Source organism: Lissotriton vulgaris, chromosome 10, assembly GCF_964263255.1.
Source record: "Lissotriton vulgaris chromosome 10, aLisVul1.2, whole genome shotgun sequence".
Taxonomy (NCBI): Eukaryota; Metazoa; Chordata; class Amphibia; order Caudata; family Salamandridae; genus Lissotriton; species Lissotriton vulgaris.
The window spans coordinates 364,756,735-365,882,077 of NC_141698.1; the positions used below are offsets into that span (position 1 = coordinate 364,756,735).

General features: G+C 45.5%; 4 protein-coding genes across 13 annotated transcripts; 1 reads left to right on the forward strand and 3 right to left on the reverse strand.

The window, feature by feature from the left end:
- Window positions 1–192,656: 192,656 nt before the first annotated feature.
- Window positions 192,657–323,951, reverse strand: LOC147685265 (UBA-like domain-containing protein 1). The gene is made up of 3 exons (XM_086941157.1): window positions 323,646–323,951; window positions 257,152–257,208; window positions 192,657–193,962 (listed from the first exon to the last, which is right to left on the reverse strand). Exons 1-3 carry the CDS (start codon window positions 323,853–323,855, stop codon window positions 193,660–193,662), a joined length of 570 nt encoding a protein of 189 aa, XP_086797283.1. The 5' UTR covers window positions 323,856–323,951; the 3' UTR covers window positions 192,657–193,659.
- Window positions 323,952–378,165: 54,214 nt separating this feature from the next.
- PIGQ (phosphatidylinositol glycan anchor biosynthesis class Q) lies at window positions 378,166–601,912 on the reverse strand. 4 transcript variants are annotated; one of them, XM_086941158.1, is made up of 12 exons: window positions 601,817–601,896; window positions 532,801–532,912; window positions 485,795–486,505; window positions 444,971–445,102; window positions 441,373–441,493; window positions 436,250–436,376; window positions 425,855–426,008; window positions 415,189–415,300; window positions 414,310–414,390; window positions 409,060–409,174; window positions 399,167–399,228; window positions 378,166–379,733 (listed from the first exon to the last, which is right to left on the reverse strand). In XM_086941158.1, exons 2-12 carry the CDS (start codon window positions 532,878–532,880, stop codon window positions 379,581–379,583), a joined length of 1,848 nt encoding a protein of 615 aa, XP_086797284.1. In that variant the 5' UTR covers window positions 532,881–532,912; window positions 601,817–601,896; the 3' UTR covers window positions 378,166–379,580. The 4 variants fall into 4 exon arrangements, with proteins under 4 accessions (XP_086797284.1, XP_086797287.1, XP_086797285.1 ...); XM_086941161.1 differs by lacking the exon at window positions 532,801–532,912 and having other exon boundaries at window positions 601,817–601,912; XM_086941159.1 differs by lacking the exons at window positions 532,801–532,912; window positions 601,817–601,896 and adding an exon at window positions 503,644–503,763.
- Window positions 503,722–968,342, forward strand: ASB8 (ankyrin repeat and SOCS box containing 8). Of its 6 annotated transcripts, none has more exons than XM_086941164.1 (8): window positions 503,722–503,838; window positions 505,536–505,724; window positions 506,205–506,459; window positions 536,125–536,193; window positions 899,196–899,248; window positions 957,706–957,865; window positions 960,155–960,259; window positions 963,211–968,342. In XM_086941164.1, exons 6-8 carry the CDS (start codon window positions 957,740–957,742, stop codon window positions 963,841–963,843), a joined length of 864 nt encoding a protein of 287 aa, XP_086797290.1. In that variant the 5' UTR covers window positions 503,722–503,838; window positions 505,536–505,724; window positions 506,205–506,459; window positions 536,125–536,193; window positions 899,196–899,248; window positions 957,706–957,739; the 3' UTR covers window positions 963,844–968,342. The 6 variants fall into 6 exon arrangements, with proteins under 6 accessions (XP_086797290.1, XP_086797291.1, XP_086797295.1 ...); XM_086941165.1 differs by having other exon boundaries at window positions 505,539–505,724; XM_086941169.1 differs by lacking the exons at window positions 503,722–503,838; window positions 505,536–505,724; window positions 506,205–506,459; window positions 536,125–536,193 and adding an exon at window positions 823,331–823,530.
- On the reverse strand, window positions 602,124–822,719 carry NHLRC4 (NHL repeat containing 4). 2 transcript variants are annotated; one of them, XM_086941163.1, is made up of 2 exons: window positions 822,670–822,719; window positions 602,124–604,045 (listed from the first exon to the last, which is right to left on the reverse strand). In XM_086941163.1, exon 2 carries the CDS (start codon window positions 604,031–604,033, stop codon window positions 602,930–602,932), a length of 1,104 nt encoding a protein of 367 aa, XP_086797289.1. In that variant the 5' UTR covers window positions 604,034–604,045; window positions 822,670–822,719; the 3' UTR covers window positions 602,124–602,929. The 2 variants fall into 2 exon arrangements, with proteins under 2 accessions (XP_086797289.1, XP_086797288.1); XM_086941162.1 differs by lacking the exon at window positions 822,670–822,719 and adding an exon at window positions 674,124–674,251.
- Window positions 968,343–1,125,343: the final 157,001 nt, after the last annotated feature.

The window sequence follows — 1,125,343 nt, forward strand, 5'->3', positions numbered from 1 at the left end:
GGCTTTGCCTGTTCTTATTAATTAGGGAATCATAGCTTGCAAGGGCAGTTCCCACTGGATATAGTAACCTAGAAATGGCGGGCTTTTGGTGACAAGAATTTTTTCCCCCTTTGTGGTATGAGAAATGCACATTTTGCATACATTTTGCACTGAAATACCAAATTAAGTTAGAGGGGTGACCTAACCGTACGTCAAAGAAAAGCAAATATGTGGCATGTAATGTGATCGAAGGCAACCACTGATGGGCACTCTGTGAGATTGTTTTCCAGCTATTTCTTAGGTTTAAATCTGTTTGTTTATACGAGAAAGTCAAACCAGACAAGAACATTGGTTTTGTCATGGTTCGAGTCCACAATATTTCAGTGCTCACCTAAAATACAACTCGATTCTATCCAGAAAGACAGAAGAAATGAAGAAATGGCCAAATGAAATATTGGAACTGTGCCTTCCCACAGGGTGTATCCACAGGGTTGTCTTAACAGTTCCTGATGGGACCGAGAACGAAGCGAAAACATCAGTGAAACAACAGGAAAATGCAAATGTTACTGCAGTTCAATTATAACGCCACATCAACCTACAAAAATCACCCCAGCACCCCGGAAAGCCTCCAGGAAGCAAATGGACGCCCATTTTAGGGGCCTCATTTATGAAAGCCTTGCGCCACTGGTGCGTCACTTTTTCCCATGTTAAAAGTGAGGCACCGGTGGCGCAAGGCTTTCATAAATGAGGCCCTAGGAGTACACAAGGCAACCCTGGCATACCAACACACTAGAGTGAGACTGTACTGGGATCCAAGTTTTCAAGGAGAGCCTTGTATTGTTACCTGGTGCAAGCATACCATCCATGTTTCACATTGTGCTCCACTTGAAGATACACAGGAAAGCCCACAGATGCCACCTCACACTTTGCCTCTAGTGCTGACTTGCTGCCCACATGGTTCCCTAACCTTGCCAAGGTGTTCAAATTTAGGTAAGGAGAAAACACCAAAAGCATCTCTCCTAACATCTCCTTTTTCTTCAGTACTGTGTGGTACTCAAATTTCACTCCCTCCAGTCTGATGCGCAAACCACACCATCACCATGCCTCTCTGCCTAGCTTCAGGAATACTCTAAAAGCCTTCAGAATAAGGTAATTCTAAGCATCCCACTACGGCCCAAGCCTGTCTGCCAACATCTTTCCAACTTCTCCAAAAGAGCATGAGGAAAATCTCAGCCAGGGTAACCAGTGCCCTAAGATGATACCCATCTGCATGTTATCCAATGCCTCAATTTGCTCTTAAGGTCGCGCACCGCAATCGAGTGGAAGGACTTCAGCTCTTTCAAGTTAGCCTCCACTTACACCGCTTGCCCTTCCAGTACCGACATTTTATTTTCAGTCCCCTTCAATTTATGCTCAACAACTAAAACCCGACAGGCCTTCCAGGTTCTCCTCTATGCTCCTCACTGCAGACTCTATCAGTTGAGAGTGCAGGTCATTGTTTACACCAGTATTGCCAGCTATAGATTTCCAGCAGGCTAAACAAATTAAGTCCTTCAATGTGTTTTTCTACATTGCCTGTTTGATGCAAAGAAATCCTACTGCTGCTCTTTTTCTTAGCCTTAGTGGGTTAATCCTTTATAGGCAACTCACAGAAAATGGCTCCTGCGCACTGAAGATAAGGAAGGGACTACTGGAAGAGCCACACGCAGCACTCTCCAGACATGTATAGAGAACTGAGTCAAGTCACCAGATGAGATGAAACTGTGTCCTCAGTAGCCGAGAGGACATGGTCCACCATCTACCTGGCAGCATATCTATGGCACGTCCACCGCTCATATGCCCCTACCTTGGGCACCTTCCATTTCATCTGCGGGTCTGTACACTGCAACGACACAGGCAGAGCTGCCAGCTCGTATTGTATCCCAACTCTTGCTTGCGGATACGTCAGGGTGCCGTCTTTGAATACATTAGATTTACATGGAGCACAGCGCAGCATGTAGCCCGGAAAGGTTGAGGGGGTTGCAGAGACCTTTATTGTCACTGTTGAGTTGAAGTCTACCATTCAGAGGATCACACCATATTTTTTATCCCTGCTATTTTCCTACCAAGGTGGTATCAAGTCACCTGGAGAAGAGAAAGCAAATGAGTGAACAGGATCTCAATTAAAAGTACCCTCGAAACACTGCCATATCGTGACCCAGTCTTCCCACACCTTTTCTAGAGATTTTGATCTTGTACCATCAAGTATTGATACAAATTAGACCTCATTGTTTTTTGAAACTATGGAAAGATGTATGAAATCAAAAGAGTGATTTGCAAAGTGGGCATATTTTTCAATCATAAATCCATATGTACAAAGGTACGCTGTAAAATATTTGAGAGTCACAGAAAATTGCATCACAAAAATAGCAATTGGTTGCGATTATTGAAGAGCAATTCACACTTTACAAATGGCAAATAATTACATTTGTGGAGAGGCAGACATTGATAAATCCATACCCATACTAATGTCCATGCCCAATTGCTGCAGCTGAGCAGCAGTGCAGTGATCCACCAATCAAAGAGACCAGTCTTGTCTAACACGTCCTGCCAGGACAGAGTATCTTCACAGGGTAGACATGTACTGACATGAAGCTGGACTGGTAGATGAAGTTGAGTAAAATCAGCAGAACTCTGGATAAACACAAAAGTGCCAGAGTTCACCAAGAAAACACCCGTCTTCGAACCCAGGCATGTGTTAACACTGTAGGAAAGCCCCATCATAGCACAGAAGTCCTTTTCAAAATGTGGTTTTCTATCAAATTCTCACTCAAGGAACACATACTGATCATCCAAGTAAGGCTTCTGTAACTGTGGGAGGACCCAGTCATAAGAAATAACCCCCCCCCATCAATGACATAGATGTGGACAAAATCAGTGTTTGGAGTAACTGAAGGTCAGCTCAGCAGATGGAGCAAGCAAGAGTCTCTCAACGGGATGTGAGCTTAAAGATTGTTAGCTGCCCTGGTTATTTTTCCCTTAACAATCAGAGTAGTGTAGCCAGCCTGGGGTTCCATAGAGCTGGGAAACCCAACCCTATGTGTATGGAGACTGCCTCACAACTGCCAGGAACGCTGCTAAGTAAATTTAGATTGTAGGATCTTCCACTTTGTTCTGAGAGTCAAAGACATCCGAAATCATATATATTTTAAAACTTTATTTGACAATTATCTGTACCATAAAAGATGCAAGTCTATTACAGTACAAATATGTAAAATGTTAGCCCAGGCGACTATTAGAAATGTTAACACTTAGTACACATCTGACATCTTATTAAGGACTAACAAGAGCCTGCATTTGAATTTCTGTCACTCTCCTAGAAAAGAAAACCATCAAAATCGCCTGATATATTTTCTTAGGGCCGATGTGATGAGTGCACTCTTTGTGAAATAAGTGTTTGGAGTTCAAAGGCAGGTCAATCAGCAGACCAGCATGGAGTCTGCTGGAAACAAAAACATCCTGCCGAGCAACTGAATCCCGGGGTTTTATACACTGTTTCCCTCTATAATTGTGAAAACTGCCCTTGTCTCCTCCCCTACTGAGGAAAAGGGAAACAAGCATTTGCATTGCAATCGGTCTCGCCTTTGGGACCATATAAGTATTTGGCGATGCACCACATTATTGCACATTACTGCCACAAGGCTGGATTTGTTCGTGCTTGCCAGCTGCTAATAAGGACTATTAATGACGGCCTTTCCAGCCATGACAATGCTACCTGCAGGGGCGGCCTTAGGCATGTGCAAGCTGTGCACCTGCACAGGGCCACCAAACCCCAGGGGCCACCACGCCAGACCTGAGGCACTTATAAATGGTGCGTGGGCCCCGGCTGGGGCCTATGAGGCTCTTAAGAAATGGTGCAGGGCCCCGGCCGGGACCCCTGAGGCTCTTAAGAAATGGTGCGGGCCCCGGCTGGGGCCCCTGAGGCTCTTATGAAATGGTGCGGGCTCCGGCCGGGGCCTCTACCTACGCTCCCTGCCCAGGGCCACCATGAGCCTAGAGCCGCCCCTGCTACCTGATAGCCTGGTAATGACATAATAATAAACTATAAAGTCAGGTCTGTTCATGGGATATCAATTTCGGGGATGTCATAATTAATTTGCAAGCCTGCATAAACATTGCAACTATGCGTAATTGAGCAACAAACCATTAGAAGGACTGCCATTGTAATAGAAATTGCATTTTAACCCTATTGGTTGTTTTCACTTCCGGAGTAATTATTTTTGCTGCATGGTTGAGAAGACACCACGTGTCCAGGTTCCTATTACTCTTTGTAACCTATGTAAATAGTATTGCTGTTAACCAAGCAAACCACTAACATTCAGGTTACCTAGCCAAGTCTCATGGGATTCCAGCAGTATGCTGGAATCATAAGTGTCTGGGCCTCAAGCGTCCATTTTTATATCTGTAGATGACAACGTATATCAAAAGAGGCCAACCCTCACAAAAAACACACACTTAAAGTAGGGTGAACAAACAATCCAACCAACATATACAAACTCTAAGCAAAATACCCAGCTCTACACACACATACATGCAAACAATTTCAGCAAAGCAGACACACACTGGCAGACAAATAGACACACACAGCAAAAAATAGGGAGGAAAACAAACACAATCCGAAAATTGGTGAAACGCAAACAACAAATGTAGAAACATCAACAAACGGAAGAACACATACACACAACAGTTTCTCATTCTCTCTCACTTAAGCACACCCAGATACACAGGCTAGCACACATAAGTAGACCCACGGCAACTTTGTGTTTCTCACACACATACACATGGACAGATGGCCACAAACAGGAAGAAATACAAACAGTTACAAAAGAACAGACCAGTACAGACCAGCATAGAAAATGATTCAAACACTGCCACATGTAGATGCGTAGTAACAAACAAGGATATGCGCATACACTAACTGAAACACACTAACACATCAAACATGCAATACGCACACTGACAAAAACCAACAAATAGACAGCAGAACATACACACCAACGCTATAGGCAGCGAATAAAAGCTGACAAATGCAGTTACTGCCACAACCAACAACAAACACACATACCAAGAGAAACATGGACACCACCATACATCCAGGAAAATGAAAATCTGTGTAAACAAATTAGAAACACCCAAACTCACACACCATCGTGCAAGCATGCTTCACACAGACAGCCACATACACATCAACACAATATACGTAAACTTAGACAATTCTGCAGCCAGAAACGCAAAAACCTGTAAGTACAAACATTTACTGAGAGCCACACGGAGGGAAACAAAAACAACTCCGGCCCTCCCTTCCATGTAAACACAAACACCAACACATACAATATCCAAAATGCAACGGAGGAACTTTACAAAATGAGAGCTAGAATAGGACAAAGAGAAAGGGAGAGCCAGATAAACATGGGCTAGACTGGAGAAAGGGAGAGGGAGAGAAAGGACGACCAACAGAGTAAAACATGGTCCATGAAGAGGGCGAAGAAAAGGGGGAAACTGTGCAGTGAGAGCAAAATGAGAGAGCAACAGAATAAAGAGGGGACTGAGGAGAGGACGAGTGAAAATAGGGCAACTAAGATGGCATGGGTAGGGGTGATGAGAGAGATGAAAGGAAAGAATGTTAGTAAAAGGGATGCAGGAGTCAAAATAGATTAAAGGGAGAGAAGATGTGTAATAGCCAAGAAGAAAAAGAAGGCGAGAAAAAAAGATGAAGAGCGATTGAAGAGAGGTTGAGAAAAGGAACAAGAGGAAGGTGGAGACGGGGAGAAATAAATAAGGAGCAAGAGCGGAGAAAATACAGGCTAAGGGGAAAGATAGGGTTGTGGGGTTGGTGTTGCTGGTTGTTCACTGTCGAAGTGCTCCTCCCCCACCACGTGAGACGAGACGCGAGAGCGAGTGAGAGCAAGTAGCGGAGCTGCGGAAGTGCTGGGTGCCGCGTGCCGCCAGCCGTCAGCCTTAGCGGTAGTGGCAGCGGAGATTGTACGGGCACCACACTGCCGCGAGAGACGCAAGACGTTGGTGGCCGAGAGCTGGTGCGAGCGGGAGCAGGAGGCAGAAAGGCTACGGCTACAGGTGAGCACAGGCAGCAGCAGCAGGCTGTACCCAATTCTTGCCCCTTTCTCAGGCAGATTGATGTGACAATCGACAAAGAATTTCTGTCCTCTTCCAGCTGGTACGAGAGGATTTGGCTGGATAAGGGTAATCAGATGTTGTATTGGTGACATATATATTTGAGGCTTTGAGAGTTCTCCCATTATATGGTTTTTAATTATGGCTTGTTTTCAACTCAACAGTTTCCACTATGAGAGTGTCCAATATTGGTGCAACGACCAAGTGGTGAGCCCTGATGAATCTGCCAATAAGTGTGTAGGGCAGTGAAACATGTTGGCGGTGGGTATTGGTATGCAAGGTTAAGCTACCAACCTTTTTAAATTCACCTGCACACACCATAACTAATAATAAAATTGTAACTTTGGTGTGTCGGTTGATTTTAGACACTTTTTTTGTTTTAATACCAAGGAGTGAATCCTTGGATGTTGTTTGTCTTGCACCTGTTTATATGCACATGACACGTATGGTTTTGCGTTGGGACACATTTACTTTGAGGAGGTACGGCAACCGATGATGAGAAAGGGGCAAGAAATGGGTACTTCCCTGCCTAAAGGCCCCGAGGGTGTTCTCCCGTGAGGTGCCTTCCTCCTCATCACACATTTTTTCTATGTTTATTTCACTAGAAGTGTGGATGGTGCACTGTTTCAGTTGAACAGTCGCTGGTGGTTTTTGTTGAGTTGAAAAACACGTCTGGACGATCTCCCTTAGTTTTCACGTTCAAATAAACAATGATTTGTTTTTGGACAGACTGGCATGTTTGAGGTCACACACCTAGACTGACGTTTTCAGAGGGCGGATGCTTAGGAATTAAAGTACATAAATTCCAGCATAATGGCATGCCTGATTAGATGAACACTAATCCCAGTCCAGGGTACAGGGATTTTTAGGTCTCGCGACCTATCGATGTGCGCAAGCGCATCGAGCGGAGCGAGAATTCAAGTGGCGAAAACATCGTCAAACCAAAGGGCTTTCAGCCCCGCGGTTTTCATGCAGTTCACGTGAACCACGTGATTAAACATGCACGCGCATTCAGGGCCAGCCCAGCACATCAAAGGGCTTCTCCTCCCCTAATTATTCATGGCCGGCCGCAGGCCGGCCTTACTTTCAGTTTCCCGAAACAGCTTCTCCTCACCTAATTAGGGGAGGAGAAGCCCTTTGATGTGCTTCACACCAATGCGCCTCACAGTCATTCCTACGTCAGTACTCTGCCTCTGCCCAAGACCTGCCTTCTAACACTTTGAGCCTCGCAGGCAGGCCGTGGCCAATTGCTGCTTGTTTGTATTTGCTTCGGCTGCCATTCTTTATCTTCTTGGCTTAGCGCGGTGTCCACGTCCCTGTGTCTGCTTCATGGTGTATGCGTTTTATTTATTTATTTCATTTGTTGCCACAACTCTTAGCGGGATGGCATAAGTCCTCAGACTCCACGATCTGCTCATGTGACATGGTTGCTCCACAAGACGCTTTACACATTACACTCATCTGCCTGAAGTGGGAGAGCATATGTCATAAGTACATATGTCCTCTTCTTTTGCCTCTGAGTTTTAAACAAGCAAAGCTGGTCCTTCTGTACTTGCAGTTTCACTTCTAATGTGTGTTGTTATTTATCGTGATTTTTAGCTGAGGTGTATCACGCTCGTTCATGAGTTTGATCTTTTCATACTGTGAAATGTTTTCTAAGTTGTTTTTGATTGTCTTACCGCTGGAGGTCTCCCTGTGCTACATTTAGCCTCTGACACATGCAACGCCACTCAACCACGCAACGCCACTCAACCACGCAACGCCACTCAACCACGCAACGCCACGCAACAACGCAATGCCACTCACACATGCAATGCCACTCACACATGCAACGCCACTCACACATGCAACGCCACTCACACATGCAACGCCACTCACACATGCAACGCCACTCAACCACGCAACGCCACTCAACCACGCCACTCACACATGCAACGCCACTCACACATGCAACGCCACTCACACATGCAACGCCACTCAACTACGCAACGCGACTCACACATGCAATGCCACTCACACATGCAACGCCACTCACACATGCAACGCCACTCAACCATGCAACGCCACTCAACCATGCAACGCCACTCAACCATGCAACACCACTCAACAACCCAACGCCACTCAACAACCCAACACCACTCAACCACGCAACGCCACTCAACCACGCAACGCCACTCAACCATGCAACTCCACTCAACCACGCAACGCCACTCAACCACGCAACGCCACTCACACATGCAACGCCACTCACACATGCATCGCAAATCACACACGCAATGCCACTCACACACACAACGCCACTCACACACGCAACGCCACTCACACACGCAACGCCACTCACACACGCAATGCCACTCACACACGCAACGCCACTCAACAACGCAACGCCACTCAACCACGCAACCCCACTCACACATGCAACCCCACTCACACATGCAACGCCACTCACACATGCAACGCCACTCAACCACGCAACGCCACTCACACATGCAACGCCACTCACACATGCAACGCCACTCACACATGCAACGCCACTCACACATGCAACGCCACTCACACATGCAACGCCACTCAACTACGCAACGCCACTCAACTACACAACGCCACTCACACATGCAACGCCACTCAACCATGCAACGCCACTCAACCATGCAACGCCACTCAACCATGCAACGCCACTCAACCATGCAACGCCACTCAACAATGCAACGCCACTCAACCACGCAACGCAACTCACACATGCAACTCCACTCAACCACGCAACTCCACTCACACATGCAACGCCACTCACACATGCAACGCCACTCACACACGCAACGCAAATCACACATGCAACTCCACTCAACCACGCAACTCCACTCACACATGCAACGCCACTCACACATGCAACGCCACTCACACATGCAACGCAAATCACACACGCAATGCCACTCTAACACGCAACGCCACTCTAACACGCTGTTATGGCAGAGTTTTTGGCTCTATTTAGCAGTGATATAGATCTTAGTCTTGCTCACATCTAGGATAGGTATTCTTAGCTTGTGTTGGCCCTTTTAAGCCCTTTCTTCCAGACCTAGAAGAGGATAGCTGCTTAATATGATGATAGATCCCTTATTCTTGACTCTAACCTGTCTATTGCCTATTGGCTTTGACATACTAGACACATTGGTATGGTTTATGTAGGTATTCTGACAGAGCTAAGGGGTATTTCATTCCTTTCAGGCCTACAGGCCTAGAACTAGAGGGACTCCATCTTGATAGAGCTGAGAGGCTTTTCAGGGTAAAGGTAAAGTTTATAGTTAAAGCTGTTTTTCACTTGGAGAGAACCGGTCTGGGCCAGCCCTTATCGGTAGGCTGTATTATTCTCTGTGTGGAAGACACAACAAAAGGCCGGCCGGCTGGGTGTGTGTCCTTGATGCGAGGTGATGCAGAGATCTGGTGGGCGGCAGGCTGATGGCTGGAACTTTCCATGAGGAAACAGCGTTCTATATCAGTGAAGTGCAGAGGCGGAGTCAGTCAGTCGTGTTGAGGTGGAGGAGTGGTAAGCAGTCGAGTGGAGTTGGCAGAGAGAGAGGGTTCAAGCTGGAGAGAGCTGAGTTGAATAGTGAGCTGAAACTGAAGGTAGCAGTCAGAAGCAGTTACTTATCAGGAGGAGGTGTGAATAGCTGGAGTCTGAAGTAATGCCTTTTAGAAGAGACGGAGGAGAGATCGTGGACTAATCTGTGGGAGCAGCTGGAGTTATTTGGACATTGGCGCAGAGACAGAGTGAACAAGCTAGTGGAATGAAAAGCATTAGAGCGGCAGGAACCATTAGATTGAAGCTGGAAGGTGGAGACAGTTCGTGGGGGAGAGGAGTCCAGTGCAAAGTGATCAGCGCAGAGGTGTATCCTAGGGTGCAGGAGAGAGAGAGAGTCTGAGATGAGCCAAGGCACAGACGACAGAGGAACCCAGATGACAGCTAGAACAAGACTTCACACTAATCAGGTGATATTGTTTTCATCACATTAGTTTACTTTACACTTGCATCTTAATCTTGTCCTTATTCCCTAGGCTATTGTATGTCTAATCTTTTCTCTTTCAGCGGTGTGTTCTATCTATAGTCTTTGTCAGTTACAGATCTGTGTAGGTGTTTATATTGTTCTAATAAAACCCCCAGTTTGTAGTAAACTGAAATGCGCCTTGTATTCTTGTTCAATCCAGGTAAATGTATCTCCTAGGTGTTTAGTATTTACGTGAATGGATGAGTAACCCCAATCAGGTAAGTGGTGATCACATAAATAGGGAGCGAGTGGACCTATGATGCCAAGAATAAGAGGTACATTATATTAATTGGCTAACTCCTAATATTGTAGTAGCAAGCCCTTAGTGAATAGGGAGAGAGACTTCCCAACATATAACTGAAGGTGTTCATAGGAATGTGGTCGTCGTTGATATGCGGCGTTAGTGAGAACGTTGGGTTGGATCACCAGCGTGTATACCCACAGGATTGTGGCTTGCGTAAGTGAGAGCGTCAGGGGGGGATACTGGCGTGGAGATCTGCCGGATTGTAGATCATTTGGAAAAGAGAGCATTGGGTTCTGCAGGCCCATGTGTAGACGCACCGGATTGTGTGTCATGTCTGCCCTGAGGTAGATCAGTCTGGGTCTGAGTGGCCGCGAGACTAACTGTTGTATGAGTGTGGTGTAGGGTATGGATATCCTTAGTAATCAGTGAGTATTCTTAGTATCCCTATAGATTTAGTGGTGTTTCTAATAATATGAGCTTGTATATTGCGAGTTCCCCATCCTCAGGTAGGTACCCAGGTGCCTGGATAGATGGTCCTGAGGAGGGATGTGATTACGTTCTGGCTGGGTTGGAGGGGCCCCTAGGGGCTGATCCCATCTAATCAGAAAATCCAGCCATGACACACGCAACGCCACTCTAACATGCAACGCCACTCTAACACGCAACGCCACTCTAACACGCAACGCCAGTCACACATGCAACGCCAGTCACACATGCAACGCCAGTCACACATGCAACGCCAGTCACACACGCAACGCCACTCACCCACGCAATGCCACTCACACATGCAATGCCACTCACACATGCAACACCACTCACACATTCAACGCCACTCACACATGCAACGCCACTCACACATGCAACGCCACTCACACATGCAACGCCACTCACACATGCAACGCCACTCACACATGCAACGCCACTCACACATGCAACGCCACTCACGCACGCAACGCCACTCACGCACGCAACACCACTCACGCACGCAACACCACTCACACACGCAACGCCACTCACACCCACACAGTGCCACTTTTACCCACACAGCACCACTTTCAGACACACAACGCCACTCACACCCACGCAAGCCCACTCTCACACACGCAACACCACACTCACCCATGCAATGCCAATCACACACGCAACGCAAATCACACACGCAACGCCACTCACACACGCAACGCCACTCACCCATGCAACAACACTCACACATGCAACGCCACTCACCCACGCAACGACACTCACTCAAAGCCACTCACACCCACGCAGTGCCACTTTCACACACACTGTGCAGTGCACAATAAGTCTCGCAGTAGGAAAGTTGGAGATATTGGTTTTGTAAATGAAAAAGCCCTTTATGTTTTTAACATGCAAAATAAAAATAAAAGGCATCGTTATTTGCAATTGTAATAGCTCCAACCTTCCTACTGCGAGACCTATTGGCAACGCCAGTGCTTGTTTGGTATTGATACAGAGTAGTGCACGCCAAGAAATCCGCGAGCGCGACTGCCGTTAGCGGTAGCCGCGAAGTAGGAGCCGGGGGTGGTTTGCAGAGGCAACCCGTCTAGGACAGGTGCAGCCTGCGCCCCCCCCCCCGTGAGCTCCGCTCGCGAGGGAGAGCAAAAACAACACTAGCAATCACCCAGTGCAGGGAAATTACCGGACCTAAAGGTAAAAGCGTCATTTTCTGTCCTGGACACTCCCCGATTGATTTTACCTTTTCTCCTTGACTTTTTACTTGTCTTTGGTGTCATACACTTCTGTAAACTGTACCCTGCCCCCGCCCGAAATTCATCCAGAATTACGAGTCAAAGGGGCGGCGCACAGGGGGAATAGTATACATCGCGCCATTGGGTTTCCAACCCTATTGCTTGACATTCAAAAAATCGGGGGTACTAGCCAGGGGTGCTTTTATCAAAGATAATAAAGTAAATACCCATAAAAAACTATGAGATCAGGTAAAGTGCGACAGGAGGTAATCGAAGAAATTAAAAATGTTAAAATTGAAGATCAAGGGCCAGCTAAGAATACAAAAAAAAGGCCACACGACGAAGAGAGAGGCTGGTCTCAGCTCCTGAAAGTTCTACCAGCAGCCCAATGAAAAACATCGGGATACAAAAAATGTTCTTTTTAAAGGACCCAATTGCTGCCATCTACGCACCAACCCAGGAACAAGCCCATCTTCCAAGTCCAATTGCACCTGCGTCAAGGGTTAATAACAGCCAATATCCATCGGAATGGAGAGAGAAGGAGGAGAAGGCCACACAAATAATTACTGAGACAAGCTAGGAAGAAGGGCCAAAACCAACAGAAAATTCTCAAAATCCCCAAACTACTGCAGAGACAAATAGCAAAACCCTGTGTTGTAAACCGGTTTTGGCAATAGCCCAGATACACCAATACAATCCTTCAAAACTCGAAAATACTATAAAAACAAATAAAAGGGATGAAGAGAAGGAAAAAATCTGCCCAAGCGAGAAAAATAAAACTGGGGTCGGGCATATCACCATACAAGACGACGCTTTGTCAACCTCCTTCTCCCTATCCAATGAGGTAAGGTTGGTTCAAATATTGGAACTCAACACACAAATCAAGCACAAAGTCAATCCGGAACACAAGAAGATCCTAGCTAAAAACAAGATCCACCAGGCGGATGCAGAGTATCAGTAGATCCTGAAAAAGGACGAATACGGGGTGGATAAGAAAGGTTGGAATCTACACCACTATGCCCAGATAATAAACCTGACAAATCAGAAAGCATGTATGAAGAAGACAGATGTTGGCCAAAAAAGTTAAATCTGTTATCTCCAATAACAATGTCATCCGTGAGCAGGCTCGAACAAGGGTCAGAGGACCTAGAAACATCGTCTGGAGAGTTGCATAAGGCTCCTTGGAGTAAAACATTGTTAAACACATTGGATCAGGCAATAAGGGCCCTGGACTTCCAATCGGACAAAATGGAGGGACAGAGAGATCTCATAAACCTCATCGCCGGACACATTTCAGGTATAAACACCAAGCTGGACCACATTGTGTCCCTTATACCCGGGAGGGCAGACAGGGTGCAACAAATAGATACCCCCCAAACCCAGCCAAGTTGTGTATGTGGCAAACTAGTGGACAAACTGGCAAATCTGCCCGACATATTTAAAGATATCTTAGGGGCAGTAGAATCATCGATAAGGTACAACTAAAACGTGAGTCCCAACGGGGTCAAGGAGGCTAATGAGGAAAATAGGCGATTTAACGAAATTAAAGATCCAAGTGTAAATGATGACCAGGAACAAAAGGCAAATGAGACATGTTTAGATCATTGAGTCCACCAAATTGATGCCACACAAAGTACGAGCGATACTTTAAAGAATGTTAAGCTTAGAAAAAGACAAAGAACACGGGCCAGAAAGGGTAGGGTGCAGCGTAATGATAAACCACCTGTAAATGAACATATTTATCCTATTTTCATTAATCAAACAATGACAAAGAAAGAGAATTACTCGTGGGATAAAAACCCATCGAATTTCTCATTTATGGTTATAGAGCAACCAAATCAATCAGGAGTAGATAACGAATGTAATTCGCAGCACGAATCCTTGAACTCTTCAATCTTTACAAAGCAAGAGAGCAAACAAGAGAGAAAGAGCCAAGACTTACAAGAAAATAAAACTGAACAGCAACCATGTAAAGAACCAACCCTTGTAAAAGGGGATTCAAAGCAACCACGCCAAACATAAATTGAAGAATGGGTAGGAACGAGACAGTGGGTGCACGAAAACCCAACACCTAAGGATAGAGGAGCGAAGAGAGACAATAAGGCCCAAACCTCTCCCAGGTATGAGGAAAGACATACCATTGAAAGTTATGAAGGAGGTAAAACCGCCTCACATCAAAAAGTAAAAGAAAAAACACACAACGTAGAGCTAAGCGCAAGGATCCCAATAAATATAAGGATAAATGAAAAAGGGAGAACATGTAAGTTGCCACAAAAAGAACATCACTCCGAGCCTATACAATTATCAAAGCATACATAGAGTGACAAACTTGAAGAATTCAAAATAGAATGGAACTATTTGGACACAGTAAGGAGCAATTTCTCCCTTGAACAACGGAACAGAGCGATTGATGCGAATGGAGGAATAGTACAAAATAATCGAGGGCAAAGAGGAAAAGAAGACAATCTAGTTACTCCAATACAAGGAGAAACCCCCGAAAAACTGACATTTGTACCAGAATATCGTACAAATGGCGGATAAGATATCTTGAACCGAGGGAATTTGATGCGGCTCTTTAAAGAAATTCCAGAATTAGAAGGAATATCATCACAAGACCTTCTATCCATAGAGTTTAAAACCAATGTAAACTCCCCCGATGTCGAGGAGTCTCTGACCACCTGGTCCTCAAAAGCCTTAGTAGATAGGATATATGCCATGAGCCTAACCTTCGACGCATGGGGCATTGTGCTGAGGCGCCACAAACTATTTAACAACAAGGGGTGGTGATGGACAGAGTTTCTGAATTAAGCAGAATACTCTCACCCAGTCAAGAGATCAGGGCTAGATCCAACACTGTTCTTTAGCTCACTGCACCATCCCAGCTCAGAACCTGGCTATATGCAAATTAGTCTGTTCCTGTCCCAGTGCATGATGGGAACAGGGCAAACCAAACTACCAAGCCAATTCTTATACTGGGAAGGAAACAAGATTCCGGGAACCGGTTTCTGGCATTTCAGCCATCGTCGGCCCGGCTTGCTTGAATCCTGATGGTGTAATGAGCAAGGGACTCACATCTGAGTATACCCTTCCACGCTTAGGGTGGACAAAATATTTAACAACAAGGGGTGGTGATGGACCGCGTTTCTGAATTAAGCAGAATACTCTCACCCAGTCAAGAGATCAGGGCTAGATCCAACACCATTTTTTAGCTCACTGCACCATCCCAGCTCAGAACCTGGCTATATGTAAATTAGTCTGTTCCTGTCCCAGTGCATGATGGGAACAGGGCAAACCAAACTACCAAGCCAATTCTTACACTGGGAAGGAAACAAGCTTCCGGGGACCGGTTTCTGGCATTTCAGCCGTCGTCGGCCCGGCTTGCTTGAATCCTGATGGTGCAATGAGCAAGGGACTCACATCTGAGTATACCCTTCCACGCTTAGGGTGGACAAAATATTTAACAACAAGGGGTGGTGATGGACAGAGTTTCTGAATTAAGCAGAATACTCTCACCCAGTCAAGAGATCAGGGCTAGATCCAACACCGTTTTTTAGCTCACTGCACCATCCCAGCTCAGAACCTGGCTATATGCAAATTAGTCTGTTCTTGTCCCAGTGCATGTTGGGAACAGGGCAAACCAAACTACCAAGCCAATTCTTACACTGGAAAGGAAACAAGCTTCGGGGGGCCGGTTTCTGGTATTTCAGCCGTCGTCGGCCCGGCTTGCTTGAATCCTGATGGTGCAATGAGCAAGGGACTCACATCTGAGTATACCCTTCCACGCTTAGGGTGGACAAAATATTTAACAACAAGGGGTGGTGATGGACAGAGTTTCTGAATTAAGCAGAATACTCTCACCCAGTCAAGAGATCAGGGCTAGATCCAACACCGTTTTTTAGCTCACTGCACCATCCCAGCTCAGAACCTGGCTATATGCAAATTAGTCTGTTCCTGTCCCAGTGCATGATGGGAACAGGGCAAACCAAACTACCAAGCCAATTCTTACACTGGGAAGGAAACAAGCTTCCGGGGACCGGTTTCTGGCATTTCAGCCGTCGTCGGCCCGGCTTGCTTGAATCCTGATGGTGCACGTCTACGTTCACCCGGATAAAAACTGAAGAAGGAAAAAATCATAACACTAATGACCCTGATTCAGGCGCTACAAAAATCACACAAACTCTACTGCTTGATCATCTCCGGTGATTTTAATAGTAATTTAGTAAAGGATAATCAAATAATCCAAGAACTGGGAAGTCTGGGCCTGACAATTTTGAATGGGAACGCAAACGGGGATAGACCTGCGGCTGTAACATTTTCAAGTGGCAAAAGGCAATCGACAATAGAGTTTATGATAATTAGCAGCAATCTGGTTCCAAAAGTAGTTGCATTTGAGGTCGATCAACGCATAGAAAGTGACCATTTTCCATTAATCACAAAAATCAACATTTGCGTTGATAAAACCCCAAAAATTAACACCTTGATTCGACATACCGAAAAGTTTAACTTACGGAAATTTAAATGGGTTGGAAAGGATATAAAACCAATATTGGATACATTTAAAGAACACTTGCTCTGAATAAAAACCCAATACAAAGAAGATCTCATAAAGACTTGGGAACATCTATGCCATGTTTTAACCCGCAATTTTCCTGTCACTAACTCTAGAAAAGGAAGAATAGATACTGGGAAGAAGCCATGGTTTAATCTTAGGCTATGAGAGATAAAAAGAAAGATCTTACGTGAAGTCCGAAGGCAAGCCATGGCGGCGAAAATGATGCTGGGAAACGCGAAAAAACTATACCAAGAAGGTATTTGGTCAAAACTATTATTGCCCAGCAAAAACCCAAATGGTCGGACATTTGGGGCATTATTAATAACTTGACAAAGGGCAACCAACTAAGACAAGAGGCAGGAATTGGAGAAGACGACTGGATTCAGCATGTGCAAAATATATTTATTTGCAAGGAGCATGACCAAAAAAGACACATCAAAAAAGAGTGCGAAATATGCGCCAAGAGCATGGAGTTTGCAAAAACATTACAAAAAAAAGAAGAAAACCTGCATGAAGATATTAGTATGCCATTGTAGGGTAAAGAGATCTTGTCCGAAGGGGACACTTGTAACGATCCAGTTACCTTGACAGAACCTAATTATTCGAAAGAAATAACAAAACATACAGTACCAGTTTCAGACATCCTGATAAACATTAAACAGCTGAAGGGAATAATAAAATGCCTAAAAACAGAGGGTGCGGCAGGCCCAAACGGGCTTCCTAATGCTCTTTTCAAACATTCACCTGATTTTTGGGCAGAGTACCTAACACCACTTGTTAATCAGATTTACAGCCAAAATAAAATGCCCAAGTCCTGGAAAGGGAATATCATCCATCCCATTTTCAAGCAGGGTGACCATAATAAGCCGGGAAACTACAGGCTGATATCGCTGATCGACGTAGAGGCGAAATTATATGGATCATGCTTACTTATGCACCTTCAAGATTGGATGGACGAAACAAACATAATTCCCATGTTCCAAACGAGTTTCAGGCCAGGGACAGGAACATTAACAAATCTGACAACTTTGGCACTTCTAATGGAAAAAGCAGAAAAAAAGAAGACCAGACTGTTTGCATGCTTTATAGATCTGAAAGCAGCTTTCGACAGGGTGAATCGAAACCAACTATGGGAAAAATTAAGATTATGGGGGCTGCCGAGGAAACTACTAAAGGCAATAATAGGCCTTTACAGTGAAACCTGGGCGAGAGTAAGACTGGGTGACGCAACAGAGCTTAAAACAAGGCTGCGTCCGGCCCCTAGTTTGTTTAACCTATATATGGCAGATATCGTTAAACATATGCATGTAGGGGAAGGTCATCCACCGAACCTGGCAAATAATCCAATTCCTTTTTTACAAAAAGCCGATGATAGTGTGGTGCTGAGCCAAACACCCATAGGTCTTCAAAGAATGATCAATAACCTTGTTACTTATCTAGAGCATGAAAGCTTGGAACTGAACAAGGAGAAGACTAAGGTGGTACATTTAGTAGACCCCAAAAAATCCAATTTTAAATGGTATGCAAAAGGATCACCAATAAAAGAGGAAGCATCCTATAAATATTTAGGTCTAAAGTTGGGGCGAGGACCGACCCACAAAGAACATAAATTGGACCTAAAGGCGAAAACACATTCCTTGATCTATGCATACAGGTTACTATATAAAAAATTAGATTGCCCAAATTATATGCATCTTCTAAAGGTGATGGCATCGCAAACTCTACCCACTCTGTCATACGCTCTGGTTACCTGGTGTGGCAGGTAGGCCGGGTTGTTAAACAATCTCCAAACAAAGGTGTACAAAGCGGTTTTTAACCTCCCAAAATCAGCCTCGCCGGCACAGGTTCGAAAGGAATTTGTGTTGAGGATCCAGAAGTTTCGGGGGATGAGTGGCTTTGTGAAACTGTGCCATAAAATACGACTGTCAGCACAAGGTTCACTAGATAGCCTGTGTTGGAAAGAAATTGAAAATCAGTTGAATCAAACCACTATAAGTGGTTGGGGAGCTTATTTGATTAAATCTTTGAGGGAGTTAGAAATCCAATCGACATGGGACAACATGCTAGATAGAGCCGGCTTTGATAAAATAACAAATAATGCTGCCAAATGGAAGTGTTTTTTGGAAGACAAATCAGCAATCTCCAAACGCCGACATGGGTGAACAGGTGAACAGATTCACCTCACTAACTGATTTGAACCAGAACGACTGACAATCAGTTCCTTTGCAGACACAAGTAGGCACCAACCTAGGGGTAGAGGGTAGCCCATTATGCAGGTTTATGAGTTGGAATGTGGCTGGTAACAAGGGTAAAAGGGATGACCCAGTCTGGGTCAAATTTATCAGAACTAATGACGTAATAGGCTTACAAGAAACGTGGGATACATCCCAAGGGTACTGGCTGGATGGCTACGTGAGCTTTGTAACCCCCGCTGTTCCAAGCAGGGCAGGGAGGGCGAAAGGGGGCCTACTGCTGTTATTCTCCCTAGAACTAACAGGGTCATTTAAACAACTGGAGTCCGGCTCACCAAACATTTTAATTGTCGAATGGGTTTTGTCTCCAAAGTGCACCCTTCTTGTAATTCATTTCTATAATTCTTGGGAGAGGGTCACTGACACAGACCACATAGTATTCTTGGAGAATTTCCTAGATAACTACAGTCAAACTACGCATAACTTCGTTGATTTATTTTTAATGGGCGATTTTAACATCCACAAGTGTAATTTACCGTGTCTCACAGATGCGTGCGAGGGTGCAGGTGTTGTGGATATCCCGCACTTCGAACACTCCAATTCAGGAGAGGCATTGGAGGCAATGCTGGCCAGTACAAATTTGTATGAGCCTGCTTACACAGGAGAAGGTGATAGGGTGCCCACCTACAAGGGTACAGCTCAGGGGTCCATCATCGACTACATTTTTACCTCGGCGTCTATCATCCAAAAGGTGTTGGGGTATGAGGCGATCATTTCAACTCATAGCGACCATAATCCCTTACTATTAAGGGGTTCACTGGAGTGACTTAAGGCGTAACTTTGTTGGACAAACCAAGGCATGCGCCACTGCGGTGCCCAGTGACCAGGATAGAAGACTCAAGTGGGGTAGAATAGTGGAGGAGGACTTTATGACTGCCATCCTGCCTAAATAGAGGATTCTATTGAAGCCTGTTTGGACCAGGAGTCCTCAAATGCAGAAATTATACAGGCTTTTGAGTCTATCTGTGCTCAAGTAACCAGGGACTTAACAGTTACCAAACCACGCCTCCCCTCAAGACCATATAAATGGTTTGACTCCAACTGTTCACGGATTCACAGATTACTCATAAAAACATTAAAGGGCTTCCCGAGAGATAAGGCCCTTATTACAAGCCTGAGGCGGGAATACAAACCAACCCTCAGGAAAAGGAGAAACGACATAAAGAATGAGGCCTGGAACAAACTCCTCTCTATAGATGTCCTCCGTGACAGTAAAAAGTTCTGGAAGACCATAAACAACCCGTTTTTCTCTGGCTCGGAAAATAATGTCCTTGACTGTGTCATCCCAGATGAGAAATGGATTGAACATTTCAAAAATGTGTATGGTGATAATTGTAGCACCTCTGAGGGCGGTTAAGCTACAGAACAGGAACCCTATGAAATAGAGTTTGAAGCAGAGGAGATACTTAAGGCTATTATGGATTCCTCCAAAGATAAGTCACCAGGGCCGGATGGAATCCCAGTAGACTTTTTTAGATATTCCCCAGAACTGTGGGCACAAGTCTTAACCAGAGTATTTAGGGCTGCAAAAAACAACACTTTCCCGAACACCTGGGCGACAGCAATTATAGTCCCTATCTTTAAGAAGGGCAACCGGGAGGATCCAGGGTGTTACCGACCCATCTCCCTACTGGACTCTACCATTAAAATCTTGGGTAGAGTCCTACTTGACAAATTAAGGGCAAACCTGGAGGTGGGTGGGGGTTTAGCAAACATCCAGTATGGGTTCCGAGAGAAGCGAGGGACATTGGACCAATGTTCAAACATGCATCTCCTCGTCTCTAAATACACGGTGGTCGGGGAGGGGTCAATTTATTTGGCCTTCATGGACCTCTCCTCTGCCTTCGACCTGGTTACCAGGTTTAAATTGTGGTCCCTGCTAGAAGAAATTGGGATAGAGGCACCTTTGGTAGGTTTTATGTCCAGCTTACACCAGAACCTAAACACTAAAGTAAGGGTGTCCAATGAGGGGAGGTGCACCGACAGCTTTAGGTCCGAGAAAGGGGTGCGCCAGGGGTGTATCCTGGCCCCCCTACTCTTTACCATCTATATTAATGGCCTAGGGAAGTATCTTGAGCTCGGGCAGCTGACGTACCGCGTGTAGGAGGAGCCCAGGTACCGGCCCTCCTATACGCGGACGACGCAGTTCTAATCGCAAGAACTGGTAACAGTTTACAGGTCCTTTTGGACCGCTTTGGTTCCTTCATGGGGAGTTTAGATCTGAAAGTAAACGCCACAAAATCTCACACCATGATCGTGGGACCCCAGAGAAACAAGACCCGCCAACCAACCTTTACCTGTGGGGGAGACGTGGTCTCAAGGGTCCCTGTTTTCCCTTATCTGGGGGTCCTGTTTGATGAGAGAGTTTCATGGGTACCCCAGATTAAAGCAAAGAGGGCTTCCCTGGTGCGATCAACAGCCGCCCTAATGAGTTTCTCAAAGAGGTTGGGAGCCAAACCAATGGAGGCCTTGGTAAAAGTCTATGATAGCAAGTGCATCTCCATTGCCACGTACGGGTCTGCCTTGTGGGGGTACGCAAACCAGGACTCAATTCAGAGGGTCGAAAATGGGCTCATTCGTAAACTCCTATCTGTCCCAAGTTCCACCCCCACATTCTCCATCCATGAAGAACTTGGTCTACCTTACATTACAGACAGATTGAAGTTGGCACCCCTACTGTTCTGGATTAAAACATGACTAAACTAAGAGCTGACGCTGAACCATGGCATTCTATTAGATGTGGTTGCAAGGGAACGCTCTCTAAGAATACCGTGGCTGAGCTATCTTAAAACCTCTTTTACTGCATTGGGGAGACCAGAGCTCTATTCTGCACCATCATCCATTGGCAAAAAAGACGTGGGGTGGATCAAGCACCATTTTCTTGAAAGGGCACGGTTGGACAGGGAGCAGAGAGAAATAATGAAACCTTCAGTAAGATCATATTTGGTGTTAAGAACAACTGTCTCTCTGGAACCCTATCTAAAAATTGTCACTAACCCCCTCCACAGGGTTCTGCTCACAAAGTTTAGGTTGAATTTGATCCATTACACACTAGGCCATTTTATTACATGGTCTAAACCTGAGGATGCACCACCCTGCCATTGCGATAACTTCTCCACGCAAGATACTTTACATTTTATGTTCTTCTGTGGGCTTTTTACAGCAGCAAGGGAGAAGTACCTAATACCTATCCTGAAGGAAGCAGGTTTTCTTCAGGTCAAGCCAGCGTTAGTTTTTCTTCAAATGTTGAGCAACACTCATATTACTTTCCGCGTTGCATCATACCTAACAGCTGCATTTAGAATAAGGGAAAAACAAGCCCCAGGGAACTTTCTATTTTAAAACTTTGTTGTGTATCTTAACTGATTTTATATTTTTACATTAAATGGTTTTAATTGTACTGATTTTTAAGATGACAATGAACTGATCTTTGTATTCAATTGCAATTGCATTTTACATCTGTGTTTTATGTATTGCCTTTTATGATTTTCCTGAAAATCAAATAAAGCGTATTTTGACTGACTACTGACTGGGTGGAAAGTGATTAATTCATACTCCTTGACAAAACCCCAGGCATACTTAGAAAGTCACTTTAGCATGATGCTAAAGAAGGATGAATGACACTACAACGCATACTATTACAACGCATGCTTTTACAACACATTTTTTACAACGCATGTCTTTACAACGCATACCATTACAACGCAAAATAATAATAGTAATGAAAAAGTACCATTACAACGAAAACAAATATAACGCATACCATTACAACGCATATACAATAAATTTCCAAATTATTTTTTTGGGGTTAAATAAGTCCTGGCATCGGGATGCAGGGAAAATAGGGGTTTTGATGGGGAAGTGTATTAAAATGTAGTAAATGACTTAACGTAAATTTAAAAAAATAACAGGGTATTTTAATAAATTAACCCCTTCGCTGCGCGGGTTAATCTCCCGCTGTGCTGGGGGGGAGGGGGCGCGCACAGCGCCCCCATGCTCATGACGAGCTGAGCTCATCATGAGCTACGGCGCTCCTGTGCTCATGACGAGCTCAGCTTGTCACAGGTGTATTGGCTCCCGTGGAACGCTCAGCACAGCGGGGGAATTCTCCCGCACCTGAGCGTTCCACGGGCCATGACGAGCTGAGCTCGTCATGAGCACCGGAGCGCCGTGGCTCATGGCAAGCTCAGCTCGTCATGAGCATCCAAGAGGTTAATACTCGAGTATTAAAAGTAATACTCGCGTATTTAAAAAATACTCGGTATTTACAAATGTTAATTATCTCACAAACAAATAACAAAAAATAATTTTTAAAAATTAATATTAATCGAAGTAAAAAAACATAAGTTTGAATAATATAAACAAAACAACAAACACATACCCGCCATTTTAGATAGAAAGGCACTCTGTGAGATTGTTTTCCAGCTATTTCTTAGGTTTAAATCTGTTTGTTTATACGAGAAAGTCAAACCAGACAAGAACATTGGTTTTGTCATGGTTCGAGTCCACAATATTTCAGTGCTCACCTAAAATACAACTCGATTCTATCCAGAAAGACAGAAGAAATGGCCAAATGAAATATTGGAACTGTGCCTTCCCACAGGGTGTATCCACAGGGTTGTCTTAACAGTTCCTGATGGGACCGAGAACGAAGCGAAAACATCAGTGAAACAACAGGAAAATGCAAATGTTACTGCAGTTCAATTATAACGCCACATCAACCTACAAAAATCACCCCAGCACCCCGGAAAGCCTCCAGGAAGCAAATGGACGCCCATTTTAGGGGCCTCATTTATGAAAGCCTTGCGCCACTGGTGCGTCACTTTTTCCCATGTTAAAAGTGAGGCACCGGTGGCGCAAGGCTTTCATAAATGAGGCCCTAGGAGTACACAAGGCAACCCTGGCATACCAACACACTAGAGTGAGACTGTACTGGGATCCAAGTTTTCAAGGAGAGCCTTGTATTGTTACCTGGTGCAAGCATACCATCCATGTTTCACATTGTGCTCCACTTGAAGATACACAGGAAAGCCCACAGATGCCACCTCACACTTTGCCTCTAGTGCTGACTTGCTGCCCACATGGTTCCCTAACCTTGCCAAGGTGTTCAAATTTAGGTCAGGAGAAAACACCAAAAGCATCTCTCCTAACATCTCCTTTTTCTTCAGTACTGTGTGGTACTCAAATTTCACTCCCTCCAGTCTGATGCGCAAACCACACCATCACCATGCCTCTCTGCCTAGCTTCAGGAATACTCTAAAAGCCTTCAGAATAAGGTAATTCTAAGCATCCCACTACGGCCCAAGCCTGTCTGCCAACATCTTTCCAACTTCTCCAAAAGAGCATGAGGAAAATCTCAGCCAGGGTAACCAGTGCCCTAAGATGATACCCATCTGCATGTTATCCAATGCCTCAATTTGCTCTTAAGGTCGCGCACCGCAATCGAGTGGAAGGACTTCAGCTCTTTCAAGTTAGCCTCCACTTACACCGCTTGCCCTTCCAGTACCGACATTTTATTTTCAGTCCCCTTCAATTTATGCTCAACAACTAAAACCCGACAGGCCTTCCAGGTTCTCCTCTATGCTCCTCACTGCAGACTCTATCAGTTGAGAGTGCAGGTCATTGTTTACACCAGTATTGCCAGCTATAGATTTCCAGCAGGCTAAACAAATTAAGTCCTTCAATGTGTTTTTCTACATTGCCTGTTTGATGCAAAGAAATCCTACTGCTGCTCTTTTTCTTAGCCTTAGTGGGTTAATCCTTTATAGGCAACTCACAGAAAATGGCTCCTGCGCACTGAAGATAAGGAAGGGACTACTGGAAGAGCCACACGCAGCACTCTCCAGACATGTATAGAGAACTGAGTCAAGTCACCAGATGAGATGAAACTGTGTCCTCAGTAGCCGAGAGGACATGGTCCACCATCTACCTGGCAGCATATCTATGGCACGTCCACCGCTCATATGCCCCTACCTTGGGCACCTTCCATTTCATCTGCGGGTCTGTACACTGCAACGACACAGGCAGAGCTGCCAGCTCGTATTGTATCCCAACTCTTGCTTGCGGATACGTCAGGGTGCCGTCTTTGAATACATTAGATTTACATGGAGCACAGCGCAGCATGTAGCCCGGAAAGGTTGAGGGGGTTGCAGAGACCTTTATTGTCACTGTTGAGTTGAAGTCTACCATTCAGAGGATCACACCATATTTTTTATCCCTGCTATTTTCCTACCAAGGTGGTATCAAGTCACCTGGAGAAGAGAAAGCAAATGAGTGAACAGGATCTCAATTAAAAGTACCCTCGAAACACTGCCATATCGTGACCCAGTCTTCCCACACCTTTTCTAGAGATTTTGATCTTGTACCATCAAGTATTGATACAAATTAGACCTCATTGTTTTTTGAAACTATGGAAAGATGTATGAAATCAAAAGAGTGATTTGCAAAGTGGGCATATTTTTCAATCATAAATCCATATGTACAAAGGTACGCTGTAAAATATTTGAGAGTCACAGAAAATTGCATCACAAAAATAGCAATTGGTTGCGATTATTGAAGAGCAATTCACACTTTACAAATGGCAAATAATTACATTTGTGGAGAGGCAGACATTGATAAATCCATACCCATACTAATGTCCATGCCCAATTGCTGCAGCTGAGCAGCAGTGCAGTGATCCACCAATCAAAGAGACCAGTCCTGTCTAACACGTCCTGCCAGGACAGAGTATCTTCACAGGGTAGACATGTACTGACATGAAGCTGGACTGGTAGATGAAGTTGAGTAAAATCAGCAGAACTCTGGATAAACACAAAAGTGCCAGAGTTCACCAAGAAAACACCCGTCTTCGAACCCAGGCATGTGTTAACACTGTAGGAAAGCCCCATCATAGCACAGAAGTTCTTTTCAAAATGTGGTTTTCTATCAAATTCTCACTCAAGGAACACATACTGATCATCCAAGTAAGGCTTCTGTAACTGTGGGAGGACCCAGTCATAAGAAATAACCCCCCCCCATCAATGACATAGATGTGGACAAAATCAGTGTTTGGAGTAACTGAAGGTCAGCTCAGCAGATGGAGCAAGCAAGAGTCTCTCAACGGGATGTGAGCTTAAAGATTGTTAGCTGCCCTGGTTATTTTTCCCTTAACAATCAGAGTAGTGTAGCCAGCCTGGGGTTCCATAGAGCTGGGAAACCCAACCCTATGTGTATGGAGACTGCCTCACAACTGCCAGGAACGCTGCTAGGTAAATTTAGATTGTAGGATCTTCCACTTTGTTCTGAGAGTCAAAGACATCCGAAATCATATATATTTTAAAACTTTATTTGACAATTATCTGTACCATAAAAGATGCAAGTCTATTACAGTACAAATATGTAAAATGTTAGCCCAGGCGACTATTAGAAATGTTAACACTTAGTACACATCTGACATCTTATTAAGGACTAACAAGAGCCTGCATTTGAATTTCTGTCACTCTCCTAGAAAAGAAAACCATCAAAATCGCCTGATATATTTTCTTAGGGCCGATGTGATGAGTGCACTCTTTGTGAAATAAGTGTTTGGAGTTCAAAGGCAGGTCAATCAGCAGACCAGCATGGAGTCTGCTGGAAACAAAAACATCCTGCCGAGCAACTGAATCCCGGGGTTTTATACACTGTTTCCCTCTATAATTGTGAAAACTGCCCTTGTCTCCTCCCCTACTGAGGAAAAGGGAAACAAGCATTTGCATTGCAATCGGTCTCGCCTTTGGGACCATATAAGTATTTGGCGATGCACCACATTATTGCACATTACTGCCACAAGGCTGGATTTGTTCGTGCTTGCCAGCTGCTAATAAGGACTATTAATGACGGCCTTTCCAGCCATGACAATGCTACCTGCAGGGGCGGCCTTAGGCATGTGCAAGCTGTGCACCTGCACAGGGCCACCAAACCCCAGGGGCCACCACGCCAGACCTGAGGCACTTATAAATGGTGCGTGGGCCCCGGCTGGGGCCTATGAGGCTCTTAAGAAATGGTGCGGGGCCCCGGCCGGGACCCCTGAGGCTCTTAAGAAATGGTGCGGGCCCCGGCTGGGGCCCCTGAGGCTCTTATGAAATGGTGCGGGCTCCGGCCGGGGCCTCTACCTACGCTCCCTGCCCAGGGCCACCATGAGCCTAGAGCCGCCCCTGCTACCTGATAGCCTGGTAATGACATAATAATAAACTATAAAGTCAGGTCTGTTCATGGGATATCAATTTCGGGGATGTCATAATTAATTTGCAAGCCTGCATAAACATTGCAACTATGCGTAATTGAGCAACAAACCATTAGAAGGACTGCCATTGTAATAGAAATTGCATTTTAACCCTATTGGTTGTTTTCACTTCCGGAGTAATTATTTTTGCTGCATGGTTGAGAAGACACCACGTGTCCAGGTTCCTATTACTCTTTGTAACCTATGTAAATAGTATTGCTGTTAACCAAGCAAACCACTAACATTCAGGTTACCTAGCCAAGTCTCATGGGATTCCAGCAGTATGCTGGAATCATAAGTGTCTGGGCCTCAAGCGTCCATTTTTATATCTGTAGATGACAACGTATATCAAAAGAGGCCAACCCTCACAAAAAACACACACTTAAAGTAGGGTGAACAAACAATCCAACCAACATATACAAACTCTAAGCAAAATACCCAGCTCTACACACACATGCATGCAAACAATTTCAGCAAAGCAGACACACACTGGCAGACAAATAGACACACACAGCAAAAAATAGGGAGGAAAACAAACACAATCCGAAAATTGGTGAAACGCAAACAACAAATGTAGAAATATCAACAAACTGAAGAACACATACACACAACAGTTTCTCATTCTCTCTCACTTAAGCACACCCAGATACACAGGCTAGCACACATAAGTAGACCCACGGCAACTTTGTGTTTCTCACACACATACACATGGACAGATGGCCACAAACAGGAAGAAATACAAACAGTTACAAAAGAACAGACCAGTACAGACCAGCATAGAAAATGATTCAAACACTGCCACATGTAGATGCGTAGTAACAAACAAGGATATGCGCATACACTAACTGAAACACACTAACACATCAAACATGCAATACGCACACTGACAAAAACCAACAAATAGACAGCAGAACATACACACCAACGCTATAGGCAGCGAATAAAAGCTGACAAATGCAGTTACTGCCACAACCAACAACAAACACACATACCAAGAGAAACATGGACACCACCATACATCCAGGAAAATGAAAATCTGTGTAAACAAATTAGAAACACCCAAACTCACACACCATCGTGCAAGCATGCTTCACACAGACAGCCACATACACATCAACACAATATACGTAAACTTAGACAATTCTGCAGCCAGAAACGCAAAAACCTGTAAGTACAAACATTTACTGAGAGCCACACGGAGGGAAACAAAAACAACTCCGGCCCTCCCTTCCATGTAAACACAAACACCAACACATACAATATCCAAAATGCAACGGAGGAACCTTACAAAATGAGAGCTAGAATAGGACAAAGAGAAAGGGAGAGCCAGATAAACATGGGCTAGACTGGAGAAAGGGAGAGGGAGAGAAAGGACGACCAACAGAGTAAAACATGGTCCATGAAGAGGGCGAAGAAAAGGGGGAAACTGTACAGTGAGAGCAAAATGAGAGAGCAACAGAATAAAGAGGGGACTGAGGAGAGGACGAGTGAAAATAGGGCAACTAAGATGGCATGGGTAGGGGTGATGAGAGAGATGAAAGGAAAGAATGTTAGTAAAAGGGATGCAGGAGTCAAAATAGATTAAAGGGAGAGAAGATGTGTAATAGCCAAGAAGAAAAAGAAGGCGAGAAAAAAAGATGAAGAGCGATTGAAGAGAGGTTGAGAAAAGGAACAAGAGGAAGGTGGAGACGGGGAGAAATAAATAAGGAGCAAGAGCGGAGAAAATACAGGCTAAGGGGAAAGATAGGGTTGTGGGGTTGGTGTTGCTGGTTGTTCACTGTCGAAGTGCTCCTCCCCCACCACGTGAGACGAGACGCGAGAGCGAGTGAGAGCAAGTAGCGGAGCTGCGGAAGTGCTGGGTGCCGCGTGCCGCCAGCCGTCAGCCTTAGCGGTAGTGGCAGCGGAGATTGTACGGGCACCACACTGCCGCGAGAGACGCAAGACGTTGGTGGCCGAGAGCTGGTGCGAGCGGGAGCAGGAGGCAGAAAGGCTACGGCTACAGGTGAGCACAGGCAGCAGCAGCAGGCTGTACCCAATTCTTGCCCCTTTCTCAGGCAGATTGATGTGACAATCGACAAAGAATTTCTGTCCTCTTCCAGCTGGTACGAGAGGATTTGGCTGGATAAGGGTAATCAGATGTTGTATTGGTGACATATATATTTGAGGCTTTGAGAGTTCTCCCATTATATGGTTTTTAATTATGGCTTGTTTTCAACTCAACAGTTTCCACTATGAGAGTGTCCAATATTGGTGCAACGACCAAGTGGTGAGCCCTGATGAATCTGCCAATAAGTGTGTAGGGCAGTGAAACATGTTGGCGGTGGGTATTGGTATGCAAGGTTAAGCTACCAACCTTTTTAAATTCACCTGCACACACCATAACTAATAATAAAATTGTAACTTTGGTGTGTCGGTTGATTTTAGACACTTTTTTTGTTTTAATACCAAGGAGTGAATCCTTGGATGTTGTTTGTCTTGCACCTGTTTATATGCACATGACACGTATGGTTTTGCGTTGGGACACATTTACTTTGAGGAGGTACGGCAACCGATGATGAGAAAGGGGCAAGAAATGGGTACTTCCCTGCCTAAAGGCCCCGAGGGTGTTCTCCCGTGAGGTGCCTTCCTCCTCATCACACATTTTTTCTATGTTTATTTCACTAGAAGTGTGGATGGTGCACTGTTTCAGTTGAACAGTCGCTGGTGGTTTTTGTTGAGTTGAAAAACACGTCTGGACGATCTCCCTTAGTTTTCACGTTCAAATAAACAATGATTTGTTTTTGGACAGACTGGCATGTTTGAGGTCACACACCTAGACTGACGTTTTCAGAGGGCGGATGCTGAGGAATTAAAGTACATAAATTCCAGCATAATGGCATGCCTGATTAGATGAACACTAATCCCAGTCCAGGGTACAGGGATTTTTAGGTCTCGCGACCTATCGATGTGCGCAAGCGCATCGAGCGGAGCGAGAATTCAAGTGGCGAAAACATCGTCAAACCAAAGGGCTTTCAGCCCCGCGGTTTTCATGCAGTTCACGTGAACCACGTGATTAAACATGCACGCGCATTCAGGGCCAGCCCAGCACATCAAAGGGCTTCTCCTCCCCTAATTATTCATGGCCGGCCGCAGGCCGGCCTTACTTTCAGTTTCCCGAAACGGCTTCTCCTCACCTAATTAGGGGAGGAGAAGCCCTTTGATGTGCTTCACACCAATGCGCCTCACAGTCATTCCTACGTCAGTACTCTGCCTCTGCCCAAGACCTGCCTTCTAACACTTTGAGCCTCGCAGGCAGGCCGTGGCCAATTGCTGCTTGTTTGTATTTGCTTCGGCTGCCATTCTTTATCTTCTTGGCTTAGCGCGGTGTCCACGTCCCTGTGTCTGCTTCATGGTGTATGCGTTTTATTTATTTATTTCATTTGTTGCCACAACTCTTAGCGGGATGGCATAAGTCCTCAGACTCCACGATCTGCTCATGTGACATGGTTGCTCCACAAGACGCTTTACACATTACACTCATCTGCCTGAAGTGGGAGAGCATATGTCATAAGTACATATGTCCTCTTCTTTTGCCTCTGAGTTTTAAACAAGCAAAGCTGGTCCTTCTGTACTTGCAGTTTCACTTCTAATGTGTGTTGTTATTTATCGTGATTTTTAGCTGAGGTGTATCACGCTCGTTCATGAGTTTGATCTTTTCATACTGTGAAATGTTTTCTAAGTTGTTTTTGATTGTCTTACCGCTGGAGGTCTCCCTGTGCTACATTTAGCCTCTGACACATGCAACGCCACTCAACCACGCAACGCCACTCAACCACGCAACGCCACTCAACCACGCAACGCCACGCAACAACGCAATGCCACTCACACATGCAATGCCACTCACACATGCAACGCCACTCACACATGCAACGCCACTCACACATGCAACGCCACTCACACATGCAACGCCACTCAACCACGCAACGCCACTCAACCACGCCACTCACACATGCAACGCCACTCACACATGCAACGCCACTCACACATGCAACGCCACTCACACATGCAACGCCACTCAACTACGCAACGCGACTCACACATGCAATGCCACTCACACATGCAACGCCACTCACACATGCAACGCCACTCAACCATGCAACGCCACTCAACCATGCAACGCCACTCAACCATGCAACACCACTCAACAACCCAACGCCACTCAACAACCCAACACCACTCAACCACGCAACGCCACTCAACCACGCAACGCCACTCAACCATGCAACTCCACTCAACCACGCAACGCCACTCAACCACGCAACGCCACTCACACATGCAACGCCACTCACACATGCATCGCAAATCACACACGCAACGCCACTCACACACGCAACGCCACTCACACACGCAACGCCACTCACACACGCAACGCCACTCACACACGCAATGCCACTCACACACGCAACGCCACTCAACAACGCAACGCCACTCAACCACGCAACCCCACTCACACATGCAACCCCACTCACACATGCAACACCACTCACACATGCAACGCCACTCAACCACGCAACGCCACTCACACATGCAACGCCACTCACACATGCAACGCCACTCACACATGCAACGCCACTCACACATGCAACGCCACTCACACATGCAACGCCACTCAACTACGCAACACCACTCAACTACACAACGCCACTCACACATGCAACGCCACTCAACCATGCAACGCCACTCAACCATGCAACGCCACTCAACCATGCAACGCCACTCAACCATGCAACGCCACTCAACAATGCAACGCCACTCAACCACGCAACGCAACTCACACATGCAACTCCACTCAACCACGCAACTCCACTCACACATGCAACGCCACTCACACATGCAACGCCACTCACACACGCAACGCAAATCACACATGCAACTCCACTCAACCACGCAACTCCACTCACACATGCAACGCCACTCACACATGCAACGCAAATCACACACGCAATGCCACTCTAACACGCAACGCCACTCTAACATGCTGTTATGGCAGAGTTTTTGGCTCTATTTAGCAGTGATATAGATCTTAGTCTTGCTCACATCTAGGATAGGTATTCTTAGCTTGTGTTGGCCCTTTTAAGCCCTTTCTTCCAGACCTAGAAGAGGATAGCTGCTTAATATGATGATAGATCCCTTATTCTTGACTCTAACCTGTCTATTGCCTATTGGCTTTGACATACTAGACATATTGGTATGGTTTATGTAGGTATTCTGACAGAGCTAAGGGGTATTTCATTCCTTTCAGGCCTACAGGCCTAGAACTAGAGGGACTCCATCTTGATGGAGCTGAGAGGCTTTTCAGGGTAAAGGTAAAGTTTATAGTTAAAGCTGTTTTTCACTTGGAGAGAACCGGTCTGGGCCAGCCCTTATCGGTAGGCTGTATTATTCTCTGTGTGGAAGACACAACAAAAGGCCGGCCGGCTGGGTGTGTGTCCTTGATGCGAGGTGATGCAGAGATCTGGTGGGCGGCAGGCTGATGGCTGGAACTTTCCATGAGGAAACAGCATTCTATATCAGTGAAGTGCAGAGGCGGAGTCAGTCAGTCGTGTTGAGGTGGAGGAGTGGTAAGCAGTCGAGTGGAGTTGGCAGAGAGAGAGGGTTCAAGCTGGAGAGAGCTGAGTTGAATAGTGAGCTGGAACTGAAGGAAGCAGTCAGAAGCAGTTACTTATCAGGAGGAGGTGTGAATAGCTGGAGTCTGAAGTAATGCCTTTTAGAAGAGACGGAGGAGAGATCGTGGACTAATCTGTGGGAGCAGCTGGAGTTATTTGGACATTGGCGCAGAGACAGAGTGAACAAGCTAGTGGAATGAAAAGCATTAGAGCGGCAGGAACCATTAGATTGAAGCTGGAAGGTGGAGACAGTTCGTGGGGGAGAGGAGTCCAGTGCAAAGTGATCAGCGCAGAGGTGTATCCAAGGGTGCAGGAGAGAGAGAGAGTCTGAGATGAGCCAAGGCACAGACGACAGAGGAACCCAGATGACAGCTAGAACAAGACTTCACACTAATCAGGTGATATTGTTTTCATCACATTAGTTTACTTTACACTTGCATCTTAATCTTGTCCTTATTCCCTAGGCTATTGTATGTCTAATCTTTTCTCTTTCAGCGGTGTGTTCTATCTATAGTCTTTGTCAGTTACAGATCTGTGTAGGTGTTTATATTGTTCTAATAAAACCCCCAGTTTGTAGTAAACTGAAATGCGCCTTGTATTCTTGTTCAATCCAGGTAAATGTATCTCCTAGGTGTTTAGTATTTACGTGAATGGATGAGTAACCCCAATCAGGTAAGTGGTGATCACATAAATAGGGAGCGAGTGGACCTATGATGCCAAGAATAAGAGGTACATTATATTAATTGGCTAACTCCTAATATTGTAGTAGCAAGCCCTTAGTGAATAGGGAGAGAGACTTCCCAACATATAACTGAAGGTGTTCATAGGAATGTGGTCGTCGTTGATATGCGGCGTTAGTGAGAACGTTGGGTTGGATCACCAGCGTGTATACCCACAGGATTGTGGCTTGCGTAAGTGAGAGCGTCAGGGGGGATACTGGCGTGGAGATCTGCCGGATTGTAGATCATTTGGAAAAGAGAGCATTGGGTTCTGCAGGCCCATGTGTAGACGCACCGGATTGTGTGTCATGTCTGCCCTGAGGTAGATCAGTCTGGGTCTGAGTGGCCGCGAGACTAACTGATGTATGAGTGTGGTGTAGGGTATGGATATCCTTAGTAATCAGTGAGTATTCTTAGTATCCCTATAGATTTAGTGGTGTTTCTAATAATATGAGCTTGTATATTGCGAGTTCCCCATCCTCAGGTAGGTACCCAGGTGCCTGGATAGATGGTCCTGAGGAGGGATGTGATTACGTTCTGGCTGGGTTGGAGGGGCCCCTAGGGGCTGATCCCATCTAATCAGAAAATCCAGCCATGACACACGCAACGCCACTCTAACACGCAACGCCACTCTAACACGCAACGCCACTCTAACACGCAACGCCAGTCACACATGCAACGCCAGTCACACATGCAACGCCAGTCACACATGCAACGCCAGTCACACACGCAACGCCACTCACCCACGCAATGCCACTCACACATGCAATGCCACTCACACATGCAACACCACTCACACATTCAACGCCACTCACACATACAACGCCACTCACACATGCAACGCCACTCACACATGCAACGCCACTCACACATGCAACGCCACTCACACATGCAACGCCACTCACACATGCAACGCCACTCACGCACGCAACGCCACTCACGCACGCAACACCACTCACGCACGCAACACCACTCACACACGCAACGCCACTCACACCCACACAGTGCCACTTTTACCCACACAGCACCACTTTCAGACACACAACGCCACTCACACCCACGCAAGCCCACTCTCACACACGCAACACCACACTCACCCATGCAATGCCAATCACACACGCAACGCAAATCACACACGCAACGCCACTCACACACGCAACGCCACTCACCCATGCAACAACACTCACACATGCAACGCCACTCACCCACGCAACGACACTCACTCAAAGCCACTCACACCCACGCAGTGCCACTTTCACACACACTGTGCAGTGCACAATAAGTCTCGCAGTAGGAAAGTTGGAGATATTGGTTTTGTAAATGAAAAAGCCCTTTATGTTTTTAACATGCAAAATAAAAATAAAAGGCATCGTTATTTGCAATTGTAATAGCTCCAACCTTCCTACTGCGAGACCTATTGGCAACGCCAGTGCTTGTTTGGTATTGATACAGAGTAGTGCACGCCAAGAAATCCGCGAGCGCGACTGCCGTTAGCGGTAGCCGCGAAGTAGGAGCCGGGGGTGGTTTGCAGAGGCAACCCGTCTAGGACAGGTGCAGCCTGCGCCCCCCCCCCGTGAGCTCCGCTCGCGAGGGAGAGCAAAAACAACACTAGCAATCACCCAGTGCAGGGAAATTACCGGACCTAAAGGTAAAAGCGTCATTTTCTGTCCTGGACACTCCCCGATTGATTTTACCTTTTCTCCTTGACTTTTTACTTGTCTTTGGTGTCATACACTTCTGTAAACTGTACCCTGCCCCCGCCCGAAATTCATCCAGAATTACGAGTCAAAGGGGCGGCGCACAGGGGGAATAGTATACATCGCGCCATTGGGTTTCCAACCCTATTGCTTGACATTCAAAAAATCGGGGGTACTAGCCAGGGGTGCTTTTATCAAAGATAATAAAGTAAATACCCATAAAAAACTATGAGATCAGGTAAAATGCGACAGGAGGTAATCGAAGAAATTAAAAATGTTAAAATTGAAGATCAAGGGCCAGCTAAGAATACAAAAAAAAGGCCACACGACGAAGAGAGAGGCTGGTCTCAGCTCCTGAAAGTTCTACCAGCAGCCCAATGAAAAACATCGGGATACAAAAAATGTTCTTTTTAAAGGACCCAATTGCTGCCATCTACGCACCAACCCAGGAACAAGCCCATCTTCCAAGTCCAATTGCACCTGCGTCAAGGGTTAATAACAGCCAATATCCATCGGAATGGAGAGAGAAGGAGGAGAAGGCCACACAAATAATTACTGAGACAAGCTAGGAAGAAGGGCCAAAACCAACAGAAAATTCTCAAAATCCCCAAACTACTGCAGAGACAAATAGCAAAACCCTGTGTTGTAAACCGGTTTTGGCAATAGCCCAGATACACCAATACAATCCTTCAAAACTCGAAAATACTATAAAAACAAATAAAAGGGATGAAGAGAAGGAAAAAATCTGCCCAAGCGAGAAAAATAAAACTGGGGTCGGGCATATCACCATACAAGACGACGCTTTGTCAACCTCCTTCTCCCTATCCAATGAGGTAAGGTTGGTTCAAATATTGGAACCCAACACACAAATCAAGCACAAAGCCAATCCGGAACACAAGAAGATCCTAGCTAAAAACAAGATCCACCAGGCGGATGCAGAGTATCAGTAGATCCTGAAAAAGGACGAATACAGGGTGGATAAGAAAGGTTGGAATCTACACCACTATGCCCAGATAATAAACCTGACAAATCAGAAAGCATGTATGAAGAAGACAGATGTTGGCCAAAAAAGTTAAATCTGTTATCTCCAATAACAATGTCATCCGTGAGCAGGCTCGAACAAGGGTCAGAGGACCTAGAAACATCGTCTGGAGAGTTGCATAAGGCTCCTTGGAGTAAAACATTGTTAAACACATTGGATCAGGCAATAAGGGCCCTGGACTTCCAATCGGACAAAATGGAGGGACAGAGAGATCTCATAAACCTCATCGCCGGACACATTTCAGGTATAAACACCAAGCTGGACCACATTGTGTCCCTTATACCCGGGAGGGCAGACAGGGTGCAACAAATAGATACCCCCCAAACCCAGCCAAGTTGTGTATGTGGCAAACTAGTGGACAAACTGGCAAATCTGCCCGACATATTTAAAGATATCTTAGGGGCAGTAGAATCATCGATAAGGTACAACTAAAACGTGAGTCCCAACGGGGTCAAGGAGGCTAATGAGGAAAATAGGCGATTTAACGAAATTAAAGATCCAAGTGTAAATGATGACCAGGAACAAAAGGCAAATGAGAAATGTTTAGATCATTGAGTCCACCAAATTGGTGCCACACAAAGTACGAGCGATACTTTAAAGAATGTTAAGCTTAGAAAAAGACAAAGAACACGGGCCAGAAAGGGTAGGGTGCAGCGTAATGATAAACCACCTGTAAATGAACATATTTATCCTATTTTCATTAATCAAACAATGACAAAGAAAGAGAATTACTCGTTGGATAAAAACCCATCGAATTTCTCATTTATGGTTATAGAGCAACCAAATCAATCAGGAGTAGATAACGAATGTAATTCGCAGCACGAATCCTTGAACTCTTCAATCTTTACAAAGCAAGAGAGCAAACAAGAGAGAAAGAGCCAAGACTTACAAGAAAATAAAACTGAACAGCAACCATGTAAAGAACCAACCCTTGTAAAAGGGGATTCAAAGCAACCACGCCAAACATAAATTGAAGAATGGGTAGGAACGAGACAGTGGGTGCACGAAAACCCAACACCTAAGGATAGAGGAGCGAAGAGAGACAATAAGGCCCAAACCTCTCCCAGGTATGAGGAAAGACATACCATTGAAAGTTATGAAGGAGGTAAAACCGCCTCACATCAAAAAGTAAAAGAAAAAACACACAACGTAGAGCTAAGCGCAAGGATCCCAATAAATATAAGGATAAATGAAAAAGGGAGAACATGTAAGTTGCCACAAAAAGAACATCACTCCGAGCCTATACAATTATCAAAGCATACATAGAGTGACAAACTTGAAGAATTCAAAATAGAATGGAACTATTTGGACACAGTAAGGAGCAATTTCTCCCTTGAACAACGGAACAGAGCGATTGATGCGAATGGAGGAATAGTACAAAATAATCGAGGGCAAAGAGGAAAAGAAGACAATCTAGTTACTCCAATACAAGGAGAAACCCCCGAAAAACTGACATTTGTACCAGAATATCGTACAAATGGCGGATAAGATATCTTGAACCGACGGAATTTGATGCGGCTCTTTAAAGAAATTCCAGAATTAGAAGGAATATCATCACAAGACCTTGTATCCATAGAGTTTAAAACCAATGTAAACTCCCCCGATGTCGAGGAGTCTCTGACCACCTGGTCCTCAAAAGCCTTAGTAGATAGGATATATGCCATGAGCCTAACCTTCGACGCATGGGGCATTGTGCTGAGGCGCCACAAACTATTTAACAACAAGGGGTGGTGATGGACAGAGTTTCTGAATTAAGCAGAATACTCTCACCCAGTCAAGAGATCAGGGCTAGATCCAACACTGTTCTTTAGCTCACTGCACCATCCCAGCTCAGAACCTGGCTATATGCAAATTAGTCTGTTCCTGTCCCAGTGCATGATGGGAACAGGGCAAACCAAACTACCAAGCCAATTCTTATACTGGGAAGGAAACAAGATTCCGGGGACCGGTTTCTGGCATTTCAGCCATCGTCGGCCCGGCTTGCTTGAATCCTGATGGTGCAATGAGCAAGGGACTCACATCTGAGTATACCCTTCCACGCTTAGGGTGGACAAAATATTTAACAACAAGGGGTGGTGATGGACCGAGTTTCTGAATTAAGCAGAATACTCTCACCCAGTCAAGAGATCAGGGCTAGATCCAACACCATTTTTTAGCTCACTGCACCATCCCAGCTCAGAACCTGGCTATATGTAAATTAGTCTGTTCCTGTCCCAGTGCATGATGGGAACAGGGCAAACCAAACTACCAAGCCAATTCTTACACTGGGAAGGAAACAAGCTTCCGGGGACCGGTTTCTGGCATTTCAGCCGTCGTCGGCCCGGCTTGCTTGAATCCTGATGGTGCAATGAGCAAGGGACTCACATCTGAGTATACCCTTCCACGCTTAGGGTGGACAAAATATTTAACAAGGGGTGGTGATGGACAGAGTTTCTGAATTAAGCAGAATACTCTCACCCAGTCAAGAGATCAGGGCTAGATCCAACACCGTTTTTTAGCTCACTGCACCATCCCAGCTCAGAACCTGGCTATATGCAAATTAGTCTGTTCTTGTCCCAGTGCATGATGGGAACAGGGCAAACCAAACTACCAAGCCAATTCTTACACTGGAAAGGAAACAAGCTTCGGGGGGCCGGTTTCTGGTATTTCAGCCGTCGTCGGCCCGGCTTGCTTGAATCCTGATGGTGCAATGAGCAAGGGACTCACATCTGAGTATACCCTTCCACGCTTAGGGTGGACAAAATATTTAACAACAAGGGGTGGTGATGGACAGAGTTTCTGAATTAAGCAGAATACTCTCACCCAGTCAAGAGATCAGGGCTAGATCCAACACCGTTTTTTAGCTCACTGCACCATCCCAGCTCAGAACCTGGCTATATGCAAATTAGTCTGTTCCTGTCCCAGTGCATGATGGGAACAGGGCAAACCAAACTACCAAGCCAATTCTTACACTGGGAAGGAAACAAGCTTCCGGGGACCGGTTTCTGGCATTTCAGCCGTCGTCGGCCCGGCTTGCTTGAATCCTGATGGTGCAATGAGCAAGGGACTCACATCTGAGTATACCCTTCCACGCTTAGGGTGGACAAAATATTTAACAACAAGGGGTGGTGATGGACAGAGTTTCTGAATTAAGCAGAATACTCTCACCCAGTCAAGAGATCAGGGCTAGATCCAACACCGTTTTTTAGCTCACTGCACCATCCCAGCTCAGAACCTGGCTATATGCAAATTAGTCTGTTCCTGTCCCAGTGCATGATGGGAACAGGGCAAACCAAACTACCAAGCCAATTCTTACACTGGGAAGGAAACAAGCTTCCGGGGACCGGTTTCTGGCATTTCAGCCGTCGTCGGCCCGGCTTGCTTGAATCCTGATGGTGCACGTCTACGTTCACCCGGATAAAAACTGAAGAAGGAAAAAATCATAACACTAATGACCCTGATTCAGGCGCTACAAAAATCACACAAACTCTACTGCTTGATCATCTCCGGTGATTTTAATAGTAATTTAGTAAAGGATAATCAAATAATCCAAGAACTGGGAAGTCTGGGCCTGACAATTTTGAATGGGAACGCAAACGGGGATAGACCTGCGGCTGTAACATTTTCAAGTGGCAAAAGGCAATCGACAATAGAGTTTATGATAATTAGCAGCAATCTGGTTCCAAAAGTAGTTGCATTTGAGGTCGATCAACGCATAGAAAGTGACCATTTTCCATTAATCACAAAAATCAACATTTGCGTTGATAAAACCCCAAAAATTAACACCTTGATTCGACATACCGAAAAGTTTAACTTACGGAAATTTAAATGGGTTGGAAAGGATATAAAACCAATATTGGATACATTTAAAGAACACTTGCTCTGAATAAAAACCCAATACAAAGAAGATCTCATAAAGACTTGGGAACATCTATGCCATGTTTTAACCCGCAATTTTCCTGTCACTAACTCTAGAAAAGGAAGAATAGATACTGGGAAGAAGCCATGGTTTAATCTTAGGCTATGAGAGATAAAAAGAAAGATCTTACGTGAAGTCCGAAGGCAAGCCATGGCGGCGAAAATGATGCTGGGAAACGCGAAAAAACTATACCAAGAAGGTATTTGGTCAAAACTATTATTGCCCAGCAAAAACCCAAATGGTCGGACATTTGGGGCATTATTAATAACTTGACAAAGGGCAACCAACTAAGACAAGAGGCAGGAATTGGAGAAGACGACTGGATTCAGCATGTGCAAAATATATTTATTTGCAAGGAGCATGACCAAAAAAGACACATCAAAAAAGAGTGCGAAATATGCGCCAAGAGCATGGAGTTTGCAAAAACATTACAAAAAAAAGAAGAAAACCTGCATGAAGATATTAGTATGCCATTGTAGGGTAAAGAGATCTTGTCCGAAGGGGACACTTGTAACGATCCAGTTACCTTGACAGAACCTAATTATTCGAAAGAAATAACAAAACATACAGTACCAGTTTCAGACATCCTGATAAACATTAAACAGCTGAAGGGAATAATAAAATGCCTAAAAACAGAGGGTGCGGCAGGCCCAAACGGGCTTCCTAATGCTCTTTTCAAACATTCACCTGATTTTTGGGCAGAGTACCTAACACCACTTGTTAATCAGATTTACAGCCAAAATAAAATGCCCAAGTCCTGGAAAGGGAATATCATCCATCCCATTTTCAAGCAGGGTGACCATAATAAGCCGGGAAACTACAGGCTGATATCGCTGATCGACGTAGAGGCGAAATTATATGGATCATGCTTACTTATGCACCTTCAAGATTGGATGGACGAAACAAACATAATTCCCATGTTCCAAACGAGTTTCAGGCCAGGGACAGGAACATTAACAAATCTGACAACTTTGGCACTTCTAATGGAAAAAGCAGAAAAAAAGAAGACCAGACTGTTTGCATGCTTTATAGATCTGAAAGCAGCTTTCGACAGGGTGAATCGAAACCAACTATGGGAAAAATTAAGATTATGGGGGCTGCCGAGGAAACTACTAAAGGCAATAATAGGCCTTTACAGTGAAACCTGGGCGAGAGTAAGACTGGGTGACGCAACAGAGCTTAAAACAAGGCTGCGTCCGGCCCCTAGTTTGTTTAACCTATATATGGCAGATATCGTTAAACATATGCATGTAGGGGAAGGTCATCCACCGAACCTGGCAAATAATCCAATTCCTTTTTTACAAAAAGCCGATGATAGTGTGGTGCTGAGCCAAACACCCATAGGTCTTCAAAGAATGATCAATAACCTTGTTACTTATCTAGAGCATGAAAGCTTGGAACTGAACAAGGAGAAGACTAAGGTGGTACATTTAGTAGACCCCAAAAAATCCAATTTTAAATGGTATGCAAAAGGATCACCAATAAAAGAGGAAGCATCCTATAAATATTTAGGTCTAAAGTTGGGGCGAGGACCGACCCACAAAGAACATAAATTGGACCTAAAGGCGAAAACACATTCCTTGATCTATGCATACAGGTTACTATATAAAAAATTAGATTGCCCAAATTATATGCATCTTCTAAAGGTGATGGCATCGCAAACTCTACCCACTCTGTCATACGCTCTGGTTACCTGGTGTGGCAGGTAGGCCGGGTTGTTAAACAATCTCCAAACAAAGGTGTACAAAGCGGTTTTTAACCTCCCAAAATCAGCCTCGCCGGCACAGGTTCGAAAGGAATTTGTGTTGAGGATCCAGAAGTTTCGGGGGATGAGTGGCTTTGTGAAACTGTGCCATAAAATACGACTGTCAGCACAAGGTTCACTAGATAGCCTGTGTTGGAAAGAAATTGAAAATCAGTTGAATCAAACCACTATAAGTGGTTGGGGAGCTTATTTGATTAAATCTTTGAGGGAGTTAGAAATCCAATCGACATGGGACAACATGCTAGATAGAGCCGGCTTTGATAAAATAACAAATAATGCTGCCAAATGGAAGTGTTTTTTGGAAGACAAATCAGCAATCTCCAAACGCCGACATGGGTGAACAGGTGAACAGATTCACCTCACTAACTGATTTGAACCAGAACGACTGACAATCAGTTCCTTTGCAGACACAAGTAGGCACCAACCTAGGGGTAGAGGGTAGCCCATTATGCAGGTTTATGAGTTGGAATGTGGCTGGTAACAAGGGTAAAAGGGATGACCCAGTCTGGGTCAAATTTATCAGAACTAACGACGTAATAGGCTTACAAGAAACGTGGGATACATCCCAAGGGTACTGGCTGGATGGCTACATGAGCTTTGTAACCCCCGCTGTTCCAAGCAGGGCAGGGAGGGCGAAAGGGGGCCTACTGCTGTTATTCTCCCTAGAACTAACAGGGTCATTTAAACAACTGGAGTCCGGCTCACCAAACATTTTAATTGTCGAATGGGTTTTGTCTCCAAGGTGCACCCTTCTTGTAATTCATTTCTATAATTCTTGGGAGAGGGTCACTGACACAGACCACATAGTATTCTTGGAGAATTTCCTAGATAACTACAGTCAAACTACGCATAACTTCGTTGATTTATTTTTAATGGGCGATTTTAACATCCACAAGTGTAATTTACCGTGTCTCACAGATGCGTGAGAGGGTGCAGGTGTTGTGGATATCCCGCACTTCGAACACTCCAATTCAGGAGAGGCATTGGAGGCAATGCTGGCCAGTACAAATTTGTATGAGCCTGCTTACACAGGAGAAGGTGATAGGGTGCCCACCTACAAGGGTACAGCTCAGGGGTCCATCATCGACTACATTTTTACCTCGGCGTCTATCATCCAAAAGGTGTTGGGGTATGAGGCGATCATTTCAACTCATAGCGACCATAATCCCTTACTATTAAGGGGTTCACTGGAGTGACTTAAGGCGTAACTTTGTTGGACAAACCAAGGCATGCGCCACTGCGGTGCCCAGTGACCAGGATAGAAGACTCAAGTGGGGTAGAATAGTGGAGGAGGACTTTATGACTGCCATCCTGCCTAAATAGAGGATTCTATTGAAGCCTGTTTGGACCAGGAGTCCTCAAATGCAGAAATTATACAGGCTTTTGAGTCTATCTGTGCTCAAGTAACCAGGGACTTAACAGTTACCAAACCACGCCTCCCATCAAGACCATATAAATGGTTTGACTCCAACTGTTCACGGATTCACAGATTACTCATAAAAACATTAAAGGGCTTCCCGAGAGATAAGGCCCTTATTACAAGCCTGAGGCGGGAATACAAACCAACCCTCAGGAAAAGGAGAAACGACATAAAGAATGAGGCCTGGAACAAACTCCTCTCTATAGATGTCCTCCGTGACAGTAAAAAGTTCTGGAAGACCATAAACAACCCGTTTTTCTCTGGCTCGGAAAATAATGTCCTTGACTGTGTCATCCCAGATGAGAAATGGATTGAACATTTCAAAAATGTGTATGGTGATAATTGTAGCACCTCTGAGGGCGGTTAAGCTACAGAACAGGAACCCTATGAAATAGAGTTTGAAGCAGAGGAGATACTTAAGGCTATTATGGATTCCTCCAAAGATAAGTCACCAGGGCCGGATGGAATCCCAGTAGACTTTTTTAGATATTCCCCAGAACTGTGGGCACAAGTCTTAACCAGAGTATTTAGGGCTGCAAAAAACAACACTTTCCCGAACACCTGGGCGACAGCAATTATAGTCCCTATCTTTAAGAAGGGCAACCGGGAGGATCCAGGGTGTTACCGACCCATCTCCCTACTGGACTCTACCATTAAAATCTTGGGTAGAGTCCTACTTGACAAATTAAGGGCAAACCTGGAGGTGGGTGGGGGTTTAGCAAACATCCAGTATGGGTTCCGAGAGAAGCGAGGGACATTGGACCAATGTTCAAACATGCATCTCCTCGTCTCTAAATACACGGTGGTCGGGGAGGGGTCAATTTATTTGGCCTTCATGGACCTCTCCTCTGCCTTCGACCTGGTTACCAGGTTTAAATTGTGGTCCCTGCTAGAAGAAATTGGGATAGAGGCACCTTTGGTAGGTTTTATGTCCAGCTTACACCAGAACCTAAACACTAAAGTAAGGGTGTCCAATGAGGGGAGGTGCACCGACAGCTTTAGGTCCGAGAAAGGGGTGCGCCAGGGGTGTATCCTGGCCCCCCTACTCTTTACCATCTATATTAATGGCCTAGGGAAGTATCTTGAGCTCGGGCAGCTGACGTACCGCGTGTAGGAGGAGCCCAGGTACCGGCCCTCCTATACGCTGACGACGCAGTTCTAATCGCAAGAACTGGTAACAGTTTACAGGTCCTTTTGGACCGCTTTGGTTCCTTCATGGGGAGTTTAGATCTGAAAGTAAACGCCACAAAATCTCACACCATGATCGTGGGACCCCAGAGAAACAAGACCCGCCAACCAACCTTTACCTGTGGGGGAGACGTGGTCTCAAGGGTCCCTGTTTTCCCTTATCTGGGGGTCCTGTTTGATGAGAGAGTTTCATGGGTACCCCAGATTAAAGCAAAGAGGGCTTCCCTGGTGCGATCAACAGCCGCCCTAATGAGTTTCTCAAAGAGGTTGGGAGCCAAACCAATGGAGGCCTTGGTAAAAGTCTATGATAGCAAGTGCATCTCCATTGCCACGTACGGGTCTGCCTTGTGGGGGTACGCAAACCAGGACTCAATTCAGAGGGTCGAAAATGGGCTCATTCGTAAACTCCTATCTGTCCCAAGTTCCACCCCCACATTCTCCATCCATGAAGAACTTGGTCTACCTTACATTACAGACAGATTGAAGTTGGCACCCCTACTGTTCTGGATTAAAACATGGCTAAACTAAGAGCTGACGCTGAACCATGGCATTCTATTAGATGTGGTTGCAAGGGAACGCTCTCTAAGAATACCGTGGCTGAGCTATCTTAAAACCTCTTTTACTGCATTGGGGAGACCAGAGCTCTATTCTGCACCATCATCCATTGGCAAAAAAGACGTGGGGTGGATCAAGCACCATTTTCTTGAAAGGGCACGGTTGGACAGGGAGCAGAGAGAAATAATGAAACCTTCAGTAAGATCATATTTGGTGTTAAGAACAACTGTCTCTCTGGAACCCTATCTAAAAATTGTCACTAACCCCCTCCACAGGGTTCTGCTCACAAAGTTTAGGTTGAATTTGATCCATTACACACTAGGCCATTTTATTACATGGTCTAAACCTGAGGATGCACCACCCTGCCATTGCGATAACTTCTCCACGCAAGATACTTTACATTTTATGTTCTTCTGTGGGCTTTTTACAGCAGCAAGGGAGAAGTACCTAATACCTATCCTGAAGGAAGCAGGTTTTCTTCAGGTCAAGCCAGCGTTAGTTTTTCTTCAAATGTTGAGCAACACTCATATTACTTTCCGCGTTGCATCATACCTAACAGCTGCATTTAGAATAAGGGAAAAACAAGCCCCAGGGAACTTTCTATTTTAAAACTTTGTTGTGTATCTTAACTGATTTTATATTTTTACATTAAATGGTTTTAATTGTACTGATTTTTAAGATGACAATGAACTGATCTTTGTATTCAATTGCAATTGCATTTTACATCTGTGTTTTATGTATTGCCTTTTATGATTTTCCTGAAAATCAAATAAAGCGTATTTTGACTGACTACTGACTGGGTGGAAAGTGATTAATTCATACTCCTTGACAAAACCCCAGGCATACTTAGAAAGTCACTTTAGCATGATGCTAAAGAAGGATGAATGACACTACAACGCATACTATTACAACGCATGCTTTTACAACACATTTTTTACAACGCATGTCTTTACAACGCATACCATTACAACGCAAAATAATAATAGTAATGAAAAAGTACCATTACAACGAAAACAAATATAACGCATACCATTACAACGCATATACAATAAATTTCCAAATTATTTTTTTGGGGTTAAATAAGTCCTGGCACGGGATGCAGGGAAAATAGGGGTTTTGATGGGGAAGTGTATTAAAATGTAGTAAATGACTTAACGTAAATTAAAAAAAATAACAGGGTATTTTAATAAATTAACCCCTTCGCTGCGCGGGTTAATCTCCCGCTGTGCTGGGGGGGAGGGGGCGCGCACAGCGCCCCCATGCTCATGACGAGCTGAGCTCATCATGAGCTACGGCGCTCCTGTGCTCATGACGAGCTCAGCTTGTCACAGGTGTATTGGCTCCCGTGGAACGCTCAGCACAGCGGGGGAATTCTCCCGCACCTGAGCGTTCCACGGGCCATGACGAGCTGAGCTCGTCATGAGCACCGGAGCGCCGTGGCTCATGGCAAGCTCAGCTCGTCATGAGCATCCAAGAGGTTAATACTCGAGTATTAAAATTAATACTCGCGTATTTAAAAAATACTCGGTATTTACAAATGTTAATTATCTCACAAACAAATAACAAAAAATAATTTTTAAAAATTAATATTAATCGAAGTAAAAAAACATAAGTTTGAATAATATAAACAAAACAACAAACACATACCCGCCATTTTAGATAGAAAGCCCAAAAAAGAGTCCTACAACTCTTTTCATGAAATCAACACCAAGAGACTGAAAACAAAATGGAGGACAAAATGCTATGTCAAACACAAAACACGCACTTTTAAAGAGATAAATTAAATTACATGTTTTCACAGCAATTGAATTTAATAAAAAAACAGATTTAAACGATGTTTTTCTTAAAAATTAAGAAGTCACTCACAAAAACCTATAAATACGAGGAAAACACCATTTTGAAATCAGTTGTTATTCAACTCCCAGAGAGAGCAGTCACTACTAACTGACCCTCTGACCTCTTGCCACAGAGACGACCTCGAGCCAAACAAAGACAAATCCTTTCATACATACAAGTTTCTATTAAAACAAAACTAAACATAGCATTTTTTTAGAATAACGTAGTATTAATAATAAAGGTAAAACATTATTATATTTCAGATTTCTGAAAACTTTCACATCAACAATTTAAATCTTTTCAACATTGAAAATAATTGCTCACAGATGTAAGTCCATTTATAATTTATAAATGACTTTCCATTATATCGGGTTGTTTCCTTAAAACAAGTTTTTGAAATGTCGTGATATGGATATTAAATCTCAAATGCAACAGTGTTTTATAAAGCAATATTTTAATACAATTTTAAAAAAGTTCTCACATCACGTCACAGATATATATATTTTTTTTAATTGTAAATGAAATATGTCTCTTTCCATCAAAATCGTATTATGACTTTATCAGTTTTACATATTTAAAAAAGTAAACATTTTTAATTTTGAATTTTTTTCAGCAAAATCATTAAATGTGAAGCAACAAAAAAACACATCTATAGAGTGTTTTCGAATAAGGAGCAAAAGTCCATAAATCTAATTAAAATAAGGTCATTTTTTTAATTATTTGAAATAAACATTTTTTTTTACAGGGATGCAGTTAGTTATCTGCAAAAAATGTAAAGCCATTTTTAAATATAAAAGTACTTTCTTTGAATGGTTTAACATATTTTAAGGCACTATTTTGAAATGTGTCAAAATGTTTCAAATAAAAATGAATTTTTTCCCCTAAAAAAAAGGTTAAAAAAATTTAAAAATAACATGTAATTATTTTTTAAACCATTTACAGATGAAACGACATTGAAAATCTTGAAAACGTCATCCAACATAGAAACCAAGGAAGAAATTAAAGGTAAATAATACTATTAATGTCCATTTAAACACCAATTACATGTTTTCTGTTCACCTCTTATTTCAGCACAACAAGCAACCGTCCCATGATTAAACAATCTATACTAAATAATCGTTCTTCTGTATCTTTCTACCAGATTAAAACCAAACTACTCTACAATTTAAACCAGAAATTCCAAAGGTAAAATACGTTTAAAAAAAAACATTTTCAACATTAAACATCTCCATGAAAGTGAATTTAAAATGCAAGCAATTCAAAAATGTTTTTAAACTGATAACTGTTTTCAAACTTTTTAAAAATCACCTGCATATTTTCTTTTTTTTATATATATTTTTATTGAAATTTTGTGAACACAATATACATATAAATACAAACACTTATAGCATGTCTTGCGCACAGAACCCCGCGAAAGTACATTGCGTAGCGTAGTTAGGTGAGTGTCCTATACGCCGTTCTCCTTCAATGGGCGGATTTAACAAGTCCTCCTTTGTTGATCCTACTTGTATACATGTCGGTAGACTGACTTTGTTGGCTCAACGCTTGTTATACATATATGACATGAAATATGTAACATATAGGTTTGGCTGGTGGTTGCAGATCGGCTTACCACATCCTGGTTCTTTTTCACCGTTTATGCCGCCTATGGTGGTTTGAATGGGTCTAGCGCTTTGTCTAGTGATGCCAACATCTGTCTGGTTGGTCTCTTCCATGGTGTGTTTCTTAGTGCTGTGTTGTCAGCCCCTCTCAGGAATGTCACCCAGTTTAACCATCCCTTAAATGTGGCCTTGGCTGTGTTCTTCCAGTTAGATAGTATGATCTTTGTGGCACTAGTTAAGAGAAAGTCGAGAAGGTACTTGTCTTGTTGTGTGTCGATTTCGGTGTTAAGGAGTGCTGTTTCTAGCGTGAGGAACTCTCTCTTAAGGTTGCAGCCTAGTGTTTGGTTGGTGAAATCGAACACTTTGTCCCAGAATTTCTTGACCTTTCTGCATTGGTAGATTAGATGGGCCAGGTCCCCTGTTTCCTTATTGCAGTTCCAGCACTGGTTGTTTTCTATCAGGCCAAGTTTCACCAGTTTTGTTGGGGTCCAGTGTGCTCGGTGCAATAACCAAAATTTGGTCTGTGCGAGTACTAGTGAAATTATATTTAGTGTGGGGGAGCTCCACATGGTTATTTGTTCCTGTTCTGTGAGGGTTCTACCTATCTGGGTTTCCCAGTACTTTTTATTCTTGTCATTAAGTTTTGATGACAATGGGCGGAGGAGTTTATATATATGTGAAATGTGGTGCCCTGTTTTGTTTAGGTTCTCTATGACATTGAACATTGATGGGGTGTGGCTGCTTAGGTTTGCTTTTGTGATTGCTGTTTTGATTCTCAGGAATTTGTATAATTCCACTTCTGGGAGGTCAAACATCCCTTTTAAGTTACTGAAGGTGAGAGGATTGCCGTCCTTTTCTAGGTGTGCTGGGAGTGAGATGCCCAGAGCCCTCCACGTGCTTATTTCTATGGTTTTCCCTCTATATCCTATTTTCGGGTTGTTCCATAGTGCCATCCACTTCAAGGTTTTTATGCTTGTTTCTAGTTTCTGATCTAGCTTAGGGAGGGCATATCTAGTTGTTTTGAATATCGGGTTACTTTTTAGTGTCTGCTTGTTGGTAGTTAGGAGGGTTAACGGGTCTGAATTGAGTAGGAAAGCTTTTTCCAGGGCTAGCCAAGTTGGTGTATATTTCTGGTTTAGGGTAACCCAGTGTAACCCTTGCCTGGCTATGCAAGCTGCCTGAAATGTTCTTAGGTCTGCTAAGTTGAGCCCCCTAGCCCTTTCCTTAGTCTGAGTTTGTTGAGTGCTATTCTGGGTTTTTTATCCCTCCAGATGAATTTGTTTATAGCCTGGTCTATCCTCTTGTGGAAGTCATCAGTCAATACTAGGGGGAGCATACTGGCCAGATAGTTAGCAATAGGTGTAGCCATCATTTTTACTGTTTCTATTCTTCCCCGCCAGGTGATACATTTGGATGACCAGTTTTCCAGCAGGTCTCTTATCTTGGTCAGTGTCTTCTTTTCGTTTAGGTCCAGGGTGGTCTTTAGGTCTCTACCGAACTCGATTCCCACGTATTTGATCGATTGTGTTTGCCACATTAGTCCTGAGTTCCCTAATACTCCTCTGGTCGTGTATATGTTCATGGGCATGCATTCTGGCTTGTCTCTGTTTAGTTTGTATCCGGAGTGGGCGGTGTAGGTGTTGGCGGTGTAGGTGTCAATAATGCACATGAGAGCGGGTATGGATACTGTTGGGTCTTCTGTTATTATCAGTAAGTCATCTGCGTAGGCCGCCAGTTTAGCCATAGTTTTGTAAATGGATATGCCTGCTATCTTCTCCTTGGTCAGGATATCTTTGATTAGGGGTTCTAGTACCAGTAAGAACAACAGTGGGGATAGGGGGCAACCTTGTCTGGTCCCTCTTTGGAGGTCAAAAGGGGCTGAGGTCGTGCAGTTCATGGCAATCTGCGCCTTCGGGCTTTTATATATGGCCATTACTCTTCTGGCAAACATCTCTCCAAGGTTGTATGTTTGCAGGCATTCTTTTAAGAAGTGCCACAACACTCTGTTGAAGGCTTTTTCCGCGTCAAGCGCAATTGTGACTGCAGGATTTTGTGTGTGTGAGCAGTGTTCTATGACCTGGCAGAGGAGTCTGGTATTGTTGCTGGACATCCGCCCTTTCATGTATCTTACTTGTGTGTTGCCTATCAGCCTTGGTAGGAAGGTGCTGAGCCTTGTCGCTAGTATTTTGGCGTACAACTTGCAGTCTAGGTTGATGAATGATATTGGGCGGTAGTTCTTTGGCCATTGTGGGTCTTTACCCTCTTTTGGAATGACTATAATGTTCGCTTGTGCCATAGTGGCGGTCACTTCCCCTGTACTTCCACAAAAGTTGAAGGCTTTTGGTAGAGTAGGTGTTAGTTGTTCTTGGAATAATTTATAGAATGGTGCTGTGTAGCCGTCGGGTCCTGGGGCCTTGTTATCTTGGAGTGACTTGATGGCTGTCCTGATCTCTAGCGGCTTAAAATCTTGACCTAGCGCCTTAGCTTCTTCTTCTGTGATTTTTGGTAGTTTTAGGTTATCTAGGTAGGCTTTAGTACCCTCTGTGTCTAGACCGTCATCTCTTTTGTAAAGCTCCACATAGAATTCTCTGAAGGTGCTTACAATGTCTTCGTGACGGGTGTGTGTTTTACTTGTGGTGTCGGTGATTGTTGTGATGTTGTGTTGTCTTTGTTTGCACTTGAGGTATAGAGCAAGGGATTTACCTGCTCTGTTTGCTTCGCAGAGGTTGATCTCTTTGTATTTTTTTATCCAGAGGCCTGCACGTTCGGTGAGAATTCTATTGAATTCGTATTTCTTTTTTGTGAGTTCTGTTTGATATCTGCTTCTAGCTGGGCAAGCTGCGCTTTTGACTCTTTGAATCTTCTCGCCTTTATTTCTATTAGTACCCCTCTGATAGTAGCTTTGAGAGCTTCCCACAGCACTCCAGGGTCTGTCTGTGGTGTATCATTTTCTGCGATGTATTCTGTGATGGCTACCTGAATCCTGGCTTTGTCTTCCTGCTTAGCTAGGGTTGTGGGGTTGAGTCGCCATCTACGCGTTAGATGTTCATTATGTCTACCTGCTAAGTGTAGGCTAATGCAGGTGTGGTCTGATATTGTTCTGGTGGCGATGTTTGTGTGTTCTGTTAGGTGAGTGTGGGATGCGGAGATGAGGATATAGTCAATTCTGCTGTAGGAGTTGTGTGGGTGCGAGTAGAAGGTGCAGTCTCTTGTGTCGGGGTGTTGCAGGCGCCGTTGGTCTGCCAGGTCAAGTTTATTACACAGGTTTATTAGTGTCTTGTGCGAGGTCTTTTTTTTGGTTTGCCTGTCTAGTATTTGGTCTATTGCCATGTTGAATTCACCCGCTACAACCATCATGTTGTGTGCTGCGCTGGTTTCAAGGTCTTTGGTTACCCTTTCCCGGAATGGAGTGTCGTCTGTGTTGGGAGCATAGATGTTAGCTACTAGTATTGTCTCTTCTCCCCTTTTCATCTGTGTGATCAGTAGTCTGCCCTCCTCATCATGCTGTACAGTCTCTATGGTTATCTTGGATCTGCTGCTAGTCAGGGTGATTACTCCCCTTTTTTTTCCCAATTGCTGGTGAGCAGACCACTTGGCCTATCCACCTGGCCTTAAGTTTGTTCGCTTCTTCTGTGGATAGTTTTGTCTCTTGCAATAGTATAATGTCTCCCTTTGTTTTGGCTAGGTAGTCTAATATCTTTTTCCTCTTGACTGGGTGGTTGAGACCCTTAACATTAAGTGAGATGACCCTGAGGTCTGTCTGCGGTAATTTGCTACCCGGCTGTGTCATTGTGCGGAAAGCGCTGGTATGTGTGTGTTCTGGCCCTGGGTGCTTGGTGTGTGGCTGTGCATTGCTGCTCGCACCCTCTGTGGTTAAGGATTGATTGTGCTGATGCTGCCGTCGATCTGTTTAGGATGAAGGCTATACTGCTGACAAAGACATGGACAAGACGAACGCAACAGACATGACAAACGTGACTTACATGACTTACTAGACGCACTGTTCTACTCCCTGCTCCTCTCCCCTCTCCCTCCCCTCCTCCTGCTCTTTGCCCATTGTTCTCTCGTGCTGTGGGCGTACGACAGCAAGACCCTCCCACTCCCACTCCCTCCCCCGGAAATAGAGCTATGTATCACCCTCTAGTTTCTAACTGATACTATATCTTGTAAAGGATATTGGATTGAAACATATGTGACTTGAGGTAGAAAATCGCTGTTATAAAGTTCCTGTCTCGCTTCCGACAGTCTTTTTCCAAGTTAGTATAGCTTCATCTTTTCTTTTCATAGTGAGGTAGAGTCGTTGTGGTGGTATAGAGTTCTGGTCTTGCTTCCGATTGTCTTTCTTTGAGTTGTCTTAGCTTCTTCTTTTCTTTCCATAGTGAGGTAGAGTCGTTATGGTAGCATGGCTTCTTTCCTTATTCACGTTTCTTTGTATATTTGTTGTGATAGCTTGTTGGTTTTTCGAAATTGACTTGTGATTAGCCACTGTCGGTAGCGGGGCTGGGTGATGCGCTTCTTTTTCCCGTCGGTGCATAGCCCTCCATCTCTTCGGTTGGTGGTCCTTGTAGGTAGCGTGACAGTTCAGCTGGGTCTTCGAAGGTCATAGCGATGCCTTTGTTATATATCCTGAACCTCGCTGGTCCCGTGAATGAGAAGGTGATGTTTTCTTTCCTTAGCCTGTCTCTTTGGGCTAGGAACCTCTTCCTTATGTCCACCGTTGGCTTAGAAAAGTCTTGTGTGAGACCTGCATATTTTCAATCGATAATAGTATATGAATCGCTAAGCAGAACAATAAAGTTAAAAAAACTTGTTTTCAAACAAAGTCATGACATGAATTAAAAAAAATAGAAACACGCTATTAAATAGTCTTTCTTTTCATTCTAAACAGACAAACATCTTAATAACAAAGCATAACAAAGAAGAGCAAAGGAAAACACATGTTCTACAAAGACTCTCTAACTACAAACTAAAAAGGTAAAACTCACAAAAGTGCAGCAGTAGGGAAATTAATGGATGTTGTAAAAGTGTCAGGTTCGTATCGCGCCTCACTGCAGATACGGGCTACGGAAGGAGATGAAACTACGTTTCCCAGAATGCCAAGCTTCACAGGAGGCGGGGTATATAAGGAAGACACTTCCTCCACCTGGTGTCGGATATTTTGGATCTTGACCGCCAATGCTGGTTGACGTCTCTACGTTCTGTGCTGATGAAGCGGTGGGTGAAGTACTTCTGTGTTGGTTGAATAACGACTTCACTACTAAGCTTCACGGAACTTATCAGTAGTTTCGGATTTGTTTCTCTCACGGCTGTGAAGAGAGACGGAGAGTTTGCAGTATCGTTGTGTTCTTGGGTCCTCCGTTGGCGAGCCTTTTTCCGGCTATTGCGGAGGACACATATATCGTTGGCTTTGTTCACATTTTGCTTTTGCTGTGTTTCTCCGTTGGCGAGCCTTCTTGCATCGGCTCTTGCGGAGGACACGACTCATGGACCTTTGATCATTGTTTTTGCTGCTTCCTTTTCCTCCGTTGGCGAGCCTTTTTTCTTCGGCTATTGCGGAGAAAATATCTTTGTTTGTCGTGATAAATCACTCCTGCGATCCTCCGTTGGCGAGCCTTTTTGCATCGGCTATTGCGGAGGATTATTGGTATTGGTCCCAGGCTTGGGACGAAGAAGCCCGACTCCATCAGTTTACTTTGCAACTATACAGGTATCTCCTTTCATTCTTTACTTTTGGGTGACGTAACCCTCACGTTTTGTTCAGGGAGATATTGTGTCCCTTCATCTTCAGATTGCATAGACTCCTCATCTTCACAACCTAAGAGAAGGGAGAATAGGGTATGTGTTTCATTTCTTTCCAGTAATAGCGTTGATAGAAACAAGATACCTTGGGTTGTTACAAGAGTGATTCTTTGTGTGTTACAGGGGAAGTCATATGCATACCGAAAGTATATGTTCTCAGTAGAAGAGAAGTATCTTCTGAGTTACAGCAAGCCACTTTCGAGTCACAGGTAGAGAGCTATTTGTGTGCAGTCATCGTTTAATGGTATGGTGTGATTACATTAGAACCTGTACCAATCATTGTGTTATCTGTCTTCACAGCTCTCCCTCCCCGCAGTCACCTTCCTTCCCTTCCCGTTTTGCCCTCATCTGATCCTTCCTTAGCCCACGGCTATAACAGCAATCGGGGATTGGATAGATCTGGAGATGGCCTATTAAACAACACGCTGATCCTGAGGACGGAGAGGACAACAAAAAGTATCATTTACTATTCTAACTCCAAGAAGATGCAGCAGTAGGGAAAGTGATGGATAGTGTAGGAGTATCATTTACTATTCTAACTCCAGGAAGGTGTACCAGTAGGGAAAGTGATGGATAGTGTAGGGATATCATTTACTATTCTAACTCCAGGAAGGTGTAGCAGTATGGAAAGTGATGGATAGTGTAGATGTATCATTTACTATTCTAACTCCAGGAAGGTTTAGCAGTAGGGAAAGTGATGGATAGTGTAGGGGTATCAATTACTATTCTAACTCCAGGAAGGTTTAACAGTAGGGAAAGTGATGGATAGTGTAGGGGTATCATTTTCTATTCTAACTCCAGGAAGTTGTAGCAGTAGGGAAAGTGATGGATAGTGTAGGGGTATAAATTACTATTTTAACTCCAGGAAGGTGTAGCAGTAGGGAAAGTGATGGATAGTGTACGGGTATCATTTACTATTCTAACTCCATGAAGGTGTGACAGTAGGGAAAGTGATGGATAGTGTAGGGGTATCAATTACTATTCTAACTCCAAGAAGGTGCAACAGTAGGGAAAGTGATGGATAGTGTAGAGGTATCATTTACTATTCTAACTCCAAGAAGGTGCAACAGTAGGGAAATGGAAATGGAAATGGAATGAATCTTATAATGCGCTAGTAAGCCCAAGGGCATCAAGGCGCCTAACAAAAAGAAATCAAAATAACCATATAACCAGCACTACGGATATGCCATTGAGAATAGCCATGTTTTCAAGGCTTTCCGGAAATTAAGGACCGACGATTGAGATTTAATTTCTATAGGGAGGCTGTTCCACTGCTTGGGGGCTACTGTTGAAAAAGCCCTCCCGCTCCATTTACTTCTTCGGACACGGGGCACCACCAACAAGTTCTTTGTGGAAGAGCGAAGGGCTCTATCCGGGACGTAGGGGCATAGCAATTTCCTCACACCATCAGCCCCTTTGCCAGTAAGCGCACCATAGGTCAGACAGAGAGTCTTAAAAACAATCCTAGACTCAATAGGAAGCCAATGGAGGCTTTTCCTGGCGGCCGTAGTGGAGGAGAGTCTGGGGGCATCCAGTACAAATTTGGCCGCCGCATTCTGAACAGACTGGAGACGCTGCACCAGACCTTTGTTAGCACCGGCATATAAGGCATTACAGTAATCAAGTCGCGAAGCAACAAGTGCAACAACGACCTGCTTACGAGCCTGAGGGGACAGAAAATACTTAAATTTCCTCAGAATTTTTATGATGCCCCAGCAGGTAGCAATTGTTCTGTTTACCTGCTGTACCATAGAGAGGGCCAGATCTATCATCACTCCCAGATTTCTCGCAGAGTCAGAGGGTGTAGAGCACATTCCCAACGAGGGGCGCCACCATTCTGCCGTCCAGATGTTAACGTTTCCGCCGAAAACCAAAACCTCTGTCTTCTCCCCATTCAGTTTAAGTGAATTGTAGATCATCCACTTCGACACCGCATCCATACAGTTTCTAAAATTCTGAATGAGATTATTCACCGAACGGGAGAGGGACACCAGAATCTGGGTGTCATCGGCATAGGAAACTACCTCCATCCCAAACGATCTTACCAGCCTGGCAAGTGGGACCACATAGATGTTAAACAGGGTCGGACTTAGTGCCGACCCTTGTGGAACCCCACATTGCACAGGAGTGGGAGGAGATAGAAATTCACCCAACTTAACCCTCTGCTCCCTCTGATCCAGGAAAGACGCCAATAAGCTCAGGGCTGCACCCTCTACCCCTATCTCCCTCAGCCGAGATGTAAGAACCGAGGGAGACAGGGTATCGAAGGCAGCTGTCAGATCTAAAAGGATTAGCAGGGAGGTATGACCCAGATCGACCTGAGTGCGGATGTTATCAAGCACTATCGTGAAGGCCGACTCCGTGCTATGTCCTCTCCTGAAACCATGTTGTGAGTAGGGAAAGTGATATTTAGTGTAAGGGTATCAATTACTATTCTAACTCCAGGGAGGTGCAACTGTAAAGAAAGTGATGGATAGTGTAGGTGTATTAATAACTATTCTAACTCCAGGAAGCTTTAGCAGTAGGGAAAGTAATGGATAGTGTAGAGCATAGCTTTCCAAACTTTTCATGTGAGTGACACACCTTTTAGACAATCTTGATTGTGTGACACGCTAACGCGTGCGCAGCGGGCAAGCCCATACCACCTTAAGAAGGTTTGGGGGGGGGGGGGTTCTCCCCCTGAGAAAAGTTTGAAAAAATAGTGGGCAAATGGTGCATTTTCAAGCACATTTGAGAAAGCAGGATGGCTAATAAAGCAATTGTGAATCTCTTTAACAAAGACAGTGACTCGCAAAACTGGGTGTAAGCAAGGTTAAGTTTGTGCCTGAAACAAGATTATAATCATGCACACATTGACACATGCCCACAACCATTGTTCATGCATAATAACGTCCGTGCTGCTGATCTATTGCGGAACTGATGGCAGATTGCCACCTGCGCCCTTAGTATCGCTATAATAAAATAAACATTAAAGATGAAAAAGTCAATCTTAGAAAACATGTTTCACCTGTAGCGCATACGAATTATTTTAATGCACACGTACCACAGAAGCGGTTATCTGGGTTATGTAAACGTGTCTCTCATACCTCCCCCTCATACTCTGCTTATAGTGCTGGAGTATGTAAATGTCTCCCATACCTCCCCCTCATACTCTGCCACAAACATGCATAAATAAACAAAGGATGACCACCATGTTCAAAAACAATCACATGCATAGAAATATGTGACATTTCCAGACTCGAGCACACGCTCTCCCACACATATACACACACTCACACAAACAGAGAGGACTCAAAGAAGCGCCAGCATGATGAACGCAAATTCTCAGACACTCGCATACACAAAAGCTTGCACTCTCCTAGATACAAAGGGCAATTGACTAACAAACACACAATGCTGAAACTAGACAAACTCTCCGGGAGCACCCCAAAACAAAAACGGAAGCCCCTGCACTTTTGACAGTACACCCTCAAGTAACTGAAACCATATCTGCCCTGCTAGATGTTTCAAATACAACTGGCTTTAAACTTGCACACAGCTGTGAAAAAAATACGCAAAGCAAATGCAGAAACCATCGCAGGCAGACAAACACACTCAACAACTCCTACACAAAGAAAAAGGTTCAGAACCAAAAAAACAGGAAGGCAAATAAATGCAGGCTGGAAAGACTAAACATGAATGTAAACAGACATGGACCCAGGAGCACACAGTACAAACCGGTGCACACACATGCAGACAAACTCCTATAAGATAAGAAACAAGAATACAAAAAGAAACACAACCAAATACCCCTACACAGAACAGAGGTACACGCACAGAGAGAGTAAAAATACACAAATCAGTGCACGCACATGGGCAGATGCGCATACAAAAAACACACAATCACAGACACACATACAGAAGCCAATGCATCCGGGCAAGTGCAAGAAATATAGTACCTGACATAAAAATTATAGTCACAAACATGCTCAAAAACAGTCAAAGAAATGCCTGGATCAAACAAATATGAATGAGCAAAAACGAAAAAGTGTGCCGCCTTGCTAACACAAACACACGACATGGTAACAACACAACATACTAACACAAAAAAACAGGTAGCGTAGGGACGTGCATGTTAAATACTACCACACCATGCCAAGAGGCAATTGGAAGCAATTCCGAAGGTACCAACTCATTGACTCACACACAACAGTATGAAAGCACATATAGGGAAAGACACAGGGATGCGCGCGCAGCCATTCATCCCGACCCCACCATCTGTGCGTGCAGCATGTGCCGGTAGACTGCAGGCAGGGTGGGGCTCCCAGAAGCCTGTCCTTGCGGTATCCTGCCACAAGGTAAGTAAATCCCCTGATAGCAGTGTCACTTAAATTTTGTAACTACGCCTCCTTCCTTTCTCTTTCCTCCCTCCCTTCGTTCCACCTTTCCTTCCTTTCTGTTTCCTCCCATTCCTTCCACCTTTCGTTGCTGGTTTCCTCACTTCCTTCCACCTTTCCTTCCTTTCTGTTTCCTCCCTCCCTTCCTTCCACATTTTGTTACTTCTATTTCTTCTCCTCCTTCCATCTTTCGTTCATTCCTTCCTTCCACCGCTCCTTCCAATATCCATTCCTTGACCCACATCCCTATATGTTACATCATGTATGAGCAGCTATCAGAAAACCTGGTGATGGAAACTGCCCATAAACAACTCAGTGACATTTAAGTGGCACATGGGCAATCCTTGTCTGTGGCTGATAAAGATAATAGGGGGGAGGGGGAGGGCGGGCTCATGACGCCACTGGCTGAGCAGAAGGTGCTTTATCTGCATATCGATTTAAAATGTCAGGTCTGACTCACAGAGCCAAATGGCTGGCATTTGTAATTTCAATTTTCACTTGCAAATGGCTCAATTTATGATGGCAAACTCACTTTTGGGTTTCACAAGCGGCGAATTTGCATGCACGGATTCACTTATTCGGGCAAAATATTGCCCCTATTTGCTGTACCAGTGCGCATGAGTAAATCCTCTCCGGGGCAGGGCGTGGGAGTTCCAGGGTGGACATGCCCATGAAAATGTAGAAAATATAGAGTAATCACGAAATCAGAGATTTATTTCTGGCAGGAGTTAACCAATTTAGGTGTGACAATGAGAGGAAAAATATTTTCCCAAAGGAGGAACAAAAATAATAAAATGCACTTGTGCTCACGCAAAGGCATTTTTGCTGCACAATTGAATAATGTGTACCATTACTCATGCAGCTCCCACTCCCCCCTAACCTCCCCCTCCCCCCGTCGTATGTGGCAGCCCGGGGCCGCTCCCGAGCACTTCACACGTCTTTAAAGACCTTGCGCATGTTAATAGGGCTTTGTTGTTTTTCACCACTTCTAAGAGCCCCTGCAGCTCGACTCTGCCGATTCCCGGCAGAAGTCATCTCATCGCGAGACACACCTACGGCTGGGGCGCGACACAGTAATGTGTCGTGCCACACAGTTTGGAAAGCTGTGGTGTAGGGGTATAAATTACTATTCTAACTCCAGGAAGGTGTAGCAGTAGAGAAAGTGATGGATAGTGTACGGGTATCTTTTACTATTCTAACTCCATGAAGGTGTAACAGTAGGGAAAGTGACATATATTGTAGGTGTATCAATAACTATTCAAACTCCAGGAAGCTTTAGAAGTAGAGAAAGTGATGGATAGTGTAGGGATATCATTTACTATGCTAACTCCAGGAAGGTGCAACAGTAGGGAAAGTGATGGATAGTGTAGGGGTATAAATTACTATCCTAACTCCAGGAAGGTTTAGCAGTAGGGAAAGTGATGGATAGTGTAGTTTTATCAATTACTATTCTAACTCCAGGAAGGTGTAGCAGTAGGGAAAGTGATGGATAGTGTAGGGGTATCAATTACTATTGTAACTCCAGGAAGGTTTAGAAGTAGGGAAAGTGATGGATAGTGTAGGGATATCAAATACTATTCTAACTCCAGGAAGGTTTAGTAGTAGGGAAAGTGATGGATAGTGTAGGGGTATCAATTACTATTCTAACTCCAGGAAGGTTTAGCAGTAGGGAAAGTGATGGATAGTGTAGTTGTATCAATTACTATTGTAACTCTAGGAAGGTGCAACAGTTAGGGAAAGTAATGGATAGTGTAGATGTATCATTTACTATTCTAACTCCAGGAAGGTGTAGCAGTAGGGAAAGTGATGGGTAGTGTAGGGGTATGATTTACTATTCTGACTCCAGAAAGGTGCACCAGTAGGAAAAGTGATGGATAGTGTAGGGGTATCACTTACTATTCTAAGTCCTGGAAGATGCAGCAGTAGTGAAAGTTATGGATAGTGTACACTAGAAACACACCACTTCAAAATGGTGGAGGTGTTTTCACACTGTATGTCCTTTTTTGATTTCATCACAGGAAGTATTTAAACCTTCCTTGAAGGTGGCGCCGACCTCTAATTGACAAAGGCGGTTGCCGAAACGCGTCTTGAGAGAGTTTGAATAAAAATATTTGAATTGTCCCCCGTGAGTGCTGAGTGCTTTGTGCACAGGAGCTGAGTAGTGTACAAATATTAAATGATGTCTTGAAGTTATAAAGTTTTAAACAAATATAATTAATTGCAATTTATTTTCTTTTTCTTAACAGATAATGTCTTCTGTCTCATACATCAAATTCAAGAAAGGGAACCGCTTACTGAAACATGCAGGATATATATATTGTAAAGAGAGGATTTATTTATTTATTTATTTAATGCCATTTATAGAGCGCGTACAATTACCCTTAGGCGTCTCGGCGCTGAAATTGCATTGAAGTCTCACCCTAGACAAAAAGAGCGGAGAAGTGGGTTACTGATTGAAAAGCCATGTCTTCAGTTTTTTTCTGAACTGAAGAAGAGTGGGACTGGTTCTTATGTGGATGGGTAGGGTGTTCCATAGTCTAGGGGCCGCGATTGAGAAGCGGCGATCACCCCAGGAAACTGTTCGACTGCGTTGAACCACTAGTTGGTTAAAAGATGTGGATCTGAGCATTCTCGGGGGGTTGTAAGGAATCAGTTGTTTTTTAAGGAATCGGGGTCCTAAATCCTGAAGTGATTTAAAAACAGTGCACAGAGATTTAAATTTGACCCTGTTGTGAATGGACAGCCAGTGGTATTTTTTAAGCGTGTCCGAGATGGGTGCAAATCTGGGTTTTTTTGAAAGTACGCGGGCAGCGGCATTTTGCACGGTCTGTAATTTTTTGATGACTCTGTTCTGGGCATTAAGCAACAGACCGTTGCAGTAGTCTAATGAAGACAGCACTAGCGAGGAGACTAGTGTTTTTGCTGCTGATTCAGGAAGGTAAGGTATGATTTTCCTTACAATTCGTAACTTAAAATGAGCATTGGCAGCCACTTTATTCGCATGGGCCATGAAGTTCAGCTGGTTGTCAAAGGTGACACCTAAGTTTCTAACTTTGACCGTGGGGCAGGGAGGTGTACCCATGGCCGCTGACCACCAGGTTGCCGACCAGGCTGGGGAGAGATTACCGAAGATAACCACCTCCGTTTTATCGGAGTTGAGCTTCAGGCAATTTCTTGCCATCCACTCACTAATAGCAGTCATCCCGTCTTGGAATCTCTCTGCCATCTTCTGTCCATCATCCTTTATGGCCAGAACCAACTGGGTGTCGTCGGCGTATGAGGTCAGGCCCATTCCGTAGGCTTTGATGACACTAGCGAGGTCCGACACGTATATATTAAATAGTGTCGGACTCAGGGATGAGCCTTGTGGGACCCCACACGGTAACGACAGGTCGGCCGATTGGAAGGGGCCCAGGGTAACCGCCTGGGTTCTATTGGCCAGGAAGGAGGCCAGAAGATCTCTAGCAGTGAGCTGAATGCCCATCCTCTCGACACGGTCGACCAAGATCTTGTGGTCGACCGTGTCGAAAGCAGCAGACAAGTCAAGGAGGACTAATACGGCAGTACCTCCTTGGTCACGGATGTCTCTTATGTCGTCGGCTGCTTTAATGAGAGCGGTTTCCGTGCCATGATGTTTGCGGAAGCCGAACTGTGTATCATCCAGCAAATGATTGTTCTCTATATAAGCTGACAACTGCTGGTTCATGGCCTTTTCTATGACCTTCGCTAGAAAAGGGAGACTTGCAATGGGACGGTAATTTTTTAGTTCGCTTTTATCTAACCCCGGTTTTTTAAGCAGAGGTTTGATCAGTTTATTTTTCAGCGAATCGGGGTAGGATCCGGATGCCAGAATAGTGTTACATAGGGTGGTTATGATGGGGATGACTATGTCTGGTACTGTGGCAAGTACAGAGGTAGGGCAGGGATCCAAAGCTGATCCAGCTTTAATGGTGTTGAAAATGCTCTTAACTTGATCAGTGGTGAGGGCATTGAAAGAGGTCATAGTGGTGCTAGCCGGAATCAGAGGAGTGATCGAAGGAGTAGTAACACTACTGTGGACCTGGTCAAGATTGAAAGCTTGATAAATGTCGTTGACTTTAGTAAAGAAGAAGTCTGACAAGGCATCGCATAAGGTTTGTGATGGGGGTGGGTTAAGATCCGGAGCATTACCCGCGAGGGTTTTAGCAACGTGATAGAGCTCTTTGCTAGAATTTTTAGCAGATTCTATATGGCGAGTGTAATAATCTTTTTTTGCTGTTATTATCATTGATTTATACATAGCCAGGGCCATAGGATAAGTGAACCACGAAGACATTGGAGGTGTGTGCAATATTACTCAAGCCATTGCAGTGGCAGAACGGTTACTCTTGGAGAGACCATCATTAAAACAACTGAACAACTGAACATAACCATCTGCCTCTGCAATGGAGATTGAGGTTTGTGAAACAATCAATGAAATGAAGGAAATTGCATGCACCTCCAATGACACTTCAGGTTCTATTTTAAGAGAGGTTGCACAGCATGTCCCAGTCATATAGCTAGCAGTATGCCTTTTATTCCCAATTTGCAAAGGAATATATAAAGACAAAAGCAGGCAAGTAAGACACATACTACAACTCCTCATACCTTTTCCGACATTCACATTCCTCCTGAACTCACTGTATCTTTTTCTAATGAACCTTTCCTCCTGCATGACAACCAAAACCCTCTAAAACGTATTCTTATCTTTAGTACACCCCGCAACCTTGTTAAATTAGAGAATAGTGAAATTTGGATGATGGATGGGACGTTTAAAAGTACACCCCATGCTTTCACTCAAATTTACACTATTCGGGCAAAGATTAATCACAATGTTATTCCCTTAGTATATAGTTTGCTACCTGATAAACAATCTGCAACATACACTGAACTTTTATCAGTGATTAAAAGCAAAACATCAAACAAAAGTCCTAGGAAAATAATTGTTGATTTTGAATTTGCAATGATTAATGTGATCACCAAAACGTACACGGATACCCAAATTCAGGGATGTTTTTTTCATTTTTCCCAGACAGTTTGGCGTAAACTTCAAAAAACATCCCTGGTAGCAGATTATTCATCAGATAGCAAATTACAATTCGAACTTAAAAAACTAACAGCTCTTTGGTTTGTTCCTCCTGAAAGTGTAGACGAGTACTACACTGCAATTACAGAATCAGATTTTTTTCATGAAAACGAAGATAAATTGGCACCCTTATTAAATTATTTTGAGGACACATGGATTGGACATCTAAGCAGGTCGGGTCGCAGGAGGAAACCACGTTTCCAATGTGGAGTGGTGGAACTGCTACACGAGCTGCTTAGTGGAAGAAGCAAAGACAAACAATGCCATAGAGGGATGGCATAACTCCTTCAACCATACAATTGGAAAACCTCACCACAACTTTTATCATTTTTTGGAAACTTTGAAGAAGGAGCAAAGTTTCCAAAAAATGAGAACCTCTCAAACATTAACAGATAGTCTAAGCCCACGAATCTCCCAAAAATCTAAACAAATGTCCGAGAGACTATTGGCTATTTTACAACAGTTTTCGTTGTGTGTGGCTTTAGACTACCTTGATAATGTTGCTAACATACTACATTTTTAATTTTAATTTACACATTACTTTCCTGCTTTGCCCTAAATTAAAATTACATTTCAATTCAATTGGCATTTTAATTTTACTAAATTATTTTTTTAAATTAACGTCGGGTCACCTTAACTTTAGTTGTCTTCTTTCTTTTTCTTCATCTTTAATCCCAAAATAAATCCATTTGAAAGTTAAATCCAACATCAAATCCAATCCAAGGATTGAAAAATAGCTTTGCAATCTTCTTTTTTTTTTAAAATGTTCACCAATAAAAAAAAACTTTTTTTAAAAGTCCATTCTGGATAATTTAAAAATACAGTCCATTGGTGCAAAAAACAGTTATCCACGATCGAATACCATTTTTCCATAAAAAAGTCTTCATCCATTTTTTTTTTAAATCTTCTTTATCCAAAAACGAAATCCAAAGCCATAAGAAAAAACATCTCCAATAATTTGAAATAGAAATCCTGGATCCTTCTTCTTTTTCCAAAAATCGATTCCAATGTAACAAAAACAACAATCCCAAAAACCTTATTTAAAAATCAGTTCTTTAAAAACCAAATTCAATATGTCCATGTTCTTTGAATGATAAACTCCATAAAAATCCAAACTCCACGTATTCGATCTTCTACTTGACTTTTTTTGTACAGTGCATTTTTAATTAAAACATTGTATATACTTTAATTAACTTTACAATGAGCTTATTTATCACTATTACTTTATTAATACACCTTTAATACTCTATACAGGCGACCCGACAAAGGCTTACTCTAGTTACATGATCGGCGACATGCTGAAATTACAACAAAAACATTAAAAGTAACATATGCAACCTCTCCTTATTCTCTCTTTAGAATATATATACTCCTAAACTTTCAAATGTTTATAAATAAAGTTTAAAGTGTTTCCTACCTGAGCATGTTAGGAATCGAGCTAGTCCTATCTTTGTGACCATGCCTTACCATCACATGACCATGGATAGGTAGATAAAAACCAGTCCTACCTTTGGCTCATTGCTCGATATTGCCAGTGTGTGGATTCCCTTCCTGGTTGTTGGTTGCTGAAGTTTGCAGAGCTGAGCCTCCTCATCTGCTGCCTTATCCCTTGTTGCTGCCCTGTCCCCTCTCACGGGCTCGTGAGGAGGGTTTGTGTTCCTTCCAGCTTCATTTTTGTCCCTTCCCCGTTTTACTATTCCTTTTGTAGTTCAGTTAGCAGTATCCTGGTATCCCTTCCCTTTTTCCCACTTTCCTTTTCATGCCCCGGTGATTTTGAGTATTTGCTTTTGGGTGATTCGGGGGCTCCCGTTCACTCCAGCGTGTGTGTTTAGTGAACGCTGAGTTACTGAGGCTTGCCGCTAGCTCCAGCGCGTCTCTGCTGGGGTACGCTCCGCCTCGTTGTGTGCGGAAGTGACGTTTTGGGTCACTCCGCGGCGGCTTCGTTTCCATTTGCGCTGTTTGTATAGCGCAACGGAGGGTTTCCCTGCCCCTTGTCCCTTCGAGTTCATTTATTTTTTTGATAACGGGGTTTTTTGGTATTGGCTGCAAGCCACACCCGACCTTTTTCCCCGCATACTATAATTTTGGTACGAGGACATTTCGCTAATAGCTCCTTCCTCGAATCTGCTAAAGTCAGTAGCGCAGATACAGGAGTACATCGTTTTTGCTGTTGCAGTACTCCACATCTTTACGAGGCAGAGCCTGCATGTGCCACAGGTGAGAAGGGTTGTATGTTTGATAAGGCATGGTCATTGGGGGTTGGTTACATTAGTGTCCAGTGCATATGAAAGGTGTTGTTTTTCCCCATTGTGCTGCAGGTGCAGAAGCGTAAAGACAGAGGGAGCTGTGTCCTGTTACCTACAAGGGTGGAAGACTTGTAGGTAACTTGTGTCTCCTCAACATTACCACCCTCTTTTCTGGTCCATAGGTGCACCCACAGTGTTTATCCTGTGGGTGTCCAGTGGGCAGGGGAAGGGGACTGGTGCATGCTACGTTCCTGCAGTGCTTGGGCCGGTTGGAATCTAACAGAGCACAGATACTCTTCCTGCTGCTTTCTCCATTGACGCTCTTCAAAATGGCCGTGACCTTGCACGTTTACGTCATCTGGAGCAACAAAGAGTAAAAAAGGACAATTTATTAATAATATGTTCAATTATATGTTCTAAAACATTTTTTAATATATGAAATATGCATATATATATATATTTTAAATATGAGAAAATTAATAGAAATATTCTTTATCCAAATATATTTTTTTCAAATAAATATATCTAATTACAATTTTGTAGTCTGTGTTGTATTTTATTAATTTAAATTTAATCAACTACTTTAATGAATGTTATTCAATCGATATTACTTATAAATTGTACTTACCTCTAATCTTGTGCCACTTCCTTCTGATCTATCCTGCTTCTTGCTTTAAATGAACTTCTAAATCTGTTCCGCGGCATTCATACCAGCAGCTATGGAAATAAATGAAGGACATTACTATCCATTGATATCAATGCAAAAGCATGGGAAAACATCTTTTCAATACTTTTTAACATTACTTATATATTTGTAATAATGTCATTATATTTTTTCATTTAAAATATAATTTTTTTACAACATATATATATTTTAAACTTTTTAAAAATGACTATATATGTTTTTTTAAATTAATTTCTACCTTTAACATTTTTAAGATACCTTATTAAATAATACCTATTTTGTAATATTAATGAATTTCTTTTTACTAATAACTACAACATTTTTTTTTTTTTGATAATCAAGTTTTATTAAAGTTTTGAACACAAAGAAATTCATTCGCAACAAGTCACATATTCCCTTAGAACACCCCTTATTGCCCCCCATGACATCCCAAAGCAGAATAACATGGACAGAATGAGTCCTCGGTTTCCATCAAGCACAACGTAATAGCAGAGTCATCACGGCGGTAATACACCAAACCATTTGCCCCATATCTAATTAAAAAGTTCCGGGCAGCCCCGTGCCTCAAAAACGGATTCCTCTTGAGTCCCACACCAATCCACCCCTCTCCTCCATTTTGACAAGGTTGGTGCCTCCCTCTGAGACCATTTGGCTGCAATGTCTCGTTTCGCCACCGCCAGCGCCGTTCCCAAGAGGTGCTTATCGGCCCGGAGCCGTCCAGCCCATCAAACACTCCAAGAAGCAAATGTCTCGGGTCATGCGGGACCATCCAACCCAGCACGCCCGTCAGCTCCCCCTCCACCCCCCTCCAGAATGACTCCAGGTAAGGGCAGAGCCACACCATATGGAAGAAGTCAGCCGGAGTACCAGCGCATCGGGCACAGGCAGGGGAGGGCCGTGCACCCGCATGAAAGAGATGGACCGGCGTCAAGTAGGCCATGTGGAGGAAGTGCAGCTGGACTAGGCGTAGATTTGAGGATGTGGTCAGGGTTCTGGGCGCCATAAGGGCGTTACGCAAGTAAACCTCGTCCAAGGGGCCCACCCATGCCTCCCATCTCTTTCTAAGGTGATCCAAGGATGCAGGGGAATTATTAATTAGGGCACGGTAAATCCGGAAAAGCCCCCCCTTTCCCAGATCCCCCATCCTGACCTGGGCCTCCAGGGCACTAAACTCTGGGAGGGAAGCAGGCGTGGGGAGGTGAATGTGGAGGGCGTGGCGGAGTTGTAGGTATTTGCAGAATTGGGAGTGTAGGAGTGAATATCGCTGCTGCAGGTCAATGAAGGAGCGTATGTGGTCTCCCACCCACACGTCTCCAAGTAGGGATATCCCCACCAGATCCAATCGACGGAACCCCTCCAAGGCTGCGACCTCACCCAACCAGGTGCCGCACCAAAGGGGCATCTGCCTAGTCAGTGTCCGGTCCCAGCGCACCAGGCGAAGTGCGGCAACTACAAAATTTTTATTAACTAAAAATACTTTCTTAAATGTAATATTTAAATTCTTGGTACATATTTTTACATTTGTAATACATTTTTTATAATATTTAACTATTAACTTGTTCCATTTAAAATTATTGTTTGTTTATTATATATATATTTTGTAAATACTAGAGTATTAATTAAGTATTAATCCATTGATGACTATTAATTTATAAATATAAAACTATTTTTTTATATTTTTTAAATACTTGAATATTAATTGAGTATTAATCCTCTAACATATTAAACTATTAACTTGTTACATTTACAATTATTTTTAGTTTAATATATTTTTTTAAATATTTTTACATACTTGAGTATTAATTAAGTATTAATCCTTTTATTACTTAAAATTTTTAAAACAAACTTTTTTTAAACACATGAGTATTTTTTAAATTAATTTTATTTATATGTAATTTTATTAAATTAATTAAATAATTTAAATCCTTGAGTATTTTTTTTTTGTGTGTCCTCATATTCGCCCTTGGTGACCATATAGTAACGAACAATTAGAGGAGATGACAGGGACACTGACCCAGATTTACTGGGGGGATTTTAATGATTCCTACCGGAGTATCCCGCAGTGCAAAGCATCTGCTACTTAATCATCATCACATGGTACCAACAGGGCTAGCATACTGCTGTATACAACCCATTTCGAAACCTAAGTCGCCCATGTAGGGTGTGTATAGCAAAAGGGAATCAAATAACACGACCCTTCCAAGCAGCAAAATCATAGGACATGGGGGAAAAAAAAACAACAAAAAAAACCCCATGATGTTCTGATCCATGATTACCAGTTCAAAAGTAGCCAAAATCTTCTCTTATGTTGGTTACCAGCTCTAACCATGTCCAATTTAGACATCTGTAACATAGATGCACGCCAATCGGTAAAGAGAGGAGGTGCCTTATCTTTCCAAGGTCTACATATTTCTCTTCTAGCCAACAAGCAGCCATAGAAAACCAGTTTTTTACTTATGCCATCAAGCTCTGGTAGGATACCAAAAAGGACTAACATAGGGCAAGGGCTGACTTGCGAACCTGTCGCTAGCGAGAGGGAAGCGCAGATTTCATTCCAATATAGTGTTAAGAATGAACACTCAAAAAACATATGAACATCTGATGCGGCTACCAGACCGCATCTAGGGCAGGCCACCAGAGCATTATTGGGGAACTTTGATAAACGTAGTGGAGAATAGTACACCCTGTGCAATGTGAACAAGTGGTTACGACAAAGCCAGGAACGTTTCACCGTCTCCCCAAGAATCTTAAATGATTTTAACCACAAACTCTCCACATTAGTGTTGGTGATATATGTTTCCCAGAGCGAGTGGGGGAGCATGAATTCGCCATAAGTCTTGTCTAACATGAGGTTATACCAATATGTAATCTCTTTTTTGAAAGGTGGTTTGTCAATCAGATGGGTTACTAGATTACTCTCAGCGCCTATTTTAAACCTACCCCTGCCTTGACTATAAGCCTGAGCCCAACTCTGGATTTGAAGGTATTTAAATAGTGAAAAACGAATTCCTATTATTGAACTCAGGGTCTCCCATGAAAGTAGAACTCCTTCAACAAACAAGTCCCCCCATGATGTAAGTCCGGCCTCTCTGACTGAAAGAGCTAGACTATCCAAAAGCCAAGACGGCGCGCCCGGAGAGTCCCACAATGGGGCCCTACTATGATAGTAGTCCAGTTTGAGTGAACGTCTAAAATTACCCCATGTTCTAGCTAGATCCCTCAAAACTTTTAGCTTAACCTTCTTAAAGTACTTAGGGTCACCAAACTTTAACAAAAAGTTTGTCGGCCTGATTTTTTCCCCCTTGAGAAGTGCTGAAAATAGTTTCCCACACCGGCGTTATTAGAGGTCTTTAAAAGCATCCTGATGTGAGAAAGTTGAAAGGCCCATCTATAATACTGCAAATCTGGTGCTGCAAGGCCCCCTTTTTCTCGGCGACGTCTTATCTTCTTCCAAGATAATCTGGGCGTATGACTATTCCATATAAATCTATTTATTTCGGTTTGAAGTTTGGCAGTCAAAGATGGATCAAAAAAGAGAGGGATAGTATTAAACAAAAATATAATCTTAGGTAGAATAGTCATTTTAACCAGATTAGACCTGCCTATCAGGGAAATAGGAAGAACAGACCATGTTCTCATCAATCTGCGAGCCTCCTTAGCCACAAGAGCAAAATTTAAAGGGATAATCTTATTAATATCCGTATAGATATTTAAACCGAGATACCTGAGAGTAGAACTAGGCTGTACCCCTACGACCGGTGTAGGATGATTCCAGACCATAATATCGGTCTTAGATGCATTAACTTCGTAACCGGATATTGCACCAAACTCTTCTGTAATGGATATTACAGTAGGAAACGCCGAGCTCAACTCGGATGAAAAGATAAGAACGTCATCCGCATATAGTGCGACTTTCCGCTCCCATCCTTCAAAAATAAAAGGTTTTATATTAATGTTGTCACGGATTAATTGGGCAAAAGGTTCTATATATAAATCAAACAAAAGTGGGGAGAGGGGACACCCTTGACGGGTTCCTCGCGTAATGCTAAATGGCTCAGTGAGTTCCCCGTTGACCAATAATGAAGCAGAAGGATTTTTGTATCATAGTTTTACAGCTCGCCTAAAATTATCACCTAGATTAATCTTTTTCAACACTTTCGCTAAATACATCCAATTTACCCTATCAAAAGCCTTTGTAGCATCAAGAGTGAAAACTGCTAAGGGAAGCGATGCTAATGTGGCCATATCTATTGCGCCAATGAGGTCGTAAGTCAGTTCATAAAGTTGCCTTTCCTTTACGAATCCCTTCTGGTCCAAATGCAGGATGTTGTTTGCTACCCCTCCCAATCTATTTGCAAGCACCGATGCAAAGATTTTATAGTCTGTGCCAAGAATTGAAATTGGCCTATATGACCCACAGTTAGTTGCTGGTTTGCCCGGTTTTAAAATCAAAGTTATAGAGGCCCTGTCCTAAGAATCGGGAGGTAAGACACCATCCAGTAGGATACTATTAAACAAGTCTGTCAAGTGAGGAAGAGTTGTTGGACAAATTACTTTATATATTTCGGAGGGTAACCCATCGGGTCCTGCAGCCTTGCCCTTTTTGCTTTTAAAGATAGCAGAACGTACTTCCTCCAGAGTAATAGGGCCGTCCAGGGCATTCCTTTGTTCTAAATTTAAGGCAGGAAGGGAAATCCCAGATAACCAGTCCCTTGCTTGGTTGGGTTGTATATTCTTGTCCTCGTGATATATTTCGCTGAAGAAGCTTCTGAAAGCTCCACTAATTCCCTCATCTGTAGAGTGTATTACTCCATCCTTGTTAATAGAACTAATATTGTTTCGGACCATATCTGTCTTCGACTTCCAGGCCAGGAGCTTGCCGGCACCTTCCCCATATTCAAAATGGGCCAGTTTACTAGCCTCCCATCTCTCTAGAACCCGTGCGCTCAAAACTCAAATCCTTGAGTATTCATTGATAATTAATTCATAAATACATTTTTCAAAATAAACAACTTTTTAAAAATAATATATAAATAAACAATTATTACTTCAATTTAAACTACCAGAAATAGAAAGAAAAATAATTATACTTACGTTGTAAAGACATGCGTTGTAATGACATCTGCGTTGTAATAGCATGCGTTGTAAAAACATGCGTTGTAAAAGCACTTGCATTGTAAAAGTTTTATTGTAATGGTAGTGCGTTGTAAAAATTGCATTGTAAAGGATGTTCCCCGCTAAAATAGAGATATATAGAATATCGTCTGGGCCTACACCTTTCAAAAGACTTACAACCATCTTGGAAAGGCGTTTATACAGATCTTCATTGTCGCCTATGCGGTTACCATAAAGAATCACTAACCCACCTGTTATGCGTGTGCACGGCACTTATGGATTTAAGGAGACAGCTTTTAAATGACATTTTTAATAAATATAAAATTCGTACATGCAGGCAAGTCGTAATTCAATGGCTGGAGGGATCATCACCCACGCTGGCTTGTAGGGGGGTCAAACATATGAGAAAAGTACAATCTCTCCTACGACAAGTGGAACTTGGGGAAAGAAGTAAAGTCGGAAACGGTAACCTCAATGCTTGACAGATTACTTTAACCAGGCTGGAAAACATGTTAATAACGGGCTAAAATGAAAGACTTAATTGAGATGGCCAGCTTAAAAGTTTTTAAGGACCATTCCGCTCATTTACTTAATGTATAAAACAAACCCCCCCAATGAATTCCATGATTAAAAGCACACGGTAATGGACAAGGCAACTAGATGATAATTTTATGTAATGTGTATTATAAATTGTTTTGAATTTTTAAAAGGATAATTTTTCTTTTGTGAATTATAATGATTTTAAATAATCAAAAACAATAAATTTTTTGACTTGACTTGGGTTGTGGGGTGAAAGTGACAAGAGATAAAGACAACCTGAGACATGTGAGGAAGGGGATACACGGGGTAAGAGAAAGAGAGAGGGAGCAAAGATGAAGAAAATGAGCGAAACACTGAAGCAGAGAGAGAAAGGACAAAGGACGAGAAAGAAGGACCGTGACTGCGATGGGAGGCAGGACAAACCATGTTTATGTGTCAGGGATGTAGAAAGTTGAAGAAACTGGCTAAAAAGATCAGGCATGTTAGGAGAGATGAAAAAGCATGCGAGTAGAAAGAGGGTGAAACGTGGAGGGAGAATTGAAATGCTGTGAAGCAATAGTGAGAAAAACAAGTTTGACAACAGATAAGATACATTCTAATATTAAACTGATAAAGAAAAATGGATAACATTTCAAACGTTGGCTTTCAGTTTTTATCATGAACTGTAAATACTGGTGAAGAGTTGGCAGATAGTGGCAAAATTTCCCGTAGTGAAGTAACTGTGTCAGAAATGCAGCCTCCAGAACAAGGAACGTGATGAGACGGATGAGCACCTCCTCAGTTGTTGAGTTGTAAGGCCAGCAAAAACAAACCCATCCTGAATCATTTATAGATACAAGAAAGAGAATACGTGAGAAAACAATGCAAGGTATTGAGAGATGAAATAGGGAAGAAGCCTGTGGATGGTTATCAAACTAGAGGTGCAAAAACTGGAAAGTGTTCATATTACAGTCTGATTGTGCCGAATACGTGATTTAGCCATCAACCTGTCAACCCAAATATAAGATTAAACTTAAGAGTAATTTGAAACCCTTATTTGCTATCTTCAAGAAACTGTAAAGACGCCCTAGCAGTTCAAACATTTTCATTCAACTAAAGGTGCACAAATAAATACTAAAGTATGCACATATACGTACATTTTCACCACGAACTGAAAATGCAAATTTCGTCCCAAAAGGTATGATTAGCACCAGCCTTTGGGGACTTACCGCTCTTGCCGCTTGCCCTGCTGTTTGTGGGTATCTTGGCCACCGCCCATTGTTGCACACCTCTGGAGGGGTACGCTGTACTTTCTCGGCAGCTGAAAGCCGCCATTGCCACCATCCATAACGCCGCACCAGGGGGGACTACAAGACCCAGAAGCCCCGGCGGCGCGACGCACCACGGACCTGCGCCAGGAGGCGCATAAATACCAGCAAGCATTTACGCAGCGCGGGACGCGCAACAGGCAGGCCCGTCCGCGCCCATCGAAGCCAGGAGGAGACGGGGCAAGGCCAGTCCCCTTTCATCAGACTATTGATCATTACGCTGGACTTGGTTAGTGACTTTGAATTCATTAGCTACTGATCGTATTACATTTGCTCATTTCCCCCTTATAGCTTGTGACTATTGGTTACTGTGAAGATGAGTGTGAGAAAGGCAAATCGTAAGGGGGTGGGGGGTCAAGGGGTTGTGGGAACCCTCGACGCTTTCCTCATTAGGGCCGAGTTGGTTTTAATTCACGAGATAGAATTGACCGAAAGAAGACTTTCCTTGGACACACACCGAGCTTTTATAGAAGTCCCTTTTGGTGGGCCCCTTCTTAATTCAGTTGATCAGGCTGAATCTGATCTGGATAGTATGCCAGAATTAATCCCTGAGCCTTTGCCAGCAATCCCGGAAGACCAACCCATTACAGATATGGATACACTTGTTACTCCCTCGTCTTTACCCCCATCCCCTATTGAAACCTTGGGTGCAACCCGTCTAACACGACAGTCACAGGCAAGAGCCAGGGGGGCACAGCCCCAGTCGCTGCTAGGAAAAGAAAGGCGGGGGTCAACCTCTAACCTCATAACAACCCAGAAAAGCGGCCAAAACAAAAGGTTCTGCCCGTGGCAAAAAAGGCCCCCCGGAGGAGATAGTTGCTACTAGTTTAATCAGCTCAAGTGTTCATGGACCCTCATGTCTATGTAAGCAGGCTCCTGCAGATTCAGAAGATCGCATGTTGGCCAAATTAGAGGGGAAGTTAAAACCCCTATTAAACAAACTCATAGATATTGACTCTAGATTGAGTAGCATCGAACAAAAACTTACTGTCTCAACCATTCTACTGACAAATAGAGGTACAACAGCTAAGGGGGGGCAGGGCACATGTTTGGCTCCTGATTCAAACTGTCCACTAATGGGGGCTGATGGTGACACCGCTAAATCAGGTATGCAGGACCCGCATCTAATGCCAGCTCAGTGCAAATTAATCATGCCCCTGGGGATGTAATCCCCAGGGAAACTGATAAGGGTCCGAACAGGGAAGGTCCAGCTAGTGCTTATGGTAAAGGATATCTCAATTTACCCCCCGAGTCTACGCCCTACACTGTCGTGCTCTCTAATGTTCCACCTATAGCACCTAACTCTGAGGAACATTGGACTACATTAAGAAATAAGGCACTTAATTTATTGGACACTAAAACAGGGCTGGGCAGACAATTGTTTCAGGAGTTCAAGATGATTCGAAGGGTACCTTGGGTAGGGAAATCAAATAAAACCAGCAGGGGCGACTGTATAGTCCTGAATTTTGGGTCCCCTGAGTTAGTAAAAACGATTCTAGAAAGGGCAGGCACAAGGCAATCGGGCAGGGAAGGGATTTCTATTTTATCTCTGGGTTTCTTCTACTACAACCCACAGAAACTATCTGTAAATAGACGCTATTACCCGGTTATTGTCCATACCCAGGGGATGTATGAGTACAATGTGCCGACTCATAATCGATTTGATCAGGCTTTTTCAAACCTAGATGCACAAGACTGACAATTTTATATGATGGCGAACACTAATGGAAGCGAGGGAAACACACCAAAGAATACTTTAGTTTCTAGAGTATTAACTTTAAAAAAGAAACCAGACATCCAGGATTTAGGGATCATGTAGTTAGGTGTATTAGACGATCACCAGCTACAGGTAGAGGGTGACATGGGATCTATACCTACCCCCTGTATAGATATATGTACCGATGCATGTAAAACTGCTCTTAATCCCAAGAGAAGTAAAAATAATTCTGATCGTAATGTCCTGAAATAAAAAATGTTGCAGGTCTTGAACCAAGGTTAGCTGATACGGACTGGTTGCATCTAATATCCGATCAGGATGTTATAATGTTGCAGGAAACATTGGCTACACATGACCTGTACATAGAAGGGTTCCATTGTTTTTTTTTGTTTACATTTATTTTATTGGTTTCAGTAGAAATCACAGGCATTACAATGCAATATGAAAACCCCCAGAGGGAAGAAAGTGCGATCCGGGCAATCGTGTCCATCCGGTTAGCAATATAACTTTCGGAGTGTATGAACCCCTGTATGTCATTGAGGAATGAAAAGCCCTCATATAGCCTGTTGAACAAAAACAGCCATAAAAAGAAGAACCAAACTAAACGCCCCCAACCTCCCCCCTCCCCCCTCCCCAACCAGTGTGCTGGACTCTCGGAGTAGAGATCTTGGCATACGCAGCGCTCTCAGCGTGTTCCTTCTGCAGACCCAGGTGGATCAGTCTTGACCTCTGTCAAGCGTAGCAAGCGGAGATATCTAGGGCATGTGATTGCGTTGAATTCTTTAGAGAGAAGGGTAGGCAGTGGTAGCCAGACTTTGTGGAATAATGCTGTTGATTGTGTGAGTGTGGCTTGGATACGGTCCATTCCCAGTGAGAACCATATCTTGTGCAGCCACCCCATGTGGGTAGGTCTAGTGTTCATCCCCCATATTGATAAGATGTGTTGGGATGCAGCCTGCATGGTTGATTTCAAGGGGAAGGTGATCGTATTTGGAAGACCAAGAAGGGTGTAAGCTGGAAATCTTGGGATCTCTGTGTCAAATGCGCTGTCCATGTCATTGAGTATTGTCGTCCAATATTCCCTAACTTCCCTGCAATCCCAGAGTAAGTGAGTCAGTGGATGTAGCGTGGCCTGTGGGTGCGGCGGAGGAACAGTATCTTCCATAGTGACGTCTGGGCCATGGCCCTATCTTGGAAGAGGGAAAACAAAAAAGGCTTGGGTCCTACCACTGACCGGCCTGGACCGCTACTATTGGGTAAACAAAAACAAGTGGCCGAGCAGGTTGAATTTACAGATAATGCATGTTTTTTTGATGACATAAGGAAAATATTTTTTCAAAAAAATTGCTTTATAAAACATGAATCAATTCAACGTAATGGTTGTCCAACCTAGTAATTTATTTGACTAGGCGATGCATTATTTGTAAATTCAACCTGCTCGGCCACTTGTTTTTGTTTACCCTATCTTGGAAGAGCCACCTCTTCTCTGATTCCGGTCTGTACCATTCAACTAAGTAGCTCAGTTGTGCTGCTTGAAAATATTGTTGGAGATTGGGGATCCCCAGGCCTCCCTCAGCCATCCCTCGATACGCTAGTTGCTTATGTAGGCACTGTCTTTTTACCCCCATATAAACAGCTGGAGGGCGGTCTGTAGGCAGGGGCGTAACAAACGCCCCCGTAGCCCCCGCAGTGCGGGGGGCCCCACTCTCTACAGATAATTAAGGGGGCCCTGGGCCCCCCTCAGCTCTTCAGTGAGAGAGGCTTGCGCTGAAGCAAGCCTCTCTCCCTCCAAAGCAGGTGCAGGCTGTCTGCAGCCCGCTCTGAACTCTGAGCTCTCGCCCCCTCCCTCTGACTGAAGAGAAACAATGTATCAAGTTAAATTGTTTCACTTCAGTCAGAGCGCTCGAGGCCGGAAAGAGGATGGGTTGGGGGCCCCGGAGAGCAGGAAGCACTGGGAATGAGGGCTTCCAGAGACCAACAGCAATGTTTCCATGAGGTGATCCTGCCCCCACCAGAGACCATGAAGTGCTATTAAGCACCAATACATGTAAATATGCAGCTTTTACCATGATGAAATATATATGTGTTGTGTGTCTTGTCTATAGTCACATTAAGTCCTGTGTTGTTTCTATGTGTGAATTCACAAAACCACAAGTCTCACACCACTTTATTTATGAATGCACTGGACTGGAAAAGCCTGCACGCACCAATAAGGTGCAAAAGGGACACCATTACCCTAGGAAAAGGCGTGAATTATATGTGTGGCACCCTTCTTCTTAAGGAGGTGACTCTTGCCACTAATCATGTGTCATTCTTTCTTCACAGAAACAACGAGAAAGTACAATCGTATGTATAACACGCATGTTTAAAAATTAACAGTGTTAGAAGTAGTATGGTAATTGTATTCATCCTATTCATTTGAATATAGGAGTGGTATATACAGGGCTGGTCCCTGTATGGTCCTGAGGAAAAGCCTGGGGAGCTTGAAACATGTTGACCAGAAACACTGATTTAGCCCTATTTAAGGTTAAATAGCAGTGTCACCCCCATTTTAATATACCAAACTAGGAGCGAAATAAATTTGTTGAGGCCCACTAGCACGGTATTATTAATTCACTTACACCCACTCCACCACTTCATCACTTTACACCACACATAGTCTATTCACAATAAAAGTGCTCCTTCGTAGTTCGCTAGTCGCAGCACGCCCCTTTTCGTAGAGAACTGGGATGGCCCCAATGATGAAGCATGTCACCGTGGGGAAACCCCGGTGAGTGAGGGGACTCTAGAAAGGAATTTTTCCTTCTTCTTCTGGTATGTACTGACATAATTTGTGCAGTGACCATAACATACAAACTAGGTCTCTGAATCCAGTACTTTGGGTTCCTGATTTTTTGCTACGTTTACTTGGAGGCCGACCTAGTTTTGTTTATCCTCCTTCTCCCTCTGTTCTTTTACTTTTATATTCAGCAGCTACAGAGCTGCGGGAGATTTGATAATATCTAAAGAGGTCACCGGATCGGCTGATCCCAGATGACCAAGTGACTGCAGAAAGCAACACACATAGCAGACATAAAGTAATCATGGCGGAAACCACAGGTCTATCCTTTTCAGAGGAAGAAGTAGATAGAGTAATTGCCTCAATGCTACCACATGCAGGGGCACCCAACAGAGAAAACAGCGATGCAAGTCAATGTTGGGATGAACTGACGGAGCTTAAAAGGACACAGATTAAGACATTGATATATGGAGTCATGATGGCAGAGTACTTGCAAGCGAGTACAGCACCCAGGGGTTTGATAGTCAGAAATTAACCTTTTATTTTCCAACATGACAAACAATTTAAGAAGGATTGGTCACTAATCTCGTGGCATTGTACCCGAGATTGGTTAGTTCTGATAATTAAGACAGCGTCACGACTAGTGGATTCCTTAAAAGATGAGATTCACTCTATGGAGGTACGTCTAAAATCCTTCCAAAACCCTGATGACCTTAAAAAAAGATTGGAAGAGCTAAATAAAAGTATGACTGATTTTGAGATAAGTCTGAAAGATTCAAAATATATCAAACTTTCAAAAGACAAGAAATCATTTTCTCATGAAAAGGTGTATCCGTACATCAAGGACGACTACAAATCCAGAGGCAGAATTGCAGCGTCTGCCATTTAACATCAGTGACGAAATCGGTCATTTTCAACAACAATACCAAATGGGAACTAAGAAGTTTTTCAACATTGCAATACCTGCGGGGTGGTCTATTTAATCACATGCACCTGCAATTTACACTATGTAGGTATGACCACCAGGAAGGTCAGCACCCGCATAGTGGAACACAGGAGTAACATCCGCTGCAAACGAGCAACAACCAGGATGACAAGCCATTTCATTGAGCACAACCACACACCCAATGATTTAACGTGGGTGGTGCTGGAGAATGTAAAAAACAAAGAAAACCAAGAGAAGATTCTACACGAGTGTGAACAAAGATGGGTTTTCAAATTGCACACAGACACCCATGGGTTAAACGATGACATTACCTGGGGTGCATTTAGAGACTAACTATGACCTTGAACTGAAAATCAAAGTAAAATTGCCCCCTCATATACCTACCATCAAAGTACCATCATGGACCTGTCAGTCACAGGAGGCAATTATTTATTATTATATTATTATTTTATTTAAAGATTTGTAAAGCGCCTGGTGACCCGGAGGCATCCCCGCGCTGTGAGACCTAGAAAATGGCTAAGAGGGGAGAAAAAACTTATTTAGGGAAAAGCAGAGTTTTGAGCTGCTTGCGAAAACGCAAGTAGGAGGGTTCCAACCGCACACTGCGGGGAAGCGAGTTCCAGCGTGTGGCTGCCTTTACGGAGAAACGACGACCTCCAGTACGTACCCTCCTAAACTTGGGGACATTTGCCAGTCGCTCATTGTCCGAGCGCAGAGATCTCAAGGCTTTGTACGGGGTAACCATATCTCCTAGGATCGAAGGGCCTTGTCCATTGAGGAGCTTGTGAGCGATGCACATTGCCTTAAACTCGATCCTCTCTCGCACTGGCAACCAGTGGAGAGCCTTAAGCGCTGGTCTGGCAGAGGTTCTGGAGGGAAGACCCATCAGCATCCGGGCAGCCGCATTTTGGGTTCGTTGTAGCTTGCCCAGAGTAGCTTCAGGGGCTCCTAAATAGACAGCATTGCTGTAGTCCAATCGTGCAAGAACCAGTCCTTGAACCAGGAGTTTCCTAGATTGAAGGGGAAGCAGAGGAAGGATCTTGCAGACTGACCGCATAAGTCCAAAGCAGGTTCCAGTTGTTTTAGTTGCCTGGGTTTTCATTGATAAGTCCGGTTCAAGCCAGACTCCCAGACTCCTAATTTCTTTCTTGGGGGCGGGCACCTCACCCATAGTATCGGGCCAAACAGATGATGGAATTGCTGACCACTTCTTGCCCATCAGCATAACTTCTGTTTTGGGCCCGTTGAGTTTAAGTGAGGACTCGCACATCCAGAGATGGATTTTCTGGAGGCAGTGCAAGAGATTATCTGGGCATTGATCAAGGTGTGAGAGAGAGACGACCAGTTGCGTGTCGTCCGCATAACTCACAATCTTGATGCCGAAGGGGGCAACTACATCCTCCAGAGGGGCCATATAGGCGTTAAAAAGGGTGGAACTAAGTGAGGAACCCTGGGGAACTCCACTTGTCAGAGGAAGAGGGTCAGAACGGGAGTTGCCATCCCTGACCTGAAACGAGCGGCCCGACAGGAATGACTCTATCCAGGCCAACGCAGTGCCCCCGAGTCCTGCCCTGGCCAGCCGATGGAGCAGGACACGGTGATTCACCGTGTCAAAGGCTGCACTAAGGTCCAGGAGGATCACTGCCACTGACCCCCCCGAATCCAAAATGCACCTTGCCTCCTCGATGACGGTAAGGAGGGCAGTGTCCGTATCTTGGCCAGGGCGAAACCCCGTTTGAGAACGTCGCAGCAGATTGTTGGATTCCAGAAACTGGGACAACTGGACGTTGACCAGTTTTTCAGCAATTTTGCTGATGCCCGGGAGAAGCGAGATCGGCCTGTAGTTGGCCAGATCAGCAGGGTCCAATTGGGGTTTTTTAAGAAGGGCTTTAACTACCGCCCCCTTCCAACTAGGAGGGGCGGTGCCTTGGGACAGTGAGGCATTGATCAACTCCAGAACTGGAGGAAAAATCGCAGAGGCGACTGCTTTCAAAAACCTCATGGGAGCAGGGTCACGGGGAGAGCCACTTTTCATCTTGGCCAGAGTCTTTTCAACTTCGTCCGATGAGACCGCCCTAAAAGCATTAAGCTGCGGGCGAGGGACGCCTACTGGGCAAGTGTCAGGCGTCACATTGTCCCAGCAAGGTAGCTGACTAGGCTGCGGAAGTGAAGCTAAGATGTGGGAGATTTTAGAGTCAAAGTATTTTGCTAGTTCATTACTCCTGTCCGGTAGGGCCCTGGTCAGTGGAGGGGGTTGTGGTACCTTTAGGAGTTCTTTGACGATGAGATAGGATTCTCTCGCGGAGTTTGTGGCATTTTTTATCCTATCATCATAGTAAGAGGCTTTAGAAATTTTCAAAGCAGATTTATATGCTCTCACAGTCCTCCGGTAGGAATCTTTACTAGAGTGGAGCCAGTCCTTACTCCACAGTCGCTCCGCTTTTTTACATTCCTTGCGGAGGGCTCTGAGTTCCAGGCTAAACCAGGGGGCTGAGCCTGTCTTTCCGCTCTTGTCTTCGCTGGTTTTTATAGGTATAATAGAGTCGAGTGAGTCGGAAATCCACTTCTTGAAGTTGCTATCAGCTACGACAAGGTCCCCGGAGGGGGCGGGGGTCGTCAATTCCAGAGCTCTGGCCCAGTCCTTGGTTGAGAGTCTGGACCATGCCCTGTCCTAGGTGTACGCGACGGGCTTGTGGGGCTTCCTAAATTCTCCTGGCCAAAAAAGGGGAACCAAAAAATGGTCTGTCCAGGGGAGGGGGCAAGAAGGTCTAGCCTGGAGGGTACGGACATTTGTAAAAACTGGGTCTAGCAAGTGGCCCTTGATATGGGTGGCTCAGGTATTGGCCAGTTGGAGGCCATAAGCAGCCAAGTCTAGTATCAAGTCAGCAGCCCCTGTGTCTAGGGGATCATCAAAGTGGATATTGAGGTCCCCTAGCACAGTAAAGTTAGGTGTAGAGTGGGCAAGTGCTGAAATAGAGTCTAGTAGGGCGCTAGCAAAGGGGCCAAAATGGCCGGGGGGGCGATACACCAGAAGACCTGCCAGAGAGGTTGTCGGGGCCAGATGGATGGTAAAATGGCAGCTCTCTGAGTCCCTTGATGTGAGCATCGCTAATTCTGCAAGAGAAATGATCTCTGTGCAAAATGGCCAGTCCGCCCCCTCTACCAGCGGGACGTACTTGGGACTGGATAAGGAAACCCGGGGCCAGAGCCAAGACCACATCAGAGTCCGAGTGTGTTGTGAGCCAAGTTTCCGTAAGAAACAGGATGTCTATCTCATGGTCCACGAGCAGATGGTTAATAAGCAGGGCGTGCATGGGGAGCGACCTACAGTTCAATTCTGCTAATATCAGGCCAGAGTGTGAAATTGGTGCCTGAGTCAGTTGTAAATTGACCGGGTGGCAGAGTACGCAATTTGTGAAATGTCCATCTGATTCGTGTACATAATTACATTGTGTGTTCTTTGTAGGTCTAACACTTAATAAGGCACTACGCGAATAACTCACCCTATCAGTGTTCCCGCCCGTCATGGGTTCTGGCCCTGAGCCCGTTCGTGCGCGGACGGGCTCAGACGGGCTTGCCTTAGGCGCTCCCGCTGCGCTTCCTGGGAATGCACATATTTGTAGAAGAAAGAGGGCGTGGCCTCCAGCAGTGGGCGTGGCCAGGGGGTTTGCCGCGCGAAAGGCAGCACTGTTTCTTTCAACCCGTCAGCGCTAAAATCCGCTGTACGGTGTTGTCTCCTGCGGCGTGTAACAAGGGGAAGTGCTCAGGGGTAAGTAACAGTGGTTAAAAGCAAATGCTAAACAATTTTAGAAACAAGTTAAAAATGCGAGCAAAATGCACCCAGCTTCTGCCTCAGGCGCTTAGGTCTCTTATGGCGCGACTAGCAATCAGGGCGCTTTAAGTAGCCTGTGTTGTGGTGGGCGTGGCCTCCAGCAGTGGGCTTGGCCAGGGGGTTTGGCGCGCGAAAGGCAGCACTGTTTCTTTCAACCCGTCAGCGTTCAAATCCGTTGTACGGTGTTGTCTCCTGCGGCGTGTAACAAGGGGAAGTGCTCAGGGGTAAGTAACAGTGGTTAAAAGCAAATGCTAAACAATTTTAGAAACAAGTTAAAAATGCGAGCAAAATGCACCCGGCTTCCGCCTCAGGCGCTTAGGTCTCTTATGGCGCGACTAGCAATCAGGGCGCTTTAAGTAGCCTGTGTTGTGGTGGGCGTGGCCTCCAGCAGTGGGCGTGGCCAGGGGGGTTGGCGCGCGAAAGGCAGCACTGTTTCTTTCAACCCGTCAGCGCTAAAATCCGCTGTACGGTGTTGTCTCCTGCGGCGTGTAACAAAGGGAAGTGCTCAGGGGTAAATAACAGTGGTTAAAAGCAAGTGCTAAACAATTTTAGAAACAAGTTAAAAATGCGAGCAAAATGCACCCGGCTTCCGCCTCAGGCGCTTAGGTCTCTAATCTCTTAAATCCCAATACAAACACAGTCTGTACTGTCAAACACATTTACTTCTGCCTAACACAAGATAGGAAGCACATTCTGACTATTGAAAATTGGTGTTCACAGAAGTATAAATAAAGTTGAGTAAAAACATCCTCACAACAAAGGAAGATGCACTTGCTTTCCCCATACTAACCACTAACAGGAGTATAAATAAAGTTGAGTGATAACATCACAATCCTTTCACCAGAGGAAGAAGCCCGTTTTTTCTAACCCAACAACAGGCGGAATACCGCCCTAAAAATAAGCTGTTTTCATTGTTTAAAAAGGTACCAAGTGCTCGTACCTTCACTGGTGTACAGGACTTACGATAATAGAACACCCAACAAAAAACGAACAATATGTTTGCTTTTGCTGCGTGAATTTGAAATCAGTAAATAATAAGAGTAAAATATCAAGAAGCCGTTCTGAATTGATTTTATCAACAAACCAACTCAGGAGAAACTACACGAACTATGGTTCATAACCGTTTACATTAAGTAATGTTTTCAATGTCTTTATTGTTCATGCCAGTAACGTCCTTCCAAGATGGCCGCTACACATCGAGCGGTCTAGCTTTACAATACCAAACCCTGGAAACGCAGCAACCTTAAATATACCGTTCACCGTACCGTCGTCAATATGCGGTCCGGAGGGGAACGAGTAGGTAACACGGTGCGGTTTCGCCGATAAGGAAGTAAGTACTTTTGCGCAAATAGAAAGGTGGGAAGATCGCGTTTCTGTTGAAACGATGGTCCCACACTCACCCAATGCATGTGAATTTTTCGCGCCACGTTATTTCTAATAACTTCCATTGAAACCAACAGCAATGTTTCCATGAGGTGATCCTGCCCCCACCAGAGACCATGAAGTGCTATTAAACACCAATACATGTAAATATGCTGCTTTTACCATGATGAAATATATATGTGTTGTGTGTCTTGTCTATAGTCACATTAAGTCCTGTGTTGTTTCTATGTGTGAATTCACAAAACCACAAGTCTCACACCACTTTATTTATGAATGCACTGGACTGGAAAGCCTGCACGCACCAATAAGGTGCAAAAGGGACACCATTACCCTAGGAAAAGGCGTGAATTATATGTGTGACACCCTTCCTCTTAAGGAGGGGACTCTTGCCACTAATCATGTGTCATTCTTTCTTCACAGAAACAACGAGAAAGTACAATCGTATGTATAACACGCATGTTTAAAAATTAACAGCGTTAGAAGTAGTATGGTAATTTTATTCATCCTATTCATTTGAATATAGGAGTGGTATATACAGGGCTGGTCCCTGTATGGGTCTGACAAAAAGCCTGGGGAGCTTGAAACATGTTGACCAGAAACACTGATTTAGCCCTATTTAAGGTTAAATAGCAGTGTGACCCCCATTTTAATATACCAAACTAGGAGCGAAATAAATTTGTTGAGGCCCACTAGCATGGTATTTTTAATTCACTTACACTCACTCCACCAATTCATCACTTTACACCACACATAGTCTATTCACAATAAAAGTGCTCCTGCGTAGTTCGCTAGTCGCAGCACGCCCCTTTTCGTAGAGAACTGGGATGGCCCCAATGATGAAGCATCTCACCGTGGGGAAACCCCGGTGAGTGAGGGGACTCTAGAAAGAAATCTTTCTTTCTTCTTCTGGTATGTACTGACATAATTTGTGCAGTGACCATAACATACAAACTAGGTCTCTGAATCCAGTACTTTGGGTTCCTGATTTTTTGCTACGTTTACTTGGAGGCCGACCTAGTTTTGTTTATCCTCCTTCTCCCTCTGTTCTTCTGGCTTCCAGAGACTTGCATGTATCTTCCCATAACCAGTTTGTGGTTAAACGGTAGCTGCGGTTAAATGCTAGTTGTGTGGCTAATTAAGGGTGCGCACCTTTTATTCTTCCAAACAAACCAGTAGTATAGTATTTGAAAAACATGGGATAGTAAGACGCCAAGCTCTGATTGGTCCTCGTGAAATGACAAAGCACACACAGGAAACGGACAAGAGCACTCCCTCTCCCAGATCTATTATGAATCAGTATTCAGTATAGCGGCTAGGAGATTAAAGAAAGATAGCTCAGCTGCTAAAGTGCCTGCTGTAGAGTTCCATGCCTAACCCTTGTAAGTGACAGTTTCGAGTGAAGTAGGTAAAACGAGCACCACTGACTTGCAGAATCATCAGTGAGGCACCCACAGATAATTCAATATGCGCTCTATTTGGTATGTAGATAGTAGTTGTACCCGTCCAGGAGAGGAGGACTTTCTTCTCTAGCCCTCTGCAAGGCAGAGAGGAGAAGGGTGCAAGGCAGAGGAGAGAAGGGTGCAAGGCAGAGAGGAGAAGAGTGCAAGGCAGAGGGGAGAAGGGTGCAAGGCAGAGGGTAGAAGGGTGCAAGGTAGAGGGGAGAATGGTGCAAGGCAGAGGGGAGAAGGGTGCAAGGCAGAGGGGAGAAGGGTGCAAGGCAGAGGGGAGAAGGGTGCAAGGTAGAGGGGAGAATGGTGCAAGGCAGAGGAGAGAATGGTGCAAGGTAGAAAAGGGTGCAAGGCGGAGGGGGAGAAGGGTGCAAGGGGGAGGGGAGAAGGGTGCAAGGGGGAGGGCGAGAAGGGTGCAAGGCAGAGAGAAGAAGGGTGCAAGGGGGATGGTGATGAAGTTAAAAATGCGACGCCGCTGGAAACATTTATGCGGACTCCCATGGCAACGTACACTACTTTGTGAGAGAGAGTGGGAGAGAGTGGACAGAGAGTGGAGTGAGAGAGAGAATAGAGAGAGAGAGAGTGGAGAGACCCAGTGGAGAGAGAGAGAGTAGAGAGAGAGAGAGTAGATAGAGAGGGTGGAGAGAGTGGAGACAGAGACAGTGGAGAGAGAGTGGAGAGAGAGAGTGGAGGGAGACAGTGGAGAGACAGTGGAGAGAGAGTGGAGAGAGAGTGGAGAGAGAGTGGAGAGAGAGAGTAGAGAGAGAGTGGAGAGAAAGTGGAAGGAGAGAGTGGAGAGAGAAAGTGGAGAGAGAGTGAAGAGGGACAGCGGAGAGAGTGGAGAGAGTTTAGAGAGAGTGGAGAGAGAGTAGAGAGAGTGGAGAAACAGTGGAGAGAGACAGTGGAGAGAAACAGTGGAGAGAGAGTGGAGAGAGAGAGAGACAAGGAGAGAGAGTAGAGAGAGAGAGTAGAGAGAGAGAGTGGAGAGAGAGTGGAGATAGACAGTGGAGAGAGAGAGAGTGGAGAGAGCGTGGAGGGACAGTGGAGAGAGTGAGCGAGAGAGAGTGGAGAGAGGAGTGAGAGAGTGGAGTGAGAGAGTGGAGAGAGAGAATGGAGAGAGTGGAGAGAGACAGTGGAGAGAGAGAGAGTGGAGAGAGAGAGGTGAGAGTGGAGAGATTGGAGAGAAAGGGAGTGGAGAGAGAGTAGAGAGAGAGAGAGAGAGAACAAAGAGAGTGGAGAGAGAGTGGAGAGAGTGAGGAGAGAGAGTGGAGAGAGAGAGAGAGTAGAGAGAGTGGAGAGAGAGAGAGTGGAGAGAGAGAGAGTGGAGAGAGAGAGTGGAGAGAGAGTGGAGAGAGAGTGGAGTGAGGAGAGAGAGTGGAGAGAGAGAGAGGAGAGAGAGTGGAGAGAGAGAGAGAAGAGGGAGTGGAGAGAGAGAGAGAGTGGAGAGAGAGAGTGGAGAGAGAGTTGAGAGAGTGAGGAGAGAGAGTGGAGAGAGAGAGAGAAGAGGGAGTGGAGAGAGAGTGGAGAGAGAGAGTGGAGAGAGCAAGAGAGAGGAGAGAGAGTAAAGAGAGAAGGGAGAAAGGCAGAATAGAGAGAGTGGAGGGAGACAGTGGATGGAGACAGTGGACAGAGAGTGGAGAGAGAGAGAGAGAGAGAGGAAGGAGAGAGAGTAGAGAGAGAGAAAAAGGAGAGAGAGACAGTAGAGAGATAGATAGAGTGGGCAGAGTTGAGAGAGAGAATGGAGAGAGGGAGATAAGAGTGGAGAGAGAGTAGAGACTGACTGACTCAGAGACTGAATACTGACTGACCGAGAGACTGACTGGCTGAGAAACTGACTGAGAGATAGAGAGACTGACAGAGAGAGAGAGAGACTGACAGACTGACTGACTGAGAGAGACTAAATGACAGTGACAGAGAGAGAGACTGACTCACTGAGAGAGAGAGAGAGAGAGAGAGAGAGAGAGAGAGAGAGAGAGAGAGAATGTGATGGAATTGGGGTCACAGTGTGTATGAAGCTATGCAATTCCTCTTAAGATTGCTATTGTCTACTAGCAAAAATGTATTATCAAAATGTGCTCTTTGTAGTTACATCTGCTTTTGAAATACTGCATTGTCGCATTGTCTAATGTTTTAAAACGGAAACAAGAAGGAGCAGTGGATGCACTTTTGTCAAAACTGAACGGTGAGTGGGCCCGATGTTGTATATCATGACAGGAGTCTGCATAAGGAAACCCACCTAAAATTGGGCAAACTTCCCCAATGTACTGATGGCAGGGACCCTGTAATGAATGGACCGCCACCTATGATATCCTGCTGGCAGACTAAGCTCAACCTTTAACTCCACCATCCCGTGTCACTTACAACGGCTGGATTGGTGACAGTGGCGTAACAATAGCCCCGCATCCCCTGCAGTATGGCAGGTCGCTGGCCTGAGAGCTCTAGACTGACACGGAGAATGGGAGGGGGGCCCCTTCCATGTAGTTTGCAGGGGGGCCCCCTCAAGTTTGGTTACGCCACTGTCTGTAGGTTCGGGATAGTCCCGGCCGGCGGGATCACTGGGATGGTTTGTAAAATGTATAAAATCTTGGGAAGGGCCGACATTTTTACCGCTGCGATCCACCCTAACAAGGTGAGTGGTTGTTTGGACCAGCGCGCTAAATCCTTACGGATCTGGGACGTGAGGTTGATGTAATTGAGGGCAACTGTTTTCTCTGTGGACGAGGTGAGGGTGATACCCAGGTACGGGAGCTGTGGTTGTGTCAGTAATCCCCTGCCATACGCGGGTGTGCCAGAAGTTAAGCGAACGTTTTTGCCCAGCGGTAGAATCAATGATTTCCCCTTGTTCATCCGGAAGCCGGACACCTCTCCAAATGATTCCACTTCTGCCAGAAACACGGGTACTGAGCTCTCCGGTCGATCGAGAGCAGCTAGGATGTCATCGGCATATAAACCTATAGCATGTGATTCCCCACCGAACGTAATGCCTTGTATGTTCGGGTTGTCACGTACCTTTTACGCCAGCGGTTCGACATATAACGCGAACAGGAGAGGCGAGAGGGGGCACCCCTGCCTTGTACCTCGCAAGATCTCAAAGGGACCAGAATGCAGGCCACCCAGGCGAACCCGCGCCTGGGGGCGGTGATAGCAACTCGCAATCCATGCCTGAAAGCGCTCACCCACTCTTAAATGCGCGAGGACTTTCTGCAGGAAACTCCAATCGACACAGTCAAACGCTTTTTCAGTGTCGATCGCTAGTAAGACCGAATTCGACTGCTGGAAGTGGGCCTTGTCAACTAGGTGGAGAATTCGTTTAGTATTGTTGCTGCACTGCCGGCCAGGGATAAAGCCCGATTGGTCTGGCTCAATAATCCCGGGTAAGCACGACCCAAGTCGCGCAGCTAATACGCCAGTGAACAGCTTCAAATCCAAGTTAAGCAAGGAAATGGGCCGAAACGCCGAGCATTGTGTAGCTTCCTTGCCCGGTTTGGGCAATACCACAATCTCTGCTTCCAGCATGTCCGATGGGATGGACCCCGGGCCTTGGAAAGAATTAAAAAGCCTAGTGAGGACAGAGGCGAGCAGCGGGCACAAGGTCTCATAAAAACCGGCGGAGTAGCCGTCTGGACCCGGTGATTTTAGAGGTCGGAGTCGGGATATGGCTGTTACCACTTCATCAAGGCGGATGGGGGCGTCAAGGGAGTCCGTGTTTGCTGAGGATAGCGCTGTGGTGGCGGCGCCTTCCAAATAGGCGTCGGTGTCTGCTCCCGGGACAGTTTTGGCGTGGTATAATGAAGCGTAATAATCGCGGAATGCCTCTGCGATCTGCGCCTCCTCCCTGATTTCGTCACCGTTCCCATCACGCAAGGTCTGAATTTTCGAGCGTTGGACCTTCTCTCTCAGTGCACTGGCCAGGAGGCGACCGGTCTTGTTCCCCCCTACGTAATAAGTATGGCGGAGGAGAAGGGCGGCATACTCGGCTCCATCTGTATCTAGTCCTGCCAACTGAGCCCTGGCCAGTTTTAGTTGCTTCCAGACCCTGGGAGCCCTAGTACGACTATGAAACCTCTCCTGCTCTATGACCTGGGCAGTTATGGCCTCGCACTTTACTTTATGATCCTTGGACTCCGCTGCCGCTATCGCAATGAGTTTCCAGCGCACCACCGATTTCAGGGCCCCCATAATACTGACACTGGCGTCTCGGGATTGTCGTTGAGAGTTAAATAGTCGGTGATACACTTGCGGAGCTGCTGGGCTACATCTGCGCGTTGCAGGAGGGGTTCTCTTAGTATCCACCCGTCCGGGGGTCTTCTAACCTTGGGGACTGCGTCATGATCTGAAATAGCTGCCGGAGTGATGCATACGTCTACCACTTGGGCCTCTAGTTCCGCAGACCCGATAAAGTGATCTAGTCGAGCATAGGTGTGATGTACATGTGAGTAGAAAATATATATTGTGATGTTCCCTGGTGTTTAGCCCTCCATAAGTGTACTAGCCCTCTTTGCTGTAGCCAGTCCTTGCTTGCCCCGGAGATGGCGCCAGCGCCACCGTATCTGTGCCCAGACCTGTCTTTGTTAGTGTCCATCACTAAATTAAGGTCCTCCCAGAAGCAGAAGAGGATTTGAAGAGCGCAGCGCCTCTGAAAGTGCGTTCCGTAGAAATGGCTCTTGTCCTTTGTTTGGTGCATATAGAGACCCCACCGTCATCTGTTGGCCCCCTATCAGTATGCTATAAGCTAACAATCTGCCCCTGATCTCTCCCACCTTGTCTTTGATCTGCCCTCGGAAGTGTTTAGACACTAAAATCACAACCCCTGCTTTTTTATCCGGTGTGGAGGAGAATAATTGGTGTGGGAATGTGCAGGACCTCATCCTATGCCAATCTTTCGTGAGTAGGTGAGTTTCTTGAAGCATACAAAGCTCAGCCCCTGAATTTTCCAAGTAAGAAAGCACCGCCCTCCGCTTAATGGGGTTGTTCAGGCCTTTCACATTTAGTGTCAAAATCTTTAAGGTAGCGTCGGTCATCCCGGAATCAATGGGCAAAAAGTGCTAAGTGAGGCTGGTGACAGTCCATCTCGTTGCGTGTGTGAGCACTGACCTTCCCGACACACTGGTTCCCCCCGGCACACTGGTTCCCACCCCCGTCCCAAACTCCCATGCCAACACCCCTCCCCTCCTGCCCCAACTCCCATCGCCTCCCAACCCCAACTGCCCACCACCCTGCCCAACCGCCCCCCCTGAACTTCCTCCCTCTCACCCCCTCCCCCTCCCTCCCATCCCAAATAAAAAATTCCCAATTGTTCGTCATAGTCCCAGGCCAGATACCCCAACAGTCAGGCCCGTGGTGGAAGTGTGTGAGGGAACGTGTGACAATGGCGACCTTTCCAGCCCCCCGCCCATCCCCTCCCCCAACTTGCATTACCGTGGTGCAATGTATACCCCTTATTCCGCTAGCTCACTCCACTGAGTCTGTGTCCTTGGACACCTCTTGGATCGCCAGAGCCTGCTCCCGGGCCATTGTGGCAGGATCCGGTTTTATGACCACCTTAGGCGAACGTTTGCGGGTAACCCTTTGCCATACACTTTGCGATAGTCGTTGGTGCTGCGTTGGGGATGGGTGTTGTGAAGCGTCCAGGGAGGCAGTCTCTTCGTCAAGCTCGATACCCAGCAAGGAACAGGTTTCTTGTAGCGACCACATCTGATGCAAGCCCCCATTCCATTTAAAGATCAGCCTAAAGGGGTGACCCCACAAATAAGGAACCTCCTTGTCTCTCAGGAATGTGGTAACCACCTTAAAGGATTTCTGTTTGTGTAGCGTAATGGCTGACAAGTCCTGAGAGAACGCCACCGGTCACACTTGATAAGTTAGAGGTTGCTTTTTGCAAGCTTCTCGCAAGATTCTCTCTTTCAACGGGTAATCCGGAAGGAAAGCCAAGATGTCCAGAGGAGGAGCGGGCGCTCGACGTGCCAGGCCCACTCTATGTGCCCTGTCTATGCGAATGTCAAAGTCCTGGGCCTCTCCCAAAATGTCTCGAAACATGCCTTGCAGGAAACCCATGACGCTCTCCCCTTCTGCTTTAGGTGGCACACCCCGGACCCTGATGTTGTTTCTTCTGGACCTATTTTCCAGGTCCTCCGCATGGGCCTGTAGGTCTACCTGCTGGTCCCAAAGACGAATTAGTTCTTGCTGCAGCTGTTCCACTTCTTCGCCCCTGGCTTGCTCAGTCTCTTCGATTGCCACCACTCTTTCACCCAAACTATCCACATCTTGGCGGAGTTCCCGGTGTTCTCCAGCCATATCTTGTTTCAACGCCTGGAAGTCTTCTCGCAGGGAATTAAATAGTGTCTCAAGAAAGGATTTGGGGATTGGGACCTCCCGGTCTTCTTGGTCCGCAGATGGCTTGGCCTGGGGGGAAGGTGGGTTCTTGTCGTCTTTGGGGGGGGCCTTAACAAGCATATCCGTGATTGTCCTCCGACCTTTTCTCCCGGCGTTAGCCATGCTATGAGATGCCCCTGCCGATCCTCCCTGTGCAAAGTTGAGGGTATCTTCTGCACGCTTGTCGCGCGTATCTGGCGATGAGTCAGGCCGATGATCTATCACCAACCCTCCGTCAGTGGCGGTGGAAATGTGAAACGACTCCAACTGCTAACTTGCCCCACCGGTCAGCTCTAGGCGGCGCCGCCTCTCCTCAGTTAGGGGGTGCACCACCAGCTCCACACTAGGACCGTGCGCACTCAGTCCCCTTCATCTTGCCTCCGCTTGACTCAGTTGTGCCCCCCCTTGCGCCGGGCCTTCACCAGATGCCAGACGGTCAAGAGTCTGGTTAGCCCCGATTTTGCCAGGCCCCGGGGGGTACCGCTCACCGCTTTGTACTCGTGGTCGGCGCTCTCCGCCTCACCTCCCCACCGGCGCGCTGCTCTTGACCAATGGAGTCCACCTAGGCCGCACTGGGGCTCAACATGCAGGCCCAGGATCCTCGGCCCGGATTTGCACCGCAGCCACCCCTCCTTCAGCCTACTGCGTGTTATGAGCCTCCACGCCCCACTGTGCTGCAACCAGTGTACTCTGAAGGGGGGTCATAAGGCGTGTGTTAGCCTGATCAAGGCCTCCGATCCCCTGGCCCTGAGCTGCAGCCCCCGAAGCGCTGAGGGCGACGTCACTCTGCCCCTGCCGCCCACGGCCCTCTCCACTCTTGTTGCAAGACTGCTCTTCTCATGCTGCGGGTGCCTGATATCGCGCGCCCTCCCTCTCTCTTCGCTCTTGAGTCCCGCACAGTGTATAGGGAAGGGGCCATAGCCAATCCAAGCCGCAGCATCTGTCTCAAGGCCTGAAGCTGCGCTGTCTCCGGCGTCCCCCGCCGCTGGCAGCCCCCACCGTCTCTGTCACCGGGGACGCCTCTCGCTTGCCGCTACCAGGGGGCGCACAGCTACAGAGGCCCCCGATGTCCTGCGCCTGCAAGTGTCTTGCGGCCTACCTCCACTCTGTGCCCCGGGAGCAATCGCAGTCACCACCGGATGCCACCAGGGTCCCCGTCGTCCTCCGATTGGGCTGCGTGTAGGAGTCTTCCTCGCCCCCTGGATGGGGTCAGCAGCTTCGTCCACGCGCCACTCGGCTTGGGCGCGTCCCCGCTTCTGGCTATCCTTCTGTCTGAACTCCACTCACTCGGCTGCCATTTCGCGCCTTCCGACCGAGGGGGACTATCACTGCTGTTCAGCACCTCACCAGGCTGAGAGCAGATCGTCGGACGAGCACTCCTTCTCCGGTGTTGTTCCGGCCCTGATTCGCCTCCATTCGGGGTAAGAAGCTTATTTTAAAGTTGGAAAAGGGGATCTGGAGCGGGGAGCCTAGGAAGTCTGCTGTCGATCAGGTCGCCATCTTGGCCACGCCCCGGGTTCCATTGTTTTAACCTAATAGCATTGAAGCCCGACTTTGGTCGCGCATCTGGGGGTTTATTCATAGGGATTAGCATAGCATCTGGAGGCAGTATTAAGGATATACCCACTAATAGCTTTAACATCCAAATATTAGAATACAAAAGACGGATTCCTTTTTTTTAAATTAATTTTTATAACAATGATTTTTATTCTGTTCCGAATAGGAACTTTATTGAGCTCTTTAGAAATATTTCTAATTTAGATGGACAGCAAGGTTCAGATGGATGTACCGGGATCCTTTTAGGGGGAGATTTTAATGCCAAAATCGTAACTGAACCACGGGGCACGGATACCCCACACGCAGACCCAGCTGTACGAAGGGGCTTTGAACTAGATGCTTATCTGAGCGAGTATATTCTCACAAATGTAATGGACTCGATTGGCACTGAGTCTACTCAATTACTCACAAATCAGCGGGCACCAACATTTAGAGGAAAGAAATGTTTATCAATTATAGATTTTATTTTTGTTGCTCCCTGTCGCGCAGATTGTTTAATGGCTGCTGTGGTTCATGCAACAGATTTTGGAGACCACAACCCCATTAAAGTGACTCCAAGACTTGCACCCCGCCCTGTATATACCATCCTTCATGGGGCCAGAGATGTCACTCTCTCAACAGGCACATTAAGATTAAAATGGAGGGGGGTTGATAGTGGCCAAATACTGCAGACTCTCTCAGAGTAGCATATGCACGTAATTACCTCTTGCCTATCAACCAAAGGTTCTCATGTAAGTGTAATTGAAGATTTCACCAAACTTTGTTCTATGATAAGATCCCTTCTGTCAGTGCCACTTTGTCAGGGTGAAAAAGAGCCAAGGTGGTTTGACCATGACTGTTCAGAGACCAATAGGAATTTACGCAAGGCTTTAACCTCTAAACCAAGGTGCAATGTAGATGTACGGGTAGCTAGGAAGAGATACAAAACGGTGATAAGTAAGCGGAAGGGCGTTCTCCTTGGCGAACGCTGGGAAGCACTATCAGAATCTGCTGGCAGTAAGAGGGGTAATATATTTTGGGCCGCAGTCAAGGAATTACGCAATATGGGTCAACAATTAACACCGTCCAGCTGTACTATCACCAGTAAGTCATGGGAGAACCATTTCTCTAAAATCTATGCTACCCCGCTACATGCCTCAGATCACTATGTGCAGGGCCAATTATGCTGCCTACAGATCTCATTGTTAGAGGTAGAAGAGGCAATTGCACAGAGCCTCGGTAAAATGGCCCCGGGCCCTGATGGGTTTCCCATCGACCTAATAAAATGGAAACCAGAGTTTTGAGCCCCACTTCTTTTGAATGTTTTTAACAACTTACCCCAGGCCCCCCGTGCCTAGTACCTGAGCGACGAGCATCATTGTCCCAATTTACAAAAAGGGGGACAGATCAGACCCTATTAACTATAGGCCAATTTCTTTGCTCGATAATACATTAAAGATTTTGGGGCGAGTAATATACAACAGGGTTCTAAAATGGACAAGGAAAGGAGCATATTAGACCCATGCCAATTTGGCTTTCGAAGTAAGATCGGAACAACTGAACAGTGCCTAAATCTCAACTTGGTTATCAGTAAATACAATATTGCCCGATCCTCCCTTGTTTATTTGGCTTTTATGGATCTATTATCCGCTGCTGATTTAGTTAACAGGTCCAAACTCTGGTACATTTTGTTGGATTACGGATTGGACGAATCGTTGGTTCATTTTTCGGCATTTTTACATATAGATCTCAAGGCAAGAGTCAGGATTAGCAAGGGTGGGGAGGTCTCGGGGGTCATTAGCCGGGAGTAGCAAGGAAAACTGACCATAACCTGAAACACTCCTGAGGCGGAAGCCGGGAGCACGCTGAAAAACTTGATTTTAAAAACAATCACCTTTGTATTTTCTGTGTCACGTTAAAATTGTACCTTTTAAAAAGCGCACTCACCCGGCAAACAGGCTTAGCGGGCTAGAGACACGCTGAAACAGCGACTCCTTCGCTGCAACGAGCAAACCCCTGACAAACAATTTCCCGCCGCCATTTACGGCGAGGAAGCAAGGCCACGCCCACCTGAGGCCACGCCCACCCCCCTCCTTAACCCTTTAAAACAATGTGCAATCACCGGACGCGCAGCGGACGGGCGCAGCGGGCGCGCCGTCAGCGCGCCGAAGGCGCGCCAAAGGCAAGCCCGTCTGGGCCCGTCCGGACCCGGACGGCCCTTGGCCCCGTTACTCTGCCAGGCATCCTTCAGGAGCGAGTGGTGTATACAGCTGACACATTACGAGCCCTGCGTCCTAAAACCACCCTGCCCTGCCACCACACGGTTACAGAAGGTAAAATCTTTCTGACCTGTCCATACTGCAATCCGGTCCCTCCCCCCAAAAGCATTACACCGGCCCTGAAAGCCGGGCTCCTCAACTGCCGTTCCCTCCCGAAACACGCCACCGAAATAAACCTCCTAATCCAGGACCACGACTACGACCTAATGTTCCTCACAGAGACATGGCTCTCGGATTGCACTGATCCGGATGTTGTCGCAGCTCTCCCCACAGGCTATCTCTGCCAAACGTTAAATAGACCTAAAGGGAGGGGAGGCGGGATAGCCATAATCCACAGACAACGATACGTTTGCAGGATGACGAACGCTGACATTGAAGATTGTGAGTGCGGCCAGTTTTCCATTCAAATCACTCCAGCCCTCACTGTAGCGGGACTTTTGACCTATCGCCCCCCGGGGGCCCCAGGCAATTTCCCCAACTCCTTAGTTGAAGCCATCTCTCAACTAGCCTCCTCCACTTCCAACTTCCTGTTATTAGGTGATCTCAATTTCCACTTCCTTGACCCAACGGATCGTGTGGCCGCGGACATTAGACATGACCTCACAGCCTTAGAGGTAGGTCTGATGAACAACGAGCCCACCCACGAGAAGGGCCATTTATTGGATCCTATCTTCTCCAATATTCCAACGATGACCACCGAGCCTCCGGTGACCCTTCCATGGACTGACCATTTCCTCGTCCCCTTTTTCTGGGAAACCCCCAGGTCTAATTACTCTATGCCTAAAACCCAGGTTACTGATCGCCAATGGCATAAATTGCCACTGGATATTTGGGCCCGTTCTCTGACCGAGTCCACTCCTAAGCTTTCCTCGGACCCAAATTTGGCAGATAAACAATTCAGTGACTGGATTACGTCGTCTCTGGACACTCTGCTTCCAAAAATCACCACTTTCAAGCAACCAAAAAAGATATCCCCTGCTCCGTGGTACACTCCGGAACTTAAAATCTTACGGCAAGAATGTAAAAAGACCGAACGTTCATGGAGACGTGAGAAAACAGGAGCGAATAAAAAAATCTACTCCATTTCTCTTCTCAATTATAAAACCGCTATCCGGATTACCAAAAGCGTGTTCTTCCAGGAGAGAATAGAGAGAGCAGGTGGCTCCGGGAAGGAATCATTCGCTATCCTGAAAGAACTTTCAAAACCACCAGTACAAGATCATGGACCCCCCTCTGACCCTATAGCCGATCAAGAGAGATGCCAACAACTGGCTAACTTTTTTCAGGACAAAATACAATTAATCCTGGATTCAATTCCCCCCTTGCACCCGAGGGAAGAAACCGTTTCTCCTCATTCGACTTCTCTCACCGGCCTATCCACATGGGGCCAGGTCACCTCAGATGAAGTGCAAACAACGCTTAACTCTATGAAAAGTGGCTCCCCTAGAGACCCTGCTCCTCTTCGGATGCTTAAAGAGGTAGCCCCTTCCATCATCCCCGCCCTCACCCAGTTGATTAATACGTCACTTCAACAGGGAGTTGTGCCCCAGAGTTGGAAGAAGGCAGTGGTAAAGGCCTTATTAAAGAAACCCACTCTGGACCCTGATAACCTGGCAAATTATCGGCCCATTTCCTTACTCCCAGGAGTAAGCAAAATTGCGGAAAAACTCATCAATAAGAAACTCTCAGAGTATTTAGAAGCCAACAACAAGCTAAAAAACTCCCAGACGGGCTTTCGACCAGGACAGGGCACGGACATCGCCCTCCTGGCGGCGGTAGAGGAAGCCAGAACGCTGCTAGATGGTGGAGGATCAGTGGCAGTGATCCTCCTCGACCTTAGTGCAGCGTTCGACACCGTGGACCACCAGCTCCTCATCGAAAGGCTGGCAAAAGTTGGTCTAGAAGGCACAGCCATATCCTGGCTCTCATCCTTCTTGACACAACGATCCTATCAGATCTGGGAGAAAGACGCCCGCTCCTCCGAAATGCCCCTCCAATGTGGTGTGCCTCAGGGCTCCTCCCTGAGCCCTACATTATTTAACATATATATGTCCACATTGGAGGAAGTCATTACCCCTTTCGGAGTGAGTGTCATCAACTACGCTGATGACACCCAATTAGTGGTGTCGTTGTCCCACCCTCAACAACAGAAAGCCGATCTCCTTAACTGCCTCACGCAGGTCCATCACTGGATGAATACATCAGCGCTAAAATTAAACGGGGCAAAAACCGAGGTCCTTGTACTCGGCCCAAAAGGAACCTCATTTCCGTTGGACATGTGGCCAACATGTCTAGGTCCCCCCCCAGACCCAAAGACAGAGGTAAAAAGCTTGGGTGTCTGGATCGACTCGGAGCTCTCTTTCGCCCCACAAGCAAAAAAGGTCGTAGGGACCTGTTTCGGTCTGCTTAAATCCTTGAGGAAAGTCCTGCCCCTTCTTCCTCCGAAATCGCAAAAACTTTTAGTCCAGGGTCTTATTATATCTAGACTGGACTATAGTAATGCGATCTATTTGGGTGCACCGGAAGCAACATTGACTAAATTGCAGAGGATCCAGAACACCGCTGCTCGGATCATTACCAACACCCCGGCCAGATCTTCGGCCAAGCCTGCCCTCAAACTCCTGCATTGGCTCCCCATAAGGGAGAGAATTAAATTTAAAGCCCTGTGTTTGGTGCACAAAACCCTGAATAACCAAGGCCCTCCAATTCTCCGAAACTTCATTACCCCTTACATAGCCACAAGAACCCTTCGCTCTAATGCAGAAAACCTTATCAATGCCCCAAGGTTTAGGAAAGCACGATCAGGAGGAAGACGGTTCGCGGTTCATGCGGCCCGTCTTTGGAACTCCCTCCCACGAGATCTTCGTCTGGAACCCCACTACCTCCGTTTCAGGAAACGATTAAAAACACATCTTTTCCCCTAGCCCTTATGCTCCTCCCGTTAACTCAGTCCTCAGTCATGTCTCTTAGGTTCCTCAGCGCTGGGATACTTCCGGGTGACTATGCGCTTTATAAAAATAAATAATAATAATAATAATAATAATAATAATTAGGATAGGAAGAGGAGTTAGACAGGGGTGCGTTTTAGCACCCCTGCTTTTTATTATTTACATTAACGGGCTGAGCAATTCCCTGAAACAAACCACTACCGGTACTTCTATACGCAGACTATGCGGTCCTTATAGGCCGCTCGGCAAATGCTTTGCGTGCTCTGGTCAAAACTTTTGTTGAGTACATGGACAGCCTGGATCTACGCGTGAATTTAAAAAAATCTTTTGTTATGTCATGCGGACCGGGGAAACGTCAGCTTAATTCTATCCTGGTAGGGAACAATAGACTAATCTCCACTGCTACTTTTCCTTACCTAGGGATGGTCTTTGCTGCGAACGGCTCGTGGACTGGGCATTTGGCCCACTCCACGAGCAAGTTCTCAAAGGCCACCAATTCGATTTTAAGTCTCCCCCGCCCACAGAAAACAGGTGCTATCCCAGCCATTTAAAAAAAATTTAAATTGCAATGTGTCCCTGTTGCTACATATGGGGCAGAGATATGGGGTTTGACAAATACAAAGTGCATCCAGCAAGAAGAAAATCGTTTCTGTAGAAAGCTACTGGTTGCTCCAATCTCTACCCTCCAATATATCTGCCATAGGGAACTTAACTTAAATTTTATCTGTGATTTTATTAGCGCTTGACCTGCTCTGTCCTGGCTGTCGGTGTGGAGGAATAAATCGGCATCATTAACGCAAGAAATTATAAATGATTGCCTTAAGTGCGAGAGAGGAATGGACATTCCTTGGCTCTCGGGGGTCTATAAAAGTTCATGTAGCATTGACAAAGGCAATCTTTTTTTAGATGCAAGTAAAGCCGATTCATTCCATAAGAATGATTTGAAAAAAGCACTTTATGCACTTTATAATTCAGAGAGGACCGGCAAGGAATCCAAGAAGGTCTCAGTCTCCAGCTACATGGGCAAGGAACTGTATAGACACCCGCTACCAATCTACATTACCTTGCCAATGATTAGCTGGGAAAGAAGTCTCTTGTTCCGATTGAGAGCGGGAAGTGTTAGATTTTTGTTATGTTTCCCCTTAGGCTATCACGTAAATTTGGCAAATATACCATGCCCCTGTGATGGAGTGAGCGCACAAACTGATTTACACTTTCTCTTTTTTTGTATATTGTGAACAGAATACGGTCCCTACCTCGCGTACCCCGACGCTTCCCTCGAAGTCCCGGAACTCGCAGTCTGATCCAACAGCGTCCCTAGCAACCCGGACTCCATTTCTATCTCCCTCATTACAGGACCCAATCAGGAAGAACGGAAACCCGGAAGGACTTCCGTGTAACCCCGGAAGTCCCTCGCCCTACACAGAGACGGAAGACGGAAAAGCCGGAAAAGAAGACGGCGGGGTGTGCAGAGAGTTCGACTCGTGGCAGGAGAAGGCTTGCGGTGACCCAGTGAAGCAGAACGGCAAAGACGGAGAAGACGAGGAAGTCTGGACGGAGGACTGGTGGAGTCCAGTGGAGAACGCTGGAGAGCGGCCGCAACTCGTGGGAAGAGTTGCTGCGGGGGCATGTGAGTAACGAACCCCATGTAGATAGCATGTAAATAGCCCTAGTGTAATCAGACACCACCTCCCTTATTCTCACAGAACACTGTAGAAATTGTACAGTAACTTCTCTCAGTCACCGGCACTAGTGTGAAACTCCCCACACTGACACAGTACTTCTTCACCCTTCTCTCTTCCTAATCTTCTTCGTACCCGTCCCCATACCTCCCTCACGGTCTGTTTCCCTTTCGCACTCCTGGTGACGGTATTAGCTGCCAACGCAGTCAAGAGCGGTCGGACTAACGACCCCTTTTGTTTTCTTTCTCTCCTTACCCCACCTCCGAGGAACCACCACCCCGGTGAAGGACCAACTCGACCTGGTGGACGACACCCCAACCGACGTCCGGCCAAGATACATCCCTCCTCGAGGAACCATCGTGGTGGCCTCCAGCCCAGCACCTTCCCTGTCGGAGTTAACCCCCCGTCTTTGTTTACTTCTCAATAACTCTGTACCCGGATAATTAAAGAGACATAGCCCACTATAAACGGCCTCCACGCCTGTTATTCCGGCACGCACACACCCCACGACCACATATATATTATCTAAAATATGTAAAATGGTTTTTAACTCTGTTTTTTAAAAAACACAGACCTCTTTCTCTGAGTCAATCCTATCAGATGTTGAATTCCCTGGATAATGAAGAAATGGTTTTTCGCACCGGCACTTTTTTGAGAATCGCCACCCGAGCACGTAAAATGATGGATAACCCTTGACTTTATTTAGAATAGATATCTTGCTCATTTGTATCATGTCTATTATGATTAAACTAAGTCTGTATTTTATATAGGTTTTTTAGAATATTATTATAAATTTGTTGAATGTGCTTTTATGAATTCTTGCAATTCGAATAAAGATTTTTGAATTGAATTGAAGCACCAGCCTTTGGTTTAATTAACTGCACTTTGTATGCACTAACTATGGCCAATTGAAAGCTTGCAAAGTAATTAAGAGATAACTCATTTTACTTTTCTATGGTGCATATGCCAGAAGCGTGCACTGGAACGCACTGCATATATGTGGAGAGATCAACATGCCCCCAAAGATGCATATATTCACACTTCAAAGTGAAAAAACACAACCTTTCAGTTAATGAAAGATATGGAAACACCTGTTATCGGTCGACTAGGTTCTATTAAACAGTGCCGAAATAGAAAGCTTCTGGCTGCATTTTAGCTGAGCACACCTGTTTGTCACCCCTTTTTGCAGTTTAAATAACAGAAAAGAGTGAGGAGTGGCGATGGTGGGAACTCAACACAGGATGACGACTCAGAAGGGACTCCTGTGATCTAGGCCGATGTTTGTTGATCAGACATGCAGTGTGGAAGTAAAAATAAAATAACACAATTTGGCAATTAGCAGATGGCCAGCTAAGGGGCTGATGGCAGCTAAAGGCTGTCTGCGCCCCCATCCTCCAACATCAGCCTTAGCTCCCCAAGGGGTGCCCTTCGTCTCCGCAATAAAAACAAGCATTACGCGGCACCCCACTATCCTAATGCGGCCCCCAGGGGAAGTGAGGTCGACAGACCAGTCTTCCCCTGGGGAATTTGCGCGATGCCAGGGCAGGTATGTCGGGATAGGCTGGGGGGTGGGCTTAGGGGTGGGGATCTAGGGAGGGCACTTAAGGGGACAGGGGAGGAAGTCCTTCCTCTTCCTGTCCCCGGTGCCGTAGGGAGCAGCTAGTTTGTGGTCAGTGTTCGTGTTTTCTTAGTCAGGGCCTTGTGTCAGGGTAGCTGTAGGGCTGTAGGGTCTGGGTTAGGAAAACGCTGGTGCCCCAGTGTGGCCTTTGGGAGGAGTGCTAGCGTTGAGAGACCGAGCAGGGGGTTTTAAACTTTTGCCGAAGGGCACGCTCTCCCCTGGGGCTCTGCATATGCTTTACGCGTGAGGCTGCCGGTTCCCACGCATCTCGCGGGCGGGCCCTGGGTGCTAAGTCTCACGCATCGCGCGGAGTGCCAAACCTCACGCATCTCGCGGGCGTGCGCGGGGTGCCGTTTTACACGCATTTTGCGGGCACAGCAAGTGTAGGGGTAGCCCAGTGTGGTAGATCTTGGGGTCAGGAAGGAAATGGCAACACCGGATTCTGAGGCAGTGAGGGAGTCCCTTCGGGTGTTGGGGAGGGCTGGTAAGGTGGACCTCTTGCAGCCAGGAGTGTTGGAGCAGGCGTGGGTCGGTATGAACCAGATGCCGAGGCCTGCGTCAGCGGGCGTGGCGGCGGTGGTGGTGGCTTGCATGGACGAGCTGACACCGCCAAAATCAGGCACGGGAGGGAAGGGTAAGGGCAAGAAGCATTCTGAGGCGCCTATGCGCGGAGGACGGCGTAAGAGCCTCCCTGCGCGGTTGGTGGATGTGTCGGTGGGGTCTGGGGGAGAGTTGGAGTTGTCGGCAGGGAGTGGCGCCACGGATTTAAGCCACGCGCCGCCGGTTATGCATGTTGGCAGCCCAGCCCCCTCGGATTCGGATGGGGAGGTGCTGGACTTGGAGGAGGCAGATGGGGCCATGAGGGAGGACAGTGAGGCCAGCGGCCGGGAGGGCGATGTTGGTTCCGAAGTGTTCGCAGGTGAGGAGTTCACGCTTGCGCTGTCGGAGGGGGAGTCTGAACCAGAGGCAGGGGGTGGTCCATCAGGGGAACAGCCGGAGGATTTGTCCTGCGGCAGGAAAGGGGTAGTGTGGGCGACCGTCCACAAGGGGAAGGGCCCGGCCAAGGCATTGTACCAGCAGGCAGGGGGGGCTCACCCGAAAGGGGGGTGCCCGGCCCTGCAGCGGGAGGCGGATGTGTGTAAGGAACCCTCCGGGCAGGACGCGTGGTATGCCAGGTGGGTGCACATGACCGAGGAAGAAAGGATTCGCGACCAGCGTCGCATAATCGAGGAATCTGAGCAGGCATGGCAGCGTTTGTGCGCGGCCAGGGAGGCGCGGGCGGGTGGGGTGCATGGGGTGAAGGGGCCCCGGCACCTGCGCGCGGGGCGGGTCCAGGCAGAGGCCGTGGCGAGGCGACCTCCGGGTCTGGGTAGAGGGGTCAGGGACTGCTTTGGCGGCACAGAGACCTGGCGGCACTGGGGCCTCCCCGAGCGCAGACGGCTCGGGGGGCGGGAACAAGCCAGCAGTGAGTGCTGGCAGAGGCAAGGGTGGGCCGGCGGGGCGCAAAACGGCCTCCAAACGCCGGGACGAAGCAGCAGGGGGGTTCGCGGCGGCTTGCCCTCCAACGAGGGATCGCGCCACTGCAATGCTGGAGTGCGAGTTTATACCTGGAGTGCCAGGGAAGGGTGCGAAACGAGTGGTGAGTGAGGTGCGGAGAGTGGCAGCGGTTGAAGCGGATGAGGAGCGGTTGGACTAAGAGGACGAGGATGAGGAGTTGGAGGATGGTGAAGTGCGTGACGATGAGTGTTGGGTCAGAGGGGGAGCGTCAACAAGCAGGATTGGGGTCTTACAGGCGGCACCGGACAGAGCTGGCTCGGCGGCCAGAAGAAGTCAGAAGCCGGCGGAGGCCAGGAGGACGGAGCGTGGTGCTCCAGCGACTTTGGCAGGTGAGGGCGCATGGTGGGATGCTTGGGACGAAGGTCCTAGGGGGGGCGTAAGAAGGCCTGCCGGTCGGTGGGAGTGGGGGATGGCTCTGTGCGGGAGGTGGGGGCCTTCGGGGACACAGGTCCTTTCCAAAGGATGGTAAGAAGCAGGTTGTGGCGGCCAGCGCACAGACAGACGCTGCGGATGATCTGGGGGGGAAGGAGGATGGAGTGGACAAGCTGAGGAAGAAGTTGCCTTACATGGGTTTGGCGGTGCCACTCGGGTCATATTTGTCGGAAAAGACAAAGGCCAGGATTTGGAAACATGAGTATGTGGATGTTTTCAAACTTTTGCATAGAGAAATTCAGGTGAAAGAGGGGTCTAAGGAGGAGGAGTGGGAGTTGACGAGGCGACCGATGGTGTCAGTGACAATGGAGTACTGGACGTCTGCGTTCTTGATATACGCGAGTATCTATTGCGAGAAGCATGCGGACAGGGAGACAGCACTGTTTAAGTATATGGATGTGATACGGAAGGCCCAATTGTATTTTGGGGGCTTTGCCTGGCTGAGTTATGATGAGGAGTTTAGGGCCAGGATTAGTGTGAACCCGGACAAGCCATGGGGGGACATCTTTGGGTGCAGTGGATGTCCTCTACTCAGGCGGCAGCATCTACTCATACGGCGAGTGGTCTCCCTATTGCGTATCGGCCTTTTCAGCCTCATCCCGCCCAGTCTGGGGCAGGGGGTCAGGGAGTGTCCGGAGGGGCTGGAAGTCAAGGAACGTGGACCGTAGCTGCTGGACAGCAGTATAAACCTGGAACCACTGGGGCCTGCTGGAACTTCAATAAAGGTTTCTGCACACGGCACCCATGTAAGTTTAAGCACGAGTGCTCCAAGTGTGGGGGGTGTCACCCGGTCACACAGTGCCTTACTCTTGCCACACCTTCGGAACAGTGGAAGATTACCAAGGGTACCCTGATAGAGAGGTGGCATTGAAGCTTCATTGGGGGTTTGTGGAAGGATTTCAGATTGGCTATCAGGGGGTCCCAGGGAGAGGCGTTGGGCAGAGAACCTGCGTTCGAGAAGGAATTGCCTGAGGTGGTGGCGAGCAAGTTGCAGAAGGAGGTTTTGGAGGGTAGGATTGCTGGCCCGTTTGACACGTGGCCTATGTCAGACCTTATCATTTCTCCCCTGGGTGTGGTTCCCAAAAAGGAGCAAAGAGAGTTCAGACTGATTCACCATCTGTCGTGGCCTGAAGGGAGTTCGGTGAATGACTTCATGGCGGAGGAGGATTCCAGGGTGTTGTATGCGTCGGTGGATGATGCTGTGGCTTTGGTGAGGGCTTGCGGGAAGGGGGCAGAGTTGGCCAAATGCGATATCAAGTCGGCCTTTCGCCTCCTCCCAATTCACCCGGTGGATTTTTCTTTGCTGGGCATGCATTTCTAGGGGGCCATCTTCGTGGATATGGTGCTGCCGATGGGCTGTGCGATCTCTTGTGCACTTTTTGAAACCTTCAGTTCCTTTTTGCAGTGGGCATTTGTGGAGAGGAGCGGGCACTGGCTGGTGTCGCACTACTTGGATCATTTCTTGTTCGTCGGGAAAGGGCTGACGGGAGAGTGCGGTGAGGCTCTGGGGCAGTTCCAGTTGTTGGCGCAGGAGTTTGGGGTGCCGTTGGCACCAGAGAAGGCGGCGGGGCCTAGCTGTTGCTTGACCTTCCTGGGTATTGAGTTGGATTCGGTGGCATGGCAGGCGCGGCTGCCGGTGCAGAAGGTGGCGGAGATGCAGGAGGTTTTGACACAAGTGATCGGTGTTCGCAAGATTGACTTGAGGTCGGTGCAGCGCTTGCTCGGTTTGCTGACCTTTGCGTGCCGGGTGGTGAGGGCCGGGAACATTCTGTAGGCGTCTCAGCATGGCCATGTCGGGGGCGGTGCTCCCTCACCACAGGGTCAGGGTCACGATGGGAGTCCGGGCGGACTTGCGTGTCTGGTTGGTTTTCCTGGAAGAATTCAATGGTGTGTCCCTGGATTTTGCACGTGACAAGATGGTTTGGCAGGTGCAGCTCTACTCGGATGCGGCCGGTTTCGGAGTTTTCTGGGACGGGCGTTGGTGTGCAGAGCAGTGGCCGTTTCATTGGCTGCGTCAGGGTAGGAGCATTGCTTTCCTTGAATTATTTCCCCTGCTGGTGGCGTTGGTGGTGTGGGGGCCGGAGTTCCGGAACCGGTCGGTTTTGTTTCATGTAGACAATATGATGGTGGTGGACCTGGAGAACAATCAGAAGGCAAAGGATTTGCGAGTGCTGCACCTGCTGCTAAGTTTCATGCTGCTCTGCTTGCGTTTTAATGTGCTTTTTTGCGCGCAACATGTGCCTGGGGCGAGTAATGAAATTGCGGATGCGTTATCTCGTTCGCAGTGGCAGCGCTTCAGGAGGCTGGCGCTGGGAGCAGAGGCTTGCAAGACCAAGGTGCCAGAGCGTATCTGGGCCTCGGGGGAGTAAGAGGGGTGGGTTTGGTGGAGAAATCTATAGCCGAATCCATGAGGCGTTGTTGGACAGGCCTCGTGGAAGGCCCGCTCCCTCCCCGCATGATAGGGCCCGGACACCGGCTCTCCCTGTATCCCCAGAAAGAACCATCCCGGCAACCCACTGAGGCAACCCGCAACCCGTCCCCAACGGGACGCCTGCTCCCGAACACCCCGGTATCGGCTGGCCCGGGCCTCCATCAGCAGCATTGCCCTGGCCCAGCCGCCATCTTGGACACTGCATCACGAGGCCGCGTGGCCTCGGCTCGACCCCAACCCTGGGCCTGGCCAGGCCCCGACATCGAGGCACCACCATCCACCCAGGAGGTGAAGAAACCACTTGGCAGGTCAATGGGAGAAAGGAGGGTCGATGGCTCTCCCCCGCCAGGTGCCGATCGCCCCCGGCCTCCCCGGGCGCTGGCTCCACCCCCCTGCTGGGTGTCTGGACTCCCTCATCCCGGACCTCCTGGCCTCCAAGCGCGAGGGTCCGGACATCAAAGGAGACCAGACCTATAACTGGGGCTGCTCCAGAGCAGGAAGGCAGTTGTATCCTGGAGTCGAGAGACACCTTGAAGAACTCATCCCTGACGGACTGCTGGTGCTGCCGCAGCCCTGCCTTGTGAACCCATCTCTGAAGCCTGCTGGCGCTGCCGCGGCCCTCTACATCGTGAACCCTCATCCAAGCCTGCTGGCGCTGCCGCGGCCCTCCTTCGAGAACTATCATCCAAGCCTGCTGGCGCTGCCGCGGCCCTCCTTTGAGAATCATCATCCAAGCCTGCTGGCGCTGCCGCGGCCCTCCTTCGAGAACCATCATCCAAGCCTGCCGGCGCTGCCGCGGCCCTCCTTCGAGAACCATCATCCAAGCCTGCCAGCGCTGCCGCGGCCCTCCTTCGAGAACTATCATCCAAGCCTGCTGGCGCTGCCGCGGCCCGACCTTGCAGACCCCTAAGCTCGAGGATTGTGAGCTTCCATCTTGTCACACCTGTACCGGACCGGTACCAAGACTGTTCCGCTACCCCTTTCCCTACAGAGACTAGAATTGAGAGGACCCTCGTGTCCAGACCTCACTGTATCGCTGATAACCTTGCTTCAAGAACCATATATAAAGTGTGTTGACCTCATCCTTGTGTGGTGTCCATCTGTGGGGGGGAAGTTACTCGTCTGTACGATCGCTGGAGACGGCCCTCACCGGAGGCCTCTCCCCCTGTCCTCGGCCGACCCTCCGGGTCCCCGTCTAACAGGCGTGCGTACAGGTTGGCATGGTCTGAGTTTGGGACCTTTCTGGATTGGAACAGGGCTGCGTGGGGGTTGCCACAGAGTGACTGTGAATGGGGAGCTGTGCGTTTTGTTTTGGAGTGCATGGATAAGGGGTTGTCACGGACAACGATAGCTGGCAAACTGGCTGGTATCTCCTTTTACTGGTTTACTTGGGGTTTGATCCGGCTAGGGAGGATTTGCTGAGTCGAATGTTGAAAGGTTGGGGTTGCATGAGGTTAGAAGGGGGAGGGGGGAGTTGCCGCGTGAGGCGATTACTTTTCAGCTGTTGTCGAGAGTGTTGGGGGAATTGCCCCACTGCTGTTATGACGAGGGGGAGGTGGCGTTGTTCAGATTGTGCATGGTGTGGATGTTTTACGGGGCATTTCGGGTGTCGGTGTTTGTTGGGATAGCGTGGTGCACTGGGGCATGTGTTCGGGGACGTGAGGTTGGACGGGGCCCGGCTGGGTATATGGTTGGGTCGTTCAAAGACGGACCAGGCGGGTCGAGGCAAATGGGTGTGGCTGAAGGAGAGCGGGTGTGCGCGTGTGTGCCCGGTGCGTGAGTGGACGGCCTTTTTGGGACGAGTGCAGAGGTCGGGTGGAGAGATTTTTGTGAATGCGTCTTTGAAGTGAGTGACGTCCTTTCAGTTGTTGGCATTGCGGAGGATTGGCAAGGACCCAGCGCGTTTTGGCACTCATTCGTTTCGGATTGGTGCAGCCACGGCGGCGGCCGGGTTGGGTTAGTCCTGGGAGGAGATTCGGAGAATTGAGCGCTGGAGGTCCCGCTGCTGCGAGCGCTATGTACGTAAATGAAGGAGGTCGATGGCTGGGTAACAAGGAGGGGGCTGCTGCGGTGGTGTTACAGTTTTGTTTTGCTGTGGTGTTAATCTCTTTCTCTTCGTAGGTTGCGTTCGGGGGCCAGGGGCCAAGACGGTTACCTGGATTGTTGGACACTCATTTGTACATTGGGCATCGAAATATGCGGACAGGCAGGTGTACGGTCGTAGCCTGGGCCTGCGGAGCAGTCATCACGAAGTCCATTGGTGGGGTAAGAGCGGGATGCGTTGGGGCGACTTGTTGCCCTGGCTAACGAAGAAGGTGTCGCAATTGAGTTGCCCGGACATGCTGATAATACACCTGGGAGAAAATGACTTAGTAAAACTGTCAGGAGTGTCCTTATTACATCTGATGCAGAGGGATCTGGAAACAATGAGGAGCAATCTGGCTGGCGCCTGTATTGTTTGAACAGAGTTTGTGCCACGAAGGATTTGGAGGGGGGCACTTAAGCTGGCTGCCATTGAAAGGGCAAGGAGGAAATTGAATAGGGCGATGAGACTCTTTTGTGATGCTCATGGAATAAAAGTTCTGGCACATGTTGGGCTTCGGCTAGAGGAGCCCCTTCTTGTCCGCAACGACGGTGTGTACCTTTCGCACATAGAAAACACTATCTAATGGAGATGCGGGATACCATCAGCTTGTTGTGGAATGAGTCTACCTGGTGTAGGAGAGATTGAGTGCGAAAGGTGCACGTGTGGTGGGGCAGGTAACCGCCCTCCGGGGGTTCCCTGGGTGGCAGAACTTGGGAGGGGTGGGGAGTCCATGACGGGCAGAATCACCCTTCCGGGGAGGGGGTTACAGGTGCAGGATGGGGGTGTAGTAGATGGAGGTGAGATGACAGGTGATGCTGGAGGAAGATGAAGGTGAAAGGGGAAAGTGAATGGTATGCGTGAAGAGGTTGTGGTGTGAATTGGAGTGAGTAGTGGAGTATACGAATGGATGATGTTTGGAGGTCAAGATGTTGGGGGGATTGTTAACTGTTGTTGATGTTATATTGAAATTTGGTTGTCATACCTGTCCTAATAAATGGCCTTTTACGCTAAGACATGCGTGGAGTGGTTATTTGCGCGATGCTGATGGCAGCACGCGACTTTAGCTTTAAGCATCTGAAGCTAAAGCGCAAGTGCCCGGATTGCCTCAAAAGTAAGGAAAAAGGAGGAGGCGTGGCTAGCGGCCGAGCATGGCGGCAGCGTGAAGTGGGAGCTCCTCACGGCATAACGGCCTTTTGTAAAATCCGATAACTTAATCCGTCACAACGCCTGCCCGAAGTGGCGGTACCTGCTCAGGAACCGAATCTGCACCTCCTGATCCAACTCCGGTGAAAATCGGATATCAAGAACTGCACTTCTCAACTCGTGTGCGACCTTCCTGGGCTGAACTCAGTGGCGACGGCTGGCCCCCCGTGGAACGGACCGTAGTGAACAACTGCTGGTGAAAGACTTTGGGGGGGCCGTCAAGGCCTGTGGATGAGAGCGACTGCTCGGGCCGCGAACACCCGCAGAGAAACCACGGCGGTGGCTGGACTGTGAAAGTTTCCACAAGGAGGGCGGCCCCTCGAGACCCTGTCGGGCGCCATTTTAGAGTCGAAGCCTGCTCGGCTCGAGCGCCCTGGGACAGGAGTGAGCGCACCGGGGGAGCAGACGCCTACTGGATGTGGGGCTGCAGAGCTGGACCTTAGTCGAGGCTGCCTTTGATACGGTCGAAGGCTTAAAGAACCCTCGCAACGGAGGCTGCATTGCTGCGGCGACAGTGTGCGAAAGAGATTTGTAACGGACGTGGCTGCCGCCTAGTTGACGCCTGGGCTCCCGGGACAGCGGCGACTCGAGACTGCACTGCCTCGTATCATGGCGGGCAAAGGGACCAGAAGCTCATCGACGCAGGCGAAATTGGACAAGTTTGCTTATAGCCAGCAAGGCCACTCGCAAGTTGGTGGCCGACACTCCTCGGGTGCTGCACCGGACGTGGAAGGCACCAAAAAAGTGACGCTGGAGGATATTATGAGGACCCTCTCAGAGGTGCAAACAACAGTGGGCTCCATTTCCTCTGAGGTTACTCTGCTGCGGGCGGACTTTCAGAAGATGACCGAGAGAGTATCCCAAGTTGAAGTGGTTACCAAATCACTTATTCAAGACACTTCTGAACTACAAGTTGCGATGGAACGCATGGAAAAAGTCACCAAGATGCTACGGGAAAAGCTGGACGACCAGGAAGGGCGTTCCCGCAGGAACAACGTACGCATTCTTGGCCTACCGGAAACAGAAGGAAAGGGAGCCATGGACCTCTATGTCGAGGACCTCATCAAAAATAAACTGCAGCCTAAAGGTCTGTCCCATTTTTTCTCCGTTGAGAGAGCACACCGGGTCCCGGGTGGGACGCCCAAGCCGGGTGCGACGCCAAGACCTGTACTGGCTAGATTGTTTAATTTCAGAGACAGGGACGCCATCTTGCAGGCGGCGAGAGTTTCTCCACCAGTCAAGATCCAAAACTCTACTCTGGCCTTCTTTCCAGATTATACGGCGGAGGTTGCCAGGCGCCAGAAGTCATTCACGGAGGTAAAGAAAGCACTACGAGACAAGGGCCTGCAATATTCAATGTTGTTTCCCACCAAATTGCGAATTGTGGCCGATGGAAAGGCGTGGTTCTTTGATACACCAGAAGTTGTGCGCGACTGGCTTGATGGATGGAGACAGGCGGGGCAGCAACAGCGTCCGCACAGAGACCGGCCAAATCATCGCAACAATAGGCAGGCGGACGACCAGAACACTCGTCCTTCACAGCACGCTGAGGCTGAAGGACTAGAATCTGACTTGGAGCGGGACCCTCTTGACTCTGGACAGCCGGCTTCGATCTAGAGGTGAACTTTACAGGTGACACTTCATGCGAACTACAGGGACCTGGAGTTGGTTAAGCTGAGTAGGGTGGGCATTAGCCGGTGCCTGTAGGGGACTCACCAACCCCACGAGCAAGTAAGATAGTAGGGAATGGGGAAAAGCACTCTGCCAAGTTGGGGATGCGGGCGGGGAACGGTCCGTGGAGCAGGGGAGCAGGGAGGGGGGTTGGAGGGGGAGTTCGAATGTTAATGTTATCGTTTTTTGTCATCACTTCTACTCTATGGTACACTACACTGCCACAAGCCACACAATTATGGTACACTGTCACATGGTGCCGCATCTGGGTTGATGTCGGCTACCGATCACCTGCTACAATGATTATGCGACCCGATGGCCCACCAGTTAAACGCAGCGTCCGTTGAGGGCGCGCCTGCGACGGCTGATGTGCCTCCCCTACGTATGTTGACCTGGAATGTTCGGGGCCTGGGGGATAAAATTAAAAGAGGTCTAGTCTTGCAAGCGATTAAACGTCAGGGACCTGACCTAGTGCTGCTCCAAGAAACACACCTTGCAGGGTCCACATGTAAAGCACTCAACAGACGTGGGTATGTTATGGCGGTACATTCAGAATTCACAACGGGATCCAGGGGCACTGGAATACTCATGAAAAAATCGTCACCCTTTCTTGTAGAGTGCCACAAAATAGACGACCAAGGTCGCTTCGCGGCACTGCATGGACAGTGGGAAGGACGACCTTTAAATGTGGTCTCCGTGTATATCTCCCCAGCACTTCATTCAGCAGCACTGCCAGCTCTTGGTAAATTTCTCCTAGACCTCCCGGAGGGGGACACAATACTTGGGGGAGACTTTAACGCCATAATAGACCCTGCACTGGACACCTTACCTGTGAGAAATCGCCCAAGTGGTTCTACCGCGCTTCCTGGCTTTATAGAGGCGATGGGCCTTACAGATATGTGGCGACAATTGAACCCAGCGACCACCCACTACACATATTATTCTGCTGTTCATAATAGCCTTTCACGAATAGACTATTTTTTATTCTTGGGGGTGGGTTTAGGGTCGATAGATAAAATGGATATCCTGCCAAGGGGTATATCTGACCACTCTTCGATATCGCTATCACTTACCACCAAAGAAAAGAAGTGTGCGAGAACATACCCAATATATCCCAATTATTTGAAAATCCCCAAGATAAAGAAAAAACTTAAACGGGCGACCGTACAATACTTCACTGAAAATGAAGGGACCGTTTCGTCGCCCTCTGTCCTTTGGGAGGCTTATAAAACAGTCCTCAGGGGGGAGGCGATAGCAGCGATAACGGGTCACAAACGGGATTCTAGACGAGAACTCACGGAACTGGAACTCACACTTCACAACACGAATGTTGCTCACATGTCGAATCCCACACCAGAAACAACACACTTATTACAGCTCCGCCAACAGCAATACCGAGATCATCTCAAAACAACCGTCCAAAGTCATCAGGCAAACACGTTACATAGAGTATATGATATAGGAGACAAGGCCGGGAAAATGCTGGCGTGGCTGGACAAGAGAGGGGGTAGTAACAGAGGCATACAGAGACTTTACACGCACGATGGTCAACTACAGACGCACCCTGAACAAATAGTACACACTCTGGCAAGTCACTTCCGGGACATATACACCCCAGACCGTGACGTCACTGCACAGACGGCGATGATTTCCCTAGAGAATATGGTCATCCCTGCACTCGCACAAGAGGCACAGCAAGAATTAGATACTGAAATACAATTGGCGATCCAAAATTTGCAGTCTGGTAAGGCGTTAGGCCCCAATGGCCTGCCTGTGGAATGGTATAAAGCAGTGGCCCCTATGCTCAGTAAACCATTGCTGAATATGTACACTGACAGCCTTGATAGGGCGACACTACCGCTTGACCAGCGTACTGCCACCATAGTGGCTATACCTAAACCGGGTAAGCCACCGACTGCATGCACCTCCTACCACCCCATTTCATTGCTTAATGTGGAGGCTAAAATCCTAGCTAAGATCCTGGCCAGCCGTCTGACACAACATCTTCACACAGTAATACACCCTGACCAATCGGGCTTCATGCCCCACAGGAGCACGGCTATGAATCTAAGGAGGGTCCATGGGGTGATGGCGCGTGCGCACCTTCTTACTGAGCACGCGGTGATCCTTTCCCTCGATGCCACAATGGCTTTCGACCTAGTGGAATGGGAATACCTATTCGCAGTGCTTACTCGTATGGGCTTTGGACCTAAATTTAGAGCATGGGTACGCCTGCTGTACACGTTACCGGTGGCGCAGGTGGTAGCAAATGGACATATTTCAGCGTCGTTCCCACTGAGGCGGGGGACTAGACAGGGATGCCCGTTGTCCCCTTTGCTCTTCGCCCTGGTGCTTGAACCATTGGCAATCCTGATTAGCACGACGCCGCTGTTTCGAGGTATCAAGTGGGAGGAGGGGTGGGAAGATAAGATTTCCCTGTATGCAGACGATATGCTCATCTACATGGTTGACCCCGACAGCGGAATCCCTGCCCTACTGCACCTCTGTAACACACACGGGGAGTCATCGGGTTATACCTTGAACTGGTCGAAATCTGTGGTGTATGTGCTCAAGGGCCCGGAGCCATTGTTACGGGAGGACTGCCCCTTGGCCTTAACGACAACCTCCTTTAAATATTTGGGTATTTTCATTACGGAAAGCGCTGCTGACTTCTTTGATGCAAATTTAAAACCACCTCTAGAACGTCTGCATGCTGACGTTAAACACTGGGCGACTTTGCCCCTGACCCTGCTGGGAAGGGCGGCTTTATACAAAATGATGGCTCTCCCCAGGTTTTTATATGTCTTGGAAAATACCCCTCATTTGGTTGCACCGCGCTATTTCAAGCAGATTGCGGCGCTGGTCTCCAGCTTACTCTGGAATAATGGCCCGGCACAATCGCCCATGATAAACTGGTGAAGAGTTGGTACGAGGGAGGGATTGCACTACCCAATGTACAACTATATTACTGGGCGGCCCAACTTAAGATACTTAATCAATGGGTCCATACCCCACGTGAAGACCCGGCGTATAAAGCGGACTGGTCTCAACTTGGAACAGACGGCATGCTATCAGTCTTATACAACAAATCCCAGGTTAGAAAACTGATTGGCCCGACGCAACACACAGCTGCATTATGGCACAAAGCACAAGCACGATTGGGCTGGGCAGGAAAACTTACCAGACTGACACCACTGTGGGATACAAAATCATTGGGAAACCTTAGATCATGTAAAGGTTTTGCACAGTGGGACCGCATAGGAATCTCCACGGTAGGGGACCTGAGGGAGAAAAGCACAGTGATTGCATTACCACAACTTCAACAGCAGTATGGTTTAGGCCCCAACGAGATGTTTAGATGCGTACAGATACGCCACGCACTGCTCCAGGCAATTCCAACAGGCACTGATCTACCAGAGTCGTCGCCACTGGAAGACCGACTACTGACGGATTATATGCCTCAGAGTGCTACTTCTCTTACATATAAAAAGTTAGTCAATAATCTGGGGGACCCCACATTACACCTTCAGGAGAAATGGGTAAGGGACATAGGGGAGGTTGATGAAACAGAATGGAATGAGGCACTTGCCTCACCGAGGGAAGTGGGCATATCGGCGAAATTCAGATTAGTACAACTCAAAATTCTGCACCGAGTCTACTACACGAGAACGTTACTGCACAGGATACAACGAACACCACATCCATTTTGCCTCAGGGGGTGCGGGGAGGAAGGGAACCTGTACCACACCCTGTGGGAATGCCCGATGATACAAGAGTACTGGAAACAAATTATGCGTACTGTCTCTCAAGCAGTTAAGGTGTCTGTCCTGCCTGAACCTCGAAAGTGTTTGTTGAACATTTGGGACCCCAATGATTTGGACAGGTATAGACTGTTGTGGGTCACGCTAGCCATTACAGTAGCCAAGAGAGACATAGCACAAAAATGGGGTGTTCCAGAACTACCTACAGCAACTCGGTGGGCCAAGAATATGGACTTGTTGATGGTGACGGAAAGGGCGGTGTATGTGCTCAGGGCATGCCCCCGGAAATGGAACAAGATCTGGGCTCCCTGGAACATTTACAGAGGAGAAATTTGTGAACCTTTGCCAGAGGACGAGGATTTGGATTCTGAGGAGGAGGATGATTAGGAGGGTGGGTGTTTAGTTCATCATGCACCTGGCTGTCACACGATTATGCTTGTTCAGGTACCGAATTGTGAATAACCTAAATGGCTGCTGAATGTGGGGGTGTACAGGAGACACACGTTACACGATGACAAATATGTTGATTTTCTTTACCTTTTCTTTTTTTCTTGTTCATACCTTTAAAAAGACTTACACACATGGCTGACCATGAAGTTAAGTATAGAAGGGGATATCTTAGTTAGAACTGAGACGGAATAGTATCGTTCCAAATACTGTACTGAGACCAATTGCTGCTATGACTCTATGTATCTGTTGGAACTATATTCACTACATGTTCGAACACGCATCACCATATTGTAATACCAATCTACTGTGAAGTAGGAACAATTTGCATCATTCTGCGATATTGTATATGTCAATGATATCTTCATGTTAATAAAGATTTTCAAAAAAAAAAGTAAGGAAAAAGAAACTGTGCATTGTTTTTCTATTTCTTTACTTTTGAAGTAATCCCGGCACTCGCGCTTTAACTTAAAACATCTGAATCTAAAGCGCAAGTGCCGGGATTGCTTCAAAAGTAAGGAAAAAGAAACTGTGCATTTTTTTCTATTTCTTTACTTTTGAATTAATCCCGGCACTCGCGCTTTAACTTAAAACATCTGAATCTAAAGCGTGAGTGCCGGGATTGCTTCAAAAGTAAGGAAAAAGAAAATGGGCATTTTTTCTATTTCTTTACTTTTGAAGTAATCCCGGTACTCGCGCTTTAACTTAAAACATATGAAGCTAAAACGCGAGTGCTGGGATTGCTTCAAAAGTAAGGAAAAAGAAAATGGGCATTTTTTCTATTTCTTTACTTTTCCCGGCACTAGCGCTTTAGCTTCCGATATTTCAAGCTAAAGCGCGGGTACAGCAATTGAAACAAAAGTAAACAAATAGGGGAAAAATGGCGGGCAGACATTTTTTTCCTTTCTTTATTTACATTTGGTGTAATGGCAGCACACACGCGGGTGCCCTATTGTAACAAAAGTAAGTAAACAGGGAAGTAAAAAAAGCATGTCATTACTTGTCCCATTTCTAATTTGCTATTCTCAGGTGGAGAGGCTGTGGTTTAGCGGTTAGAGCCACCCATTTACGAGCTGGAGGACCAGTGTTCGATCCTCGGCATGGGCTCAACATTTATTAGTTTTATGCAAATAATGATCTTGCAATAATAAATAAAAACACAGGGATCTCGGGAGAAAAAAAGACTAAACAAGCATCACACACCTACCAACAATGTCCGATAAAAATTAACATGCGCCTCCTAAACATAAAGTCATAACAAAACATTGCTTGGTTTATTAGTGCAATAACAAAAAGACATATGTACTTTGAAACACACACCAGCGCAAATGTTTCAAGTCTGTCAATATAATATGCTTCGAAGCTCGAAAAAATATTACGTGCCTGGAAACACAGAAACTGAAACGTTTCAAGTGTGACAACAAGCCGTGAAGTAAAAAAAAAAAGCAAGGCACATTAAAAAAAAGAGATCCCAGAAAAACAACAGACCCAAAACAAATGGACTAACAAAAGTAAAGGGGCCAATAGCCATAGGCGTACCCAACAGCGAAAAAGGAGGGACTTGGAACACGATTAGCCAATAGCAAGTAGTACATTTTGAAAGACACACTCAATACCAAATAGAACAAGCATTTGCAATGCAATAGGTCTCGCTTTTGTGAGAGTTAGAGCTATTGGTGTTGTAAATGAAAATGTATTTTACCCATGTGCTTTTGCTTGGAATGTTGTTGAAGTATGTGGTGTGGAGTGGAATTATTTGGGTTGGATTGACATGGTTAGTTGTGGAATTGTGTGGGGTGGTTTTGTGTGGTGCGTAGTGTATTTGTGTAGTGGAATTATGTGGCAGGATGAATAGTTAGGGGTGAGAGCTGCAGAGAATTTATAGACAGGAAGACAGAAAGATAGGTAATTTGTACACAGAGTGGTGAATGAACTCCAGATAAAGGAGCGGAAAGAATGTGGGTGAAAGAGAGGAAGAGGAGGGAGTGGCTATATATGTAGACAACATCGTAAGAAGATGAGGAGAGCGTGGGATCGAGGACAAAAACACTGAAAAGGGATAGGGAAGATATTGTACTTGAAGACCTTAAGTGAACCATATGAAGAGTGTGTGAGAGTGTGTGAGAGAGTGAGAGAGAGTGGTGAGAGATAGCATGAAAGAGAGCGAGAGATAGACTATTGGGAGGGGAACCCTAGGGGTGGGGGCGAAAGGTGGACTAGTGCACAGCCTGAGGAGGTACAGGAAGTCCGCATGTGTGAACAGGCAGTATGAGAAGGAGATAAGGAGTAAGGGAGGGACGAGAGGGGGAAGTGGGATTGCTGGATGAGAAGGGGTAGAGGCATTGTGAGGGAGTGATGAGAAGGGCAGTGGGTGTGTTGCAGAGCGATGATAGGGTTGGTGGAAGTGCAAGGGAGAGATGGGTTGTATTGGAATTATTTGTAGTGGAATTGTGTATTATGGAATTGAGTCATGTGGAGTTCTGTAGTGGAAATATATTGCATGGTGTGCTGTAGAATTGGGTGGATAGTAATTAAATAGTATTAAGTGTAACTGAATGATGTATTGTTAGATCGCGAGTTATAGAGTTAATTATATAGGATTTATTGTTTGTTGTGTTTTTCAAATAAGAATGCCAGCATCTCACTACTAATGAGCTAGCATTAAAACTCCTTAAACATATGAGCACGCTAAAGAGATATTTACCAGAACAATGAAGGCAGTGAAATGCGAAGTGTCTGAAGAGACACTGAGAAAAAAAACCAATGTGCGGACACCCCTCTTTCTGAGCTAAACCTTGGCCTAACGGTTGGGGTAAATTAGGTGGAGAGCCAGAAATAGGTTGAATAAGTTGAATAAGTGCAGCACATGCTGTGGGTGCTGTCCCATGAGGGCCACCAGTGACACACAGCCACATATAATACTGCACACATGTGGAGGGATAGAAGCGGAAACCGCAGAAAAACACTTTCTAGTGAACCCAAATATGTCACATTGCCAATTAGAAAAATTATGAAACGCAAAAATAAAATTAGGTTCCTGTCTTTTTTTTGTAGGCAGTTAGTCAACGGTTAAACAGTCCAGTAGGTGACAAGAAAATATATAGCCCGATAGCTTTTTTTCCATCTGAGTTTTATATAGAGCAAACTAGACCCAAAGGTATCAGTGCACTTTCCACGAGCACCAATTGCGTTACAGAACGACACATTCACTTTTGCTAGACTTTGGGAGATTAAATGATTTGCCCAGAATTACAGGATGTTGAGCATCATTGCCGAGACTCAAACCTGGTTCCCCATCTTTCAGGTCAACCGTTCTAGCCATTAGGCCACATGCTCTCCCTTCTCTTGAGAGCACCAGGGTAATCTCAATAATCAACTATAAACTGTCAAACTTGACAAACAACTATGTTCAGGTGTAGCGAACAACCAACTGTAAAACACTTCAACGTCTCGTAAGTAGTAAGCGCTATAGAAATGCAATAATGATACACATCTTGATTACATAAACAAAAGGAATCCTACTCACAGTGAAAAGGGAAAGTGTCTACCACAGGTGTGGGGACACTCAGTGTTTTGTAAGATACCCCTCACACACGACCAGGCCCCTTGGTGTCATGCTTCATCATAAGGGTCTTCGCACCCCTCTAACGGGATGCGGCGTGCTGCGACCTACGACTACGCGGGAGCACTGGAAGTATGGACTATGTGTGGTGTATGTGGTGGAAGTGGTTGGGGTATTTAAATGTGAGTGGTGGGATATAGTGAAGGTTTAAAAAGTACCTGGCTCCTGGGTGTATAGGAAAAAACTTTATTCACAACCCCGGGCTGGTACTGTTAAAAGAAGTGCAGTGCGAGGGAATTATCTGTCGTGACTACGGACCTGAGGTACTGACCATAGTCACAACAGATAATTACCTCGCACTGCCCTTCTTTTAACAGTACCAGCCCGGGGTTGTGAATAAAGTATTTTCCTATACACCCACGAGCCAGGTACTTTTTAAACCTTCACTATACCCCAACACGCAGCACGCCGCATCCCGTTAGAGGGGTGCGAAGACCCCTATGATGAAGCATGACACCAAGGGGCCTGTTGGTGTGTGAGGGGTATCTTACAAAACACTGAGTGTCCCCACACCTGTGGTAGACACTTTCACTTTTCACTGTGAGTAGGATTCCTTTTGTTTATGTAACAGTGCCCGTGGAGTAAGAATCCTACTTCTGTACTCTACCTCCCTCCTGATGTTTTTTTGTACACATCTTGATTATACACGGGAAGCACTTAGTTAACTAAAATAGGCAGGGTCAGCTCTTCTCGAAATTGTAATTGGCTTTGACGGCCAGATGCACAATGCTGCAGCCTATTTTAATACTATAGCATGTGCTTAGATTTGAGTGGCAGGACACATAGCACTACTGAGAAGTAGAGCAGGGAACTTAACGCAATGAAACGACATGAATTATGCGATGTGGACATTTTGCTACGGAACAGACTTTGAAATCGTGTATAAACTCATAAACTAAAAGAAGCATATGTAGTCGGGCTTGGCAGGCGAATTGCATCTAGAGCACGTGGGGGGCAGCCACAAGGAAACTTGGTCCGGAAACTTGCACGAACGTCAGGCTATAAGGATGGGTGGTGGATGATTTAGATCAAAGAGTATTTTGGATGCGAAACGCCAGGGACAGAAGATTAAGATGAAAGGATGCTCTTCGGATCAGTAACAGAACTTAAAACCCCATTCCTGATGGGTAAAAAAGACCTGCAAACCTAGAAAATGAAAGCTTGGAATTGTTGGGTAACGTGCTACAATACAACCTATGCTAAAAATGCAATTGGTCATACCACTGCACCGAATTCTAAAGGCGCATGCACCGATACGTAGAGTACGAGAAACAACAAAACACCTCCCGGACCTGCCACGATAAAAAAAACTGCGGTAACGCGCTGCATAATGCCAGACTGTACCTAATAGCAGGCACGATAAGACCCACTGGAAGACAGCGGTGGTCTGGAGACTGCACAATCACCAATTAAAACAACACGAAACAGCAAAAACCTCTTTAGACTTAACATCTTAAAAAAATACAATTAAAAAAAAACTGTAGAAGTAAATGATGATCAGGTCCACCTAGGTTCTTGTAATAATAATTCTTCATTGAGTAAGATGGTACTAGGTGGTAATTCATAAATATTAAGATAATATGAATAAGATAAAACCCCACCAGGAGCTGTCACCTTTCAGCTCAGTCCCAAGCTCCCAACTGACGAGCGAAGAACGCAACATTCTAATATGTCATCATGAATAATTACATTCCAAATGATGACAGCAGTGGATAAGCTGGAAAGCCAACACTACAAAGAATGATCATTTGACTCAGACTAAAGGTGATATATGTGACACTCAAAGGCGACTTGGCTGGCCCATAAAGGATTACAGAACAGTTTTACACAGGACATTGCAAGTGTCTTGAATAGAGGACACGACCATGTAATGAGGCTGTTTATCTTTACTGCTCTATGGAACGCACACAGAAATCAAAAACTGCTTGACAACGTGAACACACTTACCACAGTTAAAAACGGAATACAACCCTCTTAAGACTGTATTCTACGTTGATAAGCAGAGCCAGCTACCAAGTAACCAACTAGCGTGCGCCTTACATTGAGATGTACGTCCTTCCTGGTCTACTTCCTACAGATGCGGAAGAAACTATTAGCTTGAGGCTTCAAGCGAAATCACGTGCTTTGACATTAGTCTAGCAACAAAGGTAAGACCGCTCTAACAAGCGAGGACCAAAGGATCGCGCAAAAAGGCGGCCATCTTATAATGGTCTGAATCCTTATTAAAATGTTACAAGAAGTTACAATAAATTAAAAATGATTTGCACCTATTTTTGCAATCCAGAATAAAAGCAAGGGCTTCACTTCTACTTTGAAGCGGACGCCCATAACACGACGGAATAATTATTCTGATTTCCTATTTTTATCTGTTCGATAGTGCATTTTATTTATAGATATGCACGCGGGTGCATGCTAGAGTCCATGTACGAATCACTGTATTCACTGAGGGATATGATCGGTGTTATTAAACAAGCCGTGAGCGTGCACTCTCCCGAACTTCCGGTCTCGGGATGTGCACGCTCACGGCAGTCGTGGGGCGGGACTTCCGTCTTTTGGAGAAGCCCGCGCCCACTCTCACAAAGTGGATGGCAGCAGAAGTCAGGAGAGGCGGCTGAGGCGGTAAGTGGAGCTTGGGGGGCTAGGCACCTGTGTGTCAGCGTGTGTGTATGCTGTGTGTGTGTGTGTGCGCGTGCGTGTATGCAGTGTGTGTGCGCGTGTGACTGGAGAGGCATGGCTGACCCTGGCAATCGGCTTCTGGAGATGTGCACGGCTCCGGGGGGCGGGGCATGCGCGTCCACGCTGTGAAATCGCCGCGCGTGCCCCTGTCTACGTCCCTTGAGAGCCGACTTAATCACAATAGGTCTCGAGCGAGACCTAAAAAAGGAGGCGGGGACTCCCCCACTAAAGCATATACTGCATGTCTCAACAAGAAAGCGCATGTGCTGCCTAGGGGAGACCTACAAAATGCATGGAATGTACACGTGTCACAGCGCAGTTGCATGCGTTCACATAATATTGCTTAAAATGAGCATAAGGTTAACTTCAATTCATATGGTATGTATGCGAACAAGTCAAAATCATCTTTTACAATATGAATTAATTAGTATATAATCATTTCATGTTTCCTCCTACCTAAGAGCAAATATCAAAGGTCACATTTATTACATGGTGATAAGGCACAACAAACATGTAAATTCAGGCCCCTTGAAACCAACATTCACACTTGTGCAGTCTAAGTAGGGGAAACAGACATTACAACGCGGTTGTTTCCAAGTATGCCATCACAACGCAAGTGTTACAACGCATGCCTCATTACAGCGCATAGACCTTACTACGCATTTTTTTACTACGCATATGCTTTTACCACGCATGCCTTTACAACAAATTTCATTGTAAAAGTATGTATGGTAAAAGCATATGTGTAGTAAAAAAAAATATAAAGGACAGTTTGCAATTAGGTGCGTGGAAACAGCCATTTTGGTAGGTGATCCACATCGTTAGAGGAAACGTAGAGACTCTTCTGCTTCCTCAGAACAACGTGCACTGCCCCTTAGACAAGCAGCCTGCACGAACCACGAGGAGAGAGGTAAGGGAGATTAGGCCTGGGGCGAGGAGCTGCTATTTTAGGGCCTGTGAGCCGGGAGTTGTGCAGAGGTAGTGTTTTAGTGTGGGGAAAGGGTGGGGTGGCGCAGCGGCAGTGTTTTAGGGTAGAGCAAGGGTTGGAGGCTAGAGGGAGTGCACAGGGTAGGGGTTTAGGGAAGGAAAAGGGGTTGGGGCCAGGGGCGGGTTGCGCAGGGGTAGTGGTTTAGGGCAGAGAAAGACTGGGGACTAGAGGGAGTTGTGTTGGGGTAGAGGTTTAGGGAAGGGAAAGGCTTATTTTTTTTTTAGAAGTGTTGGGGGCCGGGGATGGGGTGCGCCTGGGAACAATAGGATTAGGGTTTAAGGAGGGGTCTGCAAAACCTTTATCAAGCATATGCTTTTATCGTACATGCTTTTACTATGATTACCGTTGTAAAGGCAGGCGTGGTAAAGGCATAGTATTTGAAAAAAATATGCGTGGTAAAGGTTTGCGTAGCAATGGCATTCGCACTGTAAATCATGCGCGGTAACGGCATGCATTACAATGGAATTGGATGTAACGTCATACAATCATAAGTAGTGCCAGTGTCAACGACTACCTAAGATATTTTCAATATAACACAATGGGGCTTGCCATCTTGCTGCAAAGGGCTTCTTGGCTGCAAAGCAAGATTTTGCCAGATATTGGATCTCGTCTGATCCCCCTGAACTGGATGAATAAATGCAAGGGATGGATATTCATGCCATTGCCTAACAAACAGTATACAAGGTTGTGGCTACCCACAGAAATTTCACAAGATATGGACTAGATGGATGAATCACCCGAGATGACAACAGCTGGGATCTCAGCAGTTATATTGATTTCAGGGTGAATATAGAGTTTATGCTTCCTACCATGCTTTGTTGTGATCTAATAGTGCAGTGGTGTATCTGTTCTGCTCCTCTCAAAAAAAAAAAAAGATGTTATCAAAAAAATATAACAGAATGTGAAGAAATGTAAAAATGTTAGTCGTAGCTCTTACAATGATAGATACCGGGTATCTAAATGCAATTGTATCCGGTATCCTACTTGACCTTATACGGCATGGGGATATTGTACTCATACATATAGTGTTTTGCCTTAATATTGAGCACTAAAAATGGCACTAATGGAGTTATACATCAAAATAGCATTGCATGTGGGGACATGTAGTTCAAATGAAGCACAACTACAGCGGTATGTGCTGAATACGCCCAATCTATTAAGCTGAATATAACAGAACTCTCAAATTAACCAGGCCTCAGCGAGAGGAGCTCCTCAACGTTTTTTTATTCGCATTGTGGTATAAGTAGTCCTGTGTTTACCAATATTAGACCAAACATTGTACATCACTGCACATGTCTGATTATTATTATTGACTTTTAATTATACTCCCCATTATTGAGGGCTGCAGGCAAAGGAGGGAGAAGAGGGTGATTAAAAGGAGGGGAAGGTAACTATGTGTCATTATTTCCCTGTGGGTAAGGGCAGGGTTCTCCAAAGTCAGTCCTGGGGGTCCGGATCCATGCCAGATTTTTTAGATGACTACATTTAGCTAATTTGGGATATGCAAAAAGACTGGCATGGATCCGGCCCTCCAGGACTGACTTTGGAGAATCCTGGGTAAGGGCAATAAGGCTGTTAATACCACCTAAAGAAAATAAAGAAAGCTGAGGGAGGAAGAGCTATCTCTTACCTTATGGAAACAAGCATTGCCAAAGCAATAGGTCTCGCCTATGGGAGAGCTATTGGCTTTGGCAATGTGTTTTAGCCATTATGTGCACCAGTGTGGCTGCTGTTTAGCACGGCTAAAATGTAGTGGCCTGGAGTGGGGCGTGGCCTGAGCGGCAATGGAGAAGGACGCATAGTCCTTGAGCTCAGTGTTCCCGGGGCCCACCACTTAGCTTCCAGCCGCCGCGGACAATCTTTGCCCACCCTCGTATGCCCCCGGGGACCACCTGCGACCTTGTGGCTGAACAGGGACCCTGCTGAAGACCGGAACACAGCGCACAGAGCGGCTGGAGCCCAAGAAGCTGGAACGGCGAGCGATGGCAGCCATCTTGCTGCGAGGAGCTGCTGGGTTCCAGCGCTTATGGAGCCTGCGGTGGTGGGGGGACCTGTGCTGCGGTCCGCTGCTCCCACGCTGATGGTGCAGGGGCTCTATTAGGGCGGCGGTGGTGTTCTCTGCGTCGAGCACCGCACCGAGACATTCGGCCAGCTAAGTGCCGCAGTGCCCGCCATTTTGATCACTGAAGATTGCTCTCCTACCGCAGCCTGTGATTGCACGGGAGGGCCTGCGAGACCCCGCCAGACACCAAGGGGTGGCAATCGGGGCCTCCTCAGCGCTGTAGTGGTGTGGGAAATTGCACCCAGAGGTCTCGAGGCTGCTGATGCTGCCTGGAAGAGAGGAGACCGCCATTTTCCGGAAGAAGTCTGTTGTGCTTCGGTGGTCATGCACCCGGGGGGCCTCGCAGCAGGATGCTGTACACACCGCTCCTTCGGGCCCCTGCACTGCGTAGTCAGAGGGGAGACCCCTGCAGCTGGGACTTCCTGGGGATCGCCCACCATCAGTGAACCGGTGAGTGTGTGGCGCTGCGGGGTGCCTCGTGGGGGCGGCCACTCTGCAGTGGAGGGCCAACATGCACAGCCCGGATATCCCACGGCCCCTGCATGTATAGGCAGCAGTGTCCTGCGCCGGGAGGATCCTGGCGGTTATGGACTTTGTATGTCACCGATGAGCAACAGGCACTAGAGCCTGCTTGGAGCCAGGTGGAGGCGACTCAGATGAGTGGCCCGGGACTTTGAGTGGGGAGATTGGGAGCCGCCACGGATATTGGCTAGAGTGAGGTAGACGCATCCCCTGCACCAGGCCCTAAAAAGAAGGACAACCGGCAGCACTCCCTGGGCCTCTTGCGTCTGTCTTAAATCAGGGAGCAGCTAGAAAGGGGAGTTACAGGACACCAACACGCAGAAAGAGCATGCAGGAGTGAAACGGACTGCCAGGGAGCAGCGGGACGGCGGGACACAGGACACCTGGGGCAAGAGGCGCCAGGCCCTGATTTGGAGGATGACTGTGGGCCTACACCCTCATAGACTGGGCAAAAGGATAGGATCATCCAGACACCCCCCTCCGCCCACAATGCTGCTGCCCTAGCTACTAGCACAGTAATGATACCCCGCGTGGAACCCAATATCTCAGAGCATCTGGTCCCTTGCTATGCCCCACTCTACGGCTACTAAAGACAATCCAGTGACATCCTTGTGGAACAAGGCCCTGCAGCCAGAGGAGATAATGCAGTCCTCAGCTTCAACCCAGCACCAACAGGTGGGTAACCCTCAGTGCCAATCACACAGGGAAGATGACTTGGATCGGTTCCTGCAGGAGATACGATCAGATACCTCCTCCCTCAAAGAGGAGTTTAAGTCACGCCTTCGTGAAATCCGGAAAGAGGTGACTGAGATTGGGGACAGAGTAGATAACCTGTTGCAGACAGTCGAAAGCAGATCAGAAGACCATGAGATGCTGCTGAGGCGCATTGCCACTCTGGAGGACCAGCACATTAAGCTCCAAACCAATCAGGAAGACCTAGAAAACAGGAGCTGCCGCAACAATATTCGTATACGGGGGTCACGGCAGGCACCGAAGGCACAGACATTGTGGCATTCACGGCAGAGGTCTTAAAGGCGGTATGAGGCAACGATGATGCATCCCAACCCGCCCTCGATCACAGAGTCTCCGTGGGAACGGCTCGAAAGGGAAGCGGGTCAGACATTCTAACCAGGAAGCTGGTTAGAACTTCTTCACTGGAAAAGAATAGATCATGCAGGCGTCCCACAACAAGGTGGAGATCAAGTTTCGGGGACACATGATTCAGCTCTACCAAGAACTCTCCACAATCACCCTCTGCAGGCATTGAGACTTCAACCCTATTACCGACAAGCTGCGCACGCAGGGTAGCCGATACCAATTGTGCCATCTCTTTGCGCTCCTGTTTCAGTGGGAGGGCAGGCACCGCTCTCTACACTCGCGGGCAGAGGCCAAAACGCTGTTGGGCCTAGCGGATGATCCAACGACTGAAGAAGGCTCTTCCTCCAAGGGCGCCTTAGGACGTGATCTTAAGCTCAACTGGGCTACGGTCCCCCAGGCCCGCTCCAACAAGTAGCGTGCAGAACTATCATCCCAAGCGGCAAAAAAAGACATTATTGATATCCTGCGCACGCTTAGCAGGGACCCCTCCCCTGCCCACTCGACGGCTGAATCTATCTGAAGGTGGCACACCTCAATGGGGGCCGTGCTCGGAACACACAAATCTGGTCTCAACAGGACAAGGGTCCTAAATCAACACAGATGGTGGCTTGGTACCTTCTCCAAGGAGCTATAGAGGTAACCAGTGGGCCCTGGGAGGAAATGGGGCCTGCCTTGTCGGTGCTCAGATATTCCAGTTGTATCCCCGATGGCTCACCTCCCCGGACCTTCTCTCATAGAGGGTGACTCCTCCAGCGGGATCAGAGCACCTCAGTGCCAATCTCCGTGGTCCGAGAAGTCCTTGTTGGACCCAGTTGGCCCTCTGTTGATTTTATGTTACTTTGGTTGTGTCCGCAGTTCACTCAAGACATTGCTCATACAAATGATGGTGGGGTAGTTGTGGCTGGGGGCGGGAAAGGGAGGACTCAAATAGGCTGGTGCTCACTAATCTATGGGTTGAAACTCCTCATAGATGGCGGCCTGGATGACTGGGGGCCACTAGGTCTGTCCGAGGCGGGAAGGCAAACACAGGACCCAGGGAAAGCAACTCTGGCTTGAAACACAAAATAGTTTAGCTTCTAGAAGCCAGACCCTACCCAAAGGTCGGGATGCCCCCTTCACCACTCAACTCCCATGGGGACACTAAACTACTCTCATTAAATGTTTGTGGTCTAAACAAAAGAAAACAAATATGGGACTACATCCTACACCACGACCCTGAGGTCGTAATGCTACAGGAGACCCACATGATGAAGGCAGATTTGCACCGCATGACACACCCGAAGTACCCTCACCGCTACTGGATATATGCCACCTCTAAAACCCTGGGGGTAGGAAAGCTGTGTAAGGCCAACTATTATACCTCCGTTACTCGGGTGACACGGGATGGGGAAGGTCGATACTTGATACTGCAACTACTACGGGGGAAGCGGCAGTTGACACTACTCAATGTTTATGTCTCAAACACTTCTCAGGATGCATACATCAGGCACATGGTATGCTGCGAACAGCTTAAGGGGGTGGACAGGGAGATAGTGGTATGCAGAGACTTCAACTTAGTTTGGGACCCTTCTCTAGATAGAAACACTACAACTTTTCAAAACACTGGAGCAATGTTGGCACACCTTAAGAAGGACATTGATTGTTGAAGTAAATATTCAAGGATTGACTCCTGACAAACATGGCTTCCATGTCCATGCTTTTGGCGATAACAGAAATGGCTGCATGAGTGCAGGGTCGCACTTCAACCCAGAAAACAGAACTCAATGTGCAGTGGGGGATTCAGTCAGGCATGTTGGAGAACTCGGTAATGTCGAGGCGAATGGAGATGGTGTAGCAGCTTTCAAATTTGAGGACCGTTTTATCTCTTTAAATTAGCCCTTTAGCATTGCTGGGCAATGGTGGTTCATGAGAAAGAAGATGACTTGGGCAAAGGAGAAAATTATGAAAGCATGGTTACTAGAAATGCTGGTGGTCGTTTGGCTTATGGTGTAATTGGGATAGGTCAATGCTAAATCCATTGCTTTCTGCATCATACAGTACTTGTTACAGCACATAAATGATGGTAGCTCCAGCCAATAAACTACAGTTCAAAACTGAAAAGAAAAAAAAGTTTAGTGACCTGGAGTGGGGTGGGGTAGATTGGAGTGGGGTAGATTGGCACAGCGTGGAGTGGGATGGTATGGCGTAGACTGGAGTGGGGTAGTTGAGGTAGATTGAAGTGGTGGATTTGGGTAGATTAACAGGGTAGATTGGAGTGGAGTAGATTTAATTGAGGTAGAGTAGATTGGGGTGTGGTGGGGTAGATTGGAATGTGGGGGAAGATTGGGATGGGGTGTAGATTGGAGTGGGGTAGAGCGGGGTGGAGCAGGGTAAAACGGGGCAGACTGGAGTGGTGTGGTATAGATTAGATTGTAGTGGAGTAGATTGGGGTAGACTGAAGTTGAGTAGGGTAGACTGGGTTAGAGTGGGGTAGAGTGAAGTGGGGTAGATTGGAGAGGAGTTGGGCAGACTGGGTGAAGTTGGTCAGTTGGAGTGGAGTAGATTGGGGAAGATTGTAGCGGAGTGGGGTGGGGTAGATTTTGGTGCATTGGAGTGGAGTGGGATAGATTGGATTGGAGTGGAGTGGAGTGGCGTGGATTGGCGTGGAGTGGAGGGGCGTGGAGTGGAGGGGTGTAGAGTGGAGTGGCATGTTGTGTTGTGGAGTGAGTGGTGTAAATTGGGGTGGCATGGAGTCAAGTGGCATGTCTTAGAGTGTCCTAGAGTGGGGGGGTATAGAGTGGAGTAGCATGTTGTTGAGTGGAGTGTTGTAGAATAGAGTGGCGTAGTGTTACAGCGTGGAACAGTTTAGAGTGGAGTGCAGATTGTGGAATATGCATGGTGTTGTAGTGCACTGCTGTTACAGACAGAATTACAATGACCATTACATTTGCACTGAAATACGGTTTTACTGCACACAAACCAAAATGTGTGCAAATGTCATCACCTAGTGAATTGATGAGTTTTGATAGTATACAAATATTTGTTTCTACCACACTTTAGAATTACAAAAGAAAAACTGCTTCATTTGTACTAATTCTGTCATATTCTGAAACAACAGCACTGTTTATTTTTTGGGGGTTTGTGCTAGAAACTAAAGCACACCCTCTACTCTTACATGGATACCCAGCAGGATTTTCACATACATTCTTTTATAAAGAAAAAAAGAAATGTAAACACCAAGCTCCCAGATCACATGACATTTGACCCCTCTCTTTGAATGCACAGCAAATGTGACAAGATAAGAGCAACTTTTAAAGGCCTGTTTACAGAAATCAAGTTCGTGGAAGAATACAGTAAAACAAAAATTGGGCAATGGAGGGACAAAGTATAGCTGGACATTATAAAGCAAACAAAGTCAGCAAATAGAAAGTCAGCAAATGAGAATTACAAATCACAAAGGCAATGGTAAGAAACAGGCGGAATGCATTACTAGGTCAGCTTTCTGAATGTCCCCAAGATGTCTTTAGCAAAGAAGGCTGCGTCCTAAAAATGGCTCCATTCTCTCATGACACACCTTCAGTCTCTTCCGAAGCAGCCCCTAGTTCTCATATGGTTGTTCACACTCCACCCTTTGGTTTTACTAAGACAGAAGCCCAAAAAGCCAAAAAACAGAAGAACTTTTGTTTTTGACTATTTGGGTAAAAGTAATGAATGGTGCCCAGACAGCTGAGCTGCAGACCCCGTAGCTACATGAAAAGTGGCTGAGGGAGGCAGGAGAACGGAGCGGTTTTAGGTCTCACTGAGCCAGCGCATGCGCTGCTCTGCAAGACATTTAGTAAGTGGGTTTTCAAAGTGCTACCCACAAGCTTTTGCTGGCCTCACGCACGCAGCCGCCATCTGCCTTTCTTACCTCTTCCTCCGCATCGCTCCCCATTACTTTAACTTATGCAGCCACGCAGCCGTGTCACTTTCACAGCCGCGCGGCCAATGCTTCTTTTTTTTTTGTAATCAGAATTACAGGATGTTGAATCTACGTCAGAATTAGAACGGGTTCCCCCAAGTACAAAAGGCAGCTCTGGCCATTACGTCTCTTTTTGTCCCTAGCACTTACCTCCATACCGTGGCAGACAAACACTCCAGCACTGGGTGCGTAATATGTTTACTGAGCTGGTGTGTGTCACCGCTAGTGCTGTGTCTCAACCAGTTCCTGCGTTTCTGTCACAGAAGAGTCTGTCCCCCTGCACTGACCCCCCCCGCCGCTACCACCACTCCACTTCCCCCTCGTTACGTTACTTCTCATTCCACTGTGTTCTCACCTCCTCCACTTTCAGCTCGCGCCACTGGCTTTGACAAAGCTTTGAGCAAACTATGACATCAAATGTTCCCCATTAGAAAGGACTTTATCCATCAGCACCGTTAGACTATCAGGACAGCTGCTGACAGGCCAAGCACTCAATGCGTGCAAGGCAGCAGTGTTTGAAACCGACCTAATTACTGTGCATTGAGCTGGGTGAGGGATGAGAGCGCGCGACGGATGAGAGCGCGCCCATGCACAATTGATATATCATCCAAGGGATTCTGCCGATGGCCATTTAAGAGCGCGTCTGATCTCTCGTTTCCACTGTCTCTCATAGCCTCTCTTTTTTCTACCTCTAACTTGCTAGCTTGTCATATGGCGTTGTTGCCGTAATCTCTTTATATCATTCTTTAACTAAAACTGGTCATCTTTTTATCGCCGTCAGAATGATGAAAGGGAGAGTCGTTTTCCTGGCCTTGAACATGTGACTCGCGGCGTGGGGATATTCTACAGCTGTGGCTTATGTCAATTCTTTTCTTCTGTATCTTGCAATGTTGTGGTGTCCGTTTATCACTTCCTTAGCTCCTCTACTCTCTCTTTGTCGTCTTCGCGCTCTTCTCTTGCTCTCCTTACCTAGTTTCTCCATTCCCTCTACTTTTTCTGGTGAAGAGTAGCACGCTCGCACTCATGCACGCACACATGCCACCGGCTATTGCACAACGGCAAATAAAAAGATATTTCTCGTCCACAAGTTCAACTCCTGAATCCGTGCAGTCATCCTTAGATTTTCTCATGTCTATACTTGTACTGGATTCCCTAAATGTCTGGAACCGCGTCCGTACCTGAAACAGAGCACAGCCTGCCTGGACCTCACAGCTGGTGACGAGGTGAGCGCGCACAGGCAATATCCCAGTTGGCTCTTTCACACTTTTTGCCACAAACTTCGGATGGAAATTCTGGGTCATACTTCAGGCCATACTGTTGGCTGCCACAAAAATACTGATAACACAGGCAAGAGACGGGCAGGGCCTGACAACACACCTCATGCTTCTCAGAACACGTCTCATAAGTGACATGTATGCTCACTTTGCCCTCTCCAGTCAGTCCTGAATAGAAACTAATTGTATGCCCATGGCTTGCCAAGAAGTCGGTGTGTCCTTATACCTTTACACAATGGCTACATGAGCTGAGGAGGACTTGCTCAAATTCTGTTACTGAAAAGGAGTTAAGAGCACCCACAGTTTAACAAAGTCACTTCAATCTCATTTCTGGTAGACAGACTTAGACAGAGCTTAATTTGTAAAAGAATGAGTGCTGGTGCCCAATGCTTTCCTTGAATGCAAGTGAGCCTAATCTATACTCTCCATACACACCTTGGTGGATATTCTTAAGGAAGTGGCGGAGAGAGGCGTTAGCCTTCTTGACTTAACCCCTCTCTCCGCCACTTCGCAAAAGCAAGGCTGTCCATATTCACAAGGACATGGTGCAGCCATGCTTTTCCCCCTGCGATGGCCGCATGCACCCATGCACCAGTGTGCAAGGGTGTCTGCAAGCAGGGAGGTTTATTTATTTACAGAAAGGTGTCCCTTCCTGCACATAAACCTAAAATGCCAGTTTGTAACTTACATGTGTGCTGCTTCATTAAGCACACATGAAAGTTATAAAACCGCATTTTTAAACAAGCATTGGCATAGCCAATATGTCTCGCCTTTGGGACCTTAGAAGTGTTTAGCCATGCAAAAGTTGATGTTATTGCAACAATGATATTGTGCTGCATAACTAAATACTTATAAGGTCCCAGAAGCGAGACCTATTAGCTATGCCAATGCTTGTTTTTTTACCTTCAGCTCTCCTAAAGTCCACAGCACGATGGAGGGATGTAGAGATCAGACAGCACAGAAAGCTCCCTTTGAAGGTTTGCAACAATATCTATAGCGAACAAAGGGAGCATTCTGTGTGGCTGGCCAGCTCCCAGTATTTCATCCAAGGCCCTAATACAAGTAAGAGAGAGCAATAAAAGAACTGGATGAACTACTTATGGAAAGACTTAGGAACATTGATGAATCTCATCTAACTTTGTCATCTCACACTGCAAATGATTTACAACCCTCCTAGCAAGACAGACATTTGCTATGGGTTTGCGTCAGCCCTAACACAATGCAAAGGGAGGTAAAACAGGCCATGCTATTTCCTAACCAAAGGAAAAGGTGTCTTGTTCAGGAAAGGTAACCTTTTCACAGCATAAAAAACACTTTGTGTTGCTTTGTGTCAAAGGTGTTTTACTGGGGCAGATCAACACAAACACCCAAAGGTTTCAACTTGAAGCCCAATCTAGTAAAATAGATATCCCGGGCTTTGTAGCAAAATCTAACACCTACTTGCAGCAGGCTCTTTGCATGTGTGCTGCAGTGTCCAGCACACATTCAACGTGTGGGATTCTTCTGCCTTTGTCTACGTATGAGAATGTTTACAAGAAGGGTATACCTCAAGCACAACCCCTACCCTAGACTATGCACACTCACCTCTCCACCATGGTGCGAGGCTGTGCGTTGGTCAAGGTAGCCAGCCTTCTTTGAGCAACAGCACAGGCTATGACACTTCTAGTAGGCCAATTTTTGTAGATATGGGACTGCGCTGTGTTTTCCCCCCTCACGCAAGGCAGTGCAGAAAATGTCGATGCTCCAGTGAGTTGCGGAATAATAAGTGCATTCGGGCCTTAAATGGGTTAAAAAAAAAAGGGGGGGATTTATAGAGTGTTGGTCAACAGAATATGATGGTGCCCATATCATTTTAACTCATTGCTATGTACGATACTGTAAATGCATCGTTTTACAAAGAGATACTGAGGAGAGAAGTATGCACCACCTGCCAGATTAATATGCATGGGTGATGAAGACACTGTGTGCCTCATGCCGCAAAGTTGCAACTTCTGGTAAGGCGACATGTGTGGGGCAGCAGTCCTCTGCCTCCCCCTTAAAATTTGCAATAGGCATGTAGGAGATCCAGCTCATAATGCCACAAAAAGAGGGAATTCATCTATATTGAGATGCACTCAGAAACTCCATACATCAAAAGAAACGTGTTTATTAAAAAAATACAAATGTCCATACATTGTCCAATGAAGAACACATCTGTAGTCTCAAAGTCGTGTTTCCTGTACAATTTTATCAGACAAGTTGAAAGAACATTACTCCAGCCAACAAGTTTAGCTCCTCAACAAAAGGGACCTTTTTTCAGGGCAACTACATCCGTGCAACTCTTATTCTGGTAAACATTGGTCCCAAATTCACAAGTTCCATTGAAAATGTTGTGTCCCCAAACTCAGATGTTTGGAAAATGGAACTATTAGAATAGCTAGAACTCTTGTTGTGATATGCTAGTCCAGTAGCCTTTGTTGTCATCTTACATGGTCTGTCATGCTAGTTAAGCTCACTGTACCAGCCTGTGGGCTATATTGTGAGTCTTGGCTATTGGAAAATATCCATAATAATTGGTACATTATGATTAAAACATTGAGGAGAACATGCAGTTTTCAGTGGAACTTTTGTCTACTACTCACTATATCTGCTGCCTCCCATGCAAAGTGTAAAAAGTCAGGAATTTGCATCTTGCACTTTGCTTCCTAAATTTTGTTCATGGTTAGAGTTTGTGTTATTTTTTTCAGCCAAGAGTCATTTCTTGCAACTTTCCACAATTTAAAAATGGGTTGTACATGGCTTTTCACATTCACTATATGTACTTCCTTGATTGTACAGAGAGAATCCTTTGCTTTTTGTGGTGCTATGTAAACGTTACAACTCTTTCCTAGGCATTTTGTAAATCAAAATATGGATTTTTTGTATTATAAAGTCCTCGGTTCCTCAAGAAAGAAAACTCTGTACACGGTCAGCTGACACTATTCAAATTACTGTTCACCAACAATTAATAATTAATACTTTTGAGTTGCATGAAAACATCATTTAAAAAAAAAATTAATAATACCTTTATTGAAGTAAAACACAAAATACAAAGAAGAATCGATCCAACAGTTTATGGTCCTACAGCTTGTGAACATTATGTTAAACAATCAGGAGTTATGCTTACTGCACATGATGTGACTTAAAAATGATTTTAAAAGGAAGCAGGAATGCCACTGTTTTGATCTGCGTTTCATCCTCTATTGAAATTTTCTGTAATTCTACACAATTTGCTCCATTCATTTATATTACAATTTAATTTGGGTCTGTCCAGGCAGCTGTCAGAAGTACCTCCTCCACGACTGAAAGAGCACATATTTTGATAAAATGGAAGTAGAAACTCAGATTTCCCTGGGTGTAGGTCATTTGTAGGGGTGCATTATAATCAGGAGTAGTTTGCACCCACATATACTCCTTTATTGTGCTAATATTGGGCAATTAGTATGGGTGGGTGAAGAATTCAGCTCTGCCGGCGGATTTAGAAGAGCTTTGTCAACTCCGCTCTCTGTGCAGAGTTCCGAAAAACTCTGAAGTGTAGCCGAGCAGAGTTTGTCTCTCGAGCGGCTTGCCAACAGTAAGTTGGTGAGCTCTTGCGAGAAAAAAGAACGAGCTAGACCTCCTCCTGGTGAGATTTCTCACTGCGGACAATGGTGGCAGATCACAACCACTTGCGTTGAGCAGTCTGTCACTTGCATTGAGGAATCTGCTGCTCTAGTAGAATGTCTACTCACGCAGTAGAAAACAGCAGCGCTCTCTGGCGCGACGCGTAGTGCCATTCACGCTGATTTTAAAGCACAGGACAAACTCCTGGCACTAAAAATTAGTGCGAGCAAAGCAACTTAATAGACTCCACAACTGTCAGAACCCCGCGGAACGCAGAGGAGTTTTTCTGCCACTTTGTGGAGTTCCGCAGAGTGAAAGTCTGCGAACTTCGCCCAGGCTTAGTAATTAGATTGTGTAATGTAATAATGTGAAAAATTAAATGCTAGATATATTTCAGTGAAAACTCGAAAAAGACCAAGAGAAATTTCATCTGATTAGACGGAAACATTAACATGTAGGGCTCACATATATGGTTCACAATTAATGTGCTCATGTGATGCGAAAGTTGTACATGATTAGGATTAATGCTAATTTATACTTGTGCTTTACGAATACGTATAATTTCTTATGGTGGCCGAATTCTGTAGGCCTAAAGTGTATTTCTCCCTGAGACTCTCACGTAGAGATTTGCTAGTAAAATTCATGTGTATGCAAAATTTGTCTTTCTCATATTATTGTTGTAGTGTGAATAAACTCTGCTTTGTTAGTTAGAATAATGTCTTTATTTTAGGAGACAGATTTTGGGAGGAGAAGATACATGGAACGGCGATGCTGATAATGTGGAATGGTGTTCTTTCTCCCCGGAGAGAGCCTAGAAATCAAGGTCATCAAGCAAGGCCTGGGAGCATTGTTTTTGCGTGGAAAGTTACCTACGAGGAAGTGGATCTTTTGGATGGTGTGATGTTGCAGGGCATCATAGGATGGTTCTGTACCAGTTCATCTACTGGAACTAGAGACAGAGTCTGGGACTTCTGCCTTGGCACGAGAAAGAGAGAATCTTAGAACTAGCTCTGTAGCTTTATGCTACTTGATCCATTCAAAGTTAATGGACCTCTTAGGAAGGCTTCACTTGCTGACACCTGTTTGCCTGGGGAATGCCAAGTAGGAATGTCACGTTAGTGGTAGTACAGGGACAGACTAATGCTTTTTACTTACGAACCTCCAAGGAAGGGGACTCTAGACATTGGAGCAGTCATTTTCTGCGTCCTGATTCTGGAATTGGTTATCCTGTGCATGCTGCACCATCTTAATTTCACCCATAGGATTGGCTTTGTATTATTTCCTATGTATTTCGACACCCTTGCCTTGAGGTGTATATATGTCAAACTGGTCTTGGCTTTGTAATAAATTAACAAAACCTTAGATGGGAGTCTGTGATTCTTCAGTCATGATTCGTTGGAACTGTGATGTGAAATTGGCTAATGATTTTTCCTCCCCTCTTCACTTTCAAGCTGACAAAAAGACATCGGCCAGGGGGTTCCAGAGTAAATCTAGAACAAGGAACCTGGCTCCTTCATGACCAATGATTCACGAATACCTTTACACCATGATTCATACACTAATCCGGAGGCAAGGTGGCATCTGGTGAGTTCACTATCCCCTTAGACTCTCTTGCGCCCGTCCTGCAGATGTTTGGTTGATAGTATGCGGCGTGAAGATTGTCCTGGCGTTAGGACACTGGCAGCTGAGTGTCGTGGTCATATCCGCAGGAGGAAGGTCAGAGCTGGTTGTGGGCAGGATATGGGGGTTCACAACTCCTAACTGTTAATCTATTTTCCCCTTCTGGGGCCCTGCGAACTGATAATGATAAAATGGAAGTAGAAACTCAGATTTCCCTGGGTGTAGGCCACATTGATTAGGGCCAAAACAACTCACCATCTACCACTCCCTTGAGTGAAAGTAGAGACTTAGGAAAGTCTCAAGAAGCTGATGCTGGTCCCTGGCAGCTACATAATGAGGTGACAGTTTTGGAAGCACTTCCAACAGTGGTTTTGTCAGACAATGCTATAGAGATGGCATCCGGGGTAGTCTCCCTATCTAAGGCTGCAGAGATGGGCAAGACAATCGGAGAAGGAGGAGATTTAATATCTAATGATCTCAGTGCCTTGAAAGAAAAACACCAAGGTCCAGGAGGGAAATAGCCCTGAGAGATTGTGTTTGAACCCGGATAAGATAGAATTTTTTTTTTCCTTACAGATGAGTTGGATGTCTCAGACGCAAACAATTAGGTGACAAGCGGGGAGGGAGCCTCGCAGCTAAGTAGCTGTAGTGGCCACAAAGATGCAACTTGCTTGACTCAACGCGAAGATCTTTCACTAAAAGGGGGAAAAGAAGAGAATGGAAAAAACCTCTTCAGAAGCACTTGACAAAGTCAACCTGGGGGAACTAAGATGGGACTACTCCCCTATACATTTAATACTTCCGGAGGAGAAAAGAGTGGAGAAAGAGACAGATGGCCCTGGTCGAATGGCTGATCAGGGTTTACCGTTTGCTGGGAAACCTGGGGAAACCTCAATGGCAATGATTTTGTAATCCTTAAAACACTATCAGGAGGATGCGAAGAGTGATAATCGCCGAGCACGTCTTTCCACCAAAAAACTACAAGGTACTCTTAGGAAATTTGGTAAAACTTGCAATGACATCACAGAAGCCCTTAAAACCGAAGTAGTTGCATTGAAGACTCAGGGCTCTTCGCAGGTTGGGGTCATGACTGATGTTATGCGGAAGTTGGAAGAGTATGAAAATAGACAACGTCGTAATAACTTAAGATTTCTGGGGTACCCGGAGGGGTAGAGGAAAATTATACTAGGAAATATGTAGTATCACTACCGAAAGGTGCCCTTCCTGACTTGCCTTCATGCAACTGGGATAAGGAAGTCTAGTGCTCCCATTGATTCCCAATGATGTTTACAAAGAAACCCGCCAGTGAGTCTGTTCAACCACGTGCAATGTTGGTGTACTTTGGAAATGTTCTATTACGGCAATCTGTTTATGACTTGGCATGTCCAAATGCTAAAAAAGGCTTTGAAGGAGTATCTTTTTTCTCTAAGCCAGACTTTGCTCATGCCATAGTGGGAAGAAGATGGAAACTAAGTGATGGAATAGCATCAGATGCCCTCACTCAGACTCCGGCTGGGGCCTGAATGCCTTTGTTTTGGCGGGGGTGTGGGAGGCATGTGAGGGGAGTGTGGAAGGGGGGATGCTGGTGGGGTAAGAAAAGGGCCAAAGTATTTATTAATTAGGATTTACAGGATGTGTTTGTGGCAATATAATTTGTTTATAGGGCTAGTTGTATAAGTGCTTGGTCATTTTTGCAGATTTGGTATGGGGAAATTGCGTATCGCAACTATCAATGTTTGTGGGCTTAACGACTCTAAGAAAAGAAAAAAGTAGCAGTTGGTGTGCAAATGCTTGCAGCAGGTATTATTTGTATCCAAGAGACCCATATTGAAGGATCACAATGTGTTAAAATCTCTAGATTTTAGGCTGATTGAGGGGACAACAAAAAGTGTGCGGATGCACGGAGTGGCTATTTTAACTCGTGGGGGTGGTCTGCAGTTCAGCCGGACATGGGTGGACAAGTTTGGTCGCTGGGTCATTACTGAATTTCAAACAGATTCCAGGGGAACATTTTCTATATTCTCAATGTATGGAAGCAATGTGGATGATCTGGGAGTAATCAAATGGGTTACTAAGGAATTAGCGCTGTGGTCTTTTCCTATTATTTTACGTGGGGAATTTAACATTAATGTGATGAGTAGTCGGTCTTAGGAAGAGGACTGGTTTTACTCTGGGAGTAAACCAAAAGTATTTCAGGCATTGAGGGGCTTGTATGATATCAAAAGGAGGAGTAAAGGGCTATTACTACTTGGGATGAAGTAGAAGGTCCAGCTACAGCGTGCCCTTTAAGGATACGTATATGCAAAGATTGCCGTGCTGTTCCTGATGGGAAGGGGGAGGAGTTGATACAGTCAGTGATGCGGATGAAAATGGTCGGGTAACAAGTGGTTAACCCTGGGGATCCATTTTGTTGGATTTAATGCCCTCACACACCCTTTCAGGTGTCATGCTTCATCATTTGGGCCTGCTCCTCGTTGGGTCGGCGGTGCAATACCCAACGGGCAACACCTCATAGAGGGGCTCTTTGGCGGAGATCTTTTTCCAACTGCCGTATGGATGAAGTGCGAAATGGAATGGAATAGTAGACGTAGTGGAGTGAAAAAAGTGAATTAAAATAAAGATAGGAGTACCAGGAATGATTTATTCAGATGGTCCGCTGCTTAGTTAAAAACAGTGTTCTAGAGGAGAGTTCTGGAGTATTATGCTACCAGAGATCCTCCAGAAATTATTATTGTATTGCACCGCCGACCCCTTCCCATCATTGAGGGGCTTGTGTCAAGATCATGGCTTGGTAGACATATGGAATATTTGAAGGCCTTTAGATCCAGGGTTTACCTTTTTCCACTCCTCATTTATCACATGCCTGATTGGATTGTGTGTTTTTTTTCTAGCCCCCTAACGCATGAGTGTATTACAAAAAAACTACCACGTATTCTTCCAGATCATAATCTGTTAGTGGTAGAAATAAAGGGAATCGACCTTAAATCAAAGGAGAGGTCTTGGACTTTTAAACATGCCGTTTTGCTAAATGTAGTATGGTAATCATATGATAAACTTGATCCCTATGTTCTTGGGGAATAATCTGGGGAGCACGTCAATAGAGATGGTCTAGGATGTCATGAAGGCAGGAATCCGAGGGGAAACACTGAATTTTTTCTTGAAACATAATAAGCAATGTAGACAAATACTACAGGATTTACAGGCCGTTTTAGCCTCTGCAGAAGAGGGTTTGGTCACTGCCACATGACACGGGGGTGATTTGGGTGAGGGTCACTTAGGGTTGGCTGTTGCCAAATCTGCCCTTACAGAAATTCTGGCAAAAAACGCTGTGGGTAAACTGGTGGTTTGGAAGGAGAGATCTTATGAATATAGCAAGCAAATAGGTCACCATCTAGCTATTCGAACATGACAACAGATTATGATAGATATAGTCCGGAAGATTAATGATTCAATGTTAGGACGAGTAACCAATCCAGTTAAAATAAGGGAAGCATTTATACAGAATTACCAATCCCTGTACTCAGATAACAGGGGGGAATCTAACCAGTTTACGGAATATTTAGATCTAATCACAAATGAGAAATTCTCCATGGAGGATCAGGAACAGCTAGAAGGTCCCCACAGTGGGCAGAGATCTTGCTTGTGTTGAACAGCCTTGCAGGTGGTAAAGCTAAGGGCACTGATTGTATCCCAATGGAATTTCTTTGTGTATTTGCACACCAGCTTAAGAGCTGTTTGACCAAGCTATTCGATAATATTTTTATGGGGGAACAGGCCTCCAAGCACCTGGTCTTCAGAAGAAGTGGTATTTTTTCCCCTAAAAAAAACAAACAAATCTATATTAGAATTGGGGTCTTACCGTCCAATAACCCTGATCAATGGCGATTCCAAAATCTATTCCATGGCTCTGGCTTCTTGGTTAGCACCAATTATTTACAAGATTATCTTGGTTCGCCAGCACGGGTTTACCCTGGAAGATCCGCAATCAATCACGTCTGAAGAGTTATATCGCTGGTAGATGCTAGGTGAACCTCTAGCTTTAATTCTGCATGTGGCAGAAAAAGCCTCTGACAGGGTCTCCTGGTAGTTTCTCTGGGTGGCCCTGGCAAGAGTCGGTGTCGCCCAGGGTTTTAATCAAGCGGTCAAAATGTTATATTTTGACTGGTGGGCAGGGTAGTTGTGAATGGGGTTATGGCCAGCCATTTTTGATTTCGTGGGGGACCAGGCAAGGTTGCACATGTTCCCCGCTGCTGTTCGCTATATACATAGATATGAAGGCTGGAAGGCAATGTTGCAATTTTATTGATTAAGGCACAAGGGTGGGATACACAAATCCTGGCTTATGCAGATGACATTGCCCTCATGATCACCAACTCTTCAACAGCACTTAAGGCAGTGGAAGACAAGGCTGGACAATTTGCGAGACTCTCTGGCTAATAAGACCCAGCTAGTTATTAATGAAAAAATTAAAATGATTGATAATCAGGTTGTTAAGAAAGCAGTGCACCTGGGTATCAGTATTACGGCTAAAATGGATAACCAATTAGAATGCAAAACAGATGTTATTGGTTAGTTGCGTGACTTTTAACCAATTAGAATGCATGATGATGGAAAACAGACTTTATATGATATCAGTCACATCAAAATACCGCATGAAGTTCGTGTACAGTATTACCTCATATTCTGATCCAATTGTGCCAGAAATATCCCCTACATAATTACAGTAATTGTCAAGTAAAATTTCACATGATGATTTTAATTGAGGATTTCACAAACTTCCACACCCATAATGCTGATAGTCAATTCAGTTGTTTACTATTTTTTAAAGAGAGTCTCCACGTTTCCATAAAGAAAATCATATAGCTCAAAAGCCAGCCTCATAGTAATCAATTTCACATTGTGCTGAAAACGTTCTGTTTGGTATGAATATTGCAATTCTACCTTCCCCGAATTGGATCAGAATATGAGGTAATACCGTACACGAACTTCATGCAGTATTTTGATGTGACTGATAAAATCTAAAGTATGTTTTCCATCCTCATGCATTCTAATTGGTTAAAAGGCACGCGACCAACCAGTAACATCTGTTTTTGCATATAATTAAGACAGCTAAATCGGTCAAAACGCGTCATGCTGAGCTCCTCTTTGCAACAATAAACTGATTTTCTGATACCTGGTTTGGTGCGGCTCGTATTCACGCCGCAGAATCAGCGAGTGTGTTTCTCATGTTTAATATTTTCATGGTCGACGCCCGCGCACGAGCCCCAACCCGAGAGGCTGTGGCACCCCTGTTAGCGTCAAACTGCATTTGGAGTATATGTATATGTATATATATATATAATATATATTACCTACTGGCGATAGCCAGTAGGTATATATAGTTAGGATTGGCTACCATAGGAAAATCCCAACATTCTATTGGGAATAACTTTGGCGCCAATTGGGGGATCTGCCTGTAATTTTCCTTTAAATGGTCTCCCTGCGCTCCGCTCCTTCCCTGAAAGTTTCGGGGGGATTCGTGAAGTGGGGGCTGAGAAAAAAGGGGGGTCCCAAAACGTGTTTTCCCCCATGTAAATTTCCATAGGACGGTCTGACAAGTCTACAGCTCGAACCGCTGTACGGAATTACGCCAAACTTGGCAAAATTGTAGGGACTGGTACGCAGATGTGCCTTTGCTATGTTTGGTGAAAATTGCTCCAGTGGTTTTTATGAAACTTTGGTTCAAAAACACATATATATCTATATGAGCTTACGGGTCCGCGTACCGTAAGCGTACGTGCGCGTACCCTTACGTGAGCGAGCGCGATCCTGATTGGCTGGCAGTTGACTGTCAACATTTCAAACTGTCCAAACCAGGAAGAGTTGGCCACCATTTTGTTTCTCAGGAGAACTGAGGCACAAGAGAGCCCAATACAAGAGTGAAAAACACGAAAAGGGGGCAGGGTAGAGACCCCCCAACCCTCTAGCCCTTCTCAGGGCGTCCCAGAAGGACCCCCAAGGGCAAAAAAACCCCCAAAAAAATCACGGGGTGCGCGCATGGTGCACGTACAGGTCCGCGTACGTACGCCTACCGTGCGCGCACCCCGCGATTCATTTTTTTTTGCCCTGAGAAGGGCTAGGGGGTCAGGGGGTCTCTACCCTGCCCCCTTTTTGCGTTTTCCACTCTTGTTTTGTGCTCTCTTGTGCCTCACTTCTCCTGAGAAACAAGATGGCTGCTCAGGTGGTCCTAGAAGGATAATAACATATATAAACGTTATCCGCTAATAGAATTAGGATTTACAAAACCTTTGAAAAAAAATATAGGTTTCACGCCTGATATAGTTAGGAATTAGCATTTAAAAAACCTTGCAAATTCACTGAAAACACCATAGGTTTCAGGCCTTATATAGTTAGGAATTAGCATTTAAAAAACCTTGCAAATTCACTTGAAAAACCATAGGTTTCAGGCCTTATATAGTTAGGAATTAGCCTTTAAAAAACCTTGCAAATTCACTTAAAAAACCATAGATTTCAGGCCTTATATAGATAGGAATTAGCATTTAAAAAACCTTGCAAATTCCCTTAAAAAACCATAGGTTTCAGGCCTTATATAGTTAGGAATTAGCCTTTAAAAAACCTTGCAAATTCACTTAAAAAACCATAGGTTTCAGGCCTTATATAGTTCGGAATTAGCATTTAAAAAACCTTGCAAATTCACTTGAAAAACCATAGGTTTCAGGCCTTATATAGTTAGGAATTAGCATTTAAAAAACCTTTGAAATTCACTGAAAAAAACATAGGTTTCAGGCCTTATATAGTTAGGAATTAGCTTTAAAAAAACCTTTGAAATTCACTCAAAACATTTTTTAGGGGTGTTATAGTTTGCTGGACATTTCACTCATACAAAACCATTGAAATTGCTCCTATATAGTAAGTTGGACTAACTATATTTCGCGCACCCACAATGCACTGCTGATGATGTCACATATTAGATCATTCATGACATGGTCAGTGACATCACTTTGCAAATTAATTTTTGTTTCAATTATTTTTCAGTATAACCGATTTATATTATAGACGAGCAAGATGGATTTCTATCAGATTGAGTTCACAGTGAAAGCAGCCTTGTATCTATTATTTGGTCAGGAGATTTTAATATCGATAGATGTCACCTTAGTGAAAATCTTATTTGTGGGATGACGCATGGGCAAGGTGATAACATCAATCACTTTTAACCCACAGCACATGGGGAAGCCTTTAACCAGATAGTCTTGACACATAATTTACACTTTTCACTAGACATGCAAGGTCTGGGCTTCATTAATCCATCTACAATTGTTGCATGGGGCAGAGGTAGCAAAAGAGATGTTATCTTATTCTCAGATGAATTGGTCCCTAAACTAGTCATTTATAAAACTTGTGCCTCCATATTTAACAATCATAATCCTATTATTGTTAGTTTTTCTCTTTACAAACAAGCCCTAAGCCCAGTAACAAGCCCTCATTACAATATTCCTTAAATAAGGGTGTCCATATGAAGGGAGATAGCAGAGAGCCGAATGGTTTCTTCAAAGACCTGATAACTGATTCATATGAGAACATAATGTGCTGCCTGTCTGTGGAAGCTGATCCTGTTTTGTAGTAGTTTGTAGCACAGTCGCACGTATGTTGACCAGAGAAAAAAACACTCAAGAAACCTCCAGCTCATACATGGTTTAAACTTGATTGTACTGCTGCCCTTAAAATCCTTAAAAGGTTCACTAGCACGATTCCCCCAACATAATTGCAACTAGGAATGCTAGAAACAAATATAATAGTGTCCTAGAAAAAATAAAGAAAGAAATCAGAATCAAAGCTTGGGAAGATCTAGAAGCAGCTGCACATTTTAGAGATAGCAAAGCATTTTGCGAAATCAAAAAAAAAAAAAAAAAAAAAAAAAAAAAAAAATCGCCCCATTTTTCCAGAATGTCCAAATACGGGCACAGAATTTTGAATTCCGGCTTATGACTGGGTCCTCAATTTTTCACAAATCTTTGACACAGATAATTTAGTGATAGAACAGCCTCCAATTCTAGATCGCTTGTTTTCCCCCTCATCTACCAAGTCCCAGTTTGGCAGTACCATTCAGCTGGCAGATGTCACCATGGCTATTCTGAAATGCCTGCCCGGTAAGGCGCCAGGCCCTGACGGTGTACTTATGGATTTGTTTACGCATAATCCCACCTTCTGGGCACTTTTATTAGAAAATGTACTGTGAGCCGGCATAAGGGGTGGGCCAATTGAAATTTGGAGGAAGTCAATAATTGTGGAATTTTTTTAAAAGGACTGCTACCGTCTTATCTCATTACTGGATTCATCTGTTAAAATATTACAGCGGTTAGTTTTGGGCAAGCTGGAAAACTGGGTGGGCGCCAATTCCTTTTTTTTCAGAGGTCTAATATATATTCCGGCTATGGCTAGACACAGTTGAAGAAGCTCTCAATTTATCTAAAATGAGAGGGAAATATGTCAAAAGCCAGGAGGGTGCCTTGCATATGACCTTTATGGACCCTCTCCTGTGCTTTTAAATTCGTGGACACGGCAACTTTGGGAGTTGATGGATCTGGCAGGTTTTGAGTTCCCCCAACTATACCTCCTAAAGCATCTACGCTGGGATACAACTATGAAAGTATGTTCGACTCAAAAAGGAAAATGTACCCAATCAATATGGCTACAAGAGGTGTGAGGGTGGATTGTATCCTATCACAAATCTTATTTTTATTTCACATCAATGCCCTTGATTCGTATTAGCATTAAGGTTGTTCCTAAAATTGGGCTTTGACAGGTTTCCATCCTTTTAAAACACACATAACGCAGTTCTTATCGCTCGTACAGCCAACGGTTTAAAGGCATTGCTAGATTTATTTAAAGATTTTATGAGAAATGTAAACCTGAAAGTCAATCAGCAGACATCGTTTATTTTGACATGTGGTCCAAAATACACCGAATCAAGAAATTATTCAGATATTTTGTTTGATGCCAACCTGAACCGGGACAGGCTAATTACTCAGAGAGAGACCCCAGAAGTTTGTGGCGGGATGCAAAGCGATCTTTGGCTTTGCAAAAAGCTTGGCCATAAGCCAATTAAAGAAATGATCTTGCTAAAGAAGAGCAAATGCCTTTCAGTGGGAACTTATGGTGGGGGAGTTTAGGGTTACGTCGGTGTGGGTCATTTGCAGTCTCTTGAAAATAAATTCTTATGTAGGCTATTGGCCATCCCTAAAACAACGCAAAGCTTAATTTCACATCTAGAGCTGGGTCTGTGTTATCTGGAGGAGCAAGTGAGAATGTTTGTTCTGTTTGCTTTTGTGGCTGAAACTGTGGGCCACACCGGAGACTTGCTTTTTTGCTCAGTATTAGAGGACTGCTGTAGCTTAAATAATATGGCTTCTATCCCTTGACTTGCTTATGTTAAACACACCTTCCAAGACCCTGGTATCAGCACTCTTTTTAACTCACCAGGCAGTATAGACACTTATTCTAAGAAGCACAAGTTTTCCATTTCAAGAAAAAATGTCAGACTAAAAAGATCTCTAGAGAAGGTTTTGGTCCTTCGCTATGTGCCATTTTTGACGTAAGAAGGGATAGAACTGTATTTATTGTGAGTGGTTAACTCTGAGCATAGATTCTACCTCACATGTTTGAGATTAAGTACAGTCCATTTTTTTGTAGCCCTCCCATTAGCAGGTTCTTGGGTCGCCTCACTCCCTTGTTGCCCCTGCGATTCGGTTTCTTCCCAATCTACGGCACACCTTATACTCTTTTGAACATTGTATCACATCCACAAGATCTTGTTTTTCATGTCTATTATTATGCCTCATGAATTCTAGTGCATATAAGGATGCTTTACATAATAGCGCTTAGACTCCCAATTGTTTTTTCAATTATCAGTTATATTTGGTATGCGCTGAAGATGAGAAGGAAGCAGATCTCCAAAGCATTTTAAGTTGCATCAAGACTGTATTGTATAGTAGTTAATTCACTACGCTGTGTGTCTCCCATACCTCTTCCCATGTCTTGTCTTTATATGTCCACAATGTTTATTCACAGGTACACTGAGTCCTTGAAGAAGAAACGGGTTGAAAATCTCCCTTTTTCTATCACTCGTTTGCTACAGTATAGTAAACTTGCGTCACTTTCACTTGCCACGATTGGTCCTGAAGAAAGCCCTTAAGTCTGAATCCCGGCAGATAGGGCTGAAACATGTCGGCCATTTTTACTTCACAGAAATGCTAGTGCGTCCTGAAATCCTAATTTTTTCAACAGAACGCACTTTTCTGAACATTCCCTTACGGGAGTTACCCGAACCCAGACCCAATAAAGTTCATTATCTGGCTATACGGGTATTTTTAACTGAACACTGTCCACATCACTGGGTCACTACTGTTTTTAACCATGGGTGAGATCCTCCTGGTGGAAGCTGCATACCGGAACTAACCCTATGATTATGCACACACGTGTATGAAGAGCAGAGAACCAAGATATACCGCTACCCACACTTTCCAACACGTGCATGAGGTTTTTTTTACTGGAGACACTTTTGCTTTATCTCCTGCATACCCTGGTTCATGCAGGACAAGTGATCCTTCCCCACTTGATTATTTGGATCTCCAAAGTAAGTCACATTTATGGCTTCTTCCTGACCAGCTGTGTAGCATTATTTATAGCATATGAACTGTTTTTTTAATTAAATAAGATATAGTTCAATACGTTTGTTAGTTTCAAATACTTTGTCTGAATGATTGGGATTTAATATTCTTTTATGCTTTACCGAATTTTCATTGTTTAAATATTAAACTTTTTCAGATTGTTCATCAGAGAGGAAGTGCCCTTACAGTTGTTCGATTAACATGGTTGGCCGTTACAATGCATCCAGAATCCTTTATTAAAAAGTGTTTTTAGATCTTGTTTTTTATGGTATATCATATTATGACAGTTTAGTTTTATAATCATGGTTTTATCAGAGTGTTAATATGAGTTCTTTTTTGTGTGCTTTTATGGTCTTGTACTGACCGAATAAAGATTTGACTGACAAAAAAAGAAAAGATATGACTGACTGACACCACAAGCGAGGGTATCAAGTGACCTCAGTGGACTATCTCCAGGATACTATCTTCAAGCAGACAACCTTGTCACAGGATGCACTTCAGATTCAATGTCTTCTTTCCTGACTTCTTGTCTCAGTACTAGTCTTGTTATACCTTCATTTACATTGAAGCTTCTACCACCTTTCGATCCAATCACATGCTATCTTGCATGAAGGAAAAAAAAAATATTTTGGTCTTTGACAATTCTCAATTTTTCTGGCAAAAAGAATACAATAAAGGTCAGCTTCCTAGACATTGTCCTACACCACCTAAAAAGAATGTCTTTGGTGTTGTACATATCCTGTCTGTAGTCCAGGAAAATTCAAATTTTGAGGCCATTGTATTTGGTTCCGCTGTTCCACCGGCGCTATGTAGAGCGATGTCCTTGGTGTGGAAGTTAAGAAATCTAACGATCACTGCTCTAAGCTCTGTGCCAGTCTTGGGTGGAGGTATCAGAGCTCAATGTATATGTTTGATGGAAAAGAGTTTTTGACAAACCTTTAGGGTGAATAATTCTAAGGAACAGACTCCCAACCTTCCAGGAAGACAAAAAAGAGAAATTCGTTGCCATGTGGGCTCCCCTCCAAATCTTCAACCCTGGTCTCCATCACTGTCGTTGCTTCTTGAAACTTGATATTTGTGACATGCATGTGGATCATACCTGTACGTAGGGTTGAAACTGCTCCCTCGGTGGCCTTAATTCTTTAATTCTATCTGCAACCTTCAGGCAATAAACTCTAATCAAGCCCATTTCTACTAGGACAGTAAATGTTATGTTTCAGTGCACATCTAGGAGTATTCAATGGCTGCCATAAGATCGGAGGAAGTGGGCTCCAATGCGACCACCATTATCTCACCAGGTGTCTCCACTGTAGAGCCTGTAAATGTTGTGTACTAACAGGTATGCATCAGATATGACAGTGCAGTCGAAATTGTTTTCTCGGAGAGATCCCATAATGTCAGCAACGTTAAGCATGTTATAATAACTCTATTTGTATAGCGCATTATTGCCCTGAGGATCTGAGCGCTGTTATGTTTCAGCTGCGAGTGTCAACCAGGGCTGTTGAGAGAGTTACCAGGATTTGAATATGTCACTTGGCTATGGAAGCCAACGGCAGACCAGGCTCAGTCCAGTGACTCTCTCTACAGGGAGCACCATCAACATGATTAGGTTCTCCTCCGCAGTACGGTGTCCTGTGCCACTGTGGCGCCCAATTCCAGGCCGAAGGTCACAGTTAGAACTTGTAAGACTTTCAAGAGGGAGCACATTTTACCGTGTACACACAGACATCTTCTCTCAAATATATCTGAAGCATAATTGAGCAACTCTCAAAAGACATCATTGTCAGGTCAGGTTGATTACTTTCTCACCTGAGATGTGCTCCCTTGGATTTCCTTTCAGAGCAGAACAGAGAGTGGACCACCGCCTGCCCGGGCGCAGCAGGTGACCAGGGGGCCAAGCAAGTAAGAATCCTTCTACACTCAGGTGTGTCGCAGGCCATGAGAGTTGTGATTTTCAGAAACGGATGATTACTGGGGAATGAACAACAAAAAGAGAGCGATGCTGGGCCAGAAAGGGGTTGTAAATGTAAAATCTGGACACTAATTCTAATCTAATAAACTGAAATATTTTGACTATTTCTGGCGTTAAGAAATGGACTTTGGCACAGAAATAGGAAACCAGAAAATTAATTATTCAAAGATAAATAAAACATAGTTTTGGTGCAAAATAACACATTTTATACTGTCAAATAGGTATAAATCTGCGTATAAATTTTAAACTCCATCACTTAAATATTTTGTCTTGTTGTGGCTGTGAGAAGTGTATGTTCCGTGTGGAATCACTGGGATGTAAAATAAACAACTGTAAAGAAATAATAGCATATAACACCAAAATATACATAGAAACTGTAGGCTAAAAAATAGAAACTCTTTGCCTATCCGCATTCTAAGAGGAGAGCAGCAGAAAGCTCTCCCAGTGTTTCTTACAAATTAATCAGTCCTGAAGTGAGATGCCCCGCTTTCTCTGGAATTGGCCGAATCCTTAAGAAAATTAGACTTTTCAGAAGTTGAAATTAGTACCATTTCTACACTTAGTCCACCCATTCAAATAATAGACTAATGTAATCTATTTACCAGCAGTTCCTTTGACAGATTTTAAGATATTTTCCCTTTAGGAGGCTGATGACTTGATTGACTGAAGCAAACCCATGTAATCTCCCTTAGATGCTCGCCTTGGTATTAAACAAAAGTAAGCCCAGCTATTAACTCTCTCATTTAAAATACTTCAAATTCTTATCCTTGTCTCACTTCTAGAATTGTTCCCTTGGAGTTCAAAACCGTGAATGTAAAACCGCAGCTGACGAAATTACATTGGTTCTACTTAACCCTGTTAGTTTTAAGGCTACTTTCTTGTGTCAAGTCAATTATTGACCAGTCAGACCAGGTTTCAACATTGAACTAGTGGTGGGATTGGTAACAAATAAACTGAAGTTTATCATACCTGTCAGCAGTGTGAAGACCCTGATTTAATTAAATCTGCCAGTGGCCTTCAAAATAACTGACCAACACCTGTTTCGTGAGTGAAACTGTCAGTCTGTGCTCTCATTTTTCTTCAAGATCAAATTGAAATGTGAAATTGAAACGTTTTATGGATTCCAGGAACTGGCGGATATTCAAAGTCACATCAGAAGTCGCAACCAGACGTCGTGGTCCCATCGTACTTGCCTGGTGACTCCCAACGGGGCTTGTCTGCTCGTCCCATTTAGGGAAGCCAGATCATTTGTCCATGGTGAGTTCCTTTATGCAGGTTCTAGTCTTGTGCATCCTTCAGGGTTGTGCAGATACGCTACTTCCATGAAACAGCTGGGGTTGGCACCTTGGACAGGAGGTGAGCCTGTATCTCAGTTAGTGTGCAACCTTCCTGTGATCAAGGGTGTAGAGCTGTACAGGAGAGTCAGGAGCATGTCCGCTTTGGGTTGTCTCAGTTTGCTAGCCACTGTTCACAGGCAATTGTAGAGTCTGAGCATTGTTCATTGTTGGAAGTTTTCAGGTTCGCCTTCGCTTTATCCGTTGCTGTTCTGGATGTCCTGGCACAAAGAATGCAAATGTTGGCTACCTGGGAGTTCTGTGTGTTCTCTATGCCAGTAGGTGAATGGGGGACAATGAAAGAAGAGCTGTGACCTTAGTAAGCAGGTGTGGTATCAACACATTTGTGTTGTGGACTTGGACCAATGTAAATGAGGTAGGTGGTTCCCTTGGCATTTTTAGGGTACTATGATATCATTTTCATCTTGTGTTTGGTGTAGCATCTAAGGTTGCTACTGAGGATGACTGGGGAAAATGAGAAGGCTGTGATGCGAGATAATTCCCATTTAAGGTCAAACATAGTGACAGCTTTAGCTGCCTCCTTGCTAGCCTCATGTTTTTCCACAAAACATTCATAATAAAAATACATACATATTCACAAGGCTTTCAGTCAGCCCCTTTCATCCATTATTCAGGTCATGTGCCAATCACATTTGGCTTTTGACCACCACAGGATGCAACATGCTACAATGGGTCAGCACCCTTCATACATTGGCTGTCTTGAAATGCAAGTGCTGGAATTTTGCTTGATCATGTCCCAGCCACCAGAAATAGGAGTGCACTTCAGTGACATGGCTTGGCTTGTATGTTTAAGTTGGCAGCCCACTCCTTTATTTTTTATATTTATGTGTACATTGCATATGTTTTCACACAAAAACCGAGATGGATTGAACTCAAATTTGTGACTGGGAGTGAAGGTTTGATTAATTCAGCATTCTGTTCATCATCTGTTCTTTTTGCACTTGTCCCCCTAAGTGGAAAGGGTATGCCCAAACGTGGGTCCCGTACGCCACCAGATTTAAGCTAGCCTGGCTGATGAGTGTTACCCCAAAACCAGCCCCAGTATGCTAGTTTTTGGTGCAGGGAGGACCTGGCATGGCAGTTTGGGCTGGAATGTTCTCAGGCGGGGGGGGGGGGGGGGGAGGGGGAGGGGGGGGGGGGGGAGAGGGGGGCGAGTCAAGACTGATTTGTATATGGCTGGGTGCAAACTGGACTAATGTGGCATGCAAAAAAACGAAGGATTTAACTCAGATCTGTGACTGGGGGTGAATGTTTGATTAATTCAGCATTCTGCCCATCATCTGCTCATTTTGCATTTGTTGCCCAAAGTGGGAAGGGTAGGCCCAGACGTGGGTCCCGTGCTCGCTACATCACCAGATTCAAGGTAGCCTGACTGAAGGGGGTGATGCCCCGGAACCGGTCCGAGGATTGCTTGTTTCAGGTCCAGAGAGGACCTGGCTTGGCAGTTCGGGCTGATGTCAAGACTAATGTGCATATGGCTGGATCTAAACTGGGGTAGCTTGGTGAGCAAAAGAATAATGGATTTAACTCAGATATTTTGCCTGTGGGTGAATGTTTGATTTGCTTTGCATTCAGTCAATCATATGTGTGTCTTGCTCTGTCATTGTTCCCCAATACATTCAAATTCCCCCCAGTCTGGCTCACAAACGTATCCCTGTCAAGGCCTGACCTCTCCCAACTTTTTCCTCTGGGTCTCCTAAATATGTTGGTACTAGACGTGTATAGGTTTTATATTGGTCAAGCATGCCCACAGCCAATTAACCGGGTGCAGTGCATTTGGGAAACCTGGAAATCAACTGAAAGTGATATTTCGGTTTAGGGTACCTGTGTTTGGTCACAGGGATAACCCTTGGGATGAATGAAAACATACCACAACCATATATTTTTAACATCAACACGTCATAAGGATTATGTTGCTGCATGCCAGACTGCTCTTGACATGATTGCCTGGCTGGAACAAAGTACCGAACAAGAAGTTAGTGAGTTTTTCAATATTTTTCCTCAAAACATGGTTGTTTCCTTTAGTCTTCCTCATATAGAACACATTCCTCAGACAAAATTTTATATATAAATAAATGAATAAATAAAGGCTCGACTCAATAAAGGATTTTCCTAGGTCTTCTAGGTGTAGAGTTATCAGATGCATGGATTCTCCACAAGTTTGAGCCAAGACCCACACACAACATACCGCAGAATATTTGAGAATATGGCCGAAGGGCTAGAGTGGTCAACCTTGATGATGGGCAACCGGGTTAGAGTCTTGGCAGGGACGCTCAACATCCTGTGATTCTGGGCAAATCACTATCTCCCCGTGAATAACAAAATGAATGTGTTCGTCTTTAACACAACTGGTGTTCATGTAAAGTTTTCTAATACCTTCGGGTCGAGTTCACAATATATATAAAACAAAACAAAACAAAAAAAAAGATTTTCATGAAGGATATTCCATAGGACATGGCTCCGGTTCTGGGCCTGAGGTAGGCTGCCAACCAAGGGAACCTACCAACCTCAGATATTTCTGAAACCTACAGATACAGGGTATCCACAGTGATGTAGCTTGCATGAATTCCAACAAGTTTTACTATCACACTTCCCCTGCAAAAGGCAAAGTATGGTGGAAAACAAATTACATTTCCTTCCCTTTTTTGTAAAAGAAAACTCCATAAGTTCAAGCAAACGGCAAAGTCCTACAATCCAATGTTCCACACACCTCCAGATATAAACCGTACCCCACGTGTGTGAAAGGGACACTTGCACTGGTCAGGACTAGGCCAACATTGTGAAGGACTTCACACAGTCACATATTTGGCCTATTCCTGCGAGTTATGATAGGCTCACCTACACAGGATTTTTTTGGGTACAAGTATGGGACAACTTGCTGGAGGGAGTTTTGGTGTTCTAGACACAGCCTGGAATTTACGATCTCGTGACAGTGTGCGCGTTCTTTTTTTACCCAAAATTTGATCTGCGTAGGGTAGTCTGGATAAGTAACATTGGTGGTATTCTTGCAAACCCCATAACCCAAGAATAGTCCAGGTGGCTGGTGTTGAGGAACGTCTGGGATTGATAGGCTTGCCCTGGACTAACAGAGCCCCAGTTTGAGACATGTGTTCCCATTCCACAGGAAGGAGCAAAACACAGTTAGGATTCTTTCTTAAGCAAAGACAAAATCCAAACAGTGTCCAGCATTCCTCACTGGGGTGCAGATATGTGTGTCCGTGTCCCAACAAATAGCTGGATTCTGTTTGAATTCTGAGGCAAAGAAAAAGATTCAAACAGTGTCCAGCTCCTCACTGGGATGCAGGCGAGTGTTTCTCTGCCCCTGCAAGGAGCAGGACACTGTTTGCATTCAAACAACATTCAGACTCCTTTGCCTGGGGACACAGCTGTGTGTGTCTGTTCACCCTAAGGAACCCAGACAATGTCCACTTTTTTCTTCAGGTAGGGACATTTCTAAATAGAGTTTGGCTCCTTGCTGGGTCACAGAGCACTGTATCTGGCCCCAAAAAGGAGTTTGCTCTGCCTGGATTTTTTTGTAGACTAAGAACTAAAAAATTAAATAGTGCCAGGCTTGTAGCTAGGGTACAGACATATAGCTTTTTCAAATGCCAATACTTGCCAGTGACATAAAGGTTATTCGGAGAGGAATAAGATGTGTGAAACCAAATTAGGATGGGAGTATTGGAATGTGGGAGTAGACTAAGAAAACCCTAGACCCTTTCTAAACACCACCTTCTGGTTTGTTTCTTCTGGTCGTGGGGTGGTAGGAGTGAGGGTGGGAAGAACTAGGCTGCTCCTCCACCTCTTTCCCTCCCACCAACATATAAAAGCAGCAGGAGCTAATAGGCATGGGTAGGGAGCAGTCAGGGGCAGTAAGAGCTAGCCTTAGGCCCTCCCATAGCCCTGCACATCAGCTCAATCTTTAGGTAGACTTGTTAGGGGATAGGAAAGCTCTCCCATGTCCACTCAGTATGTGTGTGATGTCACTAGAGCTCTCCCATGTCCACCCAGTATGTGTCTGATGTCACTGGTGACATCTTACACAAGGGATTGCTGTGTCCAGAAAGGATCAGACACAAGCACATTTCTCCACCCCACTTCTAGGCACAGAAGAAGCATGCCCCCCCCCCCCATTAAGGAGGCAGAAACATGTTGACCATTTATGGCAGGTCGAATTATACCCCATTTTGTAACCTCTAACCACTGGACAAAGAAATGCATCAGAATAGGTCCACCAAGAGGTAGTTTTATCCTTCTGCTGCCATTACATTATTTAAACATCAATATCTACAACTACGAAGGACCTCACTTAACTGACACCTCAAGAACTCCCCTCTGCCGAAAGTGGCAGCCAACACCACCATCTCTCTGGATCCGTGATGTTGGTGTAAGGAGGGGACCAATAATGAAGCAGGCCGCCTTAAGATGGGTGAGTGCTTTCATTCTTTAAAGGAATTGTGGGTTTATGATATGCACACAAGTCAGTAGGCCAGTAAAAGGCTCAATAGACTGCCTGCATTTCATAGAATGTGCACTGTAATTTTGTTTTTACCTACCTTAGGTATATTTCTTGATGTGCAGCCCCAAATTTCCTACCACATGAGGGACCCTTTTGCCAACTCTCCAGCCTCCCCCTGCTCCACCTGCGAATGTTCAGACACAGATAGAGGCCAGTAAAGCAGTGACATGAATACCCCCTCATCGGTACTTTGCCAACCTGTTAGGGTTCAGTTAGGGCACCCAGATCAAGGGCTTAGGATAAGGCTGACTTCTTTGATTTGGGCTCTTAGGGCCTGGAAAGGGCCAGTAATGCTGTTCAGGTGGCACCAGTAAAAAAAGCAAGTCAAATTACCCATAAAATAAGTATCAGCCCACTGTCTAGGGGAATCACCCATACCTCTAGATAGGTTCCGTTGCTAGGCCTCATCGACCTATTTCAATATCCTGGGTGCTAACACTCCAGTACTGGGTAAGCCTAACTAATACTATATTGTCCTAGAGTCCAGGTCCCCACCGGGACAGTCCAATTATCCCTGGACTGGATAAGTCACCCTAATACAGAAGTGTCTTGGTCATCTCCTGAGCCGCCCCTATTCTTGATCTGGGTAAGAATTCCTACTTTTTGAAGTACCTGTCTCAATTTGCCCACTCCAAATGAGGGTGGATCACAGAAACGTAATGCAATAATGTGGGGTAAATTTACAGATCTAAAGATTGCTTCCATGCCAGGTTATCCTAACTGCTGGTGCTTTCTGCAAGCAGGTTTACCTTGCAGATACACTTCTGTCCATAGAGTCTAGTTAACTGAGGAATGGCTACCATGAACACATTCCTTATACCTTATTTTTCAACGCACCTGACAATACCACCTATTATTCAAGATTTTCTATAAAACCTAAATCCCATCATTCATTCCAGACCAAAAGCCTAATCCCTACATATAAAGCATAAATGGGCTGACTCTATTCCACCTGAGTAAGATGTTCAAACATCCATATTGTGAGTGGATGTCTAGCTCATAAGATCTAACCACCAAGCACACATCCCTGATGTGTTTCTACTGCACAATTTTCAACATTGGGGACAACACACAAAAACACGACACAAGTGGACCATAACCCTAACTATTACCTGCGACAAATACCGAAAAATGCAAGCTGTCGTCAGTGTTACAATCAGGGGAGCCAACTTTAAACTTGATACCCTCAAGAAAAATCAAGCCCTTCCTTCCATCTGAAGACATATGGCCTGCAGTACGATCCCTGGTTCTCTCGCGACTGGAATATAGTTTGGTGACCCTTGCTGTACTCCCTAAAGCAAGCTTGGCCCCACTCGGATCCACCCTCAATGCATCAGCTAGGCTCATCACAGGCTCCAAAAAACACGATCATATTACACCTGACCGTATACAACTTAATTGGTCGTTTATTAGAGCTAGGATACGTTTTAAGATAGCTTGCATAAAGCATAAAGCCTTACATTACAACACTCAAGCTTATTTGGCAAACAAGCTTGTACTTTCGGGCTCTTTTTGGAACTCAAGAAGTACGTCCACCCTACTTTTGAAACCTCCCAAATTCGAAAAGAAAAGTACTTACAATCGTTCCTTCTCTGGTCTTGCTCCTAGAATTTGGAACACTCTTCCTATTGAGATCAGAGCCAATCCTTCCACAGCTTCTTTCAAGAAACATGCCAAATGGCTATTTCTGAGTGAACATTACTTGCATCAACCTGTACTCCTTCTCAAGGCCCCCTGTCCACAGATTTGACACTTATTTTACATGTTATTTCGATTTATTTTATGCTAGTCTGTTAAATTGTTATGTTACTCTAGGCCAGTATGAAACTGGACTCTGAAACTGTACTAGCTAGGCCAACTACAGATTTTACACTTATTTTACTATGTTGTTTCGATTTATTTTATGATGGTCTGTTAAATTGCTATTTCACTCTAGAGCCCATCTGAAACTAGACTAGCTGGGCTGATTACCCGAACTCTGACCTTTATTGTTTACCCCCTTTTGTTTGACAGTTGACTTATTTACTTAATTTGTTCCATTGTACTGAGTTTATTCGTCCTTCTGCCACTTTGTACAGCTTTCTGATACCCGCAAAGGTCATGTTTGCGCTTTATAAAACTTTTCAAATAAAATAAATATCAAAGTTCTGAAAAGTTCACAATTAATCAAGGACTATCGTCTCAAACAGAATTTGGATCTTCAAACCAAGCAGCCTACTCCTGTTTGACAACAGAGACCACTTGATGGATAATATAAAGTGGCAAAATTTCACCCTAAGAAAAGAAGCACGATAAAGACAGAAAACAGAAATGCTCCCAGTTGCACTACTGCATCCTAGAAAGGAATACCACCACCTCAGTGACCCTCACTGCGTTTCCCTCTTGCAATTTACTTAAACTCAAAATCAACCTCACTCGCACACTCATGACCCTCCTATACCAGTTTGTTTTATTCCATCTAGTAGGGCTACAGGCAATCCACTGACACCACTCCTTCTCCCAAGCCACCCACTACCAGGATCCAGGTTCTCTGCTTGCCTAAACATCACTTGCTGGATCTGGTCCTTAATACAGGGATATCCCCAAACTTTTGGCCTTCCTCTGCCTGTTTTTCAGACCTTCTTTTTGTTGATGTAAGGACTCTGGCCACTTTACTGCTAACCAGTGCTAAAGTGCATGTGTTCTCCCCCTAAACATGGTATGATTATTTAACACCTGTTTGGCGTATTTTATTACATGTAAGTCCCTTATAAAGTGGTATACCATATAACCAGGGCCAGCAAATTAAGTGCTACTAGTGGGCCTGCAGCCCTGCTTGTACCACTCACAGAAGTAGCCTTTCAAACCGGTCACCGGCCAGCCACTGCAGGGCCTGTGTGCACAGTTTACTGCCACTTCAACTTGGCATTTAAAACCACTTGCCAAACCTTAAACGCCCCGTTTATTACACATAGTTCTCCCCCAAGGTAGGCCCTATGTAGTACTATGGGCAGTGTGATGTGTAAGTAGAAGGTAGGACATGCGCCTTTATGTGTGCTAGTCCGTGCAGTGACAAACAGCCTATTTCACTTTTCACGGCTGTGAAGCCTACTCCTCTCATAGGCTAGCATTGGGATTTCCCTTATATGCTTTAAAGTAGTAATTCCTGATCAGAAAGTAGTGTCGTTGCCATGTTTGGTATGTTTAGAATAGTAGTGATAAATACGACTTAATGGTGTAGGTGGATTTTACATAACTATTTTAGAAATGCCACTTTTAGAAAGTTATTCAGAAAAGGGGGTGGTGATGAACAGAGTGTCTGAATTAAGCAGACCACTCTTACCCAGTCCAAAGATCAGGGCTTGATCCATCACCGTTATTTATCTCACTGCACCATCCCAGCTCAGAACCTGGCTATATGCAAATCAGTCTGTCCCTGGCCCAGTGCATCATGGGAACAGGGCAGACTAAACTACCAAGCCAATTCTTCACCAGAAAGGAGACAAGCTACCGGGGACCGGTTTTTGGCATTTCAGCCGTCTTCGGCCCGGCTTGCTTGAATCCCGATGGTGCAGTGAGAAAGGGACTCATGTCTGAATATACCCTGCCACACCTATAGTGGCCAAAAACGATTCAGAAAAGGGGGTGGTGATGAACGGTGATGGATCAAGCCCTGATCTTTGGACTGGGTAAGAGTGGTCTGCTTAATTCAGACACTCTGTTCATCACCACCCCCTTTTCTGAATCACTTTTAGAAAGTTGGCATTTCTCTGTGCTTATGACTCTTCGTGCTTTGGAGCCTGACTCCAATACACGTTTGGGTCTCAGCTGCACCTTGTGCATGTTTTCTAAATGGCTACAACACAGGATGGGCTGGGTGTGGCAGGGGATACAGCAGCATTTATCTGCATACCAATAGTGTTTCTGGGCTGGGAAAGGTGGTGCACACAACTTTGATTAGGTTGTGTCCTGACCTCACACAAAGGGTTGATGTACCCCCTATTGATAGTCTGGAGCCAAGGCTGGGGTGTAAAGGCATTGTTGTGCACTTCTGAGGGTTCCTTTGAAGTCACCCCTTTATCAAAGACATTTTTGACTATAAGTGCTGCGGTTCTGACCCCATGTGTTTAGACTCTGCGTGGGACTTGTAAACAGACGCTGCTGGCTCTACAATCTGCACATTGCCAAGAGGACTGCTTTGCTGCCAGGAGGAACCACCACTTGGACTAACTGCTTTAGTGTGCTGGCCTGCTTTTTATTGATTGCTGGTCTGCAGGAGGGAATGCCACTTTGCATACCTGACTTTATGTGCTGGACTGCCTGCTGCTCCCGTTTTGTCCACAACTGGTCTCCAAGGGCTTGTTAGCTTGTCCTCTGTTTCTGCAATCTCAGTGCCATAAAAGAGTGTATTCCATTGTGAGTCGAGCAACAGCAGGGTAATCAAGGAAGCCGGACAACACAGGCCTCGAAAAATCTACTTGCCCACTCGCAATTGCTAGTAAAATATTATCATGTCACGATATTTTTAGTACCTACTAAGAGTAAACTTAGGCTGAAAAGGAACAGGTGCTCTGTCCTTTGAGAAAGTAAACGAATAAAGATGCCATTAAATCTTGTCTTTATCCTGACACATGTGCTGTCTGTTCAAGGAAAGAGGTCAAATGTCTGTTTGTCTTTTAACTAGTTGCTGCTTGGAAAATTAGGTTTATTTTTTCACTCTTACTAGAGTTAAGAGGTTTTTGTCAAGTGAGCTGTCTCAAGAGGGCAGTTTATTTTCTCTACCAGATAGCATTTAAATAAATAGCCTGTAAATTAATATATAAAATATTTCAAAATATATCCAGAATTACGAAAGCACTTTTTTGTAATTTAGGAGCGTGAAACAAACCGTTAAATAGGAGCAAAATAAACCACTGCACTTTTCTTGGTGATGTGCCAATGACAAATATTTGCAGAAACTCGAAAATTATTGTTTGCACACTATATAGTTTTATCGGTAAAGCTGTATGTCAGTGAGAAAGTCTGTGGCCATTTCAGTGTAAAATCTGCTGATTACAAATGACAATGTGCAACCACTGCATGCTTTAGTTATGTATCTATTAAATGTGATAGTTTTTAAACATGATTTGAGAAACATCCCTGCCCCCGCCCTGATGAAAATGCTGTTAATGAACTAAGAGGCAAGTCAGGGGTCATGTGCATCCTATATGTGGCTAGATTTGTATTCTATATATGAAAAAAAGTTTTGTCTATTACATCGAACAAGTTTTTTTGTACAGCAGACATGCTGAACTCGCACATTTGATGGTGCTCTTACATGTGATAATGAAGAACATGGCGGCTCAATTAATTAAATTATTTGCCCTCAATCGCATCATTGGAAACCAGCTTATGGGTCAAGGGCATTACAAATAGGTCGAGTAGATTATTTAAGTCACTAGACCTGCATGTCTTGTAACATTTGTATGACTTTTTGAGGGCTGCTACAGTTCCTTGTTCTGCATGTTTTCCAGTCCGAGCGTGGCAAGCCCTTCATTTCCATACAGCATTGTGGAGCTGTTAGTTTTGGGGCAATATGAAGTGTGGGCAATTAGCCAAGTGTTGCTAACAAGCACTTATTGGATACTCCATAAGGAACCGGAGCCTCTAACCCTATGAGGAGGCAGCGTGGCGTGAGGCTGTCCTGAGAGGCCTCCCTGCTGCCAGTGCCGTGACAAAAGGCTTTTTGTGCGAGAAAAGCACCACTTTCATGGCGACACCTTGCTCGGGGAAACTGGCCTGTCCCTCGTGTCAGCGAACTAATAACGTACACCTAATTCTGACAGAGAAGTACCCGGTCAGAAGGCCACGAGAAGGCACCTTTCTAGGCCGACAGCGATGCCCAGGTCAGAAAAGACCTCAGAGGGTCTTGGGCTGAAAGAGGTTGTGTTTTGGCAGCTGCACCGTGCGCAACTGCGTTGGTATTTTGAATGTGAGGGGCTGAATGAGGTCTCTCTGCGTAGTCCTAAAGTTTGTGTCTCCCCCTTCTCCTTTTGGGAAAGGACCGTGGGGGCACTGGTTCTACTCCAGTAGTGGGAGAAACTTCTGGAGAGGACCAGAGAACAGGGCAGGGCCGTATAAAGAGGCAGAAGGGGATTCTAGCAGATTACCATATCACGTGCAGGCGGCACCCTGTGCCCTAAATTTTGTTCATGAATGCACCAGTTTTAGCGAAGCTCACAAAATTTATTGTAACCAGTCTAATAGGAGGGCAGGTGCACTGTGCCCTATTTTTTTTTTGGAGGGGGTGGTGTTTATGTCGTGATTCAAGTGTTAGTGCCTAAACAAGTCTACATTACCTGCAAAGTATTTATGATCTATGTTGTTTTAGTCTTGTAGAGATCAATGTAACAAGTTCAATTTAAATATTTGAAATATTTATGATTCATGTCGTTTTTGGTCTTGGATGTATAATATATACATCTATTTTTACATAATCCTGCGGGGAGTCTTTTGTGCCGTATTCATGGAATTACTCCGCGAGTGTGTTACACAAAAGCTTTACACATTGCCTCTGATAAGCCTGCCTGCTATGAGGCAAGCTACCAAGAGGTGAGGAATATTATCTTTGGTGTGCAACTGACTTTTCCTGACTAGAGTGGTGGGTTCCACCTGGCTTAGGTGCATACCCTAGCCAACCAGAACACCGAATTTTTTAACATCGCTCTACTGCTTAATCATCACACTTTCACCCTCAATTATGAAGAACTTTTGTTTTACATTGTATCTCAGAAGCACACAGAGAATTATTGCCCATCTCGACTAGCTCACACCGCTAATGCACAAGGTACTACTTGTGTAATGATATATCTGTAAGAGACATTAGTTAGTGATCAATCCCTTACCTTAGAATATCTCCAGGCGTCAGACTGGATCCGGAAAGTTTTTTGTCAGCAGTACCCCTGCGCATTGGTACGTGGCGTTGTGCGGCTCTGCGTCCGTCGCTAGGCTCGTAAGCGCCGAGATGACGTCACAGAGACTACTTAGGCGCCACCCATACGAGCTGCTGCCAGTTCTGTACACAACATTTCAGCGTCAGGAACGCAGAGCCATGCAAGAAACTGACCACTGGTGCCTTGAAACTAGGGCCCTGAAAGGGATGCCCTTACCCCTAGAAATCAGGTCGCAGAACGGGGAGGATGGGTGGGGTGGGAAGGAATCTATCACTAAGTAATGTCTCTTAGAGATATATTGTTACACAAGTAGTAACTTGTGCATCCGAAAGAGACAAGTTAGTGATAAATTCCTTACCTTAGAATAGATACCCCAGCAATACCAACCCCAGTGGAGGGTCTGCGAACAAGTTATTGCCTTGACTGGACTGTCAAGGCAATAATGCTTGGTAAACGAATGCAGCTAGGCCCACGTAGCTGCCTGACAAATGTCCTGCAAGGGAACGCCGCATCCCAAGGCAGTAGTGGCTGCCGTTGCCCTGGTAGAAAGGGGAAGCAGCCCCAAAGGAGGCTCCTTCTTGACGAGTAACATGCTTTGATGCACAGAACAACCCACCGAGAGATAGTTCGTTTGTGCACGGCCCAACTTTTTTTGGCGTCCACGTAGCCAACAAACAGCTGGTCATCCACCCGGAACTGTTGTGTGTGCTTCAGCTAGAACGAGAGCGCATGTTTTGGGTCCAGACAGTGGAGCCTCTCTTCCTCTTTTGAACGATGCAGAGGTGGAAAAAGGTGGGCAAAGTGATGGTCTGCCCGATGTGGAAGGGCGTGACAACCTTTGGCAAGAAAGGAGGACGGGTCCTTAAAACCACCTTGTCGGGATGAACAGAAAGGAATGGAGGTTTTGAAGAAAGAGCCTGGAGCTCGCTCACTCTTCTGGCAGAGGTGAAAGCTACCAGGAAAGCCGTCTTTAGAGTGAGATGACCAGGAAAGCCGTCTTTAGAGTGAGAATACGTAAAAGACAGTTATGAAGGGGCTCAAAGGGAGCGCACATCAGATACGTCAAGACAAGGTTTAAGTCCCATTGAGGCATTATGAAAGGCACAGGAGAAACGTGTGTGTAATACCTATGAGAAAACGGTTAACAACCCGGGACTTAAAAAACAGAAGGCTGATCTGGAAGCCGTAGAAAGGCGGAGATGGCTGAAAGATAACCTTTGATAGTGCCCAGAGCAGAGCCCTGCTGGGTCAAGGATAGAACGAACGGAAGTACCTCAGAAAGAGGGGCAGAAAGGGGATCCACAGCCTTCGCTGTGCACCATGCCACAAATTTGTTCAACCTGCAGGCGTATACCGTCTTAGTGGAGGGACGCCTGGCTGCCAGAATGCCATCACAGGTTTTAGGAGGAAGATCAAAAGCTGTCAACTGTTGCCGCTTAATCTCCATGCATGGCGGTGGAGGCTAGGCAGGTTCGGGTGGAGGACCGTCCCTTGCTGCTGCGACAGAAGATTCTCCTGAAAAGGCAGTCGGAACGGGGGATTGATAACCATTCTGAGTAGCTCGGTATACCAATATCTTAGTGCCCAATCCGGAGCCACAAGGATGATGGCTTGGGCCCAGTTGCGCCGAATCTTCTTCAGTACTCTGAACAGAAGTGGTATAGGCGGAAAGGCGTACAACAGACCGCAACTTCACTCGCGACGAAAAGCGTCTCTGAGCGAGGGCCGCCTTGAAAATTCCAATGCGCAGAACTGATGACATTGTGTGTTCTCTTCGGTGGCGAATAGATCTAACCAAGGCTCTCCCCACTGCAGAAAGAGACCTTGCGCCACATCCGAGTTCAGACAACACGAGTGATCCATCAAGCACTGGCGGCTGAGTTTGTCTGCCCTGGCGTTCAGAGAACCTGCCAGGTGTTGAACCACCAAGGTAATGCCTTGATGTTCCAGTCATGTCCAAAGGCGCAGAGCCTCCTGACATATGGTCCATGACCACAGCCCGCCCTGTTTGTTGCAATACCACATGGCAGTGGTGTTGTCCGTGAACACCTGCACTGCACTTCCCTGGACAGAGGGAAGGAATGCCATCAGTGCAAGACTGAACTCCCTAAGCTCCAAAAGGTTGATATGGAGCGTTGGACTCCGCCAGAGAATATCCCGCATTTGCTGCTTGGGGGGATAAACACGAAACCGCGTCAAATCCAGAACTGCTCCGATGAAAGGGAGCTTCTGAGAGGGACTCAGGTGCGACTTCGCCACGTTGATGGAGAACCCTAGCAAATGCAGGTCGGCTGTAATCTGAAGGTGGGTGACGACTGTCTGGGGCGAGCCTGCCTTCAACAACCAGTCGTCGAGGTAGGGGAAAACTTGCACCCCTGACCTGCGCAGATGAGCTGCGACCGCCGCCGTCACTTATGTAAACACCCAAGGGGCACTGGTAAGGGCGAAGGGGAGCACGGCAAACTGAAAATGCCTCTGGTCTACCATCAACCGCAGGTAACGCCGGTGGGCCGGCAGGACAGGGATGTGAAAATATGCGTCCTGCAAGTCCAACGCTACCATCCAGTCTCCAGGGTCGAGGGCAGCCAAGACCTGAGCCAGAGTCAACATCTTTAACTTCTCCTTCCGGATGAAGCAATTGACAATCTGGTCCAGGAACGTGCTTGATGGCCCCCTTGGCCAGGAGGGCCGTGACTGCCTGTTGGAGAAGCGCAAAGTGATCCCCGACATGCGGTGGAACTGAGGTGACATGGCTGGGGGGGCAGACTCGAAGGGGAGGGAGTAACCGTTTTGGACGATTTGCAGCACCCACCTCTCTGAAGTGACAGAACGCCAATGGAGGAGGCGATGTTGAATACTTAAAGACTTTGAGGCGGACGCTGCTGGAGTGGAGGTGGACTGACCCGCACTCTGGGCCCCTGCGCCGCCATGGCGGCCTCCACTCCCACTCGGAGGTTGGTTCTGCGCAGGCTTCTAGCAGAACAAAAGTGCAGGGGAGCCCCTTCTGTGACCTGGAAAGGAACGAAAGGTAGACAAGGCCGGGTGTGTGGTGGAGAGACCCAAGGACTTGGCTGTAACCCGAGAGTCCTTGAAACGCTCCAGCACACTGTCTGCCTTATCGCGAAACAAGCGAGTACCATCAAAAGGCATGTCCATGAGGGAATTCTGGACATCCCCTGAAATCCCTGTGGACCGCAGCCAGGCATGGCTACGCATGGCCACCGTCATGGAGATCGCGCTCCCCAAAGAATCTACGGTGTCCAGCCCACACCGAATGGCAAACTTTGCGGCATCCTTCCCCTCCGCAACAGCTTGTGAAAGTACAGCCCGAACCTCTTCCGGGCATTTGGGCAGTGTCTGTGCCACCATGTCCCACACAGCGCGAGAGTAGCGGCCAAAGAAGCATGCGGTGTTGACTGACCGCAACCCCAAGCTGGCAGAGGACAATAACTTTTTGGCAAACTGCTCCTTTTTCTTCGATTCCTTATCCGGTGGGGCGGTAGGGAATGCACTTTAGGAAGTGGCTGTCCGGATTCGGATGATTTGTTAAAAAGGCAGGGTCACCCGGTGCCGGGCGATAATGCCTGGCCACGTTCTTATCCACAGGAACCCCTGTAGCTGGTCTAGACCAGGTGCTCATCAAAACATCTGTCAAGGCCTCATTGCAGAGGTTCCAAAGAACTTGCCGCCGGCTGAAGCACTTCTGTAAGGAGGTTCGTCTTGAGAGTGACAGTAGGCAGATCAAGGTCAAGGGCCTCAGCTGCTCTACGGAGCACCACAGTATATGTGGGGCCCTCCTCCATGACAGCAGGAGGAGACATAGATCCAGGCTCAGAGGAGATGTCAAGGCTACCGGCATCCTCTGATTCCTTCGCCACTCATGTTCAGACTCGCACTGCAGTGCAAGAGGGTGCTCAGACGGTGGAGCAAGCGGCAAGCAAGGGCCCTAAAATGGTACCGCGGGGCCCGAAGGCACGCCGGCGGCAGCCCTAGGCCTGAAAAGGCGGTCCATGGCGGCTAGAAACTCTTGCACCTGGGCCACAGTCGCCGACTGACCCATATAAGGTGGGTAGGCCGCTGAATGGCGCCTAAGTAGTTGTGTCTTCATCTCGGCGCTTACGATGCCAGCGACTGACGAGGCGCAGCACGACTCCACCTACCGACATGCACACGTATTGCTGATGAAAAACTTTCCGGATCCAGTCTGACGCCTGGGGATATTCTAAGGTAAGGAATCGATGACTAACGTGTCTATTTCAGATAATAGCGTTTGTCACATGAAACTTATAACTGGAACTATAACAGACAAAACTAACTCCCAACTACGCCAGACACTTAATTTAAACCCAGCATCATTTCTTCCTTTACCTTTCTTACAGCCCAAACACCTTGTTACCTACTTTGGATCCCTTCCTTATTTTCTAATCTCCTCACTAACCAATCCTCTAAGAATGCTCACGGTAAACATATATCTGCCTCCCTTTCAAGCACTTTAAAATGTCCCCTTGGCATCCTACAGCAGCATGATATGTTTAACACTGGACCATGTCAAATACTTCACCTGTCACACTAGTCTGAGGTGCAAATTGAGCAATCCCTGGACCAAACTACAGAGCTATGGACCTGGACCACTTCACGACCTGTGAAGGAAAAGGCAAAGCAACAGCTACTCTACAGGCCCAAAATGTTTTCTAACACCCCAACAGCAACATTGACCAGAGTAATGTTAAAAACAGAAAAAAACCTTTGCTGCTGCTACAACTACATTTCACACAACATTCCAATCATGCACCACCAATAGCTTTCCATTAAAAGCCAGAGCTGAAATATTTACCTGATGATCCTGGCAAAATTATAACTCTATATCTTCCAGGCCTCTAAAATGTGGCAGCTACCAAGAACATCAAGAAAATTAATAAAAAACATATATAATCATGAATGTGAAACTTTCACATAAATTCCAAAACAACAAATTTACTAAAGACCCTCTCTACATGATGATAATACTTAAACAAATCTTCTTAGACTTAGGTCCCTCACATATGTTGCAGGCCTCTTTAGACCTAGTTATATCTCACAGACTACGCAAATGGGCTCTACATTGGAATCCTTAGAAAACTAGTCGGCAAACTACAATATATTAAAATGCAGCAGCCAGTAAATCTATCAGTTAAGAATAGAATACATTTCCCCAGCTCTCAAAGCGCTTGACTGGTTACCAATTGCTAGATAAATATCTTTCATCCATCAAATGGATGGGGCCCTTTCTTACGATCCAAACTCTGGTAACACAACCAAAGGATAAACATTAGATTAAGCTTGGCTCCTATTCTGACAATACGCATTTACCAAAAAACCTAGCTTGGTGAAAGCTCCTTCTCAGTACAGGCGTACAAACTGAATAATACATCCCGAAGGAGGAAAAGGGTAATCAATAAGCGAAATAAAGATTAGGTGCATCCCATGTACTATACTCAAATAAATCCTACCCTCAAATTTTTGACAGTTTGCACATGCTGCCTATAGGACCCATCATTAAACTCCTTTGCATCAGTGAGGAAAACATGCTACTGCACAAAGTCTCAAACATACAAAAGAAAATGGGAGGAATGCTTACAAAACATCTAGCCACTCACTGGCAATCGCTTGGGGTAGCATTCCGTTCAGGGGTAGCTAGGTTCAAGTGGCCTGATGAGCACAGTACTTCCGTTTGGACATACCCTTGGAGACTAAGGGCATTACATCAAACACACAAAAGGTGATAGCTGCAATACTTTTAACCACTAGCAATCACTAGCAGTAGCATTCCAGCCTATTATCTTTTTGTCCACCATGCCACCTCCATTTGGATTCAGGCATATGCAAATCAGTCACAGCCCTGCACCAATAGGGACAGTCCAGCCTGAACTGCCAGACAAGGTCCTCCATGAACTGGAACACAAGCACCCCAAGACTGGTTTCACCCCGACTAGGGCCATTAAGTGTGGTGTATCTTGGTTCCATTGGTAAAGTTGTTGTGTTCTTATCTAGGACCCTAATTCGATATTCCCGATTTATGCCCTTGTGAGGTTATAATCAATAATGTCCTGACAACGGCATAAGAATCAGATTCATATTCAGTAATAGCCCATGCAATCCAAAGCACAGCACGGCTACTCCCATAAACTCCTAGAAAGCACAACGCGTTCTTTAAACAAACCAAGCCTTGAGCAGCCCGGGAAACCCCCCCCCCCTGCTTTTGTTTTGATTTGAACAAGAACTCCTGAAGTCCTGCAAGAACTGTTAGTTCTTGGTGACGTCTTATGTCCAACCTTACGTCAAACCCGGCACCTTTCAGGTATAAAATACCAACGGTAGCCTTAAGCAAGCACACAGTGGTTTGGAGCAGAGCGGCCATCTACTTGCCCGAGAGCCCAGCTGATGCGAGTGCCCGCGGAAGCCGCCCCTCCTGTTTGACGCACTGAGAGAGACGCTGTCTTTTTCTCCAGCCGAGAAAATCCAGCTCCGGTGTTTCCAGCCTACCCTTGAGGGTTGCTGGGATATCGAGTCCTGAGGAAAGAGATACCAGACCTCCCACATTCTAATACCAAGGTAGGGAGTTGACTAAACCCTTAGGAGAATTCTTGATGCAGATTCTTGGCAAAACTACCTTAACCAACTTAACATCGCTACTTAATTGTCCCTTCCAGAGTATTAGGCTTAGGTCAGGTACACCGGAGTAGGCTTAGTTAGAAGCACCAGTTGAGTATTTTAGTCAATATATTTGTGTATGTATATATTTTATCCATTTTAAAGTATCATATGGCTAAGAAACAGTATCAATGCTTTTACAGTATTATTTCATAATACTACTTTTACTGTACGCACTTTACTTTACTCTAAGTATTGCAATTGTGGCAATTCACTTCTCTTGTATGAGAAAGAAGACTGCTCAATAAATAACACCTTTTTAATGAAAACGCCCGTCTCTCTATTTCTCTGCACTCTGGTGAAACTTAGTATGCACTGATGACTGAGTGAAATATCTGTCTATTGTTTTCACACGACTCTAGAGATATACTCTTATTCTGAGGGAGCAAAGTTGTCATGTTTATGCGGTTGTCGGAAACTGAATCCCTTCTTGTCTGAGCCAGGGAAGGTTATCCATCCCTCTTCATTCAAGAAAGTTTCCAGTGACCTCTGAGCTAGCTGGCGCAAACCTAAATTAAGTTTAACATAGTCAGTAGAGACCTTGATGACCTCAGTCCTACGTCTACACTGCTATTTATGTTATTCCAAAGCGCAGAGCTATTGGGAAAATAGGAACTACACTACATGGCGCCCAACGTTTGGTAAGGCGATAATCTAACACAAGACAATAAAGTAGCTCAGTCGTGCTTTTTCACACAGAACCCTTTCCCCATGTATTAGTTTCTGGGTTTGATCAACGTTGAAGGATACAGTGTTCCAAATTATTGTGCACCTAATCTTGGTTTCCTTGAAACTCGATCTGCAACAGAAAACTTTCAGTCAGTAAAATGACAGAAAGTGACGAAGAAAGGGAGCGAGTAAGATTAGCAGCTCGGCTCTTAGAGGAAGACACAAGTCTCCATGAAACCGACCCGGATGCAATACTCATTCCGGTCAATCTAAGAAGAACTATAACTCTAAAACTTATAGAAAAAGGCCTGACACCGCGAGGTGGTACAGTCATATTCGTGATAGAGGCACACGAATATCGGCAGACAGAGGTATTCTATTCATGGATACACTTTCCAGCAGCACCCAATATGACAAAAGACTTCCACTATTACAAAATAGAGGAACCTCCTGATAAATACGCTCCTTTCGAGGAGATTGAAATCCCACTAAAATACCAAGAGCACCTGCTCTGGTTTAAAGGCGCCCTAAAACATAATGATCACATCACCAGGCTCGGTCCACTAGCTAGACCAGGAGCAACGTGGCCGGTTCTAGCCAGCTACACACCACATCCAGACATTGATAAAATGTCAGTTCCTGTACTTTTAGCTCAGCTAAAACTCTTAATTAAAATACATAGACAATTAGTCCAATATGTCATGCGGACCTCAATAGACCAACCGACATTTAACATTCCACAGCAGACCCCTCACCAGGGGACCATAAACAAAATCACACCACAGAACATACAATCATGTCTTGGTAAAGTACCCATAAAACGGGGACAAATTCCATTTTGGCTAGCACAGAAAACGACTCAAATAGAGGCAGTATTTCCTGATACTGCGCCTAATGATAAACACAGAATTCTGACTATCTGTCTCCCATTGGGGATCGCACCACATGTGGAGGACTGTGACACTTGGGGCACAGTCTTTGCTTCCATCTACACAAAAACACACAGTGTCCCGTCTATGGCGGTCATACCAGATGTATTAAGACAAATTCAAAACGAATACAGTCCAGAACCAGCTTTAACTCTGGGTATGAAATTACTAAAAGACTTCAAGCTCTATATTTGCTATATTACTAGCCAACATAAAAAGTGAAGCAGCATCTGTGGCGATCCGCCAGAAACTGAAGGAAACAGATATAGCAGCCCAACCACTGGAACTTGCCAGAATCATAGAAAAATCCTATGAAGAGCTAAGAAGAGATAGTTTGGGTGGGAAACCGATAAAACCCCAACTAACTGAAAAGCCTGAAAAATCATTTATTAAAAATAATGTAAAGACTCCAAAAAAGAGCTGGGATGGTAATAAACAATCCAATCCCAGGGAAAAACGTTTCCAGTCCAGAGGAAGGTCTCCTCAGCGTAGAGAGAGATCTCCAGGCCGAGAAGACAAGTCTCCCCAAAGGGAACCCTCTTAAAAAAGTTACAACCTTAGCGATAGGGATAAAATAAGAAAACCAGACAGATATCAAGATGTTGATACACGTCCCTCTAGATCATTCTCACTGAATCCTTCTCGATCTTCCTCACAGAAATCGGAAAGAAGAGGACGATCAGAACACAGAGAAGAGCACGCCAAGTCCAAAGACAAGGAACCTGCTCATCAAAGTAAAAAAATACATTTTCCCAGAAAGAAGGTAGCAAGTATTAAGATTAAACATGCCGAGAATTCTGAGGACACAGCTGAAAAACGGAGAGTGAGCACTGACAATGCTAGACAGCGGAGCAGAAGTGACCATAGCTCACAAGACCCTGATGAATCTTCTGGAGACAGTGGACACGAATGAATACATTCAAGTGGAAACTGCAGACACACAAGTTAGTGTGCCCCATAAGCTATATGAAATAACATTACGTATAAAGGGAGATAAAACCAGGAAAATAAAAAGTCTCTTTTGGGAAAAACTTTCAAAAGGCTATGACATTCTGTTAGCTGAGAAAGACTGGCCACCAGAGTTTGTCAGGGAGTGCCCTCATGGCGAACAAATGATTATGCCTGCCTTCTCGAATCACATCCCGATTCATAAAAAATGTACTTATGCAAGAAAATGGGCAGTAGCCCAAGCTCCTGCTTTATACAAAAATCATGTAGTATGGGATGAGGACTCACCTCACCACAAGATCCAGTTAAAAAAATCAGCCCACTACACAAAGGTAGTACCCAGTTAAACAAGAAGCTAAAAAACAAGTCGGGGAGATCTTAGATCAACTTGAATACCAAGGGGTGATCGAAACATGCACCTCTCAAATGAACAATCATTTGTTTCCTGTCTCCAAGCCAGACGATTCATATCGTCTAGTTTTGGACTACAGACACCTAAACTCTTGTTGTAAAACATCTGCCTTGTTAGAGGTAGTCTGGGACGCATTTAAGTGCGGGGTCCTAGGAGAAACTTTGAGCTACTCAATAAAAAAACAGAGGGTGATTCGAAATTACAAGGAACGCAAGATGAATAATTTGAGACTATTAGAGATTCGTCTAATGCAGGCTTGTAATAAGGGCTCAGCTACAGACAATATTATTAAGGAGCTATTGGCTCATAAGATCAAGATTCATCAGGGATTCGCTTCAAAGTTTGCTCAGCAACTTGCAGCTTTTCGAATAGAGGCTTACGAGGTGGGAGAAAACTCAAGAAAACATCTGGCTAAGAGGGCAAGGCAGAAAGCTGTTTTTGCTAGTATTGATAAAAATTAACGACACTGCAGGTACGACTGTTAATAATCCTGCAGATATACTCAAAGTGTTTTGTGATTTTTATTTAAAACTTTATACTGACGATACGGCAGGAGACTGCATAGACCGAATAACTCATTTTACTGATCAGGCCTTGAATGGCATTTTATCTATGCAGGAGAGGGAGAAGTTGGATTTGCTCATTACTTGGGAAGAGATTGAGCTGTCGTTACGGTCATTGGCCTCTGGAAAAGCTGCGGGTCCCGATTTCATTCCCCTGGAGTTCTTTAAACATTTTCGAAATATACTAAGAGCAGAACTGGTGGATTTATTTCAAAGAGCCCAACAAGGTCTTGCCCCTCAATCTTGGCACAATTCTATTATAACTGTGTTCCTTAAAAAGGGTAAACCTCCCCTGCTACCGTCATCCTTTCGCCAAGATTCTTGCCTCACGTTTATCCAACATCATATCTCCATTAGTTTCTAAATGCCAACATGATTTTATGCCTTCCCGAGACACAGCGGATCATATCCGACGGGTGATCACGTTTTTGGATTGGTCCCAGGCAACCCGGTCCAGTGTTGGACTCATATTTTTAGATGCTGTAAAAGCTTTTGACCGGGTTGCTTGGAACTATCTATGGGATGTGTTAGCTAAGAAGGGACTGGGTCCAGGGTTTCTAACTGCCCTAAAAACTATGTACATCGCTCCAAAAGCGTGTATTCGAATCAATGGCCAACTCTCTCCTTTTTTTTATCACTAGGGGCACCCGTCAAGGATGCCCCTGCTCACCTTTACTTTTCGCGCTTTACATTGACCCCCTAATTAACCGTTTTATTACGGAACAAAGGATCAGCCCTATCTGTTTAGCTAATATTAACTATCGTGCATTGGCTTACGCTGATGATATTGTTATAACAACTACCGAAGTGCAGACTGCTCTTCCTGCAATTAACAAACTTGCTAAACAATTTGGGGCATTTTCTGGGTATAAACTCAACATGGAGAAGACGCAGATTTTATGCTCAGGAGATAATCCACCTTTAAACATCCCTATTATTTCAGAGGTTATATACTTAGGAATTAGAATAGCCTTCCCCATAGAGAAAATACCCGAACTTAATATAAATCCAATGATATCTCAAATGAATAGTTTGTTACAACGTTTAGACCATTTACACTTATCACTGCATGGTAGACTCATCATCTTAAAAATGTTGATTTTACCAAAGTGTTATATATGTATCGCACTATACCGTTGGAATTTCCTCCCTCTTGTTTTAAAAGTTTAGAAAGGACCACTTCTAGGTTTTTATGGGGCTATAAACACCATCGGAAAGCTTTAAAAAAGATAATACTGAGCAAGGAGTTTTGGGGGATGGATTGTTCCTTATTTTTTCTTTTATTATTTAGCAGCAACGCTTCAATTTATCAGACCTCTTATAATTGGTGACAGAGCAGATATTCCTGCTTGTCAAACTCCATCTATCTTTGAATTGATCATGGGTGAAAAAGTGAAAGGTAGCTTTCTTAAGATTGTCGAGCCGAGCTACCACAAAAAGACAAAGTATAAGACGTTGAAGTCAGCCTTTGGAGCTTGCCAAAAAGTACGGAAGCATCTGTCCATATCTAAACTAAATGCTTATACCCCTTTAGCGTCGCCTGGGCTTTTGCCAAATATTTTTTGTGATTTGACGGTCTACAGGTGGGAGCTGAAAGGATTATTATATTTGGGTGACTTATTCAGCAATGGTCTAATTGTATCTTTTTAAGAATTAGAGAATACATTTTTGTTGGCAAGAAACAATTTTTTTAAATTCCTTCAGATCCGCAGTTTTCTACAGAGTCATACATTTATTACTTCAGCAAGAATGACAAAAATTTCTTTATTGGAACTTCTTCAGAATAAAAACCCTATAGGTTCTCTCTATTTAAGCTTGATTCAAGAATGTGGGGATGATATGGAACAATGCCAGCTGAAATGGGTTAGTAAATTAGGTCTCCCTGGTATAGATGTCTTGTCTTCAGTTAAATGTGCTTCAGAATGTTTAATTACAGGGATGATGAAATCTCAGCATTTTATGTGCATACATGATCTCTATTATACTCCTAGCAAGGTTAAGTGGAGCACCACTACTGGAACGAGCTGTAGCCGCTGCGGGTTGTATGCAGCTAACGACTTGCATATGTTTTTCCAATGTCCTAAACTTAGGAGTTTTTTTCAACAAATTGAAAGTTTTCTTGCAGCCGTTCTTAATTGTGATATCACAGTAAACATCGAGATGGTGCTACTAGGAATGGACTTTTCTATCTCTAGATCAAAATTAGTAACTTATTTTTTGTTTATTTGTATGGCAGTGGGTAGAGCTTGTATTACTAGAGAGTGGATCAATCCAGGTCCTCCTTGCTTTTTTACTTGGCGTGAAAAATTATTGTTTATGTATAATATTGAGTCTGCCATTTATAAGCTAAAAGGCATCAAAAGAAGAATTTTGGGGGAGAAAATCAGGGCTCCAATCGCTGATTGGATTTAATTAATTTGTGGGACTCTATAAGTTTTCTTATGCTTTGTATGCATCCAAGATCAATTTTTTGTTTGTTTATTTGTATTGCTGTATTTCCCTGTAATGAAACAAAATTAATTTTTAAAAAATGGACAGATTCGCACAACACTACGATGTAGAAAATAAATCCTATGATGCAGCGTGCGCGATTGTTAAAGGTCGCTGGCGCTCTGGTAAATTCAAACCAATGATTACCAAAACAGAATCACTCAGGAAATGTTCAGCTCAGCGAGCTGAAATAAGAACGTTAAAGATGGCGCTCGAAAATGCGGATTGTGAATTCCCCACACTAATAGTGTGTGTTTCGTATTCCTACGTCAAATCCTATAACAGTGACATGCAGACATGGATCAAAAATGGTTACAAAGATGACACCGGTGCCACAATAAAGCATAAAAAGCTTTGGGAACAGGTAGTTCTTTTACAGAAAGAACTACGAAAGACTCACGTGATACAGGCATTGAGTCATCACCGTGATGGCGTTCACGTTGCAGGGAATTCATTGGCTAACAGCCACAGCAGAAGCGGTTCACCCGGCTTCCGTAGCCACTAAAAAGCGTTCAGAAAAACAGATGGGGAAACCATGCTATCGGTGAAAGCCTCATTAAAAGGCGATTATTCAGCACTACCTCTCAACTATCCTCTCAGTAATACATATATAATTGATGCAAACTCCGTTCCGTTTGCGGGAATCCCTGGAGTGGGGGATAGGGTAATTTCAAACACGAACCGGAGAATCTTCTTACTACAAGAAGCACATATGGGGTTGGGTCTGAGGCACCAAGAGATCCTGAAATCTCTGATGGAACTACAATCTGAGTACTGGTGGCCGGGAATGACCGTAGATATCTACTATTTTGCAAAGAGTTGCAAGGACTGCAACAGAGATCGCAGTTTTGAACCGGTCCAGCTTGTAGCCCAGATACCACTATTAGAGAGCATTAGGCTCTCTATATCGCAGAAATCCAGTCAGAGAAATGCGTCCCCATAATAATGAAGCCTGAACTTACTTAAAATGTAGGCCCCCAGCGCTCGGCTAACGCCAGAACTGTTATAAAAGATTTGCGAGTCTTTATCGGCACATATGCAATTGGCATGCTACATTCTGATCAGGGTCTTGCGTTTAGCTCTCGAGCTTACAAAGAGGACATGAACAGTATGGGCATCGCATTGCGGTATTCTTCTCCCTTCCATCCTGAGGGAAATGCGGTTGTGGAAAGAAAAAACCGGGACATAAAGCAATCTATAACGGCGAGGGTATTAGGTTCGGGTGATGGGTGGGTCAAACATTTAACAAGTGTCCAACGTAGTCTTAATAATCTGCCAAGAAACTCCCTAAAAGGTCTCACTTCATACGAACTATTGTTCGGAACTAGAATGCTTATTCAGGACTTAGATAGTCATACTTCAGTGGTAGAAGAAAAAAGCTTTGATATCAAAGATAGTTTGGCTGTTTTACAGGATTTAAATGAAACAAGAAAAAACCTGGAGTAACAAAGTTGAAACAACAGTCGAAATCCACTGAAAAAAAACCACCTGTCCCAGCAAGACCTGTCTGGATTCCAAAGATTGGGGATCTGGTGAGAGAAAAGATCGCGGTAAAGAAGGAATTTGGGCCTTCATACAGAAAAGCAGTAGCTGTCTTAGCTATCAACGGAGCAAGATCAGTAGTACTACTGCCCCTTGCTGGTAAAAAGGAGAACCAAGTTGTATCCATCGACCTGGTAAAACCACAATCATGTGGCCAATAATTAGTAGTAGGCCAAGTGGACTCCCAAGAAATAGCAGAATACCAAAGTTTGCTACAATCCAAGAGGCTCATGCTGAGAGACTAATCAAAATTGAAAAATCTGCAATGAATAAAAAAAGGACTATGCAATAATACCATGGAACTTCTGCCTCTTGAAACCCAAATAATAACAGTTCATCAAGAAACACCAATCTACAATGATGTAGCTTCAGACTATTCTAATAAAACAACGAAAAATTCAAAAGCAAATGAAAATCCGGAAGCAATTCCAACAATTGACAGAACTGCATCAGGCTACTTCATCAACTTCGACAATTTCCTTGAAGACCCAAACGAACATGAAGAAACGCCTCCAACACAAAGTTTTAAAAACAAAGTAATTGAACTTTTTCACCAACTGAAAGAGACATATCTAATTTCACCATGGATTGAATTTTGGATTGTGTTAGGTGTACTTTTTTTCCTGCTTTGGCTCATCATGGTTATATGTTTGGGAAGATTCATTGAAGGAAAATATAGTACAATGGACACAGCAAGTCAGAACATCAACTTGGTCCTAAAGCAACACACATCCTCTCACATTGAGAAAAGAGAACTGTCATCAGTGAACATAACAGCCATTCCTATACCCGGTGGGGTAGCTTGGGACAGAACTGATTATGACATTTTGGGCCCGGTCGAGCTTTTAAAGTATCTCCACCAGCTCAAGATTTCATTAGGTGACTTTGTAACACCTAGTACCTTCTATGATGACTGGGACTTCGAAAACATTAATAATATAATGTCAGATTTAGTAATGTCAGCAAAATTTACAGAACAAGATTACTTGCAGGGTTCGTCCAATTATGAGGAGCTTTACTGCTACAACCATTATGGTGATCACTATTTGCATAAAAGTGCTCAACCTAGAAATGTTTTTTCTTTTAACCAGTGGGAACACTGTCCAACACCACCAAAAGGCAGTTCTAAAAAGTTTTCTGATAAATTCCAATACTTCTCAGGACTTAATAACAGTGACCCAAGAAAGTTTTATTTTAAAATGTCAAATAAAACAGGAATGAAAACAATGTTGACAAATACTAAATTGATATATTCAGAAAAATTTTATGACAAAATGTCTCTACATTAGGTTTCGAAATTTGGTAAAATACCATTGAAACAAAAACAATCTGGGGTTCCAAAGATTGGCAAGTACAAGGCCTAGAAGCACTGTTTAGGGCCTCCATGATCCCAGAACAAATTATTTTCTTGAATGACACAGTTCAACAAACTACTTGTCTTGGCCTTGCTAAGATAAAAGACATGAACACACCGTCTATTCCGAAACCCATGCCTGATGGTGAAAGCACTACTGATGTGGAGATAGACGTTTCTAATATTTTATACCAAAACAGAACACATACTTATTGGAAAAAGTGGTTGATCTGGCCAACAGACACAAATAACTGTCAAGATAGATTCCTGAACAAAACACAGGGGTTCAAAATGACCAGACCAGACCCTAGATATTCCCAGAGACAACATCCAGGGATAGTTACAACATACAGTGTAGGGAAACTATGCCTTGAGTGGCTACAGAAATCCACACTGGCTGAAATTAAGCAACACTTGACTTTACTTAAAGATGGTGCTGACTTGCGTGATTTCATAATGGGACCACGCAAACAGCGTCAAAAACGTTTCATAGCGGCCGGTATATACGCTGCATACACCGAAGCATGGAAAGTAATGCAAATTGAAACTGCTAAAAAAATACGAGAAATTGATCGTATTAATTTGGAAAAATCACTTTCTGTTGTGGACAATGGGTTAACGACTGTCTTCCAGAATATATTCACTGGACAGTATTGTATCATCTGCCTTTGATATAATAGAGCAGGACTTACTAATGCTACAACATGGGCAGTCTCAATTACGTTCTATTGTACAGCTTGGATGGACGTTGCAAAATCTGCGTTCAGGCTACGTACCATGGCGTCTAATCAACACAAAGTCTTTATTCGGTCTCTTTAACCTTACCGATAAACAAATCAGTTTGGCACAAAAAGGAGCAGATTATACAATCCTGAGTATTGAAAAACTCGAGAGATTACCATTGACAATGTCAGAAAGACCTGTCATTGAATGGATAATACATGGAACAATTACAATTCCGATAACAACTTTCCAGTTTAATTACTGTCAAGAGTATATACCAGCAGGCCAGTATGAAAGGTTGGGTAAAGAATACATCAAATCAACCTGGGATTTACCTTATACACACAGATGTTACAGTGAAGGAAACAGAGCGGTATTTCTTAGTGGTAAAAATTGTAAAAAAAAAATCACTAAGCGGTACACTTCTGAGTCAGGGAATTAATTTGCATGGAGCCTGCGAAGGGTCTTCAAATAACCTTTCATGTCACCTGCATGGCACGCCTGCAAAACAGATAGAGCCATTCTTTAGACCAGTTTCAAACAGTAGTTACATTTTAATAAGTGACCACAGCTGTTGTGGCATGCTGCCAGGAAAAGCCTATCTGACAACTGTAACTTCCAGGGCCATTTGCTGTATGCAAGTATTGTATCCACACAGCAATCCAGATATGGGGGCTGCGTTATGGCCTCGTTTGAATATCTCTTCTATTCGAATTGATGCTTTAAGCAGAATGAAGTCTATTCTTTTACAAACAACTGTGCCTCTAACGTCATCAAAAGAAACATATGATCTGCAAGTTGCAAGGACAGCAGCAGAGATACATACCCTTTTATCAACAAATTGCCCCGTACATTTCTAGAAGTGTTGAGCCAAATCTTAAACATGTCTGATACCAGTGGCATGGCACATGTATTTAAGACAATTTTTTCGGGACTGTTAGCACCCTTTGAAACAGTTCTGGGCATCTTCCCGAATTTTGTCCACTCTGTCTTTGGCGGCCTACCCTTAATCTTGGGGCTCGTAGCAGGAATTTTATTTTTGCTTCTTCTGCACCGATATGGCAAGCCAATCCACAGGCAAGACTCTAGCAACGATGCAAGAAACGATCCTAGCAATACGATACCGAGACCGTATCACTAAGGTCCTCGGATTGGCCCGGCTAAGAGATCTAAGTACAACTTGGTTTCTTTCATTCAGACCGATCTGGAAAGATTGCATCATACCTGTGCTTCGATGTCTGCTATGCGGAGAAGAATGCGTGTTGGACATCTGTCTTACACTACAATCAGCAGTACCAATGGATATCGATACCTTGCTAGGTCCGGTAACGACTCCTGCATCGTGTTGTCCCCAGCGGCTACCGATTTTGATGACGGCATTCCTTGAGACTTCACCACTACGAGTATGTGGCGGTGAGGTAAGAGAGGAAAGCAGCACCGAACAGGTACAGACTTCTGTGAGCATTGCTGATCCCAACATCGATGATCGCACTCACGCAGAAAACTGCACAGTTGCAGCATTTTCTACTTGGTCGAACTTTCACCTGATGTGGTAGACCTATTCTTTGCGAACATGTCTGAAAGAATGTTGTCTCCATCCAACGAGAATAACTCAAGAAAAACAATGAGCACACAGCGTTCCCTGAACTCTGAATTCGGCCTTCAGTTTTTGATAAACAAAGCTACAGAAAATATTTGGAACTTTTCCCCTGAAAGCGAAATCATTTTTGCCCATATTTTTCAAAATATTTACTTTTTTTTGGCACATGGTACTCTGCTTAAAGTAGAACTATTCTTAGAGAACAGAGCTTCTATTTTAGGATACTAGAGACAATATTTTACCTCAGCCTCCAGCACATATAACAAAAATTTGTATAAATATGTGATGAAATGGTCTCGACCTTCTTTTCTGTATTTAGAGCCATTTCATGTGTAATTTTGCAATTCATTCATCTGATATATATATGCATTTCTCTGAATGATAACACTGCTTGAAAAGCATACAGTACAAATAATAATTTTCCGTGTATTTACCGTATACCATTTCAAATGAGAAATATGTATTTTGGGGTGGGTCGGAAAAAAACACAGGCACCTTTGAATGTTTAATATTGCTTAGTTTTAGTAATGATGGACATCAATTCGTGGAGTGGGTGTTGTGTTCTTATCTAGGACCCTAATTCGAAATTCCCGATTTATGCCCTTGTGAGGTTATAATCAATAATGTTCTGACAACGGCATAAGAATCAGATTCTTATTCAGTAATAGCCCATGCAATCCAAAGCACAGCACGGCTACTCCCATCGACTCCTATAAAACACAACGCGTTCTTTAAACAAACCAAGCCTTCAGCAGCCCGGGAAACCCCCCCTGCTTTTGTTTTGATTTGAACAAGAACTCCTGAAGTCCTGCAAGAACTGTTAGTTCTTGGTGACGTCTTATGTCCAACCTTACGTCAAACCCGGCACCTTTCAGGTATAAAATAGCAACAGTTGCCTTAAGCAGGCACACAGTGGTTTGGAGCAGAGCGGCCATTTACTTGCTCGAGAGCCCAGCTGATGCGAGTGCCCACGGAAGCCGCCCCTCCTGTTTGACGCACTGAGAGAGACGCTGTCTTTTTCTCCAGCCGAGAAAATCCAGCTCCGGTGTTTCCAGCCTACCCTTGCGGGTTGCTGGGATATCAAGTCCTGAGGAAAGAGATACCAGACCTCCCACATTCTAATACCTAGGTACGGAGTTGACTAAACCCTTAGGAGAATTCTTGATGCAGATTCTTGGCAAAACTATCTTAACCAACTTAACTTAACATCGCTACTTAATTGTCCCTTCCAGAGTATTAGGCTTAGGTCAGGTACACCTGGGTAGGCTTAGTTAGAAGCACCAGTTGGGTATTTTATTCAATATATTTGTGTATGTATATATTTTATCCATTTTAAAGTATCATATGGCTAAGAAACCGTATCAATGCTTTTACAGTATTATTTCATAATACTACATTTACTGTACGCACTTTACTTTACTCTAAGTATTGCTGTGGCAATTCACTTCTCTTGTATGAGAAAGAAGACTGCTCAATAAATAACACCTTTTTATTGAAAACGCCCGTCTCTTTATTTCTCTGCACTCTGGTGAAACTAAGTATGCACTGATGACTGAGTGAAATATCGGTCTATTGTTTTCACACGACTCTAGAGATATACTCTTATTCTGAGGGAGCAAAGTTGTCATGTTTATGCGGTTGTCAGAAACTGAATCCCTTCTTGTCTGAGCCAGGGAAGGTTATCCATCCCTCTTCATTCAAGAAAGTTTCCAGTGACCTCTGAGCTAGCTGGCGCAAACCTAAATTAAGTTTAACATAGTCAGTAGAGACCTAGATGACCTCAGTCCTACGTCTACACTGCTGTTTATGTTATTCCAATGCGCAGAGCCTATTGGGAAAATAGGAACTACACTACAAATTGAGCATGGAACTTAAGTCTGGGCATACCGTTCCCACTGAGTGCATTACATCAAATACAAAATGTGATGGGAGGAATGCTTGCAATAAGTGGAACCACTGGCAATCAAGATCGCATTCTTTTGTTCACCATGCTAGCTTACCTATCCTTGAGCACATCCTTCAGGCCTCAATACGTTACCAAAAGTTAGCACCAACAGATGTCACTGCTACCCACACCAGTCTTCCATTCAAGTACTCTACATATTGTGGCTTTTCCCAAATACCAGACACAGCTGAACCCATGTCACAATTCTTGACCGGTTTGTATGTGCTGCCTGCTTGGATTCCATGGCAGGACCGGAGGCTCGGATTATGCTTTTCTTTCTCCGCCATTTATTAACAATACAAAATCACAGCAGCCCAAGAAAAGCTCTTATAGGAACAAAATTATCTTTTTCCAAGAAAACTTGAGAAAAAACACCAAGTATCATAAATTTAGCACAAACGTCTCTGAAACAAACTACAAGTCCCAGTAATCCAACTTGTAAGGACCCGAGGATAGTCCCTTCACAGTGTCCATTATCCCTAGATAGGAAGTCCCCTCTCTCTGTCCTTCCTCTTTCTTCGCTGCTCACGCAGCCAGTTAAGTGTTTATCTTTTACTCCTGGGGTGAAGTAGTGTTTCTGCCTCAGGTTGGGGGTTTACTGTGTGTATTTTGGGGTCTGTTGGTGCGCTGTTACAGCTTTTGCCTTTCAGAGCCCCGAGTGCGTTGCGGGAGCGGTTTTCCGCTTCTTTCGTGACTTTTATTCCCATTTCGCTGCGCGGCGTGTATTGGCCGCTAGAGGGCACTGCGGCGTCTCATTGGTCTTCAGCGCGGTTTCTCCTCAGAGGAGCAGCGCTGAGGAGACCAACGAACGCGGAGCCTTGCCCTCGTGTCCCCTCACATACGCCCGGTGCTGTCTGGGTCTGTAGCCCTCACTTTGGTGATCTTTTGTCACATTTGAACGCCCTACAAAGGGTCTGTATTGCGGTTCTACCGCATTTATTCCGGTTTTGCCGGTTTCAGCACTCCATAGCTCCTGGTGTGGTAGCGCGCTGTGGGGGGGCCAGACCTGGTCCCTTGTGGTGGGTCGGCGCGCTGTGTGGGGTCTGGGTGCACCCTAATTGCTGTCAGTCCCTGATGCCCAAAATCTGTGCAGTCCTTTGGTCTGTCTAAAATCCTGTTGACCTCCACTCTGTTGGGGCAGTGTTTGTAAACTCATTGGGTGTCTCTAGTTAGCGATAACTGTGGTGTTGACTTCCAGGGTGGCTTTAGTCATGGAGGATGAATATTATGAGGAGTCACATTCATACCTTAATGATGATGAGTTCTATCAAGCAGTTGATAGCTCCATTTACCGGTGTGTGACTGAGGTGGTTGGCCCTATAGAGGACCGCCTTTCAGCGCGCATTGTGGAGGAGTGCGCCAAGTTAGCTCGCGCTGACCTCCCAGACCCTTCAGTGGAGGGCCCCCCAGCCCCGAAGAAACCTTGCAGGGAATGGTCTTCGGAGGGTGTCCAAGGGGTGGATAAGGGCGCCTTTGAGCGTCTTCGTGACGCTTTCTTGGCTAAGGCGACCGCGCCCCCCGTGGAGCAGCCCTCTGCCCCTGACCCGGTGGCGCCTTCTGAGGTTGCCCCTTCCTCTCCTGACAGGGATTCCCCGGATTCGGACGAGGATGGCGAGTCTGAGCGTTCCTGGCGACCTTCGAGCTCGGTTGCCGAGTTGCCTTGGGATAGCTCGGGCATGCTGGACCCGGATGAGATAATTCATCCGCGGTCAGCTGCGTGGGCCCCGGGCAACAAGGTGGCCAAGTTTGTTGCGAGCCGGCTGCGCAAGCCACTGGAAAAGGAGGCCAGGGGATGTTTACGGGGGGAATGCCCTAGACCGTCTTTAGAAGGCAAAGTAGCCATGACACCAGACCTTGATGCCAAGATGGCGACTTTTTTGGCAAAGTTCATGAAGGACCCGCGCAAGGGCATAAACCGTTCTTGGCGGTCTTGTCAAGATAAGTTGCTGGACACAGTTGGTCCGATCACCAAAATCCTGGATATGGCGGAGGAGGCCAAGGTCACGGGTGCAACTATTTCCCCGGAGGTGCTGTCGAATTGGGCGCAGAGGGTGATTATTTTCTTGGGTAACGCCAACTGCGCCCTATCGACGGAACGCCGAAGGTCCTTTTTAATTAAGCTTTACCCGAAGCTGGGGGATTTGGCCTCTTCGGAGGCAGGTGCTGTTGCCCAAAGGGGTCTCTTTGAGGAGCCCTTTATTAAGGAGTTGGGCAAGTTTGTCTCAACCTTTACCTCGCTGGATAAGGCACAATCCAGCATTAAGCGCGTTTTCCAGCAGCGTTTTTCCTCCGGGGCTGGTCGCAGCAGGGGCCGTGCGACCGGCCGTGGCGGGTAGAATGCCGGCAACAGAGGGCAAGGCTCCGGACGAGGGCAGTATAATACATCTGCCAACTATACAAACTTCTATACCACAAGAGGACAGCACTTTGGAGGTCGAGGCTACAGAAAAAATGCTGGAAACAACCCCACTACCGGCGAGTGTGCTTCCTGCGGAACAGGTTCGCATTGGCAGCCGTTTAGCGGCCTTCTGGGGGGCGTGGGCACATCTTACTGCGGACGCGTGGGTGTTACAAACCGTCCGCAGGTTCCATATCGAAGTCTACGATCAGCTTTTTCAGGTGAGTGCCCCACCTCCGATGGTGTTCTCAGAGTCCGATGCGTTGTTGATAGACGAAGAGGTCGCGGAACTGCTTCGCAAAGGGGCCATTCGTCGTTCAACACGTCATCCCTCGGGGTTCATCAGCAACCTATTTCTTGTGGAGGCCGAGGTCCAGTTATCAATCTCAGGGAGTTCAACGGGTGGCTGGTGTATCGCCACTTCAAGATGGAAGGGATCCATCTTTTGCGCGATATCCTTCTTTCAAGGGATTGGTTAGTGCTGTTGGATTTAAAGGACGCTTATCTGATAGTCCCCATTCATCCCCGCACCGCCGTTTCCTGCAGTTTGTCTGGAAAGGACAGGTGTTCGAGTTTGTGGCCCTTCCTTTCGGACTGTCTTCCGCTCCCTGGTGCTTCACGAAAGTGTTGCATCCGGTGGTGGAGTTTTTGCGCGGCCAAGGCATTCGACTCATCGTCTACTTGGACGACATTTTGCTTTTGGATCAATGCCCTCAGAGGTTGCGGGTACAGTTGCAACTGGCAATGTCACTTCTGCAGAGGCTGGGGTTCATTATCAACGAGGCCAAGTTCCCTCTCAACAGATAGAGTTCTTAGGTTTCATCATAGATTCTGTCGAAGCCAACCTCAGTCTGCCGGCTCGGAAGTTGTCCAAGATCCGGCATGTGTTGCGACCGACGGTGGGGAGGTCCCACACGTCCTTGAGGCAGATCGCCAGAGTGGTTGGCCTTCTGTCGTCGTCCATTCAGGCTATTTTTCCAGGGCCCCTTCATTACAGGGCCATCCAGCGCCTCAAAGCCTTTCACTTGCGCAGGGGTTTGTCCTACGATCAAGTGGTTCCTCTCGGAAGAGGTGAAGGAGGAGATGACATGGTGGCTTTCACACATGGAGGCCTGGAATGGTCGGGCGATTTTTGGTTCAGTCCCAGATCTGGTTATCGAATCCGATGCCAGCAGGGCCGGTTGGGGCGCACGCTGCGGAGATTTTTCCACAGGCGGCGCCTGGTCTCCGGAGGAGCAGAAGTTGCACATCAACTGTCTGGAACTTTTGGTGGGGTCCTTTGCCGTCCGTTGCTGGACCAAGGATTTAGTGCAGTCGTGCGTCCTGCTGAAGATAGACAATGTCTCAGCCGTGCGTTATGTCAATTATCTGGGAGGTCCTCGGTCTCGTGCGCTAGCAAACCTAGCGAAGGAGTTTTGGACCTATTGCCTGGACAATCATGTGTCAGTGCAAGCGGAGTACTTGCCGGGCCAGTCCAACCAGGTAGCGGACTGGCACTCCAGATATCTTTGGGACTTCAGTCAGTGGAAGCTGGATGTTCAAGTTTTTCAATGGCTGAACGGCCTTTGGGGTCCTTTTTCGATAGACCTCTTTGCGTTTCGGTTGGACCATCAACTTCCGAGATTCTTCAGTTGGAGACCGGATCCGGCGGCGGAAGCCATGGACGCATTTCTTCAGGACTGGAGCCGGGAGTCTCCTTATGCGTTTCCTCCCTTCTCCATGGTGACACGGGCGGCGGCACAGCTTCGCCGCCAAGGGGGAGAGCTGGTCCTAGTGACACCGCTCTGGAGGTCTCAAGTGTGGTTTGGAACTTTCTTGGGATTCTCCTATCATACTCCCCCCAGTTTCCTCATCTGCTTCTCAGCCCGGATCAGGAGCCTCATCACCTCCTCGTGCAGGGTTCTTTCCATCTCATGGTATAGAGGCTTTCAGGGGACGCTGGTTGCGCCCAGGGCTTTCGCGACCGGCTGAAGGACTTTTGTCAAAGGCCTGGGCTCCCAGTACGTCGAAGCGCTACAAATCCGCTTGGACTAAGTGGGTACGTTGGTGTCTTCGACGAGGCCTGGATCCCTTGGTCGCAGGAGTGGTTCCCATCCTAAATTTTCTAGCTGAATTGGCTACAGCGGGTTTGGCATATCGCACGATTAATGCCATGCGTTCAGCGATTTCTGCTGCGCATCTGCCGGTGGACGGTTCTCCTGTGGGTGAACATCCTTTTGTATGCAGGCTTTTACGGGGTATCCGGTTGTCCTTACCGCCGGAGCCTCGTTACTCCGTCCTCTGGGACGTGAATGTAGTGTTGAACCTGTTTCTGTCCTGGCAGTCTAATACATACTTGTCTTTAAAGGAACTGTCGGCCAAATTGGCCATGCTTTTATGTTTGGTGTCCTGCCACAGAGTGTCAGATGTACGGGCGCTGGATGTGTCCGCACGGGTGTTTTCGCCTGATGGCGTCACCTTTACGATTGGCCGTCGCACGAAATCTGGCTCCAGGACGATTACGTATCCTGCTTTTGTGGATGTCCCGAAATTATGTGTAGTGCATTTCTTGAAAGCGTATGAGGACATCACTTGGGATCTCCGCCCTCCGGGCGAGCGTCAGTTTTTGATTGCCTTGCGAAAACCACACCATGCAGTCTCTTCCCCCACCATAGCCAGGTGGGTGCGCTGGATAATGCAGGAAGCAGGCATAGATACTAAACGTTTCGGAGCTCATTCTGCCAGAGGGGCTATGGCCTCTAAGGCTTTTGCAGTAGGTGCACGGTTGCAAGATTTGATGCGGGCGGCGGATTGGTCCTCAGAGTCCACTTTCAAGAAGTTTTACTTCAAACCAGTGGTGGATGTTGCCCGTTTGGTGGTGAGTAAGCTTTAAACTAGCATAATCCGAGCCTCCGGTCCTGCCATAGAATCAAAATTTGCCTAGCTAGTTAACGGTAAGTTTCAATTCTACTAAGGACATGGAGGTGAGGATTATCCCACCCAGATCGTCCACATGTGACGTCCCACCCGTATTTCAGTAAGCACGAAGGTTTTCCAGTTTTCTGTACTGTTGGATTCATGTCTGAGGTTGCCTCTGCTTCTGTTTGCTGACATGCATCTTGTTGTACAACGCTGACGTGGTTGTGTTTTTCCACTAGGAAATGACGGTGCCAAGCAGGACCAGTGAAGATGAAGCGTAATTCGCGAAGAAAGAGGAAGGACAGAGAAAGGGGACTTACTATCTAGGGATAATGGACACTGTAAAGGGACTATCCTCGGGTCCTTACAAGTTGGATTACTGGGACTTGTAGTTTGTTTCAGAGATGTTTGTGCTAAATTTATGATACTTGGTGTTTTTTCTCAAGTTTTCTTGGAAAAAGATAATTTTGTTCCTATAAGAGCTTTTCTTGGGCTGCTGTGATTTTTTATTGTTAATAAATGGCGGAGAAAGAAAAGCATAATCCTCGCCTCCGTGTCCTTAATAGAATTGAAACTTACCGTTACACTAGCTAGGCAAATTTCGATTCTATCTGTGTACTTCCTTCCTTACGGCCACAAATGTAAGCTGTAGATTCATGCCGGGACACAAAGTCTGGAGTACGCACACTCCGCCTCAGACAAGACACCAAAACAATAATATATCTATTACAAACACTCTTTTACCATTCGTGCACTACTGGTGTGGTAGTCACTTAGTTAACATTCAAGAGAGCATCTGGGGCTTACCAAGATATAGGAAAGTGCTATAGGAATTCTACAATACACTGGAGAAGATATACGAACTGGCCCAGCCAAAACTTATTTCTGATAATCTTGATTAGACCTAGCGAGTAGTATTCACTGTCTTAATCCTACACTACTCTCATGCATTATCTGGTGGGCTGCACCACTACTGTTTGGTGTTGCACAAGAGAGCTGTGGAAGGAGGAGCAAACATATTTCCTATCCTGGGGGGATATAAAAAAGTTATACTATAAAAATGTACTTTAGATAACATGTTGCCTAACTCTCAGGGTGGGTCACCGTTACCTTTTCAAAAGGAGAACTCAGTTTAATGAGCATCACCAGTAAATAATTAAGCCATTCATTCAGGAAAAGTGGCATTCTCATTAAGGAAGGTTAACATATGAAAAACACTGTCAAAAACAACACTATTTCTTCTCAAGCAACTCAGCACTTTTGGTAAAGAAAGAACAGGTCTTAGGAGAAGAACTGTGAAGTTAATGTTGCTTCAAATATCGGGATAAATAACACTACAAACATTAAATGGTGAATCAAAACACTTTAAACCAAAGAAGGAAGTGTAGAGGAAGCGATAGAATCACCCTCCTGGTAGATTCATATAAACAAAGAGATTCTATCAAAAAAAGTGCAAGTGTTATTTTTAAGGATTTTATTATATATATTGAAAGGGAGGTTGGCTCTTCATCGGACCAGTGGGATGAAGGCACTATGTGCTTTTAAAATACCCCTCACACACTAAGAATCCCTTAGTGTCATGCTTCATCATGGGGGTCTTCCCGTCCCTCTACGGGGCGGGGCGTGCTACGACCTACGAGCTACGCGGGAGCACTTTAATTTTGTGGTGAAAGACTATGTGTTACTGCAGTGACAGTGGAGGTAGTGAGGTGTAGGGACCTAGTAATGTGAATAAAAAAGGGTTTAAAAATTCCCTGGCTAGTGGAAAAAATAATTTTATTCGCTTCCCTGGCTGGGAATGTTAAAAAGGGGTTGTGAGGTAGGGCTGTTAGCAACTACCGGGTCGACATGTTTCACAGACAGTCCCCTACTGTCTGATCATCAGGACCATTGGTGGTCCCTACTGGGAGGTACTCAGTTCTAAGTAGATTAGCCTAGAGTCCTACAAACTGATAGCAAAAATCGGCTGCCAGTTTGTGCTTCAGAGCATGAGTTGGCCCGTTGTGAAGCTTAAAAAAGAGAATGAAAAAAGACGCACTGGTCTCTGCAAGAGAAAGGAAAAATAACAGAATGAAATAATACATTCATAGCACATGGTTAGACTAGACCTTGTCATTGAATTCTTAAACGTATGCATATCTTGGCAACAATTAGGAAGATAGCTATTACCAAATATACTCCTAAATAGGGAGCTTTGTTTTCGGTAGAACAAACATACATATAGTCTCAACACACATATAACAGTGACTCACAGAGAAGGACTGACACCCATTGCTACCAATGTCTCGGTTTTTTTGTTGACAAAAAAGTTTTGCTATCGGTTTACTCGTTTTCCGAGTTGCGATTGCAAGTGATAGGGAAGGAGCAGAGATATATATAGAGAATATACATACTTTCCCGGTTCTGAAAGCGTGCCTCATGAGCCGGCAGATACAAGGGTTTTTCGATGCCGTCAACTAAAAGGGATAGATAGAGCCGCATACTCTCGTTAGACGGCATTGTTCACGGGAGCATATTTTACCTTGTTGTTTCTGAAGATCTGTCGCACTCGGCTGTTAGTTCACAGTCGATTTTACTTACGTAACCGCTGATCGACAGTGCCTTATTCCTACCCCCGTGCCGCTCCGAGGAGAACATCAGCTTCACCTCGCCTTCGTCTATTTATACATATACCGGTTTTGCATTGTCATCGGCATTGTATTATTTTCAACTACTAGTCTGCTAACCCAAGATGGCCGCTTGTTTTTGGAACACTTCCTGGTTGGAGTGGAAGTAGTGTTTTTTCTTTGTCGGTCAGTTGGTAAAATATGCTCCCGTGAACAATGCCGTCTAACCAGAGTATGCGGCTCTATCTATCCCTTTTAGTTGACCGCATCGAAAAACCCTCGTATCTGCCGGCTCATGAGGCACGCTTTCAGAACCGGGAAAGTATGTATATTCTCTCTATATATCTCTGCTCCTTCCCTATCACTTGCAATCACAACTCGGAAAACGAGTAAACCGATCGCAAAACTTTTTTGTCAACAAAAAAACCGAGACATTGGTAGCAATGGGTGTCAGTCCTTCTCTGTGAGTCACTGTTATATGTGTGTTGAGACTATATGTATGTTTGTTCTACCGAAAACAAAGCTCCCTATTTAGGAGTATATTTGGTAATAGCTATCTTCCTAATTGTTGCCAAGATATGCATACGTTTAAGAATTCAATGACAAGGTCTAGTCTAACCATGTGCTATGAATGTATTATTTCATTCTGTTATTTTTCTTTTCTCTTGCAGAGACCAGTGCGTCTTTTTTCATTCTCTTTTTTAAGCTTCACAACGGGCCAACTCATGCTCTGAAGCACAAACTGGCAGCCGATTTTTGCTATCAGTTTGTAGGACTCTAGGCTAATCTACTTAGAACTGAGTACCTCCCAGTAGGGCAGCCATGTAGAAGATATAGATTTGTACAGCCTGTGCCACAGTGACCAAGTGCGTCATCATTTGTGGCAGCCCTTGTAACGACCTAGGAACGTTACCACAGCCTCTGTCTGAAGGACAACAATCTCCAAGGTCTGTTCAGTTATGGGCCTATTATGAACGGTGATTTTACACATGTAAATTAACTCCTGAACCTAGGCATGGATCTACACTTATGTGCTATCCACCATTTCAGGGTGTAGATTTACACTGAAATGTCTTTACTACCTCATTTCCGGAGATGGCTGTGGTGATCTCCTTATAGGAAACTATAGGGAAAAATGAATAACATATACATTTCAAATAAATATAAATAAATATATATATATATATATATATATATATATATATATATATATATATATATATATATATATATATATATATATATACACACACACACACACTTTCTTGTAAATGATACTTAAAGTTTTACTCTACAACTGATATAATTAAGTGTTACAGCACAGTAACTCTTCAAAGTAAATGCTGATTAAATAATTTACATTAGTATATTCTATATTAATTTCTAAACAAAATATAAAAACACCCTCATTAGCGTTTCTATTTTTAGTCCTTATAATTAAGCAATGCATTCCTAAAATGTCTTTTTTTATTTTTAATATAAGTTTGCAAATGTTTAATTTTTAAAATAAGTTAACCGTTACATTTTAAAATAAAATTCTTTGATTATTAATGTGCATAATTTGTTATACTAACATGCGCACACACATATAAACACATATATTTAATTTCAAAGTCTAAATAATTTGATCATTTTAAACATTATTTCCTACGGGTGTTGTTTTAATTCATTGCCTCCATTATTCTCTATGGTAGTAAGTGTTTAGGTAACTGAGTGGCAATGTGTGCTGTTAGATTTACTCCAATACTGGGATGGAGGAAATGTACAATTCTGTTGCGACCTTTAAGCTTGTAATATTTTCAGTGTAGTTTGTGAATATCAATGGTATTTGTAGTCGCATGCCCCACCGTAAACCCCTCCATTTTAAGAGAAGATATTACCCACTTTCGTACCACTTCCAATGATCTCTCCCACATTTACAGCTCAATCATATACTAACATGTGCAGATATATCCCTCCACATAGAAAAGATAGGGATAGCTAAGGTGGAGGACTCCGCCAGTAGGTTCGTGAATATCCCTTTGTAGTACATCAATACTACTTCATGTGCTACAAAATGGAGTTTGGGAATAGGCTCCTTAGTCTTTGTCAGAAAGTCTACCTTGTCCAAGTTATTAGTCTTCACAGCCTCCATCCCGTCGGATGGACAACCCTTTTCAAATTCAGGAAATGCACAGACACAATTCAGGACAGCAAAACTATGCTCAATTTTACACAGCCGCACTTGAATCATAGTGCCGCGTACATGAAAATAGCATCAGGAGATCAATTAATCAAATCAATTGGTAATCAATCAAGAAACAGCAGGCTTTTCATGCACGTTAGTATTGGTTTTAATTTACTTCAGAAGGTGTCATCATGCGAACGGCACAAGATTTTGTCCACTCCATTATTTCACTCTCTCTAAACAAAGAAACAAACAAAAACAGGTTAAACATGATGCTCCTGTTCACTGTGATGTAGCGAGGGACTGAGGTACTTTGCCGAGGCAGAAATTACACCATACTGTATACCTGATGATTAAATTGTACTTGATTTCGATGGGGGTGTTTTGGGGTTACGTTCAAATCTGCAGTCTTAACCCCCCAATAACAATTCTCCCTGTTTTCAACGTTAAAATAGCAAATCAGTTAAAAGATAAAAATCCAATATCATATCACAGTTTATTTTCTTGAACTTGATTTATCACTCTCCATCCCGCCTGCAACATTCTAGGGCCTGATTGGTTGAGTCTGGTGCTGTTGGCACTTCCTAAGCATTGCAATAGCTCATAATAGTTGAGAGAGCAAAACAAACACCCAGACTCAATGTCCATATTCCTAGGTTGCAGTGCTGTCTTCACCATGAAGTTGAGGTTGCAGGAAGTGAAAAGCGTGCTCATCTGCAAATTACAAAAACGTAGTTACCATTTCTAATCACAGAGCTGAAGAGCCAGCACAGGCGGTCAGCTTGAGCACAGGCACCTTCTGGGGAGATCTGTCAGACCTGTTTTTACTTTCCTTTTTTAAAGGCTTGTTTTGTGTTTCGGAAACTGCTAAATGCGTACATCACACAACGGCACGCACTGTAGTCCAGATGCGGCTCCACACGTCACATCGGATGGTCTGCTCTCAGGGTAATTCCATTTTTCGCTCCTGGTAGGGGAAGGGGTGATAAGGACACCAACACAAAGCTAACATCTTCGGCATGTGCCTCATCTTTCAGCCTCCATGGCAGCCTTTGGCTCACTATCGCCATTAGCAGCATGGCCTGTGGGAGCTGGCGGAGGCGGGTTGGGAGTCCACATGCTTTGTTGATGGTGTTGGCTGGAAGGTGTGATCATAGGCCAAGCAGCACTGAAGCTTCCATGGTGGTGAGGAGGAAGTGGTGGTGACGTAGCCATGGATCCAATTGGGCTGTTGCCACTCAGGCTCTCGGAAGCCTTCAACCTAGAAAACATGGCTAGGGCATCTGGAAAATTGGGTGGAGTGGCGGGAGTGTTGGCTGGTGTGCACATCTACAGAAAGAGCAGAAGAAAACAATTAGGAAGATTGAGGAGAACCCCACCATGACATCAACATGTATGTTTTAGGTGTTACTAAAAGCAGTTCATGTTGTTTATGTTCATCAAATTATGTTCTCTTCTTTCTATTATTCTGAGCTACTTATGTCGTGCTCCACTGTTCAACTTGACTCTACACCAAACTCTGTGCCCGTAGGGTGGCTTATCATGAGGGGAAAAAGAGGTTGTTTTATTGCAAGACATCTCACATTTGTTGCCCTACAGCACAGACATACACTTCTAACACCAAGACCAACCTGCTCGTTACAATAAAACCAAGCACTGGTAAAACTATTATGTCTGGTTCGCACTCTGAGTTTTCAGCCAGACCCATTGGCTTTGTCAATGCTTGTTAGTCATGGCTCTGCAGTCCAATAAATAGAAGTCAGGCATACTGAAAAGCAGCAGCATGCTGTTGGCACGATAAATAATGCAAATGCTACTTACCAGAATGCATCTGTTCTTGGCATGTATGGCTACTGACATTCATATCTGTGCATAGATCGCCGCCTAGTGTTGGGTCCGGATGATTGCACATTGTTGTCCTGGAAGAGTCTTCGAAGTATCACGAGATAGGTGGCTCCTCCCCTGGACTACAGTGCGCATGGGCATCGACTCCATCTCCAGATTGTTTTTAGCCATTGTGGCCGAGATGGAGTGAAACTCAGTGAATGATGACCATGCCATGAAATGATATGTGAACACTGCAGCTGCTACAGGCGCCGGGGAGGAGGGCGGGCGATATGAATGTCAGCAGCCCTACATGCCAAGAACAGATGCATACTGGTAAGTAGCATTTGCAGTTCGAGGCATGTGGGCTGCTGAATTCATATCTGTGCATAGAATACATAGCAGTCCCTCCATTAGCGGCGGCCGCCCGTGCCAGCTGCAGCAGTTTGGAAAAGTGTCTTGAGAACAGCCTGCCCTACAGCTGCTTGCTGTTTGGAGTGCACGTCTACACAGTAATGCTTAGTAAATGTGTGTGTGGTAGACCATGTGGCTGCTCTACATATGTCCTCTAAGGGAATGTTTCCAAGGAAAGCCATAGAGGCCCCCAACTTTCTGGTGGAGTGGGCTCTTGGTGGAATGGTAAGAGTGCGTTTTGCCTTTGCATAGCAGATTTGAATACATTTTACAATCCACCTAGCAATACCAGCCTTGGAAATAGGGTTACCTTTGTGATGTGGCGCAAAGGCAACAAAAAGCTGCTTAGTCTTTCTAAAATCCTTGGTCCTATCAATGTAATACATTAGGGCCAGTTTAACGTCAAGGGTATGGAGCATCCGCTCTGCCAGTGACTCTGGATTTTTAAAGAACACCGGCAACTCAATGGTTTGGTTGATGTGGAACTGAGACACAACCTTGGGTAGAAATTTAGGGTTAGTGCGGAGCACCACCCTGTTTGAATGAACTTGGAAGAAAGGCTCTTGGATCGTGAGGGCTTGCAGTTCACTAACCCTCCGTAGCGATGTAATTGTTACAAGGAAAGCCACTTTCCATGTCAAAAACTGAATCTCGCAGGAATGTAGTGGCTCAAAGGGAGGACCCATCAGTCTTGTAAGAACCACATTGAGGTTCCATTCAGGAGCTGGTGGAGTCCGTGGCGGAATGACTCTTTTGAGGCCTTCCAGAAATGCTTTGATGGCAGGCACTTTGAAAAGTGAAAGGTGCTGTCTATTTTGGAGGTATGCGGCCATCGCAGACAGGTGAATGCGAATGGAAGTATATGCCAGATTACACTTGTATAGATGGAACAGGTAACAGATGATGTTCTGAATAGAAGCATCTAGTGGATCAATGTTGTGGTTTGCGCAATAGATGACAAACCGTTTCCATTTTGCCGCATAACATGCTCTAGTAGTGGGCTTCCTAGCCTCCCGAATGATGTCCAGGCAGTTGGGAGGAAGGTTGAGGTAGCCAAACTCTAGGACTTCAGGAGCCAGATCGCCAGGTTGAGCTGTTGCGGATCTGGGTGCTGAATGTCGCCATGGCTCTGCGTCAGAAGGCTGGGTGTGAGATGAAGCCTTTGATGCGGTACCACGGAAAGTTCCAGAAACGTGGTGTACCATGGTTGGCGAGCCCACGTTGGAGCAACTAGGATGAGAGTCATCGAGTGCTGCCCGAGCTTGCGCGCCACCAGCGGTATCAGAGGTGCTGGGGGAAAAGCGTACGCAAATCTGCCTGACCAGTTCATCCACATCGCATTGCCCTGCGATTGCGGGTGTGGGAACCTGGCGGCGAAGCTTTGGCATTTTGCGTTCTCCCTTGTGGCGAACAGGTCGATCTCTGGATGACCCCACCTTTGGAAGTACGGTTGGAGTACTGATGAATGTATCTCCCACTCGTGCATTTGGTGGCTGTGCCTGCTGAGCAGGTCCGCCATTTGATTGTCTTTGCCTGGGAGATGCTCTGCCATGAGGAAAATGTTCCTCTGAATGGCCCACTTCCTCATGCTCTGAGCCAGATGAGACAGCTGCGGAGAGTGTGTGCCCCCCCCGTTTCTGAATGTAGTACATGGCTGTCATGTTGTCCGTCCGGATCAACACGACCTTGTTGCACAGATGTACTTTGAATGCCTTCAAGGCCATGAAGATCGCCATCAGTTCCAGTACATTGATGTGCATCTTCCTTTGCTGTAGTGTCCATAGTCCCTGCACCGTGTATTGGAGTACATGCGCTCCCCAACCCTGGAGAGAAGCGTCCGTTGTCAGGATGATCTGCGGCATAGGCTCCTGAAACGGTCGGCCCTTGCAAAGGTTTCGTGGATTCCACCAATGCAGAGAGTTGTATGCCCGACCGCTCACCAACACTAGGTCCTTTAACTGCCCGTGAGCCTGAGTCCACTGACGTGCTAGGCACCCCTGAAGCGGACGCATATGTAGTCTCGCGTGTGGGACTATGGAGATGCAGGAGGCCATCATGCCTATCAACTGCATAAACACTCTCGCTGGAAGCGAGTGCTGAGGTCTGAATCTTTGGATCAGCGACTGAATGCTGTTGACTCTCACTGAATTCGGCTGCGCAGTGGCCGCCAGAGTGTTTATGGTCGCACCCAGATACTGCCGTATGTGGGCGGGCTGGAGATGTGATTTTGGATAATTCAGTGAGAATCCCAGATCGTGCAGAAGGTGAATGGTGTGGGACACGTGGTTGGCGCACTGCTGGGCCGACTTCGCCTGAATGAGCCAGTCGTCTAGATAGGGGTAGACGTGGATGTTTTGACGTCTCAGATGCACCGCCATCGTCGCTAGGCACTTTGTGAAGACCCGTGGCACTGTAGTGACCCCAAAAGGCAAAACCTTGAACTGGTAGTGCTGGTTTTGAATGGTGAACCTGAGGTACTTTCTGTGTGAAGGATGCAGTGGAATGTGAAAGTACGCATCCTTGAGTTCCAGAGTTGCCAGGAAGTCCCCTTGCCGAAGCAGTGGGAGAACCTGCTGCAGCGTGAGCATATGGAAATGTTCTGACAGAATGTAAAAGTTGAGAGGTCTGAGGTCTAGGATGGGCCTGAGGGATCCGTCCTTTTTTGGAATCAGAAAGTACAGGGAGTAAACTCCTGTACCTCTTTCCTGCGAGGGCACGAGCTCTATTGCTCCTTTTTGCAGCATGACGTTGACTTCCTGCTGCAACAAGTGCAAGTGCTCGCCGGACATAGGACGGCTCTTTGGGGGTATGTTGGGTGGAGTGGACGTGAGCTCCAGACAATAACCATATTGGATAAGAGATCTGACCCACCTGTCCGTGGTGATGGACTTCCACACGGGCAGGAACTGCTGGAGTCTCCCCCCGACCGGTGTTGCGTGGTCAGGGGGCAGTGACAAGGCGTCACTGTTTGTTGGCGGTGGAGGACCTGGAGCTGTTATTACCACGTCCTCTGCCTTTGACGTTGTTGCCACGGTATCCACCCCGACCTTTGTTGGTATAGGACGGTTGGGTGTTACTCTTATAGAATTGCGTCGACTGTGACAGTTGACCCCTTGAGGTGCCCCTATTATTGGAGCGACAAAAGGAACCACCCCGAAACTGCTGGGACTGCAAGGCACCCATAGACTTTGCAGTGTCAGTGTCCTTCTTCATTTTCTCGAGGGTGGTATCAACTTCTGGGCCAAACAGGTGGTCTGGGTTGACAGTTTGGTTCAAGATGGTAGTTTGAATGTCTGGTTTGAAACCGGATATTCTGAGCCATGCATGTCTACGAAGTAGAACGCTAGTGTTTATTGCTCTTGAGGCGGTGTCAGCCACATCCAGAGCGCACTTAATTGAAGCATTGGTGATAAGCTTCCCCTCCTGTATCAACATCTCTGCTGCTTCCTTATATTGATCTGGTAAGTGCTGTAGAAGGGTCTCTAGAGTGTCGTAGTGTGCCCTGTCGTAACGCGCAAGTAGCGCCTGTGTGTTGGATATGCGCCATATGTTGGCTGCCTGCGCAGCAACACGTTTCCCCGAAGCCTCAAATACTTTTGATTCCTTGTCTGGGGGAGGAGCGTCACCCGTAGTTTGTGAGTTGGCTCTCTTGCGTGCATTGGAGACAACCAGGGAATCCAGAGGCAACTGTCCTTTGATGTACGTTGGATCAGTGGGCGCTGCCTTGTACTTCTTGTCAATACGTGGGTTGATGACTCTTGCTCGGGTGGGCTCAATGAAGAATTCTGGTGCATGTTTTAACACCCCTTTTAGCATTGGCAAAGTCTTTACAGTTTTTTCAGCGACTGAAAAGGTGTCAAAAAGAAAATCGATGTCTACTGGGTCAGCATGGAGATCGACGTCATGATTGGCTGCCGCCCTTTCAATTAGAGCATTGAAAGCTGCAGAGTCTTCTGTTGGGGAAGTTTTTGCCGAAAAAAGCTGAGGCTCCTGCCCCGAATGAGTGTCCCCAGGCTCGCCACCAGCAGACCAAGGCTCAGTCACATCTTCTGGGTCTGAGTAGATTGGATAGGAATACTCATCCTCGTCGTTCCCATCACCCTCCTCTACATAAGAATGAGTGGGTGAAACTTCATGGCCTTGTGGTGACACAGGCTCCATAGGGGCAGAGGCACCAGCAGAGTCCATCTTTTTCTTAAGTGGAATCTGGAAATGCTCCAAAGCTGGTTCAGGGGTGATCTTCCTTTTAAGGAGAGAGAGCTTGCCTGTGTTGGCGTCGATGATTACTTCTCGACGCTCCTCCTCTGCCAGTGGTTGGTGGCGCGGGCTCGGAACCACCAACGATGCCTTCGGCGTCGAAGATAACTTCAAGGGCACTCCGGCCCCAGGTTTCGCTGTGAAAGCCTTCGGCGCCGTCTTTGGCGGCAACGTGAACAGAATCGGCGTTGGCGTCTTCGCCGGTTTTTGGAGAGGCTTGGGCGGCACAGTGTCCTTCGGCTCGACTGCTGCGGTCCCCTCCCTAATACGCTGAAGGGACTCCGTGACCTTTTTAGTGAGCGAGGCGGAGGGACGCACCGGCTCGAGAGAGTCTTCTGAAGCAGGATTTGGGCCGGCGACCAATGACGTAGTCTTCGGAGCCGACGCAGCTGCCCCCTTGGCCTTGTCGAGTGGAAGCGGGGCAGTGAGAGACCTGGGTTCGTCCTGCCGCTTTTTCGTGGCCTTCTTATGGTCGTCGACCTTCTTGGTATCGATGCGACTCTTAAGTGCGTCGACCAACTTCGGCGCCGATGCAGCCGCGTCGGCCGTTTTTACCTTCGGCTTCGACACCGTAGTCTTCGGCTCGGCCATTTTGGCGTGGCCCTTGAGCTCGACGGCCATCTTGGATTTCTTCGGCGCCGAGGCCTCCGCAGTCTTCGACCCGACCAGTGCGACTTGCGCTTTCGGTTTCGATACGTCTGGCGTCGAGACCGATGGTTTCACTTTCGGTTTCTGTACCGTGAGTGGTGCCGTATCAATGTCCGTGGCCGGGCCGGGAGGCGGAGCCGTGTGACGGGAATCAAGGCTTTGGGTAAGGCCCGAAGGCGATCCCTCGGCCTGGGCCTTAGAATGGTGGCTGGCCCCGGAGTCAGTGTGAGGAAGCTCCTCTTCCGAGCTATCCTCTACGGTGGCAATGGCCCCGTCGTCGTCCCCTACCTCCTCGACGACTTCCTCGAAATCCTCATCTTCCGCGTCGTAGTCTTCCTCGACCTCCGACGCCGGGTTAGATTCTGAGATATCCTGGATAGTGTCGTCGCCGACATCCTCCGTGTCGAAGATGTCCGTCGGAGGGGGTGCCGAACGCTGGGCCTGCAGTCTCGCAGCTCGCCGGAACTTGAGTGTCTTTTTCGACCGGAACTTGGAGCAGGCCATACACTTGGCCTCGTCGTGGTCCGGCGACAAGCACTTATTGCACACCGGGTGCACGTCGATATGTGGGTACTTCGAGGCACACACTGGGCACCTCTTAAATGGACTTCGTTCCATGATGAAAGTAAGTTGGAGCGTCGTGTAGGCCCGTCCACGCCGAAGCACGCGGAGGGGCAGAGATGGTTCGGAGTCGATGAAACAAACGAACCCGAACGATAGACAATACCGACGCGAGTCCTAAAGACCTTTTGGTCTCAAGCAAAGTAAGTTAAACAACTATCGATTCCGACAGAGGGAACCGAAACACATCCGAACCCAATGGCGGAAAAAAACAATCTGGAGATGGAGTCGATGCCCATGCGCACTGTAGTTCAGGGGAGGAGCCACCTATCTCGTGATACTTCGAAGACTCTTCCAGGACAACAATGTGCAATCATCCGGACCCAACATTAGGCGGCGATCTATGCACAGATATGAATTCAGCAGCCCACATGCCTCGAACTTGTTGAACCTGCTACTGCAGGATGTCACAATCACAGAATTGGTGGAGATCGGATGACAAGACCCCAAGAAGTGCATCTCAGACTGATCATTTGTTGCCGATTTCACAAGACTTCGGGATAGCATGCCTAAGGTCAGGCTATCCGCATCTGTTATGGAACATATCAGTATGGAAGCCATTGTAAGGTCAGGCTCAACTTTTGATCACTATTAAAGAATGAATACAGATTTCACGAGTCCTCTGTCACTTCTGTTGAAATCACCGATACCATGAGGATCATCCATCTGACCCTTAACCCCACCGCACCTTCACTAAAGGACTCCTACTGATCAAAGAAGCACCAATACCCACCCTCAATGCCTCCACTGAGCCCGCCACATTCCTGCACACCTGCAAATATGCTACCACCATGCCCCTGCTCAAGACCCATCTACTGACCCAGCCACACTTTCTAACTACAGACAAATTTCTCTCCTACCATACTCAGCAAAGGTATTACAGAAAGTATTTAACCAAAGCCTCACCAACCACCAGCTCCTCAACATGATGCAGTCAGGACTCATGCCCAAATAGTGTACAGAAACAGCACACATCACTGCCACAGATAACATCTGAATTCTCCTTGACAGAGGAGACATGGCACCTCTTATTCTCCTGGAGCTCTCTGCAGTATTAGGCAAAGGCAGGGTCTCACATCCCATCGTCATCAGGCACCTACACAAGATTGGTATTCAAGGACCCGCTCTTTGCTGATCTGCTCCTTCTTAACAAATAGAACACAAGCAGTCAGCCGGGCACCTTACTCCTCGGAAGCTAGCAAACTTATCTGTGGAGTGCCTCAAGGTTCACTGCTCAGCCCCACCCTCTTCAACGCATACATAATCCCTCTGGCCAATGTCATCCGCTCAAACATCAACTTTCGCTCCTCCCCCAACGACATGCAACTCATACTCTTCCTCTCGGACAAGCCCCTAACATAAGAAACAAGTTCACTGCCTGTATGACCCAAGTCGCTAACTAATTGAAAGTCACCTGTCTTAAGCTCACCACCGACAAGACAGAAGTAGTGATCTTCGGCAAGAATACCTCATCATGGGACAAGTAGCAGGCTGAACTCAGACCTACACCCAGCACCCAAGCCAGGAACCTCAGAATATCAATTGTCATCAAACTGCAAATGAGTGCACAAATCAAGGTTGTCACTACACCCTGCTTCCACACACTGAAGGCGCTAAGGGAGATTTTCAAATGGCTACCAAGCAACAATAGAAAAACTGCCACTTAGGCCTAGTCACCAGCAAGCTGGACTACAGGAACGCCCTCTACGCCGGGATCACCAAACAACTCACTAGAAGACTACAAACCATCCAGAACTCGACAGCCACACCCATCCTCAACCTCCCACTCAGAACCCAAATCACAACACACCTCCTGAATCTCCATTGGATCCTGATACACAAACCCTGCTCATAATAAACTTCTTACACACATTTTCAAGGCACTAATCAACTGAGGTCTCGCACACCTGAACTGTCGCATCCCCTTCCACCAACCACCCAGACACCACCTCTCTGCAGACTCCTACACATGCCATGCATGGACACAAACGGATCAGGACGGGTGTTCTTAAATCACTCCTAAAACGTGTTACAGCCTCCCATTCCACATCAGAGCCTCCTCCTCTCCTTGAATTTCGCAAAAAGCTGAAAACTTGGCTTTTCAATTAACCAATCGACCATAGGCATAGGCATAGGCATAGTAGACATACACCCATGCTCAGAACAAGAATAACCTCGCGGGTGGGAGTGTGCTTTACAGATACACATACCATCTTAAGAGTGCTGAAAAAAGCATGAAAAAATGGCTGCAACAGCGAAAACAATATTGACAAAGCCAACAGGCCTTGCCTTTAATATGCAAAGCTATTCGTTTTTCCAATGCTTATTAGCGCTGCCAAGCAAACTAATGCCTTAAAATGCATGTGCACACATGGCAGGTATTGTTGGAATGGATGTTCAAGTAAAAGAATCCCTTTCCAATATGGCTGCTGATGCTACCGCACAGTGTGACCTGCAAAAGTGCATGATTCCAGACATGGTGGCCAATTTACTGTTCTAACATGGCATATAGACATACTAGGACAGTAACCTAAATTAGAAAAAAGACACAAACATTTCACAAATTCAAAAAAGGCAGAGAGAAACCTGGTAGCACTTTGCAGCTGGCTGACCTTTATTCAAATTAAATAAAAACATTTTTAAAACAGCAAGCAGAATGGTGAAGGAGGGAGCCAACAGAGAGCCTGTTTAGAAGAAAAGAGAGCAAACTTAAAAAGCAAACACAGGGAGTGAGAAAGATAGGGGCAGGAGAATTGGGGTGGAGAAGTAAAAAAAACAGCATTCTTGGGGTTGGAGGTTGGTATTGGGTAAGAAGTAAAGGAAATTCATGATCTCCCACGGAGTGCAGACAGAAAAGAAAAAAGGTGTTTCCTTTAGGATTCTGTGGAATGCTACAACCCTTCCAACCAGAATAATGTGGGGCCAGAAAGCTTATTGGTGGGCCAAACACAAGAATACTAGGGAAAGCCATTGGATCAAGAATAGGAAAGTGAGGTATATTGCAAAGACATCCTTTGTATGAGCAAAGGGCTGACCAAAATCCCTCTCTATGTATATGTAATGTATTGGAAGCAGGAGGTCTGGACAAAGCACAGCTACAGTCTATAGCTGTGTCCTAATAAATAAATAAAAATATTTTTTAAAGCTGCTTTACCATTAAAAGACATCTATAAGATACAGAACTCAGTAGCGCTGTGTACGATACAGAGCTCAGTAGGACTAAGTGGAAGACTGAGTGTACTTATGAAATGAAAAAGTCTCTCATACATTCATGCAAGCGATCCAAGAGATGCGGAATGAAACTCAAACAGCCCGTAGGTAGAATGATGCTTGGGTGTAAGTATGTGGCATTAATAAATAGCGAACAAATCTGAAAAGCAGAGCAGTAAGAAATACTTCTCTGGGCGGAGCCAAAGCCCAGAGTCATGTGCATTTTAAACAAAGAGAGCCATAAATCTAGCAGCCAGTTGACCTGAAAATCAAACCTAAAAACAGTAATAGCTACAACTGTTTGGCAATCTAGAAAATGACAGTAGTAACTGGTTGCAAAAAAGTTGCTGTGAGGGCACAGATTCTTTCAAGCTAGTACTAAATGAGGTAATGAAGTTTGCTAAAGGGGCTGCAGAGAATCTTAGTGTGGTATGTTGTCGACACTAAGAAAACTTAGAACATGGGTCGGTTTCTGGCATTACAACTAGGCATGGGCGAGACCTTGAGCATTCTTACCGACCATAGAAACACACGGCAATGGATTCAGGCTGTTCTTGGGGTCCACAGAGATGAACAGCATAATACCCGATAATTATATATTCTAACCTCTTTTAGAGAGTTCGAAAATAAGCCTCTCCTCTAAATACAGAACGCATATGGAATTTTGTTTGCAATTCATCTACACAAAAATGCAAGTTCGATTCCAAGACCCATGTTACACATTTCCTGAACTGCAGAGCATGTGACCTGCTCGTGCTGCACAAAGAGCTGAAAACAGCTTCAGTCGCAAGTGGCTTGCAGCTCGAAGGGACAACTTCCTTGTTTTTCTCTCAGCACAGCTCGCCGTAAAACCAACAGCTTTCGGTCAATGATTAATCAACCTGCTTCTCTTTAGATCACCTCATGGCTGCGAACAAGAAAACTCTTATGGGCACTTATGTGTATGGGACGGGCACCCCTACTATGCTGTCCCTGCTGTTGCATCACGAGCTAGGGTGACCACCTGGTAAGAAGCCAAATTCTGGAGTGACTAAAAATTCAGCACAAAGGTTCAAAATTCAGGACAAAAGGTACATTTTACGGACACATCTGAGGACGTCGCATGACTGATTACAAAATAGACAGCTGCCAGAAGTATAAGCTAAAATAGGTATATGTTAAGTTTGCATTATACATTGGAGTATTGAGCAAACATTTACACATAGCTAGACTTATTTAAAGATGAAAAAACTAGCAAAGCCATACACTCCAAGCACAATTTGACAGGTACATGCGGGACAGTTTTCACAATTCTACTCCAGTACTATGAATGATTGTGCCAAAAGCAATGTTGTATTGCTGAACGTAGACTTTGGGTTCACAGGCAGTAGCGCCGTGAAATAGAGAACAAAATCATGGTAGGGAAGGAGGAGAGAGGGATATATATACAGAGAGGGAGTGACAGAAGGTTGGAACAATGAGAGTGAATAGTGATAGAAGAGGAAAGAGGAAAGCAAGGATCTGCCAGCGGAAGGAAAAAAAAAAAGAGGATGACAGAATGATGGAGTAGAGAAAAGAGTAACAAGCAGATACAGAAAAATGCAAAGGGTAACAGAGAGAAGGTTAAAAAGTGGAGAAGAAAAGGTAGAGGGGGCATATAAAAGGCAAGGTAGAGGGAACTGAGAGAAAGCATGTGGAAGTAGAGGCGGAGATGAATGGCAAGGTAGGAGAGAGGAGGGAACAGATGAAGAAAACGGACCTGAGAGGAAGAGGTTGAATAGAGAGATGACGTAAGGGTTCTCTTTGTAACTAGTACTAGTATGTCAGAGCTTCCACTCCTAATTCCAATGCGCCACATCTTTGAAAATATGGTACTGTTCTGCTCATTTCCGTTCATGCAAAGCAATGCAGCGCAGCATCTTGGCTTACTTTGCTGTGTTGGGTGAAATGTTAGTAAGTATACCCCTCAATGATTTAGCACAGGTGTCGAGATATATATTTTGTTTTGGACTTTGTACAGGGCTCTTCTGCCTTTTGGCTAAGGTCGCTCTACTGAAATAAAGTATGCATCCAAATAGAATATTAACGTTTGTTTGAAATAAAAAACAAGCATTTGCAATGCAATATGTCTAAAATATATGCGACGGTTTAGGCTATTGACATTGTAAATGCCAATGCCTTTTATTTATGTTTTAAAAACCAACACGTAAATAAAAGACATTGTCGTTTACAATGCCAACAGCTCAAACTCTCGCAAATACGAGACCTATTGCATTGCAAATGCTCGTTTATTCTGGAGCCACCAAGAGAGAACATCACCTCCAAGGTATTCAATGTTCTTTAAAGCATAATGTTCACTATGAATGCAGCGTTGTTTTGGAATATCCTTGGTTACAAACTGTGTATTAAAGCGCCCTGAGGAGGTTAAAAGGCAGCATGTAACCACTAAATAAAACACTGAAACAAACACGTGTGCTCACAATTTCTTGTTAAATTTTTCCTTGGCTCCAATGGAGCAAACTGAATAATATTAGCACCTTGAGGCAGTAAAGCTCAACTCTCCACACAAGTCTGTATTTAACAGCGACCAAAAAGTTTAGCTGTCATCAAGGATGAATCATGTGCTGTCAGGAAGCGAGTTGGTTCGTCCTTCTGCTTTGCAAAGGAACAGAAAAATAAACAGCTAAGAGTAAATTAGAGTCAACACGACTGACAGGTCTCACATCCCTCCACCTCCCGTCAAAAAAAGAAACAAGACCACTTACAGGAAGGCGGTGGAGAGGTGGCAGGTGACTAATCGGAAGGTATATGCTTAGGACAGCAGGTTTTTCTCAAAACTGAGACCATCTCTGGTCTACCGAGACACGCTCCACCTTCTTCCCAAAAAATAACCCTAAAGGGAGGACAGAATCTACAGAGCGGTTGACTCACTCACTGCTCACAACAAAACCAAACAGGGAAAAAAAAACACTAGCTTGTCCATGACCTGGGGGGGAACTAATGTGCAGGGACACCACAGAGGGGTGTGTGTGGGTGTAAACGAGAGAGAGAAGGGAGATGAGGGGAGATATGTGGCATGTAGGAGTTTCAAACTAACATCGGAATGGAATGTCTCAAAAGTGACCTTTGATGTAACTACTTATATTTTGCTAAACTTCCATAAACATGTCAAGCAAAGCAAACTAATTAAAAAACGAAGATGAAAGCAGCTGTCTGTGGGGGGTTTAGCGGCTCTTGGGAAAAACAGCTCTGGAAATAGAGTATGTAAGAAACAAATACTCGTGCAGGCTCCTCTTCCAGCGGAGGGTGGGAAGTGAGAGCATTAGACAATAATAATCACTTCCCAGCTGATAACGAGCAGCACTTCCAATTACAATAATCTGCAAAGGAGCCGGCTCTTAAACCTTCAACCGACACCGACTGTACGCGCAAAGGTTCAATTCTAGGAGACGGTTGCTTAAAAAATAGTGAGTGAACCGGCTCATGTCGAGGGTCACACAGGTCGCCGTCTCTGACTGAGGAATTAATTTCTCCTGATTCGCCCTGGGAACACAAAATAAGGCGCCTTTCGACTGGCACCCACTACAGAAAAAACACGCGCTCTGACTTGTGTTCAATCTTGTTTTTATAAAGCGACGCATTAATGTTTCTTCCTGATACGACGTTTCCAATAACAACCGTGCATAACTGCTCCCAATTAGCCCTGAAATGTCATCTGGATTGCTCCAACAGGCGCTCTTTTACCAACCAAGTTGTCTTGAAGACAGTACCCAGAAAAACAAGCGGAATGGACGGGGTGAGTACACGGCTGCAAAGTAGCGCAACAGCTCTGCTGCGGCAAAGGGCGACACATCGGAGCCAGACGCACACGTTCGCATGAAATTCGTAAAAGTGAATGGGATCGCGATTTAAGGGTGCCGGCGAATGATGCGCTTAATGAGGAAGAGATAGGAAAGCCAGATGGCAGCTGTGCGCGTAACCGCACGGGTCACCACAAGCTTTAGGCCACAAGCAAAATCTGTGGTCGGCTTTTTAAAGCCCACTCACTAAATGTCTCGCCAGACCAGCGCATGCGCTGGCTCAGACGAGACCTAAAAAGGCTTCTTTTCAAAGAATGAGGAAGAAATCCATCCAAGGTTCCAGCCCGGAGCATTTGTTTGTCAGGTCACAGTGTGGCACTAGAATATTTTGAGATTAGTTCAAACATGAAGTTAGAGCAGGCTTATCCAATAAGTATCTCACAAGCTACTAAAAGCTCCTCAGCTACCTGCAAGTAGCTCTCCTGTAAGCACTAAATTAAAGTTTTTTGCTTGGTTGAATTAATATATGGTGGAATTTCCTAATATATTTAAATCATTTGAGTAATTAATCTTGTGGCATTGTGAGGCGTATTACTAAAAATATTACACTGGTGCCCGCCAGGAATGTAGAGGCTATGGCGGTTAAGTATTATTCAGATAGAGGCATTACAAATTAATAAAGAGTTTTTGACATTGCAATTGGCAACCCTGCCTGACGCACTGAGGTGATCACTACTAGTAATGTTGCACGGGATGGCTACTGATGTAATCTTGACTGGTGTAGTCACTATTACAACACTATTAGTAGCTCAGAATGATTTTGATTTAGCATAAGTAACTAATCCCAAAACCATTCCTGCCCCGCCTCGCCCTGGCAACAATGCCATTCGTGAACCGAAACGCAAGACAGTTGTTATGTGAACCCTGTATGTGGCCCAGATTGTTATAGAAAGAGCAATATTATAGTCTATTAAACGAAAAACAATCGTTCAGCTGATATTCTCAACTCCCGGATTTGAAGGTGCCTTCATATGCGAAAATGAAGAAAAGGAGGACAAGTACGATAAAATATTTGCCTAAGATCACACAATTTGGCTATGGGGCAAACCATGATTAATCGAAGTATTGCTGCTTCACGTTGCAAATCAGCCAAATGATGGGTATCCTTTTGTCTCGCCTTTTTACCTCAGATGTTAATGCTTTGTTTTTACTACTTTGTGCATAAATTTAAAACAAGGGTGACAGGCAGAAGCCATATGAAAGTTCGGCACAGTATGGGCTTGAGGTTCCAATGGAGCCTCAAGTTGAGCCAGAGCCAAGCTTCAGGATCTAGCTACTACCCTGACCAGGCCAGCTTTTGTGCTGATGGAAGTCTGCGTGACAGTGTTTGTTGGCGCGCGCCAAAAGACCAGCTTCTCCACGGATTCCATACTACCACCCTCCAATGGGGCCCCTCATCTTTACATAGACCCTCTTCTAATGTGTATTCAATTTCTTTTATATTGCTACTCACACCAAGTATGCAGGGTGCCAGAGTGCGTTATAACACACACATTATACAGAGACAATAACTCATATAAATGTGTAAGTCAATGTATAGGAAATGTTACTTAAGACCATGACAGCGACAAGGCATAGCATTCAGATGTCATCCATACTGGAAGGTATTATATTTTAAGAGCTTCTGGCCTGGAGAAATATAGAAACTCAGGATTTAAAACATAACATGGTGGTTTGGGTTGTTTTTACTAATAAGTATTAATACCCAAAAGAACCCTATTTAACAACTATAGAATAACTCAAGCTTGTTGGAAAACAATGGCAGGTAACAAAAGGAGCTTTGTGACAACAGCAGTAACCCACTTAGCTATTGACATAAAAAACAATTATTTGATCTGCGTGTTACACCTTGTGCTTTGAAAGAGGCACGTTATACCTCTGTGCTACTTTGAGTCAATTCTTGGATTAGGCAAAACTCAGATCTCTCTAACAGATATATTAATCACCACAGTTAAACTGATATTTTTATTAGGGCCTAAAAAATGCTGGCAAACAAAAGAACTCTCAAGTCTATATAAGCTATTTCAAAATGCAACCAGCCTCCTCACCCCCAGAGCTTGCCCCCTGGTATGGTGGAACAAGCCCCTGGACAAAAGTAGAAAGCCCTGCCCTAGACCGAGGCATGCGGAGGCCCCCCTCATGCTGTAACAGCCCAGACTGGAGCAAGGTCGTTCTGTATGTGACAATCAGCCGGAATACAGAATGATAATGGGTCCATTGCATTCTTGCCAGGCCCAGGTAAGGCTGCTCTTGAGCACAGAGGAGGAGTGCAAGGAAGCCCCAACACGGAGTTCTGCAGAACTCTGAGGCTTCTCACAGGTGAGCAGTTCAGCTCAATACAACCCCCAAAGGGAGTCTGTAAAATGGATCATCATTGACAACGGACATGAGATCCAAATAATGGACGGTCCATGAAATTTATGGATGGTTGGTCATCCAATCATGAATGGGCTTTCTCTAGTGCCACTATGGATCAGACTCACACGGTTCTTATCATTCCTACTGTTCAAGGGGGTACTGCATGTGAATAGGGCAGTCCTTCTCCACATTCTGTGCTCCTATAGCATAGAGGAGACTGGGAACACCCAGCACTTCCCTAAACTCAGCCTTAAATCCTCGGTTTAGGACATATATTCCACAATACTCTCCAGTCAGTACTCTCATGTCACATACAATCAGATCCAGGTGCCTCGGTCCTTTCCCCTACTCCCCTTCAACTCGATCACAACACTTGACAATGTCAAACAACCTTTGCTATTCACACCGCTCGATGCACTTGCATCACCTCTTTGACCAATCATTCTCTGTAGGCCCCTCACCCCCCATAAACTCCGCCAACTGTTGCTCCTTTTTAAACAGTTTTATTCAGTGCACTTAAACAAGTCATCAAAAATGCTTTTAACCAACTAAATTAGCATAATAAAAACAATCATAATAGTTTAAAACACAAATAATTCAAAATGTTAAATATAGGTACACATCATAAAATCCGAGAGGACAACACAGTACTTTTGGTAGTGGGGTCACCACCCAATCATAGTTTCAACAGCTCGTAATGTCTTGCTCGGTTAGGGATCTTCCAAAGACATTAACACATCCCCACTCCCATCCTAAGGAACATCCCCAACAAATGTTTGGGTCTGACGTTAATCAAAACCTTTTGATTTTACTAAAATGTTATGTATATACATGGGAGCTTATCTCCAATTTATTTTTAATCGGGACTTGTGACACACCCATTTGCAGGTTATACAGAAATAACACCAGAACTCAACGGTAATGGCATACTACAGGGGAACTCTGATGTCACATGCTGCCAGAGCCAGGCAGGTCAGGTCAGGTCTAAAAGCTTCTTTTCCTGCTGTTTTTATAGCTCTACAATGACAAGCAGAAAGGAGACAACATGCTTATTTTTTGCACTCCTTAGTCAATTATAGAAGTTTGAGTGCTTCATATACATTTTTGCAACATCTAACAATTCGCTTTTTTGATGTGTTTAATTTTGAACCAGAGATTCTATTTTATTCTTATGTTTGCACACATATACTCTCTTTTATATGAAAGAGATAAGAACCAAGTATTTAAGTGGTTGGAGGGGAAGATGATAGTGTGACCAGGTATTTTAAGGAATAAAGTATCCCCCGCTGTACGTGATAAGGCTACTTACATCAAGTCATCGCAGACTTCCATTACTTTTTATAGGAACTTGGTATTTGCCTTTGTTAGAAATGGGGGTCTCTAGTAGCTGGCAGAGGTAGGTACCTTTGTCCAACTAGAGACCCTTGCTTTTAGTCAGGGTAAGGGGGATACACACTTTAGATAACCCCTGCTCACCCCCTTGGTAGCTTGGCACGAGCAGACCGGCTTATCCCAAAGGCAACGTGTAAAGTATTTGTACCAACACTCACAGTAACACAGTGAAAACACCACAAATGGACACCACACCAGTTTAGAAAAATAAAATATCTTTATCTAAACTATACAAGACCAACACAACAAAAATACAACATAAAAAAGAAAAAAGTAGAATGTCTTTAGAAAGGTCGTTGCAAAAATAAACTTGTAGATGATGAAATGCTACCCTTTACTCACAAAGCAAAGTACCTGGGATGCGTAACGCAAAAAATGCGTAGATTCTTCCAGCACTCCGGTTGCGATGCGACAAGATGGCGCCTCGATGCTTTGCGATGATCCGGTGCAAAAAAATGGCATCTTGACTGCGATGCGACAACTTCGAGGCGATGCATGCACGCCCGATGGCCGTGCGGCGAACTCTGTGGTTTTCTGAGCCACAACAGGCCCTGCGATGCGCTTCTCCGGTAATGCGACGACACCCTCAGTGACGGCGACATGCTTCTCCAGTGTTGGGGCGACAATCAGCAGCAGCGCGCTTCCTCAGCGGTGCAACGTCCCTGCGACAGGCTTTTTCGGTGATGCAACGGCACCCTCTGTGCGGCGACACGCTTCTCCGGTGATGCGACAGCAAACGGCGACAGTGGCGACACGCTTCCTTGATGATGCAACAGCGGCTGCTGCGGCGGCGCCACGCTTCTCTCGTTGCAATGGGTTTCCAGCTCCCTTCAGCAAAACGACCTCACACACAGTTACATGCCCTCCTGGCAGACTAGAACTCCCAGCAAGGAAGTTCAATCGAAGCTGGGGGTGAAGTTCTTTTGTGCCTGAGACTTCAGAAACAGGTCAGCTCTTCTCAGGCCCTTGAAGACTTTTCTTCAGAGTGGCACAGCTCACAGCAAAGTCCTTCTTCAAGCGGGGACACCGTTAAGTCCTTTGGTTCTCTCCTTAGTAGAAACCGCAAACTGCAGGTAAACCCCAGACACACAGCAAGGGCAGTACTTCTCCTCAGTCTCTTCAGCTGATCTTCTTTGGAAGGGATTCCCCTTGATCACGAAGAAGTCTTGGAAACTTTTATATCTTTGTGTTTCCGCAACAGGCGACCAACTCTTCTCAAGCCCTTGTAGACTTTCTTTTCAGAACACAGCATACTGCACAGTCCTTTCTTCAAGCAGGGGACACAGTACACAGCAAAGTCCTTCTCCTTCCTTTGGCAGAAATAGCCACTGCAGGCCAACCCCAGACACACAGCAAGGGCAGTACTTCTCCTTCAGCTTTTCTCCTCAGCAAAGGTTCCTCCTGGATTCCAAAAGTAGTCTACCTTTCAGGGGTTTCAGCCCTCATATTTATACTTCAAAAGTATTTGTTCTCAATGTGTGTGGGGTCCTGGACCCAGTCCAAACCAGTTCTGGTTGCACTCTGCAAGTGCACAACTTTTTCCTTTGTCAGTGAGGGCCAGGGTCATCAGACACACCACAAGAGGTGGAGGCAGCATTGTGGAAGGCAGGTACAGCCCTATTCAGGCCCAGATGCTACTCCTCCCACTACTCCAAATGCAGATAGGTCTATTTAGCCTAGTGATTACTCACCCATACTCCTAGACCCACCCCAGCCCGTCACTCTCAAACCAGTCAATCCACAAACAGGCAGAGGCACACAGAAACGTTGAACAATAAAATAGCCACTTTCTAAAAGTGCTATTTTCAAACACAGAATAAAAAAAAAAAAATCCTTCCTAAAAGATGTGGTATTAAATTCTGAGTTCAGGATACCAGATTCCAAATGTTGATCGTGCTCCTATGGGAAGATATGCAGGTAAACATGTTATACAGCATTCCCCATTCTGGCCTATGGGCTAGATAGCATTTCAATAGTTAAAAACGAAATTGGCAGTATTTCACTATCAGGACAGGTTACCCACATTAGTAAGTGTCCTACCTTTTACATACACTGCACCCTGCCCAGCCGGGGTACCTTGGGCCTACCATAGGGGTGTCCTAGGTGTAAGAAAAGGGAAGGGTAAGGCCTAGCAAGTGGGTACACTGGCCAGGTAAACAGGGCAGTTAACAATCTGCGCACAGGCACTGCGGTGGCAGTTTACAAATGAGCCCTAAAGAAGTCCTTAAATAGGACAAAACGCTTTGGCTACCTGGAAGAAAAAATAATAAAATTCAAAGAATAAAGAAATGTGTGAACAATTTCACTTGGTGGAACGGATTCTTTGCTATTAATGTGTGCGGATCAAATCATTGCTGTAAACTTCTGATGTGGAAAGTTTTTTCACACACTAGGAAACTATGGGGTCTTGTTTTCTTTGATCATTGGACCATATGCTAACAATTTCCCAAGACACAAATAAGTGCGGTATTAAATCCTAGACCTTTTTTGTAAATCGCACTGCGGTGGCAGGCCTGAGGCCTCTTTTCAGCGCTACTCATGTGGATGGCACAATTAGTGCTGCAAGCCCACTAGCAGCATTTGAATTACCATCCCTGGCACACACTGTGCACTTTACTAGGGAGCTACTGATAAAACAAAATAAGCCAATCATGGATAACCTATCACAATAACAATTTACACAGAGAGCATATGCACTTTAGATCTGATCAGCAGTGATAAAGTGCCCAGGGTCCTGTAGCAAACAACCACATGTCAGGAAAAACAAAGGAGGAAGAAGCAAACATTTTGGAGATAACCCTTCAAAAGGGCCATTTCCAACAGCCTTGTTCCTCTATGTGGGCATGGAACTCCTCAGTGACCTGCAATATCCTTATAATCTACGGAAGAGGGTATTTTATCCCATAAAGCTATTTGCAACAAGTATCTAACAGCTTTTTTGATGTGCTTTATTTTGCACAAGAGATTCTATTTGTATTCTTCATGTTTGCAAACATGCTCTCTTCCTCATGAAAGAGCTACGCACTAAGAATATAGGTAGTTTGTGGGAATGGTGATGGTTTGACCATGCATTACAAAGTACAATACATGATAAGGATATTGCAAGTCACCTGGGAACATGACTGTTCGCACTAAGCAAGACTCCTCAACTGCGAAGTGATCACAAACTACTTTTATGGCCACAAGCCAGAATCTGTATTATAGATATGTTTATCTGTCAAACAAATAAAATGACAGCAACTGACCAGGGCCATAAAAGTTGCTGCTCTAGCTCTACTGATGTTTCATCCAAAATCACTAGGTGGCACTAAACATAATAATGATATTTCAAAATGACCCAATGGCATGGCCCGAGCGATAACGTTGCTATACAGGATAATGGGTCACTGTTGTTCTGCATGATCTAGTCATCATCTATCTTCTGTTTTATATTATTACTAGCTTACCCGTCGCGCGTTGCTGCGATCTCAGAAGTAAGGAAATTTAAGGAAACTTGTTATGATAACATTCAATTTACATTGTGTCATTTTTATTGAAACGTATTCATTTTAATATGGAAAACATTTTAAAGTGTTGTTTTAATTCTGTTTATTTATTCAAGTGCTTGTGGATACACAGTATTTTTTGTTCTTCCGTCTGGTGCGTACACAAATAAATCAGAAGGTTTTCTGACGTGTGAGCTGGCCACATACAGTTGTCCATGTGAGAAGCACGGATTCTCCAAATCTAGTCCACACACTTGCAGCGATTGTCCTTGTGCTTTGTTGATGGTCATTGCAAAAGCGAGTCGCACCGGAAACTGTAAACGTTCAGTATTGGAAAGATTATGAGGGCCCTGGGGGGCCGATATTTAACAAATTTCTTTTTTTTGCCAGAAACCTTCGCGGGAGTATACTCAACAACTTCCCAAAGTTTCATGCCGATCGGATGAATGGTGTAGTAATGATGAAGGAAAAACAGACAGACATACATTCGTTTTTATATATATAGATATTATATAGGCTACCAAAACACAAACACATGTTTATTGCCCATGCATATTTCCAACCAAATGCTATGACTTGCATCTCACTAGAATTAATAAAACGTTTATTAGCGTAGCAATAAGGTTTAAACACTTAACTACCTCTAGATCACAACAGGGGCCCTACCCTACACCACTAAATCATTTGCATAAAGAAAAAAATTAATTTGGGTGCTGGCAATCTAAGGGGAAAAGCATTAACTTCAGATAGCACGTTTTTCAGCTCCCTCAAGTAGACACAGAACAGGAAGTGTTATAAAGTACACCTTAGTTAAATCCATTAAAGGCAGGAATTCCATTAATGTACAAATAAGTGTTCTTAAGCCTCATTCTAGCCCATGTCGATGCATGAAAACATTTTAAAGACAAAGCAAACCAGAAGAGATCCCTAAGAAATCAATCAAGCTTCAATCACAGCATTGCCTATCCACCATGTCCAGTGCTGATCTGACACCAATGAAGTAGGAATGAAAAACTCATCTCCTCTATTAACTGTTGCACAACCTATCTCATTGAAAAGATCTGATGGAGCGTACCAAGACCAGGGTGGAAGGCCACTTGTCCACACCTGATGAGCTTAATGTACTTTACCCACTCCGACAAGCAAAAGAAGCTATTCTAAACAATTTAGACGCAACAAGAAAAAAGCCCTCATGAGGCAGGCTGATCTTACTCCACCATTCTTGTAAATTGGCTTACTATTCGAGGGGGCCCAAGAAAGTGGCTTGCTATCAGAGCAGTTAATAAGGCAACAATAGCTGCTTATAAGGGCTGCATGAAGTTTTTTAGTCCCAAACAACAGCTTCTGCACAATACATCAAATATCCTTGTAATACCTGTCCACTGTATATGGTTCTCATTTCCTTAGCTACCTGTAACTTTTAATTCTCATACAATGGAAATCCTCAGCTAGAGCTACGCACTGAGACTGGATTGTAGTGCAGATGATATTGGAAGGTCATGAGAGATTGGAATTTGGTCTTGGAATCTGTATACCAACCTTTGATAAAATAAGGGGTCCCTCGCCTGGCCTCTACCATTACATAGTTATTCTATTCTAACCTTAATGTATTTGGGTTTGTACGTTCTTATGTTTATTTTAGTGAACTATCCCTGAACCAGGTTCATTACACATTCTTTGGAGTCCAGCTGTACTGTTTACCGCCCATCCCATTTAACTTTACGACACCCCTGGTCCCATGTATCACCACTTATCGGATTTGCCGGTCATGTCCCAATTACTTTGTTGCTATATTTTAGATGTTATCACTATGACTCATGTTGTTAGGGGGTGTTATTACACCATGACTGCTTAGGTAACTTTGCCCTATGTCAGGCATCCAGTTACTGGTTGTCTTCTTCACCTTAGATTGTCACCTAGCCCCCTTCCTCCAAGCAGTTATTTGAATACATCACTGATATTTCTTTCTTCCCTTCCCATCACACCACACCACACCCTCCTCCCATTCAGCTCTCAAGTGTGCCTCATTTGCAACCCTAGCACCATCTGTCTCTTCTTGGCGGATATCATGCCTTAATTCCTCCCTCTGATGAGCCATTCCTAATATCATCAGGATTTTTGTGTGTTTCTCCAAACATTAGATTGGGTACTGACTTTATAGTTCTATATATGAAATGCTCAATAAAGAAAACTGTTTTTTAAAAAAAGGTAACAATATATATGTATGCACACAAAAAAGGGATGTTTTAATGACCTAATTCAGGTGGTCCTTGGCCCCGGTACCTCTACGAGACTTCAATTATCTGCATGAAACGGCCTACCACAGCAGAAAAAAATGGTTACATCAAGTAAGTTCAGTGATGAAAAGATCACGATCTGCTTGAATTTCTCCTGAACTTGTTACAACCAACCCCTCAAAATTATTAACCTTTTTCCTCAAAAGACTTTTTCCATTAGTTACCACACTCCTGTTATCCTCAGGTTTTTTCCGGACGAAGCATACATTTATGACATTGGTTCTAGATTTGTTTCCAAATCACTTCATCCACATAGACACCAAATATATTTCTCAGTTTATTTTGAATCTAAAGCATTCTTTATCATATGACTGATTTTCCACAATCAACATACTGTCTGCTTGTATGGCTGAATCCAATGCTACTCTCCTCAATAAAACGGTTGACCTTAAGTACATTTTGTTAGATGAAATTTGCCCACAGCTATCTCAAGGTTTAAACTTGCACCATCTAAATACATAGTTCCCTCACCAATGATCTTTACTATCTCATGCAAGGATAGAGAATCTTCTACATATAGTAAACGCAGACGGAGGCACTTGAGAGTTACTCAGGGACGTATCAAAAGTCTTCAGAGAGTGCAAAACTCTGCGGCATGCCTTCTGAATTTGCTGAAGCGTGCATCTATTGGCTGCACTCAGGAAATTAAATTAGTTGCCAGTTAAGCAGAGATCATCGTTTAAAGCATTGTGCTACTGTCACCAAGCTTTTTTTAAAGGGCCAGGATACCTTCACACGCTGGTAAAACTGTATAATCCCTCAAAAAATCTAAGATCTGCAGGGGAGTTGCTAACAGTAGTTCTAAAAGTAAAGAAAGTGTGCTTGGGCGAGAGCTCTTTCTGCTACCGGACGCCAAAGTTGTGGAACAACTTGCCCTTATCTGTTCATCAGGTGCAATTGGAAGATCTTTTTAGGAAACAACTTAAAACTTGGATTTTTAGATCAGGATGCTTGAGAATTCGAAAGCAATAGGCAGAGTGCGGAGAGCTGCTTCCAGCACTGGGACAACTCACTTTAAGGTAGCCATGCATTTTATAAAGCCATATTATTATTAATATTTATAACTATGTAATCAATAGGGCCCCTTCAAGTAAGTTCACCTTGCCGGTCCATCACCACAATGTGGCCATTTTAACTACAAAGTTTCAGTTCATACAGAAACCCCGTAAGAAATGTCCAAGCTACTTTTGTAGGCCATGCAAAAAAATCCAATTAAGAAGTGGGGTTCTCCCTCTACCTGAATTCGGTGTTCTCTTTACAGCTCAATCAAGATTTCCTCACAAGACTACTTCTGTCATCTGTAGACAGGCACAAACAAATCTTTCTTTGTTTTTTATCCTCTTTTCCTTCCGTTTGCTTCAAGTCTTGATTCTTATTTCAATAACCAATTTCAATCTGATACTGAGCTCCTTCTAAACAGACAATCGTCTACATTGCACAAACAGCACCACACACCATCCCGGATCAACTCTGTTCCACATGTTTTCAGACAGTTCACTTTTTCTATAAACTTCAGTGATCTAGCATGTCTCTGGCACCTACATCTCCACAATAGCAAGATACCAGGTGAAGAACATAAGAAAGATCCAATCTATCCGCTCTTCTAAGTGGTCTAAGGCTTGGTCAAAGCCTTAGTTATGAGCACAGTTATTGCAGCAGCCTCCTTGTTGGCCTACTCCCCCCCTCCAATGTGCATTCACAGCCCGAACAAGGTTATTGATTTTGCAGCATGACTTTTTTCAACCTCCAAAAATACTGTGACCAGGTTGGATAGACATCTTTCAAAAATAGCAAACATTACGTGAACAGCTAAGCATTGTGTTCAAGGCTATCCAGGGAGTTTATCCTACAAACCCCACCAAATGCTCTCCTGCAGAAAGAAACGTGTGCTCTTGCCAATGGTAACCTACTTTTCACCTGGATACGGATAACACCCATATTCTGGAACACCAGTCTCTTAAATGTGCATGACTGCAGTTCACTACCTAATAATCTGTGGCTAATCCCCTTTGTTCTAAAGATGAAGATTACTCTATAGCATATATATCCTACAACTGACGATTTACAGTTGAAAATTACCACCCCCGGCTCTACCTGCTCTCTACTCTGTACCTCAATCCAATCTTACCATTTTTTTTTATTGATATTTGAGTTGCAAGTTTATACAGATTATAACATAATTCCCTCTTGAAAAGATATTAAAATGCATGTTATACAGCATATACGAAAGAAAATAAAGCAAAACAATACAGAATACAAAAAAAATAGAAGATACATGAATAACCGATATGCAAAGTTCATTATATCATTACTTCATCAGTCCATTTCTGAATTGGTGACCAAATTTTTAACCCAAGTTGTTTCCTTTTTTTCCCCTTGGTAGCATATATTGCTGATTCAAGTTTATATCTAGCTAAGAGACGTCCCCTCCATGTGGAGAAAGATGGTGATTCTGGACTAATCCAATCCTGAGATATGCATGCACGAAGTTCAGCCATCATGATAAATAATAAGTTGGTTTGTTCAATGTCTTTTGAATCTTTGGAGACACCAAATAATATAAGTTCAGGTGACATAGCAATATTTTTACAAAGAATGTATTCAATAAATTTCTGAATATCACAAATTAATCCATCAAGTTTTACACACGAGTGAAACATATGTAGTTTATCGGCCCCTCTTAAATTACACCGATTGCATTTGATTCCAGTAATACACCCCCATTTCAGAACTTTTGCCGGTGTGTAATATAGGTCACACAAAATCATGTAATCATGATTGTTGGGTGCGATTACGCCCAGAAAATAGAATAGAGGTGGCCATTTTGATTGATTCTTCCAAAAATACATCCTTTGTACCTAATTTCTCTTCCCATTTATCCCTCAGATTGTTAAAGTCATCCACAAGATAAGTCATTAAAGTGTTATAGTAAAACCCAATTCTTCTTTTATTATTTAGACTATCTATAAGTAAAATTGGGATTAAATCCTGTCTTTCTATGTTGGAGGGTGAATGTAGAAAGCTATGAATCTGTAAGAATTTGAAGTAATCATGAGAAGGAATTTTAAAGTTACTTTGTAGTTCACCAAAAGAAAGTAATGTTTCAGAATTATTTATATACAAATCAGAGAGAAAGGTAATCCCCTTATCGTTCAATTTTTTCATCACCTGGTCTCTAAATATAGTGGGAAAACATTGACTTGAGTTTAGTGGCGTATATCTAGTGATTTTTCTAATTCCAACCACTTTTTTAATAATTCGCCAAACTTTATATGCTGCAGCCAATATCTTAAATTTTGTTTTTTTATAATAGCTTGGCTCTATGAATTTTAACAGATGATAATTCGCATCGGTACCTAATACAATTTCATAGATATTTGGATATTGTGCCCAAGTAATGGGGATTTTATTACCTACAATTAAGGGAAACATATATTGAAGTGCGGCTGCTAAGTAATAAAATAAAAAGTGTGGTGCGGCCCACCCCCCCCTATCTTTCGGTATAATCAACTTCTTATATGCTCTTCTAATACCTTTATAGCCCCATAAGAATCTTATTGCGCTTCTTTTAATTTCTTGAAAAAAACTTAAAGGAAATTCCAAAGAAATTGTTCTAAATAAGTAAAGAAATTTCGGCAATATAAGCATCTTTAAAACATTGTTTCTACCATGAAGAGATAAATGTAAATGGTTTATTCTTTCCAAAGTTGAGTTAACCTTTTTAAGGATCGGGATGTAATTAATACTAGGTATCTTTGAAGTAGGTGTAGTTAATCTGATACCTAGGTAAACTGCTTCAGTAACTATATTTGTAATAGGAGGTGGGTTTAATCCTATAAACAAAATTTGCGTTTTAGACAAATTTAGTTTATACCCAGAAAAGGATCCGAATATGCCCGCTAGTTCTTCAATCCTCAAAAACGTTCTTTCAATGTCTTTAGTGACCACTACCAGATCATCAGCGTAAGCAAGGGCTCTGTATGTCGTACCTCCTAACTGTAATGGAACTATGCTTTCATCCCTATTTAGCTGATTAAGAAAAATATCTATATATATAGCAAAAAGAAGAGGAGAAGATGGGCATCCTTGGTGTGTTCCTCTTTGGATAGGAAATAATGCAGATTTATTAGGGCCTATTTTTATTGCTGAGACTGGGTTTTTATATAGTGCCTTAAATGCATTTATTGTTCCTGAACCGAAGCCTTTCATAGATAACACGTCCCAAAGATAGGGCCACGCTACTCTATCAAATGCTTTTTCAGCATCTAGCAGAGTGATTCCTATTGGTATATTAGAGGCTTCTGACCAATCCATCATTGCTATAATTCTGCGTATATGGTCCGCCGTATCTCTATTGGGAATGAAACCATGTTGCCAACGAGAAACAATTGTTGGTATAATTCTTGATAGTCTTGTGGCAAGTATTTTTGAATAAACTTTACTGTTGGTATTAATCAAAGATATTGGCCTGTAGGAGGCTGGGTTAAGTGGATCTTTAACTTTTTTTTAAAAACGTCATAATTATTGATTCAGCCTAAGATTCTGGAGGTAAACCTTTCTGTGCCTCTAAGAATACAGCCAGCATATCATTTTTTATATGTTTTCTAAAGGACCTATAAAACTCTAACGGAATAAGATCAGGACCGGTTGCTTTGCCCATTGTTAGTGAGTTTAAGGCGTTTTCAATTTCTTCCCATGTGATAACGGCATCTAACACTGATTTTTGGTCATGAGAGAGGGATGGCAGAAGATTTCCCATGGCAAAATTCAAGCATATATCAGATGAGTAATTATCGTCCTCTTGTGTATATAGTTTAAGATAAAACTCTCGAAAAACTTCCAGAATTTCCTCTTGTTTGTTATACACTTGCCCTGTTTCATCCTGAATTGTATTGATGGTATTATATACTTCTTTTTGTCTGATTCTTTTTGCCAAGATTTTCCCTGTATTTTCCCCTATCTCATATATCTGGGTTCTATAACTTGCCATCAGTTTTGCTGATTTTTCTGCAAAGAATTCATAACAGATAGATTTACTAATTGCCAGCCTTGATTCTATATCCAAGACTGGTCGTTGATGTATTATTGCTGTAATTGATTCCTTCTCCCAAAATAATATTTTCTGAAATACCTTCTCATTCTTTTCACGCATAATTTTCTGTTTTTTAATTGTATATGAAAGAGTCTCTCCCCTTATCCCTGATTTGAACGTATCCCAGACAATCTGAATTGACGCGGTACCTCTATTAATATCAAAAAATTCTTTCATCCACAAAGCCAATGTATTTATATAGTCAGGATCAAGTAATAATTTGCGATCAAAAGTCCAGGACCTCGGTTGAATAATTGTTTCATCAGTTTTAATTTCAATCAATATTGGATTATGGTCAGATATTATGCGCGGAAATAACTCAAAGTTTGTATAGTAAATAAATGATTTTTGAAGAAAAAAGTAATCCAAGCGTACAAATTTTTTATGGGGGTGGGAGAAGAATGTAAACATGGGAAGTAAAGATTTTTTTTCATAAGCTACATCAACTAAACCATGATCTAACACCATTACCAAAAATAGCAAACATTACGTGAACAGCTAAGCATTGTGTTCAAGGCTATCCATGGAGTTTCTCCTACAAACCCCACCAAATGCTCTCCTGCAGAAAGAAACGTGTGCTCTTGCCAATGGTAACCTACTTTTCACCTGGATACGGATAACACCCATATTCTGGAACACCAGTCTCTTAAATGTGCATGACTGCAGTTCACTACCTAATAATCTGTGGCTAATCCCCTTTGTTCTAAAGATGAAGATTACTCTATAGCATATATATCCTACAACTGACGATTTACAGTTGAAAATTACCACCCCGGCTCTACCTGCTCTCTACTCTGTACCTCAATCCAATCTTACCATTTGTTGGCTTCATTGTCAGTCTCATTTCTTTTCTTCTGATTGGTAAGTGCGTCCTGGCTTCCCTGTCTTTTGTGAATTTGTCTCTTTGTTGGATCATGGACCAACTACTGATTAATGTTTGTATTGGTGTCCTTCTGCTGCTCGTGCTTTTTAAAAAACAATTATTTCTTCCCTTGTCGGGTGTGAGAAGTTGGCCTGGTATATGATGTCCACTATTCTAGTGGTCACCTTGCACCAGTCCAAACGACCCTTATTGATGGTATGTTGTAAAGTCAACCTTATAGAAAGCTAGCCTAGTGGTAGCTGTTGAGAGCAGCCTTCAGGCTAAGACTTAGAGGCGAGTTAAGCTAGTTGTTTTACCAATTATAATCTCTTGAATGATCAAATGAAAGCACACCACACAAGGTAGATCTCAAATATATATGCATGTATTCTAAACTCAAGCCCTCTGGACTCTTTATGAGGTCAGAGGTAAAAATACAATACAAGGAACTTAATTAGCAGAAGATAAGTTGCACAGTATACGTTATGCCCTAGGGGCCTCACAAACCATATACTAAAATAGTGGTATAAGAACCACGTGAGAGTTAGAAAGCAGGCCTAAGGCCTGTAGAACCGCTAGGGCTACCGATAATCACCTACGGTTGGAATGCAGGAGGCCCACGGGGGACATGTTCAGTGTCTAAATACAGCCACGGATCACCATTGACTGTCTATGGAGAACAATTTACAATTTTAAAGATTAAGGGCACTTCTAGGTGAACTACGATGGAACCCTTTTAGACTGGGACACTTCAAGCGTCAAGACCCACGGGAGCACCGGAGTACTCATGTTACCTAACCCAGGGAAGCCAGGTGCATAGGTGTCTTTTGGTGTCGGGTTTCGTCGTCGATTCCAATGGAGAGCTGCGAAGAAATGCTGCAGGCGACCAGAGGAAAAGTGACCGGGTGGATCCAAGGGTGGATCGGAGATGTGGAGAACCTGAAAGCAGAGGAGACAGAGTCTGGGTCACTAGCTAGTGACCAGGATGGCGAGGAGAAGATGCCAGCTGATGTCGGGTGATTTTAGGTGAAAGAGGTGAAGCTTAACTCTTCAGCCACGAGGACCAGGAGGCGTCGACGATGACCAGGAGCTGGATTTGAGCTGTCCCACGAAGGATCTGGTTGACTGCGGTGTCGGAATACAGATTGGACCCAACAAGCCTTGGCAACAGCAACCCACGCAAGATGACAAGATTGGCTTAGGTGCAGACCAGCAAGGTCTGAGGGACTCCTCCTTTCGAGAGGAGTGGGAGCACGTCTGAAGCAACCAGGAAAGCTCACTAAATCAAAGATGGCCCTTTGTGGGGGCTCGCTAGCCAACGGACTAGGAACCGCGAAGGGGCCTCGAGTGGAAATGCACAAAGCGGGCCCACGGGGTACTCGTGGAGTGTAGGCCTCTGAGCTTCGGTGAAAAAGGTGCTCGGGGCAGGGGCTTCAAATTCCCCAATGCACAACTTCAGGATACCTCAGGAAGTAGGTGCAGTTGCAAAGATGCAGGATGTCCAGGAGTTGCGGTCCCACGTCTCGTGTCCGCTACAGGTCTCAGCTTTGCTGGGAGCGCAGGTCAGCTTCAGAGATGTCAAGAAGTCCATGTCCTGTGTCGCAGATTCTTCGGGATCGAAAATGTAGACTGGCAAAGATGCAGTTGGTGCCCGTTTGAACAGGGTGGTCACTCCTTGACCACTAGGGAGATTTTTTACGTCTTCCAGTCGAAAAGGAATGTTGAAGGTCCAAGATACATGTTGCAGAGTTTCATCCAGGTAATCTAAAGTCCTAAGGGATTGGGGTTCTTTACTTATAGTAAGTTTAGGGGTTGGACTAACTCTAAAGTCCCTCCTATGGGTGGACCTGGGGAGGGGGTGGTTACACCCCTTCCCCTTTGTCCAGTTCTGTGCCAGAGCTGGGGCTGAGCACCCCAGCAACCGGTTTGAACTGGGAAATGTATGGAGCACCTTGTGTGCCCCAGGGAGTGTCTGAAAAGAATTCACTGAATGCAAACCACCCTGCCACAATATACTAGGGCCTGTCCAGCACCTGCCTGGACAGTAAACCTATTGTCCAGGCCTTCCCTGCCAGAGTTTTGTCAAGCAGCAGGAGGGCAGACTCGTGTCTGTGGCAGCAGCATCGATTTTGTGATGCTGGTGCTCTGTTTAACTTTAACCAGGTTTACCAGTAACTACATGTCTTCTCCCTCTAGAAGGTGGAATGCTACATCCGCTGCCAGAACTGGCGGGGGGTAGTATTCCAAAGTGTTTGACACCTTACACGACATGTTTTGATAAAGCCAACCCAAAGTTAGCATTAACCGCGAGGATTATAATGCACTTAAGAGTATATGGTATGGCTATATCATAGAACCGCTATAAGGAGATGGTTCCGAAAGCTGCAGAGGGGCTCAGCTCATGCTAGTGCGCCCTTTCACACAAAACCAACCACTCTGCCTCCAGGATTGTCAAGGCCTGCCATAGGAGTGACTTCTAGGTTACTATGTGTCTATATATAAGGTAGAAATAGGTATACTATATCTAAGTAAGTGGTGATTACACCACCTTACCCAGGCTGTAAGTACAAATCTGTGGTGTCAGTTTGGAAGTTTTACCAGGGGTGTCACAATACGTGCTGCAGCCCCTGGTAGGCCTCTGGGGCCCCTATGCCCTGGGTACCTAAGATACCATATACAGGGGCTCACAAGGGTGCCTCAGTAACCAATCTGGTATGTACCTAAAGTACATGGTATCAATTTAGAGAGAGAACAGCTAGGTTGTGGGCCTGATTAGCAGGGCCACAGCCATAGTAAAGTCGAAAAACCAGTGAAGCACAGCAAAAAGTGGGGGTAGCCATAGGAAGCAGACCCTACTCTCCTACACAACCCCCCCCACAAACACAGGGAACACCCCCCCCCACAAACGCAGAGACATTAGACTAACCATGACCAGTTTAGTCTTCATGTCCTACATGGAAATATCTGGAGAGTCCAACTGCATTGGTATGATTACTCCCAGGTCTATGTTGCACTGTATAGTCCATCCCCTGTAGGGAAATGGACTACCTGAGTACTTTGGGATTTTCACCCTTCATCTGTTTTAGCCATAAGAGGCGCGTATGGTCTGTCTGAACTGTGAAGTGAGTACCAAAGAAGTATGGCCTCAGCTTCTTCAGAGCCCAAACCACAGCAAAGGCCTCCCTCTCAATAGCTGACCGAAGTTTCTCTCTAGGGATCAGCCTTCTGCTAATAAAAGCTACTGGCTGGTCCGGACCTTCTTTATTCAATTGTGATAGCACAGCCCCTACCCAAACTCAGAAGCATCCGTTTGAACAATTAATTCTTTGGAGTAGTTAGGACTCTGCAGAATTGGTGCAGTGCACGTGGCCTGCTTCAGGTCATCAAATGTCTTTTGACAGCTGACTGTCCACTGAACTTTCTTAGGCATTCTTTTAGAAGGTAAGTCATTCAGGGGTGTCACAATGGAACCATACCCCTTGACAAATCTCCTATAATACCCAGTCAGGCCCACGAAAGCTCTGACCTGAGTCTGGGTGGTTGGAGCAACCCAGTCCATTATGGTCTGGATTTTGCTCTGCAATGGTTGAACCTGGCCTCCACCTACAAGGTGGCCCAGGTACACAACCGGACTCTGCCCTGGCACTTAGTACCCTTGATACTTAGGCCTGCCTTCTGCAGGGCCTCCAAAACATTATTCAGGAGGATCAGGTGATCTTCCCAGGTGGAGCTAAAGACAGCAATATCATCAAGATAAACTGCACAGTAGTCATCCAGGCCTGTGAGGACTTTATTCACCAACCTTTGAAATGTGGCAGGTGCATTTTTCAGATCAAAGGGCATCACCACAAACTGATAATGCCCACTAGAGGTTGAAAATGTGGTATTTGGTTTTGCATCATCAGCTAGTCTGATCTGCCAGTAGCTAGCTGTTAGATCAAAACGTGCTCAGATATTTGGCAGATGCCAACTTATCTATGAGCTCGTCTGCTCTGGGTATTGGATGGGCATCTGTCTTAGTGACAGCACTGAGACCTCTGTAGTCTATACAAAACCTAATCTCTCTTACCACCCTGGGTGTGAGGTTTTGGCACTAGGACTACTGGACTAGCCCAAGGGCAATCTGAAGGTTCAATTACTCCCAATTCCAACATTTTCTGGACTTCAGTCCTGATACAGTCCCTGACATGATCAGGTTGCCTGTAAATCTTATTTTTAACAGGCAGACTGTCCCCAGTGTCCACTTCATGAGTGCACAGGTAGTCTGACTTGGAGTCAGTGAAAACATATGTCTGTATTGTTGCAGAACTTGTCTGCAGTCACTTTGCGGCTGGTCAGTGAGGCTGCCTGCCAAGGGTACAGCATCAACTGATGCAACATCAGGGTTCTGAGAGAGCAGGTCTGGGAGAGGGTCACTCTCTTCCTCCTGTCCTTCATCAGTAGCCATGAGCAAGCCCATGTCTGCCCTGTCAACATATGGTTGCAGTCTGTTGACATGAAGCACCCTATGGGGGCTCCTCGGAGTTCGAAGATCTACCAAATAGGTAAACTCTCCCTTCTGTTCAACAATAGTGTGGGGTCCACTCCACTTGTCTTGGAGAGATTCTGGGGCAACAGGCTCCAACACATGCACTTTCTGTCCTGGCTAGTAAACAGTCAGCACAACCTTTTGGTCATGCCAGGCCTTCGGTAATTCCTGGCTAGCCTTAAGGTTTTTGGTTGCCTTTTTCATGTACTCTGCAATCCTGGAGCAGAGACCAAGTACATAGTCCACAAAGTCATGTTTAGGGGGTTTTAGAGGTAACTCCCAATCCCTCCTTCACTAGACAAAGTGTTGCCAACCCCCTTCTGAGGGGCCTCACTGTATGCAAACAAAAGGCAGGGTAGCAGGATATCCCATCTCCGCCTGAGTTTTTCTGGGAGACCCTTAATCATACCCTTTAAGGGCTTGTTAAATCTTTCAACTAGACCATTGCACTGTGGATGATAGGGTGTGGTGAACTTTTATTTCACTCCACACTCCTTCCGCATTGCAGTTAAGTAACTAGACAAAGTTTGCACCTCTGTCTGATACAACCTCCTTGGGGAAACCCACCATTGAGAAAACACCCAAGAGGGCTCTTGCCACAACAGGCGCTGTAGTGGCCCTAAGGGGTATAGCTTCTGGGTACCTGGTGGCATGATCCACTACCACCGGGGATAAACATATGCCCAGAGGCTGTCTGAGGATCCATTGGTCCAACAATATTAATCTCCACTCTTTCTAAGGGAACCCACACCACAGGCAGTGGTATAAGAGGGGCCTTTGTAGTACCACCTGCTTTGCCACTGGCTTGGAAGGTTACACAGGAGTGACACAACTCCTTTGTGTCTTCTGACATGTGGGGCCAGTGAAAGTGAGGGACACGCCTGTCCCAAGTCTTGTTCTGGCCAAGATGTCCTGCAAGAGTAATATCAAGGGCTAGTGTCAAAAGGAAGCCCCTGAATGCCAAAGGTAAGACCAACCTCCTAGAAGCACCAGGCTTGGGGACTATACTCTCTGAATACAGGAGCCCTTCATCCCAATAAACAGCCACTAGCATTCCCTTCAGCCTCAGCAGCAGCTTGCTGTCTGAGGGGTTCAAGAGAAGGGCAGTCCAACTGTGCCTGCCTCAGATCTGCCCTGGAAGGGCACCCTGTCCTAAGAAACTCAACCTAATCAGGTTCAAGTTCTTCTAGGACAGTTCCTTCTTCAGGCTCACAATCAGCTTCCTCAGAAGGCTGATCCTCACTCTGAGGCAGGGGGAAGACACTGCCTTAACCCTACTGCTCCTTTTCCTGGGAGACAACTGGTCCATTATTCCAGAATCCGGTGCCTGTTCAGTGTTATTTGACCTGTGACCTAGTCACTGCCAGGACATGTGCTGAGATTCCTAACATTTCTGCACGGGTCCTAAACTCCACTTCAGACCAGGCTGAAGTCTCTAGGTCATTGCCAAGCAAACATTCTACAGGGAGGTCTGAACTAACAACAACCTTCTTAAGGCCAGTTACCCCTCCCCAGGAGAAATTAACAACTGCCATGCTATGTGTGGTAGTAAAATTGCTAGCATTGGTCACTTGGTAGGTTTCACCAAGTATGTACTGTCCAGGGTCCACAAAGTCAGGTATCACCATTGTGACACTGGCACCTGTGTCCCTATAGGCCTTTTTCTCATTGACTAAAGGAGTTTGTCTGTACTTGCCCAGGTTACCGGGACTCACAGAGGAGGACATACCATGCCTCCATCACAGATCAAAACAGCTTGAGTTGGTATTCTGGCTAGGCCAGAATCCATCTCAGTTCCCAGGGTTAACCCTACTACACCCTTCTGTTGAGAACCACCACTTGGAGCTTGACTAGGGGGAACAGTTGCCTTAGGGGCAATGGTGGCTGGGGTGGTCTCTTTTTTGGTGAACCCACTGGTCCAGTGAGTATTATTTTTACAAACTTTGCACCATGGTTTTCTAGGACCTTCCTTCTTTTAGGATTGGGAACCCCCACCATTAGAAGCTTTTTGGGGACCTTGTGAAGACTTCTGGTCTTTAACTTTCTCCCCACCCTTTTGGCCTTGCTTCTTTTGGTCACCACCTTGGTTCTGTACCTTCTGCTTCACCCTGGTTCTAACCCATTTGTCTACCTTCTTTCCCAATTCTTGTGGAGAGGTCAGATCAGAGTCAACCAAGTGCTGATGCAACAACTGGTTCTGACAATTATTAAGAATTTGTTCTCTCATGATTAGATTATACAATCCTGTATAGTCACACACTTTACTGCCCAGTAACCAGCCCTCCAGAGCCTTAGTAGCACAATCTACAAAGTCAGTCCAGTCCGGAGTCTGTGTCTTCTGGGTATCTCTGAACTGCAACCTATACTATTCAGTGGTTAGGCCAAACCCATCTATTGGAACACTCTTCAGCATTTTGTAATCATCAGCATCCTCTTCTCTAACAGTGAGGAGCTTATCTCTACCTTTGTCTGCAAAGGAGAGCCACAAGATTGCTGCCCACTGCTCCTGGGGTATCTTCTGTACTTTGCAGGCCCTTTCCAGTGCAGTGATCCATTTGTGGATATCATCCCCAGTCTGATAGGGAGGGACAATCTTGTTTAGGTTTCTATGGTCATAAGACCTATCCCAACCACTAGGGATTTTGCTGTCACCAGGGGATTCTATCCCCATCTTCTTTTTCACTCTTTCAAGAGCTAGGGTCTCTTTCTCCCTGGCAATCTCTTGCCTCTTGATCCTGAGCTTGACTTCTCTCATTCTAGCTTCATGTTCCGTCTTCTCAGGAGAAGTTCTTATCCTATGAGATGAGGCAGAGGACCCCATTGATGACCCAGAATGGTTAGATTCCACTGAAGGTGATCTTGCCCTTCTAGGTACACCATTAGGCCTACATGGGGGGATGGAGGGAGGCCCAATTCGGCCCACCCCATCTCCAGGTAGTCCTGTTTCTCCCAGGTTGGGTCCATTGACCACACCCTGGTCTGCATCTTCCTCATCATCATCAGAGGTCTGGTGAGGCACCCCACCATTGTACTCTTCTGCTGATGGATGCACCCCACTCCCATTACCTAGTCTATCTGGATCTAATGCTTTGTCTAAGTCATCTGCCACTAAGATATCTATCAGGTGTTGGGTGGTGGGACTTTGTCCTTGCTTTAATTTTCTTATGGCACACAAACCCCTTAACTCCTGGAAGGAGAATGTGTCATTTAGATGTCTGAACTTGGCTGACATCTGACAGAGATGCAGTAGCTCCTGCCCTTACATCCATGACTAGTGAGGTGTGGTGTGTGCACCTACCTACACTACTTGGTTTCCTACTAGAACCTCTCTAGGAGTTGAAGTCAGGGTTTGCGAAGCCCTTAACACCTACAACTTCTAAGTTCAGTAGAATTTATGTATTAGAAGCTTGATTTAGATGTACCTACTGGTACCTTATTGTGATTTTTCAAATGATATTCAAGATTATTTGGTAAAACAATGCAAGCTCTAATCCTACCGCTGCCACCAATGTGAGAGGTTGGCCTGGTATATGATGTCCACTATTCTAGTGGGCACCTTGCACTAGTCCAAATGACCCTTATTAATGGTAGGTTGTAAAGTCAACCTTATAGAAAGCTATCCTAGAGGTGGCTGTGGAGAGCAGCCTTCAGGCTAAGAATTAGAGGCGAGTTAAGCTAGTTGTTTTACCAATTATAATCTCTTGAATGATCAAATTAAAGCACACCACGCAAGGTATATATCAAATATAGATGTATTTATTCTAAACAACCCTACTCTGGACTCTTTATGTGGTCAGAGGTAAAATTACAATACAAGGAACATAATTAGCATACGATAAGTTGCACAGTATAATTTATGCCCTAGGGGCCTCACAAACCATATACTAAAATAGTGGTACAAGAACCACGTGAGAATTAGAAAGCAGGCCTAGGGCCTGTAGAACCGCTGGGGCTACCTATAACCACGTAAGGTTAGAATGCAGGAGGCCCACGGGGGACGTGTTCAGTGTCTAAACAAAGCCGTGGATCACCATTGACTTTCTATGGAGAACGAACAAGTTACAATTTTAACGATTAAGGGCACTTCTAGGTGAACTACGATGGAACCCTTTTAGACTAGGACACTTCGGGAGTCAAGAACAACGGGAGCACCGGAGTAGTCGTGTTACCTCACCCAGGGAAGCCAGCGGCATTGGTGTCTTTTGGTGTCGGGTTTCGTCGTCTATTCCAATGGAGAGCTGCAAAGAAATGCTGCAGGCGACCAGAGGAAAAGTGTCCGGGTGGATCCAAGGGTGGATCGGAGATGTGAAGAACCTGAAAGCAGAGGAGACAGAGTCTGGGTTACTAGCCAGTGACCAGGATGGCGAGGAGAAGATGCCAGTCGATGTCGGGTGATTTCAGGTGAAAGAGGTGAAGCTTGACTCTTCAGCCATGAGGACCAGGAGGCAACGACGACGACCAGGAGCTGGATTCGAGCAGTCCCAAGAAGGATCTAGTTGACTGCCGTGTCGGAATCCGGATTGGACCCAACAAGCCTTGGCAACAGCAACCCACACAAGATGACAAGATTGGCTTTGGTGCAAACCAGTAAGGTCTGAGGGACTCCTCCTTTGGAGAGGAGTGGGAGCACGTCTGGAGCAACCAGGAAAGCTCACTAAATCAAAGATGGCCTTCGTGGGGGCTCGCTAGCCAATGGACTAGGAACTGCAAAGGGGCCTCGAGCGGTTGCAAAGATGCAGGATGTCCAGGAGTTCCGGTCCCATCTCTCTCGTGTCCGCTACAGGTCTCAGCTTTGCTGGGAGCGCAGGTCATCATTAGAGATGTCTGGAAGTCCGTGTCCTGTGTCACAGACCCTTCGGGATCCAGCGGGAGCCTCGAAAATGCTCTACGGCAAAGATGCAGTTGGTGCCTGTTTGAACAGGGTGGTTACTCCTTGACCACAAGGGAGATTTCTTCCATCTTCCAGTCGAAATGGAATGTCGAAGGTCCAAGATATATGTTGCAGAGTTTCGTCCAGGGTAATCTAAAGTCCTAGGGACTGGGGTTCTATACTTATAGTAAGTTTAGGATTTGGACTAACTCTAAGGTCGCTACTATGGGTGGACTTGGGTAGGGGATGGTTACACCCCTTCCCCTTTGTCCAGTTTCACGCCAGAGCTGGGGCTGAGCGCCCCAGCAACCGGTTTGAACTGGGAAATGCATGGAGCACCTTGTGTGCCCCAGGCAGTGTCTGAAAAGCATTCACTGAATGCAACCCACCCTGCCCCAATACACTAGGGCCTGTCTGTGAGGTGCCAGCCCCTCCCTGGACAGGAAACCTATTGTTCAGGCCTCCCCTGCCAGAATTTCATCAATCAGCAGGAGGGCAGACTCGTGTCTGTGGCAGAGCATCCCATTTGTGATGCTGGGGCCCTGTTTATCTTTAACCGGGTTTACCAGTAACTACACGTCTTCTCCCTCTAGAAGGGTGGAATGCTACCCCCGCCGCCAGAACTGGCGGGGTGTAGTATTCCAAAGTGTTTGACACCTTACACAACATGTTTTGATAAAGCCAAACCAAAGTTAGCATCAACCGCGAGGATTATAATGCACTTAAGAGTATATGGTATGGCTATATCATAGAACAGCTATAAGGAGATGGTTCCGAAAGCTGCAGAGGGGCTCAGCTCATGCTAGGGCACCCTCTCACACAAAACCAACCACTCTGCCTCCAGGATTGTCAAGGCCTGCCATAGGAGTGACTTCTATGTTACTATGTGTCTATATATAAGGTAGAAATAGGTATACTGTATCTAAGTAAGGGGTGATTACACCACCTTACCCAGGCTGTAAGTACAGACCTGTAGTGTCAGTTTGGAAGGCTAACCAGGGGTGGCACAATACGTGCTGCAGCCCCTGGTAGGCCTCTGGAGTCCCTATGCCCTGGGTACCTAAGGTATCATATATAGGGGTTCACAAGGGTGCCTCAGTAACCAATCTGGGATGTACATAAAGTACATGGTATCAATTTAGAGAGAGAACAGCTAGGCTGTGGGCCTGATTAGCAGGGCCACAGCCATACTAAAGTCGAAACAAGCATTGGAAATGCAATAGGTCTCGCACAATTAGAGTTAGTGCTTTTAGAATTGTTTATGGGTTTTTTTTGTAAATGTTTAGCATTTTTGTTTCCTGTAGCCAATGCTAACGAATTACAAATAAAAAAAGCCATAAACATTCCTAAAAGCTCTAACTGAAATGGTCTGAGACCTATTGCACTGTGTGAGGGTGAGGGGTTGAGGGTGAGTGAGGGTGAGGGGTTGAGGGTGGGTGACGGTGAGGGGTTGAGGGTGGGTGAGGGTGAGGGGTTGAGAGTGTGAGTGAGTGTGAGTGAGTGTGAGTGAGTGTGAGTGAGTGTGAGTGAGTGTGAGTGAGTGTGAGTGAGTGTGAGTGAGTGTGAGTGAGTGTGAGTGAGTGTGAGTGAGTGAGTGTGAGTGAGTGTGAGTGAGGGTGAGTGAGGGTGAGTGAGGGTGAGTGAGGGTGAGTGAGGGTGAGTGAGGGTGAGTGAGGGTGAGTGAGGGTGAGTGAGGGTGAGTGAGGGTGAGTGAGGGTGAGTGAGGGTGAGTGAGGGTGAGTGAGGGTGGGTGAGGGTGAGGGGTTGAGGGTGAGGGGTTGAGGGTGAGGGGTTGAGGGTGAGGGGTTGAGGGTGAGGGGTTGAGGGTGAGGGGTTGAGGGTGAGGGGTTGAGGGTGAGGGGTTGAGGGTGAGGGGTTGAGGGTGAGGGGTTGAGGGTGAGTGAGGGTGAGGGCGAGTGAGGTGTTGAGGGTGAGTGAGGGTGAGGGTGAGTTAGGGTGAGGGTGAGTTAGGGTGAGGGTGAGTTAGGGTGAGGGTGAGTTAGGGTGAGGGGTTGAGGGTGGGTGAGGGGGAGTAGTTGAGGCTGAGTGAGGGTGAGTGAGGGTGAGGGTGAGTGAGGGGTTGAGGGTGAAGGTTTGAGGGTGAGGGGTTGAGGGTGAGGGGTTGAGGGTGAGGGGTTGAGGGTGAGTGAGGGTGGGTGAGGGTGAGTGAGGGTGAGTGAGGGTGAGTGAGGGTGAGTGAGGGTGAGGGTGAGTGAGGGTGAGGCTGAGGTGTTGAGGGTGAGTGAGAGGTTGAGGGTGAAGGGTTGAGGGTGAGGGGTTGAGGGTGAGTGAGGGTGGAGGGTGAGGGAGTGAGGGTGGGGGGTGAGAGTGAGGGGGTGAGGGTTAGGGGGTGATTGTTAGGGGGTGTGAGCGTTAGGGGGTGTGAGTGTTAGGCGGTGTGCTGGTTAGGGGGTGTGAGGGTGAGTGTGAGTGAGGGGGTGTGAGGCTTCGGGTGTGTGACGTTGCGTGAGTGTGAGTGTGTGTGTGAGGGTGAGTGAGGGTGTGAGAGGTGTTGTTACGCAGAGGGTGTGTGACAGTGTGTGAGGGTGAGGGTGTGTGAGGGTGAGTGTGAGTCATTGTGAGGTGTTGAGGGTGAGTGAGGGGTTGAGGGTGAGTGAGGGTGAGGGTGAGTGAGGGTGATTTAGGGTGAGGCGTTGAGGGTGAGTGAGGGTGTGGTGTTGAGGGTGAGTGAGGATGAGTGAGAGTGAGGGTGAGTGAGGGGTTGAGGGTGAGTGAGGGGTTGAGGGTGAGTGAGGGTGAGGGTGAGTGAGGGGTTGAGGTTGAGTGAGGGTGAGGGTGAGTGAGGGTTGAGGGTGAGGGGTTGAGGGTGAGTGAGGGTGAGTGAGGTGTTGAGGTTGAGTGAGGGTGAGGGTGAGTTAGGGTGAGGGGTTGAGGGTGAGTGAGGGTGAGGGGTTGAGGGTGAGTGAGGATGAGTGAGAGTGAGGGTGAGTGAGGGGTTGAAGGTGAGGGGTTGAGGGTGAGTGAGGGTGAGGGGTTGAGGGTGGGTGAGGGTGATCATGACGTGGCACAATCCGCTTTCGTAGAACAGAGGCTTGGCTTGGCTTGGCTGTTTCCAGGCCTCGGGCGAGACATTACAAAGACACAGGTGCAATAGGGTGCGCACTTGGCAAAGGTGAGTGCGTTCCTTGGACACCACGAACTGTGAACACACAAGAAAGGCAGCAGTGTGACGGAAGACTGTTGCGCAGAGAGGGCCAGGAGCGGGCCAAGACAAAAAAATTACTAAAATAGCAGGAATGTTCAACGAGAACATTTAGAGCTGAATGCAATAATTGCAGGGGCAATGAGTAACAACTGCACGAGTGGGAAACAGTCTATAAGGGAAAGAATGAGCCGTATGGAAGTATTAGGAACTGTAGAGAAAGTCATGAACTGCAGAAAGGGTGGAGCTTACAAACTACAGGGGAAGTAGAGCGCAGTAACAGGGTACATACCAGGTGTCCCCGCAGGCGGAATCCAACAGAACTAGAAATAAATGAAACATGAACTGCCAATGAAAATAGTAGGATGAGATGACCCGGAAGATCAACGAAACGGAGCACAGGTAAGGCTTAGAGATAGGGGTACAGCTGTATAGTGCTGAGAGGGGTGAGCATGAATGGCTGAGGCAAACAAGAGCAGCTCATTCCTCGTTGTGTGTAGACCTCCTAGGAGTTACTCGAGACATTGCAGACGAAAGGGCCCCAGCAAAGTCTGAATGGCTCAGAAGTCTGGACCCATGCTCCAGCACAGCATACACATGTGTAGCTTATCAGGGGGCGCCGCGAGGAGCAGTGCCCAGTATCGTTCAGAACAGTGAAGTCCAGGGCGTGCTGCAGTATGACAGGTACGCGGGGTCACTCATGCCACGGAGTGCTGGGAGGCTGCGGGATACCAGTGGTGCTGCACGGTGGGAGATAACGATTACGTGCTGCACGGCAGGAGATGCAGCGAGGCAGTGTTCAGAAGTCATTTGGAGTTATTGAGGAGGCTGGTTGTTTGGTATGGGTTGTCTCGCGGCAGTGCCACGGACACGCAGAGAGAGCTCCCTCGGTACTTACATGCTAACAGCCCAGGAAGGCAGCGGGGCAGGCAGCTCGGTAACACCCAGGCGGCTGCAGTCCAGCAGGTCCCCCGGAGCAATGATGAAACCGAAAGTAATAGGTTTTAGAAGCTGAGACAGCCGCCAATGCTGAAAGCACAGCAACGATTTTGTTAAAAGGCCAGCAGCTAGCACATAAATCTGTAGACGCGTCACCGATATGTCAGCTAATTGAGTCTGCTCGACACTTCTTAACAAGCCTCCCATCGAGTGTAAAGCCTTTATGTAAACCAAACCCACACACAGCAGTGGGGGCGTAAAGAAGCTGGTTTAGTGCGTTCTCTCTTAGCTCCAAGCCTTTCACCGTAACACGGCGGGCAGGGGAGGGGGCGGAGAGGTGCGACACGGCAGGCAGGCAGGGGAGGAGAGTAGGAGGAGGAGGGGGGAGGAGAGTAGGGGAGGCACGGCCTAGCGGCCGTGCAATCAAGAAGTGAGGGGGCGGAGCTGGGGGAGAGAGAGTAGGCAAGGCAGGTGGCTGGGGGCATGTGCACGCGCATTTAAGCTCAATGCGCATGCGCATTGAGCTTAAATTTCTCGTGCACTGCAAGGAATCGCCACGATTCCTTGCAAGTTGGATAAAGAGTGGATAAGCCACCATAGACTCGCAAGCTCGATGCGCATGCGCATCGACAGGCGAGACCTAAAGCCAGTGAAGCACAGCAAACAGTGGGGGTAACCATAGGAAGCAGACCCTACTCTCCTACATCGGGCACTTACACCGACTGAGGTATCTACAAAGTATGCTTAATTTTCCAAAACTGCATTATTACAAAATTGCATTTCTACACTGCAAATTGAAAGGCAAAAAAAAGTTCATGTTTGCTCGCTCGTTGTTAAACACGACCTATCTTTTCACTAATGTTAAATGTTATACAGCAAACTGAATCAGCGCCGTTCAAGATGTCCTCACAATTACTTGAATAACTAAGAAAAAGAAGAAAAAAACCTGCAGGCATAAGTTCACCATTGAAGTCTCGACCTGAGAGAGCAATTTTAGAGTGGTGATTGTTGTACTTGCCTATTGGCGTGTTAGAGAGCTATTAATAAATATCCTTAGAACCTACCTTCCAGTCTCCGGATATTCTTACAACAGTGATGTTCTTATTTAAGTAACGGTATGCATACTCACAAACTTTCGAAGTCAAACCTTTTTCTATGTATTTTGAAATGTTGTATCTCTCCATAGCAGCAATTAACATTGCACACTTCCAAGATGACTGAATTGCTATCTTGTCTGGGCCACATCGCACACAAAGCCTACCTCTGGAACCTCTACTGAAAAAGTGAGGTTTTAGTTACTAATTTCCGGTGCTCTGTAAAAACTCGAAAAGATGAAAGTCGATGGTATTTGTGAGCTGGCATTCGGTTCTGTCAGGAGTGGTGAGTGTTATTGGTGTGCACCTACTTAGACACAGGCACTCTGATTTTAAATTTGGAACACAGTCTTACTATTGCCAAGTTTCTACGTCAGTACTCACAAGTTGTTTTTATTTCAGGCGTGAATAATCTATCATTCATTGTGTCCTGGTACCTCAACAATTTTAAATCGGACTACAAATCCCAGAATGTGAAGAATAAACCAGTCTAAACAAGAGTCTCGCATAGGACAACTTTATGGCTGTCTCCAAAGGAACCTGTTGACTTTAAGGCAGAAAAATAAGGGTGTCTGTTAAGTAAGCATTGTTATTTGGTGCGGTCTACTTGGATTTCGACCCAAAAGAAACAAAGGGGGGTTCAGTATAATCTTGCACTTGAAATGGGTGTGGACCTTGCAAATAGGTGCTAGGAACATTAGTGGAAATGAAACAAACATTTGCAAAGCCAAAAGGACGCGCCTGCCATGCAGCATGGTTGAAAATGAACAAACAAAACGCTAAAACACGGCCACAGTTGATCACTTCATATTTCTTTCTTTAATACTTTCAGCCATGCATAGCCAACAGATATCACACTGCAGAGACCTAGAGGCTTTGCCAATGTTTTTTTATCATCAGACTTTGTTCCACAGAAAAAAAATACAAAAGGTAGAAAAGGAAGAAAGGAGGAGAAAGATATGAAAACAGTAGAAAGCTGTAATGAAAAAGAACCTTCAGGAGTGAGATAACGAGACAGGAACTGCCACTCCGAAACTGGGGAAAGCAGCAGTAAGCTTCCAGCAAACCTTTGAGCCCCTGTAATTTTTTGGGTGGGTGGGTGGGGTTAATTTGGAAGAATTCCGACAAAGCTTTGACATTTCAGAGAAAGCGATGGGAGCACAATCTCACCCCGCTACTGTAACAGATGTGAAAAGCAGAAAGATGCCCTGTCACCTCCAGGTCACAGGGCACTATGTACACAAGAGAAGTGGTCAGCTGCTCGGTCGAATTAGACCCGGGGCAATTTTTATTACACAGATTCGCGTAATTTCAGCAATCTTGTACATTTATTACGGAAAATTATGACATATTGCACTGTTTCGCCAATCAGGCAGCAAAATTATAGTGCAGGAGCAACACGAATGGCCAACTTGCAAGTGTTTGTCGTTCACGCTATTTGCGTTTCTGGCACACATTTATTTTAACCGAAAAACTAGTCCTCGCAATTGCAGGACATTTTCGTAAAATTCGACAATTTCACACACCCCTACTTCTAATTCTTATGCACGGTGAATCTAGCATGGTTTGCCTCGCGCCTCCCAATTGCCCCCGTACCACCACTCGCTCTTCTTCCCTATTAATCATTACATTTGCTGCACCGCTGCAGAAACCATGGGAGCCTTTCAAACGACAGAAATAACCTCGCGCTGAAAAGCTCTCAGCATCGGGAAGGAAGGGACCCGTGAGCCATCCCCCCATTTCTAATCTTCTGCCAGGCCCTGAGCACATCACACTAAACCAGCTATTTCCGTACCGAGGGGGGATTTATTCCATAGAAGGACAAACTCCAGCGTTAATCTAAGCAGTGCTCGTGCTGGAGAGCAGCCAGCAGACAAACATGGGATTCCCACTACAAAAAGGCTCTAAACAGAAACCTTGCAAAGCAAATACACGTGCTGCTGCTCCAGTGCGTAATGCAGCCGCCTCCGAGGCAATGAGCGACTGAAAAAATAGGTCAGCATGTTAATGTCCGAGAGACAGAACTCCATCCCAGATTCACCCAGGGGAACATGATCAGTCACTTGTGGGCTGTCAGCGAGGACAAGGGGCCCATTGCACCCTCCCTACACCACCACCACCATTTGCTGTGGGGGCAAAGGGCTATCAGATAACTAACATCAGTTGGCCAGGATAGATTTAGGTTGCATTAATTCTTAGTCCCACAGTGTAGAATTTGTGCATTTACAGATAACGGATTGCAGCACTCACAGATCCACTGACAGACAGAAAACGGCATTTTGGCCCTTTAAGAGCAAGCACTAAAGCAGGAAACTACCAATATTGCTATTGACAGGCATCACCAGTGCAAATCCAAGCATGTATCTCCATATTTAAGAAAGAACTGTTTAGACGTCGGTGTGTCGTTCGGCCTGTCTTAAGAATACTGCAGAGCCCGTTTACCCTTCAAAGTAAGGTGGAGCTTAGTTTCAAAAGAGAGTCTGCAATGAAATGGCTGGGTTAATATGAAAATTGCAAACACATTTGAGGAGAAAATGCAGGAGAGTCCTTAGGAAACATCTGTCATGGTGAAAACAGTGAAATACAATTTGTTGCATACAGTTTGAAGCTCAAACTCCTGTTTTAAGTGATAGCTATTAAAAAGGCGACCTTGCAAGACAAGTGGTGGCGATATGCGTTTTGCACAGAGTCAAACAGCAGTCGCGTTCCACCTAAACATCAATATACAACGTTTAAAAATGTTTTTGCCACATGCACAGTATACAAAGATGTCTAAGGAGGGCATTTGCAATATGCAGTTCTGGAAGTCAAATTTACCTTTAAAGAATGTATCTGGGGGCCAGATGTAGCCAAATATATAAAATAATAATATATCTTATCACCAGGTTCTTAGGTCACCACCGCCTGTGACACCTGATGCAGCATCTCTTCCAATTTAAGGCAAAAGAGCAGCTTGTGGAAGATATTTTCCAGTAATCTGGAAAGCTGAAGTGGTCAGTTATCAGAGCAACACAAGGCTATGGTGAAAGATCTTACATCCTGAAGAGAGGGTCAAACGGACCTGAAAACTTGATTTTTGGTTAGATGGAAAGGTCAATGTCTGATCAGCACAACTCATGAGAATAGTATGGGGCAGTGATATGCATCAATGTGGTGATCATCTTCAGAAGAAGTGGGAAATGAGCAAAAATAGATACCACCGTCGTCAACCATTTATGAAAATCGCAACCCCCCCTGGAAATAGGCTTTAGGAACCGGAGTGCAACGTCCTGACATTCACATTTCCATCTACATTGATTATGTTTATACCCAGTGTTCCCTAAATAGAAGAAATGTGTGAAAGCACTCTGACATTTAACACACATTCATTTGGTAAATTTCTGATTACATTATTCGCCTTCGAATTCTGTAGTCCTGGCAGATGCAGCCCTTTAAAGAGGATGTGCCCCAACATCAGCCCAATCTAAGCTGTTTGTGCTTCTCCTGTGAGAACTATGGGTGTTCTATCCCCTGCTTAGTGGGATATCACACTATGAGGTCAGAAGGGATGCATCGAGTTCTTGTATACTGCTGGGATATGTTTGTACTCTGGCAGGCCAATCCTACCATGTGTGCATGTTGTCCATGAGGCCTCCCAATTCTGCTGCCTTACACTATCAATGGACAGATTAAAAAGTAGATTTACTCAATGAAACAATGTCGTCCCTCCCTCTTGTCCGGTGGCACCACTGGTCCTCTTGGCATTCTCTTAGATGAATTGTGTTTCGTGGCACGCACAACCAAGCGTTCGACACAATGCAACCACTGAAATGATTTCCCCTCTCCTCTATGACCTGAGGAAGTGTAGTAAAATGAGAGAGTTTGGCTGCCTTTAAATGCCGTTTGAAGATTCAAGGATTGGAAAGCTAAGCACTGCGAGTAGGCGCAAGCAGTTGGTTCCATAATAAGAGTAACGCACAAGAAAATTGTAGAATTCAAAGTCAGCCTTCATCCCGGAGGTCTAACAGCAGCAGACGTGGGCCTAAGGTAAGACAGGGAAACAGAGGGCAGGATAGCCATGGAACAGAAGGGCAAGGAAGGCATTACAAGTCATGGATAGGGCCAAATGACATATAAAGGAGGACACTGCAGTACCAAGATCAGTTCTGATGACCTAAGCCTTCTGCTCACACGCATCCTTCAGGGACTTTGGCAGTGATTAAATTGACATAACAGCACTTGCTCATCTATCACTGCTGCCTCTACATCTCTGCTCCTCCTCGCAGATACCATCTGCATAGGGACCTGCAGACCAATGCCGTTGCATCTGGCCACAGACCAGGAATAAGAAGCGAGTGGCAAAAGGCACTTGATGTTGGGCCTCCTCCCATGAGAAGATAGCAACATCACCAAGCCTTTGTTGCCACTTAGCGTTCCCACTCAGAGGGGACCTGGCACAGGGGCGTAACACAGGCCCCCGCTGCCCCCGCATTGCGGGGGGGCCTCCCTGGCTCCAGGGGCCCCGCCCCCCATCTCAGCTGATCCAGCAAGTCTAAATGATGCTCACACCTCATTAATTAAATAGTGCGCAGGGCACGCCACAGCATCTTCTTCATTAATGAAGGAGCGTACGCCTGGGCCCCGGTCTCCTAATTAATCATCATTGGTATCTTGCGCAGGCCCCTGGCCCGGGCCCCGCCGCTCGCCCGGCAGGGCCTCTGGGCTCAAGTTTTGTGTGCAGTTGTCTCCGCGTCTGCAGCTGCGTGCGCAGTCTTCAGCAGGCAATAGAGGGTGGGGGCGGGGCTGCTGGCCATTGTCCTGCGCATTGGAATTAAAAGTGCGCCAGACCAGTGAGGTGAGAGGCATCCCAGGAGGACCCAGCCACGCCAGAGACTGTTGAGAAGGATCGTCATTCACTGTGGGGCCGCCGGGCATATTTGAAGTATTACTAGCCCCGGGGCCCCCTGCCTAGCTTGGCTATTATATTAAATTTTGGTACACGAAAAAAGTTCATCGAGGTGAGAAAAAGTTTAGATAAAGTTAGGAAAATGTGAATCTGATTGTTTTTCGAGGAAGTCTGCCGGACAAAAATTATTCCATGGTTATGAAAGTTGTTTAGGATGCCATTGCCAGATAACTCTGCTACAGTTAAGCAAGTTTATCACGCACACTGTCGCCCCCTCCAGTCTCACACTCACACCCCCTCACACTGACACTTCACCTACTAAGTATAGTAGTGAGGATACTTTTTCAAATGCCCTGAATTACTTCCACACAAGGCACGACGCACCCTCCTTATGGTTATGCACGCTGTAAATCTCTTTTCTGCCACGAGGCTGTCCCTCCCTCCAAATGCCCCCCCCCCCCTCGCCTAAACAAACACTCAACTCCAACAGGTTTATTTATTTCACCAGCGCTCTGCCAAACTTTGTTTAATAATGCAAGTAATGTATTGCATATCGTTATCTTCCGGTGTCTTCTACAACGTGCTGGTGGAGGCTGGCTGCCTCGCCTTTGGGTTTTCATTTCAAGGCGGCCTTGCACAGACTGGAGTAGATGGAAGCGCGCTTAAGGTTGTGAAACCCAAATCCTGCAGCCGTGCGGCGCGCACAGCTGTACATTTAGAGGCAGATTTACAAGCCCCTTGCGCCACTTTTGCGTCACTTTTCCTATGTTAAAAGTGATGCAAAAGTGGCGCAAGGGGCTTGTAAATCTGCCCCTTAAACTTTTATGTCTACTGAGTATGGGTTTGAGTTTGAACGTCGAGTGATTTGCCCTGCAGCTATCTGAAGCAAATCAAAGCTTAGAGATCACCTATACCAAAATGATAACCTTTGCGTTCAGTTATCCCTACAGCCTACGCCTTTATTACATTTATTAGAGCCCACTCTTTGCAGGTTTGTACAAATACAAAGGTTTGTCTGTGTTTTTATTGCTCACTCGTGGAATATGCCTGCAGCCTAGGATTGTTTCCATACTGGTTAATTTCTTGTAATAAACACAGGGTGAGATTTGAAGTTACAGGGAATGTTGTTCTTTAAACCCTCAATCTCAGGTGTCATATTACGTTTTTGTCAAGATTAAGGTCCTTGGACGAATATTGTGTGTTGATTTAAAGTTAAAAGTATATTAGCCGCACTTTTGATATTAGTAAGCATTGTCAGCTATATTTGCATCTTTTTCAACTTTTTGTAGTGATGAACTGCTTTTACATTGATTTAATATTTTATTAATTTTATAGCTTGGATTGAGTGTTGCAAAGGTTTTTACTAACTGCAAAATAAAATAAATGTGAACATTACGTCTTGACGCAGTGAACAAAAGCACCACGGGGCAGAACACATTGGAGTTTATCTGGGTCCATTTCTTCGATGAATGGAACCCTCTGCAGGAAGTAGCTGGTTCATTGCAGACGAAATGCATTAGGTTGGGCCACACATCCTTTCCCTGCGAATTGTGAAAGAACTACTTCTGTTGCAATACAGGAATGGTGATTATTCGATCCAGCACATATCAGCAGTAGTGCTGCAAGCCTGCCGCTAGTGTTAATGCAGGCAAGTAATTGAGCTCAGCAATCTCTACCTCAGTAGCAAGAGACAGACATAACCAGGGTGCAATGGGCTGCTTACAGCCATGCCCCCCAGAGCTACTGCACCTACCACATTGAGGATAGCTACCCTCTGCCTGTTAGAGGAAATGCGGGTCTTGCCCCAGCTGCCGCAGATCCTGTGAGTGCCACTGCCCCACAAGCAGACACCGGTCCAGAGTACAGGCTGGACCTTTCGAGTGCTCTATTCTCTTTCCCCACCCCTTTGCCCATATCCATTTTGCCACCTGTGTTGCAGGCAGCCCCCTCACCTTCTCCGGTGTGGTCAGTCCATCAGCTGCAAGTGAAGTGAGTGCACATAGCCATGGTGTCGGAGACTTTCCTCTCAAACCCAGCTCACAGTGAATGGCTGGCATCAACAGACTTCTCCTGATTTTCAATAATGATTCCAATATATTTCCTTCCAACAAACGTGTACCAACAGTCAAACTCTACTTCCCACACAAGACCAACACAACAATGGAATCTTATCATTCTATAGTCTTATGGTATGTCACACAGTGCCGTTCCCCTGTAATTTTACTGTTCCTGCTGAGGGAAAGGGGCCTTTCCCCTATAATCACTCGATAGGAGGTCTAGGATTCAGATTTTGTGATGCAATAACTTCCAGATATTCATAATTAGGGACTATATCCAGATTGATTTCAACTACATTTCTTTTTCTTCGGGTGGACGCAAAAAATCAATACATTTTATAGAAAAAACACAAGACTGAGAGTCTGAAGTATAATACATGTTTGATGTACAAATATAACCAACAGCAAAAATAGCATTAGTGTGAATTTGTAAACTCAAGTGACCAGCACTTTGCCGTCTGAGCCATTGAAGTGTTAGCATCCAAAGCTGCAAACAGTGGGTAGAACATGTGATGCACTGTGCCCAGGGCGTAACTCAGGCCCCTCTCTCTCAGCGAGCCAGCCGGGCCTCTGATTGAGGCTCTTCATTTATTAAATGTTGGGTGCGCGGCGAGCAGTTGTCTCCTCATCTGCATAGTCTTCAGGATGGGGCTGGTGACCAATGCCATTGTCATGCGCACTGCACAGCGCAATTAAAAGTGCACGTGACTTGTGAGCTGATTGTATACCTGTATAATCAATCATGTATTGTGCTTTGGATTTCTATATCCAACTGTGTTTGAACTAAAGTAGTCTCCAACTGAACCTCTTATAAGGTCTACCTCACTGATGCATAGAGAAGGCACAGCCCATTCATCTTCCTTCCATTAGCTCTGGAATATGTTTTCAAAGACTGCTCCTCTCTTGATGTGCTGTACTACAAAGGCAGCCTCCTCGTTGTCATGAGGCACAAGGCACCATATTTATTCCTCATTCCTTAATCTGCCCCCCCATTCCCCTTCACCATACACTTGTTACTGCTTGCCTTTCAACACCGATGGACTGCATCCTTAGACTGCCTTATCCCTCCTCCAAACTCACTGCCGCAGCACCCATCTTAAAAAGTAAGAGATGGCCACTTGACTGCACACAAGCTACATCCATGTTTTTGTTTTACTTGCCACCTCACACCAAAAGTCAGATAACATGGTGGAAGAATATAGTATTGAAGCACATGCACTGTTTGTCTTTGTCTGTTCACTTGATGTACAAAGGGCATGCCTTGTAGCTTTGCCTTTGTCTTTATATGTTCGCATGATTTATACAAGATACTTATTGTGGCATTGCAGACCAATAGACAGCTAATGAAACACTGGTGAGAAATGTATGCCAACTATCGTCTCCCTTTGAGTAAACTTTGAGACTTTGCAACTGCCAGATCTTGGATTTTAGCTATTGACAACACATTGATTGAGTAAGAAGGGAGAATTTGAAGCATGGTTCCAGGAATTAAAGATTTTTTGACTACTCCCATTCTCCAGAGAGGTGAAATGAGAACCATCTTTGTTGAGAAAGACCTGGTGGCCATCTTACTTGAGAAGGGAAAGGCTGTGCCTGTGGCCACCAGAGGGGAGCAACTGTTAGACCCAATCAGAGCTGGGACTGTATTGGAATGTGAAGGTTCTCAGTGTTGCAGTGAAAATGAGGTCCCAATATATTCCCAGTATTCTGACTGAGGGGCCTGCAAAAAATAACATTGCTCCTGTCACTGCCTCCTGGCAAAGAAAATTCAGTTTCACATTTCGATTAAGTCCATAAAGTTTTTATTGGAAAAATGAATTATCTGTGTATGTCCTAGAGATTACTGGCAGGGGCATCCAACATACAGCAACAACAGTCCAATCTGAAACCTTGGCAGCTATGCCCCCAGCAGTCCTCGTTTTCCAGCCTCCAGGGGCCCCATCAGCGCTGTAGCGCACACAGGCAGCACCACACTCTTCTCGCTGGGGCCGGTTGCACCAGTGACTTGCCTCATAACAGTCCTACCTCATAAATTAAATGGTGGGTGCAGGTCACAGTGACCTGAGCTTCCAGGCCCAGAAGCAAGGGGGTTGAAGGCAACTGCCTCGAGGCTAGAGACCATTTGCAAATTTACATACCTTTGTAAACTGGTAACAGAGGCTTAGTTTTTTTCTGGTCCAGTACCCCCTGGGCCCCCACTCTGCCTATTCCTTACATTTGAAATTTACATTTAGTGCTGTAGTGTGAGAATGCATTTAATGAAAAGGAATATGAAGTAGGGTTGCCAAAAGAAAAATGCCAGCCATGTGTTGTATTTATTTGTAATGTGATTTTTCTGTCTTTGTTCCCTTTAATTATCAGTCATGAATCCTTCAGGCAGCCCTAGAACACAATTAAAAGTGTTTGCTATTTATATTTGCTGTTCGAAGTATGCACAGATAAGTGCTGAAAATACGGCTTTAGGTGATGCTTATTTTTGTACTGTAGGGGCAAATACTAGATTTCTGGGTGGTAGGGCAAAGTGGTAGGTGGTGGGCCGAGCCGCCGGGGGGGGCCCCCTCCATGTGCTTGGCAGGGGGGCCCCCGCAAGTTTCGTTACGCCACTGACCTGGCAGTTCAGTCGAAACTCGCTTGTATCAGAGCAGCATCAAGGCTGATTTGAATACGGTTGGTTCCTGTCTGAGGTGGCATGGAGTAAAAAAAAAATTATGCTGGATTGTGGCCCATAATAATTACCAGTTGCTGAGATTAATTCAAGTAATCACGTCAACACGTTTTTGTTTTACTCAGTGTAATGAGTATGCACAGAAGTGGGTTCCATGATCACGGTCAGACATAAACTGCACCTTACTGACAAGATGTGTGTAGACAGAAACTGATCTGGGGTTGCCTGTGTTTTCACCTGGCCTGGCAGTTCGGACTGGACTGTTCCTACTGGAACTTGACCTAGTCGGATTTGCATGTGGCTAGTTCCTGTCCGAGGTCACATATTGGACAAAAAAACAGTGGACTGGATTTTAGCTCAGTGTAATTACTGAGACGAATTTAAGGAATTTACCCATCAAATTTGTGTTTTCCTCATAGTGAGGCTATGGCACTTAAAATCAGCTGTTTCCTTATCAGAATTGATTAAGTGATCAGAGGTGAATTCTTATTTCAGGATTTCCATGGAGTCCTCTCTCTTTGAAAAAACGGCCACACAGAATCCCACAGTGCACAGTCACTGCATCACAAGAGAGTGGAAGAGTTGGTAGCATACAAAGTAAAAGCAGATTATTTACACACTTTTTCGCCATTAAAGTACATCAGTGTCTCCTTTGTTTCTTGAAGTGCAGCTGATGAATGGCCCAATGAACTTCTTTGAACTTCTTAATGGAGGAGATCACAGCAGAATTCGGAAGACTGGGTCTTAAAAATAAAAATTCGGCATTTGGGTCTAGGCTCTTATATTTGTTGTGTTGCTTGTTGACCTAGGACTGCCATTTTGTGTGAAGAAACTCAAAGATGGCCAGTATTTGGTTTAAGGAATCAGAATATTCGCTTTATTAAGCTGCCATATTTGTGATATTAAGCAACGCAATGATATAATTAACTGATTAAATCTAAAATTGGTGAACTATGGAGTTTGAGCAGCTTTAGAAACCTAGTCTGACATATATTGTGTACAGTTGTGTGTGCTTTCATGTAGAAGTGGCAGAATAGTATTGCTCCTTGGGTTTTTGTGGGAATCAAGTCATTTTTCAGATTGCCCTTCAGGGTGTTCTTCTCTAGGGCTCTTGTGTGGGACCTTTTTTATTCGATCACTGATCAACAGGGTCTTCTTATTTAGCACACTCTTTTAGGGACGTCTTATCTTGGCCATTCTTTTTCGTGGTGATCTCTCCTAGTGAGTTTATTTTTAGAATATTCTTCAGCAGCCGAGCCTTTTGTGCCGCTGCCTATATGATTAAGGGTCTAGAGGAGGAGCTTCTGTTAGTATGGTAAGGAGGGAATCAAACATTGTGAAGATTCCTGAAATAGAGCTAGAGCCTATGATGTACTCGAAGATGAGAGATTCAACTTCAACCACATTGATTGGAAGCAGCAGTGATTTCGAGGCTTGTTAGATATAGCATGTAGTGGTCAGACAGGTCCTCTCATCCTCCTCCAAATGATGACAGGGAGGAATCTAACAAAGCCCCCTGCTCTTCGAGTGGACGGTGGACCAAGAGGGATAGTTTTTCGGTACTTGTCAGTCTGGCCCAGAGGCATGCCCTTCCATGACTTCCATTGTCTTGAACGGCAGTAGCTGCCAGACTGTTCATTTCTCTGTAAGAGTTCGAGTTTAGAAGGCAGATTACAAAAAAACAGTAGTACCCTTATCCCTGCTGGATTTCTTTTCATTGCAAAATGGGCATCAGTCAAAACAGAAAAAAGGAGTTTTTACTCTGAAAAAAACAGAGCTGTGGAAAGGATCCCCAGGAAAATAAATCTTAATGCAGCAGTTTCGGTTTTCTGTCATGTAAAAGCCTATAGATAGGCCACTGTATCATGCCTTCCTTTCACTATTAAAACGCCTATCCGAGGAAGTGCTTCCAGTGAAATATACGTCATTATTACAGATATTGGTTTATTTTGCATAAATAAAAATGAAGAAAATTACCTGACAACATGTTTTCTTTGTTAATTATTGTGAAAAGGTTTACATATATAAAAATGTGCTCGGGGGTCTTAACAATGCATGAATATATTCTATTAGAGTTTAATCACACACTGTGTAATATAAATGAGCTTGGAATAATTGAAAGTAGGACAAATTAAGTGAGTCTATTTGTGTCAGTCTAAACAAATTATTCCAACGGAAATGTTCTCCTAAACTTCAACAACAAGACCTTCAATAACCTAATTATTTCCTCTCCAATGGTTTTTAAGGCCCCTTAGTTACCTTCAGATTAACACCCAAAGATCACACAGTTTGGAAAAAAGGCTCAATATGCATGAACCAAAGTTAAACAAAGGGGAATTATTTTTCTTTTTTTTAAATTTACAGACCTAATAAAAGTGCTCATGGTACAATAAAATAAACAAAAGCTTTTATAGGCAGGAAATAAAGTATGTATCACACTGTAGAGGCCAGATTACAAACACAGTGCGCTTATCCTTCCTGGATTTCTTTTCACTGCAAAATGGGCGTCTGTCAAACAATAAAAAAAACTTTCTGCAAAAAAAAAAAAAATAGAGACATGGAAAGGATCCATAGGAAAAGAAATCTTAACATAGCAGTATCAGTTTTTGTGTCATGTAACCCGTATACAAAGACCACTATATTATGCCTTCCTTTTAGTACTAAAATACCTTTGTGTAAAAGTGTTTTCAGCGATATGTACTTCATTATTACAGATTTTGGTGTAATGTGCTTAAAGTAAAATAAAGACAATATTACAGCCTGAAGACGTTTTCTTTGTTAATTCAGGTGGAAAAATGTATAATTATAAAAAAATGCACTCAGGAGTCCTATACATGTATGAAGATATTCTACCAAACAAACAAATGTGCAAGGCTATTAGCAAAAACAACAGTCCCGTGCTCTCCATGCCACTGGAATCAAGTTACCCTGGCTGATGAGGGCTGAAAACCCGAAACCGGTCCTAGGATGCTTGTTTCCAGTCCAGGGAGGACCTGGCTTGGCAGTTCGGGCTGGACTGTTCCTATGGGGTACAGGGTCAAGACTGATTTCTGGGTTCAAACAGGAATGTCACGGTGAGCAAAAAAACGATGGATTTTGGCCCACTGTTGTTTTTGCCTAGGGCTATTATCAAAGCACTGTTGGCTCACAACTGAAAACTAGATATTAAAATAGTAAATCTATTAACGTTAATAGCTTTTTGAGGCGATTTTTGGTTTTATGTTTAATTAACATTGGTAGTGAAATATTTATGAATGAGGTTTGTGAGGCAATGCACACTAACGTTAATGCTAATTATAGTTTCATTACACTGTTTAATATAAATGAGCTTAAAATAATTGAAAGTAGGAAAAATGAAGTGAGTGTGTCAGTACAAACAAATTATTCCAGCAGAAATGTTCTACATTTCAATCACTAGACCTCCAATAACTTACATGGTGAGTGTGCACAAATCCTGATCTCTTTCAGAAAGTATTTTGCTCCCAGAAAATACTTTCAATTTTTTTTTTTACTTAACACAGAGTTCATGCCCCCATTCCCCTAGTATTTGGCTATAAATGTCTGGTTTTGTGGTATACACCACTCAATCTTTACCTGATGTAATTTCTAACACACTAAATATATCTACCACTACACATTTGTTGAAAAATATATTCGGACTCCAAGTAAAAACAAACAAACGGTGGGCAAGGCTTGGACACAGTGTGGAATGGTAGACAGGAGCTGAAGCTCAGGAGCGGCGCAGCTATTTATCAATGTGTCTCCACTCTAAACAAAGATTTACTACGTTCATCTTCAAATTCAGGCTTGCGAACGACCAAGGCAAAACATGGCCAAGAAATTGTGACTATTTTGGTTAATTTAAATGTATTTGTCTATTCTAGTCCAGGTCGGCCTTTTCATGACATTGGGAGCATTCTATTCTCCATAAAGAGATTTCTTTTGTTAAATATTGGAGATTCACAGGCACTCAGTAAGTGTATTTGCTGCACCTTATTAGCTTTCCCAGATACACAGATTCCCTAATGTGGAGCAAGGGATCCGCATTGCAGAATATGTCCTCAAGAAAGTCACTAAATTTCAAAGAGAAATAAGGGACCTTAAAAGTCATAAAGAGGACTTAGAAAATAGAAACCACAAAAATAATTTGAGAATACATGGTGCTTTTTTTTTTTTAGATAATTAGGGACCAACATAATCAAATTTCTTAATTCTTTCCTCCCCAGGCTTTTGAAGGCCTCTTAGTTACCTGGCATTAACACCCAAAGTGCACACATATTGGGCTAAAGGCTCAATATGCACGAGCCAATGCTAGACCGCGGGGAATTATTATTCTATTTGGAATTTGCAAACCTAATGAAAGTGCTCAAGGTAGCCAAAAAAAAAAAAGCTTTCATGAGCTGGAAATCAAATATTTATTTCTCAAGATGTTGCAAAAGCTACAGCAACAAGAAGGAAATCATTTTTGGATGTGAGACCTGCAGAGAACTTAATGCACATTATGGATTTTCCCAGTTTAAAGTCACACATAAGGATACAAAGATTCCATAAAAAAATATATTAAATGAATGAGTTGAGTGGCATAGAGTGGAGTAGTGCAGAGCAGAGTGGCGGAGAGTTCAGTGGAGAAGAGTTCAGTGTTGCAGAGTGGAGTGCAGAGTGCAGAGTGCAGTGGTGTATAGTAGAGTGGCAAAGAGCAGTGGCATAGAGTACAGAGATGCAGAGTGGAGTGCGGTGGAATAGACTGCAGTAAGAGTGCAGTTGTGTAGAGTGCATTGGCGTAGAGTAGAGTGGCGTAGAATGCACTGACATAGAATGGAAAGGCACAGAGTAGAGTGCAGTGGCCTAGTGTAGATTGTTTCATAGTAGAGTGAAGTGGCATAGAATTGAGTGGTGCAGGATAGAGTGCAGTTGCACAGAGTGGCATAGAGTAATGGTGTGTAGGAACATGGTGTACAGTACAGTGGTGCAGAGTAGATGAGAATGCCATACAGTGGATTTGTGTAGAGCTGAGTGTAACAGAGTAAAGTCCATTGCGTAGAGTGTATTGGCAAAGAGTGCAGTGCGAATTGTCCAGTATTGCAGTGGCAAGGGGTACAGTGGGGTGCAGTGTAGATTGGTGTGACCTAGACAGGAGTGGTGAAGAGTGCAGTTTCCTACCGGCAGTATCTAGCAAGATTGTCACATAAATCCTCTCACTTTGAAATCAGAGAAAGAAAAGTAAGCAAGTGCCCTCAGAAGACAGCACCTAACATTTGACTTTGGTGTTTGAACGCACAGCAAACGTGATGAGAAAAGAACAGGATTTACAGGCCTGTTTAGAGAAAGGGAGCACTTAAAAGGATACTGAAAATAAAGTTTGGGGAAGGTATGAACCCACGTTGGACAGCCTGGAGAGCAAGAAAACATGATTTACAAACCACAAAGCTAATGGCAAGCAACAGGCAAAACACATTCCTAGGTCAACTTTCTGAACGTCCCGAAGATGTCCCCGGTGACCTAAAAAAAGCATTGGATGATACACAGAGGCTTTCTAATTTGGATACAAGGTTTCTTTTTTCCTCTCTAACTCACTTGTCCTATTCTAGGATAAAGTTTTCTCCGGCTAAACTTATAAATGGTCTCCTAGGGGCTGATTAGGAAGGCACTCTATCAGAAAACGGGTCCGCCCAACAGGTTGTCGTTGGTCTGACAGAAGCATTATGGCTGGCTGCAGCACCCGCTGCAATGCAAAAAGGTGACTCCGGACATATCCCTGCACTACTTGGCAGGCACAACGCAGTGCCTGCCACATGGTGCAGGGATATGTAAGGGGGCACTATAGGTGTCTCCAAGAGTTGTTTAAACATTTTCTACAGAACATCATTTCACAATAATTGGTACATCTTCAAGGTATTATCTGAAAATTCTAATATTAGATACACTTCAAAGAAAAAAAATCTCTGAAATTAGATCAAAGTTAATTTTTGCCAATATTAAATTGGAACATAAATACTATATTTCAAATACTAGCATGTCCTGGAAACACGATAAAAAGCAAAATTAGATTTTAATAGGAATACTGACATTAAAGATGCTAAATGGTATATATATTTTAAAGCATTCAACTCAATTTTCTTTATTATATGATATATTTATATTAGTGTAAGTTGTGCTGGGTACTTTTTCAGAAGCAATAAATTGTCTTATTCGGAAACCTGATCATGATGTATCTCAATGCTTGAGGCCTATTTCTCTAGCGCACACGAATTGTAAAATATATGGCTAACTTTTTCCTGTGAGATTAGAAAATGTTTTTCCATAATAATTAAGAATTAGCAATCTGATTTCATCAAGGGAAGACGAGCTTCTGACAATGTGTTCACTCTCCTACACATTATACCAAAAGAATTTACATACAAATCATAAGTTGTGGTTCTCAGTTTAGATGCAGGGAAAGCTTTCAACAGGGTGGGTCGGAAACATATGTGTAAACATTATCTTGGCGTGGATTAGGTAACATTTTAAAACATGATATTGCTTTTGTATACTAACCCAAATAGTAAATGCTGGTTGTTCCTATCTAGATTTGAAGAGAGGCACTAGGCAAGGATGTACCCTTTCCCCTTACTTTTTTCCTGTTGCTTAAACCTTTTTTTTTAAGATTGTAATAAGCATAATCAATGAATCAAAGATTTTTCATTTCACAAACAAAAGAAAATATTTTTCTGTGGACATTGTCCTATTTTATGTTGATTTCAGACATCTTTGTCACACTTTTCTAGAAAGATGGATTTTTAAAAATGTTTCTAACTGCAAGTTAAATTTGAACAAATCTGGAATTACTCCATTAAATAAATGTTGCACTTGTTACAGGTGTAAAGAGTCCTATATAGTTCGAATGGATAAAAAAATCGATTATCGAGGAGTTTTGTTATAAATTGCGTTACAGGCACAATTAAAATAAATTTAGAATATACCAAAGGAAAGAGGTCTAATTAACTGAGAAGTGGTCTGTTTTGTTTATCCTGGTAAGGAACATTGGACTCAATTGAAATGGTGGTAGTACCCATCATTTTATCTACTCTCTCCATCTCTTTTACTGAAGGTTCTATGGAACTCTAAAGAAACAGAATTCCTCTATATATTGTGAAATTACCTAGAGAGAATTGAAGTTAGATTTTCAAATATATCGTACTTTTCTCCCTAAACGTCTTATTTGTTAACATATATGGATAAAGAGGATTGTACTTTGTGGGTTCAAGTGGAGGAAGCATGTATCCTAAACATAAGCAATGGGACCCCCTCAAATATATAAATTAAGGCCCAGGAACCGAGGGGAACAAGAATACACAAAGCAAAAGGGTTGTTCCTACAGTGGCCGTATCATTCAATAATGTGTGTACATCTCTAAGTACTCAAAAGGCAGTGACAGAAGGAGATAAAGTGCAAACAAAGTTCATTCAAAAAATATTTATTTGTTCTTTTTTTTATGTATATAAATTCATATAAATACTATTATTCATCAAAAAATCTTATTTTTAAATAATGGGTAATACATATATTAATTGAAAAAGTTCATAAAGAGCAAAAAACAGTCATAAAAACAGCAGCAAATTAGCAGGTCCCCTGAGAAACAATCATACACAGCAGCTCGCTCACGTGCTAACAGTCATTCTACATTCACACCACATACAAAGATGGAGAAGGAACTGGATTCCAAATAGCAAGATGACTACGCTAGTGTGATCCAAGGGCACCAAGGTGTAATTGTTGGCCCTTGTAGCTGGTCTACGCGCGTTTCGGTGGATCAAGCCACCTTCATCAGGACCTTGTTCATCAAATTGTGCAGATATCAGGGGATCAGACAAAAGGAAAAATGGCAATGTGATAGGTCAGCTATCACTAAAACGGATTTTATTTCAACATAGGGAGGTAAAGTAACATCAAGTGCGCCGCATCCATAATGTCACGTCAGGTGTAGTAGGTGACCCTCAGAGCTTCATCTTAGTATCGTGGATACCAAGTTCTGTGTAGAAGGCGAGCCGAGCGAGTTGTTTCCGTCTCGATGAAAATTCTAGAGCATTGCTTTTATTCCATAAAATCAGGAGGAAGGTCTCAGGGTATAGCAGTCTACATAGCGGGTTAACTCCTGTAACGTTTCAGTCTATTTACCAATCGTGATGGTATATAAAATGAGTAGATATCCTTTAGAAAAATTGACTCTGTTCAGCCACCGCGACCCTTCGTATCCGGTGTGAAACGACCAAATCCCTCCGCGTTCCTGAGACGCATGTATCCTCCCTTACTCTTTTACAGAAATGTTATCTACGAGGCAAAAACCTACCCTACTCTTAAAATGCTTGCAGATTGCCTTACCCTATCTTGACCAATAAATTACCAGACAAAGAAAAAATCTTTGCTACAACGGGTTGGCATTGTAAAAATATTCAGATCAATAACAGTTATATTTTTGAAATCTTTGAGAACTTTATGTAGAGTTAAGTATTGCAGGCATATTGGACAAGCCGGGTTCCAGTGTCTTTTACAAGCAAACTGAGCGGTTCAACACAAAGGTCAAACAGAACCAGAGAAAGACTGAAGCCTTGTGGGGCTCTACAGGAAACCAGTTCTGCTCTGGATGTAGGGCTCTCTAATCTGATTAATTGCATATGGTCTTTGAGGAAGAACCTAAACCAGCGTAGTAATTTATCCTTGAAGCCCAATTTGACTTCTAATGACTGCATCAGTATGTTGTGGCCTACTGTGTCAAAGGCTGCTGACAGGTCTAAGAGGACGAATAGACCAGCTTCTCCCTTGTTCAGTATATAATGAATGTTATCAATTGACTTTAAGGTAGCAGTTTCAGAACTCTGAAATAATTGCATCCCTCCTACTTTGGGTTAATAATGTTACTGAATACAACACATGTGAAGTGATTAATACAGTCATAGAAACCACAACCAGACAAATTAAAGGCAGGTCATACCTTGGATAGCCAGGATTCTATGTTCATGCCCAGCTACCACCTAATCTAGACAATGCAAATGACTACTCAAGAGAAGAGTGCTTTTCTAGTTTTTAGATCAATATGCACTAAATACTGGATTTAGAGAAAGTATGACCGTTGACATGAAGAGAAGAGTAACTGAATAGACAGACATTAAAGTGGTGGATGGAGAGATTCTATATTTTAAATAAGGAAACAGAACATGAATAAAGAAAGAGTGGAAGAAGTCAACTATGCAAAACAGGATAGAGGAGGGCGTTCCCCCATTTGGTGTGAAACTAGGTAAAAAGATAATTGTGTTTACACAGAGTCACCCAAAATAAATGAAGCAACACTGCGAAAGGAAAGATATTGCCAAAAAGATAATCTTCTGTATTTGATATGTAGGACAACAATGCTTCCAAAGCAATGAAACAGAACTTCAGGTTGTTTTAGAAGTGGGGTGGAGAGATTACGATTCCAAAATACAGTGGCACAAGCAAAATATCCAGATATGTTCAAGAAAACCTGCTGAGTCACTTTTCAATCACACTAGCCAGTGTTGAGTATTTTCGGGAAACTGAGGTCAGTGAAACTCTGAAGATACCTTCCAATATTGACAAAGAAATTGTGGAGAGTCGAGTATGGTCTTCTGTCAACTAAAACTTTTTAAAACCACACTGCTTGCAGTACTACTTGTGTAATAAGTGAAATGTATCTAAAAAAGGCAGGAAATCCAGAAATATACAAAGTTTACTCTGGGAGCTGTTATCCTGACCAGTAGTGATACTTTCAAAGTATCAACAAGGATTGGATCCACTTTAGAATGACAACCTGATTCCCCAACTGGTAATGCTGCTTTTAAAGAATCCGTTCCTGGTAATAACTGGAGAAGCTACGTTTTTTACAGTGCCTGCCACCAACCAAGACAGAGAGTGAATTGTATATCATGGCAGATCAGTGAAATGTTTTGATAATCAAAATGGCAAGGTCATTTATACAATATTGCTTTTGTGTTGAGGATCCTGCCATGACAAGGCAGTAACTTACCATGTGGTGATGAGCATAGGGTACGTTTGCTTCTTGGAAGAAAGTACTAAGCGCCGTCTGCAAAAGAAAACATCAACAATTCAGGAAAATAATTACAATTTAGAATAATGAATAAACAACGCACATTGATTGGAAGGTACAGTGTGCTCACAGTGTTCTGCAGCACCCTTTAGGTGTAATGTAACCATATTTGTTCATAAATACAATTCAGAATAAAGATTTTGGTAATAGTGGTTAATTAGGACAACATTAACTTGTGATCTTAAATACTGTAATTTTCTTCGATTTCCATTTATCATCTCATTCTTTCATACAGTTTTAATTCCCAACACAAATTGCCTCTTGTAACAAGCATTAGAAATGCAATAGGTCTCGCAGCATTAGAGTTAGTGCTTTTAGAATTGTTTATGGGTTTTTTTGTAAATCTTTAGCATGAGGTTGAGGGTGAGTGAGGGTGAGTGAGGGTGAGGCTGAGGGGTTGAGGGTGAGTGAGGGTGAGTGAGGGTGAGTGAGGGTGAGTGAGGGGTTGAGGGTGAGGGGTTGAGGGTGAGGGGTTGAGGGTGAGGGGTTGAGGGTGAGGGGTTGAGGGTGAGGGGTTGAGGGTGAGGGGTTGAGGGTGAGTGAGGGTGAGGGGTTGAGGGTGAGTGAGGGTGAGGGGTTGAGGGTGGGTGAGGGGTTGAGGGTGGGTGAGGGGTTGAGGGTGGGTGAGGGTGAGGGGTTGAGGGTGAGTGAGGGTGAGGGTGGGTGAGGGTGAGTGAGGGTGAGGGTGGGTGAGGGTGGGTGAGGGTGAGGGGTTGAGGGTGAGTGAGGGTGAGGGTGGGTGAGGGTGAGTGAGGGTGAGGGTGAGTGAGGGTGGGTGAGTGAGGGTGGGTGAGTGTGAGTGTGAGTGAGGGTGAGTGGGGGTGAATGTGGGTGAGTGTGGGTGAGTGTGGGTGAGTGTGGGTGAGTGTGGGTGAGTGTGGGTGAGTGTGGGTGAGTGAGGGTGAGTGTGGGTGAGTGAGGGTGAGTGAGGGTGAGGGGTTGAGGGTGAGTGAGGGTGAGGGATTGAGGGTGAGGGGTTGAGGGTGAGTGAGGGTGAGGGGTTGAGGGTGAGTGAGGGTGAGGGGTTGAGGGTGAGTGAGGGTGAGGGGTTGAGGGTGAGGGGTTGGGGGTGAGTGAGGGTGAGGGGTTGAGGGTGAGTGAGGGTGAAGGTGAGTGAGGGTGAGTGAGTGTGGGTGAGTGTGGGTGAGTGAGGGTGAGTGAGGGTGAGTGAGGGTGAGTGAGGGTGAGTGAGGGTGAGGGATTGAGGGTGAGGGGTTGAGGGTGGGTGAGGGGTTGAGGGTGAGTGAGGGGTTGAGGGTGAGTGAGGGTGAGGGGTTGAGGGTGTGGGGTTGAGGGTGAGGGGTTGAGGGTGAGTGGGGGTGAGGGTGAGGGGTTGAGGGTGAGTGGGGGTGAGGGTGAGGGGTTGAGGGTGAGTGAGGGTGAGGGGTTGAGGGTGAGTGAGGATGAGGGGTTGAGGGTGGGTGAGGGTGAGTGAGGGTGAGGGTGAGGGTGAGTGAGGGTGAGTGAGGGTGAGTGAGGGTGAGTGAGGGTGAGTGAGGGTGAGTGAAGGTGGGTGAGGGGTTGAGGGTGATTGAGGGTGAGGCGTTGAGGGTGAGTGAGGGTGAGGGTTGAGGGTGAGTGAAGGTGAGGGTGAGTGAGGGTGAGGGGTTGAGGGTGGGTGAGGGTGAGTGAGGGTGAGTGAGGGTGAGGGGTTGAGGGTGAGTGAGGATGAGTGAGAGTGAGGGTGAGTGAGGGGTTGAGGGTGAGGGGTTGAGGGTGAGTGAGGGTGAGGGGTTGAGGGTGAGTGAGGGTGAGGTGTTGAGGGTGAGTGAGGGTGAGGGGTTGAGGGTGAGTGAGGGTGAGGGTAGGTGAGGGGTTGAGGGTGAGTGAGGGTGAGGGTGAGGGTGAGTGAGGGTGAGGGTGAGTGAGGGTGAGTGAGGGTGAGGGGTTGAGGGTGGGTGAGGGTGAGGGTGAGTGAGGGTGAGGGTGAGTGAGGGTGAGTGAGGGTGAGGGTGAGGGGTTGAGTGTGGGTGAGGGTGAGTGAGGGTGAGGGTGAGTGAGCTACATGTAATGACTTCAGAGGACTGCTTATAGACTGTTTAAATTACAACCACTGTCAATAGTAAGTACTATTGACCCTGATAACACCCTAATATATGTCCAAAGTCACAGTTTGGTAGGACTGGGCCAGACCAATGTATATGTTTCTATAAGTGTAGTCAGGACCATACAAGGGTTAGTTGAATAGCCTTGGCGGAAAACCCTGCTTCATTGTCTGGGAAGATTTTATTTAAATAGCCCGTTCCACATTTAGCTGTAACAACTTAGGAGAGAGCCTTCCCCACCCACATCAAGGAAGATAAAACCTGTAAACGGTGCTACCTGATGGTAGAGCCCCTTTGCAAAACAGACATCAGGCAAAGAGTTATGCTGTTACTCTTAAATAGAGTGTTATGAAAAGGAGTCCGAATTAAATGTTCATCCTAAGCATTGAATTTAAAAAGCATGTACAGGAAAATATTGCATAATCCAATATTGTCCTTGCACCTTTGAGGCTTCCTAAACAAAAATGTTATAAATCTGCAATTAAAATGTCATAACTTCAGCAAAGTAAGTACATCAAAATACACAAGCTGTCTGATAATTACAACCTACATACCACGTCGAATGCACAGTGTAACAGAATGACTGCTTGATCCCTCATCACAAAACCCAATTGAAACACAAATTGGAACAATGTAGCCATCCACGAAATGCCTTAGCCCAAATACGAGGGGAAGGTAACTCGATGGACAGGGAGGTCCGTGTAAGTACAGGTTCGGCTGACCTGGTGGGGAACATCAATTAAACCGGGTCGTCCTCGGTATGGTAAACTCCAGGCACACTCTCGCGAACCGAGAGCAAAACATTGTGCGCGGTGAGTCCGGTAAAAGTGAAGCGACCTATGATAGGGTTACAGCGCATGTAAGCAGTCATGATTGGCTAGAGCGCTGGCCAATGGGGATGAAGGATGAGTCTCATCCTCCAATGGAAACCCAGTTGCGCCGGCAAAGTCACGTTTTTTTATCGTGGTGTGTTTCTTGTTTAGTTTATGTGGTACCGAAGTCGGAATTACGAACAGAGTTGTAATCAAAACTGAGTGTAAAGAAAATTATTATTATATATACTCAATGGTCCACGGAGGCGCTGCGCAATGTTGATTGAGGCCATGGGGGACCAAATGGGAGAGAGCGATGATTAATTTATGCGATGTTCGCAAAAAGTCTGTCAGTTGTGAAACGACTCGTGATTGGTCTACAGTGTGTGTAAACCCGCGCTATTGGTTAAGGCGTGGCAAATAAGAATGAAATGTTAGCCTCGTCGTACAATAGGAACGCCAAACCAGGAATACGTGCAAAGTCACATCCGAGTCTGAGGTCGTGGTTTATGATAACGAGTTAAACAAGAAGGAGGGAAGAGAGGGGAGGGGGGAGGAGAAATGCGACACGGCGGGAAGGGGAGGGGGCGGAGCGGGTAAAATAAACAAGACGGAGGGCGCGGGTAAAATAAACAAGACGGAGGGAAGAGAGGGGAGGGGGGAGGAGAAAAGCGACACGGCGGGAAGGGGAGGGGGCGGAGCGGGTAAACAAAGACGGACGTGCACGCGCTTTTAAGCTCAATGCGCATGCGCATTGAGCTTAAAAGTCACGGGCACTGCAAGGAATCGCCACGATTCCTTGCAGTGTGGATAAAGAGTGGATAAGTCCCAATACTCTCGCCTTGCTCGATGCGCATGCGCATCGACAGGCGAGACCTAAAAACCATGATTTCAAGCAGACTCATTTGACTTTCATCTGGACTTAGTACAAATCTTCTTTAATCTACATCACAAGTGTCTGAAAGTGAAACAAAATAACGTATATAACCATGTCAAAAATGTGTAGTATAGCAAGATCGGAATATTTCAGCACTAAAATCACAAATGCACTGGAGCAATCAAAAACACTTTTTAATTGGGTAAAGGAGTTGGCTGGTTCAAATACATCACAATCCCCACCAGACCTTAACAAAACACAATGTGATCTTTTGGCCGACTATTTCATTAACAAAGTTGACTTAATTCACTCAGATATAAATCAAGATCTCACCAAAACTCCCCCAGTAACACCGGCTACATTCAGTGGGATACCCCCTATTCCCATTGGGGATACCAAAACTTTAGAGGGTCTCACCTCAGTGGAGATGGCGGCTGTTACACTGGAAGAATGGCCCTTGTTAAACCCTGACACGGTACAGAGTCTGCTCAAAACTATTAAATGAGGCTCACCGAAAGATCCTCTGCCATGCACAATTCTAAAGTTACTCAGTAGCAATGTTTTTTCAATAATTACAGATCTTTTGAATTCATCGCTACTGGAGGCAACCGTACCTAGTGAATGGAAACATGCCATGATCCATCCACTCCTGAAGAAAGCTGGAGCTGACCCCAATTTGCCATCTAATTTTCGTCCCATCTCCTTGTTGCCCACCTTTGCTAAAATACTGGAAAAGCATGTGCATCGATGCCTTACTGACTTTATTTCTACTCATGACCTACTCCCCTCTCATCAATCTGGTTTCCGTTCAGGATTCTCCACTGAGACCACCCTGCTGGGCGTCACTGAAAACATTCGCCGCATGGTGGACCAGGGTGAAACGGTAGCACTTGTGCTGATCGACCTCAGTGCGGCATTTGATACCGTTTCACACGCTATCCGTGCCCAGACACTCCATTCTATAGGCATTCGAGGCAGGGCTCTCGATTGGATTAAATCACTACTAAAAGATCGAACAGTTCAAATCTTTTCACAAACCGCCAGTTCAGACATCAAGTCATTCAAACATGGAGTACCTCAGGGCTCAATTCTGAGCCCGTTACTCTTTAATATTTACATGAGCCCCTTTGCTAAATTAGTGGAGGAAACAGGACTTTTGATGTTCTCATACGCTGATGATTCTCAGCTGCTCTTTTCTATCTCATCAGCGGATGTAAGCACTCCCTCCGCTCTGCAACTTGGACTCAGAAACATCTCGAATTGGATGAATAAAAGTTTTTTAAAATTAAACGGCGGAAAAACTGAGTTAATCCTGTTGGGAAAAAACAAAGAGTTATGGGGCCCCCAGCACTGGCCTTCTGAAATAGGTACTCCCCCCATACCGGTCACAAATGCCCGCAATCTGGGAGTCATTATTGATGACTCGCTCAACCTTCACCAACAAGCGATAAAAACCGCTGCCACTTGTTTTGCCATCTTAAAGTGGCTAAAAAAAATATATGCTGGATGCTTCCGGAAAATTCGAAAAAAACCGTAGTCAATGCTTTAGTGACATCAAGGCTCGACTACGGTAATGTCTTGTACCTGGGGGCAAATAAGGCCACTGTCCGCAGACTACAGACTGTACAGAATGCAGCAGCACGACTGTTATGTAAAATTCCATTCTCTACACCTACCACCAAATATATCAGGAAACTTCATTGGTTAAAGGTTGAGAACAGAGTCAAATTCAAAGCGTTATGTTTTATGCATAGAATTTCCACTAACACTGCCCCTAAATACCTGCAGAACCTGGTGCGCCCCTATCGCCCCACCAGGACTCTGCGGTCCTCCACGGCCAATCATTTTGTAATTCCAAAATTCAAACTGGCACGCATGGGTGGCAAGTCCTTCTCAGTTCTTGGACCATCTCTCTGGAACTCAATGCCACCGACATTGAGAACAGAGCTGAACTACGTAAAATTCAGGAAAGCCATAAAAACCTGGCTATTTAATATCAAGCATGCCATAGCGTATCATTTCGGGATCTGTTGCGCCGGGAAACACTTTGTTGGTTAGCTGTGCGCCCTATAAATGAAATAAATAAATAAAATAAATAAATGTCATACCAAATGTATTTAGCAGGAGGCTATATGTGTCACAAGAATCTGGGACCACATATTCCAATAATAATACCTCCCAAAATCTTGTCCTATCATGTGCAAGCAGTGCTTTTAAAAGTACAAGAATGAAAACAGAACAAGAAAAGCAATTTTACTACTCGCCGCGTGTTGTATATCAGAGGTAAACATCCAGTATTTGGTCACATGACCGTCTCAAAAAGAATATAAATTCTTATAGGCTACTAATGCCAAGGACAAGTGGAACATTCTCATGTGTGAACTGCAGTGTCTGTAATTCAACAATAAAAGGTAGCCAGGTGTTATTCAATAATTAAAGACAACCAACTGGTAAAACATTCAAATTAGATCACTCAGCAACAACACAAACTGTACATACAGCTTGAGCAGCCCATGTCGCAAACTTTACAAACGGAAAAATGAACGGAAAATGAAGAAGTCTTGCTGAGCATATTTCCAGTATCAGGAACAAAGACATCACAACCAAATTTTAAAGCAGATAGAAGAAAAACATTTGGATTCATTAGTAGTTGGATAGCCCGCAGCCCTGACTGAAGCTTAATGGACAGTTTGAAATGAGTTGCTTTCTCTAATTGTGTAGTTAGGTACTATACAGGACAGCAAAGGAACACTTCCATCAGGATGTTATATCTCAAAATCATCGCATTATGAAATTGAGAAGCTGGAAGTTAGGGCATTTAGCACCAACTTCAACACCAACCATAAAACTGCTGCTGATGCAAAGACTTGCATACAAGGTGGTACATGAATGTGAACAGTTATTAGAACGGTTTGAAATTCTCTGGGACGGGAAACAGCCTTTACAACGAAGGCTGAACAACAAGATACTTTTACAACGAAGGCATTACAACGACTTTACAAAGAACGTAAAATAATATGGTAAAGTATTACATGTAAGTATTAAGTGATATGTGAGTGTATATATAGGGTGGCAAGGGTATCTTTTAGGGCGCGTATGGGTTTTTGGGTTGAAAGGGACTTTTTAAGTGGGTATGGGCTTTTGGGTGACAAGGGAAACGTTAGGATTTTGGGTGGATATGGGTTTTTGGGTGACCAGGGTAATTGTAGGGCCTAGGGTAGGTATGGGTTTTTAGGGTGGCAAAAAGATGTTTAGGGTGGCAAGGAATTTCTTAAAGTTCAGGGGTTGTGGGTTGATATATATATATATTCACTGAAAAATCTATAGGTTTCAGCCACGTTATAGTTAGGAATTCCTTACCTGCATTTCCACAAATTCGGACATCGGACCGAATGCTTCGTCCTACAACAGCAATTCAACCAGTGATAGGAATATACAATTCGAATTTTGGGCGCCCCCAGAAGCAGGACTCAACTGAAAGTACGAATAACAGACTACAAATAAAGCCTTGAAGAAGTCTCGTGGAGACTAAACGCGCCGCGTCGGCTATGATTATGTATCATGTTTTTAACAATTGAATGAAAATATCATCTATCAAAATAAAGGAAGAAGAAAGTTTTTTCATAAACAGAAGACTCCAGCAAATTGATTTCTCTTTGGGAGTTTATTCGCTGTGATTGTGATTGATACTGCTTTCCATTTGAAAATTACTGATTGTACTATATCATTCTTGATATTCTACATATATGGGTATGTGCTGAGCTTTCTTGAATCTATAATTAGGAATTAGCATTTAAAAAACCTTAGAAATTCACTGAAAAAACCATAGGCTTCACACGTTATAGTTAGCTGGACATTTCACTCATACAAAACCATTGAAATTCCCCAGTTATAGTTAGTTCAGCTAACTATAACTCACGTGCCCGCAATGCACTGCTGACGACGTCACATATTACATCACTCATGACATGGTCAGTGACATCACTCATGACATCTCAAATGGCATCACTGATGACATCATCCAGTGAATGCGTGTCTTTCTGAAAAATAAATATTTTTTATATATGTATATCTAAAGGTCGATGGAGGAATAAATGGGTAAATAGGTGTCTAAATGGAGGTTTTTTTGTAAAATTGATTGTATAACTGACTTAAGTGTATCTTTGTGAATACATGTATTAGCGAGTAATGTTTAAATATGTAAATATCTGTATCAGTGTCTCACTTTGTGTATAAGTGGCTGCATGGGTTGGTGAGTAGCTACATGAGTGTCTACATGGGTTATTAGTTGGGTTTTTTGAGTATCAGTGTCTGTATGGTTTGGTGGGGGATATTACTTAGTGCACAGATGCATGATTGACTGACTCACTGTTTGTATGTGTTTTGAAGACAGCATGTGTGCAGGACTGTATGGGTGGATGAGTGTGTGTGTGTATGGGTGTGTTAGCGAGTGAATGACTGTCTTAATAGTATCTTTATGAGTAAATACATATGTTTTAAACTAGTATATGTGAGTATTGATCTATATAAGTGAGTATATGTGAGAGTGGGAGATTGGAAGAGTTCCTGTATAAATAAGTTTGTGTTTCTAGAAGTGATTGTTTAAGAGAGTAAGTATGTGTGTGTTTCTGTAGAAGTGTAATGGTGTGTGTATAGCTGTATATGCAAGTAAATGGATGTTTGATAGTTTATTTGCATGTGTGAGTAGGTGTGTGATTAACTCTATGGATGAGTATCGGTGTATAACAGGATGTATAGGTGTATGAGTACATATGATGAGTGAGTACATGTATGAGTGACTATAGAACTGTTGGTGAATGAGTGGATGTGTATAGGTTGTTGTAACTGGTATTGGTATCCATTTTTTGAAAAATGTTTCTATTTTTGTATGTGTGTATCAAAGGTTATATTAGGGTGAGAGGAGGTCTGCCACTCTTTCACAAGGATGATGTTATCAGTTATGTCATCAGTGATGTCATGATTGATGTCACTGACCATGTCATGAGTGATGTAATATGTGACGTCATCAGCAGTGCATTGCGGGCGCGTGAGTTATAGTTAGCTGAACTAACTATAAGGGAGAATTGCAATGGTTTTGTATGAGTGAAATGTTCAGCTAACTACAACGTGTGAAACCTATGGTTTTTTCAGTGAATTTCTAAGGTTTTTTAAATGATCATTTTTAAATGTATTCATTGTTATATTTTTTTATACTGATTTACTACATTGTTTTAAACTATTTATTTTTAGATATTTTATTTGTTAAATTACATTACATATTTTTAATATAAATTGATTAAAAAAAATTAATATTTAAATTGTAATTTACTTTTTTTATTTTATATATATTTTATATAGCAGGCAATAATATCCTATGGAAGGAAATTCAAGTTACTGGTAAGAACGGTTAAAATTACTTTTCAGGATCAGTACTGGGCTGAAAGATGCAGCACTGAGGTGTCTCCTGATAACAGGTGAGTAAATCGGAATTCGTAGTTCGGCTGATTTTAGAGGAATATTTTAAAGTTCCAAAACTCCACACTTAAAATAATTTCAAAGGGAAACCAGCCAATGTTAGCCTATGGAAGGAAATTCAAGTTACTGTAAGTATGGTTAGAATTACTTTTCAGGATCAGTAGTGGGCTGAAAGGTGCAGCACTGAGGTCTCTCCTGATAACAGGTGAGTAAATCGGAATTCGTATTTCGGGTGATTTTAGAGGAATATTTGTACGTTTCAAAAATAGACACTTGAAAACTTTTCTGGTGAAAACCATACAATAGATTCCTATGGAAGGAAATACAAGTTACTGGTAAGTACGCGTAGATTTACTTTTCAGGGTCCGTACTGGGCTCAAAGATGCAGCACTGAGGTCCCTCATGATAAAAGGTGAGTAAATCGGAATTCGTAGTTCGGCTGATTTTAGAGGAATATTTTGCTCAATAGTGAAGGAAGGGGGCGGGGCCTGAGGTAACATGTGTGCAAACACGCCCTGTGGCGCGTTTTAAATTGGGGAATTAATTCCTCTTCAATCCTGGAGGTCCCCTGTGTTCAAACTAGCCCGCCAGGTACCTCCAGTATGCGCCAGGGAGCTGCGTTGCAGAGAGGTGTTCAGAGGCCACGCCCCCTTTTTACAACACTCTACAACACAGCTCCGTGGCGCTTACTGGAGGTACCTGTCGGGCTAGTTGGCCCCTAGGGGACCTCTGGACTGAAGAGGAATTAATTCCTCAACTTAACACGCCACAGGGCATGTTTGCACACATCACCTCAAGCCCCGCACCCTACCTTCACCACTGTGCAAACGCGCCCCGTAGCGCATTCTACGCTCGGGGATTAAGTCCCCTTGCATACTGGGGGTCCCTGGGGGCCAACTAGCCCACCAGGAACCTCCAGTATACGCATAGGGGCTGCGTTGCAGAGAGCTGTAAAAAGGGGCGTGGCCTCATTACACCTCTCTGCAACACAGCCCCTTGGGGCGTTTCCAGAGGGGGAACTAAATCCCCTTTAATACTGGGTGTCCCTGGGCACCAACTAGCCCACCAGGAACCTCGAGTATGCGCCAGGGGACTGGGTTGCAGAGAGATGTAAAAGGGGCGTGGCCTCATTACACCTCTCTGCAACGCAGCCCCCTGGCGCGTTTCCAGAGGGGAAACTAAATCCCCTTGAATACTGTGGGTCCCTGGGCGCTAAAAAGCCCACCAGGAACCTTCAGTATGCGCCAGGGGGCTGTGTTGCAGAGAGGTGTAAAAAGGGGCGAGGCCTCATTATAACTCTCTGCAACGCAGCCCCCCGGTGCGTTTCCAGAGGGGGAACTAAATCCCCTTAAATACGGGGGTTCCCTGGGCGACAACTAGCCCACCAGGAACCTCCAGTATGCACCAGGGGGCTGCGTTGCAGAGAGGTGTAATAAGGGGCGTGGCCTCATTACACCTCTCTGGAACGCAGCCCCCTGGCGCATACTGGAGTTTCCTGGTGGGCTAGTTTGCCCCCAGGGACCCCCAGTATTCAAGGGGAATTACTTCCCCCTCTGCAAACACACCAGGGGCGCGTTTGCAGAGTGGTGCAGGGAGGGGGCGTGGCCTCCTCCCCGATCCCGGCTTTTAATTAAAAAAAAAAAATAATTAGGAAGGGGGCCCCCCCTTTTTCTTGGGCCCTGGGGACACTATCCCCCAGGGCCTGACCCCTAAATGTTTTTTTTTTTTAATGGGAAGCGGGCCGCGTGGCCCCCCTCCCGTGGCTAATTCCAGGCCCTGGGGCATGGCCAAATTTTTTAAATATTTTTAAAGGGGCTGCATAGCCCCCCTCCTCAGGCCACTCAAGGCCCTGGGGACCCTATCCCACGGGGCCGGCCTGCCTCCTTATTTAAAAAAAAATGTTTTAAATTATTTGGGGAGGGGGGCCGCGTGGCGCCCCTCCCGGGCCACTTCTGGTCCCGGGGACCTCATCCCCGGGGGCCTGACCCTCTCCGTTAGGGACCGTGGGGGGGTACCCCAAGCCCCACACGGTCCCTGCCAGCACCTCGTCTCCTGCGGGAGCCGGCATTGCTTTTCTACATGGGGAGCAGCTAACATACTGATCCCCATGTAGAAAAGCAATCTGCTTTGGTTTTTGGAAGAGAGAAAGCAGTTGCGATGGTAGGGCGGGAGCCGCGAAGCTCCCGCCCTACCATAGCAAACTACAGTGTCCCTGGGGTAGGCACCCCTGGACACTGCAGGACCGGCCCTGGGGGGTGGCGGTCCCTAGGGCTCCAGGAGGGGGGCCCCCCTCCAAACAGTTAAAAGCCTTAGGTGGTGGGCCCCGGGGCTGGGGGGTCCGTCCAATTTAAAAATGTAGTGCCTCTAAGGGGTGGCTGTCTCACACAGGTTTTTTTTTTTTTTTAAATGGGGATGGCGCTCCCCGGGGCTGCGGTGAGCCCCCCGCATACGTAATGTTTAAGCCCCGGGGGTGGCGGTCCCTGGGGCCCCTCTGGGCCCCCTATTATTATAGAAGAAAAAAAGCCCCGGGGTGGAGGTCCCCGGGGCTGCGGGGGGGGGCGTGAGCCCCCCTGCATAGATAACATTAGAGCCCCGGGAGGAGGCGGTCCCCGGGGCCCCAGATGAGCCCCCCATAATAGTAAACAACATTGCCCCCGGGATTTGGCCCCCCCCCTCCCCGGGGCTAATTACAAATGAAGCAGGCGTCTTTTTTTTCCTCGGGATACGCATATCTTACGCGTATACCGCGATTTTTTAAAAGAAAAAATTTGTTTGGGGTGGGGGGGCCGTGAAGGTCCTTGTGGGACCCCTGAGCAGGCCTAGGGGGTCAGGGTGGTTCTACCCTGCCCCCTTTTCTTGTTTTTCGTGTTTCTTTTTCTGTTTTCTTGTGCCTCGGTTCTACCGAGGAACAAGATGGCTGCCAACATTTCCTAGTTTGGAGTGTTGATAGCAAATTAGCATAAAGCTCGTGCTCGGGAGGATACGCGTACCGTAGGCGTACCGTACTTCGTCCATAGATATATCTATGATTTTACTTTTGATTTTCTCAGAAACTACTGAACGGATTTACACCATTAAAAATGAAGCGTAATCTGCGAACCAAACACCTTTTTGCCAAATTTGGTGTAATTCCTTTCAGCAGTTCGGGCTGTAGCCGTGTCTGAAGGTCCCTATGGAAATGTGCATGGGGAAAACACGTTTTGGGACCCCCCTTTTTTCTCAGCCCCCACTTGACGAATCACCCGAAACTTTAAGGATAGGAACGGAGCGGAGCGCCCCATCATCTTGGAGAATTTCGCGAAGATTTGTCGCCCGGCGCGAAAGTTACTCAAATTGAATGTTGCGGATTTCCTATGGAAACTAGGTCCTAACTAGAACTACCTACTGGCGACCGCCAGCAGGTAATATTAATCCATACTAATATAATAAAGAGAGAGCCCAAAACCTTTGAGACGGGTAATCTCAGGAACCACAGCACCAATCACAACACCTAATCCAGCTTAGGAAAGGGCAGTTGCAGCAGAAGGACATAGGCTATGCAGACGCCCACCATATACATTTAAAAGGTAAAAGAACTGTGCCAGCAAAGTAGTCCCTTGTGGGCGTGTCTGCGTTGTGCTGTGGTCGTGTGCTGGGGGCGTGACAAACGCTGGGGGCGTGCGGTACGTTCCTCCCTTCATGCCATGTCTCATATTGTGTGCTAATCCCACCCTGCTCCCTTTAAATACCCCTGCACCCCGTAATCATAACCCACCCTTACTCCTTAAAATACCCCAACACCCTTAAACACTAACCCATCTTAACCCTATAAATATACCCTGTACCCCAAAACCCAAACCTATCCCTACACTCTAAAAATACCCCTGTACCCCAAAACCCAAACATAGCCCTGAACCCTAAAAATACCCCTGTGCCCCAAAACCCAAACCTAGCCCTGAACCCTAAAAATACCCCTGTACCCCAAAACCCAAACCTAGCCCTGAACCCTAAAAATACCCCTGTACCCCAAAACCCAAACCTACCCCCTGAACCCTTAAAATACCCCTGTACCCCAAAACCCAAACCTAGCCCTGAACCCTAAAAATACCCCTGAACCCCAAAACCCATACCTAGCCCTAAACCTACCCCTGTACCCCATAACCCAAAACTATATCTGAACCCTTAAAATACCCAAACACCCCAAAACATATACCTCAGTACCCCAAAACATATACCCCTATACCCATATTTACCGTATCCAAACATTTTTAAAAAACGTGCTTTTACCATTCATGCATTTACAACAAATTTTGTTGTAAATGTATGCGTGGTAAAAGCATATAAAATGTAATGCCATGCGTTATAATGGCATTGTGGAGTCATGGTACTTTCGTAATGAAAGTATGCGGAGTGATGGTATGCAGAAAGAAAGTTGTGGAATATTGGGTGTTTACCCTCCCCCAGTAAGTACATTGGTGGCACGGTGGCCCAAATCTCCAGCAACATACTTCTATTTTTTCACCACCCATTTGAAAAATGCACAGGTCTATCTCATTGATGACCAGCACCGACATACACTTTTAGACACACCTCCCGCCACAAGTTCTAAAATTGCGAACTTTAGAGCTGAGGAGCTACGTTCAAATCTCGGCATCAGCTCAACATCCTGTGATTCCAGGCAAATCGCTTTGTCTCCGTGTGCCTACCACAAATGAATGTGTTCTTCTGTAATGTAAATTGTGCTCATGCCATGTTGTCGAGTTCGCGCTATATAATACTGCAAGAAAAAATAAAGTAGGGAAACTCTAGTTCACACACTACTGAACGCCCACTCTTAAGTGCATCAGCAGTGCACTGTGAATCAGAGAGTTTCACAGGCCTGTGACAGATAAGAAATGCTATCAAAACGAAATCCTACAAAACAATATACTACTGGCCGGCAGCAAAATATATATATATCTATATCTATATATATGTGTTATTGTAACAAGCTTTATTTCGATATAGTTGATATCTTAAAAAGCAATACAGATACATAAAAAAACTTTAAAAAGGTCAGTGCATGGATAATAAGCATACGATTCATAGTACAAGTGGCATGGGTATTATGCCTAAAAACAGTCTAAAATGGATATTAAACAATGTACAAAAACCTGCTTGATCTAATACGCCATGCCCATCCCAGAAACTTTGCCAAGCCACATATATATATATATATTTTAGAGGCATCAGAAACCAAAAGTGGTGGAGTAACTTCCTTCAACCCCCTCTACATTTGGCCTCGTGTACATGTGTGTGTGTGTATATATATATATATATATTCACTGAAAAAACCATAGGTTATAGTCGATATATAGTTAGGAATTTGCATTTACAAAACCTTGAAAATTCAATGAAAAAACCATTGGTTTTAGGCCATATATAGTTAGGGATTTGCATTTACAAAACCTTATTTTACTCGCATAAAACCATTGAAATTCCATATATAGTTAGATGCGCTAACTATATATCGCGCACCCGCAATCCACTGCTGATGATGTCACATATTACATCATTCATGACCTGGTCAGTGACATCACTGATGACATCACTGATGACAACTCAAATGACATCACTGATGACAACATCCAGTGACTGTATGTTTCTGTAAAGTTAAAATATGTCTTACATATTGAAGAATGAGTGGATGTATAAATGTCTGGATGAAGGATTTAGTAGGTGCATGACTGATTGTATGAGGGAGTGATTAAATGTGTCTCACTGAGTGCATGGGTTAGTGATTAAACTGTCTTAATTTGTGCATCTTTATATCTGTTGTTCTATAAACTGCTGCATGTGTTGATCAGTAGCTATATGAATAACTATATGGGTTATTGATTGGTTGCTCAAGTATTTGTATGGGAGACTGAGTATGTGTGTGGGTGGCTGGGAGGTGTGTGACTCTGTGCATAGATGTGTAAGCAGTTGATTCACTAGATGTATGGTTTCAAAAGTGCTACGTGTCAAAGTAAGTACATATGTAAAACACAGTACATGTGAGAGTTAACATATATAAATAACTGTGCATAAGAGCCAGTGAATGTGTGAGTGGCTGTATGGATCATTGTGAACATGTATCAAGGATTGTATAAGAGAGTAAATATGTGTTAGAATATGTTTCAATAAGTAAGGTGTGTATAACTGTATAGTTGAGGAATTGGAGGTGTGTTTGATTCTTTGCATGACTGTCTAGGTGTATGAGTAACTCCATGGATGAGTGACAATCTGTGAGTGTCTGTTTTCACTGAGTGTATCTAAGGATATATCAGAGTCTGTAGAGGTTCATCATATTAACACATGAATGATGTCATCTGTGATGTTGTCAGTGATGTCATTTGAGTTGTCATCAGTGATATCAGTGATGTCATTTGAGATGTCATCAGTGATGTCATTTGAGTTGTCATCAGTGATGTCATCAGTGATGTCATTTGAGATGTCATCAGTGATGTCATTTGAGTTGTCATCAGTGATGTCACTGACCATGTCATGAATGATGTAATATGTGACATCATCAGCAGTGGATTGCGGGTGCGCGATATATAGTTAGCGCATCTAACTATATATGGAATTTCAATGGTTTTATGCGAGTAAAATAAGGTTTTGTAAATGCAAATCCCTAACTATATATGGCCTAAAACCAATGGTTTTTTCATTGAATTTTCAAGGTTTTGTAAATGCAAATTCCTAACTATATATCGACTATAACCTATGGTTTTTTCAGTGAATTTTAATGGTTTTTTAATAGCAAATATGAAAAGCTTTAAAATGTCAAGTACGTGATAGATAAAAACATTTTCGTATTTATGCACGCTGATGTGCTTTGAACGCTGCACCCCCCTTCCCCTCTCTTTTCTCTTAGGAGTACTCTCTCTTTGTAGATAGTGAAGGGTAGTTAACGCAGGCCTTTGCCCCGTTGTAATCCGTCGTGCCTGCTTCTCTCTCCATTTGATTGTTATCCAAGCATTTACTGTTTTAGAATTGGTTCTCTTTGGTTCATTCTCTATTTACAAACAAGCACAGAGTCGCAATACTCTGTTTAGTCTTTGCAGATAGTGAAAAATCGTTTAAAAAAACAAATGGAATCGAGCAAAATCAGTAGGCCACTAATGGGATCTCTTTTTGACCTCGCTAAAATAGAAACATTAACCACAACCCCTCATGAGAAATACGAAACTAGTGAGATGAACTGAGCTCCACACCATGAGGGCTGCAAGACAGCTCGGCTCCGTCACCCATCCCGCCCAAAATAACGACAAACCCTATGCAAATATTAAAAATATAGACAACACACCAGCAAAGAAACAGGGTAAAACATTTTATTAAATAACTATTTACATAACGTTGGTTTATAAGATGATGTCAGTAGTGGACCGATGTGTGAATAGGTCGGAAGTAGCACAAGGCGCCAAGATCCGGATGGAAAGTCCTGGATGTTGGGTGCCATAGTTCAGAGTTCTGAGTTTGAGCCTTTTTCAATGCCTGTGCTTTGTTGTTTCCCCTCCATCAAAAACAAAAAAAATATAAAACTGTGCAAAAATACAAAAAAAAAAAATCAAAAAATGTTTACAAAAGCAGTGCTTGTAAGACTGTCTGAAGCTTATTTCCACCTACTGCAGCTTCACTATTCTCAAAGTAAGTGAGGGTCGTTTGTGGACCTGACTGCATTTGAAAACAATGTTATATGGTACCTCCCTAAACCGCTTGACGGAGGCCACCGAGGGGCGGTGTGATGGCACGGACTCTGAGAAGACGCTTGGCTCCGACCCCCTCCCCAAGTCTTATAGCACTGGTGTAGCCTGAGATCGCCCCCGACATAGGCGGCCGGCTCCCGGGGTCCGGCGGAACTTTTTGCCTTTTGATGACTCTTCTATTCTGGACTTTGTCCCACAATCCGTTTGACCTGAAGACACGCTGTAGTGGGGCGCCCCTTTACCGTTTTAGTTGCCATTCCGCCCGCTTTTGCTACACTGTGCCTCTTCCGCCATTCAGCTGTTTACCGCCCGCTCTTGCGACTACAGCGTCTCGCTCACCATGTAGTTGAGTTGATCCCGCTCTTGCGATGCAACGATAGGCGGCTGCCACAGGACTCTCAAAATGGCGGCCGGCTCTTCGGTTTTAGGCCTGGTCCACTAAAATGGCCCTGGGACACCTTGGAACTCTGACGCTTCCCTGATAGGGCTTGGGTCCCATTCTCGAAAGCGTCCCCTCAGCCTTGAAGATTCTACAAAAGTCTTGGGGGCCCCGGACTCCCGCATGCTTCTGGTGGGGAGCGGCTGCCATGTCTGCTCGTGGAATGGCCACGACGGAGCTACGAGATGGTAGTGCTCTCATGCTGACGCCAGCTTTAGTCTGAAACATCCAGAAACACTGTAGACTACCAATTCGATCAGTTCCGGTAGCGCCCCAACATGACCCGGAAGAGAAGAACTTGCCCTCCCCTCTTTGACTGATGGTTCTTGTTGCCTGTCCCCTCTGTTGTCATTTAACAGAACTTTTTGGACTGCTGAAAGGGGTTGTGTTCCGAACGCTGGTTGGTGGAGACATTTTGACTATATTCTTGACCTACGTTGTCACGTAATGCGTTATATGACACGCCGCGTTAGCGCACCCGGAAGTGATCCGGGGCGCGGCGCGCAGCGCGTAACGTAAGCATAACAGGTCATGTGACTTGTTAATAAAACTTTTCATTGGTTCATTTTACTTTTGTTATTTTAATGATGAAAAGCTTGGTCATATGACCTAAAAATTACGCTTTTTATTGTTTTCGAACATTATTTTTTTTTAAACATATATGTTATAATATTCCAGGCTAATGTACTTTCCCGGAAAATTTACAACTGTCCTGCAAGTAAAATATATTCCTTTTTCGAGAAAAAGGGCGTTTCTTCGTTCCATGACGGAGCCGTTGAGTAAAAGAGACTCGTCCTGCTGTCTTAGTCGCCGATACGCCTGATTATCAGATTCTTATCGATCACTTTATGTTGCAGGAGTGGAAAACACAACTGCCCTTGACCATTTATCTTTACTGCGTTCCTACATATTATACCTTTTATCCGTCATGTAATTAGACTGCTTTATTTCACTTGCCTTTTACTGATTCGAAAACAGTGACTAAAATTAAAAACTTTACCAATGTAAATACTACTACCATGTTTTGTTTTAATAACCTTTATTGTGAAAATGTCAGTATACAAATACGGGCCTATAACCACGTGGGCCGGCCACGGAGCAAACTGAAATCGTATATGATGAGGAGACATTTACACTGTAGAGGAACTTACAATAAAATTTTCTAGATATACATTTGCGGGCAAGGAGTTACGAGTCCCATTTATACCGGCGCCATTTTGGGCGAGGCCGGGCAGGTCCAAGATATAGTCAAAATGTCTCCACCAACAATCGGCCAGACCAGAACCCCTTTCGGCCCTTTATGCTACAAGATGGTGTCTTCCATTCAGAAAATATTGTTGGCAGCATTTTGAAAGGAAAGTTAAACAGCCGTTCTCCTAGTGAGTCTCACATTGTTACATTTAGGAAGAATGTTGAAGAGTAATATGTGGAAAATCTGAAGCCATTTTTCTACAAACTCTCAATCAGCCTTGGATGGAAAAAAAAATCCTGAAGAATGTACAAACTGAAAACCAATTTTTGTCTGTATAGCATCAACAGCAACGCTTGAGTCAGCTTTGTGTCAAGCCGCCATTTTCATTCAATCAATAGCGTCCCCCTGCACACATTCAGGAACCTGGTCGTGTCTTCAGGTGAAACGGATTGTGGGACAAGCAGAAAGGAAAAGGAAAAAAGTTCCGCCGGACCTCGGGAGCCGGCCGCCTATGTCATGGGCGATCTTTGGCCACACCAGGGCAATAGTGAAGCTGCAGCAGGTGCAAAAGAGCTTCAGACAGTCTTACAAGCACTGCTTTTCTAAACATTTTTTTGTATTTTTGCACAGTTTTATATATTTTTTTTGTTTTTGATGGAGGGGAAACAACAAAAAACAGGCATTGAAAAAAGCTCAACAGTGCAGGGCGCCTTGTGCTGGTTCCGACCTATTCACACATCGGTCCACTACTGACATCACCTCATAAGCCAACGGGGCACCCCACATTGACTTTCGGCGCAGCATTGTAGGATGGCCATACCAGTGCAGCAACTTGCTGGACACCACCTCGGTGCCATCCGGATCTCGGCGTGTTCGAGTCACTGTACCGCAAGAGTGACCGGAACTCAGCTGAACACGCCGTCTTTCGGCGCAGCATTGTAGGAAGGCCATACCAGTGCAGCAACTTGCTGGACACCACCTCGGTGCCATCCGGATCTCGGCGTGTTCGAGTCACTGTACCGCAAGAGTGACCGGAACTCAGCTGAACACGCCGTCTTTCGGCGCAGCATTGTAGGATGGCCACACCAGTGCAGCAATTTGCTGGACACCACCTTGGGCAATAGTGAAGCTGCAAAAGGTGCAAATAAGCTTCAGACAGTCTTCAACTTAGTCTGATTCTTATAATAAGCTTCAGATAGTCTTACAAGCACTGCTCAGAACTCTCAACTATGGCACTCAACATCCAGGACTTGCCATTCGGATCTTGGCGCCTTGTGCTGGTTCCGACCTATTCACACATCGGTCCACTACTGACATCACCTCATAAGCCAACGGGGCCCCCCACGCCGACTTTCGGCACAGCATTGTAGGATGGCCACACCAGTGCGGCAACTTGCTGGACACAACCTCGGTGCTATCCGGATCTGGGCGCGTTCGAGTCACTGTACCGCAAGAGTGACCGGAACTCAGCAAGGGGTGGTGAGGGACAGAGTCTCTGAATTAAGCAGAAAGCTCTCACCCAGTCAAGAGATCAGGGCTAGATCCAACACCGTTTTTTAGCTCACTGCACCATCCCAGTTTCAGAACCTGGCTGTATGCAAATTAGTCTGTTCCTGTCCCAGTGCATGATGGGAACAGGGCAAACCAAACTACAAAAGCCAATTCTTACACTGGGAGTTTTTGGCCACTATAGGTGTGGCAGGGTATACTCAGACATGAGTCCCTTTCTCACTGCTCCATCAGGATTCAAGCAAGCCGGGCCGAAGAAGGCTGAAATGCCAGAAACCGGTCCCCGGTAGCTTGTCTCCTTTCTGGTGAAGAATTGGCTTGGTAGTTTAGTCTGCCCTGTTCCCATGATGCACTGGGCCAGGGACAGACTGATTTGCATATAGCCAGGTTCTGAGCTGGGATGGGGCAGTGAGATAAATAACGGTGATGGATCAAGCCCTGATCTTTGGACTGGGTAAGAGTGGTCTGTTTAACTCAGACACTCTGTTCATCACCACCCCCTTTTCTAAATCGGAACTCAGCTGGACACGCCGTCTTTCGGCGCAGCATTGTAGGATGGCCACACCAGTGCGGCAATTTACTGGACACCACCTCGGTGCCATCCGGATCTCGGCGCGTTGTGCTGCCTTCGGCCTATTCGCACATCGGTCCGCTACTGACGCCGCCTCACGTGCCAACGGATTTTCTACGCTTTTTGTAGCCCTATGCCGCATAACAGGTCATGTGACTTGTTTATAAAACTTTTCATTGGTTCATTTTACTTTTGGTTTCCTAAAGATGGAAGGCTTGGTCATGTGACCTAAAAATAACACTTTTCATTGGTTTAGAACATTTTTTTTTCCCAAACGATGAAAGCCCCACCTTGTTTCTGGATGTTTCAGACTGAAGCTGGCGTCAGCATGAGAGCACCACCATCTCGTGGCTCCGTCGTGGTCATTCCGCGAGCAATCATGGCAGCCGCTCCCCACCGGAAGCCTGCGGGAGTCGAGGGCCCCCAAGACTTTTGTAGAATCTTCACGGCTGAGGGGACGCTTTTCGAGAATGGAGCCCAAGCCCTAGCAGGCAAGCGTCCGAGTTTCAAGGTGTCCCAGGGCCATTTTAGTGGACCAGGCCCAAAACCGAAGAGCCGTCCGCCATTTTAAGAGTCACGTGGCAGCCGCCTATCGCTGCACTGCAAGAGTGGGAGCAACTCAACAACATGGTGAGCGAGACGCTGTAGCCGCAAGAGCGGGCGCAACTCAGCTGGATGGCCGCCACCTGGGGAGGCCCGTTCACGCCGCCTCCCCCACGCCCCCCCCCACGCCAATTTTCGGAGCAGCATTGTAGGATACCAAAACCAGTGCGGCAGTTTACTGGACATCACCTGGGTGCCATCAACATCTCAGCGCGTTCTGCTGCCTTGGGACTATTCGCACAACAGACCGCTACTGACGAGGCCTCCCCCCGCACCACCCGGGACGCCCCACGCCAATTTTCGGAGCAGCATTGTAGGATACCAAAACCAGTGCGGCACCCAGGCGACATCACCTGGGTGCCGTCCAGAACTCAGCACGTTGTGCTGCCTTGGGACTATTCGCACAAAAGACAGCTTCTGACAATTGTTGCTTTTTTTGGTGAAAAATGTTTAAATGTTTTTACAGTTTTTGTTCCGTTCATTATATTTAAAAGTTAATAAAGTTTTATAATGTTACTTTGTTGGAGTGTTATATATTTTTTTTAAAACGGGTGAATGGGGCCTTGAATCGGGTTATTGTCATGTGTGGGCTTTGCAAGTTACTGCTACAGGATCGGACATTTCAAACTCAAATGCACGTTCTTTTTCTTACCTTTCCGAAGCATGGAGCGCAATAGCAGGCAGAGAAAGGGTGATGCAAGTGTTGAACACTGCCTAGCCTGGAAGTTGCTGGCATTCTCCCCCCCCCCTCCCCCGCCCGCTCCTGAAAGAGGACACACACACACCGCCGCCCCGAGTACTTCACAGATCTTTAAAAGACCATGCGCTTGTTTATGAGGCTTAAATGGTTTATCACCCCTTCTAGAACCCCTGCATCGACCCTCTGACGTTTCCTGGAAGAATTACCACGTAACACAATACCAAGCCCTGTCAGCTGAAACCCCCGAGTAATCATGGGGCATATTATCAAGGGGGTTTATCTCCGCTTTTTTGGCTTTAAAAGCCAAGAAAGCGGAGATAAAATTATCTCCCTATTACCAAGCTGTCGCTAACACCAGTTAATGACAGCTAAAAGGAGATAGCGACCATCGTGGGCCCCGCTTTGCATGTCAGTGATAGTGCCCTGAGCAGTTCTTAGCCATGTTATCCAATGGGAGGTGGATAACATGGCTAAGAGCATTTGCTCGATAATACATGAATATCGCTGACTTTTCAGCGATATTCATGCATTGCGGCCGTTTTTTATCGCATTTGCGATAAACCTTGCTAATAGCAAGGTTTATCTGCGATAAAAATCGCCGATGTGCGGCGATAATTTTTGTCTCTAAACAAGTTAGAGACAAAAATTATCGCTAGTTGTTGGTAATATGCCCCCGGGTTTTTGCTTGCAGAAATCGGGAGGCGGTAGACTAGCACTGAAATCAGTAGTCTCACGCCTGAATCGGGAGGGTTGGCATGTCTGGATTCTCTACAGCTGGGGCCATAAACTACATCCGCAGGGGTAGGTGATGGCCTGGGACCAGCCTGGCATCTAAAACGGCTGCCGTGCACGACAAAATTGTGGCATTGGAAAAAAGGCAAGATGGCGCAGACAATGTTTATCAATAAGGATTCATTTATAACAAAATATTTTATTGCAGTGACAAATTGGCGGTCAACACTTCCTGATTTCCATCGAATCGAACGTTAACAGACGTCACGCAGCAAAAAAAATAAAAAGCTCACGCACAGCCGCTGGAAGAGATGTATCAACATATATGAGCCTCCTCAGCCACCCTCATGAAACATAGGGGATTAGGATACGTCTCCCGCACCCCCTTATACCTAGTAATTTAATTAAAACGAAGCACAAAATGGCGAATTCCCGTTTCGCTACCAGTTTGCGGCCCAGTTCGCGGCCCGTGAAGCGCTTCTACCGTGAAAAATCATTTTTTTTTTTATTTTCCTCACGGGACCCTTTAATAACCCCAACAACATTCCTAGGGGGTCAAGAGGGGTATACCTTGCCCCCTTTCATTAAATTCCCCCTTCGTTTTTCACCTCTTCTTCTCTCTCGATCCTACCGAGAGATAAGATGGCGGCCGCTCCGGACTGTTTAGAATGTTGACAGACACCGGGGAGCCACAAAATTGTGGCATTAGAAAAAAGGCAAGATGGCGCAGACAATGTTTATCAATAAGGATTCATTTATAACAAAATATTTTATCGCAGTGACAAATTGGCGGTCAACACTTCCTGATTTCCATCGAATCGAACGTTAACAGACGTCACGCAGCAAAAAAAAATAAAAAGCTCACGCACAGCCGCTGGAAGAGATGTATCAACATATATGAGCCTCCTCAGCCACCCTCATGAAACATAGGGGATTAGGATACGTCTCCTGCACCCCCTTATACCTAGTAATTTAATTAAAACGAAGCACAAAATGGCGAATTCCCGTTTTGCTACCAGTTTGCGGCCCAGTTCGCGGCCCGTGAAGCGCTTCTACCGTGAAAAATCATTTTTTTTTTATTTTCCTCACAGGACCCTTTAATAACCCCAACAACATTCCTAGGGGGTCAAGAGGGGTATACCTTGCCCCCTTTCATTAAATTCCCCCTTCGTTTTTCACCTCTTCTTCTCTCTCGATCCTACCGAGAAATAAGATGGCGGCCGCTCCGGACTGTTTAGAATGTTGACAGACACCGGGGAGCCAATCAGCTTTCTGCGCGCAAAGTTCCGTTTCGCGAAAAGTAAGCGAACCGGAGCGCAGCCCGGAGCGCTGTTACAGATATATATCTTGTTTTGAACGTTAATTTCTCAAAAACTACTGGAGCACATATATTGAGACCTAGCAAAGGCACATCGGGCTAACAGTCCCTACAATTTTGCCAAGTTTCGTGCAAATCCATTCAGCCGTTCGAGCTAAAAGTGAGTCCAACCGCCCTATGGAAATGAACATGGGAAAAACGCGTTTTGGGACCCCCCTTTTTTCTCGGCCCCCCCTTGAGGAAACCCCCCCAAATTTTCAAGGGCTGCTCAGAAACAAAATGTGCCATTTTCCTGAAAATTTCAGCCGATTCCGTCCACAAACGCCAAAGTTATTAGACATAGAATTTTCAAAAGTCCCATAGACAAATAATCCTAACTATATATACCTACTGGCGATAGCCAGTAGGTTATATTATATATATATATATATATATATATATATATATATACACACACACACACACACACACACACACACAAAGCCAAATGTAGAGGGGGTTGAAGGAAGTTACTCCACCACTTTTGGTTTCTGATGCCTCTAATCTACTTACATTACATTTTTTTTTAAACCGTTTTTATTGCAGAACCAAGATATATAGCTTGCTTTTATAATGATCTTGCACTGCCAACGCTAGTGCATATTTCTTATTCAAGTAATCTTCGTACACAGCCTGTAAGCCCACAACCCGGAGGTCGGGCGGAGTCAAGCGATGTACCTCCTTTCTCAACAACCTTTAAAAATTATCAGTCTTCATGCAAGGATTTCTTCAGTCCGCTTCCCCCCCCCCCCAACCCCATCTCTCCCCCAACTTCTTAACTCCCTAACTCCCTCCCCCTCCCACCCACAAGTGCTTCCAGCTACGCCTGAGCTCGCTGTTAGTGTACGTGTATGAGTACTATTAGGAGTAACTGATGAACTATTGAGAAAGTGCACCTGGTGTGTGTATTCGAGATTCAGCTCCTAAGTCGGAAAGTCCCTCCTCCTCCTCCTCCTCCTCCAACGTGCTGTCTCGCAAGGCCTGCACTAACGTCTCCCACGCCGCTGCCGCCTCCAGTGCCTTGTCGTCGGACTTGCGGCGAGCCAGCTGGTACCTGAGTGCACCTTCACTCGCTGCCAATTTGAGAAACTCATTTGCCCACCGCCTGTGCGTGGGACTCCACTTCGATTTCCAATTTCTTGTTATTTCCCTTTTGGCCAGGATCAAACCCTTATCTATAAATTTACTCGTAATCCTATTCTTGGGTGTGTGCGGAAACCAGTGCAGCACGCCACTAGCCTTGGTATATTGTAAAGCCCTGTCCGTTACTTCGTTTAATGTCTCACCAATTTCCCGCCAATAGTCCCGTAGGTGTGAGCAGTCCCATAGCCTATGGCCCAGGTCCGCCCCTGCCGTATTACATCTGGGGCATGCCGCGTTCTCCACTCCAAAATACTTCCCGATTTTCCCTGGTGTGAGGTAGGCTCTATGAAGGACTTAAAATGTATCAGTTGGAAACATGCGTTCCTCGTGCTCTTCCTCGTTCACCTCACTATTTGCGCCCAAGTGGTGTCAGGGATCTCTATCTGGAGATCTAATTCCCATTTAGCTTTCAGTGCTGTTAAAGGTTGCAAAGTTTCGCGCAGCATTCTAGAATAAAGGCACGTTACCGCTTTATAAGTACCAGCTGCCATCATAGTATATTGGCAAGCCATGGACGTAGCGGGCTCCAGGAGCCCTTCCCCCCCAGTGCGCTTGCATAGCTCTGGTCACAGCAGCGTGTCTCAGGAAGTCCCTTCTCGGGAGGTCAAAGCGATCTTGCAAGGTTTGGTATGGGATTAACGCCCCATCTTCGTATAGGTCCCCTAGCATTTGCAGCCCTGCGTCCTCCCATCCCTGTAATCGCGACCAATCACCACCATGGGGGGAGCGCCGCCACCATACCCAGCGGTATCTCAGGTGCGTACATGCGCCGCACCCCCGCTCGTCGTCGTGATAGATTCCAGCAGAGCCTAAACATCTGCTCCTCCAGAGACAGATCCCTGAGGGCAAGCCTCTGCTGCAAGATGATGTACGCCAGAACATGACGGGGGTGCCCTCGTCTCTCTCGTGCTCCGGTCCTCTCCGGTCCTAAATACACCCTCGCCACCTCCTGCGTGAAAATCTGCAACTGAACTGCCAGATAATATAGCTCAAAATCTGGGACCGCCAGGCCTCCCTCATCCTTCGGTCGGAGCAGCGCAGCTAAAGCTATTCTACGCCTGCCCGTGCCCCAAAGAAACGATATCAGTATCTATTTCAGCTGTTAAAAGACAGACCTGGGAATCCACACAGGCAGTGTGCGAAAAAAGTAAAGGCGGCGTGGCAAGGCTATCATTTTCACTAGTGAAATGCATCCAGTTACCGAAAGGGGGAGGGTGGTCCAAAAGGACATGCTACCCTTCAATGCCCGGGTACAGCGGCCCACATTGCCCTCCAGCAGATCCGCAGCCTTGTGGTACACATGTACTCCCAAATATTTCAGGCAATTAGGCTCCCAATTGAGCAGTGGGGGGTGGTAGGTCGCATCTCCCCTTGTCGCAGTGGAAAGAAGCAGGATTCAGACCAGTTGACTTTTAGATCAGACAGCCTACCAAAGAGTGCAAGAAGTCTCTCTGCGCCCTCCAGCGCATCGCTTGCATCCTCTAGAAATAACAGGAGGTCATCCGCGTACAGCGAAATAACCTGTGGGTTTCCCCTGTAGACTAGGCCCTTATAATAATGTCCCGTCCTGGCCTCCACCGCAAAGGGCTCTATCGCCAATGCAAACAGCATGGGGGAGAGTGAGCACCCCTGCCTAGTGCCACGGCACACCGGATACTGGTGCGATATGAGGGAGCCCACCCGCACTCGTGCCATTGCTGATGCATACAACAATCTCGTGTAGCCTATGTAACCGTCTCCCAGGCCAAAGCGCTTCATGACCCTGGACAGATATTCCCACTCTAAGCTATCAAATGCCTTCTCAATATCGATTGATAGTACTAAAGGCGCTCGTGCACTTGGCATTGGGTCTCCCAGCAAACGTATCAGTCGACGTATATTGATAGTAGTGTTTCGCGTGGGAATAAATCCGGATTGAGCACTATGGATCAGCTCCGACATGTGGTGTAACAGTCTGGTCGCCAATAAGGTACTCAGGATTTTGTAGTCCGTTGTTAGCATGGACAACGGCCTATAGGATGCTGGCCTGCTGCTCTCCCTCCCTGGCTTCAGCAACGGGATCATCAGAGCTTCACACATGGATTGGGGTAATCTGCCTCTACCCTTAGCTTCATTATATACAGTTTAGAGCCGCGGAGCGAGTTGCCCCAGGTATTTCCTGTAAAATTCTATGGGCAATCCATTCAAGCCTGGGGTTTTATTACGAGCCATCCGCTTCACAGCACTCCCGATCTCCCCTAGTTCGATATCCCTGCCCAGGGTTTCTGCCTGCTCTTGATCTAACTGCGGTAATTCCAGCCCCTCCAGGAAGGTGTAAATCTCACATTCCTGTCCTTCCAACGCACTCTCATAGAGCGTTCCATAGTACAATTGGAAGCTGTTCAATATTCCCATTTGGGTGTTGTGTATACGGCCTCCTTCCCCCTCTATGGCTAAGATCGGGTGGCTACGTCTAGTGGGGTTAGCCAACCAAGCGAGCAACGTCCCCACCTTGTCCCCTTCAGCGTGTGCTCTCGTCAAATAGGTCTTATGGTCGAAGCTGCGAAGCCGTTCCATTTCGACCGCCACTGCTTCCTTGGCCTTACACGATTCAGAAAAGGGGGTGGTGATGAACAGAGTGTCTGAATTAAGCAGACCACTCTTACCCAGTCCAAAGATCAGGGCTTGATCCATCACCGTTATTTATCTCACTGCACCATCCCAGCTCCGAACCTGGCTATATGCAAATCAGTCTGTCCCTAGCCCAGGGCATCATGGGAACAGGGCAGACTAAACTACCAAGCCAATTCTTCACCAGAAAGGAGACAAGCTACGGGGACCGGTTTCTGGCATTTCAGCCGTCTTTACGCCCGGCTTGCTTGAATCCTGATGGTGCAGTGAGAAAGGGACTCATGTCTGAGTATACCCTGCCACACCTATAGTGGCCAAAAACGATTCAGAAAAGGGGGTGGTGATGAACAGAGTGTCTGAATTAAGCAGACCACTCTTACCCAGTCCAAAGATCAGGGCTTGATCCATCACCGTTATTTATCTCACTGCACCATCCCAGCTCAGAACCTGGCTATATGCAAATCAGTCTGTCCCTGGCCCAGTGCATCATGGGAACAGGGCAGACTAAACTACCAAGCCAATTCTTCACCAGAAAGGAGACAAGCTACCGGGGACCGGTTTCTGCCATTTCAGCCGTCTTCAGCCCGGCTTGCTTGAATCCTGATGGTGCAGTGAGAAAGGGACTGATGTCTGAGTATACCCTGCCTGTTAGACCTGTCTGGCTTTTTGACGTAGTCCCTCCTTTTTATTATTTATTTTGTCCCCTTTTTGCCCCGCATACCCTTGATAATTTTTGTCCACTGACTTTTTCTAGGTGTTGGCCCAGGGGATAGGTGTTCTTTTCCCCCCTCATAATTTTTCACCTCAGGCCCAGAGGCCTGTTCTGACAGGAAAAGTTGGAACCACACAAAATGGTGGCTACCAACTGCCCTAACTGTCACACTCAGAACTTGGCCATAGCCTAGCATAGGGCGTTCTAGAACCTTCTGGTCCATTCTGGACCGCTGAGGGTCAGCCTATATAAGGCGGAATGCGGGACAGCCATTTTGTCTACCTGAGGGAGTCAGCTGGAGGACAGGCTGTAGCTAAGGGTGGGAAGAGGCTAGACATAGGGTTGACCTCCTGGATAGGGAAGCTGCCTTACTGAACCACCTCACTATCCCCTTTTGGGTTACTTGTCCTGACCCCGCTGTTAAGGGTTACGGGAGACCCTGGGCGCCTGGCTTGCCCTTTGTCCAAATCATACAGGGGAAGTCTTGAGGAGAAGGAGACTGCAGCGCTGCGAAGCGCAGTCCTCTGCCCAGTGAAAGGAATTCTGGTGGGTTTCCCTCTAGCAGAGGAGGGTTAAGTCTTGTGGCCCTCACCCTTTTATTTAGCCTTCTACACCATACTGCTCTGGTTCCAGAGACTGTCCCCTAGTCAATCACCCCACAGAGTCATCACTCACCGGCTGTGGAGTGAAGTCGGCGCCTGGTGAGCTGTCCTAGCTCAGTGGTTGAGCGCTATCTGAGAGGGGCAGTAGGCGCTAAAGGAGCAGGGGCCAGGAGAGATCGGCGCCGGATTGTGTCTGAGGAGGCGCTTTGGAAGTGAAGGGTGCCGGTTTTATTAAAACGGCGCTGTTCTGCCGTCTGCAGGACCCCGGGGGCACCGGCCGCGTCATCGTGCTTAAACCAAAGGTTGGAAGTCAACAAGCGCTACCGCGCATGCCCCAGGCGTTCACACTCCCTTGGTGCAGGAGGGGCCTAGGATCGAGCAGGCCCGGAAGAAGCAGCGTCTCGCCCGCGGAGCCAGCGCAGGGAGAGGCGGGAGCAGAGGCGGAGTGAGAGGCAGTGCATCCAGTGTGCCTCGCGCATGCCCGGTCGCGCCGCTTCTCGACAGGAAGGCGCCGGGAGCAGAGCAGAGGCTTAGGCGTGTGGAATCGTCTTCCCCCTCACGAAGGAGCTGGCGCGAGCGGGAGGGAGTACAGAGGAGCCCGGCAGCCTGCAGTCATCAGAGATCTCTTTTCCCTGCTTGAGCACTACCAGAGGAGCCGGCGCGAGCGGGAGAGAGGAGAAAGGTGCACCGGGAGGCTGGTGAGCTTTGTCAGCGCTGAGCCCCCCCCCCCTGTTCCCTGTTAAGCGGATTCCCTCACTCACTGACACCTCAAGAACCTGTCTACAAGTAAGGAGCGTTACACGAGGGGAGGGGAGCAAGACTACACGAGTAAGGGAATAAAGAGTCCCTTCCAGAGGGTGGAGCTACCTCGGTTAGTTCCTGAGAGGTTTATATGACACGTGGCTCTGCTGGGAATAGCACCTTTACAATTGACAGCAGTGAGGAGGAAGGGAAAGGAGTCCCCTTTGCTGGAAGAGTATAGACTCTTCTATAAGAAAACTATTGCTCCTTGTTGAAAGTGTTGCTCAAACCTGTAGGGGATTAACCCAGTGTAGTCATTGCTGGTTCCTCCCACAGTGTCATGTGATGAGGGGAGTAGCTTGTGGGAGACAAGTTTAGTACACTGTATTGTGACAATAGTTAATCAAATTCTTGAGTTTGAGGGGATGCACTGTTGATATTGATTATTGATTTAAGTAAGCCAATCTGAAAGTGTTGTCACTGATTTCATGACTAAAGTAAGGTACTGTTGAACCTAGATGATTAATTGCTCAGTAGTTTAAAAATATTCTTGCCAGATCCCAAACTAATTGAAATGTAATTACTTGTGAACTCTGAAAGTAAAAGTGCGAAGATATATTTTTATAAAGCAGTACTTATTTTTCCACATTTTGGTGTAGCGTTATTTTTGTGTGTTATTGCGTGGTTTTACTGTTGGGTGGTTTGCAACCTTCACACTGTGCCTCTGAAATGTATGTCTTGCCCTAGGCCAGGCTACCCCAGGTTCTAACACTGCCACACCTATAGTGGCCAAAAACGATTCAGAAAAGCCAGGCCGAAGACGGCTGAAATGCCAGAAACCGGTCCCCGGTAGCTTGTTTCCTTCCCAGTATAAGAATTGGCTTGGTAGTTTGGTCTGACCTGTTCCCATGATGCACTGGGCCAGGGTCAGACTAATTTGCATATAGCCAAGTTCTGAGCTGGGATGGTGCAGTGAGCTAAAAAACGGTGATGGATCAAGCCCTGATCTTTGGACTGGGTAAGAGTGGTCTGCTTAATTCAGACACTCTGTTCATCACCACCCCCTTCTCTCAATCATTTTTGTCCACCATAAGCGTGGAAGGGTATACTCAGATGTGAGTCCCTTGCTCAGTGCACCATCAGGATTCAAGCAAGCCGGGCCGAAGCCGGCTGAAATGCCAGAAACCGGTCCCCGGTAGCTTGTTTCCTTCCCAGTATAAGAATTGGCTTGGTAGTTTGGTCTGCCCTGTTCCCATGATGCACTGGGCCAGGGTCAGACTAATTTGCATATAGCCAAGTTCTGAGCTGGGATGGTGCAGTGAGCAAAAAAAAACGGTGATGGATCAAGCCCTGATCTTTGGACTGGGTAAGAGTGGTCTGCTTAATTCAGACACTCTGTTCATCACCACCCCCTTTTCTCAATCATCCTTGGCCTTACAGACAGCATCCTGCAACTCAGGATGATTAGGTCGTGCCATCTCGGCCTCCCGCAGTGTCCGCTCTGCCTTGTCCAAGTCATTCAGTAAAGCCTTGCACACTCTCCCCCAACGCCTCCCGAAACAGTGGGCCGTCCAGTGTGTCAGGTCGTAGCTGCCACGTCGAAACCTGCGTGGTCTCAGTCATCCAATTTAGCGTTAGCAGCAAGGGGTTATGATCGGACAGTGTGTGGGTTAAGTACTCAGTGCTTGCCACAGCAGAGATCACAAGTGGAGAGCACAAAAAAGCGGCAAGGCGGACATGAAGGTCATGCAGGCTAGAATAATACGAGTAGTCCCTTACAGTTGGGTGTTGCGCTCGCCAAGCGTCCTCCAACTCCCATCTCTCTTGCCACTCAAATCTACCCTTCGCCAGTCGGTGCACCGGAGATGTTCCTAGAGGTGGATGGGACCTATCCAATGTAGTGTCTGCTACTGAATTAAAATCTCCACACACGACGACAGGGCCCGCTAAGTAGCTCGCTAGCACGCCAGAGAGCCTCGTTAAGAAAGACGATTGGTCGACATTGGGTGCATACACACTACAAAGCACTACATCCCTGCCCTTAAGTTTCCCCTCTACGGCCACAAACCTACACACTGGGTCTATTGTATGCCTAACCACTTGAAAAGGAGTCCCCGCCTGTATCCAGATCAGCCCGCCTCTTGCAAATGCAGAGTATGTGGTATTGAACAATTGCCCGCTCCACCTTCGCTGCATTGCAACAGCCTCTTGCTTAGTCAGATGTGTTTCCTGCAATAGCGCAATCTGGACCCCTCTACGAACTAAATAAGCGTGAACCTTATGCCTCCTTGCCATAGTGTGCAGTCCCCTCACGTTCCAGGTCACATATTTCACAGTTCCAGTATTAGCCATAGTCCCATATTAACCGACATTAGGTAGCATAAGCCCGCATCCAGGCGCAAATGGTGGCACTCTCCCACCCCAACCCCCAAACAACAGCCCTCCCCTCACAAAGTCCCCCGCCTCGAGCCCCCTCAACTAATCTTGGCTCCCTCCCCCCCAGAACAGGACCTAACTTCGCAAAGGCAGCTCCCATCCATACTTAGTAAGGGGCAAGATAACCCCCCTCAACTACCCAGCTATTCCGCAGTCTACACTACGGTGGCCTTAGGGGCCAATTGGGCTTAACTCGGCTCCGAAGGTGGTTACCACAGTCCCATCCCCCCGTCCCGCAATCCCCCTATAAACACTCACGAACATCCAATCTGCTTTGTCGTATGCTTCAACATCGGTTGGCACAGGCCCCCCACCCCCCAGGCATCATATACAGTTAGCACTGTCCGTCTCCCTCTTCAAGCTTCAATAATTTCCTCCGATGTCTACGGCGTTACCACTGGGCCCTTGGCTTCGTTAAGTTCCGATAGGTCCGTTTCCGAGCACCTTCCCTGGCCCACTGAGTCTGAGCCCCTGCGTGAACGGGTTCTCACAGTCCCCGATAAATCCACCACTGCTTGCAGCGCTGCTCTCTCTTCTTCCGTTTGAGACTCGGTGGGTTTTCTAGATCTCTGCCGATGCCTCCGGAGCCTCTGAGATTTTCGCACCGGTTGTTGCCGTTGCTCTTCTTCGGCTCTGAACTTTGCCCCGTCCGTCCCGGCCTTGTAAGTGTCCCACCACGCCCAGGTGTCCGCTGACGTAGGAAAGAAGAGCGTCTTGCTATCCACCACTACTCTGAGCTTGGCTGGGAATAGGAGTGAGTATTTTATGCCCTCTGCTCGCAGTTCTCGCTTGATTGATAACAAGCATTTACAATGCAATGGTTTCGCCTTTGGAAAAGTTAGAGTTATTGGCATTGCTCATGACATTTCTTTTTTTTTATACTTATAAATAAATGGCATTGTTATTTACATTGCCAACAGCTCACACAGCTCTCACAGCCCACACAGCTCACGCCGCACACAGCCGCACACAGCCGCACACAGCCCACACAGCCCACACAGCCCACACAGCCCACACAGCTCACACAGCTCACACAGCTCACACAGCTCACACAGCCCACAGGCCACACAGCCCACAGGCCACACAGGCCACTGCATCCGATACCTATAGAAAAGCGGATTCTGCTTCTACGCCCTGTTATGTGTGCAGATTTAGCAGGATCTCATCTGTAGAGATGTCTGATGAGTCTATGCACTTAGGAAGGGCTCGGAGTGATGTGAGGCTTCCTCATAGATTCTCGCAGCAAATAGGAAGCCCTGCACGATCTCAAGTGTTCTTCATGCACCCGCTGTTGGCCTGGATACCAGGTGCTTAGAAAGCAGAGCATAGACAAAGCCCCCACATGTGGAAGTGAAGCCGAGAAACCAAGGACTGGGCTATCTAGCAAGTGCAACACGTTTATAATCACAGACAGGACGGATGAATGTTGAGTCTGAGATAACCAGTCCGTGGAAGGATATATCTCTTACCCATAAACAAAATTGAGTACAACAAAGCAACTGATCTTTAGCTATAACAACCTGTGTGGCTCTCTTGTTTTTGACTCCATCTAACCTGTAAAAAGTTAAGAATTTGGATTCTGAACTTATAATATTTTTATAAATGTATTTTTTTTTGTAATTCTTATTACGTCTTTGTCTTCTCTTCTATCCGCCTCAATCCTTCTTTAGTTCAAAACGCTTTAGAAATTGATATAAATAACCTCTTGTGAGTCGTGACTCCAGACAGACGTCTTTGTCTTCTCTTCTATCCGCCTCAATCCTTCTTTAGTTCAAAACGCTTTAGAAATTGATATAAATAACCTCTTGTGAGTCGTGACTCCAGACAGGCATGGTAAAGCTGAAGAGCTCCTGTCGTCGTGAATAACGGAGGCAGTGCTATGCTTGGCGCTCGACACTGCCCACGGTGATAATTGTGTGGGCGGGCCGTCAGCCCTTCGCCGGCATGACTGTATCCACCAAAATAGTATTTACAAGCAACGCGACCAAATATTTAAAGTAAAACTATAAATATACCAGGCAAGCTTAGGGTGGGGAAGGGTGCGACAATAGGCGATAACAAAAAAAGCAAAAAAAAGCCAAACAAACACAGCACTGGAAAGGCAGCGCAGGACACATGGCATGGAATAAATCAAACGACCACCCAGCGGCGCAATTCTTCTCAAGGAGAGGTTAGCTAAGGCCGTCCATATATTAAACTTTAGCAGTGATCACATGCGAACGCTATAATCAGAAAATGCGACATTACAAATGGAAATGTAATAACAGAAACAGCACTCACAAGATGTACATTTACAGCTTAATTTCAAAGTTTACGAGGAGAAGCTACACGCCAATCACAAAAAATAACATTTGTAGAATCGGCCTGAAATGCGACGAATAAAGATCACAAAAAAGGAATACAACGGGGAATGACATTTTTAAAAGGATTGGGTCGGTCCTTACCTGCACCAATCATGCCAATCAGAAGTGCAAAAGTCAGCCAAAGAGCCATTATATTCCTCACTTATGGAGCTGCTCAACCACAACAAGCAGAAACAGATTTTCAAACAATCTGCCTGTGATATTAATTCCTTCACAGACAGGCGACAGCCTATCCTGGAGAGTAGTGCAGGCGGTGGATCCAAACAAGGTCCCGGTGTTGGCAGCACGGTGGTCAGCCTCGCCGAGGGATGGAGCGGGGATATGCGGGTACTAGTCCGGCTGTATATGAATTCACCGGTCCAAAGCAGGCCACCGTATATCCAAGCTGCCGCCTCTAGACCCACCCTGAGACCCGACTTATGGCTGCAACAACAATGGAGCAAACTTTGCCAGCCCAGGCAAAGAGGAGCCCGCACTCGCGGAGGAACAAACGTGGCGCTGCGACTACTACTCAAAAAAGAGTTCCAGCTCAGCGACTTGGGTCCCAGATGAGAGCGGCGGGGATCGGCCCATCGAGTGTCCGTGAGTCTCCCCTCCGGAGTTACAGTGAACCCCAAAAAAAAAAAGAAGAAACTCAACCGAGTCCAAAATGGCTTCCAAGGGGAGTCTCGTCGAGTGGAGCCAGCTAGGAAACCCGGATGTTGGATACAAAGAGAGGAGGTCTGGGAGGGGGCGTGCGAGGATGTGTGGGTGGGAGGGAAGGGGAAGCCTGAGCGGGGATTGGTGGGTGGGGCTGTTAGTCAGCGCTCCTGGAGGGGCTGGGCTTTTAGGAGGGAGCGAAAAATGAAAAGTAGGGACGTAGAGAGAAATATTGTAGCCGCGCATCTTACTGGACGTCTCGCCAGAGCAACAAAACCTCGCAGGGGGCATTGACCACATGCATCAATTAATAACGCGAATATGAAGCACGCGTTTTTGTCCAAACCTTGCTGCGTAATAAGTTCTTTTTTTCTTACAGTAACCTGAATGGCCCGCTTTGGAATATTTGTGGGAGGGGGGGGGGCGGGAACGGCACACGGACAGCAGGAGGGGGGGCAGGAACGGGCACTCACCTGGACTTCTGGAATGAAGAAAAGAAACATTAAAAAAAAAAAAAAAACAACACGCCCACCGCCGAGATGACGAGCACAGAGGGGCGGAGAGGGAAAAAATCTCAGGAACGCCCACGAATCTGGTCCAGCCATGACGGACAGATCTCTGTTCCAATGGCTAGCCTCCATTTATGGAGCTAGCCAATGGAACAGAGGGCGGGACTAAGCCACACACTGTAGGACATAAGATTTCTCCGGGGCGGAGCTAGGAGCCCCGGCCCCAGGCGAAACCTAAAAAGGAGGCACGCAGTTTCTGAGTTTCAAACGTGTAGTCAGGGAACAGTGTTACTTTGCTGTTGTCCACTTGGAATGGGCCCACGTCTCTGGCCCTTTGCAACAGCCAGTCTCTGTCTTTATAGCGCAACAGTTTTATCACCACTGGGCGGGGCGGCTGGCCCGGTCTAGGAGGCCTAGCTGGGACCCGGTGCGCTCGTTCTAACGTGAAGAAAGTTGAAAGGCCCTCCGGCGCCACTTCTGATCTTAACCAGTTGTCAAGGTATCCCACCATGTCATCGCCTTCCTTTTTCTCCGGCAGACCCACCAAACGTACGTTGTTGCACCGGCTTCGGTTTTCAGCGTCTTCCGCCAGCCTTTCCAGTGCCTGTATACGATCAAGCGCATCCACCAACCGCCCCTCCATGGATTTGTGCTCTGGTACTATCTCTTGCAGGGTGTCTTCCGTGCTTTTGACCCGGTCTTTCAGTTTGTCGTGATCCGCTCGCAGAAGCCCTAACCCTGTAGCCACTTGAGCTATATCCTGCTGCAGAGCGTCTTTCGTGGCCGTAATGGCTTTCAGGATACGATCTTGTAGCTGCTGTAGATCCGCAGGGCTCTGTACCATGCCATCCGGCGCCTCAGAGCTGGCAGCCCCCTCCACTCTCCCCTTGGGTTTCCCCATCTTGTCTTTTTCACCAGCCGTCAGCACCCTCTCCGCAAATCCAGAGGGGGGTTCTCTCCGCTCCCCTCCAGGCAGTGAAATCTCAGCAGGTGCACTCTCCGGGCCTATGGATTTGCTAGTCCGGGAACACGAGCCATATCTGACACTTCGGACGCTGGTTCGTAGGTGCCGGTCAGTGCTAATATCCCAGCAACTGCTCAACGCCTTGTCGTATCAGGCGCCAGCTCTGAGGGGACGCTCCCATGTCAGGCACACCCAGCTTTCCACTTCTGGGTCCGGCCAACCCTGGTGCAACGATCAGCTCTCCAAACTTTATTCCGGCAGTCACTCCAACAGGGCCCGGAGGATCCCCCAATAGCGCGTGCTCTCCATTCCGCTCACTTCATATGTGGCCTCAGGCTATCACAGTGCTCTATCTCTCGCTGCTATTCTGCTCTTAGAGCCCGTTGCCTCCTGGGCACTCAAGCTCTATCTCAGAATGGGTCTAAATGGCAATCAGCTTTAGGCCACCCTGTTGCTATCCAAGGGTTCCCTAGTAAGCAATGCAGCCTTCGGCTTCACTTGCCCAAGGTGTGTCGTCGCCGGGAGTGTTCTGCCATCTAACCTCACCTCAGGCAGCACGGATGCAGTCAGCGTTGCTGGCGGCAAGGCCCCAAATCGGTCTTGCCTCAGGCCCATTTGCAGGATTCTCCACGCCTCCAGCTCAGTCAGCGCACTCAGCTTCAATGCCCTCGAAAGCGAAGGCAGCCTCAGCGCGGCCCGGATCTTGTGCCCTCTCAGTCCTGGTGCACCAGCGGGGTTTGCCTCTCACTCTACTATTACCGGCAGCTTCCCATCCGCTCGTAGCCTTGTCAGGCACGTCTAGTTCCGACCTTCGGTCGTCGGAGAGTTCTCCCCCTGTTGGGCGGGTGTGCCGTCTTTCCCGCAGTTCGGCCCAGGGTAGGGTTTCCGAGGTCCGCTGCACTCACAGCTCTTCTGCTCCGCCGCTACTCACGGTGGTTCGCTCAGCTGCCGATTCCTGGGGCGGCTGCCATCTTACCATCCTTCTTTATGGTCTGCCAGCAGCCAAGTCCGCCTTCACCCGCAGGGCCCGAGGTCACAGGCCTCCGTCGCTGACAGTGCTCGGGTGAACCTGAGTGGTGCCGCTTCCCTTTCCAATTCGTCCGAGGGGGCCGCGGTGCTCCTTCGGTTCACAGCTGTGCCGGCTCAGAGTTCCATCCGCCATTTTGGGAAAAGCACTCGATGTTCCTTTGTCCTTCCTAACGGGCCGTTTTATCACCGGAGTAGCGTTGTGTTCAGTTCCTGGGGCTCCGCTGTTGTTCCGATGTCCTGCGCTGCCAGGATAACTCTGTGCACGCCAGATTTCGTGCCCTTTTCATGATATTATCGGGCGCGGAGCTCCGGGCTCACGCTGCCAGTCCCCTCGGCATCCAAGCCACGCCCCCCTCTACTTACCCTACATGAGTTCAACAATGCAGGTGGGGAGCAAACAGAAAATGATTGTATTAATTTGTCTACACAAAATAGGCTGCGCAGAATTGATTGTGTACAGAAAGGGGCTGGGCTCAGCCCCATTAAATCCAAATCATGTTTTGTACCCCTTATGCCCAAAGATGCAGTGGACACGTATCATGACATGATTATTACAGATCTAAAAAGATTAAATCAGTGTCAAGAAAAATAAGCAACAGCGCGGTACTTTCTTTAGAAACCTGGCATACAATAATCTGGTAAAGAAATTGGGAGAGAACTGCGAAGTTGTGGTGAAAAAAAAAATCAGATAAAGGGGGCAATCTGGTGCTGTGGCCAAAGAAGGATTATATTGCTGAGGCAAATAGGCAGTTAAATGACACGGCATGTTATAAAAAATCTACTCTAAAAGAGTACGATAAAGCGAAAGAAACGATACAAAAGGTTACTGTCTCAATGGAAAAGAGAAGGTCTGATTTCAAATGAGGAATACAAATATCTATATAATGAGTTCCCTAAGTTACCCATATTATATCTCATTCCTAAAATACACAAAGGTAGGATGCCTATTACAGGGAGACCTATTATTTCTGCTATTGACAGTGTTGGAGAGAACATAGGTCAATATGTGGATTATTTTTTACAAGATCTAGTTCAAATCACTCTCTAGTTTCATTAAAGATACAGGCAACTTCCTTAGTAAAATGAATGAGGTAGTTTGGGCAGAGGACCTACTTCTAATAACGCTTGCTATAGAATCCTTATATACAAGTATAGATCACTCACAGGGACTCGAGGCCATCAAGCACTACTTGTCTAATAGACCAATAGAATACTATGGGCATAGTAAAGTCATCGTTGAGTTAATAAAATGGTGTCTGCATAACAACTTTTTTTTCTTTAACAATGTACTGTACAAACAACTGAGAGGAGTAGCCCTGGGGGCCTGTTTCTCCCCCAGCTATGCATGCTTGCATGTTGGCTGGTGGGAGGAACAGGTCCTCAGGAGCACGCATAAGGCTTCTTTTGATACACATGTTGCTACATACTTCTGGTATATTGATGATGTGTTTCTATTGTGGCGAGGGACACAATTGGAAGCAGAAATTTTTATATCAGAGATCAACAACAATTCTCCGAATTTGAATTTCACTTCAAACATTGATAAAACACAGATCGATTTCCTTGACGTGAGGCTTCAGGTCAAGGATGGTAAATTGGGCACCATGCTCTTTAGGAAGCCGACGGCTGGGAACATTACGCTACATGCTAATAGTTCCCATCCTAAACATCTTATAGCCAGTATACCTTACAGTGAAGTCCTTAGACTGAAACGTATCTGTAGCAACAATGAAGATTTTATAGGATGCCAAGAGGAAATGCGCACACGCTTAAGGGAGAGAGGCTATAGTGACAAAATCATAAATGAGGCTATCAGAAAAGCAAATGACTGACCTAGAGAGACTGTTTCAGAAGGCAAATATGAGGAAGATTACTGAGAAGAACACACAAGATAGCCCCAGATTTTTCACCACCTTCTCCAAGCAAGAGAGAAAAATTAGATCCGTAGTATCAAAACATTGGCTTATTGTGCTTACAGACAGTACTTTGCAAGTACAATTGCCCATATTACCTTCTATAACTTTTAGAAAAGGTAAATCCATGGGAACAGCATTAGACAAAAACTCTCCTGAAACCAGAAAAACAACTACATGGCTAAAACCCATTAATGGTTTCAGAAGATGTACATCATGTCGTGCATGCAAATTTGGCTGCAACAAAACCTCTTACTGTAACCCTTTCGAAACATCTCCTGTCCCAATTAGGGGAAATTACAACTGTAGAACAGAATATGCGGTTTATGTTCGGACGTGCACCTGTGGTCTTAAATACATTGGTAGTACCAAGCTGCAGGTGCACGTCAGAATATTACAGCATATTATGGCAATTTTGTATAATGATCCAGCGTACCCTGTGGCTCGCCACTTTTCCATTTGCCATAATAAAGATATTAACTGTCTCACATATTATGTAATTAGTGCTATACCCAAGTCCAAAACAGGTGGAAATAGTGAACGACAGCTAAGGCAACTGGAAACGAAATGTATTTTAAACTGTGATAGCAAATGGCCACATGGGCTGAACAACACTGAGGATATGCATACCTTTTTATAGTTGTGAGGATATATATTGCTGCTTTATGGTGTTTTTCATGAAATGTAAATAATGTCTTTTTCCATCATCCCCATAATCATGCTCTACTTTGAATCTTTCTATGACCAATTGTTAATATTTTTTAATGTTTTTAGCAAACTCTTTTTACCAATTTTATCATCTTTTTAATGATTGTAATCCGCCAGTTTGGAGAATTTTATTATTATTAAGTTGGAATGTATGTTTGCTATGAGATATAATTATATTAACTATGGTCTTAATGTATTTATTACTTCACTTTATAGTTCCTCTTTTTAGAAAGGGGTTAGGTTTGTTATTTGCACAATTTACTATGCACTTTATTTCAGTATTTGCACTTTAAAGACAGGGAGCACTTAGGCACTTTATTGGTATTTAGCATTCTGGATTTATCCATTTAACTATATTGTACTACTTATTGTACGCGTCATGTAAATATATTATCAACAGGCACAATTCATAAGACAACAAGTTTACTTATGGATTTATCCATTGAATCGGTAATATTTGGAAATATCTATGTATTTGTTAGATTTATTTGTATTTATACAGTGAATTTTTGTGTTTTGCTTTTATGTTGAAAATGCACTGATACTTTAACATATAATCAGCAAACATGCATTTTGTAGGGCGAATTATCTTAGCACTACAAACTACGATTATAATCTGTTTTCAGTGCCCATGATCATGTGACTACAACGAATTCCAAAAGGGGAGTGCACATTTATAGCATGTATAAAAGAAAAAATGGCGCAGTTAAACGCTGAATGTGATCAAGGGCTTGACAGCCCGAAACGCGTCGTCGCAGGTTGTGATCAATAAAGGAATTCTCGCCTGAAAAAACACTGCAGAGGTCTGAGTCCTTCTTCGCCAGCTGTTAGTGGAGGTGGTCGGAGTTTTTCTTTGGAATATATATATATATATATATATATATATATATATATATATATATATATATACACACACATATATATACGAGGTGGTGGCGGTCAAAGCGGTAGCGCATCAATCCTATAATCAATATGATATAAGTTGACAATATAGGATCCACAGTCAAGGTGCCCCTCAAAGTAACAAATAAAACACTCCACTACTCAGGATGTCACCTAATGGAAGTTCAGTCGAACTCCCATATTAAACTGATTAATAGAAAAGATTGTGCCTTGGCACGCTCCAAATTCAAATTTCTATTTGTTTATGGCTGTAAGCCTAAAAGATACATAGAAAACTAAAAGCGACAACTCACAGGAGACACTAGTCCGGAAGCATGAATTAAACAGAAACCAGGTTTAATATAAAGTATTCTTAGATAAGCTGTGTTCCACTAGACCTCTAGTCATGATGAGCAGACTGTAAAATTTTCGGCGAGAAAATCAGGAGACCGTATAATAAAATGATACCGAAATCCAAACAACTCCTTATTTGCCGTAACCATCTGTCAGTAAGGATCCTTGATAAGGTAAGTCCAACCTACAATCTCTAGTCAAGTGAAGAGGTTTGTTTAACGGAGCTAGTAGTTATGCTCCACTGTTTGAAAAGGGTATTTGGTAAGCAACCTTGTCAATGATAATGGGCAATAAATGCCGTTAATATTAAGTCAGAAGTTCATTTTAGAGAGAGAAGTAGGTCTCTGTATCGTTGCAGAAGCAGTCACGATCTGGAATCTTGATAAATCAAGCATGGGTCTGATTTACAGTCCGCTCATCGTGGGTGGATTTTCTTAACTTGGAGTATTGCTCTCTTAGCTTATTTTAGATATTGGTGTCCTACCCACTCACCCTCAGTCACGGGCTGATAGCTGTGTCTGAACTTGGGTGGCGAAGTGAGCTAAAGAACGATGATGGATTCAACCCAGATCTGTGACTGGGGGTAAGTGTCTGAAAAGTTTCAGCGCTCCGTCCATCATCTCCTTGGGTTTGCTTTGTTTGCCCCAAGTTGTCACAGTATGCCCAGACGTGGGTCCCATGCTCACTTTGCCAATGGATTCAAGCTAGTCTGGATGAAGAGGGGTGTTACCCTGAAACCGGTCCCAGGATGCTCGTTTGCGGTCCAGGGAACACATGGCTTGGCAGTTCGGGCTGGACTGTTCCTATGAGGCACAAGGGTCAAGACTGATTTGCATATAGATGTGTCTGAACTGGGGTGGCAAAGTGAGCTAAAGAACGTTGATAGATTCAATCCAGATCTATGACTGGGGGCGAGTGACTGAAAAGTTTTAGCGCTCCGCCCATCTTCTCCTTGTGTTTGCTATATTCGTTGTAAATAACATTGTTGGAAATACTTTAATTGTAATGGCATTTTCGTTGTAAAAATTGCATTGTTAAGTCATTCATTGTAATGGCATTCGTAATTCCATCATGCATCCTTTTAAGACTTCACTAGAGACAATCTTTGTTGGGATTAACAATATATAAAGTACACAAAAGGGCATAGTTTGAGAGGATATAATTAAAATAAATGCTCAACAGAAAATGTTCTTACAATCAACAGAATCATCAAAAGAATCTTTTTTAATTGTAGTTACATAGAGGTAAGCCACTGCATTGCCACCAGTGCGCCGAGTAATGCTAGGCAGGGGCAGCTCTTCTGCTAAGGCTGAGGAGCGTTGTCCTACTGCCTTTCAAGACAGCAAAAACTGAAAAATAAAATCTGAATAACACAATGTTATTATCCTTTTATTTTTCTGTGCAGAGGCAGTTTTGCTGGGTGGGGCTGGGCAGCTGGGTGGGGCTGGGCAGCAGGGTGGGGGGTTGGGGCAGTGGTGGCATCCTCCTAAGTGCACAAGAATGTTTGGCAGGCCCGCTGGGGCCGGCCAAACATTTACGCACAACTTGCATGCTCTCCACCGAGGGTGCATTACAGCATGGGTGGAGAACATGCCCAGGTTTCCATTCCCAATCTGAGCACCGTACCACGGTGCTCAGACCAAACAAAGCACTACATTGCAGCGTTGTGAGTAGCCATGGGGAGCCTGGGTGCTTCCTGTTCTAACAGAAGCCAGGAAGAGGACGGAAGAGAGGTGGCCGGTAAGTGATCTTTTTTATTTATTTTGTTAAACAACCCTTGCCCCCCCAACTACAGGTTTGTGGGATCAGCCGTGACTAATGCTAGGTATGCTTCACACAATGCTCCCAATCAATACTTCAAGAAACGTCCAACAGCTTTGACTCTAGGGCGCACCAGAAAAAAATGTTTAACAGAAATATGTTAATTAAATGAAGAGTGTCCTGTATTTAGTGAATTGTTTTCATTAAATTGTAGCCATGATTTGGGACACCTTCCATTTAAATACCCTAAAACTAATATTACTTCACAAATAAAAATAAAAGCATTGTAAAATTCACACAAGCATCCTCCTGTGCTGTGGCATTTCAAAGGTCACTCCCCCTACCAATTGCAAAACCAGGAACCTCTAGTGTTCCACTCAACAAAGAACGCAGTGGGGAAAATCACCAACAAAGTAATTACGCAAGCCATACCGATCATGTTAGGCACTTAAGAGGCAGGACTAAGGGTGTTCAGCCTTGCAGAAGATCCAGCCTATTGTCACTTTTATCTACTACGGGAACCTAGCCTTGTCCGAGTCTGTGGATGATGCATCCAGGCAAACTTTAAAATAGGGCGATTCTGGTACCCCACATAAAAGCCTCCCCCAGAAGAACTTAGACTAAACAGAGAACAAGCATTTACAATGTAATGGCCTCGGCATCATTAAAGGTAGAGCTTTTGGCACTGCTCATGACATTTCTTTTTTTTTTTTTAAATCAATAAATGGCATTTGCATTTACATTGCCAATAGCTTAATCGTTAAATAAATGGCATTGTAATTTACAATGCCAATAGCTACACCCTACACAGAGCCACCCTCACACAGACTGAGCCACCCACACATAGAGCCACCTACAAAACAAATAAATGGCATTGTCATTTACATTGCCAATAGCATAATCAGGGTGGCAGAGGCAAGAAAAACGGCACAAACAGGGTGGCAGAGGCAAGAAAAACGGCACAAACAGGATGGCAGAGGCAAGAAGAGCGGCACAAACAGGGGGGCAGAGGCAAGAAAACCGGCACAAACAGGGGAGCAGAGGCAAGAAAGATGGCACAGGGGAGCAGAGGCAAGAAAAACGAGTGCAATCAGGGGGCAGAAGGCAAGGGTTCAAAGTCTCACTAACTGGGTGTGCAGGGGAGTGTTTACTTAATCACTGCCGGTTACAATGCAACGGTCTCAGCATTATTAAAGGTAGAGCTATTGGCATTGCTCATGACTTTTTTTTTTAAATCATAAATAAATGGCATTGTCATTTACATTGCCAATAGCTGAATCGTTAATTAAATGGCATGGTCATTTACAATGCCAATAGCTTAATAGCTTGCAAACGCATGACCTATTGCATTTACACACACACACAAAGCCACACACGCACATACAGAGCCACCCACACAGAGCCACAGACACACACACAGAGCCACAGACAGAGCCACACACACAGCCCCACAGCCCCACACACACACACACACACACACACACACAGAGCCCTCCACACATAGCGCTAAACACCGAGTGTTGCCTTTTTACAGTGCTTTATAAAATGAGTTTTAGCCACACTCCAGCGCATCTGCGCTGTTGTACAACATGGCTGCAAAACACTGCCAGAGCCAATAGCTCTCAATGGCAAGAGCCTTTGGCTTTGCCAATGCTTGTTAAAATCTGGGGTGGGCTGCAAATCTTGACTTCCAACCTTGGACGGCCAACTCATGTTGTATCACCCCTGAGGTCCATAGACTGACTTATTAAATTCAGTAACAGAAGCACCTGCTATTCACAGCTCGTAGAAATATCAAACCGCGCTACATCAAAGAGACATGCAATGCTATTGAAATGAAGCCCGCTAGGGCGAGGAAGGAGATGCCAAGGATCAGTGCTTTAAAGAGGTCCCATTCGAGTGCACAGCGAGTGGAATCAGTAGAGTAATACCCACTAGATGTTTGTCCCAGTTTTCTTTTCGGGTCTGGAAAATACACGTTGTGTATCGCCCTTGTGTAAAGAAAAAAAAATTAAAACAAGAACTTTGGACTTCAAATACAGAAATTCCCAGCCGTAGCTTTTAGTGTTTAAAGGGACAGGTGCCACTTTATCGGAAACACGGCGCACGAGACCCGCTGAACTCCATCTCTGGAACATGCGAGAATGTGTGGAATTAGACTGACTGTCGAGACGGCAGGGGTGTTCAAGCTCACACTGCTTTACACTTGTCTTCTTTCCAATCTGTCGGTGTTTAGGACCTTTCTGTATCGCTTGGTGTCTCTCCAGTCCTGTGCCTACTACTTCCCTTAGATCTACTGCGCCTAGAAACAAGTTAGTTTGCGCTGTAGGTTAGACGCTATCAAACCAAGTCAAACCTGGAGCCGCTCCCAGGGCTGAATGAGAGCAGGGATCTGCTGCCAGACAATACCAGGAGCATCGGCAAGATAGATTATGGAACACAGGAAAGGTTAACTAAATACGACAGATCACCAACAGCTGAGGGAGGTACATCTTGAAAGGGTGATTTAAAAAACAAAAACGAAAAAAAACACGCGCTGTATTAATTCTACCAAAAAGAGGAGGCAAGCGCAAGAACACGTCGGATATACCTTTGTTAGTAAGACAGCTCAGTGGACTCCTGCATCCACTGAAGCGATCTCGAATAGTCCGCTCTGCTTTGCGTATTGCCAATCACGCTCTCCATTATTTAGGGCACACAGGTTTATGCACAATCATTCCGCCTTCAGCTGGCAACCCGTTCTGTTACAGGCAGTCAGAGCAGCGACATCTGCTTGGCACAGTTCAAAAGAATAAATGCCCACTTTTTTGTGTTTGCAAATGGCATCGCAAAACGTTCCTACCTTGACCAAGAACGCTTCGGTGCAAAGCACAACAATTGTGCTGCAGGCTGCTAACAGCTGTGTGGCCACTAGGAAGGCCTTGTTTTTTGTGAATATGTTCTTGTTTTCCTAAAATCGCCTTTTCTTAATCGTGCCCCCCCCCCTACCCCCCACTCTGCCAAACTTGGAAGCACGAGGCGCGCGGCCGTCCTTTCAAATAATGAGGGATAATTAGGCCTGGCAGCTTTTATCTCCTTCTCCCGCTGAATTAGATTTCACAATAATAACAATGAGTACTCAGGAAAAAAATCCGGTTTGTGTGCCAAGCGCCTTTCACATCAGTCTGGGACCGCAAATGCTGTTCAAGGGCAGAAGCGTGGAGGGAGGAGGCAGGCGGTAGGTGTGTGTGTGTGTTAACGAGTTTGCCGTGCAGTTTATGACTGCCTGTGAGCACACAAGCCGTTCGCTTGCTGGTAATCTGCTGGGGTTAGGACAGACGGACAGCCCGGAGGCTCGGCTCTCAGGGGAAGGCAGTCAGCCTGGTAATCAGCACTCCTGGTGTCGATGGCAGCATAGGAGATGAGGCCGAGGGGAGGGGCGAAGTCTGGGTTAAACGGGCGCACTGCCAGGACTCCATTGCAACTCTGGGACCCGGCGAGCAAGAAAAAAATTTAAAAAACGTACCCGCAGTAAGTTGTGTACTTGACCCCCTCCCCCTCCTCCTCCACCCCTCGGTGCTCAGTGTTTACGTCTGGTAAACGGCTGGTAAACGGCAACAAGCACGAACGACCACGTCGGAACCACGCTCTGAAAGGAGAACTGTAAACCGAGACTCTCTGCAAATGCGCAGCCACGAACTGGTGCCCTATTTATTGGCTGGTGACCATTGCGATCCCTGCCCATGCAATAGCTCACCACGAATCCAATCTGGATGATCCGGGATTGCTTTCTACAGCTAAACGTGTCATCTGTGCCGATGTAGTCCAAGAATATTCAAGGGGGGCGGGGGGCCGGCAATTGTTACCTCGGTCCAGAGCGCTTTCATAATAACCGGTTGCGCTACATAAAGACTCGGGGATCTGTGCGTTGCATAAACGGACAATGTTTCTAATGTAACAGTTGTACACTCACACAAGGATGCGCATACACGGAAAGATGTGGCAGTGAGGCTGTTCCCAGAAACAATGGCGGCCGCAAGCTTCCGTAAAATTTCCGATTCGGGGGCGTGTATTTGTTGTTTTGAGTGACGGATGACGTCACTGGCGAAAGAACAGCAAAATGTGCGCCCCCGAATCCGAAAGAGACGGGGCTAAATTGGAGTGATGGTCCTCTCCTCCAATGGCTGGCCTCCGTTTAGGAAGCCAGCCAATGGAGGAGAGACAGGGCAGGGAGGCGGGTTCCAAAGCGCTACTAAGGGACATTAATTCTCCAACCCCAGACTGCGCAAGCGCAGCCTTTAGGTCCTCGACCTAAAAACAAAAAGGAAACTCAACACCAACAAAACAGTAACACTAGATTGAAAGGGAGCCCCCACAAAAACATGACATAACATAACATGTACCCATCAAAATATATGTATTTTTTTATACACAAATATTCTCTAGTGTAAGGGATATTATGCTTAAATCAATCAATCGGTAGATTTGCAGGGCCCTTCTTGTTACCTGCGTACTTATCTAGGCGCTGGCAGTGTTGGTTAGCCAAATAACCAGGTCTTCAGGGACTTTTGGAACTCTGAAATAAATGGGAAGGTCCGTAGATGAGAGAGTAGCTCATTCCATGTCTTTGCTGCTAGGTAGAAGGAACGACCTCCGCATCTGCTATGTCAGAATCGGGTTTGAGGATTAGAGAAAGGGACGCAGAGTGGAGGTGTCTGGTGGGCTGATGGAAGATCTGGCGGAGGTTCACATAGGTGGGTCCACAGTTATGTAGGGCTTGTATGCATGAGTCATGAGACTGAACTGGCATCTTTTCAGTCCAGCCAATAGAGTTCCCTGAAGTTGGGGTTATGTGGGTTTATCTAGTGGGATCCAGGATGAGTTTGGTTGCTGCGTTCAGTATGGTATGTAGGAGGAGGAGGAGTGCTGCGATCCCTACGTAGAGAGCATTGAAGTAGTCCACTCGACTAGAGGAGGGCCAGAGTGATGGTGCATCTTGAGTTTTGGGCTATCCATTTGAATATCTTACGAAGCATACAGAGGATGAAGAAGCGGGAGGAGGAGACCGAGTTGACCCGAGTCATCATGGTTATCTTGTCCAGAATTATGCCTAGGTTCCTAATGTGGTCAATAGGGGTAGGATTAGGTCCAAGTTCTGAGGACCACCAGGAATTGTTTGCGAAAACAGCACCTCTGTTTTGTCCGAGTTGGGCTTCAGGCAGCTGACCTTCATCCAGTTGGTGACGTCTGTCATGCAGTTGTGGAAGCTGGTCTTGGTGGTGTCTTCCAAGAGGGAGAGGATGAGTTGTGGGTCGTCGGCGTAGGATATGATGTTGAGTCCATGGGTTTTGGAGATGCTGGCCAGAGGTTCAGGAGTGTTGAAGATGGTGGGGCTGAACGAGGATCCTTGGGGTTCTCCACAGATGATTTTCTTGGGTTGGGTTCGGAGGTGATGGGGTGGGAGGCCTTTTTGTGTTTTCCATATGAGGAGAGAGGCGATCCATTAAAGAGGAGTGTGTGGTGGGAGATTGTATCGAAGGCTATAGAGAGGTCTAGGAGGAGAGAGTCACAGTCTCTCCTCAATCGAGTTGGGCTTTAATGTCGTTGGTAGCCGCAATGAGGGCTGTCTCATTGCTGTGGTTGCAGCAGAATCCAGATTGGGAGGAGTCAAGTAGAAAGTTGTTGGTCGGTGGCCTTTTCTAACACTTTGGCCGTGAACGGGAGCTGGGAGTTTGGTTGATTGGTCGGTAGTTGTTGATTTCGCTGGGATCTGCCAATGGTTTCTTTAGTAGGGTGTTGACTTCATTGCGTTTCCTGTCCTCGGGAAAGGTGGCCATGGTGATCGAGGTGTTGAACAAGGTGGTGAGTACATGGCTGATTCTGGCTTTGCCTAGGGTGAAGAGTTGGTGAGGGCATGGGTCGGTTGTGGCTATGTAGTTCATGATGGAGGCGGTGTCTTTGGAGTGGGTTGACTCCCTATGGTTAGTCGGAGGTCTGTGGTGGTAGTTGGATCATTGTGTTGCTTGAAGAAGTAGGTGGTCTTGGGCTAGGGTTTGAAGTTCCTGTAGATGTTGCCGATCTTGTTGTGGAAAAAGTTTGCAAGGTTGTCGCAGATTTCCTGTGAAACAGTAATGTTGTTTGTTGCAGCTGAGGTGTTGGAGTATTCTTTTACAATGCTGAAGAGTTATTTGCTGCTATTGGAGCTTGATTCGATGTGTGAGGCCAAAGCCTTTTTCCTTGAATCTCTGAATTGTATTTGGTAGAGGTTGTCTAATTTCCTTGCTGGTGCGACATCTCCTATCCAGTTATTTACAGTGTCGTTTAGCCGTTCTGAGGTCTTCAGTGACTCAGATAGCCCGCTTGGTGGATCTTATGTGGATGTTGTTGCCGATGGGAGTGACACTGATGCACTGTGATGATCCAATTGTTTAAGTTTCTGACGTTACAGTCTAGGTTTTTGGAGGAGATGGGGTGAGGTGGGTGGTGTTGATCCATGTGTTCTTTGACACTTTGCTCCAGTTGCGGTGGATGGTGTTGGCAAGACTGGGGGCAGAGGTCCGTGAGCTGGTGATACTGAATTGGAAAATTGAGTGGTCTGTCCAGGTGGGTTATGTGGTGTGGGTATACCTAATGCAGTCACTGAAGATGGGATCTTGTGTGTGGCCAGTGGTGCGGGTGGGGTCATGGCCGAGTTTGGTGAGTCCCATGTTGTTCATGGCATCGAGGAGGTTGGTAGTATTGATGTCTGTGGTGAGATGAAAGTTGACATCAAAGAGGAAAATGTAATTGTTATAATCTATGGCGAGGGGCGATGAAGTAGCAGAAGGCTGGATGTGGTCCTGGATGACGGTAGGCGAGGTTGCCTCTGATGGCGGTGTTGCTCTCTGTTTAGAGTTGGAAGTTGAGGTGTTCCATGGTTGGGGTGATGTCATTTGAGGTGGTGCATTGAATAGGTACTTTGTGTGTGATGGCTATCTCTCTGCTGGGCTCGTTGATGCGGTTACAGTGGGTCATCTTGTATTCTTCAGGTATTGCGGTGGTGAGATCATGCACAGAAGTGGGGTTGAGCCGGGTCTCAGTGAGAAAGAGGATATTGGGTGTGAGGGTGGAGCGGAGATCCCTAATCTCTGTGGAGCAGTTGCATAGTGAGCGTGTGTTGGGAAGGGCACATGCAAGGGTGTTTTTGTTCAGGGGGTGTGTTCTGGATAGGGCTGGTTTGTGGGCTGATGTGTGCGCTCCAACATGTGAAGTTGCAGTGGGTGCATGTGAAAGGTCCTACCGTGGAGGGTGGGTCAGCGGGGTGGCAGTGTTTGTTGTGGCCTTGCCGGTATAGATCTCGGCGATGGTGTATCGGCGAGGTTGAGATCTAGGGATTGTGTCTCTGGGCACTGTCTGGAAACAGACAGGCTTGCCTTTGGAATGCTAGCGGTGCAGTTGCGCTGTGGCCTGCAAAAAGTAGGTCCTGGGATGGGTGGGGCTTCTGTTGGTGGGAAGAACAGTGAGAGGAGAAAACCAGGGCAGCTGCAGTGTCACTGGATCAGGCTGGAACAAGCACAAACTGGAAGCTACAGGAAAGTGGCAGGCTTGGTGCCCAGGTTACATTTCAAACCCTGACAACCACGTAGGTATGTATGTATGTATCCGGTATTTGTAAAGCGCAAACTAATCACCCCTAGGGGTCTCAAGGTGTTGCGAGCTATAGCCCAGGGTGCTGTGCTGAGCTGCCGCCGGCGATCAAACCGTGAGGCCGTGCTCCAGAGTCAGCCACTCTGGCCGCTGCACCACACCTCTCCTCACTGATGTTCACAGTTTATGGTGAGCAATTCTTCCAAATCTTCCTTAAATTAATTGCTTATGATGAAACACACGTCACAGATAATGCACATATTACATCATCAATGTAATTTCCTAGAACACCAGGCTCGTGGATCAGTGACAGGCATTAGAGAAGTGTAAAAGAACAATTGCTGAACTAGTAATCCCTTTGGCCCTGCCCACTATGTTTTGAGTGTAAGGCACAGTCTTCAGACATTGGCCTGCATTTTCGTCTTGCACTTACCACCCTTCATTCAAATATCACACGGTATGCATCCAGTGGTCCCAGGGCAGCACCCGGCCCATGTCCAGTTCTTGCAATCACCCTTGCACTGTTCATGACCTAATTTACATCACTGATTCAATCGCTATGAAAGTTGGCAGATCCACAGCCACCATCAGCAGTGTCCTGGGTACTCTGGCAATTTACTCTGAAAAGACCAGACCATGCGGTCAGCAACCTTACTTTTAGAGATAACTAGGTGCAAATGCCAGTTTCACTAGGTCTGTGAACTCCAGTGCAACTACAAAATTTTTCCTGGAAGCACAAAACTACTGTACCTTTGACAGTTGATTGTGGGGCAGAGCATAAATTTCAAATATCATGTGTAGCTCTCATGATAAATGAATGACCAGCCAGTGTGTTTTTTTAAACAATAAAGCAAAGACTGTATTTCTTCTAATATATCTGCTTTGTGACATAGGTTAAAAACCAAGAAATCTTCAGGTTTTGAATAAGATATACTTTATTTTCTGAGCTAATGGATCACGTTTTCTCAATTTGTCCCATAATAAGTAAAACAGCATAGTAAGTGCATTTAAGTATCAGTATTTTCAAAGTCCTAGATGTTGGTATGCACACACTGAGCATGGCAGGATTATTCAGGATTGGAGCACCAAGGTGCACTAGCATAGTCCTCTGCGGTGCAAATTCAAAGTCCAGTTGTTTGCAGAGGTCACATCTATGGACAAATGCAAGGAGTCAATTCACTGTCATGGTTCAATCTATTCCGCTCGGGGAGAGTCAGATGACCACAGCTTTGAGGGTTATCAAGTTTCGACCAGAAAGACTTGTGGGTCTTGTGACATGAGCATTTTTAATCAGTCCTTACGCAGGGAAGTGTTCAGGGGTCAGTGGTCTAAGATAGACCTGAAGCCCCTGTATTTTTTCAGGACGCGGCAGTAGTGCCAATAACAAAATCTGCCTTTTCCCAAGTCTTTTATACTTTATATGTCACCCCTTGAGAGCAGCAGGAGTACATTCTGTAGCAGGATGGGCACATGATCTTCTGAAATTCGTTCTGGTATGGGAGGGATATTGGGTAGGGGGAGAGAAAATGTAGGGCAAAGTCTTTTTCATTAGTTTGCAAACTTAACTGTCAGGTGTAAAGAACCGTAAACTTGGTAAAACGTACTAAATCCTGCTTTCCACCGTTTGGGCATGCACTGCTGAGAGTAAACTAAAGAGGTGTGTTGGCCGGTGTAGCAGGGGAGGAGGCGGTAAAGGACTGAAGTCCCTACTGCGCTGCATGCCATCTGCCGGTTCCTCGTCCCCGAACGGAGCAGACTGTCCTCGGCATCACAGGCCAGGAAAGCTGTCTCTGCCTATAGGCCAGTCTCTGGGAATACCCTATATTTTTCCAGAACTAATGTGGAAATTGTTTTGCAGGAGTCAATAGCCCAAGGAATGCACTACAGTTCCACTGTCTTTAAATTGTTCCAAAGCGAAGTCTGACTGTTTTCTAAAGAGGTGAGCGCCATCAAAGATCATATCCATTGATGATGCCTGTACATAGCCAGAGAACATGAGACATTTTAGAGGCATCTCTATAGAGGACAACACTAGTATCCACCATTCTGCCAATACAGTCTGTATAATCTAAGCTTGCAGGGTGACGTATTTGGCCACGTGATGCCAGTCATGATCGTCTGAGTTAGAGAGCCCCTCGGGAACTCCTGGACTGGTGGCAAGATCCTGCTGACAATCTCCCAAAGGGAATGTGTATTCAGCCCAATAGACAGACTGATTTATGTTTTCTAGTGCCAGGTTAGCAGAAGAAAACATACGTTTGCAAACGGCATCAATCCATTTGGATTGGTGGGAAATGCACTTGCGTTTACCGTACTAGAGTAGGCTTGTACAATGAGTCTCAATGGAGTAGAGTGGAGCTCCGTGTGAAAATTCGGATCACTTGATGTTAGCCATTATGTCATGGAATTCTGCCAGCTAACAGATGGGCAAGTACATGGTTCCGACCAGGTTGGTCCTCAAAGTATCAGTGAAGAGGTCATTAAATGAAAGCAAACGCTCAGATGTTGCCTTCCTAGGCCTCAAATTATCTGTCAAATATTAGTTTTATAATCAGTGGAGGACAGCTGTAATTCTAGTACTTTAGTTGCCCAACTTACTACCGCTGCAAGTGAGGCACTTTCTTTTACTAGTGACTCATGCTGGGCATCAAGTTCTGTCTCTGGGGAGGTATCCAGCCCACTGAACAAGCTATTCACCATCCATCAGTATCATGATGTGCACCCTGCTACTACAGAGGATCACAATTAGACCCCCCCAAAAAATGAAGCCTCTATTAATAGTTGTGACACAGTAGAGACAGTTTTGTAATTTCCTAACATGACACCGGTGAAGCTTGAGCAATTGTCAGTTTAGGATCCAACATGGGTGTCTGCCCTGGATCATCCGCTGGCACTGAGGCGGCAAGAACAAGAGGGGATCCCGGGGTAGAAGTGGAAGACTGTTTTGGATTTGGTTAAGGGTCTGGTGATGGGGCTCAAGAAGACAGATGATGCTGTTGAGTGATGCACTGATGGTAACCCAACTGGAAGTCCCTACACTTCTATACAGCCTTAAGGTGTGGCAGAGGGAGCCAGAAGTGCACTGAAAAATTACAGTATGGACTTCTTAAAGGCTTCGTTCTGCTCCAGGATTGACACCAGCCCGGAGATACTTGGGTTATATAGGGACCAACTGAAGAATCAGTTCTGTAACAACTGGCCTCGAGGGAATATGATTTGCATCTTGACACCCAAGCACCTTCTGTTTGAAGTTAGAGTGGCGAGATGTAGTGGAGTCCCTCTTCACTTTCATAGGCTTACGCTTAGACTTGAACTTCGACTTGCCCAAAGATTTTGAGCAGGAAGAGGTGCGGTCGTGGTAGCCGCCATATGACCAGCAGGAGCTATATCTATGTGAAGATTGTGACTGCTTCCTGTGCTCATGATAACTTTCATTCTAGTCCTTGAAATGCCTTTATTACATGATTTAACAGAGGTGCCTGGAGTCCAGGCACTAAAGACACTCTTTGTACGGGTCTGTGGCCAATATTTGTGAAGTGTTACTACAGCTTGATACCAGTTGTTTTTGGTGGGGACTTCACTCCCTAGCACATTGAGGAAATGTTTTGGAGTCGTCATTAGACCCACAAAGTAGGGAAAGGAGCTCTGCTTCTTCATCGGAAGGAGTGGAAAGAAAGTAATTGACATCAGCGTGCAGGGGTGGCGCTTATGTGTGGCTCTCCTATGGGACTTCCAGGACGGCATGGAATCAGCAAAGCCGAGAAGCACCACCGGTCAGCATGCAGGAGCACTGCTTTAAAATTCCCCGTATCAAGTCTGGTGTTTGAGGGTTACTCTAAGGTGAGGAATTAGAAGGTAGAAGTATAAATCAGAACCACAGATCTTTCATTTTCATCTTTTCAGAAAATGTTTTTCACAACCCAGCGAAGCAGAAGCCTGCTACAGCATCAGAGTCCAGTGAATCAGCTTTAACCACAAAACACACCCATTTTCATGTGTTCTTTCCACTTTTGATTTTTATATATAATAAAGGCTTTTGTAAGGTTTGAGAACCGTCTTGGTTCTTTTACCTGCCCAGCTTATTTTCATTGTTTCGCAAATAAACAGCTTCTTAAACCCTTCATGTATGTCGCCTGACTTACGAGGGATTGCCCTTACATGGACCATCAGGGTTTTATTTAACCCCTTCCCTGCTGGCCCGTTTCCGCCCCTGTGCGGTAAACAAAAGAACAGGGGCGGGCCATGACGAACCCCAGCCGTCATCAGCACACGAGCACCGTAGTGCATGACGGCTGGGGTTCGTCATCAGCATGGAAGGGGTTAATGAGGTTGGACAGCTCTACTTTAACCTCTCACATCTTGTTATGGGGGCTAGAGCAAACTCTTGAATCAGTGACAGCCAATCAGAGACAGTTCAGTTCTCAAATTGTTTCAGAATTACATGAACAGCACACCCGGATGAGTTTTTATTTGAATTCTAAATCAGGGTTTGTATCAGCAGTTCTGAAATCTAAGAGTCCAATATTTAAAAGATTAACTTCTCCAAAACATGATTATGTAATGCAAATTTCTTCAAAACACTCGAACGAAAACAAAAGTATTGACAAAGATAAATGATTTGCTTTTTGTTAAAGGAGGTGTTTGGTAATAGTTGGGCAACTGTATGCGTTGCCCCAGCTGTCTTAGAAAGAAATTCAAGTAAATAAGGTATGACTTTGGCAACCACCATTGGAGGCAAGGCTCCCATTTCCTGAACAAACTGCATCAGCAGAGTTAAACAACTGAACCCTGAAAGAACAGTGTAGTGAAAAGGAGTCACAGCATGCAGTTTGCATTATAATATTATAGTGGTGAACTAAAAAGGCAAACAGCAAAATATTGCATAGTAGATAATTTTGACAAAGGGGCAGTATTTACCTTAAATATTTAAAAAGTGTATGTGATTGCAAGTCTACTTTGTGATAAAAAAACACACAAGCTGTACATCCAACCATGCGTTATCATGGCAGTAAAGTAATATAAATCAACACGGAAGAGCAATGAATCAATAGCATACTTTTTTTTTTAATTAGTGCAAGGCACCCACACAACATGTAATTCCTAAACAAAAAGCCACTAACAATTAAAATAGTGCAGCAAAGTAAACATACCAAAAGACCACACATTAGCAATAGTCTAACAAAAAAATGACTTTATCCCCATAACATTAACCTAGTGAGAGCATAAATGGGACAATGTAACCATCCACAAAAAGCCATGATTTTGATGAACAGAACATACAAGTAATAGTAAACCATGAACAAGCATTTGCAATGCAATAGGTCTTGTATTTAAAAGAGTTTGAGCATTTGGCATTGTAAATGACAGTGTTTTATTTATGTGTTGTTTTTAAAACAGATAAATAAAAAGTATTGTCATTTACAATGCCAATAGCTTAAACTCTTGCAAATGCGACACCTATGGCATTACAAATGCATTCGGCATCCGTGCTATAAAAACTTTTTTTAAGCGTTAGGAGAGAGCGTTTCCCACCTGCAACAGCTGGCAGGACAAAGTTATTTGAGAAAATAGTGCTCGGAGTCTGTAATTAAAGCCTACCAAGTAACAATACACGTAACGGGGGGTCGCCATGGGGGTTACATAATGAGACATGGGGGTACTAAGGAGGGACTACTAAGCCTATTGACCAATGAACAGTAACAGTTTACAGTAGACAATGACAGAAGCCAATGAAAAATATTAGCAGAGGGGGGTGGAGCTTCAAGGCCCTACCTGAATACAGCATGCCTCGCATAGCAGCGCATGCGCTGCCCAGGCTTCACCTAAAAACACATGAAAACCAATGTCTAGAGGCGGCTGACACAAAGTCTACTCTCTATTGTACTTATTTTTCAAGAACTCATGACATTAGGTATTTCAAAGCAAAAGGGTCTAAGTAAAGTTCTACCTAAATGACAGGTGTGTTGTAAAATTATCTTCAGTAGTATTTGCACTCGAGGAGATTAAATCTTCCACTGGGACCTAAAATGTGAACTCTACTTTTAAATCAAGTAAAACAACGTTGTTCCCCTTGACAAGCTCCATAGAAATAATGTAAGGAAAGAATACAGAGTGCATCAAGTGACACGCATTTCATGGAGATTCATCAAATGGCATGTAGGTTCTTTTTTGTGAGAGTTTAAATCATCCTAAATCATTTAAAACAGTACAGCTATAACAGAATCTCAGTACAGTGCAATCTTGCAGAATGACAATACAATGTAGTCTCACAGCAGTTTCCACGTATAGCAAATAATCGCACTTGAAAAATAATTGTGAAAGAAACGATTAAGAGTAGATTAACAGCGGATATCCGCACTAATACTCGTTGCAGTGCTTTTGGTTTGGATAGAAGATTCTCAATACGCAAACCATAACAATAAAACTCTAAAAACTAACCCTTCCTCCCCCCTCCCTGGTAACATACGTGTACATTTTCTGTCTCTGACATGTACCACTTCATCGGTCTACCTCTAACATCAGGTTTGTTACCCTGTTCTCAATTTGAGAGTGTCTTATTGCTGCACCTCTACTCCAGAGCCAACTTGGTCAGCTTGTGTTCCTCACCATGGGGACCTCCGAAATCAAGGATGGCATGCAGGTTCTTTGCAAATTAACAGAACCATTTCCTGTAGATAGTCCAACCCAAATATGGAGAAGCCCTGGAGTATATGTGCATTAAAACATCTGTAGTTTTCCTTTTGTGGAGATTGCTACTACTGTCTTTTGAATTCTGCATGAGTTACGCAAATCAGGTGATATTTAAGAGTTATTCAGCGAGTCTCACATTTCAATACTGGTAAAATACCGCAGGTGCTTAATATCTGATATAGTGCACGGCCTGCAAAATAGCAGTTGACGGGTCTGAACCATTAAAGACTTCCGAGCAGATCAGGAATGTGGTCTTAGTGGCATGCTATTTAGTCTCAGTCTGTAAGTCACAGGTTCTATTACAGATGAAAAACGTCAGCAGAGTATGCACCTATTCCATACACACTTTAATTCTTCTGAGGGCAATAAAAGTAGCACCCTACAGTAAGGTAGCAACAACCATCATACTCAGTAAAAACGTTGAAGTTGTTGTGTATGATAATCATGATCATTATTCGTACAAGTTTTAATACTACACATAGATGTTATGCAGTCTTAAGTCATCATATCCTGCAGATAGAATAAATCAGGTTGTCTGAAATTTCTGCTCTCTTGTTATATACACATTTAGTAGTCTTTTTAGTGGAAACCAGAACGAAGAGATCATGGAATCATATTCATATTTGTGTTTTTCTTGTTTGGCTCCTGGCTGATGTGAAATGAAGCACCAATAACTGAACGAGAGATACCATCCAGCTGTGCCTTTTCGCATATTTATCCACCAATTAAAGAAATCAGTCCAAAAAGAAAAATGATAGAGCGTGCTGAATATCATCAGATAAGCGATTACAGAGAGGGGACTGCCATTGCCTTTCCAAGTGCCATTTACTTCAATGTAAAATTGCAGGCAGGTCAACCTTACATGGTCAACCTAACTCCATGAACTATCTTGCTAGAAAGAGGGGCCTTGCTTCAGCCACCTACTGAACGCTTTGTGCTACATGGAATTTTAAGAACACTGTATTTCACTATCGAGATATCAGCACACAATTCAAGTCAGAATAGAGATGCTCTGTAGATGCACCAGGACGGATATACACTAGTGCATACAATTACAAAGAGGAGTGTTGTAAGAGCATTGCAAATGTCCCAGACATGCAATTCCTATGCATACTGCAAATCAGTGTAAAGAAGAGGGAGAGCATTCCAAGAACCTCTCAATGCTATTGTACAACTGCATACTGCAGGTTAGCTTGAGGTTACTTTGTAAGATATCTGGATGTTTTGTCACTTGTATACCCATACATAAGAGAAATAGGAATGGCCATTTTTGGGATCCCTGTAGCTGTCTCTGGGAGTACTGGGGAAGGAAGGGCTGGAGTACCTCGTCCAGTCCAAGATTATGTTTTTGTAGTTTAAATTATTTTGAACAATCTAAGGTCCAAATCAATCAATCAGTTCGTACGTGTAGAACTCTGCTTGTCACCCCGGAGGTTTTCCAGGCACTTCTGGTCTCAGATGAACAGCAGGTCTTGAGTCCCCTCCTGAACTTGGACAGCGATGTTGAAGGTCGGAGGAGGAGGGGTAGGGTGTTCCATGTTTTGGCAAAGGTGCGAGAAGAAGTGTCCACCAGTGCAGCTGCGACAAATGCGCAGAATCTCTGCGAGGGAGAGTAAGCTGAGCATATGTATTGGCATTTATATAGCGCACTACTTACCCGTAGGGTCCCAAGGCGCATCGACCGCTGCGAAACCCTTCCTGGCTTCCCTGAGAGATGGTCCCTTAATGGGTATCTCCAGGGTGAGACCAGGCATCCCCGGCAGTCTGGTGGGGCCGTTAGTGAAGATGAGGCAAGCTAATGCCCAGAGTTGCCGAGTGTGATCGCTGATCAGAGTGGGCACCGAGGCGAGAGAATTATCGAGTCCGCTGACCCTGGTCCAGAAACCTGCCGCGCCGGGAATCGAACCCTGGTCCCGGGCCGTCCTCTGCTCTCGGGTCTGCTGCCTAGGTTCCTCTGTGGCTGATGGAAGGGTAGGTGGTGGCTTAAGTAAGCAGGTCCTTGTACGCATGGGTCAGGAGCTTGCAAAGGCATCTCTTCTGAACATGGGGCCAGTGGAGGTCCTTCAGGTGTTGGGTAATGTGGGTTCTTTTGGGTAGGCCGAGGGTCAGTCTGGCCACTGCGCTCTGAATCAACTGTAGTCTTTGCCTGAGTTCAGTGGTGGTTCAAGCATAGAGTATGTTACCGTAGGCTGGTGACGAGGGCCTGGGTTACTGTTTTCCTGGTGTTGATGGAGAGCCATTGAAGATCTTGTGGAGCATGCGTAGTGAATGAAAGCCGGCTGAGGAGATGACACTAACTTGACACTTCATAGATCATTCAATGTCAATGATGATTGTAAAGTTGCATGCATCGTTCCGAGTTCAGATGGCCACCAGGAGTCGTTCCATAGGAGATGTGCTTGATGGAGATGAGGACTTCGGTCTTGTCTGTGTTGAGTTTGAGGCAGTTGTCCTTCCTCCAAGCTGAAAGTTCTTCATACAGTAGTGGAAGTTGGTTTTTGACGAGGCAGTGTCGGCTGAGAGGGATAGGACGAGCTGGGTGTCTTCGGCAAAATCAACAGAAAATTCAATACTGGGGTGAAAGGTAAAGTACCAACATGCAATGAAGGATGAGGTCTGGATAAGTTACTAATGCCTGGTATGTCACAATTAAGAATGGCAGGAGAAATTTTGCATTGGGAACCAGTGCCAAGCAGAGAGACATGGAATGTTGTCGGGACCCTATGCTGTGATGGGTGGGGCATCAAGGAAAGCTAAGGGATGCGGGGCATTACATTTTGCAAAGAGGGGAAATCCGAAGCAAACATTAATTCAATTGTTTTTCCAGATGAAAAATACAACTTCACTTGCACTCATATGAAATTTTTAAGTTCCATTAAGGACCCCTCCCTTCCCATCTTCCAACACATTGCTTGGTTGAGGGTGTCCCTGGATTTCTTTCTGTTATCCCATTTTAAGCAGTGCTTAATACACACTTATGGAGTTTAGTAAAAGTTTTATAACTACTAACTAGCCAAATCGGCAGCACAGACTGGCCTCAATGCAACAAGATTTTTTGATTGACTGCGAAATTTGTAATTCTTAAGTATTTCCCTGAGCGTTACCATTTTAGGTCAAAAGTTAACCAAGACCCTTTGATATGTTATGTTATACGATTTGTAAAGTGCATGGCTGCCGCAGCGACGGGGCGTCCCAATGCTAATTTCATCAAAAAGTCACAACTGTGAAAGAGAGATCCGGAGAAAATGGAGGAGGTAGCAGAAAATGTAGCTGTAAACCAGGTCTTCAGCAATTTCCTAAAAAGACAAGTGGTTCTGCATACGCCTTAAAGGAAAAGGGAGAGCAAACCAGAGAGCATGGGTTTTCATGCACATGAACCGACCTCCCGCCCTTGCTCTTAATATGTGGCGCACAGGCTAAATTATGATTAGCAGAGTGCAAGGAGTATGGAGGGAGGTTTGGAATTAGCAAATTGAATAAGATGGGTGTGAGAAGTTATCCTGGCATATGATGTCCACTAGTTCTAGTGGGCACCTTGCGCCAGTCTAATCGACCCTTATTGATGGTATTTGTAAAGTCAACCTTATAGAAAGCTATCCTAGTGGAAGCATGGACCAGCAGTCATCAGGCTAAGACTTCAGAGAGTGTATTAAGCAAGTTGTTTTACTAATTATAATCCCTTGAGTACCAAATGAAAGGACACCACACAAGGTGTATATCAAATATATATGTATTTATTCTAAACACAACCCCTCTGCGCTCTTTATGAGGTCAGAGGTAAAAGTACATTACAAGTTACTCAATTAGCATACGATAAGTTGCACAGTATACGTTATGCCCAAGGGGCCTCACAAACCATAAACTAAAATAGTGGTATAAGAACCAGGTGAGAATTAGAAAGCAAGCCTGGGGCCTGTGGAATTGCTGGGGCTACTCTAAACAACCAAAAGTTAGGAAGTAGGGGGCCCACGGGAGACGCGTGCAGTGTCTCAACACAGCCGCGGGTTACCATTGGCTTTCTATAGGAAACCAACAAGTTACAAATTTACAATATAAGGACACTTCCGGATGGACTACGATGGAACCCTTTTAAACTAGGACACTTCGAGAGTCAAGACCCACGGGAGCACTGGAGTACTTGTGTTACCTCACCCAGGGAAGCCGGGTGCATAGGTGTCTTTTCATTTCAGGTTTCGTCGTCGTTTTCAATGGAGAGCTGCAAAGAAGTGCTGCAGGCGACCAGAGAAAAAGTGTCCGGGTGGATCAAAGATCCTTAGAACCTGAAAGCTGAAGGGTCAGAGTCTGGGTCACTTGCCAGGGACCAGGATGGCGATGGAAAGTTGCCAGCCAATGTCGGGTGATTTCAGGAGAAAAGGTGAAGCTTGTCTCTTCAGCCACGAGGACCAGGATGCGTCGACCAGGAGCTGGATTCGAGCTCCCCCACGAAGGATCTAGTTGACTGCGGTGTCGGTATTCGGACTAGACCCAACAAGCCTTGGTAAACGCAACCCACGCAGGAAGTCGAGATTGGCTTCGGTGCAGACCAGCAAGGTCTGAGGAACTTCTCCTTTGTAGGGTCTCAGCTTTGCTGTGAGCTAAGGTCCGGGTCAGAGATGTCTGGAAGTCCATGTCCAGTCTAGCAGATTCTTCGGGTTCCGGCGGGAGCCTCGAAAATGCAGACCGGCAAAGTTGCTGTTGGTGCCTGTTTGAACAGGGTGGTCACTCCTTGACCACAAGGGAAATATCTTCCGTCTTATAGTCGAAATGGAATGTCGAAGGTGCAGGATATATGTTTCAAAGTTTCGTCCAGGGTAATCTGATCTCCTAGGGTCTGGGTTCCTATACTTATACTAAGTTTAGGGGCTGGACTACCCTGAAGGTCCCTCCAATGGGTGGACCTGGGAGCGGGTGGTTACACCCCTTTCCCTTTGTCCAGTTTCGCACCAGAGCTGGGGCAGAGTGCCCCAGCAACCGGTTTGAACTGGGAAATGCATGGAGCACCCTGTGTGCCCCAGGCAGTGTCTGGAAAGAATTCACTGAATGCAGCCCTCCCTGCCCCAATACACAAAAGCCTGTCTGGGGAGGTGCCAGCACCTCCTTGGGCAGGAAACCTATTGTCCAGGCCTCCCCTGCCGGAGTTTCGTCCAGCAACAGGGGGCCAGACTCGTGTCTGTGGCGGCAGCAGCATCATTTTGTGATGCTGAGGCTCTGTTTAACTTTAACCGGGTAAACCAGTAACTACATGTCTTCTCCCTCTAGAAGGGTGGAATGCTACCCCCGCCGCCAGGACTGGCAAGCGGGGTAGTATTCCAAAGTGTTTGACACCTTACACGACATGTTTTGATAAAGCCAAACAAAAGTTAGCATTAACCACGAGGATTATAATGCACTTAAGAGTAAATGGTATGCCTATATCATAGAACAGCTATAAGGAGATGGTTCCGAAAGTTGCAGAGGGGCTCAGCTCATGCTAGGGCACCCTCTCATGTAAAACCATGCACTCTGCCTCCAGGAATGTCAAGGCCTGCCATAGGAGTGACTTAGAGGTGTATATGTGTCTATATGTATATATAGATATAGGTATACTATATCTACGTAAGGGGTGATTACACCACCTTACCCAGGCTGTGTGAACAGACCTGTGGTGTCAGTTTGAAAGGCAAACCAGGGGTGTCACAATACATGCTGCAGCCCCTGGTAGGCCTAGGGTGCACCTATGCCCTGGGTACCTATGGTACACTATATAGGGGCTCACAAGGGTGACCCAGTAACCAATCTGGTATGTACCTAAAGTACATGGTATCAATTTAGAGTGAGCACAGCTGGACTGTGGGCCTGATTAGCAGGTTCACAGCCACACTAAAGTCGAAAAACCAGAGAATCACAGCAAAAAGTGGGGGTAACCATAGGAAGCAGACCCAACTCTCCTACAATGGGGGCCTCCTGAGAAAAGAAAATCTTATGGGTCATGAACAGACCCTTCAACTGCATACACGTATCCACCTGGATGCAGTGTAATTTGTGGATGGCATCTGCAGTTAAACAGTGTTTAGGAAGGGAAAACACCAACTGTGCAGCTGCATTAGGAGCCAGCAGTAGCCTCCTACTCACAGGTTTGTTTACTCCCAAAAAAAGAATGTTACAATAGTCCAGCCAGGAAAAGATAGCAGCCTGGATGATGACTTGATGAATATGGGGATCAAAGAAACACAGAATGGGTTTGAGCCCAACATAGCAGCCCAAAAAAGGTGCCTGCCGCCGCTTTCGCCTGTGCTTTAAAGGTTAGATCATTATCTACCCAAACACCTTCATTCTTAACCACAGACTTTGACCAGGGAGTAGTCCCAAGGGGAGAGGGCCACCAGTGGTCTTCCCCGGCATGGACATCCTTGCCTACAAGAATTTCCGACTTCCTAGTATTCAACTGCAAGCAAATGGATACCATCCATTCTGCAACAGCCATCATATCTTTCTGGCAGTTGACCAGATCTGATGAAGGAGTGCCGGAAAAACAGTACACAAGCTGGGTGTCGTCAGCATAAGACACCAATGCGAAACCCAGAGCTTTCACAACCTGAGCCAATCGCTGAATGTAGATGTTAAACAGCGTGGAACTCAGGGAGGATATTGCTAAAATTAAATATATAATTTACTTTAAGTGGGCTTTCAGCAAGCCCTCTTCATCCATTATGCAATGGGTTTGCACATCAAATTTCAGCCACTGACTAACTTTACTGTGAGTGGCAGCATTCTGCTCTTTCACAAGAGCACATACTCACACAAGGTAATTCCATACAGGGACTACTACAGTAATGTGTGTGTTATTTGAACCCAAAAAACACATTTTACTTTTAGCCCATGATATCTTTTTTTAGATTTATACTGGTGGGGGTCTAGCTGCACCCCAACAATAATGTTTTAAGAAAAATATGAAAACACAGGTATTGATCAAACCCAAAGACTGGAAGTTAATGCCAGATCTATTGGCTTGGCAATTGTGTGTTTGCATTTGACACACAGTTCTCTGCATTTCCAGGCTGAGACGCTGTCAAAAGCTTTAGCAAAGAAGGCCAAATATCTGGAAACATCACTCCGGCTATCAACATAGGCTATGAACACTGCAGGCACTTGATTATGTGTACATTTAAAGTAATACCAGGGGTGAACAGCAGGCTTTACTGAATAGAGGTACCTGCATGGTAAATCTATGCTAGGAAGCCACCCAACCCACGTTCTCCTTATATCCAGTAAGGCTTAAGGTTTAAAGCACCTGTGTGCTTATGAGCACAAGTACGCACAAAAGTTGCATGAGACAAGGAATAGGAGGGTTCCAAAAGTCAAAAGCTCCAGCTTTACACCAGAAAGAGGGAGACAAACGGGTGTGCCAGGGACAGATCTATAAATTACAGACCATGAGGTTGAAGCTAGGAAATGTATGTTATAGGGCAGAAACACCTACATATTTCAAACTGCTTGCTTTCTAGTTGTACAGGAACGTTAAAAAATGTCAACAGTGAGTGTTGTAGTTCAGTTACATTTGCCGAAAAATGCAACAGTTGTTTTAACAGCCTTTTAGACTATCTCCAAAGATTTTATTTTTAGTCGCTTCAAAGGGATAATTTCCCCGGAGTCTCACTTGTTTTGACTGGGGTAGGGCATCATGTCTTTATTGCACACTACGGGCAGCAATATCAACATAACAAACAATTATGTAATACATGATGCACAATAATGTATGTGCAGGGACAGTATATCAAGCACTGCGTGTGCAGCAGAATGAGTACAACCATGGCCACTGGGATTGTGCAGAGCTTTTTTTGCATAATGATGGATTTGCTGCACTTGCCACATAGCTATCATATGCTGCATACCAATTTTAACAAAAAAAAAAGTATTGGGCAAGCAGATCACAATGTACTAATAATGCAAGCAACATGTGCTGCTGCGCAGTGGAAGACCCTTCAAAAAGGTGACTGGTCAATTTCCAGTACTTTAATGCTGTATTTAATTGTTAAAGAGTTACTAATGGGGTGAAACCTTTGCTATGACAGTGTTGATATAGATTAAAATGACAAAATAATGTAGTAATACGCCCACAAAATATCCCACAATTTGCCTTTTCTTGCTGTATAATTGTGTCAACTCTGCCACATAACTTAAGACTTTCCTGTGAGATCATTGTGGATTGATTAACCACACTTGCTACATTTCACCTGCTTTATCAATTGTAGTACTCAGCAAAGCAGATGTAATTTCGAATAACCGAAAGGGAACAAAAGTAACTGCAAAAAAAAGTGGGACAGACGTATGTCAAGCTTTTGTAGGTGCTTAGCAAAAAAACACTGCCACCCCATTGCTCTACTCAGGCGTTCAGTGCTACCGATGAAGCGAAATGTTTGACCAGACAGCATTAATGTGGGCTAAAACTAGAAAATAGTACTACATCACGCACCATATTTTAGGTGTTCTGGCCATACAGTTTGTCAAAGCTGCCATATAATTTGGTCCTCAGAGTCCAGTGCCACACAGTTACAGTGGAACTGGCAAAGGGGGGTGTTGTGGCAAGAAGCGATCAATAGGCGTGTAAAGCCCATGTCGAACTGTAAGACAGGGTGCAGTCGTGGACTTAATGCACGATGCAGACTCACTCTACATGTATACAATAACAGACGTTTCAGCAACAACGTTCTGCAATTAGAGCACCGACTAGCGATATGAGCATAGAACGCACCTCAAACTCCCAGTGTGCCCCCCTCAGGAGCTGCTCCGCCTGGTCAGCGGCGCACCCGGCAGTGAGAACGAACTGATTGATCATCAGCTGCTGCTTGAGCGCCTCCAGGTCCATGGCTGCTGCAGGTGAGCGGACCCCCTCAGAGCTCACACCCCAGACAGTTGCACCTCCAGCTCTGCAGACAGCAACACAGAACCCTTCGCTTCCCATCACACAGCACCGCGCATGCGCGACGGCGCTGCATCACTTGGCACGCACGCACTCAATAGGCTGCCAGCCGGTGCGTGATCGTCACGTGACTCGCGAGCTAGCCGTTGATTTGCTCTGGCTTATAGTACATAAACACTCGCTCACGTTTTTACACCCCCCGCCCCCGGCAAAATAATTAAATAACTATACGTAGTGGTGGCCTGTGACAGACCGATTACTTTTAGGACCGTTTCTTTAATAATGAGCGTATTTTTTTCTCGAAAAGGGCCTAGAAATTGCTGCGAAGACTGCTTGCCATGGATTCCGATTGGTTTACGGTCAACGAGCACAAACGTGAAGTGACCCGAATAGCCTGACATTAAGTCACATTATAGGTTCATTGGCAGGTAATGAAGACCAATCATTGAAAAGCCAATAGGTCTCGCCTATGTGAGAGCTATTGGCTTTGCCAACGTCTTCTAGCCATGTTGTACAGTTCAGAATGGCTAAAAGTTAGTAATGTACAGTGGCATAGGGGAGTGGCATACAGTTGAGTGGCATGGAGGAGAGCGATGTAGAGTTGTGTCGGAAGTAGAGCAGCATGGAATTTAGTGTAGTGCCATAGAGTGGAATGTAGTGGCGTAGATAGGAGTTGCATAGTGTCGTGTCAAGTCAATAAACTTTATTCGGATATTACATTATCCATAAAAGTACACACATAATTACACACATGGTCAAGATAAAAAAAACATATATATCTCAATGAGGACTATCTAGGTTAAGGGAAGTAGGAGACTCAGAGCAGTACGTCAAATAAGGAGAAACGTTGTTTTCCTTATAAAGCCCTCACCCACCGACCTAGTCGGTGGCATGCTTCATCATCGGGCCCACCACAGTGGCACCGAATGTGCCCCGGGTGTGCTTCAACCCCAGGTGACTGCGGAGCTGGTATGTTGCTGAGTGTGCAGTGAGTAGGGTGAGAAAGGTGAAGTTTAAAAGCTATACAGTAGGTCCCAGTACCCGAGGGTAAAATATTTTAATGAACTGGGCCTCTGTTAGCAGATAAAAGGCAGGTAGAGATTGATTGGAGTGCTAGTTATGACCTCCAGCGTCTAGTGTGGTCTACATGTTTCAGCCAGTGCCTTGTAGATTTTAAGCTGGCTTTCCTCAGGACCGTTATAATATGTGAAAAACGTGCAGATTAAATAATAAAATTAAATTTAAGTGGTTGTGTTGTCTTTTGGCTAAGTGAAGCGCACACTAAGGCGCTATAACTGTTAGAGGGGGATTCCCTCAAGCTTGACTACAGATAACACATAGGACAAAGACAAGACGTACATGGTAGAGTCATGTTAGATTGGTATTTGATATACCACAACATATGCCGGCTTATAAGGTGGTGTGCGACCTATAATCGGCTATTGTGGGTTCATGCCATGGACACGAAGCTGGTAAGGGTTTTTAATGAAACCGTTAGTGGTGGTGGTGGGCTAGAGAGCGTATTTACATGGTGAGGTACAGGTAAGTATAGTACTAAGTCCTCACTCTGTTTTGTCTTGTAAAAAGCTTCACGGGTCGCCTGGGAGAGAAAGAGACCCTGTTGGGATAATAACTTGGTCACAATATGTCCAGCCTGTAGGGAGAAAAAGTAGTGGCTTACCCTTTTTGTAGCTGTAGCGGTTCTATTGTACTCACGAGTATTGCAGTCTAGTTCCTCCTTGGACCTATTCGTCCTTCCGTGGCGCCCGTTGTGAGAGAGGAGGGCCGCTCGGTCTCTATTTGTAGTTTTTAGTTAATTGGTTTCACCTGCAACCAACTCACAACAACAATTCACGAACTGCAACTCTGCTAACTTGGTGTACCTAATAACCTGCCGATGTGGTCTAAGATACATTGGTATGACCACCCGGAAAGTCCAGACAAGAATGACAGAGCACATGAGTACCATAAGGTGTGGTAAAACATTAGTAAACTTACAGACCACTTCCTAACCCATAACCACACCCCTGACTTCTCCTGGACTGTCATAGAACAATTTGACACCACTGTCAATGAAAAACTCCTCCTACAGAAGGAAGAGCGCTGGATATATCGCTTATCCACACATACCCAAGGCCTTAACGATGCCATACCATGGAACTCTTTAACTGTGTAATCTCTCTGATGTAGAAGAACACCCACACACCGCTGCGATATCTGTGCCAGAGCATCACTGCCTGAGCGCCCCCATCCCTCCTCTCCCCCCCTCCCTAGTGTACCCCTTACGGGTGCCCTAAATTGCATGTCCCCCTGGCACTCAGTGCATTCATGAACAGCCATCACTCACCCCCGTGGTTGGCTATGCTCATGCTGGGACCATCACCCATTATGGTAATACCCACTCCTGTCTCAGTCATACAATACTATGACTCGAAGCCATAAATCTGACCTACCTTGAATGTGGCATACTATATGGCCATACTCAATATTAAGCACAACGTGAGCCGATAACCCAATCCGCCCATACTTTACCAACGGTGTACTTCACTTTGCGCAATACGCATGCGCAAGACAGCCGCGTATGCGCAGAACCCACGCTAGTCTACGGCGCATGCGCTGAAGCCCAATCATGACAATGCGAACAGCGCGCACGTACCCCTCCCTCTCTTTCCACCAAATGCAGGTGAAACCAATTAACTAAAAACTAAAAACTACAAATAGAGACCGGGCGGCCCTCCTCTCTCACAACGGGCACCACGGAAGGACGAATAGGTCCAAGGAGGAACTAGACTGCAATACTCGTGAGTACAATAGAACCGCTACAGCTACAAAAAGGGTAAGCCACTACTTTTTCTCCCTACAGGCTGGACATATTGTGACCAAGTTATTATCCCAACAGGGTCTCTTTCTCTGCCAGGCGACCCATGAAGCTTTTTACAAGACAAAACAGAGTGAGGACTTAGTACTATACTTACCTGTACCTCACCTTGTAAATACACTCTCTAGCCCACCACCACCACTAACGGTTTCATTAAAAACCCTCACCAGCTTCGTGCCCATGGCCTGAACCCACAATAGCCGAATATAGGTCGCACACCACCTCGTAAGCCGGCATATGTTGTGGTATATCAAATACCAATCTAATATGACTCTACCATGTATGTCTTGTCTTTGTCCTATGTGATATCTGTAGTCAAGCTTGAGGGAATCCCCCTCTAACAGTTATAGCGCCTTAGTGTGCGCTTCACTTAGCCAAAAGACAACACAACCACTTAAATTTAATTTCATTATTTAATCTGCACGTTTTTCACATATTATAACGGTCCTGAGGAAAGCCAGCTTGAAATCTACAAGGCACTGGCTGAAACATGTAGACCACACTAGACGCTGGAGATCATAACTAGCACTCCAATCAACGTCTACCTGCCTTTTATCTGCTAACAGAGGCCCAGTTCATTAAAATATTTTACCCTCGGGTACTGGGACCTACTGTATAGCTTTTAAACTTCACCTTTCTCACCCTACTCACTGCACACTCAGCAACATACCAGCTCCACAGTCACCTGGCGTTGAAGCACACCCGGGGCACATTCGGTGCTACTGTGGTGGGCCCGATGATGAAGCATGCCACCGACTAGGTCGGTGGGTGAGGGCTTTATAAGGAAAACAACGTTTCTCCTTATTTGACGTACTGCTCTGAGTCTCCTACTTCCCTTAACCTAGCTAGTCCTCATTGAGATATATATATATATATATATATATATATATATATATATATATATATATATATATATATATATATATATATATATATATATATATAACCCAGGGGATATGGTCTAGCTTATCTAGTCCTCTCTCTCTCGTTGATTAAAGCAAGATAAAAAAAATCACATTAAAATGGGGTAGCATTGCTGAATATTTCCTTATTAAAAACAGTAACCGCAAAAAGTGCAAGGTGTCATTATTATCCGGATCCTCCAATTCATGTCTTATTCTTTGGCATTATCAAAAAATAAAGTGCATATGCAAGAATTGCCCTTAAAAATAACACAATATATACACAGAACACATGTTTCGTGCATCATTTAGAGCGAGAGCTTGCAAGGTCATTTAGCAGCATTATTTAAGGTGCAGGTTTTATAAAGTGCATAGAGCATAAATCCTGGTTAGTAGACCATCTTGATAAAGTGCAAAGTACAATGTCAACCGATGATCATTAAAAGTAGAGAGAATTCTACAACTCAGTATATGCAAGTAGAAAATAAATAACATCTTTGGATACCAATAAAACATTTTGGCCAGATAGGCATTAGTTCTCAAATTATTTTGATTCATATATTTACAAATAGCAGCGTAAATTAAAATGTGGATGTGCAAAGTGCAAACAGGCCTCTACCAAGTGCATATTAATCTCGTTGGTCTAGTTGAATGAATATTAATTCATAGACGAACGGGATCGGGTAGCCATTTTTTAAAAAGTGCACACACGGTATATTAATTCATCATCTCTAAGGTGAAGCACAGTCTTATATGCCACTTTAAAATCCTTTATGCCTCTAGCTCTAAAAAACAGTATCAGGAGGAACTTACAATATCTTTGCACAGTATAAAGGAGAGGAGTACAGTGGCGTAGAGTGCACAGAGTAGAGTGGCGTACAATAGAGTGGAGTGGCAGAGTAGAGTGCGTGGAGTACAGTTGTTCTGCATAGAGTAGAATGGTCACGGCCTCACTGTGAACGCAAATCAGCCCTGGTAATTAAGTTGGACTGGCTCTAGGAGGGGGGGAGCTTGCTGGTGGGAAACACTGCTGCTGCTTTTATTTTGCTACAGGGGCAGGTATTGCAGCACTGCTGCAGAACTGGCCCCCAGTAACAAAAAAAATTCCCCCATTCTTCCGGCCCACCGGGAAAACGCCTGGTGCCCGCTACAGCCAGTCCGGCGCTGAGAGTGGCATAGAGTAGAAGTGGTGGCTCAGTAGAGTGGCGTAGAGTAGTACAGTAACTAAAGCGTTAATATGGGCGGCAGATAGGGTGCAAAGCAACATTAATAAGAAGCCATAGGTTTGGGATAAAAGTAGGGAAGCACATTGCATGTCCAGGAATAATACTGAAAGGCTTATAAAATTAAAACAATAGTGTGTTGCAGAAAGACGAGAAAGAACACGTAAGTGTCTCATGGCTGACATCCTGAAACAACTCTACAGTTGACACTGCAGAGGATAGCATCAAATACCTCCTGACCCCTACATGGGTTGAGAAGTTTGTGCTGTAGCAACTTGATTTCTCCAGCATGAACTACTGGTAGCAAGAGTTCATGTCTAAATTTGAGAACCATTTTGGCCATCGCTGAATGGATGAGGAACTGCCGACTGAAGTTGAACTCGGACAAGACTGAGATCCTCATCCTCGGATCCACCTCTTCGGCCTGGGACGACTCCTGGTGGCCTACCGCAATGGGAGCCGCCCCAACACCCACCGACCAGGCACGCAACCTATGGGTCATCCTCAACTCCACCCTCTCCATGACTAAACAGGTCAACGCCGTCTCCTCCTCATGCTTCAACACCCTCCGCATGCTCTGCAGGATCTACAAGTGGATCCCCACTGAAACAAGAAGAACGGTCACCCTGGCCCTCGTCAGCAGCAGGTTGGACTACGGAATCGCCCTCTACGCAGGAGCCTCGGCCAAACTCCTGAGAAGGCTCCAACGCATCCAGAGCGCCTATGCACGCCTGATCCTCGACATCCCTCGCCGTAGCCACATCACACCCCACCTGAGAGACCTGCACTGGCTCCCGGTCAACAAGAGAATAACCTTCAAGCTCCTCACCCACGCACACAAGGCACTCCACAACACCGGGCCAACGTACCTCAACAGACTCAGCTCCTAAACACCCACCCACCAGCTCCGCTCGCTCCACCGACCTCGCCACAGTCCCCCGCTTCCGAAGAGCGACCTTCGCCGGCATATCGTTCTCCCACCTCGCCACCAAGACCTGGAACATCCTCCCCATCCACCTATGGCAGACCCAAGATGTGCCGACCTTCAGAAAACTCCTCAAGACCTGGCTTTTCGAGCAGTAGCAGCATTACCCACCCCAGAGCCTTGAGACCCTCACAGGTGAGTAGTGCGCTTTACAAATGATATGATTCATTGATTTTGCACCTAACAAGATGGTATTAACCATGGGCCTAATGTATTGTTCCCGCTTAACGGCATTATTCAGCAGTCTCATATCGTTTATATATGAACAGTGTATGGCGACTTTGGCTTTGTTGCTACAGCCCCGGGCATGGGTCCAGTACTTTCCCTATGATGCCAGAGTCTCTTTTTCCACTGTTGTCCAGCTGGTGGGCTGTTCTTCATCTGCATCCGACTGCTACTGGCCATGCAGCATTATAGATATGTAGTTTGGTGGGCTCTTACCTAAGACACCCTACGCCAGAGAAGAGCATATGATATTTGTTAATCATCTTGCTAACATCCCATGTGTTTATGCTAAGGGCAAAAAAAGATGAGGCCAACTCCTCTTTTGTTCCCCAACACAGCAGAGTGCCTATGCCATTCTCTGTAGCAAATATTTTAGCTTTGACAGAAGTTTCTCTCATGATGTAGGTTTGCTTCAAAGGTTCCTGCTAGTGGCAGACCTCTATAAGTGTAAATACATGTCTTCAGCTGAGTTAACCTCAGCCTCTGCTTTATCTGAAGGAATTGTTTATCCATGACGTGTCCCTGAGTCTATCAACGCCTTGATGGTCATGGCTTGAATTTTTATTCACACCTGGGCTGTGGTCACCTCTCTGAGGAAAATGTGTTCATAAAAGAAATAAACATTTTTTCTTCATCACATTTGTCATATTGGGACAGAGAGAATTGAGCTTGCCCTAGGGCTGTGACCATTTTGTTATTTCTTGATTAACTGCCTCAGTTGCTCCAACAGATGTAGTGGCCATACTGTGTTGATTTAAAGCGGGCCCTTCATCCACCTCGGCACATCCTCGCAAAGTGGTTTGGTCACCCGCACAAGGAGCACGTTTTGCCTTGTGCTGGATATGCTTCCGCTTCACACAATGATTTTTGCTTGTGTTCCCATACCTTTATCTGACATTATCCCTGGCATACTGGCGGCTTCTTAGGGAGTCAATTATTTCTGTTTTGATGGATCTGGAATCATCATTTTCAGTTTTTACTATCATGTAGGCCAGAGCAGATTCCATTGTCGCTGTTCTGAAATCAGACAGTTCTTGGGATTGGCATGATATAGTTTTGTCATTCAGTGCCATTTGTGACTTTCGGAGGGTGAGGGCCTTAGGACTGACAAGTGAAATCCTGGGATTAGTTCTTTCACCCTAGCATAAAGGCATTCTGTGGATTCTGTTGTTCTGTTTTGCTTTTTGAAGGACAAGCCTCCCCAAGTCAGGTTTTAGTGTTTTGGTTGAAGTGCGCTTGTAGCACAACAGCCACTGATGCATCATAGTTGGTCTCATCTTCAGTCCTGGAGGGGTTTGAAACAATTTAAATATTTCTTGGCCTGCAAGGTTTAGGATTATGAAACTCTTGACTCCTGATTCAGTTTCCATAGATGCTATGAAATAGTTATGATGACCCATTCACATGGCCCAGCAAGGCGTTACTGTCTGTGCTACAGATAAGTTCACAAAATAGACCTGTGTGCTTCATAAAATCATGAATTTCTTCCAACGTGAGCTAGGAAATTGAATTCTATGTCAGAACCGGAGGCGAGGATTATGCTGTAACTTCCTTTATTCCTACAGCAAGCAGTGTTCAACTCAAACAGATAACAAAAAACTAGCACTCCCAAGGTGCTCTGGGCAATCCATAATGTTCACCAATCAGCATGCCCCGTCATCCCCGAAGGCTTGTGCTTCCTGGATCACCTCCTCTTTCTTTCCTGCTGCCACGCAGTTAAGTCTTTTTTCTTGTTTCTTCCTCATACCTTATGTGTTAGAGCTTTGATATGTGCTTTTTTTATTTTTATTTTTTTTTATTGTTTTTATTATTGTAACATACATCATACATTGGCCATCATGGCCACATAATAGCGTTGCAAAGGCGTACAGTGGGTCACACAAGGAACACCAAATTACATTGAAATCATAGTAGTGGGATTCCAGTACATCAGGGCATTTAAACATCTACCTCAAGTGTCGATCTTCGAGGCTGGGTGAGTTCACATAGAAGGCCCCTGTATTTGTTCCAGTGGTTCCATATCTTCCCCCCATTTCTCGGGGCATCCACGTGCAACATACACAGTTCGTTCCTGTAACATACACCAGTCCATGTAACGTTTCCAGTCCGCGAGTCTTGGTTGCGTGACCGCCCCCCAGAGTCTTGCTATGTTGCGCTTAGCCACCATCTGGCCGAGTGTCACCCAGAGCCTGCCTCTGGCTGATAGGTCCGTCGGCTCCCATATGTTCAAGATACATCTTTTTGCCTCAGGGCGTAACTCAACTCCCCAAATGTCCTGCATACAACATGTCACTTTCACCCAATAGGTCTGCAATAGCGGGCATTCTCACAACATGTGACAGAATGAGCCAACCATTTTGAATCCCCTTCTGCAACTGTCATCTTCGCTCCTGCCCATCCCTTTCAATCTAGTGATGGAAATGTAAACTCTGTGCAGGATTTTTAGTTGTACCAGCCACAGCTTAGATGAAATAGCTATCTCCTTAGGGGAGGCCAGCAAGCTCCTCCATTCCTCCTCATCCATTACTGAACCATCAGCCTCCCACCGTTCTTTGAGCCCTAGGAGCAGGTCAGGGAGGTTATTTATCAACTTCTTGTATAGGAGTGAGATTGCATGTTCCTGTATGGGGCCGTCCAAAATCCTATCTTCCTGAGGGGGCAGCGTACCCTGAGAGATGTTCTTCTGCAGTGATTGGCGGACCTGGAGGTATCTGAAGTATTCGGTGTCTGCGAGCTCATAAGAGGTTTGTAGGGATTGAAAGGACTTGACCCCGCCGGAGTCCCAGAGATCCCCGACCCGGGAAATGCCAATGAGGTCCCAGTTACGGAACCCCTTTGTACGACCCAGAAGGCCAAGTCGTTCTGACACCCAAAGCGGGGTGGCCAAGGTGAGCACTTTGTGCCAGCCCATCTTCCGCCGGACTATGTGCCATATCTGCACAGAGTGGAGGGTCGGCCCTGTGAGCGCGAACCTGGCAGGCCGAGAGTAAAGTGCTGGTCCATAGTTTCCTCCCGGTAGGAGCCACCTATCCATGCCATACCCTGGGTCATTGCCGTCACAATAAGTACCTTGATTGATAGCGGAAAGGTGCGCCGCCCAATATGATATGTGCTTTTTAATGCTCTATTTATAATCGTGTTGTTGTATATTGTTGGCATTTGGCTTATTTCGGTGCCAGTACTGCTGTTTTGGAGGCTGTGTGTCAGGCTGTTGCAGGTTCTCACACGGGTGTGTGTTTGTCTACTTGCGTCGCCTAGTCTCTAATCAGTGGACGCAGTAGGGGGGGAATCCAGCCGCAGTACCGTCTACCGGCCCGTGGCGGCTTCCCTCTTACTCCGGTGAGAGCATTTCTGTTGGGCAGCGCGATTCTGTTTGATCCCGCCACGGTACTGTCGGCCGGCCCGTGGCGGCTTCCCTCTTGCTCCGGTGAGAGTGTTTATGTTGGGCAGAGCGATTTTGTTTGATTTTGAGGCTTTGAGGGGCCCCGTGAGCGCTTGCGGTAAGCTCCACTCGCAGCCCCTGTCTCCGCCGCATAGTGCGTCTCATCGCTGGGGGGCACGTGTGTCATCTCGCTGGTCCGTGCCGCTTCCTGTGGCGGGGACCAGCGAGTTCGAGCGCGCCCGCGATTCAGAGAGGACGCAGTGCATAAAGCGGAGAGTCGGGAACCTTGACACCTGTGTTCAGCTTGATTAATTGACAATACATCCACAGCGGGACACCCCTTGGGGTCAGACCTTTGTCGTGAGACAATTTGCAAGCTGAATATATTCCTGACACTCGCTTGCTGTGGTTAGGGGCAGACCCAGACTTTGGACTCCCGGTGAAGGCAAGGTGAGTCGCCCCTTCTTCTGACCAGCCGCCGGGCGGCCCAAAATTAGCGCTTTGCGCCTTTAAAACCTGCCTTTCCGGCCTGTGTAGGGAAATTGTGCTATTTCTTTGAGCAGGAAATACCTACCAAGCAATGGAGGCTGAGTACTCGGAAGAAGAAACCCTCCAAGTCATTCCTTTGGATGACGAGTTTTGTGATGCGGTTGATACATCTATTCATAGGCCTGTAGAGGCGGCAATGGGGCCCTTTGCGTGCCGCATCATGAAATATGCTTATGCTATCCAAGTCGAGCAGCCCCAGCATGCTGAGAAGCGGCTGCTTGCCAAGGCACCCGAACAAGGGGAGTTTAAGCGTCGGAAGATAGCGTTTCTGGCAAAAACTCAGCGTTTGGAGCAGGATTTAACCCCGGAAATCCCAGAGGAGCCGCAATTCGCTGGTGACGGTGATGAAGATTCGGAAGGGTACTCCCTGGACGTAGGAGGCCCGTCTACCTCATGGTATCCCAGCGTTCCAACATCAGACCAACATCAGACCCACGGACATGTTGTCTCTGAGGATCTGGTGCATCCCCGTTCTTCTGCATGGCTTCCCTCTCCTAGGGTGATGGCGTTTGTGCTGAGTTGGCTTCGCAAGCCTCTTGAGAAGGAGGTTAGGGCCTGCCTTAGGGCTGAGTGCCCCGGCCATCCTTGCCAGGCAAGGTGGCCACTACACCAGAGGTCGACCAGAAGATGGCGAGTTTTCTTCAGAAATACATTAGGGATCCCAAAAAGGATATCAACAGGTCCTGGAAAAACTGACAGGACAAGCTCCTGGACTTGACTGGCCCCCTTACGAAGATTCTGGAATGGGCCGGGGTCTGCCTTGCCTCCTGAACGCATATCTAATTGGGCTCAAAGGGCAATCGTTTTCTTAGGAAACGCCAACTGCGCCCTCTCTACTTAAGGCGCTGTTCCTTGTTGCTCAAAGTGGATCCCAAGCTTGGAGACCTGGCCTCTTCGGAGGCGGGCACATTTGCAGATGGACATTGATGGACAAGGCGGAAAGTTCAACAAAGATGGTGTTCCGCCGGCGTTTTTTTGTCAGTGCCGGCCGTGGCAGGGGCCACTCGGCCGGCAAGTTTTACACGCAAGGCCCGCAGAGGGGCGGAAAGAAAGCCACTGATCCCGGACGGCAATAGTTCTTCCAGTCCCGCATGGGCTCCAGAGGCAGAGTTGGCAGAGGTCGAGGCCAACAAATGGCCGGTTCAGGTGAGTGCCTTTCCTCTGTCACACTTCGGGTGGGGTGGCAGGTTGGCTCTTTTCAAGAGCAACTGGAAATCGATTACCTCGGACACCTGGGTGTTGCAGACCGTAAGGGGCTTTCAGGTAGAGTTTTACGGGACTGCTATGCAGGATGTTCGACCCGACTGCTGTTTTTCACACGAGACAAGGCCGCTCTCGTAGACAAGGAGGTGGCAGATCTCTTGCGGAAAGGAGCGATAGTCCCTGCTCCCTTGCATCTGCTGGGTTTTCTGAGCAACATCTTCGTGGTGGACAAGACCGATGGTGGTCAACGCCCCGTCGAACAAGTTACTTACCTTCGGTAACGATATATCTGTAAGAAACAGTAGTTAGTATTAGATTCCTTACCTTAGAATATCCCCAGGTGTCAGACTGGATCCGGAAATTTTTGCGTAGCAGTACCCTTGCACGTCGGTAGGCGTCGTCTGCGGCTCCATGTCCGCCGTGGGCACCGTGATGACGTAGTCGGAGTACTTAGACGCCGCCTCCGCGTGCTGACGTCAGTTCTTAGACACAGCTTTTCCGTGCCAAAAACGCAGAGCCATGTCAAAAACCAACACTGGTGCCATTGAAACTAGGGCCCTGAAAGGGGATGACTTTAACCCTAGATATCGGTTTGCAGAAAGGGGAGGATGGGTGGGGGGGTAAGGAATCTAATACTAACTACTGTTTCTTACAGATATATCGTTACCGAAGGTAAGTAACTTGTTCATCTGAAAGAAACAGGTTAGTATTAGATTCCTTACCTTAGAATAGGTACCCCAGCAATACCATCCCCGGTGGTGGGTCTGCGAACCAATAATCACACCAGAAAGTCCTGGAGGACGGAACGGACAAAGAAGCCATCCCTCCGGACTTGGCTGTCCAGGCAGTAGTGTCTTGCAAACATGTGCAACGATGCCCACATAGCTGCCTGACAGATGTCCTGCAAGGGGACACCCCGGCCCAGGGCAGTGGTAGCTGCCGTGGTCCGAGTGGAATGGGCCCGCAGCCCAACAGGAGGCTCCTTCTTAGCCAAGAAGTAACAAGCCTTGATACACAAGACGACCCACTGAGAGATGGTCCGCTTGTGTGCCGCCCGTCCCTTCTTAGCGCCCACGTAACCACCAAAGAGTTGGTCATCCACCCGGAACTGGTGTGTGCGATCTAAATAGAATGAGAGCGCACGTTTTGGGTCCAGGCGGTGGAGCCGCTCTTCCTCCTTTGAGGAATGCAGAGGCGGAAGGAAGGTGGGGCAGGGTGATAGACTGCCCGATGTGGAAGGCCGTGACAACCTTGGGCAGGAAAGAGGGCCTAGTCCACAACACAACCTTGTCCGGATGGACGGAAAGGAGGTTTAGAGGAAAGAGCCTGGAGCTCACTCACTCTCCTGGCAGAGGTGATGGCAACCAGGAAAGCAGTCTTCAGAGTAAGAAGGCGCATAGGACAGTTGTGAAGTGGCTCAAACGGAGCGCACATCAGATAAGTAAGAACCAGGTTCAAGTCCCACTGAGGCATCAGGAAGGGAACAGGTGGAAACGTTTGAGTGATGCCTTTCAGAAAACGAGTTACAATAGGGGACTTGAACAAAGATGGTTGATCAGGCAGCCTCAGAAAGGCCGAAAGGGCAGAAAGGTAGCCCTTGATAGTGCCCAGAGCAGAGCCCTGCTGGGCAAGAGAAAGAAGGAAGAGAAGAACCTCAGAAAGAGGAGCAGAGAGAGGATCCACAGCCTTTGCTGTGCACCATGCCACAAATCTGTTCCACCTGCAGGCGTATACCGACTTAGTGGAGGGACGCCTGGCTGCCAGAATGATATTACAGACTTCAGGAGACATGTCAAATGGCCTCAACTGTTGTCGCTCAATCTCCAAGCATGGAGGTGGAGACTGGACAGGTTCGGGTGGAGAACCGTCCCCTGTTGCTGCAACAGAAGGTCCTCCTGAAGAGTCAGACGAACCGAGGGATCGACTGACATACTGAGTAGCTCGGGATACCAGTACTTTCGTGCCCAGTCCAGAGACACAAGGATGACTTGGGCCCGGTCGCGTTTGATCTTCTTCAGCACTCTGGGCAGAAGTGGTATAGGCGGAAAAGCGTACAACAGACCGCAACTCCACTTGGAGACGAAAAGCGTCTCCGAGCGAGTGCCGCCTTGGAAATTCCAACATGCAGAACTGATGACATTGCGCGTTCTCTTCGGTGGCGAATAGATCTAACCAAGGCTCTCCCCACAGCAGAAAGAGACCTTGCGGCACGTCCGAGTTCAGATGCCATTCGTGATCCATCATGCACCGGCGGCTGAGTTCGTCCGCCCTGGCGTTCAAAGAACCTGCCAGGTGTTGAACCCCCAGGGTCATGGCCTGATGTTCCAGCCACTGCCAGAGGCGCAGAGCCCCCTGGTAGAGGGTCCAAGACCCCTCCCTGCCCTGTTTGTTGCAGTACCACATGGCGGTGGTGTTGTCCGTGAACACCTGCACTACACTCCCCCGGACAGAGGGGAGGAATGCCTTCAGTGCTAGACGAATCGCCCGCAGCTCCAAAAGGTTGATATGGAGCCGGGACTCCGCCGGAGACCAGAGGCCTCTGATCTCCGCCTCTCCCTTGTGGCCTCCCCAGCCCTGGAGGGACGCGTCCGTCACAACTACGTGCTCCGGTTGGGGAAGGGAGAGGGATCTGCCGCTGACCCAGTCGCGGTCCGTGAGCCACCACTGCAGCTGTCTCGCAGTGCCCTCCGAGATCAGGACATGGTCAGACAGGTTGCCCTGATGCTGGGCCCACTGAAACTTCAGGTCCCACTGCAGAGCCCGCATCCGCCAACGGGCGTGATGCACCAGAAGGATGCAGGAGGCCATCAGCCCCAGAAGCCACAGCGTCAACCTGACCGAGACTCTGGATAAAGGCTGAAAGATCGGAATCAGAGCCTGTATATCCCGAACCCGCTGCTGGTGAAGGAGGTCTGCCGTCGTCTGGAGGTGGCTGACGACTGTCTGGGGCGAGCCCGCCTTCAACAACCAGTTGTCGAGGTAGGGGAAGACTGAAACCCCTAACCTGCGCAGATGAGCGGCGACCACCGCCATCACTTTCGTGAACACCCTTGGGACGCTGGTAAGGCCGAAGGGGAGCACGGTAAACTGAAAGTGCTCGTGGCATACCGTGAGCCGCAGGTAGTGGCGGTGGGCCGGCAGGACGGGGATGTGGAAATAAGTGTCCTGCAAGTCCAACACTACCATCCAGTCTGAGCCAGAGTCAGCATTTTGAACTTCTCCTTCCGGAGGAAGCCGTTGACGTTCCGTAGGTCCAAGATAGGGCGTAGGCCCCCTTTGCCCTTCTTGGGCACCAGAAAGTAGTGGGAGTAGCAACCACACCCTACTTCTGGCCCAGGAACGTGCTCGATGGCCCCCTTGGCCAAGAGGGCCGTAACTTCTTCCTGCAGAAGCCGCATATGATCCCCCGAAACGCGGTGGTATTGCGGTGGCATGGCTTGAGGGGTCGTCTCGAAGGGGAAGGGAGTAGCCCCTTCGGACGATTTGCAGCACCCACCTGTCCGATGTGACAGTGCGCCTGAAAACACGGACTAGGAGGGTTTTGATGCGGATGCTCCAGGGGAAGGTGTGGACTGGCCTCGCCGTTGTCCCCGACCGCCACCACTGCAATTTCAACGGCTGCCAATGCATTGGATGTTAGTCTGCGGTGCGTGGCTGGCAGCACGTGTGGGGGCGCCCCTTCCTTGGCCGCGAAAGGCACCCGTTTGCTAGCGCAGGGCCGAGAGGCCTAAGGACTTGGCCGTAGCCCTGGAGTCCTTAAAGCGCACAAGCGCATGGTCTGCCTTGTCGCCAAAGAGGCGACGGCCATCAAACGGCATGTCCATGAGGGTATTCTGGACATCCGTTGAAAAGTTGGCAGACCTCAACCAGGCGTGGCGACGAATCGCCACCGTCGTTGCCATCGCTCTGTCCAGTGAGTCGGTGGTATCCAGCCCACACCTGATAGAGAAACGTGCCGCATCTCGACCCACCGCAAGGGCTTGGGCGAGTTTAGCCTTAACCTCCGCCGGGTATTGTGGCAGCATGTCCGCGACCGTGTCCCACAGGGAGTGGGTGTAACGGCCCAAGAGGCATGCTGTGTTGGAAGACCGCAGTCCCAAACTAAGGGAGGAGAATATTTTCTTTCCATAACTCTCATACCTCTTGGATTCCCGATCAGGCAGAGCCGACGGGAATGCGGTCTGGGAATTAGAGGCCTGGATGACCAGGCTCTCGGGGGTGGGGTGGGTGTACAGGAAACAAGGGTCCCCCTGGGCCGGGCGATGGCGTCTGACCATGTTCCTATCTACAGGCTGGCCTGTAGCGGGCCTGGACCAAGTGCCCAAAAGAACGTCAATCAAGGCCTCATTAAACGGCAGCAGAGGCTCAGTTGAGCTTGACTGCTGTTTAAGGAACTCAGTGAGAAGGTTAGTCCTCACGGCCACGACGGGGAGCTCAAGGCCCAAGGCCTTGGCTACCCGCGTCAACACCACACTGAATGTTGCCCCCTCCTCCGAAGCCACGGTAGGAGGTGAGACAAAACCAGTGTCTGGCGAAGTGTCCAGACCACTGGCATCCCCAAGTCCACCTGTCCAGTCCTCCTTGGACTGAAACTCACGTGTCAGAGGGTCCTCAGACCCCTCCCAATACTCATCACCCCTCTCCTGATAATCAGGGTTGTCAAAGGACGGGGCCGGTTCATTGAAGTAGAACTCCCCAAGCGGCGTCGAGAGCGGCGCCCAGCGCCGCCGTTCCGACGCCGGAACCGGGTCGAGGGAGGCATTGGGGACGGCGCCGCCCGAGGACAGCGCCGGAGGTGACACCTGTGGAACCGGCGCCGGTGAGGTCGTCAGGTCGACCTGCGACGATCCGGATCCAGAAGTGGATCCAGTGGGGCCCTGCGGCGCCGGGCCTGAAGGCGCCGGCTGTGGCGGAGCCGAAGCACATGCCGGCGTCGGGGCCGAAGCACCCGACCCGCTAGGGCCCCCAGACGGGTCCGCGGAACCCGCCAGAGGAGTGAGGGACCTCATGGCCATGAGGAAGCGCTCGATCTCCTCCGGCGTCGCTTGCTGCCCAGGGACCAGAGGGTATGGGGCAGGTCGCGACGCCCGCAACTCCGACAGAGCCACATGGGCTGTGTCACCCGAACCCCCGGCTGCATCGCGCGAGCATCGGGGGGAGTCGGAAGAACGATGACGTCTCGTCGACTGCTTGTGCTTACCTGACGGCTTCGATCCTGAGGAGTGATGTCGACTCCCGGAGCTATGATGGCTTCGCCCCCGCGACCGGTCCCTCGATCTCCGTCTGGACCGGGACCTCTCACTGCGCGGGGCCGACTGCCGGAGCTCGAACCGCTTGCGGGACCGCTTCCGCCTAACTTTCGAGGTTAAGGCCCTACAGTCGGAGCAGGTCTTGTCGTCATGATCTACGCCGAGACAGTGGAGGCACCGTCGGTGAGGCTCGGTGACCAACATCAGTCGGTCGCAGTCCCCACAAGGCTTAAAACCTGGCATCCCTATTGGCACCGATCTTAGTCGAAGACTCGAAGAATGATCAAAAAGATCTCAAAAAAGTTTAGTCAAAAAGTGACTAAGGTGCCACTTTTTCCGGATCTGCGCTGCTAGCGCAGAAAAAAGAAGAACTGACGTCAGCACGCGGAGGCGGCGTCTAAGTACTCCGACGACATCATCACGGCGCCCACGACGCAGACGACGGACGCAGAGCCGCAGACTACGCCTACCGACGCGCAAGGGTACTTCTACGCAAAAATTTCCTGATCCAGTTTGACGCCTGGGGATATTCTAAGGTAAGGAATCTAATACTAACCTGTTTCTTTCAGATATAAACCTCAAGGAATTCATCCAGTGGTTGGTTTACCGCCACTTCAAGATGGAGGGGATCCATCTGCTGCGTGAACTGTTGCAACTTGGAGATTGGATGGTCCGCTTGGACCTGAAGGACACGTACCTAATGGTGCCTGTGTTTCCCCCCCACGGCGTTTCCTTCAGTTTTGTGGAGAGATCAGGTCCATGAGTTTGCGACCCTGCCCCTCGGCCTTTCATCGGCACTGTGGTGCTTCACAAAGGCTCTCAAGCCGATAGTGGAACCGCTACGGGGGGAGGTCTGCGTCTCATCGTCTACTTGGACGTTATTCTGCTGTTGGAGCAGTGCCCAGAGCGGTTGGCCGATCGTCTCATAGAGACTGCGGAGTTGTTGCAGCATCTGGGGTTTGTCATCAACGTAAATCCCTTCTGGTTCCTTCAAGGCACGTGATCTTCCTAGGGTTTACCATCGATTCGGTGGCTCGGACCCTAAGCTTTCCTCACAGGAAGATCGCCAAGATCTGCAGGGAGCTACGGCGGACTCTGGCCCGCCCCACCACTTTGCTTTGGCAGATAGCGAGAGTGGTGGGCCTCCTGTCCTCGTCCATTCAGGTGATTTTTCCCGGTCCGCTCCATTACAGAGCTCTTCAGCGCCTCAAGGCATCGAATCTCCGCAGAGGGCTCCAGTACTTGGACCAAGTTCCTCTCACGGATGAGGTGCGCAGGGAAATGAGGTGGTGTCTCGACCATATGGAAGCCTGGAATGGCAGGGCCATTTTTGGTTGCGATCCGGATTTGGTCGTAGAGTCCAACCCCAGCAACCTGAATTGGGGGGCTCGCTGCAGGGACTCCTCTACAGGAGGAAAGTGGTCCGCAGAAGGCCAGTTGCACATCAATTGCCGGGAATTGATGGCAGAATCTTTTGCCATTCACTGTTGGACCAAAGACAAGGTCTCGTGCAATGTCCTGTTAAAATGGGCAATGTCTCGGTGGTGCGTAACGTAAACCACCTGGGGGGGACAAAGTCCAAGGCATTAGCAGATCTGGCCAAGGATCTGTGGATGTTTTGCCTGTCCTACAATATTTCTGTATCGGCGGAGTATCTTCCGGGAGCCGCCAATGTAGTGGCAGACCGGTGCTCCAGGAGTTGGACGGATATGAGCCTGTTGCAGCTTCGTCCAGAGGTCTTTCAGCGCCTCTACGAGACGTGGGGTCAATTTTCAGTTGATCTGTTTGCGTCCAGGTTGGACCACCAGCTGCCGAGGTTTTACAGTTGGAAGCCAGACCCTCTAGCAGTGGCCACGGACGCCTTTCTACAGGATTGGTCTGCGGAAGCGGGCTATACCGGAATTTCAGGCATCGCTGGAGTCTCGGCGGATTATCGCAGGATGCTCAGAAGCTGTTTGGGGCAGCATAGGCAGACAGCATCAACAAGCGATATAAATCGGCCTGGGCTCGATGGGTCGGTTGGTGTGTTCGGAACAACCAAGATCCCATGGGGTGCGATGTGGGAGCCATTCTCAATTTCTTGGCATCTCAAGGCCTAGCCTACAGAACAATTAATTCTTATTGATCAGCGATTTCTGCGGGTCATGTGCCAGTTCAGGGCCATCCCGTGGGAGAGCATCCGATGGTTTGCAAATTATTGAGGGGCATTCGCTTGACGCTCCCCCCGGACCCCAGGTACTGTTCTTTGTGAGACGTTAACAAGGTCCTTCGTGGAGGAGGAGCTACGCGGGCATCCAAGATGGTCGCGTGAGCAGAGAGCTCCCGAGACCCGCGCCGCCCTTCTTGATCTATCCTTCTGATATCCTGGGTACTTCGATGGGCTTTTGAAGTACTACTCGTCCTGGTGCTGCTACACTTTTCCGGGCCGAGATCGGACTTCGGGAACCCATTTTACGCCGTCCTAAGTTTTCAGGCCTAGCCCCAGACGGGACCGGTGACTCTGCTGCTTAGAATGGCCGAGCAGTAATTCAACAACAACGGTCGCCTGGCATTTGCTCTACCGGTGGTGTCGCCACTTTCACTTTCGGTTTCTGTTTCCCTGTCGAACTGATTGCCGAGGATCTACATTGCATTCCTGACTCCGGTGGTCTGACCAGCTATACGTCTGACCAAGTCTTGGGCCGGCGATCTGTGAATTTTCCACAAAAGTGTGGCTTTGGAGTCCAGAGGGTCGCTGCCATCTTATCGCGACCAGGAAGACCCAACGAGGTGCCGATTCCAACATGGCGATGATGCCAGAGCTGGAGAAGCGCAGGAAAGTCACCAACCGTGGGGGATATGTCCAGACTAACGTGATAGACCGTTATACTCAGCCAAGAGGCTCCCCCAGCGCTGCTGGCCGCGGTACTGAGGACATGAGGACGGACCCGGTGGCTGCATCAGAGGTGTCCCTTCAAGATCTAATGGCCGCCATTTCAGGACTCAAGGCGGATATAGGCCAACAATATGAGGCCATCGTGTCCAAGATAGACACGGTGGGGGTCGATGTCACTCTCATTCGAGCCGACCTGGCTAAAACTAATGAGAGGGTCAAGGAATTGGACCTTAAGGCTACCAGTCTGGTTACCGATATGGCGGAAGCACAATCGGAGATCGGGAATCTCCGGTCATCGCATGATCTCTTGACCAGACGTATGGAGGAGTACGATAACCGGGCCCGACGGAACAACATTCGCCTGGTCGGGGTGCCGGAGGACAGCGGTGCTGCCTCGATCGATTTACTGGTCGAGGAGTTGATTGTTGGCAAACTTTCTCCCGCAGGCCTCAGTAAATTCTTTGCGGTGGAGCGTGCGTACCGCTTCCCAGGTGGACAGGTCAAACCGGGGGCCCCCCGAGGCCTATTATTGCTAGGCTATTTCACTTTCGGGACAGGGACGCCATTCTCCAGGCCTCTAGTAGACACGGCCCGCTGAAATTTGAGAACAGCTCCATTTCCATCTACCCTGATTTTACCCCTCAGGTGCAGCGGCAACGATCTGGATTCCTGGGAGTGAAACGCCGCCTGAGAGACATGGGACTCAAATATGCGATGTTGTTCCCCGCTCGTCTACGTATTGAGTACAGAGAACGTGCTTTCTTTTTTGATCAACCGGACAGTGTTAGTGACTGGCTGGATTCATTGCCGAAGGACGACGCCGAGAGCAGAGGCCCCGGAGGCGCGGACGGAGGTGCATCGGCGCAAGAATGACTTTGGGTCCTGAGGTCCGATTCTGGGTCGTAATTATCTGCAGAGTATTTTTATATGCTTTCACTTTTAGGCCCAAGGGTGGGGCGGGTTGGGATAGTCTCTCCCTTCCTCCTCAGGGGTTCTTTGTGTAGATTTTTGGAAGGGGCGACAGGCACACTGCAGTTTGGGGTGGCTTATGAGTCAGCAGGGGTGCAGGGTGGGGGGTGTTGTAACGGGTTTTTGGTTGGGAGGTGGGGGGAGGGGTTTTGGTTGTTTTTGTGTTCTATGTTCTTTCTCACATGGTACTTTATCGCTTACACGTATCCTTGCTCTGAGGTTTTGGGTGGTGGTAGTATGGGAGTCACACTGGAATGGGGGGGGGGGGGGGGGGGTGACATGAAAGTGCTATCTTGGAAAGTTAATGGTTTGGGAGACAGGATTAAACGTGGTATTGTGCTTCAATTCATTAGACGCCATTCCCCAGATGTTGTTTTCCTCCAAGAGACCCACTTGATAGGGAATGCTTGCAAAGCTCTTGACCGCCGAGGTTACCGACTTGTGGCTAACGCTGGCTTTACATCCGGTTCCCGGGGGGTTGGCATAATGGTGAAATCCTCTTTGGCCCTTGCAATTGATGATGTGACCCTCGACGATCGGGGCCGATATGCTGCTGTTTCCGGGAGATGGGAGGGGAGGTTGGTTATACTTGTTGCTGTTTATATTCCCCCGGGACTGCAGGCCACCACTTATGCTGACCTTGGTAGGACTGTTCTAGGGCTTCCAGATGGTCTCCTGATTATGGGTGGGGATTTTAATTCTGTAGTATCTGGCGAGTGTGACCGGCTGCCCCCCAGGGTTCTCCCATTGTCCCAGATGTGGCTGACTGACTTGCTTGAGACCTTTGGGCTGGTGGATGTTTGGCGGATGTTGCACCCCTCACAAACTCAGTACACTTTTCACTCCGGTGCTCATGGTAGCCTCTCGAGAATTGATTACTTTTTGGTGTTAACTGCCAATTCCTCCTTGGTTAGTGGGATCCGACATCTCCCTAGGGGTATTTCTGACCATTCCCCTCTGTTACTTGAGGTCTCGGTGGGCGGATTTTCTGGCTGTAGGGTCCCTCCTATTCCTCCCTGGCATTTTAGGACTCCTCAGCTTCGTTCGAACTTGGTTAAGGCGATCGATTGTTATTTTGATGAAAATGTGGGATCGGTCGCTTCCCCTACGATTCTATGGGAGGCCTTCAAAACTGTCATACGGGGCTCCGCGCTGTCCCTTATTGCTGCCGATAGGAAGGCGAGGAGGGAAGCTGTGTCAGCTCTTGAGGCCGAAATAACAGAACTCGAAACTGAGTTGGGTAGAGATGATACACCTGCGCTCTTACATTCCCTGGAGCTGAAACAGGCAGATTATAGAGCCCTGGTCACTGACGCTGCTAAGGTGATGCGTATGAATCAGTTGGGTTGTTTATATTATGTGGGTGATAAGGCTAGTAAGCTCCTAGCGTGGTTGGACAAAGCTGATAGACTGAATCGTGTGGTGCCAGAAATAATCCGTGAAACGGGTGAAAGTGTGACTGACCCGGGCGAGATTGTTGAATGTTTTGTGGACCATTTCCGAACAGTATACAGATCTGTGAGTGATCGTGATGAGGCTGATTCCTGTTTGCTTTTGCACGACATCGCACTGCCTTGTGTGTCGGAGGAGGATAGATTGGCCCTAGAGGCGCCGTTCACTGTGGATGAGATTGCCATCGCCATTAGGTCCTTGCGATCGGGCAAAGCAATGGGGCCCAACGGTCTGCCTATCGAACTTTGCAAACTGCGACCGGACAAAATGGCCGCCCATTTGCGTACTATGTTTCTTGATGCGTTCGAAGAGGGCCTCCTTCCCCCCGAACAGCGCCTGGCTACCATAGTGGTCATTCACAAGGACGGCAAACCTCGTGACCGCTGTGCCTCGTATCGCCCCATTTCATTGCTTAACGCTGAGCCTAAGAACCTGGCCAAAGTTCTGGCTAATCGTTTATTATCAGTGATTTTTGACTTCTTCCATCCGGATCAGTCTGGTTTTATCCCCACAGGAATATGGCTCTCAATCTCCGCAGGCTCCACAGTGTCCTCGCGAGAGCTGAGACTCTCTCTGAACCCGAAGTGGTGGCGTCCTTGGACGCCACAATGGCTTTTGACACCATTGAGTGGGTGTACTTATGGGCTGCCCTTTCTAAGTTTGGTTTTGGTCCTGGTTTCATTGCATGGGTGCGGCTCCTGTATGAGCAGCCATTAGCCCAGGTTGTAGTGAACGGCAGAGCTTCTGCATCGTTTCCGTTGGGACGTGGCACCCGTCAGGGGTGTCCACTCTCTCCACTTCTTTTCGCATTGGCGTTGGAACCCCTCGCAGCGTGGCTCCGTTGAGAGCCCTCGATAAAAGGGATCCAGTGGACACCGGATCTTGAGGATCGTGTCTCGCTATACGCAGACGACATTCTTCTTTATTTCACTTCACCTCAGAAGTCTCTCAACGTGCTCTTCGATGTTCTCACCTCCTTTGGGAAGAACTCCGGGCTTGTTATTAACTGGACCAAATCATGTGTCTATGTTATAGCGGGGGTACTGCCTCCGCTGCCCCGTAGATTCCCGATTCAAGTGGCTGCGGATGGCTTTAAATATTTGGGGATTTTTATTTCTATGGACTCCTCCGTTCGCTATGACCGTAATCTCTATGCTCCTCTTCGTCGCCTCAAGCAGGATGTACGAAGGTGGCGTGATTTGCCTTTATCCCCGCTGGGTCGAGCGGCACTTTTTAAAATGATGTCCCTCCCCAGGTTTTTATATGCCTTACAGAATTTTTTCGATCCTGTTCCTTCCCGCTATTTCCGTGAGGTGGAAGGCCTTCAGAGGCAGTTAATTTGGGACAGACGGGCCCGTATCTCCCTATCAAAACTCACGCTTCCATGGTATGATGGCGGTATAGCTTTGCCTGATATCAGGCGTTATTATTGGGCCTCGCAATTGAGTGCGATCAACCATGTGACGTATTCTCCAGGGCCCACTCCCGCTTTCGCCATGGATAAATTCCTGCTGCCTGGCGGCAACTTTAACAGGGCCTTATATTCGAAGCCACCATTCCGGCTTCTGACTGGCCTGATGAGGTGTGCCGTGCGTGCCTGGAAAAACGCGACTGTGGCTACGGGTTGGAGTGATAGATTGACGCGCATGACCCCGCTGTATGATTCTGAACGGCTGGGTAACCTGTGGCGTACAAAAGGGTTTGATAGATGGGATATGATTGGTATTAGCAAGGTGGAGGATCTTTGGGCCAAAGGCACAGTCAAGTCCTTTGAGGCCCTGAAGTTAGAATATCAACTGGACGACAAGGAATATTTTCGCTACCTCCAGGTACGACACGCCCTGCTTTCAACCTTCCCCCCGGGGACGGACATTCCCCTGTCGTCCCCGCTGGAAGACCGCATTCTGGATGGCCATGTCCCGGAAAGTACGATTTCTTTAATCTACAAAAAGCTCATTAACACCAGGGCGGACCTTCTAGTGAAACTTCGGGCCTCCTGGGTGGCGGATGGCCTCGAATTAGACGATGAAGACTGGCAAATGGCGATTTCCTCTCCCAAGGAGGTCGCCATTCCAGCTCGGCTGCGATTTGTACAGCTGAAGATCCTCCACCGAGTGTATGTGACTGGTGTGCGTCTGGTACGGATGGGGCTCGCAACTGATGGACTGTGTAGGCGTGGTTGTGGAATAAATGGCACCTTTCTTCATATTTTGTGGGAATGTCCGGTTATTTCCGCCTTTTGGTCTAGGGTGCATGATGTGATGGGGCGAGTTACTGGGGTCCCCCTCCTTCCTGAGGCGAGACGCTGCCTGCTTATTGAGTGGGAACCCACGGATTGTACGACCGCCCAGACCTTCTGGGTCACCCTAGGCAACATGATTGCTAAAAGAGACATTGCGCAACTTTGGGGCTCCCATAGACCACCGGGAGTAAGTGCCTGGAAAGATAACATGGACTGGTGCATGTTTCGGGAAAAGACAGTCTATGAGGCTCGAGATCGTCCTAAGAAATGGGGTAGGATCTGGGCACAGTGGAATGAATACCGGGGAGACATTTGTACCCCACCACTTGATTATACTGAGACTATTCCCTCATCCCCGTAATTAATGTTCCCTTTGATTAGCATCCATTTCTTTAACATTCCTTTCATTGTCTCCCTGCCCCCTGCAGAACTGGTTCCATTCTCATATATTGATTTCCCCCGTCTCTACCCCCCCATGAACTAGATATTGTTGCCACCATGTAAGTGTCTTTGTTGTTTGTTTGAATTTCAACAAAATTACAAAATTGAACCTTCCTTATCCTTTATATGATGTCTATACCGTTGCATCGTATTGCATCGACTTTTGACTTTTCCGCAATGTATTGTGGTTCATGATTCACTTTGATGTCATAGCGGCCGGCCCGCTCGGGTTGTAGGCAGACGCTGTGTACTGTGCATTTGTTTAATAAAGGTTTAAAAAAAAAACCAAAAAAACAAGGTCCTTCGTCTGTTCAAGTCTTGGCAAGCCAATAGAAACATGTCCAGGAAAGAGTTGTCGGCAAAACTAGCAATGCTTTTATGCCTGGTCTCATGTCGTAGGGTCTCAGATGTTAGAGCCTAGACATTTCAGGTAGAGTGTATACTTTGCAGGGAGTTACCTTCCATATGGTTAGGAGGACGAAATCGGATTCTAGGATCATTTCTTATCCATCTTTCTATCATTCCCACAAGCTCTGTGTGGTCAGATGTCTCAAGGAGTATAAGAATATCACTGAGGAGACTCGCCCGCCAGGCGAACGTCAGCTTCTGATCTCACTGCGTAAGCTCTTCAATGTGGTTTCACCACCAACTATAGCTCGTTGGGTCAGATGGGTGATGCAGGAAGCGGGCATAAATGTCTCCCTGTTTGGCGCCCATTCTGTGCGAGGAGCCATGGCGTTGAAGGCCTTCTCCCTGGGTGTCTGGTTGGAGGATATCCTGAACGCGGCAGACTGGTCATCGGACTCGATGTTTAAGAGATTCTATTTTAAGCCAGTCATGGATATGGCCTCGCTGGTGGTGAATAAGCTTTGAACGAGCATAATCCTCGCCTCCAGTCCTGACATAGTGATCCAGCGCTCCTACCAAAATTCAGCATAAATAATGTCACCATCTACCACCATACTTACCATTCAATACCAGGCCCATTAAGATAACAGAGCAGCTGAATCATGAGGTGAATGAATTTAATATGTTGTTTTAACTATCTACAATAAACAAGACCAGCTTGTCATTTAGTAAGTTTATTCAATCATATTCATGGAAACTTAGGCTTTGGAACTTTATCAAACAAGTATTCAAAACTGTCAATAAAGAAAGATTTATTCAGCATTTATAAAGAGAGCTTGTTTCAAGAAATATTAATCATTAACAGAAATAAGTGAGAAAGAGCATTTCCAAACCCGAACTAATTCCCTGTCTCTACCTCATCGCCTGAAAACAAAGTCTTTCAAAAGTCTCCTTTCCTTACGTGCGTTCGTCGATCAGCAGAACATGACCCTCTGGAATCAAGAAGCGTAGGCAAAAGTCTGCTCCTTGAGCCAATTCTTATACCCTAAAACTAAGGCTAAACTAACTATTTTCACATTCCAACAGCTGAATTCTGGCTCCCCATTGGCTGAACCACCTCATGCCACAGTAAATTGTGACATCTTCCACCTCAGGTCCGGGCTTTTTTCACTAACCCATTGTACATGCACAGAGTCCTGGCGGCACTTCCTTAGGCTGCTACATTTTGTATCAAAGATGTTCATGTAGTGGACAAAAATGCCACGACTCACATCCTGGCCTTGAGCCCGTCCGTTCTGAGCTTCCCGTGGCACAAAAGCAAACCTCTCCACAGAGTCGCCTTTTGCAGTTCTTTTCATTAACTTTTCACAATAAAGTTTATAGGCTTCTCATCTTTTTCAAAATAAGTTTTTCTCTTGTGACTTTACATCAGCAGGCCTCTTTTGAGAAAGCGTCAATTTTCTGCACCACTTTTTCTTGCGTCACTTTTTTAAAAATGCATTATTTTTCTTCAACCAACTCTATGCTTCTTTTGTAAAACTATTATTTAAACAAACATAAAACATCAATTAATTAAAGAATTGACATTTGTTCTGTTACCCACCCCTTTGCTAAATGTTAACCCATTAATTATGTTACCTAGCAAAAGCACATTTAAGCAGCATATATTACCTTTGATGTACCAATCCGATCTGGAACTGCATTTGTCACAGAAAAGACAAGACAGAAGCACATTTAAAAGCACATGCTATTATTTTTTTTAACAACAGCAGTTAGTATATGACAAAGACAATAGACAATAATTATTGTATTATTTCTTTTGCATTTTGCACAAATAAGCATAATGTTAGTCCCATGTGTTGATGTTGCACAGTTTATTCTAGGTTGATTTAATAACATGCAGCAAAACATATTAGTTTTATTAAATATTATGGAAGTCTGACTTCACAAGCCTGAACAAAATATTGTTCATTAACCCGCTCTATCAATAGAATAAAAATGTTCCCAGTAACCATGACGGAAAGTTCCAATTCTATTTAGGACGCGGAGGCGAGGATTATTCCCACCCAGGGCTCTTGCGAACTCTTGTTTCTGACCTGGATTGAGTTTTTTTACTAGACTTACCTTTCTTTTGAGTGAGCGAGGCCTCGTATGGTATAAGTATTTTTTCTTATATTGACTATTTCAGATGCATGCCTTGTGTCATCCTGCTTCTGCTCTCTGTTGGCTTATTGATTATTCTTGGCTGGAGAACAGTCATTGGCCTCTGGTTCTTTCTTTCAGAATCCGATGGAACCAAACGAGTGACGTGTTGGAAATTGATTCTGGCAGCTGTCTCGAAAAAGGAGGTGATACCGGAAGCACACGCCTTTGGGAATGACGGGGCATGCTGATTGGTGGAAATTATGGACTGCCCAGAGCACCTTGGGAGAGCTAGTTTTTTGTTATCTGTTTGAGTTGAACACTGCCGGCTGTAGGAATAAACAAAGTTACAGCATAATCCTTGCCTCCGCGTCCTTAATAGAATTGAAACTTTCCGTCATGGTTACTAGGAAATTTTCATTTCATATCATGATAGAACGGCAAAATAATGTACATGTTTAAAGCACATCAATAACTGACTGCCTTGAGCATGTTTTCTTTCAGCTGATTGTGTTGGGACAAAAACAAGCACTGGCGTTGCCAATAATTTTCGCATTAGGAAAGTTGGAGCTATTGGTTTTGTAAATTACATTTTATATTTATATATCGTTATTGGCATTGTCAATAACAATATATAAATATAAAATGTCATTTACAAAACCAATAGCTCCAACTTTCCAAATGCGAAACCTATTGGCAACGCCAGTGCTTGTTTTAAATTACCAGGTTAAAATCTAAAGCGCGAGTGCCACAATGGTCTCGCATTTGCGAGAGTTAGAGGTATTGGCATTGTAAATGAGAATGCCTTTTGTTTGTTTTTGCAAAACATGCAAGGTGTGTTTACATTGCGCTTGCAGGTTATGTTAACATATAAATTAAAGACATTATCATTTACTATGGCAATAGCTCCAACTTACGCAAATGCGCGACCTATTGCATTGCAAACCACATGCAGTGAGTTGTTACAGCTACTTTTCGCACCGGGAAATGTCTTTCTTATCAATCTCACCATCTATTTAACACTCACTTAACTAAGCAGTTTCAAACGGAACTCACTGAAGCATGCCCTCTAACGATTCTTTTGGCCACTCCTACAGATCCTTTCATCCTCGCAAAAAAAAGTTTGCACCTACTTCGCAGACAACCAAACCTCAGCATACCATCTCTTGCTCACCTTTGTTTTTTACAAACACCATGTGCTATACTTGTATTATTTGAATTAGAGTCCCCTTTTTTATTACCCTATTGTCTACTTAAATGGAACCAAACAAGGTTTGGCAGACATTTGCTGAGCCATTGCCATACCTATACCTCGCCAAAGTTGAAACCGCTGCTACTTCTGTTGCTAACAAATACGGAAAGTTTTATATACTGCAAAGCCACATTTTGTATATGGGATTCCAAGAGGGCAGAAAGCATTTACAGACGGATAGTTGGTTAAAATCTCCTGACTAAAACACCATGTTCAGATGTTACTCCTTTTTCCTCGTCTGTTTATATCACTTTTAAGCAGCCACATTTCGCCTCGTGTTTATTCACCCACTTATTTTAAGGGCACCAGACGGCACCAGTGCAAAGCTGCCTTATGTCCATGTTTTTTATGCAATTAAGCCCAAGTTAGACAAACGGAGGTTCTGAAATACACGCACATACAACTCGTGGAACAAGAAAAAGACAGTGGAGCTATCTAGAATAAGGAATCCATGGCACAGACTGCTCGGGGCTGAACCATGCTTACAAGATAAGACAGGCCTCTGCCTTTCTTTGGTCCGTTACAGATGAGTCCTAATGACAGTTTCTGCCCCCTGCTAGGAAACACAGGAATCCCCTATGTTGCATTATGCAGAACATCATTACTGACAAAGTACAAACTGGAAGCGCGCCGTTTGCATAGCCTGCAAGCACACTCCAACCCGATGGGAGATATGCGCGTGCACCGCCCTTGCCAATGTTTACATATTGTGGCATTGATGGCGCTGATGTCTGCTCTCTTCAAATAAAACACAGATCTCACGCCCTTTTACCCGAATGCACCGCAGGTCGAAGGAGACGGCTGGGCCCTGTGGAAAACTCCCTTGCAAGCTATGCATTCAGCGATAAGGTCTCTTATCAGCAGGGGGCCTAGCCCCCTCCTCGAACTGTGGCGAGAGCTGCCGGGTCATACACATGCGAGATAGGAGGACAATTACAGCTCACGACCTCTGATACAGAGTCTGTGCTCTTGTGTTGGGAGACAGGGCCTGCTCTCGATAACCCATCGAGATAAGCGAGCCACCTCACCTGGTAGGGGTTCCCGCCATAAATCGCCGTCCCATCTGGGCATGCCAAGCCGACTGCAGGCCCGTTTAAAAATAGCCCAGGACAGTGCAGATAAAAAACAGAACGGGGTATTTTGAGAGATGTGGAAAGAAAACGATCTGCTCCGGCGAATTGTTTCAGACATCGTGTTCCAGCCCTGCGTCCTTATCTGCTCTGCCAGCAACGTATCTAATAACCAAGTCTGGTTTTTTAAACCAGCAACATGAGGAGAGGGCACTGCATGGAGTGCAGCGAGTAACTGCATTTCTGTTGAGAAAAGCATGTAAAAAATACGATATGACGTAAGGGTGACGAACAGCACGGAGTGCTGTGAATGGCGGCGCGTCCCAAAAAATGCTTTTCACAACATACATGCAGCTACGCGCTGCACTTTGTGCTGTGCTACCGCACAAAGTGCAGCGCGTAGCTGAATGTATGTCGAGAAAAGCATTTTTTTTTTTAAACGCAACATGAGGTAATGCCTGGGAGAGGGACCCGCATAGAGTAGGCCACCGCACGGAGTGCAGCGTGTAGCTGCATCTATGTCGATAGAAACATTTAAAAACAAGCAGTGACGGGGGAAGGTGGCGGTCGGACATCACATCATAGGGAGAGAAGAGCACAGGACGGAGTAGAGCACAGGACGGAGTAGGGCACAGCACGAAGTGCAGCGCGTAGCTGCATGTATGTCGAGAAAAGCATTTTTTTTTTTAAACGCAACATGAGGTAATGCCTGGGAGAGGGCCCCGCATAGAGTAGGCCACCGCACGGAGTGCAGCGTGTAGCTGCATCTATGTCGATAGAAACATTTAAAAACAAGCAGTGACGGGGGAAGGTGGCGGTCGGACATCACATCATAGGGAGAGAAGAGCACAGGACGGAGTAGAGCACAGGACGGAGTAGGGCACAGCACGAAGTGTAGATGCATGTATATCGAGAAAAGCATTTTTTTTTTAAACAGAAACATGAGGTACTGCCTGGGGGAGGGCCCCGTACAGAGTGCAGCTGTAGCTGCATCTAAGTTGATAGCATTTAAAAACAAAAACAGCATTTTTGGGTTTAGAATAACGTATTTATGCAAGCCTAAATAAGACAAAATAGCGTTTTCGGAAATCACAGCAGGAAGTGATGCTCCGATGCGAGGCACAGCAAATGGTGGTGTGTGACATGGCTGGTAAGAGGGCTGGAGATGAATGCGGGGGCAGGGAATACAAATGAAGATAAATTGGAGAAACTCTGCTGCTTCACCCAGGTCACTTACGCAGGCAAATACACCAATGAGGCAAAGTAAGCACGGAGGAGCTGGGGTATAAGTGAATCAAAGCCAGCCGGGGGGACGGAGTGTCAAATAGAGAGTAGATGGAGTGCTGGGGGGAAGTGGAAAAAAAAAAGGGTAAAAAAACTGGCAGCGCGGCCAAGAAAGTAATTGCGGGCTGTAAGGGTGCCAGCGAGTGATGCGCCCAATGCTGGCAAATGGCCGGAGGGAAGCCGGATGGGGGCGGGAGAGCCTGGTGGGGGGGCGGGAATACGTGCGAGGGGAGGAGAAGTGTGGCAGGCAAATGCATGGAGGGAAGCCGGATGGGGGCGGGAGAGCCTGGTGGGGGGCGGGAATGCGTGCGAGGGGAGAAGTGTGATAGGCAGATGCGCGGAGGGAAGCCGGATGGGGGCGGGAGAGCCTGGTGGGGGCAGGCGGATTAGGGAGATGCTCGTGTGTGTGTGGTCACGTGACCCGCTTTTGTGGTCACGTGACCTCACATGCACTGTAAAGAAACCGCAGTGGAAACCGCAGTGGTTTGACTATTCGATCGAGCCCATGAATTTTCGCCATTCCATTCGCAAGCGAATGGTAATAGGCGAAACCTAAAAATGGAGGCTACAGCTCCCCTAGAAGGATAAGCTCAAAGAACGAAAGGTCAGTATCTGCTAAATTCATAATCCATATTACACATATGCTCATGGTAAGACTGGAAATAGGAAGGTGAAGTTTCTTCCTTGAAATTAGGAGTTGAGCTGGCCTTCGCCTTCTAAAATAGACTGTTTTCACGTTCTAGACTTTTGAACATTTCACAACAATAGGAAACTGTGCATGGTTCATAGTCTTGGAAGTACATCTGATACTACGTCTTGTAGAATAAACATACACTGTTAGGAGTAAATCAACTATTGACATCCAAAGCTTTTACTTCCAAACCTTTTTCGAAAAACATACAGCTTGGTTAATTTTGTGGACATTTTCTTAAAAAATAAACAGATTGCTGAGAAGAGTTAGAAAAATCCAAGGACTTTTTCAGTTACCCCTTTGGACAGTAGTTCTTAAGCCATCCTGGTGAACCAGAATTGCAAGCAGAGGAGCAAAAAAAATGGAGAAGGAGGAACATTCTAAACTGGATCACTGAACAATTTAATGAGAAACCCCTAAACAATCGGTGACACCCAAGGACCGCGAGTTATTGTTAGCCAAAAAGGTTCAAATAATAAAGTGGGTCTGCCACTTATGTTTCCTGCGGAAATAACCCAGAAGGTATAGGGCAGAGATACCCAATCTCTTCATTCGTAAGAGCTACATATTTACATCCGGCAAAATTGCATTATTGGCCACCTGTGCATTTGCAGAACTCCGCTGTTAAAGCAATGGAGGAGAAAAAAAACGCTGGATTTAAAAACTCATGGCTTTTTAGAGGTTGAGAAAGGAGCTATCGCCAAGGTTTCGTGGGCTGAATGGCTATGTCTGCCTTTTCCAGCCTGGTGAAAAACTGTAGTGCCAAACACCCTAGGTGCTGATGTCTATGCCTTATTCAGAAAAGTGTAGATATTTTGAAATGGGTTTGACATAGGAGTCACCAACAACCATGTACCTAACATCGCTTACAAGGTCTTTCAAAGCCACGTCTGCCAATTTGGGATCCAGACACACAAAAACTAAGTTTCTACATTCTGCAATAAAAGCCGAATTGATGTTTCCCAAAATACTCATTGCTTTCTGCCCATTAACGTAAGGTGAAAGGGTCTATTTGTTCTCCAGCTGCCACTGCTTTCTCCGATAATTCAAGGTTACGAAAGGTTCTATTAGATCTAGTATTTTATGCAGACTTACATGTATGGTTTAAGCTAAAACGCGTTTTAAACTGGTGCCCGATTTGCTACCAAGGTAAAAATGTGTGGATCGAGTGTAGAAGTCACAGTTGTCTCACAAAAATTATTGCGTTGAAGACATTCAGCCCTCAATTTATATTTTAATTCCTTTCACTGGGATTTCCTTGACCTAGCCTCTAGTATTTAACTACTTGAGGATAGCATCCTCTCCCCCCCAACCCCCACTCTGGGGTGCTACGTGAGGTCAGAGAAAAGAGATAAACAAATCAATACCATCCTGCTGTCCTAGCCAAAGCAATGTAAGTAGGGTAAGTCTCCTTTCACCACATTGTATCTTTTTTACACTGAAATGTTGTTTCCAACTAATAATGTAACTGGAAGTTGTCTGGGAGGAAATTCTAGAAGGGCAAGAGAGATCCTCAGTGAAGAGGTTTAGACGAGAACCCTCACTCAACCTAGGGTGACATGCTTCATCATAGGGTTACCTCTCCACACTGGGGCCACAAGGTACCCCGTGTAGCTACAACATTCCTGTAGGAGAGAAGCAGTTTTTTTGTCACCCACACTACGAGTTTCCTGTATCATGTAGGGAAGAGAGGGGCAGAGTGCAAAACAAAGATTAATGTGTGAGTTTAAAACTCTATCTTGGTGGGTGTGGACAACTGTTATTCTGGTACCCCCAATGGATACTTAAAAAAAGCTCAGTGAGACAGGGATATGGACATTACCCTATTTTATATTCTGATCAACATGTTTCTGCCTACATAAACCAAGAGGTTCATGGCATTCCTCAGGACCAAAAATATAAGTCACTGCTGAAAATAAAAAAGAGAAAAGTGAAAACCATAATTTCACTGGTATGGACCACTCTCGTGGTACCAACATCTAGTAAGGTCCACAAGATGCTGTAAAATACAAAAACAAATTAAGACACAGTATACAATAACAATCCTTCATATTTCACCACACCAGTGGCCATCACCAACACTGCAAAGCAAATGTGACACAGTTGTTTGTCAATAACCAACTCCATCAATCCTCACCATTTGTAACCTATAAAATAAGCACCACCTTAATCAATCCCTTCGAGGCAGGTATACAAAGGTGGTAACAAAGGTCATATAGGTACAACTACAAAGTTCCTTACCTTCGTCTAACACACCCAATATTGGTCAACTCACTAACAGTTACTCTGGTAATAGAAGAACGGGGGCCATGTCCTAATGAAACACTTATGTGTATGTATCAGATATATATATGTGTATGTGTCAACCTCCCAAGACAACTATCACAAGAGACCTGAAACCAATAGTCTCTATGCCTTATTAAGTTAGGCAGAAAACAAACCTCCAATGGTCACTTATTCTTCTCTGCCTCTAACTCATGTATGGTTAGCTAGCAATGTGTTCAAAGGGTAAAGAAAATATATAATAATGGCGAAAAGTAAAGGAGAAAAATAAAATCAATAGGTAGTTGCTCTCTCTAACCATACATATGGAAGGTGTTTGGATCGGACCGTAGATTGTAAAGCAAAAATGTGTTTATGAGGACTGAAACTGCCTGATACGGCAAAGATGCACATACGGCAATTTATTTAGAAAAGAGGTATATGTTCTTTCTACCCATCCATAAGTGGGTGGTCGAATCTACGGGGTCACAAATAGAGAGAGAGAATGCGTCTCCTGGAGCTACAAAAACGTTATACGGTATTGATACCCATACTAATGCTAATGTCCCTCATACATCAGCACAACTCAAATGGACTAAAAGCTCTGCGGGGAGCGTTAAACCTCTATCGCCTCGACTGCCGCATCTGGGAAGGGCCAGCAGGGAAGAGACTTCAGAAGTTTGGCGGAAGTGACCTACGCGTCACATTTTAAACCTGAAAGCAATGTTACAGGGATTGTGGGAGCTGTAGTTCTGACACTATGGAGATGATCTTAATCATAAAACAACTTTAAAGAAAACAATTGATCATGAAAACAATATTATTTAAAGTATGTTGAGACTGAAAAAAGTAAACATGTATTTTTATTTACTTAACGGATTACTCAATAGTCCGTTTTTATCTAAAACAGTGATCCTTGTTATTATAAACTATAAATATCTTATATGTGTAGCATGTTATGGAAGTGTATCTATCATCTCTAGTAATAAGGACCTAGTATGACAAACATGTGTCCTTCATGTAACCTCCTTACTTCATAATATGATTGCGTGAGCTGCTCTTCAATAAGGATTTATTCTATAGATTGTATGAAAAAATGTGTCTATATGAACTGTTCTCCTACAGCCACAATGCAACTGGGAGTTTCATGCATGTAATATGGGAATGCCTGATAATCAAATGTACTGCATGAGTGTTCAGCAGAGCCTGACATCAGTGGTGGGAAGGGTGATCAACTTTGACCCTTGTTGGAAAACGTGGCAGTATCTGTGAGGCCTGCACAAATAATATGACTACATTTGTCCTTCACTGGGAACCAAACACCCAATTGTAGCGCCTCACTCTCAGAGGGTAGCTTTGTAGAGCAGTCTGAGGCTTACTCAAGGGAGGACTTGTGGGCTAGTAATCGCCATTGCAAGTGCGCAGAAATAACACTCAATAATTGATTGTCCAGTCTGTACTTTGCTTTATAAAAGTAAGAGTACATTTATTAAGCACACACACTACTCAATACTATGCACCAATTTACAAATATACATAAGCTGTTGGAATAACTTTGTGACATTGCATAACATCTCTACCCCTCCCGCAGGGGGGTGGGGTCTAGTACTAACACTCCCATGTGTGCACATCATCTTGCTCCCAATGCAATTAGTTGAACATAACCTGGAGCGAGGGCCCTGCACACTGGCACCATCCCAGTGGCCTCGCCCCCCCCCCCATTACCTCAACAAGTACACCTGCCTTGGTGACACATGACCCTGACTGAGCATCTCCAACTGACCATAAAGTATGCACCTCTACATCTTAAGGCCTAACAGTCCCGGTTCTTCACCTAAGGAACAAGTTACTTACCTTTGTTAACAATATATCTATAAGAAACAGTAGTTAGTATTAGATTCCTTACCTTAGAATACCCCCAGGCGTCAGACTGGATCCGGAAATTTTTGCGTACCAGTACCCTTGAGCGTCGGTAGGCGTCGTCTGCGGCTCCGCGTCCGTCGTCGTGGGCGCCGTGATGACGTCGTCAGAGTACTTAGACGCTGCCTCCGCGTGCTGACGTCAGTTCTTAGACACAGCTTTTCCGCGCCAAAAACGCAGAGCCATGTCAAAAACCAACACTGGTGCCATTGAAACTAGGGCCCTGAAAGGGGATGACCTTAACCCAAGATATCGCTTCGCAGGAGGAGGAAAGGTGGGGCGGTAAGGAATATAATACTAACTACTGTTTCTTACAGATATATCGTTACCGAAGGTAAGTAACTTGTTCATCTGAAAGAAACAGGTTAGTATTAGATTCCTTACCTTAGAATAGATACCCCAGCAATACCAACCCCGTGGTGGGTCTGCGAACCAATAATCACACCAGAAAATCCTGGAGGACGGAACGGCCAATGAAGCCATCCCTCCGGACTTGGCTGTCCAAGCAGTAGTGTCTTGCGAACGTGTACAGCGAGGCCTACGTAGCTGCCTGACAAATGTCCTGTAAGGGGACTCCCCGACCCAGGGCAGTGGTAGCCGCCGTGGCCCGAGTGGAATGGGCCCTCAGCCCAACAGGAGGCTCCTTCATTGCCAAGGAGTAACAAGCCTTGATACACAAGACGACCCACCGAGAGATGGTCCGCTTGTGTACCGCCCGTCCCTTCTTAGCGCCCACGTAACCAACAAAGAGTTAGTCATCCACCCAGAACTGGCGTTTGCGATCTAAATAGAATGAGAGCGCACGTTTTAGGTCCAGACAGTGGAGCCGCTCTTCCTCCTTTGAGGGATGCGGAGGCGGTAAGAAGGTGGGCAAGGTGATAGACTGCCCGATGTGGAAGGCCGTGACAACCTTGGGCTGGAAAGAGGGTCTTGTCCGCAACACAACCTTGTCCGGATGGACAGACAGGAAAGGAGGTTTAGAGGAAAGAGCATGGAGCTCACTCACTCTCCTGGTAGAGGTGATGGCAACCAGGAAAGCAGTCTTCAAAGTAAGAAGGCGGAGGGGACAGTTGTGAAGTGGCTCAAAGGGAGCGCACATCAGATAAGTAAGAACCAAGTTCAAGTCCCACTGAGGCATCACGAAGGGAACAGGTCGAAACATGTGGGTGATGCCTTTCAGAAAGCGATTTACAATAGGGGACTTGAACAAAGATGGTTGATCAGGCAGCCTCAGAAAGGCCGAAAGGGCAGAAAGGTAGCCATTGATAGTGCCCAGAGCAGAGCCCTGCCAGGCAAGAGAAAGAAGGAAGAGAAGAACCTCAGAAAGAGGGGCAGAGAGAGGATCCGCAGCCTTTGCTGTGCACCATGCCACAAATCTGTTCCACCTGCAGGCGTATACCGACTTAGTGGAGGGCCCCCTGGCCGCCAGAATGATATCACAAACTTCAGGAGGCAAGTCAAATGGCCTCAACTGTCGCCACTCAATCTCCAAGCATGGAGGTGGAGACTGGACAGGTTCCGGTGGAGGACCGTCCCCTGCTGCTGCGACAGAAGATCCTCCTGAAGAGGCAGACGTACCAGGGGATCGACTGACAAACTGAGTAGCTCGGGATACCAGTACCTTCGTGCCCAGTCCGGAGCCACAAGTATGACTTGGGCCCGGTCCCGGTCCCGTTTGATCTTCTTCAGCACTCTGGGCAGAAGTGGTATAGGCGGAAAGACCTACAACAGATCGTAACTCCACTCGCGACGAAAAGGGTCTCCGAGCTAGTGCCGCCTTGGAAATTCCAACGCGCAGAACTGATGACATTGCGCGTTCTCTTCGGTGGCGAATAGATCTAACCAAGGCTCTCCCCACTGCTGAAAGAGGCCTTGCACCACGTCCGATTTCAGACGCCATTCGTGATCCATCATGCACCGGCAGCTGAGTTCGTCAGCCCTGGCGTTCAGAGAACCTGCCAGGTGTTGAACCACCAGGGTCACACCCTGATGTTCCAGCCACTGCCAGAGGCGCAGAGCCTCCTGGCAGAGGGTCCACAACCCCATCCCGCCCTGTTTGTTGCAGTACCACATGGTGGTGGTGTTGTCCGTGAACACTTGCACTACACTCCCTCGGACAGAGGGGAGGAATTCCTTCAGTGCTAGACAAATCGCCCGCAGCTCCAAAAGGTTGATATGGAGCCGGGACTCCGCCGGAGATCAGAAGCCTCTGATCTCCGCCTCTCCCATGTTGTCTTCCCAGCCCTGGAGGGACGCGTCCGTCATAACTACGTGCTCCGGTTGGGGAAGGGAGAGGGATCTGCCGCTGACCCAATCGCGGTCCGTGAGCCACCACTGCAGCTATCTCGCAGTGCCCTCCGAGATCAGGACATGGTCGGACAGGTTGCCCTGTTGCTGGGCCCACTGAAACTTCAGGTCCCACTGCAGAGCCTGCATCCGCCAACGGGCGTGATGCACCAGAAGGATGCAGGAAACCATCAGCCCCAGAAGCCGCAGCGTCAACCTGACTGAGACTCAGGATAAAGGCTGAAAGATCGGAATCAGAGCCTGTATATCCCGAACCCGCTGTTCGGGGGTAAACCCGAAACTGCGCCGAGTCGAGAACCGCTCCGATGAAAAAGAGCTTATGAGAGGGGCACAGGTGTGACTTCGGCACATTGATGGAGAACCCCAGCTGTTGCAGGAGGTTTGTCGTCGTCTGGAGGTGGCTGACGAATGTCTGGGGCGAGCCCACCTTCAACAACCAGTCGTCGAGGTAGGGGAAGACTGAAACCCCTAACCTGCGCAGATGAGCTGCGACCACCGCCATCACTTTCGGGAACACCCGTGGGGCGCTGGTAAGGCCGAAGGGGAGCACAGTAAACTGAAAGTGCTCATGGCCTACCGTGAACCGCAGGTAGTGCCGGTGGGCCGGCAGGACGGGGATGTGGAAATAAGCGTCCTGCAAGTCCAACGCTACCATCCAGTCTCCTGGGTCCAGGGCAACTAAGACCTGAGCCAGTGTCAGCATTTTGAACTTCTCCTTCCGGAGGAAGCCGTTGACATTCTGTAGGTCCAAGATAGGGCGTAGGCCCCCTTTGCCCTTCTTGGGTACCAGAAAGTAGTGGGAGTAACAACCACACCCTACTCCTGGCCCAGGAACGCGCTCGATGGCCCCATTGGCCAAGAGGGCCGTAACTTCCTCCTGCAGAAGCCGCATATGATCCCCTGATACGCGGTGGTATTGTTTGGCATGGCTTGAGGTTTCGTATCGAAGGGGAGGGAGTAGCCCCTTCGGACGATTTGCAGCAACCACCTGTCCGATGTCACAGTGCCCCAGTGGGAGTGGTGATGGCGAACCCTGCCCCCCACTGGCGTCAAATGGCCCTGAAAGCACGGACTAGGAGGGTTTTGAGGCGGATGCTGCAGGGGAAGGTGTGGACTGGCCTCGCCGTTGTCCCCGACCGCCTCCACGGCGATTTCCACGGCCGCCACTGTGTTGGATGTTAGTCTGCGGTGCGTGGCTGGCAGCACATGTGGGGGGAGCCCCTTCCTTGGCCACGAAAGGAGCGAAAGGCACCCGTTTGCTGGCGCGGGGCCGAGAGGCACAAGGACTTGGTCGTAGCCCTGGAGTCCTTAAAGCGCATGGTTTGCCTTGTCGCCAAAGAGGCGACGGCATGTCCATGAGAGTATTCTGGACATCCGTTGAAAAGTTGGCGGACCTCAACCAGGCGTGGCGACGAATCGCCACCTCCGTTGCCATCGCTCTGCCCAGTGAGTCGGTGGTATCCAGCTCACACCGGATGGAGAAACGTGCCGCATCTCGACCCTCCGCAAGGGCTTGGGCGAGTTTAGCCTTGACCTCCGCCGGGCATTGTGGCAGCACGTCCGCAACCGTGTCCCACAGGGAGTGGGTGTAACGGCCCAAGAGGCATGCAGTGTTGGAAGACCGCAGTCCCAAACTAAGGGAGGAGAATATTTTCTTTCCATAATTCTCATACCTCTTGGATTCCGATCAGGCGGAGCAGACGGGAATGCGGTCTGGGAATTAGAGGCCTGGATGACCAGGCTCTCGGGGGTGGGGTGGGTGGACAGGAAACCAGGGTCGCCCGGGGCCGGGCTGTGGCGTCTGGTCACGTTCCTATCTACAGGCTGGCCTGTAGCGGGCCTGGACCAAGTGCCCAAAAGAACGTCAGTCAAGGCCTCATTAAACGGCAGCAGAGGCTCTGTTGAGCTTGACTTCGGTTTAAGGACCTCAGTGAGGAGGTTAGTCCTCATGGCCGCGACGGGGAGCTCAAGGCCCAAGGCCTTGGCTGCCTGCGTCAACACCACAGTGAAGGTTGCCCCCTCCTCCGAAGCCGCGGTAGGAGGTGAGATAAAACCAGTGTCTGGCAAAGTGTCCAGACCACTGGCATCCCCAAGTCCACCTGTCCAGTCCTCCTGGGACGGACACTCACGTGCCAGAGGGTCCTCAGACCCCTCCCAATACTCCTCATCACCCATATCCTGATAATCAGGGTTGTCAAAGGACGGGGCCGGTTCATTGAAGTAGAACTCGCCAAGCGGCGTCGAGAGCGACGCCCAGCGGCGCCGCTCCGACTCCGGAACCGGGTCGAGGGAGGTAATGGGGACGGCGCCAGAGGTGACACCTGTGGAATCGGCGCCGGTGATGTCGTCAGGTCGACCGGCGACGATCCGGATCCAGAAGCGGATCCAGTGGGGCCCTGCGGCACCGGGCCCAAAGGCGCCGGCGGCATCGGGCCGAAGCACCCAGCGGCGTCGGTGTGAGAAGTTGGCCCGATATATGATGCTCACTAGTTCTAGTGATCACCTTGTATGAGTCCAACAACCCTTATGACGATTGGTTGTAAGTCAACCTTATAGACCAGCTATCCTAATGGTAGCATGGACAAAGCAGTCTTTAGGCTAAACTCTTTTGGCATGTGAAGCCAGCTGTTTTACCACATATAACCCCTTGAATACCAAGTGAAAGGACACCACACAGGTTGGTATGAAAATAAACAAGTATTTATTAACTAACATACACCTCTGAACTCTTTATGAGGTCAGAGGGCTAAGCACATGACAAACTCTTAGGAAAAATACGTTTAAGTTGCACGATTTACAAGGGTGCCCTAGGGGCACGACAAACCATATACTAAGTAAGTGGAATGTGAAAGTCAATCAAAGGAATGGAGCTGTCCAGAGGTTGTAAGATCGCTGGGACCATGCTATACTAACTTGAGGTAGGTAATAGGAGGCCCCCGGAGCGCGTGTGCAGAGTGTGAACTCACACGCGAGATGCGTACAAACGTCTATGGACCGTACAGTTTAAAGAAAAGGTGAGTATGGACGTCCCTGACTAGATAGGACTAAAACGACTGTGGAACTGGACACTAGGAGAGTCAAGCTACCCTTGGGCACCGAAATGCTCGTGTTACCTCACCCACAGGCTGCAGGTGCATAGGTGCCAAGTCGTGTCGGGTTCCGGTGTTGAAGTCTATGGAGCCTGGAGGAAAAGATGCTGCAGGCGGTCAGGAGGAAGATGTCCGGTGTGATCCAAGGGTGGATCAGTGAAGAGTAGAACCTGAAAGCAGAGGGGACAATGTTCAAAGTCACTAGCCAGTGACTGGAGTGGAACCAGGAGTGGAACCAGATGTCGTTGTCGCGATCAGGTGAAGGTGGACGCTTGTCTCTGCAGCCACGTGGACCAGGTGGTGTCTTCGACGACCAGGATGGAGGCACGAGCTTTCCCACGCAGGCTCTCGCTGTCGGCGGGGTCGTCTCCGGATTCGGGTTCAACAGGCCTTGGCAAAGGCAACCCACGCGGTGAGTGGAAACGGCATCTGGAGTGGACCAGGAGGATCCGGGGTGCTCCTCTTTTGGAAGGGAGCAATGGCCAGTCTGGAGCAACCAGACCAGCTGTGAAGTTGTCGAAGTTCGTCGTCTAGGAGGTCACCAGCCAGCCAGCAAGTGACCAGACAACGCGTCGAGCAGCAAACAGGCAGAAGGGCCCCACGCAGATCTCGTGGATGCTGGAGGGCTGATCTTCGATGCAGGAGCTGCTCGGGGTCGGGGCTTCTCAGTCCCCAAAGCACTTGGACGAGGATGTCTCGAAAGTCGTGCTGGAGCAAAGTGCTGCTTCTTTCAAGATGGCCTGTCCCACGTGTCTCGTCACACCCACGGATCTCAGCTGTGCTGCAGATGTAGGTAGAGGTCGGAGAGGTCTGGGAATCCGGGTCTCGTCGGGCTCTGAAGTCTGGATCCTTGCAGGAAGACGACAAAGGGAAGCCACTGTACGCTGATGGTGCCTGCTTGTGCAGGGTGGACACTCCTTGCCCACAAGGGAGATTTCTTCACTCTTCTGTGGAGCAGAACATCGAAGTCAAGAGTTTCTTCTTGTAAAGTTGATCAGGATAATCTAATTTTGAATGGGACCAGCTCCTACCTTTATCCGGCTAAAGGGGGCTGTACTACGACTAGGTCCCTCCTCTGGGTGGAACCAGGAAGGGGGGTGGTTACACCCCCTATCCTTTGTCCGGTCTTGCGCCAGCACTGGGGCTGGAGTGCCCCAGGAACTGGTTCAGACCGGTGTATGCACAGGGACACCTTTTGTGCCCCAAGCATGTCTCATTCCTTTCAGCCCTGTCCTACCTAATACACAAAATCCTGTCTGGGGTGGTGCTAGCACCTCCCAAGGTAGGAAACCCTTTGTCCAAGCCTCCGCTGCTGGAAGGACTCCCAGCAGCAGGAGGTCAGACTTGTGTCTGTGGTGGCAGCATCCATTTTGTGATGCTGAGGCTCGAGTTAACTTTAACCGGGGTTCACAGTTACATACATGTCGTGTCCCTCTAGAAGGGTGGAATGCTACCCCCGTCGCCAGAATTGGCGAGGGGGTAGTATTCCAATTTGTATGAGACCTTACTCGACATGTTTTTATAATGTTATACCAGAGTTAGCATTTAACCGCGAGGATTATAATGCACTTAAGAGTATATGGTATAGCGTTATCATGGAACAGCTATTAGGACTTGGTTCCGCAAGTTGCAAACGGGCTCAGCTCATGCCAGAGCACCATCTCACATAATTCCAAGCACTCTGCCTTCAGGATTGATAAGGCCTGCCATAGGAGTGACTGATAGGAAGATATGTGTCCATTTTAGGGTTAGATATAGGGATACTATATCTAAAGCAAAGGGTGATTACACCACCTTGCCCCAGCTGTTTGATCAGCCAGTTGTGTCAGATTTGGATGGCCAGCCAGGGGTGGCATAATACATGCTGCAGCCCCTGGTAGGCCCTGAGTGCACATATGCCCTGGGTACCTAAGGTACACTGTACAGGGGCTGATGAGGTGACTCAGTATCCAATTAGATATGTACCTAGAGTACATGGAATCCATTTTACAGAGAGAGCAGTGGGCCTGGGGTCCTGAATAGCAGGGCCCCAGGTCAACTAAGTCAAAAAACCAGCAAAACACCAGGCAAAAAGTTGGGGGCAACCATAGTCAGATATCCACCTTCCTACAGTCGGGGGCCATAGGACCCGACCCGCTAGGTCCCCCAGACGGGTCCGCTGGGCCCGAAGGCACCGCGGAGCCCGTCGGAGGAGAGAGGGACCTCATGGCCATGAGGAAGCGCTCTATCTCCCCCGGCGTCGCTTGCTGCCCAGGGACCGGAGGGTATGGGGCAAGTTGTGATGCCCGTGACTCCGACGGAGCCGTGTGGGCGGTGTCACCCGAACCCCCGGCCGCGTCGGGGGGAGTCGGAAGAGCGATGACGTCTCTTCGACTTCTTGTGCTTACCCGACGACGACTTCGACCCAGAGGAGTGATGTCGACTCCCGGAGCTATGATGGCTCCGCCCCCGCGACCGGTCCCTCGACCTCCGTCCGGACCGGGACCTCTCACGCACGGGGCCGACTGCCGGAGCTCGAGGCGCTTGCGGGACCGCTCCCGCCTAGCTTTCGAGGTTAAGGCCCGACAGTCGGAGCAGGTCTTGTCGTCATGATCGACGCCGAGACAATGGAGGCATCGACGGTGAGGGTCGGTGACCGACATCAGTCGGTCGCAGTCCCCACAAGGCATAAAACCTGGCATCCCTAACGGCAGCGATCGGAGTCGAAGACTCGAAGAAACGATCAAAAAAATCTCAAAAAAGTTAGTCAAAAAGTGACTAAGGTACCACTTTTTCAGGATCTGCGCTGCTGGCGTGGAAAAAAGAAGAACTGACGTCAGCACACGGAGGCGGCGTCTAAGTACTCCGACGGCGTCATCACGGCACCCACAATGCCGATGACGGACGCAGAGCCGCAGACGACGCCTACCGAGGCGCAAGGGTACTGTAACGCAAAAAATGACGGATCCAGTCTGACGCCTGGGGATATTCTAAGGTAAGGAATCTAATACTAACCGGCTTCTTTCAGATCACAGCAGCAAGAATACATGTTTACGCACACTTGAGAATGATAGTACTCAGCACATTTGGGTATCATTAGAATGCTTTGCAAATACAGCACCTAAAGGCATCACAGATGAAATCACCAGATTAGGATTATGCATATACAGCAAGACACCCTAGCTGGAGTGTCTGACAACATAACCGCTCTCTACTTATGACATCACCATTACCATGTACTTCACACTAAAAACATGAACTTTAGACCCCATAAAAGAAATAACCATTAGTAAACGCAGTTATGATGCACTTACAACTCTTCATCTTCAGGGGATGCCCTTTTCCAGATATCCCCTACTCAGCCCTTCACTCCATGAAGCACTTTTCAATTCGCCCTCAGCTGAAGAACAAAAGTTCCAGCCTCAAAGGTGTTAAATGTAGGGTGAGCCCTTGAGGGGTTCTTCTTTCCAATCCGCAAGACACTTAGGGTGGAACTTTTCTCTTCGTGCAAGGGGAGACTGCGCTTCTCCAGCAGCTCCCCCGGCACTTGCACATTCATGTGGTGGTGACCCCGTCCTCCTGGGGCTACCACAAGCAAAACACAGTTTTGACCCTGCAGGCCAGGCCTGGCCTGCAAGGCATTATAGGTAGGCCCGCATATGGAAGCAGCGGCTCTCCCGCTGTGCTGGGGAGAGCCGCGATCATCTTTCTGGTGCTCCGCGCCGCCTCCTGGGCCTCGGTGGGGGGCCCGGTCCCACCCGAACCCCCAGGATGCGGCCTGGGTAGCCCACCCCTGGCCGCTCTGCCAGTTGTTGGGGGGCCCAGTCCCACCCCGGCCATCGACGCCGACTCCTTTGTTCCACTTGCCTCCATGTTGGAGGACAGCCTGGGGATCCCACCCCTGGCTGCCCCTGCCGGCTCCCCTCATGTGCTGCCGCGGGAGCTGGCTGTGCACTTCTGGTCTGCCCGCTCCGGCGGGCAGACCAGAAGTGCACTCCCCCAGCCTTCTCCTCGTCGTCACCTTCAGAGGAGGCCAGGGTGGGCTCCTGGCCCCCGGTTGGGCATTTCCGCAGGGAGCGCGATGGCGCTCCCCGGCTTGACTTCGGGTCTCGGGGGTGGGGTCCTGGGCCCCCTCCAGTCTTCTTCGCGGTGGGGCGCGACTGCGCCTCCCGCCCCCCCCTCCTCACACGGGGCCCGGAGATGGGGCTCCAGCCCCTCCTCCCACATCTCTTCATGGGGTGCACGATGGCACATCCCAGCTTTACTTCTTTGGGGGCAGCCCCCAGGGGCCCATTACAGACCGGCGGTGGAGATCACGCACTTCGTTGCTGGTCTCATGAAAGGTCAAAGGTTGCCTACACTCCAGGGGCCATATCTCAGCCCCTGGGGGTCCGATCTTCCTCATTATCGGTTCTTCTTGATCCTGGTGGCACCCCCCAGCCACTGGGAGCACTCTCCTTCGCCCTTGGGGTCTCCAAAAGGGTCCCATTCTGCAGGGAGCGATCTTCACTGGCTCCCTGCGCCACTCTTCTCCCTGCGCAGAGGCACCTGCTTCTGCGCACCGGTCCTGGGCTCTTCTTCTGGCGCTGTTTGGGGCCTGGGGAGCAGTCAGGGGGGTCCTCCTTCCAACTGCCGATTGCCAGGTTCCTGCACCTTCCGCCTAAGCAGACTACACCCCAGAGAGAGCTTCTCTTCCTGTGCAAGTACTTTTTAAAAGTTGAGTAGGGGGCTGGCAGGAAGTCTCTGTGTGTCCTATCAAACAGCGACACATCACTTTCCTGCCCCTGCTCCCTCCTTGTCCTGCCTCTGGGTTGTTCAACATGGAGTCGTCCAGTGTCTCTGGCCACATGGCCTCTGAAACAGAACTCCTTCCCCCCTTACTGCCTACCCTCCTTGGTGCAGCCTGGTACCCAGTGATAGCTGCTAATGGATGAGCCTGTAGCCGCACCCATCTTCTTCTTTGAGAGGAGGCCTTAGCTTGTGGAAGAAAGGTTATCAATCCATCCAGCTGAGGTCAACCCTCAGCCTGGGTCTGGTCACGGCTGGCTCAGAGAAATATGACAGTTCTGTATGACCCAAAACAGTACTAATAGGATAGAATACTTCTTTTCACATCCGCTATACTGGACCTTAGCGCATGTCTGGAATCTGTAGGCCTTGTGGAAGTTACTCTAGCCATTGGTTCCACCTCCCCATAAGGGAATAATGAAGTGGAAAACACAGTAAAACACACTGACTTTCCCTGACATGTTTCCTTCCAGTGTATAAAGCCTATTCCATGTCACCAGCCAATTCTGCATAAGCCCTGCCACACCATTCACTCTGTAGCTGCTCCTGGACTGCGCACGGTAGGAATCTCCCCTGTGCAGCCCCTACACGTGTGCACACGCATGTACACGTGTCTGCATGTAACCAGCGAGGTGCGCCATACTCCAGCTGCTGAGCAGCGGCCTAGTCAAGCCAGGGGGACACCAGTAAAATCTCCATGCAGTCTCCTTCATTATGGGTTCCCTGTGGGAGAGTCCCAGATTATGAGGCTCCCCCACAGTAAAAGCTCAACAATTAGGTGCTCAAAAAGAAAAAAATCCGGAAGGCCCCTAGTGTCAGAACCACCTTCTAACAACGCTAAATTGTGAAATGATGAGAATTATACAGGATAGGGTTTGGAGAGGCTACCGTATAATGGTGGAGCTGGGTTTTCTCCTACCCTAACAAGATAGTGCTCGCTATTGGAGGTCTTACAAGGTACCACAAATGTGTGAATGGTTGTAAGTTCCATTCATAATGCTAGGATCTGAAGTATCCTAAACATGCAATTCATCACAATACAGAGAATGGGCAACTTTAGGTCCTACAGAGCGGCACAATCTCTGTTCCACTGGGGATTCCTAGATTTATAAACTTTATGGGATTCAGGGAAATTTTTCATTCTTTTAAGTACTAATCAGTCAAAAGACTGCGAAATTCTAATTTACATAGAACAAACATTACTCATATTCTAGATCAAGAAGCAAAGGGTTCTAATGCCAAAGCCCACTTCCATCAATCTATTGAACCCTCTGCTCTGCTAAAGGAAAATGCTACTTCCCAGTATGCATCTGTTCTTGGCATGTAGAGCTGCAGATTCATACACTATGCATTATATCGCCACCTGGTGTTGGGCTCGGATGATTGCAGGTTGTTGTCTTCTTGGAGAAGTCTTTGTAGTCACGATATAGGTGACTCCTCCCTTGGACAATACTGCGCATGGGCATCGGCTCCATCCTTAGATTGTTTTTTGCTATGATGGGAAATGAAGGAGTTAGTATAAGTGAGGAGAAAAAAAGGGATGTCCATGCGTGTGTATCTAAGTAAGATGAGAACTGGAATGGATACAAGTCCGGGGAGGCGGGAGGGCGTGTACGAATCTGCAGCTCTACATGCCAAGAACAGATGCATACTGGTAAGTAGCATTTTCCATTCGAGGCATATGAGCTGCAGATCGTACACTATGCATCGATTGTGCAGCAGTGTCTCCCCTAGAGGTGGGCGCTTGTATCCATTGCAGTAGTCTGAAATAGTGTTCTAAGGACAGCCTGGCCTACTGCAGCTTGCTGCTTGGCTTGCACATCAACACAATAGTGTTTAGTGAAGGTGTGTGGTGTAGACCATGTTGCTGCCTTGCATATGTCCTCTAATGTTATATTTCCTAAGAAAGCCATAGAGGCTCCTAGCTTGCGAGTGGAGTGTGCTCTAGGAGGAACTGTTAGTGTGCGTTTAGCTTTTTGGTAGCATATCTGTATACACTTAACAATCCATCTGGCAATCCCACCTTTAGAGATAGGGTTGCCTTTGTGTGGAGGAGAGAAAGATACAAACAATTGTTTTGTCTTTCTAAAGGATTTAGTTCCATCTATGTAGTATAGCAGAGTTAACATCTAACGTGTGTAAGGCCCTTTCTGCTACAGAGTCTGGGTTTTGGAAAAACACAGGTAACCTTTGGAAGAAATTTTGGATTACACCTGAGAACTACTTTATTAGTATGTATTTGAAAGAATGGTTCTTGTATAGTGAACAATTGTAATTCACTTACTCTTCTGAGAGAGGTGATGGCAACAAAGAAAGCAGTTTTCCATGTCAGAAATTGAAGTTCACATTTATGTAGAGGCTCAAAAGGGGGTCCCATGAGTCTCATAAGGACAAGATTTAGGTTCCATACTGGAGAAGGTGGCAGCCTGGGAGGGATTATTCTTTTTAATCCTTCCATAAATGCTTTGATTGCAGGTACCCTAAAAAGAGAAAGTGTTGCCTGTTTTGTAAATAGGCTACAATTGCTGCAACATGTAGGCGTATGGAAGAGTATACCAAATTAGACCTTTATAGGTGTAAAAGGTAACAAATGATATTTTGGATGGAAGCATCCAGTGGATCAATGTGATTATGTTTGCAATATATTGCAAATCTTTTCCATTTGGCGGCATAACACGCTCTAGTAGTGGGGTTCCTAGCCTCTTTAATGATATTCATGCAGTCTGGTGGTAGGTTAAGATTACCAAACTCTAAGACTTCAGGAGCCAGATCGCCAAATTCAGTTGGTTTGGGCCTGGGTGTAGGATTTCTCCATGGTTCTGTGTTAACAGCGAGGGTGTGAGCTGTAACTTTTAATGTGGCACCAGAGAGAGATCTATTTATTTATTTATTTATTTACTGACATTTATAGAGCGCGAACAATTACCCGTGGGCGTCTCGGCGCTAGACTGCAATAATGTCTCTCCCTAAGCAGAAGAGGAAGTGGACTCGAGAGCTGTATTTACTGGTTAAATAGCCACGTCTTCAGTTTTGTCCGGAACTGAAGGAGTGAGGGGCTTGTTTTTATATGGTGTGGCAGAGTATTCCAGATTTTAGGGGCCGCAACTAGGAAGCGGCGATCGCCCCAGGAGACTGTTCTGTTCTAGGAACCACGGTTGGCGTGCCCATGTGGGAGCTACTAGTATGAGCTTCAGAGACTGTTTGAGCTTGCGCACCACTAGTGGAATGAGGGGGAGAGGCAGAAAAGCGTACGCAAATCTGCCTGACCAGTTCATCCATATTGCATTGCCCTCGGACCGTGGGTGTGGGAACCTGGCGGCGAAGGTTGGGCATTATGCATTTCCGTGGGTGGCAAACAGGTCTATGTGTGGGTGCCCCCACTGTTGGAAGAATTGCTGCAGAACTTGTGGATGTAGTTCCCATTCGTGAATCTGTTGTGACTGCCGACTTAACAGATCCGCTATCTGATTGTGAACCCCTGGAAGGTGTTCTGCTAACCGATATATGTTTTGAGGAAGGCCCATCTCCAAATGTTCTGTGCGAGGTGGGACATTTGCAGAGAGTGTGCCCCCCCCCCCCCTGTTTTTGTATGTAGTACATTGCTGGCATATTGTCCGTCCGGATTAAGACAGCTTTGTTCTGTACCTGAAGTTGAAATGTTTTGAGTGCTAAGAATATCTCTAGCAGCTCTAGATGGTTGATATGGAGTGGTGTGGCTCACTGGTTAGAGGCGGCTGACCCGTAAGCAGAGAACGGCCCGGGACCAGGGTTAAAACGGACTCGATAATTCTCGCCTCGGTGCCTACTCTAACCAGGGAACACACTCTGCAACTCTGGGCATTAAGCTTGCCTCATCTCTACAATGGCCCCCCACAGACGCCGGGGATGCCTGGTTTCACCTTGGAGATACCCAGAAAGGGACCATCTCACAGGGATAGCCAGGAAGGGTTCCCCAGCAGTCTTCAGCGCCAGGATACACCATGGGAGTCGCAGTGCGCTTTACAAGTACACCCACATTTACATTTACATATGGAACAGCTTTTGTTGGTTGTTCCATCAACCTTGAGTAGTTTGGTGTAAGAGATGGGCTCCCCATCCTGTGAGGGATGAGTCTGTTGTGAGCACTATTTGTGGAACAGGCTCGAGGAACGGCCGTCCTCTTGTCAAGTTTTTGGTGTTCCAGCATTGCAGAGACCGATGCGTACGGCTGTCTACCAACACCAGGTCTGTGAGCTGACCTTGAGCCTGATTCCACTGTTGTGCCAGACATTCTTGCAATGGACGCATTTGCAGTCTTGCATGTGAAACTATGAAGATGCAAGATGCCATCATGCCTAATAATCTCATGAACACTCTTGCTTGGAGAGACTGTTGGTGTTGAAAAGTGGAGACTAAGGCTTAAATGCTCTGTATCCTGGCTGGACTGGGATACGCTAGAGCTGTAGATGTGTTTATGGTAGCTCCTAGATACTGATGCACGTGCGAAGGCTCTAGGTGCGACTTGTGCAACAGTTGAATTGTTTGCTGAGTGTGTTGTACACATTGGTGGAATGATTTAGCTGTTATGAGCCAATCGTCCAGGTAAGGGAAGACATGTATCTGTTGTCTTCTGAGATGTGCTGCTACTACTGATAAGCACTTTGTGAACACCTGTGGAGCTGTTGTGACACCAAACGGAAGGACTTTGAACTGATAGTGCTGTCCTTGTATTACAAACCGTAGGTACTTCCTGTGAGCAGGATGAATTGGGATGTGAAAATAGGCGTCCTTCAGGTCAAGCTTTGAAAGGAAATCACCTTGTTGCAATAGTGGGAGCACTTGTTGCAGAGTAATCATATGAAAATGATCTGATTGTATGTAATGGTTGAGGGGCCTGAGGTCGAGAATTGGTCTCAGTGTCCCGTCCTTTTTGGGAATTAGAAAATACAGCGAGTAAACCCCTGTCCCTTGTTCTTCTAATGGGACTAGTTGAATAGCATCTTTTTGTAGAAGTGCTAGAACTTCTTGTTGAAGCAGAGTCAGGTGATCTGTAGACATAGGACGCTGCCTGGGTGGTATGTTTGGGGGGGTTGCTGTAAGTTCTAGGCAGTAGCCATGTTGGATAATCTGTCTCACCCACCTGTCTGTTGTGATGGAGTTCCAGACAGGCAGGAACTGTGTTAATCTGCCCCCCCCCCACAGGAGTGGAATGCTGTTGGGGGAGCAGAGGGAAGTCACTGTTTAGTTGTGGAGGAGGAGTGATTGCGGTTGTTACCGCGACCTCTTCCCTTATTATTGCCTCTGTATCCTCCTCTAAAATACCCTTTGTTAGAGGATGTTTCTGTTTGCGTTTTGAAAGATGTTGTTGAATCTTCTCCAGTCTATTTGGAGCCTCCTCTATAAAAGGAGCGACAAACAGAACCTCTAGTCTGTGTGGACTGTAGAGATCCCATTGACTTTGCAGTGTCTGTGTCTTTTTTCATTTTCTCCAGTGTAGTGTCTACTTCTGGGCCAAATAATTGGTTTTGGTTAAAAGGCTGGTTCAAAATTGTGGTTTGCACTTCTTGTTTGAACCCTGAAATGCGCAACCACGCAGGTCTTCTGAGTATGACACTAGTATTTACAGCTCTAGCTGCTATGTCTGCGACATCTAGTGCACATTTTATCGAGGCATTTGAAATTAATTTGCCTCCTTGTATGAGCTCTGTTGCCTGATCTTTGTATTGATCTGGAAGGTGCTGTAGTAGTGTCTCTAATTGGTCGTAATGAGCCCTGTCATAACGTGAGAAAAGGGCTTGTGTATTCGCAATGCGCCATATATTTGTAGCTTGCGCAGCTATTCTTTTACCTGACGCATCAATAACTTTGGATTCCTTGTCAGGTGGGGGCTTTTCACTAGAAGTCTGTGAATATGCTCTTTTTCTTGCATTGGAAATCACTAAAGAGTCTAGTGGAGGATGTCCTTTAATATAGGTCGGATCAAAGGGTGCAGGCCTATATTTCTTTTCTATTCTTGGATTCAGTACCCTAGTGCGTACAGGATCTTTGAATATTTCTGGAGCATGCTTAATAACTCCTTCGATCATGGGAAGAATTTGAGTAGATCTGTGTGATGGCTCAAATGTATCCAACAGAAAATCCTCCTCAATGTCATCGGAATACATTGTAACATTGTGGTAGAGAGCAGCTCTGTGTAAGAGGTGATTAAAATCAATGCTGTCTTCTGGAGGAGAAGGCTTTGATGGGTATAACTGTGGATCAGGGACATCAGGCACATAATGTGGTGGAAAAGTATAGATATCCTCATCTAAAGGATGTTTTTGGGTCTGCATGTGGATCCTCTCCACCAACTAAGTCATATTCCTCATCAGTTTGTGGTGAATGTGATGATGCAAGAGAGGGGACAGGAGAGATTCGAGGTGATATGTAAGGAGGGACAGGAGAGGAAGGAGATACAGGAGAGGGAGGGTGCATAGGCGAATTTGCACAGTCCTTCTTTTTGGCAGGAACCACAGGTGCAGGTGGTGTTTCTGCTGGTCTCTTTTAATGAGGTATAGCACCTACATGTCCAGTTTTTGAGTTTATGAAGATCCTCTTTTGTTTAGGATCTGGTCTGAACAGTTCTTCTTCCTCTACAACCTTCTTCGGCGTCGATTTTTTCGGTTCCGACAGAGGATGTTTTTGGCGTTTTGCCTTTGGAGGTGTTACAGCGTCTTGTGGCAAAGTTCTCGATGCCGAAGGTGTTGTTTTCGGCTTGACAGGCGTCTCCGAGGGCTTAGGAACCTCGGAATCAGGCTTTGCGGGTGATGGCACCTAAGCGGGAGTCTTCGGAGTGGAAGGAGGTCTCATCGGCTTTGTGGCGTCAGACGCCGGCTTTTCCGCTCTAGTTTTGGGAGTCGACGGCTTCGGAGCTTCTTCGGTGCCTGTGCCTCTTTAGTCTTCGGTGCCAAAGGATCTTTCGCTGCCGAAGGATCTTTTGCTTTCGGTGCCGAAGGATCTTTTGCTTACGGTGCCAAAGAGTCTTTTGGCTTTGGTGCCGAAGGATCTTTTGGCTTTGGTGCCGAAGGGTCTTTTGGCTTCGGTGCGGATGGAGGTGGTGGAATCGGCACGTGTGGTTTGCTCGGTGCCGAAGCACCTGAAGGCGTAGATATTTTCCTTAGAGCCGAGCTCGAAGGCTGGGCTTTAGGAGGAAGTTCTTGGTCTCGACTGGGCCCCTTGGGCGGAGTGCTGGCCATCGCCTTTGGCTTGGGCAGTGTATGTGGTGCAGGGGCATAGGTACTCACGGGTTGACGTGATGGAATAGAGTCATCCGAGTCCTCTGCCTCCGATATGATCTGGAGATCAGGTGAATCCTCTTCCGGAACGAGCGGAACCTAGTCATCGAAGATATTCTCCGGTGCTGGGGCTGATCTCCTCATCTCGCGTCGACGGGCCCTCCGATCCCCGATGGTCTTTTTCGATCGGAAGGATGCACAAGCTGTGCAGGTCGACTCGTCGTGTTTCGGCGATAGACTGAGGTTGCAGACCTCATGATGATCGCTATGCGGAAATCTTGCTCGGCATACCGGCAACTTTTGAATGGAGTTCTTTCCATGTGGTGTAGGCCACACGGCGTAGATAGGCCCAGCGGCCCGCGTCGATGAACCGAAATCATGTTGATGGCGTCGAAAGTTGTTTCGAAGTTGCTAAAAAAGTTTTTCTAGCCGGAGCGGAGAAACTTTAATCCGAACCCAGTGGTGGAAAAAAACAATCTAAGGATGGAGCCGATGCCCATGCGCAGTATTGTCCAAGGGAGGAGCCACCTATATCGGGACTACAAAGACTTCTCCAAGAAGACAACAATCTGCAATCATCCGAGCCCAACACCAGGTGGCGATCTAATGCATAGTGTACGATCTGCAGCTCGTATGCCTCAAACACAGTGTTTCCTTAGTATCATACCCACACAAAAGGGGAAAAATGCACAAACTTGCTGCATTAGGTTTATTATTAGGAAAGTGACGAATTGCCACATATTGGCTCGCTCCCAGGCCCTCGCTGGCACCCACAACAGGATCTGATCACATAGGCCTGGGCCGAGAAACGGCATATGAAGGTGAGAACTGACGAGAAAGCAACGCAACAAAAGCTTGAAATCTGGGTGGAAATGATGAACAAACTTACCCATACTGTACTAGAGGTTGAAAAATAGTACACAAACCCAAACTGGTCATGCAGATTGTGTATAGTGCATGAAAGTTTATTGATGGATATGACCAATATACCTAGAAATAATGTGTAGATGTGACTGCACTGCTGATATAACTGTCTTGTGGTTTATTGAAGGGTTTAGAAGCTCTAGATTGACTGTACTGATCTGAAGAAAGGGAAAGAGCATGTGGCCTTTAATGGAGAAAACAAATTGCGATGTAATTTATCTTATGGAATGCTATGTTGTTGGGGTGGGTACTTTTTTGCAATTTCCTATTGGTTTAAGACAGTTCCTCAAGATTTCACAAAATATAAAAACTGTATTCCTAGTGATTAATAGTTTGATATAAACTCAATAAAAATAAATGTTAAAACGTGCTATAGCAGGTGAGTGATACTTCTTTCAGTCAGTTTGTTCACGTGAAAGAGACCATCTGTGTTGACAAAGACTTACGGTTAAAAAAAAGTTAGTCTTATTAAAATATCAACTTCTTGTTTTATTAGGAAAATACATAACAATAATTTCTGTACTTTGTGCTCAGCATAGCTACTCCAGTTCTGCTTTATCCAATATACACAAAGTTTGCTCTGAACATCTTCGTACCTACAACGATCAATTTAGGTGGAGATAGACATGCCCTGTTTGGTACAGGACCTTTCCCAGATTGCTCCATCTGAGGGATGTGGTATGTATGCCCTCTGATTTCAAAGAACAGCATAGATTTTTCATCAAAACAAATCTACCCAGGACCACAATATTAATGTAGGGATGACCCACAGCAGTGCTGAGAAACTAGATCTGTAGAGAGAGCAAGCTTCACTGGAAAAGACCTGAACCCAGATCACTCATATGACTTTATAGTTCATTACAACTGAGACGGTTTAGCACAACCATTAAGTCTTGGCTAATAGCCCCATTTGCTACAATTGACCCATGGGATCAGCCTCACAGGGCACGATCACAGCGCTGTGTGTTTAGTAATGCTGAGTTATGACCTAAAAACCAGAGGGCTAGTAGCTTTGATCACTCCTGCCAATTTAACGGGCCAATAGATGAGAGCACAAATCTTGCACAATGGTGCCAACATCACATGCCACTATCACTATGCCCTTTTTGAAAAGTAACAAAGATTGAAATATTTTTTCCCAAAGATGTGTTTTTACCAGCCAAGTAGAGTAGCTAATGTTACATAAATATTTTATAAATACGTATAGTATAGTCATTATATGGAGAGAAGTACTTTCAGGTCAGGAAATCATAAAGTGCTTTTAGCTAAAAGCATAGCACCAAAAATCTCATTTCTAAAATTTGTTTAAATAATAAAATTAATTTTAAAACAATAATTTAAAAAGTCTGACAGGTTAAAAATGGGGCTAAACAGTGGTTGGGATTAGTGTCACAAAAATTATATAGCGAGAGAGAGTTTGTGTTATTTAATAAAAAATAGAACTGCACTGGGAAAACATTTGATGAGGCGGCTTTTCTACGCTACAGGCAACGCTTGCTCCTGGAATGTATTTGATGCAGCTTCCTTCCTAGTCTGCCTGATACACTGCTCCAGGGAAGATAAAGCGCACTTTCAGCATCAACAGATTGTGACAGACTGATGCTACATGACATTGCTTCTGAAGGTACTGCTTATAACTTAGGGTAACATTCCAGGGTGCACCCTATTACCTCAGTGAGCTGTCAAAGTAGCAGTTCCAACTATATTCTGTTTGTGGGTGTTAGAAGAATAATTCATACTTTTTTTCAAGGAGGGAGACCGCGTCAAACATCACAATCAGTAAGTTAGTCTTGGCATTTCAGTGTGGTGTTTGATTGGTTGTCAGTGCCCTACAGGTTGAGGGTTAATCCTGGTCTGGGAAGAACATTTTCAGTCTCATTCTTCTAGTCTTGCTTCTCGTTCTTCTGCTTCCACGGGTAGATCAGCTCTCCAACAAACAGCTTCCTGCATAGGGAGCCCCATGAGTCCTTGGGGTAGCAACAGTAGGTTGGCAGCCTGTATGTATGCACCACATGGCCATATGACAAAGGGTTGAACTGAAAAGGAAGTTAGGACAGACAGTTAAAATCAGCTCAGAAGATCTGATGCGCCTATCACATGCGACCACGTACACTTTAGGGTTAATATTCTTAGTCGTGTTGCCTGCACTCTACATCCTAGTTACTCTAGAATGATAAGAGGAGGCCTCTATATAAAAAGTAACAGTAGTTTTTTTTCCTGCTTTTGTCTACATTGTACGTATAATTAGAAATATTCCCAATCAGCACCAATAACTTCTTGCATTTTTTTCTCCTAATGGATCATCCTCAAGCAAACAAAAAATAAATAAAAAGAGGGCAATGACTGGAAGAGTATGGAGGTGCAAAGTACACACAGCAGTCAGATACTTATAATCCAAAATGAGCACAACATAAGTTGAAACAAAAGATTAAGGAGAGCCAGCAAAAAGGTGGTTATTGAGGGACCGCCAGAAAGCAGAAAATTAAGACATAGTCCCTAAACAAAAAGAAGAGGAAAAGAATCTCAAAAGACCAGAGTACAAACTAGCATTGAACACAAAAGCAAAACGGATTGAATCTAGGGATATTTAGTTAAGCATCGAATTCCGATTTGAGACTAACCTGTGAACAGTAAAGAATAAGGCGCTTTCTAATAAAAGCAATGGTGGGGTCATGAAGAAATCAAATGGACTACGCACATTCCATTATAGATAATATGGTCTTTGATAGAATGCCAGTAAAAGGTTGTCAATGGTTTAGGATGACTAAAATAAAAGTTGGTTATCATGACTGCCGAGGCCCTTATTCATACAAGGATTGGCAAAGTCAATGGGTCTCGCCTTTTTGACCCACTGACTTTGCCAATGCCTTTTGCCGATGCTGCACAGCATTGCGAAAAAAGAAAAGGCATGATGATGCAAATGCAAATATGAGCCTATACTCGTCATGACTGGCAACTATGTCATTTTGTTTGTGCTTGCATGCATATGTACGCACGCATGCACATGCAGAAGGAATGACACGGGCGGCATTTTATTTTTATTTATTGTTCCGAGGTGTTGAGTACCATTTGGGGAGATACATTTAAAAAAAATGTTTTAAGTATGTGAAAGATCTTTTCTAAACATGAAGTGGCCAGGAAGCAAATGGCAGCGGCTAGGCCTTCAAAAAAACAAGTAATACTATATTTTGTTTTCCAGGGCCACAAGGGGTGGGGGATGCAACAAAGGAAGCTGAGAGGGGTTGAGAGCAACCAGGTGTGGGTGGGGATGCAACAGACTAGCATGATCTCGATTGAGGTGGGGGAGGAGGAAGGAGCAACACAAAGCACACATTTTATGGAACACACGAAGCAGCAAGGGGTATAGGAAGTGGTGGGAAGAGGGAAGGAGTAGTTTCAGTCCTGTAACTCCAGTTCTGTAGTAGGGGTATCTCTGTTATAGTCATAATCTAGTGAATAGTCCCGCCCATGTGCGTGGACCCCGGAGCAATCAAAAATAATCTCTTAAGGTATCGAAAAATGCAGAACTGCACAGACACTTAAGAGAGAATTAAAGACAGATAATGCAGCCTATATAACCAGGCTACACTGTCCAGTACTTCAACTAGAAATTCCACCAAAAATCCACAAACAGCCAAGTCTGTACAGATTTCCCTTGCTTCAGCAGCAAAAACCCTCTCGAATGATAGAGAGGAAGACCTGGACAGACAAGCCCCATAGGCTGCCATTATGTGGCTCAAAACAGGTTACTGTGCCTTTAAGAGAACTTTCCAGAACTTCACAGTATCCCAGAATGCACTGCTGGTCCCTTTTACTTTCAGTTCTTTTTGAAGGAGTAACACGCCAGACCTGTAGCATTCCTTACATGAATATCTCTCTCCACCGGGGAGGAGGGCGGGCGCTTACGACTATAAGAGAGATACCCCTACTACAGAACTGGAGTTACAGGACAGAAACTACTCCTTCTGTAGTAGGGTATCTCGGTGTATAGTCATAATCTAGTGAATAGAATGGCAAGCCCATCCCCACACCAAAGCGGCGGTGGAGAAACGAGAAATAACACCACTATTGTGCGAACAGATTTCGCAGCGAAGCCTGCCCAACCTGAGCGTCTGCCCAGGCATCAGTGTCCAGGCAGTAATGCTTAGAAAAGGTATGGACCGACTTCCAAGTGGCCGCCCTGTAGATTTCTGCACTTGGAACTTTACGGAGCAAAGCCGTCGTGGCAGCTTTGCCCCTGGTTGAATGAGCCTTAGGTTTACCCCCTAAGGTCTTATTAGCCTTTTGGTAACACAGTTGTATGCAGGACACAATCCAACTAGAGATGGACTGTTTAGAGGTAGCAAGACCCGTCCTGACTGATCCATAATTGATAAACAATTGGTCTGACCTACGAATATCCTTGGTCTTATCCAGATAAAATTTCAACACCCTCCTAACATCCAGGGAATGCAGTGACCTTTCCACTGGAGGAGAAGAAGGATTCTGAAAAAAGTAGGCAAAGTTATGGTCTGGTTGACATGAAAATCAGAAATAACCTTGGGAAGAAATTTATGGTGAGTACGCATAACAACCGTAGCAGCATGAAATGCAGTATAAGGTTCTTGGCAACACAGCGCCTAAATTTCACTCACCCTGTGGGCCGATTTGATGGTCACGAGGAACGCCGCCTTCCAGGATTGGTGCTGCAACGAAGCCTTATGAATAGTTTCAAAAGTCTCCTTCTTCAATCTGGACAGCACCACATTTAATTCCCATGAAGGCGAAGGAAGCCGGACAGGAGGGAATACTTTCTTCAAGCCTTCCAAAAAAATCTTTGATCACAGGGATCTGGAAGAAGGAAGTCTGTGAAGGGCATTTCCTGTAGGCAGTCAATGAAGCGAGATGGACCTTAATGGAATGGAAATTAAGGCCAGTCTGCGCCAAATGCAGAAGATAAGGAAGGATGACATCCTCCTTACACGTCGTAGGGTCATAGTTCTTGGACTTGCAGCAGATGCAGAATCTCTTCCACTTGTAAGCATAGGAAGTCCTAGTGGAAGGTCGCTTAGCCTCCTGCAGTATGTTCATACAATCTTCTGGTAGATTCAAATGGCCATATTGCACTATCTCACGAGTCATGCCGCCAAACTCAAAGACGAGAGGTTGGGGTGCAACATCTGCCCCCCGAACTTCGTGAGAAGGTCCGGCCTGCACGGCAGCCGTATGTGAGGAAGGAGAGATCGGTGAAGCAGGTCCGTGAACCACCACTGCCTGGGCCATTCCGGGGCAATCAGGATCATTCGCGCCCTGGACTGGGACAGCTTGATGAGCACCGCTGGAATCAGGGGAATGGATGGAAAAGCGTACAGAAAGCTGTTCGACCAGTTGATCCATAGCGCATTCCCCAGCGTCCCCTGCTGGTAGTACCTGGAGGCGAAGTCTCGGCATTTGCTGTTTTCGGCGGTGGCGAACAGAATTATGTCTGGAGTCCCCCACCTTGTGAAGACTTCTCCTAGTACTTCGTCGTTTATAACCCATTCGTGGTTTTCCTGAATCAGTCTGCTCAGTGTGTCCGCCTGAACATTATGTACACCTGGTAGATGGGTTGCCGTTATCGTCAGTCCTCTGGCCAGAAGCCATCGCCAGATCGCCTGCGCCTCCTGCGACAGAGTGCGTGATCTCGAGCCCCCCTGCTTGTTGAGGTAATACATCGTGGTCGTATTGTCCATCTGTACAAGCAGAGAGTTGGTCTGGAAGGACGGATGAAAGGCCTTCAGTGCCAAGTGAACAGCTCTGAGTTCCAGGAAATTGATGTGATACGTGGACTCCGTCGGGGACCACGTTCCTTGAATCTTTAAGTCTCCGGAATGTGCCCCCAGCCGTGGAGAGAAGCATCCGTCACGATAGTCTGAGTGGGAATGTCCTTGTGGAAGGGAACCCCTCTGAGGAGATTCTCCGCTGAACACCACCACTTCAGAGACTGAAGAGAAATCAGAGACAGTCGTATCTTGTCGTCCCAAGACCCTTTCCTCTGATCCCACTGAACCTCCAAGCACTCCTGCAACGGTCTCATGTGCAGTCGTGCGTGTGGCATTAGGAAGATGCAAGAGGCCATCAATCCCAGTAGAGAAGACACTGTCCTCACTGTTGTAGATGGGAGTGGTCATAAGAGCCTGAGCCTTCCGAAGGAGTGATAATCGACGCTCCTCCGAAGGCGACCCGCTTGCTGACAGCGTATTGATGGTGGCTCCCAAGTACTGAATGCACTGGACCGGAGTCGGGACAGACTTGGACATTTTGATGTGCAACCGCAGCTTGTTCAAGAGAACGCACGTCTTCTGGAAGTGTGCTTGAGCTTCCGAGAAGGAGGAGGCCTTGATCAACCAATCGTCCAGGTACGGGTAGACAAACACCTTGTTCTTCCTTAGGTGTACTGCTACCACTGCCATGCACTTCGAGAATGTTCTGGGAGCAGACTTCAGTCCGAATGGCAGTACTGTGTACTGATAATGATTGGCGCCGACTTGGAATCGGAGGAACTTCCTGTGTTTGTGTGCAATGGGCACATGGAAGCACGCATCTTGTAGGTCTATAGCACATAGCCAGTCTCCCTGTTGCAACTGAGGATAAATCTGATGCAACGACAGCATGCGAAACTTCTCTATGCGAATCAACTGGTTTGCCTGTCGCAAATCCAGAATGGGCCTGAACTCGTTCTTGTCCTTCTTGCGAACCAGGAGGAACCGGGAGTACAGACATCTTCCTTTTTGAGACAGAGGCACGTCTTCTATCGCCCTTTTCCTTAACAGGATATTGGCCTCCGCCTGGAGCTCGCGCAGCTGAAACTGCGAGCTTGCCGGAGGAATTGATGGAGGCGGGCTGGTGAACCGAAGACTGTATCCATTGCAAACAATATTCAGCACCCACTTGTCCTGAGTAATTTTTCTCCACTCTGCCAGAAAAAATTGAACGCTTCCCCCCACCGGAGCGGGTAACGGATGTGGGGGAAGTAACCGCTCAGGGTCGAGACCCAGCCGGGCCCTTGTTTGCTGTAGAGGACTGCTGGCCCCCTCTACCCTACTGGCGCTTCTGGAAGGGTCTCCGGAACTGCTGCTGTTGTTGCTGCTGCTATCCCGAAGTCTGTCCTCGCCCACTGCCCTGTGCACCGAACCGTCTCTGGAACGGGCGGTAGGCCTTCTTTTCTTTGGGCTTCTCCAAGCCCACAGCGGTCAGGGTCTCTGCCTCTGCCTTTATGCGGGCCATCTCATCGTCGGCATGCTTGCCGAACAGGGTTTCCCCCGAGAAGGGCAGATTGGCCACCCGCTGCTGGGCCGCCGGCTTAAGTGATGTGAGCCGGAGCCAAGCATGGCGCCGCTAGTTGATCCCATGACAGAACCCATGGGCAGCCAAAAGAGAGACATCCGCAGCCGCGCTGATGACCTGGTGCGAAACCAGCATCCCCTCCTTGGGGATCTCCTGGAGTCCTCCCTCTTATCTCATGGCAGGAGTTCCGTGAACTGTTGAAGAGATTCCCACAGGGCACGGTCATACCGCCCTAGCAAAGCCGCATCGCTGGACGCCTTCATGGCCGTGGATGCCTTCCCACAAGCCTTCCTGCCAGCTGAGTCGATTCATCGGCTCTCCTCATCAGGCGGTACGGTTGAAGACGGGGAGGTAGAATGAAGCTTCCTGGCCGCCGTCACTATAACAGAGTCCGGAACCGGGTCTATCCGTAGAAAAGCCGGGTCCGAATCCAGGGCCCTGTACTTCTTCAGAAGTTGGGAGGGAGCGGCCTTCGCCACTGCTGGCGTGAGGAACAGCTCCTGCACGGGCTCTACCAACCCAGGTACTAGCGGTAGCAAAGGGCGAGACAAATGCTTCTTGTGAAGCGTCTCAAATATCACGGACGTCGTGGGTGTTGGAGCCGTCACCGTGATTCCCAATTTCGCTGCCCCCCTCAGGAGAACATCTTGGAACGTGCTGATGTCGTCCACCGGAGACACCCTTGTCCCCGGGGATTTCGACAAGGTCGGTGAATAGGTCCAGGTCGAGTCCGTGAGGGACCGCGATCCGCGCCTCCTATGGCGCCGTTTTGACCTGGTGGAGGATCTACGCCGACTCCTCGATCTCCCCCTCCGTCCGGAGCGTGATCCTGACCTCCTTGGCTTTGGTCGATCCGCCGGTTCCACAGGGGCAGGCGACTTTGGTTTGGCCGGGGCCCTCGGCTGAGGGGTCCCTTTGAGAGGAGTCGGATATCGGGGCAGTGAGACCGACCTCGGAGGGATCAGAGGCGGCTTGTCTGCTGGCAGCTGAGGTTGAGGTAGAGATTGAGGACGCGGTGGAAGTGGTGGTAGCGGAGGAGGAGTAGGGGCCTGCGGAGGGAGCCCCCTCGGTAATGGAGGCGGGGGCGTAACCGGCCTCTGCGGCGGGGTATACACCATGGAGTACACTGAACCCTGTGATCCGCCTTCCTTTCCAGCCTGGGACGTTGGCGAACTTCCCATAGGTATCTGGCCCCTGCTAGAGTGACTCCTGGCGCCAGACATCCTTCAACTTCTCTTCGGCGTCGAAGAACGGTGACCGGATGGCGAGCGTCTTCTCCTCGACGTCGACCGTCTCTCCCTCGACGGCGAATGCCTTCGCCTCGATGGCGACCTCCTTCGCGTCGACGGCGATCTTCACCTCGACGTAGAGGATCCCCTTGACGACGACCTTCTCCTTTTCGTCGACGCCGAGCGCCGACGCCGAGCCTCTCGACGTCCATCACTCGACGTCGACTCCGACAACGAAATCGTCACAGGAGACCTCGACGGTGGTCTGTTCAGTTCCCTCGACGTAGAGCGTAGACGTCGCTTTGACCCAGAGCCCTGGGGAGACGGGGAACAGACTGCAGTCCTCCCTCTCGATGCCGTAGTCGGTGCAATGGACCCAGACGGAGAATGGGGACGCTTGCTGGTCTTCCTGCCCCTGGGGAGCCCCCCAGAGGCCTCAGCACGGGCAGAGGAAGCCCCTCCAGACCCACCTTGCGCCTTCAGCCTTCTTTCCTCAAGGCCCTGAAGCCTGATCTTTCTATCCTTCAGGATCCTGCCAGAGAAGCCTTGACAAATGACACACTACTCTGGGACATGGGAAGAGGAAAGGCAGAGGATACACACCTCATGAGGATCCGATTTGGCCTTCTTCCTGGAGCACTCTGGACATTTGTCAAATAATGCAGGCATATTGACAATCAAAGAGTGCACCAAAGGATTAACAAGAAGAAGAGCTCCAAAGTACTTTAGAAAAGCACTCAAAGACTTGAACAAAAGTGTAAAATCACCAATAAACCCTTAAAAAGGGAGAGCTCAATGCTCCAGGGTCCTGCTGGCAGGAGCCAGAAAAAGGAACTGAAAGTAAAAGGGACCTGCAGTGCATTCTGGGATACTGTGAAGTTCTGGAAAGTTCTCTTAAAGGCACAGTATCATGTTTTGAGCCACATAATGGCAGCTTATGGGGCTTGTCTGTCCAGGTCTTCCTCTCTATCATTCCAGAGGGTTTTTGCTGCTGAAGCAAGGGAAATCTGGACAGACTTTGCTGTTTGTGGCAAGGTCCGCCCAGCACATGTGACTCTGGACAATAGCTCACTTAATCTTCCCGAGGGCCCCCAGAGCCGGGACACCACTTTGGAGGTAGCTGTGCGCTTTACAAATACTGGTATTTCATTTAATTTAATTTCATTATCAAGTCTTAGTTTAAGCCAGTTAGAATGCTTGTTTTTCACTGTGAAATGAGTCCATTGTCATTACCTGGAGGAAGGCGAGGGAATGATCCCATGGCCTTGAAAGACTGGACACCCATTGGCAGCTGAAGAAGGCAGTAGGTCTCTGTAGTTTAGCTTGGATGGCACTTGTGATTTGGTGACTGTCTTTGAATGCTGAAGGACTCCATCATTGAAGGGAGTGAACAATTTCTTTGCATCGAACAGAAGGCTGATGAGCTTCTATTGGGCCTCTAGTTTAACACCTTCGCTGCGGGGGTTATTCCCCCGCTGTGCTGGGTGGGCGCGCACAGCGCCCGCATGCTCATGTCGAGCTGAACTCGTCATGAGCTACAGTGCTCCTGTGCTCATGACGAGCTCAGCTCGTCACAGGTGAATTGGCTCCGTGGAACGTTCAGCACAGCGGGGGTATTATCCCCGCGTGTGAGCGTTCCACGGGCCATGACGAGCTGAGCTCGTCACGAGAGCACCAGAGCACTGTGGCTCATGATGAGCTCAGCTCGTCATGAGCATGGAAGAGGTTAATGACTGAGGACTTAGCCACATGGGCTGGTGCACGGTCAGAGAAGAGTTTATGTTCCAGGTGGTACTGCAGATGTACAGAGCCATCAAAAGAATGACAAGCGCAGACAACTGGGCATAACTAGATAACCTTGCCAGCAAAGCAGAGGAGGCATCCAGTAGAAGAGAACAGGGGAAGGTCTTCAGGATTATGAAGATAGTCTGTGGTAAATCCTGTGCAACATACACCCTCCCTATCATAGACAAGCAATGCAGACTACTCACAACAGAGAAAGATTAGGAAGGAAGCTGGGCCGAGCACTTCAAAGAAGTCTTGGACAGACCAGTACCAACAAGTGTGGCAGAAATCCAAGAAGCAGAGACAGACTTGGATGTGAACACCCCAACACATCCGATTTCTGAAGAATGGAAAAGCTCCTGGCCAAGATAACCTGAAGGCAGACTGTGATCTCGGTCCCCAAGATCGCCATATCCGAGACGGTATATCCCCTCCGTTACCCCCTCGCACCATATCCCGATCAGGCAGACACGTAGACTCCCCAACAACAGCGTCCCTGACGACAGGCGTCCCGCCCCTCTCTCCCTTGCAGGAACCAATCAGACGCTCGGCCGGACCGGAAGGAATACCCCGAGAACCCGGAAGTCCCACCTCTCCTCAGACGGACGGATATAGAAAAGCCGGAAAGGAATACACGAGGGTTGTCGAAGGATTGTGGCAGGAGACTTCGGCTGGACCGGTGACGGACGGAGAAGACGGGATCGGAGAACGCGAGGAGTGGTCCGAAGAGTGGTGGAGTCCCACGGAGGAGGCTGGAGAGCGGCCGTAACTCGGACGAGAGTTACGGCGGAGCGCGTGAGTACCAGTTGCTCCCTTGTGCCTGTGTATATAGTTAGAAACCCCTCCCAGTGTAAATTGTTCCCGCTATCCTAGGCACGTCACCAGTAAGCACTAGTTAGGTTGTAAATACGCACTGTCCACTGTATAATAGAGCACCCCTCTCCCCCACCTCCCGGAGCACTTCTGTTTCTTCCCTTCCCTTAAGCCCTTCCCCACCTATACCGCCATCACTACCCCCTTCCTTTCCACGCACTCCCGGGTTAACGGTGAAGGAACCGGAACAAGAGTCCAAGCACAGCTAACGGCTCCCTCTTTTTCTCTTGTTTGCCCTCCGAGGTGTTCTCCGACCACTGCAAAGCTGCTACACCAAAGAACGAGGACGATCCTTGGACCCCATCCCGCCAGGACCATAGAGAAAAAGACGCATCCACCCTACGGGTTGTTGATCCGGACCCTCATACCGACCCCGAATTACCTTGTACAAAAACCCTCAATAAAGCACTATCGCCCACTATATCCGGCCTCCGCGCCTGCTTTACCAGTCCGCCGACCGCCCACGATCACACAGACATGTTCAAGCCAGACACTGAAACACCAACCAAGATCCTCCCACTACAGTTTACACCGATTTCTGAGGGGGCGGGGAAAGTACCAGATGACTGGAAGCAAGGCATCATTGTCAAGATTCCAAAGAAGGGAGCACTAACAAGCTCCAACAACTGGCACAGAATCACCAGTCTGTCAATCCAGAGTAAAATCCTAGCAAAAATCATTATACAGCACATATCTTATGCAGTGGACACAAGCAGCTAAAAAAAAGAATAGGCTGTGTTCCGCAAGGGCAGAGTGTGTGCTGATAGATCCTTACTCTACGCAACATCATAGAACAGTGCCTAGAGTGGTAGAGACATACCATACATCAAATTATTTTATTTTTAGAAAGCCTTTGACAGTATTCACTGTGACAGCTTCTGGCGTATACTGAGAATACTGCATACCGCAGCAGGTAGTTCTCCACAACAAGAGCATCTATTATAATTTTACCTGCAAGGTGGGAGCTAGTCAGTATAGCTTCGAAGTCAAGACTGGTATGAGACAGGAATGTGTTAGGTCAGCCTTGCTCTTCAACCTCACAAATGAAGACCAAGCAGAACCACCAGATGAACCTTAGTCTCTACAATGAAGGACCTGGACTATGCAGATGACCTAGCCTTACTCTCTTAGACACACCAGCATAGCCAGAAAAAGGTGTCTTGCCTCAACATCTATGCACAGCAAGTGGGCCTAAAGATCACCACAAAGAAATACAAAGCCATGCCATGCCAACATCCCAAACCTTCACCATCACGGCTGATTCAAGCCAACAAAGAGTGTATGGTGTCCTGGTGTGGATAACCTTGGTACCTAGTATCTGATCATCAAAGCCCACTTAGGGAAATAATCCTAGTCACTTGAATCGAACTACCAGTTTAGGCCCCAACGGGTTTCCTGGTTTTGATTAGCCCAGATGGATTAGTGAATTAGTACTCACTAGGTTGGTATAATAGTGCTTTTTCCACTAGAAGTTGATATCCAGATATCAGTCTGCCACAATTACTTTTTTTAAAGTCCATTGATTAAAGCCCAGACATTGTGGTGCTAAGTACCAACCATAAATTCAAGAAACAATATCTCTGGACCGGCAAAGGCTAGAAAGAGTATTTCAATTTACCAGAGTCTAAGAACCTCCTCCAGCCGTTGGGCATTGATACGACACCGGGGGCAAGAAGACTGATTGCATCCTGGATCCTCTAGAGCTGTGGAAGGGGAGATACAGCCACAAGATGGATTGTGGACGATGCAGGGTCACCTTTCTTTTTGTTTGAAGGTGATCGACACAGAGAATACTCTTAGTACTTCTTCCTCTTTTGTAGCTGAGGTGTGGAAAATGTTATGAGTCCAGGGCATATATAAAACAACAATTCCCAACAGGTATCAATTTAAGGCAGTTAAATGATGTATGCAGTCAGCATTACATAAAAAAGAAACAAGGAGGCTCATATGGTTTAAGAGCTTGTTATTCACCAATTCATAGGAGGGTGTTTCACATGGGAATACAGTTAGGCAGCACTGTACAGAGGAACGAATATGCTACTTACCAGTATGCATCTGTTTTTGGCATGTAGGGCTGCTGACATTCATATCTGTGCATAGATCGCCGCCTAGTGTTGGGTCCGGATGATTGCACATTGTTGTCCTGGAAGAGTCTTCGAAGTATCACGAGATAGGTGGCTCCTCCCCTGGACTACAGTGTGCATGGGCATCCTCTCCATCCTCAGATTGTTTTTCGCCATTGTGGCAGAGATGGAGTGCAATACAGTGAGCGATGTCCATGCTAGATAGTAATTCTGAATGCTACAGCTGCTACAAGCGCCGGGGAGGAGAGTGGGCGATATGAATGTCAGCAGCCCTACATGCCAAGAACAGATGCATACTGGTAAGTAGCATATTCGGTTCGAGGTATGTTGGCTGCTGAATTCATATCTGTGCATAGATTGCATAGCAGTCCCCCCTGTTAGCGGCGACGGCCCGTGCCAGCTGCAGCAGTCTGAAAAAGAGTTTTGAGAACAGCCTGTCCTACAGCTGCCTGCTGTTTAGAATGCACATCTACGCAGTAGTGTTTCGTAAATGTATGTGTGGTGGACCAAGTGGCTGCCTTACATATCTCTTCTAAAGGAATATTCCCCAGGAAAGCCATGGACGCTCCTAACTTACGTGTGGAGTGTGCTCGTGGTGGAATGGTTAGTGTGCGTTTAGCCTTAGCATAGCAAATCTGTATACATTTAACGATCCATCTGGCTATCCCTGCTTTGGAAATAGGGTTGCCTTTGTGTTGTGGAGAAAAGGCAACGAAAAGCTGTTTTGTTTTTCTGAAATCCTTCGTTCTGTCTATATAGTACATTAGAGCCCTTTTGACATCCAACGTGTGTAGGGATCTCTCTGCGACATTTTCCGGATTGGGAAAGAAAACTGGCAGTTCTATGGTCTGGTTCATGTGAAACTGCGAAATCACTTTAGGCATAAATGTAGGATTGGTGCGTAATACCACCCTATTTGCGTGGACCTTGATGAATGGCTCTTGGATGGTGAGTGCCTGGCGTTCACTAACTCTCCTCAGTGAGGTAATGGCCACTAGGAAAGCAACTTTCCAAGTCAGAAATTGAAGCTCACAAGAGTGTAGAGGTTCAAAAGGTGGTCCCATTAGCCTGGTGAGGACTACATTCAGGTTCCAGACTGGTGACGGTGGGTGTCTGGGAGGGATCACTCTTTTAAGTCCCTCCAGAAAAGCTTTAATGGCAGGCACTCTGAATAAGGAGAGGTGCTGCATGTTGTGAAGATAGGCTGCTTTGGAGGATAAATGTATGCGAATGGAACTGTACGCTAGATTACATCTGTATAAATGCAACAAATAACAGATGATGTTTTGAATAGATGCATCCAGTGGGTTAATGTCATTGTTGATACAATATATGACAAACCTTTTCCATTTAGCCGCATAGCATGCTCTGGTTGTGGGCCGTCTTGCCTCCTTGATGATATTCATACATTCCGGCGGCAAGTTGAGGTAGCCAAATTCTAGGACTTCAGGAGCCAGATCGCCAGGTTGAGCTGTTGCGGATCTGGATGCTGAATGTCTCCATGGCTCTGCGTCAAAAGCCTGGGTGTGAGGCGCAGCCGTTGATGCGGTACCACGGATAGTTCCAGAAACGTGGTGTACCATGGTTGGTGTGCCCACATTGGAGCAACCAGGATGAGGGTCATAGAGTGTTGCCGTAGTTTGCATGCCACCAGCGGTATCAAAGGTGCTGGGGGAAAAGCGTACGCAAATTTGCCTGACCAGTTCATCCATATCGCATTGCCTTGCGACTGTGGGTGTGGGAACCTGCTTGCGAAGTTTTGGCATTTTGCGTTTTCCCTTGTGGCGAACAGGTCTATCTGTGGATGACCCCATTGCTGGAAGTACGGCTGGAGTACTGATGGATGTAACTCCCACTCCTGCATCTGGTGGCTGTGCCTGCTGAGCAGGTCCGCCATCTGGTTGTCCTTGCCCGGGATGTGTTCCGCCATGAGGAACATGTTCCTCTGAATGGCCCACTTCCAAATGCTCTGAGCCAGGTGAGACAACTGTGGAGAGTGTGTTCCTCCCTGCTTCTGTATGTAGTACATGGCAGTCATGTTGTCCGTCCGGATCAACACAACTTTGTTGCACAGATGTACCTTGAAAGCTTTCATCGCCATGAAGATTGCCATCAGCTCTAGAAGGTTGATGTGCATCTTCTTCTGCTGTGTCGTCCATAGTCCCTGCACTGTGTAATGGAGTACATGAGCTCCGCATCCCTGGAGAGACGCGTCCGTTGTCAGTATTATCTGTGGTACAGGCTCTTGGAACGGTCGGCCCTTGCAAAGGTTTTGTGGATTCCACCAATGCAGAGAGTTGTATGCCCGACCGCTCACCAACACTAGGTCTTTCAACTGCCCTTGAGCCTGGTTCCACTGACATGCCAAGCACTCCTGAAGCGGGCGCATATGTAGTCTCACGTACGGGACTATGAAGATGCAGGAGGCCATCATGCCTATCAACTGCATGAACACTCGCGCCTGAAGGGAGCGTTGAGGTCTGAATTTTTGTATCAGCAATTGCATGCTGTTTATCCTCACTGAATTTGGCTGAGCTGTGGCTGCCAGAGTGTCTATTGTCGCACCCAGGTACTGCCGTACGTGGGCGGGTTGAATATGTGACTTTGGGTAATTCAGTGAGAATCCCAGATCGTGAAGGAGGTGAATGGTGTGGGACATGTGGCTGGCACACAGCTGGGCTGACTTTGCTTGAATAAGTCCAGATAAGGGTAGACTTGTATGTGCTGTCTCCTGAGGTGTGCCGCCACTGTCGCCAGACACTTGGTGAATACTCTGGGCGCCGTCGTCACTCCGAAGGGGAGGACTTTGAACTGGTAGTGTTGATCCTGAATGGTGAACCTGAGATACTTTCTGTGTGAAGGGTGTATGGGTATGTGGAAGTACGCATCTTTGAGATCCAGTGTTGCGAGGAAATCTCCCTGACTTAAAAGCGGTAGGACTTGCTGTAAGGTGAGCATGTGAAAATGCTCCGACAGAATGTATTGGTTCTGAGGTCTTAGGTCGAGTATGGGCCTGAGAGACCCGCCCTTTTTGGAATTAAGAAGTACAGAGAGTACACCCCGACCCTTGTTCCGCTAGATGAATTGCCAATGAATGAATTATTTATAGAATATATTGTGAGAATGTATCGAGGCGTTAGATTTACCTTAAAAAGCACAAGTAAAAAGTTAATTGGAAAATCTAAACGCGACACCCGTCCCCGTTTTTTCCCTCAGTAATTGTTCCTTTAATGTTTCTACTGCCTTTTAAATAATTTTTAAACGTACACTACATCACTGAACCATGTTGTTGAAATATGAATGAATTGATACCCCCAATGTTATATTTCTGTACATGTTTTATATACCCTATATGCATTTATATGTGTCTATGTAGTATACTTTTATGATTTTAACTAATCGAATAAAGTATTTTTGACTCTGACTCTGACTCTTGTTCCGCTAGAGGCACGAGCTCTATGGCTCCTTTTTGCAGCATACTGACGACCTCTTGCTGCAATAAGTGGAAGTGCTCTGCGGACATAGGACGGTGTCTTGGCGGTATGTTGGGCGGAGTGGCTGTAAGCTCTAGACAATACCCGTACTGTACAATATCTCTTACCCACCTGTCTGTGGTGATGGATTTCCATACAGACAGGAACTGTTGTAGTCTCCCCCCGACAGGTGTTAGATGGTCGGGGGGCAGTGACAAGGCGTCACTGTTTGGTATTGGCAGAGGATCTGGAGTTGTTGTTTCCTCTTCCTCTGCCCTTGATGTTATTTCCTCTATATCCACCTCTGGGATTTTTATTGTAGGTGGATTGTGTACCTCCCTTATTATACTGCGTTTGTTAGGTGTTTTGGCCCCTTGACGGTCCTCGGTTATTGGAGTGACGAAAGGAACCACCCCGAAACTGCTGCGACTGCAGAACCCCCATGGATTTTGCAGTTTCCGTGTCCTTTTTTATCTTTTCTAGGGTGGCATCAACTTCTGGGCCAAACAAGAAGTCAGTGTTAACTGGCTGATTAAGAATGGTGGTCTGCATTTCTGGTTTGAAACCAGATATTCTCAACCAAGCATGTCGCCTTAGCATGACGCTAGTGTTTATAGCCCTAGCTGCAGTGTCAGCTGTGTCTAGTGCACACTTGATGGAAGCGTTGGAGATCAGCTTCCCTTCCTGAACCAACAGCTCTGCTCCTTCCTTGAATTGTTCTGGGAGGTGCTGCAATAATGTCTCTAGAGTATCGTAGTGGGCCCTATCATATCTGACCAGAAGCGCCTGAGTATTAGCAATACGCCAGATGTTTGCAGCCTGTGCTGCCACTCTTTTGCCAGATGTTTCCAGTATCTTTGATTCCTTATCAGGCGGAGGCGCATCTCCTGTTTGCGAGTTTGCCCTCTTTCTTGCATTGGCAACTACCATAGAGTCTAAAGGCAATTGTCCTTTAATATAGGCAGGATCCACGGGTGCCGGCCTATACTTCTTTTCTATCCTTGGGTTAACTACCCTTGCTCTAGTATTTTCTTTGAAAATGTCCTTGGCGTGTTTAAGAACACCCATGAGCATTGGTAGTGTCTTTACACTTTTTTGGGAAGTTGAGAATGTGTCCACAAGGAAGTCCACTTCCACAGTATCACTATGAAGTTCAACGTCATGATTTAACACAGCTCTTTCAATCAGAGCGTTGAAAGCTGTAGTGTCTTCAGTCGGAGATGTTTCGACATTGTAGACCGTAGTATCAGGGTCATGTTGCGGGTCTCCTGGGTCAGCAGGGTCTGCCCATGTCTGGTTCATATCATCACGATCAGTGTCCATCACATCGCCATCACCTGGAGTATCATCGTCACCTGCCCCTGCATCTGAGTATGTAGGGGAAAAGAATTAAGGCTCCTGCTCATATGTCTGCAAGTGTTCGACCATCACTGGTGACTCAGGTGATCCCCTCTTTTTCTTTAGAGGAATCCTGAAAGACTCCATGGGCTTTTCAGGGACTATTTTCCTTTTGTAGATAGACAGTCTCCCCGTTTCCGAGTCTATGAACTGTCTTGGTTCCCGTTCCTCGGTCTCATTTGTAGGCCTTTGGGTCAATGCAGGTCTTTTTATGATGCCGATGCACTGTTTCTGCTCTAACATCTTCGGCCGCACTGCCAATGGTAAACCGTATTTTATTGGCGCCGACGTTGCTAGCACGGTGACCAACTTGGTAGTTGTGGCTTTCTTCGGTCCAGCCGTCGAAGCCTTGCCTTTGATTCTGTGAATCGACTCCGCGACGTGTAGGGCCATGACTTGGGCCTTACGCGCCACATGCGCCGGCATCTGACGAGGAACCGACGTTCGTCTCCGGTCCCGTCATCGATGGAGGATTGATGCCCCGTCTCGATTCGAGCTGCCTAGCGGCTCCCTTCGGTGCCGACGTCTTCGACTCGACGACCTTCACCTTGGCCTTCGGCGCACCGCTACTCGAGTCGAGGGCCTTCTGGCAGCTCCCCGCATCAAAGTCCCTCATCTGTTTCATCGGCCCGAGGGCTTCGAGGCCTTGGCGCCGACTAGAGCCAGTTGCACTTTCGGTTTTGATTTAGACTGTGCTGGCTTCGGTTTCGTTTTGCTGAGATCAACCAAAGTTGGTTTCGAAACCAATGGCTCAATTAAAATGTTCGAAGCCGGGCCTTTTTGCGGGGCTGTTGAACTTGAAGGTAGATATTGGGTAAGGCCTCGTGGCGATCCCTCGACCTGAGCCGTATTGATATTATGTCCATCGGCCCCCGTATCGATGGTTGGGCCTAGCTCCTCTGAGCTATCTTCCTCGGCCCCAAGTGCCTGAACGTCGTCTCCTACCTAGTCGACGACTTCATAATTCTCCTCTTCTTCCAGATATTCCTCCTCATCGGCCTCATAGTCGGATCCATGCGCGGATCCCTGCTCCGATGGTTCATCTTGGTCCGGGATCTCGACGACTTCTTCGTCTTCGGTCCCGAAGATATTATCTGGTTCCGGCGCTGGCCTCTTCGATTCCAATCGAGCCGCGCGTCGGGTCCGAAGAGTTTTCTTTGATCTAAACCGGGCACAGGCCATACATTGGTCTTCATTGTGGTCCGGTGACAAGCATTTGTTGCACACAGGGTTGACCTCGTTGTGTGCATATTTGGCGTTACAAAGCGGACACCTTTTGAAAAAGCCTCGACTCTCCATCGTCGATGAACTCGATGCGAGAGGTGAAGGAAGCCGTCCGATAGTCGATGCCCTGTAGATAACATGTTATCGATACCGATCGAAACGATACCGACGCTCGCGAAAGCCTTTTGGCTTTGAGAAAAAGTTTCCTAACTTGAGCTAAGATTTGAACATCCGAACCCAATGGCGAAAAAAAAACAATCTGAGGATGGAGAGGATGCCCATGCGCACTGTAGTCCAGGGGAGGAGCCACCTATCTCGTGATACTTCAAAGACTCTTCCAGGACAACAATGTGCAATCATCCGGACCCAACACTAGGAGGCGATCTATGCACAGATATGAATTCAGCAACCCACATGCCTCGACGGATCTGCTCCTTCCCTCAGCGAGCCTCCCGAGCGTTCAGAGCCTTCGTTGCCCCCGGCCGTCTTGATTCATTCAGGCGCTGCCCTTCCTAACCTGCCCTCGGCTGCACCAAACCAGTTGCAGACTGTTCATCCGCTGCCTCCGCCCAGGGACCCAGGAACCACGCGATTAGCAGTGTGTGCACAACCCTGCCTGAACCAGACAACCCTGTCCTGAAGATGATCCCGACTCACGGGGATCGAAACGCCGTCGACATCACAGCGCAACTTTATGGCACATTTAACGTTTTTGGCTCTTGTAAAATTGTTTGATACCATGATTTAAGTGACTAAAACTTAATCCTGCGGAGCCATCACTGTATATTTTCTTTGTCACCTTGCGCCGTTCACGCTGTTCACGTTCAGCACTTGCATCATCACCTTTCACCACTTGTATATATCACCACTCACCAAGTGCCTTCGGGTTGTCACATGATTTCCTCTGTACAGTGCTGCCTAACTGTATTCCCATGTGAAACACCCTCCTATGAATTGGTGAATAACAAGCTCTTAAACCATATGAGCCTCCTTGTTTCTTTTTTATGTAATGCTGACTGCATTAATCATTTAACTGCCTTAAATTGATACCTGTTGGGAATTATTGTTTTATATATACTCTACACCCATCCCGACGTGGTTTATGGGTTTTACTCCTGTTGTTCTTGCACATAAGTCCAGAGCAGGCTCAGTCCATCAAACTGTTTTCGAGCAGGTCTTCCAGTAAGCAGGACCATATGCAGGTTTTCCTGGGTTTCAGGCCACTCCTGTTTAGAGGCGCAATCCATCACTTTAGTAGGATGATATGACCTTCTTTTATCCCTGAAGTCACAGCAGCAAGACAACTCTGCACGTTTCCCTGACTTATGCCCACCTTGGTGTGAAAATGGTAGCCACCCAAAGGTTCCACCCCATTCCAGTGTCTAATGTGTTTCTGAACTAGTGCACTGTCTTCCCAGTTTACAGAATGATGAAGAAACAAAAACAAGTACTGGTAAAGGGGTCTAGTAGTTATACCCCTCTGGTAGTAAAAGCAGGCTATCACAGTCAACCAAACGGTCAGCAACATTAAAACGTATGTAAGATTCTCCAATCCTGTACAAATAGTCAATCCTGTTGTTGACCAGATATCCAGGCTTCCGAGCATGGCCTCAGAGTGAGGCATGCAGCTGCTCCCTTTACAAAGGAAGATGAGCACAACTCTGGCAAGACCCACCCACCAGGTAGATAGGTTTGGGGAAGAAAAAAAAAAGTGGCCTTTTTTATTGCAGATTTGTTGGGCCTGCCTATACATACCTTCTAGTGGTCCCCGAGTCCACATGACTTCAACACGGCCTGCTGTCTGACACCTTTGACTCAACATAACTTTCCCTCTCAGGGCACATCCTGCCCATGTGTCGAATTGACAGTGAAGGATGGAATGCTAAGGCTGTCTTCCTTTGTTGGGCGTGCACTGGCCACATGTCCCACTCTTGATCGTTAGTGAACTCAATATAACACTCCCTTTGGTGGTTTCACTCTGCCTCCTATGGGTCGGCTCTCATACCCCATTTTTCTGGGTATACCTTGATCAGAACAATGGCTGATAGGATCTCAGATTGGATCACAAAGCTGCAGCCTCACCCAAATCATCATTTACCTGCATCAGTAGTCGGAGGGGTTTCCCGGCCTGCTGCTCCAGAACATGGAACTTCACACCAGCTGTAAACATAACAAAAATACACAAGATCATAATGCATTTCAATCCAGTCCATTTACAGTTCCCCTCTAAATAGCACTTTCTTGTACATTAGAGCTGGTGGAATGTTCTTAAACTGAGCATTTCCTAGCCTCCCCATGAACTCTGGATTAGATGTTTGATTATAAGTGGATTCCTGTGTACCGGAGCTGGGTAAAGAGGAAGTGATCCGTTTGTCTTTTATGACGATTTTTGAACTTATACCAAATTGTCAAGGTCTTGATCCAAGTAGATCAGGAATATTTACCCTCAACAATCACTCACAATGTCTCAGGATTTCAAATAGGCCCTTCCATCAGGCCGCTATCCCATAGCACGCCTACTTATAACCCTTGAAGCAGAGGCCACAGCAAAGCCCAGCAGCATGTACTCAACATCTCTTCCAATATTTCAGCCAGTGCAACTGGAAGATTCTTTTCACTACTGAACCATGGCTGCTCCTCTCAATAGAAGCTGTCAAGGCTGATGAAAGAGAATTCCTAATAGTTCTTGTATACAATGGAACCATGCCAAGATTCCATAATAAACCTTCCAGGCCCTTTCCGTCTTGCGGCTTCAAGTACCTATCTCTGGACGTTGGAGATGAAGAGGGCACCAGATGTCAAAGGAAGGTGTTGTAACCTAGATATACTTTACCCTTAACCTGCTCCCTGTTTTTCCCCCCCTCCTTATTGCTCCATGTTGGTACATTCCCTCTGTCAGCCGGGCGCTCACTGTGGAATGTTGACACAGTGACCCAGGCTTCGAGGTTGGCAAGTTGACGGCAGTCTGATGTGATTTACCTTACAATAAACTAACCCTTGTACAAGAACATAGCGTCACTCCTCTCTACATTTCCTGGCGACGAGGAGGAGGAAACTGGGCCAGGGACAGTGACTGCCGTTTCCCTGGTAATTATTTAATGCTTGCCAACGAGGAAAATATACACGGAGCCTGAGAGGAAGTTCAAACAGGAGCGTGTTAACAAATCTGCCGACATGAAAGCAAAGAAGGCAAACAAGTAAGGTGACACGGCGACGTCATTACTAACTTAAAAACATATAGAAACTCTGTGGTTTACGTCCTGCTCGGGTGCCTGGTCGGGCATCGCATCATTTGCATTGTCTGTGTCTTAAGGCAGGAACTTAGTGAAGCTGCAGGGGTTAGAGGGCCAATTATCACACTCGGGTGCCGGGTCGGGCATCGTGCTTTCTGTTTTGACTGGGGAATTCAACTTTAAGCGGAGGAAAGGAGCGTAGCTGCCAGGTCGAGCATCAAACGATCCCTGGGAGGAATTGTGCAGTGATCTAATCAGGGCGTTCAGGGCGGCTTATTCAATATAATTTGGTTAAAGATTTCAGGGCAGCCGGCGCATTCAATTGCTCCGCGTCCAACTTAAAGACGCTCTCAGCTAATCTTCACGCTCTTTTCTTACACAAAGCCCCGGCGCGCTCTGTCACCAGCGCTCTCATCTATGTCGAGGCTGTACTGACCCCAAGCTTCCTGCGCGCTCTACAGACGGCGCTCTGACTGAAGTACCAAGGATTGCAGCTCTCACCGTCTGTCACCCTGAAAGGATTTTGATGACTCCGTGTTTAGGGTCTGTTTATTGCTCCGGCGGGAGCACCCAATGAGCATTGCAGAAGCGTTTAATTCATCGAGGTGAACGTTAGGAAGGCATTAGCTCAGCCTGCAGTCGATGCTGATCTGACAGGAACTGCTCTGAGGGGAAGCTTCACCACAGGAAGTTCCCGCCAGTCAGTGTAAAGTAGCAGCTCCATTGGACCCAGTAAATACAACCAGTAGAAGCAGAAAGGGGACTGCGAGAACACTGGGTGAATGTGATTCTCCTGCATTTTCATGATTTATGTGATACAACAAGAAAAGTGAATTTTTTTTTTACTGCATAAATGCGTAATCACTCAGCTTAGTCCCACGACAGCTAGGGGCAGAAAGTTGTATTGCTTCTGGTGACATTTTGGAGTTCCAATAGTTATTGATACACCTAAAGGATTTACGAAGTTTTATGGCAATGGCAGGTGCAGGAATGAGCCAACCTCCACCTTTCCTCAATGAGTTAGGGGAACCAGTTATTCCCTGGAGAAGGTGGGAAGGAATTTTCAAATCTTACCTAATAGCCATTGGGGGTAGTAACTACACAAACATACGCAAACAACATATATTGCTACACAATTTAGGCACACATGGGAGGAAAATATATGAAGATATTACAGGGAGATTAATTGAGGATGAAGAGGAGGTGGTTGAGGAAGGTGTCAATGTTTATGAAAGCACGCTGAGGGAGTTGGCGGCTCATTTTAAGGAGAAAATAAACGTGGTGATGGAAAGGCATAAGTTCTTCAAGAGAGTGCAGAAGAGGGAGGAGAAAGTGAGCAATTATATAGCAGTGTTAAGAGGGTTGTCAGCCACATGCGAGTTTGGTCAACTCACAGACTCGTTAATAAGAGACCAACTAGTGAGATGCACCAATGACACAAAGATACAAGAGGAATTACTGACCAAGAACCCAAATCTGGAGGAGGCAGTAAACATTGCTAAGGGACTAGAACACACGGCACGTTGCATGAGGGAAATGAAAGCAGTAGAGGGGACAAACAGAGAGAGAGCTGAAGGTAAATCTAGTACAGAGGGTGAAACAGTTTGTAAAGTAGGTGACAAGAGTAAAGAGGTCAATCGCAGCAAGCCTAGTTCTTCTGTGTGTTATAAATGTGGTAGTCCCAATCACTTGGCAAATAATTGGAAATGTCCGGCAAGGAATGTACAGTGCAGGAAGTGCAACAGGTGGGGGCATTACTCAAAGGTGTGTAAGGCCCCGGGAAAAGCAGTACATGTTATTGAGGAGACACACCAGGATGAGGAAAGGGAAAAGTCTTATGTTTTTCAAGTGGGGGATGAAGAAGATAACAGTGATGATGTTTACCCTAAATGTGATGTATTACTAGATGGGGTCAAGTTTAGTATGTACGCAGATTCATGCTCCCCATATACTTTAGTAGATAAGAAAATGTTTGATGACAAATTTGCCAACCACCCTGTTAAATTGTTACCGCCAGATATCAGTCCCAAGGGTTACAATGAAGGGAAAATTCCCCTTGAGGGCATGGTGACGATGAGAATCTCATTTAAGGATAGACACACAGTAGGAAAGGTGTATGTGTCCACGAGAGGATCTACTCTATTGAGCTGGAAACATCAGAAGCAGTTGGGGATCACCCTAGATCCAAACAATAGAGAGCAGGTGTTGTTGATTGAACCTGAGGGAATATCAGAGGATCTCACCAAAGAGTTCAGAGAAGTGTTCAGTGATAGATTGGGCGTTTTTAAGAACTATATGCACAAGATAGTGTTAAAGGAGGGAGCTGTACCAGTAGTGCACAAGACTAGGTCCATACCATTGCTCATGAGGGAGCCCCTCCAGAAGGAACTTCAGAGACTAGTCAATGAGGGGGTCATTACAGAAATTGAGAGTTCAGCATGGCTAGCCCCGATTGTCATCATGGCCAAAGATAAAGGGAACAGCATAAGACTCTGTGTGGACCTGAGAGACCTGAATGCTAATATCCTTGTAGACAGGTTTCCTCTTCCCAGAATAGGGGAGATGCTAAGCACCATAAGGGGGGCCAAGTATTTCAGCGTGCTGGACCTATCGTCGGCCTACTATCAAATCAAACTTCATCCGGATTCCCAACTACTGACAGCGTTCACGACCCCATTTGGAAATTTCAAGTTTCAAAGAATGCCATTTGGTTTGCCATCAGCCGCTGCGGCTTTCCAAAGAGTCATGCAACATGTTTTAAAAGACTGTAGGAACACCATCTGTTTCCAAGACGATATACTTATCTTTGGAGATTGTGAAGAAGAACACAATGAAATGGCTAGAAGGGTCTTGGAAAAGTTGAAAGAGGTAGGCTTCACCACGAAACCCTCCAAATGTAAACTAGGAGTAAGTTCGGTGGACTATTTGGGACACACCCTATCTGAAGACGGAATCAAGCCAAAACATGACCTAGTGAAGGCAGTGGAGAATGCTCCTGCCCCCAAGAGTAAAGAGGACATATTGTCTTTCCTGGGCCTGGCAGAGTACATGGCCAAATTTATCAAGGATTTTGCGATGGTGTCGCAGCCGCTAAGAGATTTGATAAAGAAGGACAGTGTTTTCGATTGGGGAAAGGAACAAGAAACATCCATGAAGCGCATAAAGAAGGCAATCATTGAGGCTCCATTCATAGGGAAGTTTGATCCTAACGGGGCAACTATCATCTCCACGGATACAAGCAACAGAGGCATCGGGGCGACTCTGGCACAGAGAGAAGGCAGCAAGATAAACGTGATAGCCTTCGCATCTAGAACACTCACGCTGTCTGAAAAAAATTACTCGACCATAGAGAAGGAGGCCCTAGCTGTGTATTGGGCCATTTGCCACTACAAATTCTTCATTTGGGGAATTCCGTTTGAGGTACAGACTGACCACAAACCCTTGGTTTCCCTGTTCACAAAGAAGGACATGGAAAGCATGACGCCAAGAATAGCGAAATGGGCAGTGGGTCTACAAGCCTACAACTTCAGAGTATCCTACATACCTGGGCAACAAAACAGAGTTGCAGACTTCTTATCGAGAGCGCCTGCAGAAGGAGAAGAGGAAGAAGAGGCGAAGGGTAGCTCAATCCTGGAGGTGCGTTTAGCAGCAGTGGAAAAGGTGTCATGGGAAACACAGATGGAACTAGACGAAGTATTGAAGAAGGTGAGAAGATATATACTATCCGGATGGCCCAAGAAATGCAAGGACATGGAGTCAGAGATCCAGCCGTATTGGAATGTGAGAGAAGAGCTATCGGTAGAAGGGGTTTTCATACTGAAGGCAGGGAAATTAGTCCCTCCAGAAACCTTGAGAAACAAAGTAGTGGAACTGGCCCACGAAGGACATCTCGGAAGAAGCTTGTGCAAAGCCAGACTTCGGGCAGACTACTGGTTTCCTACAATGGACAGAGAAATGGAGGACAAAGTACGGGATTGTTACGCGTGCGCTCTGAGTGATAAAACCAAGATCACGAGAAGAGCACCGCTGTCACCAGTTGAAGTACCAGAAGTGCCGTGGAGCAAGTTAGGATTTGATATAGCAGGTCCCATCCATGGCAAAGGACCCCAAGACTGGTACTTATTGGTCCTAGTAGACTACTTCTCAAGCTGGGTAACCTGCAAGACTGTCCACAGCGTTAGCACCAAGGTGATAGTAGATTTCCTGAAAGAGGTGTTCACAATAGAAGGTATACCCGCAACACTGGTGACCGACAATGGCGTGCAACTGGTCTCGGAAGAGATGAAGGAGTTCCTTAAAGACTGTTCAGTGACCCACATTCGCACACCACTGTATTGTCCCAAAGCAAACGGAAAGGTGGAGAGAGTCAACCGAATGCTGAAGGAGTGCATACAGTTGGCCAACCGGGCAGGGGAGAACATGGAGGAAGCCATAAGGGACATGTTGTGGGCATACCACACCACGCCTAAGTCCACCACTGGATGCACGCCCTTTGAGTTACTGAGGGGAAGAAAAGCGGGCACCAAACTCACACCAGGTTGGATGGGGAGAAAACAAACAACGGAGATTGAACACAAAGAGGTCAAGAGGAGGATTGAAGACAGTCAACAGAAATACAAGGAATGGTATGACAAGAAGTGGGGAGTGAAGGAAAGAGTATTTCAGGAAGGACAAGGAGTTTATGTAAAGAAACCCGAGAGACTGTGGAGAGGTGGCAACAAGTTCTATGCCTCCAAGACCATCCGGCGGCCAAATAGAAACTCTGTGGTCGTGGAAGATGGGAGACTATGGAGCCATGATCGCGTGGTTCCAGCCGAAGGGAGAGAAAATAGGACAGTAGAGAGAAGAGCAGGAGGTAATGATGTCAGAGGAACCATCAGACAAGACAGAAGGAGTGACAGATTCAGAACCTCTCCTCAGTGGCACAAACAGTACATAATGAGATAGTCACATACTTTACAGTCATAGCATCCCGTTCACCTTAGGACATACATCTAGATTCTCCCTGGTTCTTTTCCGTGAGGGGGATGATGTGTTGTAACCTAGATATACTTTACCCTTAACCTGCTCCCTGTTTTTCCCCCCCTCCTTATTGCTCCATGTTGGTACATTCCCTCTGTCAGCCGGGCGCTCACTGTGGAATGTTGACACAGTGACCCAGGCTTCGAGGTTGGCAAGTTGACGGCAGTCTGATGTGATTTACCTTACAATAAACTAACCCTTGTACAAGAACATAGCGTCACTCCTCTCTACAGAAGGCAGCATTCCTTCCCCAACAGATGTATGGTCCAATAAGAGTAGTAGAGCCCTGCACTCTCAAAGATAAGTCAGTCTGACTTCTTGAAAAGAGTTTGTTAAGACAGTAAAAGCAGTGTTTGAAGTTTGGCTTGAAGCCTATACTATTCGCTGGAAGACTGCAAATTCCCCTTTGTTAGTTGTATAGCTTTGAAGATCTGGGAAGGCTCTTAAGAGTGTCCTGTCTTGCAGCAGCTGAAATTATTGCAATTAATTAGCTGTTGCAGTGTCTGTTTTGCAGTTCTCTAGCCTGCAACCAGTTTGTGGAGAATATAGTACATTACCATCAAGCAGCAAATCAATGACCTTGTTATAAATAGCTGAATGTAGGGAGGGTGTGCACATGCAGGCATGTCCCAGACATTAATAGCCTCCAGAGATTTATTTTCCAATTGATAACCTTAATGGGGAGTTTGAATTTAACTGTAATTGTACAGAAATCCCATGGAATGTTGCTTCATTGAAACAATCTAAAAACAGAACTTATGAGGATTACTCCTTTCATGACTTTTAGCCATTTTAAATATTTGGGTGTTATACTCAACACTAACCACAAATGGCTCCCCCTGTTGATTAACGTTCTGTCTTTTGAAGTAAAGTTGGTTGAAACCAACTGCAGCGAAGAAGAAAATCTATAGAGCAAAGTGAATTCCAGTTGCACAATATGATGCTGGAATACAGGGATAGGTCAATCCAGCCACCATACAATCTGAAAAAGACAGGTTTCCCGGAAGACTTCTGGATCTCTTAATATCCATCTGCACATATTCTCCCTAATGATAAGCAGCTCTGAGCTATCTGGAAGACATGATAATGCTATTACTGTAATAGTCAGCATGCCATAACCCAGAAACTGCCATGACAAGAATGTTTCTGAAGGATGTTATCCAACTGGACTATGCTCTCAAATTCCCCTAGTAAAGTATTCTGGGGACACATGTATTATGTTAGGCCATCAATTTCTGTTAACAATTCCATAACGTCTGATGGGAGAGGAGACAAAATGGGTAAGCCATGTTTCATGGCTTAAAATGAGACCAAGTTTACACGGTTAGCAAATAATCTCTCCGTTACATCACTTGTTTTTTAAAATTTACTTTGGGTAAGGACATGACAATATAAAAATGAGAACATAATGAAGTATTTCGTATTGCTGGAATTGCTAAGTATATTCACAGCTTTCTCAGAATCAGTGCATCATTTCTGTCCATACCAAGACTACTCTGTAGTCATAGGCTACATGTGGCATTGTTATGTCCTACATCTTGATTGGAAACATTTCCTCATACTTCAAGAACATTTATTTTTAACAGGATCTGAAGGTAAAAAAAGAAGACTAACAGTTGCAGGTTAAAGTTGCACAGTTTAGCTTTAAATTCACTCATCCCATGTTGAGCTTCCTGAGGACAACTTCTCAAATCTTAGCACGGTGATCAAGTGATACAGTGTCCCAAACTTGTATGCACTTTATGATTGTTTGCACCTTCGATAATGTCTCCAGATTGGAATTAACAAGACCATTCATTTGAGCTGTGGGCATACAGTCGACCAGGCCATTCTGTATATGCCTTCAGGAGTTGTTCGCCAGTACTGGGCAATACTGTGGGCACATTTCTAAGCAGTAAATTTAAAGATTAGATTGGTTGGTCTCCAAAGGATTCAAATGTTATGCAATATGTGCAGCATGATGAATTGTGTTTTTATAGTTCTGCATTGGAAGATTTTACATATTTATTTATAATATATCTTTAAGCCATGGTTGTGAAAATAAATATGTCTTCATATCACATTATTTAGAGCAACTGTACGAATAAACACACATTCACATATTTATTACTACAGTGCAAAGATCAGATTCAAGTTTACTACCATATTACAGCAAAACAGACGAGAAACACACATTTTATTGCCTGACATATTTCATGTAATAATTATTTTGCAGAGGAAAACAACTCTCCGGATAGTCACAAGGTTTCTTCAATGTGGTTTGTCGTACTGCACAACTTTAACCACTTATATCCTGGTTTCAGTTAAATAACTTTTGCTTAAACACGTACACATGAAAAGACAGCTAGACATAAATTATATAATGTAGAAGCACAGAGTATAATATTCCATTTATTTCCATTGTTGAAGGTGGGGAGTGACATTGTGACTCACTTGAGGCTTGGCCTCATGAGTCATGGCCCACCAGACACTCAAAAATCGTAATAAATAGCATGCTACATGCTGCACATCTGTACATACGAGTCTGTGTGTACGTGTTAAATTTACAGTTATTATTTGCTTTGCTTATAAGAACTTAAAGTATGTTTGAAGAAACCTCTGTAATTCATTGAAAACAATACACTGTTTAATTATAGTTAAGGAAAAAGCAAAAATAAAAAAATACTCAAATTCATGAGTTATGGTTTGGTAAAGTAGCCATGAGTCACGCCCCAGTAATGTACTGCTTATACTACACATAGGACATCATACATGACCTCGTAAATGACATCACTGGTGACATCTTAAATGACAACATTGATGTCGTAAGCACATGTGCCCAACCCTTCGAGGGCAGCCAATTCCTACTGTGTATGGCCTTTAGCTCGGAGCATCAGATGTTGCCTGCACGGTCTAGACTATGGCATTGCATTTGATGCACAAGTTATCATTTGCAAGTCTTATGTGATTTATGGATTGCAGTTCATCCACTTTAAAGCTTAGAGCACAATTCTTAAAACAACAGCTATCCGAGGTGAGCAGATTTAGAGTGCACTATATAAAGGAGCAGCTCTCCAGCTAAACATGGAAACTACCCAGAGTTCCTTGCTTCTTTTTTGCAATGTATTGCACAGACGTTTCAGGAGCAAATCTTCCGGACCACTTAAGCTATCTTTGAAGGACTGACATCTTTATACAGTTACAGTTTAGGATGCCGCTGTAATTCACGATTCAGTTTTATCTCACATATCAAGCCATGCAAGGTAATCTTTTATTCTTGCCCATGATCATTTTCATTTACAACCTAAACTGTTCCAGTTTTTATTCACCAATTCACACCCTTCAGGTTTGTCTACTGCTCCAGCCTATTACTGCTCATGTACTATTGCAATACACTTATTTTATTTGATATTCTGATCCACTACAGCTTTCACTATCATTGTAGTTCCCTAAAATGATCCACTGGCCCATCAACTTCAGCTTTATTTACAGATTTAGACAACTAGATTTATTTACCTGCTGTTCTGTTTACATTTCCTAGCACTGATATTTTCTCCAGTAACCGTAATTCAAAGTCCAGACAATGCTGCTTCTGAATCCGGTTAGTCTTGCCACAAGACATACCACTGATCTGAAACAGTACACTTGGCCCTGGACTACATGCTTGAGAGCATTTTCTTATACTTTAGCTTAGGGCTAAATAGAGGAAGATAAGACACTGCAACAAATCATTCATCCAGCGAGGTGCAGTACTCACCTGCCAGTCTGTAGGAGCGGCAGAGACGGAGGCCTACAGAATACAGCGGCAGACAAAGAATCAGGTCCACCAGGAGATGGATGAGACCTTGCACCAGAACCACAAGCAGGCGTAGCTAGCAGGAAGAAAAAACAAAAGAAAAAAACCCGAACTGGTTAAACTGTGTTGAGGGAGATAAAGGAAGTCATTATAAATGGATATTAAATATCTATACATCCACTGAACACATTTTTCATTCTAAATGGTCATTTAGTGACTTTGATCAAATATATTACAAAGCCACTCTTTCCTACTGGCTTATGGCAGTCAATCTCTAACAAAAGATAAAATAGAACCCTTAACAATTTAGAAACAACAAAGCTGATTTTTTGATTGTACTCTCTTCAACGTACTGCTAGCATCACATCGACCGAAAGCATGGGGGGAAATGCTAAGAGTGCTCATTACCTGGGCATCATGCACACTGCAGAGACGTCAACACATGTCTGTGCCATTCCTGTTCCTTTGCCTCCAACGGATGTCATTTGCTGTCCACTTTAGAAGGACAGGCCTCTTCTATCAATTTTGAAGTGAACACATACTCCACTGTCTCAAGGAAAAGTGTGCAGGATGGTCTCATGACATGTTATGGGGGCTGAAGATTATCACTATGGTACTGAGTCAAGGCAGACACACCTAGACACCGATGTCAAGGGATTTGCATGTGTGATTTCTCCGAGGGGATGATTTTATTACTCTTTGCTTGTTTTATGAAGTTGACGAGAGCCAAGAACTGTAATTAAAATTTAACTTTGATGTAATGGTGATAGGATGAGAGACAGGTCAACAGAAGGACCAAGAGAGAAAGAAAGAAAGAATAAGAGAGAAACATCAGGACAAAGAATGGAAGAAGGAAAGAGTGTGAGAAAAAGTGACATAAAAAAGTGAAAGAAAGATGACAGAACGATAGAGACAGATAAGAAAGATAGCCGATTATTTAGCTTTTGACTGACACAAACAACATTTTCTTTAATCACAAAAGGAATAGGTTACTTACCCTGTAAGCATCTGTTCGTTGCATGTAGTTCTGTAGATTCACATTCATTGTATACTCATGCCATTTAGTGTTGGGCTCTGATGTTGCAAGTTATTTTTTCTTCAAAGAAGTCTTTCGAGTCCAAAAGTTAAACCAGCTTTGGCGAAGCCAATAGGTCTCACCTATGCAAGAGCTATTGGCTTCGCCAATATGTTTGAGCAATGTTGTACATCAGACTGGCTGCTGTTCTGCATGGCTAAAAGTAGTAAGAGTTAAGGAGAGTGGATTTGAGTGGAGTGTTGTAAAGTGAAGTAGGGAGGAGTGTTATGGACATGGAGTAGCATAAAGTGTTGTGGAGGGAGTATAGTGTTGTAGAGTGGAAAAGCGTAGAGTAGTGTCGAGTGGAGCACAGTGTCAGAGTTGAGTAGAGTGTTGTGGAGCGGTGTAGAGAACAGTGTAGTGGTGTTTCATGGAGGGGAGTAGAGTGGAGTACAGCATAGTAGATGGGCATAGAGTAGAGTAGTGCGTCATAGAATAGAGTGGAGTAAAGTGGCATAGAGGAAGTTGGGTAGAGCGTCGTTGAGTGAAGCAGTGTCGCAGAATGGCACAAAGTGGACTAGAGTGCTGTGGAGTGGCATACAATAGAGTAGGGTGTCAATGGAGCAGAGTTTAATGGAGTACAGCATTATAAAATGGGGTATTGTGGCGTGTCAGAGTGGAGTGGAGTAGAGTGGCCTAGAGTGAAGTGGCATAATATACAGTGGTGCAGAGTAAATTTACAGAGTGCAGTGGTCTAGAGTGCATAGGTTTTGACTAAAGTGATGTAGAGTGAAGTGCACAGTAGATTGTAGTGGCATAGAGTGCAATGGCGTACAGTGGAGTGGTGTGGAGTAGAGTGGAGTAGAGGGGCGCAGGGTGGATTAGAGGGATGCGCACAGTGGAGTAGAGCGGCGCGCACAGTGGAGTAGAGCCGCGCGCACGGTAGAACGGTGCGCAGGGTGGAGTAGAGCGGCGCGCAGGGTGGAGTAGAGCGGCGCGCAGGGTGGAGTAGAGCTGCCAAGGGTGGAGTAGATTCAGAAAAGGGGGTGGTGATGGACAGAGTATCTGAATTAAACAGACCACTCTTACCCAGTCCAAAGATCAGGGCTTGATCCATCACCGTTTTTAGCTCACTGCACCATCCCAGCTCAGAACCTGGCTACATGCAAATTAGTCTGTCCCTGGCCCAGTGCATCATGGGAACAGGGCAGACCAAACTACCAAGCCAATTCTTATACTGGGAAGGAAACAAGCTTCCGGGGACCGGTTTCTGGCATTACAGCCGTCTTCGGCCCGGCTTGCTTGAATCCTGATGGTGCGATGAGCAAGGGACTCACATCTGAGTATACCCTTCCACGCTTATGGTGGACAAAACGATTCAGAAAAGGGGGTGGTGATGGACAGAGTATCTGAATTAAACAGAACAATCATACCCAGTCAACAGATCAGGACTTGATCCATCACCGTTTTTTATCTCACTGCACCAGGGTGGAGTAGAGCGGCGCGCAGGGTGGTGTAGTGTGGCCAAGGGTGGAGTAGAGAGGCGCAGGGTGGAGTAGAGGGGTGCAGGGTGGAGTAGAGGGGTGCAGGGTGGAGCAGAGGGGTGCAGGGTGGAGTAGAGTGGCCAAAGGTGGAGTAGAGCGACCAAGGGTGGAGTAGAGCGGCCAAGGGTGGAGTAGAGCGGCCAAGGGTGGAGTAGAGCGGCCAAGGGTGGAGTAGAGCGGCCAAGGGTGGAGTAGGGTGGAGTAGAGGGGCGATGGGTGAAGTAGAAGGACGCAGGGTGGAGTAGGGTGGCGCAGGGTGGAGCAGAGTGGAGGAGAGCCATGACTTCCTCGCAGAGAAGCGATCGTCGGTCAGCCGGTAGATATGATGGAGACATGGTGGGAGGGGTAGTATCGAAGGGGAGGGAGTAGTCCCGTAGGACAATCTGTAGAACCCACCTGTCCAATGTTATGACCTGCCAATGGTGGACTTGATGGTGGATCCTGCAACTAACGGGACTCCCATAATTTAAAGGGCAAAATTAGGAAGGTTTGGATGCTGCAGCTAGGGGGGGAGGGAGGGTTGACTGGACCAGACCGCAGGCTACCCGACCCAAGAGGCCAGTATACCCGCCCAATCATCCACTCAGACTGGTAAGCTTGCTCGGTGGCGTGGTTGAAAGCCCCTTATGTGTCCCCGAAAGGAGCGAAATACAGACTGGGGATGTAGGGAAGCCGAGAGGTACAAGGACTTGGCCATAGCCCGCGAGTTCTTAAAGCACTCCAGCGCTTAGTCGGTCTTGTCTCAGAAGAAATGGGTGCCATCAAAGGGAATTTCATGAGGCAAGCCTGGACATCCCCCAGAAAGGCAGATGTTCTCAGTCAGGCGTGGCGATAGAGGGGCACCATTAACAAAACAGCTCAGCCCAGGGAGTTGGTGGTGTCCAGGCCACAGCGTATAGTGAATTTCGCCATGACTCTCTAGTCTAACTGCTTGGGAGAGAATAGTCCGGGTCTACTCCGGGACCTGTGGCAGGACTTGCGCAACCATTTATCACAGCCTGTGGGAATAGCGGCCTAATAAGCATGCAGTGGTCACTGACCGTAATACAAAGTTGGTGGAAGAGAACATTTTCTGTCCCAAGCTATCCAGCCTTTTGGATTTCCTGTTCAGGGAAGCGTCAGAGAACGCGCCATGGGAAGAGGAGGCTTGGACCACCAAGCTTTCCGGGTTAGGGTGAGAAAATTTGGGCCCCCTGGAGTAGGGCGGGGTCATCTGGCAAACGTCCTTTTCACAGGAGCACATGTGCTGGGTTTGGATCAGGTCCCCATAAAGACGTAGGTGAGGGCATCTTTGAACAAAGTAGGGGATAAGAGGAGGAGAGTTCTGGTTGCAGTACCTCCGTCAAGATTGTCTTGACTGCCAACAAGTACAATTGAAGGTAGAGGACCTCAGCCACCCTCTGCATCACCATTGTGTATGTAGCTCCCACCTTCGTGGCCATGGTAGGGGGGAAAAGCATGACTGTATTGGGAGATATATCCAGTCCACTGGCATCACCCACTTCCTCATATCAGTCCATATCCTGATCATACGGACAATATGTCTTCAGCAAACCAGACAGCTCCACTGTCTGGTAGGATGCGACAAAAATAAAAAGAAAGCCCAGAAGAAACCACGGGTGAGTACTACAAATACTAAATAAAACACTGAACACACGTTCCCACTCTCTTTAATTTATGCATTAAATATCTGCAAGGTGCATGCTTATTCATTTTTTCATACGACTCTTAAAATTACTTAGTAGTGGTTAGTTGTCGACTAAGATAGTGGTAGCATGACAAACTGTATCCTAATGTGATTTTGCTACTTAGTTACAATGATTCATTTACCCACTCATCATGTCCTCTAAAATGGAACATGGGGGAATGGTTGCATTCTAAACCAGTAAATGTTTTTCAATTCTTTCCTGACCAGTCTTAGATTTCCCATTTTTGGATCACCTAAGACAAGTCATGCAGTAGATATGAGGCAGTGGTGAGGACTGCGGTGGGGTCCTGCAGAACAGTGCATCTGAATAACTAGAGAAGTTGAGAAATAGAGAGCTCCCATACTTTTCAGTCTTCTTCCCTCATACAAGAGTGGTCTCCATCAGCCATCGCAAAACATAGAACCACACTGTTATGCTTCTGGACGCAGACTTGACTTTAGTTCAAGGCTAAAGCAACATTCAGACTTGACATCAGAGACACCCATCCTGCATCTGGTCCGTCTTGCTAAGTCTTGTTTAATTAATGTACCTACCATGTTCGTTCTCCCTCAACATGCTAACATTGAAATCAAAATGGATTTTCAACATTTCTGGCCCAGCATTGACATCTCAGTGTTTTCAGACTTGAATGTCTAGAGTACTAGCTCAATGGACCAACTGATTATGCACTCGTTTTACAGTGCAAGCTAGTTCTCACCCAGGATCTCATGGTTTCTCAAGCTAAACATACACACAACCTTACAGAGTATGCAGTGCAAGTGCCACAGTTTACCCACCGTAAACCACTTTCCAGATTCTTGTCTATTCATGAAGACCTGCATACACACTGTGGACTGTAACACTCAAGAATTCAGTGCCCCATGAGTTTGGCCCAAATGTATTTACTTGGCATGCGTTTTTATGCTCCCTTTATCACAGCCAATGGACTTGCTGCCATACTCACCATAGTAAACACTAGGTAGTACAGTGCAGTTGTAGGCAGAAGGAACAACAGGATTGTGAAGAGAAGAGTCCCAATGAACAACTGCAATAAACAATAGTGTCTGGTTACATAGAGCTGGACAACAATGCAGATATAGTGTAGTTAAAAAAGAGGGAAATCCAGTATCGGTGTTGGCCCAGTTAAACCCTGAGCCCAAAATACATGAACAAGAAGCAAATGGTCTCTGAGGGAGCATACTGAGATCGTGCAGACTCTATTGTTCTATCCGTGGGTAGAGTGTTTACCAGAATAGAGATGAGATTAGACTATATGGTAAGTCTGGTCATTATAATCAGATTAAATGTTCCTCATCTTTAAATGAAACCAGTCAAGCAAAATGTGGTGTTTCCCCTCTACCACATATACGATGTGTGTAACCAGCAGTAACGAGAAGTATGGTATTCATGACCTTTTGCCAGAATACTATTCAAAACATATTTACTGAGTATGGTACAAAAATCCACCACTTTTCCAGGTTTCAGAGGCCCGAACCTAATTGTATGTTCAATGACAGACAAATGACAGTCAGGGCACAACTCAAAACCTATCCATGATGTAGAACTCACACTTGAGTTTCTACCGATGAATGTTGAAGAGGTAAAGATAGGGGTGTGAAAAAAACAGAAGTGGTAGTATAAAGGATGATTCAACCTCCAAGTGGGTTACTCAGCCTTCTGCCCAAAAATGTGTCCTGGCAATCACCCAGTCTCTCTATACGAGCTTACGATCACCTTAAGTTGGCATATTAGTAAACCATTAGAAATTATTAGCAGGCAGTAGGAGTGCGGGGCTTTACAGACCCTACTTCCTAGAGCTTAAAAGGAGTTGCAAATGTTGTACCTGATCCAAGTCATAAGAGCAGGAGTCCACTCTCTGCCGCAGAACATTCCATTTCTTGCCTCGGAAGAGCCGCCAGAGAGACGACAGTCCATAGATCTTCAAGCAGTAGAGCCTGAAGGGAATGCCCAACAGAAAAGAATCAGTATATGGTCAAGAGGAGAATACACCAGGAAGTGCTGTACAGTTTACACAAAACAGGATGAACAAAAGTCAGTGTGAAAGAATAAAGTTCCTGAGAAGATAAATAAAATGAAAGGAATCAACACAGTCTACATGACGGAAACATCACAAACTGGAAAAAGCCAGTGGCACTAGATAAGAGGAACCAATACAAGAAGATCAAAAAGTACAACTCTGACATGAAGACAAAAGAACACATCCAAGTGCAGTAGAACATGTAGGAAAAACAGAAATTGAGCATATAGCACAGAGAGGAAAAATAAATTACTTACCTTTAACAATGACATCCATCAATAGTATATTCCATAAACTCACATGCTAAAAACTGTTCCCTTTGGCTTCAGTGGTGAATCCGGGAGATTTAAAAAACAATTAAAATGCTATCCAAGTAAGTTATCACTATTAATTTCCCAAGCAAACAAGGTATCTATCATTACCATAAAGGCAGGGCTCAATATGAATCCATGAAAAACAGCAGTACTGGAAGAAAAAATATGTTTTTGTCACGGTCTCCAGATCTTTAATAAATTCATATGCTGTGAACGAAGTCTAAGAGCGAAGATAAACAGGAAGAGAATAAAATGTAAGACCTCGCACCTGAATGGGTTTCTATTTCCGCTTTGTCTGGCTGGAAATCGGTTCTAGTATCGGACTTCATACAATAATGCTTGCAGACAATATGAACAGACGTCCAGATAGATGCTCTGCAAATTTCAACACATAAAGCTGTGAGACGGACGGAGTGTCGATCCAGAACGACGACCGGAAGTGGGGTATGCAGAGGAGTGACACCGGCGCCAACCAGGAAGCGGTTGACGGTCTAGTTGCTGTTCGTGCCGGGCGGTCCCGGACAGAGAGGTGGGACAATAAAAGCCTTCCCAATTGGAGGACGGGCGGCTTATGCAGGAAGTGGTATCCTGGAGCCCGGAGGAAGACGGAGAAACCGAAGGAGCAGAGCCAGCAGTCTCGGCGGTGGAGAGGAGCCCAGCTGTACCATCGGCGGAGAGGAGCCCAGCAGTTCGGGAGGAGGAGCGAAGAGAGGAGAGAGCAGGTTCGGCGGAGACCAGTACCCAGGCGAGAACCCGTCTAACTACAAGGAGTATACACTCGGTGGCCCAAGGAAGGGAACAACCGCCCCGGGTCCGGACGCCACGGCCCTGTGGACGGGCCGTGGCCCGAGGCAAGTACCGCTAAGAGGTGCTTTCTGGTGGGGGTGGTGAGGTGGCAAGGGGTAGTTTAAACAAAGGCACGTCGGCCCTTTCCTTCACAAACCCTTCCCCCCCTTTCCTTCACTACGCAAGGTGGTGGTTGCACCAGTGTTATTGATGAGAAACGGATGTGACTAATCCCGGCCCTATCCTTTTCTTTCTGCCCTTCTGAAGAGTCCCGAGGAGCCACAACCGGAGAAAACCAAACCAAGGGCGACGCCGAAAACTGTCTGGGGAACATCCGCTTCTACATGTTGTGTTTTGTCCTTTCATTTGGTTTTTTTCACTATTAACCCTGACCCACGACTAAACAGTCTACTTAAACCTTTAAGACTGAGAATAAAGATACTTGAAACCAAAATAACCCCAGACATCCCTTGCCTCATTGTCAATCACCCGGACCAACCTTACAAAAAAATTTCCCAAGATTGCGCAATGAAAGTATATGCTGCAGTGGAATGGGTCATAACCCAACCAAGAAGTGAACAATTAGCCTTCGAGAAAAATAACCTGATGTTGGGTAAAAATACTTGGTAAAGTTGGCTAGTATGCCCAGAGAGTTTTCTTATGTTAATGTACTATCTCAGAGCTCCACTGGTATGGAGAAATTGAGTTCTGAACAAAATATAAAATTAAAACACGGTGTCCGAGCATTCATCAAACTACGCTCAGAGAAGATATATACTGTTTTCGTAGTTGTTTGAAGGTAGCCAAGGTAGAAATTCTGGTACTGGATCCTGAGAAACAGATGATTGCTGTGCAATTAGAAACAAATTTGGAACTCGCTCCAGGACAGATATGTTGCTTTTTGCCTTTTTCTACTTCTTTTTGCTTTATGTGATCAGAAGAATCAACCCCAAAAGCACTGCTGGGCCCAGAGGTAGAACTGGTATGACTCTTAAAACTTTGCTGTCTACCTTTTGAAATTTAATTTCATCACCAAAGCAGTGGTGGTGGGTATCCCCGTACAAATGTAGTGTGTGTAAATTGATCAAAGGGCCAATTGCCTTCTTTAAACTCTCTAAGCCAGCTCCCCTCAATCATCCCCAGGATGCTTCAGGCCTCTTCAGTATAGTTCTATGGCAGGAACTTTCCCTGTAGCACCATTTGTCTGGGTCAGTTGTGAATAGGGAATTTATTAACCCTTTCGCTGCGGCCGCGATTTTACCGCTGTGCGGTAAACAAAAGAACAGGGCGGGGCCGTGACGAACCCCAGCCGTCATCAGCACACGCCCACCGCGGGGCGTGACGGCTGGGGTTCGTCACCAGCATGGGAGGGGTTAAAGCAGGACCTAAACTCCCTAAGCCAGCTCCCCTCAATCATCCCCAGGATGCTTCAGGCCTCTTCAGTAGAGTTCTATGGCAGGCACTTCCACTGTAGCACCATTTGTCTGGGTCAGTTGTGAATAGGGCATTTATTAAAGCAGGACCACCAACCCTTGAGGCTTGGTAATTAGCCGCGCAGGAGTAATTTTCAGTGCATATACTTTTAGGATCTCTCTCCTAAATGAGTAATAAATAACCAGAAAATGGGGGTGGCACCAGCAAGAGCTACCTGTTTGGGGCCTGCACATGATACAAAATCCCTGTAATCTAAGTGCAACAGTCCTGTTACAAAATTCAGGGTCTTGTTCAGTATGGCCTCTTCCTGGACATTGACATAAAACCGTTTCTGATCTTCGATTAATTCTAGGGAACAAAGCACAAGAACTCCCCAGATGGCAGTTCCAGAGACATGAGATCCAGGCAATGTGAGGGCGAGTCACAGAGACCTGTACGCTACATGCAAGGTATAATGCAAATCCTGCTGTAAACATTCAGAGCCAATGTAGGCAGGTTATTCAATATAGAATGGAATCCAAAATCTCAATGAAAAAAAAAATAATGCTCTTTTCAGAGAACCTTTTTTAGTCCTCGCTACCAGTGCTAACAAATATCAAGCAGGAAAGCAGAAGCAGCAGAACTTCACAAAATGTATGATACAGAAGTAAAATTATGGTGTGTGAATTTCACCATACTTCCAAACAGATGCTACCACTACAAAAACCTATGCTTAAGGAAGGAACGCAGAATTGCACATCATCATATGCTCAAAAGGTGGCATGGACAACCTGCATAGCACCACAATAGCCTCCCATAATAGGACAGCAAGTTCTTTACTGGTTCAGCTAGACACCTGAATCTAGGTTTCTTGTGCAGCCAGGTGGAATCAACTCAAAAGAATAGAGCCACACTAGTATTTGGACCTCAGGCAAAGGCCTCCAGCAACACTACATAAGATTTATTCTCCAAAGTCACCAAACTGGATCATAACATGTTACATTTAAAAAGCCCCAGCATAGCAATGCTTAGACGTGGAAGAAAGCTTTACCAAAGAACTTTAGTAGTGGATTCCACTTTTGCTTTTAGATCACCTAGAGAGTGGATTTCACTTTGGTTCCCCACATAAGCATAGGAAGTTACATGCTACTCAGATATTCTAGATAACTAGTGAATATTTGAAAATCAATTAATCAAAAAAACAAGTTTCTACTCATTCCACCTACAAATCTTCAAACCCAATGGACTGCTCGTTCTTGGATCTAGTAAATCACACAGTCTGTTTCATACTAGCTATCGATGCCAAGGCTTGCGGCTTCCTCATGGATTCACGTCTGCCCAAACGTATGTAAAAGCAGTGGCTAAGTCTGCATTATTCAAACCACACCAGAAAAGCAAACAGATTTTTCCTAGTCAGAGACTTCTAAACAGTGGACCAGTCTCTTGGTCCATCAAGATTGGTATATTTGAAAGTATAGCAATTCAAAACAGGCTTGTTTCCAAATGCAACCCAATCCTTGTGACTTATCACAAAGGATATTAATAGATTAGACCCCTTAAAATTGCTACACCCGTTATATCTAAAAGCCCAGCTAACACTTAAGGTAGCACGCCTCATCCAATCCACAAACCTCCATGCCAGATATAACCAGCGCGGGAAACGTCGTTTACGACGCAACTTTTAGCACGCAGTGCTATTACAACGCAGATTTTAAAACGCATTCCAATACAATGAATTACACTGGGGGGCGCTCTAGGATAGGGAATTGTTTTAATTTACTATCCAACACCTTCCCTAGTGTCCACGGGGACTGGTGTTGGAATAGTAAATTTAAATATTCACTATCCAACGCCCCTTAGTGTAATGCGTTGTCATGGGATGCGTTTTAAAACTTGCGTTGTTACAGCATGCGTGCTAAAAGCATGCGTTGTAACAACGTACATCCAACCAGCGCTGATAAAGGACAGAAAAAGAGCATATGATTTCCATTTAAATTCATATAAATGTAACTCTTGCTGACAGCTGAAAAACCGGCATGTGTCTGATTCACCCGGACTAATATCGTGTCTACTAAAACCAACCAATTGGCTGGCTGAAAGATGGGTGCTCTCTGTTGGCACTCAATAAACAAGAATTAGGGAAGACGTCTGACTCCTAATCTCACAGTGAAAGAAACAAGCAACTCCGCTTTTGTTGCTTACTTGCTCGCACAGGCAATTCACTACTAAGACAGAACTGTGCATTTTTTTATCCACATTAAATAACTGTTTGGTTACTGCTATTTTTCCTGCTTAGTCGGCACAGCGACTGAGTGAGTGAGAATATTTGCATGGTGCTCCGCACCAAAAAGTCTCTCTAATCGCAGTACAACTAACTGTCCAAAAAGGTAGGTTTTCAGCATACTATGATTTTAAAACGAGATAAGAATTGAAAGAGTAACAGAGTTTAGCACCTAAACAGTGGCAAATGCTCAGACTCAGAAGCCTATGGAGATCTTGAATGAGCTGAGACTTGTTAAAGCAAGACCAACTTTGCCTCCTGAACGTAACGGGGTGTACACAGTGTGTCATGTGTTCAAATGTTAGAAGTCATTGAAATCCATCGGGCCTTCACTAGTGCCTTGTAGCGATTGGCGTAGGAGGCCTACAGTGGACCCTTTAATGTAGGTCAGCCTTTAAACAGACACTTCCATTTTGATGACATGTTTCATTCCCATCCGTAGAGATTAGCTGTCCGCATAATGGAATTGATTCTTTTGTTGAGGGTCCCAGTGTTCGGCCCTAGTTTTTTAAGTTGAGCCTGGGCAGCGCATGCGCTGCTCTGTAAGGCATGCTGTATTCAGGTATGGACTTGAAGTTCTGCCCACTCTCCGCCAATATTTTTCATTGGCTTGTGTCATTGACCTTTGGAAACTAGCTTTTTATTTGTCAATAGGTTTGGTAGTCCCTCCTTAGTACCGCCTTGTCTCATTTTGTAACCTCCCCAAGGCGACACCCCATGCTACATGTGTTGTTACTTGGTAGGCTTTAATCACAGCCTAAGAGCGCTATTTCATTAAATCGCAGGACACGCTCTCCCACAACACATAATTTTTTTCCCCATAGCACGTGGTACCGCGCCTTTGGTTTATTTGCTGCACCGAACGCGGCCGCATGCTATTTTTTTTTTTTTTTAACTGCCTCATACAGCACTCTCTCTTTAATGGCGGCCTCGCCCCTTTCCTTATACGAGCCGCGTCAACTTGACAAACAAATGCTTTTTTTGTAAAAGCGCTCTATGCCACACTTTCACTTTAATGGCGGCCATGCCCCTTTCCATAGAAGCGCGTCATCTAGGGAATGTCCGCCATGAAAGTAAAAGCGCGGCATGGAGCTCTTTTACAAAAAAAAACATTTGTCTATCAACTTGACAAAGAAATGTTTTTTTTTTTTGTAAAAGCGCCCCCATACCGCGCTTTCACTTTAATGGTGGCTTTCCTTAGATGCGGCTTGTCTAAGGAAAGCGGCGCAGGCGACATTACAGTGAGAGTACGATATGGGGCGCTTTTACAAACAAGCATTTGCAATGCAATAGGTACGAGAGCTTCATACGAGAGAACTATTGCATTGCAAATGCTTGTTTTAGTCTGATTTTACAATCCTGTTTTATTATTTCTCACGTTTATGCAGAAATGTATGATTAAATGCATTTAAAGAATGTAAAAGTCATACGGCAAGATTTGTAAAAAATAACACAGGTTTGGGGTTTTCTTGTCCTAATGGGCACCTTGTTACCTGTCCCCCTTTCCTTCACATTCTGCGTATTTGGGTCCTTCATTTTTAGGTCCATTACTAAGGGGTCATGCTATTTATCCTAATGTCTCCTTGTCTACTAAGTTCCGCTAAGTTTAATCTGTTGCTTGCCCTTGGTCGGCTCCATGTTGGACATTTTCTAAAAATGTTTTCGTAGACCCTTTTCTATGCAGATTTTTTAGGCAGAAGCACAATGCCTTTAACCTACCATCTTCTATTTGGGAGCTATTGCAATGAACAATGTTTTTTCTATTTCCCTAATCTCTATAATGGATGTAGGATATTGCACTTGGTAGCACTCATTCAGCGTTCCTAATGGAGTATCCTTGTGTTCCTGGATCTTGTGTTTCTACATCTGCCTGCAATCCCCTACCCTGTGGTATAATGGAGCCATGTAAATCTTACATTTACAAGGAAGGAAGGGAAGTCTTGAGGAATAACCCACAGCCAACAGTCAACTGGTTAAGTTGGTGGTGGTGGTTCGGCTAGCATAAGCACATCTGCTGAAGTAGGTTTACCAGTTAAGCATCATAATTCATTCCTGTTCTCAACATCATTCTCTGAGGTTCTGGAAGGAGACAAGCCCTCAAGACTCGTGCTTGTCTTCCACATAACCCAGAACATCCATCTGAGGGGTCAGGTATGGCAAATGTATAATGCACCTAGGTCCTGCTGTAGTTCAGATGTGGTTTTCCTAATGAACGTTGTAAACATAGATGTCATGATGGCACTGGAGACAATGGGTTTATTCACTGCAATTTCACGGTCCAGTGTATTGCAAAGGCGAGCTTTACTGATGAGGCCATAGGTGCATTCATAGCTCCTTTGGTAAAGCACTACAACAGTGTCTTGGTTCATCTACACTCAATCAATGGGAAGTGCAGGTAAAAGGATTAAATCTATCACTATAAGCGATCAAAGCACAACTATTGATTTGGTTCAGGGGGTTCATTACAACAGCCTTGGTGGTGGCTCATACCATGTTGATCCCTTTCACCTTTTTATCCTTTTGTGATGGGTACTTTTTCCACTTAAAGGAGGGGGAAGCACCCTATAAGAATCATTGTCATTCTTCTTCAGCCAGAGGTGGGGTACTTTCACCCTAATACGTACTTGGCACAAGTCATATGCTGCAAAGGCTTGTAAACAGCAGTTCACCCATCTGGAGCTTGTCTGTCTTTGGAAGACTTGGGGAGCATTAAAGCAGTGTGGGGCTCAAAGCCTGCTTGTAATTGGAACCTTCAGGCGAAAGGTTGCATATGTTCTGGTCTTATAACCAACTATCATTACTTTACCAAATTGTATTTAACCCCTTTGCCACGGGGCTAATTCTCCCGCGGCGCTGGGGTAGGGGGGGCGCCCGCAGCACCACAGTGTTTGTGACGAGCTCAGCTCGTCACGCTGCACGGTGGCGCTATGCTCATGACGAGCTGAGCTCGTCATGACCACGCCCGTTTTTCAGAAAGTTCAGCAGAGCAGGGGAATTAGCTCCGCGTGTGAACGCAAGCGTGTCATAACGAACTGAGCTCGTCATCAGCACAGCGCAACCGTGCCTCATGACGAGCTGAGCTAGTCATCAGCACGGGAGGGGTTAATTTTCTTTACAAATTGTCTAATCACCCATTGTCGTTGGGGGCTAAATGCACACTATATTAATATTGTTAGGAAAGAATTAATAAGCAACATCGCTGGAGGTGAAAAAGTCTACCAAGGTTGAGCAGGTATGTCATTTCTGTAGTTAGTGACACTCGGAGTATTGCTTCTTATAACTTTATTGCATATTTCAACAGTCTTGAATTGCCTAATTTAATGTTTCATAATCTTGATTTCTGCAATCAATCCTAGACGATTATCCACAGCATTGCCATGTCCATTTCTTTGAGAATTATGCCCTGCATCCCCACCAGTTGTTTTTTTCAGTAAATGGTAATGGGACACCCCACTGGATCAGGTCTTCGCAGTTTTCTGGGGTTAGGCTTGTAGTATCATGCTTCTTGTTCGCTTAAATATTGCAGTGTCAAACATCTTTGTGTAAGTCATCCTACTTTATAATGGCTTCTTTTGTACAACACCCCTCCCACTACCATGAACATTGCACATCCAGATAAAAAGCAGGACAACAGAAGTGGCTGAGGGCATTCTTTTATCATTCCAAAGCATGTTCTGTACATTCAGCCTTTTGCTGTTAAGTGGTAAAGCTGTAGATATATTATGCAGATGTGCACATGTAACCATTTTTTCCAAATCATTCACCCTCTCCTCTTACATAGAGGGAGGGAAGAGAGTAGGTAAGAATTAGAGGTCATATGTGTTTTGGCTTTACCAATCAGGGATTCTGACTTCCTTCCCTGCTCAGGAAGCAGAACATATGGGGACAAGATAACACGAGAATGGGCAGTGTAACTTGGGGCGCAGGAAATTAAGAGATAAATGAATCACAGAGCAAACAGAGGACATTAGACAACAACATGACCAGGAGAGACTGCCATAAAAAACAATAGGTAATATTATGGAGTTAACCTGGGTAAGAACAGAGACGTCTGGAAATAAGCAAAGAGTGGGAAATCAATATAGAATCCGTTTTTCTCCTTACAAACAGTGTTTGTAAGGAGAAAGGCAAGCATTAAGAGCTGTGGCTCCAATGGTGGCAATAAGTGAAAACACTTATTTGTCTCAAATACTGTGCCACCTTGTTATACACCGGAAGAGGTAGGCTATTATGACTGCCTATGCAAAATAATATTAGTGCCAACTCAGGTTTGCGATTTGGTGATTTGTATCACAGATCTCATCTTTGATTTTCCTACTTTATAACATATGGAAGAGGTGGGGAGACTGCCACACTAGCTCTTGAGATCGGCTATCACAGCACACAGATAGACCCCTTACACCATTCAACTTGGCCATCATAGCTTGTGAAGCGAGTCCCCCACTAATAGTACCGATCTCTGCTTTCCAAGTATGCTCTGCTCCCCACATAATGTTGTGTAGTTGCTATAAAACCTATACAGAATCTGCGAGTTCAGACAGCATACACAGTAGGATTGGTGTTAGACTGATTCTGAACACCCCCACCGTGTAGGTTGGCCTTTCTGTATCAGCTAGCTCACAGTGCCACTAGAATCTCCTCTTACCAAGGAGAGAATAGTTAGTGGCAACCATTGAACATGACAATCCTGATCCCTCAGGACCGTGGAAACAATGTACTACTTTTCGCTCAGTCACTTGTGCTTTCTTGGTCTGTCTTAGAGAGATACACAGAATAAACCGGCTGGGTGTTTCAATAAGCATTTATTGAACAGTTGTTATTCTGGTGTAAAATAGATGAGCTGCAACAACCATTAGACAGTAGCAGATATATAGGATTAGAAGCACTATGAAAGTAAACAGATGGTAAAACTCTACCATCTTGCAGTAATCATTAATACATACAAGTATATAGAATACATGATAATAAAAAGATGCGTACTCCTACGATGCCTCCCTAACTAGATGTACCAAATTGTACCTAGCATGTGTGTAGGTGTTAAGCCAAGAATCCCTCTAGGATAAAGTAAACTCCATTACCTGAACTGAGAGAATGTGGGACCCCGTCCTGGTCTCAAGTTGCACACCCCACGAGGGATGTGTTTTAGACCACTGCGAGCTGGAGTGTCTGCATGCAGGAACCTCAGCGTCTCTGGTCAGTGTGTTGGCCAGGGGTCCTACCTCGCTGTATTACTGTGTAGGACTTAGGATGACGTCGGGCATGAACTTTATACATAGATATTATACAGGAGATATTAGTCCTGCTGTGCTTCCAAGAATCCTCATGTGTAATGTATGAGATTTTGAACTAGGGAAAACCCACATTCTCAATACAGTGTTGTATCTAGCTAAAAGGTCAGTCCCTGTAAACACTAAGAAGTGTAATGTAGGGAAGAATATAGGTGAAGGGTTACAATGTTACCTGGGCCTATATCAGGGTATCTATATGGAATATAACAATAACAGAGACCTGCTAGCTGCTACTGCAGCTCAAGCAGAGATTGACTGACGCATGTCATTTGGACATGCTACTTCTAAAGAAAAGAGACCCTGCCTCACAGATCTGTACCATATAACCTCCTTTCCTTGTGTCATTGAGCTCTGCCATTTACTAAGATACAAAAAAACTGCTTACCCACCTGGCACCGTAGACATAGAAGCAGTAAATGTGGAAGGTAAGAAGAGCGATGATATCCGAGAGGATGGAGAGTGCCACAGTCAAGCCAAGGCAGGCAGAGAGTCCAACATACCACAGGATCATCTCGATGAAGGGGGACATAAGGTGAATGTAACCTAATGAGAAGGAGAGAAGAAGGAATACCGGATGGGCACCTAATTAGGTACGATGTTTTTGTTTAGTTTGGCACTCTGCTCCCAATTGTGCTTCCAATGCCCGGGCCATCTTTTCATTAGTGTAAGGAAAAGAGTCCTCAAAGAGTCGAAATATGTGCTTCTGCTGTTGCGAACTATATACCGTTGGTAAGATACAGAAGGGAGGTTTCGTAAAAAATATAAATGTGGGTCTTTAATGCAGAGAAGATTTACCTTTTGATGCAATTACGAACAGATGAGTAAGACATGAATGTATGCTTCCTCCCCAAAACTTCATCAGCTTTGCATGGTTCAAGTAATAAAGACCCATTATGCAAGAATGACACAACTTCCTTATCTCTATCATTAGCTCTCCTAAATGACCTCTCCTTTGGGGTCATATGCCTTTCTGCCCAAGACCGTAGACAAAAGAACAATTGAATTGCCCCTTGGGTTCTTTACCAAGAATCCAAGATGAATGCTAAAGCCAGCATCTCATGTCTATGCTTTCACAGATCAATTTGAAAAAAAAAGGACCAGTACTCCTGTGACCTCTTTCTATGATGAGAATATGGATCTCGGACAGTGGCAGTCAAAGTGACTGCTTTGCTGTTTCACTTTAGATTCCTCAAAAAACTTCAAATGCTTCAATGGAGAAGTGAGCAGCGCCTGAAGAAACTAGGCAGTTGCCCAAATGAAGAGGTTCACAGAGATTGCCGTCTTAAAGCAGCCAATATTAATGAGGCTCTACTACAGTAACCTTACCAATTGCAAGGCTTGTTGCTAAAAAGAGTGTTTACAAAACTGAAATTTAACTCACAAACTTAGCAAGTCGAAGAGCAACTGCATGTTCAGCCATGTAATTTCTTAAGGATTTCACATAATGTAATGTATAAACAGTGGACTCCTTTAACTTGTCAAACACAAAACTAAGATGCATACTGAAACACAAAAACAAACTGAGGAAAATTGTGAAATATATAGTAAAGGGGCAATTGAAGCCCGAACTATTATCTTTTTTTTTTTACCTTTGTTTAAATTCAGGGGGTGATGAAAAAATAATTTCAAGTTCCTTCCATTTAGCAAATTTTTGGACGTTTCAAACTTCTTTTTTTAACTATTATAAAACAGTGTGCATCGTTCAGCACAAGACAAAATGGAGACTATAGTTAGCAGTTTAAAATATTTAGTAGAATCTGTGCCACCCGACTAGTATTTTCGAAAACTGACACATTTTGCTTTTTTATTTTTTGTTACCAGTGAACACAAGCTGAGTCATCCAGCATGGTCTCGCGTTTATCAAAAGCAATCAGACATTCGCTATTTTTTGTACTTTATTAAAATTAATACATCTAATTCCTCACAATAACTCACCAGTCTTCTTGCATCTGAGCTGGTCTTCTGTGGTCTTTTAGCACTAACACACTTACTATGATCTATTCAATAAGAGGACGTGTCAGTAGTAGTCTTGAAGGGGTGTAGAATGCAAGATTACCATTTTCCTTTACTGTACGTTTCAGTAAAGTGAGTCAAAATAGAATTAGTCCCATTTGTTAATGGGGAACTGTGGCTCAGAGATTTCAGCCCATTATAAAATGTAGTCGTTCTGTATAGCTGCATCAAAATCAAGATGTTTTTTGATATATAGTGAAGTGCCAACCATTGACAAAAAGCCAATGCTCACTTGGTATATATCCCCTACAATCAAACAGACCTGACTAAGATATACTCGCTGTCATCGCTGTTACTTAATATGCAAAATTAATTTCGTAACAAATTTCCTTGACTATTTGCATTGCCTACATTCCATCAACTGACTGGTGCAAAAATTAAGTCTTTGAGGTATAGTTCAATATGGAAAAGTGGGAAGATAATTACTGTTTGGAGTTTTTTCCTAGCCCAAGGTTTTATGTTTTTTATGTGAGCAGATTAGCCCAGTAAGGATTATGTTATTTACCCTGTAGGCATCTGTTTGTGGCATGTAGTGCTGTAGATTCACATGCTCTGCATACGCCTGACATCTAGTGTTGGGTTCGGAGTTGTGCAACTTGTTTTGCTTCAATAAAGTATTTCGAGTCGGTAGAGTGACTCCTCCATTCGGCGATACTGCGCATGGGCATTGACTCCTTTGTTAGATTGTTTTCCTGCAGGCGGAAGAGAAAGGAGTGTAAGTGAAGTGTCAGTATAAAGATGTCCATGATAAGAGAATTGTGTAAATTAACTGCAACAGCCACAAGCGTCCGGGTAGGGCACATGTGAATCTACAGCACAACCTGCCACGAACAGATGCTTACAGGGTAAGTAACATAATCCATTTGATGGCATGTGTGGCTGTAGATACATATGCTCTGCATAGACTGTTATGCAGCCCCTCCTAAGAAGCAGTGGCTAGCGTGTGGGAGTTGCAGTGGTTTGAAAAAGTGTACGTAGCACTGCCGGACATACATTAGGTTGTTGGGCGTCCTAATCTGTCAACACAGTAGTATTTAGTAAATGCATGTTGTGTAGCCCATGTAGCTGCTTTACAAATTTCAGCTGTGGGGATATTTCCTAAAAAAGCCATTGTTGCTCCCTTCTTACGAGTAGTGTGTGCACTGGGAGTTACCGGTAAAGGTCTTTTGGCTTCAATGTAGCAAGTTTGAATGCATTTTACTATCCATCTGGCTTTTGCCAGATTTTGATATAGTGTTACCCTTATGAGGTAGCGAAAAAGCTACAAACCGTTGTTTTGTTTTCCTGTAGAACAGGAGTGCTCTTTTTACATCTAAGGTGTGAAGAGCTCTTTCTGCTACAGAATCTGGGTTAGGGAAAGACACAGGTATGTCAATGAAGTAATTGAGATGAAATTGAGAAGCTACCTTTGGATTAGTCCTAAGTACCAATGTTTCTTGATGTATTTGAAAGAATGCTTCATCTAAGGTTAATGCCTAGAGCTCGCTAACACGCCTGAGTAAGGTAATGGCAACTAAAAATGCCACTTTCTATGATAGAAATTGAAGCGGGCGTGTAAAGGCTCAAAAGGAGGACCCATGAGCCTAGTAAGCACAATGTTTAGGTTCCAGGAGGGTGCTGGAGACACACATGTGGAATGACTCATTTAAGTCATTCCATAAATGCTTTAATAAGAGGAATTCTGAAGAGGGCTAAGCGCTGTCCATTATGGAGTTGGGCAGCCATTGCAGCAAGATGTAATCGAATCAAAGTGTATGCCAAATTGTACTTTGCAAATGAAGTAAATAGCAAATATTGTCCTGCACAGTTCTTGGATAGGATTAATGTGTTTAGGGGGCCAATAGCAATCAAAACGCTTCCATTTTGCAGCATAACAGGCTCTAGTTGTGGGTCTGCAAGCCTCTTTGAGAATATCCATGCATTCTAATAGAAGTTTAAATAACTAAACTCTAAGACCTCAGGAGCCAAATCGCTATATTGAGCATCTTGGGGTCAGGGTGCCCGATTTGTCCTTGATCCCGAGTGAGAAGGTCCGGCCTATTGGGGAGCTTCTGGTGTGGGACTACTGAGAAATCCAGGAGTGTTGTGAACCAGGGCGGACGTGCCCAAGTGGGAGCTACTAGGATCATGGTGGGAGAGGTTTGCCTGAGTTTCCGAACCACAAATAGAATGAGAGGGAGGGGTTGAAAAGTGTAAACAAATATCAATGACGAACACATCCACAGTGCGTTGCCCTTGGATAGTGGGTGTGGGAACCTGGATGTGAAGTGTGGGCATTTTGCTTTTTCTTTTGTGGTGAACAGGTCTATGTGAGGAGCCCCCACTTTTGAAAGTAGGGCCGGAAGACTTGTGGGTTGAGTTTCCATTCGTAGCTTGTTGGTGTGTCCTGAGCAGGTCCGCAAGATGTTTGTCCATCCCCGACAGATATTGTGTTAACAAATAAATGTGATGGTGAAGAGCCCAGTTCCATATGGTCATGGATGTGTGACAACTGGGGAGGCCGTGTCCCCCCCGTTTTTAGGTCTCGTGGCGTTAACCGCGCGAAGCGCGGTCTCGCCAGAGACCTATTGGTAGCGACTCTGCTTTCCAGGAGACAAGACTGGCCACGCGCATGTGAAAGAGTCGGAATTGAGCGGGCCACGCGAACGTGCGTTCCATTGAGCAGCTTATGGTTTCCTTCCAATGCGTGCTTAGAGAGACAGTGCTTTCACTTTGTTTAAGTTTTGTTTTTACTGCTGTCCAGAGGGCTCTGGGAGTGCGCGGTTAGAGCGACAGTGTTGCCAGCTTTCATTTTCTTTGCACACACGCAGACATACACATACGCACACACAGTAGCGCACATACACGCACGCAAACACACGAGCGCACAGAGAATCCCCCGCCGCCACCCCCCCCGCCGCACACACACGCACACACACACACCAGCGCACAGAGAAACCCCCCCCTCCCCCGCCGCCACCCCCCACTTCAACTAAGCCCCACTCACCTCACTCCGGACTTCAGCCGCCACCGTGGGGCTCTCCCTCGGGCATGGGAGCCCCGCGTCACCACTGATCCTCTGGCCGGGCACTCCGTGGGCGCGGGCTTCCAGCAAAAATGGAAGTCCCGCCCCACGGCAGGTTATGGCAGTGCACGCGCACGTCTATTCCTGCTTCCGCTCATTCCGCTCTCTCGCCCTGGGGTCGCATATCTGGTATGGGTTTTACCTTTTTTTTACAATAGCGATCGTTTTTTTATTGTTATTGTTATTTATGTAATGCGAATTTGTATAGCGCGAACTTTACCCGAAGGTGTTGCTCGTTATTACTGGTTTGGCCCCAGAACAGCCTGATAGGGGGACATCTTTTTCCGACTGCTGAACACTTTGTACGTTGTGGGCTGAACTCTCCTCACGACCCGTGTGATGCTTCCCGAGGGCTCCTGCTGCGGGGCAACAGGTGGAAGAGAGCCCGTGAGAGTGAAGCGGGGTCCGGCCTGTACTGCATGGATCCTCTCCCGAGCTTAGTCCCGAGCTTAGACTCAAACATGCAGCTGAGGCAGCAAAGTCTTTACATTGAGAAACTTCACTGCATTTATCCAGCCAGGTTGTCCCCAGTAAAAAGAAGGAAGCACCGTAACAGCTGTGAGCCCGTGCCTAAGGTGCATCATCAGAGCTGTGTGAAAAATAACAGCTATGAGCCCGTGCCTAAGGTGCATCAGAGCTGTGTAAATAATAACTGTGTCAGCCCCGTGCGTGAGGTGCATCATCAGAGCTGTGTGAATAATAACAGCTGTGGGCCGTGCCGAAGGTGCATCAGAGCTGTGTAAATAATAACTGCGTCAGCCCCGTGCGTGAGGTGCATCATCAGAGCTGTGTGAATAACAGCTGTGAGCCCGTGCCTAAGGTGCATCATCAGAGCTGTGTGAATGATAACTGCGTCAGCCCCGTGCGTGAGGTGCATCATCAGAGCTGTGTGAATAATAACAGCTGTGAGCCCGTGCCTAAGGTGCATCATAGCTGTGTAAATAATAACTGCATCAGCCTCGTGCGTGAGGTGCATCATCAGAGCTGTGTGAATAATAACAGCTGTAAGCCCGTGCCTAAGGTGCATCATCAGAGCTGTGTGAATAATAACTGCGTCAGCTCCCTGCGTGAGGTGCATCATCAGAGCTGTGTGAATATTAGCTGGGAGCCCGTGCCGGAGGTGCATCATCAGAGCTGTGTGAATAATAACAGCTGTGAGCCCGTGCCTAAGGTGCATCAGAACTGTGTGATAACTGCGTCAGCCCCGTGCGTGAGGTGCATCATCAGAGCTGTGTGAATAATAACAGCTGTGAGCACGTGCCTAAGGTGCATCATCAGAGCTGTGTGAATAATAACAGCTGTGAGCCCGTGCGTGAAGTGCACCATCAGAGCTGTGTGAATAATAACTGCGGCAGCTCCGTGCGTGAGGTGCATCATCCACATTGCTCAGGTCACCCAAATTCCTGCACTCTCTACCACACTGCTTTCAAAAACAGCATACTCTTGCACACACTAACACTGCTCACCAATTCAAAGTTTGCTAAAAATGTTATGCACTGCATTGTCATACACAATGCCAATAACTCAAACTTTAATGCTGCGAGACCTATTGCATTGTAAATGCTTGTTGTAGATAGTATATGGCTGTCATATGATCTGTCCGGACAACCGTGTGAGATAGATGAAGTAGAAACGCTTTCAGTGCAAGGAATACTGCCTGAAGCTCCAAGTAGTTGAATATCCACCACTGAAATTACTTTCATATTTCACCATATTAATTCACCACTAATCCTTTATGGGCTTCCTGAATAGCATGTTTCAACACCCCATCAGGGGTAACAAGCGCTATATAAATACAAACCTTTTTTTCCTCCTCTATCCTTCTGCTATCATTCCAAATCCAAATAACTGATTAACCTATCCACCACTTAAAATGTACTTGCATGTTTCACTATACTAATTCCACACTAATCCTCTATGGATCCCGGAGTAGCGTGCTACCCGCCGAAAAAGCGATTCGACGCCTCTCGTCAGGGGTAGTAAGCGCTATATAAATGCAATTACAATACAATACAATCTGCAATTAGCAATCCCAGAGACCTTGCAATGTATGGTTTTTGAGATGTGCACCCGACCCCTCTCTGAAACATCTGTAGTTAGAATGATTTGAGGAATAGGGTCCAGAAAAGGCTGCCCTTTCAGTAAATTGTTGGGGTTCCACCATTGCAGAGAATGGTAAGTTTGGCGGTCTATCAACACAGGATCATGGAGGTGACTCTCTGACTGAGACCACAGATGAGAAAGAGATTGCTGTAGTTGGTGCATGTTTAGTCTTGCGTTGGAAACTATGACAAACTATGGCAATGCAAGATACATCATACCTAGTAAACTGTAAGCGAACCGTTTGCCTGAAATTAAGGTAGAAGTGTCTGAAAGTTTTGTATGCTGGCGAGATTGGGGTAGGCTAATCCTAATTGTGTGTTGAGGACAGCTCCTAAATATTGATGAATTTGAAGAGGTTGAAGGTGAGACTTGGGGACATTGATGGCGAACCCCAAATTGTGTAGCAGGTCTATTGTTATTTGTATGTGTTGCTGACACTGCAGACGGGTGTTGGCTTAGATTAGCCAATCGTCCAAGTAAGGGACTACATTAACTTTTTGTCGATGTAGGTGCGTTGCTACTACTTCCAGACACTTTGTAAAAACCCTTGGTGTGGTAGCGACATCAAAAGGGAGAACCTTGAATTGGTAGTGTGTTCCTGCTATGACAAACCTGCGGTATTTGCGATGAGCAGGATGAATGGGTATATGGAAGTAAGCGTCCTTTTAGTCCAAAGTAGCCATAAAGTCGCCCATTTGTAGAAGTGGAATGACATCTCGTTGAGGGACCGTTAGAAAGTGTTTGGATAGGATGTAGTAGTCGAGAGGTCCATGGTCTAGGATTGATCTCAGTGTCCCTTCCTTCTTTGGTATGAGAAAGTACAGAGAATACACCCCTGTCTCTTATTGATGAAGGGGAACTGGTTTTAGAGATGCCTTGAGAAGAAGGGCTTGTACCTCTTGAAGAGTTAAATGATTTTGTGATAGTTTGTGATTGTGAGGTGGAATGTTGGGTGGTGTGGTAATGAGCCCCAGAATGTAACCATGTTGGTTAATGGTTAGTACCCATTGGTCTGTTGTGATGGTATTCCCAGACCGGGTAAAAGGACTATAGACTTCCCCCGACAGGTATTAGGTGATCGGGGGAAGGATAGGGCAGTCACTGTTTGGGGCGGAGGCTGCACCACATGTTGAAGTACATCTACCTCTTACTTTTTTTGTTCCCTCTACAGGCGCCTCTGTAAAATCCTTTAGTGTAAGTGGATTGCCCCTGCTTTTGCTGGGAAGTGGAGGCATCTGTGGCAAAGGATTTATATCTACCCTTGTAGCCTTAGCGTCGAAAGGAGCCGCGAAGTGTGGGAGTTTGAAGTGCTCCCATTGCTTTTGTGGCGTCAGGGTCTTATTTCAATTTGTCTAAAGTGGAGTCCACTTGAGGGCCAAATAAATGCTCCTTATTAAAAGGCATATCCAAAACTGCCTGTTGAACCTCTAGTTTAAAACCGAAGCCAGGCATGTCTTCTGAGAAAAATACTGGTGTTGATGCCCAAGGCAGGTGTGTCTGCTGCATCTAAGGCACATCTGATTGAATTATTGGGGATGGCCTGACCTTCACCATTTGTTGACCCCTTTTTTGTGTTCTTCTGGAAGATACTGTAGCCGTTCTTCCATTTCATCCCAGTGGGTCCTATAGTAAAGTGCAAGCAAGGCTTGGGAATTAGCAATACGCCAATGATTGGATGCTTGAGCTGCAATCCATTTCCCAGCATCATCAATGCGTTAGCTCTCTTTCTCAGGAGGTGGGGTATCTCCACGTGCCTGACTATTTGCCCGTTTCTATCTTCTGGTGGGAAGGGCGAGCTGGGAAAAGATCTGGGTCATCGGGATTATGGGATCTGTATCATAAATATCCCAAAGATCTGGTTCCCGTAATGGTTCTCCTAAGCGTCCTGTTGGTGAACCTGCAGGTGTACGGTCTAGAGGGTCCTGATGTGGAGAAAGAGGAGATGGTGGGGGTGCTTAATGTGGAGGAGGCAGTTGTGGTGGAGGATGAGGTGCAGGGCTTGTAGTTTTGGCTTCTTTTTGGCCTCAAATGTTAGCTGCCTTTTAGGAGGAGGTGAGGCTATGATTCGCCCTGGAGCTTCTCGAATGTGGATCTTCCTTTGTTTAATTTCCCTCTTTTCAAGAATTGGCTCGACCGAAGACAAAGAAACGGAAGAATGCTTTAGATGATTTATTTTCCGGCAACGAAGGAGATGGAGTCCGTTGATGTGTCGGTTCCGAAGGCTTAGCGGGGAGCAAAGAATGAGCTCGATCTGACAAGGTCGGTGCCGAAGCAGAATGCTTATGTTTAATGGCAGCTTTCGGAGACGGGCTCGAAGGTGGGGCATCTGAAGTCTCTTTTCGGATCTGACCATGGCCCAAAGGCAGCGGCGGTCCGGCAATGTCTAGAAGGGGTAGATATTTGGAACTCTTTTTCGGTGAAACAGGGTTGGGGGCAGCAGTACTCACGCGCTACCTGAGAGGCAGGGCATACTCAAGCTCTTCCTCCACATCAGAGCAGGAGATCTCCTCGACAGAGAACTCTGCGACCTCCTCTTCACTTTCCAGCTCCTCCTGGGCATGCTCCTAAACAAAGATATTTGGAGTATCATCCTAACTGCATCAAGGCATTTTCAGTCGATGTGCCCTTCGATCATGGAGTGTCTTTTAGGATCGGAAAGATTTGCAGGCGTCTTAGTCAGCTTCACGGTGGTCTGGTGACTGGTAGAGGTTACACACCTGATGTAGGTCAGTGTGTGGATATTTAGCATGACACTGGGGGCAGAATCAAAAAGGTGTTCATCCCATTAAGAACACACCTTCCATATCGACAGTGTATGCGGGCATGTAAGCCCAAGATGGGACACCACGCAAAGTGCGATAGATAGGTGTCTGACCCTTGAAGGTTCTCGAGCGGAAACGGTTTAGATAAGTGCGATCGTAATTCAATATACCATTGAAGACAGGATAGGACCCAAGACTCGTACTAAATGGAGTTCAACACGAATGAGAGGTACACACGTCCGAACCTGAAAGCAGAGAGGAAACAATCCAACAAAGGAGTTGATGTCCATGCGCAGTATACAGAGAGGAGGAGTCACTCTACCTTGTGGCTCAAAAGACTTCTTTGAAGAAAAACAAGCTGCACAACTCGGAACCCAACACTAGATGGTAGGAGTATGCTGAGCATGTGTATCTGCAGCCACACAAGCCATCGAACATTTATTTCCAAGATGTCTGCTCTTTGTGAAAAACAAATGGTCTAACAGCTGTGAAAATTATGCAAACTGAGATGTACCAGGCACAAATGTCAATCCAAATGAAACCTTGTTAAGAGCTATCAGAGTTATAAAGATTTGAGTAGTATACAGACAGCACCTGTGGAGGACCGGAATGTGGATGGGTGGAGATGGCTAAACACAAAACACTTAGGCAAATATGGCAGAACACAACAGACCTTTGTTGAGTTGGTAAACAGGTCCATCTAGCAACCAATATTAAGCTTTACAAAAAGCTATAAAATTAAAATGAGGTAGCACAAACAATCTTACCCACTCCCACTAGACAAAAACAATTTATAATCCTGTAATAAAGCAAACAGAGGTAAATTACACTGAATCACTCACTGATCCAGAGGTGGATGTGATACAGAAAGAAGCGGCCCAAAACCTGGTCCAAGGCTCGGTTCATTTTGAGACCAGCTGGCACACCCATCAGCCACTGCAACAGGTCCTGAAGCTCACGGGCCACGTGCTAGAGTCATAGAGGCACAAAAAGAAAAAACACGACAAAGAAATTAGAGATTAAGTAGCATTCTTGCCTGCAATTTCGGTGCATCTGGGTGCTCTGTAATTCTGGTAAGCAATACCCCGCCATTCTCAAGAGGACCAGCTAAAAATGTGGCTACAGCTAAGGAGAGAGGTCTTTTACACAGCAGTAGATTGGACTGCGAGTTATGACGACCTTTCTTTAGCGTTACTCATGCCCAAGTGCATGCATGTGCCCGAGGGAAGGGGGGGTACTACCTGACAAGAGTCGGGAGCAGGCCAAAGCAAGCATCTAATTGGACTGTTGAAACTTTGTTTTACTAACAGTAGCAGTGGAGGTTTAATCAGAGGTGAGTAAATTACTTTAAAAGAAATGGGAGGTGATGCTTTACACATGGCTATTTTAATAAGGTGGATGAGACGTTTGGAAGGTCACTGCACGCCTGCAGTTTTGAAGAGAAATAATGTCACACCAGAAGATGTTCTTGCCTGTAGGGAAGCTCAGGTAATTTTTTTGATAATGTCATTAGAGATACCCTGGCATCAACGTGGTACATTTGTCACTCAGATGTATCAGCCCACTCTCCCACCTAGTTCTATACCACTTGCAGTATCTACATTTCTCTGGGATCCATTGATTCAGAGAAATACTCATCAGAGCCCTAATGGATCATTTGGTACCTGGGTACACAGACTTTGAAGAGCCTATGTGTGTCAACTGTGGTTAGTGTTTTTGCCACTATATGCTTTGCGCGGTCCAGAAAGGTCACAACTTCCGTGCACAGCAGAGGGACCGAGAGGAATTATAACTAATAACTTAAAAGTGGCACACAATGTGAAAAGGAGTGGAGAAATCTCGATGAAGTGAGAATAAGGAGGGGAGATCAGGCTAGAAGAAAATTAGGCAGCATGTCATCACTTGTACGTGGGGCTCTAGATGAAATTCTGAAGCAAGATTATTAGTTTGCTCCCCGTTTTAGTAGCTGGCAGTAAACAGAATATTTAGGGAGTAATGTATGTAATCCTATTCCAGATAGGAGTATTTTTAGGCAAACTAAAATACATTATAAACCCAGTAGTTTGCATTAATCCATATAGTATTTGTAGCGTGTAATTCACATAAATGCAAAGCTATTTTTTCTTCGACTTAAAGCTTGTCTTCATATCAGACTGCAGCAAATGTATAGAGCCTTCGTGTTGCAGGTCTCTGCTGATTCCACTAATCGAGAACCATCAGTGGGGGAGTGCCATTGGATGCTTGAGATACTGTTCTGCTGGGTGCATGGAACTCAGAATAAGAAATAAAACAGTGAAAGGACAGAAGCGTTGCCACTTTTAGAAGCTACATTTCTAGAATAAAACAAGCATTGGAAATGCAATAGGTCTCGCAGCATTAGAGTTAGTGCTTTTAGAATTGTTTATGGGTTTTTTGTTGTAAATCTTTTGCATGTTTATTTTTTGTAGTCAATGCTAAAGAATTACAAATCAAAAAAGCCATAAACAATTGTAAAAGCTTTAACTAAAAATCCTCTGAGACCTATTGCACTGTGTGAGGGTGAGGTGTTGAGGGTGAGTGAGGGTGAGGGTGAGTGAGGAGTTGAGGGTGAGTGAGGTGTTGAGGGTGAGTGAGGGGTTGAGGGTGAGTGAGAGTGAGAGTGAGTGAGGGTGAGTGAGGGTGATTGTGAGTTAGGGTGAGGGGTTGAGGGTGGGTGAGGGTGAGGGGTTGAGGGTGAGTGAGGATGAGTGAGGGTGAGTGAGGGGTTGAGGGTGAGTGAGGGTGAGTGAGGGTGAGTGAGGGTGACTGACTGTGAGTGAGTGTGAGTGAGGGTGAGTGAGGGTGAGTGAGGGTGAGTGAGAGTGAGTGAGGGTGAGGTGTTGAGGGTGAGGGGTTGAGGGTGAGGTGTTGAGCGTGAGGTGTTGAGCGTGAGGTGTTGAGGGTGAGGTGTTGAGGGTGAGTTGTTGAGGGTGAGGGGTTGAGGGTGATTGAGTGTGAGTGAGTGAGGGTGAGGTGTTGAGGGTGAGTGAGTGAGGGTGAGGTGTTGAGAGTGAGTGAGGGTGAGGTGTTGAGGGTGAGGAGTTGAGGGTGAGGGGGTGAGGTGTTGAGGGTGAGGGGTTGAGGGTGAGGGCGAGTGAGGGTGAGGGGGTGAGGGGTTGAGGGGGTGAGGGTGAGGTGTTGAGGGTGAGTGAGTGAGGGTGAGGCTGAGGTGTAGAGTGTGAGTGAGAGTAAGAGTGAGGGTGATTGAGGGTTTCAGTGTTAGTGAGGGTGAGGTATTGAGGGTGAGTGAGGGGAAGGGTGATTGAGGGATTGAGAGTTAGTGAGGATGAGGTGTTGAGTGTTAGTGATGGTGAGGTGTTGAGGGTGAGTGAGGGTGAGGGTGAGTGAGGGGGAGGGGGAGGCGTTGAGGATGAGTGAGGTGTTTAGGGTGAAGTGTTGAGGGTGTGGGTGAGGAATTGAGGGTGAGGGAGTTTTTGCTTTATTGAAATGTAAAAACCACGTTAATATTATCTGCCTGCACGCCTCGCATCCATCTCAGAAGGATGGATGAAAGGCGGAGCAGGCCCTACTGATGGTACGTACACATGTGTGACCAGCAAGTTTAACGCGAGCCTTTATAAATTCTACTAAAAGGAAATGCAGAGATACATTTACTTATTTCATTTAAAATGTTTATTGCAAGCATGTGGCTGGCATGATTAAGGGGTGACATGTGTCTTCCTTCTTGTGTGTCATATGCTTGAAATATAAACAATCTAACTATTGCACCACCTTACCAGGCCTATTGGCTTTGTCAACCCCTTGTTCTGTGGTACTTTTGTGAAGAAACTGAGTAGCAAAGAGGAGAAGCAATTGGACAGCAAACAGGGGAGAAAGGTGGAGAGTCCAGACAGAAAAGAGGAAGTGACAGGGGAGAAAGATGAAATGTGGCGAGCCGTGAAGAAAACTAGAGGGTGGTGTGGGGGAGAGCAGAAAGGAGAAAGAAGAGTGGCAAGGAACAGAACGTATATATAAAATAAAAATAAGATTGAGATAAATCTATGGAAGCAAAGGCGAGAGACAGGCTGGGTGAGGAAAGAGGGTGGAGAGATGCAAGAGGAGAGAGGGCGAGAGTACAGAGAGAGGAGGAGGGGAAGTGACATGCCCAGCGCTTCCTGGGGGAGGGCCCGTGCTGTACACAGCGAAGCTCACAAGTTTCAGCCCGACTTCATTTTAACTCGGTTCCAAGACCAGGGGGCGGGAAAAGAAAGCACTGCATGAAAAACAGTCACTGCAGGAGAGAGACACCCGGCGCTGCCTAAGAGTGATTCTATCATGATTAAGGGGTGACATGTGTCTTCCTTCTTGTGTGTCATATGCTTGAAATATAAACAATCTAACTATTGCACCACCTTACCAGGCCTATTGGCTTTGTCAACCCCTTGTTCTGTGGTACTTTTGTGAAGAAACTGAGTAGCAAAGAGGAGAAGCAATTGGACAGCAAACAGGGGAGAAAGGTGGAGAGTCCAGACAGAAAAGAGGAAGTGACAGGGGAGAAAGATGAAATGTGGCGAGCCGTGAAGAAAACTAGAGGGTGGTGTGGGGGAGAGCAGAAAGGAGAAAGAAGAGTGGCAAGGAACAGAACGTATATATAAAATAAAAATAAGATTGAGATAAATCTATGGAAGCAAAGGCGAGAGACAGGCTGGGTGAGGAAAGAGGGTGGAGAGATGCAAGAGGAGAGAGGGCGAGAGTACAGAGAGAGGAGGAGGGGAAGTGACATGCCCAGCGCTTCCTGGGGGAGGGCCCGTGCTGTACACAGCGAAGCTCACAAGTTTCAGCCCGACTTCATTTTAACTCGGTTCCAAGACCAGGGGGCGGGAAAAGAAAGCACTGCATGAAAAACAGTCACTGCAGGAGAGAGACACCCGGCGCTGCCTAAGAGTGATTCTATTACTGCATGAGCGAGTGAGAGCTAAGCATCAACAAAAGAGATGACGGCGCAGGAGAGTGGCAGCACTGCACGAGAGAGACATCTAGGCTGCGCGCGAGCAGCTGCCAGCGCTGCATGAGACACCTTGCACTGCTTGGGAGTGTTTCTCCACACTGCAGGAGAGACACTGCAGTACAGGCGAGAGACCACGCTTAAGCAAGAAGACAGATTGCGCCTCGGCGGAGAGACTGCAGCACTGCAGGAGAGACATGCTACACTGCAGTAGAAAGGGGGCTGACCTCCGAATTTCACGAGAGACCCCAACACTACTTGAGAGAGATTCACAGCACTGAAGGAAACAGCCCTGTATCGGAGACAGCACCAGATTTTAAGAGACCCCAGGGCTGCTTGGGGAACAAGCCTTTCACCGTAACACGGCGGGCAGGGGAGGGGGCGGAGAGGGGAGAGGTTCCACACGGCAGGCAGGCAGGGGAGGAGAGTAGGAGGAGGAGGGGGGAGGAGAGTAGGGGAGGCACGGCCTAGCGGCAGGCAGGCAGGGGAGGAGAGGAGGAGGGGGGAGGAGAGTAGGGGAGGCACGGCCTAGCGGCCGTGCAATCAAGTAGTGAGGGGGCGGAGCTGGGGGAGGCTGTGAGAGAGAGTAGGCAAGGCAGGCGGCTGGGGGCATGTGCACGCGCATTTAAGCTCAATGCGCATGCGCATTGAGCTTAAATTTCTCGTGCACTGCAAGGAATCGCCACGATTCCTTGCAGTGTGGATAAAGAGCGGATAAGTGCCAATACTCTCGCCTTGCTCGATGCGCATGCGCATCGACAGGCGAGACCTAAAAAGACAGATTTTAAACAGTTCACTAGGTCCATAATTTAAATATGCATCCCCTAAAGGAAAGGGCTGGGACGCAGCAGGGAGTGGTGTGCTTTAGTAATCATAAAATATGGGAATACTGAAATCAATTATTTAAGGGGAATATGTTGCAAATAAACAGCTGAGAGCACAAAGAGAAAATGGGCTGAACCATTTCACAAGCAGGTCAGGAACTTTGTCAAAAGGACTTACATCTGCCACTGGGATGAGCGTGTCTGCCAACTGACCAATCCGGTTCTTCTGGTATAGCCAGGACATCAACAAGAGGCCCAGAGCCACGTCCAATAACAGAGAGACCAGGATGTTGGCCTTCCTAAATATGCAGATAACTGTGTTGTTAACATGTTTGTCAATAAGTCAGCATATAAAGAAATTAAGAACGAGAGAGAATCTTAACCCCTTGGATGCTGCCGCGATTCTGCGCCTGTGCGGCACATTTTGATCGCGAGTGCAGTCATGACGGCCGGGAACCGTCATCAGCACACGAGCACTGTGTGCCATGACGGCTCCCGGCCGTCATCAGCATGCAAGGGGTTAATAGTGTTTTGACAGGTTTAAATTGGAGTGTATGAAGCTTATAAAGAATGAATCTTGCTACATGGATGGCCCCAGTACAGTGAAACTCTCAAAGAAACAATAACACACTGTTAAATTTGGGGGTCTCTAGTTGGCATAGATAGGTACCTGTGACAAATAGGGACCCTTGCGTCTAATCAGGGTAAGGGGGTACACTCCTAAAATAACCCCTGCTCACCCCCTTGGTAGCTTGGCACAATCAGGCAGGCTTATCTCAGAGGCAGTGTGTAAAGCATTTGTGAACACATACCGTAATACAGTGACAACACTACAGATGGACACAGTTGTATTATAAAAAACACAAGACCAAACGACAAAAATCCACAATAATGTACTCAAAAATAGACTTTAAAATGTTATAAAATAGATCAGTTCTCTCAAGTTGTAAATGCAACACTTTACTCTCAATGTACCTTGAATGCATAACGCAAAGAAAACAAAAGGGTCGCAAGGAAGTTGATGCGTCGGTTCCTTACAGCTGCGCAGGGGAGTTGATGCTCGCTTCCTTACTGTGTGGGGAGGTGGTGCGTCGGTTTCTTACTGCTCTCCGGTGCGATGCGACAATGTCGGTGCAATGCGTGCATGCCCGACGGCGAATCTATGATCTTTGGAGCTGCGACAAGCCTTGCGACGCGCTTCTCTGGTGATGCGACGATGACCTCTGCGACAGCATCCCGCTTCTCCGGTGATGCGATGATGACAGCGGCGGCTCGCTTCCTCGGCGATGCGAAGACAGCGGCGGCGACACGCTTCTTGTTGTTGCGTCGCGCTTCCAGCTCCCAGCGACACGCAGTCTCTCAGAAGGCTCAGCACAACAGCAGGCACTTCAATTCCCAGCAAGGGAACTCAGGTGGGAGCTGGTTGGTGAAGTCTTGTATGCGTGAGACTTCAGGCAGGAGGCAAGCTCTAGTTCAAGCCCTTGGAGATTCTTCTTCAAGTTGATAGAAAGCACACTCAGTCCGTTTCTCCTTTCTTTGGAAAATGAAGCAACCACTGCAGGCCAACCCCCAAACACACAGCACAGGGGTAGTCTCCTCCTTCAGCTTCCTGGTTCTTCTCCTCAGCAAAGGTTCGTCTTGAGTCCCAGAAGTGATCTAAAGTTCTGGGGTCTGGGTCTCCTCTTTTATACACAAAAATCCTTTGTTTCTGAAGGCTGAGAGTGTCTGTACCTAACTCAAACCAGTTCTGGTCAGTCCTGGAGCATTTTCTCTACATGACTCCTTTGCTTCCTTTGACAGTGTAGGCCAGGGACATCAGACACACCACAGGGGGCGGAGACAGCATTGTGGAGGGAAGGCACAGCCCTATTCAGGTCCCAGGTGCAACTCCTCCCTCCCATCTGCATGCAGATCTCTCTATTCAGCACTGTGCTGACTCACCCTGTCTCCTGGAATCCCCCAGCACCTGTCACTCAAACTCCAGACAGGGAATACACAACCTAGCAGAGGCAGGCTTGGATAGTTAGCCAAGAAAATACCTACTTTCTAAAAGTGGTATTTTTAAACACAGAACGTTAAAACCAACTTCACTAAAAGATGTATTTTATCATTCTGAGTTCCGACATACTAAACTCGAATTTCTACCTAGCTCCCTGAGTCAGTTAGGATTATAAAATGTAATAATCGAACTGCCCATTCTGGCCTATGGGGGACAGTTAGCCATGCAATTGTGAAAAACGAAAATGGCTGTAAAACACTATTAGGACATGCCACACACATCAAGGCATGTCCTACATTTTACCTACAATGGACCCTGCCCGTGGGCCCTCCATAGGGGTGACTAATATATATAAAAGGGAAGGTTTAGGGACTGGCAAGTGTGCGCACTTGCCCAGTCAACATGGCAGTACCAGACTGCACACAGGCTCTGCAATGGCAGACCTGAGACACACTTTACAAGCTGCTCCGGTGGGTGGCATAATCAGTGCTGCAGGCCCACCAGCAGCATTGGATTTACAAGCCCTGGGCACACGCAGTGCACTGTACTAGGGTCTGACAAGTAAACCAATCAAGCCAATCATGGAGTCACTAATCCATACATCAATTTACCATAGGGAGTACTTGCACTGTGACACTGAACAGCAGTGGCAGTGCCCAAAAGCATCTAAAACCAGCAAAATCAGGAGAGGCAACAGCAAAAAATGGAAGGGAGACCCACGCCAATGGTGCCAGGTCTAACACACACCATACCAATACGGGGCTAGATGTAAGTGTCCTGGTTGTCTTAAAACATTTCTTGACCTTACACTTCTTGAAAATGGAGTGGAAGGATGCCTGTCAGATGTTTGCTAAGCAAAGCGAAGGAAACAGTGTGAATCTTTAAGAGAGGAAGACTAACAGCTGCTTGTTTTCTGTTGATCTGTGGGATTGCTAAGGCATCAAGTGATAGTTTGAGCTACACAGAAAGCCTTGAAGGGACTCTGAATAGTAGACGGGTAAAACATAGCACAAACCTAGGCATGCAATATTGCAGGAAGCACTGTGCTTTGTTCACTGTCATGAGAAGATTTTTTACATATCAGGGCATCGCTAGCTGCCATCTTTGCAGACAATTCAATATTTCAAAATGTTAATTGAACAAGACACGCAAGCACACACGCATACCACATTTTCGTTTCAAATAGGAGTAAGAGCAGATCCGTGGTGGAAACTGTAACAATGTATGTCTTTCTTGGGAGTAAGATTGACTTAACTTCAGGGGAGGGGTTTTATGTCTCACCAATAAAATAGTCACAATAAAGTTTCCTAAATTATCTTTTAACTATTACTATTATTAGTTTTTACAGCCATCAGTCTTATTTATTTGAAAGCGGTCAAATCTCTTGGTTGTATATTACATGAATGTTCAAATGTTACTGCACTACGGATCTGCAGATCACACTGTAGCAATTTAATATTGTAAATTAAAAGCATTAAAAGGAAACTAATTTTATCAGGTCAGTGAACTTTTCATGTTTGTCAGGACACCCATCTCTGAAGTAGTCACCTGCAGAGCTACCAGCATTAAAAAGGGATATGTATCCTAGAAACGAAGTCATTCATTAGACGCTGGAGCCCTTTCAAAAAAAGCAAATACCAGCAGTAACCAACTGTGGAGGCTATCTGATCAAAAAGGATTTTGTTAAGTGCGTCTGGCTTAGAAAGGTTGGCATTCCATTTCAAACGCAAGCCTATTTGTACTGCAGAAGGGTTCTATGCAGGCAACTTCGTCATACCTCATGAATTCGATGTTGCCTTGGGCTCTTGTATTGCTGCAGAGGAGCTTGAGTTGGTCCAGGCGATGGCCAAGCTGCTGGCAAGTTGACAGCTTCCCCCATAGGAAGGGCAGCGGCCAGACATGCAGAAATCTGCAGGAAAGAAAAAAATGCTCAATTATACTGGAGCCTGAAAATGCACAACAGTTTTACACCAGATTAGCCACTTCTTGGTCATCTTCTGCATCTGCATAACCCCATTGTTTTTCTCTTGCCTGCAGCCCTCCCCGGTTACCTGTATTGCACCAGTAACGCTTATGAGGCTTTGGAAATGCCCTCAGAGCTGTAAAGTGAACAAACTAGACACACTAACATTACTGCAAAGATCACCACGTATGTAGTACATTTCTCATGCCAGGTACACACCAAAACATCATTGCTGTAACATGCAAAGCAGTGTATGATGTGCTAGTGTTTATGCACTACAGGCTTTAAAGATAGGATGGTGGATGAAGTGTGGCAGAGAAAGGTGGCACTACATAGAGGATGGAAGTGAGGCAAAAGAAAATGGCATGATAAGCAGGCATGATAAGAAACAGAATCCTCTACACAGAACATCTTTGCCACGGTCTGCACCTTTGAAGTCAGCTGATGTTATGAGTCTGGGAAAAGAAAACGGATTTCAGGGCTCCAGTGAGAATAAAGGAGTGCACTCTAGATAGCCAAGGACTGAAGGAAGGATCAATATCTCCACAGGGAAAATGCCTACACAAGCATTGGCAATGCCAATCGGCCTGGCTTTGATGGAATGGTGTATGGTAATGTGAAGCACTACAAGTAAATAGAATGGTAATGGATATTTTTTTGTGTGGAAGCAAAGAACTGTAGAATAATATTAGTGTTGGTTTTAAAGTCACATGACCTAAAAATCCATGTAAATTAATGACAGTCCTCCTACTATCTGTGCCTGCTGCCAGAGAAAAAAAAATTACATTTGGCTTGAGAACCCCATAATGCAACATCCAAAAACTGTCATCACTGGCCTAGTCATAATGAACCTACATCAGATTGTACACCAATCCACACACAACGCTGGACACATCCTTGATGTAAATCTGCAAATCCAGAACTAGTTACATTTCAAATAATTGCTCCAGTCACATGGTTAGACCACCATTTGGTTGCTTACCAACATATAACATCACAAATCAACACACCCAAGACCACCTTACATGCATACATCGATCGACTGTGGAAAAAACTCAATTTTGAATACTTAGAAACACAACTAACATACAACACAGATCTAGACACAAATTCAGTTCCAAAACTTTGAGTGGCTACAGTAAGTTTTTGATATCCTAATACCACTAAGAACAACAAAACAGGACAAAATAAAACAATAAAAAGATCGAAGAACAAAGTAGAAAGCTGCAATGCACCTGGCTCAAAACAAACAGCAATCAAGACAAACTTCATCTTTGTAAACTTAACAGAATATACAAGTCAACAATTAAAAAAGCTAAAAAAAAAAAAAGGTACTATTCATACAGATTTCAAAAATGTTAAATTAGCAAATAAAGAATTTTATCAAATTCTTGCCTAATTTTGCAAACCTAAATGCACAGAAGGAACTCATCCCACTACTCAAGAATACACAAACTGGCAAATCATTACACAACCAAAGCAGGCACCTTGTACGTCTTTAAAACAAAGGAAACCCACCAGCACCAACCCATTTCCCAAAATCCCCTACACGAGTATGCTAACCCAGCCTCTGCATTCCTTCAAACAAATATCATGTAGTGAATTTATGGTTCTGGTCAAAGTGAGCAAGCCAACCAACTGCCCTTCTAATCCTTGCCCACCACAAATCTTAAATAACATCCTTTTAACTACATCTGCTGCCACACCAGTAAGAAGAATCATCAATAATTCTTTAACTACAGGAATCTTTCCTGAAGACTTAAAAACGGCAAAGATACCCACATGACCACAACAACTAGGAACCAATTACAAAAGGACCTTTCCTGGGCAAACTGAAAGAAAGAGCAGCATTCGGCCAGATGTCACAATTTATTGAAGATAAGGCCACACTTTCAGCCTACCGAACAGAATTCCGCCCAGGAAGAGGCGCAGAATTTGTCCTCATTGCAATCTGGGATGGCCAAAAAAAAAGAGGGTTGTTGCACTACTTGCTTTCGGCACAGTTGATCATGAAATTCTAATACAAAGACTCTATGAAGTTGGTATAGAGGGGAAGGCTCTAAACTGAATCACATCCAACCTTCAAAGCAGAACAAATGTCATCAATTCTCCCACTTTCTCAGTTCGTACTTCACAAAAGCAGGGATCCCTCAAGGCGCTCATCTCACTCATGCTTTTCAACATCTACATGAAGTAAATACAGGCAATGATCAATACATTTCAGCTCACATGCTATAACTTCGCAGATGACACACAAATACTCCTTAAAGTGGAAAGCCCCTTAAACCCTGGAAACTCACAATCTTCAGTTGCCTAAGAGCCATTGATCAGTTGATGACATGGAGCCATCTCAAATTGAATGCATCCAAAACTGAAATACTCACATGTGGCACGTGGAAAATTATGACCCACTCAGAGCCTGGCCTGATGATCTGGGCCCACCTCTTAAAGTATCCATAGAAGTAAGAAACCTTAGAATCACCTTGGACTGCAAGCTTTCAATGAATGCATAAGGGATCAAATTAGCAAGATCAAGCTTCATTACCATGAAACTCTGCGACACATCTTCCCCCACCTGGGATTCCCACTCAAGGTCCAGGCTCTTCCTCCTGGACTGTCTAAACCAGATTATGCCAAAGGCCTCTACCACGGTTCATCGTTTTCAACTATGAAAAAATTACAACGGATTAAGAACTCTGCTGCCAGACTACTCCAACATGTAAAGCCACAAGTCCACATCTCATCTGCCTTGAGGGCCCTACATTGGTTACCGGTTGCCAGACGATCCACACTCAAGCTACTTTGTATCACCCACAAAGCAGTACATGGACAGGACCGTTTTTCATCAGGAATAAAGCCACCAAATACACTCAACATAGAAACTTCCACTCAAGATTGCCACCTCGCCTCAAAACCCCACTATACAAGACAAGCATTTACAATGCAATAGGTCTTGCAGTTACGAGAGTTTGAGCTATTGGCATTGTAAATAGCAATGCCTCTTATTTATGTTTTGGTTTTTAACACATAAAAAAGGCATTGTCATTTACAATGCCAACAGCTTAAACTCGTGTAAATGTGAGACCTATTGCACTGCAAATTCTTGTTTTAAGGAGGCAAAAAAAAAAAAAAAAAAAAACGAGCACTGTGGTGTTTCTAAAGTGGACACTGCGCTCAGCATACAATTTAGAACGCTTAGTGCTGTATAAGAAAACTCGGCCGCCATTGTCCCCATCACTTTCAATAAACAAAATAGTGCTCACCCCCTTACAATGCAGACCATGTAACAAGTCAAGTAAAAGGTCCAATCCTTATGGGCGGTAACAATTGGAGACAAGGCAGGACTGACAAGCCTATTTTCGAATTAGAAGCCAGCATTTAGGAAGGACTTTAACACAAGCCAATGACCAATATGGGCGGAGAGTGGACGGGACTTCCACTGCATACCCTAATACAGCATGCCTCGCAGAGCGAGCAGTGCATGTGCACTGCCGCTAGGCTCGACCTAAAAAAAAACAAAAAAAAAAAACATAGGGGGTACAACTTTCACGGTTCAAACAGCCAAACTATGGATTTCGTTAACCCCAATCATAAGATCCAGGGATAACTATCTTACCTTCAGAAGACTACTCAAGAGTTGGCTCTTTCCTACATAACCATCATACTCAAACTTGATGTACAGCATATCTTTGGGTTTGTAAACATTTATAATTTGATTGTATGTATCTAGATAGGTGTAATTCTATGTACAAACATGTATAATAACTATGGTTTTTAAATATAGATATTCTTTAGGTCTGCCTAAAAAACGTATATATTATTTATAGTTAAATATATATATTCTTTTATGCTTAATATCTTATAGGTCACTGTATAATTTTCATAGAAGTTATTTGATGTTTATGGGTCCATGTTTAATTTATCCCAATATGTAAATATTATAACTTTTTGATCTACAAAGTACTTCACTACTGAAATATTGCGGAAAAGATGAATTTTTTTAGCGTATTAAAAAAATTAGCTTACTACTGCAACACATGAAAATCTGAGTTTGTACTACACAAATCTCAATATATTATCTTCCTTATGCACGTATATCCTTCCTACGTACTTATGTATCGATATATGTATTACTTCACTCCTACTGTAGAAGAAAAAGAAGAAAAAAAGACATACACCTTTTTTATGTAGTTATGTATCTATATATGTATATGTATTACTCCTACTGTAAGAAAAACAAAACACTGTTGACTCTCTGCAGTGCACTACTATACCCCTCTCAATAGATCCTTTACTTCCACTCTCTAACAAATACCAAACCTCATACTACCACTATGATCTCCATAATGTTACTCTTCCCCCAAATCTCTCCTTGATTCACCTGAAACCTCATTGTACTACTATGATCTCCCAAGCAACCCTTTCTAAATTCTTCCCTCGTGTGTCCCTCCTTTGACTCATCCGAAACCTAATTTTACTACCATGATTTCCACAATCCCTTTCCAGAGACTCTTCCCTCCTCCAATTTCTCCTTTTACTCATCCCAAGCCTCACCTTACTACTATGATCTACCAAATAACTTCCAGAATAATTTCTAGACTCTTCCCTATTCAATCCCTCCATTATCCTATTCAAACCTACTAACAGATTTGCATGTCCACTGTTCAAGTAAAGACATATTTCCAGAATGGCTAAGCTCTCGCTAATGAATGGAAATGAATAGAGATTTGAGGCACCTTGCAGAATCAAATCCTTCTTTTGGACGATCAAGGACAGCATGTCTTCATTCAACCCACAGTGACATCCCCCATCAGGTCCACATTTATCTGGTATCAACATGTCTGTGGCAACTCACTTTGGATATCAGTACCTCTGCAAGTAGGTATTCATGGTGGTTAACAGTGCCTGGCATAAAACAGATCCTTATGGGATGGAACAGAATATTACGGCCCAGGTGGGGGCAAGGCAGAAAAGCTTCCCAATGTAACTTGAATGGAGTGTTAGGAAGGTGAAGTTCAGGCCAACATATTGAGAAACCAAAGGTACCTGCAACAGTGTGTACAGTTTAAAGAGGATCTGTGGATTCAAGGTTTTGGACGGTGCAAACAAGTCAGGAAGGACAGTCAGGGTCCATCCTTTATAGTCTTTGGGCGGTGTTACTGCTAACAACTGCAAGCATAGATCTTTTGTTCTATGGAAGAGGCCAGACTGAAAGAGTTCTAATATTGGATTTGTTGCGAAGGCAGACTGACGTACTGGTATATCAATGCACAACAATACAGTTGCTAGCGAGAGGAGTGTTACAGCTGAGTAAATATTTTAGGCAATAGGATAGAAAGTGGGTTTTTCATTCTTGTCAAATCCATGCCTGCATGAGTGAGTTAGGTGTCAGGTCGTGTACAATGCTCTTTCACAGAGTGAAGGGATGATTTTACTTAGGATTTTGCTGCAAATTCCCAGATTGCGTTCAGCAGGCTGTAGCCAAGGTGGGAGCCTACGGTTTGGGTCTTTATTATTTTGACAACAGAGGAGGAGATCTGGTTGAAGAATGGTGCTGGAAGAGTAGGTAAGATTACTGAATGGGGGAATAGGCAGTGGGAAAAGATTTTGGCTTTTTCTAAATACAAGCATGTGGCTTTCCCTGGAAGCAAAGATATGGAGGTAGCAAAGCAGGAATTATTCATTTTAACACTTCACATAGATGATATGAGGCTGTATCAATTATACTGATAACAAGCATTTACAATGCAATAGGTCTCGCAGCATTAAAGTTTGAGTTATTGGCATTGTGTATGACAATGCGTTGCATACATTTTTTTGCAAACTTTGAATTGGTGAGCAGTGAGAGTGTGTTGTGCAAGAGTATGCTGTTGCTCACAGCTGTTATTATTCACACAGCTCTGAAGATGCACCTCACGCACTGGGCTGACGCAGTTATTATTCACACAGCTCCGATGATGCACCTCAGGCACGGGCTCACAGCTGTTATTATTCACACAGCTCTGATGATGCACCTTAGGCACGGGCTCACAGCTGTTATACATTTGCTTTTGTAATTTGCACACTTGTAATTTTCTCCTCATGTATCTTTACTGTTCCTATTGTGATCAGTTTGAACCACAAACATTTTTTCTCCTAACATCAGCAAAGTATGTAGCAGATGATGAATTATGTGAAAAATATGGCAAATCTCTAATTATGCGGAAGATTCTGTACCCTCAGAATCACATATTTCCAGTGGCCCTGCTTACCGCAGTATATTAAGCAATAACATTCTGACAATGGCAAGGTTTTTACTCTTAAGTGAAGTTTCACTAATACAACACAAAATACAGAATGGGAAGGAGCAGTGAAAGTGCCTATAGTCTAAAGAAAAGCACGGGAAATATGTGCTGCCACTGTTCTGCCTACTCTCATTCTCCCCAAGTACTCGCAGAAGGCGGAACTCTGACATAAATAGAAGGAACTTAAAGAACATACTCCACGTTGGGTTACTAGTGACTGCATTTATTCTCTACCAACAAATTCTCTCATTTTGTCATATGAATAGACATAAATTGATTACAACCAGGGCCACTGGACTTATGTGATTGTGCAGCCGCATTTTCCAGATATTTATGGATTTGATACATTAGCTACATAATCCATCATCTACAGCATCATTTGAAATTTTTAATTAAAAAAACTCATAAAAGGATCAAATGTTACTAAAAATGTGGTGATGTGTTGCACAGTGGAAGGCTCTTCACATAGGTTTACTTGTCACTACTGGGGAGAAACATTTATACACAGAGGGATAACGTGCAAAAAATGACACAATAGTGAAGTAATACTACCCTGCATTACACAGTACAACTTGGTCAACCCCTCTGCATAATTTAGTCCTCCCCTGTTGCATAATTCCAGAAGCCCTGATTATTGTACTTGTCCTATTTATGTCCTAAACTGATAACAGAGAGAAGGGTGAGGTGGGGAGACGTGATGGCGGAGCAGAGAGATGAGAGGGTAATTGGGTTAATAAGGAGGAGGCAAGACGGAGGGTAGTGAGAACAAAAGGATAACTGTGATGGGGAGAGAGGAGGGCAAATTGGAGAGAGAAGAGTGAGAGGAGGGCGATGAACAGAGAAAAGGTTAGGAAGAGAGAGATGGGTTAAGTGGAGAGAGAAGGGTGAGGTGGAGAGAGAAGAGTGAGGTGGGAATAGAAGTGTAAATTCTAGTCAGAGTAACTTGAGCCACAGCGAGAAGATCCAGAGGTTAGGAGAGCGAAAAAGTATGAAAAGGTGGAAAGAGGAGGGTGAGGTGAGAGGTAAATTAAAGGGAAGTGGAGAAAGTGAAGGGACGTACGGAAACAGGTGGCTAAGATGGAGAGAGAGTTGTAAGGAGAAAAGAGAGTGGGGTGGGGTGAAGTAGAGGGTGGAGTTAGCAGGACAGCAAAGTGAAATGGAGAGAAGAAGGGTGAAATCGGAAGAGAGGGAGTGACACGGACAGAAAGGAATGCAAGGTGGAGACAGCATAAGAGATCAAACCTGTAGGTTTAAACTTCTAGAAATGCTCAGTCAAAACTAGTGATTCAGAAAAGGGGGTGGTGATGAACAGAGTGTCTGAATTAAGCAGACCACTCTTACCCAGTCCAAAGATCAGGGCTTGATCCATCACCGTTTTTTAGCTCACTGCACCATCCCAGCTCAGAACCTGGCTACATGCAAATTAGTCTGTTCCTGTCCCAGTGCATGATGGGAACAGGGCAAACCAAACTACCAAGCCAATTCTTATACTGGGAAGGAAACAAGCTTCCGGGGACCGGTTTCTGGCATTTCAGCCGTTGTCGGCCGGGCTTGCTTGAATCCTGATGGTGCAATGAGCAAGGGACTCACATCTGAGTATACCCTTCCACGCTTATGGTGGATTAAATGATTCAGAAAAGGGGGTGGTGATGAACAGAGTGTCTGAATTAAGCAGACCACTCTTACCCAGTCCAAAGATCAGGGCTTGATCCATCACCGTTTTTTAGCTCACTGCACCATCCCAGCTCAGAACCTGGCTACATGCAAATTAGTCTGTTCCTGTCCCAGTGCATGATGGGAACAGGGCAAACCAAACTACCAAGCCAATTCTTATACTGGGAAGGAAACGAGCTTCCGGGGACCGGTTTCTGGCATTTCAGCCGTCGTCGGCCCGGCTTGCTTGAATCCTGATGGTGCAATGAGCAAGGGACTCGCATCTGAGTATACCCTTCCACGCTTATGGTGGACAAAATGATTCAGAAAAGGGGGTGGTGATGAACAGAGTGTCTGAATTAAGCAGACCACTCTTACCCAGTCCAAAGATCAGGGCTTGATCCATCACCGTTTTTTAGCTCACTGCACCATCCCAGCTCAGAACCTGGCTACATGCAAATTAGTCTGTGCCTGTCCCAGTGCATGATGGGAACAGGGCAAACCAAACTACCAAGCCAATTCTTATACTGGGAAGGAAACAAGCTTCCGGGGACCGGTTTCTGGCATTTCAGCCGTCGTCGGCCCGGCTTGCTTGAATCCTGCTGGTGCAATGAGCAAGGGACTCACATCTGAGTATACCCTTCCACGCTTATGGTGGACAAACGGATTCAGAAAAGGGAGTGGTGATGAACAGAGTGTCTGAATTAAGCAGACCACTCTTACCCAGTCCAAAGATCAGGGCTTGATCCATCACCGTTTTTTGGCTCACTGCACCATCCCAGCTCAGAACCTGGCTACATGCAAATTAGTCTGTTTCTGTCCCAGTGCATGATGGGAACAGGGCAAACCAAACTACCAAGCCAATTCTTATACTGGGAAGGAAACAAGCTTCCGGGGACCGGTTTCTGGCATTTCTTGGTAGTTTGGTCTGCCCTGTTCCCATGATGCACTGGGCCAGGGACAGACTAATTTGCATATAGCCAGGTTCTGAGCTGGGATGGGGCAGTGAGCTAAATAACGGTGATGGATCAAGCCCTGATCTTTGGACTGGGTAAGAGTGGTCTGCTTAATTCAGACACTCTGTTCATCACCACCCCCTTTTCTGAATCGTTTTTGGCCACTATAGGTGTGGCAGGGTATACTCAGACATGAGTCCCTTGCTCACTGCTCCATCAGGATTCAAGCAAGCCGGGCCGACGACGGCTGAAGTGCCAGAAACCGGTCCCCGGAAGCTTGTCTCCTTTCTGGTGAAGAATTGGCATGGTAGTTTGGTCTGCCCTGTTCCCATGATGCACTGGGCCAGGGACAGACTAATTTGCATATAGCCAGGTTCTGAGCTGGGATGGGGCAGTGAGCTAAATAACGGTGATGGACCAAGCCCTGATCTTTGGACTGGGTAAGAGTGGTCTGCTTAATTCAGACACTCTGTTCATCACCACCCCCTTTTCTGAATCGTTTTTGGCCACTATAGGTGTGGCAGGGTATACTCAGACATGAGTCCCTTGCTCACTGCTCCATCAGGATTCAAGCAAGCCGGGCCGACGACGGCTGAAATGCCAGAAACCGGTCCCCGGAAGCTTGTCTCCTTTCTGGTGAAGAATTGGCTTGGTAGTTTGGTCTGCCCTGTTCCCATGATGCACTGGGCCAGGGACAGACTAATTTGCATATAGCCAGGTTCTGAGCTGGGATGGGGCAGTGAGCTAAATAACGGTGATGGATCAAGCCCTGATCTTTGGACTGGGCAAGAGTGGTCTGCTTAATTCAGACACTCTGTTCATCACCACCCCCTTTTCTGAATCGTTTTTGGCCACTATATGTGTGGCAGAGTATACTCAGACATGAGTCCCTTGCTCACTGCTCCATCAGGATTCAAGCAAGCCGGGCCGACGACGGCTGAAATGCCAGAAACCGGTCCCCGGAAGCTTGTCTCCTTTCTGGTGAAGAATTGGCTTGGTAGTTTGGTCTGCCCTGTTCCCATGATGCACTGGGCCAGGGCCAGACTAATTTGCATATAGCCAAGTTCTGAGCTGGGATGGGGCAGTTAGCTAAATAACGGTGATGGATCAAGCCCTGATCTTTGGACTGGGTAAGAGTGGTCTGCTTAATTCAGACACTCTGTTCATCACCACCCCCTTTTCTGAATCGTTTTTGGCCACTATAGGTGTGGCAGGGTATACTCAGACACGAGTCCCTTGCTCACTGCTCCATCAGGATTCAAGCAAGCCGGGCCGACGACGGCTGAAATGCCAGAAACCGGTCCCCGGAAGCTTGTCTCCTTTCTGGTGAAGAATTGGCTTGGTAGTTTGGTCTGCCCTGTTCCCATGATCACTGGGCCAGGGACAGACTAATTTGCATATAGCCAGGTTCTGAGCTGGGATGGGGCAGTGAGCTAAATAACGGTGATGGATCAAGCCCTGATCTTTGGACTGGGTAAGAGTGGTCTGCTTAATTCAGACACTCTGTTCATCACCACCCACTTTTCTGAATCGTTTTTGGCCACTATAGGTGTGGCAGGGTATACTCAGACACGAGTCCCTTACTCACTGCTCCATCAGGATTCAAGCAAGCCGGGCCGACGACGGCTGAAATGCCAGAAACCGGTCCCCGGAAGCTTGTCTCCTTTCTGGTGAAGAATTGGCTTGGTAGTTTGGTCTGCCCTGTTCCCATGATGCACTGGGCCAGGGACAGACTAATTTGCATATAGCCAGGTTCTGAGCTGGGATGGGGCAGTGAGCTAAATAACGGTGATGGACCAAGCCCTGATCTTTGGACTGGGTAAGAGAGGTCTGCTTAATTCAGACACTCTGTTCATCACCACCCCCTTTTCTGAATCGTTTTTGGCCACTATAGGTGTGGCAGGGTATACTCAGACATGAGTCCCTTGCTCACTGCTCCATCAGGATTCAAGCAAGCCGGGCCGACGACGGCAGAAATGACAGAAACCGGTCCCCGGAAGCTTGTCTCCTTTCTGGTGAAGAATTGGCTTGGTAGTTTGGTCTGCCCTGTTCCCATGATGCACTGGGCTAGGGACAGACTAATTTGCATATAGCCAGGTTCTGAGCTGGGATGGGGCAGTGAGCTAAATAACGGTGATGGATCAAGCCCTGATCTTTGGACTGGGTAAGAGTGGTCTGCTTAATTCAGACACTCTGTTCATCACCACCCCCTTTTCTGAATCGTTTTTGGCCACTATAGGTGTGGCAGGGTATACTCAGACATGAGTCCCTTGCTCACTGCTCCATCAGTATTCAAGCAAGCCGGGCCGACGACGGCTGAAGTGCCAGAAACCGGTCCCCGGAAGCTTGTCTCCTTTCTGGTGAAGAATTGGCATGGTAGTTTGGTCTGCCCTGTTCCCATGATGCACTGGGCCAGGGACAGACTAATTTGCATAAAGCCAGGTTCTGAGCTGGGATGGGGCAGTGAGCTAAATAACGGTGATGGATCAAGCCCTGATCTTTGGACTGGGTAAGAGTGGTCTGCTTAATTCAGACACTCTGTTCATCACCACCCCCTTTTCTGAATCGTTTTTGGCCACTATAGGTGTGGCAGGGTATACTCAGACATGAGTCCCTTGCTCACTGCTCCATCAGGATTCAAGCAAGCCGGGCCGACGACGGCTGAAATGCCAGAAACCGGTCCCCGGAAGCTTGTCTCCTTTCTGGTGAAGAATTGGCTTGGTAGTTTGGTCTGCCCTGTTCCCATGATGCACTGGGCCAGGGACAGACTAATTTGCATATAGCCAGGTTCTGAGCTGGGATGGGGCAGTGAGCTAAATAACGGTGATGGATCAAGCCCTGATCTTTGGACTGGGTAAGAGTGGTCTGCTTAATTCTGACACTCTGTTCATCACCACCCCCTTTTCTGAATCGTTTTTGGCCACTATAGGTGTGGCAGGGTATACTCAGACATGAGTCCTTTGCTCACTGCTCCATCAGGATTCAAGCAAGCCGGGCCGACGACGGCTGAAATGCCAGAAACCGGTCCCCGGAAGCTTGTCTCCTTTCTGGTGAAGAATTGGCTTGGTAGTTTGGTCTGCCCTGTTCCCATGATGCACTGGGCCAGGGACAGACTAATTTGCATATAGCCAGGTTCTGAGCTGGGATGGGGCAGTGAGCTAAATAACGGTGATGGATCAAGCCCTGATCTTTGGACTGGGTAAGAGTGGTCTGCTTAATTCTGACACTCTGTTCATCACCACCCCCTTTTCTGAATCGTTTTTGGCCACTATAGGTGTGGCAGGGTATACTCAGACATGAGTCCTTTGCTCACTGCTCCATCAGGATTCAAGCAAGCCGGGCCGACGACGGCTGAAATGCCAGAAACCGCTCCCCGGAAGCTTGTCTCCTTTCTGGTGAAGAATTGGCTTGGTAGTTTGGTCTGCCCTGTTCCCATGATGCACTGGGCCAGGGACAGACTAATTTGCATATAGCCAGGTTCTGAGCTGGGATGGGGCAGTGAGCTAACTAACGGTGATGGATCAAGCCCTTATCTTTGGACTGGGTAAGAGTGGTCTGCTTAATTCAGACACTCTGTTCATCACCACCCCCTTTTCTGAATCGTTTTTGGCCACTATAGGTGTGGCAGGGTATACTCAGACATGAGTCCCTTGCTCACTGCTCCATCAGGATTCAAGCAAGCCGGGCCGACGACGGCTGAAATGCCAGAAACCGGTCCCCGGAAGCTTGTCTCCTTTCTGGTGAAGAATTGGCTCGGTACTTTGGTCTGCCCTGTTCCCATGATGCACTGGGCCAGGGACAGACTAATTTGCATATAGCCAGGCTCTGAGCTGGGATGGGGCAGTGAGCTAAATAACGGTGATGGATCAAGCCCTGATCTTTGGACTGGGTAAGAGTGGTCTGCTTAATTCAGACACTCTGTTCATCACCACCCCCTTTTCTGAATCGTTTTTGGCCACTATAGGTGTGGCAGGGTATACTCAGACATGAGTCCCTTGCTCACTGCTCCATCAGGATTCAAGCAAGCAGGGCCGACGACGGCTGAAATGCCAGAAACCGCTCCCCGGAAGCTTGTCTCCTTTCTGGTGAAGAATTGGCTTGGTAGTTTGGTCTGCCCTGTTCCCATGATGCACTGGGCCAGGGACAGACTAATTTGCATATAGCCAGGTTCTGAGCTGGGATGGGGCAGTGAGCTAAATAACGGTGATGGATCAAGCCCTGATCTTTGGACTGGGTAAGAGTGGTCTGCTCAATTCAGACACTCTGTTCATCACCACCCCCTTTTCTGAATCGTTTTTGGCCACTATAGGTGTGGCAGGGTCTACTCAGACATGAGTCCCTTGCTCACTGCTCCATCAGGATTCAAGCAAGCCGGGCCGACGACGGCTGAAATGCCAGAAACCGGTCCCCGGAAGCTTGTCTCCTTTCTGGTGAAGAATTGGCTTGGTAGTTTGGTCTGCCCTGTTCCCATGATGCACTGGGCTAGGGACTGACTAATTTGCATATAGCCAGGTTCTGAGCTGGGATGGGGCAGTGAGCTAAATAACGGTGATGGATCAAGCCCTGATCTTTGGACTGGGTAAGAGTGGTCTGCTTAATTCAGACACTCTGTTCATCACCACCCCCTTTTCTGAATCGTTTTTGGCCACTATAGGTGTGGCAGGGTATACTCAGACATGAGTCCCTTGCTCACTGCTCCATCAGGATTCAAGCAAGCCGGGCCGACGACGGCTGAAATGCCAGAAACCGGTCCCCGGAAGCTTGTCTCCTTTCTGGTGAAGAATTGGCTTGGTAGTTTGGTCTGCCCTGTTCCCATGATGCACTGGGCCAGGGACAGACTAATTTGCATATAGCCAGGTTCTGAGCTGGGATGGGGCAGTGAGCTAAATAACGGTGATGGATCAAGCCCTGATCTTTGGACTGGGTAAGAGTGGTCTGCTTAATTCTGACACTCTGTTCATCACCACCCCCTTTTCTGAATCGTTTTTGGCCACTATAGGTGTGGCAGGGTATACTCAGACATGAGTCCCTTGCTCACTGCTCCATCAGGATTCAAGCAAGCCGGGCCGACGACGGCTGAAATGCCAGAAACCGGTCCCCGGAAGCTTGTCTCCTTTCTGGTGAAGAATTGGCTTGGTAGTTTGGTCTGCCCTGTTCCCATGATGCACTGGGCCAGGGACAGACTAATTTGCATATAGCCAGGTTCTGAGCTGGGATGGGGCAGTGAGCTAAATAACGGTGATGGATCAAGCCCTGATCTTTGGACTGGGTAAGAGTGGTCTGCTTAATTCTGACACTCAGTTCATCACCACCCCCTTTTCTGAATCGTTTTTGGCCACTATAGGTGTGGCAGGGTATACTCAGACATGAGTCCTTTGCTCACTGCTCCATAAGGATTCAAGCAAGCCGGGCCGACGACGGCTGAAATGCCAGAAACCGCTCCCCGGAAGCTTGTCTCCTTTCTGGTGAAGAATTGGCTTGGTAGTTTGGTCTGCCCTGTTCCCATGATGCACTGGGCCAGGGACAGACTAATTTGCATATAGCCAGGTTCTGAGCTGGGATGGGGCAGTGAGCTAACTAACGGTGATGGATCAAGCCCTTATCTTTGGACTGGGTAAGAGTGGTCTGCTTAATTCAGACACTCTGTTCATCACCACCCCCTTTTCTGAATCGTTTTTGGCCACTATAGGTGTGGCAGGGTATACTCAGACATGAGTCCTTTGCTCACTGCTCCATCAGGATTCAAGCAAGCCGGGCCGACGACGGCTGAAATGCCAGAAACCGGTCCCCGGAAGCTTGTCTCCTTTCTGGTGAAGAATTGGCTTGGTAGTTTGGTCTGCCCTGTTCCCATGATGCACTGGGCCAGGGACAGACTAATTTGCATATAGCCAGGTTCTGAGCTGGGATGGGGCAGTGAGCTAAATAACGGTGATGGATCAAGCCCTGATCTTTGGACTGGGTAAGAGTGGTCTGCTTAATTCAGACACTCTGTTCATCACCACCCCCTTTTCTGAATCGTTTTTGGCCACTATAGGTGTGGCAGGGTATACTCAGACATGAGTCCCTTGCTCACTGCTCCATCAGGATTCAAGCAAGCCGGGCCGACGACGGCTGAAATGCCAGAAACCGGTCCCCGGAAGCTTGTCTCCTTTCTGGTGAAGAATTGGCTTGGTAGTTTGGTCTGCCCTGTTCCCATGATGCACTGGGCCAGGGACAGACTAATTTGCATATAGCCAGGTTCTAAGCTGGGATGGGGCAGTGAGCTAAATAACGGTGATGGATCAAGCCCTGATCTTTGGACTGGGTAAGAGTGGTCTGCTTAATTCAGACACTCTGTTCATCACCACCCCCTTTTCTGAATCGTTTTTGGCCACTATAGGTGTGGCAGGGTATACTCAGACATGAGTCCCTTGCTCACTGCTCCATCAGGATTCAAGCAAGCCGGGCCGACGACGGCTGAAATGCCAGAAACCGGTCCCCGGAAGCTTGTCTCCTTTCTGGTGAAGAATTGGCTCGGTACTTTGGTCTGCCCTGTTCCCATGATGCACTGGGCCAGGGACAGACTAATTTGCATATAGCCAGGCTCTGAGCTGGGATGGGGCAGTGAGCTAAATAACGGTGATGGATCAAGCCCTGATCTTTGGACTGGGTTAGAGTGGTCTGCTTAATTCAGACACTCTGTTCATCACCACCCCCTTTTCTGAATCGTTTTTGGCCACTATAGGTGTGGCAGGGTATACTCAGACATGAGTCCCTTGCTCACTGCTCCATCAGGATTCAAGCAAGCCGGGCCGACGACGGCTGAAATGCCAGAAACCGGTCCCCGGAAGCTTGTCTCCTTTCTGGTGAAGAATTGGCTCGGTAGTTTGGTCTGCCCTGTTCCCATGATGCACTGGGCCAGGGACAGACTAATTTGCATATAGCCAGGTTCTGAGCTGGGATGGGGCAGTGAGCTAAATAACGGTGATGGATCAAGCCCTGATCTTTGGACTGGGTAAGAGTGGTCTGCTTAATTCAGACACTCTGTTCATCACCACCCCCTTTTCTGAATCGTTTTTGGCCACTATAGGTGTGGCAGGGTATACTCAGACATGAGTCCCTTGCTCACTGCTCCATCAGGGTTCAAGCAAGCCGGGCCGACGACGGCTGAAATGCCAGAAACCGGTCCCCGGAAGCTTGTCTCCTTTCTGGTGAAGAATTGGCTCGGTACTTTGGTCTGCCCTGTTCCCATGATGCACTGGGCCAGGGACAGACTAATTTGCATATAGCCAGGCTCTGAGCTGGGATGGGGCAGTGAGCTAAATAACGGTGATGGATCAAGCCCTGATCTTTGGACTGGGTAAGAGTGGTCTGCTTAATTCAGACACTCTGTTCATCACCACCCCCTTTTCTGAATCGTTTTTGGCCACTATAGGTGTGGCAGGGTATACTCAGACATGAGTCCCTTGCTCACTGCTCCATCAGGATTCAAGCAAGCAGGGCCGACGACGGCTGAAATGCCAGAAACCGCTCCCCGGAAGCTTGTCTCCTTTCTGGTGAAGAATTGGCTTGGTAGTTTGGTCTGCCCTGTTCCCATGATGCACTGGGCCAGGGACAGACTAATTTGCATATAGCCAGGTTCTGAGCTGGGATGGGGCAGTGAGCTAAATAACGGTGATGGATCAAGCCCTGATCTTTGGACTGGGTAAGAGTGGTCTGCTCAATTCAGACACTCTGTTCATCACCACCCCCTTTTCTGAATCGTTTTTGGCCACTATAGGTGTGGCAGGGTCTACTCAGACATGAGTCCCTTGCTCACTGCTCCATCAGGATTCAAGCAAGCCGGGCCGACGACGGCTGAAATGCCAGAAACCGGTCCCCGGAAGCTTGTCTCCTTTCTGGTGAAGAATTGGCTTGGTAGTTTGGTCTGCCCTGTTCCCATGATGCACTGGGCTAGGGACTGACTAATTTGCATATAGCCAGGTTCTGAGCTGGGATGGGGCAGTGAGCTAAATAACGGTGATGGATCAAGCCCTGATCTTTGGACTGGGTAAGAGTGGTCTGCTTAATTCAGACACTCTGTTCATCACCACCCCCTTTTCTGAATCGTTTTTGGCCACTATAGGTGTGGCAGGGTATACTCAGACATGAGTCCCTTGCTCACTGCTCCATCAGGATTCAAGCAAGCCGGGCCGACGACGGCTGAAATGCCAGAAACCGGTCCCCGGAAGCTTGTCTCCTTTCTGGTGAAGAATTGGCTTGGTAGTTTGGTCTGCCCTGTTCCCATGATGCACTGGGCCAGGGACAGACTAATTTGCATATAGCCAGGTTCTGAGCTGGGATGGGGCAGTGAGCTAAATAACGGTGATGGATCAAGCCCTGATCTTTGGACTGGGTAAGAGTGGTCTGCTTAATTCTGACACTCTGTTCATCACCACCCCCTTTTCTGAATCGTTTTTGGCCACTATAGGTGTGGCAGGGTATACTCAGACATGAGTCCCTTGCTCACTGCTCCATCAGGATTCAAGCAAGCCGGGCCGACGACGGCTGAAATGCCAGAAACCGGTCCCCGGAAGCTTGTCTCCTTTCTGGTGAAGAATTGGCTTGGTAGTTTGGTCTGCCCTGTTCCCATGATGCACTGGGCCAGGGACAGACTAATTTGCATATAGCCAGGTTCTGAGCTGGGATGGGGCAGTGAGCTAAATAACGGTGATGGATCAAGCCCTGATCTTTGGACTGGGTAAGAGTGGTCTGCTTAATTCTGACACTCAGTTCATCACCACCCCCTTTTCTGAATCGTTTTTGGCCACTATAGGTGTGGCAGGGTATACTCAGACATGAGTCCTTTGCTCACTGCTCCATCAGGATTCAAGCAAGCCGGGCCGACGACGGCTGAAATGCCAGAAACCGCTCCCCGGAAGCTTGTCTCCTTTCTGGTGAAGAATTGGCTTGGTAGTTTGGTCTGCCCTGTTCCCATGATGCACTGGGCCAGGGACAGACTAATTTGCATATAGCCAGGTTCTGAGCTGGGATGGGGCAGTGAGCTAACTAACGGTGATGGATCAAGCCCTTATCTTTGGACTGGGTAAGAGTGGTCTGCTTAATTCAGACACTCTGTTCATCACCACCCCCTTTTCTGAATCGTTTTTGGCCACTATAGGTGTGGCAGGGTATACTCAGACATGAGTCCTTTGCTCACTGCTCCATCAGGATTCAAGCAAGCCGGGCCGACGACGGCTGAAATGCCAGAAACCGGTCCCCGGAAGCTTGTCTCCTTTCTGGTGAAGAATTGGCTTGGTAGTTTGGTCTGCCCTGTTCCCATGATGCACTGGGCCAGGGACAGACTAATTTGCATATAGCCAGGTTCTGAGCTGGGATGGGGCAGTGAGCTAAATAACGGTGATGGATCAAGCCCTGATCTTTGGACTGGGTAAGAGTGGTCTGCTTAATTCAGACACTCTGTTCATCACCACCCCCTTTTCTGAATCGTTTTTGGCCACTATAGGTGTGGCAGGGTATACTCAGACATGAGTCCCTTGCTCACTGCTCCATCAGGATTCAAGCAAGCCGGGCCGACGACGGCTGAAATGCCAGAAACCGGTCCCCGGAAGCTTGTCTCCTTTCTGGTGAAGAATTGGCTTGGTAGTTTGGTCTGCCCTGTTCCCATGATGCACTGGGCCAGGGACAGACTAATTTGCATATAGCCAGGTTCTAAGCTGGGATGGGGCAGTGAGCTAAATAACGGTGATGGATCAAGCCCTGATCTTTGGACTGGGTAAGAGTGGTCTGCTTAATTCAGACACTCTGTTCATCACCACCCCCTTTTCTGAATCGTTTTTGGCCACTATAGGTGTGGCAGGGTATACTCAGACATGAGTCCCTTGCTCACTGCTCCATCAGGATTCAAGCAAGCCAGGCCGACGACGGCTGAAATGCCAGAAACCGGTCCCCGGAAGCTTGTCTCCTTTCTGGTGAAGAATTGGCTCGGTACTTTGGTCTGCCCTGTTCCCATGATGCACTGGGCCAGGGACAGACTAATTTGCATATAGCCAGGCTCTGAGCTGGGATGGGGCAGTGAGCTAAATAACGGTGATGGATCAAGCCCTGATCTTTGGACTGGGTTAGAGTGGTCTGCTTAATTCAGACACTCTGTTCATCACCACCCCCTTTTCTGAATCGTTTTTGGCCACTATAGGTGTGGCAGGGTATACTCAGACATGAGTCCCTTGCTCACTGCTCCATCAGGATTCAAGCAAGCCGGGCCGACGACGGCTGAAATGCCAGAAACCGGTCCCCGGAAGCTTGTCTCCTTTCTGGTGAAGAATTGGCTTGGTAGTTTGGTCTGCCCTGTTCCCATGATGCACTGGGCCAGGGACAGACTAATTTGCATATAGCCAGGTTCTGAGCTGGGATGGGGCAGTGAGCTAAATAACGGTGATGGATCAAGCCCTGATCTTTGGACTGGGTAAGAGTGGTCTGCTTAATTCAGACACTCTGTTCATCACCACCCCCTTTTCTGAATCGTTTTTGGCCACTATAGGTGTGGCAGGGTATACTCAGACATGAGTCCCTTGCTCACTGCTCCATCAGGGTTCAAGCAAGCCGGGCCGACGACGGCTGAAATGCCAGAAACCGCTCCCCGGAAGCTTGTCTCCTTTCTGGTGAAGAATTGGCTTGGTAGTTTGGTCTGCCCTGTTCCCATGATGCACTGGGCCAGGGACAGACTAATTTGCATATAGCCAGGTTCTGAGCTGGGATGGGGCAGTGAGCTAAATAACGGTGATGGATCAAGCCCTGATCTTTGGACTGGGTAAGAGTGGTCTGCTTAATTCTGACACTCTGTTCATCACCACCCCCTTTTCTGAATCGTTTTTGGCCACTATAGGTGTGGCAGGGTATACTCAGACATGAGTCCCTTGCTCACTGCTCCATCAGGATTCAAGCAAGCCGGGCCGACGACGGCTGAAATGCCAGAAACCGGTCCCCGGAAGCTTGTCTCCTTTCTGGTGAAGAATTGGCTTGGTAGTTTGGTCTGCCCTGTTCCCATGATGCACTGGGCCAGGGACAGACTAATTTGCATATAGCCAGGTTCTGAGCTGGGATGGGGCAGTGAGCTAAATAACGGTGATGGATCAAGCCCTGATCTTTGGACTGGGTAAGAGTGGTCTGCTTAATTCTGACACTCAGTTCATCACCACCCCCTTTTCTGAATCGTTTTTGGCCACTATAGGTGTGGCAGGGTATACTCAGACATGAGTCCTTTGCTCACTGCTCCATCAGGATTCAAGCAAGCCGGGCCGACGACGGCTGAAATGCCAGAAACCGCTCCCCGGAAGCTTGTCTCCTTTCTGGTGAAGAATTGGCTTGGTAGTTTGGTCTGCCCTGTTCCCATGATGCACTGGGCCAGGGACAGACTAATTTGCATATAGCCAGGTTCTGAGCTGGGATGGGGCAGTGAGCTAACTAACGGTGATGGATCAAGCCCTTATCTTTGGACTGGGTAAGAGTGGTCTGCTTAATTCAGACACTCTGTTCATCACCACCCCCTTTTCTGAATCGTTTTTGGCCACTATAGGTGTGGCAGGGTATACTCAGACATGAGTCCTTTGCTCACTGCTCCATCAGGATTCAAGCAAGCCGGGCCGACGACGGCTGAAATGCCAGAAACCGGTCCCCGGAAGCTTGTCTCCTTTCTGGTGAAGAATTGGCTTGGTAGTTTGGTCTGCCCTGTTCCCATGATGCACTGGGCCAGGGACAGACTAATTTGCATATAGCCAGGTTCTGAGCTGGGATGGGGCAGTGAGCTAAATAACGGTGATGGATCAAGCCCTGATCTTTGGACTGGGTAAGAGTGGTCTGCTTAATTCAGACACTCTGTTCATCACCACCCCCTTTTCTGAATCGTTTTTGGCCACTATAGGTGTGGCAGGGTATACTCAGACATGAGTCCCTTGCTCACTGCTCCATCAGGATTCAAGCAAGCCGGGCCGACGACGGCTGAAATGCCAGAAACCGGTCCCCGGAAGCTTGTCTCCTTTCTGGTGAAGAATTGGCTTGGTAGTTTGGTCTGCCCTGTTCCCATGATGCACTGGGCCAGGGACAGACTAATTTGCATATAGCCAGGTTCTAAGCTGGGATGGGGCAGTGAGCTAAATAACGGTGATGGATCAAGCCCTGATCTTTGGACTGGGTAAGAGTGGTCTGCTTAATTCAGACACTCTGTTCATCACCACCCCCTTTTCTGAATCGTTTTTGGCCACTATAGGTGTGGCAGGGTATACTCAGACATGAGTCCCTTGCTCACTGCTCCATCAGGATTCAAGCAAGCCGGGCCGACGACGGCTGAAATGCCAGAAACCGGTCCCCGGAAGCTTGTCTCCTTTCTGGTGAAGAATTGGCTCGGTACTTTGGTCTGCCCTGTTCCCATGATGCACTGGGCCAGGGACAGACTAATTTGCATATAGCCAGGCTCTGAGCTGGGATGGGGCAGTGAGCTAAATAACGGTGATGGATCAAGCCCTGATCTTTGGACTGGGTTAGAGTGGTCTGCTTAATTCAGACACTCTGTTCATCACCACCCCCTTTTCTGAATCGTTTTTGGCCACTATAGGTGTGGCAGGGTATACTCAGACATGAGTCCCTTGCTCACTGCTCCATCAGGATTCAAGCAAGCCGGGCCGACGACGGCTGAAATGCCAGAAACCGGTCCCCGGAAGCTTGTCTCCTTTCTGGTGAAGAATTGGCTCGGTAGTTTGGTCTGCCCTGTTCCCATGATGCACTGGGCCAGGGACAGACTAATTTGCATATAGCCAGGTTCTGAGCTGGGATGGGGCAGTGAGCTAAATAACGGTGATGGATCAAGCCCTGATCTTTGGACTGGGTAAGAGTGGTCTGCTTAATTCAGACACTCTGTTCATCACCACCCCCTTTTCTGAATCGTTTTTGGCCACTATAGGTGTGGCAGGGTATACTCAGACATGAGTCCCTTGCTCACTGCTCCATCAGGGTTCAAGCAAGCCGGGCCGACGACGGCTGAAATGCCAGAAACCGGTCCCCGGAAGCTTGTCTCCTTTCTGGTGAAGAATTGGCTCGGTACTTTGGTCTTCCCTGTTCCCATGATGCACTGGGCCAGGGACAGACTAATTTGCATATAGCCAGGCTCTGAGCTGGGATGGGGCAGTGAGCTAAATAACGGTGATGGATCAAGCCCTGATCTTTGGACTGGGTAAGAGTGGTCTGCTTAATTCTGACACTCAGTTCATCACCACCCCCTTTTCTGAATCGTTTTTGGCCACTATAGGTGTGGCAGGGTATACTCAGACATGAGTCCTTTGCTCACTGCTCCATCAGGATTCAAGCAAGCCGGGCCGACGACGGCTGAAATGCCAGAAACCGCTCCCCGGAAGCTTGTCTCCTTTCTGGTGAAGAATTGGCTTGGTAGTTTGGTCTGCCCTGTTCCCATGATGCACTGGGCCAGGGACAGACTAATTTGCATATAGCCAGGTTCTGAGCTGGGATGGGGCAGTGAGCTAACTAACGGTGATGGATCAAGCCCTTATCTTTGGACTGGGTAAGAGTGGTCTGCTTAATTCAGACACTCTGTTCATCACCACCCCCTTTTCTGAATCGTTTTTGGCCACTATAGGTGTGGCAGGGTATACTCAGACATGAGTCCTTTGCTCACTGCTCCATCAGGATTCAAGCAAGCCGGGCCGACGACGGCTGAAATGCCAGAAACCGGTCCCCGGAAGCTTGTCTCCTTTCTGGTGAAGAATTGGCTTGGTAGTTTGGTCTGCCCTGTTCCCATGATGCACTGGGCCAGGGACAGACTAATTTGCATATAGCCAGGTTCTGAGCTGGGATGGGGCAGTGAGCTAAATAACGGTGATGGATCAAGCCCTGATCTTTGGACTGGGTAAGAGTGGTCTGCTTAATTCAGACACTCTGTTCATCACCACCCCCTTTTCTGAATCGTTTTTGGCCACTATAGGTGTGGCAGGGTATACTCAGACATGAGTCCCTTGCTCACTGCTCCATCAGGATTCAAGCAAGCCGGGCCGACGACGGCTGAAATGCCAGAAACCGGTCCCCGGAAGCTTGTCTCCTTTCTGGTGAAGAATTGGCTTGGTAGTTTGGTCTGCCCTGTTCCCATGATGCACTGGGCCAGGGACAGACTAATTTGCATATAGCCAGGTTCTAAGCTGGGATGGGGCAGTGAGCTAAATAACGGTGATGGATCAAGCCCTGATCTTTGGACTGGGTAAGAGTGGTCTGCTTAATTCAGACACTCTGTTCATCACCACCCCCTTTTCTGAATCGTTTTTGGCCACTATAGGTGTGGCAGGGTATACTCAGACATGAGTCCCTTGCTCACTGCTCCATCAGGATTCAAGCAAGCCGGGCCGACGACGGCTGAAATGCCAGAAACCGGTCCCCGGAAGCTTGTCTCCTTTCTGGTGAAGAATTGGCTCGGTACTTTGGTCTGCCCTGTTCCCATGATGCACTGGGCCAGGGACAGACTAATTTGCATATAGCCAGGCTCTGAGCTGGGATGGGGCAGTGAGCTAAATAACGGTGATGGATCAAGCCCTGATCTTTGGACTGGGTTAGAGTGGTCTGCTTAATTCAGACACTCTGTTCATCACCACCCCCTTTTCTGAATCGTTTTTGGCCACTATAGGTGTGGCAGGGTATACTCAGACATGAGTCCCTTGCTCACTGCTCCATCAGGATTCAAGCAAGCCGGGCCGACGACGGCTGAAATGCCAGAAACCGGTCCCCGGAAGCTTGTCTCCTTTCTGGTGAAGAATTGGCTTGGTAGTTTGGTCTGCCCTGTTCCCATGATGCACTGGGCCAGGGACAGACTAATTTGCATATAGCCAGGTTCTGAGCTGGGATGGGGCAGTGAGCTAAATAACGGTGATGGATCAAGCCCTGATCTTTGGACTGGGTAAGAGTGGTCTGCTCAATTCAGACACTCTGTTCATCACCACCCCCTTTTCTGAATCGTTTTTGGCCACTATAGGTGTGGCAGGGTATACTCAGACATGAGTCCCTTGCTCACTGCTCCATCAGGATTCAAGCAAGCCGGGCCGACGACGGCTGAAATGCCAGAAACCGGTCCCCGGAAGCTTGTCTCCTTTCTGGTGAAGAATTGGCTTGGTAGTTTGGTCTGCCCTGTTCCCATGATGCACTGGGCCAGGGACAGACTAATTTGCATATAGCCAGGTTCTGAGCTGGGATGGGGCAGTGAGCTAAATAACGGTGATGGATCAAGCCCTGATCTTTGGACTGGGTAAGAGTGGTCTGCTTAATTCAGACACTCTGTTCATCACCACCCCCTTTTCTGAATCAGTCAAAACTAGTAGTCAGAACCCGGTAATAGGTATTGTATGCTGCTCACAACCGCACAAGACCACCCAACATGCACAGACCAGGTGACAATAATGTATAAAAGTAAAGTACAGTAGAATAAAATACAAGCTGAGGTGGTGGTGCTGCACTGGTGCTCTAGCGGTGCGGAGTTGGTGCTATTCTGGTATGATACTGTGCTGATGCGGCAGTAGTGCCGATGCTGAAGTGGTGCTGCATTGGTGCTGAATTGATGCGGAGGTGGGGCTGTGCTGATGTTGAGGTGCTGCTGCGCTGATGCTGAGGTGGTGGGCTAATGCTGAGGTGGAGCTGCGCTGATGCAGAGTCTGTGGTGGGCTGGTGGTGGTGCACTGATGAAGTGGTGCTGAGACTGTACTGTGCAGATGCTGAGGTGGTGTTCAGGTGACGCTGAGTGACCCTGAGGTTGTGCTGAGTTATGCTTTGGTGGTGGTGCTAAGCTGGCGCTCAGGTGGTGCCGAGTGATGCTGATTTGGTGTTGTGCTGATGGAGCGCTGTTGTTGAGGATGTGCTGCAGTGATGCTGAAGTTGTGCTGCGTTGTTGCTGAATTGGCACTAGCAAAAAACTGACAGCAAAAGCTGATGCAAAGTAGAAAAATATTGCACCATAGTGGTTTAATTTTCCTCATATGGAAATGGATAATGGCACTACATATTGCGGGGAGAGACTCTACGAAAATGTAAAATCATTTCAGGTTGTGCTTCAACAATATGCACATACCTACTTCAGCAGCCACACAGGAACATTACCAATGCAGCTCTTCAGGGGATCAGACACGAAGTGGAAGTCCAGTCTTTGTGTTGCCTTAGAATTCTAGGCATAGTGGTCCTAGTTTTATCCTGGGTTAGGGTTAAATAAGACTACACTTTTGCTATGAAATGTGTTATTTGTACTGTCTTTCGTACTACAAAGTAAGCAGAACCCTCCTAAATGCAAGTAACCAGATAGCGCAATGGTTTTGGCCTTTCTTTTACACAGCATTCTATTGAAGTACTATTTCAGACTAAATGAATCTGAACTACACTACCCAGAATGCATTAGGTTGTGAACATCTGGGACCGAATGCCCGTAAACATTATCCTACTAATCTTGATATAGGGCATGTGCAGGTGTGATATACGTGCTGCCGTTCTCACTGAACTCCCCCCTCGGGCAATATTCGGTGTGCTGTAGCTTTGCTCATCAAGGACACCAGACCGCAGCATATACAGAACTGCATATTGTGCAAACAGAAGATTGCGGTTTTTCTGACACGCACAAACGGGCCTGAAGATGAGTGTCCAGCCTGTGATGGAAAAAAACCAATCCTCGTACCACACCTGTGGTACACCTTTAACAATACTTGGAAGTTCATAAGTAAACCTATGCTACCATCTACGCCGGGGAGCCACAGATTCTTTTCTTTGCAATGTAACACTTGTAGCCATGATCACAACAGAACTGAGAGTACCTGAATGTAAAGCAAAAACACAGAGCTGGTAACTTTTTCCATTGGGTAAATGGTCTTAGGTACGACTATTTAAAATATAACAGGGCTTGCTGACTCACGTTTTTGATAACGCAGCTCTGTCTACAGGAAGGAATCTAGCTTCAAACTGCAGTTAACTTTCAATGCCTACGTGCTTTGCGAAACCACGTACTTGACTTCACATTCAAGGCCTCAATAAAAGTAATGCTTTAAAACACAGCTCGGTTTCTCCATTGAGGCCCCTTCTCTCTGCTTAAACCTCAAGTCGGCTGTGGAGTCCCTAACTTTAAGAAATACTGGTGCTTCATTTATGCAGGAACTTGCAGGTGGTGGAACCGGCACTCGATTTTGGGTCCAACTGCCATGAGCTTCTTTTTCATCCTAATTTGGCCACAAGCAAAAAAGAAAAGGGAGACAAAAGGGGACTCAAAAAAGATATGAGCACAGTGACCAACTTTGAAAGCAGAAACCGAGAGAAACATGCAAAAGTGAGATAAATAGAGGAGACTTAGGGAAGTGGAAGAAAATACACAGTTAACGTGTTATCTAACCATTCGACAGCACCAACTTGGCACTCCTACGAAACCTGCCATTGTGATTTTTTTCTTCAAAGTAAGCACTGAGACTAAATCTTAAGAGTCGCTCACCTTGTCCTAGCAGGACAGTCAGCAGCACGGCCAGCAGACCGGTCCTCCGGAGGCGCGGGGAATCCATCACTTTACAGACAGGCATGACTCGAAGGGGCTTTAAGAAGAAGAAGCAGCACGCGCACCCGCAGCTGAATGAACGCAGCCCTGCCTCGTGAGCCTGCTGCTGGAGAGCGGGGCCTTCCGGGCACGCAATGCAGCAGAGGGTTCCTGTGCTGCGAGACTGTCTTCCCTTGCGGAGTCAGACCCTTTCACAGCACTCCTCGGGGGATGGCAGAGGGGGAGGTGTGCGGTGCGGCAGAGGCGAGCAGAAAAGTGTTTTTTTTTTTAGAATTTGTGCAAACATTAAAACTATATTTGCACTTTACTTTATTTGCTTAGTGTTGTTTTAGATAATTTTTTTGTTTATGCTGTGTCTGCCTACCGGCAATCTAAAACCCACGGACGGGAAAGTGAAAGCGCTCAGGCTGGGTAAACACAAAACTTGTAACGTGATCCTGGAATGCAAGTGGCGCCCCTGCTCAATCCGCTCGCTCCCGACACATATAGGCTAGGGCCCGGGGAGTAAACATTTAAAGAACAAGTCACGTTTAAAGTACTCGCACGGGTGTCTCGGTACGTGACGCGGGCTGCGCATAACCAAAAGCTGCCTACGGAAATAATAAGCAAAGCAAAAACAAAGGTGATTGGCCCATGCTGCCTTTTCCGCTGGGGTGCACTGCGCACCATGTAGTTAAAATGATAGCGAACCAGATGCATTTGCTGGGATTCAGTAAATAGTAGTAATATAGGCAAAATCGGTAATAAGTCACGTTTAAAGTACTCGTACGGGTGTCTCTGTACTCACACGGGTGTCTCCGTAAACAGCGCATAACTTAAAGCTGTTTACGGTAATAATTAGTAAAGCAACAAACAATGGTGATTGGCCCATGCTGCCGTTTTTGCTGGGGTGCACCACGTGCCGTGCAGTTAAAATGATAGCTGACCAGAGAGGGAGCATGTCTTAAAGGAGTTCTGCCTCCTGATTGGCTGTTTAAATAAACACGGAATAGAAACCTGTGGTGCGCGCGCACCACAGAGAAGCCGACGCATGAATCGAAACCAGTGGTGCGCGCGCACTAGAGGAGCGGGGGCAAGGGAGCGCGAAGACGCCGAGACGAGGTAGGGGATGTGTGTGTAAGCGCCAGGGGGTTCTCTGTGTATGTGTGTGCGTGCGTGTGTGTATGCTCGGGGGGGTTCTGTATGTGTGAGTGTGTGTATGCGCGGCGGGGGCTGTATGTGTGTTGTGAAGAGCCTGCTGGAATCGGAGCGCGTGTTGACGCGCGCGACCTGATCCGATTCCGGCAGGCTGCTGCGTGCGCCAGTCTCTTGTCTTCTCCTATTTAGTCCTTGAAAGCCAGTTTGATTACAATAGTCTCGCTTTGCGACAGCAGGCCTTTGGCCTGCAATCGCAGGCGCGAGACCTAATAAAGGAGGGTTTCGCGAAGTTAATGCTATTAGAGCAGAGCTTTAGAAACTTTGGACTTCCTCAGTTTTTGCACTTCTCTGGTTTCTTTAGAACAGGTGGTCAACTACACCCAAAGCTTTAGGTAGCACTGAATGGAGGATCGAGAGTAATAATAAAAGCTGGGGTTGTTGAAGAAAGATGGGAGAGCAATGACAGGACAGCTTTAGATCTGGAGTGAAGAAAGATCAAGGGTTTGCTTTTGGCATTGTAAATCTGCATTGAGATGGGGATAGTTTGAGGTGTTGGGATAAGCTAAACCTTTATCGAATAGTCATTATACAGTATATATCTTATACATACATATATATTATACAGTATATATCTAGGTGTACAGAAGGGAAACTTTGTGGTTTGGGAAGAGATCAAAGATGTGCCTGGCTCATTTGGAGGAAATTCTACCTCAAAACAAAAAGCAGCCGCTTGAAGGGCTTGGCAAGATAGGGGTTTATATTTGCCTTCGCCTAAGGTGAAGAATAAGCCTAGACAGGTGAAGAGAATCACACTACCATAGAAGTGGAGGCTAACCTTCAGCAGGTGCTGCTGGGCTCTTGAGCGGTCTCTAGCAGTTCTACTGTTAGCATATGGTTTTCTTTCCCAGTGGAGCACTGTTGCCACCTCTGGGCAGCTTAAGAGACTTATGTGCAAGATTGGAAACACTCAACAGTATAGGGAATCATTATAGCAAGCACTTTCTTGGGGAAATATTCATTTTCCTATTTTAAAACAAATTACACATAGGTTTCCTTGTGCCACAACATGTTTTTGTGTGTAACACTAGTGAGCTGTATTTGAATTAGGGCATCATTTAGGGTTTAGTGGAGATGCAGAATAGCAGGAAACCTGCCCTTCTCCCACTATATCAAACAAAACGTTCCCTACCCCTACTTAAAGCTGGGGGAACATCTAGGTTTCCAACGGTAGTGCCTGAGATGGCTTTGCTGTTAAAAACATTTACCCGCCAGCCCATCTGCCACCGGACTGCTGGGGTCACAGCATTGGAAGTCCTGCTCTAACTTCTAACGCTGATTTTTGCTGCCCTGGCCCGCCATGCACTGGGTTGTGGAACTACGCAGGAAAAGAAGCAAACGTTCCCTTTTTTCATTGGGAGAATACTCTCTATTTCTCAGGAACATTTCTTTTTCGTTCTGCAAAAACAAATTAATCGTCCTTTTATTTTTTTTTTATTCTTCCCTGTGCTGATTGATTCCCTTGGAATAGGTGTGTACTGCTGACTCCTCGGTTGCCCTGTACGCTTGTTTATTACAGCTTTGGCTACAACTTGATTGCGGCTTTAACAGATTTATCTGGAATACACATTTATTTTCACACATAACAGTCCGGACCAGAAGTATAATGTGTTCGCCCAAGATCCTTCAATTGGTTACAAAAGGTAATTTGACCTCTCTTCCTAGACAAATTGTGTAAACCTGGGTGTATTACTTTATACTCATGTTCTTAGGTCTCGCCTGCGACAGCACATGCACTGTCATTTGCACGAGAGCCTTGAAGCCCGCACATTGCTTAACATTTGTTGGCTTTATTGTCACTCCTATTTACTGCCTTCTAATTGCCTAGAGAATACTGGCATCACTTCCTGTTCTTTCGGTTGGAGCATGGACCAAGTACTGATTGCTTCAGCTTGTTTGCGGTCCTTCCGCTGATCGTGCTGTGATTGAGGTACAACTTTTATTTTTTCTTCTTTCCCGTTACCCTTGTTGAACCCTCTTGCAATTTGTAGCAATGTGTTACTGTGCCACACAGATTTAAAATAACCCTTTTCTCCTTTGAAGAGAATGTTTATTGTGATTCTATAATCTACTTCTAAATGTATTTTCACAAAGACATGGACAGAATTTCTTTATCTGATAGAAGTTTTTGTCAAATGTCTTATTAACGGATATGTTCAGAATCACAGTTGTGTCGTGTTCTAACAAGAATTGACAAAGCCAATAGTCCTCGCATTTGAGACTATTGCTTTGGTATTGCCTTTTGTTCATGCTGTTCAGCATGAGTATTTCAGACTTTGGCAATGGTTTGTAGCTATGATGTATAGTAACGTCAACGCTATGCAGCATAGCTAAAAATAATAATAAAAAAAGACTATGATGAATCCAGCTCTGATTTGCATATGGCTGGGTCTAAACTGGGGTGGCATGGTGAGCAAAAGAACAATGGATTTAACCCAGATCTCTTGACTGGGGTGAAGGTTTGATTTGCTCTGCATTTCGTCCATCACCTGTGTGCCTTTTGCAGCCCCTCCCCCATTCCCGCGGGTATGCCCCAACATGGGTCCCGGGCTCACTGGATTCAAGCTAGCCTGGCTGATGAGGAGGTGATGCCCCAAAACCGGTCCCAGGATGCTTGTTTCCGGTCCAGGGAGGACCTGGCTTGGCAGTTCGGGTTTGATTGTTCCCATGAGGCACAGGGTCAAGGCTGATTTGCATATTTACTAACTTTATTGCACAGACACTGAATAAAATTGAACTCAAACTCAATTGTCTGGCCACAGAACTAACCCCTCTTAGAAGGGATCTCTCTAACCTTAACTCCTGGGCACCCCCCTGCATCTCTGATACTTCTCCCACATGTTCTCCCAACTTCTCTCAACGCGTCGGGTGGCCAACCATCCCCCTTTGCAGACGGGCTCACAGGCATTACCGTGCGGTTTGCACTTTCTCTACTGCTGACCTTAACTCCCTTAGCAAATCCTATCTCCCTAAGACCCAGGCAACCGATCATCTCCCTTACTCCAACATACCAGTCATAGTGGGCGTTAACCGAATGCCTTCAACTCTCAACTCGCCTAGACCTTTGGCGCAACTCGCATCCATCCACACACACAAACCACCTCAGAATAACCCTAATCCTCTTTCTTGCATGCTTGTTAACTGCAGATCTGCAGCACTTCATGCAATTGGGATTTCTGAAACCATCCTCAGCGAGGCAATTGACATTGCTCTCATTGAAATAGGGCTCAATGACCACTCGATGGCCATCCTTGACCTACTCACTCCTCCTGGCTACTCCATCATTAGACAGGACAGACCTGACAGAACAGGTGGTGGCCTAGCCATAATCCACAAAACTGAGTTACAACTCTCCCGCCTGAAGAAAACTGAATGCTTGACCTTTGAATACCTTGGCGTTGAACTCATTATCAATGGTTCTCCTCCCCTCAGACTGCATAATATCTACCATCTTCCGGGTGAGCTACCTCCCTTTATCCAACCTTCTTACTCATTTCTCCATTTCTGCCTCGAAGAACCTGTTTTTAGGAGATTTCAACATCCACCGGAATAATGCAGATGATCCCACTGTAAGGCGCCTCGTTAACCTTCTTGAGATGAATGACCTAAAACAACTCTGCAACAAACCTACCCATATCAAAGGGGCCACCCTTGACGCAATCATCACTTGCTCGGATCTGGTCTCCCTTACAGACATCGTCCCCATTGACTGGTCAGACCACCATTTCATTGTGTTCAACATTTTAACCAGCGTCTTTTATCCCGCTGCAGTAAATAACAAACACATGACGTTGACCAGAAATCTCAAACAAGTCTCCCCTATTGAACTCAAGTCCAAAATTCAAGCTCAACTGCAACTTCTCCCACACTCCCAAAACGCTAATGAGCTTACTGAACATTTCAAGAAGGCCATTTCTGATGTCCTTGACCAAGTCGCACCACTTAAACTAAAACCACAAAGAGCAATCCAATCTAAAGCTTGGTTCAATCCTGAACTCAATAATGAAAGAAGACAACTTAGACTAGCAGAAAGAACATGGAGACAACACCCCATGCCTTCTCATTTAGCCCTCCTCAGATCCACTGGATCAACATACAAGAAAAACATTTTCATGGAAAAAGCATACTTCTTTCGTTCCCAATTGGAACGAGCTAAAAATAGGTCCAGAGAACTCTTTAACATTGTCAAAAAACAAACTTCATCTGCCCCTCCTGAACTTACGGTCTCTAATAAAAGATGTGAGGAAATTGCCAACTTCTTCACTGAAAAAATTGCTAAAATTGACCAATACTTTGTGCAAATATTGGCCTTGCCCAGCCTCCAAATTTCTCTTGACATCCCCCCTTTCTCCACATCTTCTAATCTTCCTAATCCTTTCCTTCAACAATCTACCCCTACCGGTTCTGGAGATATCCTTTCCAACACACAATTGAAAAATAACGCCACCTGGACTAATTTCAAACTCATGACTGAGCTCGAAGTCTTTAATATCATTGCAAAATTAAAGCCGACCTCGCACACCAAATACCCACTCCCGACCAAGCTAGGACATAACCATAACCATATCATTGCCCCATGTTGGACAAAAATTATTAATACCTCATTTACTTCCGGGTGCGTCCCTGACTCCCTTCAACTTGGGCAAATCACTCCCATTCTTAAAAACCTAAAGGCAGACCCTAATGATTTTAATAACCTCTGTCCCATCTCTAACCTCCCACTTCTAGCCAAAACCATGGAGGAATGTGTCTTACTTCAACGCGACAGCCATATAAACAAATACAACTTACTTGACTCATAGCAATCTGGTTTCAGGGAAGGCTGTAGTACTGAAACCGCTATGTTGAACATTGCAGACGACATTCATTGTTCTCTAGACAATGGAGAGGTGTGCCTTCTTATCCTTCTTGACCTGTTATCTTTGGATCTCCTGTTTTGGTCTTTTTTCTGTTAACCTGTGGACCTTTCGTTTGCCCTGTGTTCTCGCTACTGTTTACTCCTGCCCTTGCCCTCCTTGGTCGCTCATGCAGTACGTCAGCTCTCATTATATTGCTGTAAATTTCTTTTGCCATTCTCCCACTTTCCTTGTTAACTGGTCTTGACCATTCCTCACTTCCCCCTTTCCTCTTATCACTACAAATGTTTCCTTGTTATATTTTATTATGTGCTCCAAGGTTATACCTCCTGTATTATATTTAACTGTATATAACCTTCGAATCCTAGGATTTTTGCTGTTCTCCTAATTCAATGGTACGATTCAATGTTCTTGTTTTTCATTTTGCATGTAACTATTGTTTTTATTGATATTTGCCTTACTCCTGCTCCTGTAAAGTGCTCTGATACCTCTGGGTCTAGCCAGCGCTATATACAACCTTAAATAAATAAATAAATATGGCTGGGTCTAAACTGGGGGGGGGGGGGCACAGTGAGCAAAAGAACAATATATTTAATCCAGATCCCTTGACTGGGGGTGAAGGTTTAATTTGCTCTGTGTTCCACCCATCATATGTGAGTCTTTTGCTTTCTCGCCCTAAGTGCGCCGGGTATGCCCATACGTGGGTCCCGGGCTCACTGTGACACTGGATTCAAGCTAGACTGGCTGATGAGGGGTGCTGCCCTGAAACTGGTCCCAGGATGCTTGTTTCCGGTCAAGAGAGGACCTGGCTTGGCAGTTCGGGCTGGACTGCTCCCATGAGGAACAGGGTCAAGACTGATTTGCTTATGGCTGGGTCTAAACTGGGGTGGCATGGTGAGCAAAAGAACAATGGATTTAACCCAGATCTCTTGATTGGGGATGAATGTCTGATTTGCTCTGCATTCTGTCCATCTGTGTGTCTTTTGAATCCAGCTCTAAAACACTTAAAACAAAGCACATTAGCCATAGCTGCATCATAGTGCTTTATTAAATGAGTTTTAGCCACACTATAAAAGCATTTGTGCTGGTTTACAGTATGCCTTCAAAACACTTTCAAATAGAACAGCTCTCATAGGTGAATGCTTGATTGCCATTGCCACTAGAACAGTGTAGTGCCAGGATATTTGGATCTTCTTACCCTCATTTGAGTTATTATGATCTTGGATGATAAGCAATGTTTCTTTTGATCTTTTTATTTGTGAGGGTCTACATGGTACACAACAAAATAATGCATTTTTTTCCATGCAGGGAGAAGACTATTTTCCAAGGACATTCTTTTTTTTTAAACCATTCAGCCTTTTGTTTAATGAAACTCTGTATTCTCCTATTTGACTTTTTTTGTAGGGTGCAGTTACCAAAGCTGTTTTCCTGGACTTGCCTTTTACTTATTTTTTGCCATTGCCATTGGAACAGTATACTCTCAGGATTGTAGAATATTCTTACCCTCCGTAGCGTTACTATGATCATGGGTTTTAAGCAACTTTTTTACCTTTTTATTTGTGAGGGGCTACATTGCACTGCCTTACTTGTGTGTGAAGCTTCAAACTGTTTTCATTCATCAACAAACTTACCTCAATCTACTCTAGGTATCAATTTTTGACCAATTTTTTTTATATACGCTTACATCAGTATACCGACTGGTTGCAGATTCATAGTTCTTTAGTAGGAGTCAGAAATAATGTAGATTTAAAGGTTTCTGTACTTTGTATGTGTGTGTGAGTGCCTGTCTGAGTTTATGTCTATGTGTGGGAATGATAAGGAGGTTTTTGTACTCACTGCCCCTACCCATGAAATGCTGGACCTGGTACTATGGTGGCAATTCCTGTTAAAAGGAAAGCACTGACAGTGGTGGCAATCCCTAGCCACATGTTGGTCCCTGCAAATAGATTTATATCCCAGGCAACAGGATGGCTCTGGCAAAAGTGTGGTAGTAGCTTGCACCATGCAGGTCCTGGCACAATGGTGGTAATACCAGGCAAATTGCTGGCTTTGGTCCAATTTCTAAAAACATGAAAGCACTGGCACAATGGTGGTAATCATGGAAAACATGCTCAATGTGGCACAATGGTGGTAATTCTTGTCCAAAGGCTAAACCTGGCAGGTGGTAGTAACCCTGCCAACAGAGTGGTCTTGGAATAATAGTGGTAATTCATGGTATGATGCTAGACCTGGCACAATGGGGATCATCTCCCATCAACATGCTGGCTTTGACACAAAGGTGGTCATTATTGGTAAAAGGCTGGCCATTGCACAATGGTGTTAATTCCAGGCAACTGCAGGTGCTTGTGTAATTGTAATTGTATGTATGTATGCATGTATGTATTTATTTGGTATTTATTAAGCACGTATATCACCCGTAGGTCTCATAGCGCTGACAAATACTCAGAATGAAAGGCCAACAAGACAACAAAACTGGAGGGACTGTATTAGAATAGCCACATTTTGAGGGATCTGCGGAATTTCTTGTGGTCAGTTTCAAGGCGGCGGGGTAGAGGCAGTTTGTTCCAGGTTTCGGTCGCTATCCTGGAAAAGGATCTGCCACCATTTCTGATAGTGGGGACCTTGGGCACTGTTAGGAGATGTTTGCTAGTGGACCTAAGGGTTCTTACCGGTAGGTGTATTGTTAGTCTTTTGGCTAGGTATTGTGGTCCTTTGTTATTGAGAGTCTTATGTACCAGGCAGCAGAGTTTGAAATGTATCCTTTTCTTGACTGGGAGCCAGTGTAGGGTCCTTAGACTGGGCGCTGAGGGTGATCGCGGGGGCAGGTTTAAGACCAGTCTGGCCGCCGTGTTCTGCATGACCTGGAGTTTGGTCAGAAGCTCTACATTGGTGGAGGCAAGAAGTTAGTTTCCATAGTACAGGCGACTAATAATCAGTCCCTGTAATAGGGGCATGCGGGAGGAGAGTGCGCATGATACCGTAGCTGGTACGGACCAGGTTGTTGATGTGGTCTGACATGGATAGTTTAGAATCTAAAATTACACAAGATTGCGCACAGCTGTCTTAGGTGGAGGGCAGGGTCCCAGGGAGGAGGGCCACCAGTCGTTGGTCCATAGTTTAGATGCGTCACCAAAGACCAAAATATCTGTTTTGCTGGAATTGAGAAGCAGATGGTTCTTAGTCATCCAGTCGTTTATGGCGGTCATGCAGTGTTTGAACCATTTTCTTGTCTCGGGACATGTGTTCCCAAGGTGATTAATAGCTGCGTGTCATCAGCGTAAGACACTGTTTGGAAACCAAAAGCTTCGATAAGTTTGGCTAGTGGTGACACATACAAGTTAAAAATCGTTGGGCTCTCTCCCGGTTGGACTATGTCTTCGTGCCTTGTGGATTCCTGGATAGAGTGCGGGAGGCTACTATCCTGCTTAGGGACTGTCTGACCACTCCCCTGTGGCCGTAGTGGTTGACCTGCATAAGGCGAGGCAACCATTCCGGTGGAGGATGTCCTCCTGGCACCTAGAGCAAGCTGAGTACGTGCAACACATGCGTGGTGCGATTGTTAACTACTGGCGTAAAAATCTGGTGGAAGGCACGGACCCCGTGGTCGTCTGGGAAGCCATGAAGCCTACCCTGAGGGGAATTGACATTGCGTGGTGTGCGGCGGCCCATCGCAAGCGTCGAGAAGCTATAGTGGAGGCGGCGGCCCGGGTGGAGATGCTGGAGCAACGCTGTTGCGGGAAGGGGGATGCAGTGGCGGTGCAGCGGCTTCTGCAGGCGCAGCAGTCCTATGCATCGGTGTTACTGGACGAGGCTCGGCAGGCGTGGTTAGCAACGCGGAGTAGGGTATACCAGTGGGGTGACAAGTCTTGTACCATGCTTCACAGACTGTGCCAACGTACTCTGCAGCCGCTCGCCCTACCTGGGATTACAGATGGAGACGGTGTCACCATTACGGACCCGGCGGCGCTGGCGGCTGGCTTTGCCAGCTATTACGCGGAGCAATATGCGCCACAAGATTGCCTTTCGGCTGAGGCGATTGATAAATTTATCGCTGACCTGCCCCCGATGGCGGTCTCTGCTGAGACCCGAAAAGCATTAGACCTTCCCCTCACGGCAGAGGAACTGGGGGATGCCCTGGGACAGCTCAACACAGGGAAGGCGCCCGGACCGAGCGGTTTCCCGTGTGAATTTTATAAAAAGTTCCATCTTCAATTGGGGTCCCATTATAGGATCGCGCTGGAGGCAGCGCAGGAAGTGGGTCGACTGCCAGCTGACTGGCGCCATGCCATGGTGGTGGTGTTTCAGAAACCTGGTAGGCCCCCTGATCGTCATGACTCGTACCGCCCTATTTCGTTACTTAACATTGAGGCTAAATTGTTGGCTAAGGCATTGGCGAACCGTCTCCTCCCATATGTAGCCGATCTGGTCCACCCGGATCAGGCGGGCTTTATGCCACGTAGAGCGACGCGACACAATATTCGCAGGGCACAGAATGCCGTCGACGCGATCAGAGCCACGGGAGAGAGGGCGGCCCTGCTCCTGGCGGATATAGATAGGGCCTTTGACTCGGTAAGTTGGACCTATTTATTCGCGCTTGTTCCTCACCTTGATCTGGGCCCGGTGTTTATATCATATATCAGACTTCTCTATACTGATATCACGGCGTCCGTGCGGGTTTCTGGAGCGATCTCGGCGAGGTTTGCCATCGGATGGGGTACCCGACAGGGTTGCCCGCTGTCCCCATATTTGTTTGCGTTAATCATGGAGCCTCTCGCCTCCTGGGTGCGCATTGATGCGCAGCTGCAGGGCTTTGTCTGGGGAGGGGGCCTTACCGATCGTATCGCCCTCTATGCGGACGATGTCCTCTTCTTCCTCACAGACCTAAATAGGTCTGGGCCCGAGTGCTGGAGATAATGCGCATCTTTGGTGAGGTATCGGGCCTTTACCTTAAACCGAGTAAATCCACCCTATGGGTGCTGGGTGATGGGGCAGACACCAGTTCATGGGCGTAAGCCTTGCGAACTGCGGCCGGGGGCATGTTGTATCTTGGAGTATTCTTGTCCGAGTCCGCGACGGTCTCATGGGAGCGCAACGTGTTGCCGGTCTGGGAGAGGGTCCAAACGGACATCAAGACTTGGTCTCGAATGCCCCTTACCATCTATGGCAGATCGGCGATTTTTAAAATGGTTGCCCTCCCGCGCCTCCTCTATCAGTTGCAGAATCATCCATACCCAATCGCCCCACGATGGTTCCGGCAGGTCAATTCCGCCCTGGGTCATTTTCTGTGGGCAGGGGGTGCCGCTAGAGTGACGCTGCGCACGTGCTTTCTATCCACGTATTGTGGCGGCCTGGCCACGTCGGACGTCCTCTCGTATTACCAAGCCTCGCATCTGCTGGTCTTAAATGATTGGTGGTATGGGGACAGTGGGGACCCGGCATATGCGCTGGAGCGCTCACTGATGGGGAATAATTCATTGCATACCATCCTATATTCGGCTGGGCTTAGGAGGCGGCTGCCGTCAGCCACGCAAGTGGTATTTGCAGTTTGGAGACAGGCTCTCCGTCGGATGGGATGGTGGGGAAAGTTGACGGCAGAGACCCCATTGTGACAGAATGGACGACTTCCTGCGTTGGCCTCCCTTGCGGGGTTTGGCGGATGGGACTCTATAGGAATTTCCACGCTTGGTGACGTCATGTCCAGTGTGACTCTTAAGTCCTTTCAGGACCTACGGGACGAGTTTCACATGCCTAACACTCAGTTTTTCAGATACTTGCAATTTCGTCACGCATTGGCGCCTAGTCTGGTTGGGTTGGAGTCGCTGCCGGAGTTCAGCCCCGTGGAGGCAAAGGTCTTCATGGGCGATCTTGGGGACAAAAAAGTATCCCGCATATATCAGACGCTGGTCACCCACTGCTCCTCCTCCCTGCTTCCACTGAAAGATGCTTGGGAAAAAGACGTAGGGCCCCTAGATGAAGACGACTGGAGGGAGGCGCTGGAGTCCCCACGTGGGACGGCTATTGCAGTGCGGCTCCGGCTAATCCAATTCAAATACCTGCACAGGGCCTACTATACACGAGAGCGACTGTGGAAGGCGGGCCTGATCGGGTCCCCGGAGGGCCTGCGCTGTGGAGCTGACACGGGTACCCTACTCCATACTGTGTGGTCGTGTTCTGGCTTGACTGGGTTCTGGAATGGTGTGTGGAGTTGTCTGTCGGAAGTGTTGGGTTAGGAGCCCCCCCGCACCCATCGTCTGGGTCTCCTCCACGTGTTGGAGGGGGTTGGTGGAAATCTTTACAAACGCCACCTCTTGCTGTTGGGCCTGGTGGTGGCCAAGCGGGACTTGGCCCGAACGTGGAAGCATGAGCGAGCCCCTCCCCTGAGTGCGTGGAAAGCTGGATTGGACTTCTTCATGGGGTTGGAGCGCCCAGTGTTCGAGGCCAGAGGTTGTCCCAGGAAGCATTATAAAATTTGGAAGCAGTGGGCAGACTACTGGGTCTGTCTCTTGATCCACCAGCAGAGCCTGACGATGATTTAGATTTGAGTGCTGGACGCCAGGCCTAGAGTGCGCATGACACTGGACTTCCAGATAGTACATACGGAGGGCTTGATATGATCGCGTGTACAGGGTTAGGGAGGGATAAGGGGTGGGTAGTGGGGTTCTTGGGTGGCGGTGGGAGTTGGGGGGGGATTGGGTAGAAACGTTCCTTTTTTTCTTGATTGGGATACAACGATATGTATGTGTTGATGATTTTACAGTACCCTCCTGTCTGTGGAGTGCTGTATACCTGTTTTTACCTGATCAACTAATAAAATGTGTTGTGAGAAAAAAAAATCGTTGGGCTCAAGATGGAACCTTTGTGGGACACCTTTGTCGATTGGCTGGCTTTTCGAGAAAAATCTCCAATTTGGACCTTGGAAAAGTGGTCCGTCAGATAGCTCTTGAACCAGTTCAGTGCTGTGCCCTGGACACCAGATACGCATAGGCAGTCCAAGAGGATGCCATGCGAGATGGTGTCGATGGTGGTAATGCCTGATAAAAATGGAAGCCCAAGACCAATGTTGGTAGTTCCTGGCATCTTGCTGGTGCTGGTACCATGGTGGTAATTTCTGGTGAAATGCTGGCCTGGCACAATATTAGCAATCAATGGCCACATGCTGGCTCTGAGACAATGAAGTAATCATTGACAAAATGCTCACTGTGACACAAGGGTGGTAATTCATTGGAAAATGCTGGTCCTTGCATGTGGTGGTAATGCTGCAAGCATGCAGCCCCTGACACAATGGTAGTAATTCCTTGGAGCATGTTAGCCCTGGCACAATGGTGGTAATTTCTTAAAACATGCTGGTCATCTCTGTCAACATGCTGGCCCTGAGCAATGCTGGTAATCCCTGGCAACATGCTTGCCCTGGGTCAATGGTAGTATTCCTCGAAAAAAGCTGGACTAGCACAATGGTGATAATCCATACGAACATGCTGACAATGGCACAATGGTGGTAGTCCTGCCAACATGATGGCCGTGGCACAATGGTGGTAATTCTCAACATATTGTGAGCAGCCATGGTATGATGGTGTCAATACATAAATATAAATCATTTTTAAAACATAACATTTCAGATGGGGTCAGACAGGAACCAGTGCAAGTGAACATATGTAACAGGTAGTAGATTAGTGTAACTGCTTGGCTAACATCTCTAAAGGTCTACTGGCCCAGTGTAAAAGGGGGGTGGGGGGTCCAAGCTAAACATGTAGTATTTGTAAATGTGTGTTCAAATTATGCATTTTTTATTAACCGTTTGTTTTTCTAACTATTGCTTTTTCGAACTTCTGTTTTCAAAAAGTTTTTTTTCTTACTTTTGATATAGAAATTAGACTCAATAGTAAATAAGAGACTGAGGCTGTGAAATGGAGGGAGTGAAGAAGATCTAAGAAAGCTGAGAAAGGGGGAGAGCTATGCAATGATAAAACTTTCTGGTGTTTCGGTTACTCAACTATGTATTGCCAGTAAAGGAATGTAGGATAGGGGTATAACATGAACAGCAACATAACAGGACTTTAACAGGTGAATGCGAAGTAATACAGCACAGCGAATAGAAGTAGCTGTATCCTTGAAAGACCTGCACCTTGGAACATTTGGCAACCTTCACCTACCTGCTTTCACAAATGCCTGCCACAAGAGACAGCAGCACAGACAGAAACATGCACACAGGAACAGCAGCCCGCTTTGACAGCTCCACAATGATGCTGCCCTCCCGGCCCTCGGCCTGCCAGTGTGTTAGCTTTATTGGTCCCTCATCATACTTGTCCCTCATGAAGAGCACTTCACTCTTGGCCACTGTGTCGAAGACCGCTCGCAGCTCAGAGCTGGAGGACGACATGGAAGACCAAGGCGGGTGGTCCCCAGCAGCTAGCTGCTTTTCGGCAGGGTGGAAAAGTGACAGCATGGCCTTGCGCTGATCATAGTAAATGAGGATGGCGGAGTCTCCCTCAACATCATTGCCCTTCAGTATGTGGCAACTCAAGAACTTAGAGTCCTTTTCCCTTTGGAGTTGCACCCACAAATCGTGGGAGAAGATGGTGCTGAGATCGCCCAAAAACTGCTGTAACTCTTCTTCTTTTTCCTCTTTGCTGTTGCTCCATGTCCCCAGCACACACAAGTCCACCTGGCTCACTTTCTGGAGGTCTGCAAGATACCTCTTTACATGGCCAGGAATGAAGGGGAAGTGCAGGACAGCCAGTACCACGGCAGAGTTCTGTTCTGGGATCCATCGGCCAATCAGAAGACCACTGTCGGCTGAAGAGCAGCATGAGGGGAAAAAGAGCTTCACTGCCATACCTGGAATCCTGAGGCAGCGCTCCAACCTGTGGAAAAATTGAAGACAATTTACAATACAACACTGCAATGAATAAAACATTTCCACACAATGTTGATCTCCCTCAGGTCAGGAACAGCAAAGATCAGTGTTGGTTTTGTGCTTTTGCCACATCCCCCGAGAACCTCAACCTGTTGAGAAATACACCTGCTACAGGATTATTGGCAGTTGAAGCAATGGCGCGGGCACCACAATGGCTGAGCTAAGGGTTAAGGAGCCCACTCTAATCTAGGTAGGAAATGATCCATATTCAACAATATTCAATATTACTCATAAATGTAAACAAATTGAGCAATGGTACCCGTCTCATACCAGACCCCAGGAGACCGAAGTGCTTCACACCAATACATTATTTAATAGGCTGCTTTGCTGGCAGCGGTATATACCTGCAAAGAGGCTAATGGTAGGGCAGAGGACTGGTATAGCTCTTATAGTTAGATATAACATACAACTTGAATCCAATTTCCACAAATATCCATCCCAAAATTATAAAATGTCCATACTCTCCCTATACACAACCCATCCCTAAAACCCCTTACTGCTTCTATACATTACCAATCCCTGAACCCTAAAAACCTTACTACCCCAATACATTGTACATCCATGAACACTAAAACCCCTTCTACCATCCCTGAATCAAACCCCTTACTGCCCCTATACTCACCCCATACCTGAATCCTAATAACACATTACTATCCTTAAAAAATGAATCCCTTAATACATTAACAACAAAATAGGTGTATGGAGGGTCAAGGGGATATTTAATGACCTGTCTGCTCGTACCCCTTAATGCAACATGTAACCAAACAAGAAGAGCAGACCAGGTCTGGAGAAAAGTGTGTCGCTGTACTAGCCATCATGTGTCTTTGCACGCTTTCTTTTATTGTACCCTGGCTAGTACAGCGACACACTTTTCTCCAGACCTGGTCTGCTCTTCTTGTTTGGTTACATGTTGCATTAAGGGGTACGAGCAGACAGGTCATTAAATATCCCCTTGACCCTCCATACACCTATTTTGTTGTTAGTATTATGAGCAACTGTTGAGTTGCGGGTCATTTTTTGTCAATGGATGCAACGCACCTTTGGTTGCATCCTTCTAGGCTCACCTAACATAAGTGTGAATATAACCCCTTTTTCTGAGAAACCCTATTTTTTGGTACCTACAATCTATGGGCCATCCTTTGCTTTACTCAACTGTGACCCTGTTTAACTTTATTACGAGTCAGCACTTGGAGATTCAGTACTCCATAGGATAAGCGGTCTGTTGTGTATGATTCACTCACAGTGACTCCTCAGAGATTACAAAAAAATTTTTTTCTCTCTGACTGCACTTCGGGGTTCAAGCCCTTCCACCACTTTAAGATTCCATTCGAGAGACCGCATCCTACTTTAACACACATTGGGCATAGGACACTTACATATGGTCCTATTCGGACATCAATTAATGAATACTTAGGGTGCCTTTACGACCCTAGTGACTTTTCACTTTGAGCTCTCCGAGTGTGAAAAGTCTCAATGTTGAGCTCGGTAATCAGTTTATCGACCTGCACCCTTGGGACCATCTTCCTCATTAATTGTCACTCTGTGTTTTTTCTATCATTACAAAGGATCTCTCGTTACTGTCTGTGAGCTCCATGTCACGGCGCGTGTGCGCAAGAGCAGTGCCTCTCTACACGCGCTGACGCTTTGTATCTGTAATGCGCTAATGCGCATGCGCGTGTGAATGGTGTCTCGCCGTTCACGCTACAGTCTGCCGGTATGCAATGGCGATTATGACTACTTCTCCAAATGAATGGCAACTATATAAACGAGGCAAGTGGCCTCCCCTACACCTCCTTTTCCGCTCGGGTCACTATCCGAGTCACCGACGGACAGGTTAGTCCCCTGCTTGTCCCGCTGAAGTTAACTTATATGTGTGAGAGTAGGAATGGATATCTCGTTGTGTGGAGTCTTGTAGCTAGGTCAAGGAACCTTTGCGCTGTCTAGCTTTGACGGCCCGCTAAGCCTATGAATCTTTAGGTTATTACTATTGGCTTGATGTTTAACATCACTGGGTACATGCTTTATCCAGGATTTTGGTAATTTGGAATTACTAGTGCTAGGTCACATATGAACTTTTACCGCGTCTGATAGGTATATATGCCCTATAACCTATTGGCAACACCTACTTGATTGGATTTCAGTATATCTTGGTATCTTGGTGTCTGATGAATTATATTAGCTGGGTCCAGCACGTGTGCCATGCACATTTAAGCAAGGTTCGTGAGGGTTTAGCAATGGGGGGTCTCTCACACTTATGTTGGGTTTCTGTGTAGAGCAATTGGCTGGGAAGCTATAGGGTTGGCACTCATTGTTTCCTTTTATCTACACTATAGAGCGGGGTCTCACACTCCCGAGCGGTTGCCGGGTGAGGTGAGGTCTTCACCCACACAAGGCTGGGTGAGTAGCATCATGCGGAAATGCCTCATGTTGTTTGAGCTATTAAGCTTTTTTTCTAAAAATGCAGAATGTAAATTATTCATGCAAATGTGTTTTGGCTGTTCGGCCTGTGTGTTTATATTTGAATGTGTGCTTGACATATGGTGTTGTTGTAAATCAAACTCTATCTTTCTAGGAAGAAGATGATCTCCTTTCCTTCCAGTGGACACTCAACTGTGATGGTTCCTGGTAGATATGTACCCACTTTTTAGTACATAATTAGGTTTTGATTTAACATCTTATTTTTGGGTTGTAGTAGCCTTCTTTGTCATGGTCCTGAAGAAAGCTGGGGGTAAGCCCCTAGAGCTGAAACATGTTGACCGTTCTTCACAGCGCCTTTGGGTAAACACTTAACCCGGCGTGTTTTTAACCTCGACACATCGAGTTCGATTCGAATACTTTACAACGCCGATGTAGTTGATTTTATCTCACTATTTTCCTCTAGGCACTGCACTTTAGTCAAATATCACTTGATGATGATTATCACGACTATCTTTCTGACATCCATCTCCGCATCGACACTACATAGGTCGGTTGCGTTTTGGAATGATCAACAAATATCCCACATGACGCAAAACTCCACCACAAAGGTGGTCTGATGGGATTCATATAGTCAGTGAGCTTCACCATCATGTGTCTCCCTTAATACATTTACATTATATTAAGTTATTCTTTACGTATTACTTACAATTATTTAAATGTACTCAATGCTCATTCACTTTCAATTGTATTACTTATTGATAAATTGTTTTAAATCACAATTCAGGTATTAAGTTAACCAGGCCACAAGTTTCCAGTTCTAGGTTTTAAATTGCCATGCCGGTACATAATGTGAATTGTAGTTATTGTGTAGTTCTCTTGAATACATCTCATTGTCTCACCTGAAACAATGATTTACATATGGAAAGTCCATTGATACCGAAATGATAAAAATCCAATAAGAGGAACCGTAGATATGAATTTTTAGATTTTTAAGTAGGATTAGCAGAAAAAAAGCACAAGGGTCCAATGACAGTCAATGGTCCCAGTAGACAGACTTGAGAGCAATTTGAGGCTGACCACAAAGGAGCTTTGGTCGGATATACCGATCTGGTTCAACATGGGCAAACATTTTATCCCTTAATCAGGATTTATAAAGTGCTACAAATCACCTGTCAGGGTTTCAAGGCACTGGAGGTGCTAGCTGCTTTGTGGTGATCCGTGCATTTGAAATGCAAGGTCTTGAGTCCTTTCCTGAATTCTCAGAGCCATGGGATGCAGGGGAAGATCATTCCAAGATTTGGCTGCCAGGTGTGAGTAGCAGCATCCTCTGCTGTTGCCTCTGCAGATTGGGGGGGGGTTGTAGTCTGCGAGGAAGAGGGAGGCGGATCATAGGTGTCTGGTCGGTGTGTGGAAGGTCATGAGTTTGTTGATGTATGCTGGTCCTTCGTTGTGATGGGCTTTGTATGAATGGGTCAACATCTTGAACTGACATCTCTTCTGGATAGTGACCAGTGTAGCTTCTTTATGTGCTGTGTAATGGGGTCAGTCTAGGGAGGTTGATGTTGAGTCTTGCCGCAGAGTTTTGTATTGTCTGTACTCTCTTCAGGAGGCGGACGGCGGGTCATACATAGAGTGTGTTTCCGTAATCGTGCCTGCTGGTGATGAGGGCCTGAATGGTAGTGCTTTTGGTCTTGACTGGGAGCCACCTGAAGATCTGGCATTGCATGCATAGGATGGTGGAAACAGGTGGATTAGACTGTGTTTACCTATTTCTTCATAGATAGCTTGCAGTCTAAGATGATGTCGAGGTTGCGGGTGCAGGCTGTTGCGGCAGGGGATGGGCAGAGTTCAGCAGGCCACAATGTGTTGTTTCATGTCGAGGTTTTTTTCCCCAAAGAGGAGGACTTTCTTGCGAACCTTCGCAGGAAAGGGGTGCAGGCAGATGGGCCGATAGTTCTTCGGTTCTGCCAGGTCAGAGGATGGTTTCTTCAGGAGGGGCCTCAATTCAGTGCATGTCCAGTCCTCAGGGAAAAAGGCCGAGGTGATGGAGGTGTTCAGGACTTTCTTGAGCTTGTCGCCAATCGCCTTGCTCCCGATGTTGAAGATGTTGTGGGGACAGGGGTCTGTGGGTGCTCCGGAGTGCACAGAGTTCATGATAGAGATTGTGGCTTGAGTTGGGACAGGGTCCCAATGGGTGAGCAGGTATTCAGGATTTGTGTTCATGGGTGTGGGCAGGCCGATGTGGTCGGCGCAGGGCGTTGGGGTTTGAAGGTTCCGTAGATGACTACGGTCCTGTAGTGGGCGAAGTCCACCAGGGTGTTGCATAGTTATTGGGAAGGGGTGAGGTCGTTCTTGGCAGCTGCGGGGTTGGAGAACTCCTTTCCGCCGGTGAAGAGCTCCTTGCTGCAGTTGGTGCCAGCTTCCATGCAGTCTGATGGGGTGTTCTTCTTTGTTTCTCTCAGGAGGCGGTGGTACTAGTGGACTACTGTCTTGAAAGTGGAATGTTCTTCTGTCTCTTTGCTAGTGTGCTTCCTTTCTAGTTGTCAGCACTTGCACTTGGGGTATTTCAGCTCCACAGTAAACCAGCTGGCGCTTCTGGCGGGTCCTTGGGGTTTAACCGAATTGGTGGGGGGCGACTGTGTCGGCGTATTCCGTGATCCACTGGGAGAAGTTCTTCCCAACCTGTTCTTGATTGGATGTTGCGTCTGAGAGGTGGGAGTGCAGAGCGTTGTTCCACTGGTCTTCTGAAATCCTTTTCCATCTTCTGTACAATGAGCTGAGGGCCATGGTGCCAGTGTTGGTATGTCCTGTGATGGTGAAGTGGACGCTGTAGTGGTCGGTCCAGGTGAGCTGTGAGACGTGGTTGTACTTGACTCTGTCGCTGGACGTAAAAATGGGGAGGAGCGTGTGTCCTGCGATGTGGGTAAGGTCGATGACAAGTTTCTGGAGGCCGATGTTGCTCATGTTTTCCAGGAGGTCGGACGTAAAGCGGACAGTGTCCTTGTAGATGATAGAAATTCCACCTCCGTGTTTGTTGGTTCGGTCCCGGTGTGTCATCTTTTAGCCTTTGGGGGTGGTGATGGCAATGTCCCAGCCAGGTCTCTGTGATGAAGAGGACGTCCCAGATCTCGGTGGCGTGTTTGCCGAGCTATCGTGCATTGAGTAGAATGCACTGGAGTTGTGCCGGGGTGGTCTTGGTCGGTGTGGTGGATGCAGTTATGTTTGCTGTGCATCAGGTGTTGTTGGTTGCATCAGTGTTGCCGGTGAAGCTGTAGAGCTAGCAAGAGAACGGTCCTCTGTTGGTAGGAGGAGATGTGTGGCAGCAGTTGTCGATGTGCCCGGAAATCCAGCGCTCGGTGGCAGTGCAGCTCCAGGTGGCGGGCGATCCAGGGTTCCTGGCGCTGGGTGCGGTCTGGGCGTGGATGAGCACAAACTGGCTTGCCTTTGGCACGCCAGCAGCACAGCCGGACTGTGGCCTTCATTAAATAGGTCCTGGGAGGGGTGCTGGGTGGCAGGAAGTGGATGTGAACAGGGGGTGACAAAAAACTGCAGCAAAATCAGGCAGAGACGGGGAAATATCGGCAGTGAATTACAACAGTGTGAAAAGAAAAATCAGTACAAAGATACAAAAAAATAAAGTTGGGAAGTATACAATACAGTGAAACAAAAAGGCAGAGGATTACAATGGAGTTGTAAAAAGAAAAGCAGTAAAAAGATACAGAGAGAATGGGCGGATACCGTGTAACGACAGTGCTAAGTGGGGAATGAAAAACAATGCAAATGACAGTTTGCTAAAGCAAAGTTTAACCAACGGCTGGGAGCGGGAGAGCGCAGCAGCAAGGGGGGGCTGGCACTTGGACCTACTTTCTGACTTAGTCTTTTATGTTCCAACCAACCACAGGAGTTTCCCTATTTGTGGGCCCCCAGGACCTCAGAGGGGGTACATAGGACTCACGGGGTGTCAGACAGAGGACAACAACAGGATCCAGTCCAGGTTCATTTGCCACAGGTCAGTTCGGTACTTCCATGAAAAGGCCTCGTACAACATGTTGTATCCCTGTAACATGAGGTGAGAGTTCCCAGGCCCTGACCTACCTACTTTTGCAGTAGTTCCTATTTGCGTTATTGCAAACCAGCCCAAAATGCAATGTGTCAAGGCAAATCCAAGATGGTGAATGTCTTTGGCCACACTAAACTTGGGTGCTGTCAACCGGGGGGGGGGGGGGGGGGGGGGGGGGGGGGGGGGGAGTACTGTCGTAATACTAGAGTCCTCAAATATTGAACACTAAGTTGCAGTTTGTAGTAGGCACCCACAACAAACAAAGAGACAGACATCTGGTAGGAGAAAAGCAGGGTCCTTCAGCAACCAGACTGAAGATGCACAAGAATTTGTCTTGGCATCCTGTTCTCTCCCTTTCACAGTTGCCTCAAGTTGTTACTTTTGCCATAACAGACTTGGCAAGCAGGATTTGACAATGAAGTGTCAAAAGGGATGCCCATAGCCCCCAACCGGCATATTCTGTGTAGTTCAGAGAAGTCATCTCTGCTCATTCAAGTCAGCCTATTGTTTGCACTGCTCCTTGGGAGGCAATCACCCCTATTCAAGGCTGAGCTCAGGCGAAGAGCTGGCAGAGGCTTATGCTAATTAGCCTTCTGACAGTTCAGCCAGGTAAAGGCTACGTTTCTAAAAGTTGTGTTTCCTTAATATTTATTAAAAATCGGACTTCACCATTGAATTGGAGTTTTAATAACTAACGTAAATAGAGTTTTCTTTTTCCTGCTGTTTCCACTCCTGAGATACAATTTTAGTATTTAATATTGCTTCCTACTGTTTCTCGACAGAACACCCAGCCTTCTTACAGTGAATATAGCTTTTAGGCACTAGTCACTGTAAGGACATATTAACATAAAATGTTTACATGTCCCACTTTTAAATTCAGTGCGCCACCACTAGTGACTTGTTCATATTTATAAGGAAGATTTGTACCCGTCAACATAGATTTTTATGACAGTTTGCAGTGCAGGTTTTGCATGGTTACAGTCAGGCTGCAATGGTAGGCCTGAAGCAATGTTTGCACTATTACTATAATGGATGGCAAGACAGGGATGGTAGTCTACTAACAACATTTAACTACCAGGCCCTCTGTACATTTTGTACCATACACTAGTGATATGCAGGCAAGTTAACTATATCAATAGAAGTATGCCAATATGACCATGTTTAAAGGGGGAGCATAGGAATTTTACTACTGGTTAGCAGTGGTAAAGTGCACAAAGTTCTAAAGCCAGCAAACATACAGGGTCCAGCAAAAGGTATAAAATGCAGGGCGACCACGCAGAAAAGGTGGATTTTCTACACATATAAAATGTAACGCTTGTTGATAAAATGAATTCTAAAGCAAGTAAAACAGATAGAGAAAAAAATATTGCCGGGCATGGGACAGGACGTAAAAGATAGTAATTTCCTATAGCAGTGTATAGGGGAATTAAGGAATTTTAAAACGAATTAATAAAATTAGTTTGGGATCAATTTTAAGTATATGTTTTTATACATTACTTATCAATTTACCTGCGCAGCAAAGTACTCCTTATGTGAAGCGCTGCAATGTAATTACTCCAGATGCAATCGCTGGAAATTGAACAACTGGCATTCGTAAAATCCTTTTGTATATCTGGCCCAAAGTGTCTTCTTGGTAGGAGGCCCATTAGGCCTCACATAGTCATAGTGGACTTCATTATTCAGAGTGCTCACTGATTAACTTTTAACAAGCCTCAACATGTACTGTACAAACAATGCTCTTACCGCCTTCCTAAGAGAGGAATTTTTCTGGTACCAAATTCTGCCACAAGGGCACTCACAACCTAGTTACAAGTGGTTTTCTTAGCTCTTTGCTCGAGGGTTCGGAGGAACTGAAAGTAAAGGCTTTTGGACACCAAAAGTAATAACTCCAGTGATCCATTTGAGAAGCAGCAGAATCAGATGCGATAATGTGGGACTAAAAGCTGCTGCTTTCCTTCACTGCCACTATGTGCCTGGGGCAAGATACAAAAGCACCACAGGCTGAATGAAGCAGTTAATGGGATCAGCACACACTATACACAGCGAACTCTGGGGAAAAACAGTTCAGTTTTAGGACATTAGATAATTGAGCATTACGTGAAGCATTGTGTTTGGAACTTTTGCAGCTTAATGGGCGCTTCCCCTTACAATCCTAACGCTTTTAACAGCTCCAATTTTACTTTCCCTCTCTGTTACTAAAGACAAACATGTCTTTGGAGAAACAAAATACTCTACGTGTACACTAATAGAGGTATCTGCTTGTCTACTACCAACAAAGAAGAGGAAAGTATTGGCAGATAAGGCACATGAACTCAGCCCATTTGCTAGGAATCCATAATTATTATTTGACTGGGGTTATGCATAAAGCATGAATCTAGCCTAGAGGGTAGCAGAACAATGCAGATATTAGCAGCATACGTAGGCAATATGAGGCTGCAGAGACGCAAGTACACTCAGAACTCGCAATAATGTACTTGAACTTACTTGTTCTAACTAACATTGCACCTCTAGGTCCCAATCTCTTTAAAAAACATGTACAGGTTTTGTCCCCGTCACTTAAGCTAGCTGCTTGTTCCAGGCACTCATTGTAGTTTTTGTGAATTGTCCCTTGTTTAATCTTTGCACAGCAGCATGGTGGAATAAAGCACCATTGAGAGACGTCCAGCAGAAACATTAAATATCTATTGCTCCTACCCACCTCATCCTCCATCAACAGTCCTTCCTCGCCCACTACCCCTCTTTCCTTCACCCAAACTCTGATCCAAACATTGCACTGCTCATTTGTCCGAGGCTACTGAGTCTTTAGCCTCATCTCATTACTCTCCCTTCAGGCCTTCCCTTTCTACTGTCCATCTCCGTCAACAAGCCCTTCCTCTCTCGTAGCCTTCTTTCCTTCACCCCCCAACTTGGCCCCAAACATTGCATTATTCCTTTGTTGGAGCCTACTGAACCTTCAGTCTCCACCTCATCCTTCTCACTCAAGCCTTCCGTCTCGTCCATCAAACAAGTCTCATCTCTTTCGGGCCCTTGTACTACCCAGCTTTCTCCCTTAGGCTCCTCCGTACATAAAAGGGGTGCAAAATAATGCTTTTAAGTCTTACCTGTTTAATAATAATCAAATGATCACAACAATGAATTGTATGCATTTCTTACTTCATGTAATCCTCCTCTTTCCAAGAGTTTTGTCTAATTTATTCACTACGTTCCTTCCTCAGCTACATCCTGTCTGTTTTTCTAGATGCCCTATCTTTTGACTGTTTGGTTTTCGAGTCGCTGTTTTCCTTCATTCAGTAGCTCTAGTGTTGTTACATCTTTATTAGGCCATGGACTCTACATCAGACAATTTCCACATCTAAATGACAAGCTACAACAAACCCAGAATGGCCACAGCGACAAAAAGTCCTGAACCTCAGCTTATAGTACTATGTTACTTTTGCCCACAAAGCTCTGCTATTGTTACCAGTAAGAAAGAATCTCCATCAACGACTCCGCACTATTCACTGAGGGATCCATTGGTCTATGCAAGTCAATGTAAACTCATGATTTACAGTCACATGAGAAACTTCAGATCCATATTGGCTCCTCTCTTGGTCATTCCCAATCCTACCATGGTGGAAACTGCTATTCTATACTGACATGCAAGCTCTGGAACACAATCTCAAAGAGAATAAGGATCATCAAAACTTAACTAGCACTCAGAAAAGAAATAAAGCCCTAGATATTCCCAAATAAGGACTTCTTTCATTTTCACAGTACAAATCATACGTGTTTATATATGCAGCATCTAAAGCTATCCCTCACACACCCCTTGCATACCATTCCGTAGGCAAGGGGCTGCACAATTTAATGCAGGCATGCCTGGACAACATTTTTGGGTTCATGACAACATCAAAACATGGCTCCTTGGTGATACGTCACCAACACTCTTCTCCAACCATGAACAATAAACAGATTGGATGTTCTCCGGACCAACTAGAAACCATTTTGTTAATTGGTAGGAGATTGCTACAGATATGCTACTACACAATATACTACAACCATTTGATTCTACATCCACAATAGTCCTTTTTAGGTATCTGCTCTAAACAGCACACATGCTCTGTCTCGAACAGAGACATGCTGTCATCTCTACTTTGAGGACTTAAATCCCTACCATAGGCTTCCCATTTCATGGCACCATCGTCGCTCCATTTTTTGTTCTCCCAATTTGTTAAGGGCATACATCATGCCTCTTACGGTGTTTAGCCTGCACCAAGAGCACCGGCCAACTACTGTTAAAACATACACAGCAGCCATTTTCATCCATTGATCCGAGATTACTTTTTTATTTTTGGATATGGGTGAACAGTTAATTCACATGTTAGGAGCGCTGGTCTTTTAGTTAATGACTAACCATTTTTATTTTTTAAAACCTGTGACGCTGCCTGGTTCAACTAGTAGCAGTTGCACATGAAAATGGCAAGTAGGCAGCAGTGTTTCCATTCCATTGAATTAAACCTTCTGAAGACTCGCTGTAGGTATCTAACCTTTTTCCTTAACTAAAAGTGAGGGCAAAATTAAGTTGCACCTACTAAATAAGGATCATTTAACAGTTAAAATGTCTTCAAAAGAATGCTTTTGATTGTTTGGCATGCGAGAACACAGAAGTGTTAAACGTGGAGAACACTTTCTCGTTGAGTGAAGATCGGTTGAGTAGCTTGCCCTATATCGACTTCTAGTGGCCAAATGGAGGCACGTAGAGCTTTTCCGTGTTTGTTTTAAAAACTATATCACAACTGATCCCTATTTTGCAGTCAAAAGCGACACCTCTGCATACAACTGCATTGTAAATGTCTTTTTTTAACTTGCAATAAAAGCTCAATGTAATACGCAAATGCATGCAATTGTGAGGGTTTTTTATATGCTAAAAGAATGGCGAATACATTCTCAGAGTGAGAAAAAATATATTTTAACACCTTGGCTGCTAAGGCAATTTTTCTCCTGTGCTGATCCTTCAAAATTCCCATTGTTCATGACGAGCTGGGCTCGTCATCAGCACACGACCACTGTGCACCATGACGAGCCCAGCTCGTCATCAGCAGCGAAAGGGTTAAGGATACATGTGCATAGAAACCAACCTTTCAGACACTGTCATCTGTACCTCTTGATGGTGTTGCGGTGGCTGTTTTACCCACTGAAAAGTTAATTTACTTTAAAGTTAACTTGCATACGTCTTAAAACATAAACTAGGAATATAAAAATGTAATACTGTGCATTCATTCTATCATAATTTCCAGATGATGCACACACTCTCTTTAAACTACTGTTATATGCATATCCAGCTTGCCTAGAAGCACTATATGTTAAACATAGATTTTGAGTTCTCCTCCTGGCTATGCACTTGATACAATAAAAGCTGTGCTGATCTCAGAGTCAAATAATCCTATGGTTGAAAATAATCCCATCTTTTCCTTCTACCTTCCTTCTATTCATATGAGAGAGAGAGATGGCTTTGCTCTGAACTACCCATGTGATTATTAACTTTGTAAATCAAACGCCCTTCCTTTTGTGCAATATGTTGGTAAAAATTGAGGGGTGCGTTATCATATAAATTGCCTTGGGCTTCTTCCCCTCACCCCTCCAATGCAGAATTATGTGCAGCTGAGCCCAAGGACGGGTTTTGCCACTTTTGTATTTCACTGGCTTATGTAAACTACCTGCTGAATTCGTATATTTCAATGAATTTTCTGACACATTTTAGAAGTTTTTTTTTAATCCTTAAAATTCCCTTTTAAGGGTTTCCGTAATAGTCGTTTTTATTTTGTATTTTTGCTTCCACTTCCTGATATTTGTGGATTTTATGAATTGACTAATTTGAGATGTAAATATAATGATCCACATTAAAATACCACTCTAATCTTGAGCCTCTTATCTGTAACAGAATTTAGTTTCTTAACAGCTGAAAGTCTTTCGGGAGCGAAGTACATGTATCTGTGTTGCTAAGGAGGTGGGGGCATTAACTAACACAGTACATCCACGTTACTATTCGATATTTGGAAAGGGATGCTATAAATACAGACCACAGATCCATGATTTACAAAAACAAGTATAACATACGCTATACATAAGTTACATCTTCGCACAAGTATAGGCATTAGTCATACAACCTTTCTATTGAAACGGTTATAAGTTATGCCTCCAAAAGAAGTAGGTGTGAGTATATAGAACATGTGTATATGTTATACAAAGAGTAACATCCCATACATTTCTCTTAGTTTACACGCTTATATCTACATCTCTCTAAATCATATCTGTCTTCCACATGCGTATATCAAACCTTTTTTTAGGGATAAGGCTGACTTCCTTTTGGAATATTCTTTGTAAATTGTGTCTAAAATCTTTTTTAGTTTCTCACTTCACACTCTCGACAATTATGTTGCTAAGTATTGTATTGTATTGTATTGTGTGTCCAGAGTGGAGAATCAAATGTACTCTTTTTCTTCAAGTTCTGCAGGACAACATCAACATCTAGTACAGGTGAATATCTGAAAGTAATTCACATTGATGAGGCGAAAAGCTTGGGCTTTGCCGAGACCTTTTGGCTTTGCCAATGCTTGTTTTGGAGAGGATGTGGTCTTGAGCAAGAAGAAGCACATGAGAATATTAAACTCACATGGATGAGATACAAGAATGGGACAGTGAGCACCACTGCATTAGAAAGCCCCCGACGCTGGTGTTGTAAACCAGAGTTCGAGCCTCAAGGTTGCGTCCACATCCTGTGATTCTGGGCAAATCACGTAATCTCCCCGTGCCTGAATGTGTAATGAAAATACGGTGCTCATGTAAAGCGCTGCTCATGTAAAGCGCTCCAATACCTTCGGGTCGAGTTTGCGCTATATAAAATATGCAACAACAAAAAAACATTTAAGAAAGCGCCTGGAAGAGAGTAAAGACTATGATGGACCACATCCAGAGAATAGACAGTAGACCAAGGGTCTTCAAAATGGGGATGGGCCCCCCTAGGGGGGCCTAGGGTGACCCTGAGGAAAGGGTAGAGGGGGACGCCAGGCTCTGACCAAAAGAAGAATTATCCTGAAAGCGGTGCTTTGTTTTAAGCAGGGAATAAATGAGTGGCAGTAATCGCTCTGTAATGGGCCACCACTAACATCTTTTGTCATTGATATCCTAGCTGGAAGTATGTGTCAACAAGCATTTGCAATGCAATAGGTCTTGCCTTTTACGAGAGTTTGAGATATTGGCATTATAAATGACAATGCCTTTTATTTGTTTTTTTTTCTAAACAGACGAACAAAAGGCATTGTCATTTACAATGCCAATAGCTTTAACTCTCATAAATGCGAAACCTATTGCATTGCAAATTCGTAAGGACACAGTGTGTCCTGCCATTTACTGCCGGCAAGAGCAGGCAGGACAAAGCTCTTTGAGAAAATAGTGCTCAGAGGCTGTAATTAAAGCCTACCGAGCAACAACAACACGTAACTGGGGGTGTTCTCATGGGAGGTTCCAAAATGGGAACAGGTGGTACTAAGGAGGGACTACTAAGCCTATTGACTACTGAAAAGCCACAGTTTAGAATGACACAAGCCAATGAAAAAAACTCAGCAGAGTGGGCGGAGCTTCACATCCATACCTTAATACAGCATACCTTGCAGAGCAGCACATGCGCTGCCCAGGCTCGACCTATAAAGGAAAGGGCTCTAAATATTCTTCAAAACCCCACCCCTATTTCTAATAGTCACCCCATGTTTTATAGTCACACTGTGGATACTTTTACATGTTAGTATGGCCTGCGTGACCAGACATATTTAAACACTGTCAACTTAATAGAATAATTTTGAAGGGGGGGCCATGAATTTGATTTTTTCACTGGGGAAGTGCGGCATTAAAAAGATTGAAGACCACTGCAGTAGACTGATCCTATGCTCAACGCAGCCTAAAGGCTAATGGCGACCTCGATGTTTGGCACGCTTCATGGCGCTTTACTGGGTCATCAAAGTTCTTCAAGAACAGTCACAGAAAAGAGGGACAACCACAGAACTGTCAATTCGTGCGAGTGAGTGATCAGCCGTTGAGAACCCTTTCAGTCAGGCAAAGACAGGTTCCAGACACCAATCCACCCACCTAGCAGATCACAGAAATTAGACCGCGTCCATACCCAGGTCAAACAGGATTACTTTAGAAGCCATCCCAGAGTCATTGGATGATCATCAAACTACCTTAGAAGTCATTTACACGTCATCAGACATCATCAAGCTCTTGAAGTCATCAGCGAGCTGCAGAAGCTCAGCCTGATGATTTGAGGATGACTTGAAAATAAGTATCTGATGACTTTAGTAAGTGTCATTATTCGTTATGATTTAAGGATGACTTGAAAATTAGTATATGCTGACTTCAGAAGGTGTCATTATTCCTGATGATCTGAGGATGACTTGTAAATGACTCTCCGATAACTTTACAAGATGACATTGTTCCTGATGACTTTGGGGTGATTTGAAAATAAGCATCTGAATACTTCAAAGGTACTGTTGTGTTTTCAATAAGATGTTTTTGCGTCTGGTGATTTTAACAGGAATTGCTTGTCTATTTAAAGAGCACGTCCACCACTTTGGTTTCAGTTTTCCAGAAAAATGCAAACTGTTGGATAATTGCACAATGAATTGCAGATAAACGTCTGACCTCCTGCAGCTGGGAGCCCCAAAACCCAAACACACCCTGAACCCCCAAATTAACCCTTGCACCCCAAAACCCAAACACACCCTGAACCACAATATTAACCCTTGCACCCCAAAACCCAAACACACCCTAAACCCTAAAATTAACCCTGGCACCCCAAAACCCAAACACACCCTGAAGCCCCAAATTAACCCTTGCACCCCAAAAGCCAAACACACCCTGAACCCCAATATTAACCCTTGCACCCCAAAACCCAAACTCACCCTAAACCCCAAAATTAACCCTGGCACCCCAAAACCCAAACACACCCTGAACCCCCAAATTAACCCTTGCACCCCAAAACCCAAACTCACCCTAAACCCCAAAATTAACCCTTGCACCCCAAAACCCAAAAACACCCTGAACCCCAAAATTAACCCTTGCACCCCAAAACCCAAACACACCCTAAACCCTAAAATTAACCCTGGCACCCCAAAACCCAAACACACCCTGAACCCCCAAATTGACCCTTACACCACAAAACCCAAACACACCCTGAACCCCAACATTAACCCTTGCACCCCAAAACCCAAACTCGCCCTAAACCCTAAAATTAACTCTGGCACCCCAAAACCCAAACACACCCTGAACCCCCAAATTAACCCTTGCATGCCAAAACCCAAACACACCCTAAAACCTAAAATTAACCCTGGCACCCCAAAACCCAAACACACCCTAAACCCTAAAATTAACCCTGGCACCCCAAAACCCAAACACAATCTGAACCCCCAAATTAACCCTTGCACCCCAAACACACCCTAAACCCTAAAATTAACCATGGCACCCCAAAACCCAAACACACCCTGAACCCCCAAATTAACCCTTGCACCCCAAAACCCAAACACACCCTGAACCCCCAAATTAACCCTTGCACCCAAAACCGAAACACACCCTAAAATTAACCCTGGCACCCCAAAACCCAGACACACCCTGAACCCCCAAATTAACCCTTGCACCCCAAAACCCAAACACACCCTAAGCCCTAAAATTAACCCTGGCACCCCAAAACCCAAACACACCCTGATCCCCAATATAAAATTAACCCTGGCACCCCATAACCCAAACACACCCTGAACCCCCAAATTAACCCTTGCACCCCAAACCCACCCTAAACCCTAAAATTAACCCTGGCACCCCAAAATCCAAACACACCCTGAACCCCCAAACCCTAAAATTAACCCTGGCACCCCAAAACCCAAACACACCCTGAACCCCCAAATTAACCCTTACACACCAAACACAAACACACCCTAATATTAACCCTTGTACCCTAAAACCCAAACACACCCTAAAATTAACCCTCGCACCCCAAACCCAAACATGCTCTAAACTCTTAAATTACACCTGGCCCCCCAAAACACAAACCCACCCTAAACCCTAAAATGACCATGTACGCCCTAAAATCCAAAAGCCCTACAAACCCCCAAACTGTTTATGAATGCGGAAAGCCGGGAGGCGCTGCTGTGATTGCAAATGATACTTTCTGTACCCCCAGGCTGCACTTCCTTCATAGAGTATTTCCATAAACACATAGGGGCAGATTTACAAGCCCCTTGCGCCACTTTTGCGTCACTTTTAACATGGGAAAAGTGACGCAAAAGTGGCGCAAGGTTCTTGTAAATCTGCCTCATAGTTTAGTGGAATCCAATTGTTAGACTCATTAAACAACTGCGGACAGACCTTCTCATGGCCCGAGGAATAGGTCTTGCAAAGGAAAACAAGCTTTGTCGTCATTGTGACTGCCGAATTCACTCCATCACAATACTACAATACATTTTTAAAAAGCACAGCTGCCTCGAACACAATACCAAAATCACCTACTGTAAACCATCAGTCTGCCTGCCGGCTGGCAGGGACTCGAACCGCAGGTCCTCAATGGAGAGCAGCTCTCTCACCTTTGCATATATCTGAAGCCGGAGGATTCCTCTTGCAAAAGCTTACGCACATCCGGGAGCGCCGGAAGTGACTTCATTGTTCTGCGGCAAGATCGAAGACCGTCGTGAGTGCAATGGAAAAGGGACCGATGGATTGGCATCGGTCTCTTTATTTTCCCAACTCCACTTCTTTAATCGATTCCAGCGTATACTCAGGTAAGTGCTGCAGTCCATCGGGGCAAGCACCACGCTATATCTGCACGCGCCCATCCTGGGTCAGAGCCCCCATGCATAGCGCTGCCTTTCTTAAAAAAGAGCAGCATCGATCCTCCGCTCTCGGTCCCAGCTGCTCAATTTCCGTCCCAGACCAGCTTCCTCATTTTTCGGAAAGCACGAGTTTTCATTAAGGGGCCAAATTCAGACGCAGCTCCCTGCATGTGTGTGCTTCGTACGTGTTATAATGAATGCCTGTGCTGCAATGTGTGTGCATTATGTGTGTTTGATGTTTGTCTGTATCAGCCTGCCTGCTTGTTTAATATTCACCTTTTGTGTTTGAGCATGTGTATTTTTGTGTGACGTAGTGCGTGCCCGTGTAAGTTGTGGAAAATTGCAAAAAGCCTAAACAATGTGTTTTACAGCAAGTTCTTCGCCGTAAGGAAAAATAAATCACTACCCGTGTATTGTAGGTCCCATGTTGGTTCCAAGTGCACCTGCGTGTATTCTAGATTCTCGATTCTCGACCAAATGGAACAGTTTTCGATCTACTGAAAAGTTGTCACTCGCTAAACGCATTTATTTATGTGAATACTGTATATTGTTGAGCATTACTTGTGTCCTTTCAACTTGTAGTGAGCTTTCATTACTAAATGAATGTGTGCTCTATTGTTGAATCCTGGTCACGTTCCCCAAGTTGTGTAGTGTGCAGAGCAGCACATCTTCTAAAACACTGGCAGTTTTCATGGATGCGTTTCAAAGCATAAGGATAAATGCTTCAAATAACTTAGCCGTTGTAATGCTGGTTCCTTATTTTGTTTGCTATTTGTGTAATTGAAAGGGCTGGTTGACTGTGGCGATTGAAGTTTACCCCCTATTTAGGAAACTTAGTCAGACGCATTCCAACATCTTGCAATATCTACTTTCGCAAAACTGGTTTCGTTCCATGTGCATGCAATGTTTTTAACTCGTTTGTATATATTATTGAGACCGGGCCAATTACGTATTCCCTGTTTGCGCTAATTTACCTTGACCGCTAAGATCTCTGTATAAATGAAGCCGGTCTTGTTACATCTGCCACTCTGGCAAAACACTTATAAGGTCCCAGAGGGGAGACCTATTGGCTATGCCAATGCTTTTGCTTTATGTATTTGTCATTGTAATGTCTTTTTGTTTCATTTATAAAGCCGTTACATATTGCACAATTAACGTACTACTAGCAAAGCTAATACCTTTAGCTTAATAAAAGGTGAAACCTATTGCATTTTTAACGCTTGTCCTTTCGTGTTGGGGTGCCGGTGGGCAGAGGGTAGCAGGCATCTGACTCCCTATGCATCTGTGGGGATAGGTAACTTTCCCGTCACAAACCCCGTGTGAAAGTTCACTTATTGATAGTTCTTCTATTTCTCTCACAATGCCTCTACTTTGCTATTACTATATGCCCTGAGCAGCAAGACCTAAGCATACACTCTGGCTCTCCAAAAATAAAGTTGATTATTAGGTAATTTCCTCAATGGCCTTCAGTGCATGCCCAAACACTTCTTTGTAGTCCAACATCTAGGCATATTAGATAGAAATTGCACCAGGTCAGTGTACTTTTTGGGGTACTTTTCTCCAATTAAATCTGTTAATCAGTTTGATATGCTTTGTATTTTACCTCTGAAACCACATACAAACTAATTCCTGATTTTTATATCTAGCAGGACATAATCATGGTTTCATTCAACGTCCTGTTTTTCACTTGCGATCATTCTGTGTGTGTTCGAAAAGATGGTGACTTCCTGCTTTTGAAGTTCTTTGTAAATGGCTGGTCGAAAATCTAGATGAAGCTGGTCGGCCAATCACCGAAGAGAGAGATTTTAAAGCTATGATTCTGTTCCAATCATCTGGTAAGCACAATAAGTAAACCTTTATAATAAGTTTGCAACTGCAGGATAACGGTACAAATTACCAACCTGTTTCAGTAAAAACCTACATTTGTGATTAATTAATCCAATAATGGACAGTAAAAATGAACATGCATGTCCCCACATATGCCTTGGATTGCTCTCCAGAGACAAATGTAACACTTATGAAAAGGACTGAAACGTTTAGCTTGTGGCACTATAAGGCAGCCATTTTTGGATAAACTATTTTATTTAGGCAACTTTTTTCAGGAGGTTCAAGTTCAGGCTTACAGTGTGTACTGTCTATTAAGGAAAACTTACTTACTTGGTTATGGATAGATTGTACATTTGTCCTTTATTATCAATACCTCTTTATTTAAATATTATGGCTAGAGCGTGAATATATATTGCAAGTGGTCAATGTGTTTTTATCTGTTTTGAAGTTTATATGTAAATATTTTTTTTCTCTTGCTTTTTTTTTAGTGAAGAAACCGTGTCTAATGATTCAGGATATTTTTCAAGAGCTAACTGCAAGCTATTCTGCCACAACAGAGGGTCTAAAACAGGTGTTACTTCAAAGGGCACTGGAGGAAAAGCAGATGTTAATGGAGTGTGGCAATCGGGGAAGCGCTGGTAGACTTAAGAGGGGGTGACGCGAACTACAAGAGGAAGAAATTGCAGAGAAAAGATGCAAGGACAAAAAAGCCAAGCAGAGTGGACTAGATTATATAAGAGTTGGTAAGAAAGCTCATGCTGAAAGCATAACTTCTCAGCCTGGTGATGCAAGTTCGCGGATGAGTTTGCAGAAACTTGAAAACCTGGCTCTTTTAGCAGGGATGGCTAGTGTCCTTCATCAAAAATCCACAACTAAAAATGACGCATCAGAACGTGAAAATGAACTTGTTTGGTGTCCCCGCTTAAATCCAAATATCAAGGACAAAAACACGCCTCCCTTTCACCACGTCATCCTAGAGCATGGGTACTCATAGTACAGCCCGCGGGCCAGGGGCGGCCCGGCAAGCCTTCCCTGGCGGCCCACGGACCTTGCAGACATCCTACCAATGTATTTTTTTTTCTTTTAAAGATTGTCTGCTGCAGCGCGACTCTGAGAGTCTCTGCTGCTCTGTGGGGGCCAGGGTCGGGCGATTCTCACTTAGCCAGAGTGGAGCTGCAGGGGCCTAAGATGAGGTGGAATACAACAAAGCCTCATTAGCATTCAAATGGCCTTTAACGACCTGTGAAGTGCTTGGGGGCGGCTGTGTGTGTCAGGAAGCTGTCTCACCCGGGGCTGACACACAGGCAGGGTGAGGTGACAGAGGGAGGTCGAGGGACATAGACAGAGGGAGGGACACAGAGAAAGGGAGACAGAGGGGAGAGGGAGAGGGACACAGAGAAAGGGAGACAGAGGGAGTGCGGCGACAGAGGGTGACGGAGGGAGTGAGGGTGACGGAGGGAGGGAGTGTGGGCGAGGGAGTGTGGGCGGGGGAGTGTGGGCGGGGAGGGAGACAGAAGGAGGGAGTGAGAGAGATGGAGAGCGGCAGCGAGAGGGAGGGAGAGAGGGATGGAGGGAGAGAGCGAGGGATGGAGAGAGGGAGAGAGTGAGGTAGCGAGGGATGGAGAGAGCGAGGTAGCGAGGGATGGAGAGAGCGAGGTACCGAGGGATGGAGAGAAAGAGGGAGCGAGGGAGAGAGAGAGGGAGATAGATGTGTGTATGCCGGGTGTGGTGGTGCAGTCGAAGAAGGCATCCGCTGCAGGGACCTGTGATCAACCTCATGGTCATAGGTTTTTTTGTTGATCTAGCCCCGCCCCCTCCCCCACTGACCCCACCCCCACCGGTGCGGCCCTCGGAAACAAACCACACTGTAAATTTGGCCCCAGAGAGAAAGTTTGTGAGTACCCATGTCCTAGAGTAATCAACACTCTTTCTGAAAATATAATGGGGCCATTCTGATGTAATCAATAGCCATCCTGAAGCTGTCATAGGATCATCCAGGAATGATCCACACTCATCCAGAAATTGTCATGGGATCATTCCAGAGTAATCCACTTTCATCCTGAAGCGGTTATAGGATCATCCTGGAATAATTGAGTCATCCTTTAATTAGCTAGAACCCATCCTTGAGTAATTCTCACTCATCCTGAAGTTGTCAATTAGTATTTGTGGAGTTGTAAAAGGTAATCACTCCCTGCCAGTAGAAGTCATCAGAACACCATCCTACTGTAGTTTTTGTGATGAGTCTAGGTTCGTCATCACATTTACATTTTTCGTCCTACAGGCATACTTCAGGATGGCTTGGGATGACTTCCCCAGATAATTGCAGGAATAGCCTGACTGTAATCATCAGATGAATCCAGAATGACTCCAGGATGATCTTCCTTTTTGACATGGGTAAAGACTATTATACTAAAACACCACTTCCAAAGGGATTTGTCAGTTATCTCATCGAAACAAAGCCGTTCATTCTACAATAAATACATGCACTAATGAAAGACTGGCTGCATTTAAAACCACTCTCTAAATTTGTAGCGAAGGCACTCTACATAGAAAACTCAGGTCGCCATTTTTTTTTTGCAGGTTTTTATAATACGAACTCGACCCGAAGGTATCAGAGCGTTTTCGGTTGCATTACAGACGGACACATCCATTTCAGGCACAGGGATATATTAAGTGATTGCCAAGAACCACAAGATGTTTGAGCCTCCCGCCAGACTCAATCAATCAATCAATCAGTGACACTTGTAGAGCGCGCTACATACCCGTAGGGTCTCAAGGCGCTGGGGGAGGGGGGGTGCTGTTACTGCTCGAACAGCCAGGTCTTCAGCTTCTTCCTGAAGGAGAGGTGGTCTTGGGTCAGGCGCAGGTCGGCCGGGAGGGAGTTCCAGGTCTTGGCGGCCAGGTAGGAGAAGGACCTTCCTCCTGTAGTCGCTCTTCGGACGCGGGGGACGGCGGCGAGGGCGTGGTTGGCTGATCGGAGGTGGCGTTTGGGAGCGTAGAAGTTGATCCGGCTGTTGAGGTAGCTCGGGCCTTGGTCGTGTAGGGCTTTGTGTGCGTGGGTGAGGAGGCGGAAGGTGATTCTTTTGTTGACGGGGAGCCAGTGAAGGTCTCTCAGATGTCCGGAGATGTGGCTGGTTCGTGGGATGTCGAGGATGAGTCTGGCTGAGGCGTTCTGGATCCGCTGGAGTCTCTTCTGGAGCTTGGCGGTGGTACCGGCGTAGAGGGCGTTGCCGTAGTCCAGTCGGCTGGTGACGAGGGCCTGGGTGACGGTCTTCCTGGTCTCGGTGGGGATCCACCAGAAGATCTTCCGTAGCATGCGTAGGATGTTGAAGCACGCCGAGGAGACGTTGTTGACTTGCCTGGTCATGGAGAGGGAGGAGTCCAGGATGAAGCCCAGGTTGCGTGCATGGTCTGTCGGTTTGGGTGCGGTGCCCAGGGCGGGAGGCCACCAGGAGTCGTCCCAGGCGGAGGGTGAAGAGCCCAGGATGAGGACCTCCGTCTTGTCAGAGTTCAGTTTCAGGCGGCTGGTCGTCATCCACTCGGCTACCTCTTTCATCCCTTCGTGTAGGTTGGCTCTGGCGGTGGCGGGGTCGTTGGTCAGGGAGAGGATCAGCTGGGTGTCGTCGGCGTAGGAGATTATGCTGAGGTTGTGTTGGCGTGCGATGGCCGCGAGGGGGCTCATGTAGACGTTGAAGAGGGTGGGGCTCAGAGAGGATCCTTGAGGGACGCCGCAGATGACTTCGGAGGCCTCTGACTTGTACGGTGGTAGGCGGACTCTCTGAGTTCTTCCGTCGAGGAAGGAGATGATCCATTCCAGCGCCTTGTCCTGGATTCCGGCGTTGCTGAGGCGCTGTACTAGGGTGCGGTGGCAGACAGTGTCGAATTCCGCGGAGAGGTCTAGGAGGATAAGGGCCGCTGTTTCTCCGTTGTCCATCAGGGCTCGGATGTCATCGGTGGCGGCGATGAGGGCGGTCTCGGTGCTGTGATTGGCTCGGAAGCCGGACTGTGAGGGGTCGAGGGATCCATTCGTCTCGAGGAAGGCGGCCATCTGCTTGTTGACGGTCTTCTCGATGACTTTGGCTGGAAACGGGAGGAGCGAGATGGGGCGGTAGTTCTTGAGTTCGGTGGGGTCCGCTGTTGGTTTTTTGAGAAGAGCGCTGAGTTCGGCGTGCTTCCAGCTCTCAGGGAAGGTGGCGGTGTCGAAGGATGTGTTGATGATGTCTCGCAGGTGGGGTGCGATGACAGCGTCGGCCTTGTTGAAGACGTGGTGAGGGCAGGGGTCGGTTGGTGATCCGGAGTGGATGGAGTTCATCGTGCGGATGGTGTCTTCGGTGCTGATCGGGGTCCAGGCGTGGAGGGTGGTGGTGGGGGGTGGTTGTTCGGTCATGGTGTGCGTTGGTTGGTTGTTGAAGCTGTTGTGTATGTCCGCGATCTTGTTGTGGAAGTATGAAGCGAGGGAGTTGCAGAGGTCTTGCGATGGGGTGATGTCGTTGTTTCCTGCGCTGGGGTTGGATAGCTCTTTCACGATGTTGAAGAGTTCCTTGCTGTTGTGTGCGTTGTTGTCCAGCCGGTCCTTGAATGCAGTTTTCTTGGCGGCGCGGATCAGCTGGTGGTGCTTCCGAGTGGCCCGCTTGAGGGTGGTCCTGTTGTCCGGTGTAGGTTCCCCTCTTCAGACTTTCTCGAGGGCTCGGCAGTTCTTCTTGGAGCTCTTGAGTTCGTCGGTGAACCACGGGGCTTTCTTGCTGCCGGGTCTGCTGGGCGGGGTCCTCAGCGGGGCGAGCTCGTCCGCGCAGTTGCTGATCCACTTCGTGAGGTTGTCGGCGGCCTGGCTGGGGTTCGCTGAGCTGGCAGGAGGGTGCTGGCTCAGGGAGGTGGCGAGCTGGTCTGCTGTGATCTTGTTCCAGCTTCTGCGGGCGGCCTGTTGCTGGTGGTGGTGGGTCGTCGTTCTCTTGAAGGTGAAGTGGACGCAGCTGTGGTCCGTCCATTGAAGCTCTGTGGCGTGGCTGAAGTTGATGTCTGTGCTGGAGGAGAAGACTGCGTCGAGTGTGTGTCCGGCGAGACTCAAACATTTGTGCGGGCATTTTTCAAATTCTCCTGTCTCCCATTTTGTATTTAATACTTGGGGTTTAACAAATTCCCTAATTTTAAGCACTTCGGGGAACGTGTTCAGTCTACTACTTACAAAGCAGTGTTCTAGCTACCCTTAACCCTGGCAGAAATGGCTACTTTACCAAGTTAACAACCTTATTAAATGCAATCTGATTCAGTTGACCGCCTGTTCACTACTTACACGGTTTTCCCCCCCGAGTCAACCTAATGTCCGTGTCCCATTGTGGCTCTCGATACGGATGTCATCTTTGGCAAGGAATCTTCCGGATCGCATAACACAACAATTCCATGACTGAACATACTCTGTGAGCGTCTATGACTGAGTAGGAGGTACTGTTAATGTGTAAGGTGACCTAGTACTGGAGCTTGGGGGACATTAAGCCAATCATAGTGCGCTACACGAAATTCGGGAGTGCGGATTGGCTGTGGAGTCTGCACGTGTTTAGTACAACCCCGCCTCTTTTCGGTCGATGGTTGCCGCCCCCTTTGGCGCGGGTTTGGCTGTCTGGAGGTCAGTCTGAGGTGAGTTAGTCACAGAGCAATCAGAGTAGTAGTAGTTCGTAGTTGCAGCTTTCTGTTATGAGAGGGGGATGGGAAAGTAGGCGGCCGCGCGGACAAGGTCCCCAGAATGTGAGATTGAGCGACGATTGACCTTGTTTTGGCATCGGTGGTGTAATTGGGAAGCATTTACTCCGGGAACCCAGAAATTGGGGAGACTGTAGTTATGGCAGAGGAATAGGGGTGGAGTCAGGAGGGTTGTAACTTGAAAAGCAGATTCGGACTGTCAACTTTTACAGTTATGTTAAAAAAGATCTGCTCAAATAAATGGCAACAAGGACGTGCTAGATTATATGAATGTCACAAAGAGGCTACATTTTAATTTTAAAATATATTGCGGAGAAAAAAAACCTGCTGCACAGATCGTTGTATGCAGGGCCGGTGCTAGGCATGGACAGAGTGAGCAGCAGCCTGTAATGTTTATGTTATCAATAATATGCAGGCTGCTGGTTGAGGGTTCAATAAGGATTTATTTATCAATTTAAGACAATACTGAGGAGCGCCGGCCAACGCTGCCGATAGATGCCTTCCTCGGCGCGCAATCTCGATGCGCGCGCAGCGCGCCAACATGGCCGCCGCACGTCACGTCTACGTGACGTGCATAAACTAGAATGCACACACTACATATCTCCCCTTTTTACAAAGCTTTGCTGAGTCACTTACAGTTCAGTGTCAAATTCGAAATCTCGATATCTGGAGGGCCTTACCACCTGCCTTCCACTCCTTGTAACCCTGACAGGGTTCTCCATAGTCTCTTGGCTCTGCATCTCCTGGCCTTCTGCTCCTTCACTCACAGCTCCATCTTCATTCATGCTTCTCTCCAACCTGTCCATTTCTGTTCCTTGACTTCCGTTCTCTTCTTCCTCTTCACTCTCCGTCCAGGCTCTTACTCCGCTTTGCTGCTCACTAGCATCTTGTCTCCTCTCCACGTTCGAACCTTCTGTGTCTTCCCATTCAGTTCCGTGTTGCTCCCAGCCCAAAACCTTGTTGCACCTGGCCATGCGGTCCTGGGACCACACGTTCCCATCACTCAGCAGGGCCGCTCGATCATACATTTCCACGACTTGCATCGGCTTGCTATATTTGCTGTCTCCTTTCCTTTGTAGAGTGGCCAACTTTACTCTCACCCACTCTCCTTTCTCCAGGCCTGTGCCTTTAACATTCCTTCGTTTGTTGTAGTGATTGCTGTAAATTGTCTGTGCTCTTTCCAGGTTGGCCCGCACCACCGCAGGGGACCATTCGCTGGTGACGACCTTCTCCTTCCAAATCCTGTTGTCATGCGTGAATGGTTCACGTCCCCTCAATATTTGGAATGGGCTGTACCCCGTGCCAGTGGGGGTTATTCTGTAGGCCCACACCATGTTCTCTAGCGCCTTCTCCCAGTTCTGTTCACTTGATATGGCGGCTTGTATGGCTCCCATCACCACCCTGTTAAATCTCTCCACTAAGCCGTTACCGGCCGGATGGTAGATTGCCGTGTGTTTGACAGTGATGCCATTTCTTTGCATGAACTTGTTCCACCTTTCCGACGTGAACTGGGGCCCATTGTCACTCAAGACCGATTTGGGTATTCCTTCCCTAGTGAAGGTCTCCGACAGAAACTTTATGATGTTCTCTGTGTCCATAGACTCGTCTACTCTCAACTCCGGCCACTTAGAATATCGATCCATGAGTACACACACATATTTCTGCGTGCCTTGGTCATCTAGGACAGGTCCCAAAATGTCTACAGATAGTTCTTCCCACGGATTTGAAGGAAGGTCAAACTTCCCTATCGCTGGCCTCAAAGGTTTTAAGGTCTTGTCTGCCCGTTGACAATGTGGACATTCCCTGACATGCCTTTCAGCCCTTATGTCCATGCCTGGCCACCAGTAGTTTTGTTTTGCTCTTGCCTTGAGTTTCCCAATGCCCAGGTGTCCCTCATGTAGTAAGTCCAACAGTTTTGAGGTGAGGTTCCTTGGGGGGATCACCTTATCTCCTCTGTATATGAATACCCCCATGTCTCCTACCGACAGTTCTTCCCGCACTTCAAAGTACGGCCTGAGGCTCGCCCTCACGTTTCTTTTATCTGGCCATCCTTGTACGACGTGCTCCTTTACTTCCTTCATGTCGGTGTCCTCCTCGTATGCCTCTGTCCATTCTTGTTGGCTAATTAATTTCTCCTGGTCTTCTATGAGAGCTACCAACTCCCCACTACCTGCAGGGTCTTCCTCTCCAGGCTCCATGGCGGCTGCCCTACTCAGGTAATCCGCTACTCGGTTCCGGTTCCCAGGAATGTACTCCACGTCATACCTGAACTTGAGTAACTTTAGGGACATTTTGGATATTCTGGGAGTGGCACTGGCGTGCCCGCTTGATGTTAGCACCTTCACCAATGGCTTGTGATCTGTTTTGAGTAGAAAACGTGTCCCCCACAGAAATTGCCGGAATCTCGCCATGGCCCATACGACTGCCAGCATCTCCTTCTCAATCACGCTGTATTTGCTCTCTGTATCCGTCAATGCTCTGGATGCAAAACTGATTGTCTCCATTTCCCCTCTTCCTCTGTCTTGCATGAGTACAGCGCCCAGGCCCTTGTCACTAGCATCAGTCGTCAGTACGGTGGTGCCTTGTGGATCGTAACCCTTGAGAGGAACAGCTCCTGTGACGTCCTTCTTGATGGTTTCGAACTCTGCTTGGGATTCCGGTGTCCACTGGAACACAGTGCTTTCCCTGGTCAGCAGCCTCATGTTGTGAGTCTTTGAGGCGAAGTGCACCACAAACTTGCTATAGTATTCCGCCATCCCCAAGAACGACCTGACCTCTTCTTTGTTCCTGGGCGGCGGTGCTTCAGCGATGGCTCTTACGTTTTCTGACTTGGGTGTGACACCCTGTTGTCCGATCTCGTGTCCTAGGTACGTTACCGATTGTAGGCCCAACCGGCACTTCGTCCACTCCGCTGTCAGACCTTTGTTTTCTAGCGTTTGTAACACGTTTTCCAGCTTCTGATCGTGATCCTGCCTGTCTCGCCCCATCACCAGGATGTCGTCCTGGAAATACTGGACGTCCTTGCAGTCTCTGAATAGTTGGTGCACCATTTTCTGGAAAACTGCAGCCGCCGAGGCCAGCCCAAACGGCATGCGACAGAACTGGTAACAACCAAACGGAGTGATGAAGGATGTAAGACTTTTGCTGTCCGGGTGAAGTGCTATTTGGTGATAGGCCGATGTCAAGTCGATAGTGGAGTACCACCTCACTCCTCTGGTCTTGGCCGACATTTCTTCAATTCTGGGGAGGGGAAATTTCTCCACCACGATATTTTTATTCAGTTCTCTCAGGTCCCGCAGAGCCGGACCTTCCCATTGGGCTTCATCACGACCACTAAGGGCGCCAACCATTCTGCACAGGTTATCGGTTCTATGATTCCCTTCTTTTCCAACTCCTGGAGTTCTTTCTGGACTGCCTCTCTTACCGCAATCGGTACGTTCCTCACTTTGTGAGCCACCGGGATGGCCCCTTCCTTGAGCACGATCTTGTGTTGGAATTTTTCCATTCGTCCCACCGTGCCTCCGAACACCTTTGGGTAGTTTTCCTTCCATTTGTTCAGGTCCGGCCATTCCTCTTGCTCTGTGAGTAATATTTGCTCCTTTCCTCCTGGATCCAGCTTTGTTCCTAGGTCGCCCTGGTCTAGCCATCCTAGGACGGAGGATCCTTTCTCTGCAATGTACAGCTTGCACCATGCTGATCGGCCCCTAAATTCGAACAACAGGCGTCGGAACCCCACCATTGGAATGCGGTCGCCATTGTAGGTGACCGGCCGAATGTCTAGTTTCTCCAGCTCCGGGCCCAACTTGGGTCTGAACATTTCTTCCCACACCGCCCGTTGGACGATGGTAAATGGGGATCCGGTGTCTGCCACCACAGTGATGGTGATTCCACCCATAGACATGTCCAGGACTGGTTTAGTGGATTTCTTCCCTTCTACGCTCAGTACCTGGTCGTATATGCATAAGACGGTGACCACCTCTTCCTCTGCGACCTCCTCCTGATCTTCTTCGCCCTGATCGATGCATTTCACCATTTCCTTGGGATGTTTCTTCCTGCACACCTTCTCATAGTGGCCTAAGATGCCACAGTGTAGGCACTTGGCTCGGAACGCGGGACATCTTCCATCGCGTGCGTCGTGGGACCAACTGCCGCATCTGTAGCATGATTTCTTGCCATCATTGCCTGTTTGCTTTCCTTGCCATCTGTTGGTTCCTTTGGCCGCTGGGTCTTTGCCTCTCTGGTCTCTGCGGTGGTCTCCCTCTTGTATCCTGTTCACCATCATTGGGGGGGGCTACGTCTTTCTTGGTCGCATCAGCGCACCTCCTTGCGAGTTCCGCCCTTTTTACGATGACCATTACATCTTTGAGTGTGGTGTCGCCGCTTGCCCATAACTTGTCTTGGACGTTTGTGCTCGTAGTATGCATGACGATCTGGTCCTTTATGAATTCGTCTTCCCACAGTGCGTATTTACATGGAGCAGCTAGCTTCCTCAAGGCCGCTACATATTCTTCTATGGTTTCTCCAGCCCGTTGTCTTCTCTGCTGGAAATTAAACCTGTCCACTGATACGCAGATAGTGGGGCGATAACGTTCGTCCAAGTCTTCCAATGCATGGGCATATACATCCTTATCTGTGTCTTCCCTCTTTTTGGGCACCAGACTCTTGTAAATCCTGAGACCCTCTGGACCCAGGTTCAGTAACAGGATCCGTTTCTTTCTTTGGGGGGTGAATGCCTCTTCATTTTCGTCCTCCAGGACCCCTATGAAATTGTCAATATATTCTTTCCAATCCTCCCACTTCATCAGGGGGTCCCCAGGTTTCGGCATAAATTGCACTGGTGCAATCACATAGCCTGCTGGCGTGCTCATTCTCACCTCCCTGATCGCTGTCGCTTTGACGTCCTTGCTGGTGGGGCTCCCTGGGGTGCTGTCCTTCGCTTCTGTATTGGTGTCCTCCTGGGGACTCTTCGTGCTGGTCCCCGCCTCCTTCTCTTTGGTAGCCAGCGCTGTTCCTTCCTTCCGCGGTGTTGTGGGAAGGTCTGCGCGGTAGGCTTATCTTCTGCGGGGCGTTGTGCCGCCTATCCGGCCCCTTCGCCGCCCCTCAGGTGGTTGTGGCACTGCCACGCTCCTCTGCTGTCGTGCCTTGGTAGGCTCAGTCGTGCCCCCTTATGCCCTCTGCAATCTGGCCGTGCAGGGCAGCTCTGCGCTATGTTCAGGTGGTCTGAGGGTCACCTACCCTGCTGCTGCCCACGTGGGGGGAGGTTTCGATTTTTTTTTGTTTTTTTTTTTTTTTAATTTTTTTTTCTTTCCTTTCCTGCTGAATTGGCCAGCTGGAGCCTCCCGACCTCGTCGCCACTGTAATGTTTATGTTATCAATAATATGCAGGCTGCTGGTTGAGGGTTCAATAAGGATTTATTTATCAATTTAAGACAATACTGAGGAGCGCCGGCCAACGCTGCCGATAGATGCCTTCCGCAGCGCGCAATCTCGATGCGCGCGCAGCGCGCCAACATGGCCGCCGCACGTCACGTCTACGTGACGTGCATAAACTAGAATGCACACACTACACAGCCCAGGGCCTCGCACTCAGCCCACCAGCATGGGCCCCCACCAGTTAAACACACCACAGGTCCTCTTGTACCCATGTCGATCCAACTGAAAGAAAGACGTCTCCTTGCAATTGGACCCATTGGAGGGGGCCCCCTCTCTGGGCCTCTTAGGGATGTGAGGGGAGGCCTAGGGGAGGGAGACATTTCCTCTTGTCCTATTGCAAGGAGATACATTTTGCAGGTTTGTCCTGCAATTAGGCTCCTGCCCGGCCGCCCATTCAGAGAGACTGCGTGAGGCCCTTTGTCCAGTATTTTAGTACCCCCCCCTCCCCCCCCCCCCCCACAGTTTTAACTTTCAGTCCACAAACAATTCTCACACCCTCTGCCCAATAAGCTGTAAAAGAGGTGCTTGTAAGTGACTGAGAGGAGGAGCTGCTGGCCAGGAGGAGTCTGCACAAAGCAGCTTTCAGAGCCCTAAATGTGTCACTTATGTATGTAAATTGGAGGGGCCTCGCACATTTCCCTGCACCCCAGGCCCCAAAAATCCTAGAACCGGCCCTGATTGTATGCCAAGTCCAACCACTTTTGAGAAGTACATAATAGCGGTAACCTAAATCTAGGTTAGCAGAGTTCTGGGAGAGTTCTGTTTTTTGTCCAATAACAGTTTTGGGTCATAAAGTAGCCCCTGTCAGCTGCCATTATCAGAACATCTAGAATAGATACCAATGCAGTCTTTATCCAGGCATGGGCCGAAATCCGACTGAGCTGGATCCAGTAGCTCATTGCTCTCAAGACGGCTTACTAGAATGGAGTTTACACATATTTCTAGTATTTTCGCTGAAAATGGGAGGAGTGAGATAGGTTGATAGTTGCTAAGAATATTCAAGTCTGCTGTCTGTTTTTTCAGAAGGGAGTCTCAATCATGTTTTTTTCTAGTCACAGAGATCTACTCTCTGGGATAAAGATGCATTACATGTAGGACATAGGCATTTTGATAGAATGTCTGCTAAAGAGACCCATACTTAAGACAGCATAAATGTATTAGGTGAGCCCGATTTTAATAGAAAGCCCTCTCTAACCGTTAAAAAAATCTTCTTCATAATATGTACTCGACTCACACAGTGCATCTTTTATAGCAATCTCTACATGTTGCAGGTCTTATCCTCAAAATGTGCAATTAACTTCGTGTAGAATGAACTGTGTTTCTCTCTATTACTTGCACTGGAGATGTCCTTATGACCTTGACCAAACTTAACATCCTCACTGTCAGTGTAATGAACTAAGTCATCAACCACTACCTTCTATGTATACCCTGTAATTGTGAGATAATTTGTTTTCAAAATGTGTAGAACCTCATTTAATCCCCCAGTCATGTTTATTCCGGGCTTTCCCCTACATTAGAAAATCATTGTGGAAGCAGGTGACCTGTTTGACCTTTCCCAATAGTCAGTGCATAGCCCTATAAAATACTGCTAACACCAGTTAGAAAGCAAAAGACAAACAATGGCTGGGTCCAAACTGGAATGGCATGGTGAGCAAAAAAACGATGAGCTGAAAGCCCAAAACCGGTCCTAGGATGCTTGATTCCAGTCCAGGGAGGACCTGGCCTGGCAGTCTGGGCTGGACTGTTCCCATTGGGCACAGTGTCAAGACTGATTTGCTGATTGGCTGGGTCCAAACTGGAATGGCATGGTGAGCAAAAAAACAATGGCTTTAGGCCCAGATCTCTGTACTTGGGTGAATGTATGGCATTGTTCTGCATTCTGTCCATCAATTGTTCTTTTTGCATTTGTAACACCAATTAGAAAAGCATACAGCAAAACCAATATGCCCCTTCAGAAGTAATGGCATGTCACACATTGTTATGTCAAAGGCTAAGAACTCTCCTCAAGCATGATCTGGTAGTAAGCAGATGAGCGAATGTGTGCTGAACACTGTTCCTCCTACACAGTTTCCTCATTTCTTTTGATGAGGTTTTGTGATCTATCCAGATGTTTTGATTGAGGTACCTAATGTAAATACACATCCTAATCCCGCCCCCAACTCTCCGTACTATGACAATCAGGCTGAAGTATAGTCATTGCTTTAAAGGGGGAAAAATAAGTGGAGGTACTCAATAAAATGGAGGTGTGGCAAGTGTGCGGGCTAAGGGCAAGATATTATCATACATAATGACTTTTGTACTAATTGCAGCACATATTAAAGTACACAAGAAATGTGTTTATTTCACTAAAACAGATTAACTCATTACACATAATGAAAGCCATGATGGCACTTTCACCGGCATGTCGCTGCACACCTGATTGACAATGCAGGGTCTTTCTAGAGATCCTGTCCTGTTAATCACAGCGTGACACAAAGCCCTTTCAAACTCCTGCAGTTTGGGGACATTCAAATGGGCGCTGCAACTCTGCAAAAGGCAACTTCACGGCTGGTTTCATTACAAGCTTCATCGGAAGGAGAGCAGCATCTGCCCTGCACTGGTCGAGAAACCTAACCTGCGCTTGCCGTGGATCATGGTACTGGTACACTCCCTGGCTACAGAGAAGTGGCGGGACTGACGGCAAAAAAAAAAACGTAAGTGCCGGTATTCAGTACCAGTGAGCACTGGCCCATTTAAAGCACTGAGTATAGTGTGGAATGCTTGAATTAATCTCAGCAACTGATAATTACTTGGGGCCGCATCCTAGTACAGTGTTATTTTGCACACTATGCCACCTGAGTTATGACCTAGCCATATGCAAATCAGTCTTGACTCTGCTCCAATAGAAACAGTCCAACCCGAACTGCCAGGCCAGGTCTTCTCTGAACCGGAACAATAGCAACCCACAACCTTTTCTTCCCCAATAGGGGCTCCTCAGTCAGGTGCAAATTTGGTTCCTGTGGCGCGGTAAGCACGGGACACACGTATGGGCATACCCGTTGCACTTAGGGCATCACAAAGATGTATACAGAATAGTGATGGATGGAATGCTTGAATTAATATCCGCCACTAGTAATTACTTGGACCGCATCCCAGTCCGTCTTTATCTTGCATACCATGACCCCTCAGTTTAGACCTAGCCATGTGCAAATCAGTCTTGACACTGCTCCAGTAGTAATAGTCCAGCCCCAACTGCCAGGCCAGGCCCTCCCTGAACTGGAACACAAGCAACGCAAGATCAGTTTCACCCTGATCGGGGCTCATCAGTTTGGTGCAGTTTGGGCACAGTGAGCATGGGAAACAATTCTGGGCATACCTGTTGAACAGAAGTATACAAAAAAGTGATTGAAAGAATGCTTGAATTGAGAATATGGGCAAACCACTGCACCTCTTTTTGTTCAATAGTCCATTCTTTGCACACTCTAGCTAATTTCTATTTTTGCTTTGCTCCTAGAGCCAATGGTACCAGGATGACTTTAGGAATCATTGGGACAGAAACCTCCATGAAGTATAATCTAGTGCTTGAACACCTTTAATAACCATATTTCACAATTGAACACTTCAGGATACCTTTTCTTTCACATCCTAAGTAGCTCCATCTTCTAATCTAAGTACCTGATGAGGATGATTCACGTCCACGTTTGTGCCTATTTGTTGCTGTTTTGGCCATCCTAGCAAACATTCACCATCCTTCTCCCCATATACCATGGAATAAATTCGAATCCCCTTGGATTCAGTTCCTGCTTGACAGCAGCCAATCACTTCTATTCGCTTCTTCTCATATCCTTCAACCTGATGTTGGAATTTTTCAACTTCTCTTCTTGATAAACATGTACCATATTCACACTTCTGAATTCGTCATAGCCCTCACTGAATTCTGATTTGCCAAAGTTTTTTTAAAAAGGGATATCTTGGTATTCTCCAATTTCACAAATCTGCATAATAAATTCTTCTTCCTTGACATCTTACCTTTTCAGCTTTCCCTTCCCTTCCCTCATGGTAGCCTTATATTCGTCTTCTTCTTCCTCTGCATACCTAGGCATAGTGTCCCATCTACCAGCACTTCCTACACATTTGGTTTAGATCTTTCCAGCGCCATGTGGCCATTAAACCCACACCTAAAGAACATACTATCCTTCATAATTGTCATGAGCCCCAAATTGTATCGCTTCTTTGGACTAACTTCTTGAACATTACACTGATCCCTATCCCTCATATCAAGTTGCTTTATGTTATCAGGCATGTTCTAGATATTTTGCTATTTACTGTCTACTCCAACGTTGAATCTTATTCTAATAAGAGTTTCTTTAAAAAAAAAATCATTTTCATCACAGTTGTTTGCACAATGTAGTCATGCAGCATCTTATTGACATGTTTTATTAATTTTTTTTTTGTTGAGCTTTGTGCTGTTAGTGTTATACCCTATCTCTGTTGATGTCAGTATAATTTTTTAATTGTATGTCCCCCCTGTGCCGCTCAATCGGCAGAACAAGACATAGAGAGCAATTGTGAAGCTGCCATGTGAAGTGAGAAGCAGCAAGCAGGAAAACTGGGATCAAGCAAGAACACAAATGTACTCGCAGGGAGTGCTAAAAGTAAAAGAAACCAGCATCGGCATAGCCAATAGGTTTAACCTTTCAAAGACATTAGCTGGCCTTTTGGCTTTATAAATACTTTTTGCCCATGCATCAGCGCAATAAAAAAGGATGGTGGCAATGCATCAGCAAAAGAAAAAGGACACCACTTGCCGCAGCGCTGTGTCACCATAAATCTTAACGCACTGAAGTCATTTCTAATATTTTAAATGTATTGTTCCAGTATGGCAGAAGCCCATCATGGAGAATAGAGCTAATAAACAGGAGAACATCTGCACAAAGACACGTAATAAAGGAGTGCCTCAATAGCAAATTAAAGTTATCAGGCATCCCAAAAAGTAAAAATATATAAATACATTATTAAAAGGGGGCGGTGCAAGAGTGCCACAGTCAGTGGTCGAAGTGGGGGAAAAAAAGTAGGGGAACTGTGGGTGGAGAATCAGGGGGCGGGAATAACCAAAGATTGGATCAGTGGGTGGAGTCAGGGGTGTGGCTAGAAATAGCAAAACATAAAATGTTTTGTACGTTTAGCATTTCACTGACTAGTTACAGCTTATAACGTTATTTAATTCAAACAATGGATAAATATGTTTATTTGAGGTTTAATTCAGAAAAAAGCAATCACTCATAGGGAATACAGGTTTATGTAAAGCGTGTGAAATATAAGCAGGAACAACATGTTACCTTAATGCTTTTACTCTCATTGTTCAGAAATCCATGAGTATTTTTTTGTCTCAAACATTGAGGACATGAATACAGGGCTCTACCTGTACACATGTGTTAAGCAGGGCTCAGAAGAGAAAGGGACTCTTCTGGAGAATCTAGACTCACGGAAACCCACAAAGGCTCCTTCATATTCATGTCAGCCAGCTAGCTGCTCAATCATAATATAGCAAAAAGAACAACTGGTGGACAGAATGCAGAACAATGTCATGCATTCACCCCAGTACAGAGATCTGGGCCTAAATCCATAGTTGTTTAGCTCACCATGCCATTCCAGTTTGGACCCAGCCATATGCAAATCAGTCTTGATCCTGCGCCAAATGGGAACAGTCCAGCCCGAACTGCCAGGCCATATGTATTCAAGCGTCCTTTCATTCGGGAAGTGAACACAAAGCAGTACCCACTGAACTATGCACGTAAAATATTGCTCTTTGATATGCATGGTACTCGTTCTTTCCTGCAGGCATACTAACCCTCTGCGCTACTTAGGTGAGTAAAACAGCCACTAGACAACATGCACCCATCTCTCTCCAGCAGGTACATTGATCACCAAAGTTATATTGGCACTTGTATTGTTGACCAAAACCTGCTGAATATATAAAGAACTTTGCAGTGTTTTTAAAACTCCTGCACTTGTACAAAACCAGCCCCCCAAACTAAACTGGCCCCCTACCCTTCCAGTCGCTCTGGGAAACGTCTGATGCCTGGAACGGCCAGTCCGGCATAGTTACCTTTTTCAATGCAATACTGCAGATATGTTTGCTTATTAGATATAAACATCATGGATCACTGTGCTTCCAGTTTAGGGTGCACAGGTACCCCGTTCAGTGTAGTCAGTTTATTAAAATAAACTAGTTTGTGAGCCCTGCACCACAGCATCCTCTACACAGAGGATTTTACACTCCTTGTTCTGGAATCCACTGCTAATCAAGGGCCGATATTGCATTGTCAACAATCTGCTCTGCTCTGTTGTGTCACCAGTTAATTCACAGTTGTCTGATGGCCCTTTCAGTGTTGCTTTGCAGGCCCCCAGATAGAAGGGAAGGGGGAGGAGGTCGTGGGCGCTGCAGAGAAGGGTGGCCAACTGGCATGGGCGCAACTTCATGATGGTGAGTGTAAAAGTTTAGGACAAGGGGTCAAACTTCACAACAAAAATTCAGGACAGGAGGTCAAAATTCAGGACAAAAATTAAGGGCAACAGGTATGCTTTGCAGACACATCAGTGGATGTCATGCAATAGTATAAATAAATAGGCAAGCAACATAAGTACAATTCACTTCTTCTGCCCTGTCACTTTCTCCTGCCCGGCCACTTCTCCTACCCCATCACTGCTCCTTCCCTGTCATTTCACCTGCCCCGTCACTGCTCCTTCCCGTTCACTGCTCCTGCCCGTCACTGCTCCTGCCCGTCACTGCTCCTGCCCGTTCACTACTCCTACCTGTTCACTACTCCTGCCCGTTATCTGCTCCTGCCTGTTATCTGCTCCTGCCTGTTATCTGCTCCTACCCATTCACCGCTCCTGCTCATGCCTAATCACTTCTCCTACCCCGTCACTTCTCCTGCCCCATCACTTTTCCTGCCCCGTCACTTTTCCTGCCCTGTCACTGCTCCTGCCCTTTTACTACTTCTGCCCTTTCACTGCTCCTGTCCAGTCAGTACTCCTGCTCATGCACGATCAACGCTCCTGCCTCGTCAATTCCCCTGCCCCCTCCCTTCTCCTGTCCCGTCACTTCTCCTGGCCTGTCACTTCTCCTGCCCCATTCACTGCTTCTGTCTGTTCACCTCTCCTGCCCAGTTACCACTCCTGCTCATGCCTAATCAGCGCTCCTGCCCCATCACTTCTCCTGCTTAGTCACTTCTCCTGCCCCGTCACCTCTCCTGCCCCGTCACCTCTCCTGCCCGTCCCGTCACCTGTCCATCACGTCACCTGCCCGTCACTTCTCCTCCCCTGTTGCTTTTCCTGCCCTGTTGCTTTTCCTGCCCTGTCTCCTCTCCTGCCCTGTCGCCTCTCCTGCCCTGTCGCTGCTCCGGCCCCATCACCGCTCCTGCCCCGTTCACCGCTCCTGCCCCGTTCACCACTCCTGCCCCGTTCACTGCTCCTGTCCTTTCACTGCTCCTGCCCGATTACCACTCCTGCCTAATCACCTCTCCTGCCCGTAACCTCTCCGGCCCCGTAACCTCTCTGGCCCAGTCACCTATCCTGCCCGTCACTTCTCCTGCCCCGTCACTTCTCCTAAGCTGTCACTTCTCCTGTGCTGTCACTTCTCCTGTGCTGTCACTTCTCCTGTGCTGTCACTTCTCCTTCGCTGTCACTTCTCCTTCGCTGTCACTTCTCCTTCGCTGTCACTTCTCCTTCGCTGTCACTTCTCCTTCGCTGTCACTTCTCCTACGCTGTCACTTCTCCTACCCTGTCACTTCTCCTGCCCTGTCACTTCTCCTGCCCTGACACTTCTCCTGCCTGTTACTTCTTCTGCCCGGTTCCCTCTCCGGCCCCATTACCTCTCCTTTCCCGTCGCCTCTTCTGTCCCGTCACTGCTCCTGCCTTGTTCACTCTGTGTACAACATTGACACATTACACAGGGGGCAAGCTCCCCACAGAACTCTGTTTGGGGAAAGCTCCTCTGTAATCACTAACTCTGATCTCACTGGCACCATATGCTAAAGGCAGAGAGGGCGGGCGCATTGTCATTCGAAAGGGGGTAATCGGCCTCAATCGGAATGACAATGGGTGTGCCCACAGTCTGTGAGAAAGAAGTAGGGGAACGGGCTGAAGTAATTTTTAAAAGTAGGGGCACGCCGTGCCCTTGCGATCCCACCCACTTCTACCACTGGCCACAGTGCCGAACGCGGAGGAGCTGGGGAGCAACAGAGGAGCCTGGCAGTGCAGAGGATAGGATTGGCGGGAGATGTTGAAAATTTGTTCAAAAAATAATCAAAAGCAAGAGGAATGAGAAGGGGTGGGCTGGGGAAGCATGGTACGATCTGGGATGTGGTAACCCAGCATACAGAGAGCATGGGGGATGCAAGGGGGAGCATCTCACTGGAGAGAACAAGAAACACATTCACTGCCATGAAGTGAGTAAAGAAAAAAGTTGTTCTCTAAACGCAAGTTGTGGATGGATACAAGTCATCCAATCAACAGGATGTTAAAAAAACCTATGGCCCAGGGGACTCACAGAAACAAAAAAGAGGAAGGAAAGCCATTGAACAAGAAGCAAGTAAATGGTAGACAAGAAAGCTATCCAATCATGAGCAGTGGACTGATGCAAATCCCACTCTATTGGTCTTGCCTTTCAACAACAAGCAGTAAAAGCTGTAGGAGAGACCTACAGGTAGTCTCAGTGCCCACCACCTTAAAATAAATGCAACAAATGAGCACTCTTCAACTCTTTGGTAGTGGAAGTCTGTTTAATACAACAAAATGTTGTTTGATTGCTTTTTTTGTAACATAGTTGGAGTACACACTTTGAAAGGGGATTTTAAAGGTAACTTTCCCCATTGAAGACTATTGCGAAAACCCCCAATTTAAACGTGAAGGCTGTTTTGATTGACTTTGTCTGAGTAGTTGCCTTTCCCTTCATTATGTGGCTCGACAGGCAGGATGAGTATTGGAGAATAAAAGAGGCCAACCTTCTTGATGAAAAATGTAAAAAAAAAAATGGAGGTACACGAATTTGAGGGGGGAACGTTCTCTTAAGTTTGAAAAAGTTAAGTTATAAAAAGAAAACACACAAGTGCAATTATTTAATCCAGTGGGGGCCCTGGAGATAAGAAAATTGATATTTTAGGCGTTGGTAGCGAGAAGAACAATGGGTATAAAATGAAAAAGAAGTAACTGATAGGAACGTACTGTGGGTCTGGCATTGGTGTTTGAAGCTTGGAAATGAAGGGACGATGGTGACAGACTTCCATCAATTAAAACATGATCACAATTTCTCAGGTGGGACATCTCACACACTCACTATCCAGCTATACGCAGGAGTGCCAAGCCTCTTTAAGTGCTAGCTCTCCAGAAAGTGCTGAGAAGAAAGTGACATTTTAAGACTGGTTATGTCCAAGGTCCGATAAACGCCACTAAAATTGCCTCATAGATCTTTAGGTTGTTGATTTTTTTCACCAATCAGAGTTCCTTAACTAGAACAAACAGATGAGATGCACCCTCACGGGAATTATGGCAACATCATCCACACCCGCTATAGTGGGTGATTAGCTCAAATGTAGCACTTGACTCCGCTGTCCAAAGTGACACTCCAGTAGGTTGAAAGTCTTTTCGGGCGGGTTTGTGGTTAGGGAGGTTCTCTTTTCTTTTTGAATCCATGATCTGTCTTCTGATTTTTTGAAAACTCTATCCCACGTCTCTGCTCTGTTTAAGTGTTCTAGTGTGAGTACTTTATCCTGAATCTCTACAATGGACACATCAATACTGACAGACTGAAAATATCGCTTGCCCGTTTTTCTTGGAAAATGTGTTGTATTCATTTTCTTTGACAAATAAATAAAAATGTAAAAAATGTCATGTATTTAATTTCCCATGCCCCCTTCCGTGGTCAGCCCAATCGCACATTGTTTCACTTGCATCAGGGTCCTGCAGCTCGTGTGCATGAGTCAGTAGATCAGGAATCTGGGAAGCCTGTCACTTGTTGGAACGGATCATTGCAGAGACAGAAGTGTTGAGGAGAAATGATTTGTCTGTGTAAGGAGACACTTGGGGCCTAAAGTTACTGAAGAGGAATGGTCTGTAATATTTGCTTGTGTAGGGGCCTTGTGGTCTTTTCAAAGCTGAGTTTCATTGACTCACGGTTCTGGTTCTATTTTCTCGATTACCAACATGTCTCCAAAGAAGCAACCAATCAGTCAACATACTGCCATGTTTCACCTCTCTGCAGGCTATCCAGCAAGGATCTATGACAGAATATCGACTACAAAAATATCGACCTACAAGAATATCGAGTCAACAATATCGAGGGCAAAAATATCGACATCCTATCTACAACATGGTAAGTACAAAAATATCGAAAAAATAATATCGTTGTAAAAAATATCGATGTTAAAAATATCGATTTTTTTTTTTAATATATATAAATGTAAAAGTAAGTATATAACACTAATAAATAAAATAAACATATTTAAAAGTATCTAATAATGTTTAAAATTAATAAATAAAAATATATACAGTAAAGATATAATATATATGTACTAAACAATTAGTATTAATAATTAATTTACTAAAAATACCCCTTTACCCAAAAACTGAAAACTGACCCAGAACCCTAAAAATACCCCTTTACCCAAGAACTGAAAACTGACCCTGAACCCTAAAAATACCCCTTTACCCAAGAACTGAAAACTGACCCTGAACCCTAAAAATACCCCTTTACCCAAAAACTGAAAACTGACCCTGAACCCTAAAAATACCCCTTACCCATGAACTGAAAACTGACCCTGAACCCTAAAAATACCCCTTTCCCCATGAACTGAAAACTGACCCTGAACCCTAAAAATACCCCTTTACCCATGAACTGAAAACTGACCCTGAACCCTAAAAATACCCCTTTACCCATGAACTGAAAACTGACCCTGAACCCTAAAAATACCCCTTTACCCAAAAACTGAAAACTGACCCTGAACCCTAAAAATACCCCTTTACCCATGAACTGAAAACTGACCCTGAACCCTAAAAATACCCCTTTACCCAAAAACTGAAAACTGACCCTGAACCCTAAAAATACCCCTTTACCCATGAACTGAAAACTGACCCTGAACCCTAAAAATACCCCTTTACCCATGAACTGAAAACTGACCCTGAACACAAAAAATACCCATTTACCCATGAACTGAAAACTGACCCTGAACCCTAAAAATACCCCTTTACCCAAAAACAGAAAACTGACCCTGAACCCTAAAAATACCCCTTTACCCATGAACTGAAAACTGACCCTGAACACTAAAAATACCCCTTTACCCATGAACTGAAAACTGACCCTGAACCCTAAAAATACCCCTTTACCCAAAAACTGAAAACTGACCCTGAACCCTAAAAATACCCCTTTACCCATGAACTGAAAACTGACCCTGAACACTAAAAATACCCCTTTACCCATGAACTGAAAACTGACCCTGAACCCTAAAAATACCCCTTTACCCAAAAACTGAAAACTGACCCTGAACCCTAAAAACACCCCTTTACCCAAAAACTGAAAACTGACCCTAAACACTCAAAATACCCCTTTACCCAAAAACCCCAAAATGACCCTGAACCCTAAAAATACTCCTTAACCCAAAGTTAAATAATATTATTTAATTAGCAATTAATAATTAATTAACAATAACAATAAAGTAAATATATTAGCACATAAGCTGTAATTAATATAATTTAATAATTATCATTTTTCCCCAATTAATTAATTAACAGTAACTAAAAATTATATATAAATAAATTACTCTAATAATGTAATTAACTAACTAATATTATTTAATTACCAATTAATTACTAATTTAAAATATGTACCAAATTATATTCATTAATTAACTAATTAATATTAATTATTTGCCAATTAATTAGTTATAAATATTTAAAAGCATATATTAATTAATTAATTATTATTAAATTACTCCCCACCCTATTCCCCTATAAACCCACATCCCGCTACAGAAAATATATATCAATTAATCAATTAATTATTTCCCAATTAATCAATATTAATTAGCAAATAATTATAATTAATTAATTAATCCTACTAATTATTAATCAACTTACCATAATTAAATTACTTCCCACCCTATTCCCCTATAAACCCACAACCCGCTCCGGTACTAAAACATCAAATTTACTTATAAATTTCTATATTATTATAGAAAATGTATACACATATAATAGTAATTATTTTAAATACTTAAATTAAACATATAACACATACATAATAAAAAACTATAAAATAATACAAATATCGATATTAGTGTCATCGAAATTATTAACATCGATATATATGCTATCGATATTACTAACTTCGATATTACTTACATCGATATTAAGTATTCGATATTACTTACCTTGGGTCGATATTCTGTCCTACGATATTCTTGCCTTCGATATTATGCTCCTTCGATATTACAGACTCAATATTATGGTAAGTCGATATTTACAACTCGATATTTTGACTGTCTACCATCCAGCAATATGGGGATCAACCACTTACATCCTCTTTGCAAATCACATTCAGGAGCCGAAGGTCAAAAACGGTAGGTATTTTGGAGGGCAGTTGAAGCCTAGCTCAAGCTACACCAGCTTTCCTCAAAAAGTTGTACTCTTATCCACGTGGTGGTGTTAGAATCTGATTCCACTTAGTTTGCCTTGAAGCACCAATGTAAGTAAAATAAAATAAAATAAAATAGGAGATCTTCACAATAGTTTGACCATTATTCCAAGTTTGTCTGAATCCATGTGTTTTTTATTGTACCAGATAAATAAAGATACACTGGGGTAAATTTTTTATCTGGGCAATAAATAGCACCTACTTTGAATGTCTGCGGAACACAAAATGAATCTAGAAATTGGATGTTATAATAATTATCTAGATGCGAATTTTCCAATTTGCCAATGCCTTGCAGGCGAACACCGGCAAGGAAAGAGCTGAAATCTTGCAAGCTGTGTCACCTTTTCTTATTTCATGAAGTGAGATACTCTGAAGTGGTGCCTGGATGATGCTGGACTTGGCCGCCCTTTCTCCTGTAAAGACATGGCAGACATGCTTAACCACTCGGGGTTGGGTGGGGGAGGAGGATTGGCACTCCTCTCCTCTGCTAATTCCATCAGAGAGGCCGGTATAGCTCAAAGCACATAAACTGCAAATTCTGTGCTTCCTATTTGAAGTTGGCCCTCGTCTGTTGCCTGAGTATGTACTCTAAGTCCCTGCACTCTCAGTTCTTCGAGAATACAATACACAAAAGGGAGTTGGAAGTAGGATGCGGGGAACAACAGGCGAATCCCCTGGACACTGTATGCCACTCTTGGGAAGGGGAATTACAGGGAGAGGAGTTGGGCACAAGGGGACTCTTAAAGGAGATACGAAGGGGGGCGATGGCAGCAGGCCAGCTCCTCGAGGTGGATACGAAGGAGTTCCAGATAGGGCTCAGTTAAAAGAGCAGCCTGACTTACCAAGCTGGTGGCAGTCCTTCGTCTGAAACATGCTGAGGTCCAGAGTGCGGCAACAAGGAGAGGTAACCCATGCAAGCAGCGAGTGACTTTGGCCAGCATTTTTCACAGCATCTGAGTGCAAGTGACCCATAACGGGTAGCGGTGCCCTGCTAGGTCTCATACACATAGTGCTTATATACAATTAGAAAACAAAGAATGGGGGTGCGAGTGGCAAACGCCCTTTGTGCGTATCCAAGAGACTGACCCGCCTGAGCAGCCATTAGAGTAGCTGATGTGATGTAGCAGGAGCAACTTTCAAAGAAGAAGGATAATTTCCTTGAAGGGTCTGGGCAAAAAAAGATGAAACTCGTATGTTTTTCACCTTATAAAATCTAGCAGACAGGGGCATATCGAAAATCCTCAAATAACTACCTACAGCAAAGGAATTCTCATACAACAGTGTATTAAACTTCATGTATCAGACCAAGCGAACTGTAGACTGCGAGAGATATAGCTTAAACGTTGCCTCCCTAAAGAGATGGCGGGCAGAGGGTGAATATTGTGAATTTAAGTACTCTTGGATGATGACTTGGCTAATGCATCATAGAGCAATGCCAATCCTAACCACAATGATGCTAGCTGCTAAGCGAGAGCTACACGCTCTGGGAGATCCAGAAAAGGACTCATGTGGACAGCCAGACAGAGAGGCAAACAAAAGAGAAGCTGGCAAATCAGAGAAGAGGGAACAAGAATTGGGAAAGGCACACAGAGATTGAAGAAGGAAATAAAGATCTTGAGAATGACTGGGCAAGCAAGAGAGAAAGCCAATACACTGAACAGAGAGAATCAGAGACCACCAAAAGGAAACATGGAATTCTCTCAGCCTAAACCTCAGCACAGAAATCGCAGTCAATGGCAGCCCTGTCAGCGCTGAACGACCATGGTGCAACAATACTGTGCCAACAATATTGTCAAGTCCTAAATATGAGGGGGAATGGAATATGTAAGTTAAGAATATCGTTTTATCCATATATTATAATAAAAAATCACTGGATATAATATTGTTTACTTCAATAGAGTTGTATTAAATGTTGTGATTTAACTACTTTAATGTATATTAGTTATAATATGTCAAGTATTAGTACTATTATAAAATATATATATATATTATTTTTTTTAGTATACTTTTGTTTGATTTAATGTGCGGTGCACAGCCGTTTTGAAGTGTGGAACTCAACCATTCAAGTTTCTCATCCTGTGCTCTGTGTTACAAACTTTATTTGTGTAATAAAATTTGCTCACCAATACAGACATCTTGCTGTCAAAATGCACACATCTCCTGTATAATATTAATGATCAAAGTTTCTTAAATGAGAGGTTGCATTTTTTGTTTCACCAGGTTTACCCTCGCAGGCTAGTTCAACTCTGAGCGTCAAGACATTGGGGCGAAATAGCCAGTTTTTCTTGCCCCCCTTTGTTTGGAGTCTTTCAGTGGCATCTTGCCAAGAAATAAAAATGCTCAGTACTGCAGAAGGTTAGTATGCGTATGTGCTAGCAGTTAGTGCTGCGTCACCACCTGCCATACATACTAGGGACACACACCGCCATATCCGAGTTAGCGCTACCTTTTTTTCCCAAATCGAAACCACTCCCATATCCAGTGCCTGGAAGATACTTTTGTAGTCCAGCTCCATCATGAGAGTCTTCACCCACCACATCCTACATACTAGGGAAGCACACCGCCATATCCGAGTTAGCGCTACCTTTCTCCAAATCGAAACCACTCCCATATCCAGTGCCTGGAAGATACTTTTGGAGTCCAGCTCCATCATGAGAGTCTTCACCCACCACATCCTACATACTAGGGAAGCACACCGCCATATCAGAGTTAGCGCTACCTTTCTCCAAATCGAAACCACTCCCATATCCAGTGCCTGGAAGATACTTTTGGAGTCCAGCTCCATCATGAGAGTCTTCACCCACCACATCCTACATACTAGGGAAGCACACCGCCATATCAGAGTTTGCGCTACCTTTCTCCAAATCGAAACCACTCCCATATCCAGTGCCTGGAAGATACTTTTGGAGTCCAGCTCCATCATGAGAGTCTTCACCCACCACATCCTACATACTAGGGAAGCACACCGCCATATCAGAGTTAGCGCTACCTTTCTCCAAATCGAAACCACTCCCATATCCAGTGCGTGGAAGATACTTTTGGAGTCCAGCTCCATCATGAGTCTTCACCCACCACATCCTACATACTAGGGAAGCACACCGCCTTATCAGAGTTAGCACTGCTGCTCTCCAAATCGAAGCCATTCACTTCACACCATTGTCAACTCACTTTAAGAGACTCTTCACTGGTGGACCCTGGTATATTGTGCCCCAGAGGGGGTGTGAGCCGAGGTCATGGTGCAGGATGCTGGGGAGGGTCTGTGGGCTGCCTCTTAAGCTGTTCCTTACCTGCAACAGGGCGACTGCCTCTTGTTCCCAGCACATGGGTCTATGGTCAGAGAGCTGCAAAGCCAAGGAAAAGCAGCCATCTTGGATGATGAAGAGGGAATAGAAGTAAGTGCTGTAACGAGACAAAACACTGCATCCTCAACTTTGTGCTCTCCTGCAAAAGAGAGTTACAATCTTTCCAGTGTTGCACATCTGTTCTTACTGCACCACCCACACACCCTGGTTAGTATTGGGTGACAGCTCATAAACAGACCAGTCCCTCACCAAATAACGCCCTTGGAAAACCTAGCAGGCTATACCCCCTTGCAGCACCGTAGACTTTGTCAGTATTATTGGTAGACCTTAATCGACCTCCCAATCATTCCACCATACTGAAAGGTGTCTTGGCAGATAGATTTCTTAGGGAAAGAGTCAAATTAAGACTCCAGTCTAAACTTTGGACCTTGACAAAATACTTTGACAACTGTCAGGAACTGAACAAGATTTTCAGTCATTGCTAGTGGCCTCTATTTTGCCACTGTAGTTCTGGTTCTTAGCCAGTTTACACAAATATTCCCTGGTTGCTACCTGGTATTGACATAGAAATGTAACAGACTTTCCCATGGGATACTTTGTTTTCAATTCTAAGTTTTCATTTAATCAATCAGTACACTCTGGGATTTGTAGTATTAGTTTAATAGAATTTACCTAATTGGACAAAGACAGCAGATTACAACGTTAAAGGAAAAACTAGTGTTGTAAATTTTGGGAGTAAATGAGTCCACTTACAAAAAGTGGAAGTCAGAAGTTAGACCACAGTCTTTATCTGAGCTGTGACTGTTCTCCCACAAGGCCAAAACAATCTGATAAACAAGGTAAACTAGTTTCTTTGATTAATCTTTGGCTCACCTTTAGTAGTATGGCACAGGTAGCAATGTCACCTTGAGAGAAAATGCTTGTGGTGTATGTACAGCAACCAGCAAAACATCAATGCAGTTAAGAAATTAATGATGTACAAGGCCTAAAGCAATTTAACTAAATATGTGATCGATAATAAACTCTCAGTCCACACATCTCATTTAGAGACACTAATCTCTACTTTCCATTGGCAGAGCCCTTACTGGCTCAGTGGGCAGAACGCATATGCGAACAGAGTAGGAGCCATCGCAGTAAAACCATCCAATGGCCTGCTCTGTTTATAGCAGGCTGTCTGATGAGTTTTGTTTTTTTCTGTCTGTCACCGCCAGGGAAAGCATGACATTGAGGGACTAAAAAAACAATAATGGCCCCATAACCCGTCAGAATTTTTTTTTTTTTAAAGATTTGTGAGGGGCCGTCAAAACTGTTGGCAAAAACCTGTTGCACACTAAATTAAGAAAGTACAGAAAATAGATGTCTCAATGGACATTTAAAAGTTCAAGTTTCCATCGTTGAAGAAAAGGGGACCACCAGTATTTCGACTCCTCTTTTATTGCTTATGAATAGCCAGCCGACACGTGTTTTGTCGCAAAGAAAATACAATACTTCCGCGACTCCTCAGGGCTGGGGAGGATACAAAATAAAAGATGGAGTGCATGGTAACATTACGATGAATACTACGGTTTCTTTAGTGACTGCATTTAGTGCAAGTGCAGGGTGTAAGTGAATTCTGTGACAATGAGAAGCAAAATTGTAGTGGATGCACACAACACCGTCCCCTCATTCCAGTGTGGATGTAGAAGGTGTAGACGCAGGCAGGGTAGTGGTTCGGCAGTGGGTACGTTTGTGACATGGTATATTGTTGTATCTACATAATTAAAACATCCTATCGAAGTGACGCAAAAAAGGGGGGGGGAGGAAGAAAGTGAAGGTATAGGGTGCGGACGTGTAAGGTTGAAAAGTCCCTGTTCTGATGAAGCGTAAATGTCAAGGTTTCATGACATGTGAAGGGAAATTTGTGCGGATGACAAGTATTTGTACAGAACAGTTCCTTCGGTGTGACAAGAAGTATGCATCCTACCTGTAGTTGAAACATCTATTTTCTGTACTTTCTTAATTTAGTGTGCAACAGGTTTTTGTCTACTTTGTACATTGTGTGTCTTACCACACACTCTTGGAGGGGTTATAGGGATTTTTTCCCTCACCTGCATGCACCTACCGCCAAACACAACAACCCCTACACCTCCTGCGCATCATCCGTGAGCAGTGCGCCCAGCATTTCCCTCACTCTAAAAAACCCTGTTCTCAATTGGTTTAAAACTGTTGGCAGCCACCTATCAAACATTTTGCCTCTTGAAGGTAACTGCTGTGACATTGGTTCATTTTGAAGGTACAGCAGTCACTGATGGGCCGGCATTCATCTCTTAAATTATTGACACAGTCACACTTATTGTCCTCTGCCATTCAGAATGATGCTACTCCAACCTTTGAACGCTAAATCAAGCCCTAAATCAGGTATGCACATACCGTTGGTGGGATTGAACGTTAAAAAGAAAAGAACAGCCTTTGAAGAGCATTGGGAAAAAACAGCCAGTGTTCATGTGTAGGGAATGCAAATTAAAAAACTGCAGTGGGTTCTTTCCAGTTGGTTAAGACCAAAACGTCCTCTGTAGCTGACCTGCTACCAAATCAGTCAATTGAAGTTTGTTTTTGGTACTGATGAAAATTATTATTTATGAATTTATGCTTCCGCAGGCTCAGAAGATAACAGATGAAATTTGTCAGAGCAGTTAAGTCTCCACTTGAGATTTCATTTTCGGAATTTCCAGCTTCAAACTAAAATCTGTGGATAAAACTACAATTTAGAAATTGCAATTGGCTTATAAGGAAACAAGAAAAGAACCTCTAAAATGAGGACTAAAGACTTAGGAATTACTTATCTTGGACGTGACACAGGAACAGTTATAGGAGAATCACTAACTTTGGAACTTTGTTACAATTTCTGTTTCTAGACTATTAATGTAACACATGGCACTATGATTTAACAATGGAAATCACTTCATGTTTTTTCATTTTCTGATCTGTGTATTGAAACAATAGATATGCTACCAATATAAATATAACATTTATATTCATATTATTTTGTTTGCCCGAACACTGAATATGTATCATGCATGTTGTATAGTCAAAATAAATGTCTGGCATTCTGGGGTACTGTCAGTGGCGTGTGCACTAAGCAGAGCCACTTAGGTGTTTCTCTTCAGTTATACTCTTTCATCCTTACTTGTTTGGATCATAAGGTTGTGCTGGTCTTACAAGATTGTTTTTTTTGTACATTTTATAAACATGGTATAGTAGCACTGCTGCCTTTAAGAAAAGTACTTGTATTTCCAGGATTGGTTCCAGATCTCTTTTACTCTGTTTTAGAACCGTTCTTAGAGCACTGCTTGCCGGTCTAAATGAAATTCTCAAACTGGTTCAATCGGATTCTTTGAGGTAGGTCACACTTTTTTCCTGTCTAAGCACCTTTACCACCATCTTGTATTTCTACATCATAAATAATCCAAAGCTCTTGCATTTGTAAATGTCTGCTGTTTTGAAGATTTTAAGTTGGTGCTTATAACAGTGCATGTACGGGCCTGGGTGTTTGCAACTGGAGTGCCAGATTTAGCACGGTCAGCCAGTTTTCAATGTGCCTTGTAAGCGTTAGACGTAGCTGCATAGTGCTTAAACTTTAAGGCTTGATTTGAGTATTTGATTACATTTTGAAAGGCGTAGCACGCACTAGGTGTTGATTTACAAGAGAAGATGCCACTTTAAAATGCACAGTTTTAAAAACCTGCGTATAATTTTAGTTTTGAAAATTATATGTAAGTAGTTTTCATAACATAACAGAGGAAATAAAACTCATTACTCAACATGGATTTTTTAATTCAAATGTCGCAAAGTTTATCTTTATACATTTGTCCTGTTCCTGCGTTTACGATATCCAGTTTGGCCTTAATCTCCTTCCACTGACTAACCACCCCCAAAGTACACCAGTAATTCGTTTTTTATACCCCCTTTCCTGAAAGAAGTGAATACTCCACCCATATAAAGCTTTCCCAGAACAAAATCCACAATGCCAGTCACTGCCTTTTTTGTTTGAAACTATGCGTCAATGAAAGTTTGGCCTGATCCAATTCTGCTTAGATAAATGTCTTTGGCCTGGTAATTGGCAAAGGAATCTTGACACTGATCAAAGAAAAAGTGGAATATCAACAAAAATGATCTCTCTTGACTTGGCCTGTTCTCTTGAGAGCCATTGGTTCAATGGAAGTCACAAAACTAGATTTCCATAAAGGGCAGGGCATCTCAAATTCAGAAGGAAGTTTCTCTTAATGAGGCACAAGGCAAACATATACCAATTAGAAGTGTGTTTTGCTCTGATACTCAATGGGCTGGGGATGGGGGGTTCGTAATAGATATTAGAGAGAGAAGCTTAGACAATGCTCCCTTCAGCCAGTTTGCAAAACTGTGGAACTAAGCATTTCAGGATTACTTGTACAGTAAGTTAGCTGTGACAACTAGGAACTGCATCATGGGGCTGAAAAATAACAGATGGAAATGTGTGGGACTTTCTCTTGGGCGATGTGCTGATCACTACAGGGATAAACACATATACACTGTTAATAACACTCTCAAGTCAGAGAACTGCTGAGAGAAAGAGAAGAAAGAAAACTTTTTTCAGTTGAAACATTCCTGACTTCTAAGGGAAGAAATGGAAAGACTCAGTGAAAACGCTTTTTCATTTTTTTGACCCAAAAGACTAAGAGAGACCTGCTGTATCCAGAAGGAGACTGACTGCTGCAGTGCCTCTCCCCGAGTAGTTGAAGGAATTATGGAAAGTCCAAGAAACAGAGGGAGCTGTATCTGCCCAAAGGAAACCAACCAAATCCTTGTTGACAGTATAATTGGCTAGTAAACCTAAAGGATATCGGGGCACCTCATATAACCGATCCTTCATGCACCTTAGTGCAGCAGAATAAGCAGACCCAAGCCCCATGTGTGCATCATTTGATCCTATTGTGAGTAAATATGAAGGTGGGTGGGAGCAGAAAAGGAGGTTAATGGCTCAGCAAGCAAGGGCTCAGAAGAGGCACCATATGTACAAGTCTCCGTCTTCGCCACATGCTGTAGTGCAGATTTCTGTGTAAATAAGTTTAGGATTAAATTGTCATCTCATTCTTGCACCTTTTCACCTGAATTCTGCAGCATGATTTGCCACAGAAGACTTTGTGTATGCCTCATTAAAGTCACTAGAGGGCTGGGTGAAAGGGAATAAGATGACAACCTATAGTGAATGGTTCAATGTTATAATGAAAAAGCACATTTACCATAAATACTTGCAAGAGTCGCACCAGTATCTAGTGGACTCTAAGCTAGCTGACTTTAGAAAACCTTGAGGACGGCTAAAACACTGTTCTTAGAGTAGAAGTGTAATGAAAGTCTTAATGGGGATATAACTCGAAGGGCATAACTAGAGGATCACAGACAAGGGAATTAACCATTGTAATGAATAGTGTGAGCCAAACTTGAGGATGAACATGAGAAGACATTCTCTCTTGCATTTGTACAATCTCCTTTTCATTGTGTATATTGTTTTCCCAGGAATTTTATCATGTTGTATGATATTAAGATTACTGCTTCCTTTGAGCACATCAACATGTTTGATATCGCCCTCTACATGTGTCTAGCCGTTACATTTCACTTCCCAACCCATGAGCTGATCAAATGACCTTGATGAAGCGGTGTTCTAGAATGGCTGCAGAAAGGCAGTTTGCCTGATTCTAGAGCCTAATATCTAACATTGCATTATCTTGACATACAAATAATGTTTATTACTACAGTCTCATCCTCATATTGAATGCCACCTTCAAAAAATATTCTCAATATCCTGACAATCTGTCATGAATATCTGACCTCTGATTTTAAACTTCTGATTGTTGCCTCCTCTTTTTTTTCAAATGGCCCTATTCTTCTTTCCATCCTCCGTAGGCTTCTTTTCTATGAGCACAACCTACTCTGCAACATGCATGTTTGCCTTAATCACTATTTTTATTTTTCTGCGAAATTCCACAACTCATTTACAAGATCCCAAACTCTCCTCCTTCCTCTGAAAGTCAGACTCTTGCAACCTAACAATACCTAATCTACTCTAGTTTATTAATCCCACCAATCATGTGCGGGAGATCACATACCCCACCTTGCCTCCCCCCTGATGGTTACTCCTAACTCCTATTAGTTTAATCCACCACAAAGAAACTGGAGGCAATGCTCAGAACAGTTTGCTTGGCACACAAGACGAATTCCAATAACCAACAGTAAACAATAATAATGGGCTAACCACTAACCATGGGTTCCAGAGCAGTGTGCTGCCTGGCAAAACACCCTTGCCAGTTGTAGTAAGTGCTATATCAATTTCAATTATTGTAATTTCGGGGAAGAAGGGTGGATACAAATGGGGAGGGATCCTTTTGTTCATTCATTGGATTACAGGCTGGTGCTTTGATTTAATTGCAGCCAGAACACTGGACAGGGGCTCTTTCTGCATCAAAAAATCCTCACCGGTGGTCAGGCCCCGTATATTATTTGTGAGGATTAAGAAGTAGAATTGTTCACAGAGGGTATGTTCTGGTACCCATTGTGTAGAAAGTGGACCGTAAAGATAAACCCAAGTTTTCTAAAATGTACTTTTAGGAGGCCTCAGTGAAAGAGATCCATGTGACTGCACTATTCAATGGCAGTGCCAGATGGACACTCATTTCCAGTGATTGATTTCCCCAGAGTGTACTTGCAGGGCAGATCGGCAGGGTCAGTAATGTCTGCCACATGCCATTGGCCACTCTGGACTTAGATGGTTGCCTAGGGAAGGATAGCTGTATCCCCAGGGATGTGATGCTGATGGGGATCAGGACACAAATACCCTACAGACTGTAGTTTAGCACACAGTGTGCCACCATTAATTGTCTAGACAGGGCACCAATCCATGAAGTCCTATACTCCTGCTTCAAGACACAGACCTTAAGTGAAGTATTATTCATTGGGTACAACCCTTAGGATGGCGGAATTCAGGCCTGAAGAAAGGAGCCTAAAGGAGTGTGGCCGATGGGTTTTATAAGTGCTATTAAGGGACTGCAGAACACCTTGATGGATGACAACAGGTTTATTTTACTTCACACAAAAAGGTATGGGATGTTTTTACTTCAATAAAGTATTCCAACAAAAAGCATAAATGTAGGAGTTGGCTTCTCTCCCAATCAAGTCCTTGTCCTGATGCTTCTTCTCAGGGCTCTTCTGCTCCTCTCTTTTACTTGTGGTGAGTGGGTGGCGGGTAAGGAAAAGGAAAAGAAAAAAAGGGATGGGGAGAGAGAGGACAGGTCGGTGAATAAACACTCTTGATTTTGTTCAATTTAGTCTTGTGCTACCGTCACCCCTATATGTCAGACAAGGGCTTCTGTGTGGGATGAGGGTTTTTAATAGATTCTACCGAGTGCTCTATTTCCCAGTACCCTCCCACCACCCCCACCAGAACGAACCCCTGAGGGGTACTCGCCTTTCGCCACGGCCTCTTCCCAGGGCCGTGTCATTGGGATCCGGGGAGTCTTCTCCTTCTCCTAGCCCACCGGGTGTGTTGGCAGTGTACAATATACGCTGCTGGTTCCGTGTTCTCAGCTCTCCCGCGTCTTCGTTATCCTCCGCCACTCCACTTCTACCATCTCCCGTTGCTCCGCTTCCGCTGTCCTCCGTCGCTTCTTTTCCGCTGTCCTCAGTCTCTTTGCTCCCACCGTCTCCCGCCTCTCCTTCTTCGCCGGCGTTCTTCTTTTCCCCGACTTCTGTGTCTTTTCTTTCCGCTTCGGTCATTGGCTCCTCCAACCTCACCAACACTAGACCCTGCCTGCTTCCGACGTACAAGCATGTGGGCCATTCATTACCCACTTCCGGCTGTTCACCGCTCCGTCTTCCTCACATATCTCCCCCCTTAGGAATGGACGGTGGGGCCATTCAATGGAGGGGTATCTGGACAGTTAGTACGTACAGATTTGACGGGACCCAGGACATGCACCGTCTGGAAAGAAAAGGGTTGTAATGTTAAGAACTATCTCAGGATACGTTGATTGGAGTCCTTATGTTTTACAAGCCAGGTGAGAGGCGCATGGTCAGTGAGTATGGTGAATGAACGTCCCAACAGATAATATTGAAGAGCCTCGACTGCCCATGTAATGGCTAGACATTCCCTTTCTATGTAGAGAAGTGCATCTCCCTGGGAAACAAATTTCGACTGATGTAGAGAACAAGTTTCATATCACCTTGGCCGTCAGGCTGATATAGCACAGCCCCTGACCTACACCAGAAGCATCAGTTTGTAGGATAATCGTTTTTGGAAATCGGGACAGTGTAAAACGGGTGCCACGCAAATGGCTTTCTTGAGGGATTGGAAACTATTTTTGTGAGCTGCACTCCAGTTTGTTATTCAAACTGAATGAGTCTTGGTCAGGAGATCCATCAGGGGACTGGCTATGGATGAAAAATTCGGGATAAACCTTCTGTAGTAGCCAATAAACCCGAGAAAAGAGCGTATGTCACGTTTTGTTTTGGGAGTGGGGAGTGCTTTTATGGCTTCAAGTTTATTCATTTGGGGTTTAATGAGCCCTCTTTGTATCGTGTACCCGAGATACTGGATGGAATCTGTACCCAATAAGGATTTTTTATTTATTTATCCTGAGGCCTGCATCTTGAATGGCTGAAAATACAGCAGCCAAATGTCTCAAATGTCCGTCCCAGGTTGGGCTACAGGCGACTCAGTTATCTAAATAGGCGGCAGCATACACTGCATGAGGTCGCAGCAACCGGTCCATTAATCCCTGAAACGTTGCTGGTGCCCCATGGAGGCCGAAAGGGAGTACCCTGAACTGATAAAGGCATGAGGGGGTTGCAAAGGCTGTTTTTTCTTTGGCTTGGGGAGTTAGGGGTATCTGCCAATACCTTTTAGTAAGGTCAAGGGTAGATATGTATTTAGCGTTTCCTATTTGCTCGAGTAGCTCATCTATCCTTGGCATTGGGTAGGAATCGAACTTGGTAATACTGTTCACCTGGCGGAAATCGATACAGAAACGTAGACTTCCGTCGGGTTTTGGCACAATCACTACTGGAGAACACCAATTACTTGTGGAGGGTTCTATGATGTTGGCCTGTAGCATGGCTATTAACTCTTTCTCTATGGCCTCCCTTCTTGCTGCCGGGATACGGTATGGCTTTTGTTTTACAATAGTCAAGTTGAGGGATATGATGTCTTGCTGAATCATAGATGTCAATCCGGGTGTAGATGAAAACAGTCCAGGGAAGAATTTCAACATGGCATGTAACTGAGACTGTTGTTTCGGATCCAACATGTCTCCGGTTGGGGCTTTTTCGTTTAGACTTTTGTGGGTATCCAGTGTGGAGATTTCGAAAGGTTTTTCAGTACTGACAAAAAACGCCGGTTCCCTTACTCCAGGGGAGGTTAAGGCTGGTTCTTCCCATTTCTTCAGGAGATTTACATGATAAATCTGTTTGCCCCCAGTCAGTTGAGGTTGTAGAACACTATAAGTGACAGGCCTGATCTTTTTTTCTATAATAAAGGGATCTTGCCATTTCATCAATAGCTTATTGTCTGAAGAGGGGAGTAAGAGAAGTACCTTTTCCCCTGGAGGGAATTCTCTTAATTGACTGTTTCGGTCGTAATTGCGTTTTTGGGAAGACTGAGCTTTTTCCATATTCTTGTGTACTGATCCCCATATCTCATTGATTATCGACTTCAAATCGGCTACATATTTAGTTAAGGGCTGTCCCTCTTCATCTTCCCCCTCCCACTGTTCTGCTGCCATATCTAGCAGTGTTTTTGGTTTTCTCCCAAATAACAGCTCAACCGGGGAATAGCCAGTCGATCTTTGCTCATGTGTTCTTATTGCAAAATGGACTAGTGGTAGTTTTTGATCCCAGTCCCTCCCTGTGTCTGAGATGATCTTGCGTAACATGTTTTATTATAGCGTTCCACAAGGTCATCTGTTTGAGGATGATAGACTGATGTACGCAGTTGGGGAATACCTAATATCTCACACATTTGGGCCATTACTTGGGACATGAAAGGGGTTCCTTGGTCTGTCAATATTTCTTTTGGAAACCCTACCCTGGAGAACAAGGTTACCATGGCCCTAGCTATGGCAGGGGTAGTCATTGTGGACAGGGGAAAAGCCTCAGGATACCTACTTGCGTAGTCTACAATGACCAAAATATATTTATGGCCTCTGGCTGAGGGTGGTAGTGGACCCACTAGATCCATGCCAACCCGTTTGAACGGGACATCAATAATCGGTAAGGGACATAAGGGGGCCTTCTTTATCCCTTCTGAGTTTGTGTACTGACATCTCATACAAGACGCACAGTATCTTGCTACATCCCTATACACTCCTGGCCAGTAGAATTTATTCAGAAGATATAGTAGTGTGTTCTCTTTCCCGTAGTGCCCACCCCCCCATTTGATTGTGTGCTAGGTGTAATACGTGTTCCCGGAAAGGAAGGGGTACCAGCAGTTGGGCATTAGAGTGTTTTCCCCCTTTCACAGACCTATACAATAAACCCCTTTTTACAAAGAAATATGGTCCTACCTGGTCTGGTTCTGAATCTTGTACTCGTTCCCAGGCATGGATTAGAGTCTTGATTTCCCTCTGGGCTGAACGGAAGCTAACCAGGGTTGTTTCGATTGGATCTGTGATGGAGAGAGGAAAAGCGTGAAGGGAGGTTTGTAGGTATCGTTTTTTTTCTCTGCGTCTCTCGCTTCTGCTCTTCCTGTTCTTTCCTACCATGCCCTCTATGTTACTGTTATGGCAAGGGGCCTCATGTAACCAGGACATATCTGCTCTCTTAGTCTCCTCCAGATAGTGGTTAAACCTGGGGTGATCGGTGCCTATGATGACTGCCTCAGGTAGTGTAGGTATGACCCCCACCTTCCTTATCTGTGGGTCGTTGGAGATATCCAGTAGAACCTCTGTGACAGGGTAGGTCTTAGTGTCTCCATGTACACAGGTGGCATGTACTTGTTCGTTTTCTTTTATCTGTGATTGGAGTATCAGGGATTTATCTACTACCGTAACATGACACCCCGTATCAAGGAGAGCCTGTTGTTTCTTCCCATTTAGTAGAATATTCTTCTTGTATTGTTGTGGGCCTTTTCCAGTTACAAAAACGTTTCCCTTTGTATATCCTACCTCAATGGGTTCTGCTGGGGGTAGACAGTGAGGACATTGTCGAGCTATATACCCCCACTCACTACAGTGATAACACTGGGGTCCTGGTCCACCTGGGCCGGGGTTGGGATATAAAGGCCTGGGGAATATACGAGGTGCTGTCTGGGCCTTAATCTCAGGTTTGGGTGGATTTCTTGGGGTCATCACGGGGGTTTGTACTACACCAGCCTTGAACTCTGGCGATTGATGAAAAGCACATGCCAAATCCACAGCGGCTGCAGAGGTTAGGTGGGGATGCTGTTTAACCCATGAGCGGTTAGTCGCTGGTAAGGCATCCAAAAGCTGCTCCAGAATTACTTTTTCTGTCACGTCCTCCACACTGGACACTTGGGGAGTCAGCCATCTATGTCCTAAATCCTTAAGTCTGTAATACAGGGCACACGGGTTGTCCCCGGAGACCCATCTTTCCTTTCTGAATTTGGTTCGATAATATTCTTGATCGCACCTTAAACGTACTAATATGGCCTTTTTGACTTCCTCATATTCGGTTGTGCCAGAAGGATTGGCAGCCTGATAGGCCGCTTGTAGGTCGCCCGACCTACAAGCGGCCACCTTTCTCTGGGCCATGCAGCAGTGGTTGCAACCCTTTCGAAATTAATAAAAAAATAATCAGGGTCGTCCCCCTCCTGAAATTTTTGCAAAACAGATCCAGGGACGTTAGGGTGTACTTTGGAGCTTACAATAGCATCAGTAAGTCTGAGTATAGAGGTATCCTGGACCTGTTGGTTGGAGGCTATCAAGGCGGCTTGGTCCCTTAGGGCTTCCTGTAGTGCTTCTCTATCCTTTTGGGCGGCTTGAACCTGTTGTTCAAACACCAATTGCAGGTGTCGTTGTCCCTCCGCCAATTGGTTCACAATGTTCTCCATGGGCATAGGCACGGGTTGTGTCTTGAGTCAACACACTGGGGAATTATATCCCACTTCTGACCACACTCTGTGGCCGATGGGGTTTTATAAGTGCTATTAAGGGTCCACATAACACCTTGAAGGATGACAAGGGGTTTATTTTGGTGAACAGACAAAATATCGACTCCAAAATATCGACTGGACATAATATCGAGTTTTAAATATAGACTGGACAAAATATCGACTGGACATAATATCGACTACAAAAATATCGTTTTTCAGGTAAGTGAAGTAATATCGACTGTATAAAATATAGATAGCAAAAATATCGAATTTTTAATAATATATAATATTTTATAGTGTATTTTTATGTAATAATGTGTGTGAAAAGTGTGTATTAATGTTATAAAATATTTTATTAAATGGATTTTGTTTTTTTAATAATTGCGTTATGTAATTCTGTAGCGGGTTGTGGGTTTATAGGGGAATAGGGTGGGAAGTAATTTAATAATAATTAATTAATTAATATATGTTTGTAAATATTTATAATTAATAATTAATTGATAATAATTAGTTAATTAATTAATATAATTTTGTACATATTTTGAATTAGTAATTAATTGGTAATTGATTAATTGTAATTAGTTAATTAGATTAATTAGAGTACATTTAAATATATATAATTTTGTGTTATTGTTAAGTAATTAATTGGGAAAAAATAATATTAATTATTAAAATAATTACAGCTAATGTGCTAATATATTTACTTTATTGTTATTGTTAATTAATAATTATTTGGAAATTAAATAATATTGATACATTTTGGGTAAAGGAGTATTTTTAGGGTTCAGGGTCAGTTTTCAGTTTTTGGGTAAAGGGGCATTTTTAGGGTTCAGGGTCAGTTTTCAGTTTTTGGGTAAAGGGGCATTTTTAGGGTTCAGGGTCAGTTTTCAGTTTTTGGGTAAAGGGGCATTTTTAGGGTTCAGGGTCAGTTTTCAGTTTTTGGGTAAAGGGGCATTTTTAGGGTTCAGGGTCAGTTTTCAGTTTTTGGGTAAAGGGGCATTTTTAGGGTTCAGGGTCAGTTTTCAGTTTTTTGGGTAAAGGGGCATTTTTAGGGTTCAAGGTCAGTTTTCAGTTTTTGGGTAAAGGGGCATTTTTAGGGTTCAGGGTCAGTTTTCAGTTTTTGGGTAAAGGGGCATTTTTAGGGTTCAGGGTCAGTTTTTAGTTTTTGGGTAAAGGGGTATTTTTAGGGTTCAGGGTCAGTTTTGGGTTTTTGGGTAAAGGGGTATATTTTAGGGTTCAGGGTCAACAAATAAGATTGTAAAAAATTATTTTTATTATTTTCATTTATTATTTAATTATTATAAATTAATTTAAGTATTTTTAAGTATATTTTAGTAATTAAAATTTAATATTAATTTAATTTAACACTGTTTTTAATAAAGTCGATATTTTTTACATCTATATTATTGTTAACGATATTTTGTACTCGATATTTTTGTACTTACCTGTTTGTAGATAGAAAGTCGATATTTTGTCTGTCGATATTTTGGCAACGATATTTTTGCAGGTCGATATTTTGGCAGTCTATATTATTTCAGTGATCCGTTTATTTTACTTCACACAAAAAGGTATGGGATGTTTTTACTTCAATAGAGTATTCCAACAAAAAGCATAAATGTAGGAGTTGGCTTCTCTCCCAATCAAGTCCTGGTCCTGATGCTTCTTCTCAGGGCTCTTCTGCTCCTCTCCTTTACTTGTGGTGAGTGGGTGGGGGGTAAGGAAAAGGAAAAGAAAAAAAGGGGGGGGGAGAGAGGACAGGTCGGTAAATAAACACTCTTGATTTTGTTCAATTTAGTCTTGTGCTACAGTCACCACTATATGTGAGACAGGGACTTCTGTGTGGGATGAGGGTTTTTAATAGATTCCACCCGAGTGCTCTATTTCCCAGTACCCTCCCACCACCCCCACCAGAACGAACCCCTGAGGGGTACTCGCCTTTCGCCACGGCCTCTTCCCAGGGCCGTGACGTGGGACCCGGGCGTCTTCTTCTTCTCCTAGCCCACCGGGTGTGTTGGCAGTGTACACTATACGTAGCTGGTTCCGTGTTCTCAGCTCTCCCGCGTCTTCGTTATCCTTCGCCACTCCACTTCTACCATCTCCCATTGCTCCGCTTCCGCTGTCCTCCGTCGCTTCTTTTCCGCTGTCCTCAGTCTCTTCGCTTCCACCGTCTCCCGCCTCTCCATCTTCACTGGCGTTCTTCTTTTCCCCTGGCTTCTGAGTCTTTTCTTTCCGCTTCGGTCATTGGCTCCTCACCAACACTAGACCGCTGCCCGCTTCCGACGTACACGCATGTGGGCCATTCATTACCCACTTCTGGCTGTTCATCGCTCCGTCTTCCTCACAAGGAGTCTCCAGTTTAAGATTGTATTCTACCACCCTAAGAGGACTAGTGAGTTGAGAAGCCTTAGGAATGTAACTAAGCTATTAGTTTAGCAAAGAGACGTTTTCTTAGATTCGGTTGGTGTCACTAATTTCTTGCATGGCCTTCTTGGAAGACCGTTGGGCTAACTTGCTCTGGGTGGGTGCAAAAACCCTGACTTTTCAGAGGAAAGACAGAACTGTGTGCAAGAGTTGTCCGCTTCCTGTCACAACAGCTTTAGTCTGCTGTTAGGTATGGTGTGTCCATGACTGAGATGGATTGGGATGCCCGCCCATTACCTTAGAATGACACCACTATCAGTGTCTCTTTCCCACAGAATCTTTGTGTGAGCCCAATACTGATAGGAAGGAGACTTGGGCAGGTGTCTCCTTCTGATGTTGAGAGCCTACCACTGAGATTTGTAGTTCCCTCAGTCCTGAGTGAACCAAAATTACACAGACTCTGCCAGAATAGAGGCCAGAAACAACATGTAACTCTTTAACAATCCATAGGTTGGAAATTATATGGAATGGATTTATATATTTACCAGTGAGTCAATTGACACTGGCTGGGAGCAGTAAGTTGACAGATGGCAATTTTGAAAGCCTAAATTAAATTAGAAGGTGCCTTAGCTTTTTGGTCACCTGTTGTCAGAACTTGTGGTTGAGGTTAGAGTTACCTTGGCGGGCATTCTCAGGCCAGGATCAGGGTCCTCAGTCTGTAGGATTAATGTTGGTAGGGGAGACTCTCCGAGGAGTATTAGGGTGGCGAGAGAAGAGCAAAACAGACAAGTACCCACGTTTAATTTGATGGATTATCTATGCTCTGATGTCTTATTGATGAAATCTACTAGAGAGACGGTTAGCGTGCATATGCTTTTCTCAGAGAGGGGTGTGCATAAGAAATCCATTTTACAGTTTTGGAAGATGGCAGCAGCTTAAGACGGCCGATTTGCAACTCCCCGCAGTTGCAAATACCTGTGTCATGAACAAGAATGAGATCAGCAAGAAGGAAATTGGCTGGAGCTTACCTTGGTTAGAGATCATATTGCGGCAAGCAGAGCTTGTGCTTGCCTCCCGCAGGCTGCTGGAAGCGGTAGCTCGATTGGACCAGTGACGCCAGCGGCCGACCCGGGACACATCGCTCGTTATGGGGCCTAAATCAGCTTTGGCAAGGGAAAGGGGCTGCTCCCACACAGTCCGGAGTGCACGCATTTGCCACGAGTACGGATATTTATTTATTTATATGTTTATATAGCGCTTGAATTGACTCCTGAAGGAGTATCTCTGCGCTTAAGCGGGCTCTGAGGAGGGTTGAGGACGTGTGAAACAAAAAAGTCTTTAGCAATTTCCTAAATTTTGTGTGTTCTGGACAAAGTCTAAGAGAGTCAGGGAGTTCATTCCAGAGGCGTGGGCCGAGGTAAGAGAGGGCCTTCCCTCCCAATCTTGCCCTCTTAATGATTGGTATTTCGAGAAGGTTTTTACTGCTGGAAAGCAGAGCACATGAAGGAGTGTATGGTACAAATTTGTCTGCCAAGTAGGAGGGGCCCATATTTTGGAGTGCTTTGTGAATAGTGCAACAAGTTTTAAACTTGATCCGTTGGCGGATGGGCAGCCAATGGAGCTTCACCAACAAAGGGCGCGATGGCGACCTAGGTGGCGCGTTCTGGACCAGTCCTCCTGACCATAACTCCTGCTGCGGCTCCGCAACCCGGGCACCGGCAACAAAAAATAACCTGGATGGAAAACGCTGAGGGGAAGGGGAGGAGCGGGATTTCACCTCCCCAGCAACACCTGAAAGGCACCACGGTATTAGAGATGCATCACGGTTCCTCATCCTCTAAAGCAGCATCTGGAAATATAGACTAACCCCCTATCTGCTACCAACTCAGGAAGGACGTCAGAATGGTGCACAGGTGAGTACATTCAACAGGAGGAGGGAATTCCCTTGACTGGTGTTGCCACAGTTTCCAGGAATACAGCGTTGGTGGTTTGGGCATTAGTAGAGGAGGGTGAGGGAGATGTAACCAAAGGGGTTGTGGCGGAGGAAGGTGAGGGGAACACCGCTAATGATACAACAAGGGACATAGCAAGTGATACAGCAATGGAAGTCGCAGGAGGATATACCCAGCCACATGAAACTCCTCAGGGGGGTATTTCAGAAAAAAATATAGAAAACAATATCGAACTGGTCAAAAGTAAAGAAGGGAGCAAAGCCCTCAATAAAAATCAGGATGGCCTAGTGGAAGCAGCTGAGATGAATCTCGTACAAACAAAACAGAAAAAGAAGCAAAGTTGCAGCTCGCTCACCATCTCAAAAGAGCGGTAGTGGGTATTAATTGGGACCACGAGTGAGAGGCGAATGGCTTCTTTTTTTCCTTGTTGGATGGTACCTGGTCGGCGGATGGTTCAGAGTCAAACATGGATTCCAGTGAGACTGAGAGATTGCCAGGTACTAGCGGAGTAGATTCAGAAGCCATTACGCGAAAAGTGCTAAGAAAACCTGGTGGATGTGATGAGAAGGGAGATAAAGAGCTTAAATGGAACTATTCCCCGGGTGATCAGCTGGTTGGAAATTATGCAACCAGGCTTCAAGATGCTCACCAAGCAGCTCCCCCTACTCTGGATACTATTCTACAGTGTATCATATCACATCGCGAAGAGGCCCGGCAGGAACGCCGTCACTCACAGGTGGCAGCGCATAAGCTGCAGGGGTCTGTCAGCAAGGTAGCCAAGACATGTAATGTCATCATTGAGCAGCTGACGGACTTGGAGCTGAGAGCAGCTGCCCTTGAGACAGACATTGCTGGTGCTTGGGGACAAACGTAAGCTCATGAATCTCAACTCATCCACAACCTGTGGAAGCAGTAAGACCAAGAGAACCACTAATGACGGAATAACCTTCGGTTCTTAAGGACCCCTGAAGGAAGTGAAGGGTCTGATGTGCGGTTGTATATGATAAAACTGCTGCGTTAGGCCTTCCCAGAATTAGAAGGATGGGATTGGCTGTATGAGATGCAAAGAGTGCACCGGGTCCACTTCTCCCTTTGACAGCCAGTAAGACCTGATGCAATACCCCGTGCAGTGCTGGTGTATTTTGGAAAGTTTTTGCTGCAACAGAATATCTTTGAGAAAGCTAGTCCAGAAACTCGAAGATCTGCTGAGGACTTTTCATTCTTCACCAAGCCAGATTTTTGTCACATAACTTTTGAACAGCACTGGCATTTACGCTAAATGATTAACCCATTTCAGGATAAGGGTGCACAGGCCTACTTAATGAACCCGGCTCGCCTGAAAGTGATCTGGGGGGATCGTACCAGATTCTTTACCTCTGAAATTAAAGCCAATGACTTTCTTGCGGAGGGTGGGGTATAACTGCAGGTTGTATAGTTGTGCAATCCGTTCTGTCTATGGGCCCTCACGGGTAACTTATATGGCACGCTTAGCCTACTAGCTCGACTAGATAGTTACAGGGGTGTGGGTTAATAGAGTATGATTGATAAGAAACCACAGCCACCGGTTGGAGGGGAGCTGCTCCCCATCCACCACAGACCGATGCCAAGGAAGGTCTGTATTTCCTCAGCATAGGGGTGTTCAAGGGTAGGTGGGATAGGGTGGGGTTGAAGGGTTGGCAGCGGATGTTGGGATGGGGATATAAGGGGCGATGGTGGTGGGGGGGTTGGTGTAGCAGTGGGAAAAAAACAGAGACAGAGGGGTTGTTATGATTTTTGTGTAGTTATTTTCAGATTGTGGATCAGTTTGTTTATGTATTACAAATATGGGTAGGATGTCTGTTCAATAAACATTGGTGGTCTTAATGACAAGGTTAAACGCGGTAGGGTTAGCAAGGTATTAAGATCCTTGGGGGTATACATAATATGTCAACAAGAAACCCACATCCCGTGGGATAGGAGAGGGTCTATGCTAATTCCAGGATATACACTGATGGCCTGCTCTACCCAGACCACCACGATTAGAGGGGTCACAATTGATGTAACAAATTATTTGGCTGCAGCCAGACCAGTCCTGGAAAATAAATGGGGGCGATGGGCAATTGTTAAAATATGTATAGAGTTAATTATTTGTACAATCTTTTCCCCTAATCAAGATGATCCTAGGGTATTAGAAGAATCTGAGATGGAATTAGCCTCTTGGTCGGATCCCCTTATTGTATGTGAGGACTTTAACATTTATTTGGCTGTTAGTGGAGTTACTATCAATAAGTACTAGGGGAGAAAGCCACACGTGTATAAGGCACTTGCTTCTTTAATAACTAGTTATGGGATAACTGATGCTTGGGCCATGAGGAACCTTAGGAATCCTGGCTACACATACTTCTCTTTTCCCCACAAGAAGTACGTGAGGTGTGACTACTTTTTTGTGTCCACTACTCTGTTGGATGACGGAAATATCAGGAAGTTACCCAAAATACTTGCGGACCATAACCCCTTGGTGATTGATATTATGGTACAAGGGCACTTGAGACACCAATCCAAATTGACTTTTAACTGTGAACTTCTGGATAATGACCATTTATAGAGTATATCAGGTGATGGACTCAACTGTTTTTTTTTATACAATCAGATACAGTGCCTCTAGGGAAGTAGTCTGGGATGCATTTAAGGTAGGATTAAGGGGTGAGGTTGGAAGTTTTGTCAGATTTCATAGAAAAAGGCAGCAAGATGAAATGCATCTGTTGACCGAACAGCTAACCTCATTTGAGGAGAGACATACCACTGCAGTTGCCAGCAGACAGGAGAAGATACAAGCCCAGCTACAGATGGAAGTTTATACCGATTAAAGCTGAGATCAATAATTTTTAGAACAAAAAAGTGGCCCAAGCCTACAACAGGGATAATTATGAGTGTGGAGAGACTACTGGTAGATATTTATAATTGCATAGGAGACATAAGTCGACTAGAAATAACATCGCTAAGATTAGAAGGGAAGATGGGACATATGCAACAGACTCTAAGGAGGTTCTCAGTGTGTTTACAGGGTTTTACGGGGAACTCTACCAGGTAGAAACACAGGATATTGCCTCAGAGCTAGGCGGCTGAGTACTGATGGGGGAGGATAGGGACCGCTCCCACGGTATTTCAAGAACTGGAGGCCGGTATTATACTTGGGGAAGTTATAGAGAGAATTCATATGATGGCCTTAGGGAAAACTGCTGGCCCGTACAGAATTCCCATGGAAATTTATAAGGTGCTTCTGGCAGAGCTTGCCCCCTTATTATTAGATCTATTTTGGGCTGTCCAGTATTGGGGGCAGTCCCCGCAGTCCTGGTTATGCACCAATATAGTTTGTTTTTTTAAAGGAAGGGACCCAGTTCATATCGTCCCATCTCACTGATCAATTCTGACGCAAAAGTGTACTAAAAACTCATTGCGTTCGATTAGGTAAGAACATTTCCAGACTGGTAAGTTAATGGCAACATGGCTTTATACCAGGGAGAGGGACTACAGATCATATCTGGCGAGTCATCACTTTATTTGACATAGCTGATACCTCAGGAGAACAGATGGCCCTGATTCTCCTTGATGCCCAAAATCCCTTTGATCGAGTTGTTTGGGATTACCTTTGGGACATTCTAAGATGTAATGCTTTGGACCACAAATTATTACTGCCATCAGAGCTATGAACTCGCACCCTTTTACGTCAGAATACAAACGATGGGCAGGGAATCCGAAAGGATTAAAGTAGCTACAGGGACAAGGCAGGGGTGTCCTTGCTCGCCAATTCTCTTTGCCCTATATATTGACGCATTTAAGAGAACGATTTTGTCAGACCAGAAGACTAAGCCAGTATCAGTCAGGGGGTATGCCATTAAAGTATTGGCTTATGCTTATTACATAGCTATTGTATCCCCTGACCCACAGAGTGCAATTGCACAGGTAGAAATCTTGTCCAAGGAATTTGGCAGACATGCCGGCTATCTCTTAAACACTGAGAAGACCAAGATTGTTTGCACTAAGAATATCACGCTTCAGGATCCACGTAGAACTGAAGTGGCCCCATATCTCGGTATTGATGTAACGGCTAATATGGAATTAATTTGGGTAATGAACATGGTCCCTTTGATAGCTAAAATCAATAGGGATTTAAGAAGAATTGATAAGCTGCACTTCTCAATAAATGGTAGGTGTAACGCCCTTAAAATGACAATGTTTCCAAAGGTACTCTACCTATTTCGCTGTATCCCTCTCGAGCCTGAACCTGTTTTTATCAAAAAACTAGATACACTATTTTCAATTTTTATATGGCACTTTCTGAAAATTAGACAGTCACTCAAATTTCAATCCCTCCCCCCGGAAACAAGGTGGTGGGGCGGTTCCAAACTTACTTTATTACTATTGGGCCACAATGCTACAGCAGATGGGTATCCTGTTAAAGCCAGACAAAGGGGATACGGGTCACATGGCAATACAGGAAGCCGAAGCCCCACCATCTGTATATGAATTGACTATTGCAAGACAGCACGGAGTGTTGGTACGACAGCTGGAGGCTAGCTACTATAAGAATTCATGATTCAAGTCCCTCAGAGCAGCCTGGAAAGTATGACATAACACTGGTAGATAGACGAAGATACCAAGGCTATACAACAATAAAAGAGAGGTTACATGTGTCTCGTAAGCCACAGGGAAGGAGCCATGTAAAGGAAATATTAGCCAGCCCTATTTGGGAGGATAGGAAAGCCCTCACACACCGACCTGGTCAGTGTCATGCTTCATCATACGGCCCCACCTTGGAGGCCGAACGCCTCCTCGGTGTGCTTCGACGCCAGGAGACTGCGGAGCAGGTTGTGTGATAAGGCGTGCAGTGAAAAAGATAAAGTAAAAGTGTCTAAAGGGTATCTCAAAAATATTTTATTGGTTGATCCCTGTAACACAGTTAAAATTGGTCTTATGTGTCTGAATTTACAGCCAAAGGTAATGAATTGGTTAATTCAGAATAGTTTAGTCAGTCAACATGTTTCAGCCTGTTAAGTGGTTTTAATTTACCTAGGCATTCATCAGGACTAGTGTAACCCCGGCGGTATGGACTCTCTAATCATCCACCCAAACCAGAGGACGTGAAAGTGAAAAACAAAAAATAGGTGAAAAAAGTGCAAAGAAAGGGGGGAGGATAAATGTCCTGACCCCAAAATCCTGATTTAGGATGTATCTGCACCTATAGGAAGGAAAAAACACAGACAGACACAAACAGACATACAAGATAGACACAGTATCAATAATGAGTATGAGTTTTAATGGTCTGTCCAAAGTGCTCCAAACAGTGGCATGCTAGTGTCTGTTGTTAAACACTAACATTATCACCATCCATATAACCCTGAAGAGGATTATATCATTAACACTGGGAAGTGGAGTGCAAAACAGTTCTACAAATATGTATAAAATGCACCAACAGGGGATGGGGGGGGGGGTTTAAAATATCAATGTGATAGTTCTCAATATGAGAGATCAATGGACCAAGGGTCAGTGACCTACTCATGTACAACTTGATCTTAAAACAACATCTCACTTTAAAATGTGGCGCTAAATGCACCATGGGTCTCGGGAGGGGGGTAGGAGCGTCCCTGGCACATCCTGTAAGGAAAAAGAAGCAGGAGTTGGGAGCGGTCGGTTTCATTTTTACTTAGCTCAGAAGGTTGCAGTAGCGTGACCCTGGAGTAGGAGAGATGAACTCACGCCCTCAGCGCTCGCCACCCGTAATAGCACCTAGCATTGCCTCGTAACTGGACCCCGAAGATACACAACCGAAACGATCGGTGTCTTTTAAACAGAGTCCGCGCTGATCAGCGCGCTTACAGGTGGGCGTGGACTGGTTCCAAAAGGAGGCTTAGAACGCATGTATCACGCCAGTGGGAGGCGTTGATCATGATGGAAGAGAGGCTTGAATTCACGAGCCAATCCGGTTTTGGCAATCGGACGTTGCTATGGTGACCGGTTTCAGGGGCTTGAATTCAGAAGCCAATCCGATGTTAGCAATCGGATGTTGCTCGGGCGACCGGCTTCGGAAGCTGGATAGAAACAGAGCTCGAACACAGACGAGTAGTCTGGATTCACTGAAGTGAAGACGCCATAAGTTGAGTGCAAATCGTCTACCTATCATTGTGTAGATGTTGAGTGGCAAATCGTCTACCTATCATTGTGTAGATGTTGAGTGGCACAATGCAGTCAATAGACCCAGTTATTTGAATTGGGCTCCTAAGGTATTAGGCGCCATAAGTGAGGGTACAGGTGACTAAGGATCAAAGCAGGTAGTTCTGTTTGGTAACGTAAGAGTCATCTACACTAGATTAATTGAGACATGGCACAGTTTGACTGTAAATAAACAAAGTGAATCCAACAGGGAAAGGGGAAAAAAAGTGATCAATCAATGTTGAAGCACTCAGTGTTGTGTAAAATACCCCTCACACACCAAAAGGCCCCTTGGTGTCATGCTTCATCATCGGGGTCTTCGCACCCCTCTATCGGGATGCGGCGTGCTGCGACCTACGGCTACGCGGGAGCACTTATGGTGTTGACTATGTGTGGTGTCCAGTGTGTGGGGTATATTTAGAGTGAGTGGGGGGTGTGTAGTGAAAAAATTAAAAAGTACCTGGCACTAGAGTATAAAAGAAAAAAACTTTTTATTCTGAACTCTGGCTGGTACTGTTAAAAGAAGTGCAGGACGAGGTCTAAGTTGTGTAATGAACTTGACCTCTGGTGTGCGTTGTTGTCGACATGTTTCGGAGACAAGCTCCTTCCTCAGGACGGGGGCACAACCTCCCCTCCCTACTCACGTCTTTATTACTAAAAATTGTGTATTTACAGAAAAGTGAAATTGAAATTATAGGCTAAGTGTGCCTACAGCGGTCTGCTACAAGCACAATGACCTGTAGAAAGACAAAAATAACAACTAATGGTTACCCATGTAGCGGGTAGTTCAAACAGGTGCAGTCACCAGGAACCTTACCATTTGCTTACATTATAAGCCTGTTAAAAGGGACTCACAACACATATTTAATTTAATTTAAAGGAGTTTGTAGAGCGCCTGGTGACGCCTCCCGGCGTGTCCCCGCGCTGTGGAGAGAGTAGCCCATGTGGCGTTAGTTTATAATCTGTTGGTTTATATAAAGCCTAGAGTCTTTGATTTGGAAGCTCAGCACTGTTCTGAGTGTTTCTCTTAGAAGGTGACAGTGCTCGGAAGGATTGTCTCAAACTTCATTTCTCTTGCCTTGTAATTGTATATATTTAGCGCTTCTTACTACCCAATGAGGCGTTAATTTGCTTTTTACGTCTGGCAGCACAGACCTCTGAAACCAAGGTTAATGGTTAATCCAGTGGTTCTTTTTTATTGTTGGATAGTGTAAACAAATTATAACCATACACTCGCCAAAGTTTTGCTGCAGTTATATCTGAAAATAAGTCAGCTGTAACCCAAAGAATAATATGCTAGTTAAGACGGTTTCATTGTATGGTGATGTTGCTTTGCTCGGTGCTTGCAAAAGGCACACAATTGATGGGCAGAATGCAGAACAAATCAAAACATTCACCCATACAACATAAAACACATAAAGTACTAGGGTGTTCTGTAAGATGTATTCCTACTTGTGAAGCTTCTTTGAAGGCTTCATGAGCAAAATCGGGACGTCGGGGTGTTGCTTCAGTGGCTATCTGTGGTAGAGAATGATGCAGCTTTAATCATCCATTCTATCGCACTTACTTTTGTAGAGGATTACAGCTGGTCATGTGTACTTAGTTGTTCAGTATCATACTCACAAGAACAGGACTCTCTGATCACCGTCTTACCCCGCACGCTGCTCCGCTGATGTGGAGTAAGGATGTGGTCAAGGATACTTATACCCTTTCATCCTCATTGGCGGAGGTGGGGGTGTATGCTAATTAGGGGTGTTTCCCGCCACTGATTGTATGTCCTTGTACGGCGCATCCGCTTTCTGACCATACAGGGCTTTCGTATGTGATGGAACGGGCGCCAACCTGGGATTAGTGTCTGCATCATAGATCAAGTGTGTACAGCGCATGTGCACTATTGTTCCGGCATCTTCCATTCACGCGTGATGGTAGTCAGTGTTTGTCCCACACGCATGCGCGATGAACATACGTGTGTATCGCTGCTTACCTACAGAGCGCGTGTGTTAATGCTACTTCTGACATGTTGAACAGATTGTAGATGAGAACTGTTGGCGGTCCTTTCTTATAATGATAGTTGACTCCAGGGTACATCATCATTAAGCCCGTTTAGATGGGTCCCCAGTCTGAACACCCAACGTTGTTCCTTCTGGAAAAGGCCAGCCTCTGAGGGTAATTGTTCTGTGACCGTCCATTTCAAATCATTGACGCAGTGTTGTTGGGTCAAAAAGTGCGTTGCCATTTTAGTTGTGCTTTTTTTACACCGCACGTTGCTTTTATGTTCATTCATCCGTGTTTTTATGGCTCTCGTGGTCATCCCCACATACTGAAGGTTACACGGGCATTTGATCATGTAGATTACGTTTTTTGAATTACAGTTTGAGAATTTCCTTTGTTCCCATGTGGTGCCATTGCGAAAAATGAGTCTCGTACTTTTTTCTGTCAAATGGCAGCTACTGCAATTTCCGCAAGGGAAATGGCCCTGGACGCCAATAGATGGTTGAGGGGTTATTGATGGCCTCGGTCTTGTGTGTACCAATATGTCTCTCAGGTTTCGCCCCCTGCGGTGTGCAAACATAGGTTTCTCAAAGTCCAGTTTGCCACATGTCAATATTCTCCAATGTTTATTTACAATTCTGAACACATCATTTGACATGGTGTTGAATGTTGTCACACAGATTGGTCGCTTGTTCTCTGTGGGTTCCTTGGTTCTCTCCTCAAGTAATGCCTCTCTGTTGTTATTCTTTGCCCTCTTCATAGCTTTGTTGATGATTTTATCGGGGTATTCTCGTTGTCTGAGCTTCTCTTTGAGGTCGTTCGCTTGTTGTTTAAATTCAGACACCTCTGTGCAGTTGCGCCTAAGGCGTAAGAACTGTCCATATGGTAAATTTTCCCGTAGATGTCTCGGGTGGAAGCTGTCATATCTCAACAAGCAATTCCTGGAGGTAGGTTTAAAGTGAGTAGTGGTTTTCAGCAGTCCTGCTTCTGCATAAATGTTCAGATCCAGTAAGACCAATGTTTTGTTTGAAATGGTGCTTGTGAATTTCAAAAAATTGTTTTGTTTATTTAACCATTCCAGAAAGCTCTCCGCCGACTGTAGATCACCTTCCCAGATGACCAGGATGTCATCTATGTACCTCCTCCAGCACTTTATATTAGCCCTGTATGGATTTTGGTCATGGAGGATTTTGTTGGTTTCAAGATGGTGTACATAGAGACCGGCTAGGCTCGGGGCGAAGGTGCTTCCCATGCTAGTCCCATGGCATTGTTGGTAAAGCGTGGTTTTATACTGGAAAAAGTTTTTTTGTAAGGCCAGAGAAATGCATTCCAGAACCAAACCTCGTGGTGTCTGGTATTTCCAGGGTGTAGAAAAAAGAACCTCCTCGATGATAACCAATGTTTCGTCATGAGGGAGGCTGGTATAGAGGCTTTCCACGTCTAGGGACATCAGAAGTTGGGTTTGTGGGTCAAATGTTGTCTCTTGCAGTAGTTGTAAAACTGCCTTAGTGTCCTTTAGGTAGGTGTTTGTGGCTTGCACTAAAGGTCGCAGGAAAGCATCCGCGAATTTTGATAGTGGTTCTAGTATTGAGCCAATGCCCAATACTATCGGACTGCCTGGGGGTTTGGTTAAGTTCTTATGTATTTTTGGAATACAATAAAAGTATGGAATGCGTGGTTTTTTCTGCTCCAGGAATTCTCCTTCCTTCTTACTTAACCAATCGTGTGTTAGGCCTTCTTCTATCATACCTCCGATTCGTGTCCTGAGGTTTTCTGTTGGGTCCTCTTGTAGGACCATATAGTTGCGTCTGTCTGATAGGAGTCTTATGCATTCATTGTCATAGTCCTCGGTTGATTGTAGCACTATAGCTCCCCCCTTGTCTGCCGGTTTTATGACCAGGCTTTTGTCTTCGGACAGGGTTTTTAAGGCAATTTGTTCCTCCTTGGTTGTGTTGTGAAACGTCCTTGTGGTGGACGTATCCAATTTGTTGACCTCTGTCATTATAGCTTTCTCAAAAGCTAGTAACTCAAGAGGAAGTGCTGAGTCCGGAGGTGTAAAGGTAGATTTTGGTTTCAGGCCGGTGTCTGTTATTGGTGCTTCTGGTGGTTTGTCTAGGAAGAAAGCCTGTAATTTTAATTTCCGTACAAACTCCTGTATCTCCACGTTTATCTTGAAGATGTCTGGTCTCTGTGTTGGTACAAAACCTAAACCTTTATTTAATACCTGTCGTTGTATTCTTGTCAGTGGTTTTGAAGTTAGATTGACCACTAGGTCCCTCTCTGGTTGCTGGTTGAGGCTTGGTTGGGTAGGGAGCCCGTCATACTCCTGGTCTGCCGTGGATTCTCTTGGCCTTTCTCCTCCCAAGTTACATTGTTGCCTTTCCGGTTCTTTCCCCGGTTCCCTGGGCGGGACCCTAAAAAAGGTTGTGGACCAAAAAAGCCTCCATTGAAGTCTGGATTCCATTGTGGATAGCCCTGAGCATTAGTAGGGTGGTTGAACTGAAAAGGCTGGAAAGGCGCCTGTCCCATGAATTGCGGATATTGGGGTGGGTATCCTCTCCACCCTCGTTGTCTCGGGAACTGTTGCCTTCTTTGTCTCCAACCACCTCTATTCTGGCGATTTCCTCTACCACCGCTGGAATTTGAGTTGTTTGAGCTAGTGTCTGACCCATCACTGTCGGTATCGTTATTTCTGTTCATGGATACATAATCAGCCCTAGTGTATGGGTACGCTCCTTCTGGTGTGAATTTGTCTTTATCTTTACTCAGTTTGTTGAGTTTGCTTTGCTTCAAGGTGAATTCAAATTCCGTCATTTGTTGATTAAGCTCGTCTAATCTGGCTTTTAAATCTTCGGTTGATATATATGTCTTTAGTTTTACTTCAATCTTTTCAATTTCAATCTTGAGTTCTTGGGTGATTCTGGTTGCCGTTTTTTTAATTAGGACCAACCAGTCCCTGGTACAATGCCATGAGATCAATGACCACTCCTTTTTGAATTGCATGTCTGTCTGGAAGATGAAGGGTTCGTTTTTTACGATCAGACCGGGGGGGGCCCATTTTGTTCCTCAGATACCCCGTCAGACCATGTAGAGCTGCCTTGATTTGATTGCGTCTTAGTTTTACCAATTCATTCCAGTCGTTTATACTCGGCCCGGTTTCAGGGTTGCTGAGTCCCTCAAAAGGGTTTGGTCCAGCTAGGATTCTGTCGATTTCTTCCTCTCCAAAGGTTAGGCCATGTTCGTCCTCCATATTTTGTGACCGCTGTGGTCTACAGTATACCTAGTGTATGTGATTATGTGTTGTGAAGAGAGTAAGGGGTTGTACTCCCGCAGCTGCCCGCTGCCTAGACCTTATCACAAACACTTGAGGGAGGTAGAGCAAATCGTTGGATTCGTGCTCCACGAGGATAATTAAATAAACAAAGTGAATCCAACAGGGAAAGGGGAAAAAAAGTGATCAATCAATGTTGAAGCACTCAGTGTTGTGTAAAATACCCCTCACACACCAAAAGGCCCCTTGGCGTCATGCTTCATCATCGGGGTCTTCGCACCCCTCTATCGGGATGCGGCGTGCTGCGACCTACGGCTACGCGGGAGCACTTATGGTGTTGACTATGTGTGGTGTCCAGTGTGTGGGGTATATTTAGAGTGAGTGGGGGTGTGTAGTGAAAAAATTAAAAAGTACCTGGCACTAGAGTATAAAAGAAAAAAACTTTTTATTCTGAACTCTGGCTGGTACTGTTAAAAGAAGTGCAGGACGAGGTCTAAGTTGTGTAATGAACTTGACCTCTGGTGTGCGTTGTTGTCGACATGTTTCGGAGACAAGCTCCTTCCTCAGGACGGGGGCACACTTAGCCTATAATTTCAATTTCACTTTTCTGTAAATACACAATTTTTAGTAATAAAGAGGTGAGTAGGGAGGGGAGGTTGTGCCCCCGTCCAGAGTTCAGAATAAAAAGTTTTTTTCTTTTATACTCTAGTGCCAGGTACTTTTTAATTTTTTCACTACACACCCCCCACTCACTCTAAATATACCCCACACACTGGACACCACACATAGTCAACACCATAAGTGCTCCCGCGTAGCCGTAGGTCGCAGCACGCCGCATCCCGATAGAGGGGTGCGAAGACCCCGATGATGAAGCATGACACCAAGGGGCCTTTTGGTGTGTGAGGGGTATTTTACACAACACTGAGTGCTTCAACATTGATTGATCACTTTTTTTCCCCTTTCCCTGTTGGATTCACTTTGTTTATTTAATTATCCTCGTGGAGCACGAATCCAACGATTTGCTCTACCTCCCTCAAGTGTTTGTGATAAGGTCTAGGCAGCGGGCAGCTGCGGGAGTACAACCCCTTACTCTCTTCACAACACATAATCACATACACTAGGTATACTGTAGACCACAGCGGTCACAAAATATGGAGGACGAACATGGCCTAACCTTTGGAGAGGAAGAAATCGACAGAATCCTAGCTGGACCAAACCCTTTTGAGGGACTCAGCAACCCTGAAACCGGGCCGAGTATAAACGACTGGAATGAATTGGTAAAACTAAGACGCAATCAAATCAAGGCAGCTCTACATGGTCTGTTAATGACGGGGTATCTGAGGAACAAAATGGGCCCCCCCGGTCTGATCATAAAAAACGAACCCTTCATCTTCCAGACAGACATGCAATTCAAAAAGGAGTGGTCATTGATCTCATGGCATTGTACCAGGGACTGGTTGGTCCTAATTATAAAAACGGCAACCAGAATCACCCAAGAACTCAAGATCGAAATTGAAAAGATTGAAGTAAAACTAAAGACATATATATCAACCGAAGATTTAAAAGCCAGATTAGACGAGCTTAATCAACAAATGACGGAATTTGAATTCACCTTGAAGCAAAGCAAACTCAACAAACTGAGTAAAGATAAAGACAAATTCACACCAGAAGGAGCGTACCCATACACTAGGGCTGATTATGTATCCATGAACAGAAATAACGATACCGACAGTGATGGGTCAGACACTAGCTCAAACAGCTCAAATTCCAGCGGTGGTAGAGGAAATCGCCAGAATAGAGGTGGTTGGAGACAAAGAAGGCAACAGTTCCCGAGACAACGAGGGTGGAGAGGATACCCACCCCAATATCCGCAATTCATGGGACAGGCGCCTTTCCAGCCATTTCAGTTCAACCACCCTACTAATGCTCAGGGCTATCCACAATGGAATCCAGACTTCAATGGAGGCTTTTTTGGTCCACAACCTTTTTTAGGGTCCCGCCCAGGGAACCGGGGAAAGAACTGGAAAGGCAACAATGTAACTTGGGAGGAGAAAGGCCAAGAGAATCCACGGCAGACCAGGAGTATGACGGGCTCCCTACCCAACCAAGCCTCAACCAGCAACCAGAGAGGGACCTAGTGGTCAATCTAACTTCAAAACCACTGACAAGAATACAACGACAGGTATTAAATAAAGGTTTAGGTTTCGTACCAACACAGAGACCAGACATCTTCAAGATAAACGTGGAGATACAGGAGTTTGTACGGAAATTAAAATTACAGGCTTTCTTCCTAGACAAACCAACACAAGCACCAATTACAGACACCGGCCTGAAACCAAAATCTACCTTTACACCTCCGGACTCAGCACTTCCTCTTGAGTTACTAGCTTTTGAGAAAGCTATAATGACAGAGGTCAACAAATTGGATACGTCCACCACACGGACGTTTCACAACACAACCAAGGAGGAACAAATTGCCTTAAAAACCCTGTCCGAAGACAAAAGCCTGGTCATAAAACCGGCAGACAAGGGGGGAGCTATAGTGCTACAATCAACCGAGGACTATGACAATGAATGCATAAGACTCCTATCAGACCGACGCAACTATATGGTCCTACAAGAGGACCCAACAGAAAACCTCAGGACACGAATCGGAGGTATGATAGAAGAAGGCCTAACACACGATTGGTTAAGTAAGAAGGAAGAAGAATTCCTGGAGCAGAAAAACCACGCATTCCATACTTTTATTGTATTCCAAAAATACATAAGAACTTAACCAAACCCCCAGGCAGACCGATAGTATCGGGCATTGGCTCAATACTAGAACCACTATCAAAATTCGCGGATGCTTTCCTGTGACCTTTAGTGCAAGCCACAAACACCTACCTAAAGGACACTAAGGCAGTCTTACAACTACTGCAAGAGACAACATTTGACCCACAAACCCAACTTCTGATGTCCCTAGACGTGGAAAGCCTCTATACCAGCCTCCCTCATGACGAAACATTGGTTATCATCGAGGAGGTTCTTTTTTCTACACCCTGGAAATACCAGACACCACGAGGTTTGGTTCTGGAATGCATTTCTCTGGCCTTACAAAAAAACTTTTTCCAGTATAAAACCACGCTTTACCAACAATGCCATGGGACTAGCATGGGAAGCACCTTCGCCCCGAGCCTAGCCGGTCTCTATGTACACCATCTTGAAACCAACAAAATCCTCCATGACCAAAATCCATACAGGGCTAATATAAAGTGCTGGAGGAGGTACATAGATGACATCCTGGTCATCTGGGAAGGTGATCTACGGTCGGCGGAGAGCTTTCTGGAATGGTTAAATAAACAAAATAATTTTTTGAAATTCACAAGCACCATTTCAAACAAAACATTGGTCTTTCTGGATCTGAACATTTATGCAGAAGCAGGACTGCTGAAAACCACTACTCACTTTAAACCTACCTCCAGGAATTGCTTGTTGAGATATGACAGCTTCCACCCGAGACATCTACGGGAAAATTTACCATATGGACAGTTCTTACGCCTTAGGCGCAACTGCACAGAGGTGTCTGAATTTAAACAACAAGCGAACGACCTCAAAGAGAAGCTCAGACAACGAGAATACCCCGATAAAATCATCAACAAAGCTATGAAGAGGGCAAAGAATAACAACAGAGAGGCATTACTTGAGGAGAGAACCAAGGAACCCACAGAGAACAAGCGACCAATCTGTGTGACAACATTCAACACCATGTCAAATGATGTGTCCAGAATTGTAAATAAACATTGGAGAATATTGACATGTGGCAAACTGGACTTTGAGAAACCTATGTTTGCACACCGCAGGGGGCGAAACCTGAGAGACATATTGGTACACACAAGACCGAGGCCATCAATAACCCCTCAACCATCTATTGGCGTCCAGGGCCATTTCCCTTGCGGAAATTGCAGTAGCTGCCATTTGACAGAAAAAAGTACGAGACTCATTTTTCGCAATGGCACCACATGAGAACAAAGGAAATTCTCAAACTGTAATTCAAAAAACGTAATCTACATGATCAAATGTCCGTGTAACCATGAGTATGTGGGGATGACCACGAGAGCCATAAAACACGGATGAATGAACATAAAAGCAACGTGAGGTGTAAAAAAAGCACAACTAAAATGGCAACGCACTTTTTGACCCAACAACACTGCGTCAATGATTTGAAATGGACGGTCATAGAACAATTACCCTCAGAGGCTGGCCTTTTCCAGAAGGAACAACGTTGGGTGTTCAGACTGGGGACCCATCTAAACGGGCTTAATGATGATGTACCCTGGAGTCAACTATCATTATAAGAAAGGACCGCCAACAGTTCTCATCTACAATCTGTTCAACATGTCAGAAGTAGCATTAACACACGCGCTCTGTAGGTAAGCAGCGATACACACGTATGTTCATCGCGCATGCGTGTGGGACAAACACTGACTACCATCACGCGTGAATGGAAGGATGCCGGAACAATAGTGCACATGCGCTGTACACACTTGATCTATGATGCAGACACTAATCCCAGGTCGGCGCCCGTTCCATCACATACGAAAGCCCTGTATGGTCAGAAAGCGGATGCGCCGTACAAGGACATACAATCAGTGGCGGGAAACACCCCTAATTAGCATACACCCCCACCTCCGCCAATGAGGTTGAAAGGGTATAAGTATCCTTGACCACATCCTTACTCCATATCAGCGGAGCAGCGTGCGGGGTAAGACGGTGATCAGAGAGTCCTGTTCTTGTGAGTATGATACTGAACAACTAAGTACACACGACCAGCTGTAATCCTCTACAAAAGTAAGTGCGATAGAATGGATAATTAAAGCTGCATCATTCTCTACCACAGATAGCCACTGAAGCAACACCCCGACGTCCCGATTTGGCTCATGAAGCCTTCAAAGAAGCTTCACAAGTAGGAATACATCTTACAGAACACCCTAGTACTTTATGTGTTTTATGTTGTATGTGTTGTGAGTCCCTTTTAACAGGCTTATAATATAAGCAAATGGTAAGGTTCCTGGTGACTGCACCTGTTTGAACTACCCGCTACATGGGTAACCATTAGTTGTTATTTTTGTCTTTCTACAGGTCATTGTGCTTGTAGCAGACCGCTGTAGGCACACTTCGCCTATAATTTCAATTTCACTTTTCAGTAAATACACAATTTTTAGTAATAAAGACGTGAGTAGGGAGGGGAGGTTGTGCCCCCGTCCTGAGGAAGGAGCTTGTCTCCGAAACATGTCGACAACAACGCACACCAGAGGTCAAGTTCATTACACAACTTAGACCTCGTCCTGCACTTCTTTTAACAGTACCAGCCAGAGTTCAGAATAAAAAGTTTTTTTCTTTTATACTCTAGTGCCAGGTACTTTTTAATTTTTTCACTACACATCCCCCACTCACTCTAAATATACCCCACACACTGGACACCACACATAGTCAACACCATAAGTGCTCCCGCGTAGCCGTAGGTCGCAGCACGCCGCATCCCGATAGAGGGGTGCGAAGACCCCGATGATGAAGCATGACACCAAGGGGCCTTTTGGTGTGTGAGGGGTATTTTACACAACACTGAGTGCTTCAACATTGATTGATCACTTTTTCCCCTTTCCCTGTTGGATTCACTTTGTTTATTTAATTATCCTCGTGGAGCACGAATCCAACGATTTGCTCTACCTCCCTCAAGTGTTTGTGATAACAGTTTGACTGTATTCAGAGTGCTTAGTGTGCCAATGATGCAATAAATATGTTCGTGTAGATACATTAGACGTTTAGATAAAAAAGACAGTAGCTTGGCATGCTTGCAGAGGAGGTGAACCAGTAGTGTATATTCACCCCTTCTGTTCAAAGAATAATAAAGGATAGAGTTCTATTGGAGGATTCACTTGGTTATCGTCTTAGTACTGTATTCCAAGGGATATCATCGTTCAATCCCACCACATTAGTGCCCAGACGGTAAATCCACTGCTGTTCCTTTTCAAACAGCCTGTTTGTAATGTTGTTTGTGCCAGTGACTGTTTCTATGACTGTCCATATCATATCGTTAGTCGTATGATTGTTGGATAGAAAGTGTCTGCTTAGCTTGGTGGTTGTTTTTTTACACTTGATATTACTCCGGTGCTCACAGATACGCTGTTTGATTTTGCGAGTGGTTATACCTACATACCGGAGGGCACAGGGGCAAGTAATTAAGTACCCAACATTAGTTGAGTTGCAGTTCGTGTGTGAAACCTGCGTCCATATCTTCCCCTGTTCCAGATTGAGAGTTTTCGATGTCTCCGTCAGATGGCATACACTACAATCTGTGCAGGGGTAGTGTCCTGTGACCTGAGGTAAGCCCCCCACCTCTGTGATTGAAGGGGTTCTAGGGGGGAATCTTTCTTTCGGACGGGTATGAACCAAAGAGTCCTTGATGCTGCGACCTTTTTTGAAGGAAAATAAGGGTTTTTCCCAGTCTTTTTTGGCAGATTTTATGATCTTCCAATGTTTATTATTTGTATTATTTGTCTTTTTCATGATGTTCGACAGGCTATTGAAGGTGGTCACACATGTGAGAGGAATTTCATCCTGGGTATCTGGTTTGTCCTCCAGTAGTGCACTTCTGGGTTGATTTTGTGCTCTCTTGAATCCTTTATTGAGAATCGAGGTAGGATACCCTCTGTCTTTTAATTTGGCCGTAAGTTCAGAGGCTTGCTCCTTGAAGTTATCAAGGGTACTGCAATTCCGTCTCAGTCTGAGGTATTGCCCGTATGGGAGATTTTCCTTCAACAGGCGGGGGTGGAAGCTGGTGAACTCCAGTAAATAGTTTTTTGCAGTTGGTTTGCAGTGAGTTCTAGTAATGAGGCTTGTACCAGAGACAGAGATCACAACATCCAGGAAAACAATTTTGTTTTTACTGGAGGAATGAGTGAATTTGAGGTTGTGATCAAGGGTGTTGATCCAGACTAAGAATAATTGGAGGTCTCTATCGCTGCCTATTGACAATAACAAAATATCATCAATATAGCGCTTCCATAACAATATGGAAGCTGCAAAATTAGTGGCGGTAGGTAGGATGTGTTTGGATTCAAAATCTGCCACATAGAGTCCGGCCACACTAGGGGCAAATGTACTGCCCATTGAAGTCCCGGAGCATTGGAGGAACAGTTGGTCCTTGAAGGAAAAATAGTTTTCCTTCAACGCTATACTTGAGCACTGGATGATAAACTCCTTCGGAGTTTGGTAGTTCCAATCAATGGAGTCGAGTGATGCCTCCAGGACCCTGATGGTGTTGTCCTGGGGGATGCTCGTATACAGACTCTCAACATCCAATGTTACCAGTGTGATAGAGTTTTCTGCAAAGGTGACGTCAGTTAGAAGTTGTAGCAGGCTTTTAGTGTCTTTTAGATAGGTAGGTGTGGATTGCACAATCGGTTTAAGAAAGTGGTCACAAATTTTTGAAAGTGGTTCAAGCAATGAACCTATCCCTGATACTATGGGACGACCAGGAGGTGGAAGTTTGTTTTTATGCATCTTTGGCAGTGTGTAAAAATAGGGAATTACATCACTGCTACTATCCAAAAAGTCTGCCTCATTCTTAGAGATATGACCATTTTCTTCTGCCTGTCTTACTAGAGTGGTAATCTTCTTAGTGAGATTGGTGGTCGGGTCTATGGTTAGAGGGGTGTAATTCCTGCTGTCTCGTAGTAGGTCTTCGCAAACCTTTTCATGGTCTGCGGTATTCTGTAACACTATGCCACCACCCTTATCAGCCGATTTTATGGTGATGGATGTGTCATTCTGTAATTGTTGTAAAGCTTGGTATTCTGCCTTGGTGAAGTTGCAAAAAGTTTTCGGATTCTGGCAAGATTCTAGATCTTTAAATACAGCTTCTTCAAAGGCGACAATTGCCGCTGGCACTGTGTGTGAGGGGGGCATAAAGGTTGAGTTCACTCTAAGACCAGTGTCACCCTTTCGGGCTGACTCATTCGGATCTATTTTACCCTCAAAGAAGGCCTTGAGCTTCAATTTGCGAAAAAAAACTGACAGTTCACTGTGCAGTTTAAATTTATCCGGTCTGGCTGTCGGGACAAATCCTAGGCCTTTTTCCAGGACCTGTGTCTCAACGGGTGTCAATATTCTGTCAGACAGGTTGGTCACTAGACTCACATCCGGCTCGTTCCTGGTTGAGGGTTGTTGCTGCGTGTACGATTCGCTACAGGATCTTCCTCTTCTCAGGAGACCTGGTTGTTGCCTCGCCTTCTCCCTCTCCCCCTCCGGCCGCTCTCTAAAAAACGCGGTCGGTATTGGTTTTGGAAGTTCATTGGGGCATAAAGCCAGGGTTCCAACCCATAAAGGGATATAGTGGTTGTTGGAACGGGTAGGAGTGGGGATTCATTCCCATTTGGGGTGGTGCCTGCCACTGTTGATGTTGTGTGTGGTAGCCTGATCTCCCTCTGTTGGTTCTGTGGCCACGGTTACCTCTCTTCTTCCTCGAGTTGGAGGAATCGGTGCTTGATCCACTACTGTTGGAAGAATCTTCATCCGAGTAGTCAGTTTTACTGGTATTTTTGGTAGGGGCAGTGTAGGATGCTGCAGAGTACGGGTAAACTTTCTTTTTTTGAAACCTTTATTGTGCAGATTTAGCAAACAATTACGGGCCCACAACCACCTGGCCGGCCGCGAAACATTTAATGCACAGTAGCAAACTATACGATAACCTAGTAGCACGGCAATACAAATAAGCAATCGATCAGAGATACACTGGTCCCACTCGTACTACCAGGAGACAGGAGGAATGAAGGTTAATTTTTAAAGTTTTGTTGAGACTTTTATACTAAAGAAACAGAAACAAGAAGAGTCACAGTCCAGTCAATCCCGCTACAACACGAGTATGCAACGTTCAGTAGGGGAGTCCCAAGAGGCAAAGGAAAAGTTATAAGCAATGCAACGGCATGACGAAATACACATCAGGATAATTGAACACACAGTATGTCTTATGCCGATCAGAGCCCACCTCACAGCGAACCAAACTACAACCCAAAGACAGAAATAGGACAAGAAAAGAAGTCGGAAGAAGAAAAAATAGGGCCCATAGAAACAAAATCGGACAAAAGGAAATCCCCCCCCCCCCTACCCCCCACACTACACGCATGCAGAGGCTACGGCCTACCCCCCCCCCCCCCCCACCCCACCCCCAGGCAGTGTGCCTGTCGCCCAAAAAGGAACACCCGAAATATAGAAACAGAGAAAAGTAAGAAAGGAAGAAAAGGAAAGTCATATATAAAGAAAGGTGGAGGAGGAGCCCGCTACCAGTCCCTCGGCGCCATCTTTCCACAGGTCAAGCTATTACATAGTAACCCAGGATATATTGTTCGATAAAAGGATCGCGATACAAGCATACAGTGTAAAAAAGGCGCAAAGTCAGCACACCGGATAACCCAAAGTACCAACATGGTCCATATCCAATTCGGTCTGCAACCGGGAAACCTTCAGGCAACAACAAAGAACGTTCATCCCTGTCCCGTCTTCACTCTCCCCTCCCTGCCAACAAAGGTAACCCAGAAAGGTGCGAGTAGGAATCTAAAGGGGGCACATCGATTCCCGCACACTGCCGGAGCAAGGACACTGAGGGCCAACGGTCCAGTCAAGGAGTGCATAACCCCCCTAGGAGACTCCAAGGTTGCGCGGATGGGGAGAGTTTCGATGTCCTGTTCCTGTTGAAGCGAGCTCTGGGTGCCAAGGGGCGAGGCACGGGGAAAAGACTCATGTCTGAAACGCAAGCCAAGGGTCAGGCACCGGTCCAGGCTGGTGTCGCTAATTCCAGAGGCAGCCCCGGATACTGGAGTCTCAAGGCAATCACTATGATGTGGGGCCGCCATCTTGTGGTAGTCGGGCCCGGGGGGAAGCGCAGCACTGTGGTCCGGCAAGTCCGCCATGTTTGAGCCCTCCGGTGTAAACAGTATACTGTCAACCTTGCCAATCAGGGTGAGCACGGAGAAAGTCATTTCCTGACGGAAGGAGACGATGGCCGCCAGTAGAGCACCGTAGCCTTGGGTACATCCACGCTCACATCCACTCGCATCCCCCAGCTCACCACAAACGTAGCCGCTCGACGGCTCCGACTCCCCAAGAATATGCGCCATTGCTCACTGCACATGGGAGCCCTGCAAACCAGGGGCTGGCGCCTCACAGTACACAATAAGGCTATGCTGAGATACAGTGGCAAGCAGACTCCAGGAAGCAGCAGTTGACAATATCTCACAAGCCAGCCGTTCCGCTTGAAGTCGGTGGGGCATGTAGATGGGAGACCACTCGCTGGCAGCAGGGCAGCAGTAGGGCAAACAATCGGCCACAAACAATAAAGATTCCCGCAAGTAGAAAAGCACTCCAGACCCAGGCGCCGGGTATAATCAATCCTTTACCTGCCGTCCGATGAAGCGGGAGGGCCGGAGCCGGCCGCGATTTCCCCAATTGGACCGGCCGGCGAGGCACAGCTGCCGACGCCCGATGTTTTTCATTCCACAGCCGGCGCCATAATCTACTCGAGGCCCCGGTCTGAGGGCCGCCGTGGGTCTCGATCTTCAATCGAGTATTTCTCCCGGTTGCAGGGGAGCGCGGTCTTCAGGATTTCCCCACAAGCCGGCGGGGCATTACGGCTACCGCATCGTGCCGACTGAGCGCAGGATCGGGGACAGGATAGGCGCGATAAAAGAGTTGGTCGGCGGAGCCGAGGGATTACACGTCCGACCCGGTCGCCATCTTGGCTCCTCCGGGTAAACTTTCTTAAAATCAAATTTCTTTTGATCTTTCTGCAGTTTGGTGGCTTTCGACTGCATTAGGTTGTCTTTGTACTCATTGAGTTCTTTGTTTAACTCATCCAACCTCTTTTTATATCCTGTTATTGTGGCTTTAAAATGTGATTCTGTTTCCCTGATTTCAATCATTAGAGCTTCAGACAGTCTGAGCGCTGTTTTTATAATAAGGACAAGCCAATCACGCGTGCAATGCCACGCGATCATGGCCCAATCCTTTCTGAATGTGGCATCATTAAAAAAAATCCGAGGGGCGTTAGTGACAAGCAAGCCCTTTGGTGCTGTATTAGAAATCAGGTACTGTTTAAGAATAGTGCCATGTAGAATGGTGCGTATATGTTCACGTTTTTTCTCTGAAAGGGTTTCCCATTCAGTGGTATTTGCTATGGCCTGGGATATATGTGGATCTGCAAAAAGCGAAGAGTCAGACATAAGTGCTTCTATTTCTGATTCAGAGTATGTCAGGCCCAAGTTCGCCATGGTGATGGCCAAAGTGTGAGATGGGTGTACTTTTAATAAAACAAGAGATGGTGATGGGAGGATTCACCACATCAAGAGGTTAAGAGCAAACTCTCACAGCTTTGCGCTGCTGGATAAGGAGAAACAATGGGAGAGACAGGGAAAGCGAGAAACACTCTCTTAGTCCCCAGTTAAGGATATACAACAATAAAAGAGAGGTTACATGTTTCTCATAAGCCACAGGGACGGAGCCATGTAAAGAAAATATTAGCCAGCCCTATTTGGGAGGATAGGAAAGCCCTCACACACCGACCTGGTCAGTGTCATGCTTCATCATAGGGCCCCACCTCGGAGGCCGAATGCCTCCTCGGTGTGCTTCGATGCCAGGAGACTGCGGAGCAGGTTGTGTGATAAGGCGTGTAGTGAAAAAGATAAAGTAAAAGTGTCTAAAGGGTATCTAAAAAAATATTTCATTGGTAGATCCCTGTAACACAGTTAAAATTGGTCTTATGTGTCTGAATTTACAGCCAAAGGTAATGAATTGGTTAATTCAGATTAGTTTAGTCAGTCAACATGTTTCAGCCTGTTAAGTGGTTTTAATTTACCTAGGCATTCATCAGGACTAGTGTAACCCCGGCGGTATGGACTCTCCAATCATCCACCCTAACCAGAGGACGTGAAAGTGAAAAACAAAAAATAGGTGAAAAAAGTGCAAAGAAAGGGGGGAGGATAAATGTCCTGACCCCAAAATCCTGATTTAGGATGTATCTGCACCTATAGGAAGGAAAAAACACAGACAGACACAAACAGACATACAAGATAGACACAGTATCAATAATGAGTATGAGTTTGATGGTCTGTCCAAAGTGCTCCAAACTGTGGCATGCCAGTGTCTGTTGTTAAACACTAACATTATCACCATCCATATAACCCTGAAGAGGATTATATCATTAACACTGGGAAGTGGAGTGCAAAAAAGTGCTACAAATGTGTATAAAATGCACCAACAGGGGATGGGGGGGGGTTTAAAATATCAATGTGATAGTTCTCAATATGAGAGATCAATGGACCAAGGGTCAGTGACCTACTCATGTACAACTTGATCTTAAAACAACATCTCACTTTAAAATGTGGCGCTAAATGCACCATGGGTCTCGGGAGGGGGGTAGGAGCATCCCTGGCATATCCTGTAAGGAAAAAGAAGCAGGAGTTGGGAGCGATCGGTTTAATTTTTACTTAGCTCAGAAGGTTGCAGTAGCGTGACCCTGGAGTAGGAGAGATGAACTCACGCCCTCAGCGCTCGCCACCCGTAATAGCACCTAGCATTGCCTCGTAACCGGACCCCGAAGATACACAACCGAAACGATCGGTGTCTTTTAAACAGAGTCCGCGCTGATCAGCGCGCTTACAGGTGGGCGTGGACTGGTTCCAAAAGGAGGCTTAGAACGCATGTATCACGCCAGTGGGGGGCGTTGATCATGATGGAAGAGAGGCTTGAATTCACGAGCCAATCCGGTGTTGGCAATTGGACGTTGCTATGGTGACCGGTTTCAGGGGCTTGAATTCAGAAGCCAATCCGATGTTAGCAATCGGATGTTGCTCGGGCGACCGGCTTCGGAAGCTGGATAGAAACAGAGCTCGAACACAGACGAGTAGTCTGGATTCACTGAAGTGAAGACGCCATAAGTTGAGTGCAAATCGTCTACCTATCATTGTGTAGATGTTGAGTGGCAAATCGTCTACCTATCATTGTGTAGATGTTGAGTGGCACAATGCAGTCAATAGACCCAGTTATTTGAATTGGGCTCTTAAGGTATTAGGCGCCATAAGTGAGGGTACAGGTGACTAAGGATCAAAGCAGGTAGTTTTGTTTGGTAACGTAAGAGTCATCTACACTAGATTAATTGAGACATGGCACAGTTTGACTGTATTCAGAGTGCTTAGTGTGCCAATGATGCAATAAATATGTTTGTGTAGATACATTAGACGTTTAGATAAAAAAGACAGTAGCTTGGTATGCTTGCATAGGAGGTGAACCAGTAGTGTATATTCACCCCTTCAGTTCAAAGAATAATAAAGGACAGAGTTCTATTGGAGGATTCACTTGGTTATCGTCTTAGTACTGTATTCCAAGGGATATCATCGTTCAATCCCACCACATTAGTGCCCAGACGGTAAATCCACCGCTGTTCCTTTTCAAACAGCCTGTTTGTAATGTTGTTTGTGCCAGTGACTGTTTCTATGACTGTCCATATCATATCGTTAGTCGTATGATTGTTGGATAGAAAGTGTCTGCTTAGCTTGGTGGTTGTTTTTTTACACCTGATATTACTCCGGTGTTCACAGATACGCTGTTTGATTTTGCGAGTGGTCATACCTACATACCGGAGGGCACAGGGGCAAATAATTAAGTACACAACATTAGTTGAGTTGCAGTTCGTGTGTGAAACTTGCGTCCATATCTTCCCCTGTTCCAGATTGAGAGTTTTCGATGTCTCCGTCAGATGGCATACACTACAATCTGTGCAGGGGTAGTGTCCTGTGACCTGAGGTAAGCCCAACGCCTCTGTGATTGAAAGGGTTCTAGGGGGGGAATCTTTCTTTCGAACGGTATGAACGAAAGAGTCCTTGATGCTGCGACCTTTTTTGAAGGAAAATAAGGGTTTTCCCAGTCTTTTTTGGCAGATTTTATGATCTTCCAATGTTTATTAATTGTCTTTTTCATGATGTTCGACAGGCTATTGAAGGTGGTCACACATGTGAGAGGAATTTCATCCTGGGTATCTGGTTTGTCCTCCAATAGTGCACTTCTGGGTTGATTTCGTGCTCTCTTGAATCCTTTATTGAGAATCGGGGTAGGATACCCTCTGTCTTTTAATTTGGCCGTAAGTTCAGAGGCTTGCTCCTTGAAGTTATCAAGGGTACTGCAATTCCGTCTCAGTCTGAGGTATTGCCCGTATGGGAGATTCTCCTTCAACGGGCGGGGGTGGAAGCTGGTGAACTCCAGTAAATTGTTTTTTGCAGTTGGTTTGCAGTGAGTTCTAGTAATGAGGCTTGTACCAGAGACAGAGATCACAACATCCAGGAAAACAATTTTGTTTTTACTGGAGGAATGAGTGAATTTGAGGTTGTGATCAAGGGTGTTGATCCAGAATAAGAATAATTGGAGGTCTCTATCGCTGCCTATCGACAATAACAAAATATCATCAATATAGCGCTTCCATAACAATATGGAAGCTGCAAAATTAGTGGCGGTAGGTAAGATGTGTTTGGATTCAAAATCTGCCACATAGAGTCCGGCCACACTAGGGGCAAATGTACTGCCCATTGAAGTCCCTGAGCATTGGAGGAACAGTTGGTCCTTGAAGGAAAAATAGTTTTCCTTCAGCGCTATACTTGCGCACTGGATGATAAACTCCTTTGGAGTTTGGTAGTTCCAATCAATGGAGTCGAGTGATGCCTCCAGGACCCTGATGGTGTCGTCCTGGGGGATGCTCGAATACAGACTCTCAACATCCAATGTTACCAGTGTGATAGAGTTTTCTGCAAAGGTGACGTCAGTTAGAAGTTGTAACAGGCTTTTAGTGTCTTTTAGATAGGTAGGTGTGGATTGCACAATCGGTTTAAGAAAGTGATCACAAAATTTTGAAACTGGTTCAAGCAATGAACCTATCCCTGATACTATGGGACGACCAGGAGGTGGAAGTTTGTTTTTATGCATCTTTGGCAGTGTGTAAAAATAGGAAATTACATCACTGCTACTATCCAAAAAGTCTGCCTCATTCTTAGAGATATGACCATTTTCTTCTGCCTGTCTTACTAGAGTGGTAATCTTCTTAGTGAGATTGGTGGTCGGGTCTATGGTTAGAGGGGTGTAATTCCTGCTGTCTCGTAGTAGGTCCTCACAAACCTTTTCATAGTCTGCGGTATTCTGTAACACTATGCCACCACCCTTATCAGCCGATTTTATGGTGATGGATGTGTCATTCTGTAATTGTTGTAAAGCTTGGTATTCTGCCTTGGTGAAGTTGCAAAATGTTTTCGTATTCTGGCAAGATTCTACATCTTTAAATACAGCTTCTTCAAAGGCGACAATTGCCGCTGGCACTGTGTGTGAGGGGGGCATAAAGGTTGAGTTCACTCTAAGACCAGTGTCACCTTTTCGGGCTGACTCATTCGGATCTATTTTACCCTCAAAGAAGGCCTTGAGCTTCAATTTGCGAAAAAAAACTGACAGTTCACTGTGCAGTTTAAATTTATCCGGTCTGGCTGTCGGGACAAATCCTAGGCCTTTTTCCAGGACCTGTGTCTCAACGGGTGTCAATATTCTTTCAGACAGGTTGGTCACTAGACTCACATCCCGCTCGTTCCTGGTTGAGGGTTGTTGCTGCGTGTATGATTCACTACAGGATCTTCCTCTTCCCAGGAGACCTGGTTGTTGCCTCGCCTTCTCCCTCTCCCCCTCCGGCCGCTCTCTAAAAAACGCGGTCGGTATCGGTTTTGGAAGTTCATTGGGGGCATAAAGCCAGGGTTCCAACCCATGAAGGGATATAGTGGTTGTTGGAATGGGTAGGAGTGGGGATTCATTCCCATTTGGGGTGGTGCCTGCCACTGTTGATGTTGTGTGTGGTAGCCTGATCTCCCTCTGTTGGTTCTGTTGCCACGGTTACCTCTCTTCTTCCTCGAGTTGGAGGAATCAGTGCTTGATCCACTACTGTTGGAAGAATCTTCATCCGAGTAGTCAGTTTTACTGGTATTTTTGGTAGGGGCAGTGTAGGATGCTGCAGAGTACGGGTAAACTTTCTCAAAATAAAATTTATTTTGATCTTTCTGCAGTTTGGTGGCTTTCGACTGCATTAGGTTGTCTTTGTACTCATTGAGTTCTTTGTTTAACTCATCCAACCTCTTTTTATATCCTGTTATTGTGGCTTTAAATTGTGATTCTGTTTCCCTGATTTCAATCATTAGAGCTTCAGACAGTCTGAGTGCTGTTTTTATAATAAGGACAAGCCAATCATGCGTGCAATGCCACGCGATCATGGCCCAATCCTTTCTGAATGTGGCATCATTCAAAAAAATCAGAGGGGCGTTAGTGACAAGCAAGCCCTTTGGTGCTGTATTAGAAATCAGGTACTGTTTAAGAATAGTGCCATGTAGAACGGTGCGTATATGTTCACGTGTTTTCTCTGAAAGGGTTTCCCATTCAGTGGTATTTGATATGGCCTGGGATATATGTGGATCTGCAAAAAGCGAAGAGTCATACATAAGTGCTTCTATTTCTGATTCAGAGTATGTCAGGCCCAAGTTCGCCAAGGCTCCATAAATATACACCCAGTTGGCGGTCACCAGCTTTTTCGGTCCCTCTTTATGATGGGATGGGAAAACAATGGGAGCAAGCCGGTATAAATAAAATAGGGAATATTTTTTGTACGGATGGCTTGGGCCCTTTTGTTGAGCTACAGGAGCTCTATGGTATCGATGCTTGATCCTATTTTAAGTATATTCAAATTAAAGAAATTATTAGTCAGTTTAAGCCAAACATAATGTCTATAGATAAGAATCCTCTTTTAGAAGCTATTCTTTATAAAGAGTCCCGGATAAAGCATATATATAACATCTTTATAGAAGCTACTCCAGATGACCTAGTAAAAACTGAATCTAACTGGGCCAGGAAGATAGGTGATAACGATACGGATCTATGTATGTCAATCGATCCCTCCAACAAGATCCTTCTTTCAGCTAACCTGAAGCCTCAACAGTATAAAACAATTTTAAATTTGTATTTCACCCTTGCCAAGCTATTCGGGTGGGGTAAAATGGAAAATGATCAGTGCCCAGGGTGTGGACAAGGCCCTGCAGATCCAGTCCATATGTTCTATGAGTTTGGGAAATTGGAATCTCTAAAAAGGGGGATTGAAATGTTCCTTCAAAAAGCATTAGGACAAGGAGTGAGCATCTCTCCAACTATGGTGCTGTTAGGCTACAATGCGATTCAGCAAAGGGGGGTGGTGATGAACAGAGTTTCTGAATTAGGCAGAATACTCTTACCCAGTCAAGAGATCAGGGCTTGATCCATCACCGTTTTTTAGCTCACTGTACCAACCCAGCTCAGAACCTGGCCACATGCAAATTAGTCCGTCCCTGGCCCAGTGCATCATGGGAACAGGGCAGACCAAACTACCAGCCAATTCTTTAACTGGAAAGGAAACAAGCTTCCGGGGACCGGTTTCTGGCATTAGAGCCGTCATCGGCCCGGCTTGCTTGAATCCTGATGGTACAGTGAGCAAGGGACTCATGTCTGAGTATACCCTTCCACGCTTATGGTGGACAAAACGATTCAGCAAAGGGGAGTGGTGATGAACAGAGTTTCTGAATTAAGCAGAATACTCTTACCCAGTCAAGAGATCAGGGCTTGATCCATCACCGTTTTTTAGCTCACTGTACCAACCCAGCTCAGAACCTGGCCACATGAAATTATTCCGTCCCTGGCCCAGTGCATCATGGGAACAGGGCAGACCAAACTACCAAGCCAATTCTTTAACTGGAAAGGAAACAAGCTTCCGGGGACCGGTTTCTGGCATTACAGCCGTCATCGGCCCGGCTTGCTTGAATCCTGATGGTACAGTGAGCAAGGGACTCATGTCTGAGTATACCCTTCCACGCTTATGGTGGACAAAACGGTTCAGCAAAGGGGGGTGGTGATGAACAGAGTTTCTGAATTAAGCAGAATACTCTTACCCAGTCAAGAGATCAGGGCTTGATCCATCACCGTTTTTTAGCTCACTGTACCAACCCAGCTCAGAACCTGGCCACATGCAAATTAGTCCGTCCCTGGCCCAGTGCATCATGGGAACAAGGCAGACCAAACTACCAAGCCAATTCTTTAACTGGAAAGGAAACAAGCTTCCGGGGACCGGTTTCTGGCATTACAGCCGTCATCGGCCCGGCTTGCTTGAATCCTGATGGTACAGTGAGCAAGGGACTCATGTCTGAGTATACCCTTCCACGCTTATGGTGGACAAAACGATTCAGCAAAGGGGGGTGGTGATGAACAGAGTTTCTGAATTAAGCAGAATACTCTTACCCAGCCAAGAGATCAGGGCTTGATCCATCACCGTTTTTTAGCTCACTGTACCAACCCAGCTCAGAACCTGGCCACATGCAAATTAGTCCGTCCCTGGCCCAGGGCATCATGGGAACAGGGCAGACCAAACTACCAAGCCAATTCTTTAACTGGAAAGGAAACAAGCTTCCGGGGACCGGTTTCTGGCATTACAGCCGTCATCGGCCCGGCTTGCTTGAATCCTGATGGTACAGTGAGCAAGGGACTCATGTCTGAGTATACCCTTCCACGCTTATGGTGGACAAAACGATTCAGCAAATGGGGGTGGTGATGAACAGAGTTTCTAAATTAAACAGAATACTCTTACCCAGTCAAGAGATCAGGGCTTGATTCATCACCGTTTTTTAGCTCACAGTACCAACCCAGCTCAGAACCTGGCCACATGCAAATTATTCCGTCCCTGGCCCAGTGCATCATGGGAACAGGGCAGACCAAACTACCAAGCCAATTCTTTAACTGGAAAGGAAACAAGCTTCCGGGGACCCGTTTCTGGCATTACAGCCGTCATCGGCCCGGCTTGCTTGAATCCTGATGGTACAGTGAGCAAGGGACTCATGTCTGAGTATACCCTTCCACGCTTATGGTGGACAAAACGATTCAGCAAAGGGGGGTGGTGATGAACAGAGTTTCTGAATTAAGCAGAATACTCTTACCCAGTCAAGAAATCAGGGCTTGATCCATCACCGTGTTTTAGCTCACTGTACCAACCCAGCTCAGAACCTGGCCACATGCAAATTAGTCCGTCCCTGGCCCAGTGCATCATGGGAACAGGGCAGACCAAACTACCAAGCCAATTCTTTAACTGGAAAGGAAACAAGCTTCCGGGGACCGGTTTCTGGCATTACAGCCATCATCGGCCCGGCTTGCTTGAATCCTGATGGTACAGCGAGCAAGGGACTCATGTCTGAGTATACCCTTCCACGCTTATGGTGGACAAAACGATTCAGCAAAGGGGAGTGGTGATGAACAGAGTTTCTGAATTAAGCAGAATACTCTTACCCTGTCAAGAGATCAGGGCTTTATCCATCACCGTTTTTTAGCTCACTGTACCAACCCAGCTCAGAACCTGGCCACATGCAAATTAGTCCGTCCCTGGCCCAGTGCATCATGGGAACAGGGCAGACCAAACTACCAAGCCAATTCTTTAACTGGAAAGGAAACAAGCTTCCGGGGACCGGTTTCTGGCATTTCAGCCGTCATCCGCCCGGCTTGCTTGAATCCTGATGGTACAGTGAGCAAGGGACTCATGTCTGAGTATACCCTTCCACGCTTATGGTGGACAAAACGATTCAGCAAAGGGGGGTGGTGATGAACAGAGTTTTTGAATTAAGCAGAATACTCTTACCCAGTCAAAAGATCAGGGCTTGATCCATCACAGTTTTTTAGCTCACTGTACCAACCCAGCTCAGAACCTGGCCACATGCAAATTAGTCCGTCCCTGGCCCAGTGCATCATGGGAACAGGGCAGACCAAACTACCAAGCCAATTCTTTAACTGGAAAGGAAACAAGCTTCCGGGGACCGGTTTCTGGCATTACAGCCGTCATCGGCCCGGCTTGCTTGAATCCTGATGGTACAGTGAGCAAGGGACTCATGTCTGAGTATACCCTTCCACGCTTATGGTGGACAAAACGATTCAGCAAAGGGGGGTGGTGATGAACAGAGTTTCTGAATTAAGCAGAATACTCTTAACCAGTCAAGAGATCAGGGCTTGATCCATCACCGTTTTTTAGCTCACTGTACCAACCCAGCTCAGAACCTGGCCACATGCAAATTAGTCCGTCCCTGGCCCAGTGCATCATGGGTACAGGGTAGACCAAACTACCAAGCCAATTCTTTAACTGGAAAGGAAACAAGCTTCCGGGGACCGGTTTCTGGCATTACAGCCGTCATCGGCCCGGCTTGCTTGAATCCTGATGGTACAGTGAGCAAGGGACTCATGTCTGAGTATACCCTTCCACGCTTATGGTGGACAAAACGATTCAGCAAAGGGGGGTGGTGATGAACAGAGTTTCTGAATTAAGCAGAATACTCTTACCCAGTCAAGAGATCAGGGCTTGATCCATCACCGTTTTTTAGTTCACTTTACCAACCCAGCTCAGGACCTGGCCACATGCAAATTAGTCCGTCCCTGGCCCAGTGCATCATGGGAACAGGGCAGACCAAACTACCAAGCCAATTCTTTAACTGGAAAGGAAACAAGCTCCCGGGGACTGGTTTCTATCATTACAGCCGTCATCGGCCCGGCTTGCTTGAATCCTGATGGTACAGTGAGCAAGGGACTCATGTCTGAGTATACCCTTCCACGCTTATGGTGGACAAAACGATTCAGCAAAGAGGAGTGGTGATGAACAGAGTTTCTGAATTAAGCAGAATACTCTTACCCTGTCAAGAGATCAGGGCTTGATCCATCACCGTTTTTTAGCTCACTGTACCAACCCAGCTCAGAACCTGGCCACATGCAAATTAGTTCGTCCCTGGCCCAGTGCATCATGGGAACAGGGCAGACCAAACTACCAAGCCAATTCTTTAACTGGAAAGGAAACAAGCTTCCGGGGACCGGTTTCTGGCATTTCAGCCGTCATCGGCCCGGCTTGCTTGAATCCTGATGGTACAGTGAGCAAGGGACTCATGTCTGAGTATACCCTTCCACGCTTATGGTGGACAAAACGATTCAGCAAATGGGGGTGGTGATGAACAGAGTTTCTAAATTAAACAGAATACTCTTACCCAGTCAAGAGATCAGGGCTTGATTCATCACCGTTTTTTAGCTCACAGTACCAACCCAGCTCAGAACCTGGCCACATGCAAATTATTCCGTCCCTGGCCCAGTGCATCATGGGAACAGGGCAGACCAAACTACCAAGCCAATTCTTTAACTGGAAAGGAAACAAGCTTCCGGGGACCCGTTTCTGGCATTACAGCCGTCATCGGCCCGGCTTGCTTGAATCCTGATGGTACAGTGAGCAAGGGACTCATGTCTGAATATACCCTTCCACGCTTATGGTGGACAAAACGATTCAGCAAAGGGGGGTGGTGATGAACAGAGTTTCTGAATTAAGCAGAATACTCTTACCCAGTCAAGAAATCAGGGCTTGATCCATCACCGTGTTTTAGCTCACTGTACCAACCCAGCTCAGAACCTGGCCACATGCAAATTAGTCCGTCCCTGGCCCAGTGCATCATGGGAACAGGGCAGACCAAACTACCAAGCCAATTCTTTAACTGGAAAGGAAACAAGCTTCCGGGGACCGGTTTCTGGCATTACAGCCATCATCGGCCCGGCTTGCTTGAATCCTGATGGTACAGCGAGCAAGGGACTCATGTCTGAGTATACCCTTCCACGCTTATGGTGGACAAAACGATTCAGCAAAGGGGAGTGGTGATGAACAGAGTTTCTGAATTAAGCAGAATACTCTTACCCTGTCAAGAGATCAGGGCTTTATCCATCACCGTTTTTTAGCTCACTGTACCAACCCAGCTCAGAACCTGGCCACATGCAAATTAGTCCGTCCCTGGCCCAGTGCATCATGGGAACAGGGCAGACCAAACTACCAAGCCAATTCTTTAACTGGAAAGGAAACAAGCTTCCGGGGACCGGTTTCTGGCATTTCAGCCGTCATCCGCCCGGCTTGCTTGAATCCTGATGGTACAGTGAGCAAGGGACTCATGTCTGAGTATACCCTTCCACGCTTATGGTGGACAAAACGATTCAGCAAAGGGGGGTGGTGATGAACAGAGTTTTTGAATTAAGCAGAATACTCTTACCCAGTCAAAAGATCAGGGCTTGATCCATCACAGTTTTTTAGCTCACTGTACCAACCCAGCTCAGAACCTGGCCACATGCAAATTAGTCCGTCCCTGGCCCAGTGCATCATGGGAACAGGGCAGACCAAACTACCAAGCCAATTCTTTAACTGGAAAGGAAACAAGCTTCCGGGGACCGGTTTCTGGCATTACAGCCGTCATCGGCCCGGCTTGCTTGAATCCTGATGGTACAGTGAGCAAGGGACTCATGTCTGAGTATACCCTTCCACGCTTATGGTGGACAAAACGATTCAGCAAAGGGGGGTGGTGATGAACAGAGTTTCTGAATTAAGCAGAATACTCTTAACCAGTCAAGAGATCAGGGCTTGATCCATCACCGTTTTTTAGCTCACTGTACCAACCCAGCTCAGAACCTGGCCACATGCAAATTAGTCCGTCCCTGGCCCAGTGCATCATGGGTACAGGGTAGACCAAACTACCAAGCCAATTCTTTAACTGGAAAGGAAACAAGCTTCCGGGGACCGGTTTCTGGCATTACAGCCGTCATCGGCCCGGCTTGCTTGAATCCTGATGGTACAGTGAGCAAGGGACTCATGTCTGAGTATACCCTTCCACGCTTATGGTGGACAAAACGATTCAGCAAAGGGGGGTGGTGATGAACAGAGTTTCTGAATTAAGCAGAATACTCTTACCCAGTCAAGAGATCAGGGCTTGATCCATCACCGTTTTTTAGTTCACTTTACCAACCCAGCTCAGGACCTGGCCACATGCAAATTAGTCCGTCCCTGGCCCAGTGCATCATGGGAACAGGGCAGACCAAACTACCAAGCCAATTCTTTAACTGGAAAGGAAACAAGCTCCCGGGGACTGGTTTCTATCATTACAGCCGTCATCGGCCCGGCTTGCTTGAATCCTGATGGTACAGTGAGCAAGGGACTCATGTCTGAGTATACCCTTCCACGCTTATGGTGGACAAAACGATTCAGCAAAGAGGAGTGGTGATGAACAGAGTTTCTGAATTAAGCAGAATACTCTTACCCTGTCAAGAGATCAGGGCTTGATCCATCACCGTTTTTTAGCTCACTGTACCAACCCAGCTCAGAACCTGGCCACATGCAAATTAGTTCGTCCCTGGCCCAGTGCATCATGGGAACAGGGCAGACCAAACTACCAAGCCAATTCTTTAACTGGAAAGGAAACAAGCTTCCGGGGACCGGTTTCTGGCATTTCAGCCGTCATCGGCCCGGCTTGCTTGAATCCTGATGGTACAGTGAGCAAGGGACTCATGTCTGAGTATACCCTTCCACGCTTATGGTAGACAAAACGATTCAGCAAAGGGGGGTGGTGATGAACAGAGTTTTTGAATTAAGCAGAATACTCTTAACCAGTCAAAAGATCAGGGCTTGATCCATCACAGTTTTTTAGCTCACTGTACCAACCCAGCTCAGAACCTGGCCACATGCAAATTAGTCCGTCCCTGGCCCAGTGCATCATGGGAACAGGGCAGACCAAACTACCAAGCCAATTCTTTAACTGGAAAGGAAACAAGCTTCCGGGGAGTGGTTTCTGGCATTACAGCCATCATCGGCCCGGCTTGCTTGAATCCTGATGGTACAGTGAGCAAGGGACTCATGTCTGAGTATACCCTTCCACGCTTATGGTGGACAAAACGATTCAGCAAAGGGGGGTGGTGATGAACAGAGTTTCTGAATTAAGCAGAATACTCTTACCCAGTCAAGAGATCAGGGCTTGATCCATCACCATTTTTTAGCTCACTGTACCAACCCAGCTCAGAACCTGGCCACATGCAAATTATTCCGTCCCTGGCCCAGTGCATCATGGGAACAGGGCAGACCAAACTACCAAGCCAATTCTTTAACTGGAAAGGAAACAAGCTTCCGGGGACCGGTTTCTGGCATTACAGCCGTCATCGGCCCGGTTAGCTTGAATCCTGATGGTACAGTGAGCAAGGGACTCATGTCTGAGTATACCCTTCCACGCTTATGGTGGAGAAAACGATTCAGCAAAGGGGGATGGTGATGAACAGAGTTTCTGAATTAAGCAGAATACTCTTACCCAGTCAAAAGATCAGGGCTTGATCCATCACCGTTTTTTAGCTCACTGTACCAACCCAGCTCAGAACCTGGCCACATGCAAATTAGTCCGTCCCTGGCCCAGTGCATCATGGGAACAGGGCAGACCAAACTACCAAGCCAATTCTTTAACTGGAAAGGAAACAAGCTTCCGGGGACCGGTTTCTGGCATTACAGCCGTCATCGGCCCGGTTTGCTTGAATCCTGATGGTACAGTGAGCAAGGGACTCATGTCTGAGTATACCCTTCCACGCTTATGGTGGACAAAACGATTCAGCAAAGGGGGGTGGTGATGAACAGAGTTTCTGAATTAAGCAGAATACTCTTACCCAGTCAAAAGATCAGGGCTTGATCCATCACCGTTTTTTAGCTCACTGTACCAACCCAGCTCAGAACCTGGCCACATGCAAATTAGTCCGTCCCTGGCCCAGTGCATCATGGGAACAGGGCAGACCAAACTATCAAGCCAATTCTTTAACTGGAGAGGAAACAAGCTTTCGGGGACCGGTTTCTGGCATTACAGCCGTCATCGGCCCGGCTTGCTTGAATCCTGATGGTACAGTGAGCAAGGGACTCATGTCTGAGAATACCCTTCCACGCCTATGGTGGACAAAACGATTCAGCAAAGGGGGGTGGTGATGAACAGAGTTTCTAAATTAAGCAGAATACTCTTACCCAGTCAAGAGATCAGGGCTTGATCCATCACCGTTTTTTAGCTCACTGTACCAACCCAGCTCAGAAACTGACCACATGCAAATTAGTCCGTCCCTGGCCCAGTGCATCATGGGAACAGGGCAGACCAAACTACCAAGCCAATTCTGTAACTGGAAAGGAAACAAGCTTTCGGGGACCGGTTTCTGGCATTACAGCCGTCATCGGCCCGGCTTGCTTGAATCCTGATGGTACAGTGAGCAAGGGACTCATGTCTGAGTATACCCTTCCACGCTTATGGTGGACAAAACCATTCAGCAAAGGGGGGTGGTGATGAACAGAGTTTCTGAATTAAGCAGAATACTCTTACCCAGTCAAGAGATCAGGGCTTGATCCATCACCGTTTTTTAGCTCACTGTACCAACCCAGCTCAGAACCTGGCCACATGCAAATTAGTCCGTCCCTGGCCCAGTGCATCATGGGAACAGGGCAGACCAAACTACCAAGCCAATTCTTTAACTGGAAAGGAAACAAGCTTCCGGGGACCGGTTTCTGGCATTACAGCCGTCATCGGCCCGGCTTGCTTCAATCCTGATGGTACAGTGAGCAATGGACTCATGTCTGAGTATACCCTTCCACGCTTATGGTGGACAAAACGATTCAGGAAAGGGGGGTGGTGATGAACAGAGTTTCTGAATTAAGCAGAATACTCTTACCCAGTCAAGAGATCAGGGCTTGATCCATCACCGTTTTTTAGCTCACTGTACCAACCCAGCTCAAAACCTGGCCACATGCAAATTAGTCCGTCCCTGGCCCAGTGCATCATGGGAACAGGGCAGACCAAACTACCAAGCCAATTCTTTAACTGGAAAGGAAACAAGCTTCTGGGGACCGGTTTCTGGCATTACAGCCGTCATCGGCCCGGCTTGCTTGAATCCTGATGGTACAGTGAGCAAGGGACTCATGTCTGAGTATACCCTTCCACGCTTATGGTGGACAAAACGATTCAGCAAAGGGGGGTGGTGATGAACAGAGTTTCTGAATTAAGCAGAATACTCTTACCCAGTCAAGAGATCAGGGCTTGATCCATCACCGTTTTTTAGCTCACTGTACCAACCCAGCTCAGAACCTGGCCACATGCAAATTAGTCCGTCCCTGGCCCAGTGCATCATGAGAACAGGGCAGACCAAACTACCAAGCCAATTCTTTAACTGGAAAGGAAACAAGCTTCGGGGGACCGGTTTCTGGCATTACAGCCGTCATCGGCCCGGCTTGCTTGAATCCTGATGGTACAGTGAGCAAGGAACTCATGTCTGACTCATGTCTGAGTATACCCTTCCAAGCTTATGGTGGAATCATTTTTGTCCACCATAAGCGTGGAAGGGTATACTCAGATGTGAGTCCCTTGCTCATTGCACCATCCCCGGCAGCTTGTTTCCTTCCCAGTATAAGAATTAGCTTGGTAGTTTGGTTTGCCCTGTTCCCATGATGCACTGGGACAGGGACAGACTAATTTGCAGTTAGCCAGGTTCTGAGCTGGGATGGTGCAGTGAGCTAAAAAACGGTGATGGATCAAGCCCTAATCTGTTGACTGGGTAGGAGTATTCTGCTTAATTCAGAAACTCTGTCCATCACCACCCCCTTTTCTGAATCATTTTTGTCCACCATAAGCGTGGAAGGGTATACTCAGATGTGAGTCCCTTGCTCATTGCACCATCAGGATTCACGCAAGCCAGGCCGAAGACGGCTGTAATGCCAGAAACCGGTCCCCGGAAGCTTGTTTCCTTCCCAGTATAAGAATTGGCTTGGTAGTTTGGTTTGCCCTGTTCCCATGATGCACTGGGACAGGGACAGACTAATTTGCATGTAGCCAGGTTCTGAGCTGGGATGGTGCAGTGAGCTAAAAAACGGTGATGGATCAAGCCCTGATCTGTTGACTGGGTAGGAGTATTCTGCTTAATTCAGAAACCCTGTCCATCACCACCCCCTTTTCTGAATCGTTAGGCTACGATGGGCAAGCCCAGTTAAAACAGCCGCATACATACTTTAACTTCATTTCGGTGGCAGTAGCTTGATTGTTGATCGATATAAAGTGGAAAGATCCGGACCCTCCTTCATATGCTGCTTAGTTTGCCCGGATGCTACATATTTGTAATCAGAAAAAGGCTTTATACAACTGTAAGGGTGGCGGTCCAAGAAACGAGGTAAAAAGATCTGGGGCCCTATGATTAAATTGGCTCTCTAATGAGTAGGTGGTATCAGCTTGGTCTGGCTTTTTTCTGCTCTAGCCAGTGGCTTAAAAGTATATAAGGCGTATAACAAGTAGCAAAATCTGTATATATGTTAGCAACTTTTGGACCACTGGAGAATTGCTACTGTGGCCTTGCTATAACCTATATGCCTGATGCTTCTTTTATAGGTTAGGCATACATAGGGACTCAATTATTGGGATTCTTATTAGCCTGATCCGGTGTATCGAACTATGAAATCGACTTATAAATACTTTTTTACCCCTTTGAGCATATTTTATGGTATTATGTGCTGGAACCACCATGTTTATATACCACTTTGTATACTGCTATTTATACCTTTTTACTGCTTTTTTAGCATTTTATGATCTTAGCTACACTGTGTTTTCTGAAGTGGATTATGGACTGGTGAATTATCTGGTATAAATAATAAAAAAAAAATTTTTTTTATTGGAAATCCATTTTACCACGTTTCCCCAGATTTTCCAATGCTGTTATTTGGAATCTAAATAGTTGGTGTTTTGTACCTCTGGGTAATATGGGCTTACCAACCATGCCCAAACGGTGTGACTTTCCTCAAAACATGGTAGCCCTTTTTGCTCCTTAACTGTTATTTTTTTTATATTTTTATAGGTTTGCTAAAGGAACTGCATAAATGTCAAATGCCACATTGAGCCCGCAACAAACCTTTCACCAATCATGTTTGGAGCAAAATCTATCAGATGAGCTAAGAAGCAGCTGTTAACAGTGCAGTGAAGGCCTTGGTGTTGAAATGCAAGCTCAACCTGTTTTTGCAGTTGGAATGCCAAATTTAATACTATGCCCTCATTACAATTTTCAGAATTACACCCAGATTGATAACTCCAGGTGAAACTCTGCCATGTGCAATTCTGAATGTCTCTGGACCCAGAACCTTCAGGTTTGCAAACTCCAGACCCAATAATTCCAGTCCCGGGGTAACCGGATGGCTTTCATACTGCTGAGGCATGAACTGTGAGCAGCAGTACTGCCCTCCCCTGAAGCAGCACAGGGGAGCAGGAAGAGATCACCACCCCTCCAGCTAGACTGATGCCTAGACTGATTCCCCTACCCACTCTGGCTATTCCATCTTATTATTTCCCATTCCTCGGAGAAAAATGATAATCAACGGAATTTGGTACAAGGATAGATGCCGGAATCAGAGATTCCGGTCCTTGGTATTCCTGCTCAAAATTACAGCACATTTGTAGTGATGGCTCATGTAAGCCAGCTGTCATTCGGTCTTGCAATGGTTAGGTGCTGATGCCTAGTGTTTATGTCGGTAATTTAAGCATTCAACTATATTTGAAAAGGAATAACATTATTGCTATAAGTGAAACAAAATGCGTTCATCGGGCATAGTTTCAGAAGCCTATTTATTTCTAACTTGGTTTGAAAAAGTAGTCATTTTGCGACAATAGCTGAATAACAAAAATAAAAATAATTTATCAACATTCATTTTTAACTTTATATGTTGCAAGGGTAACATTTATAATGTCATATTTGTGCGTTGCATGCATCAGTTTAGCCTGGTGGCCTTACTCTCCTTCCTGTTGGTTTACCCCCTGCTGTTTACCAGTAATGTGTTTCTGTCATACCTCTTTCTTTCTCAAGGTAGGTGCTTCCCCCTACCTTTCCCAGAACAAAATGCATCCGGCCTCTTACTGACTTCTTTCTTAGACGCTAAATACAAAAGGCACGTTTGCTCAAAACTCTACTGAGAATTACCTTCTGGCTTAACACTGTCTTCAATCAAACAATCCCTTGTCAAAGAGGGTTTGACACAAATCAAAGAAAAACATCAACCAAGAGCATTCACTGACACTGCTGGTTTGTTTTAAGGCCTTATTTTTTAATTACAATGCAGCAGGTTCCACTATGCAAGTACCAAATTCACTCGAATGCCACATGATATACATACTTTGAGAATACTTTGTGAGTTCCCTTCAAATCTTTGATGTTTAAATGATTTAGGCCCTGATCCGAAGGAAGGTGCAATTTATTGCACCTGTTAAAATCCTACTCTCTGAGGTTTGGAATTTATGAGGTGCCATAAATTTCACCTTGTGAGACATTCTGGGGAATAACGTGCAGATTAGTGTTTACTACACCAGTATCCGTATGCCACTGTAAATAGCATAGTCTTTCCCTATTTTGTATTCCAGCAGGTTTGACCTGCTGAAATGTAACTATGGGTGTGGACTTTATTGCACCCGGTCATCACTGAGTGCAGTAAATTCTGCACAATTCAGAATACCGGCCCCTTTGCAAACAGATTTGCACAGGGGGTTGAAAAACTATGAATTACTTGGCCTTAATGTTGGAAATGTCTAAACTCCAAGGGCTGAGAGGAGGTGTTTGCTGACCTGTTTCACCAAGTTGATCAGATCTAGTGTGCTCTCTGATGTCTCCTGTTGTTATAGGTGTCTTTCTACATGTCAGTTTGGGGAGAGTAAGTAGCATCCTGTACAGTTTCAGAGAACAAAACATCCCAAAAGGAATCCAAGCGTTTCTATTTTGAGTGGTGTCCAATAGAGTATTTCATAGACTGCCTGTAGATTAGCACTTATTACAGAAATATGTTGTAAGTATCTGAACCAGTCATTTCTGGTAAGGACACTCGTAAGTGGAATTTTCCATTCATTTTTGTCCTTTAAGAATAGAGGCACAATATACATAAAATTTAAAGCTGTATATTTATTTCAAATGTTTTTCTGGTTCAGCTGCACTGGCTTGACCTGTAATTTTAGGACTCATTTTCTCAGCTGCCCAGCCTTTTGAGACAATGTGTTAGATAAGGATAGTTCCAAATGTTCTTACAGGGAAGGATGTATCTGGTTCTTCAACAAATACTGGCTTAACATGAAGTTGCAAGACTGTTACATTAAAGCATTTGGCTATGTGAATTCTAACATCAACAATTAAGGTTACTTTATTGCAGCTATTTCTTTTCAGGGTCGCACCATACTGGGAAAATTATACGTTGCATGTCCTTGGGTGGAGACACCAAAGAAATTTGGGCCTAATTTTGAATCCATCAGCATAGTTACCAGTTTACTGTATGGCAGTTCATCAAGGTGTAGAAGGAATTATCTATGTGTTCCAAGATTGTTCCTCAAAGATTTGGGGAAGGTTTTGGGTTTCTCTCATAGAATTGTTCTCAAGCCGATTTGATTTCAGTTCGTCACAAACTTAGGGATGTTCCATTAAGTGCCAGGGAAGAGCTTTCTTCTTTACTAAAACAATTACTTGTTGAAGGTGTGACTAAAGAGGTTGATGCTTCTGAGTGGGTGTCTCCCATTATTAAAAAATTCAGGCTAGTTGAGGATATGTGTGGATTTGAGATCCTTCATCAAGCAGATCATTGAGGGCTGTCACCCCCTTCCCAAGATTCAGGGTTTCCTTGCCCAGATTAGTGGAGCCAAGTTTTTCACTTCATTAGATCTGAAGTCTGACTATTATCAGATAGAATTGGAAAAGGATTGCACACATATGACCACGTTTATCATCCGGATGGGGCCTTTAGATACATTTGTATGTCTTTTGACCTTGCATTTCCAGGCTCTGTCTTTCAGAAGCTTATGTTTTCTCTTTTTGGTGAAATGGAAGGGTAGTCGCATTTCAAGAAGACAACTTGATTTTCGCTGAAAACATGGAGACACACAATACCAGGTTATCCAAGGTTTTGCAAGTGTTATATGACAAAGGGATGACTCTGCAATTGGAGAAGTGCAAATTTCTCGCACAGGAGGTAGAGTACTTGGGTCATTCCATTTCTGGTAAAGGTATTTGTCCCAAACGCAGATTACTTGATGCCATTGAGTCTATGCCTGCTCCCAAGGACAAAGAACAGCTAAGGTCCTTTTTTGGTCTGTGTGAATTTAATTCTAGATTTGTTAGCAAGTTTTCTCAGATTGCTGCACCTCTCAGGATGCTACTCAAAAAGGTGAACAATTTGTATGAGCAAGTGATCAATAGATCTCCTTTGAGAAGATCAAGTCGTCCATTAACAATGCAGCTCCCTTAGCTCGGTTTAATTATAAAGAGCAGTGTATTTTAAATGTGGATGCCAGTTTGGATGGGTTGGGTGCCATGCTGAGCCAGAAATCCAAGAATGTGGTCAGGACTGTTTGCTTTGCTTCTAAACCTCTTTCTGTGGCACATAATAAATACTATTCCATTGAGTGTGAAGCCTTAGCTTGTGCCTGGGGTATTGAACACTTTAAGACATATCTGTGGGGGAAAAGTTTTATTGTAAACACTGATCACAACCCCCTTCTGTCATTGTTGAATGGCAATGGTACTCGCAGAGCCTTAGCTCGCTTAGTGAGGATTTTATCCAAAATGTATGAATACAACTTCACGGCCAATTATATTCCGGGTCCGTTTAATGTTGTTTCCGATTGTTTATCCTGGCTGCCGGCGCCGTATCTCATTAATAAGCCTGACTTGGTTGAGGAGTGTGTAGTTGCCACTGTGGAAGATGTTTTGAGTGAATGGTTTGGGAAATTGTCCAAGGTCTGTTGGTTGGAGGCAACCCAACAAGACAAATAATTGTTACAAGTTGTGAGGTTTATCAATGAAGGTTGGCCTAGGGAGAAACTGCTATCGTCAGAGATGCAAGTGTATTGAAACGTTAAGGATGCCATTGCTGTTGTAGAAGGTGTTGTCACCAAGGATTATTGTGTTATGCCCCCACAAAACCATCCGAAATTTCATTTTAGAACATTGTCATGAGGAGCATTTAGAAGAAACGTGCACCAAAAGGAGAGTTAGAGAGTTTTTTTGGGTGGCCCTACATGGATTGTCAGACTTCTTCATTTGTCAAACAATGTTCTTTGTGTGCCAATTCTGACAAATCTTTGGTTACCCTCAAGGTTAATTTCAAGGTTTCTAAATTTCCTGACAAGGCATGGCAGAAGTTAGCGGTGAACCTGCTTGGTCCATATGATAACATTTCTTCAGGCAAGTTGTATCTTATTGTACTCATTGATTATTTATCTAAATGTGTAGGCTGCATTTGGATTTCTCAGCCCAGCAGTAAGATGGTTACATACTTCTTTAGAGATTGTTTTGACAAGGAAGGGTTACCTGACTGCTTTGTTTCTGACAATGGTGTGCAGTTGACCTCGCACTAGTTTGAACGTTTTTTGCGTGCCAGAGGCATTAAACACATTAAAACTGCATTATACTCACCACACATGAATGGTCAAGTCGAAAGATTTAATAGAGTCATTGTTGAATCTTTTCAGGCTGCGCGGGCCAATTGTGTAGATATTAAAAAAAAATGCTGAGAAAGTCTGGGCTTACCATACATCTCTTCATTCTGCCACAGGTTTTCCTCCTTTACTTTTGTCAAAGGGTAGGTTTCCACAGTTGAGTTTTACACCCTTGTGGATAAAGGAGAGAATTCCGGTGGTCGTTCTCGGGGATATATATGTTAAAGCTTGCAACAATGTTCTCAAACATCAAGTTAAAAAAAATGTGTTAAATCTTTTATTAAGCGTGATTCTGTTTCCAATATTAGATTTCCTGTGTCTGATATCCTTTCTGATAGCAAAGGTGGTAATTTGTCTGTAGGTGATTATGTCAAAATCAAGTTACCATTTCATGTCAAGAAAGGGCTTTCCAAGTTTTCTGGTAAAAATGTATACAATTGTGGTAAAGGGAAAAATATCTGCTTAACTTAACAATAATTCTAGGTGAAGTCTTAATAGACTTGCTAAGATTCACAAAAATGTTTTGGACAAAAGGTATGCTCAGGGTTCTCATCCTGGTCGTTGCTCACAGTTTTCTTCTTTTGCAGATGATTTGGCGAATTCTCACTCATCATCACTCATCACTCAAGGGGGACCTTTCTAAACAAGATATTGTCTCTAGAAACCAAGTAATCTCTGAGACTGAACTGAGCCTGATCTAAGTCGAAACGCGTAATGCCTGCCTGCCTTTTTTGCCTCAAATAAAGAAATTACTGAGCACGTTTGGAGTTACCTGATTCACGCTGCAAGTCATGAGTGATGTCACTGACCATGTCATGAGTGATGTAATATGTGAAGTCATCAGCAGTGCATTGCGGGCGCGCGAGTTATAGTTAGCTGAAGTAACTAACGGGGGAATTTCATTGGTTTTAAATGAGTAAAATATCCAGCTAACTATAACATGTGTCAAACCTATGGTTTTTTCAGTGAATTTCATAGGTTTTGTAAATGCTACTTCCTAACTATAACGTGTGTAAAACCTATGGTTTTTTAGCAGCCCGGAAATCAGAGCTAATACAACATGGCTTGATAGCAGTAGGGGTTTTCTGAAATGCTTTACTTGTAAAGCCTGCAAGAATGGCATGAGTAAGAAAGAATACACTACCCCATTTAGCTCTGACCCTATACAGATTCGACACAAACTCAATTGCAGAACCGAATACGCTGTATATATTCTGGAATGTCCCTGTGGCCTCAGGTACGTGGGAAGCACCAGGCCACAGGTGCATAAACGAATTCTGCAACACCTTAGAGCCATCGTAAATGCCGACGCAGCGTACCCCGTTGCGCGGCATTTCGAGGAGTGTCATGGAAGGAATACTAGTGGGCTTAAGTACTATGTAATAGACACAGTGCCACCTCAAAGAAGGGGTGGAGACCGAGAAGCCCAACTTCGTAAGCTAGAGACAAGATACATTATCCAGCTAGATACCAAAATACCCAATGGCCTTAATGCGAGTGAGGATTGCTATACCTATCTTTGATTTGACTGTGGTAACTGAATATGACTAATTTTGTATGAAATAGTGTAAATTATCAACTAAACTATTTATCTATGCCTATTTATTATGAAAAGATGCCGTCCATATTAGATTTTAGCACACTATTTAATTTTGTTTAATTCACTGGTAGCACTTTTATTTCACTTACAAAAATGTATTTCACATTACTTTATTTATATGCCATTGCCATAAGACATATTCATGTATTTAATATGACTTGCGTTATTTTGCACACAATTTCGAGTTTGCCCACTTGGGCTTAATCTGACCTTCTGGTCACATTTGAAGTAGTGACGGAATTGGTTTTAGCCTCCCTGTAAATATGCGTTTTTTTATAACTAGTTGGACACGTTGATATTATGCAATGACCGACCGCAGGTTATAGACACCTTTTTCCATGAATGCAGGGAAGCTTAAGTTTTTGCATTTGCAATGATAGTGAATATTTTTTTTTTTTTTTAATTTTTTGAAAACCTTTATTGTGCACAAAAACAGAACAAATACGGGCCCACAACCATCCGGCCGGCCACAAACTCTCATGTAGCACTAGTGCCTGCAATACGGCGACAAAGTAATACAGCATAACAGCAGTTACTGTGCAGAAAGCAAACTGGAAAGCGCCGCAATACCATGACACAGGAGCAATGCAGGTTAATTTTACATTTTTGTGCGACTATTAGGGTCAGGTCGTGTTGTTCCGTACTCATAAAAATAATAAAAGAAAGAACAAGGTCCATGTAGGTGGGACATGACAGAAGCTACAATTTCCGACCAATTCAAATCTCCACAAGCAAGTCCCGACCAGGCAGGATGGCCACAAGATATCCATACCACAAGGAAGCAGTCTCAACAACCCATTCGCGTCGTCGCCGCCACCCATCCCCCAGTATGCCTATACACGGGCCAAAAGAAGGAGAAAAATTATAAAAAAAGCAAAAATAGGCACCATAGAAAATAACAAGAACTAAAATATAACCCCCCACCCTACACACATGCAGAGGCTATGGCCTACCCCCCCCCCCCTAGCAGAGTGTCTGTCGCCCCATAAACCCGAAATACAGCAAGAGAAGAGAAGAAGGAAGGAGAAAGGAAAGAGAAAGTAAAAGGAATATAAACCAGTGATATAGGGAGTAAGAAAAGAATCCTATCCTTGAACTCCCACAAGAGAAAGGCCGGGAGGAGGGCCAGTTACACATATACGTGGACACCGCCGGCCCAATAAACATTCTCCACCCCAACATCAGCATCGAGTAAAATCAGCAGAAGTCTATCAATTAGAGAGAGTCAATTCACAATCCGTAATGAAACAGGCCAAATTCGAGTCCCACACAGTCTCCACCCACCCGCCCGGCAGTTAAACAAAAGGGGATCTCCTAGCCCTGGCCCGATCTGGGGCTCGTCCTCTCACCCACTCTCCGTGATAGTCCAGTGCAGTCCAAGGGGACGAGAGAAAATGGCCGCCCAGAGGAGGGGGGAGGTGCATAAACACAGAAAGAGCGGCGTCTGGCCCCAAAAAATGAACCTCCCTCGGTCGCAGGCTTCTCCGGTGTATCCAGATCACAAAAGTCACAGAGCAGGGAGATCAAAGTCCGTGATAAGTGAGCAGATGAAGAAGCATGAGGGCAGACAGCTGATACCCAAAGCTGTGAAGCCATGGAACGATGCATACAGTCAGGCATGAAACAAGGGGGAGACAGTGTATCAACGACAGACCTGGTGGTTGGCAACAAATCGCTACAAGCCGCAGCAATGGCTACTTTAACCTCCACTGTAGCACTCCGAGGCGACGGTGTGGTGATAGACTGTAGCAGTTCCAAGTCGAGATTCTGTCGGGGATGAATCCCCTGCTCCTGACATAGAGCGTGGGCACATGCATCAAGTTTAACCCCCAGTACACTGTAGTTGTGTAGCATCGCCGATCGCAGCTCACCCAAGGTCGCCAACACGTCTTTATAGGTCCAGTCAGGCTGTAGTTCCCATAGTTCTGCACGTCCGGGGGAAGAATGTGCTCCGGCCCCCTGCACGCAAGCGAGCCCGCTGTTCCGTGGAGAGGGTGCGTAGTCGTCCTCACAGTGGCGAATAACAGGCATCGCCATCTTGCCCTCAATCCACCGAAGTACTGGGGGGGGGAAGGGGGGTCGCAGGACGCGACCGGGCAGCAGCTGTCGTTCCCCGGGCAAACAATATTCCTCCCGGTCTGCAGCGTAGTCTGGAAGTCGGCAGCAGTGTGGTGTGTCAGGCAGAACCGAGTGGGGCTCGCCGATGCCGGCCAGAGGGACAATGAAAGATGAGCGGAAACATGGCGGCCAAGGACAAAGGACTCGTAAACAAGGCACTTCTCCCCTCTACCTCCGTGCAAACCCAGCGCACACACGGTAATTCTTGGCGGCAGGCGGTGATCGGTCCGTGCGCGAATGAAGGTGACTCCGTGCTGTCGCACCACCTCCGCAGCGGATCGGCTGAGTCGAAGCACGCAAGGTCCGCAGTGCGCTGCGGAGCAGACAGGGTCCCGGGCCAGGGCGAGTCGCTCAATAACTTCTGTCTCCGGGCGGGCGGAGAGGCCGGAGGAACACCATTAGTACCAGCTCCGCTTCCCACACATTTCAGTTCGAAAAAACACCAAGAAGACAAACAGGATTGCGGTGCGGGATTCCGGGGCCGGCGGTGCCAAAAGGCTGCACGTCCACTCAGGTCGCCATCTTGGCTCCTCCTCAATGATGATAGTGAATATTTATACTTTAAAACATTTTAGAACAATATTTATTATGTTTTATCATTATTCTTAATTGCAAATGCTATTCAATCGATTGTATTTTACATTGTGTAAATAATGTGCAAAAGCTGCTAATTGTGATAATAAAGATTGCTACGCACTTTATTTTGTGTTAAGACACTAAGTCATGAAGTATTTTCTTTATGTCCATGACTTTCAATGGCACAGTGCACTTTAAATTTGCTATTCCGCCTCCTTGACACTGTCATGTGATCAAGGCCTCTCCAGGCCGAAACGCGTCATGGCAGAATGGTGAAGGGTTTGAAATAAATCTTCACGCACAAGAAATTGGGTTTGCCTCGTCTTTTCCGTACTATTGGATGATGGGACGACAACATACCGAATATATATATATATATATATATATATATATATATATATATATATATATATATATATATATATATTCACTCCACTTTTGCCGGTAGAGAGGTATCGCGCTGTCGAGGGCGGTCCGAGTTCAAATACTGGCACTTTTGTAAATTCTTTCAAGAAGTTCCCTCCGCTTCCAGGAACCACTCGGACACTCCAATTGCTGCAATAACTTATTTTGCAAGTGAAAAACGACGCGTTTCGGTTGTTACACCTTGATCACGCCTGTAAATTCATATAAACGCCATGTTTAAATACACTTCAAAAAACAATGTGATTAAACAACGGACTTACCACCCATGTGATTAGTGAGCAACTGTCGCGGCCATTTTTGAATGTACAATATATCACAGTAGGATCGATATAAGTCCCAAAACATATATGTACATATAATATGATTCACAGTTCATATTTAAATTAACTGTATACTCCAGTCAGATATATAGTTAACACTGCATAAATGCCACATATATTGCTGTGTTTTAGCACCTTATAACTAACGCGGATATATCACTGCATTTGGAACCATATGCAATGCTATGTTTTCAGTGCATTGCATATACCACAAAATACGCATTGCACTAATTACATGCAAATCGGTATGGCACTTAGTCATCACTACTCCCATCACCCTGGCGCATGCTAATTCGCATGCATGCATGTAATTAGTGCAATGCGTATTTCGTCACTGGGGCAATGGTACACGCAACAAGAACATTTATAGGGAACCATGGTGACTGGTGCTTTGGTACATGCATGCAAGGATACAGACAGGGAGACATCGTCACTGGGGCAATGGTACACACAACAAGGACATGAATGGGAAAACATGGATACTGGGTCTTTGGTACATGCATGCAATAATACAGACAGGGAAACATGGTTACTGGAGCAATGGTACACGCAACAAGAACATGTATAGTGAAACATGGTTACTGGGGCTTTGGTACATGCATGCAAGGATACAGACAGGGAGACATCGTCACTGGGGCAATGGTACACGCAACAAGGATGCAGATAGGAAAACAAGGTTACTGATGCTTTGGTACATGTGTGTAAGATACAGACAAGAAAACATGGTCACTGGGGCAATGGTACACACAACTAGGACGCGGATAGGAAAACATGGTTATTGCAGCTTTGGTACATGTATGCAAGGATACAGACAGGAAAACATGCTCACTGGGGCAATGGTACAGGCAACAAGGACGCCGATAGGAAAACATGGTAATTGCAGCTTTGGTACATGTATGCAAGGATAGAGACAGGAAAACATGCTCACTGGGGCAATGGTACACGCAACAAGGACGCCGATAGGAAAACATGGAAATTGCAGCTTTGGCACATGTATGCAAGGATAGAGACAGGAAAACACGGTCCCTGGGGCTATGGTACAGACAACAAGGAAAGAGAGACCACATGCCGAGGCAGAGAGACTCAGACTGATATCATGGAGAAACAGTCATGAACACTAGAACAGGCATACAGGCAGACATGAACATTGTGAGAGGAGGATACGGAAGCTTGGACAGGAGGTGCAGCCATCAGTACTGGGACAGGGAGACACAGTGATAATGAAGACACCGATACCTGCCAGTAAGACACTATTGAAAAGGAAGGCACAGTCGCGAGAGCACCACACACAGACTTGGACACTGAGACAGGGGCAGGGAGGCTTGGACACTGAGACAGGGGCAGGGAGGCTTGAACACTGAGAAAGGGGCAGGGAGGCATGGACACTGAGACAGGGGAAGGGAGGCATGGACACTGAGACAGGGGCAGGGAGGCATGGACACTGAGACAGGGGCAGGGAGGCATGGATAATGAGACAGGGGCAGGGAGGCATGGACACTGAGGCAGGGGCAGGGAGGCATGAACACAGACGGGGGTAGGGAGGCATGGACACTGAGACGGGCAGGGAGGCATGGACACTGAAACAGGGGCAGGGAGGCTTGAACACAGACAGGGGTAGGGAGGCATGGACACTGAGACAGGGGCAGGGAGGCATGGACACTGAGACAGGGGAAGGGAGGCATGGACAATGAGACTGGGGCAGGGAGGCATGGACACTGAGACAGGGGCAGGGAGGCTTGAACACAGACAGGGGTAGGGAGGCTTGGACACTGAGACGGGCAGGGAGGCATGGACACTGAGACAGGGGCAGGGAGGCATGAACACAGACGGGGGTAGGGAGGCTTGGACACTGAGACGGGCAGGGAGGCATGGACACAGACGGGGGTAGGGAGGCATGGACACTGAGACAGGGGCAGGGAGGCTTGGACACTGAGACAGGGGCAGGGAGGCATGGACACTGAGACAGGGGCTGGGAGGCATGAACACAGACGGGGGTAGGGAGGCATGGACACTGAGACAGTGGCAGGGAGGCTTGGACACTGAGACAGGGGCAGGGAGGCATGGACACTGAGACAGGGGCTGGGAGGCATGGACACTGAGACAGGGGAAGGGAGGCATGGACACTGAGACAGGGGAAGGGAGGCATGGACACTGAGACAGGGGCTGGGAGGCATGGACACTGAGACAGGGGAAGGGAGGCATGGACACTGAGACAGGGGCAGGGAGGCTTGGACACTGAGACAGGGGCAGGGAGGCATGGACACTGAGACAGGGGCTGGGAGGCATGGACACTGAGACAGGGGAAGGGATGCATGGACAATGAGACAGGGGCAGGGAGGCATGAACACAGACGGGGGTAGGGAGGCTTGGACACTGAGACGGGCAGGGAGGCATGGACACTGAGACAGGGGCAGGGAGGCATGAACACAGACGGGGGTAGGGAGGCATGGACACTGAGACAGGGGCAGGGAGGCTTGGACGCTGAGACTGGGGCAGGGAGGCATGGACACTGAGACAGGGGCTGGGAGGCATGGACACTGAGACAGGGGCTGGGAGGCATGGACACTGAGACAGGGGCAGGGAGGCTTGGACGCTGAGACAGGGGCTGGGAGGCATGGACACTGAGACAGGGGCAGGGAGGCATGGACACTGAGACAGGGGAAGGGAGGCATGGACACTGAGACAGGGGCAGGGAGGCATGAACACAGACGGGGGTAGGGAGGCATGGACACTGAGACAGGGGAAGGGAGGCATGGACACTGAGACAGGGGCAGGGAGGCTTGGACACTGAGACAGGGGCAGAGAGGCTTGGACACTGAGACAGGGGCAGAGAGGCCTGGACACTGAGACAGGGGCAGGGAGGCATGGACACTGAGACAGGGAAAGGGAGGCATGGACACTGAGACAGGGGCAGGGAGGCATGAACACAGACGGGGGTAGGGAGGCATGGACACTGAGACGGGCAGGGAGGCTTGGACACTGAAACAGGGGCAGGGAGGCTTGAGCACAGATAGGGGTACGGAGGCATGGACACTGAGACAGGGGAAGGGAGGCTTGGACACTGAGACCGGGGCAGGGAGGCATGGACACTGAGACAGGGGCTGGGAGGCATGGACACTGAGACAGGGGCAGGGAGGCATCGACACTGAGACAGGGGCAGGGAGGCATGAACACAGACAGGGGCAGGGAGGCATGGGCACTGAGACAGGGGCAGGGAGGCATGGACACTGAGACCGGGGCAGGGAGGCATGGACACTGAGACAGGGGCAGGGAGGCATGGACACTGAGACAGAGGAAGGGAGGCATGGACACTGAGACAGGGGCAGAGAGGCCTGGACACAGAAACAGGGGAAGGGAGGCATGGACAGGGAGACATTGACTCTAGGAAACATCAGACCTTGAAGAGGGAACCAGGGATGCAGACACTGGGGAAGAGGCACACTGACCCTGCAAGAGGAAGACACATACACCGGTACTGAGACACAGCATGACCTGGAGGACAGATACTGTGAGGGGACAGTCACTTGGAAAGGGATTCAATGGACCAGCGAGCCACGGATGGATACAGTGTCTAGACATAACAAACTAGCGTCAATCAGTAAGCCCTCAGCACGGAGGAGTTGTATGCAGCAGCAGGTTAAACTATGTGCCCTGCTCTGTGGGTACAACTACTTACAGGGTGGTAATTTCTTCCGTATTCGTTGTATTATCAGGTAACAGAGGCCCCCCTGCCGCTTGTCGTCTGACCCCTCGTGCGCTGCTGTTCCTGCTGTGCGCACCCAAGCAGACTGAGCCCCCTGACAAGGACACGCCGGCGCCTCCCCAGATTAACCCTTTCGATGCTGCAACTGAGGTCACCCATTCGCCCCAGTGCAAAGATGGTTGAGTTTGCAATAAAAACGAACACTTATGTTAAAAGAACATTTGCCAAATGCCCCCCCCCCCCCCCTTGGAGTACTGATTAATAATCTGATGCACGTTCATGGAATTAAGTGCGTTTATAATACTATATAAATTCAACAACGTGACCTCGTACAATCATCAGGCATTGGCAGCGTCCAGTCTGCCCGCCAAAGCGCTTCAGCATCTTGCCAGGAGCATGAAACACTGTCCAAATGCAATTACAATACAATACAGCACTCAATAAAACAAAAAATACATCACAATATTCTCATTCTCTAGCTACTTTCTGCCCCATAAATCTTGAGCGTTGCTGCATAACACAAAGCCCTATGCAACAGAACTAATTCCAGGTGTGCTACCTTAAACTCAGAGCTTTGCCTTAAGAATGTCACACACACAGCAAAGCAAAAACATCCTCAAGTCAATTCCTGCTTTTTAGGTCTGGCTTGGCGGCGCAGCTCTGTACTCCAGCACAGAGTATACATAGCATAGACTTAAGCTCCACCCTGCAGATTACTACTCTTTTACCTCGTGCTAGTGGCTGTTTTGTGTGTTATCTCACCTTGCAGGAAGCGCTTCCATTTCAATGATTGAAGGACTATTTTACATTTGAAAAGTACGCTCAATCACCAGTTGTTTGTCACGTTAAAAACTTTATCTCTTATATAAATTCTGTAGCAAAGTAATCAATTTTCTTACTGTATAACGCCGCATTGGCAGAGTCAATAAGGCTGGCTTTAATGTTATAAGCAGCATTTCTGAATGCCTGTGTTTATGTGTGTTGAAAGCTAGACCTACTGGCTTTGCCAATGCTTTTTTTAAATAGCCACACTGCAAAGATCACTAATACCCAACTAATCCCATCTTCCTGTGCTCCAGTTACTGCTTATGAAGGCTTTCCCCTTGGTGTCAGAGTTGGATTCTCGCTGCCCATCCTGGGGCTCTCTGGGATGGAGCTAGGCTTCACTCTGTATCTAAAGACCTTAATACAGTTTTCCCCAGTGTCTGCTACTAGTAGCTGGCCAAAGACAGAGCAGGCCACCCCGGTGGGTCTCTTTAAACCTTCAGACACCAGGCAAACTGGAGAACCACTCGGTGGGAAGAGAAAAACTTTCCTCTGCTGTTCGTCTGCCACGATGAGATTCCCTTCAATGTCGGCACACACTCCAGCAGGATTGCCAAACTGATGCCCATGTTTATTGCTTATGGAGGAAACTAGTTTATGATTAGCACTGAAAAGCTTCACATCCCTGCATTCTTCACTAACGGCAAACCCCCCTTCTGGCACCTGCGTGATGTAACGTGGTCCTTGGAGTCCAGAGATGGTGTGTGTACTCGCTACCTTGAAGGCATGGTCAATGGCAAAGAGGTGGACCTTTCCTTGGGCATAATCTGCCACAAGGATTCTTCCCTGTGAGTCTACGCCAATTCCACTAGGAGAATCGAATGTACCAATCTTCATCCACTTTCCTTTGGAAAATTTTGAATTGGGATTGAAGATGCAGACAGCCCCATTGACCATGTCAGTCACAGCAACTAACCCAGATCGGGTCACGGTAACATCTTCGGGTAGGAAATACTCCTTCCCTCTATTCCACTCAACACACTGCAGGGACTGGAAGCTTTGACCGGCCCGGTTCAGAAGGTGAACCCGGGGTCCATTCTCACTGATCACGTAGACAATGCCATCCAGCGAGCAGTGAATGCCATTTACCCCTCCATAAAGTTTGCCGTCCGGGTTGGGGATTCGCTGCACCAACTCATTTTGTCTGAAGCAAAGGAGGTTTTTGATATCCTCTAGGTCATGGCAGATGGTTTTGGTCTTCTCGGTCAGCTGATGGATATGACATTCCTTCACCATGCCCAGTCCTTGGTGGTAGCTCAGAAGTGGGCTGGCCTTTTGGAGGGTGTTTTCAGATTTCACCTGCAGACTGCGGACTGCTCTCAAGAGATCCTCTTTCTTTCGGGTAGTCTCTAGCGTGTAGTCCATTCCTGCCCTTGTCTGTCAAATAAAAGTGAATATCAGCGTTAGTGCAAGTTGGGTAATGCTAGCAAAGCACAGTGCAGCTTAATGCTTTACCTTCTGGAAACACATATCACATATCATTTGGGAACTAGCAAAGAGCGGTTCTGTTATTGTAAAAAGTGAATGTCTGTGGCTGAGAGTCTACCTGACTGACACGATGATGTGAGTTCTTTCAACTCTGTTTTTGGATAGATCACAGGACTGCTGTAGTGCTGCAGAGCTGTTTTCATGTTCAACAGGTCTTAGACTGGCACTACGATACACAGCCTCCAAAATTGTTAGATGGATAAATAAGGAGATTGGGTGATGGAATGCAAATTTTTCAAGTCGCTAATGCTGCTGGGGTTTAGGTAACTAGCACATTGGTGCAGGGTTGTTACTGTCTGTGACTAGATGTTTTGGAGAATGTGCTCAAGAATATATAGGGCCTAATTCCGATGTCAGTGGGACTGACATTGCCCCTGTGGTCTGTCCGCTGCATTACGATGCGGCAGGGCATCGGGTGGAGGGATAGTCCGCTGCTGCTCCAACGGGCTTCTTGAGCCCGTCGGAGAATTGGAAATGCTCACAATCCCATAATGGCGGTGGAGCCAGCCTCGGCTCCGCGGTTGGGATTATGACGTCATTTTCTAACAGCCTTTCCATGTTGTCCTTTCTGACATGGATAGGCTGTTGGAAAATGACTTTGGGGGTCCCCTTCTTTCCTGGCCCTTCGCTATGGGGCTTGAGGGGCGGTGCCTGTCACACGGTGCTGGCCTGTGTCCATACATCAATTTTGCTGTGGCAGCTAGTGCTGCAGGCCTTTTACCGACCGCCACACAAGCTGCCATAGCAAAATGGATGTTTCCGACTGCACTGTGGGCGGTCGCATCCAAATTGGGAGACCACTAGGGTGTCATCCGCCGACATCGTAATGAGCCCCTATGTTTGTATTCGGCATAGCCAGTGTTGTAGCTTGAGTCCTGTATGCCCTAAGGAAAGACTGGAAAAAGCCCCCATATACCCTCTTTTGGCAGTAATAGATAGACCTAATTGGGATTCCTTGAATACCTCACATTCCTAGGCTCTAGAGCCAAAGTACCTGCTGCCGTAGTGCTAACTATACCTCTGTGCAGGACTCTGCAGATTAACCTTAATTGAGGGCTGTGTGGCGTACAGCATAGAAATGGAAATTATCCCCCACAGGGTGTAATAGCTCACAAATGGAGCCTTGGGTCTTGGAAGACTTGTCAGGGTGGCAACTATGCTTAGTTGATTCAGGGGACTGGCAGATTGATGCCAATGCTTATACTTGTATATTAATTGAAAATTTACTTTTAAGAAGACAATGAGTATCTGCTAAGATCAATAACTTGACAATAGGCGGACACAGGATCGGACTGAGACAAAAAATAGGCCCGGGCACCAAAATAAAAACGGCCCCAATTAGCACATCAGACAGCTAAAAAGTGGCCCATGTTTGCAAGTCGGCTCAATTTGCAACTGGGAAAAACAGCCTATATAAGTGTTTTGCAAGGAATGGCAGGCAGCATGCATTTGTGCTTGCTATAGGCAATGTTTGGGGTAATATCAGGTAAATCAACAGTAAAACCTGGCCCACCAGGACATAAAACCGGGCCACAAGCAGCCAAAAAACAGCCCACACACTGACCTGCCAGAATAGCTCTTTCGGGCACTGCTTAGTTGCCCTATACATGTCAGGTTCTAGGACATCGAAGCGCCTACCTAGAACTACAATCCCCATGAACATCGGGGAAAGAACTACAGATCCCATGATCCTTTGCGACGCAAGGATAAGTTGGGGCAGGGCCAGGAAACAGTGCTCGTGATTTTGTTTGGAGGTCCAAGGAGCTTCCAGTAGGTAACGCTTCTCCATGTACTAAGTTCGTGCTGTGTTCCTGACACGCCGGCCCTGGTATCCTGAGGAAAGGATTTCCTGCCGGTAACGAGTGTAGTGTTGCTGCCAGTGGGGTGTACCACTGCAGCACACGCCCCCTCCCACTGTCCATTACGTATGTTGCCCCTCAGGCGTAAGGGGAGTTTGGTATAGCCCTTACGTGAGCGTAACGTGAGTTTGCTAATAAAAGCCAGGCAAGCCTGGGCGTGGGCGGTCTAGCTACTAACCACCAAAGTAGCTCGTGTGTCCGACTGATTGTTATTTCTAGGCCCCAGGCCATCATCAGTGCAGGACACCACATTGGCGACGAGCGGTGGTCTCATTGGCCCCACCGCGTGCTCATCACCAGCGCGCCGCTTCCTCGGCGCCCCTGCTGCCCCCGCAGCCCGACCCCGAGCAGCCCCGCTCGCTTCACCCTGCCGGACTCACCCGGTCCGCTCTGCTGCAGTGGCGGCCCCGCCCGCGTGCCTACGGCGGCCCGCGCTACCTTCCAGCAGTCCTGCCCGGCCCCCGCCTGTCTCCGGGGCCGTCCATCTGCCTCCACCGTCGGCGTGACTGGAATCGCCTCAGGTACGAGCAGCAGCGTGCTCCGTGGGCCCCTGCAGCCCCAGCGCCACGGCCTTCGCGCCCTCCAGAGACGCCAGTCCAGCGCGACACCCTCGGTGCTCCCGCGCATGCGCTGTATGCGCCACCGACGCTACCCTCACGCATCTGGCGTGTCATCGGCCCCGCAGACCCTGCTCTACATCACGCTTCCGGTGGACCAGCACCTGCGTGCGCCTTCAGAGTGCCAGCTCCCTCTGCTCAATACTGTGGCCACCACGCAGCGCCCCCTGCCTGCCAGTGTGCACAATCATCCTGCTGCATTCTGTTCCACTCTCCTGGGCCTCGCCGCAGCAGCACAGCCTCCTTCCCTGCATACTAGGAGCGCACAGACGCCCCACAGCGCCCTGCTTCCGCTACCATGGCCAATGTGCCTCCTCTCGAGCCCTTCTCCGTCACAGGGACTCCTCCCTCACAGGCCACGCGATGGCGCAAGTGGGTTGAGCGCCTGGAGAATTACTTCATCGCAGCTGATATTGCTGTAGCGCGACGGCGCGCCATGCTGCTACACCTGGGAGGGGAGGCGATTCACGACATTTCCAAGGACATTACTGAAGGAGACCCGCCACACACCTACGCCACCCTGCGAGACGCCATCACGAGGTACTTCGAGCCCTTCACTAGCGCGGACTATGAACGATTCCTACTCCGTCAAGCTCGCCAACTCCCTGAAGAGTCAGTTGATGTATTCTACGCGCGTTTGAAGAAGCTAGCCAGCACGTGCAGACTCCCGGACGCGGATGACGAAATTCGCGCTCAATTCATACAGGGGTGTTCATCGTTGAAGCTGAGAGAGAGAGTGCTGGAAACAGACGCCATGCCCATGCGCGACATCCTCGCGTTAGGTCGCTCGAAAGAGCTCTCCAAGGCTCGAGCAGCCCACATGGAGCCAGGCCCAGCAGTCAAGGTCAAGACCGAACCGGTGTGCGCAGTCAAGTCACAACGTCCGGACAACCGGACAAGGCCTCAGAAAAAGGACCACCCTCACCAACCTTCCCGCGACCGATCTTGCATTTGGTGCGGAGGTGCCACCCCACACAAAGGCGCCTGCCCAGCCCAAGGAAAAATCTGCAGTGCATGTGGGAAGGCCAACCACTTTGCAAGTGTCTGTTTGTCATCGCAGCGAAAGAAGCAAAGCGGCCCGCCCAGGAAGGCGCGACAGGTAGCGCCACTACCGAATACCTCCAACAGCAGCGACATGGACGACGACGAGGAAGACGCAGCGTCGGTCCACGTGGTACGCATGCTCAACACCCTGGCAGCCACATCCTCAAACGAACCCATGTGCACCGTCCATGTCCACAGTCAAGCAGTTCGAGCCCTCATCGACACCGGCGCAACGATAAACCTAATGGCCGCCAGCGTGTACCAGTGCCTGGAAGATGCCCCCATGCTTCACCCCACCAGAGTGCAAGTATTCGCCTACGGGACCCGACGCCCTTTGCGCCTCTGCGGTGTGTTCCGGACGACCGTGTCTCACAACTCCACGCAGCTGCAGACAAAAATCTATGTATCCCAAGAAGGGTCAGGGTTCCTCCTAGGCTGCAAGACGGCACGTGAACTGGGGCTCATCCACTTCGCCCTAACAGTACAAGCACAAGGCCTAGATCACCTGGTCGCAGACCACTCCTCGCTGTTCGAAGGCATTGGGTGCCTACGTGGTCCTCCCGTCCAACTCCACATCGACCAATCGGTAGCCCCTGTGGCCCTCCGGCACAGGCGGATTGCATTCCACCTCCGACCCAAGGTGGAAGCTGAACTTAAGATTCTAGAGCAAGCCGGAATCATCGAGAGGGTGACTGGACCCACCCCGTGGGTATCCCCTATTGTCGTAGCCAAGAAACCAAAGCAACCTGACGCAGTGAGGATATGCGTGGATATGCGCCTCCCCAACCTGGCCATCAAAAGAGAGCGTCATCTAACTCCAACCATCGATGACATCATCGGGGAACTCGCAGGATCCAAATGGTTCTCCAAGATGGATCTGCGGTCGGGGTACCATCAGATCCCGCTGCACCCGGACTCGCGCCCAATCACGACTTTTTCCACACACGCTGGCCTGTGGAGGTACACGAGGCTCAACTTCGGCATCTCCAGCGCGGCCGAGGTGTTTCAGAACATCATCCACACCGTCCTCCAAGGCCTCGATGGTGTCCTAAATGTGAGCGACGACATCCTGGTGCATGCCCCGACCCTGGAGGAACATCTCAGACGGCTCCAAGCCGTGTTCAACCGTCTACAAGAGAGAGGTCTGACGCTCCACAAGGCCAAATGCGAATTCCTGCGCAAGGACATAAGCTTTTTCGGATACAAGTTCTCCGACCAGGGAGTGGGGCCTGACCCAGAAAAGGTGCGAGACATCCACAACGCGCCAGCGCCCACCTCCGTAACAGCAGTCCGCAGCTTCCTGGGCATGGTAACATACTGCAGCCGTTTCATAAAGGACTTGTCCGACCTGACAGGACCACTCCGCGACCTCACTAAGTCGACCGCCACCTGGAAATGGGGTCCAGAGCAACAAGAATCCCTCAACAACATGAAAGCAGCCCTGTCAGCCGACACGACATTGGCGTACTTCAACCCACAGAACGAGTCGCAACTGCTTGTGGATGCCAGCCCCACCGGCCTGGGCGCCGTCCTGTCACAACGGCAGTCCTGTGGAGAATGGGCCCCCGTGGCATACGCTAGCCGTACCCTCACACCTACGGAGCAGCGCTATTCGCAAATCGAGCGGGAGGCCATTGCCATCCTGTGGGGGTGCCGCCACTTCCACATCTATCTCTATGGCCACCCGTTTGCAGTCATTACCGACCACAAACCCCTCATACCGCTCTTCCAAGGATCTTCCTCCCGCCCACCTCCGAGGATAGAAAAATGGGTGTTGCAGCTGCAAGAATTCCAGTTCTCTGTGGAGTACCGGCCCGGCACACGCAACCCTGCTGATTACCTGTCGAGACACGCCCGCCCCGTCACTGACGCGGAGGCCGCCGAGGCAGCTGCCACTGAGGAATACGTTCGGCTGGTCATCGAGAGGTCGAAACCACGCCCCATGTCCCTGGAGGAAGTTTCCAGAGCCACCAAGGATGACGACTGCCTCCAGATTGCGATCCAGGCCGTCGGGAGCGGCGACTGGAAGGCGCTCCAGAGCCCTGCATCCTTCCGCACCCCTGATGCCCAAGCCATCCTGAAGGCCCTGTACCTGATTCGACATGAGCTGTCAGTCTCCACCGAAGGATGCCTCACGAGAGGCCCCCGCTTGGTACTGCCCAGCAGCCTGACCCATCAAGCCGCCTTACTAGCACACGGATCGCACCAAGGAATCGTCAAATCCAAGAGTAGACTCCGGAGCAAAGTATGGTTCCCCGGGCTGGACAGAGCAGTCGAAGAGGTGGTCCATCGATGTCCCGTGTGTCTGGCGACAAGCCTTCCTAACCCTCCAGCGCCCGTGGCAACCGAAGAAGGCCCGACGTCCCCGTGGGTACGGGTGAGCGCAGACTTCGGCAGCCTCCCCGGAGGCAAGTACATGCTGGTTGTGGTGGACGACTTCTCCCGCTACCCAGAAGTGGAAATCGTATCGTCAACAGCAGCCTCAGAAGTCATACCAAAATTTGAGAAGATAATTGCCACCCATGGGCTCATGAAAGAAGTCCGCACAGACAACGGCCCGCCATTCAATGGCAGTGAGCTCACAGACTATCTCCAGAGCCAGAACGTAAAGCACAGACGGATCACGCCAAGATGGCCTCAAGCCAATGGAGAGGTCGAGAGACTGATGAGGACACTGAATAAAACAATACAGATTGCCATTGCTGACGGCCAGTGCCTGGAGTTGGCCATCTACCAATTTCTCCGGGAGTACCGCCTGACACCACACTGCACCACCGGAGTCTCCCCGAGCCGACTCTCGTTTAACCGAGTCATGGCGGACACCATCCCGCATCACCCGGCCTGGGAGCTCGCCCCCAACCCAAAGAACAGGTCCATGGAGCAACGCACCAAAACCAACCAAGAAGCGTCCAGGCGGAGACGAGCATCAGACAGCCCGATACAAGTAGGGGACAAGGTTCTAGTGAAAGACCGCCACCCCGGAGGAAAGTTCCGCCTGCCATTCGAGTTACACCCGTGGACTGTAACTGAGATCAAAGGAACCATGATCACTGCTGTCAGGGGTGGAGAGACTGTCACCAGGAACATTTCGTTTTTCAAGCTAGTACCAGACTCAGACTCTGATCAAGACGAGTGGCAGCCAACATCCCAGGTGCTACCATCAGGACCGGAGGAATCTAGCGCTGCGACGGCTCGAGCCGAAGACGCCCTCCCGACCATTCAAGCCACCGAGAGTCCAGAGGAAGAGTCCAACGTCAACAACAGCGGGAGCACAGACGAGCCACCTCCAGCTACAGGGGAATGCCGGAGCCAAACAAGATACAGCCTGCGTCCCTGTCCAAAGCCCTCTCAGAGGTATCGTGACTTTGTGGCACAGTGTTGGCGTTGAGCAGACCGAGATGGCAGACCCGCTGAGACAAAAGTAAGACTGTTCTTTTATTTGTTTTTGAAATGTTATGCTTGCCGCCTGTTGAGCAGAGACTGACCCAGAGACTTTGAGTGGACTTTGTTTGCGCCCCGCAACCAACCCTCACAGCATGGTTTGCTGACCTGAAAGACTATTGAACTGTTTGAAAGTTATTCTTCCTATTCTGTTCTTTTCATCCCTAGGTAAAGGAGGAATGTAGTGTTGCTGCCAGTGGGGTGTACCACTGCAGCACACGCCCCCTCCCACTGTCCATTACGTATGTTGCCCCTCAGGCGTAAGGGGAGTTTGGTATAGCCCTTACGTGAGCGTAACGTGAGTTTGCTAATAAAAGCCAGGCAAGCCTGGGCGTGGGCGGTCTAGCTACTAACCACCAAAGTAGCTCGTGTGTCCGACTGATTGTTATTTCTAGGCCCCAGGCCATCATCAGTGCAGGACACCACAACGAGTTCGCGCTATAGCGCTTTGTGTATACTTGCTCTGTCTGCCGTCTTGATTTGCAGGCTGTTTCAGATCCGGAAACCCTCGCGGCTGCAAGGGGTGTCTGCTGTGAGTTGTATGTAGCTTTGACGTACTGTGGTCATTTCGCCTCCGGAGGGGGGTCCTAGCTTTCACGTCTAGTGACGGATTGCAGGGGGGTTGGCCTCCGCAATACCGGCACGAATAACATTATTAATGTTTTGCACTGTATTGGATTACAAATGCCTAAGCGGATGTTGGTAGTGTCCTTAACTACAACATACCGTGTTAGGTCTAAAGTGGTGGAATATAATCTAAAGGATTACAAATGCCTAAGCGGATGTTGGTAGTGTCTTTAACTACAACATACCGTGTTAGGTCTATCTCTGATGACTAGAGATTCAGGAACTGGGTTGCTTACTTCGAGCAGCAGTGACTTTACCAGTTGGATGTGGATTACTGTGTTTATAACATTACTATAACAAACTCAACTGGGAACTGCCTATTGAGGTTTCAGCTTCCGAAAAAGGGTTTCATTTTCTTTAAGCATTACTTATTGATGTGTGGGTAGGTATCTAGAGGAGTGCCTTTCATTTAGGATGGTCAGGGTGCTATTACCTTATGTTGATAGGCTTGCTTATTGTGTTATGCAGGGAAAGGAGGAACTTATGAAGACAGCTGTGTGAAGGGGCTGAAAGGAGTTTATCACAGGTGAATCCAGGATTTATTTGTTTTAGCGAGAATTGAATGAGAGTAGCATTTAAGAATATATTAATCTTGTGTGTTTTTCTTTACAGCTTCTTTTCCCCTGCTGACCCTTCCCTTCTATCTTTTCTATTGGGTTTTTTCCCCTTTTGGGGTATTTCCCTCACCGTATCACCTGAACACCCTGTGATATTCCATTCAGGGTGTTTGGGGGTCCGGAGGTGGAGCATTTCTTCGACATACGGATCCTGCGGAGTGTGATCTTGACAATACAGTAGTACGACTTTGGGCTGCAAAAGCAGAAATCTCCCATTTGAAGTGATGTTAAGGTTACAATCTGAAACCTTAAAACAACTCAAATTGGCCCTGGGATCAGCACCACTACCGCAACTATATAAACTGCTCATCGCCCCATAACACATGATGTCACAGATGACATTGCTAATTACATAGTTCATGACTTTACCAGTGGCATAAGGTATGACAGCACTATTGCCCTCATTTAGTATATCACCAAAGCTGTATACCATTGCTATTTTCCACATTGTTTTACTGCAGCCCTGCTACTGTGCGTATGTTTTCACATAAGTATTTTGGAATCTGCTGTAGTCCAATATGTATGAGAATATGTTTTACACTAAGTATAATTTCATCACTGTAGACGTTCTATATACACAGGTAATATATAAACAGGGCCACTGGAAATATGTGGCAGGAAAGCACCAAATTATGCGACAAGGTGGACAAAATTATACAGCAAGATAAGGCAAATGATGCTGCATAATGCGGCACATTTTTTGATAGCATCAATACTTTATTTTCTCATTCTTACACATTGCTCTACTGTCTGGGCAACGATTTTGCCTCATTAGTATCAGTTTAACACTTAAATCTAGAAATAAGCAAATGAAAGATGAATAGTTAACCGTTGTGAAGGGCCTTCTACTGCGCACAAACACGTATAGCCACATTTTTAGAAACTTTTGATCCGTTTGAGCTAGAAAGAGTTTTTTTTGTTAAAATCTGCAGATTATGCAGCCGGTGATGGATATTGTGGCAAATGCGACAAATCCATTCTTATGTGAACAAAGCTGTGGCTGCAGAATTGCATACTTTCAGTGGTTCTGCATATAAAACAAGACAACATCACCAATTGTGGTATGACACAACATGTCACCATTGACATCATCAATGATATTAATAAAACTGCAACTAACAACTGTTTCTATATGTTTGCTGACACTGAAAATACATCCTTGATTCTGTATCAATCACTCAATCAAGATTTGTTGAAAGTGGCTAATCACCCATAAAAATATCCAGGTGCTGGGTTCTTGCTGGGATCAGTCAAAAAGCCACGTATTGAGTCCCTTTCTGAATTCCAGGAGAGAGGTTGATATTCAGAGCTGGGGGGGAAAGTCTTTCCAGACCATGGCAACAAGATAGGAGATGGAGCGTCCCCCACTGTAGCTTCGGCGGATGCAGGGAGTGTGTGTGAGGGTGCTGGAGGCGAAGTGCAGGTGTCTGGAGGGTTGGTGGACGTTCAGTCGGGGGTTGATGTATGCTGGTCCTTGGTCGTGGAGAGCCTTGTAGGCGTGTATCTGCGTCTTGAATTGGCATCTTTTTTGGATGGCAAGCCAGTGGAGGTTCCTGAGGCGGGGAGGATGTGTGTTCATTTGGTTAGGTCAAGGATGAGTCTGACAGCTGAGTTCTGTATCGTCTGGAGTCGCTTCAGGAGTTAGGTTGTGAATCCTGCGTAGAGCACATTGGTGTAATCCAGCCGGCTGGTGACTAGGGCTTGAGTGACGGTTTTCCTTGTGTTGACAGGGAGTCACCTTAAGATCTTTCAGAGCATGCAGAGTGTGTGGGAGCAGGCGGAGGAGCCTGCGTTGATCAGGCATTTCATGGTGAGTTTGCTGTCCAGGATGATGCCAGGTTGCAGGTGTGGTCCGAGTTCGGAGAGCCACCATGCATCGTTTCATAGGTAGCTGTTCCCAAAAATCAGCACTTCAGTCTTGTCCGTGTTGATTTTCAGGCAGTTGCTCTTCATCAAGTTGGCGGCTCTCATCATGCAGTTGTGGAAGTTTGTCTTAGTGGTGCAAGGGTCTTCTGAGAGCGAGAAGATAAGCTGGGTGTTGTCTAATTATGATATGATGTTGAGGCCATGGGTTCTGAAGATGTTGGCAAGAGGTGCCATGTTGAACAGGGTGGGGCTGAGGGATGAACCTTGAGGGACACTGCAGATGTTCTTAGGTTCCGAGGTGAAGGGTGGTAGGTAAATTCTCTGGGCTCATTCTGTGAAGAAGGATGCGGTCTGAGGGTATCTCCCTGGAACTCGATGTAGTGGAGTCTCTTAATGAGGGTGTGGAGGGATGTGGTATTGAACGCTGCTGAGAGGTCGAGGAGGATCATGGCTTCTGTTTCTCTCTGGTGGAGGAGGGTTATGATGACATTGGTGGCACCAATCAGGGTAGCTTCAGTGCTGTGGTTGCAGTGGAAACTGGATTGGGAAGTGTCCAACAGGTTGTTTCTTTCCCGGTGTTCGGTGAGTTGGCGGTTGATGTCCTTCTCGACGACTTTGGCAGGGAAGAGGACCAGAAAGATGGTGCAATAGTCCTTGAGTTCGCTGGGGTCAGCTGAGGGTTTCTTGAGGAGGGATATGACGCAGCATGTTTCCACCCTTCGGGGACGGAGGCTGTGCTAATGGACGTGCTGAGAAGGGAGGTGCATTTGCAGCTGCTTTCCTTGCTCCCAAGGCTGAGGAAGTGGGGGGGCAGGGGTCCGTGGGTGCTCCAAAGTGGATGGAGTTCATGATGGCTATGCTGCTCTGTGGGGTGAGCTATTCCCATGCGGTGAGCCGGTGGTTGTCGGCAGCGCCCGTTGGTGTGAGGAGTTTGTAGAGGTGGGTGGGTTGGGGTTCAAGGTTTCTGTAGATGGTGGATATTTTGTTGTGGAGTAGTCTGCCCTGGTGACGCAGAGTATCTGGGAATGGGAGATCTTGTTTGCAGTGGCTTATGGGCAGGAGAACTCTCTGATGATGCTGAAGAGTTGCTTGCTGTGGTTGGAGCTTGCTTTATTGCGGCCTGCCAGGGCATCTCTTTTCATGTCCTTTAAGTGTTGGAGGTATTTGTTGAGGGCTGACTTAAAGGAGGGTAGTTCTGTGGGATCTTTGCTGATGCGCTGTCTTCTTTCTAGCCATTTGCAATTCAATGTCTGAGTTCTGGTGTATACCAACTGGCCTGTTTGAGGGATTTGCTGGTCTTGGGGGCTTGACAGGGGTAAATTCTTGTTGGCCTGTTCAAGGTGGTTGCGGAGTTGAGATGGGTGGTATTGAGGGAGTCCATCCATTGCGTCTCTGTCACTTTGTTCTAGCTGCGATGGGAGGAGCTGGGAAGTTTGGTGGTGGTGCATGGGAATCCTGCGATGTTGGATGTATGGATCTTTGACAGGGCAATCTGTACATTGAAAGTGGTACTGCAAACTTATAACAACAACTAATTTGTAGGACAACATGTATTGCTATTGCGCTTCAGCCATCATTCTCTAAATATTGACTTTGCAGTGATGATTCAGTCTTGCCAGTGATGCAATTATTGGGAATTGTGATGTCACCGGTGACATTGTGGGGCCTATTCACAAACGCATACGTAAAGTGGTACTCCTGTAGTACTCCTAACTCTCACATGCCTGTGTGAATTGGCTCCAAAATATCAGAAATGGGAATAAATTAGGACTATTCAAAGAATATTCATATAAATTAGTAAATGTAGAGAGGACTTTGCCCTACTTGCACTTTTACTAATTCTGAGTTGAATGTGTCCATATTGATTCACAAAAGTCTGTAAGAGTACATAAAATAGTATTCCTGTAGTGCTACTGTACAGACTCATAAATGCTTTTGTCAATCAGTCCCTATGTATGTGACCGCAAGTACTGCATTGGTGTGGTTGGTTTTGGTTGAGTAGCTTATGCAAACTAGGCAATTTCAGTGGTCTTTAGGTTTTGAGACCTAACCATTATGTCTGCTCCATTGATTCCTTTTCTATTTTTAAGTCATTATCCATAGAATATATAGCCATAATATTTTTTCCTAACTTTCTTGTGAAATGTAACAATACTTCTATCATCAAATGTTCTCTCAGTAAACCGTTGGTAAGTAGGAGAAGGTGGTCTAATATTATAGAACTACTGTCAATTGGCTGTGTAATAAGCTTTCCCCGCCCAAGTATAGACATAGTGTTATTGGCCAGGTGGTGGCGGGTAACACTCCTAGAAAAAAATATTATGTGTGTTACTTTTGAGTAAGATAGGAAATATAACATTGAGAATAAAAAGCCTTTTTGTGTTAGACGGTATGGATGGAAATCTGCCTTTATTCCACCACAGACAATACATTCTGTAGTATTTCATTGTGGGTTCAAATGGAAATTCTCTACACAGAGGACAGTATCAGGGAAAACTAGTAGATGTAAATGTAGTTTATCAATGTTGTATGGCACTCAGGCTAACCAGAATACATATGATAATTATCTGCTAGTTCTATATGGATCTGAGACGCTCATATCTTCGGCCTCTGGTTCTTAAAATCACATTTAGCTGCATGTTAGAAAGTGGTAAAGGGGCAGTGTCAGTAGACAAAAAACCTTTGTAAAAAATATATATATAAATGTTAAATTAATGTTTATGTGGAATTAATTGTTTCTTTGGAGATGAGAAATTATTTTAAAATGGTAAATTATATTAAAATGTCTTTGGGAAATTATAATCTGTTTATGGCGTTTATATGTCTGATTTAGCCTTTATAAACATGTTATTATTAAAAAAACCACTATGGGTCCAATATACAAAAACACCTTCTCCAACCAGGATGTACAATTTGCATACTGAATGGTTTGCAAATAGGTATGCAATTTTCCATGCAACAAATGTACTGATAAACCACATCACCAATTGTGTACTCACAGGGGGTCACAAAATAACCTGTCTACTGAATATTAATTAGTCAGGTTCCAATTAACAACCCTCTGTGAATGGCTATGACTGCAATAATGGTGATCTGCATGGGACAGCAGACCACCATCCTTACATTTGTTTTTCCAAATGGGAAATATTTTTAAAAGAGAATAAACAGCCCATGCCCGTTAAAGGGACAGATGCTTCTTTTATCTAGTTTTGCAGACTATTACCTGCTACTGTGAAATCTCTGTAATGTCATGTATATTTGCACCCTGTGATTATTGTGATGTAAGATGCACAACTTGTGATACTACTCAAAACCGTAATAATGTGCATGATGAGAATTGTGCAACACTGGGACGGTGCAGGGTGTAAGACAAAGTTGGGGAGTCGTGAGGGCTTACCGGCTATCTCAGTAGTGAAAGAGTACTTTATTGTACAGGTCAGTAGAGTCTGTGAGAGATCTTTGAATGTCTCAGTACTGGGATATAGTGTGGTTTAGTGTCAGAGGTACATGGCGAGAGCCTCGTACTTCCAGCGGTGCACAGTGTAACAGATAGGTGCCACTCTCGCTAACACATGTATTTGCCAGCTGTATGCCTGTTTCTTTTATTTTTATTATTGGACGCTAGACTTTTTCATAGGCTCATGAATGATTCGCTTGTATTTAGAAATAGTGATCCAGGATGTAGTGACCTTCTAGTCACTGTTCTAGTGTTTCTATGTACCAGCCACTCCCATAGGGTTGGCTTACACCCCACCCCACACCCATCCAACACAGACGTCACAGGACATGTGACCATGAGAATAAAAGGGGCCGGGTGCACATGCCCTGTACCTGTTCTACCAACCAACTACCTGTGTCTGTGTGCCACTTATTTTTGCACGGGGCCTAGGGACCTGCACCATTACATTGGCGACGAGCGGGCTGGACCCGCATGTGCAGCCGCCTAGTTGTTGGTGTTTGAAGGGGAGAAAGCATTGCCTGTGTTTTGGGCACCCCTGGCTAACACCGATGCAGACAGTGCCAGAGTTGGCGCACCAAGAGTACCCCTAGAAACAGAGAAGGGCTAGCTGGCCATGAGTGCTGGCTGTCACGACTCCGTCGCCAAACAGGCAAAGTGCCAGCTGACCCGCAGAGTGTGTGGTGAGCCCGCGGGGTAACAGAGTTACTGCGGTGCTGTGGCGGGCCCCTGTCTAAAGAAAAAAGAAAAGTGATCCCTGAGCAGAGGAGGTGATCAGAAGCCTGCTCCGCACCTGAAGTGACCGCAAGAGATTGGAGCGCATGAGGAAGCTTCCAACAACGGAGAGACCTGTCGCATGCTTGGAAGACACGGAGGCCCCCCGTAGGTAGCTCCAGCCTCCCCCCCCCCCCGCAAAGCCCGTGAGGTAAGAGAGACTGCTGTGGAGGAGGGGGAGCATTTAAAGACATGCTGGCCGCCGCACAGAAGAGTTAAGAGAAGGCCAGCAGACCCTTAAGGTATGTAAAGGAGTGCCGATGCACCGAGGCCTTACCGAGTGGCAAGAGGAGGTGGCATCGGTCGCCAACTGAGGCCGCCTGCGGTGCTAAGGCAAAGCACAGGAGATTCTAGTCGGCCGTAACTGCCCCCGCACTGCCCGTGAGGGGAGTGGCTTCCACAGAGGATCGGTAGATATGTCAGAGATGGCAAGCGGCCGCACAGAGTGAGGCATGTAAGAAGCAGAGAAATGGGCTGGAGCCGCAGCGGAAAATGAGCGTGCTTCCCGCTGCCATCACTGACTGCTTCATGTTTATTTATTTGTTTGATTAATTAAAATCTTACAAAACGGATAAAAAATGTTTATACAATACTTAAATATTGATGCATTGCTTATATTCAAATACTTCTCATAAAACAATAAAAAATACTCTGACCCATTAAAATAATTACACTAATCATCGTGAGAGTATTTACACAAAATTCAAACACAAGCGTCCAACTTTTTCTTGGCCAATATAAGAAATTTCACAAATGCTGAATTAATTGCTAGGTCTTCAGGATCTAAGCTTGCCATAAGAGCCTGTCTACAGGTCCTTATACCACGTATATTAAATAGTTTCTTAAGAACAGCTTTTCTTTCGACTTCCAGGTTCGGGCAAAGGCACATTAGTATGATGTTTTCTTGACCAGATTTACAAAGCGTACATGCCCCGAATTCCTCAGGTCTTTTCCATGGTGCCAAATGACATGAGCCTGGAAAGATACCAAACCTAGCATTCATAAAGATTTGTTTATTTTTTTTGGTCCATGATGTTTCCAAATAGGTTTGGATCTTCTTTTTCTTAAAACCATTTACTATTGGCCACGCATTGTGTCTTTTGTTGAAATTATCTTTGTCCTTTATCAAAGAAAGATAGTCCGTGATTTTGTTTACTGTCTTTTTGAAGCTCTCCTGTTTGACCGTGTTGTTCCAAATAGAAGCTAAACCATAGTCCTTGATTGCAGATTTTAAATAGGCGAAAATAGTTAGGGAACGGTTGGTGCTTACTTCTTGCCAAAGAAGGCGGGACATTTAGTTGTCATAATCATTTTTTATTCTGTTCCACACCTTCATTATGTTTCCTTTTCTTGCACAAGATTCGTCGTTCAGACCAAATTCCAACCTTGCTTGTGATTGGGAGGCATTCTTAGGGAGTGAAAATAAATGACAATAGGTTTTTGCTACCGAAGTATTTATAATCTCTGCATCGCTCCCATTGAGCACCTCACTCCCATATGTTAGGGAAGGCAATAGTTTAGCTGATATGGATTTTAATAGAGGGCGATAAGACAAATCTCCAATGGATTTCTGGATAGATCTAAATGCGGCGGAAATGGAATTTGCTTTCTTGGTAATATCACTTTTCTGATGAACGAATTTTCCATTATCACAGTAAGTTACTCCCAAGTATTTGTAATCATTTACTTGTTCCAGTTTTTTACCTTCCAAAAACCAGGTATGCGCATGCTTTAATCGAACATTTTTGGTGACTACCATCATTTTAGTCTTTGCGTTATTAATGTGCACACCATTTTCCTTGGAGTATTTAGATATGCAGTCGATCAGTCGTTGCTTCCCCACCTTTGTATAGCTCATTAGAACAACATCATCCGCATATAGCAGGTTTGATATCGGAGTTTGAGCCAGCCTTGGTAGGTGGGCGTTGATATCATTAAGGTCAGAAGTGAGATTGGATAAAAATAAGTTAAAAAGTAGGGGAGCTAACACACAACCCTATTTAAGCCCATTCGATGTTGGAATAATTTTAGTTACCGTTGAGCCATTACCCATCCTCACTCTAACCCAGGTATCAGAATGCAAAAGTTTAATCATTTTTAAAAGCTTGACTGGAATTCGTCGTTTTGCAAGCTTGGTCCAAAGCAGCTCGCGATCAACACAGTCGAAGGCAGATTTAAAATCTACAAAACACAAATATAAAGGAAGATTTGCAATTATTGCCTTTTCAATTAATATTGCTAAGATTAAAAGATTTGTTGTTGTACCAAGGCCTTTGACAAAGCCTGTTTGGTTTGGGGGTATTACCTGCACTTCTTTTGCCCACTCAGTTAAGTTCATTAAAAGGATATTGGCAAACAACTTTGCATCTGAATCCTGTAGGGTAATTAGACAGTAATTTTCTGGCTGTTGCCAGTTGCCTTTTTTCACGGACTGGTCAAGGCCGCTGGACTGACCCCGACTCCAACATCGGGGTGTCCTGGTGAGTGAGGCGCCAGCAGCAGCTGTGAGGAGGCTGCAGTAGAGTGGAACCAGCACGCAGCCAGTGAAGAAGGAGCTTGGCGGACTAGGAGCCCGTGTGAGGATATGCCCCGGGATGAGAAACACAACAGAGAAGTGCTATGGGTGCAGCCATACCTGGTGGCCTTCGCGGCTGAGGTCAGCGGGAGGGCCGCGGTAGAGCACGATTCAGCCTGAGGGCCCGCTCACAATGGAGAGAAAAAAAAAAGAAAGTACATACTTACCAGGCAAGAGGGAGCCCTGCTGGCAGCATGAGAAGGATATGCTGTTGATGACCGAACACTTCCTACTGTGCCAGCGTAGGGAGAGGATCACACGCTGCCTGTGAGGATGTACAGAGTGCTGTGAGTCGATGAAAGTACGCTGGTGGCAGCCCAGCCAAGTGGAGGCTGTGGCCTGGAGGCGAGAGAGATCAGAAATGTTAGCACGGCCACCTACAGGTCGCGAGAGGCACCACGCCTAAAAAAAAAAATGCTATTAAAATTTAAGAGTGACTGGGCAAGGCGCATGCACAGCAGCTTAGGTACAGCTCCTGTGGTTTAAAGCTGATGGGGGAAGAAGGACAATAAACCCAAACTGAAGTGGAAGACCTCCTTAGACTCTGTTTTGCTGTGGGTAAAGAAAGGACTACAGCCTCAGTCAGCAAGTGAGCACTGAAAGAACCCTAAGCGAAAAGGCTGCCAGGGCCTGTGAAGGAGAGTGCAGTGATGCCTCGTGGCCACAGGGGGTCACTGCAGCAGCAAGGACACCAGGAGAGAAAATGTAGTACAGGACAACAGCCCTAGGCAGCAAGCCCTAAGGACTGGAGACAATGTGCAGCACGCACGTCCAGTGGTGAAAGGATGCCACCGTCAGTGAAAGAAGTGGGTGCGAAAGCCACCAAAAGCTGGAGTACCATCAGGAGAAAGATGGAGAGCGCAAGGCGAGAAGTTGCGCTGAAGATCGTACCCTAGACCCTAATGGTATGGGCTGGAGCCCTAGAGCGAGAAGAGGACCGGCAAGAGGTTAGCGAAGAGGACCTGCAAGAGGTCGGTGAAGATGACCTGAAAGAGAGACAGGATGATTAGTGGCAAGGCTTATCATGCTCAAAAAGTTTTCAAATATTCCCCTCAGTCAGGTACAAACTATATATATATTGTGTGCTCCAAGGACGGGAACAGCCACTAATATCCCCAGATTTGGACTAGTAAACCAGTCCAGTAGCAAAATAGATTGTCCTGAGCACAATGTGTATCAAAAAAAGTCCAATCAATCTTCTTTATCCACGATAATTTTATTCTTGATGTTTGATAAAATCTTCTCCAAATCACATATAACCTTCTCCAGATCACATATAGCCAACACGTGTTTCGTCAGTTCTGATGCCTCTGCATCTCTGACTTCATCAGGGCTAATAGAAAGTCCATCCAAGCCCTAATCATAAAATCCACCGTAGTTCAAACGTCAAGGCTTGTATTAGACAAAAGTATTACGTGTCAGTTTCGTGAAGTCCTTATCCAGGACAATATGAATAATCACACTAGGTTATCTGAAACCCGAGCAACGGAGAGTACTCCCCACCCGATCCTATTGACGTTGTGGTACCTGCAAGAGGTCAGCGAAGATGACCTACAAGAGCTTGACTGACTGACTGAAGTGCTTATAAAGCGCACTTATGCCGAGGCGTCTTGGCGCTGGGTAAATATGATGTAGACAACAGCAGATCTTATGACCTTGTGAAGAACCAGGTCTTTAACATTTTCCTAAAAACTGACCTGTTGGATTCTAACCTGATTGTCACAGGGAGGGAGTTCCATAAGGTGGATGCTTGGTAAGAAAATCCTGTTCCACCCCATCTAACTCTTTTTGTTCTAAGGACACAAACCAATCCTGTATTGGCAGACCTGAGAGAGCATTGGGGCTGGTATTCGGTAAACAAGGTTTGAATGTCCGCAGCCCCATATATAGCTTTGTGCAATAGGCATAGGGCTTTAAAATTAACTCTCTGACGGACTGGGAGCCAATGTAGTTAGTTTACCACCGCTGACGTCGGGTGATACTTGGGTAAGCCAAGTAGAACCCGAGACGCTGCATTTTGAAGCGATTGAAGTTTTTTGATCTGTCCCTTGCCAGCTTCTAGGTATAGGGCATTACAATAATCGATTCTGGATAGAACCAGAGCTCCGACCACTGTTTTTCGAAGTGACAGAGGAATGAAGGGCAGAATTTTCAGCAGGATTGTTAATATGAAAAAACATGAAGAGGAAACTTGATTTATTTGTGAGGCAAGTTTGAGGTCCTTGTCAAGCACAAATCCCAGGTTCCTGGCCTTGGGCACAGGGACTGGACAAATGCCTGCCTCCGGAGGCCACCAGGCGTCTCTCCATACAGAAGGCAGTTGCCCAAACTCTAGGACCTCATTTTTTTCTGTATTTATCTTTAAAAAGTTCGAATTCATCCACGCCATTACATCTGTGAGGCAATTACGGAACCTCTCGGCTGTTAACCCCACACTTTGTGTCACAGAGACCACTAGTTGGGTGTCGTCAGCATACAACACCAACATTATGCCATGCTCTTTGATTACCCGAGCCAGGGGGCTGACATATAGATTAAATAATGTCGGCGACAAGGCTGAACCCTGTGGGACTCCACATGGGAGATGGAAAATTCCCGACTGCAGGCCATTCCAGTGGATCAGTTGTTCTTGTGATGTTAAAAATGATGTAAGTAGAGTCAGAGCCACATCTTCAATACCCACATCCCTCAATCGACGCTGCAATACTGCATGATTTACAGTATCAAAGGCTGCAGTCAGATCTAACAGGATGAGAGCAGCTCTGCCTCCCCTGTCCATCACTTTACGGATCTCTTCTGTGGCCATGATTAGAGCTGACTCAGTGGAATGCCGAGAGCGGAAGCGATGTTGTGTGGAGTCAAGAATGTTACTGCTATCCAGATATTCTGTCAGTTCTAAATTCATGGCTTTCTCCAAGATTTTTTATGGTAGTGGGAGGCAGGAGATTGGCCGATAATGTTTTGTAATCCAAAAAATTCCCTGTACCCAGGACTCAAGTTAGCAATTATCTAACGGGCATGAGAACATTCTCCACTAGAATTTTCTATAGTAAATGGGCTCTAATAAAATTTTATTTTCTTTTTCAACACTTGATTCACAAATTCTGGAAAAAGGAATGGCCACCTATGATGAGAAAAGGGCAAAACATTTGGTAAATATCTGACCAAATTGCCCCGAGGGTGTTCGCCCGTGAGGTGCCTTTCTCTCCGCCACACATTTTTTCTGTGCTAACTGTGTATGTGTGGATGTGTGTATGGTCCTACTTAGGGCTGATATGATAGGCCCCGCCGAGTTGAATATATAGTGAAACCCCCCTTTTCTTATTAGTATTCACAAACTAAATGTTTAGGACAGTGGGGCATTAGAGACAGTAAATACCTAAATACAGAATTACGAAGAGGTATATCCAGAATTTTACTATAGAAAATTCTAGTGGAGAATGTTCTCATGCCCGTTAGATAATTGCTAACTTGAGTCCTGGGTACAGGGAATTTTTTGGACTGCATTTCATTGAGTGGAGGGCTTTTCCCTAACAGTACCCATGTTTTCCCTCTAAGCTCCTCTTGTTATTATACGATAATGTTTTGTCTCTGAGGGGTCTAAGGAGGCCTTTTTTATAATGGGCCTAATGCATGCCTTTTTCCACAAGGAGGGAAATTCCCCAGAAATGATGATCGCATTTAATAACGGGGTCAAGGTAGAACTTACTTCTTCCGATACCAGGTGTAATATGTGAGTGGGCCAAGGTTCCAGAAGGTGAGCCCGATTTAGTTTGTAGCAACAGGTTGGCAACTTTATCCTCCTCCAGCGTGGAAAACCGTGACAACCTTTGCGGAGATGTCCGGTGATCCCAAGAATCTGCACTGTTTATTTTTAGGACACATGCAGCAGTGGCTATCCCATCGTATACCATTTGAACTTTATTCCGAAAGAACGCGGCCATTTGTTCCACAAAAGTTTGCTCCTGCAGCAATACTCTGTCACCCGGACATTTTGATAGCGCCGTCACTGTTTTAAACAGCTCCTTGGAGAAATTTTCCCTCCAGAATTTTTGCAGTAAAATAGACAGCTTTGGCAAGTTTAATGGCTGCCTAATAGTCTTCTAAGGCGCAGTTATAGTCTTTTTTTATGATTTGCACTATAATCTGATCTCCAGATGCGCTCCCTGCGTCTACAGGTTATTTTAATTTGCCGGAGCTCAGTCGTATACCAAGGTGAGCTAACACGTTTATTATGGAGTTGTTTAGTGGTTTCTGGGGCTAACATGTTTACTGCTGAACTAAGGACAGTGTGAGCCTTACAGGAGGTAAGGACGAATCCTAGGCACTCTGATAGGCACTTTTGTGCGTGAATATGTTCAATAAAGTTTTGAAATCAAGGTTGAGCGCAATTTAAGATTGGTTTATTTCAACAATCCATAATCATAATAGTCTTCAGTTGATCACAATTAAGTATTTCATCAGTCATATTCCAGTCATATGATCCATAAATTTAAATTTTTTATATTTCTTATGAAGTTATACATTCAAGGTGGTCCCCGATGCATTTCGTGCTGAGAAGCACTTCTTCAGGGGGAATCTAAAAGGTAAAAGGAAACCATATGTAGGGCGCTGATACAGGAGTCCCAAAGACACAGTGTAAATAACTAAGCTAAACAATGGTGAATGGTAAACGGTACCAAGCTTTAGCTGTGCAAGAAGATGAAAAACCAGTGTGGGTTCATCTTAGGTTAGTGTAAAGGGACGTGAGTAATAGGACGATATAAACGTGAAGATAGCATGCCAACATATTGAGTAAAAAGATAGTAGTCCAAGGTAACAGGTCGGGGAGGAATGAAGGAAAACAACGGTGTTCGAAAATAGACAAAGTGATTGGTAGAAACGTGAAAGAGCGCTGTGAGAAAGTAAAGTATCCCAAACAAATTTTTTTTACCCGAGTTGTAAACATGTGGGGTTGAAAAAGCGGCGGTGCAATGAATATAAGAGTTAGCTTAAACCGATCCGAGAACGTGAAAGAGAAGGCAAAGCTCTTACCGAGTATGTAAAAGGTTAGACTCATTCCGCAAGGTAATCCGAGTAAACTCCGGGCTCAAATTCGAGAAACCGGAAGACGCCACGCATGCGCGTTAGAAGGGGTTAAGAGCGCATGGGGTCGGGAGAGAGAAGACAGACTCGGTTAGAGTGATACTGAGAAACGCGAGTGAAAAAGAGAGTGCACAAATATGGTCACAAATAAACATAGGAATAAATGGTAAATATAAGCAGGGAATTATGCAAGTATATGAATTAATAATCAGAAATGACAATCACCGTGAAGCGCAGGCTGGAAACATGTATAGTAGGGAGGGAAATAATAGCGAGGCAGAAAAATAGTGTAGGTTAGAAAGGTGGCATGTGTGAAAAACAAAACTCACAATAAACATAATGTAAGAGGTTAAAAAATGGAAGAATGCAAAGGACAGAGGAAAAGGTCACAGATGGGAATAGAGTAAGGCAAATATACACAAAGAGCAAATGTACACAAAGGGTATCAATCAAATTAGCATAACATTTTGCAGATAGAATCAATAAGATACCAGAACAGTTTTTTAAAGGTAACAGCTGTATTCTAATCTGTCATTAAGTCCTTTTGGATGCATCGCTAGAAGACGGTGTATCCAATATAATTCACGGCGTAGCAAGTTTTTATTATTGTCTATGTGAGGATATTTGTCCACCACTTCTAAAATAAGGAAGCGAATTTGGCTGGGATTGTGTCCATGTTGCACAAAATGAGCTGCTACACAAGATTTAAGGTTTTTGGTGCGTATGTTGCTACGGTGCTCCGTCAATCTTATTTTGATTTTCCTTTCAGTTTTACCTACATATGGTAGGCCACACGGGCATTTCAGCATATATATGACGTTAGTTGAGTCACAGGTGGCATTTACTTTGAGACGGATGGGCGTCCCTTGAGTAGGGTGTGATAGACAATTTCCCGAAATGATACTGCTGCAATGGCCACAGTTGTGGCATGGTATAGTGCCTTTGTAGGTAATTTGTTTTTGGGTTGAAGATTGCTTTAGTATGGACGCAATATTTTTAGAGCGTTGGTGTGCAAAAATTGGCGGGTGGTCGAATATTTTATTGAAGTCCGTTTCAAGTTGTAGCATTTGCCAGTGCCTGCGAATAGATTGTTTGATTTTTAAGGATTGTGTAGAATATTTCGAGACAAATACAGTGCGGGTGTCTGATTCTGAGGGTTGTTCTCTGGGTTTTAATAGGTCCTGTCTGGATTTATTCAAGACTCTGATTTTGGCTGTTTCTGTGATTTCCTCTGGGTAACCCCGTTGTCTGAATTTTGTGATAATGGTAGAACTGTTATAGTCAAAATTTTCAGGGGTAGATGCAATTCTTTTAGCCCGCAAGAGTTGCGAGTATGGCAGGTGTCGTTTCAAGCTAGGTTGGTGAAAACTCTTATAATGCAAGTAGTTGTTTCGGTCAGTGGCTTTTGTGTAGATTGAAGTGACAAATTGGTTGTTGGTTAATGTGATTTGTACATCCAGGAAAGCTATGGATTTAGAATCAAAACTGTAAGTAAATTGAATGCGGTCATCTACATGGTTGAGATAGTTGATGGCTTGATGGAGTTGGATCTCATTGCCTGTCCACACTAGGAAAATGTCATCAATGTATCGGTAATAGGCGTGTGTGTGTGGTTGCCACAATTGGTGATTCAATACATGTTTGGTCTCGAATGAGTACATGAACAGATTTGCATATGCAGGAGCCGCACAGTTGCCCATGGCGACTCCTGATAACTGTTGGTAGAAGTTGCCGGTCGGTGTTTTGAAGTGCACCGCCTGCCACAATGTTGGAAATGCAGGATGCGCCCGCCACTGTGGTGTGCACATCCTAATGGTATGTACGAGACCGCCGCACCCTTAGCGGGCGGTCCCATTTCCCACAGGTATGGCGGGCGGACTTTGTCCTCCCGCCATACTAATGATGCCCTAAGTATCTTAAGATGTTCGTTGTGGTAAAAATACCATCCAACGTATGGCCTGCTATGTGTATTGGCGCTGCTACAAGTTGCCTCAAACCAAAGCTTGCAAGATTATCCAACAAATAAGACGTATCAGGGTTATTATTAGTCTCCAAATGGAAATTAAAACCCCCCAAAACAGTAAATGTTGGGGTGTCCAAACAAGACTCCAGAAACGTCTGGAGCAAACTGGAGAAAGGCGGTCTCGCCCCAGGTGGCCGATAGATTAGTAGCCCCTGAAAAAATTCCAAACTATTACTTCTAATGCTAAAAGACAGGCAAGGTTGGCAAAGATGACCTACAAGAGGTCGGTGAAGACGACCTGCAAGAGGTCGGAGAAGACGACCTGCCTGAATGTCAGAGAGGACAACCTACCTGAGGTCAGAGAAGCGGTGACCAGAGAAAGGTCCAAGAAGATGACAGAGGAGCGGTCTGACAAGATGATGAGGAGAGGTCCGTGAAGTGGACCAAAGAGAGGTCAGGGAAGAAAGACCTGATATCGAAGAATGAAGACCAAGGACGAGGCGAGGAAGGAAGAAGGTCACAATGACAGGTCTGGTCACTGAACGAAGAGAATGCATTATCCTAGGGGTAGGACAGGGCTAGGGAGACCTGTGTGTAGTGCACTTCACATGTAGAGGCCTGGTCAGAGAAGAAGTGCAGGACCTGATGGGACTAGACCGTGTGAAAGAACCAGAAAGAGGAAATCGTGTGGCATGACAACACCGTAGAAGAAATTTCAAAAAGAAGAGAAAAGAAGAGAATTATGTTATGAGCCAACACACACACCAGAAGGTAAAGAAGATGACCGAATGCAAGAACATCTGGAATGGAGCACAGTACCTTGGAAACCTTGGTGGCACTTTGCGACGCTAGCTTTCCAGGAGTCTTTGTAACACCAAGCAAACCTGGTGACGGCAGAGGTGAGAAAGCGGTACCATTGGTGACATCCATCTTTGGGATCGCACGGGAAACTGGACGGTGAGACTGCTCGAATGCGCTGAAGTAGAGGACCGACCACTGCACACCAGATATATGGCGACCCAGGGGCAGAGGCCTCAGGGACGCAAGTGAGAACGGGTTCCTCCACGAGAGAAGAGTCTACAACCGCTCCTCCGCAGGTCCCAGGAAGACGAAAATCTTGTGCTAAGTCGCAGGAGTAATCCTATCAAGAAACAACCACCCCCAGTTGGAGTCAAGGATTGAGGTGAGACTTGTAGCACTTACTCCACGTACCTAGAGAGTGGTGTTGGAGTGACACGGCGAAGAACACGCAGTCCAGTGGAAGCCTGGTGAAGAGGGTCTCTGGGACATTCCGTGAGAGGGAAACACCCATGAGAGAGGCATCCTGGTGAGAGAGCGATGTTTGTAACTACTCCCAGATCGCTGGCTTACACCCCATCCCACACCCATACCCATCCAACACAGGCGTCACAGGACATGTGACCCTGAGGGTAAACAGACAAAATATCGAGTTTAAATGATCGCTACCAGAAGATCGATGTTGCAATATCAGCATGCCAGAATATCGACAGTTAGAATATAGTCGACAAGAATATCGAGTTGAGGGTAAGTAATATCGTTTTTTAAAATATCGATGTTAAAAATATATCGTTTTTTTTTAGATAGTGTTATGTATGTTAGTATTTAATTTAAATGTATATGTTCTATATTTTTGTGTAAGTATTGCTTTTGTGTTTTAATATATGTTACATTTTTATAAGTTATAAAAAAAAAATGTAACAACATTTTGCTTTTTAGTTCTGTAGCGGGTTGTGGGTTTATAGGGGAATAGGGTGGGAAGTAATTTAATTATAATAAATGTATTAATAGTTTTAATGTTATTAATTATTTTTAATAAAATTTTGCGTTTTAGTTCTGTACCGGGTTGTGAGTTTATAGGGGAATAGGGTGGGAAGTAATTTAATTATAATACATTTATTAATCATTTTTAGAAGTTATTAATTATTTTTTCATTACATTTTGCGTTTTATTTCCGTAGCACGTTGTGGGTTTATAGGGGAATAGGGTGGATAGTAATTTAAATATTACTTAATTATTAATTGCATTAATTAATATTTATGTGTTTATTAATGTATATTGTTACTTGAATTAATTTAATATTAATTATTTATTAATTGGTTATTAATAATTATTCATTAATTGTTACTTGTCTAATTTTTTAGGAGTGGGTTGTGGGTTTATAGTGGAGTGGGGTGGGAAGTAATTTAATTATAATGAATTAATGTTTGTTTTTTATTATTAATATTTACGTTTTTAATATTTTATATTGTTAAATGTGAGTATTAATGTATTAGGAATTATTTAATATTTGGATATTAATAATTATTACATCATTAATAATTATGTTAATTGTGTCTTTTTTTAAGAGTTTGTTGTGCATTGATAGGGAAGTAGGGTGGGAAGTAATTTAATTTTAATGACGTTTTTATTATTTTTTCTATCATATTAATTTAAAGTTATTTTATAGTGTTACTTGTGTGAACAAATGTATTAGTAACTCTTTTTAATTTGCTTGTTAATTGTTATTAATTAATTAATTGTCAATTAATTATGTTAATTTTGTCATGTTTTACAATATTGATGGTGTCGTTTATAGGGGAATATGGTGGGAGGTAAATAATTTTTGCATAATTAATTATTTGTTAATTAATATTAATTATTTTGCTGAAGTTGGAATACTAAAGTATTCCCCTCTGCTATCCAACACTTTCCCTACGGTTGCATTTGCTGGAGTGGGAATAGTAAATTATTCCCCTCCGCTATCCAACACTTTCCCTATTGTTGCACTCGCTGGAGTGGGAATAGTAATTTTATCTCCTCAGCTGTTTAACACTTTCCTTACTGTTTCACTTGGTGGGGTGGGAATAGTAAATTATTTCCCTCCGCTACCCAACACTTTCTCTACTCTTGCCCTCGCAGGAGTGGGAATAGTAATTTTTACCCACCCGCTATCATCACTTTCCCTACTGTTGCACTCACTAGAGTGGGAAAGGTAATTTTTACTCCCCCCCGCTATCCATAACTTTCCCTACTGTTGCACTCGCTGGAGTGGGAATAGTAATTTTTACCTACCCGCTATCCAACACTTTCCCTACTGTTACACTTCCTGGAGTGGGAATAGTCATTTTAACCCCTCCGCTATCCTACACTTTCCCTACTGTTACACTCATTGGAGTGGGAATAGTAAATTATTCCCCTCCGCTATCCAACACTTTCCCTATTGTTGCACTCGCTGGAGTGGGAATAGTAATTTTATCCCCTCAGCTGTTTAACACTTTCCTTACTGGCTCACTTGGTGGAGTGGGTATAGTAAATTATTCCCTTCCGCTGTCCAACATTTTCCCTACTGTTGCACTTGCTGGAGTGGGAATAGAATAGTAAATTATTTCCCTCCGCTATCCAACACTTTCCCTACTTTTGCCATTGCAGGAGTGGGAATAGTAATTGTTACCCACCCGCTATCCATCACTTTCCCTACCGTTGCACTGGAGTGGGAATAGTAATTTTTACTCCCCCCCCCTGTCATGGTCGGAACTCCGACCGCTGAGCCTCACGTTCCCCCCACCTACTGGAAAAGGGCTGCTGTCCTTTTCTGCGAGATGCGGTAGGGATGGTAGGGAGAGGCGGCCTTACAGAAACTACCGCTCCCAGCTGCCTTTGCAGAATGTCGCATGCGCACAGGAAGTGACGCTGCGAGAAGGTTCCGGTCGGCTATGAAAGCCTACACCGGAGACAAAACATCGCTGATTATTCTGAGTGCAAAGGTGCACGCGTCCAGAGGCAACAACGTTTGCAGAACTGAAGAATCTTCCTGCTCGGTGGGGTAAGGGTGTCGGTGACACCGCCAAGAGTCCATTTGCCAATCTTAAAGTGCTCGCTCCTCAGCTGCAATTACTGGTGTCGGTGACACCGTCAAGAGTCATTTGCATATCCAGAGAGCTAGCTCCTCAGCGACAGCTACTCTACACGAGGGCATAGCATGTCCTTCAGACTATAGCTTGTTCCCAAAGCTGATAACATTGTGTACCCTTCTACTGCGATTCACTCGCACTTGGGGGTGAACGCTAATACCAGGTGGTATATAGTTTTAGTACTCAAAAGAAAGACCTTCACAGGAAGTCAACCTGCATATTTACAGGCATTGTTTGATTTACAAAACTCTTTATTGAATCCAAGATATATATATTTGAATTTGATGTGTGTGTATGTTTGTCTCATCTTTAGCAGGAGGTCATAGAGTGGTAGCTGGAATAACCTATCCTGCTTCGCTTGTGAAGCCCACATACACACCCATACGTGTGGGTACCAGACATCATTATCTTTCCCATGTAAAATGCATAACTGAGGAGTTAATCATGGTGAAGTGATGTTTATATGTTGTTCATTTATCCACAGTACCCAATATTGAGTGTTATACAAAGGTCTGCTACTACGTAGAAAACTAGGTAGCCTAGAGGAGGCTCAGATGACTACCCAATCGTCCTTCTTTACCAGGCTATCCATCACGGATTCTTTTCTTTACAGGTAGACAGGGGCTGCTATGTGGAAATAAGCAGGTTCTGTTATACTTGTTTATGTTGAACTTAATTCTTACAGAAACTTTTCCTTCTTTACAGGTCTCCCTCCCCGCTGTTCCCATCTTTTCCTTCCCCCGATTGACCCTCTTCATCTTCCATGCCATTATGGCAGTTCGGAATTGAGGTTGTCAATAGGTGGACCCATTTGAGCAACGAGCCGATCCTGAGAGGCCTTCGAGGGACCGCGACACCCCCGCTATCCAACACTTTCCCTACTGTTGCACTCGCTGGAGTGGGAATAGCAATTTTTACCTACCCGCTATCCAACACTTTCCCTACTGTTGCACTTCCTGGAGTGGGAATAGTAATTTTAACCCCTGCGCTATCCAACACTTTCCCTACTCTTACTGTCGCAGGAGTGGGAATAGTAATTTTTACCCATCCGCTATCCATCACTTTCCCTACCGTTGCACTCACTGGAGTGGGAATGGCAATTTTTACTCCCCCCGCAATCTAACACTTTCCCTACTGTTGCACTCGCTGGAGTGGGAATAGTAATTTTTACCTCCCCGCTATCTAACACTTTCCCTACTGTTGCACTCACTGGAGTTGGTATAGTAATTTTTACCCCTCCGCTATCCAACACTTTCCCTACTTTTGCACTGAATCATTATTTAAAATGTAATTAATATTTTATATATTAAAATTCTAATATAATTTTTTTATTTATAATATGTATGTTACAGGTGTTTGTGTATATATATTTAATTGTATTTTTTGATTTATTTTTAATATGTTATAATTAAATAAAATATTATTTATTAATTATTTTAAAGTAAATCTATACTACTATAATAAAGGAAGAATTTTCAGCCTTTGAGGCGGGTAAACTCGGAAACCACAGCACCAATCCACACACCCGATACACCGTTGTAATCGTCAGGGTGTGTAGATGGTTATAGGCTATATAAATAAAAAAACGTTATTTAAAAAATGTACAGTAAAAAAAAAGTAGTCCCTCCGAAGTAGCGCCGGCCGGGACGTGCGTGCTCACGTCAGGAGCGCGGGGAGGAGCGGTGTCCAGGAGCCCGGTGAGGAGCGGTGACGTGAGGAGAAGCAGACAGCCCAGCGGCGGTGCGAGCAGCGGACAGGCTGGAGTAGCGGCGGCTGAGGTCAGGGAGCGGCGGACATGGTGCGGGGGAGGAGCGGTGACGTGAGGAGCAGCGGACAGGCCAGCGGTGGTGCGAGCAGCGGACAGGCGGGAGGAGCGGCGGCTGAGGTAAGGTGACCCATGTCGGGGCAAGCGGGGGTCGGGGCAGGCGGGGGTCGGGGCAGGCGGGGGTTGGGCCGGGCAGGGGCCCGGGCTGCTGGACAATGTCCGAGCGGGGGTCGGGAAGCCTGTTGCTCCCGGATAAGGTTGGGACAGGCTGCTAGTATATATATAAAATTATGAAACTGTATGTTTAAATGTAATATTTATAAATGTTTACATATACAAATACATTAAAATAATTTATTTTTAAGTTAATAGTATTTTTGGCCTTATTTTACAAATTTTTTTAACATTAAAAAAACCTTATATATTTATTTTCGATATTTTAAACAACAATTATTTCTCTCAATATTTTTGTACTTACCATGTTGTAGATAGGATGTCGATATTCTGGACATCGATATTCTTGACACAATATTCTGGTAGGTCGATATTGTTGTCGTCTATATTATGTCAGTGATCCGTTATTTATGCATGGGGGCCTAGGGCCCCGCACCATTACACAGGATACTGCGGTAGACTCTGAAGTATTAGAGTATTTCTTTAGTTTCCTTTTAAAGCTAGCTTGTATTCTGCTGTACATCTCTTCTTCCTAACCTCGTCCTACACAGACTCTGTCACTGAAGTCTGTCACAAGTAGAAACGCCACATCCTCTCAGCCACTCAGAGGCCATTGCAAAGAGCAGATCCCTCGACAATGCAACTTTACCTTCACCCCGAGGCAGGGGCAGGGTCGGATTGGGATTACAATTCGGCCCGGGCACTGACGAAAAAAGTGGCCCACATTCAAGAGGCGTGGCCCATATTTAAGGGGCGTGGCCCACATTCAAGTGGTGTGCCCTTTCATGAAACACCATTTGCACAGACAAGGAATGAAAGTGGGAGGATACTGTTCTTGCACATGACACAGGGCCAAGGTGACAATGGCCTACATGCTGAGCAACTAAAAAAAATAGCAAGGCCCCTTTTTGTCACAAAATTATTCCAGCCCTCCAGCACAGGAGCACCTGAAAAGCAGCAAAGCCCCTGCTATTACTAACCTACTCAGCCCTCCCCAGACCTTCAGCTCAGGAGCACATGAACAGAGGTAAGGCCCCTGCAATTAGTAAATTAATCAACCCTCCAGGCCTTGGGAAAATGCCCTGGCAGGGGAGCACAAAACACAGATTTCTGGTTCATCCAAGGTAGCCAGGTAGCCAGGGGGAAGGCTGAGGTGAAGCTGGTGCATGGGAAGTGCCTTCCCTGTGTGTTCTGGCAGTTTGAGTGTTTACCATTTACTGTAGTATTACCCTTGTATCTGTGTATGGTACCCTTTTGTAACTTGCACATGTCACTTTTCTCTGGTATCACACTGTATGCTACCTCTCACTTTTGTTTGCTTTAGAAACTTGCACAAGTGCCACCATTGCCTACGTAACGTTTGTTCTTGTGCTGGAGTGTCTGCCATTAATTGCAGTATTATACCTCTACTTGTACTTTGTACGCTTTTGTAACCTGCACACATATCACTTTTTCCTCCTGTAATGTATTGTTTGCTCCTCTTGTATTTTGGTTGCTCACTATTGTCACTTTTGATTCATGTAACTTAACGTTTGCTTTTGTAATTTGTCCACTTATAATTTTCTCCTCATGTATTATTGCTGTTCCTAGTGTGAAGCGCTCTGACACCTTCGGTAAAGTCCGCGCTATATTAAATCGCATAAATAAATAAATAAAACAAAAAAAAATCCAAACATCACCAGGCCCCGACAGCAAGACCCATTCTTCTTCGCCCACTGTGCCCTGAATGTGAAGGGCTGTGGGTGAGGTGTTAAGACTAACACCGTTTCTGCAGTAAGGGTTGGAGCCCAAGTCTGGCATGTGACACGTGTCACTCTGTCATGTGGCATATGCCACATCTGATGTGACATATGCCATAGATTTTCTACTTGGTCTTTCATTATTATCAGTTGAGCATTTCCAAAGGACTATGTTTCTCTCTGCTAAAATAAATAAATTGTTTAAAAAATAAAAATAATATTAAAAAATAATTTCCCGAGGTGGGGTTTGAACCCTGGTCAAAACTCACGCATAGCCCCTGTTCATTAACAGTGAGACATCTATTCTGCTGAAAGTTCCCTGGCCAAAACTATATATGTCATAGAATAATGATGTCGGTCCTTCCTCTATTTCTATTGTCTTTGGACTTTAGATACCAGAAATCTTCTCTCGATTTACATTCTTTAAATACAAATAGCCCTTCATTTCATACAGTCTGCCACTATCCCCATGCATTTCCAATTCTTACACAATCATCCCCAAATTCTCATTCCACTAAATAAGTGATTTCTTTCATAGCAAACCTGTCCCCCCTATCCACATGCCACACAGCATGCCATTATCAATGCCTGACATGCACTATGACTAAGGAGGCCATAGTTCTCCCAGATACTGCTAGGGGGTGATTTACAAAGGCACAGCTTTCATTTGTGGAATTTTGAAATAAAATGAACGATTTTCCCCAGCTGGGGTTTGAACCCTGGTCAAAACTCACTCAAAGCCCCTGTGCATTAACAGTGAGCCACCTACTCTGCTGAAAGTTTCTCAGCCAAAGGCATCTATGTCACAGAATAAGGATGTCGGTCCTTCCTCTATTTCTATTGTGTTTGGACTTTAGATACCAGAAATCTTCTCTCGATTTACATTCTTTAAATACAAATAGCCCTTCCTTTCATACAGTCTGCCACTAGCCCCATGCATTTCCAATTCTTACACAATCATCCCCAAATTCTCATTCCACTAAATAAGTGATTTCTTTCATAGCAAACCTGTCCCCCCTATCCACATGCCACACAGCATGCCATTATCAATGCCTGACATGCACTATGACTAAGGAGGCCATAGTTCTCCCAGATACTGCTAGGGGGTGATTTACAAAGGCACAGCTTTCATTTGTGGAATTTAGAAATCAAATGAAAAAAAAATGATTTTCCCCAGCTGGGGTTTGAACCCTGCTCAAAACTCACTCAAAGCCCCTGTACATTAACAGTGAGCCACCTACTCTGCTGAAAGTTCCTCAGCTAAAGGCATCTATGTCATAAAATAAGGATGCCGGTCCTTCCTCTATTTCTATTGTCTTTGGACTTTAGATACCTGTAATGGCAGGGTTTTTGGCTCTATTTAGCAGTGATATAGACTTTAATCTTGCTCACATCTAGGATAGGTATTCTTAGCTTGTGTTGGCCCTTTTAAACCCTTTCTTCCAGACCTAGAGGAGGCCATCTATTGCCTATTGGCTTTGGCATGTCAATATTTCTTATAGTAGAGGTTGGATCCTGTGGTCCTGACTTTATATTACACATTGGTATGGTTTATGTAGGTATTCTGACAGAGCTAGGGGGTATTTCATCCTTTTCAGGCCTAAAACTAGACGGACTCCATCTTGATGGAGCTGAGAGGCTTGCAGAGTAAAGGTAAAGTTTATAGTTAAAGCTGTTGTTCGCCCTAAGCGAACCGGAGAGAACCGGCCAGAGCTGAATCTAATCAGGAAGTGTTCCTGGGCTCAGGTCTCTAGACGAAACAAGCAGCTGGTCACTGTGGGAGCGTCTAGCGCAAGGAGCCTGGTGCATGGGATTGGTGGGAGGAAGCTGCTGGCTGGAACTTTCCATGAGGAAACAGCATTCTATATCAGTGAAGTGCAGAGGCGGAGTCAGTGAGTCGAGTTGAGTTGGAGGAGCGGTGAGGAGTCAAGCTGGAGTGGTAGAAGAGTGAGGAGCTGTTGGAGTAGGAGAGAGAGAGGGTTCAAGCTAGAGAGAGAGCTGAGATGAATTTGGAGGAGCAGAGAGTGTTGGTAGAGTTGGAGGAGTGGAATTGCAAGAGGAGAAGAGACAGAAAATGCTTGGAACAGAGAGAAGACAAACAGACAGTCAGTGAGCTGGAACTGAAGGAAGCAGTCAGAAGCAGTTACTTATCAGGAGGAGGTGTGAATAGCTGGAGTCTGAAGTAATGCCTTTTAGAAGAGATTAAAGTTATCGTGAATTAACCTGTGGGAGCAGCTGGAGTTAATTGGACATTGGCACAGAGATCGTATCCAGAAGGAACAAGCTAGTGGAATGAACGAGTATCAGAGCAGCAGAAACCATTAGACTGAAGCTGGAAGGTGGAGAGAGAGTCCGTGGGGGAGAGAAATCCAGTGCAAAGTGATCAGCGCAGAGGTGTATCCAAGAGTGCAGGAGAGAGAGAGAGTCTGAGATGAGCCAAGGCACAGACGAGAGAGGAACCCAGATGACAGCTAGAACAAGACTTCACACTAATCAGGTGATATCGGTCCTGTCATATTAGTTTACTTTACACTTACATCTTAATCTTGTCTTTATCCCCTAGGCTATTGTATTGCTAATCCTTTTCTTTGCAGCGGTGTGTTCTATCTATAGTCTTTGTCAGTTACATGTGGATGTGTCCATTATAATACAGATCTGTGTATGTGTTTATATTGTTAAAATAAAGCAGCCCTAGTTCTTAGTGAACTGACATGTGCCTTGTATTCTTGTTCAATCACGGTAAATAATGTTCCTAGTTGAGAGTTGTTTGCATGAACGGATGTGAAATCCCGATCAGGTAAGTAGTGATCAAACAAATAGGGAGCGAGTGGACCTTTGATGCCAGGAGCAGAAGGCACATATTATTAATTGGCTAACTCCTAATATTATTGTAGTAGCAAATCCTTAGTGAATAGAGAGAGAGACTTCCCAACATATAACCGAAGGTATTCATAGGAAAGTGGTCGTCATTGGTAAGTGGCGTTAATGAGAACACCAGGGAGGATACTGGTGTGTAATGAGAGCGCTGGGGAGGATACCAGCGTGGAGGTCTGCCGGATTGTAGACCGTGTGTAAGTGAGAGCGCTGGGGGGGATACCAGTGTGGAGGTCTGCCAGATTGTAGACCGTTTGGAAAATGAGAGCACTGGGGCTGCAGACCCACGTGTGTAGACACGCCGGATTGTGTGTCATATCTGCCCCAGGGTAGATTAGTCTGGGTCTGAGTGGCCGCGAGACTATAAGGTATGAGTGTGGTGTAGGGCATAGATATCCTTAGTAATCAGTGAGTATTCTTAGTATCCCTATAGATTTAGTGGTGTTTCTGATAATATGAGCTTGTATATTGCGAGTTCCCCATCCTCAGGTAGGTACCCAGGTGCCTGGATAGATGGTCCTGAGGAGGGATGTGGTTACGTTCTGGCTGGGTTAGAGGGGCCCCTAGGGGCTGATCCCATCTAAGCAGAAAATCCGGCCATTACATCACCAGAAATCTTCTCTCGATTTATATTCTTTAAATACAAATAGCCCTTCCTTTCATACAGTCTGCCACTAGCCCCATGCATTTCCAATTCTTACACAATCATCCCCAAATTCTCATTCCACTAAATAAGTGATTTCTTTCATAGCAAACCTGTCCCCCCTATCCACATGCCACACAGCATGCCATTATCAATGCCTGACATGCACTATGACTAAGGAGGCCATAGTTCTCCCAGATACTGCTAGGGGGTGATTTACAAAGGCACAGCTTTCATTTGTGGAATTTAGAAATAAAATGAAAAAAAAAATCGATTTTCCCCAGCTGGGGTTTGAACCCTGGTCAAAACTCACTCAAAGCCCCTGTACATTAACAGTAGGCCACCTACTCTGCTGAAAGTTCCCCAGCTAAAGGCATCTATGTCATAAAATAAGGATGTCGGTCCTTCCTCTATTTCTATTGTCTTTGGACTTTAGATACCAGAAATCTTCTCTCGATTTACATTCTTTAAATACAAATAGCCCTTCCTTTCATACAGTCTGCCACTAGCCCCATGCATTTCCAATTCTTACACAATCATCCCCAAATTCTCATTCCACTAAATAAGTGATTTCTTTCATAGCAAACCTGTCCCCCCTATCCACATGCCACACAGCATGCCATTATCAATGCCTGACATGCACTATGACTAAGGAGGCCATAGTTCTCCCAGATACTGCTAGGGGGTGGTTTACAAAGGCACAGCTTTCATTTGTGGAATTTAGAAATAAAATTTAAAAAAAAATGATTGTCTCCAGCTGGGGTTTGATCCCTGGTCAAAACTCACTCAAAGCCCCTGTGCATTAACAGTGATCCACCTACTCTGCTGAAAGTTCTCCAGCCAAAGGCATGTATGTCATAGAATAATGTTGTCGGTCCTTCCTCTATTTCTATTGTCTTTGCACTTTAGATACCAGAAATCTTCTCTCGATTTACATTCTTTAAATACAAATAGCCCTTCCTTTCATACAGTCTGCCACTAGCCCCATGCATTTATTATTGTTACACAATCATCCCCAAATTCTCATTCCACTAAATAAGTGATTTCTTTCATAGCAAACCTGCCCCCCCTATCCACATGCCACACAGCATGCCATTATCAATGCCTGACATGCACTATGACTAAGGAGGCCATAGTTCTCCCAGATACTGCTAGGGGTGGTTTACAAAGGCACAGCTTTCATTTGTGGAATTTAGAAATAAAATGGAAAACAAAAACGATTTTCCCCAGCTGGGGTTTGAACCCTGGTCAAAACTCACTCAAAGCCCCTGTACATTAACAGTGAGCCACCTACTCTGCTGAAAGTTCCCCAGCTAAAGGCATCTATGTCATAAAATAAGGATGTCGGTCCTTCCTCTATTTCTATTGTCTTTGGACTTTAGATACCAGAAATCTTCTCTCGATTTACATTCTTTAAATACAAATAGCCCTTCCTTTCATACAGTCTTCCACTAGCCCCATGCATTTCCAATTCTTACACAATCATCCCCAAATTCTCATTCCACTAGATAAGTGATTTCTTTCATAGCAAACCTGTCCCCCCTATCCACATGCCACACAGCATGCCATTATCAATGCCTGACATGCACTATGACTAAGGAGGCCATAGCTCTCCCAGATACTGCTAGGGCGTGGTTTACAAAGGCACAGCTTTTATTTGTGGAATTTAGAAATAAAATTTAAAAAAAAAAAAAAAAAAACGATTTTCCCCAGCTGGGGTTTGAACCCTGGTCAAAACTCACTCAAAGCCCCTGTGCATTAATAGTGAGCCACCTACTCTGCTGAAAGTTCCCCAGCCAAAGGCATGTATGTCATAGAATAATGTTGTCGGTCCTTCCTCTATTTCTATTGTCTTTGGACTTTAGATACCAGAAATCTTCTCTCGATTTACATTCTTTAAATACAAATAGCCCTTCCTTTCATACAGTCTGCCACTAGCCCCATGCATTTCCAATTCTTACACAATCATCCCCAAATTCTCATTCCACTAGATAAGTGATTTCTTTCATAGCAAACCTGTCCCCCCTATCCACATGCCACACAGCATGCCATTATCAATGCCTGACATGCACTATGACTAAGGAGGCCATAGCTCTCCCAGATACTGCTAGGGCGTGGTTTACAAAGGCACAGCTTTCATTTGTGGAATTTAGAAATAAAATAAAAAAAAAAAAAAACGATTTTCCCCAGCTGGGGTTTGAACCCTGGTCTAAACTCACTCAAAGCCCCTGTGCATTAATAGTGAGCCACCTACTCTGCTGAAAGTTCCCCAGCCAAAGGCATGTATGTCATAGAATAATGTTGTCGGTCCTTCCTCTATTTCTATTGTCTTTGGACTTTAGATACCAGAAATCTTCTCTCGATTTACATTCTTTAAATACAAATAGCCCTTCCTTTCATACAGTCTGCCACTAGCCCCATGCATTTATTATTGTTACACAATCATCCCCAAATTCTCATTCCACTAAATAAGTGATTTCTTTCATAGCAAACCTGACCCCCCTATCCACATGCCACACAGCATGCCATTATCAATGCCTGACATGCACTATGACTAAGGAGGCCATAGTTCTCCCAGATACTGCTAGGGGGTGATTTACAAAGGCACAGCTTTCATTTGTGGAATTTAGAAATAAAATAAAAAATTTAAAAAAAACGATTTTCCCCAGCTGGAGTTTGAACCCTGGTCGAAACTCACTCAAAGCCCCTGTGAATTAACAGTGAGCCACCTACTCTGGTGAAAGTTCCCCAGCCAAAGGCATATATGTCATAAAATAATGATGTCGGTCCTTCTGCTATTTCTATTGTCTTTGGACTTTAGATACCAGAAATCTTCTCTTGATTTACATTCTTTAAATACAAATAGCCCTTCCTTTCATACAGTCTGCCACTAGCCCCATGCATTTATTATTGTTACACAATCACGGCACAGGGAACCCCAGGTGCCACCCAGATTAGGACCCCCCTGGCATAGGTAGAATAGGAGGAATGAAACATCTGGCCCCGCCATTTTTAGGACAGCTTCTGGGCACCCTCTTCATTCAAGTGGGTCTCCTGGAGGCACGCAGTGGAGACGCCATGGCGTCGGAGGAATGAAAGGACCCTGTATCTTTTAGTGCAAGTGCCCAATCCATGCACGTTTCAAGTTAAGAATTTAAACCCCATGACAGGAGATCACGCCCAACCTGGCCATATATTACAAACAGCGTGTTCCGCCACCCACGGGCCCAACCAGCATCCAGGCCGGGGGACCTAGCCCATCTGATCAGCCATTCAAAAACCAGAAATACAGTACTCTCGATGCCAGCAACAACTTCCCCTCCCAACCCCACCAACCCCCCCAAACACCCCCAACCCCACAACCCCCCATAACATCTACCCCCACCCCCACCCACAAGCAAGATGACAGCAACAACAAAACATGCTATCCTGCCCTCCCCCTGCTGGTGCCAGGACGTACACAGCCACCCTATTCGTCCCATCCAACACACACACACACACACACACACCCAACCAAACACCACCCACCCCGCCTTCTAGCTCCCCATGGGACCCAGACGTACAGGAATGAACCTGGGCTTGGCCGCCGGCATCAGTCCTGAAGCAGGGCCCTCCCCAGCCAAAATAAAGACAGACACCGCCACATAAGGTCGTTCCAACGGGATACAGGTCCTACGCTCCACTCCGTCATTTAAGCTCGAACAGCACGGCTCCCAGGTACCTCATACAAACTCAAGACCCAGCACTAAAGCCCCCAAAGCAGAGCACAACACTCTTCACTCCAACAGTACCTTATGACAGATTCGTCCCCGGCAGCAGTTCAGACATTCCAGTCTCTGGGATCACCGGAGCCGTAGAGTCTTTACCTGGCACAATGTCCTGCAGGGTATCTGGAACCAACACGTCCCCAGGGGCGGATGCGCCCGAGGACTCTGGACCATCTCTCGCCAAGGAAGGTCCCAACATCTCTGCCTTCCGCATCGTCGTCTCTGGGGATGGTTCCCCCATGTCTCATGGGGCCCCCCTCGCTCTCCCGGGGCATGTCGTCACCCCTGTATCTCCTGCCACTCCCACACCTCAGCGAGCTATTCGAAGAAATGCGCCTGGCCCTGAGATATCACCTTGACCTTGGCCGGATATAACAGCATATATTGTAGCTTCATCTCCCGGAGCTTCTGCTTGACTCCCAGGTAGGACTTCCGCTGCTCTTGCACCTGTTGGGTGTAATCAGGATAGATGCATATGCGGCTGTTCTCAATGGTGAGAGACTCCGTCTCCCTCGCCGCCTTCAGAATGCAATCCCGGACTTTATAGTTCAGGATCTTCGCAATCAATGCCCTCGGGGGCTCCCCTGGGCGCGGGGGGGACCATGGCCCTATGCGCCCGTTCGATGACAAATACATTTGATAGCCCATGCGGGCACAGTTGAGTCCGAATCCAGTCCTCCGGGAAGCCCTCGGCATTCCCCGCCTCCAATCGCTCCGGCACACCCAGGACACTAATGTTGCTGCGGCGCGCCCTACCCTCCGCGTCCTCAGCTCTTCGTTCCAATGCGTGCATCGCAAATGTGAGTTGCGTGACTGTCTTCTGGAGGGAAGCCACCTGCCCTTGTAACTGGGTAATGTTACCCTCCGCATCCGATACCTTATCCGCCACTTTGCGAAGATCCGTTCGCAGGAGGTTGACATCAAGCGATACAGTCTCTATCTGCCGCTCCAGCACAGAATGGGAGCCCTGTATGGCCTTCAGCAACTCCGCCCGGGAAGGCTCCGCCGGCACATCCGCGCACTCCTCTTGACCTGTCTGCCGCGTAATCCGTTGCGACGGCAGACGCTGGGTTGTATACTGTGTGATATTATTAGGCTGAGTGGATTTCGACATCCTGTCCTTACGCAGAGCCAGCAGACCAGGCACTCAGCGACATCCGCAGGGGAGCACCAAGGATCGTATACGGGTACCTCCGCTCAGTAGCGCCTCCTGGTCGCTCTTCATGTCACTGCCATTCCGCTCCCGATCTCCCATCCAGCAGGACCAGGCTGTAGCAATGGGGTGGCGCATACAAGGATCAAGCACTACCTCAGTGCGTCCCCAGTGAAATTCAAGATTAACAATACTATGTCCACACCAGTTCCTGTAACACTTGGTGTCCCTCAAGGATCCTCCCTCTCCCCTACTCTGTTCAATCTACTCATGGAACCACTTACCACACTACTTCAAGCATCTAATGTTCAATTTCACATGTACGCAGACAATACCCAGCTCTACCTTAAAATACACACCCTTGATGACATCAAAATACTCAACACAACGCTTAGGGACATACAGACTTGGCTGGCAGAGAATCACCTCAAACTTAATGCTCAAAAAACGGAATTCCTCCTAATAGCGCCTCCCACCAAAGTCCCCCTCACTCAGTCCTGGCTTAACCATCTCATTGCACTCAACGTTCAACCTACTATTGTGGACTCAGCTAAATCTTTAGTCATAACCCTTGACTGCAATTTCAATATGCATCATCACATCAGCAATGCAACGAAGGGAGCTAATTTCCAAAACAACACATTGCGGAAATTGAAAACTTTCCTTCCTCCCAATGACTTCAGAACTGCAGTCCAAGCCCTAGTCATCCCTCGAGTGGATTATGGAAGTGTTGCCCTCTGTGGTCTCCCCATATCGACAACCGCACCATTAAAAGCCTCTATTAATGCTGCAGCCAGACTAATCACGGGCTCAAAAAAACTTTCACACATTTCTCCTGATCTGAAAGCTTTGAACTGGCTGCCTTACGAAGCTAGAATACATCTGAAAATCGCCTGCATGACCCACAAGGCTATACACCACAACTCCCCCAGCTACCTCGCTCAGAAACTGACAATCTCGGGTGGCTCAAGAGTGGCAAGAAGTGCAGACAATCTTCTTTTGAAACCTCAGAGATTTCACAAGAAAAAAACCTATAAACGCTCCTTCTCAGGGATGGCGCCCAGGATCTGGAATGCCCTCCCTCCAGAAATCAGACTTATCTCATCCTCTGCATCCTTCAAAAAAGAAGTAAAATCTCTCCTATTAGCTAAATTTACCTGAACTTTGACTAATGTAATCTCGTAACTCAGTACTCTTCCTCCTATGACTATGTATATTGACCACCTATGCACCGTTGCTACCTTACCTTGTTTCTTTTTTTGTAACCATTTGCTCATCTTTGCACAAAATGTTTTGTTTAATTATTACTCCTTGCCTTTTCATCCCATTCTGTATGTAAAGAGCTCTGATATCCGTAAGGATCTTGTTCGCGCTCTATAAAACTTTTAAAATAAATATAAATAAATTAAATTCACTATCAGGACATGCCACACACACCAGCGCATATCCTACCTTTCACATACAGTGCACCCTGCCCATGGGGGTACATTGGACCTACCTCAGGGGCGACTTACATGTAGAAAAGGGAAGGTTTAGGGACTTGCAAGTGTGTGCACTTGCCAATTTGACATGGCAGCCCTAGGCTGTGGACAGGCTACGCAATGGCAGCTCAGAGTTACACTTTACAGGCTGTTTTTGCGTGGGTGGCATAATCCAGTGCTGCAGCCCACCAACAGCATTTGATTTATATGCCCTGGCATTCGCAGTGCACTTTACTAGGGACTGACACATGAATCTAATAGCCAATCATGAAAAAAACAATCCATAACACAGTTTACACAGTGAGCATATGCACTTTAGCACTGATTTGGAGTGGTTAAGTGCCCATAGTCCTATAACCAATGCACACAGGTCAGGAAATAATAGGAGGAAAAATCAAAATATTTGGGGATATCCCTGCAAAAAGGGTCATTTCCAACAAACAGGCACACACATGCAAGCACAAACTCCACTCAATAGCAGTCACACACATGCATACTCGACTCACGAGCAGTTGCACACACTCCACTCTCAAGCAGTTACACAAATTCAAGCGCAAAGTCCACTAACGAGCAGTCGCACACATGCACACTCCACTCACGAGCAGTCACACTTATGCATGTGCACACTCTACTCACAAGCAGTCGCACATAGGAGCACTCGAGCTCTTCCACTAATGTTATGTGAATGTGATGGCATGCAAACAGCTCCTTCATTCTGCAGGCAAAATGCGTGGTGAGCACAGTGCGGGGAAGACACTCAGAGTGTGAAACTCTCTGATGGATCCTGTCTGGATTGATACTGAAGGGCTCAGGAAACAGAGGAAAACTATGAAACAAAGAAAACAGCAGTGTGGGGATGCCATTTTTTATTCCATATATAAACACAAGCCTGCAAAGTTTCAAATGAGCCTGGATAGCTCAGTTGGTAGAGAATCAGCCTTTTAATTTGAGGGTCCAGAGTTCAAGTCCCTGTTCAGGCGATTCGTTTATTTTACTTTTTTTTAAATCTATGATTTCTATTTTTGTTCTTAAAGGCCAACGCTCCTAGTATAAATAATCTTTGCAAGCTCTTTAAGGTTGGAATTCGCTAATTGCTCTCCTTTTCGATATTCAATGTTGTCTCCGTAGCCCCACCTCCTGTCTGTCTGTCACGGTGCACCGGTTTCAACGAGTGATAATCGGAAGTGCAGTCTGTGTGCAGCCGGATCCCACTCGGGCTTCCGCTCGTTGACATCTCTGCTCATTATCAGATACTTCTGTTTTGCATCTTATAAATGTAACAAACTTACTATATTCTATTCACAAATTTGAAACAACCTCGTGCAAGGGAAATGAGTGTAATCCATTTTTTTAAAAAATTAATGTCTTCTTGTTGTAAATCGTTTGAAATAAAAGGACGTGAACATTTTCTAAAAGAAGTCACTGTGTGTGCCTTAAACCATCTTCCCTCAACAAGGTCTAATTTTTGCCACTTCCAGTGCAATGTGCAGAACTGGTGCGAAAATATAGAGCACGAGCTCTACGTGTACCGACATGTAAACCCTTTTGGTAAATGAACTTCTCAGTGGCATGTTGGTCTAGGGGTATGATTCTTGCTTTGGGTGCGAGAGATCCCGGACGAGTCATCTTTTGATTTTAATATTTTTGGTTTAAAATAGGGCCACTGAAAAACACATCAGAAAGATAAAAAAAACCTTTTTCCTTATTTAAAACGCATTAAATAAAAATTAAAAAATTTGAATATGAGAAAAATAAGAAAGAAAATGGGGCTCGTCGGGGCTTTGAAACCAAGACCTCTCGCACCCTAAGCAAGAATCATACCCCTAGACCAACGAGCCACGTTGAATGTTATTGCATCTTTCTCATATTCCAATTCTTAAAGCTCAGAGCTGCCACCAGAGCAGCATAGGGCTTTCAAGTAGACTTTTAAAGGGACCGCTCCATTAAAACCCACTCACTGAACAGCAGAGAAGGAATTAACAGCAGAACCAGAAGGACCCATAAGAACACTTCTTACCTCTCACGTCTGTGAGACTCACCGGCAATAGAGCAGGGGCCCCACATGCACAGAGAGCGCTATATCAGGACGTGCGTTATTTATACTTTGATAAACCTATTTTGTGCATTCATTTTAAGGGCCATTTTCATCTCTCAGTAATTCTGACCAATATACTCGAATATGCTTCTACGCCAGTGCATTAAATGGAACTATAGAAGTGAAGGTGCTCGCTATTTACAGTATCTGTTATTCTGCTTGCTCCTGAGAAGTGCACTGGCAGCACTGCGGAGAAGTGCACCTACTCACCCTTTCAAATGGAAGAAGTGCAGGTACTCAGTACCGGACAGAGTACTTGCCCATTTAAAGCAATGCCCAATGCTATAAATAGCAAATAAAACCATATATATGATGAAATTAGTGGACACACGTACAAGCTCCGTCATCAGATTTTCTCCACACCCCTACTCATCACTCCCACGTTCACCAGTAACTAGACATAAAAGAATGAGTGAGTGAAAGTGTGTAAGGGTGTATTCTAGGTTGCACTCCCCCATCCCATGAACATAGAGTGGGATTATGCACCCACTACTTCTTTCTCCTGAGTACAAGAAGAGCAGTCCAGTCCTTCATGGCTCCTCTCAGGTCAAAGACAGCACGTCCAGTCCTCTTCAGTTCGTCCTCAGGTCCAGAAAGTGTTCTGAAGTTGCTGCCTGGAGATCAGGGCATAGCTTCAGGGGGGTTGTTTGGGGGTGTGACACCCTACCAAATTAATGCATTAATTACTTGGCATTTGGGCTCAGGTCCCTGTGTCGGGTCTGCTATCTATGTGTTTTTCTGGTTTTGACCCAAGAATAAAAGACAAAAGATTAACCTTTTATGTGAATTGGCGCCAGAGATATGCAACTGGAGACTGAATTTCAAAATGTGAAACCAGATAAACTTAAATCAATACCTGCTTCCCTGCTTCTTCAAATTGTGTGATCGTAAACAAATCTTTTATTTTGGAGCCTCCTTTTTCTTTATTATCCTACATAGGCACAATTCTAACTACTTCAAGTTGTGCGCTGTAAAACCACCTCTTATGCTTGATTTATTAATCTATAATGTTGTGCCTTCTATAATAAGAATCTAGGACACGTTTAGCATTTAAATGACTACTTTAACAATTGCGATACAAAAGGGGATGATGGACGGAGCGTGTGAGCGAATCAAACACTCACCCCCAGTCAACTGATCTGGGTTTAATTCATCACCATTCTTTAGCCCACTCTCCCACCCCAGTTCAGACATGGCTATATGCAAATCAGTCTGACCCTGTGCCTCATGGGAACAGTCCAGCCCGAACTGCCAAGCCAATGCCTTCCCTGGACCGGAAACAAGCTACCGAGGACCGGTTTCTGGCAATTTCAGCCTTCATCAGCCCGGCTTGCTTGAATCCAGTGGCAAAGGGAGCAAGGGACTCACGTCTGAGCATACCCTGCCACACTTGGGGCGAACAAAGCGATACAAAAGGGGATGATGGACGGAGCGTTGAGCGAATCAAACACTCACCCCCAGTCAACTGATCTGGGTTTAATCCATCACCATTCTTTAGCCCACTCTGCCACCCCAGTTCAGACATGGCCATATGCAAATCAGTCTGACCCTGTGCCTCATGGGAATAGTCCAGCCCGAACTGCCAAGCCAATGCCTTCCCTGGACCGGAAACAAGCTACCGAGGACCGGTTTCTGGCAATTTCAGCCTTCATCAGCCCGGCTTGCTTGAATCCAGTGGCAAAGTGAGCAAGGGACTCACGTCTGAGCATACCCTGCCACACTTGGGGTGAACAAAGCGATACAAAAGGGGATGATGGACGGAGCGTTTGAGCGAATCAAACACTCACCCCCAGTCAGCTGATCTGGGTTTAATCCATCTGTAACGCCCTGAACGTCTCAGGATCGTTTAACAGACACGATAATGAGGACGCAACCACTTGTGAAGGGTTAGTTATTTTAATGAAGGCAAAAATAATACAAAGAGTAAACAAAAGTTATAGTCACTGGAATCCTCCAGGCTAAGTACGTTACCAGCCCACAGCACGGATGGTCCTAACCGTCCTCTGCATATACGCCGATCCCGGCGTATGCCAACAGAGGGCAGAAATGAAATGGCCGACAATGCCAATCGGTAGGCTGTGAGGGGCACGAAGAGTGTTGGGGAGAATTGAGGAGTCCGGGAAACACCCAGCCGGGGTCTCTACCTGAAGGGAGCAGCCGCTCAACCTCTTCCTCAGACTGCACCGGGACGCGGAGTCACCTCCTAGTGATGCGTCACCGATACCCCAATCAAAAGCAAGAAGACTGAACCGAGAGCAGCCGCTCGATCGATCCTGTGGACTTCCGAGTCTGTAACGCGGCAAACACCTCCTGGTGTGCGTTACAGCTGGCAGTCCCTGTATCTCTGGTCGGGCTGGGAGTTACGACTCCAACCAGCAAAAGCGCCACTGCGCTTTGACTCAGCCGAGTCAAAAAGCGAAGCTCAATGGTTGACCGGTAGAGCTTCCGGGTCCTTCACAGGTGACGATGGGGCAAGAACTTGGTGTTTGATCCATGCTATAAAATCAGTGCAAAAGGTGCACGCACAGCGCAAGAGGGTGCAGCTTCTTTCTGCTGCTCGAGTTGATGTTTTACTAGAGCAGCAGCTTCCTCAGCGCGAATGGAAGGTTTCTCAACGCAAGCGGTAGCGACCATCCACACTGCCGGCATTGAAAGATATCGCCGGGAGGTGGTCTGGGGTAAAATTCTCCCCGCTTGCAAACTTAATGTTGGTGAGCGCAAGTAAGTAAAAACTCTGCTCTGCGGAGTTTTTCAGAAATCCGTGTGCTACGCGGAGCGTGGAGTGGGAAAAACTCAGGAAATCAATGAGCGAAGTGGAATTTCATGCTCAGGCCTACAAAAGAGCTCCACACTATCAGGGTCACTGCATATTCAATTTTTTACATTTTGCTGTTGAAAACCATTATATCAAATGTGAAGTGACTGCCATCTTCTACTTCATAACTTGCAATGCATGAAATAATGGTATTGTTACCTTAGGTATCACAGGCAAACCACTTGTGTTGGCTTTGTCAAATGCTTCTTTCTGTTCTTATCTTTGTGTGTTGCCCATCACGCCAACACTCCGTGAAAAAGCATTGGCATAGCCAATATGTGGTGCCTTTGGGACCTTATAATTATTTGGCCATGCAGCACATTAAACAGGAGTTACCTAGTCCAATTAATTGCCTACGTGTTGTGTTGCGCCAAAGACACGGAGTTCCAAACATTCCAAAACTTCTCTAAGTCAGAAAGACAGGCTCTCACCAGTCTTACGAAAGATCCGACCATTATAGTAAAACCGGCGGATAAAGGGGGAGCGACGGTAGTTTTAGATATGGCCCAATACCGAAAAGAATGAATGACTGAGACAACTGGACAACCAGCTATTCTACCGTCGTCTATCCGAAGACCCTACTCCCCGTCTACTGTCAGTGATCAAGAATCTGGTGGATGAGGGACTTAATGAAGGGTGGATCACATCTCAGGAAGCAAGATTTTTGGTAACGGAGAACCCTGTCACTCCCGGTTACTACTGTTTACCAAAGATCCACAAGGCCACCAGACCACCTCCTGGGCGTCCAATCATTTCTGGGATTGGCTCCCTTTTGGATCCTCTTTCTACATTCGTGGATGTCTTTCTTAGACCCCTCGTAAAGAAAATGCCAACGTACTTGGAGGACACAGCTGACGTTCTCCGACTATTACCCGGTGTAGAGTACAATGTAGAGACCGACCTATTAGTCAGCTTTGATGTCGAGTCCCTCTACACCTGCATACCCCAACAAGACACCCTGGACACTATCAGACACCTTCTATCGTTGGAGGAGTTGGATAGTATCACTCCTGTGAACTTCATTTTAGCATGTCCTGAAATAGCAATGAAAGAGATTTTTTCAAATTCGAGGAACAATTCTTCCTTCAGATCTCCGGGACATCGATGGGGAGTGTTTTCGCCCCTAGAATCGCCAACCTCTATGTCCATCAATTCGAACAAGATCTCATTCTCAACCATAGTAACCCATTCTTCCATCAAGTGGTACTATGGAAGAGATATATAGATGACATTCTGATGGTTTGGCGAGGCTCTGAGAGAGAGATCGAGTCCTTTCACCAATGGCTGAATGAACGCAACCAGCATCTCAACTTTACGCTGGAGTACAGTCGTGTCAGACTTTCCTTTTTAGACCTGTCCATTTTTCCAGAAGCAGGTGGTCTGCAGAGTGAATTATTCACCAAGCCTATGGCGAGAAATTCCCTGCTGCTTTTTAACAGCCACCACCCGCGCTCCTTAAAGGAGAACCTTCCTGTGGGGCAATTCCTCAGAGTAAGGAGGAATTGTTCATCTCAGACGCTATTCAATAAACATGCGACCACCCTCTCCAACCAATTGCAGGAACGCGAGTATCCTGCACACCTTGTGAAAAGAGCGTGGAAACGGGCCTCGAACAACAATCGTGAGGCTCTGCTGGATAGACGCCCACCGAAACCACCTCTTGAGAGACTAACATTTGTCAGCACCTTCAATGCACAATCTAACAGACTTCAAAAAACGGTGCGTAAACACTGGGGTATTCTTAACACCACGGATGCCAATATCCCTTTACCCCTCTTTTCATTTAAAAGAGCACCCAGTTTACGTGACACATTGGTGACACATTGGTCCACACGAGACCCAGGATACAGAATACTGAGAGATCAACGACTCTATGGGACCTACCCCCGGTCACTGGCCATCATCCATGCGGATCATGTAGTGTTTGCCCCCAGACCAGTAAAACCAACTCGATTGATCTGGGTACAGGGAGGACTTGGGTCCTCAAAAAACACACAAACTGCAATACAGAAAATGTTATTCACATGATCACTTGCCCGTGTTCCCTCAGATACATTGGATACACGACTCGCAAGATTAAATTAAGAATTGGGGAACATAAGAGCACCATCAGGTGTCACAAACAGGCAACAAAACTCACGAGTCACTTTTTAACTTGCAAACACACAGCAGATGAAATGAGATGGGTTGTTCTAGAACATCCCTATATTCCCTCTCATATTAGTGATGTGTCGAAATTCCTTTTCAAAAAAGAACAGAAGTGGGTTTTTCAACTACAAAGTGATTCTAAGGGGCTCAATGACGATATACCGTGGGCATCCTTATAGCTACCACACATTGGGATACTATACACCCTTACCTGAACACTAGGTGGTCTCCCCTTATGTGCACTAAACGACTAATTTGAATTTTTATCACTAAGTGTCTCAACATTCTCAATCTTATCCTATATAGTTATCAAAAGACACAGTCGTATTAGTGTAAAGTAGGACCACCGTCTACCCTACTTACGAGCTCTAACTTCTGCATTCTATTAGAGTGAAGTCTATGCCTACATGTATCATGTTAAACACAAGATCGTTTTTCAAATTTCATATTCATAGACTTGATTTGCCCATCTTTTCTAATTAACCGGATCCGGTCTACCTCTGACCTCCATTACACCTATCTGAGGGTCACTATACAATTTAGTAATGTGCTTTACCACATAAACATTAGCACTGCTAGAATAGCGAGCAAGCATAGGCGAGCGGCGTCTCTGCCTCGCGCATGCGCACCGCGATCTACTATTGTGCTCTCGCGCATGCGCGATTCCATTAACACTTCCTCCCAGCTTTGTACACAACGCGCTAGAAAACGAACGCAGGCGCATCGCAAGTGTTACTGACACATGCGCGTTAGAAGCCATGTATGCAAGAGTCTGTCGGCGCATGCCCGCTAATCATCCCATATCCTTCAATAGAGCGCCGCATTCTCGCTTAACGGCCAGCTGACATTAATCATCCAATCAGAGCCGGTATATAATGAGCAGGGAGGCACAGCTCAAACTACCTCCACTCCCGCTCGGACGCTGGCCTCAGAGGTACCGACGGACAGGTATGGCTCCCTGGACATTTTAGATTTAACAATGAGGGATATATGCTTAGAGCTCTTTTTCTCTCCATTTTTGTGTAGACTGGATATTTGGTTTGTCTCTATGAACTAGCCTATTCCACTGGTTATACCATCACTATGACCTTTATAAACACACTGTTTCAGCTAGGTATAGGAAATGCCTTTCCTGGCTACCTTTCTAGAATTGAACTTCCTCAGTCACATGTCAACCATTGCCATCTCCAAGCTTGGTCATTACCATGTGTTCGTTAAGGGTTGAGTCTCCCCTTTTTAACTGGTATTTGTTAGTACATATATATGGATCAGTTGAGTATGTTTACTCTGTACCTCAATATAGTTTTCTGAGGTCTTCTGACACTTTTCCATTTCTAACAGAGCGGGGCCTCCTTCTTCCCGAGTGGGTGCCGGGTGAGGTGAGGTGTTCTCCCACAGAATGCTGGGTGAGTGATAACTGATAAATTAATGTTTCTATAATCCTGATAATCAACAGGACTCAAATCAGGAGAACTATATAGCTTCTGATTGGTGTAGAACAGTTCTCTGACGCCTTGTCTATTTTTGTTGTGTTGTGTTTTAATCACCAATATATCACATGCGTCTTTTACACTCTGTTGTTTTTCTTCCTTAGGAGAATCACGATTAGTTGGATAAACACCAGAGAACATTTGGGCTCAAAGTTCTGGTAGGATTAATCCAAAATGTTAATATACTTCATTTTCACATAATGCAGATGCGTAACATCAATTGGTCCTGAAGAAAGCTTGGACGACCTGTCCACACAAGCTGAAACATGTCGACCTCCATGCACTACGCCATGATATAGTCATTCTTTAAGGCTATTTGGCGCTGCTTTTACTTTTGACCCTGAGACAATACTCAATAAACATATTTTTTGTCACAGGAGCCAATTTTATTCACACTTTATTTTCTTTTCACGAGCACTGCACTCCTTCAGTCCTACCTTTGAAATACTGTGGTTTGGAATAGTACTCTTCAAAACCTATCTCCGCATCATTACTAGGTGCGTTGGGAGAGATTTGGGTTTATGATTTACATCCCACATGACGATACTCCGCCAACAATGGTGGGCTGATGGGAATTTTTCCAACCCAGCATTATCATTGTGATGACATGTTGGTCTAGCGGTCTTTTGGCGCAACGCAACACGTAGGCAATTAATTGGACTAGGTAACTCCTGTTTGTTTTTCAATTTGGTATAGGGGTTTGAGTTACTGTGGTCGTTAAAAATCCCCCTCTGACCCTCCCACTTGCTTTTCTCAGCATGCAGCACATTATCCTGGGTGCTACAGCATCTACTGTTACTTCACGGAATGGGAGGAATGGCACCCTCACAGCTGCCCCATCCCATAAAGGACAGTGCCATCACAGCCACTGTTAGAGCACAGTGCTGCTACAGCTGCTCCAAGCAGAAAACACACAGCACTCCTGTAGCTGCTGTGAGACGTTGGCCTGGCATATGCTGTCCACTATTCTAGTAGGCACCTAGCACCAGTCCAAATGACCCTTATTGATGGTAGAATGTGTGTGCCCATACACACACGCACACACACACATACACACACACTCACACACACCCTCCACCCCCACCCACCCCCCCTCTCCCTCACCAACAAACATTGCGTGCTTTTTCTTTCCCTCCCTCCTCCTTCTCTATGGCTGGTCTTCTTCCGTCCCTGCAGCGCTGTTACTGGTAGAATGATGCGTGTGCTGTGGCTCCTCTGGGTCTTCGGCTGGGCCAGCATGTACTCACAAAAAGACCCACTGGTCATCTTGGACAGCGACAACCGATCTCTCCTTCTTCACCAAGTTCTACGCCTCGCCACTGGGCACGAGTTGCAGGCCATGCCGATGTGCACGGTCACGGCTTGCCTCCAGCGTGCGCTGCTCTTTCACTTTCCCTTAGTTTTGAGTCGTGGAGCTCAACACTGAGACTACAGTGCGGAGTCCTTTCCGGAACCAGGGAAAGTACACGTAGTAGAAGAGGGTACGTGGCATAGCCCTTGATGAGCAGCTGAGGAAGAAGCCTACCAAGCCGATACCCGATTATGAGTTACAGCTCGACGTCCGGCCCTGAAGACGAGCTATGCAATAGAGACCTACGACAAGCCAAGGAAAAGCATAGCGGCGAGACACTGGGTCCAAGTGCTGCATTAATTAGGTGAGAGCTGCGGGTTTGACGAGGCAGCTTGGAGAGGACGGCGTTGGAGACTGGCCCTTACTAGTTGTCTACAGGATCATTGGGCAGATGCAATTGCATTTTCGTTGCAGAGCGGAAAATCCCCCTGCTCTTTCTAGCAGTTGCTCCTAAGCGATTCCTGCACGCACCAAGTTCATTAATGACTCCTGTCAGGCCGCCTCCAAAATAAAAACGCATTTTCAGAGCTGCCTTTGTTTCAAAATCACTCTTTTGTTGACTTATCAGCTTTTTTGCCTCAGAGCGTCCAGCTGTGTTGAGCTGACACCTTGAGCCGACACACGTACACGCAGGCGGCCTTCATCAGTGAGGTCAGCGCCCCCTCGGGTGTCCCGTGGACCGCTCTCCTCCAGTCTAAATAGCCTCATTTCTCACGACAAGGCCCAGTTCTCTTCCAGAGTCAGCCAGTCCAGCACTTACAGTATTCACATAAATTTATACAAAGTATGCTTGGCACACAGCGGGGAACCGCGGGAGCCATACCAGTCAAAGCATTTGCAATGCAATAGGTCTCACATTTACACAAGTTTAAGCTAGTGGCATTGTAAATGACAATGCATTTTATTTATGTTTTAAAAAAGAAAACATAAATAAAAGCCAGTTATTTGCAATGTCAATTGCTTAAACTTGCGTAAATGCCAGACCTATTGAATTGCAAATGCTTGTTTAAAATGCCATTATACTCCAAAGTACGGGGCAATCCTGTCATGTGTACGTATACTTCTGGTGCCTCAAAGAATAGCATACGGGATTGGTACACCACCCTCAGCTTGGCTAGATACAGCAATGCATAGGGAAGTTTCTGCTCACCTAGTTGGGCCTTGTCTGCCATAAATTACTGTTGCTTCTGCTGGACTAGTCTTGTGTACTCATGACATTTGAGGATGCAAGTGTTTTTGAACATCAGGTGTTCTTTGTCTGGATTGCTTTCAAATCATGTCTCTGTTGTGCTTATTCAAAATCTTTGCAATGAAAGGACTTGGTCTGGCTTCCCGGGGCGACTTCTGCATCATGGCCCTGTGTGCCCTTTCTACAACAAAATAATAGGACACCAACTATGGAAGTAGCCAGCCGGTGAGCCATTTAGTCAGGAACTCTTCCATGCTCCCCATTCATTTTAAATAAGCTTTATTCGATAGCAATTATCATGAAAGCATTTCACAGTCACATAAAAGTATATAAAATTAATATTTCATATAGTAAAAACAAGTTTTAAAAACCTGGCTATACCGTCCACTCTAAATTTACGCTTAATATCTTAATTGGCATTTGCTCATTAGGTTTAAAATTACAGATTAGCTAAAACACATGTCCCATACAAAACAGTTAATCTTCAGTACTTTGCAAGTAATTCCTATGTGTAAATTATCTCTCAGATCCACAGATTAGATGGTATTTATTTGCACATTACTCCTTAATTGTGCCCTTATACGGATAATCCACGCACACCCCAGGTACTTTGTAACACCACATACTAGCGAGGACCTACTTGAGTCACTTCTCATGATTCGTAGAGCATCAAGGAGGTTTCTAGTGCCCAAATATAATACATATAGGCTTGATCCATTTGGCCCTTGCTTGCTTGTAGGCTGGGCAAGCAAAGACTACATGGTCTACAGTTTCTTATTTGTGCATCACAGCAGGGGCAGTTATATAGGTTGGAGGTTGTTGGGTCCCATTTTGCCAGTTTGGTATTTAGCCTTACTGACCCTAATGTAAACTGCATATATAGTGCCCTGTCTCTGTGTTTCCTGATAAAACCTAGATAAGGTTCCAGGGATCAAACTGATTTATGCTGGATGAACTCTTCAAATAGTCAGACAAGCATTGGTTTATGTAAGACCTGGTGATTTACCCAGTTCCAGTAATTCTTTTTTAACTCTCTCTTAGTCGGAGTGACCTGCTTGGCCCAAGCTTTGGCTAAGCCCAGCTTGGTCAGTAATTCCTTTAGATCTTTAAGCCACTTAACACCTTTGTTGTTATCAAGGGTAATTAGCTCCGAAAGGACCGTCGCATAGCTATGGAGTTCTGGGGTGCGTCTTAGTCTTATCCATTATAGAATAGGGCAAAGTATATCCACCTCGCTAAAAGTGTGTCTGCCCATGTCAGAGAGTATGGGCTTGAGTGGTGTATTGGTAGGGACGGATACCAGATCTCTAAAGAATTTACTCTTGATCGTCCAATCTCATTAGTTTTTTCGAAGCCCCAAAGTTCAGTGCCATAAATTCTTGACCTCACAGCTTTACCTTTATAGACTACTAGTGAAGGAGCTACCAGTCTATTTGACGTTAACCTTTGGTCCCTACCAATGGCATCCACCACCCGTTTATGGTTCAGTAACATTTTGTTCATGTGAGTCCCCCATTGCATTTTATGCGATAACCTAATACCCAGATAATCAAAGGAATGGACTCTCTCTGTTAGTGAGAGTGTTATTAAAATGTTTGACAAGATTGAAAGCTATAAACTTAGTCTTTGTGATGTTTATCATTAGGCTCCTTTGTGTACAGAAAAAATTGAAAGCGGGTGAGGAGTTCCCGGAGGCCCATTGGGGTTTTCGATATTAAAATAGTGTCGTCGGCCAACAGTAGGGTATGGTTTTTTTCCCCTTCAAAAATTGGAGCAATTTATTTTTGAAATTGGCTCAAAAAACAAACCACTCCATTTACATAAAGTGAAAAGAGGGTAGGAGCCATCACACAGCCCTGGCAAACCCCCTGTTGAACTGTATCTTGCCTTTACTTTGCCCATGAGCCCCCATCTAACTCGGGCATAGGTTTCATCATGGAGGCGTATTAAAATATTTAAAAGGTATGAGGGTAAGCCCCTTTTCCTGGAGCACTGACCATAGCTTCTCTCGCGGCACTAAATCATAATTGGTTTTAAGCTCAATGAACGCAAGTAAAGACTTCCCATGACAATTATGACAACTTTCCAATATAAAATAAGTAATGTAAACATTCCTGTACTGGTACCTTTACTAAAACCTGTTTGATAGGTGGAAAGATCATCTTCCTCCTCCATCCAATTTTGAATCCTATTTACAAGGGCTCTGCCAACCACTTTCTGCCTGGTATCTATTAGGGTGATAGCCCTGTATTTGTTAATGTCCTGGCCGTCTCCCTTTTTATATATAGTTATGACCTCTGCTCCTTTCCTAGATATAGCGACTTCTGCTCCTTTCATTATATTGTTGATTAAAAGCAGGATATATTGGGCCCACTTCTGTAGTTCTAATTAGAGCAAGTCACCCAGTATACCATCTGGGGCTGCCGCCTTTGCAGGAATAGTACAGTTAATTGCATTCTCAATCTCTTTCATTTGGAAGAGATTGGTATCTTCAATTGTAAGTGGAACCTGAATTCTCTTCAACTGAGAGGTAGGTAGGGCCTCTAGTTCATCCGTGTGCAGTTGGGAAAAGTCATCCCACCAGGCCTCATCACCAATATGGTTCGTGATTGGGATGTTGTCCCTCCTATTTCTCATCTTGATTAGAGCCCAAAAGGAGGCGTAATCCCTCTTGGGACAGTAAACTTTCATGTCCTCCTAATGTACCTCTTCCCAATCACGTTTTGCTTGCTTTAGTGATATGTTGTACTCCATCCTCGCTATTTTTACTATTGTGTGTTTTTTCACCTTTTCCGCAGACATTAGTACTTGCGCCTTTTCTCCCTGCAAGACTCAGTGTACCATGAATTGGAGCTTTTTGTTCGGCTCCTAGTGGGGCCACTGCGTCGTCTTTCAAGGAAGTGTGCACCAATCTGAGCAATTGTCTTGTGGCGTATTATGTGGATCTTCACCCCCCCCCCCCCCCCCCCCCCCCGCCGGACATTATCTCAAGCTGCCTTGAGTTCGGCTGTTTTTGACACTAATATTGAGGAGATGTTCTTTTGTTTTTGGTCCTCTCGTGCGAGCTTGGGCCATCTTAGACGCCTACCACAATTATATAGAATTAACTACTTTTTTTTATACGAGGTAATTACCAATGGTATTAGAATTTTTGTTGGGAGGGGCCCATTGATTTTTTCATTTTAATATTAGATGGTTGTGGTTACTGTCAATAGTTAGGCCCACTTCCATGTTCATGACATCGGGCCAGAGGCGTAAGTCGACCAAGATATAATCAATGCTGGAAGGGCAAGCAAGTTTATTGTAAGTATTTTTCCCCCTGATGTTGGATAGGGTTCTGCCATTGGTGTCTCTTATGCCATATTCTAGTATTATAGTATTAACTTGTATTACAATCTCAGACCATCTTTTAACCGGTGGTAAGACTAGGGGGGGGGGCACTGACCATTTGCTATCCTCTTCAATTATCCCTAGGAGATCTTCACTGCTTAGTGGCTCGAATGTGCAGTTAAAGTCACCGGCCGCAATGATTTTATCAAACGAGGGGCACTTGTTTATTTGATTTTCTAGCTGTCTTTCGATGGTCGAGTAATTGCCATTTGCTTTCCCTCTTATATAGACTTTAAAGAGCTACAATACATCACCACCCTTCGGACCTTTTATTTTAAGCCACATAATGTCGGGACTTCTGGTCTCATGTAGGAGGGATGAGCAGCCCAGATCTAATCTGATCCAAGCTGTTATTCCTCTAGAAGGCCTGCACTTTCCCGTAGACACTGCCGGGATATGCAAAGTACTTTAGACAGATTTTTACAGTGCAGTTACACTCCAACCTCTTCTCGTCTTGTCTTCTTGGCTTCATGGAACAGAAGCACACAGGCTCACACACTCCCCTAAGCCAATTACAACTCTGCTGTCACCAGCAATACAGCAGTTTCGAGATTAGTCTGAGCGCCCTGTTTGGCTGCTCAGGCAGTGCATGGAAGCCTAGGACAGTTCTTCACCTGGCTGGCAGGCTAAACTGACATGTGCAGTAATGTTATACAGATTTTCTCCTCCCACTGGCTCATATAGCCCAGCCCCGCACCACCCTAACCTGGCTCTGAGTTCACACTGAAAAATATCTGATAATAACATTGAGTTTTTACTTATTTATTTTTTGCGCTGCTCAAACAGCAGTGTGGTCACTCTGTTTCAATCTGCTGGAGGAGCCGCTGCAGTCTCGACCTGCAAGTGACCTATTGTCACTAGTGGATTTTGCAATTGACTTTAATGCGATTTTGCCAATTTCTTTTTCAGCACTGATTTTTTATTCCTTTAAAAATCTATAACTCTTATTCTAAATATGCTATTCTGTTATTTTTGGTCGCTACATTAAGATAACATTAACCTTACTGTATATAGATTGATGCTGGATTTCTTGGAAATTGTGTTAATTACATGTTCCTCTAGTTAAGCCTTATTTCTTCTAGCCACTCACTTCATAGGACCAAGAAAAATAAGTATTACTGTGAATTCAAGGACCATCTTAGGGATATAAATATATAACATGATTTGATAAGACTCCCCAGCCATAATATTTTCTAATGCACTTTTCTACAGGTAGTCACACATTTTCTTTTTTAAACCATAAGGTTAGTGGATGGGACACACGGTGCTGCAGTCCAACAGTGACATTTAACTTGAAGGCCTTGTGTACAATTTGTGCACAACACTAGGGGCTTAGAAGTAAGGTTAAATATGCCAAAATAAAATCAATCAATTTCATCATATTGAAAATAGGAGCACAGGCTCATCTTAACTGTGAGGCATGTTTCCAGCTTTCCTGGAAGGTAGCGGTGTTGAGGGAGCAGTTGTTGATATCCCTGAGATGGGGTGCTATGATGGAGTCAGCCTTGTTGAAGATGTGGTGGGGGCATGGGTCGGTTGGTGATCCGGAGTGTATGGAGTTCATCAAGCGGATGGTGTCTTCGGGCTTCAGTTCGGTTGTAAGGGGGATGGACTAGTCGCCGAAGATGTTATGTATGTCAGCGATTTTGCTGTGGAAGAATGATGCTTGTGAGTCGCAGAGGTCTTGAGAGGGAGTGATGTCGTTGGAGACGGCGCTGGGATTGGTAAACTCTTTGACGATGCTGAAGAGTTCCTTGCTGTTGTGGGCGTTGTTGTCGATTCGAACCTTGAATGCTGATTTCTTGGAGGATCGGATCAGCTGGTGGTCTTTGCGGGTGGCGTCCTTGAGGGCGGTCATGTTGTCTGTGGTTGGGTTTTTTCGCCACGTTTTCTCGAGGGTGCTGCAGTTCTTTTTGGAGTTCTTGAGGTCGTCATTGAACCAGGAGGCTTTTTTGCTACCTTTGTTGTTGTGATGGTTTTTCAGGGGTGCTAATTCGTCAGCGCAGTGGGTGATCCATTGTGCGAGATTGACGGCTGCTTGATTTGGGTCCGATGATTTGGCGGGAGGGTTTTGGTTTAGCGATGTGGTGAGTTGGTCGGTGGTAATTATGTTCCAGTTTCTGCGGGGGACTTGTTGTGGGTGGTGGTGGGTCGTGGTCTTTCTAAAGTTGAAGTGGACGCAGCTGTGGTCTCTCCAGTGGAGTCCTGTGGCGTGGTTGAAGGAAACGTGCTTGCTGGAGGAGACGATTGGGTCCAGCGTGTGTCCGGCGTGGTGGGTGGGGGTGTTTACCAATTGTTTGAGTCCGAGATTAGCGAGGTTGTCCAGAAGGGTGGTGGTGTTGCTGTCGTTGTTTTTCTACAGGTGGAAGTTGAGGTCCCCTAGGAGAATGTAGTCCTCGGAGGTGAGGGCGTGTGGGCTGATAGTCAGTGATGTCTTCGCTGAATTGTGTGCGGGGTCCTGGTGGTCTGTAGATGAGGGTGCCTCTAAGTGTGGTCTTGGGGTCGGTGTGTATCTGGAAGTGAAGGTGTTCGGCAGCTGTGAGGGTGTCGTCGGAGCTGGTCGTGATGCGGATGGTGTTCCTGTGGACGATGGCGATGCCTCCTCCTGTTTGGTTGATGCGGTCCTTTCGGATGATCTTGTATCCGTCCGGGATGGCTACGGCGATGTCGGGCGCTGATGAGGCGTTCATCCAGGTTTCTGTAAGAAAGGCGACGTCCGGTGATGTGGTGTTGAGTAGGTTCCATAGTTCAATGGCGTGTTTGGGGACGAGCGCGTGTTGAGCAGGATCCACTTTAGGTGGTTGTTGTTTGGGCTATGTTTGGCGGTAGTGGTTGCAGTGTGGGTCCTGATGCAGCAGAACTTGCAGGATTGGCAGGCGAAGGGTCCATCGGTGCGTCCTGGGGCGGCTTGGTGGCAGTCGGGGAGTCGGCCGGTGTTAAGTGCAGAGAGGGTTGCGACATCGTACGTTAGGCGGGTGGAGTGGTTTTTGCGGGGGCCAGGGGGTCTTGCGCTAGGCGCGGTCAAGGCGCGGATGGACGTAGACGGGCTTACCTTTGGCGCGCTTAGGGCGCACCCGCTGCGTGTGAATGCTGCGCGTAAATGCATCTGTCATAAGTAGATAGTGGCGGGGGGCGGAGCGAGGGAGGAGCAGCTGGGAGGCGGGAGCGGGGTGGCGAGTGGGGAGGGGATCGTACGGCGATGCTGTATATAATAAGACAGGTGCTAATTTCGAGCTACATGCAATGGCAGCGGGGCCAGAGCCTTCAACGACTCCAGGATACTGACACAGTCTAAAGAGATATTTTTTGTTCACAAACCCAGGTCTTCCTCCAGGCGGATAGCAGCAGTCTCGGACCCGCTTCATTACACCACTACCCCATGCCAGCCATGAAGCTGTGGGGGACCAGCCGACCTCCACCTCATCATAATTGATTGCTTAGTCAGGAGTAGAGGCAAGTCTATAAAGCGAAGTTGTTCTTTCTGCGCCTTATGGAGCCGCATCAATCCCAAAAGGAATACTGCATGAGTACGCGGAATGGGGACACCAACCGTAGCTGATATCAGTGATAACAATTCTAACCAGTAAGACATAATCACGGTGCATTGACATAACATACATAGCAGGTTAGCATCTTATATTTTACATCTAGGACAGCAGTGCTGTGTGGCTGGGAAGATACGCTGCAGTCGGTGCAGGGTGAGATATGCCCTCTGCAAAAACATGTATTGAATGAAGTTGAATTTGGCATTCCGTGGGATTCTCAAAGGGTATGCCAAGGACCTGCTCCAGTCCCCATACATCATGTCTGTACCCAAGTCTTCGGTGCATTTGTTGCTTAAAACATTCTGTGAAATTCTAGTTTGGTTAGTAATGCCTCTGTAAAGCCTTTTGGTGAGGTGTCGGCCATTCACTATCATGTAGGTTATGAAGACCATTTCATGGTGGGGAGGTTTCTCCCTGTGGGGGGACCAATGTTTCTTTACATATTGCAGAAGTGTGGCATGTAGTAAATCTAATGCATCCGTGACTCCTTTGCTCCAGACAAAATTGTCGTGTTCCATAAATGTGCTATTGTGAAATAGGTCTCCCACTCTAGCTAAACCGCCTTCCGCCCAGGGGAGCAGTCTCAGTTTAGTGAGGAGGCCATTTGGGGTCAGGATCCCAAGTAGTGGTATGGTGTCAGAGTAAGGGAGGCAGCCACGTGTGTAGTGTGTAGATCATTTCTAATAAATGAGAGCTGTGCATAAAAGCAGCGAGCATCGGTCGGAATCTTAAGCCTCTGGTAGGATCAGAGTATGAACCCGTTCGCGATCCACATCGGCAGGTGAATAATTTAATTTAATGTAAGTTACGCCCTGACAGCCAATCTGAGAGCCACTGTAACCTAGTCCCCTTTATCAGTGTCCAGTTGCAGCTTACTCAGTCCTACTCTGCGGTGGCCACTTCCCCAAATCAAAACGGAAAGAGTAATGTTCATAGTTAAGCAGCAGGGTCGGGATCACAACCGGCAAATTGGTTAAGAAATACAGTAGCAAGGGGAGGGCTACCATTTTCGAAATTGCCACTCGGCCTATCTATGATAGCAGTAGGGAGGACCAGAAGGTTACATGTGAGTGTAGCGAGCGCATAGCCTTACCTAGGTTAACGTCAATGAGGTTTGGTGTTGAGTGATAAATCTGTATACCCAGATATTTTAAAGTATGTGCTGCGACTTTTAAAGAATGAGGGCCAAACTGAACCGTCTCTGGGCAATCCCCTTGCCGGGAAAAAGGCATAATACATACTGACATTAATTCTGATGCCCGAAAGCAACGCAAAAGCATAAAAAATGCCTGTGGCCAGTGATAGAGAGGTGAGGTCTTAAGCATACAGAATGATGTCATCCGTGTATGCGGAGATAATGTGTGTTGTTTGGCCGATACGTATGGCCAGTTGTACAGCCGATAACCGTACCCTAAGGGCTAAGGCTCCAGGGCCAGCACAAACAACAGAGGAGACAGTGGGCAACCCTGCCGTGTGCCTTTTCAAACCGGGTACTCCTCCGAGATATGTCGCCATGTACGGGCCCTTGCCGTGGGGTCCTTGTACAGGAGCCTGACCCACATTAAATAACACGGCGGGATGCCAAATAGTTCAAGTGCTGGGAATATGTAGTCCTGTATGAGCATATCGAATGCCTGTCTCAGATCCAAGGTAATACAACCTGCGTGGGCTCTCTCCTTGGGGGTTGCAGTCATAACATGGTAAAACCTGCTGATGTTAAGTGAAGTGCACTGCACTGGTACAAACCCACATTGATCTGGTTGGATTAGGTTGTGTAAATATGGAAGTAGGCAGCCAGCCAGTACTTTACTGAATAGATTGTAGTCTGTAGTGATTAGAGATAGTTGGGGGGAACTCTGAAAGATACATTGCCTGGCGTGCTGGTTTGGAGAGAGACATTAAGAGTGCCTGTCTCATGGTGGGTGGTAATGACCCCGAGAACAGCGCAGCATTACACAGTTTCTCTAGTTGTGGCACCAGAGTATCCGCAAACGTGGCATTGAATTCGGACGGGAGGCCGTCCAGACCTGGGTCCTTGTTTTGAGGGAGGCTCCTGATGGCTGCCTTGATTTCGGACCTTGTGATAGTGCCAGATAGAGCATCCTGCGCTGTTTTTTCAAATTGTGGGAACTGTGCACCTGTTCAAAATGGCATCAAGGGGTCTTCCACCAATGGGGGGGGGGGGACCTGGTACAAGTCTTGGCAATATTCACAAAATGCTGCATTTATATCCCATTGTGTATTCACGGTATCCCCAGCGCTAGTGGTTATCTCATGGATCGGGGGATGTGGGGGGTAATCTCTGAGAATACGTGCTAATAGTGGGCCAGCCTTATCAGCATCAGGCGGAGGACTGGCTGGAAACCTTCACCAATGTGGGGCCTCGGGACATGGCCACAACAACAAGGCTACCGAAACTGAAAGGCCCTTTTCGCAACTGGCGGAGAGAGCAACGGTATACGAGAATAAGGACACCGTCTTTGCCACTTGTGGGTCCACGCTCGGAGCTGATCCCGAGCGGACAGCAAGACACCATGCAGGCAGTTGCAGAGATTAGGGGTTCCCCGATGAAGAGAATGCATCTAAATCCAGCCAATGAGACATGTCGAGTGATGACGAACAGATATATGGCCTACAGAATTCGCAGGATTCAGTAGGAAAAGTGGATGTCAACCAGCAGACGGCGTACTTGATTGCATAAACGCTGCAAGCTCCTATATTTGTATGGACTATGAATTGAGGTATTGGGGTGTATGTGTGGGGGAATGCTGTTGCTAGGCGCGTAGACACCTGGGATGCACGCTGTTACTAATCCACAGTATTTGCTCAATACTGTGTTGAACACTGAAATACATAAGGGAACCGGTACGACTGAAACTTATATTTTATTGCTGATTTGTGAAATATTCCTGAGTTAACATATGAAGTTTGCCCCAACTATATTGTATGTTGCCTGCGCATGGGGAGCCCCTGAGACGCTAGAAACGAGGATTGTACTCTAAAGTATAGCAGTTTACAGCGCACCACCCAGGATTGTTTTGACTGTTATCTCAGATTGGGAGTTTGGAGGATTGCTGGTTACATTATCGGATTTTTGGAATTATTAAAGCATATATCTTTTTGTGAGACGTCAACTGTTAAGAGTAGATTCATACAGTGTACCATGCTGCGAGTCAGCGAGCAAAGACGGGTATGTAATGATGAGCTGTGTTTAATTAACACAGCTGTTGGGCTGCCACGTACACAATTTCACCTGATACGTTGGAGGATTAATGTCTTCAGTTAAGATTGGAACATGGGGAAAAGCTTCGCAAGCATCCGAGATGGCCGCGTGAGCTAAGAGCTCCCGAGACCCTCGCTGCCTCCTACATATATAATGAAACGAATCCGGATTATTCGGATGGAATATTGAAGTGCAGACCCGGCAGAGGCACTAGCTGCTTTCCAAAATCGATATGGACATTGGGAACCTGAATTACACCGATCGCAACTTTCTGGCCCACAGGGGTGGAAGGGCATGGAGCTCAAGTGGCACCAATACCCAGGCAGTAGTTGAACAACAACGGCTAGCTGCAGTGGGATCGATGCCCCTGGTCAACTTTCGGTTTCGTTTTTGAGACCTCACTGGTGAGCGAGGGTGTTATCGACAGATTGATCATCGGCCTCCGCCGGGCGCTTCACTCTGCAGTGTATCTACCGCAAGTACTTGGTGCGGACCGGGAGAAACCCTTTCTCAAACTGAACATTTGAATTCTAGTGGGCTACGAAGTGCGGATATTGACACCAGGTCGCACAGGGTCCTCCGGGGCACAGAACCCAATATGGCGGGCAAGCAAGATGGTGACCGGCGGAAGACCAAGATCACCGGCAGGGGCAGTCTGACGCAGGTGGATAGTATCGAACGATTCACCCAGCCGAGGGGATCACCCGGTACCATCCCTAAAACTACCGGAGGGGCGAATGTGACTTTTGAAGACCCAGAGGAATTGACCCTCCAAGTCGTCATGGGCGCCATTGCTGGCATGAAAACTCCAATCGGACAACAATACGAGGCTCTGGCTTTAAAATTGGATACCGTGGCTGTGGATGTCACCTTAATCAGGGCAGACCTCTACAAAATGAACGAGAAGGTCAAATCCCTAGATTTGAAGACAGCCAGTCTCACTACCGACGTTTCTGACTTGAAAAAAGGAGGTCCGTAATTTGCAAACTGCCAACGAACAGTTCGCCCGCCGATTGGAGGATTCCGAAAGTCGTGCAAGGCGGAATAACATACGCATTATTGGTATTCCTGAAAAATCGGAAGAAACCGCAACGGATCTTTTTGTGGAAGATCTGGTCCTCAATCATCTCGCCCCCAAAGGCTTGAGTAAATTCTTCATGGTGGAACGGGCGCACAGAGTGCCGGGCGGGAGGCCGAAGCCGGGTGCCCCACCAAGTCCTATTATCGCTAGGATTTTCAACTTCCGCGATAGAGACGCTATTTTGCAGGCCTCGAGAGTGGGTGGACCCGTCAAGTTTGAGAATACTACAGTGAGCTTCTACCCGGACGTCACTCGATCTGTCCAAAAACAACGATTGGGCTTTCAAGGAGTAAAATGGCGGATGCGAGACATGGATTTGAAGTACGCTATGCTCTTCCCTGCACGGTTGCGGGTCGAATATGAGGCCAAGGCATTTTTCTTTGACCGCCTAGATGTGGTTAGTGACTGGCTTGACACTGCCCGTGAGAAGATGTCCGGCAGACCGCTCTGGGGGTACGGAAGACGGCGGATCGGCGCAAGAATAAGGAATATTGACTAGGTTCCCTGAACTATTGCATAGTGTACTGCTGGGGGTCGCATATCATATGTATAAATGTGTTTTGCTGCTACTACGAGGTGGCGGGAGGGACAGGGACTCGTCCTCCTCTGGGGTTTATTTTTGTAGACTAGTTAGTGAATGGGGCGACAGGCACACTGCAAGTTGGGGTGGCTGATGGGTCAGACGCAGGGGTTCAGGGAGGGGGGTAGATGCTTGGTTTTCTGGTTGGGGGGCGGGGTTGGGTGTTGGGGTTTGATTTGGTTTTACACAAGGTGCCGTATCGTTTGCTTATTGTCCGCTGGTGATGCGTCTTTCTCTGGGATGGGGTGGTGGTCACTATTGGGATGGGGGATAGGGGGTTGAGACTAATGTCATGGAACGTCAATGGTCTCGGGGACAGAATTAAAAGAGGGGTGGTTCTCCAACTACTCAAGAGAATGTCACCAGATGTGGTCCTGCTACAAGAGACACACCTTATAGAAAATTCCTGCTCAGCCATGAACAGACAAGGTTATCGTCTTGTCGCTCATTCGGCCTTCACCTCCGGGTCTCGGGGGTGGGGGTAATGATCAGAGCCTCCCTCCCCTTGGAAATTGACGAGGTGATTTATGATGATAGGGGACGTTATGCAGTAATAGTGGGCAGATGGGAGGGCAAGACCATACTTCTAATGTCTGTTAATTTCCCACCTGGTCTGCAATCGTCCACATTTGAAGATATCAGTAAAGTAATTCTGAATCTCCCGGAAGGATTCCTGATAGTGGGTGGTGACTTTAATTCGGTTGTTTGTGGGAGGGAAGATCGTTATCCACCTAGGGACCTGCCGGGATCAAAGGCTTGGCTGAGTAGGCTTATGGACACTTTGGGATTAGTAGATTGTTGGCGCTTGCTACACCCTGGGCAGACACAATACACCTTCCACTCCGGGGCACATGGCAGCCTCTCTAGGCTTGATTATGTACTGATGCCAGCGGCGCAGGCCATGATGGTTAAGGAGGTTAGACATCTGCCTCCTGGCATTTCAGATCACTACCCGCTACTCATGGTGTAGGATACTGGTGTTGGAGCAGAAGGGAGGTTAGCTCCCATAAACCCATGGTACCTCCGCAACCCTAGGACCCGTGCAGCATTGGTTAAGTCTATAGAGCACTATTTACTTGAAAAATTGGGGTCAGTGTCTTCTGCTGTTTCACTTTGGGAGGCTTTCAAAACAGTTATCCGTGGGCAGGCTTTGTCGTTGATTTCCTGTGCCAAGAGGAGTAAACATGAAGAAGTAATCCGACTTGAATCCGAAATAGACGAGTTGGAAGAAGATTTGGAACATGATGTTACTCAGGAGAAATTTCATGCTCTTAGTCTCAAACAGAGTGATTATAAAGCACTGGTCACTGACGCTGCCAGATCCATGAGTAGAGAGCAGCAGGGGCGTTTGTATGATGTTGGGGATAAGGCAGGTAAATTGATTGCATGACTGGACAAGAAGGAGCGAGCGAGTCGGGTGGTTCCGGTGATTGAAAGTCAGAGTGGTATGAGAGTTACTGACCCAGTGGAAATAGTGGAACGCTTCGCAGAATATTATCAGTGGGTTTATTCTCCCGTATCGGACAGACCCGAAGAAGACTTGCACTTGTTGTTGCGAGACATAGCTTTACCCCGCCTAGCTGACGAAGACAGGGAATTGATGGATGCTGTACTGACTGCTGATGAGATTGCGCTGGCGATCCGTTCAGTGCGTTCAGTCAAAGCGATGGGACCAAACGGCCTCCCCATTGAACTTTACAAACTAAGATCCCGACAAGATAGCGCCATATCGCCGGGCTATGTTTCTTGAATCGCGTGATGCGGGCCTCCTCCCCCGTGATCAAAGGCTCGCAACCATTGTAGTTATCCACAAGGAGGGAAAGCCGCGAGAACATTGTACATCCTATAGGCCCATTTCACTTTTGAACGCCGAGCCTAAGATTCTGGCTAAGGTTCTGGCGAATCGCCTGATAACAGTCATTGGTGATTTAGTCCATCCTGATGAGTCCGGCTTTATTCCACATCGCAATGCCACACTCAACCTGCGGCGTCTCCATGGAGTCCTCGCGAGAGTGGCGTCCATACGTGAGCCGGCTATCTTGGCATCCCTGGATGCAACGATGGCCTTCGATACGGTGGAGTGGCCATACCTTTGGGCCGCGCTCGCAAAGTTTAGTTTCGGCCCGGGATTTATCAGATGGGTAAAACTGTTATACGAGGAGCCGCTGGCCCAGGTAGTGGTGAATGGCAAAGTCTCTGGCCCCTTTGTACTGGGGAGAGGCACGCAACAGGGATGCCCGTTGTCCCCTCTCCTCTTTGCCTCTGGCCTTGGAACCGCTCGCTGCCTGGCTGCGTTGGCAACCCTCGATGAGGGGTATCAGCTGGACCCCGGAGTTGGAGGATCGCATTTCGCTCTAAGCTGACGACATCCTTTCATATCTTTGTAAATCACCCCCTAGCAGTGTCTGGGAGAACTATGGCCTCCTTAGTCATAGTGCATGTCAGGCATTGATGGCATGCTGTGTGGCATGTGTAAGAGGGGGACAGGTTTGCTATGAAGTAAATGACTTATTTAGTGGAATTTGTGGATGATTGTGTAAGAATTGGAAATGCATGGGGCTAGTGGCAGACTGTAAAATAGGAAGGTATATTTGAATTTAAAGCATATAAGATAGAACAAGTGTTTGTACCAGCAGTAGTCGGAAAACACAATGGAAATAGAGGAGGGACCACCATCATTTTTCCATGTCTAATACTCCTTTGGCTGGGGAAACTTTCAGCAGAGTAGGTGGCTCACTGTTAATGTACAGGGGCTTTGAGTGAGTTTTGACCAGGGTTCCAGCCCCAGCTGGGGAAAATCTTTTTTTTTTTTTTCATTTTATTTCTAAATTCCACAAATGAAAGCTGTGCCTTTGTATATCACCCCCTAGCAGTATCTGGGAGAACTATGGCCTCCTTAGTCATAGTGCATGTCAGGCATTGATAATGGCATGCTGTGTGGCATGTGGATAGGGGGGACAGGTTTGCTATGAAAGAAATCACTTATTTAGTGGAATGAGAATTTGGGGATGATTGTGTAAGAATTGGAAATGCATGGGGCTAGTGGCAGACTGTATGAAAGGAAGGGCTATTTGTATTTAAAGAATGTAAATCGAGAGAAGATTTCTGGTATCTAAAGTCCAAAGACAATAGAAATAGAGAAAGGACCGACATCATTATTCTATGACATAGATGCCTTTGGCTGGGGAACTTTCAGCAGAGTAGGTGGCTCGCTGTTAATGTACAGGGGCATTGAGTGAGTTTTGACCAGGATTCAAACCCCAGCTGGGGAAAATCGTTTTTTTTTTTTTATTATATTTCTAAATTCCACAAATGAAAGCTGTATCTGGGAGAACTATGGCCTCCTTAGTCATAGTGCATGTCAGGCATTGATAATGGCATGCTGTGTGGCATGTGGATAGGGGGGACAGGTTTGCTATGAAAGAAATCACTTATTTAGTGGAATGAGAATTTGGGGATGATTGTGTAAGAATTGGAAATGCATGGGGCTAGTGGCAGACTGTATGAAAGGAAGGGCTATTTGTATTTAAAGAATGTAAATCGAGAGAAGATTTCTGGTATCTAAAGTCCAAAGACAATAGAAATAGAGGAAGGACCGACATCCTTATTCTATGACATATATCCCTTTGGCTGGGGAACTTTCAGCAGAGTAGGTGGCTCACTATTAATGCACAGGGGCTTTGAGTGAGTTTTGACCAGGGATCAAACCCCAGCTGGGGAAAATCGTTTTTTTTTTTATTTTATTTCTAAATTCCACAAATGAAAGCTCTGCCTTTGTATATCACCCCCTAGCAGTATCTGGGACAACTATGGCCTCCTTAGTCATAGTGCATGTCAGGCATTGATAATGGCATGCTGTGTGGCATGTGGATAGGGGGGACAGGTTTGCTATGAAAGAAATCACTTATTTAGTGGTATGAGAATTTGGGGATGATTGTGTAACAATAATAAATGCATGGGGCTAGTGGCAGACTGTATGAAAGGAAGGGCTATTTGTATTTAAAGAATGTAAATCGAGAGAAGATTTCTGGTATCTAAAGTCCAAAGACAATAGAAATAGAGGAAGGACCGACATCATTATTCTATGACATACATACTTTTGGCTGAACTTTCAGTAGAGTAGATGGCTCACTGTTAATGAACAGGGGCTATGAGTGGGTTTTGACCAGGGTTCAAACCCCACCTCGGGAAATTATTTTTTAATATTATTTTTATTTTTTTAAACAATTTATTTATTTTAGCAGAGTGAAACATAGTCCTTTGGAAATGCTCAACTGATAATAATGAAAGACCAAGTAGAAAATCTATGGCATATGTCACATCAGATGTGGCATATGCCACATGACAGAGTGACATGTGTCACATGCCAGACTTAGGCTCCAACCCCTTCTCCGTTTCTTGGCTGCATGGGCGCCAGGGGGCCGAGGTGCAAATGGCTCAAAGGCCTGAGAAACACCTGGCCCCCAGGGAGGCCAATTATTGCAAACAATCACCCCTCCCCAGCCCAGCCTCAGCTTGATTGTTAGGCAGGGTAGGGGTGAAGGAGAGGCCACAGCTGACAATCGCTGTCGGCCGCACAGCGAGGCTGCTTTCATTTTCTGTGTCTGTCTACGTGCACTCTGTGGGCCGGTTTTTTTTCTCCCCTTTCCTAGTCCACTCTCTGTGGACTGGGACAGGGGAGAAAAAAACGGCCCACAGAGGGCATTGGGGCACCGGCCCTTCGGCCCATTTCCGAATGCCCGCCTTGCCAATCTGCCCCTGGGCAGGGGAGTAACTACCAGTGGTGAACAGGTGCAGTAGCACCATGGCGCAGGGCCAAGGGCCCATTAACTCCTGGTCAGAGCTGTATTTTAGTACTTGGCCAACAGTTAGAGGCCAATTTTCATTGCTTGCGCTGGGGCCTCTGGCGCCCAGGTACCTCACAGGCTCTGTTCTCTCTTAAAGCGGTATCTGCCTCACAAAGAGTAAACATGGAAAGGATTGGTTTAGAGAAATACATTATATATGTCAACTCTGGTCTCAGAAGAGCTAAGATCCCACAGTGAAGACAGCCATTCCTGCAGGCTGCCGGACAGCACATGTGCACATTGGAAAGACACTGCTCAGGGCAGTTGCACTCTCAGACCTTAAGTTCAGCCACTCTGAGACAGTATGTGCACCAGGACACCTGTACATCTTGACTTTTGACGGCCAGCAGGAAGAGAGTTTACTTCCTACCTGAAAATACTTACAATATAACGCTCTGTTTATTGGCAGTCTGAAACCTGCTCTGTGTTGCCATTTTTGCAAACTCACAGTTACTCAAACGGATAAAAGAGTGGCATGCTATCATTAAACGACCAAGCAACAACAAATACAGACAAGCAGGCCTCCCTTACTTTCAAAGAAAGCCTGTCGGAATATGAGTTAGGCCAGCCTGCCTCAGTAAGAATTGTGCAAAATAAATACAAATGCACCATGCAACAATGGCACAGACACGTAGATGGGTGGGTGGGGATCTGTAATGCAGCAGGGCTCTTCTGAGCTCGTTTGCCTTTCAAGGCGCTTGAAAATTAGCTCCAGAGCTGCATTTACTATATACAACCTGAGTATTTGCACATTTGCTAGGATAAAATCACATCCACTTACCCTTTCTCCAAAGTTGAAAATGAGCTGCACTGGTAAGAGTTTGAGGGCAGGTAAGCTGGTCTCCGTGCGCACTGTGCCTGGCACCAGAGTCTGTCCCCTCTCATTTACGCTCTGCCACAGGTTTCTTGGCAGCTCTTTGTTGTTAGTGACCGAGTCCAGGAGTAGATGGGCAGGTCTGTAGTACAAGTCGTTATCTATAAACAAGTGAATGAATAAGCTAGTGTTTGTCCACTTCAGGGGCGTGACTGAAGGGAAAGCCAATGTGAGAAGCTGGGGTGGCAGTCAGAGGCCAGTGTGAATACAGCAGATAATTTCGCCGCCCTTGACTTTCTGATTGTGGTGAGGTTAGTTCACCAGTGTAGCTAATCAGCCTAAGCTGATTTCCCTTTAGTAACAATCGGTATTGTGCCTGTACTTCTCAGAAACAGAACTCCATGGAGGAGAAGAACTATTGATTGTGGAATCAACTTCATCAGTACTGTGCATTTGATGGTTTCAATTTCAATCTGAGGTTCTTAACTTTCTTAGGGGTAGTTTTAGAGTTTGGTGACAGGGTACTATATTGCAAACGAAACATAATACCTGTCTTCCAGTTTTTAGGTCTGCACACCTCATCAACAGATCCCCCATTGGTCTCAGTGGCGTAACGAAACATGAGGGGGCCCCCCTGCAAACTACATGGAGGGGGCCCCCCCTCCCATCCTCCGTGCCAGTCTAGAGCTCTGAGGCTAGCGACCCGCCATACTGCAGCGGAAGCGGGGCGATTGTTACGCCACTGTCACCAATACAGCCGTTATAAGTAACTCTGGATGGTGGAGTTAAAGGTTGGGCTTAGTCTGCCCGCAGGCTATCATAGGTGGTGGTCCATTCATTACAGGGTCCCTGCCATCAGTTGGCCGGGGAAGTTTGCCCAATTTTAGGTGGGTTTCCTGATGCAGACTCCTGTCATGATATACAACACCGGGCCCACTTATCGTTCAGTTTTGACAAAAGTGCATCCACTGCTCCTTCTCGTTTCCGTTTAAAAACATTAGACAATGCTTCAATGCAGTATTTCAAAAGCAGATGTAACTACAAAGAGCACATTTTGATAATACATTTTTATTTTTATTAGACAATAGCAATCTTGAGAGGCATTGCATAGGTTCATACACACTTTGACCCCAATTCCATCACAGTCTCTCTCTCTCTCTGTCAGTCAGTATCTCTCTTTCAGTCAGTCAGTCTATCTCTCTGTCATTCAGTCTCTCTTAGTCAGTCACTCTCAGTCAGTCAGTCTCTCTCTCTCTCTCTGTCTCTCTCTGTCAGTCAGTCCCTCTCTGTCAGTCAGTCTCTCTGTGTCAGTCAGTCTATTACTCTCTGTCATTCAGTCTCTCTCAGTCAGTCTCTCTCAGTCAGTCAGTCAGTCTCTCGCTCTCTCTCTGTCTGTCAGTCAGTCTCTCTCTGTCAGTCTCTCTCAGTCAGTCTCTCTCAGTCAGTCTCTCTCAGTCAGTCTCTCTTAGTCAGTCTCTCTCTCTGTCAGTCTTAGTCTCTCTCTCTGTCAGTCAGTCTCTCTCTCAGTCAGTCTCTCTCAATCAGTCTCTCTCAGTCTGTCAGTTTTTCTCTTAGTCAGTCTCTCTGTCAGTCAGTCTCTGTCAGTCAGTCAGTCTCTCTCTGTGAGTCTCTCTCTCAGTCAGTCTCTGTCAGTCAGTCTCTCTCTCTCTGTTAGCCAGTCTCTCTTTCTCTGTCAGTCTCTCAGTCTCTTTCTCTCTCTGTCAGTCTTTGTCAGTCAGTCTATCTCTCTCAGTCAGTCAATCTCTCTCTGTCAGCCAGTCTCTCTCTCCCAGTCAGCCTCTCTCTCTCCCAGTCAGTCAGTCATTCTCTCTCAGTCAGTCATTCTCTCTTTACCCCAGTCATTCAGTCAGTCTCTCTCTCTCTCTCTCTCTCTCTCAGTCAGTCTCTCTCTCAGTCAGTCTCTCTCCAAGTCAGTCTCTCTCCAAGTCAGTATCTCTCTGTCAGTCTCTCTCCAAGCCAGTCTCTCTCTGTCAGTCTCTCTGTCAGTCTCTCTCAGCCAGTCTCTCTCAGTCAGTCAGTCTCTCTCACAGTCAATCAGTCTATATCTCTGTCAGTCAGTCTCTGCCTCTCTCTCTCAGTCTCTCTTTCTCAGTCAGTTTCTCTCTACCATAGTCAGTCTCTGTCAGTCAGTCAGTCTCACTCTCAACCAGTCTCTCTCTCTCTCTGTCAGTCAGTCACTCTCTCTCTCAGTCAGTTTCTCAGTCAGTCAGTCTCTCGGTCAGTCAGTATTCAGTCTGAGTCAGTCAGTCTCTACTCTCTCTCCATTCTCTCTCTCAACTCTGTCCTCTCTATCTCTGCTGTCTCTCTCTCCACTTTCTCTCTCCACTGTCTCCCTCCACTGTCTCCTTCCACTGTCTCCCTCCACTCTCTCTCTCCACCCTCTCCCCCTTCTCTCTCTACTTTCTCTCCACTCTCTCTCTCCACTCTCTCTCCACTCTCTCTCCACTCTCTCTCCACTCTCTCTCTCTCCACTCTCTCTCTCTCCACTCTCTCTCTCTCCACTCTCTATCTCTCCACTCACTCTCTCTCCACTCACTCTCTCTCCACTCACTCTCTCTCCACTCACTCTCTCTCTGCTGTCTCCCTCCACTGTCTCTCTCTCCACTGTCTCTCTCTCCACTGTCTCTCTCTCCACTGTCTCTCTACTCTCCACTCTCTCTCCACTCTCTCTCCACTCTCCACTCTCTCTCCACTCTCTCTCTCTCTCCACTCTCTCTCTCTCTCCACTCTCTCTCTCTCCACTCTCTCTCTCTCCACTCTCTCTCTCTCTCTCCACACTCTCTCTCTCTCCACACTCTCTCTCTCTCCACACTCTCTCTCTCTCCACACTCTCTCTCTCTCCACACTCTCTCTCTCTCCACACTCTCTCTCTCTCCACTCTCTCTCTCTCTCCACTCTCTCTCTCTCTCCACTCTCTCTCTCTCTCTCTCTCTCGACTCTCTCTCTCTCCACCCACTCTCTTTCTCTCCACTCTCTCTCTCTCCACTCTCTCTCTCTCTCTCTCTCTCTCCACACTCTCTCTCTCTCCACACTCTCTCTCTCTCCACACTCTCTCTCTCTCCATACTCTCTATCTCTCCACACTCTCTCTCCACTCTCTCTCTCTCTCCACTCTCTCTCTCTCTCCACTCTCTCTCTCTCTCCACTCTCCACTCTATCTCTCTCCACTCGGTCTCTCCCCTCTCTCTCTCCACTCTCTCTCTCCACTCGCTCTCTCCACTCGCTCTCTCCACTCGCTCTCTCCACTCACTCTCTCCACTCGCTCTCTCCACTCGCTCTCTCCACTGTCTCTCTCTTCACTATCTCTCTCTTCACTGTCTCTCTCTCTCTCTCCACTCTCTCTCTCCACTCTCTCCAGTGTCTCTCCATGCTCTCTCCACTCTCTCTCCACTCTCTTTCTCTCCACTGTCTATCTCCACTCTCTCTCCACTGTCTACTCTCTCTCCACTGTCTCTCTCCACCCTCTCTCTCTCTAGCTACTCTCTCTCTCCACTGTTTCTCTCCACTGTTTCTCTCCACTCTCTCTCTCTCTCCACTCTCTCCCACTCTCCCTTACAAAGTAGTGTGCGTTCCATGGTTGTCTGCAGAAATGTTTCCAGGGGGGGGGCACATTTTTAACTTCATCACCATCCCCCTTGCACCCTTCTCTCCTCTGCCTTGCACCCTTCTCCCCTCTGCCTTGCACCCTTCTCCCCTCTACCTTGCACCCTTCTCCCCCTCCACCTTGCACCCTTCTCCCCCTCCGCCTTTCACCCTTCTCTACCTTGCATCCTTTTCCTCTCTGCCTTGCACCCTTCTCCCCCTCTGCCTTGCACCCTTCTCCCCTCTGCCTTGCACCCTTCTCCCCTTTGCCTTGCACCCTTCTCCCCTTTGCCTTGCACCCTTCTCCCCTTTGCCTTTCACCCTTCTCCCCTTTGCCTTTCACCTTTCTCCTCTCTGCCTTGCACCCTTCTCCTCTCTGTCTTGCACCCTTCTCCCCTCTGCCTTGCACCCTTCTTCCCCTCCGCCTTGCACCCTTCTCTACCTTGCACCCTTCTCCTTTCTTCCTTGCACCCTTCTCCCCTCTGCCTTGCACCCTTCTCCCCTCTGCCTTGCACCCTTCTCCCCTCTGCCTTGCACCCTTCTCCCCCTCCACCTTGCACCCTTCTCCCCCTCTGCCTTGCACCCTTCTCTACCTTGCACCCTTATCCTCCCTTCCTTGCACCCTTATCCCCTCTGCCTTGCACCCTTCTCCCCTCCGCCTTGCACCCTTCTCCCCTCCGCCTTGCACCCTTCTCCCCTCTGTCTTGCACCCTTCTCCTCTCTGCCTTGCACCCTTCTCCCCTCTACCCTGCACCCTTCTCCCCCTCCGCCTTGCACCCTTCTCTACCTTGCACCCTTCTCCTCTCTTCCTTGCACCCTTCTCCTCTTTGCCTTGCACCCTTCTCTTCTCTGCCTTGCACCCTTCTCCCCTCCACCTTGCACCCTTCTCCCCTCTGCCTTGCACCCTTCTCCCCTCTGCCTTGCACCCTTCTCCCCTCTGCCTTACACCCTTCTCCCCTCCGCCTTGCACCCTTCTCTACCTTGCATCCTTCTCCCCCTCTGCCTTGCACCCTTTTCCCCTCTGCCTTACACCCTTCTCCCCTCCGCCTTGAACCCTTCTCTACCTTGCATCCTTCTCCCCCTCTGCCTTGCACCCTTCTCCCCTCTGCCTTGCACCCTTCTCCCCTCTGCCTTACACCCTTCTCCCCTCCGCCTTGCACCCTTCTCTACCTTGCATTGTGGTTCTGAAAATTCCGGACCCTGCCATAATGGTGTACCAAGGCCTAAACACTCGTGCAGAAAATATCATCATACCACGACGAATTTGGTATCAATAGACCGGTAATGATCAGGACATTATGCCTGTGTATTTTCATCACGATACAATGATGCATGCAGGAGTTATTGGCAAATTCATTCTGAGCCCACAGGCTCTAGGTTGTGAACAAGCGTCCATTTTAGTTGTTGCCCTTTACATAGGCATATACATGAGCCAATGATTCTTAAAGGACACGTATTCCTTAGCTTGAGTTCTTCCTGACTCCCATTTGACCTGAACAGGCTGAATCTGCCTACGTGATGTTGGCCTCACCAAACCAGTCCATGCCCTCTAGTCAATCTATATTAAAGATCTGAGCAACTTGTTGTGTACATTGGCCTGAGCAAGATTAGAAGGCCGAATACAGTAGCCATGCCTGTTTATGACCCACAAGCATCCCTTATCCTACATTTCTATCTTCCACACCTGGCTCTGTTTCTCTGCTTCTGGGCTTTTACAATGGGGAGGTGACTGTTTATATGATGGGGAGGAAACCAGTTCTATGGTGAGCTTCTCCGGCCTGCACAGGAAAATATGTGAAGTTTGACATATGTTCATGATGGAAGATGGGTTGGTCAGTTTGGGCAAGTAGAATGGAATTCATAATTATAGCCTGCTTTGTTATGGTACCATGGGAGCGACCTACAATGATGTGTTCGTCAGCAAGAATGTGAGCCTAGGGCCAAACTTTTTGTATAAAAGGCCTGCCTGAGAAAGCTCAGGCAGGCTCCCTCTTTCAATTGTAAAACTACGGTTGGACGACGAAGCCTCATAATAATAATAATAAAGATGTCTTTTGATTTTACAGATTGGCTGTCAATTCCTTACCTGCTTTATTATGCAAATTACTGGATAGATCCCTGGTGGGGAGAGTGAGTCATTTTTCCACTTTTCTTCAGTTGGCTGCCCAACTCGGGGCCTTATCATGGAGTGGTTATCTGCAGGAGTGTTTTGTCAGAGGATGGAAAAACTACTGGAGGCAGGACAGAATTCTACCAAAAAGAGGTACTCTGGGCACAGGGTTTTCTGGGGGATTATCTGTCTCTGTGGCACAGTACGTTTTTTTGATTTTTCTGACTTAAAACTCTCCTAAAGATGTCACTCCTGACTAAGGAACCCATTCTTTTTTTGCTGTCAGTATTTTTTAACAGACTGTTAGTGCAGTGGGGAATTGACAGTTATAATCTGGACAAATATATGTGTATATGCAAATTGCAATTTGTATAGGCAGTTGAAGAGATATTTTCTCCATCTGTTTTAGTTGAAGAATAAAAATGGGTCGCTCCCAGTCCTTGGTTATTTATTGGTCGCAGAAATGTGACGCAGTCCTTGGTTATTTATTGGTCGCAGAAATGTGACGTTTTGGTTTGGGTACCGGTACATTTGGTTCAGTTGGTAGGCCTTTTGGTTGCTGTGGTTCAGATTATCGTTGGATAATCTTCCTCAGTATTGGTTCCTTGGTTTTATTTGAACACTGCAGTATTCAAAAACCGTGGGTCACGTACATTTGCGTGTATATCGTTGGAGATAGCCCCATGAAGTTTGAAACCCGACTAGTGAGCGCAGATGCCTGGTCGCGGTATTTTGTTTTGTATTAGTATTGACTAGGTTGCAACAAAGGATTCCCAGTTGGAGGATTCGCGTCTGATACCTCCGGTTGGAACTCCAATTTATGAGCTCTCTCTAAAAGGTCTGTGAGGCTGTCCCTTTTGCAGCCTTCTGGAAATCTGTTGAAGAATTTAAGAAAAACAAAAAAAATAGGAACTAAAACGTTTTTGTTGTAAATATGGTTTACAACTAGTATTGGCAGGTTATTTTTGAAGACAGTCTGTAGGCTGTTCCTTGTCCCTGTCCTAAGTGTTGACCTATGGGTTAAAATGTGTGTTTAAATATCTATGTTGTTTGTGGGTTTTGTTGTACATTGCGACGGCGCTATGAACAAGAACGGCGCTATGTACAAGAAATGGTTAGAGCGCGCTGTTTTGTGTGTCCTGAGTGTTTGACCCCCCTTCTGTTTTGTGTCTGGAATGAGCTCAATGTATGTATGTGTATGGGTCACGTTCAATAGATGTAAATAAGGCTCCAAAGAAAAAAAAAATGAAAAAACGAAATTGCCTGTTCTTTAGACGCACAGTGTTAGAGGTTCACAGCCAAGTCTTTTCAGCTGTAGTATATCTAATAAGAATGTTCTTTCAGCCAGCACCTCTCTAGTTAAACACGGGTGGTGGAATTTTGCAAACAGTCCTTTTTAAATAAATGTGGCGCAATCATCTCACGCATTCCCAGTTAGGCAGCTGCGCCTAGGCTTGTGTGTTAATATGTATCTAAATAATAGGCAAGGGATGTAGTGAGCATTTTATATGTAGAACAGTCACAAATAGCAATAATTAGGCTTCATGAGAATTTTTTTTTATTAATTATGAAAAATAATTATTAAAAACAAGTGCTACAAAAATCGTTTTTTAATATTTGTGAAGCTTAACACTCATACTATGACCCCCTAGCATTAAAATATTTGATTTAAGTTACGTTGTACCACGAAAATGACAAAACACTTCTGTGCGCAATTTCCCTTACCCTAGGCGCAAACAAGCTCATTTCTATAAGGTATAAATAATTATTTTCAAATGTATGACTCCTAAATTTGGTATTAGACATTCTAGTAGTACCCATTATGAAAAAAATTGTAAGATATTTATTTCTTAGTATCCAGAATGCAAAAGTCGATTTTCAGATAAATAGACTGTTTTAAATGGTTTCAGGGCCCTTTTTAAAGTGTCTCTTTAGTAAATACATACATTTAGATCTTAAAATATACATGTTTGCAGGTTGTGCCTTCTTATGATTCAGCGAGTCAATGTGTCATAGAAATTGTTTTAAATATAGTGAAATATTGCAGGTTATGTGGAAATGGTTAAACCTACTGGCCTTGTCAGCTTCAGTTACCAGGAGCAGGGGACTGGCAGAACCTGTATAAAGTGTTTCCAGCAGTAGCGGCTGAGATGTTATCTTGTAAGGCTGTCTTGTTGACATTTGTGACCTTTTAATTAGGCCTCGCCTGTGGAATGCAGCATGACATGGTTAAGCATGCATCAGCTGCCTCTTCGTATTTAAATCCCTGCCCATGCCACGGTCCTGACCTGAGGTCACTTGAATAGCCTGACTTGTTTAAAAGTGTCTTCTTAAAGTGTTACAAATTTGACATTAGCTGGGATGGGGTTTTTGTTTTTTTGAACTAAAATGAGCAGAGGATGCAGGGCCATGTACAGCAATGATGATTGCATTTTAGCCAAAGAATAAATAATAGCTCCAGCATGTTCCCACAAAACGCTTGTTGTTCTGTAAATTATGTCATCAGCACATTTATCTCAAATTAGAAATACGGCAGGGTTGACACAGCATTGCATCCCACTAATAATAATAAAAGGAACACCACACGTGGTTTGCATAGCTCCCAGTTGCTTTCAAAATGCTGCACACAAGCGCTTTATATGAGATGTAGTTGATTGTATATGATTTAAATCTGTAACCTTCATTCATTGCAGGCTGGCTTGTTCTCATTTGCCGCATTCACATTACATCTGCGTTAAAAGCGCACATCTGAGATAATAAACAAATAGGAAAGGTATTCCTCATGCAAAATTGTAGCACCTGCACTTCATGTCTTACAAATTAAGCACTGTGTAAAATGAAGGAACATGATTTAAAAAGGGCAAATGCAAAAGTGATTTCTTTGAGAAAACAAATATCAAACATTCTGCTACATGATCTGTAGAACTGGTATATGTGTGTCTCCATGCTAGGAACTCATTTTTTTTAGTTAAGTTTATTTGACAAAAAGAAAAACGAAGTGTTACATTGAGTTTTAGATAGGCAATAAGTAGAAGCCCTTCCCCAAAATTCTGCAACTTAAAGGCCTTAGGCCTGAGTGAGAATGCGCGTTTTTGCAAGGTACATGGAAAATAGGTTACAGGTAAGTAATGAAAAGTTTTTGTATGTCACGTTGTGCCATGTTTTGTAGTCTGATAAAAAGGGTTAAAATTTATGTTGTATTATGAGAAATGTGTGTGTTGTGTATCTTTTCTGCTTCTTCCTACAGATAATTCATGGATTAATTCACAAGACACGTGAGTTGGCTGGTTGAAGAGAAATGTTTTTTTTGCGTAATTTCTTTAAGAAAAAATGTGTGTGTTTATGTTTCATTTGTACATTTGGTCCATTGAAACGCGTTATTTGATACAGCAACATTATAGTTGACTGCAGAGTATCAATTACCTGATGCCCTGCTGTCAAAAGAAGGGCATGTGCCATGGTATTATGCATGACCGTTTATTCATATATGCTGTTTGTTTGTCTGGGCTGTTTTTCCTTGTGCTTGATATACAGCAGGTATATCTTATGGCTTGAGATGGCTTGATATGTGTATTTATTTTTTTAATGTTTTTTGTGTATGTTCTGTTCTATGGTGCTACTTTGAATTACAAGTTCCCGTTTTTGTTGTGAAAGAACACATATGACGATATGCATTGTTTCACAATAATTTGGATGAATTTGTATTAAGATAAATTTTCACAGATATGGATCTCATACTGTGAGCAGTAAGGCAGCAGTTTTTCCAGTGCACGCCTAAATTTGGCTGTAATAATTTTTTTAAGAAAACTAAAATGATATACTGGATCATAGATTGCCATCCGTTGTTAGTCACTTAACTGCCTTTTTCCTTAAGGACAGGCAGCTCTGCATTTATGTATCCTTGATTGGGCCTAAGGATGGAATTATAGATCCGTGACTAAAGGTGGCCTAATTTTGATATCGCATTTTTTTTGATCGCATTTTTTGATTCCTGAATAAGCCTATGGATTCATTTTTTTCGCTGAAGAGACAACTGAACATTAGTTAGAATTATCGTGTAGGGTATAGATTGTCAGCGGTAGAGTTAGAATTCTGTAACATTGGTCTTTCCATGTATCCCCGTGCTCTTGGTGCTGTGTCACATGCCTTAGGCCACCCAAGCAAACTCTTGTCCTTCCTATAGATTTTTCTTTTTGCTTTTTCCCTGACCAATGTTGCATCATGTTGAGTTATTGAAGATTTTAGTTGTGTCCTACTTCCATTTTTCCCTTCTCCATCTTCCTGTCACCAGTCAGCCCATTTATTATTATGGGTGTATTGTTCATGTTCCACATACATTCCCTTTTGATTGATGAGACTAATTTTCAAGAATTTACTTTAGGCCCACTTCAAATGTCTTTTTCAGACTGACTGTCAGGATAGTGATAGCCTGGTTAAATGACCCAATACAAGTTTTCCATCTCAATAGGAGATTTTCCATCTCAATAGGAGATATCTCAAGTTTACATTCTTTTTTAGTACGACATATTTTTAATGTCTATTTTTTAATTTTTCAGTTCCCTTCTGTTTCTGCTGTTTCAATTTTTTAATAAGATGTGTTCTAATCATGCAGATACCAGGACTCTCTAGTTCTTGTCCTTTTGTCTGCACAGTTGATCATTAGCCTTTGTATTACATAGCGCATTTGATGCACATTGTTTAAAGAAGGGACTTCTTCATGTCCTTGATAATGTGTATTATGTCATTGCTCTATTTGAGATGCTCTAGATAAGGAGTTTAGGAATACCTAGGCTTCATCATTAAGGAGAATATGTGTTTACCCCATTAAATAATGTACCCCATTAGACAATGCCACTGTGTGAGGGCATCCATTTTGGTTCCCATGGTGTATTGCCACTCCTTTGCAGTATTCAGGCCACTTGCTTAACTGTTTTTATATCTGACTTGAAGGAAACTAACAATTGTGTTACACTTGCCACATCACTAGGGTCCTGCTGGATTTTCCAGAGTCAAAGGAAGAGTGATTCCCTGCAGACCTGTGATCAACACTAAACCCACTCCCCATCAGTAAACATGGCAGACGACTACAGACTTCTTGGCCCTGCAATTCCTGAACAGCAATCAGCAGCGTGAACAGCAATCAGCAGCGTGGGCAGCGGTCATCAGCTGGACAGCGATCATCAGCGTGCCTCCAGTGGTACCTCCTAAGCAAGCCATTTGTTTCATCAGAAGGCGTTGTGAAAAGAAAAGAAAAAAGGAGCTGATTTTCTGTTTTGCCTCAGAAGTTCAGTGCAAAGATGCGAAGGATCCCTGCTTTTGATGGCAGGACTGCCATCCACTTTGTGCAATTTGTTCAAACTGTCATGTGCTTGAACCTCTGACAGCGCGCGGTCCCCTGACCCCTTGGCCCGAGTTTTGGCCTCACCCACACCTCTTTTGCTTTGCACCAGCGGAACGGCGGTGCACCCAAGCATCCACGTTTGGAAAACGGCACTACATTCTGGTGCCCATAAGAGAGCAGCTTGAGCGTCCTCTGACACTAAATGATGAGTGTTGGAGTCTGAAAGGAGCTACTGATCTTGAGAGGTTGATTCTCAGTGGTGCTTGTTTCTGCACAAGATGTTTTGTGCCCTTGATCAATGAAGAGCACATTTCCTGAGGTGTCACAAAGAAGAGACACTGGTGCATTGTTTTAAGACATTGAGACTTTCGAGTGAGCTGTGAGTGTTTTGCCCGGAGGGCACTCCTACTAAACAGTATTGTCTTCTCATGAAAAAGCCTGAATTGAAGAGGCCCAACGCGAAGAAGACACTGGAAGCGGATTTGATGGACAATAGAAGCCTGCAAGGAGAGGCTTTGACGGACTCTGGGTATTTTCTGTGAGCTTGCATAGAATTGGAGTTTGGAAACTAATTTTTGCTGCTTTGCTGGCATTTGTTTTAAAGTACTATTCTGTGTAGTAAAAGCAGAATGAAGTCTCTCTGTGGAAGTGTATCCCTTTTTCATCTGAGAGCATTGATCAGGAATGCCACTGTTTCACTTGAACATATAATAGATTACTGAAATGCACAGGAAGCTATATAAAATGTTATTAAATTCTAGGATTTGCTTTTTGTTTAGGATTGTGCAAGTATTTTGCATTTGACTTTTGTTTTTCTTTTTCTCTTGCTTTTTCTGAAATTGTATTATGTTTTTTTTTTGTTAAATTTTTGATTGGTTACCATTTGCCAGTTGCAGGGTCACGTAGGAGTACCAACGGTTCAGTTTGTGACCTGAGTAGTGGCAGTAGGCCTGCAGGACTTGCAGTGTCCCTATGACCTGCTAATAATCACAGCTGAAGTACTCTATCAAGATCGCGTGAGCGACATTAGAAAATGGAGATTGTATTGAGGTATGACGATAAAAAAAGCAAGAGATGAAAAACCGAAATTATAGAATGTTGTTCTCTAAGGGTGGTATAACTTTCTCTATTTTAATACTTTTATGTATTCTATTAGTTATTATATTACGTCTGCACCAACTTCTCAACCTACTCTTTCTTTACTGTTTCTTCACATGACTTTCATATTTTACCTGAACATACATTGGTTAGGCCAGAGTTTACTGATAGACCCTTCTGTACAGCTTCTACATCAACACTAGAACATCAATAATTGTTGGGTGGGTGATCTTATACCACGTACTACAGATAGAGGTGTTCACTATTTGGTCCTGCCATATATGGCCTTTGTACCACTACGTGTGTAAGAAGACTTGTCCCGAGAGAGTTGCTAAGTAGTAAGATAATACTACAGCAACCCCTTTGATGATCTGATAAGTATAGACCTAGATTCAGCCATACATGGGTTTAGGTTATTGCCTATATAAGGGCAAAAGGGGCGTCTGTGGTTCTGAAAATTCCGGACCCTGCCATAATGGTGTACCAAGGCCTAAACACTCGTGCAGAAAATATCATCATACCACGACGAATTTGGTATCAATAGACCGGTAATGATCAGGACATTATGCCTGTGTATTTTCATCACGATACAATGATGCATGCAGGAGTTATTGGCAAATTCATTCTGAGCCCACAGGCTCTAGGTTGTGAACAAGCGTCCATTTTAGTTGTTGCCCTTTACATAGGCATATACATGAGCCAATGATTCTTAAAGGACACGTATTCCTTAGCTTGAGTTCTTCCTGACTCCCATTTGACCTGAACAGGCTGAATCTGCCTACGTGATGTTGGCCTCACCAAACCAGTCCATGCCCTCTAGTCAATCTATATTAAAGATCTGAGCAACTTGTTGTGTACATTGGCCTGAGCAAGATTAGAAGGCCGAATACAGTAGCCATGCCTGTTTATGACCCACAAGCATCCCTTATCCTACATTTCTATCTTCCACACCTGGCTCTGTTTCTCTGCTTCTGGGCTTTTACAATGGGGAGGTGACTGTTTATATGATGGGGAGGAAACCAGTTCTATGGTGAGCTTCTCCGGCCTGCACAGGAAAATATGTGAAGTTTGACATATGTTCATGATGGAAGATGGGTTGGTCAGTTTGGGCAAGTAGAATGGAATTCATAATTATAGCCTGCTTTGTTATGGTACCATGGGAGCGACCTACAATGATGTGTTCGTCAGCAAGAATGTGAGCCTAGGGCCAAACTTTTTGTATAAAAGGCCTGCCTGAGAAAGCTCAGGCAGGCTCCCTCTTTCAATTGTAAAACTACGGTTGGACGACGAAGCCTCATAATAATAATAATAAAGATGTCTTTTGATTTTACAGATTGGCTGTCAATTCCTTACCTGCTTTATTATGCAAATTACTGGATAGATCCCTGGTGGGGAGAGTGAGTCATTTTTCCACTTTTCTTCAGCATCCTTCTCCCCCTCTGCCTTGCACCCTTTTCCCCTCTGCCTTGCACCCTTCTCGGCCCCCCTCCTTCCCTCCTGCGGATGCCCATGGTGTGTTCTAACAAGAGGGCTTACCTGAGGGCACCATTTTGCTGCCTCATCCCTTCTCATGTGAGCTTTGCCCTGGAGAATGCTCTCTCTAGGGGCCCCCACTCCCACCCTTGTCAGGGTCCAGAGCACTGCTCTGTGCTGTCTCCTGCTCTTGCTCTCTGAGGCCCCCACCCCATCCTTGTCCCTGTCTCTTCTCTTCTCTTGTGGGGTGGGGCCCCCAGCCCATCCTTGTCCCTGTCTCTTCTCGGGTGGGGGCCTGTCCCTGTCTCTTCTCTTGTGGGATGGGGTCCCCACCCCATCCTTGTCCCTGTCTCTTCTCTTCTCTTGTGGGATGGGGCCCCCACCCAATCCTTGTCCCTGTCTCTTCTCGGGTGGGGGCCTGTCCCTGTCTCTTCTCTTGTGGGATGGGGCCCCCACCCCATCCTTGTCCCTGTCTCTTCTCTTCTCTTGTCCTTGTCCCTGTCTCTTCTCTTCTCTTGCGGGGTGGGGCCCCCATCCCATCCTTGTCCCTGTCTCTTCTCTTCTCTTGTGGGGTGGGGCCCCCACCCAATCCTTGTCCATGTCTCTTCTCTTCTCTTGTGGGGTGGGGCCTCCACCCCATCCTTGTCCCTGTCTCTTCTCGGGTAGGGGCCTGTCACTGTCTCTTCTCTTGTGGGTTGGGGCCCCCACCCAATCCTTGTCCCTGTCTCTTCTCTTCTCTTGTGGGGTGGGGCCCCCACCCCATCCTTGTCCCTGTCTCTTCTCGGGTGGGGGCCTGTCACTGTCTCTTCTCTTGTGGGATGGGGCACCCACCCCATCCTTGTCCCTGTCTCTTCTCGGGTGGGGGCCTGTCACTGTCTCTTCTCTTGTGGGATGGGGCACCCACCCCATCCTTGTCCCTGTCTCTTCTCGGGTGATGGCCTGTCACTGTCTCTTCTCTTGTGGGATGGGGCACCCACCCCATCCTTGTCCCTATCTCTTCTCTTCTCTTGTGGGGTGGGGCCCCCACCCCATCCTTGTCCCTGTCTCTTCTCGGGTGGGGGCCTGTCACTCTCTCTTCTCTTGTGGGATGGGGCACCCACCCCATCCTTGTCCCTATCTCTTCTCTTCTCTTGTGGGGTGGGGCCCCCACCCCACCCCATCCTTGTCCCTGTCTCTTCTCTGGTGGGGGCCAGTCACTGTCTCTTCTCTTGTGGGATGGGGCACCCACCCCATCCTTGTCCCTGTCTCTTCTCTTCTCTTGTGGGATGGGGCACCCACCCCATCTTGTCCCTGTCTCTTCTCTTGTGGGGTGGGCCGGGCCCCCACCCAATCCTTGTCCTTGTCTCTTCTCTTGTGGGGTGGGGGCCACCCCCCCCTGTGTCCCTGTCTCTTCTCTTGTGGGGTGGGCTTTGCTTATCGAGAGGAGAGAGTGGGGGCCGGGCTCTGTGCTGCCTCAGAGGAGCAGTGGAGACTGCTGTCTCTGGGGCCCCAGTCCTCTTTCCGGGACTGCCTCTGGCTCTGACTGAAGTGAAACAATGTATATTGATACTTTGTTTCTCTTCAGTCAGAGGGAGGGGGCGAGGGCTCCGAGCAGGCTGCACCTGCTTCAGAGGCTGCACCTGCTTCAGATGCAGAGGGAGAGAGGCTTGCTTCAGCGCAGGCCTCTCTCACAGCCCTCCGAAGAGCTGAGGGGGCCGGGGTCCCCTGGGGGCCCCCTTCATTAACTGTAGAGAGTGAGGCCCCCCCCCCACTGCGGGGGCTGCAGGGGCGTTTGTTACGCCCCTGATTGGTCTCATCAACACAAACTTTCCTCTGAAGGATTAGGGTCCGTCAGAGAAAGGGCAGTACACAACCCCTCTATTTAGAGTGGACATTCCTTTTTTCTCTGCCCATCCCCGCCACGAGAAACCTGGTGGTGAAGAACAGAAACAAAGGTAAATACCCAACAAACTCGGGGAGAAATCTCCCAGGATGTGGGGGTCATTAGTTTCTCGTTTTTCGGAAACAAACTCCAATATTGGGAGTTGGATTTTTAATAACAAAAAATGTTCAAACTTTTGTAAATGACCATCAAAACTAACAGCTGATGTTTATCAAACTTTTTGCACCTTGAAGAGAACCACCGTGACACCAGTCCTTTCAAGGTACAGAGATGACCAAATGGCCAGCAGTCATTCAAAATTTGGCAAATGGCCATCAGTCTGGGTGGTAGAGGTGCTTCCCTGACAAACTGTATTCTGTCTGCCTAAGTCTAAATCAACCTCTTAGCTTGCAGTGACAGGACCAAGTGGCCAAGGAGCTGATTTCAGAAGCTACAAAGAAAGGGAGGGAATGACAAGCAGGGAAATCATTCACAAATTCCAGTATGCCAAAAAAAGCTGTATAGTTCCCGCAATACCACGAGGGAGTAGACCCTGCGCTCCATCTAACTTACAGATTTAGTCGGCTGCACCGAGCTCACCCATTTGCCTCGCTACCTACAGAAACACCCACAGAAGGATTAGGGAATTGAGAAAGTAGAACATTGAGTGTCCTCCAGAACCAGTGAGATCCACCAATCCAGCTCTAGCATAGGTCACTCCTCCTGTACAGCTGCGTTCAGGCAGGAGGCCATGGCATAATGTTTGTCGCTGTGTCTATTCAGCCACCTTGATGGCTCCAGAGAGAGCTCCACACAAGCCTCAGATACCCCAGTGGGCTCTTCTACACCCCCCTTCACCAGACAGCAGGAAGTGTCATGTCTATCCAGCTGTAGGACATTCATAGGGGAATGGAGTCCTGCACACTCAGAATGTCTGCTACTAGTGAGGGGCATGGTACAGGAGAACTTTACCCTCCAAGTGCTTGCCACAGACCCCCACTGAGCTGGCTGGGACCATCTTCCAGCGATGTCCACCATATAACAGAGGTTTCGGGCAGCACCACTTTTGGTCTGATACAGACTGTAATTCAGGATGCAACGTCCCCCCCTCAGGGGCGGCATACCCAGGATTCAGAATCCAGCAGTAGAATTCCATCATAATGTTTCCTTTGGCGACACCTGGCTCGCTCCTTCAGTATGACCACCCTCTTCCATGAGAACAGAGCCAAGGATCCTGGACTATTCTCCACCATCCACTTCATTCCCTGCCTGCTTCACTGGTCTGCAGAAACACTTGGCCATTGGTCAATCTGCACAGAACTCACTGCCAACTTTTGACACTGCACTTATGTAGTAAGTATGGCAAAGGAGTATTCTTGGAAATATAGTTGGTTTCAAGGAGCACTCATTGTGATGTTTGTGAAATCCAGGGAAGTAAGAAATCTACTGCAAATATAAGTGGAAACTTCCAGGAGCAGATTGAAAACATTTCCCCTTAAGTCTATGTGAATAAACCTGCTGTGCCACAAACTAAATATATAGTGTAATATAATAGTGTAAGCAAAAACTATGTGAAATCCCACAACTAGACAGGTTCTTTAATCAACTTTCAACCCCCCACAGAAGAAGGCATTCCATTGCGCCACAGGTAGGTCCATAACATAGACCTGTATTTATGTATTTATGTTCCTACATTTTTCTGTAAGATAAAGCACTAATTTGTGCCCAGTGAGTGCTATCTGGGCGGGTACCTGTGTCAGTTAAGCAAATCCCAGAATACTGAAACACTACCGTATGCCCAGAGCGGAGAGTAACCCCAGTAACCCACTGCAGCTTGCCAGGTAGACCACTTGCTGACACAGCAAAATGCCAGGTAGACCACTTGCTTCCATGGCAGCATGCCAGGTAGACCACTTGCTGCCATGGCAGCATGCCAGGTAGACCACTTTCCCCTTAAGTCTATGTGAATAAACCTGCTGTGCCACAAACTAAATATATAGTGTAATATAATAGTGTAAGCAAAAACTATGTGAAATCCCACAACTAGATAGGTTCTTTAATCAACTTTCAACCCCCCACAGAAGAAGGCATTCCATTGCGCCACAGGTAGGTCCATAACATAGACCTGTATTTATGTATTTATGTTCCTACATTTTTCTGTAAGATAAAGCACTAATTTGTGCCCAGTGAGTGCTATCTGGGCGGGTACCTGTGTCAGTTAAGCAAATCCCAGAATACTGAAACACTACCGTATGCCCAGAGTGGAGAGTAACCCCAGTAACCCACTGCAGCTTGCCAGGTAGACCACTTGCTGACACAGCAAAATGCCAGGTAGACCACTTGCTTCCATGGCAGCATGCCAGGTAGACCACTTGCTGCCATGGCAGCATGCCAGGTAGACCACTTGCTGCCTTGGCAGCATGCCAGGTAGACCACTTGCTGCCACAGCAGAATGCCAGGTAGTACACTTGCTGCCACAGCAGCATGCCAGGTAGACCACTTGCTGCCTTGGCAGCATGCCAGGTAGACCACTTGCTGCCACAGTAGAATGCCAGGTAGTCCACTTGCTGCCACAGCAGAATGCCAGGTAGTCCACTTGCTGCCACAGCAGCATGCGAGGTAGGCCACTTGCTGCCACAGTAGAATGCCAGGTAGTCCACTTGCTGCCACAGTAGAATGCCAGGTAGTCCACTTCCTGCCACAGCAGCATGCGCAGTAGGCCACTTGCTGCCACAGCAGCATGCGAGGTAGGCCACTTGCTGCCAAAGCAGCTTGCCAGGTAGACCACTTGCTTCCATGGCAGCATGCCAGGTAGAACACTTGTTGCCACAGCAGCATGCGAGGTAGACCACTTGCTGCCAAAGCAGCTTGCCAGGTAGAGCACTTGCTGCCATGGCAGCATGCCAGGTAGACCACTTGCTGCCATGGCAGCATGCCAGGCAGACCACTTGCTGCCACAGCAGCATGCCAGGCAGACCACTTGCTGCCACAGCAGAATGCCAGGTAGTACACTTGCTGCCACAGCAGCATGCCAGGTAGACCACTTGCTGCCATGGCAGCATGCCAGGTAGACCACTTGCTGCCACAGCAGCATGCCAGGCAGACCACTTGCTGCCACAGCAGAATGCCAGGTAGTACACTTGCTGCCACAGCAGCATGCCAGGTAGACCACTTGCTGCCACAGCAGCATGCCAGGTAGACCACTTGCTGCCACAGTAGAATGCCAGGTAGAGCACTTGCTGCCATGGCAGCATGCCAGGTAGACCACTTGCTGCCATGGCAGCATGCCAGGTAGACCACTTGCTGCCTTGACAGCATGCCAGGTAGACCACTTGCTGCCACAGCCGAATGCCAGGTAGTACACTTGCTGCCACAGCAGCATGCCAGGTAGACCACTTGCTGCCACAGCAGCATGCCAGGTAGACCACTTGCTGCCACAGTAGAATGCCAGGTAGAGCACTTGCTTCCATGGCAGCATGCCAGGTAGACCACTTGCTGCCATGGCAGCATGCCAGGTAGACCACTTGCTGCCTTGACAGCATGCCAGGTAGACCACTTGCTGCCATGGCAGCATGCCAGGTAGACCACTTGCTGCCTTGACAGCATGCCAGGTAGACCACTTGCTGCCATGGCAGCATGCCAGGTAGACCACTTGCTGCCATGGCAGCATGCCAGGTAGACCACTTGCTGCCTTGACAGCATGCCAGGTAGACCACTTGCTGCCACAGCAGAATGCCAGGTAGTACACTTGCTGCCACAGCAGCATGCCAGGAAGACCACTTGCTGCCTTGGCAGCATGCCAGGTAGACCACTTGCTGCCACAGCAGCATGCCAGGTAGACCACTTGCTGCCTTGGCAGCATGCCAGGTAGACCACTTGCTGCCACAGTAGAATGCCAGGTAGTCCACTTGCTGCCACAGCAGCATGCGAGGTAGTACACTTGCTGCCACAGCAGCATGCCAGGTAGACCACTTGCTGCCACAGCAGAATGCCAGGTAGTCCACTTGCTGCCACAGCAGCATGCCAGGTAGACCACTTGCTGCCACAGTAGAATGCCAGGTAGTACACTTGCTGCCACAGCAGCATGCCAGGTAGACCACTTGCTGCCTTGGCAGCATGCCAGGTAGACCACTTGCTGCCACAGTAGAATGCCAGGTAGTCCACTTGCTGCCACAGCAGCATGCCAGGTAGACCACTTGCTGCCACAGCAGAATGCCAGGTAGTCCACTTGCTGCCACAGCAGCATGCCAGGTAGACCACTTGCTGCCACAGTAGAATGCCAGGTAGTCCACTTGCTGCCACAGCAGCATGCGAGGTAGGCCACTTGCTACCAAAGCAGCATGCCAGGTAGACCACTTGCTTCTACAATGGCAGTTGGGAGCCCTCCAGAAGGCGATCCTTGCCATTTCATTACTACAAAAAAATGAATTAGTGGAAAAACTAAATTTCAGTACAAGTGATACTAACTAATTAAATTACCTGAACTCACCATCTACCCGTATAGCTATTGAATGAAATAAATACATAACCTCTTATCTGATTCCAAAGACATGGATGAATGCAAGACTATTTGAGTGTCCACCTAGGAGCTACTATGCATACTAGCCTTCAACATGATGAACAGCTCTCACTTCATTCAAGACATTGCCAGTGGTCCCTCTTGGCTGGCTCAAGCTCCCTCCAGCATTGAGATTCAAGGAGTTCAACCACAGGGATCAATGTTGGATCTTATTGTATTGTCTAAAGGATATCATTTCTGTTATAACTTTGTAATGAGCTTATTTGGCATTGTATCTGATATAATACTCTGTAGTTAAGGGTTTCGACAATGTGTGTACTAAGGGACAACAGGAGGAATGGAGGCAAGGGTGTGACGTAACAGCCAGGGCTGCCAACTTTGAAACCGGGGAACCAGGTTCGGATCTCGGCTTCGGCTCAACATCCTGTGATTCTGGGCAAATCACTTAATTTATCTTTGCATACCAAAAATAAATCTGTCCTTGTGTAATGTAACTGGTGCTCATGTAAAGTGCTCCAATACCTTAGGGTCGAGTTTGCGCTATGTAAAACTGCAACAAAAAACAAACTTTCATAAAAATAAATAAATAAAATCATGCTACGATTCATCATAAGGTTACATCTAAACTGGTTTTCATCCCCATCCTTGCCAATAATAGCAACTAATAGCACTAGATTATCTAGCAGTTCTTATTCACCCTGTGTGTCATTGTCTTGTTTGACAGTGTACACATTTCACTCTTTAGTAGCCTTGCATAACCTTAAAAATTTCCATTCTTGATGCACCCTGGGCACAGGGCACAACTTCCTTGATGCTAAGTGTTAATCCTCTTCTGTAATATGTCGACTGATTCATTCCTGCTCCTTAACACTTTTGCTAATAAACATTTTACTGTACTCTTCTTCCTTGTGCACCATGATTTCCTTGGGATGCTGCATGTCTGATTTGCCCAATAGTTTATGACTTTTGGGTGATCTTTCTATTCTCCTAATGGTAGAAACAACTTTTTCCAAGCTTGGGTTTTTGTGGCAAAGAAGGGTTGCTTGAGCTTTAGCACAAGTAGTACGCATGACGAGTTGATGATAAATCATTTCAATCATATCTTTGAGTGAACATGTGCTAGCGAGCATTCTCTGGTTCTCCATCTACACCAGAATGGATTCACTTAGTGTTTGGTAACAGTAATACAAGTTGTACCTCTCCGTGATGACGCTGGTGGTAGTGTCAAAGTGTTGCTGCATCCTTTGTTTGTTTCAATAAGAGCTTCCCATTCAATGTAATTTTCTTTTTCAATGGCAGCAATATGGTCAAATAATCTCCTTCCATCCATACTTAAGACAATTGCAAGGTAAAGCTTGTTTCAGAGCGGAGACTGATGCATTTTATCCATTGCGACCAATTTTCCTTTGGCACTTCTTGCACAAGGTGCTTGGCCCGGCAACTGCATTCATAGTACCTTTCATAGTAACTTAGAATGGGCTTCTAAAATAGTTTGACAGTAAATTCAGAAAGAGACTAGTAAAAATGTACAATGAACTGATGAAAAGAATCACCAAAGTATTACAGGCCATTTCTCCTCTCAGATGTATCTCTTGAGTAAAAGATGCAGCAAAGAAAAATATTCTGTAAATTCCAAGAAAAACAGCCTGGAGAGCATAAAGGATGTAGTAGTTCCTGTTACACTTTAATGAATAGAGAGGTTGAAATGAATCTCTGATAGACAAAGACAGGCGCTACATTTTGGTACGTGGCCATCTAGACGGGCGGCACATGGTAGTTGGGGGGATATACGCCCCTAACTCTAAACAAGCTTCATACTGGCAGTTCCTCTCAGTATCCCCTAGTGCACTGGAGTTCCTTATCTTGGCTTATAGGTGGGGCCTTTATTTTTTTGATAAACAACGTTATTAGGCATTTAAAACAACAAAGGAAATGTATTGGTTGCAGCTCATTCAAAACATACAGTAGTTTACAACCATCCAGTCTTATGGGTCAGGTCATCCTTCTCCAGTCGGTATATAAATCTTGCCGCACTAGATATGAAGGCAGGATTCGCACAGTACATCCCCATTCACGGTGGAAGTAGATTGAACCATTTCCCCCAAATCCTATGGAACAGTCCCGTTGCCCCCCTAGCTTCAAAGAGGGCCTCCTCCTGGGTCCCGCACCAATCAACCCCCCTCCTCCATCCCCCCACGGTAGGCGGCGCGGCTCGGGACCAGTACCTAGCTATGTCCCTTTTGGCCACCGCTATTGCCGTCCACAGCAGGCGTTTGTCCGACCTGGAACCATTCAGACCGTCAAAGACCCCCAGCAGCACCCGCAATCGTTCGTGGGGGACCTCCCAGCCCAGGGCCCGCATGAGCTCATGCTCCACTCCCCTCCAGAACCCTGCCAACCCTGGGCAGAGTCACACCATGTGATAGAAGTCCGCAGGTGCCAAGCCGCACCTTCAGCAATCTGGGGAGGGTCGCAGGCGGGCGCGGAAGAGGCGCTCAGGGGAGAGGTAGGCCGCATGCCGGTAGTAAATTTGGACCAGGCGTAATTTGGCAGATGTGGTTAGGGTTCTAGGTGCCATAAGGGCATCTCTCCAGTCCGCCTTCTCCAGAGGACCCACCCATCCCTCCCAGTGAGCGCGCAGCGTGTCCAGGGACACAGGGCCATTATTAACTAGGGAGCGATATATGCAGGACACCCCTCCTCTCCCCAAGTTCCTCATCATCACCTGAGCCTCCAGCGGACTGAATTCCGGGAGGGGGACTGGCAGTGGGAGGTGTGTTTGGAGCGCATGGCGCAGCTGCAGGTACCGAAAGTGCTGGGTGTGGGAAAGGGCATGGTTCCGCTGTAGGTCTGCAAAAGCCCGGATGTGGTCCCCGACCCAAACCTACCCCCAGAACCGAGACGCCAACCAGATCCCAACGACGGAATCCATCCAAGACCGCCAACTCCAAGAGCCAGGTGCAGTGCCACAGTGGCGTTTGTCTGTGACTTTGCGGTTCCAGCCCGTGTAGCGCAGAGCTGCCCGCCAAGCCATGAAGATCGTTCTAGTAATGGGTGCCATAGATTGGGGCACAGGGCTGCCATATAAGAGGGCTTGGATTCGGGGAAAGTCCGTCTCTTCGAGTTCCACCCGGTATGCTGGGTCGGACCAGCCGCCCGCATACCAGTCATGGACAACAAGGAGCTTGGAGGCAAGGTAGTAAAGGAAGAGGTGAGTCACCCCCAGGCCCCCATCGTAAGGGGGAGTTCGGGTGTGTGCCAAGGATAGACGCGAGTGACCATTCCCCCATAGAAAGTGGGTCAGAAGTCCGTCTAGCTCACGGAACCAAGCGCGGGGAAGGGGAGGGAAGTGTTCTGCAGGATGTAGAGAAAGCGCGGAAGGACCATCATTTTAAAGAGTGCGCTTCTCCCTAAGGGGTTGAGGGGGAGTGACTGCCACTTTTTAAGATCAGTTTTCATTCGGGCAACCAAGGGGGCAATATTCAGTGCCCATTCAAGCTCCGGCAGGAGGGTTATCCATATCCCTAGATATTTGACTGAATGGCGCCGTAAGGGGATGTCCGACTGCCAGTCGTAACAGTCCCTCGAGAGGTGTAGTGGAACCAACATGGATTTAGCCGCGTTGAGCCGGAGTCCGGAGACTTTTCCAAAGGCCGCGATGGGTAGCAAGCTCTTGGGGCCTGAGGTCGCTGGGTCTGCTAGATACAAGACCACATCGTCGGCGTAGAGGGCTATTTTATCTATGTGGCTCTCGTTCCAGGTCCAGCCTTGGACAAGGGGGTCTTGGTGAATGATAGCTGCCAGGGGCTCCATCGCCAGTGCAAATAGAAGAGGTGAAAGGGGACACCCCTGGCGCGTGCCTCTACGGATTGGAAAGGCCTCAGAGAGCACTCCATTGACTAACACCCGGGCCCGGGGTTGGCATAGAGGACCCCGATAAGACGGTGGAAAACAGGACCGAATCCCATCGTCTTCAGCACATCCTGTAGGTAGTCCCAGTTCACTGTGTCAAAAGCCTTTTCAAAGTCGAGGAAAAGGAGGACCAGATAGGGGGAGAGTCGAGCACGGTGGGCCAAGGCCAAATGGAGGTGCCGGATGCAATGGCGGGTGCCCCTAGCAGGCATGAATCCGCACTGGTCTGGGTGGACCAGGTCTGGCAAGAGAGGCTTGAGCCTCTGGGCTAGTATGGTGGCGTAGAGCTTGATCTCTGCATTGATGAGCGAGATTGGGCGATATTCCACGCAGCTCAAGGAGGGTGGGTGGGTCTTGGGGATGACCACTATTGTGGCCAGATCGGATTCAGAGGGGAAGGAGCCGATGTCCGCAACATGGTGAAAAAGGGTCAGTAACGGAGGGGCAAGAGTGGCCCAAAAGGCGGCATAGTATTCCTGCGGGAACCCATCAGGTCCAGGCGTCTTGCCGCGACGTAGGAGGGGGATAGCCTCAAGCACCTCCTCCAAGGTGAAGGGGCGATCTAAGGCCTCCCTGGAGTCTCACGGCAGAGAGGGAAGCAGAGCACCCGTCTCCCCCAGCAGGGCGGCCAGGGAATCCCCAGCAGGTCGCGCCGCGTAGAGGATCGTGTAGAAGCGCGCAAAGAAGCCTGCTATTGCCTCCGAGGTCATCTGTAGGGTGCCGTCCTGCGCCCGGATCTCCGGAATGATACGTTGGGCTTTGGGGTATGTCACTAGATTATGGAGGAGCTTGCCATTTTTGTTGCCCCACCCATATACCTGCGCCACTGAAGAGCGCCAGAGCATCTGGCCCGAGTTCAAGGAAATCTGCCGTATGTCTTCTCGAATCAGTGCTAGTTGCCGGGTAGGATCCGCGCGCTCGGTGAGTGATTGTTCCGCCTCCATCCGCGCCGCCCGGGACTCCAACTCTACGAGTCGGGCCAGCTGGTTCGCTCGTTTGGCATGCACAAACCCTCGTGCCACCCCTCGAATCACAGCCTTACCAGCCTCCCAAAGGATACCGCGCGACGGGACCGACCCCTCGTTGGACGAGAAGTAGTGGGCTAGCTCCTGTTTGAGCGAGTCCACCAGCTCGGGGTCCTGGAGGAACCAGGCGTTAAGACGCCACACCGCTCTCGGACCTGCCAAGGGCGAACCGAGTCGGAGGGAGACAGGGGAGTGGTCTGAGAGCCCTCGGGGTAGAATGGCCACCCCGGAGACCGAGTGACAATCATTGGCTGGGAGGAGGAGAAGGTCAATGCGGGACTGGGTATGGTGGGAGGCCGATGTGTGGGTGAATTGCGCCTTGCGAGGGTTCCAGACCCACCACACGTCGCAGAGCCCCAGGGCGGAGGCCCATCCCGACAGGGCCGAGGCGATCCGATTCCCTAACGGAGTCCAGGTCATATCGCGCTGGGGCTGCATGACGGCATTAAAGTCGCCTCCCACCACTGTCATGCCCCGTGGGAGGGTCGAGAGGATCCCCGTGAGGCTGCGGAGCGTCGTAGGTGGGGACTTTAACGTGGTGGTACTTGACACATCTTTAGACAGATTCCCCCCATTTTCTCGCACAACCGCGGTGGCAAACGCACAATCGATGTGTGACTGGCTCTCTCACTGGCAGCTGATGGAACTCTGGCGGGCCTAACACCAATCGACTAAACTCAACTATTTCTTCTCCGACTCCTACAACCTACACGTCCGCATTGATCGCTTTGTAGGGGCAGCAGCACTCCTCCCCGGTTGTCATCATGCGGACTACCTGAAACGTACACATTCAGACCACAATCCCCATCTCATTCAGCTTAGATGGCTGGTCCTGATCAAATCACACACCTATGGCGCCTTCAACCGACAGACCTGGACGACCCAGCCTACCGGGAGTCCTTAGGGGATGCACATACTTTGACATTAATTTGCTCATGGGCACATGGGAAGCGCACAAGACAGTGATCGGGGGTCACTGCCTGGGCCTGACGTGGGGCTTCCGCAAACAGTTAGACAAGGAGGTATTATAAACAGAGCGCTCGGTCCTCCAGCTAGAAACCGCGGCGGCATCCGACCCCACGGGAACGCACCCTTTGGCTGAGGCAAAACATAAGCACGCAGAACTATTGGAGAGACTGCAATGCCCAAATTACGCTGCCCATTTCCACTCCTCCTAATTAGGCATCAACAGATACGACAAACAGTACTCACGCTATGCTCAATTACAGGGACCACTCTCTATACCCAATCGGACATCCACCCTGAGTTCATAGCACACTATAAAATACTTTATAGTTTGTGCACACTGCTAGATTTGCACAACTTGGAGGAGTTTCTTGCTCCTCTCCCCTTGACTGTCATCACGCCGCTACAGTGGGAGGAACTGGATGAACCAATCACTCTCCCCAAAATACAAGCCGCGTTTAAATCATTAGCCACCTGGAAAGTGCCTGGTCCTGATGGCCTGCCGGCCGAATAATATACCATAGATCTAGCCCCCCATCTTCTGGCTCTTTATGAGACCTCACAATAGCAAGCCAAACTACTGGGATCATTACGAGAATCCCTTCTGGTCTCCTTAGTAAAACCGGACCGTGAACCGGAGCAACTGGACTTTTACCACCCCCTCGCACTCTTTAACACTGATTAGAAATAGGCTATCCTGTTTTAGGATCTAATCCTATAATACCTGATAAAACCCCACTTAGAGGGAAATAGCCCTCACCAGTGTAAACATATAAACACTGAAAAAACACCTGCACAACCACAAACTAAATGCCATTCAAAGAAAGGAAAAAGAGAGTGAAGGAGTCATTTTTATTTCTTCCTGAAGCGGCCAATACAATGTAACTTGTCATACAAGGTAGCAGCAAGAAAGACTGGGCTAACAATATTCTGCTTGAGTTTTGTTGTTTAGGGATGTCACTAATATATTGCTTCTTTTTCCTTTTGCTTTTTCAGTTTTGTGATTTTTGGTCTATAGATGCAGGGTTTAGAAGCATGTTTTATGTCTTGTTTAATTATTTTATAAACTGTAGAGAAACAGGGAATATCACAATCATATTTTATATTTTGGCTACGTTTGATTTTTCACCAATAGGTAAAATGGCTGTTTTCATAAAACTCTTTCAAAAAGTTCTTCTAAAGTTCAACTAAGATTGGAGTGATAGTGTTTGTATTTGTAGAGATCCAGCTACGTATATGAAAATGTTGTGTAATGATCTGTCGGAAGCGATACCTGAGCTGAAGGCCTTCCCTGTAAGAAATCCTTGCCACTTGCTAGTTGGTATGCTGAAAACATTGTTAGTTAATGAAGAATGGTATTGACCTTTTAGCCATTCTGGTGTACTGTGTTGGTATGCGCGGGAACCAAAACGCAAATATTTATCATTTTGTACTTTGTGTAGCATCAAAGAAAGAGTCATCCCAACTGTGTCATTTAGCTGTTGGTTCTCAGTCCTAGAGGCAGTGAATGATATATTATCAACGTGGCAACCGTTTGCAGAATGTCTGCTGAGTGATGATGCCAAAGGCAAGAAATGTGAGGATATTCAGTCTCATATTGATAGTGTTGTGAAAAAAGGTACACTCTACTGCATTCTCAGATTTTTACAGGAAAACGTGACTGCTGTAATGGACATTAAAAAAAACTAGAGTCTGAAAACACCCTTGGCTACCAAGTGTTCAGCATAATTGTTGTATGTGTGAAACATCTCCTTGAGAGTAGGCTGGGCGACACATTTAGTGACTTAGGCACTGGAACATTTTCCCTGTTAGAGTGCTTGCCACTTGGTAAGCAAAGAAATGTTGAGGAGCAATTCAGGAAATGTTATTTTACAGTTTATAAGAAATAGCCTGCAATGATGCATAGAAATGTCCCTTCACCAACCATTGTAAGTTGAGTTTGTGAGGAGCACTCCTTGATAAACTTTGTTTGTATTGTAATCAACTGGTGCCGCGATTATTTAGGATAGTCACTCCTAGTCGATAATGTATGGTTATGATGGGTTGTGATACCCACCTAATCGTGCACTGTTCACTTGGTGCTCCGCACCTTGTACTCTTAAGTTTTTTGTATATACACTGTAAACCAACTCTTTTTCAAGTATTCTCAATTTAACATTTTAATCATGTTTTTCTTTTTCAACATTTCATATAGTTATTCATTGTATTCATAACGACATGCATTTGAACTCTATATTTAGTCCATATCACATTAGTTTCAATTCATTTCAGCATTGTTCAAAAATCATATAGACAATTTTCGTGGTTGAGCCCAATGCATTTCGGCACCATTTTGGCGCCTTCATCAGGGGAAGTTCTGAAAAAGTAAAAATACATGGTGTGTGTGTTTAGTCTTACATTTTGATTGGGGGTTCACTTAAGTTTTTGATGTGTAGGTCTGCATACCTGAGTGTACCTGTTGTATGACGTATATGTACGAGGATCCGCCTCTAACGAAACAAATCTGTCAAAATGAAATACAAACTCTGCTTTAGCTCGCTTGAACATTAGTAACTGAAACCTAAATGACCTCTCATTGGTTGACAACATACCTCGTAATCTTTGCTGTTGTATTCTGAAACAACAAATGTAAACAACCTTAAAACCTGCTATAATCTCCAATGGTCACTGAGTAAATCAAACAAATCACCACTCCATACCTTATCTTCTCTTTAACTGGCGTCTAAAAAACCAAAATAGAAATGATAATAGTAAGTTGCCATTGAGCTACCGAATTGTGTAGCTATATCCGCTGTGGCTCACCGTTATACCCATGTTGCTCGTACCTGTATATCCTACGTACTCTCCTTGATTAAACACCGTCGCCCTGCGTAAAGTTTCTTGACAACTCCGCTCCAGATTCCTTAGTTATATTAACTCCGCGAACTCCGTAGGAGTTGCGTAGTTGAAAGATAAAGATAAAAAACGGACCATACACGTTGCTCGTTATCAACTGCGGTTCCAACTTTACGCCATCTTCAAATGGTACAAGTTACTAACTAATAAATATCACCATTAACGTAACTCGCTTAATATCCCGGAGAGTGTAAACCAAATCTTCAAACTACCTCTCAATCTTATTCTTCGTGTGTGTTTGTTTAACTTTACTAGTGTGCTGATGCCTGCCTATTTTACAACGACTCTTGTGATGTTTAACAAATATGTTCGGCCATGTTGGAATGTCTTAAGTGCAAGCAGCAGTATTGTCTCTGTAAAGTGTTGTGTTGTTTGATGATTTCATACTACATTTATCATATCTCAATCAGAATAGTAAACATACAAACTAACATTAATCTGTACATTCTTACAAATGATTTTAACATTGTCATTTAGCGATACTATCCAAATATTTATATACGTTTGTATCCATTCTGTGCTTGTCTTTTCGTCTAGTATGCTTGTACTAAATTAGACTTGTTCTGTGCTAACTAAAGGAAACAAGCTAGATCATATTTATCATTGAGACCTGTGGGTACCATGGTATTAAGATATTTGATCCAAAACAACTCCCGCTGTAACAGTTTCTGATGGATGTTGATCCCTGGCTTTGTGTATACTTGTTCTAGGACTAAAAATCTGAGCTGGGAGATACTATGTTTCTCTTGTCTCCAATGTTGTACTAATGGCGAAGTTAGATTTTCATTGCGAATCCGACTTTTATGTTCTGTGATTCTAACTTTTATTTTTCTCTCCGTTTTGCCAATGTACATTTTGCCACACGGGCATTTGATGCCGTACACAACGTTCTGTGCATTACAGTCACTGGTGTGTTTTAATTGTATCTGTTTTCCTGAAGTTGGGTGCATGCAAAAATTGCCTGTTATCACATTGTTGCAATTTATACAGTTGAGACAGCGAATTGTTCCTTTGTATGTTGCTGTTGACGGTGGTTGCTGTTTATGTTTTAATCTCTCTCTCAAGTTCAATCCTCTGGTGTATGCGTGTAGTGGAGGTTCTTTGAATAATCCATTAAAATCTCGCTCCAAAGACAATAGTTCCCATCTTTTGTTGATGATATTTTTGATCTTTTGTGATTGGGTTGTGTATTTGGTTACAAATACCATTCTGTTTTGTTGAGTTCTTGTTTGAGGTTTCAATAGTTCTGCTCTGTTCATTAGTGCAACCTTCTGTACTTGTTCCTGTAATGTCACTGGTGGATATCCTCTATCCTTATATTTTTGCACTTGTTTTGTCAAGGTGTTTTCACATATCCGTGTGTCTGAACAAATGCGTTTAATCCGGATGAACTGTGATAATGGAAGATTTCTGATTAAACTTTTGGGGTGAAAGCTTGTATAGCTGAGTGAATTGTTCCGATCTGTAGGTTTGGTGTACAATTCAGTTTCAAATCCACTATCTGTTTTAGTGACCCTTACATCCAAAAAATCAATGACATCCTTGTTTATCTTGTGTGTAAATTGAATCCTTGCATCAACTTGATTGATACTCCTGATCACCTGCTCCAATAATTGCTGAGTATCATCCCAAATTAAAAAAATATCGTCAATAAATCGGCAATATAATTTCACATGTGGCCATTCGTCCAAACTCATTAAGTTCTGTGCCTCAAATTGGGCCATAAATGTGTTCGCGTAGGCTGGGGCCCCTGCAAAGCCCATGGAAGTTCCGTTAAGTTGTGCGTGGTAATTATTTTTCCATGTAAAGTAGCTATTGTGAAGGCAAAACTTCAGCAGCTGTAACACAAAGATCTTTTTGTCAATAGGTACATCTTCCAGTTTGAGCAGTGCCCATTCTGCGGATTCCAGTCCTGCGGCATGTGGTATAGAGGTGTAAAGTGCCACCACATCTATGGTGCACATAATCCAGTGATTTTGGAAACCTTCTTGTATCCATGTAAGCTTGTTTAAGAAATCCGTTGTCTTTTATATAAGATCCCCACTGTTGTACAAACCATGGCATTTGAAGTCAACAAAGGCTTACTGTGGTACTCTGCACAAGTTCTAGATGCATTCCGGAAAGGAGGATTTTCTCCGCACTTTTAAAAGTGTTGCTTCATTTTTGACCACTTCAATAACTCTAAGGGCATATGTGCCCAATTCAATGCATTTGCTGCAGAACCTGTCCCAGAGAATCCCAAACTTAATGTGCATCAGTAGTGGCATGGAAAACTATCAGTGGCCAGAGTTAGCAAATTGTGTAGTGACTGTTTTGTTGTTGCCTGTCTCAAGTTTTAATGTTGAGAGGGCCTTTTCACAGATAAAAGTTTACATGGGAAGGAAAGAGCGAGCGAGCATGACCAAAGACTCACTGAAGAAGTATTGTATGGTGTACTACAATAAGTTAGATTTCTAAAATGTATTTGGACCTCATATACACTGTACGTATGTAGCGTTCTAATCTAGGACCCTGATCGATACTGTGACCTTATGCCCCTATTCGGCTATAAATCCATTTATTCCCTATATTGGCATAACCGTTCAAGTGCAATATTCAGGAACTCGAACAGAGCCACATTTCAGAATCGCTTTCTCTGCCACTTCCTTTGCAACCAATTAGTACAATGACATAGCAGAAGTTACTATCTAAGATTCCTAGATTAACACTCTGAGTTCTTCAACAAGATAAAAACTCAGCAACCTGGAAATCCCCGTTTGCTATGTTTTGATTAGTAATAGAACTCTAATGAGCACTGATAGACGATCACTTCCTAGTGACATCTTTATTGACGTCTTATGTCCAAAAATGTACGTCAAACAAGGCACCTTTCAGGTATAAATATTACCAACGTTGCCTTAAGCAAACGCTGATGTTGCTGTTTCACTGAAGCTAATGCTGATGTTGCTGTTTCGCTGAAGCTAATGCTGATGTTGCTGTCTCGCTGCTGCTGAAGTTGCTGTTATGCTGATGATACCATAGCTGCAATTGCTACTGCTATCGCTGCTAACTAGCGAACGATGGTGTGGTGAACTCGGGAGCTGAACAGCCGTCCCCTGCAAGAGCCCAGCAGATGCAAGCTGCCCGCGGACGCTGCCCCTCCTCTTCCTCGACGCGCTGAGAGAGACGCTGTCTTTTCTCCTGCAGAGAAATCCATCTCCGGCGTTTCCAAGCCACTCTTGCGAGTGACTGGGATATCGACCCTCTGAAGGAGATAACAGACCTCCATCATTCTATTCCAGAGGTATGGTGTTGACTAAACCCTTAGAGAGAATTCTTGAAGCAAACCTTGGCAAAACCAACTTAACTTAAAGCTACTTACTTACTCCCCTCCCAAGTATTAGGCTTAGGTCAGGTACACTGGGGTAGGCGTAGTTAGAAGCTCCAGTTGAGTATTTTAGCCTACTGTATATATGAATGTATATATGTTTTATTCATTTTAAACCATTGTATGGCTAAGAAACCATATCAATGCTTTTACAGTATTATTTCGCAATACTTATCTTACTGTACGTACTTTTTATAATAACAAGTCTTGCAATTGTGGCAATTCATTTCTCTTCTACGAGAAGAAAGACTGTTCAATAAATGTTACCCTTTATTGACAACGCCCGTCTCTCTATTCTCTACATATTGTGAAAGTAAACTGCACAACCACTGACTGAGTAAAATAACTGTCTATTGTTCACACGACTCTAGAGATTGACTCTTGATCTGAGGAGCAAAGTTGTCATGTTGCACGGTTGTTGGAAAACTGAATCCCTTCTTGTCTGTACCAGGGAAGCTGATCACTTCCTATTCAGTCAAGAAAGTTTCCAGTGACCTCTGAGCTAGTTGGTAACAAACCCAATTAAGTTTAGCATAGTCAGTGGAGGCCTGGAAGATCCGCACGTCTAAGTCGATACTACTGTTTATGTTATTCCAATGCGCAAGGCCTATTGGGAAAATAGGAACTACACTACACGTACACTGTCTCTACACCATGCATTATCAGTGCGGAAAGCAAGAAATAATAAAAGAAAAACATTCCATAAACACCAGAATAACACTGTTTCTGTTGTTTTTAATGGCGCAAAAATGTGTAACCACTGATAAACACTGTTTTTTAAAAGTATTGAAATCACTTGAAAACACTGAAAAAACACCAGAATTTAACAAACATAGAAACTGAAAACAGGAAAGCCTAATCATAAAATGTTGGTGAAAAAATATGGTGGAACGCCTGGCCCCTCTGGCCCTGCATTGGTACACACTGACCTGAACGTATTCATCCCATCTCGTAACGCTTCACTAAAATGTTATGAGTGCAGATCTCCTCACATGGGAAGCAGCGGTCTACAAACACTGGGTGACCTGTACAGAGATGGACAGCTGACTCAGTTTCCGGCACTAGCATCAGAGGAAGGACTCCCTCAAGGGCAGTCCCTGCTTCACGCCTCCCTAGTGGCAGAACGGAGGGAATGTTGGGGCGAAGTCACAGGAGCCGACAGTGCACCACACTTTGCAAAATATCCACATCATGGGCACAGGGAGGCGGCTAATTAAATGGTTCGCTGATTCACTGCGTATGCGCATGGCGGATCGACTACCCTCACTCAGAAACCACTGGGATGCCGCCTTACAAACCCCCAGTACTGACAAAACCTGGGGAGCTATATTGCAGGGACCAATTTGTATACCTAGAAATGCACGGTTCCATCTCATTCAACTTTACATAGTCCACAGAGCGGCCCTCACACCGGAGAACATCAATAGATATTTTCAGTGCACAGATGCTCAGAGCCCCTTTGCCACTTGGTGAATGCAAACCTTATACATATGCTTTGAGGCTGCCCTGCCCTAGACACTTATTGAAGCACCGTCACTACCCAACTTGCAGACTGCACTGAGTGCACAGTGATAAACACATGGGAGACCAGTATCTTGGGCCTGTACCATAGATCCAAACAGAACAAAGCGTTGTCAGGCTTCATTGACCTAGGCAGATTTCTGCCAAATGCCTGATCACCAGGCACTGGAAGGAAGCACACAGATCCTTACTCCCCCCCCCCGGGAAGCATGGCACCTCTCTTTCTCAATTGGGCACAGGCAGAAAGTGTGGCACTATGCCGGGAGGATGCACTGGGTCTCCGCCAGATCCCGCTAGCAACAGCTTGGGATGCCCTGCTCAGGGACTTATAAAAACCCCACCAGACGCCACGCTCGCCTACATCAGACAAGCGATCTGATACTAGAAACCACTAATGCACCTATCGGGAAGGCCAACCATTAAACCTATACACGCATTACCCAGCAGTGCGCGCGCTCCTTGACTGGGTAGAGGGCTAGCAATTAGAGCTCTGGCAGCAGACACATCGGCGCAGTGAACGGACTGCGCACATAACTCGGGGGCATATTACCAAGACTGCCACTAAAACGGCGATAATGGCTTGATAATATGCTCTGCGGAAATCCAATTGAAGCCCATGTTAAATATGAAGGACATCTAACATGGGCTTCAATTGGAATTTCAAACAGCATATTATCAAGCCCATTATCGCTGTTTTAGCGGTAGTTTTCTGCCACCAAAACGTAGATAATTTTATCACCTGTCTTGATAATATGCCCCTCGGTACTCTTGGAGATTTTACACCCCCAATCAATTCCCCCAATCCCCCTCCTCATGCAGATCTGAGCCAATCTGCAATCCTTAAAATAGACGACTCTGTCCCATCATTGCACACAGGGCTTCCTTCTGCCCTAAAGGCCATTCTAGGGCCGCGGCCTCACTACACTGTAAACGGGTAGAAACATGATTGCACTCATGACAGGTTGCTGCCTCGACCCAATGGTTTATAATCCAAATTTGGCTCATGACTGCATGTGTTCTCCTGTGTGTAACCCTTTAAAACAATGTGAATAAAGAAATTTAAACTAAAATGAATGGAGAGGTTGAACTCAGCGAAGTGAAAAACATGGTTTCTGTCTCCCTCCAACTTCATAACTGTCAGTTCCACACAAGTTCGTCAAGGAACAGCTCTGCCTTGAGAAGTTGGAGGGGCAGGGAATCCAGGAGTGGGCAGAACAGACCCACGTTGTGCAGAGTAGAGTCAGGAGAGCAGTGACCGGCCACCCGCTTTGTTGAAAGGAGGCAGAACACGCTGACAGGAACTCAGCATGTGTGCTCTAGAGTGATCGCGAGATTAAAGCACCTTCATATGGCACTATGACAATAGGAGCAGTAGAAACTGCCCTGGTTACTTACTGGTGATCTTCATTATCCTTAGTCTGTTAGGTCCTAATCAAAGTCATTATCCCGACGTCCCACGTCCTCATCCCAGTCATTACTTGTGAGGTATACCAAAGCCTGTTACTAGCCTTCTGATGAATAAAAACAAGAATAAATTCAAGATTACTCTGGTTTACTGCCAAAAACCCCAAAATATTTATCATAAATTAATTCCTCCACTGCGGTCAACAATTTGTGCCTAAATTAATTTTCTACAAAACTCACATGCTCAATACTAAAATGCTTACCATATGTATTATTAGGAGACCAAGTTGCTGCTCCACACATTTTGCTCAAAGCAAATCCATGAGTTTCCACTCAGGATGCAGAAACACCCCTAGTGGATATTCCCTGAACGCTTCAGAAGAAGGTAAATTAGCTAGAGAATAGACCATCAAAATTGTGTGCCATATCCATCTGCTAATAGTCAAGTTAGATGTTTTGTGACCTTGACCATTTGTACCAATTGTTACAAATAAAAACACAGTTCCCTAAAATCTTTAGTCTTGGCCAGATATGCCAACATTTTATTTTCAATATCCAGAAGGTGTCAAAGTTGTCCTCCTTGTGTACTGGTTTAGGGGAAAAAAGCTGGGAAAAAGATCTAATTGTCATGAAATACGGAAGCAACGTTAGTGTGAAAATCAAGATTAGATGTCTGATTTTTTTTTTTAAAGGGGGGGGTGGGATTTACAGAATAATGCATCAGGCTCCCAATTCTTTGTGCCCAAGTAAATGCTGCCAAAAACATCACCTTCATCGTTAAGTAGTCAGTCAGTCAAATACACTTTATTCGATTTTTGTTAAAATCATAAAAGGCAAAACATACATATATTTAAAAAAGATATTTTAAAAATACCCACAGTTCATTTTGTTTTTACATAGTGTCCAAAAAAGAATCACTTAATTAGTCACCATAATACATGCAATAAAGTAACAGTTAATATATCGATTTTCAGTTTTTAAACAGTACAGTTCTAGGAGTCCTTTTGTTTCTACCTCTGTATGCGGCTGTTAAAAAACTCGCAACACAAAAAGTGACATGTGCATCCGGCAATCTTTGGAGGTAAAACAAGGCAGGTCTCACTTGTAAGAAGCCCAGTGTTTTCAGGAGGGGAATTAGATATTTTCTCCTCTCAGTATTGTAAAGTGCACAGAAAAACAGGAAATGGAGAGTGTCCTGATCAGAGAATTGGTCACACTCACAGGGTGGTGTATGTTCCGGTTTACCCCACACAGGAAAGATGCCTAGTGAATAGTGGATTAAATTCATTCTGAATCTGGTTAACAAAAATCTATGCAAGGGTTTGGAGACGTATTGCAGGTAAGGTTCCATCGAGGGGGAAGAGGACAAAACCAGGTGTGCTCTTACTAGCGGTTTATTAACTTCAGACTCCTCTCTCTCTAAGCGTGTCCTCCCCTGGAATTCCTTCTTAATCCATACAACGTCCGCTTTCCTGATTTTTGACGGAGTTGTATATAGATCAGGTCTCCCGAGGGCAGTGAATGATGATTTTATATATCTAAGCCAAGCTATTTTCATTGCCCCCTCCCTTGCAGTCACGTCTTTAAGAATTGTGTGGTTTAAAGACAGCTCAGTATTTATCCAGATATTGGCCCAAAAAAGTAAAGGTGCCATTTTCAATCCATCTATAATATAGGGTAGGCCAACTTCCTCATGTATGGAGTAGGTAGGTGTGGAGTTTGGGACCGACAAAATTCGTCTGATAAGTTTATTCTCTACTGTCTGCATACTATCCAGATTAGTATAACCCCACAGTGCTGCACCGTATGAGGCTATCGAGATGCATTTACTTTTGTAAACTTTTAACACAGCATCCATTGGTTTAGCCCCTAGTCTTTTAGTAAAATCCAACAGAGCTGCTGTGGACCGGGCTAAAGCAATACGTTTGGCCTTAATTTGCGGGACCCAGGAGCCCTTCTCATCAAACAGGACCCCTAAGTAAGGAAAAACCGGGACCCTGGAGAGAACCTCGCCATTGCAAAAAAAGGTTTTTGTATGAGATTTATTTTTTTGTGGACCCACAATCATTGTGTGCGATTTAGTCACATTGATTTTTAGATCCAGTTTGGCCATAAAAGAGCCAAAAAGTTCCAAAAGGGTCTGTAGCCCAATGCCCGTGCGGGCGATGAGAACAGCATCGTCCGCATATAAAAGGGCCGGAATCTGCTTCCCACCTACCCGCGGGACATCGGCGTTACCTGCTAACAGGGACTTCCCTAGATCGTTAATGTAAATGGTGAATAAAAGTGGGGCTAGTATACAGCCTTGACGGACACCCTTATTTGACCTAAAGCTGTCAGAGCATCGCCCTTCCCTGGTTACCCGGACCTTCGCAGTAAGGCCTTGGTGCAGGCTTGCTATGAGGGCCACCAAGGGGTCCTCAATACCAAGCTCGCGCAGTATAGCCCAAAGCTTGGCCCTGTTAACCAAGTCGAAGGCCGAGGAAAGGTCCATAAAGGCTAAATATAATGAACCCTCCCCGGCCACCGTATACTTCGATATTAGGAGGTGTAAATTTGAGCATTGCTCTAAGGTTCCCCGTTTTTCCCTAAAGCCATATTGAATCTCTGCGAGATCCCCACAGATCTCCAGGTTTGTTCTCAACTTCGTCAGTAGTACTCTGCCCAGGATCTTAAAGGCAGAGTCTATCAAAGAGATTGGGCGGTAACATCCCGGGTTCTCCCTGTCTCCTTTTTTAAAAATTGGTACTATGACAGATGTGTTCCAGGTTTCTGGAAAACATCCATCATTTGTTGCCCTGAAGACGTTTGTAAGGACTTTAGACCAGGTGGTTGGGGCGTATATGAAGAAGTCTACCGGGACTCCATCCGGGCCCGGAGCCTTATTTTTCGTGGAGTCCATTATAGCTTTATATACCTCCTCCTCGTTAAATTCTACTGCCACTAAGCCCCTGGTCAGTCCTGTCTCACTTCCATTCACAGGGTCATTACCGCCATATATATTTTTAAAGTGATCAACCCATTTCTCGTCACTGATAATACAGTCGGAGATTGTGTTGGTCTCCCCAGAGAAGAATTGGTTGTTTATGATGTCCCAGAATCTTTTACTATTCCGTAGTATATCTACGTCAAGCAAATCACTCCAGGCATTCTTTTTAATTGTATTTTTCCTATTTTTAACAGCCAGTTTATACTCTCGCCTTAATTTAGAGATTAAAGTTTTATCCCTCGGCTTTGTTTTAAGAGCATTTTTCAGTTCTTTATGGGCTTTAGAGCAGTTTCTATCAAACCATTTAAATGGATTGGGTGGCAGATTGGAATTGGGAACTGTTAGTTCTTCAGCCGTTTGTGAGCAGATTAAATTAAAAGCTGAGACAATCTCTTCATTGGAGGCATTTTGGTCTAAACAGATACGCATGGGTTCCTCTATCTTTGGGCACAGGGAAGCCATAAAGGTTTCCTGAACCACCTTACCCCACTTGAGCCGTCTGCCCTGGTCACTGGGCACCGTCGATGTGCAAGCCCTGGGAAGACCCAGGTGTTTGCTCCATAAGTCACTCCAATGAACCTGTACAGAGACTGGGTTGTGATCACTATGTGGGGAGGCAGTTACCTCGTAAATCCCCATCTTAGAGGTTAAGCCCTGAGAAACAAAAATAAAATCTATCACAGACCCACTTTCAGACCCTTTGTAAGTGGGAGGCGATTCGCCACTACCAGTGCTAAGGGGTTCAGACATATTAAGGCTAGCAAGGAGAAATTCCAGCGCCTCCCCCGCTTTGGTGTGAACAAAGTGCAAATTGCCATTTTCTGTTTGACCACCTGAGTTGCCTAAGTTGCATTTTAAAACACATTTTTGGATGTTAAAATCACCTAAGATTAAAAAATCGAAATTAGTGCAAGATTTGTGACTATAATCAATAAGAACAGTTTCCAAATGATCCACATGGGCTGTATCTGTTTGTCTAGCCCAGGAATTATAAAAATTTGAAACCACTAGGACCCGCCCTGGTGAAATAGTCCATTCTACCATTAAGATATTTGGGGACCCAGACTCTAATTGTTTAAACGTCCCTGTCAGTTTAAGCGAGAAGAGGAGCACTAGTCCACCCTTGGCTCTTCCTGCGCTGCTTGGAGTTGCTGGAATAGTAAAGCTTGTGAACCCATCCAGCCAAAAGGTTGGTGCGGTGTCCCATGTTTCTTGTAGGGCGATTACGTGGTTACTGGCTATGAAGTCTATCCATGTGGGATCTAGTCTTTTGGCTCTAGTCCCTGCCACGTTCCAGCTAAGAAACCGACATGGAGTCTGTTCCACCTCCCCTAATGGAGCTACAGGTGGTGTCTGAGTATGTATTAGTTGTTCATTAATTACAGACATAGAGTCCTCCGCCCTACCTGGTTGGGTTTGCAGGGCCAAGTGTCTTTGCACCACTGATGTTTCTGCTTGGGCACCCTTTTCTACGGTCTCCTTAGGGGCCTTGTCTATTTGTCAATCCACCCCCTCTAGATCATTTAGACAATTAAACCGGTTGTAAGTTGGGAGGAATGGTGCCGTTCTACCCAAAAGTGGCCAGGGATGAGAAGCCTGATGGCGCCCTCTTCTTCCCACTCTCTCCCATCCATCATGTCGTTAGGGTGGATGTTGTAGGCCTGGGGCGCTTGGGAAGAAGAAAGACACACGGAGGGTATGGATGGTAGATTCCCTTGATATGTTTTCCCCTTGACAAATGTACGACACCGTGCCCTTATCCCTAAAGCTTACCAAAATACAGTCCCCCGTGATAGATTTCTGCCCTCTCCCCACCCATGGGACCCTTCTTACCATTATAATCTCATTGTTAAGATGTCTTGGGAGAGGTCTATTTCTGTTTAGCCACTTAATGACCCTAGTTTTTAGAGTACAAAAATCCTCTGTTTCCCCTTCATCAAGTTGAGGGACCCCTGCCATAACTACTGTAAAGTCGTTAGTCTCAGGTGGTAGGTTAGGACGACGGGGTCTTGCCGGGGGCATTTTTTGATTGTCCGGGATGTTGTTTTCTGTCGTGTGTGCCTGAGGTACTAATACAGGGGGAGGGTTAGGTGTGTTGGCATGGGGTGCAATGGTGGTTACAGGGTTTGGGTTTGGTGGTTTTTGGGGGACTACCCCGTTTGCAACCTGAGGTGGGATTGGCGTTGGGTTAACCCCCCTATCTTTTAACCCTAGCGAGGCCACGGGGCTAGTGATAGCTGTTAAATCACTTTCCTGTCGACCACTGCGGTTTTTCAGACTTCCCAATGTGGCCTCCAGTATGGTTAATCTAATCTCGATCTTTTTTACGCTTTCGCTGATCGGGAGTAACAGAGACCTTAGGAGAAATTCCAAGTTTCCCAGTGGCACAACAGAGAGGGGGACTTTATCACTACTAGCTCCTACATCTATACTCAAGGCGGGAGCTATAACTTCCTGCGCGTTGGGTTTAGAATGTGACTCTACCAGTGGTTTTACTGTGGGTACCTGATGTTTTAAAGATTTCCCGAAATCTAGGTGTAGAGTCTTGGGTTTGCTGCCACCCTGTGCTCCCTTAGCCTTTCTCCTACGTTTTTTGGGGGGGGGTCCTGGGATTGCTTTTGTGGTGACTACTTTCAATTTTGAATGTCTGTCGTTACGGGTTGTGGGCGGTTGTGGCATTAAAGCTGTAGCCCCCCTAGCGGGACTAATACTAATAGGTGGAGCAGTGCTAGTGATTTCAATTGGGGAGGTGTTCATCCCTTCCCTTAACAAGAGTGGAACATCCTCAATGCGGGTTGACTCCTCCCTTAGAGTGATAGATAGATCTCCCATGGGGGTATTTTTCAGGTTGTCCACTGATCGTCTCCGTTCCGCCCTTAGCCTTGACAAGTTTCCCTCTTTATCCACCTCCCCCACAGCCCGGGCAAAGTAATTTTCAAGAGTCCCATTTTTCACTCCACCCGGCTTCTGAGGGGTACTCTCCTTTGTTGGTGAAGGCATGGTTAAACTCCAGGAGGGTCAGTCAGTAATGCCACCAAAAACGGGTGCAACAAAATTATGTAACCTGTAAGTACCTGTACAATATGGAAAACCAAGAGGGTAGGCCCAGCCCGGCCTGCTCCGGCCTGTGACGGCCTTGGACGGTCCCGCCCTTGTCCCGGGCTTCTCCCGGTCGCTCCCGCGCGCTCCCGCGCAGCGGGAGAGCCAGGTGCCTTAAATGGAGATCAGCTACGTAGGTCAGGTGGTGGGAGGGGTCGGGGAGAGCGGCCCAGGTGTGGCGAGTCAGGCAGGCGGGTGCTCCTGGGATATGCAGTCCCAGTGGAGCACACACGCACGCTCGCAGCCCCGAGGGTTCAGCCTCCCACGTAGATTCCGCTGGTTCAGACTGCAGGCGGCACTCCTGGCGCAGCGGGACCCGCGGAGCGGGTTCCGCAAGAAGTTGATACAAGGAAGGAACTCCCGGTGGGTCCAAAACAGGCGGTTCAGCAGAGCGTCCCGCTCGCCTGTACTGCGAGCTCTGTAGTTAAGGGCTCGGTCAGGTGGTGGGAGGGGTCGGGGAGAGCGGCCCAGGTGTGGCGAGTCAGGCAGGCGGGTGCTCCTGGGATATGCAGTCCCAGTGGAGCACACACGCACGCTCGCAGCCCCGAGGGTTCAGCCTCCCACGTAGATTCCGCTGGTTCAGACTGCAGGCGGCACTCCTGGCGCAGCGGGACCCGCGGAGCGGGTTCCGCAAGAAGTTGATACAAGGAAGGAACTCCCGGTGGGTCCAAAACAGGCGGTTCAGCATAGTTAAGTATTTAAGGTCAGCAGAGCTCAGGTATTCAACAGGGAACACCTTGGAGCATCCTTAGCACCAAATAAAGATCCCAGGTAAGCCATAAAGATGTCTCCATTGGCCTATAAATAGCAAAACTTTTTAGGATTCTCACAATCAGATCCTCATTCAGAAAAAAGGTAACTCCGAAACTCTAAAGGCTCAATAGAGTGTCCGATTCTTTTCAAAACCATCTAGAAGATATTGTAAAATAGCCGTGATCCCACATTCCAAAGATGATATAGAATTTAAAGAATACAAGTGCTCATAGTTTTTCCAGTGTTTAGAATATGACTTCAGTGTAGAAGGTTGATGAAATCTCTGAATCATTACAGCCAGATAGGGAGGAATCCCTCTTCTCAGAAATTCCTACCTTTTCCATTTCCATACCGATAGGTTTAGGCTAGAAAGAGGAAGACAACCCAGTGCTCTGAGAGGACAGGTGTCAATGGAATTTTCCAGCAAGGTTCCTGTGCCATCGTTTTCACCCAAGGAAACCAAGACATGCATGGCCAAAACCGTACCACCACTATTACTTCTGCTTTTCTTTTTCTTATTTTTTCCCCAGAAATAATCGTGGTGTTAGAGGAACTGGAGGAAAAGCAAAGAGAAGATGTTGAGACCATGGAATAGATATGGAAGGATTTGTGCACGTTTGTTTTTCTAGAGATCCAAACAAGCCCATGTCTGAATTTCTGAACTTCAGATACATCAGGGAAAAAGTTCTTAGAGGATGAGAGATTTCTTGAGAAGACAGAAACACCATGCTTAGGTGATCTGCCACTACATTGCTCTTTCACTTTATAGGAACAGCCTTTAGAGACTGAAGATGATTCTCTTTACAAAGACCAATCTTCATTGCTTGCAAGTTCAGGGCCACAGATTTTGTTCCGCCTTGTCTGTTGACACATGAAGATGGCCACCATGTTGTCTGTGCTTATTATTGCATTTTGTTTTTAAAATTTGTCCTGGAGCCTATGAAGAGCATGATAGATTGTCATCATATCTCTCCAATTCAAAGATTTGTTTCCAGACATGAACACCTATTCATGGTCAATAGATGGGCACATGTCGCTCGCTTCCCTGACTGGCATCCATTCAGATTGTCATCACTGGGTCGGTTGTAATGGGAATTTCTTTTCCAGAGGACCAGGATCAACCTGAGGTAATAGAAATTTTCAGGTAGCTAATGTGTCCCCAACTCCTACCCTATCCATGCACCCATGTTCCATGTATGTCGTGTAACTTCAGTTCTGTACATGCTAGAAAGACGCATATACATTTGCGTCGATCCTTAACATGTTAGCTATCCAACCATACCAAGAAATCCCGTTAATTATGTTTCTAGGCATACGGTGCCAACGTCTTTACATGGTGCACTTCTGAAATTCGTACACGTTTTTTCCATGTTTCCTGGCCCAGTCGAGCTAGGCCCCTGAAAGAGGCTCTCTGCCTCATCTCTCCTGTCTCCGAAAGCTGCACGCATCCCTGACCCCTGCCTTACTTCCTGCCAGCGCAGCGGTGCCCGGCTCGGCCTGGCCTGCCTGCCAAATTCATGTTTTGCCTACCGTTATCTGCTCAGCCTCCTCGAAAACACATTCTAGTCTAGTGACATAGGTAAACATATTCCCGGCTGCAGAGTAAAGGGTCCTGCCTTCCTGTCTCCATGCAAGTATTTTACTGCTCCTGTTACCATGGTAGGCCCATGGCCCCCGCACTCTACATGAAGATCCCTTTGCACGCACTCGCGTTCAGTGTTGAACGGCCCTTGCCCGAGAGACCTTTAACTTCAGACACTACATCATCCAAACATAAGATACTAGATATGCTATAGGTACAGGTCGTTCTGACACCACAGACATTAGTCTCCTCTACTAGTGCTAAAGTCAAAGCCCCCAGTTTCACGTCACACGTGCATAGGTATTATTTATTTACCACAAAATTGGCGCCCGAACAGGGACCTCCCCTTCCCCACCCGCCGGTGAAGTCACGCGGCCTTTGACCCCTCTTACAGCCCCGACGTAAACCGTGCACTTTTGCGGGTTTTCCTGCTATCTTCCCTCGGGCCCACGGAGGAGACGGAGACTGCGGTCCGGCGTCCAGACGAGGCGGTGAGGAATGCGGAGGATCCCGACCAGAGCCCTAGTCGAGAGAGCAAGGTCCGAGGTGTCCGGAGGCCCACCTGTTCCGAAGCGCATGCGTGGTAGCGTGATGCGTACCAGTCAGATGTCGTAGCAGTCCAGTCCAGTCCAGTCCAGTCCAGTTTCCGAGGCCTTCAGTTTTTCTGTTTCCCGGTGAGTACCGTCACGGGGGGAGCATCTAGACGGGTTCATTAATTTGTTCCCGGTCAAGACAGGTCTGGGTACACAGTCCTGGTCCGACGTGTTCACTTAGGTGGATACGGTCCGACGTGTCTCTTTATGGGACCGGTCTGTACTGTTTAGCAGTACATCTAGTCATTCAGTAAGTCAGTGATTCAGTATTCTAGTATTGCAACTCGAGATTTCAGTATTATATGTGTTTTCTGTGTTCCAGGTAATTTCAGTCCGACATGTTTTAATGTGTTTAATGTTGTGGGGTGAATGATTGTTTACTGTTTTATACTGTGTTTATTGTGTTCACGCCCGAATCATTCTAGTCATGCCGCTGTTTTCAAAATTACGTCAGATAGGTACCAGGAAAGGGATACTTGAGGAAGCAGTTCCTGTCCCGCCTAGGGACACTCCAGGATATTTTATGTATAATAAACATGGCTTAGATGCCATACTGTACCTAGATTTATGGGCAGATTACACCAAGGGTCTGGAAGAGAAGTTTAGATGGCCTGTCTCAGGAACATGGGATGCCGAATGCATCATGAGAGTAGAAGAAGCGTTATGGAAAAACAAAGCCAGACAATCACAGAAAGATGCCATAGAATTATGGCGTAAAGAATCGCATAGGAGAACAGAAAAAGAAATCAGAAAAGCCGAAAGAAGTAGAGAAGAATCCGAAAAAGCCAGAGAAAAAGAGTTACTAGAAGAAGGAGAACAGGTCAGAATAGAACAATTAGATCGCCAACGAAATGCACTTATCACAGGACTGTATCCAGTTCTAACCGAGGCCATGCCCAAAGCAACATCGGAAATACTCTGTAACTTGCCACCACCATTGGTTCCGACTAAAGTCCGTCACAAAAAGACCGCAGCAGATATTTTCCTTTCTTCCTATTTAGATGATGTAGCTCCAGCATATACTAATACACACGCCAATAATGTACAGCAGCCTGTTCCTGCTGTTCAAGCCACGACCCCTCCCCGCCAAGACTCGCTTCCTGCGCCGGCTACTGGTCCTCCTATTATTGGTCCTCACAATCCTTTTATGACAGATACAACCCAGAGTCAGTCCCCGTTACATGTATCTCTCCTACCCGCCATGACGTCAGGTCATGCCCAAGTTTCTGCCTCAGGAGGTGCCGTAGGAGGTCACCCTCATACCCTGCCACAGTTACAACGAGTAACAATGCGAGAATTAGCCACACAGCGTACTCCGAAAGCAATGCCATATGAGAAGCTTAAACAGTATCTTACGGATTGTATATATGATTCAGTACCTGGTAAGACAGGAGTTATGATGTTAGCCTCGTTACGTTTACGACATGTTACAGATTATTTGTTGACATTACCAGAAATGCCTGACCATCTAGACAAAATCTATCATTTTGTTAGAACGGGGGAAGGACCAGAATGTATTCGTGAAGCCATGGCATATCAGAAAGCCGAGACACAAGGTTTAATATTACGATTTTTGATTAATTGTTTAATAAGAGAACAAGACCAGCCAGGTGTTGTTCAAGAAGAGATGGATGTCCTGACAAGATGGGGTCAAAATATTGCAGATTGTAAACATGATAAACAAACATGCATAGATGCCATGTCCAGAAAGATTCGTAAAGAAATAATAGCTATACACACCAGACAGAAAGCTGAAAAGAAAGCCGAGTCAGACAAGAATGACTCCTCCTCAGAGGAGGAAGAAATAGAGACTCTAGACAATAAAGACAGAATAGCGTACGTAGGTAGAGTGAAACTCCCTAAACAGTATTCTTCGAATAGATCTTTTGATAAACCCATTCATCTAGAAAACAAGAAACGTTTCCTTTCCCCGATATCAGAGCAATGTTCTCTTGAACACATATTCCAAGTTACTGACAAAATACTGAAAGAAAGAATAGGTTATCATGAACTCAATACTTTACGTGATCAGGAACTAGCCCGGTCCGCAGTCCAGTGGGCCGGGGATGACAGTATATATGAAGATGATTCAGTAGCGCAAACGTTTTTGAGCCTTACTCCAGAAGAACAGCGACTAGCTGGTATATATATGATCCAACATCTCATTACATTATATGAGAATCAACAATCTGATCCAGGTCCATTGTATAATTTATTGCAAGACTTACTCCTTAGAAGATGGAGAGGCCTAGGTACCGATTTAAATGATATTATTCTAGAACAATGTCACAAACACCGAACATTTTTAACTTCACATTTTGTTTCCGTTCCACCCCCAGTAAGACAGCCATATCATCTAGATAGACAGAATCCCTTACGAGAAGTACATCCAATCTGGAAGCCAGATAATACTCTTGAACGCGTATTCGTATACACTCCTTTGACTAAAATGGAATTATTGGAAATGAAGAAAATTGTACCTTGTCACGATAAAGATCCTGCAGGTTTCCACCGTGAATTAAAAGACATGTTACTTATGGGAGATTACACGTATTCCGACATTCTGAAAATGTTAAAAGTATTGTTGCCAGCAGGGATTTACGAAAAACTGAAGGAAAAGGAATGGGAGGTGGGAGATAAAAAGATTAATTGGACTGAATTAGAAGACGAGGAAAAGACACGTACCCCAGGTGTAGGTCTTGGGGAGAAAACTAAAGCACTACCAGGATTATTAGTACAGGTTTTGCCTAGATTTTTGACAGTTAAAAAGGAAGACTGGGATGCAATCTCAGCCTGCAAACAGAAACAAGACGAAGACACTAGTGATTTTTATTCCAGATTCGAGAAATGTTTTATTATAAATAGTGGTTTGAAAACAAGTAGCGAGTCATTCCCACATCTTTTTGTGACCAAGTTAGTAGAGAATTCCTTATCACAAGTTAAGAATAGAGTATTGAAAGTCGAGAGTACATGGCAAGCTAATACGCCTTCCCAAATGTTACAAATGTTACAGTACCATCAGAACAGAATTAGAGAGGAACACGATCATGAACAGAGACGTATGAAAGATACGAAAATGAAAGTACTAGTTGCCCAGTCTGTTCCAGCAGATGGTCAGAAGAGGGGTAACACACAGAACTCACAGACTAGTCATTCTGCAGCTCCTATTAAAGGGAATTGCAATTATTGTAAACAGCCAGGTCACTTCATAAATGAATGTGCCGTTCTTAGACACAATATTGCTACAGGCAAAACGAAAGAAAGACCACGTCCGCCTAGACCAGAACATGTTCAACAGAATATTCCACAGAACCCGCAACCTCCACAGAATGCACAGCAACAGACAGTAGCTGTACCCCAACCCCAACCTATTGCTGCAACACAACACGTCACACAGCAAATGTATCAATATGCACAATCCGACTACCCAGATTATCAGCAGTACACATGAAACAGCCTAGAGAGGGAGGTTGGCTTGCCTCTTATTGAGGTTCCCGTAGATCAAGATGGTCCCTATGTACATAGTCAAGTATTAGGGAAAGACAGAAAATTTTTGATTGACACAGGGGCAAGTAGAACGACCATTAGTCATGACGAGGTTCCAGGGGCACCCCTCTCAGGCTGACAGAATGTTTCCCTTGGATTTTCAGGAAAGCCTATTGTTAACGAAGTATCACAACCAGTTCCCCTTGCAGTTGGTCCATTGTCCCGTACTACAGATTTATTACTTACGAAATCATGTCCTGAAAACCTGCTTGGTATTAAAACACTGAAAGCTCTAGGAGCTGTTATATGTTGTTCCCCGGAAGGAGTGAGATTATTCCTTCGTGATTTTAAAGGACATTATGTGTTAAGAGATTTTGATGCCAGATTGAGAAATGTACCAGCAGATTTATGGGCGCAAGGTCCAACTGATGTAGGATGTATGCACATTACTCCTTATCGTGTCACACTCAAGCAAGGTGTTGTACTACCCCGAATCCGACAATACAAATTGCCCCCCGAGGCTGTAGCAGCCTTACTACAAATTATTGATGAACTCATTACCCAAAGAGTAGTTGTAGAAACTGACTCCAATGTATGTAACTCTCCAATCATTCCGATTCTTAAACGAACTGACCCAAATGCACCTCCAGTCTATCGGCTGGTGATCGATCTTCGAGAACTCAATAAATGTATTGTTCCACAGTATCCAGTAGTCCCAGATATTTCATCATTATTGACGGCCATTGATTCCGAAGCAGCGTTCTTTACTGTAATTGATCTGAAGAACGCCTTCTTTAGTGTCCCCATTCATCCTGATAGCCAATACCTTTTCGGATTCTGTTTAAATGGCCGAAGTTTTAAATTTGCACGTGCACCTCAAGGGTTCACGGAAAGTCCCAGTATTTACAGTCAAGCATTGAAACGACAACTAGACAGTATCCACATGCCTACTGACACTGCTCTGCTCCAATACATTGACGACCTGTTGATAACTGCACAGACCGAACGTGACTGCGAGCACGCGTCACTGACAGTCTTGTATTTTCTGGCCGAAAAGGGGCACAAAGTATCCCCTTCGAAACTACAATTCTGTGTCCAGCAAGTGGTATACCTTGGGCACTTGCTGTCCAAATGGGGGAGACAGCTAACACCAGATCGTATTCAGTTAATTGCACATCTGCCACAACCCAAGACTCAAAAGGAGGTACGGGCCTTCATTGGCCTTACCTCGTACTGCAGACAATGGATCCCTCAGTATGCATTTCTAGCTAAACCACTCATACAGTTGACAACACAGGAGGCAGCGACTTCGACTGTCCTCCCTTGGACTCAGGAACATACACAAGCTTTTGACGAGTTAAAGAAAGCCTTATGTCAAGCACCTGTTTTAGCGACACCATGTTACAGCAAACCTTTTACACTTTTCGTCACAGAACGTGATGGCACAGCGTTATCCGTTCTCACACAAGATCAAGCAGGACACCATAAGCCTTGTGCTTATTTTTCAAGTACATTAGATCCAGTTGCCCAGGCTCTGCCTGCTTGTCTCAAATCAGTTGCAGCAACAGCTCTAGCTATCAGACAAAGCGATTCAATAGTATTAGGACATCCCTTGACAGTACAGGTTCCACACTCCGTGGAAGTTCTTCTGAACCGAACTCAGACTCAGCACTTGACCATAGCACGACTGACAGGTTATGAATTGACACTGTTCCAGCCACACATAGAAATCAGACGCTGCAACATACTTAATCCTGCCACATTGTTACCCTCGAATACAACAGATCCAGCACCACATGACTGTGTAGAAGTCATCAATACAGTAACAAAGCCCCGACAAGACTTGACAGACATTGCATTGACCGATCCAGACCTGACACTTTACGTGGATGGTTCATGTATGAGAACAAGTACAGGAGAATTAGTGGCCGCATATGCAGTGACCACTGAAACTGAAGTCATAGAAACACATCGTATTAATACCCTATCAGCTCAAGCTGCAGAGCTCATCGCTCTGACTCAAGCCTGTATACTAGCCAAGGACAAGAAAGTAAATATATACACAGATTCACAGTATGCATTCGGAGTCGTTCACGACTTCGGAGTTCTTTGGGAAGAGAGAGGTTTTTTAACTTCTCACGGTACCAAGATTCAACATGGTCCCCCTATTCAGGCCCTGTTAAAAGCAATACACTTGCCGACAGCCATAGCAGTTATGAAATGCAAAGCACATACAAAAGTCACTGATACTATTTCCCAGGGTAACGACCTAGCAGACCGTACAGCCAAACTCACAGCTCAGACAGACATTCCGACTGACATGACAAAAACTGATCCGACTATACTGACACATTGCCTGACAGTTAAGGATCCCACTCTAGACGTACTCGACATACAGACACATGCTACTCCTGATGAAATTAAGAAATGGACTGAACAAGGAGGGATCCAGACAGATCAGGGATGGATGACGAAGGGTAGGGCCACATGGTTCCTCCCCGACTCTATGGTTCAAGTTATAATTAACACAGCACATAGTCCAGCACACTTAGGAGAAAAAGCCATGTTAGACAGCATTCAAAACCTCTGGTTTAATAAACATTTACAAGCAGCCGCAAAACAGAAAGTGCGTACTTGCATGATCTGTTGTCAGTTCAATCCAGGCAAAGGTGTTCCCGTGGAGCAAGGTGGATTCCACCCTCCCGATCATCCGTTTGAAGTCCTCCAGATGGATTATATCCAGATGGACCGATGTCGAGGTTTTAAGTACGTCCTCGTAGTAGTATGCGCTCTTTCCCGATGGACAGAAGCATATCCAGTCCCAGATTACACTGCCGCAACCACTGCCAGGCAGTTGGTTCGTGAATTCTTCCCGCGATACGGCCTGCCCCGTGTCGTATATTCAGATAATGGACAGCCATTCTCGTCCGAACTCATGAAGCAAGTTTCACTCCTGTTAGGTTACCAATGGAAGTTCCATTGCGTACGACATCCTGAAGCCGCAGGTCTCGTAGAGAGACATAATCAGACCCTGAAAACACGTCTAGCTAAGATTTGTGCCGAGAAAGGTGTAGATTGGATAGTTGCCTTGCCAGTTGCACTCTTTTATATGCAAATGGTAGCTCATTCTAGGACAGGGCTATCCCCGTATGAGGTGGTCTTCGGTAGGCCTCCGAATATGTGGGGGTCGCCTATGCCCCGTAAAATAACAGATGTTGACAGTACTATGCTGACAGATTACCTTGCCTCCTTGATGTCTGCACTACAATCTTGTCGTTCACAGGTCGCGGCTGCCTTCCCAGACAACACCGAGGTGAAACCGCATGAACTTGTTCCCGGTGACGTCGTCGTGGTTCGCAACTTTGACAGATCAAGCCCTCTGGAGCCCCGCTGGAAGGAGCCTAAAATCGTTCTGATGACCACGAGGACCGCGGTGAAAATAGAAGGACGCAAGGGATGGCTGCACTCAAGCCATGTGAAAAGATTTTATGGACTTCCGCCAAAAACTGATTCTCAGGACTGCCACATTCCGGACACTGATACTAAACTCCCCCTGTTAGAGAATACTCCGCAACAGGAGTATCGCTTAAAGTTGAGGTCTAGCAAGTCAGACAGTTTAATTGTTTAAGTCCCCCCCTGGGTGAAGCGGTTAGACAGGTTCCTGACATGTGTAAGTTAGACCCCAATAGTGAGAGAGATAGACAGGAGATCAAGAAACGAAAATATTGTACAAATCTCCGAAGTCATTGCATTATTACGCTACTTTTTATGTTATTTCTGAGTCTTACGATAATTTGCATAAGTTTCATGTTACATGTCTTTTTCCCTCTTGATTCTCATATGCATACTTTTTCTAATGACACTTTGGAGCACACTTTTAGTGACCTGCCCCCACACGAGTTGTCCTATCGTCTAGCTATGCGCAACAATACATTCATTTGTATGTTACATCATTCACACCAGACCAGCAATGCCACTAATTGCTGGGTATGTGGCCGACTCCCTCCCTATCAGAAGTACAAGGGAGTTCTGCCTCTCTTTCCTTATCCGTTCACACATAATGGTTCGTGTGGTGCATGGTTTACTTTAATGTCCTCCCTAGATAGTAAGTCCAAGGTTTCCCAAGGCAATTGGATATGGGGGAACCTGAATACAGTCATGAATAAAATATGTTTCCCAGACCAAGAAGGTCTTCCTCAAAGGACAGGTACGGATCTAGAAAACGAAGTGTATGGATTAGGTAATTTTACACTTAACCTCATGATTCTGAATGTGCAGTCTGAGACTAATTCGGACTTGCCGTCTATTACCGTTTTACCAGTGAAAGGTGAATTATGCGTCAGAAAGAATGGTTCAGTACATCTAGGACACAGTGATTGTAATACTGTTGTCGAATTCAGTGATCAAGGAAAGTCTACTTTCAGAGCTTCTCGCCATTCTTATTTCATATGTGGTCAGACAGCCTATGTACGTCTGCCATTGGATTGGGATGGGACGTGCTATATTGCGTTTCTCCTGCCACCTGTTTTTCTAGCCCCGCCCGATTATCACAGAAATCCACATCTTGTGCATGTACGACATAGAAGGGAGATCAAGATCCCGATTGTCGATCAGACTGAAACTACATTAGAACAATATACAGATTTCAATAAAGGATTCTTTTTCTTTTTAGGTCCCATTAGTAATAGTAAATTAATACGCAAGTTAACTAGAACCCTGGAAGCAGTAGTGAACGAGACTACATCTGCTTTAGGTAACCTGACCGAAGAACAGTCTGCTATGAGACTCGTAGTTCTTCAAAATCGCCTTGTCCTTGACGTCATCCTGGCAGATAGGGGCGGGGCTTGTAGAGTCATCGGATCCAGTTGTTGTGTTTTCATTCCAAATAACACGCCATCCGTGTATAAGGCCATAACACTGCTTCATGAAATAGCTCACCTGATTCACCAGAATCCAGGCTCCTGGACTTGGTCCGGTTGGCTCTGGGGTATGATATCAGCCTGGGGATGGAAGTTGTTGTCATTCCTAGGAATAATATTGGTCATAGTTTTCAGTTGTTGTTTATGTCTGCAATGTGGGCCAGCGATTTGCGGCTTGTGCGCCACAGCTTGTATTTCCCGTCCAAGTACACGTTCCCGTTCCCGAACAAAGAAAGATGAACAAATGATGCTATATGAACAGATAGATGGTCTCATGAATATAGATATATCCTAAAGGGTGTAGTAGGGGCCAAGGAGGGAATGAGGTAATAGAAATTTTCAGGTAGCTAATGTGTCCCCAACTCCTACCCTATCCATGCACCCATGTTCCATGTATGTCGTGTAACTTCAGTTCTGTACATGCTAGAAAGACGCATATACATTTGCGTCGATCCTTAACATGTTAGCTATCCAACCATACCAAGAAATCCCGTTAATTATGTTTCTAGGCATACGGTGCCAACGTCTTTACATGGTGCACTTCTGAAATTCGTACACGTTTTCTCCATGTTTCCTGGCCCAGTCGAGCTAGGCCCCTGAAAGAGGCTCTCTGCCTCATCTCTCCTGTCTCTGAAAGCTGCACGCATCCCTGACCCCTGCCTTACTTCCTGCCAGCGCAGCGGTGCCTGGCTCGGCCTGGCCTGCCTGCCAAATTCATGTTTTGCCTACCGTTATCTGCTCAGCCTCCTCGAAAACACATTCTAGTCTAGTGACATAGGTAAACATATTCCCGGCTGCAGAGTAAAGGGTCCTGCCTTCCTGTCTCCATGCAAGTATTTTACTGCTCCTGTTACCATGGTAGGCCCATGGCCCCCGCACTCTACATGAAGATCCCTTTGCACGCACTCGGGTTCAGTGTTGAACGGCCCTTGCCCGAGAGACCTTTAACTTCAGACACTACATCATCCAAACATAAGATACTAGATATGCTATAGGTACAGGTCGTTCTGACACCACAGACATTAGTCTCCTCTACTAGTGCTAAAGTCAAAGCCCCCAGTTTCACGTCATACTAGTTGCGCACGCATATAGGTAAAGGGTTTCTGCTGATTCTGCAACTTTTCTCTATGCATCCACCCACATGTGACGATTCTTGTGACGTTTCTCTGACATGTACCGTACACGCCCATGTGTACGCCTTTTCCACGCCTCCTATTACGCACACATGTTCTTATCCCTCCCTTTTCACCTGTTACGCCTACTGTATTCATCGCCACTATACTGTTTTCCTATATATACTGTTTGATGTTAATAAAGTGCGCGCGTCCCTTTGAGTCTATCCCTTCCTGAACCTTCGTGGTGATGGAACATGATACTCGAGAATGATCATGATCATCAATATCCATTAAAGCCCGTATGACTCAGATACCACGGACTCTGCCTCTCCTTAAATGAGCTGTCTTGTAATGATAATTATACGGAAAAATGCATAGGTATTATTTATTTACCACAAACCACCACAGTAGGTATGTACTCAATTGGGAAGTCAAGCAGTCTCTCTTTGACATGAAAGGAATTGTGTTTTGGAGAGTCTTCATCTTCAATTGAATTTTTCTGAAACATTTGTTGACCTACCTGAGACTGGTGATCAAGCTGATCTTTACTGAGGGTTCTGGAACTAGAAATACAATGGAGTAACACCCCATCCACAACTCCTCATTTGAAAAAGGAGATTTTCCTCTCTTTAGTACTAAGGTCTCTACTGCAGTCAGAATGGCTTCTTTCTTGTTAGATTTGATAGACATGGAGTAGTTATGGTCCCAGTCTCTGGGAGATGAGTCAGGAAATCGATATGATAACCATATTTGATTAATACCAACACTCATATGTCGGAAGTAGACTCTGCCCATGCCACCCTGAACAGTTTTAACCGGCCCCAGTGGACAGAGATACCTTCCTGGCATAGACTGGAGCACTGATGTTTATTTAGTGATGCAGGTTTGGACTTCCGGTCAGAAAGGTTCTTGAAGCTTTTATTCTTCTGTCTTCTAGAGAACCCATATAATTGTTGTTGAAATTTCCTGGAGGCTTGCTAAAAAGAGGATTTCCATGATGCCTGTGAAGAAGATGAAGGAAAAGTTGAAGATTGCTTGAAGGATGAAGAATGCTTCTTTTTCTTAAACAGCTGATGCAGCATATCTTCAAGTTCTACTCCCAAGAGAGGTAACCACATCAGAGACAATGTCAGAAAGGAATTCTGCTTGTTTCTGTACAGCTTCCAGTAAAGTAGAACATTCAGTCTCCTCCTGGACTGCCTTGGACAATCCCTCGCTGCCTGGAATGAGGAACTGACTTGTATAAATAAGCCCTATGGATTCCTGCTCTCATGACTTGGCGAGGACCGGCATAACTCTTTTTGTGGGCTGAGTTAATCCTCTTTTCAAGCTGATCTTTAAGGATACTTTCGCCATTGTTGGATGTTTGCCCCACGAGAGTGGCTGCCACTGAATCCATCATAACCATCTCAGGAATCTTTTTCTCCATATCTTCAAGCAATATAATTTAGGGTATAGAGTGAAATATCGAGTTTTTATTATCGACTAGACATAATATCGAGTAAAAAATATAGAATAGGCATAATATCGACTAGACATAATATAGACTACCAAAATATCAACTAGAAAATTATAATATCGAATAGAATGGATATAATATCGAATCAAAAATATAGAATTGACATAATATCGACTAGACAGAATATAGACAACAAAAATATCGAATTTAAGGTAAGTTAATATTCATTTTAAATTTTTGTGTAATATAATTCTGTAGCGGGTTGTGGGTTTATAGGGGAATAGGGTGGGAAGTAATTTAATTGTAATTAATTAAATATGTTATTTTATTTATTGGTATTTATTTAGAATTAATTGTTAATTAATTATTAATTGGCAATTAATTAAAATATAATTGGTAATTAATTTTAATTGATAAATATGTTAATTTTAGTAATTTCTTTTCTGTAGCGGGTTGTGGGTTTATAGGGGAATAGGGTGGGAAGTAATTTAATTATAATTAATTAAATATGTTATTTTATTTATTGGTATTTATTTAAAATGAATTGTTAATTAATTATTAATTGGTAATTAATTAAAATAAAATTGGTAATTAATTTTAATTGATTAATTGATAAATATGTTAATTTTGGTAATTTATTTTCTGTATCGGGTTGTGGGTTTATAGGGGAATGGGGGGGAAGTAATTTAAATATAATTAATTAAATATATTATTTTATTTATTGGTATGTATTTAAAATGAATTGTCAATTAATTATTACTTTGTAAATAATTAAAATATAATTGGTAATTAATTTTAATTGATTAATTGATAAATATGTTAATTTTAGTAATTAATTTTCTGTAGCGGGTTGTGGGTTTATAGGGGAATAGGGTGGGAAGTAATTTAATTATAATTAATTAAATATGTTATTTTATTTATTGTTATTTATTTATAATTAATTGTTAATTAATTATTAATTGGTAATTATTTAAAATATAATTTGTAATTTATTGTAATTGATTAACTGATAAATATGTTACTTTTATTATATTATTTTCTGTAGTGGGTTGTGTGTTTATAGGGGAATAGCTTGGGAAGTAATTTAATTGTAAGTAATTACATTGTTTAAATATTTTATTTGTGTCTAATTTTTATTTATTTTTATATTGTAAATTAATGTATTGGTAATTGGTAAATAATTAGTATTAGTAGGTCATTTTTATTATTAGTTAATTTGTATTTGTAATTTTAATTGATTAATTAATATATTTTATAAAATTGTAAAATATTTTAATTATTTTGTAATTGGTATTAATATTTATGTTATATATATTTATATATGAAGTATTTACTTTCCCTACTATTGCACTCACTGGAGTGGGAATAGTAATTTTTACCCCTACGCCAGTGGTTCCTAAACTTTTTTGACCCGTGGCTCCCTTGACCTAATTGGCAGTTGGCCGCGGCTCCCCACCATTTTTTTACCGGCGCTCCGGGGTGCCGTGGCGCACACTTTGGGAACCACCGCAGTAGACCTTTGTACTCTCTACCATTCCTATGTGACTCTTAGAGTTTATCCATTTGTATCTCTTCCTTTAGTGACTTTACAACCTGTACATTTGCAAATTTTTCTATTTGTCTCTTCCCTGTGTGACTTTACTACTTGTACATTTGCAATTTATTTCTGTTTATATCTCTTCCCTGTGTGACTTTATAACTTGTACATTTGAAAATATTTTCTGCTTGTATCTTTTATGTAATGCATGTAATAAGTATCGCAACTGGTTCTTATGTAAAAGAAAGCGCTCTGACACCTTCGGGTAAACCTACAAAACTACAATTGATCCTAAGGTGTTTCAGAATGTGGAAAAAGCTCGTAAGCAAAACTATATGGCACAAAAATCACAAACTGTCACTTCATTAAACATGAAAACGCCAACCAACGAGAGACTCTCCACAATACAATAGCAAGAATATATCATCAAAGGATGGCTCAGATTCTGAGCTGTAATGGGAACTAGAGGCAGGGTGCAGGCTCCTGCAGCCCCTGTGTTGCAAGCCCCGCTCCCACCCACACACCACCACTTTTCTGGGTGCTTCCATTCAGGCCAAGGCCTATAAACATGAGTAAGCCAGTAGAATGTCAGGGTCTCTTCTGCAGTGGGGGCATCAATTTGAATTATGCCACTGATGGGAGCCCTCTGCCTCCTGAGATGAGACACGTCATGACAGCCATGAGTGCTAGGAGGTCATACTAACTCAGCCTGGGCACTATACAAATACAACAATATAACATGGATCAGAAGATTGAATGCAGTTACATAACAACGATAAGTCAACGGAATAATCAAACATAAATGATGAGGTTATGAATTAAGATTCATGATCAGTCATGACTGACCGCATATTTTTTAAGCACTGCAAACTGGGCTTTCTGAAGAGAGTACAAGCCGCACTCCTACCACCGCTGACGTTGAGTGTCAGTAGAGCGTACCTTAATGTATTTGTCCTTCGAGCCATACGCAGGTACTAGGAAGGCAAATAGCACTGACACTCATAGCCGACATTCTCTCGGATGCCCACTTTCAGTGTATGCCCTTTTATGTCCTCGGTGCGGCCCTCGTCGACGTTGTACGTAGTGTCTGTGTTCAGCCGTCGCCTCGTGCCTGGCTGGAGTCTCGAGTCTCGTGCCTGGAGTTTCTTGCCCCGCGCGCTCATTCTTGAAGGCAGCTCTGTGCTTCCACCAAAGTCGGATGCGAGAGGAAACTTAATGTTGTCGAAATGCAGTGATGGATTATTTGTTCCACTTTTTTTAGTAGTGCAAAATGAAGCAGTCTTGTAGCTTGGTTAGCACTTTTGCATTCCTCACGAGTACCCATTACTTTTGTCAGAAACCTCACTGAGCTCTTAATTGAGCCATTTAAATGCAGAGGGCGAGGGCAGGGATCACGCTCAGCACAAAGGAGGGGGAGGACTTGCGGCTGCAATTTCAATGAATCACATCCTTGGTGGCGACGCGGCGCCCCAGGCTTCTTATCACGGCGCACCGGGGCGCCGCGGCGCACACTTTGGGAACCACCGCCCTAAGCTATCCAAAGCTTTCCCTACTGTTGCACTCACTGGAGTGGGAATAGTAATTTTTACCCCTACGCTATCCAACGCTTTCCCTACTGTTGCACTCTCTGGAGTTGGAATAGTAATTTTTACCCCTACGCTATCCAACGCTTTCCCTACTGTTGCACTCTCTGGAGTTGGAATAGTAATGTTTACCCCTACGCTATCCAACGCTTTCCCTACTGTTGCACTCACTGGAGTGGGAATAGTAATTTTTATCTCTACGCTATCCAACGCTTTCCCTACTGTTGCACTCTCTGGAGTAGGAATAGTAATTTTTATCCCTACGCTTTCCCTACTGTTGCACTCACTGGAGTGGTAATAGTAATTTTTACTCCTACGCTATCAAACGCTTTCCCTACTGTTGCACTCACTGGAGTTGGAATAGTAATTTTTACCCCTACGCTATCCAACGCTTTCCCTACTGATGCACTCTCTGGAGTTGGAATAGTAATTTTTACCCCTACGCTATCCAACACTTTCCCTACTGTTGCACTCACTGGAGTGGGAATTTAGGGTCAGATGTATCAAGATTCCGTTTTGCAAATCCTAAATAGCGATTTTTTGCGAATCGCTATTTAGAATTCGGAAAACGGAATGTATGTACAAAATCGCTATTTTTTAGTGATTCCTTATTATTCTTTGTTTGCGAATTCGCATTTTGCGAATTTGCAAATAAAGAATAATTTCCAATGCATTCTTATGGGCCAGGAGGCCCATAGGAATGATAGTGCAATTATTCGCAAATTGCAAATTTGCAATTTTCTAATCGCAATTTGAGAATTATTTCAAGGGTGCAGGGGTGTCTCAAAGACACCCTGCTGCACCCCTGAAATTTACATGTGTGTCACATGCCACCCTCACAAATGCCAAATAGGGCATTTTTAAAAGAAATCGCAAATTACCACCAAGTTCAAGTTGGTGGTAATTTGCGATTTCTTAACACAAAATCGCAATTTCAAATGTGTCATACATATCATTTAAGGAATCGCAAAATTTGCGATTCCTTAAATGCTATGGCAAAATAAGGAATCGCAAATAATTGTGATTCCTTAAATTGCGATTTTTTCATACATATGAAAAAATGCAAATAGGCCGTTTGCGAGTCGCAAAAGCCTTGATACATCTGGTCCAGTATTTTTTATCCCTACGCTATCCAACGCTTTCCCTACTGTTGCACTGTCTGGAGTAGGAATTGTAATTTTTATCCCTACGCTATCCAACGCTTTCCCTACTGTTGCACTCACTGGAGTGGGAATAGTAATTTTTATCCCTACGCTATCCAACACTTTCCCTACTGTTGCACTCACTGGAGTGGGAATAGTAATTTTTATCCCTACGCTATCCAATGCTTTCCCTACTGTTGCACTCTCTGGAGTAGGAATAGTAATTTTTATCCCTACGCTATCCAACGCTTTCCCTACTGTTGCACTCACTGGAGTGGGAATAGTAATTTTTACTCCTACGCTATCCAACACTTTCCCTACTGTTGCGCTCTCTGGATTGGGAATTGTAATTTTTACCCCTACGCTCTCCAACGCTTTCCCTACTGTTGCTCTCTCTGGAGTGGTAATAATAATGTTTACCCTCTCACTATCAAACGCTTGCCCTACTGTTGCACTCTTTGGAGTTGGAATAGTAATTTTTACCCCTACGCTATCCAACGCTTTCCCTACTGTTGCACTCACTGGAGTGGGAACAGTAATTTTTATCCCTATGCTATCCAACACTTTCCCTACTGTTGCGCTCACTGGAGTGGCAATAGTAATTTTTAACCTTACGCTATCCAACGCTTTCCCTACTGTTGCACTCTATGGAGTGTGAATAGTAAATTTAACCCTCTCGCTATCCTACGGAAAGAATATTGTATATGTTTTGTTAATAATATGTATGTATATATATATATATATATATATATATATATATATATATATATATATATATGTTTTACAATTAATTTTTTTTTTTAAGTTACATTAATTATTTATTAATTTTAAGTTTATTTAAGTATTTTAAGTATGTTTAAATTAATTATATTTATTAATATATTCGTTTTAAATCACTTTTAAGATATTTTAAAAATTCGATATTTTGACTGTCTATATTTTTTCCTATCGATATTTTGGAGCCGAGATTTTTGTACTTACCTGTTTGTAGATAGGAAGTCGATATTCTGGCATTCTATATTTTTACCTCGATATTTTGGCAAGTCGATATTTTGACTGTTGATATTCTGTCAGTGATGCATAATTTAGACATGAATCTCAGGACAGATACCTTGTCTGGATCTTTCCACTCCCTTGCAGATAACAAAAACGTAGGGTGCCAGTCGGAACAGAGAAGGTATAGAAACCATAGTTAGAATCAATCAACTCCTACTGTGTACAGTGTGGGACTGTTTAAAACAGGGAGGACGTCCTTAATGGAAGAGGATGCCTCACACACATCATAGTGTCATGCTTCCTCATCTGCACTCCTAATGGCGGTGCCACTTGATGCTACTTAATATTTCCCTAGAGTCCGCGGTAGTGGGCTCTACTGGCCATTAAAGGCCTGCTTTAGCTCAGCTCAGACCTTTAGCAAGGGAGTTGGCCTTTAATGGCTGGTAGCGCTTGCTACGGAGGGTCCTAAGGCTATTAGAACATTCTGCCCCTAGAGGGCAGAATGATCTAATTTATAACAAGCATTGGAAATGCAATAGGTCTCGCATTAGAAAAGTAGGAGCTATTGGTCTTGTAAATGATTTTTTTTGTGTTGATTTTTGAAATAGCTAAATTGATAGCTTTGTCATTCACAACGCCAATAGTTTTAACTTTTGTGAATGTGACACCTATAGCATTTGGAATGCAACATGTTTTGTATTTACGTGACTTTGATGGCAGCTCTTGTTGTTATGCCACATCTCTAGAGAGCAGGGAGTGCAGCAGGGGAGAGAAGCACAGCCCTGCAAGCTGAGCGTCCTCCCATCGCACACCCATCTGTGGCTTGAGTGGTGTGAGTGTGAGGGTGAGGGGTGTGAGGGTGAGGGGTGTGAGCGTGAGGGGTGTGAGGGTGAGGGGGTGTGAGGGTGAGGGGGTGTGAGTGTGTGTGATGGTGAGGGTGAGTGAGGGGGTGTGAGGCTGAGTGTGTGTGATGGTGTGTGAGGGTGAGGGTGTGTGAGGATGAGTGAGGGTGTTTGATGGTGAGTGAGGGAGTGTGAGTGTGTGGGTGTGTGACGGTGTGAGGGTGAGGGTGTGTGAGGGTGAGTTAGGGAGTGTGAGGGTGTGTGAGTGGGTGAGTCTGAGAGTTAGGGGGTGTGAGGGTGAATGAGGGTGAGGGGATGAGGGTAAGGGTGTGTGAGGGTGAGGGGTGTTGATGGTGAGAGGTTGCGAGGCTGAGGGTGGGTGAGTGTGTGTGAGGGTGTGTAAGGGTGAGGGTGTGAGGTGTAGTGAGGGTGAGAGTGTTGTGAGGGTGTGAGGGGAGCTAGGGTGTGTGAGGGTGAGGGTGTGTGAGGGTGAGGGGGTGTGAGTGTGTGTGAGGGTGAGGGTGTGTGAGGGGGTGTGAGGCTGAGAGTGTGTGAGGTGTAGTGAGGGTGAGAGTGTTGTGAGGGGTGTGATGGGAGCGAGGGTGTGTGAGGGTGAGGGGGTGTGAGGGTGAGGGTGTGTGTGTGTGAGGGTGAGTGAGGGGGTGTGAGGCTTAGGGTGTGTGACGGTGTGTGAGGGTGAGGGTGTGTGAGGGTGAGTGAGTGTGAGTGTGAGTGAGGGTGAGTGAGGCTGAGTGAGGGGGTGTGAGGGTTTGGGTGTGTGACGGTGTGTGAGGGTGAGGTTGTGTGAGGGTGAGTGAGGTAGTGTGAGGTTGTGTAAGTGGGAAAGGGTGAGAGTTAGGGTGTGTGAGGGTGAAGGTGTGAGGGTGACTGAGGGTGTGTGAGGGTGAGGGGATGAGGGTAAGGGTGTGTGAGGCTGAGGGGTGTTGATGGTGAGAGGGTGCGAGGGTGAGGGGGTGAGTGTGTGAAGGTGATGGTATGCAGTGTAGTGAGTGTGAGAGTGTTGTGAGGGGTGTGAGGGGAGCGAGGGTGTGTGAGGGGGTGTGAGGGTGAGGGGGTGTGAGTGTGTGTGAGGGTGAGGGTGAGTGAGGGGGTGTGAGGCTGAGGGTGTGTGACGGTGTGTGAGGGTGAGGGTGTGTGAGGGTGAGTGAGGGTGAATGAGGGTGTGTTAAGCTGAGGGTGTGTGATGGTGTGTGAGGGTGAGGGTGTGTGAGGGTGAGTGTGAGTGAGGGTGAGTGAGGGGGTGTGAGGGTGTGGGTGTGTGACGGTGTGTGAGAGTGAGGGTGTGTGAGGGTGAGTGAGGGAGTCTGAGGGTGTGTGAGTGGGTGAGGGTGAGAGTAAGGGTGTGTGAGGGTGAGGGTGTGAGGGTGACTGAGGGTGTGTGAGGGTGAGGGGATGAGGGTAAGGGTGTGTGAGGGTGAAGGGTGTTGATGGTGAGGGGGTGCGAGGGTGAGGGGGGTGAGTGTGTGTGAGGGTGTGTGAGGATGAGGGTGTGAGGTGTAGTGAGCGTGAGATTGTTGTGAGGGGGGCGAGGGTGTGTGAGGGGGTGTGAGGGTGAGGGGGTGTGAGTGTGTGTGAGGGTGAGGGTGAGTGAGGGGGTGTGAGGCTGAGGGTGTGTGACGGTGAGTGAGGGTGAGGGTGTGTGAGGGTGAGTGAGGGTGAATGAGGGTGTGTTAAGCTGAGGGTGTGTGACGGTGTGTGAGGGTGAGGGTGTGTGAGGGTGAGTGTGAGTGAGGGTGAGTGAGGGGGTGTGAGGGTGTGGGTGTGTGACGGTGTGTGAGAGTGAGGGTGTGTGAGGGTGAGTGAGGGAGTCTGAGGGTGTGTGAGTGGGTGAGGGTGAGAGTAAGGGTGTGTGAGGGTGACAGTGTGAGGGTGACTGAGGGTGTGTGAGGGTGAGGGGATGAGGGTAAGGGTGTGTGAGGGTGAGGGGTGTTGATGGTGAGAGAGGGTGAGGGGGATGAGGTGTAGTGAGCGTGAGATTGTTGTGAGGGGTGTGAGGGTGTGAGGGGAGCTAGGGTGTGTGAGGCTGAGGGGGTGTGAGGGTGAGGGGGTGTGAGTGTGTGTGAGGGTGAGGGTGTGTGACGGTGTGTGAGGGTGAGTGAGGTTGAGTGAGGGCTTGTTAGGGTGAGGGTGTGTGACGGTGTGTGAGGGTGAGGGTGTATCAGGGTGAGTGAGGGGGTGTGAGGGTGTGGGTGTGAAGGTGTGTGAGGGTGAGGGTGTGTGAGTGTGATGAGGGAGTCTGAGGGTGAGTGAGGGGGTGTGAGGGTGTGGGTGTGAAGGTGTGTGAGGGTGAGGGTGTGTGAGTGTGATGAGGGAGTCTGAGGGTGTGTGAGTGGGTGAGGGTGAGAGTTAGGGTGTGTGAGGGTGAGGGTGTGAGGGTGACTGAGGGTGTGTGAGGGTGAGGGTATGAGGATAAGGGTGTGTGAGGGTGAGGGGTGTTGATGGTGAGAGGGTGCGAGGGTGAGGGGGGTGAGTGTGTGTGAGGGTGTGTGAGGGTGAGGGTGTGAGGTGTAGTGAGTGTGAGAGGGTTGTGAGGGGTGTGAGGGTGTGAGGGGAGCGAGGGTGTGTGAGGGTGAGGGGGTGTGAGGGTGAGGGGGTGTGAGGGTGTGTGAGGGTGAGTGAGGGGGTGTGAGGTTGTGGGTGTGTGACGGTGTGTGAGGGTGATGTTGTGTGAGGGTGATTGTGGGTGTGTGAAGGTGTGTGAGAGTTAGGGGGTGTGAGAGTGAGGGTATGAGGGTGTGTATGTTTATAAGTAATTTAAATGTGTGTGTTTTTTTTATATGTGTTGTATTAAATAAAATGTGATATAGCTTCCCTTTTGAATTGTCCTGCCTTATGTGTATGTTTTTATGTAATTAAATGTGTGTGTGTTTTTTAATATGTGTAGTGTTATGTGTGTGTTTTGTGTCTGTGGACTCCCGTATTAAATGTATTCATTTTAAAATGGCCGACGCAATGCGTCACCTTGACGCTACCTACGTCAGCGTTCTAGTTTTTTTTTGTGTTGTCACTGTTTACTTTTGATTGACGTTTATTTGTAGCCAATCGGAGCGCTATGTTTTTGACGTAGCCTTCCGATTTGCTTACGTCGACGGTGGAATTCCCCAGAAGATCAAGAATCGCGGTGCGCGGAAGGCGTGTGCTTGTTCGTGTGCTGTTGCTGCGTCGTTTGACAGGTAAGATTTAATTTCTAAGTTATTTTTTATCTAATTTAATGTAGTATCTATAGTATGTATAAATTAATTAATGTTTATGAGTGTATTTATATAAATAGTGAAATTTTTTGTTAGCGATTGTACTATTTGTTACTTTTTTATTTAAAGAAAATGTAAATCATTTTTTAACGTTGATATGCAATGTATATGTTAGCGACAACTCTAATTTCATGTTTTTTTAGCTGTTGTTTGTTATTTGACGTACATGAACTTTTTTTGAACTTCTAAGGGCTATTTCGTTTCGAGTATATTTATGTATGCGGTTTATTTTCTTTATTTTTTTGAATACTTAAATGCATTGTTTAGATTTCTTTTGTTACTTTGAGTGGAATACTTTGTTGTAGTTTTGGAAGAATTGCAATTAGGCTGTTAAGTCTCGTGCTTTTGTGATTACGCACTTTGTTTGTGTTTTTGATTTTGTCTGGCATTGTTTAATGGTTTATTTTCCCTTACTTTAGTAAGTGCTTTATGTTGTGAATTTGTTTCCTTTAGCTCGCTTTGTCCACTTTCAAATTGTTGTATTATTTGCTGTGTATTCAGATGTTTGCCTATTTTGTGTGCATTTATGATCTTTGTGAAAGAAATGTTTTATTTTACAATCCCTTTCTTTATTTTTGTGTATTAATTGCTGCACTGTCCTTGCGTTGCATTAAGTTTTAATTTTTGACTAGCTACAAGTGTGTAATCCGATTTTTACGTATTAAAATAAATGTTGCCTAACGCTATTTATGTGTGGAGTTGGAGGGTGGAGTTGTAGTTGGAGGGTAGAGTTGTAGGGTGGTATTGTAGTTATAGGGTGTAGTTGGAGGGTGGACTTGGATGGTGTGAGTGTGAGGGTGAGTGGATGTGAGGGTTTGGGGGTTTGAGGGTGTGTGATGGTGTGTGAGAGTGATTGAGGGTGACTGTTTTAGTATGAGTGAGGGTGTGAGTGTTGTGAGTGTGTGTGTGAGGATGAGGGGGTGAGGGTAAATGTTGCCTAACGCTATTTATGTGTGGAGTTGGAGGGTGGAGTTGTAGTTGGAGGGTCGAGTTGTAGTGTGGTATTGTAGTTGTAGGGTGTAGTTGGAGGGTGGACTTGTACGGTGTGAGTGTGAGGGTGAGTGGATGTGAGTGTCTGGGGGTTTGAGGGTGTGTGATGGTGTGTGAGAGTGATTGAGGGTGACTGTTTTAGTATGAGTGAGGGTGTGAGTGTTGTGAGTGTGTGTGAGGATGAGGGGGTGAGGGTAAGGGGGTGTGAGAGTGTGTGATGATAGGTGTTGGTGAGTGAGGCTGAGAGTTTGAGGGTGAGTGTTGTGAGGGTGTGAAGGTGAGTGAGTGTGTGCGAGTTTGAAGGTTGAGTGTGTGACTGTGGGTGAGGGTGGGTGAGGGTGTGTGAGGGGGTGTGAGGGTGAGGGGGTGAGGTGGTGATGAGTGATGGTGTGTGAGGGTGTGAGGGTGAGTGAGGGTGTGTGAGGGTGAGGGGGTTGAGGTTGTGAGTGAGGCTGAGCGTGTGTTGGTGAGTGATGGTGTGTGGGGGTATGAGTGTGATTGAGGGTGTGAGGGTGTGTGAGGTTGTGAGAGTGTGAGGGTATGATGTAGGGTGAGGGTGTGTGAGGGTGTGAGTGGTTGTGATGATGCCTATAAGTGATAATTTTTTCTCTGTGAATATTGTACACTTCAAATGTATTAATGTTGTGAAGCGTTGTTTCAGAAGCTAATCAAGACCTATGTAATGTTGATTGATGCTGTTGTTAACGCTGAATCCAAAAACAAACACATCAGTAACTTTTTTTATATTATGCATGTAAAAAGTTATCATTTTTTTGTAAGGTACACATCAATTCGCACTGCAAAAGCTTGGCTTGCATTAACATAGATGCGCAGTCATTTTGTCTGTGTTTGCTCATTAGAGACAATGTTTACCTCCTTTTAAATGTTCGACTACAGATGCGTATTAATTGTGGCAAAGTGTAAGTATGAAGCCACCTTTAAAAATGTTATTGTTTTTGTTGTGTAGTTTGAGTGGAATACTTTATTGTATTTCTGGAAGAATTGCAATTAGGATGTGAGGTCTCGTGCTCTTGTGATTACGCACTTTCTTTGTTTTGTGGATTCTTCCCGCCATTGTTTAATGGTTTATTTATTTTCCCTTACTTTAGTAACTGCTTTATGTTGTGAATTTGTGTCCTTTAGATGTCTTTGTCCCCTTTTTAATTGGTCTGTTACTCGCTGTGTATTCAGATGTTTCCCTATTTTGTTTGCATTTATTGTTTTTCTTAAAAAATGTTATATTTTACAATCCTTTTCTGCATTTTCATGTATTAATTGGTGCACTGTCCTCGCGATGCATTACGTTTTCATTTTTGAATACCTACAAGTGTGTAATCCGATGTTTAGTTATTGAATTAAATGTTGCCTGATGCTATTTACGTTTGGAGTTGGAGGGTGGATTAGTAGTTGGAGGGTGGATTAGTAGTTGGAGGGTGGAGTAGTAGTTGGAGGGTGGAGTTGTAGGGTGGTGTTGTAGGGTGGAGTTGGAGGGTGGACTTGGACGGTGTGAGTGTGAGGGTGAGTGGATGTGAGGGTCAGGGGGTGTGAGGGTGTGTGATGGTGTGTAAGGGTGAGTGAGGGTGACTGTGTGAGTATGAGTGAGGGTGTGAGGGTTGTGAGGGTGAGGGGGTGAGGGTGTCTGAAGATGAGGGGGTAAGGGTAATGGGGTGTGAGTGTGTGTGATGATAGGTGTGGGTGAGTGAGGGTGAGAGTTTGAGGGTGAGTGAGGGTGAGTGTTGTGAGGGTGTGAGTGTGTGAAGGTGAGTGAGGGTGTGCGAGTTTGAAGGTTGAGTGTGTGACTGTGGGTGAGGGTGTGTGAGGGGGTGTGAGGGTGAGGGGGTGATGTTGAGTGATGGTGTGTGAGGGTGAGTGGGTGAGGGTGAGTGAGGGAAGGTGAGGGTGTTGAGGGTGAGGGTGTGTTGGTGAGTGATGGTGTGTGGGGGTGTGAGGGAGGGTGAGGATGAGTGAGGGTGTGTGAGGCTGTGGGTGAGGGTGTGAGTGGTTGTGATGATGCCTATAAGTGATCATTTTTTCTCCGTGAATATTGTGCACTTTAAATGTATTAATGTAGTGAAGCGTTGTTTCAGAAGCTAATCAAGACCTATGTAATGTTGATTGATGCTGTTGTTAACGCTGAATCCAAAAACAAACACATCAGTAACTTTTTTTATATTATGCATGTAAAAAGTTATCATTTTTTTGTAAGGTACACATCAATTCGCACTGCAAAAGCTTGGCTTGCATTAACATAGATGCGCAATCATTTTGTCTGTGTTTGCTCATTAGAGACAATGTTTACCTCCTTTTAAATTTTCGACTACAGATGCGTATTAATTGTGGCAAAGTATAAGTATGAAGCCACCTTTAAAATTGTATTGTTGTTGTTGTGTAGTTTGAGTGGAATACTTTATTGTATTTCTGGAAGAATTGCAATTAGGATGTGAGGTCTCGTGCTCTTGTGATTACGCACTTTCTTTGTTTTGTGGATTCTTCCCGCCATTGTTTAATGGTTTATTTATTTTCCCTTACTTTAGTAACTGCTTTATGTTGTGAATTTGTGTCCTTTAGATGTCTTTGTCCCCTTTTAAATTGGTCTATTACTCGCTGTGTATTCAGATGTTTCCCTAGAATGTCTGACTAAATATCGAAATCAAAAATATCGACATACAAAAATATCGGGACAAAAATATCGAAGTCAAAAATATCGGAATCCTATCCCTAACAAGGTAAGTACAAAAATATCGAAAAAATAATATCGTAGTACAAAAATATCGGAATTAAAAATATCGTTTTTTTAAATGTATTAATAATAATGTTAAAATAATTATAAAATACATATAATGTTACAAATATTAAATAAAAATATTAAAACATAATAAAAAAAATTAAAACTAATACATATACATTTAAAATAAATTAAAAACGTAATAATGTAATGTAATTGTATATTTTATAATTTCATTTAATTGATTTAATTTAAATTTATTTAATTTTTACCCTGTACGACTGTACCCCAAAAACCCAAAACTGACCCAGAACCCTAAAAATACCCCTTAACCCAAATACTGAAAACTGACACTGAACCCTAAAAATACCCGTTTACCCATGAACTGAAAACTGACCCAGAACCCTAAAAATACCCCTTTACCCATGAACTGAAAACTGACCCTGAACCCTAAAAATACCCCTTTACCCACAAACTGAAAACTGACCCTGAACCCTAAAAATACCCCTTTACCCACAAACTGAAAACTGACCCTGAACTCTAAAAATACCCCTTTACCCATGAACTGAAAACTGACCCAGAACCCTAAAAATACCCCTTTACCCAAAAACTGAAAACTGACCCTGAACCCTAAAAATACCCCTTTACCCATGAACTGAAAACTGACCCTGAACCCTAAAAATAACCCTTTACCCAAAAACTGAAAACTGACCCTGAACCCTAAAAATACCCCTTTACCCATGAACTGAAAACTGACCCTGAACCCTAAAAATACCCCTGTACCCATGAACTGAAAACTGACCCTGAACCCTAAAAATACCCCTTTACCCATGAACTGAAAACTGACCCTGAACCCTAAAAATACCCCTGTACCCATGAACTGAAAACTGACCCTGAACCCTAAAAATACCCCTGTACCCACAATTAATTATTATTATTTAATTACCAATTAATTATTAATTAACAATAACAATAAAATAAATATATTAGCACATTTGCTGTAATTAATTTAATTTAATAATTAATATTATTTTGCACAATTAATTAATTAATAACAATAAATAATATATATAAAATTACTTTAATTAATTTAATAAAATAATTAATAATAATTAATTACCAACTAATTAATAATTATAAATATGATAAAAAATCATAATAATTAATTAACTAATTAATAGAAATTAATTACCAATTAATTATTTAAAATATGTACAAACATATATCAATTAATTAATTATTATTAAATTACTTCCCACCCTATTCCCCTATAAACCCATAACCCGCTACAGAACATATTTATCAATTAATAAATTAATTAAAAATAATTTAAAATTAATTCTCAATTAATTAATTAATAATTCCTAATAATTAATAATTAATTTAACATAATGAAATTACTTCCCACCCTATTCCCCTATAAACCCACAACCCGCTACAGTAGTAAAACACAATATTTAATAAAATAACATTAAAAAAAATTATAAAACATAATTAATACAATATAATATACACTAAATTTATTTAAAAATAGATATTAGTAACATCAAAGTTATTAATTTCGATATTATTAACATCGATATTTACAACTTCGATATTACTGATATCATACCAATATCGATATTTAGACTGTCGATATTACTTACCTTCGATATTTTTGTATATCGATATTTAAACTTCGATATTTTTGCTTGTCGATATTAAAAAATCGATATTTTGTCTGTGTACCGTTTCCCTATTTTGTTTGGATTTATTGTTTTTCTTAAAAAAAATTATATTTTACAATCCTTTTCTGCATTTTTATGTATTAATTGGTGCACTGTCCTCGCGATGCATTAAGTTTTCATTTTTGAATACCTACAAGTGTGTAATCCGATGTTTAGTTATTGAATTAAATGTTGCCTAATGCTATTTACGTTTGGAGTTGGAGGGTGGATTAGTAGTTGGAGGGTGGATTAGTAGTTGGAGGGTGGAGTTGTAGGGTGGTGTTGTAGGGTGGAGTTGGAGGGTGGACTTGGAGGGTGTGAGTGTGAGGGTGAGTAGATGTGAGGGTCAGGGGTGTGAGGGGGTGTGATGGTGTGTAAGGGTGAGTGAGGGTGACTGTGTGAGTATGAGTGAGGGTGTGAGGGTTGTGAGGGTGAGGGGGTGAGGGTGTCTGAAGATGAGGGGGTGAGGGTAATGGGGTGTGAGTGTGTGTGATGATAGGTGTGGGTGAGTGAGGGTGAGAGTTTGAGTGTGAGTGAGGGTGAGTGTAGTGAGGGTGTGAGTGTGTGAAGGTGAGTGAGGGTGTGCGAGTTTGAAGGTTGAGTGTGTGACTGTGGGTGAGGGTGTGTGAGGGTGAGGGTTGTGAGGGGGTGTGAGGGTGAGGGGGTGATGTTGAGTGATGGTGTGTGAGGGTGAGTGGGTGAGGGGGTGAGGGTGAGTGGGTGAGTGAGAGGGTGAGGGTGTTGAGGGTGAGGGTGTGTTGGTGAGTGATGGTGTGTGAGAGTGTGAGGGAGGTTGAGGATGAGTGAGGGTGTGTGAGGCTGAGGGTGAGGGTGGGTGAGGGTGTGAGTGGTTGTGAGTGAGAGTTGTTGTGATGATGCCTATAAGTGTTCATTTTTTCTCCGTGAATATTGTACACTTCAAATGTATTAATGTTGTGAAGCGTTGTTTCAGAAGCTAAGAGACCTATGTAATGTTGATTGATGCTGTTGTTAGCGCTGAATCAAAAAACAAACACATCAGTAACTTTTTTTATATTATCCATGTAAAAAGTTTTCATTTTTTTTTGTAAGGTACACATCAATCCGCACTGCAAAAGCTTTGCTTGCATTAACATAGATGCGCAGTCATTTTGGAGGGTGGAGTTGTAGGGTGGTGTTGTAGGGTGGATTTGGAGGGTGGACTTGGACGGTGTGAGTGTGAGGGTGAGTGGATGTGAGGGTCAGGGGGTGTGAGGGTGTGTGATGGTGTGTGAGGGTGAGTGAGGGTGACGGTGTGAGTATGAGTGAGGGTGTGAGGGTTGTGAGGGTGGACTTGGACGGTGTGAGGGTGAGTGGATGTGAGGTTCAGGGTGTGTGAGGGTGTGTGATGGTGTGTGAGGGTGAGTGAGGGTGATGGTGTGAGTATGAGTGTGGGTGTGAGGGTGAGGGGGTGAGGGTGTGTGAAGATGAGGGGGTGAGGGTAATGGGATGTGAGAGTGTGTGATGATAGGTGTGGGTGAGTGAAGGTGAGAGTTTGAGGGTGAGTGAGGGTGAGTGTTGTGAGGGTGTGAAGGTGAGTGAGGGTGTGCGAGTTTGAAGGTTGAGTGTGTGACTGTGGGTGAGGGTGAGGGTGTGTGAGAGTGAGGGGGTGTGAGGGGGTGATGTTGAGTGATGGTGTGTGATGGTGAGTGGGTGAGGGTGATTGAGGGTGTGTGAGGGTGAGGGTGTTGAGGTTGTGGGTGAGGGTGTGTTGGTGAGTGATGGTGTGTGAGGGAGGGTGAGGATGAGCGAGGGTGTGTGAGGCTGAGGGTGTGAGTGGGTGTGAGTGTGAGTTGTTGTGATGATGCCTATAAGTGTTCATTTTTTCTCTGTGAATATTGTACACTTCAAATGTATTAATGTTGTGAAGCGTTGTTTGAGAAGCTAATCGAGACCTATGTAATGTTGATTGATGCTGTTGTTAGCGCTGAATCCAAAAACAAACACATCAGTAACTTTTTTTATATTATCCATGTAAAAAGTTTTCTTTTTTTTGTAAGGTACACATCAATTCGCACTACAACAGCTTCGCTTGCATTAACATAGATGCGCAGTCATATTGGAGGGTGGAGTTGTAGGGTGGAGTTGGAGGGTGGAGTTGGACGGTGTGAGTGTGAGTGGATGTGAGGGTCAGGGTGTGTGATGGTGTGTGAGGGTGAGTGAGGGTGACAGTGTGAGTATGAGTGAGGGTGTGAGCGTTGTGAGGGTGGAGTTGGACGGTGTGAGTGTGAGGATGAGTGGATGTGAGGGTCAGGGGGTGTGAGGGTGTGTGATGGTGTGTGAGGGTGAGTGAGGGTTACGGTGTGAGTATGAGTGAGGGTGTGAGGGTTGTGAGGGTGAAGGGGTGAGGGTGTGTGAGGGTGAAGGGGTGAGGGTGTGTGAACATGAGGGGGTGAGGCTAATGGGGGGGTGGACTTGGACGGTGTAAGTGTGAGTGGATGTGAGGGTCATGGGGTGTGTGATGGTGTGTGAGGGTGAGTGAGGGTGACGGAGTGAGTATGAGTGAGGGTGTGAGGGTTGTGAGGGTGAAGGGGTGAGGGTGTGTGAGGGTGAAGGGGTGAGGGTGTGTGAACATGAGGGGGTGAGGCTAATGGGGTGTGAGAGTGTATGACAGGTGTGGGTGAGTGAGAGTGAGAGTTTGAGGGTGAGTGAGGGTATGAGGGTGTGAAGGTGAGTGAGGGTGTGCGAGTCTGAAGGTTGAGTGTGTGACTGTGGGTGAGGGTGAGGGTGGGTGAGGGTGTGTGAGGGGGTGTGAGGGTGAGGGGGTGATGTTGAGTGATGGTGTGAGGGTGATTGAGGGTGTGTGAGGGTGTTGAGGTTGTGGGTGAGGGTGTGTTTGTGAGTGATGGTGTGAGTGTGATTGAGTGTGTGAGGGTGTGTGAGGTTGTGAGAGTGTGTGAAGGCGTCTGGGGAGGGGGAGGAGAAATGCGAGCCTGGCTGTGTGCGTGGAGAGAGAGGGGAGGTGCTTGCGGCTGGGGGCTGGGGAACAGATGGCGAAGGCTGGCGAATTGAGTTGTGCATGCTCGCTTGGAGTCGTGGAGTTTTGCAAGTTGCAGCCCGTTCCTTTCAGCTGCTACTCCGTTTGTATCGAGTGCCGAGGCTGCATAGTTAAGACCAGGGCTTCAAACTGAGCCTGCAAAGGGAAGCCGCATTGAAAGCCCCCTCAGCCCCCCACCCCATCAAGGCACACGAAACAGATAGAGGGCTGCCATTTTATTTTGATTTTGTTGTGCTCACAGTGCCGAGGCTGCATAGTTTAGACCAGGGCTTCAAACTGAGCCTGCAAAGGGAAGCCGCATTGAAAGCCCCCTCAGCCCCCCACCCCATCAAGGCACACAAAACAGATAGAGGGCTTCCATTTTATTTTGATTTTGTTGTGCTCACCAGCATTGGAACGCTGCCGTTCACTACCACACATCTAGGGTAGTGTATTTTCTGTTTTCGGTACAAGGCTAATTAATGTGTGTTAGTTAATACAAATTCTTTTAAGAACATGATGCTTCCAACATCTTTTAGTATTCAATGCGAAGATGTCAAATGCGGGTTTAAGACGAGACACGGCCGTGAAACTGCAGGGAGAGAGAGGGGAGGTGCTGGCGGCTGGGGAGGGGGAGGAGAAATGTGAGCCTGGCTGTGTGCAGGGAGAGAGAGGGGAGGTGCTGGAGAGGGGAGGTGCTGGCGTCTGGGGAGGGGGAGGAGAATTGCGAGCCTGGCTGTGTCCGGGGAGAGAGAGGGGAGGTGCTGGCGGCTGGGGGCTGGGGAACAGATGGCGAAGGCTGGCGACTTTTGTTTAAAAAATAGTCTGTTTCAGTGTGCAAAAATGAGTTGTGCATGTTTAAGGCTTTAAGACGAGACACAGCCGTGAAACTGCAGGGAGAGAGAGGGGAGGAGCTGGTGGCTGGGGAGGGGGAGGAGAAATGCCAGCCTGGCTGTGGAGAAATGCCAGCCTGGCTGTGTGCTGGGAGAGAGAGGGGAGGTGCTGGCGGCTGGGGAGGGGGAGGAGAAATGCGAGCCTGGCTGTGTGCAGGGAGAGAGAGGGGAGGTGCTGGAGAGGGGAGGTGCTGGCGTCTGGGGAGGGGGAGGAGAATTGCGAGCCTGGCTGTGTCCGGGGAGAGAGAGGGGAGGTGCTGGCGGCTGGGGGACAGATGGCGAAGGCTGGCGAATTTTGTTTAAAAAATAGTCTGTTTCAGTGTACAAAAAATGAGTTGTGCAGGTTTAAGGGTTTAAGACGAGACACGTCCGTGAAACTGCAGGGAGAGAGAGGGGAGGAGCTGGTGGCTGGGGAGGGGGAGGAGAAATGCCAGCCTGGCTGTGGAGAAATGCAAGCCTGGCTGTGTGCTGGGAGAGAGAGGGGAGGTGCTGGCGGCTGGGGAGGGGGAGGAGAAATGCGAGCCTGGCTGTGTGCGGGGAGAGAGAGGGGAGGTGCTGGCGGCTGGGGGTGGGGATAGCCGTGGGAGGGAGCCTTGTCGCTTTCATGTGCACGCGCTTTTAATGTCAATGCGCTTGCGCATTGAGCTTCAATTTGACGGGCACTGCAAGGAGTCGCCATGGAATCGCAAGTTGGTTAAAGTCTGTTTAAGCCCCCATAGTCTCGCAAGCTCAATGCGCATGCGCATTGACAGGCGAGACCTAAAAACAAAGGGCTCATGGAGCCGGACGTTGAAATCCCCTCGTGCTCCGTGAGGCCTTTGCTCACAGCTGTTGCTGTGAACAAACAATGGAATGTTGATACTCCGGGCTTCTACCAGCCATTGGAAGCTCAGAGCCCTCCATTGTCTTCAATGGAGAGCTTAACATTCTGATGTTCTAATAAACCTTAAACCTGTACTTCGTCGTGCAGGAAGCCCTAGACTCGATATAGAAAGATTACCTGATCATAGGCAAACCGTCCTTAACCTGTAGAAGGAGGGACTCGTAACAGACAGCCAAACTTCACCAACAGGGGCCGACAGGATCTGAAAAATCAGGAACTTCCCTCCCCAATATCTTCAACTGTGCCTTACGTTTGGGTTAGAGCCTTTAAATCCTATGGCTGGCACAGAAAATCTTGCCACTGTGTTCAGATTCTTAAACTTTGGGGACTCAGGCCTGGTAAGAATCCCATACTTTCTATACTAAACAGGAAGTGCCCTTAGTGTGTTAATAATTATATACTTATGAGGTAAGCGGGCTGTTTTTAGCTTACTTTTTGTTTTTTCTCATGTCGGAGATGAGATCAATTCAAAACCATGTTACAACATGGCTGCCAAACTAAGTGAATGAGAGCTTTCTCTAGTGGCCCCACTCTAAGATGGCCGCCAAGCAAGTAGCTATAAGTAGGTCCAAAACCATGTTACAACATGGCTGCCAAACTAAGTGAATGAGAGCTAGATGCCGAGTCACAGCTTGTTCAAGTAAGTCTAGAGCTAACATGGGTTTGATTTGCCACCAATATTGCAGTAGCCCCAGAAACCTAATAAAACGCTGTTATTTCCTCTAGGGAAAGCGAGCGCAACTAATAAGGACTGAGGAAAGCGGTGCCTACATGGTTAGAAAGCGTTTACAGCTGCAACCGATTAGAACACGAACAGCCCAAGCGAGGAATCCCTCAGAGCAGGTATGCCGAGTAGAGCAACGAGTGCCATACTCTCTCCGTCTGTGCATAAAAAGCGCATAAAACGTTATTCTCATTATTTTCAGGCTGTAATACAAGACTGAAAATTAACTCCCATTTGGTGGAAACGTAGGATCACGAGCATGATCCAGTAAGGTATGTTGATAACATATGTGCCCCATTCTGGTCTTAGAAAGTGATCAAGAACAGGTCATGATACCTGCGTTTGTTTTTAGATCCCGAAAAGAAAAGAAACTCAGTCAGAACTAATACCCTACCCTTGACCGGCGGCTGCTGGTTCAACAGGTAATATGAGGAATCCGAGTTAAATGTAGTTGGAAGCTAAACAACTGTCAGAAATGTAGCTAAAACAAGTTTTATTTTATACACTTGCAGATATCCCGTATTAAGACAGAGCCCTGATGAGAATCCGTAGAGTTGACATACCGGATTCGAAACGCGCTGGCGTAAAAAGATTAGCCATTTATTGGTTGAATGGACTGAATGAATTAATTTGAAGTCTATTTTTCCTTTTTTGAACTGCCTACATTCAACTGTAGTTCATTGATTTACGATTGTCATCAAGTTTATACTTTTGACTCTGGTCTTTATGGAATTACGGATGATTTTTTCTTCGTAGTATGAATATTTGAGTGTATATATATCAGAGCAATTCACTTTGTATAATACAACTAGTTATGTGTATGTGTTTGTGTTGTAAATAATCGCGAATTGTAAATAATTGTATATAAGGTGTACAAAACGATAAGGTGTCCCTTTCATACATCAATACTTAAAAAAAGACAAAAAACAAATACATAATAAAAGGGTTTGAGTGATATACCCGTACGAACCAGGAAGTCTCTTATGGTTTGTTTCCTCAAAAATAGAGGATTTAAGTAAGTGTGTGGCTGGCAATCTGTGTACTTGGAGATGAGATCACATCACAAATAAAGACGGGGATGAAGACATGAGATAACTGTCAGCACTCAATTGGCAGATGCAGATGTCTGCGGCTAAATCAAGCTTCAGATCCCGTCTGGTCTCATAACAATAATAGAGCGTGTGGGGGCATGCACACACAACATGAAGCAGGGCAAGGAAAAGGAAGGGAAAAACAACAAGAGCATGACCCACGCTACAGCAGATTGTGAAGTAAATATTATGGCTGGGTAAAATATATGGATATCTGATACTACACTTGCAACAAATAACTTTCCATAAAAAAACATGTGGAGCCATTTTTTGTTGTTGTCTGATATCTAAACAAGCATTTGCAATGTAATAGGTCCTGCATTTGGGAGAGTTTAAGCTATTGGCATTATAAATGATAATGCCTTTTATTTATCTGTTTTGATAATTAACACATAAATAAAAGGCATTGCCATTTACAATGCCAATAGCTCAAACTCTTATAAATGCTAGACCTTGATGCCATTGTCCCGGGCTGCTTAGAAAGTGAAAGCGAGCATGGAGTGCTGAAAGTTGCAGGAAAGTATGTCATGCCTACTGTAGGAGAAAAACATAAATAAAATAGTGCTTACAGACTAAATAAGACATACCGTATAACAACTGAAGTAAAGGGTCCAGTCCTCATGGGAGGTTGCAAATGAAGACAAGGCGGTACAAAGGATTGACTAACAAGCCTATTAACGAATCAGAGGCCAGCATTTACAAAGGACAATGACACAAACAAATGAAAAATTTGAGCAGAGAGTGGGCGGAGTTTCAAGTTCATACACGAATACAGCATGCCTTGCGCAGGCTTGACCTAAAAACGGGGTCCGGCACTGTTGCTGAGATGCTTGCAGGGCTACTGGCAGCAGTGTTACAATGAGTCAGAAACAGGCCCCACCCAGCGTCCCTTGGAGTGTTGACAGATTGTGCACTTTACGAGTTTACACAGAAGTCGATGTGTGTGGCATCTGTGGGGCACGCAGTGCCCATAGATTAGTAAATTACCAAAAACAGTTTCCCTATATTTTACTAAAAGACAATCATCCCTAACGGTTCATTCAGACAGTTGAGATACCTCAACTGAAATGGAAGGGAGGGACAGACAGATAAACAAAAAACAAACTTTCTTGCTGGGGTCTGCTGCCTGAAAGACATGTTAATGTGTACAAATTGGTTAATCTGAGAATGTAGAGGCTGCTTGGAAACTTGTATTGGCTTCATGAGGAGTTATTCTTTTTGATGGTTATTGTAAGTTTAAATTAATGACCTATAATTCAGAGGTCTTCAAACTATGGGGTGGGCCCCCCTGGGGGTTCATGGCTGCATTCCGAGAGTGGGAGCAAATGGGTTCAAATACTTGTAAATGAAGATGGCCTGAAAGTGAGTCTTTGTTTATTTGCGCATTACCAGGCAGTCTTGATTTACATAGAGCAGTTAAACTGCTTTAAAACAGAACAGGAACTGTAATCCTGGATGCCATGTAGTCAGGGTCAGTGAGTAAGTTGGCTGGTCAAAGAGGTGGCCAAAAAGAACAATATATTTCTGTTAGAGTTTCGTTGTTTTTGTAACCTTCAGGTAAGTGCATCTAAAGTAATGCGCACATGTTAGTGGAAAATAAATGCAATTTAAACTAATCCATTTTACTACGACAGCTCAGTTGGCTAACGAGATCAATTCAGATGTGTGTGACTAGAAAGCCGGGCCTCTAGAATAATGCAGCAGGGGGGCCAAATTATACAGCATCTTAGATTAAATTACGCTGCAAGTAAAGACAAATTATGCACCTTAATGCAGCACATTTTATGATAGAATTTCCTTATTTTGCCTTTTTCGATCATGTGAATACTGTTTGGGCACCGATTAAATGGCAAAAGTGGGAAATCCATAATTATACGGCAAACGCCACATAATTGCATAATTTCTGTGGTCCTGCTAGAAAATCGCAACACTGAATCCTAGTTGGCACAGTGGGGAATAATGGCATGTGTATTTATAGTGCTATGAGATCCGAGCCTATGACTCATATTACATCCCAAGAAGAGAAACCCTTTGCCACCATGGAGCTCTGAGTGACTCCATCAGTTAAAGCCTATACTGGCTCCCAAGCAGCCTTTAAATTTGATGATTACCCAATTGCACACATTTACAGATCTTTCAGGTGGCAGGCACCCTTGTAAGAAGGCGTGTTTCTTTTTTTTCAGTTTTCTATCCCTCCACCATCGGCTTCACTTCAGTGGAGTTCCCAGCACTTTCACGCAGAGGCATCTCGGGGTCAGACTTAACCTTTAAGATATGGTTGTTTTTGTAAAAGGGAAGTCCAGTTGGTTGCATTTAGATGCACAGCCTGGTCCTCTAGATTCCTTGGGCCTCAGAGATGTGGGGACTTATTTTTTTTTTTTTAACAAACGGCCGGGGACAGCATTTCCTGTCAGATACCATTGGGGTCTCTTTTTTATTTTTCAGGGCCATCACTAATATTAGTGCCACAGATGCTGGGGTGCTGGGGCCTGGGGCATGAGTGGCCATTGCACCCCAATTATGGTTGCATTACTGTGGAATGTGGGAGTGGAGGCCTATTTGCTGTTATTACAGATAAGGTCACTCTTGCTGTGCAAGAAACAGGGCCCAATCAACATGGGGTGTGAGATATGTTTTTTCCAACTTTTCTTTTTTACACAAAAGAGCAGAATGCCTGCCTTGTGCCTCAGGCCTAGGAGTGATGCCACAGTGGAGTGGGTTGGGCAAACAGCCTGCTTCACAAAGCTGTAGGTATCATTGATGCTGCATGTGCAGTAGCACCAGGGGGCAGCAGTATGAGGGAGCCAACTAAACCCCATTTATGGCTATTTTACTATTCTTCCTTGCTTGCATTAGAGCCCAGTGCACACTTGCTGTGCCATTATTACTCTGGGCCTTGGAGCCAAGAGAGGAATCTAGGGAGAGGAGACACCTTAGTTTGGACAGCACAGAGATAGCAGGAGGAGGATAGGGCAAGGTGGTAGCCCAGGCTTTTTTTTTAAAGATGGAGGAGACAGCCCACTTTGCAAGGCAGTAAGTATCAAAGATGAAGCAGGTGGATCAGCATGGGGGCCAGAGGTCTGAGGGGTCCACTTTATCTCAATTATGACTGTCTTTAAATAAAAGGGTATTAACGCTCATTCTTCTTGCTAGCATTAGGACCAACAGCATCTTTGTAGCAAAAACGTTGGAAACACGTCGGAGCTCATTATTTTCTAAAATAGAGCAGATGTGGCCTATCTGTGAAAGCTGCCTACTTTGGAATCGGGGAACCAGGCTCAATTCCCAGCTTTGACTGAACATCCTGTGATTCTGGGCAAATCGCTTAATTTACCCATGCCTAAAAAAAAAAATCTGACCATGTGTAATCTAACTTGTACTCATATGAAGCGCTCTAATGCCTTTGGGTAGTGTTTGTGCTGTATAGAACTCCCCCTCAACAAAAGGACAGAACATGTTTTAAGATTTGAGGGATCTTCAAGTATTGGTGGTGTTAGACCTGGCCTCTTTTGGAGTGATTTCCCCTGCCTTTTTGATTTCTGACCTCCTGTTTTTTTACTTTGTTTTTGCTGGCTTTAGGACTCTGAGCACTTTATCATTGGTGACCAGTGCTAAAGTTCATGTGCTCTTATAAATAATGTGATGACAATTGGTATATCCATGATTGGTATATGTGGTTCACTTATACGTCCCTAGTATAGTGGTATACCATATACCCAGTGCCAGGTAAGCCAAATGCTACCAGGGGGCCTGCAGCAATGATTGTGCCATTCACAGAAGCAGCCTTTCAAACATGACTCAGGCCTATCACTGCAGGCCTGTGGGTGCAATATACTGCAACCTCAACTTGGCATTCCCAAGTACATGTCAAACCTTGATACCCCCTTTTATTACTTATCAGTCACCTCCAAGGAAGGCTCTATGTACCCCTAAGGGCAGGGTGCTGTGTTTGTAAACGGTAGGAGATGTACCTTTTTGTTTTACATGTCCTGGTAGTGACACCCACCCACGTTCATTTTCACTACTGTGAGGCCTGCTCCTCTCATAGGTTAACATTGGGAATTCCTTATATACCGTTTTTAAGTGTTATTCCCGATTGCAGATGAGTAGCTGCTTTATGTTTTATATAATTGGATTGGTAATGACAAATCCTCTTTAGTGGTAAAGTTGGACTAGATATTACTAATCTAGAAATGCCACTGGGGTGACATGTGGAGGAAAAGAACGGTGGATTTAACCCAGATCTCTTGACTGGGAGTGACTGTTTGATTTGCTCTGCATTCCGTCCATCAGCTGTATGACTTTTGCTTTCTCCCCTAAGTGTGCTGGGTATGCCCAGATGTGGGTCCCAGGCTCACTGTGCCACTGGATTCAAGCTAGCCTGGCTGATGAGGAGTGATGGCCATTTAAACTGGTCCCTGGGGGGGGCGTGGCCAAGATGGCGAGGTGAGAGGACGCACTCTCTGCGAGCTCCTCCGACCACGGAGCCCTAGACCGTAAGAAATTGCCGATCTCCCCCCGATCGGCACCGGAGCAGAGGCGGAAACTGTGTGAAAGGCGGGCACCCCTACATTAGCCCTCTAATCAGCACAAGAATCGACTTTTGGGGTCTTTCGGAGCGACGGAGGCGGGGGTTGGCCATCTTTGCGGCCTTGCCTGGAAGCCGGCTGGAGCACTAACCTCGGGCGGGGTAGCAAAGAGGACCCTGTGCTGCCCAACAGCAAGAGGCGGGCACCGGTGGAGCCCCGAGCTGGATCAGAGCGCTGGTCAACACCCGGAGAGGTACGGAGTGTGGTGGCGGAGAAGGAGTGAGTCGGAGCTCTGGCGCCCGGCTCTGACTACGCGAGGCCGAGGACGCGGCCTACTGCGGAGACCTTCCTGCCTGCGACTGAGGACCGGATTACCAGGCGGCGGCTGGTGCTGTTGTGAGATGGGCGCAGGTGAGTTTTGGAGCCCGGGCCTGAAACCGAAGGCCGACACGAAGGAGTCTGTCGGTGGTGCCGACGCACGGGTGGCCGGAAGCCGCCACGCAAGCCCGGGGTCGTGGCCTGTGGGTCGGGCGTGCATATCCCCTGCCACAGACAGACAGCCGAGGAACACAGGCACCCAAGAGGCCCAGACAAACGCCTGGTGCACCAGCAGCCGAGGGTGGCCGCAGAGGGATTTCTGGCACCAAAGAGGCCCGGACACAGCAGGGGGCTCAGGTGGTCGCATCTGATCGCAGAGGAGGACCAGCAGCGCTTTGGCCACGGCCAGTGGCTCGTGGCGCGACCCGGACAGTAGTAGTGTGGCCACCGGCGAGGCGAGGCCACAGGTGCGGGGTAGTGAAGGGGCGCCCCCCTTTTCCCAGTGCCGACCCCGGTGCCGGGGAGTGTGGAGCAGATACTCGGTGACCAGGGGAGGGGGCCCGAACGCAATGCCAGCACGGGCCTGTCCCCGCGCCTTCCCGAGATCAGGCGCCCGCCCCGGACGGGGACTTGAGATCGGCGATAGCGGAGCCTCAGGAGAGCAACGAGGCACAGGGGCGTCCCACTGGAGGAGCTAAGCCCTGGACCGGACCTTCGGCTGCGGGTGGGGCCCAGTGGAAGAGCGGGACATTGCCGCACAGATAGGAGACGCTTGTCGGTGTGAGATTGGCCGCGGCCTCAGCGCGGATCACAGCACAGACGGGCCCTAGGAGGCAGGGTCCCGAGCAGCTCCGTCCGCAGGCCTGGACTAACCCCGGAAAGAATACATGACGCCCTGTCTGCCCCGGAGGCCGTCCCGGCGGGCCGTTGACACACTTTGCCAGGTACGAATGATCTGCACAGGACAGAACCCCCTGCCCAGACCCGACATCCTCGTTCCAGACCGCTGGACGACTGCATAGGAGGAGACGGAGATCCGAATTGGGGTGAGCAAATCACTAAGACTAACGAGAGGTTTGCTGCAACGCGGAGTGCCTTGCGTGGCTGGGGTGGGGTCGGCCCGGAGTAGTTGTGTACCTCAACAACGCACTACTCAGTGTGCTGCCCCGTTGGCGATATGGCTGGCAACAGAGGGAACAAGAAAGGGGACCGTACTTTGCAGGATATGCTTGCTAGAGGCCCGGCGTGGCAAGATAGGGGACAGCACTCATCGAGCCCTGCGAGCAGTTCCCAGGGGGCCGCAGGAGGGGAGCTCCCGGTGACCAGATCCTTCCTGGAAACCCTCTTCCGCTCGCTCTGGGAAGATTTCCATGCACTGAAACAGGAGGTGGCAGGAGAGGTACGGGAAGTGCGCAGAGAGGTTGATGGCTTGGGCGAGAGGGTGACTACGGTGGAGGAAGCGGGTCATACCCGAGACAAGGAGATTACGCAGTTGCAACAGGAGGTGCTGTGCTTGAGGGAGCAACACCTTGACCTCCAGGCGCACAATGAAGATCTTGAAAACAGATCCCGCCGCAACAATATCAGGGTCCGGGGCGTTCCATCCGGAGAAGAGGGTGAGGACTCGGCTGGGTACTTGCAGGACCTTTTCCGAGAGATTCTGGGGGAGCCGGCTGATTTCTCTATTAGGATAGACAGAGCACACAGGGTGGGCCCATCGCGTTGAGCCTCGGCACCTCCCCCAGATATCCTGGCCTTCCTGCCGGACTACCCCTTGAAGGAGCGGATACTCCGTGAAGCTCGACGGCAGCAGTCCCTGAGATTCCGAGGGCATCAGGTGGCCCTCTTTCAAGACCTATCGGTGATCACGCTTCAAAAGCGCAAGACTTTCAAAATTGCAACGGATTTCTTGAGGGACCACAACACGCAATACTCCTGGGGCCACCCTTTCCGCCTCATCTTTAGGTGGAATGGAACTCTGCACCAACTGCGCTCTCTTCAGGATACCTGTACCGTGCTTGGGATCACTGCAACTGATGAGGCTGAGCCCACCCCTCGCCGACGCCGCCTTACCCGGGACGGTTGGCAAACGGTGCCGACGAGGCGATCCTCTGTGTCCTTGGCACGACCGGACTCGCCCACCATCAGAGCGGACATGGCTGATGCTGTTCAGGAGGTGGACAGGTCCACTGCGGCTGGTGATGTAGCTTTGACAGCTTGAATGGCCTCCAGGGGGAGATCCACACAGCTTTACTGAAGAAGCAGGTTTGGGGGTCTGGGGTAGGGGGGAGGGGGGCGGCAGGAGGGTGGGTAGTGGCTGGACGTCCACTTGAGTAACTCTCCACAGACTTGTCCGTTGAGGACCGGACTGGGACAATGGGACCCTGGGTCCAACTGGGGGGGGGGGGGGGGGGGGGGAGGAAGTCGGGAGTTATCAGGGTCAGTTGGGTTGTGGTTTGAGGGTGTGGGGAGGGTGGGAGGACTTTGGGGAGTTTCTGGCGGAGGTTTGGGTGTTGGTGGGGGAGGGAGAGGGGACTGTTTTGGGGGTGTTCGTGGGGACTTGCAGGGGCGGGGGGAGGGACTGTACAGTACTTTTGAAGCACTCGTTTTGCCCACACACCACTCCTACACACTGATGACACCGAGGCCGCCCCCCTTGGGGCAGGACCCACCAACAGAGCTAACCCTCTACCCACACCGATGACAGCCCTTACGGTTGTAACACTTAATGTGAAAGGGCTGAATAACCCGGTGAAAAGGAGGGCCGTGCTGTCCTTACTTGAAAACACACATGCAGATATTTGCCTTTTGCAGGAGACCCACCTCCTGGCTCGAGATTGTCATAGAATGCGATCCCGTAAGTTCCCGACGCAGCTCTTCTCATCCAACACCACCAAAACGGCAGGAGTTGCCATCCTAGTGGCCAGGACATTTAAAGGGGAGGTCTTACACAAGCTGGCAGAACAGAAAGGGAGACTCCTAGAATATAGAGTAAAGGTGGGAGGACAGGTCTTTACTATCGGTTCGATATACAGCCCCAACGAACATCAAGACAGATTCTTACGATCGGCCCTGACGGACATTACGGCCACCACGGACAGGCACATAATCATAGGAGGGGACCTGAATATGGTTTTCGACTCATCCATGGACAGGTCGGCACAGAGACACCCACAAGCGGGGGAGATCTCGCAAATAGGCAAGAACCAAATGGAAGACCTAGATCTTCAGGATCTCTGGCGCTGCCTTAATCCTACCACACGCGCTTACTCCTATTACTCACACGGCATAAAACCTATGCGAGGCTGGACCACCCTCTGGTCACGGGCCCGGTCCGGGATCTGGCCGTAGCCTCAGAGATAGGTGTCCTCTCGTTATCGGACCACGCTCCCGTCATGGGCACGTTCCGTCTTCCACCGGTGTCCCCCTCGCGAGGGGTGTGGCGCCTTAGGGATACCCTGCTACATAGGAAAATGGTAGTACAGCATATACAGACCTGGATTCGAGAATATCAGACTCACAATGACAATGCCGATACCACCCAGGCGACACAGTGGGCGGCGCTGAAAGCCATGCTTCGAGGAGAATTCATTGCAATCTCTTCGGCGGAGAATAAGGAGCGTCAGCGGAAACGGGCCGAACTCACCAGTAAAGTGCGTGAGCTCGAGCTGGTACATCAGAGGACGGGAGCCCCCAGGGTGTGGAAGCAGCTGAAAGCTGCAATGAAACTCCTGGCAGCGTTAGACATGGACAGGGCGGAATACGCTGCGTTACGCTTGAAGCATGCTTATTACACGGGCGGCGATAAATGCGGCCGGCTCCTTGCCTACAAACTCAGTGTAGCACACCAACGACACCTAGTGAAAGAACTAACGATCTCCGCTGGGGTGACTGCCACGGAGGATGACCAGATTGCGGAGGGTTTCCGACGGTTCTATGCCGACCTCTATACGGGGGAGCCCCCATCGGGGCAAGCGGAGGCAGACTATTTCGACTCGGTTGACCTTCCCTCCCTTACCACAGCACAAGCGGAACATCTGGAAAGGGATATTCGTGTTGAGGAGGTTATCTCGGCCATCTCCAAGCTTAAGCACGGGAAGGCCCCTGGCCCGGACGGTTACTCCCCCTTTTTTACAAAACGTTTTGTACCAAGCTAGCGCCTATCCTTACACGCCTTTACAATTCCTTTTCAGCTCCTGGGGATATCCCTCCGGAGTTACTCCAAGCAACGGTTTCGGTCATCCCTAAGCCGGGGAAGGACCGGGCACAATGCAGCTCATACAGGCCGATTTCCCTTTTGAACACCGACCTCAATCTGTATACAGGGATTCTGGCTGCACCTCTGGCATCTCATCTGCCGGGGTTGGTGGACCCGGATCAGGCGGGGTTCGTCCCAGGACAGCAAACGGTGGACAACACCAAGAGAGTGGTTCAAATATTGGAGAAGGCCTCCCGGATCCCCGGGGAGAGAATGCTGCTGGCGGTCGATGCAGAGAAGGCCTTTGACCGGGTACACTGGCCATATCTGGAATTTTTTTTATCAAAGGTAGGCATAGGTGAGAAATTACGCACCCTAGTATTCAACTGCTATTGATTTCCATCTGCAGTGGTACGGGTGAATGGCTGTAACTCTCAGAGCTTTGCGATAGAGCGGGGCACCAGACAAGGGTGCCCACTGTCCCCGCTGCTCTTCGCCCTTTATATGGAGCCCTTTGCCCAAAGGATACGCCAAAACCCGAATGTGACCGGCATACGGATGGGAGGTTACACGCATAACGTCAGCCTTTATGCAGATGATATTATTCTAATACTGTCTGACCCAAGGAGGGCACTCCCGGCATGTATTAATGAGATAGAGGACTTCGCTGCCGTCGCAGGCTTCAAAATGAATTTAGGAAAATCGGCAGCTCTTGATGTTTCACTGACTACGGCCACAAGAACCGAGCTGCAAGGCCTCTTCCCTATGCACTGGTCTACGGACTTGGTGCCATATCTGGGCATCCTACTGGCGCCCACCCTTCCCGCTATGGTGACCGCCAATTACGCAGTTCTGGGTACGGCAGCATTGCTGCGGTGAAAATGACTCTCCTGCCGCAGGTGCTTTACCTGTTCCGGGCTTTGCCGCTTCAGCCCCCAAAGGGATGGATCCAGCAAACTCAGGCGGACCTCGCCCGCTTCGTTTGGCAGGGCCGCAGACCTAGACTCAAGAGAGCCTTATCCACACTGGCCCCGGAAGCCGGGGGCTTGGGAATACCGGATTTACGCAAGTACTTCCAGGTGGCACAATTGCGGTACTTAGTGGAATAGAGTAGGTGGGAGTCAGACAAACACTGGCTCTTTCAGGACCAGGCGGTGGCTGGCCGGACCCTGCAGGAGTTACCCTTCCTACGTAGGGCTCACCGCCCCCCAACCTGTATGCATCTTTTGTCACACGAGTCCCGATGAGAGTTTGGGACGCCACCAACCCGGCATGTGTTCTTACTACTTTCCCTTCGCCGTTTACGCCGTTGGTCGGGAACCCAGATTTTCAGCCTGGGATGGAACCTGGGGCATATGCGCGCTGGCGAACCGCAGGATGCAGAGCGCTGTTCCATATGTATGACCCGGACGGTGTCATCCCGTTCCTAGACTTCAAGCGAGAATACCACATGCCGGAGACGGAAAGGATGCGGTATATGCAGGTGCGTCACTGGGCACTCCAGCCACAAGTGCGCGAACTAGCGGACAGAAAGCTTCGACCTTACGAGAGGTGGCTTGTGACGCGCACTTCAGACACGAAACTTATCTCAGATTTATATAAATTTTTGCAGACGACCTCCTCTCATATTTATAATCCGGGGAGGGAACGTTGGGAGAGGGAGTTGGGGAGGACCCTGAGTCATACAGAGTGGGACCACATTTCTTACCGAGCACGACACTCCGCGTACCACACGGGACTCGCAGAGACGTTCACTAAAATATCCACGTATTGGTATTATACGCCGGAGAGGCTGCACGAAATGAACCATAACATCGACGATACCTGTTGGCGAGCTTGTGGGCAGAAAGGCACACTTACACATGTCTTATGGGACTGCCCCCCACTGGGCTCCTATTGGAAGGAGGTCTTGGATGAGGTTGACCGCTGCTTCGACATTGAGCTGCCCCGTTTCCCCGCGTATGTCCTTTTAGGCTTGCCCAACGGGTTGATGTACCCTTTCAAATCTCGTAGGGGTAGACAGATAGTGATAGCCTTGGGTTCAGCTGTTCAGAACATACTCATCTATTGACGTACCACCACACTACCCTCCATTACGGGTTGGTTGCATAGACTGTGGCATGTCCTGGGGATGGAAAAACTGTCGCTCACGGTGTCGGGTGATGTGGAGCAATTCTGTGAACTGTGGCAGCCTTTCCACTCGCTACTCGTGACGGAATTCAGAGAACTCACATGCCCCAGATACCTTCGATTACTGAGATTAACACCACCAATAGCCCAGACTACCTGATGAGCTTGGAGTTGCAGTGGGCGGGGGGGAGGGTGGCCCAAGGGAGATGGTATAGGAGATCGAATTTAGTACTGTACAGAGGGGATGTGGACAGGGGGTTGAGGGGGAAGGGGGGGAGTTTGGGAAGGGGTTGTTTGTTCTTGACGTTGTCGCTGCTGCATGTGCGCCGAGCACAAAGCCCGGATGGACATTATGATTGCAGAACTTTTACAAGACAAAGGCACACCCGTATGGTCATGATTATTTTTTTTTTTGCACTACCTCTTGGCGACAGCTGTCTTTGTTTTCTTTTATAAGTGTAACAATAAAATGCTTTAAACCTAAACTGGTCCCTGGATGCTTGTTTCTGGTCCAAGGAGGACCTGTCTTGGAAGTTCGGGCTGGACTGTTCCCATGAGGAACGGGGTCAAGACTGATTTGTATGTGGCTGGATCTAAACTGGGATGGCATGGTGAGCAAAAAAAGGATGGATTTAACCCAGATCTCTTGACTGTGGGTGGGAGCCCTGTCACAAACAACTTACCGTAAAGCCTGGGGAAACTCTGTTTGCCGCTACAGTGGGTCGGAGCCTTCCGTAACCCTCGTCACCATCTTCAGCGCCAGGACCACAGCCCCCAGCAGCACAGGCGGCGCACACGCCGCCACCGCGTTTCGCAAGCACCAGGAGGCATTTTTAAGGAGAACAGGGCTCCAGTGAAGGGGGAGCCCTGCGACAAACAACTTACCGTAAAGCCTGGGGAAACTTTGTTTGACGCTACAGTCGGTCGAAGCCTTCCGTAACCCTCGTCACCATCTTCAGCACCAGGACCACAGCCCCCAGCAGCACACGCGGCACGCACGCCGCACCGCATTTCCCAAGTGCCAGGAGGCGTTCTTAAGGAGAACAGGGCTCCGGTGGAGCGGGAGCCCTGTCACAAACAACTTACCGTAAAGCCTGGGGAAACTCTGTTTGCCGCTACAGTGGGTCGGAGCCTTCCATAACCCTCGTCACCATCTTCAGCGCCAGTACCTCAGCCCCCAGCAGCACACGCGGCGCACACACCACCACCGCGTTTCCCAAGCGCCAGGAGGCGTTCTTAAGGAGAACAGGGCTCCCGCGTCGTGTCCTAGCCCGTCAGCGCCCGGAGGAGGCTGGGCTGGGCCACCCCTCTAACTCTCATGAATAGAAGTTTGTTACTCATATGTAAAATCGTTAATTACAAACTTGGGTAGCCTGTTATTTATGCCCCTTTTTGGTGCTCCGTAAGGGCTAATCACCTATCTTCTATTTGTACAGTGTTATTTATTTGTAATACCATGGCGAGGAAGAAGATTGCTAAGCCGTTCACTGATAAATCTTGTATCACGATTGAGTCATAATTGGTTAAAGCGGTTAATGTTCTCTCAGAAGAAATAGATCGTACTGAGAGGCGACTGTCTATGGGCTCCAGTTTTATGGGTGAAGAACAGGGGTATGAGGTAAGGGCTCCTACTAGTCCTTCCAGCGAGACTAGATTTGATAAATCGATCGATCACCCATTGCTAGTTGAGGAGACAGGCACTGACGCCAATAATGCTGGAGTTATTAATGGGGACTGTACTCGAATATCTTTGACTCCTACTTTGACTATCCCTTAAAGCCCCCCGCCTTTGAAAAAGACTAGGGGATGTAGAAAGAAAGTCTTAGAACAGGGGAATTCTAATCCTAATTCTAAGCCACAAAAAGATCAAAAGAATAGTCATATTGGGAAACTAGGTTCATTGTTGACAACCTGATTAGACCAGACCCTCTACAGCATGGTCTAACATTAGCGGCCATTTCCGATAAAGTCATAGAGCTTTTAAGGTGTTTCGCTAGCTAAAGTCAACGGAAAACTCCAAAATGAGTCTATTAGGATTCAACAGAAAGATGCTAATTCAGGCCCCATTACCTTGATCACTGTCCCGGATAGAGAACCTAGCAACAACTTTAAGGAAGGGCACCCAATCATAAAGGTGGTAAATGGGGAAAAAGCCCCAAATATATTAACAGGAAAGTCAACTAATAATTATAGACCTGCCCCATCTCAGAAGAAAAGAGAAGAGACTAAGGGCCCTATTATGATGGCGGACGGACTTGCGTCCGTCCGCCACCCCTGAGTAAGAGGGACCGTCCGCATGGGCAGTGGCAGTCCCTCCATGGCAATTAGGATTTGACCACCCCCCTTCACCCAGGGGTCCGCAACGGGCCCCCGAAGTGAATGTCCGTATGCTTTTCCACGGCGGAAAAGCCGCCGCGGAAAAGCATGTGATTCCCTCCATCCTAATATGGCTGGCGGTGTCTGATAGACGCCGCCAGCCATGTTAGTGCTTTTCCTCCGCGGTCAGAAGGCGACCACGGCGGAAAAGCTGCGGACGGATTTCAAGACCCACCAGCCATCCTAATTTGGCGGTGGGTCTTTGGAGGCTCCGCAGCGGTTTTCCCGCATCCTCCGGGCCGGCGATGTCTTCCGCCGGCCCGGAGGATGCGGGAAAACCACGATCATAATCGGCCCCTAAGTCAGGCAAATTTACTATACTTGACCCCCTAAAGCCAGATGGTCTAAGAACACTGGCACTTGGGGATAGAACATCAGCTATGCCTGTAAACTTGCCACCTGAATGTAGTGCGTATGTTGCCTTTTTGGCTAATGTACATAAACTTCAACTCGGACAGGTAGAAGACCATGGTTAACTTATGAATAAAGTAGTGTTTTGGCTGACCAATATTTGTGGTTACCCAATGGAAGGGGTAAGTCAGATTTTGACAACACTTAGGATGGGTTGGATTGGCCCTCTTAAAAAATGCTTTGACGGTGATTGCATCATTATTAATTTTCGGTCCCCTAGGTGGGCAAACAATACTCTTAATAACGCACCACCACCTTCCCCCCGGGAATTTAATACTACTCTTCTCCCTCTAGGGTATTTTTATAGACATTTAATGGTGATGCAGGAAAATGGTAGTCGGCTTAGAAACGGACCCCTCTTAGCCCCCTCAGTTTACTACTTTATCTCATTCTGCTATCCCATTAGTCAATAGATTCCAGGCCCTGAGTAATCTTGATACTAATGATGGACATGAGGGACCTATACAGTCTATTCAGGCAGAATGGGTAAGATACGAACTTAAATGCTCTATAACGGGAATCAAGAACAATGCTGATTTATTAAGTAAGGCTGAACCATGTGTGCTAGAGCAGGGTGGAATGTTAGCTTCTAATGTAACTTCGATACCAACCACCCCTAGTGATTCCGAATGCATTTTATCAGATTTGATTTCTACAAGTGAAGTGGTGGGTTACGAAGTACCCCTTCGGGAAGCTTATGAGGTTAATACTGGTAATGGGTACCTAGTTACCACTTGGAACATCTCTGGTTTTAGGGGCAAAATAGGCACACCTCATGGTCTGAATTTATTTTGGCCCAACAAGACATCATGGGGCCGATGCAGATTCGGTAAAATCCCGAACAAATAGCCGTATGGAGCATTTTTTCCGCACGAATCGTATCCTCGAACGTCCCCGTACGTATGATGCAGTACGATGAGTACCCAAAGCAGTTTTCCATCCGAATCGTACCACAGCCTGTACGACTCAATAATCCATACGAATCTCATTCGGAACGCGCAGTACGCGATGTCCGTACGGATCGAAGCATCATTTTAGACCCCGCAAGTATGATTCGTCCAGTCAACACTCCGTACGAGTCTTTTTTTACGAGAGCTTAAAACGTCCGGAAAAGCAGAATTCTACTCAAAATGCGTGCAAAACAGACCACCGGTATGGTTCGTACACCCCATGATCTTAGGGGTACAGTTCGTACACCTACGATCATGGGGTACGGTTTGTACACCCCATGATCTTAGGGGTACGGTTCGTACACCTACGATCATGGGGTACGGTTCGTACACCCCATGATCGTAGGTGTATGAACCGTACCCCTATGATCATGGGCTGTACGAACCGTACCCCTACGATCTTGGGGTGTACAAACCGTACCCCATGATCGTAGGTGTACGAACCGTACCCCTATGATCATGGGGTGTACGAACCGTACCCTATGTGATTGTGTGGCTCATACGCGACGTTTACCGTAAGAACCGGATACTCATTCCCCGGTCCGGATCATACTTGTCGGGTCGTATGGCATGTTTACGATTCATACGGTTCACTTTCAGGGTCCGTATCGTATGGATTTTACCTTGCTTTTCGTACGGTTCGCAACGATTCGGACATATATTTTTTACTACGGATCGTACTACGCGATTCGGACGGATTTGTACCATTCATAAGGAAACGGCTACGAATTCGAATCGTCGCACAGATTTGTTTCTCGAATCGGAATCAACCCCCATATGTCTACAGGAGACGTGGCGCATTGAACGAAACTATGTAGAGGGTTTCACCACATACTGGCTCCCAGCTCTGGCTTCATCCTCACGTAGAGCAAAGGGTGGTCTTTTGATCTTGATCTCCACCAATTTGAACAGATGTAAGATTAAATGTTGTACTACTGTTGGTACCCATTCCCGGATTATGTGGTTGGTATCCCCCGTGGGCAAAGATGTTATTGTGATTAACTTTTATAATAATGTTTTCAACTCTACCCGCGGGTCAGTTGTCTATGCCCTGGAAAGGGAACTTGATGTGCTGATTAGTACCATTAGAAAACCGATCATCATTCTTTGGGTTGGTGATTTTAATGTTCAAGTGTGTCCACTATCCCTAACCAAAGTTTGTGGGCACAGGAGGGGTGAAACCGACGAGGATTATTATAGGCACTACCCCCATTGTGAATACGGAACAGCATTAAATAGTGTTATAGCTAAGTTGGATTTAGAATTATTGCACTGTGCCACTGATAAGTATAATGAAAAACGTCCTACATTTACAGGTAGAAATGCAATGTCCAATATTGATCATATTATCATTTCGTGTAATAGTGTATATTTGTCCAATTTCCTTATTGGATTCTTCTATAAAGATTATGAGTAGGGTCATGCTCTCAAGATTAGAAGCTTGGGTCATAGAAATGTTGATCATCACACAGGTGCAATACGGGTTTAGAAAAGGAGTTGGTACACTAGAACAGTGTGTCAACTTGGATATTATGATCGGCAAGTATACCCTAGCAAAGGAGGGCAATTTATATTTATGCTTTGCTGATCTCAGCAGTGCATTTGATTTGGTAGACCATTCTATTTTATGGCCCTTATTGTTAGAAATGGGTGCTCCCAAAGAGATAGTTTATTTTCTAGCAAGATTATATAGGGTGCTGTCAAGTAAAGTGTGTTATGGTTTTTCAGGTGAATATATCCCCCGTTTAAAGTTAAAAGAGGCATCCGCCAGGGCTGCGTGCTGGCACCACTACTTTTTTCATGTTTATCAATGATGTAGATGTAGCCCTGAAATTGTCTGAGTCGGATGCACCGAGGGTGGATGGGAATTCTGTTCCAATTCTCCTGTACGCTGATGACGCAGTTTTACTTTCTCATACCCCTATTGGGTTACAGCGTCTCATTGATAATTTTACTGTTTTTATTGCTAAAAGAAAGCTTTTAATTAACAAAACTAAAACTGTTGTCATGGCTTGCGGCAAGAACCCAATAACATCTAGATTCTTTTATATAGAAGGTTCTAAGGTTCAGAGAGTTAAAACATTTTGTTATTTGGGTATTACATTTGCGGGGAACAGGTCAAGGGCACAGGAACAGGAAAATGGTTGTTCCAAGTTGATGAGAAATATTAATGGTGTTTTTAGATTCGCCGCTAAACTGGGCAACCGCCATATCAAAGATATGATGACAATCTATGAGGCAAGATGTGTTTCTGCTGCTCTTTACGGCACAGGTGTTTAGGGACACTGTCAAGGTAATTTATTACTACAAACTGAAAATCTCTTTATAAAACGTTTGTTGTGTGCCCCACCATCGGCCTCCACGGAACTTATTCATCGTGAAGTGGGCATCAAATATATCTCAGACTTGGTTTCATTACGCCCTCTTCTATTGTGGAAATCTATATGGGCGAAGGAGAAGACAAGGTTCACCCAAACAATAATACGGGATTGCCTTAAAATGGAGAACTGTTTAAGAATACCTTGGCTTAATTACATTTTTTACTGGTTTAAATCCTTATTTAATTGTGATATTCGGCTGGATCCTGGGTGTGTAGTCTTTGTTGCCAGAACGGAGATAAAATCAGTTCTACTAGCCCATAAAACAGAGGTTCCCTCCTGCGTAATTAAGAACCATTCAACTTTTATATTTTATCTGCAAATGGAACTTAAACAGGGTTTCCAAACTTATTTGTCATTTGTGACAAGAGCGTCACACCGATTTGTGGTGACATGTCTAAGATTGGGCACCGTACATCATCTTGTTAATTTCCCAGTTATGAAACAGTGTGCTGCTCAACCATGTCCATGTGATGAAACCTCCCGACAAAGCTGCTGCAACTTGTTATTATTTTGTAAATTTTGTTCGCATTTTAGAAAATGTAATCTAAAACCGTTCTTTTTATATTATAATATAAGATATACTAAAGATGCCATGAATTTGCTTATTAGATTAGAGGACCCAGGATTGTGTTTTTATTTAGCTATATTTCTTTTGAAATCTATTAGTGTTAGGAAATCTATGATCATTGATACTTGACTGTAAGATTTTTAGGGCCTTACATGTAACTAATTGCACCTGCACCTTTTGTATTAGGATCTATATAGGCCTATGTAGATTGCTAGGGTCTATACATGAACTATTGTACTTGTACTTTCTGTACTAGGATTGCTATATGTTTATGAATTTTTATGTATACATACTTCAATAGTCCTGTAGTTTTATATTCTATAATTATTATTGTAGATTGATTTTGTGATTGTATTGCTTATATGGTTGATTTATTTAACCGAATAAAAGCTTTCAAACTGAAACTGACTGTGGGTGAAGGTTTGATGTGCTCTGCATTCCGCACATCATCTGTGTGTCTTTTGCTTCCTCACCCTAGATGCGCCTTGGATGCCCAGATGTGGGTCTTGGGCTCACTGTGCCACTGGATTCAAACTAGCTTGGCTGATATGGGGTGATGCCCCGAAACCAGCCCTAGGATGCTTGGTTCCGGACCAGGGAGGACCTGGCTTAGCAGTTTGGGCTGGACTGTTCCCATGAGGAACGGGGTCAAGACTGCTTTGCATATGGCTGGGTCTAAACTGGGGTGGCATGGTGAGCAAAAGAAGGATAGATTTAACCAAGGTCTCTTAACTGGAAGTGAATGTTTGATTTGCTCTGCATTGCGTCCATCATCTGTGTGTCTTTTACTTGTAGAACGTGGACATTTCTCTGCTCTTAGCTCTCTTGTGTGCCTTACAGCCTGTCTCCAATACACGTCTGGAGTGGGGTTACAGCTACACTTTGTGCATTCACTTTAGACAGCCACAAGTATGGGACACACAGCTGCATCTGCATACTGATGGGTCTTCCTGAGTAAGAGGGAGGGGAGGAGCTGACATTTATTTCTGAATATGTAGTAGCCTGGCCTCATGCAGAACACGATTTACCCCCCACAGATAGGCTAACAGACAGAGCTGATCTGAAAGGAGACTTGTGCACCACAAAGACTTTGCTTTATAGTCACCTCCATTCAAGGGCATATTTGAGTATAATATTGGGTCTATGACACCATCTCACTACTTCGCTTTGGGGTCCTAAGGGGACACTGCCAAGAAGGGGAGCTGTGCTACAGGAGGGACTGCCACTATGCTAACTGCTTTGCTGTGTTGGCCTTCTGCCTGCTGGGCTACAGGAAGGACTGCCACTTTGCAACCTGCTCTTCTGTGTTGGCCTCCTGCCTCTGACCTGGGTGGTGAGAAGGACTGGACCTGTTCCTTACATTTTTCAACCTAGGTAACTCCAAGGGCTTGTTGGCTTGCCCCCTGTTCAGGAAATCTCAGGGCCATCAAAGATTTCATTCACAAAAATGACCGCTGCTATGCTCTGCTAACCTGGAGTCTGCCTCTGCTTGACTTGCCCTCAAACAGTCCTGGGCCTTTGCTGAGTGTCAGCAGTTGCTTTTGGCCATCCACATGCATCAGTGCAGTGCACCAATCAAGAACTGCTGTGTCTGCCTGCTCGAGCGCAGACCATCGTGTTTGTCGACTTCACTGCAGCGCCCAAAGGCAGTCTACCATGACCTGGCACACTCTGCACAGGTCTGCCCTCCGTGACTCCATAACTGCATCGTATTTGGCAAGGGGAGACTCCAACAATGCAGAGCCCAATCCCAAAGCCAACACCACTGCTGTAATCCCCTGAGAGAGGTACTGTGTACTCTGGGACTTATGAGGTCCCTGACGCCCACCAGCTCTCTCACAGGCAGCCCCGAACGGAGCGTGGGGATCGGTCTCCCGCAAACTTGGCATTGCATTTTAACTGTAATAACTTAGAAGTATTGCTTCACGCTGACCCAGGGAGAAAGTCTGTTCCCATCATTTCCCCAGTGTAACCGCAAAGAACCTACGGAAAGCATAGGGGCTCTTTCAGCATTGTACCTTCTTGAAGTATTCGTAACTTGAGATGCTTTAATTGGATTCTAATTGTTTTTATCTTGTTTTGAAGAGGAAATGAGATACTATTTTCATACCTCATTGTGGAGTCTTTTTGGGGGGTTTTCACTGTATCCACAACTGCTTTAAACATTGCCTCTTCTGTTATGCCTGAATGCTCGTAACTTGAGATGCTTTAATTGGATTCTAATTGTTTTTATCTTGTTTTGAAGAGGAAATTAGATACTATTTTCATACCTCATTGTGGAGTCTTTTTGGGGGGTTTTCACTGTATCCACAACTGCTTTTAACATTGCCTCTTCTGTTATGCCTGAATGCTCTGTGCCAAGCTACCAGAGGGTTAGCATTGACCTATTTTAAGTATGTGACTGACTTGCCCTGACTAGAATTGTGGTTCTTACTTGAACAGGGTGTATACCTCTGCCAACTAGAGACCTGATATCTATCAGGTGGTCAAGGGGGTAACAAAGCAGAGGTGATATCCTTCTATTCAGGGCAGCTGCGATCACTAGTGCAGCATGTGTAGTTGCACTGATGACAGCAGTGCATGGAGATCATAACATACCAATTATGGGGAGTGTATCAAACTCTTGTGCTGCCCTGTTGTCTTCTGTCGGTGGCTCTGCGCTGCTTCCATCATTCCTTGTGCCTCACCAATACCTTGATACTGTACGACCCCCTGCTTCCACTACTCCGAACTACTAGGTTCCATACCTCATGTGGCCAGCTGTTACCCTGTGGCATGACGCAGATATTCACACTCTGAACAACATTTTTTCTGACACTACACTTGTTCCGTTTGCAGACCTGTGTGACCACACAGGCCTCCCCTCTGGACAATTCCTCATCTATAATTAGATCATTGACACCACACTTACATGCTGGGGACAACTGCAACCTAAACTGAAGACCTATCAGGTAATCCAGAACTTACATCTCCTTAGCACGGGACGTCACCTAGTAACATGGCTTACCAGCAGGGCTCGAGTCGGGGTACCACGCGAATGGACGGCGTCCCCCCACTTATTTTACTGAGTTTTTACCGGGTGGACGCCGTCCCCCCTGCCCAAAAGCTGAACTTTTTTAAATTCCCAAGTGCTAATGCTGCCAGGCGACAGTAACAATTCCAGGGGGGCCGGGCTGGGGCACAGGTAGGAAACTGAAGAGGGGACATGCGCTGCCGTAGACTCGGACAACTTCGCAGGGCGACTGGCAGAAAACCAATTAGTCCTGCCAGCTTCCCGTTGTGACGTCACTTCCAGTGACATATCCTAACTTGGAGCGTCCCCCCACTTATTTTTTTAGGACTTGTGCCCTGCTTACCAGGGTGCTACGCAACGACACTTGCTCATCCTTCCCAGTGCTGTGGTATCAGTGGGGGGATGACCTGGGCATGGTATGCAGTGATGTGGGAATGGGCTGCGACCCTGGCCTACCTCGCCACTGTCTCCCGAAATGCATGATTCAAGCTCATACTATTTTACATTCTGAACAGAGCCTATCCCACCCATGCAAGGATTACCTGGATCTTTATTCAGACGGATGCTGCCTGACCCCGTTTCCTCTGCAAAAACTCAGACGTTATGCACATTTTAGTCTTGTCCCATGCTCACAGATTACTGGTGTACTGTTGCGGTCCATTTCTCCCGCATCAACTGGAGTCCCATCCTTAGCCTCTTGGGGCACATGTGCTCTCAGCCTGTTACTGCATCCAAAGAAAAACAAGGTGACTGCAAGATTCCTTGATCTGCTACTCCTCTTGGCTAAGAGCAAAATTGCCTGTGCTTGGAAGTTGAAGACCCCACCTCATCCCCTTTCCTGGCCCACTCAGTAGGGGTGTGGGTGACAGAAGAGGCATGGCATTGCACTCAGAGGAACTGCGAGGTCTCCAGAAATACCCAATCTCTCACCAGTGGGATGCCCTGCTCGAGGCTTTCCAGACTAGGACAGACACCTCCCTCATGAGGGCCAGCTCTCCCATTACACTGCCCACTATAGATGTCCTGCCTGCTGTGTCCCTGTAAAGTACTCTCACGACTTTTTCAGCAAGATGAGTCTTTATTAGTAATAGCAACTCCACACCTTACTTCACATCTTACTTATCTTCATTACTGCTTCAACTGAACTCCCCAGAACTTCCCTACCTTACACATTCTATATTCCACCCAGTGATGTTGATACACTCCAACATGGAATGCATCAACACCACACATCTTCCCCCTATACAAATAATATATATAAAAAAACAAAACTATATACAGCCAAATAATATACTTATGACAACAAGTAATCTTTGAATTTATAAGGAGTTTGAATGACTCTTCCAAATCTTCCCAATCTTCTAGAATGCACTCCTGTACATTCCTGCACTACAGAATTACCCTCAACATCTTCATGTTCTTCTAATGTTTCTTCACTCTCTTCTGTTTCCTCATTAACTTCAATTTCATCCTCCCACAACCAATCATCAAACATGGTAGTATTTCATCAACATCCTCCTCCTGTGTTTTATCAACATTTTTACACTTAGCTATATGACTCATATGCCATACACGACCATCACTCAATCGTGCCGAATTTTTAAAGCATTCAACCACTCTTAATGGTTTCGAAAGTACACTCTCTCCCTTTGTTACCTTGCCCCATTTCTTAGTTTTAACCAAATCATCCACCTTAAGTTCTTCCATCCTAGTCACATTCCTTTTACCAAAATTCTTTTTGTATACCATCTGTGCCTTGGTGTTTTCCTTCACTTTCTCAGGTGACCACTCAACATGCCTTGTACTATCCATTCATCCTATGTCATCCTTCGTGAAAGGTTCCCTTCCTCTCATTAACACAAAGGGACTCTGACCAGTGAGAGATGGTGTCAAACGATAACCCCACAACATCTTCTTTATCTCCACTTCCCAATTCTTTCTGTTCTGACTTGCAATTTGAATAGTTCCCTTTATGACGCGATTAAATCGCTCAACTGCACCATTCCCTGATGGATGATATACTGATGTTCTAGCATGCATAATACCATTCCTCTTCAAAAATTCCTCTACTCTCACTGCTGTAAAATGTGTACCATTATCACTTATGATTCTTTTTGGTAAACCTTCCTTCAAAAATACATCACTTAAAAATGTTATCACAGTATCTGCATCAGCCCTTTCAACAATCTCCAACTCCACCCATTTACTGAAATAATCAATCAAAACAATGATAAACTTGTTTTCTCCATATTTTGTTTGTACAGGACCTACAAAATCCATTGCAATTAAATCCCAAACCATATCAGGACATTTAATAGGTGACAATTGTGGCCTCATTGTTTTCAAACTTGTATCTGAATCTGCACACTCTCTGCACTCTCTCACAATTCTTTCCACTTCAATATCTACTCCTGGCCACCAATAAGAAGCCTGAACTCTCCTCTTGGTTCTCACAATACCAAAATGTCCCTCATGACACAAATCAATCACTCTTTTCGTTAACCCCTTCGGTGGTATAACTTTTCCACCTCTACTCACAAATCCTGACTCTACACTTACTTCACTCCTTACTTCCCAATACCTTCTTTCTTCTGCAACTTCAGGTTTCCTTTCCCCCATCCTTCCAAAACTTTACATTTAATCATCTTCATGAACTCATCCTTGCTGTATTCCAAAATCCATTCATCCTGATTTATAGATTCTAAACATTCATCCTCAACCACAGCAATTTGATAGTCATACCAGCTACTCTTGGGCACCTCTTTTATAGCTAAAGGAATTCTACTCAGACAATCTGCAATCCTATTCTGCACACCTGGTACATACTTTATTCTATAATTCTAATCCTGTAATCTCATTGAAAACCTTGCAATTTGTGCTGATGCTTTCACCATTCCACCTGTTGTCAACAAATTCACCAAAGGCTTATGATCCATCCTGACATCAAATTCACTTTCCCACATAAATACTCTAAAATGTTCCATTCCCCAAACACATCCAAGAGTCTCCCTTTGGATTACCGAATATAACTCTTCAGTAGGTGTCAAACTTCTTGAAGCAAAACCAATCACAACTTACTTGTTTCCTTCTTCACTCTGTGTTAAAACTGCACCCAATCCTCTTCCACTCGCATCAACAGTCAAAGTGCTTCTTAAATCTGGATCAAACCCATTAATAGGTGTAGCATTGCAAATATCTTTTTCAAAATCTCAAAACTCTCTTTACACTTACAATTGCAATCAAACTTGCTTTTTTGTTTTAGTAATTGTCTTAAATCATACGATTTTCCAGCAAAATTACGTACAAATTTTGAATAGTACTCAGTGAGTCCTAAAAATGAACGCAATTCCTCCTTGTTCTTTGGTTCTGGAGTATCTCTAACCGCTTCAACCAATTCTTTTTTTGGCACGATACCATCCACCCCAATGTTGTGTCCTAAATACGCCACCTTCCTTTTCGCAAATTTACATTTTGCATATTCAGCTATTAAACCTTTTTCTTTAAGAACATTGAACACTTCTTCCAATCTTTTATCATGAACTTCCCTGTTCTCTCCCATTATTAAAATGTCATCTTGGAAGTACATAACACCCTGAACTTCTTTTAAGATCTCGCTCATCAGTCTCTGAAACACTGCCGCCGCTGAGGCCAGTCCGAACGGCATCCTGATATACTGGAAACATCCAAAGGGAGTAATAAATGATGTTATCTTCCTGCTCTCTTTGTGCAATTGTACTTGATGATACGCAGATCCACAGTAGAGAACCATTTCATCTCCTTTGTCCTGGCCAACAGTTCATTTATCCTTGGTAAGGGATACTTATCTACCTGAATCTCTTTGTTCACACCTCTCAAGTCCACACATAACCTGATCTTACCATTCGACTTTCGTGCTACCACAATCAGAGACATCCATTCAGACGATTCAATTTGTTCAATCACTCCTGCTGTTTCCAACCTTAACAATTCTTTCTCCAACTCACCCCTTACTGCAAAAGGAACATTCCTTACTTTAAAATTTACTGGAACAGCATTCTCCTTAAGCTTAATCCTATGCTTGAATCATTTTAACATGCCAATTCCTCCTGAAAAAACATCCTTGAAATCTTCTCTTATTTTCCTACCTACCTCATCATCACCATCATGCAATACCAAAACTTGTTCCTTTCCATTGGGATTTAAAATTATATCAAATTTTCCTTGATCTCTCCAACCCAAAAAACTAGGTCCATACTCAGCCACATACATTTTGCCATCCGCTCTCCTCCCTTTAAAGTCAAATGTTACATCTCTGCATCCTACCATGGGAATACTCTCACATGTGAAACTCTTCGGATTAATAGCACTCTTCTTAAGTTCTCCCCCCAATCTCATCTACAAATTTTTCTTTCCACATGTCCAAATTCACGATAGTGTAAGGTGACCCTGAATCAGCTATCAACATCACTTCCACACCAGCAACAACAATCTCACATTTTGGCTTGCTCCTTCCTTCACTCTTTATATCTAAAACAACATCCTGAACAATAAAAATGTCGTCATCATCAGAACGTTCTTCTTCATTCTTTTCTTCTTCATCTTTACTGATCACAAATGTTATTCTCGTTGTTTTGTCCTTGTCCCTCCTGTAACAAACTCTTGGATAATGTCCAATTAATCCACAAACAGTGCATTTTTGATCTCTTGCTCTACAACTTTTACTGTTTGCCAGATGAGTATAGCTTCCACACCTGTAACAAGCTAGATTTACTTGACCTTCTCTCCTATATTCTGTTCTAATCGGAAAATTGATCTTTCTATCTCCTTTCCATTCTTTCATTTTATCCTTATCAGAATTTTTATTATATGTCTTCGTCACTCTCTTTACGACACAAATATCCTCCTTCTCTTTCTCTTTCTCCTTGTTATCATCAAGGGCTGCCTTAGCACATCTTACCGAAACATCTGCCTTCATCACCACTGCAAGTACTTTATTTAATGTGCCATCACCCATAGTCCAAAACCTTTCTTGTACTCTTTTATTGTTCGTCAACATAATGATCTGGTCTCTTATTAATTCTTCTTCTATTTGACCAAATCTGCATTTCTATGCCATCTTCCTTAAAATACTTAAATAATCATCTATCTTCTCATTTTGATCTTGCTTCCTCCTGAAGAATTTGAATCTGTCAATAGCTACACAAACTGTAGGTGCATGATCATTTTCTAAATCCTCCAAAACGTTTGCATATACATCCACTTCATCGTCGTTCCTTTCCTTCTTTTGCATACAATGATATTGTCTAGTACCCTCCGGTCCTAAGGAGTGTAACAAAATACCCTTCTTTATTTCTGTTGTCATACTTTCATAGTTTATAGTAACAATGTAATTCAAAAAGTAAACTTTCCATTCCTGCCAGTTGATCTTTGGTTCACCAGGTTCAGGTAAAAATGGTATAGGAGGTGTTAAAGCGAATGTTTGTGCTGCACACTTCTTCATACTTTTTTTTTAAACTCCTCTTACTTGCATTACAAAATTCCTTAAAAATTGCTTTAATGTATATCTCCACTTGTCAGTAAAAGTCTTGTCTCTCAGCTTATAGACAATTGTTCATAGTCACAATGTAAAAAAAAAAAACTGCAAACGTTTAAACTATAAACACCTAGAAATTCTTCCCCAAACAAAATGCTTTAAATTCTTCAAAACGCTTAATAATGTTCAAAAGACTCTATTTCACTATACCTTTAAAGAACGCTATTGCCCAGTGCTTCTTTGCGCGATAATTTCCATCTTCGCTCTTTGTTATTCAAGAACGACGAATTTCCTCTGTTTGTGCTCGTGAAAATTCCTCCCAAATCAAATGTGTCCGCTAACGTTCTACGTCTCTACGTCAGACGTCACGTTACAATTGGTGAATCTCAGCCTCCTTCAACGATACGTCACAACGCATACACATGCGCTGATTCCCTGTGCATACGTCACTACAGCTCACGCTTCCACTCGCGCTTCAGACTTCTCGAGCAACAATAAGGATGAGGCTTCTCGCGCTTCCACTCGCGCTATAGACTGCTCGAGTCACGGTAAGGTTTCAAATGAATTATTTAAGAAAATCCTCCTCAAATCAGATTGGTCCCTTGTCGCTGCGCACTTGGGCTTACCTTCCGTTCTTTTGGTGAAATTAAATTCTTTACGATGCACAAATCGCGTTTCAACTTGTTATGAAAATCAAAGTTCTTCCACATGTGGGTCCCGTAGAGTTGCTTTTCTTTTCCTCATCCTCGTGGCCAACTTTGTAAAGTATTCTCACGACTTCTTCAGCAAGATGAGTCTTTATTAGTAATAGCAACTCCACATCTTACTTCACATCTTACTTATCTTCATTACTGCTTCAACTGAACTCCCCAGAACTTCCCTACCTTACACATTCTATATTTCACCCAGTGATGTGGATACACTCCAACATGGAATGCATCAACACCACAGTCACCCACCCAGTCACTATCGTAGCCGAGTACCCTTTTTTTCATTTTTCTCATAATTATTCTTCTTCCCCTCCCTCCTCCACCATTGTTTATTACTATATCCCACATCCTGGTCCCCCTGGCTCTGACACTTATTCACAACCATGGTGATCCACAAGCACTTCTTGTTTATTTTTCAACATCCCCTTTAACATTGATGGGTCTTTCCCCTCGCACAGAATGCAGTACCTGACACCCTGTGCGATGGCTGCACTTATATTGTTCCCCCTTTGCATCACTTTCCTCCTCTTATCAATGTTTGTATGCACACACAACAATAGGTGTTCCTGTCCTTCAACCTAATTATGTACTGTATGCTACTTATGCCTAATAATTACCATGCGAACTTGTAACTAGACACTGTTTTGTATCGTTGAGATGTTCACGTTTTGCAAATCTATATCTATATCTATTTCTATACTAATATAATAAAGAGAGAGCCCAAACCTTTGAGGCGGGTAATCTCAGGAACCACAGCACCAATCACAACACCCAATACAGCGTTGGAAAGGGCAGTTGCAGCAGAAGGACATAGGCTATGCAGACGCCCACCATATACATTTAAAAGATAAAAGAACTGTGCCAGCAAAGTAGTCCCTTGTGTGCGAGTCTGCGTTGTGCTGTGGGCATGTGCTGGGGGCGTGACAAACGCTGGGGGCGTGTGGTACATTCCGCTCTTCATGCTGTGTCTCATATTGTGTGCTGTGGGGGAAACATCCTTTACAATGCCACTTTTACCTCGCAGTGCCTTTACATCGCAACTTTTACAACGCAAACCATTACAACGCATTGCGCTGGGGGGTGCTCTAGGATAGGGAATAGATTTAATTTACTATCCAACACCTTCCCTACTATCCACGGGGACTGGAGTTGGAATAGTAAATTAAACTATTCACTATCCAGCACCCCTTAACACTATGCGTTGTAAAGGCATGCGTTGTAAAACTTGCGATGTAAAAGCATGCGATGTAAAAGCATGCGTTGTGATGTCATACATCCGTGCTTTGGGCGTGTGCTGGGTGCGTGGGCATGTGCAGGGCGCGGGATTACGGGAAAAAAAAGCGAGCATTGTGCCCAATATTTCATCGTTTTTTCTTTCCAGGTTCTGTACATTCCAGCTCTGGGTGTGCTTGCCCCGCGCTCCCAGTGACGTGCACCTGCTTTACTGTATGGAGGTCAGGCATGGCGCTATTCTCAAGGGCCGGAAGGAGCGCAAACAGGGTTCATTGTGCCGGAAATGTAATCTCGCCTTAACTTCCGGTGACGCCTGAAGCGCACACTGGAGATTTTCCACTTCTGTTGCACACAGGCCTCGCACCACGCACATCCGGACACAAGGACTGCCTCCACGGAAATAGCAAGAAAGGGACTATCCCTCCCCCGGGAATATGTGATGATATTCCGCAAACCAACATCACGCATACCATCACTCCGCAATTTTATAACGGGGGACTATTACTCCGCAAAGACATAATTTCTAACATTTTTACAATGCATATGACTTTATCACGCATGCCATTATAACGCAAATGCATGTGTGGTAAAGTCATATAGATTGTAAAAGTACATTATTAAAACATCAAATATATGTTTGTATATATGTGTATTTATATATATCGAAGTACAATTCCTGACCGCCAATGCCACGGCGGAACCAAGCAGGTGCAGACCTCTTCCCCCAAAAAAAGATTCACGTACAATGACGGGCCACCAACACACAGGATTGTGTGAGCAGTATTTCAATGTATTTGCATTTTCTCGGACGATTGTCCTCCATGACGCGTTTCGCTCCGTGAACAGAGCTTGATCACATGACGCGCCCCAGCAAGCAGTGCAAATTTAAAGCGAACGTAAAAGCCCAAACAACCCTCAAAAATAGGCTCAAGGGCAGGAATGTGCAAAAAATAAGGCATAACAACAGATAACGGCAAAGAGAGGTTATACAATAACAGGAAATACGCAAGCTGGAATGAAAAATTAATGTGCAATTGATAAACACAGTAATTCCTCAGTGATCATAATTATGGCGAGTGCCACTAAAATCACAACAATCATTTATATAAGAAATAACCATTCGGAATATCTGGAAAGGAACAGCATAAAGTCTTTCAAGGAATAAAGTGCAAGTGCAGAAAATTCCATGGTATCATAATTAAAATGCTATTGAATGACAGCTGCCTAATGGAATAAAGTTCAAATTTCACAGTATTAAAGTGCTTAATCTCTTGACCTGAACCTCTTAAGAAAAAGCAAGAAATATCAAAATGAAAATACAATACAATGCCAACTCAGGCAAAGTCGAGCCGCTTATGTCGTTAGATGTGCTAAAAGGTACACAGTCAAAATATCGAGTTGGAAATATCGAACTACCATAATATTGAGTCTGAAATATCGAAGGAGCATAATATCGAAGTCAAGAATATGGTAGGACAGAATATCGACCCTAAGGGAAGTAATATCGAAATTCTTAATATCGATGTAAGTAATATCGAAGTTAGTAATATCGATAGCATATATATCGATGTTACTAATTTCGATGACACTAATATCGATATTTGTATTATTTTATAGTTTTTTATTATGTATGTGTTATATGTTTAACTTAAGTATTTAAAATAATTACTATTATATATGTATTAATTTAATATAAGAATAAAATAATTTATAAGAAAATTGTATGTTTTAGTACCGGAGCGGGTTGTGGGTTTATAGGGGAATAGGGTGGGAAGTAATTTAATTATGGTAAGTTGATTAATAATTAGTAGGATTTATTAATTAATTATAATTAATTGCTAATTATTATTAATTAAATGGGAAAAAAAATTAATTGATTAATTGATATATATGTTCTGTAGCGGGATGTGGGTTTATAGGGGAATATGGTGGGAAGTAATTTAATTACCGTTAATTATTTAATAATTAGTAGGAATTATAACATAAATTTAATTAATTGGTAATTAATTTTAATTATTAGTTAATTAATTTTACTTATTTGCTAATTATTTTTCAATAATTCATAAATGGATAAATGTGTTATGTTGTGGGTAGTTGTTTTATAGGGAAATATGGTGGGATTTAATGTAAATTTAATTAATTAATAATGTATTAAAACTAATTGTATAGTTAATAATATAATTGTTAATTAATTACTAATTGGTAATTAAATATTATTAAATCTTATTAATTTAAATTTATTTTAGGTTAAATATATTTTGCTAAGCATGTATTTTATAATTATGTATAGGTATTGTATATGGTTTATATTTATTTAATAGTTTATTTTTTTATAATTACAAAAATCGTTTATTTATAAGTATGTTATTTTAACCCTTATACTATCCAACACTTTCCCTACTGTTGCACTCTCTGGAGTTGGAATAGTATTTTTTACCCCTACGCTATCCAACGCTTTCCCTACTGTTGCACTCTCTGGAGTGGGAATAGTAATTTTTACCCCTACGCTATCCAATGCTTTCTCTACTGTTGCAGTCTCTGGAGTGGGAATAGTAATTTTTACCCCTACGCTATCCAACGCCTTCCCTACTGTTGCACTCTCTGGAGTGGGAATAGTAATTTTTACCCCTACGCTATCCAACGCTTTCCCTACTGTTGCACTCTCTGGAGTGGGAATAGTAATTTTTACCCCTACGCTATCCAATGCTTTCCCTACTGTTGCACTCTCTGGAGTGGGAATAGTAATTTTTACCCCTACGCTATCCAACGCTTTCCCTACTGTTGCACTCTCTGGAGTGGGAATAGTAATTTTTACCCCTACACTATCCAATGCTTTCTCTACTGTTGCACTCTCTGGAGTGGGAATAGTAATTTTTACCCATACGCTATCCAACGCTTTCCCTACTGTTGCACTCTCTGGAGTGGGAATAGTAATTTTTACCCCTACGCTATCCAATGCTTTCCCTACTGTTGCACTCTCTGGAGTGGGAATAGTAATTTTTACCCCTACGCTATCCAACGTTTTCCCTACTGTTGCACTCTCTGGAGTGGGAATAGTAATTTTTACCCCTACGCTATCCAATGCTTTCCCTACTGTTGCACTATCTGGAGTGGGAATAGTAATTTTTACTCCTACGCTATCCAACGCTTTCCCTACTGTTGCACTCTCTGGAGTGGGAATAGTAATTTTTACCCCTACGCTATCAAACACTTTCCCTACTGTTGCACTCTCTGGAGTGGGAATAGTATTTATTTCTCTTACGCTATCCAACGTTTTATATAATTAATTGTAAAAAAATTAAATGTTTATTTTATTTTTTATATTAGTTACATTTTATTTATGCTATTGTTTTATGTTTGTAAATGTATTAGTAATTTAGAATATATTTTATTAATTTATAAATTAGTAAAATAATTATTAATACTTATTGTTCAGTACATATATATTATATATTTACTGTATATATTTAATTAATGTATTATTAATATATATGTATTATTTATTAATTTTAAACATTATTAGATACTTTTAAATATGTAGATTTTATTTATTAGTGTTATATACTTAATTTTACATTAATATATTAAAAGAAAAAAAATCGATATTTTTAACATCGATATTTTTTACATCTATATTATTTTTTCGATATTTTTGTACTTACCATGTTGTAGATAGGATGTCGATATTCTTGCCCTCGATATTGTTGACTCGATATTCCTGTAGGTCGATATTTATGAGGTCGAAATTCTGTCAGTGATCCGTGCAAAAAGTGTGATGTGCAAATAGAGCATGAAAACATTAAAACATACTATCAGCAGAACAGAGGCTCAATGTGAGAAACCTACAATGACATATAGAAAAATCAGTTTCATCTACAGCGATGTTTATAGAGATACTCAATTAAACTATTCATATGAAAAAGAACTAACACCATGAAAATACAACCTGACCAATATTGCCTCTATACCAATAAATTGCGGGACCATAAATTTATAAAAAATGGTGTAAATCCTCATTGATGTTTAACCCGTTATATATATATATACATATACTAGCAGCCCGTCCCGACGTTGTCCGGGTATGAATTGCTGCCGGCCAGTAGTATATTGTTTTGTTCCTAGTAGAGGCCTTAGAGCCTGTTTCTTGAAGGATTGACTGCAGGCTTAGCCCTGCTGCTATGCTCGGAGGGGCAAGCGGTAGTGGTGGAGCTAAGGGATTGAACAGAACCAGTGAAGACACAGAAGGCACTGAAGGCATAGCCTGCTCCAAATTAGTAGGGATCTGACAATCGACTAGCCCCACTTGACTAACCTCTCCTAATGTAGGGGAGAGAAGTTGATCGTCGTTGGTTTCCATGCCCTTATCAGTGTTATTATGGATAACCATATTGCTGTTTGTAAGGGTGTTTGTACTCGCTGCACCCTCCAAATCCTCCATATCCGCAATAGGGGAACCTAACACCAATTTAGCAGCTCTCCGAGTTTCAAGAGCAGTATCACCTTCGTTTCCTAACCGCAGTACTTGGGGAACCACTTTAAAGTAGGAACGCAGTGAGGGGGTTATTTTGGAGGTAGAGACCAAGGTCTTTGATTTAGTTTTGGCTGTTGTGGCTGTTTTAGGGGTAAATGAACGCTTTGCCTTAACCTGACCTGTTAAGTAGGTTGATAGTTTTTTATTCTCAATTCCAGCTGTATTCGTGACAGTAACAGTGTCAGCGTCAGCGTCAATATCAGCATCAAGTCCCTTTAACCCTGGACCCCTCACACCATCAATTGTGCAATCCAGATCCTCAACATCAATAATAGCGGTGGCTGTAATAACTTCAGAGGCGGGGGGAGTGTCTTTTGGTTCCAAGGTTTGGGGAATAGGTGATTTACATACTTCTTTAGAAATAATGGAGGCACATTTCTTCCTTAAAGCTGCTTTCACCTTTCCTTTCCCCCTCCCTTTGCCCCCTCTGCCCCCTCTGCTCCCCCTGGTGGTTTCCTTCGTGTTAGCTGTTACCCCTTCAGAAGACAAGGTAGCTGGATTACACCCACTGGCCCCTTCCCCACCGTTACCACCGATACCTCTGACACCTTTTTTGCAGCGCCGGCTGTATTGCATGTGCTGTGGATTCTGCTTTACTTGTTGAAAATCCTCGTCCAGATTCTCCCCTTCGCGTTGGTCAGCCTGCTCCAAAAACGCTACCATGGAAGCATGTCGCCTCGGCAGAGTGTCGCGTACTCGACGACCTCTCCTGAGCTCCAGGGCGGCTCTGAACCAAATCAATCCCCCCGCCAGCAAATGCGGGGGTCCCTGCACCGGCTGCCCAGAGTCGCCTGCCGGGATCGAAGATGCTGCTACCGCTACAGCGGAACGTCTTACACCGGTCCGCTCCGCGCCCGCTGCTAGGGGAGCTGCTGCACTAGTCTCCTCCCCCAGGCACATAGGCTGTAGAGGAATGGCGGAGAGACACCTCCGCTGTTGGAAACTTGCAGAACCTGAAAAACCTGCAAAACGAACGGCCACCTCGAGAGAAGAAAAAAAAAAGAAGCAGAGAACACCAGCTGATCCAGACCGTGTTGTCGGCAGTTCGGCTTCAGCGGTAAGGTCTAACCCTCGGAATCATTGCTTACGACGGGAGTCCAAAAGCAGAGAGCTGCCGCGGCTCAACCTGCCGCCGCCATGTTTCCCCGCACCCCAGTCAATGGTGGGCTCTAAGGCCTCTACTAGGAACAAGGAAGATCCTAGCTCTCTCCAGGACACCACCCAGGCCTTGAATAGTGATCTCGTGTCCACACTGCAGGCCTCTTTCCAGACAATGTTTACATCTCTGGCGGCAGATATTAAAAAGGGGTTTGAGACTTCCGCATCCAATCAAGCCGATATCCGATGTTACTGTCAATCACTGGACAGTAAGCTAGGGGATCTTACCACTAGAACGGAAACACTTGAAGATTCTGCCACGGAAGTAAATATTAACCTGAACGCCACAAAAACTGAACTAACAAACCTCAGACAGGAAAACCAGAGTTTGTCCGATAGGATGGAGACTTTGGAAAATCACGCTCGGAGGAACAATCTACGAATTCTGAATATTCCCGAGGAGAAAGAGGGCTCTGACATCAAACAATTCGTGGTTTCCCTGTTAAAAGAAGCGTTAAGACTGGACTTCTCTGAGCAAGAAATAGCTCTGGATATCCAGCGCATTCATAGAGAGCCTTTTCAAAAGAATCCTCAGAGAACCAAACCCAGAAAAGTTTTGGTCAACTTTCTTACCTACTCTCTTAAAGAAACCATTCTGAATACAGCATTGAAACAGAAGGTGGTTAATGCTAAGGGGTTCAACTTTCAGATCAGATCAGACCTGTCTAGGATAACGCTGGATAGGCAGTGGGAGCTGGGTAAGAGGTTGGAAGCGTTCAGGAGTCAGGGGGCCGTAGCCCAGCTGGTCTTCCCTGCGGCACTAAGAGTAATGTATAAAAACACAATGCACAATATAAGATCAGTGCAGGCCGCAGCTGAATTCCTCTTAAGTATGGGTAGAAGGTCGGAGTCTCCTAAGTAGTTTCGGTCTACTTTCCTATACTATCTGCTTCTCTGTATATACTAGTTACTTTTCTATTTCCCTTGTCTGATCTCAGTCGAGTCTTTGAGGCTTGCTTAGATTATCTTGTAAAGGGTTTAAGTTTCTATTCCTTGTATTGAGATAAGGAGACTAAACACTCTAAATACAAAAATAATATACAATAATATAATACTATGGGAGGTATATAGTACACAGTGAAAAGCATACGTGTAAAAAGAAGAAAAAAAAAAAAAGAGGAGGAAAAAAAAAGGAGAAAAAAAAAAGATAAAGAGAAAATAAAAAAAATGGGGGTAAGAAGAAAGGAAAGGAGGAAAAAAAAAAAAAAAACTTCTATCTCCTGTCAAAAGGTTCTTCTCAAACTGGGAAATAATATTATATTTATTCATGATTCTCTTTCCCACCTTTTGATTCTCTTTAGGTCTTCCCTCCAAATTTTGGTACTTTTTCGATGGTGGCGGGGGTTCATAGCAGGGTGCTATCTCTCTGGTTATCCAGATAGATAGAGTAGGGGTTTCCCACGGGTGGGGGGTCTGGGGGGGGAGGGGTGGTAGGGGGCGGGGAAAAAGCAAAAATTGTCCTCTTAAATGTCCTTTAAAACAGTTCTTGGAGGGGAAAGTTATGAATATGTATAATTCAGTATTCATAGATTGGCAGTATTGGCCCTTGGTTCTGGTAACTCAGTTTCAGTATAATGCATAATATACGCATTTTATCCTGGAACACTAATGGTCTCCGCACTACCCCAAGAAGGAACATTATCATGCAATATTTACGAGATTCGGTTGCACAAGTATTAGTGCTCCAGGAGACACACTTGGCAGAGATTGAAATGCAAAATCTGCTCTGTAAGAACAAATGGATAGACTTTGGGGTCATTACTTCACAAACTTCACACATTAGGGGGGTGGCCATTCTTTTTAAAAAATCTATCAAGGCAAGGCTAATTTCTAAACAGGTAGATCCTTATGGTAGATGGGCAATAGCCTCTGTTATTGCTTTGGGCTCAGCATTCACGATAGTAGGGTATTATGGCCCTAACCAGGACGATCCATCTGTTCTAACCACACTTTTTTCTCACTTGTACCTATTCCCAGAACCTGTTATTTTGGCTGGCGATTATAACATAGTATTGGACCCAGTATTGGACAAGTCACCCTCTAATAGGGCTAAATCCCTATCCAAAACTAGGATGTATTTATTAAATAACATGAAAGCATTGAATTACATTGATATTTGGAGGAAACTCCATGGGTCTCAAAGGGGGGTGACAGTTAAGAATTTTAAATTTCACCACCAGTCTCGGATAGATTTTATATTGATTAGCCATATTTTAGTTAAACAGGTAAAATCAATCTCTCATTTACCTTTTCATCTTTCTGACCATACTGCCATCCTTCTGGAGCTTGACGCTGCTTCTAGGCCCTCTTTAAGAAACTGGTCTTTTGATAGATCAATTCTAGCCTCATCCAATATGGTAGAAGCATTAATACAGGAATCTAAGTCCTTTTGGGTGATTAATCAGGGGACTGCCTCACCCGGGATCACCTGGGATGCCTTTAAAGCCACACTAAGGGGTTATTTAACCAACTTATCCTCATATAAAAATAAGACCTACAGGGATGCAGTAGCCTCGCTTGAACTAGGGATTGCAGGCCTTCAAGAAGAGATCGATCTAAATCTAGGGTCCCCACTAGTGGAGCTGCAAGATAAATTAAAGGTCTTGAAAGGAGATCTCTCCTCAGTTCTAAATGCTCGGGTCTTAGAGAGATGGGAGGCTAGTAAGTTGGCCCACTTTGAATATGGGGAAGGTGCCGGGAAGCTCCTGGCATGGAAGGCTAAGACAGATAGGGTCCGAAATAATGTTAGTTCCATTTGTAAGGATGGAGTTCTATTCTCTACAGATGAGGAAATCAGTGGAGCTTTTAAAAGTTTCTTTACGGATATATATCAAGAGGATAAGAGGGTACAACCTAGTCAAGCAAGGGACTGGCTAACTGGTATATCTCTACCATCCTTAAATTTAGAACAAAGGGTTTTCTTAAACCGCCCTTTTACACAGGAGGAAGTAAACCTTGCCATCTCTAAAAGTAAAAAAAATAAAGCTGCAGGTCCCGATGGGCTACCTTCTGAAATATATAAATTTTTGTGCCATATAATTCTTGCCCATCTAACAGACCTCTTTAACAGTATCTTAGTCGATGGTGCCTTACCTCCTGCATCCTGGGATAGGGCCTCTATAACCTTGATTTTAAAACCCGGTAAACCCACAACTAGCTGTGGGTCATACAGGCCGATCTCAATTCTTTGTACAGATTATAAACTCTTTACATCGGTCCTCGAAAACAGATTGGGCGAAGTTGCAAACAACATCTTACATGTCAATCAGAAGGGATTTGTAAAAGGAAGGCAACTCTATGAATTGACCTACGAACTTATTGGAGCAATAGACATGGCCACATCAGCATCTTTACCTTTAGCAGTCTTTACCCTTGATGCAACAAAAGCTTTTGATAGGGTAAACTGGGTTTATCTAGAGGAAGTGTTGAGTAAATTTAACTTAGGTGATAACTTTAGGCGAGCTATTAAGTTACTATATAAAAGCCCTTCTGCCTCACTACTTGTTAACGGTGAACTTACTGAGCCATTTAACATCTCGCGTGGAACTCGTCAGGGGTGTCCTCTCTCACCACTTTTGTTTGACTTATATATTGAACCTTTTGCTCAGTTAATTCGGGATAACCTTAATATAAAACCTTTTATTTTTGAAGGATGGGAGAAGAAAGTAGCATTGTATGCGGATGATGTTCTTATTTTTTCATCCGAGCTGAACTCGTCCTTTCCTACCGTTATATCTATAGCGGAAGAATTCGGGGCTATATCCGGATACGAAGTAAATGCATCCAAAACTGATATCATGGTTTGGAATCATCCTGTACCGACTGTAGGAGTACAGCCCAGCTCTACCCTCAGATATCTTGGGTTAAACATCTACACTGACATCAATAAGATTGTCCCCTTAAACTTTGCTGAAGTAGCTAAGGCGGCTCGAAGATCGATGAGATTATGGTCTGCTCTCCCTATTTCTCTAATAGGCAGGTCTAACCTCGTCAAAATGACCATTTTGCCCAAGATCACATACCTATTCAATACAATCCCTCTTTTTTTTGATTCATCCTTGATTGCCAAACTTCAAACTGAAATAAATAGATTTATATGGAACAGTCATACGCCTAGACTATCTTGGAAGAAGATTAGACGTCGTCGAGAGAAAGGAGGTCTTGCAGCACCAGACTTGCAACTCTATGGCTGGGCCTTCCAACTCTCACATACCAGGATGCTCTTAAAGACCCCTAATAATGCTGGATGTGGGAAGCTATTTTCAGCACTTCTAAGGGGGGAAAAAATTGGGCTGACGAATTTTCTATTAAAATTTGGCGACCCTAAATATTTCAAGAAGGTCAAACTAAAGGTTTTAAGGGACCTGGCTAGAACATGGGCTAGTCTAAGACGAACACTCAAATTGGATTACTATTCTAGTAGGGCCCCCCTTTGGGATTCCCCAGGTACACCGTCTTGGCTCTTAGATAGATTAGCTCTCCCAATTAGGGCAGCCGGACTTTCATCATGGGGGGATCTATTTGTTGAAGGAACTTTACTCACATGGGAGACGTTGAGCCTAACTATAGGAACTCGTTTTTCATGATTTACATATCTCCAAATGCAGAGTTGGTCACAGGCCTATAGCCAAGGAAGGGGTAGGTTTAAAATAGGTATCGAGAGTAATTTACTAACCCACCTGATGGATAAACCACCCTTTAAAAAAGAAATTACATTTTGGTACAATCTTATTCTGGACGAGACTGATGGCGAGTTTCGGAAGTAGCGATATGGCCACAAGTAGTGTTGTTGCGTTTAGAAAACGTAGTCGGGTAAAACCTTGGAAGGTTCATGGGAAAGCATCCCCGGGAGGACCGCTTTCGGACAACGGCACCGGGACCTACAGGAGGGAGATTGAATATTTTCAGGTGCACCCGCCTAAATACCGGATTCTAGCGCAACAGCTTTAATCTTTTCTCCTCCCGGGGATGCTTTCCCATGAACCTTCCAAGGTTTTACCCGACTACGTTTTCTAAACGCAACAACACTACTTGTGGCCATATCGCTACTTCCGGCTTTCTTTCCTAAAGGCCCTGAAGATTCGCAGTCTGTTTCCCTGCGATGAAACACGTGTTGGCCAGAACAAGAGGAACAATAAATCTGTTCTCTACAACAAGGATTCCATCTCATTGAACTTTCTTTCTGTTGATTCTGAAAATATTATTGATGTTGATAACTCACTACTAAACCACAACCAGGACTCACCTGAGCATTGTGATATTTTCCTAGAGCAGGGGCATTTGTTGTTTTTGTACAAATTAGTGTGGATTTGTGATCCACCATTGAGCGGTTACGAGGGATTACCGCCCGCCCTTTTGCCTGGAGTCTGACAATCAGTGACACGATACCGTGCGGCCACTAGGGAGTGCGCCTGTCTTAGTCTGGAATAGCTCAAACCCTCCCAGTGTATCATTAAGATGGGTTAGTGTTTAAGGGTGTTTTGGGCACTCTCTTCATTATATTAGTATACTAATATAATAAAGAGAGAGCCTAAAACCTTTGAGGCGGGTAGTAATTTCAGGAACCATAGCGCCAATCACAACACCCAATACAGTGTTGGAAAGGGCAGTTGCAGCAGAAGGACATAGGCTATGCAGACGCTCACCATATACATTTAAAAGGTAAAAGAACTGTGCCAGCAAAGTAGTCCCTTGTGTGCGTGTCTGTGTTGTGCTGTGGGCGTGTGCTGGGAGGCGTGACAAACGCTGGGGGCATGTGGTACGTTCCGCCCTTCATGCCATGTCTCATATTGTGTGCTAATTCCACCCTGCTCCCTTTAAATACCCCTGCACCCCATAATCATAACCCACCCATACTCCTTGAAATACCCCAAACCTAGCCCTGAACCCTTAAAAATACCCCTGTACCCCAAAACCCAAACATAGCCCTGAACCCTAAAAATAACCCTGTACCCCAAAACCCAAACCTACCCCTGAACCCTAAAATACCCCTGTACCCCAAAACCCAAAACTAGCCCTGAACCCTAAAAATACCCCTGTACCCCAAAACCCAAACCTAGCCCTGAACCCTTAAAATACCCCTGTACTCCAAAACCCAAACCTACCCCAGAACCCTAAAAATACCCCTATACCCCAAAACCCAAACCTATCTCAGAACCCCAAAACATATACCCCTATACCTATACTTACCTTATCCAAACATTTAAAAAAACATACTTTTATCATTCATGCATTTACAACCATTCGATCAATCAATCAACAATTTGTAAAGCGCGCTACTCACCCAGTAGGGTCTCAAGGCGCTGGGGGAGGGGATCGTTACTGCTCGAAAAGCCAGGTCTTGAGTTGTTTCCTGAAGGAGAGGTGGTCCTGGGTCAGTCGTAGGTGGATGGGGAGGGAGTTCCGTGTCTTGGCCGCCAGGTAGGAGAAGGATCTTCCTCCAGTGGTGGCTCTGTGAATGCGTGGTACGGCGGCGAGGGCGAGGCTAGCCGATCGAAGCTGGTGGGTGGGTGTGTAGAAGGTGAGGCGGCTGTTGAGGTACTTCGGGCCCATGTCGTGGAGAGCCTTGTGTGCGTGGGTGAGGAGTCTGAACGTGATCCTCTTGTTGACAGGGAGCCAGTGCAGGTCTCTCAGGTGGGTAGAGTTGTGACTGCGGCGAGGGACGTCCAGGTTGAGTCGTGCGGAGGTGTTCTGTATGGGCTGGAGTCTTTTCTGTAGTTTGGCAGTGGTTCCCGCGTAGATGGCGTTCCCGTAGTCCATTCGGCTGGTGACGAGTGCCTGGGTGACTGTCTTCCTGGTTTCGGTGGGGATCCATCGGAAGATCTTACGGAGCATGCGCAGGGTGTTGAAGCACGATGACGATACGGCGTTGACTTGTCTGGTTATCGAGAGGGAGGAGTCCAGGATGAAGCCCAGGTTACGTGCGTGGTCCGTTGGCTTGGGGGTGGTGCCCAGGGCAGGGGGCCATCAGGAGTCGTCCCAGGCGGAGGGCAATGATCCTAGGATGAGGACTTCCCTCTTGTCTGAGTTCAGTTTCAGGCGTCTGTTCTTCATCCACTTGGCGACGTCTTTCACCCCTGTATGTGGGCTGGCTCTGGCGGTGGCGGGGTCGTTGGTGAGGAAGAGGATCAGCTGGGTGTCGTCGGCGTAGGAGATGATGTTAAGGTTGTGTTGGCGTGCGATGGCTGCGAGGGAGCTCATGTAGACGTTGAGGGTGGGGCTGAGTGAGGATCCTTGTGGTACGCCGCAGATGACTTCGGTGGCCTCGGATCTGAATGGGGGAGGCGGACTCTCTGGGTTCTTCCGGCGAGGAACGAGATGGTCCACTCCAGTGCCTTCCCTTGGATTCCGATGTTGCTGAGGCGCTGTATTAGGGTGCGGTGGCAGACGGTGTCGAATGCTGCAGAGAGGTCCAGGAGGATGAGGGCCGCTGTTTCCCCATTGTCGAGCAGGGATCTGATGTCGTCGGTGGCTGCGATGAGGGCGGTCTCGGTGCTGTGGTTGGCTCGGAAGCCGGACTGCGAAGGGTCGAGGGATCCGTTTATCTCGAGGAAGGTGGCGAGCTGTTTGTTGACGATCTTCTCGATGACTTTGGCAGGAAAAGGGAGGAGCAAAATGGGGCAGAAGTTCTTGAGGTTGGTGGGGTCCGCTGTCGGTTTCTTCAGGAGGGCGCTGAGCTCGGCGTGCTTCCAGCTCTCCGGGAAGGTGGCGGTGCTGAAGGAGATGTTGATGATGTCCCGGAGTAAGGGTGCGATGATGGAGTCGGCCTTGTTGAAGACGTGGTAGGGGCAGGGGTCGGTTGGTAATCCAGAGTGGATGGTGTTCATCGTGGGGTGGTGTCTTTGGTGCTGACCGGGGTCCACTTGCAGAGGGTGGAGGTGGGGTGCGTTGGTTCGGTGGTTGAGCGCGTGGTCTGTGCGCCGAAGCTGTTGTGTATGTCGGCGATCTTGCGGTGGAAGAAGGTGGCGAGTGAGTCGCAGAGGTCTTGCGAGGGTGTGATGTCGTTGCTTCCGGTGTTGGGGTTGGAGAACTCTTTGATGATGCTGAAAAGTTCCTTGCTGTTGTGGGTGTTGTTGTCCAGTCGTTCTTTGATTGTTGTCCTTTTGGTGGTGCGGATCAGCTGGTGGTGTTTGCGGGTGGCGTTTTTGAGGGCAGTCATGTTTTCTGTGATCCGGTCGTGGCGCCAGGCTTTTTCAAGGGTGCAGCAGTTTTTCTTGGATGTTTTGAGTTTGTCGGTGAACCAGGAGGCTTTCTTGATGCCGGGTCTGCTGGGAGGGTTCTTCAGTGGTGCGAGGTCGTTGGCCCAGTTGGTGAGTGACTGTGTGAAGGTGCGGGCTGCTTTGTTGGGGTCCGTTGCGTTGGCGGGGGCATTCTGGCTAAGGGAGGTGATGAGCTGGTCGGCGGTGGTCTTGCTCCAGCTCCTGCGAGGAACCTGTTGGTGGTGGTGGTGGGTCGTGGTTCTTCTGAAGCTGAAGGGGATGCAGCTGTGATCCGTCCAATGGAGTCCGGTGGGGTGGCTGAAGGAGATGTGCTTGCTGGAGGAGAAGACTGGGTCGAGCGTGTGGCCGGCGTAGTGGGTGGGGGTGTTCACCAGTTGCTTGAGCCCGAGGTTGGCAAAGTTGTCCAGCAGGGTGGTGGTGTTAGTGTCATTGTTTTTCTCCAGGTGGAAGTTGAGGTCCCCTAGGAGGGTGTAGTCAGCAGAGGGGAGGGCGTGCGGGCTGATGAAGTCTGCGATGTCTTCGCTGAATTGTGTGCGTGGTCCCGGGGGTCTGTAGATAAGAGTTCCTCTGAGGGTGGCCTTGGGGTCGGTGTGTATCTGGAAGTGGAGGTGCTCGGCGGCGGTGAAGGTGTCGACGGAGTTGGTCGTGATGCGGATAGTGTTCCTGTGGACGATGGCGATGCCTCCTCTGGTCTGGTTGACGCGGTCCCTCCGGGTGATCTTGTATCCGTCCGGGATGGCTATGGCGATGTCGGGCGCTGAGGAGGCGTTCATCCAGGTTTCCGTTAGGAAGGCGACGTCTGGTGATGTTGTGTCGAGCAGGTTCCAGAGTTCGATGGTGTGTCTGTGGACGGAGCGGGTGTTGAGCAGGATGCACTTGAGGTGGTTGTTTCTGGTGCCTGGCCTTTCGGGTGCGGCGCAGGTCCGGAGGCAGGTGAACTTGCAGGTTTGGCAGCTGAAGGGTCTGTGGGTGTGTTTCGGGTGGCTCGGTGGCAGGCGGGATTCCGGTCGGGTTTGAGTGCGTTGAGGGTGGCGGCGTCGTACGTCCGTCATGTGGGCTGGCGTCCTCGGGGCCAGGGGTCCTGGCGCTGGGCGCGGGCCAGGCGCGGACAGATTTACACGGATTACAACGAATTTTGTTGTAAATGTATGCGTGGTAAAATGTAATGCCATGCGTTATAATGGCATTGCTGAGTCATGGTACTTTCGTAATGAAAGTATGCGGAGTGATGGTATGCGGAAAGAAAGTTGCGGAATATTGGGTGTTTACCCTCCCCCGGTAAGTACATTGGTGGCACGACGGCCCACATCTCCAGCAACATACTTATATTTTTTCACCACCCATTTGAAAAATGCACAGGTCTATGTCATTGATGACCAGCACCGACATACACTTTTAGACACACCTCCCGCCACAAGTTCTAGAATTGTGAACTTTAGAGCTGAGGAGCTACGTTCGAATCTCGGCATCAGCTCAACATCCTGTGATTCCAGGCAATCGCTTTGTCTCCCCGTGCCTACCACAAATGAATGTGTTCTTCTGTAATGTAAATTGTGCTCATGCCATGTTGTCGAGTTCGCGCTATATAATATTGCAAGGAAAAATAAAGTAGGGAAACTTGAGTTCACACACTACTGAACACGCACTCTTAAGTGCATCAGCAGTGCACTGTGAATCAGAGCGTTTCACAGGCCCAAAACCCAAACCTACCCCTGAACCCTAAAAATACCCCTGTACCCCAAAACCCAAACATAGCCCTGAACCCTAAAAATAACCCTGTACCCCAAAACCCAAACCTACCCCTGAACCCTAAAATACCCCTGTACCCCAAAACCCAAACTTAGCCCTGAACCCTAAAAATACCCCTGTACCCCAAAACCCAAACCTAGCCCTGAACCCTTAAAATACCTCTGTACCCCAAAACCCAAACCTACCCCTGAACCCTAAAATAGCCCTATACCCCAAAACCCAAACCTAGCCATGAACCCTAAAAATACCCCTGTACCCTAAGGCCCATACCTAGCCCTAAACCCTAAAACTACCCCTGTACCCCATAATCCAAAACTATATCTGAACCCTTAAAATACCCAAACACCCCAAAACATATACCTCAGTACCCCAAAACATATATGTTATGTTATGTTAGTATGAATTTGTAGAGCGCACGTTCACCCCAGTGTTTCTGCGCGCTGTGTGCCGCTGGGGAACCCGTCCTGGCTTTCCCTGTGAGATGGTCCCTGTTGGGCATCCCCAAGGTGAAGCCAGGCATCCCCAGCAGCGAGGGGGCTGTAGTGGAGATTAAGCAAGCTATTGCCCAGAGTTGCAGCGTGGGACCCATGGTTAGAGAGGCACCGAGGCGAGATTTATCGAGCTCGCTGACATTGGTTCTGTACCCTGCCGCGTCGGGAATTGAACCCTGGTCCCGGGCCGACCTCTGCTTCTCGGTCTGCCGCCTCTAACCGGTGAGCCACACTTCTACCCTATACCCATACTTACCTCATCCAAAAAGTAAAAAAAAAAACATTCCTTTACCATTCATGCATTTACAACTAATTTTGTTGTAAATGTATGCGTGGTAAAAGCATATAAAATGTAATGCCATGCGTTATAATGGCATTGCGGAGTCATGGTACTTTCGTAATGAAAGTATGCCGAGTGATGGTATGCGGAAAGAAAGTTGCGGAATATTGGGTGTTTACCCTCCCCGGTAAGTACATTGGTGGCACGGCGGTCCACATCTCCAGCAACATACTTATATTTTTTCACCACCCATTTGAAAAAAGCGCTGGTCTATCTCATTGATGACCAGCACCGACATACACTTTTAGACACACCTCCCGCCTAGAATTGCAACTTTAGAGCTGGGGAGCTACGTTTGAATCTTGGCATCAGCTCAACATCCTGTGATTACAGGCAAATCGCTTTGTCTCCCTGTGCCTACCACAAATGAATTTTGTTCTTCTGTAATGTAAATTGTGCTCATGCCATGTTGTCGAATCCCGTTATATTATTGATCTAGGGACCAAAATACCAAATGGGTTGAATGGTGGGGAGGAATTGGCTGTCCATTTGAACAAATGAGGAATTGTGATTAATGAAAATGATCTTTTGAACGAATGTCTGTAATATTTTAAACATGTCACTTGGGCCGATACACGGCATAATCACTATTGGTAATCAGGACAGGCAGCCTTTTTAGACATAAGGCTGCATTGCCGATCCACGGCTATATTGTAATTATATGAATTGTATCATATGAAATCATTGTTTTTTAATTGTTGAAAACAAGTTAAATATGCGTTTACATCTCGGTATTTAAAACCGATTTTGTAACAAAAGTAATGAAATGACATTCAGTATTTACTGTTTTAAGATGGCGCCCGTGTAACTTGAGGGCGCGACTAGTCCATTTTCTACCAATTTCTTCACGTGACATGTGGTTTTTATAAAAAAATGGCCGCCAGTGTTTTGTTTAGAAATTACGACACTGACGAAGGATGTAAATCCGAAACGCGTTTGTCCTGAATAAACTGCTGTTGAACCATAGAATCCTCGAGAGTGCTATTCTGTTCCTGATTTTAAGAGAAAGGGAAGTTACTGAGCCGGATATATATATATATATATATATATATATATATATATATATATATTACCTACTGGCGGTCGCCAGTAGGTATATATAGTTAGGATTTTTTTCCTATGGGATTTCTGAAAATTCTATGTCGAATAACTTTGGCGTTTGTGGACGGAATTGGCTGAAATTTCCAGGTAAATGGCACATTTTGTTTCTGAGCAGCCCCTGCAAATTTGGGGGGGGTTCGTCAAGGGGGGGGCCGAGAAAAAAGGGGGGTCCCAAAACGCGTTTTTCTCATTCATTTTTCCATAGGGCGGTTGGAATCACTTTTAGCTCGAACGGCTGAATGGATTTATACGAAACTTGGCAAAATTGTAGATATGGTTTGCCCGACGTGCCTTTGCTATGTCTCAATTAAGCATGGGCGGAAAATCCGTTACGCTCGCGGATTTACAGTAAATTCGCAATCCGCGAGATCCGCGAATTTCCTGCAAAATCCGCAAATTCGCACGCAGCGGACTTTTTGCTGCGTGCGGTGTAAGTTCGCAATTGCGAACTGGTACAAAACCCTCGCGAACTGGCAGAAATCCTTGCGAACTGGCAGAAATCCTTGCGAACACAAAAAAAGCATTCAGCAGGTTCAAAAGTTCAAACTCATCATTAGTAACCATTCCCTGTAGTGCTTCCTGAAAATGGCCCCTTCAGAGTTCAGTTGCTAGTTGCAACAATTATATGACCCTGCTCTGACCCTCACAGCAGGCTCATAGAATAGCTACAAGTAGGCCACAAAGGTCCTGGGAAAAAAAATTGCACTGCAACAGAAAGCAAATTACAGATAAGGAAGCAGGTGCCAGACTGGAATTTTAAAACAGTGACACATTAATAAATCAACCCCAATTGCGAACTGGTACAAAACCCTCACGAACTGGCAGAAATCCTTGCGAACTGGCAGAAATCCTTGCAAACACAAAAAAAAAAAATCTGCAAATTCGCGAGAATTCGCGGATTTTGCGGATTGCGAGTTCGCAAATTCGCAAAATTCGCGAACGCCAGATTCGCAAAATTCGCCCATGCTTAGTCTCAATATATGTGCTCCAGTGAATTTTGAGAAATTAACGTTTTAAAAAACAGATATATCTGTGACAGCGCTCCGGTTAGCGCCCCGGTTAGCGTACCTGACGCGTAACGGAACTTCGCGAAGTGAAGCTGATTGGCTCTCCGGTGTCTGTCAACATTCTAAACAGTCCGGAGCGGCCGCCATCTTGTCTCTCGTTAGGATCGAGAGACAAGAGGTGGTGAAAAACGAAGGGGGAAATGAGCATAAGGGGCAGAGTACATCCTCCCAGACCCCCTAGGTTTGATGAGGGGGCTTTAAAAGGGCCCCGCGGGGCAAAAAAAAAAAAATGTTATTATCGTTTTTTTGCGGGGGGAGCGCTCGGTACGCGCACCGGGAAGCGGTCCGGGGAGCGTAATATAGGGAAAATAGAATGAAAGAATGTTCAAATAATGTATGTATATTGATTGTTCTTTTTGTTGTATTTTTTTTTTTTATTTAAGTACCAACATGTAGGTACCAATGCAGAGTCTAAAAATAAAAATACACTGTTTCCTTTGTAGATATCTTGCATGTTGTTTCAGAAGTTATTGTGGTATATGGAATTCATAGCATAGTATGTGAGGAAAGCAGAAAGAATATGGAGGCAGGAGATGAAAAAGAGATGTTAAATACACATTGGAGATAAAATAGTGGGAGAAAGGAAGTAGCTATGAGCAAACTTACTATGTTACACAAAAAAGTTGCACAGTATATTTAAAGTCTGATTTTACATTATAATCAATTTGGTACTAGTTTAAAAAATACTTATAACAAGCATTTAAAATGCAATGGTTTTGCCTTTGTTAAAGTTAGAGCTTTTGGCATTGCTCTTGACATTATTTTTATTTATGGTTTTTTTTTAAACATAAATAAATGGCATTGTCATTTACAATAGCAGGGCAGGGCACAGGGAAGGGAGGGCGAGGAGAGACGAAGGAGAGCTGCGGGCTCAGGGAAGGGGGGCGAGGAGAGACGAAGGAGAGCTGCGGGCTCTTGTTGTAATGCTTGCATGGATGAGTTGGTGGATGCATGGATGGGTGCATGCATGGAGCCAATCCCTCAACAATTTATGCAATCCACCAACCCATCCAACCACCAACCCATCCAACCAACAACCCATCCATGCATCCACCCATACATCCATGCATCATGCATACATCTAACCATCATGCATCCATCCACCCACTGCGTCCCACTCCGACCCTTTTAAATATAACTCATTTTTTTGTATATAGAGATGACTGTATTCACTAGTATATGCAGTAGACCTTTCTACTCTAACATTCCTATGTGACTCTTGCAGTACATCTATTCATATCCCTTCCATATGTATATAGAAATATAACGAGAATCAACAGTCTCTTCTTTGAGGGTAGGGAGCAGAGTCAGAGTACTTCACTGAGGTGGGGGCAGTTTTTTATGGTTCAGGGCAGGGGGCTGCGGTACTTTTTGGAGCTTGGCCTTATTTTAAAGGGCTCAGTTCAGGTGGAGGAACGGCACAAAACACCAGGCAGACAGAGGGCAGAAGGACACAAAAACATGGGGAAACAATGGGATGGTGAGCATGGGGGGTGGGAGCTAGGCAAAGCGGTGTGGGTGGAGGGAAGGGGAACAGCTGTACAACACAACTTGCCCCTCTTATCCCCTGCTACTTATCCACAAACAGCAACCCGCAAACCGTCTACCCCCGTAGCCCCCCAGCTATCTTACACCACCTGCACTTACCCTTACACCGGAGTAATCCTTCCTCTCCTTTGGTCGCTCGTACCCCTCCTAACGTCTTCGTGCACTACTACAAATGCTGCTCTAATGTTAATGTAGCTCTAATGCAGCTCACCACGACTCACTGCTCTCCTTCAACCCTTCACTCTCCTTTTGGCTTTTTTTTTTTTTAGCGCTCATCTCTGTTCCATTTCTCTAATAGCGGTGGTGGCTCAAGCGGCGGTGGCAGCTCCAGCAACTCCAGCATAGAAGGGCGGTGGCTCAAACGGTGGTGGCGGTGGCTGCTTTACTCGCTCACCGAACACATCGACACGTCCGGGGCTCAAGCAGTCCACCGCGTCTTGGAGGCTCAAACAGCGTTAACCAGTAACCATAAACCCTGCTCAGGTCCGGTCCTCTTTGACCCCTTTGCTCACCTGCACTTGCACGCCTGCCACGCCACACGCTGCTCCTGCTCCTCTCCCGAAACTCTCCCGCAGCTCGCAACTCGCTCATTCCCATCCGGATGCAGCTTTAGGGATCGGCTGTCACTTCGATGCCCAGAAGTATGCACTCCTGCACACTCGTTGACCGGCAACCTCGACGGACAATTCCTGGTGCCAGAGCGGGTGATCCTCTGAGGCTCACAACGGTTCACAGCGGAGCAAAGCACAGAGTACAGCACAAGCTCCTGCTCCTCAGATCAGCTCAGGTGAGTTCAGTCGTCGCTAAAAGCATATGGACATACAGCTAAGAGCTGCTGCTGGCTTCCACTGAAGCAGGAGTCCTCAATCGGAAAGTGCCTGTAACGAGCCGCCCAACACAAGAGAGTGTCTCTGTCTTTAAAGGCCCGGCTAGAATCAGGTCCGTCCCTTGTGGTAGCGGACTAAAAAGGTATCCTGATCGAACTCCATAGTTCGAAGCCTGTATACCGCGATCTCGCGAGAAACTACGAACTACAGAGTGACGTCATTACGTCCTCTCGTGTAGTTCTAATTATCGTACGTCCAAAATAATGCCCAAAAATAGTGACACTGTGGCGGAAAGATAATATATATTTTATAGTCTATGCCCACGCTTAGTAGAGCGACCAGGAATCAATGTTAGAATTTCCAAAATAGAGGCGCTTTACCCATTGAAATGCCTGCTCTCGTGAGATGACTCAGGACTACAGAGTGACGTCACAGCGTCTGCTCCTGTAGTTCTAATGTGTTGTTGTTCACAGGAATTTGCCGTCGCTGCCGGACCAGATTCGGGGGCGTTCCCATGAACAGGCTTTCGGCTGACGTAGCCAAAAGCCAAAAATTCTCGAGAACGCCCCCGAATCTGGTCCGAGATTGACGGACAGAGCCTTCTCCCAATGGCTAGGCTCCATTTATGGAGGTAGCCAATGGGAGAGTGGGGAAGGTCCAGTCCCCACACACAGAAATCATTAGGTTTTTCCTAGCGCATGCGTACTTCGTACGCATTGGCTAGGCAAAACCTAAAAACGAGTGCAATCAGGGGGCAGAAGGCAAGAAAACGTGCACAATCAGGGGGGCAGAGGCAAGAAAATGGCACAATTAGGGGAGCAGAGAGAATGTAAGAAAACGAGCACAAACAGGGTGGCAGAAGGCAAGAAAAATGGCACAAACAGGGTGGCAGAGGCAAGAAAATCGGTGTCAGAGGCAAAAAAACGGCACAAACAGGGTGGCAGAGGCAAGAAAACGGCAGAAACAGGGTGCAGAGGCAAGAAAAACGGCACAAACAGGGTGGCAGAGGCAAGAAAAACGGCACAAACAGGGTGACAGAGGCAAGAAAAACGAGTTCAATCAGGGAGCAGAAGGCAAGAAAAAAACGAATGCAATCAGGGTAACATGTCAGAGTAATTAGACCTTGGATCAGTGAGAGGCTGCATACTCCCTAAGAGGATCATTATACCAGCGAGCAGTCCCTGCAGCATTCAGCCACTCATCCTCCTTAGTATCTCAGGGTTATTGCACCACACGGTAGTAAGAGCAATAATAAACTATTTATCCTACCTGACACGGTATCTTGTTTCACCACAGAGCTGCGACAGCCGCCGTTCACTCTACCAAAGATCGCCTGGGGCTTTTCGAGATGCTGCTCGCGGCCCCTCCGTTTCATGGTGGGAGTGCCCGGAAGGCCCTCTGGTTGGCATAGCAACTAGGCTTCCCACTCACAGATGGCTCGCGCTTAAGTCCCTACAGGTGTCACTGGCCCAGAGTGTAAAAAAATATCCCACAGAAACGACCCCGGTTAACTACGTGGCTTCGAATAAATATGAACATGCTTCCTTTAAGCCCCCTTAACTGTGCTGTGACAAAAGAGCAGTGGGCCCCAATGCAAGCGAGAAAATTGGTCCTTAATCCACCAGTTTGGTAGTTTAAAAAACAGATACTGATTGGGGTGGATTGGGTCACCCGCTTCTCCAGGCCCCGGTGCACTGCACCTGCTTCACTATTACAGCTACGCTCCTTGGATTAACTGGACAGGACGCGAGTGTATGTCGACGGACAGAGGCGAGCTCGCTGTAGACAACAAATTCACAGATAGTTGCACGTTTCCAGAATGTGGAGGTTCCTCATGGGCCTCCGTACAGGTGAGAAAGCTGGAGTTTTAACCATGGCCTCTGGCCTTGCCATCGACGCGGGCCTTTTGGATGAAGGAAAAGGGGACGGTTGTTAAAAGCACCAAGTCAACACAAAAACCAAAGAGCTGAAGAGGGCAAACAAATATCCACCCTCAACAGCAGAAAGGTCCATCAGTAAACAATAACATTTCCCAAGGGCGCCATCTTGCTGACCTTCAAGAAATGAGGCGGTCCCTCAGTATTTACACTGTACGCAAAAACACGCACAAGCCCTATTCAACCACATTACACACGTTGGCAAGCTGGCTCCGTATAGACACACACACTCAGACACGTCCCTCCACACAACACACACTGACAAGCGGCCTGCACATATTAACGCACAGACCTAAAAAATATAGAAACACGCACATATATAACGACACCCGCTGACGCCAGACATAAGTGACCCTGCACACAACACACATGCACGAGCACACAATTACTGCACAAGCACTTACTGACTCACAAGCACACACATGTACCCACACACATGTACACGGGCACGCCACACACATACGTGAGGTCCATGTACACATAAATACACTCCATGCACACAAGGTAAAAATACTCGTAAACTACACAGGTAAACACTGGCTTTCATACCCACAGATCAAACACATTCACAGACCTGTCGCACACGCATGGATTCACACAAACACACGCGCACACGCGGCCAGCCAGATAATACAACCCCGCACAGCGCATCATAAATCCGCCCGCAGCGCTCACCGTCCCGGGCCTCCTCTCCGCGGCTGCAGTTGCTGCAAATGTGCTTGATCTCCTTGCCGATGTGACAGTGGATGACAAAGGACACGTTGTTGTTGGTGGTGCTCGGCTCCTTCAGCGGTTTCATCCTCACCAGATAGAAGGCTTTGTTCCGCGCCTTCCCTTGGCCGACTGTGCCTGGGGCACAGCCCTCCCTGCAGCCCGGCGGCGGCGAGGGGGAGGCGGCGGCGGAGGAGGCGACCGAGATGGGAAACATCCTGGGCTGCCTGGCATGTGTGAAATCCGCCATCCGTGCACTCCTGCAGCCTCAGCGCCGATCTGACACACCGGAAACGCAAACGTCCTCGATGTGTTTAGAGGCTGTCAAGGCGCTATGTGCAGTTCTGTTTGCAATGTGTACAGATGCCTGGGCAGCACTGCGTATAAATATCTTAAAGATGTCTAGACCCCCCTATACAGCACAACACTAGTCCGTTACGGCACTGGGTTGTGATTGTTGCAGCAGTAGTTTGTTTGTAGTCATCTATCAGCTATTGCACAGTTTGTCACGGGTTGCTTCCGCGCCTTCCCCTGGCCGCCCGTGTCTGGGGCACAGCCCTCCCTGCTGCCTGGCGGCGGCGGCGAGGGGGAGAGCGACCAGGAATCAATATGTTAGAATTTCCAAAATAGAGGCGCTTTACCCATTGAAATGCCTGCTCTCGTGAGATGACTCAGGACTACAGAATGACGTCACAGCGTCTGCTCCTGTAGTTCTAATGTGTCGTTCTTCACAGAAATTTGCCATTGATGCCGGACCAGATTCGGGGGCGTTGACGAGAAGAGGCTTTCAGCTGACGTAGCCAAAAGGGAAAAATTCTCGGGAACGCCCCCGAATCTGGTCCGAGATTGACGGACAGAGCCCTCTCCCAATGGCTAGCCTCCATTTATGGAGCTAGCCAATGGGAGGAGGGGGCGGATACCCGACCCCACAGACAAAAACATAAGGTTTTCTTAGCGCATGGGTACTTCGTACTTCGTACTTCGTACGCATTTGCTAGGCAAAACCTAAAATGGGCCCCCACCAATACAAAACTGGCCACCACCCTTCCAGCCCACCGGGGAAAGGCCTGGTGCCTGCTGCGGCCAATCCGGCCCTGCTTGGAAGTATTTAACTATATAATGCCACAACGAACCATAGGTCAGCCCTTTTTTGCTTACCTGCATAATGAAAGCCGTTTCCTGGTTCAGTTTGCAACTTGGGGATTGTATTTGGGCGAAAATCCGCCGATGTATCTATCCCCTTGGGGATACTGAGGGAATCAGTAACTGTGAGGGTAGCAAATTCTCTCCATTATGACTATTTGGAAAATGACACGCGTGAATCTGAGTTTTGTTGCAATAAATGCATGTTTTACTCCAGTGTTCTATTCGTAAATTTCTGGATACAAATAACATGCGTCTGTGTTTTCGAGCCATTTCCTGGGTGTTTTACCCCGTGTTTCGTTTCACCCAGAAATATCACGGAAATAAAAGGTGGTAGATCTGTATTTCCAGCCAGTTTTAGCATGTTTTACCAAGAGATTTCGGGCGGCCATCTAAATGAGGTCCTGTCCATAAGGCAGAGCATAGAGCCAAGAGGCCCGCCACACTTAACTCTGCACACTGGAAAAAATCACTGGTTGAAATGCCCATTGCAAGGAACATAACGGTTCCCCGCTAGCTAAAAACAACGTGCTTGTCTCTTCGCACTGAAGAATCTCTCTACGAACTATCCGTTAAGAAAGCCTCCATGGATGCCTGCACACAATTTCTAGAATGCCCTTAACTTTCTGAGAAATTGTGAGTTTGAGCTATGAAACAATCAGTTTACATTTTATTGTCGGGTGGACTTTGATGAGGCGAAAGATGTCCCCTCGCACAGCTTTACTGTTCTGGCATGTACCGAGAGTCAGCCTGAAATAGAAATGCTGTTATTTGCATGCACGCTCTGGCTTCCAAATGAAAAATGTGGGAATCCAATGTTGCTTTCCTGCGGTTATTGATGTCTTCTTACAACCCTTTTTCTGTTGTCTTGGTTACCAAAGTAGTCTTTATTGGCATTTTGATCGAGGTAACCACTTAATAGCCTTGCCTATTATTTACAACTTGCGCAGAAAGAATTTTACAAAAGGCATTTACAGCTATATAATGGCGGCAGAATTCTGGGTTCGTGATGGGCAAGGTTATAGAAGCGTGTATGCTTGTTTTAATGTGTGCCCTTCCAGTTTGACCGAGAAATATTTGCTGCGTATTTCATTCCACACATATTTCGTGCGGCTGTGCTTATATTGTAATGGCAATTTATTTATAATTGTGCTTCAAGAAAATGAAAGCACCTAAAACTACACTTTGTAGCGTATATTCACTTGAATATTGTGACGCATGCCCCCGTTACGAGTGCTCTCTTAATTCAGATGGGGCCAGTAACAGCAGGTCCCGGGTCCATTGGGTTTTTCGGATCGCTGTCATTATATGCAGAGATTTCCACTGCTAGAAGCAGCCGGTGGAAGCTTTTTCTTTGGTGGGGGGCTGGAAGGGGGGAGGGGGCCAGAGATGAGATTCGTTGTAGAAGAGTCTTCAAACAAACGGGGCAGAATAGTTCAGGGTGACTACTCCGAAAATGCCTTGCATTTTTTACTGCTGCATTCGTTTCATCCTGGAGCGGGGAATGAGTATAGTGAAATTCAGTTACATAAGATGCAGCTTTTGATAAACTTCCAGCTCGTCAGCATGCCATGAGAGGTTACCTATGTTTCCTGTAACTTAGCATCAACACTAGCTGACTAACCAACGCCAGAACTGAGAGTGTAGTACTGGCTACCTCCGAGCAGCAAGCTGATGGATGTGTGGTGCCGTCGATGCCGGACCAGATTCGGGGGCGTTGACGAGAAGAGGCTTTCGGCTGACGTAGCCAAAAGGGAAAAATTCTCGGGAACGCCCCCGAATATGGTCCGAGATTGACGGACAGAGCCCTCTCCCAATGGCTAGCCTCCATTTATGGAGCTAGCCAATGGGAGGAGGGGGCGAGTCCCTGTTCTCCACTGCAAAACATAAGATTTTTCCTAGCGCATGCGTACTTCGTACGCATTTGCTAGGCAAAACCTAAAAATGAATAATGTCTCAAACAATTTTTGAATTATGAAATATAAATTTATTACTCAGATTCGTTTTCAAAATTTAAAAGAACTTCTAATATTTGATTGTCAGAAATGTCCTCATTTTCAATCAGGAAATCTACTGATTCTACACATTGAAGAAGTTCATAGTCCCGTGATTCATCAAAGAATTCAGAGTCATTGTGTTCAATATCTGTATCTTTGTTGCTTTCCAGAACAATTTCGATGGTATTTTTTTGCTCTCCTTCCATTTTTGTGCTGTAATTTGAATTTAAAAAAAGTATATCAGTAGAGATAGGGCACTGTTGGGTTTAAGTTCAGACAGGTAGTTTGGTTTTTTTTAACAGTGATTTTATCTTTGGGCAGTGTATGGTATCAGACTGGAAGTAGAAATATAAAAAAGTGTATGTGATAAAGCCTAAGTGAATTCATAATTATACAAGACAAGCCTAACTCCATCCATACCTATAACAGAGAAGTCTATCTTATTCTATAACTATTACAGAGGGATAGTATATAACTATCAGAAAATGTTTTCCTAATTAACTTAAAGTGCAGAACATACTTCAGTTTTTAAAATAACATCTTACCTTTGAAAAAGAAGTTTAAGTTCTCAGTTGAAATGCACTTGAAATGTACTTCAGGAAGTAGTAGTCAAAATGGCTGTGTTTCTCTCTCTTTCTTTATAAATATTCAGGTACATAACCAATCAAATGTCATGAAATAATAGAAGATAATGAAAGTAGCATTTTAATTGGCTGTCAATTCTAACACTTCATAAGTGTTTTTGTTAGGTAATTTACCTCAGGATATTTAGTCAGGCCTACAGCATAATTTTCTCAATGGAATTCCATCAAATTTGGGAAAATGGTAGGGACTGCTATGTAGTAGGGCCTATTCTATATTTGATGAAAGTGTCTCTAGTGGTTTTTCTGTAAATTACTTTCCCACCTTTTTTTAGCGAGCGCTCACCGGTGCGCGCCCCGGTACGCGAACCGGCAGCGTTACGGTAGTCCTCCATTTTGTGTATCGGTAGAATTGAGACACAAGATGGAGGACAAACAATGTTCGGAATGGGTAGAAGGGGGCACGGTAGACACTTTGTGACCCTCTAGGTTTTCTGAGGGGGGCTTAGGACGCTGATATATGCAAAAATAAAAATAAAAAAATTTGAAAATTTTCGCGGGAGAGCGCCCGGTACGCGCACCGGTAAGCGAACCGGGGAGCGTACTTTGGAGAAAAAAAAAAAAAGTTAGAAAAAGAAAAACGTTTTGAATGATCAGAGGTAGGGAAGCAATGAAAAGAGCTATTGGGTTCTGTGGCTAATTAAGGTACTTACAAGTAGGTTCCAATGCACAGTTTTAAATTCAGGAGGAATATTCTATTCCCCTCATCGGAGAAGTGCACCCCATCTCCTCTGTAGATGTCTTGCATGTTGTATCTGAAGTTATTGTTGTATAATAAACCCATTGTAAATTCTCTCATGTAAGCAGAAACAGATTTATTCACATGTTTCCGTGCTTTCTCAAATTGTGGAAAAAATTTGTGGACCACTTCCATTTATGTCTTTGGCATATATTGGAATATACCAAGGCAGTTTGGGGAAAAAGTGTCATCAATTGATGAAAGGTGTCCTTTAAAAGCATTTCCAGACCAACCCCAGTCATAGTCCCAAAATCAATTCCACCACAGTGCACTATTAAGAGGTTAGGGTTTGGCAGATGCATAAAAAAATTATATTACAAACATATAAAATATATTTTTCATTTAAAAGAATAATACATTTAACAGTTTTTGATATTTGCAATAAAAAAACATTGAAATTCACTGAAAAAACCATAGGTTATAGACCATATATAGTTAGGAATTAGCATTTACAAAACCTTGAAAATTCACTGAAAAAACCATAGGTGTAGACCATATATAGTTAGGGATTAGCATTTACAAAACCTTATTTTACTCACACAAAACCATTGAAATTCGCATATATAGTTAGTTGCACTAACTATATATCGCGCACCCGCAATCCACTGCTGATGATGTCACATATTACATCATTCATGAAATGGTCAGTGACATCACTGATGACATCACTGATGACATCATCCAGTGACTGTATGTGCGACCTCAAGCTTTCGGGCTCTTTGTGATGCAAACTAATTACACGGCTGCCCTGCCGTGGAGGCTCGCACCGACTTGGAAAGGAAGAGGCTGCGCAAGATGGAACTTTGCCGAATGCTAATCAGCACTGCTAATGTGGAATCAATTAGCCTGCCTGGCATCGAGGGGCCCACTAGAGGGTTTTTTAATAAAGGACAATTTTGAAAGAAAATGAAATGTTACACAGAGCCCACTGAGGGTAATACAATCCTCCAAGACTACATGTCCCTGCATGCAACATGAAGGCCCACTGGGGGCGGAAATAAAAAAGCATGCAAATGAGGAAATTCTGTGACACATCTTTCCCAACTGCCCGAGAAGAAGAGGCTGCTGCCTCGAAACGCGTCGGCAATAAAGAGAATTTTGACCTGGTATGCAGAGGCTGGTTTCCTTTGTTATTGAGCCGTAAAGGTAACTTTAGCAGTGGAGTGCGACCTCAAGCTTTCGGGCTCTTTGTGATGCAAATATATATATATATATATATATATATATATATATATATATATATATATACATACACACACACACATTTTTTTATTTAATTAAAGCATATATTCTTTTAAATTGCATTATTTATATTATTTGTATTTGTTATTTTATTGTATTACCCTTTACACCCTAAAAACGAATCCCACCCTGCTCCCTTTAAATACCCCTGCACCCCATAATCATAACCCACCCTTACTCCTTAAAATACCCCAACACCCTAAACACTAACCCATCTTAACCCTATAAATATACCCTGTACTGCAAAACCCAAACCTATCCCTAAACCCTAAAAATACCCCTGTACCCCAAAACCCAAACCTAGCCCTGAACCCTATAAATACCCCTGTACCTAAAAACCCAAACCTACCCCTGAACCCTAAAAATACCCCTGTACCCCAAAACTCAAACCTAGCCCTGAACCCTAAAAAACCCCCTGTACCCCAAAACCCAAACCTACTCCTGAACCCTAATATACCCCTGTACCCCAAAAACCAAACCTAGCCCTGAACCCTTAAAATACCCCTGTACCCCAAAATCCAAACCTACCACTGAACCCTAAATATACCCCTGTACCCCAAAACCCAAACCTAGCCCTGAACCCTAAAAATAACCCTGTACCCCAAAACCCAAACCTACCCCTGAGCCCTAAAATACCCCTGTACCCCAAAACCCAAACCTAGCCCTGAACCCTAAAAATACCCCTGTACCCCTAAACCCAAACCTAGCCCTGAACTCTTAAAATACCCCTGTACCCCAAAACCAAAACCTACCCCTAAACCCTTAAAATACCCCTGTACCCCAAAATCCAAACATACCACTGAACCCTAAATATACCCTTGTACCCCCAAACCTAGCCCTGAACCCTAAATATACCCATGTACCCCAAAACCCATACCTATCCCTAAACCCTAAACCTACCCTTAAAAAACACCCCAAAACATATACCCCAGTACCCCAAAACATATACCCCTATACCCATACTTACCTTATCCAAACATTTTTTTTAAAAACATGCTTTTACCATTCATGCATTTACAACGAATTTCGTTGTAAATGTATGCGTGGTAAAATGTAATGCCATGCGTTATAATGGCATTGCGGAGTCATGGTACTTTCGTTATGAAAGTATGCGGAGTGATGGTATGCGGAAAGAAAGTTGTGGAATAATGGGTGTTTACCCTCCCCCGCTAAGTACATTGGTGGTCCGGCGGCCCACATCTCCAGCAACACTCATATTTTTTCACTACCCATTTGAAAAATGCACAGGTCTCTCTCATTGATGGCCAGCACCGACATACACTTTTAGACACACCTCCCGCTACAAGTTCTAGAATTGCGAACTTTAGAGCTGGGGGACTACGTTCGATGGTATGGCGCGGAGATAGCCAGTCATTACTGGCATTCCAGAGCTGGCTCAACAGTCAGAATCCTTTTTTGAGATTCACTATAGACCACAGCAAAATGCAACTTCCATTTCTGGATCTGTTAATTTTTCCTAAAGAAGGATATCTTTCTAGTACTCTATATTGGAAAACCTATGTCTCGCAATTCACTACTCAGATTTGACAGTCATCATCCCCGTTCTCTATGAGAGAATCTACCCTTTGGGCAGTTTCTCAGAGTTCGAAGGAATTGCTCTGAGAAACCGGATTTTCAGTCTCAATCAAAAGACTTATCTTACAAACTCAAGCAACGTCTTTACCCTGGCTCACTGATTAAAAATTCCTGCAAACGGGCCTCAAATAACCATCGCGAGGCACTGCTTGCACCTCCTGTTGAAAAACCTCCTCTTAACAGACTGGCGTGTGTCACCACGTTCAGCACCGCATCTTCAATGATCCAAAAGATCATTAGACAGAAATGGCGTATTTTGAACAGTGCGGGTGACAATATTCCGCTGCCACTGTTCTCGTTCAAGAGAAGTGCCAATCTAAGAGATGAATTGGTCCACACCAGACCTAGATACACTACTCAAGAAACCACATCGACATTATGGAATCTTCCTCCGGTCCAGGGACATCACCCGTGCGGTAATTGCTTGGTGTGTCCCCAGACCAAGAAAACTCTATCAGTCGATATTGGCACAACACAACCCTGGGTGCTTAAACGACACACAAACTGTAACAGCGACAAAGTCATCTATCAAATCACCTGCCCTTGTACTTTGCGGTACATAGGGATGACAACCAGGAAGATCAAATTGCGAATTCAGGAGCACAAGAGCACAATCAGGCACAACAAATAAGCGACCCGGTTGACGTCTCACTTCCTTACAATGAAACACTCTGCAGAGGAGTTAGAATGGCTAATCTTAGAACAACCATTCATACCCCCACATGTAAGCAACATCTCCAATTTTCTACTTAGAAAAGAACAGAAATGGATTTTTAAACTTAAATGTGACACCGAGGAGTTAAATGACGACATACCGTGGTTACAGCTATAGGCACTTGTCCCAGGGGCTCTGAAGTACTAGGAGGTTCGACCACCGGTGCTGGGGTTGCCGGCTCAAAGAGAAACACGGGGGCTTTAAGTAAGGGTTTCAAGGAGGGTTTTATTGTAATATACGTTTTCTTCATGTAATCCGAAAGGAGTCTCTAGTCTTTAGATAACGCTGACTGTCGTGGTGCCTTCTGGTCGTGGAAGTCCTCTTCTTGATCCGTCTCAGCTCGAGGTTCCCACGTGGTACCAAAAAGAAAGGAAATGAAGAGAAGGCGAATTACTGCCTGCACTCTGGGAGTAACACAAAGGACCGGGAGTGAGGGAAGACGAACCCTTGTGAAGTGCTCAAGTTATAAACGGGCGTGCCAGAGGGTGCTCGTGCTCAGGAAAGGGTTTCACTTGCGGGGAGTTTCACACAGGTGGCTGTCTCCGCCTCCCAACCCAACTCGCGACCCGGCCCCGTACCTCTCTTAGCCACGCTCCTCCCGTGGGTGCGTGGCAGGGCGAATCGTCCAACCGTTGGCCTCCCGGCTTGTCGTTCACGTCTGCTTCTCTTCCTCGTTCTCGCTCCGCGCTGCTCTCCGCCTCGATGTCCTCCGCCAGGGAAACGCCGTCCGCCCTCGATCCGGTGCTTCCTGCTTTTGACGTCACTAGGGGCGTGGCTCCGCAATCACCACATTCGGCCTTAAAGTAGCCGTACACATTCACCCCGGTGGGCCACTCAGTCTCGGTGTCTCCGTCTTCCTTGTGCCATGTATCAGTCTGCGGCTGTGGAGACAAGGCGCAAGGTGAAAGGGGGGTGGCGCACCACCAGTCATTAGAGTTAAGTGTCTCTTGCAAGTCAGACCCATGTATAAGTCTGCGGCTGTGGAGACAAGGCGCAAGGTGAAAGGGGGGTGGCGCACCACCAGTCATTAGAGTTAAGTGTCTCTTGCAAGTCAGACCCGTGACAGCACTACACATGCCTCACTGCGATTAACCAGTTCATCTGAACGTTATGGTCCTGGGCGTAATAGCTACACAGACTTAGCCTACGTCTTTTTAAGAACCTGCAACATTTGGACAGTTGTACAATTATAAATTGGGTATACCTATCCAATGGAATCATTTCCCCTCTGTTAGACGGGGACCCGGTTGGTCGGCCGAGGACAGGGGGAGAGGCCTCCGGTGAGGGCCGTCTCCAGCGATCGTACAGACAAGTAACTTCCCCCCCACAGATGGACACTACACAAGGATGAGGTCAACACACTTTATATACGGTTCTTGAGGCAAGGTTATCAGCGATACAGTGGGGTCAGGACACGAGGGTCCTCTCAATTCTAGTCTCTGTAGGGAACGGGGTAGCGGGACAGTCTTGGTACCGGTCCGGTACAGGTGCGGCAAGAGGGAAGCTCACAATCCTCGAGCTTAGAGGTCTGCAAGGTAGGGCCGCGGCAGCGCCGGCAGGCTAGGATGATAGTTCTTGAAGGAGGGCCGCGGCAGCGCCAGCAGGCTTGGATGATAGTTTCTCGAAGGAGGGCCGCGGCAGCGCCAGCAGGCTAAGACGAGGGTTCACGATGCAGAGGGCTGCGGCAGCGCCAGCAGGCCAAGACGAGGTTTCACGTTGCAGAGGGCCGCGGCAGCGCCAGCAGGCCAAGACGAGGTTTCACGTTGCAGAGGGCCGCAGCAGCGCCAGCAGGCTAAGACGAGGGTTCACGATGCAGAGGGCCGCGGCAGCGCCAGCAGGCCAAGACGAGGTTTCACGTTGCAGAGGGCCGCGGCAGCGCCAGCAGGCTTCAGAGATGGTTCACAAGGCAGGGCTGCGGCAGCGCCAGCAGTCCGTCAGGGATGAGTTCTTCTCGGTGTCTCTCGACTCCAGGATACAACTGCCTTCCTGCTCTGGAGCTCCCCCAGTTATAGGTCTGGTGTCCTTTGATGTCCGGACCCTCTCTCTTGGAGGTCGGGAGGTCCGGGATGAGGGAGCCCAGACACCCAGCAGGGGGGTGGAGCCCGTGCCCGGGGAGGCCGGGGGCGATCGACACCTGGCGGGGGAGAGCCGTTGACGCTCCTTCTCCCATTGACCTGCCAAGTGGTCTCTTCACCTCCTGGGAGGATGGTGGTGCCTCGATGTCGGGGCCTGGCCAGGCCCAGGGTTGGGGTCGAGCTGAGGCCACGCGACCGCGTGATGCAGTGTCCAAAGATGGCAGCTGGGCCGGAGCAATGGTGCTGACGGGGGCCCGGCCCAGCCGATACCGGGGTGTTCGAGGACTGGAGTCCCGTTGGGGACGGGGTGTGGGTTGCCTCGGTGGGTTGCCGGAATGGTGCTTGCTGGAAATACAGCGAGAGCCGGGTCCGGGCCCTGTCGTGCGGGGAGGGAGCGGGCCTTCTACGAGGCCTGTCCAACATGGACCCCCCCAGCTGAAGGCAGGGAGAGTCACCCATCCTCTTGGGTACTCTCCTCGCCGAGGCGGAAGAAGCGTGACAGGCCATCTGCGTTGGCGTGGTCCTGGCCAGGACGATGCTCCACAGTGAAGTCCATTCCTTGCAGAGAGATGGACCATCGCAGTAGTTTTGGATTCTCCCCCCGCATTTGCATCAGCCATTGTAGGGGTCGGTGGTCTGTTTGTACCCGGAAATGGGTACCGAAGAGATAGGGCCGGAGTTTCTTGAGGGCCCATACCACGGCGAACGCTTCGCGCTCGATAGTGCTTCAGCGCTGTTCCCGGGCCAGCAGGCGTCGGCTGATGAAGGCCACTGGCTGATCGACTCCCTCATCGTTGAGTTGAGAGAGGACAGCCCCAATGCCATGATCCGAGGCGTCCGTTTGCACTATGAACCCCCGGCTGTAGTCGGGGGCCTGGAGCACGGGGGCGGTGCACATGGCGGCCTTCAACCTCTCGAAGGCCGCTTGACAGTCTGGAGTCCAATTGATTGTTTTGGGGTTCTTCTTGGACGTGAGTTCTGTGAGGGGCCCCACAATGCTGCCATAGTCCTTCACAAACCGCCGGTAGTACCCAGTGAGCCCCAGGAAGGACCGGACTTCGGTTTGGGTCGTAGGGGGTTACCAGGCCTGGATGGCAGCGATCTTGAGCTGGAGGGGGGCCACCAGACCGCTCTCCACTTGGTGTCCCAGGTAGGTCACGGACCCTTGGCCAATCTGGCATTTGCTGGCTTTGATGGTGAGGCCAGCCTGTCGGAGGGCGTGCAGGACTTCCCGGAGGTGGTGGAGGTGGTCTGCCCAGTGGTGACTGTACATAGCAATATCGTCCAGATAGGCGGCGCTGAATTCTTCGAGGCCCGCCAGTACCTGGTTCACGAGCCGTTGGAAGGTAGCTGGGGCATTTTTCATGCCGAATGGCATCACCTTGAAGTGGTAGTGGCCATCCGGGGTTGAGAAGGCAGATCGTTCTTGGGCCCCGGGGGTGAGGCCGATCTGCCAGTAGCCCGCTGTTAGATCGAAGATGCTCAGGTAGCGGGCGGCCCCCATGCGGTCAACCAGCTCATCCGCCCTGGGAATAGGGTGAGCGTCGGTTCTGGTAACGGCGTTCAGGCCCCGATAGTCCACACAGAATCGGAGCTCGGGGGCAAAGCCCGGGCGGCAGCCTTGGGGACCAGTACGACTGGGCTGGCCCAGGGGCTGTCAGATGGCTCGAACACTCCCAGAGCCAGCATTTTGGTGACTTCGTTCTGGATGCAGGCGCGCACCCTATCTGGCACCCGGTACGCCCTGTGTCGGATAGGTGGACTATCCCCGGTGTCCATGTCGTGAAGGCACCAGGGGGTGACCCCGGGTGTGAGGGAGAACAGATTTGCGAATTGCAGCAGGAGAGCGCGACAGTCTTGGCGTTGCTCCGGGGACAACGCCTCGGAGAGTCTGACCCCTTCCACTGAGCCATCCTCCTCAAGGGTTCTCAGTAGGTCAGGGAGGGGCTCGGAGTCTTCTTCCGTCCCACTATCGGTAGCCATCAGGAGGCTGAGTTCCGAGCGTACGAAGTGGGGTTTGAGCCTGTTGGCGTGGAGGACCCGTAGGGGGTTCCGGGAGGATTCCATGTCGATTAGGTATGTGATGGGGCCCTTACGCTCGACTACCTTGAAGGGTCCTGTCCATTTGTCCTGCAGGGCACAGGGTTCGACCGGGGCCATCACCCAGACTTGTTGTCCCGGCTCGAACTCGATGGAGGAGGCGTGCTGATCATACCATTTCTTCATGTCCTCCTGACTGGCTTCAAGGTTGGCTTTGGCGAGTTCCCTGAATCGCCGGGTCTGGTTGCGAAGGGTCAAGAGATACTTATACACATCTGGAGGAGTCTTCTGGGGGGCTACCTCCCACCCTTCCTCGACCAGGCTGAAGGGACCCCGAACGGGGTGTCCGTGCAGGAGCTCAAATGGGCTGAAGCCCAGGGATTTCTGGGGGACTTCTCGGTAGGCGAACAGGAGGCATGGGAGCAGCACGTCCCATTGGCGACGTAGGGGCTCTTCTAGGCCCATGATCATTCCTTTGAGCGTGCGGTTGAACCGTTCGACCAACCCATTTCCTTGTGGGTGATAGGGGGTCGTGAATTTGTAGGTGACCCCGCATTGTTGCCAGAGGGACTTCATGTACTTCGAGATAAAGTTCGTCCCCCTGTCGCTGACGACTTCTCGGGGGAAGCCTACCCACGAGAAGATCCCCTTCAGGGCTCGGCCCACCACGGGCGCTGTCACAGTTCGAAGGGGGATGGCCTCAGGATAGCGGGTGGCGTGGTCCACCAGGACCAGGATGAAACGGTGCCCTTGTGCCGTTCGAGGGTCCAGGGGCCCCACAATGTCTATTCCCACCCGTTTGAACGGGGTGGTGACGATGGGAAAGGGTTGCAAGGGTGCTTTGGTCTTTCGGCCTCTCTTCCCGCTGGCCTGGCAGGTAGGGCAGGTCCGGCAGTGGTTGGAGACATCATTTCGCATTTTGGGCCAGTAGAAGTGGGTCACCAGGCGGCTGTACGTTTTGTCTTGCCCCAAGTGTCCGGCAACAGGCACATCGTGTGCCAAGTTCAGAAGGAAGTCCCTGAAGTGTAGGGGTACCACCAGCACCCGGCTGGCCCCCAGCTCAGCAATCTTTTGCTCACTGTAGAGCAGGTCATTGTCCCAATAAATCCAGTGGGCCCCTGAGGTGTCTCCTGTGCTCTGCGCAAGGGCTTGTTGCCGGAGTCCCTCAAGGGAGGGACAGGTTCTCTGCTCTTGTCGGAATTGTTCCTGGGTAGGACCACCCTCTTGACGCCACTGGGCCAGTTCTGGAAGGTCCCGGAGCCGATCGAGTCCTTCTTCGCTGGACTCTGGGGAACTGGGCCCCGGGGCTGCTCCCTTGGGGACGATCGGTGGAGGAGGTTCGGGCAATTCGGGTTCTTCGGAACTGGTGATGGCGCGGGCGGCCATGGACCGGGTCGTTAAGCAGACCCATTCGGGGAGGCCCAGCATCCCCAGGTGCTCTCTTCTCTCAACGGCTGCCCAGGGAGAACTTTCGAGGTCGTTCCCCAGGAGGCAGGCCACGGGTGCATCATCGCGGACAGTTACTTTCAGCATTCCGGACACTCCACCCCACTCGAAGGGGACGCAGGCCATCCGACACAGGCTTTCTGAGTTGTCGGCCGACCGTACGGGGCAAAGGATATTTGGTAAGATCTGGTCCGGGGTCACCAGATGACAGCGGACTGCGGTCACACTGGCCCCGGTGTCGCGGAGGGCTTCAGCCCGGTGCCCATTAATGCTGACCCACTGGCTGTATTTCTGCGTGTTGGGGGGAAGGGGGCCCGCGGGATCATGTCTCTTTCCCCTAGGCAGACCAGGGACATGGCGGCTGGTTCCCACTCGGGCTGGTCTGGTTCGTACTCTTCAGTGTCTTCTTGGGTCTGTTCTTCTCCCAGGGCGGCGGCAGCGACCTGGCGGGGCATAGGGCTCTGGTTCTTCGGGCAATTGGGATCATTAGCGTAGTGGCCGGGTCGCTGGCATCGGTGGCAGGTAACGTTGGCCCGGAAACCTGGACGCATCGGGGGGTTTCCCCTGCCGGCCGGGGGCGGGGCGTTGCTGACGGGAGCCACCGGGACGGCGTCTCTGCCCCGACCCTGGCCTCCACCTCCTCCTCGGGGGCGATGGGGCCCTTGGGTGGTTCTATTCTGTTCGCTGGGCCCGTTTCGGGCAACTCGGGTGCTTTCCCATCGGTCAGCTTCGGTGGCGAGCTGCCGAGGTTCAGTCAGTTTACTGTCGAGGAGGTGCTGCCTGAGCTCGACGAAGCAGTTGTTAGAAAGGTGCTCCCACACAATAAGGTCGAAGAGTTGCTCGTAGGAGGTCACTTTGCTGCCCTTGATCCACCCCTCGAAGGCTCGGCTAAAGAAGTTCACGTACTCCACCCAAGTTGTACCCGGGATCCGTTTGCAGTCGCGGAACCTCTGGCGGTACATCTCGGGCGTGAGCCCGTATCGAGTGAGGAGGGCGGCTTTCATGTGGTCGTAGGATGTCATCTGATGATCCAGGAGTTGCAGCAGGGTGTCTCACCCTTCGTTGACAAACCTTCCCCATAACCCGGCTCCCCAGTCGCTCCGGGGAATCCGGTGGGAGGTCATGGCTACCTCGTAGGCTTTGAACCATTGCTGGATATCATCGTTCCGGTAGTACTCTCTGACGACATCCTTGGGGATGTGGACCTTGGGGTCTGTAGTGGCAGGAGGGTTCGGGCGCTCGGGGAGCCCGAGATCTTTGTTCTGTTTCCGAATCTCTAGTTCTTTCAGGTTGCGCTTGTGCTCGTAGGCTAGCTTTTTCTCTTCTAACTCTCTCTGTCTTTGTTTCTCTTCTCGCTCTTCTCGGAGCCGCAAGTGTTCCAACGTTATCTTTTGTTCCGCTAATTTGAGTACTCCATCTAACCGAAGTCGAGCCAGTTCCAATTCACGGAGCCTGCTTTTCTCTCGTTCTCGGATCTCCTCTGGGGAGAGACCCGATCTTCTTTCTTCCGTCGGTGTGGTGCTTGTTTCGGGTGCCTCGAGGCTTTGGTTCTGGGGTACAGCCGTACCCGTCTCCGCCCAAGATTCCAGGGCGTGCTTGAAATCCTCTTTCGTGCTCAGTCCTGTGGTAGCAATGCCTAGTTCTATGCAGAATTGTTTCAGTTCTCTGTGGTTGTATTCTTCTAGTTTTTCCATCTGGAATTTTTCCGTTGTTCCGCTCTCTTTTGTTGTCATGGTGGTTGTGTGTTGTGGGGTGAGTTACTCTCTGTACGCTATGCGTTGGTTCGGATTGCGCCGCTGGCCACCAATGTTAGACGGGGACCCGGAGGGTCGGCCGAGGACAGGGGGAGAGGCCTCCGGTGAGGGACGTCTCCAGCGATCGTACAGACAAGTAACTTCCCCCCCACAGATGGACACTACACAAGGATGAGGTCAACACACTTTATATACGGTCCTTGAGGCAAGGTTATCAGCGATACAGTGGGGTCAGGACACGAGGGTCCTCTCAATTCTAGTCTCTGTAGGGAACGGGGTAGCGGGACAGTCTTGGTACCGGTCCGGTACAGGTGCGGCAAGAGGGAAGCTCACAATCCTCGAGCTTAGGGGTCTGCAAGGTCGGGCCGCGGCAGCGCCGGCAGGCTAGGATGATAGTTCTTGAAGGAGGGCCGCGGCAGCGCCAGCAGGCTTGGATGATAGTTTTCGAAGGAGGGCCGCGGCAGCGCCAGCAGGCTTGGATGATAGTTTCTCGAAGGAGGGCAGCGGCAGCGCCAGCAGGCTAAGACGAGGGTTCACGATGCAGAGGGCCGCGGCAGCGCCAGCAGGCCAAGACGAGGTTTCACGTTGCAGAGGGCCGCGGCAGCGCCAGCAGGCTTCAGAGATGGTTCACAAGGCAGGGCTGCGGCAGCGCCAGCAGTCCGTCAGGGATGAGTTCTTCTCGGTGTCTCTCGACTCCAGCATACAACTGCCTTCCTGCTCTGGAGCTCCCCCAGTTATAGGTCTGGTGTCCTTTGATGTCCGGACCCTCGCTCTTGGAGGTCGGGAGGTCCGGGATGAGGGAGTCCAGACACCCAGCAGGGGGGTGGAGCCCGCGCCCGGGGAGGCCGGGGGCGATCGACACCTGGCAGGGGAGAGCCGTTGACGCTCCTTCTCCCATTGACCTGCCAAGTGGTCTCTTCACCTCCTGGGAGGATGGTGGTGCCTCGATGTCGGGGCCTGGCCAGGCCCAGGGTTGGGGTCGAGCTGAGGCCACGCGGCCGCGTGATGCAGTGTCCAAAGATGGCGGCTGGGCCGGAGCAATGGTGCTGACGGGGGCCCGGCCCAGCCGATACCGGTGTGTTCGAGGACTGGAGTCCCGTTGGGGACGGGGTGTGGGTTGCCTCGGTGGGTTGCCGGAATGGTGCTTGCTGGAAATACAGGGAGAGCCGGGTCCGGGCCCTGTCGTGCGGGGAGGGAGCGGGCCTTCTACGAGGCCTGTCCAACACCCTCCAAGGCACCACGAATATATGTCCATTGGAGGTATATTGGCTCTGTACTTCAATTTCTGTATATATACCAATACATTTTACTATCAGCGTTATTTAGCAGTGGAGGACGAACTACCAAAGAACGTCTGACTTTTTGAATGTTCCTTGTTTCCGCACAAAATCTGTCAAAGAACACCTGAAGTTAGTCCGGGTAAAAGCAGTCCTGACAATATCGGAACCAGCGCCGTCTGTATGTCCTCACTTCCTGCAGCACTCAGGCCCGGCGTGTTCCTGTTTCATTTCCGGTTTTGAGATCGGACTAATCAACACCCTAAGATTACAAGGTGTCTCATGGTGGTCCGCACGGAATCGGGAGCCTATTGGCCCACTTTTCGAAGTTGGGTACTTAATAACTGAGTGTGTATACTTAAGACGCTGTCCGATGTGATAGTTAGCCTCGGCAATAAACAAACGATGCACATATGTTTAATTATTTTTAACACACTCTGGTTCCGGTTTCAAAACCCTTCCGGTTTTGAATTCGACCAACCAACAACCGAGGACACGCTAGATAAACTGTTCCACCGCAGTCCGCAGGGAATAGGCATTGAAATGCATTCTAACGGAGGAATGTATTGGTTCATTCATTGACTCGCGTCACGGGCGAACCAACCAACCTGAATACGTCTAATAGTATGGGTGAGGCCTTAAATCATATACCAGCTCAAATAGGAGTATTTATCGTTATGACCCACCCTATTGGAACAGTGGTACTACTCAATATGACGACAATGTTTTTCCAATGAATGCAACGCGAGCACAAAGCGAGTCTTTAAAAATAACACCGAATCGTGAGCCGACTTGCCTTCGATTCAGGGTTTGACACCTAACAACTCAGTGTTTAGACTCGAGACACTGCCTGATATGAAAGCTAGCCTCGGCAATAAACAAACCAGGCAAAAACAACACCGAATAAGGCACGTTGCAAATATGTTTATTTATTTTTAACACACTCTGCTTCCGCTTCGAGTCCCCTTCTGGTTCTAGATTCGACCAACCAACAACCGGGGACTCGGAAGACACACTGTTCCACCACGGTCCGCCGGGAATTAACAATGTCATGCATTCCAAACAGAGGGGTGTGCCTGTTTATTCACCAACTCATTGTCCAATCAACCTGAACACGTCCCATAACGTGGGCGGGGCCTTAAGCCGAACACCGGCACTAATAGGATTATACATCGTTATGGCCAACCTATTAGAATAGCGGTACTGCTCAATGTTTTCCCAACAAATGTAACACGAGCATGGAGCGAGCCTCTAAAATAACAAACTTAAAATGCGGCTCTCTATCTGGCCCGCCCGCGAGTCTGATAAGCCTCAGCACCAAACAGCCTCGCCACCTCCCCCTCGGCTCAGATGCCAGACCGAGGTAACGACGGAGAGGTGAGTGCGGGCTGTGCGGTGGAAAACTAGAGGCTAACTTAATGGGTTAGAACATTTAGCTACATTATGGTGGTACTATAGGACTATTTTACAGACATTTACATACGTTTCTCTTTTTGGTAGATGGGACATGTCCATTTTTCTGAATATTGGGGACATACTTTCTCTCCTCATGCAGCAAAAATTCTAAATAGTTGAACATGCCTAACATTGATCACTTGATTTGAGCTCTAATGTCAATGGAGTCTTGGACCTGCATCTCTGTTTTTTTCTTGTCACATAATTAGTGTATGTCACATAAACCTAAGTTACATAACACTATTTATATTCTGAAAATTTCAGTGCGTGGCCTCTTTGACCTGAGCGAGTGCCAGGCGAGGTGAGGCTGTTCCTCCCTACAATTCTGGGTGAGTGAAAAATAGAATGGTTATATCAAGTATCAACACAATGGATGCTCTTGTTAATGTATTGACATCTGCACTGTTCTGTGTGTTTTTTCTTCTTTTTACTTCCTGTTCCATAGGAGAGGTTTTGAAAAACAAAGATATGAGACTATTTCACAATTGATACGTCTACATAATCAAGATTATTTATCACGTCACGTGGTAAGTGTTGCAGTAGTGAACATCATAGGTCCTGATGAAAGCCCGTGGGGGCTGAAACATGTTGACCCACTACCATTCATGGTGAATAGTAATTTTTTACATACTATTTCCACTCTGCTTTTAATTATGTCGTTTTGATGGTCGCATCTAATAAAGTTTCCTGAGACATCAAGACAGGCATTTTTAGATCACCACTATATCTGTTTACACGTTTCACACTTTCTGAGCACTGCAACTTGCCCTCACAGCCTCAAAACTCTCATCTGTTGGTTGATGGTCCAACCTGTGGATCCGACACTAGCTATCCTCAGGAATTTTCCTGTGGAAGTGCTTATCGGACACCAACTTTTCTCAACAACCCAGATGATGAAGTTCCGCTATTATGTGGGCTGATGGGTACATTTTTCCTTCATCTTTTGAACTCTCGTTCGTCTTCTTTCCTCTCCTTTGTAACTTCCTATAATAACCTTTTGGTATGTGTCACTTTGGATACTAAAAATAGGTACCGAACACTGACAAAACTATAGAAGACCCTTGGTATCTTTTGTGTGTTATATTGTTCAGTTGGGGGACAAGATACAAGCAGGTCTATAAACACAGATTCCCCTAGGGCCCTCCCTCACATTCTGTTTTTTGCTCTCTCATTGATGGCCAGCACCGACATACACTTTTAGACACACCTCCCGCTACAAGTTCTAGAATTGCGAACTTTAGAGCTGGGGGACTACGTTCGAATCCCGGCATTAGCTCAACATCCTGTGATTCCAGGCAAATCGCTTTGTCTTCCCGTGCCTACCACAAATGAATGTGTTCTTCTGTAATGTAAATTGTGCTCATGCCATGTTGTTGAGTTCGCACTATATAATATTGCAAGGAAAAATAAAGTAGGGAAACTCGAGTTCACACACTACTGAACGCGCACTCTTAAGTGCATCAGCAGTGCACTGTGTATCGGAGCGTTTCACAGGCCTGTCACAGATAAGAAATGCTATCAAAACGAAATCCTACAAAACAATATACTACTGGTCGGCAGCAATTCATACCCGGACAACGTTGGGACGGGCTGCAAGTGTCCAATAAAAATATGATTAAGCAAAAAATTATGGCGAATTACGTTTTTTGGTCAATTTCTGTATTTCTGTTTTTGTTTGATAAATGTGCTCTTTTATAAAAACTCTGATTTATTGCAGATTATGAGCTACCGAAAAAGTACCCCTGAAATTATCTCATAAGCCCCAACACCTGTGCAAAGTCCTGTGTATCGGCTCTCCCAATCCTTGCCATAAAGTTTTTTTGAGGGGGAGGGGGGAGAGGGGGGGGGGGGGCAAACTTAAAAATGTTTTTCTTTGGTAGGGCTTAGAGCATAAAAGTTTGAAGATCTTCGACTTACTTATTCACAGTGCTTTCTGTCACAGGCTAGGATCTTGAAGCACTAAAAAATAGATAAATAATTATTCCCCACTGCACCATCCAGGATTAACTTCTGTAGCTCTCTAGTTATACACACACATCGCATTAACCACTAGCGGTTTCGTTACGTACAATAACGCATTTTCCAGTGATTTGTTTAACTTCCATTTATTCTTCAAAGAGTTGTGCATTCTTTTATATTATAGTTTACATACAGTTAACTGTAGGTGAAAGAACAATAAAATAGTAACAGGGTTTATAGTTATTTGTATCTACTTCTTTGACCCCAACTGTACTTAGAAACCCAGTTCCCATACTTTTATTTTAATTCACTTTGAAAAGGGGGTTGACGTGACCACTTGCCTTCAAAAAACATAAAGAGGCATCCTTTTCATTTTAATTCGAGCAAGTTCGGGACTGCCATAAGCACTCGGAATTTCTCGTCAACGAACGTACGCCTGGAAGTCTACATCTTTGCTCTATTTTCGGCCTCGCATAGATTGTTTATTCGGTGGCCGCTAATCACAAAAGTGACAGCTGGTGACGTACAGACAAGTTCTCAACTAATCACGGCGCGTGAAGTTCACAGCGCGGCTTAAACTGCACAGCTGTGGAAGCAGTCGGGGCACGCAACTTCTAGGTGACGTTCAATCCTATTGGCTGCTGACGTGCGGCTCCTTTCTCGGCCAAGATGGCGACGGGTTGAGTAGCGTCCTCAGCACCCAGGATCAGCGCCTGACACTGACCGGCGTAGGCGTTGTCTGCTTTCTGTTCCAAGCCGGGGTGAGATGCAAAGAGGTAACGGCACCGAAGGGCGAAGACACGAGCTTCTGTTCGAAAGGTAAAGGCCAATATACACACTGCCCTGTGATTGCAGTGGCACAGGAAAGCCCTATATGGTGGGTACGTGCAGGGGGACGGGAGTCATGGGGTTGTCGGGCAGTAGGGGTCTACGATGGCCGTGTAGGGAGGATCAGAGGTGTTTGTGGATGGGATGAGAGGACAGGCACTTTGGAGCAGCAGGTGTTTTAAGTATCTTGGTGGCGGAGTGCGAGTGAAAGAGGAGTAAAAGGTTTGTTGGTCATATGTTTTGCCAGCTTGTGTTGTGTGATTAGGTATAATAGTTAAGAGCACTGTGGATGAGATGATTGAGGGTAAACTAGAGCTTCGACGAGAGGATAGACAGAAATGAAGGTAGCCGCGATAGAAAAGGGAAGGGGGGAAGGAACAAGGTCCATATTGTGAAGTGTGACGGACCGGGTACGAAGTGGACGCGATAGAAGAAGAGGGAAGTAGATGGGGTGACAACAATATTAGATGTTCTAATATTATTATTAATATTAGATGAACAATATTAGACACGTGGAAAGAAGAGCAGGTGGGTTGTTGCGAGGTGGTGAGGCTAAGTAGCAGCAAACGTAGGGGCTGAAATGACGGCACAGTGGCTTGTGAGAAATGGTGAGGCAGAATTGTGGCATCGATCTATCCCTTTTGAAGGAGGGGGGGCTCAAGCAGAAACTTTTCCGCATTATGAGAAGGTCTAGAGCCTCCAGACATTTTCAGTTTATTCGCCATGAAACAAAGGAGGAAGTGTGCAAGGCTTTGTGGGTGATGCAGGTAGTTTTGTAAATAGATCTTGCCTTGTTGGGAAGCCCTCGAAGAGAAGACAGGATAGGAGTGATGTGGTCACTTCGTTTAGACCCAGAAATTAAGCGAGCTGCTGAATGGAGGATGGATTTGAGAGGGGAGAGGTGCGATCTGGGTAGTACCGTCAGAAGAGAATTTCAATAATCCAGTCTAGAGAGAACCAGTGTTTGAACCAAGGTTTTTAGGCCTTTCTCTGGGAAGAACCGACAAATCCCCCACAGAAGGTGCAGCTTGCAACGTGCGTTCTTAGCAATAGAGTTGACTTTGGAGATTAGGTTGAGTCTTTTGTCAAGAATGACACCTAGGTATTTAGCGCTGTCAACAATTATGGGTTTATTGTTGAATAAATTAAGCTGATCCATCCAAGATTTAACAGGGGGAGGGGAGAGAGAGGTAGATAGGAGGAAGAATTCAGTTTTGGAGGGATTTATAATGAGTTGGTGAGCTAACATCCAGTTGTGAATAGAGTTGAGAGTAGAGTTGAGTAGTGAGAGATTGTGTGTGGAAGACACCTTGAAGTAGATTTGAGTGTCATCCGCATTGAGATGGTAATGGATCCCAGATTTACTTAGAAGGTTCCCTAATGGTTCCAGGTAGAGATTAAACAAAGTGGGTGCAAGGATAGAGCCTTGAGGGACGCCTTGAACTACCACCAATGGAGACGAAAGAACGTTTGCTATCTTGATCATTTGGGATCTGTCCAAGAGGAATGAGGCAAACCATTTAAGCACTGTGCCTTCCAAGCCCATTCTCTGTTGAAGTGTTAAGGAGGGTGTTGTGATTAAGTGTCAAAGGCTGCAGAGAGGTCTAGAAGAATCAGAATACATGAATCCCCAGAGTCGAGTATATGCAGCGCATCATCAATTTCTTGCAGCAGGGCTGTTTCGGTGCTGTAATTTTTAATGAAGCCAGAATCGAAAACGTCAAGGAGATTATTGTCCATAATATGTAGGGAAAGTTGTTTCGCAACACCTCTTCCTGTGATTTTCGAAAGAAAAGGGAGGTTGATGATGGGGCGGAAGTTGTTGAGGTCGTTCGCAACAGCGGAGGTTTTTTTTAGCAGAAGGGTAACCTGTCCTGTTTTGAGGGCAAGAGGGAGGGAGCCTTGACTGAGGAAGAGATTAACTAGCCTGGTCCAGTAAGGGAGAGTATTGGTGTAGAAATCAGTGGCGATGTCACTAGGGATGGGGTCAAAAGAATGGTTGGAGGGTTTGGTTTCGAGGATGCATTTGAGGAGTTAATCTTCAGAGATGACGGCAAAGTTCTGCCTAGTGACTAAGGATTTTTGGTCCTCAATGGGGGTGGGTGGGGGACCCGACCCACCAGTGATTTGACCTTTTCATCAAAGAATATAGCGAATTCTGCTGCTTTCTTTGTAGAATCCTCAGGCTTGATGGTTAGTGGAGAGCGGTTTGGGTTTTTGATGAGGACAAAACATTTTTGGGGTTTGTTTTTGGCAGAGTCAAGGAGGGATCTGAAATGTGGTGCTTTTTTCATGGAAGATGTTTTGTTGTAATTTGGATCTTGATGAACGTAAAAGAAAGAGACTGGAGGTGGATGGAGATTGTCTTCAATGTTTCTCCACGATTCTAAGGTTCTTCCTTTCATCGTAGAGAGTTTATTGAACCAAGGTGCTGAGGGGGTGGGTCTTTTCCATTTGCTTTTAAGTGGAGGGACATTATCGATTTCGACTGCAAGGACTGAGAGGCAATGGGAGGTGAGATCGCTGACATCCACGATAGGGTCTAGTCTAGGAAGTGAATACAAAGCAGAATCACATAGTGTCAAGATCAATGTTTTTTAGTGTTAGAATATTTATGAACAGGGCGCAAGTCCGAAAAAAAATAGTGGGGGACTCACTCGCCAAGTTAGGCAGAATGGGCGTGACATCACTGCGCATGATATCGAATGTTGCATTACAACCTATGACCTCACAGGAAGTGACATCAAATCTTAAAACTTCACATATGTTTAGAAGGTGTATCATTACTACATTTGAGCACATTACAGTATTGAACAAATTAGATTTTGCATTGGGGTTGAGCTAAAATATTGACCCACCCGATGCAAAATCTGGCCTCAACATATCATTTTTTTAAACACTGCCACAAAACAATTGGCAAATAGGAGAAACTTGGCAAATCTGTTCTGCTTAATTGGTTGCAATGTCTGTATTTTTAAATTTCTTATGGGGTTAAGGCACCTACTGCAGAGATGTTTGTGTGCCAGCTAAGTCTTGGAATAATAGTAATGGTAAGGTAACTCTGGAGGACATCGTATTTGCTGAAAAAACGATGGATTTAGGCCCAGATCTCTGTACTGGGGTGGATGTATGACATTGGTCTGCACTCTGTCCATCAATTATTTTTTGCTTTTGTCAACCTTGACGTGGGTCCATGCTCTCCATGCCAGTGGAGTCAAGCTATCCTGGCTGATGAGGCTTGAAACCTGAAACTGGTCCTAGGATGCTTGTTTCCAGGTCAGGGAGGACCTAGCCTGGCAGTTCGGGCTGGACTGTTTCTGTTGGGCGCAGGTTCAAGACTGGTTTGCATATGGCTGGGTTCAAACTGGAATGGCATGGAGAGAAAAAATGATAGATTTAAGACCCGATCTCTGTACTGGGGTGAATGTATGACATTGTTCTGCATTCTGTCCATCAGTTGTTCTTTTTGCACATAACAATTGGCAACAAGGAGAAACTTGGCAGTAAATCTGTTCTGCTTAATTGGTTTCAAAGTCTGTATTTTAACATTTCTTATGGGGTTAATGCACCTGCTGCAGACATGTTTGTGTGCCAGCTGAGTCATGTGATTTAAAATGCTCTGACACCCTGCATTAGGATGAGTAGTGCTAAAGCGCTATAAAAGAAATAAAACAAAATGGTGCTCTTTAAATTATTTGTGTGAATACTGGGGTCGACCAACACATCTGACAGTCTTACAGTTTATGAGAATGATGAGTCAAAAAGCATTTCTCTCAAGTGTCTGTGATGTGAGCCTTTGTTTCCTCTCCATTGTGTGAGGTTCCTGATAGTTCACAGCCAGGATACTCCAACAAACACAGGCCTAACTGTCCCTTTACTCCAGCTTTTGTTATGGGCCAGGCTCGTTTCTGATAAGCCCCTTTCCCGCCTGCACTTCGCTGCTCGGAACAAAAGTAGACTATGTGCAGGCGTTGTTGAAAGTGTCGCAGTGTCAGAAAATTACACCAGTATGAGTTGAGGATATTTCTGTGAATTCTGGGAGTAGTAGCAAAGGAACATGGCACTCTGCTGAAAGCTTTGCTGCAGGCTAGACGACATCTACCCTCTGAAAATAGTGGGTAGACGGTGTCTACCCTCAACTTGAGCCCTACTTCTCAATGTGAGAGAGTGCGTTGTCTGGCAATGGTAAAAGTGTTTAAGTTGTTCATGGTGGGAGGTTAAACTTCAATGGTGTTTTAAGAAGGGGTGTGAAGTGGAGACTGCTTAGAGGGTGTGTGAAGTAGACTGCTAAGAGGGCTTAAAGGGTGCAGTGGGTTCTAATCAGAGAGGGGGTGTCCAGGTACTTGGGTGCGAAGTTGGGGTGGCACTCGCAGAAGACCTATTTAAAAAAGGAATGAGTTTTATGTTAACATACGACATCGAAGGCAGAAATTCAGATTTGACTTTTTTATTACAATGCTACACACCTCCACACTTGACAGGTATCGATACATCACATTACAAACCACAATTTCACATCCAATATCTTCCAGTGTTACATAAAATCACAGAAATGCGCATATTGGCACTCCTGATTCGGTTTCTGTTTACACGACAGGCTGCCTAGCAGCACACTGCCAGGAGAATAGCAGTGAAACATGCACCCTATCTCTAGTGGGAATTAAGGAGAACACACTGTTTGCTGAGCAAGAGCTCTTAAACATGAGATTAGGAATTAATGATATGTGGTGTCATTCTGTCCTCTTTCACGGTATGTAAAGAACACCACTATTTGTGAATTTTCGACTTAAATTTATTATAACTTGCCATATCTACTAACAGATATGGCATTTTATGAAAGCTTCTTTCTAGATATGTCTCTTTGTGGATAGACTGATGGGAACCTAGCTTTCTTTCCAAGGCTCATTGTCCTCTACATTCTCCTTCCTTTAAAATATAGGATGCTGCTTGGAACCGGCCCTCATGTTTTTGGCAATACAGTGCAAGGTCCTCTCAGAAGGAGACCTGACTTTTACCAGGACACATCTTGTCTTATTTTTTAAAGGCCAAGAGTTATTAAGTATGCCTAACTTTATAGTTGCTTCTAGCATTGTTGAAATACATTCATTCCTTCTGAAGGTTTGTCTACTTCATCAGTTTCATGTTTGGATCACTGACTATTCTGCTGACTGACATACATTTTTATCAGCGGGTGTAGTTGTTGAATGATGAAGTTGATGTTCTCTATAGCCATGAACAGTTTAGTAATTGTGGGGCTTATGTTATTGTATGTAATTACATTAAATTAAACCACAACATATTTCTTTGGCCAGGCACAATCTTGTAATTGTGCTCCATCATGCCAAATACCCCCTCTCTCAGCACATGGTTGCATCTTGGTTCTCATTTTCAAAAATATGGTTGGTTTAGCGTTGTGATGAGTAATCACAGTGAATAGTTTTCCTTATAAGAAAATATGATCATGTTCGCAGGACCAGTCTACCTCATGGCTCTTTCTTTTTGTCTATGGAATAGGCAAAGTCACAGCTAAAGTTAGGAAATGACCGTTGGAAATGTCAGACTTCCTGACTTGTGTTGAGCTTGAATTGCTTTCAGTCCTATGGGATTGGAATTCATCACACATTCAGTGCAAAGTGCTCTCCTTATGTTGTAAGGACTTCTTGACAGCCTTTATATTGCTTTAACATGATGATCTGTTGCGTCCGCTTGCTCACTCAAGTACTTATAGTCGCAAAGTCCTTTTTATTTCCTGAACAGTGGCTTTCTATTTCGATTGTACATCTCTGGCTTTTTCGGGGGCGATGTACTGTTCAGAGCCCCTACCTTCTAGTGGTCAAGCCAAATTTCTTGTGCTGCAAAATATATATCTTTTATTCATCATGTTTCTTAGCTGCTGTATTACATGCTAATATCTGAGGCATTTTGATTAAGATGGATTATTTTTCTTATCTATGTGACGATTTCAATACTTTTTTGTTTTTATGTACTTTTATGATTTGCTTTCAAATCGAATAAAGTGATTTACTGATTAATGAAAATATATATCTAAATAACCAGGGTTCACATTTCTGTGGGTATAATGTGAATCCTTTTCATTGAAGTTCTGTCCAGACACCTCTTAGAACCGAATTGTTAGAGGGTAGAATATCGTCACTGTAATGCAATCCAACTGATTAGTGTTCAAACTGTTTCCTGGAACATCTCAGCCAGAGAGGAAATGCTGGAGTACAACCGTTTATATCTAGTCACGCGTGTTGAATGTTCTCTAACTTAGTATCAGTTCCGGTTTATCATGTAACTTGTGATGGCCGAGTTGTATAACTACATGGGTTGCATTGAAATGAAATACCAGCAATTGTAAAGCGCACATCTACCTCCGTAGAGGTGTCCTAGTGCTGGGGGCCCTTGGGAAGATTAAGCGAACCATTGCCCAGAGTCACATGGTGCTGGGTGATCACATCACTGATAGTTGTTTTGGGTGTTTCTCATGCTCTGTTTTTGTGTTCGCTAACCACATTTCCGCACATATTCTTATTTGTTTTCCGTCTCATTGGTTAAACAAATATTGGTAAAACACTGGCTTTGGGGCCAGTGACTAGTTTTATCACATCTTTGCTAAGGAGGTTGTTGATCCTGTCTCCAGTTGGGAACTGTGGTTGTATTGGCTCACATTAGTGATGCCGAATGACCAGCAAACTGCTCCATTGATGTTCATTGCAATTTATTTACGTTGAATTTCCCCAGACGTTTCAACAAGTTGAGAGCTACTTTTTATGTTTGATCACAGCACATGTGGATATTGATGAGTCACATTTATTAAGCATTGACATTGTTTACAAGATATTATGCTCGTACCTCGGCAATGAGGTGTTTACGGATTTGTGTTCAATAATTTAATCGAATCTTCACAGTAAGCAAATCAAGGATTTAGCGCCCCAGTGAAAGCACTTAAGCTTATAGACTCTGCTTCACTTGCGTTTTATTGTACGAAAATGCATACATAATGTTGCAGGTAGCTTTGCTGTCTTATACAGAACTGGCCAAGTGATTGGCTTTTTCCAAATAAACGCAGTTTTTTTTCTGAAGATATCCTTTGAGAAAAGGTTTGTATTACAACTTCATGTTGTGGAATGACGTTATGGAGATATATGCCTTTATGTTTATTAGATCCACTCTTGTCATCTTTAGGAGAGGGAGCTTCATGGCCTTGTTGCCATGAGAACTACATAGCGCATGCATGAAGCTGCACCTCCTGTTTGCTGTCATTTTCTGGGGTCGTCCTGGGACTCCAGGACCACCCCTTTCAGACTTTATGGAATTGGTTATTTATCCCTTTGGCAGACACAGTAAGTTTGTCCCTTGTAATCGGTCCAGCCCTGTGTGGGGCGGAAGATAGCCCCCATCTGTATCAGATTTTGTTGTCACTATGATTTGTTCTTATAGTTTAGGCAAACATTTAATTACTTTATGATTTTCCTTATTTGATACAATTTTGCTAGCAAGGGATTTGGCAATGGCTTCTGTTCGGACCTATACCAGTGCCTGTATTAGATTATTCTAGTTTTTCAGCTGTTTTTTTTTTTTTTTTTTTTTTTTTTTTTAACTCTGTGGGGTAGCAACCTTCGGTAATTCTGAGGCATTGTATTATTTCATTGTTGAATTCCCGAAAGTTACAATGAATAACCAGCTTTCCTAACCTTGTGCAAGTTCATCCATCTTGTGACTGATGATTAGTTGAAAGTATATTGTTCATAATGAATTTTCTCTTTGGATCAGACCGTTCATAATTGGACTTAAGTAGATCTTCGTAGACAGCAGTGTCAATGTAGTGAAACTTAACTAGCAGTTTATTCATGGTCTTTCACAGGCTTAAGAACAAAACCATGGCCTATTCATCACTGAGATCGTTGCATGTGCATGAAGGTTATTGTTAAATTTGCCCATCCACCTCTCCTATTTCTAGCCCACTGTTTGTGAGTCTTGTCTTGAAGGGTGAAGGTTGAAGGTTGTCTAAATCGGTCGGCAGGTGATATGCGGTCTCTGGTCAACTCTTTTTAAACCACTTTTTTATGTATTAAAAATAACCCCTTGGTTAGAACTTTTGTTTTTCACAGGTATTTGATACATGCTTGTGCAAGGTTTAATAACACCACTAATGTGGTATGTATTTGTTGACTAACAGATAAATACTTTCCCTTGTAGGAAACCATTCTGTGTTATCACTACTTGCTTTCATACTGTAGACTTGGTGTGACAGATCTATTATAAAATGTTTGCCACCGGTTTTCCAACAATCCGGGGTATTCGTTGTTTTGCAATTTTGTCAATAGAATGGCCTGTATGCATTTAGCTGGTGCTGTACGGCAGAGGCTACTCAAGCTCTGTGGCCAGCGAATGCAAGGGTACTCTGATCATTTTAATATAACAGGTACATCAGATTGGGTTCTTCGAACATACACATCAATATACAAGGACTGCATAATGTCTAGTTGTCGGTCATCACGTTGTCTCCTGTTCAAGGCACATAATGAATAAAACTATTTGCCAGGATTCAAATGCATTTCATAAAAACTTACCCTACTTATTAACATGTATGCTTAATATAGGCAGAGTTTTTTTTTTTTTACATGACTGTTCGTGGGCAGTTAGTTTAGAACTGAATTCTCTTTAGCTTCCTCATCTTCACATTTGCTGGGCATTAGGCGAGGCGGAAACAGGAAACTGGTAAGGAAAGGAAAAACAGCTTGAACTTGGACCAGGATTAGCGTGTGTACTACTGGATGCAACACAATGTGTAGTTAATGCAAGCCATTAGGGTAAAAGTGAATTGATGCAACCTTATTTCTTTGTTTCAGAGCTGTTCTAGTCATCTACTTCCCTTTCCAAGCATCTCATCTGGTCTCCTTTTGTCTCTAGTAAAGAAAGGTTGCCTCTTCAAAGCTTGACGTAGTCTATTTGGAGCTCTTGGACCTAAAGCAAGTTGGTGCTTCTCTCTCTACGATTGCAGCTAGTGTTTGTTTCTTCTACAGTTCTGTGGCAAGTTCCTCCATCTGGCTAGTGACTTCTGACATGCTGGCCCTAGTTCTGCTCCTCAAACAATGCTGGTGTGCTAGTCCTTCTTGCTTTAGACTGAAGACATGTTGCTACTTCTCTATGTGTGATAGTTGATGTTATCAACTATCTAGTTGTATTTTGGCGGCATGCAGCTGTTCTAATACTGCTTTTGTGTCTTGGGGTTGTTCTATTTGTATGGTTTGGAGTGGATAGTGGTGTTCTGCCATTTCTGGGATCATCTGCTACTGGAGTACTAGTCTTTATATTTGTTTGCTTTCAAAGAAAATGATGTGCTGGCTTCTAGTTAGATTGTTTGTTGTTTTTAATTTACTTTAATGCTAGGGTGCTTGTGTTAGTCACACCTTACCAGATAGCACAGCTGTCTAGTTTGCTAAAGACACATTTAAGGACATTCAGAAAGTTAACCTAGGAATGCATTCCACCCATTGCTTACCATTTTCTTTGTGGTTTGTGACTTACATTTTCGGGCTTTCTGTTTGCTGGCTTTATTTGCTTTAGGCAGTCCAGCTCAAATTCATCCCTCCCATTGCCTAAACCTTGTTTATTGTATTCTTCCACAAACTTGCTTTCTTTAAACAGGCCTTCAGATCTTTTTCTTATCTTGTCACGCTTGTTGTGCATTCAAAGACAGAGGTCAAATGTTAGGCTATATCTTCCAGGGAGCTTGGTGTTTTGTTTTCTTTCTCTGACTTGCAGTGAGAGGATTTATGTGACACTGAGGCTGGCTAGTGGGGGCTGCTTGAGGAAGGTTGTACAGATGTTTTTTTATTCGTTTCTTGCACACAACAACATTTAAATGTCTGTAAGTGAACTGTGCTGACGATCAAATCAATACATTGGGTGATGACATTTCCACACTTTATCGTTTGTGCTCAATATACTTTTATGAGTAAAATTGTGAATGCAAATGTAATACTCTGACAAACTCCACCCCACACTACTCTACTATGCAACACTGCACTCTTCCACACTGCCCTCTACATCACCCTACCCACTGCACTCTACACCACTCCATGCTATGCCACCATACTCTTCAACACTGCACTCTATTTCACTGAACTCTGCCACTTTACTCAAAACCAATGCACTCTACGCCAATCTACTCTGCACCAAATCACTTTATGCCATTATACTCTATGGTACTCCATTTCACTCTGCACCACAGTACTTGGCGCCACTGCTCTGAATGCCTCACTACACTCTACACCAATGTGCTCCAAGCCACTCTACTATACACCACTGCACTCTCTGACAGTATACTCTCCAACATTGCACTCTGCCACTCTTCTGTACACCACTGAGCTCTTCACCACTAAACTCCACACCAATCCACTCTAAGCCACTCTATTGTACTCCATCACTGCACTCTACAACACTCTATACCATTGCAATCTATGTCACTTCACTCTACCTCTGAAATAATCTACTCTGCCTCTGCAGTCTACGCCACTCTATTGCACTCTGCACCGCACCACGGCACTCTACACCAATGCACTCTACACCACTTTAATCAAAAGAATACACTCTACGCCTCTGCACTATATGCTAATCTACTCTGCACCACTGCACTGTAAGCCACTATACTCTCCTCTGTGCCACTGCACTCTTCGCCACTCTTCTCTACACCATCGCACTCTGTCACTGCTCTCTTCACCACTCTACTCTGCACCACACTACGACCTTACACTGTACAACCCTGCTCTCTAACTCTGCATGACTGCCCTCCATACTACTGCACTCTCCTCTGCATCACTCAACTCTGTGCCACTCTACGCTGCAGTGCACTCTGCGCCACTCTACACCACTCTTCTGCACTCTACGCCAATGCACTCTGTGGCACTTTACTCTACACCACTGCACTCTACTCTACACCATTTCACTCTGCGTCACTGCTGCACCATTCTTCTATGCACCACGCTACGACCTTGCACTCTCACACTACTCTGCTGACTGCCCTGTATTCCACTGCACTCTACTCTGCAACACTCCACTTAACGCTACTCTTCTGCACTCTATGCCACACACTCTACTCTGCAGCACTGCACTTTACACCACTCTTATGCACTCTATGCCACTCTAATTCACACCTCTCTACACCTCTGCGCTCTACCCTGCACTACTCCACTTTGCACAGCCACTGTACTCTAGGTTCCTGCTTTCTCTTTCTGACAGTTTTTTTCTGTCTTTCTGTTCCTCCATCTTTCTGCTTTGTCTGTTTTTCGTCTGATGCCAAACAGTACATGCAGGATCTTAAAAGTGAGTGCTGGTGGGCCCCACCTGCTCAACTCCAGCACTTTTGGCTCTACTTTGAAATTAATCTATTGTGGGTGTTTTTTTGAAAGGCTGGCTGGCTGGCACATCAACAAGAGAAAACCCACTCACTACCTTGTTGCTACGCAGGTGAAAACCGACCTTATCAAACACATATATCTAAGAAAAAAGACACAAATTCACCTCAGTTTTATTGGAAACAATAGCATAACAAACTGCCTGTACCATATCTATTACTGGGTAGATTACCAATGCCATATATTTGAATGGTACCAAAATAGAAATTCTTGTACCGGAAGGAACAAAGGATGGGAAAATTCTACAGGCCTCAATTTGGTATAGCTGAAGACACAACATCCAAGTTCAGTACTGTGGGTATAACATTTAACTCTGACCTAGAAAGGAAACACGTGTGAGTCTCTGGGTTATCACAACTCTGAAATGATAAGAACATTTACACAATTTAACACCACACAGCATGCATTAAAATTAACTAGTGGATTTTTGTACAATGCAAAAGGCTTCTGAAGCATTCCTTCACCATGGACAAGTAGATATTTTATTAAAATCCACACCCCTGAAATTGTTTTCGTTGTTTTTAGGTAATTGTACAATATTTCTGCATACGGTAATATAGAGTTTAATTATGTACCCCGTCACCGGGCTGGATTTTCTTACCTTTTGGCTTGCTCCTTCTGTCTTGTGAGAAAGTCATCCAATTTTAAGAACGGCTTTTCTGGACCTCATTTTATTTCTTTACCATAAAGCTCAAGACTGATGCTATGTCAGTATGAAAGTGGAATGGATCTACTCTCTGTTGTTGCTGCTTTAGGTTATATTTCCCCACTGCAGTTTGAAATTATTTGTGTATGAGGTTTTTGGGCTGCCCTCGGAGTCCTGCAAATCGGCTTTTTAAGGATTGCGATTTTTTTTTTTTTTTTTTGGGTGTACAATTACTGTATCTGCTGTTCTGTGTCTCCTCCCTAATATAAACTTGAACTATGTCTAACACATGCTGCCGATACAACATACCTGGGTAAAACCTACTCTAACCGTAGCCCACTAAAGGCTATATTACTCCGGGGAGGATTCCGACACCAATACCAACTTAGAGATTACACCCCTCACGATTAGAGGATCCGCCATTCCATAATGACATCTCCACGGCCATAGTTAACTACTTTATTGAAAACGCAGAAACAGCCGTACACGTCAAATTAAATGGGACGCATTTAAAACTGTGCTACAGGGGTAGCTATCAGGACGAAAGTGGGGGCACGCATTGTTTTACTTGACAAACTAAAAGTATCGGAAGATCAGATGGGTACACTAGAGCGGGAGGCACTTTCAACTGATACACACAGGGTAGCGCTACAAGAGTTGTACATAACACCTGCTGCACTGATTTCTAGAAGAGCTTCGCACCCTGGATTACCGCTTATATACACACAGAAAGAACACGTGTATGCAGACAGGGCAGGCTCGTTGCTTGCTAGAATCCTTAAAGATGCACCATCAGTAACGCCTATTCTTGAAATAAATACCCTAGAAGGTGTCGCTGTGAACACCCAGCTGGAAATTAATACCGTCTTTCGGGAATATTATGAAAGGCTGTATGCATCCCTGACGGAGCCAGGTGTAACGACCGGATTTTTGGACCAGATGGAATCAGCTCCTAGGAGCCCCTCTAACCCAGTCGGAACGTAGTCACCTCCCTCCTTAGAACCTATTTACAATGGGTATAGATATATGTATATACATCTCGTACCTAAGGATGGGGCAAATAGCAATAAACATGCATAGATTTTCTACAATATCCTATTCATACCAATCAGTCTCGCGGCCACTTAGGCCCAGACTAATCTACCCTGGGGCAGGTCTGATTATGTACCCTTACACACTGATCACCATCAGTGCTCACTCGACACGCAATCCGGCGTGCCTACACACGGGCCTGCAGTCCCAGTGCTCTCATTCATTCATCCGGTCCACAATCCGGCGGACCTACACACCGTGTCCCCCCGGTGCTCTCATTCAATCATTCATACGATCCACAATCCGGCGGATCTACACACCGTGTCCTCCCGGTGCTCTCATTAACGCCGCGTACCAACGACGATCACTTTCCTATGAACACCTATGGAAGAAATCTCTCATTGTCCACTCAGGATAAAACTACGATAATCGACTTTAGTACGGCTCTCCAAATTGAAATATGTACCTTCTGCTCTTGGCATCAAACATTCCCTCTCACCCTCATTGCTCAGTCATTTCTTACCTGATCGGGATTCGCATCCGTTCATGCAAACAATGTCTGACTAGAAGACCAGGTTACCCTGATTGAACAAGAATACAAGGCACATGTCGGTTCACTAAGAACTGGGGTATTTTTATTACAATAATTATAAACACAATACTACACGATAGCATACATATTCTGCAAAGAAAAGTAAAAGGTTAGAATGTGCACTCTATAAGGGAAAGGGCGGAGGTCACCTGATTAATGTGAAGTCGGGGTTCGGCAGTCATCTAGGTTCCCTTCTCGTCTGTCTCTTGGCTCGTCTCGGAATCACACCTTAGCAGTCACGAGTACACGTCTGCACCGCTATGCTCGATCTCCTCTGCTTCCCTCCAAGTCACTGGAACCTCTCTCGTTATTAGCTGCTGTCTCTCTCTCTCTCTCATCTCTGATCTCTCTGCGCTACTTCTCCTTCTCCTTCTGTCTTTCTCAGAGAATCTCAGTTTCATGATCTTTCTCGGACTTCAAAAATGGCGACTGTCTGCCTGGAAATAATTAATAGCATAGATGCTAACGGCTAGTAGCCGCCTACAAACTGACTGACTCATTGCCTAACACTTTCACAGGTATGGAAATAGAGCAGCCTTCCAAGATCTCCCACATAATGAGGCACCGGGCAACAATGGTTTGCTAATAGAATTCTATTCCGCCTTTTTGGAATTGTTGGTTCCCTGCCTTCAGAGCTTATATCGGGCGGCATTTGATGAGGGCTTCCTACCATTCGCAACATTACAAGCGACGGTGATCTTGCTCCCAAAACCGGGAAGGGACTGTAAAGAAATGGCAGGCTACCGCCCCCTATCGCTTCGCAATACAGATTACAAGATATTATTATTAAGACAGTCTTGTATAGCGCATGGTTACCCTGGAGCATCCCAGCGCTTGACCAAACAGGGTAAAGTTTAAGTGGGTGAGAGGCACAGCGGTTTAACAAAAGAGAAAAGTTTTCAGTTGTTTACGAAAACGCAAAAGGCATGGCTCAGAGCGCAACCCTAGAGGGAGTGAGTTCCAAAGGGTTGCAACCTTTACGGAGAATCTCCTCCCTCCTGAACGGGCTTTTTAAACCCTAGGGATCATAAGTAGATGTTGTTGGTCTGAGCGTAGTGTTCTGCTTGCCTTGTAGGGGGTCACCAGCTTTTGTAGGGCGGGAGGGCCTTTACCTTGCAAGATTTTGTGCGCAAGGCAGAGAGATTTAAATGTCACCCTTTCTCGCACCGGTAACCAATGCAAAGCCCTCAGTGCGGGTTTGGCCGATCGTGACATAGAGATGTTATAGAGCATTCGTGCCGCCGCATTCTGAACTTGCTGTAATTTGTTCAGAGTGATCTCAGGGGCACCCAGATAGATTGCATTGCTGAAATCTAATCTTGATATAATTAGGCCCTGGATCAGAAGCTTCCAAGATGGAAATGGAAGCAGGGGCAGCACTTTGCACACCGATCGGAGAAGGCCAAAACAGATATTGAGTAAATTGCTAGCGAATAGACTCCTAAAACACATCCCTCGACTGATACACAAAGATCAGTGCGGATTTGTACAGCCCCCAATATAAGGAGGCTACATCAGGTGATGTCTCATACACCCACCGATGCCCATTCGCGAGGCTGTATTTACCTGGATCTACGACAGGTGTTTGACTCCCTGAGATGGCGTTATATGCTGACTGCACTACCCAAGTATGGAATACCAGCAGAGTATATACAATGGGTATGACTACTATTTATGAACCCAACAACGCGTGCACAAACGGGTGTCCATATCTCACAACAATACCAGATAGCACGGGGCACTAGACAAGGGTGCCCGCTCTCACTATTATTATTCATATTAGCGCTGGAGTCTCTACTACTTAAACTCCGTAGCTTAGCTGCTCATAGAGTTATACGAATGCAGGGAGAGGTACATGTCGTCTCAGCGTATGCAGATGACCTCATTCTCTATATTAACAACCTGTATGAGGCTCTCAATCATATTCCCACTCTCTTTAGCACATTCCAACAGCTCTCAGGGCTCTCTATCAACTAAAACAAATCATATGTATACTTTTTTAAAGATACAAGGGCAGAACCAATTAGCTTTGGACGCTGGAATTTCCAAATGGCACCCGTTACCTTTAAATATATAGGTGTCCAGATATATCGGGATGTGGCTGATATACTTGATGGCAATCTAACTCTCACTATAACAACGCTTAGGCAGCAAATACGGTTTTGGACCTCACTGCCTATATCCATACCGGGGCGTGCAGCCATTACAAAGATGGTGGTACTCCCGAGGCTGTGATATTACTTCGTCAACATACCTATTATGATTCCACTCCTGACGTTTAAACTACTAGACACCCTTTTGATTGAGCTGATTTGGGGCTCTGGTCGCAGACGCATAGGACTTTCTAAAATGCAGCTGTCTACAAAAAAAGGGGGATTGGGAATTCCAGATCTGCAGGCTTATTGTTATGCAGGTCAGCTGCAATGGTTAGCATACTGGATTTCAGGCCGCAACTTACTGAAAATTGCTATGACTTCCCAGGCGTGGGGGGCTGCGAAAGATACCCATTTCATTGGAAAGGAACACTATGTTGGAAGAATTTGCAGCACTAGGTCTGCAGACGTAGAAGTGAGACACACACATGTGCACATAGATGGTTACAATAGCGGGAAGAAGCTAATATTAGAAGATAGAAATGTAGAATGTCTTGATCATGACAGCAAGTATATAGGGGCCACTATGCTGAATAGTATTGTACTGTGGTGCCTACTGAAGAGCATATATACCAGAGTCCAACTGAGTCGAGGGAGGGAGAATTCATTGTTTGAATTATTATTGTTGATAATATAAGGTAAAAGATGACAAATACTGTTTATGTCATTGGTGCAGCTATGAAAATCAATAAAATTATGTTAGAAAAAAAAACAAAAGCTTGAACTATGTCTGTTCTCCTAATAGTCCGCTTTATGGACTTCTAAGACTACCTTTCTATGAAAGAGACTATAGAAACCTACTGCTACTGCTTACAAATTAAAGTAAAATATCCAGACAAACAAGTGTTGGCAATGGCAAAAGGTCTGGCTTTGAATGAATGTTCTAGGTTAATATGAAGCATTGCAAGTAAATAGCATGAGAATAGATATCTATTTGTGTAGAAGCAAATAACCGTAAAGTAACATTGGTGTAGGTTAGCAGGTCAGGTGACAGTTGCACTGTCAAGCCAGACCTAAAAATACTCACAGGTTAATAACTTCCCTCCTCCCATTTGCGCAGCTGCCTAGGAAAAAACCTACAAAGCTGCGAGTGATGCGCAAGCCACAGCGAGCCATATGGTTTCAATTATCACGCCTGTGTCTGGGCACGATAATTGAAACCATATGGCAGGAATGCGCGTAATAGACACCAATAGGCCATGGGCGGAGCAATGCGCCTGCCTTTGGCCTATTGTGTGCTATCTTAAAAACGAACATACAGGCAAAGGCCAATAGCAGGCCACAAAAGTAAAAGCACACACACAAGCCTGTACAATGCCAGAGTCCGTTTCAGAACCCCGGACAAAGGACTCTCGCTGCGCGTGCAGGACTGCGCACTGCATTGCTAAGTGCGAGCCCTAACAACTGGCTATCCAAGGCAATTAAATAGCATTCCAATGTCATGTGTGTGCCCCTGAAAGTTCAAGTTTTGGCAACTTGATAAATAACACGATCACAGCTACATAATACATGTGAATGTAATTATTGCATTAGCAGAGACAAGAAATAACATTTTCAAAGCTTTTAAGGTGAATCATGAAGTCTATGGAGCTTTATGATTTATCGTGTTCTTGCAAAACAAACAAGCATTGGAAATGCAACCGGGCTCGGATTTATTTGAGTTTGAGCTAATGGCATTGTAAATGGCAATGTCTTTTCGCCATGTGTTATGGAGTGTGTGCATGTGGTGTGTAGTGGAATTATGTGGGTTAGATTTTTTTTTTCCATCCTTAATCTTGCATGCGTGCAATGTACTGTAGTGCCGTGCCCACTTAGCACTTAGGTACTAACATCAAAAGAGGTGGGACTGTTTCCAGTCCCCAGATATGCACAGCTTTGTGCCACTTGGCTTAACATTTTTTGGCCTTTTAATTTCCACTTTCTTAATGTAATCCAAAACCTTGTTTTACAAGTACTCAAACATTTTGACAGCGGGACCACGAGCTCAGTCTATACGTTATTTTCAAGTTTCTACTGTTAAATGGGGTCACTGGGACTATTACCAAAAACAGGAGTGAAACATGGGTTCAGTCAAGCAGTGTTTATTAACCCAATGCATTTCGGGCTGCCACACCCTTCTTCGGGGGTCACTGTAAGTAATAATAATATGGCACGAATTATAAAACTGTTATCAACAATATACGCTTATTTACACACAACTAGGTACGACAACATAATCATTTTGTGCAGTATAAAGAAATAATCATATGCACCCCAAGTTGTCTCAATTGTTCAATGAACCAAAATCGATAAACATTATATTCAAAACTCTACCTCGGTTGACACCCCTCCCAGTGCTTCCTCAACCTGTGCACCCTCGTCTAGCCACCAACGTACACCCATCCCATTCTCCTGCAGCGTATTACTTCAGTATTCTTGAAACTGGGAGTCTATGTTCGCTTAACAATTCTTTTATCAGACTGTTCACCATCCTTTCTCAATGACAAGTAAATACATTTACATTCCTACTGTTATATTTTCATGAACGGTAACAACCTTTTCAACTCCCTCTAAATATCAAACATTGTAATGTCCAACATTTAAAATGACACGCTGCATGTTAATGTTATCATCGTGTAGCAAATTTCGTTGTTCCCACATACCTGCTATTCTGTTGTTAAAAACATATTCCTTACATCAGCCAAACCTCTTGCACCCCACCATCCCTCTGCCTTTTGAATATCTCATGTAGTCTCTAATTGGTTCAAAATCTGAAGGGAACTCCCGCCCTCCCCCCGTCATCAACAGCTTACACCTGCTGGTATTCCTTCCACAACTCAGTGCCCCATAATCCATCTGTTCAGTTTTAAAACAATCTGGAACCGCATCTTATCGCCTACTCTAGTTCAACAAAAACGTATAAGTGTCCTAATATTTCCAAACAGTTCTTCAATTGTCCGTTCATGAAAATATAACAGTAGGAATGTTATGTATTTACTTGTCATTGAGCAAGGATGGTGAACAGTCTGACAAAAGAATTGTTAAGCGAACATAGACTCCCAGTTTCAAGAATACTGAAGTAATACGCTGCATGAGAATGGGATGGGTGTACGTTGGTGGCTAGACGAGGGTGCACAGGTTGAGGAAGCACTGGGAGGGGTGTCAACCGCGGTAGAGTTTTGAATATAATGTTTATCGATTTGGTTCATTGAACATTTGAGACAACTTGGGGTGCATATGATTATTAATTTATACTGCACAAAAATGATTGTTGTCGTACCTAGTTGTGTGTAAATAAGCATATATTGTTGATAAGTTTTATAATTCGTGCCATGTTATTATTACTTACAGTGACCCCCGAAGAAGGGCGTGGCAGTCCTAAATGCATTGGGTTAATAAACACTGCTTGACTGAACCCACGTTTCACTCCTGGTTTTGGTGCAAGTCCCAGTGACCCTATTTAACAGTAGAAACTTGAAAATAACGTATAGACTGAGCTCGTGGTCCCGCTGTCAAAATGTTTGAGTACTTGTAAAACAAGGTTTTGGATTACATTAAGAAAGTGGAAATTAAAAGGCCAAAAAATGTTAAGCCAAGTGGCACATAGCTGTGCATATCTGGGGACTGTCAACAGTCCCACCTCTTTTGATGTTAGTACCTAAGTGCTAAAGTGGGCACGGCACTACAGTATATTGCACGCATGCAAGATTAAGGATGGATAAAAACGTGTTAAAAAGGGATACAATAGGTGTGCATCCTGCCCTTATGAAACGCATCGTAACTAAAGCCCAAACACCAGGATTGCACCCGCAAAGAAGAAGGAAGAAGAATTAAGAAAACACTGGTCCACGAACGAAGAGCGACATCATGGTTCAGGACATAACAGCAGATTAAACGGACAATTGAAGAACTGTTTGGAAATATTAGGACACTTATACGTTTTTGTTGAACTAGAGTAGGCGGTTCCAGTTTGTTTTAACACTGAACAGATGGATCATAGGGCACTGAGTTGTGGAAGGAATACCAGCAGGTGTAAGCTGTTGATGACTGGGGAGGGCGGAAGTTCCCTTCAGATTTTGAACCAATTAGAGACTACATGAGATATTCAAAAGGCAGAGGGATGGCGGGGTGCAAGAGGTTTGGCTGATGAAAGGAATATGTTTTTAACAGAATAGCAGGTATGTGGGAACATCGAAATTTGCTACACGATGGTAACATTAACATGCAGTGTGTCATTTTAACTGTTTGACATTACAATGTTTGATATTTAGAGGGAGTTGAAAAGGTTGTTACCTTTCATGAAAATATAACAGTAGGAATGTAACTGTATTTACTTGTCATTGAGAAAGGATGGTGAACAGTCTGACAAAAGAATTGTTACGCGAACATAGACTCCCAGTTTCAAGAATACTGAAGTAATACGCTGCAGGAGAATGGGATGGGTGTACGTTGGTGGCTAGACGAGGGTGCACAGGTTGAGGAAGCACTGGGAGGGGTGTCAACCACGGTAGAGTTTTGAATATAATGTTTATCGATTTGGTTCATTGAACAATTGGGACAACTTGGGGTGCATATGATTATTTCTTTATACTGCACAAAATCATTATGTTGTCATACCTAGTTGTGTGTAAATAAGCGTATATTGTTAACAGTTTTATAATTTGTGCCATGTTATTATTACTTACAGTGACCCCCGAAGAAGGGCGTGGCAGCCCGAAATGCATTGGGTTCATAAACACTGCTTGACTGAACCCACATTTCACTCCTGTTTTTGGTGCAAGTCCCAGTGACCCCATTTAACAGTAGAAACTTGAAAATAACTTATAGACTGAGCTCGTGGTCCCGCTGTCAAAATGTTTGAGTACTTGTAAAACAAGGTTTTGGATTACATTAAGAAAGTGGAAATTAAAAGGCCAAAAAATGTTAAGCCAAGTGGCACATAGCTGTGCATATCTGGGGACTGGAAACAGTCCCACCTCTTTTGATAAAATTAAAGTGTACCATACTGAGATTGCTACAATAGTTAATTGTGGATGCGTTAACAATTGATGCGTGCACTGATGGCTTGTGGTGTGTGTGACTGCCTGTAGAAATTGTGCACTGCCGGCTGGAGGTGTGTGTGTGCGCCTGGTGGAAGGGTGCACTGACGGCTGGTGAGTGTGTGGTTGGTAAAAGCGTGCACAGATGGCTGATGGTGTGTGTGTGTTTGGTGAAAGCGTGCACTGATAGTTGCTGGTGAGTGCGCCTTGTAAAAGCATGCACTGACGGCTGGTGTTGTACGCCTGGTGGTGTTTGTGGTTCGTGAAAGCGTGCACTGACGGCTGGTGGTGTGTTGTTGTGTGTAGTGGTGAGTGTGTGGGGGTGAGTCAGTGGGGGTGAGTGTGTGGTAGTGAGTGTGTTACACCAATGTGGCGCACTGGTGCCACTGCACCTGCTGCAGCAATGATAGCTACGCCACACTGGTGCCACTGTACCTGCTGCAACAATGATAGCTACACCACACTGGTGCCTCTGCACCTGCTGAACAATGGTACCTACACCGCACTGTTGCCCCTGCACCGCCACACTGGTGCCACTGCACCTGCTGCACTAATGATAGCTATACCACACTGGTGCCACTGCACCTGCTCCACTAATGATAACTATACCACACTAGTGCCACTGCACCTGCTGCACAATGGTAGCTACGCTACACTGGTGCCACTGCACCTGCTCCAGTAATGATAGCTATACTACACTGGTGCCAGTGCTGGTACCACTCCACCTGCTCCACCAAAGATACTTACACCACACTGGTGCCACTGTACCTGCTGCAGAATGGTAGCTATGCCACAGTGGTGACACTGCACCTCCTGCACAAGGGTAGCTATGCCGCACTGGTGCAACAGCACCTGCTGCACAATTGTAGCTATGCCACACTGGTGCCACTGCACCTGTTGCACAATGGTAGCTACGCCACACTGGTGGTACTATACCTGCTGCGCAATCATAGCTAAGTAACACTGATAACACCTCACCTGCTCCACGAATGGTAACTACGCCACGCACTGGTGCCACTGCACCAGCTGCACAATCATAGCTAAGCAACACTACCACTGCACCTGCTCCACCAATGGTAGCTACCACTCACCGGTACCACTGCACATGCTGCACCAATGATAGCTATGCCACACGGGTGCCACTGCACCTGCTGCACAATCATAGCTAAGTAACACTGATAACACTGCACCTGCTACACAACGGCAGCTACCACACACTGGTGCCACTGAACCTGTTGCACAATCATAGCTAAGCAACACTACCACTGCAACAGCTTCACCTATGGTAGCTACCACACACTGGTACCACTGCACCTGCTCCACCAAATATACTTACACCATACTGGTGCCACTGCACCTGCTGCACAATGGTAGCTATGCCACAGTGGTGCCACTGCACCTGCTGCACAAGGGTAGCTATGCCACACTGGTGCAACTGCACCTGCTGCACAAGTGTAGCTATGCCACACTGGTGCAACTGCACCTGCTGCACAATCATAGCTAAGTAACACTGATAACACTGCACCTGCTACACAACGGCAGCTACCACACACTGGTGCCACTGCACCGCCTGCACAATCCTAGCTAAGCAACACTACCACTGCACCTGCTGCACCAATGGTAGCTACCACACACTGGTACCACTGCACCTGCTGCACTAAACTGGTACCACAGCACCTGCTCCACCAATGGTAGCTACGCCTACGCTACACTGGTAACACTGCACCTGCTCCACCAAAGATACTTACACCACACTGGTGCCACTGCACCTGCTGCACAATGGTAGCTATACCACAGTGGTGCCACTGCACCTCCTGCACAAGGGTAGCTATGCCACACTGGTGCCACTGCACCTGTTGCAAAAGTGTAGCTATGCCACACTGGTGCCACTGCACCTGCTACACAAGTGTAGCTATGCCACACTGGTGCCGCTGCACCTACTGCACAATGGTAGCTACGCCACACTGGTGGTACTACACCTGCTGCGCAATCATAGCTAAGTAACACTGATAACACTGCACCTGCTCCACGAATGGTAACTACGCCACACACTGGTGCCACTGCACCTGCTGCACAATCATAGCTAAGCAACACTACCACTGCACCTGCTCCACCAATGGTAGCTACCACTCACCGGTACCACTGCACATGCTGCACCAATGATAGCTACGCCACACTGGTGCCACTGCACCTGCTGCACAATCATAGCTAAGCAACACTACCACTGCACCTGCTCCACCAATGGTAGCTACCACTCACCGGTACCACTGCACATGCTGCACCAATGATAGCTACGCCACACTGGTGCCACTGCACCTGCTACACAACGCCATCTACCACACACTGATGCCACTGCACCTGCTGCACAATCATAGCTAAGCAACACTACCACTGCACCTGCTCCACCAATGCTAGCTACCACACACTTGTACCACTGCACCTGCTGCAGTAATAATAGCTACACCACACTGGCGCTACTGCCCCAGCTCCACTAATGATAGCTACTCCACACTGGTGCCACTGCACCTGCGGCACAATGGTGGCTACCACACACTGGTACCACTGCACCTGCTGCACTAATGATAGCTACACTACACTGGTGCCACTGCACCTGCTGCACAATGGTAGCTACCACACACTGGTACCACTGCACCTGCTGCACTAATAGCTACACCACACTGGTGCCACTGCCCCTGCTCCACTAATGATAGCTACACCACACTGGTGCCACTGCACCTGCTGCACAACTGAAGCCACCGTCTATATAAACACAGCTGTAGTCAGTAAAGAAAACCAGATCTGCATGAAAAGAGGAAACGCGAGTAATGTCTTTGGTAGAAGGAGAACACAGAACAAGCACGAACGCGCGCCACTCACTGCAGACTAGTGAACGTGCCCAAGACATCTGGATTCCATTACCAAGGCCCCCTGACAGCCATAATTGATAATTAATTGTGCTTCCCTGGGAGTATCCGCACACAATATGCAGGAAGTCTACATTGAGAAATTCCTACGGCCTATGGCGTGCTGCCTTACTATAACACAGCCTTGCCAGGACCTATTGAAAAGCATATGCCACAAAAACACCATGAAAATTCTCACGCATAATGGAATGTCTGGCATTTTTCAACTGCTTTTCTGCAAGCCCTTACAAGAGGGCTTCGAAACTCCGCCCACTTCTGACGAAGTGGCGCAGGCCTCGCCTAACAAGGCTTTAGGCATCCAATGAATTCACAGTAACTGAAATGAGACTAGTTTTGTGATAGCAGGAAAAATGCAGGAAAAATGCAAACAAAAAAACATATAATTGAATAATTAAGTGTCCAATCTGCACCCATCAACTTGGGCACCTTGAAATGTTGTCCTATATTGAACCTTCAAGGATAGAGCATACTTTTCACTGGTACTGACTTAATTATTTCAAATGAGAACCGCGGTATGTGTGACATTTCTCACCTTTATGAGGTATGTGAGGCTAATAAGCAAAGCATGTTTTCACATGTTGATGTAGCTGTATAGTATCTCTGCGAGCTTTCCATCCTGTACCGATAGAGCAGGTAAAAAACTCCCCTTTTTAAAATGCTGTTGTAGGCTGAATGAATCGCCCTTCCATAATTGCTTCCTTACCTGTAAATAATCTCTTTTGGTTGCACTGCAGCCCTTATTTTTTTAACCAGCATTGGTAAATGCATTAGTTTCCCTTGTGGGATTATAAGGAGTTTGGGAGCAGTGTATGAGTGCAGGGGAAGTGTGTGAGTGTTCTCTATGCCGGGTGAGTGGTGGATGAATGAAGGTTAAATGTTCGAGTGCAGGGTGAAAGGGCCCCAATGTAAGGTGATTGATTTCTTATGGCGACTTTTCTAATTTTAAATTGAATTCTAAGATGTCATTAAGAAAAACACTCCTACATTTACTACCCTATGACTAGGTCCACTGGAACTATGGGGCAGGGGAGAAACAAATTATTTGGCAGTGTGTCAGGCTTATTTGAGGGCACTGAACCTGTTCAACATGGTGATTTTAACAAGTGTGGCTCGTCTTCACAAGGACTTAAGACTGATGTTTGTGGCTTAATGGAAGAGAATCTGCCTGTTAGAAATTAACTGTTCAATAAACAGTACACAGTGTCTTGAGTGTGTTTTGGATCAACAGAGCACAGCCATGCCTTTTTCAAATGGTGTGTGCGACTAGGCAAACCATTTTAATAATGAGAGAGAACGTAAAATCTAGTTTGATAAACCTTTTGATTTGTTTATTGGTTGCTACTAGGGCATTCAGCAATGGTGTGGTCTCTGCAGAATGAAGGTAATTGCTCTACTACTACCGTGCACTGAGAAATTCTACTCTTGTAATTAAAGTCAGTTATCGCAATTTACACAACAAATATAGTTGTATATAATAAGCTTAGGACGTGCACAGGTGATTACCTTTTCTAGCTTTGCCTCTCTATGGATTTGTTTTGTAGACATGCTGGGCATGTGGGTGCGTGATGGATGTTACTATAAAAAAATATCTTGAAAGATAACTGAGTTTATTAACGTTATGTAAGCTCTTTATGACCGGTCGCAATGTGATGATTTTCATTAAAATCTCAGATGTACCCTATGCAGAACGTGAAGTGGTGCCTCACATTCTTTATAAAATGACACTTTAAAAATAAATGGCTTATGTGTATGTTTTCTAGATCGAAATAAATCAAGAAACACCTGTCTCTTTTAAGACATAGATACATCTAACGAATCCATTTGCACCGAGTATGCTGGAATGATAGGTAAGCAAACAGACAAAACAATAGCCAAGACTACATTCCGTACTGTAGTATATTCATCTGGAAATCGCTCTGCCCATTATACGTCAAATCTGCCCCAAAATAAAGCAAGCTTGTTGCTTTATAATGATCCAGTATAAATGCCCTTTCCAAAGCATTTCTCCAGCGTGGGCGTGCAGTGCCGAGGGACCGTGACCGTGAGTTTATTTTCACCAGCAATGCCACACTAATATATTCAACCTGGACATTTACATGCGGTACATTTTAAGTGCCCGAATGCATGCGCAGGGGCGCCACATTCCAACGGAAACATCAGATGTAATGAGCGCTGCCTCTATCGGCTCGGTTATTGCCTCTATCGGCTCAGCATTATTCGGATCGGTTATTCCCCAAAGAAGAAAAAGTAGAAACAAGCAGCCAAAACATTAAAGAAAATAAAACGGTTTAAAATAGTCCAAACGGAGCAGACCAGCAGGCTTGAAGTGTGTGCAGCAGTGGCGGCTGGTGACATTTGAAAGTGGCGGGGCGTAAAATTAGCATCACCGACTGCACTTGCTTACCTTGTGACACTGCATTTGAGCACAGAATGCCATTTTTTTACTTTGCTTTCTAGCTGGTGCGAGAAGAAATATCAGATCAAGTGCATCCATTTAAAGTTTGATGCATTTTCACTTCCCTCTGCCTAGCATTCCCCTAATGGCCGGGGCCTCTCCGGCCACACTCACTTTTACATTACTCCCCATTTGCATAGTACACCAAGCTCATCCTCCCCGTGTCACTGTCGGCGGGCTGTGGTGCCCTCACATGCTGCCTCTGACACGGCACATCTTTTCTGAATATGTTTTTCTTGACTTGATGCACCTCACTTGCAACTCGAACATCTCAGTTTCACCTTAAACGCCAATTCTTTATTTGTTTCAGTGTAACAAGACATTACTAATTTTCGTTCATTGAAAAAATGTGGTTGCAACTAGTAAGCAACAAATATTTTCATTTTCGTTTCAAATCAACTCAATCTGAAATTGTAACCCTTAAACTTCAGTATAGGAACACTCAGAGCCACTCCCTGATACCTTGCGAAGAGATCACTGGCATGGTCAAGGCAGATTAGTAGCTGTATTCTGTGCTGTGTTTAAACTGACTGTCCACCACAATCGAATATGGAAAGTAAGTTGACCTGAGAGGAATCGGCAATAGACAAATTGTCTATTAGAGAGGGTCTATGACACCACAGAGAAAAACAGCAGGCAGGGGCAGCATCTATTAATTAAGCACACCTGCGGGGGCCATGGGTGCAAATTTCCCACCAATGGCGGCACCAGCTTTGGTCGGGACGACCTGAGGGGATGAGGGGGGAGGCGGGAGGGGTTTGGAAACACATTTGATTAACACAATACACATTACACAATGAAAAAAATACATTAATAATACAAATATGAATAACAAGTTAAATAAACGTAACTTACAGTCCAGCAGACAGACTCCAGAGACTTCGTCCGTCCCGATTCCCGCCGTCCTCGCTTTCGAATCCTGCAGGCAGCACCAGCACGTCATCAGGAAGGCGGCGCAGCAGGCAGCCTCCCTCTCCACTGCTGCTTTTTTCATTGGTGCGGCCGGCTGCCCCAGGTACGTCATTTTCTCTCTGTATGCTGCTGCTGCAGCATACAGAGAGAACAGGGAGAGTTACTCGAGGGCAGGGGGGAGTGGCTTGGGGGAGTGGCTTTCCCACTGTTGGTAATACAGTCTGTGTGGGCGGCCTCAGGTTGCCCATACAGTCAGTATTACCAACAATGGGCAAGCCACTCCCCCAAGCCACTCCCACTGCCCTCGAGTGACTCTAACCAGGAAGTTGTGCTTTCTCGCCATGGAAGAAGGCAGAAACAATGGTAGTTATATAATATGATAACTACCATTGTTCTGCCTTCTTGCACGGCGAGAAAGCAGGGGGGGCGGCGCCCAAACGCCCACATGCAAAAACCGCCACTGGTGTGCAGCCAGGGGCAGAATGTTTAAGTGAACAAGCACAGCGCAAGCGATGTGTGGGCAAAACAAAGTTCCTCAAAAGCGGATGGAAGTAGTACTTCAGCGACGGCACACTGATAAGAGAAGCCCCTTTTAAGATTGATTTTGAGTACAATAGATTTACCAAGCACAGCGCAAGAGCTGTGCAGGTGAAACTAAAAAAAAAGTAAATGTTTTTATTTTAAGGTCTAGCTTTAAAAAAAGCTAGTTGTCATTGCTTTTCACTGGCGCAAATCGACTATAATGCTTAAATGAAATTTACCTCCGTGGAGATAAAGGTTAAGGTACATTACACCCCTTTTATTGCAATTTCCTCATACCAAAAAATAGTACATGTATTTGTGTTCAGTGTGATCATCAAGAGCTCCTGCCTCACTTAACACATTCTGTGATTGATCCTCCACCTCACTTTTTCTGTTTACCTCAACCCTTGCACCCCCCCTTTTGATCTCACCAATGATTGTAGCATCAACCATTTCCCAAGCCCAGCTGGGTTGACAATCTAGATTTAGCCAGTATTTCTCTCTCATCTCTAGCGTTCTCTGCTCATATTGATTTATAGGCTATGTTTTGGCAAGACACGAGTTGAAACAGCGTGTGGCTGTATGACTTACTCTTACTCATCACATTGTGTGATATCTTATATGGTTGGTTGTTGATACTGTCACATAAAAGAAACCACATTGTTTAACTGTCTTTTTGACATAGGCCCTAATAAGCACTAGATTTGAGTTGCACTGGCACTTGTGTTAATTGAGCTATATTGTGTAATTCTAAAACTATTCCCTCGACACTATCGTGCAAATAAGTAATTGTATTATAAATGCGTATTTCTGCTATTCTTCAGTTGTGCTTGGTATGTGCTGACTGTCAGTTTTTGACTGTTGTGAGGGTTCAAGCACTGCTACAGGAAATGTCTGGTTCAAAATATACACCAAACCTAATTTCGTTTTTGCTTTACGATTGGGTACAAGATGATTAGGTTAATAACGAATAACGTGCTTTAGTAGTCACACTTCAAACTATGTTACACACATTCACATTGTATTTGACATTTAAATATTAATCCACTGTAGTTCTCTGTACCCTTTTTGCAACAGAATTTATTTCTTAGCATAGCGGTTTTGTTACACAAGTCAACAACGGCCATATTCTCTGGTGCAGTTGGTCACAATTATACAGTTTGTAAAACTATTTTTTATGCGGACAGTTGGCATATTCTTTGGTTGTGAAAAGATGAAAATGATCTCAGTCGCAATAAACATTTTATGAAAAAATGATGGCCATAGATTGAGGACCTATTTGATGGTACAGTTAAGCGTTGTGTTAACAATTTCCCATATTCAATGGCATAATCATTGCTGCAGCATTTAGAATAGTCATTCATTTGATACAATCCATCGATCTACTTGATTTTCATTTTTTGTTTTTACATTTAAAAAGTTTGACCTCTGCCTTGGCTCATGGCTCGCAGAGTTTGGCATACGCATGTGTGCAGTGTGATAATGGTGTGCCTTTGTTCTCCAGATGCAGCTCTTGATATTGTAAGTTTAATAACTTGGTCACCTGTAAGGCAGAGGGGAAAGTACCGGCCTCCAGACCTGTCACATCATAGTCATTTATAGTTTTTTAGCCCTGTATGGCCCTATCTTTTAAAATGGTCTACACAACTTGCAGTGCTCCTCTAGAACAAAACAATAGCGGTTCTGGTGCGGACCCATGTCTCATTAGGTTAAATGTAATTTAATACTTAATGTGGATCTAGGGTTGGGTATCGTTGATTTTGAACCCCTTCCATACGTCGGGCGGCCCTCGACCGTCCGATGTCACAGTGAGCGTGTGCGTCGGACGGCCCGGGGCGTCCGATCTGCGCACACATCAAATTCGCCATCACTGCGGGGGAATTTGACGCGCATCGAAGAGGTTAACAAAATGTAACCCTTTGGTAACTTGACCTGGAAAGAACAATTCTTTTGGCTTTTATTTACATAATTTTACTTCTAGTAGATACGATCTATAGAAAATAGAGTTCCTAAAGAAACCCACGTGAATTAATGATGTATTTACACGTTTGCACTGGAGAAAAAAAACAGCTTGCAATGATTAATGTCTGTTTTTGATCAATTGATAAGTCCTATATTTGAGCACATCATACCAGGATTTTGGTGGGTGTGCCGACTTTGCTTTGCTGGCCTGACATTTGCGAGTGACTAGCTCTAACATTGCAAGCATTTTATTTAAGAAGGGGCATGCGCCAAGGTTTCTGGTTCCTCTGCTCTGTGGGGTGTTCTGTGGGCATGCTACCAGAAACAGCTGCATCATCTGTTTAGTCATCTGGGCTGAATATATTGCTAATGAGTAGAGTTGGAAGGTAGGTAAGAGAAATCCCCTTCTCACTTACTGAAATGTCCATGTTTTACTACAAAGTGCTTTGGGAGCCTTCTAGTGCCACAATCCATAATCTTTGAATATGAAAACACACCCTTGAATAGGGACAATTTAGCAAAAAGTTGTGCTAACATCTGTTGGTAGAGACTTTTGTTACAGAGCATCATCTTGGAACCATTCTGGAATTGAAAAAAAAAATCACAGCTGTTAATTCCTGTCTGTCCAAGTTGTATATCCCATTCTAGAGGAAAAATAGACAAAGGCAGCTTTCAGGCTTGGCCCCAAGGCATTAGGCCTTACACCTGCTGGGACCCGTTGCTATCTGTTTGGGAACTTTCTTCTTGAGTGCTAAAGGAATGTGATGGGTCAGAACCAGAGAAGGCTGCTGACTCAGTCGAAGTTAACTGGTGAGGTGCTGGGAGAAATATGGAGGCATGATTTAGAAAAGCCCCCTGAAACCGATTTTAAGAGAACTGAGGTCTCTGGACCAGCTTTCAGTACAAGAGAAACATTTTTGTGTATAAGTATAGAGAATTAGGAGGTACTACTACTACTTGAGTGAGAAATTATGTATTCGAAAGCCAATCGCATCATTACAAAGAGTAATCTTCAATCTTTCCACTAATTGACATGATCGCACTCCCACCAAACTTAACTGGTCCCTTGTAACACCATTGCTTTAACGTTCCACGTTGAACATTGTTAGTGTATTGCTGCCACTTTTGAAACAAATTTTCATTTCTGCTGAGTTTTTGCTTTTGTAACCAGCATTTCAATGCAGCTGTAGAACAATGATTATTATCTAACAGTTCTACATAGTGTGATCCTAAGATCCAACGTCGCCTCTCTGGAACCTTTTTTTAACCCTTTGTTGCCCAGTTGAGGTTATAAAGTTAAATAGCTAGTGTAGGATGGAGAAGTAGAGTACTGGTGCTCTGCTTGAATTGTTTGGGGCTGAATCTAATACCAAGGCAAGCAACTGCCTTCTCTCCTCTTGTTTCTCAGGTGTCATTCCAAATAGGACTGTTACCTTTTTTGTTCTGAAATCTGCAAAAGCTCATTGGATAGGAGTTTGCCAACTGTTGGGAGGCATGAAGAGGACTTTTTATGAGGAACTTTACTTCAACACCTCAGGCGTATTAATCGGTCCTTATAAAACTGGTTAATTTTCTCCTTACTGTAAAAACAAACTAGGGCTATTGGCTTTCACTGAACCTCTTTAGGTGTAGCAAACCTGCCGACATTATGTAATTTTTGTTGGCTCTAGATTTAAATAGCTTCTGTTTTGTTGTGTGATTTACTAAGTGATGGTAGAGAGGAGCTGATGCATGCAGGGGATTCTGAATAAGGGAGTTTTGTAGGACTAAATCCCATGCTTTCCCTACCACCTTCTGGATAAATATTACTGAATCCGTCTGAATGCAGAGAAACCAGATGAAAAACTGCAATCTGTCCACTCCTGGAGTTAAACACAAAATTGGATTCAAAGATAGCATTTTATCTGGTTTCTGTTGGCGTTTTCTAATTTTGTCACTTATATCAACCTCCACATATAGTTTTCACTGAGTGGGTAAACATAAGAAAACATGATGCATTTCAACACCCACACATGTTGTGTTTTTACTGAAGGACTGTAGGAACCAGTATAGTTTGGATTATGACTGTTGATAAAGCCCTTTTGTTAGGCTTTATTTGAGGTTAAATGGTAGGAAAATGTGAGCATTTAATTTCTAAGTCAGAATACTGAAATCTGCAACAGATATTTTTCTCATGAGGGGGTTGTTTCACCTATGTCGGAGTAGCTCAACCGAATAATCCGAGCACTCCAAATGTAAACAAGATAAAAATGTCCATCCAAAATTATCGAATAAAAGTCCACTTTATTCCGTGTTCAGGCCAAAAGTAGGTGGAATCCAAAAGTTTCTCAGACGAGAACGTTGATTTTCATAAAATCAATGAAAAATTCAAGTACAGATGGTATAAAAGAAAATTCAGCAGTATAAGAGAATAACTTGGCCAACACTTGTTTCGTCAACAGGTGAGTAATACCTCAACTTCATCAGGGCTGAAAAATCTAACTTAACAAAATCAGACCAAAATGAAATAAAGAGTGAGTAGTGTTATGTTAAGCCAACCACAGGTATTTGGCATAAAATAATAGGCCACAAAAAAAATGAAAGACAAGAAAAAGAGGAAAAAAAAGAAAAATGCACAAAATATGTATCAGTGCTGATATAGCAATGATACAGATATGTTGTTACAATAAATACTGTAGGTACAAAAATTGTGTACATAAAAGTAACCAAATCCCATAAATAATTGCAATTCTGCATGCAGCTACGCATGTAAACTGAAAATTGTAGCTAAACCTTACAGGTACAGGAGCCATCTCCAATTTACATGAGTTTGAGCTATTGACATGGCAGATAATGCCTTTTTTAAAAAAAAATATAAATAAAAGGCATTGTTATTTACTATTCCAATAGCTGAAACTCTCATAACTGCAAAACCTGTTGCATTGCATATGCTTGTTATGTACAGATGTGTGGTTTTCGCATCTTCAAACTAGGCTGACCTTTTTCTAACCACCTCGCATGCCACCTCGGTTTGGACTCTGACATCTTCAACTTAGGCTTGACCCTGCTCCAATGGGAACAGTCCAGCTCGAACTACCAAACTAGGTCCTCCCTGAACCACAACACAAGCAAACCAGAACCGGTTTTACCCTCATTGGGGCTTATCAGCTGGATACAGCTTGCTACCAGTAATGGTGTGCACGGGACCCACGCCTGGGCATACCACTCCCACCTACGGCGTCAAACTGAAGTTTAAAAAAAGTGATCGCTGGAATGCTTATTTTACACACCATGGCTCCTATGTTTGGACCCAGCCACATGCAAATCCGGCTCAACAGTGCACCAGTGGGAAAAGTCCAGCATTGTTCTATTGGTGAAAGGAAAGAGTCATCTGGCTGGGTGCCCGTTGAATCAACCATTTATAAGTTGGCGCTTTCCTTGCTTTTTGATTTTAGAAGGAGCTAGATCATTTACTGCTGCTGTGACGTGATTATTGTACTGTTAGAGTTGGGGACATTGAACAAGTAGTAAGTACCTTGCTGTAAAAGCAAGGAAAATTATGCAACAGAGCGCTTCTACAAATACGCGATTTTACCACATTCATGGAGCTATTTCTAAAATTCCTTTTGGAATTAAGGTGCCACAAAATGGTCAGTCATTGACCAGGAAATGGGAATCCGGTGATACGCCAGCCATTTTACAGTGCAAACAACGTGTAAGGTGCTTACCTCTTTTGTGAATGGGAACCCCTGGACCGTGTAGGTAGATTAAAATAACATTATTGTAAAATTCCTTTGTTCAGTTTTGGCCATATCCACTCACATCACCTTACTGTTGACCGGGCATTCTTGGTGTCCCGCCTGTAATGAACGGCAGGGGCACAGTGTGTTTTGTGCAGCCCCCCCCTTCCCCTCTCCCCAAATCAAGTAACCTCGACACCCTTTCAAGACCCCTTACATGCACACGGGCCGGGTGAACTGGCTTCTGTCTTTGGGAGTGAGTGAGAGTGGGTGCTCATGGCAGCCGCAAGTCCCCGCTTGTGTGGTGTGTTTGTGTGCATGTGTGAGCGCGCACACACACTTTCCATGTCCACACAACCTGCTGCTTCCTGTGCGCAGTCTACCTTGGCCCCCCTCATCCTGCTCCAGAGTGCTCCGAGCCCATCTCTGTAGGAAGCGCCGGCCCCCGGGGACCCCTACATGTCAATAAATAGAACATCAGTTCAAAGGGGCATTGGTTGGGTGGAGGGAGGGAGGGAGGGAGAGAGAGAGACCAGGAGAGGAGGCTCTGGAGAGGAGGCCCTGGAGTGAGAGAGGCAGATAGAGAAACATGGCAAGGAGGAACTGAGGAATAGAACCCGAGAGAGGGAGTGAGAAGATAGGGCGCATAGAGATGTGGGAGGGCACCGCTAACAGAGTAAGGGAGGGGAGGAAGGAAGTGGAGGTTGAAGGCAGCTACGTAGGAGGAGGGAGACCTCAAGCAAGCAGGCGTGGTACAAACAGAAAAGGAGTTTACTAGAGCAGCAATGGAGCCAGAGACACAGACTGGGGACTGGAGTAGGGATAGAGAGAGGGTGAGGGAGGAAGGAAGCCGTCCTGGGACCGAGTGGTGGGGTGAGAGAACTCGACGTGGCAGGACGGGCTGGGAGAGGAGCAGAGACAGTGTCCCGTGCTGGTGTCCTGAAGCAGCCTTTTCAGGGAGGCGCCCTGGATGCATACTAACCAAGCGTACTTCACAGAGCAGTGAGCGCCAAAAGCCTGAAGTCCTCTCACCAGCCAGCGACAGACCAATAAGAGAGCTGACTGGCGCATGCTCCAAGCCAGCGTGGTTGCAGGACGCCTGGTGCATGCTCCTTCACAGCTCTTGTGAAGACATTTCTTATCCGCTTGTTAAATAAACAAGCAGATAAGAAATGTCTTCACAACCGACGTAAACCAGGCGAGCCAGTCCCGCTCGGGGAGAAATGGTGTCCACAGAAAACCCTCCTTTCCAATGGCAGGCCACAGTTTAACATAAACCGTGATGCCAGCCAATGGAAATGAGGAGCGGGGCTTAAATCCTTCTTCTGAAAGTCCTCTTATTAAATCTCTCGCGGAGGCGGAGCAGGGCTCTGCCCTGCAATGCCACGCGTGACCTAAAAAAGGGGGGGAGAAAAAGTATCTTTAATGTTGAACAATAACACCCCAAATATAAAACTAAATCCATATGTCAATGTATCCATAATCAACAAAACATTAATCAGAGGCGAAATTCCATAATGGGTAGAAACAGATGATTAAACCCTTGTAACAGCAGTAAGGGAAAGAAACCCTGCATTTTATTAAAAACAAGCTGGGATAACGTAGTCACAGTCAACACTCGAAAGTTGTCAAATAAAAGCTATTGACCCCTTGCGCGCGGCGATAATTCTCCCACACTGCGGGAGAATTAATACGCGTGCATGGTTTGGACGGCCCTCGGACGTTTTCCACACACGCCACTGTGGCGTTGGACACCAAAGGGGTTAAGCATTTATATATAAGCCTTGTATCTTAATGTTAAATAATCGTACCATAAATCCAAAGGGATTTGGATCAGCATCCAAGGGTATAGCCGGCATCCTCACCAAAACGTCCATACAAATTGAAACCGATATTGCCATCCCCAACATTAGTGGTATAATATAGTCAACAGCGAATAGCACTTACAATATGCAGCGAGAAACTGAGAGTACTTGCTATCCTACATGTGTTGTGGCGTGGATCACGGGTGCCATCTCTGATTTTTATATATATATATATATACACACAGATCCAGCTTGTCGGAGAAAACTGCTTCGCCGCATCGACAAGTACGTAGACTGCAAGAATCAGCCAAAGGTTGTGATCTTGATTTTATTTGATTGTGGTGCAAGTCATCAGACGCGTTTCGGACTTAACTTCCTTGCTCACTGATGGGGAGTGATAAGAGTGACTGCTATTTAACAAGGGTATGCCACAAACGAAAGAGTGCCAAAATGCTACTAATTAGTAAACATAAACAAAGGACCATTGTGGCTTAGATGCTCATGAATGAGACAGTTATAATGGTCGCCATCTTAACACTATAGAAACTTTGTACATTGTATATATTTGATGTCATTTCTTATATAGCGCTTAAGGTGGAAGGGCATAGTATTAATACATATCAACCAATAGTCATGCAAAATGCATGGTGATATATAATCAAGCTAATACATGCATAATTTTTCAACCACTTCGGGAAGGAAATCATCATAGTTAATTGTACCAATACTAATAGTTTTCGACTATTGCAATTTCATTTGTCGTACATGGTTATTTTACTGTTTGTATAAAATACAATAATAAACGTAAATGCAATGTTTATAACACAAGCGGAAAAAATATATAACTGTTTGTCATTGTCTGTACAAATACATGAGAAATCCTATTCCCTATAAGAGTGGTCAATGGATGTACAAATACCAATGTGTTGATATGTATTGCAGATCGCTACAAAAGCAGTACTCTAAAGTGCATAAATGTTAAAAAAGGGACCTCCAAAGTAATCTGTTGATCTCCTAAACAATAAGTGCAAAAGTGTAGTGTGAAAATAAAATGTATTGTGAGTGAAACTAAATAGTCATATATTTTTTCAGTTTGACCACACAGCGATGGATATTATGTGTTTGTCATAAATCTAAAGGGACTGAACTCGAGTATATAGGTTTAACGAAGTGTAGTCTGGTTTATACGCCCTATTGTATACTTTATTAATTGTTTAAAGTTATTTTAAAGGGACAGTTAGACCAAGTGATGTATGGACATATCTAATGAATCAAGCAACTGTTGGAATGACTCATAACTGTACTGTAGATGTTGTTATAGAAAGTTATGAAGATCCTCCCCCATATTTAAACCACTCGGTCTTTTGCTGTTAAGCAGTACTATGTACTTTGATTCTAGTTGTCTTAGACGTTTTTCGTGGTTACCCCCTCTTTTACTGGGGTTGATAGCATCGATTACAAAGTATCTTAGGTGGTTGGGGTTTTGATTGTGTACACTTTTGAAGTGCCGAGCTACTGGGTAGCTAGAATCGGCATTAACTATTGCCCTTAAGTGCTGCAATATGCGCATGTGAACTGGTAGTTTCGTACTACCTACGTAGGTAAGTTCACAGCTGCTTATTAAAACATAGACGGCTAGTTCTGTGCGGCAAGTATAATGACTTTTAAAAGTGTAGGGGGTAGTGTCAAAAGGAGTTGGATGAGTTCTGACGTTGACCCCAAACTTGCACGCCCGGCAACTGCTGCAACGAAAGAAACCCTTACGGGGCGATAGCCAGTTGTCCACTTTAGAAGTTTCGGGACTACTGCAAACTAGATCATATATATTTATTTGTATATCCAAATCATGCAAGCCGAAAAGGGCCCAAAGTAGCGCCCATCTTGAAACTGTATTAAGATATGTAAATGTCATAGTTATCGACTATTCAACTAATTCCGCAGAGCGTATATAAATTGATGAAAGATGGCAAAAAATCACAAAAGATAAATCTGAATGTAACCTATAGCATAATCGGAAATAATACATCAAGCGAAAGGGCATACAAGTAAGCTGAAAGTAAGTCTAAAAAACGGCAGCTATCTTTGAATAGAAGTAAACAGTTCAATATGTATACTAATGGCTATTAAAGCAGCACAAAGAGCCCCAATAATGAAAAAGTAACACATGGTGGGGGGGCAGTAGGCGTGGGGAGGAAAGGTAGGGTGGAAAGGGCCAAGAAATAACATTCTCACATAAATGTCTGCCAGCACAATTGTTGGCAATAAAATGTTCATGTGTATCGCAATCCACTTTTCTTAAGACAATTCCCAGAGAAATATCAATTAGCCGAATTCATACTGGTAAATACCAACCGTATGGAAAAAAGAGCATAAAATATATAAAATACTGCACATTAGTAGACAAACTAGAGTCTAACACACCAAACATCCAAAATAAAGGGTCCCAAAAGACACACAACACCAAAGTTCAAAAAATCGAAAAACTACTAACCGGACAGGACATTAATAAGATGACGTCCAGAGTTTTTATGAGTGTAGTAGAATATAAGAAAGAGAATTAGGTCAAAATAACAGGCTATAGTATCATGACCAAAGTGAAGACCAGCGTTGCAGGTTTATATAATCCCTGCAAATCCGGCAAGAGACAAGAAGAAAGAGGATGAAAATAATGTAGAGGAATGAGTAGATAGGTCCAACCCAATAATCTTATTGGCACACGTCAAACACGAAAATTGCTGGTATTACTGCTATCAGAGCACAAGTCGTACTTAAAATAAGTTCTTCAATGTACATATAGTGATCAAGAATGATAGATCCAAAAAAAATCTCTGTAACCTATTCCTCACAGGTTGTGTGATCAGATATGATTACTACAAGAAATATAACATTTCTAGAGTACGACAGGTCAAGCTCCTAAAAAATATTCAATTTCATTATCAAGGTTAAGTCCCAGTTCTACAGCTCGAACTTTCATTATCCACGATGCTTTATAGCGTTTAATTTTCAGTTCTCTGTTTCCACCTCAGGGATCATGTTTCACATGGTCGATACCATGGAAACTGAATTTGAGTTTGTTCTTGAGTTGACGTGTTAAGAGTATGCATCACAATCTGATATTTAAGGTAATGGATTTTCAATGCTCTGAAGTGTTCAGCCATGCTTTCCTTCAATGGCTGTGTTGTACTCCCAAGATCTTTTTACAAGTACAAATAATCACATAGACAACAAATCTCTTTTCACAATTCATAAACCTAGAAATCATTAAATCGCCTGTTAAAGTTGAAGTGTGTAGGTTTAGCTTTTGCCCATCTGCATACATTGCAGTGTCCACATTTATGGAAACCTTTCATATTATCACTCAACCAGTCGCTGTGCTTAGTTGGTTAAGGATAGCTAGGGACAATCAGATTAGTAAGCTTACGGCCTCTCCTAAAAGTTACACTAGGGTTCAGTGTCAAAAATGGAGCTAAGAATTTGTCTCAAAGCAAAGTATACCAATATTTTTTAAGAGTCTTATACAATTTACCCTAATTTGAACTGTAGTTGGTGATCAATCTCACTTTACTAGATGGGTCAGACTTCTTCTTCTGTCTAGGTTTCAATTTCTCGCCCCATGATAGGTGTTGTGTACGTTTGGAAGCTTTACTGACTGTGTAAGAGTCATATCCTCTCTTAATGAATCTAGATTCCATGTCTAGCAAAGTATTGTTAAAATCAGTGTTGGGCGTGGCTTGGAGCGTCAAGATGGTGGTCGCACTCTGAGTGCTCTAGACCCCTCCGCCAACCGCTCCGAATCCCAAGGCCCTCCAGCACACTAAGCCCAAAACTGGAGTAAAGCTAACAAGAGGGTTTATAGCATCATAGAAATGATGAAACTGCGGACCAGGCTGGATTGTGATATACTCAATCCAATGGTAGAAACCAAACAGTGCCCAAGCTGTTCGCTGTCCCTTAATTACACGCCATGTGGAGCAGCAGCGTGTCCACATCAGCAGGTCGGAGCTCATTTAAATAAACGGATAAAGGCAGCTCTGGTGAACGTACGGTCCCTAGTAAAACATAACACAGAAGTAGCCAACCTGGTTAACACACATGACCTAGATCTGCTGTTCAGAACAGAGACTTGGGCAGATAAAACTTCAGACATTGATCTGGCGCTAGCAGTCCCGGGGGGCTACTCTATTCTTCGGGCAGATAGAAATGGGAAACGTGGGGGAGGGCTAGCCATCAGCAAAAATTTATTTTAGGTTCGTGGCTTGGCGGCTCGGAGTTCCCCAGAGTGTGAGACTCTACCTTTTTAAAATTATCATCACTAATAACTACACCTTTCGGCCTTTTGCTGTATAGGCCCCCTAAGACTAGAACCCCCCCCGTCACAATCTCTGGGCCCTGCTCTTGAGTCCAGTCTCATAGGGGCAGACTACACCATTTTGGGAGTCTTCAATATCCACCTTGAAAAAGTCGCAGATAAAAACACGATACTTATCTCAGAGACCATGGCTAGCTACGGCCTGACCCAATTGGTTCAACAAGGTACACACTCTGCTGATCACACCTTGGATGGGATCGTTTCCTCCAATCCCAACATCAAAATAGGTGAAGTTATCCTGGTCCCCTGGTATGACCACAAAGTCGTCAATTTCACTGTAACTATAGAACACGCAAAACCATCTAGGGTCCATCATGGTAGGCAACTCGCCTACCAGGAATGGGATAAAATCGATATAGCCAAATTTCACGCACAGCTTAGCGCGACTGTATCCGGTCTAGACCAGGATAGCAATTTAGCCACTGATGAAGTAAATAACTGGATCAAATCGGCAGTTCTTTTAGTCGCCCCTGTAAAAAAGAAAAAGTATAAGAGGAAAAACATCTCGGAGCCTTGGTTCTCAGAGAAGCTAAGACTACAAAAACAGACATGTAGGCAGGCCGAAAGGAGATGGAGGGTTAACTATGAGGATAAGGAGAAAGAAATCTACTGCAAGTCATTAGCAACCTACAAGAAACTAATAGTTGAGGAAAAATCGGCCTATTTCATAAAGAAAATTAAGGAGGCCAAAAACTCAAGTAAGGAACTCTTCGCCACTGTTAAAAAACTCACTGAGCCAGCTGCTAAACAGACAGAAGGCAGCCTAGGTCTATGCAATGAACTAGGGCATTTTATCATTGACAAAGTGAAACTCATGTCATCTCATACTGACAACCAAGTCAGGGGGTCCCATGGACCCTTGTACCCCTAAGGTCCTGCACATGTTCCCAGAGCTTCTCAGCAATCCACTCCAGCTGCTCTTCGCCAAAATATTACGGGCTAACTGTTTCCTCGAAGCCGTTTTACCACTTGTCAAAAAGCCTAACCGTGACCCTTCGGTCGCAGCTAACTTCAGACCAATTTCAAGAATTCCCTTCCCAGCTAGAATTTTAGAAAAACATTTGAACACACCACTTTCCGGGTTCGTTAGGGCCTCCCAGGCATTAGATACATCACAATACCGGCTCCGGGAGGAACATGGGACTGAAACTGCTCTGATTAGGGCGGCGGAGGAGATTAGAAGTATACTGGACGCAGGTGGGAAGGCTGCCCTGATCTTGGTAGACCTTTCAGTAGCTTTCGACACCGTCAACCATGCCATACTCCTGATTCGTCTAGAGGAAATAGGTCTGCATGCATCCACAATCGCATTGCTGGCTTCTTTTCTGGGAGCTAGATCCTTTACGGTTCAGCTTGGGGAATTATCATCTAAATCCTTCAAATCTCCCTGGGGGATCCCACAGGGCTCGTCATTAAGCCCAACCCTCTTTAATATATATGCTGCCCCATTAGCAAACATGATCAGGAAATGTGGTTTCCTCCCCATATCCTATGCTGACGACACCCAAATAGTAGTGGCTATATTGAACAACACAGCAGTGACAGCTGATAGATGTAGGCACTGCATGGATCAGGTTAGTCGCTGGATGCAAGTAAACTGCCTAAAATTAAACAGTGAGTGCTGCTGGGGACTGAACCTAACATTTGGTCATTGAATTGGTGGCCTGACAGTCTAGGCTGTTGCCCGTCACCAGTGGGCAACGTAAGGAACTTGGGATTTATGTTTGACTCCAAACTTACCTTCAAGGCTCAAATGAATAAACTCGCCTCCTCTGTATGGTACACTCTGAAGTTGATTAGAAAACTGCTGCCATATATCCCACCAGATACCAGCAAAACCCTCGTAACTATGCTCGCACTATCCAAAATGGACTATGGGAACACTCTGTATGCAGGGCTTCAAAAACAGTTATTGCTAAAACTTCAGCACCTTCAGAACGCTGCAGCCAGGCTGGTTCTGGACATCCCCAGGTTCGAGCCGGTGGCTCTCAGAATGAGAAGTCTCCACTGGCTACCCATAGAGAAAAGAATTCAATTTAAGTCAGCCTGCTTGGCGTATAAGGCCTTCATGGATCAGGCCCCCATTTTCTGAAAACTAACCTATTGCAGTACCACCCGCCTAGGACTCTCCGGTCCAGCAGTTCTAAGCTACTCACAGATTTAAACAACTAAGATGGGGGGCGGGAGGTTTTTTTACTGCACGCAGCTAAGGCCTGGAACACGCTACCAGTATCAATAAAAAGCAGCCCATCACTGTTACCTTTTCGAAAGAACTTAAAGACCTGGCTCTTCTCAAATTAATCCTGGCTCAATTCTTTCCCACTTACGGCAGGCATAGTCATTCCCAGCGCCAAGACGCCCTCGGGCATTTGTGCGCTCTACAAATCTGATAAATCAAATTAAGCAACATCCCTGACCTCCTGCACCAGTCCGGCAGCAACGGTTGTGGAATTGGGCCCCTACAGATCCTGCTGCGCAGCAATTTGGCTGCGGGGCAGCTCGGAAGTTGCGGCGGATCGGGGACAAAATGGCGGAGACGTGACCCCGGCCTGGGATAAAGCCGACTGAAGAAGACGGCGGAGCCCGTCCTGCGTGAGATACTGCGGGGATACACCAGACCTCCCTCAGGAGACTAGAGGAAGTGGCGAGATGCAGGGCAGTGGAGAAACCCCGGGCGAATCCCTCACCTGACACAAGGAAGGCAGGGAGTGCGAGCTCCGGGACGGCCGTGGCGTACCCGATGGTGCATTGAACCCAAGCTGGGGAAGCTGGGCACATAAAATATATTAGCAGCTTGCAAAAAAAGGGATCTGGAGATATGGAGCGGGCCCCTCTCCTTCTGGTGCCGGCACAAGCTCGTCGGAGAGGCGGGTGAGGCCCGGGACACAACACCCTACTATCTGCTTGTCCCGCTACGAGAAAGGAGAGCCTCACGGACACCTCGAGGCGCTGAAAACAATGCAGGCCTGATCCTGAAGAGAGGCCCACTGAGAGTGCCTCCCCCCCCCCGACGTGGCACCCTCTTGCGGACAGGCAGTGGGCACGAGTGTGAGGCCAGAGGCCGGAGAAATACAGTAGCCCCAGCGAGGAGTAGGACCCAGGCCAAAGAAGCAGTGTGATCCCGGAGCCACATAGGAGGGCATCTGGCCCCCACCTTGGTAAAATAAAGAAGTGGCTGAAGGGGCCCCTTACGTCCCTGGAGGGGGAATGTGCTTGAAGGAAGAGTTGAGTGACCCGGACACAGTGCCCTGTGGTCAACGAGGGGGTATGGACCAAAGTAGGCCTCGCAAGGCAGTCTGGAGTGGGCTGGCAGTGTAGGCCACCAGGGAGAACAGCCACCCAGCAGAAGAGTTACTCGGGTCCAAGCAGATAGGGTGGCCTAGGACTGCAAGCCGAGCAGCCGCCCCCTCCCTAGTTTCTTCTGAAAGATACCAAAGAGACGGAGGAAGCGGTGGGGACACCCACCTGGAGCCCCCCCCCCCCGCCTTCCCTCTGAAACCGCGTCCACTCAGAGAAAGTCCTGTATCCCGGGATACACTGAGGTCACCCCAGGCGTGGGGACTGGGCAGGTGACTGTCAAGCTTAGGTTTCAGCTCACCACATCCGGGCATAAATACCCCTGCCCGCTCCCCGCCCCTCCCCTTCAGGAGTGGAGAACCCTTGGGCGAACCAGTGGGATAAGGCTGACCTCCTCAACCTAAAGCGAGAGCTGAAGCCAGGGGCCTGGGGACCCCGAGTACCCACCAGAGCAACATCCAACCAACTGGGTCCCATGGGCGGGACTAGTGGGGCGGAGGGGCGATCGTCCCCTCCCCTCCATACGCAACGGGGTCCTGGGTACACGCAGAAGAGACCCCCGCCTGAAACAGAGCAGCGGCGGTCATGCAGGTGAGGCCCAAAAGCACAACAAGCTCCTACCCCAGAAGACCTCGGAGGGGCACTGCCCTGTGCACACATGGGTGGCTGATGGGGGGGAGCCTGGTCGTGCCCAACCAGGTCCATGGATGGTGCCTCCTAGGATCCCTGCTGTGAGCAAATGGAGAGCCTGATGGTATACCCTCTAGAATAGGGCCGTGATGGAACGCACGTCCGGGCAGCGTCGGTCCAAGGAGCCGATCGAGCAATATAGGTTCTCCTGTGTCCTGCTCGTGACACACCTGAAGACAGTCCTGGACTTCTGATCTGTGACAGGTCTCAGGACTCTGAAGCACCTTAGAAGTGGCACAGAGCCAAATTCTCATTTACCATGGGGAAAGACAGGAGCGAAACCATCCGCGACACAAACCCGAATGGATCAATATGTTATGAACGGGCCGGATCCTCTGAAACAGTCAACAAGGAAGCCCCCCCCTCTCAGAAGGAGATCTTAACGCAATTCTTGAAGCTATACGCTCCTCACCGGCCTCTGAGGAAAATAAAATAGGTGAGGTGCTAGTAAACAAGACCTCTGCAACGCCACGGCCCCTATATCTGAAGACAAATCCAGCTTTACACAGTAGAAGACGAAGTGCACCAACAGAAGGAACAGGTCACACAACTCAGATCCCACACGAAAGCGCTGCACAGGTGGGCTTTCCTGAAGGGGCAGAGCAATGACAAGTGGCGACTTTCATCGAGACCTGGAGCAAATTATGGACACATGGGGCAAATTATTGTAATGTTTCGCTGTGGAACGGGCCCATCGGCCACTTGCACCCAAACCAACACAGAGGGCCCCACACTGATCGATCATTGCAAGGATCCTCAACTTTACAGATAGAGATGTGATCCTGCAAGCAGCCCGCTCTCGGGCAACCTTGACCTACCAAGGACACAAAATCATGGTTTTCCCAGATTACACCAGGGAAGTACAGGCCCAGCGGAGGTCCTATGCAGTAGTCAAGCACAAACTGCCTGCGCTCAGTCTCCAGTACAGGCTTCTCTTCCCTGCTCGCTTCTGAGTAATCTTTCAGAACAAAACCCACTTAGTTGAATCACCTGAGGCAGCCTGGATTTGGCTGACTGAAGAATGCCCGCTCTGACCCTGGGCGGAGGCCTCTCCTCCTGCCCCACGGTCCAGGGCCACGGTGCATGTGAGCTCTGTGTCCCAGAGGCGATGTACCCGTTTCCGTAGAGTTCGAGGTACCTGGAGAGGAGTGTCTATCTCACCCACTGCTACCAGCCATAACTTTGATGCGCTGCTTGGGTCTTCAGCCGCCACAACCTCACAACGGGGCCGGTCCATTAAGTGGGTAACAGCCTCCGGACGCCGGGTCAGTGGACACCGACCTTTACCGCAATCCGACAATATAACCACATATAAAAGCAAGTCCAATCACCTGGAGAAGAAATTCCCCAATGAAACGTTGGACTGGACTGTCAAGTAGAGCTGGTGTGGTCAGCAAGACTCCATAATTGAGACGACCACTTCCTGATGCATGGAGGGGGTCCATCATGTAGCTCCCACACTAAGCTTTGATGTTTAGTTTTTGTTGTAACTATTAGTTCCTAGGGCAACACATGCTTCCTTTCCAGGACTATATGGGCGGGGGGATGGCTGGGTGGAGGGGGTAGTACTGTTATCCCTAGTTCAGTGTAAATTACTTTAGACATCAGCAGCACCCATTTTCTCACTGTGAACTCCTGCACACACAGCGCTTGCGACAAAAGACTAGGCCTCTGCTTGCATCTAACCATTGACCAACCCGGACGACCAGGTCAGTCACATCCCTGGCCTCTCCTGACCCCGTGCACAGATCATGAACCAATAAACATAGGGGAAAGCCCCTGCGAATCCTCTCCTAGAACGTCGACTTGCTTCTCGACAAGGTGAAGCGTGCGGCGGTCCTGAGATATGCCCCCGAGGCACTCCTGCTTCAAGAGACACATCTCGGAAGTTAACCACTGCCCTTTTCAAGCGAGACATGGATTCGATAGTCTGGCACTATGGGTTTGAGCAAGGTTCACGTGGTGTGGCAGTCATATCTCCGCGCACCCTTCCCTTTGTACCCACTAATGTAATTAGAGACCCTCTAGGCTACTTCGTGGCTCTGGCAGGGACCTTGGGTGGAGCGGCCGTCAACATAGTGTCAATATACGTGCCCTCGGCAGCCCTGACACCCACCCTGAACGTCACCAGCGACAGTATATCCTCCCTGCCCCTAGGCCTGACAGTGATCGGGTCGACTTTAAGGTGGCCATGCAACCAGGCAGAGACACTAAAGGCACACCTTCCCCATGCAGGACACCAGACTAAGAGGATGATAGAGTCAGTGGCAAAGTTGGGAGTATGTGTCTGGAGGATATGGAACTCCAGGACACTACACTATACCCACACTTCCGCGGCGCATCACACTCCTGCACTTATTGATATGGTCTTCATGCCGGCTCCAGATTGCCGTGACGTCACAGACATTATCTTTTTTTTTTCTTCTCATTACCACCATGGTATCAAATGCCAGACCAAATAAGCCTACGACCAGCTGTCTCAGTTTTTTAAAACTGGCAGGGATAAGAGCCAACTTGGTGGGGGCCAGGCATCCCTCAGCTGTTACGGGCTTCATCGTAGAGCATGTAACACCGGTTACCTACCAAACGGTAACCATTGGTAGAAGTAACAGCCAACACGGACCGGGCTAGGACCGGACAACGGCTATACAAATGGCATGAGAAAAAGACCACCATAGTAATGTAATCATCGGACCCAGGGAAAAAAAAAACCCTGGACACTTCATTGCACCCATGATAACAAATGCCAATAAGTCCTTTTACTCTGGCTGCCAGACCTAGCGAGGTCCATATGTGCAATCTGCAAGACTGAAGCCTGCCAGTCCCTGATGGAAGGAGGTGAGGGGTCCTTCCACTTCCTGCAGATCTGCCTTCTTGCCAACAGCACCGCATAAAACACTAAGCTTTTAGCTGCACTCTGTACTCCTTCTAGAATCCTAAAAATCGCAAGAGGCAAGTCTATGGTAACCGGGGCACCCAATGATGTTGTAAGAGTGTTACTAATCGCTTCCCAAAATTAAGCTAAACGGGGGCATTCGAAGAACATATGGGTATCCGATGCTGCCACCAGCCCACACCTAGCACATGCAACTGAATTACCTATGGTAAATTTAGATAGTCTAAGGGGAGAGTAGTACGCCCTATGCAGGGTATAGAGGTGATTTCTGCGTAACCATGAAGGCTTCACAATGCTCCCTAAAAGCCCAAATGAAGCGGACCAAAGCTCTTGCAAGTTGTGACCAGTAATTGCAGGACCCCATAGCCGGTCCGGTAAACTGAATTCCCCGTCAGATTACTCAAGTATGAGTTTGTCCCACTGTGAGATCTCTTTTTTTAGTCGGCCGCTTTTCACTAGATTGGTAATTAATAGGCTATAGCCTCCAAGTGCAAACATATTCCTTCTAGGGGGTAAAGTTTTATAAGCTTGAGTCCAGCTGGCCATTCGCAGGTATTTAAACCTTGAATGGTTGGGGCCGATCTTAATCTGGAGAAGTTCCCGTCGTCTGATGGATCTTTTGGTATAGCAGTTACAGATTACAAACCGAAATTGGTCTCAAAGAAGAGGTTTATCTACAACGGTAACAGTGCAGAGTGAATCCTGTTGGATATAAGAAGTACTAAGAGTTTCTCCTCCTACTGTTGCTGTTATTAATGAATTACCTTGAACAATTTGGCTCGAGTGTAAAGTCACTAGGATCACATTTGTCTTATCTACCCGTGAACTTAGGCTCTATAATAGGCTTGATGAACGTAGCGCAAATATAGCCTGCAGCACCGGGTTTGAAGGTATTCGCCCCTGAAGAAGGGAACAGGGCTTCTCGAAATGCATAGGGCGAGGCTTCTTCGCAAGTTGAGCCATTGAGACAAGAAATTAGGCAACTTGTTCTTATAATGTTGTACAAATTAAGAGTTGTTGCACGAATTGAGAAATTTAATGTATAGTGACATTTAGGTACTATAACTTCTGTTATTTGATCAAATTATTGAAAAAAATGGGATGATTTGAGAATATATCTCATTACAAATAAATTTCTTTTGCAAAGTAAAAACTCTTTTCAGATGACATATATAAAAAAAAAATGTGAATACGCAATTTGCATGAAATTGTGAGAATTATTCTCTTTAGGAACAGTGCATCCTGCATGTAGGCCCTGTTTACATTTGTATAGAGTGTTTCACACACTGTGCAGCCAACACAGTTTGCAGTGTGCACCCTTAGAATATAAGTAGATCACTCTCACTCCCTCATTGTTTGATGTTCCCATGACAGCAGGTCCCCTTCAAAAAAGAGGTCTCCCTAAACTTCAAGGCCCGCCTCTCTCAAGGGCACCGCTAAACTATCTCCTAGCCATGCAGGACTTTCAGGTAACCCCCATAGCAGAGTTCTATCACAGAAATACCCCTGCTTAATAGAATTTGTTACTTCAGCCCATATTTTTGCCAGTCATTGTAGGACCTTCAATTTAATCTTTTTAAAAAATGTTGGGTTAACAAATTTAAAAAGAAAGCCCGACTGACTGACTCCTTCCCCGTCCAATATGGCTGAAAACATTAAGCCCACCCCATAATCGGTGGGCATTTTCAACAACATACGGGTATGGGAAAGCTGGAAAGCCCAGGCATATAATTTTAAGTCCGGGGCAGCCAAGCCCCCCTCGTCTGAGTTTTTTCCAGGCTATTCTCGGCAGGTGGTTTTTCCAAATAAAAGATGTGATGTCTGACTGTAATTTAGCTAAACAGGATTGATCAAAATATAGGGGAATGGTGTTAAATAAAAAATAAATTTTGGGCAGAATCGACATTTTGGTTAAATTTACCCTCCCAATTAAAGACAGTGGGAGGTGAGACCATGATTGCAATAACTTACGGCACTCCTTAGCTATGGCTGAGAGGTTAACTTGGGCAAGTTTGTTAATATCTTTCACAATGTTTAAGCCCAGATACCGCATTGAAGAGCCTGCATTTACCTCCATAGTACTCCCATCGTCATTCCAGACAAGCATCTCGGTCTTTGCAACATTGATCTCATACCCAGATATTCGACCAAATTCATGGGCAATTTCTAGAATTGCGGGGAGTGCGGTACTAACCTCTGACGTGAGGATAAGCACATCATTGGCACATAGAGCTACTTTCCTCTCCCACCCTCTAAAAGAAAAAGGTTTGATGGTGACCTCATCCCTCAGTTGTTGCGCGAAGGGTTCGATATAAAAATCGAATAGTAGGGGGGAGAGCGGGCAGCCCTGCCGTGTCCCCCTAGTGATGTTGCCTTCATTGCGTCCAACGTGAGGGCGGCCAGCGGAAGGTTCTCGGCCAAAGCCATATCCATGGCGCCTATCAGTTCGGACGTTAACTCCTATAACTGTCGCCACTTCACAAAGCCTTTTTGGTCAAGATGGAGGACCTATGGCGCAATCAAGGCCAGCCTAGAAGAACTGTGGTGAAGATCTTGTAGTCCACATTTAAGGTTGATATTGGCCTATAAGATCCGCAGGAATCCTTTGGTTTTCCCGGTTTCAGAATGAGGGTAATGGAGGCGTTATCCCAAGATGTAGGAAGGGGATAACCTTCAAGTAAGATTGGGTTAAAAAGCGTAGTAAGAAAGGGGACTATTTCTATCTCTAAAGCTCTGTAGATTTCAGCCGGCAACCCATCTGGTCCCGCCGCCTTCCCCTTCTTACTTTTTTTTTTATGGCAGACCTTACCTCTTCTTCAGTGATGGTACTGTCCAAAAATGTTGATTGCTCATAGGAAAGAGAAGGTAAATCAATATCCCTCAGCCAGCCCTTAGCAGACTCTGGTAAGATCTCATTATCCTCCATATAAATAGATTTAAAAAAACTCTCTGAAGGCCTTCCTAATATCCTCATCTGATGAAAAGGTGTTATTGTCCACCGGAATAGCAGCTATGTTATTTCGGACCTGATCTACTTTGGTCTTCCATGCCAATAATTTCCCTGCACCTTCACTATACTCGAAATGAGCCAACTTACTGGCCTCCCATCTCTGTTGGAGTCTGAGATTTAATATCAAGCCCAACCTACCTTTCCAGACCAACAATTCATTCCGGAGGGGATTAAGAACAGAGTCAGAAGCCCTATGATTGATGTCTATGTCCTGTTGGATTTGGAGTAACCTTGCTTCAATGGAGGTGATTTCCTCCCTATGTTGCTTCCTACGATAGGAGACTTTCCCTGTAATAAGTCCTCTCAAGAAGGCTTTGAACGAATCCCAGATATTCCTAGTAGTCGCTGAGCCGTTATTAGATAACATAAAATTGTGAGCCTCTGACTTGAGATAGGCAAGGTCCTCTGGGAAGGAGAGAAGAGACAGGTCAAAGGACCATCTAGGGGGAGACCTGTTAGTGGTCCGAACCAGTTCCAATACGACTGCAGAGTGGTCCGATAGATGTAAAGGAAGGTAGTCAATGGTCCTAACAGAATCTACCAGCCTCAGGCTAACTAAAATAAAGTCTATCCTGGACTGGTGATGGTACTTATAGTTCCGAAAGGAAACCCCTTGTTGTTGCCCAGACCTCTCTCTCCAGATATCAACATATCCATATTGCTTCATCGCTCTCTGTGATATGGATCTAGACTTGGAAAGAACTAGGGAGCGACTATTAGCAGATTTGTCCAACAGGGGATCCAATACCACGTTGAAATCACCGGCAATGATAGTAGTCTCGGGAAAGGAAAGCAAGTGTGAAAAAATAGACTCCAAAGTAGACAGGTCATCCTGGTTCGGTCCATAATATCCCAGGACTGTAATTTGTGAACCAGCTATAACCACTGACGCGATGGCCCATCTGCCACCTGGGTCCACCACCTGTGATACCAACCTAGCTTTGGCCCCTTTTTTAAAAATAACTGAACCCCCTCTAATGTTTGTTGTTTGGCTAGTAGGTACTGCAAAGTCAATCCACCTATTTTTTTTCTTTATGAGGGCAAGCATTTCCGACTGAGTTAAATGAGTCTCCTGAAGTATAATGACCTGCGCATCCAAGTCACGCAAATATTGCATGATTCGATTCGCTCTAGGCTTGGTACGGAGGCCATTAATGTTCCAGGAGAAATATTTTATGCTACCCATACCTTGTTAAAAAGAAAAAAAAAAGGTGAAGCTTTGAGTGTCAATGTCTGCCCTAAATCTTTACCAAAAAAATGCCTGTTACCATCCCCTTTAACACATCTTTGCTTGTTGAGGACATTTTTACATTTTTGCCACCTCCCACCACCAACCCTTCCCAAGTGCCCACCCACCCACCTCCCACCTCCCACCCCTTGGAAAACCCTTGCCATATCTAACCGGAACATAGTCCAGTAGATAGCGCCCCTCCGCGAGCTCCCGCAGAGATGCACCCGCCACTTCCCCCAAAGGGGAAAAAGTAAAGGGAGACAAAGGGAAGAAAAAATTACCATGTACCTTAAGGGTTATTAACACAGCAGATTAATAAAAGAGGAAAAAATATAGAAAGAGTAAGGTTATTTTACAAAGGAAAAGGAGTCACTAGTATGAGGTTCGCTAAGAAATATTAAGCATAACGAATCATTCACTTATGCTTCATACTCTATTTACTCTCATTGCCCAGCTTCATTAATAACTCATCGGCTGCCTGAACCGATCTGATGTTAAACATTCTGTTGTTATGTATAATTTTCAGAACCGCCGGAAACGTGAGCTGGGCTGTTGCACCTAACCTCCTAAACGCCTACCAAATTCCCACTGTTTCTCCAAGGTAACTCTGGAGAGATCCGATCTAATTAGGAAAGTGAACCCCTTCCTGGCCAATGACTTTTGTTTTTAGCGCCAAGTTGAGAATATGTTCTTTCAGCACATACGTGTGAAAGTTGACTAGGATTTTATGCGGCTTAGATCTCTGGGGATTTCGCCTGCAGGGGTCTCTATGGACTCTTTGAATGTCCATAGCCAGTTCTTCAATTGGGTGCTCTAAGCATAGGGCCTCCTTCAACAAAACGGGAATAAACTGTTTTATGTCTGAGCCCTCTGATCCCTCTGGAACATTAAGCATGCGAATATTCCCACGCCTCGCGTTGTTTTCCAGCGACTCCATCCTTTCGCTGAGCGCTTGTTCTTCCCTGGAGAGTTTCTGAATATCACTTTTCGCCTGATCCAAGTGAATCGTAAGTGCTGATGCTGTCTCTTCCAGGACACCTGTTCTTATGGTAAGCCCATCGATCTTATTATCCAGTGATCCACCGTAGTTCCTTATCTCTACTTGGTTCGCAGAAGATTCAGCAAAACCTTTTCTTATCTCCATTGTAAGGGCAGAAAACATTCCCAGTAGGGAAGCTGCAGTTATAGAGGGCTCAGCCCCAGAGTCCACTTGGATGAAACAGTCCTCTTGCTGCTCACTGGCAATATCTGCGTCATCCCCTTCTCGTCCTAGGGCACCAACTTCCATCCCTGGTTGGACTGCTATGGGGGTTCCATGGGCCGGCCCTACAGCCAGAGTCTGACTCTGTGAGAGGCCCGGCTCCAGAGAACATTGACCTCCTGTACTCGGAGGGGGCTGTAGCCGCAATCCCTCCTCCTGAACTACTCCAACTCCCAGAGGAAGCTGTACATCCTCCTCTCCTCCAGGAGCAAAAGTAGGGGCGACAGACATCATTGCCCCGACTTCAGCCTCAGTAGCTACCACTAGTAGGGGAAATGATATCTCAAGTGTGGTGGAGGGAGAATCCGAGACAGATGCCATAGTACGGTCTTCCGATAGGTGCAGTATTTGAGGGACTACTTTAAAGTAGGAGCGAAGCGATGGGGTAATTCTTGACCCTGTAGATAATACCACTTTAGGGCCTTTGGTCTTAGACTTGGACTTCGCCTTATATTTAGCACCTCTGGACTTTACTACTGTATTTAAATAAGATGAGGTTTTCTTCCTAGCCGGCACATCGGAGCTAGGGTCAACAGACTCGACAGATTCAACAGACTTTTTTTTTTTTTTTACACTTTATTGAGGCAAGTAAAGCAATCGCAGTGTCAACAAGCCAATACATACCATGTACAGGGAAAAAGCAAGTGGTGTCGATAACAGAACAGCATGTACATGGAGATGTTCATATGGACTCATAGTAGGATAGCATGTACACAGCAGTGTAAATTTTTTCTGATAAGGCAACAGGAATGAATATATAACAACACATTTGTACATAAAAGGGAAAAGCAAAAGGAAAGAAAGGGAAAAATAAACAGAAGACAGTTCGATCGTTTTGCGAGAGAAGCACTTCAATTCAGGCGGTATGACAATGCACAGTACTATTGGCAACAACCACTGTAGAGCAAAAAAGCAGACGATATTTGACGGCACCTTTCAAGGGAGCAAGTAACCATCAAGAGCCAACACACGCTGTTGAGGGCAGAACAGGCCACTAGCCAAATCCATCACAGCACCACGGCCCGTAGCAACAGGGAAAAAAGGGCTCCAGCGCCATGAGGGACGAGGGGCCTCTGGGCCACAAGAACCCAGCCACCGCACACCAGAAAAAGGAGTGTGCCGCAGCGAGGCTATCACCAGCGCGGGAACAAGAAAGGACGGGCCATAATCTAACCCACCCCGGTCGGAGTGTCGGGATGTAGGGATTGAGAGGGTGCTATCTCCGCCCTCCCAGCTAGATATTGGCGGTATGGACCCCAGATATCCAAGGGGCGGGAGGATGTCGGAAGCTGTTCCGAATATTCCACGCTGTTCACATTACAGAACGCCACGCTTCTGAGCCACGACGCGACTGTAGGAGCGCGACGTGAGCACCAAAGCAGCGCCACTTCTCTCTTGGCTAGCAAGAAGCAAATTGCAGCCAGCTTGCGAGTTTTGCGAGGGAAATTGGACACATAGCCCAGCAGGGCGATCTCAGGCGTGACAGTCAGTGATAGATCCAGTATTGCACCCAGAACTCTGTGTACCTCAACCCAGTAGGTGTACAAATTCGGGCAGGTCCAGGAAAGGTGTGCAAAGTCAGCCTGAGGGGCGTTGCATTTAGGGCAGTTATGGGGTCTGGTGGGGTCGATCCAGTGTGAAAGTGCAGGTGTGTGGTACAGTCTCCGAAGGAATTTAAAATGTATAGGTTTGTGCTTGCTATTCATGGAGACTTCCCTGGTCATTAGACAACACTCCTCCCATTGGTCATCTGTGATCTGTGTGCCTATGTCGAGTTCCCAAGCGGTGCGAACCGCCTCATCCGACGAGGGAAGTGAAACCAAGCACAGCTTGTAAAGTTTGGACACTATGTGGGCCCGACGTGTTCTGTATGATGTGTGTAAGGGCAGGGGTATCCTCCGGCGGGAGAGGGAATGTACTGAAAGTAGCCCTCAACAGCGCCCGTATTCTTGTAAGTATAAATGTGTCCATAAATGTACGATCAGTGAAGCGGGGGTCTTCAGTAATTGTGAAAACTTGGCCATTGGGGAATAGATCGCCAATCGTGTGCAGCTGGAATTTCGACAGCGTTCTGCTTACCACCGTTTCGCCCGTGATAGGGAGCCAGCGGGCGTTAGGCAGCGGGAGGGCGGAAGAGTAGAGTGTGTCCGCGCCAAGCAAGCGCCTGAGTTTGTCCCAAGCCCAAGTTGTGGTGGTGAGTGGGAGTATGTCCTGTGGTTCCCGGGGGAGGCCCTTGGGGAGAATAGTTGCGAGGCTCACCGGAAGCGCCGCGTCGGCTTCGGGCCGCAAATGTGGGATCCAGGCATCCGGATGATACCAAGAGTGAGAGTAGGAACACTGGGCGACTAGGTAGTAGAGGTAGAAATCCGGGACCCCAAAGCCACCCCGCTCGTAAGGGAGAGTTAGCTTGCGCCAGGCTAGTCGTGGGCGTTTTCCCCCCATCATATCAAAAAAAGGGGGAACAGAAGCGGACAATTTTTAACGGGGTCCAATGTACATGTCCTATGAAGTAGGTATCAACAACAATTGTACAGAGTTCCCCAGATTAAGTCAACTGAGTGACTAGACCTAACCTCTCTCTAGATGAGTGTGACAAAAAAAGTGAATGTGATAAACCCTTTGCGGAATTAAGGATACCTCACACAAGTCAACGGTTGAACGACTGTTGTCATCCCACCCGATGATCGTCCAGTGTCATCATTGGTTTCCTGGTCCCCCCGGAATACATCACCAGCATGTTATTTTTACGTGTAACAATGTTCTCAGAAAACAGACATATTATTGACTGTACCCTTCTTTTGTCTCCTTTCCTAGTCCCAGGGAGGGCCTCACTGAAGGGTTAATCCTACGACACAATCCAGGTCGTATACTCGATTCCTCCAATCACTGAGGTATCGGTAGCAATTATATGAGCACTTTGGTCCTGATGAATTGCCTTAGAGGCATGAAACATGTCGACCACACTTCAACTGAGGGATGAATGAGGCTTGATTACCTTATTTGTCACGCCTCAATACCCCTCATTTTTCCTTTTAATAAAGCAGTGAGCCATGCTATTAAAGCTTCGTCTAATGGACTCTACTGACTTTTTTTAAACTTCACTCACGCTCACTATTGCACTTTTTTCTAGGCCCCTCACACTCATACACCCACTGGCAAAGGAATAAAAGAACTCCGCCAAAGTGCAGCACTCAGTGCTGCCCGACGGGCATTGCACCGCCAGCCTGCCGTAGGAGCAGGAAACCAATGATGACACTGGACGATCATCGGGTGGGATGACAACAGTCGTTCAACCGTTGACTTGTGTGAGGTATCCTTAATTCCGCAAAGGGTTTATCACATTCACTTTTTTTGTCACACTCATCTAGAGAGAGGTTAGGTCTAGTCACTCAGTTGACTTAATCTGGGGAACTCTGTACAATTGTTGTTGATACCGTTTTCCCCCCATACCAATCTAAGCAAGGCCGTGCGCAATTGTGTGAAAAAACCTTGGTAAGAGGAATCGGAATATTATTGAAAAGGTACAAAAACCGGGGGAGAGCGACCATCTTAACAATGGCAATGCGCCCGGCCATGGACAAAGGGAGACGGAGCCATCTATCGGTGTTATCCTCCAGGAAGTCGAGGGCGCGTCCATAGTTCATGCGGATAATGGACACGGTGTCAAGGTGTATATGTATCCCCAGGTACTTGATAGACTCTTCACACCACTCCAATGGGAGGGAGCAGGGCCATTGCGCGGTTGCAGGGGTGAGGGGAAACAATTGACTTATGCCAATTAACTCTAAGGCCTGGGTAGGCGCCAAAGCGTTCAACCTCAGATAGCAGGGGTTGCAGGTTGGTCTCAGGAGTACGGACATACAAGACCATGTCGTCCGCATAGAGCGAAACCAAGAGAGGGCCCGTGCGAAACTGCAGTCCTCTGTGGAGATGTTGTTCCTGTAAGTGTCGCACCAGGGGGTCCATTGCCAAAATAAAGAGCAAGGGAGACAAGGGGCATCCCTGGCGGGTACCTCTTGAGAGAGTTAATTTGTCGGAAATGGTGCCGTTTAGGCGAATGCGAGCTGCGGGAGCAGTGTACAGCAGCACTACTGTCGCGACAAACATCGCGGGCATGCCCATCCTGCGCATCACATCCAGAAAAAAGGGCCATTCCAATGTGTCAAAAGCTTTTTCTGTGTCTAGAAAAACCGCAGCAGCAGGGGTGGTTGGATCAATTCTTTGTAGAACCGAAAAAATCGTGCGAAGGTTTAGTGATGTCGACCGCTGAGGGACAAAGCTCGATTGAGCTGGTGATATAATGGTGTTAACTAGCAACGCTAACCGCATCGCTAGCGCTTTGGCCAACAGACTCAACAGACTTACCCCCAAACGAGTCAACTTTCTTTTTACGCCCCCGCCTACCGTACTCCTTGTTGGGAGTATGTAACAAAGGCTCAGATGTAGTTTGGTCAGCTGTCGTCCCTGGTGACTTTAGTAGCCCTGCTGATAAGACAGTGGGAGAATTGTCAACACAAACAATATCCTTACCGCCTTCCAAAACCTCTAGCCCCTCCACCATTGCAGCTGTAGACACTAGTGACTGAGGTTGTTTCTGACCTTCTTTGGAAATCGCTTTGCCCGAAGCGCAACTTGAATTTGCTGCAAATGATGAACCACGGAAAGGCTGCCCCAGGCTCCGGAGCCTCCTCAGCTCCAGGGCGGCAGACCAGAGCCGTAGCCGCGGCTTTAACCGGGACTCCTGCGGTGTGAATCCAGTGGAGAATTCAGGAGCCTCCAGTAGAGAAAAAAACAGTAGTGAAATCGCACGGCAGCTTCTGTACAAAATTCTGAGCAGCAGAGTCCACGGGACAAACAACATGAAAGCAGTGAACCCGTCGGTCTCCGTCCCCAACACAACCGCATGGGCATAGAAAGCGGACTGCCCGGCAGGAGACCTCCGATGAAGGAAAGCTGCCCCGCATCCCACCGCGGCTCCAGAAGAAAGGTAAGTGTTTTTCCTCCAAAGGGGACCAAAAGGGGCAAATTCTGTTACGGCTGTAATTCCGCCCGACTCATCCCTCAAAAACTAGGACATTAATGCGGCAGGGCAAGCCTTAGTGGGAGCTCGTTCCAGAGCACCGCGGCAGCCTAGCTAGCTGCCGCCATGTTTTCCTGTTCGTCACAGACATTATCATACTCCCCTGGGGCATATCGGACCACTCTCCTCTTCTCCTCGGAATAGGATGCCCATCAGGAGTACTGCGCCCCATTTGGAGGCTGAACGCCTGGTTGCTTCAAGACAACAAATTTCAGAAGACAATCCGGGAAGAACCTCCAACAATACTTCCTCGCTACCCAAAATACAGTCCCCTCCCCGGGCACACTGTGTGTGGCTGGAAAAGCCACAATTCAAGGCTTCACCAAGGGACAACTTAAGACCAAACGCTTGGCACAAGAAAGCCTCCTCACCCTCCTAGAAGCTTAGGCGATCCACTTCCTGGAGCAGGCCTTACCCGAATCTGAGGGAGAGACGGAGAATCTACAACTTGTGATTTTGAGAGACGAAATAAAACTACTATCACTCAAATCTGCAAAATTAATGTGGAGGTCCTCAGTAGCCCACGTATAGGGCTGGGGAGACAAAAATGGAAAGATACTCCATATACTAGCATTACAATCCCTGGCGAGCCATTTAGTCCCAGAGATCCAAGACCAACAGGGTGTCACCAGTCGTTCGCCTGCCTCCATCGCCCAAGCCTTCGCAGACTACTACTCCGGGCCCTACTCAGCTGACCGAGCCCAAACCTCAGCCCCTATGCTGTCTAGACTACGGGCGTCCCAACTCCACAGGCTAATAGAACAAGAAGCGGCCCACCTAGACCTACCTATCAGGTGAGAGGAAATAGGAGAAGCCATCACCCATGTCACTTCCGGGAAAACACCTGGCCCAGATGGATTCCCACACAAATACTGTGCTTCATACCGTGACATACTAATACCCCACCTCCACGACTTATATACTGCGGTAGCAGAGAAAGGAGCCCCTGCCCACCCGAAACAGACGTAGAACTGTGGTCATCATCCCTAAATTACAACCCCTTTCGGACTACCGTCCGATCTTCTTAATCAACACAGAAGTCGAAATCTATGTGACGATCCTGGACCAGTTCTCAGTTAACTTTTCCACTTGGACCAGTGCAGCTTCATGCCGCTCCGCAGTACGAAACACTATCTTAGTTGCTTCCACTTGGCTCTGGTCCATTGCCACCAACTTACCCCATACTTAGCGCTCCTGCTGATTCAGTTAGAAAAAGCCTTCCACACAGTTGACTAGCGATATTTGGAGGATGTGCTTGATGCAGCAGGCATGGGACTGACTTTAGGTGATTGACCTGTTGCACTCTAGAAATTTTGTATTTCTTGTAGCAATCCTATCTGATCACACAACTTGTGAGGAATTTGTTAGAGATGTTTTTCTGGATCTATCATTCTTGATCACTATATGTACATTGAAGAATGTATTTTTTAAGTACAACTTGTGCTCGTATAGAAGTACAACCTAGCAATTTTCTTTTCTCTTTTGTGTTTGACATGTCAATACTGTAATTGGGTTGGACCTATCTACTCATTCCTCTACATTATTTTCTTCCTCTTCCTCTTTCTTCTGGTCTCTGGCCGTTTTTGCAGAGATTGTTCAAATCTGCAATGCTGGTCTTTCATTTGGTTATGATACTATAGCTTGTATTTTGACCTAATTCTCTTTCGTAAATTTTACTATAGGCGTAAAAGCTCTGAATGTCATCGAAATAGATGTCCAGTCCGGTTAGTAGTTTTTTCAGTTGTTTTAACTTTGATGTTGTGTGTCTTTTGGAACCCATATTTTGGATGTTTGGTGTGTTATACTCTAGTTTTTGTACTATTGTACAGTATTTTATATATTATGTTCTTTTTTTCCATACAGTTGGTATTTTCCAGTATGGATTCGGCTAATTGATATTTCTCTGGGAATTTACTTGTGAAAAGTGGATCGCGATAAGATGGCCACTACCGTGTCTATATTGTCACTTGCTTGACCATTTATTATGGTACTGGATCGCGACAAGATGGCCGTCGCTGTGTCCATGAACTCACTCACTCACTTACTTACCTACTGGCTGCACTTAGTTGTCCTTTTTCTATGCATTTAGATAATCCTAACATGGCTGCCACTTTCCTGGATTCATGTACACATGACCATCTTATTGCCAACAATTGTGCTGGCAGACATTTATGTGAGAATGTTATTTCTTGGCCCTTTCCACCCCCCCTCTCCATCCCCACCCCCCGATGTGTTACATTTTCACTATTGGGGCTCTTTGTGCTGCTTTAATAGCCATTTGTATACATACTGAACTGGATGCTTCTAGTCAAAGAAAGCCGCCGTTTTCGAGCTTACTTTTAGCTTACTTGTTTTTACTTTTGCTTGCTGTATTATTTCCTACTACGTATTGGTTACATTTATGTTTACAGAAAAATGTATCTTTTGTGATTTTTATTTTTTAATTTTTTATTTGCCATCTTTCATCAATTTATATACGCTCACTGAAATTAGTTGAATAGTCAAAACTTATGATATTTACTTATCTTAACATAGTTTCAAGATGGCCGCCACTTTGAGCCCTTTTTGGCTTGCCTGATTTGGATCTACACAATATTTATATCGCTTTGAGATGGCGCCCGTGGTCCACGCCGCAACACGTGAGGGGTTGGGAGTACTCTGTTTTTCTTTGCTGCATATTGTAAGTGCCACTCTCAGTTGACCATATTGTACCACTAATTATGTTGGGGATGCCAATATCGGTTTTGTTTTGAATGGACGTTTTGGTGAGATGCCAGCTATGCTTACTTAAGAATGCCGGACCAAATCCCTTTGGATTTATGGTATGATTATTTAACATTAAGATAACGGGCTTACATGCTGATGCTTAATAGCTCTTAGTTGACAATGTTTGAGTGTTGACATTTCTACGTTACCCCAGCTTGCTTTTTATGAAATGCAGTATTCTTTCTCTTACTACTCTTACTTACACGATAAGGGTATAATCATCTGTTTGTATGCATTAATGGAATTTTGCCTCTGATCAATTCTGTGTTCATTATTGATACATTAATATTTGGATTTAGTTTTATATTTGGGGTGTTAATGAACGACTCGAAAGATATTTCTTTCCCTTCCTTCCCCCTTCTTTTTTAGGCAGTGCACTCATCTTGTGGTGTATAATTATGGCGTTACTGACATGGTTATCCTGATACCTATTCTTGTTTCTGAACGGATATTCCTTGCTTATCAGTTTATTTTCTGCTGTTCGGTTATATAGAGTTTGTGAACCGGAGGTTTTGAATAACCCTGCATGCTGGGATTTGCAGTCCTGTCCTTGGTTTTCCTTTTCTTTTTCTCATGTGAGCACATAGCTGAATTGTCTACCCCTTTGGAGATGGCTCCTGTACCTTTTATATTGTGCTACTATTTTCAGTTTGCATGTGAAGCTGCATGCAGAATTACAATTATTTATGGAAATCGGTTACTTTTTTTGTACACGTATTTATTGTAAAACAACATACGCTACTGTTTTTTAGCTTCTCTGTATCATTGCTATATCAGCACTCCTAAATATTTTGTGCATTTTTCTTTCTTACTTTTTCCCCTCTTTTTCTTAAATTTGTCATCCTTTTTGTGGCCTATTATTTTATACCAAACACCTGTGGTGGGTTTAACCTAACACAACTCGAACTCTTTATTTCATTTTGGTCTGATTTTTGTTAATTTTTATTTTTCAGCCCTGATGAAGTTGAGGTATTGCTCACCTGTTGACGAAACACGTGTTGGCTGAGTTGTTCTCTTATACTGCTGAATTTTCTTTTATACCATCTGTATTTGGATTCTTAATTGGTTATATGAAAATCAACGTTCTTGTCTGAGAAACGTTTGAATTCCACCTCCTTTTGGCCCGAACATAAATTAAAGTGGACTTTTATTCGATATTTTTGGATGGGCATTTCTATCTTTCCTACCATTGGAGTGCTCTGATTATTCTGTTGATCTTATTTGCTCCTCCATTAGGGTTGTTTGGTAACCGACCCTGTTTTCTTGGGAGCCTCATTCTAGATACTTGGGTTATATTCCTTTCCCCATACTTATTGCAGAGCGCCCATGTTGTTGTGACTTGGTTACCAGTTTGTTCTAAATATGTAAGAGGAGCTTCTGGTTTTCTTCCATCTTCATTCTTCAGAGGAGGGTGCCTCATAAAAGATACTCTAATGCTCTTTTTATCTGCTTTTGCCTTTGCAAATCTAGCTGATATGCGGATTTTTAGTGGAGAACTTTCTCCTTTCGTTACTATATAGGAAGCCAAATATGTTCAGTGAAGCATTTACTTAATAATTGTAACCCTTTAAAAAAGATTACCTGTCTAGTTTTGATTGGCAATAATCTGATTGGTTTGACTCTTCAGCCATTCTGACTGTTGAGTATGAGCACACTGAAGCCTCTGAATAAGTAAAGCACATAAACTATTGTGATTGTCAATGCATTGCCTTAGTAACTTGCATACATAGGAAGTAAGATTTGCTCTATATTGTAAGTACCCAGTTAGATTGATGGTCTCCGGGAAACTGTTTTGTAGCTCTGTGAGACCGTCCCTGTTTTACAAGTTTATTGCACAATGGCACAGATTCTTCAAAGATGTTTGCTGTGTTGGGTACACATTTGCATAGACAGCTATGCCTGCCTACCTCTGGCCAAAAGGCCATCACATTTCTATGCTCCTTTCTCTTTACGGATTGCTATGACCTGCTAGTGACTTGTTATAGGCGCATAACTCAAAGGGTATTGGAATCTCCCGTCCATTTTGGCCCCTTCAATCTCACCTTAACTTTTTCCTGCTAGCCCGGGGTAGGAAATAGGTTTTAGAAGCGCTTAAAGGCATGCAGCATGATTTAAAAATGTGCTGTTGCTGAATGAGGAAGACCCCACCGCTGCGTCATGCCGATAGCAGAAAATGCAACCTGGTGCTGACTAACGTAGACTGCATCTTACTACTGTCTTCTGAAACAAGGGCATTATTGTCCGACATCTTTGGCAGAATAGGTTCAGTTGTCCCAATTTGGGAGACAAGCCTTTTGAACACCTGTGCCAGCACAGCTCACATAACTGGTATGTATTGCCCCCAGGAATATTCTAAGAGAGCTCACTAAAATAGGTAAGGAAGCCTTTCAAAATCTTCTGTACGAAACTGATCTGCAAATTACAGCTGTTCCTATTTCTAAGCCATGATTATGCTGAACAGCCCCAGCTAACTGAAACCTAAAGTGGTTTCACAGCTCTTAAAAACTGGTAAGGTTTAGCAAACAACAAAGCAGTCCAGACTAGTGAGGGTTCACTGTACGAGTGCTTTCTTCAGGACAAGATTACTGGAGAAGTATCTTATTTTTTAAGTTCTGCTTTTGGATGTAGTGTTGTTGTAATTGCTTTAGCATGGGTTGAACTATCCCATTAGAAGTTAAAACACGAGGCACTTATAGAGACCTACTTAAAAAAAATCACAAAAGAACTGGGTGTCTAAATATATTATCTAACATGGGGGATTAGTAATATGGGGTGTGTAAAGTTAATTACCTCAATTTGTTTTTGTCTAATTACTTGAAATTCAGGAAACGTTTCATAAAAATACAAAATTGGCACTTAGCCCTATATTTTAGCATCAAATGCATCATTGCCCCTATTGTGGATGCCAGGATGGATTTTGTTTCTTAAAAAAGGACAAAAAGCACAATTAATGGGAACAGCAGCCGCTTGCACTCTGCGTTTATTGTTGTTGTTCCCATGCAAAAATGTTGCAGCAAACGTGGCCTAATTATGGCAGGATAGCGTAATTTTAAGCAGCAAGTTTAATGCAAAATGCGCGAGATTACTCCAGCATAACCGAAACTTTGCCCGGTTTTAAATAGTAACTTAATGTAAATACAAGGGCTAGGCCAAGGGGCAGCCATTTAATTCGGCCTACGAGATCTGATGCCTACTTTTCTCTGAAACCAGATAACCTCTAGGACTGAAGACCTTTCTTAGCTGATCCATAAAAGGAGAGAGTTTTATCCGGAACCTGTGGATCACTGAACCAGCACCAAGAAGAGGTGACGAGGACTGGTTGTTGCCAGGTTGTGCTATGTTGCAAATAACATGCCCGAAATGTGTGCACCACTGCTTGATTTCTAGGTGAAATCCACTTTTGCAGACGCCTGTTCAGTGCCCCTTTATGGCCGACTGTTTGATATTTAAAGCTTCACACAGATTCCAAGATCCCAAGGTGTTGCTTTTTAATGCCAACGTGAAAATCTGCCAAGTAACTCTTGTGTCTGTGTCCTTACGGAGCTTGAACAATTGACAAAAAACAACCTAGGCAATCATAACTGGAACTTCATATTCCTAAGGGAGTGTTTCAAAAACAAGAGAGCTACCAAGGAATTCTGAATCCAATATTTATTAACACATATATTTTTAAATGAGTATACATAAATATACATAAAAGAAATTTGTAACTAAATCAATTAATCGCTATACATAAAAAACGAAATACAATACACTTTACGCAATAGATCATAAAAATAATTCATATAAAAAGTGGCACAATAATTTTCGACGCGCGTTTCGGCGACCAGCGCCTTCTTCTGGAGGAGCCACGTGTTTTCTATAAATGAATTTAATAAAAAAGATATACAGAATTAACATAATTACATGCATAAACTCATTTGAACAGTTCACATTGGTCCAGATATATCGATGATATATTTTTTTGTCTGGACTGATGGGAGGGAAACTCTAGAGGAATTCATTGTTTGGATAAATGCAGCGGACCCCAATTTACGTTTTACCACTCAAATTAGTGCTGAAAAAGTGGAATTCCTTGACATTGTCATAATGAGCAACCAAGGGGAACTAAAGGTTGACCTTCATGTAAAACCGACTTCCAGAAATACCCTCCTACACTACAGTAGTTTCCATCCGAGGACACAAAAAGATAGTATTCCATTCTCACAATTTCTGCGTGTTAGACGTAACTGTACAGATCAAGCGGATTTTGATAAGCAAGCACTAGTTATGAGGTCCAAATTTATTGAAAGGGGCTACTCTCACCGGCTGGTGAGGCATTCATACAAAAGAGCCCATTACTATGACCGAGACTGTCTGTTGAGATTGTTTGTATCACTAAGCATTCGACGGTAAATGCCAAAGTAAAGCGAATTATTAACTCTAATTGGCATATCCTCAAAAGTAATTGCTCAGTGGAGCAGAAATTGGTTAAACCACTTTTTGCTCACAAGCGAAATAAAAATATTAAGGAACACATTGTACATTCTCGATTCAAGACATCAAAAATTGAACAGAATTTAATGCAGAGATCAATTCTAACCCACAATCCGATTAAAGGAACATTTCCTTGTTCTTCATGCTCCTCATGTAGAAGCATTCTAACTGGTGAGGAATTTTCCTATAATGGGCACACAACTAGAGCGAAAGAGATGTGGAACTGTAGGTCCTCGAATGTGATCTACTTTATACAGTGTCCCTGCCTCCTAGGATATGTAGGAGAGACCTCCTAGAATGATTCAAACTCGTCTTACTGAACACCGTTCTGCCATCAAAACAAAAAAGATCATTGCCCCCATGGTAAAACACTTTATAGAAAAAAATCATTGCCCAAAAGATATGAGATGGCGGATATTAGAGAAAATTCAAATACCAGACTCCAAAGGTGGAGCGATAATAAGAAAGAAAAGAGAGGTTTTCTGGATTTTTGTCTTTGACTCTTTTCGGAACGGCCTCGATAATGAAATCCCCTGGGAGAATGCGATCTGCTAAATTAGGACAAGTATCTCATTTTAGGATCTTAGGCATTTTAGGTGATATTAGATTGTATATTCGGATTTCAACAAGATGCTATATCTGTGTACATTAAGGGCATTTTATTAAAATCTTTGATGCCTTATAAAAAAATAATATATATATATAATGTATATATGTTCATTTGTGACCCTAATGATATACATACCTATGAATACTAATAGAGTAGATATAATGGTAAAGAGATACTTCTTTCCTTTTACAGTTTACGTAAATACAACAAAATAGTCCTTTTCTCTATATATATTTCTTTGATCTTCATATTTTTACTCCTAAATACACAAAGTTGAATAATATGACCCCGTTTATTCATGATATATAATAATGGTAGTCATGACACGAGAGTCGAATATCTGTTCCTCCGCTTCGCTATCTGACACTTTCGTGCAATAGGAGAGTCCTTTCCTGCAGTGTTCTTACACGAGACTCAATAGTCCGCTTTTTGTTTTTAGTCGCGATAATCCGACGTAGTGACTTCATAACCGTATACTTCAATGAAGTTTGGAATAAGCCCGTCTTCTATTTTTAGTTCCCCATGTGGAACCCCGTCGCCTCTTAGATGACGACATTGAGTAGGTTTTGAAAATAAGACAGAATAGCCCGTTCTTTATCTTTAGCTATTATGGCCAAACTCAGTCGCATCTTTGATGGTCTTATATACACAGCTGAAAGAGATATCTTTTATAAGCTGTCTTATAAAAACGTGACCCCCTTAGCTTTTGAAGCATTTCGTTTATCGGATACAACATCAGAAACCCTGCCTCTCGCCATCGGACCGCTTGGGTTCTCTACTATATCGCTAAGAGGTAGGAGCAATATGCCGTTTCTTAGCCACCAACCGACCCAGCTATCGAATTGAGATCAAGCTGTTAACTAATTTCAAATACTGACAAGAATTAACATTGTACATCCTTAATATTATTTATTAGGAATCTAAAAAGAAAGAAATTTCCCCATATCAAGAGGATCTTTCTCGGCACGAAGGGCGCATTTATATTTACTAATGTACGCTGATATTCTGATTCCTTCGAAACGTTTTAACCACCTTGAGAGGTGTCCACACGAGCACTAACTTACACTCATTTTTTTCTCCCTCTAGCTAATTATCAGTACTAAGGTAATACGGATGGGGAGAGGGCTAAGTCCGCTTCACTCTTTGTAACAGGTATGATTCTTTAAGGCAATTTGTTTTAATTTTTTTTTAAAATGCGAGTCTATAATTTGGGGAAATATTATTATCTTATACTTTCCCTATACTCTTCATTCTTATAGACCTAATTCTATCTCTAAGAGAAATCACAGACTCGTATGGCAACGTGTTTAAAAAATCGGATGCCACATTTGAATAATTGGATGTTTAAACCCCCTATGTCTACCAGCACGAAGGGTGCATTTACACCGACATAGGTAGGCCGATATTTTTTTTGTTTAATCATCCGAACCTTCGTGGGATGCGTCCAGATGGATAACACTGTACTTTATTCTTTATCTCCATCCAGCTGACTATTAATCTACCGATAATACAGACGGTTTGAAAGCCAAGTCAGTTTTATTTTTTGTAACCGGTACGAATTCTTATGGCAATATATTTTTTGGGGAAAAAAGAATGTGAGTCTACAATTTAGGAAAAGAATAATACGATAACTCTCTCTCCTTTTCGTGTAAAGTGTGTAGATCCAGTTCTCTCTCAAACAGGAACCGCATATCTATATGGTAACATGATACAATAATCGGACGCTATGTCCCGATAACTGGATTATTACACCTCTCTTGTCTCCAAATAATCACTTCAGGATGCATGTATAGTGAGAGATCGCCAGTTAAATTAGGGTTAACTTCCGTATAGCATATTTATCACGTCAAGCCATAAGACTCTAGGATATAAATAAGGTTGTCCAGTCATATCCCTGTTATGTCCCTTATCCGTAAATAAAAGTAGGAGTCCCTCTGTATATAGAGTAGATATGAAGGGCTAAAAGTTATTAGAAAGTAATAACGATCTATCAATAATTTGAAAAACCTAACCATCAAATATCTTCTACAGACCTGATAAGCCGCCCACTATTTGGATACTTTCAAAAGAGGGAAAAATTAAGAAGAAAAGAATACTTTGAGCCATTCATGTTCCTATTTTAAACATATCGTCTTTGTGTGTAAGTATTCAGATAATGAATTTTGTCCTGTATTTTTATGTACTAGTTTAGGAAAACTTTTAATAAATACTGGTCACCGCCTCCTCCCCCACCGCCCTCCCTATTTTATTTCTTTTCCCTTTTTTTCCCTTTCCCCGACTATCCTGACTTGTGAGTTCCAACAGATAAGACAAAGCTTAATTTATTCCATATTGGAACTGTCCCAACCTCCTTGCATAAAAGCCCCTTAAATTACAACTCTCCATCTATACTATTGTCTCTATTCGATGATGCACAAGGAATTGAAGCAAAACGTTACATAGCAAACTATTGCTTTTGAAAACCAGGGATTTATATGAAGCTACCTGTTGTTGTATAAGTCTTTTTAAACAGAACTAGTTTCTCTTGATAAATGTTTGTGTACTGTTTAAATGAGTTTTTTATGCATGTAATTATGTTAATTCTGTATATCTTTTTTTATTAAATTCATTTATAGAAAACACGTGGCTCCTCCAGAAGAAGGCGCTGGTCGCCGAAACGCACGTCGAGAATTATTGTGCCACTTTTTATATGAATTATTTTTATGATCTATTGCGTAATGTGTATTGTATTTAGTTTTTTATGTATAGCGATTAATTGATTTTAGTTACAAATTTCTTTTATGTATATTTATGTATACTCATTTTAAATATATGTTAATAAATATTGGATTCAGAATTCTGTGGTAGCTCTGTTGTTTTTGAAACACTCCCTTAGGAATATGAAATTCCAGTTATGATTACCTAGGTTGTTTTTTGTCAATTGTTTATCTATCCCTGACCTAGGAATCACCAACGTTATGTAATCAGGGGGTCCTTGATAACTATACATCAATCCTTAGGGAGCTTGTACATCCAAAGCTTGTTACCAGTGTGAGGGAGAGTGATCTCTGCAATACCTAACTTTGCCCTGCTATTTTGTTTCGTCCTCCGAGTGCGGCAAAATGACTTCCTTATAAAGCGAGAGTGGTGTGGAGTTGCTAGTTATGCCTAAATGAGGACACTAGACTCAGTGGTGGAGGGCAAGAGTTGTTTATTAATAATACATATATTCTAGACTGGAAGAGCGCCGGGCGTCTTATCTGTGCCGCGCTCCGAGCCGCTCTCATGCGCGAACCGCCGTTCGCGCATGCACACTGCTTCGCGTTCTAGCTCGGGCGTGCTGCGACACGTGCACCCCTTAAAGAGCTAGAGCGCTGACACCACATATCTCCTCCTTTTACACAACATTTTAATACAGTTCAAAGTTCGATAGTCCTCTCATTCAAAGTCTTTGAGATGTGCAGGCCTGACTACCACTCTTCCAGCACATGTACGCCTTACCGGTGTTGAGGCTTCGCGGACACCTTCCGTTGCGGGACTCACCACTTCTGCTCCCCGCTGACCCAGCTCGCTTCTCCTGGGCGTTCTGTTCTATACCGGCTGGTGTTCCCTCCACACTCGGCCTTTCCCGATCTTCCTTCTCCATGTGCGCGCCTTCTCCTCCTTGTTCTTCGCCATCTGATGTCCTTCCTTCTACTTCTCTTCTCTGATCTTGCGGATCACTTCCTTCTTGCACCGGCCACTGCACAATTTTATTGATTTTCGCCATGCGATCTTGGGACCACACCTTTCCGTCACTGAGTAGCGCAGCTCTATCATACACCTCTTCCACTTGCAGGGGTGGGCTGTACTTGCTCTCTCCCTTCCTTCTCAGTACCGCTTGCTTGACTCTCACCCACTCCCCTCTCTCCAGAGCTGACTTTTACATTTCTTCTCTTGTTGTAATGTTCGGTGTGTACACTCTGGGCTTTCTCCAGATTGTGCTGGACTACAGCTAGTGACCATGGTGGTTTTTTCTCTCCAAACTACATTGTCTTTCGTGAAAGGGTGCCTGCCTCTTGAGATTTGGAAGGGGCTATACCCTGTTGAGGTGGGGGTGATCCTGTTCGCCCACATCATTCTTTGGATTTCTGTTTCCCAGTACTTGCCCTGCATAATTGGCAGCTTGTATGGACCCCATGAGGACCCGGTTAAATCTCTCCACCTGTCCGTTGCTAGCAGGGTGGTATACCGAGGTGTGCTTAGGTTTGATTCCATTCCTTTCTGTGTATCGGTACCATTTTTCCGATGTAATTTGCGGTCTTTTGTCGGTCAGAATTGTCCTTGGGATTCCTTCTCTTAGGAACACCGAAGTGAGGAACTTGATCACCACGTCCGAGTCCATTTCCTCTTGCACTTGAACCTCTGGCTACTTAGAGTATAAAACGCACAGATATTTAGCTGTTCCTTGGTTGTCCAATACCGGCCCTAAAATGTCAACTGCAACCTCTTCCCAGGGGTTCCGGGGCTGGTCGAATCTCCCTAACGCTGGCCTAAACGGTTTAAGTACCTTGTCTGCTCCTTGGTACTGGGCGCAGTCTCTCACGTGCCTCTCCACTTGAATGTCCATTCCCGGCTACCAGTACATTTGTTTCACCCTCAATTTGGTTTTTACTATACCAAGGTGGCCTTCGTGTAGTTGGCACAGCAGGGTTGAAACCAAATTCTCCGGGGGCACTACTTTGTCACAGCGATACAAAAAGGTCCCAGAGTCGCTCATAGATAATTCCTCTCGCACTTCATAATACTTTCTGAGCACCTCTTTTAGCTTTTTCTTTTCCGGCCAACCTTTGATGAGCTATTCCTCGTCCTCCTCGTATGCTTGTGCCCACTCTTGTATGCTGATAGCCCTTTCCGTGTCCTCCATCACAGCTACCATCTCCTCATTCTCTGCCATTGGGTTTGGCGCTTCTTCCATGGCTGAGGCCCTACTAATTTAGTCTGCCACTTTGTTGCGCGTCCCCGGTATGTACACTACATCATACGTGTACTCAAGCAGTTTAAGGGTCATTTTGGCAATACGTGGGGTGGCCGTGGCATGTCCACTCGAGGTGAGCACCTTGACTAAGGGTTTGTGGTCAGTCTGTAAACGAAACCTTGTGCCCCACAGGAAGTGCCGGAACTTCCCCATGGCCCATGTGGCTGCCAGCATTTCCTTCTTAATTACACTGAACTTCTGTTCCGTGGGGGACACGCTCTGGAGACAAAGCTGAGGGTTTCTACTGTGTTGTCTTCTCTTTCCTGTGCAAGGACCGCTCCTAAACCCTTTTTGCTGGCATCGGTGGTAAGAATTGTTTTCCCCGAGGGATCGTGTCCATGTAGAGGCACCGCGTGGCTGATATTTCTCTTCAATTCTTCAAACTCTCTCTGTGCTTCATCATCCCACTGGAACGCTGTTTTGTCTCTTATTAACTGTCTCAATTTGTGGGTTTTCGTGGTAAAGTGATGGACGAACTTACTGTAGTACTCGGCCATTCCCAGGAATTACCGCACTTTGTCCTTGTTGACCGGAGCTCTGGCATCGCAGATTGCTTTCACATTTCCTCTTTTAGGGGTGATCCCCTGTCCACATATCTTTTGTCCCAGGTAGGTGACGGACGTCATGCCTACCTGCATTTCTCCCATTCTGCCGTCAGACCTTTCTCATGTAGCACGCTCAGTACCTTGTTTAACTTGCTGTCATGGTCCTCACGGTCCATCCCCATAACCAAGATGTCGTCCTGGAAGTACTTGATGTCTTCGACGTCCTGGAACTGGCGGTGCATGAGCTTTTGAAACACCGCTGCGGCGGACGCCAACCCGAATGGCATCCTGCAAAACTGATAGCATCCGTAGGGCGTTATGAAGGACGCGAATTTCCTGCTAGATGGGTACAAGTCAATTTGGTGATAGGCGGACGTGAGGCCCACGGTGGAGAACCACTTCACTCCTCTCGTTTTGGCCAGCATTTCTTCGATCCTGGGCGCGGAAATTTCTCTATCAGGCACTTGTTCAACTCGCGCAGGTCCACGCACAAACGTACTTTGCCATTGGGTTTCCTGGCAACCACTAAGTGGGCCAATCACTCGGAGCTGTCTATGGGCTCAATTATTCCCTGTTCTTCCAGCCTGCGCAGTTCTCGCTGTACTGCCTCCCTTACTGCTCTGGGCACATTTTGGACCTTATGGGACAGTGGCCGGGAGTTCTCTTTGAGTAGGATCTTGTGCATGAATTTCTCAAGCTTTCCAACCTTCCCTCCAAACACTTTGGGGAAGTCTCTTCTTACTCTCTCCAGGTCCGGATAATTTTCACTATCTGTCAGTAGTACTTGCTCCATGCCACCTGGGTCCAGCTTAATTCTGAGGTCTCCTTGATCCCTCCATCCTAGAACAGATGGGCCTTTCTCTGCCACGTATAGTTTGCATGTTGCTGTTCTCCCTCTGAATTCGAATTTCAGGCTTCGGTAACCTACCATGGGGATCGGGTTGCTCGTGTACCATACTGGCCGTATGTCTGGTGGTTCCAATTTGGGGCCCAGGCTGGATTTGAACTCTTCCTCCCATACCGACCTTTGAACTATGGTGTACGGGGATCCTGAATCAATCGCAATTCTGATCTTCACTCCCCATATCAGCATGTCTGCACGCGGTTTATCAGAGCATTTGCTGTTTATGCCGAACACTTGCTCTGCAATACATAACACTAGGTCTTCTTCCTCCGATTCTTCGCCTGCTTCTTCTTCTAGTTGCGATTGTGCTATGTATTTCACTACTGATTTCTTCCCTTTTCTTCGACCTACTTTCTCGTAGTGTCCTATCAGCCTGCAGAACATGCATTTGGCAGAGCATGCATCCGGGCAGCGTTTGTCCTGGGCTGCGTGGTTTGCACTTCCGCATCTGTAGCACGTGGACTTGCTGTACGTGAACTGCTTCCCGGACTGTCCTGGTTTTCCCGCCCATTTGTTAGTACCTCTTCTGTCTCCAGGCGCCATCTTGTGTCTTCCTGAGGGCTCAGCGTCATCCACCTTGTTGACCATGATCTTTTGCACGTTTTCTCTCTTTGCTGCTTCAGCACACTGCTTCGAAAGCTCGGCTTTCTTCACCATCGCAATTACTTCCTTAAGCGTCGCTTCTCCATGAGCCCACAACTTATCCTGTACTGTCTTATTGGTGGTGTGCATTACGATTTAATCTTTAATAAAGTCATCTTGGAGCGTCCCGTACTTGCACGTGATCGCCAGTTTCCTTAAAGCCGCGACGTAGTCGTCAATTGACTCTCCCTCTCCTTGCTTCCTTTGTTGAAAGTTGAACCGATCAATGCAGACACAGACCACATAACGATAGTGAGTGTCTAGGTCTTCTAGAGCATGCTTAAAGACCTCCACGTCGGCCGCTTGCTGAGGTGCAGGCACTATGTTTGTGAATACTCTTATCCCCTCGGGGCCCAGTTTATGTAGGAGTTTTCGTTTCCTTCTCGCGCTGGAGAATTCTTCTCCGGTTTCATCTTCCAAGGCTTCAAGGTAGTTCTTGAAGTACTCCCTCCAGTCCTCCCATTTCATCTGGGGTTCACCTGGTTTGGGTAGAAACGGAATCGGCGATGTGAGTGAGGAAGCTTGGTTGCTCATTCTGGCCTTTCCTTCCGGTTCACCTCCCTGGTTCCTGGGGCTGCCTGGCGCGCTGGCGTTCCCCTCTTGTGACATGTTGGGTCGGGGTTCTCCTCCTCCCCCTTCACCTCGGTCTCCCCTTTCCGCCAGGGCCCTAGTGGGGGCACAGCCACTCTCCTACCGTGCTTCTGCGCAGGGTGCTGTGCTGCCTGGCTCCTGGACATGTGGTGCACGTTGCCTTGACTTTTGTGCCTCTGCCGCGCCCTTCCTGTGTGTCCTGCCGTCAGGTTCCACTTTCTCTCTTTCGTGTTTGCTGGTCAGTGCCTCGTGGTGCTGTCCTGGCTTCTCCTTCTCCTCCACTCCTGCCAGTTACTTTTTTTTTTTTTTTTTAACCAGATGCTGTGTGTGGGAGATCCCACTCCTCGTCGCCACTGTGGAGTTGCTAGTTATGCCTAAATGAGGACACTAGACTCAGTGGTGGAGGGCAAGAGTCGTTTATTAATAATACATATATTCTAGACAGGAAGAGCGCCGGGCGTCTTATCTGTGCCGCGCTCCGAGCCGCTCTCATGCTCGGACCGCCGTTCGCGCATGCGCACTGCTTCGCCCTCTAGCTCGGGCATGCTGCGTCACGCGCACCCCTTAAAGAGCTAGAGCACTGACACTATAAGTGCCATCTTCTATTCCTGGTGTCATAACTCAGGGCTAGGAAAGCAGTGGTTAGGCAAGATGAGTGACTGTAGAAAGTATTTTCTTACCAATACACATACATTGAATGGTGACCACTGACCGTACATCTCTCTGTAGTATTTTTCCACTCCAGCTCCCATAAAGATATGGGGTTTATATTAATGCTGTGAGATTAATTTGGAAAATTAGATGATGCGTTATTTCTTCATTTGTTGGAAATGAAACACTTGCCAAATCTATTTTAGTAAACATTTTTGATTTCTTCTGTATCAGTTTGAACTGATATTCAAACATATTGGGCATTCTGACATTCCAGTTCCTAACCTTTAATATTATGTTGGTTCAAACTACAGCGTATTCACACATTAAATCTCATCAGCAGCCCTCTGCATTGATCCATGTTCCTTGTAAGATGTGATTCAGGCGTTGTTCGGCACTGCAGGATTCGGCCCTCCACCCCCCCCCCCCCCCTTTTTCCCTCGTCGAGAGAGGCACATAACACTTAACAAATTCACTTTTGAGATAGTTTGTTTTTATGTGTTGAGTTTGTCCTTCATTTCAGTTTTTTCGCAATCGTTCATTCTGGGTTCAAAGTAGACAATTTTCTTTCTTCTTTTCCTATTGTCAGGCTCTTAAAACAAATCTGTCCAACATCTGCATGGTGAAAGAAATGGTGAAAGTCAAGTAAGAGGAGGAAAGACTGAAACACGGTGATTCAACAACCGACGTTGATTCAATTATTTCACCGCTAGTTACATACGTTTATTTTTATCAGTTTGGTAGTGTCTGCCTGGACCACTTTGTGCTATGGTTTCTTAAGCATTAGTTTCTTCAACTTTCCACACTCCAATATTAGCATTGTTGGAATATTAATTGCCCTTTGATTTGACGAAGAGGCTATGGGCTGTTGCTGAAGCTGCTAGAGCTATTGGAAGAAGTCTATCCTTTTGTTTTAGAGGCCCTCCAACCCTCAGTCTTTTGGACAAAGTAGGGAGGAATGCAATAAGATCCTTTCCCTTGACATAAAACATACAGACTAAAATTTAGCACGTAGTATGTTGCATGGAAGTTGAATGGTTTCTAGTCCTTACTAGCCTGTTGCAGTACATGCAAGTGATCCCCCAAAAATGAAAGAACTGTTAATTTCAATGACCATAGTCCTGGCTTTACAAGAATGTTGTATGGGAATGAAAATTGCAAGTAAATAGCATGGGAATTAATATATAGTTGTGTGGAAGCAAAGAACTGTACAATAATATTGGTGTAGGTGAAAGGTCAGATGACAGTTACACTGTCAAGCTATTCATAAAAATCCATGTAGGTTAATAACTCTTCTCGTCCCATCTGTGCTGCTGCCAGAGAAAAACAACATAAGTGATTTAGTTATTCAAGACACTTTAGCATTGCAGTATCCTGGTGACAGGTCAGGCAGCTAGATAAGGAAAGCGAGCACAGCTGTGTGGCGAGCAAACACTTTTTTGTTGGAGCACAGCACATCTACCCAATCAAAACGTGTACTGTTGGCTCCTAGCACGTGGGCTGAGCAAAGCTTCTCTTTTGGTGATCCTCACAAATTTGCCTGGCGACAGCCATGCTGTCAAGCCAGACCATAATCATAAAGCAACAGCCAGAGACCAAGGACATTACTGCAAAATGGTAGTAATGTTGAAGAAGCATGTGTTACCTTATGCCACTTGTGGCAAGTGATTCACCACAAAACTCTTCGCTTTCATCTCTTATTGGTGACGTGATATTTGGTAAAGGGTCTTTCATTTATCACCATCTACCATGCAGATTGTTGATAAGCCAGGCACAATCTGTCTCGGAGTAAAGTGCATGTGGTTTGGGTGACTATTGCCACTTTTAATAGTTGGGTGGTAGTATCTCCAGCTTGGCTTTTGAATTTGCATTGTGGTGGTAGCTGACCCTCATGCTGATTCGAGGCGAACTGGTGACATATTCTTTATTGCTCTTAACACATGTGTGTTGCTTTCAGCTATCCAAGTCCCTTTCATAAAGGAATACTCTTTGCTGTGCCCTTGTGTTATTTTTTCTCTCTTATTTTTCCTTCTTTCTTTTTCTCTAGCTGGCATGTTCATACCACTCAAATGTTTTACTTTGGAATAACAACACAATATAGGTATTCCTGTCTCAGATATTTAGCTCTTGAGAAGCCAAATCATACGAATTCAATGGCTAAGATTTGTGGCAGTGTTTGTATATTGAACACGGTGCAGCAGTGTCCTCCTCACTGATTCTGGAAATATAAATACACCTAAGGCCTATTGCAGACTACAAAAAGATTGAAAATGAGTGTCTCATTCTTCAGTTATATAATTGTTGGTTCATGGGTTTAAAAAAATAAAATTATGTTGGAAATCTATTTTGGGTTTGAAGAACCATGCTGTGCATCCACACAGCGCTGAAAGAGGGAATAGCTATTATTTACATCTGATATTTATGTACTCTTTATTTACAAGTGGCATCAATGCAGTTTTTGTTTTTGCTTTTCTACAGACCCTCGGTGGCAGAATGGTAACCCAGTGACGCTTTAGGAATCGCCATGCCAGGTATGGCTCAGTTTTACGCTTTCATATTTCTTGTATTCTGATGGATTGCATGTGTGAATTATCTGTATTGCCACAAAGACAAAGGAATGATTCATCTTGAGGACTGTATAGCTTAAAATTAACAACAGGATACACAGTTGTTGTTAACTGATTAAGTTTATTACCTTAGCTAAGACTTGTGCATTCTTCCACTTCAAAGATGGGACAGCTTGTGATTTGTACAGGGATGCCGAATGTAGGGAAGTAGGATCTGCTTCTGTGGTTACCCCCACTTTTTGCCTGGTGCTAAGCTCTTATTGACTAGCCTGACTAAGATCCTGCTAACCAGGGCCAGTCTACCTGCTTTCTCCCTTAAATTGTTGTGTTCAGTACTTCGGTACATCCCAGATTGAATACTGGGGTACCCTTATTAGTCCCTAGTTATGGTACTAAGATACCCAGGGCATAGCTACCCCAGAAGTCCCCTATGGGCTGAAGCATGCATTATGCCGCCCATTGGAGACCATTAAAAATGACAATACAGGCCTGCCAAAGCTGCATGTGTAAACTGGTGCTAGCACCCCTTACTAAAGATATAGGTTCCCTATATCTAGGGTCCCTGCGCTTAAATACTATAAGTCACCCGTATAGCAGGCCTTTGCAATCCTGAAGGCAGGGTGCTTGGTTCGAAGTGAGAGGGTGCCCCTGCATGAGCAGGATACCCTTGCAGCCTGAGGAGTCCTTTCTCCCGGCTTGTCTGAGAAGTAGCCATATACCATATACAGGGGCACCGCGTAATTGCACAATGACCATCTAAAAAACGGCTGCAACGAATCATATCATGTTTGTTATCAAACATTACGGTGTGGGGGTATGATTCCAAGCACTGGAAGAGCCCTCTATTAGGCTCTCAGTGTTCCCGGTGCCAACCTTCTAGACCCGGTGTTACAGTGAAGTAATCCACAAAATGCTAGTCGAATTTTAATGTTAGTTTAATTCCATTAATACTCCACCCAGTGCGCGATGCATCCGATCAGCAGAAAGCCCAACGGTGACTAGCGCAACGTTAAAGGCTCTCTACCGAACAGACACGCCGAGCGTGAAACATTACATTTGAAACATAACACAAGGCGCATGCAATGCGCCAGCAATAAGATCATAGAATCATGAATAAACATCGCGCGGCGCACCGCACATCGCGCGGTTGCTCCGCTAAACACTTACCACTACACCACCTTCCCCCTTAAACAGCAAAAAAACTAAATTAAACAGTAAAAATTCCACTTTCCTTAAGATCTGACAAAATCATCAAATCTTTTAGGCACTCTAATGGTCTTGCCGCGAGAAGAGTACATAGCAAAATTTTGTACATTAGAATAAACATTTGAATGGGAATGAGACACAGTAGCTGGAATGGTCTCAGTGTGACTATTAGAATCACCTAGCCAATGACTCCAATCTAAATCCTCATTAGGTTCACAGCGTCTATTGTGCATAATTTCTACCTGACGATGAGAAACTTTTACCAATTGACGTTTGTTCCACCAACCCTTCCTATCAATAAATGCAGCCCCTTTACTGACTTTAAGGACTTGGACTGGTTCATGGAACTTTGATTCCCCTTTTTTCACTCTATCTGTTTTTTTTAATTAAAACCCAGTCCCCAACCAAAATATCCACATTCACAGAATTAGATTTCTTATCAAATTCTTTTTTTATTTGAATTTGCTTGTCAATCACTTTTTTTTTTTATAGCACCAAGGACAATTTTCTTTTTGCCCCACATATAGTGACGCCAGGAAGGAAACAAATTAGAATGGGCTTCTCTATTTCTTAACAAAGTAAATGAGGAGACACCTGTGGTACAGTGCAGTGAGGTGTTGTAATGCCACACTTTCTGCCTAATAAAATCATCCACGTTAAGCTTGCATGATACTGCCGTGTATGCCTTCCTTGATTACTTTATTCCCCTCTCCACCAAACCATTCAATGAAGGTGAGTATAATGCAACTTTTAACTGTTTAATATCCAACTCACTAAGAAATTTGCACATTTTAATCAAAAGTAAAATGTGTGCCATTGTCAGTAACTATCACTCTAGGAGTACCTTCTACATTAAAAACTTTCCTCAAGAAACTGATTGTAGAATCTGAATCCGGTGCTTTAACAAACTCATGATACAACCATTTAGAGTAGTAGTCAACCAGTAAAATCACATGCTTATTCTCTTGATCCAAAACAGAATATGGCCCAGAAAAATCAATACCGACTTTCTCCCATGGAATATGCGGAAACACAGTTTGGTGCAAAGGAACTTTCAACGTTTGCCAGTGTTTGTCCGATAACAGACATTCAGGACAAGAATCCACTAACTTCCTAACCTGATCATCTAAAGAGGGTCACCAGTAATGTTGCTTAATTCTCATGACAGTCTTGGTGATGCCTAAATGCCCCTGGTGAGCCTCATTAATGATTGAAGTGCGCAACTTGAAAGGAGGAATGAATTTCTCACCTCTACGGACAATTCCATTCTCAACTGAAAGTTCCTCAGAAACCTGAGCGAGCAAATCTGCGCAATTCACCCTCTAAACACCTAGGTTCAGGCCAACGATGTGTTGAATACTCAATGACTTTCTGGAGAATAGCATGATTTTCATTAGCGGACTTCCAATCCATTTCAGATATAACTGAACTCATTTCACACACTGCATCTACCACAGCAACACATTCAATATCCTCAGTTGAAATATCCTCATCATCCTTTATCATCGAAAGTCTAGAGAGACAGTTAGCTCGAAAAATTTTACCTCCATGAATATGCTTAACCTCAAAATTAAACTCTTGTAATTTAGAAACAAGTCACATCAACCTTGCACACATACAAGAAGAACTTACTTTAGATGTAAATCAGGGGTTTATGGTCAGTAACAAATTCAAATTTCCGACCCCAGATATACATTCTGAATTTTTTGCACCACCCAGATGCAAGCGAACGCTTCCCTCTCGCTAGTACTGTACTTCTCTTCAAAAGACTTGAGGGACCTAGAAGCGAAAGCAACGGTCTGCTCATGGCCCTTCACCCTTTGCGTAAGAACTGCTCCAAGTCCAGACATGCTAGCGTCAACTGTTATAATTGAAGTACAATCCTCTCTAAAAGAGTGGAGAGCTCGAGCAGATGCAATATTTTTTTTAATTTCATCAAAAACTTTATCGAGTTCAGGAGACCAAACAAAACTACAACCTTTCCTTAACAGCTTGCGAAGGGGCTCAACCAATTGGGAATAAGCCGGAACAAACCTAGCGTAATATTCCGCCAAACCAAGGAAAGACCAAAGGGAATCTTTATCCGTAGGATGTCTGGCGACTTCAATGGCTCTAATAACGGAAAATTTGGGCTTAATCCCCTGATGAGAGACAGTGTGTCCCAAGTATTCGAGTTCATTAACTGCAAATTTACATTTGTCACTGCGGACAATTATGTTTTTAGACATCAAAATTGAAAGTACACGTCTCAAAATCATATTATGCTCATCTAAATACTTCGCAAAAATTAGAATGTCATCAAGATATGCTTGAACTCCCGCAACGTCATGAAAAAGGGAATCCATAAGCTTCTGGGAAACACTTCCAGCTGATGCCAGACCAAACGGAAGGCGCAAAAACGTATATCCCCCGAACGGGGTGATGAAGTTAGTCAGTTCCTATGACTCTTTTGATAAAGCAACCTGATGGTATGCTGACTTCAAGTCAATCAGCGAAAACCATTTGGCCCCACCAAGATTTGCGAGAAGCTCATGGATTTTTGGCAGAGTGTGACAATCTATGATAATATTTTTATTTAAAGCACGCAAGTCCGCGCAGAGCCTAATCTCTCCAGACTCCTTGCGTGCTACCACGATGGGGGCCACCCACTGGGAAGAGTCTACAGGTACTACGATACCCTGATCAGACAAAGTTTTTAAATAATTTTTCAACTCACTCCGTACACTCAGGGGAACAGATCGGACTCTATGAGTAACAGGCTGGGCCCTGGAATTAATCAGATCTTGTGCTCGAAACCTTTCACGCTGCCTACATTGTCACTAAACACTGGCTTGAAATCATCAATAATCTGTTTAAGAGTAACAGCCTCAGAGTTGGGTAAGTCACAATCAATACTAGAGACCGGTAGCTCCCTGACCTTCACGGGGTTGTCGTCCCCAGGAACTAAGTATAGGCCCATGCGAGCTAGGTCCTTCCAACCAACTATGTTCTTCCCCTTCTCTGCAACATTGATTTTAGTGATGGTCTCTCTACCCAGACATTGAACCAACCCAGTGAAATACCCAATCATGTTAATATCTTTTTCACCAAAGGCTTTTGGGTTTATGTCTGACTGTATAGGTCAGCCTTTCTTTTCCACAATTCGTAAAATGTTGAATCCCTTAAAATTGTGAATGGAGATCCGGAGTCCGCCATAACCTGTAAGGGAACATTATCAATTATTGCGGAACATAATGGACCTTTTATATCATCAATCTCTTCATCACAGTCTAAGGTAACAACTATGTTACTGATAGAATTGGTGCAATAATCAACATCAGAATCAATACAATTCACATCAGAAGGTTTCCTCACATTTCTACAAACCCCTTGAAAATGTCCTACTTTTTTACAAATTATACAACGTTTGTTAATGGCAGGACATCTTTGGAAATTCCCAATGTGACTTTTGGACCCGCATCTATAGCAAAACATAGATCGCTTCATCTGAGGAAACTTCACATTTTTGTTTTTTGTATTTACTGAACAAATAGCATTGTCTTGGCAAGGCTCTGAAGGATTTATCATATTAATTCTGCTCTTTGGAGTATCAGACATCCCCTTACTCGTCAGTATGGAACGCTCAGTACTCAGTGCGAGATCAATCACTTCATCCAAGGAAGGATTTTTGCAACCCAAAATCCGTTCTTTGATCTTATGTGAAGCACAATGGAAGACAAATTGATTTCTGATATAGTAATTGAATAATGGCCCAAAATCGCATGTAGTTGACAATACTCTAAGAGCATGCAGGAGTAGGAATGGGTGCAACACTTTTAAAAATTGTTTGTGCAGCTTGGCCAAGACAACCAAAAAGAATAGCAAATGTACGTTCAGGTGTGTAAGCAACGGCATCTATGGCCACAAGATGGTTTTCAAAAAGAGCAAACCACTCTTTCCAAATGATCTCAGGGCTCCCTGGTTTATCAAAAAAGGAGGTGGTTGAGTAATTTGCTGTAGTTGCAAATTGGCCATAATAACAATAACCCAATGTTTGACAATCGGGGATAAAAATATTTAAATACTGGAAAAATAGCAATTGGAAAGAATAGTCACACAAAACTGATGCTGTTGCTAAGTTACTAGATAACAATATGAATCCTAGGCCAAGTAATTTAACTAATAATAAATATTAACATGCCTGAAAAGAACGGTAAAACATAGGTTAATTTGCAAAGCGTGCGTATCGCAGAAGGAATGCTTCAATTGACAAGAATTACAAGCGGGCACGACACTGAAGTAAAATGTAAATGATGACAGAAACTCAAACCGTTTAAGCGTGCGCGTCGCTGCAGCAATGTGCGGATATTGCCAAAAGAAACCAAGTAAATGAAGCGTTTGTGTCGCTGTAGCAACACGCTGGCATAAATGAGGGAAGAAATTCCAACACGGACTAGCGAAATCACCATCTGATACACATTGGATACTGGAACAATTAAAGCGTGCGCGTCGCTGTAGCAACGCGCTGGTGTTCATTAAAATAATCTCCCTCTGTACGGATTGGTTAAGCAGAAACTCCAAAGGCCAATCGAAACAGAAATTACAATAAATCAATCAACGTAGATATTGGCATACGTAAGAGTCACAGGCTGAATTTCACTGGCCAACCAACACGAGTAAAGTCTGAATAATAATGTGAATGGGCTTAAGCATCGACCAATCGTGCTTCAGAATATATTTCTTACATACCTCATCCGAGGAAATAGGAAGGGACACCGAAAATCCTACCCGGATACTCTCGACATTGAGAAAAACAGAATAAAATGCAGCAGGTGCGTCCCTCTCTCGGAATGATGAAGTTGAAGAAAATGTTTAAAAATCCTTCGCGTGGGTGTGGGTGGAGTTCCAAAGTTCCCGATCGTCGCCAAATGTTAGTGAAGTAATCCACGAAATGCTAGTTGAATTTCAATGGTAGTTTAATTCCATTAATACTCCACCCAGTGCGCGATGCATCCGATCAGCAGAAAGCTCGACGGTGACTAACGCAACGTTAAAGGCTCTCTACCGGACAGACACGCCGCGCGTGAAACATTACATTTAAACCATAACACAAAGCGCATGCAATAAGAACATAGAATCATGAATAAACATTGCGCGGCGCACCGCGCGATACGCTGTGCACATCGCACGGTTGCTCTGCTAAACACTTACCATTACACCCGGACAGCCCAAAATGGTTGCTGCCGACCAGAGACAAATTTGTGCCCTCCTGCTGCTAAGCCAAGCTCGAGCAGGGGAAGGCAGAACAATAGGCATCTTGTCACAGGGCGGTGTGACCTCCTCCCAGACATGTTTTAACGTATTGGGACCAGGTGGGGGCCCTTGTCAGCACCACTAAGTCTGCATGAGGGGCACATTTGGGTGTCCCGTGCATAGTTCAGTTCAAACCAGTCCTGGGAGCCGTTGGCTCCCGCTCTGACACGAAACTGGCCAAAGGACATGAGAGTAAGCTCCCCATTGTCCAGAACCTTCCCTGGGAGGGTCCCCATAATCATCGCAAGCCTTTCCCTAGGGTACTTAAGGGCTTTCCTAGGTGTAGGTCCTTAGATCCTTGGTGGGATAAGATTCAGATCAGACACCACTTCTTCTACCATCTGGGCACCGTTTGGGCTCGACTTTGTCTCCCTTTCAGTCTGCTGCGTCGTCTGTGCCTGTGCACCATACAGGAACCTTCCATGGCCTGTGGGCATCAAAGACACCTGAAGGAATCTCCCTTGGAGTGAAGGAGTCACTCCCCTGCATTCGCAGGCATCGCATCTAAGTCAACCGGTCTGTTGATCCTGAGCTCCTCCGGACTCCATATGGTTCTGTAACACAGGTGGGGGTTTTCTGCAGCTCCTGAGGCTCACCAAGTTTGAGGCCAGTATCCCTCGTGGGGGTTGCAATAACGGAACCCCTGTGATCCGCGTCCACTTGCAAAGCGTTGTTTTCTCCTTTCCAAGAAGATCTTCGGGCTCCAAGTAGCCCCAACCTCTAGCATCTCCAGTGAATAGCATCTTCAGCCCCACAGCGTCGTGTGCATCGTGGCCTGCTTCTTTTGGTGAGCTGCTTGAGGTCCTCTTGTGACTCCAGTGCTTCCAGCCTGTGGGTCATTGGAGGGTCACCTTTGCTTCTTTTGGGCTCCCCTGATTGCTCAGCCCTGCCCTGACTTCCCTGCTTGTAGTGAGTCCTCTGGACCTTGCTGGTCCCGACTTCGCTCCTGCTACAATTCTTGCATTGGTTGCATTTGCTGATGCTTGTTGGTGCTCCCGCTGGGCACCAACCCCATAGCACTCGAAATCCTTCGTGGGACAGCTTGTGCCGGGGCCTGGTCTTCCTCCGCGTCGCTTGATCCTCACAGCTGCAGAGTCAAGGTCACCAGCACCCATCCTGCAACACCGACATTGGAGGGCATTCGTCATCCAAGTCTCCTGTTCACTCCTGAGTGACACAGATTCTGTCCCCTCTGCTTGCAGGTACCTCTCATCTAGAATCCACCGTCCGATTCTACTGGACACTCTCTCCTTCAGCAGCAAAACTTTCCTGAAGTCCTCCATTGGGTTTGACGGCCGTTTCCGACTCCACCACACATATGCACCTGACTTCCCTGGTGTAGATGACATGGGTACTAGGGTATCCACGAGTGGCTCTCCAACCTTCTGTCTTCCACAGGGTTTCTTCAGGGTCCACTGGGAAGGGTCCTTAATCTTTGAAAATCCAAACGCGACTTACACGTAGAGTTGTACGGAGCACACAGCTGTGTTCCCACACTGCACACTCTCTCCGTGGGGTTCCTATCTCCTCACCTTGGGTGGTTCCTTGGGTCCCCAGCACTTCTACGTCCACTCGACCTTGTCTTGACCCGAGTCGTGATTCTTATACCACTTTCTTAGTATATGGGGCCCACTGTGTATTTCACACTATTTACTGTATTTCTATGCAGAGTATTGTGTGCATTGTGTTTATCTCTATGTAGGAGATATCTAAACGTGTTGGAGAGTATTCTAGAAAAAAAATATATTTTCATGAATACCTTGTGTGGTTCTTTTTCACGAAATCTATACTATAAGATTGCATTCTGGTAAAACAAGCTGTTTTACACTCCTTCTGGACTAAGCCTGAAGGCTGCTCCCCACAGTACCACTTTGAGAGCTTTCTAAGGTTGTCGACGACCTCTTAAATCACCTTAAGGGTTGTCTGGACTGGTGCAAGGTGCTCACTTACATAAGTGGACATCATATACCAGGCCAGCTTCTCACACCGAACATTTCACCTTCTAACTTTATTTATAGTAAATCATTTGGGTAATGAGTAAATGAAAAGCAATGGTGGTTGAGGGATGTATTAACTCCATTAACAGTTAAACAAAAGGTTCTTGTCTGCATCTGCAAGCCACCATGCAACCTTGTGGGTGTGGAAAAGTAAGCGGAGGAATGAACACCACACACACATATGATCTTCTAAGAGCGTTCTTGGAGTTATTGATGCTAAAATGGGGGTGCTTCCGAGTAGAAATTTGTATTGTTTTTTTCCCCCAATATCTATCTGTATCGGGCTGTTGGGTGCATGCCCATTAACTTCTATGTGCCATTGCCGATTGGTTCTTTCATAATATGGTGCCTTCACACTGCTGCTGTAGAGCCTCCTTGTTTTAACATGCTGCCAAAGGTTAGTTTGCTTGCGCCTGGCAGTCCGTTTGGGTGGTGGTTCTGTGCTTATGTAATTTTGTAGTAAGTTACAGATCTACTTGGCTGCTTCATGGCGGCTGACCATGGCTTTGTTTGAATATAGGCACAATGTAGATGAAATAAAGAGACAATTTTTTTTTTAATAAACATAAATGATCTAATAGCATCTCATAGATAGTGTAGTGGAGACAGTGGGAGAGGAAGAGGTAATGAACATAGAGAATAAGCACAGGGGAATTGACAGAAGGACAAAGAAGAGGTAAGGGAGAGGAATAATGAGAACTGAGGCACATGGAATAAGGAAGCCACTGGTAAAGTAGAACAGAGACAAAGTGGAATGGCACATGAAATAAACTTGGATGAATAAAGGGTGGGAACATAAGACATCATGAAGGAAGAACAGAATTGGTGCATAAACAAGGGGGCACCCGTGCAATAAGCACTTGCTTTGAATGTAAGGGTGAAGGATTCACCATAAAGGCTGTGCAGAGGGGTTTGGTGAGGGAATTAAAGAGCAAATTCCAGAAAGTACAAATAGACACTGTAGTTGAGAAGTATATGTAGACAAAATAGTAACAATTCACTTAACCCCTTAAGTGCTGCCGTCGGCCGTTGGACATCACAAGCACTACCTTCGTAGTGCTGCGCACGTCCAACTGCCGACACGGCCCGCCCGTTTTGCGGAAGTGCCGCACTGCTGCGAAATTGCAGCCGCAGAAAACTGGTTAAAGGTTGGAAGCATAATGTTTGGATATGGGTGTACTGATGTTATGGAGAATAGAGTAAACACAAGGAGACAATAGACGGAGCGATGAAACGTTTCAGACACTCACCTGCAGTCACAGATCTGTGTTGAATCCATCATCGTTCTTTAGCTCACTTCACCACCCCAGTTTTGACCCATCTATATGCACATCAGTCTTGACCCTGTGCCTCATGGGAACAGTCCAGACTGAACTGCCAAGCCACGTCTTCTCTGGACCGGAAATAAGCATCCTGGGACCGGTTTCGGGGTAACACCCCTCATCAGCCAGGCTAGCTGGAATCCAGTGGCAAAGTGAGCAAGGAACCCACGTCTTGGCATACCCTGCCAACTTAGGGCGAACAAAGCAAATACAAGGAGATGATGGACTGAGCACTATAACTTTTCAGACACTCACCCCTGTCCCAGATCTGGAGTACAGATCATGGTAGGAGAAAACACCAAGAAGGGCAGACTGGCACAGTTGAATTTAAAAGAAAAAAAAAAGAATATGACCGAATCAAGATACATAAAGATGGAAACATGGGAGCTGAACGACTGATTTACATAGTGTGCCCTTCTACCTTATATTGCTACTCTGGGAGCACAGAACTGTAATATTCTACATGTAAAGAACAAAATCAGGGACATAATTTAAAACCAGTGGGAAATAAACATGATGTAAACTAAGGGAATGGATGCACTGTGGCAAACCCATTACACATAAATGCATCCTTCTATATGATTCAAACAGAAGCTGACGGCACTGGAAAGAACTCCACTTCAGCTTAGATTTGGAATCTCAAGCAGAGTTCCCTGAACCAACCGTGATCTTAGAGAGGAGAGTTCATAAGGATTGGTCTAAGCCCCGTTCCATTAATTTGTAGCATTGGCTAATAAACCCAGAGGACTCCCAGCCACATGCTTAGTACACCATCCTACAGCATGGTGCCTGACATTGCTCACAGTCTTTTCTCTAATACTCGCAAGTCATGGAAAGCTCCTGAAAAAGATTTAAAAGCACCCTGCAATGCTTAAAATACTGCTCCTGTTTCATTCACCCCCCAGTATATTCTTTGTACTAATCTGGAGATCTTATTTCAGTCAGTCAGTCAGTCAAGAAGGTCTTTATTTCGATTTGCATCATAAAAGACCTAATACACATCATGCATTTAAGCACATTTCATAATATTCATTAAAAACCATAAATACTATACATACTAAAACCTAAAATTTTAAAACATTATTAAATATTGAAACAAAAGACACATGACTGGTTCCGAAAAAAAGAAGATACTCATCAAAATTTTAAAACCACCACCTGCCTCACATACGGTGTTGTATTGGTGTATTATAAACTCGGGTTCCGTGAACGTATTGACCAGGCCCAGCTAACGAACTTTGACACACCAATAACAATATGATTTGAGGTGTCCGTTTTCAATATTCTACTGGCGGTCATTGTAGATCTAGTCCCCAATGAACAACATACAGGTCTTAGCCAGACACGTCTGGGAAGTGAGTACAATGGACAACAAAATAAAAAGTGATCAATAGTTTCTTCCACCTTTACACAAAAGGGACATTTATCACTGCTTTGTGACTTCCAGGAACACGTTAACCCTTGTAGGGGGAGTGAGCCCACTCTAAGCTGGTGATACAATTTACGATCTAGTGGCTTAAAGTATCCCAATAATCTTCATAACTCGGAACATCCTTAATAACAAGAAAAGCGGAGGTCATAGAGATACACACTCAGTAGATAATCTCTTATCCTTGATCCTACTCCAATACATTTCCTTAAAAGCCTTCTTCGAAGGAAATACGGCAGTAGCAGGATAGGCCCATAAGGCCCCATCCCCATATCCAACAATGACGCTTTAGGAGCGGATAACCAGGGAACTCTAGAAGCGCCCTGTAATCCTTTTATCTCCAAAAGGGCCTCAGCATACTTGGACAGTTCAAGTGTGGTCCACAGGCGCCGCCAAAATGCCAGGGGTCTATACTGTACCATTTCCTCTACAGGATTACATCCTAGGTCAAATAATAGGGGAAGACGAGGAGTGGATTGGGGTAACCCTATTGCTGATCTAAGGAACTTATTCTGATCCACCTTCATTGGGAAATATCGCTATAACCCCACAGTTCCGCACCATATATAATAGAGGGTAACATTTTGGAGCCATAGATTTTAACCAGAGGGGCCAAGGGCTTAGTATGAGAGTTAAAATGTTCCTTCAGTAGGGCACCCCCAAGCTGGGCGTGCTTAAGGGTCAAGAGGTCTATCTGGGGTTTTCAACTAAGGTTTTCACTCAAGGTGACACCTAGATATGTAAAAACCTCTGTTTGGTCTAAGGTGACCCCGCCCATTCTGACGTTAGCTTTAACGGCTCTTGGGCCCCGAAGGACCATAAATTTGGTCTTTCCAACATTCACCTCCAGCTCATGTTCGCTGCAGAAAAGCTCAAAACGAGATAAAGCAAGTTGTAAACCCTGTCTCGTTTTTGAAATTATGAGCGGGTCGTCTGCGAAGATGAGCAGGGGGACTTTCCTGCCAGCAAGGGAGGGTGCATCGGACGAGAAGTTAGAAAAATAGTTTGTCACCCCCATTAATAAACAGGGAGAACAGGGTAGGAGCTAACGCACAACCCTCTCTAACCCCTTTAGAGACCTCAAACCTATCTGTCACCTCACCTGGCTTGCCCCATCGGACTTTGGCATAAGTATTCGCATGCATGTTGATAAGTAGAGCCACCTGCTCTTTGGGCATGCCCATCCCCAATAAGACTGCCCACAACTTAGTCCTAGGTAATGGGTTGGAAACAGACCTAAGATCAACAATGGCCGCAAATAGCAAACCCCCCCCCCCCCCCCCCCCTAAGAGTACCACTTTCCAATATTTGAGCATGAACCTGGATAGCTGTTCGAGGGTACCCACATGTGAACGAAAGCCTGCCTGTAACGGCGTTAAGATATCAAAATCCGACATCCAGCACTGTATACGACCCAAAAGAAGACTGGCCACAATTTTTTGAACCGCGTCAATAAGACTAATTGGGTGATAATTAGCCGGTGCGGAACGGTCGCCTTTCTTATAAATTGGCAGAATTTCGGCCCCAAACCACGGATCGGGAACCACTGCTCCTTTCGCAAGGGCATTAGCTAACCGAGTCAGATAGGGGACCCATAGATCGTAATCATGTTTGAACATGTTTGCAGGAACACAATCAGGTCCCGGTGCCTTACCACTAGGAATTGCCTTTAGGACCGCCTTTACTTCACTAGGGGCAAATGCCAAAGCTTCATCACACTTAATGGATGGATTTAAGGCAGTAGTATTAATCTTAACTTTTAATTGATTGCCAAAATACAAGACCCACTGCTCTGGCTCCACAAAGTTAGAAGGAATCAAGTCTTGAGGACAGTTGCCCCATTTAAGGTTATGCCAGAATTTTATCATATTACGCCCCTGACAAACCTGAAGCAACCCCCTCCAGCGATCCACATTTCAATTCCTTTTTGCTGAATGCTGGGCAGCCTTATATGAAGCCCTGCAGCAACGAATAGCGTCCGGGGCTCTGGATTTTATGGCTGAAAGTAAGGCTCTTTGAGCCTGTCTACATACATTGTCAAACCATGTGCAGGGTTTCAGCTCCCTGTTCCTAAAATTGGGTGGAAGGCCCTTAACAAATATTAATTTGAGCTTTGAGAAAAAATCGCTATGTATATTAGAAATATTGTCAATAAGCTCAGCCTGCGACCCGAAACTATTGAGTTTGTCAAGTGTGGTAGTAAGCAAGCTCCTGATCCGAGACAATGCACCCGCATTGATGGCTATTTTCGGCCATCTTACCCTTCTTTCATCATTGACTATGATGACTTCAGCCTGAACTATAGGGGTGTCAGCCATAATAGGCTCAGAAAAACTATTATCTTTTATAGAAAGGACTAGGGAGTTGTGGTCGCTTTCAGCTCTACACATGACCTCCATGTCTATTAAACCAGACCACATCTCTAAGTTTACCATAATATAATCTTTACGGGACCCAGATCTTCCCAGGACCACCTCGCCTTCAGGAGACAACTCAAGACCTGGCTGTTCGAGCAGTAGCGGACCCCCTCCCCCAAGCGCCTTGAGACCCTTCCGGGTGAGTAGCGCGCTATACAAGTATTGTGATTGATTGATTGATCTTCCATTATCGTATGTCACTGCCCCTAACCTATCTGACTTCAATCTACCATGGGCTGCCCGCATGCCCTTATCCAGGCACAACCCCTTCATGAACAGAGCAGCTTGTGTCCATTTCTTGATGGGTAATTGCTCCAGCCGGGGGATCCCCCACAATGAATCCTCAGACTCTGAGAGCTTCCCATCATCCGTACCTTGGGGCTCGAAGCAGGTGCTAAAATCCCCCATCACCACCCTGTTTACACTGTTTGGTAGAGAGCTTGAAAAACTCTCCAGTAAGAGAGCAACCGGGGAACATTTCCCCCCTGGAAGACCCCTCAAATAAATGTTAATAAAAATAGCCTCAAGCCCCTTCGTAGAGCTAACCCGAATAGCCATGATGTCCGACTATCAATCGGGATCTCCACACTGTCACTCCCTCACGTTGGCGTACCCAGATTGTCAAGCCTCCCACCGGTCTACCCCTTGCACCTTTCACTGCAGGTCTTGAAAAATTCAGAAAGCCTGAACGAAAAACTGGGGTTAAAGCCCAAGTTTCCTGGAAAGACCAAATGTCAGATTTATCAATAAAGCTAGCCCAGTCAGAAGGCGTTAGTTTGGATTCCAAGCCAGCTATATTCCAAGAAGAACCCTTCGCCATAGGAATAACCTGGCTAAGAACCTCCACCGGCAACCCTCTGCATCGACAGGAATGGAACTGTTTATATTGGGGATAGGATTTAAACACTGGGTGATGTGGAGAAGGGCCAAGTCCGGCATCTGCATTGCAAGACTACATTCGGAGCCCCCAGAGGCGAAGGGCAGACACCCAGGTAGTAAAGGCTTATTCCGAACTTTCCCTTCCCCAAGTCAGTCAATTTCCCCTAGAGTCGATAGCGGGGCAAATCGATTAAATGTGGAAATAGTGACTGAACTGGGTGTTAAATTGATTAAGCCTGGGACGGTGACGCTCGCCCCTGGATACCGGGTTCTGAATGCTAAGATGAGGGTCAAACCACTTAATCGAGAGCAAAGGTATACCCATATTTGATCTTTGATAGAAGTGGCATAAGCTATGCGATTGTATCCCTCCCTCCCTACCACTCTCCCATCCTTCACAAATATACGTTACGGCTCTGGGATCTCTAAAATTTACAATTACGCAATCCCCTACTCGGTCCTTGCGTCTACTACCCAGCCAGCTCACCCTCCTTACAAGTAAAATCTCCCCATTGATATGGGCTGGGAAAGGCCTAAAATTGCTGAGCCAAAAGATGACTTTATTCTTCAGCTCCCTATGGTTTTCCAGCTTACCCTGTGACAACTCTGGTACTCCTGACAGGATTACAGTATATGGGGCTGAGACAGGCGAAAGATCAATAGTGAGCATTTTTGACTTACCTACCTGCATTTTCAACTGCTGCCCTCTCATTATGGGTAACTACTTCTGCCACTAAGGGTGGTTCTTGCTCCTGCCTTCCCACACACCGTAGCACTTTGACTCTCTTACTGTCAGAAGTACTAGAATTGTCTTCCCCTAAATTGCCCTTCCTATCAAACAGGCTTTGGCTGGTGGGCGCTGTAGGAAGGAGGTTTATGGAGCCAGTTACTGTATCAGTACCTGAGTCCAAAACTTTATCTCCCACAGCTGGACACTTGGAGACCTTGCCTCGACTCACAACCTTTTCTAGGGCCGTGGTATTGGTCTTAACAATTTTTTCCAAATTCCCCAAGTTTTCGAGAATCCGTTTAATCCTCTCAAAGGGGGAGCATCAGAGACTTCACAAGGTGCTCTATTTGACCCAATAGTTTATCAGGAGCCTGAACTGACAAATCGTCAGGAATCCTATTAACTGAGGCTAAGGGAGAATTTGTCGTATTGGCAGCTCCCTCAAGAGACGTAGTAGCGGAAGCACTACCTATGGATAGTAGTTTTAAAAACTTTAGGATACCTACCCCTCTGTGCGCCACCCCCTTGCTTTCTTTTCCCGCGTTTGGCAGGTGTAGTAGAAGCTCTTACAGAACCCTGCTCTGGTGGGGTCTTTAGAATAATGGGAGCTACAGTACAACAATCAGTAGATATAGCGGATACATCCACAGCACTGCTAATGTTCAATCGAGTTTCCTCCTTGGGAGAGTGTGAGGAAGAACGGTCCGGCAAAACTGCGTCCCTTATGGTACCCATTTGAGCGCTTATTAAAAATAGGTTCAAATGAGTCTCTTCTCTGTAAGAGCTATCTCTCGTTCCAGCACGACAGCTGCCCGAATTATAAACTGGTCCATAGTTCTGGAAATAGACCCACCCGTATTGTTAGCAGCTTTGTTTCCCCCCCCTACCTTTACCTGAAGTAGATGAGATTATGGGACCTCCACACAGATAGTAATCGAAGAATACCCAAATAAGGAGTAATACAAGGCAATGGCACAACCTAAAAAGACTAGTCACTTAGTACACTAAACAAAAAGCAGAATAACATAAATATCAGGGGTAACCAAATACAAAGCCACAATAATGAATATAGGGGACAAACCTAAGTGAATAGAATGGACAATGAACAAATATTTAAGACAAATAAAATAAGAGGGGTGGCCAAGCCCAGCCTCAACCAGCCCCGGACGGCCACAGACGGCCCGCCCTTTGCCTGGGCTTCGCCCGGCACAACCCGCGCGCGATCCCGCGACGCGGGGGCTGCGCGAAGTTTTAAGCGCCTCCGGGCGCAGGTATGACTGCGTCAAACAGCGCCGCAAAGGATCCTGGGTAGTTGAGCCCCCCACTCGGCGGCAGCAGGTGTAGGAAAAGCGGCAGTGGGGGGACTCACAGGGCAGAGGAGAGCGTCCAGCGCCAACAACACAAGCAGGTATGAGGAGTGATCCGAAAGGTCCCAAGTGAAAGAGCAGATCTTATTTACATTCTAGCCAATCTATAGGAGTGATGCTGCTGCTGCAAAGAAAATACTTACTGAGAGGGAAAAGAGTGTAGGTCAGGTTGTACTATCTTGTGGATTAAAACAGCCCTACCCGCTTCTCTTGATTGGCAGGCAGGCCATCTCAGACTGCTGCTCCACCCTAGCTGCAGATAGAAGAAGGAAAAGACACCTCAAGACCTGCCAACTAATTTCCAATTTGCCATACCCCAGCAAAATCTTAGAGTAGGGGTGAAGCAAAAGCAAGAATATGTAGAACAGGAGTTGTTTTATGTCCTTGAGTAAGGGGTCAATCTCGGATAGGTCTTCATTGGCTAACTTTAAAGATTATCTCCTTATCTCGCTTGATATAGGCCAACAAGCTGCTATGATCCTTCTGGAGTAGTGCAGGATTATAAAAAAATGTTTACAGGAGGTAAAAAAAAGATTTTTCATTTTTAGTTCCCATAGTAAATTTTGCTCGCACATAATCCGGAGCTGCTGAAAGTATTTGCGCCACATGCGGCCTGAAAGTAGAACTTTAGCCAGAAAGCGGACCTTGGTTTGTTGGTGTAAACATATTCAGTAGGTTTTGATATACAAGCGTTTTCAATACGTTTCTGAGCAGGCTTTAAAGGGTTGGCTCTCTTGTATATCTTTGCCGTTTTAAATTGGGAATCCTGGCTCGTGACTCTTAATCACAATTTGATATTTTTTTCACATATGTGAGTGGCTGAAGAAGGGCTCTAAAATGTTTTTTTAAACCATCTGGAAACTTGTAAGTTGGCAGTGACTCGCAAGTTTTGCCCTCTAGAACAAGATTTTCCACAGCCATGGGGGCATAATTGGAGCTGCTGAGGCACCAATAGTGGAAATAGGCGCCTAGAAACTAAAGGGTTTGAAGTGCAAGAATTGCATTTTCATTGAAAATTTCAGTCCAGCAGCAGGCACTTTATGTATATCACAAAGGGATTATTGTGTGCTGACGCTCATGTTTTTCATAAAAATGGATGGTTTTCGCTGAAGAAACAAAAAATTGGGGGAAATTATTTTTACCCTTTTTTTGCTTTAACCCCTTGCATGCTGATGCCGGCCCCCATCCATCATGCACTAAGGTGCTCGTGTGCTGATGACTGCTGGGGCCGTCATAAACACCCCCACTCGCGATTTTGCCGCACAGGCGCAGAATCGCGGCAGCATGCAAGGGGTTAATAAAAGTTCACACAACCTCTGTTGCAAAACACTGTGCATAGCGGGTGTTGCGAGTCCATGGCATGTTGGGCACAGGGCTTGCTCTGTGTCCAACTCACGATGGCCATGTGTAGCAGAGATTGACCGCACGTTGGAAGTTGCCTGCCTGCCAACTAGCGATGCATACAGCTGTTGGTGATGCGCAGCCATGTGGCAGGTGGAGCATAGCACCTGGCCATGTTTACATCTGCTGCTGCGGTGGTTGGTTCTTATTGTTGGATTTGATGCAGGGCCTGGCTGCAGACCAGGCATTGGCCAGGCCCTGCTGCTAACCCCTGCTGTGAACCACCTTTGACTGTGAGCTACATTAGCTGGGCAACTATTGTGGGTTGACCTTTGGTCGGGGGCGTCCGCAGCATCCTGGGTGGAAGCCCTGCATTTCATTCATTTGAGCAAGGAAAGAAACATTTGAGAAATCTGCAAGTTATGTGAAAAATGTAAAACCATAATTATGTGGTCATGGCTGTAGCCGCAGAGGCTCATAACTCCACTGGCCCTCAACATTGTCCATTCTTTTGTTAAGAGTTTATTCAATCTTAAACATTCTAATTCCAATCAATGTCCATTGCTAGCTGCACTTTGAAGAAAAAAGCTTTTTTTCAAGGTAACTACCCTAAAACAACCAGAAATGTAAAAACAATGTATCCAGCAACTTGTAATACGATCCCATATTGTCATCTCCGGGTTCTGACAACATTTGCAAATCACTCTACCTTTGTTTGAGTGGTGTATTTTGAGTGTGTGTGTGTGTGGTGGGTTGGTTGGGGGGGGGGGTGGGTTGTTTTGGAGGTTGCAGGGATGTTATAGTTGGGCTCAGCTTTCACTTGTACAAAATCATTGATATTCTGCAGTTATAGTTACCTGAGCTAACTATAAATTATGCTCCCGCAATGAACTGCTTATGACCTCACATATTACATCACTCATGACCTGGGTCAGTGATATCACCCATAGTCACTCACTTAACCATACACCTACTCACACAGCCACTCACTCACCCATACAGCTACTCTCACACCCACTTATTCACCCAGTTGCACTCACTCGCATACCCTTACCAACACTCAGATAGACACTCACTCTCCAATACAGCCACTCACACAACCAATCAATTACTAAACACCCATTCAAACAGCCACTCAGTCACTCATCTAGCCGTTTACACAGTCACTCATCCATACACCCACTCACACAGCCACTCATACAGCCTCTCACTTATCCACTCACAGACCGATAAAAGCCATCCATCCATCCATCCACTCACTCACCCATACATCTACTCACACACCAATACTCACACACCCACTCACTTATCCATAGAGCTACTCACACACGACTCACTCACCCATACAGCCACTCACACATCCATACATTTACTCACATAAACAGTAATTCACCCATACAGCTTCTCAAATGCCCACTTTTTCCTTTATAGAGCCACTCACACACCTATACAGCCACTTAGATATCCACTCACACATGAATACACACAAACAGCCACTCACAGAATATATGTTAGAAATAGTATCACTCAATAGTACTACACAAAGTATAGTAATTTAATTTTTGTAGTACCTTAGTATATGTGTTTAATGCTCATAAACCTTTAGAAAACACTCACAATCACTGGATGATGTCATTTGAGATGTCGGCAGTGGTCATTTGAGATGTCATTAGTGATGTCCTGAGTGATGTGGAGTAGTGTGGCTCACTGGTTAGAGGCGGCAGACCCAGAAGCAGAGGTCGGCCCGGGACCAGGATTCAATTCCCGACGCGGCAGGGTGTTGGGCCTATATCAGCGGTCTCGATAAATCTCGCCTCTGTGCCACTTTAACCATGGGTCCCACTCAGCAACTCTGGGCAATAGCTTGCTTAATCTCCACAAACTGGCCCATCAACGTCGGGGATGCCTGGCTTCACCTTGGGGGTGCCCAGCAGGGACCATCTAACAGGGAATGCCAGGACGGGTTCCCCAGCGTTATACAGAGCCAGGAAACCTACGGGTAGCAGTGCGCTTTACAAGCTCAAATACATTTACATTTACATGTCACTAACCATGTCATGAATGATGTAATATGTAAAGTCATAAGCAGTGCAATGCATGGGCGTAAGTCATAGTTGTCTCGGGTAGCTGCAGCTGCCGAATTTCACTGGTTTTGTACGAGTGAAATCTGAGCCTAACTTTAACTTCCCTGTTATCTTGGTCTTTTCCAGTGAATCTGTAAATTTTTTAAACATAAAGTAAGATGCCCATCCCAATGCATGGGCGGGGGGGGGGGGTGGTGGCTGAACGTTGACCCGAGCCTTGCCTGGCATTGTGCTGCCCCCACCCAAGCTTGCTGCTCCTTCCCACCCTCCTCCTTGCCATCCATTATCCAAATCCATGACCCTGCTCCCTCATTACAGCCATATGTGGCTGTTGTTCTGCCACTGCCCTTCCTACCTTCCCTAAACAGATTGCTGCCCTATCCACCACTTCTTCCCTTATCTCGGTCATCCAAGTCCATGCACCAACCCCCTCCCTCCCAGCATGGTCCGATGTGCTGCTTCTGCCCTCCTCTTTGGCGTGGCCATGCCCACTCCTCCTGCCCTCCGTTACCCAATTCTAAGCCCCATCATTGCACTCCTGCTTAGCCTCTGTGCTTTACTTACTGTCCCTACTCTCCTTTTCCCGCCCCTCAAACATCTGTGTGCATGCCTGTGTTCTCTCCTTTTTGCACACCATAATCCATAGACCTGCCACTTCCCTCCTATCTACTCTGAGTGTTCTGTGGAGCTGTCACTGCCCCTCCCACTTGCCTATCATGGTCAGTTGCCTGTCCCTACTACCTCCGCCCTATCTGTCCAAATTCCGTGCCCCTATCCCTTCCCTCCTGTACTCAATTGTCCATTTTGCTGCCACTCCCTTCTACCCTACATGCTCTGTTCTGCTCAACTGCTCCTCCTGCCAGCCTGCGTGTTCTGCTGTCTTTTGTCTGTGTCCATCCCGTACCCCTTCCTTCTGTCCTCCATGGACCTTTGTGCATGCCCCTGCCCCCTCCCTCTTGCCCACCATGGCCGTTGTGCTGCCACTAACTCTCCCACTTGCCATGCGTGGTCTTCTGTGCTTTCTCAGCCCCTCTCACTTGCCCTGTGTGGTCAACTTGCTACCCCTGTGTAGTGGTTTGGTCGCGTTGGACTGCCCTAAACCCCTTATCCTACTTAAAATACACCAGACGCTGGAGCCAAGGACAGGATTGTTTGTTGGTATGATATTCCCAATACTACTTGGGAAGGAGAAAGGTTGTTGAGATCATCAAAAACCAAAGAGAAAGAAATGCTTCTTGTCCTGAAGCTCTAGTCTCTATCCTGGGTAACAATTGTTCTGGGCAAAGACCGGCGAAGTGACTGGTGCTGCCGTCCCGTCCCTTGTTCCTATTGTCCAGGGTGACTCCTCATGAGGGAACTGGAAAGAAATAGAACAAAAACAGGGTCAAGATACGGCCTGAAGTTTAATCAGAAATAAAGGGGAGGGAGTTTGTGTGCACCATTCTCCAGAGCCCTATCCTTTGTTGTGCCTAAGTAAAGGAGTACAATGGTGCAGTTAAGGTGGTGCGGCCCGCAAACCTGCCCACCGGCCCTTAAGTGATAATAAAGATGTGCAAGGCACTTGCCTGAGTCCACGACCCTCCGGGGCCATGGTGAGGGGAGTCACCACCTCCACTTTACTCGTGGGAGTACTGGACTCTGCCACATTGCACCCTGAGTGGTTCTCTCCAGCGAAGTCTTTATCTTCTTCTCTGCAACCGCTGTAGTTTCATGTCTCCGTTGACTTTCCTGTCTTCTTCTCTCTGTTACCGGCGTTCTCTCCACAGACGTTGCTCCTCTCTCTTGAATTCCGAGTACCGGAAATTGTTTTCCGGCATCTGATGAGGTGCATGGAATGCTATCCTCACTTTCGGGCCAGGTCAGTGCGGTGGCCATGTTGGAGTTTGTGGGACAGTACGCCTTATCTGCCTCTGATTCCTCATGCTGACCCCCTTCCCACCTTCCCTGTGTTGTCTGTGTGTATGCCATTATAGTCTCACTGTTGCCCTCCATGGTAAGTTGTGCTTCCAGTGTCCATCCTGCCAAAACTCCATGGTCATCTTGCAGCTCGTGCCATGCCTCCTTACCTCTGTTTTCCATGTGCAGACCACAATCCTCTCCTTCCTGCCTTGTCTGGTCTGTTGTTGTGCCCCTGCCCCCTCCCTCCTATCCTTCATGGTCTGTTATGCTGCAACTGTCTCTCCTGTCTACCTGCTATGGTAAGCTTGCTTCCTTTGCCTCTTTTCCCTCTGCTCTCTGTTGTCCATGTGCATGGCATCCCTTCCTTATCTCCTTCCATGGTCCGTTGTGCTGCACTGGCGTTCTGATTGCCATGTGTTGTGTATTGTGCTGCTTCAACCCTTGACGCCTGCCCTGTTAGGCCAGACAGGTGCCCCTGCCCACCTCCCTCCTGCCCGCTCTTGTCCATGTCCCTACCCCATTCCTCCAACCCTCTGTAATCCAATGTACCTTACTTGCCAGCATTTTGAACTTGGTAAGAGGGAGATTGTAGGAGGCTGGCTTAGTATACGGTGCACACTTATATAAGTGAAGCACTTTGCACTAACCAAGGCAATCCTTATGGTGATTTTAGAGGTCTTTGATAACCTTTTGAAAGCTCTCAAAATGGTAGCTGTGGAGAGCAGCCTTCAGTCTTATCTTAAAGGAATGTTAAGCAGTTTGTTTAAACAGATTAATAATGGAGTGTAGGTTAAATGAAAAAGAAAAACACAGTGTATATATAAAAATGTATATTTATTACACAACACTCACTAGGGTGGATTCTTGAAGTGAAGAACCTGTAAGCTGAGGGGACAGCGTCTATGCCACTGGGAGGAGACCAGGAGGCATGGAAGAGCAATGCCCACCGATGACTAACTGTTCAGAAGAGTTGACAGTGTACTTGTCGCTGCAGCTGTGGGGACCAGGTGACTCTGAGGAATTCCAGAAGCTGTGCACGAGGTGTCCCACATCAGAAGTGGAGAACCAGAAGGTCGGTGTCTGGAGGGGGTACAAACAAGCCTTGCCACCTGCAACAGGCGTGAAAAACAAAGGAGGAGAGCAACGTTGGGTCCAGCAAGGTCCAAGGGACTCACCACAAGCAGGGGAGTCCGAGCAGGACCTGAGCAAGCTGAGGATCCCACTGGATCAGAATACCCTCAAGAGGACTCGCAGGCCAAAGGCACAGAAGTTGTAAGAGGACCTCGAGCAGCTCACCAAGAAGGAATGCCCAATGTGCAGAGGATGCTGTATTTGGCAGGAAAAGAAGCTGGAGCTTCTTGTAGCGCAAGATCTCTGGAGTGCAGAGCAAACAAGCCTTGGCAATGACAAGTCGACTCATTGCTCAGGGGTTTGGTCCCAGCGGTTCCTGTGAAGGATACTGGCCTCAAAGTTGCAAAGAGGACAGGTCAGGCCTCGAGGGAGTTGCAGGACCAACACCTATTTTGCTGAGCCATTCAAAGACCTTGGAAAATCAGGAGCAGCAGACCGGTCAGCTTTGTTGAGGTGCCTGCAGATGCAGGGGAGTGACTCCTTCACTCCAAGGGAGATTACTTTGGGTGTCCTTGATGCCCACAAGTCCGGTTAAGATCTTGAAGAAGCACAGACTCTGATGACAACGAAAACTTGTAGAAAAGCAAAACCACGAGTAGCAGGAGTCTTCCTTGATGCAGTGTCAGTTTCAGGCGAAGTCAAGTGAAGCCCAAGTGTCCAGACGGTCAAAGAATTACGTGGTTTCAGGCTCGAGTCTTGTCCCACGATGAATCTGAAGAGCCACCCCCAGGTAAGCCCTTAAGTACCCTAGAGAAAGGGATGGAATGACCCGGGGGTCCCTCTCATAGGAGGGGCTGGACAGAGGGAAAGATATTCCCATGTCCTTTGTCCAGTTTTGCACCAGAGCGGGAGCCAAGTGATCCCAGAACTGGTTCCAACTGGAGTATGCAAGGAGGGCACCAAATGTGCCCTTCAAAGTTGTCTGGCGATGCTGTCCAGCACCCCCACCCCAGCCCAATACACTAAGTTGTGCCTGGGAGCTGGTCACCCCCTCCCTGTGACAGGAAACCTATTCTACCTTCTCCTCAAGCTCAGCTCAGCAGCAGAAGGGCAGAATCGTGTCTGGGGTCTACAGCAGCACTAGCTTGCTGGCAGAACCTGGACGGCTAATACTGGGAGTACTGTGGGCTTTCTGAAGGAGCTCCCCCAGTGCATGGAATCATACCTCCAACACTAGAATCTGTGTTAGGGTATAATTCCAACATATTTGATACCAAACATGACCTGGTTCGGTGCAGCTACTATATAGTTAGATATCTCGTATTGACTGATGTCCACTATATATATAAAATGGCTGACCGCACTTACAAAGCCTGGAGAATTAACTCTGGGGTTTGTAGGGGTGTCCTGCTCATGCAGGGGCAACCTCACACTTATTAATAAGCACCCTGCCTCCAGGACTTAAAGGCTTGCCAGAGGGGTGACTTTTAGGTTTTAAGTGTAGTGATCTCAGATATATGGAGACTTACATCTGTCGTGAGAGGTGCTAGCACCAACTCACACAGGCTGCAATGGCAGGCCTGTAGTCACAGTTTGAGTCATCTCTTATGGGTGGCACACTACATGCTACAGCCCATGGGAGGCCGCTGGTGTACCTATGCCCTGGGTACCTTAATACCATATACTAGGGACCTGTAAGGGTACACCAGTAGCCAATTTGGATGTACACCAGTACTTACCATGGTCACTTTTAGCGAGGAAGCAGTTACTGCGGTCCTGATTAGAAAAATCCCAGTCAGACCAGTCAAAAACACACTGACACCAGGCAAAAGGTGGGGGTAATCATGCTAGAAGTATCCTACCTTCCTACAGAGATTTTGAAAAAAAACCCATAGTAAATTGATTTTCTTCATTGACTTGCATTGAAAAAGAAAATATTTTTGACAGAAGACCTATAAAATAAAGCTGTTTTGGGCTTAACTACATCAAGAGTCTCCTGCCTGAATCTGGTCTGTTGGCATGTATAGTTGTACTGCCACTACCGCTTCCTTCTGCCGTCAGTGGTTTTTTATATTGCCACAGCCTCTCTTGCCTGTCCTGCATGGTTGGTTGGTTGGTTTGCCTCGTTCCGCTTTCCCCAACCCTCTATGGTCCATTATGCTGCCACTGCCCCTCTCTCCCTCCTGCCCAGCTTAAGCAACGCTATTGCCTCTGCAGCCCTCCTATATTCCCATAAATTATGATTAGCGCTCCAAATAACTAAAATTAGGATATATTTTCTGAGGTCTCAAGTAGCAACAAAGCACATTTAAATAATTAATCTTTGGGTTTTTTTTCTCTCCAGTTGATCACTTGATTATATGTTGCACTTGAGAGAGGATGTAGCGTTACGGCCAGTGCTGCAGACTTTGTAACTGGGGAACCAGGTTCGAGTTTCTGCGTTAGATTGACATCCTGTGATTCTAGGCAAATCACTTAATCTCCCCATGCCTAAAAAACAAAATGAATGTGTCCTTGTGTAATGTAACTGATGCTCATGTAAAGCACTCCAATACCATTGCGTCAAGTCTGCGATATATAAAGCTGCAAAAAAACCAAAATAATTAAGTTTTTTTGCATACTTCTGTCATTGGACTGTACTTGGGCTACATTTGGGTGATATGTTTGCTATATTTGGGCTCTTATTTTTCTCTGGTCGTCTCTTGGGAGACTTATTTGTTGTGACGTTCCCTAGTTTCCTCATTTACTGCAGTATCCTCAGTAGAAAATGCTTTCAGTTTTTCACTTTAATTCCATCAATATGGCGTTAAGATGTGCAACATAGTTGACATAAATTCAGAACTTTAGCACTCTAGTAACACATTAGAACACTGTAGTAAAGCTCCTGATTTCCAGGGAGTTAACTGGTAGTTTGCTGCTGGTGTTGAAAGTGCATGGTTCAGTTGTCGAGTCAGAATATTTTAATGAAATAGAAGAGTAATACAGTTGAGAACTCACTTGCATGTTTCAGTCGTATGTTTGTCTCTTTCATTGGAGGAGGGATACCAATATTATTTGTCCTGAGTTACCAATAATCAGCATAGATATCTGTTGACAAGTTTCTGGCTTGGCATTGTGCACCACCTGGTAGCTTTCCCCTCAATAAAGTTGTGTCCACTCGAGTCGATCCTTTGCCCATGTGATGGTGTAATTAAGCAGAGCATAATGCACTTTATACTATTTTTGTTGTTTTTATTCTGGCTATAGGTGTTACTATCTTAAACAAATTTTTGCTGCATAGACTATTAGGAATTATGAAGTGGCCTTGCATTTTTTGTTATTTATAAACAATCATCTAGTGTGTTTTGATGTCGATGTTTTTATTCTGAAGGCTATCAACTTGGTTGTGGGAATTAGTAAAATATGTACTAGAATTATGTGCTATTCTGAACTGTGAACTTAATTTCTATTCTGTTATATTGTGATGTTTCTAATTATGTTTTATGTACTGTTATGGCTGTTTTTTTAATTAGCCGAATAAAGTTTGAAATGGCAGCTGACTGAGAACTCACTTAAAATGTCTTAACTTTCTACATCACTGACCATAATTTCCATGACAAACAGAACCCACTCATTTTGTTCCTTTCAAAATTAAATGCTTTAAGTTTTACCAGTTTGATTCAACAAACATGGCTTCCGGTGTGCCATACTTTTGTCATAAGTAACACTGTTATTGCTCTAGTTGTTCTTCTGAACAGTCTGGGAGAGTGCAGAAGAACACAAGGGAATTAACTGACTGACTGTTCAAGTTGTGACTAAATGATTTAGTGAGAATGTCAGACTTCAATTTCATATGGCTAAGAAAGATAGTGTGAATTTACAGAAAATATGCTCTTGTTTTAGCTTCCGGAGCACCTTCCATGACCTCTATGAGAAAATCACGAGAAACCCGTTTTCTCTCAAACATGATTCATGAAATCTCAGCAGAAGGCTTTTTTCCCATTGTAAAATTACCTTAGAACACATCACAATCCCTAATATTAGCATGGTACCATCAACAAATGATTTATATTGGAACTAAAAACTGTTATCACCCTTTGTACGTTCTCCTTTTTGTGATCCTCAAAACCTGCTATTCACTATAGTGCATTTCAATGGGGTGCTAGCATGTATATTGGTCCCAGGATGTCTGCCAGCACTTCCTTGTTTAAGTGTTGGCTCTGCCCAGATATCCAGATTTTTGTTTTCCTTTGATATCCTCAAAACTGCTGAACGGATTTACACCAAATTACAACAAGCACTGGCGTTGCCAATAGGTCTCGTAGTAGGAAAGTTGGAGCTATTGGTTTTTGTAAATGACATTTCATATTTATGTTTAGTGATTTACAATGCCAATAATTTTAACTTTAGCAAATGTGACACTTATAGCATTTGTAATGCCACATGTTTTGTATTTACGTGACTTAGATGTATATATCTTAGTAATATAAATGTTTTTTGTTGTTAATTAATATTGAAATAAAAGTTATTTATAATGTATAATGGCAATATTGTAAACATTCCTAAATACCTTTTATGAATATTATGTTCAGTGTTTTTTTGGGTGAAGAATATCTAAGATTAGAAGTGAAATCTTAAAAAAATGTTGTGGCATTTGTAATAAAGTTTGAAACATTGAGCGAAGATTTTATAAATAGTTGTTGTTGAATTTTTGCATGGATTGATGCTGTGGTGGTGCGGATAGATGTTGTTGCCTGTGTGTGCGCAGTGCCGGTGTGTGTATGCAGTGCCTGTGTGTGCGCAGTGCACTGTGGGCACTGTGAGTGAGGGCTGTGTTCAGTGCGAGTGAGGCCGGTGTTCAGTGCGAGTGAGGCCGGTGTTCAGTGCGAGTGAGGCCGGTGTTCAGTGCGAGTGAGGCCGGTGTTCAGTGCGAGTGAGGCCTGTGTTCAGTGCGAGTGAGGCCTGTGTTCAGTGCGAGTGAGGCCTGTGTTCAGTGCGAGTGAGGCCTGTGTTCAGTGCGAGTGAGGCCTGTGTTCAGTGCGAGTGAGGCCTGTGTTCAGTGCGAGTGAGGCCTGTGTTCAGTGCGAGTGAGGCCTGTGTTCAGTGCGAGTGAGGCCTGTGTGCAGTGCGAGTGAGGCCTGTGTGCAGTGCGAGTGAGGCCTGTGTGCAGTGCGAGTGAAGCTGTGTGCACTGAGTGTGTGCAGTATGCACTGAGTGCGGACTGTATGCAGTGTGATTGAAGGCTGTGTGCAGTGTGAGTGAGGCCTGTGTGCAGTGTGAGAGGCCTGTGTGCAGTGTGAGTGAGGCCTGTGTGCAGTGTGAGTGAGGCCTGTGTGCAGTGTGAGTGAGGCCTGTGTGCAGTGTGAGTGAGGCCTGTGTGCACTGAGTGAGGGCTGTTTGCACTGAGTGAGGGCTGTTTGCACTGAGTAACGCCTGTGTGCAGTGTGAGTGAGGCCTGTGTGCACTAAGTGAGGGCTGTGTGCACTAAGTGAGGGCTGTGTGCACTAAGTGAGGGCTGTGTGCACGAAGTGAGGGCTGTGTGCACTAAGTGAGGGCTGTGTGCACTGTGAGTTAGGGCTGTGTGCACGGAGTGTGTGCAGTATGCACTGATTGCGGACTGTGTGCAGTGTGATTGAGGGTTGTGTGCACTGAGTGTGTGCTGTATGCACTGAGTGAGGCCTGTGTGCAGTGGGTGAACTGTGTGCTTGGTGCACTGCGGTATGCTGGAGTGCACATGGGTGAGCTGGAGTGCACTGCGGTATGCTGGAGTGCACTGCAGTATGCTGGAGTGCACATGGGTGAGCTGGAGCGCACTGCGGTATGCTGGAGTGCACCAGGTTGTGCTGGGTGAAATGAGGTATTCTGGAGTGCACTAGGGTGTGCTGGGTGCACTGCGGTATGCTGGAGTGCACATGGGTGTGCTGGATGCACGGCGGTGCGCTGGTGAGGGCTGTGTGCAGTGTGATTGAGGGCTGTGTGCGCTGAGTGTGTGCTGTATGCACTGAGTGAAGCCTGTGTGCAGTGGGTGAACTGTGTGCTTGGTGCACTGCGGTATGCTGGAGTGCACATGGGTGAGCTGGAGCGCACTGCGGTATTCTGGAGTGCACTAGGGTGTGCTGGGTGCACTGCGGTATGCTGGAGTGCAGATGGGTGAGCTGGGTGCACTGTGGTATGCTGGAGTGCACATGGGTGTGCTGGATGCACTGCGGTGCGCTGGGTACACTGTGGTGTGCTGGGTGCCCTGCGGTATGTGGAGTGCACCAGGGTGTGCTGGATGCACTGTGGTATGCTGGAGTACACTAGGGTGTGCCGGGTGAACTGCAGTATGCTGGAGTGCACATGGGTGTCCTGAGTGCACCAGGGTGTCCTACGGTATGCTGGAGTGCACCAGGGTGTGCTGGAGTACTGCGAGCTCCGCTGGGAGGTGAGTTAGGATGCAATGGGGGTCGGCGCCGGCACCGAGATTGGCTCGTGCCGCAGGTTTTACACTCAAAGCACTGAAAGCAGTATATGTGCACTGGATCCGGCTGGATGTTGCCAGAGTGAACAGAATTCCATTCCGATTCAGGCCCCGCCCCCCGGCTTGGATGCCTCCGCAGGGGTCGTGTCTCTCGGCTGCAGCTCTTTGCATAAGAGTTTTAACAGGGAATACAGGCTGCGTGTGCTTCCCTTTTGGTCACTTATGTGATAAGGAAAGTTTGGGGGTGGGGGGCGTCCGGAAGGGGTGGAAGTTCACTGATCGCCCTGGCTCCTGGGGTGCGGGCCTTTCACCTGGCCTACGGCTCACAGCTGCCTATCGGGGTGAGGGCGGAGGGGGTGCATGCGGAGCCCTCGGAACCAGTAAGGGGGCTCTTCACACACCACAGGGAGGGGTCGTCTCAGCAGCAAGAGTCGTTTCTCCCCTCCACCCCCGGCTGGCGTGAGGACCCGCCTCTGTCACCATCAGGACAATGTCCCCTTATCCTCCCCGTGGAGAGGGGCTGATTGCAAAACTCTCACACCCAGGCCATTGTTGGATGTCCGACTCCACCTCACATTCAGGCGCCTCAACACAACAACAAGGCGCTGGCGATACTCTGCTCTTTATTTTATTTGATTAGTCGCGGTTTTCTATAGCGCGGACTTGGCTCATGGGCTTTAGAGCGCTTTACAACAGAACAAGATGTGTCCAGGGTATCAAACAAGTAACAACTGCAAATTAGTAACCGGAAAATAAAGTGTAGCATCTGACCTTGCTAAGAGAAAGACATTGGAAAGTTTGTGTTAAGCATACGAGTGTTTTGAAATTAAAAAAAATCGTTGTGCTCTGCAATGTGTGGACGTAATGTGTATACTGTCACTTATGACTGCTACGGGCTCAGTTCGCGCTACAGAAAACCTAATGTTCGAGGCATATGGGCTGCAGATGGTACATTATGAATAGATCGCCATCTGGTGTTGGGCTCGGATGATTGCACTTTGTTTTTCTCTTGGAGAGTCTTTTGTATCTTGGTGACTCCTCCCTTAGTTGGTAGTGCGCATGGGCATCGGCTCCATCCTTAGATTGTTTTTTTCCGCCATCGGGTTCGGATGAAGATCGAGACGCTCCAGATCAACTTCTGAAGAAAGTGATTTTTCGGCGCGTATTCCCTTTCCAATTCGACGGTATTGTTAGCGAACGCGTTCTTTTCCATTCCGACGCGTTACAAATTCAAAATAGAAGAGAAAAACTTGGATCTACGTCGAGGAACAAGAGACCTTTCTCGGCGCAGTCAAGCCCGGAGTCCATGGAAAGGACTCCATTCAAAAAATGTCCATCGTGTGGTGCTAAGTTCCCACACAAGGACCTACACGAGGTGTGCAACCTCTGCCTATCGCCTGAACACGAATCCAGGGACTGCGAAGCCTGCGCAGCATTCTCCTCCAAGCTAACGATCAGAAATCGTCGAGCTCGAAGGCACGAGGCTTCCAGAATGCAGGCGGAGGCGATCCCGGAGCTGTTCGGAGACGAACAAATCGAGGAAGAAGAGGACCAGTCGGGGTCGGAAGGGGACCAGTCGGAGGTTGAAGAACTCTTCGAGCAACAAACCGTGAGTGACGACGTCCCCTTACCGAAAAACCGACCCCGTGCGGTAACGACCCCGCCCTCGGGCCCGGTCAAATCGCTGAAAAAAGTTTCCGACGCCCCGCCTTCGGGCCCGGCAACGAAACCGAAACTGAAACCGAAACATTCGGAATCCCACCACGTCGGATCCGAGAAAAGGGCGTCATCGACTTCGACACCGAGGCGGCATATAAAGGAGAGCTCGGTATCGAAACATTCCATGTCGAAAAAGAAATATGATGTATCGCCCAAAAGACACTCGATACCCAAAAAGTCGGAATCGAGCAGACATTCGGTGTCGAAACCAGAAAGATCTGAGGATCGAAAACAAAAACAGCTCTCGGAACCAGGACCCTCGGTACCGATTCAAGAGCAACAAACAGATCCCAAGCAAAAGATCTTGTTTATTGACCCACAAACTGGGAAAGTGGTCACGAAGAAGAGAAAGAGTGAACAGTCAGAAGATAAACCTCTTCCTCCAAAAAAGAGAACAATGGGGACGAACATAACTCCTCCTGCTTCTCCTCGTCCTAAAGACACACCCTCTTCTCCTATTCCTCACAATAGGCCACATATTCCTACACCCTCCACACCAAGACCAGCTACACCTCAGTCAGATGTAGACAGTGATATAGGGGAGGGAGAACCTCAAGGGGATGACGAATCTATCCAGGATGAGGAAGATCCATGGGAAAATTACGATGTAGGGTCAGATGAGGACAACGACCCAGAGCTATACCCCTCAAAGCCTTCACCACCTGATGATAACACAGGTTTTGTGCAGCTCATTAATAGGGCAGCAAAATATCACAAACTAGATATGCACACAGAACCTCAGATAGAGGATTTCTTGTTAGAGACTCTACCTAGTGCACAGAGAACATCAGGTACTCTTCCTATGCTAAAGGGTCTTCTCACTCACACAGAAGAAATATTCGAAAACCCAGTGAGAGCCAGGGTGTTAAACCCAAGAATCGATAAAAAATATAAAGCGGCTCCAAAGGACCCAATATTTATTAGAGGGCATGTACCTCTAGACTCGCTGGTGGTCTCAACCGCTCGTAAGAGAGCAAACTCATTATCTACAGGAGAGGCTCCTCCACCAGATAAAGAGTCGAAGTTAATAGATGCATCAGGCAAGAGAGTAGCATCACAGGCAGCAAATAGCTGGCGTATAGCTAATACACAAGCTCTACTCGCACGTTACGACAGGGCACATTACGATGAGTTAGAAAAACTTCTCACACATCTTCCAAAAGAACATCAAAAGAAGGCAGACCAATTAATTCAGGAAGGTAAAATAATAACTAATACTTCCATTAAGTGTGCGTTAGACGCAGCAGACACTGCAGCAAGGTCTATTAACACTAGTGTCATGCTAAGAAGGCATGCATGGCTCAGAATCTCAGGATTCAAACAAGAAGTTCAAACAGCCCTACTGAACAGACCATTTGATCAGAAGACATTGTTCGGTTCAAGCACAGACGAGACATTAGAAAAGATGAAAAAGGATACAGAAACGGCTAAGTCAATGGGAGCATTGCAACAGCCAACGCACAGAGGTTCCTTTCGTAGATCCACCTATAGAGGGGGCTCAAAAAACACAGGAACAAATCAGCAATCCACATCTTTCACACCAACATCACCCAGAGGTAATTCAAGAGGTAATTACAGAGGTAACAACAATAAGGGTAGAGGCCGCGGAAATAATAACAACCGCAACGCCTCAACACCAAAACAGTGACTTCATAGATCTCCCCCCAGACCACATAACACCGGTCGGGGGACGTCTATCACAGTTCCTACCTGTCTGGGAAGACATCACGTCAGACAAGTGGGTGAGACAAATTATCCAACATGGTTATTGCCTAGAACTCACAGCTACCCCGCCAAACATCCCCCCCAAACAGCGCCCAATGAGTCAGGATCATTTGACATTGTTAAGAGAAGAAGTGCTAGCACTTCTACAAAAGCATGCAATAGAGAAGGTCCCAAAGGATCAACAAGGAACAGGAGTATACTCTCTATACTTCCTGATCCCCAAAAAGGACGGGTCCCTACGACCAATATTAGACCTCAGACCTCTCAATGCTTACATAAATTCGGAGCACTTCCACATGGTCACGCTCCAACAAGTACTCCCTTTACTGAAGCAAGGGGACTTTCTTTCTACACTGGATCTAAAAGACGCTTACTTTCATATCCCAATTCACAAAGCCCACAGAAAATACCTAAGGTTTGTGTTAGAAGGACAACACTACCAGTTCAAGGTCCTTCCGTTCGGTGTCACAACAGCACCGAGAGTTTTCACAAAATGCCTAGCTGTGGTGGCAGCACACCTAAGAAGACAACAAATACATGTCTTCCCATACTTGGACGATTGGCTAATAAAGGCCAAATCCAAGGAAGAATGTCTTCACAACACACAGAAGACAATTCAACTGCTGCACCACCTAGGGTTTACGGTGAACTACAAAAAATCACACCTGCAACCAAACCAGATCCAGCAATACCTGGGGGCTACAGTAGACACAGAAAAGGCAATAGCATACCCCAACCCAATCAGAGTACAGACAATGGTCGGGTTAATACAAAAATTTCAACCACAACACTCACTACCAGCACGAGTGTTTATGCAACTATTAGGCATGATGTCCTCTTGCATGCTGCTAATACCACATGCCAGACTACAAATGCGCCCACTACAAGAGTGTCTAGCGACACAGTGGAATCAGGCTCAAGGTCAGATTACAGATCTGGTGTTGGTAAACGACCGGACGTATCGCTCTCTGAAGTGGTGGAACACAGAAAACATTTCCAAAGGACGGTCGTTCCTAGAGCCAGTTCCACAAGTAATAATAACAGCGGACGCATCGCTCTCCGGATGGGGAGCGCATATGGACAAATACACAGTACAGGGGAAGTGGAGTGCGCAGCAAAAGAAGCTGCACATCAACTACCTAGAACTGTTAGCAATATTTCTAGCACTAAAAGCTTTCCAAATGCAAATAACAAACAAGGCAGTCCTGATCAGAACAGACAACATGACTGCAATGTATTATATTCAAAAACAGGGGGGGACACACTCTCTCCAACTGTCCAAACTAGCACAGGACATATGGAGATGGGCCATTCCTCAAAAAATCTACCTGTTAGCGGAACACCTACCAGGAATTCAAAATCAAATAGCAGACATCCTAAGCAGACAGTCAGAACAAGTTCACGAATGGGAACTGCACGACCAAATACTACAGCCATTCTTCCAAAAATGGGGGCAACCAGAGATAGATCTGTTTGCAAATCATCAAAACGCAAAATGCAAACAATTCGCATCCAGGTACCCACACCAAAGGTCCCAGGGCAATGCACTGTGGATAAATTGGTCCAACAAATTTGCTTACGCGTTCCCTCCTCTACCACTAATTCCACTACTGGTGAGGAAACTGCAGCAGCACTCAATGACAATGATACTAGTGGCACCCACGTGGGCAAGACAGCCGTGGTTCACCACGCTGCTACAACTCTCACAAGTACCACATCAAAAGCTAAGATTATTACCCATGCATCTTACACAGAACCATGGAGAAATAATGCACCCAGATCCCAAACAACTGAACCTAGCGATCTGGCTCCTGAGGTCATAGAGTTTGGGTATTTAGATTTACCACCAGAATGCATGGAAATCATTAAACAGGCAAGACGTCCTACCACCAGAGCATGCTATGCAGCAAAATGGAAGAGGTTTGCTATACACTGTAACAGTAAGCACATCAACCCTCTGGACGCATCCACTAAACAAATCATTTGCTACTTATTACACTTACAACAATGTAATCTAGCATATACATCTATTAGGGTTCATCTAGCAGCCATAGCGGCGTACCTACAAAACAGACAACACCTGTCATTGTTTAAAGTACCAGCAATTAAAGCTTTCATGGAAGGACTCAAAAGAGTCATTCCACCAAGAAGACCACCTTCCCCAGTCTGGAATCTCAACATAGTGCTTACCAGACTAATGGGGCCACCCTTTGAACCTATGCATAGGTGTGAAATACAATTCCTCACATGGAAGGTGGCCTTCCTCATAGCTATCACGTCACTTAGAAGAGTAAGTGAACTGCAGGCTTTTACGATTCAGGAACCATTTATGCAGCTACACCAAAATAAAGTGGTTCTTAGAACAAACCCAAAATTCTTACCAAAGGTTATTTCAGCATTCCACATCAATCAGTCAGTGGAATTACCGGTTTTCTTTCCAAAACCACAAACAGTAGCGGAAAGAGCCCTACATACACTGGATGTTAGGAGGGCCATATTGTACTATATAGAGAGAACACAAACTTTCAGAAAGACAAAACAGCTATTTGTTGCGTTTTCTCCCACACATAAAGGCAATCCCATCTCCAAAGCGGGCATTGCCAGGTGGATTGTAAAATGCATTCAAATATGCTACTTAAAAGCAAAGAGAACATTAACTGTTCCTCCTAGAGCTCACTCTACACGTAAACTAGGAGCATCTATGGCATTTCTGGGGAACATTCCACTAGATGACATATGCAAAGCGGCTACCTGGGTTACACCGCACACTTTCACAAAACACTATTGTGTAGATGTGCACACAACACAACAAGCTAGAGTGGGACAAGCAGTATTAAAAACATTGTTTCAGACAGTTGCAACAGACACGGGCGACCACCGCTAGGGAGAGAACTGCTGTATAGTCTATTCATAATGTACCATCTGCAGCCCATATGCCTCGAACGGAATATGCTACTTACCAGTATGCATCTGTTCTTGGCATAGAGGGCTGCAGAGTGGTACATGCCCTCCCAGCCTCCCCGGAAACCTGTGTCTGTTCCAACACTATCTTATTTAGATACACTTACATGGGCACTCTTATCTGTATTCTACTATACTACTCCATCTAACCCTACTATGGCAAAACAATCTAAGGATGGAGCCAATGCCCATGCGCACTACCAACTAAGGGAGGAGTCACCAAGATACAAAAGACTCTCCAAGAGAAAAACAAAGTGCAATCATCCGAGCCCAACACCAGATGGCGATCTATTCATAATGTACCACTCTGCAGCCCTCTATGCCAAGAACAGATGCATACTGGTAAGTAGCATATTCCTTAAATAGATGTATACACTAAGATATGAAAGAGGCGGGTGTTCCCTGTGTACACCCACACACTCTGAAACTCATATTAAGACGTCCCCAACTCACTCGGTAAAAAGCTAACCTGGTTCGACCACCCCTTCCATCAGCTGAACTTGCCGCCGCTTTCACCCGCCGCCTGGAGGCCCCATCTCAAAAGTCGAGAAATTGAACGTGATTGCTTTGGGGGAGCGGAAAGAAGACGAAGCCATGCAATATCGGAGACCATGACAGTAGGCCAGGCCTAGAAGTCTGAGCAGAGAAGCACATAGCCAGAGAGCTGCTTTTTGCTCACGAGCTACTCATTGGAGAAGCCTGCTCTTTCTATATAGGGGCATTTATTTCAGAAGTTCTTCAATAGGTGCCAGTGCGCATCACGAGAATTATAGGCGTTTCAGACACAATAACAGTATTTAGGAGTTATACAGTTGTTAAGATATATGTTACCAACAGTAAGTTACAAAAATACAAAGTTTAGGGTAGGTTCCACACAACAACATATTCTATTCTGAGAGCTAGAATGTTCAAGTTCTTTGAAACTATCTAGACAGAAGTCGAGTGGATAAATACACACACTGAAACAACTGGCTGACAGAAGCCATGAATGAGTTTTGTAATAAGACTGAGCTCTGGAGATGCTACGATTGTTAAGAGCAAGAGCACAGTGTGAGGGTGAGGGGGCAACGCAGGGGGCAGGATTACAAACGCCACGGGAGAGGGGAGCAATTGGAGTGCGGCGAAGCATCAAAGGGCTGGGAGAGGAGGAAAGGTGGGAGGGAACACAGCCTCAACAAGGGCAGCAAAGCGCTGTACAAAACCTGAAGATGGCAAAACCGTTCACTATTCAGAAGATTTGTAACTCGAGTTTGGGTGATGGTTACACTTGCTGTTGAAGCGCTTAGAAATGGTAGGATGAGCTGAGCTGCTGAATAAAAACAAATGGATTTTCCTGCAGCCTTTCATTGAGCTCAGCATATGAAGCATGCTGTCGGGAGATTAGTTCCTAGAAGCTTGTAATTTGGTTACATGGTGGGAGCAGGGATACGCAGGCCTACTCTGTAGCTCCAGGGGTGGGTCTCTTAGGAGCTGTAAGGGAATAGGTTTCCGTGTATACGTCTGTTCCCATCTTCATTTGTAAAAAGGCCTCGGCTAAATAAAGTCAGAAAATGCTCCCTCAGGCCTGCTTTTCCTAGTTTTATTATCGGCGGAAGGAGCGGCGCATCTAGAGTGAACATCGTAATTTAGCAGGCTAGCCTGGCGGACCTCTTAGGCACCGAGTTAGTGTGTGAAATAACTAGCTCTGATTGTTTGCGTTTGAAGCCGTCTTTAAGGACCTGCTGGCCACATTCAAAACAAATGGCCCTTTGTAGCTTGGTTTATTACGGATACTGCTTTCTTCTATGTTTATTAAGGAGGGTGTAACCTGCTCATTCAGTTCAGTAACATGGCTCGGGGATCACGTGGTAGTGCCACGTGCCCTTTTCATGTGGTAATTTTCTGTGCATCAATTCGGCCAGGCTCTACCTTAGAAAATGTGTAGCAGGAAGGCATAGTATTAGCCCAAAATTAGTAATTGCAGTTAAGATGCAAACTGCATGAATGGTAACGAAATTGACTAATGGCTGCAAATACAGTAAAGACCAAAAGCATGGTCTGATTTCATATGGTTGTAACGCATTAAAGGCAAACTTCTTGATGTGGGTCGTAGCCAGATAGAAAAGCACATACAATACACAGTGGTGAAAGTTTAAGAGTGAGGACAGATTATATTAAAAAATATATATATATATTATATGCTTAATGCCCCTTTTTTGTGTGTGGAAAGGTGGGTTGTGTGCACAATGCACAAGAATGGCTGCTGCCTTTTTATTCTTGCTTGCGTTGTTCTTTGCACAAGTCGCGCTATCATTAGCTCGGTTTGACACATAGTTACTGCTGAAAAACTGTACATTAATCTTTCACGTCAGTTTGAGGACCGAATGGAACATCAACAGCTCGCTAATCATAACATAACATAACATGTGTATTTGTAAAGCGCACGTTCACCCAGAGGTCTCTTGGCGCTGAATAACAGATGTTTATTGTTACCCAACTCAATGGTACTCATTTGATCGACCTCAGATGGATGAAAGGCTGAGTGGACCCGCCGGGATTTGAACCTGTGACCATGAGGTCGAACACAGGCCCCTGCAATGGATGTATTAGTCCATTGAGCCACCAGACCCGGCTTGTCCTCGTGTGAAGCCATTATTCGACTTTCAAGGCACCCTGGTAGCAATGCATGCTCTTCTAGCCCTGCTGTAGTTTTCTCTTATTTGCCTTTTGTCACTGATTACAAACAACAACGTGTGGCTGGATTCATTAGACAAACCATGTTTCTGTGAGGGTGAGGGGGCAACGCAGGGGGCAGGATTACAAACGCCACGGGAGAGGGGAGCAATTGGAGTGCGGTGGAAGCATCAAAGGGCTGGGAGAGGAGGAAAGGTGGGAGGGAACACGGCCTGGGGCAAGCTGGCTGGGGAGGGGAGGAGAAATGCAAGTAAAGGGTGTGCGCAGGGAGAGAGAGGGGAGGTGCTGGAGCTGGGGAACAGATGGCTTATGGCCCAAAAGCGCGTGCCTGTGCCCACGTGAACTCTAAGAAAACCGCTCGAAAAAACCAGTGGTTTCACGAGTATTTTGACCACTTGAATTCTCGCCATTTTCCAATGGAAAAGGCGAGACCTAAAAAGGGCTTTTTCTGTTCCCAAGAGCTACCTTTCTACCAAGTTTGGAGTCATTTCGTTCAGCGGTTCGGGCTGTAGTTGTGTCTAAAATCTCTTTGGGAATTAACATGGGAAACACATTTTTTACACCCTTACACCTCCATTATTTTTGGACCCTGCTTGACGGATCACCCTACAACTTTCCATGCACAGATAGTATCCAGAGGACATTTAAAAAAATTGTAAAGCTTCGTCAAACGGCGCAAACGTTATAAGCAAGTTGAAAAAAACGCTTTTCTTGTTGAAACTAGAACTACCTACTGCCGATTGTTGGTAGATAGGTAGAAAGGTAGGTGTGTTTTATTCATTTTTTTAACACACTCTGTCCCTTTACTTGCCACATCAACGAGATTTAAGACGGAGTTTGAGAATCTCCTGGAGGACTATCAGTAGTTAATATACTTAAAACTATAGTTACCTTTATTGGGACCCTGATAGGCTAAACCCCTGATCTATACCTTTTTACAGATGTAATTGAAGCCGTTAAACATGCCACAATTGTTTAAATGAATTTCATAAACTTCTGAAATCTAATGCCATATTGGCACATGCTTACATCTGGTTGTGAGCTACCTAGCATCACACATGACTAACCAGTATCTGGATGCTCTGTGTGATATGTGGGTTACCATAGTCATATTAGAACTCTAGTGTTGCACTGTTCTTAGATTCTAGGATGAAATGTATGTGTTCATGTCAGAGGCCAGTTAAAGTTGCTCCCTGCACTGGATAATGATGGAGTCTTTCTGAATAGAATAAACTTGGACACACTGTTGGACATCATGCGTCTCGTCATCTTTTATAAGAGCCGCCACACACTGCTTCACCTCATTAGCTTGTATTAAACATTAGAGGCACATATAAGCAGAACCGTTTTTAGAAATTCTGCAAGAGTTTTTCTAACACTTTGGCACATAAACAACGCCCCCACGGATCTTGCATGGCTTAAGGGAAGAAGTGACTCTTGGCTGCACCATTCCGTAGATAAAAACACAAGCGAAATCCAGAGAGACCTCAAATAACTCTGAAGAAGTAGTCCTAGCCAACCAATTTAAGTGCTTGAATTTGGGGCCGGGGTATTGGGGGTCACATCCGGTCACAATTTTCTCTACTGCTTCATCGAAGTTTCTAGGAAGTGGAACCTCTAAGCAAATATGAGATTTTTTGAAGGGAGCATATTTCATATTATGGTCAACCAACATAAAATAGATGGAGAGCCGCTCTTTACCCTACTTAGTTGCAATAACTAGTTGTTGTGTAACAGGACTTATCCTGTTCACATTCTTAGGCATTGACTATCCCCACACCCCAAAGTCATCTTCTCATTTCATACTTTGTCTATGTAACTCCTGTCTGTAGTTCCCGACTGTAATAGCTGAAAGTTAAGCTGTCCGCTTTCTCCCTCGTTGATACTCGGACGTATTTTACATGGAAGAGATGCACGTTACTTTGTATTGTTAGATGTGTCTGTTGGCATGATTACTTCACATACAATAACAAATTACCATGTGCTTAACCTTAACAATGCATGTGTAATATTTGGTTCATTAATTTACACAAAAGAGGAGGGGTGAGGGTTACGTACTCACCTATTCCAGTCCCCCAAACAATACTTTTATACACCAGAGTGAGTAGGGAGTAATAAATAATGTTTTTGTGTTGTTGTGGCATGGGCTGAGTGTCTTAATACGGCCCTCACTCACACAGTTGTGTGACATGCTTCATCATCGGGCTGCTACGACACCCCTGCGCAGCCAACTCCTTGGATGGAGCCAAAGGGTAGGGGAAGACCAATACAACACAAAAGCGAAACAAATGATTTCTAAAGTGACTATGGTGAAGCATGTCATACAACTGTGTGAGTGAGGGCAGTATTAAGACACACGGCATGTGCCACCACGACACAACAACACTTTATATTACTCCCTACTCCCTCTGGTGTATAATAATATTTGGTTCAGTCAGCTTTGAAGCACTATTAATCTGCAATATGTTGGACAAGCTAGTCTCCTTGTTTTTCAAGCCCCATTCCAATATCTCTGTTTTCAGGAATCCTCACACATTTATTTAGTGTTTTATATAGCGCAAACGTGACCGGTTAGGTGTCGGATAACTTAACAGAGATATAGCGGTCCCGATTGCGACAGTACCAAGCATCACAATAAACTTATAAGTGAAGAACAATACAAAACAGTGGACAGGAAAAGATATAAGCACTTACAATAATATCTGAGACTGAAAGAATACGTTAAATTATAAATTTTCTTTTTTAACATTAAAGGACTCCGAATTCAAAGTTTAGCTGAGCGTTCGCCTCAGTAGCTTAACGTGATAGGGTACCCTGGAAGAGGTTGTTTAGATCCCAATGCACTTCATTAACCCCTTCGAGGCTAATGACGAGCTGGCCTCGTCATGGCGCTTACCTGCCGTGCGCGGATGACAAGGCCAGCTCTTCATAAAACAATATAAAACAATAAAACCCAGCGCAGGACGGGAAAACGCCTAGCAGCCATGGGGTTAAGGAAGTCTTGAGGGGTCCTCTGATTATAAATCTGTAGGGACCAGATGATGATCAATAGTCAGACGATTAGGTGAATACTTTGTAGTGAGTTATGGAAGGAATTTTCTCATTCGGAAGATCTTAGCTTTCTTCTTGAATTTTGACGAGGACGGTATTCTTCTAATGTTTGGCTGTAGAGAGTTCCAGATTCTGGGTGTGGCAGCTGAGAAAGCTCTGTTTTATGTTTTCTTCTTCTGGAAGAACGGTGGTTTCAGCACAAGATGTTTTGTGCCCCGGCAGTACCTGCTTCCTCTGGATATCACCACTTTCTGAGCTAGATACGCAGGTGTTTGAGTGTAGCACCTTACGAGTTATACAGGTCAGATTGAGTTGTATTCTGGCTTCGTATGGTAGCCAGTTCAGTGCTTTTAAGTGCGGAGAGATGTGATCAAATTTTCTAGAGCCAGTTATGAGTCTTGCGGCTGGGTTAAGGCAGTCTTTTAGCCTAGCTGTTGAGATGTTGGACAGGCCAGATAGAGTTGTACATCCGTATTCGATCCTCGCGATGACCAAAGCCTGAACAGCCATTTTGAGGTCTGATGTTTCTAGGAATGGTTTCAGTTTTCTAAGACCACTCAGGTGGAACACAGCGTTTTTAGACAAGAAGTTGATGTGGGTTTGCATACTCAGGTTCTTGTCCAGAGTGATTTCTAGTGATTTGGCTGAGTCCACTAAGATTGGGGTGCAGTTAAGCACTGTGATGAGTTTGGTCCATTCCTCTCTTCTCAAAGAGATTTGGGGGCGGGGGGAGACATTAGTAAGAATTCAGTTTTTTGCGCCTTTAGTTTAAGCCGATTACTTTTTAGCCAATGAGTCTTCTTTAGTACTTCATTCATTGACTATATCTCCTCCAATGAGAACTTTAATTTAAATCTGTGTTATCCGCATACATAAGAAACAAGATGTTGGTGTATTGAAGTCTTTCAGCCAGAGGTTACATGTAGAGGTTAAAGGGTTGGGGAAAGCGTTTATCCTTGCGGTACTCAATCGTAATAGGGGACAGCGATGATAGCTTTTAATGTGCTAAAAATGTTTGGTTTTTGTTCTCCAGGAAAGAATTAAACCATTCAAGAACGGTTCCCAACAGTCCCATCTTATTTCCGAGTCGATCTAGCAGTTTATCATGGTTTACGATGTCAAGCCCAGACGAAACGTACAGAAGAATTTAGAGACAAGCTTTGTCTTGGTCTAGAGCTTGCAAGGCGGCATCCACTATATGAATTATTGTAGTTTATGTACTATGGTCTGGTCTGAAATCCGATTGGCAGCCGTCTAGTAGATTCAATTTAGAGATGTTTTGGCTCAGTTGTTGATGCACACATTTTTCTAGCACTTTCGATAATAAGGGAATATTGGATACTGGCCTGAACTTATTTGGGTCATCAGCGTTCAATGTAGTTTTTTTAATGATGGGTTTGACTTGCCCAGTTTTTAGGCAGTCCGGTATGGAGCCTTGAGACAGAGAGGCATTGATTATCGCAGTCCAGATAGGGACGACAAATTGGTTGGTTGTCGCCGAGAATTTAGAAGGGAGAAGATCATTGAAGTGGTATTTGGTTTTGTAGACTAGAGGATTTTGAAGATGATGTTGTCATATAACAAGCCATTGATGCATATAAGAAAGATCTTCAGGCTATTGTCTAACACAGATCACTACATGAGATTAGGATCAGACCCCACCAGTGAGATTCAAGGTCTCATTCTTAATATCACTGAGGCTGGCAAAACAGAGGGTTTCCTAGGTAAGAATGAATTTCTCTATCTTAACACCAGATCACCCAGGACACCAGTGATTTACACAGTTCCCAAGATACACAAAAACACAGATGCCCCACCAGGACGTCCCATAGTGTCTAGCTGTGGCTCTATTTTGGAGCCATTAGGACGCTAAGTGGATTGCTTAATTAAAGAATTTGTACCTAACACACAATGTTATAGTAAGCATCCAATGGATATTATCAACTTAGTTGAACATGTATCCTTTGACTCTGATAACTGCATGCTATGCACTTTAGACTTCGAATCACTTTACACTGATATCCAGCAGGAAGAAGCGATTGTATTGATAATATTCTTGATCCCAGGACTCGCCCACACTCGGTCCCAACATAGTTTGTCCTTCATTTGCTTATGATTAGTCTAACCCGTAACTTTTTTCATTTGATGGCCAATTCTTTCAGCAAATTAAAGGAACTTCTATGGTGGCAGCCTTTGCTCCAAACTTTGCAATACTATACATGGATAGGCTTGAAACCAATAAGATATTATCAGATGCCAACCCCTTTATGACCAATATCATGAAGTGGAAGCGATACATTGACGATATTTGTATGATTTGGCAAGGCTCTGAAGCTACTTTTATCATGTTCCATGACTGCCTGAACACTAACTGTAATGGCTTAAAATTCACCATTGCACACAGTGAATCTCAAATCGCTTTCCTGTACTTATATATCAAACCATATGAAGGTGATCTATATACCAAACTATTTTGCAAACCCACTAAGAGAAACACCTTACTTTCTTACATGAGCCATCACCCACAGGCACTAAGGGACTCTCTACCATTTGCCCAATTTCTATGCATAAGAAGAAATTGTTCCTTCAAACAGGATTATTTCCATGAAGCCAATAATCTGGCCAATAAACTCATAATCAGGGTCTATCCACGCAAACTTATTAGAAGGTCACTTAAAAGAGCATGGTATTTTCCACAAGAAGTACTTTTGACACCTAAGTCCAAAACAAAAAATGACTGCTTAGTATGTGCAACAACGTTTTCTCCTGTTTCCAATTAGGTCAAGAAATGCTTCTTGAGACACTGGTCAATACTCAGTGCTGGCAATATGACATTAGATTGTCCATTGTTTGTCTTCCGCAAAACAGAAAAATATTAAAGATCATTTGGTCAAAACATGCCTTCCTTCAGAAAAAAACGACCCAAACTCACTGACATTTGGGGTCTAGTGGGCTGTGCTGGGCCATTTCAAATGTGCTGGATGCAGTGTTTGCCAAATGACCATCGAAAGGAAGGAGTTTGCTTTCAGAAATATTAAAATAATGCTGAGCAAATTTTCTAACTGTAACACTGCTGATTTTATATATGCTATCTTTTGTCCCTATAACAAAATTTAGATAGGCCAAACCACCCAAAAGATCAGAATCTGAATCTGCCAGCATCGTAGCCGCCTTAGATGAAAGGCACCCACCACACCACTTGTTGAACACTTTACGGACCTAGGACACAGGGAGGACGACTTAAAAAGGCAAGTCATCAGCGTGATCAAAGCTCCACCGCGAAGCACAGACATCAGCACCATCCTCAACAAAGAGGAACTGAAATGGATATTGCGCACTAATAGCCTACCTACTAGGCTCAACAAAATTGAGAGCATCTGTGAATCGTTCCAATGATTCCATGACCTTTTTTCCATACCAGCCCATTAAAATTAGGTATGCGCAAAAAGAACAATTGATGGATAGAATGCAGAACAATGTCATACCTTTACCCCAGTACAGAGATCGGGGCCTAAATCCATCGTTGTTTTGCTCACCATGCCTTTCCAGTTTGGACCCAGCCACATACAAATCAGTCTTGACCCTTAAAATGAGGCGCCAGCAAGAAAGCCACAGTACCCTCACCAGTACAACTACAAATACCGTATTATTTTATCATGAGAACATAATTTTTCCACATAGGTCGTGAGTCTCCTAATGATTGATTTTATGTTGCTTCAAACATATGTCTCTATACTCTATATCTTATTGCTCATGAGAACTTGATCTAGCCACCTTTTTCGTCTATGACTAAATTTCTAAGCGCCAGGAAACCGCGTGGTAGAAGCGCGCTATATAAATGTTTTTAAATTCAAATTCTCCAATCTGAATGAGACAGCTAGGGATGTTGACATGGTAGTCCAGTGAAACGCTATTTTCATATTGCCCTAGCCCCTAAATGTAGAATTTCTTGTATCATACCTCTCGGATTGCCCCATATTGTTATTTTCTTGTTAATGTATAACGATGTTTACCTCGTATCCAATTATTTTATGCACGCTTTTCAGATAATGACAGTCTTGATGCTTTTCCCATTTGTCTTTTATGATTCCACTTTCTGTGCTACTTCACTGTAACCTTGGCTGTGTGCGATAAATCGCCTCTTCTCTAATGATTATATTTCTAAATGTCTCCAAGTAATTACTCTTCATCACGTTACACCCCATTAATGCTTGTCCATCGTGGCACCCATTTTCACCCTTTTACGAGCAGATAACACGCGCATGCTAGTTCACCTCTGTTCAATAACAGTCATGAACACGTATAGCCTGTATCGCCATCTCGAGTATCCTGAGCCAGCTTAGTCATATTGATCTCACTTCCCCGTTCTTCACCCGGATACCGAAGGATCCTCTTTTTTCAGGAAACTGGAGTCCTCACTAATCCAAACCGGATCAAGCCATTGTGCTCCAACCGGCAAGTCCTAACTGCGGCCTGCTATTTCCTACTGTCTTGCGGCAGTCCCGCAGGACCCTGATCATGTACTCTCTCCCTTAGGCCCGAATAAACCCTCCACCTTTATCGGGGTCCCGATACAAGGAATCATTTGTGGAGACTGACGGGACTCCACGATTGAAGTGTCACTACCTATAACCTTATTTAGTAAGTTGCACTCCCGCCTTTAAAGTTTGCACTATGCACTCTCATATTACTGATAATTGTCACACATGTGAGCTGCACTCTATTATTGCCGTTTAGGTCGCCTTTCTACTAACCGCCCTATTGAGGATTTCGGCCCACGGACGTGTGGCCACAGCAACTCTGGCAACACCCACTTATATGATTTTTTTTTTTTAAATGATAACGACCATTTTTCCTTTGATGTACAGGCTATTACTCAGGCATACATTTTTTTGTCCTGATTATGATCCCCCAATTCTAGTTGGGATCGAAACGTCGTCGACTTATGTATGACTCCAAATTGGCTCATCTGAATTTCTGTGGAGCATAAGATGCCTTTTTTTGTCTGACTGAATATGTATTTACTGACCGTCACCATGTATATAAATGCCTGAGGTCTAAAAATCTGTTGACTTCTAAACTTTTGCCCATATAATTTTTTTTATGTTCTTGCTTTGTTTTCAAAATATTTTTTATTTAATAAATGTATTGAGTCTCCATTTTGGAGAATATCAACACAAGTCCTATTGTAGTTCTGTGTGTCATTGTCCATGACCCTTTTGAAGAGACCAATGTCGCTTATAAAGCCAAAACACATTCTAGCACCTGTCCATTTGTGCAGTCAGATTGAAATATACACCAGTGGTCTGTCGAAGCCCTCAATCAACAAATAGCTCCACCGAAGCTGCCAGTATATTAGAGCTGGATGACTTAGGTCCACCCACTTTTCATAAAGAACCAATTTAAATTTGCACTTTCTTTTCTTGCTGCGGACCTTCTTGGTTGTCTCTCTTGATCTCCTTCTGTTCGTGGTTTTGATCACTGACTATTGTCCTTTCCATTCTCCATTCCTTTGCAGCCATCCTCTATCTTATTCTTTTCTCCCTGATCCACACCCTCTCTTGTCTTCTTTCTGTATCCTCAGTGTGATCTTTGAACTCATCTTTCATCTTCTTTGTCTCGATCTTCTTTTGTTTGGATGTGCCAATACCAACTGTTTTTTTTAAGTTTGATCTTATTCATCAAAGAAAAATAAACATGTGCAAAAAGTACAGTATATCTCAATTAAATACATAAGAAATTCTAAAAGAAAAAAGCATAACCAATACTCAATCAATATAAGATAGCATATTGTGTATAATTCTTTTAAGGGATAATGGAAAAGGAGGGGTAAGGGGCAAGAACGGGGAGGGAGACAACTAAGAAAAAGATAATGTATCATAAAAACTTTATATTAAAAAAACAAGGGATAACTTATGAAAATAAGCACTGTAAACATCTGAAGAGTAAAATGTCATATTGTGATAAGAAAACCTTACTGCAAGGAGCATTAATGACAAGATATTTGAAGCTGTAAAAAAGACAACCTAGTTCTTTATGGAGGTTTCCGAACTTCATCCTTATGATTGGTGTAGCAGTAGAAGAAGCTACCCAAGTTAAGTAAGTAGTTAAAGGGAGCCACAAAAGATCTCTTTTAATAGCTAAGGATACAGGAGTAATATAATTAGTGTCAAGTCTATGATGAAAACAAACCCTATTCCACCATGCTTTAAAAGTAACTTTATCTGCTTGTTTCCAATTAGAGGTTATTAGATGGAGGGCAACTGCTAATAGTAAATCTACTAAGTTACCATTAGATGGAGATTGGGGCCATTGAGGAGATAAAGAGCCTAAAAAAATTGTAGGAAGGGAGAAAGATACCTTGGTGTTAAACATCTTATTAATTTGGGACCAGACTGAGAGCCAAAATTGAGAAATAAGGGGCACTCAAAACGCATATGCTTTAAATCTGCATGAGTACAGGGACAAAACCAACATGTAGGTGAGAAATTTGGGAAGAAGGCGGCAAGCCTAGTAGGGGTAAATAAAAGGCATTGATAAATAAAATAAAGGGTTTGAGAGGTGTTAGCAGCTCTAGAAGTTTTGTGGATTTTGAACCACAGTTTATCCCAAATGAGGGTCGACCAGCACTCTGTTAGATCCTTTTCCCATGTCAATTCAGTCTTCGTTTTTACTCTTTCTGAAGAAAGAAATGAATGTTTATATAGAGAAGAAGCTGAGGGAGAAGAACTTTTAAAGGGAAAAAGGGTACGGCACTTTAAGGGTGGACCGGGGGCAGATGACAAAGAAAGAAGATATTGGCTAAGAGACTGAAGCAAAAGATTATATTGTGCCTTAGAAGATGACGGTAGAGAAAATGTTGTTTGAAGTCCAGAAAAAGATAAGCGGGTACCATTCAACAGTAATTGTGAAATCCAGAGTAGCCCTTTCATTCTCCAGGACCGCCAATAATTGGTACGATTCTTTATACACAATAATGTATTATGCCAAATAGGTTGGTGTTCTAACACAGAAAGTGAAGGCTAGGAGGAGGGTAAAGAGGGCTGAGGATTTTGCGTGTCTGAGAAATAACTGGAGAACGAAAGGATGTTATATTATCAGTAAAAGTAAGAGATTTTGTCAAATCCAAAGGGGTTATAAAAGACTTTTTTCTAAAGACATCCAAACAGGAGGGTGAACACATTGATCAAAGGAAAGCCATTGAGATGATTGCTGTAAAGAAAAAGCATAATGGTAAGACTTGAAGTCGGGAAATTTAAGTCCTTCAGAAGATTTGTCTGCCTTCAAAGAAGATAAGGCTATGGAAGGTGATTTATTCTTCCAAAGGAATTTTGTTAGCAGAGTCCATTTTCTTAAAATAAAATCCAGGAATATGTACAGGGATCATTGATATAGCATATAAAGTCAAAGGGGAAAGCATCATCTTAATGGAGTCCAAACTTCCCCACCAAGAGATAGTGGATGCCAGAGTTCAATACTGTCAGATAGGGTTTTGATAATATGATCAAAATTTTGTTTCAAAGTATCAGAGATAGCCAATACCAACTGTTAACGTCCGGAAGGCCTGCTCTTTTCATACTCTTGCACCCACTGCACTCTTGCTCGTGCTCTATACCTTCTTTAAACTGCATTTAAGTAGTGTGCTTCACTTCTTTGTAGATGTTCTGTGCCTGCACAGGTCTCACCTTCTTGTATCTCTATGACTGCTCTTGTCCCTCCTTGATTTTGTTTCGTGTTTATTGCTTTCAAATACGCCAAAGAGTGGGTACTGCTTTTCTGATGTTTATTTCGATAACCTCTCACGTGGTATGTGGTCTGGTACCTTATTCTTACTTCTGTTCTTCCCTCATTTAATCAGTCCTGTTTCATTTCTCTTACTTTCCAAGCCCAAACTCTGGAACACCCTCCCCATCCCTGTACTCATCCCTTTACTCTTTGCTCAAGCTTTTGAATCGTTCTGCTCCTTTATAAACCAGTTTCTTTCCTTTGTGCAGGCATCATCTTATTGATCTTTGTTGCTGTTTTTATCTTAACGTGGTTTCTTGTACCTGTCTTTATCCATCATTTAGCTCAAGTCAAAGCAACCTTGTGCATTCAATAAAACAGAACTACACAATAAACGTTATAGATGTGAGAATCCCCAGACATCCCACTGTGTGATGTATGGCGCATCTGAAAAAAAGGCAGTGGTCAAAGTTGCAGCTGTCACCTGCTCATTACAGGTGGGCCACTTATTTCTTCAGCAGTCACTCTTTCACCCGAGTCCTCCTCTGCGCCGTAATATTTTCTCTTAACGTCATCAGAATGTTAAGATTCTCGATGCCTAACATTTTTATATTGCAGCCTAACCATTTCGCACGTTGCTCTTGAAACAATAACCGTTGTTGGTCATGATATCATTAAACGCTCTAAATATTTTATCAGGGCCACACAGAATTTTATTAAGTCTTTTACTGGCATTTTCGTTTTATGCTGATTTCTATTTTACACCTTTCACATGCTGGCGATTTGCTTCAAATGAATACATTCATCCTGAATCCCGTTACTAGAGCTTTCTCCACTTCTGCTATATATTGGTTTTAGTTGAATTTCATTGATCTTTTACTAATGATTTATAAAAAGTACGAGATTGTTACACAAATGTTATTTGTTTGATTTATGTTTGAAACAAAGTAGAAACACATTTAAGTTAATTGTATCTGAAAATAAAGCGTGCAGGCTTGTATTACTCTTCTGCACTTCCACCCATCACAAAACAGTAAACTGCCTTTGTATTTACTGCTCTCTCAATTTTTAAAAAAAAAGTTTCAACCATTGCAGGTTATCCGAAACGCGTTAACGACTGGGGTGTTTTTTGCTTCCAGTATTGTACTATGCAACCGCGCTAACTATTGATCTTACCTCCTAATTATATTGATGACATGAACTTTGGGATTTCTGCAGTTTGTTCATTATTAGAGTGAGATTCGAACAAACCGTCTTGAGGAAAACATGTTTTTTACTAGACCAGATAAACATTTCGATCACAGCCTTTTTGACCAATCGAATGCTCTTCCGATACAACGAGCTACGGATCCAAAAGGAGCTCTTTGTACCATCTTGGGACACAAGGTGGCAGCAGAGAACTGTGCTGCACAGACACGTTTGGAGTTCGCATCCACTTACCAGTGTTTCTTTTAGCGACTTCCACCTACATTCACGGCGCTCTTTCATGCCCCCACACTGTCACCACAGCTCTCTTTTTTAAAAAAAATTTGAGGTCTTCCTGTGGGACTTTAGAAATAAGCAATCAGTGCAAGAGTTCAAATGCCTTTTTACCGACGAATGATTAATATAGATCTACAAGACTTTTACATGAATATGTTCTAAGTGCTCGCAGCTTTTAGTGCCTCGAATCCTCTGTAAAATCTGGTGATGCAGAACTTTGTTTTATAGTTGATCGCTAGAAAGGTTACATTTGCCCTTCGCGTGGTAACCGATGTAATCCATTTATTTGTCACCTTTATAATGAAATCAACTGGTGCACAAAGTGAGTTGTCCGTGTAGTCAACCTACATGTCTGCCACTCAGGGAAGCTGGATTGCAGAAGAGCCAATTTTGCAAATCGAACTAAAATGGACTTGGTGATGGGTCAGTTGGATTATTGGAACCTCTGGGACATTAGTCAAGGGGATCCCTTCGGAAAGAAGTCAAGAAGCTGGTGTTTAAAGGCTTAAATACATGTGAAGTGTATAAGTTAGGCCTTATAGCTTTTATGGGCGCGCTAGTAGAGTAATGGAAAGGAATTAAGGAGATTGAACCCCTATAGGTTTATGTATAGCGCTAGTAAAGGTTTTAAGAAGATTGAACCCCTATAGATTTGTGTAGTGCTAGTAGAGTAAAGGTTTTAAGAAGATTGAACCCCTGTGTCTTTTTTGTAGCATTAGTTAAGAATGGAAGGATATTTAGAAGATTGAAGTCTCCCTATAGAAATATTATGCTGCCATATATTTAGCAACTCAAATATAGAGAGCAGCAGTAAAGCAGGGTTAGTTTTTAGGTTTGGCTCCAGCAAAGATCATTTGATTTTACTAAAATTATATGTATAACATACTTACTTAGAAGGGCTATCAGATGGGTCTCGCCAACCATTGGTCTGTTGTCATTCACATTTAGCTTCAGCCCGGTACAGCATGGGGCAGTGGGTCCGGCCTCTTCAGCCACTGGCAGTGCCAGTCTTCGTTTTTACTTGATGTTAGTGGCAGTGGTGTTATGGTTAGCTATGTGTCGGCACAATCTTGATTGGCATTCCTCCATCATTCCTACTCCTGTCAAAGAGTTGTGTGTGACATCCAAACTAGTTCTTTTCACAGGGTGGAACAGTCAGCAGGTTAGTTTAATCCTGGGCTTAGGAGCATTTTAAATTAATATTCTAGTATGTAACAGGGCAAGTAAGAGAAGGGTTTTACCAGGTGACTAGGTACTCTGTCATCAAATATATACACTTGCATGAAGTACAAGAAAACCCGAACATTTAAAAAAAAAAGACGTTCTTATATGGAGATATAGGAAAGCATCTTTTTGTTTTGGAACACTCAGGAACGTATTTTGTGGCGCAATGGGGGAATCAGTTGGTATCCCTCAGTCTTCCATATTTATTTGCAGATGTGTGGTTCCGATACAGTATGTAAAAAGCGAAGGGAATAAAGTCATTCTCTTTTTATGAATCTTCTTCTCAACGCCTCATCGAAAGCATATCTTTCATAGTCCACATTGTATTTCGGTCACATGTTCCCTCTAAGCTTCTTTTGAGCATTTCTGTGATCCTGTAGTTGCCCACGACATGTCTAGATGAGACCTGTAACCTCTGTTCTATATAAATTCATCAAAAGGAGTTAATTCGGAGTGTCCCTCATTTTTTGGAAATTTCTAATGACCTTCTCAAGTAATTCTAGCCAGTTCATCCATCTGATTCCTGGAGTATGTTCCTCTGACATCTTTGTTTGGCAGTGGCCTCATACGCAAGGTTTCTGGGTTACGGATTTCTCTTTTGTTGACATCTCAGAACCATGCACTTTTCAATGATGAAGGATGATTTTAACCCTACTAGAGTGTATGAACCTGTATGACTCCTGGCGGAGAGGGAACAAACTGCAGAGGAAACCTCATATTTGCCTCATTTGTAAAAGCTTCTTGTAGACCCCTCCTAATTGTGCTCTTTCAAAGGAGCATTCTTGTACCCGTGTCACTCCAATATATTCTTCCACCTGTCAACGTTGTTTTCCAACCTGTCGCTATGATTTTCAACGCTTGCAGATGTGTAAAGCAAGCCCGATGCAACCTGGCGAATCACTTCACATGGGTACCCTTGTGAGAATGATTGCACTTCATTGAAATGGCTTCCACTCACAGTAGAACTCAGAAATGTATGCTAATTACAGAGCATTTACTTCATCAGCATCCATATTTCAAAGCACTCCGCTGCAGCATGGTGTACCCGCTTGTTGCCAACTATGCTCATGTAGAATGAATGAATGAACTCCGATTTATAGAGCGCACATAGCTGCCCTGAGGCGTCCAAGCGCTAAATGTAGTTTAGTAATGTAGTTTTGTAATGTAGTTGGCTACAGTTTAGGAACCCAGGGCATAGGTGCACCCTAGACCTACCAGGGGCTGTAGCATGTATTGTGCCACCCCTGGTTAGTCTTCCAACTGACACCACAGGTCTGTTCTTACAGCCTGGGTAAGGTGGTGTAATCACCCCTTACTTTGATATAGTATACCTATATCTATATACCTATATAGACACATATACACCTATAAGCCACTCCTAAGGCAGACCTCGACAATCCTGGAGGCAGAGTGCTTGGTTTTATGTGAGAGGGTGCCCTAGCATGAGCTGAGCCCCTCTGCAGCTTTCGGAACCATCTCCTTATAGCTGTTCTTTGATGTAGCCATACCATATACTCTTAAGTGCATTAAAATCCTAGCGGTTAATGCTAACTTTGGTTTGGCTTTATCAAAACATGTTGTGTAAGGTGTCAAACACTTTGGAATACAACCCACCGCCAGTTCTGGTGGCGGGGGTAGCAATCCACCTTTCTAGAGGGAGAAGACGTGTAGTTACTGGTAAACCCGGTTAAAGTTAAACAGGGACCCAGCATCACAAATGGGATGCTGCTGCCACAGACACGAGTCTGCCCTCCTGCTGCTGGATGAAACTCTGTCAGGGGAGGCCTGGACAATAGGTTTCCTGCCCAGGAAGGTGCTGGCACCTCCCTAGACAGGCTCTTGGTGTATTGGGGCAGTTAGGGCTGCATTCAGCGAATGTTTTCAGACACTGCCTGGGGGCACACTAGGTGCTCCATGCATTTCCCAGTTCGAACCGGTTGCTGGGTCACTCAGCCCCAGCTCTGGCCCGAAACTGGACAAAGGGGAAGGGGTGTAACCACCCCCACCCCAGGTCCACCCATAGGAGGGACCTTAAAGTTAGTCCAACCCCTAAACTTAGTATAAGTATAGGATCCCAGTCCCTAGGACTTTAGATTACCCTGGACGAAACTCTGCAACATATATCCTGGACCTTCGACATTCCATTTCGACTGGAAGACGGAAAATATCTCCCTTGTGGTCAAGGAGTGACCACCCTGCTCAAACACGCACCAACAGCAACTTTGCCGATCTGCATTTTCGAGGCTCCCGCCGGATCCTGAAGAATCTGCGACACAGGACACGGACTTCAGACCTCTCTGACCCGACCTCGCTCACAGCAAAGCTGAGACCTGTGGCGGACATGAGAGACGTGGGACCGGAACTCCTGGACATCTTGCATTTTGCAAGCTGCACCTACTTCCGGAGGTATCCAGAAGTTGTGCATTGGGGTGCTTGAAGCCCCAGCCCGAGCAACTTTTGCACTGAAGCTCAGAGGCCCACACTCCACGAGAGTCCCGTGGGCACGCTTTGTGCATTTCAGCTCGACACGTCTTCGCGGTTCCTCGTCCGTTGGCTAGTGAGCCCTCAGGAAGACCACTATTGAAATTAGTTTGCTCTCCTGGTTGCTCCAGCTTTCCTGCAGAAGAAGCGCCCCAGACCTTGCTGGTCTGCACCGAAGCCAATCTCGACATCTTGCGTGGATTGCGTTTGCCAAGGCTTGTTGGGTCCAATCCGGATACCAACACCGCAGTCAACTAGATCCTTCGTGGGACAACTCTAATCCAGCTCCTGGTCGTCGTCTCCTCCTGGACCTTGTGGCTGAAGAGGCAAACTTCACCTTTTCACCTGAAATCACCCAACATCTGGTGGCATCCTTCTGTCGCCGCCCTGGTCACTGGCTAGTGGCCCAGACTCTGTCTCCTCTGCTTTCAGGTTCTTCAGATCTTCGATCCACCCTTTGATCCACCCGAACACTTTCCTCTGGTCGCCTGCAGCACTTCTTCGCAGCTCTCCATTGGAATAGACGACGAAACCCGACACCAAAAGACACCTATTGCCCCGGCTTCCGTGTGTGAGGTAACATGAGTATTCTGGTAGTCTCCAGGGTATTGGCCCTCCAAGTGTCTAAGTGTAAAAAGGTTCCATCGTAGTTATCCTAGAAGTGTCCTTAAATTGTAAATTTGTAACTTGTTTGTTTCCCAGAGAAAGTCCATGGTAACCCGTAGCTGTGTTTAGACACTGCACGTGTATCCCGTGGGCCTCCTGCATCCTAACCGTTGGTTGTTCCTAGAAGCCCCAGCGATGCCCTAGGCCTGCTTTCTATTCCTCACGTGGTTCTTATACAACTATTTTAGTATATGGTTTGTGAGGCCCCTAGGGCAAAACGTATACTGTGCAACTTATCGTATGCTAATTAAGTTCCTTGTATTGTATTTTTTCCTCTGACCTCATAAAGAGTCCAGAGAGGTTGTGTTTAGAATAAATACATATATATTTGATATATACCTTGTGTGGTGTGCTTTCATTTGGTACTCAAGGGATTATAATTGGTAAAACAACTGGCTTAATTCGCTCTCTGAAGTTTTAGCCTGAAGTCTTCACTTTCTTTCTGAATTGTATGAGCGTTGGAGTATGTCTGATGTCACTGGGGACGGTGTGCCAGATCTTGAGTGCATAAGAGGGACACAAAGAGTTGGAGTGAGGAGCTGGAAGGATTTAAATTCCGGGTGCACTATCCGCCCAGCCTCGAAAACAAAGCAGCAGATTGTTTCTCAGTTGCCTGTGAGAAAAACTGAGGAGCATGATTCAATAGACATTTGCAGACTCTACTGGGTAAGAGAAAATACTTACTGTGTACGTAAATAATAATAATAAATATATTTAATGTGTATGGTTAGGTAAAACCTTTACAATATACAATGTGACAAAACCAATCCATATGTAAAAAATAGACTAATGTTAAATGGTATAAAAACAGGTTAAAAATAAATGCATAAAATAGAAAATTGATGTTTAAGTACCTTCAAATACCAGCAGCAGTCTAATTACATCAGGAGGGTGATGTGTTTCTCTTGGTCATCAAGGAGTTTGTAGTGTTCCAAGCGTCTTGCATCCTGTTCCTGTTCCTGTCACTGGGGTTTGGCTAAATCTAGTCCTTCTCCCATCCCTCCCCCGACCCCCTGGTTCTACTAGGCACAGAAACAGGTCACAGGCGACTCCTCCCACCCCTCATTATCTGATGTTGTCCTCGTTATGTTGTACCCTATGTCCACGGTTTCGCATAACGCACCATAATCTATCTGTGTTGATATACTCTGGCGGTGTGGTCTTTGGGTCTAGATACCCCCTTCTATCTAGAGCGTGGTTCTTGGACCCCTACAATGGACTACAATGTACCTCAAAATTCATACATGGACTGTTGGCGTACATGTTCTATTGACTAACTCTGCCACATACACACTGTACGTTGTCTGGATTTTTTCCTAAAACTGTGCAAAATGCAAAAAATTTTAATAAAAAAGATTTAAACAAAATCAAGGAGTTTGTAGTGCATGGCTAGCCTAACCACAAGGACTTAACCAAAAAGTTAGGCCTTTTTGGAATATGAGAAATGAGCTGATGTTTTGGTATAGGGAACTCATTAGAGGTGGAAGAATAGTCCCCGAGAAAAAGTAAGGATGAAAGATTAACCAGGCTCTCAAGGGGCATCTTGGGAGGAGCCTTTCCAAGGTCATGATTTGAGAAAGATCTTGGTGGCCACCAAATAGAACTAGTCAAGGATTGTTTGATGTGTGGCACTGACAAATCGCGTATCATATGCTGTTCCGCTCATTTGCCACCTGCAGTAATACCCAAGGAGCCTTGGGTGAAGTTAGGTCTCAACATGATGGTACCATTTGAGTTGTTACCACCTGCTATTACATCTTTTCTATTACTGAAGGATTGCACCATTAAATGGGGTTCAACCAGGTGTGTAAATGAAGTGAGTATCAAAGTAGATTTAGAATTCCTTAAGAAGGAGTTTGCCATTGAAGAGGTACCCAAGTATCTGGTGACCTATAATGGAATGCAGTTCGTCTTCCAAGTAATGCAGGATTTTCTAAAAATGTTTAGCAATTGTTAATCCGAAGACAGCCTTATATGCACCCTACTCCAGTGGCCTTGCAGGAGAAATAAATAAGGTTGTGAAATCATGTGTTCATAGCGCAGTCAATCTTATAGTCTCTTTTAAGAATAGTCTGCGAGAAACTTGGTTGGCTTACCGTACGGTTCCTAACAATCTAAAGTTAAAATCATCATTTCAAAGTTCAAAGGCAGAGTGGCAAGCTCGAAAATTAACCCTACCTGGTTTAAGTCTGGAAAAAAAATTGATGATGGAAATGCTAGGTCTAGGAGGTACAGATACGAGGTGTCAACTGAGGTTTAAAGATGGTATGACCAGAGACATTCTGCCAAACGCAAATATAGAAACTAGATGACCTTGTCTGGAAGAAAAAAACAGGGTATACAAAGGTAGACCCCGGTTTATGGGTCCATTCTCCAATAGGTTCATAACTGGACTCTGTGGCAGTACAAAACAGAACAAAAGTGAAGAGATCTTCATTTATGCCACTACTGGAGTGTCATTTTGTCGAAGTTACATGCCCCCTGTTTCAAAGTACAGTGCAAAGGAAGAACCCTAGTACAAACGTGTGGATGCTTTCTTCATTGATATAACCGTTTCCTATGTCTGTCTTGGAGGCTGCTTAGCTATCTCAACAGCGTCATGTAATCTAAAAACTTAATACATAAAAAAGGTGTGTGTGTGTGTATATATAATATGCTTTTGGTCAGCTCTTTTCATTCAGTGATCTTTTCAGCTGTCATTCATCTTTTGCTTTCTGCCACCTTAGAACATGGGCCAGCAAGTCAGCCCTCTTCAGCTATTCACGGTCTTGCACATCTAGTCGGTCCTAGGGATGGCGGGCCAATATTTACCTTTACCAATGCTTCTCTTTTCTTTTCTTTCCATTCTTTATTCTTTTATTTTTCTTAGTCACCCAAGAGTCTTTTAACAATGTCTTCATGTTACTGAAGTTCAACAATGTTTTCTCTGTGCCAATAAGAACCTTCTTTTCCTGTGATGTGCTTTAAATTTGATTAGGGTTTGTATAACTGTTCTAAATACCCCTGCCTGATTAGGAACCACTCTTACTGTTCTATTAAGTTATATGTGATGTTTTTTTTCCACATTTCTTTAGAAGTACTTGATGACCATGTTTAGGCTGTATCGCATTATATTTTTTCTTGTTTTTTAATGGTGCATTTGCTTGCAAAAGGAACAACAAACAATCATGCTCTAGGTTGCCAGGCCTATTGATGTTGCCAAGGCTCGTTTCTAAAAACACTGTTACCTTTTTTCCTGCAGGTGGGCTGTGTTAGCGGTGTTTCCAAGGCTGTCTATGACCAGCATGTGGTACGTCATGCAGAGTATCCAGAGCAAATACTCGCTGTCGGAGCGACTCATCCGCACCATTGCTGCCATCCGATCCTTTCCCCATGACAATGTTGACGACCTCATTAGACGGGTATGGACACTCATGGGTTTTTGGTCTAGCCGGTTAGACCTGCCCATAGCACTGAAATGTTTGTTTTTGTGGCAAGTATACATTCCATATAGATCTGTTCTACCACACATTGTACTTAATTACTTCTGCCACACGATGGACTATGTGCCTCAAAATTTGACCTGACCTACAGTTGTAGTAGCTCTGATTGACCATGGAATCTTGGAGTAGTGCACTCCGCTAATTAAATGATATACTCAAAGCGAAGTGCAGGATGGATAAACAGACTATCCGAAGAAAGTCTCTTTTTTTTGTTCTGCTTGTGAATGAAGTTTGTGTTTGGCAGCTAAAGAAGTGCCAAGTTGTGAAGTGTTGGACTCTCTTGAAGAATTTCTAAAACTGGAGGCAAGATTTTGCTTCAGTTGATTGTGCTATTGGGCCCTGTGTGCTGCAATCATCGACCTCTCGTGGGTGGTCCTTTTTGTTTATTTGTTTGTGGTTCTGAGGAGGCAGTTTGTAGCCTGTAAGATTTTTTTGCATGTTGCCCCTCACCATTGCAGTCAGAACAATGTCACTTACTTCAATTGTACGTGTAATAAACGAAAAGTTTAAGCATTAAGGTACTTTAGTACTTCAAAACTGTATGTTGGGGCCAAGCCGCTCTGTCTCTCAGCATTTTCCTATAACAGAGATGTGTACAGGATTTATCCAAGTGTTCGTCGAATTCTATTGCTGGAATCGACGGTGTCGGGGACTTTTATTGAGAAAATCATTTTCAGGATTTAAAAAATGTTCATCACATCCCACCGTGCCCTGCACTTTCTGGACTTTGCATTCCTATTCCCCCACACCCTTTCCCCTGGGTCTGCTTACAATGTTCTTCTAGAAATGTCAAGCATGTTTGAGGCCAGCGCTACTAGGCATCAGCTTCGAACATGCCCAGAGTACGCTGTCTGCCAGCCTGACCTTCAAGAAGGGTTGGTCTTCGTCTATGACCAGCTGACTCTAGGCGAAGGGTCTAGACATTGTCAAGGCCTTTAACTTCACCATCTTTCCCCTGAAACAATTAAAGTGTTGAGGGCAGTGGCGATTTGATATATGATTTCATTGATCTCTTGTTGTGTGAAGTCATGAGCAGTATTTGAAAGGAGTGGGATTTAAGGGTGCAGAGTTACTTTTATTGGCAGAAGCAAATTGCTTTTGTATTATGTTCCATAGACCCTGCATCACAACAATTCATCATTTGTTTGGTGACTCCCCTTGCCTGAAGGACCATCTGAATACAGCCTCCGCTATGAGCTTCAAGTTATAACTCATTGGAGTAAACCCCTGAGCTCAGTACTTGTGCCTCCCATCAGCATTTGGCCGCCCAGACTGGTCACTGGCAGATGAGGCTGGCCTTCATCAACATATTTGCTAAGTCCTGCACCAATGCGTGTGGCCTAACACCATGTACGGTAGGCACAAGGCAAAATCTTCAACCTTCTGCTGTGCCGAGATTGCTCCCCCCCCCCCCCCCCCCCCCCCCCCCCGGCCAAATGACCTGCACTGGCACAAGGTGTGGCATTCTGCCATGCCCTACACCCATTTCTTTTTTTGTAGTGCCTAATTTAGAGCATTTGTTAAGAATGAGTTGAAATTATTTATGAGCAATTTACAAAACCTATGTTTTAAGACAGAGCGGCCAGAAAAATATAAGTAGTTTTTACTTAGTTTAGTGGCCCTCTCAGTAGGGCAAACAGCAATTCAGACATTTTAGGATAGATCGATGTCCGCTTTCATTGTTCATTTCGAAACTAGGCATGCAAAATAAAGATGGATTCAGCCAGCCATCTAAGTAAGGTGTAGAATTCACACTTCTGAAGTTTGCTGAAGATGGAAAATCGAAGGACGTTATTTTTGGGGACAGGGATTTCAACTGCCTTAGATGCTTTGGAATACATGTTGAATAGGTATTTAAAAATTGTAGTTGATGTAGAGATAAACTTCTCGATAAAGTTAAAAATCACTTTAATATGCTGTTTTAGAAGCTATGTTAAGAATATGTGGATTATAATTTAACTGTATTGAATGACGTGTGCCGTAGTATTGTTTCATTATAAGATAGTTAATGTATCTTCGTTTTTATGAATTGGAATTAATTGCATCGTCTACTTATTATTTTTAATTAATCTTTGAACAGAATGTGCGGTTATTTGTTTAGTTTTATTGCTTTTAAACGATTTAATAAACTCAGTGTCACAGTCTAAGGCCAGTCCGAGTAAAAAGTGTTCAGAGATTGAGAGCTGTCGCTTGTCCCCTCTTTCTTAGGGAGCTGATGTGAACTGCATGCACGGCACCTTGAAGCCCTTGCACTGCGCCTGCATGGTGTCAGACGCCGACTGCGTGGAGCTGCTGCTGGAGAAAGGAGCCGAGGTAAGAGCACCGTAGCTTCAGGGGTTGTGGGCTCCTCCTAGGAGTCACCCTGCTCTTTCACCAAGATGTCAAGACACGGACTCTTGAACCACAAGCAGCCTGTATTTGTATGACCCACAATCCATCTCACGAGCCTTTCCTTCATGCTTCCTATTTCTTTCTAAATACCCAAGAGAAATTAAAATAATCAGATTGAAATGTTTCTCCAACATGGCGTCTTTCAAGATTGCCTGCTTGCAATACCATTGAATTTTCAGTAGAGGATCCACTTTTTTCTATTTAAAAAAAATCTTACAGAAAGTTCTACGATTTGCGAAATTCATGACTGGTTAAACCCGCCCCCACACACCACCACCTTTTGCCGCTTGAGACATGGTGTACAAAACATAATTACAAAAACATTTATCTCACAAGGGAAATTTGACTGTACATAAAAAAATTTCTGCGTTCGAAAAATGTGAGTATATATTTATCATCTGTGAACCAGGACATTACATGTGCACATGCAAGTGACGATATTTGCGCACCTAAGTGGGTGGAAACTTGAAGGCACAAATAACGTTTGACAATCTGACCAAAGGGAGTGCTTGGAAAGCAAAGGTGTTTATCCCGCTTTATTGGATGTCCACACAAAGGTTTGATAAACCAGAAGGCAGTAATCCCAGAGAACAAACGTCCACAGGGAGTGCATTTGCACTGAAGGCAATAGATAGACTCGCGATAATAGGTAAATGAAGGCAGCAGTTCCTCTGAACAGTTCCCAAACAGTTTGCAAGAAGACTGAAGGCAGCACAACCACTGTCATCAACTAGACTTACTCCGTCAATAGAAAGAGGAAAAGCTGTGGTTCCACTGAGCAGATGTCCTCATACTCAGTGTTTGGACATGAATGCTGCAGCACTACCACTGTGAGCGATTATATATCCTCAAGGATTATAGGGCAAGGAAAGGCAGCAATATTGGGTCCAGTACACGCATGGCGTTGCATGTATTCCATAGAGAGCCATGGTTTTATTGCACAGAGAGCATACAGATTGGTCAGTTCATTGAGCTCAATGGTAAAGCCTCCAGAGGCATAATTTGTTATATCATGAGATGGTCACAACGGCCTTTTTATGGACATTTCAGTGGCCAGTCATGTTCTAGTAGTTTTGTAGGTGATCTTGGTGACAAATAATACTTTAAACCAGAGGCTTGACAGTGAATTTATTTGGTTAAATTATTTGGACACAAGTCATGGCCTTCATACTCCTAGGACATCATCCACGCCCTAAGCCCGCACCCTTGCCTTAAATACTAGCTGTACACAGCATGTTTCTGTGCCGGTACTTGACACAGTGCCCAACACTCCAGTAAATACAAGCATAGTGCACGGCCTTCATCCAGGCACTCTGCCCGGGACGGAAAGACTTCTGGGCTTTGACACAGAGCATTGATTTTAACCCCACAATGTGGCCAGGGGCTCCTCCCAGCATGCCCCCAGTGTATCCACTGGGCTTGGACTTCAGGGCATAGATTTTACAGGCTTGCTTTACTAGAATACCCTGCTGCAGTTTAAAAAGAAAATGCAAAATGTCGGACATCTGTTTATCTTCTTCTTTTGCACCAGCCTGCAAACACCCATCCAATTGTATATGGACATCTTTAGGTTTTTTTAAAGTTCAGGCAGATTCATAGTAAAAATATGTACCTGCATCAATTGGTACAAATGGAAGTGCATGGCCCCTGGCTTATATAATACTTCTTTCCATCCATTTAGTAATTGCCGAAGCACTTCATCGGAGGTCCTGTTAGACCGATCATGCTCTCGCAGAATTTTGTTTTATTGTTTTCAACTAGGTTTGTGAAGGAAGACTGCTGAAGCAAAAATGATCGGTTCTTCTTAAACTTGATTAACAGCTAATATTCAAATTTAAATTTGCAAACGCTGCTCAAGATTACACTTTGCAAATCAATGCTTCGATTGGCATCCGCACTGTCTTCATGGCATGTTTGGGGACTATTGTTGAGAGCAAAAATTCTTGTGGGATTTTAACTGGAACATGTGCCTTCTGGGACCACTCTGTTATACTGCTGCTGCTCAGGATGGGTGCCTGGGAGAGAGAATGTGGGTGAATGCAATGTTTGTGTGTGTGTGTGTGTGTGAGTGTCAGTTGGGGATGGGCTGAGCAGCAGCGAGGCTGCTCCTGGTGGGGCTCTCATCCCGGAAACATCTTACCTACAATAAATCTACTTGAAAACTTACCTGGACTACTTATGTTATTTACAACGCACTTTTTATACCTACTTCGCTCCTCTCCAGCCTGATTAATTCGGATAACTTTACAAACTGCTATACTTAATTTTCATTAGATTTGTGAATATTCCTTTAATGGACCCAAATGTATTGTTATTAGAAACAAAAAGGAGTTTCCTATAGAAAAACCACCCTAGTCATAACTGTAGAGTTAATATTGTGGTCTCGGTGTGTTTGTGTTTGCTTGTGTGTGTTTGATTGTGTGTACATGGTTAACTATGTAGTTTAGAAGGTCTGGTTTTATTTTTTTTTTAAATGCATTCTTTGTAGCTGTGAGAGGGGGTTGAAGCTGTTTCTGCAAGGTATAGCATCGTTTGTTATTTGAAAAGAAATCTGATTAAACCAAAGGGCAATTTTAAAGTCCAAATGTGTGTATTTGAGCTGGCATACTTAGAGACCAATTCGTTTTCTGGAAAGCTGTCCAACTGAGATTAGGTCTCTCATTGGACGAAACGGATTCTTTAAAAAAATAATATATTGGCCAATTAAGGAAAACTTTCCAGGGTATGAAAACATGCATGTGAAATATGTTTTTTTAAACCACTGCTTTTAATGATGCAATAAAAGCCACCTAAACATGTAGAGTTTGTGTGCAAGAGCTCAGTACTGTCAGTGATTTTTTTACTCCTTACCTGTTATTTTATTCTGATTGTAGGTCAATGCTCATGATGGCTATAACAGGACAGCCCTCCATTATGCAGCAGAGAAAGACGACACCTGTGTGGAGATCCTGTTGGAGTACGGAGCCAACCCAAATGCACTGGATGGAAACAAGGACACACCACTCCATTGGGCTGCCTTCAAGAACAATGCAGACTGTGTGCGGGCTCTTTTGGAGAGTGGTGCCTTTGTCAACGCTGTGGATTACAACAATGACACACCACTCAGCTGGGCAGCCATGAAGGGCAACCTGGAAAGTGTGCGACTCCTCCTAGATCATGGTGCAGAGGTGAGGGTAACCAACTTGAAGGGGCAGACGCCCGTGTCCAGGCTAGTGGCCTTGTTAGTGAGAGGACTTGGAACTGAGAGGGAAGACTCCTGCTTGGAACTCCTTCACAGGGCTGCTGGACACTTTGAGTTGAGACGGAATGGCATAATGCCACGGGAAGTGGCAAGGGATCCGCAGTTGTGTGCCAAGCTGACTGCACTATGCTCCACTCCTGGCACGCTCAAGACCCTCACGCGGTACAGTGTGCGTACCAGTCTTGGGATCCGCTACTTGCCTGACGCAGTGAAGGAGCTCCCTCTTCCACAGTCGCTTAAAGAGTATGTCCTTCTGGAAGAGTAAGGGTGAGAAGGTCTGGTTTTGTTGGCAGGAGCTACTGCTTCTGTATTGCATCCTCTTGGTGGTGTCAAAGTGAGGAGAAGCACAGCTCACTATACCTGCCTGTCCCATGAAGCATTATGTGCTACAGAAGAAAAGCTTCCTTTTAGTTTCATCTTGGTCGGTCAATTTCACTCGGACACACTCTGAGCTGTACAGTCTGCCCTCTTGTGTTTCAAGAAAACTGTTCCACCAGTCCCTTCTGCAAAACAGCCCCTCTTTTGGTCACCCTTGACATATATTTACTCTTCATGAACCAGCTTCAAGGACATCAGGTGATGCATGGAAGGCTCATCTCAGGGGTACAGTGGTGCTTTAAAACCTGAAGGAAGAATTCTCTCCTGGACTACCACAACTGTTTTTCAGGTTCAGCTTGTAAAATCAGATCTACTATTGTTAGATCAGCTCTCTAACTTTGAGAAAAAGAAAATTTTAGGAAATGTTCTGCTGTTAAAAGTATGGGCTCCCTTAAAATGTAACCACCTTTAAAGTAGGAATCCGCTCCTTTAACATAAAATGATGGATAAGTGATGTCAAACAAATGAATTTGTGAGATGATTCCAGAAGGATAGATTTGCTTTAGAAGGCGTGAGGCTGCAAGAGGGATAGCGTGTTGGTTAAGTTCTGCTACCTGAATTCATGAACCTGTCTTGTCTGGGTTACTTATAGCTATTTGTTTTCTGAGCTTTCAATCTAAATTAGAAATGCCTCTGAGCTGAGCTTTAAAATCCATACCAGTGTGAAGTTTGATTTGCTGTCCAGTGTCTATTAGATGTGTTACTTGGTGACAAGCGCTCCCGTTTAGTGCAAACATGTGAAATCTGCGTATCTTTTGCCATCACCCTGTCTCAACATCAGAAAAGTATGGCTCGTGCAACCTGAGAAGTAGCTCTGCGGTCTGTGATGAAAGCTTTTGAGATTGTCACCTATTATGTGGGTACGATTTCCGAAATATGAACTCCTAAGATTTATGCATCCCATCCTTGGGTATGACTGTAAACTCCAGTCCTTAATAAGCGAGGAGCTATTCTCTGACTGATCACTCTGTAGCGTTGAGCTTGTTAACCCCTTCGATGCTGATGACGAGCTCAGCTCGTCATCAGCCCCGGGTGACGTGTGCGGATGACGAGCTGAGCTCGTCATGTAACGCGGTTATTTTAAAACAGCCGCACAGCGCAAAAATAACCGCAGCAGCGATGCGGTTAAGGAATTGTAACATGAAGACTACTTCGGTAATCGGCATCTTGTTCAATCTGTTACCCTTAAAAGATTTCCTCCGGTAAACGCAAGGCTATTTCCTAGTTTCTTCTGCACAAGCCCGATTTTAAGCAAATCTTCCATCTTATTTTCACCAGTGTATCATCCAGAGACTAGGAGGGCTAGAAATCCCACCTTAGTTTTCATGGTGCTTTTGATAAAAGGAAACCAAGTCTAAGCCTGTCCTTATCATAACCATAATTATACGAGTTTTTTTTGTTTTTGAAAGCCAAAGCTATTCATTTGCTGTCACTTACCATACCCCATTTGGTCTTGCAAGGCCCTTTTCTCATCTGTCTGGCCAGTCTACGTTTGTGAACTTCCAACTTGTCAGACCACAGTCATTAGTTTCAAACTTTCCATTCATGTACTTTTAGAATTCTGTACCCGCTGGTATACTTTCACCATGCTGTGCCTTCTGGCAATCACCCCAGTCCTCTACATTAGGTGTACCAGCACCTGTTCATGCACCTTGACCGTGACTTATGTTCAGCCTTCTTCTCCTGAATGAAACGAGTGGAATGGGCATGTTGAGTCAATCTGACCTGAATTTATTTTGGCCTTCATCATAAAAGGCCAGCTGAGCGGTGTTTCTGCTGCAGAAAGACTCCATCAAAGTGGAAGGATTGAAGTGTGAAGTTAGCATATGTACTTCTCAACACTCATGGTCGCATCAAATAGTCTGAATATTGAAGCAGACAGAAAATTGAAGACGAGACCCTGTTACCATTAAGAATTCTCTTGATGATCGCAAACATTGGCTTATGATTGACTTGTGTTTCTTTATCTGCAAAACCATGCATCCTCGTAGAATCTGGTACCTTTCCACATGCTTACAGAAGTCTCTTGTGCAGTGGTAGCGGTGGGTGGTAGTCTGTACCAAAAGTCAGTGGGCCAATGTTTCTACCGCAATATGTAAGTACATTGATGACTATTGTTGGAACTGCCATTACTGCAGTTCAGCTTTTTTTTCTTAGTTTTCCGGAATTTTCATTGCGTTCGGACTTAAATTGCAATTTTAATAGCAATGCAAGTACATAATTCTGATTTCAAATATTTACACACCTATATATGTTCGATTGTTTTCAAATGGACACATTTTAGAGCATTTTAAACTTTCACGCCCTGGCTTTACCAACCACATATACTCCACAGCATGTCTAAACGCTACTGGAATTGTTTGTTTAATACTTCTGGAATGACGCCGGGCCACCGCAAGGGAGTCCTGCAACGGAACACGAGACTACCTAAGTAGAGACTAGTGCTTTGATCATTTGGTCACCTTAAAATTTCAAATTATTCTTCCGCTAGGTTTTGCCCCTACAGTTTCATTCTACAACGAGAGAGCTTGGTCATAAAGAAGCGATCTCGGTGAACTACCAGGACCTGCGGACCGCATCCATCCCTGCCCATCCGCCCCCCCCCCCCCCCCCCCACCTACCCCTCAGCGCCTTGAGACCCATTCCAGGTGAGTAGATTGCGCTCTAAAAAACCTTGATTGATTGATCTCTGCCATGTCTGACAAAAATACCTAAATCTTCTATGTTCACTGCACTTGGTGGTAATGTGAATACGTGTGACCGCTATTCTACCTCTTACCATCTTAATAGTTTCTGGGCACTGGGGTTGTCATACGTAGTAGACACTAAACTATTGTGCATCATCTGCTTATATGCTGCTGTTATGCACAATCATAAAGCAAACTTAATGGTGACTTTGACTTTAGTATAGCGTGCATGGCACAAAGTGCTGCATGACTGCAGCTCTCCAAAAGCTAGAGTGTGCTGCTGCCTCCACCCGTCTTCGTGGTATTGTGTGAGCAAAAAGCTGTGCCACTAGAAGGCCACCAGAAGCCCTGGCCTCTCCAGTGAATATAGTCTGTTCACCTTCATTTTTAACGTTGTAGTGACATGTTTAATTTAACATGGACGAAGCAGAGATAGTCTGAGGGTATGGATGAGTGTCATTCTTACTAGGCAGAGCAATACTGAAATTGTATTCATCACACCATTTTTCATTCTAGTCACTAATAGTCACCAATATTTGGAAAATATCTAGTGAAAAGGCTTTTTAATTCAGAAACCAATGATTTTATTTGACCTATTTACTTTTTAACACATGTTTTGGTTTCCATTTCATTTATCTTCGGACTTTTTCTTTCTCCGAGTTTGCAATTTTCACATTGTTATTAAATGCACAAGGTGCCATCCCTGAATTTCTACTTGTTGGCATACAGCGTTTGTCTGTGAATTTGCTTGAAGACTGCTGATTGGCATTGGGTTTGGTGGATCCGCACTAATGTTTAATAAGGAGTTTCCTTAGATATTAATCATTCGCTTTTTCATGTGTCTACCCATCGTCCCCTCTCCACAAAATGACACACAGGCACTTTCTCTCTCACAGGGATACAATGTATGACGCCACTTTTTCTGGTTAATTGAAAGTAGAAGAGCGACAAAAACTGATGTTTATCGGTGTACGACCAGGGCTTGTGTTCTTTATGGTAACGTAATGATTTCCTTTTTGCCAATTTGAATGTGCTATCTTACAGGTATTTTATGGAGTGTGAGGCATGGGAATCTTTCTTCAAGAAGCGACACCAAAGGTCTCCGGCAATGACAAACTGCATTTACTGCTGTCTGATACTTGTACATTTGAACCCTTATGCCATTTACAAAACAAAAGTCCCAGACTTCGAGGATACTGTTGTTTTTGTTAGCCCTTATGAGTAACAATATGACTCGGTTGTAATTTAAGAACGACCATGTTTGCTTTTGGAGATTGTGCCCTCAGACTTTACTGCGTTCCTTATCCCATTGGTCTCCGCTCTCCATTAAAATACTTTGATGCACATTAGGAACATGTCACATCTGAAATATACATTTTCCACTGCTCCCAACTATAGCTCTTGCTTTTTATGTTGCAGCGAAAATCATGTAATCCCTGAATGTTTCGCGACTTTTAATTGGTGTTCTACTTTTTTTTTGCAAACGTCTGCACAATGACTATGCTGTTTTATTAAATGTTTCTTTTGTGTGTTGGCTTGATTGGTTTTGTGACATGTGCAAGCCTTCCAAGCAATGGCATTGCTGCATAAATTGTATGATTCCATTTATGTACGTTACTTTCGATTTTGAATTTGTGTCAGCCTTATGACCGTTTTCTCTGTTGAAATGCCTCCTGGTAATAAACATGTCAAACCCCTGGATTTGTAATGTCCGATTTGATGATTGGGAAGTGTTTTGGAAAGAAATGTATACAAAGTTTTTGTGCTGGGCTTTACTGATCTTTTTTTTTTGTTTGTTTTTTGTTTTGTGTCAAAAGCTCAACATTAGCCAGGCTTCATGGGATATAAGCTAGAGCACCGATCTGAATTGTTGGTGAACCAGAGCTAGAGAGAACTTGTACATCATTTTTTTGACCCACAGAACAATAGCTGTAATTTTGATATTTTAAGAAAGGTTGTTAAAATATTGGTGCTAGGACTAAAAAGGCATAGCTGCCAATTCAGCTCTGTAGTACACTTGCACACACAATCTTTAACCTGTAGATCTGTACTTCCTCACAGGTGAATGATGGGTTAAAGCTGAGAACACCCACGTTGTTGTTCTGTACTAGAAACATAAGAGGCATTGTAAGCGTTTCTGTCACCTCTTTGGTGGTAATGTTTTGCAGACCTTGCAGTGTTCATGAAGAAGGGGTGGTAAACCCAAATAAAGGACATTGACTCAATCTACCTTGAAAGAAGTATAGATTGCATTTTGTAGTCTTGATAACTCAATAAAATTAGGATACCACTTCTTCTGTGATTATAAAATGGGAAAACCCAGGTTTACTGGTAAACTAGTGATCACGAGGAATCCGAAAGTATCATGGGGGTTTTAATTGGCGTTGGGTTTTCAGGAGAATGGAGGGGGGGGGATTATGCAATAAGTCAAATGCTAGCTACCTACTTTGATCCTACAACAAGAATGTTAAACTTCAATAATTTGAGACTTTGGCGTTTCAATTTCTGCCAGTGACACAAGCTAGCAAAGGAAAGGTCAAAGATTTCAGCAATAGAATAATTGGCACTACATTAGAATAGTTAACGAAAACGTGAATGAATACAAATTCACATAAAAGAAATTAAGGAAAAGGGGTTAACCATGAAGAATGCCACTAGAGTTCATAGTTTTTTTTAAAAAAAACCTTTTTATTGGATTTTACATTTCAAAACTGACATACAACAAGCATCGGCATTTGTGACATTTTCAACTTAGTGAGTGCTGATATTTTACATAGTGGCGGTGGAGGCTCTTATCTAGGAGTGAATGTCGAAGTTGGGGAAGGGGGGGTCCTTCACATCACTACCGCCTGTGAGATCAGGAGGTATTCAAGATACAGTCAGTGGCCACTAGAGTTCATAGTTGCTACTTTTAAAATGAACGAAGACGAATGAGGTCATTTCTGTCCAGAAAGGAATACTTTCATCCAAAAGCAGGGATTTGTTCACAATGCATGCAGAAGTCGTCCAGATACTCCCCAGGACTAGGATCTGAGTGAAAGATCTCATTTGAACATCTCTAAACTGAAGTATTTGGTGTAATCCAAAGATCATCTTTATTCAAATCGTTAAAGAGTAATCATCTATAGTAGGAAAAATAATCCAATATTTGTAGATTTTGTAAATACAACTAACCTATGCTTATTTTACCATATTTACCAAGTTCAGATGTGACAGAAGGGTTAGGGATATTATAGTTAAGTTAAAGTCTCTTATATAGTGCAACAACTCCCTCCCGAGGGGGTATCTCGACACTTGCTACAGGACAGGTGGCACCCAAAAAAATTAAAACAACCATGTATGTTTTTAGGAGATTTTTAAACCTGGAGTGGTCAGGATAGGCGTAGATATGAAGTGGAAGCTTGTTACAGTAAACTGAGGTTTGGTAAGAAAAAGATCGACCCCCAAATCTGGCTGTGCAGTTATGCAGATTCATGAGAAATGCATTGTTAGCAGACCTGAGGAACCTAGATGGCTGGTAATGGGAGAGTCTAGAGTGAATGAATTTGAAGTACTCGCCTAAGAACTGTATTGGTCAAACAACAAAGCTTGATAATGGCACGTTTCCTGATGGGCAACCAATGTAGAGCTTTTAAAATTGGTGCAGAGAAAGACCGAGAGGGGATGTTGCACTTCATACATTTTGGACAAATGGGTGGCTGCCACAAACAAATTGTTGCAGTAATCAAGGCGACTTGTGATTAGTGCCTGGACCAGTGTCTTTCTGGAGGTCGAAGGAAGCCAAGAAAATACTTTTTTTAAAGACTCATAGGTGTGAATCAGATGCCATGGGTAAGTGCTAACCTGATCTTTCATAGAAAGAGTGTGGTCAAGCTTAACACCCATGTTTTTTACAACCTATTTTGGAATTTGGGCAGGGCAAATTCCCTGGGCCACCAGTCTGCCAACTAGAGCTCATAAGTTGCCATATAGTGCATTCTCTGTTTGGTCGCTGGTCAGTTAGACGTTGGTCATCCAATCAGAAATTTCCCTCATACAGCTAGCAAGCCAAATCTGAACTAGTTCCAGATCCTGCCCACATGATACGCAGACCATACCCAATAGCTATGAAGAAACAAGGTATAGCTATGTAGTTCGCCCATATAGAATGAAGAGGTGGATCTACTGTTCTCCAATATTGGATCTTTCATAGATTCACTTGCTTGAATCATCCTTGTTGTCGCAGTGGGATTCCCACGGTATCCATATAAATGCAGTAGATAATATTAGAATAGGCTACAATGCAATGAAGAGTCACTGCAATAGCCTGTCCATTTTCTTTTGTAAAAGAAGAGCCAAACTTAAGTAGCAGCCAATTAGGCGATTGTACCCTCTAGAACAATCCCAAAGAGAGGCTAGTTTCCTCAGATTTTCTACCGCAGGTCGTGTGAAAGGGAGTCTCCTTGAGCTCTGCTCAGTTTCCTCCTCTTTTTCAAGATTTATCCTCCAAATGTCTGATTTTTCAAAGAAAGGTCTCTTCAGGTCATGTGGAACATGCGAAAAAAAAGAGGCTGCATGCTGAGGATCCTCATAAGAACTGTATATACTGTCTCCACCCTCAGCATAAGGTAAATGACTGCTCTATTTGAAGGACTATTTCAACCAAAACCCTTAAAGACATATAGGGTAGGCTGTTGATTTGGCTTCAGAGACTTAAGAATAAATCTGTTGTCTCTGAGGAGGAGGAGAGCTCTACCTTTCAGACCTCTCAGGAAACGTCTAAAAGGAGAGAAAGATCTCCTGAATCTCCTTAAGTTTCCAAGAAAAAGATTTCAAAAAAGTCTTGTCCGGATGATGCAGGCACCTCACTAAAAGGAAAGCATTCATTTCCTACTGAGGAGAAAAGCCATTCCTCACAGAAATATTGAAAACAATCTTCACAACCATCCATGAAGATTACAGTCTCTAGATGGCTTATATTATCGACTGCATTATAATCTGTGTCCCCGTCGATGGAGAAATCACCATCTGAGATCATTTCACCTACCTCCGCGTCGAGGATTTAGTCACTGAAAAATACATAGTCGACGACGGATACAACTATGCTGTCGATGACGGTCCCGCCACCGACGGTTCAGCCAATGAGGCCTCCAGCTACTACCAAAGCCTCAATGCCTCCAACGACTACCTTGATGACAACTACTTCGGCGTCATTGTTGAGGGTGTTGGTTCCGTCGACGACCTCTTCTTCGGCGCCACCGGCGACCAGTTTGGTATTGTCGACGATAGTGAAGGCAATTTCTCCTATCCTATTTTGTCCTCGTTGATGACTCGGACACTGCTGCTGTCGACGAAGCTGATGACGCTGTACCCAACATCTGGTCCTAAGTGACTAACAACATTGAAATTAATGCCTGTATATCCATCAATGTCTTTCTCGCCAACGACACCGCTGACGAGGCGTTTTTTCCAGAATCCTGCAGTGGTGTCGCCATTACCACCTTCAACCTTTTCTGGAGGAATCTGATGATGGGATGTTTTGTCCTGCTCGCAGTACCTCTCAGCTTGATGTGAAGTATCAGGATGATGATGGGGGTGACAATGTATGTTACTATCAGCAGGAATATCACCCTCCGCATCCAAAAATTCAATACATGGAGATGGCTAGTGAACCTATGGTCCACCTCCCTCTAGCTTTGGTTCAAGACCTGCAGGACATGATGCATGACTACTGCACTTGTTTTCCTTCAACAACTGCTCCTCCGCCACCGCCCCCTGCATCTCTACCACTAAAATCTCCGCCACATAGGCCTTAGCCTTCTCCTACGACTTCCCCTGTAAGGGATACTGTTTTGCCACATCATGATACTTCTGATGATGGAGAAATTGAGGAGGGTCAACCTCAAGTAGGTGATGAGTGGGAGGACTATGTAATTTCAACGTCTTCTTTTCCATCTCCTCAAACTGCAGATTCTCCGCCGGAGGACATTGGCGGCTTCCACGCACTAATGGAGAGAGTGGCTTCTCGTTTTCAATTATCAATGACGTTCAAGCAGTTTGACTGTTTTCTTCATTATTTTAAGGATCCATCCAGAACACTGTGAGAGTGATACCTAATATTGATCACATCTGGGAGGAAGGTGTAAAGGATATTCGGACACCAGCCACGGTTACCCCAGTCTTGCCCAGGATTGACAAAGAAATATAAGGCTCATGAGGATGCTCCAGCTTGTCTGGTAAGCCATCCTAAACCAGATTTCGTCATCTATCAGGCTGCCCAGCAGAGATCAATGAAGTCTTTAGCGCCTATTACTACACTACCTGACAAGGAGGAACAGCGTCTCAATAACATTGGCAAGAGGTTTACAACAACTTCAGGTACTACGGTGTGCGCGGCTAACGTCCTGGTGAGATTAGCAAGATACTACGGCCAGGTGAGGTTCGATATTGCCCCTTACATGAACCTCATCCCGGAGGACAAAAGGATAGTAGCTAGGAAGATCCTTCTTGAGGGAGAAAGATCTGTACCAGAAATTGACTTCTTGATGGATGTGGCTTCCCTGGCTTTTCGTCAACTCGCTGGAGCGGCTGTCCGCAGGTATCTGGCTGATTGAAAGCAACAATATTCTGCCCTGAGGTGCAAAGCAAAGTTCTGGACATGCCATCTGATGGTGAAACACTTTCGGGTAAACCTATTGATGATGCCCTTCAGGCTATTAAAACGGAGACTGACACAGATAAGAGTTTGGGCGCGCTCCAATACAGAAAGATCCCCTTTTGTGGGACACGTTGCAGAGGAGCTTATTCGTTTCGAGGAGGTTACCAGAAATACCAGCAACTGGAGGTCACAGTGTTCAATTACGCGGATGACCTCCAGTTAATCTTCAATCTGTCTCATTCACCTTCATCTGCCCTGAACGTCCAAACAACCATGACGCTCATTCAAGATTGGATGAACTGCAGCCACCTCAAACTTAATCCGGACAAGACCGAGCTGGTCCTGACCGGAGGTGGCTGCAGTCCTTGGTCCCCTTCCTTCTGGCCCCCCTTCCTTGGTGCCCCTCCACTTCCCGTGTCCAAAGTGAAAACTTTGGGAATCCTTCTTAATCCCCAGCTCACTGTTCACCCGCAAGTCAGTTCCGTGGTTTCTTCATGTTTCTTTTCCCTTAGAGTCATTAGGAAAGTTTCTCGTTTCATTTCCCCCTCAGCTTTAAAAATTATGTTGGCCATGGTACTGTCCCGTATAGACTATGGAAACAGTCTATAATGGAGCCCCTGCATACATGATCCATCGACTACAACTGGTGCAGAACCAGGCGGCCCGCCTGATCCATGGCCTACCCAGATATCATCGGGTCACTCCATTACTCAAAACACTGCACTGGCTCCCTGTGAGAGAGCGTGCCCTGTTTAAACTCGGCTGCCTCACGTATCAGGCCAGATCGGGTACTGCTCCCGAGTTCATCTGCTCTCTCATTAAGCCATACTGTCCAGGCAGAGAACTTCGCTCGGCCCATTTGGCCCTCCTTACCATCCCCCGCTTTAAAAAGCAAAGGGCGGGCGGAGCGAGATTCGCTGTCCTGGCTCCAACATTTTGGAATTCCCTCCCGGTTACTCTACGCACCTCACCTTCCTACCTTTTGTTCCGGAAAAATCTTAAAACCTTCCTGTTTACACAAGCCTACCCGACTTAATCTCCTTGTTGCTGCCGTCCACTGATCACCACTAGCGCCATGAAACCGCTGGGTATGCGAGCGCTGTACAAATGTTTTTTAATTCAAATTCAGACTTGCACCTCTTTTCGTCCTTCCTACCAACATCAGCAGCAATACTGTGCACCACCACAGGCTGCTTACTCCAGATAGCCCAGACGAAAGCTGCAAGGTAAATCCAGAGATACTGTCAGAAAGCAGTGACGATACCTTCCCGCCTGCCGCTCTTCCCTCGGTCACTTCATTCAAGAAAATTCCTCTCTCTTTGCCTGTGCCAATGGCAGAAAATAACAACAGACAAATTGCTCCTGGATATAATAAAATGTGGTCATACCCTAGAGTTTATCACAGCTCCATCTCCTCAAAAATCAATACCACCTCATCTCCAATTGCTAAAGAAGGAAGCATTGGTTATGCTCCAGAAGGGAGCAATAAGATGTGCGCCACGCTGTCTAAAGGGAGGAGGCTTTTACTCCTGTTTCTTTCTGGTGAAGAAGAAGTCTGGTGAATGGCGTCCCATTCTAGACCTCAGAAAACTCAACAAATACCTGTTGAAGATTTCCTTTTGCATGGTAACTCTCTGGGAGATAGTACAACTTATAAACCATTTAGATTTCCTGGCAAGCCTGTATTTGCATTCATCCCAAGAATCGAAAATTCCTCAGTTTCACTGTGGCAAGCATGCACTATCCATTCAAGGTGCTTCCCTTTGGCTTTCATTCAGCTCCTCAGGTTTTCACCAAGTGTCTTGCTTTCACGACAGCATATCTATGATTAAAAAGCCTATAGATCTTCCCATATCTCGACGATTGGTTAGTGAAAGCTCCTTCTCTTCATCATGCTTCGGAGGCCATCTCCTTCTGCCTAGAGCTCTACCGCTCTCTGGCGCTGGCAGTCAATCATCAAAAATGTGTTCTAATTCCTTGTGCTCTGATAACGTTTCTAGGAGCAACGTTGGATACCCTCCAAAACAAGGCATTGTTGTGTCATATGGTTATTACGTTTCCATAGGTTGTGTTAAGTTAGCATGTGCTTGTTAAATGTTTAAACGCCATATTTTCTTTCTGCTTCGGTTTGCACACGACACCTAATTGTTATTACAGCTTTTAACCTAGACGAAAGATGTGATTTACTTCAGAATAATATATTATTGTACTGGTATCAGTCGTGCCTGGAACACTTGGTACAACTGTCTGCACACTGAGAACTGCACACTCTAACACAAGGTTATTGTAGGCCTGATCCTCGCACTACGTTAGTCATAACACAAATAATGTTTGTGCCAACTTTGGGCTTTACGTGAGTTCAAGATACAGTTACAGGGAATTAGAAAACACACTTGATGCTGGACATGCTGAGAGCTGGTAGCTGTTGATGTGATCTCCTCCTACTGAGAATTTGAGGTATGGGTTCGCCCAGCTAAAGCCCAGATGAGACCTTCTTAGATATAATATAATATGCTAATTAGGGTGCGCGAAATATAGGTGATACAGAATTCTATAGATTTTGCATCATAATATGTTATCACAGTTTGCTTACTATGGATTAGTGACTATGCTGCTGACTCTGATTTTTATAATATGTATGTTGATATTATACAAGATACTGCGTTTGAGAATGTTGCATTGAAAAAATAAACATTTCAAACTTGCACGTGTTCTCATTGCCTCCCAGTTTCGGTTTGGAATGATAATATAACGAAAGAGTGTTCATGTGTTCCACGATACCTGAGGTATTCTAAGTTCATGTTCTGGATTGTCTAAGACATCGGGAAGTATTCACTGCCGATGAGATACTGTAGCTAGCCTGGTAAGGGGATTTCTGAAACATAGGTGAGTTGTGGGTCACCCTGGCTCACCCAGGTTCTAGGTCTCTGAGCACAGTTCTGTGAGAGAACGGAAACCCTGCGACATGGCGCCCAAACGTTGGTTGGCCCTATAACATGACACTCGAGTAGTATATCATTCAAACCTTAACGCCTACATTCCCGTTTCCGGAAAACGGCAGTGTCGGAAAAACCTACCTATTTTTGAAATAGGTCATTTTCAATCTTGAATCTGTCTAAAACGGTTTCTTTGAATTACTACCCAGTTGTGCTACAAAGTATAATTTGTTTTTTCTCGCTCCTGTGCTAACATGGCTCAGCCTGTGGACATCCCGCAGCATAGTCGCATTGCGGTGCGTGACCATTTGCGGATGTATGATGTTCCTTTGGATGGCTTGGCTGTGGTTCTGGTGGTGAGCGCGGAACATGCTTACCCGTACGAACTGTTTTATTCGTGGGTGACATTTCCGGCGGTGGACGCTAATTCTGGTGTGTTCCACACATACACTGCTTCGGTTGTACCGGCGGCGTACGCTCCGTACAGAGCACTGGAGGTGCCTATTGACGCTTGGCAGCATGGAGTTTGGTTTGGTGGCGCCCTACCGCACGCTATGACCGCTCCGAGGTTAGGTCCTTTGTCCATTGCAGGCACTAGTTGGCCTGCTTTGGGTGGATTTACTCCTCACCCTAGACGTAACGCATGTAACGTAGGTGAACTGCGGCAGCTTCATGAAGTCGCGGTGGGAGTGATTAGAGCGCTTGTTCATTACATTGGCCGTAATGTTCAGGAAGCGGCCCCTAGAGGCGCACAGCTTCGAGCAGAACATGCTGGTCTGAAAATCAACCCGGTCATGGTTAATTCCGTGATGGGTAAAAAGCCCTTAGAAAAGGACGATTTTCCGTTCTGGCTTGCTGAGAAATTCGGCCAGCTGGAAGCTGTGTTTCCTAATACGAGTCCGGGTGATAAACACCGGATTCTTACACTAAGTTTGCCGAAAGATCTGGCTCCTGACCTTGCTGACTGTGAGACCTGGGGAAAAACTTTTGCAGCGGTCTATTCGAGGTGCTATGGCTCCCCGTCTGTGACCAATCTAGGTGGGGTCCTTAAACGTGTTCAGGACGAACATGGACCGGAGGCGGCTGTTGAATTGGGCATGCGCCTGTGTGGCTCCTTTGAAGTGGTTTGCGGTGTGATCCTTGCGAATGTCAAGGGGGATGCAGTGAACTTTCAAGTTGCTAACGCGTTAGCGTTGGTTCCCGAGCCCGACCGACCCCGACAGTTAGCAAAGATTATTGTGCATGCTTACGCAATGGTGGGCCGCAATGCAAAGGGGGTTAAAACTTTTCCTGATAAGGAGAAGAAACAGCCCCAGAGTCAGACATCGGAAACTAGTGGTCAACAAAAGTCCAAGAAACAAAATTGGCCTAAAAAGCAGAATCAGGGTAAGCAACAACAACAACAAATACAGGTTTCTGCTCCTGCGTCTCCATTGCCTGCGCAGTCGGATCGTGTTTATGATTTGCGCGACCGCGCGATGATTAAGTCGCCTGAGAGGTTTCAGGCTTCTGAACAACGCTCTCCTCGTTCCTTTCAGGACTCATCGGCTCCGTCAACCGGTGGTGGAGGGGGCGGCAAGGGCCGGGGTGGCCAACAAGGACGTGGTCAGCCCCGCCCGCGTTCCGGTGGAGATCAGCAGGAAGGCTCTACGCCCAAGAGACCTCAGTTTGCCACGAAGAAAGTCGCTGCCCTGACCGCGCATCGTTATGCCCCAGATAGTGAGAACGCGGCTTCGGAATCTGACGTGGGCTCTGACCTTGCTGGACAGCGCTGCAGGGATTACCATAGTGAGAGAGGCCCTCCGTCCACTGTTGAAGGTGACAGCGACTGAAACTTTTGTTGTGATTGAAACTGCAGATACGCATGTTGCTCCCCCTGAAAGACTTTTTGAAATTGTCCTGTTAATTGAAGGTGACATGCAGCGAACTGTAAAAGGGGTATTTTGGGAAAATCTCTCGTCTACGTATGACATTTTGCTTTCGGAGGCTGACTGGCCCCCACCTTTTGTTCTCGCAGCTCCGCGAGGGGAGGAGGTAATCCTACCCAGCTTCGCGCACACAGTGCCGAGGGTGGAGGCGCTGCATTTTGCAGAAGAGTGGGCTCTGGCGCTTGCGCCGGCTGTGTACCGCAATCAATGTGGCTGGGATAAATTGTCACCAAGCCATGAGATTCCTTTACGGTCACAGCCACAGCCTCAACCACAATATCCCATACGGCGTGAAGCGAAAGCTTAAGTCGCGGCTATCCTTGAACAATTGGAATATCAAGGTGCAATTGAAACGTGTGTGTCACCGATGAATAACCCACTTTTTACTGTGAACAAACCGGACGGATCATATCGTTTGGTTTTGGATTATAGGCATTTGAACTCGCATTGCCGTAACTGTGCAGTACAGAATACGCACGGCTCTGCGTTAGTGAATAGTCTTGAGCGTAAACGGTTCAAAACCACGCTTGACATTTCCAATTGTTTTTATGCACATAGATTAGATGGTCTAAGTTCCCAATGGACCAGTTTTACATGCGCCGGAGTGCAAAAAATGTTTAAACAACTCCCAATGGGCTACAAGAACAGTCCGGGAGTTTTTTCCGCGCGCATAGTCTCTCTTTTGGAGAGCTTCGACCCAGTTGCTTGTTCGTATGTGGATGACATTTATCTCACAGACGACGATCTTTGGGAGCATCTGTGTCGAGTAAATAGCATAATTTGTAACTTTGCTGACGTAGGTTACAAGTTTAACTTTGCAAAGTCGCACATTGCAGAGTACACCGTGTTGTTTCTAGGTTACGAGCTTAACCATGAAGGGAAGGGTTTAGCACCCCATTTCCTGGAGAAATGTGCACAGTTGTGCTCTCCGACAACACTGAAAAAATTACAATCTCTTCTGGGTTTTCTGAATTTCGGGAGGACTTACATTCCGGAATATGCCCAGCGTATCAAGCCTTTGTATGCTTTGATACAACCATCTTTTTCCAAATCATGCTGGCTGCCTGAGCATTCAAAAAAGTAGAATAAGGTGGGGCACTGCGGTTTAGTGAAGGTTCGTTGGGAAAGGTGTGGAGATTCGTGTGCTCTCGAGGGTCGTGGTTCCGTCAAACCACGAAGATGAATGCGAAGTAGTGTATGCACCGTGATACAGATACATCCCCTGTTGGAGGCACAACGTAGGAGTTCAAAACAATGATTCAAAGTTCATTTGAAAGTTTTTAATTTCTTCGAAAAAAGTTCAATCCATCGATATTTCAATCATATCAGGAATGTTAACATTACACAGGTAAAGTAGCGATGATACGTAGGGAACGCCTCCGATGCATTTCGGGCCGGTGGCCCTTTTTCAAGGAGCGCTAGAGAGAAGACAAAATACCGTGAGGGGACAGAAGTGAAACGGAAACTGGATATTAAACGTTAACGTGCCGATCAATGGTGGGGGCCAGAGATAAAAATGGGATAGTGAGGAAAGTGAAGGCTAACCGGGTGGCGTCAGCGCGTGACGAGGGTAACTGGCTGTGAGGGAGTAGGGTCGCAGGGGAGAGTGAGCACGGGCAGTGCTGACTAAAACTTACTTCTTAACGCGAGTAGTGAAGCTCACTACCTCTGGAAAGCTGGAGCGTCTGAAGTGCATGGCTGCGTGGGGTAAATACACCAATGTCAAAGGAATGGAAAGTGAAGAAGGACTAAAACGGGAGGGTGCGGAAAGTGATGAGGGGTGGAGTGGGAACTGTGGCGGCCATATTAGAAAGGTGTGCAATGTAAAGAGAGTAACGGGGAACAATGCATAACAGTAGAAATAAAATTACAACAGTAATGATACAATTTAGAGAACTGCTAAATTCAATGCGATCATTAAGACCATGAGGTTTGATGGTCTGAAGACGATAGATCCATTCTAGTTCTCTTTGAAGAAGAAATTTGTTCATGTTGATGCCTTCTTTCTTGGTGACAGTTTCAAGGATGATGAATTGAAGTTGGGCGATGGTGTGTCTTGCTTCAGTAAAATGTGTGGCTATGTTGGATTTATCAAGTTTCAATCTTATATTTGATTTATGTTCGTTCAAACGTATCTTCATCTTACGTTCGGTTTTACCGACGTATAGCTTCCCGCAGGGACATTTTAGGGCATAGATGAGGTTTGAAGTGTCACAGGTTGCGTTGACTGAAAGTTTGATGGGATGACCTTTCATGGGGTGTCTGATAATATTGCCTTTGATTATGTTGTGGCAATGGCTGCAGTTGAGACATGGTTGAGTGCCTTTGTATTTAGTTGGGACAGCAGAAGTTGTAGAAAGAATCTCTTGAATGTTTTTGCTCCTAGAGTAAGCGAACATTGGTGGTTGATTAAAGATATCCCGAAAGTCTGGGTCCATTTGGAGGATTGGCCAATGTTTGAGAATGATCCGCTTGTACATGGTGCTTGAAGTAGAAAATTTCGAAACAAGAACAATGCGTTGGGCATCCTCTTTGGGTCTTTTGGTGAGACTTTCATGTCTGGAGATTTTGGACACTCTAGATTCTGCCTCTGTGAGAATAGTTTCTGGATACCCTCTCTGAAGAAAACGTTCATGCATTTCTTTCATGCGTGCGATGGTGGTGTTGTCATCTGAAACAATGCGTTTAACACGCAGCATTTGTGAGAATGGCATGTGTTTTTTAAGAGATCCCTGGTGGAAGCTCGAGTAGTGGAGGGTGTTGTTGCGGTCCGTGGGTTTCCTATATAGGTCCGTGCTAAATTCATGAGGGTTGATGGTGACCTTAACGTCAAGAAATGAAATTTGTGTGTCACTGATTTCCCACGTCAGTTGGATTCTGTCATCTTTTGTATTCAGTTCCATTAAGGCATCATGAAGTGACTCTTTGGTGTTTTTCCATACTAGGAAAAGATCATCGATGTATCGCACGTACATTTTCATGTTATCTTGGAAAATTTGATTAGAGTAGATGTGTGATCGTTCAAAATTGTCCATGTAAATATTAGCATAAGTGGGCGCGGCACAATTTCCCATTGCCATCCCGGATAGCTGTAAGTACCATTTATTTTCGTTTTCAAAATAACTATGGTATAAGGTGTAGGTCATTAATTCCAAAAGGAAAGATTGTAGAGGTGGATCAATGGTGCTGTTCAGAAGAGCTGCTTCAATGGCGTCGATACCCCCTGAATGGGGTATGGAGGTATATAAGGAGTTGACGTCTGCGGTGCAGAGGATGTATGATTCATGGTCTTGGAATTGCATGGTAGAGAGTTTAAGCAAGAAATCTGTCGTATCTTTGATGTGGCTTTTTGATTTGGTGACAAGCGGTTGCAGGTATTTATCTATGAATTTTCCTGTGGGTTCATGGATGGACCCACGGGTGGAAACAATCGGTCTGAATGGTGGGTTATGAAGGTTTTTGTGAATTTTGGGACTCATGTGGATAGTAGGACTTCTTGGAAATTCAGGTAGAAGATAGTTTTTGGTGCGGTCTTCAATGATTGCGTTCCGATGTGCTCTACTGACGATGTTTTGTAGAGTCTTATGGAATTCCCGCGTTGGGTTACTATCCAATTGCATGTAAATTGAGTTGTCTTGTATGTGCTCGTGTAATCTTTGGATGTACAATGAGGAATCTAAGATGACTAGGGCGCCGCCCTTGTCGGCTTTGATGCATCTGATCGCTTCATTGTTGGCAAGTGATTTAAGGGTATCACGGTCTTTCTTAGTAAGGTTCTGATGTTTGGTTTTTTTTGTAAGATTGAGTTTGGATAGATCGTTGCGAACGAGATTCTCGAATAAATCGATGCTTTTGTGGCTGCAAGGCGCTTGAAAAGTACTGGAGGGTCGTAATCCCAGTAGTTCGTCTGTCTTGGGTTTGGGAGTTGGTGGTAAAACATTGTCAAAGAAATGACGGAGTCTGAGTTTCCTGGTGAGCTTGAAGGTGCTAACCTCGAGTTCCAAGAGGTTAGTGGAGGTGACAGGAATGAATGAAGTGCCCTTCTCAAGGAGATTGATCTGGTGTTGAGGAATGGTGGTGCTTGAAATATTAATTACGAGACGTTCTTTCTGATCTTGGTCGTGCTGCGTGTGTTGGGAGGATTGGTTTCTTTGTCTTTTTCTTTTGGTCTGGCTCCTCCTGAGTCTTCGGTTGGTGTTAGGCCTGCTTCTAAAAAATGAACCGCAGTTGATGTGGCGGTGGAGGTGTTGGCTTGTTGATCATCAGGTGAAGTGGTTGTAGGTTTGCGATTCGTTCGAGATGATGAATCACTAGCTGAAGATGAGGTATCCGATTGAGGGTTAGGAGGTCTGTTACGACGCCGTTGGGCGTAAATGTCGGCCCAGGTGTATACCTCGTCAAGTTTATAGTCGAGAGTATCTCTGCGAAATTTTCTAAGTTTGCGTTCATGAATTTCCTTGCGATGTTTTTCAAGAATACTCTCAGTGTCTTCTAGAGTTTTGGTCAGTTCTTCTGCAGTGAGCATATTTTTTAGTTCATCATCAACCTCTTTGATTTCATTTTCTAAATCTTTCAGAATGCCTGAGAGTTCCTCCACAATTAATAAAATCAGGTCCAAACTGCATTTGTTGAGGATGCCATCCCATTTGTCTTTAAATGATTTTGAGTTTTTGCATAACGATGGTCTTAGAGAAATCCGTAGGCCACGTGGGATCCTGAGGGCCCGGTGATATTTTAACAATGTACTCGCATGGAGTTTCTGATTGATGTGTCTTTTCGATAGATAAAGGAGCTGTTTGATGCATTGTTCCTTGTTACGTGTAGTTGAAGTGGTAGGTATGTCTTCCTCTATTAATGAATAAATGCGATTACGTTCATCATCATCATATGCCAGAGTGTGTGCTCTGGCAGGAGTGCTTTTACTAATTTCATCGAATTGCATTTTTAGTAGCGTGCACCCGGTTAGCCTTCACTTTCCTCACTATCCCATTTTTATCTCTGGCCCCCACCATTGATCGGCACGTTAACGTTTAATATCCAGTTTCCGTTTCACTTCTGTCCCCTCACGGTATTTTGTCTTCTCTCTAGCGCTCCTTGAAAAAGGGCCACCGGCCCGAAATGCATCGGAGGCGTTCCCTACGTATAATCGCTACTTTACCTGTGTAATGTTAACATTCCTGATATGATTGAAATATCGATGGATTGAACTTTTTTCGAAGAAATTAAAAACTTTCAAATGAACTTTGAATCATTGTTTTGAACTCCTACGTTGTGCCTCCAACAGGGGATGTATCTGCATCACGGTGCATACACTACTTCGCATTCATCTTCGTGGTTTGACGGAACCACGACCCTCAAGAGCACACGAATCTCCACACCTTTCCCAACGAACCTTCACTAAACCGCAGTGCCCCACCTTATTCTACTTTTTTGTGACTTTCCTTTCGCCACTAGGCGGGTGCACGCTACTAAAAATGCAATTCGATGAAATTAGTAAAAGCGCTCCTGCCAGAGCACACACTCTGGCATATGATGATGATGAACGTAATCGCATTTATTCATTAATAGAGGAAGACATACCTACCACTTCAACTACACGTAACAAGGAACAATGCATCAAACAACTCCTTTATCTATCGAAAAGACACATCAATCAGAAACTCCATGCGAGTACATTGTTAAAATATCACCGGGCCCTCAGGATCCCACGTGGCCTACGGATTTCTCTAAGACCATCGTTATGCAAAAACTCAAAATCATTTAAAGACAAATGGGATGGCATCCTCAACAAATGCAGTTTGGACCTGATTTTATTAATTGTGGAGGAACTCTCAGGCATTCTGAAAGATTTAGAAAATTAAATCAAAGAGGTTGATGATGAACTAAAAAATATGCTCACTGCAGAAGAACTGACCAAAACTCTAGAAGACACCGAGTATTCTTGAAAAACATCGCAAGGAAATTCATGAACGCAAACTTAGAAAATTTCGCAGAGATACTCTCGACTATAAACTTGACGAGGTATACACCTGGGCCGTCATTTACGCCCAACGGCGTCGTAACAGACCTCCTAACCCTCAATCGGATACCTCATCTTCAGCTAGTGATTCATCATCTCGAACGAATCGCAAACCTACAACCACTTCACCTGATGATCAACAAGCCAACACCTCCACCGCCACATCAACTGCGGTTCATTTTTTAGAAGCAGGCCTAACACCAACCGAAGACTCAGGAGGAGCCAGACCAAAAGAAAAAGACAAAGAAACCAATCCTCCCAACACACGCAGCACGACCAAGATCAGAAAGAACGTCTCGTAATTAATATTTCAAGCACCACCATTCCTCAACACCAGATCAATCTCCTTGAGAAGGGCACTTCATTCATTCCTGTCACCTCCACTAACCTCTTGGAACTCGAGGTTAGCACCTTCAAGCTCACCAGGAAACTCAGACTCCGTCATTTCTTTGACAATGTTTTACCACCAACTCCCAAACCCAAGACAGACGAACTACTGGGATTACGACCCTCCAGTACTTTTCAAGCGCCTTGCAGCCACAAAAGCATCGATTTATTCGAGAATCTCGTTCGCAACGATCTATCCAAACTCAATCTTACAAAAAAAAACAAACATCAGAACCTTACTAAGAAAGACCGTGATACCCTTAAATCACTTGCCAACAATGAAGCGATCAGATGCATCAAAGCCGACAAGGGCAGCGCCCTAGTCATCTTAGATTCCTCATTGTACATCCAAAGATTACACGAGCACATACAAGACAACTCAATTTACATGCAATTGGATAGTAACCCAACGCGGGAATTCCATAAGACTCTACAAAACATCGTCAGTAGAGCACATCGGAACGCAATCATTGAAGACCGCACCAAAAACTATCTTCTACCTGAATTTCCAAGAAGTCCTACTATCCACATGAGTCCCAAAATTCACAAAAACCTTCATAACCCACCATTCAGACCGATTGTTTCCACCCGTGGGTCCATCCATGAACCCACAGGAAAATTCATAGATAAATACCTGCAACCGCTTGTCACCAAATCAAAAAGCCACATCAAAGATACGACAGATTTCTTGCTTAAACTCTCTACCATGCAATTCCAAGACCATGAATCATACATCCTCTGCACCGCAGACGTCAACTCCTTATATACCTCCATACCCCATTCAGGGGGTATCGACGCCATTGAAGCAGCTCTTCTGAACAGCACCATTGATCCACCTCTACAATCTTTCCTTTTGGAATTAATGACCTACACCTTATACCATAGTTATTTTGAAAACGAAAATAAATGGTACTTACAGCTATCCGGGATGGCAATGGGAAATTGTGCCGCGCCCACTTATGCTAATATTTACATGGACAATTTTGAACGATCACACATCTACTCTAATCAAATTTTCCAAGATAACATGAAAATGTACGTGCGATACATCGATGATCTTTTCCTAGTATGGAAAAACACCAAAGAGTCACTTCATGATGCCTTAATGGAACTGAATACAAAAGATGACAGAATCCAACTGACGTGGGAAATCAGTGACACACAAATTTCATTTCTTGACGTTAAGGTCACCATCAACCCTCATGAATTTAGCACGGACCTATATAGGAAACCCACGGACCGCAACAACACCCTCCACTACTCGAGCTTCCACCAGGGATCTCTTAAAAAACACATGCCATTCTCACAAATGCTGCGTGTTAAACGCATTGTTTCAGATGACAACACCACCATCGCACGCATGAAAGAAATGCATGAACGTTTTCTTCAGAGAGGGTATCCAGAAACTATTCTCACAGAGGCAGAATCTAGAGTGTCCAAAATCTCCAGACATGAAAGTCTCACCAAAAGACCCAAAGAGGATGCCCAACGCATTGTTCTTGTTACGAAATTTTCTACTTCAAGCACCATGTACAAGCGGATCATTCTCAAACATTGGCCAATCCTCCAAATGGACCCAGACTTTCGGGATATCTTTAATCAACCACCAATGTTCGCTTACTCTAGGAGCAAAAACATTCAAGAGATTCTTTCTACAACTTCTGCTGTCCCAACTAAATACAAAGGCACTCAACCATGTCTCAACTGCAGCCATTGCCACAACATAATCAAAGGCAATATTATCAGACACCCCATGAAAGGTCATCCCATCAAACTTTCAGTCAACGCAACCTGTGACACTTCAAACCTCATCTATGCCCTAAAATGTCCCTGCGGGAAGCTATACGTCGGTAAAACCGAACGTAAGATGAAGATACGTTTGAACGAACATAAATCAAATATAAGATTGAAACTTGATAAATCCAACATAGCCACACATTTTTACTGAAGCAAGACACACCATCGCCCAACTTCAATTCATCATCCTTGAAACTGTCACCAAGAAAGAAGGCATCAACATGAACAAATTTCTTCTTCAAAGAGAACTAGAATGGATCTATCGTCTTCAGACCATCAAACCTCATGGTCTTAATGATCGCATTGAATTTAGCTGTTATCTCTAAATTGTATCATTACTGTTGTAATTTTATTTCTACTGTTATGCATTGTTCCCCGTTACTCTCTTTACATTGCACACCTTTCTAATATGGCCACCACAGTTCCCACTCCACCCCTCATCACTTTCCGCACCCTCCCGTTTTAGTCCTTCTTCACTTTCCATTCCTTTGACATTGGTGTATTTACCCCACGCAGCCATGCACTTCAGACGCTCCAGCTTTCCAGAGGTAGTGAGCTTCACTACTCGCGTTAAGAAGTAAGTTTTAGTCAGCACTGCCCGTGCTCACTCTCCCCTGCGACCCTACTCCCTCACAGCCAGTTACCCTCGTCACGCGCTGACGCCACCCGGTTAGCCTTCACTTTCCTCACTATCCCATTTTTATCTCTGGCCCCCACCATTGATCGGCACGTTAACGTTTAATATCCAGTTTCCGTTTCACTTCTGTCCCCTCACGGTATTTTGTCTTCTCTCTAGCGCTCCTTGAAAAAGGGCCACCGGCCCGAAATGCATCGGAGGCGTTCCCTACGTATCATCGCTACTTTACCTGTGTAATGTTAACATTCCTGATATGATTGAAATATCGATGGATTGAACTTTTTTCGAAGAAATTAAAAACTTTCAAATGAACTTTGAATCATTGTTTTGAACTCCTACGTTGTGCCTCCAACAGGGGATGTATCTGCATCACGGTGCCTGAGCATTCAGCCATTCTGCAGTCTTTGCAGGCTGATTTGCTCGCTTCTGAATACTTACAGACTCGTGATAACCAGACCAACCTGGTGATAAGAATTATCCCTGGGGCGGTGGGTTTCACGTACCTGACTTTTAACGAAGGAGATACAGTACCTATTGCTTACAAGTCACACTTGTACACTTCGGCTGAATTGCGTTTTTCCACTGTGGAGAAAGTTTTAACGGCTGTGCAGATGGCAATTCTTAAGGAACGTGCCCTGTCACAAGGAAAGCGCATGTTGGTTGTTACCCCGTGCCCTGCCTTAGAGGCGGTTACGAAAGCCAGTGTACCTAATTCCAAAGCTTTGCACCCTCGGTGGATTCAATGAGCTGCGTCCTTGACGTCCCAGGATGTCACGTTTATTTTTGACGCCACCTTACGGTCCCAGGAGTATTTACAGTATGAGTTTGTTCATCCTGCTCCATTAGCAATGCGGCCGTTGGAGGATTTCCATTGCATCATTTACACTGATGGTTCGGCGCAGGTTGCGCATGGCTCTAAACATGCCTACGTTTCCGCTTGCGCCATTGTGGTCGGTGCCATGGTGAACGATGAGTTCAAGTCCAGTGTCGTGCACACGCAGACGCTTGGAGACTGCACCGCACAATTGGCAGAGCTTCGTGCTCTGATGCTTGCATTGGAGTACGCAGATCCTAGTGTGACGACTTTAATAGTAAGTGATTCTTACTACTGTGTCCAGTCTTACAATGAAAACTTGTTCTTTTGGATTCAGAATGATTTTCGTGACTCCAAAGGTAGCACAATAAAACATAAAACAATCTGGGTCCGAGTGGCGGAACTTAAAGAGAAGCTGCCACTCGTGTTTGTGATTCATACTCTCGGTCATCAGCGCGCGGGGGTCCACGCTGTTGGCAACTCGCTTGCTGATGAAGCAGCGAAGTCAGCGGTATCAAAATACTTAGTTGCAGCAGTCACGAGGTCCAAAAGCAAAATCGATGATGACATCTTGGCAGCTGTAGCTGCAACGGAGAAGGGAGGTAAATATCCTGCGGGATTCCCTTCTAAATACACATACCACTTAAGTCCCGATAAGGTTCCTTATGTGAAAATCCCTGAAGTTGGCGAGCGTTTAGTTCCCAACTCGGATCGCAGAGCTGCTTTGATTACAGCGGCACATGAAGGTGTGGCGTCTGCGCATGCGGGCGTCTCGGCCACTGTAACTCAGCTACAACAGAGATTCTGGTGGCGGGGTCTGTACAAACAGACGCGTGAATATGTTCTTCAATGTAACATTTGCCAGCAGATTAAGCCTTCTACTGCTGCGCGTCCGCCTCAGACACAGTTGTACATCTCTAATAAACCGCTTGGTTGCGTTTATTTGGATCACTGCGGTCCTTTTTCTTCTGATACTGTGTTTAAATACATCTTAGTAGCAGTTGATTCATGCACACGCTTTGTATGGGTATGGCCGCATCGAAGCGCTGATTCGCGGACTGTCATTAAGGATTTGCGTGTCTTTGTGGGAATTTTTGCCTGTGTTACTTTCCATTCGGACCAGGGCCTGGCTTTCGCCTCTAAGGCATATAAGGCTGCTATGGTTTCGTTGGGAGTCCAAGTCAAGTTTTCAAGTCCCTACAGACCTGAGGGTAATAGTGTAGTAGAACGAATGAACCGCGACTTAAGGCAATCTTTGACAGCCCGAGTTATAGGTACTGGTAGAAACTGGCTAGCCCACCTCATAGGCGTGCAGCGTGCGCTTAATAATCTCCCTAGAAGGTCTCTGGGTGGGCGGACCCCATACGAAATGCTCTTTGGTATCAAGATGTATGTACCTGACCTTGATGGGCCGGACTACAAGGCCCAGGCCGGGGCCTTTGACGTAGATGAACATTGCAATGTTTTACAGAATCTACAAAAGACCAGAGACAGTCTTGCAAAGGAACATTTGCCCTCCACATCGGATGATGCGTTGCAGATCCCGGTAGTTGGCTGGCTACCCCAAGTTGGAGAACTGGTTCGAGAGAAGATCGATAACAAGAAAGAGTTTGGTCCCTCATATCGAGCACCAGTTCGAGTCCTTGGAGTGAAGGGCACAAGAACAGTCATTTTACCACCACTTCCAGGTCGTAAGGAAAACAGATTTATTTGTATTGACAATGTCAAGACACACAGGGTGGCCGATTCTTCATAGCATGACGCCGGCTGTATCCTGTCCTTCCATGGTGAGGCACTCTGTGCTGGCTATTACATCTGGTGCAGAACAGGAGGTGTCCCTCGAGATGCCTGCCATATCCAGTCCTTTATTAAATACTATTCCTGATACTAACATTGATGAGCTAAACTACACTTATCCTGCTGATTTATCGATGCCTGATTTGCAGACCCGTTTGGCAGGCCAGTCCAGATTCTCTTTTGACTCTGTTTCGGAAACATCAAAGAAACCCACAAACATTGCAAGATATGCCACGTTGTTCAAGAAACATTTTTTAATTCCGCCTTGGACATACATTTGGTTGCTCCTATTTTCATTCTATCTTTTTATGTCAATTGGTTTTGTGTTTTATTTTTTCCGCCTGATTGATGGTCAGTACGTTAAAGAAAGAACAGGAATTCGGTACCTTAATGGAACATTGAACCCTCTTTCCTCTTCACATTCTGCGCACAGACAGAAACGAAACTTAAATACGGTTAACATTACAGCTTGGCCTGTCCTTGATGGGATTGTGTGGGATGCGGTTAGGTTTCAGATACACGGGCCTACTGAAGTGATTAATGTTCCAAATGTGCTTAGAGTAAACATGGGAGATGTGATTAAACAAAATGTACGTTCTGATGATTGGGATATTCAGGCCGTAGAAGCATTATTCTCGGATTTGAAGTATTATGCTGCCTTCGATGCGGAGGATCTGTATACAGATTCTATTAATTATGGTGATTTGTTTTGTTTTCAACACTATGGTAATCATTTTTTGCATAAGACAAATTCCAGGAGGGTTGCTGTAAATTATACACAATGGGAACATTGCCCTGCTCCATTCAGTGGCAGTTCCAATACATTTCTGAAAAAATATACCTATTTTACAGACTTTGATCAGTCTAATCCAGAGTCATTTTATTTTAAAATGACACAAAAGCCCATTTCCAAAGTTAGACTTACCGATACAAAATTACTGTATTCAAAGTCCTTTTTAGACAGGTTGGCTGTAGATGGCTACGAGTTCTGGAAAGGAACAATTGACCTTAAATCGGTTTGGGGTACCAAAGATTGGCAGGTACAAGGCACTGAGGCTTTGCACCGTGCATGTCTCATCCCAAATCACATGTTGTTTTTAAATTCTACCATTTTCCAGACAACATGCTTTGGATTGGCTACTTCTAAAAAATTAAATACACCGTCCATCCCAGATTTAAATGAATATAAAGGTTGGGGTAATTTCACTGATTCCTCCATTCAAGGGTTGCAAACTCTTTTACACAATTCGTCCTTTAACATTTCCAGTTTGGATTCCAAGGGTTGGCTGGTATGGCAAAAGAGTGCTGATTCTTGCCAGCGCAGATTTATGGGTTTGGCTGAGGGGTTCACAAAACTCAGGCCCGATCCACGTTTTGAAGAAGACTATACTGTCACGACTTATTCTGTGGGGAAGCTGTGTCAAAATTGGTTACAGCATTCAACTTTAGCTGCAGTTAAACTACATTTGTCTCAATTACATGATAATGTGGATTTAAACGACTTTATAAAAGGCCCTGCTAAAGGTAGATCTAAACGATTCCTGTATGCAATTTACAATGAAATTTGGAAAGTTAACCAGGTTGAGGCTGCTAAACGCCTAAGGGCTATTGATCAAGCTAATTTGGAAAAAGTGCTTGCAGTGGTTGATAACAGCATTAACACGCTTTCTTCCCGAATTTACACTTTAAATAATATTGTGTCTTCTGTTGTCGACATTGTACATGATGAAGTGTCCGTGTTGTATCATGGTCAAAATCAATTGCGTTCTGTGATGCAGTTTGCGTGGACACTACAGACTCTTAAGTCTGGTCGAGTGCCATGGACTTTTTTGAACATATCATCATTATTTGCCCCGTTTAATTTGACTGAAAAACAGCTCATGTTGTCAATGAGAGATGCCACATTTTCTATGTTACATATTGAAAAATTAGAATCCCTGCCATTTTCGGTGGCTGAAGTAACTGCAGCAACATGGCTTATTCATGGTGTTATAACATTACCTTTTGCTTTGTATAAATTTACAAATTGTATGAAATATATTGCCATTGGGCGATATGAACCATTAGGCAGCGCTTTCCTCCATGAGACATGGTCTTTACCATACACTTACAGATGCCTTAAGGAGGGGAATGAAGTGAATCTGAGTGGTGAAGAATGTACACAGTCCCCTGACCGCTCACTTATTTGCAGACACATCCAGTTGCATGGTTCTTGTAATCAGGACAAACCGAATTTGGCCTGTGTTTTGAAAGGGACGCCAGTTCCTGCAATAGTTCCCACGTTCACGTTGTTGTCCAACGGTAGTTATTTACTTTTAAATAACGAGTTTTGTTGTGGGTTAGAGGCTGGAATCGCATATGTGGTTACCGTGTCTGAAAGGGTCGTTTGCTGCAAGAATGTGTTGTATCCACCCACGCATGGGAATTCAGAAGTTTTAATTTGGCCAAGAATACCAACCTTGAGAGCTGAATTCAATGGTTTAGGCCGTATAAGAGCCCTTTTGTCTCAAAAACAGGTGGCCCTGAGCTCTGCCCGCGAAACTTATGTCCTTCACATAGCAAACACACGCACAGAAGTACAAGCTCTTTTAAGTACTGATTTGCCGTTTCATTTTTGCGAGCTGGTTCATCAAATCTTTAATGCCTCCTCCACATCCAGCCTCGCTCATTTTTTTAAAATGGTTAGCAGTGGTCTTGTGACTACATTTGAAAAAGTATTTGGTATTATCCCTGCGTTCTTTCATTCTATATTCGCTAGTCTGTTTGGCGGATTTCCTGTTTTGCTGGCTTTGGCTGCAGGCGTTCTGGTGATATTTTATTTCATAAAACATGAATGCCCATCCTGCGCAAGGAAACGCACAGCACCTACTGATGCAGTTTCGCAACCGGATGCTTGATTATTATGGATCCCTGCCGCTTGCGACTTTAAGCACGGCTTTTGGATTATCTTTCAGATTTTCCTATTTCACCTGTGTCCAGTCTGTGTTTCATTGCCTGAGCTGTGATTTCGACTGGGCCATTGATTTGTGTCTCTGTTTACCGACTTCTCCTGACGTCGACTTTGATCAGCTGATGTCCCCCGTAGTGGCTCATGAGTTGGTCTGTTCTGGCGAAAGGGTTATGGCTGTGGCAGCGATGCATGGACTAATGGGTCAGTGGGACATATTCGCGGCAGCGCATGACTTTCTGGCACAGAGCGTTCTCGAGAACCCACTGAGTTGTCCTCTGATGATGCTAGAGGATTCAGTACTGGAGGAGCACGTATGTTCTTTCCCATTGCTTAATTGGATGGCTGAACTGTTTTCGGATGATGACAGTGATTTCATGTTGGAAGCTGTTGCTACATATTTTGCATATTCATTCAACGAGGAATGACTCTGAATACTTCCATCTATATGGCACGTGACTTTTTAGTAATTCTGAATGGTGCCAATTTCAATACGAACATTCGATTTTTTTTCATATGTTCAAGGCCTGTTTATTAAATTTAGGCCTCAAGTTCGACTTTTTATATTTTGTGTGGCCACTATAGGCATTCATACATAGTTTTTGTATTTTTTAAATTTTACATACATTACATACATTTAGCTTGGCTCAATATCATTGAACTCTGCTTTCAAGTCTTGCCTCTCATAGAGTATTGGCTTATATATTTGTCTTTTGACCGTCCTCGGACCATTGGGGGGGTGTCATATGGGTATTACGTTTCCATAGGTTGTGTTAAGTTAGCATGTGCTTGTTAAATGTTTAAACGCCATATTTTCTTTCTGCTTCGGTTTGCACACGACACCTAATTGTTATTACAGCTTTTAACCTAGACGAAAATTGTGATTTACTTCAGAATAATATATTATTGTACTGGTATCAGTCGTGCCTGGAACACTTGGTACAACTGTCTGCACACTGAGAACTGCACACTCTAACACAAGGTTATTGTAGGCCTGATCCTCGCACTACGTTAGTCATAACACAAATAATGTTTGTGCCAACTTTGGGCTTTACGTGAGTTCAAGATACAGTTACAGGGAATTAGAAAACACACTTGATGCTGGACATGCTGAGAGCTGGTAGCTGTTGATGTGATCTCCTCCTACTGAGAATTTGAGGTATGGGTTCGCCCAGCTAAAGCCCAGATGAGACCTTCTTAGATATAATATAATATGCTAATTAGGGTGCGCGAAATATAGGTGACACAGAATTCTATAGATTTTGCATCATAATATGTTATCACAGTTTGCTTACTATGGATTAGTGACTATGCTGCTGACTCTGATTTTTATAATATGTATGTTGATATTATACAAGATACTGCGTTTGAGAATGTTGCATTGAAAAAGTAAACATTTCAAACTTGCACGTGTTCTCATTGCCTCCCAGTTTCGGTTTGGAATGATAATATAACGAAAGAGTGTTCATGTGTTCCACGATACCTGAGGTATTCTAAGTTCATGTTCTGGATTGTCTAAGACATCGGGAAGTATTCACTGCCGATGAGATACTGTAGCTAGCCTGGTAAGGGGATTTCTGAAACATAGGTGAGTTGTGGGTCACCCTGGCTCACCCAGGTTCTAGGTCTCTGAGCACAGTTCTGTGAGAGAACGGAAACCCTGCGACAGTTGTCAACCGAGAGACCGAGCACCATTCAATCTCAGGCTCACAATCTCTACAAAAGAGTCCGCTTCTGTCCGTCTCCTCAAATCCTTTCTCGGCATGATGTCTTCCACTGTTCTGATGGTGCCTCATGCACATCTAACGATTAGACCCTTTCAAGAGCAATTGGCAGATAATAGCTTCAGATAACAGGATCATTTAATGGTATCCTTCAGATAACACCGATCATGAAAGACTCCCTTCTTTGGTGGCAGTCTGCAAGCAATATCTCTCTGGATCGGTCATTCCTCTCTCTTCCAGAGTTCGTTCTGACCACAGATGCATCATTGGAAGGATGTGGAGCGCATCTTCAGGACCTCCAAATAAGCGGAAAATTGAGTCTATCCCTCGTCAAAATGCATATCAATTCTCTGGAACTGAGAGCGTTTCTCCCAAGGATAGAATCATCCTCTGTCCTCATCCGTTCAGACAGTGCCACCTGCATGCACTATCTAGACAAGCAGGGAGGAACAAAATCTCCAGTCCTGTCTTTGGAAGCTCAAAGGATCTGGAAATGGACACTACGGCATCACATACCCATCAAGGTGGAGCATCTCCCAGGAGTAAAGAACAACCTGGCAGACACATTGAGCAGATTATGTCAAACAAATCACAAGTGGGAACTCAACCGGCTGATTCTCGATTCCATCTTCCAGAAATGGGGAGCACCCAACTTTGACCTATTTGGGTCTCAAGGGAACCAGAAATGTTGGTTCTTCGCCAGCTGGGAACCTCAGAGGGTCATGGGGGAATGCGTTTTCGATCAGATGGTCAGGAATATTTGCGTACACTTTTCCCCATGCCCCCTCATCTCCAGAGGGCTGATGAAAATGAAACAGGAGCCGTGCCATTACTCCACGTAGGCCCCGCCAGCATTGGTTCACAGAGCTGCTCCTGCTGTCACAATCCAAGCCTTATCGCCTGCCAGTGTCGCCCACTCTCCTAACCATGAACAAAGGTCAGATCCTGCATCCACATCCAGCTTCTCTTCAGTTACATGCCTGGAACCTGAGTTTAATGAGTTAAAAGTTTTAGTCATTCCTCAGGACTGTAGGGATATTTTGTTCAGAGTTAGAGCTGTGTCTAGTGCTAGAACATACAGACTTAAATGGAAATGTTTTTGTTCTTGGTGCCTTCGGAATGACATTCACCCTCTCCTCATCTCCAGAACAAATCTGCCTTATTTCTGGCAAAATCCGGTCTGGCGTATGTCATTAAGGGTCCACCTCGTGGCCCTCTCCCGATACAGACGCATGTCCGATGCTTCTTCTTTGCTCTTCTCGCATCATCAAGCAGTTCATGAAAGGATTGTTTGGGACTCCACCCGCCCCCACCCCCCCACATTCGGTCTCCTCCGCAAGAATGGTGCCTAAGTGTAGTGCTATCTCAGTTAATGAAACCACAGTTTGAGCCAATTTACAAAGTAGAGCTCCAATTTCTCACATGGAAAGTGGCATTACTTCTTGTGCTTACTTCTGCAAGGAGAGTAAGTGAAATTCAAGCCTTCACAATAAAAGAGCCTTACTTGTGTTTCACAGAGGACTATGTTATGCTGAGAACAAACCCCAAGTTCATTCCGAAGGTCCCATCTCAGCTTCACCTTAATGAGCCCCTTATTCTGTGTACTTTTTTCCCCTGCATCCTTCTTCACCAGTGGAGAAATTTCACCGCTCTGCTGATGTCAAACTATGCCTCAAGTTTTATTTGCAACGAACAAAGCAGCTGCACAGAACAGATCAACTGATAGTATCTTATGGGCCTCTTAGACTGGGTTCTGCTGTCCCAAATAGAACTGTTGCACGATGGAACGCTGCTGCTATTCAGCTCGGTCATATTAAGGCGGGTAAACCGCTTTATTCAAAGTCAAGGCACATTCTATGAGAGCAGTTTCTTCTTCTACTGGTCTTTTCACTGGTGTACCACTGGACAAGTTTTGCCGTGCCGCTACATGGGAGAGTGCTCATACTTTCACTCTGCATTATTGCCTGGATATGGCAACTTATAGCGAAGCAGCAGTGGGGCAGGCAGTTCTAAGTTATCTATTTCATTAAGGTAAGCCTCTACTATTAGAGGTGTTGTTTCCTTCGCATGATGTAATGTTTCTATATTGATGGTAGTTTACTACATTATAACTTATAGATGTTGTAGCATATGCATGGATTTTGTTACCCACGGTCCTCTAAGGGTAGTATATATATATATATATATATATATATATATATATTTATATATACACATCCTACTGGCGGTCGCCAGTAGGTAGTTATAGTTAGGATTATTTTCAAGCGGGGGCCGAGATAAAAGGGGGTCCCAAAACGTGTTTTCCCCATGTTAATTTCCATAGGGCGGTCGACCTCACTTTTAGCCCGAACGGCTGAATGGATTTCCACCAAACTTGGCAAAATTGTAGGGACTGGTAGCCTGATGTGCCTTTACTATGTCACAAGATATGTGCTCCAGTGGATTTTGAGTAATTTAGGTTCAAAAAAATATATATATCTATAATTGCTCCTGGCACGCGCACCGGGGCGCTAACCAGCGCGCTACGCGAGTTCGCGCGCGGACAGCTGATTGGCTCTCGGGTGTCTGTCAACATTCCAAACAGTCCGGAGCGGCCGCCATCTTGTGTCTCGGTAGGATCGAGACACAAGAGGTGGCAAAAACAAAGGGGGAAATGACCGTAAGGGGGCAGAGTAGACCCCCCCCCCCTGACTCCCTAGGTTTGATATGGGGCGTACCGGGAAGCGTTCCATGGGGAAAAAAGAATGATGGAGTTTTTAAAAAATGTAGCCTTTATTTATAAATTGGAGGTAGTTCTAAAAAGAACTGGTTTTTTTCTTCTTTTAGTTGTTTAATATTTTTTTATGTTTTTTGAACATTTTGTACTTTTTTTTGGCTTTTAGGAACTATTTTATATATTTTTTGTTATTTTTATGGGGAGAAACAAAAAACAGGGAATTGAAAATGGCTCAACTGGAGCAAAAAAAATCAGGACAAATATTAGGGTTTTTTGGGGCAATTGTGGTTGTTGCCAGCAAGGAGGATGAGCTTTATGCTCTGCTCACCAAAGGAGATGGTCTTACCACAAAAAATACATGTGATCCTGAATTCACCAAACAGTGGTTGTATGCAAGGGATCGTCTCCCTTGTCTCTGGTCCCGATGGAGTGGGTTGTTTTCGTTTGGAGGTGCTGGGTGTAGATTGGGGAGGGTTGCTGGCCAGTTCTCACCTCTTCGGCAGCATAGTTGTTCGGATGCTTGCGCTGCATGTGCCTAATCATGGTATTATTACCAAAAGAATATTTTTTGTTAGGGTTCCCCCTTGACAGTTCAATGCCACAGATTTGGCAAGTCACCTTGGGCGCATTGACTTTCTTCTTGCCCTCTGGGATAGAAAAAAACTCCCATACTATGTGCTGCCTTGGCCTGTATGGGGTATTGCCTCCTCCTCCTCCTCCTCCTCCTCCTCCACTACCACTACCACCACCACTACCACCAAAATATTTCTGATAGATCTCCAAACAGGTCTTCCTCAGTCAAAGGACAAAGTCAGAATAAGGAAAAAAGGTGGGGTCTTTAATCATTTGGGGGAAAAAACTGTCCTGAACCAATGAAAAGTGTTATTTTCAGGTCACATGACCCGACGCGCTTACGTTGCGCGATCGTATTCGCTCGAGTACTTCCGGGTGCTTATCACGCGGACGCAGCTACGCGATACGTCATGATGTTTTCGTTCGCTGCAATAGCACTAACGGGACGCTCACCGGTACGCGACCCGGGGCGCTCCGGAAAAATACGCTTTCCAGTGCGTGCACCGGGAGGGCACCAGGGCATAAAAAATAGTATTATATAAATATACAATATAGGATTCATTATAAAAATATTACATTTCATAGGTTTGAGGCCCTATATATAGTTAGGAATTAGCATTTAAAAAACCTATGAAATTCACTGAAAAAACCATAGGTTTCACACCAGTTATAGTTAGGAATTAGCATTTAAAAACCTCTTAAATTCACTGAAAAAAACATAGGTTTCACACCAGGTATAGTTAGCTGGAAATTTTACTGACATAAAACCATAGAAATTCCAACGTTATAGTAAGTTGGACTCATTATAACAAGCGCGCCTGCAATGCACTGCTGATGGCGTCACATATTACATCACTCATGACATCGTCAGTGACATCACTTATGACACCATCCTTGTGACAGTGACAGACCTCCTTTTAGTGTAATGTAACCCTTGAAATAGATATTCAAAAATAGAAAATAAAAATTTCAAAAAAATTGAGATACCCATACCAGTTACAACAACCAATTCAGTAATTCCACCATCTATATACATCCACTCATTTACAAACCCTGCAACTATGATTACCTCTAACCCACTACCTCAAACTCGCCCCTCTGGCGCCAATTAACAATGTTAATCCTTGAACTTGCATGAATCTCTCTTCCTTGATATACTATTATGCAACCGTTCCCTCCAGCTCGATTGTAAAGCGCTCCGATACCCTCGGGTCTGGCCAGCGCTATAGAAAACTCCAAAAATAAATAAATAAATAAATATATAGTCACTCATACATATACTCACTCATCATATGTAGTGATACATCTATACATCCTGTTATACACCGACAGTCATCCAAAAGTTACTCTCACACATGCAAATAAATTATTGAACATTCATTTATTTGCATATAAAACTATACACACACTACCTCTTTACTTCTAAGGAAACTTACACATACTTACTCTCTTAAACAATCACTTATATAAACATATACTTATTTAAACAGGAACTCTTACAATCTCTTACTCTCACATATACTCACTTATATACATCAAAACTCACATACACTAGATTGAAATGTTGTTACTAAAAACCAAAATAGTGAGACAGTCATTCACTCATTAACACACACATATACACATTCATCCACCCATACAGTCCTGCACATATGCTGTCTTCAAAACACATACAAACAGTGAGTCAGTCACCAACCCATGCAGCTACTTATACACAAAGTGAAACACTGATACATATAGTTCAATATTTAAAAGTTACTCGCTAATATATGTATTTAATAAAAGACACTTAATAAGGCAGTTAACCAATCTTTTTTTTTTTTTAAACCTCCATTTACACACTTATTTAACCATTTATTCTTCCATCAACCTTTACAAATACAAATATTAAACATATTAATTTTAAAGAAAGACACACATTCACTGGCTGGTGTCATCAGTGATGTCATGAGTGAGGTCACTGACGATGTCATGAGTGATGTAATATGTGACGTCATCAGCAGTGCATTGCAGGCGCGCTTGTTATAGTGAGTCCAACTAACTATAACGTTGGAATTTCTATGGTTTTATGTCAGTAAAATTTCCAGCTAACTATAACTGGTGTGAAACCTGTTTTTTTCAGTGAATATATATATATATATATATATATATATATATATATATATATATATATATATATATATATATATAGTATTGTTTCTATGTATGTTTGTCTATACAACTGCTAACTACTCTGATTCAAACATTTGAATCTATATTAGATCCAATACTGGAAAAGAAAATGAGTTCCTTACGTGTAACTACGGTTTTCCAGTATTGGTATCTTTCATAGATACACATGCGACCCACCCTCCTCCCAGGAGAGGCTTCCCTTATTTCCACATGGTATAAAGTTTCACACTTGTGCTTGAAAATCTGAGTAACCTTGCCGCTTTTGGAATTGTTCTAGAGGGTGCAGTCGCCTGATTGGCTGCCAATTGAGCTTTTTTTCTTTTTTACAAAAGAAAATGGATAGGCTTTTGCAGTGACTCTTCATGGCATTGTAGCCTATTTTAATATTATCCACTTCGTTTATATGTATACTGTGGGACTCCCACTGAGACGACTGGGATGATTCAAGCATGTAAATCTATGAAGGATACCAATACTGAGAACCGTAGTTACAGGGAACGCATTTTCATACTCACCACAGGCAAACAATAAATTAAAGGATGAACGTGTGTGGCAGGTGAAATTCCTCCACGTTAGACGTTGGGAAGTTGATGAATGAGGATGCCCAGATTATTGGCCTTATATAAGACAACAGGGGAGGACTGATAGACCTCCCCATGGTCCAACTCGTAAAAAAAGCAATAGTATTACCACTGAAATGACACTGTTTCACATGTTCGCATTTGAGCGTAACTGAAAAACCATCAGCAAAATAGTCTTAAAAACAGATTAGACATGCATATCATGTAGATCTAGTTATCAAGATTTCAAAAGTTGTTTTGTGGTAGTGTGCGAAGTGCCAAAGAGTTCAACACATAGCGCTCAAAGTGAACGTGTCCTGAGAATTGTGTTTTCAAAAATGTAAACAATTGTCCTCAGCAATTGGAAATGGAATACAAAGTTGTGTAATATTATACATCAGATAAAACTGCAGAGCTGTAGTTTTAACAGAACATGTCTATTGGTGTGAGTGTTGACACAGATTCACCGCCTGTTTATTCATGGGTAATCAGGACGGGAAACTATGTTAACGCAGGAGCTTGAATTCTGTAGTTCAATTACGATGAGAGGTTGAAGTATTCCTCGCATAGTGTCTTGTGGTTGAGTCGAGGCAAATAACTAGAAAGGTTGGACAGGGCGGTAACCATCCCTAGTGCAAGAAACCTAGCAGGAGAATTCATCTAAAGAGAATGATCAAAAGAGCTGTCCAGTATAAAGCCTGGGTCTGTGGGCCTGGTTTATTTTTTGCATTTTTTTATTTGGTTAAAAAGGTAGGCGGCAACACTTGGAAATCTAAAGTTAGTTTTTCACTTATTGTACAGTGCTCACTCATTAGCAAGATAACATATGCTTATCATAGTACAAAGGGCCTGTCACAAAACAGAGGTCAGATTTTTCCTAAAGCTCCTCACAAATGTTGCCATTAGGAAAGGCATCTCAAGGAAGAAGTAGTAACGTGGGAATACACCCAGAAACCCACAATATGTATCAAGTCTTCCAGAACCTCAACAATAATTCTTTTCCTTTTTAGTATACAAAATTATGTTACCCATAAGCTAAAAACATAGCTAAACTACCAGCTGTTCCTCAATGATTGATTTTGAGGTACTCTTCCAATTGCAAAGAACTGTCTGGTGACAAGTGTACTTTCCAATTTGGTCAGACTGCGGAGAACTAACAGACCCAAACATGTTCCTATATTTATTTAAATATAGTTTATAATCAAATATGTTCAATAGAGAAGATCTAGCCAGAAAGGAAACCGTTGATCACAGTCCAAAAACACATGGCCAAAAGTGCCTTGTTTCTCCAGCATCTGCAGTTTCATCTTAAACTTCTTTATGTGTATCCAGTATATTAGGCATCCAGTATTCTGTTGCATCAGCTGCAACAATAGTTCTGAAGATTTAAATGCTTTCTTTAATCCTTTAATATCATCACTCATGTTCCACAGACTTTACTTCAAACCTTCAATCCATATGACCTTCAGTAAATTAGTATTTTTCCTCTCAGAATTTTTAGGAATTGTATAGATTTTTGGTACTAAGAATTCCTTTCAGAAAAATCTTGTAGATGAATGAAGAATCACCTACATTTATATACACTTGAAAGATAACCATATTAGAAATGTGTATTCTAGTGTGCTCAATGGAAACAGTGAAACCTGAGGTGGAGCAAATGTTACTGGCTATAGTGAAGTTATGAACCCAGAATAAAGCAGTTTTTAAAGATCTAGAAAGAGTAGAAAACAATGCAAGACCCGTTAATATGAGGAACTTTATTATACAGGAACAAGTAGAAGTATAAGATGGGCTAATTACACAAAGCAGTTCTATAAAATACATCTTGCATTAACTTAGGACAACAAAATCCATCATATAGTCAGGGATCCAATTAGGGTGAAGCCTAGTAGAAAGAAAACAGAGAAACGTTTTACTGACTCTTTTATCCTACACGGTAAAAGAGCAAATACTGGCAATTGCCCTAAATATTAAAGTTTTTGAGACCAAAGATTTCCAGTTCTGTACTAGATCAATCATCTGTAAAACCACTAAAGACAGTCAATGGATAAATATAAAAAACTGGAAGTGACAGTCCAGATGAAATACCCTGCAATGCTTCAAATCATGTAGCAGAATAAAATAGGTGGCGTCTCAGTGATTGGGACAAGAACCCCATTAGCGTAACAGAAAGATCTGGAAACATATAGGAAGGTTGTCTGAGTTAGGAGATAGGGTGTATGGGAGGCTAGAAGGGCACGGTGAGTTGGGGGAAAGGAAAGCTAACACTTGTATAAATATTTGCATCCCAGTGTATAGTTACAGATAACGGTTAACAGGATGGAACAGGACTCTTTGAGGGTATCTTTCTTATTTTGAAATGTTAATTGTCTGCATTGGAGAGCAAAGCAAGCTAAAGTAGTAGAATATCTTAATGAATGTGAGTGTCACGTAAAGCTGTTCCAAAGAAACACTTTGTAAAATCCAAATGTGAAGCACTATTTAGAAGATAATAAATCCAGGAATTCGTGTGCTCTGATCAGGGTTGTATCTTGAAAGGGGTAGCTATCCTGGTCGGACAGAACGATGTACAATTATTAGGCCTATAACTCATAACTTGGGTATATGGGTCTTGTAAAATCTAACAAATGATGTTCTCCTGAGCAGCATGTTATATCCTCATGATTGATGATAAAGGCCCCTTAATTATCCTCTCCACCAAACTACTGCATTTTTGCAGCCCCATTAAGTGATGGGGGTATATTAATATTCTTTTAAATCACTTATTTTATAGATCCTTGCTTTACTTGATTATTGTCACAAAGAAAACCTATGGAACTCTAATGAACACGATGCAAGACCTGGGTCTTTGTGATGTTTGAAGAGAGCGAGAAAGTGATTTTTAGGGCATACATATTTTACTGTTAGAAGCCAGGTCCTTTTTCAAGGTTACATTTTTTTTGTTCGGTAGATTGGTGAGAGACAAGGTATGAGAATTTACCCATTGCTCAGCGGGCATTTCAGCTCATGCCACAGTCTGTCTAAAGTTGTTTGTTTCCTCAATACCAAAGTGTTTTTGGTGGACCCCAGATAGGAACCTATTATTATACATGGCATTCCAATAAAAAATTAATCCCCAATCCAATTTTTTTTTATCAATCTAAAATCTTCATCTGTGCTAATTGTGCAGGATTCTTATAAAACTTTTGATGCAATTCTGACAAAAATCTATTCAGATGAGTAGGAGTAAAGAGGACAAAGATCTGAATTTATAACATTCCATTCAGAATATGTTGAGGAAACTTGAAAATAGAGCACTATCGCAAGAGACAAAACAAAACATTGTTCATAACATGGAAAAAGATAAACTAAAATATAAATTGAGACTTAATGAAAGTATGAGGCAATGGGAAATGAGTAGACTACAAAAATTTTAATATGGGGAAACCGTCTGGTCTTATTGGCCTGGAAGATCAAGTTTGACGAGACAAGGAATTATGTTAAAGAAATTGCCGAATCACTTTCAGGGAACCATGCACCTCGTAGTTCTGATATCACACAACTTTTATCAAGACTTATATAACACAAGTTTAACACCAATATAGAAACCATTAATGACTGGCTTAGACAGCTGCATCTGCATAAAATGGCAGCTGTGCAGCTTATGTAAAATACCCAAATACCATAAGAAGAAAATTATACAAGGCCATCATTAGCCTTTTAAATGGTAAAGGCAGCAGACCATGATAGGATCCTGGATGAGATATAAAAGGGAATCCAAGAATGCATAGTCACAAACTGGAAAGTATTTAACTCTATTTTGATATTGGGGTGAAATGATACTAAAATCCTGGGATTGATCTATTATTGTACTAATTCTGAAGAGGGCTAGAAACCCCAAGGCAGGTGAATCCATCAAACTAATCTCCTTACTAAATTATGACCTCCAAATCTTCGGTATACTAGCTAAGAAATTGAGAGGGGTGATGAGTACAAACATCCGTAAAGATCAGAAGAGATTCATCCCATGGTGACAATTACATGATTTAAACTTCACAAACATTGGTGCAGTTGACATGGCAGAGATGACTTAAAAACCCAAAGTTATTGTTAAAATTGACAGGCAAAGGCTTTGGCCGGTGCATCAATGCATTCTTGTGGCAGGTACTGTCGTATTTAAATGTGAGTGCTATCATTTTTACAGCAGTACAGTCACTGTATAGGTCCCGAAATGTCCAAGTGATAATTAATGATAATTTAACATCTGGTTTAAGAGAAATTGAGGAATCAGGCAAGGTTGTCCACTTCCATCTTTATTATTATTCAGTTTTTCCATAGAAACCTTAACACAACATTTGACGATGGTCATAGGAGTGATAACTTTTTAGTGTTCATTATTTAGCAAGAAGATGGGCCTCTATGCAGACAACTTATGTCAGTACTTCAGACAAAATCAGGATAATACCGGTATCGGGGGAGTTGGTTTGTTTTCTGGATCTCTATCTGATTATTTAATGAATGAATCTAACATAGAAATATTTCGATGGCATTAAACAATGCCAGTCCAAGCGGGCATCTGAAGAGTTGAGGTATATATGTGCTTTTATGACCGAAGCCCTAAAACTCTATTAAGCGGTAGATGCAATGCTGAAACAGTGGCAAAATCTTCACTCACCATAAATGGGCAAATATGCCTTGTATAGTGGACTCTCTCACCCAAGGTTATATTTTTATTCAGTAGCGTTCCACTAAATGTTGATAAAAAAAAAAAATTGCCAAACAACAAGTAATGATCAGTTTCCTTTGGGCCTGGAAGTGTATTGGATTCTACTGAAAACATCATAGGAGGGCAATGAATATAGTAGTTTTTTCTCCATCAGATTTCAGCAAAAAGAACTTAAAGATACTAATCACTGAACCAGATGATTATTGATGGGGAGTGCTTGTATGAACAAAGCTGGTCAAATTTGATAGAAATATTTTTTTTACAAATTCTCTACCACAAAATGTTTTAGGAACGTTTGTGTAAAAGTACTAAAAGTGGCAGCTAATATGTGGTATGCGGGTTGAATGATGACTAACACCTTGATTTCAAGTCAGGATAGCCAGAGATCATATGTTCCGTTTCAGGTCAAATTACGGCAGAAACCCAGCACCTCCACAAAAGGGGAAACATCTTGAACTACGCGTCCAGATACACACGCTCCGGAAGCCCGCTAGCGTAACCACGCTTGCCCAAACAACGCATTCGCCTAAACCACACATAAGGCAAATGAGCCTTAGTGTTGGGAATTGCCGGGGACAAGGAACAGGAGCGTCGGAACATGAAGCGAGTATACAGTCACGGACAGGTAAGGGAGGCTGGGGCCAGAGATGGGTGTCGCAGGGGGTCGGTGGCAGGTTTTTAAGGTTTGGGCTCAACAGGATGGGGGTCAGGGCAAGTTTAGGACTCAAGTCGGGTAGTTTCTAGGGCTCAGGGAGGGAGAGGGGGTTGGGGTAGCTTTAACGGCTGGGTTTGGAGGAGTATTTAAGAAATGGGGCTTTTTTAGGGCTGAGGGCGGGGGCAGCTAGGGGGTTTGTAATTTAGGGCTTAGGGTGGGGGAGCAGGTACATGGTTTGTAGCTTAGGGTGGGGGTTAGGTAGGGGGTAGGTAATTCAGGACTTGGGGGAGGGGGGTCGGAGTAGTGGCAAACTTAGCAGTGCATGGTAAAGGCATCTACGGTAAGGGAATGTGTGGTTGAGTCGCGTTCAGGCTGCTTAGTAGAGGAACGCTTGGTTGAGCCTTGCGTGCCTCTATCATAGAACCCAACAAAAATATTGTTCTGGCTCCCTATGTTTGGGGTGGTGTGTGTATCTTCCCTCTAAAGATGGGTGGTTATAGCAGAGCAAAGATAAATGGCATATGTCATCAACAGTCACTCGTGAACATAAGCTAAATTCATAAAGTTGATTTCAAGGACTACTGCAGCTAATACTGTTTCTCTGTTAATGCCTGCTCTTTTATTACAAGCTGGGCAAGTGGCATGCTGGAATTTGAAAATGTTGTCTCTTCATGTCTGTGCTATAAAGCCTCCAGAGACCGGTTCCAAAAGTTGGCCCTCCTTGAGTGTGACTCCATCTAGTACCGCCACAGGGCAATGAAAATTAACTTAGAAATTAGGTTTAGTGAGGAGCATCATCGCTTATATAAAGGATGCATGAACCTTCATTTCCGATAGCAGGGGGATAGGTTCTGCTCTGCAGGTCTCTGTTTTGTATTGTCCGTCTTCAGAAGCACAGATCACATGGCCATTTAGTTATACAACACGTTATCAGAATTCAGTGCTTAATTTGTGAAAAAAACAAATGCATAAGTGTAAGGGGCCCATAGATTTGATCAGAAGCCTGCAGCTCACACTATAAAAGGTTGGGGTGCCTGAGTTGTCTTGATTCCACTGCATGCCTCCTTATTCAAGTCCCCTGACACTCCTACCTGATTATCTTATTTTGTGTTCTTTTTAGGTCTCACGCATGCGTTGCAGTGAGCAGCACTGTCGCGCAGCGCGAGACCTCTTGTACGGGCTTTAGAAAGCTACCCACACACTTGTGCGTGTGCGTTTGCGTTTGCTTTCCCGGTCTTCCATTGGCTTTCGCATGCTTTTTTTTCTAAAGGGAACGTGATTGTGCAAAGGCGGGCGCATGTCCCGCCTTTGCTTCGCCCATTCCCATCGGCAGCCAGCACGCGCAGCAGAGAGCGTTTGCCTCGCTGCCACGCTCCCTCCCCCTCACCTCTGTGGTGCAAGCCAGATGCCTGCGCCCCGAAAGAAATGTAAATGTGCTGTCCTTCTGATGGAAACATATATTTTTTTAAAAGGTTTGCACTAGGTCTGATTTTATATCACGAAACACAAAATTTGGAAATACTTGTTTTATTTGAAACACTAAATCTCTTTGCGCATATTCTGTATTATAGTTTGTAATACAATTTTTGAAGGTATACTTTAGATATTCACAGCTCTTTCAATCTGGGACTTTATACAACTGTGAATGAAAGTGATGATTGCACCAACCAGCATTATTTTCTGCAGCTATGTGGTTGCGTACACAGATATCTGCGGGGATGGAATTAATCAAAGATCTTTCGTAACGTAAACCAGTACATTGCCCTCCGTTTCCTTTAACTTACTTTCATTTTCCATGAAAGGCATACGTTACATTTTCTACGTATGTTTTTAGCCACGTCACTTGCCCCGCCTCCTCGTTCCATACTTTTGTTATGCACTTCAACTGCTGGCTGGGTTATCATAAGTCAGAACCACGTAGCAGTTTCTAGGTGGGTGTACTTTGGAGCCCCACCACCTCACACTCCACCTCCTTTGCAGAAGTTCTCTACTTTCCAAGGGCCAACCAAGTGCGACAAGCTCCAGTGTTTGCCTTCTGGCACTTGTACTGTCCTAATGGCACAAATAGAACAACCAATCCTAGAATGCAGATAAAAAAATCCGGACGGGATAAGTAATGCATGCATCTGTAAAAAACTTGAAAGATCTCTTTTTTTTTTTGTAGGGGACTCCCGCTGTCTTTATATTCAAGCTTAAGGTGCACGTGCAACCACAAGGTGCGCTTGCAACCAGTACTGAGACATAACTCCCTGACTTCCAACAAAACGGCATTTCGGAAAGATTGTCAAGTCTCAACGCCACTCAGCGCTCCAACATCAGACCTAATGTAGCACTTTTAATCGGAGGGGTACATCGCCAGAGACAGATGCTAGGGGAAGCACATAGAAACATAGGTGTAAGGCACCTCGGGTTATTTCATTCCAACCGCCTGTCCGTGTTCATCCTTTTAAGGTCACGTGTAAGCTGTACCTGCTACTGCTGACTAACCCAGTAGCTGACTTGAGAGCCTGGCTGACGCGCTCCCAATGTTGTTGTTTTATTGTTATTGTTATTGTTATAGTGGGTTTATATAGCGCCGGGTCACCTACAGGTCTCAGGGCGCTTTGACCACAGAACATAACATCCGGGATATAAAAAAAAGGGTGGAGTACTTAAGCTAAGCTGAGTGCTGTTCTGAACAAATTAGTTTTCAAGGCTTTCCTGAAACGGAGTAGATTCCCCTCCTTTCGGAGTGTCTCAGGCAGGGCGTTCCAAAGGTTCGGTAGTAGAACAGAGAAGGATCTCCCTCCCATTGTGGCCAGTTTGAAACGAGGACATACAAGGAGTTTGGCATCAGAGGACCTGAGATTTCTTTCCGGTCTATATATCTCAATCCGTTCCTTGATGTAGGTCGGGGCCTTCCCATAGATGGCTTTGTGGGCTATACAGAGGCTTTTAAAAACGGACCTCTGTCCAATTGGCAGCCAGTGTAGACTTTTTAATAGTGGAGAGGCATGCGTTCGCCGCGGAAGGTTGAAAATAAGTCTAGCGGCGTCGTTTAGGACTACCTGAGGTCTGTTTGTTAGCATTTTTCGAGTCTTGACACTATGGTGGCCGAGACCACTGTGCGTAGCATCGACTGGGAGAGGAGAGGGACTAGTTTGCGCAACTGTCTTAGAAGACCTGTACAGATGCCAACCACGGTGGAAACCTGGTTGGTCATCATTGAGAGGGCACTGTCCAACTTAATGCCCAGACTTTTGACTGTGACTGCTGGCTGTGGGGTTGGGCCCAGCTCCTGGGGCCAGTACATGTCACTCCAGGAGGAGCACTTGGATGGTACTATCAGCACCTCTGTCTTTTCCGGATTAATTTTAAGCTGGTTGGTGGACATCCAGTGGACCGTATTTCTAAGTATGTCCTGAGCGTGTGACTGGGCTTGTACTGTGTCATCTATGCCCAGCAGCAGCTGTGTGTCGTCAGCATAGTTAAACACCCGACAGCCTATCCCCGCTAGTGTGTTAATCAGGGGCTGCAGATATAGGTTAAACAGGAGTGGGGATAGTGCTGAGCCCTGGGGGACACCACAAGTTAGACTTCCCACTCCTGATACACTGTCTCCCATCTGGATTCGGCTGGGTTCTCCCAGATAGAAATGATTCCAGCCACCGAAGGGCTAAGCCCTGAATCCCAAACCCAGCCAGCCTGTCCAACAGAAGGGAGTGGCTGACAGTATCGAACGCCGCTGATAGATCTAACAAAATCAGGGCGCTCGGTCTTTTACTGTCAGCCATCCTTCTGAGATCGTCCAGCACCGAGAGCATGACCAACTCGGTGCTGTGGTGTGCACGGAAGCCTGCCTGCCTCTCATGGAGTAGATGGTTAGACTCCAGGTAACTTGACAGAGATTTTAGTACATTTTACATACTCCTCTGCTCGTCACGTGGTCTGATTGCGCGTACTGTAGTGCATGATTCGCACATTATTTTGTGGCAGGGTGGAATGGGTTAAGTACGCTTGAAGCAGAGTGCATCAGAGAACCTGTAGCTCACGTTTGAATCTTAATAAGACAGTCCAGAGAATCTTATTGTCCTTTGCCGAGATCTTTGTGAAACCCACAAGCCAAAAGTTCACATCCTCCTAAATGGTTCATTATTAATAGGCTTGCTGCAATCATCTGAATATAGCTAGCAAGACGAAAGTGTGCATCTTTGGTGAACGTATGTATTGTTACAGGGTTTTCCTCCCAACACTATCTGTCTCATCTTCCTGCTTCCACACCCTCCGCCTCCTTCGTAAGACCTTCAAATGGATCCCCCTCGAACACCGAAAGACAGTCAATCACGTCCTGGTCACCAGCAGACTCGACTACGGCAAAGCACTCTACGCTGGAATAAACAAAAACCTCATCCGCAAGCTACAGAACATCCAGAACGCCGCCGCAAGACTGGTCCTCAACCTGCCAAAACACTGCCACATCTCCCAGCACCTGCGCACACTCCACTGGCTCCCTGTCGAGGCGAGAATCATCTTTAAGATGCTCACCCACGCCCACAAGGCCCTCCACGGCACCGGACCAGCATACCTGAACAGCCGGCTCAAATTCCACGCACCTCAAAGGACCCTACGATCAGCCCAGCTCTCCTACACCGAGGTCCCCCGCACCAGAATGACCAGATTGGGAGGCCGCTCCTTCTCCTTCCTCGCGGCCAAAGCATGGAACGCCCTTCCGCTCCACCTCAGACAGACAACATCGCTCTCCATCTTCGCAAGAAACCTCAAAACCTGGCTCTTCGACAGACCTCCTCCTTGATGGAATGGAACCTGCACCCCCCCCCCCCTTCCTAGCGCCTTGAGACCCTTACGGGTGAGTAGTTGCACTTTAACAAACTCCTGATTGATTGATTGACACTACAAACGTACTAAAACGGTAATGTTTCTGATATCGATAATATGGGCAGAGTTGGCGAGCTAATAAATTAAGGATCGTAGAACCCGTGCACGAGCCAAGCCCTGAAATTATTTGCTATGCAAAAAACAAACCACGTAAAATATAATACATTCTATTAAAAATTAAACAAGCATTAGCAAAGGCAATATGTCTCACCTACGCAAGAGCTATTGGCTTTGCCAATATATTTAAGCCATGTTATACACCAGTGTGGTTACTGTTCAGCATGACTGAAAGTTAGTGTCCTAGAGAAAGCGGAGTCTGAGCGTAGGTTCGTGTCTTTTAGTGAACAAGAACAGCTGTTGTCCTTTCTCTCTTTCGCATATATCTGCCCTCTGCTAATTACCTGTACTGGCGACACTGGACCCCAGAGAGCTGTTCGGTTGGGCTGGAGGTCCGACGACTTGGCAGACCTCTATAGCATCCACACAGAGCGGCTGTACGGCTCCCTGGGACTCCCAGCCTCCGTCACAGGTGTGAGGGGTGACCGTGTCAAAAGTAATGCAGCCGGCAGTCACAGACAGACCTCTGAGGAGGGGGTTCTGAGGCAGAGATATTGATACGAGCAACAAGTTTGTGAGTGGGTTAACACAACATGTAAAGGTGGACTCTCTTGGTAATAGCATTAGTTTTAATAAAAACTGTATGTGAAGCTTTAGTAAGATTCTAAGTGTTTTTAAATTCATTAGTCCCGCGGCGGTTCAAAGGCAGAGTTCGGATAGGAGATTCAGATATTACATTATCAGCGAGCGGCTCCCCCTTTCATCTCCAATCAAAGTACATTCGAGTCCCATAAACTTAAATCTGCGCTGACCTCATTCGTCGGCCTTCACCTCACACCCTTCAGGTCTACCATACACTTTTATTTATAGTCTTATGTTGTCTGTAGACAGAAGAGGCACTTATAAAATGAACTAACATTTTAGTGGGGCTTGCTTACCATCCCACCAGGCACGCTGGCGAAGCCTGCTGTAGATAATAAAGGGGGTTGGTGGGTGTTTACTGTGCCACTACTGCTGGCGCCCGGAGAGGCTGTAGGCACTGGTAAAGTGTTTACTCTGACATGCAGGGCCATGTTCAGTTGCTTTACATGCTTCTCTGTTTCCAGCGTTGAATTGTTTTTCTTTAAAACGACAATCTGACCAGAATTTTAAAATGACAAGCCTTTCCAAGCTTGAAAGTTCCAGCATGTGTCCCTTGTGCAGTTCAGGCAGCGGCGGAAGTGCATGGCATGTGTACAGTTCTGGTGCACGAGCCCACGGTAGAAAGGGTGGAGGTGCATTGGGGATATCTCGGAAACCCCACAACTGCAATAGCTTGCAACAGGAGACGGCAGGGTGCAGCTGCATTGTGAAGCCTCTTCTCTGTCTCAAGACAGGGTCGCATTGAAAGAGCTCTGTGCACTTCTTACTGCTGGGATAACTATGAATGGGGAGTCGAGATATACGTGCATCTTGAGAGCCACTTGCGTGCCTTTGGGGTTTAATATCAAATATTCTGATGGCTCTCAACAATACCAAGCTTAAAGCAAAACCAAGGGGTCATAGGGTCACCTGAAGAACCCATCACCACCTCTCCACGTTTTAACCCAATAAAGCACAAAGACCCCCGTCCAGTGGTAGTGAACTGCTGCTGTTCCCAGTGAGAGCAAGGTTATGCAGCGATGTTGTCAACATTGCCATTCTCTTGTCTTTTACCAGAGGTAGCAACCCCGCTTTGCTTCCTAGGCGACCACCTGGCTCTCCCATATGGATAGTCCACCCCTGCTCCTGCCTAGCTTCACCCTTCAAATAAAAAATAAAACATACCTGACCTGGGCGTGACTTTTACGTGGATGGTATATTTTGTTATATTGGGTCTGTACTGTGCTGCCTTTGTCTAAAGCAATTTTTAACCACCTCTTTGAACATGCTCTTATTTGCTGGCATGTTGCTAAATTCACCACTTTAGTTCACAGGGATTAAGATTAAATAAAGCCCTCCCTCCCGCCCCCGTATAGAGGGAGAAATGTAGATATTACCATTTTAAATATATTTTCCTCATTGCTAATCCTAATCTGCACTCCGAACATATTAGACTTGCGAAGCCCTTAACAGCCTTTGCTATTACTGCTCGTGAAAGGATATATGATGTTACAACGCATACTTTTACAACGCATACTGTTTCAACGCATCTTTTACAATATTTTATTAATAATAATACTACATAAAACAATGAATTACCATATTAATTACTAATAAAAAAATAATAATATTAAATTGAAACATATATTACTAAAACAATAACACAATAATACCCTTCATTAACTATATCAATAAAATACAAACATATCATAAAAAATGCGTTGTAAAAGTACCTGCGTTGTAACAGTACCTGCGTTGTAACAGTATCAGTTGTAAAAGTATGCGTTGTAATAGTATCTGCGTTGTAAAAGATGCGTTGTAACAGTATTGCGTTGTAAAAAATGCGTTGTAACAGGTGTATACCCTCGTGAAACGGTTCCTACGTTTTCAATGTTAGCATATTGAACTAGTGCAAAAGGTGTGCAGCTCAATCTATCCTCAGTGGTGTTGGAGAAGGAGTCCAGTGTGTTGGGAGGAGGTCGATAAACTGCCTAGCTGCCTAACTCCCTGTGTAATAATACTTCTACCATAGCTCACATGTTACACACACCATGCATTGGAGACAGAATCATTGAATACTGACGATGAGTGTAGGGGTCTGATTTGACTTTTTTTTTAAGTTACAGCGGCCCGATATTACAATAAGATAAAAAAGGGGGAACCTGTCAGTGGTTAGGGTCAGCAGTCAGCACGGTGAAGCAGCTCCAATACCCGGCTTACCTTTTGGGACCCCTGGCACTGCTCTTGCCACTCTGTCTCTTGGGCTATGAAGACCGCAACAGAAGTGAAGATCTAGTTTGCCAGTTTACTTCTAGTAGTTTCCACTCCTGGTAGTCTATACTCCTGGCTCTATTCTCCCGTAGCCACTTACTATTAAGGAACTAAAGTTGTTAAATGTATCAACTCTGTGATGTCATACTGCAACCCCAGTAATTCTGTACATCAATGAAAGGGGGCAGGGGTAGGTTGAAACAGAGTAGGGGAAACGTGCCTTGAGTGCTCCGCATCGCCCCTGCCTCAGGTCTGGGTGAGGCGCAAGAGGTAGTTTGAAGCATTGAGGAGTGGGTTGGTCCCTGATAACCAGGTTAGCTCTTCCTGCAGTGACTCTCACCCTCCCTTGCTCCCACCAGTGCCTTTTGGGCAACATTGATTCAAAATACCCATTTTCATTGCTCGGTGCCCCCTGGCATCCTTGTGCCTTCCACCCTACCCCACCCCAGGATAGTGTTTATATGAACTCAGCCAGTTAGCGCGGACTTGCTCCGCCTCAAAGGTGTGGACGGTTCCAAGAGACCATCCTGTTGCATGGAAGGCGTCTACCGCAGACACCACTGAGCTCTTTTTGATAGCGACTTACTTGTGGCAAACGGCTAGGGCTGCCGACTTTGGAGCTGGGAAACCAGGTTCGAGTCCCGGCGTTGTCAACATCCTGTGATTCTAGGCACATCACTTAATCTACCCGTGCCTACCAAACATGAATGTCCCCTGTCGTTGTGTAATTTAACTGCGCTCCAATACCTTTGGGTCGAGTTCATGCTATATAAACAAGCATTTGCAATGCAATAGGTCTTGCATTATTAAAGTTTGAGCTATTGGTGTTGCATTATTTAGCAATGCCAATAGCTCAAACTTTAATAATGCGAGACCTATTGCATTGCAAATGCTTGTATCTGCTTTCTCCCGTTGTCGCTGTTTCCCCATCTTTGTTTTTCTCCGCTGCCCCCTTTTTGTGTTTTTCTCTCCCTAGCTCTGGATCAAAGTTTCCTGAGGAAAAATAAATCCCAGTCCCCAAAATGAGTGCCGGTGGGCCCCACCATCTACCACCTGTTCCAAATATGCTCTGTCCCCATCTTAGTCTGCTGCACCTCCTCTGTGGCCCAAACAGTTAAACGCACTCATTCAAACAAAAGAATAAGGATTTTATTGGGCAATAGTACATTTTCTCCAAACAAGTAACAATTCTTTCCCTGCCTGTTGGTTGATCAAGCGAACTGGGAGACAGGGCCACTTTTGACACTGGCAGATAGGTACAGCGGTTCTGTCTTGGTGTGGAGTGGCTGCGGGAAGCAGAGGTTATAGGCCATGAACTGATCCCCTGAGAGGGACACAGCATTGAACCTGAGTTGTTACCACCTAGGCTCAGTGATGGTCGGCGTCCCTGAGCCAGGAACTGCCCACATATATGAACACCACCAGCCCCTTCCAAAAACCCATGTGCATGGTCTGCAGGCCCTTAGCTGTGTGAGAAGATGGAGGCACTTGTGGCTGGCATGACCATCCACTCCACTAAACCACACGAAAGGATCTGAGGTTGTTGCAAACTGTTTAGCTACAATGTTGACTTCCAGGTGCAGCCTCTTCCAGTAGCTTCTGTATCTGGATTGAATGTCTAAAGATGAGGAGAGAGATCCCTTTTACTAAGGAGTCGAGATGTTCCATGTCCAGCCCAACAGTGCCCATTTCCAGGGCTATGCTGACAGGATCTTCTAGAGTTTCTGGGCTCGACGCCAGTCAATGGCATAGTCTCCCTAAATTGTGAGTGGGGAGGGGTATGGAGTTCCTAAATCCTCAGTTAGGTCACCATGCAATTTCACTTATTTAAGAATCAGGGAAAGAGTTTGAGGTTTGCTTCAAAAGATGAAATAATTGTCAATATGAGCTAGGCTTTTGTTTTGAAAACTATCTTGTGACCTGTGATCCCTGCCTGCTACCAGTTACATGGGAGGGGGAAGGATTATTATGGGGATGCCTGACGCCCCTCCCCACCCCAGACCCTCTCTGTGGCTAGGACCCTGCTCCCACTCCCTCCCCTGTCACCCAACCCTATGGGAAGTTTAACATGCAGCACCATTTAGTCATATGAGCTATGGATGTAGAAGCAGGTGTGGCTTGTGCTTAGTAGGATATCTCGCACACTTATTGTAACTATCTAGTAAAATGCACTCACACTAAATGTTTAACACCACAAGCTGAGTATGACCGTCACACTTCCACCATCTTGTCTGCTCTAGACATCATTTGGCCAGAAATGGTGGTTAATGTCGGAGAACAGTCATGAAAGAAAGGCTAATGTTTGAGCAGGTGCACCAAGGTAGATTTCTGACTAGGCAAAAGGAACCCCTTACTTAGAAGCCATGCAAGTTAGTAGCCTTCCCGAATTCCATCACAAAGTAAATGTGCCACACAACCTGCCCATGCAATCGTTTAGGTTCTCCCATAAGAGTGGCTACACTGGCTCAGAAAATTACCAAGCAATGTGGCCTAGTCAGCCAAACCGCCTCAGTTTGGGACCTCCCTCCCACAATTATGAAGGGAGACCACACAACTAAAAGAGGATCAAACACAGATTGAACTGCCCCTCAGTAATGTGCACCTAATGTCATCATTCATTCATTCACTCACTCTCAGTGAGACTCACTGAGAGTGAGTGAGTGAATGAATGATGACATTAGGCACACATTACTTTCTTAAAGGTCTCCTGGCACTAAACACACCATGAAGTTTTCAGATTGTTACAATATTTGTAGAAGACCCAGCATAAAGCAGTCAGTTTTATTAGTAAAAAATATGAAGTGCATGGACCCTATTTTGGAGCCCACTGCCAAATGCTGTTGAATGTTGAGGCTGCCTAGTACTTATTCCACCTCCTGTCTTTCTTCCACTACCCTACACTACCTTTCTGTTTATCGCACTCTTGCAGGTTCTTTTCATCTCTGCTTTCTCTCTGTATCACTGCTTTCCTATGTTTCTCTTCCCCTTCTGTCTCACTTTGTCACTGTTTTCCTATTTTTCTCTTCCTCTTTATTTTCTATCAACAAACAAAAAAGGAAAAAGGAACCCTAGTCGTCAAAAGTGGATGTAGCTGCCCACCACCTGCAACTACGGGCATAAATAAGGCACTGCCAACAGTGAATGGTCTATAGCAGGCTGTGTCCTAAAAACGCTCCTATTTACTGGTGTCAGAAAAACTAACCTTGTTCTCTGGATATAACTGGAGTGAAGTGCTCTTTCACTCCTCGCCAGATCCACCTCTGACCGCACACACTGTAATAAGCTGGGCAATAGTAGAAACAGGAAAAGGGGAATGGAATAAGAGAAACGACAGAGGATATCCCCACTGTACTAGGCGCTGAAGCCTGAACATTGTACTGGGTATCTTAAGGTAATAAAACATATCTTTTTAATCTGTGATGACTGTTATGCATCTAATAGTGAAAGGATGTACCTAAAAGATATATCTGTGTAACCATCTCTCTAGGTTTGTGGTAAAAAGCTAATCTTCTTGGAAATAAAGGGATGTTTTCCATCCCTCTTCTAATGGCCAGGTAACTAGCTCCAGCATCTTACATATGCACGTTCTCGTACTGACTGGTTAGGCTCTGACTTGTCTCTTGCACAACAGAAAAGAATTAATACTTATTAATAGTCTGTAGTTCCCATTCTTAGCAACAGGTCTCACTTATTAACTACCATTTTTACCTCAAATTAATTCATTTTTTTAAATTAAGTGGGATATGTTTTAGTTCATGTTTCTTTATGTTTGTTTGTCATTTGCTGATATTGTTTTACTAAAATTATTTAAATATTGTATTTATATTTTGTAAGTACATATTATATTTTATTTATATATTTAGTGCACATTCATAATTTTAAAAAGTTATATCACCTGGAACATTGCGGCAGGCTGAGACTAGGAAGCGATTGTCACTTACCTCGGATGTATAATCGGCAGGTCGCAGCATTTGAGGCAGATCCAGGAGATTGGCTATGTGTGGTGGCGGCCTTGTGTAAGGCTAGAAGGGCTGCTTTGAGAATCCCCTATAGGGGCATAGATGGCAGCATCAGGACCAGTCAGCTGCATGGACCAGCCTACAAAAACTTACACTGCAAGCAGAAGGACTACGTGGCTCATGGGGACAGGATAGTAGGTAATCTCAGCCCCCAAAACAAGGTGGAGGTGCTGGGGTTCGAATGTTGCACTGGGAATCGACTTTAGCCCACCCACCACAGCATGACCAAGCAATGAAACCAACAGCTCAGCAAACAGGACGTACAGTGAGTTTTACCTCTCAGGAAAATAATGGTATAAAATAAGCAATAATAAGAAAGTTGTAGATAAAATAGCTGTTGTGTGGAAACATTTTAACAGATAATGGCTACGCTCAGGAGGGTTGATTTCAGATCTCCTAGTTAAAGGGCAAGTTGAAGGGGTCATATTTGAAAGCCTGGCTGTGAATTCATCTCAAGAATGCATACAGGTAGAGAAAGTGATGAAACTGCTCTCTAAAAAAAATGCTCAGATTCAAAAATAAGTCTGAAAACAAATAATCATAAAACCCAGTGGAACCTTTAAACCAACCCCATCATTTAGAGTTTATTTTAGAATATCCTGAGACATCCACAACTTCTGTGACATGAAAAGCAGCAATACCTGTATCCCCTCGGTTGCAGATTCCTCTCTGCCTTATTGTTAGGCAGCAATAGCCTCCACAACTTCTACTGGGCACTGCATAGGGATTCCTGGGGTTAAGGTTCAGAGACACCGAAAAACTATTCCCTTGTGCAAGGGAAAACATTTCTTATTTTGTCCTAGACAGCTTGCTTGAGACCTGTAATCCCCCTCCCACTTCAGCACAGGGCAGATGAGGATTTTGGTAGTAATGGCAAAAATCCAACTATTGAAAAGTTATGGAATCCTTACTCAGATACAAGGTAGGAAGATTGTTACGCCTCATGGTCCATCATAGGAGTTGGCAGCATATGGCAGGGAGGCCTCAAATTATAAAGCCTCTTACTCCAGGATGCACTCCGTACCTCAATCATTAACCCTCCCTCCGCCCTAACCTCAGCTCTAGGAAATGTTAGCACCACATTAGCAGACCAGAGAAGGGTTAGTTCATGTTGAGGGAAATCTTGTGAGACCAAAAACGTGTTTTCTATTTCAGAGGGATACCACAAAGAGGTATGAGATGCATTTCAAAAGTTATCAGATAAAATGAATGAGCTGGCTCACAGGACAGCATCACTTGAGGCGGCAGTGGTAAAAATGTCCCTAGATGTAGAGAGTAACACACAGGAGATAGCCTTACTTAAAGTGCAGGATAAGAGTACTCAAACAATACTAGAGAGACTTGAGAAGCTGGCCAGGCAAACTATTATCAAGATTATAAATGTTTCAGAAGGAGCAGAAGGCTCTGACATTTAGAAATGTGTTATAGGGACAATCCAAGAGTGTTTTTGTGGTGTAACATGCAAGGAAGACCTGAAGCAGAGATCCAAAGGGTGCATATAATCCCATGTACATTGAACCCAAATAGGAAAAAACTAAGGAAGATGTTGGTAAATGCCTGCACTTAGATCAAAGATGTAATTTTATCAAAGGCACTCATGACCAAATCTGTTACTTTCATGGATTTTACCTGCTTGATTAGGTCAGACTTGTGCCATGCAACTGAGGAAAGGCAGTGGGCTCTTGGAAATAAAATGGCATAGTACCCCGTCTAGGGGTCAGCACAATTAAAATTCCATGCCATACTAGAAGTCCTGTGGGATAACAACATTAATTTTGTAAAAAACAAAGAAGATGAGATAGCAATACAAAAGATAAGTTGATGTGTCCTTCTGACAGTGTTGAGCCATTCCGGTTTCAGGCAATATGCCCAGTCACACAAGTGGAGTACTGTTGTGTTTGTGATAAGTGGGTAAACACAGAATAATAGAATATTTGTTATCAAATCAATTTCTCACTGATTTTGGTTTCTAAATATAAGCCAGTGTGCAAGAAAGAACACATTTTGCAAAATGCCCTCCGAATCACAATAGGATGGGTAACCCTACATTCAAAGCTATACTATTAACAGCTATTACTAAACACAGTACCTTGGGCACATTTACCGCTATTCCTAAACACAGTACCATGGGCACATTTTAAAAAAATGCATGTTTCCTTCATATGCCTTTTTCATTTATTAGAGATGAATTGATACATGGTGAGTACACAATGAAAAATCATTACAAGCTGCAGCTCAGTTGTTGGCTCTGGATTGTGTGTGTTTTTGGACAACCAAAAAACACTTTATAACCTTGTGACCAGCAAGGTCTTCTAGGCATATCAATATTTTACTTTTGTAAATTTGCCCTGGGGCAAACATTTATAGATTAAAATGTTGACAGCTATTTATGTGCTTTTCCTACTTATTTTCATTATTTTAACAATTAGTTTCTTGAAAAAACCCATGAGCATTCTACGTTGATGACCGCTACTGAATTCTCGATTTTCTTTCACTTTTCAGAAATGTATAACTTTCTGGGTGCACTCATAGGTTTCATACTTGTCACTTGAATCCAATCCAGCACAAACTGAACGTATCACTTAGAAAAATGCAAAAACGGAGGTTTAAATAATTATTTACAACTTGACCTAAGCACAGTAGACCTTTTGCTGATGCCATTTTTAGAAAAGAAAAATAAACTTTTTGCACAGCAATTGTATCGTGATTTCAGAAAAAAAGTTGCAACATTTTGGCTATTTTCTTTGTTCACTCAATGGGGATCCGCAATTCTTGGATACCATTATATTCCCTCCACACGTTGGGACAAACAACACAAATTTGGCCTGGATACCTTTTGGGGGGAAAAGTTATGAAGGTATAAGGCCAAGTGCCCCAAACTTCAAAAGAAAAGCTCATCAGAGAGCGCGGTGGGTTCGGATGCCTTTGCTGTTAAAGGGTTAACTGTAAGCCAAATGTTCAAAAATATTTGCTACACAACAGGAGTTTCTTAATACTTCTCTTGTTCAAAATGATCTTCTGAAAGCTATCAAGGAAGAAAATGGTCACCCAAAACAAATCACAAATCCAAAAGCAAATTTCCTGACTACAGCAAATTTGTAGCACCACTGGCTGCCCAGCAAGGACGCTGGGAGATAAGAAGAAAGATATACCTGAATAATCCACGATGGCCACCGTCATAGCCTAACATTGTGACAGTTCAACGATTCCAAATTTAGTTTTGTTGTTGAGCGTTGTCACAAAGTGCATTCTCCAAAAGTTCCAAGACATTTGCCAGTCTTCGCCAACACTCTGTGAACACGGCCAACCTTTCTACCCCTGAAATAAACTTGGCACATGCAAGTTTGCAGTATACCACCCAGCATCCACACAGCCATTATTTGTAAACACAGTCTCCTGAATTTCCTGCTAACAAATTGTCAGATGTAAGGTAGATTCCAAAGTACATTTCTTCTTTTCCCTCTGGAGTCAAGCAAAAGCTGATAAAATTGTTTAATGTAAGCAAAAGGCATTGCAGTATATGTAGCAAGTCTAGGAGACCAGCAGCACGTCAGAGATACTGGAATAGACCAGGAGGACCAGAAGCAGACCAGCGGGACCAAAAGCAGAGTGGGGATAGTGGCAATAGGCAGAAGAGAGAGTGGATAAAAGTGGTAGCCAGAATATACTGGTAGCCGGACTGGAGACCAGAAACCGAGGGATGCTAGCAGAAGACAAACTATACTGGAACATGCCAGAAAGCAGAAGCAGGCAAAGGATGCCAGCAGGAAGCAGAAGACGCTGGCTGTGGGTAAAGGTAACTGGCAGCAGGGGGGTGAAGGTCATAGTAGATAAGCATAGCTGCCAAGTTTCCCAGGTCCATGCGTGATTTGCAACTCTAGTGCAGGTTTTTTGTGTTGATTTTGTGACTTTTAGTTCTGAATCATATTGGAATGAAACTCAATGAAAAAACCTGGACGGGAGTACCCGGGAAACTTGGCAGTGCTGGATGAGACCAAGCAGCAGAGCAGAATGGCTAGCAGCACTTACACACCAGTAACGAATGGACAGCAATGGGGTATATTTACAACAAGATGCCATACAGCAGAGTTCTCAAATTTCCCAGGTTCATGCATGTGTACCTTACAGAGTGTTTGTGTTTTCTTTGTTTTCTGGGACATGTAATCCTAGTTTAAAAGCAGGACTTAAAGTCCCTGAAATGTAAGACTAAGCCTGGACTGCAAGAGCTACTCATTCATGGACCTGGGAAACTTGAAAGCTCTTGCATACAGCTAAGCAACAGTAATGAAAGAACAATGAGCATTACAGCACAACTGCATAGTCTGGTTCCAACCAACCCCTGTCAGGCTGGCAGAATCCTCCGCAGGTGTGAATCTATAGATTGTGCACCAGGTTGAAATGAATTGGGGCTTCTCCTCCACAGTAGGGCAGGTCTTTTATTACACTGGGGTTTTCCCCAGTGGGCTGGAGCCCCTAGCCCTAAAGGCTGCTTTTCAAGACATGTTGTATATACGTTGTGGGCTTACAGCCCACACATTGCTTCTTTCATTCTCCTTTAAAAATCCTTGCTTTCAAGTGACTAATATTTCCTATTTGTCCGTCCTTTTCGTCGGTTGTTCACTCAAACCGAGCAGTGCCCCATTACTTGTAGACTTCCACTTGTCCCATTTTAGTTAATCATCTATTTGTCAACTCCAGTTTGGAGCAAACGATTTTGGGTTTTGTTAAAGAGGTGAAGTTTTGTGATTGGATTTGAGTGTGCGTTTGGTAAGCTGTTTGTTTACCTGTCGTTGCCTATTGCCAAAGTTTGACTAACAGACCTAAGCCTTGTATATTGACCGCTGGGTTTTTATAAACATTTCACTCAACTTTTTTTTTAATATTCACTGTATTCGTTGTTGTGAATCTTTCAGATGCTTAACCTGGAATATTCCTGCAGCACCCCCTCAGTTTGTGTAAAAAAAACACAAATGTGATTTTATATGAAGAATGCGTTTTGGGGGCTTTTTTTATAGGAGCCAGGAGTTAACGATTACTCTAACAGCTGGTAAATGATATTTTTAAAACTAAATTGTATATGTTTTATTGTATTTATACTGTACGTCACATTTATTATTATTTTTTTATTTCAAATCTTTTTTCTTAAACATCACATTTATTTTTATCTGCATAGTTCCATCAGTGTTGTCTAATTACATTTTACCTTTTTTGTTGAATGCCAAACCATTTGCTTCATGATTTGAATTTTTAATTAAACTGTTTGAGACCTTCCAACCAAAGAATTGAAACTAAAACCAGTAAAAGGGGATGGGCTCAAGCATTTTGAGCCCATTGTTCACTAGGACAGCTTGTAAATATTTCTTTGTGGGGGAAACATGTTTCAAATCACTTTTCTTTTAACTCCCAGAAGGGGGATCCAATCGACTCAAGTTATTTTTTTTGTGAAGTTATGTATGCATTTTTTAAGGCCATGTAAGGTCATTTTAAAGGTAGCTGACTGCTTTCCGGCTATGGCATTTGCTAGCACTTTAACTTTGCATAGTACAGGTGGGCCAGGGCCGCATGCTGGCTCTTGTGCAGTTTTTAAGCATGTTACACTCTGCTGAAGTGGAAGCAACTTGAACAGTGGCAATTGCAAAAGGGGGACTTATTTCTTATTTTATGTGTTGCTAAGGAAAAGCTACGCAAACAAATGATGGACGGAATGCTGAATAAATCATACATTCACCCCCAGTCAAGAGATCTGGATTAAATCCATCCTTCTTTTGCTCACCATGCCACTCCAGTTCAGTTTAGAACAGGTCCTCCCTGGCAGTTCGGGCTGGGCTGTTCTCATTGGGCGCAGGGTCAAGACTGATTTGCATATGGCTGGGTCCAAACTGGAATGGCATGGTGAGCAAAAAAAACATGGATTTAGGCCCAGATCTCTGTACTGGGGTGAATGTATGACATTGTTCTGCATTCTGTCCATCACTTGCTCTTTTTGCATTTGTCACCCCGAGTGGGACGGGTATGCCCAGACGTGGGTACTTTGCTCTCCATGCCACTGGAGTCAAGCTAACCTGGCTGATAAGGGTTGAAAGCCAGAAACCGGTCCTAGGATGCTTGTTTCCAGTCCAGGGAGGACCTGGCCTGGCAGTTCGGGCTGGGTTGTTCCCATTGGGCACAGGGTCAAAACTGATTTGCATATGGCTGGATCCAAACTGGAATGGCATGGTGAGCAAAAAAAACATGGATTTAGGCCCAGATCTCTGTACTGGGGTTAATGTATGACATTGTTCTGCATTCTGTCCATCAATTGTTCTTTATGAAAAGCTGGTAGCTGAAGGTATTTACAAACAGCCCAGAAAATGTGGCCACATCCAACGTGTGCTGTGAGGCCTGCTGCTTCCTTTCCGTTTTACTGCATGGCCTTTTCTGTCCGTTGGTCCTCTTGCCTTGCCGTTAGGAACTAAGCTGCTGTCTGTGGCTTCCAAAAAAAACATGATACCCTGGTCAGGTTTCAAACAAAACAAAAATCTGGACAAATCAGGTTAATAATAAAGAGCTCCCATACTACACATACTCACCACCCCATCTGAAAAACGAAATGTTTAAAATGTTTATTGCGTTTGATGGTCTTGCAGGAAGTTGAACTGCTTTTTAGGTCACCGCCTACCAGACCACACAGCTGTCTGGTTTGCTGAAGACCTCTTGGGAACATTCAGAAAGCTGACAATGGATTCATTCTGCCCAAAACTTGCCAATGGCTTTGCGTTTTGTAACTCATGTTTTCTTGCTTTTCCATTTGCTGGCTTTATTTGTTATAGGCTGACCAGCTTGAGTTCTTACCTTCCCTTGCCCAAATCTTATCTACAGTATCCTTTGGAGTGATCCCTTTTTGTACACCGGCCTGTAAATCTTGAACCTATCTGGTCACAATTGCTGTGCGTTCAAAGACCTCGTTCAAAAGTCGGGCACTGACCTTTGAGTCCCAGTATTAGGGGCTACCTCAAGCCAGAAATAGAAGCAGTTCACTGTCCAACAACCAGTCCTTTTGCATAGTGAAAGGCAGGGAACAAATTAGCATGGCTCTACTACTGTTGTAAACAGTGCTTTAAATGGGAAATTAGAAGTGCAGCTACTCACTAATTAGACTGGGTGGGCAGTTAGGGGCCTGGCTGTGAGCCAGACATTTAACAATAGCCACTTTTTTGGGGAGTTGTTCAGAGGTTGGTGAATTTTGAACCATTCAAACAAACACCATATAGCACAACAAAAAGTTAAAGATGCAGCACTAATGAGAAGGTGTAGTTTCGATAGTTGTAAACTGATACCATAAGACCCACATGCTAATCCTTCTGCTTCTGGAATTGGGCGGGAGAGGTAGTAAGTGCCAGCTTGTTTCTTCCAGCTCTGCCACTACATGTGGGCATGTGACAGCGGGCAAAGGCACATACGCATACATTCAAGAACACTCGGCTCCTAACACGTACAATAGGAGACAGACATGGCAAGCATCAGCTTCTATGTCATACGTGCATGGACTGATTTTTGGCAGTTTCATATTGTGTGAATTTGGCCCATGGGCATCACAGCGCTTTACATGACAATCAAAACATTTGCATTGAAGCTTACTTTTTTTAAGCGCTGTTCACCGTTTGTAAAGAGAGTTGCCCAGAATCACAGGATGATGAGCCGATGTAGGGATTTGAACCTGGTTCCCCAGTTCCACTGTCAGCAGCTCTGGCCACACCTCATTCTTGTTGCAATGCCAATTAGAACCGAACACTGCAGGAGCACCCCAGCGCACGAATACACTACCTGTTGCTTGCCAGAGCCGCACAAAAACACGCTCCATGTGAAAGGGACATTTTCAGTAGTTTTTGCGTTCCGTGTACCTGTTCTTCAGGGACTGAGCTCTGCTGGTCCAAGAGTACCGGTACTCTCTTTGCCCAAAAAGAAGTTCCGGTACTCAGGGGGGGGGGGGGGGGGGGGGGGGGGGAGAGAGAACTGAGAAGTGCAGGTACTCCGTCGGTGAGTACCAGCCCAAATAAAGCACTGGTTGCAAAGAACATAAGATATGGCTTATAACTTCAGCGACAAACTTTAAAACTGGTGAACTCAGGTTACAGTCTCGGTGGGAGGCATACCATCCCCTTTGATTTTGGGAAAAACACTCAATGGCTCCATCCTTACAAAAAAAACATACACGCACTTTATACAGCTTTAGAATTATTTAATGCCGTGAGGAAGGTTTTTTTTTGTTGGAAAGGGAGCGCTTGGGTAGAATACAGATCGTTACTAAGTGTTCCATATTAATATTTTATGGACTTACACTTCCTTTTGTTTTGTCTGTTACTGTTTTATTTGTTGCTTTATAAAAATGATTGTCTCTTTGCTCTGTCTGTTAGCTTTCCTGTGCCACTGTAAAGAAACACTCAAAACCTGAACGCTTTTATTTTAATTTCTGTGCCGACAGTGTGTCTGAGATCAGTGCAGAAACACAGTAATTGTATTAATGCCACAAGTGCCAGGCTGCTAAAAGTATTCGTAACATGTTTTATAACACTAGGATATAACACGAAAAACAATTGTAAAACCGATGCTCTATGCAATGCCACTCCCCTGTATGCAACACTATTCCAGGCAACTGCATTTCAGGCAACTGCACTCCACGCATCTGCACTCCACACCACTCCACACAACGCCATTCCAATCCACACATCACTCCATTTTACACAATGCAACTCCACTCTTCGCCACGCCACTCTATACCACTCTGTTCCACACAGCGCCCCTCTGCTCCACACAGCGCCACTTTGCTCCATGCAATGCCACTCTGCTCCATGCACTGCCACTCTGCTCCATGCAATGCAATGCCAATCCACTTTATGCAATGCCACGCAACGGCATACCATGCCACTCAACACCACTCCAATCAACGCAGCTCCACTCTGCTTTAACCCTTCCCATGCTGATGACGAGCTGAGCTCGTCATGAGCCACGGTGCTCATGTGCTCATGACGAGCTGATCTCGTCATGGCTGTTAGAACGCCTACACGCTTGGATAATTCCCCTGCTGTGCTGAGCGTTCTAAGGAAACTGGTGTGGCCGTGACGAGCTCTGCTCGTCATGAGCACCGTGGCTCATGACGAGCTGAGCTCGTCATGAGCACTGGGGCGCTGTGCGCCCCCCGCACCCCCCAGCAGAGCGGGGGAATAACCACTGCAGTTAAAGTGTTAAGCAATACCACACTGCTCTCCTCAATGCCACTCCACGTAACCGTTCTCCATTCAACTCTACGCCATGTCATTCCATGCAAAGCCACTCCATACCATTCTATGCAATATCACTCAACTCCACTCTACGCAACGCCGCTCTGCATGCACGCAACAGACCTGCGCTCCATGCAGCGCCACTTAGCTCTCAGTAATGCCACCCCACGCAACTGCACTCTACTCTAACCCAGGCCACTCTACGTCACTCCACAAAATGCAATTGTACTCCTCACAATGCCACTCCACAATATGTCACTCCATGCAAATGCACCACACTCCACCCAACGCAACTCCACTCTACACAACACCCATGGACTCTATGTAACTGCAATCCACGCAACTGCACTTCACTCTATGCCAAACCACTACACCCCATGGCGTGCCACTCCAGTCTACACAATGTCACCCCATGCAACGCTACTCAATGCAACACCTGTCCACTCTACACCACGCACCACCACTCTGCTTTGACAGCCTATGCTACTCCACTATATTCAACACCACTCAACTTTACAACACTGTACTCTACTTTATACCTTTCTGCTCTCCTACACCACTCCACTCTATGCCACTCCACTCTCACAATCTACTTCACTCTAAGCCAGTCAACTCTGTAACACTGTACTCCAATCTACACAACACCCTGTTTGCCACTCAACTCCACAACACTCTATAGCAATTCACAACGCTCTACTCAAAAACTCTACTCCACTCTAACAATCTGATCCACTCAACTCTACGCCCTTTTACTATACATCATTATATTCCCTACATTACACTACACACCACTCTATAACACACCACACCATACCATTCAATTCAACTCTATACTACTCCACCCCACTCCATAATGCTACACTCTACTCAACTTTAGAACACTTCACTCCACGCCCCTTTACTCCAGTAACTTTTAGCCAAACTGACGAACAGCCACACTAGTGCACAACATGGTTAAAACCTATTGGCTAAACCATGGGTGGGACCTATTGGCTATGCCGATGCTTGTTTGTCATGGGCCACTCTTAGTGCCTCTGACACGTTCCACAGATCTTTGAGACTAGGCACTGGGAGGCTTCAAGAGACAGAGAAAAAGCGAGAAAATGATTAGAGGGAAAAGAGAAGAAAGATGAAAAGTGAGACAATGAATGAATGAAAAGAGAGAGGTTGCGCCAAGAGGTAAACGGTCCTGGGATGGTTTGATTATTTATGTAGGGGTTGTTTTTTGTTCCCCAGTCCCTTCATGTTCACCTCAATTCTAGCTGTTTTTTTTTTAATTTTACAATAAAACCAGCTGGTTTGAGCCTATTTTCCTTGCTTGCAGTTGGGCCCATGGGTCTCTTACTACGCACCTGCATCTGCACTCTGAGGAAAAAGTTAAAAAACAGGTTTCTGCACTCGTCGGAAAAAACCACAGGCCTCTGCACCTGTTGATCGCTCCGAAGCCTCGGCGACGGAGGAGCCCTCGAGGGGTCATCGGCTGACCTCTGGATGAGATGTTCGATAAGCAGCTGGAGAGACTTGAACGTGCGCGAGCCGGTGTGTTCCCGCTCACGTGGGAAACGAGATGCGCAATAAACCAGCCAGTGTCTAATAACGCGAACATTATTGCTGCTCGGTAGAGCAGACGATGACGTGCTCGTGCATGCATCTGTCACATGCGCGCGAAGGACGATGGAGAATTTGGAGAAAGGTCGTCTTTTTAGCATTTTTTAAAAAAATATTTAAGCTTGTATTTTTTTTTAACTAAACTTATTTTATTTTAAGTTTTTTTTTTAACTATATTGTGGTGTGGTTTGTTATAGACATCACCACACTAACATTTCTCCTGGAAAGGCATTGCTATTCGTACTGTTTTATGAAAGGCGAGTCTGGATTACTGTTCACTTGCATTGGGAGTAGAGGGAGTTTTAGAAGACAAAGCTATAATGACGGAAATATTTTCCCGCCCAAAGCGGTACTTTTGGGATGTATACTTTATGATGCTATCCTTGCCTATGTGTGCCATACATGCCAATGCGCCCGACTCAGACGGGATCCTCCCGATTTTTGAAACACAAAATGGATTTATTGTGTCTGTCTTTCGCCTGAAAGTGGCGCTACTTTAATAGAAGTAAATGGGGGGGGAATGCATTCTCCTTACTATTTTTTGTTTTAATCCTCCCACTTTCCTCGTTTAAAATATTGACATGTAAAGATTGGCCCTTCAAAGATCTAGGGTCCCTTCCAGGGGTTTGCCACACAATCTTCTTCATGGGTTTTGTGATTCATATGTAACTCACTTTAAGAGCCTTTCTGACTAACGTTGTGTGCGACTAAGGCAAAACACTTCCAACCACACACCCTACATTAGTGCTGGAATTTGAAAAACAAGTCTCTGGGAACCCATTCATGGGGGGTCAAGGTGTGGCAGATGAAAGGGAGTGGCGTCACGAGGGGCAGGGCTTGAAAAGCTGAGTCTGACAGTCAATTTACACATTTATTTACAACAAAAATCTGCAACAAAGAAACTGACAATAAGCATATATGTGACAGTAAATCTATTATTCTAGCTCACTTAATTGGCCTTAAAGGGGCTGTATTTTAAAATATTTTGCAGGGTTAAGATACCTGCGGCAGAGATCTTTGTGTGGCCAGCAATTTTGATAAGATTATAATAGCGATAAAATAACTCTAGTGGTTAATGCAGTTCTTGTAGAGTTCCGTGTTTTGTTCAGTCGCAGTTATGACTCGTAAAGTAGCATAGAATGTTAATATGCCTGCTGCAAAGCACATTGTGTGTCGTGGACATCTCAGATTTCGTATTTTTTGTAGCTAGGTAAGTGGGTTACTACTTTTGACACTGAGATCATGTTCTTACTTCCAGTACATACGTTGCAATTCTTCGAAGATAGCACAGTAATCTATTTACTGGCATCAAGCAGCTGCATGCAAACTGTAAGTCATGGGTTTAGATATGCAGGGGTAGATTTATCATTATTTCATGCAAGGCAACGCAGCAAGACACCTTGCTGTATGAAAGGGATAGGGTAGGTGTAGCCTTCAGAGGCACGAGGAGGACGGGACGGACCACCCCCCTTGGCATCTCAACAAGAGGAGGTAAAGAGACCTGTAAACCATATTATTGCCCACTTACGGACCTCCCCAAATGGATACTATCTTGTGAACCCCGAAATTATTAGTATTGCTGCTGTTCCGTTGTTCACTACATTTAAATGATTCATAAGGGGGTTAGCAACATCATCCCCAAGAGGGGTTCGTCCAACGGGACACTCGACTACTACTTACATAGGACAACATTGCCCATTCCCCTTTAAACAGAGAGACCAGAACGATCTCCGCCCATAGAAAGTACACCAAACAAGCAATCTCCCTCACAGGCAGCCGAGATTGCACAAAACGTAACATTACTGGAGGAACTAAACAGTTTATGTAAAACCAAGTATGCTCCACTGGAACCGAGTATTAAGCTAACCAGCGCCCCTAACTGCCCTACAGTCAGCACAAGTCCTCAGACTAGTACACCGCTCCATCTAAATGAGAGTCTGTAACGTACTCCCCACTTACTATCTGCAAAAGACAACATCCAAAACATATTGCTCCCTCAGGTCTCCCTAGTTAAAAGAAAGCGAATCGGGGTTGAACTCCAGGGAAGTCAAGCAAAACAACTAAAACTGTGCCCGAGCCCCTGATTGACCGTTACCATCTCCCCCCCAGCCTCAGAGGTTGCTGGGCAACCAGACTCTGCTGCACCGTCTACCCAGGCAACCCTATTGGCCCAGATTGAACACCTGGTCAAATCCATAATATCCCCGGTGATAGAAAAACTGAACAGTCTAGGGGATAGGCTTACGGGAATAGAGGAAACGATCAAGGCCAATTTGATACTCTCAAAAAACATCGCAAAACATAATCAAGTGCAGTCTCAGGCTGCCATAGAAGTGCCCAAATCAACTGCACAAAGTAATAATGTCCAAATCCAATCAGTAGCCTCACCCACGCCAGCTCCAAACATTCCCAGAGTACCCACCAAGTCTACATTAGCACAGTGTACCGCCGCCAGAGTAGGGTTGAGTAAAGAACCCACATTCCATAAGGGGACAGTTGCTAACCATGGCAACACGCCAAGAACTCTCAATCACATACACCTACCACCGGAGGCCGCTCCGTTTGTGTGCGTTCTCTCGGGAGTGCCAGCACTCACAAGTGGAAAAGTCGAAAGACATCAGGACCTAATAAATAAGGTTACATTCTGGCTAACAAATAATAGACCCCTCCCCTCTAACATGGACGGAAGAATACTGAGTGTCAGAAGGGTGGCCTGGCTAGGATCCCTCCCAAAAGATATTGCCGGCGACCTAGTACTAGTAAAATTTAGGGACAAACACGTTGTCCCATATCTTCAAACTTGGCAGCCCCAAAAAGGAGATGGCCCTATATCTACCTGGAATCTCCATGACTTTTACCCCAGTATGTCATACCTCTGCCCATTAAGACCATTAAGACCAAATGCAAAGTGTAACCATCCGCTTGGCAGAAGTGACTGCGCATTGAGTGGCTGTAATATCCCCACTTCCAATCGATTTGAAACACTGTATAACAGCTATCTTTGATTTACATATGGAAAGTTTTTTATTTTACCTGTTATTAATCGCTTTAATTAAGAGACAACTAGTTGTATTTGTATTGTCTTTAATGCTAATCCTGTAAAATGTACGTAAACTAAAAGGAAATCGCACCCAAAAGTTGGGCTCATATTTTTTAACTTGTAGATCTTCCGCACCCAAAAGTTGGGCTCATATTTTTTAACTTGTAGATCTTCCGTGTTATTGTAAAGTATGTTTTTATGACTGTTATGCTTTTACTAAAAATAGCTACTAGATCCCGTTCCTTTATGAATTTGCATTAATTCAACCAGACCAAAGTCATTTATATGTACTTGGAAGAGGCCGATTTGCACCTTGCACTTTGCACAACCATATTTTAACCAACGTTGGTATTTGTAAATATAAGAAACAAAATACTTAGGAGAACTATAGCCTATTTGGCCAAAATGTTTATTGGTATCCAAAGATGTTTTTATTCGTAATAATCACTCGTTGACATTGTACTTTGCGCTTTATTAAGATGGTCTACCAACCAGTATTTATGCACTATGCACTTTATAAAACCAGCACCTTAAATAATGCTGCTAAATGACCTAGCAAGATCCTGCTTTATTTGTCGCATGAAACATGTGTTAATGATACCTTGTGCTCTTTTGTGGTTACCGTTTTTAATAAGGAAATGTTCGGCAATACTACCTCATGTTAACGTGATTTTTCTCTTATCTTTACCATGTATGTAATTATGTGTGTACTTTTATGGATAATGTATTATCCGAATAAAGTTCATTGACTGCGAGGTGTGCTCCATGTTTAATATTATATTGCGCATTCCTGCACTCTCCTTGTGCTGGTGCATTTTTGTCTGCCTCGCGCCAACACCAGCACCTTTGCATCATACTGCAATAGTGCCTGTGTTGCACACACTGAGATCTTCCTGCACAACAACATCATGAGGATATTTCCTCTTTCTATGTGTTTTGTAGAATGCAGCACACATAGAAAGTGGAAAAAACGAGGAGAAATAAAGATATTTCTCCTCATTATGCTGCCCCTGAGAAGGCGTAGCATTTTGACGCATTCCCAGATCTACCATTCATGGTAAATCTGGGTATGCACCAAAAGCCATGGGTGGATGCCTGGGAACACCATCGCTCAACCCATGGAACGCTCCCTGAGGCAGAGTAACGCAAGGCAGCGACTTGCTCTGCCTTGTGTTCTTCAGATGTGCCAAGCACTGCAGGGCCACACAAGGTGGCCTGGTGAATCTGACGTTAGTGTTGCATTGACGCGAGGGCAAAGCGGCACTTTGATAAATCTGCCACTTATTGTTTTCTTTTTTCAGTAAGTTGTTGCTCTAAGATCTTTTCACTACAGACAACCAGTGCATTACGTTTTATATTCTAGCGTTGTGTTTCTCCTGACCATTCACTCTTAACATATAATTTCTACAAGCATGGACAATATGTGATCGCTACATCTTATAACCCTCATTGCCTTATGTCACATTTCCTAGACATTTATTTACACACTTGTATGATTTATTGTGCCTGTGTGTGTTATGTAAGTGCTCTGACACCCTATGCTTGAATGAGAAGCTCTAAAAAATAATTATTTTAAAAAGAATAGGTGCCTTTTAAATTAATATTTGTGTGATTACTCATACACACAGATAAATCTTGCATTCTTACAGTGCATGCACATCTCATACATATAGGGGTTGAACGGTGCTGATGAATTATGTCCCGGTGTCTAAAAAATGACACCGGGGCACATTCTGCATGTTTCCTCAGGTTCCAGCTCAGAAATAGCTGCTAGAAGCCAGTTTTTGCAGGAACCACCTACTTTCCAGCACAGCCCTACATTGTGTTGGTAAGCACTTCAGCACTCCACGTAGGGCTAGTAAGCACTATAAAAATGTTGCAATACAATACAATATAATAAAAAGTTTCAAGCTGAGATTGTTTCTCTTGGGTTCAAGATGTGTCTGTCTGTGGGGCTTAGATGGCTGCATTATGGTGACATCTACCACATTTCTATTAGAATATTTCAACATTGGATTAATTGGAATTGTTTTCCTTGATTTGAGTATTTCGTATCGTGTTGGTGTGTATAGTAACTTGTTACAGAGGACAGTAAAAATGGAACTACCCTAGGAAATGCCAAAATCGTTGTGGAATTTACTCATGACACGCAAGACCATTGACCAAATCTGGCTGACAAAAGCCCTTTATACACTAGAACTCTGAGATTCATATCGGCTTTCAAAATCACAGATTTGAATAAATATAATACCAAGCATGTCTGGTATATCAAGGGTTAATGGCTAGAGCGGTCAACCTCGATACTGGGGAACCGGGTTCGAGTCTCGGCAGGGATACTCAACATCCTGTGATTCTGGCCAAATGACATAATCTCCCTGTGCCTAAAAAAATGAATGTGTCTGTCTGTAACGCAACTGGTGCTCATGTAAAGCGCTCTGATATCTACGGGTCGAGTTTGCGCTATATAAAACTCCCAACAAAAGCCACAACTATAGTGCGCATGAGTATGGTATTCCTTGCTTGGAAAATAGGAGGAAGAGGGGAGCGATGGAGGCAGAGGGAAGGAGGAGAGCCAGGTGCTGTGGAGAAGAGAGTGCCAAAATGAGGGAAGAGATGGGAGGACAGAGCCAAAAAGATGAAATCAACAAGCAGGAGATTATAGAAGAAAGAGAAGGGGACATGCAGCAGAGGTGGAGGGAAGGGAGAACTAGAGCAAAGGAGGGGTTGAAGAAGTAGAAGTGGGAAGAGAGGAGAAGGTGCCCAGAGAAAAGGGAGAATGAGAGGAGAGGAAGAAAAAAAGGTTAGGAAATGCTGAGCAAGAGAGCAGAAGGGAAAGCTTGAAACCCAAAACTGAGAAGAGCGAATGGCAAGGTGAACAATGGAACAGGTTTAATACAATGGTTGTAAGGCAGTTTATAGACCATTACATCTACAAAAGAGGTATTCTTTCTATTTATTGCAGTACCTGAACATGACTGCTTTGTTCTGCATGCTAAACAATGTTACTGATGTGTCCCATATAAGGCATTGAACTGTCATACATAAGAAAACTGAAAACCTCAAAATGCCACATAAATTCAAAGTGGAAGCTTGGCCGCTATTCACTTAGGGCCTGATTTACAAAGTGCCTTCGACTCGTGGCAGGAACTCCGTATTCATGGTGGACCTCTGTACTGAAGTTACCCTTTGCGAAGGTCCCGCCATGAGTGCGGGCCCCACCAACGAGTGCACCACACCCCGACAAGGTTGCAGGACCTCCGTCAATGGTGTGGAGGCCCTTTGTGAAAAGTCCCCCTGTTATCTCCTCTGAGGACCTCCTGCATTGTTTGTCCGACACCATTGCATATGTGGCGCTGCGCATACAGGGAATTCTGGGATTTAGGTGTGCAAGAGGGCCGGGCTGCCACTGGGAATTCTGGCAAAGAAAATATCAGAATCCTTGGATTACTTACTGGTAATCTTCTTTACTCTGACCCAATCTCCAATGAGTATTAGCGAATCCTCTCTGGGCTCGGAGAGTACTGTTTTACAGATGAGTGAGCAGCGAACTGTGGGGAGATGTTGGACAGGGTGCCCAAGCGGTATTAGTTGTTTATAGCATCACGCATCTGCCGGGGCTCTGGCATGTCCATATTAACAGTCCTCCCCTTTCCCCCTCCGGGAGAGTGTCTTTTTGCCATTTTAGTCACACTGGTGGCTGATAAGCAAATACCTTTGCACAGCCAATTTCAGTAAGCTCTATGGCCATTCTCCATGCATGTGTATGTGGGTGCTTCCACCTTGTCGTTGGAGGACGGGCCCAGCTCAGGCCTCAGCAGTCCTGGATCTCTTCCTGGGACAGGCAAGAAAATTGGAAGTGCTGGGTGAATGCTATACTAGCAATATCACCCATCGAACTGTGGGTGAGGCTAGTATTAGCATTCCTGTGTTGTTTCCTGTCCTGTGAATGGATGCAAACAACATTTAATGACCAGTTTGAGGACATGGGACGCAGCTGTAATTAATAATTCAGGTACTATGCAAACCAGCACCCCCAGCTGCCCACTCCTTATGTCCATGTTCTAGTACACAGTGTCAACCAGCCCCTATCTAGCATTGATTTGAGAGGAAACAATAGACAGCAAGATCTGTGTTGCATGGTCTGTAGAGAGCCACCCAGCATATACTCAACATAGTATCCACTTTTGTCACTCCCAGGGCCGGGCGCGTCCAGAGAAGATAAATATATGGGCGTAAGGCTGCGCGGGCCTTCGCCAACACATGAGTAAAGTGTGTGCGCGTTACTTCCAGCTCAGCGCGGAGCAGGCCCACACAAGACCATGAGGTCCAGCTGCCACTGCTACACTTGTGATAAGGCTAGTACAGATCTATGTCCCCTGCTGACAAGGCAATGATCGGTATGCTGATCCCTGCACACAGCTCAGTGACTCTGTTTTCCACGGTGACGAAGACTGCAGGTATCGGTCTGCCCTGCCCACTCCGAGGATGACTGCACTGCGCCTGCCTCCCCGCCACACCCCAGCGGTGCTACCATCTGGCTGTGGTGACTACCCAGCTACACCCTGCCTGCAGGCTATCGGATGAAGCGTGAGGCAGTAGGTGACCTACCCATGTCTTGAACGGCACAGTAGCCGCGCTCCAGGGCATGCAGCTGTTCACATCACAGCAGTCTCGACAGTCAGCTGAGGCGGAGGCTAATAAGTCGAAGCTCATGGAGCAGACCTGTGACGGGCGGGGCCTTGTACGCGTCTCCGGCATCTGTAAGGCAGCAGAGAGAAAGCCATCAGAGGCCCACAACGCATCAGAACCCTCAACTGTGTGCCAGCCACGTGGTGGCAGATTGCCTGAGTGTAATGCAGATACTAGGAGGCTCATAATCCTCTCTCCTGTGCGTGGGTCTGAAAGACTTGCATCCAAGACTCGCACTGAACTTGAAAAAAAAAACGAGATTAGAACCTAAACAAGCATTGAAAATGCAATAGGTCTCGCCTTTAATTAAGTTAAAGCCATTTGCTTTGCTAATAGTATTGTATATCAAAGCAAATGGCTTTAACTTAATTAAAGGCGAAACCTATTACATTTGTAATGCTTGTTTCTTCCTAAAGTGAAGCTGGTGTCTCCCCTTATGCTGGGACTGGGCAAAGACGGGAGTGGGGAGGAGAGGGATGGGAAGCAAGTGACCAGGGCTTACACTCACTTGTTGGAGGGTGTAGTGTGCGCCAAGTCACACCCCTTTACCCTCGGACCCAGAGGACTGACGTGGGTGTCCACAGTACATCAGTGGAGGGGTGGGGGGACAATGCCAATGCTTGTTTTCATATGTGGGTCTCTGTCATTTCTATTGGTTAGTCAAAATGTCCTCAAATGAACATACTTTCCATGTAATTGTAATTTGCTCATGCCAATTTTAACATTTAATTATACTGCCATGTCTGTCGCAGATTTTGGTTTTGAAAAGCTGCACATCCTAAAAATAACATACACTGAATTACTGTAAACGTAAAAAGACCCCTTTCAAAATGGCCGCTAGGGATTCACAAGAGCAAGGGGAGGACGCTTGAAGTCCTATTTTCTTAGTACCACTGTGGTGTCTCTCTTTTGTTTCCATTGCACCTCCAAACCACCAGCTCTGGCTAGCACTCAGCCCTTACTCAGCAGCGCACCAAAGGATCGAGCTTGAAGTGTGCACTTTGGTATTATAAGCCACCATGTTGAAGATAAAACAATCTCGTGAGTGCCCTATGGATCGTGACGTAACGCTGGTGGTCTAGGATCTAAGTTCATACAGAAGATAAAGGGGCGGGCTAAGAACATGTCTGCCATTGACTCTGATGTTGAAGACGAGCACGCGCCCCTTCTTGGATTGACCAATGAAAGGCGAGGAGGGATGGGGCACGAGGTTGCAATGCTATGTATATTGCCGCAGTTCTTTCAGGCTGCTTCCACATAGTACGATGTGTGCTACTACTTATTAGGGAAGGAGAGGCACAAAGGCCGGGGCGTGTTGTGTGTGTTTAAGGCCCATTAGTGTTGTTAATGATGTGATTTGTATCGAGGCGCACTGGGGGCGGACAGTGGTTTCACACAGAGTGAAGAGTGGGGGGGTGGGAGTGACCCGGCAGTGATGTGACAGTGACAGAGAGTGTCAGAGGCAGGGATCGGGGAGAGGAGGACGTAGGATCGAGGGGGGGGTCAGTTTCTAGGACACCAAAATTCAAAATGGCGTTGGGCTGTCCACAGTCCCTACGAACACGCGCATGCTGTCTGCTATGGACAAATGCCAAGAGCAGCCATGTTTGTCCATATAGACGCGTGCACACAAGCCCTTCGCAGAATCGATTCCAAAAGGTATTCGTAATAGCGAGAGCAGCGCATGCGCTGCTTTCGCTAGGCGAGACACAAAAAGGGGGCACATAATTGAATGCAAGGAAAATACGCAAGAAAAAAAAACCTCCAAGCTCCCTTACAAGAGGTCACCTGACATGAGGGGTCTCCCCTAAGCCCCCCCACAGTCAGTGGGAGATCAGCCAACACAATCTTCTGCCGCAGCAGAAACAGTAAATTGCAGGCATGCGAAACCAGGAGGAACCGAGGGTGGCTGCTCACACAGTCCCAAATCCCTATGGCCAGACAGCTGTGACACCGCTACCTTTTTTCAGCAAACTGGTTGATCCAGTTACAGCAGCGCCTAGGTGGCATTCATGGCTAGGGCGAATGAACCACTATTTCCGTGGCATGAGAGAGGCAGATGATGCCATCAAAAGGTCACTACTTAATGCACTTTGGTGGGGTTGAGTTATATGAACTCTCCGAGACACTACCAGACACCGGTAACGACTTTGATGCAGCAATAAGGGCACTGAACAGGCACTTTGACCCTCAACTTAACCCTGACTTTTAGTGATTTAAATGGTGGCAGGCCATGCAGACAGACACAGAGTCCGTAAACATGTTCTTTGCATGGCTGAGGAAGTTGACAAGCACATGCACCTTCCACGATCAGCGGGAAGAGATATGAGCACAAGTCATTCAAGGGTGCAGGTCCACGGTACTCTGTTGGCTAATCCTGATACAGCCAGGGATTTCACTTGATGGCATTCCCATCTTATCCCTATCCCATGAACTGTCGATCTCGCGGGCTGAGGAGATGGAGGCAGCCCTCAACAAACCTCCTGTCTTACCCTTTCCACAGAGGGCCTTATGAGTCAAAGTAGAAAGAGTCTATGAAATCAAGCCACTACCGGCCTACGTGCCAGCCAGCGCATTCAGAACCTGTGGCAACTGTGACCTAGAATTCCATGCCTAGCCTGTGTTTTGTGAGGGGAACAACATGCTCGAAGTGTGGCAAACTGGATCACTTTGCCAAAGTATGGCGCAGTGGGAGGTTCAGAGTGACCCCTCGCTGACAAGCCAAAGAGGGCAGTGGAGGTGCTCCAGCAGCTGTCCCTGGATGGTATACCGGACCTGGAAACAGCCAGCGACTAAAAGCATGGGGCAAATGCAGAAGACGAAGAGGATAAAGTCTAGTTGGATTGTTTGCAGACAACGCCAATTGCAGGGGGCGGCCACCCCCAACGTGCACAGTGACGATTGCAGATATGACCATGAGGGCTCTCATCAACACTGGAGCATCAGTGAATGTCATGGACTCTGACCAATATGAGATGTTTACACCACGCCCTCACATCTTCTGCACAAGGACCAAGATCTAAGCATATGGGGGCACAGAGCTCTTGCCAATTCGAGGAGTCATAGAAAGTGGATGTCATAGGTGACAAGCCACCAGAGCAAACTTCCACATCATGAAAGGAATGAAAGGCATGCTGCTGATTTGCCACACGGCCGAAGATCTCAAATTGGTATTCTTCACAAATCAGATACACAAATCTCATGTAGACTCCCTGCTGGCAGAATTCCTGTAGCTCTTCAAAGGGTTAGGCAAGCTGAAACACAAACAGGTCATACTGCACATTGACACCTCCGTCAAACCCACTGCCCTGAGCTACCGAACTGTCCTATTCGATCTGAGGCCTCAAGTTGAAGGAGAACTGCAAGGACTCGAATACCCCAAAGGTCACCGACGCCACTCCCTGGGTGTTGCGTCTGTTACAGCACTCAAGCTAAAGCAGCCCGGATCAATAAGGCTAGGTGTGGAAATGCATCTCCAGAGCCAAGCCGTTAAGAGGGAGTGCCATATAGCGACTACAATGGATGACATTAGGGCTGCTCTTGATGGGGCCAAGTGATTCTCAAAACTCAACCTTAATTCTGGTTATCAACAGCTGGAACTTACTCCTGAGAGCAGATTTACCACAACATTCTCTACATACATTGGATTCAAAAGATACAAAAGCTGAGCTTCGTCATATCCTCCGCAGCGAAGGTCTTACAGAACCCCATCAAGGAGACCCTGTCTGGACTGCTAGTAGTCATCAATCTAAGCGATGACATCCTCCTCTTCTCAAACAGCCTTGAGGAGCACGTACCACATTAGCCTAAGGGACACGCTGAGATGTATGTCTGACAGTGGTCTGATACTGAACAAGAATAAATGCTCTTTCTAGCAGGATTCCATTACGTTCTTTGGATACATATTCTCCTGGGAGGGTCTGGGAGTGGACCCAAAGAAGGCCTTGGCCATCTACACTGCACCTGTTCCAAAACACATGATAGAAGTCTGCAGTTAAGCGGAGAAGCCAGGATTAATCCCAAGTTATTGGTTTCACATTGTGCAATTCAGACACTAGATATATACGCCTAGCTCCCCTTACACCCACCTTACCAAAAACGCTGACCGCTACCTTCCTGGTATCAAATCAATGTGGCTCCTGGTCACAGCAAAGACCAAATTTGCGGCCCCTGGGAAAAGGTTTGTGAGCACCCATGATGTTGGCTCCTAATATTACCAAAGCCTCCTGGACCAGCAGAAGCTTTGTGCATGCCGCTTCCCAGATGTAACCAAAAACCTTGGCTCCTGAGATGACAACCAAATCTTCAGATTTTTAGAAACAATCTTAAAGCCTATCTTTTTCTCTCCATTTATAGACTCCACTGATTAGGAGCCCTCAGGAGAACAGTCCCTGCGGACGCCAGCGCCAAGACACCTTCGGGCACTCACTGCGCTTTATACAGTAAAATAAAATAAAATCAAAACTTATTGAAGAGCTGGTGTTACTTATATTCCAGAAGGTGAAAGGGAATGGATCACCCCCAAGCTAGCTGGGGGTGTAGGGGAAGGTGCTTTCTCCAAAGTGAAAAATATTTTCCCAGCGGAGAAGGAACATTCTATTCCTTCTGTGCAGAGTTTTCTTCTATGGAAAACTTTGTACCACAGAATAGCAGACAGCATGGAAAGTCACTGTTAGACTTGGCATCTTTTGGCGTGATTCCCCCGGTTTTGACTCTGTTTTTGCTGGCGTAGTGTTTCTGCGCATTTTTCGCACTGCCGATAAGTGGTAAAGTGCAAGTGCTCCTGTGGTAAAGTATGTTATGGATTGGTGCTTCCATGATTGGCCGTTTGGTTTTCTTGTCATCCCCTTGTAAAGTGCACTGAGTGTGGCAGGGCCTGTGAATCAAATGCTACGTGTGGGCCTGCAGCACGGATTGTGCCACCCACATGAGTAGCCAGGAAAAGGTACCTCAGACCTGCCACTGAGTCTGCGTGCAGTTTGTAACTGTCATGTCGACTTGGCCCATGCACACCCTGGCCAGTCCCAAACCTTCCCTTTTCTTACATGTCAGGCACCCCTAAAGTAGGCCCAAGGTACCCCTGTGGGGAGGGTGCAGTGTATGTGAAAGGTAGGACATGCCCTGGTGTGTGTGGCATGTCCTGATAGTGAATTACAGCCCATTTAGTTTTTCACTATTGCAAGACTACCTGTTCCCCATAGGACAGAATGGGAGGTTTGTTTATAACATCTGATAAACATAACTGCCCCCGGGAACTAGGTGGGAAAATACAATTTAGTATGCCTGAACTCAGAATCTAAAGATGCATCTTTTAGTAAAGGGGTTATTTACATTCTGTGTGTGAAACTACCACTTTTAGGAAGTATGTATTTTCTTGCTCAGTCATCCCGTGTGCCTCTGCTGCAACGTGGATTGCCTGTCTTTGTTTTGGACGACAGATGGCTAGGAAGCATGAGTAGTCTAGGTAGGTCAGGAAAGGGCTGAATAGACCTGGGCTGCGATGGGGGAAGAGGGAGGAGATATCCTTGCACCTCAAAGGGCGTGGTCTGCCTCTGACAATGCTGTCTCCACCCCCTGCCAGGAAATCACACCAGAGAAGACAGAACTGGTTCTGGCTGGGCACAGACACCCTCTGCCTAGAGGATCAAAGGATTTATGGAAACAAATACTGTGGCCCCAACCCCTGAACTTTAGAATTCATCTGGATCAAGAGGACTGCCAAGAAGAAGAGCCGGAGAAGCTGTGAGAAGGAACAACCGCTTTGCTAAGTGCTTTGCTGTGGTAAGTTTGGACGGGGTTGGCCCCAAAACTATTCGACCTGGGTCATATCATGGGTACAAATGTGAAGTGGTCGGTGTAGTGTTCAATTATAAATACAATTTAGCGGTAGACTATGCACTAATTCCAGAGAAAAAGCGATTCCTTCTATTGTGAATCTGAATTTTAATTCATTCAGTCATCAGTGTCAATACATTCTTTTTTTGAGCAAAAAAAGAATGTATTGACACTGATGACTGAATGAATTAGAGTGCTTTGCTGGGCTGACCTGCAGTGCCTGCTTCTGTCTTGGGGACTGAAAGGCCTGGACTGTACTTTCTGCAACCTAATTTGTGAGTCTCTCCAAGGGCTTGAGGTAGAGCTTGCCCCCTGTTCACGAAGTCTCAGTAACTGCAAAGACCAAGCTCTACTCCCTGCAGCACTGGGGACCGTGTGTTTTGTGCTGCAACAGAGGGAAAGTAATTTGACGACGTATACGACACCGCTGCCGACTCTGTGTCCTGACGGCACCGCAGAGGGCACCGTCGCAACGCCGCACTGCGACCCCGGTCTCACAGACGACGCCTGCTGTCCCTGCCACCGAGCAGCTGCTCACACCGTGGGCTCCACACATCGCACCGCCTTGCTTCACACCAAAGCCTTGGCACCGCAGAGAACACCGCTGCAACATCGCACCGCGACCTTGGTCTCACCGATGCCGCCTGCTAATGCCGCCACCAAGCCGTTGCTCGAACTGCGATCTGTGGGCAGCGCACTCCGCACCGCCTAGCTACACAATGACGCCTGGGCCTCCCCGACCACGACGCTCCCCGACGAAATCGGCACCGCTGCTTGCACCATGGTTCGAGGGCACCGCTCGTAAAGTTACACGACGCACTGCCTTCATCCCACACCGAAGCCTTGTCCTACCAACGCTGGCGCCATCGACTCCAGTTCGTCAGCCGATGACAGCGCTTCAGCAACGACGGCGCCCCTGCTTGCACCGTGACCAGTCTTCACCTCGCACTGCGACTCTGGTCTCACCGACGACGCCAACTGATGCCGCCACCGAGCCGCTGCACGTACCGGGACCTGAGGGCTCCACACGCCGCACAGCGGCACTTCGCACTGCAGCACCTGCCGACGCCAGCCCTCCTGATCCCAACAGAAAGGAGCTCGACCCGCAACGTGAGTCACCTCAAGGGCCTCGGCACCCTGCATCTCTAACAAGTACTGTTTGCAGGTCATCCTGACACCGTAGCTGGTCCGCGATGCCATGACCCGCCTGAACTGTTTGGATTTGTTTGCTCACAATGTCGTGATAGCCCCGGACGGAGCAATCAACATCAAAGAACTGTTTTTAAAGCGTATTTTGATAACTGTAGATTTTTAAGTACTGTATTGTGGATTTTTATCGTTTTTGGTCTTGTATATAAAAATATGGGATATTTTTCTGAAACTGGTGTGGTGTTCTTTTGTAGTGCTTACACTGTATTACTGTTGGTTATGTGCAAACGCTTTACACACACCTCTAAGATAAGCCTGGCTGCTCGTGCCAAGCTACCAAGGGGGTGAGCAGGGGTTATCTTAGGAGTGTAACTCCCTTATCCTGACTAGGAAGAAGGGTCCTTATTTGGACAAAAGTGCAAGCCCTTGCCAACTAGAGACCCCCATTTCTACAGTCACCTTTCCAAAGATTAAGCCTGGAAACCTGCATTTGGTGCAGCTTTCAATGCGCACTCTAGAGAATGTTTTGTGAATTGGAAAATGTAAGAAAATTCAGACAGCGCAAGAAATTTCTGTCTGTACTTTTCCTAATTTTTTAGGATTCTGGCACTATGTCCTGTTGTGTTGTATATAGTTGTTAGAAAGTTTGAAAGGTTCTGGCCACTGACCAGAGGCCGGAAAGTCACTCTAACCCAGCCACCCATGACTAACAAGAGAGGCACCTGAGTCAAAGATCTACTACATCAAATTTGAGAATCAAGAAGGAGAATGCCTCATCCCTGACCCTTCCTGTGCCTGTACAGTGCAGGATCCCACTGCTGGTGGAGCCATAGTGGTTAATGGAGACAATCAGCCTTTCCCCCATACTTGGGGTTAATTGGCCGGAGAAGGTTGTCTTGAGTCTGGAACCGTTTGAACCATCATTCTACTGGTTACAGTTCCGAAGCGATCACAGGTTAAAGCCAAAGTCCCCACTAGTCTTAAACTTACCAATTGCTGGTGGCAATGGGTATTAACAGGGACTGTTACTGGTGCTGGAATCACACTAAACACTTGATTGGACCAGTGGATGCTGAGATATAGCCATCTTACTTTCTAGGTATTCTTGGGACATATAGGGAGAACTACCTCAAGTTGAGCTGGGCTCTAAACTCTTGAAAAAAGGACTGTCCCATTTACATGGAAGTCTAGTGACAGGTTACTGGGTCACAAAGGACTTCAGCAGGAATATATATGACTTTTTACTGTGGGTCGAGATCTAGATGTCTGGATGGTGGGCTTTTGCAATAAGGCATTTTGGGATTTTTAAGTGTCAGTCTTTTAAAGCCAGGGACTTGGACTATTAAGAACCGTAGCTGCCATATTTTTTGTTAATCAGTCAAACAGGATTTATCGAGCGCAGCTAATCACCTGCGAGGATATCCAGATGCTATAAGGTACCTGAATCCACCCAAGAATACCTGAGTCATGCTATAAAGCTGCTTGGGGCTGTGTCTTGAGCCCAGAAGATGCTATGTCTTTCTGGTTCTCAATGTTATCTTGTTGTTAAATGTCATTTTCACCTATTTGGTGGTAAAGTATTTTTATTTTAATAAAGTTAAGAGCTATGGTATCATACTCATTCTAAGCGTTTAAGCATCACCTCCCCTCACCCCCGGGAGTAAAATCTGACTGTTTGTGCTACCCTGGGAGAAACAAATGCGTAAAGGATGTCTGTTGGCCAGTGGCACCAACTTTACAAAGGGTCTTTGATGCCCTGTCAATTACAAATGAATGTAACATGTCATTTGGTAAAGCATAATACTATCTCTACAAAGAAGTACTAAAACGATTCTCTCAAAGAAACTCTACCATCCACCACGGTTTGTCAGAGGGGATTGCCAACACCCAAACACGTGCCTACTAAGGTACCCTGTGAAATTCCATGTAACAAAAGGAATAACAATCCACTCTTAAATGCTTATTGATCTTAACATATTATTTTCACAATACATATGTCAGGTCCACCGCCTTTATCCTAACTTTTAATGCTAAAGAAATGAGTCCTGTAGCCTTGATCATTAGCCTGCTACTGTAATCAATTTAGCCATGCTGCATGGAGCATTAGGCAAAGGGTGCAATAAAGTACTCTTTGAGTGGAAGCACACAACTTCTGCCCCCATCAAATACTGTAGAGTGTAACTCTCTCTTTCAGCAGTACTTTTGAGGGCTCTTATTCGATTGACCACATAACATCTGGCAACAGCTGTGCTGTCAAGCCAGACCTATAATGTCTGTTCATTCACAAGCACCAGGGCGGCTACTAATCTCTTCACATAAATAAGACATCAACACATGGACTTCACTTCAATTAGAATGATTATATTCTCAAAACCAGAAAATAGATAAAAATAAACAAAAAACATTTTTTTGTGATTGAAAAGAGGAAATAAACATGAAATAAACAAAAATATGTTCAGCAATATTCTAAAGAATCTAATTTGATATGCATGTCAATAAAGCTTTTAATGAAGAAGGGCTCTGGCCAGAAGTGAAGGTGCATATTTTATTCTTTAAACAACACTTAAAACCCCAGAAAATAATCAGCAGGTTTAAATGTAAATGGGAGCACAGGTTGAGAGGATTTGAAGTGCTAGGAAAGAGGCCAATACATTCCCATGGTGCTCTAATTTTTCACTTAACTGAAGAAGCGTTTAACCATTTTCTCAAAAGCGAACAGTATTGTGCTAAACCTTTCTTTTGGTCCGGCTGATTGTTACACTGTCCTATTCCTGTTCCTACGCCACCACCTCCTCCCTGCCGTTTTGTTTTAGCACTACAATAAGTGCTTCTGGTTCACATTGCTGACTTTAAAAAGTGATGTACATAAAATATATTCCTTATACCCATTTTAATAAGATTCATTGAACCAAACCTGGAAAGAGAGAAACCTGAGTTGAAGAGGTGACCTGTAGATCATAGCAAATGACAGCATGAGGATTAACTCAAGTCAAGTTTTCTTTATTCGTTTTGCAATAACAGTCAAAACAGCATAGTACAAACAAAACAGTTAAACACATTCAGTGAATACATGACCTAGCCAGAAGCTACAAATTCATATATAAATATACACAGAGAGGCAACTTCCAACAGAAAAACATGTTTCAGCTTACTGCTATATTCAATGCAAGCAGATGATACGAGAGGTTTTTCTTTTGCTTGTATTGGCTCTTTTATTCAAAGTCTTCTTGTTTATGCCTGACAGTTTAGCACAGCCAACGCATTTTGCCCAACATATGGGCTTCCTCAGGGCCAGAAACAGATAAATTATGTTGTTTCCAGAAATCCATTAACATCTCCCACTAGAATCTACAACAGCGGAATATCATCTTTCCGCTACAAGTTTTGCCATCAAAATCTCCAAATACGTAAACCGAGTACAATGTCCAAATTCACATATCCTTATTACTCGGTGCACATGCCCATGTTGCCATGCTGCTACATGTAGTATTTCAAAATTCGTACAAGACAAATTCATATATAAGCATAAAATACCCCCGATAAAAGTCTAGATAAATAGCAGCATACATTTCAAATCGAAAAAATTGCAATTACAGTAATGCTTGTCTGGCTTATTTAAAATTTCAAGGCAAAAAGGGGAAACATCTAATAATAAGTGAAAAAAATGGCTGTGAACGAACAGTGCGGGCTCATCTTAATCAAACCTAACAAAAAAACCTCAATTTTAGGGTCCGCTATGTTAGTAGGAAATGAGGATTAACTCACTGAGCAACCTTGTTGATATATCTAAAGTCAATGTCGCCTCATAGAACTGAGGTAGTGTTAAAGAAGTTGTTAAGAGATTGAAGAAGATGAAGAAATGGAGGCATAAGGAAAGAGTCTAAAATGAAACTGAGAAAAGACAATTGTGATGAAAAGAGGACAAGAGAAAGTGAAAAGTACAAGAGATGGATAGGGCATGGGTATGGTATGGATGGCTGGACCAGAAGTAAAGGACGGGATAGCTAGAGGGGGTGATGGGAGAAAGAACAAGACAATAGGTCTCGCCTTTGGGAACTTATAAGTGTTTAGCCAGACATATTGACTTTGCCTATGTCTTTAAGCTGCGCTTTACAGACGTCTGCGGTACCAAAGGGGGTGGTGATGGACGGAGCATCTGAATCAATCAAACACTCACACCCAGTAAAAAGATCTGGGTTTAATCCATCACAGTTCTTTAGCCCACTCTGCCACCCCAGTTCGGAGATGGCTATATGCAAATCAGTCTGACCCTGTGCCTCATGGGAACAGTCCAGCCCAAACTGCCAAGCCATGTCTTCCCTGGACCGGAAACAAGCTTCCGAGGACCGGTTTCTGGCATTCCAGCCATCTTCAGCCCGGCTTGCTTGAATCCAGTGGCAAAGTGAGCAAGGGACTCACGTCTGAGCATACCCTGCCACACTTATGGCGGCCAAAAGCGGTACCAAATGGGGTGGTGATGGACGGAGCATCTGAATCAATCAAACATTAACACCCAGTCAAAAGATCTGGGTTTAATCCATCACATTTCTTTAGCCCACTCTGCCACCCCAGTTCAGACATTGCTATATGCAAATCAGTCTGACCCTGTGCCTCATGGGAACAGTCCAGCCCGAACTGCCAAGCCATGTCTTCCCTGGACCGGAAACAAGCTTCCGAGGACCGGTTTCTGGCATTCCAGCCGTCTTCAGCTCGGCTTGCTTGAATCCAGTGGCAAAGTGAGCAAGGGACTCACGTCTGAGCAGACCCTGCCACACTTATGGTGGCCAAAAGCGGTACCAAAGGGGGTGGTGAAGGACGGAGCATCTGAATCAATCAAACACTCACACTCAGTCAAAAGATCTGGGTTTAATCCATCACAGTTCTTTAGCCCACTCTGCCACCCCAGTTCAGACATGCCTATATGCAAATCAGTCTGACCCTGTGCTTCATGGGAACAGTCCAGCCCGAACTGCCAAGCCCTGTCTTCCCTGGACCGGAAACAAGCTTCCAAGGACCGGTTTCTGGCATTCCAGCCGTCTTCAGCCCGGCTTGCTTGAATCCAGTGGCAAAGTGAGCAAGGGACTCACGTCTGAGCATACCCTGCCACACTTATGGCGGCCAAAAGCGGTACCAATGGGGGTGGTGATGGACGGAGCATCTGAATCAATCAAACACTCGCACCCAGTCAAAAGATCTGAGTTTAATCCATCACAGTCCTTTAGCCCACTCTGCCACCCCAGTTCAGACATGGCTATATGCAAATCAGTCTGACCCTGTGCTTTATGGGAACAGTCCAGCCCGAACTGCCAAGCCATGTCTTCCCTGGACCGGAAACAAGCTTCCGAGGACCGGTTTCTGGCATTCCAGCCGTCTTCAGCCCGGCTTGCTTGAATCCAGTGGCAAAGTGAGCAAGGGACTCACGTCTGAGCATACCCTGCCACACTTATGGCGGCCAAAAGCGGTACCAAAGGGGGTGGTGATGGACGGAGCATCTGAATCAATCAAACACTCACACCCAGTCAAAAGATCTGGGTTTAATCCATCACAGTTCTTTAGCCCACTCTGCCACCCCAGTTCCGACATGGCTATATGCAAATCAGTCTGACCCTGTGCCTCATGGGAACAGTCCAGCCCGAACTGCCAAGCCATGTCTACTTTCTCCAAAACATTTTTTGTTGACTTACATATTTCTTTCTTCCTGGACACCTGTATATTTCTGAATAAAATGACCTACAGGTGTGACCTGCATACCAAGAAAGTGTGTCAAAATAGTTTCTCTTATAGGAGCTTTTAAACAATAACCCCAAGGGATCCCGGCCTTTCCACCAGCAATATAACAAGTGGTGTCAGAAGTGGGATTTTGACATCCAGACTGAAAAGATGTCCCAATCCATTACTATGCAGGATATAGTGAGTCAACTGGCGGAAGGGCAAAGACATTTACAACTGGTCCTTGAACAACAAAATCAACATGCACAGCGAGAAAGAGAGGCACTCCAAGTCACCCTAAAAGAGCAGGCAATACTCCTCACAAATAATCAAAAAGTGCAAGACACTGCCATCATGCGCCTCATTGACGCTATCTTTAGTGCCAGAGTTCACCCTAATGTCCCTAGTAGTGTATTACAGAAATTTCAGGAAGGGGATGACCCTGAATATTTCTTTACTAATTTCAAGAGAGTAGCCACCACCACCACATGGCCGCCAGAAAGGTGGGGTCAGTAGAGTGCCCCATTGCTGTCTGGCGAACTACAGGCGGCGTATCAACCTGCTGGGGTTACTCCGTATCCAGAAATTAAAAGGGCCATCCTGGAAAGACAAGCCTGTGATTGTGAATATTACAGAGTACGCTTCCGTAAGGAGAAGTGGACCAGCGGAGATAACCCCAGGGCTCTATTCTTTAGGATTCAAGATTTAGGAACTAGGTGGTTACAACCTCAAACATCTAGCATGGAGGAAGTCATCGAAATGATTTCTCTGGAACAGTACTTAGATGCCTTGCCCTCAAACACCAGAGCGTGGGTGAACCATCCGAACCTGACAACCCATACTGCGGTAGAGCTAGCTTGCGCCTATCACCGGGGCCCCAACTTTAAAGCTCAAGTAGGGAGAGGACCTGTTGTTACTACCAAAACCCAGGCTCGAGTATCTAACGATAACGGAGACCCACATCCCCCTTCCTTTAGTAAAACCATGACTAAACCCATACCTAAAAACCCCCAGCTTCCTGTGGGTCCCCAATGTTTCTGATGCGCTGAATGAGGGCACCTAGCCCGCAATTGTCACCTACAGACAGATACCACTGAACCTATGTAAGTAGGCTTATCTCAGGGCAAGGTCCTTAGTACAGGGGGAGTTAGGGAACGGTATAAGAAAACTATAAGAGTGAATGGACGGCCTTTAGAGGCATTACTTGATACTGGATGCCACCATACAGTGATTTCGCAGGAATTTGTCACCTTTGCAAAACTATGTGAAAACGAAAAAGTTCTGGTCTCATGTGTACATGGTGATACTAAGGCTTATCCTTTAGTCGAAATACTGCAAGAGATAGATTGTTACCCACAAGTACGGAAGGTCGGGGCAGTTCCCCTACTTCCAGAAAAGGTACTCCTAGGCACAGAACTACCAAACTTTAATGAGTATTTAGCCTAAGTCACAAATTCATCCCTTGAGAAAGACTGGTTACAGGAGGCTCCGTTCTCCGGAAAAGTTTTATCGAGCCCCAAGGATAAGGAAAAGAAAACCAAAAGAGAGAAAAGGAGAGATAGGTAAAAGTTTACAAAGGGTGACCTACATCACTCCTCATGTATGCTTTCCTCCCCAGATGATAGGAACATTCCCTCCCGAAGCTTCCGAACAGCACAGAAGGAGGACAGCACCCTAACAAACGCATGGATCCAGGCACAGGAGACGACCCCCAAAAAGGTAGGCTCCTTCTTTGTTATAAAAAAGGCCTACTGTATAGAAATAAGGGGGACAATGGGGATTCTAATTAACAATTGGTAATCTCTGTAGCCTTTGGGGAACAAGCTTTACACGTAGCACACCAGCAAGTAGGAGGGGGACACTATGGGCAAGAGCTTACCTTGAAGTATCTGCTGGGACGGTTTTATTGGCCCGGGATTTACAAAGAGACTGCAAGGTTTTGTGCTATCTGTCCTACCTGTCAACTAATCAACCCCTCCAAAGGTAAAAAGGCACCCCTACATCCTTTACCACTAATTGACGTTCCATTCCATAGAGTGGGGATGGACTTGGAATGCCCTTTGATTCCATCTGCTAGAGGACACCAGTATATATTAGTGCTAGTAGACTATGCCACTCGCTATCCCGAAGCCATACCCCTCACAAGCATGATTACCCTTACCGTAGCACAAGCCATGATTTCCTTTTTTTCCCCCGAGTGGGGTTTCTCCTGGAAATCCTGACGGATCAAGGGACTCCTTCCAGGGCTAAGCTAATGAAGGAGGTATGCAAGTTGCTAGGGATACATCACATCAGAACAGCTGTATATCACCCCCAGACAGATGGGCTGGTAGAAAGATACAATAGAACAATAAAAGCCATACTCAGGAAAATGATCAACGAAACAGGAAAAGATTGGGACCGTAAACTTACCCTTGTTCTTTTTGCTATCCGGTCACATGAACAGAAATCAACTGGATTTAGCCGCTTTGAACTCTTATTTGGTTGGAAACCTCGAACATTGCTCGGAATGACAGCAGAGCAGTGGGCCGAATAGGAAGATGAAAGTAAGCCCCTTTTAGGATATATGAAAACCCTGAAGGAAACACTGGCGTCCTTATGGGATACGATACATAAAAATATAGACAGGGCACAAATGAGTCAAAAGGACCAGTACGACCGACAGAGTAAGATGAGAACATTGGACGTAGGGGATAAGGTATTAATCCTTCTACCATCATCAGAAAAAAAACTGTTGGCCACATGGCAAGGACCCTATGCAGTTACCCAAAAGGTCACCCCTGTCTCTTATAGAGTGGCAGTACCTCACACCGGAAAAAGAGGACTAATCTATCACATAAACCTATTAAAAAAATGGGAAGAATCTGAAGGGACCCCAAAAGATTCAGTAGTCTCCATAAATCCAGTAACCCTCTCCAGACCCCTCGAGATATACGTAGGGAGTAAAAACAATCTAGAAAACGAAATGCCTAAGGTAGGACCCGAGCTTTCCACTGACCAAAAAAAAACATACAACAACTACTTAATGAATTCCCAGTTATAAGTTCGGGTACACCAGGACGAACTTCATTGATAGAGCACGACATCATAACCCCAGAAGGCAAGGTAATCAACTTAAAACCCTACAGAATACCAGAAGCAAGACGTATAGCGGTAGAACAGGAAGTGGAAGCAATGCTTAAAGCGAATATCATCGAACCATCCCGAAACGCTTGGCGCTCTCCCATTGTTTTAGTGCCTAAACCTGTATCCATTTTTGCATTGACTTTCGTCAATTAAACGCCCTCTCAAAATTCGATAATTATCCTATGCCACAAGTGGATGAGTTGGTAGAAAGATTCGGGGAAGCACGTGTCATGTCGACGATAGATCTAACAAAAGGGTATTTGCAAATCCCCCTAACTCGAACGACAAGGGAAAAGACTGCATTCTCCACTCCATCTGGGATATATCACTTCAAAGTAATGCCCTTTGGGCCTCATGGGGCCTCTGCAACCTTTCAACGGTTAATGGATTTGATACTGAAAACTCATCGAACATATGCAGCAGCATATTTAGATGATATTGTCATCCAAAGTCCCGATTGGGAGACCCATATTAAACACCTTCGGAATGTGTTTACCACACTGACCAAAGCAGGGCTGACTTTAAATCCTAAAAATACAACGCTGGGTACACACCAAATTGAAAACTTAGGATACACCATTAGGCGAGGGGAGATCAAACCGCAACACTTAAAAGTAGAGGAAATACAAAACATACCCCCTCCCACCAACCGGAGAGAAGTAAGGGCTAACCTCTGTTTAGTAGGTTATTATCGTAGTTTCATACCCCAATTCTCAGAAATAGCCAGCCCCCTCACAGATTTACTCAGACACACCAATACCCAAAATCAGCTGGAATGGGAAGTTGACCAAGAATACAGTTTTAGAACCCTGAAATCTCTAATATGTAACGCTCCAGTCCTCACTTGCTTTGACTTTCAGAAGGCTTTTGTGTTACAGACGGATGCTTCTGACAGGGGTCTTGGGCGGTTTTATCACAACCTGACTCCCAAGGCCATCTACACCCTGTCTTATTCCTTAGCAGAAAACTGTTCCCGAAGGACAGGCGTTATGCCACAATGGAAAAAGAAAGTTTGGCAGTGAAGTGGGCCATGGAGCTCTTACAGTATTGCCTGCTAGGAAGTTCATTTTTTTTTGCTAACCGATCATGCACCTCTAACTTGGCTGTCCACCAGCAAAGACACTAATGCAAAAGTGTTGAGCTGGTTCTTAGCTCTACAGCCCTTTTCGTTTCAGACTTTACACCATCCTGGAAAGCTGCAAGGAAATATGGACTATCTCTCGCATTTTCCAGTGACTGAATGACCCGATCGTCCATCCCTAGAGGAAAGGCAATATAGTACGGAACCTCCGCCGGCTGGGAATTCCAACATGGATCCTGACAAGGTTTCCCTCAGGACTGAGGTCAGCGCTCTAGCGCTGGAACGACGCCCACTGATGACGTCAGACGCCGACGGGGAAACAGAAGACGAGGACTCTAGGTGGCGGCGCGTGTTTAAAACAGGAACCGGAGAGACAAGTGGCGGCAGAATGTTGGAGAGACCCGAAGCCTGCGGAGCGTCGGAGGAGAGAGCTGAACCACAGACCAGAGCGGAGCACAGAGGAAGCTCAATTTCAGAGCCCCTAAACACATTAAAGTATCTAGACATCCCAGAAGAGGAGAAGACGCCTCAATACCTCCTGCCACGGTCCAGGAGGACCGTGGTTCCAGGCAAGTGTACTGGGCCAACATACTTCAGAAGCTGAGAGGACGGGGAGGCTTGCGGAAGGCTAAAGAGAAGGGAGGGGTGGGGAAAAGGAAAAGGATAACGAGGGCGCACATATATAAATAGTACCCCACACCCCTTTTCTCTCACTCTGGTGGATACCTGTAAATTTCTGAATAAAAAGACCTACAGGTGTGACCTGCATACCAAGAAAGTGTGTCAAAATAGTTTCTCTTATAGGAGTTTTTAAACAATAACCCCAAGGGATCCCGGGCTTTCCACCAGCAATATAACACACACCTAGTAATAGTTATAGTAGAGCAGAACCATAAAGAAGGATCTGAAAGGAGGAAGCAATAAGATGTCAACAGAGAAAAAATGACATTGTGCTAAGTAAACCCCTAAGAACAGCAGATTTTCACCTGTCCATCAAACAGAAATATCATTGTTTGCTCGCCAGTACCAAATTCTTAGAAAGGAGAGTTACTATTCTGCACTTTTGTCAGCTTCACTGTGTACTCTGCGATTAACTCCACACAACATATCCTTTGGCTCAGTGGCGGCTGGTGACATTTGAAAGTGGAGGGGCGATTGTGTGAACTTGTGTACCTGGAAAGAGACCTTTAAAGAGGTCTCAGTAACCGGCAGCTGTACTGAGTCAATAACGTAATTGATCCTTTCAAGAATAGCATCTTTCACAATGGGTCAAATATGCCGCTGAACTGAATCACTTTACGCCGCATTTGTTTTGCTTTCGGATTCGCGGTCTGACAGCAGCAGGACGACTGTACTGTCATTTAATGGGCTTCATTTTACACAGCTAATTTCCGGCACGCGGGAATCCGCTTGAGTTTTTATGGTGGTGGCAGTGGAACAGTTGCCTTTTTCATTATGATCCTACATTCAAAGAGGTTGTTTGGCTTGTTCGAGCAGGTGTCACACGTCCAACAGCCCCCACATGATGCCCAATATATTACAAACGCATATTGGCACAATCGGAACATACTATTGAGTCGGACTTGAAAGCTAGCTACGCCCTTGGATGCTCCACTGCCAGGCCTCAACCAACCATGAGCATTTCCCAGCCCCTCGAGACACACCAGCACACTGTGGAACCAACAGGCACTCCAAAAAGGCCATCTGTGTGCTATATGACCCCCCCCCCCCCCCCCCCCCCCCCAAAAAAAACATAAATAAACTTACCGTCCGGAGACTACGTCACGACTCCCGCCGTCCTGGTTTCAAGTCCTGCAGCACGTCATCAGGAAGGCGGCGCAGCAGGCAGCCTCCCTCCCATCCACCGCCGCGTTTTTGATTGGTGCGGCCGGCTGCCCCAGGCTACATCATTTTCTCTCTGTATGCTGATGCTGCTGCAGCATACAGAGAGAACAGGGAGAGTGAGTGGGTGGTGTTACTCAAGGGCAGGGGGGAGTGGCTTGGGGGAGTGGCTTTCCCACTGTTGTAATACTGTCTGTTTGGGCCCCCAAGCCACTTCCCCTGCTCTCGAGTAACACCGCCCATTGTAAACCAAAACCAGGAAGTTCTGCTTTCTCGCCGTGCAAGAAGGCAGAAACAAATGGTAGTTATAATATTACGGCAATAATTAACTACCATTTGTTTCTGCCTTCTCGCACGGTGAGAAAGCAGGTGGGGGCGGCGCCCAAACGCCCCCATGGAGGAACCGCCACTGCTTTGGCTTCAGACACAGTGCACACAATTAACATGAGGCCCAGAAAACGGCTTTCGTGACACAGCTAAACATGGCGCACAACAGAATCTGTCTATTAAACTCAGTGTCCTGAGTTAGTCAGACACATGCTACGCTCCTTTTCAGCCAGGCCTTTAAAATAGAGGCGGAGTATGAGCGGATTCAGGCTCCGTTGACTGACATGCACTGACACTGCCCAGCCCCGTTGACCTTTGAGAGGCACTGCTTTTTCATTATAGACATGCCTACCATAGTAAATGTACTCCTTGTATAAAACAAGTCTTTCGACTGGGGAGTTTCTACGACTTGCTTGAGAACGATCTATTGAAAGTCCTCTTGAACCTCTCTCTTCGGTGGGGCGGGTCTGCGCGGCAGGAGGCAGTTGTAAATTGAGGCTGACAAGCAGTGGCTGGTAAAGGCACAGCTGCCTCTTATGTACTATAGGCCTGGAAACATGGCAGATTCACCCCAAATACAGACATTTCGTAAGGCTGGGATGCAACGCAAACAGTTTCAGTAGTGTACAACCAGACATCACCAGTCTACAACCCTTCCCTCATGAGCCCTCAAAAATCTAATATACTCTAATCTCCGTTGCTGCCTCTCACCTCAATAGAGTCCACCCCCGCCCATCCCATATTCCTCCAAGAGAGAAGAGAGCACATCATACGCAGGGCAGTGGCCTTTGTCAACACATCCGTCCACCATCCCCCTGATTCCAGGGGCCTCTCTCCATGGTCGGGAATAGGTCTTCTGGGTGCCGCCTTGTAAGCTGCAGGTGCACAACTCTCCTTGGCTCGGACAGTATCTGGCTGGATTGTGCTAGTGCACTTCGTTGGTTGAACTGGCTGGCCAGGAATCAGTAATAGAGAGCTGGGAGTATCATCATGTGATACCCTGCGACTGGTGATAATTAACTACAGTAAGCACCGGCGTGCACGCATTAAGCACTTGACCACCTGCATGATGCTATGTGGGGTCGCAGCCGTTCCCGTGCTTAACATATACCTCAGAAGGATGATGAGACAGAGCAGCCCTGTCTGCAGAACTGTCTGAAATAAATGAGAGCATCAGATGATCTTGCAGTGACTGTGAGTGCTTGCTGTGCAGCAGAACAGGCTCCACCGTCCGATCCGGGTGACCGCCGATGCCCCAGCCTGAGCCGGCGAGCTGCATAAATATAATTACCTACTCATCGCGTGGCTGCATCTTCATCAATAATTATCTACGCCACGGTTATTCACGGAGCACTAGTGTGTCACTGTGTGAGACACTTGACCGGCTCTGTGTGACAACAACTTGAAGTTGAACTAAAGTCAGTGGTGGGAGCCACTGGGCAGGCTGCCTGGTCAAAGAAAGTACTAGTGCAAGTTACTTGTGTCAATCCCAGTCCTCTGGTACTCTGTCTCTGATCGCCAGTTTGGTCCCGGCGCGGGCGGGCGGTGACTGTGAGTTGCACTGGGGGTCTCGGCCGGAAAAAACACTGGCAGACTGCAGCTCCCCCAGCGCCTGAGGCCTCTCATGCGGGGCCATAATGCTGAGAGAGTTAATGCGGCCTGAGCCGCGAATGCCGGCCAGGACGCGGACAGCACAACTCCAGTGGAAGTAAGTTGAATTCCCCGCCGTTCCTGAATCCGACCACACTTCCTGTGGGAGGTCATATCCCCTCCCGCAGGGCCAGCCAGCATGCAACCACAGCTGAGGGCAAGCCCCCGCCCCGGGTCTCGGTATTGGCAGTGAGTCAGTGACTCGACTGGTGAGTCCTGCTGATGGGTACTTTAGAGCGCTGCTCTAGAGTGTTGCGAAACATGCTGAGACAGCATACACAGTATCCCCTTTTTGCTTCTTCTATGATAAAATCCCTAATGACAGCGCACCTGAACTGTTTTCCCACACCTCCGGCACACCTCATTAATCATCACCCTACAGGAGGTAGATTTTGCGGTTCCTGGTGCAGGAATTCCGTGTGCTACCTGGTTTGCTTTAGAGATACGCTTTAGGAGGAAAACAAATTAATTCCAACCTCGTGTGGATCAAGTTTTCTATTAAACGTACACAGTTTACCAGTGACCCTTTTAACAGCATATTTTAAGGACAGTCTTAACGTAGCTAATTTTAATGATAAAAGGTCCCTCCACCAGTGACCGAAAGTTTGTCGCTTATCATTGGATGACTTGACATGTATAATTTCAGACGCCAAGAATTCTTTTCTTTTCCAAAGTGCTCATATTCATTGGTATGTTGTACTCGAAAGGGAGAAAAAGCGCTCGCCATGACGCCAAATTTTCTCTTTTTCTGCCGTCCCACTTGGATGGCCTCGGCCTGCTTTCCTTTGGTTTGTTACCTTTATGGGGCCATCTGTTTGACCCCATAAAGATAACAAAGCTTTTACAGCAGAAGGAAGTCAGGCCAGTCCGTCCAAGTGGGACGGCAGAAATAGAGAAAAGTGTACGTCACCACAAGCTCTTTCCCAATGGCTGGCCACCGTTTCGCATAAACGGTGACGCCGGCCAATGGGAAAGAGGGGCAAGGCTTAACCTCTTGGCTGCTAAGGCTCATTTATTCTGCTCATGTAATTTCCATTGAAATCAATGGAAAGTCCATGACGAGTTACCCTTGTCATTAGCAGCCAAGAGGTTAAGAAACCTCCTGAAAACACTACATCTCGCCAGCGAGACTGCGAATGTGCGCAGCTCTAGGCTTCGACCTAAAAAGTAACTGAATTTGGAAGAAGGGAGGAATGGCTGGATCGGGAACACGTTTTATAATCGAGCAAGTATGGAATGAAAGCATTTCAGTGTACTGGCTCACTGACTTCCTCACTACTTCAGGTGAGTTCAAGACCGAGCTCAGCTAAAAACACTGTGCCAATTTTGACTGTAAATGGCTCAGTCTTAGAGTTGAATATGTGGTGTAATGCCAACATCCTTCAACCACCTGCTTTCTGTCCAGTGCACTGCACAGCATACATGCCATCGTTTTAGAACTAACATGTGGGAGATTATGAAAAATACATTGGAAGAATTGCTTTTCCCTATTGATTAGTACTGAAGTAGAGGCAATTTCAGGAGGTAGACAGTTAAAATTAAGCCATTTTGGGATTAAAAAATTGGGAATCTGCTCTAGGGGCATTTATGCCACAGTGCTAATATATAAGCACTTCCTGTGATGTCATTTCCGGTGGTCACGTTTTCAAAGTCGTACTTTATGACTTATCCTTTTCTACCAACACCCTACTCCAGGTGGAATTTGGAACTTTGCTCCTCCGCTCATTGTTACCCATTATGAAGTACAACAGTAATGTGACCATGTGACATCTGTGGTACCCAACAGCACCTGCACAGGAGAAAATGTCCCAGTACCTGGAAAAGGCCTCAAAAAGAGCAACTTGAGCAATATTATTTTTTTTAAAGAAAAACGAAAAGCGTATACTAGAGTGGGTGTAGAGGGGAGCAAGTACTTCCTGTGCTGTCTGGGGAAGGCAGGGCAACAGGCAGATAGGAACGGCAGGTCTTTAAGTGGGCTGGGTCTCACCAGTGCGCACTGGCAGTTTTTAAACGAGGCCTCGAAAAGGGTCTCTATGGGGCTCAGTTTTGTGCCCTGGCACAGGTGGTCCGTATTTTTTCCAGACTGAAGTGACAGCAGGCACATCAATGGGCGCGTGCTCACCCTGCTCACTTCTCACTAGTAGAGAAGTTACGGCATGACATTATGCCAGGTGAGCGTAGGGGAAGGGAAATCCTTTAAAGAGAGTCATTTTTTCTCTTTATTTCCCTTCTCTTTTTGAAACTCAGGAGCAGCAACATTGTCGTGGTGTCACTAGGGCTTTAAGTGGAACCTTTTTCAATATTATATACAAGCCATAGTTGCTGCTTATTTATATTATGCAATTAACAACCATTGACGAAGCCAATAGTCCTGACTTATTGTAGGTGCAATGTTACTTGTTCTATTATATACCTGGATGCAATGACAGAAACAGCGAAATACAAGTCGGGCGGCACACTATGCTAAGCACAGATTTTTAGCTTATGTGTTTTAAGCCACGCCCTTAATTACATTGGCAACGCCCATTTGAGAGACTCATCAGTTTTTTCATCCCACTTAAATCTCTGAGTAACGGTCTTATCTTGCTATCAGGTTCTATGTCCTTATTTGTCTCACGGGCACTGTAGGGTCAGGCACTTTTACAATGGAGGAGAGGAAGGAGAAAGAATTTTAACCCCTTCGAGGCTAATGACGAGCTGGGCTCGTCATGGCGCTTACCTGCCATGCGCGGATGACAAGGCCAGCTCGTCATAAAACAATGAAAAACAATAATCCCCAGCGCAGGACGGGAAAACGCCTAGCAGCCATGGGGTTAAAGGCAGAGATCCAGCACTGCTACAATACATGTAATGGGAGAATACCAGCACTTCTCAGAAGTAAACATGTACTCTGAATAGTGAGTACCAGCACTTGTATACAGGGCACAAGTCCTAAAAAACAGAAGTGGGGGAACGCTCCAAGTTAGGTGGTGTCACCGGAAGTGATGTCACGATAGGAATCAATCAATCAAGACATTTGTAGAGCGCACTACTTACCCGGAGGGTCTCAAGGCGCTTGGGGGGGGGGGGCTGCTACTGCTCCAACAGCCAGGTCTTGAGCTTCTTCCTGAAGGAGAGGTGGTCATGGGTCAGGCGCAGGTCGGGAGGGAGGGAGTTCCAGGTCTTGGCGGCCAGGTAGGAGAAGGACCTTCCTCCTGTTGTCGTTCGTCGGATGCGGGGGACGGCGGCGAGGGCGTGACTGGCTGATCGGAGATGGCGTTTGGGAGCGTAGAAGTTGATGCAGTTGTTGAGGTAGCTCGGGCCTTGATCGTGAAGGGCTTTGTGTGTGTGGGTGAGGAGACGGAAGGTGATTCTTTTGTTGACGGGGAGCCAATGCAGGTTTCTCAGATGTCCGGAGATGTGGCTGTGTCGTGGGATGTTGAGGATGAGTCTGGCTGAGGTGTTCTGGATCCGCTGGCGTCTCTTCTGGAGCTTGGCGGTGGTTCCGGCGTAGAGGGCGTTGCCGTAGTCCAGTCGGCTGGTGACGAGGGCCTGGGTGACCGTCTTCCTGGTCTCGGTGGGGATCAACCGGAAGATCTTCCGTAGCATGCGCAGGATGTTGAAGCACGACGAGGAGACGGCGTTGACTTGTCTGGTCATGGAGAGGGAGGAGTCCAGGATGAAGCCCAGGTTGCGTGCGTGGTCTGTCGGTTTGGGTGCGGTGCCCAGGGCGGGGGGCCACCAGGAGTCGTCCCAGGCGGAGGGCGAGGAGCCCAGGATGAGGACTTCCGTCTTGTCTGAGTTCAGTTTCAGGCGGCTGGTCGTCATCCACTCGGCTACGTTTTTCATCCCTTCGTGAAGGTCGGCTCTGGCGGCGGCGGGGTCGTTGGTCAGGGAGAGGATCAGCTGGGTGTCGTCAGCGTAGGAGATGATGTTGAGGTTGTGTTGGCGGGCGATGGCCGCAAGGGGGCTCAAGTAGACGTTGAAGAGGGTGGGGCTCAGCAAGGATCCTTGAGGGACGCCGCAGATGACTTCGGTGGCCTCTGACTTGTACGGTGGTAGACGGACTCTCTGTGTTCTTCCGTCGAGGAAGGAGATGATCCATTCCAGTGCCTTCTCCTGGATTCCGACGTTGCTGAGGCGCTGCACTAGGGTGCGGTGGCAGACAGTGTCGAATGCCGCGGAGAGGTCTAGGAGGATGAGGGCCGCTGTTTCTCCGTTGTCCATCAGGGCTCGGATGTCATCGGTGGCAGCGATGAGGGCGGTCTCGGTGCTGTGGTTGGCTCGGAAGCCAGACTGTGAGCGGTCGAGGGATCCATTCGTCTCGAGGAAGGCGGCCAGCTGTTTGTTGACAGTCTACTCGATGACTTTGGCTGGAAACGGGAGGAGCGAGATGGGGCGGTAATTCTTGAGTTCGGTGGGGTCCGCTGTAGGTTTCTTGAGTAGGGCGCTGAGTTCGGCGTGCTTCCAGCTCTCCGGGAAGGTGGCGGTGTCGAAGGAGGTGTTGATGATGTCCCGCAGGTGGGGTGCGATGACAGCGTCGGCCTTGTTGAAGACGTGGTGAGGGCAGGGGTCGGTTGGAGATCCGGAGTGGATGGAGTTCATCATGCGGACGGTAGGAAGCTGGCAGGACTAATTGTTTGTCTGCCGGCTGCTTGCGAAGGTGTCAGAGCCTAGGGCAGCGCATGTCCCCTCTTCAGTTTCCTGCCTGGTCCCCAGCCGGGGCCCCTTGGAATTATTACTTTTGCCTGGCAACATTAACGCTTAGGAGCAAGTGGTGATCATCTTCAAATTCAAGGGCAAGCAAGCTTCTCCACAAACAGCCGCACAGTGCCGCCACCAGTTCTGAGAGCTCCTCTCTCGGTCCAGCTTGCGTCCTGATTTGAGACAGACTGACTTGGGACATCGACGGGGCGGCCGTGCGGGCAAGTAACGCCATAATTGAAAGTCTAGATTTCGGGTAGGGGGGACAGCATCCACCCGGTAAAAAAAGTGGAGGGACGCTGTGAGCCAAGTGGTACCTCGACTCGAGCCCTGCTTGTATATTTTCATTTGGAGTACTGGTGATGGGAGGGCAGTGCTGGAATGGCGCAGAGAAGAAGAAAAAATAAAGAGCAAGCAATGGTGCTAAACTGCAGAGAAAAGTAAAACAATAAAATAAACTGAAGGAAACTACCGAGTTAGTAATGGCGCCAGAAAGGAGATAATGGGGATAAAAGCATGATGAGAAACAAAACTGTAGGGAGCACACAAATGCTGTAAGATGAAATGAGATAGAGCATACATAAGAGGACAGAGCTGGACTTAGAGTGAAAGGAAAATAATAAATAGAGATCTGACAAAAATAAACAACAAAACGAGCAAACAAGCGGTGACTGCAGACAACTGGAACTGGGGTTTCATAGACACATTAGGGGAGAAAATAGAAAACACCTAAAATAGTAAGAACATTTGCAAAAAAAAGGAGCAGACTGTGTTTTGCGGCTTAAAAAGTGAGAGACGCACGAAAGACTAGTGTACCTATTGCAGGGTTTTATGTGTAATGCTTAAGGGAAGATACTTCAGCGGGTTCAGATACAGACCTCACATGTGTATGTCCAGTTTACAGGTTCTAATCTCAGTCAGATACTGGGAGTAAATGAGCCTGACAAAACTCAGTGGGTTAATACTCCTATTGCTTCTGGAAGACTGCCGTTCATAAATTGATTTCGTGGGAGGAGGGGCACCGGCAATGAGGGGGTGGGGGGAGGGTCTTTTATTGAGGGCAGCGTGCGATTGAGCAGGAGTCGATGTCCCTGAATTCCAGGGGGTGGGCGGTCTCGGCCGGCCACAGGGCCGCACCTGGGCGCGCTCGAGGCCTGGGCGGGAGATGCCGCTCCAGAATGTTCTGGCCGCCGAGATCTGATCAACAATCAACGCCGCCGCCCCTCGCTGGTCCCGGTGCTCCTCCCGCGGGCCCTCCGCACCCGCCTCCATGCCCTCCGTCCGCGCCCGCCTCCGTGCCCTTGCCGCTGAGGAGGAGCGCTCGGGGCGGGCAGACATTGCAATGAAAGCCGGGCCGCTCCCTGCGCCACTGGGCCGTGGCCGACCCCAGATGCCTATCAGGGCCCCTGCCCATAAAAGAGCGGTAATCACGGCCATCAGATGCCTTTAGGAGGGGCAAATAGCCGTGTAACCTGCGCCGGGCCCCCGCGGCCGGGCTCCCATGCGGGACAAACCTCCCAGGAAGTTCAACGAGCGGGCCATTATTTAAACACAAAGGGAAACGGCGCACCTTGTGAACTTGCGCTTCCTTGTTCCTGGGTTTCCGCCTGGTGCTTGGGAATGGGGAGAGCGATGCATCGATGCATCGGGGACGGGGCCCACTGCAATTTGCACGCTGTAGGCCCAGGGCGTTAAGTGGGATGAAAGAAGCATTTGCAATGAAATAGGTCTCGTATTAGGAAAGTTTGAGCTATTGGTATTGTAAATGACAATTTTTTTAGGTTTTGTTTTTGAAAATAGCGAAATTAATAGCTTTGTCATTTACCATGCCAATAGTTATAACTATCGCAAATGTGACACCTATAGCATTTGTAATGCAATATGTGTTGTATTTACGTGACTTACATGTATTGATATTACAAATAACAATAGTTTTTATTTTTTTTAAATAATTAATACTTAAATAAAAGTTATTGTAATTTATAATGGCAATAGCTTAAACTTTTGTAAATAACATTTGTGAAGATTATGTTCAGTGTATTTTATTGTGACGAAAATCCAAGAACATATGTCAAATATTAACATCTTTTTGTTTCATTTGTAATAAAGCTTGAAACATTGAGATAACATATTTGAACCAGTTGTTGTTGAATGGTGCACAGATTGATGCTGTGGTGGAGCTCAGTGATGTTGTGGTGCCACTGAGTGATGCTGTGGTGGTGCTGAGTGATGCTGTATGCTATGCTATGTTTTGTTTTGCTATCCCATGTTTTGTTTTGTTATGCTATGCTATGCTGTTTTGTTATGCTATGCTATGTTTTGTTATGCTATGCTATGTTTTGCTATGCTATGCTATGTTTTGCTATGCTATACCATGTTATGCTATGCTATGTTTTGTTATGCTATGCTATGCTTTGTTTTGCTATACTATGTTTTGTTATGCTATGCTTTGTTATGCTATGCTATGTTGTTTTTTATTATGCTATGCTTTGTTTTGCTATGCTATGCTATGTTTTGTTATGCTATGTTTTTTTGTGTTGGTATGCTATGCTGTGTTTTGCTATGCTATTATGTTTTGTTATGTTTTGTTCAGCCATGCTATGTTTTGTTTTGTTAAGCTATGCTGTTTTGTTGTGTTTTGTTATGCTATGTTTTGTTATGTTATGCTATGCTATGTTTTGTTATGCTATGCTATGTTTTGTTATGCAATGCTATGTTTTGTTTTGCTATGCTATGTTTTTGTTTTGCTATCCTATGCTTTGTTTTGTTATGCTATGCTATGTTTAGTTTTGCTATCCTATGCTTTGTTTTGTTATGCTATGCTATGTTTTGTTGTGTTTTGTTATGCTATGTTTTGTTGTGTTTTGCTAGGCTATGCTTTGTTATGCTATGCTATGTTTTGTTCTGCTATGCTTGGTTATGCTATGTTTTGTTATGCTATGCTTTGTTGTGTTTATTATGCTATGCTTTGTTTTGCTATGTTATGTTTTGTTATGCTATGCTATGTTTTGCTGTGTTTGGTGTGCTATGCTGTGTTTTGCTATGCTATTATATGTTTTGTTATGTTTTGTTAAGCCATGCTATGTTTTTTTGTGTTTTGTTAAGCTATGCTGTTTTGTTGTGTTTTGTTATGCTATGTGTTGTTGTGTTTTGTTATGCTATGTTTTGTTATGCTATGTTTTGTTATGCTATGCTATGTTTTGTTATGCTATGCTATGCTTTGTTTTGTTATGCTATGCTATGTTTTGTTGTGTTGTGTTTTGCTATGCTATTTTTTATGCTATGCTGTTTTGCTCTGCTATGCTTTGTTATGCTCTGCTATGTTTTGTTGTGTTTTATTATGCTATACTATGTTTTGTTTTGTTATGCTATGTTGTGTTTTGTTATGCTATGCTATGTTGTGTTTTGTTATGCTCTGCTATGTTTTGTTGTGTTTTATTATGCTATACTATGTTTTGTTTTGTTATGCTATGTTGTGTTTTGTTATGCTATGCTATGTTGTGTTTTGTTATGCTATGCTAAGCTTTGTTTTGTTATGTTGTGTTTTGTTATGCTATGCTATGTTGTGTTTTGTTATGCAATGCTATGTTTTGCTATGCCATATTTTGTTATGTATGCTATGTTTTGTTATGCTATGGTTTGTTGTGTTTTGCTATGTTTTGTTATGCTATGCTTTGTTATACTATGCTATGTTTTGTTTTGCTATGCTTTGTTTTGCTATGCTATTCTATGCATTGTTTTGTTATGCTCTGCTATGCTTTGTTTTGTTATGCTATGCTTTGTTTTGTTATGCTATGTTTTGTTGTGTTTTGTTATGCTATGCTATGTTTTGTTGTGTTTTGCTAGGCTATGCTTTGTTATGCAATGTTTTGTTATGCTATGCTATGTTTTGCTATGCTATGCTTTGTTATGCTATTCCAATTCCAATTCCAAAAATTCTTTATTTCGGCCGCAATGGGCCATAAAAGATACAGTAAAATACAGTACATAAATACACAGTAAAATGGAATGCATATGTTACAGAAGTAATTACATATAAAAGGCTAGAGGATCTGCATGGGGTATGGAACACAATGGCACCAATTCAGGGGGACATTTTCTTCCTTATTAACCAAGCTGCCATTAGGAATTTTGACACCGCAAAGACGATATGTCCCAGGGTATTGGTTTTCATAACCCTGTATGCTTGTAGGTATTCACGAAAACCCAGGTTCCGACACAGCGGGGCAATCCAACGCTTCCTGGGATTCCGGTATGCGTGGCAAACAAACATTATGTGCAGGTCATCTTCGTTCTTGGTTTTACAACAAGGACAGAGTTTGTCACCCCCGGTGCGCCATTTGTGAGTAAATACTTTAGTGGGGAGTGTGCCAAACCTCCATTGCAGGAACAATTTCCTCGCCAAAAGAGGAAAGATAAAATCCATAAAAGGTTCAAAGAGGTAAGAATTTTTGGACTCCATAAAACGACTCGTAAGGGTGCCGGTGCTATGAGCATTATCCATGTCAGCCAAATTTTTGTTTTTGTACAGCTGGGCAAGAGTTTTGCGTGTGATCCTTTGACAACCCTGAACTGGATCATCCCAGAGGTCTGGCAAATTCAAACTGGACAATTCTGATTTAATAAAAGCCAGCCAGGGGATTTTGTTACTGCCATTCAACCTCAGTACATGGATAAGGTCCTGCCTATAATGATGCAGTTCCTCAGTGGACCATATCCGATGCCAGAACTTCACGGGTTTGGATAAAAGATCTTCAGTGATGGAATGTAGGCCCAAATCCAATCTTAGGGGGAGCAGTGGCGTTCCCTGCGGGAGAGCAAGCAGGCGTCTCAAAAATGTATTTTCCACCGCTAACAATGCCTTCCCTGCTTTGAAACCCCACAGCTCGCTGCCATACATGGCTGCTGCCTTCGCTTGAGTTCTATAGGTTTCGAGAGCCGGGCTTACAGGCTTAAAGGTGGATTTATTTGCCACCTTCAGGAGTGCGCCCGATAGCTGGGATAGCTTCAACCTTGATCTCGCTATCTGGCAGTCCCAGGCCAGGTTTTCCTGTAGTGTTACCCCCAGATAGACAAAGGTCGAGACCCTCTCAAGGCTAACTTCCCCCAGTTTTGGGTTGGGTCTGGTTCTGGCTGGGGGATTAAAGATCATAAACTTAGTCTTTTCTGTGTTGACCTCCAACCCGTGTTGCCGACAGAAAAGGCCAAAACCATTTACAATCCTCTGGATCCCCATGGGGGATTTGGAAAGCAGGAGGGTATCATCAGCAAACATGATTGCCGGAACCCTCCTGCCTGCCAAAACCGGGGCATCATTGTCCTCGACAGTGTCAAGATGTTGAATGACACTGTTAATGAACAGGCAGAAAAGGGTTGGCGCCAGGACACAGCCCTGTCTGACTCCTCTAAGGACAGGGAATTTGCCCGAAAGCTTACCATCCCTCCCACACCTTACTTGGGCATAGTTGTTCTCGTGAAGCCTGATGATAGTACTAAGAAGGTGTGGGGGCACTCCTAGCTGATGCAAAACCTCCCAAAGTTTCCCTCTAGGGACTAGGTCGAAGGCTGACCTCAGATCCACGAAGACCATGTACAGTCTTCCACCCTCTATGGTGACAGTCTTCCAATATAGGAGAAGAAGGCGGAAGATCTGATCCATGGTCGACGTGTTCTTTCTGAAGCCAGCCTGAAGGGGGGTCATGATGTCATTTTCCTCCACCCAGTCCAAGAGGTGATTAAGGATGAGGCGCGCAAAAAGCTTCTGGGGGACATCTATTAGGCTAATGGGCCTGTAGTTGGCGGGGAGCAGAGTAGATCCCTTCTTATGGATCGGAACAATCTCTGCCCCCAGCCACGACCCGGGGATTGACATACCTCCTATGATGGCATTAAAAAGAACAAGGAGGTATGGGCCCCAGATGTCCAGGTGGTGCCTAAACAAATCCCCAGGTAGCCTGTCTAGACCCGGCGCCTTCCCCGGTGGTAGTTGCTTCAGGGCTGCCTCCACTTCCCCCAGGGATAATTCCAATTCACGGTCCTGCATGCCAGAAGGCGCATCCAGAGCTGTGACAGGACAAGGATTGGTTTCTTTATAGAGTTCCCCAAAATGGGCCTCCCAGACCTCGGGGGCAATATTGGGTTCTACTGCGTTCTTAAGTTCCCCTGTGCCATTGTTAACAAGAGCCCAGAATTTACGGGAGTCCCTAACTTTTAGGGCATCACAAAGATCATGCCAGTGGTTCCAGTCCCACTCGGTCCTGGCAGACGCCATCACTGTTTTATAGTGTTTCCTATGGGCACGCACCTCGGCCTTGTTTGACCCCTCTTTTATTGCAGCAATGAGCTCAGACTTTGCTGCCCTACAAGAGGAGGTATACCAGGTGGGAACATGGGTCTTTTTCTTTCTATTTGGCACCAGCGGGTGGAATACCTCAGCCAAATCTCTTACAAGACCCTGGTGGATGTCACCCAGTTTCTCATTATATTCCGGGGTTCTTGGTGCGTTTAGCAGTGCATCCACCTCCATAAACCTTGGGATTGCCAACCCGTATAATTTGCTAATGGCCTCTTCTGAGCTCACCAGTTTTCCCCACTTAACCCGTCGCCTGCTGGTTGTGAGAACCAAATCCCCCTCCTCTCCCCCTAAGTTTTCTACCACTTTTCCCTCTGCATGGGGAGGCCACTGGATATTTAAGCACAGGGCGTTATGATCGCTATCCGACCTGTTTATTACCCTAAAATCGTGGACTTTAGGCCAGAGTGAGATATCCACCATGATGTAATCTAGCCTCGACTCATGACCCCTCCTATTAAAGGTACACACTGAGGGAGTATCGGAGATGGTGCGCCCATTACAAGCCCTCAGTGCGTAGTTCAGGGTAAGGGACATAAGTTGTATTACAAGGGGGGACCAGGCTTTAGGATATGGGGAGGACGAAGGTGGAACTCCCCAATAATCGTCTTCAGCCGTGAGGGCACCCTCCGACATGCCCTCCAGGGGTTCAAAGTGGCAGTTGAAGTCTCCTCCAAGCACCACCTTGAGGTCTCCCGGCAGCTGCCCCAGGAAGGAGGAGAGGTCGTTTAGGGTGGGGGATTCGTCAGGCGCGGCAACCGGTCGAGAGTAGACATTCACAATGGCCCATGATGGTTTACCAGGCCATGTGAGCCGAACACACTGGATGTCCTGCGAGGACGTAAGCACCTGTTCCGCCTGACATCCAGTGTGACTCGCAATCCAGATCGCCAGCCCGCCCGACGGCCTCCCCCTCCCACCCCATTTGGCAGGAATCTCAAATACGTCAAACCCATTCCTGGTTACAGTGTCCCGTGCCCAAGTTTCTTGAAGGAGGAGGATGTCGCTACTGGCCAGTAAATGGTCCCACTCCGGTATGCTATTCTATGTTTTGTTATGCTATGCTATGTTTTGCTCTGCTATGCTTTCTTATGCTATGCTATGTTTAGTTGTGTTTTATTATGCTATGCTTTGCTTTGTTATGCTATGTTTTGTTATGCTATGCTTTGTTATGCTATGTTTTGTTATGCTATGCTAAGCTTTGTTTTGTTATGCTATGCTATGCTTTGTTGTGTTTTGTTATGCTATGCTATGTTTTGCTATGTATGCTATGTTTTGTTGTGTTTTGTTATGCTATGGTTTGTTGTGTTTTGCTATGGTTTGTTATGCTATGGTTTGTGTTTTGCTATGCTTTGTTATGCTATTTTTTGTTATGCTATGTTTTGTTATGCTTTGCTTTGTTATACTATGCTATGTTTTGTTTTGTTATGCTATCCTATGCTTTGTTTTGTTATGCTATGTTTTTTTTGTTATGCTATGCTATGTTTTGTTGTGTTTTGTTATGTTTTGTTATGGTATGCTATGTTTTGTTGTGTTTTGCTAGGCTATGCTTTGTTATGCGATGTTTTGTTATGCTATGCTATGTTTTGCTATGCTATGCTTTGTTATGCTATGCTATGTTTTGTTATGCTATGCTATGTTTTGCTCTGCTATGCTTTGTTATGCTATGCCATATTTTGTTATGCTATGTTTTGTAGTGTTTAATTATGCTATGCTTTGTTTTGTTATGCTTTGTTTTGTTATGATATGTTTTTTTATGCTATGCTTTGTTATGCAATGTTTTGTTATGCTATGTTTTGTTATGCTATGTTTTGTTATGCTATGTTTGTTGTGTTATGCTATGCTATGCTATGTTTTGTTATGTATACTATGGTTTGTTGTGTTTTGCTATGTTTTGTTTTGCTATGTTTGTTTTGCTATGTTTTGTTATGCTATGTTTTGTTATGCTATGCTTTGTTGTGTTTTGCTCTGTTTTGTTTTGCTATGCTATGCTTTGTTATACCATTCTATGTTTTGTTTTGCTATGCTTTGTTTTGTTATGCTATGTTTTGTTATGCTATGGTATGTTTTGTTGTGTTTTGTTATGCTATGCTTTGTTATGCTATGCTATGTTTTCCTATCCTATGCTTTGTTTTGTTATGCTATTCTATGTTTTGTTATGCTACGCTGGTGAGGGTGAGTGAGGGTGGGTGGGTGAGGGTGAGTGAGGGTGGGTGGGTGAGGGTGGGTGAGTGAGGATGGGTGAGTGAGGGTGTGTGGGTGAGGGTGGGTGGGTGAGTGAGGGTGAGTGTGTTAGAGCAAGGGTGAGGGTGAGAGGGTTGTGCGGTTGTGTATCCTATGCTTTTTTTTGTTATGCCATGCTTTGTTTTGTTATGCTATGCTGATGAGGGTGTATGAGGGTGAGTGAGTGAGGGTGTGTGAGGGGGTGTGAGGGTGAGGGCGAGGGTGTGATGGTGTGTGAGAGGGTTGGGAGGGTGAGGGGGTGTGAGTGTGAGGGTGTGAGGGTGAGGGTGTGTGCGGGTGAGGGGGCGTGAGGGTGAGCGGGGGTGAGGGTAAGGGTGTGTGAGGGTGTGAGAGGGGTTGTGAGGGTGTGAGGTTGAGTGAGGGTGGGTGAGTGAGGATGGGTGAGTGAGGGTGTGTGGGTGAGGGTGGGTGGGTGAGTGAGGGTGAGTGTGTTAGAGCAAGGGTGAGGGTGAGAGGGTTGTGCGGTTGTGTATCCTATGCTTTTTTTTGTTATGCCATGCTTTGTTTTGTTATGCTATGCTGACCAGGGTGTATGAGGGTGAGTGAGTGAGGGTGTGTGAGGGTGTGTGAGGGTGAGGGCGAGGGTGTGATGGTGTGTGAGGGTGAGAGGGTTGGGAGGGTGAGGGGGTGTGAGTGTGAGGGTGTGAGGGTGAGGGTGTGTGCGGGTGAGGGGGCGTGAGGGTGAGCGGGGGTGAGGGTAAGGGTGTGTGAGGGTGTGAGAGGGGTTGTGAGGGTGTGAGGTTGAGTGAGGGTGTGTGAGGGTGAGCGAGGGTAAGCAGGGGTGAGGGTGAGTGGGGGTGGGTGAGGAAGTTCAACGAGCGGGCCATTATTTAAACACAAAGGGAAACGGCGCACCTTGTGAACTTGCGCTTCCTTGTTCCTGGGTTTCCGCCTGGTGCTTGGGAATGGGGAGAGCGATGCATCGATGCATCGGGGACGGGGCCCACTGCAATTTGCACGCTGTAGGCCCAGGGCGTTAAGTGGGATGAAAGAAGCATTTGCAATGAAATAGGTCTCGTATTAGGAAAGTTTGAGCTATTGGTATTGTAAATGACAATTTTTTTAGGTTTTGTTTTTGAAAATAGCGAAATTAATAGCTTTGTCATTTACCATGCCAATAGTTATAACTATCGCAAATGTGACACCTATAGCATTTGTAATGCAATATGTGTTGTATTTACGTGACTTACATGTATTGATATTACAAATAACAATAGTTTTTATTTTTTTTAAATAATTAATACTTAAATAAAAGTTATTGTAATTTATAATGGCAATAGCTTAAACTTTTGTAAATAACATTTGTGAAGATTATGTTCAGTGTATTTTATTGTGACGAAAATCCAAGAACATATGTCAAATATTAACATCTTTTTGTTTCATTTGTAATAAAGCTTGAAACATTGAGATAACATATTTGAACCAGTTGTTGTTGAATGGTGCACAGATTGATGCTGTGGTGGAGCTCAGTGATGTTGTGGTGCCACTGAGTGATGCTGTGGTGGTGCTGAGTGATGCTGTATGCTATGCTATGTTTTGTTTTGCTATCCCATGTTTTGTTTTGTTATGCTATGCTATGCTGTTTTGTTATGCTATGCTATGTTTTGTTATGCTATGCTATGTTTTGCTATGCTATGCTATGTTTTGCTATGCTATACCATGTTATGCTATGCTATGTTTTGTTATGCTATGCTATGCTTTGTTTTGCTATACTATGTTTTGTTATGCTATGCTTTGTTATGCTATGCTATGTTGTTTTTTATTATGCTATGCTTTGTTTTGCTATGCTATGCTATGTTTTGTTATGCTATGTTTTTTTGTGTTGGTATGCTATGCTGTGTTTTGCTATGCTATTATGTTTTGTTATGTTTTGTTCAGCCATGCTATGTTTTGTTTTGTTAAGCTATGCTGTTTTGTTGTGTTTTGTTATGCTATGTTTTGTTATGCTATGCTATGTTTTGTTATGCAATGCTATGTTTTGTTTTGCTATGCTATGTTTTTGTTTTGCTATCCTATGCTTTGTTTTGTTATGCTATGCTATGTTTAGTTTTGCTATCCTATGCTTTGTTTTGTTATGCTATGCTATGTTTTGTTGTGTTTTGTTATGCTATGTTTTGTTGTGTTTTGCTAGGCTATGCTTTGTTATGCTATGCTATGTTTTGTTCTGCTATGCTTGGTTATGCTATGTTTTGTTATGCTATGCTTTGTTATGCTATGCTTTGTTGTGTTTATTATGCTATGCTTTGTTTTGCTATGTTATGTTTTGTTATGCTATGCTATGTTTTGCTGTGTTTGGTGTGCTATGCTGTGTTTTGCTATGCTATTATATGTTTTGTTATGTTTTGTTAAGCCATGCTATGTTTTTTTGTGTTTTGTTAAGCTATGCTGTTTTGTTGTGTTTTGTTATGCTATGTGTTGTTGTGTTTTGTTATGCTATGTTTTGTTATGCTATGTTTTGTTATGCTATGCTATGTTTTGTTATGCTATGCTATGCTTTGTTTTGTTATGCTATGCTATGTTTTGTTGTGTTGTGTTTTGCTATGCTATTTTTTATGCTATGCTGTTTTGCTCTGCTATGCTTTGTTATGCTCTGCTATGTTTTGTTGTGTTTTATTATGCTATACTATGTTTTGTTTTGTTATGCTATGTTGTGTTTTGTTATGCTATGCTATGTTGTGTTTTGTTATGCTATGCTAAGCTTTGTTTTGTTATGTTGTGTTTTGTTATGCTATGCTATGTTGTGTTTTGTTATGCAATGCTATGTTTTGCTATGCCATATTTTGTTATGTATGCTATGTTTTGTTATGCTATGGTTTGTTGTGTTTTGCTATGTTTTGTTATGCTATGCTTTGTTATACTATGCTATGTTTTGTTTTGCTATGCTTTGTTTTGCTATGCTATTCTATGCATTGTTTTGTTATGCTCTGCTATGCTTTGTTTTGTTATGCTATGCTTTGTTTTGTTATGCTATGTTTTGTTGTGTTTTGTTATGCTATGCTATGTTTTGTTGTGTTTTGCTAGGCTATGCTTTGTTATGCAATGTTTTGTTATGCTATGCTATGTTTTGCTATGCTATGCTTTGTTATGCTATTCCAATTCCAATTCCAAAAATTCTTTATTTCGGCCGCAATGGGCCATAAAAGATACAGTAAAATACAGTACATAAATACACAGTAAAATGGAATGCATATGTTACAGAAGTAATTACATATAAAAGGCTAGAGGATCTGCATGGGGTATGGAACACAATGGCACCAATTCAGGGGGACATTTTCTTCCTTATTAACCAAGCTGCCATTAGGAATTTTGACACCGCAAAGACGATATGTCCCAGGGTATTTGTTTTCATAACCCTGTATGCTTGTAGGTATTCACGAAAACCCAGGTTTCGACACAGCGGGGCAATCCAACGCTTCCTGGGATTCCGGTATGCGTGGCAAACAAACATTATGTGCAGGTCATCTTCGTTCTTGGTTTTACAACAAGGACAGAGTTTGTCACCCCCGGTGCGCCATTTGTGAGTAAATACTTTAGTGGGGAGTGTGCCAAACCTCCATTGCAGGAACAATTTCCTCGCCAAAAGAGGAAAGATAAAATCCATAAAAGGTTCAAAGAGGTAAGAATTTTTGGACTCCATAAAACGACTCGTAAGGGTGCCGGTGCTATGAGCATTATCCATGTCAGCCAAATTTTTGTTTTTGTACAGCTGGGCAAGAGTTTTGCGTGTGATCCTTTGACAACCCTGAACTGGATCATCCCAGAGGTCTGGCAAATTCAAACTGGACAATTCTGATTTAATAAAAGCCAGCCAGGGGATTTTGTTACTGCCATTCAACCTCAGTACATGGATAAGGTCCTGCCTATAATGATGCAGTTCCTCAGTGGACCATATCCGATGCCAGAACTTCACGGGTTTGGATAAAAGATCTTCAGCGATGGAATGTAGGCCCAAATCCAATCTTAGGGGGAGCAGTGGCGTTCCCTGCGGGAGAGCAAGCAGGCGTCTCAAAAATGTATTTTCCACCGCTAACAATGCCTTCCCTGCTTTGAAACCCCACAGCTCGCTGCCATACATGGCTGCTGCCTTCGCTTGAGTTCTATAGGTTTCGAGAGCCGGGCTTACAGGCTTAAAGGTGGATTTATTTGCCACCTTCAGGAGTGCGCCCGATAGCTGGGATAGCTTCAACCTTGATCTCGCTATCTGGCAGTCCCAGGCCAGGTTTTCTTGTAGTGTTACCCCCAGATAGACAAAGGTCGAGACCCTCTCAAGGCTAACTTCCCCCAGTTTTGGGTTGGGTCTGGTTCTGGCTGGGGGATTAAAGATCATAAACTTAGTCTTTTCTGTGTTGACCTCCAACCCGTGTTGCCGACAGAAAAGGCCAAAACCATTTACAATCCTCTGGATCCCCATGGGGGATTTGGAAAGCAGGAGGGTATCATCAGCAAACATGATTGCCGGAACCCTCCTGCCTGCCAAAACCGGGGCATCATTGTCCTCGACAGTGTCAAGATGTTGAATGACACTGTTAATGAACAGGCAGAAAAGGGTTGGCGCCAGGACACAGCCCTGTCTGACTCCTCTAAGGACAGGGAATTTGCCCGAAAGCTTACCATCCCTCCCACACCTTACTTGGGCATAGTTGTTCTCGTGAAGCCTGATGATAGTACTAAGAAGGTGTGGGGGCACTCCTAGCTGATGCAAAACCTCCCAAAGTTTCCCTCTAGGGACTAGGTCGAAGGCTGACCTCAGATCCACGAAGACCATGTACAGTCTTCCACCCTCTATGGTGACAGTCTTCCAATATAGGAGAAGAAGGCGGAAGATCTGATCCATGGTCGACGTGTTCTTTCTGAAGCCAGCCTGAAGGGGGGTCATGATGTCATTTTCCTCCACCCAGTCCAAGAGGTGATTAAGGATGAGGCGCGCAAAAAGCTTCTGGGGGACATCTATTAGGCTAATGGGCCTGTAGTTGGCGGGGAGCAGAGTAGATCCCTTCTTATGGATCGGAACAATCTCTGCCCCCAGCCACGACCCGGGGATTGACATACCTCCTATGATGGCATTAAAAAGAACAAGGAGGTATGGGCCCCAGATGTCCAGGTGGTGCCTAAACAAATCCCCAGGTAGCCTGTCTAGACCCGGCGCCTTCCCCGGTGGTAGTTGCTTCAGGGCTGCCTCCACTTCCCCCAGGGATAATTCCAATTCACGGTCCTGCATGCCAGAAGGCGCATCCAGAGCTGTGACAGGACAAGGATTGGTTTCTTTATAGAGTTCCCCAAAATGGGCCTCCCAGACCTCGGGGGCAATATTGGGTTCTACTGCGTTCTTAAGTTCCCCTGTGCCATTGTTAACAAGAGCCCAGAATTTACGGGAGTCCCTAACTTTTAGGGCATCACAAAGATCATGCCAGTGGTTCCAGTCCCACTCGGTCCTGGCAGACGCCATCACTGTTTTATAGTGTTTCCTATGGGCACGCACCTCGGCCTTGTTTGACCCCTCTTTTATTGCAGCAATGAGCTCAGACTTTGCTGCCCTACAAGAGGAGGTATACCAGGTGGGAACATGGGTCTTTTTCTTTCTATTTGGCACCAGCGGGTGGAATACCTCAGCCAAATCTCTTACAAGACCCTGGTGGATGTCACCCAGTTTCTCATTATATTCCGGGGTTCTTGGTGCGTTTAGCAGTGCATCCACCTCCATAAACCTTGGGATTGCCAACCCGTATAATTTGCTAATGGCCTCTTCTGAGCTCACCAGTTTTCCCCACTTAACCCGTCGCCTGCTGGTTGTGAGAACCAAATCCCCCTCCTCTCCCCCTAAGTTTTCTACCACTTTTCCCTCTGCATGGGGAGGCCACTGGATATTTAAGCACAGGGCGTTATGATCGCTATCCGACCTGTTTATTACCCTAAAATCGTGGACTTTAGGCCAGAGTGAGATATCCACCATGATGTAATCTAGCCTCGACTCATGACCCCTCCTATTAAAGGTACACACTGAGGGAGTATCGGAGATGGTGCGCCCATTACAAGCCCTCAGTGCGTAGTTCAGGGTAAGGGACATAAGTTGTATTACAAGGGGGGACCAGGCTTTAGGATATGGGGAGGACGAAGGTGGAACTCCCCAATAATCGTCTTCAGCCGTGAGGGCACCCTCCGACATGCCCTCCAGGGGTTCAAAGTGGCAGTTGAAGTCTCCTCCAAGCACCACCTTGAGGTCTCCCGGCAGCTGCCCCAGGAAGGAGGAGAGGTCGTTTAGGTTGGGGGATTCGTCAGGCGCGGCAACCGGTCGAGAGTAGACATTCACAATGGCCCATGATGGTTTACCAGGCCATGTGAGCCGAACACACTGGATGTCCTGCGAGGACGTAAGCACCTGTTCCGCCTGACATCCAGTGTGACTCGCAATCCAGATCGCCAGCCCGCCCGACGGCCTCCCCCTCCCACCCCATTTGGCAGGAATCTCAAATACGTCAAACCCATTCCTGGTTACAGTGTCCCGTGCCCAAGTTTCTTGAAGGAGGAGGATGTCGCTACTGGCCAGTAAATGGTCCCACTCCGGTATGCTATTCTATGTTTTGTTATGCTATGCTATGTTTTGCTCTGCTATGCTTTCTTATGCTATGCTATGTTTAGTTGTGTTTTATTATGCTATGCTTTGCTTTGTTATGCTATGTTTTGTTATGCTATGCTTTGTTATGCTATGTTTTGTTATGCTATGCTAAGCTTTGTTTTGTTATGCTATGCTATGCTTTGTTGTGTTTTGTTATGCTATGCTATGTTTTGCTATGTATGCTATGTTTTGTTGTGTTTTGTTATGCTATGGTTTGTTGTGTTTTGCTATGGTTTGTTATGCTATGGTTTGTGTTTTGCTATGCTTTGTTATGCTATTTTTTGTTATGCTATGTTTTGTTATGCTTTGCTTTGTTATACTATGCTATGTTTTGTTTTGTTATGCTATCCTATGCTTTGTTTTGTTATGCTATGTTTTTTTTGTTATGCTATGCTATGTTTTGTTGTGTTTTGTTATGTTTTGTTATGGTATGCTATGTTTTGTTGTGTTTTGCTAGGCTATGCTTTGTTATGCGATGTTTTGTTATGCTATGCTATGTTTTGCTATGCTATGCTTTGTTATGCTATGCTATGTTTTGTTATGCTATGCTATGTTTTGCTCTGCTATGCTTTGTTATGCTATGCCATATTTTGTTATGCTATGTTTTGTAGTGTTTAATTATGCTATGCTTTGTTTTGTTATGCTTTGTTTTGTTATGATATGTTTTTTTATGCTATGCTTTGTTATGCAATGTTTTGTTATGCTATGTTTTGTTATGCTATGTTTTGTTATGCTATGTTTGTTGTGTTATGCTATGCTATGCTATGTTTTGTTATGTATACTATGGTTTGTTGTGTTTTGCTATGTTTTGTTTTGCTATGTTTGTTTTGCTATGTTTTGTTATGCTATGTTTTGTTATGCTATGCTTTGTTGTGTTTTGCTCTGTTTTGTTTTGCTATGCTATGCTTTGTTATACCATTCTATGTTTTGTTTTGCTATGCTTTGTTTTGTTATGCTATGTTTTGTTATGCTATGGTATGTTTTGTTGTGTTTTGTTATGCTATGCTTTGTTATGCTATGCTATGTTTTCCTATCCTATGCTTTGTTTTGTTATGCTATTCTATGTTTTGTTATGCTACGCTGGTGAGGGTGAGTGAGGGTGGGTGGGTGAGGGTGAGTGAGGGTGGGTGGGTGAGGGTGGGTGAGTGAGGATGGGTGAGTGAGGGTGTGTGGGTGAGGGTGGGTGGGTGAGTGAGGGTGAGTGTGTTAGAGCAAGGGTGAGGGTGAGAGGGTTGTGCGGTTGTGTATCCTATGCTTTTTTTTGTTATGCCATGCTTTGTTTTGTTATGCTATGCTGATGAGGGTGTATGAGGGTGAGTGAGTGAGGGTGTGTGAGGGGGTGTGAGGGTGAGGGCGAGGGTGTGATGGTGTGTGAGAGGGTTGGGAGGGTGAGGGGGTGTGAGTGTGAGGGTGTGAGGGTGAGGGTGTGTGCGGGTGAGGGGGCGTGAGGGTGAGCGGGGGTGAGGGTAAGGGTGTGTGAGGGTGTGAGAGGGGTTGTGAGGGTGTGAGGTTGAGTGAGGGTGGGTGAGTGAGGATGGGTGAGTGAGGGTGTGTGGGTGAGGGTGGGTGGGTGAGTGAGGGTGAGTGTATTAGAGCAAGGGTGAGGGTGAGAGGGTTGTGCGGTTGTGTATCCTATGCTTTTTTTTGTTATGCCATGCTTTGTTTTGTTATGCTATGCTGATCAGGGTGTATGAGGGTGAGTGAGTGAGGGTGTGTGAGGGTGTGTGAGGGTGAGGGCGAGGGTGTGATGGTGTGTGAGGGTGAGAGGGTTGGGAGGGTGAGGGGGTGTGAGTGTGAGGGTGTGAGGGTGAGGGTGTGTGCGGGTGAGGGGGCGTGAGGGTGAGCGGGGGTGAGGGTAAGGGTGTGTGAGGGTGTGAGAGGGGTTGTGAGGGTGTGAGGTTGAGTGAGGGTGTGTGAGGGTGAGCGAGGGTAAGCAGGGGTGAGGGTGAGTGGGGGTGGGTGAGGGTGTGTGAGGGTGAGAGTGTTGTGAAGGTGAGGGGGTGAGGGGTGTGAAGGTGAGGGGGTGTGACGGTAAGGGGGTGTGAGGGTGGGTTGGTAAGGGGGTGTGAGGGTGGGTGGGTGGGTGAGGGGGTGTGAGGGTGAGAGGGTGAGGAGGTGTGAGGGTGAGGGGGGGTGAGAGGATGTGAGGGTGAGGGGGTGTGAGGGCATAGAACGTAATCCGTGACATAAATAGACTAAGAACATATACACTTCTAGAAACAATGTCTTTAAGACATTTTCTAGCCGATCACTACAATCGGACTGAGTCTGTGCATCCCTCTTACAAAAATCCAGAGAAGGGTAAACTGGAAACAAGTGCAACAGGTATACATGTACATGTGAGTGCAATAGGTACAATAGGTACACGTGGTACATGTTATTACATTACATGCCAGTACAATATGTACACGTAATTACATCCAAGTACAATATGTGCATTTATTTAGATGTAAGTGCAATACGTGCATGTAATTACACCTGTGGATCTGCGTGACTGGAATTTATAAACGTTTTTTAAACTGTTTCGAATTTAGCGCTATAAACTGTAAAACTAAGTAAATCTGCATTGTTTATTGGGACTCAAATTTGCTGCCAGATACACGATAATAGGCCACTTTGCCCTAGAAAATGCCGACACAAGTGAGCGCCAAATAATTTGGTACATAAAGTCTGTGGGGGTCGCTTCATTCAGGAGCTCAGAGTCTAACAAATACCCTCCGATCTGAGAAAGAAGTTCTTTCTCGTGCAAGGCTCAAAATTACGTGTGAGTTCCTTTAGGGACCATCGCTATAACCCAGGAAACCTCTTAAAACTTGTTGAATGCGCATTAGCAGTCAGCAGTTAGTCAATCATGATGCGTGGGCTAATGCAGAGAAAGCAGACGTCCAAAGCAAACTAAAAACACAATTGATAACAGTGTCTCATCTGAATAGTTCAACTGGAGAAGCTAAGGGCACGGCATGCCTGGAGAGAGGTCTGCCGTCCTGGGCAAGAGCCAATTTAGGAGAAAGAAAAAAAATGAGGGTTGACAGCAGAAAACCACAGAAGTGAAGCTAGTGGGAGAGAAAAGGAGATAAGGAGAGAGGTGAGAAAGGCTCAATAGACAGGACAAGCGGCAGGGTGGGGGAGGCGGGGAGCGGATCCCTTTGAAGTAGCTCATGGCCTCGCGGCCGTGATAAGGGAAAGCCATTAGGGAGGAGGTGGGAGGGAGGCTGATGGCTTTGTGTGAAGCAGGCAGGCGGCTCGGGAAGCAAATGGAGAGCGTGTGCACGGACACACATGCACTCGGCAAAATCCGCCTTTTAGCTTTCTGGTTTAATGGCAATAGGTCTCTCTACGAGACCTAAAAACTGGGGGTCTCTAAAAGGGGCGTGGCAAATGTAATTAAGGGTGTGGTTTAAAAGCACGTCTGCTAAAAATCTGTGCTTAGCATAGTTTGCCGCTAGTCTTGTATTTTGCGGTTTCTGTCATTGCATCCACATATGTGATACAACAAGTAACATCATACCTACAACACGTCAGGACTATTGGCTTTGTCAATGGTTGTTAGTTGCATAAGATAAATAAGCAGCAACTATGGCTTGTATATAATATTGGAAAAGCTTCCACATGAAGCCCTGGTGACACCAAGACAATGTTGCTGCTCCTGAGTCTCAAAAAGAGAAGGGAAATCCAGAGAGAAAATGACCCTCTTTAAAGTATTTCCTTTCCCCTTCTACCTTACCTGGCATGACGTCATGCCGTAACTTCTCCAGTAGTGAGAAGTGAGCACATGCGCATCGATGTGCCTGCTGTCACTGCAGTCCGGAAAAAACACTGACCGCCTGTGCCAGTGCACAAAACAGAGCCCGATAGAGACCCGTTTTGAGGGCTCCTTTAAAAAACTGTCGGCGCTCAGACCCGGTGAGACCCGGCCCACTTAAAGTCCTGTGTGGGCCCAAGCTCCACAGTGCTTAACTGCACCACACCCTTATTCCACACACAGCCTTGCTTTTGTATTGCGTCTAAATTTGGATTTCCACCACTCCGTACATTTCCACACACAGCTCTGCCATGGCACCCCAGTTCTGACCTGCAGCCATGTTCTTTGTGTATAGTACTGGCCCTGTTTTATTCCACTCGACTCAATGCTACTGCATGTGAAGCCTGATATGTACTATTCCAACAAAGCACTGAATCTCTAGCAGCACCACCCAATGCGACTGTTCCACACACTCCTGATCTGCACAGCCAAGTGCAATTCAGCACAAACCATTATTGGTGCATCCCAAGGCTGGTTTGCACCAATAGCCCTATTCCACTCAAAGCACAGCTGTTGCACTGCAGTGCTGATCTGCACCACCGAGTACCATTCCACGCAAACCACTAGTGGTAAATCTCATTTCTGATTTGCACCACCCTGTGTTACTCAACACAAAGCACACCAATTGCATCTTAACTCTGAGCTGCACCACACAGTACTCTCCAGAACCCACAAAGCTAGTTCATCTCAGCGCAGATTTGCACCACCCCGTAGTAGTCCACACAAAGCGCAGCTGGTCCATCTTAACCCTGGACTGCACAATTGATGCATCTCTATTTGCATCACAATATGCAATTTACTCAAATCACTGCTGATGCATCTCAATCAGTGCATGATTTATAGTTGGAAATTGATGAAAATTCACCACACTATCATGGTGATGGAGGAAATTCCACTGGTGGATTTTCCTCCAGATTTAGTGGTTGAGTGACTTTGATGAGTGCCTTCTTGGGCAGTGGAGGCCTTCACCGATGGCTGTCCTGTGGAGGACTGAGTCTACCTGCCTGCTTGGGTTTCCCTGCCTGTAGTACATCTGCTGGTGCAGGCAAAGGCATTGTCAGAGCAGCTGAATGTTGAGAGAGTCACAGTACCATCTTTGTAGCCCACCTGGCTTCCTGTATTTTAGTTTTTCAAATTTAAGAGAAAATTTCCTGTGCACAAGGGACATCGTTTGATAGTGCTGCCTGGTCCAACGTGCATTGCAGGGTGGTCCAGGGAGGGAAATTGAATGGCATTGTCCCCACCATAATCAAGGCAGGGCTTCAGCCCTTACAACCAGCCCTGTGGTGGATGGTCCACCAGGTCAGTGATCCAGCCTAGGCCAGCTGAGTCTCCCACATCAGAAATACAGAGGCTCCCCCCTTTTAAATGAGGCGTAGGAGTGACTTGTGCAGGTAATTTTTTGTATTTTAAAGGTTTTATATAGCTCTGGCTAGACCCAGAGGTATCCGAGCGCTTTACATGAACATCAGATCAATAGTTACAGGTTACATCGTTACAAAGGTTACACAGTTATTAGAGCATGGCAACATAGTTACTTGTAAGGTCGAGATAAACAATAAGCACAAATACGTAAGGGGAAAAGCAGGCAAGGGGAAAGATTCAGGGGAGGGGGGTAGGTGCTGGGGAAGTAGACAGGTAATGAAGGCGGGAAAGAGAAGGGGATGGTGAAGGACACAGCATGGAAGGAGGAGGGAAAGGGCGACTGGGACAAAAAACGGTAGACGAGTCAAAGCAAAGTCCAAAGTCCAGTAAGCTGTGATCCCAGGGGAAGTGGTATCACCTCTCTATCTCTGTTGCGGCAGGCTCCCTTTATGCAGTGGACTCTCTCAGAGGGGCCTCTGAGACTCCAAGGCCTATATACTGGATCCTTCCCCAAAAAGGGGAGAGAGAGTGCTTTGGCAAGGGGTGCCATACCATACCTCAGCTGTGAGTGGCTCCCTTTGCACAGTTGACTCTCGCAGCGGGTTTGCTGAGACTCCAGAGTATAAATATTGGATATTTCCCCAACAAGGGGAGAAGGAGTGCTTAGTCAAAGGGCACAAAGGACAGGGGGCTAGGCAGAGTAGCAGGCAAGGGGAGAGATTCAAGGGAGAGGTAATAGGAGCTATTGAAGTAGACAAAGAGAGAAAAAGTACTAACTGGGAACACATTTAATTATTGAGTTATTATATAGCGCTGGCTAGACCGAAAGGAAACAGAGCGCTTTACATAAGGATCAATAATGTTGCACTTTACATCAGTTAAAAGTTACATAAGTATCAAGAAAAGCATTTAAAGAACAAAGGGGTACAAAAACACGCAAGTACATGCACACGCAAACACCATTACATGCACAGACATGCACAAACACACACAAATGCGTTCACACTCTCATACACGCACAAACGCACACACACACAAGCACTTATATAGAAACTACAATACAAAAAATGTGGGGGGGGTTCAACAGACGACCACAAGGTAAAACTAAATACATAATACATTTTCAGAAACCAAGTCCTGGGCACACGTTGTGAGGGTAATGTTCTTGGTTAGTTAAGTATCATAAGCTGTCAGAAAGACCAGTGTGGTTGACACAGGTATTTTTCTTACATTACTTTTATTCCTGATTGAAAAAGCACATAACCAGCCAACACGTGTTTTGTCACCAAGGGAACATATCCTGTGACTTCTTCAGGGCCGTAATTGAGGGTGTTAATAGTCCGACCCAGCTGGTAAGTAGAATATGCAAAATAAAATGTGATGAAGCTAAAGAAAGGGGATAAACCTAAATGCCGGTGATCCCCAGGAGTCCAGTGCCTGAAAGCTCAGTAGAGGACGGTAAAACATTCTAACCGTCGACCTGCAACGAGTGCGCTGCAATCCGTCCTGCCACTGGTTCCGTCTCTGTACCGTTCTTTCAGGCACTAGACTTCTGGGGATCACAGGCATTCAGGTTTATCCCTTTCGTTACCTTCATTGCGTTTTATATTGCATATTCTGCTTACCAGTCAGGTCGGAAGTAGCACCGGCAAAGCAGCATTACAGACTTTAAACACCCTGAATTGCAGCCCTGAAGAAGTTACAGGATATGTTCCCTTGGTGACGAAATACGATTTGGCTGGTTATGTGCTTTTTCAAAAAGTAATAAAAGTAACGTAAGAAATGTACTTGTGTCAACCACACCGGTCTTTCTCTCAGCTTATGATACTTCACTAACCAAGAACATTACCCTCATAATGTGTGCCTTGGACTTGGTTTCTCTTCATTTGGGTAGGCTTCTACCCACACATACACAGGGGTTTAAGGGTAATTCCCCTGACCTTGCAGCACCGTATTCACCCAGAAAAGTCGACACCTAACGCGTACTAGACAGAGTACTATACTTCCTGACATTCCAAAGCCCTACACAGTGATAGTACATAATTAACTTTGTCAAAATCCCCCCCACTCGGCTCTGCCGCTCTTACTTGCACGGGCCACGGCTGATGAGGCGTGGTAACTACATGTTCATCAGTGCAACGGAATCCCCAATTTTTGATGGTGCTCCCGCCTCTCAAAACTCTAAATGCCCCCTCCATGTTTTCTCCGGAAATCAAACGATTTTCTGTTACCACCTAACTCCAAATTATACAGCCTACTTCAAAAGTGCTGCCATGTGGGCGTGGGCTAGAAGGGGGTGAGATTCTTACATACAAAGACACTGGCACAGGTCTGAAAGCAAGAAGTGATAATAGCCAGTAAATCAATCCAAAACGCAAAAGGTTAGGGAGTTGGAAGGAGAAACCAGGTAGGTTAGTGGCACATGGGCTAGGAGGGCATCTGAGAGTGAGTCCTATTCAGAAAAGTAAGGAATAAAAGAAATGCAATATAACAACTCACTCTCCCAAAAATTGTTTTAATAAACATGTAATCCCATTCATTTTCTTAAGGTCCAATAAACATCTTATTGAGTTCTGGTTCCTTGTCCATGCCCTTCTTTCTTCATGCCTTGACTATCAATAGGGCCATTGGAATTGTGTGATTTTGCTGTTGAGGTGTATTCCACATGGAAATAAACTTGCCACATTATCCCTCATCTGCGCCTAATCTTCTGGTTTTAAAATGTAAAAATGTTTCTAGCGCTAGATCAAAAGTCACAAAGAAAATTCGGCAACACGCACTTCATCACAGTGTGGGGCCCTTTGCAACGGTTGATTGGTCACCTTCCTGTTGCTTATTGTTGTATGTGGGTGAACCCTTTGCCCAGATAGTGTTGATGGGTAAAAGTGCCAAACAAATGAGGTAATACTGTCACAAAATCTTCCACATTACAGTGCATAACTCGCCTTTTCCGCCTGCATAATTTAGTCTACCCTGCCGCATAATTTGATCCCCCCCAAGCAGAATAATTCCAGTTGTCCTATCTTTAATACAGAGGGCAGATATAGGAAAGGGTGGTAACAGCACTACTGTCACAAGTTGGTAGGAATCCTGCTTGCCCTCCTCAATATTCCACCACACTCTTTTGATGGCAGCAAGATGTGACCTTTTTGATGGCAAAGCCTCCACCATTGGTACCATGGGACCGACTGCCTTTGGGTAATGTGGACTACCACACTATTGTGAAGGTAAATATATTTTTTTAATTTGTATTGATATATTTCAGCTAATAAGCCATACAAAAGGTAAAAGTACATTCCTATATAAAAAAAAGTTAACTAAATCCCACAACTATTAAAAGTCTAGTTACCACATTAGATTCAATAAAAACAATAACATCGTATCTTGTTAATTTCCATGCATTTAGGATTTAAAATTAGGTCTAGATCGCTGGTGCATTGAACCAAGTTCACCTGTGTCACCCTTCGGTAGGAAAGCACACTTTGAAGAGTTATGCTAAATTTGTAACTTACTCAACAAGCTGATGCCATATAAATCTACATAGCATAGCATCCACCCATGGATTTTGAACCTTCCCAGATCTACCAAGACTGGTAAACCTGGAAATGCATCAGAATACCATTTTGCTGCACACCCAGAAAAAGGAAAAAGCCCCAAAGGATTGTTTTTGTGCAGGAAGGAGTCTTTTTCTGCACAAAAATAAACCTGATGCAATGCAGGCACCCTTGCACCATGGCACAAGCGAGCCTTCATTGGCTCTAGGTAGCAGATTGGACGTCAGTGCAGGCAGAGAGCAGGAATGCGCCATATATTGGTAAATATGATGCATACCTGTCTGCTCCTTTTTGCGCAGCGCAGCATGTTGTTGTGCTGCGTTCCATTGCCTGAAATGTTGTTAAATCTGGCTCTAATTATTTATAGGTAAGTAAAGGTTTGCTTTTTTTAACTCCGCATTTAATTACTTGGACAATATATATCTTCCAAGTACATGGGCGTGGACTTAGGAATATGAAATCTATGCTTACCTATATATTTACCTTGACAAAAATAGTTTTAGTTGATATTCTCTACTTCATATTGTTGCAGCTTGATATTCTGCACTTGACAATGTGGTAGAACACCTTTAAAATGGAGGTTGTTCTTCTGTTTTTTATAGATACTTACGAGGGACTTTCCCATGGGTACATTGTTCGGGTGGTCCATGTTTTTACAGGTAGGGTCAGGAAGGCAGTACCACCTTTTAAGCTTAACATCTGTCTTGGTATCTTAATCAGCCAGACGTTGGACATCTGACCCACTCAAGAGAGTACTTAGGAGGAGATATTACTCTACATTTAAAAAAAAACAATCTTTTTGAACATTTAAGCCATATACATGACTTCTGAATGGTTGCTGAAGTAGTACCTAAGAAGAAAGGGTTTCATCAGTGCAGTGAGAAAATATATCAATGCTGGAGCAGGGCTGCAGGAGGTTGTGTATAGAAAAATATAAATATTTCTGTACACATATATCGTAGCCAGAATATTGACTGCTACAATATGGTGAAGTGAGTATATAGGTAGATTCACTATTGCCACTTCACACATCTATGTCCCATGAAGATACATGCACATATATATTTAAAATATGATATTCTGCTCTAATACCATTGGGGCATATTAAAATAGGAAACCAGAAGCTTGCTCGTGAAGGCACTAACATGCCAAGAAAGCCACCTTATGTTTTCTTTTCTTTCAGTTCGGCTGCACGGGGTGTGAGGTGTGTCTAGATACAGAAACATGAATAATTCATAATTTTAGCTAATTTCCAGTTTATTAGTAATTAATTGGAGAGGCTATATATATGGCATTTTTGGTAATGCCTGGCACAAATGGCTGTGTGTCGGTTGAAACCCAATGCTGAAGAGAGAAAGCCAGGTTAAATCGTCCCAAAGAATGCAAATTAAAAACGCAGTCCTTTGATAACCATTCAGATTTAGGGCTCCAGATCCATGGCAGGTCTATTAAAAGACCCCCTGATTTTTAAGCTTCGCATGAGACACCTCATTCGCTTTGACTTCGGAGATCTTTTGATTCTTAAAGAAACCTAAAAAGGTCTTCGAGTCTGACAATGATTTACAATTGATTGGCTTCATCATGACTCTCATTTCCGTGCTTCTCATTGCTCAGTGTGTGTTGGTTTCACTTTCTCTCTCTGTTTCTTAAATGGAGCATGGACCGAAAACTGATTAAAGTGTTAATTAGTGTTCTTCTGTTGCTTTCACTGGGGTGCAGGTGCTTTTTTTTCTTGTTGCTTTCCCTGTCATTGTTGCTTCCTCGTGGTTGTTTGCACGCACCCACCTCCCGTTCTTGTTGCTTGCCTCCCCTCACTCTATTCTTTTATTTGTTAAAATGTATTGTCTTGTACTTTACTGCTTTATATGCAAACCGATTTACGGGCAATATATACAATAATGCAATTTTTTATACAACAGTATTGAGGTCATTTATAATCAACACAAATAGATGATTTATCTGGCACCTGTAAACAGTTTTTGAGAAAATCACACCTGAAAAGAAACATTAACATTTCCTTATAATGATGAAGTGACTGTCACATTAAATGTTTTGCATTCATATCAATATTAACATGTGCACATGCAAATGTATTAACTGTCTATTGTTTACATTTAAATTGATCATAGCTAACGAAGTCCTGCACTTTAAAATGGCTAACTGGTTGCCATTTTATTTAATAAAACATGTGTATTTCTTTATTTCTAGAAGAACCCGACTTCACAGTTCCAATTGTGAAGTGTCCTAGCTTTCGGTCTCATGTGAAATGTTATCCTCGTGTAATAACTGTAGAATGTTTCAAATACATTTAACAAGTGCACTTGCAGAGTACAGGCTGTCCAATGTGCCTCATTATGTTGCAGACAAACGTAAGATTGAAGGATGTTTAAAAAAATCTCACTGTGGCCGATCCTGATAAAATAATTAATTAATTAATAATTAATTGCAAGTTTATATAGCGCTAGGATCGACTCCCGGAGGAGTATCTCCGCGCTTCGACCGCTGCAAAACCCTTCCTGGCTTCCCTGAGAGATGGTCCCTTAATGGGTATCTCCAGGGTGAGACCAGGCATCCCCGGCGGTCTGGTGGGGCCGTTAGTGAAGATGAGGCAAGCTAGTGCCCAGAGTTGCCGAGTGTGATCGCTGATCAGAGTGGGCACCGAGGCGAGAGAATTATCGAGTCCGCTGACCCTGGTCCAGAAACCTGCCGCGTCGGGAATCGAACCCTGGTCCCGGGCCGTCCTCTGCTCTCGGGTCTGCCGCCTCTAACCAGTGAGCCACACTACTTCGCTCAGATTATATCTATGTGCCTTATCTTGATTGGAGCATTTTGTGCGAACCAAGGGGCAGATTTACAAGCCCCTTGCGCCTCTTTTACGCCACCATTGTGTCACTTTTGTGACGCAGTGGCGGCATAAATCCAGCGCCATGGTCCGGGGTACTTTCAACGTGACGCATCTGGGAGATGCGTCATGTTGTAAAGCCCTGCGCCACATGTAGGCGTTCCTGCAAGGGGGGGGGGGGGCGTTCTGGCGCAGGAACACCTCCTAAAAGTGTCTGAGTGAAATACCTTTAAGCCCATGCTGCATCAAAACCCTCCGCCTGCTTGAAGCAGATATAAGAATTGATGCAGCATTTACCAGATAGGGCACCGCCCCAAGCCTTGTTGGAGCTGCGTCGCGCTTGCAACGCAACTCCAGCAATGCGCCGCCTTTACGGCAGTAGATGCGTCACGCAGCTGTCCATTTTTGCCCCATGGTGCACCGCATTGTAAATGCGGCGCATCCATGGTGGCGGAGCCGTGACGCACAATAACTGGCGCATCCCTGCTGATATGCAGGGATGCGCCAGTTATTGTAAATCTACCCCCAAGTGTTGGTGTCTCAAATGTCATTGTGTGATTTAAGCTAGTACAGAGTACACAAGATTCCAGATGCCTTCCGAGTTTCCTTTGCAGAGCCTTTCAGACCTTTGCCTGGACATATTGCATACATGCTTTTGTCCACTTCAAGACAACTTAGAGTAGGGTAGGGTGCTCTCTTCATGGGAGAACTGATGTTACTTGACCTTTTTCCTTTTGAGACAACTTTATACTGATTTGCCTTTTACTGTATGACTTTAATTGATTTTAACTTCATAACTGCTACATGCATTCATTCATTTATTGATACTAATCTCATGATTTTGGATTGTAACATTTTAACTGTTAATAAACCTTTATGATTTCACACTTAACCACTCTTTGTCTTCCTTGTGAAGCCTAATATGCTTCTCATTATTTAAATGTATTTGATTTGAGGAGAAGCCTCTGTTGTGGATCCCTATTTATCAGAGAGCGCTCTATGGGCCATGAATTTCCACAAAGAAAAGCGCTCCAAGAAAATTGGTAGCCGAGTATGGTTCCCACTGAGGTTAGGAGGATTTAAAAATTTTCCCCAAATCAAAAAATGTGCCCCAACCCAATTTTCATTCCAGACTTTCTAAGATCTCATTTGGAGTATTGACGGCATTCAAACATTTCTGAAATCGGGTGCAGTATCCTAGGAGTGCGAGTATAAGTAGTGTCATGCGTTCTTGATTTTGAGTTGTCGAGAGTTGCATTGTTTAATGATTTGTGATGTTTTGAGTTCTTGTGTCAGATTTAGATCCAAGTGAGCTCTATGTTGAAATGGGAATTGAAGTGCTCTTTCATGTATATTGCTTGTGCATATCAAAGTTAACATGCTTGCTGCAAAGAGTTGAAGTATGGTCATCAAATTAATCATAATTCAAAGATCCTGAGATAGTTACAGAGATATATTAACTAATGGATCTGTAGGAGGAGGAACAACCATGGGTGCAGGTTCAAGCACGCCTGTTGATCAGAGTTTCTCAGAAGGAATTTATCCCTTGTGGCTTTAGATCCATTATTAAGGACCACTAGTACTACTGTTATCATTACCACCTCAAGTACATCTGTTTTTACCACAACTCCTAGTAGTGGTGTGGCACTAGGTTTGGGCAAAAGAAACAATTGATGGACGGAATGCTGGACAAGGCAAACATTCACCCCTAGTCACAAGGATCTGTGTTAAATCCATCATTCCTTTGCTCACCACACTACCCCAGTTTGGACCCAGCCATATGCAAATCAGTCTTGACCCTGTTCCTTGTGGGAACAGTCCAGCCCGAACTGCCAAGCCAGATCTTCCCTGTACTGGAAGCAAGCATCCTGGGACCAGTTTCAGGGCATCACCCTTCATCAGCCAGGCTAGCTTGAATCCAGTAGTGTAGTGAGCACGGGACCCACATCTGGGCATACCCTTCATTCTTAGGGTGACATATGCAAAAGAAACAATTGATGGACAGATTGCTGGGCAATGCAAGCATTCACCCCCAGTCACAAGGATCTGGGTTAAATCCATCATTCTTTTGCTCGCCACACCACCCCAGTTTGGACCCAGCCATACGCAAAACAGTCTTGACCCTGTTCCTTGTGTGACCAGTCCAGCTTGAACTGCCAAGCCAGATCTTCCCTGTACTGGAAGCAAGCATCCTGGGACCAGTTTCAGGGCATCACCCTTCATCAGCCAGGCTAGCTTGAACCCAGTGATGTAGTGAGCACGGGACCCACATCTGGGCCTACCCTTCCTTCTTAGGGTGACATATGCAAAAGAAACAATTGATGGGCGGAATGCTGGGCAATGCAAGCATTCACCCCCAGTCACAAGGATCTGGGTTAAATCCATCATTCTTTTGCTCGCCACACCACCCCAGTTTGGACCCAGCCATACGCAAATCAGTCTTGACCCTGTTCCTTGTGTGACCAGTCCAGCTTGAACTGCCAAGCCAGGTCCTCCCTGGACCGGAAACAACCATCCTGGGACCGGTTTTAGGAGCACAATCTTGTACAAGAGGAGTTCCTCTCATAAGTGTGCCTGTTGGTGCTATGGCAGTTCCAGAGTCACAAATTCAAGAAAGAGTAGTAATCTCTTAGTAACGTGGATATTTTAAGAATAGAAACATATTTTAGGGAGCTGGCAAATGGAAATAATGAGTTTTGGGTTCATAGAAGTGTACAATTAAGAAGTGCTTTTCTTCTTTAGTAGGGACGCTGCAAGATGTGCTTGTCAAAGTCACAAAAAATTGGAAGAATTGGCTAAAGAGTTTGAAGTTGATTTAAGTAAAAGTCAGGATTTAAAGAAGAGTCTCACAATGTTAATGAATGGGGATACTTTAGAGAATGTGAGTTTGATATTACATGGAATGCAAGGTAGCTGTAGATTGGTCGAATGCTGAACTGCAGCAGGATGCTCGAACAAACATGCCGTCTCCTACTCTTATGGATAAGTATAATTAGGTGATTGCTAATTTGAAAATGAAGGCACCGCAGATGAAGGTCCATTGGCTCACAATCACCAGAAATACCAAAGATCCCAAAGAGTTTGTGCATGCCTATTATGAGAAGTTGATGCATGGTTTCAGACCGCATAATGTCAAAAATCCAGAAATGAAACATTTTAGTGGATTCCTGTCCCACTTTGTTCTTGGTTTGCATCCAGAAATTAGATCCCATTAGGAGGCAAGATGGCGACCGCGTCGGTCGCGTGAGCAAGCTGCTCCTGCCGGACCTCGCGGACATCGGGCGTCTAACCGCCGATATTGGGGCAGACACATGCTAGAAGCTGCCGGGGCTGCTTACGTTACGAGAGAGAATTCAGTATCTCTGTAAAAGGGGGGAAAAACCGCTTTCAAAAACGCTAACGCTAATGTGCTCACCTTTTGTCGCGGTACTGGTCGGAGCTAGACCGCGAAGTCTGCAGCATCTGCGGTGGAGGCTGTGGGCGGTTATCGTAAGACGGCACACCTGGTGCGGTCGGGCTGCGGACACTGGCGTTCTTGCTGGAAAGTCGGCGTGCTGCTTGGGAATCCCTCCTAAAGGTCGGAGAGGACGCGGCCAAGGGGCCACTGGACCCGAGACACAGGGGGAGCCGGAATTATCGCAAAACTCGGTTGCGGCTGTGACTTCCACGGACAGTGCGGCAACCCCAACCCGAGCTCCCGCTGTGGCATTAAATGTAACGAGTGTAACGAAGAACACGACTCGTGGGGAGATTCTCGCCAAAGAGCCTGACAGAACCAGGAAAGTCATTTCTCGTTTGAAGGAGAACGCGGCGCTGGAGGCAACCAAGACCACTAAAGGTATTCCAGAGTTATTTTTTTCAATGAAGAACAAGGATGCCTCGAAATCTGTTAAGCCCACTTTGACTATAGACCATGCTAAAGAGTCCGTGCCTATTGAGACTGTAGAGGCATTGATTGAGCGGGTCGAGAATGGGTTGGGGTTGGAGGGACCCTCAGATAGCTCGGAAGGAAGGAGACAAGCGGTAGGGATACCTAATGGCACCCACCGGACTGAACCAGACGAAGAGGAAGAGACTGAGGGGAATGGGATAGAAGCGCAGGAAAAAGAGCTAGAAGCAGAGATGACTTTAAATACAAATTTAACCTCAACCTCTACACAGACTAAGAACATAGAGAGCACAGACTCCGTTGATTTTTATTCTCTGTCGGAGCATTCTGTGTCATCCACTGAAGACCTTGCGCAGCAATACGCTACGCACATGAGTATGGCTGAAGGAAGCCTACACAGTAGTTTTGAAGCTGAAGATCAAGTGTCTGACTTTGTGGATGGCCGCACATTTCGCAGACTGCGCTTAACGCAGGAGGGAGAAATCCTAGAAGGAAATAAAGGCCGCATCATGGAAGCGTCTTTTTCAGGAGAGGAGCAAACTGAGGAAATCTCACTTGACCTCATATATGAGACTATGATGTTGCATAGAGATGAACATAGGCAGGACAGTTTGAGAGACCAGAACTCATGTAAAAAACTTCAAAATTCTGTTAGACGCTTGACCAAGTCACACTCTGAATTTTTGGAGAGAGCAACCGAAGCTGAAGTGCGCATTTCTATGTTGGAAGAGGAGTTAACGCAACAGAAGAAAGCATTGGCAACACAGCTTGCCGATAAGGATGATATTAATTGGAAACTTATTGATTTAGAGAATCGCTCTCGAAGAAATAACCTGCGGTTTTTACAAATTCCAGAGGGAAAGGAGGTCTCAGATCCTCGAGGGTTCATTATAGAGCTTTTGAAAAAGTCATTTCCGGAGTCCACAAGATGGGATTGGGAGCGGGAAGTGGAAAGAGCACATCGGTTCCCTTTTAACACTAGAGCAAATCATCAGGTTCTCTGTGACCAAAAACCAAGAGCCATATTAGTGGCATTCAATAGCTTTTTGGTGCGGGAGGAAATATTTACTAAAGCACTCCCAGATAAGAAGATTAAAGCTTTTGACTGTGAGTTTTTTGTGCGACCTGATCTCTGTAAACAAACTGTGGATTTGAGATGGCAGCTTCGACAACTTATATCAGACTTTCAATCCAAGGGGGCCCAAGCCTATTTGATGTTCCCTGCTAAAATGAAAGTTGTGTATAGAGAGCGCACCCATTATTTCATGACGGCACTGGCAGCTAAGGCCTTTATGGACACAATGTAATTATTTAACTGAAATGAGCATATACTGGGCTTTGTTTTTTCATTGGCTTATGACTCAAGGCATTTTTTGCAAGTCTTATATTATTTTCAAATGCCCCTTCTCAGTTGCTAGGCGCTTAAGTATTGATCTTTAGTATAAATTAATGTGAATAATATGCTCGCGGGCGAAGGCAGGTAGATGGGGCAAGCTTGCATCAACAGGACCATAAGTCCTAAAGCCTCAGTAAAGGGTTGAGGGGGGGGGACACTCGGGTGGGGGGGTGCAAGGGAAGTACAATTGGGGGGTAACCAGTAACCAGCATGTCAATATACCTGATTTGTATGATTTATTATGTTTATTTTTTTTGTATGGACCTCCACGGTTGGAGGGGAAGAATATGTCTCTGTTGGTTCTGGATGAACTTGAATTATATGATAAATGGTTTCTAAGCGATTACAAATTTGCTCTTTAAATGTTTCAGGGCTAAACAATGTGATAAAAAGACAGAAGGTTGCAGCTGAATTAAGATATATTGCACCACATTTACTATGTTTGCAGGAAACTCATATACCCTGGTCAAATAGAGGTGTTCTAAAAGAACTTGGATTTTCATTAGTGACTACCACAGGACAATCCAGTTTGATGCGGGGTGTGGCCATTATGTGTAGGGCTAATAATGTAGTATCAGGTAGAGCCCTGGCTGATAAAAAAGGAAGATGGGCAATTGCTGAATTTAGTGTGGATGGTAAAAAACTGACGCTATGTAATATTTATGGTGCTAATCTAGATGATCCAGAAGCTTTAGTTGAGATAAATTTGCAATTAGCTACCTGGCCTCAGCCTGTATTGATTTGTGGGGATATGAATATTAATTTGACTAACAGTTCTCTGAAAGATGGGTTTGCCAAGTATAAGCGCTGCAAGCCAAAAGTATATAAGGCATTAACAAACCTAGTGCAGGACCATGGGTTGGTGGATGTCTGGGGGTATATAAGACCACAGGATAGAGGATATATTTTTTATTCCTATCCCCACAAAAAAGTGGTTAGACTTGATTACTTTTTTGTCCCTGTTTCTGTAATACAAGGAGCGATAATTACTGTGTATCCCAGGATTTCATCAGATCATTCTCCGATAGTATTGGAGATAGGCATGGCGCTAATTAAATCTAGACAATTTAATTTCACATTTGATAGGAAGCTGGTAGTTAATAGTGATTTTAGGGTTCATATAAGGAAGTGGATCAAATTATTTTTTGAAGAAAACAAGGGATCTACCACGCAGGCCATAATTTGGGATACTTTTAAAGCAGGATTTCGGGGAGAATGTATCAGTTTTTCCTGTAAGAATCAAAGGAAGGCGAGACAGGAGTTAGATAGACTATATTTGCAACTAAGTCAATCTAAAACATTATTGATGCAGGGGATAGTTAATGGGGGGAGCGATTTAACTACATTGGAGGACACAGTGGCAAAGGATAGAGCGAAAGTGCTAGGACTTTGGTCCGTAGAAAATGCAAGGAGATTTCTTACATCCAAGATGGAAAAATATGAATATGGTGAGGCAATTGGGAAAAAAATTGGTGACCCAATTACGAATAAAAGAATCAACCAGAAACATTGTTCAAATGATGGATTCTGCTGGGGTGGCTCATTCGGACCCACAAGAAATACTTAAGATTTTTCAACAATTTTATTCAGAGTTATATGATCAATAGAAAGGAGCGGACGGTGATGGATCAGATTGGGTTGTAATGTTAGAAGAGGGTTTAAAAAGGATAGACCCTATAGAGGCACAATGGCTAGAAGACATGATTACAGAGGAAGAGTTGGAAAAAGCAGAGAAAAGCCTCGCAAATGGAAAAGCCGCAGGTCCTGATAGGACACCTAGTGAGGTCTATGCACAATTTTATCAAGGTATTAAAGAGGAGTTATTAAAAGTTATGCGAGATGCTCAGCTTGGATATCCACCAAAATCATGGGCCGCAGCCACCATAGCAGTTTTTTGCAAGAAGGGTAAGCCACCAGAGTTAGTAAGTTCCTATCGACCGATATCATTGTTAAATGTAGATAATAAAATATTAGCCAATAGGTTGACCCAATGCATGACCTCCTTAGTCTCATACCACCAACATGGCTTTCTTCCTAGAAGGGGGACGGTAGAGCATGTTAATAAAGTTATCTCTCTATTTGATATAGCCGCTGTGAAAAGGAACGATCTAGCGCTGATTCTGCTTGACGCGGAAAAAGTGTTTGATCGTGTGCAGTGGGGATATCTGTGGAAATTAATGAGAGAAATGGGGTTTGGTCAAAAATGTATTCACGCAATTCAATCTTTATATCTACACCCTATGGCAAAGATATCAGCTATGGGTTTACTCTCAGATACTGTTAAAATGACATGCGGTACTCGACAAGGATGCCCTTGCTCCCCTCTTTTGTTTGCCCTTTACACTAATCCTTTTATAGAGTTATTAAGTCGGAACATTCTGGTTCCACCTTATAAAGTCCAAGACTATCTTTTTTCGGTTTTTGCCTACGCCGACGATATCGCAGTGGCAACTACTAACCCCGAAACTGCAATAAAAGAAATTGAGCGGCTGGCGAAGGTTTTCGGGACAATCACCGGATATAAATTGAATGAGGCAAAAACTCAAATTCTTTGCTCTGAGACTGTAACATGGCAGGATCGTAGGGTGGTAAAAGAAGTAACGTATCTAGGTATTTTAATAAGGGCAAACATGACGGAATTAGTTCAAGTAAATCGGAATATGCTGATGGCTAAAATTAAGTCATCTTTGGATAGGTGGGAGCGGCTATACTTAACCATTATCGGTCGATCAAATGTCATAAAAATGAATTTACTACCAAAAGTTTTATACCTATTCAGGTCCATACCTTTAGAAATCACTAAAGATAAAATACAGGCACTGCAAGCCAGGTGTGGGAAATTTATATGGAGTCCAGGAAGACCCAGAAGGGCAATGAATTATATGACTTTACCGTACTTAAGGGGAGGAATGGGGGTCTCAGATTTTTTTTTATATTATGTAACTTGTTTTTGTTAAAGATGAGGGTTTTGATTACTGGTGAGCAAGGAAGTGAGGTGGCTAATGCCCGAACATTTTCGATACTCAGTTAGGGGCATGTGCAAAGCACTCTTTAGTTAAAGAGATTGATGGGAGCTACTACAAACAAACCAGGTTTAAGGTAACCCTAGGTGCATTTAAGGTTTGGAAATGGTTCATAAAAACAATGGGGATAGGAAGAGTATCGTATTACACCCCTCTTAACTCACATAGGATTTTACCTGGAATCTTCTCCGATGCAATGACTTTAATATGGCAACAGAAAGGAATCAGGTTTTTAGGAGATATGGTAAATGAGGATGGGATTTGTAAATCTTTTGATGAGATAAAGGATAAATATTTGTTGCCTAGAAGTTACTTCTTTAAATATTTACAAATTCGCGATTATCTAAATCGAAGAGGAGGGAACTTAAATCAAAATAAAGTTATTGAAGGAATTCGGAGATCTGTTAAAATTGGAGTGATATATCAATTATTGTTATCAGTTAAGAATGATGATATGGAAAAAGTTAAGTTAAAATGGAGAGACTCTTTAAGAGACTCAGAGATAGAAGTGGAAGACCTTTTAATACTATCAAAGGAGGCCTTAATGTCCGCAAATTTGAAAGCTCAGTTCTTTAAAATTGTATATGATCTATGCTACACTCCTAAAAGAATTGCAAAATGGGGAGGTGGAAATGAAGGCAAATGCTTCCGGTGTGGGGAAAATGATGCTGGGGCGATACATATTTTTTATAGCTGTGTTAAGCTCCAGGGCTATATTGGAGACCGTGAACAGTTTTTATCTCTGGTGATTAAAATATCGGTTGTTATCACTCCAGCAATGTTGTTATTAGGTAAAATTCCAAAAGACAACACATCGGAATCACTTTTCCAATACCGCCATTTCATTTTTTTTGCAATGACAGTTGCACGTCTGTGCATAGCTACGGAGTGGCTACAGGAAAAACCACCGGACTTTCATCAGTGGCGTGCTAAAATGTTGAGTCTATATAATCTTGAGTGGAGTTTATTCTCAATTAAAGGACTGAGGAAAAAAAGACTGGGTACAAAAATTTGGAGAGCGTTCAGGGATTATTATGAATAATGAGTTTTCATTTGGATGTAAATATATTTGTATTTCCTTTTTTCTCTTTTTTTCCTTTTCATGTGAGAGATGATGGAAATGTGAATTGATTATTGTGTATTTTCTCGCAGTTTTGCTGTATAAGAACAATATTTTTTTTTTTTTAAAAAAACAGAAATTAGCTCCCATAAACCAGAATGTGATTTGTTGTCAGTCAAAGTCGTTGGATGAAATTTTCAGTTGCAGTTACAACTTGGAGGCGAAACAGTAGAAGATTAAGGGAAAACACATGTTGGCACAGACTAAAACATTGCAGAGAAATGTCAGAACGGTCTGTATATGGTGGGTACAGGGGTAAATCCTGTTCTCGTAGGCAGTGCAAAAATGCAGGGAGTTGGTTAACAAGGTGGCGATCATAGTTTGCCAACAGGGAATTTTAGTCTGCAAGGTAGAGGATGAGGAAAGGTGTTCACCAGAATGCAGGGATGAACATAAATATGTTGAAAAAGACTATTGCTAGTCATATATGTAACAAATTGAATGCAAAATGATGTTCAAATGCCCAACATGAATGCGATGCCAATGGGCATATAATGGTCATATAATACAAATATGCCCCAAGTTCCAATGGTGCAGAAAAACATGGCAAACGTCCAAGGTGTAATTCAAATCCTAAATCAAAGGTTCTAACAGGACCTTTTCATGGGTGCCAATAATCTCCAACAGTTCCTTATTTTTGACAATCCCATTGGACTGGATCCTGATCAATCACAATGACGGTTCCTGAGAGGCGAGGAGGATTGTGTGCTTGATGTAGTTGTAGAGGTAGACCAGAGCGGGCAATACATAGATGGAGAGGTGAATGCCCTCCACTTATCATTTTGATTGCTACTGGAGTTACCTGCTGTACTGTTAGGACAGCAGAGGTCCCATACCTACTGGCTCTGGAAAACAGGTCTAATTTGTATGGATTTCAAAAAAGCAAAGTACAAACCCAGTTTCAACTAAAGTCCCAGTGAAAATAGGGCCTGTTGAAGAAGATTACCAGTTTGTAATATGTGATTCAAAGTCCAGTCAATTTGTTGAGCAGGGACTTACTCAGCAACTTAACTTGTGTGATTTGGTGCACGCCAGACAATGTTGAACTCTGGACACTCAATGAGAAAGTAGATTTCAAACTAAAACCACAAGATGCAGTTACTGGGTTATTCCAAGTGCTAGCGCGACACCACTGAACTGACCACTCGCAGCGTGGCCATGACTTCAAAATGTATTAGAACAATTCCCATTTCTATGTCATTGTAGAGAGTTTGTGTCATAGCTATGTTACACACAGCAGTTAAATGGGGACAGGAGGACAGTTGTGACCATGATTCATTTTGGAAAATCATGTGGTCCTTTTAACTGGATGTAATAGTATTTTGTGGCAATGTCCATTTGCAATGGACTCAGCTATATCTTGGTGGTAGTCTATCTCCTTTCATGTTAGGTTAGGGCCTATCCGACCTGACCGTATTACAGTTTGCATATTATTACTCAGGGAATTGATCCCTCATTTCATACTACTATTTTCTCTAGAGCCAGATCGTGGCAGTCATTTAAATTTGAGATTATGACATTGTTGTGTGTAGCACTCCAAGTAGAAGAGAGATTCCACTGCAGCTTTATGTCAGAAGCACCCAGAGTGGTGGAGCAGGAGAAGCAATCCTGATTGGGGGACTGCACTCGTGCCCCATGAAATACTGTTATGTTATGTTTTTTTTTTTAAAACCTTTAATATATCATTCACAAAAATTACAGGAGTAGACCTACAACCACAGGGGCCGGACACTGCATTTAGGAGATACGCATAATAAGTTCAATAACCCAGCTCTTCAGCCGGCAACCCTGATGTCCGGCAGCGGTACAGGATATATGTTGCATTGAACACAGTGCAGATCGCATGCTATTCATAAGGTTTTCATTTTGCCTTTAACCCCCCCCCAAAGACAAGATAAAGAAGAAAATACAGGATATCCGGAGCCATACCATCGAAGATACAATAAAGGTGGGTAGGTGTAGGAAATAATAAAATATTATGCCAAACCCAAAAAAGACACAAGTTAACCCTGGCCGGTACGATTATTAACCAGAGCACCTATAATCCAGACCACAACAACAGTGAAAGCAGCAGAGCGTTCATCAAAGTTCAAGTCAGTACGAACAAGTCGAAAAAGGGATAAAAGTGCACGGCATCCACAAAGCGAGTGAGGAAAAGCGTCGAAAGATAATGAAGCTCTCCGATAACCACAGATGGTCCTGTTGAAGCACTCAAGGTTGTCCATGTCGATGTTCAGTGGGTTATGGCTGAGGCAGGGGAAGCTAACAATGTTCACGGGCGCGCAAACCATCCTGTAGGGATCAGCAGCGCACACGGAATCCGGCTTCCGCACAGGGTCCTCGAAGTTGAGCCCACAATGTTCCATGGGTAATACCGCTGGCTGAGATAATGCCGAAAAGTCGCCGTCCGGTCTCCGGCAGATATTGTCCACTGTTGCAGACAGTGACTGGTATTGGACGATGATCTGTGAGTGGAGCGCCCCAATGGCCGCCATTACGGCTTGCGGTGATGGTATGCCTTCTGTCCCCTCCATCTCCTCTCACGAAGCGACAGAGCAGGATATGAACCCTGGAGGTCGACTACTCCGGGGTAGCAGGCGCAACCGGAGCAGACAACAACAATGGGCGCCCTCACCTCACGATTTCTACACCTTCGCCGCTAGTCAGGGCTCCGGTCCGTCACCCCCGGGAAGCTTACAGTGTCTCCGGGCGTTGGATACAGGACCGCAGCAACCTAAGAGCCACGCTGCGGCGTCTGCTGTGTAGACAGGATATTAAATCGCCATTGGAAACAAGTAAAGTGTGTCTCCGTTCGAGAGACCGGACGAAGCCCAAAGTCCACAGCCGATGTTGTTCAACTCCAGCCCGGGTGGGTTGGAAATCGAGGCCCCGGCTTCCACGCTGAGTTAGGCCGAGAATGGAACACGGCGTATCTTCGTCACCCGATAAGTGAAAAAGTTCGGGATTGCACCTTCAGAGTCAGTAACTCCTCGATGTTATGTTATGTTATCGTAGGTTTTATTAAGCGCTCAGCTACTTTAGCAGAGTGTCCCGGCGCTAACAGATCAGACACAGCATAACTCATCCATCGAGGGGCAAATTAGAGGCCGAACAGCCACGTTTTAAGATCTTTCCTGAAAGATGCCAAATTCTCGCTCTTTCTCAGAGCAAGAGGCAAATCATTCCAGGCGCGTGACGCTAGATGTTGAAAAGATTGGCCCCCAGTCCGTGCACGCCTGATTACAGGGATCCTCGCCAGTGACAGGGCAGCCGATCGTAAGGCTCTGGTTGGATGGTGGAAGACAACTCTCTTCCGCAAATAAAGAGCCCCAATGCCATGAAGGGCTTTAAACGCCATGGTAAGGGCCTTGAACTTAATGCGTTTCCTGATTGGAAGCCAGTGAAGGGACTCCAGAAGGCCAGTGGCATGAGAACGGCGACCAAGGCCAAAAATGGCCCGAGCCACCGCGTTCTGCACTACCTGCAACCGTGACAGAAGATATTCAGGCAGGCCGAGGTAGAGTACGTTCACGTAGTCCAACCTCGATCCAATCAGGGCTTGCACCGTTATTTTCCTATGGGTGATAGAGAGAAGGGGGAGGAATTTCCTCAGCATTTTGAGTATTCCGAAACACTGCCCCACCAAGCCAAGAATCTGAGATTTCAATGAAAGGCAGTTGTCCATCTTGATTCCCAGATTCTTAGCCACCTTGTAGTCAGTAGCAGGGGGAAACATTCCTGCAGGCCACCAGGTCTTCCATCCGGTATCAGGGGGGCAACCGAAGAAGAGGAGCTCGGACTTGTCGGAGTTGCATTTCAACTGGTTAAGTTAAAATCAAGTAAATATTGCGCCCAAGCAGCTCTTAATGCTCTCGCCATCAAAGTCCATGTTCTTACCGCAGGTGAAGAGAAGCTGGGTATCGTCGGCGTACGATATAATCTGGGCACCAAACGACTCTGCCAGTGCCGCGAGGGGGGCCATATAGATATTAAAAAGAGTGGGGCTCAAAATTGACCCATGAGGAACTCCCATCTCCAAAGGCGGCACTGTAGCAGAGTACGGAGGAGCCCAGACTGTCTGATGTCGGTTGGAAAGAAACGACTCAAACCATCTGAACACCGTTCCCCGAACCCCGATCTCCACGAGTCTCGCCAGGAGACGGTCATGGGGAACGGTGTCAAACGCCGTCGAAAGATCTAATAATACCAAAACTGCTTTCCCTCCATTATCTAGGACTTCCTTGATGGCTTCTGACACCTCCAACAATGCCGACTCTGTGCTCATGTTAGCCCTGAAACCGGACTGGGTATAGTGCAAGATCTCATTAGACTCTACAAAGTCGGCCAGGACTGAGTGCACATGCTTTTCAGTCACCTTGGCCAGGGCCGGTAGCAACGAAATAGGCCTATAATTGGCATGATTACTGGGGTCCAAGGACGGCTTCTTTAAGAGAGGGAGGACCATCGCCTGTTTCCATGCTTGCGGTACAGTTCCGGTTTCCAAAGACCTATTTAGGATCAGATTGACAGTCGGATTGATAACATAAGCAATTTTAGCTAAGAGATTAGCCAGATCTCAATTTAGACAAAATTTCCAGAGAGGATTGCAACTCAATCGGAGGAAAAGTCATCAAAGTGAGCTGTCCCGCGATCACCTTGAGAGCCCAGTGCTAGATCGAGCGGACCCACTCCCGCCACAGCAGGAAAAGTATCCTGAATACTAATGATCTTATTAGAGAAGAAGCTAGCCAGTTGGACCACCCAAGGTTCCGAAAAGGAGCATTTAGGTGTGATGGCGGCCGGGGAGGTAAATTCCTTTACTACCAGAAAAACTTCTTTACTGGTGTTACTGGCCTCCTCAATCCTTCTGGCAAAGTAGGCTTTTTTCTCTAAATAGATTTCCCTGTGGTAAGCCTTGATCCTGCTCTTATACGCTTCCTTCAGAGGCTCCAGATAGCTTACTCTCCATGCTTTCTCTGCTTTCTTACAAAGCCTGCGGCTGGAATTAAGCGCTGAAGTAAACCATGGAGCGGATGCGCGGGATGAGGCCTTAAAGGAACAATCGGCGCGTAAGCCAACTTTGAAAGAGATTAATATCAGTCTCCACGTCACCTGACAGACGACACGGATGAATCATCAAATATTGGTCGATCATGTCTGGTGACACTTTATGAAAGGCACGAGGGAGCTGGGATAGATGACCTTTATCCCTAATAGTGGAGTTAGATTTATGCAGAATACCAAAGGACACCAACAAATGATCAGTCCAAAGTACTGGTAAAGGAGGGGAGACTCTGATAAGGGCAGTAGAGAAGATTTGATCCAACGTATGTCCTTTGTTGTGTGTAGGTGACATCAGGTAAGGTAGTAAGCCCAGTGGCTCCATGGAATCTAAGAGCTTGATCGTGTCTACAGCATCCACTTCATCAAAGTGGATGTTGAAGTCGCCAAGGAGTATACAGTGTTTAAACTGTACGCACAGTGACGACATCACTGAGGAAAGTCCCTCATGGAAAGATCCAATAGGACCTGGAGGTCTGTAGACCAACAGTCCAGCACAAGATTGGGCTGATGATAGTGACAGGCAGAAACCCAACGCTTCTGCTCCCTGAATATCTTCAGTTGGTATAATATTACATTTGAGGCGCCTGTCTATCACTAGAGCAACGCCCCCTCCTCTGGCCAAACCTCGATCTTTCCTCAACATACAGTAGTTAGGGGGCAAAGCATTAGCTATATCCGGCTCCGATGCCTCGCTAAGCCATGTTTTTGTCAAGAACAGACAGGCTGGTTTAGAGTCAGCCAAAAAATTGAATAAGTCCTGAGCATGTTTGCTCACTGACCGAGTGTTCAGGAGGGCACAGCTAAAAATCTGTTCAGAATGGTCCTCCCCTGACAAGGGGGCAGCTGTGTGCCCCTTCTCCCAGATGTTTCCAGTCTGCAAGGTTTCGCAGAGTGACCAGCCACAGCCGGGACAGGCAGAGATATCCTCAAAGAGATGATCCTGAGGAATGCATTCCCTACTGCCGGCATGTCTCAGGCTCAAAAGTTGCACTGAAGAATACCTGAGAAGGGATTTCTGTGAGTGTCTCAGGAAGTCGCTGGACCGCCCGCCCCCCACCGCCTCCGGGACGCTGACGGGCGCAGACGGGCTGTCCTTAGGCGCTCCTTTGGCGCGATAGGGCGCGCCCGCTGACCGTGTCCGCTACGCGGAGGTGTGGACATCTCAATTTATGCGCTTCAGCGCGAGGGCCTCCCTCCTTCCCCACAGCTACAGCGCTAACCTGCCTCCACCCCAAGATGGCAGCTAAGAGTTGCCGGCCGCCTCCAAGCCCCAAAACCACTCAGCACGTACTCTGCTGAGAGGGAGCGCTACAGTAGACGTAAATGGCAAAATATATTTTTTAATTCGAGCGTAAATAAAAATAAATGCGTGAATTAAAATTCGGCGATTTTACTAAATCAGAATCACAATACAGGTGCAGTTAAAAGAGAGCGAACTCCCGGCTTCCGCCTCAGGAGTGAAATGCAGTGTGTAGGTCTTACCAGAGCCCAACAGCTTGGCTCAATTTATGCGCTTCAGCGCGAGGGCCTCCGTCCTTCCCCACAGCTACAGCGCTAACCTGCCTCCACCCCAAGATGGCCGCTAAGAGTTGCCGGCCGCCTCCAAGCCCCAAAACCACTCAGCACGTACTCTGCTGAGAGGGAGCGCTACAGTAGACGTAAATGGCAAAATGTATTTTTAAATTCGAGCGCAAATAAAACAAAGTGCGTGAATTAAAATTCGGCGATTTTACTAAATCGGAATCACAATACAGGTGCAGTTAAAAGAGAGCTAACTCCCCACTTCCGCCTCAGGAGTGAAATGCAGTGTGTAGGTCTTACCAGAGCACAACAGCTTGGCTCAATTTATGCGCTTCAGCGCGAGGGCCTCCCTCCTTCCCCACAGCTACAGCGCTAACCTGCCTCCACCCCAAGATGGCCGCTAAGAGTTGCCTTCCGCCTCCAAGCCCCAAAACCACTCAGCACGTACTCTGCTGAGAGGGAGCGCTACAGTAGACGTAAATGGCAAAATATATTTTTAAATTCGAGCGTAAATAAAACAAAATGCGTGAATTAAAATTCGGCGATTTTACTAAATCGGAATCACAATACAGGTGCAGTTAAAAGAGAGCTAACTCCCCACTTCCGCCTCAGGAGTGAAATGCAGTGTGTAGGTTTTACCAGAGCACAACAGCTTGGCTCAATTTATGCGCTTCAGCGCGAGGGCCTCCCTCCTTCCCCACAGCTACAGCGCTAACCTGCCTCCACCCCAAGATGGCCGCTAAGAGTTGCCTTCCGCCTCCAAGCCCCAAAACCACTCAGCACGTACTCTGCTGAGAGGGAGCGCTACAGTAGACGTAAATGGCAAAATATATTTTTAAATTCGAGCGTAAATAAAACAAAATGCGTGAATTAAAATTCGGCGATTTTACTAAATCAGAATCACAATACAGGTGCAGTTAAAAGAGAGCTAACTCCCGGCTTCCGCCTCAGGAGTGAAATCCAGTGTGTAGGTCTTACCAGAGCCCAACAGCTTGGCTCAATTTATGCGCTTCAGCGCGAGGGCCTCCCTCCTTCCCCACAGCTACCGCGCTAACCTGCCTCCACCCCAAGATGGCCGCTAAGAGTTGCCGGCTGCCTCCAAGCCCCAAAACTACACAGCACGTACTCTGCTGAGAGGGAGCGCTACAGTAGACGTAAATGGCAAAATATATTTTTTAATTCGAGCGTAAATAAAACAAAATGTGTGAATTAAAATTCTGCGATTTTACTAAATCAGAATCACAATACAGGTGCAGTTAAAAGAGAGCTAACTCCCGGCTTCCGCCTCAGGAGTGAAATGCAGTGTGTAGGTCTGATGGGGAGAGCAATATAACTTCCTGCAGTGCCTACAGCTGCATTTCTGAATACAATGGATGATATGAGTCTTGACTACTGCAAAGAATTGGCAGACATGGTGCATTTTGCCTCCCACAAGATAGACCTCAACCCTGGAGATTGGATCCTGATAAAGAACCGTCAGAAAATCTTGCCTTAAGCCTTGCTGGCAAGGTGCTTTCCAGGTCATTCTTGTGACTTATACTGCAGTGAAGTGTGTGGTCTGCCGAACTGGATTCATGCCTCCCATACCAAGAGAGTTAGGCAAGTCAGTGAAGAAGTGGCATCAACAACCACTGATACGCAGAGTAAAATTTAAGCACAGAACAAACGGTTAGAGAGAGGTCAAGATTGAACACAAATGCACTCAAAGTCAAGTCGAGACAGGTGCACAACCTGTGATTAATGAGCCAAGAGTAACCAGAGTGAACCAAGAAACTGAGAGTGCGCATCCCAAGCTGAAAGAAGGTGCAAGAATGTTGGCCAAAGGAGAGCAGAGGAGAGGGAGGTGGTCAAGAAGTGATAAGAGCTTGAGAGCTGATGTATTGGAGTATTGTATCTCAGAAACGATCATGGAGTACATGGAGCCAAGCGGACAAAGTGATAGTGAATGACCAGTAGTCAGAAGATCAAAGCAACAAAGAGTGGCTAGTCGAAGTTACTCAGCTCCTTAGTGGACCTACTTGGCTGAAAGTGCACTGTATCTGAGAGCTCATAAGACTGAGAAGCAAAAATTAGTTTTTGAAAAGCCCCTTCGATTAGTGCTACTACAATAGAGATTCATTGATAGTTTTGATTGACTGAATTGAAGTCACATATGTCCAGATGCTGGAGATTCATGTTCTCTATTCTGAGCGTCTCTGTGAAGATATCAGATGCCAGGCTCCAGTAGTAGAGGAGGGGTTTTGTCACTTTAGAGTATCCAGCTGTAGATTGTAGGGTTCTAGCTGTAAGTCAGTTGAACTACCAGGCACACATTGAAACAGACTGAAAATATTGCCAATTTGGACACTAGAATCAAATAATCGATTTTTGATTTCCTTTTCGACATGATTTAAGAGAAACCATGGTGTCAAGTACACCTAAATGCTGTTGAGTGCTTATAACGGTTGCTGTCTTTGCCATAGTCATAATCTTGGTTTACTAGTGAAAGTTAACTCTCCTGTTGAGCATGCTTCAGCCTTCAACCGAAACTAAACCTGATTTAGTCCACTCAGAAGAACAGCATAGCTTTAGTATGGAGATCTTGCATATAGATGTTTCTGAACAAATCTTTGCAAAAATGTGTTCTTTAGGATGCTTAATGAATATTCTAAAGTGAAGGAGCAAGGGATTGTTATATTTGCACATATTTACCTTCTTCATCTGCGGTTGGTGTGGGGTACCACCACTTACTGTTGACGTCATCAACTTGTAGCATAACTGTGAGTCTGTTCTATCAGCTAGGTCGCTTTGAATATCATTTCTCTTAACTTGATTTGCTTTTAGATGTTGTGTTTATGTTTAACAATTTTAATCTGAATTCTGGAGAAAAGTCTGTGGAGAAAATGGGCCATTGTTTGTAGCTTATCACACCCAATAACGTTACTAACCTGCTTAATGCTAGAGCTACATGTAAATTGACTAAGGTTGAGAAGGATTTTATAGAGGATTTGAATGAAGGGAGAGCTGAAGTGGAGGGGAGACAAAAGAAAGGAGTTAAGGTGAGTTGGGAAAAGGAAGAAGAAATCATGAACGAGTCAGTTATATATCTGAAGCTAAATTTAGATTTACAGAATAAGGGAAAATTGGGTTTAATGAGATGAAAAGAGCAGGTTTATAGGTCACAGATGGTATGTTAGAGTAGAGTGAATGTGCACACAAATTAGAAGTTACGAGTGAGCAAATATTCTGTTGTAAATAGAAGTCCATGAGCCAGGAGTATAAATAGGTTATCTTTATTTAAGTTGAGTTGCAGGTCAAGTTATTAAGATGGAAAGGTAAAACCCCACCAGGAGTGACCTCCCGGCCACTCAGCCTGCCTGCGCCTACTGCCAGAAGTCCTCCCGGCCGCTCAACGTGCCTGCGCCAACTGCCAGATGACACACAGGCTAAGCCCCCAACATTCCATGATGTCACTGAGGATTCTGGCAGTGACACCATGTGAGCCACAGGGAAAAGAGACATAGATAAATATAACATATTCACAGGAAAGAATCCTGTTATTAGAGGAGTTTATGTGTGTGGGAAAATGCTTATTTGAACTTCTCTCAAACTGGATTATTACACTTTGCTGTAATTTAGCTTTAGTGTTTTCCTAAAGTGTGTCATGTAAATGGCATAGATGATAAGGGGATAGCGCCCCATGAAAGAGCTATGCGCAGTGCTTCACAAGTAGTAGGTGATTTATCTGTCACTATGATTTCTTCTGTATGTACAGTTTTAAAGAATTTGAAGCACAGAAAGCATGGTGCATGCTCAGCAGTGCTGCACTTACATGCCAAACACAAGTAACTAACATGGTTGTTACTAACATGTCAGAGATTTCTTGTGATGTGAAGGATTTAGAGAAAATAGGTGCAGGAGAAGAAATTGGTAAAGGGTTTTCCAAGATTGGTAAGGGGTTTAGTGATATTGATAATGGGCTACTGACTAAAATACTAACCTGATACTAATCACTATAATTTGTGTGTTATGCCTATTTATTTTTGCGAGGGGGTGAAAATTATTAATGCATTGATTGATCCAAAAGCCATGTAAGAAAGCAGCTGCCTGATCTAAGAGAGTTTAAAAAAAGAGATGAGTTGATGCGGAACTTAGAGAACTGCAGAGTGAAATCTATGATGAGCTAAAAGATCTAGAGGAAGCTAGACACAAGCTTTAAAAGTTGACAACTGCTGTATAAAAGACAGATTTGCAATGTAATGTGGGTGTGTGTTGTGATGGCTCCCAGAGTCTTTGATGGAATTATTTTCATATGAAATGTTTTACATTTATGTCGACCTTAACAAGTGCACACGCAGTTATATTAACTCTGTATTATTCACATTTAGATTTGCCATAGCTAATGAGGGCCTACATTTGAAAATGGCTATCGCCAGGTTGCCATCTTGTTTCATATAATGTGTATTTCTTTATTTCTAGGAGAAGCTGACTTCACATTTACAATAGCGATGTGTCCTCGTTTTCGCTCTCATGTGAAATGTTTTCCTTGCGTGATAACTGTAGAATGTTTCAATTAATGATTTTAGAATTTAATCAGCACATTGACCAATGCCTGGAAAAATGATGCCACATGAACATTGTATACCAGTTTTCTAAAACTATTTGGGGGCATGCACCAGAGTCTTCTTGTTTGGTTTGGTGTCTAACATTTTAACGACTTCACATTTCCTTTATGTAAATAAAGATCTGTTCATCCTAAAAGACATATATCTGATTGTACAATGATTTTATTCAAAACACCCTCCATATGGTCACACTTAAAACCCTCAGCTATATTCTTCAGCTGTGAGTTCCAAGTGAAACCAGACTCAGTAGCCCTCTCAGTGCAGTTTGGTCAGTAAGGCCCATCTATGGAGAGTTAAGGTTCTTCCAGTGCAGCAAAGCTTTGTGAGAAATTGGCCTGGTATATGATGTCCACTATTCTAGTGGGCACCTTGCATCAGTCCAAACGACCCTTATTGATTGTAGGTTATAAAGTCAACCTTATAGAAAGCTATCCTAGTGGTAGCTGTGGAGAGCAGCCTTCAGGCTAAGACTTGGAGACGAGTTAAGCATGTTGTTTTACCAATTATAACTAGGGCTCCCACTTTTATGGTATTTATTTTTTTGTCATTTCCGTCTGTATTTATCCATATTTATTTTTTGGGTGTTTTTTCTGTATTTATCCACATTTATTTTTGCCACAATCAGAAGACGACGCTACAGCTAGTATTTTTCCACATTTATTTAAATTGACAATGGAAGACGTTTGAGGCTTCCCAATTTACAGCCTATAATTTTTGTATGCATCAATAAACAGGACATTGGTAAATGGAGGGTGCTCTTCAATCACATAGATTAGTTGGAGAATGGGGTGGTAAGGCTGATTTCATTGGTGTGTGGCAGCCCGGGCTGAGACAGCTTTCAGGGCACACACACAGCCACCCCGAGTACTTCACAGGTCTTTAGAAGACCAGTGGCTTCTTAATGAGGCTTTGATGCTTTTCACCCCATCTTAGAGCCCCTGTTCTCCACGCTGCCTACTGCTGGAAGAATTAGGCCCCCCCCAAAAAATAAAGTTGGCTTTAATTGCGCCACTGTGCTGTTATTGTCCTAATTTTATGTATACCGAACAGCTTAGGATTTAATGAAGAAGTTCGCTTTTGCAAAAGCTGTGCCTCCTTTCCTTGCCTGGCTTAAGAGTCCAAGTCATGGACATCGAAACGTAATGCCCTTCAGCTTGTGAAAGTAACTACTGTGGTCTAGAACACCTACTTTTATGGGGACAGTCGCCGGTACAATTATCGATTACATATTTGTGACCCCTGCTATCCTAAACAGGGCTATTTCTTACTGTACAGTTCCCTGTCCCCACAGTGACCATAACCCTGTACTTCTTGAGGTGGCCTGGAGGGACTTCGTGGGGCCAATGCTGGGGCAAGTAAAAACAGGGCACACTTTACGCCCAGTGGACCAGGGTAGAAGGCTCAAGTGGGCAAACGTGGTCCCGGACAATTTCTACGCTGACATTCTTCCGAAAATTGAGGACCAGGTGGTGATCTGCCAGAACCCAGGCGCCCCAGATTACGAGATAGTGGGTGCCTTTCAAACTACTTGTAGTCAAATTTCTTTGAACCTCACGGTCAAGCTGAGGCAGGGCGCAAGCAAACAATGTCGCTGGTTCGACGCATCATGTTCGAAAGCCCACAAATCTTTAATGGCTGCTCTTAAGGCACAACCAAGGGTGAGGGCAGACATTGCTATATTAAGAAAGGAATATAAGCGAGCTATCAAGGTTAGGCAGGACAAAATCAAGAACGAGGCTTGGGAGAATTTACTTTGTACAGATATCCTACGGGATAGCAGGCAATTTTGGGCCATAATTAACCAGCCCTTCTTCTCTGACTCGACCAATTCCGCTATGGATTGTGTCATCCCGGACGACAAATGGTTGGCCCACTTTAGATCAGTTTATGGAGATACTGATATGGCTGTCCAAGTGAACAACATGACCGTCCCTAAGGCCCCCCATATGCTTCAATAGGGCCGAGGTCGAGAAAGCAATACTGGCCACTACTAAGAACAAAGCCCCTGGGCCATATGGGGTGCCAGCAGATTTCTACATACACTCTCCAAAGCTATGGGGGGTCGTTTTAGCTAATGTATTTACCGCCGCCAATGGCAACTCTTTACCAACTACCTGGGTAACTTCTACCATCGTGCCCATATTCAAGAAGTGTCATCGGGACGACCCAGGATGCTATAGGCCCATATCCCTTTTGGACTCTGCAATTAAGATCCAAGGCAGAGTCCTTCTGGCCAGGTTAAGGGACAGTCTGGAGAGTTGTGGAGGTTTGGCTGACATCCAATACGGATTCAGAGAGAAGAGAGGAACAATAGAGCAGTGCTCCAACTTACATCTGTTGATCTCGAAGTATAAGGTGGCCAAGGATGGGTCACTATACCTTGCGTTTATGGACCTCTCCTCGGCCTTCGACTTGGTGAACAGGTCTAAGTTGTGGGATATCCTTCTGAGGATCGGGATCGATGAGGCACTGGTCAGGTTTATGGCTTCACTCCATCAAGAGCTATTTGCAGTCGTGCGGGTCACCAAAGAGGGAAGGTGCACGTCCCGTTTTAACTCCATGCGAGGGGTCAGGCAGGGTTGCATACTGGCCCCCCTGCTTTTTACAATTTATATCAATGGTCTGGGTAGCTACCTGTAAGCAGTGGGCGGAGACGTTCCGCGTGTAGGAGAAGTTAAGATCCCTGCTCTCCTATACGTGGACGACGCAGTGCTGATAGCCCGCACCAGCGCCTGTCTCCAACGGCTCCTGGATGCCTTTGGTACCTTCATGGACCAACTAGACTTGAAGGTTGACTCGAACAAGTCACATACCATGGTTGTTGGACACCACAGAAAAAAGGGTCTACCTAAAACTTTTAAATGCAAGGGCGAAGTTGTCACTAGTGTTTCGGCCTTTCCCTACCTGGGGGTGCTTTTTGATGACAGGGGTTCCTGGGGTCCTCAGGTTAGGGCAAAAAGCCTGGCGGTGACCAGGTCATCAGCGGCTCTCTTGGGTTTTGCAAAAAGGCTGGGCGCTAGACCGATGAAAGCCCTTTTAAAGGTTTATAACAGTAAATGTTTTTCACTGGCAATGTACAGCGCACCACTATGGGGTTATGTTTGCCTGGAACCAATACAGAAGGCAGAAAACAGATTTTTCTGTTCCCTTTTGTCTGTCTCCCAGTCTACACCAACCTTTTCCACACATGCAGAAGTGGGCCTGGATCACGTTTGTGATAGGATAAACTGAGCGCCTTTAATCTATTGGCTAAAGACATGGCTCAATAAAGAACTAATTCTTAATCACAGGATAATGAATGATGTCATGTCTTTGGATCATCGTAGTAGAGTGCCATGGTTGGCCTATCTGAAGAAGTCCTTTACGGAATTGGGCCGCTCAGAACTCTTCACAGACTCTTCTGGCATCAGGAAACAGGATGTAGACATTGTTAAAAAACAGTTCATGATAAGGGCAAGAGTGGATCGTGAGGAAAGGGAACTGCAGAAGCCAGTAGTAAGACTTGAAAAACTAGAAATAGTACCTGGGAGTCAAAGAGAAATTACGTAACTACTTTGTAAGCAACAAAACACAATACTATGTGATAGCTAAAGTGACGTGACTATGTGTCGTTCTGCACTCAAATTTCCTTCTTGGAAAAAAGTGCCCATCAGTTCCCGCCTGATTCCGCCCTACATCATTTGGGCTCTCCTTACCCAGGAGAGAATGCAGTATATCTATCAGTGTGGTAGTGATAGATTAACTTCAAAAATTTCGCTGGTAGGGATGTCAGAGTGTTAATGTGGGTTACTGAAATACAGTGCCAAATTAAATATGTGAAAATTAGTGATGTTAAAATTGGGTAGCTATTGAGTGGATGCAAACAATTTTAATCAGTTCCCTCAGAACTCCCAATATTAAAATGTGAAAAAGCTAACAGATTTAACATAATATCTGTTGTTCAGTATGGTCAACATGTTTCAGCAAATGTGACTTGGTGTGTCACTGCTTTCATCAGGACCTAGATTTTATTGGCTACTGTGTGAGAAATAAAGGAAAAATATCACCTGTATATTTTCCAACTTCGTTCAATCTTCTCCACTATTATTGGTGAACAAAAATACACACAAATGAAAAACAAAGTAGAACCGTAAGAAGGCAATAATCAATCGATTAGCCACATATTAAATGCCTAGTCTGATTTACTAAACACAATTCTTTACAAGATTGGTTGCGATGTCACCATATATTTACTACAGAGTTTCTAGCCATCTTACCTCAATTTGGTAGGAGGAATAGCATCACCCCACCTGGCCGCTGCTCAGGTAAGAGGAGCACCGCTCTAGTAAAAACACAGAATAACACCTGAGTACGCTGTGTTGGGCCACATGTTACACTTTCACTCAATTCTTTGTTAACATATATTTCTGTAATGTCTCCGCTGGATCATTGACTTATCAAATGAAAAGCTTGTATGCATTAGGGGCAGCACTTGAGGGACCTTATTGACCAAGCATACGTGCCCTTAATTGCTCAAATTGAATATGCCTAGATGTATAAAGCAACAAACTGTTATGGGATGCACTAGAAAATCTGTCATAGTCAGTGACACTTTCAACTTTAAACCATGCAAGTTTAATTTGTCACGTTCCTAGCCGGAAACGGCAGACTTTCATTAGTATAGTACTAACGTGTGGACTTCATTGCTTAGTATCCAAAAAGATTTTTGATACATTCCGCAGTGGTCGCGTTTACGCTCTCACCGTAGACAGCATTGTTTACATAGCGCGCCAAAAAATGTGAGCAGCTTACTGTCCAAAAGAAGTTAACGGCGCTTGAGATGGGCTGTCAGGCACAACAGACTATTTCTAGATATATCGCGTATCCCGCCGGAAACATGTAGTTTGGGTTAGTTATATGCGCCAAACTAGCAATACCGCTCGATGTTTCAACGGGTTTAAATGTTTCCCACTAGCTTGGCATTGCGCACCAAATGGACCTTGCCGCGTTTTTATAATTACTTTCAAAGCGTGTACCATGCAGCATGGAGCGTGACTGCGCTATTATTGCCGGTCACTTCCTTCATAAAAAACACATGTCGCCCTAGACAACCTTTGCCATTTCCTGAGAAAACATTTGTATTACTAGCAAAAGACAGGAAGAATTGCAAGAATTTAGCGCATAGAGTAAGATTACTATACTCAGCCCGATCAATGCGTGTTTATGTTATTACAATTGGTTGGCTTCTTACCTCCCTGTCGGTACACCAGACGTCCCTCTGTGCAATCTGGGGGGGCGTCGGTGCACTGGTGTGGAGCCATTTTGATCATCCACGTGTCATGTGACCTCGATGAGCTCATGACCTATAGAACTACAAAAACCCGCAATGTACCTGGGAATTGTAGTTTTTCTTTTTAAACTGCAAACACAATGCAGACTATGGGAAACACGACCTCTAGGACTACAGAAGTCCAGCGACATTGCTGGGAAATGTAGTTTATTTATTTCTTCTCTTTATGGAACACAAAACACGAGTCCAAAATATGGGAAATATCCTAGGCAGAGTCCTTCTGGGCAGGTTAAGGGACAGTCTGGAGAGTTGTGGGGGTTTGGCTGACATCCAATACGGATTCAGAGAGAAGAGAGGAACAATAGAGCAGTGCTCCAACTTACATCTGTTGATCTCGAAGTATAAGGTGGCCAAGGATGGGTCACTATACCTTGCGTTTATGGACCTCTCCTTGGCCTTCGACTTGGTGAACAGGTCTAAGTTGTGGGATATCCTTCTGAGGATCGGGATCAATGAGGCACTGGTCAGGTTTATGGCTTCACTCCATCAAGAGCTATTTGCAGTCGTGCGGGTCACCAAAGAGGGAAGGTGCACGTCCCGTTTTAACTCCATGCGAGGGGTCAGGCAGGGTTGCATACTGGCCCCCCTGCTTTTTACAATTTATATCAATGGTCTGGGTAGCTACCTGTAAGCAGTGGACGGAGACGTTCCGCGTGTAGGAGAAGTTAAGATCCTTGCTCTCCTATACGCGGACGACGAAGCATCTAGTTGACTGCGGTGTCGGTATCCAGATTAGACCCAACAAGCCTTGGCCAAAGCAATCCACGCAGGATGTTTAGATGGGCTTCGGTGCAGACCAGCAAGGTCTGAGGAACTCCTCCTTTGGAGAAGAGTTGGAGCAAGCCTGGATCAACCAGGAAAGCTGAAGAAAGTGAAGATTGGTCTTCGTGGGGGCTCATTAACCAATGGACTAGGAACTGCGAAGACGCATCAAGCTGAAATGTACAAAGCGGGCCCACGGGACACTAGTGAAGTGTGGGCCTCTGAGTTTTGGTGCAAAAGGTGCTCGGGGCAGGTGCTTCAAATACCTCAATACACAACTTCGGGATTCCTCTGGAAGTAGGTGCAGTAGCAAAAATGCAGGATGTCCAGGAGTTCCGGTCCCACGTCTCGTGTACGACCACAGGTCTCAGCTTTGCTGGGAGCGCAGGTCAGCGTCAGTGATGTCTGGAAGTCCATGTCCTGTGTTGCAGATTCTTCGGGATCCTGCGGGAGCCTCGAAAATGCAGACCGGCAAAGATGCTGTTGGTTCCTGTTTGGACAGGGTGGTCACTCCTTGACCACAAGGGAGATTTCTTCCATCTTCCAGTCGATATGGAATGTCGAAGGTCCAAGATATATGTTGCAGAGTTTTGTTCAGGGTAATATAAAGTTCTAGGGACTGGGGTTCTATACTTTTAGCAAGTTTAGGGGTTGGACTAACTCTAAGGTCCCTCCTATGGGTGGACCTGGGGAGGGGGTGGTTACACCCCTTCCCCTTTGTCCAGTTTCGCGCCAGAGCTGGGGCTGAGTGCCCCAGCAACAGGTTTGAACTTGGAAATGCATGGAGCACATTGTGTGCCCCAGGCAGTGTTTGAAAAGCATTCACTGAATGCAACCCTCCCTGCCCCAAAACACTAAAGCCTGTCTGGGGAGGTGCTAGCAGTTGAGTCTTCATGTTCTAAGTGGAAATATCCGAAAAGTCCATCTGCATTGGCATGGTTACTCCCAGGTCTATGTTCCACTGTATAGTCAATCCCCTGTAGGGAAATGGACCACCTGAGCAGTTTGGGATTTTCACCCAGTGGGGGTAACCATAGGAAGCAGGCCCTACTCTCCTACAAGCTTGAGAACTATTTATTTCTTTCACATATTTCATAACACATGTGTTTTGTTTTTCGGTGGAGCACAACAGGAACTGGGTGCCAAGATTGTTTGAAGTATAACATTCAAATACCAGTGTTTTACTAACTTTGCAAAAAACAGCATGCTACTGCAATGTCCCTCCTCCTCTGGTGTGCACCATTGTCCCCAGGAATCATTTAATGCAAAACAATCTCCATGCTGCATCACTCAAAACAGGATTGGCACTCAGCAGTGGCCTTCATCTCTGAGTTTCAAGTGAATCTAGACTCAGTAGCCCTCCCAGTGCATTGCAATTCTTCCAGTGGAGCAAAGATTGTTTATTTCTTTCAAATATTGATTTTTTCTTAGCCCCAGACACAGTCAGCTGAAAGTGTATTGGCCATCACCGTGTAAAATCTGTTAGCTACACTACCTGGTTTCTTTCATTTCTTCCTGGGGTTAGGCGTGTTATGTATATTGTGTGCATGTTTTGTTTATTTCATAATTGGGAGTCACTGAGCTGAACAAGTAGTGTGTTAGTTAAGGACATGGGTATTGGAATGCACTGAGTAGGTTTCCTTCTGGTTGCCTTGTGCATGTGACAGCCTAAAGGTAGCACACCCTGGCAAGTACTGCTGCCTAATAGGGAAGACTGAGTAATGCACCTCAATACCATACTAGGGGCCCGATGTAGGTGGCCATTTACCGGCCAGTAACGGCCGATTTCACCTGTTACCGACCGGTAAATGGGTTTTTGGGATGTAGGGGGCCAATTTTACCGATTCGGTAAATTTACCGAATCGGTAAATTTACTGAATTGGATTCGGTAACTTCCAGATGTAGGTGGGACTCTTCTGAGTCCCAAAGGCCTTTCAGATTCGATATTTTACCACCCAATCCAATTGGGTGGTAAAATACCGAATCCAGGTGTGCATGCACATATGTGCATGCACACCTATGCCATGTGACAGACAGACATGCCCTTGCACCCTTGCTGGAATCGGTATTTACCGAATCGGTAAATACCGATTCGGTAATGCCCATTGATTCCTATGGGCTTCAATGCCCATAGGAATCAATGGGCATTACCGAATCGGTATTTACAGAATCGCTAAATACCGAATCTTAACGTTTTGGTATTTACCGATTCTGTAATACCTACACCCCCCCCCCCTCTATTTTACCACTTCTTAAATACCGAATCGGTAAAATTCGGTATTTAAGAAGTGGTAAAATAAAATTACCTACATCTAGCCCTAGGTCTTTACTCTGCCTTAGAACAAAAGGACTGACCAAAGCCAATTTCGGTGCTTTGGCATTTGTACCTCCAGTTCTGAATATAGTGGCCCACTGGAAGGCAATCTATCAGTCCTTAACTACCCTTCCCTGTAGCCAGCTGTGGCATCTCCTTTGTCCTTTTCCAATGCTGAAGGCTTTTGTCAAGTTACCTTGGTCCACTAAGAAAGCATATAATTTATCCCATTCAGTAAATATTCATTTAAACAATTGGTGCCTTCTTCACCCATTTCTTGTAGAAAAGGTCTGGGTAGAGGTGCCCTTCTTTAGTTGCCTAAAGTAATTGATTGACCATGGAACACCAGTTGACTGGCCTGGTTTGCTGTCATTGCCCCCTAAAGTGAACAAGAACTGGCCCTTCAAGTCCAGTTCCTTTGAACCAAAACTAGTTTTAGGTCATGTTGCTTCATTCTTTGGGGAAGATTGGTGCAGTACTAACCTGGAGAATACAGGACTTGCCTGAAACTTAAGGACAAAGAGCAAAACCTGGATGTCAGTATCTGTTCTGAGGGTGATTGATTCAAGTAACTGAGCTTACCCGAGAGTCATTACCATCTGAATACAGCTGGTCGTGACCAGCCAAGAAGCAACTACTCCAGAACGTTCTTGGCCCATGGAAGGATCATGGCTTGAGGAGAGCCTGCAATGTCTCTTGACCCCAATTGACTTTATTGAAGTCTTTTTAATCTCACCTTCATTTTATGGGCTTCTTTGCTGGCAGAGATATCTCACCCAGTTTGTGGGACAGTGTGAACCATCTGACTATAATGTACTGTCCCAGAGATACTTCAGTATAACCCTAACACTAATTTCCACTTCCGAAGTTGCTAGTGTCCAGGACTGCTTTTTAAGCAATATAAACTCTAAGAGCCCAATTTAGAGTTTGGCGGATAGGGTACTCCAACGCAAATGCAACAGAAACCCTCAGTCTGCCTGCCTCCTTTTGAGATGGGTGGATCTTCAATTTTCTGTAGACGATTCCCCCGTTGACCCCATCGATGGAATACTTCCTCTGCTGGTCTGGCGGAATATCCGTTGTCAGAAGAAGGACACAACAGCGCCTGCTCTATTTAAGGTGACTGGTGTAATGTCTTTATATCTGTTTTTGTCACTGCCAGGAATAATCAGGTGGTGATGGACAGGGAAAACAGTAACAACCCCAAACCCTGTATGAATACTCCCAGGATGTGGAGGTCATTAGTTGTTTGTGTTTCTGAAACAAAAACCCACTTTGCTAATTCTTTCCTGAAAAACGAAAACTTTTTAAACCTTTGGTGGACAGCTGTCAAAATCAATGGAGTAATTTCCATCAGACATTTAGTATAATCAAAGGAACTGCCATGATGGTGCTTCTTTTCAATGAACAGAGATGACCACTGGGCTGTTGATCATCTCTAAATTTGACAGATAAAATTAAATGCCCTCACCATGGCAGGGGTGATGTTTTCCGCCATCTCCATGGATGCTGCTCCATCCATCAAAGGCTAAACCAGGCTCCAAATTTAGAAGCATCAGATGACCCACCTTTGGTGCAACATTCTTTCTAACTCCCATAGACCCTTTTTTGGACCATGATTTTACCAGTTGGAGCTGTAACTGGCGATTTTTGAACTGCATCCTCATAGTTCATCGGCTGCCATATGTCATGTGGCTCATGTAACTAGACACTGTAATGTTGATTTTGAAAGTAGCTTTTTGGGATCTTTAAACCCACATCCTTTCTGAGTTGTGGACCCCTGTTTGCTTTTGGATATTGAATTAAGTAACAAACCACAAGGCAGAGATTTTCTGGGTTTTAACACTGAGTAACTGTTGCTCACCTTTGGTAGCTTGACCTGAACAACATGGCAAGCCTAAAAAAATGGGGCTTATTTTTGAGCCCTTGCGTCACTTTTGCGCCGCTGGTGCATCCCTTTTTGTGATGCACCAGTGGCGTAAAAAATGCACTATGGTGCGTCATATTTACAAAGTGATGCATCTAGGTAGATGCGTCACTTTGTAAACTCCTGCGCCACATTATACCTGCGCCAGGTATAATGTAAGCAGGGTGAGCGTACACAGCAGATAACAAAAAATTGGACTTCCTGGGCATAACTATCTATATAGAGAATGACAAAATCCAAACGAAAACTTATTTCAAACCAATATCAAAGAACAGCTTACGCTCTTCAAAATGTTTCCACCCGGGACCACTCAGGGAAAACCTCCCTTACAGTCAGTTTCTACGTCTCAGACATAACTGTAGTAACATTCAAGACTACAAGAGCCAAGCAAAGGATCTATGTGACAAACTGAAGAAACACGATTACCCTGACAAAACCATCAACAGATGCCAGAAGAGGGCTAGAAACAAACCAAGAGAGAGCCTTTTGAAAACTATACAAAAGGAACCAGAAAAGGATGTAGTAACATGTGTAAGAAAATTGCGAATAAGAATTGGCGGATCCTGACCTCATGATCCTTGAACTGACCCAAACCCAGATTTGCAAACAAGAGAACTAGGAACCTAAAAGACATCCTGGTACACACCAGACCGCCACCACAAATACGAGATGAACCCACCCCAAGGTTATGGATTAACTCCCCAGTGGTGGGACGTTACCCATTTGGTTCTTGCTCTGTTTGCTGCCTGACAACTACAACAAAAACCATTCAACTCTTGCCAAACCTAAAATGGACGATTAGACACCACACAAACTGTAACACAACACACGTGATCTATATGATCACTTGTCCCTGTGCCCTACGTTACATAGGGATGACATGTCGAAAAGCAAAACCAAGAATATGCGAACATAAGAGTAATGTCAACTGCAAAAGGAGTACGACAACATTGAGCAACCACTACATAGAAGTGAAACACACTACCAATGACTTAAAATGGATAATTTTGGAAACCCTGGCAACAAAAAATCATAATGCAGAAAATATACTTTTTGAAAGGGAACAGAGATGGGTTCACCGCCTCAAGACAAATATAAAAGGCCTCAATGACAACAGTCCATGGCTAACATTAGAATCCCATCCATTGCAATAGATGAGAGAGACTGAAAAATCACCCAACTGAATATAAATAACACCTTTCCCTTTTTAATATTTTTTATTGAAATAATCCTATAATTGAACTGTCTAACTAACTCTCTAACCAACATGATAGAGTCACCCATAGTCTTTCTTCAAGCTCTACTCCCGGTTGCATAAAACATCACAACCCTGAAGCCGAATACATCCAGGCCGTCAGCAGAAGAGTCAGCACAATCTGAAAATAAAACATATGTGTTTGATAAGAATAAGCGGCAGACACTAAAATACGTGGTACAGAAGATGTTACAATACCTACAGTATCACGATTACTTAGATTGTACCAATATTCGCATCACAATCAAATAAACATTAAAAAAGCAAGCGCGCATTTATAAAAAACACATACATAATTGGCAAATTCACATAGAGCCATTGATCAAACCGAAGCACATGAAATACCAACACAATGTCTAATAAAACCCGTAAGCAATGTAGAAATAAACGAATAGTGCACTGATCAATAATGAATATATACATGTGGGAACGCTGCTGCTCTGGCGGTCACACTGAGTTTTAACACATCCCGGTCTATTTTGGCACTGAACAGAGACTGACTACTCAGTTTCTCTCTCCTTAAGAGACTCTTGCATGCACTTGTGCACCGCGTATGCGGGCAATCCCCGGCTATTTCTACATATGCGACACACTCTATACAGGCGAGAACCCCTTGTAGGGTCACCACAAAACTGTGCTGACTCTGTTTGTCATGGAAAAATTGTTTGCCAGATCGCCAATACACTCAGTATGACATTACTGGATTCTGGAGAAAATACAAGATAAGAATTGCCATTTTAAAGTCACTCAGACCTAGACTGAGCACCTCTTGAAAATATGAGGGATATTTTGCCTATGCAAATTGAACATGTTTGAGAGAAAGAATTGCCATTTTCTATTTACTTTGTTTTGTTTGTTTATTTATTTCTTCTGAAAAGACAGCACACCTTTTGGAGAATGCGCAGTATGACATTCCCACTTTTTGTTTTGTTTCTTGTTTCCTGCTTTATCAAAACGGGTACTATCTGACCACGTGAGAATCAGGTCAATACACCCAGATTCATAGACACCATAACAAAATACGGCCTCCACTTTCTTAATTTTTAGGTCCTAAAGAAAGCCCAATTGACCCACATGGGTAGCCCACAAGGGCTCAGTGCGTTAGACCTATAACAAGTCTTCCCACTCATGACACCGTTTTTAAACCTCTCGAACCTAGACTGATTAAACATACAAGTCTGGATATACGGGATTTTAACGTCTCTTTTTGATATTCACCTCACTACAACACTCCCACTTTTCTTTGATCATTACCCGAATAACCAGTGGTTCACCTCCGGATGGAGGAAGCATACAAAACTAACCCAATGATGATGCCTTCACGTCTTTAAAAGCAGGGCGGAGAATCAAGATATACCGCCTTTCCGACTTCTGTACGTGAATGAGGGTTTTTTATCGGTATACTACACAAACTTTGCAAACCGTGGTTACTCGGGTCAAGTAATCCATTCCCATTTGATATTTGGTTACAAGTAAGGAAGCTGAATGGATCATTGTTCCTTCTTTATCCCCCTTTTTGATTTGATGTAGCAAGAAATCACTCAGACACCGAAAATCTGAAATACTTCCTCGAAAAATACTTCCTCTACTGCCAGAAATTTCAAGGAGGCTACTTATCCAGGGTCTAATTTTATCTAGACTGGATTATAGCAACGCTCTCCTCCTGGCAGCCCCTGAATCTACAATCAACATTCTCCAACGAGTTCAGAACTCGGCAGCTAGACTACTGACTGGCACTTCACGCAGATCTTCAGATAGACCAGCACTCAAAGCCCTTCACTGGCTACCAATTCGTGAAAGGGTCAAATTGAAAGCCCTAAGCATTGCTCATAAGTCCTTACAGGGGAAGGGCCCCCTATCTTAGAGCACTTTGTTCGCCCATACAAGGCCACCAGATCGCTCCGCTCCAATCATGCCAATCTGGCTATCGTTCAGAGAGTCAGGCGGATGCGGACTGGGGGTCGCCGCTTCTCAGTGAACTCGGCGACCTTGTGGAATGCTCTCCCACTCAGAATTCGGATGGAGCCGAGCCATCCGAAGTTCCGAAAGCTCCTCAAAACCTTCCTGTTCCCCCTAGACCCCTAGCCGCTGACACTGTCTTTGGTATTCTTTGTTCTATAACGCTGGCACGCTTGCGGGCAGCCATGCGCTTTACAAATCTAATTTCATTTCATTTCATTTCATTCATTTCATTCATTCATTTGTGATTATCTCACTATAGATGGTAAGTGCAATTCTGACTCCTGCCCCTATTCTGGTTTTGAGTTTCCTTAATGATCCCGACATAATGAGAAATGTGAAAGCACTATCAATGCTTATTGTGGCAGCTAACCTTGAATATAGTGCGTGTCCCACTGATCACTGTGCACCAGACTAGGACCAGAAACCAGCCCATCCCTGATCACACTTTTGTGGTCTGCACGGGAGATCAAAGGGCAACACATCCCAGAATACTCTCTGTTGGTAATATACAGGATAAAAAGGACTGCACATCCCTGCATACCTTCAGTTGGATGTACAGAGAAGATCAAAGGAACGCGCTGAATCCCCTCTGGTGGATGCAAAGATGACATCAAAATATTGTTCCTCAGAGAGCGCCCCTGTAGAGAATACACATGAAATCAGTGGGCCAATTATCAGTGTGCGCCCCTTATACTGTGCCAATCAATCAACATTTTAGGTATCCAAGACACAGGAATACATATCCGTGCGTGTCTGCAGGGTGTACAGTTGATGGAAGGAGTCAATATCTCCAAGTGTCCTATGTGGTATGTACAAACATGATCAAAGAGGTCAAAACATTGAATATCCCCTAGAGCTTGCGAAAATACATAGCCAATGGTGTGGGGCTTGTAGGTGCCTACAACCACCAACCGTATACAAGCCTTGGCTGGAAGGTGTGATGGGAACGGTGGAAATAAATAATGCGGACTAGTCGTTTCACTTGAAGGACTTTAATATTTGTACAGTTTTAAAACATTATCAACAAAATGACACATTAACATAGAGATTTCGACTGTTGCTGATTGTCGTAGTGCGAGTGGTGCAAGGGACAAAGGGGGAACTGAGCTGCCCGCTCCACCACTAGGAATGGGCATGATGCAGGCCCCTTCAACGTGGACCTATGAGGATGCTCCCACACATGCAGGTGAGGCCGAGCAGGTGCCCCTCTTCAGGAAAACCCTGAGGAAACTCTCTGGGCAGGCCAGGCATGTCCTCTGGAGTAAAGCAGTGTTGAGTGTCTTTGGGTTGGGGGGGCGGCTGATGGACCTGGGAAATTGAAATGAGGCTCACCACACATGACCTGGGGTTTGGCACGTCGGCTTGGCAGATATAGGCCTTAAAGATGACATTTATTCCACTCCAGTGGGAAGTGCTCATGTCCTGGAGGAAGGCCTTTACCTCAGTATGGGCCAGATGTGGCTTGGGCATCTGGCTGTCCATGAGTGCTGCTTTATGGACTTGGTGTTCTGGTTCTCTTCCTATACTTTTTTGATCAACGAATGCATTTTGATGAACATCAAGAGCTGCTTTGAAGAGTCTGTCCTCTTCCATTCATTCTCTTCAGTCAGTCACGTATATCTTTGATGTACTCCATCCATCCTCTACTTCATTCGACATGTTGTCATTCACAGCTCTTACAAGTTCTTTCTACCAGACAATCCAAAGCCAAGCCTGGTTCACCCACTCTACTGTGGGCCACTCATTCTGTGTGTATCAAAAGTCTGGGACCCTCAATAATACATAGAGCAAAGCTATGGTACGCCGTGGCCTGTATGCATTGTACATCTAGGACCTGTGGCAGTGCACATGCATAACTACTGGAATTCTCATCCCTGAATGTGCCAAACCTCTGCCCATCAAATGGCTCATATGCCTAATGTCTGGAGCCCAAACCATGCATATATCGACCCTCGTAGACGACAATCCCTGATTGAATCAAAAATCATGCACGCACCCTCCACAAAGCAACAATTCTTTACGGCACCTATCCTTACAAGCTTCAAGCTACTATTTCTCCCTGTCCTCTATGTACCCAACCTCTAAGACACCCAGTGTTGTAGGTACTGTGCATAATTTGTGGTGATGGTTGCAGGTGGTGGGCATTGGCACTCACTTTTGAATCTGGACACATTGTTCATCATATGACTTCGACCCAGAGGAACAGTGGATGCAGCAATGTATTAAGACCTGTGCAAATTGGGCAACTTCCCAGGGCCCCCACCATCCAAGGGGCTCCCTGTGAAAGTAACTTTCTCTTTAGCTAGCTCACCTCTGTTTATTTCCATACCTCAACATCTCTCCCATCCACCTACCTCGACCCCTGAGTCTGCCTCTTTTTGCCCAGTGGCACCTTAAAGATTTTTGGGAGCCCTAGAAAAACCTATTTCAACTGTTTTTGTGTGAATCCTGTTTCTGAATGTTTGTTTGGCATTATGCGGGTTTCAATGTATAATAACATTCAAAGTTTAAATATGCCTCACCGGCGACCAAGAAATTCTTAAGACGGCACTGAGAGGAAGTCAGGAAAGAAAGAACCCAAAAGAAATGCAGGCAAGCAGTCACAAAGAGAAAAACAGGGAATACAAATAACATGCAGGGGTGAGATAAATTGGAAGGGTAGGGTGAAGGAAGAAAGAAGCTTGAGATGGAGTTAAACCTAGGCAGCCTTAGTATTACGCTACCTCGCCATTTAGCAGTGCCGTGGCAGGCTCCTTAGAAAAACTTTGACCCCCTGCACTTTTTTTTTTATATAAACTAAGTGCTGGTTTTAGATGGGTTCATCTAATTGTGCTTACATCACAGCTTTTGGGCAAACAGCCTGCAGGTACAGAACATCTTGACCACCCAGGTCCGCTGTTCCCCAAACCCTAGATACAA

Excerpts from the sequence above, each read along its gene's own strand:
- PIGQ (XM_086941158.1), bottom strand. The coding sequence starts at position 532,880 with ATGGCTGCTTTTCCTTGGCTTTGCAGCTCTCTGACCATAGACCCATGT. Across the intron at positions 445,103-485,794 it reads GCAGGCATTTGTGAAAGCAG|ATTTCTGCATGTCTGGCCGC; the intron begins GTAGGTGAAGGT and ends TCTTTCCTGCAG. Across the intron at positions 436,377-441,372 it reads CGCTCATCCCAGTGGCAGAT|CACGTGGCCCGTGAGCTTCA; the intron begins GTAAGTCCTTTT and ends CTATGACTCTAG.
- LOC147685265 (XM_086941157.1), bottom strand. The coding sequence starts at position 323,855 with ATGGGAAGCGAAGGGTTCTGTGTTGCTGTCTGCAGAGCTGGAGGTGCA. Across the intron at positions 257,209-323,645 it reads GGGCACACTGGGAGTTTGAG|ACGGCGCTTAGTACTTTCTT; the intron begins GTGCGTTCTATG and ends TTTCTTTTGCAG. Across the intron at positions 193,963-257,151 it reads CCTATGCTCATCACCACATG|ATGTGCACACCAGCCAACAC; the intron begins GTAAGTTACTGC and ends CTCTTTCTGTAG.
- NHLRC4 (XM_086941163.1), bottom strand. The coding sequence starts at position 604,033 with ATGGACTACACGCTAGAGACTACCCGAAAGAAAGAGGATCTCTTGAGA.
- ASB8 (XM_086941164.1), top strand. The coding sequence starts at position 957,740 with ATGACCAGCATGTGGTACGTCATGCAGAGTATCCAGAGCAAATACTCG. Across the intron at positions 957,866-960,154 it reads TTGACGACCTCATTAGACGG|GGAGCTGATGTGAACTGCAT; the intron begins GTATGGACACTC and ends CCTCTTTCTTAG. Across the intron at positions 960,260-963,210 it reads TGCTGGAGAAAGGAGCCGAG|GTCAATGCTCATGATGGCTA; the intron begins GTAAGAGCACCG and ends TTCTGATTGTAG.